The sequence below is a fragment of the Dermacentor variabilis genome, chromosome 7 (genome assembly GCF_050947875.1).
Source record: "Dermacentor variabilis isolate Ectoservices chromosome 7, ASM5094787v1, whole genome shotgun sequence".
Taxonomy (NCBI): Eukaryota; Metazoa; Arthropoda; class Arachnida; order Ixodida; family Ixodidae; genus Dermacentor; species Dermacentor variabilis.
In genome coordinates, this window is record NC_134574.1 from 14,827,834 (window position 1) to 15,977,500 (window position 1,149,667).

Here is a 1,149,667-nt window from a genome sequence, read left to right on the forward strand (position 1 = left end):
CCTGAAGGTGCGTCTTGTGCCAGGTGATAACTTTGGCGATAAACGGTCAACGAAAACGTTTGTCATGCCTCTTTCAGCATCACCCCGATACTGAAATCGGAACATGACAGCAAAAAAGATACACGCAATAAAGGAAAATAACAAAGCAAGTAAGAAATAAATGCTTCAGAGTTCATTAGCACGCGATTTATCTTCCATGACTATTCTTCATATACTAGTGTCACAGCGCTAAAATATAATGCGAATCTTTCTAATCTAGAAACGAAACGTCAAAGTCCAGGCTCATTCTATATCACAAGTTTTATTATGCTCCGATTGGCAACAGCACCATATCGCACGCTCACCACCATTCATCCCGGACAAATCATTCAGTCATTACACCCCTCGCATGCGCGCACATCATCCCATTTGCATTCGTTTTTCCTGTGTACAGCGAGAGACTGAAATGATCTGCCTGAAGAAGCGGCGGACCACTCCAGTGCGACTGAGTTCAAGACTGCCATCGAACATTCTTCTTTGAAGCTGCCCACCCCTAATGTAAAACCCCTCTCCAGGGGCATTTGAGGAATAAATAAATAAAATCAGTAAGAAGGCGCTACATGGATAACCAGGTTGTGCATGGTGCCGCTGGGATTGCACAACACCGTCTGGCATGGCCTTGTAGTCCAGTGCGCCAATACATCAGAGCATCTTGTATGAGCCAAAATAATGCCGCAGTAGCTTTTCCGAGTCCACATTGGCGGCATCCCCATCATCATCATCAACCTACTTTTATGTTTCATCATCATCGTCAGCCTGGTTACGCCCACTGCAGGGCAAAGGCCTCTCCAATATTTCTCCAACTACCCCGGTTATGTACTAATTGTGGCTATGTTATCCCTGCAAACTTCTTAATCTCATCCGCCCACCTAACTTTCTGCCACCCCCTGCTACGCTTCCCTTCCCTTGGAATCCAGTCCGTAACCCTTAATGACCATCGGTTATCTTCCCTCCTCAGTACATGTCCTGCCCATGCCCCCCCCCCCCCCCACCATTTCTTTTTCTTGATTTCAACTAAGATGTCATTAACTCGCATTTGTTCTCTCACCCAATCTGCTATTATCCTTTAAAGTTACACCCATCATTCTTCTTTCCATAACTCATTGCGTCGTCCTTAATTTAAGTAGAACCTTTTTCGTAAGCCTCCAGGTTTCTGCCCCATACGTGAGTACTGGTAAGCTTAAGACACAGCTGTTATACACTTTTCTCTTGAGGGATAATCGCGACCTGCTGTTCATGATCTGAGAATGCCTGCCAAACGCACCCCAGCCCATTCTTATTGGGCTGGGGTGCGTTACCTCTCTCTTTTCTTTCCTTCTTTTCTTCTTCTTTTTTTTTTCCCCTTACCGTTTCCCACCTGCCCTGCTGCTGCCATTGTAAACGGAACCTGGGGCCAGTCAAGCTGCTTCTCCGCAGCTTTTTTCCCCTTGTTTTTCCGCCACAACCATGTACCTCCTTGCTTGTGGGAACAAATAAATAAATAAATAAAAAATATTCTTCTGATTATTTCAGCCTCATGATCCGGATCCGTGGTCACTACATGCCCTAAGTAGACATATTCCCTTACCACTTCCAGTGCCTCGCTACCTATCATAAACTGCTGTTCTCTTCCGAGACTTTTAAACATTACCTTAGTTTTCTGCAGATGATTTTTTAGACCCACCCTTCTGCTTTGCCTCTCCAGGTCAGTGAGCATGCATCGCATTTGGTCCCCTGAGTTACTAAGCAAGACAATATCATAAGCAAATCGCAAGTTACTAAGGTATTCTCCATTAATCCTTATCCCCAATTCTTCCCAATCCAGGTCTCTGAATACCTCCTGTAAACACGCTGTGAATAGCATTGGAAAGATCGTATCTCCCTGCCTGTCACCTTTCTTTATTAGGATTTTGTTGCTTGCTCTAAGTAGGACTATGGTGGCTGTGGAGCCGCTATAGATATCTTTCAGTATTTTTACATACAGCTCGTCTACACCCTGATTCCGTAATGCCTCCGTGACTGCTGAGGTTTTGACTGAATGAAACGCTTTCTCGTAATCAATGAAAGCTATATATAAAGGTCGGTTATATTCCGCACATTTCTCTATCACCTTATTGAGCTTTTTATGTCTACTGCAGGACAAATGCCTCTCCCAGCAATCTCCAATTACCCCTGTCTTATACTAGCTGATTCCTAGCACATGTCTCAATTTCATTGTCCAACCTAATCTGCCATCCTCGATTATGTTTCCCTTCCCTTGGCACCCATCCTGTAACTTATGGTCCACTGGTTATCTGCCTTACACATTAAATGGCCTGCCCAACTCCATTTTTTTAATGTGAACTAGAATATTGGACATCCCTGTTTGCTCTCTCTCATTCACACCTCTCTCTTCCTGTCCCTTAATGTTGGCATGTAGGGTCCAAAAACAAACATGGCTGCTGGGCTGGCATTCCATGTAGCGTAGTCAGAGATTCTTCGGCATGCTGGAGGTAGGCGGTGATGTCGAGGGTTTCTTCGTCGCTCACGTTTGGTAGCATGGCATCAAGCACCGTTGCCGGGCTTCTTTGAACGGCCTCATCTGCATTGTTTTTTGCACTGCCGTGTTGTAAGCGAACATTACGTACAAAAGGATGGTGACCAACATCTTGTGTTCGACATCCACATACATTGACATTTCGGCGAGGATTTTATTCAGGGACTCTGTAAGGCCATTCGTTGTCAGGTGTTAGGCGGTTGTCCTGTAGTGGCTAATCTGACTGTATTGTAGGATGGCCTAAGTAGACTCCGCCGTAAAAGCTGTACCTCTGTCGGTGATCAGGACTTCTGATACACTATGCTGTAGGAGGATATTTTCTAAGAATTGCGTGACATCGGCCACACTACCACTACCTTCGGGCAGGGCTATCGTTTTGGTTTAGCGGCTAAGGTAAACAGTAACCATGAACATCCATTTATTCCCGTATGTCATTGGTGATGATCAGTGGTCTGTATATTGTATCTTACCAATTCATTGTACTTAAAGAATAATAAACTGAAACTGAAAGTGCCCCAACAAATCCATCCTGATCCGCTGAAACAGTTAGCAAGGACGCTTGATTGGCTGTAGCCATCCTGCTGGCCTTGTCAGTCGTGTATTGCATCACTGGCAGTCTCGGCACATCGTGATGTAATGGGCGACATCAGCGTTCAGGCGGGGTCAATAATACTTCTCTTCGATCGTTGCCAGCGTACAGGAGAACCTGAAGTGCCCTGCCCTTGCGTCATCATGAAGGGCACGTGCCACAGTGCTGAAGACACAATCAGAAGGTAGTTAGGGTTGACTCGCAACAAGTTTTTCTTTTTGAGGATGTCATTTTGCAATGAAAAAGAAGACAACTTGCACTTAAATACATACCCTATGGACAAAGTCAGTCTTCCTTTCCAAGAACTTGGCTAGGCTTCTTAGCTCTGGGTCAGCTCACTGCTACTTGGCGAAGTTGTCGGCACTTGTCCCTAGAAAAGAGTCGTTATCCTACTTGTCTTGTGGCATTGGGTCAATGGGTGCACACGAGAGGCAGCCGACATCAGAGTGTTTCTGTCCAAACTTATAGATCACTGTAGTGTGAACTCTTGCAGTCTGAGGAGGCTCCACTGTGTGAAGGGTCCTTTTAAGTTTGCCATCCAGCACAATGTGTGGTGGTTAATGACTTTGAATCACCTGCCATGTAGGTAAAGACGAAATTTTGCCATAGCCCACAGAATGGCAAGGGACTTTTTTTCTGTTTTAGATTAATTGGCTTCCACCTTCGATGACAACCTACTACGTAAACAATGACCCTTTGTAGTCCATATTTTTTCTGGACAAGCACGGAACCGAGCCCTATGCTACTTGTGTTGGTGTGAATTTCGGTATTACCATCTTTGTCCAAGTGTCAGAGTACCTGTGGCAACAGTAGGCGTTGCGTAGGCTCTTGAAATGACTCGACCTGCAGCGTTTCCCACTTCTACAAGGCCTCTGTTTTCGTTAAATGGGTCAGTGTCTCGGCAATGCGTGAAAAGTTCTTGACAAAACGCTGTAATGGGCGTACAGACCAACAAATCTGCATGCTGCCTTTGTGTCTGCAGGCTGCGAAGAGTTAGCGATGGCAGCTGTCTTCTGCAGATCAGGACTGTAATAACCGATGTGGACGCAGCAGCAGCTTTTGCAAGATTCCTTATTGCACAAAAAACAAGGGTTTATGTAGGCACGATGTATTGCTTATCGGCACACGTGCGACGGGTTTAACACGGAAGACATGCACACAAGATAGCCAACTCAGTCACGTCGCTCTGTTATCACAAGGACGGACTCCAGTACTTAAATGATATTGCGCGACAAAAAAAAAAACCGACACGGATGTGAGAGAAGACACACCAAGCGCAAACTTTCAACCAAGTTTATTCTGCCACTGCATCGGTTTTATACATGGGAGGCAGTGTAGACCACGCATGTGCTTACAAGAAAATGAAGTGCGAATTCATGTAACATAGGTACGAGTCATGAGATGCCGCCTCCAAGAAACTTCATACTTTTTCTGTGAGAGCCAGAGACAGGAAACTAACACACTTATCACCCAATTTCGCGATCATCTGCGCTTCAGATATTTCACGGATGAGCTGTGTGCTGCCACGGGAAACAATCGTGCATTGATCCTCAAGAGGTTTGCATCCATGATCGCAACAGTGGATCGACAAGAAACCACCAGACCCATTTTTTACATTGTTGCTGTGTTCGCGGAGCCGATCATTGAGGCAACGCCCAGTTTGTCTGACATATTTCTTCCCACATGAAAGCGGGAAGTTGTACACCACCCGGTGGAGACACTCGACAAACTTTTTGCGGCGATGCTTTCTGCACTTATCGGAAGGGGCGGCATTTCGATCCGTCAGCCTGCAAAGCCTGCCGAGCTTGTTGGGAGCAGAAAAAACAACTCTTACATTCACCATTTGGGCCATCTTTTTCAAGTTATGGGATATCCCATGCATGTAAGGTATGACACTTACTTTAGGGCGTATACCGGGAGGGGCAATGGCAACTGACTTCTACGTGCTGGATCGCGCTTCTCTTAAAACGCGTTCCGCGACAGACACTAGCACCACCCTAGTATATCCAGCCAAGGACAGACGCAGAGTTTGCTTTTCAAAGCTTACGTCCACTACATGACAGCAAGACTTGCTAAGGGCATTCTTGAAGCACAGACTGATAATGGCCTGCTTAAGAAGCTTAGAATGTGTGGACGTATACGGCAGAAGTGGATTGTTGGCTCGCGGCTCATATGACCAACACATATGGCTGTCCTGAAAGCTCAGGCGAAGACCAAGGAAACGAAGGGACCTATCTACCGGCATCTCATGAGTAGTCTGAGCATCTCATGACATCTCATGATACGGCATCTCATGAGTTTTTTTTTTTGTCACGCAATATCATTTAAGTAATGGATTACCAACTTGCCCGGAATGCTGCTCTCACGGACTCCAGACTTGCTGATCACACGGCCTAGGAAGAGAAGCTCGTTGTAAGCGAAGCGGTACGTTTCTGTGTTAAGGATGAGCCCAAATGACGTGATGGCATCTAGTACTGTTCCAATGCACCTAAGGTGATTGTCCAAGTTCCCAGTAAACACGACGTGCATCCTCAAGTAGATGAGACAGACCTGTGGATATTTCTGGCACAAGAGGTTTGGAAAGAAGAAAGGAACAGACAAAAAGAGTGTGTTTCGTCTTTCCTTTCCTGACTTTTTGCATCAGAAGCATCTATGTCTATGCACCAATGAGCCCAACATTGTGCTTTTCGAGACAGGTCTGCCTCTTCAACCCTGCCAGACATCGTATTTATCACAAACTGGAACGTTGCAGGTGCCGAGCAGAGACCCAATGACATGACCTTGAACTCGTAGAGGCCGTTGGGAGTGATGACAGTCTTCTCACAATCTGTCTCGTTGGCTTCTGTTTGCCAGTAGCCTGTCTTGAGGTCCGTGGACAAAAAATGCTTAGCATTTCAGAGTTGATCCAGTACATCAACATAGGAGGTATACGTCCTTTGCAGTTTTGTTGAGGCAACGATAACACAAGAATGCAGCTGAAGGATCGGCTTAAGGTTGGGCGACCGTAAAGCCAGCGCGGCGGTGACAGTAAACAGGACAGCCGTCCAGGTCTCCAATGAGTCACTACAACATAGTTAGGCGATGTCACGTGGTTGTTTGTCTTGTTGTGTATGTGGTGCATTAATGGCGAAGCCTCCCAGTCCTATCTTGCAGTATGGGCATCGGCGGTAGACGTGGCCCACATTTCCCACAGTGGTAGCACAGCGGGCGGTGGTTGGGGGCACGCCACATGTCGATCTACACTGGGGCATTGTGTGGACTGACTGACAGGTGGGCGGGCTGGTGACAGCAGCTGGCAAAGGACCTGCATTCCCTGGCACAAGTGCGGAGGCGGAACGTGCTGGGGGATGGTGGCGCCTGACGTTGCGACTCAGGGACTTCCAGTGACTGCTGTGGATGTGTCAGCAATTGATACCACTTGAGGCTCTGGGAACGCCTTTCGCAGTTCTTGCCGCACAACTTATTTTATCATTTCTGGCAGTTCGTTGGAGCCGATCACTTTAACTTCTGCGCAGTCTGGCGTCGAGCACTTATTGTATTGCCTAGTCACAGCATCTTCTCAGTGATTGTGCCACCTGTCAAGAATTGTTCTATGATCATGGGTAGGTTTTGGATCAATTCGGTGAAGAGCTCTTGCATCAGGAATCATACTTTTCGCCAGAAATTTCCATTTTCATGTCAGCCTGTGGGAAAACACCCAGATCATCTCTTCCATAAACACAACAATATTCTCATTTGGCAGCTCCACTTGAGCTTGCAGAAGTTCAGCCTTTTCTCTTCAGACGACGCTTGTGAACATCTTCACGAAACTGATGTTGTTGCCAGAAGGTGCTGGTACTTTTTATATAGCAAGCACAGAACTCTTGTCAGTTACAGAATTTCAATGGGCACGTTGAGTAGAGCTTGAGCACCCTCTAAGTAAATTTTTAATGGCCGAAAGGGACTTCCGGCGCGAAATAAGGGAGCGCGCTCTACGCTTTCCAACCTGGGAGGAGGATGGTGCTGCCAACCTCAAAATCCAATATGCCCTAAATTGGATAAAGAAATTATCTCGATATCCTGAGATTTCTTGTAAGATGCACTTGTACAGTTTGTCAATATAGTTTTTCTAAAGATATACTTTTGGTATGCGAATAGACTGAAAAGTTGTAGTTTCAAATTTTATAAATTTATATAATGATGCTGCTGAACCCAGGGGGAAATGACATTGCATTGTAAGCCATGCTAACCAGAGTTTTTGCTAACAACACAGCCTCCTGCTTGAAACTACATTCACAGAAGGCATCAGAACGTTTATGCTCGCCTCACATGCAAAACAAATTTGAACTAAAGCAATATGCCCAGATTTACGCGGAACCTTAATTGAAGTGTAACAAAACTGGCACCGGACTACACAATGTAGCAATTCAAAACAGTGTTTCCCTTCACAACATCAATGTAAAGTATGTCCAATAAATTTTTCTTACATGCTGTGAAGTACCGACGTAGCATCACGATGTTTGTGCACTTACAGGTCAATTGCAGCGAAGCATGCAAATATGCATTCGATTTTTTTCTTTCCTATAAGCCAAAACTCACCCAAGCATGCAACCACTCAGATTCTACAATGTGAATCTGTTGCTCTGCCTATGAACAGTAAATTTGAGTGCATAGACGGCTACGCAGTGCTCCGACCACCGATTTGTGCTCCGCGCTACATTATGTGTCCACTTTTGCCGTGATTTGCAGGCGCTGCTTTGTTTGGCGCTGCTTTGTTTGTTTGGTTACAGATAAATATTTGATTTAAAGAGGACATCCGCATCTTGTCGTTTAGTTGACGAGAAGCATTCGCTGCACCGCAATACAACCGCAAGTTATACTACTTCACATGCTAATGCGAAGATAATTCAGTCTTACTGAAATCAAAACATGCCGTCATGTCAGCAGTTCCACGTATCAGTCATTGCAGTGTTGTAGCAGTGGTTTCTAGTTTTTTTTCCTCCAAGTCGTATTTTCTCTAGATTTGGAAAATTTTTCTTAAAAGAGGCCTAAAATCTCTCGATTAGGGAACTCTCCCCGGAATTGGTAGCACTGGAGTTGGAGGTGGTGCACAGAAGCTTGTGCTTGCTATGACTTCCGGCAAGGTGACATGTTTCCACCTTCCTTGCAATTTCACTCTTTCAAGGCACAGTTGATGCATTGCAAGCATTGTTCGGTGTCACATTTGCACTCTTGTTTTGTGCAAAACTGGAAATACTAACCAAATAGTCGTTAGGCGACTATAGGTTCACCACATAATTCTGATTGCCTTGAATCGTTAAGGCTATCTGCCTTCCTGCGATCTGCAATGAATTATACTACAGTCGGCATACAGCGGAGCTAGCCGCTTGCATCACAAATGTAAGCCGCTGTTGCTGCCCGTCGAGTTCCTCGAGCTTGTCATCATCGATCAAGAACTGCAGCAGTGTGTCAGCAGTGTGATCACAGAACACCTCTAATTAACTTAGAGAAGGGAAACTGTACAGTGCAACGAAAACGACTAGCGGTGGCGTCATGAACTAAAGTATGTGACCAAAGGATGGCGCTGGCAGAAGTCAAAATGACTACCACCATCATTACGTAGTGAGTAATATGGCCGCTGTGGTAGCGGCTGGTGGGGTTGGTCGCACAGCTCGCTGGCTGATTTTGTTGCTGTTATTGGGGCAGTATTCATGTGTACAGTACTCTAGCATGACTAAAGATATCTTTATTGTGTTGCCAGGTGACCGAAAGGCCTATACTGACAAAAAAAAAAGCACTTCAGACAAGTAAGCTTGCATTGTTTATTGTCAATGGTGAATGAAATAGTACGTGCCCACAATTTCCGTACAGGTCAGGTGGACTTAATGCTGTCTGTCACAGAGTTTGCAACATACAGAAACACAGATAGCCATCTATTTAATGGAATTGAAAGCTGAAATTGGGCAAACTTCTCTCATTGTGTTTGGCGTATCATTGAAAAGAAGAACAAAGCTTCAGACAACAATATTTATGCTGGGCTACCCTTGTACTGTAGTTGCGTGCAGTGCGGCTTGCCTTTTTCACAGTATACGAGTACAATGCAGTCCACTTATAACGATACCACATATAACGATATATCGGCTTTAACGGCAAGAGTTTCAGCTTATGCATTAGGGCTATGACAAAAAGAAACATTAACAATATGTTATTCACTGTATATATATTGGCTATAATGATCGAAATTTTTCCTTCTGGACATCATTTTCCATGCAGAATAATCATGAAATTTGCGTTTCTAAGTTCCCCTCAAACGAATGATGCGGAGACAGGGCGTAAAGCTTGCCAATGCAAGTTCATGTGACATGCGTCTCCCCGCAGGCCAGCTGGATCCAGCGAACAATAGATTCTCTGACGTCACACCAATTTTTTGTTCTCTAAGTTGTCCGTAGAATCCTGTGTTTTTCTTCTGTGCATTCCCTCTGATGCTGCGAAGCACCTGGCGCGTTACACTGTAGTTGAGATAACTTGTTGAGTGGGTCAACGATTAAGTGCATCAACTATATCATTACGAGTTTTGGAGTAAACAATTTACTCAACACAAGAACATACTACAGCACGTCTGAGATCACCATAAAAAACATGTGGAAGGGCAACAAATTTGGCAATGAGGTCCCTTCGTTGGAAAGTGTTTTGAGACCGAAAGCATCGCATCGTGATGTTGCACAAGTCACTGGCTGAGTATGTGAATTTGTTGTTAGAAAATGCTAAAGGTATAAACTGTTGTATAATGTGGTTTGTTTATTTATATTCGGATTTTTTATGAGGAGAATGCACAAAGCCATGAGCGGAGGGTCTCTGCCGATGGCTGTATGCAAGAAACACCTTTAAATCAGTGTCTAAACGAGGTCGCGGGATCTAATCCCGGCCACGGCGGCCGCATTTCGATGGGGGCGAAATGCGAAAACACCCGTGTACCTAGATTTAGGTGCACGTTAAGGAACCCCAGGTGGTCAAAATTTCCGGAGTCCTCCACTACGGCGTGCCTCATAATAAGAAAGTGGTTTTGGCACGTAAAGCCCCATAATTTATAATTTATATAAATCAGTGTCTAAAATCAACCATCTGTAATGTGAGTGAATGTGTAGTGGGCGCCTTTAAAGTCTGCAGCATCTCTTCAGTAAATTGGCACTGCACTGTTGCAGTGATTGCACCGGACTTTCTCAGTGCAGCAAACCGAAATAAGCTTGTACTCGTGTTTAGTTGCATCTAATGGTGCTGCATTGAATGGCGAAAATGTTTAGTGCAACATCTTTCTCGCTGATAAAATCAGAACACGGCATGCCTAAGTTTGTGCACCACAATTTCCCAGTACAGTGCAACCATGTTTTGGTTAAACCATCTATTAGCATTGTGATGTTAGGGGTCGGGCATGAAATAGATGGTAGCTGGCCCATGCCTTCGTCCAACTCATCCACGCTGAGGACGTTGTTGAAGGGAGAGACTTGTTCTCATGGAGAACGAGCAATATGGGATTTATTTACAGTATCTACATGCGAACGTTACAGTTCATCAGTCTAGCATGACTGAACCCAGCAACCGCGCAACAGCTGCTTATAAACACTCTGTCCTCCCTAGATCCCTAGGTGAGGGAAAACGGCCGTTCAACTTTCGACTGATGGGAGCGTCCAAAGTCATCATCGCCAACCCGCCTTTGTGGGGGAGGGTTTACACACTCACTTCCGCACTGGTTTCACTGACCACACCGAGGTAGAGGGTTCTCGCAGACACGGTGCTGCCCCGAGCAGGCGCCTCCTTATCCCAGAGTTGACCCCGCAGACAGTGGCTGCCGCGTCTGTTCATCGACTGACGACTTCTAAGCTGTGTGAGACGGCACTGCAAAACATCTTTCCGGAGCTCCCCTGCTCCAAACAGACGGTGTCGGCGTACAAACTAACAATACTTGCTCCGCTGACTGCGTCTAGCCATCTCGGCGCCATTCCGTTGGGGACGCGGCACATTGTCCTCCCTACGAAACGAGTCGCCGCCGCAGCCATGGTGGCGCCGATGGGCTGGAGACTGACGTATTGTCGTCCTTTCAAAGCGAGCAGTCGCCGCAGACATCGTGGCGCCGATGTCCTGTTGACTCGGCGCATCGTACGTTGCTTTCACAAAGTGAGTCATATCGCAGCGGGCCAGGCAGGTTTCGTCGGTCGCTTCTCCTCTGTCCGCCAGCCCCCGCAGGCCATTCGTAACAGGTCCTCCATGGCCCGGAAAATCTCGACTGGCCAGTGCTGATAACCGCTGGGCAGGAAGAGAATGGCTGGTAGCAAAGGGGAGGATGCCTTGGCTTGCAGCGACAAGCTGTGAAATGATGACACCGCCCCAAAACATCCAACAAGGACAGGCAACTGCAAAACGAACCCCACAACACGGCTCTTAGCCGAGATGACGCATCTTGGATCTCACTTTAGACCCGCTAGGCTTCAAAAAAAAAAAGAAAAGTGCAGAAACAACAAGTGCTGCATTTCGCTACGCCAATTTTTGAAGAAATTTCGTGCTGACAAATTGAGCAATCATGGAGGGAGTCATGCTAAATGAGAGGGGATCTTCTTGGCTTAACAAAATTAACAATAACAACCCTAAAATTTAGGCGGGATCCCTAAACGCAGAATTCAAATTAGCCTGCTCAAACCATCCGCATTGCTATGCAACTTTCCCTTATATCTAACGGAGAAGTTATAGTCTTGGAGAAAGGCTCCATCGGAGCAAGCGGCCATTTTTTGTGACATCTGATTGGGCCACGTCAGAGGACAGTGGTCGGTTTCGAAGATGAACCTCGCTCCATACAAACCACACGAGAACTTCTGGGCTGCCCAAACCAAACAGGCACATTCCTTCTCTGAAGCGCTGTAGGCCTCTTCTCTTACAGTTAGTTTACGGCTGGCATAGATGATAGGATGTTACTCATTATACCGCCCATACCCATCCATACCCCTGTCGCTTGCGTCGCACTGAACTATGAATTCATTGGCGTAGTCCGGTGCGCGAAGCGCAGGAAGAGAAACCAATAGTATTTTCAAACTTTTGGAAGCGTTCTTCTTGTCCTTATCCCAGTGCACACTATTCGTTGCTCCCTTTCGGAGGGCATCCGTAGGACTTGCTATTTGCAAGTAATTTGGAATGTACCGTTGATGGTAACCCACAAGTCCCAAAAAATGAACGAAGGTCTGTTTTCGTGCGCGGCTGAGAAAATTCTCCAATCGTAGCTATTTTCAGTTCGGCCGGACATCTTGTGCCCTGGCCGACAACATGGCCCAGATAAGTTACCTGCGAACAGCCAAACCTACACTTTTCCGCCTTCATCGTTAAGCCGGCTTCCCTCAACCGTGAGAACACGTGTTTGAGGTGCGATATCAGCTGTTCCCAGCTGTCTGAAAAAATTGCTACATCAAGATATGGGAAGGCGAACTCCTGAAAGTCTTTTAGGACAACATCCATTAACTTAGAGAAGCTAAACGGCGTGTTCTTCAGCCCGAAGCTAAGGGCGAGAGGACGAAAGTGTCTACAGGTGAGATTAATGCGGCATAGCGGCTGGCACTTTCAGAAAGGGGAAGTTGCCAGTATCCCCGCACGAGATCTATAGTTGAAATGTATTTAGCAGCACTAACTCTTTCAATTCGTTCCTCAATATTGGGTATCGGGTACAGCTGATCCCTATAGGGATGGCATTTACCTTCCTGTAGTCGCCACACGGACCACGGTCCTTGTTAGGGGTTTCTCCCAGTATTAGTGGTGACGTGTAGTCACTCCCAGCAAGCTCAATAACTCCCAACTCAAGCATGCGCTGCATCTCTGCCTCCATAATTTCTCTCTGTCGTGGCGACACCCTGTAAGGCTTTGATCTTACGGGTTCGGTTGATGTCAGCTTTATTTCATGCGTTATTAGATCGGTTCTACCTGGCCGATCGCTGAATCTGCCCAGATATTCCCCTAACACCCCTTTTAGCTCATCTAGCTGCTCGGGTCTAAGAGCGTGTGAGCTTACGAATGTTTTAATACTTCTTCTAGGCTGATTTCAGAGTTGGAGGTCGCCTTATACTCATTAAACTTGATACTAGTGTCATCCTGCTCTCGGAGGAGGATGCTCTCGGAGTCGATGTGGTCGGGGCCCTCAGTCCAGTGCCCGCCGGCCTTTGCTGCCAGCAGACTGCAGTTGAATGAGAGCTATAGTTGCTCTGCTGGGTCTGAGCTGGCGAGTAGTACCTCCCACTGCTCCTTATTAAGGGTGTAGATGTGTAGGTGTTTGCCTACCTTGACGGGTTTGTTGGGACAGTCCAATAACCATGTAATGGGAGTAGAGCTCTTGTTTCCCTAGAGTAGATCAGTATGTGGATGAATCAGGTGAGCACTGGGGGGTGATGAAATGCCGATAGAAATTTGTCAGTCCCATGAACTCGCGAAGTCTACGTACGGAAGTGAACTGAAAAAAAGTCACGAATGACTTGCACTTTCTTCAGGAATTGCCAAATGCCATGATGGTTCAGAAGGGTTTGGGGGAGAGCTAGTTGGTACGGATCGGATCATTCATATTTAAAACAGCACCAAAAACACGCACAAGGGAGGACACAGGACGCCAGAATTACCGCGGTGAGTGGGTTTGTTTACCTTGACACACCGAGCAACGAGCACCTCGACATATTCGAACACCGTTCTCCGAACGCCGAACGCGCCCCAGGAGCGGACCCGCGTGGCCTCGCGAGCACCGAGAATAGCAGGGGAAACGAACGGCAGTGCTCACGAAATGGACATACAGAACAATAGCCAAGACTCCACAGCGGTCCAGAGCAACATGGAATTCGATGAGAACAGCGGCAAGACGCTGAGTCAAGCTGGCCCATGGTTCCAAGCAATCAAGGCAAGAAAAAACAAGAAGGCGCCGAACGAGGACCGCATACATGAGGGAGGAAAGCAAGGTAACCCCCAGAACCAGCAAGGAGGACTGAACGCGAGGAGCAACCCGAGAGTGGAAGCAAGCATGCGAGCCAACAGCAACCACCAACGGCAGCAAGATCAGGGAAGCCGAACCAACGGCAAGCCGCCGCCGCGACGCGTGACGCCGCCGCTGCCAGAGAATGATTACAAGGTGGTATTCCGACCAAGAACCGGCATGAAACTGTCCAGCTGGCCGAACGAGAAGATCACCGAAGGACTTGCAAGGGCAAGTTGTTCCCCTTTCAAAGAATTTTGCGTGAACGTAACCATGCAAACGCAGTGGAAGCAGAACCTGATAATTGCCAGCACCGCAGATGAGGACTATGCACTGAAGGCGGTTCCATCAGCAGCATCGAACTTGGGGCGGCCACATACGCGATGACGCCTTACATCAAACCGCTCCCAGGAACAGTACATGGAGTCGTGCACGGTAGCACTGCGTGTACGACGGATAAACGGCTTGCGGAACTACTGGCAGCCAACAACTGTGGCATCCTGCATGCGAGGATGCTCGGCAAATCCACCTCAGCAGTTATCACCTTCGAAGGTCCGCACATCCCTTTCTATGTGAAGGTGGCCGGCTCTTACACACGTTACCGCCCATACCTCAGATCGGTACAGTATTGCAAGGCCTGCGGAGAAATCGGCCACCGGCAGGACGTATGCCCCAACCCAGACAAGCATATCTGCAACCGGTGCGGGGTGCAGAACCCACAAGCAGATCATGATTGCCAGTTGCAGTGCAAACTATATGGACTACCTCACGAGACGGCAAGCAAGGAGTACGAGAAAAGGCTCAAGCCACCCACCCCTGTACGTGAGGGAGAGAAGTAAATCAAGAGTCCGACAACCACCTATAACAAGGGAGACAAGTTCAAGCTCCTCGCAATATGGAACAAGTAATCCACAGCAAGAACAGCAGAAGATCAGCTGGACGGAAGCGATAGCCGGTTCCCAAGTCGACAACGGACCCATTTCCCTCACTGCCGACACAAGAGCGAAATTCGAGATACGAGGAAACCATCTCCTCCCTCAGAAGGCAAAACGCCGACCTGATGAAGTGGAATCAAGTGCTCATGAAGCGTCTAGAAGAGCAAGAAGGACGTCACGAGGAACGGGACAGAAGAGCTCAGGCCAGGGAACAAGCCCTGGAAAGGAAGCTCCAACATCTCATTGACCAATTGCAAAAACAGCAGAAACCGACCACAACACCAACGCCGCCGAGGGAACATACTCCCCCGATAGAGGACCTAGAATCGGGAATAGAGTACAAGATGAACAAGGCCCGAACCGAAGACAAGGCCGAACTCAGAAATGAGTTCCGAGCCGAACTGGCTCAGGCCGTCGACACCATAAGCAAATCTGTGGCAGCCACCGTCCAAGCAGCCGTACAAACGCTCCGCCAGCAGATCACCCAGATGGGCAACGAGCTCAGCCAACGCATCTCCATCCTAGAAAGGGAAAAAGAGCAGGCAAGGAAAAAGCCAAAATACCCCATCAGAGAAGCCCAGATGAACGAGACTCTGGGAAGCCAAGATGGCGAATAAGATAGCAAAGAAGAAAGAAGCGACCGAAACCCTCAAAATTTGGCAGTGGAATTGCAGAGGGAAAAATCGGAAACGGCAAAATTTACTTCACCTATGCATCCTACACCAACCTGACGTCATCGCGTTACAGGAAACAGAAACAAATAATACTACGATGCGCGGCTACAAAACGCACATTGCCCAAGGAAGGACCCGCACCGCTGCCCTCATCAAGAAGCACTGCACGGCGCAGCAGCACCAAATCAACCACAGAATCGAACACACTCTGATAGAGCTGGTTCCTCCCAAGAAAACCCTGCGGAGCCTCTACATCCTGAATGTATACAGTCCTCCGCGCGATACACTAAAGGGACTTGGACAAGTTCCTGAGAGAAGTGAAGAAAGTCACCAACGGTCAAAAACTTCTCGTGGTGGGTGACTTTAACGCTCCAGCGTGGCTTGGGGCTACCGATCAACCAACAAGAAGGGTATGAACGTGCACAACGCGGCACAACACTACCAGCTGACGTTGTGTACCGATCCTCTAATACCAACTAGAATCGGCAACAGTGTCTCCAGAGACACCACCCCAGACCTGACCTTCTCCACTGGCTTAAGGCAAGTCGAGTGGTCGAGACTGGATGAGACTCTGGGCAGCGACCATCATATCATCCAGACCGAAATCATGCACCACAAAACTCCCGTGAGATTAGGTCAGGCCAAAATTACGGACTGGCCTGCTTTCCAGAAAGATGAACACCCCAGAAGCCTAGAGGACATCGAGGAGTGAACCAAGAACGCGATGGACTTGGTTACCAAGTACACAAAAACCATCCAACTCACTGCGGACAATCCCGAAGTCGACCCACACCTACTTCACCTCTGGGAGGCCAGGCGAGTACTTTTGAAGAGATGGAAGAAGCAGAAGAGAAACCGCAAACTCAAGACCCGCATTGCCCCAGTCTCGCGGCAGGCGGAGGACTATGCTGAAAAACTCGGACGTCAGAACTGGAATCAAGTGTGCGACCAGTTACAGGGAACCCTCAGCAACCGAAAGACCTGGGCCATTCTAAAGACCCTTCTGGCGAAGACGGAATCAAAAAGTGCCACGGGGCAACACATACAAAGACTTATACACAACTTCCAGGGAACCGAAGAAGAAGCGCTCGAAGCAATCACCGGGAAATACATCGAAGACGAGCAACAACGAAAGACGCAGCCAGTCATTCACCCGGAGTACGAGGGGGAACCCAATCCGGATTTAGACCAACCTTTCACCAAGTCGGAGATCGTGGCAGCCTTAAGAAATCTCACAAGAAACATGATGCCCGGCAGGGGTAAAATTAACAAAACCCTCCGTAACCTGGACGACGGGGCGACGGAGAGTTTATTAAAGTGTATCAATGAAAGCTGGGAGACCGGCAGTATACCGGCTTCCTAGAAGCACGCGGACGTAACGATGATCTCGAAACCCAGCAAGCCCATCAATCTACAGAACCTGCGTCCGATCTCTCTCTCGTCATGCGCGGGAAAACTCTTCGAGCACATGGTCCACAATCGTCTCTCGCCCTACCTGGAAGAAGGTGGGCACCTGCCGAACACTATGTTCGGTTTCCGGCCTAACCTCTCCATCCAGTACATCCTACTTCAGCTTAAAGAAGAAGTCATCGATGGCCTCAGCACATTCCACAAGAGTGCCATCCTGACACTCGACGTGAAGGGAGCCTTCGACAACGTCTCACACGAAGCAGTGCTAAAAAGCCTACAACATACCAACTGCGGACGGCGGACATACAACTGCGTCCGGGACTTCCTGACGAGTAGAACGGCGACCATAGGCCTGGGGAATCTCATGACCGAGACGTTCCAAATATCGCAGAAAGGAACCCCCCAGGGGTCGGTGATCTCCCCGTTGCTGTTCAATATTGCAATGAGGGGATTGCCGAACCTCTTGGAGAACATCAGGGGTATCCGTCACGCAATGTATGCAGACGACCTGACCATGTGGACGTGCACGGTATCGGCGGGCGAACAACAAGACGCCCTGCAGGAAGCTATTGACAGGACCGAGCACTATCTACACCGCTGCGGTCTTTCATGCGCGCCGGAAAAGTCGGAGCTCCTGATCCTCAAAAAGAGGACAAGAGGGCGGCCTCCGCCGGAGGCACCTGACCCAACGTTGACACTAAATGGAGTCAACATACCCAAGGTGGACACACTCCGTATTCTGGGCCTCACTCTCCAGAAGGACGGTGCCGGTCCTGCCGCCATTAAAAAACTGCAAGCGACAGTTACCCAAGTCGCGCACCTGGTGCGAAGAGTGACAAACAAAAAGCACGGCCTGAAAGAGCAGGACACAATCAGAATAATATAAGCCCTGATAATCAGCAGAGTCACTTACGGCACCCCGTACCTGGGTCTCAAGAACAGCGAGAGAGACAAATTGAACACCCTAATACGAAAGACCTACAAGCTGGCACTGGGGCTTCCACCGACGACGTCGACGGAGAAGCTACTCAGCCTGGGCATCCACAATACTTGGGAGGAACTAGTAGAGGCCCACAAGACGAGCCAGATAGAGCGACTCAAGCTCACCAGCACGGGTAGGGACACGTTAATAAGACTGGGCTACCCAGTCGAATATGAGTCCACAAAACAGCGGGTTCTCCTACCCCTGAGGGAGAAGATCACGGTGGGCCAACATTCCGAGAAACATTCACCCTGAATACCACAGAGAAAGGAGGCGAGCGAGAGTGAAAGCTCTACGTAAGGCCTACGAAGGACCAAAACAAGGAGAAGTCCGATACACCGACGCGGCAAAGTACAAGAACAGAGCGGCCCACGCTATCAACGTGATCAACGGCCAAGGACAAGAGGTAGCAGCGGCCTCAGTAAGCACTCCAGACATCGACTGCGCGGAAGAAGCGGCGATAGCCCTGGCGGCCACTACGGGACAGCGAGAGGAAGATCTAATCACAATTATCACCGACTCACAAACAGCATGTAGAAATTACCAAAAGGGCCGCATTTCCAAACAAGCCCTGAGCATCCTCGAAAAACGAGACAATTTTCCAGAAGTGTACATTGTCTGGGCCCCGGGACACGAGTCCCTGGCGGGTAATGTAGCAGCTAATGCCGCTACCCGAGATCACATTCTCCGGGCTATCCCACCAGGCTCACGAGCACCGGTAGACCAACAAGATAGCGTCCCGAAAAGATACGCCAATATCCTGAGCCACTGCAGACTGGGTAGAAAGATCTATCCACCCCCGCATCCCCAGCTGACAAGAGAAGAGGCGGTGATCTTCCGAAGACTACAGACCGGCACATTCCCGCACGGCAGCCTGCTACACGGCATGTATCCTACGAGCTATACTTACAAATGCGCCTTCTGCTCTACGCCCAATACCCTCTACCACATGGTATGGGAATGTCAGCAAAACCCATCGACACCGCCCATCACCGGACCAACCGTCGAGCAGTGGTAGGCACAGCTGACAACCTCGACCCCTAAAGGCCAGCGTCGCCTGGTGAGCAGGGCCAAGCTATCAGCTCAGGCCCACGGCATCCTGGACTAGGGACGCCGCCCTTCTCGGACGATTTTACCGTCGGCTCATTTCAACTAATAAAGTTTATTCCTCCTCCTTATGATGAGGCCATACTCGGCAAGGCGTTGGAAAAGCTGTCGAAGGTGTGAGAGGTGGTCGTCTGCATCGCGGCTGAAGATTAAGAGGTCGTCGATGTATTCAAAACACAACGGAAGACCTCGACTAGCTATGTCCACAAGACGCTGGAAAGTTTGAGTGACATTGCGCAGACCAAAAGGCATCCGCAGGTAATCAAAGAGGCCGAAAATTGGTATGACGGTTGTCTTGGGCATGTACAAGAGTTCGACAGGTAATCTGACGTTACGCCTTGACGAAGTCTATCTTTGAAAAGATGGTTGCTCCATGTAGTGGTGCTTTAAAATCTGCGATGTTAGGCAGCTGGGGTACAGCGATCAGGAATAGTAGCGCGGTTCAAGATGCGGTAGTCACCGCAGGGCCGCTAGTCACTGGGGACTTCTTGGACACCATGTGCAGAGGAGATGCCCAAGGACTTGATGATAGTCGCACAATGCCAAGCTCGAGCATATAATCAAATTCGGCTCTGGCAATTGAGAAGTGCAACCGCAACCTTTGATGTGGGCAGGTAAGTCTATAGCACCCGCAGCTGCCTTTAAACAGCCTCCGCTATTTAGAAATGTAACCATTTTAAACAAGTCTAATGACAGAGTAGCGAGATAAATTATTGAGGCTAGCCAGATATACGCACGGTCTTCCAAGTGTGTCAGTGGCCCGTCAGTAGCCTTGACGGATAAAGAAATTCGGTGTCTCCTTTGGCGTTAGCATTTTTTACAATTTTTGCATGCAATAATGCATGAGCTTTATATCAGCCTTTTGACTGCACATGCGCAGCCCTGCGCTCTCCGGAAAACCTTTCATTAAACTTCAGTTGTAAGTGAGCGTCTGTCCTGTCCACTTCGCTTATTCCCGCCCGTATTTCCGCTCAACAACACTACATGATGCACCAACTGGCCCAAATATCTACGCTTCTGGTCATCACCAGAGTTCTGTTACCTACATCATTGGAGGTTTCTTTTGTGTTGCCTGTACCTTTTCACTTAAAATTTTAAGCGGTAACAAGTGACACGCGCGTGGTAGAAGCGAAATGCCATGCTAAAGCGCTGCTGCCACACACCTAAGTGACGTCACAGTCGTGACCATGCGATTGTGACGTTGTTTAAACAAGTATGCCGTACTAGGGTGGTTGCTTGGGCTAGTTGGTAATTCATGATCAAAAATAACGTACAGCGCGAAGGACAAGGACAGCGATGGACGACATACACAGCGCTGTGTATGTCGTCTATCGCTGTCCTTGTCCTTCGCGCTGTACGGTATTTTTGAAGTATGCCGTGTTCTGGTTTTGCGCACTCTGCTGAAGCTGCTTCAGCTTTTCAGCTTAGCTAAAACATAATTTTATGGCTTCTTACTGTATTGTGCGCTAGAATGTTATACTTAGTTGCGCTGGAAGAACTGGATGGTGTTTGAGCTTGCGATCACGAGTGACACTTGGGCACAACGCTAGAGCAGCCCGTTTGCTTATGCTTTTCAGCGCGTTTATACTTGGTAGTGTGATCTTGTGGAGCTCCTTGTTCACTGCTGTTGCTCTTGTTTGTTGAATTTGCTGTTGTGAATGGGGCATATGTGTGCTCTCAGCTTGGCAGCATTCTTTCTCTTGTGGTGAAAAGGTTTAAACTCATTCTAAACGCTTGTTGCTGCCGTTGCTGCTTAGTGTTGTGCATCGATCGCGAAACAAATTTGTTTCCTCATTCATGGGATTTACTGTTGCAGATAATGCCTGAGTAAGTGAGCTGTTGCAAATTTTCTTATGGCACTCGATGTAGCATTTACCTTTACTGTTTCTTGTATTGCATATTCATACTGTTTCCCTGTTCATCTCAGATTTTAGTGGCTAGTGAATCGTGACTTGCTTGAGCGTCTGCTTGCCACAATTCAAAAGGCACGTGTTGTGTAACCCAAATGTAAACGATGAAGGCAACTATTGAGGAACGTGGCCCAACCACTCATAGTTCTACCCTGGCTCAATATTGCTGTAAAGCTTGGCTGTCTTGAAGGCCAAGAAATTTCTTAAATTTATTCCAGCTAGTTTGCTGATCTGCTATTCAGTATTGTTTCTTTTGATGGTGCTATGCGAGGTACCATGTTTGTGCAAATGTTCCTCGCAATTTGTTTGCAAACACGACGTAGGGTTCATTAATTGCAAGAACCTGCATTATGTTATAGATGTAAGATGCATGCAAATATGACCGGTGTAGGTTTGCAGGTCCATGCCACTCTCAAGCAAATGCCAAGTTTCCATTGTAGCAACCTTCCTTCACCTAGCTGCACTTCACAGGGCTTGTTTGGTTAATCCCTTGATCTGTACAATAGAATGCTGATACGTCTTGAGCCTTACCTGATCCTCTTGTCTAACAAAAAAACTTTTTAGGCATTGCATTAGGAAATCATTAAAACTTCTTTCTGGGCGAGTTAGTGCATACTTGACATAAAAATTGTAACAGCGCAAACACATGCAACCACAAAGTACCAAGGACGAGACACAAGCGCTGACTGTCAACTATATTTCATTGACGGAATACGGATACCTTATATACGGGGAAAGGCAGAAGTGAAGGGGGGAGGGAGTGATACAATCGGGGAAAATGACATTGCGCATCGATGAACGAACGTGCCGGCAGACAACGGAATCAGGCGCAGGAAAACAAGAAAACTAGAAAAAATAATTAAAAAGTAGAAAAAAGGCGATGGATGGTAAGATACAATCAATCAGTAAACGGTCGCTTCCAAAAACTGAAGCTCGCAGCAAAAAGCGACACAGAGGGGGTGCTTACCCACTTGCTGCCATATTTCTGTATGTGAAACGCTTCCAAACTGACCCGCGCCGTCGCGTCTGCACTCTTACCGAGAATCTTCGTCTCTCCCAATCGAGCCTCGCAACCTGTGCATGCAATTACGTGCGCAACGAAATGTGCGTACTTGTCCTTTAAGTTACTTAAATTTCGGGCATGTTCCCCCAGGCGTTCATTAAAGCAGCGGCCGGTTTGGCCGACATAAGCCTTTCCACCGTTGTTTTTTCGGCACCCAACAACCCACGAAACACAGAACCTCTTAAAAACTTCTTGAAACGGCTACAGACGGCTATAGACGTCTTGGTCTATGGTAAGACTGAAAATAGAATTTCTTCTAAACATAACCTCAGCACTTGGAACATGCTAGTATGTATTCTATCTGCGGCAAAACCCACTACTGGTGTCACTAGAGTATGTTTTGGTAAACGCATTCAGAATGTCTAACTCAAGAACTTTTCTAGATCTTTTTGTCTAAAAGTGCATAAAATGCCAAACGACGTGTTAAATGTGCGGTTACCGTCGGCCGTCGGCGTTAGCGAATAAAAGACGCCACAGACAAATAGAACTCGTTGGAAGCAACCTAAGTTAATTGGCTTCAATATTAAATAATTTCACACCAGAACTTCAACAATCAAGGGCGTGTTATTGTTTTCCATACGGGGCGCGCACACGACGCCTGGAAACCATTCTATGCTCGCACAGCAGGTATTTACAGCAGCAGGAGCGAAACGCCGGTGTTGCGCAGCGGTGTCACAGAGCCACCGCGCTGCGATCACTTCGGCGGCACAATCCAAATTTGTCGGACATCTCATTCTGTGCTGGAAACACTGGGAGGCAGAAAGTTTGAAAAAACGGTCACTGCCGCCCGCTGTGTCTCGGTCGTGGGTTCGTTATCCAGTTGTGCGTCATTCTAACCCGTTCTGTACATTTATACTGGATATTAACTGGAGTCATTTAGCTGTGCTGATGCTGTGTGCCGTGTGTTTTGCATCAGTGCTTCGTGACATCGGCTGTATTGCGTGTTTTCGCCGACGGCTTACTACCACAATGGCGGGATCTGCGTTCGCCGCCTTCGTGTCTCGGTGCGTCTTTGTACGTCGCACGTTCGGATAACACTTTTTCCGGTAAGTGAAATACATTGCGCTTCGTTTTTCGTCAACAATGTGAATATATTTAGCTGTTACCCGCGACAGTTCTTGATATATGGGCTCTTCTGCCCTGCGAGTTTTCGTCATTACTTTTATACGAGGGTTCTGCTTGTGTTCATAATTACCGCGCACCACGACTTCCGCAACAACAGTCAGAACTTTGCCCGGCTTGTTAGCCTGTGGTTAACGTAGCACGAGCCAACCGAAAGCAGTGCATTCGAAGACGACGCGCTGGCTGTAATGCTGAACCAGACTGAACTCGCCCTATTTTGTGTCCTTCTGTTCTTACGTGTGCGCGCGTGTGTCAGTGACTATGCAGTTTGTAGCGTTCCCACTTTATAGCAAAACAAAAAAATATAACTGCAGTGTTTACGTCATCTATACAATTCCAGATTAAATCGTCTGCTGATGTACAAATTTCACTTGTTTTTTCTTCTAAATAAGCAGCAAAACCTTTAACCTAGTAGGTGCTTCATCTGGGAGTGAAATCACGACAGCTTGGTATTTATTAATGAATGACTGTGACTGGGTCACCTTATTTGTAATTGCAAATCTGCCTTTCAACTGACTTGATGCTATCTTATTTTGTCCCTTTCACTCTATAGACGGCTGGACATCCTTCTTGTACCTTGGCGCTAGCGGGATGACGGGACCTCATCATGATCAGTGTAAGCCAATGCACTGTACCCTCCCTGGTCCTCCAAGTGCTTTTTATATGGGTTAAGGCCAGGGAGCGCTTCGAGGTAAAATAGCTAGTTGGTGTCTCACAAACGGCCATTTTTTTGCACTGGTCCCTTTTAAGCTGCCACTATTATAACTAATTTCTCAGTGCCAGTGTACATACACAGTTCTACTAATAATTAGTTTCCCTAAGCCTTACAAAATTTACCTGTAGGTAGTCATTGCTTTGTAAGAACTCGCAAATTAACTCTGCTGTGTGATAGAAGTATTCCATACATGAGTAAAAATTTTTTACAACAGTGTACATTACACCTTGCTTCCCTAATGCACAAATGTATTCAAGCCAGTATTTGATTAGTTTGGTATTCTGAATGTTTTCTGCGTGATTTAGTTTCTTTACAGGAACTTACTGTACAGCAACAGCAAGCAGTCTAACTTAAGATTTATGTGTGCTGTAAAAGGTGTGCTTTGCCACTAGAATTAATAAAACATGGGCCAAGGCTTCTATACAAGGACAAACTTCAATTTCGCTCTACCACCATCAGCACTTGGCTGACGCTTGCAAAATGAATCACATCAAGTAGCTTGTGCCAGACTGCTTTTTAACCTTATTGTGAGGAGATCACAAAAGTGATCTGTGGAGGCGCCTGCGTCTGAGATATAGATTGCGCTGCAACATATGTGCGTGTAGAACAGGCATGATGCTGAGGGTTCCAGCAGTTTGCAGAGGTGCTTTTAAAATTTTGTCATAACTGCAATTTTACCTGTGCTGTTCTTTATCACCTATTTCAATAATATCATTGGAGGTGTTATCAGAATTTATCAATCTATTTGCCCTGGCCCATTAGCCTGCCACATTTGCCTTTTCACTAGGTGGGCAATTATTCTGCATGGACCATTACTTGAATACACCTTTTTGTGTGCAGTGCCTTCTCAGTTGCAAGTCAGCATAGATGCTCAGAATTACCTGAGGCTATAGATACACTGATGAATTTGCCACCTATACGAATCACTTTGCACTTTCTCACGCAAACAGCATGTTAACACTTCCAAGTCAGTGGGCAATGTTATCGTTTGATCACATCATGAGATACTTTCAACTTTGTATGACGCATCAGCCAAGGTGTTGCGTCATTTGTGTGAGGTATTGCCCAAAGCCAATTAGGGTCACATGAAAATATATCAACAAAAGTGATTGATCGAGCTAGGAGTGTTGCTTTGGAACACTACTTTATCACCAGTCCTCCTTTGCATGCTACCTGCTTACTCTGTACTGTGTAATGTTAAATTTGAAAGAAAGGCAACAGCTAGGCAGCGCAAAATGCCAAACTTGCTTTTAGTTCAACAATATAAAACGCTATTTAACTTTTAATTAAGCTGGTACATCATTTACATGCAGAGTGAATTACTGTTTTAAACTGATTATATTTTGCAGGAAGCTTCTCAGACTTGTTTGACAGGTTGATAAGTGGCTTTTTAGCCACAAGACACCATACAATAAATTAAAGGCTGACTTTGACTCTGCTATGCAACTTAGTGACTATATGCCAGGAACAAGGTCTCTGAGTTGTGGCGCTGGCTAACACTCCCAGCATTCTACTAGCACACATAAATACCCAAGAAAGTGGATGGGAAAACGACGCCGCTGTAGCTCAATTGGTAGAGCATAGCACGCGAAATGCGAAGGTTGTGGGTTCAGTTCCCACTTGCGGCAAGGTGTTTTATCATCCACTTTAATTTCCATTAATTTATTGTTTCTTTATTTAATTTATTAAGCACAAGTAATTTCCCCTATGTTGTCCTTGGTGTCAGTGTTTGTTGGCTTCTTATGATAGGAAATATGCTAGTCATATTAAACATCATCACATACATACCTTAACATACCCATAATTTAAGAGAAAGGAGTGCTTAAATTTATTTTTAATGTGAGCCAAACTTCTTACTTAGCACATATTGCTAATTGAAGTTCCAATTTCAACATTCCCATTTCTTCCCTTGCCCTTTTCTTCCTGTTCTATGCAGGTATTGCGTTCCTATGTCTACAAGAACCGTCACGCGTGGCCTGTGACAGCAAGCTTTTGTGGGCAGCCAGTGCTCTCCTACGAAGGCTGGCCTACTCTGGCAGCGGCGGCAATCATCTTCAAGATTTATCCATGATCACCTTTGCTGCTATTTGTCACTCTTGTTAATTACACTTTCTGCATCTTTTCTAATTTATTAGGTAATAAAGTATGAATATGTGACATGGTGTGAAGTTGATGCCTTGCTGCATTTTCGCTTGCAATCACCTTTTATGCATGAAAAACTCATACAGTTTATGAAAAAAAAAATAACATATTATGATTTATCTTTCAGTTCTTGTAACATGCAACGTACAAGGAATTCACTAATGGATGGTATGCCGAAGAACTCGCCATTATTTCTGCGTGATGCTGTGCAAGCATGTGGCGTTACCTTACAAGAGGCACCTAGAAAGTAAGTTACAATTTACTTTTAAATGAAGCATGGACATCAGAAAAAATATATTTATATTGCTAGTTAGAGTGTTTCGCAGAGTGTTTTTCCAGATGTGTACTATCCTTTATTTCTTAACTCATTCCAGCACAGTGTTCTGTTCGGTATACTGGTGTAAGGCTATTGTGCCCCCTGTAGCTGAAACAAGGATGCAATTTTTGCTAGAAACTATTTCAATTTGGTAGAGACCCAGCAGGGCTAAGTTAATTTTGTCAATAATGACGTGTTTCATGCAGAGATGTTCTTGTTTAGGTCAATGGGCGAACATTGGCATGATAGCATACGATAAAGATCTTGTTTTATTTGCAAAATAATTCTGACAGGTGGCATTCAATTGATTGGTCAAATTAAAAAGTGCTAATTGACAAATGAGGCTGTACTACACTATTCCCATAGTTCACATCTGGAAGAACTACCTCTGCATCACTCTATCCGACAATATAAACTTTTTTTTTCTGATGTCCATGCCTCGTTTAAAATAAAGTGTAACTGTGGGCGAACGTCGTGTTATTGTAACAGCTGCCGCAAAAATTTGAGGGAATTTCTAATAAAAGTCTTCAGTTGTTCTTGTCAAGCTGTCCATTAGCCAACTTTTAGCGTAACGTTAGCAGGGCTTACTGAAGTACTTCTAGACGTTCATGGCTTCAAAATGTCTTGATCAAGACAGCTACTGTGTCCTCGTTTCGCCACTGTCTTTCGTCCCTTTTCGTGCGCTAGAAACCTCAGTTATGGAATACCAACACGCCCTAACCTACGCTCTTTCAAGCTACTGGGCTTTTGAATTAGCCGTTCAAGACATCTTTTAGACATCAAATAGCTGCTTGCGTGTTTCGTGGGAAGCTGGCACAGTTATGCCTACGCATCTGCAACTCGAAAAAAAGAGGTTGTCAGCTAAAACATGAGAAGCCATTCATCAAGTGTTCCACAGGAGTGGTATACGCTATTCCCTTGAAGTGTGGAAAGGCTTATGTCGGCCAAACCGGCCGCTGCATTAATGAACGCTTCGCTTAGGGGAACATGCCCGAAATTTAAGTAACTTAAAGGACAAGTACGCACATTTGGTTGCGCGCGTAATTGCATGCACAGGTTGCGAGGCTCGATTGGGAGAGACGAAGATTCTCGGTAAGAGTGCAGACGCGACGGCGCGGGTCAGTTTGGAAGCGTTTCACATACAGAAATATGGCAGCAAGTGGGTAAGCACCCCCTCTGTGTCGCTTTTTGCTGCAGAGCTTCAGTTTTTGGAAGCGACCGTTTACTGATTGATTGTATCTTACCATCCATCGCCTTTTTTCTACTTTCTTATTATTTTTTCTAGTTTTCTTGTTTTCCTGCGCCTGATTCCGTTGTCTGCCGGCACGTTCGTTCATCGATGCGCAATGTCATTTTCCCCGATTGTATCACTCCCTCCCCCCTTCACTTCTGCCTTTCCCCGTATATAAGGTATCCGTATTCCGTCAATGAAATATAGTTGACAGTCAGCGCTTGTGTCTCGTCCTTGGTACTTTGTGGTTGCATGTGTTTGCGCTGTTACAATTTTTATGTCCAGCATTAGGAAATGTATCTTGATGACAATGGGACAATTTTTGCCTCTATAACCTTTCGTTTCTCCCATCTTCATCAATGAAGTTGTTAACCACTTGTGACATTGTTCAAATAGAGTGCCATGCAGCGACAGAATTTCTATTCGCAATAAGAAAATCTGTGAAGGAGATTTTTGAGTCTCACTAAGACTTCCTCTTGTGCAAGTTGGTGAAGTCTGCTAAACATAGTTTTTGTGCGCAGAAAGATATTTACAGAGGAAGGACACATAAAAGTGTGAACTACCAACCGATTTAATGATCCAAAGGATGGAACATAGGGTGTAAATGTTGTGGGCATGCAAGACACAGATGTTGTGACAGTGCTAGTTTATCTAGTGACACGTGTGCTTCTTTATCTTTATCGGGCGACCACTTCTCACCACCTAAAATGTTATCGCAGAGCGCAGGACACGCCTGCATGTAAAAAGTTTCTGGAATGTTATCGATGGTTCCGTCCGCTGTCCTTCACCGCAACTTGTGTAATCTGATACACTGGCTCAGCCCGGGGCCGGTCAGCGAGCCCATATCCGGAAAACTAAAAGCAGCAACCGATGCCCAGGTAGCACACAAAGTCTTGAAAACGTCGTATTAAGGGATTCAACGTCTGAAACGGATTTTTGACCAAAATCGACGCATCAAAGACGTTCCAAACAAGATAGCTTAAAAACGAGGGGTGAATACGTTTTGATAACGTTGGAAGCCAGACAGCTTAAAAACGAGGGGTGAATACGTTTTGCAAACGACTCAAAACGCCACCGCCACGCCACGGCGCGTCAGCCTCTTTAGCGGCTTCTACAATATTCAACAACCCATCAACGCGATCCAACCTTGCGCAAGGTGGCGATACCGTCGTCAAATCATGTGACCAAGGTGGCCACGTGATTCGTGATGCCGGGCAGCCGGGCGAGCCGGGGCATAGTCGCGTCGTCATGGCGTCGTCGCGTCACCGCACTCGCATTGCGCTGTGGTGTGTTTGCGGCTGTTCTGAACGTGCTGCCGCTGCCCTTTGCTATGTAAGTGTTGCAGTGTTTTGCTGTCAAGAAAACGATATTCTGTGATCAGTTTGGGTTGTGCGATATGTTTGTGTGGTTTTAATTTGGAAATCAGTAGTGTTTTCAATTGTTATGTGATCAAGGCGGCCACGTTATTCGTTAAGCCGGGCATAGTTACGTTATCGCACTCGCATGGCACTATGGTCTGTTTGCGACTGTTCTGAATGTGCTGCCGCTGCCCTTTGTCATGTAAGTGTTGCAGTGCTTTGCTGTCAAGAAAACGACGTTCTGTGATTAGTTTGGGTTCTGCGATCTGTTTGTGTAGTTTAATTTGGAAATCAGTAGTGTTTTCAATTGGAGGGCGCGGAGTGGAGGGCACTAATCAGCTCTTCAAGTTCATTGTCATGTTATGTGAGGCGCCTTTTCACTGACGCTGTAATTAAGGCGTTAAGGGCAGTATAAGGACGAAAGTTAGAGGGACGAAATCGTGCCTGTGTATCCCTAGCGTCGGGGTCGGCCGCTATGCGTGATCCTAACAAGAAAGCATTTTGCAGAATGCGAAGAAAGGCGGCAAAATTTCTGTCTGTGCGCACCTTGCCGATCTCCGCAATAGAGCCATCATCGTGGTATTTTAGTCTCCCGTTTAGCAAGAGTGTTGCAGACAAGGGAACTGGTTCAAACAGGCGTTTTTTTTAATGATTCACTACTAGTGCGGTATCCCAAAAGGTGAGGTCAAGTGCTCGCCCTATTTTCTTCCCTCGCGCTACAGCGCACTGACAGAATTTTGCGTGCACCATACCGTGCTTTTATCGTTTGCGCTTCAGGTTCTCGATTGTGTTTTCGCCCCCTTTACCCACGTGATGGGTATTTCATGGTCTTACCGGGTACCACATGTGTCCATATATTCTGTCCAATATATGAAACGGCCAAATTCGATTTTATTTGACGCCTCAAATGGTAGTAATGTATTGAGTCCCTTGTAGCTTTGTGCTTGTTATCAATTTTACTATTTGGCGAATGGATACAGCATGTACGCTGCATAACTAGCTTGTGCATACTGCATACGTGAGTCGAGTATGCCCTTGGTATAAAATAACTTGTATGCTTTAGGTAGTACGATTGTTTGCAGTTTGGGACATGTGTCGGAATGTACGCTGTGCGCCCTTCGCGCTTTACGGCGGCCTGCCGAGTTCGTGCGGGTGCCATGTGTGCGCATGGAGTTCGCGAAGCGCTCTCGCAGTTTTTTTTAATATATATATACATCTGTTCGCGCGCTTCGCACAACAGGGCATGTCGCAGTTCTTTGTCCTTGTGCAACACATTTTCCTAGCGTACGTCTGTGCATTATTTGATACCGGTTTCACACGGGGCTCTTTTAGCCGCTATCCAGTCCGTTACAAATCGAATTTCTCGGTCGTGATGGCTCCTCTGCGCAAACTACGAGAGTGAGCCAGTCGCATCGATAATTTCGATCCGGATCGGGCTTGATCGCGATCGAGAGTGGTCGTGTGACACCGGTTTTACACATGGCTCCCACATAGGGAACACTTTAAGTTCAATGCTACTGAGTGAAGAGCAAGTGCATGCCAGTGGTGGTATGTGGACAAGTCTCTCTGGTGAAGCCAATACTTGTGCATTCAAAACATTTCAATTACCAGCGTAGTGCATCAATGTGTCTACTTCGACAAAATAGAGCACCAGTGCAGATATCTGAACATACCTGTCCAGGGCAGCAAGTGTGTCTAGATTGAAACTACTACCAGCATGTGCGGCAGTTCTATTTCCAGCAGCGGGACTGCACAATAATCAGTAGGGTGCTCTCAAGCTATTTATCTATGAAGCTCTGCCTGGACTGTGTGCCAAATATTTTTGGACGTGAAAGTGGGGCTGAATTGGTAAACATCAGTGGAACTGTGCCTGGACTTTGTGGCAAATGTTTTTGGATGTGACAGTGTGAGTGAACTGGCAAAGAATTTGCTCTGGGCTACATGTGTTAAACGTTTTTCTCATTCAGAGTGCTTTTTTTTACTTTAGGAGACTGGAGATGTGCGCAAAGTGTGACATGTCAGTGTGCTAATTAATGTATTTGCTGGTTTGCAAATTATTCGTTGCAACTTTATTTTTGCCAGAGAGGTACAACTTTGCCTCTTGTAAAGGGCTTTTTAGATAAAACACTTACTATTTATTATGACCATTGCTTCCTTTGTTACACAAATGCAGCTTCCAGTGCATTCCATTTTATTTCCATGTTTGTGTAAGTTTCTAATATGAGGCTTGCATATTCATTTCGCCCGTTCTGGAGTGGCAAGATGCAGCATTACTGTCTCATCGTTCGCTGTACTACAGTAGTGTTCACTTGTTACACTGAATCCCCCGTTTAAGTATTCTGTACTAATTTCACTTTATTGCTTTTTTGTTGTATGGTTATTTTTCCCGCCATTACCTTCTTTGATATATCCTAAAGGCAATATTTCCAATTTTGCATTGTTCCCATTTTTTTTTATTTCAGTCACAGGATTGTTTTATGATGGTATGCGGTGGTATTTCTTTTTGTGCTCTTTTCAAGCTTCTAGATGATTGGTAACATTGCTTGGAGGCAGTTACCATCCAATTCATACTCTTGCATTTTTCAGTCTACTTCTTCCATTCGCTCCGATGTCACTTCTGCATAACTCTAGTCCATCTAATAGCACCCGCACTTTACTATGATAAATTAGACACTTTAGTACACTCCAGGTTTTTCTGTTCATTTTTGTATGTGTACTTGGAATTTTGTTTATGTGCTAGTGAATGTTCACTTTCGAGTTCATTACGAATCCTTTCTGCGACTTTTGTCATTGTTGATGTACTTTTATTTCTATTTGCATTTCTCACACAGTTTGTTCGAACCTTACATTACATGTGAGTGCGTTTTGGTCAAGATATCGAGCTTCATCTTCGCCGACCGCCCCGCGCCTTGCTACGCCTAACGCCCCTCGAGACCACGGTGGTCCGCCGGGGAGGACACCTGTCGCACGTGCAGCAGGCACACGGCGCGTGAAAGGAGTCCGACAGCGCTCGATGCCGCACGAGCAACAAGCGTCTCACGTGTTGTGAACCGACACCGACGCATCCAACGCCGGAGGGTCGTTTCGCGGAAGATATGATAGGCTGCGTGTCGCTCTGACGTCTCGGGCCAAGATGGTTTTCGCTTCGCCCGGAGAGCGCCCACCACGCGTTCGCCACCGTCGCCATGCCAGTTTGAGCCTGGTGACACTCGGCCCTGCATCCCTCGACGAACTCCGGGCAAGGGAGGACCTGGAACTTGGTGCCACTCGCATGCTGGGCCAGTGGCTCAGTCAACGGGCCGCCACCCTCGATCTCCCTGTGGATCCCCCCCTGCCTACTACCGCTTCGAAGCCTCTCCAGGACGGCCACCCAGTACAAGAGCCCCATGCTTCGGTCCCGCTGCCCCCCTCCGACGACGAGGACATGGATATGTCCAGCTCCCGGAAACGCGCCCGCGAGACGGAGAGCGAGGACGAGGAGCCAACCGGGCGACGTAAGCAGCCGTCGAGCTCTCCCCCCAGCCCGGAGCAGCACACTGCAGCCAGCTGCCACGTGCAGCAACCGGACCACGGCAGCGCCATTTCCCCACACTCGGGCGAAACAGCCGCCACCTCCTCTCCGCCTGCCGCCCAAGACGGAGGCCCTCCAAGAAGGGCGAGCACCACCTCTCGACATCCCGCCGAGTCTACAGCAGCCGCCTCCGCGCCCCCTCAGAGCAAGGGCGCGCCCGGAACCATCCTCGACGCGCCGTCTGCTCCTGATGGCGGCGCGTCCCCTGCAGCGTCTGTTAGCGAACCATCTACAAACGAAAGCGCTGCCGACGAGATGGAGCTGACGGACGCAACACCCACTGTTTCGTCACATCAGGGCCCTGATCACCCCGCGGCGCGGTTCCTGAAGGACGCACCATGCCAGCCTGCTTCGCGGCCGAAGCCAAAGGGGCAGAAGAAGCAGAAGAAGAGGAAGGAGCCTGCCCATGTTTCCCGTTCGTCTCCCCGGGCAACGGACGACTCGCGGCGCCCGCCCGCTACCCTGGTCACCCCCAGTGTGCCTACAGCCGCAGTACAGAGAGTGACACCATCCGCCCGCGAGTCCACCACGTCCGACTTCACGCTGGTGCAGTCAAAGAGGGACCGGCGCCGTGCACGAGCCCTGGCGACTGCTGCACTTCCGGTTGACCCCGCGGTCGTCGGTACGGTGCTCTTCCGTCCCTCGGCGCCCGGCGGAACCTTCCGAGGAGCACCGCGCCTCTCACTCGCTGCAACCCTCTCTTCGCGGCCCGGTGTTGCAGTGGTTCGCGTTAACCATAAGCGCAACATCGTGGCCGCCGATACTACCACCCGGGAATGCCTGGAGAAGCTGCTGGCACTCACTGAGCTGCACGGAATTCCAGTGACTGCCCGACTGCCAGCCGAGCGCGGCAAGAGCACCGGCTTCCTGCACGGGGTGGTCGGGTTACCCGCGGACACAGACCTGCTGGGAGCCATCGAGTCGAGCGTTCCCGTGCTGTCGGCAACGAGGGAGGAGAGCACCATCACCATCCGATTCGCGGGACCGGTCCCCCCTGAACACGTGCGCCTTTTCAAGCTCGGGTTCAGGGTGCGACCTGCCCGGCCCCGTCCAGTGCAATGTCGGCAGTGCGGCCGCTTCGGGCACGTGCTGGAGTCCTGCAGATGGCCGACCGACTGCATCTCCTGCGGCAAAAGCCACGCGGAGGGCGCCTCCTGCGAGAAAGTCCGCTGCAGGAACTGCGGGGGCCCCCATAGGGCCGACACTCCTGCCTGCCCCAAATGGCAGGAAGAACGGGAGGTGGCCACCATCATGGCTTCCTCCACCTCGGCATTGTCGAGGCGTGCTGTCAGGGCAGCAGTCCGGGAGGAGCAGCAGCCACAGCAGTCCTCATCTCCGGCGCGGTCCTATGCGAGCGTGCTGAAGGGCCCCAGTCCTGCACCCAGGCATCCGGTACCAGCCCCTCGTGCCTCTCAACGCCAGCAGACACAGGATACTGCTGCTCCACCCGCCCAAACTACTATGGATCAGTTGGTAGAAAACCTGCTGCTCACCATGCAAGCAGTCAGCACCTTGCTGCCAGCTGACCATCCGCTCCGGGCCATCTGCCTGCAGGCAGTGGCATGTCAACAGCAACACAATCACCATGGCTAGTCGCACAGCAAAACGTCGGCCGCGCATCCTGCAGTGGAACGTGCGCTCGCTGCGCCGACGACACGCCGAACTTTCCGAACACCTACTTCTGCACGAGTACGACGTGCTCGCGTTGCAAGAGACATACACGCGCGACGGGGAGTGCAACTTTCCGGGATTTGTGGGCTACCACAGTGCGACCACCTGCGAGTTACGGACTTGCGCCAACGTGCAGTGCTGTGATCCGCTCCATCAACCCGGTCGCTCCCGCGCGTCTATTTACGTCCGTGCGCGTCTTGCCCAAGCCGTCGTTCGTGTGGCCGACATTGTGCCCACCTCCGTAGAGTGTGTGGCTGTGACTGTACGCATTGGGGGGGTCGACACTTGTGTCGCCAGCGTGTACGTGCAACCCGTACGACGGTGGGATACGACCTTCATCGAGAGCCTCACCGCGCGCATCGGTGGTGACTGTGTCGTGTGCGGTGATTTCAACTCCCACCACACGGCGTGGGGCAGCGCCCACAGTGAGCCGAACGGCAGGGACCTGCTGAGTTCCATCCATGCTTCGGGCCTGCTAATCATCAACACCGGAAGTCCCACATTTGTGCGTCGGAGGGTACGCGGGAGTGCGATAGACTTGTCGCTCGCGAGTGAGCGATGCCACTACGAGTGGGTTCGCAGCCCTGACACGCAGGGGTCGGATCACTATCCGATCTCTCTCGACCCGCTCGGCCTGAACCGCACGAGGACATGTACGTACCGCGTCACGGACTGGTCCCATTTTCGGTCCCTCTGTGCAATATCCCCTCCGGCAAATACAAACTTTCTTACGCATCTTACGAGGTGTTTGGATGCCGCTACAAAATCGTGCGCGGTGCCTTCTGGAACGCCGGTCCCCGATATCAAGCTTCTCAATCTGCGCGCTGTCCGTCGTCGCGCCGAACGCCGTGCCATCAAGAGCGACAAGGTGGAGCTTTGGACTTTATACAACCGCCTGGACGCTGCGTGTCGCCGTCACGCCAGGCAGCGCCGCAATCAGAGCTGGCAAAGTCTCTGCGTGTCATTGGAGGACACTCGCGACAAGTCGCGCCCTTGGCGCATTCTCGCTTCCCTCCTCCGTCCCAAGATTCCTCGCCATCCTGCACTCTCCATCGCGGTGGCTACGGGCTTGAGCACAGAGCAACTGGCCGAACTCTTCGCCGATGCCTTCGCCCCACCGCCACCGTCTGTGCGCCCCGTCAGTGCATCCTGCGAACTACCGCCGCACAACAAGGCTGAACTCCTCGCTCCCCTGCGCTACTTTCCTACGAGGGCAATCTTGGAGCACGTTGAGGTGCTTTGCTCGGCCGAGTTTACCCTTAGTGAGTTGCGCATTGTTTTGAACACGCGTAAACGACGCTCAGCGCCTGGTGCCGACGGACTAACTCATCAGGTCCTCAGGAACGTCGACGCAGCGCAGCTCCCTTCCCTACTCGAGGCCTTCAATGCCGTCTGGCGCAGTGGCATTATTCCTGCTGACTGGAAAGAGGCGATCGTCGTCCCTATTCTCAAGCGCGGCAAAGCTGCCACGAGCGTCAGCTCCTATCGCCCAGTGTCGCTTACTTCGGTAGCCGGCAAAACTCTGGAGGCCATGGCTTTGCGCCGCCTTGAGTGGATTGCCTCCGCCCTCGACGCTTTCGCCCCTGAACAGAGTGGTTTCCGGCGACTGCGCTCAGCAGCTGACTCGCTCGCGGACGTCGTAGCTACGCTCGAGCACGCAGCAAGTCGCCAAGAAGCCGGATATCTCGTGCTGCTCGATGTTCAACGCGCATTTGATGGTCTCCCTCACACCACCATCATTCAAGCCCTCCGTGAGCTACGTGTCACCGGCCGCCTCTTTGACTACATCGCGGCCTTCCTCAGTGACCGCACGCTCAGAGTGCGAGTTGGTGACATGCTCAGTGCCCCTCGCAGCGTGACCTCCGGGGTTCCCCAGGGCAGCGTGATCAGCCCATTTCTTTTTAACTTGGCTCTGGCAAGACTACCTGACTACATCCCCAAGATGACAGCCCACGAAGTCCACGTGGCGATCTACGCCGATGACATTGCACTGTTCGCGTGCGGGCCCACGGCCCTCGGCTTCCAAGTGCGAGAATCCCTGCAGTCGGCGATCAATGCCGTCGATGAATATCTCGCCAGCATAGGGCTCCAGCTCTCGGCGTCAAAAACTGAGGCGTTGTTGGTACACCCCCGTGCTCGTGCGCGCTTCGAAATGCCTTGTCTCACGCTGCGCGGAAGCCCCCTCCCGTGGCAGAGAAAAGTGCGCTATCTCGGACTTGACATCGACTGCCGGGTCAACTTTAACGCCGCCGTCTCCCAGCTCTGCAAGAATTCTAAGAAGGTGGCTGGCGCCGCACGCTCCCTGCTCGCCCGTGGTCGTGGCTGTACACCGCAACTTGCGCTTCGAGTTTACAACTCTGTCGCAACAACGCGAGCACTCTATGCGCTTCCCCTTACGAACGCCAGAGCCACCAACTGGAACGCCATCGACATGGAGCACCGCACCGTAATTCGCCAACTTTACGGGCTTCCTCGCAACTCGCAAGTAGGAGCAACTCTCGCCGAAGCGGGAGACTGGCCGCCCTCACTTCGCGCACGGAAGCAAGCGATGAACCACATCGAGCGCCTTCAACGTTCGCCACAGGGACAACGCCTCGTTTGTCGCCTCCACACTGTTTGGATCGCACCGCTGGTACGATCTGTTGGGAACTCGGCGCTGACGCCCGTGGTTGTACCTGGGTCGCAAGCCCCAAGGGTAGCGTTGGCCTGGCGGCCTGGGGTACAACTGGAAGCATCCGAAGGTCCCGGCAAAGCATGAGTCGACTGGTAACAACAAAACAACTTGTTTATTTTAACATCGCAAAGAGTTGGCGGTCAGGTTTGACCGAAGTAGAGAGACGGGAGAGCACTTTACTCAACAGAAGAAATCGGAGCCCTCCTTCTTGGCGTCCGGGGGCAGCTGTTTTTATACTCTCGCAGTTGAGGGCAAGAAGGAACCCCTCAAAAGACGAGCACGTGAATGTACAATGGGCTAATGGTGACGCACACTGTCGTAGCGCTGCCGTAGCACCCTGTCGAGCACGATCTCGTAGCACCCTATTGTAGCGCTGCCGGTCGGGCACAATGACTGTAATGAGAGGATGATCCCTGCTTTGGCATCGCCTGTTTCGGGCACAATGACTGGAATGAGAGGATGATCCCTGCTTTGGCATCGCCTGTTTCGGGCACAATGACTGGAATGAGAGGATGATCCCTGCTTTGGCATCGCCTGTTTCGGGCACAATGACTGGAATGAGAGGGTGATCCTTTTCGGTCGCATCGCCGCAGTCGCGCCTGGAAACACCTGCCGATGAGTGTTGCGGCGACGACGATCGGGCCAAAATGTCTGCCGCCCCGCCGCAGTCGCGCCGGCAAAACCACGTGTCGCAGGCGAAACGCAACAGACCGCCCCGCCGGGGGAAGGAGATCCCGATGGACAGGGGACTGCATCCGCTGGCCGGAGGGATGTCGCTCGATGATGCTCATAACCGAAGTCGGGCGTCCCTCGACGTTTCTTGAGCGCAGCGCACAGAGAAGGCCTCGTTCTCTCGTTCAGGTTCGCACGGGACACTGCAAAGTGACTTCGGGAGAGTTCACATTTTTGTTCTCGTTCCCGGCAAGCGTTAGAACTACGCTGAAACTCAACCGCTCAGTCAGCAAGCACGGCACAACCCTCACTAAGCCCTGCCAGGCTCTTTCCCCTTTTTATACCACTGCCTAGTTCCTTACAGTAGTCTAGCATCACTCAGAACGCGTCCACAAATTGAAAAATTGCACTAGAAAGCATATCATCACTTTGAAACACTAAACAAAAGCAATATGTTAAAAAAAAATCCTGCCTCAGGAAGAAAAACATCAGTAACAAACAATTTTGAGGCTGATTCCTACGTTAGGGGCTTCGACTTAAGCCATCGGCGTTACCGTTGAGACTCCCCTTTTTGTAACGCACCTCAAAGGAATATTGTTGTAAAGCGAGGCTCCAGCGCAGGAGGCGGCCATTTTTGGGAGAGATGGTCTGCAGCCATTGGAGAGGGCAGTGATCCGTCTCAATGATAAACCTCGAGCCGGCTAGATAGCATGACAATTTCTGAACGGCCCACACGAGACACGCACACTCTTTCTCGGTGGCGCTATACGCCTGCTCACGACTGGTCAGCTTACGACTAGCATACAGGACGGGGTGTTCTACTTCTCCATTTTCCCGTTGGCACAGTACAACGCCCATGCCTCGCTCACTAGCATCGCACTGAACAATGAACCCTTTTGTATAGTCTGGCGATCGTAGCACAGGCTGGCTTGTTAGGGCACTCTTTAGGGCGCTAAAAGCTCTTTCCTTTGTCTCGTCCCAGACGACTGTTTGAGGCTCTGTTTTTCTTAGAGCATCCGTCAGGGGAGCCGCGATATCAGAGTACCTAGGGATGTACCTCTGATAGTAGCCGGCGACACCCAAGAACGACCGAATATCGGTCTTGGTGCGCGGTTGCGGAAAGTCTCGCACAGCGGCCACTTTTATTTCAGAGGGGCGGCGACAACCCTGACCAATCACGTGACCGAGGTAGACAACCTCGGCCTGTGCTAACTGGCACTTAGGAGCCTTGACTGTCAAGCCCGCTTCGCGCAGGCGGGTTAGCACTGCCCGCAAGTGTGCCATATGCTCAGACCAGGATGCGGAGAATATCGCTACGTCGTCTAGATACGGTAAAGCGAATTCTTGCTGTCCCCGCAACACTTTATCCATGAGACTTGAAAAACAGTATGGCGCGTTCTTCAAACCAAAACTCAACACTTTAGGACGGAATGTTCCCATTGGTGAAATGAACGCCGCATACCTACTAGCCTCTTCTGTAAGTGGAACCTGCCAATAACCCCTGACAAGATCTAGGGTGGAAATAAACTGAGCGCTACTAACTTTCTCAAGGCGCTCCTCGATGTTAGGGATCGGATAAATTTGATCCTTAGTGATGGAATTAAGCCTGCGGTAGTCGACGCAAGGACGAGGTTCCTTGCCCGGTACCTCAACTAAAATCAAAGGGGAGGTATAATCACTCTCACCTGCCTCAATAACACCGAGCTGTAGCATTTTCTTTACCTCAGCCTCCATAATATCGCTCTGGCGGGGTGACACCCGATACGCCTTGGATCGTACTGGCTCTGGGGAGGTAAGTTCTATATCATGAGTAAGTACAGAAGTCCTACCAGGCCTCTCAGAGAACAGACCTTGAAACTCTTGTAATAGCTGGTGTAGTTCGGTTTTCTGCTCGGGCGACAGCGGTGCTTTACTGATAAGGTCACTAATGACTTGACCGGTGTCTTCCCTGTTCGTCACTGAGCCTAGTCCCGGAAGCTCGACCGGAAGCTCTTCAGGAACGTTTATCATCATGCACACCACTGCTTCCCTTTGTCTATAAGGTTTGAGCAGATTACAGTGGTAAACTTGCTGTGCTTTCCGCTTTCCTGGCAGACTTACCACGTAGTTAACGTCCGACAGTTTCTGAACAATTCGTGCTGGGCCCTCCCACTGCACGTCTAGTTTGTTGTTTAGCGATGTGCGCAATATCATGACCTCATCGCCAACCTCAAAACGACGGGCCCTGGCTGTCCGATCATAATAAACCTTGGCCCTCTGCTGGGCCTTTGTCATTGCTTCACCTGACAACTCCTGTGCCCTTCTTAAGCGTTCGAGGAGCTTAAGTACGTACTCTACCACGACTGGGTCGTCGCCCCTACCTTCCCACGATTCTCGAAGCATGCGAAGCGGAGATCGAAGCGAGCGACCGTACACCAGTTCAGCTGGCGAAAACCCCGTAGCCGCATGCGGCGCGGTCCTTAAAGCAAACATCACCCCAGGCAGACACAGCTCCCAGTCAGTTCGATGTTCAAAACACAACGCTCTCAACACGCGCTTCATGACGGAGTGGAGCTTCTCAACGGAATTCGACTGTGGGTGGTACACTGAGCTGTGTAACAGCTTTACCCCACACCTTTCGAGAAAAGTTGTCGTCAAAGCGCTAGTAAACACTGTGCCCTGGTCTGATTGGATTTCCGCAGGGAAACCAACTCGCGCAAATATGGACAGTAGTGCATTAACTATCTCAACTGAGCTGAGTTCTTTAAGCGGCACTGCTTCAGGGAACTTTGTCGCTGGGCAGATCACAGTCAAAATGTGTCTGTACCCCGTGGCTGTTACCGGCAGAGGTCCCACAGTATCAATAACGAGCCGTCTAAAAGGCTCCGTAATGATAGGTACCAATTTCAACGGCGCCCTCGATTTGTCCCCTGGTTTGCCCACCCGCTGACAAGTGTCACATGTCCTCACGAAATGGTCTGCGTCCCGAAAACACCCTGGCCAATAGTACTCTTGCAAGAGACGGTCCTTAGTTTTCTTAACTCCAAGGTGTCCGGACCACGAACCCCCGTGTGACAAGCGCAACAGATCCTGACGATAGCATTGAGGCACGATCAGCTGATCGAACTCCACTCCTCGGCGGTCTAGATACTTCCGGTACAGGACTCCACCTCTTTCCACAAAACGCGCAGTTTTCCTGGCGATACCTTCTTTGACATTGCAGCGCACGTTTTCCAGGCTGCCATCCTTCTTTTGCTCGGCTATCAAAGCCGACCGGCTGACTTTTAGCAACCTATCAAGTCCGTCTGACGTAGGCGCGATGAGCAAATCAGTAGATAGCTCTTCTAGCTTTCCCGTGTCGGGCGTTTCCTCTCCAGTATCTGGCGCCTTTAACGTTACAGACTCAAGTTTATTCAGTTCGGGCGTGCTCTGAATATCAGCTTGCTGCGCCTCTGACCCTTTTTCGTTGTTTGATAACGTCGGCCCCGCAACTACCGCCTTTGCAGCGAGCTCCCGAACCTTCGATCTGGTTAAGGCCTGAACACTAGCTTCACCAAACAAAAGCCCCTTCTCGCGCAGGAGGTGATCGGACCTGTTTGAAAATAGGTACGGGTACTGGGGTGGCAGCATAGATGACACTGCCGCCTCTGTCTCAAGCGCTCCGAAAGGTCCTTCAATAAGCACCCTTGCTACTGGCAGACACACGCTATGAGCTTCCACGGCTTGCTTGATCCACGCGCACTCGCCCGTGAACATATGGGGTTCTACGTAAGACGGGTGAACTACATCCATCGTAGCTGCGGAATCGCGAAGCACTCGGCACTCTTTCCCGTTCACGAGGAGGTCTCGCATGTAAGGCTCGAGAAGCTTCATGTTCTCGTCAGTGCTGCCTAATGAAAAAAACACAACTTTTGGTGTTGTTTCCGGACACTGCGCCGAAAAGTGACCCGGCTTCTGGCACGTATAACACAAGCGCGCTCGCCTCATCTCGAACCGCTTTCTGCGTTTGGCTGTCGCCGTCTCTTTACGTCTGGTCGGACTGCTTTCACTCGCATCCGCACTACGCGTGTCCCCCTTTAATCTCATGGGCGTGAATTTCGGCCTCTCAAACTTCGAGCCAAATTCACCCTTTTGACCGTCCTTAGCTCCGCGAGCCCGACGCGTCACAAACTCCTCGGCTAGCTCAGCGGCTTTAGCCACCGTACAAACGTCTGGCCTATCCAAGACCCAGTATCTCACGTTCTCAGGTAACCGACTATAAAACTGTTCTAGCCCGAAACACTGCAGAACTTTATCGTGGTCACCGAACGCTTTCTCTTCTTTGAGCCACTCCTGCATGTTTGACATAAGCCTATACGCAAACTCTGTATATGACTCACTTCTGCCTTTCTCATTTTCCCGAAACTTCCGACGGAACGCCTCCGCAGACAGCCGGTACTTTTTTAGCAGACTCGATTTTACTTTGTCGAAATCCTCTGCTTCCTCTCTATCCAAGCGAGCGACTACGTCGGCCGCCTCGCCGGGTAACAAAGTGAGCAAGCGCTGTGGCCACGTTTCCCGAGAGAACCCCTGCTTCTCGCACGTTCGCTCAAAGTTAACCAGGAACAAACCAATGTCCTCTCCAAGCTTAAACGGCCGCATCAGGTCAGTCATTTTGAACAATACGCGTTCTCCTGCACCGTGTGCCTGACTTCCATTACGAGCGCGTTCCATCTCTACCTCAAGACGCTTCATTTCCAAAGCGTGTTGACGGTCACGCTCTTGTTGCTCTCGCTCTTTCTGTTCTTTACGTTCACGCTCTTCTTTTTCTTTCTGTTCTTTAAGTTCACGCTCTTCTTTTTCTTTTTGCTCTTTAAGTTCGCGCTCCTGTCTTTTTGCAGTCTCCCTCTCCTCCATGGTCTCAAGGCATTCCGACAGCTCGTCATCCTCAGCCTCTAACTCAAGAATAGCCTTTAGCAGTTCAGGTTTTCTTAGTTTGTCTGAGACATCCAGACCCAACTCTCTTGCAAGCTCCAACAATTTCGGTTTGCGCAACGACTTCAAATCCATGGCTGCTCTGAATGCTGCTTTCTCTACTGCTTACTATTGTCTTGCCGCAAGCTAACCCGGCAGCAACGACAACCACAATTACCAGCTCTGTTTCTAACACTAACAAAAGCCTGGCAAAGCTCAGAAGAAGAAAGTCCCGCACTCACCAAACCTCGCAGGCAGGAATTCCGCGCAGTCGTTCCGCTGCAGGCAACCAGTCGTCACACAGGGCTCGTTGCACTGCTCCCGGATCGTCGTTGAGCTGCTCAGCATACAGTCAACTGCATCTCTTCGCTGCTGGCCTCCGTTGTCGCGATCTCACCGCTGGCAGACAGTTGTTTGAAGTCGAAGGCGATCTCACCGCTGCCAACCAGATGTTTGGATCGCACCGCTGGTACGATCTGTTGGGAACTCGGCGCTGACGCCCGTGGTTGTACCTGGGTCGCAAGCCCCAAGGGTAGCGTTGGCCTGGCGGCCTGGGGTACAACTGGAAGCATCCGAAGGTCCCGGCAAAGCATGAGTCGACTGGTAACAACAAAACAACTTGTTTATTTTAACATCGCAAAGAGTTGGCGGTCAGGTTTGACCGAAGTAGAGAGACGGGAGAGCACTTTACTCAACAGAAGAAATCGGAGCCCTCCTTCTTGGCGTCCGGGGGCAGCTGTTTTTATACTCTCGCAGTTGAGGGCAAGAAGGAACCCCTCAAAAGACGAGCACGTGAATGTACAATGGGCTAATGGTGACGCACACTGTCGTAGCGCTGCCGTAGCACCCTGTCGAGCACGATCTCGTAGCACCCTATTGTAGCGCTGCCGGTCGGGCACAATGACTGTAATGAGAGGATGATCCCTGCTTTGGCATCGCCTGTTTCGGGCACAATGACTGGAATGAGAGGATGATCCCTGCTTTGGCATCGCCTGTTTCGGGCACAATGACTGGAATGAGAGGATGATCCCTGCTTTGGCATCGCCTGTTTCGGGCACAATGACTGGAATGAGAGGGTGATCCTTTTCGGTCGCATCGCCGCAGTCGCGCCTGGAAACACCTGCCGATGAGTGTTGCGGCGACGACGATCGGGCCAAAATGTCTGCCGCCCCGCCGCAGTCGCGCCGGCAAAACCACGTGTCGCAGGCGAAACGCAACAACACCCTCGAGGGCTCGGGCATGGGCCAGCGTGCCACCGAGTTCAGCGCACTCGTCGCGTCGACGCCGCAACTCCTACCTCTGCCGGTATCGCCGCACGCCTCCGCGCTACTCGATGTAAACACCACGGTGCCAGGCGTCAAGTCCAAGCGTCAAACAGCTGTTTGTGCTATGCAGCAGGAAACGGCCGCACTGCTACACGAGCGCCTAGGGGGCCGGCTGCTCGTTTACACCGACGGCTCCGTGGCGAGTGATGGTTCTGGTGCTGCAGCGTGCACGGCGCCGGATATTTGCGCTACACGGCAGTGCCGCCTTCGTGCTGTGTGGTCGTCGACGGTGGCCGAGCTTGCTGCGATCGACCTAGCAGCTGATCTCCTGCTTCAACAGCGCAGTGTTGTTTCTGCCGCGATCCTTTCGGACTCGCGCGCGGCACTGTGTATGCTGGCGAAGGATTACCTTGGACCTCCATTGGTGCAGCGCGTCGGCTCAAAGCTCCGCCATCTCGTCAGCCAGGGCTGCGATTTGGCGTTGCAATGGGTTCCAGCGCACATCGGCCTGCAAGGGAACGAAGCCGCGGACGCCCTCGCAAAGCAGGCTCACTCCCTGCGCTTCCCCCTCGCTACCTCAGTCAGCGGCTTCGACGTGGCCAAAGCAACCATTCTGCGAACGCTCCGTGCGCAGCACCCGGACCAGCGCGTCGCCGCGGGTGCGTCACTTCGGCTCCTCCCCCGCGTGGGCTTCTCCCGGGCGGACCGCTCTTTCCTGCTTCGCCTGCGCGTCGGCTGCTACAGGACGGCTGCTAGAACGCACAGGTTGCAGGGAATTGGCGACTCCGCGTGCAGCAACTGCGCCGATACGGAGACGCTCGACCACTTGCTACTTCGCTGCCCTGCCTTCGATGTGGAGCGCACGGACTTGTGTACAGTCTATCGGCGACTGGGACTGACTTACGATACGGCGACCGCGCTGCTATTCCCTGCAGCCCACTCGTCCATCGTGAAGCATGCTCTCTCGGCACTGCTAGACTACTGCAATGCGACGCACTTGAGAGCGCGGCTGTGAGCCCCGCACTCACATTCTTTTTTTCCCCCTTCCCACGTTCGTCCAGTCTTTCTCTCCTTCATCCTTTTCTCCCCATTCCCCCTTCCCCGTGCAGTGCTGTTGAGGTGTCCTCCTGTGAGAGACAGTTACGGCGCTGCACTCATCTCTTCCGTTTCCTTTCCAAAAATCACTTCACACACACACTAAAGGCGGTATTAAGGATTTATTATTCCTAACAGGCTCATTTTCGTGCGACTTGGTAGACGATGCGCCGGCCATGCGTGGAACAGTGCTTGGCACTGCGCCATGGCTCTTACAGTCAACACCGACGCTTCTACTCATCTGGGGCGCGATTGGAGATCGTTGTTCGAAACGCCCGATCAGTTTCACCTCACGCGATCGGCCTAGGCCGTGCCAACGGGTGCGGCTGACGACGTCTGCGCGGCATAGGCCAGTCGCGTGAGGCGAAACTAAACGCGTGTTTTGAACAACGATGTCTGATCGCGCCCGTCACCCGCGAAAATTAGCTTCAGATGATCGTAAACCTTTCAAGACCGCTTCTAGACCAGCTTTTTGATAACGTCCTAAAAACGTTTAGAAATTGGTTACGAATAGTTTTGGCAAAGGGATTACTTGTGTCTTTCCCAATCCTATTTCTAGACCAGCTTTTCGAATACGTCTTGCAGACCTGTTCTAGATCGTCTCAAGAAAGTAATTAAGCCGGACATTAGCAGAAATATCCGACGTTTTCCCGCCGAAGTTCTCTCATTCGTGTCTTCTTTAACCCGTTTTTATCGTCTTGGATAAACGCTACGAAAACGTTACGTATCTCTTTTGTGCTACCTGGGTGGAGGTGCGGTTGGTGTTCGTCGAACTGACGAAGATCCTCCGCCGCCAATGAAAACGCCGAAGAAACTACCTCTACCACATAACTACACGCCGCCGTCCCGACGAAGTGTGAAAGCAAAGAATGCGACGACGAAAGACTACCTGACTACGTCCCATACCAGCCACAGGCCAATGCGACAGAGCCGTGATCCGACACCAAGACCTAACTGTAACGCAAGACAAAGAACCACCGACCTCGACGTGCTTCTCGACGGCGACGCAGTCACCGCTTTAGTCGACAGAGGGGCCGATTACTCCGTCATGAGTGGACACATCGCAGCCCAGTTGAAGAAGGTTAAGACTGCATGAGAAGGCCCTCAAATTCGGACCGCTGGAGGACACCTGATTACGCCGACTGGAATCTGCACGGCAAGAATTACCGTTCATGACCGGACTTACCCTGCCACCTTCGTTATGCTCCAACAATTTTCACGCGACGTCATTCTCGGCATGGATTTCCTAAGTCAACACGGCGCAATCATCGACCAGAAGTCTAAATCGATAACCCTGTCTGAATATCAAGCGATATCGCCGGAGAGCTCTCGTAGTCAGCATGCTTTAAGCGTGCTCGAAATTCAAGTCAGCATCCCGCCTCGCTCCAGCATTGTCATTTCCGTCGGCACCAAAACACCTGCCGACGTAGAAGGCGTCATCGAGGGTGACCAACGTCTGCTGCTGTTCTGGACAGTGAAATTTGCGTCGCAAGAGGTATCGCTCGACTCCACGGAGGGAAAACGGAAGTGATGCTAACCAACTTCAGCCAAGAGTTCAAGCACATCAGCAAAGGCACGACAATCGCGTACATCGAGGAAATTCTGGAAACGAGCAATGCTTTTGCCCTCTCAGATTCTGCCGCATCTACCCCGCCGACCACAGTCCCCGAACCAGACTTCGACGTAAATTCAAGTCTCCCCATGAGCAAGCAGCAAAAGCTCAGAAATCTTCTCCGACAATACAAGAACTGCTTTTTGACTTCATCGAAGATTCGAAAAACACCAGTTGCAAAGCATCGCATAATAACCGAAGAGTGCGCTCAACCACTCCGCCAGAGCCCTTATCGAGTTTCGACGCGAGAACATGAAGCTATTAGGCAACAAGTCGACGAAATGCTCCGCGACGACATCATCCAGCGGTCGAAAAGCCCATGGACATCTCCTGTTGTCCTGGTGAAGAAAAAGGATGGAACCCTACGTTTCTGCGTCGATTATCGTCGACTGAACAAGATCACGACGAAAGACGTATACCCCCTTCCAAGGATAGACGACGCATTGGATCGGCTCTGCAACGCTAAATACTTCTGGACCTCAAGTCTGGCTACTGGCAAATAGAAGTCGACGAGAGAGATTGCGAAAAGACTGCCTTCATCATGCCAGACGGCCTCTACGAGTTCAAGGTCATGCCATTCGGACTGTGCTCGGCGCCTGCAACTTTCCAGCGTGTGATGGACACGGTTTTAGCAGGACTGAAGTGGCAGACCTCTCTTGTTTACTTGGATGACGTCGTCGTCTTCGCCGGAAATTTCGACGATCACCTTAGGCGGCTTGCGACAGTACTAGAGGCCATCAAATTATCAGGGCTCTCTGAAGCCAGAAAAGTGCCGCTTCGCTTACGATGAGCTTCTGTTCCTACACTCTTAGGCAAAGTTACACCCTTTGGCTTGCCCCTTCTGCCACACAACAATAATCGTTATCTGCCTTGATGCGTTTCCTTTCCTTAACGCTGCGAGCCCGGTACTTTCCAGTAACGAACGGCACGCGCGTTATCAGCATAGAACAGTTTACACCCTTTGGAGTGCTCCTTCTGATAACGCGCGTGCCGTTCGTTCCTGGAATGTTGCGGGCTCGCAGCGTTAAAGAAAGGAAACGCATCAAGGCAGATAACGATTATTGTTGTGTGGCAGAAGGGGCAAGCCAAAGGGTGTAACTTTGCCTAAGAGTGTAGGCCACGTCATCAGCAAATCCGGAGTACGTCCCGATCCGCAGAAACTAGCTGCCATCGCAAAGTTCCCGCAGCCCATCGATAAGAGTCATCGAGGCAGTGCGTAGATTCCTTGGCATGTGTGCCTACTACAGGCGCTTTGTCAAGGACTTTTCACGCATCGCTGAGCCGCTAACGCATCTAACCAAATCTGATATGTCGAGTTCAAATGGCAAACGCCGCAGGCCGACGCATTTCAAGAACTAAAACGACGCATGAAGTCACCGCCGGTACTTGCACATTTCGACGAAGACGCCGATACCGAAATCCACACTGACGCCATTAGCCTAGGCCTCGGTGCCGTCCTAGTCCAAAAGAAAGACGGACATGAACAGGTGATATCTTATGGTAGTCGGTCGCTGTCAAAAGCGGAAGGCAATTATTCTACGACTGAAAAGGAATGCGTCGCCATCATTTGGGCTACAGCAATTCCGCCCTTACCTATATGACAGGCCATTCAAAGTCGTCAGCGACCATCACGCGTTGTGTTCAGTGGCGTAGCTAGGTCGTCTGGCACCCGAGACCGCTACCTCTTCTGTCACCTCCCCCCCCCCCGGTTGTAGTCGAGGAAGGCGATGATTTTTCGGGTGTCTTCAGACGTGTATGACACCCCCCCCCCCTACTGGCCCCATGCACCCGGGGCCCACGGCCCCCCGGCCCTCCCTGTTGCTACGCCACTGGTTGTGTTGGCTAGCTAACTTTAAGGACTCTTCAGGACGGCTGGCAAGGTGAAGCCTCAGACTGCAAGAATATGACGTCATGGTAATCTGCAAGTCCGGACGAAAACACTCAGACGCCGACTGCCTATCACACGCCCCCATCGATCCCCCGCCGGAAGACGACGAGGATGACGACGCCTTCCTCGGAATAATAAACGCAGAAGACATTAATAAACAACAACGAGCAGACCCGGAGCTAAAAGGCCTCGTCGAGTATTTGGAAGGGAACACCGACGTAATACCTAGGGCATTTAAGCGCGGATTGTCTTCGTTCACATTACGAAACAACCTGCTCGTAAAGGAGAACTTCTCGCCAGTACGCGCCAGCTACCTTCTTGTTGTTCCGTCAGCGCTGCGTCCAGAAGTACTGTACGCCCTACATGACGATCCAACCGCTGGGCACCTCGGCTTCTCCCGAATGCTGCCGAGGATACAGGAAAGCTATTACTGACCGCGTCTGACCGCCGACGTCGCCCGTTACGTCAATACATGCTGAGACTGTCAGCGACGCAAGACACCACCGACAAGGCCAGCAGGATTACTACAGCCGTTCAAACCTCCTTGTCGACGATTTCAGCAGATCGGGATGGATTTGTTGGGGCCGTTTCCGGCGTCAACATCCGGAAATAAGTGGATGGTCGTGGCGACGGACTATCTCACCCACTTCGCTGAAACTAAAGCTCTACCAAAAGGCAGCGCAGCCGAAGTGGCGTAATTTTTCGTCGAGAACATTCTGCTGCGACATGGTGCCCCAGAAGTCCTTATCACCGACAGAGGAACAGCGTTTACAGCAGAGCTCACACAAGCCATTCTGCAGTACAGCCATACAAGCCACAGGACGACAACTGCCTACCACCCGCAGACGAATGGTCTCACGGAGCGCCTGAACAAGACCCTCGCCGACATGCTAGCAATGTACGTCGACGCCGAGCACAAGACGTGGGACGCGGTCCTGCCGTATGTAACTTTTGCTTACAACACGGCGGTGCAAGAAACAACAGAGATCACGCCGTTTAAGCTGGTTTATGGCAGGAACCCGACGACGACGCTTGACGCCATGCTGCCGCACGTCACCGGCGAAGAGAACCTTGACGCCGCGACCTTTCTCCAGCGCGCCGAAGAAACCCGACAACTCGCCTGCCTACGGATCAAGAACCAGCAGCGTACCGACAGCCGACACTACAACCTCCGTCGACACTTCGTCGAGTACCAGCCCGGTGACCGTGTTTGGGTTTGGACCCCTATACGCCGACGAGGACTCAGCGAGAAGCTTTTGCGTCGCTATTTCGGACCGTACAAGATCATCCGACGTATTGGCGCACTGGACTATGAGGTCGTGCCAGACGGCATTTCGCTATCACAGCGGTGCCGCTCACGACCTTAAATAGTTCACGTTGTGCGACTCAAGCCGTACTACCAGCGCTAATGAACTTTGGGACTTCGCGCAACTGACCTTTGGACTTTGTTTCTTTTCGTTGTTTTGTTACTTTTGATTAATAAGTGTCCTTTTGTCTTTCGCTCTCTTATATTTGTAGCATCGGGACGATGCTTTTTAAGAGGGGGGTAATCACTTGTGCACTTCTTTATCTTTATCGGGCGACCACTTTTCACCGCCTAAAAATGTTATTGCAGAGCGCAGGACGCGCCTGCATGTAAAAAGTTTCTGGAATGTTATCGATGGTTCCGTTCACTGTCTTTCACCGCAACTTGTGTAATCTGATTGCATGTATGCGCGACGCGAATAGTGTAGAACTTTGTGGAAGACACGCGGGTCCCAGAGGTTACTCTGGAACATTCGACGACTGATCTATAAAAGCCGACGTGCCTGACCCGATCAGATTTTCGACGATCGCCGACCGTGTTCGCCGCTATCGTTGTGCTATAAGTGTAGCCTGTTTTTGTGGGCACAGGTTCGCCCAATAAAAGTTAGTTTTGTCTTTCACAATATTGCTACCATGTTCTTCAACTTCACCACCACGTGACACTAGTAATGCTACAAATTGGCCCTAAATAAGTGCACCTCTGGGGAATTAAGGTAATTGAAGTGTTACTAACATGTGCACAATCTTTCGGATAAAAATATACCTTCATGAGCTCATGTGTTGTTTTGTTGCTACTCCTGTCCAGGGTTGTAATGTGCGAAAGCACGGCTTACGTGAGCGGGCCTTGCAATGTGCGCTGCATCTTCCGATTTATTTAAATTGTTTGAATGCGACCCTCAAATAGTCATTTGATGAATGTAGTGTTTTGTGGCACGAGGGCCAAGTGTGGCCAAAGAGCTCCAGGCCGGTGGTAATGCGTTCGCAATGGAGCTATGAATAACGAAGGGCAGATGTTACGGTGGCCGTAAAGGGGCGTAAAAACAGTCGCTCTAAAGTGCATAAAACCTATACAAGATAATATTATGCCGATGGTTAATGGGCTGTACAATGGACACGAAATACACATTGTGAGATAATGATGATATATAGTGAAATATCTCACAGATATACTTTTTGCAATAAGCACTACTGCCTTAACAGAGTCCTTAGGATGCAAGGGCCTGTAGGCATGTGCTGTGCAAGACTACCATCACAACGGCATCCTCTAGAAAGAGGATGTGCTATGAATTTCTGGGGCTAAAAACTTGCAAATCGACATCGTTCAAGATACCTAGAATTGCTTTGGTGTCAACGAACGGTTCTTCGCCAAGAAACATTGCTGGATGGAGAGGGGTGTGCTGGCGATATACAAGAGGAAAATGTCTCTTTCTCTAAGCTTCGGCTTCCCGACACTCCAGGAGGACGTGGAGAACGGTCAGCCTCTCACCACATCTACCACACGTTGGAGGCTCATTTCCGGTGAGTAAAAAATTGTGGGTGTCATAGGTGTGTCCTATCCTGAGTCGACAGAATAGGACATCAGTTCGTCGTGTTTTCGTTTTCGGGGGCCAGAAACCTAACTTTGGCTTAATCAAGTGAAGCTTATTCGTAGTTTCCATGTCTCACAAGCGTTGCCAGCGGCTTCGCAGAGTCTTCCGTAAGAGAGGCTTCAGATCTGTGACAGGGACAGCAGCCGTAGGAATAATAGCTTGCGAGGTGAGTGATGTAGCCATTTCGTCAGCTAGTACATTCCCCTCGATGCCTCTATGACCAGGTACCCAGCATATAATGACATGCTGGTTAGATTTATACGCTCTACAGAGAATGGAATAGAGCTCAGTAAGTACGAGGTTTTTGTGTTTACAGAGTGACTTCAAGGCTTTTACGACGCTTAAGGAGTCTGTAAATATAATTGTTTTTTGAAGATTTGTTTTTCTTATATGTTTCACAGCCGACAATAGTGCATGTGCCTCAGCCGTAAATATACTTGTTTCAGGGTGCAGTACACCGGATTCCGAGAAGGATGGACCAATGGTTGCATAGGACACCCCGGCATGCGACTTAGAAGCGTCTGTGTAAAACTCTGTGCACGAGTACTTGCACTAGAGCTCCAAGAAATGCATTTTGATATGTGTCTCCGGCGCATGTTTAGTGATCTCTACAAAGGACGTGTCACACTCTATCAGCTGCCACTGCCACGGCGGTAACAGTTTCGCTGGAGCCATAAGACAATGTTCAAGCACCGGGACGCCCATTTCCTCACTGAGGTTCCTTGCACGCAGAGAGAACGGTCTTCTCGCTGCAGGTTGGTTATTGAAGAGTGTGGCATCGGTCATATCGTTTATACATGAATAAGAGGGGTGTTCGCGGTTAGAATTTACTTTGAGGAAATATGTAAAACTGCTATATGATCTCTGAAAATGGAGTGACCATACATTTGCTTCTGCATAAAGGCTTTGTACGGGACTTGTCCTGAAGGCTCCGGTAGCGAGGCGGATTCCCAAATGATGGACAGGATCCAACATCTTTAAAGCACTTGGTGTAGCGGACTGATAGACAATAGCGCCGTAGTGAAGACGTGAGCCGACAAGACACATATACAAGTTCAAAAGACATTTCCTGTCACTGCCCTATGTTGTACTTGATAGAAGTTTCAATAAGTTCATTGTTTTGAGGCACTTAGCCTTCAAGTATTTTATATGTGGGATGAATGTCAGTTTCGAGCCCAATATGATGCCGAGAAACTTGTGCTCGGCGCTTACAGGTAATCTGCTACCAGAGAGCTCAATAGCAGGACGTGGTACTATTGCTCTCTTATTCGTGAAAATAACGCAGGTACTTTTCTGTGGGCTCAACCTGAAACCGTTTTCTTCAGCCCATTTTGCCACTTTATTCAAGGCATTCTGGACATGGTCGTTCGCAGATAGTTAAGTTGCACGATTTAAAACCAAGCTGCACATCATATGCATTTACGGAGTATGACATTATTCCTGGGATAGCCATGCCCAAAGAATTAATTTTCACAATAAAGAGTGTGCAGCTTAGCTCACCACCTTGTGGAACACCAGTTTCCTGGGTGAAAGACCTTGACAAGGCATGGCCCACCCTAACACGAAATGTGCGGTTAGAAAGGTAACTTTCAATGATACTTAGCATACTCCCGCGGATACCCATAGCGGAAAGGTCTCGAATAATACCGAAGCGCCATGTGGTGTCGTATGGGTTATGTAATCGCTAGCGCCCCCTACATTTCTTTGTTTGTTACACAATAAACGCCACTCTCAACTGGGGATAGGCCAGTGCTTGTTCAACCGCTCACGATTGCGTCCGTTGTCCTTTCTCGTATCAGTCGTAATCCGCAGTAATCAAGATATAACAGATATAACACGGCGTGAGAAGTCAACTAACACAACGCAGTAGCTCTTAGGAACTTCAGTGACGCGGCATCAACGTTATTAAGCATGGCACTCCCGCTCATTCAACCACCCAAACATTTCGAGCCGGGCAGCAATCCCGCCGAAGCGTGGTCGGACTGGAAAGCGGCCTATCAGCTTTACGAAGCAGCATGCGAGTACACCGCGAAGCCAGAAGCAACAAGGCGAGCATTGCTACTTCACGTCATGGGCCCAACAGCGCGGAAGGTCGTGGAGACATTCCGTTTTTCTCCGCCAGCTGAAGGTGAGCAAAGAAGCGACACAGTGGCAGCCATTTTTGCGAAGTTCGACGAGAGATACCTTCCTTACAAACATGACGCAAGCGACAGCCGTCTTCAACAGCGTGTGTCAGAAAGAAAACCAGCCCATTGACGAGTTCGTTGCTGAACTCCAGCAGCAAGATGCGACTTTGGTAACAAGCATGACCGCCTCCTGGGCGACAGGATCATCGTCGGCATTCGTGATGCAGCACTTTGAGAAAGGCTGTTTCGCGAGAAAGAGCTAACATTGGAGAAAATTGTCGCAACGTGCACAGTTGCGGAAATATCCAAGCAGCATGTGTCTTCGCTAGCAACGACAGCAGATGGACAAGAAGTGAGTGTGGACAACTTGAACAGAAAACACAAGCAAGCTCGACAACAAGCACCCGACAAGCAACAGCCGAGAGGACAACCATCGTTGTATCGAAGAAGTTAGCCTAGAGAAACAGTACCTCAACGCACATGCGGCAGGTGTGGAACCTTGCACCAACCTCGGCATTGCCCCGCCTACGGCTCTACCTGCTACGCGTGTGGGAAGCTAGGACACTACGCGAGTGTTTGCCGTCAGAAGCAACGAACAATGCAGAGAAAAGTTCGGATGCTTGGCGCCGACCATGGTGACGACCCCGACCAGGAACTCTTCTTGGGAAGCCTCACCGTGGGCATTGTGGAAAATGCATCATCAGACTGGTTCGAATGCGTCGAAGTGAATGGCCGCGACGTGAATTTTAAATTGGACACAGGGTCCGACGTGAACATTCTCCCCGAGCAGCTAGTGTTGAAATGGAAGCCCCAGCCGACTGTGACAACAACAAAGGCAAAAGTCACAACTTACCTCGGTGAGGAAGTCAACATTGCTTATGAATGTGAGCTCTCTTGCTCAGTGAAAAACAAGCAAAGCATTCTAAAATTTTTGCTAGTCAAAGAAAGCCTCAAGCCTATACTTGGAGCAGCTGCATGCACAGTGCTAGACTTGGTGCACAGAGTCAGGAACATTAAAGCAGTGGAAAAGGCGTACCCTCGGCTTCTCAACAGCTTGAAGCCGTGCTCCAAGAATTTCCTGATGTGTTCAGAGGCACTGGCAGGCAACCTGGAGAATACAGCGTACACCTCCAGCCAGATGCTCAGCCTACAGCTACTTCCCCTCGCCGTGTACCTAGTGCACTAAAGAAGACTGAAAGCTGAACTCGAACGAATGGAACAGAATGGCATAATCAAGCGTGTCACGGAACCAGCAGACTGGGTGCATCCTATCGTCATAATCACAAACATGGAAGTGTGAGAATCTGTCTTGACCCAAGGAACTTAAACGCAGCCGCGAAGCGACATCGCTATCGCATTCCAGTTCCAGAAGAACTGTTCGCGCAGCTAAATGGGTGTACGGTGTTCTCAGTTTTGGATGCTAAGAGTGCCTTTTGGCAGTTAGCTCTTGACGAAAGCAGCTCGTATTTGTGCACATTTGCCACACCTTGGGGACGCTATAGGTTCCTTCGGGTACCATTTGGCCTCAATAAAGCACCTGAACTTTTTCAGCAAGCAATTGACACTATCTTTGAACGTCAAGGCCTTGTCACGCCATTCGACATCTTGATTGCATCAAGAACACTTGAAGAGCATGTGGCACACTTGCGTAAAGTGCTCAGCACAGCCCGAGCTAACAGCCTCAAACTGAACTATGACAAACTCAAACTGGGTTTGCCCTGTCACCTACCTAGGACATCAGTTGACATAGCAAGGCATCACCCCTGATCCCAGTAAAGTCAAGGCCATCAATGCAATACCAGCACCAACTAGCAAAGCTGAGCTTCTTCGCTTTCTGGGAATGGCAACGTACCTCATGAAGTTCGTCCCGAATTTCTCAACAAAGACACAGCCCCTTCGAGAACTTTTGAAGTCTGACATCGCATGGCACTGGACTCCTAAGATGACGGATGCATTCAATGAGATCAAAAACAAGCTGAAAACAGCGCCAGTGTTGCACTATTTCGACCCAGCACAGGCTATAGCCATATCCACACATGCAAGTTCCTATGGAATCGGCAGCGTCCTACTACAGAATGGGCATCCAGTAGCCTATGCGTCTGCAGCACTCACACCAGCCCAGCAGCGCTATGCGCAAATCGAGAAGGAACTGTTAGCTGTGGTGTTTGCCTGTGAACAGTTTCACTATTATGTCTGGGGTCGCAGTATCGTGGTTGAGACTGATCACAAACCTCTCGTCGGTCTTCAGTGTAAGAATTTCCACAAGGTTTCCCCCAGGCTACAACGCCTACTACTTCGACTGCAGCGCTACAATGTGAAGTTGGTGTACATACCTGGTAAACACTTAACAGTTGCAGACACGCTGTCTCGTGCCCCTGATCCAGCAGCAACAATTAAGGCCTCAGACCAAGAGTATCAGGTTCTGACCTGTACATTGGTGCAGGCCTCAACACCAAAGCAGCTGAGATAAGAAGCTGCACAGCCACTGATAGCACACTTCAACGTGTAGCCTGGTACATCAAGAAAGGCTGGCCTGACAAAATCTCAAAAGTTCCGCCAACAGTGAAGCCCTACTATTCAATCAGGAGTGAACTGTACACAACTGGGGACGTATTCTGAAACGTTCGCCGCCGCGAAAGTTTCGCCCTGGCCACGCCTCCGCCGTTGCGGCGCGCGCTGAATGGCTGCTTTGACAAAACCGGAAATTCACTTGCGCCACCTGAATTGCCGGTTTTGTCAAAGCAGCCATTCAGAGCGCGCCGCAACGGCGGAGGCGTGGCCAGGGCGAAACTTTCGCGGCGGCGAACGTTTCAGAATACGTCCCCTGGTGGATTTATCTGTTACGGTGAACGACTTGTTGTGCCCCAGGCATGCCAGGAGGACGTACTCTCAAGAATCCACATGACCCATCGTGGCATAGTCTCGTGTAAGAATACAGCTCGTCAGAGTGTCTACTGGCCTCGAATAAGCCAGGACATTGAGGAGATGGTATCTGGTTGTGAGCTCTGCCAACGCCATCAGCGAGCTAATCAGCGAGAACCGCTCCTTGACAGAGAACTGCCGACACGTCCATGGGAAAAAGTGGCAATGGATTTTTTCCCACCACAATGGTGCCACATATTTGCTTTTAGTAGACTACTACTCCAAGTTTGTAGAGATCAAGAAAATGTCAACAGCTGCAGCCTCACCTGCGACCTCAGCGCTCAAGGACATGTATGCACGGTTTGGCATACCTTCAGAAGTCGTGACTGATCAAGGACTTCCATTTGACTCCACTGAGTTTAGAAACTTCAACAAGGAATGGGACATCGTCCACAAACCCACATCACCTCTTTTCCCTCGCTCAAATGGACAAGCTAAGAGAACGGTCCAGACAATAAACAAATAATGACTAATAATGACTAAAGCGCTTTCTGAGGGCACGGAACTCTCGATGGTGCTCATGAACCACAGAGCAATTCCGATGAATGGCCTCCTATCCCCAGCAGAGATGCTTTTGGGAAGAAGGATAAGAACGTTTATTCCAGCCCATCCCAGAACCTTGTTACCACACTACCGCCATAAGGTGCTCCAGAAGAAGCTTCAAACAAGGAAGCAGGCACAGCACAAGTACGCAGATCAGCATGCTCGAGACCTGCCTCAATTGGGCAAGAACCTGCCAGTGTGGTTCTGGCATGGAAAGAAATGGGAAAAAGCAGTCATAGCCCAAGTAGGTCCAGAGCCACGGAGGTACACAGTCACAGCAGCCAATGGTCAAGCGTACATGCGCAACCGACACCACCTACGAGTGCGACGCCACTCAAGGGATCCCCGGGAAACACCTGAAGACTACTATCCCGTTGAGTCAACAGGAGAAAGTGAGCCACACCATTCCTCACGCCAAAGTCTTCCGCCTGACCGATCCCCAGACCCGAGAACGGTGCCAACGCAAGCATTCCCGAAAAACGCGCGCTCGGGAAGACCAGTGAGAAGTCCTTCAAGATTTCTCCTGTGAACGTCTTCTATGTGTTTTTTCTTGTCTTTTGTTGTCATTTCTTGTGTGGCGGCGTGTTATGTAATCGCTAGCGCCCCCTACGTTTATTTGTTAGTTGCACAATAAACGCTACTCCCAACTGGGGATAGGCCAATGCTTGTTCAACCGCTCACGATGGCGTCCGTTGTCCTTTCTCTTATCAGTCGTAATCCGCAGTAATCAAGATATAACAGATATTACAGTATGCTTTCTCCAAATCAAGAAATACGGAAAGAAAGAACTGTTTGTGTATGAAGGCGTCCCTTATATTTGCCTCAATGCGGACAAGGTGGTCTGCTGTCGACCTGCCTTCTCTGAAACCACACTGGTAAGCATCTAGTAGTCTATTGCTCTCAAGGATATAGATTAGGCGCCGGTTTATAATCTTCTCAAAGAGCTTGCAGAAACAGTTTGTCAAAGCGATAGGCCTGTAACTACTAGGTAAGGACGGGTCCTTACCTTGTTTGAGTATGGGTATTATTACAGCTTCTTTCCAAGAAGATGGAATATACCCAGCGGTCCACATGACATTAAAAAGTGAGAGGAGTGTTTTCTGTGTTTCAGGATGCAGGTACTTGATCATTTCATATATTGACACGTGTACTTGTTTGTCTATATCGGGCGACACGTTTCACCGCCTAACAAATGTTATCGATTAATTAAATTATCTTGCGCGACAAAAAACGACACGGACGTGAGAGAAGACGACACACCAAGCGCAAACTTTCAACTAAGTTCATTGTGCCACTGTGCCACATGTGGACGTGCAACGATGAGGCGCTGGCAGGCATGGAGGAAGGAAAATGAAGATAGGCCCTACCCCTCCGCGCGCTAGGAGAAAAGTGTGGACGAAATGGCGTAGTGGGTTCCCCTCTTTCTTGCTCATTTTTTATTTCTTTGCTATAGCGGCCACGCCTTTCGGGCCACAATGGCGGCTTTCTTTTGGTTCTGTGCGCTCACACGTGTTGCTCCGTAGGTTTCGTACCGTGACAAAGGCGCCGTGCGGGCAGGTTTGCGTTGGTCTCCGTGTTTTGTTGCACTGCGTTATCTGCACCGTGCTCTCCCGGATGTTGCTGTGGCCAGGTGGGACAGGAGGAACTAAAGTTGGGGAAATAACGCGCATGCAACGCTGTACGCAACGTACCGTGCTACGGCAATGGCAACGGACGATCCGCGGGAAATATTGCTCTTTTGGCGGAATCATGCTAACGTGCCATCGCAGGCCGAAACCGAGGCGTGTCAGAATCTGTACAATGAAAGCCTTGCAGGTCAGTGATTCCTGCTTTGACAGCGTATATGGTGCATTTGCGGCACGTTGACGTACGTTATGAGTACATAGTTCGTGTTCAGCAGCAGCTTGCTTTTGTGCATATTAAAACACATGTTGCTTAACGGTTGCTTGTTCCTCGCAGTACTCGCGACAGCACGAAGTCTTTTAAGCAGAGCGCGTTCGAGGTTCATGCACACCTGCACAGGTGTACCTCAATACACGTGCTGATGGGGCGTTGCGCCGAATATGTGCATTTTGCTGCCCTCGGCACAGTGCGCTTGCCAGCCGGCGCTTCATCCAGGAAAATGGAAAAGAAGCGGCTGCTTTGACTTAAGGAACGAATCCTCCCTACGGCAGGCGTATCTTACCTGTGCGCGCGAGAAGCGCAGGGAAGTGAAGGCTAGCGAATGCGCTGCAAGGATCGGCAAGGCTCCACATTACGTACGCCTGCGAACACGTCAAACGGCTGTTCCATGGCCGCGCGTCGGCCGGTTCTACGGGCGTACTGTTCTGCACCTTGCGCCGGCTATCGCAAAACTTTCGTTACGTGATGCTTCACTCACCGTGGTAAGAAGGCGCCTCAGGCCGCAGTCAATCAATTTAAACGCGAAGTCAGAAATGTCATTTTGCCTCTTCGCCGGCGCGCTGTCGTAGTGATGTGCGGCCACCCGAACTTTGTTCAATAAAGCACGGCGATTCTTCAAGCGAGAATGTGTTTGAGCTCATAAACTCCAAACGGACCGCAAATGAGTTGGTGTGTCGTACGTACGTGTCTCCAGTACGTTGTTGCAGTGCAGTGAGAATGCGTACATATTTTTTTTCGTATCGCCAGACGGCTAGCTCGCAAGATCGTCTGAGCGCCCCAGGAAGTCCAAGCAGAGAAAAGCAAGTAGAAGTCAGCGATAAAAGTGACCTTTTTTAATATCACGCAGGAACTGGGCACTGGCCGATACCCGCGGTTGATGAGAACAGCTCAATTGGCTGACCTGATAAAGCATGTTTATTTTAATAAAAGCCGGTAAAAATAAGCAGCCCATTCGACCTCGTGGGCCTATTTGCGAAGTTCATTATAAACTTCTTTCAACATGACTTCGGCAACGGTAATGAATTGAGACGTCGCTATTACATGATTTTGTTTAGCATTGCTGCGGAGCGCGCGCGTCCGAGCAGCCCGGTTGCGCGCAGCGCGGCGTGGTTTCGCGGATAAGATAAACAAGAGAGGATAGCTGGCCCGAGAGGCGGATCAACGCTATGAGCAACACCAACTTCAGGCTTCACTTTAGCTTCACACAGAGTGACGTCAGGGCCTCTCCTGAGTTTCCTTCCTCCATGCTGGCAGGAGACAACCACCAAACGTCCCTCAATAATTTCGAAGTAGAGAAAGGCTTTGATCCAGCCGACGACGCCAGCGATAGGCTGATCGGTGATATGTGAACTTGCCCCGTCCCTTTGCCGCCATGAAAGTTCCTGCGCGCCGGGCGAAGTGCGTGCGTTTTGCCTATTCTGCCATGCACATTGCTGCGATAATTTCGGTGGGCCGAAATGCCTTGTTGCTGTGTGGTTGGGTGCCAAAACCGGATTAAGGATAGCAAGAAGTTATTTTGCATCTCGCGCGGCAACCAGAACCTAAGCAGAAGAAAATTATGGTTGCACAGAATTGGACGGAAGGACTGAATTATCGGTAACTGCACTACTATGCGAGGAAAGTAACGTAGAGCGATACGAAGGTGCGAGAGAAAGTATACACGTGTGTGTGCAGAGCTGCGATTGTATTTCATTCGCGCGCATGAATGTTGACGGCCGAAGTTTGTGAAGATTACTGATTTTAGTTCATTACGTCCCGTGACTTAGCAAGTGCAGTATGACCTAGCACGCAAGTAAATAGTGGGGCAGAAGCGCATTAACGCGCTGACAAATATCCGCATTGCGTTACGTGCGATAAGAAATCACAAATTTCAGCAGCGAATGCTGCATTTACACTTTCCTGTGTTCGTGCGCGCGTTGTTAACTGCGCTTTACAATATGTCCAAAACGTCATTTCCAACTCTGCATATCCTAATTGTATTTTGTGCATTGCATATGTGAATAAATATATTCCTAAGTGCCTGCATTACTCTGCTTTTAAAAACAAATACTGCATAGCCACTGCTACTGGCCATCAAATAATAAAGTATAATACAGTATATCGACGTACAATACATGCACCTGCGAGCTCGTTCCTTCCAAGTTTCACTTACACTCGAATATCTTTCAGTAATCGACGATGCCATTTTACTGATGAAAAACACATAACTGCAAATTAACATAAGAAAAACGCAGAAGCGATACACGGATTGCCAGCAGAACACAGTGCAGTAATAGCTAGGCCAATCCGCCGGCGTTTCATATAAGGGCCTTCTAATTCTTACAGGGCTTTAGCGGTGCACGGAGGCGAAAAGGCATCAACACAACAATGCGCACAATGATTCAAGTTTATGTAGCGACGTCGCACGGTTCACAAGAACAGTCAACCGCATTCACACACGCGCACACACTACGCTCGATGTTGGTGTGCCGCGAGATTAGATCGCGCTGGCAGCCCGAACATGATCGAGTAGACTCGCTGACACGATCCATACCGCCGCTTCAGAATGTCAGGACAGTTGCACTGGCTCGTAGCACTGAACCACACAACACAACAGTCGTCGTGTAATCGCTACACGACAGAAACACTCAGCGGCAAGACTGTTGGCTCACTCGTTTCCACACATACACAGGATGTTGTTTAGTTGCCGTGAGGGTCGCACGTTTCAGCGACGTTATGTCGAAAGTTTTTCGGTCCAAGGGACTGTCAGCCTTCTTTTTTACACTAATTATTCGTTCAAAGTAACCGCTGTGTGTACGCAGCACACTTAGAAGCCAGGGAATTCACAGGGAAAATTGGATTAAGCGCATGCAATCACCAAGGCTCGCGCGGTGATTGAGGGCAAACGAACGAAAGGTAAACATGCCGAATCGAGGTGATCAAGCACGAGGTCATTCCGCTCTCTTGAGCATTTTTCTTTCAGCGCTCATTTGAAATTCGCATTTAGGAGTTCCAGCCCTTCTTTCGTTTTTCACCACGTTCAGGCACGAGTAAGTTTTATTTCCGCGCGTGTGCAGATATTTTTGCACCTCACGAATGCCGCGGCGCCGCGGAATAGCTTGGGCGCCAATCTACAGGAACTTCCTAGGTGGCGCGCGCGGCAGATGTTGATACCCTATAATAGAGGGACCTTAACACCACCTGTCTGGCGGACCAGGTCGGGCCAGGACTAAAGTTACTGGCGAGAACTGGAGCTCCCAACTCCGGTAAAGGCCCGGGACGGCCACTAGAGGCCAGGCCACCGAAGATGGGACCGGGCCACCATCTTGGTCTTTTCAACGCCAGGATGACACGCATGCAGCAACTGCAAGACTCTGGACCGGAGACTTTGTGGGATCGCAACCCTGGAACCCTACAGTAGGTAGCCCTGCTGACAGCTCAGCTCGGCGGCCTTGTGGCTATACGACTGCTGAACCAATTCCTCCCCACGGGACACCACATTGACCACCTGAGACAGGACTGGGTCCCGGCTGGTCGCTTGCGATACTGCAGATCTAGAGAGTACCTCCGGGTACGCGTGATCTAGCGTGAAAACTTCAGCAGGTTCCGGAACCGCATCAGGCACCTCTGGCAAGGCCAGGCGTCTCAGGGCATTAGCACGTCCCAGGTCCTTTCCCGGACGGTAAACCAGCTGGAAACTGTAAGCTGCCAGCCTAAAGTTCCAGCGTACAAATCGAGGTGATCCCTGCACGGGAACTGCCTTGTCAGGCCCCAGCAGCCCCAACAGCGGCTTGTGGTCCGTGACCGCCTCGAACTTCTGGGCCCACAGATACTGGTGGAAGCGTTCGACAATAAACATGAGGGCCATGCCTTCCTTGTCCAGCTGGCTGTAGCGTTGCTCTGCAGCACGAAGCCGACGAGAAACAAACGACGCAGGGTGTCCCTGGCCATCCTTGTCCCGGTGTGTTAGGACGGCTTCCACGCCATACGGCGACGTATCAACGGTCAGGACGACAGGCTTGGCGGGATCGAAGTGTACTAGCATTGGAGCTTTGGTGATTAGCTCTTTGCTGCTCTGGAAGGTCCGGTCCTGCTCCTTCTTCCAAACCCATTGCTGACCATCTTGAAGCAGAAGATGGAGCGGCTGTAGATGCTCCATCAGGTTGGGCAGAAAACACCTGTAGAAGTTGATGAGGCAGAGGTAGCTCTTAAGCTCCTTCTTATTCTGGGTCTTAGCTGCCTTGAGCACGGCATCGACTTTGCGGGTATCCGGGGCTACGCGAGCCTGGGAAATGACATATCCCATGTACTCAACACTGGGGGCCAGGAAATTGCACTTTTACAGCTTGAGCTTGAGACCCACGTCCTGCAGTCGTGCCAGGACGTTGTGCAGGTTCTGCAGGTGGTCCCCGTTGTCGCTGCCAGTAACCAGGATGTCATCCAAGTAAACCGCCACGTGCCTCAAGCCCCAGAAGAGGTTGTCCATCTCCCTCTGAAATATGGCTGCGGCTGAGGCCACGCTAAACGGTGAGCGCGTGTACTGGAAGAGCTCCAAAGTTGTCGATATTATGACATACTTCGGGGAGGCATCCTGGAGAACCAGCTGCTAGTAACCATATCTCAGGTCGAGCTTGGTGAACTTCTGTCCACCGGTCAACGCTGACCAGAGATCATCAATCCAGGGCAGCGGGTACTTCTCGACGGTAGCGATGGGGTTGATGGTAACCTTGAAATCCCCGCAGATCCTCCTCGTTTGAGGACCGGTACGATGGGAGCGGCTCATTCAGACGTCTTGACTGGCACCAGGATGCCCTCTCGCTTGAACCTTTGCAACTCCTGGGTAATCACGTCCTTCAGGGCGAACGGCAGTGGGCTAGGCTTGAAAAAACGTGGCCGCGCTCCCTCACGTACATAGATGCCAGCCGTCGTGCCAGCAAATGAGCCCACCCCTGGCTGGAACAGGGACTTGAACTGAGGAGGCTGGGGACGTCTTTCAATGCATGCAGGCGGCTTCCTGGTACTCTGGCAGACGAATTCCCAGTGCATGAATTCAGTTTCGTCCCAGCAGAATCGGCGACGACCCTTTGGTTAAGGGGAAGGTTTGCCTCCCGGTCGCCAAAGTGAACGCTAACCTGGGCCTGACCCTGGACATGGGAGAGCTGGCCAGAATGGCTGCGCAGCATTGCGCTCGAAGCCTCAATGGACACGCTGGGTAAGGTACGCTTGAAGAGTTTCCCGGCCATTACTGACACGCTGGCCCCTGTGTCCAGCTCCGAGGAAATGGGGTGCCCGCAGATTTCGATGGTCAGCATGTATGGCGGCACAGACGACGGTACAAGGCCTGTGTGCCCCATGTCGAAAATCGGCGGGTCCTTGGCCACGACGAGGAGCCTGGCCGTGGAAGAACTTGAACCTGCTGCCGCACACTCCCGCCACGTACCCTTGCGATGGCTACCCTGGCCGCGGGCTTGCGTGGTACTTGGGCTTGAACCAGGCTGCTGCTGCTGTTTGCTGTTCGTCCTCCCCCTTCGACATGCCGGTGCCAGGTGCCCAGTTTTCCCGCACGTGAAGCATTCTGCTTGAGAGAACTGGCACTGTGAGGGGGAATGGGCACCACAACAGCGACTGCAGGTACTGACCTCTGTCGCCAACTTGTTGACCGCCGCTTCCGCTGACGGTGAGCCAGTCGCACGGACAATCTCGCCGGCGTCTTTGGCGGCCGCTTCCATCGCCAGCGCTGCCTTCACGGCGTCGTCCAGCAAGGGGTCGGGAACCTCCAGGAGTCGCGTCTGCATGGCGGGGTTGTTGATGCCGCAAACGAAACGGTACCGGAACAGCAAGTCCAGCTGGTCCCACGTCCCACGCCGCGGCGATCGGTGGGTACTCGTCGCCAGTGTCACGATGCGCCCGTGAACGATGGAGGACTCGAGGCATCCTCCGTTAGACAGACGCTACGCAGCGTAGTAATGACGAACGATGACTGAACGCCGAGAAGCTGTGCTCGCCGGTTATTAGTGGTGCGGTGAACAATGGGGGGGTTGCCTACAGAGCCGGGCAGGCCACCGAGCCTGGCGGGCCAATGAAGATCATGCCCGAGGGGGGTCACATGCTTCCCACACATTACTTCGGTGCGCCCTCGTTTTAGAGGGCGATCAGGAAGGGGGGAGGAAGTTGCCATCAATACAAAAAAATATTTGCAATTGTGCCCCGCACGCACCACGGAACCCAACATACGCCAGCTGTTCGACACTGCTATAACCAGATATGATGACACTAAGGTTGGCTAGCTACACACTGTTAACTTTTGCTGCACAGAAAATTGGAAGTAAAAAGAAAAGGTTGGAGAAAGCAGTAGGAAAAGGGAAGCACTGATTTCCTCCGGGTGCCGCCTACGTGAAGCTGAGGCCCGGGAGGTGCGTTGCCACCACAGAGGGACCATAATCTGGTCATTTACGATCTCTCTGCGGTGGCAACGCACCTCTGCGCAGACATACCGCAGACGCCCCAGCAGGGCGGCTGACGTCGCAGGCGAGCGTAGCGCTCCCAATGGTGCCGCAACACGAAATGCCTGCTAACGCAGACGCCCCTGAAGGGTGGCTCACGTCGCAGACGAGCTTATAGCCCTCCCCATAGTGCCGCAACAAACCAAATGCCTGCTGACGCAGACGCCCCTGCGGCGTGGCTGGCGTCGCAGACGAGCGTTCCCCATGGTAGCCCTCTCCATGGTGCCGGGAATCGCCGAATTACTGCAAATGCAGACGCCCCTGTGAGGTGGCTGACGTCGCAGGCGAGCGTAGCCCTCTCCCTGGTGCAGCGGCACACCAAATCACTGCTAATGCAGACGCCCCTGCGGGGTGGCTGACGTTGCATGCGAGCGTAGCCGTCCTCACGGTGCCGTAACACACCAAATGCCCGCTAACGCGAACGCCCCTGCGGGGTGGCTGACATCGTAGACGAGCGTAGGCCCCTCCATGGTGCCGCAACACACCAAATGCCTGCTAATGAAGAGGCCTCTGCGGGGTGGTTGGTTGACATCGCAAGCGAGCGCAGCCCTCCCTATGGTGCCGCAACACACCAAATGCCTGAACGCAGACGCCCTTGCGGAGTGGCTGACGTCGTCGGTGAGCGTAGCCCTCCCCATGGTGCCGCAACACACCAAATGCCTGCTAAGGCAAAGCCCCTCCGTGGTGGCTGAGGTCGCAGACGAGCGTAGCGCTCCCCATGGTGCCGCAAAACACCAAATGCCTGCTACCGCAGACGCCCCTGCGAAGTGGCTGACATCGCAGGCGAGCTAGCCCTCCCTATGGTGCTGCAACACACCAAATACCTGGTAACGTATATGTCCCTACGAGGTGGCTGCCGTCTCAGGCGAGCGTAGCCTTCCCCATGGTGCCGCAAAACACCAAATGCCTCATAACGCAGATGCCCCTGCGGGGTGGCTGACGTCGCAGGTGAGCGTAGCTCTCTCCATGGTGCCGCAACACACCAAATGCCTGTTAACGCAGAGGCCCTTGCGGGGTGGCTGACGTCGCAGACGAGCGTAGCTCTCCCCATGGTGCCGCAACAAGCCAAATGCCTGCTAACGCTGATGCCCCTGCGAGGTGGCTGATGTCGCAGGCGAGCGTAGCCCTCTCCATGGTGCCGCGACCCACGAAATGCCTGCTTATGCAGTCGCCCCTGCGGGGTGGCTGACGTCGCAGGCGAGCGTAGCCCTTCCCATGGTGCGGCAACCAACGTTACTAGATTAGCTTCAGTCGTAAAACTCCCGGCCCGCGCGCTTACAGACGCTGTCGCCACTTCTGTGACAGCTGCCACAGGGCAACGCTGTTCCATCGGGCTCCACTGCAGACGCCTCGTCACAGCCTTGAGCTCGCGCGGACGCGCAGTTTGCGCGTGTTTCACGCTTGCTGGCGTTCTCCCTTGTCCGAATTAGTGATACCACAAGTAACCGGTATCCACCTACAATAATAAGATTTATCTAACCAGTTCGTTAATACTGAAAGAAGGGTAAACTGCACGAAAGGAAGAAACGCATACAGCGAAGCGGAGAAGCTGCGTTTCTAAATGTCGTGTGTCGCCTTAACCTTTCGCGCAGTTTAGGCTCACGAGCCTGAATATCTGGCCAAAGTGCGTGATTGTAGGATGGTCTTCATCAGCACCGAAGCTTCTCACCATGACAAAGAAGCGCCACAAAAAGAAAGATGAGGTCGGTCTTTGTACACACAAGTCACAAAAAAAAGAAAGAAGTCGGATTTTTCATGCCGTGAAGATGCTTAATCAGCGAAGCTGAAACGTGCGGCCCCTGTGTTTATCACTAGATTAATCCCGAGGGTTCATTAGAGCATTTCTCAATTATGAGGTTACACACACAATCGGCTGCGAGAAAGAACGACGTCACTGACGGTATGCCCGCAGTCCGCAGTTGTCGCTTGCGTTCGATGTCTCCAGTTTGCTCGGCGGCGTGTTTAGCAGCCTCCGCCTGAGATTTGCCGCTTGTGATTCTACTAAATTAAATTTCTTCAAAATTAAATCTTTCGGTTACGTAAGACCATGAGTGGCTCATACTCGCTTAAGCAATGGCTCATACCCCCGTAAACGCGGCCTCCCCGTTACGCCGGCAGAAGTGAAGTGAAATTCTACGCTCGAAAGATGAGCGGCCACGCAACCAGCTGTGGAAGACGACGGCGAACGCGGGAGCAGTGGCACGAGCGCGTGCCGTGGATTTCGCAGAGTTGCCGGTCGGCACAAGGAATCGCTCTGTTTCACGCCGAGCGAAGCGTCGCATTGCTGGGAGTACAGAAAAAGTGGTGCGCCGAAGTGTTGACATCGTTCCGATAGCGGCCTATGCAGCCAGGTACGCAGCACGTCGGCATCGTCTGCTGATATTCTTAAGAAACTCGGCGCAGGCTACAGTTCCACGGATGACATGCTTGCTGAAATTCGCTGTCAACAACGAACCACAGAATACACCAACGCTGCACCGCGTGCTTAGTCCGGCCCGCCCGCGTTGCCGGCTAGTGAGAAAGTGAAGCCGGGCGCGACTGCAGCGCCATGAAGGCGCGGGCGGGTGGCGGTTCCGCACAGCAGCGCCGAGTTTTAAAACTGAAGCTAGTCTAGTAACGTTGGCCGCAACACAACAAATGCTTGCTAAGCAGACGCCCCTGTGGGGTTAATGATGTTACAAGCTAGCGTAGCCCTCCCCATGGTGCCGAAACACACCAAATTCCTGCTAAGCAGACGCCCCTGCTGGATTGATGACGTCGCATGCCAACGTAGCCCTCCTCATGGTGCCGCAACACACAACATGCCTGCTAATGCACACGCCTCTGAGGGGTGGCTGACGTCGCAGGCGAGCGTAGCCCTCCCTATGCTGCAACACACCAAATGCCTGATAATGCAGCCGCCCCTCTGGGGTGGCTGACGTCACAGCTGAGCGAAGCCCTCGCCATGGTGCCGCGTCCCACCAATTGCCTGCTAAGCAGACGCCCCTGCGGGGTGGCTGACGTCGCAGGCGAGCGTAGCCCTCCCCATGGTGCCGCAACACACCAAATGCCTGCTAAGCAGAAGGCCCCGCGGTGTGCCTGACGTCGAACGTGAGCGTAGCCCTCCCCATGGTGTCGCAACACACCAAATGCCTGATAACGCAGAAGCTCCCTGCGGCGTGGCTGACGTTGTCGGCCACGCCGCCGCATGCCGCAACACACCAAATGCCTGATAACACAGACGCCCCTGCGGGGTGGCTGACGTCGTCGGCGAGCGTAGCCCTTCTCATGGTGCCGCAACACACCAAATCCGTGCTCACGCAGACGCGCCTCCGGGGTGGCTGACGTTGCAGACGAGCGTAACCCTCCCCATGGAGCGCAACACACCAAATACCTGAAAACGCAGACGCCCCTGCGGCGTGGCTGACGTCGTCGGCGAGCGTAGCCCTCTCCATGGTGCCGCGACACATCAAATGCTTGCTAATCAGATGCCCCTGCGGGGTGGCTGACTTCGCCGGCGAGCGTAGCCCTCCACATGGTGCTGTAACACACCAAATGCCTGCTAAGCAGACGCCCCTGCTGGGTTGATGACGTCGCAAGCTAGCGTAGTCCTCCCCATGGTGCCGCAACACACAAAATGCCCGCTAACTCAAACGCCCCTGCGGGGTTGATGACATCACAAGCATGCGTAGCCCTTCCCATGGTGCCGCAACACACTAAATGCATGCTAATGCAGACGCGCATCCGTGGTGGCTGATGTCGCAGACGAGCGTAGCCCTTCACATGGTGCTGCAACACACCAAATCTCTGCTGACGCAGACGCCCCTTCGGGGTTGCTGATGTCGTAGACGAGCGTAGCCCTTCACATGGTGCCGCAACACACCAAACGCCTGATAACCCACACACCACTGCGGCGCGGCTGACGTCGTCGGCGACCGTAGAACTCTCCATGGTGCCGCGACCCACCAAATGACTGCTAAGCAGACGCCCCTGCGGAGTGGCTGACGTCGTCGGCGAGCGTAGCCCTCCCCATGCTGCAGCAACAGACCAAATGCGTGCTCGCGCAGATGCCCCCGCGGGGTGGCTGACGTCGCCGGCGAGCGTAGCCCACCCCATGGTGCTTCAACACACCAAATGCCTGCTAAGCAGACGCCCCTGCGGGGTCGATGGCATCACAGGCGAGCGTAGCCTACCCTAAGGTGCCGCGACCCGCCAAATGCCTGCTAAGCAGACGCCCCTGCGGGGTGGCTGATGTCGCAGGCGAGCGTAGCCCTCCCCATGGTGCCGCAACACAAAATGCCTGGTAAAGCAGATGCCCCTGCGGGATTGATGACGTCGCAAGCGAGCGTAGCACATCCCATGGTGCCACAGCACACGGAATCCATGCTAATGCAGACGAACCTCCAGGGTGGCTGACGTCGCCGGTGAGTGAAGCGCTCCACATGGTGCCGCAACACACCAAATACCTGCTCACGCAGAGCCCCTGCAGGGTGGCTGACGTCGTAGACGAGTGTAGCCCTCCCTCCCCATGGTGCCGCAAAACACCAAGTGCCTGCTAACGCAGATGGCCCTGTGGAGTGGCTGACGTCGCAGGCGAGAGTAGGCTTCCCCATGGTGCTGCAAAACACCAAATGCCTGCTAAGCAGACGCCCCTACGGGTTTGATTACGTCGCTAGCGAGCGTAGCCCTCCCCATGGTGCCGCAACACACCAAATACCTGCTAATGGAGATGCCTTTGCAAGGTTGATGACGTCGCAAGCGAGCGTATCCCTTCCCATGGTACCACTCGACACCAAATGCCTGCTAATGCAGACGCCCCTCTGGGGTGGCTGACGTCACAGGCCAGCGTAGCATTTCTCATGGTGCCGCAACACACCAAATGCCTGTTAACGTAGTTGTCCATGCGGAGTGGCTGACGTCGCAGGAGAGCGTAGCAATCCCCATGGTGCCGCAACACACCAAATGCCTGTTAACGTAGATGTCCATGCGGGGTGGCTAATGTCGCAGGCGAGCGTAGCCATCCCCATGATGCCGCAAAACACCAAATGCCTCCTAACGCAGATGCCCCTGCGGGGTGGCTGACGTCGCAGACGAGCGTAGCTCTCTCCATGGTGCCGAAACACCCCAAATGCCTGCTAACGGAGAGGCCCATTCGGGGTGGCTCACGTCGCAGGCTAGCGTAGCCCTCCTCATGGTGCCGCAGCACATGAAATGGCTGCTAATGCAGACGCCCCTGAGTGGTGGCTGACGTAGCAGGCGAGCGTAGCCCTTCCTATTCTGCCGCAACACACCAAACGCCTGATAACGGAGACGCCCCTGCGGGGTGGCTGACGTCGTCGGCGACCGTAGGTCTCTCCATGGTGCCGCAACACACCAAATGCCTAGTAACGTAGATGTCCATGGGGGGTCGCTGACGTCGCAGGCGAGTGTCGCCCCTCCCCGTGGTAACAAAACACACCAAATGCCTGCTAAGCAGACGCCCCTGTGGGGTTGATGAGGTCGCAGGCCAGTATAGCCCTCCTCATGGTGCCTCAACACACCAAATGCCTGCTAACGCAGACGCCCCTCCGGGTTGACTGACGTCGCAGGTAAGCGTAGCCCTCCCCATAGTGCGGTAACACAACAAATGTCTGCTAACACAATGCCCCTGCGGAGTGGCTGATGTGGCATGCGAGCGTAGCCCTTCCCATGGCGCCGCAACACACAAAATTCGTGCTAAGCAGACGCCCCTGCGGGATTGAGGACGTCGCAGGCGAGCCTAGCCTTCCCCATGGTGCCGCGTGACACCAAATACCTGCTAACGCAGAGCCCCTCGGGGTGGCTCACGTCGCTGACGAGCGTAGCGCTCCCCATGGTGCCGGCGCACACCAAATGCCTGCTAACTCAGACGCCCCTGCTGGGTCGATGACGTCGCAGGCGAGCCTAGTCTTCCCCATCGTGCCGCAACACACCAAAGGCCTGCTAACGCAGACGCCCCTACTCGGTCGATGACGTCGCAGGCGACACTAGCCTCCCCATTGTGCTGCAACACACCAAATGCCTGTTAACGTAGATGTCCATGCGGGGTGGCTGATGTCGCAGGCGAGCGTAGCCATCCCCATGATGCCGCAACACACCAAATGCCTCCTAACGCAGATGCCCATGCGGAGTGGCTGACGTGGCAGGCGAGCGTAGCTCTCTCCATGGTGCAGCAACACACCGAATGCCTGCTATGCAGACGCCCCTGTGTGTTTGATGATGTCGCAGGCTAGCATAGCCCTCCTCATGGTGCCATAACACATCAAATGCCTGATAATGCAGACGCCCCTGAGGGGTGGCTGACGTCGCAGGTGTGCGTAGCCCTTCCTATTCTGCCGCAACACACCAAATGCCTGATAACGGAGACGCCGCTACGGGGTGGCTGACGTCGTCGGTGAGGGTTGCCCTCTCCATGGTGCCGCAACACACCAAATGCCTGATAACGCAGACGCCCTTGCGTAGTTGCTTACGTCGCAGGCGAGCGTAGCCTTCCGCATGGTTCCGCGACACACCAGATGCCTGGTAACATAGATGTCCATGCGGCGAGGCTGACATCGCCGGAGAGCGTAGCCCTCCCCATGGTACCAAACACACCAAATGCCTCCAAACGCAGATGCCCCTGCGGGGTGGCTGACGCCGCATGTGAGCGTAGCCCTCCGCATGTGTCCGCAACACACCAAATGCCTGATAGCGCAGACGTTCGCTGCAGCGTGGCTGACGTCGTCGGCGAGTGCAGCCCTCTCCACGGTGCTACAACGCACCAAATGCGCGATAATGCCGACGCCCCTGCGGGCTAGCTGATGTCGTCGGCGAGCGTAATGGTACCGCAACACACCAAAGTACTGCTAATGGAGACGCCCCTGTGGTGTGGCTGATGTCGAAGAACAGCGTAGCCCTCTCCATGGTGACGCATCACACTAAATGCTAGCTAAAGCAGATGGCGCTGCGGAGTGGCTGACGTCGTAGGCGAGCGTAGCCCTCCCTATGGTGCCGGAACACACCAAATACCTGGTAACGTAGATGTCCTTGCGGGGTGGCTGATGTCGCAGGCGAGCTCCGCCCTCCCAATGGTGCCGCAACACACCAAATGCCTCCGAACGCAGGTGCACCTGCGGGGTGGCTGACGTCGAAGGTGAGCGTAGCTCTCTCCATGGTGCCGTGACTCAAGAAAATGCCTCCTTATGCAGACGCCGCTGCTTGGTTGCTGACGTCGCAGGCGAGTGTAGCATTCCCCATTGTGCTGCAACCCACCAAATGCCTGCTAAGCAGACGCCTCTGCGGGGTTGATGACGTTGCAAGCGAGCGTAGTCCTTCCCATGGTGCCGCAACACACCAAATGCCTGGTAACGCAGACGCCCCTGTGGGTGGCTGACATCGCAGGCCAGCGTAGCATTCCTCATGGTGCCACAGCACACCAAATATCAGTTAACGCAATGCCCCTGCACAGTGGCTGACGCGGCAGGCGAGCGTAGCGCTCCCTATTATGCCGCAACACACCAAGTTCCTCAGCAGACGCCCCTGCGGGATTGACGTTGCAGGCCAGCGTAGCCCTCCTCATGGTGCCGCAACACACCAAATGCCTGATAATGACGACGTCACTGCGGGGTGGCAGACGTCGCAGTGAGGCATAGCCCTCCCCATGGTACTGCAACACACCCAATACCTCCTAACGCAGATGCTCCTGCGGAGTGGCTGACGTCGCAAGCGAGCTATCCCGCCCCATGGTGCCGCAAGACACCAAATACGTGCTAACGCAGAGCCCTTCCGGGGTGGCAGACTTCGTAGGCGAGCATAGCCCTCCTTTCCCATGGTGCCGCAAAACACCAAATGCCTCCTAACAAAGATGTGCCGGCAGTGTGGCTGACGTCGCAGACGAGCGTAGCTTTCTCCATAGTGCCGCAACACACCAAATACCTGAAAACGCAGACGCCCCTGCGGCGTGGCTGACGTCGTCGGCGAGCGTAGCCCTCTCCATGGTGCCGCGACACATCAAATGCTTGTTAATCAGATGCCCTTGCGGGGTGGCTGACTTCGCCGGCGAGCGTAGCCCTCCACATGGTGCTGTAACACACCAAATGCCTGCTAAGCAGACGCCCCTGCTGGGTTGATGACGTCGCAAGCTAGCGTAGTCCTCCCCATGGTGCCGCAACACACAAAATGCCCGCTAACTCAAACGCCCCTGCGGGGTTGATGACATCACAAGCATGCGTAGCCCTTCCCATGGTGCCGCAACACACTAAATGCATGCTAATGCAGACGCGCATCCGTGGTGGCTGATGTCGCAGACGAGCGTAGCCCTTCACATGGTGCTGCAACACACCAAATGTCTGCTGACGCAGACGCCCCTTCGGGGTTGCTGATGTCGTAGACGAGCGTAGCCCTTCACATGGTGCCGCAACACACCAAACGCCTGATAACGCACACACCACTGCGGCGCGGCTGACGTCGTCGGCGACCGTAGCCCTCTCTTTGGTGCCGCGACCCACCAAATGACTACTAAGCAGACGCCCCTGCGGAGTGGCTGACGTCGTCGGCGAGCGTAGCCCTCCCCATGGTGCAGCAACAGACCAAATGCGTGCTCGCGCAGATGCCCCCGCGGGGTGGCTGACGTCGCCGGCGAGGGTAGCCCACCCCATGGTGCTTCAACACACCAAATGCCTGCTAAGCAGACGCCCCTGCGGGGTCGATGGCATCACAGGCGAGCGTAGCCTACCCTAAGGTGCCGCGACCCGCCAAATGCCTGCTAAGCAGACGCCCCTGCGGGGTGGCTGATGTCGCAGGCGAGCGTAGCCCTCCCCATGGTGCCGCAACACAAAATGCCTGGTAAAGCAGATGCCCCTGCGGGATTGATGACGTCGCAAGCGAGCGTAGCACATCCCATGGTGCCACAGCACACGGAATCCATGCTAATGCAGACGAACCTCCGGCGTGGCTGACGTCGCCGGTGAGTGAAGCGCTCCCCATGGTTCCGCAACACACCAAATACGGGCTCACGCAGAGCCCCTCCAGGGTGGCTGACGTCGTAGACGAGTGTAGCCCTCCCTCCCCATGGTGCCGCAAAACACCAAGTGCCTGCTAACGCAGATGGCCCTGTGGAGTGGCTGACGTCGCAGGCAAGAGTAGGCTTCCCCATGGTGCTGCAAAACACCAAATGCCTGCTAAGCAGACGCCCCTACGGGTTTGATTACGTCGCTAGCGAGCGTAGCCCTCCCCATGGTGCCGCGACCCACCAAATGACTGCTAAGCAGACGCCCCTGCGGAGTGGCTGACGTCGTCGGCGAGCGTAGCCCTCCCCATGGTGCAGCAACAGACCAAATGCGTGCTCGCGCAGATGCCCCCGCGGGGTGGCTGACGTCGCAGGCAAGAGTAGGCTTCCCCATGGTGCTGCAAAACAGCAAATGCCTGCTAACGGAGATGCCTTTGCAAGGTTGATGACGTCGCAAGCGAGCGTATCCCTTCCCATGGTACCACTAGACACCAAATGCCTGATAATGCAGACGCCCCTCTGGGGTGGCTGACGTCACAGGCCAGCGTAGCATTTCTCATGGTGCCGCAACACACCAAATGCCTGCTAACGCGGACGCCCCTGCTGGGTCGATGACGTCGCAGGCGAGCCTAGCCTTCCCCATGGTGCCGCAACACACCAAATGCCTTTTAACGTAGATGTCCATGCGGAGTGGCTGACGTCGCAGGAGAGCGTAGCCATCCCCATGGTGCCGCAACACACCAAATGCCTGTTAACGTAGATGTCCATGCGGGGTGGCTAATGTCGCAGGCGAGCGTAGCCATCCACATGATGCCGCAACACACCAAATGCCTCCTAACGCAGATGCCCCTGCGGGGTGGCTGACGTCGCAGACGAGCGTAGCTCTCTCCATGGTGCCGAAACACACCAAATGCCTGCTAACGGAGAGGCCCATTCGGGGTGGCTCACGTCGCAGGCTAGCGTAGCCCTCCTCATGGTGCCGCAACACATGAAATGGCTGCTAATGCAGACGCCCCTGAGTGGTGGCTGACGTCGCAGGCGAGCGTAGCCCTTCCTATTCTGCCGCAACACACCAAACGCCTGATAACGGAGACGCCCCTGCGGGGTGGCTGACGTCGTCGGCGACCGTAGGTCTCTCCATGGTGCCGCAACACACCAAATGCCTAGTAACGTAGATGTCCATGGGGGGTCGCTGACGTCGCAGGCGAGTGTCGCCCTCCCCGTGGTAACAAAACACACCAAATGCCTGCTAAGCAGACGCCCCTGTGGGGTTTATGAGGTCGCAGGCCAGTATAGCCCTCCTCATGGTGCCTCAACACACCAAATGCCTGCTAACGCAGACGCCCCTCCGGGTTGACTGACGTCGCAGGTAAGCGTAGCCCTCCCCATAGTGCGGTAACACAACAAATGTCTGCTAACACAATGCCCCTGCGGAGTGGCTGATGTGGCATGCGAGCGTAGCCCTTCCCATGGCGCCGCAACACACAAAATTCGTGCTAAGCAGACGCCCCTGCGGGATTGAGGACGTCGCAGGCGAGCCTAGCCTTCCCCATGGTGCCGCGTCACACCAAATACCTGCTAACGCAGAGCCCCTCGGGGTGGCTCACGTCGCTGACGAGCGTAGCGCTCCCCATGGTGCCGGCGCACACCAAATGCCTGCTAACTCAGACGCTCCTGCTGGGTCGATGACGTCGCAGGCGAGCCTAGTCTTCCCCATCGTGCCGCAACACACCAAAGGCCTGCTAACGCAGACGCCCCTACTCGGTCGATGACGTCGCAGGCGACACTAGCCTCCCCATTGTGCTGCAACACACCAAATGCCTGTTAACGTAGATGTCCATGCGGGGTGGCTGATGTCGCAGGCGAGCATAGCCATCCCCATGATGCCGCAACACACCAAATGCCTCCTAACGCAGATGCCCATGCGGAGTGGCTGACGTCGCAGGCGAGCGTAGCTCTCTCCATGGTGCAGCAACACACCGAATGCCTGCTATGCAGACGCCCCTGTGTGTTTGATGATGTCGCAGGCTAGCATAGCCCTCCTCATGGTGCCATAACACATCAAATGCCTGATAATGCAGGCGCCCCTGAGGGGTGGCTGACGTCGCAGGTGTGCGTAGCCCTTCCTATTCTGCCGCGACACACCAAATGCCTGATAACGGAGACGCCGCTACGGGGTGGCTGACGTCGTCGGTGAGGGTTGCCCTCTCCATGGTGCCGCAACACACCAAATGCCTGATAACGCAGACGCCCTTGCGGAGTTGCTGACGTCGCAGGCGAGCGTAGCCTTCCACATGGTTCCGCAACACACCAGATGCCTGGTAACATAGATGTCCATGCGGCGAGGCTGACATCGCCGGAGAGCGTAGCCCTCCCCATGGTACCAAACACACCAAATGCCTCCAAACGCAGATGCCCCTGCGGGGTGGCTGACGCCGCATGTGAGCGTAGCCCTCCGCATGTGTCCGCAACACACCAAATGCCTGATAGCGGAGACGTTCGCTGCAGCGTGGCTGACGTCGTCGGCGAGTGTAGCCCTCTCCACGGTGCTACAACGCACCAAATGCGCGATAATGCCGACGCCCCTGCGGGCTGGCTGATGTCGTCGGCGAGCGTAATGGTACCGCAACACACCAAAGTACTGCTAATAGAGACGCCCCTGTGGTGTGGCTGATGTCGAAGAACAGCGTAGCCCTCTCCATAGTGACGCATCACACTAAATGCTAGCTAACGCAGATGGCGCTGCGGAGTGGCTGACGTCGTAGGCGAGCGTAGCCCTCCCTATGGTGCCGGAACACACCAAATACCTGGTAACGTAGATGTCCTTGCGGGGTGGCTGATGTCGCAGGCGAGCTCCGCCCTCCCAATGGTGCCGCAACACACCAAATGCCTCCGAACGCAGGTGCGCCTGCGGGGTGGCTGACGTCGAAGGTGAGCGTAGCTCTCTCCATGGTGCCGTGACTCAAGAAAATGCCTCCTTATGCAGACGCCGCTGCTTGGTTGCTGACGTCGCAGGCGAGTGTAGCATTCCCCATTGTGCTGCAACCCACCAAATGCCTGCTAAGCAGATGCCTCTGCGGGGTTGATGACGTTGCAAGCGAGCGTAGTCCTTCCCATGGTGCCGCAACACACCAAATGCCTGGTAACGCAGACGCCCCTGTGGGGTGGCTGACATCGCAGGCCAGCGTAGCATTCCTCATGGTGCCACAGCACACGAAATATCAGTTAACGCAATGCCCCTGCACAGTGGCTGACGCGGCAGGCGAGCGTAGCGCTCCCTATTATGCCGCAACACACCAAGTTCCTCAGCAGACGCCCCTGCGGGATTGACGTCGCAGGCCAGCGTAGCCCTCCTCATGGTGCCGCAACACACCAAATGCCTGATAATGACGACGTCACTGCGGGGTGGCAGACGTCGCAGTGAGGCATAGCCCTCCCCATGGTACTGCAACACACCCAATACCTCCTAACGCAGATGCTCCTGCGGAGTGGCTGACGTCGCAAGCGAGCTATCCCGCCCCATGGTGCCGCAAGACACCAAATACGTGCTAACGCAGAGCCCTTCCGGGGTGGCAGACTTCGTAGGCGAGCATAGCCCTCCTTCCCCATGGTGCCGCAAAACACCAAATGCCTCCTAACACAGATGCCCCGGCGGGGTGGCTGACGTCGCAGACGAGCGTAGCTTTCTCCATAGTGCCGCAACAGACCAAATGCCTGCTAACGCAGAGGCCCCTGCGGGGTGGCTGACAGCGCACACGAGCATAGCTCTCCCCATGGTGCCGCAACATACCAAATTCCTGCTAACGCAGATGCCCCTGTGAGATTGCAGACACCGCAGGCGAGCGTATCCCTTTTCATGGTGCCGCGACCCACGAAACGCCTGCTCATGCAGACGCCCCTGCGGGGTGGCTGCCTTCGCAGCCGAGCGTAGCCCTCCCCATTGTGCCGCAACCCACCAAATGGCTGCTAAGCAGACGCCCGTGCCGGATTGATGACGTCGCAGGCCAGCGTAGCCCTCATCATGGTACCGGGACACTCCAAATTACTGCTAATGCAGACGCCCCTGTGGGGTGGCTCACGTTGCATGTGAGCGTAGCCCTCCTCATGCTGCCGCAACACAACAAATGCCTGCTAACGCAGACGCCCCGGCGGGGTTGCTGACGGCGCAGAACAGCGTACTGTGGTGCCGCGAAATACAAAATTACCTCTAATGCAGAGCCCCTCCGGCGTGGCTGACGTCGTAGACGAGTGTAGCCCTCCCTTGCCATGGTGCCGCAAAACACCGAATGCCTGCTAATGCAGATGGCCCTGCGGGGTGGCTGACGTCACAGGCGAGCGTAGTCCTTCCAATGGACCGCAACACAAGAAATACCTGCTAAGCAGACGCCCCTGTGGAATTGATGACGTCGCAGGCCAGTGTAGGCTTCCTCATCGTGCCGTATCACTCCAAATGCCTGCTCACGCAGACGCCTCTGCCGGGTCGCTGACGTCGCAGGTGAGCACAGCCCTTCCCATGGTGCCACAACACACCAAATGTCTGATAACGCAGATGCCTCTTCGGGGTGGCTGATATTTCCAGCGAGCCTAGCCCTACCCATGGTGCCGCAACACACCAAATGCCTGCTAAGCAGACGCCCCTGCGGGGTTCATGACGTCGCTAGCGATTGTAGCCCTCCCCATGGTGCCGCAACACACCAAATGCCTGCTAACACAGACGCCCTTGCGGGGTGGCTGACGTCGCAGGCCAGCGTAGCACTCCTCGTGGTGCAGCAACACACCAAGTATCAGCTAACGCAATGCCCCTGCGGGGTGGCTGACGTCGTAGGCCAGCGTAGCACTGCTCGTGGTGCAGCAACACACCAAATATCAGCTAACGCAATGCCCCTGCGGAGTGGCTGACGTGGCAGGCGAGCGTAGCCCTTCCAATGGACCGCAACACAAGAAATACCTGCTAAGCAGACGGCCCTGCGGAGTTGATGACGTCGCAGGCCAGTGTAGCCTTCCTCACCATGCCGCAAAACACCAAATGCCTGCTAACACTGATGGCCCTGTGAGGTGGCTGAAGTCGCAGGCGAGCGTAGCCCTACCCATAGTGCCGCAACACAAGAAATACCTGCTAAGCAGACGCCACTGCGGGGTGGCTGATATCACCAGCGAGCGTATCCCTCCCCATGGTTGCGCACAACACACCAAATGCCTGCTAACGCAGACGCCCCTACGGAGTGGCTGACGTCGCCGGTGAGCGTAGCCCTCTACATGGTGCCGCGAGTCACCAAATGCCGGCTAACGCAGATATCCCTGCCGGGTTGCTGACGTCGCAAGCGAGCATAGCCCTCCCTTTCGTGCCGCAACACACCAAATGCCTACTAACGTAGACGCCCGTCCAGGGTGGCTGACGTCGCAAGCCAGCGTAGCATTCCTCATGGTGCCGCAATATACCAAATGCCTGCTAACGCAGACGCCCCTGCTGGGTCGATGACGTCGCAGGCCAATGTAGCCCTCCTCATGGTGCCGCAACACACCAAATGCCTGCTAACGCAGACGCCCCTCCCGGTTGATTGATGTCGCAGGCGAGAGTAGTCCTACCCGTAGTGCCAAAACACACCAAATGCCTGATAACGCACACGCCCTTGCGGTGTCCCTGACGTCGTCGACGAGCGTAGCCCTCTCCATGGTACCGCAACACACCAAATGCCTGCTACCGCAGACGCCCCATCGAAGTGGCTGACGTCGCAGGCGGGCTAGCCCTTGGCGTCGCAACATACATGGTGCCGCAACACACCAAATGCCTGCTAACGCAGACGCCCCTCCAGGTTGAGTGACGTCACAGGAGATAGTAGTCGTCCCCGTAGTGCCGCAACACACCAAATGCGTGATAACGCACATGCCCTTGCGGTGTGGCTGACGTCGTAGGCGAGCGTAGCCCTCTCCATGGTACCGCAAGACACCAAATGCCTGCTACCGCAGACGCCCCTTCGAAGTGGCTGACGTCGCAGGCGGGCTAGCCCTCCCCATGGTGCCGCAACACATGGTGCCGCAACACACCAAATGCCTGCTAACCCAGACGCCCCTCCGGGGTGGCTGACGTCGTCGGCGAGCGTAGCCCTCTCCATGGTGCCGCATCACACCAAATGCTAGCTAACGCAGATGGTCCTGCGGAGTGGCTGACGTCGTAGGCGAGCGTAGCCCTCCCCATGGTGCCGCAACACACCAAATGCCTGATAATGACGACGCCCCTGCGGTGTGGCTAACGTCGCAGGCGGGCATTGCCCTCCCCATGGTACCGCAACACACCCAATGCCTCCTAACGCAGATGCCCCTGCGGAGTGGCAGATGTCGCAGGCGAGCTAGCCCGCCCCATGGTGCCGCAACTCACCAAATACGTGCTTACGCAGAGCCCCTCGGGTGTGGCTGACTTCGTAGACGAGCATAGCCCTCCCTCCCCATGGTGCCGCAAAACACCAAATGCCTCCTAACGCAGAGGCCCCTGCGGGGTGGCTGACGTCACAGACGACCGTAGCTCTCCCCATGGTGCCGTAACATACCGAATGCCTGCTAACGCAGATGCCCCTGTGAGTTGGCTGACATCGCAGGCGAGCGTAGCCCTTTTCATGGTGCCGCGTCCCACGAAATGCCTGCCCATGCAGACGCCCCTGCGGGGTGGCTGACGTTGCAGCCGAGCGTAACCCTCATCATGGTGCCGCGACACACCAAATCACTGCTAATGCAGACGCCCCTGCAGGTTGGCTGACGTTGCATGTGAGCGTAGCCCTCCTCGTGCTGCCGCAACACAATAAATGCCTGCTAACGGAGACGCCCCTGCGGAGTTGCTGACGGCGCAGCCGAACGTAGCAATCCCCATGGTGCCGCAACACACCAAATGCCTGCTAACGCAGACGCCCCTCCGCGGTGGCTGACGTTGTCGGCGAGCGTAACCCTCTACATGGTGCCACAACACACCACATACCAGCTAACGCAGATGGCCCTGCAGAGTGGCTGACGTGGAAGGTGAGCGTAGCTTTCTCTATGGTGCCGTGACTCAAGGAATTCTTCCTTATGCAGATGCCCCTGATGGGTTGCTGACGTCGCAGGCGAGTGTAGCACTCCCCATGGTGCCGCAACCCACGAAATGCCTCCTAACGCAGACGCTCGCTGCAGCGTGGCTGACGTCGTCGGCGAGTGTAGCCCTCTCCACGGGGCCACAACACACCAAATGCCTGATAACGCACATGCCCTTGTGGTGTGGCTGACGTCGTCGGCGAGCGTAGCCCTTTCCATGGTACCGCTACACACCAAATGCCTCCTAACGCAGTGCCCCTCAGGGGTGGCTGACGTCGTCGACAAGCATAGCCCTCCTTCCCCATGGTGCTGCAAAACGCCAAATGACTGCTTACGCAGATGGCCTTGCGGAGTGGCTGATGTCGCAGGCGAGCGTAGGCCTTGCCATGGTGCTGCACAACACCGAATGCCTCCTAACGCAGATTCTCCTGCGGGTTTGCCGACGTCGCAGGCCAGCGTAGCATTTCTGATGGTGCCGCAACACACCAAATGCCTGCTAACGCAGACACCTCTGCTGGGTTGATGAGGTCGCAGGCCAGTGTAGCCCTGCTCATGGTACCGCAACACATGAAATGCCAGCTTATGCAGACGCCTCTGCGGGGTCGCAGACGTCGCAGGTGAGCACAGCCCTTCCCATGGTGCCGCAACACACCAAATGTCTGATAACGCAGATGCCTCTTCGGGGTGGCTGATATTGCCAGCGAGCCTAGCCCTACCCATGGTGCCGCAACACACCAAATTCCTGCTAAGCAGACGCCCCTGCGGGGTTCATGACGTCGCTAGCGATCGTAGCCCTCCCCATGGTGCCGCAACACACCAAATGCCTGCTAACGCAGACGCCCTTGCGGGGTGGCTGACGTCGCAGGCCAGCGTAGCACTCCGCGTGGTGCAGCAACACACCAAGTATCAGCTAACGCAATGCCCCTGCGGGGTGGCTGACGTCGTAGGCCAGCGTAGCACTGCTCGTAGTGCAGCAACACACCAAATATCAGCTAACGCAATGCCCCTGCAGAGTGGCTGACGTGGCAGGCGAGCGTAGCCCTTCCAATGGACCGCAACACAAGAAATACCTGCTAAGCAGACGGCCCTGCGGAGTTGATGACGTCGCAGGCCAGTGTAGCCTTCCTCATCATGCCGCAAAACACCAAATGCCTGCTAACACTGATGGCCCTGCGAGGTGGCTGAAGTCGCAGGCGAGCGTAGCCCTACCCATGGTGCCGCAACACAAGAAATACCTGCTAAGCAGACGCCACTGCGGGGTGGCTGATATCACCAGCTAACGTAGCCCTCCCCATGGTTGCGCACAACACACCAAATGCCTGCTAACGCAGACGCCCCTACGGAGTGGCTGACGTCGCCGGTGAGCGTAGCCCTCTCCATGGTGCCGCGACTCACCAAATGGCGGCTAACGCAGATATCCCTGCGGGGTTGCTGAAGTCGCAAGCGAGCATAGCCCTCCCTTTCGTGTCGCAACACACCAAATGCCTACTAACGTAGACGCCCGTCCAGGGTGGCTGACGTCGCAAGCCAGCGTAGCATTCCTCATGGTGCCGCAATATACCAAATGCCTGCTAACGCAGACGCCCCTGCTGGGTCGATGACGTCGCAGGCCAGTGTACCCCTCCTCATGGTGCCGCAACATACCAAATGCCTGCTAACGCAGACGCCCCTCCCGGTTGAGTGATGTCGCAGGCAAGAGTAGTCCTACCCGTAGTGCCGGAACACACCAAATGCCTGATAACGCACACGCCCTTGCGGTGTGCCTGACGTCGTCGGCGAGCGTAGCCCTCTCCATGGTACCATCACATGCCTGCTACCGCAGACGCCCCATCGAAGTGGCTGACGTCGCAGGCTGGCTAGCTTTCCCCACGGTGTCGCAACATACATGGTGTCGCAACACACCAAATGCCTGCTAACGCAGACGCCCCTCCAGGTTGAGTGACGTCACAGGCGATAGTAATCGTCCCCGTAGTGCCGCAACACACCAAATGCCTGATAACGCACACGCCCTTGCGGTGTGCCTGACGTCGTCGGCGAGCGTAGCCCTCTCCATGGTACCATCACATGCCTGCTACCGCAGACGCCCCATCGAAGTGGCTGACGTCGCAGGCTGGCTAGCTTTCCCCACGGTGTCGCAACATACATGGTGTCGCAACACACCAAATACCTGCTAACGCAGAAGCCCCTCCGGGTTGAGCGACGTCACAGGCGATAGTAGTCGTCCCCGTAGTGCCGCAACACACCAAATGCCTGATAACGCACATGCCCTTGTGGTGTGGCTGACGTCGTCGGCGAGCGTAGCCCTCTCCATGGTACCTCGACACACCAAATGCCTGCTACCGCAGACTCCCCTGCGAAGTGGCTGACGTCGCAGGCGGGCTAGCCCTCCCCATGTTGCCGCAACACACATGGTGCCGCAACACACCAAATGCCTGCTAACCCAGACGCCCCTCCGGGGTGGCTGACGTCGTCGGCGAGCGTAGCCCTCTCCATGGTGCCGCATCACACAAACTGCCAGCTAACGCAGATGGTCCTGCGGACTGGCTGACGTCGTAGGCGAGCGTAGCCCTCCCCATGGTGCCGCAACACACCAAATGCCTGATAATGACGACGCCCCTGCGGTGTGGCTGACGTCGCAGGCGGGCATTGCCCTCCCCATGGTACCGCAACACACCCAATGCCTCCTAACGCAGATGCCCCTGCGGAGTGGCTGATGTCGCAGGCGAGCTAGCCCGCCCCATGGTGCCGCAACGCACCAAATACGTGCTTACGCAGAGCCCCTCCGGGGTGGCTGACTTCGTCGACGAGCATAGCCCTCCCTCCCCATGGTGCCGCAAAACACCAAATGCCTCCTAACGCAGAGGCCCCTGCGGGGTGGCTGACGTCACAGACGACCGTAGCTCTCCCCATGGTGCCGTAACATACCGAATGCCTGCTAACGCAGATGCCCCTGTGAGTTGGCTGACATCGCAGGCGAGCGTAGCCCTTTTCATGTTGACGCGTCCCACGAAATGCCTGCCCATGCAGACGCCCCTGCGGGGTGGCTGACGTTGCAGCCGAGCATAACCCTCATCATGGTGCCGCGACACACCAGATTACTGCTAATGCAGACGCCCCTGCAGGTTGGCTGACGTTGCATGTGAGCGTAGTCCTCCTCGTGCTGCCGCAACACAATAAATTCCTGCTAACGCAGACGCCCCTGCGGAGTTGCTGACGGCGCAGCCGAACGTAGCGATCCCCATGGTGCCGCAACACACCAAATGCCTGCTAACGCAGACGCCCCTCCGCGGTGGCTGACGTTGTCGGCGAGCGTAACCCTCTACATGGTGCCACAACACACCACATACCAGCTAACGCAGATGGCCCTGCAGAGTGGCTGACGTGGAAGGTGAGCGTAGCTGTCTCTATGGTGCCGTGACTCAAGGAATTCCTCCTTATGCAGATGCCCCTGATGGGTTGCTGACGTTGCAGGCGAGTGTAGCGCTCCCCATGGTGCCGTAACCCACGAAATGCCTCCTAACGCAGACGCTCGCTGCAGCGTGGCTGACGTCGTCGGCGAGTGTAGCCCTCTCCACGGTGCCACAACACACCAAATGCCTGATAACGCACATGCCCTTGTGGTGTGGCTGACGTCGTCGGCGAGCGTAGCCCTCTCCATGGTACCGCAACACACCAAATGCCTCATAACGCAGAGCCCCTCAGGGGTGGCTGACGTCGTCGACAAGCATAGCCCTCCCTCCCCATGGTGCCGCAAAACGCCAAATGACTGCTAACGCAGATGGCCTTGCGGAGTGGCTGATGTCGCAGGCGAGCGTAGGCCTTGCCGTGGTGCTGCACAACACCGAATGCCTCCTAACGCAGATTCTCCTGCGGGTTTGTCGACGTCCCAGGCCAGCGTAGCATTTCTCATGGTGCCGCAACACACCAAATGCCTGCTAACGCAGACACCTCTGCTGGGTTGATGAGGTTGCAGGCCAGTGTAGCCCTGCTCAGGGTACCGCAACACATGAAATGCCAGCTTATGCAGACGCCCCTGCGGGGTTGCTGACGTCGCAGGCGAGCGTATCCCTCCCCATTGTGCGGCAACACACCAAATGCCTGCTAAGCAGACCGCGCTGCGGGGTTGACGACGTCGCTAGTGAGCGTAGCCTTCCCGTGGTGCCGAAACACAGAAAATTCTGGCAAAACAGACGCCCCTGCGACATTGATGACGTCGCAGGCCAGCGTAGCCCTCCTCAAGGTACCACAACACACTGAATGCCCGCTAATGCAGACGCCCCTGAGGGTTGGCTGACGTCGGAGGCGAGCATAGCCCTCCCTATGCTACCGCAACACACCAAATGCCCGGTAACGCAGATGTCCCTGCCAGGTGGGTGACGTCGCAAGCGAGCGTAGCCGTCCCCATGTCTGCAACACACCAAATGGCTGTTAACGCAGACGCCCCTCTGGGGTGGCTGACGTCGCTGACCAGCATAGCCCTCCCCATGATGCTGCAAAACACCAGATGCCTGCTAACGGAAACGCCTTTGCGGGGTTGATAACATCGCAACCGAGCGTAGCCCTCCCCATGATGCCACAAGACACCAAATGCCTGCTAACGCGGAGGCCCCTGCAGGGTGCCAGACGTCGCAGACGTGCGTAGCTCTCCCCATGGTGCCGCAACACACCAAATGCCTGCTCACGCAGATGCCCCGGCGGCTTGGCTGACGTGGAAGGCAAGCGTAGCCCTCCCCATGGTGCCGCAACGCACCAAATGCCTGATAACGCAGACGCCCCTGCTGGGTGGCTGACGTCGCCGGTGAACGTAGCCCTGTTCATGGAACCGTAACACACCAAATACCTTCTAAAGCAAATGCCCTTGCGGAATGGCTGACGTCCCAGGCAAGCTAGTCCTTCCCAGGGTGCCGCTAAACACCAAATGCCTCCTAAGGATAGGCCCCTGCGGGGTTGATGACGTCGCAGGCCAGTGTAGCCCTCCTCATGGTGCCGCATTACACCAAATAGCTGCTAACGCTGACGCCGCTCCGGGTTGACTGACGTCGCAGGCGAGCGCAGGCCTCCCTTTAGTGCCGCAACACACCAAATACCTGATAACGCATACGTCACTGCGGCATGGCTGACGTCGTCGGCGAGCGTACCCCTTTCAATGGTACCGCAAAACACCAAATGCCTACTACCGCAGATGACCCTGCGAGGTGGCTAACGTCGCACGCGAGCTAGCCAAGAAAAGAGCCGGACTGCTCCAGTCGGGGACGAGACAAATAATGAATGTTCATTTCTGAGGAGGCAATTTACAGGAGGCACTTACAGCGTTTGGCGCTGAGTGGCGCCCTGATGTAAAGACCGAAAAGCGAAACCAGAAGTTACGGATACTACATCACCTCTCCCTTGAAAGGAAACATGATCTACTCGCTCTCCTCGCAACAAAAGTCACGAGTCAAAGAACACATGTTAGTACTGTAACACACATGATTAGTGATACATCTTTACACAATAGAAAATGATATCTCTGGCTTCCCCATTTAAAGAGAAACGCACATGAACACTGAATATGAGTTATTGCCCTCCAGATCTGCAGTTCCAGTACCCGTCTTGGGAGGACGATGAGATGCAGCCTTGCACACACAGATAACACATAGAAAATTCACAAAGTACATAAGTATACAGTAACAACCATCTGTGTGCCCCCTGGGACAGCACTGATGGGTGGCTCATTCGCCCTGAGCCTGACTCGAGACAGTCTCTGTGGCTGTCGTGGATTGGCATTGTGCGTAAAAGCACTTTACACTCCACAGTGCCCCCCCCCCCTTAAGAATGCTAACGACTTTCAATGTTAAAAGTTTCTTTTTTGGCATGAAAGACAAATTAGTATGGCGGCGACTACCGTAGTGAAAATGCATACATGTTTATGCTGCAAGAAACGTAACATACAATAATGTATGGTATCCCTTCTGCGGGGATGCTAGGAAATGAAGAAAAGTGTTCCTACAGGTAGGATCCACTATAAATCTGCAGTATAGCAGTAAGTACAGCGTGCGTATAGCACCGTTTATGCTGCCAGAAATCCCCCCATTTGAAGGATACTGCTTAAGTCTTATTCAGCTAACAAACATGTAAGGAAATACTTTTGGCGTTAAGAGCCGAATTCGCATGGGAGGGTTGAAACCTCTGTAGACAGTAACCTAAGGCAACAAGCTACTTGGAAACATAATCCTTAAATCGTTCCGGAGGTTGTCTATGGCGTGTAGACCTACGGAGGACTGGTTCAAGTTGTAGAGGAGGAACAGCAGAAGTGTTACTCGTACTGGGGCTAGAAGGTGTGTCAGAGACCCGAGTGCCTTCAGGGGCAGTGTCTTGGGGAGGAGTGTCGCACGGACGTTCAGGAGAGTGTTCTGCCCGGGGTGAACCCGGAGGTGGTGGTGAGACAGGTGGTTGCAAAGAAGGCGTTGCAGCAGGAAAATGAGTACCAGTAGGAACTGGAAGAAAAGGTGGAAAACCATCGTCAAAGGATGTTCCATCATTGAAATGACTCCTTTCATTTGTTTCCCCCTGACGTACCGAGTACTTCACCAGTTTAGACGCGTTCCAACGCTTGCCATTTTCAAGCTGGAAAGTACTTCGACCTACTTTGCGGTAAATCTTGAACGGACCGGAGTATTTAGGACCAGATTTCCGTGAAGTACGTACCCTAACCAGATCGCCTGGCTGAAACTGAGGACATTTAGTTGCGCGACGACGATCCGCATACTTTTTAGTATTTTCCTGTTTTTCACGTACTCTACTCTGCACTTCCTGGCGCAACTTTGGAGAAGCAAATTCAGGATGAATTGGAGGCATGTTTGCAACGTCCAGCCGAGTTCGTGGTTGTCGACTATGGAGCGGCATAGCTGGAGACACACCGGTAGTCATATGGGGAGTAAACCTGTAAATTGCCAAGTATTCTAAGACCGCAAGTCTGAGGTCTCGCTGTTCCAAAATAGCAATCTGTATGAATTCTTTAAGGACACGGTTAAATCTTTCTACCTGGCCATTGGCCTGTGGGTAGTAAAGAGAGGATAAGACATGCTGAATGCCTCTTTCCTTCAGCAAGTTTTCGAACTGTTCAGAAACAAGCTGGGGTCCATTATCGGACACTATAGCATCAGGAAATCCTTCCCTACTGAATGTGGACATGAGACAGTGCATGATGGCTTCCGATGTGACGGAAGGCATAAAAGCAACTTCGGGCCATTTGGAATGATAGTCAACCATGACCAAATCAAAACGAGCATACTGTGGCGCACGATCAAGAGGGCCTATTATGTCTGGCTAACTTTTCCCATGGTCTTAATGGCCATTCGACAGGTTGTAATGGCGCAAAAGATGGTTTGGCAGATTTATCTGCTTGTTGGCATACAAAGCCGTTTCCCACAAGTTCCTCAACTTGCCTATCCATGTGAGGCCACCAGTAGATGCCTCTCAATCTCAGCTTGGTTTTAGTAATGCCTAAGTGACCTTCATGAGCAATAGAAAGGAGTGTCTGACGCAAGAAAGCAGGAGGAACGATACGTTCACCTCGGAGAAGCAGATTATCCATGTAGGACAATTCGGACTGTACAGCAGCATACGCCTGTAACTCTGGCGGAAGGTCCGCCGCAGTTCTCCATCCTTTTACTATTTTGTCTTTTAATGCTTGGCACACTGGATCTGCCTGTGTGGCTGCTTGGAATTCCTCCTTTGTAATACAAGATGAAACTAAAGACACTATTTCCTCATCTAGTGCTGGTTCACATTCGGGAGGGACAGGTAGGCGTGACAATGCGTCCGCAATGACATTTTGGTCACCGTTACAGTACTGAATGGAGAAATTGTAATACAGCAATCTTGCATTCCACCTTGAAATTCTTAACGGTCGCTGTCCAGGACCCTTTGAAGAAAGCAATGCGACTAGAGCTTGGTAATCAGTTCGTAGAGTGAACTGTCGACCCCACAAGTAAACATGCCAATGTTCACACGCAGACAGACATGCCAATGCTTCCCGTTCGCCTACGGAGTACCGTCGCTCTGCGGAAGATAACGTACGAGAAGCAAAAGCTACTGTAAAGAGCTCATTTCCGCATTTTTGCTGTAGGACAGCTCCTATGCCAACGTCAGAAGCATCAACCGTCACAACAATAGGCAGATGCGGTTGGAACATGCGTACCACCGGGCGTGATGCAAGTACGTCTTTAATAGCCTGAAAGCTGCATTCAGTATCCCGATCCCAGACAAAGGATTGTCCTTGCCTTAGAAGTATCCTTAGCGGTTCCACTACGTCGGCATACTGCGGGATAACTTTAGCATAATATTCCGTGAGGCCCAGAAATGACTGTAGAGCCTTTTTGTCCTTCGGCTGTGGTGCCTCCACGATTGCCTGAATTTTACTATCCATCGGCGAAATGCCGTTTGCGGAAATTTTATGTCCTAGGAAAGTTAATTCTGGGACACTGAATACGCACTTGTGGTTAAGCTGCATGCCTGCATTACTTATCCTAGAGAGGACTGTTTGGAAATTTCTATCGTGCTCACGTTGAGTGTGACCCCATACAAGCACATCGTCAAGGTAGTACAAGGTGCCTGGACAGTCTTTCAGAACAGATGACATGATCTGCCGGAAAGCGGATGGCGCAGATGCCAAACCGAAACACACACGCTTGAAGTGGAAAAGACCGTCATGAGTTATAAAAGTAGTCAACTCACGGCTTTTCTCGGATAATAAAACCTGATGATAAGCGAACTGCAAATCCAACTTACTAAAGACAGTAGCACCAGCGAGTCGATGCAACAGTTCGTCAGCTCTCGGTAGTGGAAAGGCGTCAAGATGATAGCCTTGTTGGGGTCTCGAAGATCGACGCAAAGTCGAATGGAATTGTCCTTCTTTCGAACGACCACGAGCGGAGAAATCCACTCGGACGCAGTGACTCGTTCGATGACATCAGCTGATTCCAGGCGTTGCAGCTCGGCGGAGACTTGCTCCCGGAGAACCAGAGGTAGAGGACGCAGTTTCGCTGAGACTGGTTGCACTGAAGGTCTGAGACGAACGTCGTGGACGAAGCCCTTTACAAGTCCCAATTGCCCTGAGAACAGATGGGCGAACTCTGTTGGCGCGTTGTGCGGAAGAGACGGAGGCTGAACGCTTGGGTCAGCTGGAAGTCCTGATACTTGACATGTGAGCGAAGACCCATGAATGTCAATGCCCAAAGCTTGAATGGCATCTAAGCCCAGAAGAGAAGTGCCTTGGTTCGTGACGTGAAATGTCACTACTGCAGCGTTGTTGCGATACTTGACGAGCACGGAGAAACGTCCTGAATGCAGAATTTCTTGCTGCGAATAATTCTTGAGTCGAAGACTCGAACGAGATAATGGAAAAACCTTGAAATGTTCTTCGTATAGGGAGCTGTTCATCAGCGACACTGTAGCTCCTGTGTCCACGAGCAACTTGAGTGTAGTATTCGCAATGAGGACTTCGGCGCGAATTGTTGCCGGACGGAAATTCGGTGCTTGAATTGTAAGCACAAACGGGACTGTAGAGGCTGATTCTGTATCAGCGGTAACGGAAACAAGCTGCGTTCGAGCAGGAGGCTGCCGCTGCGTTCGGTTCTTCGAACGGCAAACCGAAGCGTAATGTCCCACTTTTCCGCACGCACGGCAGGTAACGTGCTTTGCCGGACAGGCTGGATCGGATGCGATGTGGCGAGGTGAACCACATCGGTAACAATGGGGCGCGAGTTCTCCAGTGGCTTCGCAGAGTTCGGGCCGGACGCCACGTTGGCCGGCCGCTCGATGCGACTGCCCGCCACGCCGTTGATCGCCATCTTGAAGGCGCCGGGTCGAGGGAGAAGGGGGGCGGTGACCGCCATCTTGCGCGCCCGGGCGAGGAAGGAGATGTCTGGCGACGCCATCTTGGCGTTGCGTCGAGACGCGCTGAATAGACGAGTTGCTGAAGACTTCAAGTTCCTTGTCAACTTGCTCCACGCTTCGTCCGATTTCCTCGGCTTTCTTGAGCGTGAGGGACGATCCTTCGTACAGTAGCCGTTCTCGAACTCTTTTTGATGCGACGCCTTGGAGAATTTGGTCGCGAAGAGACTCGTCGTGCCAAGCGCCGAACGCACAAGCAGGCGCTAGCCTTTGTAGCGCGGTGACGAAGTCCTGGAAGGTTTCCCCAGGTAGTTGCTTCCTGTCCCGGAAGATAATGCGGTGCACCAGGGGATTTGAGCTTTCTTCGTAGTGCTGGTCGAAGATGCGAAGAATGTCTTCGAACGTAGCGGCCGTCTGGTCCGTTTGCGACGCGAGGTCATAGTAGAGACGTTGCCCCTCGAAGCCTAAGTTGCTCAGTAAAATGGCCTTCTTCCTCTCATCTTGTAATGCTTCGCATCCGGTCGCCTGAAGAAACGTGCAAAAAGAACGTTTCCATGTGAGCCACGGTACCGAAGGAGTACCGGGTAATGCAAAGAAAGGCGGCATGGGTGGTGCGAACGCCATGCTGGGCACGGAGAACAAAGGCGGGGGAGTTGCGGTGGACGACGTCGAAGTGGACGTGGCGTCTTGCATGCCGGAAGGAGGGGAGCAGCAGAAGTACAAAGGCAAGGGGCCGTAAAAGTGAAGTGAGCGGTTTACCTCGTCGCCAGTTTGTTGTAGCTTCGACGGGGCGGCCGGACGGAAGGGTTACGGCATGACGCCTAAACGGCCGGGGCGCGCAGCGCCGCAAGAAAAGAGCCGGACTGCTCCAGTCGGGGACCAGACAAATAATGAATGTTTACTTCTGAGGAGGCAATTTACAGGAGGCACTTACAGCGTTTGGCGCTGAGTGGCGCCCTGATGTAAAGACCCAAAACCGAAACCAGAAGTTACGGATACTACAGTAGCCCTCCCCATTGTGCCGCAACACACAAATTGCCTGGCAACGTAGATGTCCCTGCAGGGTGGCTGATGCCGCAGGCGAGCGCAGCCCTCCCAATGGTGCCGCAACTCGCAAAATGCCTCCTAACGCAGATGCCCCTGCAGGGTGGCTGACGTCGAAGGTGAGCGTAGCTCTCTCCATGGTGCCGCAAAACACCAAATGCCTGCTAGTGCAGAGGCCCCTGCGGGGTGGCTAATGTCCAACACGAGCGTAGCTCTCCCCATGGTGCCGCAACAAACCAAATGCCTGCTGAGGCAGATGGCCCTGCGGGGTGGCTGACGTCGCAGGCGAGCGTAGCCCTCTCCATGGTGCCGTAACCGAAGAAATGCCTGATAACGCAGACACTCCCAGCAGCGTGGCTGACGTCGTCGGCAAGCGTAGCCCTATCCATGGTAATGCAACACACCAAATTACTGCTAATGCAGACGCCTCTGTAGAGTGGCTGACGTCGCAGGGTAGCGTAGCCCTCTCCCTGGTGCCGCGACACACGAAATCACCTCTAATACAGAGGCCCTCCGGGGTGGCTGACGTCTTAGACTAGCGTAGCCCTCCCTCCCAATGGCGCCGCAAAACACCAAATGCCTGCTAACGCATATGGCCCTGCGGAATTGATGACGTAGGCGGCCAGCGTAGCCTTCCTCATGGTACCGCAACACACCAAATGCCTGATAACAGAGACGCCCCTGCGGAGCGGCTGACGTCGCAGGCGAGCGTAGCCCTCCCCATGGCGCTGCAACACACCAATTGCCTGCTAAGCAGACGCCCCTGCGGGGTTGATGACGTCGCAAGCCAGCGTAGCATTCCTCATGGTGCCGCAACACACCAAATGCCTGCATACTCAGTGCCCTTGCGGTGCGGCTGACGTCGCAGGCCAATTTAGCCCTCCTCATGGTGCCCCAATGCTCCAAATACCTGCTAACGCAGGCACCCCTGCGAAGTGGCTGACGTCGCCACTGAGCGTAGCGCTCTCTTTATGCCGCAACACACCAAAGGCCTGTTAACGCAGATTACCCTGGTGGGTGGTTGACGTCGCAAGCGAGTGTAGCCCTCCCCATAATGCCGCAACACACCTAATACCTGATAACGCAGACGTCCCTACGTCGTGGTGGGCGTCGTCGGCGAGCGTAGCCCTATCCACGGTTCCACAGCACATCAAATGCCTGATTACTCAGACGCCCTTGCAGCGTGGCTGACGTCGTCGCCGAGCGTAGCCCTTTCAATGGGGCCGCAACACCAAATGCCTGATAACGCAGACGCCCCTGCGACGTGGCTGACGTGGCAGGCGAGCGTAGCCCTCCATATGATGCCGCAACACACCAAGTTCCTCAGAAGACGCCCCTGTGGGATTGATGACGTCGCAGGTCAGCGTAGCCCTCCTCATGGTGCCGCAACACCCCAAATGCCTGATAATGACGCCCCTGCGCGGTGGCTGACGTGGCAGGCGAGCGTAGCTCTCCCTATGATGCCACAACACACCAAGTTCCTCAGCAGACGCCCCTGCGGGATTGATGACATCGCAGGCCAGCGTAGACCTCATGGTGACGCAACACACCAAATGCCTGATAATGACGACGGCACTGCGGTGTGGCTGACGTCGCAGGCGGGCATTGCCCTCCCCATGGTACCGCAACACACCCAATGCCTCCTAACGCAGATGCCCCTGCGGAGTGGCTGATGTCGCAGGCGAGCTAGCCCGCCCCATGGTGCCGCAACACACCAAATACGTGCTTACGCAGAGACCCTCCGGGGTGGCTGAATTCGTAGACGAGCATAGCCCTCCCTGCCCATGGTGCCGCAAAACACCAAATGCCTCCTAACGCAGAGGCCCCTGCGGGGTGGCTGACGTCACAGACGACCGTAGCTCTCCCCATGGTGCCGTAAAATACCGAATGCCTGCTAACGCAAATGCCCCAGTGAGGAGGCTGACATCGAAGGTGAGCGTAGCCCTTTTCATGGTGCCGCGTCCCACGAAATGCCTGCCCATGCAGACGCCCCTGCGGGGTGGCTGACGTCGCAGCCGAGCGTAGACCTCCTCGTGCTGCCGCAACACAATAAATGCCTGCTAACGCAGATGCCCCTGCGGGGTGGCTCACGTCGTCGCCGAGCGTAACCCTCTCCATGGTGCCACAACACACCAAATACCAGCTAATGCAGATGGCCCTGCAGAGTGGCTGACGTGGAAGGTGAGCGTAGCTTTCTCTATGGTGCCGTGACTCAAGGAATTCCTCGTTATGCAGATGCCCATGCTGGGTTGCTGACGTCGTCGGCGAGTGTAGCCCCCTCCACGGTGCCACAACACACCAAATGCATGATAACGCACATGCCCTTGTGGTGTGGCTGACGTCGTCGGCGAGCGTAGCCCTCTCCATGGTACCGCAACACACCAAATGCCTCCTACCGCAGAGCCCCTCAGGAGTGGCTGACGTCGTCGACAAGCATAGCCCTCCCTCCCCATGGGACCGCAAAACACCAAATGACTGCTAACGCAGATGGCCCTGCGGAGCGGCTGATGTCGCAGGCGAGCGTAGGCCTTCCCATGGGGCCGCACAACACCGAATGCCTCCTAACGCAGATTCTCCTGCGGGTTTGCCGACGTCGCAGGCCAGCGTAGCATTCCTCATGGTGCCGCAAAACACCAAATGCCTGATAACGGAGACGCCCCTGCGGGGTGGCTGACGGCGCTGGTGAGAGTAGCCCTCCCCTTGGTGCCGCAACACACCATATTCCTAAGGAGACGCCCCTGCTGGATTGATGACGTCACAGGCCAGCTTAGCCTTCCTCATTGTGCCGCAACAACCTAAATGCCTGATAATGGAGACGCCCCTGCGCGGTGGCTGACGACGCAGGCGAGCGTAGCACTCCCCATGGGGCCGCAACGCACCAAATGCCTGATAATGCAGACGCCCCTGCGATGTGGCTGACGTTGTCGGCGAGCGTAGCCTTCTTCGTGGAGCGGCAACGCACCAAATGCCTGATAACGCAGGCGCCATTGCGCGGTGGCTGACCTCGTCGGGGAGCACAGGCCTCTCCGTGGTGCCGCAACAAACCAAATTCCTGCAAACGCAGACGCCCTGCAGGGTTGACTGACGTCGCAGGCAAGCGTATCCCTCCCCGTAGTGCCCCAACACTCCATATGTCTGATAACGCATACGCCCATGCGCCATGGCTGAGGTCGTCGGCGAGCATAGAACTCTCAATGGTACCGCAACACACCAAATGCCTACTACCGCATACGCCCATGCGAAGTGGCTAAGGTCGCACGCGAGCTAGCCCTCGCCATGGTGCCGCAAAACACCAAATTCCTGCTAACGCAGATGGCCTCCCGAGTGGCTGACGTCGCAGGCGGGCGTAGCCCTCCCCATGGTGCCGCAACACACCAAGTGCCTGGTAAAATAGATGTCCCTGCGGGGTCGCTGATGTCGCAGGGCAGCGCAGCCCTCTCCATGGTGCTGTGACTCATGAAATGCCTCCTTAGGCAGACGCCCCTGCGGAGTTGCTGACGTCGAAGGGGAGCGTAGCAATCCCTATGATGCCGCAACCCACCAAACGCCTGCTAAGAAGACGCCCCTGCGTGGTTGATGACGTTTCAAGCGAGCGTAGCCCTCCCCATGGTGCCGCAACACCCCAAATGCCTGCTAACGCAGACGCCCCTGCAGAGTGGCTGACATCGCAGGCCAGCGTAGCCCTCCCCATGGTGCCGCAACACACCATGTTCCTAAGCGGATGCCCCTGCGGGATTGATGACGTCGCAGGCCAGCGGAGACTTCGTCATGGTGCCGCAACTACCTAAATTCCTGATAATGGAGACGCCCCTGCGGGGTGGCTGACGCCGCAGGCGAGCGTAGCCCTCCCCATGTGTCCACAACACACTAAATGCCTGATAACGCAGACGCTCCCTGCAGCGAGGCTGACGTCGTCGGCGAGCGTAGCCCTATCTATGGTGCCGCAACACACCAAATACCTGCTAACATAGTTGGCCCTGCGGAGTGGCTGATGTCGCAGGCGAGCGTAGACTTCCCCATGGTGCCGCAACACACCAAATGCCTTGCAATATAGATGTCCATGCGGCGTGGCTGACGTCGCAGGCGAGCGTAGCCCTCCCCGTGGTGCTGACTACACCGAATGCCTCCTAACGCAGATGCCCCTGCGGGGAGGCTGACGTCGCAGACGAGCGTAGCTCTCTGCACGGTACACCAACACACCAAATGACTGCTATCGCAGACGCTTCTGCAGAGTGGCTGACGTCGCAGGCTAGTGTCGCCCTCCCCATGGTGCCACAATACACCAAATGCCTGATAAGGCAGACGCCCCTGCAGGGTGGCTGACGTCGTCGGCGAACGTAGCCCTCCTCATTGTGCCGGAACACACCAAATGCCTGCTAAGCAGACGCCCCTGCGGGGTTGATTACATTGCAAGCGAGCGTAGCCGTCCCCATAGAGTTTCTTACTACATTACCTAGAGGGAAATCTGGCGCTGCTGCGCTGTGGTATGCATGGGAATGCCGGTATATTGTGACTTCGGATTGGCATCGTTCTCGGAGAGACAGCAAACCTTGAAGACGCGCTTGGCAAGTACCGTTCCGTCTGTCAGAATGATTCATTTTCTACTAGAACAGTACGTGAAAAGCTGTTTTAGCTTTATTATTACGCGAAAACATGTTTTGCTTAACTATGAGAACTTGTTATTTCGTGTACGCTTATATGTTACGTAAGAAGTATCAGCGGGCCGCTAAAGTTGGAGGACAGACGACAAGGTTCCCACTCGCTTTGAAACAGTTTGTCGTCTGTTCTTGCTTTTCTTCGCTTGGTCATGCATTGTGGGTGAGCAAAGATGTAATATGCGTGAATGGAAACATTTTATGAAGATTTTACTTCGAGAACGCGTTATTTGCACAGCCATATCCACGTTTTAGACGAAGCCTCTTACAACACCAGCCAACACGAGCCCCGCAGACACATATACCGTCATTCCCATGGCGGCACGGTGCCCCCTTAAGAAACTCCCATAGACGGTGGCGCCAGATTACCCTCCAGGTGTTATAGTGAGAAACTCTATGGCCGTCCCCATGGTGCCGAAACACACCAAATTCCTGCTATGCAGATGCCCCTGCGCGATCGATGACGTCGCAGATTAGCGTAGCCTTCCCCATGGTGCCGCTGCACACCAAATGCCTGGTAACGCAGATGCCCCTGCGGAATGGCTGACGTCGCAGGCAAGCTAGTCCTCCCCATGGTGCCGCTAAACACCAAATACCTTCTATCGCAGACGCTTCTGCAGAGTGGCTGACGTCGCAGCGAGCGTTGCCCTCCCCATTGTGACGCAACACAGCAAATACCTGCTAAGCAGATGCCCCTGCGGGGTTGATGACATCGCAAGCGAGCGTAGCCGTCCCCATGGTGCCGAAACACACCAAATTCAGGCTATGCAGATGCCCCTGCGGGATCGAAGACGTCGCAGATTAGCGTAGCCTTCCACATGGTGCCGCAACACACCAAATGCCTGGTAACGCAGTTGCCTTTGCGGAGTGTCTGACGTCGCAGGCAAGCTAGTCCTCCCCATGGTGCCGCTAAACACCAAATGCCTGCTATCGCAGACGCCTCTGCAGAGTGGCTGACGTCGCAGGCTAGTGTCGCCCTACCCATGGTGCCACAACACACCAAATGTCTAATAACGCAGACGCCCCTGCGGGGTGGCTGACGTCGTCGGCGAACGTAGCCCTCTCCATGGTGCCGCAACACACCAAATGCGTGATAACGCAGACGCCCTTGTGGAGTTGCTGACTTCGCAGGAGAGCGTAGCCCTCTCCGTGGTGCCGTGACACACCAAATGCCTGTTACCGCAGACGAGCCAACGGGGTGGCTAACGTCGCAGACGAGCGTAGCTCTTCTCATGGTGCCGCAAGCCACCAAATGCCTGCTAACGCAGACGCCCCAAGGAGTGGCTGACGTCGTCGGGGAGCGTAGCCATCTCCATGGTGCCGCAACACACCAAATGCCTGATAACGCAGACGCCCCTGCTGGGTGGCTGACGTTGTCGCTGAACGTAGCCCTCTTCACGGTACCGCAACACATGAAATGCCTGCTAATGCAGATGCCCCTGCGGAGTGGCTGACGTCGTAGGCAAGCTAGTCCTCCCCATGGTACCGCTAAATACCAGATGCCTGCTAACGCAGACGCCCCTGGAGAGTGGCTGATGTCGCAGGCGAGCGTAGCCCTCTCCATGGTACTGCAACACACCAAATGCTTACTACCGCAGACGCCCCTGTGAAGTGGCTAACGTCGCACGCGAGCTAGCCCTCCCCATGGTGCCGCAACATACTAAATGCCCGCTAATGCAGAGTCCCTCTAGGGTGACTGACGTCGCTGATGAGCGTAGCCCTCCCTCCCCATGGTGCCGCAAAACACCAAATGCCTGCTAACGCAGATGCTCCTGCGAAGTGGCTGACGTCGCAGGCGAGCGTAGCCCTCTCCGTGGTGCCGCAACAAACAAATTGCCTGGTAAGGTAGATGTCCTTGCGGAGTGGCTGATGACGCTGGCGAGCGCAGGCCTCCCAATGGTGCCGCAACACACAAAATGCCTCCTTAGGCAGGCGTCCTTGCGGAGTTGCTGACGTCGAAGGTGAGCGTAGCAATCCCCATGCTTCCGCAACACACCAAATGCCTACTAACGCAGACGCCCCTCCAGGGTTGCTGACGTTGTAGGCCAGCGTAGACCTCCTCATGGTGCCGCAAGACACCAAACGCCTGCTAACGCAGATGCCCCTGCGGGGTTGATGACGTCGCAGGCGAACGTAGCCCTCCCTATGGTGCCGCAACACAATATGCCTGCTAACTCAGGCGCCCCTCCGGGGTGTCTGACGTCGCAGTATTATACAACTGATCATTGTGGGAATAAAGAAATAACAGGCATTAATTACCAATATGTCATCATGTCACTTCTACCTGAAACGTGGCTATCAGTTCAAGTCAAACTTGCAACTGGCAAACTTGCCTTGAGCATCATGTATATGTTCCCATATATGTGTACCCCATGAACCGTTGCTTTAAGTTATGACCAGTGGCATGTCATATCTGTATGTAATTGTGGTTTTACACAATGCACCTATAAAACTTTTGATCAGCATCGTAGTACATTTCCTTGCATTTGCACGCAGGCTTTCTGTGGCAACACCCTCTTCACACCAATGATAAATGCTGCAGTCAGTAAAATAGAGCTTTAGATTATTTCCTAAACTTCTTTCATTCAAGTAAGTAGACACGAGCAGATGCTTTGCCACAAGTGAACATTTATAAGGGCATTCATCCTTGCTGTTTATTAAGGTGGCTGCAAGGTAAATGGAGGGAAAGCGTACAGGTGAAGCCAGGCTCCGCTGTCGCATGCAGGTAAACAAAGCTTATGGTTATGGCGTCAAAACATTTTTTTGCGTCAATTCTCCAACCACGGAGCATGTACTGACATGATGGAAAGCAGACACGGAGCAGGCGGCGCAGCGCGACGGGCACATCTTGACGGGAATTCAGGTTTCTTATCAGCTAAGGGGTCCAGCAGATTCTCCAGTGCTGCAAGGAACTACTGAGATGGAGTCACCTTTCTGAGACAGCCTCAGATATATAAGAAAAGAGATATGGCGATGTAAAAAATATGAGGGAATTTCAATAAAGTTGCCAGTGCAGCTGCTTCCTCGTGTAGTCATTCTTTCTGTGTTCGTGTTCGTTAAGTTCTGCGGCTAAAATTCTTGAAGAATGAAACAACCAGACCAGTTAAAAAACTTTTTGACATTCATTTTCAGCACTGTGAGCGTTTCTACTTGTCTCCTAGATTTTCTTGACCCACGACAAAAATGTCTTCACATTGCCTTCTTCATTGCCGGCCTGCTTATTCTCATGTTGCATCAAGAAGAATGTTCTGGTGGAAGATGTTAGGTTGCTACTCGGGATGTTGTCGCCTTCCCAAGGACATGCAGGAAGAACTATGAAGATACAGCGGGCTGAAATGTGGAAACAGGTTCGCCTACTCACCGACTTCCTTAAAGTGAGATCCTCTGGCAAAAAATCCTATCTTCTTCATTGGCCAGCGGCAGTTTTAGCACTGAACACATGTGGAATAAGTGGTTCCTGCCAATTTTGAAGTCAACAATACAAGGTCAAAAAGAGTACGAGAAGATGAGCAAGAACCCAGTGGTCAGAGTAGGACAGGTGAAGCTCTCACAACTTTCTAAGAAAGTATTGGAACTCTGTCCGAAATTTGCGCTTCCACCGAGACTAGATGCAGGAGGGAAGCTTGCCATTATCAGACGAGTCGTAGCAAAAGCCAACGAAGAGGACGCTAGCAGACTTGTGGCTGAAGGAGTAAATACACTGGTTCGTTTAAAAGAATGCAAACACCATGTGCACAGTTTTGTTAAAACTGTAAAGGAATTGAAAAAAAAAAGAAAACTTGATATTGTGCCTTTCAGACAAAGAAGGGGGACTTGTAGTATTCGGTGCCAGCTGCTACAATACGAGAGCATTAGGAGCCATCAACAAGAACTTCCGCATGGTAGAAAATAAAGACCTAAAGGAAGCGAAAATAAAGGTCAAGATGCTTCTAGGAGAAACAAGTAATGGTAGCCAGCTGCGTAACAAGGTTAAAGCAGCAAAAACTACCACGCTGTCGGTGTTCTTCAGTGCAAAAAGCCATAAAAATGGTACCCCCTTGCACGCCATTTTATCGGAAGCAGACACGTGGAAATCGCTACTTTCGGCACACTTCTTCAGGCAACTTTCCTAAGTTAGGGTAGAAGATCCGTTCATGATTAGGAACTCTGAAGAACTAACCTCCGAGATAAGAATGTACAAAATGAATGATTGGTATAGGTTCTCGATTGACATCGAAGACATGTATTATGCAACACCGCACGCGGATTTGATGAATGTACTGAGAGGGACCATCGAGGAGCAAGGAGCCATTCCATTTCAAAACTTGGTAGGGATGTCTGTGGAAACCTTGGAGCTGTTGAGCGCCTATCTCGCTGCCACAATAGCTGTACATGATGGTACTTTGTTTGTCTAAAAAGAGGGGTCTTCATTGGATCAAAAATAGCACCAATCCTGAGTGACTTGTACTAGGCAGCATGCGACAAGAAAATTCAAGGACTCATCAAGGAAAGGCATGTCACACGGATCTATCGATATGTGGACAACTTCTTGATACTGTGCCAAATAGAGAATGCAACAGACTAGCAACAACTTAAGGACACCGTACTGGAGTCTTTTCGAACAACGTGCCCAGAGCTGAACTTCACTTACTATCGTTCGAACCACAATTCCCTGCAGTTCCTCGACAGTTTACTGGAATTCTAACCGGTGCATTTATGCTCAGGGTACGAACTCAGAGAACAGAAACAATTTTTTCCCTTCACATCAAGCCATTCCAAGACTAAAAAAGGCAATAGCGAGTGCAGCGTATAGTTCAGCACTAAAGAAATCATGCCAGGATCTAACTGAACAAAGTTTTCAGCAGCAGTTAAGTAGGCTGGAAAATGCAGGGTACCCCGCTTCAATGCTATGCAGCATAGCTTAAGACATCATAGAGAAGATTAAAAGAAAATAAGAAAGCAAAAGCGGACCTGAAGTTGCGGATGCCAAAAATCTGCAAAAATTCCATATGTGCATGGACTGACCCACCATCTCAAGACTGGTAAAAGACACAGCGTCCGAGTAGTAGGCTCAGCACCAAACAATGAAAAAAGTATTTGCGCACGAGTGAACCAGGAAAAAACGGAACCACGATGTCAGATAACGCACCAGAGCAGATACTGCGATTGCGTCAAAGGAGTAGCCCCTGTCCTGTGGAAAACAATACATAGGGCAAACATGTAGATGCCATAATGATCGAACAAGAGAGCACGCATCATCACTTTCAGGGACCCCTGGCAGCAATCTGGCCTTGCACTGCACACGTTGCGAAATGAACAAGAAGGGACAAGATAGCTAAATAAGCACATGCACCCCCAAATTTCACGAAGTTGAAGTCCTGAAAAGGAACAACAATAGGCTAACTTGGGAGATTATTGAGGCATTTTTAAGTTAAACAGGAGCGCAATGTGTAAGAACACCATCAGTCACCTTGACAAGGAAGTCACCTTTTTGAGACAGCCTCAGACAGATAAGAGAAGAGATATGGCGATGAAATAAATAAGAGTGGGAATTTCAATTAAGAAATCAGTTGACAGTGCAGCTGCATCCTCGTCCATTCTGCGTCCGCGTTCCTTAAGTTCTGCTGCTACAGTCCTCGAATCATATATTGACCATATCAGTTGTTTTGTCGTCGTCATACTTTGTTACGTGCATATGACCTTTTATGAAAAAATGCAAATTTGTCAGGAATCAAAAAGAAGTATCTAGTTTTTACACATTATATGCTCATCATGCCGTGACACTGGTGTTTCAAAAACAGTGTGTACTCGGACACTAATAACAAGACGGCTGAATTTTGTGCCCATGCAAGGCGCTGACATTCCTCAGTATGAGACTGTATACTTTGCTTAATCTAGAAATACGTCTCAGGATTTCTGCTGTTCCCACCAATGTCCACATGACAAAAATGAAGAGTACCGGAAATTTGCGTTAACGAGAACAGTGCACAAGCGCGCCCACATTTCACGACAGCGCGCATGTACTCATGTAACTTTTAAGCTGTTCCTTATATTGCCCTCATCGATTATAAACACCTTCATAGCACAAAAATAACTTCTGAAAAACACACAAGATACGTGAACGAGGCCAGAACCAAAACTCGCCCGCAACGCTTATTCACGGTTCACTTCAGAATATATGCATTTTGCATAAAACGAACACTTATACACCTAGCACCACTGTTACACATTGCACGTACACATCACAGTACACTTACGCTTCGTAAAAGTAAGAACCCTAGCGCTCGAACGTTCTGTACGTGTTCGCGGTCGCCAATGCGCATCGCAGCCCGCAAAACAGCTCACACGAAGCAAGACACAACAGCAAATTACGAATGACTGCGATGACACGACAATGAAGCTCATCGCTACACATCGTGTCAAAGCGCGCCCACACACCACCTACGAGCACCATATGCTGAGGTGGGCTATCGCAATCTTCATCTTGGCGCATACAGAACTAGTGCCATGCTTAGAATGGAGGTGTATGCGATGACCTTCGCGTTTGTAATGCACATGCAAACTGACTGACTGAAAAACTTTATTGGTCAAAGTATTCACAGGGAGCGGGTGGAGCAGTCCTTAAGGGGTCGTTCCTTATAAAGACTAGGTGGGCTCCTCATTACAGGAGCCCATTGGCTGTAGCCGCGGCTCGGGCACGGCCGACCAGGGCCTTCTGGCTCGCCAGGTCGGAGCAGCCGAGCAGGGCCGCCTGCCAGTCCTCCTGGGTAGGGTTGGGTATAGGAGTAAGGTGCGGGGTTGATTGGCATGCCCACACCATGTGGAAAATGTCCGAAGATTTTTTCGCACAGTGCGGGCACTTCCCTGTGCACGCAGGGTCGAAATGTTTTCATGCAAAAAACAGCCTAAAACGCACGAAATCGGCGACTTCATTCCTTCCGACCCTCGCGTAAACACAACACACATCGGTCTGTTTCCTTTGGCGATCGCACGTACTGAAGAGGTCAGGAAGAGTACAACTGCTTGCTGCGTTAGGCAAATAACTTTGCAGGTGCTGAATAGCTGTTGCAATGATCACAATAAACCACACAAAAAACAAGCTGCCGCTGCAGCCTAGGGGTCTCGGCCTCGCGCTCCGCTTCGAACTAACGCCATGTCTGTGCGGTCACCGCACGGAGGCAAAAGTTCACAACCGCCTCTCGTGACGTCACGTCGGCCATTGCTGGCGCACCGCTGGCTTGCGGTGCGGTGTGCGGCCATAGGCGGCCCGAGCGTATATCATGACCGTACTCTCTGCGTTCCTCCCGCTGTGATAGAAGAATGTCACGAGTGCTTGGAAGAAGTCCCGCACTCGGCTCGGCCGCAGCTCGGTTGTTGAATCCTCAAGCTATGGGGAACCAGCGCTGGATAAGCGGCGCATCGAAAAGAGTGCGTTGCACGCCGCCCTGGCGACGAAACGCGGCATATCCCAGCCGCTCGACCAGACGACACACACGTGCGCGGCCGTATTATAGTTCGTATGTTTCCGTTTCCGCGCCGCTTCAAGTGGACAGTTTTCGTAAAGCTAGCGCCATCAAGTGAAGAAATGACGAAAGAAGCTTTTTAAGCTTTATAAATTTTTAACAGTGTGTCGCGGCGAGCACGTGTGTTTCTTTAATGGTTGCGCTGTGTGCCGTTGCCATGCGTGCGGGGCAGCCTGCCTCGCAAATCTAGCAGCTATGGCTCCGGTCGTGCTCCGCTATGGTTTCGGAAGTATTAGTTGGCCTGAAGACTTTCCATATTTCTATGGCTAGACATAAAAAATTCTGATGTTACTTCGCCACAGCAGTCAATGGAGAAGAAAGCTTTATCGCATCAGCTGACTCGCACAAGCAAGGGTTTGAGTGCTGCGCTGCTGGATCCGTAACAACGCTGGCTACATTTAGCACTAATTACATAAATTTACCGGATGCATCTGAGCGCTGAGTCCTCATCCACATGCGCATATTAAAAAACACATAGGCGGCTTAGTCGCGCGTGCGCCGGCAGTATGCGCACACAACTTGTATTACAAGGCAGCTTCCCTCCCACATAATTCTTGGCAATGAATGGATAATATTTACTTTTCGTATCGTTCGCTTCGTGCGGTGGCATTGGAAGGGGCTTGGCGGTGGTATTGCGAAGGAAAAATGGTTAGTGCATATGCCGGATGGTGCATGCTATTGCTCATTTTGTTTCCGACGAAATGCCGACTGCACATTCTGCTGTTTGGTACTGGCTGCCACGGCTGACCGTCTTCACTATCGAATAAACCAAGCACACACGCGAAATTCGATTTAGAAACCAGCCCTACAATACACCGCTTGACAGGGCGACAAGAGAGGAACTTACTCCGCTCGCCTGAATGCTTGGATCCAACGCCGCCTCCGTTCTTGGTCGTAGGGTTTAGATGGAAAGACGCAGAAGGATACATTTTCCCTCATCCCGACGTAGTTGTGGCACTTGTATGCGCAACAGTATCGTCGTCGTCCTTTTGTTTTCCTTCGACTTTTAGCGCACGCAACCCCACTACCCGTAGCAATTTTCGTCCGCGGAAGCGGCTTAGTTGTGAACGTTCTGACCGCCAGGGCGGCGCTGTTGGTTTCGTGAAAACTCCAGCGCTGGTTCCCCATACGGTCTACCGCAACGTTACCCTCCAAGCCCTCGTGAGCCGGACACCAAATAATGCCGCGGTGTTCTGTCAACATTTGTCCCAGAATTCTACGTACCATTTTGGGTGCCGTCCCTTTGAGAAACAGGCGACACGCTGTCTGCAAGTCGGAGAGTATCACCGCCGATTCCTTTCTGTGTTCCGCGTATGCAATGCCACGGCTATTGCAGCCGCTTCGGACGCACACGTAGACCAAGTTACGACTGTGGCCATTATGACACGTTGTTTTGGAGTGACTGCTAGTGTGTGACTCTCTCTACTGGCTCTGCTAGCGTCTGTGTAGTACGCAGTAGAACCTTTCCCAAAACGATTCCGCAGGGTTGCAGCTCGTGCTCGTCTTCTACCTGCATGGTACGTTGGATGCATATTCTTTGGTATCGGTGCCACCGTCATATGAGACTCGTGTCCCTGTCCAGTAACACTGTATCCTCGTCGCAGTACAGCGGTCGTGGCGTGAAGCCCAGTTTTTCTAGAACTGCACGTCCCTGGTTCGTTGAGCAGAGCCGCTCTCTTTGAGCTATGAATACCGCGCTCGCATATTCCTCAAAGGTGTTGTAGATGCCTAGTTTCTCAGCTTTATCGTTCTTAGCATTTTCGTGGAGAAGCGCTGCCTTGAAGACTTCCCTTATAATTGTATTAGCTTGTTTCATCTGGTTTGTTAGTGCTTCGTACGGGAGTGCGTGCGTGACCCTGCTAATTATAAAAGCGTGGACCAGCCTAATTGTTTCTACTTCAGTTAGCCCATCTTTACTGCTGGATATCCTTCGTATCCGATGGTCATTAAGGGTTACGGACTGGATTCCGCGGGGGGGAAAGCGTAGCAGGGGGCGACAGAAAGTTAGGTGGGCGGATGAGATTAAGAAGTTTGCAGGGACAACATGGCCACAATTAGTAAATGACCGGGGTAGTTGGAGAAGTATGGGAGAGGCCTTTGTCCTGCTGTAGGCTTCAGCAGGCTCATGATGATGATCCTTCGTATCATACGGGCTACGGTCCCTGCTGTTGCTCTCAACTTTTGGATGGTGTGTGTGGTGCCTCCGTTCTGTTGCACCCACATTCCCAGAATGCGCAGTATTTTCACCTCCCTGACGTTCATCCAGATGTGTCGTTATTGGTACATCCTTTTTTTTCGCGTATTTAGCCCTGATTCTTATCAACTCGGTCTTCTCAGGGGAACATTTCATCCGTGCTCCGTCCGTGAAAGCCAGTATCTTGTGCACTGCTGTCTTGAGTATGTCCTGTTTTTCCATGTACGACTCTCTTCGTGTCCAAAGGATTATGTCGTCTGCGTAAATAGCGACGCCGAAATCTGGGTCCTGCTGTAGTTCAATGGCGAGCTTACGCATGTCCGCATTGAAGAGTATAGTAGAAAGTATAGCTCCTTGCGGGGTGCCTCTGTTCGGGAGGTCGAAAGTGTCGGACCTAGTCGATCCCAAACCTATCGTCGCGGTTCGGTGTGTCAGGAAGGACCTAACGTACGCGTATATGCAGCGGCCACAGTTTATGGACTCCAGGCCTTCCATGATCGAGTCATGGGAGATTCTATCAGCAGCTTTCTTGATATCGAGCGCTAGTATAAAATTGTCACTCGAGCCTCTGATCGGGTGCAGGACATCGTACTTGAGAAGGAGGAACACGTCATGAGGTGATACGTGTGGCCTGAAGCCGAACATGTTGCTGGGTAGAAGGTTTTCCGTCTCTACATAGCTGAACCGTCTGGTTAAGAACACTTTTTGAAACAACTTTCCCGCGCATGATGTCAGCGAAATCGGTCTTAGGTTTCTCTCTGGGAGGGCTATAAACATTGATTATTACCGTTTTAGGTCGGCAGCGCTTTCGAGGCCAGACCGTGATTACGTGATGTTGGACAGGCTCGTTCCCTGCATAGCTAATACTCAGCGCCACGTTCTTCTTTGCGAAGGTAGTTATTTGTGGGTACTCCGGGGTCTTGTAGCACACGTACCCCTTCAGATTTACTTGGTGTTTGCCTACCTCCTGTGCGCAATAACATGCGAGGGACTGGAGACGATTCAATGAATTTTGTGAAATTGGCGAGATTTTTCCGCAGTGAGCAGCAATTCCAGTGCCAAATTTCCACTTATTCGGTCTGTTTACTATTACTATGTCTAGCCATGATTGGTGTTCGCGTAACGCGGTCCTATTTTCGGTTGTCTGGTGGGAGAGCCCGGGCTTTCACTAGTTCTCTTGCGAGGGTTCTGCGTCTGGCTTAGGTCGCTAATGGTGCGTTCCATCTGTCCTAGTTTGGCAAAGACAAGCCGCATCTGCTGTACGAGGTACGCTAGCGACACTGTTTGTGGTTGCTGCATTGTCATATGGGCTGCACAACGGGTGCGTTCGCTGGGCCTAGCGTGTTGCTCGATTGCTTTAAAAGTAGCGCCTCGAGGCGTCACGTCCTAGACTTAAACTCCTCTAATTATGTTTTGACTTGTCTGTTCTCGTCTACTACCCTTCTGTATTCATGGTGTTGCGTGATCGGTGGTGTACCAGATGTATGTTTGGCAGGGGGAGATACGACTTGCGCCCAGCTTACCTGATTCGCCTGTGGCTTGCTCTGTGCCAGCGATGCCCCGGGTGACCTTGCTTCTCGGATGGACTTTCGCCTTCGTGTTCTCCTGTGTGGTTGGTCTTGGCCTCGACGTGTACCTTCGACGCTGCTGCCCTGATTGTCCGTGCTCCGAGCGGTTGCTCGATGGCGTGCGGGTTCTTGAGCGGCACCTGTTGGTCGCACCTCGTCCGCACGCCCATTCCGATTCTTCGTCCTCCGAGGAGAACCAGCGAGTGTCTCCTGTTAGATGGTCCCCAGAGCAAATTGCGCATGTCAGGGTACAGTTGTGAGTTACTTCTGGGTTGCGCACTCCACAGGTACGGCACGTGGGTAAATCTGGTTGCTGGCACACGTCGGTGCGGTCGCCAACTTCCCCACACGCTTTGTAGAATTGGACCGCGTTACGAAAAGGAATACACTCCTTCTCACATCCTCTGTAGTTAATGTATCTCGGTAGGACGTCTCCGAAGAAAGTAAGAAGAGCACTCTGAGAGTCTCCCAACATCGGGGCCTCTACCAGTTCCACGCCCTGGGTGCGAAAACGGATACTCGCTTTGAGTCTCAGACGGTGTGTGCTGCTCTATACCGTGGATAACACATCTCCTGGTTCCTTCGATTTGCGTCATGTAGACATTGACTAGGAGCGGTCTTCCGTTGATCTTCAAAGACGTGACGCCGCTCATCGCCATTGCGATGGTCGCATCCGGAGGGAACGCTAGTGCTATGTTCGAGCCCGACCGGATGCGGAGAATGAACTGGTCTCACCTGAATTTTCCTGGACAGGCCTCCACTATTGCGTCGGAAAGCGCTTGGGTGGTTACATTACTCAGAGGCAGTCCCTGGTGAGGTCGCAAGACCACTTTCAGGTCATTCTTGGGTAGGGGTGGAGACCTGTGTCTCGTGGGCCGACCCTGGCATTTTGGCTGGTTGTCTGTTGTATGCTTGCTGTCCGCGGAGAAGTTCCCTCCTCGCCGTAAATTCTGCTCCTTTGCCTGTTTCTTCCATGCTCTGAGCGATTGGGATATCTGCCAACCTTCCCCTGCGCGGTCAGTCTCTGGGTAGGAAAATGCGCATTGGCGTACCGGGACACCATGCTGCAATTCCCGGCCGGTCGTTCATCGTCCCGGTTTTGGATGGCAAAGTACATAACCTCTTCGCTCAAAGCCAGTCCGGGTTGTTGAGCCATCGGAAGCGCTTTCGAGGCCAGGCCGTGCTACACGGCACAGTGCGAGCTTTCGACGGGCGCCGCACGCGATAGAAACGGCGCTGCTGCGCTTACTTCCGCGTGCAACTGTTCACGTATACGGTCGCCGTTACAGTAATGTATGTGTATTTTTAACGCAGTATGTAATAATATACAATTACAGCGAGAAACTTTGTGGTACGTTACCGCAAGACTTTTGTTTTCCAAGCATAGCGAAGTTGCAAGCGATGCTGGCCCGGTAACGTCACGGTAACTGCGGCGAGGTCGTGGTTGGCGTCTTCGGTAGCGCGTCTCTCTGCGTCGCCGCTGCTCCCCTACTCGAGGTGGTGGATGCTTCGCATGGGCCAATGGACAAGTGGCCGTCAAATTGTGAAAAATGGTCCGAGTTCGGTGAAAGTTGCGTCCACCGATGCCGGAGTACTTCCCCTTCAAGCGGGTTACAATTTCCGGAAGGTTTCAGGGGATGAACCACCCGAAAATGGAGGTCATAAGGAGGTCGATGTCCACGCGTCTGCACTGGTCGGCGTCCATAGGAGTTTTTCCGCAACACACCAAATGCCTGCTGACGCAGACGCCCCTGTGGGGTTGCTGCCCATGAAACACAAAACCTCTTAAAAACCTCTTGAAACGGCTACAAACGCCTATAGATGTCTTGGTATATGATAAGACTGGAAATAGAACTTATTCTAAACCTAACCTCGGCACTTGGAATATGTTAGTATATATTCTATCTGCGGCAAAGCCCACTACTAGTGTCACTACAGTCTATTTTCGTAAACACATTCACAACGTCTAAGTCAAGAAAATTTTTAGATCTTTTTGTCTAAAAGTGCATAAAATGCCAAACGACGTGTTAAAAGTGCGGTTAATTACCGTCGTCCTTCGGAGTTAAGGAATAAAACACGCAACAGACAAATTGAACTTGTTGGAATGAACATAATAAGTTGGCTTTAATGTTAAATAATTTAACACCAGAACTTCCACAATCAAGGGCGTATTATTGTTGTCCTTACGGGACGCGCACACGACGCCTGGAAACCATTCTTCTGTGCTCGGGCAGCAGGTACTGACAGCAACAGGAGCTAAACGCCGGTGTTGCAGTGACCACAGCGGTGTCACAGAGCCACCGCGCTGCGATCACTTCTGCGGCAGTCAAGTAGGCACGCTCAAAATTTGTCAGGCAGCCCATTCCGTGCTGGAAACACTGGTAGGCAGGAAGTTTGAAGAAACGGCCACTGCCGCCCGCAATGTGTCGATCGTCAGTTCGTTATGCCAGTTGTGCGTCATTAAGCCATTCTGTACATTTATACTGAATATTAACTGGAATCATTTAGCTGTGCTGATGCTGGTTGCCGTGTTTTGCATCAGTGCTTCGTTACATCGGCTGTATTGCGTGTTTTTGCCGACAGCTTACTACCACAATGGCGGGATCCGCGTTCGCCGCCTTCGTGTCTCGGTGCGTCTTAGTACGTTGCACGTTCGGATAACACTTCTTTCGGTAAGTGAAATACATTGCACTTCGCTTTTCGCCAACAATGTGAATATATTACCCGCGACAATTCTTGATGGATGGGCTCTACTGCCCTGCGGGTTTTGGTCATATTTACTTTTATACGAGGGTTCTGCTTGTTAGTCTTTGTGGTTATACCGTAGCACGAATCAACCGAAGGGAGTGAATTCGAAAACGACGCGCTGGCTGTGATCCTGAACCTGACTGAAGTCGCCCTATTTTGTGTCCTTTTATTTATGCATGGGTTACAGCGTTGCGTGCGCGCATGCGTGTGTCAGTGACTATGTTGCTTGTAGCGCTCCCACTTTATAGCAAAACAAAAATCTATCTGCAACGTTTACTTCCTCTATACAATTCCAAATGCAATCGTCTGCTGATGAGAGAATAGGGAGTTTTAGAATAGGGGCCCCAAACGTTTTGGGGCCCCAAAGAAATAGCGTCGAAGCCACTCCGCATGCGCAAGACGCAAACTGCCTTTGGGTTTTGCGTTGGGAACGCTATTTCACCGATTTAGCGGGAGCCCAAATAGCGGCCCCAAAAGTTTTGCGTCGGCAAACATGGCGGCACCCATCGAAGCGACGGCTCTAACCTAGCACCAAACTGGGTTCGATTCGCGGTAACGCGTGAAGTTCGCAAGCTAGGAGAAGTGACTGCGGTTATCGCTTTCTCTCAACTAGCGTGTGTTATGAAGATTGACTCATTAGACGCCGCTGATTTTGAATTCGATTGTGGATTTTATGGCTCGTAGGCCTAACACGGCTAAGCTTGGCTGGTGAAGGCTAGTAAAGTTGGTTTGCTCAAAACTAAGCGCAACTAATTGTTTGCTGCTTACAGAATAACCTCTAAGTTGTAATTAAAGGCGAATACACGAAACCCAAAATTAATATTCCTATCATAAAATGATATATTTTATTTAATTATTTCTAATAGCTTTTCTTTGACGCCGTAGTGGCGCTGTCAGCGCAAGACGCTATCCGCAAACGTAAAACCCTATTCTAAAACTCTTCACTCCTACGTGCCCCAACGCTAACACCCGCAAAGCTCTTTGGGGCCCCAAACTATTGGGGCCCCTATTCTAAAACTCCCTAATGATGATATGAGAATGTGTTGCGTTGGAATTTTTTACCGGCTTGTTTGTGTGTTTTTGCTGCAAATGAAAATTGACATTTTTTGAAACCATCACACGGGCACCCGCGAACTCCGTTGAGCATGAAACTCCCTAACAGAGATTGACGACAATGGAATTGCGGCCGTGCTACACGGCACAGTGCGAGCTTTCGACGGGCGCCGCACGCGATAGAAACGGCGCTGCTGCGCTTACTTCCGCGTGCAACTGTTCACGCATACGGTCGCCGTTACAGTAATGTATGTGTATTTTTAACGCAGTATGTAATAATATACAATTACAGCGAGAAACTTTGTGGTACGTTACCGCAAGACTTTTGTTTTCCAAGCATAGCGAAGTTGCAAGCGATGCTGGCCATACTGCGCTCTCGCTTTCATGCATGGGCAGGGTGGGTCCCGTTGTTGGGCCTGTGCGCTTCGAGTTGTGGTTCTGTGGTTGTGATTCCGCTGTATAATCATGCGTGTCTGTGTGTTCGCGGTGAGCTCAACTGCTTCTAGATGAGTGACGAAACTGAAGACGTGAAAAAGAAGGTCGCCCTCGCCATCGCCACAATAACCGGCATAGAAGTGGACATCGAAATCTCGGCAGCGAAAGTGCGTACCATCAAGCGCCAAATAATTGCCAACAACAGCATGCTGACTCGGTTGACATGGTCATCAAACCGCGCTCCGAGGGAAGTGTGGGCTCGGCATGGAAGTTGGTTTGAGAACACATTGCCAAACCTCGGGGACCAGAATTTCCGACAGTCTTTTCGTGTGTCGCCAACCACGTTCAAATATTTAATCGACGTTTGCCGGCCCACGATGGAACGTCAGACGGCGAACATGCGCGCAGCCGTTCCACTGGACAAGAGGGTCGCCGTAGGCCTCTATAAGCTCTGTTCGTCTGCCGAGGAGAGAACAATCGCTCACTTGCTCGATATTGGCAGATCGACGGTGAACCTAACTTATCGTGAATTCTGCGAAACTGTAGAGGCATCGCTGGAAGCAGAGTTGGTGAGGATGCTCAATGAAAATGACATGCAGGATTACATCGAGCATTTCCATGCTTCTACCGGGTTCCTTCAAGGTGTGGGCGCTCTGGACGGTTGCCACTTTCCAGTTTCTCCGCCAAAGGAACACGCCAGCGACTACTATAATTACAAAGGCTGGGAAGTGCACGAATGAAGGGCGAGCGTTGCCTCAAATAGGGCAGCTATAGGCGATTGATTGAAATTGAACTGAATATTCCTAATTATTTATTATTAATAGTTCTTCGAAAACTAGGCAGCATTTTTCTACTGGCACACCGCACTACATCGCTTTGTGACGCTGCTGTATTGAGTTTTAACGAGTCTTAATGAGAAAACACTAGTGTTTTCATCAAATGTAAGCTAAATGCATTGTTGTAACCAGGCGTCCTGGATGGCCTAAAAGTGATGAAACTTTACTTGATATAATTCGCGTAAAAAGAGAGAAAAAAATTTACGGTGCCTACAATCAGCATGCAAATGTACTTCCCTGTTTACAAGTGCTGTTTATTATGTAATATGGAGCATACATCACTCCAAACTTTGCTATTATGAACTGCCCTTTTACACCAGTTTATCTTTGACTATCACGATAGGTTGAGTGCCTGACAATGACGAGATTTTTACCCAACATTGTCCTCAAAGAAATGAAACAGCTATGATATGTATGATGCGAGAGCTCCTAAAATGTTTCGCTTTATCCAGGTTACATTGCATATACCCCACATCTTCATTATAACTGCATCTTGTTCAGCGTACTCCTAAAAATGAATTATTGCTTTCTCTCTGATGCTGTTGCTTCATTCCCTACAAGGTATTTTTGCCATGTGTGCTTACAGCATAAAACTATACAGTTTCTTTGTTGTGGACTTTACCTTTGACAATAATATTGTTTTTTGTTTTTTCTAGGCACAGCGTGATACTGCTTGCACTGGTGGACCACCACTACATGTTCCGGTGCATAAACGTTGGATCACCGGGAAGATGCCACGATGCGCATGTGTACCACCAGTCAAGCCTGTCTCGCGTTGTTGCAGGGCCCACATTCAGGCTGCCAACCAGCCTGATAAGCGGTGTTGCTGTGCGCCCCCTCTGATACTTTGTGATCAGGCCTCACGCCGAACCTTACTAAACCATTTGCGAGCACAAGCAGTTCTAAAGAGCAAAAGCTTTTCAACTATGAGTTTTCTAAATCTCGCACAATAGTAGAAAATTCATTTGGACGGCTTAAAGCTGGTTTCAGGTTTGTATTAAAGAGAATGGAATGTGACATCAGCAATGTGCCAATTATAGTAAGGGCATGCTGTGTACTGCATAATATTTGCGAACACTTTGGTGATTCTGTATCGCAGCAGTGGATCAGTGAGGCACAGCAGTACAACACAATATTTCAGCAGCCAACACACACTACGGATGCACTCATTTCAACTGGAAAAAAACATTCGAGCTGCAGTTGCCATGAACTTTCACCAACAGATGGCCGAATAGCCAAGCCACAAAGTTGAAAAGTGAGTTGAAAAGTGCAATTGGTAGACCTTTATTTATGAAAATACTGGGACAGCAGGTCCACCGGCTTTTCTTGGGCATTCATTTGTCGTTCCTTCAAAGCTTGATCAGCTTTCGTAGCTTCTTCTAGCGTTCCTAGAAGTTTGTACTGCTGCGCCAGCAAGCTGTTTCTGAAGGTTTCTGAAGGACTCTCTCTCTTCCTTTTTGTGGGCGGCGCTGTTGCTTATGTCTGTTCTCTTTGATATCACTTTGTCTGCTAAATCGACTACTTCCTCCGCAGAAGTACTCTCACTCGACTTCATGCTGGAAATGATCTGGAATGCATAAAAAGGATTTGTTGTTTATGCCACCTACACATCAATTGACTGTTTTCAGCCATATATATTTACACACGAGTGCAAAGCCAGAATGGTATCTGCCACACAAAATAATCTGTTGGTGAATATGACGAGCAGCTTAGGTATGTGCATTATGCGGAGGTATTCCAGTTTCCTTAGTTCTTTTGTTCGTTAATTTTTTCTGTGGAAAGTAATTTGGGTACTTATAAAAATAAGGCAAATCTAGAGTTCAGGCTTATTTCCTATAAGCATGTTAATGTATCACGTATGTTTGCACTTCTTACCATTTCGATAGTTTCATCCGGAGAGCAGGGGCTCTCCTGAATGAGGGAGCGATCATTTCCTGGCAGGGCACCCAAGATTCTGTGTATTTCGGAAAAGAACGGCCAGGGAGACGGGGTGCATCCTGTTGTTCTTTCTCGCGACTGTTTCTTGGAAGCACAGAAAGCGATGATAATTTTAAAAAACTAAATACTAGGCAAATAGTAGAAGCTAAACAAGTTTTCAAATGCTTGCTGTATGCCATGACAGGCGGATATGGACCGTACATGCAACATTACTTGCTCATTCCATATGATTGTTTACAATTACTTCGTGATTATTTTAATTTTTTTTAGAAACGGGGGCTCAAGATTTGGGTACCTAAACTGCATTGAGCTCGCAGCCCTCAAACGAGGAAGACGAAGAGCTCACAATTGGGGTGACAACAGTAATGTTAGGTTATAATCTGGCTTGCTACTATGATGAAAAAACTGCTTAACAGGACGAAAAACATGACGTGCCCAAATTCAACGAAAGGGTGGTGCGTGAAAGATGTTTTAAAAAATGTACTGTTTCATTTTGGTAAAGCTTAACGGTTAAATTTAGATGAGTGCCTTTGAAGGAGTCACATAAACCAGCTGTGATTATTAAGCATGCTAACGTGCCAGATTTGTTGATTCCGCTCAGGATAAACCCACACATGCTACCTGAAGGCATCAATGTTGCCGGATTCGAGACCTTCGTTATGTAATAAACGAGAATAAAGAGGGTTAACCGAGGGGCCCAATTTTTTATTAGCCATATCATAAGAAGCCAACAAACACTGACACCACCAAGGACAACCTAGTGGAAATTACTTGTGCTTAGTAAATGAAAAAAAAGGAACGATAAATTAATGACTAACATTCCCAAGGTTCTACTAGGACACTTAAATACCCAAGAAAGGATGGGGAAACGGCGCCGCGATAGCTCAAATGGCAGAGCATCGCACGCGAAATGCGAAGGTTGTGGGATCGTTCCCCACCTGCGGCAAGTTGTTTTTTCATCCACTTTCATTTCGAATAATTTGTTGCTTCTTCATTTCATTTATTCAGCACAAGTAATTTACCCTATGTTGTCCTTGGTGGTGTCAGTGTTTGTTGGCTTCTTATGATATGACTAATAAAAAAATCGGGCCTCTCGGTTAACACCCTTTCTTATCGTTTATATATGTATATTGCAAATGCCTTCATTAGTCACCGGCATTTGGGAACGACCGTTAGAGCAGGGCACGGACTCGAAACACGAGCGGCGTGCAAGCCAACAGCGCTGAGAAGGACGACGCACTAGAAAGCACGTGAGTGGACTACCCACTATATCGTTTCAATCCTCCTCTTCAATTACCCCCTAGAAAGAAAAGGTTGCCACCCGGTGACCTAACAGCTTGTCACTATAAGTGGGTCATAATAGGTCTTGAGGCGTTCGACGTTGACAATGTCTCGTCCACGACGGCGCATGTCCGAGGACAGTTCAACGGGCTCGATCACGCAGTCGAACGGAGAGTTGCGTTCGACAACGTGGTAGGGGCCTGCATACTTGGGCAGCAGTTTCGACGGGAGCCCAGGTGCAGTGGAAGGGACCGAGAACCACACAAGCGCTCCGGCGAAGAACGTGGGCGCAGAAGTGGTGTCACCGCGAATTTTCTTCGATCTGGCGCTCCTGGTCATTTGAAATAAAGGCGGGCGAGAGATCACGCCACTGTTCGACATTTCTGACTGTGGCAGAAGTAGGCGCACACTCAGATGCATCCGGTCTGTACGGAAGAATCGTGTCGATTGTGTGCGACGCCCAAGCGAAATTGGCCGAGGGTCAACCATCGGGCGGTGCTCGGCGGATCGCAGGGAGCCTATCATGTCGGCATGAAGAGTTTGGACCATAAAAAGGCCGAATATGTTGCCGAGCCCGTCGGCGCTGGCTCCACCACGGATGCTGGCACGGGTGCGCAGGGCTGCATAATGCCGAGCGCGAAAGTTTTGGTTGGCTAGAGACGTCGGGTTCAAGCTGGCGCGACGCTGCTGTCCGATCATATAGGATGCTTTAGTAAGATGTCGATGAGGGCGAATTGGTTCATACTTAAAACTGAGGTTAAACAGCGCGAAAAAGAAAGAGCGTTCAGTGGCTCCTTGATCGGCGACGCTTCCCAGGGTATCTATCGTGCTGCGCCTCTTATTCGCGAGAAATGGATATTTCCAGCTTGCGGATTTTTATCTCCTACGGACCTCCACATTTACACGTAAATCGCACGTGTTATTCCGTTATTAGAGCCTATGCTTTGTAGCGTTGTGGGAGGAGAGCGCGTATGACCGCGTTTCTTTGTGTCGAGAGCTCGTCGGCGCTTTTCGATGTGTTTAAATCGACATGTTAATGTTAATAGCGCGGCCTAAATTCGATGTATTCTGGTCTTTGTAGCTGCTTTTATTGCGCAAGAGTTCGCATGCCAAAGCTTGTGCAAGCGAATTAAAAGACTGTGGGTGCAATGCAATATGCATGGGACACCGATATGTGCATGCAATGTCCGAGCGTAATATACAGGGTGTCCCACTTAATTTCAGCTAAAACTGAAATATGTGCAAATGCCACGTAGCTGGGCAACACAAAGGTAATGTTGTTTACCGCCGCTTGGAGATACTCAAACTATTTTTTTTTCATTCCGCCTCATTGGATAATTAGTCTTAATTAATTTATGAACTTCTCAAATATTATAATTACGTGAAAAGTGTCAATAGGTAAATTGTAGAGTGACATGAAAAACTCTCGATACAGCTTTCTTTTCCTCTATATGTGCTACGTAATAGTGTTTTTTGAGCGTGAAAGAAGCCAGCGAATACACGCAATGTTCAGCATTGCCATTTGTTGGGCATGTTGGTAAACTGACTTGGAAAGCATATTTAACGCCAGCAAACATGGACAGAAGGGAGACTGCTTGCTGGCGCTAAATATGCTTTCCAAGTAAGTTTACCAACACGCCTAACAAATGGCAATGCTGAAATTTCTTTCTAATACATCGGGCTCTTTTCTGTGTTCATCGTTAAATCCATGGTCAGTGGCCCCCTCCTCATCTACGCCAATTTCCAAGCTCGGTCACTTTCCTTCTACATTCGCTAGAAGTATTTGCCCAACGAAGTCCTACGGGTGTTTGGTGGCCTTGCTCCTTCCGTTGGCCATGGCATCAGAGTCCTAAAGATAATGAGAAGTGAGTGGCAAAGGCAAGCGCGGGTGGTGAAAGGTTTGCTGAGGGCGACTCTGGATGCTCCAGAGAGACAACAAGGTGCCTGCAGGAAGTGGAGCGACTTCCTAGCGATCAGCAGCAGCGGCACGGAATTCCTGTGGCAGAGGACCTTACCCGGCCTACGCGCCAGCATCCCTACAAAGAAACCTACCGGATTTCGTGGCATCAGAACCTTCGGCGAGGTTAGTCTTCCAGACTACGTTGAAGGTGTTCTTGAACTTGGCCCCAAGTTCGCCGTAGAACAAAGGTTAAGTGCGCCGAAACTTCTAAGCATTGTGCGAAGGAGTTCAAAGTGCGCCCCACAAGGTGAAGCGAACTGATGTATCTCTGAAGGGGTCGATGTGGTCTCGCACAACAAACCGATGGTCTCACGTGTACCGGTTACACGCGCAACTTCGTTTTTGAGGCAGAACAGACTGTGTGTTTTGCCAGCGGACAAGGAAAGTGGCTTTCTTGTCCTCAAACAAAAAGATTTTAATGCAAAGGCCTGCTCTGCGATTGCATCTGTGTTCGACCAGTGTAGTAGTGTATCTGTTAGAAAAATCAAGCTAGAAGCAAAGCGTCTTTGCAATCAGGCAGACCTCAGTTAGTTGGTCCGTGAAATTGACAACGCGAAGTCTGGTTGCCTTCGAATCATGTTTAGTGCGAAGACGCGAAACCCCATTGCCCGTTAAGGGTAATAGTTTCAGGAACGGGGTCATGGCAAAAATAGTTTGCTCCTTTTTTGCAAACAAAGCTCAGAATTCTTAATATTGACGACCCATTTTTGGTTCGAAACTCTGCAGAAATCGTGTATTTCTTGAAAGGAAATTCTGACAAAAGCTTATCAGCTTGCTCCTTTGATATAATGACTTGTACTTCCCCTTGCCTCAAAAGGAACTAATAACATGCGTAGAAGAGTGCACAGACGAGTATCGCGCTGTTTCATTTCAAAATTCAGCCGGTTTATCCGTTTAAGGCTCTTTAGATATGTTTAGTTGCTACCTTTACTCGACGTATGCAGCATGGAATTACGAAATATTCATTACAAAAATGGAGCTTGGATCGGTTCATGTTTGGCGCACATACTAGTGATATTTTTCTAGCTCACCATAACAAAAACTTGTCGCGTATTTTGTCGGAGCACAGGTTGGTTAAAGTTGTAAGGTATGTAGATGACTATCTAGTCTTTTTCGAACCAGACGCACGTTCTACAGTAGGCAAGCTTTACAAAGTTTTTCTGCTTAGCCCACTTACTCTCACGATTGAAGAATCGGCTGATAACGTGCTGGGTTTCTTAGACATTCAGCCCGAATTCATGGAACGGCACACGTGCTGGGAATATAAACCTAGAAGTAATAAGCCCCTGCCCGCCAAACACAGAACCTCTTAAACACCTCTTGAAACGTCTGCAAATGGCTATAGACGTCTTGGTCTATGATACGACTGAAAATAAAATTTCTTCTGAACATAACCTCAGCACTTGGAATATGCTATATTATATATTCTATCTGCGGTAAAACGCACTACTGGTGTCACTAGAGTATATTTTGGGAAACACAATCAGACCGTCTAACTCAAGAACTTTTTTAGATCTTTTTGTCTAAAAGTGCATAAAATGCCAAACGACGTGTTACAAGTGGGGTTACCGTCCGCCTTCGGCGTTAACGAATAAAAGACGCCACAGACAAATCGAACTCGTTGGAAGGAACATAATAAGTTGGCTTTGTTGTTAAATAATTTAACACCAGAACTTCCACAATCAAGGGCGTGTTATTGTTTTTCTTATGGGACGCGCACACGACGAATGGAAACCGTTCTTCTGTGCTCGCGCAGCAGATACTGACAGCAGCAGGAGCAAAACGCCGTGTTGCAGTGTGACCACAGCGGTTTCAGGAGATCCACCACGCGGCAATCACTTCGGCGGCAGTCAAGTAGGCACGCTCCAAATTTGTCAGGCAGCTCATTCCGTGCTGGAAACACTGGGAGGCAGGAGGTTTGAAATAACAGCCACTGCCGCCCGCAATGTCTCAGTCGTGGGTTCGTTATGTCACTTGTGCGTCATTCTAAGACTTTCTGTACATTTATACTGGATATTAACTGGAGTCGATTAGCTGTGCTGATGCGGTTTGCGGTGTGTTTTGCATCAGTGCTTCGTGACATCGCCTGTATTGCGTGTGTTCGCCGACGGCTTACTACCACAATGGCGGCATCTGCGTTCGCCGCCTTCGTGTCTCGGTGCGTCTTTGTACCTCGCACGTTCGGATAACACTTTTTTCGGTAAGTGAAATACATCGCACTTTGTTTTTCGTCAACAATGTGAATATTTTTAGATGTTACCCGCGACAATTCTTGATGGATGCGCTCTCCTGCCCTGCGGGTTTTCGTCATCTTTACTTTTATACGAGGGTTCTGCTTGTTGGTCTTTGTGGTTAACGTAGCACGAATCAACCGAAGGGAGTGAATTCGAAGACGACGCGCTGGCTGTAATCCTGAACCAGACTGAACTCGCCCTATCTTGTGTCCTTTTGTTCTTGCATGTGTTACAGCGTTGCGCGCGTGCGCGCGCGTGACAGTGACCATGCAGCTTGTAGCGTTCCTACTTTATAGCAAAACAAAAATGTAACTGCAATGTTTACTTCATCTATACAATTCCAAATGCAATCGTCTGCTGATGCACAAATTTCACTTGTTTTCGTCTAAGTAAGCAGCAAATTTTTTAGCCTAGTAGGTGCTTCGTCTGGGAGTGCAATCACGACTGCTTGGTATTTATTAATGAATGACTGGCTGGGTCACCTCATTTGTTATTGCAAATGTGTCTTTCAACTGACTTGATGCTCTCTTATTTTCTTCCTTTCACTCCATAGACGGCTGGACATCCTTCTTGTACCTTGGCACTAGCTGGATGACGGGACCTCATCATGATCAGTGTAGGCCAATGTAATGTACCCTCTCTGGTCCTCCCAGTGCATTGTAAATGGGTTAAGGCTAGTTGGTTTCTCACAAACTGGCATTTTTTTGCACTGGTCCCTTATAAGCTGCCACTGTTATAACCAATTTCTCAGTGCCAGTGTACATACACAGCTCTACTATTAATTAGTTTCCCTAAGCCTTACAAAATTTAACTGTAGGTAGTCAGTGAACTCGCAGTAAGAACTCACAAATTAACTCTCTTGTGTCTTACGAGTATACCATATAAGAGTAAAAATTTGCTTGCTACAACAGTGTACGTTACACCTTGCTTCTCTAATGCACAAGCCAGTGCTTTCCTAATGACAAGCCAGTATGTGATTAGTTCTGTATTCTAAATGTTTTCTGTGTGATTTAGTTTCCTTACAGGAATTTACTGTACAGCATCAGCAAGCAGTCTAATTTAGGATTTATGTCTGCTGTAAAAGGTATGCTTTGCCGCTACAATTGAAAAAAACATGGGCCGAGGCTTCCATACAAGGACGAACTTCCATTTCGCTCTACCACCGTCAGCACTTGGCTGGCGCTTGCACAATGAATCACATCACGCAGCTTGTGCCAGACTGTTTTTTAACCTTATTGTGAGGACATCACACAGTGATGTGTGGAGGCGCCTGCGTCTGAGATAGAGATTGTGCTGCAACATATGTGCGTGTAGAACAGGCATGATGCTGAAGGTTCCAGCAGTTTGCAAAGGTGCTTTTAAAATTTTGTCATAACTATAATTTTATCTGTGCTGTCTTTTGTTATCTATTTCAATAATATCATTGGACGTGTTATCAGAATTAAGCAATTTATTTGCCCTGGCCCATTAGCCAGCCACATTTGACTTTTCACTAGGTGGGCAATTATTCTTCATGGACCATTACTTGAATACACCTTTTTGTGTGCAGTGGCTTCTCAACTGCGAGTCAACGTAGAGGCTCAGAATTACCTGAGGCTATATATGCACTGATGAATTTGTACCTATACGAATCACTTTGCACTTTTTCGCGCAAGCAGCATGTAAACACTTCCAAGACAGTGGGCAATGTTAACGTTTGATCACATCATGAGATACTTTCAATTTTGTATGACGCATCATCCAAGGTGATGCATCTTTGGTGTGAGGTATTGCCCTAAGCCAATTAGGTCACATGAAAATATATCAACAAAAGTGATTGATCCAGCTAGGAGTGTTACTTTGGAACACTGCTTTATCACCAGTCCTCCTTTGTATACTACCTGCTTACTCTGTACTGTGTGATGTTTAAGTATGAAAAAAAGGCAACAGCTAGGCAGTGCGAAATTCCAAACACGCTTTTAGTTTAACAATATAAAACGCTATTTGACTTTTAAATTAATTTAGTACATGATTTACATGCAGAGTGGATTACTGTTTTAAACTGATTATATTTTGCAGGATGCTTCTCAGACTTGTTTGACAAGTTCATAAGTGCCTTTTTACCCACAAAACACCATATATTAATTTCAAGGCTGACTTTGACTCTGCTTTGTAATTTCATAACTATATGCCAGGAAATATACTGGCAATTTTAAACATGATCACATACATACCTTAAGATACCCGTTATTTAAGAGGAAGGAGTGCTTAAATTCATTTTTAATGTGAGTCAAACTTCTTGCTTAGCGCATATTGCTAATTGAAGTTCCAATTTGAACATTCTCCTTTCCTCCCTCGGCTTTTTTCCCTCTTCTGCGCAGCTATTGCTTGCCTATACCTACAAGAACTGTTGTGTTGAGACACAAGAACCTTCAGGCGTGACCTGTGACAGCAAGCTTTTGTGGGCAGCCAGTGCTCTCCTACGAAGGCTGGCCTGCTCTGGCAGCGGCGGCAATCATGTTCATGATTCATCCATGATGGCCCTTGCTGCTACTTGTCGCTGTTGTTAATTACACCTTCTGCATCTTTTCTAATTTACTAGATAATAAAGTATGAGCATGTGACATGGTGTGAAGTAGATTTCTTGCTGCATTTTCGCTTGCAATCATCTTTTATGCACGAAAAACTCAATGCAGTGTATGAAAAAAAAATGACGGCATATTATGATTTATCTTTCAGCTCTGGTAACATGCAACGTGCAATGAATTCACTAATTAGTGGTGTGCCGAAGAACTGGCCATTATTTCTGCGTGATGCTGTGCAAGCATGTGGCGTTACCTTACTAGGGGCACCCACAAAGTAAGTTACAATTTTCTTTTAAGTGAAGCATGGACATCAGAATAAATATATTTATATTGCCAGTTAGAGTGGTTCGCAGTGTTTTCCAGATGTGTACCATCCGTTATTTCTTAACAATTGTTTGCAGCACAGCGTTCTGTTTCGTGTACTGGTGTCAGGTTATTGTGCCCCCTGAAGCTGAAACCAGGATACAATTTTTGCCTGAACTGCAGCATCACTGAGCAAATGTTTCCTTGCTAGAAACTATTTTAATTTGGTGGAGACCCAGCAGGGCGAAGTTTTGTCAATAATGACGTGTTTCATGCAGAGATGTTCTTGTCTAGGTCAAGGGGGAACATTGTCATGATATCAGCATACAATACATGCCTTCTTTTATTTGCATAATAATTCTGACAGGCGGCATTCAATTGATTGGTCTAAGTAAAAAAGATTGCCGGTGGCTTAGCTCAGCTATGGCAGGATATACGTAGCGTAAAGGAACGGTTATGCTTGGTTAATCTCTTGCCTTGCTTGCTAACCTTAGCTTATCTGCCTATGGCCTTGTAATCAGACGGACAGCATTGCAACGATGGACACATGATATCTTTATTAAATCACATCCTAGTCAATCGTTCAATGTCTGCTTGTTTCTCTATGGCCATAAAGACAGTCCAATGGTCAGAGTAGTAACACGCGGCTGTCTCTATAGATTGTACACAGTATTTGGAATGCAATGTCTGTCTTTGATATACATGGTCTATAGTGGTTCCCCATTGCGTTGTCTGTAAAGTCGACGAACTTGCTAAATCAAGGTGAAACGAATCCTTGAGTGGAACACCAAGAGAGTCGGAGACGCGATCGAAGTCACCCGCAACTATTGAAACGGTTCTCTTTCCACGTGGCCTGGTATTGCCACAGCAACCACTCGCACAGTGGCAATAACCGTATCGTCCGGTGACATGTACACAGCCTGGATGAACACACCAGTTTGTTCCAGTCGAACGGCACAGGTTTCGCCCTTGGTTACAGCGACAGATGGCAGTTTAGGAGCCGCGATCCCGTTACTCACGCAGATACAGACCCCAGAACGCTTGGCTGGCTTAAGACCAGTGGCGTAAGTAATCATGCTAAACTCGGGGATTGAGACAGTTTGAGATCCCGTGGCAGCACCAACCTCTGTAAAGAGAGTTTGGCTACAGTTCTTTCGACGCTGGACGGCCAACTGCCAAGCGACAACCTCGGGTTCTGAAGAATTTAGGTTTTCCAGTCTTTTGCGCCGACTGGCAGCGGCTCGACTCTCCTTAACCTCCATATCGAGGGCGCTGCATCAGCCATCTCTCCCGCGCATTTATACGTACGTTGCGCTCTCCTCGCTCATGCGCAGTGCCGCACGGCTTTGCAATCGTAAATGCAGCAGCCGGTGCACACGGCGCCGGCGCGTCTGCGGAGACTGCGAGTCGCACCTCTGAAATGCGCCGCAGTCTCTTGAGCGCACGCTGGCTACGGCGGCGGCGAGGGCGACGCAGCTGCGCCTCTGGTAACGTCACGCGGCTCTCGCGCATGCGCAGTATGGCAGTCGCAGAAGCACGCGAAGCTCGGCTCCAACCCGCGTAGTGTAGCTTTACGCTACAAAAGCACTAATTGACCAATGAGGCTGTACTACACTATTGCCATGGTTCACATGTGAAAAGGCTACCTGTGCATCCTCTATCCGACAATATAAACTTTTTTTTTCTGATGTCCGTGCCTCATTTAAAATAAATTGTAACTGTGGGCAAGCCTCGTGTTACTGTAACAGCTGCCGCAAAAATTTGAGAGTATGTCTAAAAGAAGTCTTCAGTTGTTCTTGTCAAGCTGTCCATTAGCCAACCTTTAGCGTAACATTAGCAGGGCTTACTGAAGTACTTCTTGACGTCCATGGCTAAAAAAATATCTTGATCAAGACAGCTACTAGACTTTTGAATTAGCCGTTCAACATATCTTTTAGACATCGAGTAGCTGCTTGCGTGTTTCGTGGGTGTTGCCGTATCGGTCAGCCCACTCGAAGCTCGTCAAGAGGAGCATTGCCAACTTGTGCGTTGGAAATGCATTAAAGAAATTTTGCCACCATAAGATCTATACGATCCTTATGGATCCGTCGGGAAGGTTATCAGCAGCAGGGTTTCCGGAATCAGTGCCAGTTTCGGTCGTAGAGGGGCTGCTGAAAAGGTGCGGGTCAGATAGCACAATTCTGGACGCGGCAAATCAACGAACGGAACGCAGAGGGAACGTAGCGGTAGTGCCCTACCTGCATAGAACGGCACATAGTCTTAAGAAAATGGCTAGCCGGGTGGACACAAAAGTGGTGTTTTCAGCGCCAGGAATGCTGGCAAAAGAATGTCGATTAACGGACCCGTACCGTAAGCCAGCTGTCGGATGCTCTACGAATAATTGTAAAGCACCAGTGGGTTGCGTAGAAGCTGTTGTTCATGAGCTCCCGCGGACCTGTGGGAAAAAATACATCGGACAGACAGGAAGGTGTCTTCATGACCGATTACGGGAACATAGCCTAAACGTGAAAAATAAACAATACGGTCATCTGTCAACTGACTGTCAAGAATGCGGCTGTGCGACCGTGTATGGATCTTGCCGGGTTCTTGCGAAGCACAAAGATAAAGATGTGCGAGATTATTGAGGCTCAGGCTATCTGTCGGAATAGTAATACGTGTGTTAGTGCCCCTTCGGTCGACTTGTTAGATAAGGATAGGCCTTTTTTGGATGGTTATGATTAGGATGAGGCGGCGCCACTATGCATGGGTTAAATAGGTGTGTGTTTCCTGAAAACCAGGTTGTTGATAGCGCATTGTGGTGTCGTCTCCCTTCTGTCCATGTTTGCTGGCGCTAAATATGCTTTGCAACACGCAAGGTGCCGCGAGCGGCCAGTCGCGCGGTAATATTGCATGCATTTGCGGGCTTCTTTCACGCTGGCAAAAATATTTTTAAGTAGCACGTATTCAGCAACAAAAAGCTGTATCGGAAGTTTTTCATGTCGTTCCACAATTTCCTCACTGACACTTTTCACCTAATTACAATATTTCAGAAGTCCATTAATTAAAACTAATTGTCTAATTAGACGGAATGATCAAGTAGTTTGAGCATCTCCAAGCGACGGTAAACAAGATTACCTTTTCTCTGTCCAGCTACGTGGCACTTGCATAATTTTAAACTGGCTAAAGTTATTTGGACGTCCTGTATATGCCGTGCGCACGATGTATGTGCGTTGCGGTCGTGGTGACACGCGGAATATAATTTGAAGAAAGGCGAATTTCGCCCCGCTGGCGTAAGATTTTTGCGACTGTTAGCTTGAGGCTAAATAACGTGAGACTGCGTTTGCATATTCGCTGCATATTTAGCATTTGTCATGAAAAATTATGGATTTGTCAGAACCTGTTCATAAGTACGTTGCGTAAGAGTTATTGAGAGGCCACAAAGCGTATGGTACAATATTCAGCACCAAAACAAGAGTTATACATGTCCGATTTCTGGAACTTACATATTTATTTCAGGTACCAGAGCCAAACCATATAGCAGAATCAGTGAATTGAGACCTGGCTGCACAGTTCTCTGGTGAATGGACCTATGCAATTTAAGGAAAGACATTTTCAAGTACCCATACAAAACTGTCATTGATTAGTTCGCATCTTATGGCACAACCACTAATCTACTTTTACAGCGTTTGACAACAAAGTATTTCAATTTGTGTTCTGTTTGCACTAAACAGTTAAATAAGATTCGACAAAAAATTACCTGTAGTGATAATTTGTCCACAAAGCCTTCTGTTGCGCGCTAAAACGCAAACGTGTGCATGATTAAACAGCGAATTATACAGGGTCATTTTTAGGTCATTTTTTTCTTAAATTGCTGTTGCAGATACCAGCATTCCGCTTCTTCATCTGGGTTACGTTTAACAGGTGGACTTTCGAAATGAGTAGTATTGTATAAGCTGCTAATTGACAAAATCATGCCAACTATATTTTTAATAATAACGTTAGCGCACATGTTGCAATGGTGGAAATGAGTTCGTTAACATGCATGCAGGGCCTATTCAGTTGGAACCAAGCAGTTTCAATACATACGGCAAAAATGCCTTGGCGTCATAGCTATTTTCTTGTTGCACTGCGAATATATGCAATGCTCGTGGGAAGTAATCAGGACAGCAACTCATTTTGCAGACTCTGACTTTGTACATCTCGAAATTGGTGCTAGTTACAAAATTGGTTCCGGCTGAATAAGTCCTGCACGTTCACTGCCTCTAATTCCGCCATTACAGCATGTGTCCTAAAGCGATCTCGGCCATCTCCCAGATGGCCGAGATCGGGCCGTCTACTTTTGTAGCGTACACTACGCAGGATGGAGCCGAGCTTCGCGTGCTTCTGCGCCTGCCATACTGCGCATGCGCGACTGCCGCGTGACGTCACGAGAGGCGCAGCTGCGTCGCCCTCGCCGCCTCCGACTGAGGCGCATTGCAGAGGTGTGACGTCGCAGTCTGCGCATACCAGCCGACGCCGTGTGCGCCCGCTGCTGCATTTACGATTGTGGCGCCGCGCGGCACAGCGCATGCGCGAAGAGGGCGCACCGTGCGTATAAATCCTCGGACGAGACGGTTGATGCAGCGTGCTCGACATGGAGGTTAAGCAGAGTCGAGGCGCTGCCAGTCGGCGCAAAAGACTGGAAAACCTAAACTCTTCAGAACCCCAGGTTGTCGCTTGGCAGATGGCCGTCGCGCGTCGAAAGAACGAGCGTGCCAAGGCAAAACGTGCGGTCGAGATACCGGAGCAACGCGAAGAACGCCTAGCGAAAAGACGTCGCCAAGAAGCTCAACGCCGTGCTATGGCCTCCCAACAACGGCAGCAGGATCAAGAGAGTGTCACAGACGATCCCAAGACTCGTCGGTGCACTGAACATGCTTTGAAGCTTGGTGAAAGTGCGAGTCCGTCTACACTCTTCTTCCCGGACTTGGTGAACAATCCGTTTGGACACATTTTTATTTATTTACTTATTTAAAAATACCTTACAGGCCTCAAAGTGAGGCATTGAGTAAGGGGGGCAGTACATAGAAAATGCATAGAATTCAAGACATCTATAAACCGTATCTGCTTACAACCTACAACCGCAAGTACAACTGAGATGAAAAAAGAATTATTTAGTTCACGATTCACTAGGGAAAAGAAGAAGCATAAAAAAAACATAATACAATAACAAGGAATAAATCACACAGATTGCTTTCAGTGAAGTCGTGTAATTAATAAGATCAGAGTGTTAAACAGTAATAATGAAAAACAATGACAGAAAAGTTACGCACGTGACATTCCAACGAAACGGTAAACATAGCGACATAACGGTAATAATGCGACAATAAGCTGTAAAATATAGTGCAAGTATAGAAAGCATTGTGCGACAAACGTAAAACTTCTTTTCTTTAGTCATGCATTCAGTCAAGGCATCACAGAATGAATCGTAGTTGGACTGGCTTGCAATGCTGTCCGGGAGCGAATTCCATATTCTGACAGCGCGAGGAAGAGCAGAGTAATGGAATGCTTTTGTAGACCCGTAAAAGCGGGCATAGCTGAAATGATTATGACGCCTATGTGACGTGGAGTAGGTTCGTTTTAAGCATGCGGGTGTTCGAGTAGAGTGAAGGAATTTGTGGAACAGTGATAAAAGGGCAATGTCTCGGCGAGTGCTCAGGGATCGTAATGAAAGCTTAAGTTTTATTTGTGTAGCACTAGACTGGTAGCTGTAATCGTTTATGATGTAGCGGCTTGCTCTGTTCTGGATCCGTTCTAGCATTTCAATTAGGTATTTCTGGTGAGGGGACCAAATGGGAGATGCATACTCGAGCTTGGGACGAACGAGAGTGAGGTAAGCTAGCTTGCGAAAATTTGAAAGAACATTTCTTAAGTTGCGTCGCAAGTACCCCAACAATTGGGCGGCATTAGCTGAAATGGACGTGATATGCTCTGTCCAAGAAAGATTCGATGTGAATAGAACCCCTAGATACTTATATTGTGTAGCTGTTGTAATAGTGTAATTATTAATATGGTGAGGTTGCCGACTTCCGGGTAAAATACATTACTTTGCATTTTGTGGTATTTAAAGTCATTAGCCATTTATTGCACCAGTTATTGATTTGTTGACGGTCTTGCTGAAGACCGAGATGATCATCTGAGTTTTTAATTGGGCGATAAATTATGCAGTCGTCGGCGAATATTCTGATGGTGGAGGACAAATTTTGAGGTAGGTCGTTAATAAAGATTAGAAAAAGCAAGGGACCGGGGACGCTGCCCTGTGGTACACCAGAAGAAACGTCTGTTACGGAAGAGGAGGTTATTTGCAATGGTAAACTGCTGACGATTAGACAGGAAATTTCGGAGCCATGACAAGGTAAGACAGTCCAATTTAAGTGCGGAGAGTTTTGATATTAGGCGACAATGTGCGACACGGTCGAATGCCTTCGAAAAATCAAGGAACAAGCAATCAATTTGTAAGTTATAACTTAAGTTAGTGTATAGGTCTGTTGTAAATTCAAATAACTGTGTATCGCACGAGAGGCCTTTCCTAAAGCCATGCTGATTATGAAAAAGGAATTTGTTAGTCTCAAGATGTCTGTAAATCTGCGAAGCGATAATGTGTTCAAGCAACTTGCAGGGAATGCATGTCAATGAAATGGGACGATAATTCTCACAGGAGTTCCTGTTGCCATTTTTAAATACAGGTATAACTTTCGCCATCTTCCAATCTGCGGGAAGGTAGCCTGTCGCAAGTGATTGTCTGAATATGTAAAAAAGAATTTTGCTTGATATTTCTTCCGTATTCTTTAAAATCTTTCAGTTTATACCATCTATGCCACATGAAGAAGACATCTTAAGGTTATTTATGAGAGAAGAGAGGCCCTCCAAAGTTACTTCAATAGGTTCCATGTATTGGTAGCCTAATTCTGAAACAAAAGGTATATTTGAAGTGTTCTCCTGTGTAAATACAGAGCTGAAGAATGAATGAGAGACCTCCAAACATTCGCTGTCTGGAATAGAAATATTGCTGCTGTTTTGTAATGACAACTGATCTGATTCGTTGTTAGGCTTTATTATTTTCCAAATCTTAGCAGGATTGTTCTTAAGCAGCTCAGGAAGATCATTAGAAAAATATTTATCTTTAGCTTCACCTAAAGCTAAAGCTATGGCTTTGTTCACCTTGTGAGCAAGGCCATAACCGGATAAGCTAAGGTTAGCAAGCACGGCAAGAAATTAACCATGCATAGCCGTACCTTTACGCTACGTATATCCCGGCACAGCTGAGCTAAGGCACTGCCAATTTTTAACTGGCCATGGGCGTCGGCCCGATCTTCTGCCGGGTCTGGCCATGCCTGGCCCTTGCGCCACTAAACAACACACATTCATTCATGCGACGTCAGCCACTGAGGTCAGTCCGCAGTACCAGCGTGTGTGACGGGGATCACTGCTCCTGCAAGGGGCGAAGGCGAGCGACTACGAGTAAGGCTCGATGTGACGCTCTCTTGGGTGTTGTCGACGCTGACACTTGTGGCACGATTTCGCCGCGACGAAGGGCTGCTCTCGTCGTTGGTGGAACGAAAGCGCAAGAAAAGTGCAGTACCGTGCAAGACGGGCTGTACGGAGAACGACGTGCAGACGACGCGCGCCTGAGTAGCGCGCGTCGTCTGTTTGGAAACAAAGCGTGCTACTCACAGCGTCATCTTCCTTGTATAAACCGTGCATCTATATAATCATAATACAATATGGACACGTGAAATGAAAACACGTATAAGCTGTGCTGAAATTTCGCATTAGGGAGTATCGTAATCGTCGGTGAATTTTTTCTACATGTTCTTTCCCCCTAAAATTTCGTTAGTATTGCCTTTTCTTCTTACCAGGGTTGAAATGAGGCTCTCGGATGTAATTTCAGTGCCACAGGAAATAAATATGAGCAAGAACAAAAGCGTCAAACTGCAAAGTTGTCAGCCCGCTCGCATTAACGCCTGGCGTCGTCTGCTACGCTGCATCGGACAAGGGGGAGCCACCATCGAGAGGCGAGAGCGCGCGAGAAAGGAGCACGAATCGGGGAAGGGTGACGGAGATGGCGCTACTTCCCAGGCGGCACTCAGCTCGGGCCAACGTACGATACGTATTGGCACATCCTGACCCAGTGATGGCCTAATATTAACAGCGTGGTTCCAATATGGGCTGTGCCATTCTGATTTATTGGCCAATTATGGCCTAAGGTAAACAGCGTGAATCGAATATTGGCTGGACCCCTGTGACAGAGATCCTAGGCTGGCCCTGTTTACATATGCAACAAACAATATTAGCACTGCCATTCAGAAAGGCGGGAAATATCGGACCGACATTTATGTGAATTTGCCAACTTGGGTTACTAAGCTGGCTTTCTTGAAACAACACAGGGGTTGAAGTAAGCAAATGTGCTAAGCTTAAGTGACGTTTGAAAATGTCAATACAAACTTAAATATGGGGTTTTACGTGCCTAAACCACAATTTCATTATGAGGCGCCTCATAGGGGAGTGGTGAAGGGATCTTAAAATTTATACTAACCACCTGTGGTTCTTCCAGGTCAGCCCCATGCATGGTACATGGCCGTTTTTGCACTTCGCCTTCACTGAAATGCGCCCCCTAAAGGGAAAAGCCAATGCACGACGTAGCAAGCAGGGGAAGTCGCACATCGGGCAAACTAGTCGCTGCTTTATTGATCGTGCGTGGTAACATGAGCTTTCCATATGAAACAACAGTATTACGCATTTGCGTGCTCATTGTATATTTTGCATCTGTGCTCCCCGGCTTTGGAGGATCAGGATTCTGAGGAGAATCGAGAATTACAGCGCCACAGAGCTGATGGAACCGTTTTATATGGCATCGAGATGGAGCGCATATGTATTAGTGAAATTTCTGTTTCTTTGTTTAACATGCATGACATGTTGCAGTGACCCCCGCAGGGGCGTCTGCGTAAGCAGACGTTTGGTGTGTTGCGACACCACGTGCCCGAGCACACGAGGGTTGGACCCTCCCGCGTGTAGCCGTGCGCGGCTTAGCCGTGTCCGGGGAAAGGGGGATCCTGGGGGTGCAGCCGATGTCGGGTGTTCGGACCTTTAAGGCCCCCCGGCGGAGGCAACACACCTTTTTGGCCTCTGCTTCACGTAGACGGCACCCCCGGACTGACCCACCCGGGGGAAATCGGTAGTTGCCTTTTCCTGCTTCTCTCTCTCCCTCCAATCTTCGTCTTTCTCTTACTTTTCATCTTTCCTGTCTTCTCCTAGCTTCCGCTTACTTCCAATTTTTTCCAGGCAGCAAGGGTTAACCTTGTGTGAATAACCAACCTAGGTTATCTCACATTTGGTTATAGGGATAACGTACAGCTGGCGTTTGCAGGACCTGTTTTTACAGGCCCTGTAACGTCCCCTTGTAGGGCTCCACGGTGGGTGGCTGGCGTTACTGCCGAAAATTCAATTGGTTTATGGCAACCTCCTTCCCTCCGCTTCCTGATCGCCCTCAGAAAAGAGGGCGCACCGATGAAGTATTCCAGTTTTTTGGTCGGCAAAAAGAATCTTTCCCTCGTTTTCACGTGATCCACTCTGAAAAACCAGCTAACGCAGTACGAACAATCACACCATTTCTTCTTTCTAAGACACTGACTGAAGTCATTGGTCCAGGTTATAAGGCGTCGAGGATGTCAAGCGGTGATCTCCTCTTGGAGCTCCGCGATCAGAAACATTATGAGAAATTGACAAAACTAGTGCCATTTGGGGAAACCCAAGTAATTGTAACCTCGCACCGTACGATGAACACAAGCCGCGGTGTTGTCTCGGACGATGACTTGCTGGAGCTCACTGAGGATGAACTCTTGGAGGGCTTCAGTGACCAGAATGTTATCAATGTTAAAAGAATAAAAATCAGGCGTGACAGCAAAGAAATCAAGACCAAACACCTTATATTGACTTTCGGTTCAAGTATTCTGCCCGAGTCTGTAGAAGCCGGGTACATCAAGCTCCGCGTTAGGCCATATGTGCCAAATCCCCTTAGCTGTTTCAAATGCCAACGTTTCGGCCACAGTTCGCAGAGCTGCCGAGGCCGTGAAAGTTGTGCTAAGTGCAGTGCCCACGAACATACTTCCGAAGCTTGCGAGAACAGTCTCCATTGTGTAAACTGTGAAGGGGAGCACGCCGCATACTCGCGGTCGTGCCCATCCTGAAAAAAAGAGAAAGAAATTGTCACGATCAAAGTAAAGGAAAACATAAATTTCAAGATGGCACGCAGGAGGGTATCCTACCTGCCCAAAAACACATTTGCCGAAGTGGCGCGTCAGGGGGCAGCGCCACAGCGGTCTCCGGCAGCTGTCCGACTCACACCCAGTGAGGCGGCAGTAACGCCATCCGCCCCCTCGGCGGCTGCAGCTGGCGCTGCTACGCCAACCGAGCAGACGGGGCCATCTGCCCCCGGTCAGGTGCCCCCAAAGGCCTCGTCCAACGTGCCGAGGCCTTCAGGCCAAACAAAGCGCTCGGAAGAGCGCGTGTTCAGAGCCTCGCAAGAGGCGATGGACACAACCACCAGCAAGACGGCGCCACCGGCGCCTAAGGAGCGGCGAGGCACTCTCGATCGCTCCAAAAGGGACAAAACACCCGTGACGGCGCCTGAAAAAGGCCCGTGAGCCAATCCTCGTCTCTTCAACACACAGCAGCCAACACATATAGTATAATGCATACACAAATACTACAGTGGAATGTACGAGGACTTCTACATAACCTCGACGACATTAGAAAAATAATACACAAACACAATCCGAAGCTGCGGTGTGTTCAAGATACACATCTCAAACCTACCTATACAAATTTTCTTAGAAACTACACCATCCTCCGCAAAGACCGTGAGGAGGCTAATGCCTCCGGCGGTGTAGCAATAATAGCCGACAAAGTGGTAGCTTGCCGACCCGTCGCCCTTAATACGCCCCTTGAGGCAGTGTCAGGTCAGGCTATTCTTTTTTTAAAAAAATAGTAACTGTGTGTTCCATATATATACCGCCGAACCAGCGTCTTAAAAGAACAAACTTTTATAACCTCATTGACCAGTTTCCCGAGCCTTATATACTCGTGGGTGATTTTAACGCACATAAGACAATGTGGTGAGACTCGCGATGCGACGCGAGAGGTCGACTTATTGAAAATTTCCTTTTAACCACCGATGCCTGTCTCTTTAATAAGAAAGAACCAACGTATTATAATCCGCATCATAACTCGTACTCATCAATAGACCTGGCGATCGGATCCGCTTTCATCTTTCCTGATTTAAAATGGCATGTAATTAAAAACCCATTCGGAAGTGATTACTTCGCAGTAACGCTGAACTCCGTAAACAAACAGGACTTGCATCCACACTTCCCTCGCTGGAAACTGGCCTCAGCGGACGGGGAACGTTTTAGGGAATCCAACCACATATCACGGGATTTTATAGATAATTTTACTATAGATCATGCTGTTTCATACTTCACTGCTTTTATCATTGACACCGCTGAAAAGTTCATTCCTCAAACAAGAGGCACTTCATCCAAAAGACGGGTCCCTTGGTGGAATGACGATTGTAGAGAGGCGCGGAAAAGACAAAGTAAAGCTTGGAGCAAATTACGTGAAAGTCCTACAGCGGAAAATCTTATAGGATTTAAACAGGTTAAATCACAGGGAAGAAGGACTAGACGACTGGCAAAGAGGGCAAGCTGGCAGAGGTTTCTATCGGGTATAAATTCGTATACCCAAGAATCTAAAGTATGGGATGGGCTGAAAAGGCTTAAGGGACAAGAAATTCATCCGTTGCACCTAGTAAACGGTGAAGCAAACCGCTTGGAAGACCAAGCTGACGCCCTTGGCGAACACTTCCAATACGTTTCCAGTTCTAACCATTACTCCAAGGCATTTCTAAAACAAAAACAAGTAGCAGAACACAAGGCTATCGACCGCAAATGCAGACAGAACGAACCCTTCAACGCGCCTTTTAACATCGCCGCGTTGAGAGCCTCCCTGACTGCATGTCAGAGCTCCGCAACTGGACCGGACAGGATCATGTACGACATGATTAAACATCTCCCCAGAGATAATCAAATTACTCTGCTAGCACTTTTTAACACAATATGGGCTGCGGGATACCTCCTTACCGCATGGAAAGAAGCGTTGGTTGTTCCAATTCTTAAACAGGGCAAAGACCCCACATTAGTAACAAGTTATCGCCCGATTGCCCTCACAACTTGTATATGCAAACTTTTTGAAAAAAAAATGATAAACCGTTGACGTTTACACTTCCTTGAATTAAATGAATTTCTTGAACCGTATCAGTGTGGTTTTAGAGTAGGACGATCTACAACCGACCATCTAGTGCGCATGGAAGCAAACATTTGCGAGACCTTCGTGCATAAGCAGTCCTTCTTATCCGTGTTTCTCGACATGGAAAGGGCGTACGATACAACATGGCGCTACAGTATCCTGCGTGACCTATCGACGCTGGGCATCCGCGGCACTATGTTAAACATTATAGAAAGCTACCTGTAAAACCATACATTCCGGGTGAAAATAGGTAATGTGCTGTGGCGAGCATTCATACAGGAAACTGGCGTACCCCAGGAAGGCGTACTGAGCTGCATGCTCTTTGTAGTTAAAATGAACACGCTTCGTAAAACATTACCCCCATCTATTTTTTATTCCGCCTACGTAGATGACATACAGGTAGGTTTCAAATCCTGCAACCAGACAGTCTGTGAGAGGCAGGTACAACAGTGCTTAAACAAAGTCTCCAAGTGGGCAGACGAAAACGGCTTCAAAGTGAACCCCAACAAAAGTTCTTGCGTTCTTTTCACCAGGGAATAAGGGCTTGCTGCAGATCCCACTGTTGAAATATATGGACAACGAATACCCGTAAACAAGGAACACAAATTCCTAGGTGTTATACTTGACTCCAGGCTTACATTCATCCCACACATCAAATATCTTAAAGCAAAATGTCTTAAAACTTACTTAAAATCCTATCCCACACAACATGAGGTAGCGACAGAAAGTGTTTATTGAATCTTTACAGGAGCCTAGTTCGATCACGACTGGACTATGGTGCCGTGGTTTACCATTCTGCCGCCCCGAGCGCGCTAAGAATTTTAGACCCCGTCCACCACCTGGGTATCCGCCTGGCCACTGGCGCCTTTAGAACAAGCCCTGTCGGAAGCCTATACGCAGAATCAGATGAGTGGTCACTCCATTTTCAGAGAACATACATCAGCTTCACCTACTTTCTTAAAGTGCGCTCTAATAAGGAACATCCGTGTTTCACGACAGTAAACGACTTGACGTGTGAAACACTTTTCCATAACAGACCCTCCATGGGACTTTCTTTGTCACTGCGTGTAAAGAGAACTTAGTGGAGAAATGGATGTCCCGACACTCGAACATCGCCTAATGGCTCCTGCTCATCTATTACTGCCCTGGGAGTGGCAGGTGATAGAATGTGACACATCCTTTGTAGAGGTGTCGAAGCACGCTCTTGAGGTTGAAATTGCTATGCATTTCCGAGAGCTTCAATCGAAGTACTCCTCCTACGAATTTTACACAGACGCTTCCAAATCCCATGCTGGCGTATCCTACGCTGCTGTTGGTCCCTCTCTTTCTGAATGTGACGTATTGAACCCCCTAATAAATATCTTCACTGCAGAAGCCTATGCAGTACTGTCTGCAGTAAAACACAAATACACTGAAACTTGACAGAGCAATAATATTCACAGACTCGTTAAGTCTTGTAAAAGCACTCATTTCTTTACAAAAGCATACAAATACTGTCTTCAATGAACTCTACATACACTTATGTAACATCTACTTATCACATAGACATGTGGTAATATGCTGGGTTCCTGGCCATAGAGGAATTGAGGGAAATGTGCTTGCTGACGAGATGGTCAAATCAATGGCATCGCAGGGTACTCGTTCTGCTGCAGTCCCTGCCACAGACATGAAGCCTTTCCTCAGAAACAAACTGCGAAGCCACTGGCAACGCTTGTGGGACGCAGAAACGAGTAATAAGCTTCACGTAATTAAGCCTAAGTTAGGTTTCTGGCACCCAACTATGAAAACACGAAGAACAGACGTCCTGTTCACTAGACTAAGAATAGGACACACGTTCGGCACTCATAACTTTCTCCTGACCGGTAACGAGCCTCCAACCTGTGGTAGATGCGGCGACCTCTGCATCCGGCCATGTTTCTTGGTATAGAACTGCTTTTTAGGACCAAAGAAGTCCTCGCTTACTTGAAAGGTGTTGTGCTACACGTGACAAGCCCAATTATTCCGTAATGGATCCTCTTTCCAGAGGATACATCTACGATAGTGTTCTTTGTACAGCACATGCCTCTAGGTCATTGGCTTTCAAGGGCTCTGGTGAGGCAGAAGTGCTGCAGACATTTTAGCATCTCACGTATTTTATATATTGCATCATTCTTTCTCAATGCCTTCTAATGTTCATAGTACACGTCAATAGTCATTCCCATAATTTTATTACTCCTACATTTTATGGAATTTGCATCAACTCTTTTAGGCCCCTTTACAGCCACGGCACATTAAGATCACAGAACGCATCTGTCCACTGCGAACTCATTAACATTAGCATGGCGCTCTTTGGCCACACCTGGCCCTTGCACCATTAAACATCATCATCATCATGTTGCGGTGACATAATCATTACGCTCCTATTCCATTAGATTTGCTTGTTCGTGCATGTGTAGTTAGCTCCTTGTGTGGATGCCCCTGACAGAAAGAAAAAAAAATTTCTTGAAAGTTTGTGCTTGTCCATGTCAACATCCTCTCATCGTCGCCTGTTTGGCACGGCGCATTCCCGCTTTTTCTTAGGCCTAACTTTCCGTCCTTCAACCCCCACTTCCCTCTCCCCCACGCGAGCCTAGTCAGTGTTCAGACAGCTGCTGTGTTGAACTGGCTACTCTCGCAGGCACGGGGGAGCGCGGCGGCGTCTCCCTCCGTCGGCGCCGCCCAAAGAACGCGGTCGGGCTATGTCAACAACAACTACGTCCTGCAGGGGAGAATGTATCGTTTACGCCGTTTTTTTCACTCACTCTTTCCTTGTACCCTTTCTTTCTATGCATAGCTAGCACACCTGACTGGGTAGCGTGGACGGCCTGAGTGCCTGCAGTCTTGTCCGTTCTTGTCAGCGCACTGATATCGTGAAAAATGCTCGCTTTCCGCCATCATTCCTACCCAGAAGTCTACATCTTCAAATACGCAGCAATGTGGCCACGGATTTTCGGGAGTGTTAGAATTAATTACAGGCGAAACAACAAATAGAAGAACGTCAGCGCTGGGGTCCTCCATCTTCGATGTGAGATAAACTCGGATACATAGAAGCGTGGATCTTACAATAGTGAATGCATTTGTTTTGCGCATGTTATAGGCTTTATAAGAAGCCAGACGAAGTGAATTGGGAAACGACGCGTTAAGCTGTGTGTTCTACAAGCAAGGTTGTTTCAAAGGGCTAGATTTCAGGATACTCTTGCCTTTAAAATTATGTCCAGCTGCTCAGCGCTTTTTCTTTTTGCTTTTTAATTCCACGATTTGTGTGTATATTACTGTCGAAATCCTAAAATATCTCATGGTTTCGCTGCGTCCTTAATGTTGTTTTTTTTTCATTCATGCTCAACACTGCATCGATTTGGGACGGCCTAAAGGGCAATGTGTGGTGGAGATTGCAACGTTATAGTGTGTTTGCCCTCTATAATCGTGGGGCAGGGATGTGCGGATTATAAATTTAGGTTGACTAAAAATTTAAGTTTTTTATGTGTAGTGGTTACATTGCAAATGTGATAATACATATTTTGCAATACCCTTTATTTAAATGAATACATTTTCATATAACCGCTAGATCGTTGTCGAGTTCCTTGTAGTGGCGGAACGCAATTAATTCAGGAATAAGCAGGCAATCTAAAACGAAGTGGTGGTCTTCACAGCTGGAAAATGTTGCTATCTCAGCAAGTGAGCGCACAGCCAAATAATCACTGAAATATGCTGTCTTATCTTATTTATTTCGTGCCCACGGAAATTTAGCGGCTGATAAATTGCTCCTGCAGACCCATCAATCCAGCAGAAACGCTGTGAACTGAATTGACAATTTTTTGTGATGTTTTAGGACCAATGTTATAAACTGCTGCCAACCCAAGCAATATCACGCGGCTTATATATTACTGAAACAGCCCTGGCTAGTGCCTGTAGTTACCTAGCTCCTTTTACTCGCAGCCTATGAATAGTGCCCGGAGTAGAACACGTGTAAATCTCTGAACTTTACCCAAATTCCAGCACTCTGATCATGCCGTGCGCGCTGCCTGTCGAGGAACCGCGCTTCTTCTCGCTGGCCCAGCATCACTTCCAGCACACATGGCAATATTTCTTTCTTTCCGTATAATGTAAGCCTATTTTTGCTAGTGCTTCGTGACGCAACTGCTCGGATTTCGCATGAAAAAGTTTGCACGAAGGCCACATTGCGTCTACACTGTCTGAAACTAGGCTTTTTGTGCTGTAGTAGGCTTTGCTGCATTTTTTAAATTAGAAAGTGCTACGCTGACTAGATGTGGGGTGCAAACAAGGCGGACGGATCCAGCACATTTTATGTTCGTGTTTTAAATATTCTCTAACACCTTCTACAAAAAATGCCATATATGTTGAAATATTAAAGAGTGTTACCTGACAAATCTCTTGCAAGAAAATTTCTTGATTCACCCTTTCGAACTCTCTGCTCAAACTTCTATTCTTGTAGCCTGGCGATTTTTAAACATGAAAATATTGCCACATACATTTGTCATACTAACATCTCTGATATTTCTTTTTAATTTAGAGTGCAAACATCTCCTCCAAGTAAGCGTCAAGTCCCTACGGGAAGTGGTAGCAAACTCAACGAAACCACCACGCTATCGTGATTCTCGGGTGCCTGACTAGTCCGCCGTCATCCAAAGACTGACAAACCTGCCTACCGACGTCAGCTCCCTGCCCTGAAAGCCCTGGTCAGCCTAACGTACCAGGCACCTCGCTTTATTCCTATCCTGAGGGCCATGCTTGATCCACCGCCATCTACCTAGCTTCACGAGAACTGGCTCTTTTGGCGCCTGCCTGTAAATAAACAGTTTGAACATAACCGAGACTCACCCATTTAGGTTCACGCAAAATGCCTGTTTGTGCAAATTTATTCGTAAGTAAACTCTCATAAAAGTGAATTTCAGTATTATTTTATTATTATTTCCATGTATAGAGGAGTTTTGCTTCTCTACATAATATCTTTCCGTCGAGCTTTCCTAGCTGCTGTTGAGGCAGACAGTATGGGGAAAACTGCTATCAAAAATGCCTCTAGCAAGGGTTCGCGGTAAAAATGGCTTCGTACTCTAACGCCAGCGTATTTACAATATTCGTCATGTAAGGGGCATTGGCTGAAAGCTGGTTGTGATATACTGTGTCCGTTTCTAGTTTCGGTTTCGAATGGGTGGATGGATGTTATGAGCGTCTCCTTTGGCGGGTTGCACCCATAGAGTTTCTCACTACATTAACTAGAGGGAAATCTGGCGCTGCTGCGCTGTGGTATGCATGGGAATGCCGGTATATTGTGACTTCGGATTGGCATCGTTCTTGGAGAGACAGGACACCTTGAAGACTTGCTTGGCTAGCACTGTTCCGTTTGTCACAATGATTCATTTTCTACTAAAACAGCGCGTGAAAAGTTGTTTTGGTTTTATTATTACGCAAAAACATGTTCTGTTTAACTATAAGAACTTGTTATTGCTCGTATGATTATATGTTACGTAAAAAGTATCAGCGGGCCGCTAAAGTTGGAGGACAGACGTCAAGGTTCGCGCTCGCTTTGAAACAGTTGGTCGTCTGTTCTTGCTTTTCTTCTCTTGGTCATGCATTGTAGGTGAGTAAAGATGTAATATGCGTGAATGGAAACATTTTATGAAGATTTTACTATGAGAACGCGTTATTTGTGTAGCCATATCCACGTTTTAGACGAAGCCTCTTACAACACTAGCCAACACGAGCCTCGCAGACACATATACCGTCATTCCCATGACGGCACGGTGCCCCCTTAAGAAACCCCCATAGACGGTGGCGCCAGATTTCCCTCTAGGTGTTATAGTGAGAAACTCTATGGTTGCACCCGAGGATGGATGGATGGATGGAAGGTAGGAGCGTCCACTTTGAAACGGGATGATAGCAGTAGCCACCATGCTCAGCTTTTTATATTTGTTTAACTGTTTTGTAAGTTATTAAAATTCACCATTTTCTTTAAATACGTCTTTCTACACTTTTAACTTTATGTCACCTCTCTGCTTTTGAGCCGCCAATCTTCTAATTGCTGTTTGCTAATTTTCACTGCATATTTATTTACATGACTATTGTTATCTCTAAACCCTAGGGCTTTAGGAAGCATGACTGTGCCCGCGTCGACATCGGTATGGATACCATCACATTTTAGTACGATGTGTTCTATTGTTTCTACAGATTTACCACACACAGCACATGTGTCTTCTTCTTCATTAAATTTCTTTATATAGCTGTGCATTCTAAGACATCCTCACCCCGCTTCAAATAGTAGGGCACTGCCTCTTGAGTTATCATAAAACGCTTCCTTCCTGAACTGCGTTTCCAGTATTGATATAGTTCAACACTATGCTTCTTTTCCATCGAATTTATCCAATTTTTACCTTCCGCGTTTTTAACCTTTCGTTTAATGCTGTCTTTCTCCGTCCTCGTGTCTGGCATACTTACTGGCTAGCTTCCTAATTCTTTTCCTCCTTTGTGAGTCAATGCTCTTTCTTCATTGTTATTTAAATACCTTAACTGGCCACCTGCTATCGTCCAATCTCCTCAGGCGTTTTTAATATAGGAATTTACTCTGAGCTTCCCGTGCTTCGAACGATGCCCAGCCCATATGCCCCTGTACTGCCTCATTTGTGGTTTTCCCGTGGGCACCTAGTTCTAATCTTCCAACAGCTCTCTGATTTATTTCTAGTCTCGACTGAACTTCTGCCCTTAAGCACAGGACCCCATTCCCGAAAGTAATCCCCGGCCCCATTATTCCTTTCCAAATACCTCTTAGTACTTCATACCTGCTGTACCCCCACAATGCCCTATGTTTCATTATCCCAGCATCTCTTCGCCCTTTTGCAATGAGAGACTGTTCGTGCTTTTCCGTGTACATCTGCCCTTTGTTTATCCACACCCCGAGATATTTGTATTCGGACACTCGGGGTATTTCATGGCCTTGTATTGTAAGCTCCTGATCAATTATATCGTTGAAAAACATCCTACCGAACTTAGCTGCAGTAAATCTGTACCTAAACTGTCTCCTTCGTCTCCCCAATAATTAATCAGAGTTTGCAAGTCTTCCTGGCTATCTGCTAACAGTACAATATCGTCCGCATACATTTAACCCGGTAGTCGTTGCTCAACCACCTTTCCACCTAGTCTTAACGACAGATTATACCCTAGATTGCTTGCTTGTAGCCTTCTTTCCATGCTTATCAAACAAAGCATGAACAGCAGCGGTGATAGAGGACAACCTTACTTTAATCCTTTGTGTACCTCGACAGTTGTCGTACTCTTAATTCCTTCCTATGTTATTTCTACATTACTTTCTCGATATATTTCCTGTAGGAAATCAATCACCTCATGACCGATACCTTCATCTTTTAATATGTTCCACAAGAGCTCCCTGTTCACATTGTCGTATGCACCGCTTATGTACAGGAAGGCTAAATACAGAGGTCTATTTTCCGCCTTAGCTATTTCTATACACTGGGTAAGCACGAACACGCTATCATCTAAGCGCCTACCACTTATGAACCCGTTCTGAAGTTCTTCGAGTATTCTATTACTCTGCACCCCTAACTGCGTTTTTAATTTCACCGCCTGCGTCACCAGCCTATATATAACTGAGGTGATCGTAATTGGTCGGACTGATTTTATGTTCGTCTTATTGCCTTTCCCTTTATAAATCAAATTCATTTTACTCTGTTTCCAGCTGTACGGAATTTGTTTATTTGTTATGACTGCCCCCAATGCTTTTATCAGCGTTTCTTTGCTTCTTGGGCCAAGTTCATTAGTTAACTTTATTGGAATTTCGTCTATCCCTGCAGACGTGCATTTTGGAACATTTGCTTCCGCCTTTTTCCAGTCAAGATTGGTCAGTTCTAAGCTGTTTTCTGTTGTGCTATCCTGTGTTGCTCCCCCATTTGGGGCAATTACCCTATCGTCTTTCCTAAATGACTCTGCTATAACTGAACCAATGTAGTTCACAGCGTCAGCTCCCTCTAAACAATTTCCCTCGGCATTGTGAATCTGTTCCTGCTTTCTGTGATTCGCTTTACCCAGCCAGCTTATATGGTTCCAGAATTTTCTTGACCCCCCTTTAGTTGCATCGCGAACTTCAGCCAGCCAGCGATCAGAGGACTGCTTTATTTTAGCCTGGACGAGGACCTGCACTTATTGTCTCTTTTGTCGATAAGATTCACATTTTTGGCCTATGTCCTCTTCATATAACTGCGCCCTCTTTGCTTCTCTGTGTTCCCGAGATGCCCACCGTCATTGTTCGATGGCCTCTCTAATTTCCTTATTCCACCAACTTCGTATGTAGAAAACAGAAATGTTCTTCCGCATAACCTGATCGGTTTCCGTCCTGGACTTTCGACTCAAGATGCAATGCTTTTAATCAAGCATCACCTTATTCTTGCTAGCCCGCTACATACGAGAGCTCTTCTAGGCCTAGATGTAGAAAAGGCCTTTGATCGCATCAAGCACAGGGCCATATTGGATATCCTCTCGGAGATGGGATTGGGTAAGCGATTGCACAATATAGTCAAAGCCTTTCTCGGTGGCCGTTCTGCTTGTCTCAGGTTAGGCGAACTCCAATCGACAACCCTGGAACTTGGGAATCGTGGGACACCACAAGGGTCTGTCCTATCTCTCATGTTATTTAATTTGGCGATGTCAAAAGTGGCTCGAGGTCTCGCGCAGATTGAGGGTATCCACTTTGCTATATATGCAGATGATGTAACAATCTGGAGTGCCGAAGGTAATATGGGACAAACAGAGATCAAACTACAGGAAAGCATTTATGTGGTAGAAACAACACTTGAGGGTATGGGACTGAACTGCTCTGCTAAAAAATCTGAACTATTGGTATTACGGAGCAGTAAGCGTGGGCGCAGGCCGAACGGATATATCCCAGAGGAAGAACCCCGCATTGACATATGCGCCAAGAATGGTCAAGAGTGAGAGGATCGAAATCCGCTGGTTTCCTGCACATCTGGGGGTGGTGGACGGAGCTCGGAGAAACCTCAATGAGGTGGCAAATGAAGCAGCACGAGGACTTTCTAGCCGTGCTCTTCAAGACCGAGCAACTTACACTTCACCCGGGGAACACAGGGATCGATTATTAACTTATAACGAAATCACGAAGCATTATTATTTAAGCAGAAGGGAATACCCATTGCCACACGGTAAGCTTTGCAGAGCCCAAGCGGTCACATTACGTTTGCTACAGACAAGAACATTCCCAAGTCCATATTTTATTAACAGGATCTATCCGGAGAGGGAAATTCAAACCAACTGTAATAACTGCAATGGCATCATTACTCTTGACCACATGCTTTGGCAGTGCCCCGCGGTCTTCACAGACCGTGACGAGGAACAAGAATGGTGGCGGCAAATGCTACACAGTGAATCACTCTCTGACCAATTACGGGCAGTCCAGAAGGCCCGCGATGTGGCTGAAGGGCTCGGCCTGACAGTCCCAACGTGGGAGCGGCCCGCGTCAACGTATGGTTGACCTTCAGGACCCAATAAAGTTCTCCATACCATACCAACTTCGTGGCTTCCTCTTTCCTCTGCAGCGGTTTACTCCTTTTACTTCTTTTATTTTTGTACTAATGAGTAGTTTGATTATAATCCCACCTTTCCATGGGATGTTTCTCTATTGCTTCCTCTATGCCAGCCGCTCTTGCGCTATTTGTTCGTAATTTAAATTTGCGTACTCTTTTTGACTTCCCTGCATTTCTCTTTTGAGCAGGGCTCCCAACTGTAGACTAATACGCTATGATCACTTCCGAGGCTGTACTTCCCCTCTTCGTCTATTTCCATTATTTCGAGCTTGCTATACATCCCCTGCGACATTAAGCAGTAGTCAATGGTCGTTTGTCTATTGCGGGATTCCCACGTGATTTGTCCCTCACACTTAGTTTCTCTGTTTACTATAACTAGGTTGTGTCGCTAACAGAAGTCTAGCATCAACTTCTCGTTACAGTCTGTGTATCCATCCAGATCCTCGATGTGGCCATTCATGTCACCCAGCAGACAAATATTGGCACCTTCTCCAAACTGCTTTATATCGTCATCGAGACGCTTCACTAGTTCCTTGTTCTCTTGCCTGCATGTGTCCCCTGTCCCTAAATAAACTACTCCTAGCCATGTCTTTTTACCGGCAATTGTACCTGATACCCAGACATACTCTTTGCAAGTTGACTTTATTCTTTGCCAATTTGTTCCTTGATGTAGGGGGAAGCCAGAGAGTGCGGACGTGGTTCAAGTCGGCTCCGTGGAAAGTTGCTTTGTCTTGTGGAAATAGTGCCTATTCATAGAAATAAGTGATGTGATCGCCTATCGGAAATCCCAAGGATCACCTGGATTACAATTTTATGATTGTAAGCGGACTTTTGGATGTTTTACGGCCACTTTTATGTCGACCGCGTCTCCCGCCTAGCTAAGGGTAACGCTAGCGTTGAACAAACGCGGCGGCTCGGCGGCAGCCGAAGCCCCGCGGCACCCGCTTCGGAACCCCGCTGTGGAGGCACGATGACCGTGGAGGTGACCGTAGAGGGTACAGAAATTACCCCCGAAGAATTGGGAACAGCGGATTGGATCACGAATGTGGTAAAACATGTCAAGGAGCTGCAAGACCTTGCGAGAGGCGAACGGCGAGAAAACCAAAACAACGGCGAACAGACGGAACGCGGAACCGCGTTTGGGGAAGGCAAGAAGGCGGCAGCGGCGAACGCCGCGTATAAGAAGCTAGGGCAGAAGATCGCGGAGCGTTCAATTGCGTCACACCTCCCGCGATTGCAGGCGAACGACTACAAGATCATCCTTCGGCCGGAGAACGGGCTGGCGCTCGCAAAAGTTCCGACTACCAGGCTGAGTGCGGCGGTGCGCATGGCAGCGCAAATCCTGTGGTTTAAGGGACAAGAAAAGGACGTGCTTATTGTTAACGACAAGCAAGGCACCCTGATTTTCAGCCCCCCAGACATGGACACTGTCTGGAAGGTGACCAAGATTAAGTCTATCGAAGTCACGGCGTACCTTGCGCCGCACAAAGACAACGGGCGGGGTGTGGTGCTCGGCAGCGACCCGAGATTGACAATAGAGGAACTGACGGAGGCCTTCGGTAACCGGAGCAACCCACCGATATTTGGCGAAAAAAGAATCAAGGCAGATCCAGGAGTCCGTCAGGACAGCGGAGCATGTCGAGAGGGAGGTCGGATTCCTTTTCGCGACTGCCGCAACGGCCGGAAGGGGAGAAGCAACGGAAGGCCGGGCCCGGGAATGCGGGGACCTCTGGCAGCGCTGTCGTCAACAATCCAGCGAGATCCACGTCTCTGAACAGAAAGGTGGGTTGGGCAGGCAGGGCCTCCCAGGATAAACGCCATGAGGAAATGTTTCAGATTAAGGAAGGGAATCGCATGCTTAAAGAACAGCTAGCCGCGATGAATAGGCAAATTGAGGAGCTTAAAATAGCCCTTAAGCCTAATACAGCACATGTTAAACAACCGAAAGTGTCGCAAAAGCCAAATATAGAAGGATCACAGGAGCAGATAGTGTCTCCGCCCCCTGCTAGAAAGAGGGCGAAGGAAATGGAGAAACCCATGATAGATAAGGACATAGAGACAGTGATAGACATTAAAATAGCAAAACTGGAGGAAAAATTTGAGACCAAATCTGGTCAGGACGATGAATGGCGCGAGGCCTTCGAGGAACGCATGTTGGGGATGTTCCAAAATCTGACACAGCAGTTGCATGAGCGAGATAACAATCTCACACAGCGACTGCATCAGAGGGATAATAAACTCACTTAAGAACTTAAGGCAGAATTTGCGAAGAGGGACCGGGCAAATGAACAGCTCACCCACCAAGTATTAGCAAATCAAATTAATCAGCTAGTTGGCAGTCATGGCTTACAGATCCAGTAAAAACACCGTTTCGTAATGGAACTGTAGAGGCTTCACGCGCAAGCGTGCGGTCCTACAGGAATTCCTGAGGAACGGGGATCGACCGGAGCTAATAGCACGGCAGGAATGGGGCGGAAAGGCAAGATTGTCGGGGTAGAAATCCTATGTAGGCGAAGGCGAAAGCACGCAGGTGGCCACCCTAATCAGGCGAAACGTCACAGCGGTGCGCTTGTTTGTATTAAATGTCTACAGCTCTCCCAGACAAAGAAAATGCGACTTCGGGGATCTATTCGCGACGACGCGACGTAAAATTACGAGCAACCCGCTGTTGATCGTGGGGGACTTTAACGCTCACCACACGGCATGGGGATATAAGCAGACTTCGATCAAAGGTAGGAAATTGTGGGATGACATGCAAACTCATAATCTCGATTTAATAACCGACCCGATGCAGCCTACGAGGAAGGGAAATAGCGTCGCGTGTGATACGACACCCGACCTCATCTTGACGGGGAGCGGCACTGAAGTCACGCGGTGAAATGCAAACGAAAATCATAGAAGTGGTGGTAGAAGGAGGCCCGACAACCTCCCAGAAAAGGAGGGTATAGAGGCTGTAAATTGGGACTCTTTCAGGGCCCTCAGGGGAGACCCGGCTCCCGTCTCTAATATTGCGGAGTGGAGCGATGGCGTAGTGCGCACTGTTAAAGAGGCCACCGAAGCGGTGGAAACTGAGGGGGACAACGAAGCGGTAGACAGGAGATTAGTTAATCTCTGGAGGAAAAAGAAAAGGCTGGAGGACCGACTTCGACAGAAGAGATGGGATCGAAATTTCAGGAAACAGATAGCGGCTTTAAACAAGGAAATTGAAGAGCACGAAATCACGCTCACGAAGGAAAGTTGGGGGAACGTCTGCGATCAGATGGAGAGAAATATGAGTACCGCGGGGACGTGGCGACTTCTTCGCCACCTCTTAGATCCGGATAGCACTAAGTCAGCGTCCAAACAACAGCTGGAAAGAATGGCGCATCAATTTGATGGCACTAAGAAGGAACTCTTAGAAGAAGTTAGGAATAGGTACATCAATCCCGCCGGATCTGAACCCCTCCCGGACTACGGAGGGGGAGAGAATTCGGAATTAGACGCCCCGATGACCCTGGCTGAGGTCAGAGTGGAGATTAATCGGCTAAGGACTAAGTCAGTGGCAGGGCCGGACAGAGTGAGCAACAAAATGCTCCGTAATTTAGACGACAGCTCAATCACCAACCTCACAACGTACACGCAAGAGTGCTGGGAGAACGGGACGATACATAATAATAAACGATAATAATAAACGATACGAATAAACCCCCCTTTACAATTGGTGGAGGTGCTGGGTACAACCAGAATTCTGGAACTTCGTAATCGGACACTGCAGCCCGTCTTAATAATGCGGGAAGAAGGACCACCACAACCACAACCCGCTGCCCCGGTGACTACCGTGGTCTGCCCCGGCCCGTTGCCGCAACGGGCAACGCGACCCACCCATCTGCAGTGTTACCGAAGACCATGACGTAGAAGACTGGCTCGCTGACTACGACCGGGTGAGTATCCACAACCACTGGGACGACACCAAAAAACTTAATTACCTGTCGTTTTATTTGAGCGGTGTCGCCAGCGTGTGGAACCGCAATCACGAACGTGATCTGACGACGTGGACGGCCTTCAAGACTAACGTGACAGAGGTATTTGGGCGCCCCGCGGTTCGCAAGCTTCGCGCCGAGCAACGTTTGCGTGGCCCTGCGCAACAGTGCAGGGAGACATTTACCAGCTATATAGAATATGTTGTCGACCTCCGCAACCGCGTCGACGTCGCAATGGCTGATGCCGAGAAGATCCGCCATATCTTAAAAGCCATTGAAGACGACGCCTTCCAGATGCTGTTGGCGAAAAATCCCTCGACAGTCTCTGAACTCGTCAGTCTGTGCCAAAGCTTCGACGAACTGCGCAAACAACGCGTAGCCACCCGCCAACCTACACCTCAGGCCACTTCAATGTCGAGCTTGGCTGCTGCCCCGGATAACACTTCGCTGCTGCTACAGATCAAGGAGTTCGTCCGTGAAGAGGTGGCTCGTCAGCTTTCCTTGATTCCACTTGCACACGGCCAGCCGAGTACTCCGTTGGCACCCGCTCTCCAATCTGTCATCAAGGAGCAGGTAGCCGACCACATTTCGCCTTCTCTTCAGCAGGCTCCGGCGGCCGCTCCCCTGACGTACGCCGAAGTCGCGATGAGGCCTGCGCCACAGACCTACGGCCCCCTTCGCCCACCTTTGCGCCCACCCGTATCCCTTCCATTCCATCCACTGGTGCACTATGCACCACCTCAAGACCACTGGCGCACGGAAGACAACCGTCCAATTTGTTTTTATTGTGGCCATGCTGGACACGTGGCACGTCACTGTCGCCTGCTTACACCGAACGTCCCGAACAATGTGCGTCCGTATGCGCCACGTTTCCAACAACGCCGCAACTATTCGGACGCCTTTGAATCTCCTTCTGCCTTCGATATCGCATTCTCCGCCGCTCGCCGTTCACGTTCTCCTCGCTGCCGCTCGCTTTCCCCTATGCACCGGCGGCGGAGCCCTTTGCGCCAGGAAAACTAAATATCGCAGTTCAGTAGGCGAGAACTGCGGTGCCAGCGATATGTATAAGGCCTCACACTTCCCTGAAGAACGTTATTGAAGTCGCAATAGAAGGAACATTGACGCTAGCACTTGACACCGACGCTGCACTTTCAGCGATAGATGCCCGTATTTGCCGCAAGATAGGAAAAGTGACGACGCCGCTTTCTGGACTGTCTCTTCGAACTACCAACGCGCAGCACGTCGAGCCATCCGGCGCCTGCACCGCTCGTGTCGTAATTCAGGAGGTCCTCTATATCATAGAATTCATCGTGTTGCCATCGTGTTCACACGACTTCATATTGGGTTGGGACTTTCTCTCCACACATCACGCGATCATGGACTGCGCCCGCGCTGAAATCGAGCTGTTTCAGTTTTCGACCGATATTATCACTGACCATAAGGACCATTGTCGCAAAATCGCTGTTTCAGAAGACACCGTTATACCTGCCTAGTCTTCCACTCTTGTCAGTATCTCTTGCGAATCTGTAGATGACGGCACAGTACTCTTCGCTCCGTCCGAACTCTTAATTCGCCACCGATCACTGCGACTGCCATTCGCCTTCCTCGAGTTCAAAGCTGGCGCCTCTCTCATGTGCGTCTCAAACCCGTCTCTCAGTACTGCATTCATTGTCCTGCCTGGGAACGCCCCTACTGCTACCCGCTTATCACCCTTTACACTCCATTATAGCTATTTTGCGCGTACTCATATTTGAGTCACCACCGATAAGCACTAGGGTATTCCCTTCCTCCTAACTTCCAAATTATGCTGCCTATTATCATTGACTGTGACCTCATTTCTTGGGGTTACCTTGTTCCCCTCTTCCCCATCGCTTCCCGACATCCTAGTTGCCACGTGTGCGTAGCTATTCGTGTCTGAACCTGCCTGCCCTTCTTTCTTATCGCTGTTCATGCCAGTGCAGGCCCCATCCACGTGGCTGGCGCTGGGAAGCCCGCCAATGTGACTTCGCATGGCGGCGTCCGCCATTTTTTCGTCCAACAATTCACTAAGCTGCTCTTGGAGTTTGCGCTTCTCTGCCCTCTCTACTTGTAGCTCCTTTTCTAGAGCATCCATACGTAACGCTAGGCTGGTGTTCGCTTCGTCAGCCCTGTCCAAGCGTGCACTTAACAAGCAGCATTTGCACATAAAATGCGCATCTTCGGCCTCTACAGATTCGACCCGTGTTTCCTTCCAATTCACCGACGCGTCAAACTCCTTGCCTTTAACCTTCAGTTGCTTGACCCCATCTTAGCAGCACTCTATTATCGCTACCACAAAAACCTAGAAAAAAGACCACTTGCAAACATGTGCACAAAGAAAATTCTGCCTACCGCAAAAAGCCAATAACCTAGAAAAGAAATACTTAACTACCTGTCTAAACTAGTTAACTCACAAATGAGTCCTGCAAATCTATAGCTGCCGGCCGGAAAAGACCCGGCCGTTAGGTCACTGACCTGCTCTTTCGCGAGCACTTCACCTGACTAGCCTAGATCTAAAAAGTAGCCTACATCTAATTTCTCAATACATTAAAGGAAAGAACCAATCTATTTGTCGCGGTGACGGCGCTCCCGCAGTCGTCCGTCCCTCCCACGCGCAATCCGAAGAGCACCGAAAACAAGCGTTCGCACCGCGCAACTGGGTCACGTCCGAAGGCGCCACTCAGCACCAACCGCTGCAAGTATACCTGCTGCGTTTCCCCTTGCTGAAATAGTCATTACCGAATTACCGCTACATCTGTAACACTACTTCACCTATTTGTAACAAATAAATACACACCTTCTTGCAAAGCCGGAGTAATATGCAGTGATGTCAGCGATCACAATGCCATATACGTGAACCTTGAAAACAACCACGCACGCCCAAAGAGCACACAGCGTGTTCAGTCCCAAGAAATAACACCTAAAAACTTACAACTTTTTAGACAAAGAGTAAATAATTTTGATTGGAGCAATGTGCTGTGCGAAACAGAGGCAGATCATGCATACAACTTATTCTTGAGTAGCTTTGTGAAATTATATAATGCATAATTTCCTTACAAGTACCTTATGAAGTTAAAAAAATACATAAACCCTGGATAACGCCAAGTCTACTTACTAGAATTGAAGCGAAGGATAGGATTTATAAGAAGTTCTTGAAAACTCGCGATTCTGATCTCTTTAAAACATACAAATGCCTTCGTAATAAACTAACGAAAGATATCAGAACCGCTAGAGATGAGTATTATTGCAATTTCTCTTTAAACTCAACCTCTAGGACTGACGTGATGTGGAAAAAGTTAAAAAGTGTGCTTAATCCTCCCTCCCTATCAAACCAAGTTATAAAAATTAGTCAGGAAAATGAAGAATTGTCAGGCAGGAAGTTGGCCGATGCGTTTAATGATTGCGTGCCTCATTTGCAGTTATTGGCCGATACAGCAGCTGTGAGCTCGTCCTGCGCTTTGATGTAGTCGCTTAAACTGGGCCACGAAATAACAGCAAAGTCAAGTCCCTAATCTCAAGCTTACTGTATACCTACAATTATAATTGAGTTACGTACAGCCCCATAATTCAATTAATGTTTAACGCTTCCGCCACAATGCGATGTATCATGTGAGGCATTGATAATGCTCAACCCGCTCAGAGGTTATGAACAACGACGCACAACAACGCCTCAAGCGAATACTTCTCCCTGTGTGTTCTGCGGACTAGGCAGACGAACAGCAGTGGTGCATGCGAGGTAGAGTTGAACATCAACTCACCGCTCTTGTTATTGCACTAAATGCTGAAAAAAATTACATATTCGCTGCCTACATCACCGCTAATTACTGTCAAAGCAAACAGCATTCAAAGCTTCGCTTACACAGATTCCCACAGCACATGGGATCCGCATATTTTTAGAAAGTAAACTGTCTTCTGCCACCTGCCTATGCGTATTCCTTTCCCAGACGGCGCCCCACCCAGTACGTACTAAGCGTGAAGAGTGCCCCCTCAACTGCTATATTACGGAACCACCATGCGAAGACTCCGAAGAACGAGAGGCAGTGACAAATTACGGACAGGGACAGATGATGTCCAGAATTCATGCAAGTAATTCGAGGAACACAGGCGCAACAACAAAGGGCCGGCGCTTTATTGCTGGGGTGGCGCCACAGTGATTTCGATGGGCGGGCAGCACTTCCACACGCGCTCGTCGTCCCTGGCCAGCTGCGCTTGCTGGCAACTGAGCTCCAGCTTGTAGACGCCCGTCAGCAGGAAGACGATCGTGAACTCGTGCGCCTCGCTCGCGCCGGGCTCCGCCTGCGTGACAAAATGCGCACACGGCTTGTTCGAAGCGCCGTCATGCATCTTGGCAGTTTTCTCAAAGATACTTATTTGTTCGTTAATGTCGCAGTTGCTCTCGAAATGCGAAGCACTAATGGCGTTAGCAAAGCCGTAGACAACTGCACGACATAAGGGTCACAGTTTTATCGTTCGTATAAATTGCAATCAAAATTCACTTACTAATTAAACTAACAAGCGATGTACGCGTCACTCAAGCACCGGCAAAATAATCTCACTCGACCGCGCTCTGTCACAACGCTGGCCTGGTTAAGAGCCGCTGCAGGCGAACGCTTCGGCGCAGCCTCTGACTGCACGACTGGGCAAAGCGCACGTGAAGACACCAGCCATCTCGGCGCACACGCTTTTGCACTTGCCGCAGACACGATATAGGACGCGATATGCGCAGCCACGGCCGCGCTAGGAGACATTTGTGGAGCGGACATCTGAAATATGTAGAGAGAGAGAGAGAGAGATGCAAATTAGAGAAAGGCAGGGAGGTTAACCAGAGTTAAAACCTCCGGTTTGCTACCCTGCACTTGGAGAAGGGAACAGGGAAGTAAATACGGAAAGAAGAGCGTGACAAAATAAAAACGTAAAGAAATATGAAAATGAACGGAATGGGATCATTACAGTCTTTGTAATAGGCCACTGCCACGTAAAAAAAGGTCAACAAAGCCTTGACCGACTTTCGGTGCGACGACAGTTCGTGTCGGCATTCCAAGACTCACTGTTCTGAAAGCGGACTGTCGTCAAGGCGTGCCAATGCGGTCGCTATAGTGACAGCCGGTGCGCGCTGTATCGAGGACAGTGGCAAAGTACATGATCTACAGTCTCCTCGCCGCCGCAGTGACTGCAAGCAGCGCTGTCGTCCATACCGACTCGGACCGCGAAAGATCTTATGTAAGGGACACCAAGCCACAGTCGGCAAGTACTGCTGTCTCTGGTCGAGAGAGTCCAGATGGGGGTCGAAGTCGAAGGGATGCGTCCAGTAGGTGTAGACGTGTGTGCTGCAAGCTTGGTGTGTTCCATAAAGTTCTGATGACTTCATGTGCAAGCACACGAATTTTCACTGCAGCGTCTGTTCTTGAGAGTGAAATGGAGTCTTGCAAGTCCTCCTCATGGGCAGATCGTGCTGCTGCGTCGGCATGTTCATTGCCCATTATGCGACAGTAGCTTGGAATCCACTGTAACGTGATGTGTCCTTGTTCGACGAGGTGGTGATATGGAGCGGATCAGTGAAGTAATTGGCGAGAACGCAGCAAAAAAATTCACCGACAATAACGATACTCCCTAAGGCGAAACTTGAGCGCAGCTGTATACGTCTTTTCATTTAGCGATATATTGGCTGCCACGGACAGTGTATATTTACCAGGGATAGGCGGGCTAGTTGGTGGTCGATAATGGAATGCATCATGTAACCGCGCAAACAACAAAGGACAAAGAAGGAAACACACAGGACTGCTGTGGTCCCGGTGCCTTCAAAAAAAAAAAAAAATTCCGCGCCTGTTCTGTGTGTTTCCTTCTTTGTCTTTTGTTGTTTGAGCGGTTACATGATGCATTCCAAAATGGACAGTCTGCCTCGTGCCGCACGTTGCAAATGGAGCGATGTGTGGCGCGACCGCCTCGCCAATCAGGAGATTGCGAGAGGCGGCGCGCAGGTGACGCGATTCACAGCAGCCACGGCAGACAGACGTCCGCCCATTTTCACACAGACGGCGCGAGCTGCTTTGGCGCCATCTCGTAGCCATCGTCGCCGCAAAGCCCGTCTTGCGCAGCACTACGTCCACTTTCGCGACTGCTTCCTCCGATCGGGTGCACCCTCCTCCTCCTCCTGCGCTCTGCGCGTTCACTTTCATCCTTCGCTCGGTTACGACGGACGACGCTCGCCGCCGGAGCGGGCGCCTACAGCAGCTGCGCTAAAAAGACACGGACAAAGAAGACACCAGACGAGCACCGACTTGCAAATGAAATTTTATTGCAGCCAACCACAGCTTTTGTGTGCTCAGTGCCATATCGGATTTCCGCACCAAATCTGCCACGCCAGATTTCCAGAGAATCTTATCCACCTTAACATGCAACCATTTCACCCGGGCTTTAAAAGGCCCCTAAGCCACCCAGAGGTCGAAACTTAGTTGTGGTGTTGCATGAGTTGCGGTGTTCACGAGTCTGCAGCGAACACGTAACCACGATAATTTGTTTTTCGAAACGGTGCCGTAATGACGGAGTTATGAGCGTTTGATGATGGAAACGCGGCCCTCGCTCGTTTCGCTCTTTCCTTCGCTGCGCTCCGTTCGTCGGCTAGTCTCTCCTCCTCGCCGAGTGCTCCTTCAAATGTCACATGGCATAGTCCCCGCCAACGCACTTTTCAGAATACTGCCCACTTTCAGCATATCATATTGACCGCAAATAAAGACGGGGTCAGAGGGAGAGAACACATAACCCTCTGTCCCCGTCTTTATTTGCGGTCAATATGATATGCAGTAAATACCAACTAGGCCAAAGTGAAGTTCTTCTGCCCACTTGCCCGCGACTCCTCGCTCCTCGGCTACCCGCTGTTGCTGCCGTGCCGGCCCACACTGCTGCGAGGCGATGCCGCTGTTGGGCGCGCCAGGCATTGCGCAGGGCCATGCTCTCCAGTCGGTGCTTTCGATTTGATTTCCATTTACACACACACGTACAGAGGAGCGGCAAATGGACACAGACGCGGCTTAACGTAACCTCACCCCCTTAGGTACAATATGGCTGCATGGGGTAACACATCAAGCGCCATATAAATTACATTTATATAGTGGCCATAAAGCAATGCAGGTACGCAATATATGAAAAAAAAAACAGTGAAATATTTCCACAATATCAATGCAAAACACACTGCGGCATTGAAATAATTAAATGATATACACTTGGTAACATGGACAAAAAAAAGAACATAACATACATTATTAATCATTCACAAACGCGCCCTAAAGAGGTGAAAGCAATAGAGTTTTAAATTCTGACAGCGATAAATACTGTACATTGTAGCCTGCTCTATCATATGAATGAACCATCTCATACGTTCTAGTCATCGCCATGGGACTCTGCGCACGCAGATAATCAGACCGCTTAGGCACGAATATGTTGGAACGTGAACACGCACAAGCCAGCAACACGACGAGGGATAGCAGGGAGCGATGTAGCTAACAGACAAATCGGAAGTCGTGGGTTCGACCAATCCATGGCGTCTGGCTCCTGGTGACATCACCAGATGCACCCTGGTGACGTCACGACGAGCGCTGGGGATACCGGAAAGGCCCCGAGATTATTTTGTGGCGCGCCCGCGGCGCGTTTCGCACCGTTGATCGTGACGGCATTCTGGACTCGATGCGCGTTTACCTGAAATGTTTAAAAATGTCCTAGGTGCTTTAGGAGGGACCCTTCAAGATTACTTTTGCGTGCGCATACACTTTAAGTGCCAGAACCAAAACTCAGCAATAGTGAAAAAGAAAGGCGCCATCAAATCTATTTAAGAGCTGATGAAACTAATACGTCGCCATCATAAACATGGAAAAAAGCAATGAACTGCATGAACCCTTTGAGATACTCGATCTCAGCGTCACTAAATAAAATAGATGCATGGCTTTCTGATGCAGCTATCTCGGTAGAATATTTCATAAAAAAAAAAGCCTTCAACCATTTCGCGTTCTGGAAGACCAGTGCATCACTGTTACACTGTTCTGCTTTGTTGCACACATGCCAATTGTATTCATTTTCATTTACCAATGCTGCATACACAATGGCCACGGCAACTGCATAATCGTACGGGAAGAGCCGGTAGACTGGCCGCGGGTGGCACGAGCCGCACGCCAGCAGGCGCACGTTTACGAAAGGGCCAGGTCTGGCGAAGTTTCTCTTTATTTTTCTTGATGAGAGTTATTTAATAGAAATTCTTATTTTTCTGTATTTTGCTGCATAACAGCCGACTTAACAATAACATAGCTAACGAGTAAGTAAACCTAGCTTGCCTCATATGCTTGCAGCAGAATATTTTTGTCACTTTGTAAATGAACATTAAGATTTGTGCTTTGGCACTGCACCTCCACGACCAAGCCCTAAACTTTTGTGCACCGGCAGTTTTCGCAGTAAAAAAATATCAATATCGCCATAAGGGCGAAGCAACGAATGCGATGGCAACGTATTAGAATATTACACGAAATGTAATACCCGTAGGTGGAGTGGCAGTATGAAGTAAACGTAAATTGACTATCTACAAAACGAGCTGTTGTGCTAGGGGCCCTTCGTTTGAATCCTGCCATCGGACACGTTCATTATGTTTATTAATTAGGGACATTACCACCACTTTTTCGTATCGGGTATGTTTCAAACAAGGAGGTTATATACTAAAACTTCTGGAGTAGCAGCCGCTGCGGCTCAAGTCCCTCAATAATTAAAATGTAGAAAAAGGCTTTGATCCAGCCGACCACGCCAGCGATAGGCTGATCGGTGACATGCGACCTTGCTCCGCCCCTTTGCCACCATGATAGTTCCTGCGCGCCGGGCGAAGTGCGCGCGTTTCGCCTGTTGTGCTGTGCACATTGCTGCGATAATTTCGTTCCGGGACGAAATGCCTCGTTGCTGTGCGGTTGGGTACCGAAACCGGACGAAGGATGGCAAGAAATTATCTTGCATCCCGCGCGGCAGCCAGAACCTAATCAGAAGAAAAGTATAGTTGCACAGAAATGGACGGAAAGACTGAACCATCGCTTACTGCACGACTATGCGAGGAAAGTAACATAGAGCGACACGAAGGTGCGAGAGAAAGTATACACGTGTATGTGTGCAGAACTGCGATAGTATTTCATTAGCGCACATGAATGTTGACGGCCGAAGTTTGTGAAGATTACTGATTTTAGTGCATTATGAGCCCGTTGACTTGCAAGTGCAGTATGACCTAGCACGCAAGTAAATAGTGGGGCAGAAGCGCATTAACGCGCTGACGAATATCCGCATTGCGTTACGTGCGATAAGAAATCACAAATTTTAGCAGGGAATTCAACTTTTACACTTTCCTGTGTTTGTGCGCGCGTAGTTAACTGCGCTTTACAGGCCATTTCCAACTCTGCATATCCTAATTGTATTTTGTGCATTGCATATGTGAATAAATATATTTCTAAGTGCCTGCATTACTCTGCTTTTAAAAACAAATACTGCATAGCCACTGCTACTGGCCATCAAATAATAAAGTAGAATACAGTATATCGAAGTACATTACATGCACCTGCGAGCTCGTTCCTTCCAAGTTTCCCTTACACTCGAAGATGTTTCAGTAATCTGCGATTCCATTTTACTGATGAAAAACACACAACTGTAAATTAACATAAGAAAAACGCAGAAGCGATACACGGATCGCCAGCAAAACACAGTGCAGTAATAGCTAGGCCAATCCGCGTGCGTTTCGTATAAGGGTCCTCTAATTCTTACGGGGCTTTAGCGGTGCACGGAGGCGAAAAGGCATCAACACAACAATGCGCGTCATTAATCAAGTTTACGTGGCGACGTCGCACGGTTCACGAGAACAGTCAACCGTATTCACACACGCACACGCACTACGCTCGATGTTGGTGTGCCGCGAGATTAGATCGCACTGGCAGCCCGAACACGATCGAGGAGACTCGCTGACACGATCCATACCACCGCTTCAGAATGTCACGACCGTTGCACTGGCTCGCAGCACTGAACCACACAACACAACAGTCGTCGTGTAATCGCTACACGACGACTCTTGCGGTACGAAGACTGTTGGCGCACTCGCTTCCACACTTACATAAGATGTTGTTTAGCTGCCGTGAGGGTCGCACATTTCAGCGACGTTATGTCGAAAGTTTATCGGTACAAGGGATTGTCAGCCTTCTTTCTTACACGAATTATTCATTCAAAGTAACCGCTGTGTACGCAGCACACTTAGAAGCAAGGAAATTCACAGGGCAAATGGGATTAAGCGCAAGCAATCACCAAAGCTCGCGCGGTGATTGAGCCCGAACGAACGAAAGGTAAACATGCGGAATCGAAGCGATCAAATCCTCATTCCGCTCTCTTGAGCGTTTTTCTTTCAGCGCTCACTTGAATTTAAAGGACTAGATTTAGCAGTTCGGGCCCTTCTTTCATTTTTCGCTACAGTGAGGCACCAGTAGCGTTCTATTTCCGCGCGTGTGCCGATATTTCTTTCACCTCACGAATGCCGCGGCGTCGCGGTTTAGCTTGGGCGCCGTCTGCTACAGGAACTTCCTCGGTGGGGCGCGCGGCAGATGTCGCCGACAGTAAAATCCTATAAGAAATACGCCTCAGGAAATTGGACCATAACAGGTGGGCAGCTAAGGTATTTAAATACCTATACAGAAAGAGCGTTGACTCACTATGGCGGAAAAGAACTAGGAAGCTAACCAGTAAGAATGCCAGACACGAGGACGGAGAAAGACAGAGCATTAAAAATACAGCTTAAAGACGTGGAAGGTAAAACTTGGATAAATTGAATGGAACAAAAGCATAGTGTTGAACTATATCGGGACTGGAAACAGCAGGTCAGGAAGGAAGCGTTTTATGATAACTCAAGAGGCAGTGCCCTACTCTTTGAAGCTAGGCCAGGATGTCTTAGAACGCGGAGCTATAAAAAGAAATTTAACGAAGAAGAAGACACATGTACTGTGTGTGGTAAATCTGTAGAAACTATAGAACACCTCATACTAAAATGCGATGGTATCCATCCCGATGTCGATCCGGGCACAGTCACGCTTCCCGAGACCCTAGGGTTCAGAGATAACAATAGTCGTGTAAATAAATATGCGGTGGAAATTAGCAAAAAGCGATTGCATGTTTGGCGGCTCAAAAGCAGACAAGTGACATAAGGCTAAAAGTGTAGAAAGACGTATTTAAAGAAAATGGTGAATTTTAATAACTTACAACACAGTTAAACAAAAATAAAAAGCTGAGCATGGTGGACACTGCCATCCCCCCGTTTCAAAGGGGAAGCTCCTGCCTTCCATCCATCCAGCTACCTCAGCTGCGGCCGCTTATGGGAGCGAGTGAAGCCACCTGCGGCCATATTGCCGGGGGCAAAAGAGTGTCGTATAGGCAGCTGCGAAACACGCGCGGCACTCGAGTGCACAATTGGTTTTCCGATCACAAAGTGCTCAACAAATATTTGTTTATCTTATATGCCTCTTTTACTTACTATGAGGCAATTTAGTTACAGTACATTTATGGGCATGAAGTCGTTTTAATGACTGGCTTCGTTTAATGCGTAAGCATCCTTTGGCGAATACCCCAACTCCATCACGCGAAAGTGTAATGCCTTGTACGTGCACAAGAATGCATAATTTTAGAAAACATTTAATCGTTGTAATATTGTTACGGGGTTAAAAACAGTCAGACGTATATCTACAAGATATTTACAATAACTGTAGCAGCTGACAACATGGTAGACAGCGCGCGAAGTCCAGAGCGTCGTCGTCTTCCGACCAGGATTACATCATCTTCTTCGTCAGCGTGTCACATGACCCTCGCCGGCTGAAGCACTGGCTCGGTGCTGCTTAGGAGGCGGGCGAATGATGCAACTTAAGACGCGCGACGTGGACCACGTCGGAGCGTTGCTGAGCCACGGTTGGCTCAAGAGGGGCGATTTCGTACGTGACGTCAGTTACTTGACGCAAGACACGGTAAGGGTCGGAGTAGCGTGAAAGTAACCTTTCCGAGAGGCCAACGCGTCTCGACGGCGACCAAAGGAGAACCAGCGCGCCCGGCGTGTAATGAACGTCACGATGGCGGGTGTCATATAAGCGCCGCTGATTGTCCTGCGACTCCACAAGTCGACGTCGGGAAATATGGCGTGCTTATTGTGCTTTGAGTATGGCTTCAAGAGCGTACTCGGATGTGGACTTCAGACTAGCAGGCAGAACGGTGTCGAAAGGTAGCGTAAGATCGCGGCCAAACAAGAGGAAGAATGGAGAGAAGCCTGCGGTGTCATGGCGAGACGAATTATAGGCGAAAGTAACGAACGGCAACGCAACGTCCCAGTCGCGATGGTCATCGGAGACATACATGGACAGCATGTCAGTAAGGGTGCGGTTAAGGCGCTCGGTTAGACCATTCGTTTGTGGATGGTAAGCAGTAGCAACTTTGTTTTTAGTCGCGCACGAGTGTAGAATGTCATTGACAACTTTAGAAAGAAAGTAACGGCCTCGGTCGGTGAGGAGCTGTCGAGGGGCGCCGTGGTGAAGGATGACGTTCTCTAGGAGGAAGTCTGCGACATCGGTTGCACAGCTTGTCGGAAGAGCCCGTGTGATTGCATATCGGGTGGCATAGTCTGTTGCTACAGCAATCCACTTGTTTCCCGAAGCAGACGTAGGGAAAGGGCCTAAAAGATCAACACCTACACGGAAGAATGGTTCTGATGGTACGTCAAGTGGTTGAAGGCGACTAGCAGGGAGTGTGGTCCGCTGTTTGCGTCGTTGACAAAGGTGACACGCAGCGACATAACGGCAAACATCACAGTATAGACCAGGCCAAAAGAAGCGCCGACGAACGCCTGAAGGATCTTTGAGGGACGAAAGCCAACTGAGAGCGTGGTGATCAGTGATGACTGTGAATTGGCGGTCGTACAAATAGGGGTGGAATTTACCCACTGCTCAAACGAGAGCCAGACACTCGCGTTCGGTGATAGAATAATTGCTCTCCGCAGAGGAAAGAAGGCAGGTGGCGTAGGCAATAACACGTTGTCGCCCTTGTTGTTTCTGTGCCAAGATAGCTCCAATACCGTGGCCACTGGCATCGGTACGGACTTCTGTTGGAGCTGACGCATCAAAGTGAGCGAGAATGGGCGGGGACGTAAGCAGCCCAATCAGCTCGGTGAAAGCACCAGCTTGCTCAGGGCCCCAAATGAATGCAGCATCTTTCTTGAGGAGCTGATTGAGAGGGCGCGCAACGTTCGCAAAATTTCGGACGAGCCGACGGAAGTAGGAGCAAAGGCCCAAGAAGCTGCGAACATCTTTCGCACATGTTGGCACGGGAAAATCTTTCCCTGCCCGTATTTTATCGCGATCAGGGCGTAAACCAGAAGAATCGACGCGATGACCGAAGTGACACTTGGACGAATTTAGTTGTAGCCCCGCCTGACGGAAAACAGATAGGATCGTCGATAGGCGTTCGAGGTGTGTCGCAAAAGTCGGCGGAAAAACGATCACGTCGTCCAGGTAACAGAGGCAGATGGACCACTTGAAACCGTGTATGAGGGCGTCCATCATTCGTTCAAATGTGGCCGGGGCATACTTTGAACTGATACAGGCCATCGGGAGTAATAAAAGCTGTCTTCTCGCTGTCCATGTCATCGACGGCAATTTGCCAGTAGCCGGAGCGAAGGTCGATGGACGAAAAATATTGTGCTCCATGCAGGCAATCTAGGGCATCGTCAATGCGTGGTAGCGGATAGACGTCTTTCTTTGTTACCTTGTTGAGGTGTCGATAATCGACGCAAAATCGTCAACTGCTGTCCTTCTTTTTAACTAGTACAACAGGCGATGCCCATGGGCTGCAAGAAGGTTCGATGATGTCTCGAGAAAGCATCTTGTTAACGTCATGTTGGATGACATGTCGCTCAGTAGGCGAGACGCGGTAGGGTCGCCGATGGATCGGGCTCGCATCACCGGTGTTTATTCGATGTTTTACGAGAGATGTTTGTCCTAGAGGGCGCTCTCCAAGGTCGAGTATGTCCCAGTATGAGGCAAGGAGGCAACGTACTTCTTGAGCACGCTGGGGCGGAAGATCGGGAGCAATCATTTTTGTTAAGGCATTCAAGTCTGAAGGGACAGGCGGCGAAGCAAGTGTTGAACACGAGGAGCTGTCACAAGTTAAAGCTGAAATGTGGTAGGCTCTGATGGCGTTAGTTGCGCCAGGGATATTCTGCGCGGGAGTACTTGTGTACAGAGTCCAAAGTTCACAAGCGGAAGGCAGGACGTGTTGTCCGAAATGGCAGTGACGGTGTGTTGAAAAGCGACGTTATGCAAGAGCAGGACATCCGGATTAGGGGATACGATGTAGTCACCGTCTGGTACAGGTGGAACGGGGGAGACACCTATGTAGGTAACGGCACGGTGAGGGAGGCGAATATGCTCTGTGGAACATAGCCGTATCGGAGCACTATCGGGAGGGTCTATAGCGGCAGGTAGAGCGAGCTGCACAACACCAGCCGAACAGTCTATCAAAGCGGAATAAGTAGACAGAAAGTCAAGGCCCATATGATGAGGTCGTGAGGGCCCAGTGCTGTAGAACATAATATAAAACAGAAGTATGACGTGCGGCGACATTCACGCTAGCCGGAAACATGCCAATAACGGCTGGTGTTCCACCGTCGGCGACTTGGACCACCTGCAACGGAGCAGGAGTGAGGACCTTCTTGAGACGATTCCGAAGCTGAGCATTCATTACAGATACGTGCGCGCCAGTGTCAATCAGTGCCGTAACAGGTACACCATTCACGTTCACTTTAACGAGGCTCCGATGTGTGGGCAAGGTCGGAATAGGATTTTTGCGTCGGGTAGGTTTGGCAGCATCACCTCCAAGTGCTGCACCCGTTAGTTTTCCGGAAGGGTGCGCCGGAAGGAGCTATAAGACGGTGATCGGCGAGGTGGAGGCGATCGGGAGAACCGGCGACGTGGCGAAGGAGAGCGGCTAGAGCGGTTAGGAAGAGAAGTGTCACCAGAATTTACTGGCTCCGTTTGCGGGGGCAACCGAGCAGCAGCATGAGGGCCGTGGGATGGGTGGTAGGGCAAGGGGGTCAAATTCCACGAAGACCGGCAGTGACGTGAAATATGGCCGATTTGGCCACAAGTGAAGCATTAGGCCTGTCGTCTGGAATACGCCATTTGGCCGGGTTGCGATACCGCGTTGGGGCATTCAGGCTGCGGGTGCGTACGACCGTGCTGGACGGAGTGTAGTCAGGCCGATTAATTCAGCAGACGTTGGTCAAGCCAACGTTGGCCAATTCTTGGCGTACGACGGACTGGATCAATGAGACGGTCGCCTGGCAATTGTCGGGGCCATGGGTTGGGGTCGTGACAGGAGATGAGGCTTCTATTTCACGTCGGACGATATGTAGGATCAGAGCGATTGGGCGTGGGCGGACTGCGGAGGTCTTCGCAGGTGGACGTAGCAGCCGTGTTGGGAAGGCGGGGAAATGGCTGGGCAATGCGGCGACTGTTGGCTTCTTCAAACCGCCGGCATTCGGTAATAATGGCTTGCACAGTGGAAGAATTCTTGATCACAAGGAGATGGAAGGCATCACCTGCTATGCCCTTAATGACATGTTATCAGGTTCGGACATCTTCGGATCCACTTTGCGGCACAGAGCGAGCACGTCCTGGATGTACATGAGGTATGATTCAGTGCACGTCTCGACCCGCGAAGCGAGGTCTTTTTGGGCGGCGCGCTGACGTCCACCAGGCTTGCCAAACAAATCTTTGAGCTTCTGTTTACAAATGTCCCAGCTGGTAAGTTCCTCCTCGTGGGTCAAATATCGCATTAGCGAGAATGATGGTTGCTGGCACTCACCCGCTCATATATAGTTGAAGCCAGTCTTCAACATCAGTGTCGTCGGCGCCAGAAAAGGTTCCTGGGTCGCGGGGTTGAGCTAGAATGACTCCCCCGTTACATAAAATATAATAATGAATGCGTCCCGGTCAGGGAGTATAAGAAGACATGATCTTGGTTTGTAGCGCGAACTGAACACGGACACAGAAAGGAGCAGACAGAACGAGCGCTAACTGTCACCTAAATTTTTATTAAAACGAAGAACATTATATATATATATATATATATATATATATATATATATATATATATATATATATATATATATATATATAGGTGATTGCAAAAACCGCAGCGTAAGAACGTGACAGGGTAAAAAAACATCAGTTAAACATATCAGGAGGTATGGCAGTAAAGAACGAAACACAAAAAAAAATGATTACTTCAGATTAGTACACGTATTGTGAAGGTACTGAAATTCGCATCCTAACAGAGACAAAGATGCATGGCTAACGCAAGTGTTTCCTAATCTTTTGATGTGGAAATGTGGAATGCCTTGATTATTTCGTGTGGTTAACCTAACTTAACAAATGTTATCGCACAGCGCAGGACGCGCCTGCATGTGTCGGAAGTTTCTGGAATGTTATCGATGCTTCTATCCGCCGTCTGTTGTCGCCGAACCTTGTTGTATCTGATTGCATGTTTGCGCGACGCGAATGGCGTAGAACTTTGTGGAAGGCATGCGGGTCCCAGCGATTGCTCTGGAACATTCGACGACTGCTCTATAAAAGCCGACGCGCTTGACCCGCTGATCAGATTTTCGACAATCGCCGACCGTGTTCGCCGCTATCGTTGTGCTATAAGTGTAGCCTGTTTTGTGGGCACAGGTTCGGCCAATAAAAGTTAGTTTTGTCTTTCACAGTATTGCTACTCCGGACTTACCCTGCCACCTTCGTTATCCTCCAACAGTGTTCACGAGACGTCATTCTCGGCATGGACTTCCTGAACCAATATGGCGCAATCATCGACTTGAAGTCGAAGTCAATAACGCTGTCGGACGATCAAGCGATACCACCGGAGAGCCTTCCTAGTCACCGCGCCTTGAGTGTGCTCGAAGATCTAGTGAACATTTCGCCTCGCTCCAGCATTTCTGGCGGATGTAACGTCTCTGCAGGTGCATTACTCTGTCAAAAAATGACAACACGGATGCGAATGGACTCCGCGAGGATTGGCGAGGAGGAACGTAGGCTCGAACTAGTGCGCCGCGCCGCTCTCCTTCTCGCATGTGCGGATCGCTGTTTTTCGCAGCGGCAGCTTCGAATAGTAGCGGTTGCATTGCACGATTCTAACGTGTTCAGTACGCGATTGTTGCGATTCAAGGTTACCACAGTGTGGTATACTCAGCTGAAAAAAAAGTCGCAGTTTCGCCAGAAACAAGAACGATCGATTGAGATAGCAAATTAGTAGACAGCTACACGAAGTAAGGATAGTACATACTACAAGCCATTCGATACTCTAGCTGTCAGATTCATAAGCACTGAAAACCTAGAAACAAGTAACATCCTGCCTGATTTACCATAATTAAAAAGAAGAATGTGGGTATAGCAAGTATAATTGAGTTGTGATGATTTTAGTAGCACTGATGCATAGCTTTTAAGAATGTTTAATCGTTTCTCCCGTGAATGCAACTGCTACAATAAGTGTGACCGAAGGCAAAAATGAAATTTTTGGCTCTTGCATAAATTTTATGGCATGTTGCATGATCTAATCAAATCATAAGAAGGCAACAAACACTCACACCGAGGACCACATAGGGGAAATTAATTGTGCTTAATAAGTGAAATAAAGAAACAATCAATTAATGGAAATGAAAGTGGATGAAAAAACAACTTGCCGCAGGTTGCGAACAATCCCACAACCTTCGCATACCCAAGAAAATGGATGGGGAAACGTCGCCGCGGTAGCTCAATTGGTAGAGCGTCGCACGCAAAATGCGAAGATTGTGGGATCGTTGCCCACCTGCGGCAAGTTGTTTTTTCTTCCACTTCCATTTCCATTAACTTATCGTTTCTTTATTTCATTTATTAAGCACAAGTAATTTACCCTATGTTGTCCTTGGTGGTGTCAGTGTTTGTTGGCTTCTTATGATATAGCCAATAAAAAATCGGGCCCCTCGGTCAACACCCTTTCTTCTAGTTTATTACATAACGAGGGTCCTGTATCCGGCAACGTTCATACCTTCAGGTAGCATGTGTGGGTTTATTGACCGGTTGCCTTCACCGAAGAAGATCACGTTCTCGTGACGCCTGCGGCAGAGAGGATGTTCCACATCCGCCGCCAAGATCTGTGAGTGGTGGCGCTGGCAGGTTCCAACTAGCAAACATAAATACCCAAGAAAGTGTATGGGGAAACGGCGCCGCGGTAGCTCAATTGGTAGAGCAGCGCACGCGAAGGTTGTGGGATCGTTCCCCACCTGCGGCAAGTTTTTTTCATCCACTTTCATTTCCATTAATTTATCGTTTCCTTATTTCATTTATTAAGCACAAGTAATTTCCCCTATGTTGTCCATGGTGTCATGTTTGTTGGCTTCTTATGACTAATAAAAAATCGGGCCCCTCGGTTAACACCCTTTCTTCTCGTTTATGATATAATTAAGTGGTTTCAATCTAAGGAAGTTCTCGATTTAACAAAATAAGACCTCAGATCCCAATAAAATTTAACTACGCTTACTGCACTTTATAACCAAAGTACTGTATAACTGCAGCAGCTAGCGGCGAGCAAAATTTAAATGACATTGCTTTAGTCAAAGCACGCCGAGCGCTGCTGTGCAAGTACGCGCCACGTGCACTGGGCAAGAAAAAATCTGCGGGGACCGCAGTAGCGCACACATCCATTCAAAGCAGCACATAAAAGTACCGCGAACTGAAATTGCTTTATGCATTCGGAAGCAGTCTTTCGATTACTCGGTTGTTACTACCAGCCACACGCTCACATAGCACAGACACGTGGCAAACGCAGCCATGCGGACGCTTCGCTGTGCGCGGATCGGCTGGTTGCGATATCGAGGCACTCTGTGGGGGAATGTTTAAAGCGCAGCATTTTTTGCATATCGCCTGATCTTTGCGGGTGCTTCATGGTTGAGTGTCTTGCACGGTACAGAACCCACGCAACCCTAGCCGACTGCCGATGCATGGCCGATTGTTGAGAAATAGTCGGAAGCCGGCTTCACTGGCCCCCCGACTTCCGAAAGCCTGGCGTCTCCTTCCAGCTACATCGGCACGCGGCCGGCAGCACGGGCTGGGCCTCCGTCAGGGCACGACTTGACGCCGAGCGCGCCAAACGCTCGCCGGTGCGACAAGCCGGCAATGCATCGGGCCGGCGTTAGTTGGCGACTGAACTTTGGCTCCACGTATTTTTTTAAGGCGTAAGCCTTTAGTGGCTCATGAGTGTTCGTGCACACAGTCCGTGGTGGACGCAGGAAAGCGGTGATCACCGGCGAGCGGAGCAAGCAGAGGAGGCCCTCATGCCAGTAGCGTTGTGCGAGTGAGCGCGTGGGGTGCGCGCACATCGGCGACAAGCCTTGCAGCGGCTGCGATTCCATCCCATGCTCGCGGCCACGGCGGCGTCCGTTGGCAGGACAGTTCAGACAACAGCAACAGAGGCAGTCATAGATAGGCTTTTACCTATAGCAATTTAGCTCAGCAATCTGCCCATACATATTTTTTGTTGTTAGACAGCATAAAATATATTGCACTGAATACACAACTGCGATAATAACAAGCATTTTACATGCTGCCACAGCTGATACACACTGCAGAAGCCCCAGAGTGCAACTCAGGACCTTTTAAAATTATTTTTTAATGAGTTTGCTCGTACTGCTGCTTGGTTTCAACTCACGTTTCGCTAAAAGGCGGCATTTTTTGTTTGTCCGCATTGGCAAAACACTCGGAATTGCTGTTAAACTGGTTCGTTCGCAGCTGGTTCGGTTCAACTAAGTAGGAGGTGTCTTTTTCGCATGAACCATGGCAAGCGGAAATACTAATTAAACACTCTGTTCAAAAACGCAAAAAGAAAGACTGCGACCTCATTGCGAAATTTGAGCGCGAACGAACAAGCAATGTAAACGCGCATGCCTACTTCCAACGACAAGCTGATACAACCTTTGGCGACTCGGGCTGAAGGAAAAAAAGAAAGGAAGTAAAGGAAAATAGTCCAGAGGCAGGGAAAAATGCGAGCATGAGGAGAGAAGCCCAAGGCCGAGTAGCCTGGCCGGATAACCGCAGTATGGAGCTAGGAGGGAAAAAAAGAAAAAAAGACGAAACGTGCGCAACGAGCTAAGACTGGCGGAGAAGCACGGGAAACATTTCGACCGTCTTTCTTTTCCCTCCATGATTTCGACTAGTCTCTGCAGCTGGCCAGGTGACATCTAGTGGAGTTGTACACTGCGCTTGCGGCCAAGCCAGCGGTGCCTGTCGTCAATAAATTTTGAATAAACGGTGCGATGTACCTGAGCCCAAGATGGGAAATTCATAAACAAGCCCAAGGCAGCACAACTAAAGCTGTGAAGCAGTGATTTGGGCTTGTTGGTAAGACATCGTGAGGCTTATAGCGCGTGACAAAGACAAGGACGAAAGGGAGACGTGACGCACACAGGCGCTAGTGTGCATCACGCGCCTGTGTGCGCCACGTCTCCCTTTCGTCCTTGTCTTTTTCACGCGCTATAAGCCTCACGACCACTAAAGCACTTGCATGCAGAAAAATTTCATGGATCCATGCGCTTTAGTGCGTCGCAACAAATGTACAGACTAATTGGAATGCCTTTTTTTTAATCAGTATAGTCTTATCTATACATCTTTACCTAATATAGTTATAAATTTCTCGCTGAAACCATGGAACGGCTTACAATAGGCAATATTATATACGTTTATTTTTCCTTGTCCGTCAAAGCTGCTGTAGACTTTAGATGTTTTCACGTATAGCGCTTTCATATATCGCTCTTGCGCAAGACGATAAGGGCCTTCTGGACAACGACACCACTTCCGAAATGGCAGACTGTGCGTTGCATGCAGGCGCCCATGTGACCTATTGTAGCTCCCGTGAAAGCTTCGTGTTATTAGAATATCCGACTCATGCATGTTTTGCACCTAAGCACACGAATTCGCATCCCTCGGAAGCCTCATTGTGGGTATTTTATGTATGAAAGACGTCCCGTAGGTATTCTGTACTCCTTCTGGCAGATATACGAAAAAAGAGGTCGTTTAATGTGATCGAACTTTCGCTTTCCGCGTTAAAACATATATGTTTTCTTGTTCGTACATGGGGCTACGATGTACAATCGCACTCAATATGAGCTACAACGCGAATGCGCGCGCGTCGTAGCTCGTACTTAGCGAGTTGGTACGTGTCAGATCGAGACAACCGAACGCCCGAAATGACGTCTACTTGTTAAAAACGTATACCATAATGCATAGACGGAGATTTACGTCTAAATGAGCATTTGTAGTTAATGACATAATGTAGTGAATGGGTACTACCACACACAGAGACACACGTAGCTGGAGTGCCTGGATGCTGGCGTAAGTTGACCATTCTTGGTGGTTGCCTTATACAAAAACAAGATAATGAAATAATACTATAAAAGGGGGCGTTCTTTACGTGCTGCTACCAGTGCCACCGGAGGTTGTGCAGCATCAGAGCACGTGAGCCACGGAAGAGAGGACACATGAGAGATATGCACTTAATATATTTGCACGAATATAGCGTGAGTTTTCTCCCAAAAATTTCCAGCCTCGGAAAGCGCCTCGCATTGTATTTGGGTTCGTGACATGAACAGAACGTGTTCTAGTTTTCTTTTTTTCACCGTGCGCAAGAGCGCGCGCGCTAGGAGTTGCCACTGTGCATATCGCGCCACCTTTATTCTCCCGATTTAAAACGCTCTTAGTGCCGCATCAGTGTGGTTACGGCGTATTAATCGAAACCTTGTGCAAGACGAGCGGCGGCAATGTGCAGGGGCGAGCGGCCTTCGAAGTCACCTGGTGGTTCGCCGCACACTGCGTGAAAAGCTTAGTCGTATTCGATTCTATTAAAGATATTTCTGAAGTGCTGCCTGCCGAATAACTAAAGAAACCGTCCTCACCGACGGTGACAAAGAAGTCAGCAGTAAGAACGAGTAATCGCCCTTTCACTGCATTTTGCGATCGCAGTTCGCAGTAACGAGGAATAAATTGCGCCGTGCGAGCACCCGCTTTTATGCATCGTTTCCTGTTTCCTTGCAGCATCACTTCGTGTAATATATATATATATATATATATATATATATATATATATATATATATATATATATATATATATATATATATATATATATATGGAGCAGTATTTCCAATGACGAAGAGGCGAGCAGTGAGAAGACGACGATAGGAGGCTAGCGCGGGCTGTTGCCTCTTCGCCAAGTGCGGCGTATTTCCCTGTAAATATACTTGTATATAGCTTTTCGTCTGCGTCCTCCTACGTAACATATCTGGTGGAGGTGGACGTTCCCTGAGCTTCGCAGTGGAACGTACGTCGAGCCTTCCTTCAAGGCTGCCGGCGACGACAACTCGACTCCGCTGGCTCCGACACCTGCTGCCACTTCGACGACCTACATCACTCTCCCCGCTCCCCGTGATCCTGGCGTGTTCTCGGGCAAAGATGGGGAAGACGTCGAGGACTGGATCAGCCTGTATGAACACGTCAGCCGCAATAACCGGTGGGACCCTACTATCATGCTCGCCTATATAGTCTTTTACCTCGGTGGCACACCTCGAGTTTGGTTTCGGACGCACGAACATGAGCTCACCAGTTCGGATTCGCTTAGGGAAAAGCTCCGAGACTTGTTCGGCAACCCATACGGTCACCAAGTTGCCGAGCAGAAGGCGCTTTCCGGCCGTGTGCTGACGTCAACAAAGCCCTATGTCACGTACATTCAGGACGTCTTGGCTCTGTGCCGCAAAGTTGACGCACACATGATTGAGTCAGACAAGGTTTCCCACATCCTCCAAGGCATTGCCGATGACGCCTTCAACTTAGTCGTTTTCAACAACGTGGCGACGCTGGATACAGTTATAAAAGAGTGCTGCCGCCTGGAACTCGCTAAAAGCCGACGTATCGACCAGCAGTTTGCCCGTCTGCCCAACACTTCAGCGACACGACATCTTCCTGTGCCGACGCTCCTCGTCCCAACAACACTGGTGATGTTACCAGGATCGCCCGCCGTGAGATCGAGGCCGCCTATCCGGCTGCCTTCGACTCCAGCCCCTCCGACGCACCTGCAGTCACGGTTTCCCTGATCCAGGCAGTTGTCCGCCAGGAATTCGGAAACATGGGTCTTCACACTATCTGCTCAGCCCATCACCCTGATAACCACCCGGCTTCATGAATTCCGCCCAGTCCGGCATCTTATTACCCACCACGTTTCCGCAACCCATCTGAACGGCACACTGCTTACGACAAGCGCATTCGTTTTCACTGCCGTCGAATCTGGCACAATTCTCGGCACTGTCACAGTTGCTGGAGTTCCCCGACCCGGTATACTTATACTGACTACTCTCGCCCCTCAGGTGGCCCTTCTCGTCCCTATGTCGCATGCTCCGATAATGCCGCCACTGATCCTCCTGCGCCGAACCACCCCTATTCTCGTTCACCTTCGCCCCAACGACAACAATTTCGCTCTCCCCAGCCCCGTCGCTCCTTTTCGCCGACTCCCTTCGGACGCCGCTCCCAGCCGGAAAACTAGACGATGCAGCGCCTCGAGGTGACGCTGCATTGCTCCCTACGGCGCCAAATCCCTTTCTGACGTTGCCCACTGATCTGAACCTTCTTGACGTGCAAGTCGACAGTGTTTCTGTATCTGCTCTTATAGGCACTGGGGCGCATTTGTCGGTAATGAGCGCTGACCTTCGTAACCGCCTGAAGAAAATAATCACGCCCGCCACGACGCCTGTTGTCCGTGTCACCGATGGTGGAACAGCCCCCGTAATTAGTATGTGTGCCGCCCGCGTCTCCTTCGCCGATCGCTCCACTATCGTGCTATTCACAGGCATCGCCCACTGTCCCCACGACATAATCCTCGGCTTAGACTTCCTGTCCGCACATTCTGATCTCATCGATTGTTCCGCGAGTGCTCTCCGCCTTGACCTGCTGTTCTGGATCCCACTGAACCACACCCCAGTCGCCTCAGTTCCGTCGACTTCGTTCGCTTGCCATCTTCGGCACTGACTTACGTTGACTTAGTGTCATCCCCAACAGTGCCCGACGGTCACTACGTCGCGGCTCCTATGCAAGACGTCCTACTTACATACGCGATCACAGTACGTCATAGCGTTTTATCTATTACGGCGAATTGCGTCCGCCTGCCAGTGATCAATTTTGGCTTGACGACACAAGTGCTGCCACGCGGGATGTCTCTGGCCCCGCATTAATTGCTCATTCGAGGATCACTCAATAGCATCTATTGCAGTAGACAATTCAGCCGATCCTCCTCTACCATCGCAGTCGGCAACTTGTACCATCGCCGACTTACAGAAAATGATTGCGCCCGACATGCCGCCCGAGCATGCTCGTGAGCTCTACCGCGTTCTGTTTTCCTACCACGATATTTTTGACTTTAACTTTAGTCCTTTGGCCCAAACTACAGCTGTTAAAGATTGCATTAATAATGACGATGCCCCTCCTATTCATCGCCGCCCGTATCGAGTGTCACCGGCTGAGCGTCAAGTTATTCACGCAGTAGTTCGCAAAATGCTTGCCAAGAACATTATTGAACCGTCATGTAGTCCATGGGCGTCACCTGTTGTACTGGTAAAAAGGAAGGATGGCTCATGGCGCTCTTCTATGGATTATTGGCACCTTAACAGGGTTACCAAAAAGGGCGTGTATCCCCCATCTCGGATTGATGACGCCCTTGACTGCCTCCACGGTGCTCGCTACTTCTCCTCTATTGACCTTCGCTCCGGCTACTGGCAGATTGCTGTGGACAATCTCGACCATGAGAAGAGTGCTTTTGTAACACCCGACGGTCTTTATCAATTCAATGTGATGCCGTTCGGTATATGTAACGCTCCTGTCACTTTTGAACGCATGATGGACTCCCTTCTTCACGGTTTCAAATGGTCCACGTGCCTGTGCTACTTGGACGACGTGATAGTATTCTCTCCAACGTTCGCTACGCACCTCGAGTGCCTCTAGGCAGTCCTGGACGTTTTTCGTCGAGCCGGTCTGCAGCTCGACGCATCGAAGTGCCAATTCGGCCGTCGCCAGATTACCGTCCTTGGGCATCTCGTTGACGCGAACGGAGTGCGACTGGACCCAGACAAGATCCATGCTGTTATGCACTTCCCTGTTCCAAAGTGTGTCGAGGATGTGCGCAGCTTCATCGGCCTTTGTTCGTAGTTCCGCCGTTTCGTGAAACACTTCGCGGCCATAGCACGACCGCTAACCGAGCTTTTGAAGAAAGATGCCCCTTTCCAGTGGGGCGATAACGAGGCCTCTGCATTCTCGCATTTAATCGTCCTTCTCACAACGCCTCCCGTTCTGGCCCATTTCGATCCTTCTGCGCCTACCGAAGTCCGTACTGATGCCAGCGGTCACGGAATTGGCGCAGTGCTGGCACAATGCCAGCGCGGCAACGACCGTGTTATCGCTTACGCCAGCAGGCTCCTCTCACCCTCGCAGCGCAACTATTCCATCACTGAGCGTGAGTGTCTGGCCCTAGTTTGGGCGGTTGCGAAGTTCCGCCCATACTTATATGGCCGACCCTTTTCCATTGTCACATACCATCACGCGCTTTGCTGGTTGTGCTCACAGAAAGATCCTACAGGAATACTTGGTCGCTGGGCCTTACGCCTCCAAGAATATTCGTATACTGTCACCTACAAATCTGGCCGACTACACAAGGACGCTGACTGCCTGTCTCGTTACCCGGTAGACGAGCCTGACGACGCCGACAGTAGTACCGCCAACGGCATTTTCTCTGTGACTGCCTTCGCTAATATCGCCGATGAGCAGTACGGAGACCTATCGCTGCGAGCACTCATCGAGCGTCTGCGCTCTACACCTACCGACGCATCCGTTCGCCGATATGTCCTCCAGGGCGGCATTCTGTACCGAAGGTACTTCCTCCCTGACAGATCTGATCTTCTACTTGTTGTGCCGAAACATCTACGACAGACACACTCTTTGAGATGCAAGACGCACCCACTGCAGGACATCTTGGGGTAACCCGCACGTACGACCGCGTCCGCCGCAGCTTCTATTGGCCTGGTCTCGCTCGCTCCGTCCGACGTTATGTTGCCGCCTCTGATAATTGCCAGCGGCGGAAAACACCTCAGGTGCTGCCTGCCGGTCATCTCCAGCCGATCACCGTCCCAGTGAAACCGTTCTTTCGTGTTGGATTAAACCTCCTCGGTCCCTTTCCCACGTCATCCTCTGGGAACAAATGCGTAGCCGTCGCAACGGATTACACCACCCGATACGCCATCACGCGGGCTCTCGCTACCAGTTGCGCCACTGACGTCGCGGACTTTCTGTTGCGTGACATTATCTTACTTCATGGCGCCCCGCGACAGCTGCTTACTGACCGTGGTCGTAACTTCCTCTGGAAAGTTATCGCCGACATTGTGCGTTCCTGCTCCACTTAACACAAGCCGACTACCTCACACCATCCTCAAACCAATGGCCTAGACCGAGTGGTTAAACAGTACCCTTACCGATATGCTGTCTAAGTACGTTTCCAAGGACCACCACGACTGGGACATTGCCTTTCTTACGTCACATTTGCGTATAATTCTTCCCGGCACGACACTGCCGGATTTTCTCCATTTCATCGACTGTACGGTCGCGAACCGACCTTGTTCCTTGACATGGCACTTCTTCCTGCTGCGATCTCAATCGACAAGCGAGTATGCGCGCGACGCCATCGCCCTCGCCGACCATGCACGCCAGCTTACCCGTGCTCGACTAACGGCCTCGCAAGCCACTCAGCAGCGTCAGTACAACGCCCGCCACCGTGACGTACAGGTTTCGCCTGGTGCGCTCGTGCTCCTGTGGTCGCCCTCTCGTCACGTCGGACTTTCAGAGAAGCTCCTTTCGCGATACAGGGGCCCTACCGCGTGCTGCGCCAGGTGACGCCCGTGAGGTATGAAATTGCTCCTGTGAGCTCAACCTCGTCCTCTACTCTGGCATCTAGTGATGTCGCACGCCAGTAGGCTCAATGCCTACTACACTGCTTGCGAGTCCGGCCTTTGGTCGCTCCGGGACGGCGCTTTTGCCACCGGGGGTAGTGCTACGAAACAGTATTTCCAATGACGAAGACGCGAGCAGTGAGAAGACGACGACGATTGGAGGTTAGCGCGGGCTGCTGCCTCTTGGCCAGGTGCGGCGTATTTCCCTGTAAATATACTTGTACATATAGCTTTTCGTCTGCGTCTTCCTACGTAACTATATATATATATATATATATATATATATATATATATATATATATATATATATATATATATTGTAGCGAAGACGGTCGCGTTCCTGGCTGTTCAATAATCCGCATGACTTATTTGGTGGAGGTGCGGGTAGTACTTCCCCAACTACCCTGGAACTACGTATTCAGACACTGCCGGCCATCATGCCTGACAACGCCAGCCAAACAACACCTCCGGCATCGCTAACACTGATTTGTCCTGGCTCAGTGCGTCAATGCGATCCTCCGATCTTCGGCGGTTCCGAGGAATACGACGTAGAAGATTGGCTCTCGACATATGAGCGGGTGAGTGCCCACAATAAATGGGATGATGCTGCGAAGCTCAGTTGCGCGAACTTCCATCTCACGGGTGTCGCTAGCGTGTGGTACCACAACTACGAATCCCACCTCAGCACCTGGTCAGATTTCAAGGCGCGCATTACGCAAGTCTTCGGTCGCCCTGAGGTGCGGAAGCTGCGTGCCGAAGAGCGCTTGCGCAGCCGTTCCCAGCAATCCGGTGAAAACTTCACCATGTACATAGAAGACGTTGTGGACCCCTGCAAGCGCGTCGATCCATCGATGACTGAGTCTGACAAGATCCGTTACGTAATGAACAGCATCGAAGACGATGCATTCCAAATGCTCCCCCGGAAAGCCCGCGGACCGTGGTCGAAGTCGCTGAACTTTGTCAAAGCCACGACGAACTCAGGAGGCAACGTCTACTTACTCGACGTTCTTCGGTCCCCGATACTTCCATTGAAAGTTTAGCCGCTGTGACTAACAACGACCATCTGTTTGGCGAAATCAAGGAATTTATACGCTCCGAAGTCGCCCGCCAGCTATCCCTACTCACCACCGTCCCAGGGCCTACACCGTCCTTGGCTCCTACGTTGCATCAGATGCTCCAGGAACAAGTGTCCAAAGCTATTCAGTCCCCTCGTGTAGCGCCACCATTGCCTGTACCTCTAGGCTACGTCGGGGTTGCAGCACGGCCACCTCCATCGAATTTTTCAGCCCCGCCGTTTGCTACACCGCCGCGTCCAATCCCTCCAGTGTACACCACCAGATCACCGGCTGGCACGGGACCCTGGCGTACACCCGACAATCACCCCATGTGCTTCTTCTGTGGAATCCCTGGTCACGTGGCACAGCACTGTCGCCGTCGCTTATGGCTTCAAAGTAATGATCAATCTGTCCGCTCCTCCGCTTCGCCAGCTTCGTCCTTCTTGCCACGACATGACTCGCACTTGCCGTCTACGAGCAACGTCATCCCTTCTGCCCGTGGTCGTCGCTCGTCATCCCCTCGTCGCCGCTCACTTTCCCCCATGCGGCGGCGTCCGGTCCCATCGGAGCAGGAAAACTAGCTACCGCAGTTCAAGAGGCGAGAACTGCGTTCCAGTCGAACCACACAAAGCCTTGCTCTCTTCCGACGAACGTAATCGAAGTATATGCAGAAGGAGCCGTCACACTGGCATCAGTCGACACAGGCGCCGCCGTTTCAGTAGTTACGGAAGAACTTTGCCGACTTTGCCGCAAGCTTCGAAAAGTAATGACGCCCTTATCTGCGCTGTCACTTCGAACAGCAAGTTCCCAGTGCCCTTCCCCTGTTGCCACATGTACCGCCCGCATCGTCATTCAAGGATACACTTATACAGTCGAGTCCGTCGTCCTCTCATCCTGTTCATACGACGTCATCTTGGGGTGGGACTTCCTTTCCGATCATCAGGCCATCATTGATTGTTCTCGCGCCGAAGTTGAATTTTCTCCGCTTCCCGATACACATTTACATGACTTTGACGATTTTGCCAACAAACTGGCCGTTACAAAAGACACCACGATCCCTCCGCACTCTTCTGTGACTGCGAATGCCTGCTCTACTTTCGCCACTGACACCACTTGCCTGTTTGTCCCATCGGACATTTTTGTTCGCCGACGGTGTTCCCTTCCCTTCGCTGTCCTAACTGTCAGCGGTGGCTGCACGCAACTGCTCGTTTCCAACACTAAGGCAACGCACCTCGTCTTACGTCGTGGCGAGTGCCTTGGACGTCTTCAGCCTGCCGACTCAGTGACCATCTTTGACGCACCTCTTGACAACACCTGTTCAGACGTGAACTCGTTGACTTATAGCTTGCCTTGTCCCCAGCCTACGCAAGACGTCTTCCATAGCTCAGTAGATGCCCTCCTGAGCCCTACGCAGCGTTCGCAGCTTCTCAGCCTTTTACGAAAATACCAATCTACGTTCGACTGTCAACAAGCCCCACTAGGCCGCACATCGACTGTACGTCACAAGATCGACACCGGCACCCACGCACCACTGCACCAGAGGCCTTATCGTGTATCACCCGCGGAGCGCCGTGTTATTGAAAATCAAGTAAGCGAAATGCTTGAGCGTGGAGTGGTTCCACCCTCTAATAGTCCCTGGGCGTCACCTGTAGTCCTGGTTAAAAAAAAGATGGCTCAATTAGATTTTGTGTCGACTACCGCCGTCTTAATAATAACATAACTCGCAGAGACGTCTACCCTCTACAGCGCATCGACGATGATCTGGATTGTTTCCAAGGCGCAGAGTATTTTTCTTCGCTCGATTTACGCTCAGGCTATTGGGAAGTGCCTATGAATCCTGCTGATCGCCGGAAGACAGCCTTCGTGACCCTAGACAGCCTATATGAATTCAACGTTATGCCGTTTGGGCTTTGCAACGCCCCTGCTACATTCGAACGATTGTTGGACAATCTCCTTCGTGGGTTAAAGTGGAAGACATGCCTATGTTACCTTGACGATGTCATCGTCTTTTCTCCAGATTTTCCCACACATCTGTACCGTCTCGAACAAGTCCTGCAGTGCATTGCCGAGGCAGGCCTCCAGCTCAACTTGAAGAAATGTCGCCTTGGAGCCAAGCAGCTTGCAATACTTGGACAAGTTGTATCGAAAGATGGCATACTACCTGACCCTTCCAAACTTCGCGCAGTCGCCGTATTCCCGAAACCCACGTCCCTAAAGGAACTTCGGAGCTTTATCGAGCTCTGCTCTTACTTTCGTCGTTTTATCCGGAATTTCGCTTCTATCATTGCTCCCTTGGCTCAGCTGCTTTGCGCCGACACACGACTTTCTACTTGGGCCACAGCTTGCGACGATGCTTTTGAAACAATGCGGAGCTTGCTCACTTCGCCTCCCGTACTGCGCCATTTCGACCCCACGGCCCCCACGGAAGTCCACACCGACGCCAGCGCCGTAGGACTTGTTGTTGTGCTTGCACAGCAAAAAAGTGGGCATGATGAATACGTAGTAGCCCACGCAAGCCGAACACTAACGAAAGCGGAATCCAACTACTCCATCACCGAAAAGGAGTGCCTGGCTATCATCTGGGCCGTTCGAAACTTTTGACCTAACCTGTACGGCGCCCCTTCGACGTCATTACAGATCACCATGCTCCATCTTGGTTATCGACTTTAAGAGATCTGTCTGGCCGCCTTGCGCGATGGGCTCTACGGTTACAAGACTTCGACATACGCGTCATTTACCGGTCTGGCCGTAAACACACCGACGCGAATGCCCTCTCTCGGTCGCCCACACCAAGTGACATGACTTGCATTTCAGTCATCGAATCTGCGTTTTCGTCGCCTGTGCAGGTCAACATGGCTGTGGAGCAACGCAAAGATCCCTGGATTGCGGCACTTACGGATTGCGTTCCTGACACTTCAACAACACGCCCTTCACGCGCTATCCGCCGCAAGCTTCTCATTTTGAGTTACGGGATAGTGTTCTCTATCGTCGAAATTACGCTTCCGATGGCCGCAAACGGTTATTAGTCGTCCCCCGCTATATGCGCACAGATGCATACTCCGCTCTCCATTCAGACCCGCAATGCGCCCATGCCGCGGCCTCTTCAAGACTTACGCCAGGCTTCGTTCTCGCTTTTATTGGCGTGGCATGTATAATTTTCTGCCAAAGTACATTCGCTCGTGCACAGCGTGCCAACGACGCAAGCTTCCTACCCCTCGTCCTTCTGCTCCTTTAAAGCCCATTCCTTGTCCATCCCAACCATTAGACCGCGTCGGCAACCATCTCTACAGTCCTCTTCCCTGCCCATCAGCTGGCAATCGCTGGATTATTGTCACTGTCTTCCACCTCACCCGGAATGCAGAAACTGCGGCACTGCAAAAAGCGACAGCCCGCGACATTGCGTCCTTCCTCCTGCATCACTTCATACTGCGTCATGGGGCACCACGGGAACTTCAGAGTGACAGAGGGCGTGCGTTTCTTTCCGAAGTTCTTAACGCCCTTCTGACCGCGTGCCATACCGTCCATCGCACCACTACAGCTTATCATCCGCAAACGAACGGCATAACAGAACGGTTCAATCCTACTTTGGGCGACATGCTATCCATGTACATTACATCGGATCATACCAACTGGGACTTTGTTTTGCCATATGTTGCGTACGCCTATAACACCGCTTCACAGGCCACAACGGGATTTTCGCCATTCTTCCTCGTCTATGACCGTGAATCTACCTTTACGCTAGACACCATTCTCCCCTACTAGCCTGACACATCAGAGGGCACGCCTCTGTCTGAAGCCTCCAAGTATGCTGAGGGATGCCGTCAGCTGGCCCGTTCATTCACGGCGGAAGACCAGAGTCGCCAAAAATTCCGTCGCTATGATGACCGACCTCCCTGCACCTACCAGCCGGACTCATTAGTCTGGCTTTGGATACCTTCAAGCACCCCTGGTCTATCTTCTAAACTCCTCGCTCAATACCACGGTCCCTACCGCGTCGTACAACAGACGACGCCATACAACTACGTCGTCGAGCCGCAAACGCCGTCTACTGATTTGAGGCGTCGCGGACGCGAGAAAGTGCACGTCCAGAGGCTTGAACCCTATTACGACCCCCTTGTCCTCGCTTCTCCTTGAGTCGCCAGGATGGCTCCTTCTTCTCCATGGGGCAGTTGTAGCGAAGAAGACTGGCGCACCCTATGGACGCACTATCATCATCGGCCCGCCGACGAAGAGGGGCTCGCGCTCTCGGTGTCTGAAGCTCGATTGACACGGTCGCGTTCCTGGCTGTTCAATAAACCGCATTACAATATTGCTACGGGACAGCCGCCACAGTGTCGACATTGAGAAGATGGTTTCCTCTGACCTTACACCTGTTCAAGCTGAAGCTCTTTGCCGCGTTCTTGAAGGCTATCGCGACATTTTTGACTTTGACAATCGACCCTTAGGTCAAACGTCCGTCGCGACCCATCGCATAAACACTGGCGATGCGAACTCTATTCACCTACGTCCATATCGTGTTTCTGCGTCTGAACGAGCTGTCATCCAACACGAAGCCAAAAAGATGCTTGCAAAGGACATTATCGAGCCTCCTTGTAGTCCCTGGGCTTCTCCCGTCGTACTTGTCAAAAAGAAGGATGGCACGTGGCGTTTTTCTGTAGATTATCGCCACCTGAACAGAATCACAAAAAAGGACGTGTACCCTCTGCCACGTGTTGATGACGCTCTCGACTGCCTGAACGGTGCCACCTATTTTTCTTCTATCGACTTACGGTCCGGCTACTGGCAGATATCCGTCTACGACATAGACTGAGAGAAGACTGCATTTATTACCCCTGACGGCCTTTATCAGTTCAAAATGAAGCCTTTCGGTCTCTGTACCGCGCCCGCCACCTTCGAATGAATGATGGACTCTTTGCTTCAGGGGTTCAAGTGGTCCACCTGTTTGTGCTATCTGGACGACGTCATCGTTTATTCGCCCACATTCGACACGCATCTAGACCGTCTTTCAGCGATTCTTGACGTGTTCCGCCGCGCCGGTCTCCAGTTAAACTCGTCAAAATGTCACTTCGCTCGCCGCCAAATCACCGTCCTTGGATACCTCGTGGACGCCAGAGGCGTGCGACCTGCTCCGGAAAAAATTCGCGCCGTTACGAACTTTCCTGTTCCGAAGTCTACCAAGGACGTTCGTAGTTTCGTAGGGCTGTGCTCTTATTTCCGACGCTTTGTGAAGAATTTTGCGACCATCGCCCATCCCCTTACCGACCTCTTGAAGAAAGACGCCCTATTTTCTTGGGGACCTAACCATGCCGCATCTTTTCGCAGCTCACTACTCTCCTTACCACGCCTCCAATTCTGGCCCATTTTGACCCGTCTGCCTCAACGGAAGTTCGAACTGATGCTAGTGGTAACGGTATAGGAGCAGTGTTAGCACAACGCCAGCGTGGACATGTTCGCGTTATAGCCTATGCCAGCCGACTTCTATCGCCCGCCGAGCGCAATTATTCAATCACAGTGCGCGAGCGCCTCGCTCTTGCGGGGGCTGTTGCCAAGTTTCATCCATACTTGTACGTTCGCCCCTTCTGTGTCATCACTGATCACCACGCGCTCTGCTGGCTATCCTCGCTCAAGGATCCCACGGGACGGCTCGCTCGCTGGGCGTTACGCCTGCAAGAATATACCTTCTCCGTGGTATACAAGACGGGACGCTTGCACCAGGATGCCGATTGTTTGTCCCGCTACCCCGTCGACGACCCGGCTGGTGCGGACACCATCACTTGCGTTTTCTCTGTGTCCCAGTTGCTTGAAATCGGCAAGGAGCAACACCGCGATCCTTCATTACGAGCCCTCATCGACCATCTGGAGTCAACGCCTGGCGACGCCTCTCTCCGGATGTTTCTCCTTAAGGAGGGGACACTATACCGCCGCAATCTCGATCCACACGGCCATGACCTTCTGCTCGTAATTCCATCACACCTGCGTTCGACTGTCCTCCAACAACTTCACGACGCTCCCGTGGCTGGACACTTGGGCGTCTCGCGCACATACGACTGTGTACGCCGCCGATTCTTTTCGCCGGGTCTCGCCCGCTCCGTGCGGCGCTACGTTGCCGCTTGTGAGCCCTGTCAGCGCCGGAAGAAGCCCTCCACACCGCCAGCTGGATGTCTCCAGCCGATCGACATCCTACCGGAACCTTTTTTCCGTGTTGGTCTAGACCTTCTGGGACCGTTTCCTCTCTCGGGCTCCGGAAATAAATGGGTCGCCGTCGTTCTTGATTGTGCTACGCGGTACGCAGTCACCAGAGCCCTCCCGACAAGTTGTGCTACTGACGCTGCTGACTTTCTGCTCTATGACATCATTTTAGTGGACGGTGCTCCGCGCCAATTACTCACTGACCGTGGCCGCAGCTTTCTGTCGGCAGTCGTCGAGGTCATCCTCCGCTCCTGCTCGACTAAGCACAAGTTCAGCACGTCCTACCACCCACAGACCAAAGTCCTCACGGAGCGCCTCAACCGGACCATCACCGACATGCTATCCAAGTACGTCGCGACCGGCCACCACGACTGGGATCTTCACTTACCATATGTGACGTTCGCGTATAATTCATCGCCTCACGACACCGCCGGCTATTCACCATTCTATCTCCTATATGGCCGAGAAACCGCGTTGCCCTTAGACACTTTGTTGCCCTCGGCCACAAGTTCAGCCACTGAATACGCGCGCGACGCGATCGCACACGCCGACCACGCGCGCCAGCTCGCCCGCACCCGTCTCGAGGCCTCGCAGGAGCATCAGAGACGCCTCTATGATTGCCATCATCGCGACGTACAATTTACTCCGGTTTCTCTCGTGTTTCTTTGGGCCCCCATTCGACGTGTGGGCCTTTTCGAAAAGCTGCTGTCGCGCTACACTGGCCCATACTGTGTGGTGCGACAAGTGACCGATGTCACGTATGAAGTCATCTCCGCCAACCTCTCAGCGTCATCGTCGGCTGCTAGTGACAACGTTCACGTGGCGAGACTAAAGCCATACCACACACCTTTCGCCGCGGGCATGTAGATTAAGCACCGGGACGGTGCTTCTACAGCCGGGTTTATGCTACGGGACAGCCGCCACAGTGTGGCTGCACTGAGGAGAAAGAAGACGACGTGGCCCCGCTTGATATAGCGTCGCCATCTTTGCCACCGTTGGTGTACGTGTAAATATATTGGAAATAGACTTGTACATCAGTTACACGTAATATATATATATATATATATATATATATATATATATATATATATATATAGAGAGAGAGAGAGAGAGAGAGAGAGAGAGACAGAGAGAGAAACCTTGTTTCGGTGCTCGGTCGGCTACACTACCTCTCGCTGCTTCGCGAGTTCCACCAAAGTGTTTCGCGACATTTCGTGGAAGGTGCTGGACCTTTCGCAAACCTGGAACTCCGAAGCCAGACGATACCTGTTACATCTCCCATGCGCCACCCATTGCACCGCCTCCGGTCGTCTGTCCTGGTGCGCCACGCCAACGGGATCCTCCCATATTCAATGGCACTGACGATCCTGACGTAGAGGACTGGCTATCATCGTACAACCGAGTGAGTGCCCACAACAAATGGTCTGAAGCTGACAAGCTTGGTTACGTACCATTCTACCTTTCCGGGGTCCCCCATCTTTGGTTCTGCAGCCATGAGGCTGACTTTGCCACCTGGACAGCATTCCGAACGGCACTTCAAGAACTCTTCGGTCGCCCTGCTGTGCACAAACTTCGGGCTGAACAGCAGGTCCGCTGTCGTGCCCAACAAAAGGGCGAAACCTTTACGAGCTACATTGAAGATGTAGTTGACATCTGCCGGCGTATAGACCCAGATATGACCGAAAATGACAGGGTCAAGAACATCTTGAAAGGCATAGAAGATGACGCCTTCCAAATGCTCTTGGCAAGGAATCTTCGGACGGTCAACGACATCATAACGCTTTGCCAGAGCTATGAGGAGCTGCGCAAACAACGGCTTTCTACGCGCCAAGCACTCGCTCCGGACGTCGCGCTTTCAGCTCTGAGTGATGGTGTCAGTGCTACTACTTGCAGTTCAGCAATTTCCGACAAAATCAAGCAATTTGTACGAGAAGTGGCACCCCAACTCTCCTGCCAGTCACTCCAGCCTCAGAGTCGCGCTTGTCTCCCGGTCTCCGTCAGGTGATACAAGAACAAGTCGCTAACGCAGTACCACTTGCTCATCAACCGCCTCCTACGCCTGTGCCCTTTACGTACGCTGCCGTTGTTGCGAATCCAAGGCCTCCGTCTGCAGGTATTCAATCCAGACTTACCAGCGCCTTTCCCTCACCTCCGCAAGCAGCTGCAACATATGCACCTACAACCCCAAGCAGCTACTGGTCGCCACAGCAGCCCGTGCGCCCACCTCGTCAATATTTACATCAGTCTCCGCCCGCTGTTCTCAATCCATGGCGCACCCATGACAATCGGCCTATCTGTTATTCATGCGGCCTACCTGGGCCTGTAGCACGGCTTTGCCGCCGGCGTGGATGGTATCCTTCGGATTCTCCGAAGGCACAAAGCAACGGTTTCGACTCTCCGTCCCGTTCCGCTACTGCCGCTCAGCTCTTCGAAGCCTCGCCTCCTGCTTCCCGACGCTTCAATATCCGTCGGTCTCCGTCTCCCCGTCGGCGTTCTCTGTCGCCGCTTATCCGTCCCCCTGAAGCTATCCGAGAGGAAAACTAAGGACCGCAGTTCCGGAGGCAAGAACTTCGATCTCAGCGAACTCCTCAAGACCTCATTCATTTCCTGCGAAGGTCCTTGAAGTTTATGGAGAAGACATTGCCGTTCATGCGCTTGTAGAGACGGGAGCAGCAATATCAGTGATTTCGGACCAGCTTCGTCTTACCCTTAGAAAAGTCGCGACGGCATATTCAGCCATTTCATTGCGTACACCAAGCGCTGCGCCGATTGAACCTTTAGGGTAGTGTACCGTGCGTGTTGTTATAAGCGGCGCTTTATACCATGTTGAGTTCGTTGTTCTGCCTCGCTGCTCCCATGCCATAATTTTAGGATGGCACTTTCTGTCCTCTCATCATGCCATTATAGATTGTGCCCGTGCTGGACTCGCGCTGTCGCCATTCGGCACCAACGTTTTTGAAGATACTGATGACGCTTCCGGTCGTGTGTTCGTCACCGCCGACACCGAGATACCTCCATACTCTGCTTCACTTGTACCCGTTTCCTGCGTTGGGTTTTCCGACTCCACAGTTCTTTTCACGTCGTCTAAGCTTTCAATAGCTGAAGCGCCAATAGCGACGACACACAAGAAGGAATACAGACAGGACAAGGCGGAGAATGGCCTTGTCCTGTCTGTATTCCTTCTTGTGTGTCGTCGCTATTGGCGCTTCACCTATTGAAAGCTATGCACGAACTAGCCCCACAACGTCTTTTACTGCGTCTAAGCTTGTTGCTCGCCGTCATCCTTTCTTGCATCCTTTTGCCCTTCTTGCCATTCGACAAGGTACCAACGCACTTTATGTATCGAACATGTTTCCTTGCCCTGCTAGACTGCTCCACAATGAGTGTCTTGGTTATGCCGACGAAATCGAACCAAGCTTCCTCTACGATGTGCCTGACGACCCGGCTTCTCCTCCGGTTGATGCTCTGGCCCTTCAAGTTTCTCCTCCCGCGCCGCCGTGTGACCCAACATTTTACCAGTGTATTGATCCCAACCTCACTCCAGCGCAGCACGCCCAGATCGTCCATCTTCTAGACCGCTTTCGCACGTCATTTGACCTACAACAATCTCGCTTAGGCCGTACTTCCACTGCTGTCCATCGCATCGACACCGGCAACCATGCGCCTTTACGCCACAGGCCATATCGTGTATCCGCCACGGAGCGTAGCGTCATCGCTGAGCAAGTTGCAGACATGCTCCAACGCGGCGTCATACAACCTTCGCACAGTCCCTGGGCTTCTCCTGTAGTGCTGGTAAAAATGAAAGATGGCACAATTCGCTTTTGCGTGGACTACCGGCGACTCAATAAGATCACCCGCAAGCACGTTTATCCGCTACCCCGTATTGACGACGCGCTAGACTGCCTCCAAGGCGCCGAATTCTACTCATCTTTAGACTTACGATCCGGGTACTGGCAAGTGCCAGTGGCTGAGTCACTGTTCGAAAACGGCCTTCATCACACCTGGCGGTTTATCTGAATTCACCGTGATGCCATTTGGCCTGTGTAACGCGCGTGCCACATTTGAAAGAATGATGGACAACCTCTTGCACGGCCTCAAATGGTAAATATGCCTGTGTCATCCGGACGACATCGTTATCCTTTCACCGGACTTTCCCTCCCACTTCGACTTGAACACGTACTAAAGTGCATCGCCGATGCTAGCCTCCAGCTTAACTTGAAGTGTCGCTTCGCTGGCCGGCAGCTGGTCATCCTCGGCCATGTCGTGTCGGAAGAAGGTATACTCCCTGATGCGGCGAAACTACAAGCTGTTGCCCAGTTTCCGCGACCAACGACCTTGAAAGAACTGCGCAGCTTCATTGGGTTAGCGTCATACTTTCGCCGTTTCATCCGCAATTTTGCCACCATAATAGCACCTTTAACGCGGCTTCTTCGTGGTGGCCACAACCTTTCAACCTGGTCACCGGATTGCGATGTCGCCTTCACAAAGCTGCGTCGTCTCTTGATGTCACCACCAATCCTGCGCCATTTCGACCCACGTGCTTCAACTGAAATATACACGGATGCCAGTGGCGTTGGCCTTGGTGCCGTTCTCGCTCAGTGAAAGGCTGGCTTCGATGAGTACGTCCTTGCCTTCGTCAGTCGTGCACTCATTAAACTTGAATCGAACTATTCTGTCATAGAAAAGGAATGTCTGGCTATAATTTGGCCCATGACCCAATTCCGTCCGTATCTTTATGGCCGCCCATTTGACATGATAACTGATCACCATTCGCTGTGCTGGCTGTCGTCCCTGAAAGAACCACCAGGTCGTCTTGCTCGATGGGCTCTTCGACTACAGGAGTACGACATTCACGTGCTGTGCCGTTCTGGCCGGATGCGGATGCCTTGTCTCGTTCGCCACTAACAGACCAGGTTAGCTCCCCGAAGGCCTTATTGGCCGAGTCTTCCCTGGCTGCCACGGACATTCTTCTGGAGCAGAAGAAAGACCCATGGATTGCGTCCATGCTGCGTTTCTTGTCCAGCCCATCGACACCCACTACCAATCGCGCATTACGTCGCCACGCACATCACTTTTCCATTCTCGACAGGCTCTTGTACCGACGTAACTACCTCCCGGACGGCCACAAATGGTTGCTTGTCATCCCGCGGCACCTGCGTTCGGATATTTGTGCAGTGTTCCACGACGATCCCCAGTGCGCGCACGCAGGTGTACTGAAGACATACGCGCATCTACGCCTTCGTTACCACTGGCGGGGGATGTATCGATTCATCCGTCATTATGTCCGCTCCTGTCTCGTTTGCCAGCGCCGTAAAGATTCCCCTCGTCGTTCAACCGCTCCATTGCAGCCTTTGCCTTGCCCAGCACGTGCTCTTGATCGAGTAGGCATCGGCATTTATGGACCTCTGCCAACCACATCAGACGGCAATCGCTGGGTAATCGTGGGCATCGACCATCTTACGCGTTATGCGGAAACTTCCCCTTTGTCCAGCGCTTCTGCACGTGACGTCGCCTGGTTTCTCCTGCGCCACATCATACTTCGCCATGGAGCTCCCAGAGAATTACTCAGTGACAGAGGCCGCGCTGCGTCTTCCTCTCCGACGTCATCGAGGCTCTCCTCAAAGAATGCCGCATCATTCATCGCACCACTACTGCGTATCATCCGCAGACTAATGGCATGACCGAGCACTTTAACCGCACTCTTGGTGACATGCTGGCCATGTACGTTGTATCCGACCAAACCAAATGGGACCATGTTCTACCTTTTCTGACCTACGCTTACAACACCGCCACGCAGAAGCTACCATGGGATTTTCGCCCTTCTTTCTCCTGTACAGACGCGAACCTTTTTCCACAATGGACACTATCCTTCCGTACCGCCCTGACTCCACGGAAACAACTACCCTATCCGAAGCTGCTGCACACGCAGAAGAGTGTCGCAAGCTTTCCCGTATATTTACGTCAGGATACCAGCAACGCCAGAAGCACCATCGAGAAACTTCCAATGCTCCTGTAGCCTATGCTCCTGGCTCGCTAGTGTGGCTTTGGGTTCCAGCCTCTACCCCTGGACTGTCACCGAAACTCACGTCGAAGTACCAAGGCCCATACCGCGTGATCAACCAAACGTCTCCAGTCAACTATATCGTGGAACCCCTCGAGCTACCTGTGGATCAACGCCGTCGAGGACGCGAACTTGTGCATGTCCAGCGTCTCAAGCCCTACTATGATCCGCCTGTGTTGTCCTACCCGTAGGTCGCCGGGACGGCTTCCTTTTCCGCGGGGGAGATAACTGTACTGTAAAATAAGGAGCAGTGGGGCTGTGACTATGGGAGAGACAACGACGACAAGAGAGAAAAACCTTGTTTCGGTGCTCGATCGGCTACACTACCTCTCGCTGCTCCAACGTTCTAGTCGCGAACGCTTACTGCTCAAAGTGCTTCGCGACAATATATTGTCGCAGTACAACGCGGAAAGCAGACAGGAATTAAGACGTTTTTTCAAGAACAGCAGGAGAACTTGGTCAAAAACAAAGAGGCCAGAGACACGTCTTCGTCCTCGCCGGATCTCACTGACCCACTAGACGAAGCTTCCATTAATGTCCCTATCTTCGTTGTCATCTGCATAGAATACACGCGCCATTTGTCCCTCCCTAAGAGAGCATCGCCCCGATGCTAGATCAGAAGTGTCACTTGCGGAAGTAAGGGTCTCTCGCATAGTTATTCGCTCACATACGGCTTCATGCGGACAACATGCACAAGTTCAGGACGGAGCGTGCGGCGTCGCGTACAATTGGGACTATCGGGAACGACCTCGCACGTGACATGACTGAGTCGGCGCAAAAATCGATATTGGCACGCGCTAGTTACGCTAGAAACTAAGGAGGAAGAAGTATGCGTGGTAGCTGCTGCAGAAACGAACAGTAAACTGCCGTTTGCTTCGAATAGAGTGCTTGCTTTTTCCTCTCGCGACAAACTGGTGGAGGCGCCGGGTACGCATCCACCGTATATCTACTGGTCCTGAACCAGAAGCTATACCGACGCCGGCTCCTCGGGGACGGCGGAAATCCATCGAAGCAGCCGTCGCCTCCAAGGTCTTCCGCCGCAATACAGTCCCCTGGCAATCTCCGTCAGGAAGATGTCAACAACGACCGCAAGCCAAACCGAGGGGGTTCCAAATGCTGCTGTACGATGCATTGTCAACGCGCCTCGATCGCACGCCTAACCCGTTCCACGGCGACGCCTTTGAGGACGTTGAAGACTGGTTGGACCATTTCGACCGGGTTGCCGCCTTTAAGGACTGGGATGATCGTCGTAAGTTGAAGAACGCCTTCTTTTCCCTTTTAGACGCGGCAAGAATGTGGTACAAGAACCACGAAGCATCATTTACCAGCTGGCAGGAGTTTTACCGACTGCTTTGTGACGCCTTCAGCATCCCCGAAAGGAAAGAAAGAGCCGAACAGGCACTGTCTTCGAGGTTCCAAATGCCGAACGAAACCGTCGCCATGTTCGTCGAAGACATGACGCGATTGTTCCGTCGGGCCGACCCACTAATGCCAGAAAACAAGAAGGTGCGCCTGTTAATGCGAGGCGTAAAAGAACAGCTTTTCGCGGCCCTCGTGAGCAATCCTCCTACAACAGTGTCTCAGTTCGTTCGTGAGGCAACAGTCACGGAACGTATGCTCCGGCAGCGGCTCTCGCAGTACGAACGCCAGACCACCATGACTGCTGTATGCTCTCGTACCGGCAAATGATGACAGGGAGTCCTTTACCTAACTAATACGGCAGATTGTTCGAGAAGAACTGCACAAGTCTTATACATGCATCGGCCCCGGCACCTCCGAGTGTTGCAGCTCTTACGGACGTCATTCGGGAGGAAATCCGCAAAGTGGAACGTTCATCCCTCGCCATCAACACGTACCGAACCCCCCACGTTCTCGCACGCGGATGTTCTTCGGGTTTGCGCGCCGTCGACGGGCCGTTTCTCGCAGCCGCCTGCTGGGTTTCCTTGAAGCGCTTCCAAAGTTTAGTCCACCGCACGAATCTGCAAGCAGCCTTTCATCCTGGTCCGCGCAAGTCTACAGTATGGCGCACTCCCGACAACAGTCCGTTGTGCTCCCACTGTGGGGAGGCTGGTCACTTGTATCGCGACTGCCAGTAGCGATGGAGTGGTCTGCGGGGATGCCACCCAGACGCCCGTTGCCCGCGCTATGGCGAACGCCCGCACGATCTCGAAGAATACTTGTAAAGTAACCAGCTTCCTCCTGTTTCGCAGCGAAGACATCCACGGTCGCCATCACCTCGTCGGTACACGCCACCAAAGCATGCTCGATCCGCCTTTGATTCCGCAGCTGCAGTCAACGGTGAAAGCCCACGCCGGTGAAACTGAAAACGGCGACCTCCGGGCGTGAGGCCGCTGTCATGCGAACCACCAAATACCCTACGCCGACGCTACCCCCCTCACGAAGTACCACTGACGCCTTCATTCGAAACTGCCAAAAAGAGCTTCTGCTGCTATTATAATGTTTCCGTCGACGGTTATCCGGTAACTGCCCTTTTCGATACGGGAGCTGATTACTCGGTTATGAGTGCCTCACTGGCCACTCGGCCACGCAAGGTGCTGACAGCGTGGGACGGCCCAGATCTGATTACGGCTGGAGGACCCCTCGTGACACCCATTGGACGATGCACCGCCAGACTTGCAATTTGTACTTCGACTTTCGTAGCGTCTTTCCTTGTGCTGCCCAAGTGTTCTCAGCTGGTTATACGGGCATGGATTTTCTGCAAGAATATGGGGTGATCATTAACCTGCGCGACTTGTTCGTGAATTTTTCTAACGATTTTCCGCGGATTCGAGTATGGAGGATGAACATCACTGCACGGCTTTACACGTGGTCGATGACTGCATGACGTTACCACCTCGAAGTAGCATCTTTGTCCTCGTTGAATGCCCACAAGACCAACTAGGAATACACATCGCCGAAGGTAACCTCACCTTTTTGCTGGATCGAGAAGTCGGCATCGCACGATGTCTTGTAGAGCTCCAAAATAGGCAAACCACGATTCTAGTTACCAACTTCAGTGGCGAATACAAACACTTTGGGAAGCGTACCACCATGGCCTACTTTGAAACAGTGGCCGAGTCCAACGCCTGTGCTTGCTTCGGTAACGGCAATCTCGATTCCGGAACCAAGTGATGTTGACTTGACCAGTCACATCAACGTCAACCCACAGCTAGACCAACCCGAAAAGGAAAGGCTCCTCACTCTGCTATCGTCATTTAGCGACTGTTTTGCCACCACATCGAAGGTCAAACAGACTCCTTTAACCAAACACAGAATAATCACTGAACCGACCGTCCAACCTGTTCGCCAACACGCTATCGCGTGTCGCAGAGAACAGGATGCTGTTTGTCATCAAGTTAAACAAATGCTAGACGATGATGTCATTCAACCATCGAAAAGTCCTTGGGCTTCACCTGTTGTATTAGTTAAGAAAGATGGTTCACTACGATTCTATGTCGATTATTGCAAACTGAACAAGATCACGAAAAAAAAACGTTTACCCCCTTTCTCAGGTTGACATCCTTCCTTTGGATTGCCTGCGAAGTGCCCGTTACTTTTCTTCACTGGACCTGCGTAGCAGGTACTGGCAGATTGAAGGTGATGAATGGGACAATGAAAAAACAGCGTTTATAACACCCGACGGCCTCTATGAATTTAAGGTCCTCCCTTTTGGATTGTGTTCTGCTCTGGCCACATTTCAACGCATGATGGACAGTTTTATCTGACCTCAAGTGGCACTCTTGTTTAGTCTACTTAGACGATGTAGTTGTTTTTTCCACAACGTTTGAGCAACACATCCCGCGGCTTGAGGCGGTTCTTCAAGCAATCTGTACCGCCGGCCTGCCTCTGAAGCCAGAAAAATGCGACTTTGGCTACGAGGAGCTTAAATTTCTAGGTCATATTGTCAGCAGCACCGGTGTGCGCCCTGACCCTGGCAAAGCCATGGCAGTTGCTCTGTTCCCGATACCGAAGACAAAGCATTATGTCCACCGATTTCTAGGGATTTGTGCGTATTACCGCCGTTTTGTGCCCAATTTTTGTGAAATTGCCGAGCCTTTGCAATGACTCAAGAACGACGTCACATTTGTTTGGGGCCCGGCACAATCTGACGCCTTCCACGACCTTCAGCGATGTCTACAGACACCACCGATCCTTGGTCACTTTGACACCGAGGCCGACACAGAAGTCCATATAGATGCTAGTAACGTGCCTCAGAGCGACACTCGTACAGTTTCAAGCTGGTGTTGAACGCGTTATTGCGTATGCCAGCCGAATGTTGTCTGCTGCTGAAACAAACTACTCAGCAACTGAAAAGGAATGTCTGGCAGTCGTATGGACTATCCAGAAGTTCCGGCCATACTTGTATGGACTTGTATGGACGATACTTGTATGTTCCCCGTAGTCAGCGACCACCACTCTGTTTGCTGGTTGGCGAATCTCAAGGATCCTTCAGGCCGCCTTGCTAGATGGAGCCTTCGGTTGCAGGAATTTGACGTGACAATCGTTTATAAGTCTGGCCAGAAGCACACGGACGCCGACTGTCTCTCTCGCGCCCCCGTCGAACCCGCACCACTAGGTACTGACGACGACTCTGGTTTTCTTAGTACTCTTCCGTCTTTAAACCTAGCTCAACAGCAACGCCAAGATTCCGAGCTCCAGCCCTTGATTGAATACCTTGAAGGAAGCCACCCACAACCCCTGCAGCAGTTCGCGCATCACTTGTCCTCTTTCTGCCTACGCGGCGACATGCTATACAAGCGAAACTTTCACCCTACGAAAACTGTTTTGCTGCTCGTTGTTCCCGCTCCTCTCTGCGACGACATTCTACGTGCATGCCACGCCGAACCAACGTCCAGGCATCTTGGTTTCAGGCATACTCTGGCAAGGATCAAGCAGAAGTACTACTGGTGAAAACTCACGAAAACCGTGAGGCAGTACGTCAGAAGTTGTTGAGATTGCCAGCGCGGCAAAGTTTCACCACTGAAACCAGCCGGTCTGCCTCAGCCTGTACGACCTCCTTACTCACCTTTTGAACAAGGCGGGATGGATTTATTCGGCCCATTTCCCAAGTCTTCGGCTGATAACCGCTGGATCGTTGTCGCCACCGATTACCTCACTCGATACTGCGAAACACAAGCCGTTCAGCGAGCTACTGCTTCAGATGTAGCCAACTTTTTTGTCAAAAATATCGTCCTTCGACATAGTGCTCCTGCCATCATCATCACAGACCGTGGTATGGCCTTCACCACCCAGTTGGTCCGAGATATTCTGCATCTGAGTGGAACAACGCACCGTATGGCAACTGCGTATCACCCGCAGACTAACGAGTTAACTGAGCGTCTCAACAAAACGATTGCGGATATGCTTTCTACGTCGCCACGGATCATAAAAATTAGGATGAACTGCTCACGTATAACACTGCGTTTCAAGAAATCACTGGATTTCCTCCTTTTTGTCTGGTCTACGGACGCGACGCCACCACTTAGTCTCAACTTACCACACCAGATACAGACGCTTTTTTTCAGAGTGCCGAAGCAGCGCAGCACCTTGCACGGCAACGAATTCTATCCCGACAAAGCCAAGATGCTCGTCAATACAACATACGCCATCGAGACGTCACATACAACCTGGGAGATCTTGTATGGGTTTGGACCCCTATACGTCAACGAGGCCGCTCAGAAAAATTATTGCGCCCATACTTTGGACCCTACATAGTTTTGCATCGTTTAAGTCCTGCCAACTACGAAGTGACTCCAGCCGAAACTTCACCACACTCCAGTAGACCACGTTCCTCTTTCATTGTTCACGTTACCAGGATGAAGTCCTACCACTCGCGCTTACTCCCGTCCACAAACTTTCTGGTGCGGCCCCTGTCGTAACGTCCGTTGTCTTTCACATTTATTTTTTCTCCTTGTGGCATTTAACATGTCCCCAACTTTTTTGTTGACGGGGGGGAGGGGGCTAACTTTCGTCTAATCGCATAAAGAAGTAGTCTTTCTTTTTGTTATTTTTTGGAGGAGGGGCAATGGCACGCGCTAGTTACGCTAGAAGCCGAGGAGGAAGAAGTGTGCATGGCAGCTGCTGAGGAAACGAACAGTAAACGGGCGTTCGCTTGGGACTGAGTGCTTGCCTTTTCCTCTCGTGACAATATCGTCCGAAGTATCGCCTTAACAGCTTTTCGGAGAGGCCTCGTTTCCGTATGGGTGTCCAAACCCCCACTCTCTTGCCGACGTCATAGATTATTATTCGACGGTGAAGATCATAGCTCCCTGCGTCGTAGTCTTGCTGCTGGCCGATCCGCAAGCATGCGAGCTACCGAGCCTCTTCTGCGCGTTGTGTAAACACACTGGCGTCCGTGTCAGTGTCGTCAAAGTCGTGTGCATCCAGCATAGCATCCAGCATCGTTCGTACATCTCGTCCGTGAACAAGGGTGAAATGAGTCATGCGCGTCGTCTCTTGTTTCGCCGTGTTATACGCAAAGGTGATATAAGGTAGGATGTCGTTCCAATTTTTATGTTCAACATCCACGTACATGGAAAGTATGTCTTCAATTGTTCTGTTTAGGCATTCTGATAATCTGTTGGTTTGTGGATGGTAGGCGGTTGACTTCCAATGAGCCGTTCCACTTAGCAGCAAGACGTGATCTAAAAGCGCAGACGTGAATGCGGTTCCTCGGCCTGTTATTACGACGGTTGGTGCGCTGTGTTGCAACACGACATGCTCGATGAAAAAGCACGCCACCTCGGCTGCTGTGCTTCTCTGGATTGCCTTTGTTTCAGCGTAACGTGTGAGGTAGTCAGTTGCGATGGTAACAAAACGCTTCCCTGCAGTAGAAGTAGGAAGTGGGCCCAATATATCCATTCCGATTTGATCAAATGGTCTATGAAGAACCTGGGCGGATTGTAGGAGGCCTGCTGGTTTTGACGAAGGCGACTTGCACCTCTGGCAATCGAGGCAAGTGCGAACGTGATGTTTCACGGTGGTGGTAAGTCTCTGCCAGTAGTACCTCTGCTGCACTCTGGCCAACATTCTCATGCAGCCTAAGTGACCAGAAGTCACCTCGTTGTGACAGGCTTGAAGTATTTCCATACGAAGAGCTGCAGGAATGACGAGCAGATAGGGGGACCCGGTCGAAGAAAAGTTTCTTTTGTAAAGGACTTTGGCCCGCAAACCAAATGACAACAGTCCTTTTGCGAAAACTCTATGCGGTTTCGCAGATCTGCCCTCTAAGTAATCGATGAGCTCAAGAAACTCAGGGTCGTCCCGTAGTTGCTGCGCGATGGTGGATGTGTCCAGAACACAAAGAAATGCTGGGTCTTCTTCGGATGGAGCAAACGACTCTATCGGCAATCGAGACAGGCGGTCAGCATGCGTATGTTGTTTCCTCGACTTGTACATGACAGTCATGTCAAATTCCTGCAGCCTTAGGCTCCAACGCGCCAGTCGTCCGGAAGGCTCTTTAAGGTTTATCAGCCAACATAGTGAATGGTGGTCGCTGGTAACTTCCAAGTGGCGGCCATACAAGTATGGATGAAATTTCATAACCGCCCATAATACGGCGAGGCATTCTTTCTCAGTTGTGGAGTAATTAACCTCTGTGCGTGAGAGTGTTCTACTTGCATAGGGAAGTACTCTTTCTGTGCCCTCCTGCCACTGCACAAGAACAGCTCCCAAGCGTTGAAAGTTTTTCATTTTCTTATTTTTTTTCGCACTACATTTGAGTGCTGTTCAAATTGCCCGAAAATATATCGTGTATCTAGCCAATTCATGGCCACTTGTGTATGGGAGACTCCGAAACCACGATGTTACGACCATTGAGAAATACTGTGCCGTGCCACCTGCCTCGATCAGCGACACCCGTGTACTGCAGATAATTTGAGCATGTTTTCAGGCATTTGAGATATGCCAAATTGACTTAAACTGATTCTACCGACATGCCTCGCGCCGACCTTCTAGTGAGAGCCCGCCCCCCCCCCCCCCAGATAAACAAATTGTAGCGCTAAAGGAAGAGAAAAAGATGATGTGAAGATTTGCAGTATCACGCAAACAATAAGAAAAAATAACGTAACGACAACAGTTGCAAAGCTCATCTCCAAATTTTCATCAAAAAAAAAAGAAAGAAAAGGTCGTAGTTTGCGTCCATTTCTTCTACATTCGCACTTATATTCGTTTTCGCTGGTTTCCGTTTGTACTCCTGTACACCACAAGCATGCATTCGCAACCATGAAAGGTCGTCGGTACGCCTGTATGGTTTGCCTAGCCGAGTTCACGGCTGCCTGCGCACGTCAGATTCTGCAACTACAAGGCCAGAATCATTTAGGAATCATTCTATATTGAGTTACCCATCGCGCTCAGGACAAAAAAAAAACATCTATCGTGGATAAATGAAACAAATTTTTAGGCACGTAGGGCCCTCTGGGCTGTACTTGTTGGCGATAAGGTAGCCTCACTGCCTACGGGATTATCTGATTGAGCTATGTCGAACGCTCAGTTGCCATAGTCGGAAGTTCGAATCCTTGTGTAAGTTTTTTTTGACGATGGTGAGCTTGAAATTCACCTCCGCCAGTACACTACATCTCCAGGCTTGGAATGGCGCCTCATACCGGCAAAAATGCCGAGAGCAAGTGGGGCTATACTAATCCAGGTAAAACCAAATTAGGAAGGCCCACTATGCTTCAACAAAGGCACTCCCTTACCAGAACAGGAACTGGCCTCTCTGGTGCAATATTCAGCCACTACCTCCCGAATGATTCCTACAATTAACCCATGGCCCTCAGTTCTCAGCAGCTGCGGAACACCTGACCAAGGCGGTGGTCAGACCTGTAATGCAGCAGAGGGTGCTAAGAATCTCTGGGTCCGGACAGGCCACCAATGGAAACTGACCCTGTCAACCTTTAATTGCCGAACTCTGTCGAGTGAGGCTAGCTTAGCAGGAGTCTTTGAGGAACTATCAGACATTGTTTGAGAAATCATCGGCCTTAGTGAGATTAGAAGAACTGGTAAGGTTTATACGAGGTCTGTTAGAAAAGTATCCGACCTTATTTTTTTTTTGCGAACACTTGATAGATATGAGACAAGCGCGCTTGCATCAGCTGACCTTGAACCTTCGTAAGCACACGCGAATTTATTCCCGTCTGCCGACAGCGTCAGTCGCCGGGGCACAGCGTTTGCGTGAGGTAGTGCGCAATGCTCTTGTCGTTTCTTTATTGCAAGGAAAATGGTGGAAAAACTGGATCAGCGCTACTGCATCAATTTTTGCCAGAAACTGGGCGACAATCTAGTGTAAACCATTCGAAAGATTCAGACGGCTTTTGGTGACGATGTTATGAGCAGCACAAAGATTAATGAGTGGTTCAACCGGTTTAAAGATGGCCGCACATATGCGGAGAGCGAGCGACGCTTCGGTCGGCCATCAACATGCCGTAATGACCAGGGCATTGCCGAAGTGAACACTGGTGATGGGGGACTGTCGTGTGACTATCCGAGAAATTGCGGAAGAGGTGGGCATCAGCACCTTTTCTGCACCTTCCATTATGACCAAAAATTTGGCCATGAAGAGAGCTGTGGCGAAATTCGTGCCGAAGCTTCTCACGGTGGAGCAAAAGCAACTTTGTGTTGAAGCCTCACAGGACATGCTGGGTTCCACAAACAGTGACCCTGACTTCATGAACACCACAATCCCTGGTGATGAGTCTTGGGTGTATGGGTATGACCCGGAAACCAAATCCCAGTCATCACAGTGGAAGCATTCCACGTCACTAAGACCAAAAAGGCCCACCAAGTGCGCAGCAACGTCAAGCTGATGCTGACTGCATTATTGCCACGGTGTGGTACACCACGAGCACGCACCACAGGGTCAAACAATCACTAAAGAGTAGTACTACAGGGATGTCCTCCGTCGCCTACGTGATGCTGTGCGGCGCAAGAGACCGGAGTTGTGGTCAACAGGAAATTGGCGCATCCATCACGACAATGCTCCTGCACATTCCTCGCACTTGATTCAGATTTTTTTGGTGAAAAACCAGACTCCTGCAGTTCAGCAGGCTCCTTACTCTCCTGATATGGCCCCCCTGCGACTCATGGCTGTTTCCCAAAATCAAGAGGTCAATGAAAGGAGCGCGATTTCAGACAAGAGAGGGCATTATGGCTGCAACGAGAGCCGAGCTAAACTCCATTCCGAAAGAGGCCTTCTCGGGATGCTTCCAACAATGGCAGCACCGCTGGGAGAAGTGTGTGGAGTCCCAAAGAGACTACTTTGAGGGTGATTAGGTTTCCAACGCTCCAGTTATGCCAGTTTTTTTTCTTCGGCAAAAGGTCGGATACTTTTCTAACAGAACTCGTACATTGCTCAATAACGGACCTCTCTTCTGCTATAAAGCCTCCCAGATAAGAAGCAATACGGGGTAACATTCCTAATCCATAAAGACATAGCGGGCAACACTGACGATTTCCACAGCATTAATGAGAGGGTAGCTGTAGTCGTAACCAAACTTAATAAGAGGTATGTAGATTAAAGGTAGTACAAGCCTACACTCCAACATCCAGTCACGATGATGATGAAGTAGATTAGTTTTATGAAGATGTTGAATTAGCAATGAGAAAAGTGCAAACTCAGTATATTGCAGTAATGGGCGACTTCAATGCAAAAGTGGGAAAAAAGCAGGCTGGTGAACAAGCAATAGGCAACTATGGCATTGATTCTAGGAACGCTAGGGGAGAGATGCTGGTAGAATTCGTAGAAAGGAATAAGCTTAGAATAAATAACACCTTTTTCAGGCAGCGTAGCAAAGGAAAGTGGACCTGGAAAAGCTCTAATGGTGAAACAAGAAATAAAATTTATTTAATACTTTCTGCTGATTCCACCACAGTGCATGGATACAGAAGTGTTAGGTAGGGTAAAGTGCAGTAATCCTAAGTTAGTGTGGCCTAGGATTCATCTCAATTTAAAGAGAAAAAGTAAAATTGGTCAAGAAGAAACAGGACAACCTAGAGGAAGTAAGGGTAAAAGCAGGCAAATTCAGGCAGGTACTCGCAAACAAATATGCAGCTTTAAAACAGAGAGATTAAGATGACATGGAGGTAATGAATAAAACCGTAACTAGGCTGGCTTCAGAGGCAGCAACTGAAGTGGGAGGCAAGGCACCAAGGCCACCAGTAGGCAAGCTCTCCCAAGTAACTAAGGACATATTAAAGGAACGACAAAGAATGAAAGTGTCTAACTCAAGAGATAAGATAGAATCCGTGCAATTGTCAAAACTGATCAGCAAGGCAAAAATAAGTGATATTCGAAACTCTAACGTGAGAAAGACTGAATACGTCATAAAAAATGGACCCAGCCTGAAATCAGTGAGAAGGAAACTTGGCATTGGACAAACCAAGATGTACACACGGAAAGATAAGCAGGGTAATATCATCACTAATCTCGAAGATATAGTAAAAGCAGCGGAATAATTCTATACTGAGCTGTATAATACCCAGAGGGGTCCGGATACTTCAATTAGAAACAGTAATGAACAGGATACAGAAGCTCCTCCTATAATTAGTGATGAGGTCAGAAAGGACTTGCAAGACATGAAATGTGGAAGAGCAACAGGAGAAGACGGAATAACAGTTGATTTGATCAAAGATGGAGGAGACATAATGCTTGGAAAACTGGCGGCTCCTAATACAAAGTGTCTATCGACTGCAACGATCCCAGAAAACTGGAAGAATGCAAACATTATACTAATTTACAAAAACGGAAACATTAAGGAAGTGAAAAATTATAGGCCCATTAGCTTACTCTGAGTATTATATAAAATATTTACCAAAATAACCTGCAATAGAATAAGGGCAACACTGGGCTTTAGTCAACCAATGGAACAGGCTGGCTTCAGGAAGGGATACTTTACAATGGATCACATCCATGTCATTAATCAGGTTATCGAGAAATCCGCAGAGTACAGTAAGCCTCCTTATATGACTTTCATAGATTACGAAAAAGCATTTGATTCAGTAGAGATACCCGCAGTCACAGAGGCATTACGTAATCAAGGAGTACAGGACACTTACGTACATGCTTTGGAAAATATCTACAGAGGTTCTGCAGCTGCCTCAATTCTACAGAAAAAAAAGCATGAAGATACCTATAAAGGGGTCAGACAGGGAGACACAATCTCTCCAATGCTATTCATTGCGTGCTTGGAAGAAGTATTCAAGCTATTAAACTGGGAAGGCTTAGGAGTAAGGATCTATGGGGAATATCTCGGCAACCTTCGGTTTGCCGACGACATTGTTCCATTCAGCAACAATGCAGACCAATTACAACAAATGATTGAGGGCCTTAACAGGCACAGTATGAGAGTGGGGTTGAAGATTAATATGCACAAGACAAAAATAATGATGAACAGCCGGGCAAGGGAACAAGAGTTCAAGATCGCCAGTCAGCCTCTAGAATCTGTGAAGGAGTATGTTTACCTAGGTCAATTAATCACAGGGAACCATGATCATGAGAAGGAAATTCATAGAAGAATAAAAATTGGTTGGATCGCATATAGCAGATATTGTCAGCTCTTGACTGGGAGCTTACCATAATCATTGAAAAGGAAGGCGTACAATCAGTGCATTTTACCAGTGCTGACATATAGGGCAGAGTTGGAGGCTGACAAAGAAGCTTGAGAACAAGTTAAGGACCGCGCAAGGAGCAATGGAACGAAGATTGCTAGGCATAACGTAAAGAGACAGAAAGAGAGCGGTTTAGATCAGCGAGCAAAAGGGTATAGCCGATATTGTAATTGACATAAAGAGAAAGAAATAGAGCTGGGCAGGTCATGCAATGCGCCGGTTACATAACCGTTGGACCATTATGGTTACAGAATGGGCCCCAAGAGAAGGGAGACGTAGTCGAGGACGACAGAAGACAAGGTGGAGCGATGAAATTAGGAAATTTGCGGATGCTAGTTGGAATCGGTTGGCACAGGACTGGGGTAATTGGAGATCACAGGGAGAGGCCTTCGTCCTGCAGTGGACATAAAACAGGCTGATTATTATTATTATTGTTATTATTATTATACAACTCGACGTTTTCAATTTTGCTGTCATTATGAAATTAGTCGTCTGCTGGCAAGCGTGCGTTCATTACGTGGACGCCGTTTTTGTTGTAGGTAGCTTGTACAGTACATTTTTTTAAATGTCTTTATTTGCTTTGGTGTGCTAATGGTTCCTGTTGGCTGTTACCAGTTGTAATTTTAGCCCAGTGAATTGTTGTCTTCAACAGAGATTTCTAAAATTATTACGTAATTTTGTTACAGCAGCCACCGATGTTCAACATGAAGCTATGCAAGAAAATTTCATCGTGTTGTTTCACGCCCGTTTCTTGTTCATGCAATATTAAAGACCATGGACAATAATAGAAAAAAACAATATTGTTAATACATGCTATGTGCCGGCAGCGCGAGAACGAAAGAAGGCGAGGTCGACTGTTTTCCAGTACTGTGGTTCGGAGCCCTCGCTGTTGTGTTTAATTAACCGGTGCAGATCTCCTACACCGTCACATTTGGTGAGAGGTTCGGGGTACGCTCGCTACGACGCTGCGCTAGATCTCCGTAGTAGACGCCACATCGGTTCCATCACGATTTCTTCAAACGACGATCCACATCCACCCGACTTTTTATTTTCGTGGGGTTCCTATCCGGCCGCCGCCTTTTCCTAACTTATTACTAGACTCATGAATCTGCCCACTATGGCTCATTTTGATCCGGCCGCCGAAACCGAAGTTCGTGCAGATGCGAGTAGCCATGGCATCGGCACAATGCTTGCCGGACGACAGAATGGCTTGACCCGCGTTATTGCCTACGTTAGCCGACTCCTTTCTCGTTCTGAGCAGAATTACTCCACAACTGAACGTGAGTTCCTCGCTCTCGTGTGGGCCATCGCGAAGTTTCGTCCCTACCATTACGGGCAACACTTTTCTGTTGTTACGGATTGCCACGCCATTTGTTGGCTATCTTCGCTGAAAGATCGTACGGGATGCTTTGGCCGCTGGGCATTACGGTTACAGGAATACCTTTTTTGCTGTGACATATAAATCAAGGTGACTGCAGCAGGATGCCGAATCCCTGTCTCGACATCCGGCTTGCCCACCTGATCTCACCGACGACACTGATGCCTGTGTTCTCTCCATTAGGGACTTTTTCAACATTGCCATCGAGCAGCATCATGACCCCCCTTACGATCTCTGATCGATCGCCTCATCGCACAACCCTCGCACACCCCTCTCCGGCTCTTCATTTCAAAACACAGTGTGTTGTACAGGTGAAACTTTGATCGCAACGGCGCCGAGTTTCTTGTAGTCGTTCCAGAACACCTATGCTTGGATGTGCTCGTGTAATTTCACGATGCCACCACCACTGGCCACTTAGGCATAGCTCGCACCTTTAGACCGCGTCCGTCGGAGCTTCGTTCGGCCTGCCCTTTACCGTTCCGTTCGACGATACATTGCAAGCTGCGAGAGCTGTCAATGCCTCAAGAGAGCCTCCTCGGGTCCAGCTGGCCTACTTCAGCCAGTCTACATTCCCGGCGAGCCTCTTTTGTGTTGGCTTGGACCTACTTGGACCTTTCCCTGTGTCAGCACTTGGCAATCGATGGATTGCAGTCGCCACGGATTAGGCGACTCGCATGGCTATCACGCGAGCTCTCCCCATGAGCTGTGCCACTGATGTCGCCGATTTTCACCTTCGAGATGCTATTCTACAAAACGGTGCTCCTCATCAGCTCCTAATGGCTCGCGGCTGTTGCTTCCTCACCACAGTTGTTAACAATCTTCTACAATCCTGCACCACTCATTTTCAGTTCATGACAGCTTACCATCCCGAAACAAATGGACTGACTGACGCGCTACCGACATGCTCGCTATGTATATGTTGAAAGATCATCGGGATTGGGACTATGCATTGCTCTTTGTTACCTTCCCTTATAACTCCTCGCGCCATGACACTGCGGATTGTTCACCTTTCTCTCCTTTATATTGCTGCAACGCACTCCTGCCATTTGATTCCTTGCTTCCCAGATTGATCTGCGACTTGCTCCTACACTCTGGATGCCATTTCCTGCGCCGAAACTGCCCGCCGCATTGCCCGTGATGGTCTTGTAGTATCTCAGACTGTTCAAAAACGCTTTACGATCGCCACCACTGAGATGGCCACTTTCATTCTAGATCACTGGTCTTCCACTGGCGGCCTTCTCATTGCGTGTGCCGCTGCGAAAACCTGCTGCCTCGTTACGTTAGACCCTATCGCGTGCAGTGCCATATAAGTGACTTGACTCATGAGGTATCCCTGTGGTTGCCTCCACTTTTGTCTGTTACCAGTTACGACAGAAAGAATCATGGCAATGTTTGGACGCATCATTGCCTTGATTCTTTGGTACACCTGGGGTCGGTTACTTCTAGAGTGTACTAGAGTTGTTGTACACTCTAATTCCAACCGTGATAAGGCCCCAGCCACAGGCCATCAGTCAAAGCTGCCGTGCGCGCTCCCATGAACAGCACACCACCATGAAGAAAAGTATGCTGGTGCCGCGTTTGTTGCTACAAACACGCTTATTCTGGTCGAGAGTTATTACTTATATATTGTGAGGATGCGTGACTCTCACACATCCTTCATGTTGTTTCTCCCCACAGTGCTCCTGTTATCCAGCTTTGCTGCGTGGCATTAAGGCAGGCGGTGTGGTTGCAGAGTAATACGAGAGATGGCGCGAGTGTTGTGTTGCTCACACCACCTAATGGCGGGGTTACTTGAGTGCAAAAGGGAGAACGATAGCTAGCTGGGCGAGTTGGTACATCTGCATAATTATTACACACAGGGCGCACTAAAGAAAAAACGGACGAAGAATGATTATTTAGTTGTGGTGGATAATACTGAGTCTAGTCAAGTGTGTGTCAACATACTGAAGATTTCTCGCGAAAATGGAATGGGACTCAAGTTTACCATTGAATTACCTCAAGATAATACACTTCAGTTTCTAGATCTGAGGCCAAGTGTTCTGCAAAATCATGTGTGCTGGATGTACAAGCCCCGTTCTGTGAAACCTTTGCTGCCATACAATGCGGGACACAGCAAATTGGTAAAAAAATGGTATTGCCCTGTCTTACCTCTGTTCTGCCATAACAAAGTCTTGTCAGCACCACTTGCTGGAAGGGGCTAAGGATCAAGTCAGCAGGCTAACCATGGCTGGTTACCCCAAACACACAATCCGGACGACTGCCCAAAAACTGGTAAAGTGGTTAAAAAGCAGAGAAAGAGCAAGCGATGGTAATGACATTGGTGATTGCAAAAGGCCAGCATTTCTTATGTACACAGGCTGGCACATGGCCTCAAAAACATCGTGAACCCTTACGGTGTTAAGAGTTGTTTTTTCTTGTCCAAAGAAATTGTCTGTGCCAGGCTGTGCAATCACGAGCACGAATGCCAGATTCGGTTGCGCACAATTCCTGTGAGGTAAAGCATAGACCTAAATTCGTGGCGTGCCGCAACAATGTTGTGTACAAGGTTCCCTGACATGTGAATCTTGTTGCCTTGGCCAAATGGGCAGGTGTATAAACAAAAGGTTGCAAGAACGCTCCTCCAGATTAAAAAATGCTGGTCTATCACATTTGACCACCCATTGCGCATCTTGCAGTTGCAAGCCCATTTTTGAATGCACACGCATAATCTGGACAAACAAAAATGAAAAGGTCTTTCTCATTTCAGAGGCCTACCTTATCAGTAAACTTGGTGACAGGCGCGTAAGCCAGCCGTCAGTCGCACTACAACAACAAAGAAAAATGTTTTTAGAAGCATCTAATCGTTAAAATTATTGGACTTGTTGCTTTAGCGCTCGCCTTTCTTGCTTTGCTTTTGGTTGAGGGAATGCATGCTGCACGAGGGAACGCATGTATGAGTTTTTCCTATTTATATGGGTGTTTAAATGCAATAAATTTTTAGTCGTGAATGAGCACTCGTGTTTCGTCTATATTCTTCGCCCGTGTTTTTTAGTGCGCACTGCGTAATAATTACGCAAAAAGGCTGTTCTTCTCGGGGTTGGCAAATGGAGCGGCCGTGTTGCGCGTGCGCCGATCCACGCTTCTGCAAGACCGTCTCACGAGGAACAGGACACCGGAATGGGCGAACATGATCGTTCAAACGTGCCACTATTTACGTGACCGTACACGCAAACGACCAGGCGCTGGTGTCCAGCATGGGGCAAAATTATTCGCTCGCTATCCGGTCGCGGTTAGTCGGACTTCCTCAATTTGTCGCAAGCCCATTGGCATGTTTCCTGGATAGCAACTCTGCCAGCAGTCATTAGTGTATGAAAGGTGCAATAAACGCCCGTGTGATTGATTGCTTGCACTGTGTCGTCGTTCCTTTGTCCCAAGAGCACAGGTCAGTGCCCCACATTTGGCTGCCCAGTGTGGACCTCTCGGGTCATCGGACAATAGTTTGCACAGTTTTGCTTGGTTCAAGACAAACTTTGTTTTAACTGAAGTGTATATGCCTAGTGTAGATTTTGATCGCTAGCAACAGCGGCGAGATTCAGTAAGGCGACGGTTGCTGTAGCGTGTTAGAACTTCTCAACATGCTAATCCTTTTTGCAAGCATTATTTAGGAACATACGTCGGTACAGGAGCCACGTGGTCTGAATCCTGGGAGAGCGAGGCCTAGCACCCATGGAGCATTGGCAAGCCTGAAGCGAGTGAGTAGGGAAGCCTCGTGGGTGGTCCAAGTTTTTTATGTGAATAGCTTCTACCTCTTTGCCTCTAAATGTAGTGGCTCTGGGAGCCGCGGGCTATGGATGCCGCTACGGGCTGTATGGTATTGTGGTCTGGCACCAAGCGCTCAGACCCCATCTAAGATGTAGGGCACCGTCAACTCGGATGCTGTGCACCGAGTGGAGTAGGGCCACCTCAGAGCGCTGACGTCTCCTTACGGCTGCCTGTCTTGTGCCCATTTTGGATGTTGCTTTTGGATGCCGGTTGTTGTCATGGTAGCATCGCATTAGGCCTAAGGCTTTACGAAACTGCCTGTCGCACGTGGAACGACACAACCTGGTGGACTGCGGCGTTGAGGTGTAGCACTTTGCTTCTCTCATTCTATTCAGCCTCGCACAAATTGAAATTATTTGTTCGACTCAAGAAAGCTAACTTTGTTCACGTGAACTTTGCATTTGAATAGCGGCCTGAAATTCTGCTAGCCGAATTGAACATCGTACCATGTGGGTGATGCGCATGCAAAATTACTCTCCCTTGCAATACTTTAGTACTAAATTGCCCAGCGCGTTGAGTGTACACAGCATGAGTGGAGTCACCCCTGGTTTGCTGTCACCTGTGCATCGTCTGCGCTGCTGCCCCGGACTACGATCGAGCAACCCCGGGCAATGGAGATGCCTGTGGCCAGTTCAGTGGCTGCCTGTGGCCGGCAGTCTCCAACGGCAACTGTGGTTCCTGCTAGCAGGGCGCGTCAGTGCAAGCTAGGTATAATCGTGCCGACTACTGTGTCGCCATTTCTAGAGTCCTCGCCTGGACTCGTGTCGTCAAGTCTACACAGCTGCAGCAGTGGTTAGCAGTATACCGCAGAGATTGTAAAATGTCAGCTCGCATGTTATGGACAGCGCGTGCACATTTCCTTGGTGCGACCACTGTTGCATGTACTACCTCTTGTCCGCGAAGCACGTGTTGACGACGATTGCACTTTATTGGCGCAAGGGCCAGAAGTGGCCAAAGAGCGCCAAGCCTATGATAATAGACTGCCATTGGTAAACGAATAATGATCGAGACGTGGGTGAAATGTGGTTGTATAGAGGCTTAAAAAACATCCTTTCGAAAGTGCGCAAATATATTCGTAATAAAACTAGACAATGATACATGACATGCTATGCAGAAACAATGTAGTAAGAAGAGGTGATGTACTAAAATATGTCACAAATCGCACTACTGCCTCACCAAGGCTTTTAAAGCACAAGGGCCCAGAGACGTGCCCATACAGGTCGCTACTATTGCATCATCAGCCTCTCGTGAGAGGATGTGCTACGAATATGGTGGGTTTATAACGCACAATAATTTGACGTCCTGCAAGAAATATAAAAATAAATTTATAATGAAAAATTGGTCCTACTCCAAAAAACTATAGCGGATGAAGGGGAATGTGGCATAGGTATGTCAGAGGAAAGTGCTTTTTTTCTCGTTCAGCTTAGGCTTCTCGACACTTGAGGAGGATGTGGAGGATGGTCAGCTTCTCACCACATCTACCACAGGTTGGAGGTTCATTTCCAGTCAGTAGAAAGATATCGGTACCATAGGTGTGCCATATCTCGAGTCTGCAGAAAATAACCTCAGTTTGTCTTGTTTTCATTAGTCATTAGTGGAGGCGAGTTTCCGACGTTTGGCTTAATGACGTGAAGTTTATGTTATGTTTCAGTGTCCCACGTATGTTGCCAATAGCCCTACAGTTTGTTGCAAAGGAAGGGCTTTAAATGCATGACAGGGACAGCTACGGAAGAATTACTATGCAGGAATTGTATTTACTGATGTAGCTATTTTGTCGGTAAGCATAATATTTCTCAATGCTCAGTTACCTAGCATACTATACCATGTTGGTGAGATGAATGAATAGGGCACAATAAAGAACAAAGCCGAATAAAAACAGGGTTCTTCTGCATGTTTAGAGACTGTAAAGTTTTTAAAACAACTAAAGAGTCGGTGAATATTAATGCCTTTTGTAGTTTGAATTCCCTGATGTGTTTTACCGCGGACAGTACTGCACAGCTTTCTGCCGTGAAAATATTTGTCTGAGGGCGCAGAATGCTGGACTCAAAAAACAGAGACAGAGAGCTGCGTAAGAGACGCCAGCATGTGAATTTCATGCACCTGTGTAAAATTCTGGGCAAGAACACTTTCACTGAAGTTCTAAAAAGTGCATGTGCATGTGTGTATGTGGAGGGCATTTTGTGACCTTGATAAATGATATGTGCACATTCTACCACCTGCCACAGAGATAGTACCTTTGCTGGTGTTATTAGGCGATGTTCAAGCAATAGGACGCCCATTTTATTACTTACATTTCTGACACACAGTGAGAAGGGCTCCCTCACTGTGGGTCGATTACAAAACTGTGACAGGTGTGGTATTACTTATGGTCATGTAACAGAGGTGTTCAGGGCTCGAATGCACTTTCAGAAAATAAGCAAAGCTGGAGCATGACCTCTGCAAATTAGGAGACCATTCATTCGATTCCATGTTAAGACTTGGTACAGGACTTGTCCTGAAGGCCAATCAGATGCCTAAATGATGAATCGGATTGGCAAGCGGTTTGTGCAGCAGAGCGACACACTTCGGCACCGTAATCTAAGCGTGATCGTACTAGGCGCTTGTACAGGTTCAATAAGCACATTCTGCCACTGTCCCACGTAGCATGCAAGAGTATTTTGAGAATGTTCATTATTTTTAGCATTTAACTTTGAGGTACCTAATGTGGGGAAGGAAGGATAATTTAGTGTCAAATATCACACCTAAAAACTTGTGCTGCACATTTAGAGGTAAGCACTGTCCATGGAGTTTGATAGCGGGCGCTGGCACGAGGCCTCTCTTTCTTGTAAAGAGGACACAGGAGCTTTTCTGGGGATCTAAGTTAAACCCACTTTCATTAGCCCATTTGGGCACATTGTTTAGGCCAAGCTGGATGTGCCATTCGCTGACTGCGAGGTCACACGACTTAAATCCAATTTGTACATCATCGACATATGCAAAATAAAACACTCTGTGGAATTGATGAATGCAAAGAGTTCATTTTTACAACAAGAAGGGTACATACAACTAACGACGCCACCCTGTGGCACAACAGTTTCCTGGATAAAGCTACCGGGAGAAAGCATTACCAGATCAAACACCGAATGTCCGGTTTGTTAAGTAACTTTCAATAATGTTTAACATGTTCCCTCGGATACCCATTCCCGACAGATCCCACAGAATTCCATATTGCCACGTGGTGTCATATGCTTTTTCCATGTTAAGGAAAACCTAAAAAGTACTGTTGATGGGCAAATGTGTCCCGAATGATAGCCTCGACGCATACAAGATGGTCTGTTGTCAACCGCCCTTCCCTGAAACCGCACCGATGTGGGTCAAGAAACTTATTGGGTTAGAGAAAGTGCACCAGATGGCGATTTATCAACTTTTTAAACAGCATACATAGGCAGAATGCATTCTTGGGCAAGTTGGTTCATTGTTTTTGGAAAGATTGGATGCGCTTCGTAGATGATCACAAGGAAGAAGACAGGAAGATTGCCCTGTCTTCTTCCTTGTGATCGTCTACAAGGCGCATCTAATCTTTCCAAATTACATAGGCAGCTGGTGAATGCTATTGGGCGGTAACTTGACACCAAGGATGGGTCTTTGCCTTGCTTTGGGACAACAATAACTTTCTTCCATTTAGCTGGAAGACATCCGGCGCTCAAAATTGTGTTAAAAAGTGCAAGCCGTGTAATTTGCGTATCAGTGTGCAAGTAGTTACGCATGTTGTACATGATCCTGTCACCTCCAGGTGCGGAGCTTTTGCATACGATTAAGGCAGCTTTCAGTTCGGCTATGTCGAAGGGAGAGTTGTATGGTTCGTTTTGTCTGCCTCTGCGGTCAAGCACCTTATGTTCTGTGAGGAGCACACGGGCCCATCTTCCCCCGCATCGTCGCGTCGAGAGCCGGCATAGACACGGGAGAGGCGAACTACGCCTTCTCCCGATTCACCCTCGCTCTCGTGACGCGCGCGCACCCTTCCTCCCCGACTCGAGGGCAGATAGCAGACGGGCGAGAAGGACATTCCCCTCCCCTAGGTCATCATCATCATCATCAGCCTGGTTACGCCCACTGCAGGGCAAAGGCCTCTCCCATACTTCTCCAACAACCCCGCTCATGTACTAATTGTGGCCATGCCATGCCTGCAAACTTCTTAATCTCATCCGCCCACCTAACTTTCTGCCGCCCCCTGCTACGCTTTCCTTCCCTTGGCATCCAGTCCGTAACCCTTAATGACCATCGGTTATCTTCCCTCCTCATTACATGTCCTGTCCATGCCCATTTCTTTTCTTGATTTCAACTAACATGTCATTAACTCGCGTTTGTTCCCCCACCCAATCTGCTCTTTTCTTATCCCTTAACGTTACACCTATCATTCTTCTTTCCACAGCTCGTTCCGTCGTCCTCAATTTCAGCAGAACCCTTTTCGTAAGCCTCCAGGTTTCTGCCCCGTAGGTGAGTACTTGTAAGACACAGCTATTATATACTTTTCTCTTGAGGGATAATGGCAACCTGCTGTTCATGATCTGAGAATGCCTGCCAAACGCACCCCAGCCCATTCTTATTCTTCTGATTATTTCCGTTTCATGATCCGAATCCGCCGTCACTACCTGCCCTAAGTAGATGTATTCCCTTACGACTTCCAGTGCCTCGCTGCCTATTGTAAATTGCTGTTCTCTTCCGAGACTGTTAAGCATTACTTTAGTTTTCTGCAGATTAATTTTTAGACCCACTCTTCTGCTTTGCCTCTGCAGGTCAGTGAGCATGCATTGCAATTGGTCCCCTGAGTTACTAAGCAAGGCAATATCATCAGCGAATCGCAAGTTACTAAAGTATTCTCCATTAACTTTTATCCCCAATTTTTATCCCCGACTTTTATCCCCTAGGTAAAAAAATTGGAGGACGCTTAAGCTTCGCCTTCAAGAGTGGAACGCGACAGCGTTCCCATCGACCCGCCAAGGGGTGTAAGACAATGCGCTACGGCGCAGGGATCACTTACGAAGCGCCCCGCATCGGACTTTGCGGCCACCTATCACACGGAGAGCGTCGAGCAACGCAGCGTTCGGCGCGGCAACGAAACGTGCGCCTGAGCAAACGGAACGAACCAAAGAACTCGGTGTCTCGGAGGGGGAAACGATCTACGCCAGCCAAACGTCGTGATCGGCACGGGCAGAGAGATAGATAGATAGTGATCTAAAGAAAGGAACGGCGCTTGATTCTGCAACCCGCGTGGGAGCACGGCGAAGCGTCGTCAGGGGAGAGGGAGTCGGAGCCGCGACGCGCCTGGCACCGGTCCGCGCACAGCCCCAATGCGCGCATGGCGCGCCACCTGTCGGGGCAGCGCCGTACATTGAGAGGAGGGGGTCTTCTGTGTTTGCCGCAAGATGGCTCTGCGTGTGCGGTAAGCGCAGAAGAAATGTAGCGGAAACTTACTTCGCTACTCGTGTAAATGCGACTTCTGTAAGTTACATGCTCATAATTACCGATATACACCGCAGTATAACTTTGTACGGCACGTTTTTAAGGCAACACCGCGTTCACTAGAAGCGCGTTTGTACCGCTTTCAAGCGTCGAACTCGTGGCTGAGTGGTAGCGTCTCCGTCTCACACTCCGGAGACCCTGGTTCGATTCCCACCCAGCCCATCTTGGAAGTTGCTTTTTATTTATGAAGTGCATGCCGTGATTTATCGCTCACGGCCAACGCCGCGGACGCCGACACCGACGACACCGGCTTTTCTGCGACACGAGCTCCTTAACGCTATCGCGTTAAAAGGTACAAAACAGCGCGACAGGGGGGCGTATTTCCAACTGCTCGTAGGTACAGCGGGGTGTGGAACTTACGGAGACGACGGACGTTTGCGCGCATGCGTGAGAGCGGGTGCGAGAGAGGAAATGTGGGGAGTTTTGCTCCTTGGAAATACGACTCTGCCTAGGTACTACGCAGGAGTTTCTTGGCGCGCGGTGTATGTGCTTGTCCCTAGGCGTGCCGGCAGAAGTCGCGGGGCGCGGTTCTGCTGAACTTAGCATCGCAAGTTGGCGGCTCGACGCAATCATATTTAATCGTTCATGTTTTTACTAATGAAAACAACGTGTCATTATTTCGCATTATTGGCGGCACCTCCAGGACACCAAAGCGGCAACGGGGATATCAAAGCTGGAAGCCGGACTGGTCCGTGGGTTGGGGAGTATAGGTTGGGAGGGGGTTGGGGAGGTTGGGGGGGGGTCGGGGAGTTGGGGAGTCCGTGCCAGGGGAGTATAGGATCGGCTGTCCGCGATAGCGGACAGCCAATGTTTTATGCGAACACCCCCAGGCACGCTTCGGCCTCTGCCGCCCCAACCCACGGGCCGCCCGGCTTCCAGCTTTGATCCCCCCGCTACCGCTTGGGTGCCCCGGAGATCCTGCGCCGCCTGCTTTATTATAACCTCAGGTACTCTCCTGAGGCCTCCGTTTGCCGGCTAGATGTGCCCTCCTGGAGCAGTGCTCGTAAAAAATCCGATCTATCGTTGCGACGAAAAAAGCGACCCGTGACTTATAAAACACCAGTCAGAACATTGTCCCTTTAGACACAGCGATCACCAAGCGGCGTCCGCGCCCACTGCCTCACCGCGCGGGCAGCCAGCGGCGGAGCGTATAAACCAACTCGACCGAACTCCGCAATGCCGGCATGTCTAGGGGACAAACGAATACAACGCGCTCTAAGGAACCACCTCCGTAGTGCCTAGGCTGAGTCATATATTCAAGGAGCAAAAGCCCCAGATTTTCTCTCTCGCGCCCGCTCTTACTCGCGCCTGAGCAACGTTGAGCTCTGTGAAAAGTGGCACGCCCCGCTGTATCTACGAGCAATTCTAAATACGCGACCGGGGGGAGACCCTCTCTCTCTGACGCCGGACCCCTAACCTGCCGGACTGGAGTACCTGCGGCAAACCGTGAGTGACCTCGTTTGCGAGACTATCCCGAGCAACGAGGCCAGCCTATTTATTACTATTACAGAGAGGACGTCCTTCTGCCAGTGTTCTTTATTGCCGGTAGCAATAAACGTTCTTACACTCGACGCCGCTGGTTGTCTTATTCGTTCGAACCCGACGTAGCCGCGATTCCCGCGCTACGGGTTGGGCAGTAACACAAAGCTACTGCGTGGGGCTAGATTAGGAGCTCGCCTTCAGCCATAGCCGCACGCAGAGTGGAACACCCCCCCCCCCCCCCCATTTGGCGCTACCAACGTGGATCGGATTAGGCAACACGGCGAGTCTTCTGGCGTATGTTGGCGCTATGACTACTCACGTTTCAGCGAAGAATGGCGGCTGGCTTATCTGACCTCTCAGATTTGTTTATGTTGTCAAATGTAGCGACGCAAAGTCAGCAGCCTATTGATAACGCGGAGGCAGCTGCTGAACAAACCAGCAACTTTTGTTTTGAGTGTTTCACGCGGAACAGTCAGGCTGGCGCAAATGCCACGTGGGCAGAGGTTAACCCTGATACAAGGCGTACCACTTCGAGCCCCTCGCCGCTTCGAGCCGCGGACACAGAGGCACACATGCCACTAAATAACTCGACCCGGGCGGCGGAGGCATCCGGCCCTTTGGGCGAGAGTTTGCCGTCTAGCGAGGCAATGTTGCAAAACGCGTTGCAAATCATGCAGACCTTAGCCGGCGCCCTGCAAGGCACAATGCAGGCCTCGTCGCAGAGCGAGCGACCACGGATTAAGGTAGACATGCCTACCTACAGTGGGTACCACGATCGCACGAGTGCAAGTGAGTACCTCGACCATCTGCTGTATTACCAGCAGGCAGCCGGGCTTTGAGACGCCGAACTAGTCGCGCGCGTGATCCCGGTTTCACTGACTGACCAGGCGGCCCGATGGTTCCGACTGACCGGAAACCGATGCCGCACGGTAGAAGAGTTCCGCGCGAACTTCCGCGAGGAATTTCTTCCGGCAGATTACGAGTGGCGTTTCAGGAGAGAGCTGGAGCTTCGTAACCAGCATCGGACGAGTCCCTGCTGGAATATGTTCGAGCGATGGACGAACTTTATCGTCTCGCGAACCCTCTCGCCACCGATGCAGAGAAAGTTGAGCGCGTCACACGGCAGGCGCACCACCCTTTCGCGGCCTACTTCAGAGGATGTAGGTTTAGAGACCTAGACGAACTCGCCGCGGAGGCGAGGCGCATCCAGGGGACATCCTCGCGGCGCGAGCATACCGCCCGCCTCCACCAGCGACGCTGTCACTCGAGCCTCGCTGCGCGTGGAACGGCGGCGCGATCACTTTCCACTCGTCTAGAGCCGACGCGCCGGCATCGTTCGCGGAGCAGCACGTCCAGCGTAGTTGGGAATTATCACACCGCGCTTTGGACCCGTACGCCTACGCGCTGAGAACAGCACCGACTAATGCCGCACTCAGCGCGCCGCGACAGGAACGTGAGGCCGATGCGAGGCCGGAGGAGCGGCACACGCCGCACGCAGTTCAAGGAAGCTACAGCGGGCCGGAGTGGAGCGACGGGCGCCCAGGCCACCGAGGCTTCAGCTGCCGTTGCTACCAATGCGGCCGACCAGGGCACATCGCCCGTGACTGCGGCCGCACGCCGGGCGGAGGCCGAACGCGTGGCTCGGGAAACGGACGAGGCCGCCGGTGATCCACCTTGGGTCCCGTGCGGCGATGTCGAACCCAACCGGTGGTATCGAGTTACTTGCGCCTTTGGCAAAGCCTGTCGCGTAGGAGGTGTTGCGGACTCGCAGGCGCCGTTCATCGACCTAACGATAGCCCGAAAGAATTTCGCTGCATTATTGGATACCGGCGCAAGCGCTTCATTATTTCGTGACGAGATGTTGCATCATCTCCGCGAGAACAATATCCGCTTGAGAGATAATGACACCACCTTCCGAGTTGCTTCCGGCACAGCACAATCTAGCGGTGCAGCTATGTTGGTGATCCGTTGGGAGAAACGCGTAAGGCGACAACGCCTTGTACATGTCCCCGGTCTATCAGTGCCTGTTATTTTCGGTAGAGACTTCCTCGTCATGTCGGGCATTGTAATAGACATCGGCCACGGAGGTTACCGAGAGAACGGAACGGGTGCTTTAAAGCTTTTCGCAAGAGCGCCCGTGGCAGTGGAGGCACGCCAGTCTCCGGGTGCTGCTCGAGCGGGCCACACCCAGCCACAGCCAAACGAACAAACAGTAATCGGCGAAGGCGAGGAGAGAGACGCGGTGGCAGAACAGTGCGTCACGGTTCTGCGAGGGGCAGCGCACCCGCTTTTGTCAGAGGTCAACAGCATGCCGGAGAGAGAAAGGGCACGGCTGTCGTCGCTGTTGTACAAATACGACGCGATTTTCACGGACTGTCCGGGCCGCACTACGCTAGTCAGGCACAGGATTGACACGGGTGACGCTGCACCATGGAAATGTAATCCTCGGCCGATTAGCTTGACTAAGCGGAAAGCACTTGACAGCGCCTTAGACGAACTCATCGACACAGGCGTTGTGGAAAGGTCGAACAGCCCATGGGGCTTCCCGGTAGTTCTAGTCCCGAAGAAGGACGATACTTATCGCCTTTGCGTAGGCTACCACCGGCTGAATGAGTTTACGAAGAAGGATGCGTACCCTCTACCCTCCATTTTCTCTTAAGTGTCTAACCTAGGCGGCGCGAAGTACTTTACGATGCTCGATGCTAGTCGTGGATACTTTCAGGTCGAAATGGACGAGCGTGACAAAGAGAAAACGGCTTTCACTTGTCACCGGGGGCTCTTTCAATTTAAGAGAATGTCTTTTGGTTTGGTCGGAGCTCCCGCTACTTATCAAAGATTGATGGACCGAGTGCTAAGATACGCGAAGTGGCAACATGCTCTCGCATATCTGGACGACATAGTGGTTTATTCGAGAACATTCGAGGAGCACTTGCGCCACATGAGAGACGTCCTAGACAGGCTGAGGTCCGCGGGTATCACGTTGAACCCGAACAAAGCTCAGATAGCTGCGAGCAGAATAGCGCTGTTGGGATTCACGCTAGACAACGGCTGCATCCTGCCGAGTGAGGATAAGGTCGAGGCTATACTGAGGTACCCGTCGCCGAAAGATATCGGCGAACTGAGACGCTTTCTGGGATTGGTGAACTTTTATCGCCAGTTCATTCCAGACTGCGCGGCCGGGCAAGCGCATTTGGCGAAGCTCTTGAGGAAAGACGAACGGTGGACTTGGGGTCAAGAGCAGGAGGCGGCACAGCGTGGCCTCACGAAGGTGCTCGCTGACACGGCCGAATTGCAGCTGCCTGATTTGAATAGGGAGTTTGTGATTCAAACAGACGCAAGCGATCTAGGCTTAGGTGCAATTTTGCTTCAGGAGCACGGAGGCACTCTCCGACCGGCTGCGTTCGCGAGTCATTCGTTGACGCCGGCAGAAAGGAACTATTCGGTGACCGAGGAGTGCCTCGCGATAGTTTTCGCTCTGCGAAAGTTCGTCGATGGAGTGGCATTCAAGATTGAGACTGACCACATGGCTCTCACTTGGTTGAGACGCTTGAGCGAGCCGAGTGGGCGCCTGGCGCGTGGGCACTGCTGCTGCAACGTTACGACTTCACCGTGCGCTACCGCAAAGGAAAAAGCAATGCCGCAGCTGACGCACTTTCGCGAGCGCCAGTTCGAGGCGAGGAAGAAACCCAAGCCGTAGCCCGAATAAAAGACGCGGAACAACCGTCGATCCCGGGCGAGAGCGTGAACCACGTAGATGTTGTCGGTTCCGCAGGAGTCGTCTTCAGCAGGCTCAGCAGGCTCAGCAGAAGGACGAAAAGTCGAAACGTGCTCGACGAGCTCCGGGAGCAGGGTGGCGTGGCCACCGCACACACGGAGGCAGCTGGTATTGCTGCCGGTGCTAAGCGCTCGGGAACAGTTGGTGATGCTGTGAGTGCGCTGGATTCTTATCTGCTGAATTCCGACGGCCTCCTGCTGAGGTATATTCCCACCGAGAGAGAGTAAAACATCTTTATTAATATTTGAATGGCGAGAGCAGTGTGGGAGGAACCCTCAGTCCAGGGTCCATAAGATGATTCCGGCGATGTTTCGAGCCCGTTGTATCACTGCTCGGAGGACCTCGGGAGGTCCGTCGCGGAGGGCATCGTCCCACAGCTCTTTGTTGCGTAGGGGGTAAAGGAGAGTTGGCAAGGGAGGAAAGAGGTTTGCAGTGCACTCAATCGTGACGTGGAAGATTGTGGGCGAGCTGCCACAGCCAGGGCAACGATCTGCATAACAGTGTGGGTAGAATTTATTGAGAGAGACAAGATTAGGAAAAGTTGCGGTTTGTAACTGGCGTGATGCCACTGCTTCCTCCGGCGAGAAGGACGGTGGTGGTGCGGCGTGGGTGCTACGAATGTGTGTATAATGACGGATATGTCTTTATAACGGAGCAAGGGATCCCCCCCCTCTGAACTAGTCGCCTCACTACGCCGAGTCGCCAGGAGGGAAATTTCTCGGGCAACCGCATGTGCGCGTTCGTTACCTGGCAGCGAGGTATGACCAGGGGTCCAGAGTAAGTGGATGCGGGGAGGTGTGGTTGGTGTATTTTGCGGGATCTGTTTGAGAATTTGGTGCGCCGCTCTCGGGATGCCATGTCCTGATAGGAACGCCCGGCATGCCTGTTGCGAGTCCGTCAATATATACACTTCCTCAGGAACATGGATGGCGTATCGAATTGCAAGAGCAACACCTAGAATTTCTCCGTAAGCGGCATTTGTTCCGCGCATTGCAGCAGAGTCTCTCAGGGATTCGGTGCCATCCAAAACTACCGAGGTATAGCCCTCTTGAGTGCGTGGTGTGTCCGTGTATAAAGTGTGTGTTTCCGGGATATATGCGATCATGCGGCCAATGTATCGTACACGGGCTTTGCGCCGCCCTTTGTCATGCTCGGGGTGCATATTACGTGGCAATGGATGAATACTTAGTGCTTGGCGTATCGCTGACGACAAGATCGTTGGACGGGTTTCAGACTCGAGGGGTGGGACAGAGTATCCTAGCCGTGTGAGAAGATGGCGGCCAGTAGGAGTGAGTAGGAGGCGCTGGCGATGGCTGACCCAATGTGCCTCTAGCAGCTCGCCTAGTGTGTTATGTGTCCCTAAGTTAAGGAGACGGTGTGTGGAAGTATAGTTCGGGAGGCCATGGGCCAGCTTCGTCGCTTTGCGAATCATTGCGTCTATGCGAAGTTGTTGCGCTTGGGTCAACCACTGAAATGGGAGATGGTATGTAAGGCGGCTGATCACGCATGCCTCCACCAAGCGCAGCAGGTCCTCTTCTCGAAGGCCCGACCGCCTGTTGGAGACCCTCCGGATCATGGCCAGAATTTGCTCAATCTGTCTGGATAGAAGGGAAACAGTGTAGTATGACCTGCCATCCGCTTGGATGTGTAGGCCGAGGATACGAGCACAATTAACCTGTAGTATCGGTGTGCCATCCACGTGCAAAGTGATAGGGGGAGTAGAGGAACGGCTCCGGGGGCGAATGATTATGAGCTCCGACTTTTCCGGAGCACATCTTAGGCCGCATTTTCTCGCGTACTCGGAAACTGTATCGACTGCTTGCTGCAGTCGGTCCTGTATGGCTCCGTCGGAACCCAGTGTCGACCAGATAGTAATGTCGTCCGCATAAATAGCGTGGGCGACATCAGGGATCTGGTCGAGTAGTCGGGGGAGCCCTGCGAGCGCGATATTGAATAAAGTAGGGGAAAGAACTGAGCCCTGGGGTGTCCCACGTCCTACAAGGCGAATCGTACCGGATCGATGCGGTCCCATTCCTACGGTGGCTGTGCGATCTCGAAGAAATGCGCGGATATAGTTGTACATACGAATTCCACAGTGTGAATGTGCAACATTGCGAAGGATGAGGTCATGTTCAACATTATCGAATGCCCCTTCTAGGACTAAGGCGATGAGTGCTCTCGTTTGGGCGGACGACGGAGGTCCTATGACTTCCTCCCGCAATTGTAAAAGCACATCTTTGGCAGACAGATGAGCCCGATATCCGAATTGAGAGTTAGAAAAGAATTATTTTTCTTCGAAGAAGGGCTGCAGACGCCGCAAGAGTACATGCTCCATGAGCTTACCAATGCAGGATGTTAGGGAGATGGGTCGTAAGTTTTCAACCTTAACAGGCTTGCCCGGTTTGGGGATCAGTGTGATGTCGGCGTGTCGCCATGCTTGGGGAAGCATGCCCTTGCGCCAGCAATCATTGAAGATATGGGTGAGGTGGTTAATATCCGCGTCACTGAGGTTACGAAGGGTGGTGAATCGGATGTGGTCGGCTCCCGGTGCCGTGTTGCGGCGTAGGTCTTGTAGGACCACCCGCACCTCGTCAGATGTGATGTCCGCATCGAGCAACTCGTTCGCCTCGCCTACATAAGGATAGTCAGGGTACTGCGGCGGCGGTCCTGTGGGTATGAAATGCTTCTCTAGCTCTCTGAGGAGTGTCGAGACATCGTCCCTGTACTCGTGCATTAGGATGTGCAGCTATTGAAATGTTTTTCCCTTTGTTGTGGTGGGATCTGTGAGTGAGCGAAGAATCGACCACGTTTTTGCTGTGCTCAGTGTGCCTGAGAGGCGATTGCAAAATCCTCGCCAGTTATTCCTCGTAAGGATCTCTGCATACTCCTGAGATTCCCGTGTAATTTGATCTATACGTTTCCTAAGTTTGCGGTTGAGGCGTTGTCATTTCCATCGTCGTGTCAACCCTCTGCGGGCGTTCCAAAGATGAAGTAAATGCGGGTCTATGTCTGGTGTCTCGGTTGTGGTGCGCAGTGTGCTCGTGGTGGTCTCTAGATCTTGTGCGAGAGAGTCAAGCCAGCGTTCGTACCCTTGGCGCTCAGGTGGGTCCTGGCGACGTTCCCTGAATTTCGCCCAATGGACGACACAAGTGAGGCATTTGAGGTGGTGATACCGCGCGCGTTGCGAGGAGCACTGCTACGCTACTTCCACGACTCGTGCATCGCTGGGCACGCGAGCGGCCCCAAGACTTACGTTAAGTTGTGTCGCCTCGCTACCTGACCCAGGCATGAAACGGGACGTGATGCGCTACGCCCGCTCATGTCATGTGTGCCAAAGCGTGAAGCCTCGAGGTGGACGACCACCCGGCCTCATGCAGCCTATCGACAGCCAGACTCCCTGGCAAATCGCGGCATGTGACGTCATGGGACCGTATCCCACCCCACCGAGCAGGACCAAATTTTTGCTTGTAGTCACAAATCACTTCAGTAAATGGGTCGAACTTTTCCCCTTGCGAAAACTGACGGCACGAGTGATCATGGATAAGTTGATCGAGGTTTTACCAGATTTGGCTTTCCGGAGCAGTTGATAACGGACAATGCGTCCTACTTCACTGCGAAGGTTTTCGTCGACTCATGAGCTGCACTTGGCATTATATGCACAAGAAAACGACGACAACTTACCATGCTCAGTAGAACCCCACTGAACGGGTCAATCGCAACATCAAGCACATGCTTGTCGCGTTCTCTGAAAGACATAAGGACTGGGATATCTACGTTCCAGAGATCGGGTTTGCATTGCGATCGACAGTGAACCGCTCGACTGGGTATGCGCCTTCTTCTCTCAACCTGGGGAGAGAGCTGTCGAATCCAATGGATAGAGTTCTCGCGGATCGCCGCGGAATATCGGTCGCACCGGCAGCACGAGCTGAATACGCGACGCACCTACGTGCCAAGATGACGGAAGCTTTACACAAAGCACGCCGTAATCTTCGCACTGCTAAGGCGCAACAGAAGGCGCAGTATGACCGCTCGCATCGGAACGTCCGCTACGAAGTGGGCGATCTGGTGCTTCGACGCCAGCACGTTCTCAGCGATTCTAGCAAACAGTTCACTGCCTCGCTGGCGCCGAAGTGGACCGGGCCCTATCAAGTGCGAGAGAAGGTTTCCTCGCTTGTTTACCGGCTCGAGAACATGAAAGGGAAGCCGATCGGCGGGCCGGTACACGTATGCGACCTGAAACGCTACGTGCCGCGTGATGAGCAGTGGCATGAAGATCAGATCCTCCCTCAACCATGGTCGGTGAGTGAGAGCAGCCAGAATCGAACGGTGAGCCCGCAGCCGCGCTACAACTTGCGTAGCAGGCGGAAGTGATCCGACGGCTATGTTTGCGTAGCCCGATAACTGCGAGGACCACTCGTAAGTCCTGGCCGTGCTGGCACCTTGTTGGTTCCTGCCCGGAAGCGAACGTCTAGCGACAGCAGATCGCCGAGTATTGACGACGAGCCGTCGTTCCAGTCTTCAAGCAACCACCCAGACCCCGACGGGAATGTGGCGTGAATAATTCAACGTGTTTGCATGCGGTGTGTGCATTGACCAAAGACTTGCGAGGGCCAGTGAGGTGATTATCCTGTGCTGGCAATCGTTGATGGTGCGGACGACCATTCCCTTCCTAACGGGCGTTGACGGTGTTCCCGGATCCGGACAGTCATGCTGCTTATCACAATTTCGTTCCGTGCAGTGGACTAATCCAATTTTCTGAAGCAGGAAACAAGACACGGCCATGCGAACTGCCTGCAGTACTCGCGGGTACAACTCACGCATCGGCGGCGCTGACGGCGCTACGCTGGCCTTGCAGCCGCTCGAACCACTGCCCGGCGCCCAGCAAGCGACCTCCCGGCTTGCGCAGCCGACACCTGGGGTGCGGCACGGAGAGCCGCCTTCGAACCGCGACTACGATCTGCATCGCAAGCCCGAGCAGTGCCGCTGACTGGCAGGGTGTCTACCAAGTTGACATTTCCATATTCCCCGAGTTTTCCACGTTTTCCCTGAGTGCCTTTGCAAAATTCCATGAGTGATGCAGAACTACGTTTTATGTCAGGGTGAGCTGAAACCATATCGCCCGATGCTGTTAGTATATAGTAAGCATACGAAAAAAAATAAAAACGACTTAATCCAATTTGAATACTAAAGAGTAGTGTTTATGTTATTCAAAACGAGAATAGAAGGGAGGGAATAGTAAAATGCACAACAAATAAATTGTCTTCGAAAAAAATTGCAAATCGAATCGGAAATTGTGAAATACGAATGAAAAAGGAGATGCATACAAAAGCGAATATTTTCGAATATGAGGTATTTCTATCAACTGATAGCAAGCTCAGTGGTATGAGGCCCGAACTTTGTCACAATTGAGATTCTCTCTCAACAGCTCAAAAGTCAACCTGTACTGTCCTGACATACTCTCAGCCCGCGCACGACACCTCAATGTTGTGTTTCACTGCTTGAAAGCGTTTATTTTGGTTTGGATGAGGGAAACTTGCATTTCGGCATCAGCCGACACTGTTTTTTGAACTCAAGCTCCTTCAAAACGGCGGCAGCACGCTTCCTCTCCCGTTCATTCCTGAATGCGTAGGTCCGTTCTGTTCTTGTAGACCTTCCGCCACTCCTTCGCCCCACGGACAATTTGAAGCATCTTCTTGGTCAGTCGTACACTCCACGTCCGAGTTTTCAATCTCCTCAGGGGCAGCGAAAACGTCCGAAAAATGGGCGTTGGAAAAAAATAAATGCATGCCATTTACTGCCCTTAAGGGCTCAAACCGCCACAGGCACATTCAAAAACGCTCTGAACACCTGTCGGTAAACGTATTAGGCATATCGGTGCTGGTACTGTGAGAGGAAATACCGGGAACACGCCTGTTTAAGGAATACATACTGTACCCCGTGGCAGTAGCCCCTTCCCACGCTAGCTATGCTTCACTGCAATACTTTTGCGCATGCTTCACTAAGTGACATTTTTGTACGGAGGCTTGTACGTGCTTTCCAAGCTTCTAAGCCAATCGCAAGGACCACAAAGGCAGAGTCTATGCCGTTGTTGACAGCCGCGAATTCTTTCAATGAAAAACACGGCACCCAAGGGCAAGAAGCTTCATAGCGAACGTCGAAGCAGCTAGGCCTAGCGTTGCCGCAGTGGTGGCTACGGCTGCCAGCGGATCTACGTGCGAGAGCGCCAGTTGGAGGCGGCGAAGTAATCAAAATGGCAGCAGTGGTGGTTTTGATTAATGCCGTTTCGGCCCTGTGGTCACGGCAAAGCGTCCAGAAAATCGGACGGCGAAGTGTTCTTGCGCCCGGAATTTCAGACGTTCTGATTCATTGACTCTATGGGGTACTGGTGGTGCCGCGACGCCGTCCAAATTATCGGGAATCTGGATAGTCGGTCGTTGACTGCACTCTGGCAACTCCTCCAGCCGACGACAGGACGTCAAAGGCGATTCATTCCCATTTCTACTCGAGTGAGCATTACCGCGACTTTCGACCCTTTCAATAAAATTGCAGCTAATTTTCCCTGATAGAGGCACAAATACCCTGAGTTTTTCCAGACTATTTAAGATCCCTGAGAATTCTCGGTTTTCCCGGTTGGCAGACACCCTAGACACGGAAGAGGTTTCTTAGAGCGCGTTGTATTTGTTTGTCCCTTATACATGCCGGCATCGGGGAGTTCGGTCGAGTTGGTTTATACGTTCCGCCGCTGGCTGCCCGCGCGGTGAAGCAGTGGGCGCGGACGCCGCTTGGTGATCGCTGTGTCTGAAGGGACAATGTTCTGACTGGTGTTTTATAAGTCGCGGGTCGCTTTTTTCGTCGCGACGATAGATCGAATTTTTTACGAGCACTGCTCCAGGAGGGCACATGTAACCGGCAAACGGAGGCCTCAGGAGAGCACCTGAGGTTCTACTAAAGCCGGCGGCGCAGGATCTCCGGGGCACCCAAGCGGTAGCGGGGGGATCAAAGCTGGAAGCCGGGCGGCCCGTGGGTTGGGGCGGCAGAGGCCGAAGCGTGCCTGGGGGTGTTCGCATAAAACATTGGCTGTCCGCGATAGCGGACAGCCGATCTTATACTTCCCTGGCACGCGCAGGCCTCTGCGAGCCCCAACCCACGGACCACTCCGGCTCTAGCTTTGATATCCCCGTTGCCGCTTTGGTGCCCTGGAGGCGCCGCCAATAATGCGAAACAATGACACCTTGTTTTCATTAGGAAAAACATGATCGATTAATTAAGTTTGCGTCGAGCCGCCAACTTGCGATGCTAAGTTCAGCACAACCGCGCCCCGCGACTTCTGCCGGCACGCCTAGGGACAAGCGCATACACCGCGCGCCAAGAAACTCCTCTGTAGTATCTAGGCAGAGTCGTATTTCCAAGGAGCAAAACTCCCCACATTTCCTCTCTCACACCCGCAATCACTCGCGCATGCGCGAACGTCCGCCGTCTCCGCAAGTTCCACGCCCCGCTGTACCTACGAGCAGTTGGAAATACGCGACCGAGGGAGACCCTCTCTCTCTGACGCCGGGCCCCTAACCTGCCGGACTGGAGTACCTGCCGCCACCCGCGAGTGACCTCGTTTGCCGGACTATCCCGGGCAACGAGGCCAGCCTATTTATTACTATTACAGAGAGGACGTCCCTCTGCCAGTGTTCTTTATTGCCGGTAGCAATAAACGTTCTTACACTCGACGCCGCTGGTTGTCTTATTCGTTCGAACCCGACGTAGCCGCGATTCCCGCGCTACGGGTTGGGGAGTAACACAAAGCGACTGCGTGGGGCTAGATCCGGAGCTCGCCTTCAGCCCTAGCCGCACGCAGAGTGGACCCCCCCCCATTTCTTCTATTTCTTTGTAATTAAGGAATGATTTGGAATAATTCACGGAACTAGACACACTGTCAAAGTATTCCCCAAGCACATCAGCTTTGTCTTGTAGGCTGTTCAGTTTGTCATTTACCAGGGGTAACAGATGGCTTTGCTGCCTCTTAAGACTTCGTAACCCATTCCATACTTTCGCCTCCTGGATATATGAATTAATTAATGCTTGAAAGAAACCTCTCCCAGCTTGCCCTTCTATCTTGTCGTTGCGTCCACCACGCTTGTGATGTAATGTGTTTGAACTCGATCAGGTTTTCAGCTGTTGGTAATTGACAAAGTATGCCCCATGCTTTATTTTGCTTTTTGCATGACTGCTTGCACTCTTTATTCCGCCAAGGCACTCGTCTTTTGAATGACCTGCTACTTATTTGTGGAATGCATTTTTTGTCGTATCAATAATAAAGGCGGTAAAATATGTTACTGCGTCATCTATACTAAATTTGCTGTTAAACCTCATGATAAAAAAGTAGATTTTTTAAAAAGTTTCCAAACGGCGGAGGCTAGTTTTCACCTAGGTAAATGCTGAAGGGAATCATGTTCGCTCACCAAGCTTAGAGTTACTGGAAAGTGGTCACTTCCGAATGGGCTTTTGATCACATTCCACTCTAGGTCGAAAAAAAGGGAACCAAACCCAATAGACAAGTCTATTGATGAATATGAATTATGATGACGATTGTAATATGTTGGTTCCTTCTTACTGAAGAGGCACGCACCGGAGTTTACAAGGAAGTGTTCAATGAGTCGACCTTTCGCGTCGTATCGCGAGTCTCCCTACATCGTGTTGTGGTCGTTAAAATCTCCCACGACTATGGAGGGCTACGAAAGCTAATCAATGAGGTTATAAAAGTGTTTTTTCGAGAGATGGTTTTGGGGTACATAAATGAAACATACGGTGACCAATTTATTAAAAAGAATGGCCTGAACTGATACTGCCTCAAGCGCTGTCTGAAACACCACATGTTAACAAGCTACAGACTTGTCTACAATTATTGCGACACCACCGAACAACACGATAGCATCATCTTGGTCTTTTTGAAAAATGACATATTGCAGAAGAAAGTTTGTTTGTGCGGGCTTTAAATATCTCTTCAACACACAGCGCCTTTGGATTACACTTATATAAAAGTTCTTTGCTGTCATCGAGGTTGTAGAGGAGACCTCTGACATTCCAGTGTATTATTTGTGTATCCATGTTGAATGTGCTTCTTGAGTTGTGTGTTTAAAGAAAAGAAGTTAGCTCACAGAGCCCTTTCTGGGCACCATGATGAGAGGTTTGTCCTTTTTAGAGCTGTCGAGAGATTCGCACCGCTATTTCGGCGCTAAGGGCGCCATCTGAATGGATGTTGTGTCCGTCACCTCTTCCGAGGCGCTGGACACACCTGCTCTTTCAAGCAGTTTGTTTGGCTTGAAGGCTTCGCCTTGGGAGACGCGACCCTGGAAGTCACCAACCCAGAAGTTGACGGCCCCTTCTCCTGGGATGGTGGCGAAGCGCTAGCTGCTGCCGCCAAGGGGGTGGATGGCGCCACCGCCGGCTCACTGTGTGCGGGCCAAAGCCGCCGGAGGCCATTGTGGCGCTGCCCCATGACGCATCACTTCGGCAAAACTGGCCTTAGGCAGGTGGGAAACCCGTCTGCGTGCATCCTTGAATGAGATATTTTACTTTGATTGTCACAATTCCCTTTTCTTTTTTTCCATGATGGGCATGACCACGAGTATGCGATGTGCTCCCCATCACAGTTCACACAGTGGAGAGGGTTTTCACACGATTCAGAGGAGTGCTTGTGAGAACTGCACTAAGCACAAGGTTGGCGGCCTCCGCACTTCTGCGAACTGTGGCCAGATCACTGGAAGTTGAAACATCACAGAGGGTTTGGGATATATGGTCTGACCCAGATTTTCACATACCGTCTCGATAATGTCAGGGGGCACACTTGAACCAAAGGCAAGTAAGTATTTCTTTTTCATCACGCCTTAGCAGAATTTTCTTGACATTAATTACGTTTTCCTCACTCCAGCCTTCTAAGAATTCAGCTTCAGTAAGCTCCATCAGGTCATCATTGGAAACAATACCACGTGTGGTGTTCATCGTGTGGTGCAGCGTCACTCTCAGTGGGACATCTCCAAATAATACTAGTACAATATTATGGCGACATGCTCAAGAGACGAGCCGCCGCGAGAACGACAAAGTGGGTTTGTGCCCTTGGCGCGAGCGAATGTCGGCCTGGCGCTCTGGTTCCAGTGTAAATAGCCTGTAAATCGTCTCTTCCGTCTGTGTCTTTCTACACGTAACATTCTGGTAGAGGTGAGCCATCCCCGGTCCTCACCACGGAACTCCGGAGTGGTCGGTACATCGAGCTTGTCACCATGCCTCCGGTGACGAGCCCGCCTCTGCAACGGCTTCGGCTGGTCTGACTGCTCCAATGGCTACGGTTGCCCAACATTGCGACCCGGGTGTGGTCTCTGGCCTGGAGGGACAGGATGTTGACGAATGGATCAAGCTATATCAACATGCCAGCACTAATAACAGGTGGGACCCAACCATTATGCTCGCCAATGTCATCTTTTATCTCGGCGGCACCCCACGCGTGTGGCACCAAACGCATGACGACGACATAACCAGTTGGGACAGTTTCAAAGAAAAGGTACGGGAACTGTTCGGCGACCCGATTGGGCACAAGGTTGCCGCGAGAAAAGCTCTTGCGTCTCGTGTTCAGACACCTACAAAGCCATAGGTTTCATATATTCTCGACGCTTTGGCTCTATGCCGCAAAGCTGATCATGCTATGTCTGAAGCAGATAAAGTGGCGCAAGTGATAAAAGGCATCGCCGACGACGCTTTCAATTTGCTTGATTTCGGCAATGTCTCAACTATCGACGCCATCATAAAAGAATGCCGTCGCCTTGAACAAGCTAAGAGACGCCGAATCACATCACATCACGCGGCTACCCAACACTGCTGCTACGTCGACATGTGAGGGTCGACCGGGTCAATCTACCACCTGTGATGACGTAACCCGTATTGTTCACCGTGAACTCGAGGCCCCCTGTTCGCCAGCTTTCTCAGCGACGCCTCCCGATCCGCCAGCAACCACGATTGCCATGATTCAGGCCGTAGTCAGGCAGGAATTTGAGAACATGGGTCTGGACTCCCTGTGTTCAACTTCTCAACCCAGCGTTCCCTAGTTCTCTAGCGACCCTCCTCGTCCCCGGCACTCTTTTTCTGCCACATCTCGCCGCAACCCGTCCGAATGGCGTACCCCTGATGACAGGCCGATCTGCTTCCACTGCTTGTCGCATCGGCCACGTCGCTCGTCACTGCCGCAACCGATGGCCACCACCTCCTCGGACATACGCCGCCGCTTATACCCGCACATTTGACCTTCTCTTCCCTATACTACCCGCTATGAACCCACTGCCGCTGATGCTCCGGCTCCGAACATTCGCTACAGCCGCTCGCCCTCACCTCGACGCCATCAGTCTCGTTCACCCCAACCCCGTCACTTCTCTTCGCCGCCTATCGCTTCCCGGATCCAGCCGGAAAACTATACTGCAACTTCTGCAGGTGAAGCTGCGTTGTCGACTCTGCACTCAAATCCTCTGCTCACGTTACCTACGAACCAAAACCTTCTTGACGTTGACGGCTATCCTGTCACGGCACTCATCGATACAGGAGCACATCTTTCTATTATGAGTGCTGCCTTCCGACGACGATTGAACAAGCTCTTCATCCCAGCGTCGGCACGTGTCGTCCGCGTTGCGGATGGCGGTACTGTGCCCATCATCGGAATGTGTACGGCACGTACCAGCATCGCCTGCCGCTACACTCCTGTCCTCTTCACCGTAATTGCTCATTGCCCCCACGACGTAATTCTAGGCCTCTATTTTTTCTTCGTGCATTCTGCTCTTACTGACTGCTCTGCCAGTACACTTCATCTTGAGTTACCGAGTCTGGCAGAACCTTCTGACGCACCCCAGTGCCGCTTATGCAACACCGGCCTTCTTCGCCTGTCGCCAAAGTCAATAGCTCCTAATGGCGAGTACCTCGTCTTGACCAGTTCCTGATGGCGAGTACCTCGTCAATTCTCTGTCCGATATTCCACTGCAGTTTGACGTTACCGTGCCTCACAGTATACTTACTATTACTGCGAACCGCACTCGCATGCTTATCTTTAACTTTGAATTGGCAAAGCAAATTCTACTGCAAGGTATTTGCCTTGCCAATGTTGATTGCCTCGGCGACCATCACGTGGCAGCGTTATCGACCGATGGTTCTTGCGAGTTCAGCAGCCTCCCCACCCCCACGCCAGCCTCGGGTGCCGATCCCAACATGAAGAAAATGGTTGCGACAGACCTGTCCTCTGCGCTGACTGAAGAGCTTTGCCAAGTATTATCGTCCTACCGAGATATTTTCGACTTCGACGATTGCCCTTTAGGCCAGACGCTCGCGGTCAAGCATCGGATTCTTGCTGGCAATGCTACGCCTATTCACCGACGATCGCATCGAATTTCTGCGTCGGAATGCAGAGTAATTCAAAGTGAAGTGAACAAAATGCTATATAAAGACATCACTGAGCGTTCTTCGAGTCCCTGGGCGTCGCCTGTAGTGTTGGTTAAGATGTATGGCACGTGGCGCTTCTGTGTATACTACAGTCATCTGAACAACATTACTAAGAAGGACGTCTACCCGCTCCCACGTATAGACGACGCGCTTGACTACCTCCACGATTCCAGCTATTTCTGTTTTATTGATCTTCGATATGGATACTGGCAGATTGCTGTTGACGATATGGACAGAAAAATAACTGAGTTCATCACACCTGATGGCCTATACCAATTTTAAGTAATGCCGTTAGGATTATGCAACGCTTCTGTCACCTTTGAGCGAATGGTGGACTCCTTGCTCCAAGGTTTCGAATGGTCCACATGCCTCTGCTACTATGACGACGTCATCGTCTTCTCGCCGACGTTCGACACTCACCTTGAGTGTCTAACAACTATACTTAATGTATTTGGAAAGGCGAAGTTGCAACTTAACTCGTCCAAATGTCATATTGGCCACCGTTAAATTATTCGTCTGGGTCATCTCGTTAACGCTTCCGGAGTACAGCCTGGTCCCGACAAAACATGTGCTGTCCGAGACTTTCCGGTTCCGAAGAGAGCCGCAGATGTTCGAAGTTTTGTGGGGCTATGCTCGTACTTTCGTCGTTTTGTTCAAGATTTTGTGGCAATTGCTAGACCCCTCACTAATTTTTTGAAGGCGTAAAATTCTCGTGGGTATACTTCGGAAGCCCCCGTCTTCTCTCGTATCGTCACTCTTCTAGCCTCACCACCCATTCTCGCCCACTTCGATCCTGATGCCCCTACAGAATTGCGTACAGATGCCAGCAGCCATGGCATAGGTGCCGTCTTAGCCCAGCGTCAGCGTGGCCAAGATCGCGTTCTTGCTTATGCGAGCCACCTCCTAGCACCATCGGAGCGCAACTATTCCATTACAGAACGAGAATGTCATGCTGTTGTCTGGGCGGTTGCGAAGTTCCGTCCTTATCATTACGGTCGCCCTTTTTCCGTAGTCACTGACCATAATGCTCTTTGCTGGCTCTCATCGCTAAAGGATCCTTCAGGCCGGCTTGGTCGATGGGCTTTGAGGCTACAAGAATTTTCATATTCCGTGGTGTACAAGTCTGGCCGCCTGCACCAAGACGCTGAAAGCTTGTCGCGTTACCCTGTTGACGACTCTGACTCCTCCAATATTACCAGTGCTCCTTGCGTAGTATCTGTATCCGATCTGCTTCATTTCGCCGACAAGCAACATCGTGACGCCTATACCAGAGCACTCATCGACCGTTTTGAACACTCTCTGGCGGATGCTACTCCACGTCTCTTCGTCCTCCACGACGGCACTCTGTACCGTCGTAACCTTCATCCGGACGGCTCTGAGTTCCGCTCCACCATTCTAGAAGAGCTTCACGACGCACCAACGACAGGACACCTCGGCATATCTCGAACCTATGACCGTGTACGTCGGCGTTTTTCCTGGCCGGGCCTTGCCCGTTCCCTACGACGTTACGTCGCCGCTTGTTAACTTTGCCAACGACGCAAGAAGCCTTCCCAGCTCCCCGCTGGTTACCTGCAGCCGCTCGACATCCCTGCCGAGCCCTTTAATCTTGTTGGCTTGGACCTTCTCGGCGCATTTCCGGAATCTACATCAGGAAACAAGCGGGTTGCAGTCGCGGCGGACTACGCGACTCGCTACGCGATAACCCGCGCTCTTTCGACCAGCTGCGCAACTGATGTTACGGACTTCCTCCTACATAATATCATTTTGATGCATGGTGCTCCGCATCAATTGCTAACAGACCGTGGCCGTACGTTTTTGGCCAAAGTCATTGACGACATCATGCGTGCCAGCTCAATACAGCATAAAACGAACGGCTTCACTGAGCGTTCGAACCGCATCCTTACAGACATGCTATCCAAATATGTTTCCGACGAGCATCGTGACTGGAACCTGGCTCTACCTTACGTCACCTTTGCGTACCATCACCACCTTTGCGCATCACCTCCCCGTCTCGAAACTGCTGGCTTTTCCCCGTTTTACCTCGTGTGGTCGAGAACCAACGCTACCATTGGACACTGTGCTTCTGTCCACTACATCTTCAACTAGCGATTATGCCCGTGATGCAATCGCCAACTTGCGCGCGCTCATCTATAAGTGTCTGAAGACAAACTAAAGCAACGCTACGACCTCCGTCACCGTGATGTCCATTTCGCGCCCGGCACCCTCGTGTTGCTTTAGTCAACATCGCGTAAAGTTTGCGTTTGTGAAAAACTGCTTTCCTGTTACGCAGGCCCTTATCGCAGGCTCCGCCAAGTGACCGATGTCACCTATGAAATCATTCTAGCCACGCCCTTTACGTCCTCCGCTGTGACAACCAGTGACATTGTCCGGGTCGCCCGACTCAAGCCCTACACCTCTCCACGTGCCTTGGATATTTAACAGCACCGTGACGGCACTTTGGCCACCGGGGGGTGGGGGAAGTATTACGATATTATCGCGAGATGCTCAAAAGACGAGCCGACGCGAGAATGACGAAGTGGGTCTGTGCCCTTGACGCGAGCGAATGTCGTCGTGGCACTCTGGCCCCGGTGTAAATGGCCTGTAAATAGTCTCTTCTGTCTGTGTCTTTCTACACGTAGCAATGCCAAGTTGTGCAGTTTCTCGTGTTGCTTATTGTTGCGGAATTCCAAAAGACGATCGCCACCAGCCATCTTTGATGCTTCATATCCTGGTCCAAGTCTCTGAGTTAGACATTTAGAGTTAGAGCTTCATGCAGCTTCTTGTCCTGTGGATATGAGTGAAGGTTGACACCGGTCTCTGTTGTGTACGTCCGGCACGGCGGTACCGAGCAGTAGCCTACCATGTTGGACGCCTTCAGAGGCAGTCACTATCTATTATAGGACTTTCAAGTGTAGTGAAGCCCACACCCATAGCGGGAAAACCTCCCCACTTAATCAGAACCACAGTGCAGGTCGGACTTTACAGTTTCGTTTTCAGCTCGCTTCGGCGCTTCCAAAATAGCCGACGCAGCCGCTGTGTTCACGTGATCCCTCACACCACATCATGCCGACGGCAGCGCCAGCTTTTCCTGTGGTGGAACTCGCCCCAATACGCAGCAGCATGCCTTTCTTCCCTCTCCCCGGTGCCTTGCACGTGATGGAAGACGGCGTGCTTCCTCCCCACTTTCCTCTCTTGCGCGCGCGAGATTGAGCCGCCATTGTCGGCTCACTCGTGCACGCTTTAACTCGCACGTATACAAAGCGTAGGGTGCACGGTGACGATGCTATTGCCCTTGGACTTTATACGAAACATCCCGGCGACTGCAGAAATGTGCCTGGAGTGTCCATATAATTACAGTGTCAATAATAGAGAGTTTTAGAATAGGGGCCCCAAAGGTTTGGGACATGCAGAAGTGGGCTTTGCACTTGCGGATAGCTGACAGCACCATTGCGGCGTCAAAGAAAAGCTATTAAAAATATTTAAACAAAATAACCATTTTGTGATAGAACAGTAATTTTGACTTTCGTGTTTTTGCATTCGTGTTTTGCAAGCAGTTAGTTGTGCTTAGTTTTAAGTAACCAACTTTACGTACCTTCACCAGCCAAGCTAAGCCTTGTTAGGCCTACGAGTCATGAAATCGACAATCGAATTCGGAATCAGCGGCATCTAATGAATCAATCTTCATTACCCATGCTGGTTGAGAGAAAGTGATAACTGCAGTCAGTTGTCCTAGCTTGCAAGCTTCACGCGTTACTACGAATCGAGCCCAGTTTGGTGCTTGGTTAGAGCCAACGCTTTGATGGGTGCCGCCATGTTTGCTGACGCAAATCTTTTAGGGCAGCTTTTGGGGCTCCCGAAAATCAGTGAAATTGCGTGCCCTTCGCAAAACCCAAACTCAGTTTGCGTTTCGCGCATGTGTAGTGGCTTCGACGCTATTTCTTTGGGGCTCCAAACGTTCGGGGCCCCTATTCTAAGACTCCAATAACTTTTGGAAGTGTTTGTAATGTGCCTCGTAAGCCGCAGCGACTCCGTGGACTCTGCCGCTGCGGTTGCAGACAAGGGTCTGCTTTGGATTGCCAACGTAAAAGAAAGAACTTATGACCACCAGCTTTGTTGCATGTATGTTCAGAAGATTCTGTTTCCAGCGAGTGTAAGGCCACCAACTCGATCAACACGCATGATCAAATCAAACTGGTATATGAACGAAAAGTGCATATTCGAGTTGGTGAACTAGTGCGAATGGACAAAGTCAACTAGATATATCAGATTGCTAAGAAGGTTAGAAAGTATGCAAAGTATGTATCTTTCTTTTTAAACGTAGTATGTACACCTTTCTAAATGCACTGAAGCTTTGCGGCAGCGGTTATAGCTAGCGCGCAGATGTAAAAAAAAAACGAAGTTCACCTTTTCAATGAAGAGCTTGTCAGAGCCAACGAATATGACCTTGGAATCGAGCCGGTAGCTGAGTGTACCATTCTGCCGGTCTTGGTAGCCAACAGCAGACAGCCAGAGGTGATGAAAGCTTCTCTCTGCAGCATAATGCACACATAGAATATCTGCAAACTCCGTAAATACAGGGGCGCTGACATACTGCATGTGAGCAATTCAGCATGCTGCAATTGCAAGCGCATCGCATGTGCTGCAATGTTTGCAGCGATAACGATACCAAAGATTTTTGAACTGTACTCAAGGCGTATGCCATACGATATCTGAAATGGCAAATCAGTTCGGCAGAAGCCCGCAAGGTGTAGAAAAGTACATGAAAGGGAAAAATTGGCCTCAGCCCGAATTGTATCACAAAGCTATAAAGGAAACTCATAGAGGTTTCTCAGAAAGAAAACCTCACAGGTGAAGAAAAATTCGTCCTGGTCCGAGGTTCGAACCCAGACAAATGCTATTCCGGCGCCGTTGCTCTACCACCTGAGCTAAACAGGAGGCTAGCAAATTGCAGAGCGAAGGCGAAGCCAACTTTTCCATTTCTCTTTTCCCTTTCATGTACTTCCCTACACCTTGCGGGCTTCTAGAGAACTGATTTGCCATTTCCGTGTTCATATCAGTGTTTATATTGGGCTGTCCTCTGAACTTTGTTTCAGTACACTATGTGTGGAGTAAAGGGGATTTGTGGGAAGAAATGAAAGCTTGAGAAGCAGGTACATAAGTTAATCAAATCAGATAAGTTAATTTTTCTTGTAGGAGGGAGGAGTTGCAGCAAGAAGCTGCTGATTTCAGTAGCTTGACAAGGCAGCAGCCATCATTAGGAGTAAGCACAGAGAAAACACAATTCTTTTAAAATATAAAACCTACAAATACAGTATCTTGTGAACCAACCAAAGCATTCAAAAGAAATGCTTCTCACCTAGTTGGTATTGGATGAAAAACATACAACTGTAATATGACGCTGATACTATACGCACAAAAATGAAGACACAGATGACGCCACAGGTGGCACTTCCAACTGATTTATTTAATTTAGAGTGCAGATGCACAAATAGAGTTACAGACACACGCACTGACTAATAAAAATTTTTGTGATAACTGGCGGTTAAAGAAATCCCATCTTTGATTGATATAACAGAAGCAACATATCACTTGATACAGCTGAAGTTTTTCTTTCTTGTATGGTTTTTCTTTCTTGCTGCACTACCTTTCACCTTTTGTACAACGAATTCCATGACTGACATCACCAATGTAGACAATGAATCTGGGTATTTATCGAGGCCTCCATTGTGTTGTACACAATTTCCTGAGGGTAGGCCCTAGGCACAGCATAGCAATGCCAAGCAATTTAGAATGACAAGAATAATACGGCAACATTCTTTTCTTGGTATCACTAAATGTGGTCAACAAATTTACCTATTAAATAATAAGGTGGGCTCGGTGGCTGTGCTCCCGCACAAGTCACTAATCCTCTGGTATTCATCATACAGGTGTTTGCCGTCGCTGCCAACGCGCTCTCCGCTGCTCTCCTCGCCCTTTCCCCTGCCACTGTGTCGACTACAGCACCCAGCTGCTATGATAACGGCATCCTATTCCGACATCAACGCTTCATCCTGTCCGACAATGCCACTACCCGGTTTTCTAGTCCTGGATGCTCAATGGAATGCTGCATCACCACAGTGATCACCCGCCCATATAAAAGTGCTACAACCAGCTTCGCCACTCTGTGGGCTACGTGACTGTGCTCCGGCACAAGTCACTAATCCTTTGGTATTCATCGTGCAGGTTGGTAACAAGTATTCTCTGTTTGCAAAAAAAAAAAAAAAACTAGCAACTATTTCTTAGTGCAGCTGCCGAGCCCACAGTGCTGCGTTTTTCTTGTAGCTGATTGCGGCAATGTTTTGCGCACCTTGCTGCTTTTGGCAGGTGATGTAGAATCTAACCCAGGCCCTAACACTATCGACGATGTGCTTTCTGAACTAAAATATATATCCGCCGGTCAAACCAAACTCATTTTCGAAATACAAGACCTCAAAACTCAGATCGATTTCACTGAAGTTGCCATAGCCGGCTTGACTAAGCGAATGACCAATCTGGAGGCCCATTTCCAAGCTTTTTCAGATCTTGAAACCGATTTCGAAGCAATGAAATCTAAGAGTGCTGGGATTACTCGACATTTAGTCATTCTAGATGCGCGAATTGAGGATGCAGAAAATCGCTCGTGCCGCAATCATCTTATATTCTATGGCATTCCCGATACTAAACTATACGAAAATTTTGCAGGCTCTGAGGAAACAGTCATCAAGAATTGCTGTCAGAACTTGAGTACAACAATTAACCCTGAAAATATTGAACTCGCCCATCGCCTTGGGCATTACAAATCTAACCACACTCGTCCAATCAACGTGAAGTTTACTTCATCTAAGATTAAAGATGCCATATTATGGAATGGTCATAAGTTTAAGGAAACTAACTTCAGTGTCCGGCGAGGACTTTTCCCTCTATATACGAAATGCGCGAAAGCACCTAGTCGCGTTCGCTAAAGAAAGTGATGAAAGTTTGCTCTGTACTTTAAGACATTATATATTGGTCCCAAGCGCTACATGTTCGATGAAACCGAGCAAACAGTCAAGGAAATAGCAACTCGGCCCTCACAATCAAATTAGTAATCACCTCATCGTGAACCGTCTGGGAACCGTGCCAAGAACGCTTCTTTATCTAGCCTCTCGCTCTCCGTTATATACACTAACATTCGTAGTTTGATTCCTAAGCGTGAAATTATTTCTAGCCTTGTTTCGTCATCAAGCGAGCAACTTATTTATACTAACTGAGACTTGGCTGAGCAGTGACATAACATACAACGAAATACTGACTGACCTACCAAACTTTCAAGTTTTTCGGAAAGACCGGAGAGATTCACGAGGAGGGGGCGTACTCAGTGCCGTCAACCAAGATTTATCATGTTCCATAATACAAGATTCATCTGACCTCAAAATATTGTGGCTAATCTTTCACGCAGCACCTAACACAGTTTTTCTAGGCGTTTGTTATAGGCCGCCACATAGTAGCCAGGATTTTTCGCGTCAGCTTAATAACATACTAAGTCAACTGTCCACAAAGCATCCTAATGCACATACCTTCCTCTTCGGCGATATAAATTTTCCGAATATTGACTGGCATAACCAGCCCGCACCTATAGCTAACAATGGAGAAACAAGGGAATTCCTAGATTTTTGGAACAACCTCAACTTTACTCAGTTAATACTTGAACCTACCCGCGTAACACAGAACTGTGCAAATATTTTAGACCTCTTATCAACCAATCACCCAGGCAGCGTTCAGCCGATTACATACCTACCTGAAATAAGCGACCACAAAGTAATTCACGCTAACCTTCTCCTTACGCCAAACCGGCGCCGTAAATACCATAAAACCATCCATTTTATGACAAAGGAAATTAAAACGCAATAAATAATGAACTTAACGCATTTTTTTAAGTCTTCTCGTCAGGTTTTCATTCCCGCAGTGTTCAAGAAAATTGGTTACTGTTCATAGACAAACTAGAAAGCCTAATAGATTCATCCCCCAAATTAGTTTTGACTCTTAATTCACAAAAACCATGGTTTACTAAAACATTGAAATGTTTGGAGAACAAAAAGAAGCGTCTTTAACGTTCAGCCAAGTCTCAGGGGACGCATAGTGCATGGGTAAAATATCACGAAGCTGAAGGATCATATCTCGCCGCTATTTCTAATGCCAAGCATACCTTTTTTCACTCGGACTTGCCGAATATGCTACCTAGTAACCCCAGAAAGTTCTGGCAAGTTATCAATCCGCATCACGCACCAGAAATAACCCTCACAAAGCAGGCACAGTTTTCACTGATGCTGAGTGCGCTACTACGTTTAACTCTGTCTTCTCATCCGTATTTACGAAAGAAACTGAAATACCGCCATCATTTCCAGCACCACCGTCAGTGATAAATTATACTATGCCACCAGTTGTCTTCACGTCATTTGGCATTTCGTCCCTAATTGAAACCATAAAAATTTCATCTTCATCCGGTATTGACACTATTAACCCGAAGGTTTTGAAGAATAACGAGGATATTTGTGCGCAATCTTTATGCTTACTTTTCTCACAGTCACTGTTATCAGGTCAACCACCACGCGATTGGAATAGCGGTAAGGTCGTTCCAGTCTTCAAATTGGGTAAAAAATTTGCGCCGCTTAACTACCATTCCATTTCTCTAACCAGCGTACCCTGCAAACTCATGGAACACGTCATCTACCCCAATGTGATGAGCTTCCTTGATTATCACAACTTTTTTTCATTCTGCGCAACACGGTTTTTGAAACGGCTTCTCATGCGAACCACAGCTGGCCATTTTTTTTCATGATTTACATGCTAATGTTGACTCTAACCTACAGACCGATGCTACTTTTCTGGTCTATGCAAAAGCGTTTGACAAGGTTCGTCACAAACGCTTACTACTAAAACTTTCATATTTGAACCTCCCTTCTAATATCTTTAAATGGATAGAAGAATTCTTGACTAACCGCTCACAGTACGCCACCATTAACAACCACAACTCCAATCCTATCCCAGTAACGTCAGGTGTCCCGCAAGGGTCTGTCCTCGGTCCGCTTCTGTTTCTAATTTATATTAACGATTTACCAACGCATGTCTCCAGTAATATTCGCATGTTAGTCGATGATTGTGTAATTTATCGCAAGGTTAATAACGCTTCTGACCAAACATCTCTTCAAGACGACCTTAACCGCATTCAGGAATGGTGTGCCAATTGCTTAATGGAACTTAACCCTCAAAACTGTAACATCTTGTCTTTCACGTGTCGCCGTAACCCACTTCATTTCCCATACATCATAGATAACGTCCCTGTACAACCGGTTCTATCGTACAAGTACTTAGGCATTACCTTGTGTGGCGACTTGTCCTGGAGCACACACGTTATGAACATCATTTCATTCGCTAATAAAACACTTGGATTTTTCAGACGTCATCTCCGCCAAGCCCCTAAACATGTGACGTTATTAGCGTACAAATCCCTTGTAAGACCAAAATTACAATATGTCTCACCTATTTTGAACCCTCACCAAGCTTACCTTATATAAATGCACTCGAATCAGTCCAAAACAAAGCAGCCAGATTTATCCATTCATCATATTCTTACGACACAAGTGTGTCTGCTTTGAAAGCTGAATCCGATTTATTGCCCTTATCACTTCGTTGCCGCATTGCCAGCCTTTGCTTGTTCCATAAATTTTTCCATAGTTCACTAGGCCGCGCACCCTACATCGTCCCTCCAGCCCGCATATCTCATCGCACTCGTCATCCGCTTCAAGTTGCCCGACCTCATGGCCGAACTACCACTTTCGCAGCACCATTTTTTCCCGTACTACAGCAGACTGGAACGACCTACCCAACGACATCGCAGCCATCAAGTGCTCATCCAACTTTGCCAATAATGTTACCAGTCATGTTTCGTTGTGTTAATACTTGCTCACCAAAATATATGTACCCACCCCTTATGTAATACCCCTCGTGGGTCATTAAGGTAATAAAATGAAATCTTGTTTTCAGGGACCGTGTAAACTGGTAAAAAAATTAGCGCAATTCTATTGGGACATTTTTGTGTTCTCGATTGCGAAGTTGGTGCTGGTAAAACACATATAACGGGAACATATTAACGAGGTTCTACTCTATATATGCTGCGTACCTCTATTTTCGAATTATAGTTGGTGACAGTCAGCACTGCGGCTGTCTACCCCTGTCCACGTTGTCTACTTCGCACTGTACCAGTAATCATGAATGACCAACAAGCTCAACTTTCCACAATTGTGAAAACACAGGCAAATATGGGAACAGCATCAGGAAGAAAATATATTATTGAGATACCTCAGGTCTGCACATTGTCGTCCACCAATCACATGAGACATTGAGGCCTCCTTCCTATGTCCCACCAACTACAGTTAAAACTAGATCAAGCGAAACTTGATTTTATCAAGTTCCCGATCTAATGAAGAAATTTCCATTCTCCGGCAGGCACCATAGGGTTCAATGTTGTCATCAACCTGAATTAACGGAACTAACTTGGCCACCAAACCTGATCATGAAATCCGATTTAATGAAGTTTTTCAATTAGTTAAAAAGCGGTGATTTCTCTCTAATTTTGACACAGACTGGTTCTTCTTTGTTCGTGCACTTTAATGCTATCGCGTTAAGACACCTAGGCACTCCAGTCACGGCCCTATTTTATTTTGATGAGGCTGCGCACGCTACGCCCATGCAGGGAACAACGGACTCGGCAGTCGGCAGCGCTCGTACACACCAGATGACGCTAGGGGCAGCGGTGGTTGCTTTTGTTATGTCATGGTTTATGCGACAGATGGCACTGATCATCTCCTCGCAACTTTCTTGCTCGGCCTGTTCACACAATCACTGCGTTCGTTCTCCGCGTCTTTGCTCATCAGCGTCTTGTTAGAGGTTTACGTGACCGACTACCTGACCTGCGTTGCCCTGATATGGAGCCTTCCAAGAAAAAGGAAAGTGCATAAACTTGAAGAAAAGGCAGACATGATTCAAGCTGTCCCAAGTGGACGCAAGAAATGCGATGTGGCCGCCGAACATAGCATCCTGATCAGTACTCTTTCAACCATCCTGAAAATTAAGGAAAAGACGCCATAATTCGTGCTGCTTCATCTGAGAACGTATTTAAGAAAAAGAACTTGAGGACTACACCACGCGAGAAGCTACAGGAAGCCCTCTTTATGACAAATACAATGTCGTGGTAGCATTTTGGTGTCACTTCATTACAATTTTAGATTTCGAAGGACCGAACAATCCCTTTCCCGATTTTACGAACTTCCAGATTTAACAAAATAATTCGAGTGTGGTCATCATTCCGTTAAATCAAGTTTCACCTGTAATATAACACTCACGTGAGACATTGTGGAGAAGCACGATCAGTCGCAGGGGCTCTCCAACTGGAAACACGTACTCCTGCTCTGGCCGGTGGATCCTACCATCAACCTGCACTTCTGCATCCAAAGCAACACTGTAAGCATATGTACAATTTAAATGTGGTACAAAGCAAACTTAGAAAACCACAGAAAAAGAGGGCATGTCGAAAGACCGTGTAACCATCCTGTAGTTAGAGTACTTGAAGATGATGTTACGTGAAAAATCCAAGATTTGGTTGAACACACACACCCTGGTAAATCATTTACCAGTTGCACTAGGTCATTACAACATACTGCCGTGACAATTGGCTATATTCAAGTAGTGCGCCCATCACCGTTCGTATTGGACACTGTGCGCGCTGTACCGTGGTGTAGTTCAGTGACAAAAGGCAGCGATCATGGTACAGGTAGCCGGTTGGACCCAGCTCGCATGCACCATGTGCACGAGGGATCATGCGAGGAGAAAGTAGAAGACAGTTCAAGGTCAGTTTGGAATGTGACTAACAGGCGTTTTCACGACAGTAGTGACTGAGTTGTGGGCACAGGTTTGCCTTTAATAAATATAGTTGTTTCAGTAACCAGTGTTCCTCAACATTGTTACAATATAAATTTTAAAAAAAGCTGCCAGCCACGAGATACTTCCAACACTGCAGATAGTAGGAGCACCAGCCAATGCTCAGGTTATTAAAAATGCCAATAGTACAATATTCTATTACTGCTTATTATTACATTTCATAAATTGTTCGGACTCCTTCAACTGGAGAAAGCTCTGTATAAATGAAGAGACTGTGATGGCTTCGCTTCTGGCCCATACACTGTCAGTATTATTAGATTATTTAACCAAAAATACCTGCACTTTCCTACTTGGTCATGACCATACAGCTTCAGGGCACAACTTTATGCAAGTACAACAGGTTCAGACTTCATCTAGGACTTCTAAGGAACAAAAAAAAAAGAGTGTGAAGATAAGATGGCGGCTTTGGCAACATGATGCTATTCCTAATTCAGTTTCACGAAGCCACGGCACCGAGGTTACAACAGTGCGTCTGCTTTGTCCACCATGCTCAATTACATCAAAACACTGGAGCTCACAACAAAGACATCAATAACTGGTACAGCACCACTGTACTTAACTGTTTTCTCAACGCCAACAACTATAAGTATGACATTTATATTGTAACGTAGATTGGAGACGAAGTCTTGCAAAATATATGCTTCTCTTTAATGGCGGGCCAGAACAAGAGCATCCAGCTTACGCACTTCATCGTCTTTCGTGGCGCAAACCTTTGCGCGCGCCATCCTGCTGTGCGGGAGCCCCACATCTTTGTGCCAATTGCCTCCCATGCGAAAACCGACCGTCTCGGTCGCGTCAAAAAAACTTCTTTCAGCGACATAAGAGACGCAGCTCCTCAGTTGCATCTCGGCGTTCTCGTACGCGCATAGTATGGTTTCATGCGCACTACATGAACAACTTCAGTGTGAGGACGACGACGAAGCGAACCGGGGTCGCAACTGTAGGGGACGACTTCGTAAGTCACATCACTGAAGCGGCGCGTAACCTTGTAGGGACCAAAATACCGGCGGATCAACTTTTCCGAGAGTCCACGGTGACGGATGGGCGTCCAGACCAACACACAGGCGCCGGTATTAATTGTAATGGACGTCACACATCGTCGCGTAGACCCTGGTTGTATCGAAGGGTGTCGGTATGCTGTTGGCTCCGGATACAATGCCGAGCAAGCTGGCGTGCCTCTTCGGCTCTTTATATGAACTCTTCCACGTGTTCGCTGTCGGGCTATTATCAGCCAGAGGTAGCACGACGTCAAGTGTTGATGTGACGTGGCACTCGTATACAAGTTCAAACGGCGTAAACTGTGTAGTCACCTGTACAGCAGTGCTATACGCGAACGTCACATAGGGTAAGATCTAGTCCCACGTCTTGTGCTCTACGTCGACATACATGGATAGCATATCAACCAGCGTTCTGTGGAGACGTTCCGTTAATCTATTGGTTTGAGGGTGATACGCAGTGCTCTTGCGGTGAGAGCTATGCGTCAGCTGGAGAACATCCTGCATAAGTTCCGCTGTAAATGCTGTACCACGGCCGGTGATGAGAACAGACGGTGCACCATGTCGTAGGACGATGTGGCGTACAAAGAACTTGGCCACTTCAGTCGAATTCGCTTGCAGAACAGCTTTGGTTTCAGCGTATTGGGTTAAATAGTCGGTATCGACGACTATCCATCTGTTGCGCGAGAAGGTCACTGGGAAAGGCCCAAGTAGATTCATTCCTATTTGTTGGAACGGTGCTTGAGGAGGGTCCAAAGGGCGGAGAAACCCAGCCGGTTCAACTGGTGGTTTCTTGTGGCACTGACAATCGCGGCAGGTCTTCACGTACCGTTGCACAGAAGAATAAAGCCGGGGTCAGTAATACTACTGTCGTATCCTTGCTAATGTCTTAGCGAATCCCAGGTGTCCCGCGCATGGCTCATCATGGCAGGCCTACAAAATGTCTAGCGTAGGGCCGACGGCACGACAAGGAGGTGCGTATTGGGACCGCTTCCGCAGTTTTTCCTGTATAGGACGTTGTTGTGCAAGTAGTATGATGATAAGCCGCGCACGAGCGAGCAGGGTAAAACACCTTCAACTCTTTGGAGGTGCTCCATCAGCGGCAGCAGCTCAGCGTCAGTGCGCTCGTGCTCAGCCATCTTTATGGCGTCGATAACGCCGAGAAATGGCAAGTGATGGTCAGGGTCCGATGACGTCGTGGAGAGTGGTGCGCGTGACAAACAGTCAGCGTCACTATGCTTCCTTTCAGATCGGTAGACAACTGCAATACCGTACTCTTGTAAGCGCAGGCTCCAACGAGCTAGTCTGCCTGAAGGATCCTTGATGTTGGCAAGCCAGCACAGCGCGTAGTGGTCACTGACAGCCTTAAAAGGTCTACCGTACAAGTAGGGTCGGAATTTACCAATTGCTCACACAACCGCTAAGCGTTCTTTTTCAGTGGTCGAGTAGTTTATCTCAGCCTTGGTGAGACTACGGCTTGCATAAACAATGGTGCGTTCCGCACCAGCTTGCCACTGCACAAGAACTGCGCCGAGACCTGCATTGCTGGCGTCAGTATGGATTTCAGTGTCAGCGTCTTCGTCGAAATGAGCAAGTATTGGAGCCTCTTGCAAACGCTTGCGCAATTCATTGAACGCCTGCTGCTGCTCGTCCGCCCAAATGAAAAGCGCACCGTTGCGTGTAAGCCGCGTCAGAGGCTCAGCAATTCTCGAGAATCCCTCGAGGAAGCGCCTATAATATGCGCACAAACCAAGGAAGCGTTAGACAGCCTTCTTGTCTGTGGGTGGCGAAAACTCGGAGACGGCAGCTAACTTGTCGGGGTCTGGTCGGACGCCTTGAGGACCAACGACATGGCCAAGAAATTTGAGCTCTTGGAACCCGAAGTAGCATTTTTCAGGCTTGATGGTGAGGCCGGCAGTATGGATCCCAGCGAGGACACTCTCGAGTCGTGCGAGATGTTCGTCAAACGTGCTCGAGAACACAACGACGTCGTCCAAGTATACGAGGCAGGTTTGCCATTTGAGTTCAGCAAGCACGGTATCCATCATCCGCTGAAAGGTGAAAGGTGCGGAAAAGAGACCGAAGGGGAGAACTTTGAACTCATAACGCCCCTCAGGTGTCACAAACGCTGTCTTTTCACGACCCTGTTCATCAATTTCGATTTGCCAATACCCTGATTTAAGATCCAACGAAGAAAAAAACTTGGCATGTTGTAGACGATCCAATGCGTCGTCGATGCGTGGCAATAAATAAACATCGCGCTTGGTGACACGGTTCAGCTTTCTGTAATCTATACAGAAGCGTAGTCTGTTGTCTTTCTTTCTGACTAACACTACAGGGGAGGCCCACAGGGTGGTGGATGGCTGGATCACGTCGTCTTGGAGCATCTCTTTCACCTGATGCTTGATCGCTTTCCTTTCCACTGGAGACACTCTGTAAGGCTGCTGACGAACAGGACGTGCGGGCTCGCCCGTAATAATGCGGTGATTCGTGGTGGACGTGCGCCGCACTTTGGATGACGTTGAAAAACAGTCCACAAATTCATTCATGAGACTCAGTAGATGGACTTTCTGATGGTCTGGCAGAGCGGTGTTAACGTGAATCCGTTCTGTTTGGCTGGGTAACTCAGATTGCTGAGACGATGCGGTTTCCAATGTGGCAATGTCAGTAACATCAGTGATTTCGCGAAGAAATGTGATTCTCGTTCCTCGTGGTACATGCTGTGGCGTACTCCAGGGTAGCGTACCGTACTGCTGCCGAGAAGTAGCGACGCCTGCCTATCGAAGCTCGACCGACATTACTTATTGGGTAGCGTGGCGTGGTCGGCGGGCTGCAGGCATCCGGTAGATCATGGCGACCAAGCAGGGGCGAGACGATTTGCTAGTGCGAAACTTGCACTGTTTATTCAAAGGTAGCTGAAAGAAAATAAGAAAAGCATGAAGTATGAAGTATCTCAAAAGTACATTTCGGAGCCCCTTAAATAGGCTCTGTACAAATGTGGGCGGGATCTTGCTTCCGTCGATGACACGTGACAGGCACCGAGAGAGGGCCCCTCCTCCTGCAATACCGAGCACGGGAAGGAAAGGTCGATCCTCTTTTCGAAGAATCCGGGGAGAAGGTCGGGTGGATGACCTCTCCGGCGCCGTGGGGTCCGGCCAAGAGGGTAAGGGGATGACGTAGCACCCACGGTGCCACGACCAAGTAGAGGGTAAGGGGATGACGTATCACCCACGGTGCCACGACCATGAGAGGGGAAGGGGATGACGTAGCACCCACGGCGCCACGACCATGTAGAGGGTAAGGGGATGACGTATCGCCCTTGGCGTCCGGCCATCCCTAACAGCATCTCCGGCGGGGGAGGAAGATCCCGACGTGTAGAGGCCAGCAGCCGCTGTACGAGGGATCGGCGTTTCGGTATCAGGATTCCCCGTAGAGGTCACGAACCCTTCGTTCGTAGCAGGTAGATTCCGGGGAGTGGTCATCCGTCCTCGTGGCGCTCTTGTGACTTTTCTCCTAGGTCCGGTCCGGTGAAATTGGTCTTTGCAAGCAGGTATCGCAACTTTTCGTCTCCTGCGTGGGCAAGCAATCACCCCAGAACAGTGCCGGACCCACAACCACAAAGCAGCGAGCACAAGGCCACTCTCCCCCAAGACACACCCGGCTTTTAACAAAAAAAGAAAACCCGCTACACCTTTCCCATTTCCTACGCGCGTCCTCCCCCCCCCCCCCCTCAACACGAAAAACAGCCATTTCTTGAAAGCGTTAGGACGTGGTTATTAAAATCAGCTAAAAATCGGCTTCACTTCGGAAAAACATGAATGCACGAAAAAAATGCCACGGAAACCCGGATGAGCATGGGGCTTTCGATACTCTAGGGGCAACGACTTAAACTGTCGGCATTGCCGTTAAGCTTACCCTTCTTGTAGCGAATATCGAAGGTGTACTGTTGAAGAGCCAAGCTCCAGCGCAAAAGACGACCATTTTTCGTAGACATGGACTGCAGCCATGTGAGGGGACAGTGATGAGTCTCTATGGTGAATCTTGAGCCAGCGATATAGCAAGCTAGCTTCTGTACCGCCCAAACTACGCAGGCGCATTCCTTTTCTGATGCACTGTATGCTTCCTCACGAACTGAAAGCTTTCTACTGGCGTACAGTACAGGGTGTTCGTTCTCGTCATCTTTCTTCTGACAGAGCACGACCCCCATACCCCTGTCACTGGCATCACTGAAGAATGAATGGCTTAGAGTAGTCGGGCGCGTTCAACACTGGCTGCTCGTTAGTGCGTTCTTTAGCATACTAAAAGCCTTTTCTTTTGCGTCATCCCACTTTACCGTTTGTGGTTCTGTTTTTCTGAGAGCATCCGTTAAAGGACTCGCAATCTCGGAATATCGCGGAATATATCTTTGGTAATAACCCGCCAAGCCAAGGAATGATCTGACGTCCCGCTTGGTGCGTGGTTGCGGGAAGTTGTCTATCGCGGTCAGTTTAACCTCGGAAGGCCGACGATGGCCTTGCCCTATTACATGACCTAGATAAGCTACCTCCGCGCGCCCTAATTGGCATTTGGGAGCCTTAACAGTTAAGTTGGCCTCTCGTAGCCGACACAACACGGTTCGCAGGTGTTGCATATGGTCCGCCCATGATGAAGAAAAGATAGCTATGTCATCGAGATAGGGAAGTGCAAAGTCCTCCATTCCTCGTAGCACCTGGTCCATAAGGCTAGAGAAGCAATATGGCGCATTCTTCAATCCAAAACTCAGGACTTTCGGACGAAAGGTTCCCATCGGGGAAATAAACGCTGCAAGCCTGCTTGCCCTCTCGGTCAATGGAACCTGCCAATACCCTCTGACTAAATCGAGCGTAGAAATGAAATTAGCACTGCTCACTTTCTCAAGCCTTTCCTCGATATGCGTTATTGGATAATTCTGGTCCTTCGTGATTAAGTTGAGCCTGCGGTAGTCGATACATGGCCGCGGCTCTTTTCCTGGGACCTCAACCAAGATAAGAGGTGAGGTATGGACGTCAGACTCTGGAGTTTTGCAAGACGCGTAGCGCCACCTGCCGTTGCGAAGAGGCAGTAATTGAGTAGTGCGAAGCCCGACTCCCTTGCTAAGTTGCCTATGGAGCTAGCGACTGTGAAACAACGATTTAACTAGATTTTGGTCCATATTGCGAGTGTTTTGCGCATTTAACACCCAGACAGTGAGCTATGAATTTCTACGGTAGTCGGACGCGCCGCCGAACTGCCATAAAGCGCTTGCTGGCTCACTCAATGGCTCACTCTTCAGACTGATGGCGGAAACGACGGCGACCGCGATAGCTCCGCGCGCTGCGAAGAAACGCCGAAATCGACGCTACTTTTGTGTTGTGAATTGCCATGAATGTGAAGGACAGAATAACAACGTTCAGTTTTACCGATTTCAATCGCGATCGTATGAAGCGGAAAGGCGAGAGCGCTGGATGCGGGCCGTTCAACCTGTTGGGTAATCGGATTACTTGCATTCCCCACAACACAGCGGCTCGCATGAGAAAGTGCGACAATTTTGCTCTACTGTAATTGTGTTGCGTAGCCCTGACGGAGGACCGCGGTAACTAAGCGAAAACTCAAGAATTTGCAGCCGCCACTTCGTTGGTAACAGAAAAAACAACGTTACGAACCAGCCTGCTTATGTGCCATCGATATTTCCACCTTTTAACTGACGTCCGCCTCCGCTTGACTAAACAAGTGGAACGAAGAGATTTGGCAGGTCAGCTTAACCATAGATTTTGGTTCGTTTAAGAATTCGAAATCCTGTTCTAGAGCATCGTTGTATCGCAAGCTCATTTCTACTTTTGGTATTTTGTATGTCCTGCACCGATACAACAAGCATGCTTCCCAATGTGCTGAGCCTGCTCGACTGTGTTTTTCAAATGTGAGCAATAAAGTTGCTGCAGAAGCACTAGATGAGTAATTGCGAGGTAACGCACGTGTGTAAAGAAAAAAAGAATGTCGCATTTATTTACATTTATTTGTCCGCGCTTGCTGCTCGAAGCGTCTGCGAAAAGTTCAAATTAAGGTGCTGAACGATGCTGTAGCTCCTGCGAGAAAGAAAGATGCAGCGCGTAGGCACTGTAGGAAGCTTACTTTCGTTATGATCGCACGCTGTTCGCTGCCTTGGAAAACGTTTTCTGTTTGCTGCCGTGGAAAAGGCTATGAAAGGATTTACTCTCTGTAAATAATTGCGAGACAAAACATTACGATAACATACATAAAAATATAGGAGATACTTAAGTCTTGTGTTCAGGACATATTTGAAATGATTAGATTTTTATGCTGATATGCCTATAAACAAACCTGATGCTCTCTGTACTTGCGATTTGGAGCACGCCGAAATAACACTTCAGACTTTATTTTATATTGTACACGTACTTCGCCCTGCTGAGCTTCCTTCCCGAAGCGTGGATGGGCGGAAGAAGCTTTCCAGGTCCTTGATTTTTAGAAAATCGTGCCTCAACACAAACGAAAGAGAAGGGTCCATTGTGGCCTATGCACCTTCGCTTGCGGACAGCTCTCCTTGCACTACTCAGTTAGCGCCAAGGCTGCGATGGGGGCGCTGGTGACGGGTTTTTCCGCAGCGCCGCCTGGGCAGAGTCTGAGGTCTATAATCACTCTCTCCTGGCTCGATTACACCTAGCTCTAACATCTTATTTCAGCGGTCATGACTTCAAGTTGACGAGGCGAAACGCGATAAGCTTTCGAACGAACAGGGTCCGACAAAGTTAATTCGATATCGTGAACGATCGCAGTTGTCCTGCCCGGTGTATCTGAAAATACGTCTTTAAATTCAAACACGAGTTCCCTCAGTTCGGCCCTCTGAATGGGATTCAACTCCGCCTGTTCTACTAACTTATCAATGGTCTCGTCAATGTCTTTTGTCTCCGTCACTGCTGTTAACTCTGGAAAGTCGACAGGCATTTCCTCAGGTTGGTTATTCAAAGAGGATTTCACGATCATTCGCTTTTCCCCAACTTCAAAGCGTCGCGTGCGAGCCGTCCTGTCATAGTAATGCTCAGCACTGTTTTGTGCTTTACGCATTTCCTGCTTGGCAATCATTGTGGCAGGGCTTACGTTTAACAACTTTCTCCTACATTCTGCCTCTCGCGACATTTCAGGCTCCGTTGCTTTCCTGGTTTTTTCATTAGCTGGCGTACTTTCCGCCTCATCCCCTATAGGGCTATCCTGTTCAGTACTAGTTGAGCAATCAGCTGTCAAACCGGTTTCTTTCACCACTGGACTTTCATCCACTGCTTTAGCCGCGAGCTCCATTGCCTTGGAACGAGTTAGGGCTTGCACTGTTCCCTCACTAAACCAGATTCCCTTGCGTCGAAGCAAATCCTCTTATTTGTTAGAAAACAAATACGGATACTGCGGCGGAAGATGTGCCGAGACGGCGGCTTCAGTGTCCGGTACTCCGAAAGGGCCTTCAATACGAATTTTGGCCACAGGGAGACAAACACTGGACGTTTCCACGGTTTGCCTTATCCAAGCACATTCTCCCGTGAACTAGCCTTCCTCAACGTAGGACGGGTGCACTACATCCATTGTGGCTGCTGAGTCGAGAAGCACCCTACACGGTTTGCCGTTTACCACGAGGTCTCGAATGTATGGTTCTAGCAAGCTCAGATTTTCTGCGTTACTACTTAGTGACATCAACACTAGTTTGGGATTTCTGCCTCCCACGGAGATATGCCCCGTTTGCCGGCAGTTGTAGCAAACTACTGGTTTCTTGGCCTCGAAAGCCTTTTTCTTTTGCTTTTCTGCCCTGTGTTCGGGTGACTCCTTTTCTCCTTCGCTGTCCTCGTCACTACTTTTCCCTGAATCTGATCTTTCCTTTGTTTTATACCGACTCGACTTTGACCATCGTTTTGGCTTGTCGGGTCTGCATTTATTCATCTCCTCCTTAGGAGCTTCGCTGCCTTCATCCGCACGGCGAGTTACGTAATCCTCAGCGAGATCGGCCGCTCTCGAAACAGTGTCTACGCCTGGCCTATCCTGAACCCAATACTTAGATGTTTACTGGCAGCCGGCGGTAGAACTGTTCTAAAGCAACGCGCTGCATTGTCTTTTCGGCGTCGCCGAGTGCACCCTCTTCTCTGAGCCATTGCTTCAGGTTTACCTCCAAAGTGTACGCAAAATCTGAATATGACTCACTCTTGGTCTTCTCGACTTCCCTGAACTTTCACCTGAATGCTTCCGCTGATAATCTATACTTTTTAAGCAGGGTCGCTTTGACTTCATCGAAGTCCTCTGCTTCTTCTTTCCCCATGCGGGCGATAATATCAGCTACCTCACGTGGCAGTAACGTAAGCAAGCGTTGCGGCCACGTGTTTTTCGCGAATTTTGCCTTCTCACACGTGCGTTCAAACTGTACCAGAAAAATACCTATGTCCCCTCCTATGCCGTAGGGTGCCATCAAGTCTGTCATTCTGCGCTCGCTTTCACGTGCCTCTGTGCTAGGTCTTTCGCTATATTGTGCTTCGAGAAGCTAAATCTCTAGGCGCTTCATTTCGAGTGCGTCGCGTGCAACACGGTCGCGCTCTTCTTTGGCCTCACGTGCGGCACGCTCGCGCTCCTCTTTTTCCTCTAGGCGCTTACGCTCTTCTTCTTCCTCTTTCTCTAGACGCTTACGCTCTTCCTCTCTCTCTTTAATGCTCTCTAGGTATTCCGTCAGTTCCTCGTAGTCTGCCCCGGTCGCTTCGATCGCCTCAATGATCTCCGGCTTTCTTTTTGATTCGGCAATTTGGAGGCCCAACTCTTTGGCCAAGCTCAACAATTCCGGCTTCATTAGTGCCTTCAAGTTCATGGCTGCCCTTAGTGCTGCTAAACCTTCACTCTATACAACCTTGACGTACTCAAACTTCCGTCAACAGTTTAAAGAAAAATCACTGCTATGTACTTTCCAAAAAATACGTAAAAGCCAAGTGATATCTCAGTGAAGTAAAGCCGTGCACTCACCATATGCAGTCATGATCCAGACACCTTCCTTCCGAACGTTGTTGCCAGGACGAAGAGGCTACGATCTTGTAGTTGTCGTCCAAGTTGGGGTCTCCAGGATTCGGTATCCCACCGCTGCCGCCAGTTTGTGGCGTACTCCAGGGTAGCGTACCGTACTGCTGCCGAGAAGTAGCGACGCCTGCCTATCGAAGCTCGACCGACATTACTTATTGGGTAGCGTGGCGTGGTCGGCGGGCTGCAGGCATCCGGTAGATCATGGCGACCAAGCAGGGGCGAGACGATTTGCTAGTGCGAAACTTGCACTGTTTATTCAAAGGTAGTTGAAAGAAAATAAGAAAAGCATGAAGTATGAAGTATCTCAAAAGAACATTTCGGAGCCCCTTAAATAGGCTCTGTACAAGTGTGGGCGGGATCTTGCTTCCGTCGATGACACGTGACAGGCACCGAGAGAGGGCCCCTCCTCCTGCAATACCGAGCACGGGAAGGAAAGGTCAATCCTCTTTTCGAAGAATCCGGGGAGAAGGTCGGGTGAATGACCTCTCCGGCGCCGTGGGGTCCGGCCAAGAGAGGGTAAGGGGATGACGTAGCACCCACGGTGCCACGACTAAGTAGAGGGTAAGGGGATGACGTATCACCCACGGTGCCACGACCATGAGAGGGGAAGGGGATGACGTAGCCGCCACGGTGCCACGACCATGAGAGGGGAAGGGGATGACGTAGCACCCACGGCGCCACGACCATGTAGAGGGTAAGGGGATGACGTATCGCCCTTGGCGTCCGGCCATCCCTAACAATGCCAATTCTCGTTGCTAAAGTTTGTTAGCAAAACAACAGAACATTTCTTTGGCACCTGAATAAGACCTCCGGCTGTACAAATGTGCTGCTCAAGAAGCAGGGGCATGTTTGCCTCAGCAATTCCTTCGGCGTCGTCCTCCATGTCGCATCGGACGAGGGTAAGCATGCTGCTCTTGGGTGGCAAGGTGACGAGATCGTCAGCTACGCGAAGCGCGATGTCACGGTCGTTGTCATTACTGTTCGCTATGGCTTGCGTAGTAGCGAAGCTGACTCTAGACCCTTGCAGGTCGATGACGGCACCATTCGCCTGAAGGAAATCATTGCCGAGTATAAGGTCCTTCGAACATTCAGGAAGAATGAGGAAGTCGCCGATGTACGTGAAGCCCCGAATGTTGACTCGTGCCGTGCACCGGCCCATTGGAGTTATGAGATGCCCTCCTGCAGTACGAATCTGAGTTTCGGTCCATTGCGTCGAAACTTTGTTCAGTATACACGCGAGATTCTGGCTCATAAGAGACCTGTCTGCACCCGTGTCGATTAACGCCGTGACTTCGTGGTCATCCATGGTAACGTTACGTCGCAGGATACTGACACGGAACTACACTGCTTTCTCTGTGTCTCAATTACGTCATATTGCAATCGTCGCAGTGGAGGATCTTTAGCGTTCCCAACGTCAGCGACCTCGCCTCCGCAGGTCGCTGGATTCAGTTTTCCCGGGAGGCTGGGCTGGTGAGCGACGCCTCGTTGCTCTCGGCGTGAATAGGGGGCTGGAAGACCTGTTTCGGGCAGGTGACGGTGGCCGGGGTTCACGTAATCGTGGGGCAAACGAGGTCCTGGCGTCCGCAAGGTATGCTTCAATCTCCAGTGGGCGTTCACCAATGCGCGGGCACGGCGCATTCAGTGAAAATCCACGGAGCCCAGCTTGGCGGTAAGGACACGCCGTGTAGAGGTGATCGGTTTCACCGCAATGAAAACACAAGGGCCTCCGGTCTGCGGTGCGCCATACGTCGCTCTTGCGGGGTGGTCGTGTTTCAGCCATGAATGGCGTGCCGTGAGGCCTGAAATCGCCAGTTTGTTCAATGACGTGCACAGCATGAAAGTCCAGGACGTCGCTCACATCGCGAAAAATCGGGGACAACGAACTTCGCTCAGCTTCCGCACATAACATGCGAGGTTGTGGCTGCCGTACCTCGTGCTGTGGTGTCTCGCTTCGCTCTGAAACTTGGACTGCCTGCCTATTTCCTCCCGGACGACCTCAGCCAGAGCGAGTCGCTGTACCGATGCTGGAGCCACCTGAATGTTTTGGAGCTTTTCTCGAACGATAAGCCTAATGAGCTCCCGCAAGGCGCCGGTATTGTCCAGGGGTATAGCGAGAGTCACGCGATAGGGTCGACACGTCGCGGTTGTACTGCCTTCTTCACTGCTGCATTGCCTTTTCCATTGATACGGCTTCCGCGAGAAACTATGCAACGGTCTTTGGTGCGTTGCGTATTAGGGCACCGAATAACTCTTGCTTGACACCGCGCATCAAGTTCCTGAGCTTCTTTTCTTCCGGCATGCACGGATCCGCGCGTCGGAAAAGTCTGCACATATCTTCAACAAACATTGCGAAGCTTTCGTTCGGCCTCTGTTCTCTCCCCTCAATTACAGATTCAGTTCGCTCCTTGCGATCGAGGCTGGCGTATGTGCCGATTAGCTGCCGTCGAAATTCGTCCCGTGTCGATAGGGCCGCCTCACAGTTCTCAAAACATGTCCGCGCATAGTCCTCGAGGGCAAAGTAGGCATTGCGTAGCTTGCGCTCTGGAGTCCAGCCGTTGAATTCTGCGACATGCTCAAAGTGATCGAGCCAGTCCTCTACATCCTCGAAGGTGTCCCCATGGAAGGACGTGGGGATTCGCGGCAGGTTGAGGACGACCTCGGTCGGCGCGGTCGAGGAAGAAGATGGAACCGATGTATTCACCCTCCTGACTTGATTGGGTAGAGGCTCGTGCTCAGGTGGCAGTCCTTGAAGTCGGCGGCTTGTCCGTACGTGCACAGGCGTCAGCTCGACCGGACTTCGTACTGGGCTTGTAGACGGTGTTCGATCTGGGAGTGGTAGCATGTACCCAGCACCTCCACCAGAAAAATGTAACTTAGATTGGAGACGGAGTCTTGCAAAATATACGCTTCTCTTTAATGGCGGGCAAGAACAAGAGCGTGAAGCTGACGCACTTCACGTCTTTCGTAGCGCCGACCTTTGTGCATGCCGTCCTGCATTGCGGAAGCCCCACATATTGGTGTGAATATGTATCACGTATCAATAAGTAAGGCCTTATCTGCACTGAAGGCTGCTGAAAATAAATGTTTCCTCTCTCAACTTCTTTCACTATGCAACTGAATTCCACAATTTATTCTTTAACTGCGCAACTCATTCAGAGGCAATGGTGAATCGTATGACTTTAAGCTTTGAGAAATTAGTCCCCAGCAAGATAAATTTGAACACCATCCACATCATGTCATATTTAGCGCAGGCACAAGATGGATAAAGAGGGCACAATACACACAGTGCGAAATTCTAACAGTACATTTATATCCAGTTTTCACAGCCGCACTTAACTACCCGAAAGATTCTACGAGGCATGCGTGCATTGCTAGGTGAACAAGTGTATCTTCCCGGTCTCTTTCTTTCCACACCACTTCTCCACTCCCTTTGCAAGAAAAACCACACGGAAACTTTTGAAGCCTGCTTAATAGAAGGCATTTTGTTTAATGCATGAGAAGATATTCAATCTTTTCTACTGGTAATGGTATGAATGGTTTCGTGATGTCTCCGAAAGTTGCTATACATTTAGGTGCCATAACAAGGTGCATCATTTCACACTTGCTTCTGCCCATAATAACTGCTTCGTTTATTCTGAGCAGGCAGTTGCATCATTGGCAGTAGTATATGCATAAATGATGCGAGCAAAATAAGGAATGTGGCAGCTGACAGTTCCCTTGCCCTCAACAGCCAATGATGCAACTCTTCACAGCTGTGTTCTTTTTGTGTTTTGCAGCTATCTATCGGCACGCAAGCTTCACAATTTGCTCAAGCTTCCACACTAGCATAAAATGCAAAGCAGCAGTGCAACTCAAGCACCAATGCATGTGCAGCATTTTGTCAAAGATAAAATTTTAATAGGTAACCTATGAGTCTTCTGCTCTAGCACCAGATGTATTATGTAAAGAGATTCTTTGATAATATACTTGTATAGCGAGTTCACTGCGTGGAATCAAGTAGATCACATTGATCAACACCAACTGAAGATGCAGTGTCTGTAACGAATAGGTGATGAGGTCTCTCTCTGGGGCACCATACAGTAGAACCTCAATGCTATAATGTTGTGGGGACAACAAATATTGAAATATGCGTGGCCACGCTTTATGTGCTATGTATTATTTTGCTATGTGCGATCGAAAATGTGAAATTGGACATGGTACTGCTTATGGCAAAGTAAATTTTTCTCTGCACATGACTCAAAATATGCATTCTGATAGGAAGAATGCAAAAGTCACCAACCAATCTTTTGGACACCTAATGTTAGAGCAACACTCTCTTTGCCTCTTCCCTCAACTTGTGCACTCTGCTGCTGCTGGCTGTCGCTTGCCTTGCACGTTAAGTCGGGGAAAAAACACGTAGGATGTACATGGTGGGGGTGCAGCAGAGGCATCTGTGAGCCATTTCTGGTGAGAACTTCGTGGCCGTGCCCACAATGCCCTCTGGAGCTCCCAGGTCACCAACACAATACCCTCTGCACAGCCATATTTGCACGCTAGCCTCTCGCAAAAGCATTGCTGAAGCTGCAGCGCTTAATTTTGCACTCATATGCAACAGCCTAGAGGGGAAATAGTACGGTAGAAAGAGGAGATGTAAAGTAATCACGTGGACCATCACGTTTGTTGACATGCAGTGCGCTGAGAAAAGACTCAAATGCGTTAATGGGACGGGTTGCACAGGCGGACATATATTTCACACTATTCTCTTCCACAAAAACAAGTAATATTCTCTAGCCCAGATTATCTTCTAGCGTATAAATTCTTACGATGTGGCATACTACGGAGTTCAGTCACTCGCCCAATAACGCGCAAAGTCCGGGCGTCACGGCACGTACATGCGGACAAACTGACACAGGGCGTGCAGATGTAAAGCCACACTAAAGCACCACCGTGTCAAAATGACAACACGCAAGCGGTTGTCCAACAAATCAACAATTCAATCATGATATGTGCTCATGTGAGGAAATGAGAGTGCTAACTTTCTCGCAGGCTACGAACAATGGCGCACAACAGTGTTTCAAGCAAACACCTCTCACTGTGTTTTGTGTACTATGTAGACAAACACAAGTGGTGCAAGCAAGGTAACAGTTAACATCACATCATGACTGTCGCAGGCCATCGACATCACCGCCAAATATCATCAGTGAGTGCAAACAGCACAGAAAGCTTCACTTACATCAATTCCCACAGCGCATGGGATCTGCATAATGTTTTTTGTGCACTTCTGGTTTTCCCACGGTCCCTCCAGCTATGCCTAGAAGCAATGTATAAATGGCAACTGAAATCTTTGATGCCGCACAGTGTGCAATTAATTTTTTTGGAATGGTAGAAGACCAGAATTTTGGGCCAATTCTTATGGATAATTTATTACGCAGTAGATGGGACCAATGGATTTGTGCACACGATGCTGCAAACATGGTGGCCTGAACAAAGTTGCCGCCACGTTGACTTGGCACAAGATTCAATTTTTCCCCTGTTTATTGGTTACCGACAAATCAATGCTTGGTAGATTTAAAAGCCATTGTGAGAAGCCTCTCATCAGTATTTTTGTACCAGTAGACCTCATTGGAAATGGAGACGAGTTCATGTGCACGGGCTAGAGTTATGGCTATAGTGGTGGAAGAACTCTGTTGAGCACTTGCTGGTTTACACTGAACGATTAACTCTGTGGATACCAAAGCCGACCCTCGCTACCAAGCTGCTGACCCCAACAACATGGACCATATTGCCAAAGACAGCGATCTGATCGGTTGTAGGCTGGAGATATGGTTGGTTTAAACATTTATTCACAGATGGCCTGATGGACAACATACGTAATATATAGCAGTCCACTTACAACGATATCAAGAAGGAGAATTCCAATCGTTATAACCGATCATTGCTATATCTGGACTGCCGTAAAAACAATAATAAAAAATACTACCGAACACACCTTTGTAGCTCCGAAACCAAATTTGCCACTTACGATAAATTGAAATTGCAGAAAGTAGGCTCTGAAAAATGAAATGTTTATTTATATCTCTAAGCAGCGTGTCAAACGTTAGGCATGCTTAAATAGCCAAAAATCTGCACTTGCGTTCACGGAAGCTTCAGGTTCGCAACCACGGTGTGCATCGTGTTCAGTGACTGCGCAAACCCTGGCAGCTATAATTTAGCATGCATGAAATCGACGAGCGATTCTATCAACAACAGCGCACTTTGCCTGAACATTAGGGCTGGTGTCAAAGACGGGCCACTGTAAATCTCGTCATCACTGCCGCTGCTGTCGTCACCTCCGCTGCACCATGCTGCCGTCTGTGTCGCGACAACAATCGCCCCGTCTGAGATTCTTTGCAGAACGAGGCAGCGCTATCTGCACTCAGAAACTCCTGCATCGAAGCACCGCCTATTTTATCGCCACTAGCGACGTGCTCCCAGAGTTCACTAATGTCAGCGGCTGCTACAGTGTTGGTTTCACACATGGGGGTTCCGGCTGGACACACAAGGCCCGCCGTTTCCGTTGATTGACAAGGTCGTTGGTTCTAGCCTTCATGATCGCGGTGCTCGCTGTTTTCAGAATCATCGATATCATCGACTGCGCGAGGCTTGCACAATTTGCAGCTTCGTTCCCAAGCGACACATTTTTGCGCTTTATTGGCGCACGGACTCTTGCCCCCACATCACACCCGCCACCACCCAGACTCGAGCCTGCTGCCCAAGGGGAATTCACATGGGCTGCCCGCATCCGACAACGACCCCAGGTGAGTGGCACGGTTAGGGCGGCCTCCCCACCGCAACCCTCCCCCCGAACCCACCCAAACCGCCCCCACCTCCCACTCCCTCATGAGAACAAGTCGAAATTCAACAGCTTATGGCTTAAGTGGCCTCACTAGCACAGGTAATCGAGGCGCTCGTGTACCGCCTGCCCCTACTCCCTACCTCGATACCTTTCGGGCTAGCGCCGGAAGCGATGGACAGTGCCCCTTCTGAACAAAGGGACTTCACGGGACCCCTCGCTCCAATTGAAGCATGTCTCAGCAACCTGGAGGCCCAAATGGCCTCCATAGTAACCACTATCGAGGATAGACTGGCTGCTGCCATTAAAACTGTGTTTGACCGCATCCCGGGCATGGTAGTGGCCCGGCTGCCCCAAATCGTTTTCAGCACTTGTCGACCCACCCCCAAGCTTAAACGGGTGAATAAATCTCAGAGGCAACGGCCACTATCTCATATGGCCGAGGCTGATCGACAGCCTGTCAGTCTGACTGCGATTCCGGACAATAGCCCCAGATTGAGCAGTGGAGTGCCTATGGACCTCTCTGCTGTACTGGAGGTAACCCAAAATTCTACTCCCCAAGATGTCGGGCCACGGTCCTAAATCACGCCGCACCCACGCTAATTCGAACCCTCTTACAATCCTTCAGTGGAGTTGGCAGGGATTTCGAGTCCGGGCTGCGCTCAGGCTACACCTAGAAACCTATTCAAATTTACCAGCGGTAGTGGCTCTCCAGGAGCCAGGCGAGCACGCCGCCCTTACAAATTATACCGTGTATCAAAGGGGCGCACAAACCGCAATATGCGTGCACCGAAATTACACTGCCAACTTGGTGGATCTAGAATGCCTTACTCGTATGCTATGGTGACCCTCCTCCCACTTGGGAAGCAGGACCCATCCATACACATTCTTAACATTTACAATTCACGCACGACTGCCAGGGCGTACCTACTTTGGTAGCGCTGCCCGGTCACCTCTGCATACATAGCTGCGTCCGTGTAGTACGTGTTGTACCTACGCGATCAGCCAACAGCAAGTTACCGCGTCGGCCACGGCGGGATCCCCCACCTCGGCTGAAATATTAGCAGTGGCGATCGCACTCGCTCACGCGGTGCGTTCGCAAAGGGACTCGGTCGTGGTCACGGACTCCCAGGAGACATGTCGCATGTTTCTGAAGGGGCACGTGACTGCGGCTAGCCTCGCGATGATCCCCAAATCCTTCAACCACCATCATCGCCTACTCTGGTGCCCGAGCCACGCGGGGATACAGGGCAATAAAAAGGCTAACGCGTTAGCTCGAGGGTTCACTAACCGAGCGACGGCGTCCTCTTCTAACCCCAACCGCACGCACTATCCCTGACAAGATTCCACCAATTTAAATGCCAAAGACATCCTTGCCCATCAGCGCGGAGTGCGTAGAAAATACCTGCCGCATCACCCACAACTTAACGGGGAAGAGGCCGCCGATTGACGTAAAATACAGACCGGGGTATTCCCCCATTTAAAATTGCTAAACGCCATGTATCCCACTCGTTATAGGGGGCAACTGTCTTTGGTGGGGTGGCATACCTACCCTAATACATATAACGTGGGAGTGCACTAAGCACCCTGATAGGCCAAATACCAGTAACACAATGGAGCAGTGGGAGGCAGTGCTCGCCTGCTCCGACCTGTCAGGACAAAAGTCCTTAATTAGCCAGGTCAGGCACGCGGCAGAGGCTACGACGACGCCTCCTTCAAATCTTTCCCATTGCAATAAAGTTTCTATCTATCTACAGTTCACGCAAGCTGCCCAACATAACTTACACCGGCATCTTTAGTAAAGCTTGCGCGGCGGCAGGCAAGGAACCACTGGTATAAGCAGGTGACTTTAATGCTTCCAGCCCCCACTGGGGTTATCATCGGGAGGAACGACGCAGTAGAAAATTGGTGGAACTCATTTCTACCATGGGCTTTACCCTCCTGACAGACCCTACACACCCAACACGCATTGGCAACTCTGTGACTGGCGACAAGTGTCCCGACCTCACACTGATCAAAAACATCAGACACGCAGATTGGCTCAACACCGAGTAAATCCTCGGCAGCGACCACTGCATTGTCCTCACCACAATCCGAATACACCCCCTTTAACCGTCCTTACAAACAGGCAAAACTCTCCGACTGGACTAAATTCCAATCGGAGTATAGCAATTTGGTGCACATAGCCCACCAGGGGTGCGACTGGAGATCATTGTTCGGCGCGTTTGTTCGGTTATCGGCGTGCCCGATTGGCCTACTCCGCACCGAAGTCGCCAGCCGCGGTGCGCGGCCACGTTTTTGATGACATCAAAATGACGACACGCTCCTGTCAATTATCGTGCAACCGAGCGCGTCATCTGCTAGGCGCCGAACCCGACAGGAGTTGAGAAGTTTGGAGCGGTCATGCGCTCGTTACGAAACCGTCTTCGCATGGCGCGTCTGGCGGACTGGATTGGATCCAACCAGCGGCTACGGCTGTGGAATGGCACGTTCAGATCCAATCCATAGTTTTTTTTTAGAATAGGGCGCTTGCGTTGGGAACTTAGGTTGTTGCGCTGGCGTTGCTCGAGGAGGAAGGAGAGCGGGTGACGGTGCGAAACACATTTCAAGAAATCGCAGAAAGCGAATTCCGGCATCGCTTTTGTTCCTTGAAACAAACAGTGCGTTGGTTGTTCAGCGAAATCGACCCCATTATCGGTGCACGCGAGGCACTGGAATGTTCTTGCTGCCTCTTGACAAGTGCGTCACTGTTCCAGTCGTTTCTTCTTACTTTTTTCTTCTCGCTGTGCGCGACACCACCAAGGGACGACGCAGAGAAACTAATAGTTATAATTTGAATGTTGAACTTGAGTTAGAATGTTGTCCTGAATAATAGCTATAAATTTCAGTAGTCACACATACTACTATTTGAAAACGTGTTTAAGCATGAGAAGAAAAAAATGCATTTTTTGGGTAAAGATATCATTTATTGGAAGACGAGAAACATTTCATTTTGTAGTATACTGTCTGCAAGCAGACAACAAACAAGAGAAGTAAACTTTTTGGGAGTTCTCCGCCTGCCGATTGGCTGCTCTCTCCGCCCCGTTCTCAGAAGTTTTGCATACTGACACTTTGTGACGTTGCAGCAACCGAACAGAACGCGTATCGAACAAGGATCTCCGACCACGCTCCAGGGCTATGCCACCTGGTCTCAACACCTCGTGTCGTCACTTTGTCACACCGAGCAGACGTTTCAACTTTCAGAGGCCCCACCTGCAGTGGACGACCACCTCCTGCACCTCTGGGAGGCTTGGCACAGCCTAGTCTGCCTGGCGCCGACAGAAACACAACAGAAAACTCAAACTATGAATCGCAGCCCTTACCCTAGAAGCGGACGAGTACGCGTCCTAGCTCGCCGATTCTAACTGGGTGGAACGCTGCAACACTGCTGCTACGCAGATGTCAAGTCGTAACAGCTGGAGTCTTTTCAGGGCTCTCATAGACCCTAGCCAAACAAACACGCACAGAAACACAAAAACACTTACAGCGTGCACTTCACGCATACGCGGGAGACGCGGAGAAATTGCCACAAGCGCTCAGAGATAAATATCTCGGTCGCCAACAGGACCCCCTCAGACCGGCGTACTCCTACGCAGGCAAGGAGAATGCTGACCTGGATTGTTGCTTCCAACTTCACAATCTGAAGGCGGCCCTGTCCAAAATGTAAAGAGGAATGGCGCCAGGCAGGGATCGACTGACGCTTAGGCTTTTAGCCAACCTCCCTGACTCGGCATGCCTTCACCTCCTCGACTATTTCAATCAGATCTGGGAGGGGCATGAGCCCCTACTCTACTCTAGAGCACATCCTATATACGAACATAATGAATCATCTCAATCCCTTATTAAATCCAAATCAGCACGGCTTCCGGCAAGGGACATCCTGTGTTACACAACTAACCGAGTTTGTTCATGAGGTATGCGAAACTTTGGATCGTGTAGCATCACTGACTGCATATTCATTGATTTTAAAAAGGCTTTTGACGTAGTAGATCATGGTCTCTTAGTCCACAAGTTGCGCTGTTCAAATGTGAATGAGAAGGTTGTTGAATGGATCAGGGAATATTTAAGTTTAAGGTGTCAGTATGTCACAATAAATGGAGCCAAATCAAATGTAACTTCCGTCACGCCAGGCGTCCCACAGGGGTCAGTTTTGGGACCGTTGCTTTTCCTTGTGTTCATTAATGACATATCAGCCAATATTACTTCCCACATGCGACTCTTCGCTGATGACTGTGTAGTCTACAGAGAAGTGAAAAATTCCCAGGGTTCGCTTGCTTTGCAGGAAGACCTAAATACACTGCACCGGTGGTGCGAACAGTGGCACATGAACATAAATTTGCAAAAAAACAGCGCACACGTGTTTCACGAGGAAAAACAATGTGCCTAATTACGTCTATAACATAAACGGCCACTTATTGGAAACTGTTCTCGAATGTAAGTATTTAGGTGTGTACATCACCTCAAAACTATGTTGGCATCGACATGTTCATTATGTTGCTGGGAAAGCTTGCAAAATGTTGGTTTTTTTGCGCCGTAACACGAGAATGTTTCCGCAAGACTCTAGGAATTTACTATTTAAAACGTATATTAGGTCCGCGTTGGAATATGCTTGTACTGTATGGAACCCGCCGACAAAGACCGACAGACAAAAATGAGAAAGAATCCAGAACTTAGCGGCCCGCTATGTTTCTGGGAATTATAGTAGATACATTAGTGTGTCTGGCATAAAACAGGAATTAGAATGGGAACCCCTTGAAGAAGAAAGCTAAGGTTTAAATTTTTTCATAACATATATTACGATAAGATTGATATTCCCAGGGAGAAGTAACATTTTTCATTCACACTACAGATCCGAGCGGGTTGATCATAACCATAAAATGCGTGAATTCAGGTCAAGAACCGATATGTTCAAGATGTCGTTTTTTCCTCACACTGTTCGAGAATGGAATGCTTTATCTTCATTTCTTGTTACTTTTACTGTCAATGAAGTGTTTGCATTGTCATTGTGATTGCCCTTGTAATATTTTCTTTTGTACAACATCACCCCCCACTGTAACGCCACTGTGGCGCTGTGGGTAAATAAATAAATAAATAAATAAATAGATTCGAAAACGGCCTTGGTTACTTTCATACACAAACTAGGCAAATCCATTAACATCGACAATCTCAGACCCATTTCCTTAACCTCCTGGGCTGGGGAGCTTATGGAAAGCATTGGTCCTAGATAGGCTCTCTGAATATCTGGAAGCCCAACACACCTTTGCGGACACCATGTACAATTTTCGCCCACATCTCTCTGCACAGGACATTCTCCTGCAACTACACCAAGATGTTATCGAACCAGTTGAACACCCCAGTGATGACAAGGTAGTCCTCACCTTAAACCTCAAGGGAGCTTTCCATAACGTCACCCATGACATCATTCTTACTCCCCTCCCACTGACAAACTGTGGGCATGATGCCTTCAGGTATGTTTGCCAATGCCTCATGGAGGGCAGACATACCTCCGTATTCAAGACAAGGAGCATGGCCTGTACGCCCTCGGTACGTGGGGAACACCACAAGGAGCGGTCCTCTCTCCTATCCTGTTCAACCTTGCCATGGCTCACCTCCCCACATTGCTCAATGACATCGCAGGCGTGCAGCACACTATGTATGCTGACGACATCACGCTACGGACAACCCAGGGATCTCTTGGCAGCATCGAGATGTGCCTGCAACAAGCAGCGTCGGTAGTAGACGACTACGCCCGTCACTGCGGTCTCGAATGCTCACCTGCCAAAACGGAATATGTGCATCTTCGCCCTAAACCAAAGGACACCACACAAATTGAACTTTCCCTGCGTACCGGGCCTATCCCGGAACGTGATGAAATCAGAGTCCTTGGGCTCTTCAACCAGACACACCGCAAGATCGACACCACCCTGTGTAAACTACGCATGGTAGGGGATCAGGTGGGCCGTAGGGTCCACCGGGTTTTGAATAAACGGGGAGGCCTCTGGAGCAGGGATGCTCTGCGCCTCACCAACGCTTTCATGACCAGCCGGATCCTGTACTTGACCCCCTACCTGCGTCTGCGTAAACGGGACGAGGATACACTCGACTGTATATACTGTAAAATCTACAAACGTGTCCTTGACCTCCCCATCTCGACATCTAACGAATGCCCCACAGACACGGGCGTGACAAACACATACGGGGAACTTAAAGAGGCTCATCTCAACAACCAGTACCTGCGACTTGGTACGTCTCAGGCTGGGGGAGACCTCCTACACCGTTTACACATCTCCTACACCTACACGGTAGATGTGTGGACCACGATCCCTGAGGACTGGTGTGGTGCCCTGGTCATTCCGCCTCTGCCCGAAAACATGACTAAGGGGACCTACGATGGTAGGCGTATAGCACGGGCTAACGCCCTACAGCAACGCTATAGCTCACGCATGGGGGTCTTCTACACAGATGCATCCGGCCCATCATCACGGCGTGTGGTACATGGCCGCTGTTGTTCACCAAAACGTACCTATTCAAGGGCTCACTTTTCGAGCTCCCGACATCACACACACGGAGGAAGTCGCCATAGCACTCGCTGCAGCGGACCCCACATCTCGGATCATCATTTCGGACTCGAGAGGTGCATGCCAAAATCTCATTGTGGGTTGCATCCCTGAATGCGCAGCCCAAATTCCTAAACGATGCTACTACCTAGATCGCCCGAACCTGCGTACAATCATCTGGACCCCTGGCCATACAGGGCTAGGTGAAAACGAGGCTGCCAATGCCTCCGCCCGCACCCTAAATTACTGGGATCCGCCTCTCCCTCCATTGCCTGATGTTTCAGCACTCAATCCGGCTACATCCTTCAACGAAATAATGGCCATCTACAACTCGCACAGGCTCAAATTCCCGCCCCCGGCATCGGGCCTAAAGACGACAGATGAGAGCTGGCTCCTCCGTCTCTACACCAACATGATATTGTGCCCAGCAATACTCAAACACTTTAACCCGCCATTCTCCGGGGCCTGCCCACAATGTGACCATCCGTTCGTGGGCCCCTTCCACATGGTGTGGGCCTGCTCCTCAAACCCGGCAGACCCACCACACCCCTTCCCATTCTCCCCTACCCTAGAGAGCTGGGAGGCTGCCCTGCTCGCATGGATAGATGGATGTTATGACGGTCCCCTTTGGAACGAGGCAGTGGGTTGTGCCACCAAGCTCTTGCTATTATACTGCCTAATGGTTTACCTAGGTTAAACAATAAAAAAGAAAAAGAAAACACAATGAACTCCCACAACCAAATTGTCTGATCCTCTATCGTCAACTGTTCTTTTGTACGTCTACGTTTTTTTGTCGTTTCCCTACTTTTCTTCTACCAATCCTCCAATCGCCTCTTACTAATCCCTATTGCGCACATGTTTACTTTTGCACTGCTCTCGCTGAACCCAAGGGCTTCAAGAAGGCCATTGGTGCCTCAATCGACCGCTGGGTAGGCGTCTTCACATTCTAATAAAACATACTCCATAGTTTCCCTAGCATTACCGCAGCAAACACATGCTTCTTCCTTCTTATATCTCGCTTTATAGGTGCGTGTTCGAAGGCATCCCAATCTCGCTTCGAAAAGTAATATGCTTCCCTTTGAATTATAATGTTTCTTTCCTGATTTCGTTTTTTCCTTTTAAGTAGTTAGTCATGGCAGGTTTCTTTTACATTGCCGCCACCCATGAGATTATTTCAGCCTTTACGACTTTCCGCTTGACGTTCTGTTTTGCTCTGTTGCCCACCCTACAAGCCGCATAGTTGCTTTCTAGTTTTTTTCCTCCACTGTGAATCAATGTTTTCCTGCACAGATACCTCAACACTCTCCCAGCCCAATTGCTTTCTTGCATATTCCTCAGTCGTTCTTCATACTCGATTTTATTGCGAGGTTCCCTCACATGAAAACTATTTCAGCCCATATCACCCTGCACAGCTTCATTTGTAGTCTCTCCGTGAGCGCCCTATGCGAGGCGACCCACTGACCTTTGGTTGCCATCAAGTCCTAATTGTGCCCCTACTTTAAAGCAAACAACCGCGTTTCCTAAAGTAATTCTGGGAACCATTACACTTTTCCACATACCTCGGAGCACCTCGTACCTATTGTACCCCATAGCGCTCTGTGCTTCCCATTATGGCTGCATTTCTCTTCCCCTTCACTGTTATTGTTTTTTCTTGTCTTTCCATATATCCATTGCCTTCGTTTATCCATATACCAAGGTATTTATATTCGGTTACCCAGAGGTATTTCCTGGCCCTGTGTCACCACTGTCTGTTCCCTGCTTCCATTGAATACCATAACACCTGATTTTCTAAAACTAAATTTCAAACCTAAATTGGTGCCTTCCTGCCTACAGACATTAGCCAGAGGTTGCAAATCACTTTGCTCGTGAGCTAGCAACACAATGTCGTCCGCATAAAGTAAACCTGGAAGCTGCTGCTCTACTAATGTATCCGCCTGTTTGTATGAGAGAATAAACCCGATATTACTTCCTTCTAGCGCCCTCTCCATCCTCACCATGTACATCATAAACAGAAGCGGGGACAAAGGCCACACGTGCCTCAGTCCCTTGTTGATATGAACTTTCTTCTCGCTGTTGATCCCTTGCCATTCAACGCAAATGGTACTTTCTAGGTAAATCTTTCTCAAAAGCTGTAGACAATCATCACCTAAGCCTTTCCCTTCCAGAATATCCCACAATATGTTGCGGTCTACGTTTTGTCATAGGCTCCTGTAATGTCTAAAAAGGCCACATATAACGGTCTGCTTCCTACTTTTGATATTTCAATACACTGAGTAAGAACACATAAGTTATCACCTAAACGCATACCTATTTTGAAGCCATTCTGAAGTTCTCTCAAAATGCCATTATTCTCTGCCCACACTTGAAGCTTTAATTTGACTGCCTGCATTGCTAGCTTGTATATTACCGATGTAATGGTCAACGGTCTATACGAGTGAATTCTATCTTTCTCCCCCTTACCTTTATAAATTAAATTCATTCTACATTGTCGCCTACTGTCTGGTATTCATCTATCTTTTAAAGTTTTTTCCACTGCTTTCATCAGAGCTTCCTTACTTTTTGGTCCTAGTTCGTTAATCAATCTAACGGGAACCTCGTCTAGCCCTGTGGCTGTGCGCTTAGGAATTTTCTCTTCGGCTTTCTCCCAGTTGAAATTTGTCAGCACCAGCTCCTTTGCCACCTGGGTCTCTTTCATGCTCTTTTTTTTCTTCAAATACAACCTCGTGATTGCCTTGGAAACATTTGGCTGTTATTCTGCGTATGTAATTTATTGCCGCTTCTGCTTTCAGTCTGTTTTCATCTTCGTCTAGGACATGTATTGTTGTTGACTTTATGCCTAACAATTATGTTTGGTTCCAAAATATTATAGGTGGGCCCTTTTTTTCCTCAGGTATTTCTGACAACCAACGTTCACTTTCACCTCTTAATTTTGCTTGCACCAGTATTTGAACCATACTTTTTTCCTGGTATTTTTTTCATTTGCTGGTTACTTCATAATGCGGCAACTGCGCCTTCTTTGCCTACCTGTGCTCTCGGGATGCTTTCTGTCGTTCAGCGATCGCTCCTCATGAATCCCTGTTCCACCAGCTTTTCGGTTTCTTTCTTCCTTTACAATGAACATGTTTCTCCTTCCGTATTTCTGTCATTATTACACTTAGAAGTTCACCATATTCCTACTCTTTACTTGGCCATTTGCCAAGTACTTCCTCGACTCTAGTGACTATATTTACTATTTGTTGAGCGTTCAAATTTGGACTGGCCATTTCGCGCTCCTTGCTTTTTCCCAACTACATATCCTATTTTCAAAATGATGCATTTATGGTCACTCCCTTTGCTGCTAAACCCTTCATCATCGATGACCGTTTCTCAAAACTTATCATGAATTCCTTCTGCCATCAGACAGTAATCAATGGTCGGTTGCTTGTTTCACACTTCCCACGTGATCTGCCCTTCACACTTAGGCCCTGTATGTTATGTTGCTCACAAAGCTTTAGCATTGTCTTCCCGTTATTGTCGGTATAGCCATCTAAATCCTGTATGTGGACATTCATGTCAGCTAATAGGATAATTTCAGCACTATTCCCGAAACCCTTAATATCAGCGCTTATGCCTTCCACTAACTCTTTTCTTCTCTGTGCAATTATTTCCGGCCCACAAATACGTAACGCCCAGTCAAGTTTCCCAAACAGTGTACCCACTCACCACTCCCACTCGCCACCTGATAATCAAAGATGGTCTTGACATTTTGAATTTACTCTTTTCCATTTGGCTCCATGATGGATGAGCATTCTGACTCCTCTTCCCTTTTTTTTTCCGACTCAGTTCTGTTGCACCCTTCCCAAATATAATTCTCAATCCCTGACGGCTCTTCAGAGCCTCCATGGTGCGTTTCTGTAACCGAATACACCCCTATTTGTTCTCTATTTAACTGCTCCTCAATCTCTGCGCACTTTTCCTTTCTTCTGCTGCCCTGCATGTTTATGCAGCCTATTGCATGGCGAGCTCTCTTTCTTGCTTTCCTCCTTTTTCTGTTATCGATGGCGATGCTGTTCTGAGGTTCCCCTAGGGGACCTTCTTCATTACTACCTAATCTGGCCTCCTGAGCGCCCGTGGGCCACCAAAAGAAGCAACAGCGCGACCACCAAGTCGCCAGCCCACTTCTCGTGCCAGCCTGTAATTGAAGTGGAGCTCGTCTCGTTGAAAACCACCACACCTTCTCAATTACCTGTTTACTTCGGCAACCTCGAAGCCTTTCTCTCGGCTCATTTTCCATATTGCCTCATTAGCAGCCACTACGGCTTTTTGTACGTGACTGTCAGGTACAGGCACCTCCGGCACCGTGCACACCACAATCTGCACCTGAGGGGATAGCTCGCGCAAGTCGTCCACCCTCTTTGCCATGTGCTGAGCTAGTCCTGTCCCTTTCCTTTTTAGGACGTGATTTAGCCCATCTGCTGCTATGACAAGGTTGCGCACGTGGACATTTTCCGCTAGCTATTCATTTGCTCGCTCCGTGACAGAACCCGTGTCCGCCCTGGAAATGTCCCTACTGCCACTCTTTTATCGCCTTTCACCCTCTTCACAATTGCTTCTGAGCACGTAGCCTGGTTTGAGTCGCCAGCGATAATCACCCTTTCACTTTCTTCTACCTCTCCCTGCTTCCCTTTGTCCTTTTCCGCGTGATTCAGACTCGACAAGGGGCATTGTCCCTCCTGCTCCTGCTTTTTCCACATGGCGGCCTAAAGGTGGGTGCCGCTCTTTCCAGCTAACCCTTCACTACGTTGCAGGCATTCCAAGTACTTTGCTAGCACTCCCTCTCCTGTCACGTCGGAGACTGCGTTCAATTGCCACGCACATTCTCCTTCACTATGGCGGCCCTGTTCAGCTTTTCCTCGGCTGCTTCGTCTTTTTTCAACTACCTTCCGTTCACCAAGCTCCCCGTTTAGCTCATTTTTGAGCTCTTCCACTTTGACAAGCTCTTCCTGGAAAGCCTCCATTTTCTGCAGCCTAATATCGACATCACAGTTTGTGCAGGTTGACTCGGTTCCCTCTCCTTTCTCATCCGTCCCCTCATCTGCCTTGAGGGACCCCCCGCGCACTGCCTGCTTTTTCTAATGCAAATACTATAATACTATAATAATGCAGAGTCCGTGTCTTTTAGCAAAAACCGATATGCACAGGATCCAAATCCTCAAAATGTCGCAAAATCACCACTGTTTCAAAAGCAATCAATACCGCGGAGACCGAAGGTATGACAAACTCTCACACGCGCTCAACCACGCGGCCACGCTCTCCCTTTCCTACAAAAACATGCACAGTAAAACACTAGTAGCTATTAACCACTAATATATACCACTAACCACTAATATTTGCTCGACCCTGGAGGATCAACGCGGCCTGGTGGCGCGAGAGCGTGCTGCAGCAGAAGCCTAGAATGTGTGAGGGGCCGGCCCTTAAGGCCGTCCCCAACTCTGTCCTGTCATTACTCAGTTTTTCACTACCACCACCTGTTGCTTCCGCGGCGCATTTACGCACTTGCTTCTTCTTCTTCTTCGTGATTTGAGGAGAGGGAAAATACGCTCAGTTCTGCAGCCCATATGGGAGCACGGCGCAGCGTAATGGGGAATGGGGGCGGGGAAAGAAAGATGAGAGGGTAGAGGGGGAGAGGGAGACACTTGCTGAGGAAGAGAAGGAGACATAGGGAGATTGTAGAAAGAGTGCAGGCGCGGTTTGCTTCTCACTTTTTTTTCTCTGAACACAAAGCAGCTAGCGCCATCTTATGGCACGCTGTGCCAACTTGCGATGCACTCCATGGCTTTCCACTCAGCGCGCTGGCGGGACGCGCTGCACGGTAATGGCGGCAGATACGAACTCGCGTAGGCAAACTTTTCACCCCGTTTCAGTTAAGGGGAACTTAGCAACGCAAATTTTACGATTATTCTGCATAGAAAACGCCGCCCAAAAGGCAGAATTTCGATCGTTATATCCGATATGCGTTTTTTTCCTCATAGCCCTGATGCATAAGTTGATACTCTGAAGTCAACTCATCATTATAACTGATATATAGTTATATGTGGTATCGCTGTAAGTAGACTGCAGTGTGCTTCATAAAAATGTTGTCATTATATGGCACAACTTGTCCACGACAGCGGTGGTTAGGTTTTTATATTCTTAGTACAGTTAAACCCCGATATATCAAAGCCAGTAAAATCGGCAATTTGCTTTGTTACATTGGAATTTCATTGTATTGTAATTCGGCCTTTTCGGCAAATAAGTAAAGTTTCTGATCGATGTCCTCTTGCATGGAAGGGGCCACAAAATTTGGCAAATTATCGGGCAACCGAAAAAAGCAAATTTGAATGAGAAAAGAATTCCTTTTGATGAATTTGGGAGTCGGCGACAAATGATATGGTTTCGTGCTGTGTCAACAACATCTTCACTTAAGTGGTATGAATTAGGTGAAGCCAGCTATGCTTCTAAGTCCATTCTGCCCCTGTGGTTGAAACTGTCACCTGCACTGGGACAGCGTTATCATGAAAAGCGCCGGGAGCGGGGAGCGAATGCTTTGTCTGCTTCTTGCTTAAACACATCTCTGAAACCCGAGATTATGCAACTTCCAGTACTAAACACGCGGGAAGACAGCACACATGAAGCATGCAATCTCAGCACGGCCACTTTTTGCAGATGCAGCAGATTACCTCTAAAACAGGACGCGCGGTCTGCATATACACTCGGCCACTCTAGAAAGGGAGGTGCACATCAACACACTTGATCGCGTTACTGCAAGCTCGCTCCCCTCCTCCTTTCCCCTTGCTTGCGTAGGAAGACAGCGCTTATCAAGCCACCAATTTCCTTGGCTCACACCCTCACACACTTTCACTCGCACCCAAAGCATACAGCGCGTAGGGCACAATAGGATATTATTGCACTTAGACTTTATACATAATGTGGCGGTGCTTTGCTTTGGTGGCCGCTTTTGGTTGTACAGTCTTCAATGTGAGAGGTGCATTCCCAAGCAGCTGCTTGTAATTCAGTCATTTGACCATCTGCGTCCGCGAAAGTTTCCATTTATTGCCTCACTGCACTTTCGCAGTGACAGTGAGTTTATTATATTGAAATTGCATAGGAAGGTGCTTTGCTATATTGAGCTTCTAAATGCACGGTGTTCTACAGACACGCAGTACTTCGTTATAGTGAGAATTTCGTTATGGTCATGTTGACGTTTAACTGTGTTTATATTTAGCAGGAGTTTATGTCAGGCCTGTAAGTGGCAAAAATAATTGGTATGGAGGGCACAGCGCCGCGTTCATTATTTGGTAGCCAATGCGTTAATACTGCACGAACTACGTACATGAATTCTGTAGCAAGCATGTGACGCCCCCTCAGGCATAACGTTCTTTCGCCGCCAGGCTCGGTGGCCTGCCAAGCTCGGCAGGCAACATTGGTCACCGCACTGCAATAAACACCGACGAGCACGGCTGCTCGGCGTCAGTCATCGTACAGCACCATCATGCTGCGGAGTGTCCGTCAAACGGAGGGTGCCTCGAGCCCTCCCTTGTTCACGAACCCGGATGGATCGTGACAAATTGTTCAATAAATACTTAGGCTGATGCTCTGAAAATTTTCTGAAAATTATTCATGGGCACATTTACACCTTTTTATAATCTCCCCAGTAACTGAAATGCATGTGTCCCACCATTTATACCAAGCTTAAATAACATGAATCAAGCCATCATTTGCCAGCTTAATAAAATCGCCTCCGATGTTTTAGGTTCACCTTAATCTATGTCTTTTTGCATGTCAATGCAATAGCCATTTTTTTACAATTTCCCATAACATTGGAACGATCACCTTATTAGTTCTACAGTCCAGATCCGGCACTCTCCAACTTCTTTGTGCACATCACGGTAAAAAAGGATGTTGCTTTGACATGAAACAATGTGGCACTGGCATTGGAGGAAATTAAGTAGATGTCAAAAGAAAGCTTCACTCATGTTATTTAGACTTGGTAGAAATGGTGGGACGTGTATTTCACTTACTAGGGACCATATAGGAATGGATAAACATGCCTATTAACAATTTTCAGAAATAACGATTTCAGACCATCAGTGTCAAATCTTTATTGAACCCTTGTAAACAAGATGAGCAAAAAGAAAGGAGGGTGCGCAGATCAATTATTTTTTCTGTATACTTATATTTTGCACAGCACATTCCTTGTTCAATAGCAGTGGAGTTCGTGTAATGGATTGGGCTAGTTAGGGACAAGTTTTGGTTGCATACCTAGTGCAGTGTTTTGCATGTGCATTGTTACCCAGGCGGCTGGGAAGACAGATGTACGTCTGCAACACGACTGGCTTCACCAAGAAAGTGAAGTCAGTCAGCACCGAGGAAATACAATGGCATATCTACCAACCCCACACAGCTTAAAACACAACAGGAAGTGCCAAAAAATACTAGTCACAATTGCATAAAGATCAAATCAGATCAAATCTTTATGTCCATCATGTACATTACAGACGGAGGACAACGAAAAAAAGCTGCCAACAGGCGGCTTGACGAGTCCGCAGCCCCACGTAATGAGCGGCGTTTGGGCATCAGCAATGAAAAACAGTCAATAAACAAATGTGAACACTTGATCAGTGCAGAACAAAAGTAAAACACATAAAACACAATCATTCGAAAACATTGAAATAAATAAACAAATAAATGCCAGGATAAGTAAATCAGTTTTCCTCTTTTGCAAACATAGACCTAAGTTTAGCATTGGAACAAATAAGTCAAAATTAGTAGATTGATAATAGTTTAACAGTGATGGCAAAGAATAACATAGACGTTCCATGCCAGAGGTCAAGCGGGGTGCAACAACGTTCCAATATTCTCCATGTCTGGTAGCATAATAGTGCTCATTTTTTTTTAATTGTGCCAGTTTACCTAGGTTACGTATGTTATATCTCACCTCATATTTAAATCTAATACTTAAACGATAAGGGTATATATGCGCTTTATGGAAAAACCCGCAGTTGTTGCATTAAAATCAGCATTGTACACGTGGCGTAGATAGCGTTTCTACATAACGTAAATTTTTTGTAGGTTCGAAAATGTAGTTGTACCCCAGACAAGTTGGCAGTAGTTAACATGTGAATAGAAAAGAGAATTATAAGTAAGTATTTTAGGTTTTGCAGAAAGAATGTATCTGAGACGACCAATTATTCCAGTTATTCGAGCAAGGTTTGTTACTTGTGAGTTCACATGGGATTCCCAGGACATGTATGCAGTAAATGTCACACCTAGGCATTCAAAATGGTCAACAATATCTACAGGATGAGAGTTTAAAATAATATCGGCATGAGGAGGGACTGGCTTATTTTTGGCCCGAAAGATCACTGCTTTTGTTTTATTTTCGGTAATCTTCATAGAGTTGTAGGAGGACCAATGTTGTAGCTGAACTATAGTATCATTAAAATTAGAGATAAGGTGATCGACGTTACCACCAAAAAATATGGTAGTGTCATCTGCATGTATAATAAACTTCGCATTCTGATTAATATTAACAATATCATTTATATGTAGGTTGAATAGCAAGGGCCCCAATATGCTGCCTTGTGAGACACCACAATGCTGTGGAAGAACTTGTGATCGTGAGTTATTGATTTGGACAACTTGTCGCCGATGGGATAAATATGACCGCAGTTAATAGAGTTTTAGAATAGGGGCCCCAAAGAAATAGCGTCGAAGCCACTGCGCATGCGCGAGACGCAAACTGCGTTTGGGTTTTGCGTTGGGAACGCTATTTCACCGATTTAGCGGGAGCCCAAATAGCGGCCACAAAAACTTTGCGTCAGCAAACATGGCGGCCCCCATCGAAGCGACGGCTCTAACCTAGCACCAAACTATGTTCGATTCGCGGTAACGTGTGAACTTCGCAAGAGAAGTGACTGCGGTTATCGCTTTCTCTCAACTAGCGTGTCTAATGAAGATTGATTCATTAGACGCCGCTGATTCCGAATTCGATTGTGGATTTTATGGCTCGCAGGCCTAACACGGCTAAGCTTGGCTAGTGAAGGCACGTAAAGTTGGTTTGCCCAAAACTATAATTGTTTGCTGCTTACAGAATAACCTCAAAATTGTAATTAAACGCGAATACACGCAAGTCAAAATTACTATTCCTATCATAAAATGGTATACTTTATTTATTTATTTCTAATAGCTTTTATTTGACGCCGTAGTGGGCGCAACACGCTATCCGCAAACGTAAAACCCTATTCTAAAACACTTCACTTCTTCGTGCCCCAACGCTAACACCCGCAAACCTCTTTGGGACCCCAAACTATTGGGGCCCCTATTCTACAACTCTCTAATGTAACCCACACCCACGTATACCATAAATATACAACTTATCCAGCAAAACTTCATGATTCACCAAGTCAAAAGCCTTGGAGAAGTCGATGAATAAGCCAATCACTATTTTCTTGCTTTCAAATTGTATTTAAAAAATTCCTTTTGGTACAGCAAGGCTAGTTCTGTTGACATGTTCTGGAGCCCAAATTGGTGAGGTGTTATTACATTACAGCTTTCAACGAAGTTCAAGACCCCACAGTGAATTATTTTCTCGAGAGCCATTGAAAAAATTGGCAAGACAGATACCGGTCAGTAATTACCCAAGTGATTTCGATTCCCCTTTTTAAAGAGCACTACTACTTTGGCAATTTGGATATTTATTGGAAATCTTGATGTAGTCAGAAAGGTATTAAATATTATTATAATATCACCGAGTTGTCAGAGAGTTTCCTGTTCTGAAGACAGCCGCAGACGTTCGAGGTTTTGTAGGGCTATGCTCGTACTTTCGTCGTTTTGTTCCAGATTTTGCGACAATTGCTAGGCCCCTAACTAATCTTTTGAGGAAAGGCGTACAATTCGCGTGGGGCACTGGAGAAGCCACGGCCTTCTCTCGTCTCGTGACTCTTCTAACCTCACCACCCATTCTCGCCCACTTCGACCCTGATGCCCCTACAGAATTGCGTAAAGATGCCAGCGGTCATGGCGTAGGTGCCGTCTTAGCCCAGCGTCAGCGTGGCCAGGATTGCATTATTGTTTATGCGAGCCACCTCCTAGCGCCATCGGAGCGCAACTATTCCATTACGGAACGAGAACGCCTTGCTGTTGTCTGGGCGGTTGCGAAGTTCCGTCCTTACCTTTACGGTCGCCCTTTTTCCGTAGTCACTGACCATCATGCTCTCTGCTGGCTCTCATCGCTGAAAGATCCTACAAGCCGGCTTGGTCGATGGCCTTTGAGGCTACAAGAATTTTCATATTCTGTGGTGTACAAGTCTGGCCGCCAGCATCAAGACGCTGACAGCTTGTCGCGTTACCCTGCTAACGACTCTGACTCCTCCAATATTGCCAGTGCTTCTTGCGTATTCTCTGTATCACAGCTGCTTCATTTCGCCGACGAGCAACGCCGTGACGCCTAAATCAGAGCACTAATCGACCGTTTAAATAAATGAATGAATGAACTTTATTCCCGTTTTAAGAAAGGGGAGGGGCCGGGGGGAGAGAGGGAGGTCTAAGTACTCCAGTCCCGGCAGGCGTCCATCACCACATTATGTGGCTAGAAGTCCGTCTACCAGTCGTGGTAGGCCTCCGCTACCTCCTCAGCCCACCTCAGGACTCGGTCCTGTAGGGTGGGATCGGAGCTGCGCAGGGCAGTCTCCCACAGCTCCTCGCTACTAATTAATGGTTTGAGCGTGCGGGGGGGGGGGAGTTTTGATGGGGCATTGCCACATGATATGGGAGAGATCTGCTATGGGGACAGGGCAAAAGCGACACTTGGGTGTAGGGTATGTGCCGGGAAAGAATAAGTGCAAAGTGCGCGGGGTAAGAAAAGTGTGTTTGTAGTTGTCGCCACAGTATTTCTGTCTGGCGCGTTCTAGACACAGAGAGAGGTGGATACAATAGGCGTTGGTTTCTGTATAGTGTGCAAATTTCATGGAATGTGACGAGTGTGTCTTTGTTGGTGTGTTGTTGGGAGTCATTGGGTTCTAGAGTTAGGCCCATATTTGCGGCCACTCGGTCCGTGAATCCTCGAGCAGCGGCATGAGCTATTTCGTTGCCATGGAGTCTTTGATGTGCAGGAGTCCATACGAGAGCGATGTCTTTTTCTGGTGGGTCCGCGTCACCTGCCGAGGTGGTCTTGACTGATGCTGAACAAACAGTGTTGCCCCGGTTGTCTACGACCGCTATAGCATAACGATGTTTAGGGGTGTAGGCTGCAGCGTCCACATAGTACACTCCGTCAGCTTGTCCATAGCTGCGTTGTAGCGCCTTGGCTCGAAGTTTGCGGCGTTTGACGTGAAATTCGGGGTGCATGTCTCTGGGTAGGGGCTGGATGTGGTATTGGCCGTGTATGTTCGGAGGAAGTTGATGTCGCTTGCTCTCGTTGAATGGTGGAACATGATGAAGTTGCCTCAGGATCTCACGCACAGCTTCAGTGGTTATGAGTCTATGGTATTGCGATGACAGATGAGCTTCGGTTAATTCTTGAAGGGTATTTAGTGTGGCGGTGGCCATCACCCTTTGTGTGGATGCTCTAATTGGAACACCAAGAGCGACTTTGTGTATTTTGCGAATCAAGCAATTCACGGTATCCTTTCCTGCCTAGAGAGTGAGAGATACGGTAGTGCGAAGGTGATTTTGCTTAATAAAAAAGCCTTGATTAGCTGAATTAACTCCTTCACTCGAAGCCCTCCATGTTTGTTGCGTGTTTGTTGGAGATCCTGCCTATCAGGCGGAGCGTATTATCTACCGTTGTTTGTAGTGCTTGCAAGGTATGCTGATTTGCTCGGCTGCATTGGAGGTGTAATCCTAGGACCCTTATCCTGTCTACTTGGGGTATAGGGTACCCATCAATCATGAGTTGGATATTCGGGGGTGAAGTCCTGAAGCGTCTTGTGGGGCGCAGAAGGAGAAGCTGCGATTTGGTGGAGGAGCACCTGAGATTCAACTTGTGACCTACTTGTTCGACCTGATCAATTGCGGCTTGGAGGGTGTCTTGGATGTGCCCGTCAGAACCTCCGGTCATCCACAGCGTAATATCGTCCGCGTACAGTGTGAATCGGAGGTCAGGAATCTTCTTGAGAGTGAAAGCTAAAGGTCGCATAGCCAAATTGAAGAGGAGGGGGGAAAGTACTGCCCCTTGGGGCGTGCCAGTGCTTCCTAAACTTATTTGGCCAGATTGTTGGCTGCCTAATTGTAGCGTCGCAGTGCGCTTCGTGATGAAGCTGCGTATATAGCGGTAGATTTGCTCCCCGCAGTTTATACTGCTAAGTTAGCGTAGTATGGCCAAGTGGGACATGTTGTTGAAGGCGCCCTTGAGGTCGAGGCCGAGCAACGCTTGTGTGTCACGTGCGTCGCTCGGTTCGATAATGTCTTCTTTGAGCCTTAGCATGACATCCTGACAAGAAAGAGATTTGTGAAAGCCAGACATTTCCGAAGGGAACAAGTGAATATGTTCGATATATTTGGAGAGGCGTAGGTGAATTACGTGCTCCAAGATCTTTCCTATGCATGACGTGGGAGAAATTGGACGGAAGTTCTCAATGTGAATTGGCTTATTCGGCTTTGGAATGAAGATCACTTTGGCTGCTTTCCATTGTTGGGGTATCCCCCCTCTTCGAGACAGTGGTTGTAATACTCAGTGAGTTTGCTTATGGATTGCTCATCGAGGTTGCGAAGCGTTTTATTAGTCACAGTCTCGGCCTGGTGCCGCGATGGTTCGCACTTGGTTGAGGGCATGTCGAACCTCCGCTTCTGTGATGGGGCTGCAAAGCTCCTCATTGGGTTCACCAGCATAGTGGGGCCTGTGTATTTGCGTAGGAGGGGGGCATATGTTTGGAGGCCAGGTTGCTGAACATGGTCGGCAAGTCGGCTGCATGTTCATGCAGCAGTTTATTCATCTGGTGGTTATTGTGCGTCCTAGACGTGGTGGGGTCGAGCAGGTGCCGGAGCAATTGCCAGGTCTTTTTAGTGCTGAGATTCCCATGCGCTCCTTCGCAAACCTGAGTCCATTGCTGCGTCGCCAATTTCATAGCGTATTGTTGGATCTGAGAGCCTAGTTTGGCGATTCGGGGTTTGTGATTGTAACGTGCTGTTAGCCATTTCCTAAGTAACGCTTGCTTCGCTTCCCACATGTGTAGTAGCTTGGAATCAATTGTGGCCAAGGGCGTGTTTAGCGGGAGAGTGGTGGTATGGGCCTCTAAGTCTGCCTGCAAGGCATTCGCCCATCGCTCAATGTCGGTAATGGTTTCTTCGTTAGTGTTGCAGCGAGATTTTCTGAATTCCGTCCGATTCGTAAGCCTTAGTGGTTTCGTGGCTAACGGTCTGTGCTTAAAATCTACACGGAGTTCGAGGATGTAATGGTCGCTTCCCAAGTTGTTTTGGAGGTTTTGCCACGTCGCCTGAGTGATGCGGTGAGTTAGAGTGAGGTCGGGAGATGTATCTCTACTGACGTTATTTCCTAGCCGGGTAGGAAGAGTCACGGCTAGTCTCTAGGGGAGCGCGCGCTTTCCTTCTTGAAGCGCGCGCACCCCTCGAGAACGGCCGTGGAAGAGTCAAGTCATTGTAGATGGTGAAACCTTGATTTTGTATGTGCTGCCATAGAGCTCTTCCCTTAGGAGTGGATGCGGAGTGGCCCCACATTTGATGGGGGCATTGAAGTCGCCCGTTACGACTAGCGGCTATTTATTGGCGTTAGCTTTGGCCTGGTCAAGCATGTTCTCAAAGCGGTGTTGTCGAGCATTGGGAGGGCTATAAACATTCAACACGCATAGGGTGGGTTGTGTGTGGCTTTGCGGTAGAATTCTGATGAAATCGTGAGGGATTTCAGTACTGCTGAATGTGTCCCGTTTAACAAAAAGATGTCGCCTTGCAGGTACGGCAATGTTGGGCTTGTCTATGTGAGGGTCTTGAAACGTATTGTATCCAGGTAGCGTGACTTTCCCGTGTGTTTCCTGCAAGGCTATAATGTCAGGGAGCTCGTTAAGACTCTGCAGAAATAGTGTTAGACATGCGCGCTTGTTGCGGAACCCCCTGCAGTTCCACTGCCAGATGACTAGACTACGGGCTGGCTTCATCATTATTGTCATATTGAAGGACGGGAACTTGTGACGTCGCGGAGCGTCTTCCGCAGCTGTCGATTAGCGCTTGGAACCGGCAAAACTGTGCAGATGCCTCACAAATAAATGCATCAAGCTTGCTCTGTAGCCGATTTTCAAGGGCAACAAGTTTGTTTTCCAGGATGTCCATGCGGTCAGTGAGGACAAATATGGCGTTTTCAACGGTGTTCTCGGTGCCTGTTATTTCGGCATTCTTCCTTCTTGCGGGTGGGGGCTGCGTGTGTGATGAAGGCAGCATAAGGCAGCATAGGAGTTGCGGCTTCCGTCGTAGCAGTGGATGCAAGGGTGTCCATTTCTCCTGTCGGAGGACGTGTGAGTGTGGGCGCAAGCGTTTGCGGGAGTGGGTTCGAAGTAGCAGCAGGAGTGTCAGTGATATCGATGGGGGGGTGGAGCATTGCTTTGAGCTGTTTGATTTCGTGACCGTTTTAAACACTCTCCGGACGATGCTACTCTACGCCTCTTCGTCCTCCGCGACGGTACTCTGTACCGTCGCAACCTTCATCCCGACGGCTCTCAGTTCCTACTTGTAATACCTAAACACCTCCGCTCTACCGTTCTATAGAAGAGCTCCACGACACACCAACCGCAGGACATCTCGGCGTATCTCGAACCTATAACCGTGTACGTTGCCGTTTTTTCTGGCGGGGCCTTGCTCGTTCCGTACGACGTTACGTCGCCGTTTGTGAACTTTACCAAAGACACAAGAAGCCTTCCCAGGTGCCCGCTTGTTGCATGCAGCCACTCGACATCCCTCCCGAGCCCTTTCATCGTGTCAGCTTAGACCTTCTCGGACTATTTCCGGAATCTACATCAGGAAACAAGAGGGTTGCAGTCGCGGCGGACTACCCGACCCGCTACGCCATAACCCGTGCTCTTCCGACCAGTTGCGCAACTGATGTTGCGGACTTCCTCCTACATGATATCATTTTGATGCATGGTGCTCCGCGTCAATTGCTAACAGACCGTGGCCGTGCGTTTTTGGCCAAAGTCATCGACGACATCATGCGTGCCTGCTCAATACGGCATAAATTTACCACCTCCTAACACCCCCAAACGAACGGCCTCACTGAGCGCTTGAACCGCACCCTTGCAGACATGCTATCCAAATACGTTTCCGACGACCACCGTGACTGGGACCTGGCTCTACCTTACATTACCTTTGCATACAACTCTTCCCGTCTCGCAACTGCTGGCTTTTCCCCGTTTTACCTCTTGTATGGCCGCGAACCAACGCTACCACTGGAAACTGTGCTTCCGTCCGCCACAGCTTCAACTAGCGATTATGCCCGTGATGCAATCGCCCATGCTGACCATGCTCGCCAAATTGCGCGCGCTCCTCAAGTGTCTCAAGACAAGCAGAAGCAACTCTACGACCTCCGTCACCGTGATGTCCATTTTGTGCCCGGCAGCCTCGTGTCGCTTTGGTCACCTTCGCGTAAAGTTGGCCTTTGTGAAAAACTGCTTTCTTGTTACACAGGCCCATATCGCGTGCTCCGCAAAGTAACCGATGTCACCTATGAAATAATTCTAGCCACGCCCTTTACGTCCTTCGCTGTGACAACCAGTGACATTGTCCGGGTCGCCCGAATCAAGCCCAACAACTCTCCACGCGCCTTGGATATTTACAGCCCCGTGACGGTAATTTTGCCACCGGGGGGGAGGGGGGTAGTATTACGATATCATCGAGTGATGCTCAAGAGACGAGCCGCCGCGAGAACGACGAAGTTGGTCGGTGCGCTTGGGGCGAGCGAGTGTCGGCCTGTCTGCCTGGCTCCAGTGTATATAGCCTGTAATATAGCCTCTTCTGTCTGTCTTTCCACACGCAGCAATGTATTCACAAGGACTGGAGCAATTACGTCTACGACATATTTCACAGCTAGGTTTTATTTGAATTTCGTCGATATCTCTACTGCTGCTGTTGTTTAAATTTGTGATTACTGAAATGACTGCGTGTACTATGGCTGCAGAAATAAGAAATACTAAAATCCCATTTTATTGGTCATAAACATTTTTGTAGAGGAAATTCACAACAAATTTGTAACAGGAGAAGCAAAACAAACTCATTACACTTTCAGCATTGAGGGCTGGGCTATCTCTATAGCTGTTGCAGCTTAAAGTCTTTCTCGAGCACCTGTTCATGGCATTTCCCCTAGTGAGGCTGAGCACCACGTTCAACTTCACCCTTACATTTTTTGACACGGTGTACCGAAACTGGGTGTCTGCCTTTTTAACTTTGTTGAAATCTTTTTCACACTCTGCACTGCTATGCGGAAGTGTCAAAATACTCAATATCACATTTGAAAGCTTGGCATACTTAGAATTACAATCTATTTCCCGAAAATCAGAGACCACACCCCACTGCTAGTCAATCCGATCCGGAGAAGTTACTTCAGCAGGTAGATCTTCTAATTGAAGATGACTGAATTGTGCTGGAGTGTCATCCAAAGCGGAATCTATACATTGCCCCTTTTCAAGCAGCACTGGGACATGGTCAGCCAGGCACTTGAGGTCAGCAAACCTGGCATGCACAACTTGGCTACTTCAACAGTTTTTAGCAGCTCAGATTTCAGTAGAAATTTCAGTATAATGTATTCGACTACTGCTACAAAGAACCTTCTGATCTACACAAAATACTCTTACTTGGATTCGTTTTTCACGTTTTGCAAACTCTTCATTTTCAGCCTACCGATTGCAAGATCTTTGTCATTTATTTCGTTGGGAGAATGCTTCTAGTCGACATGCGTGAGCAGGTCAGTTTGTTTCATCACTGACAGTTTGACAAACCGCAGCATCAGATCTCTCAGGAGGTTATTTAGAACCTCCTGAAGCAGATGTATTTTCAGGGCACCAGACTGTAGGAACACGTTAACCTTCTTGAACTCTGGTACATTTGAAAGCAAAAAGTGACAATATGCCTTGCTGACATTTGATGATAGGAACATGAATGGTCGTTCTTCTCGATCTAGAATGTTGCTGCCTAGACTTCGGATTCACTTGGCAGGAGCCTTACTGGATGCAGGGGCACTGCTGTCCAGTCTTGGTCTCATTCTTTGGGGTCCACTGTCTGCTTCCTGTCTATGTTTCTGAGGGTCAGTGTTGGGTTCACTTGCTTTGCCAGGCAGCTTCAAGATTTGGTTAGATGGCCTTATTTCACAGTGGAGGGAGCTAAGTAGTGGCTGCCACTACTTAGTTTACGCCCCTGCCCACAGACAGCTACCTAGTGTGGACATGCTTCAAGATTTTCTTCGATTCTATGTCGTGAAGAGATTGGAAAGCCTTAAGCTTGTCCTTTCTTGTACAGCTTTTGTCGAGGTAGTAGTAAATATCCACTAGTGTGTCATTCACATTCATTGAAAGGCATGCTGTGCCTTTCTGTGCTCAGAGATTGATTAAATGGCTACAGCATGCTCAGATGGCAACATTCTCACGTTTTTATTTGAGAACAGCAGCAGCTCCATTCTTCGATCCAACCATGGCAGCCAATTGTCACACCCCATGGCGATGTAGTTTTGCAGCGATATGCTATTCTCGCCTAGCCTGTCCACAACAAGCATTTCTTTCCGTGGAGTCACCTTCAAAAGCAGGCATAGTAAAAAAGGTACTGCAAACAATATTGCCACAAAACGACACCACGATCGTATAAAGTTTTGCATTGTTTCCAATGTGATTGCTCCCGTTTGTCACGACCGAAAATGGAGCACGCCTTAGATGGGTAATCACATCGTTGATTGCTTTGGTGCCCATTCCTTTCAGGATTGCAGCAGAAGCATAGCTCTTGGCTATCTTTCAGTCTGGGAGCATTTTCTGAAAGAGTTCTCTGGCGTGGTCAGCAGCTGTGAACGGCACATTGTATTCAACCATGAACACAGCATAAAGGCATTCAGAGCAGTAGTATCGAGACCTGCTGATCGGCTGCACAACCATCAAAGCTACCCATTTGAGATCACTAGTTTTGCTCAGTCCTTGTGTTTCTTTGTGCCCAGATGTAATAGAATGTCCCAGCAACCAGCATGCGAAATATTAACATTACAGCAACACAACCCACAGAATGCATGCCTTTGTGCGACTTCTTGTTGAAAGTCAGCCGAGTAACTGGGGATAAATACTTTAATGTACTTCTTTTCCGACAATGTGTTACTTGCATGGGATTATGTGCCACAGCACTGGCAGAATGCATGATAAAGTAATAGGGTTAGCTAAAGCTAGCATGTGTTTTCGCAAATGATCATTGGCTTTGGATACAAGTCTGGTCATCATGTTCAGTGTTGCCGACATGACACCATGAGCAAGCTAGATTTAGGAGTTATAGCTACTCAATGAACCAACGCACAGTGCATTCACAAGTTCTGAACAGAGAAAATAGAAAATTGTAATATTGTAAGTGTTGACAAGGTACTCGTAAAAATGTGCAAGTAATCAGGTACTTTACAATAATACCGTAAAACTTGGTAGGTATGCATTGTGTACATTTACAATTTATTCAAATATAAGACAACGTTTTTAACATGGAAGTGCTTTATGCTGGGGTCCACAATCAACTTCCTGTAACAGATGTGACATAAGTGCTAACGCGTAAAATATGCTTTCCTTTGAGAGGCACGACACCGCCACCTAGGAGCGGTGAAGTGAAGAACTGCACCATGACACTATAGTGCCTAGAATATAATGACACTAACGAGCGCCGACAGTGAGCACTTCAGTAATCTCAGCGCAGCGGAGGCTCCAACGTGGTGTAGCCTTGTGTAGGCAGTGTCGGCTTTCTGCTGAGGTGACGACGTAGTTTCCGCACAGTGTCCCATCAGCCTTTGACACCCCTGTCACCTACAGAGGGCAGCTTCAACATGCATCAGCAGTTCTCACACACCGCCCACTGCTTTCCTTGTGATGGCACCAACTAAGAAAACTGTTGTGCGAAGCAGCGCAGAAAGGCAACAACATAGATGGGCGAATCCCGCTTTGGTCTGGCGAGAAACACGGCAGCATGAAGCAGAACGCCTTCGTGCATTTGCGGTGCATGCTGCGAACTCTGCCCTTCGTATTGCTGAAGCTGAGCCCGTCGCAACTCAACTGGCTGCCCAAGACACTACAGGACAAGACCAAAATCCTCGTACCTTCGCCAAAGCGACTTGGCACTTGGCAGCAGGATGGCGCTTGCCAAGCAAACCTGCAACACGGTCGTCGGCCCGCAAATTGTGCACCTTTTGCTGCTGCAGATCGTGAGCTCATAAGGCATGCAAATATGTAATAGTTTCTTTGAAGACACGTTTCACTTTCATGTTCTACCAGTTCCTATGACAGAGGGATCAACCATATCTTTTTCCTAGAACCCTCCCTTGCCCCAGTCACCCCCCTTATACGAGAGGCTGATAGATTAAGTTACTATTTCTATATCGTAGCCGCAGCACCACATTTTCGATAATATTTTCGATGGCAGCACGAACTGTAGCAACTAATAAGCCTTGGAAAGCAGGGTGGTGCTGTATTTTTGCATGTATAACCAATGCCGAGAATATAAAAAATTTAACAGTAAAGGCATGGTGCAAGTTACGCTTGAAAACTACAGCGAGAAATTGAACAGTACGAAAAGTAAGACAAGGCGGACAAAGCACTGATGTGTGAAGCGCTGAACTGTAACTTATGGCAGCACAGTGTGTGCTCCCATAAAGCCAAACCATAAGGCAAAATTTGTACTCCCATGAAGTCACAACTCCAGGTGAAATTCGCTATAACCCTCACTGATTATTCTGATTATGGAGACTTCCAATTATTTGGTAATTCAGGCAATCCTCGTCAAGTCTGAATAATGAGCTATAGCTACTCTATATGGCCTCATATTAGTGTACATACTTAAGTTCTTTTTCTGGGTCTCTCAACTGCACCCTCGCCTTATAATACACAATTGCCATGCTTCACAGGGCTTCGCATCAAAGGCAATGCACGACACAACTCACCCCACTGCAAAGGTGACTGGAGGATGGTGTCCAGCATGTGCGATGTCCAAGGCACCTCGTCCAAGCTGGCTTCACCGCCACGCTCCAAAGAAGGGTGCAACAAGCGGTCAAGGGAAAAAGAACTAGTCTAGAAATGCAACTGTGAAATTTAGTTTCCCGACTCATCAACAATCCACTCTCTCAGCAACTGCCTCGTTTTGCATTAGTCATCCCATGCAAGCAAATTTCCTGACCTGATCACACCATAATACTGAAAACACAGTGCAGTAATGACAAATGACAAGTGAAGACAGGACAAGCAAACAAAGAACAAGCTTTGCTTGTCCTTTGTCCTACTGCACTATGCCTTCAGTATTATGATGAATAACCAACATGCCACCACCTCTGCCACTCATAAATGTGCTTTCCTTCTTTTGGCACCCATTTCAATGAAACACCTGCTCTATGGGTAATGAGTTAGTCAATTTCATTGCCAATTTAGCTCAATAATTGCAGTTATAATTATATCCGCTCAATGAGACACCCATGATCACCAGAATTTTTATGCAGGCCATGGAACCCCGTGCCAGACATAAGGTATGCAGACATAAAATTCTGTTATAATTAATGTCTTACACTGGATGCATTTGCTACACTGCTTGGCCACATCTGTGCTCACTTCACTGTGCACACCAACCCAATAAACCTCTTTAGAGATAACACATCTTTTGGATGCAGTGATGCAGGCAAAAAATTGCACAGCCACGTGATTAGAAGTTCCAAAGATCATTACTGTAAGTAGTTGAATGCGCACCACACTTTCCTCAAGGCATCACATTCTAGTGGAGTCACGCAAGCTTCATTTGAATAAATATTGTAGCTGGGCTAGTTGGTTTATAATGCTTAAAGAAAAGATACTGCACAATATACAGACAAGCATGAAAAGGTAGCGACACTGACAAGAGCAAACTTTCAAAGTTAGAAAGTTCGTGCTTGTCCATGTCACTATGCTGTCGTGCCTGTATGTTTTTCACTGTTTTCTAATTGCAACAAATGTTGAACGGCCTTTGTCCTGTGCTCTGCTCACCACGACATGGAGGACTCTGCAACACATCTTTCTTTGCCGGCTTTCAAACAGACACAAAAGAAAGAGGGGCTATGGCATATAAGTTCTGCAAAAGGTGGAGGAAAATCCCTGCACTTAGGCTTGCTGATTGATTTGGCTTTGTGCTGCAAACTGCGAGCCTCCTGGTTAGCTCAAATTGCACTCTGGAAAGGCGGTGGCCATGGGTTAGATCCCAGGACCATGAGAAATTTTTTTCAACTGCGACGCTTTCTTTCTGCAAAGCCCGCATAGATTTTCTTTGTAGCTTCATGCTATAAGGTTGGGTGGACAACAGACCGCCCTTTCACTGTTTTGGGGCGAGCGTCAGTGACGGAGCGCTTACACACCTATCACCCACTTTTTTAATCACAAAGCTTCAAAATCAGCCTACCTCTGAAGCCATCTGAAAACACGAGTTCAATGACATTGCGGGGTGTATGACAATAAAAATTAATTGTTGCACTAGTTGGTCTTGCATTGCTGATGAGCACAACAAAAAGCCACTACTGCAAAATGTGGAGCACAAAGCGTAACGCCAGTGGCCCAATGTTGAGGCCAGAGGTTATAGCGCATGTGCACAAAGTGTCACACAATGTTAAAATGGGTGCCATCCGTAACGGTCCGCCTCTAGCTTTTATTGCCCTTGAAGTTGCTGTGAAAGCAGACGAGGTTACCATGGAAGGTATGAGGGACCCTTCATTAAGTTCTCCAGAGGTGTGGTTTATGCCATCCCCATGTCGTGCAGTAAAGTGTATATCGGTCAAACTGAATGTTGTGCGAACGATTGCTTAAGGGAGCACGAGCAAAAAGTAAGCAAATAAGAATGCAAGGGCAAACATACGGTGGCCAATGTTACAGCGTGCGGTTGTCAGGCTCGTTTCTCGGAGACTACCATTCTGGGCACGAGCAGCAACACGCCTTCTAGATTTGCATTGGAAGCCTTTTTTATTATAAATATAGAGATCATTATATGTGAGCTGTCAATTGCACTTCTTAACTCAAAGTTGACTTCTTGAGCAACCGGCATTGAATGGCACATGTTCTGCTTGTGATCTGCCCCATTTTATTGTTTTATTTTATTTATTTATTTAGTCATACTGTTAACCCTCACTTGACAAGGAACAAGTTGACAAGGAATTTCAAGTCTTCCGCAGCTTGTCTGTTCAGCGCATCTCGATGCAACGCCATGATGGCGTCGCCAGCCATCTTCTTCCTCGCCCAGGAGAGCAAGATGACAGTCCCCGCCCCCCTTCTCCCTCGATCCGGCGCCTTCAAGATGGCGATCAATGGCGTGGCGGACAGACGCATCCTCGAGCGGCCGGCCAACGTGACGCCCGGCCCGAACTCTGCGAAGCCAGTCGAGAGTTCGCACCCCATTGTTACCAATTTGGTTCACCTCAGCACATCGCATCCAATCCAGCCTGTCCGGCAAAGCACAATACCTGCCGTGTGTGCGGAAAAGTGGGTCATTACGCTTCGGTTTGCCGTTCGAGGAACCGAATGCAGCGAAAGTCTCCTGCTCGAACGCAGCTTGTTTCCGTTTTCCGTTACCGCTGATACAGAATCAGCCACAACAGTCCCGTTTGTGCTTACAATTCAAGCACCGAATTCCGGTCCGCCAACAATTTGCGCCGAAGTCCTCCTTGCGAATACTACACTCAAGTTGCCCGTGGACACAGGAGCTACGGTGTCGCTGGTGGACAGCTCCCTATACAAAGAATATTTCAAGGTTTTTCCATTACCTCCTTCGAGTCTTCGACTCCAGAATTATTCGCAGCAAGACATACTGCCTTCAGGACGTTTCTCCGTGCTTGTCAAGTTGTGCGTTTTTCTTAAAATGAGCAAGCCAAAGATGTCATTTTCAATTATGTAAAGATATCATCACTAAACACGCGTGTTACAGTGCTAACATGTGTTCTTCTGTAACTCATGACTTAACTTTTGTTGCGATGAGAGCGAGTAGCGCCTTTTCTTCTCAAGGGAGAGGTGATGTGGTACCCTGTGTTGACTTCTTGTTTCGGTTTTGGGTCGTTACGTCAGGGCGCCGCTCAGAGCCAAATGCTGTAAGTTGCCTGCAGCGTTTCACCTCACGGAAATAAAATCATTCTTTGTCCGGTCCCCGACTGAAGCAGTCCGGCTCTTTCTTGCGGCTCTTTAGGCCTCATGCCATAGCTCTTCCGTTCGGCCACCCCGTCGGAGCTACAACAGGTGCCTCGAGCCCTCCCTTGTTCACGAACCCGGGTGGATCGTGACACTGGCGACAACACCCACGGATCGTCCCACGCTGCCGCGAGCAGCGAAACACCACCCCCACGTTACTGCCGCCATGACGCTGTACGGAAGGCTCGAGCCGTTCGATAGAGATGGGTCCTCTTGGCCAATATACGAGGAAGAAGTCCACGAGTTCTTCCGGGCAAATGAAACACCCGAGGCCAAACAGCGGGACATTTTCTGGCCAGCTGCGGGACCCGCGTCTTCAGTCTCCTGCTCGACCTTTTCAAGCCAGCCATGCCCTATGTTAAGACGCTGGGTGAGCTGGTCGCCATACTGCGCTCGCAGTTCAACCCAGAACCGTCGACACTAGCGGAGCGTTTCCGCTTCAACAACCGGAGCCGCGGGAAGGAGAAACCCTCGGGCAGTTCTTTGCCGTGCTACGAGGGTTAGCGAGTGCCTGCATTTTCGGGGACCAGCTGGACCGGCTGCTCCAGGACCGTTTTGTCTGGGGTATCAACAACCCCGCCATGCAGACTCGACTCCTGGAGCTTCCCGAGCCCTCGCTGGGCGCCACCGGGAAGGCAGCGCTGGCAATGGAAGCTGCCGCCAAAGATGCCGGCGAGATTGTCCGTACGACTGGCTCACCGTCGGCGGAAGCGGCGGTCAAGAAGTTGGCGACAAAGGGCAGTACCTGTGGTTGCTGTGGTGGTGCCCACTCCCCCTCACATTGCCAGTTCTCTCAAGCACAATGCTTTACGTGCGGGAAAACTGGGCACCTAGCATGTGTATGCCGAAGGGGGAGGACGAACAGCAAATAGCTGCAGCCTGATTCAAGCCGAGGTACCACACAAGCCCGCGGCATGGGTAGCTGTCGCAAAGGTACGCGGCGGGGGCGTGCGGCAGAAGGCCCGAGTTCTTCCGCGGCCCCCTCCACGTCGTGGCTGAAGACCCGCTGATTTTCGACATGTGGCCCACAGGCTTTGTACCGTCGTCTGTGCCGTCATACATGCTGACCGTCCAAATCTGTGGGCACCCCATTTCCACGGAGCTGGACACAGGGGCCAGCGTGTCAGTAATGGCCGGGAAACTCTTCAAGTGTACTTTCCCCAGCGTGTCCATCGAGGCTTCGGGCATGATGCTGCGCAGCTACTTCGGGCAACTCTCACAGGTCAGCGTTCCCTTTGGGGACAGCGAGGCAAACAGGATCTGCGAGGATTTCAAGGTTACCACCAACACCGTCGCTACCATCGAGAAGTACCCGTTGTCCCGGATTGAAGATCTCTGGTCTGCGTTGTCCGCTGGACAGAAGTTCACCAAGCTCGACCTCAGAGATGCTTACCAGCAGCTGGGGCTTTAGGATGCCTCCCGCAAGTATGTCACAATATCGACAACTTTGGGACTCTTCCAGTCGATGCACTTACCCTTTGGCGTGGCCTCAGCTCCAGCCATATTTCATAGGGAGATGGATAACCTCTTCAGGAGCATGAAGCACGTGGCAGTGTAGTTGGATGACATCTTAGTTACAGGCAGCGATGACAGGGACCACCTGCAAAACCTGCACAACATCCTGGCACGGCAGCAGGACGCCGACCTCAAGCTCAAGCTGGACAAATGTTTTCCTGGCCCCCAGTGTTGAGTACTTGGGACATGTCATTACCCAGCCTGGCCTAGCCCCGCCTGCCCGCAAAGTTGATGCTGGGCTCTAGGTGCCTAAGCCCCAGAACAAGGAGCTTCAGAGCTACCTCGGCCTCATCAACTTCTACAGGAGTTTCCCTCCGAACCTGTCAGAGCATTTACAGCCGCTCCATCTTCTGCTTCGAGATAGTCAGCAATGGGTCTGGAAGAAGGAGCAGGACTGCGCCTTCCAGCGCAGCAAGGAGCTAATCACAAAGGGTGCTAGTACACTTCGATCCTGCCAAGGTTGTCGTCCTGACCGTAGATGCGTCGCCGTACGGCGTGGGAGCTGTCCTGGCACACCGGGACATGGATGGCCAGAAACGTGCTCTGTCGTTCGCTTCTCGCCGGCTTCATGCTGCAGAGCAAGGTTACAGCCAGCTGGACAAGGAAAGTTTGGCCCACATGTTCAGTGTCAAACGCTCCCACCAGCATTTGTGGGGCCGGAAGTTTGAGGCGGTCACGGACCACAAGCCGTTGTTGGGGCTGCTGGGGCCTGACAAGGCAGTTGCCGTGCAGGCATCACCTCAAGTAGTACATTGGACCTTGAGGCTGGCAGCTTACAGTTCCCAGTTGGTTTATCATACAGGAAAGGACCTCGGTCCTGCTAATGCCCTGATCCGCCTGCCCTGCCAGAGGTGCCTGATGCTGTTCCAGAACCTGCTGAAGTGTTCGTGCTGGAGCACGCGTACCCGGAGGTGCTCTCCAGATCTGGGGTATGGCAAGCGACCAGCCGGGACCCAGTCCTGTCTCAGGTGGTCAAGGTGGTGACCCGTGGGGAGGAATTTGTTCAGCAGGTCTGTATCCACAAAGCCGCTGAGCTGAGCTTGCAGCAGGGCTGCCTACTGTGGGTTCCAGGGTGGTGACCCTACCAAGTCTCCGGTCCAGGGTCCTGCAGTTGCTGCACGCAGGTCATCCTGGCATAGAAAATACCAAGATGATGGCCGGGTTGCATGTTTGGTGGTCTGGCCTGGCCTGGACCAGGACATTGCTCACATGGTGCAGAGCTGCCAAATCTGCCAGGAGCATCAGCAGGCCTCGCGTCATGTGGAAGTCACCCCCTGGCCGTTCCCACCGAGACCCTCGTCCTGCCTACACGTGGATTTTAGTGGGCCCTTCAAGGGCCATTACTTCCTGGTGGTGCTGGACGCCTTTCCGAAGTGGGTGGAGGTTCTACCTGTCAACACTCCATCAGCAGGCGCGACGATCGAAGTGCTACGACAGGTCTTTGCCGCCCAGGGGTCGCCGGACGTCATCGAGTCTGACAATGGTCCTGCTTTCGCCAGCACAGAGTACCTGACCTGGCTGACGATGAACGGAATCCGCTGGTTGATGGTTCCACCGTACCACCCTGCTTCAAATTGTGCAGCCGAGCGGGCGGTGCAAACCATCAAGGACAAGTTCAAGAAGAGGCAGACTGGGGATTTCCGGACGCAGATTGCCCGGATACCGTTTCAGTACCGGACCACCCCCCACAAAGTCACTGGCCGTGCCGCCTGTGAGCTCCTGCTGGGTCGGATGGTCAAGACACCCTTGGACGTCTTACATCCGCACCTCCGATCAACAGTGCTCCTGCAGCAGCTGAAGCAGAAGCTGGCTGCTGACTGAGGGTGTTGTCCTGGGCCTTTGCCGGAGTCGGGAGCTCCACTTTTTTCCAGGAACGTCCGTCCTGGCCCACCCTGGTCTGCCGGACAGGTGGTGTCTCCTGCCAGCGCCTCATTGCTGCTCCTCCGCATGCCAAACAGGGCCACGTAGCTCAGACACACTGACCATGTTAGGCCTCGCCTCGGGACCTGGCCAGCACCCTCGACTGCCAGTTTTGAGTTCCAGCCCGCAGGAGGACTAGCGGCAGCACCAGTCGCTTCCAGCGAGGGACCGCCCACCTCGGAGGCGGCAAGCGTTGCCAGTGGTGCGGCACCCGTTGGGCCAGTGTCAAGTCCAGCACCACTCACAAGGACGGCCACTACGGACCCTCTAGATGGAGCGAGGCTGTCTCAGACCGCAGCCGGCATTGCCACTCCCGGCCCGTCAACACCGGTGCCCAGGCGGAGTACTCGACGATGGAGGCAACCGGACTGTTAGTAAACCTGGGTAGTAGGCATCGTCAACCCGGCTAGGGCGGAGGCAAAGCCTCGCACTTTGAACTTGGATGTTTGTTGTTGACAAACTGGGGGTAAGGGGATGTAACAAGCAAGTGACGCCGCCTCGGGCATAATCTTCGTTGGCCCGCCAGGCTCGGTAGGCAACACAGGTCAGCACACCGCAATAAACATCAAGGAGCACAGGTGCTCGGCCGTCAGTCATCGTACATCACCACCACGCAGCGGAACGTCCCTTTAACGGACGGTGCCTCAAGCCCTCTCTTGTTCATGAACGCGGGCGGATCGTGACAATGTGCTGTGAAAGAGAGAAGCAGCGGGCTACAACCTTGGGTAAATCAGCAACGCCGACCAGCCGGCTGTGTATTTTGATATGCCAATGGCGTACACCGTGAATGAAAAGGGTGCCAAGGAGGTGAAGGTGAGCTCTGCGGGCTACGAGAAGCAGCACAACTGTGATGCTGTGCTGCACAGCTGATGGACATAAACTCCCTCCTTATATGATATTTAAAAGGAAGACACTGCCTGCTTGAGAAGCGTTTCCAAGAGATGTCATTGTGCGGGCAAATGAGAACGGGTGCGATAGAGGAAAAGTGGGTTAAGATTGTGTGGCGACGGTGTTTAGGAGCCCTCTTAAGAGAGAACTCGCTCCTTGTCATCGACTCTTATCGTGGACACTTGAACGACAACGTGAAGGCTGCACTCGCCCAAACGAACACGGACTTCGCTGTCATACCGGGCGGCATGACGGGCCAGTTGCAGCCACTTGATGTCTGCATCAACAAACCTTTCAAGGATCGTCTGCGGAAATATTACACGGACTGGTTGACTGACGAAGACCACATGCTAACGGCAACGGGCCGCATCAAACGTACATCGCTATCGCAGCTGGCGCGCTGGGTAGCTACAGCGTGGGACCACATCCCAGGTACTTTGATCGTGCACGCCTTTAAAAAGTGCAGCATATCTAATGCGCTTGACGGTACCGAAGACAGTGCACTGTTTGAAGGTGACAGTGACAAGGAACATAGCGACGAGTCTAGCAGCGATGACGACGTTGAATGAGCTCTGCACGTTCAGATTCAATAAATGCTGTTTGCATTTTGTGAACGCTGCCCTCGCTTTCTTTGTCTGGCCTACCTTCGAGGTAATATGTATTTTTTGTTGGCTTCAGACTTTAAGGGGTCGGCTTAGAATCGGGGTCGGCCTAGATTCGAGTAAATACGGTAATAACACTTAAAATACAAACAACCGCAGAGAACAATAAATTACCGAAACATAGATAAGTTAGAATAAGTGATCAACACAATATAGCATTCAATAGAAGCGGTAACAGCAGTCTGAAAGAATAGAGGGTCAGGAATTGTGGCAATTGAGGAAGGACGGTGGTTCCTGTCATATGACGTGCGAGCAATAAAAGAACCTGAGAATGTTTTAGTTTTGCATGTAGAAATGCCTACCTTATGTATGTGATCTGTGCGGTGTGAAATATATGAAGGGGGAAGAAGTAACTCGTAGCAAATACTCATGATGAAATATTTTGTGAAAAAGGCACAGGCATGTAATAAAAACACGGAAACAAGAAAGACGGACAAGGACAAGTGCTACTCACAACTGTTTATTGGAAGGAAGGATAGTACATATATCCTCGTGTCATGCATGCGCCTACCAAGCAGAAGAGAAACAGGCACATGCACACCAAAGGCGGTTATAATTCGGCACCTAGTACTGTGATAGAAGGTTCACTTACACACCTCTCTCTATTCTTGATAAAGAAGGCCTCAAGAGTGAGCCTGGAAGAGGCGTTGCCGCTCCTGCCCAGAATAGTAGTCGCAGAAAATCAAGCGTCACAACCACACGCGCTAACATGAGCCACCAAATGTGCGCCTTTATCATCCTTTTTCTTTAGTTATTGTGCATGTTCCCGTAAACAGTCATTCACACAATGCTCAGTTTGTCTAATGTAGAGCTGCCCACAAGGGTGCAATGGAATTGCATAAACAACCCCTCTGGAGTACTGAACAAAGGCCTTCTCATGCCTTTTGCGGCAGCCCCGCCTGCTCTCACAGCAAACTTGTGAACACAGCTTCAAAAGCTTGTTGGGTGCAGAAAAAAATGGAGGAATACCATAATGGTTAGCAACCTTTTTGAGGTTGTGTGACACCTTGTGCATGTAAGGTATAACCTCTGGTCCTACCTTCGGTCGTTCGACCTCTGCTCTTGCCCTTCATGCTCCTGCTTTACTTTTTGTAGAAGAGACTCTACTATAGCATTGACCCTCAAAGGGAAACCAGCTGCCAAAAGGTGTTCAACTTTGTAGGTAAACCAAGAGCGCATTTCGTGTATGCACAATTTCTGCAAGGTTGATTCCAAGGAAAGACTACCAACTGCTCGCTTCACCACCTTAGAATGTGCGGAATCGTACGGCAGCAATTGCTTCATGGCTCGCGGTTAGTACGCCCAGCAGACGTGGCCAGCTTCAAAAGACAGTTTTAAATCTAGGAACTGCAGGCCTGTATCGACAGGAAGTTCATGGGTAAAAACGAGCCCTTGGTCTTGGTTGTTAAAAGCTTCTAAAATAAAAGTATAGGATCTAAAGTCACGCTTATTGTTTAAAATCACTAAAAATCATCAACATACATCAACACGATTAGCAGGTCTGCTGCTTTAACGCTGCTAACACCGTGTCCATCAAGAAGAATAGAGATAAGTGTGTAAGTGAGCCTTCTATCACATTACTAGATACCGAATTTCACTTCTTGCACAACCGCCTTTGATGCGCACGGACCTGCTTCTCTTCTGCTTGGTAGGCGCATGCGTGACAAGAGGCTATATATGTACTATCCTTCCTTCCTTTAAACAGCTGTGAGTAGCACTTGTCCTTGTCCGTCTTTCTTGTTTCTGTGTTTTTATCACGCTAAGTTACTACCTCATGTCTAAAGTTTACCGTTTACCGAAAACACACACATACCGGCCGTTACCTTCACTTCAATTCTGTACATCCTGATTGCCAAAAACGTTCGGTTGCTTCATCACTCTTCCAGTGAAAAAATCTCTATTCAAAGCGGGAAGATCAAGTGGCTGAAGCTGAGCATGTATGCCGTGATTTGTCCAGCTGTAGCCATCCTCATCATGTAATTAAATCTGTGAAATGCCAACTTGACTGTCCAAAGTTGCAACCAACACCAGGTACCCGGAAGCAAGCTGCCATTCCATATGTGCCAGGCAACAGTGAAACCCTGGCGCATGTATTTCGTTCGTATGACTTACAGAACACGCATGTGCCAGCTCGAAAACTGAAGCATCAGCTAGTCCATGTCAAGGACAAACTCAAGAAAGAAAAATTTCCTGGTGTGGTGTACTCAATTCTTTGCGCCGACTGCCCATCTGTGTATATCGGCCAGTCAGGTGAATATGAACGAAAGTTACGCGATTACCAAAGGGACGTCAGAAACCGACACACAGATCAAAATGGACTTGCTGAGCACTCAATATCTGACGTAGTAGTTCTGCGGAAACCCCGCAAGGTGAAGAGAAGTAATGAATAAAGGGTAAATCAGACATCCACCCGTTCGTAGCAATTGCTACAAAAGAAACCCATACGGGTTTCTCGAAAGAAAAGCTTCATAGTTGAAGAAAAATTCGTCCAGGTCCGGGACGAATTTTGTATTCCTTTGGTTTCTTTTGGTTTGGAATTTTGGTTTCCATTGTAGCAATTTCTAGGAACGGGTGTATGTCCGCTTTTCCCTTTATTCACTCAATATCTGCCGCACACAACATAAGTTGGGCAGAGGCACGTGTGATTGCACAAGTAAAGGACTGAAAGTTGCGGCTCTATCTTGAATTATTGATCATCCAGACGACAGCACATACACTTAATCGCAATGACGGAGACTTGCCTCCAATCTATGCAAGTTGTCCGCTCATGCACCGTACTTGAAGAGCGACGCAAAATTGTTCTGCCTCATTGTGAACAAGGCTCCCATGGGGGAGCCGAAACGTCATTTTATCTTTCCTTTTTTTTTGGTCGGTGCCTTCTAATTTTCGTCATGTACCATCCCGACCAGACGGGATTCCGTCAGACCCTTGACTTCAGACTTTTCCTAGAAGTTCAAGTGGAGATGCTGCTTTGTATGGGAACGCTCTGATGGATGTTTCCTAGAGTTTCAACTTTATGCGATAGCTCTTAAAGGTTTTTGGACTACAACTGGCACTATTTCACCTGTGTAGATTATGAAAGTGACCGGCACATTGTTGACAGTGACAATAACTTTTGGAGATGGGTCTGCTTGAGGTCAGGTCTTGGCAACAAAAACATACTCGTCACTGCTTGGTATCAAAGGTGGTACTTGAACTATTCTTACAGCAGACTGTCTGTGAATTCCAGTTTGGACCACTGCTTGTCCTGACCACTGTCATAGTCTACTGCTTGTACCATTTTTTCTCATTGAACAACAGAACCACGCAAAGTGATCAACCTCGATGCCTTGCCCCCTGCAGCACAACTTGATAGCGCACTTTGATGAGGCCAGTTGTCGCCACAGCTGCGACAATCTGCTGATGAGATACGAGGTCATTGCGGTGCACAGGTCTTGTGGCATCTGCCGGCCATTTCTTTGGTATCGTCCATGGTGCTGTCCTTCCTTGTGCACTGCGAGCACTGCCGCATTGCTACTGACATTCTTTTCAAATTCAGATACATCCTATTCAACATCCTCGAACATTCTTCCCTGTTTAAGTAAGTCTGATAAAGTGAGGGAATGAAGATTGCATATTTTGAAAGGTGAGACGATACTGTGGCAAGGATGATTTGGTTCTGGACTATAGCGTCAACGTTCTTGAAGCTACAGTGGCGAGAAAGCTGCCGGAGGCACATGTAGAAGGCGTCCAGTGACTCACCAACATTTTGCTGAGATTCACAAAATTTGTAGATCACAAATGTCAAGTTCACTCGCAGGGCAAAGTATGCACTCAGTTTCGCTCATGCGGCAAAGTATTCTGGCACCAATGGGTTCTGTGTGGTCTGGGTCATGCGTGCAGCTGTTGCAGCTTGTGTAGTGCTGTCAGGGAGGGAGGGAAATATGTTGTGGACTTCCTGACCGATGTAGTGCAAGCGCAGCACTTGTGTGCATCTACCATGATATCACACGCTAAAAGAAAGTTCTCGAACCTTTCTATTCACTTGGTCCATTCGTGACCAATATTTGGCACTTGTAGCGCCAAGGTCGAAACTGGGGAAGGGATGGAGCACGTGTGCCATGGCTGCGTTTGCCGGTTGCTGCTGAGGGATGATATGACACTGTCTGTTGGTTTGGCACTCACACGAGATCAAATGACACTTCTGACAGCATTTTATTTTTCCTGTAGACTGAAATACGTTCCGATTGATTAGATTGGGGTGATACGGTGATATGAACTTATTGCTTAAGCTCCCATGCTTTATTCCAGGTTGCCAACCGAGTATTCACATTTGGCTAAATGCTCTTAATAGACACTACAGGTGTCAGAGTGCTTTCGTCCGGACTTGTAAATTACACTAATGTCATATTCCTGCAGTCTCAGGCTCCACTGTGCCAGGTGTCCTGAAGGGTCCTTTAAGTTTGCTAGCGAACACAAGGCGCGATGGTCGCTTATGGCTTTTAATGGTCTGTCATATAGGCAAGGGTGAAATTTTGCTGAAGCCCATATGATGGCAAGGCATTTCTTTTTGGTTGTAGAATAATTTCCTTCTGCTTTGACAGCGACCTGCTAGCTTAAGCTATCACCCATTCAAGACCATCCTTTCTCCGGACTAGGACAGTGCCAAAACCTATATAGCTACTGGCGTTAATGTGGATTTCCATATGGGCACCTTCGCTGAAGTGCGCAAGTACCGGCGGCGACTGCACGTGTTGAGTTCTTGAAATGTGTCAGCCTGAGACGTTTCTCACTTGAACTGAACATCACATTAGTTAGATGTGCCCACGGTGCAGCGATGCGCGAAAAGTTCTTGACAAACCAGCAGTACATGTTGCTGGGCTAGTCAGTTCATATTGCTAAGTAGACCATATATAAATATGATCGATTGGCGCAAACAAGGAAGGACAGAAGCGAACAAGGGAAGCTGTCTTGCTTGACAAAGTTATCTGGATTGCACAACAAAACAAGGACACATGAAGAAACAAAGACAAAGACAAGTGCTACTTCTTGTGTCCCTGTTTTGTTGCACTATCCAGATACCTTTGAATGATGACCGACCAAGAAGGCCGTATCACCATCCTTGACAAGGCACCTGTACTAGGCGCACATGCCAAGCAATCTACACACTGCCTCCTCGTCAACGAGCTGCTGGAACTTTGCGATGGCAGCTGTCTTCTGCAGGTTGGGGTATACTCCAGACTTGCTGATGACGTGTCCCAGGAACAGCAGCTCTTCGCACGCAAAGTGACACTTTCGCAGTTTCAAAGTGGGTCCGCAAGACTGGATTGTCTTTAGTACTGTTTCAGGGCATCTCAAGTGCTCGTTGAAACTTGCAGAAAAAACGACGACGTCATCCAAGTAGACGAGGCAGCTCTGCTACTTTAACCCTGCTAACACCGTGTCCATGAAGTGCTGGAACGTTGCAGGCGCTGAGTACAGTCCAAATGGCATGACCTTGAACTCATAGATGCTGCCTGGCATTATGAAGGCAGTCTTTTCGCAATCCCACGTGTCCACTTCTATTTGCCAGAAGCCAGTCTTGAGATCCATCGCCAAGAAGTATTTAGCATTGCAGAGCCAATCTAATGTGTTGTCTATCCGTGGAAGGGGGCATACCATCTTTCTTCGCAATCTTGTTCAATCTACGGTAAAAGATGCAGAAACGTAGGGTTCTGTCCTTTTTCTTTACCACGACTAAAGGAGATGCCCACAGGCTTTTCGACGGCTGGATCATGTTCTAGCGCAGAATTTTGTCTATTTGTCACTTTATGGCATCACATTCTCGCATTGAAACTCCATATGGGCTCTTGCAGAGTAGTCGAGTGCACTCTTCAGTCATTATGCAATGCTTTACAACTGCCGTTTGTCGAAGCCTTAATGACGTCGAAAAGCAGTCTTTGTGTTGTCGGACTACTCGGTGTTGTCAGTGGCTGCTTTACTACTTACGACACCACGACAGGTACCTAAGTCGTCTTCAGACGATTTGACACTGCAGTGATTTGGGTCAGCCATAGCCCCGGAGAGTGACCAGTGACCTCGACAATACTTACCCTCCGGTGTAGGGCTCTGTGGGTTCATTTGGCGTTATTGAGTCGGGAAGCATGGCAGCCCGCCGCGCTCGACCTGGCACTAATCTTACCCGCTTTTGCTGCGAGTGCACACGAAGACCTTTGAGCTGTTCTAGCTTACTGATGGGGAGACTTGGATTCATGTTGAAGTCTGATTCGAAAACTATGGTAGTTGAGGTAGGACAAACGCATTGCTGGTTTCCAAAAATTCCTCGATGTATGCGATCGTCGTGCCCTTGTTGACGCGTTTGAACTCCTGGCTGAAGTTTGTCAGTAAAACGTTTTTCCTCCGTGCAGTTAAGCAATTCCTCTTGTGACGCAAACTTCAGGGTCAAGCAGCAGACATTGGTCACCCTCAATGATACCTTCTACGTCTGCAGGTGTTTTGATGCTGACAGAAATGACGGTACTGGAGCGGGGTGGGATGCCGACTTGATTTTCGAACACGCTTAAGGCATGGTGACTACGAGAGCTCTCTGGTGGTATTGCTTGATCTTCAAACAGCATTATCGACTTCAACTTCAGGTCGATGACTGCGCCATGTTGGTTCAAGAAGTCCGCGCTGAGAATTATGTCTCGTGAACACTGTTGGAGGATAATGAAGGTGAGAAGATAGGTGCAGTCATTAATGATAATTCTGGTTGTGCAGATTCCAGTCGGCGTAATGAGGTGTCCCACAGCTGTCCAGATTTGATGGCCTTCCCACGCAGTCTTAATTTTCTTCAACTGGGCGGCAAGGGGTCCACTCATCCCGGTGTAGTCAGCTCCTCTGTGCACTAAGGTGGTGACTCCCTGGCCATCGAGAAGCAAGTTGAGGTCATTGGTTCTTTGTCTTGCATTGCAGTTAGGACATGGCACCGGATCATGGCTGTGCCGTGTTTACATGTGGCTGGAAAGTGGTGCAATCAGGTCTTCTTTTGTCGGCATGTTCTTTGCTTCTAGGCTTTGTCGGGATGGCAGCGTCTTGTTGATATATCGTCACGAAAGACTTTTCGGCGTGTTCAGCGGCGGAGGATCTTCGTCAGTTCGATGGACAGCAACCGCACCTTCATTGGTAGCTGCTTTTAGTTTTCCCCGGATATGGGCTCGCAGACTGGCACCAGACTGGGACTATGTATGGTTGGTGCTGCAGCGACAGGTAGCGGACAGGTGATGGCGAACGATATGGTCATCAAGGGCTCCACTGAGTGGCGGCAAGGTAGCCGGCGATCTCGTGAGGCTGTTCGCCAAGCTGCGGTCATTGTGCGTTAACGGCAAATGCTCGCAGTCCCTTTTGCCAGTATGGACATCGGCTGTAGACGTGAGCCACTTCTCCACAATGGTAGCAGAGCGGGCAATGGTCATGACTGCACCAGATGTCTGTCTTCCTTGGGTAGTTTCGCTGGATGACGGGTGTGTGAGCTGGTGGTTGCAGACAGTGGAACTGCATCATTACAGCGCCCTGGCACGGGCGCGGAGGGTTACTTTGATGGCGGGCGAGGGTGGCATAGGTCATCGCCTCAGGCTGGGTCTGTGGTGATGCGGTTGCCCTTCGGGAAGTTCCAGTGACCGCTGGATTTCTTCTCTCACGACGTCAGCGATCGAGGCAACGTGAGGCTGGGATCTTGGAAACATCCTCTGAAGCTCCATTTGCCTGACCACTCTGATGGTCTTGCGCAGGTCGTCGGTGCCCAATGATTGAACTGCGGCGTAGTTTGCGGGGATTGAGCGGCGGTTGAATTGCTGGTTCCGCATTTCCAGTTTGCTTGATGCTGGTGGCCTCGCGAAGAAACTCTTCGACGGTCTTCGGTGGTTTTCATACCATTCCGGCAAAAAGTTCTTACTTGACACCACGCACGAGTAGGCGAACTTGCCTCTCCTCAGACATTTCCGGGTCGGCGTGGCAGAATAGATGGCTCATTTCTTCTGCAGAGATGGCAATGTTGTCGTTTCGTAGCTGCATACGGGCTTCCAGTACAACTTTGGCCCTTTCTTTCCGGACAATGATTGTGAAGGTCCTCAGGAAGCTACTGCAGCACAAGTCCTACATTTTAAGGATAGACTCCCGGTTCTCTAACCATGTCTTCGCCGCGTCTTCCAAGGTGAAGTACACATGACGCAGCTTATTTTCAGAAATTCAGTTATTGAAGGCTGAGATCCTATCGTAAGTCTCCAGCCAGCTTTCTGGATCTTCAGTCGATGATCCATGGAAGGTTGGTGGGTCCCGAGGTTGTTGCAGCAGAATAAGGGATGCTGGGACAGCCATTGTGGTTGTTGACTTGGGCTTGATCCCTCCGGTATCCTTGGGACGAGGTAGCAGTCTTTGCTGCCTACGGCTAGCTCGCTGTTCCTTGGCGATGTTGGTGTTCTCCTCAGGTTTCGGGCTTGGATCGTGACTTTGCGGGGGCGTTCTGTACATGAACGCACGCTCGTCACTGCCATTTCTCGTTTCAAAGCTGTCATTAAAGACCATATTTCAAGTCACACTACCTAACCTGACACGCTGTTTTTTCAATATGTGCCGACACCTCATGTAGTGTCCTGTTTAGGGACCTTAGAGGTATAATAAATAAGTAAATAAATAAATAAATAAATAAATAAACAGAAATGAAAGGGCACTAATCAAACTTGTATCTGATAGCACTCAGGCTTCCTCGTCTGTGGCTTTCATGAACGTGCCAATATCATTCAGCAACTCAAAAAATTACTTAAGCAATTTTGCCCAACACAGCCATTGCACTTGAGTGTAGTACGCAATGTCCAATGTCGCCTGCCCGTAGCAAAGGCACGAACTGACAACGGTTCAGTGTTTTGGACTGAATAAAGCTCACTGTGCAAAACAATGTTCGTTAATTTCTTCATTTAGTGCAACATGTTCCTCTTGGTGCAGAATGTAACGAAGCTTATATTGAGTGCTGGAAGCTTTACCTGCAGGCACACAACCAACCAATTATTGCGTTATACACTAGTGTGGCACCATAAGTTGCGAGGGGGATACACTTCTTCCACGGCAACCCTGCGAACTAGACCACTTTTTCAAGCATGGAAAAATGTTGGCTCCGGTGACACTCCCATCCATCGGTATCAGGTCAAGCAGTTCCTCTGTGGCATTAACATTTCCGTGAGTGCCTCAAATGAAAATCACATTCCCCGTTGTCAGTAACCTCAGTGCTCCAATTCCCAGCAATTGAATATGCGACAAACATGCGGCACAACTTGTCGAGACCACGTTCAATGCTTGCGCTAATCTCACAATGTTCAGCAAGTGCATTTGGTTGGAGGCTGATCTCTTTAAAAGTTCTCTTCGTGCTGAAACAAACAGCATCTGCTACTACTTGCAGGCAGTTCTTTATGAAGACGTAACTAATAAACAATTTCAGACCACAATATTTATGGCGAACTAGAGTAAAATGGAGACAAGTGCTCTGCAAGTGTTCGGAAGAGTAAGCTCAATGGACGCAATTATTTTTTATTCACTGACACTGACGTTCCCGCTGGGCATTTTAGTACAGTTCGTTATATATGACGTTCAGCAAAGTCAATAGTTGAACAAGTTATTTTTCTTTGTGTTTGGTCTTCGTGCACTGCCCACCCTCAGTATGCGTTAAATAAGAGGTTAGCTCATCTGGGCTGTTGTGCTGCGAGAACCATTGCTGCTTTTCAAAGGCTGATTTCAAGCCCTGCCGAGCCTTACACTTAGATGGGCTGCATCGGCCATGAATTTGAGAACACTGCCTTAAATGATGCTTCAAGTGCTGGCTCATTTGACTGATGTAGCACTCGCAACATGACAGGAGAATCAGGTAAACCATGACTATGTGCATGGGGAATGCTTTTTCACACAAGTTTTTATACTAAGTGCCAAGTGGCACATTTCTGATAGCTTCTGTGGTGCAGTGAAAATAGCCTGAACTTCTCTGTAGCCTCCCTGAGGCGGTGCAACAATTTATAGGCACTTAAAGGACTCCCTCTACAGAAGGCGTGAAGCCTCGAATACAGTAGAACCTCATTCATACGTCTTGTAGAAAAAATGTGACAAGAAATGAGCGAAAAAGAAAGAAAAAGATTGAGCTGGTGGGCAACGCCGGAATATTTCATTTCATTTATTATACCTCAAAGGCCCTAGTTGAGGTATTAAATGAGGAATGGATTTTAATTACAGTGAAAGTGTGATTTCAGTGCCACCTTGAATTGATGTGGACCAGAGTGGTGCACGGCACTTGCAGGTAGATGGTTCTAGTCTCATGCGGTTGTCACAAAAAAGGAGTGAAGATGAGTGGTAGTTTGCACCGGGGGAGAATAAACCGCTCTGGGATGGTTTGTGCGGCTGGACAAGCGATGAACTGGCAAGATAGCTGGAACTTCGAAGGCAGCATGATAAAATTTCTGGTAAATATGATGCCATGATGCCACCAGGGTGAAACATGAAGCTCACTTATGCCACCTGCACCAAGAAATGGCAGTGTGTTTGGCTTATTATATATTAAAAGTGTGCAGTATGCTTCCTATGCCACACGCACCGCAAAACAGATAGGTGAAGATGTTTATCGCAATGGGTTGGCAGCCACAGCTGGTGACGTGTGATGATCCACAAGGAGTTTTGCTGCTACCAGAAAAGAAAACCGAGTGAGTTGCGGCATTTTCACATGACATGGACAGGCGAGTACTGCAAGGAAGCTGCCGTTGCAGGAGCCAACTGCTCTTGATCGCATGTGCCTCGCACATTTTCTTGCTAACATGGGTTCTAGTGGGTGAAATATGTAACACATGATCAAAGTTTTGCGATGTACTGGACGTTGGTGCCAAAAGGACGTGTTTTGCAGAAATGTATTGACTGTTAAAAGAGGAGCGTAACTGTATTGGGTTATTTCTTGCCTTCTTGATCGTGAACGTTGGTGCTGGGAAACCATACGAAAAGGGACTGCATCAATGAGGTTCCACTGCATACAAGCGTGTTTAAGCAATGCACATCATTTATGCCACTCTTAACAGGTGAGGAACAAAGTGCCAAGGATATGAGCCACCAGCGCAGCGTGACGGTGTCTCGCAGGTGCTGGCGGCAGGCGACCTCAGCCAGCTTCTCTGCACACGGCCAGCTGCAACAGCACCCACCTGTGCTACCACACAAGGCACTCTTTGCACAAAGCACTCACCTGTCAGCTGAGCACCTGCGGACAGTGACTGGGATGCGGCAGCAGTCTTTGGCCTCCAGGAGTAGTGGCTGCCGCTCGTCATCAGCTAGCAGTTCCAGCTCGTGCTCTGTCTCATTCCGCAAGTCCAGCACTAGGTGGCATTGGGTGGGTCTGCAGGAAGGGGAGGCACCCTTCATGTGCTACCAAGGTGATGCAGGATCACCCAACCAAGAGTCCAAGAACTGTTAAGTACTTTCATGTGGCAACAGCATTGATAAAGAAGGCAGCCCCACATTGCAAATCTTGGTATTCTGCTTTATGAATGTGCAACAGTTATTATTAGAAAAACTTAAGAGTGCTATAAACACATTGGACGCAGAAAACAAGAAGAAGGGGAACCGAGGGGCTCAGTTTTTTTATTAATCATATCACAAGAAGCCAACGAAGACACCAACAACAACATAGGGGAAACTAACTGTACTTACTAATTGAATTAAAGAAATTATGAATTAATTGATGTATCGTGCCAGACAAGCTCTAGAGGGAAGTGCCATATCACGCCCACTGCTAAACTGTGCATAAGCACATCAACACGGTGTGCATCGATGAGCTCTCTGAATGAAGACAACAATGACCAGATGTCTCTAGAATAAACCCCATTCTGTACTTGTAGCCCTGGCATGTGTCAAGTTCTGGACGATACTTCGGTGGCGAAGAGGATGGGATACTACTCCAGCATAACCTTCTGCTGAAGATGGATGCACCAAGCCAAGGCAACTCGCCCACCAGTTTTTGATAGAACAGTGGGAAACTGGTGTACCAGGGGTGGTAGCCAGAGCGGGGGGGGCACTTATGAGGCATCATCAGCTAGTTAAAACCAAGTTAAAACCCCACAATTTCAGAGTAGAACTTCTGCAAAACACTCGAAGATATTGTAAACAGTTCGCTGTTACCTCATACATCACACTTGTCCAGTTTAGAGGCTCTTAAGAGATGTAGTTTACAGATCTTGGTCCTTCATTGTTAGTGCTAACCTATGGATTTGTAAAATTCATACTTCAATTTTTTTTAACTTACCAGATTCTGGTAAACATATGTTAAAAATAAGGTCCTAAATAAAAATTCTGCTTTCTACAACTGGTAGAATCCATCTTTCAGTTTTAAATGCAAGAAATGTTATTCACGCTGGTTAAGGGGTTATATGTAAGGGAGCATCTCTGCATTTCACATGCATCAGAGAACAGGCCACAGCATTCACAATAAATGTTTGTTCTGGTTCGTGGAGGCACGGCCGCAGGAAAAAAAAGAAAGGGGCAGTCTCCCACATCAGGGGGGAAGGGGTGCAATGGAAGAGAACGTGAGAGACATAGTTGCATTCTTGGGCGCTTGGATGGACCTAACGGTGCTAGCTGTGGAAAATGGGATGCGTCGTCTTCCACGGGCAACAGCGCGTTCCAGGGACGTTCCAGATGCATTCTTTGTTCCGATCGTAGACAAAAGTGGCCACCTGGTGGCGCCGCGATGGCTGACAGCGTCTTCGATGCACGCGGCAGGCCACACTTTTTTGTATGATCCAGTGGCTGAGGTGCAGGCTAGGCACACTTGCTACCTATTTCGAAACACCTGCCATTATATTAGTGCACTGTCAGCATAGTCTCCTCATGAGACATGCTGACATGAACTGAGACTTGCTTCTCATACTAAATACACAAATATAGGGTTCTGTGCTAGGACATCATATTATATATCACGGACCCCAATAGGTAAAAGGTGCCGCATTATACAAACAACTAAACAAGCTTGTTGCTGCAGTTGCAGCTTTCAAAAACCAAAATCTGAAAAAAAGATGTTTCAAAGTTAGCAAAAAAGAAAGAAGTTTATTGTTAGAAAAACAAGAAATCGCACAAACATAAACATACAGGCATACGACTGCAGAACTGCAGGGTAACTTCTTTTCCTTAAACCGTTAGAAACTGCAATAAGTTTATGTACGGTTAAGATTGAAACAATCTAGATCTTAACATTAGAGCTGATTCACTGTTCTTCGTGAGTATGGGGCCTTGCCGTTCAAACAAGGTCCGACATTTATTTATATCACGGAACATTTAGAAACACTAACTGTTGCTGCGCTTTTTTTCCTTTCGTTAAGTTAACACGCCTGTCTTGGGACACAGTTCATTCCATACATCCTTGAATGGTAGCGATACTAACTGCTTGAAACTTGCCATGGCTGCAGTTCTTCTTAAGGTGAAAATATATGACAGGAAAATGCATAAAAGGAACATACAGAAGACACTGTGCTAACAGTTGCAATCATTTCTACCATGCTTTCCCACTTAGTGAGAAAAACAACAGAAGGCCAAGAAAATACAACGAACAATGTAAGCCAGAGGAAGCATAGTAGAGAAAATTATTTGCCATGTTTCATTGAAACGTACAAGTAATAAAGAAGAGGCAAGTGAGACTGGACAACAGGTGGGAGCTGAATTCACACTTTCTGCATTATGCTAGCAGCTACTAAAGTAGAGCAGCGGCCACCCTCAAGTCCAAAGTGTTGACCAGCTGCCCGCTCCTTAGCTCACGGATTACTAAGTGATACCTGCAGTTCGAAGCCATGGGGCTAACACTCCCAGGACTAATCTTGTGCACAAGTAAGGAGGATGGCCGCCATCAGACAGTCCACATGCTTATAAAGTTCATTAAGATGAGACGGGCCCTGCTGCAGTTTTTCTTATACTTTCTCTAGTTTCATGGTTTAATTGTTTTCTTCATACGATTGCAAGCAAAAAAATAAAATTTTAACAAAACTCATGTCCCGATGACTTTCTGACGGTAATGCCTTTAGCATTGAATCAATATAGTAGCGACACAACATATCGCCACAGTCAAAACGAGTTACGTATGAGGTGTGCACTAAAGCAGGACTCCGCTTTCGCGCTTCCCTAAGAACATTTGGCACCATCGAGTGAAGCCCGGACAACTGTATATTGTCTAAATGTCAATAAAGTGAAAGTCAAAGCCGCCGCGACATCTATGCATGGCCTACAAAATGCATGGCGTGCCAGTGCTTGCGAACGCTTAGAAATGCGTCATGCAGCAACCCGGCTTCTCTCTTGCACTTTTTTATGGACACAGCAGAGTGTGGGTATAGGCCAGTTGGGTGCTTCATGATTTTGGGAAGTTACCGCAAGCAAAACACGAGACTTGAAGAAAAGGACAACACAAAGCGGTACTGACAACTAATGGTTAAATGAAACCAACGCCAAGCTTTTATAGATGAGACACACATGTGCACCCGAAAAGCAACATAAAAACCAATGAAAAACACAAAGCGACCTTAAACAGGGGTGCGATACAAATACTAAGAAAACACTGACAGACCACTGAGACACCGAACATGTGTGTATTACATAGAAATGAATTAAAGTTCTTTCTGGGAAACCGCAACTCCCGGCAAGCTAATGGAAACATGACCCTTAAAGCATCGCATGGCCACTGCTTCTACAATCTCCCTTTTCAGGTGGCCATTTTTCCACCGATAATCTCAGTCTCCGAAAACAAAGGAGAGCAGCCCAAGCAACTACGGCAATGAATAGCCAAGTTCGACCCTCCAGCAGCCCTCAGGGAACATTCATGCTCACGCAAGCGTCGCATTGTTGCTTCAGCGCGCATGTCGGTCATGTCAGTCAAAGCCATCACACAGGTCACCGGATCATGCTCAACAGGATTGGGAGGATCCACGGGGTGATGCGAGAGGCAGTCAACGTCCTTCTGCAGGCATCCAGACTTATAGTTGACAACAAATGAAAATTCCTGGAGCCGCAAAGCCCAGCGACCAAGCCGTCCTGTGGGGTCCCTAAGGGAAGACAGCCAGCAGAGGGCATGGTCGTCTGTAAAGACCGAAAACGTGCGGCCGTACAAATATGGCCGGAACTTGGCGACAGCTCAAACTAAAGCCAAGCACTCCCGCTCGGTGGTGGAGTAATTTCTCTCAGCAGGTGACAGCAGGCGGCTGGCGTAAGCTATCACGCACTCGGTACCATTCTGCTGTTGAGCGAGAACAGCGCCGATGCCGTGGCCCCTTGCGTGAGTGTGGACTTCGGTCGGTGCAGATGGATCAAAGTGGGCAAGTATGGGAGGGGTGGTCGGAAACCCAATGAGAGCGGCGAATGCGTTAGCTTGCTCAGAGACCCATGAGAACGGCGTGTTCTTCTTTAGAAGATCTGCCAAAGGCCGAGCAATGCTGGCGAAGTTTTTGACGAAACGGCAAAAGTAAGAACACAGGCAGATGAAGCAGCGCACGTCAGAAGCAGAATGTGGCACAAGGAAACTGCGCACGGCACGAACTTCTTCCGGATATGGTTGGACACCGGATGCGTCAACGAAGTGTCCCAAGATGGTAATCCGATGGCGCCCGAATTGACACTTCATGGAGTTCGATTGGAGGCTGGCTTTTTGGAAGACCGCAAAAACGGGAATGAGCTACCGTCAAGTGGCTGCCGAACGTAGGAGAAAAAACAATAATGTCGTCAAGGTAACACAGACAGGTAGTCCATTTGTAGCCTTGCAGAAGAGAGTCCACCATATGTTCAAATGTCGCAGGAGCATTGCATAGGCCAAAGGGCATGACTTTAAACTGATATAAGCAATCTGGCATTATGAAGGCCGTCTTGTTGCGGTCCATTTCATTGACTGAAATCTGCCAGTAGCCGGATCGAAGATCGATGCACGAGAAGTATTTAGCTCCATGCAAGCAGTCCAAGGCGTCATCGATGCGTGGTAATGGGTAGACGTCTCTTCGGGTGATCTTGTTTAAATGGCAATAATCGACGCAAAAATGCCAGGTACCATCTTTCTTTTCTCACAAGGACAACAGGCAAAGCCCAAGGGCTGGCTGATAGTTCAATGACCCCTTTGTGGAGCGTTTTGTCCACTTCTGACTGGATGACTCGACGTTCACCCTGCAATACACGATAACGACACTGACGAATAGGATTCGTGTCTCCAGTGTTCATACAGTGGTGAATCACAGATGTTTGTCCTAAAGGCTTGTCGCCGAAATCAAAGATGTCAAGGTACGATTCGAGGAGGAGACGTATGTCTGTGACCTGTGCAGAGGTGAGGTCAGCTGCAATCATCTTCGCCAAGTCATCTGTTAGGGAACCAGAGCTGTGAGGTGCAATTGGTGCTAAGAAACCGCTCTCGGCATTCAGACTTTCAATGTCTAATTCGGAAGTATTAGAAATGATGGCCAAGAACATGCCAGCTGGAAGCACTTTAGGGCACAGGCTGAAATTCAGAAGTGGAAGAACGACGTTGTTATTATTAGTAATCGTCACCAGCGTATGTGGAAGAGCAACGTTCGGGTTGAAAAGCCCATTGATGATGGGGCGAAGGACATATTCAGCATTGGGAATCTGTGGCTGTGAGGTCAAAGCGACGCAAGTGACTGCCTCAGGTGAGAGATGCACATCTTGAAGCGAACACAAGTGTGGTGGAGCAGTGCTCGGAGCATTCGTGACTTGAGGCAGTTCCAACTGAAGAACGCCGGTTGCGCAGTCGATGAGGTAAAAATTTCAATCCAAGGATAATGTCATGAGGGCAGTTGTCGATCACAGTAAAGAGAACAGAAGTAGGGTGGCCGGCTATACTTATGCGGGCAGTACATTACAAGCACAACCAGCATGCTGTCGTCGGCCACACTAAGCACTCTGGCAGCTGCTGGGGTGCGGACCTTCTTTAAATGTCTACGTAGGCTAGCACTCATCACAGATACAGATCACAGCTACAATGTGGACGAGTGCTTTGACAGGTAAGCCGTATATTTTAATGTCAATTACACTTCCCTTTGTGGGCACAGACAGAGGATTTGCTGCAGTAGTGGGCAATGCAGCACCACTTCCAAGGGCTGCATTTATTAGTTTTCCGAAAGAGTGCGGCCAAACGCCACAGGGGATGAAAGACGACGTGGCTGTAGCAAACGGGAAGATGGGCAACGTGTTTGCGGTGAACGAGACTGGTGTCCGCGCGGCAATGGTGAGCGGCTGTACCATGTGTTCCTAGCAGAATTGTTGGTGCTATTATACTCGGCGGTGGGAGAAACAATGCGGGCATTTCCATTAAAACGGCTCAGGTTGGTCGGCAAGCGAGGTGTTGAGGGCCACAAGTTGCGACAGTATCTGGCGACATGACCAATGCGGCGACAGGTGAAACATGTCAGCTGGTCGCCCGCGGTTCTCCACTTAGTTGGGTTGCGATAACGTGGAGAGAAGCGTCAGGGTGGAGTGAAAATAGTAGAAGGGCGTTAATTCGCTCTGGGGTTGGTGACAGCTCAGACAGAATGTAGGCCAATGCTTTGAAGTTCCTGTTGAACGAGGGCTTGCACGATGGGAACTGAAAAAGGGGTAGCATCAGGGCTACGCCAACAGAAAGCTGCGGGCACCATCGCGTCCAGCTGACGTCGAACTATTCGCACCACGTCCTCAGATGGCAACGCATGCTGCTGTGTGGGCTGATCTTCACACATCGACGTTGTGGCAGTATTGGGAAGTCTGGTGAATGGGTGCAGGACGCGTCGGCTTTTGGCCTGCTCGAATTGTCGGCACTCTTTGATGATAGCATCAACTGTAGAGCAGCTTTTGCACATGACCAGATTAAAGGCATCGTATGCAATTCCCTTGAGCACATGCGTTACCTTCTCAGCTTCTGTCATGTCGCGATTGGCTTTATAACAACGTGCCAGCACGTCCTAGATATACGAAACATAGGACTCTGTGGGGGATGCTTTGTGGCAATTTTACGTCCGGCTGGTTTGCCAAACAACTCTGTCAATTTCTCTTTGCATTGGTCCCAGCTGTTTAGCTCCTCTTCGTGGTTTTCGTACCACACCTTTGCCGTGCCTCTTAGGTAGAACAACAGGTTAGCTAGCATAAACATAGGGTCCCATCTGTTGATTCCACTCACCCGTTCGTACATAGCCACCCACTCTTAAACGTTGGTGCCATCAGTCCCGCAGAAAGTTCCGGGATCCTTGGGTTGCACAACCGCAACCGAAGGGGACAGCCACGTAGTAAGCGATGGTGACGTTGGAGGCGGCCACGACATTGATCCCGAGTGCTCACCCTCATTCATGGTGCGGACGGTGATGCGACGTCCACTGCGGAGCTCCATTTCCAGCCGTGGTACCCCGCACCTCCCACTAATATGTTACGGGGATGTTGGGAGTATAAGACAGTATTTACAATGTATATACAAGCAGAGACAATGGGGTTCAAATGGCTGACTAGTAACAACACGCAGCAGCCAGCGTCTCGCGATCTTCTTCCTCTTTCTCTTCTTTCATCCTTTCGTAACAATATTTACCTGGAAGCCTTCTTTACATACAAAACACATAAGCCTGAATTTTCTTTGCGTGTGATCGTCTCTGAGAAGGCATCAAGACAGCTCCAAGTAGGACAGTTGCTGCAAGGGCACCTGAAGCGACTACCAATCGAAGATCTCTTCATGGTGAAGTGCTCTGATGACATTATCTTAGAGCTGCAAGATGGTCTGAGATCTGCAGCCACAGCTGTCTCACTAGACTTTGGAAGACTTATACTCTTCTGTGACATGTGAAAGTATTCTATGTGCTGTTCTTGAAATAATGATGAAATGGGTAAACTGAAATTTCAGAACTTAGTATGCATGAACTACGACAATTTTTACCCTTGTTAGAATTTTACTTGGAAGTGACTGCCGTTAGTCACAACGGCTGTTATTACATTCAATGCACAGGAATCTGCATTGGTTCGTTAATAGCCCCAATATTATGTGATGTCCTTTTTGCATCCTTTGACAACCGCGTTAATGCGGACGTAACTGGGAAATCAATCATTCGTGTATTTAGGTATGTCAACGTCTATTGAATAGATCTTTACAATTCCTCAGTTTTGTGTCTTGATGATGCTGTAGCAGATTGTCTAAAAATTTTCACCAAGTTTTCCCAGGGGCTCAAGTTTACTTTTGAACTGCCTAATGAGAACTGGGGCGCTATAATGTAAAACTATTCCAAACTGTTCTATTCTAATTCTGCAATCAGTCCTGCGCGATTGGTTAAACACTTTTTTTTTACCACCCCCACTTCGCTTGGCTGTCACGGGACGTCACGAAAACTGCAATAGCTCCCCATCTGATATGACATGTGGACACTGATTATGTATGATTTGACCGAACAAAAGCAAAATAGTTATTTCTGATTCGACACCTTTTCGCCATTAGCCCTTGGCTATTGGTCAAAGGCTTTCAGGCTGCACCCACTTCAACGTGACGTCACAAAACAGCAAAATCTCACCACGTCAAAGTGACGTGTACGCGTTAAAGATGCATTAATATGCGGAACAAAACTGGGTTTTCTTCTGAACAGCTGCAGGCCGCCCTGTTCCGAAAGGAATAAAAGATGGCTGCCGCCGATCGCCCACGCACTGGCTACTCGCACCTACCGGAAAGCATGGGTTAATTTGTGTATAATAAAGCTATTTGCATGTCCGCGTAACATGTTCAAGCCCTTTCGGCCCGTTTACGACCTCGTTCTGCCAACCCTTCTATGCTGAGGATCCGATTTAGCGTCATTCTTAAGCTTCTGTTGCATGTCACCGCGATTTTCGACCAGCCACCGCAAGTTAAATAAGGGAAAGCGGACCAATCACAGACGCCGACACCATCCTCTTCATCCGGTTATCGATTTTCAGTGCAGTGGCTTGGCCCCATAAAATCCCTCTCCACTTGAGCGTGCTCCTCGCCTCTTGTAAGCCAATAAGACAAACCGCTCAGCATAGGCAATGTTATTCGTTTTTCGAGCAAACAAAATGGACCTTCTATGAATGAGGAGAGCGTTTGATTGGTTTGTTGGGACAACCCTGTAGGTGACCGCCTGATCCTTGTGTTGGCGGTTACGCAAATTTGACGTCAGGAAATTGGAGTAAAAACATTTTGAAATGATTTTACGTTATAGGGCCCCTGTATTCAGTTTCTAGATCTTAAAAGTTTATTGTCATCAGATGAACCTGTATGCTAGAGATACAATCAAGGATCGAAGAAGAGCATTTTGCCTTTTGACAGCGCACATTTGAAATTGATAAAGAGGGGTAAAGCCACCACATGCCTCCAGAGTGCTTTGAAAAAGTCATGTGTTCACCAAATTGAGCATAGCGTGTCTAGCAAAGTAGACAGATTGAAACAAGCAGGTTTTATAGTGTTTGTCACTTCACCTGTCTGTGAAACATTACTTCAAAAATTAAAACGGGGAAGGACGTGCCCAACCAAAGATTGTGACAAAAGACCTGTACATGTATTCCCATAGCTCCATAAAATTTCACATAATTTGAAAAAGGTCGCAAACCGACACACTTTCATCTAGTTTTTTTCAGTGCCTTGTAAATTGTGAGTGGTGTGTAACCTTCAAAACAAGAACCACAGACACGCATGCAATGTCATACTAATCACCAGACCAATTACAGCGAATGAACTTCAGATGTTGTCTATCAGATACTCTTAGATTGTGGACGTGTTTATATAAGACAAAGTGGCCAGTGCTTCAATGACAGGGCTAGACAGCACAATAATGACGTTAGAAAAAGATACAGTAGTCACTTGGCCGAACACTGGAAAAAGCACGCATGCACAACAATGTTTGGTGACACAACTTTCTACAGGAAAGAAAACACAAAAACAGAATGCGAAATAGTTGAAGCATATTTTATAAGGAAAGCAGGCGAAAAGTGCGTCAGCTGTCCGTCTTTGGTTTTGCAAGAAAAAGAAGTGGCATTTCTTTCGAGGTATCTAGGCACATGAACGGATTGACCATATAATCATGTGTATGATTCGATTATTTTACAAGCTTTCGTGCGTATGATGATGAGTGCATGATGTACCTGATGTGCAGAGCATAAATAGATGACCGTTTGTAATAAACGCCAGATGGAAGTAGTGCCAGTCCTGTCGTATGCGTCCCTTTCATTTTCGTCTTAGCCGCATTTTTATGAAAACTGTCAAGATGAACGAACTCGCCCAAACTAAGGAATTGTTTCATTATAAGGTGCTGTTCCCCAAATGTTCCCTTTAACATCAATTTTAACACGTCACTTCCAGTGCAAAGCAACATCAGTGCACCAGGACGTGACAGACCACAGGTATCTTGTCAAAGCATGCCAAACAGATGGCTCTGATGTGTATTTACGTGTGAATACTACACAAAATCAGTTTTACTTGAATGACCCTCACATGTCAAAGTAACAGTTTACGACTGCACTTCTCAATTACTACACAAACTGTGAGAGAAAAAATGGTTAATGCGAAACCATCAAGTTAGTGCAGCTTGACTGGCACGACCCAAGCACAACTGGCCTACAGCAATCCATTCTATCAATTTTTTCTTTTTTTCTACTTGGAGCATCACACAAAAAAGTACTATTTGGCATTTCTGTGCACATCTCAGGACATGCAAGAAGACTGCCTGGTGCAAGCACTTCTCACACAAAGGCGAATGTGATGATTTACATGACAGAAGAGCAGCACAGAGAATTGGACCCAGACACAGTAACCAGAAACAACACTGATGCCCCCTATACTCATGCTGTTAATGGGCTTGCATTGTGCCCATCATTGCACAGAAATTATTGATTTAAACAATTTATATTTCTACTAGGATATATTATATCAGCAATACGGCTCTTTCTTCAGTCAGCTTTGAACTTGATGTTAGACTAGCTATGTTTCGCACAATAAGTTACAGATACGGCCAGTGCTGAAGGCTCACATGAATAGTGCATGTTTTTATAAATGTCATAGGTAACCACACAGCATTAAACCTACACTCAGACCACACGCACTATGTGCATACATAACACTGAAGATGCCACATGGATAAAGGCTGATACAGAACATGGCTTTTTTACAATGTCTGCAATGTGACTGCACACAGTTGGTGACATGCCCCACCGAGGGGGCCAGCTGGTGCACAGAGTTGTTCGCACACTTTGTTGTAGTACAGTCAAATCTCGATAATTTGAACTCGAAGGGGCATGAAAGTTTCTTCAAATTAAAAAAATTCAAATTAAAAGAAGGACTTGTTCTTGAAGTATTCATGCACCATAGCATGATGCATGAACGGTGTGAGTTGCGAAACATCGCGGTATGCAAGCACACAGCAAGCGAGGACCACAGAATTGCTCACACCGGCCGACGCTTGCTTTGTGATAATGGCGGAAAATGAAACTTTAGAGAGCAGGCTAAACTGGCCCCGGACCGGCGGGGCTGGCGGCAGCGCAGAGGCGGGTGTGTGCGGAGACCGTCAAAGGTGAGGGAGTTACGAGTGAGTTGAGAGGGAGGGGAGCATAGTTACGAGGAAGGGCAGGAGGGAAGCTGATTTGCTTTCCCGCCAGCTTGCTGGATGGTGCTATTTACCTCTGCCACCTACTGTGACCGAAGCAGCATAGTTGCCGAGGCCAGGACTGGGGCTCGGCTGCTGCTTCCCTCTGCATGCTCGCATGTTTTTTCCTTCATCTGCCGACGGATCAATGCTGTATTTACCTTCTTCATTCTACTTTCTTAATGCAAGTCATGTCTTATCCAGATGATGAAGTCTTTGCCACTGATCATAATCATGTTCCGGATCCGCCGTCACTACCTGCCCTAAGGCAATACATCTACTTAGGGCAGGTAGTGACGGCGGATCCGGATCATGAGACGGAAATAATCAGAAGAATAAGAATGGGCTGGGGTGCGTTTGGCAGGCATTCTCAGATCATGAACAGCAGGTTGCCATTATCCCTGAAGAGAAAATTATATAATAGCTGTGTCTTACCAGTACTCACCTACGGGGCAGAAACCTGGAGGCTTACGAAAAGGGTTCTACTCAAATTGAGGACGACGCAACGAGCTATGGAAAGAAGAATGATAGGTGTAACGTTAAGGGATAAGAAAAGAGCAGATTGGGTGAGGGAACAAACGCGAGTTAATGACATCTTAGTTGAAATCAAGAAAAAGAAATGGGCATGGGCAGGCCATGTAATGAGGAGGGAAGATAACCGATGGTCATTAAGGGTTACGGACTGGATCCCAAGGGAAAGGAAGCGTAGCAGGGGGCGGCAGGAAGTTAGGTGGGCGGATGAAATTAAGAAGTTTGCAGGAATGGCATGGCCACAATTAGTAAATGACCGGGGTTGTTGGAGAAGTATGGGAGATGCCTTTGCCCTGCAGTGGGCGTAACCAGGCTGATGATGATGATAATCATGTTGGTGCGCTACCTTTCATTGCGGCATCGCCACATTCAAAAGACAAGGAGAATGATGTAATAGGTGTCGCCTTTGCGTCCTTGCATTCAGGATCTGTCTTGTCAGAGTCGGATATGGCACACTGTCTGAAACAAACTTTCATCGAGACATCTCGATTTAGACTTGTCACTGTAAAAGAAAAGTGCGAACGAGACCAAACCAAGCCAACCAAAACAAGCGCGAGCGAGAGCTGACAAGAGCAGAATATAGTGCGAAACAAGCAGCCCAGCTGAACAAGACGCAAGTACGAATAGTGCGGTCGAGTGGGTCCGCATGACACCAGTTTTCCGCACGTACGTCACTGTAGGGCTGCTCTCATTGGTCTCCTCCCCTCATGGCTTACTTACCGTCTCGGCAAGCCACAAAAAATTCGCCCAAGACCAATCTCTCTCACGGCACGTGTTTTTTTGCTAGTGTGGCTGGGGCATTACAACACGACACGGAAACGGCGACCTTGCCATTTGAGAGATGGTGAAATTTTTGCCACATTTCTTTTTCTTCACACGTGGCATTGAAGGGTCTCTCCTAAGCATTTCTTCTATGGCGGGGTCAAAGCAATGCTGGACAGAGGTGCCGCCACATTATTTGGTGCGCTGCTGAGAGCATTGTCGGAGTGCAGTATGTTCAAATTAACCGTCACAAATCTTTGCGCATTAGAATTACCAGGTGTTTTCACCCACTAGAATACACATAACCTTGACGGGACAGTAGCATCAGTTCGAATAAACCGGAAGTTCAAATGAAGCGTGTTCGATGTAACGAGATTTAACTGTGGTACATAGTGCCAGCACCGAGTGCCTGTCTAACAATGTGTGTGTAAGTGCAACGTACTCTTGTGCTGGTAAGACATCCCATCTTGATATGAGGAGCGACGGCTGCACTTGCAGAGTCAGGGCCAGGCCCTGTTGGCGACAGTAGCGCACCTGCAGGCCAGGACCCCCACTATAGCGAAGCTGAACGACAACCTCCACCACCTGCACAAAGGAAGTTATTTATTTTATGCATATGGCCATCTTTTGTCAAGCAGGGTGGTGGATGAACCGTTTGCCACAAAAAACAAATGGACAGGCACAACATTATAAATACAAGGCAGGTCACCATTACAAAAGACACAAAAGAAAAAAAATTAGGCAGATCCCACGCACTCAGAAGCAAAGATCAGTGCTGTTTTCTTTGATATACGATAATCAGTGTTGATTTTGATAGCAAATGTTTAATTTCTTTAGCATTTAGTGCAGTATGAGAGTGGTAAGTTGATGTTAAATGTTACCTTGCATCACAGTGTTAGAATTGGTTAGGTGAAAAGACCTGCACGCAGCTGCCATGCGGAAAACGAAGATGTGCTTCTCTTTTTCTCTACCACGGTGCGCTAGGTGCCGAGAGGCTTTTAGTTCCAAACCACGTAAGCCGCGTCCACGGTGGCCGCTTCGTTTACTGAGCTGCACGTGCGGTGAATGCTACCAGTTTTTCTTTGCATTGTGCTTGTGTGCATGTGTCTCATTGCTGTTGACCGCACTTGTCATTCTGACTTTGGAGTAAAAATAAGTAGCACATCGAATGAATATGAGATGGGCAAGAAGTGTTTTGTACAGCGATGTAACTCAGGTTACAATTTGTGCACTGAGAAAGTGGCCCTTTTTGCTGCTTTGAAGGAAGAGGACCGCTTCAAAGTTTGGTGACTCACTTTTCCACGGAAGGATCGTGAGTTACAAGCAACAGATTTTGTTTGTGAAAAACATTTTGATGAGCGATTTCTCACCAAATCGTAGGAAGCGCTATACAAAGGACATGTTCTTGTAAGTGCACCGAGGAGGGCTGCTTTGGCAAAATGCGCCGTCCCAACAATATTTCGAGGCTGCCCGAGCCACAGGCTTGACAATGCCGCACTGGCTTGACGGCTAAAAATAATGCAACATCAAGGCCGGAAGAAGAATTAGTAGTATGCAAGACGCGAGGAGGATTAGTGCACCCAAACACTTCCCTATTCATGTTTTTAAAAGAAGTAGAAAAATATTTCGCAAACATGCTGGTGAAAGGCACGCATATGACATAACACGAGACTACGCAGTGGAAAACTATAGTTTGTCTTTTCCCTGTTATCATCACAAGGCTCATCTTATGTTGCAAGTGCTTCATCATTATGTGGGAATCAGAATGAGACAGTACTGCAAGCAGCTGCGAAACACTGAAGCAGACAAGACAAACAAGCAGTGGAAGCTTTCAAAGCTTGCCTAGTATTGTTTCTTGTTTTAAAATGCTCATTGTAATCCATTGTTCTGACAGCTTTATGTTGTGCATGTGCTGTGCTGGTATAAATAATGCACTAACGCCCAAAGCATAATAAACGCCCAAAGTCAGGGATGCAGTCTGGGCGCTGAAACGTAAGGTTAAGGGGACTGGTGTATCTGCTAGCGAAGATTACTGCAGAGCTACGTGAAACTCAATGAGGAAACTAACAGAATTTGCAAAGGTAGCCGGGAAGCCGTACTCTCTTCGCATAAGTAAACTGATCATGGATAAAAAAAACGTACGTTTACTGCTCAGTAAGTGACAGCTTTATTCTGTACTGCGGTTTCAAAAGTCAAGAAGGAATTCTTTGATAAAACTCTTCCTTTGCTACTTCATTCTAATCCTCATAAATTTTGGGGCATTATTAACGATACAAAAAGGACACACATTCACTTAATCCAATCTAATGTTCCAGTAGTTCAAAGCGAATGTTGCAATGTTCTGAACAATGCGTTTGTTACTCATTTTCATAAGAGCACCCCCACAGTATTTCCGCATATACCAAAAACCAACTTTTTACCAATGAATTCTATTGCTATAGGTGCAGTTGGTGTAGAAAGCCTGATTGTCAACTTAAAAGTGTCTTTGTCAGCTAGTCCAGATTGTATCTCATGAAAAATGTTGAAGTGTACACAAGTTTATTCTTCACTAATATTGTCAAAGCTTTTTCAACAGTGAATACAGATGTCTACACTGCCCTCCAATTGAAAGATAGGGAACGTGGTGCCTGTGCATAAATGTGGTGATGTACATTCCCCCAATAACTACCGCCCCATATCATTAACATCCATTCCGGTAAAAATCCTAGAGCATATAATGTACTCACACCTCATTGAATTCGTTCAGTCCAATTCCTTCTTCAGCATTTATCAGTATGGATTTCGTGAAGCAGTTTCGTGCGAAACGCAATTGCTGTTTTACTAACGACTTGTTCATTAACGCGGATCATGACTTTGATACTGATTGCATATAATTAGATTTTGCTAAAGTATTTCACTCCATATCACATGATCTACTTATCTTCAAGCTTAATCAACTTAACATAGACCCCAATTTACTTGGATGGATTAAGGAATTTCTCTCTAACCGTAGTCAGTTTGTGATAGCTAACGACTTCTCTTCACCTAATTCTGCCGTAGCATCTGATGCCCTGCAATGGTCTGTTTTGGGCCCTCTGTTCTTCTTGATTTATATTAATGATCTTCCTACTTGCTTTTCTTCTTCAACTGTCCGACTGTTTGCAGATGACTGCGTCGTTTACCAGAAATTACTAACCATGCAATTATCTCAACCTGCGACGTGATCTAGATAAGATATTTCAATGGTGCAGTCAATAGCTCATGACACTTAATATAACAAAGTGTAAAAGTATGCAAGTTTCTCGCCACAGCACTAATCATTGTCCACCGTACTTACTGCCTCAATGATATTCCATTACCATCTGTTGACAGTTATAAATACCTTGGTGTTCACATTTCTTCCAATCTTTCGTGGAATACACATGTCGAATATGTAACGAGCAACGCCAATCACATGCTTGGTTATCGAAACTTTTTTGATGCCCCATCGTCCCTGAAGTTAACACTTTACAAAACCTTGGTACGTTCTAAATTAGAGTGCGCATTCGCCATATGGTATCCTACTCAGACTAGACTCACTCAAACTCTAGAAGCCATTTAGAATTGCGGAGCACGTTTCATCTTATTGAATTATTCACGTCATTCCAATGTCACATCTATGAAGAAAACCCTAAACTTGCCTGACCTTTCGTTGTGTCGAAAGTCATGCCGCCTTAAACTTTTTCATAAAATCTATTATTATAACAACGAGTGCAGCAGCGCCGTAGAGGTAGAACCCCCGCCTCACGTGCAAGAGGTCCATGGTTCAAATCCCTGTGCCGCGCAATTTTCCACCGGATTAAAAAAAATCCGCGTGTTGATAAAATTGCATAAGTAGGCCTGGAGTGTGGCCTGATCCCGGTGACCAGAACCGGTAACGCACTCCCTCACCAGAGCAGGATTTGCCACCCAGGTGTAGTAATTGGCCACAACCTCCTATATGAACACAACAACCAAACCCCGGCCCTCAGTCCACAGCAGCTGCGAAGCAACTGACCACGGCGGCGGTCAGACCTGCGACGCAGCAGAGGGTGCTAAGAATCATTGGCTCCGGACAGGCCGCCATTGGAATATGAACCTGGCAACGTTTAACGCTAGAACGTTATCTAGTGAAGCGAGTCTAGCAGTACTGCTGGAGCAGTTAGAGAGCAGTAAATGGGATATAATAGGGCTCAGTGAAGTTAGGAGGCCAAAAGAAGCATATACAGTGCTAAAAAGTGGGTACGTCCTGTGCTACCGGCGTTTAGCGGAGAGACAAGAACTAGCAGTCGGATTCCTGATTAATAAGAATATAGCTGGTAACATACAGGAATTCTATAGCATTAATGAGAGGGTGGCAGGTTTGTTGTGAAACTCAATAAGAGGTACAAAATGAAGGCTGTACAGGTCTACGCCCCTACATCCAGTCATGATGACCAGGAAGTCGAAAGCTTCTATGAAGACGTGGAATCGGCGATGGGTAAAGTCAAAATAAAATACACTATACTGACTGGCGACTTCAATGCCAAGGTAGGCAAGAAGCAGGCTGGAGACAAGGCGGCGGGGAATATCGCATAGGCACTAGGAATAGCAGGGGAGAGCTATTAGTAGACATTGCAGAACAGAATAATATGCGGATAATGAATACCTTCTTCCGCAAGAGGGATAGCCGAAAGTGGACGTGGAGGAACCCGAATGGCGAGACTAGAAATGAAATAGACTTCATACTCTGCGCTAACCCTGGCATCATACAAGATGTGGACATGCTCAGCAAGGTGCGCTGCAGTGACCATAGGATGGTAAGCAGTCGAATTAGCCTAGACCTGAGGAGGCAACGGAAGAAACTGGTACATAAGAAGCCGATCAATGAGTTAGTGGTAAGAGGGAAAATAGAGGAATTCCAGATCAAGCTACAGAACAGGTATTCGGCGTTACCTCAGGAAGAGGAGCTTAGTGTTGAAGCAATTAACGATAATCTTGTGGGCATCATTAAGGAGTGTGCAATAGATGTCGGTGGCAACTCCGTTAGCCAGGATACCAGTAAGCTATCGCAGGAGACGAAAGATCGGATCAAGAAACGCCAATGTATGAAAGCCTCTAAATTTACAGCTAGAATAGAACTGGCAGAACTTTTCGAAGTTTCTCAACAAGCGTAAGACAGCTGACATAAGGAAGTATAATACGGATAGAATTGAACATGCTCTCAGGAACGGAGGAAGCCTAAAAGCAGTGAAGAAGAAACTAGGAACTGGCAAGAATCAGATGTATGCGTTAAGAGACAACGCCGGCAATATCATTACTAATATGGATGAGATAGTTCAAGTGGCTGAGGAGTTCTATAGAGATTTATACAGTACCAGTGGCACCCACGACGATAATGGAAGAGAGAATAGTCTAGAGGAATACGAAATCCCACAGGTAAGGCCGGAAGAACTAAAGAAAGCCTTGGGAGCTATGCAAAAGGGGGAAGGCAGCTGGGGAGGATCAGGTAACAGCAGATTTGTTGAAGGATGGTGGGCAGATTGTTCTAGAGAAACTGGCCACCCTGTATACGCAATGCCTCATGACTTCGAGCGTACCGGAATCTTGGGAAAACGCTAACATAATCCTAATCCATAAGAAAGGGGACGCCAAAGACTTGAAAAATTATAGACCGATCAGCTTACTGTCCGTTGCCTACAAACTATTTACTAAGGTAGTCGCAAATAGAATCAGGAACACCTTAGACTTCTGTCAACCAAAGGACCAGGCAGAATTCCGTAAAGGCTACTCAACAATAGACCATATTCACACTATCATTCAGGTGATAGAAAAATGTGCGAAATATAACCAACCCTTATATATAGCTTTCATTGATTACGAGAAAGCGTTTGATTCAGTCAAAACCTCAGCAGTCATGGAGGCATTGCGGAATCAGGGCGTAGACGAGCCATATGTAAAAATACAGAAAGATATCTATAGCGGCTCCACAGCCGCCGTAATCCTCCATAAAGAAAGCAACAAAATCGCAATAAAGAAAGGCGTCAGGCAGGGAGATACGATCTCTCGAATGCTATTCACAGCGTGTTTACAGGAGGTATTTAGAGACCTGGATGGGAGGAATTGGGGATAGGAGTTAATGGAGAATACCTTAGTAACTTGCAATCTGCTGATGATATTGCCTTACTTAGTAACTCAGGGGACCAATTGCAATGCATGCTCACTCACCTGGAGAGGCAAAGAAGGGTGGGTCTAAAAAATTAATCTGCAGAAAACTAAGGTAATGTTTAACACTCTCGGAAGAGAACAGCAGTTTACGATAGGTAGTGAGGCACTGGAAGTGGTAAGGGAATATATGTACTTAGGACAGGTAGTGACTGCGGATCCGGATCATGAGACTGAAATAATCAGAAGAATAGGAATGGGCTGGGGTGCGTTTGGAAGGCATTCTCAGATCATGAACAGCAGGTTGCCGTTATCCCTCAAGAGGAAAGTTCATAACAGCTGTGTCTTACCAGTACTCACGTACGGGACAGAAACCTGGAGGCATACGAAAAGGGTTCTACTTAAATTGAGGGCGACGCAACGAGCTATGGAAAGAAGAATGGTAGGTGTAACGTTAAGGGATAAGAAAAGAGCAGATTGGGTGAGGGAACAAATGCGAGTTAATGACATCTTAGTTGAAATCAAGAAAAAGAAATGGGCATGGGCAGGACATGTAATGAGGAGGGTAGATAACCGATGGTCACTAAGGGTTACGGACTGGATTCCAAGGGAAGGGAAGCGTAGCAGAGGGCGGAAGAAAGTTAGGTGGGCGGACGAGATTAAGAAGTTTGCAGGGACAACATGGTCACAATTAGTAAATGAACGGGGTAGTTGGAGAAGTATGGGAGAGGCCTTTGCCCTGCAGTGGGCGTAGCCAGGCGTATGATGATTATAACAACGAGCTGAAGGACGTTCTGTTTCATCCACTTCATTATATATTTTCAAGGACAGATCATCGCTTCAAGGTGGGTCTACCTTCTTGTCTCACAAAATTGTGTAATGACTCTTTTGTTCCTAGAACAAGTGTCGCATGGAATCCCCTTCCCTCCACAATCGCCAGCATAACTGGTGACCAAAAGTTCAAGATTGCTTTACAAGACGGCTTGTAATATATATATATATATATATATATATATATATATATATATATATATATATATATATATATATACAGAGAACAAATACAGAGCAAATGCAATACACTCAGCGCACACGTAGGTTTACTAGAACGAGGTCATGGGATCGGCTGCCCGTACATTACCCAATATATATATATATATATATATATATATATATATATATATATATATATATATATATATATTGCTGCAAGCCTTGCCATCTTTTCCTCCGCTTCTTTCTGTAGTGCCTTTGCGCTCTAACAGTATACTAAATAAATAAATAAATAAATAAATAAAGTGGGTTTTCTTCTTGTTGTCCACTGTATTGTGCACCATTCTGCATTCTTTCGTATTGTTTACCATCCCTATACAATATAGTTTTCCACAGGGCGGGTAGCGCTGTTATTTATCCTCGAGCTATGACTGCCCTCTTAAGGTAAAATTGTGGATTGCATAGGTAAGGTCAATACTGTGAATAAAATTGTCAACGTATTGTTACGTATTTGTTTTTATAAATTTATTTAAAAACACAGAAGCACGTCACCTGCTTCAGAGAACAGCTTCATAGCCATTCATCACAAGCTGTCACCCACTTGACTGCATTCTCCCTTAACCTGGTCGCACCTTAAAGCATTCTGCTTCCTACAGATGTGTACAGGATTAGCAACTATATTAGCGGTGCATGGCAAATATTCTGTTCGGTCGCATGACCTCAGCTGCAAGGTTGACGTAGACACAAAATGTACCTGTGCTATGTCCCGATAAATATTAGTGCTTTAATTGGTTCACTTACCATACCTTGTCATTGTATATGCTCCAAATGTTTTTGCACAGACCATCTTTGCAGCTGCACAACATGAGCGCCTGTTGACGTGGATACCCGTTTGTTTATATTATGGAGCGGAGGTATGGCTCACACATAACGCAACAGTGGCACATGTTCGCTCTTTATGCGGCGTTGACCATAAAATACATAGAAATGATCATGCGAGAACAAATACAGAGCAAATGCAATACACTCAGCGCACACGTAGGTTTACTAGAACGAGGTCATGGGATCGGCTGCCCGTACATTACCCAGGTAGGCACATCAAGGCCAGGCGCGGTGACAATGAGCTTTTTTTGCTGCATGCTGAGCCCTCATGCATCAAACTTTTCAAAAAATTTATCTTTAACTTATGTGATCAATATAGCACGGTCACACTTTCTTTACAAGCCCCTTCGATTGCTTTAAACACGCTCGAAAACCAGACTGCATAAGCCTCTGGGCATAGCCAGGCGAGCCCCGACACATGTGGCGCCACCTTTCGGCAAGAAAAGAAACTGGTGCCGGAGTCTCATTTTTTTACGTGTCATCACTACACTTAACCTACTTCTAACGCCATGCTTGCATGCACCACAGCTCTTTGTCTGCATAGTACACATAATGCACAGCGTGATGTGCTCACTTGACGCGTTGTGCACAACTGTTCATAGGTTAGCACTGGCATTGCCTCACACACATCGCATCGTGGCAAAAGTGCTAAACATTAACTGAAGTAAGCAGCTGTACATGCCAAAACCACAATCGAATTATGAGGCACGCTGTAATGGCAGACTCTGGTTGAATTTTGACCCCCTAGGGTTGTTTAATGTGCACTTAAACCTATATACACAAGCGTTTTTGTATTTGGCCTCCGGTGAAATGCAGCTGCCATGGACAAGATCGAAACTGTAATCTGAAGCAATGCCTTACCCACAAAGCCACAGCAGCGGGCACAGAAGTGTTGATTTGACGTGCAGCCGCTTCCGTAGTGTTGTCTAGATGCTGTGGTGCTTTAATGTAGTTTTGCATCTGCACGCCCTACGTCAGTTGTGCACTTGAGAAATTTTCACAGTGTTTATTAGAGCTCAGCTTTTACGCGGCCGTTCCCGTGGTGACTGTCGGCGTTGTCCCTTGGCGTAACTGAGTGAACGAGCACAGTGAAGAATGAAAGAGCGAACGCGGAGCACTGTGTGTCACGATAGACGCCCACACATCTGTGGCAGCAGTGGCACTGGCCGGCGCGGGAAGCTTATATATATAAGGAAGGCAGGGATGTTAACCAGTCAAGAGTCTGGTTGGCTACCCTACGCTGGGGCAAGGGAGAAGGGGAAGAGAGAAGAGAAAGAGAGATGGTATAGAGACGTGCACAGATAGTCATTGGGTCAAAGTCGCTCAAACAAACCAGACGTTCTCAGAAAGTACAAAAGTGCCTTCACTGCCTTCTGAGCCGATGATTGGAGGGGACGGTGCTCTAGTAATGTCTGTTCACTCAGAGGACGATCATCTAGTTTCCTCAATTTGTTGGACAAAGATTCTCTTTGTGCTTGAAACTGTGCTTGAGACTGAGGACAGCGGCACAGTAAGTGATCAATCTTCTCCTCGCATCCGCAAACATCACATGCAGGACTATCAGCCATTCGAATTAGTGATGAGTAAGCTTTCGTGAAGGCAACTCCCAGCCACAACCGACACAGAAGAGACGCTTCGCGTCGGCGCAGTCGTGCCGGAGGTCTGAGTTGCAGTGAAGGGTGCAGTGAAGGGGCTGTGCTGTCTTGTGCGCCTTATGTGTGCAGTATTCCACTCTGCTAAGGACAGTGTACATGCTAGAATGAGAAGTTATCTCAAGCCGGTGGGGGAAAGGAAAAAAGAAAGCGGAAAGCTCGCCTTTTCGCATAGCATTTGTCGCAAGCGTTACCCAGCAAAAATTACGGTTGCATAAGCTGCAGTTACTGAGAAGCAGCAACTGTGTGGACGATTTTTATAGTACAGCGCCGCACGTCGTGGCTCTGCCAGTCAGTGCTGTGATTGGCATGATGCCTCAATATATCACGCAATGAAACCACGTACAGAGATGCGCTCAAATTTTGCATTAAGGAATATCGCAATCATTGGTGGATATTCTCCAGAAATAGCATAAATGTACCGTACCATACCTTAAAATTAAATTTATATAATTTGTCCACAACTTTCCTGTCTCATAGTAGCCTTTCCTTGCCTTCTTACGTCACCTTTTCTCTCCTCCCATGCACGAAAGCTGCAATCAGAGTCTCAAGGCTGTTATTCACTCATTTTGTGACTGTGTCGCTTCTGCCGATTCTCTGTTTACTCGTCCTACCTCCTCCCTACCATTTTACCTCCCCTCTGGACTGTTGCACATAAGCACAAAGGTAAGTGCTGCAGTTTCTGCAAGGCTTTTGTGAGAAGTCATGGTTAATTACAGCTGTCAAGACGGTATTGTTGCGACGCCCAGGGAGCTCCAGAGGGCACTGTGGCAACGCGATATAAAGGTGTCTGCTCAGTGGGCAGGCAAGTGTGGGCCTTTCTCCTGAAGGAGAGCACTTGCTCCCTCAACCTAACATTCACCTACCCGCCAGTCTGGCCAATACACCCACAAGGCATCCTGCAATCAGTAACACAGCTATGACCAATGCACTACAACAGCATTAATGCCCAAGTTTCTTCTTTGAACAGCTGCACAAACTTTCTTCAATTTTCTTGGTGCCAGAAAAACAACATACGCCTGCCACCAACATTTCAGAGTCTATGTGGAAAATTATGCCCATACCATCGAGCCTCCTTGTAACAAAGTTGCACCTGACATGAGAATGCCTTTGCTGTACCAGGCATTCATTATAAGCATAGCGTGGATATCGGTGGGAAAAAATTGTGATCTTGTATATGCAAAAGAAACACAAGCATGATGCATTGAGAGGCCAGCAAAAAGTATCCCACAGATTTGAATGGCCCATTGGCAACTTGCCGTGTGAACGAGTGGCACAATAACAACAGTAATTTACGCTCTTTTTGCATTGTCGCTAATACCCAGCCATTTTGGCATCAGTGCATTGGCTCACCAGTAGTGGTGTAACTAAGCCAATCCAATGGCTAAAACACATACATATGTCAAAAATGTGAATTTCAAGTGGTTTTTTCAAAAGCAAATTACTATGTGAGCAGGCTCATCGGTGATCTATGATGTAATTTCACAGCAAGAAAGCATGATGTGAAGGAGATGAACGTGAATGAGGCTGAGTGACTTCAATGTAAATTTACTTTTTGAAAAAACCAGAAATATATATACATCCGCCGAAACATATCCATTATCAAAGAGCCAAGTGGCTATGATGCATCTCAGATCTGCTTTAGGGCCCATAACCAAAGTTTAAAAAACAAACTAAAGCGTGACTAAGTAGGCATGCAATTCACCTGCATATTCAAAATAGGATAACTTCTTATAAGATGTCCGACAGAGCGACTGATGGCTTACTGACCACACCTTTTGCTGTTGCTGCAACTACTACAAATATCCTGACGTACTCATTCTTGTGCCTTGCAATGACTTGAATATTTTCACAAATGGAGGCACAACTGACTTGACCTAGTCGCGACTCTCAAGTCAGTCCAAAACTGCACCGCTCATTTCATTGTCAGAGATTATCACCACGACTCTAGCATGAGTAGCATTAAGTCATCTTTATCCCTCTCATATTTTGAATCACGAAGCAGCATAGCATTGCTTTGACTGTTTCACAAACTAGGCCATAGCACGCGCCCATCCACCCTGCCACCTCACTCATCCATCTTGTACATCTGAGCAAATGCATAATCTCAGTTTCCAGTGTATCTTTGGCCGAATTAATGCTTTCAATTCCTCCACGTTGCCACGTGCCATTCAGCATTGGAGTAACCTACCAAACGACATAGTTGACATTCTTGATTCTGTATCCTTCAAGGCACGCTTATGCATATTATTTCCATTATTCATCACAACTAAACCTTACTGCGCACCTAAGTAAATACTTTTAGTGAAGTCGTATGGTTTTTTTTGTTTGTTTTGTATTGCGTTAACATTGTTAGAGACTTCTTCTTTCATCTTCACCAGCTACCAATTGTATAATTTCTTTGTACTCCTTTCTTGCTACTTCACACAGTCGTTTTGCTTCATTTATTGCATTACTTATATTGTTCGATATTTCTTCTTTATTGTTTACTTGCTAACAGTATATAATTTCTTTGTACTCCTTTCTTTTTGCTAATTCCCTGCATCCTCCCCTCACACAATACTTCTTTGGGAACCTGTGAGGTAACTGAATAAATGAATAAATAAATGAATAAGCAACTGAACTTGGACCGTTGTGTGCGCCATGAATGCGCTGCCCCAGCTAATGCAGATGCGCACTTTGTCACTGCAAGCACTCCCCGACGTGAGGTCATTGCGGGGATTACAAAAACTCACGGCACCATGTTAGCAGGGGTCACCTCTGCCAGTACAAGGTTCTTCCAGGTTGACAGGATCGATCGAAATGATAATGCAACACCCAACCGAAGGGAACGGCAACACAAGCAGTGTGTATTTCGTAAAGTGCAAAGATTGGGTCGATTAGCCACCGACACCCAACCAGAAGAAATTGTCAGACAGACAGACAGACGCTCGTTGTCTCATGACCAAGAATGAAACCTTCAATGTTCCGTCATAAAGATATATATGTACAGCCAGAATGGTCAAATGACTTGTGTGAGAACTGGTCAAAGAAACTGAAAGCATAGCGCTTATCTCAGCGCTTGTTTGTGGCTCAGGCACACACAGTGCTTATCAAGATGACGTCACATCTTCCCCGTTTTACAAGCACTGTGTGCCTACCAAGAAAGGAAAGCACTCTAGAAAGCAGTCATCAATGCCGAGTTTTTTCGGCGCTCATATGACGCGCCCATGTCGCGTCGTTCTTTGCTCTGGTCTCGAAGTTTCGTTCGGTGGAAGGGTCTCTTGGGTGTCGGACGATTGCTTAGCCATGATGTCCTTGTTGTCGGTTGTGTCCGTTGGCAGGCTGCTTTGTTGAGGCTGTCCGGCTGAGATGGGACTGGTTTCTCCTCCATTTGGGAGCAAGAACAGATGGCTTCTGTTTCTGCGTACGGTGCTCCCTGTAGTCTGGACCCAGTAGGATTTTGGTGTTGAGGAAGGACGAAGGACTGTGCCCTCAGCGCATCTGTCTCTCAGCCATACTTAGTTGTCTGCGGATAAACTGGGAAGAGGTCTTGCAGCATGACGTCTGTCAAAATACATCTTTTGTTTCTGTCTGTATTTTACGTCCTGCTTTTTCCAAGCAACGGTTACCACTCCCAGTTTTAAAGCGGATTGCATGCATGGCACTCGTGAGCATAGGTGGCGGCTTATTAGCAGTTGCGCTGGATTATAGCTGGTTGGGCCCGGTGTGTTTCTATAATTCGGCAAGGCAATATATGGATCTCGCACTTTCTTCAGTAGTCTTTTGAGAGTCCCTACCATGCGCTCAGCTTCGCCGTTAGCTTGTGGGTAACGAGGGCTCGTTGTGACATGCTTGAAGCCGTATTTTCTTGCAAAATCAATGAATGCAAATGAGATTAAGTGTGGTCCATTGTCTGATATTACCATTTTCGGGATGCCATGTCTGGCGAAGATGCTTTTCAGATGCCTGATGACCACCTGTGACGATGTTCCTTGATCCAGTAGGGCCAGCTCAGGATACCTGGAATGGTATCTGTATCCAAAGCTCCGTTGTTTCAGATGGCATCATCGGTTAGGAAAATTGGGTCCGCTCTGCAGCACAAGCTTGGCAGTTGACTACGGTTATTGCAATTTCCTGGCTAATTCCTGGCCACCAGACTCATTTCTTAGCGTTTGCACGGCAGCGGACAATGCCTTGATGCCCTTCGTGGATTCTCTGAAGCCTTTCTTTCCGCAGAGCTCTTGGGATTACTAGTCTGGAGTCCTTTAGAAGCAACTGCTTGCAAAATGTGATGTTGCCACGATGCGCCCAGAGCGGTTTGAGAACTTGCTGTAGCCGGTCTTTTGCGGGCGAACCTTGCATGCAAGCTTTGAGCAACAATGCGCACTCGGGGTCCCTTGCCTGCTCTGAGCGTATGCAGTCGAGCATGTCATCTAAGAGCGCACATCGGACGACTCCATCCACGTGAGCCGAGACGTCAGCTTCAGACAATTCCCCAATAGACAGTCCCGTGTTCATCACTCTGGCTCCAGAAAGAGTGTCCGCTGTAGCGATGGTTTTACCCAGGACGTGTGTGAGCGTGAACGAGTACCACATAAGACGGATCATGAACCTTTGGATTCTTGGTGGAAGAGAATTGACAAGATCGCGACCCAGTAGCGGAAGGAGAGGCTTGTGGTCTGTCTAAGATAAACACGTGAGGCCTCTCAAATTCGTCTTAGCGGTCTGCTGCCCAGGTCGAAGCCAACGCTTCCTTTTCGATTTGTGAATACCTCTGCTCTGTTTTCGTGGGCGATCTGGAGGCATATGCTACTGGACGTCGTTCGCCAGATGGCTGATCCTGGAGTAGTACGGCGCCAAGTCCTTGCGAAGACGCGTCCGCTGAAACGATTGTCGAGTATATGGGGTTGTACCTTGCCAGGCATCTGTTCGAGCTGAGAGTAGTCTTGATCTTCTCAAAAGCTTCCTCTTGTTGAGTTCCCCAACACCAGTAGCTGTCTTTGTTGAGGAGCCAGCGTAAAGGCGCAAATATAGACGCAGCATCAGGAAGAAACCTTGCTAGGTGGTTCATCATGCCTAATAAAGAACGAAGCTCAGCGACGTTTTGGGGTCGAGGCAACTCCTTTATTGCTCTGATCATCTCAGGATCTGGGTGCACACCATTTGCGCCAATGATCATGCCCAGGAATGCTACTTGCTCAACAGCGAAATAACGTTTTTCCCTGTTAAGGGTTACTTCTATTTGCTCCAGTCGGTCGAGCATGTTATGAAGGCGGTTGTCATGTTCCACTTTGTTCTTGCCGTACACCAGAATGTCGTCCATGTAGTTCAGTATGCCATCTAGGCCTTCGAAGACCTGCGAGAACTTTCTTTAAAAAATTTTTGGTGCGAATGTGATCCCAAACGGCAACCAGCGGTAGCATACCACCCATACGGCGTATTGAAAGCGGTGTGGTTTGGCACTCTTCGGAAGGCTTTATCTGGTAGAATCATGAATTCGCATCCAGTTTAGAAAAGACCTTGGCCTCCTGGAAGCTTCCCATAACTTGCTCTACCTTTGGTAGCTGATGACGCTCCCGTCTGACAAATTGCAGTTGAGTTAAGTCGACGCATATCCTTACTGCTCCAGATGGCTTCATTACGGGTACAATAGGAGTGCACCATTCTGTAGGTTCTTCGACCTTTTGTATCATTTCTTCTCGTTATAGTCTGTCCAGTTCTTGCTTGACATTTTCCTTCATGGGAATAGGAATCCGTCTGGGTGTAGACTGGGCGTACGGTGTTGCATTCGGCACGAGACGTATGGTATGTTCTCCAGATATGGATCCCGTGCCTTGGAATATCTTAGGATACCTGCTTACAATGTCGTCAGCAGTTTCTAAGTCATCTAGGAAGTGAACGATTCCTAGGGCTTTGATAGCTGGCAGTCCCAACAAGGGCGTGTGCAAGTTGTGCACAACGTAAATGGTCTGCTTCGAACAGTTGTCTTTCCAAGCTACTTCAGCATCAAACTTTCCGATCGTACGAATGCTTGCAGTGTTCGGTCCTTTAAGATCACCTGCTTTGTCCAGAGAACATGGAAGTGAAGGAAAATTTTCCCCGACGACTGTCACTTCGGCTCCCATATCTACTTTCATGCGGAGCTTATGGTCGTTTATCAGTACTGTGATGAAGTGCTCAGATGGTGCGTTTGCCGACTGCTCGACCGTGCCAAGAAATTTATCAGGTTCGGCAATGTCATCAAGATTCCCGTCTGCTTGCCCCTTTTTTCGGCACGCCTTTTTGAAGTGGCCCAATTTTCGGCAAAACCTGCATCTCTCTTGTTTCGCTGGACAACTGCTTCCCGGATGAAATGGTCCGGCGCAGAAATTGCAGAACTTTCCACGATAACCTGGCTTCTGATCGCGTGTAAACTTTTTGCTTTACTTGACGTAGTAGTTCTACGGAAGCCCGCAAGGTGGAGAGAAGTAATGAATAAAGGGAAAAGCAGACATCCACCCGTTCATAGCTATTGCTACAAAGGAAACCCATACGGGTTCCTCGATGTAAAAGCCTCATAGTTGAAGAAAAATTCGTCCTGGTCCGGGACTCGAACCCGGGACCACCGCCTTTCCGGGGCAGCCACTCTACCATCTGAGCTAACCAGGCGGCTAGCAGATGGCGGGGCGAAGTCGAATTTGTCGACAACACGAAGCAAAGGCAAGAGTTTGACGTAGTATTTCTGCAGAAGCCCACAAGGTGGAGAGAAGTAATGAATAAAGGGAAAATCAGACATCCATCCGTTCGTAGCAATTGCTACAAAGGAAACCCATACGGGTTCCTCGAAAGGAAAAGCCTCATAGTTCAAGAAAAATTCGTCCTGGTCCGGGACTCGAACCCGGGAACACCGCCTTTCCGGGGCAGCCGCTCTACCATCTGAGCTAGCCAGGCGGCTAGCAGATGGCGGGGCGAAGTCGAATTTGTCGACAACCCGAAGCAAAGGACCAGGACGAATTTTTCTTCAACTATGAGGCTTTTCTTTCGAGGAACCCGTATGGGTTTCCTTTGTAGCAATTGCTACGAACGGGTCGATGTCTGCTTTTCCCTTTATTCATTTTTGCTTTACTGCGGCGCCGCAAGCTTCTGAGATAGTGCCCTCGTACTCTTTTAGCTCGGCTTGCTGTTTCTTTACCGTTTCGCTTGTACGCGCTTTTGCCAAAGCAGTGCTCAGCATGGGATTAGGATCCATCTGTAGTTCTTCCGAGAGAAGCTGGTCTTGTAGTCCTACTACGAAGCGGTCTCTTATTAGGCGTTAATTCTTTTCATTGAACTCGCATCGGTCTGCTAGCCTGTGAAGCTCAGCTGCAAACTGGTCTACTGTTTCTCCCAGTTGTTGGCGGCGTAGATTAAAGTGAGCACTCTCGTAGACTGTGTTCTTGGTATGGGCGAAACAGCCCTTAAATTTTGACTTTATGAGGTTGAAGTCCTCTACTTCTTCGTCGTTGACGTTTAGCGACCGAAGAATCTCCCGTGACTTTCTGCCCACTGTATAGAGAAGAGTCCTTCTTTGTACTTCATCTGGTTTCTCATGTAGTCCGGATGCGAATCTGTAGTAATTGAATTCTTCCATAAAGGGGGGCCAGTCTGCAGCGTACTGGAAGTCGAAGGGCCTAGGAAGCTTGATTCCCGCCGTGCTGAAGCGTTGCTTGACGACTGTCGCCGAGAGGACTTGCTCTTGTGGAAGCAGGCGCTCGTTCGCTTGTTGACGGGCTGTTGCAGCGCTACATCGTAGTCAGCTTTGACAAAGCCACTTCTGACACCATGTCAGACAGACTGATAGACGCTCGTCGTCTTATGACCAAGAATGAATCCTTTAATGTTCGGTCATAAAGATATATACAGCCAGAAAGGTCACATGACTTGTGTGAGAACTGCTCAAAGAAAATGAAAGCATAGCGCTTATCTCAGTGCGTGTCTGTGACTCAGGCACACACAGTGCGTATCAGGATGACGTCACAGAAATGGCAACACAAGCAGTGTGTATTTCGTAAAGTGCAAAGATTGGTTCGATTAGCCACTGATAGGCATGCGGATCGTGTTGCATATGCGGCGATGAACTTCACATCTCTTCCACAGCCATCAATCTAATCCACATGCCTGAACTAGGGACCGAATCACATGTATAAACATCTAGAGGCAAGTATTCCACGGCCACTTGTGGCTGGTTGCTACATCGGCCGGCGGCGAATTTTCGTCATGGCCACACTGGCTAAGTCACCAGGCTTAATCGGCACAGCTTCATTGGGAATCGGAGATTTAAATTATGGTTTGTTGTCAAATCGAAGCAGAACAATTCGTAGCAGCCGCACAACACCCAGAAATCTGACATACGACCTCACAAATGAAAGCGAGTGAGCAGGATGGCAACGAACATGGCAAAAATGTTCACGGCTGCCATCTTTGCTAGACACCGAATGACAGTCTCTCATTACCGACACTGTTCATAGATGCACATCGGTCTTTTTTTGTGTGTGTTTGTGTAGCTTCAAGCAACCCTCCACAAAAATAGGTTTACAAGGCAGGCACTGCAGTATCATTTCCTGGTTGCATGCGTTGGCACAGATGGCGGATGATAAAGTGGTGGAGTGGGGGGTAGGGAGGTAACCTGAACTTGCAGGGACCCTGAAGATTGTAGAATCTTTTTGACAGATGGCAAATCATGCTGAATTTGACAATGATATGGAGCAGACGGTGGCTGCTCTTTACTGTCAGCACTGAAAATGCAAGTGACGTGATGCGCAGCCTTTTTGTCTGTCACTACATATTGGCCTTACGATACTTTATACTTGCCGTAAAGCTGGGATAGCCCTTCTGCATTCTGGAGAAAAACTGGAAAGCAAAGCTTTCTATGCAATAAATTAATGATTGCCGCAAAACACAGGCTTACTATTAAACTGAGAACCTCGTTGGTTTTCAGTACAACAAAGCATCACTAATTCCGTACAGTTTCAGCGGAAAAAAAGCACTTCATTCTATTCAATAGAATCAAGTGCTAGAATAGAATTGTCTATTCATAAAAGATCTATTTTCCAGGCGTTCATATGCGTTCATATATCAGAATTGTGCTGTGATCAGCGCTCACATACTTATTTGGTGTTCCCTTTAGTAAGAGCGGACCATAATGTAGGCCTTGATCTCTATGTACCTATATTGCTGATAACATGCTATCTTCTTGTTATGAAATGCTAGGAGACTTCTGAGCATGTGCAGCACTGTATTTTCTTGCATGAAATTTGTAAGCATTAAACTTTGTGAAACATTTTGTGATGTTTGATTCGACATCCAGCATTTTTCCTTGATTCAAATCGATATTCAATTCAAAATATACTATTAAATATTTGCACACCTCTAGTAAAATCTCCTTTTTCTTAACTGCAATTTCTTGCAGCTAAGCAGCTGCTGGGTTGGACACTTGTTTCAAGCTGTTCAGGTGGTGTTTCTAAGTTGTATAGTGATGTCAATTGCCTTCTGGCATGATTTTTAGTTGTGTATGACTTGACCCAAATTAAGATACTTGTCATGCAAAAGCCAAATGGCTGAAACTTATTTTCTGCCAGGCAGAGTGTATTGCTTAAAAATGGAGCTGTGATGAGCATGCTGTAAACCAATTAACCAAAGAAATGGTCTGGCTTTGTCTAGCTCCACGATGGCAACGGTGATTTAAGCAATTCGGTTGCTGGTGGCTGTGGAAACGCCACGTTGCAGTAACTTAGTGAGAGAGTAACACTCTCAAAGGAAAATATCTTCCATTGTTTCTCTAGAAACAGTGTCCATGGCTTAGCCTCCCTATATGAAGTTTCTTACCTTGAATATTTAAAAGTTGCCTGAAACCCCAGTTTTAAAGAGAAGCCAACAAACACTGACACCAAGGAAAACATAGGGGAAATTACTTGTGCTTAATAAATGAAATGAAGCAACAATAAATTAATGAAAATGAAAGTGGATGAAAAAGCAACTTGCCACAGGTGGGGAATGATTCCAAAACCTTCGCATTACCTAAGCGACTTGGCCAGCCATCTACAAATCTTTGGAACAGCCATACTGCTCGAGATGCTAATGGGGTATTCACACGGGGGTGGAATCATATGACATCATTTCCAGCGAAGCTCCTCCTACTTAGCAGATGGATGCTTGAAGGCTTCTTGCTTGGCATCAAATGTTCTCCTGTCCCTGCGAGGAGATTTGCGGAGTCGCGCTACCTGATGACATAGTCGTCACGTGGCGCACTCTCTACGCAGCGGCGAGACAGATATCTCCCTCATATGAACAGAGTTAATACGCCTTAAAGGGCTTCTCAGAAGACACCATTGCAAATATTGGTTGTATAGTGGAGGTTGTAGAATGTTGCTGCTGAGCATTCTAACAAGAGGAATCTTTAAATAAGTTCGTTATTTGAGGAGATCAAAGAAATTGAATGGTCCTGCAACCAGGACGTGAGTGTCACTGTTGACATGTGTACATATTTATCCTTTTTTCAAGAACTGCATTTCACCCACTAGCAACTTGAAGTTAACGCTCAGTGAAAGATGCATCTGCATGATTGGAACTTACTAGAATATTATGAATGGTTCTATGTGTTGTCTGTTGTCACCAAAGCTTGTGTAATCCGATTGTATGTGCAGTGCGAATTTTGCAGTACTTTCTGGAAGACAAGCAGGCACCAACGATTACTCTGAAAACATTGATGACTGATGCATAAAAGCCGACGCGCTTGACCGGCAGATCACATTTTCGACTCTCGCTAACTATGTTTGCCGCTAGTGTGCTTCGAGTGTAACTTGCTCTTGTGAACACAGGTTCGCCCAGTAAAAAGTTACTTGTAGCAAGCATGTGACGCCCCCTCAGGCATAATGTTCGTTCGCCGCCAGGCCCGGTGGCCTGCCAAGCTCGGCACGCACTATTGGTCACCACACCGCTATAAACACCCACGAGCACGGCTGCTCGGCGGTCAGTCATCGTTCAGCACCACCACGCTGCGGAGCGTCCGTCTAACGGAGGGTGCCTCAAGCCCTCCCTTGTTCACGAACCCGGGTGGATTGTGACACTGGCAATGAAGATGGGATACTCGTGACACTGGCGACGAGTACCCACAGATCATCCCACGCCACTGCGAGCGGCAAAACACTGCCCGCCGCTGCTGTCGTCATGCCGCTGTATGGAAGGCTCGAACCGTTCGAGGGTGATGGGTCCGCCTGGCAAATTTACCAGGAGCAAGTCCACGTGTTCTTCCGTACAAACGACACACCCGAGGCTAAACAGCGGGACATTTTCCTGGCCAGCTGTGGGACCCGCGTCTTCAGCCTCTTGCTCGACCTCCTCAAGCCAGCCACGCCGCACGGTAAGACGCTGGGTGAGCTGCTCATCATACTGCGCTCGCATTTCAGCCCAGCACCGTCCACACTGATGGAGCGTTTCCGCTTCAAGAACCGGAGCCGCCAGGTAGGGGAGACTCTTAGGCAGATCGTTGCTGCGCTAGGAGAGTTAGCGAATGCCTGCGTTTTCAGGAACCAGCTGGACTCGCTGCTCCGGGACCATTTCATCTGCAGCATCAACAACCCCACCATGCAGACGCGACTCCTGGAGCTTCCCGACTCCTCGCTGGACGACACCGTGAAGGCAGAGCTGGCAATGAAAGCTGCCGCCAAAGATGCCGGCGAGATTGTCCGTACGACTGGCTCACCATCGGCGGAAGCGGTGGTCAAGAAGTTGGCGACAAAGGGCAGTACCTGTGGTTGCTGTGGTGGTGCCCACTCCCCCTCACATTGCCAGTTCTCGCAAGCACAATGCTTTACGTGCAGGAAAACTGGGCACCTAGCATGTGTATGCCGAAGGGGGAGGACGAACAGCAAATAGCAGCAGCCTGGTTCAAGCCGAGGTACCACACAAGCCCACGGCCAGGGTAGCCGTCGCAAGCGTAAGCGGTGGGGGCAAGCGGCAACAGGCTCAAGTTCTTCCGTGGCCACGCTCCACGTCGTGGCCGAGAACCCGCCGATTTTTGACATGAGGCACACAGGCTTTGTACCGTCGTCTGTGCCGCCGTACATGCTGACCGTCGAAATCTGCGGGCACCCCATTTCCATGGAGCTGGACACAGGAGCCAGCGTGCCAGTAATGGCCGGGAAACTCTTCAAGCGTACTTTCCCCGGCGTGTCCGTCGAGGCTTGGGAGTGTTATTGCGCAGCTACTCTGGGCAACTTTCCCAGGTCCAGGGTCAGGCACAGGTCAGCCTTCGCTTTGGTGACAAGGAGGCAACCCTTCACCTTTACACAATGAAGGGTTGTCGCCGACGCTGCAGGGCCGAAACTGGATTCATGCATTGAGCGTTTGACTGCCAGAGTACAGGGAAGCCAGCGTGCATGCGGTGAAAGACGTCCCCAGCCTTCTGACGGAGTTCAAGTCCCTCTTCCAGCCAGGGGTGGGCACATTTGCCGGCACGACGGCTGGCATCTATGTACCTGAGGGAGCCCGGCCACGTTCTTTCGAGCCTCACCTACTACCATTCGCCCTGAAGGACGGGGTCACCCAGGAGCTGCAACAGTTACAGCAAGAGGGCATCCTGGTGCCCGTCAAAACGTCTGAATGGGCCGCTCCCATTGTACCAGTCCTCAAGCGAAACGGCAGTCAGTATCTGCGAGGATTTCAAAGTTACTATCAACCCCGTTGCTACCATCGAGAAGCACGAGTTGCCCCGGATTGAAGATCTCTGGTCAGCATTGTCCGGTGGACAGAAGTTCACCAAGCTCGACCTCAGATATGCTTACCAGCAGCTGGTGCTCCAGGATGCCTCCCGGAAGTACGTCACCATATCGACAACATGGGGCTCTTTCAGTACACGCACTTACCGTTTGACGTGGCCTTGGCCCCAGCCATACTTCAGAGGGAGATGGGCAACCTCTTCAGGGGCATGATGCACGTGGTGGTGTACTTGGACGACATCTTGGTTACTAGCAGCGACGACGGGGACCTCCTGCAGAACCTGAACAACCTCCTGGCCCGACTGCAGGACGCCGGCCTCAAGCTCAAGCTGGAAAAGTGCGTTTTCCTAGCCCTCAGCGTTGAGTACTTGGGACATGTCATTTCCCAGGCAGGCCTAGCCCCGGCTCCCCGCAAAGTTGATGCTGTGCTCAAGGCACCTAAGCCCCAGAACAAGAAGGAGCTTCAGAGCTACCTGGGCCTCATCAACTTCTACAGAAGTTTTCTACCAAACCTGTCGGAGCATCTACAGCCGCTCCATCTGCTTCGAGATGATCACCAATGGGTCTGGAAGAAGGAGCAGGACCGGGCCTTCCAGCACAGCAAGGAGCTAATCACTAAGGCTCCAGTGCTGGTGCACTTCGATCCTGCTAAGCCTGTCGTCCTTACTGAAGATGCGTAGCCGTAGGGTGTGGGAGCCGTCCTGGCACGCCGGCACGAAGATGGCCAGGAACGCCCTGTGTCGCTTGCTTCTTGTCGGCTTCATGCTGCAGAGCAATGTTACAGCCAGCTTGAAAAGGAAGGTTTGGCCCTCATGTTCGGTGTCGAACGCCCCCACTAGTATCTGTGGGGCCGGAAGTCCGAGGCGGTCACGGACCACAAGCCGCTGTTGGGGCTGCTGGGGCCTGACAAGGCAGTTCCTGTGCAGGCATCACCTCGAGTGACACGCTGGGCCTTGAGGCTGGCAGCCGGGACCCAGTCCTGTCTCAGGTGGTCAAGGCAGTGTCCCGTGGAGAGTAATTGGTGCAGCAGGCCTATAGCCACAAGGCCACTGAGCTGAGCTTGCAGCAGGGCTGCCTACTGTGGGGTTCTCGGGTGGTGATCCCACAAAGTCTCCTGTGCAGGGTCCTGACGTTGCTGCACGCAGGTCATCCTGGCATAGAAAAGACCAAGCTGGTGGCCCGGTTCCATGTTTGGTGGTCTGACCTCGCCTGGACCAGGACATCGCTCGCTTGGTGCAGAGCTGCCAAATCTGCCAGGAGCATCAGTGAGCTCGCGTCGTGTGGAAATCACCTCCTGGCCGTTCCCACAGAGACCCCGGTCCCGCCTAAATGTGAATTTTGGGGGGCCCTTCAAGGGCCATTACTTCCTGGTGGTGGTGGACGCCTTTTCGAAGTGGGTGGAGGTTCTACCTGGCACCACTCCATCAGCAGGCGCAACCATTGCAGCGCTACGACAGGTCATCGCCGCCCAGGGGTTGCCGGATGTCATCGTGTCCGACAATGGTACTGCTTTCGCCAGCACAGAGTACCTGGCCTGGCTGACAAAGAACGAAATCTGCCGGATGGTGGTTCCGCCGTACCACCCTGCTTCAAATGGTGCAGCCGAGCGGGTGGTGCAAACCATCAAAGAGAAGCTTGCGTCCGGACCTTCGATCCACAGTGCTTTTGAAGCAGCTGAAGTAGAAGCTCGCTGCTGACCAAAGGTGCCGTCCAGGGCCTTTGCCAGAGTAGGGAGCTCCTGTTTTAGCCAGGAACTTCCGTCCTGGCCCACCTTGGTCTGCCGGACAGGTGGTGTCTCCTGCCAGCGCCTCATCGCTGCTCGTCTGCATGCCAAACGGGGCTATGTGGCACAGACACGCCGACCATGTCAGGCCTCGCCTCGGGACCTGGCCAGCACCCTCGACTGCCACTTCTGATTTCCAGCCCGCAGGAGGACTAGCGGCAGCACCAGTTGCTTCCAGCGGAGCCCCACCCACCTCGAAAGCGGCAACCATTGCCAGTGGTGCTGCACCCGTTGGACCGGTGTTGAGCCCGGCACCTCTGGCAACTGTTGCCACTACCACGTGACATCTGGCGGAGGTGCGTGTCCCTTCATGTACCACGCAAGGCTGCGACCCAAGCGTGACACTAGAGGACAGCGCCAACGTCACCAAGGGCCAACAAACTAGCCATAGGCAGCAAGAACTGCTACCGGAGTACGGACTTTGACCTGAAAAGACCAGGGAGTGCACGGCCACAATAGCAGCTACAATGGCAGCCTCAATGTCTCCAACATCGATTGTGCTGCAGCAGCCCAGGGAGCCACCGAAGATCCACGGATCAACGTTTGAGGACTTGCAAAGCTGGCTGAAGGTGTGTGAACGGGTTGCTGCATTTAACAACCGGAAGAGTGACGACAAGCTGCGTTATGTCTTTTTCGCATTGGAGGACGCTGCCAGGACGTGGGCCGAGAATCTAGAAATCACCTTAACAATGTGGGACCTGTTCCGCAGCGTCCTTCTCCCAACATTCACCAGCGTCGTGTGCAGAGAGCGAGCCCGAGCTCTGCTAGAAACCTGAGTGCAGCTGCTCAATGAGACTATTGCAATCTTCACGGAAGAGATGACCCGCCGTTTTTCGGCACGCCGACCCGGAAATGTAGGAGGAGGAGAAAAAAGTCCACTTCCTGATGCAGGGCATCAAGCAAGAACTTTTTGCCAGACTGATCTGCAACCCGGTGAAGACCAAAGCTGAGTTCTTGAAAGGGGCAATGATGATTGAGAAAACTTTGGAAATGCGCACTAGGAATTATAACCAGTGCTCATGCCACGGTGCGTCATGCAAGCACTGGGCTCTGACGAGCTCCAAGAGACCATCAGGGCCACTGTGATTGATGAACTGCACAACATCTTGCCTTTGTCGCAACCTCAGGTGGCCTGAGTCACTGACATGATCAAGGAGGAACTACAGCGATCACTTGGAGTTTCTCAGGTGCAGCCACAATCGGCACAACCCCAGCCAGAAGTGCTGACTAACGCCGCCGTCGCCTGCTGCCATGGTCACCCTCTGCAGCCACGCCAGGGGCCTGCAGTGCTGCAATATTGTTGTCGACCGCCACGGCTGCCAGCATACCCGATTGTTGCCAGCGAAACGTTCCAAGGAAGACCTACATTTGGCGCACCCCCAACAATTGTCCGCTCTGCTATTACTGCGGAGAAGCAGGCCACGTCTACTGCCGGTGCCCATACCATGAAATGGGACTAAGAGGGTTCGTTGTCAACGCTCTGAACCTGCAGCTATGTGAATGCCCTTGTGGCGACAATGTGAACGACAGGTGGCGGCCCACAGGCCGCCACTTGTCGCCGCAGCGCCGACCATACACGGGCCCAGCCCGCGGCCCAGCCAATATCTGGAAAACTGAAAGCAGCAACCAATGGAGGTGCGGTTGCCGTTCATCGAACTGACGAAGATCCTCCACTGACTACAAAGACGACGAAAAGTGTATCTTGACACGTCAATGAGATGCCGCAACCCTGACGAACCCTAGAAGCAAGGAATCATCATCATCATCATCAGCCTGGTTACGCCCACTGCAGGGCAAAGGCCTCTCCCATACTTCTCCAGCCACCCCGGTCATGTACTAATTGTGGCCATGCCGTCCCTGCAAACTTCTTAATCTCATCCGCCCACCTAACTTTCTGCCGCCCCCTGCTACGCTTCCCTTCCCTTGGGATCCAGTCCGTCACCCTTAGTGACCATCGGTTATCTACCCTCCTCATTACATGTCCTGCCCATGCCCATTTCTTTTTCTTGATTTCAAATAAGATGTCATTAACTCGCGTTTGTTCCCTCACCCAATCTGCTCTTTTCTTATCCCTTAACGTTACACCTATCATTCTTCTTTCCATAGCTCGTTGCGTCGTCCTCAATTTGAGTAGAACCCTTTTCGTAAGCCTCCAGGTTTCTGCCCCGTAGGTGAGTACTGGTAAGACACAGCTATTATATAATTTTCTCTTCAGGGATAATGGCAACCTGCTGTTCATGATCTGAGAAGGCCTGCCAAACGCACTCCAGCCCATTCTTATTCTTCTGATTATTTCCGTCTCATGATCCGGATCCGCCGTCACTACCTGCCCTAAATAGATGTATTCCCTTACGACTTCCAGTGCCTCGCTGCCTATTGTAAATTGCTGTTCTCTTCCGAGGCTGTTAAACATTACTTTAGTTTTCTGCAGATTATTTTTAGACCCATTCTTCTGCTTTGCCTCTCCAGGTCAGTGAGCATGCATTGCAAATGGTCCCCTGTGTTACTAAGCAAGGCGACATTATCAGCGAATCGCAAGTTACTGAGGTATTCTCCATTAACTTTTATCCCCAATTCTTCCCAATCCAGGTCTCTGAATACCTCCTGTAAACACGCTGTGAATAGCATTGGATAGATCGCATCTCTCTGCCTGACGCCTTTCTTTATTGGGATTTTGTTGCTTTCTTTATGGAGGACTACAGTGGCTGTGCAGCCGCTATATATATCTCAGTATTTTTACATACGGCTCGTCTACACCCTGATTCCGTAATGGCTCCATGACTGCTGAGGTTTCGACAGAATCAAACGCTTTCTCGTAATCAATGAAAGCTATATATAAGGGTTGGTAATATTCCGCACATTTCTCAATCACCTGATTGATAGTGTGAATATGATCTATTGTTGAGTAGCCTTTACGGAATCCTGCCTGGTCCTTTGCATGACAGAAGTCTAAGGTGTTCCTGATTCTATTTGCGATTACCTTAGTAAATAGTTTGTAGGCAACGAACAGTAAGCTGATCGGTCTATAATTTTTCAAGTCTTTGGCGTCCCCTTTCTTATGGATTAGGATTATGTTAGCGTTCTTCTAAGATTCCAGTACGCTCGAGGTCATGAGGCAATGCGTATACAGGGTAGCCAGTTTCTCTAGAACAATCTACCCATCATCCTTCAACAAATCTGCTGTTCCCTGATCCTCCCCAGCTGCCTTCCCCCTTTGCAATCTCCCTAGGCTTTCTTTACTTCTTCCGGCGTTACCTTAGGGATTTCGAATTCCTCTAGACTATCTTCTCTTCCAATGTCGTCGTAGGTGCCACTGGTACTGTATAAATGTCTATAGAACTCCTCAGCCACTTGAACTATCTCATCCATATTAGTGATGATATTGCCGGCTTTGTCTCTTAACGCATACATCTGATTCTTGCCAATTCCTAGTTTCTTCTTCACTGCTTTTAGGCTTCCTCCGTTCCTGAGAGCATGTTCAATTCTATCGATATTATACTTATGTCAGCTGTCTTACGCTTGTTGATTAACTTCGAAAGTTCTTCCAGTTCTATTCTAGCAGTAGGGTTAGATGCTTTCATACATTGGGGTTTCTTGATCAGATCTTTCATCTCCTGCGATAGTTTGCTGGTATCCTGCCTAACGGAGTTACCACCGACTTCCATTGCACACTCCGTAATGATGCCCACAAGATTGTCGTTCATTGCTTCAACACTAAGGTCCTCTTCCTGAGTTAAAGCCGAATACCGGTTCTGTAGCTTGATCTGGAATTCCTCTATTTTCCCTCTTACCGCTAACTCATTGATCGGCATCTTATGTGCCAGTTTCTACCGTTCCCTCCTCAGGTCTAGGCTAATTCGAGTTCTTACCATCCTTTGGTCCCTGCAGCGCACCTTGCCAAGCACGTCCACATCTTGTATGATGCCAGAGTTAGCACAGAGTATGAAGTCTATTTCATTTCTAGTCTCGCCCATCCGGGCTGCTCCACGTCCACTTTCGGCTATCCCGCTTGCGGAAGAAGGTATTCATTATTCTCATATTATTCTGTTCCGCAAACTCTACTAATAACTCTCCCCTGCTATTCCTAGTGCCTATGCCATATCCCCCCGCTGCCTTGTCTCCCGCCTGCTTCTTGCCTACCTTGGCATTAAAGTCGCCCATTAGTATAGTGTATTTAGTTTTCACTCTACCCATCGCCGATTCCACGTCTTCATAGAAGCAGTCGACTTCCTGGTCATCATGACTGGATGGAGGGGCGTAAACCTGTACAATCTTCATTTTGTACCTCTTATTAAATTTAACAACAAGACCTGCCATCCTCTCGTTAATGCTATAGAATTCCTGTATGTTACCAGCTATATTCTTATTAATCAGGAATCCGACGTCTAGTTCTCTTCCCTCCGCTAAGCCCCGGTAGCAGAGGACGTGCCCGATTTTTAGCACTGTATATGCTTCTTTTGGCCTCCTAACTTCACTGAGCCCGATTATATCCCATTTACTGCGCTCTAATTCCTCCAATAGCACTGCTAGACTAGCCTCACCAAATAACGTTCTAGCGTTAAACGTTGCCAGGTTCATATTCCAATGGCAGCCTGTGCGGAGCCAGTGATTCTTAGCACCCTCTGCTGCGTCGCAGGTCTGACCGCCGCCGTGGTCAGTTGCTTCGCAGCTACTGGGGACTGAGGGCCGGGGTTTGATTGTTGTGTTCATATAGGAGGTTGTGGCCAAGTACTGCGCCATGGTGGCCAATCCTGCTCTGGTGAGGGAGTGCGTTACGGGTTCTGGTCACCGGGATCAGGCCACACTCCAGGCCTGTTTGTGCAATTTTATCAACCCGCGGATTTTTTTTCTTTTAATCCAGTGGAAAATTGCCGGCACCGGGATTCGAACAACGGACCTCTTGCACGCGAGGCGAGTGTTCTACCTCTACGCCACCGCTAAATCCTTTTGCCGGCGTAAGGAATACGCCGACAAAAGAAGACCTGACAACGCGACATTCCAGTCATAGGTCAACATGACGCAGCTGCGAGCTGACGCCAAAACCTAACTGCAACGCAAGACAAAGAACCACCGACCTCGACATGCTTCTCAACGGTCATGGAGTCACCACCTTAATGGACACAGGAGCCCACTACTCCATCCTGAGTGAAGCCAACGCCGATCAGCTGAAGAAAGTTAAGACTCCATGGGAAGGCTCTCAAATCCGGACAGTTGGAGGACACCTAATAGTGCCGACTGGAATCTGCACGACAAGACTTACGGTTTATGATGGGGCCTATCCTTCCACCTTCATTAGCAGTACTTCACAGGATCTCAGGATTCTGTTCGGGTACCAGTTCAACGCCCGGCTGTGGTACACAGCCAAAATGAACTCCTTGCTTTGCCTGATAGGTGTGTAACTGAGCCCAGTGGTTCAATGCAGGCACATTCACAATGAATTACTGATGTGCCCAGTCCCCATGCTTTCTCTAAAACACCTAACGCTCATGTCTCCGAGCCTTCGTGCTCACCTGCAGTTCTTCATAAGTCTTTGCTCCCGACTCTGCCTGAGGAGCACGTCAGTGAATTTTCAGATTATTTTGGATCTTGTTCGTCTTCAGGGTCATCTGACGAGCCCTACAGTGAGCTAGGAAGCTCAAATATTAAATATTCATCTCCGCCCCCAGTTTTGCTGGGTGGGTGCTTAGCTGAGCAGCAAAGCTCAGAAGCAACTTCGGAGCCATTACTGGCACCTATGGACGAAACACAGCTTCATGTACCACAATTGCCTCGGTGGTCAAAAAGACGGCACCAGAAACCGCGCAACCTACAAGATTTTATTTCGTGATCATTTCATATGTTGATATTTTATTACTTGCATTTTTGTACCATACCTGGAAAGGTGTTCAGATGTTTTGTTGGCTGCTGTGCTGTCCATTATGTTCCATGTTCATTTTCTTGTTACGTTTTTTTTATTTGTAAAAAAGGATAGTGCTCTATTTTGCTACTTTTTGTTCTTCGGGGAGGAGAGAGTTAGGAAAGGATGCCAAAGTAATGCATACCATTAACAGAACATAATGACACTTCCACTGCCTTCTGTTATGACTTCTGACAATTATTGTATAATGTATGATGTTGCTTCTCCCTAGAATTATTTTCAAAAAGAGGGGGATGGTGTTACATAGGGGTTTAGGTTTCGAGATCAAAGCTTGCTCGCCCTTAGGGGGTGCTATGATAGCAACGCTGTGCCTATTTAAGGTGTTGCACTTCAATAAACACACTCTCGTCCTCGGTCCCCGTCTGCGTCTGCATCTCTCTTTAGGCCGCAATACCGGCACGCCCGGCGTGGTGATCTTGGCGGCCACGGCGATATAACGTCATTCTCGGCATAGACTTCCTGAACCAACACAACGCAATCATCGACCCAAAGTTGAAGTCGGTAACACTGTCCGAAGATCAAGCGATACCACTGGAGAGTTCTCATAGTCACCGCACCTTGAGTGTGCTCGAAGATCAAATGAGCATCCCACCTCGCTCCAGCATTGTCATTTCTGTTGGCCCTGAAACACTCACAGATGTAGAAGGTATCATCGAGGGTGACCAACGTCTACTGCTCGACCGTGAAATTTGCGTCACAAGAGGGATCACTTGACTGCACGGAGGACAAACAGAAGTAATGCTGACAAACTTCAGCCAGGAGTTCAAACACATCAACAAGAGCACGACAATCGCATACCTCAAGGAAATTGTGAAAACCATCAATGCGTTTGTACTTTCCAATTCTGCTGTGTCTACTTCGAAAACCACAGTTCCCGAACCAACTTCGAAATAAATGCAAGCCTGCCCATGAGTGAGCAGTAGGCAACAACAGCTCGAATGACTTCTCCAATGATAGAAAGATTGCTTTTCTATGTCATCGAGGATTTAGCAAACACCAGTTGCAAAGCATCACATAATAACCTAAGAATCTGCTCGACCACTCTGCCATTTCTCTTACCGAGTGTTGATGCAAGAAAGCAAAGCTATAAGGCAACAAGTCGATGAAATGCTGCGCGAAAACATCATCCAGCCTTTGAAAAACCCCTAGGCGTCTCCTGTGGTCTTAGTGAAGAGGAATGATAGAACTCAGCGCTTCTGCATAGATTATCGCCGCTTGAACAAAATCACCAAAAAGGACCTATACCCCCCTCCCATAGATAAATGACGCATTAAATCAACTCTGCAACACTAAGTCTTTTTCATCAATTGACCTCAACACTGGGTATTGGCAAACTGAAGTCGACGGAAGGGATTTAGAGAAGGCTGTATTTATCACACCAGATGGCCTCTTCAAGTCCAAGGTGATGCCATTCAGACTTTGCTCTGCGCCTGCAACGTTCCAGCGCATGATGGACACAGTCTTGGCAGGAATGAAGTGGCCGACTTGTCTTGTCTACTGGATGATGTCGTAGCCTTTGCCACGAATTTCGAAGATCACCTGAGGCAGCTTCAGACAGTACTAGAGGCGATCGAGTTATCTGGACTCAACCTAAGTCGGAAAATTCTTTTTCGCTTATGAAGAATTTCTCTTCCTAGGCCACGTCATGAGTAAGTGTAGAGTTTGTCCTGACCCACAGAAGATAGCTGCCATTGCTAAGTTCTCGCGGCCCGTCAACAAGAAGGCAGTACGGCGATTCTTTGGCCTATGTGCCTATTACAGGCGATTTGTAAAAGACTTTTCAAGAATTGCAGAACCCGTAACTCATCACACGAAATCCAACGCCAACTTTAAATGGGAAACATGGCAGGACTATGCATTTGAGGAGCTGAAACGACGGCTGCAGTCACCACTAGTGCTTTCACACTTTGGCAAAGACGCCGAGACAGAAATCCACACCAACGCAAGTAGCGCAGGTCTCGGTGCCGTGCTAGTTCAAAGGAAGGACGGAGTTGAAAGCGTAATAGCTTACGCTAGCCAGTCATTGTAAGAAGCGGAAGCGAATTATTCTACGACGGAGAAAGAGTTCCTTGCGATCATTTGGGCTACAGTGAAATTACAGCCTTACATATACGTCAGGCACTTCAAAGTGGTAAGCGACCACGATACCTTGTGTTCACTGGTAAACCTTAAGGATCCTTCAGGTCACCTAGCCTGATAGAGTTCCAGACTCCCGGAATTCGACATCTCATGTTGCATGGGTTTGGAAGAAAATAATCTGACGCCAACTCTTGTTGCGCACCCCATTGACCTGCCACAGCAATACGAAGTGGACAACGCCTTTCTAGGTACAACAACTGCAGACAACTTTGCCGAAGAGGAACAAATACACCTGGAGTTCCGAAACCTAGTGGAGTACTTAGAAGGCAAGACTGACGTCCATAGGGTATTTCAGCGTGGACTGTCTTCATTTTGCTTGCGCAACAATGTCCTCATAAAAAAGTTTTCCCCGTCCTTGCAAACTACCTTCTCGTTGTTCTAGCAGCACTTCAGCCTTTGTTGTTCAGCCGTTGTTCTTCGGCACTTCAGTCTTGCATGCCCTACTCGACGATCAGACAGCCGGAAACCTTGGGTTTTACCGTACTCTCACAAGGCTACAAGAGAAATGCTATTAGGTGCGCCTGACGAGCAACGTCGCCCGCTACGTCAAGAAATGCCATGACTGCTAGCGATGCAAGACACCACCAACAAGGCCAGCAGGTTCACTACAGCTGACCAAGCCTCCTTGCTGACCATTTCAGAAGATTGAGATGGATTTGTTGGGATCCTTTCTGACGTGAACATCTGGAAACAAGCGGATTATTGTGGTCACTGATTATCTTACCTGCTACGCTGAAATGAAAGCCCTGCCCAAAGGTAGTGCAGCGAAAGTAGCCGATTTTTTTGTCGAGAACATCCTGCTACGATATGGTATGCCAGAAGTCCTCAGTACTGACAGAGCAATGGCTTTCACAGCTGAGCTTACTCAAGCCTTACTACAGTATAGCCAGACAAGTCAATGGAGGACCGCTGCCTACCACCCGCAGACAAAACCAGATGCTCGCCGACATATGAGCGATGAGCATCGACGTCAAACAAAAGATGCGGGATGCCGTCCTGCATATGTAACCTTCGCTTACAAGACAGCAGTGCAAGAAACAATGCAGATCATTCTGTTCAAGCTGGTTTACGGCAGGAACTGAGCGACGACTCTTGACGCCATGCTGCTGCACATCACCGCAAGGAGAAACTTAACATCACCTATCTCCAGTGCGCCGAAGAAGCCCAACAGTTCGCCCGCCTGCAGATCAAGAACCAGCCTAGGACCCACAGCCGACACTACAATCTTCAACGACACTACGTCGAGTACCAGCCTGGCGACCGTGTTTGGGTTTGGACTCCAATATGCCGATGAGGACTTAGTGAGAAGCTTTCGGGACACTACTTTGGACCCTACAAGATCGTCCGACGTATTGGTGCACTGGACTATGAGGTCGTACCACAAGACATTTCGCAATTACAGTGCAACTACAGTTCGTGGTCTGAGATAGTCCATATTGTGCACCTTCCGCCCTTCTACTAATGCTATAACTAACTCTGGGACTTTGTCTTCCTGTTATTTCTCTTCATTGCATGCACCCTAACTTTTCGTGCTCATGTTTGTAGCATCAGGATGATGCTTTTCAAGAGTGGGGCATTAACACATGTACTTATTTATCTTTTTCTCAGGCACTGCATTTTACTCACTAAAAACTTGAATTGATCGCTCAGCGCAAGACGTGCCTGCATGATTGGAACTTACTGGAATGTTATTGATGGTTCTATGCGTTGTCTATTGTCACCAAAGCTTGTGTAATCTGAATGTATGCACAACGCAAACTCTGTAGTACTTTCTGGAAGACAAGCAGGCACAAGTGATTACTCTGGAAACTTCAATGACTCATGTATAAAAGCCGATGCTCTTGAACGGCAGAGCAAATTTTCGACAATCACCGATTGTGTTCGCCGTTATCATTGTTCTTTGAGAGTAGCCTGTTCTTGAGGGCACAGGTTCGCCCAATAAAATGCCATTTTTGTCATTCACAGTTTTGCTACTGTGTTCTTGACTGTCACTTCCACATGACATCTGGTGGAGGTGGTTTTTGTTCATGTACCAGATGTCCCCGACAGGCCGTCATTCAAGCCCATACCGTGAAGACAAGACCATCGAGCAAGGCATAGGCTACAACACCTGCCCCCCGGAACAAGGGCTTCTTCCTGAGACAACAAGAAGAGCCAAGAAGACCCAACCGCGACGTTGTCGTGGATAGCGCACATGTTGACAACTGATAAACTGACGAGTCGATGGGCGAAATGGTTATGAGCTTTCACGATAAAGTCTTTTCAGAATAACGAACAGCTGCCAAAGTCACCTGCAGTTTATTGTGTCAAGATTTCACTGTAAAACTTTGAATACATGATCGTCAGCACGTGATGTATATGCTACGCTTATCTAAATAAGAGGTCGTGGTTACTGACCAAATCAAAGTTAAAAACACACAGGTATATTGAAACCTGGGACTCGTATGGTTCCTTGATCACACTAAAGCGGGCAACAGCTACATGGTAATTTTTAAGCCAATATGTGATTTAATTTTTAACACATCACTTCTACATGCGCCAAAGCATCACGTTCTCTTGGCTATCTACGACGCAATTTGCGAAATGCCCCGCCAAACATCCGAAAACTCGCTTTCCAAACATTCATTTTGCCACAGTTAGAATTCGCCTCCCCAATTTGGTCCCCTCATCAAAATTACCTAATAAATAAAACGAAATGATACAAAACAGAGCAGCCCGGTTCATATCCCGTAACTACAGTATAAATTCGAGAATCACACAAATTAAACTAGACCTACTGTTGCCGCCATTAGATATCCGCCGCAACATCGCTCTTCTGTGCCTATTCCACAAATATATTTACACTAATAAACGAACCCGGTTACAACTACAAATACCCCACTCTTTTTCACGCAGATTACATAATCAGTTCAGTTTCATGCGCATATAGGGTAAAACAAATGCATTCAATTCATCGGTACTACCACGTGCCATCCGTCTCTGGAATGACCTCCCTGATAACATAGCCTCCATATCTAATCACGACACGTTCCGCTCTCAGTTACTCATGCTTTTCTCATTTAATACCGTTCACGAGTGACCAATCTAGTCTATGTTATCGTGCATTTTTGCCATGTTGTATATCATTTTCATAAACGCTATTCCTTTGCTCTGTTAACAGTAACAAGTGTTCGTGTGCCTTCAGATATTGCTTTGTATTCCTAGTGCCTTCAATATTGTGTAACACGGTAATCTTTTTATAGCACTGTTCCTGTTGGAAATTTGTACTTTTTATACCTTTTACTGTTTAATATGCCCCCCTTACTTTATGCCCTGCCATAGGGCCTGTAAGGTTCTTTTGAATAAATAAATAAATAATGAACGGATGTAGGTAGCAGGCAGATTTTCATCAGTTCTCTTCATACTCTTGTCCATCGTTTAAATCAATAGAGGTTCCATTAGAAGTCATGTCATCGGATTCTTTTCCTTTGCTAATTATAGTGGCATTGTCCCAATCTCAGTGATGCAACTGGCCCATGCAATTTCGGAGCAGCTTTAGAAGCAGCCAAAAATGCATTTGATTTCGGAGCACGGTTACTAAAATTTATTGCAAAATTTACATATTATAAAGTACCCTAACGTTTAATTACCAGTAAGTTTGATAAGTCTAGTGCCAGCTAGGCAAATATTTGCTTGCACAGGTCGCCTATGTGCTTCGGCAGAGACAGTTTTTACGAAGTACAGCTGGCAAACAAAATTTTTCTTTCTTTTTTTTGACGAGTTATGGTATATTAGTTTTAACTAAAAACTTGAGTGAACTATTCAAAGACAACTTCATTTCATTTGACTTTTCAAGATAACTTCCATTTTGAAATTTCATTATCCAATTTAACACTCAGTAAAATAGTTTTGCATTCATAGGTGGGAGTCTATATAAAGGCTCGCTCCCCCAAATTTACATAGCTTATTGCGTTTGTTGCTTCTCTCTTTCTCGTCTCCGTCTTTTTCGTTAAGATTACCCAGCTCTCTGTTTTGATGCTTCTAGAAAGCTGGGTGGCGCGAACTAAAATTCAGATAACGGCCTGTACGAGTTGCCTTCCTGCGGATGGAAATTGAGAGTCCAGTTCCTGTTTTCCGCACGAGTATGTGGAGGAATCGAAAGGTGTTCCTTCACTCATATTCTGTAGTGAATTCAATGGCTGCTTCTACTGAGTTGAGGTGTAGAAGGCGTGGGGCGTCCTGCTTTCGCACAATGCAGAAGCAGTCATCTACATAGCAGAAGAAAATCTTTGGTGCAGGATTTAAGTTGGCTAGGGCCTTCTGTTTAACCCCCTCCCTGACCAGATTGGCATAGTGACAGAAACGGAGGCCCCCATAGCAGTTCCGCGGATTTGTTTACAAAACTGTTTGCTGTGACTGAACTAGGAGTTGTTCAAACTGAATTATAGCAGTATACAAATGTCCTGTACCTCTACAGGTCTGTGCATGCGAGCTTATCGTCCACCAGCAGGGCATCTATGCACGTAACTACAGCTACGTCGACGAGAACAGATGTGAAGAGCGACGTGATACGAGAGGACACCATAACGTCATCTTCATCCAGAGAAATGCTGTTTGCCCTCTCCACAAAGGCTGAAGAAGTAGAAATGAGCACTGCTGTCTTGCCAACGAGCAGACCGAGCACTCAGCATAGGTAAATAGACAGCCAGTACAGCGGCGAACTTGTGAAGTTGACCATAGGTCGTAGCGGAATGCCTGGCTTGTCAACTTTTGGTAATTGGTTTGATGTTGTGGGTGCCCACACAGTGGTACACAGGAGATTATGGCAGAGATGCTTCTGAGGTGGCGGAACAAAATTAAAACACGTGAAAGGGGCCTTTGCAATTTTGTTTGCAGGTTCACTGTGGGGTCTTATGGGATTGCAACGTAAGTGTTTGAAAGCGAATCCTTCTCATTGTGTTCGCTTTTGTTGAACAGCACGACAGCGTTTCCCTTGTCTGCCGACAGGATGGCAATGGAGGTATTGTTCTGGACGCCCTTGATGTCTCTCAGCAGGTGAAAACCCGGCTTAGAAATTGCGCTTCTGCCATTCGAACAGAACATCGATGATGCAGGTTCCTTACTTGGGAAGGAAGCTGAATGACAGTACATTCAATGGTGCAGATTACTCTCGTCAGGTGAGGTGGTGCGCCAGTGTTGAAGTTTCTTCCCTTGTTTAGAATGGCAGCTTCAGGTTCAGGTTCCGCGGGCGAGTAGGAGGACAAGTTGATAATGACTTCCTTTGTTTGAGCAGCTTCATTGCTCTTAAAGTGTCGAGCTTGCTTTCTCATGACTTTCTGCAGTGGCGCTCCCTTTGCATCGCCACAAAGTTGGCTCGAAGCTGTACGTTTGGGAAGTACCGAACAATGCCACGTCCTAGCTGGTGCCTTGCGAAGAACATCTCAGTTTTCAAGCCCTTGATTTTCAGTCAGCATTATTGAACTCATGCTGCAAGTAATTTACTTGCAGTTACGTCACTAGATGCGTCGTTACTGATTATGTGAGTGAGGAGCCACAAGACAATTCATCAAGCCAAGAAGAAATTACCGCGTCACCTGCAAGCTTTTGTAGGCATTTAAGCACCGCACAATGTCACAATTGTTTGTGGACATGCCTCCTCCCTTAAACAACGTCCTTATTAGCCTTATTACATGCCCTTATTACCCTTATTACACGTCCTTAACCCTTATTACATGCCCAACCCCAATTCTTACAACTGGCTGGCAGCGGTGAGATGGTGGTGCTGTGTCTGAAGTCTGAAGTGAGTGCTAGGTTCTTGCTTTGACTCTCTAGGCTTCATTTTGTGGTTGTTCAGTTTAGAACAGTAGGGAAGCTGGATTCTTGATTGTTAGCTAGGCTGTGTTTACCTAGTTATGTTTAGCAAGCAGGACTAAGGCAGTCAAGCAGCAATCATGGAGTTTACGGCACTGCTGAGAGACGAGTTGTTGGTTGTTGGTGAGGAACTGGGCCTAGAGGTACACAAGGAAATAATAAAATTGAAATTATTAAAGCTGATTTTCGAACCGACAGGTGAGGAGGACATTGGAATTGGGTTAGAACTATTTACGAAAAGAGAAATGGGACAGAGAGAGAGAGAAGAACGGGACAGACAGAGAAAGAAAGAACAGGACAGAGGAACACGAGAAAGATTGCGAGTTAAGAAAAATGCAGCTTGAGCTTGAAAGCAAATGTTTGGAGTTGTCTCGAGTGAGTGAAGGGGCTCTGGAACGATCAAGTGTGGCAGAATCATACCGCATGGGCAGGCTGTTAAAGCCATTTGAGGTCGGGAATGACATAGGCTTGTTCCTAGGAAATTTTGAAAGGACTTGCGAGAAGATAAACTTCGGTCAGAGTACACGGCCACAGCGGTTGCTGTCTATGTTGCCGTGTGAGGCTGTGGAAGCAATCGCCAAACTCATTGCGAAAGATGCATATGATTATGGGAAGGCTGAGGTTAGCCTTTTGAAGAAGTACTGCCTTTCAGCCGAAGCTTTTCGGCAAAGGTTTAAAAGCACGGGCAAGAAGGATAGCGAGGGATATCTGGAGTTTGCATATGGCTTAAAGGCAAACCTAGTCGAGTGGTTGAAAAGCGTGAAAGCATACGACAGCAGAGACATGATTATTGAAGGCATGTGTATAAAGCAGTTTTACAAAAGCATCCCACAATATGTGAAGCTGTGGGTGCAAGACAGAGGAAACGTATGTGGTAAGGGTGGCCAAATTAGCCGAAGAGTTTGCCGAGGAGTGTAGAAAGATGAACGCCAAGGACGGAAATTGGGACGGTCGAGACGGACCGCGGAAACAATTTCCGTTCAAAAAGGCATCGCAGACAAAACGACCGGAGCATTAGCTGCGGAGAAAAGGATGTCAGAAAAGAGCGAGGAGAAGTCAAATGGCGAAACCGTACAAAAAGAGTAGAAAAAGGAATTCGAAGATTGTAGACCGATCCGCTGCTATAAGTGCCATGAACTCGGACATATAGCTGTAAACTGCAGGAAGCTTAGCATAGTTTTCTCCTACGTAGACGAAAGAGACAAGAACATGGCACTTTTAAGCCCATATCTTCACGAGCTGCATATTGTTACGCATGAAGAAAACGAAGACCAGTGAACGTGCTTGCAGTCCCGAGTGGAGGAAGGAAGAAGAGGACGACGCTCAGTCCGTAGTGCTAAGTGGCATACGCGAGAGGCAGTCCGCATCAGCGTGTCGTCGACCGCGCTTATAAGAGACGGTGAAGCTGTATTCTTGCAGTCGGAGCGCCCAGCGCGCAAGGCAGCCACAAGGGTCCCGAAGTTTCACAAGCCAACACAATGAGTGGTGGTCGGTGACCACTGTAAAGGGGCGTCCATACAGGAAAGAACGAAGCCGCTGAACCGCAAATATTACCGCGAGGCATTCTTGTCCCGTGACAGTGTAATTCTGCTCGGGCCTACTTAATGAGCGGCTTGCATATGCGATCTCGTGTTCGCGGTCACCGTAGCGTTGAACTAGGACGGCACCAATACCTATGCCACTGGCATGCGTATGGAGTTCCGTCGGAGCTGAAGGACTGAAGTGTTGAAGAACCGGTCGTGACCTCAGCAGGAACTTCAACTGACGAAAAGAAGAGTTGCACTCCGGAGTCCACTCAAAGGGGCGTCCTTTCGTAGCAGGCATGTCAGCGGATACGCGACGTCGGCGAATTTAGGAATAAATCGGCGGAAATAGGAACAAAGCCCCAGAAAACTACGGAGCTCCTTGACAGAGCGCAGTGCACTGAACGCTTCAACGGCTGCTGTTTTCAGGGGATCAGGGCGAATGCCATCCTTGTCGACGAGGTGCCCAAGCACAAGGGTTTGGCGGTCTCCGAAGCGGCATTTCTTAAGAGTTTAAAACTAGACCAGCGTTTCTGATGCAGTTCAGGACAATATCCAGACGCGAGTTGTGTTCGCTGAAGGTGCGGCCAAAGAAGACGACGTCGTCGAGGTAGCACATGCAGATGTTCCACTTCAAGCCGCGCAGAACAGTGTCCATAAATCTCTCGAAAGTTGCCGGAGCGTTGCACAATCCAAATGGCATCACATTAAATTCAAAGAGCCCGTCAGGGGTTACAAAGGCAGTCTTCTCCTTGTCGTCAGGATGCATCGGAATTTGCCAATAGCCGGATCGTAAATCTACTGAGGAAAAGTAAGAGGCGGAATGAAGGCAGTCTATTGCGTCATCAATACGTGGGAATGCGTAAACGTCCTTTTTTGTTACAGCATTCAAACGGCGATAGTCGACGCAAAATCTCCAAGATCCATCTTCTTTTTTAACAAGAATGACTGGAGCTGCCCACGGACTCGCTGACTCTTGTACGACTCCCTTTTTCATCATTTCGTGCACCTGTTCGTTGATAATCTGGCGCTCTGATGGTGAAACACGATATGGCTTTTGTCTAATCGGATTTGCCGAACCCGTGTTGATGGTATGGCGCGTTCGAGACGCAGGGATTGCAGGTATTTTGTCCTTCTGCGCAAAGTCGAAAACCGAAATGTGCTTCGAAAGCAGACCCACTAACGTTCGGCGTTCACTCGTGCTGAGCGATTTGTTTACCACCGACAAAAGGGCCGTTTCCGAACTGTGGCCATCAGGTTCTTCCGGCACATCTGTAAGTTCAGCCACTGATAAGGATGCGTGTTCCCTGGCGAAGGCTAATTTCATGCCGTCTGGTAGTATAACAGGCTCCTTAGAACAGTTTACGGTCCATAAGCCAGTGCGTCCGCTTTTGATCGACACCACACAATGTGGCACCAACACATTCTTCTTCACACATTTAAAGTGTATCGGGTTCTACGGTAGCTTCGAAGCTGTCGGAATCTGCGCCGCAACAGACAACGGGAACGCAAACGGTAGATGATGCAGGTATGACCATATCACCACAAACACACAGTGTAGCTTCGCGATCTACAGGGTTCTCCAAGAGTCCTGATGGAATCTTACCACTTATAAGTACCTTCCCTGTGCGGCAGTCGACAGTAGCACCACACTCCCGCAAGAAGTCCATGCCGAGAATAACATCATGGGTCGACCGAGGAATAATTACAAACTCTGTCGTAATAACATGGCCTCCCCAAAACACGTCAGCACTACACACACCAATAGGTCGCAACGGCTCGCCACTCACTCCACAGAACTTTGAATCTTCGTCCCATTTAAACAAAATCTTTCGCCCTAACACGTGTTTAAAAGAGACACTCATGACCGAAATTGTTGCGCCTGTGTCCACCAGAGCCATCCCAGGGACATTATCTACAAGAACACGCATTTTGTTTTCAGCATCAACACAGCAGGTATTTCTGTCAGTAGCACGTCTCCAGCGACCTCACCTCCATCGGCCGCGCTAGCTAGTTTTCCGGTGACGAAGGGGACGTGGTGCGACGCAGCGGTGACGGAGAACGGGGAGCACGACGTTGCGGTGGGGGTGTCAAACTCCTGTCAGATGCCGGGGAGCGATTCCGGGAGCTTCTCGGTCAGTACTCGTCCCCAGATGTTACGTGTGCTGGCCACGAGGCACCGTGTGGCCGTTCGGAGGGCCGAGAAAACTGAGGGCTGGCCATACCATGTGGTCATACGCTGGTTACAAAACCGCGATATATGACCCGGGACACCGCAGGAATAACACACCGGGAGAGGTCGAAACCTTGGTTGTTCCTCGATGAAGCGGATATCATTTTCCCGTGTGTAGTGGGTTGGTTCGTGGCGTGTGTCACGACGATACATCGGGCGTCGAGAAGGCGTGCGCTGAGCGCGTTGGTCATAGCGCGGAGTCGGAGGGCGTGTTGTCATCCTCGACTGTGGGGCTGCGCTGTACTCTACGGCCGCTGCGGTAACCATCGGTTGCCAAGGGGCCGAATGTGGCGCCGTCATAGCCTCACGTGACGTGTACACACCATGGTGGTCAGTAGTTGAATGCAACAACTTTTCGCGGCGGGAAAGTTCCTCGCGGACAATCTGTCGGATCGTCGAAGGAAGGTCGAGGCAAGGACTCGTGTCCACACTGGCAACCGTCGTAACGTTTGCCAACCGACCAAACTTTGGCGCAATCCGACGCATCTTGAGCGTTTCAAGAGTTCTGCAGTGCCGGATGACGTCGGACACAGAACTGAGGCTCTCCTTTCCAATTAGAAAATTGTACACATCCTCAGCCACTCCTTTCAGCAAATGTCCAACTTTATCTTCTTCCGACATGCGAGCACTGACCACCTTGCACAGCTTTAGCACTTCTTCGATATATGTTGTGCATGTCTCACCTGGTAGCTGCGCCCGTTGCGACAGTGTCTGCTCCGCACGCTTCTTTTTGGCGACTGAGTCCCCAAAAGACGCCTTCAACTCGTCATCAAAATGTTCCCATGTCGTAAGCGCGTCCTCGTGGTTTTCGTACCACACGAGTGCGGTATCGGTCAAGGAGAACACCACATTGGTGGGCTGAGCGGCTGCATCCCACCCGTTGGACTTGCTCACTCGTTTGTAGTGGACGAGCCACTCGTCGGCATCTTCCCCCGCTTTGCCTCCGAAAGTGGGTGGAACTCGGTAGTATGGCAGTGGACTGCTAGGCGCTGCCCTCGGAGCGGCTACTTCTTCCGGCATCTCGAAGACGGTCATGGCTGATGGCGGGAGGCCGGCAAGTCGACGGCTTCGACGAAGCTGCGGCAGTGACGGTTCCGTTGTTGTGAGCGGCACCCCGCACCTCCACCACTTCGTTACGCGCGAAGGAGACCGTTTATAACCCTTACGGATGAAGAGGACCGTTTACTTTCGGTCGCGAAGGTGAGCGCAAGAGCGGCCAGCTGGTTAATCAACTGAGCGTCGTCCTCTTCTTCCTTCCTCCACTCGGGACCGCAGGCACGTTCCCTGGTCTTCGTTTTCTTCATGCGTAACATTGGTGGGTAATCAACTGAGCGTCGTCCTCTTCTTCCTTCCTCCACTCGGGACCGAGTGGAGGAAGACTAAAAGACTTGCTAAAAGACTTGCAGGAGTTCGCCTTGCCATATCTTGGTGATGTAGCAATTTTTTCGGACAGCCGGGAACAGCACGTATCGCACCTCAAACAGGTGTTCTCACAGTTGAGGGAAGCCGGCTTACCAATGAAGACAGAAAAGTGTAGGTTTGGCTGTTCGCAGGTTACTTATCTGGGCCATGTTGTCGGCCAGAGCACGAGACGGCCGGCCGAGCTGAAAATAGCTACGATCGGAGAATTTTTTCAGCCGCGCACGAAAACAGACCTTCTTTAATTTTTAGGACTTGTCGGGTACTATCGACGGTACATTCCGCATTACTCACAAATAGCAAGTCCTTTAATAGTCGCACTCTGAAAGGGAGCACTGAGTGGCATGCACTGGGATAGGGACAAAGAGAACACTTTCCAAGGTTTGAAAACACTATTGGTTTCTCGTCCTATGCTTCGCGTGCCAAGCTATACAAAGGAATTCATAGTTCAGTGCGACGCACGCAACAGGGGAATGGGCATGGTACTCAGTCAGGTCGGCTACGATAATGAGGAACATCCTATTGTCTATACCATCCCTAAAATAATTGTAAGAGAGAAAGCCTACAGCGCTTCAGAGAAGGAGTGTGCCTGTTTGGTTTGGGCAGCCCGGAAGTTGTCATGTTACTTGTAGGGAGCGAGATTCATCTTCGAGACTGACTACTGTCCTCTGACATGGCTCAATCAAATGCCACAAAAAAAATGGCCGCTTGCTCCGATGGAGCCTCACTCTCGAAGAGTACAACTTCTCCGTTAGATATAAGAAGGAAAAATTGCATAGCAATGCAGATGGGTTGAGCAGGCTAATTTGAATTTTGTGTTTAGGGATCTTGACCACTTTTTGTTATTATTATTTTTGTTAAGCCAAGAAAATCCCCTCTCATTTAGCAGGACTCCATCCATGATTTCTAACTTTGTCAGCATGAAATTCCTTTAAAAATTGGCATAGCGAAATGCAGTATGTGTAGTTTCTGCACCTATGCTTTGTGGGTCTACAGTGAGATCCAAGATACTTCATCTCTGTAAAGAGCTGTGTTGTGAGGTTCGCTTTGCCCTTGCCTGTCATTGTGAGATGTTTCAGGGGTGTGCCAGCATTTCGCATCTGGTTGCTGCAAGCCAAGTCATCCTTCCTTGCCATCAGCCATTCCCTTCCTGCCCTGCGGTTACCAGCACTGGCCAGTCAAAACTTTCCAAGCCATGGAGGAGCTGTTATGATCAGCCTGTAAGGGTAGTGACCTAGTGACCTTCGAACTTCTCCCAACCCGCTGCGACGAATCGCTTCGTGAAGCCAACAATGCACCTGCTTCGGACAGCCCCACGGCACCAGCAAGGCTAGCCGTGTTTGGTGGACCGAGTATTGTTAGTTAGTGTGGTTTGCTGCCACATTTACGGTCAATTGGAGCAACAGAACTCCTGGAAAATGGTGTTTTATGACGCTCGCCCACGGACTCTGCTAATCGTCACAGTCATTTGACATACGTGGCAGCTAACTGTGGAGTCAGCTCTGGAATCAAGACGCCCCAGCTTGAGTCAAGCGTGACAACCCCTGTCTACGAGGACCCTCTCCACTTGGTGTTGTAAGAGTTGAGGAGGACGTCGGGTTGAAAAACTTGGGAGGTTTATTAACATTATTTACAGTGAGAGTCAATTAACAGTCTTAAAGTCATTACGGGCCGGCAGCAACTTGGACGCTGCGGCGCCCGTGGCAAGAAGCTCGAAAGAGATGAATCAAGGAATGCTCCCTTGTTGCTCCCGCTCTGTGTCTTTTTAAGCCCTTCGGTGTCTCGAAGACACGTCACGTTCGGCTAATGGGCGAGTCCGCTCACGTGACGCCATTTTCGGCCAATCGGTGAGCCTGCACCGGTGTCGCCATTTTCGGCCAATGGTAGGCGCCCGTGCAATTGTGTCACACCTGGTGAAAAGAGTCGCTGCTTGGTCCCCAATTGTCCGAGGGCTTACTTCTCCCTGCGGTCTTGCCTTGCTGACTTGCAATGCGCCGTCACAAAAGGCGGATGGGGGCGACGCTGCCAGGTTTTCACGGTGCATTACAGCCGTCTTGCTTCGGGACCCACTTCACCTGCAACAGTGCCAGGCTCTCTCTTCACTTTCGGGAAGAGTCAAGCAGTGAATAGCTCCAACTGTGGCACACGAAGTGGGGGCCGCCAACTTGTTTGGACGTGCCGCGCCTCAGGAATGTGGTATCCGTGCTTCTGCGCTCTTTAATAAGCTGTGGCGCGATTCGATGTGGTATGGTGAACTCGAAGGAGGCTCAGGAAACGGTCCCGTATCTAAGAGCTCGTCTTCGCCCCGGAAGTTCGGAATGGCCGGTGAGCTCGATTCGCTGGCCCCGAGGAACGCTGAAAGAACCTTCAGGGTAATGGTGCCGAACCTCGTTTGACAGAGCCAATAGAAGGATCAATGCGACCAGCCTTGGGAAAAGGGGCTACACTGGGAATCCCGGTGAAAGTTTGTTTTCAGGACGTTTTAAAATTTGGACTTAAGAGGCATTGCGGTTTTTATTGTGTTGTTTTCACTTGATTCTATTTTATGCGATGATGTATACAGGACTAAGACTTCGCTTTAGCGACATGCTCACGAACATCACATTCTGAAGGGCGCAGATCTGTCACTTTGTCAAGCTCCCTTGCAGTGCGAGCTTTTGCATGTGTCGTTGTAGATACTGCTGCGAATGTTGCCACGTGTAAGCGCAGGCTCTTTACCCCTGACTCGCCAGGCTATTACTGAGTCAAAATGAACCCTGATCTTTTATTTCCCCAATTTTGATAAAGCAGTTCCAACCACCTTTCCAAACCGCTATCCATATCTCCCCGAATGTCGACAGGACCAGAGTGCTATTGTTGTAGCGAAGCAAAGGGTCGTTGTCGTTGCAAACAAATAATGAAAACAGCCGAACATAACTTAAGTGGCCTATTTTTGCGAACAGCCTGTTCTCACCCTAGCGCAGTGACGTACTTATCTCACGTACTGTTGCCACTGAACAGTTTGGTCAACTCCACAAGTACTTAATCACAAGCGCTCTAGCTTTGTGGTTACTATTCAGAACGCGTACTTGCGTCGTAGGCAAACGTTTCATTATGCTTACTTACGTTTCTTCCTTTAGTCCCTACAGGACATGTAACCTAAACAAGAACTTAATTTGCGTAACTTACGCACTCCGCAGAACCCTTTTTAAAAAATGCGTCTGCGAATAACTAGTTCTACGCACGCTCACTAAAGACAGAATACGGCTGCCCTCAACACACACGAGCAACCCACTATTAAATCTGCTTCCTTCCACACAGGACACGCGCTAATGGACCTACGAACGCTTCTCAGTGCAAATAATGCACTCGCTGAAAACCTACGCGGTTAACCTTAGAAAATAAAAAACGCATTAAAAAAGGTTAACTATGTGGGGGTTCCACTCTGCGTGCGGCTAGGGCTGAAGGCGAGCTCCGGATCTAGCCCTACGCAGTCGCTTCGTGTTACTCCCAACCCGTAGCGCGGGAATCGCGGCTACGCCGGGTTCGAACGAATAAGGCAACCAGCGGTGTCAACAGTAATAACGTTTATTGCTATTAGCAATAGCGAACACTCGCAGAGGGACGTCCTCTCAGTAATAGTAGTAAATAGGCTTGCCTCGTTGTCTGGGTGGGTCAGACAAACGAGGTCACTCACGGGATGCGGCAGGTGCTTTCGTCCAGGCGGTCCAGGTGTCGGCGTCCCAAGAGAGAGTCTCCCCCGGTGGCGCACTTTTATGCCTTTTTACCTTTTTGCGAGGGGAAGTCCTCCTCGCCCGCCGGATACGTTTCCCTTTTCTCGTGAGCCGCGTGGGGGGAGAGGGGTACGCGTGTCACAAGAGCGACTGAGAAAGGGAGGGCGCGTAGTGCCTCTCTCCCTTGTCTACGCAGGCTCGACCCGTCCGCCACGTGCGAACGGGACGACGCGGGTACGCGGGAGGAAATGGAGGCTGGTGCTCCCCACAACTAATACACACGCGCGTTACGATAGGCCTCTCATCGATAACCTTGACACTCAGGTTACTCTTACACAAAAAAAACCTATCTACTCAATAATGAACATCTCGCGAAACTACATGCTTACATAAAACTCATTTTTCTAATCTCGGAGCTTCTCGAACAAAAACACACAAAGCTCATACTTTTACATATTGAAAGAAACTTAAATCGCGAAAATTATCCCATGCTCAAAAAATAAAACAAAACAATGTTTTACTTCTACGGAAGCTCTCTTGGCCTCCCGTTCCAAACGCCTACGTCTGACTCATACTTTGAGCCGTACCCGAGGTGGTCGCGGTCCGAAAGCTACTTTGGCTACCGAGGAACAACAAAAGGGCTGACTCACTATCAGCTCCCCCAAGACGTTACAGTCTCCTGCCTATTTGCGTCCTGGCGCCCCGCTTTCATCACGAACTCGATTAACCGCGTCGCTATACTCCCCACTTGGTCTCGTCTTGCCACCTTGCGCTTCTTTGTACTACACGTTGAGCTTCGAAAAGAACGACGGAACGACAAGGAATTTAACTGCCCCGTGCCCTTTGTCCGCGTCCGTGCAGAACATGTTTCTCGGTCTCTCTTTGACCGGTGGCTCGAATATCCAATTGGATGGGTCAACATCGTCAACGACGACTGCACCCTTCTTTTCTTCGCGCCCGTCGCCGTTTTTGGCTTCGCTACATTAGCCACCGCATTCCGATCTTTACGGCGCTTCTTTCTGCGGCGCTTTCTGTTTGAATTCTCTTTCATGTCGCCTTCTGGCGCCTCGTGCTGGCCGTTACACATCTCATCGGCCCGGATCGGTCTCTTACCCGCACAGTCTGATTGATTTTCATTTAAATCAACACTTTCTCTGCCTCGACTGGCGGACAGCTCAACCGACTCTTGAACAATGCAGCAGGCTTTACTCGAGTTATGCAACACGCACTCTTGCGAACTGCCCACTACTGCATTGCCCAGCTCACGCTGTGCATCGGCACACAGCCCGTCGGTATCGATCGCTGTCTCACGCGCACAGTCCGAATGATTAATAACTGAATCATCCCTATCTAGGCTATCTAGACTGGCGGAGAGCAGCACCGATCCCTGAACAATGCAGTTGTCTTCTCTTGAGCTACGTAGCTCGCAATCCTGGGAACTACCCTCAGCTGCATCGTCCAGCTGGCACTTCACTTCGGCAGGCAGATCTGACTCGACATGGGTGCTCGTGTCTGTCGGGTCAACAGTACCCAGTACCTCGCTAACGGCCTCGATATCATGAGATGCGACGCACACGCGCGGTAACTGTGCCAATTTGTTCGCAGCTGGCCTAGCTATCTCTACAGTCCTCTGTTGGCACAGCACCTCGTCGCTCTCACTCTGGCCTTTGACGGTCTCTGTTGCCACTAAGACATCGTTAGCAGCTAGCCCTTTCCATTCACCTATGAAGGTGCCGCTAAGCTCACAGGCAATACCTCTTTCGTCGGCTTTGGGCGAAAATCCGCTAGATACTTGCTCATTCTTGTGCCCTGTACTGCCTAAAGAATTTTCAGACAAGCGTTGTCTATGTTCCTTTAACTGCTCACAATATTATATCTCTTTTATCAATGCTGCCTTCTATCTCTCGTACTTTTGCTCACGCTTACGTTCTTCATATGCACGTTCACGTTCATTCTCACGTTCTTGACGCTCACACCTAAGAGTAAGTTCTTGAAGCTGACGCTTCCGTTCATTCTCGCGTTCTTCACGCTTACGCTCACTCTTACGTTCACGACGCTCACGCTCCCGTGGTTCTTGTGTCACCTCCCAAGCAAGCTCAATGCTTTTACCATCATTGCCAATATCTTCAATCGCCTTTATGATAGCTGGCGTTTTCATCTATTCGTCCGCCGCAACTCCCAAATCGTCGCACACCAACAACAAGTCTAACCTCATCAACCTTCTAAGATCCATGGAAGCTGCCCCGACTGGTGGTTAGAACTGTTTTCCTTAATTAATTTGTGCAAACACACAATGAAGCAAATTCCCGGCCGATTCCTAGAACTATAAAAATAAACACACAACATTTGAAGTCTGGCGAATCAAAAGGAAAAAAACCACGCGCTCACTTACGGTTGCAGCACCCCGCCATCTGGTTCATTGGTCCGCTGTTCCCTGTTTCTCAGGACTCCCTGGGTCGAAGGCTCGCTCTTCTTCGCTACTCCCAGTTCCTCAGGGCTACTTGGACGAAGGCTCTCTCTTCTTCGCTGTTCCAAGTTCCTCTGGACTCCTTTGGATGAAGGCTCTTTTTCGCTGTTCCGGGTTCCTCAGGATTTCTCTCGACGAAGGTTGATCCGTAGTGCTGCCACCAGTTGTTGCATTTGGAGGCGATCCCACCGCTGGAAACCAGTTGTAAGAGTTGAGGAGGACGTCGGGTTGAAAAACTTGGGAGGTTTATTAACATTATTTACAGTGAGAGTCAATTAACAGTCTTAAAGTCATTACGGGCCGGCAGCAACTTGGACGCTGCGGCGCCCGTGGCAAGAAGCTCGAAAGAGATGAATCAAGGAATGCTCCCTTGTTGCTCCCGCTCTGTGTCTTTTTAAGCCCTTCGGTGTCTCGAAGACACGTCACGTTCGGCTAATGGGCGAGTCCGCTCACGTGACGCCATTTTCGGCCAATCGGTGAGCCTGCTCCGGTGTCGCCATTTTCGGCCAATGGTAGGCGCCCGTGCAATTGTGTCACACCTGGTGAAAGAGTCGCTGCTTGGTCCTCAATTGTCCGAGGGCTTACTTCTCCCTGCGGTCTTGCCTTGCTGACTTGCAATGCGCCGTCACAAAAGGCGGATGGGGGCGACGCTGCGGGGTTTTCACGGTGCATTACAGCTGTCTTGCTTCGGGACCCACTTTACCTGCAACAGTGCCAGGCTCTCGCTTCACTTTCGGGAAGAGTCAAGCAGTGAATAGCTCCAACTGTGGCACACGAAGTGGGGGCCGCCAACTTGTTTGGACGTGCCGCGCCTCAGGAATGTGGTATCCGTGCTTCTGCGCTCTTTAATAAGCTGTGGCGCGATTCGATGTGGTATGGTGAACTCGAAGAAGGCTCAGGAAACGGTCCCGTATCTAACAGTGTGTTCAGTGAAACAAAAGTGCGGAAGTGTGTGTGAACCCTCGCCCTCAAAGGCAGGTCCTACGACGACTTTGGATGCTCCGATTGGACAAAGGTTGGACAGTAGTTTTCCCTCACCTGGGGATCTAGAAAGGACAGAGGGTGGTTAAGCAGCCATTTTCAGCTGCTCGGTATGCTTCGTTTTCCATCATGCTACTGATGAGATGTAACGTTCTCTACCCTTCACGTAGACATTGTAAATAAATCCTGTATTCCTTGTTCTTGATAAGAACAAGTCCCTTCAACAATGTACATAGCCTGGATGATTCAGAAGACGCCATAAGCCAGCCTTTACCCCCTTATTACATGCCCGACCCAAACTTACAGCATCAAGCAAGGTGCCACCAGAGATGCATCCGTTGACACGCTCTACACGTATAGCATGACCGAAGAAATTTTAGATTTTCTTCATTATAGGCATTGATATCCATGTTCATTACATTGAGGTTGAGCTGTACAACTAGATTATTGTTTATTTTATTTGCACCTAACCATCTTTCGTTCCCTGCTGCTTTCACCCGCATCACGAGTTTTTCTAGGGATTACAGTAAAACCTCGTTATAACGAAACAGGATATAACGAACTAATGGATATAATGAAGCAATCGTGATTCCCCTTGAAATTCCAATAGATGCCCATGTATAGAAAACCTCGTTTTACTGAAGATAAAATTTCATCACAATGGCTATAACGAACCTTTTTTTTAGAGTGCAGCTCATTGGCGCCCGTTCCTGCGTTTCGCAGCGCCGTCGACCCTCACCGTAACCAGCTCCGTAGCCGGGCCAGCGCGCTGCTCAAGCTGCGCGTGCTCCTGGCACCACCTCTCAAGCACGACGCACGCCTTGCTCTCTTCGCTCCTCCCCCAATGCCACCCCTGTGCGGCGACGATCAGTGCCAGCTCGGTGGCAGCTGATCTCTGATCAATGCCCAAGCCGAAACGCATAGCCACTGTCTTTTGCCACTGCGTGTACCCCTTCCCCACCCTCCCCCCTTCGTGGCGGCGACCGCGTGACAGTGCGTGGCGTTCTCTAGTTGCCGAAGCGCCAGCTCGGTATTAACAGATCACGGTGCACACTTCCCAAGCCGAAACGCAAAGCCACCTTCGCTTGACTCGCTAGCAGTGTCAGCTGCGTCAGTCAGTCGCTGCCATCTGTTCGCCACGCAACGTTCTCATGTGCTTACTTGCTGCCTCCTGCAACCTCCCAATAAGCAAGGCAGTTGCACCAAGGTACACACTCCGTTTGCAACAGCTGGTGCGAAATGTTCCGCACGAGACGGATTGTCCAAGGCTCACAGACGGTTTCTATTATAATATAATCTGTCTGCCTATATAAATAGTTTATTATCAACCAGTTCTTTCTGAGCCATGAGCAAGGCAACCAGTGGAAGTCCTTCGTCTGCCGCTGCTGTTGAATGAGCTGCCGGAGCAGAAACCCAGCGCTGTTGCCGCCACAATCCAGAGGTGTGCTATGCTGAACTAGGCATTGGTGCACCAAGTTGAGCATATATCCTTCTATTTCTCCGACCACAAAGCTTCCTTCATGACAATCAAGAACAGGGAGTGGTGTGCTTCTTGAAGAAGGAATATGTGTGAAGAATAAAAGGTTGTCTGTAACTGTACATACATGCATGTCTCGCACGAATTTTTTGCCTCAATATATTAAAGAGCCGAAACAGCTCAAGATCTATGCTCAAATTTTGCATTAGGAAGTAACATAATTGTAGGCAATTTTTTTTGCACAAAGAGCATTTAGTGACCATTTTAGTACCCATCAGGTCAATGTCCTATAGCGCGAGACGTGCGCGTTGCCAGTGCGTACCTCCCTGCCTCCCATTTCCTGTGGAACTGGCGAACTCACCTGCTCTTCCACTGCGTGCGTGGGGCGGCACCGACTGCGGTTTTGTTGTTGCCTGTCGCCTGCTGCACGTCAAAAATATTGATGTTTCTATAGGTGCGTTTGTGCAAGTTCCTGCTGCCAGAGATGGACGACGGCAATGGCAAACGGAAGCGCAAAACGATATCAATCAAGCAGAAGGTGGCTATGCTGAAAGCCGTCGAGTCCGGCATGAAGAAGAAAAATGTGGCTGAATATTTCAGCATAGCGTTGAGCACGCTGTCGCCGATTTTGAGCAGCAAAGTAGCTGTCACTGGTGCTGTCGCACGTGGGGTAAAAGGCGACGGAAAGAAGCTGCGAGCCCCCGCTTTCGAAGCTATAGAGAAGGTGGTATTCAAGTGGTATTTTAATGCAAGAGCAAGCGGTACTCCTGTGAGTGGGGCACTGTTGCAGCACAAAGCGAGGGACTTCGCATACATCACGGGGCACGATGATCTTGTGGCGAGTGTCAGCTGGCTGCAGCATTTCAAAGAGCTCTGCGATAACGTCGGCAGGACTATCAGCAGGGAAGCGCAGTCTGTTGACCGCGGAGCTGCAGTGGCGTGGATGCGGAGAAATGTTGGACAGCTGCTAGAAAAATACAGTGCCAAGGATTTGTTCAACGTGCGTGAGACCGCCCTGCTCTACCAGATGCTGCCACAAAAAACATTCCCCCTCAAACGTGAATGCTGCCACGGCGGTAAGCAGAGCAAGGTCCGCGTGACTGTGTTGCTTTGAGCCAACATGGGTGGGTCAGAAAAGGTGCCGGAACTCGCGGTTGGAAAAAGTCTGTCACCACAATGCTTTAAAGGTGAACGAAAGCTCCAAGTGAGTTATGTGTAGGCTTGGATGACGAGATAAATTTTCGCACAATGGCTGCGGGAGCGGGACGAGCAGCTGGGCAAGCAGAACTGGAAGATATGCCTTGTACTGGACAACTGTGCAGCCCACGACACTGCCGCTGTGCTCAAGAACATCGAGCTATGTTTCTTGCCGCTAAACTGCACTGTAGCTGTGGAACCCTTCGACCGAGGAGTTATCATGAACTTTAAGTCGGGCTACCGCAAGCATATTATCGATCGTATTCTGCTCAATATGAGCATGAAGCGAGAGTCCACGGTCGACTTGTACATGGCGATCGAGATGCTACAGGCTGCTTGGATGGCCGTACTGGCAAGCACAATCGCCAAGTGCTTCCGGCATGCCTAATTTGGAGTCAGCAGCGGCGGTTACAGTGAAGATATCGGTGTTGCCGCCAATGGGGGGGGAGGTGAGGATGCCGCGGGCGACCACGCCCTAGCGTCGTGAGACGCCCTCCTTGACGCCGGCGTTGTGCCCGGCTGCGACACCTTCTGCACCTACGTCAGCGCCGATACTGAAGCGGTGATGACCAAAGGGCGAACGGAGGTGGAAATTGTGCGCGCGGTGATGGGGGTGCCTAATGACCACAGTGACGAATGTGTCGATGACAGCCTGAAGCCTAATATTGGCGAAACCGACGAACCGACGCCCGCACAAGCGCTGAATGTGGCAGACCTGCTGCGCCGCTTCTTTGGCGCTCACGATGACGGCGAGGACGAACTCGAAATAGCAGCTGCTGCTGCAAAAGTTATCATTCTCCTGAAGAAGACATGGCAAAATTTATCAAGGCCTTTTTTTCTGCGAAGTGAGCCGCCACCAAACGGCTCATCAGTGATGAGCCGTCTGGTGTAAATAAAGTATCAATTCCTTGCTGTACTTTTTTTTTCACTTGTTTTTTTCATTGCGACGTACGTTTTGTTTTACGTGTGGCGGGTTGCTGTGAGATTTTGTGGTGAGTACATCCTCTCTTGCTTGCTAATTGTGGATAGAAATGGCTAGTGGCTTTAACGAACTAATAGTTACAACAAAGTAATTATGACTCCCCCCCCTTCAACTTTGTTATAACGAGTTTTTTACTGTACATGCCCTTGGGAACAAGTGTTTCATAGCAGTGGCACTACTCTCCAGACTTCTTCACCTGTGCTCCACAGCTGAAGCATGCTACCCTAAACTCCGAAAAGCCAAAAAATACCGTGGCCGGAAACAGGTGCCCTCATAAGATAATTACGTCTCAAGAAAGATGTGCTGCTAAACCCCCTGCTAATACTTTTGCTGCAAGTGCAACATGAAAGAAACAGGCTTCAATCCCTGACTTTCCCGAAGTGAGCGAATCATTATCAAGAATTTCAATGATGACGTCGATGTATGTCGTGTCCCCACAAGCAAGCTCAAGCACCAGCAGATCAGAGCTAATGACTGCATTGAAAAAATACAACTGCCCTAGAGTTGCTTACAAAATCCCATGCCAAGACTGCCAGGAAATGATGAAACTGGAAGCATAAAGAGATGACCAAAACAGCACAAGAAATAGTGCTCCTTGAATACAACGGCCAAGCAGCACGAAAAGCAGCCCTCGAGATCAACTGGAAATCAGCCTCTATCATCACCAAAATTCTCTTAGAATCAGTGCACACTACAGCACTGATCTCTCGTTACTATGAACACCGCACTAACAAATTCTTCAGATTAACAAACTTTTCAGAAATCCCCTGCTGACTTCTTATATTTTCAATGTAAAAATATTTCATTACTACGAACTTCAGAATGCCAAACTTTTCACGATCGCTATTCAGTTTCCCTGTGATGTTAGCAACGCCTTAGTACTGCGAACTAATATTTCTGTGTCTCCTTCACGGCAGCCGGAACAGTAGGAGCTATCAGATGACAAAGTGCAGAGAGTGGACATCGCAGCGCATGGGTTCGGAAAATCTGAGATGGCGCCTGAGAAAAAAAAAAAGAACACGATCGAGCGGAGATGACGCATAAGGTTTTGCGAGCGCGTACTCTGCCCAGAAAAGTGTCACCTAGCAACGAAGGCAGGCCTCTTCCTTCTTTCTGTGCATGCCTCTTTCTTCTGCGCCTCTTTCTGCGGCTGTGTTCGTTACACGCGCAGTGCAATGTAAGCGCTGTACTCACGGAGATACCACACGGTCGCACTATCCGGACGGTGTTGCCTACACGCACTTGCACTTTGACCTAGTTCAGGTGTATGCCTCAAGCGAGACAGTTGCGGTGACCACGGCGAGAAATGTGAAAAACGAACAAAAAGCAAGAAACGTTGCACTTTGGAGGCGCTTTGGAAGCCCTTATAGAAGTTTTCTTGGTGTCAGCATCTGTTTTCCGCGCATCCCTATTATTATACGGTGCTTCAGTGGTGCGTGGCACCGGTATCTATGGAAAATAGCAACAGCGCGTGTCGAGAGCCAACAACATTTTCGTGGATAGCTCATATGGTGACAACTTATGAACTGATGGGTTGATGGGCGGAACGGTTAACTTTGGGGCTTTCACTATAACAATCTTTACAATTTACCACGGTCCAGTTAAGTTGGTTATGCTGAGATTTCACTGCGCTGTACATGCCATAAATAGAACGAAGGGCCCTGTCCCTGGTGTCTCTTCAAAGATGTTACGTCTGTGCATGTAATTTTGTGGCCAAGGCACCCGTACAAGCTCCAAAACACCAATATATATTTCATTTTTATTTGGCAAGTGTATGTTTTCTTTTACTACAGTAAAGAGCTGCATGAGAGTGATCACAATGAACATTAAAGGCCAACTGCAATGAAATTTCACTTAGGCTAAATTTACTATAAATGCCTAGTATATGCTCTCAAAGTAATTGTAGGAAAGCCGCAGGGCTGGTAAGCGCCTAAGAGAGAGAGAGGGCTCTTTATTGGAAAAACAGAGAATTTTGCCGGCGCGTATATAACTGCTGGCATGCTACTCTGTATAGGGATGGGGAATGGGATTAAAAGATTCCAGAAAAGAGTTCGAGAAAAAAAGGATAAAAGCAAATATGAAATGTCCGAGTGGACCTGATACTAATATTTACAGGTGACATGGCGGGTAAACTTAAGCTTTTGTATAGGAAGGATGCAATTTTTAAAGCTTTCCTATTTGACCAATTTCTGTCAGGTAATTGTATTAGCAGCTATTAAACAGCACCTACGCAGATGATGTGTGCACATGGTGGCAAAGAGGTAGCAATGTGGATGTGGCAAATATTTAAGAATTGTACGCTATAATAACCGTAGAACCGTTAACAAGTTGTAGAACTGTAGAACCGAACCGTTAACAGGGTGTGTACCAAGTTGACATTTATAAACTCCCCGAGTTTTCCAGGTTTTCCCTGAGTGCCCTTGCAAAATTCCCTGAGTGATGCAGAACTATGTTTTATGTCAAGACGGGCTGAAACCAAGTCGCCTGATGCTGTCACTCTCTAGAAAGCATGTGAAAAAAATAAAAAAACGACTGGATACAGTCTAAGGAGTAGTGTTTATTTTATTCAAGAAGAGTCTAGGAGGGAGGGGTTAGTAAAATGCACAGCAAATAAAATGTCTTTGAAAAAAATTGCAAACCGAGTCGGACATTCTCAAATACGCATAAAAAGAAAATGCATAAAGAAGCAAATATTTTCGAATATGAGCTATTTCTACCAACTGATAGCAAGCTCAGTGGTATGAGGCCCGAACTTTGTCACAATTGAGATTCTCTCAACAGCTTGTAAGTCAACCTCAACTGTCCTGACATACTCTCACCCGCGCACGACGCATCAGTGTTGTGTTTCACTGCTTTAAAGAGTTAATTTTGGTTTGGATGAGGGACACCTGTATCTCGGCATCAGCCAACACTTTGTTTTTTGGGGGGGGCTCAAGCTCCTTCAAAACGGCGGCAGCATGCTTCCTTCCCGTTCATTCCTCAATGGGTAGGTCTTTTCTGTTCTCGCCCTCCTTCAGCCGCTCGTTTGCCCCACGGACAATTTGAAGCATCTTTTTGGTCACTTGTACAGTCAATGTCCGATTTTTCGAACTCCCTAGGGGCCGAGAAAACGTCCGTAAAATCGGCCAGTTGCAAAAGAATGCACGTCTTTTACTGCCCTTAAGGACTCAAACCGCCACAGGCACATTCTTAAAAGCTCTGAAGGTCTGTCGGTACACGTATTAGTCATGCATATGGGTGCTCGGACTATTGTGGTAGATACCGGGTGTACGCGTGTATAATTAAGAAATACATACTGTGTCCCGTGGCAATAGCCCGTTCACACGCTTGTTATGCTTCACCGCAATAGTTTTGCGAATGCTTCAAGAAATAACATTACTGTACAGAGGCGAAGCTGACTTTCGGGAACCGGTATTATTCAACGCACCGTTCTTTCCGAGCGTCGAAGCCAATCGTGAAGACCACAAATGCGTAGTCGGTGCCATTGCTGAGAGTGGCGAATTCTTTCAATGAAAAAGACTGTACCCAACATCAAGAGGCTCAATAGCGAACGTCGAAGCAGCTAGGCCTAGCATTGCCGCAGTTGTGTCTACGGCTGCCAGCGGATCTGCGTGCGACAGCGCCGGTTCGAGGCGGCGAGGTAATCAAAACGGCCGCCGTGGTGACTTTGATTAATGCCATTTTGGACCGGCGGTCCCTGCAAAGAACTCAGGAAAATCAGACAGCGAAAGGTTCTTGCATCCGAAATTTCAGATATTCTGATACATTGGCTCTATGGGGTACGTGGTGGTACCACGAAGCCGTCCGAAAAGTCGGTCGTTCACTGTACACTGGCAACTCCTCCAGCCGAGGATGGGGCGTCAAAGAGGATTTGTTACGATTCCTGTCTGTTACTCGAGCCAGCATAACCGCGACTTTCGTTCCCTTTCAATAAAATTACAGCTAATTATCTCTGATAGAAGTACAAATTCCCTGAGTTTTTCCAGACTACTCAATATCCCTGAGAATTCCCGGTTTTCCCGGTTGGTTGACACCCTGCACGGTTCGTCTCTCAGTTGCGCCTAAGCATCTAGGTGCAATGCTCACTCACAATTTATTTATTTGTTTATTTATTTATTTAAAAATACTGCTGGCAGCAGTACTGCCCAAACAGGAGAATTTTTGTTAACATCAAGTGCTATGACAAAGAACTCACAAAGGCATTTACCTTTCTACAATCAACAACAGATGTTGGCAGACAATACCACTCTTCAATTATGAGTGAAAAAGGAGACTTCTGGAACATCTTCGTCCTCACAAAACATGGGTGGATAACATTCGAGTGTAATTCTAGATGACCTGTGTTGTGCACGGAAAAGGTAAGCTTCGCATGGCAGACCAATTTCTGATAGATCAAATAAAGCGTTTCTGGTCTTGCAATCTTTCGGCAGACACTGAGGGGCTCCAGATTCAGTTGCTGCAGCATATCGGTAACAGATGAAGAAGATCGATAGTCGGATACAATAAATCTAGCAACAAGGAGCTGAATTCGTTCTACTTGTGCAATATAACATAGTGTGGGTCCCACGTTGCAGAAGCATACTCAAGGACTGGTCGAACTACAGTGCAGTATGCCTCAAGTTTAACACATGACGGCGAGTCTTAAATTTCTGTGCAGAAAGCAAAGTTTATTAAATGCTGTTGTGCAAACATTCTTCACATGCTTATTCCATATTAAACTGCTTGTGATAGTTAGTCCTAGACATCTGACAGACGCTACTGATTGAATAATTTTGTTAACAGTGTAATACGTATGAGACTGGATTTTTCTTTGTGGTTATAGTCATAGCAACTGTTATATTTGCGAGTTGACGGGTGTCTCACTCGGCATGCGTTCTCACTGTTGCAAGGATGCCGATGCATTGCGTGGCCGTCGGGTGCTTGAATACGCACTCGAACACAAGTAATGGCTGTGCAGTACAAAATGCTGAGCAGAGGAATGCTGAACACATCTTTCCTGTCCCAGCTTTTACAGCGCATGCGTGCACCGCAGCGCAGTAGGCAAGTACCACGTGTATGAGCCAATGAACACAAAGCATGCAACCTGCACTTTGTGAAGCTGCAGAAGCTACATTTCCACAGCTCAGTCACTTACCCATCAAGATTTGTTTGGCAAATGCTTTATTGAAGTGACTATATGTACTATACAAGCCGCGATAGCAGACAAAAACTAAAGGTAACCTTCAAAGGCAACTTGTATTCAAGGGTGATATTCTGGAGCGACCGTTTCCAGTAGTGCATCATCTTCAACACATTTAGTGCGTCTCTACATCAGACGCGTCAGAGTAGAAAAACGAAATTCTTTCCGACACAGCGTCAGAAACGAGAAGGAACTGCATGCTGCATTTATCACGAAGGAGAATGCAACATGGCGGCAATGGTGTAGATGCGGCAGTAAGCTGTGCAGGAATATAATGCCGCCAAAGCGAAATGGGCGAGACTTTGTCACAGCTGCAGTCTGGCCTGTCTGGCTGTGAGTTTACACACACTTAGCACTGAGCCCCTCTAGTTTGGTCATGCCGAGACTCAGCTACTCATCGTCGTTTACTACAGATGGCGGTAGTTGCCTGATATGTCGACGAGTCCGGCGTTTTTATAGTGCCAGGCAGCGGCCTGTAAAGTGGGATACATCATGCTGGAGACGCTAAGATCACTAAAATTTTACCCTGCTAGCTTTAAACATGACCTGCTGCAGTGCGGTGAACAGTTGTTACCACAGCGTAAACACAAAAGCGTGCGGCGGGATAGTACTTCTTTGTTTGTCATCGGCGCACATGCAACACGCTCGTTTCAGTGAACCCAAACTGCATATAGGCCAGCATGCTGCAGGTCAGCCAAGCTAGCATGCGATTCAATCTGTACCAGCGGCTCCAGCATGCGATAGGGCATGTTTTTTATTACTGTGCCAGCAACACTAGGCTGTAGAGCATCCAATTTTTGCCGATGTAGTGTAACTGCACTATGCGTGGATTGCGTGCGCGTTAAGCCGGACTATATCCATGCCTTCAGCTTGGCCACTCCATCGCATTTTTCTTCGAGCGGAGGCAGAATGCATCGAGGCTCTGCTGTCGTACTTAGACAACCAGATAGAGAAAAGCAGCTGGACGCTGAGAATACTCTGCATTAAAAGAACATTGTAGGCATGCGACGGCATTGGCACAGCGCACGAAGTAGCTAGCAAAGCATACAAACTCTGTGGCTAGCAGACATGCAGGACATGTTTGCTGACACCCGGAAACGGTATACAAGCAAGGGAAGTAGACAGCATGGGCGCTGGTTTTCTACAGTCTGCATATTACGTCACATCTGGCAACTGTTAATGGCGGCATTTTTTTCAGTTTGGGTGTGAAAAACAAATTTTCGTGAGTGTTTTGTTAAGTGCCCATTCGCATTTCAAGTGTAAAATTTTCCGTGGAGGCTACTGTACGTCTAAATTATCTGAAACGAGGCTTTTTACATGATCCATAATTTCATTGCAGTTGGCCTGTAAGTGTAAATAAATTGCCATACTTGTGTAAACTCTGATGGATTAATGGTTTTCGAATTGCCAGAATTGGAGGCAAGCTACAACTTTCTGTAAAAAAAATGCATATTAGATTTCAGGGCATATGGTTCTCTGAAACTATGAAGAAAGACTGGTTGCACATTAGATTTGGGGGCACTTTAAAGATGGGAAACTACTGCCAAATCAAGCAGCCGTGTGTTTGGGAGACTTTTCTGCCTCCTCTTTGAATTTGACCTGCGTGATAATTGGATAAATCCCATGGGTCTAATCAATGGCCAGATTTGACTTCCAAGTGGAGACAATGCATGCTCACCACACGCAAAACATCAAAGGCAGGTTACCTTGGATAGCCCCACCTGTGAACCTTCTGGTGAGCCTCCTGCACAGACAAGAGCACAGCATTGGCAGCCATGTATCAGTGCAGCACAGTGCTTCATTTCTAACTGCACTGAGGGACATCAGTCACGGTAAATGACAGACACACCACACGGGACAACAGAGCGCAAACTACCAGTTGGTAGCTCTCTCATCCTGTGTGGTGTGTCTGTCTGTCATTTACCATCATTGGTGTCACTCAGCCAAGTTCAAAATGAATGAACACCAGCTAGCCCAGTGCACTCGACACCTTTCTGTTCATCCACATGTTTTTGTTTACAGCCTGTCAACATATGGCTAAAAATATGTTCGATGTGCATTCTCAGTTAGGTCTTCTTAATTAGGCGACACTGTAGCCTATGCACCCAAGCAGACGTTATCGTTGCAAGCAGTAACTCGAAGGACAAGTGCAGTCTTTTGCAATCTCTATTTCTAACAGTGTGGAAAACATTTTGCAGCAGCTGCCTGCAGGTACTCACACATTAAGTTGTTTTCATTACACAGGCATTTAAAAGCAGAAGGAATTCTATAACTACATATAAAAAACAAAACAAAAAAAGATTAGCATGCATTGTGAAGGGGCCTTTATAAAAAGCAGGCAATTAAAAAGGAAGGGGAAAAACATGCAGTGGCAATTGCAGTACAGAGACCAACCATTTGTTTGTCTTTCAGAAATACCCAAGTGCTTATTAGGTGAGGAAAAAGCCATGCTCACATTCCGATGCTTCCCTACATTTCACTAATGACAACCAGAAAGTTAATTGAGGAATGTGTGCTATAAAGGTTATAACATAGTGCGCTATTCCATCTGTCAGCCCCTTTCTTGATAGAGGAATGTGGTAACTCAGGATGTGGCATAAGACATTTGTGCATTGTAAGATCAGTATTGTTTACCAAATATCACCAGCATGCGGTAGACTATATAGGACACAGCACATGAAGTGGCAATATTGCCGGCGTTCACTGTCTGAAGACACCACAGCACTTTCACGCCATCTTAAGCAGCTTAATCATGAAGTGATTGAAGCCTTCCAGATCAGAATGAAAGGGGTGGTTGTGTCTAGTTCCCTGAGTGACAGTAATTTTAAGTATCTTCTAAGCATGCGTAGAAATTAAAGGTGCTTATAATGCACTTCCCTGAAAGAGATAACAAGGCGTTGCAACAATTTTTCTTATTCTGATGTTTTCCTGTGTATATTTATGTTACCATCCTTCTAGCAAGACGTTGCTGCCAAGTCGACACTTCTTCTGCATACTTCCTTTTCTGTTGTCCTCATTTTCTCATGAGCACTGTAACAAATCACAAGATGAATTCATAACAATTAACTTGGGAAATTTTCGATTCTGATGCAGTATATAACCATACTGCTAGCATAACCTCAATAAAATCTCTTAGTAACACAGATTAGATCATTTCACAAACTTTATCACCCTTCTTCGGCTTACAGTGGCTTCAATTTTCGACATTTAAATCCCACAAGTGTCACACTGCGTCAAAAATTGCCACAAAGATGGAATTGCAAAAATATGCCACCTTCCCAGAAGACACTGCCCCCTCTATTGGCAACAGACTTCTTGTACAAGGCATGAGTACCCATCTGTAGTATTAAAGAATCAATATTATGTTACATAGTTTAAGTAATTTCTAGCGCTTGATTGTAACGGTTTCTTTTTCACCCCATTCCTATATAATGTCCTCGCCCCTTGAAGGTAATACGGAAAAAATAAATGCGTGGCAGTCATTATACCTTGTGGGGCAAGCAGTGCACAATGACCAGGACAAAGTGGAGAGACACAAGAATACAGTCGAACCAACTTATAACGATACTGGTTTTAACAATATATTGGTTATAACAATGATAAGTTGCTGCGCCGTCAACTTCTTGGTATTTTTCATGGTGGAATAACCCACTTAATACAATGCCCCAATGCTGCATTATTGGTTATAATGATGAAGTCTGGCTGCTGGGTGTCCGAGCTGGAAGGTAGTGAAAAGCGAAATCCTTGAAAAGAAAAAGAAAACAAGAAATTTGAGCTGCTTCACAATGGCCCGCTGCTCCAACAGCCACTGTGCGCTCATTTTCCAGCCTTTTCTGCACGCCTCTCTCCCGTCACCCTTCCACTCCTCCAAAAACGAATGGGCTGTCTCATAGCTCTGTGCCGCACCACCTTCCGAAACACGAATGGACCATGCCGGCTGCGCTACTGGCATGTCGCTCGCTTGCTCCTCATCAGCACAGTTCTGCAAACAGCTTAATCGCTCGCATTCGCCTTTGTTGTTTGGATCAAAATCGTTCCTGCCCATGTGGTTTCTCAGCCTCGTTTGACTCGCCGCCGAAATGGAAGATGGCTGATCTGCCCGCTGATCATCGGCAATGCACGATGTTACCGGTGAAAAGAAAGCGCACGGCTATAGATTCCGAAACTAAGTGCTTCTCACCGATAAGGTGATTGTTGCGAACATGCCTGCATCGGATAGCGATGGTGACGATGGCAGCGATGACACAGTAGGGCAGGCTGCCTCAAGGTTGTCCTCACGGGAAGCCCAGCAGATGATTCAGTCCCTCCGGCGCTTTGTTTTCGCGAGGAACTTTCCGCTGTACTACGTGGAGCACCTGGATGCCTTGGAGGAGGATGTCCGGAAGCTTCGCGTAAAGCATGCAAGACTGACGGACATAGGGTTTTCTCATGCAAGCCAGTGAGAAGTATGAGGCGAGATGCTTGTGGCGATCTTGCCTCAGCATTTCTTCTGGATTTTTCAAGCTGAAAAGCTGCCATGGCAACCTTCTCGCATTCATTAAAAGGCCCCTTTTGGGTTCACTAAAGTGATGCCTCGGCAGTGCTCGCTTATCGCTTGCCACCCATGACTCCTCTATGCAGCAGTGCCATTCTTTAGCGCTGACAGCCGTGGCTTGCTACACACGCTCGGAGCACCCAGGAAGCAGTTAAACGAGGGAACACAGTCACCAGCCAGATGGAGGAAGGTGGTGGGGAGGGGCACTGGTTCTCCGCCATTACAATTTTCTCACATCAGCTCTGCCACCTCCCTATTTTGATTTTTTCATGAGACCCAGTTATAACATTATCGGTTATAACAATGAAATTTTTGTGGCACTTGAATATTGTTATAAGTGAATTTGACTGCACATAACACTCGCTGAATTTGCAACTACTTTATTTCAGAACAAACACTTCATATTTATATACCTGCGCACCCTCGCATGGCAAGAAATACAAAACAAGATTAAAAGCACTTTTAAAATCATATATCCACACACATTCAGGTGTCACAGACAGGCAACATATTTAACATGGTGGGCAACCCCAGCCTAATCATTGCAACCGCAACATATTTATTTTATTGTAATAGCAATTATATAAACACTCCACGTGCATTTCTGCTGTCGCCGTCGGCGTTGCCATGATGTTCCATATAAAGTCCAAGGGCGACAACACTGTCGCCGTGCACCCTATGCTGTATGTTTGAGTGACAGAATGCGAGGGGACCTACCAATAGCAACTAAATCTCACCCGTGCAAAAGGGAAGTAATCAGGAGGAAGTGCACCATCTTCCGTTGCGTGCAAGGCACCCAACGTTACGAGGAACCAGGAGTGGGGAGGGGGTCTATTCCAGCAGCAACTGCACATGTGGCAGCTGTGTAAGCTTGTGCGACCATATCTTGAGATCAATCTGCCTTAGGGGCAGGGTCTAGGTGCAATGATGGCTCATAGCTTTGCGCGTGCTATGTCTTCTCAGTGCTCACTTCTCAGTGCTCATTTTGGATTAAGTGACAGACAGCACGAACGTCACTTCGCTTGCTGCTGCTGCCAAGTTTCCACTGTTATGTTGCTGCGTGGGTGATATTGCGAGGCACCATCGCTACAAGGCGTATCGGCAATAACCTTTTACTGTAATCTCAAAACAAACACAGAACAGGGGAACTTGATAACAACTGGAATATATACACTCCTGGGGCCGGAAGAGGGCGCTCTTCAACACCAGGGTTGACTGACGAAGATGCGTCATACGCTAAACTCAGCGGCCAGAATCGGTACACAACATTCCTTCCCTGTTAGTTTGAACTCAACAGTCATCCAATGCCAGCACAATGTCCTGAAGATGTTGGGGTGTCTTCCGGGAACGCTTCGAACTGCGTGGGCGCCGCAATTCTAGACTTTGCTCTGTTGGTGCTGGCTGAGGTGCTGCTATGTCGTCCGAAGGTAGAATGACTATTGGTTGTTCCTCAGGTGGTAGCATGACTGTTGGTTGCTCCTTGGGTTCACTGGGATCTGGTGTCTTGCTCCTGCTCACTCCGCCAGGTGAAGGGCTTGATGCAGGCAGGACCTCAGGCTGTCCTCCTTCAGGTACGGTTTCGGCTAACCTGATGGGAATGCTGCTCCGACGACAAGACTGGTCAATGTGCCTGTGACACACAAGGCCGTGCGGAAGAGCAACCTCATAAGAGATTGGGCCAGTTGCTCTGGAAATCACAGCAGAAACCCATGGTGGGCCCTGGCTGTAGTTACGTACAAATACAGGGTCGTCGGGCTGGAATGTGCATGGCGTAGGCAGAGCTTCTGCCAACCGGGAGGACTTGTCAGGGGCCCGGTCAGGATGCAGCCGTTCCAACATGGTAGACAGTAGGCGGCCCATCAACAACTCGCACGGGGAGCGTCCCGTGACTGTGTGCAGAGTTACATGCTGCTGTAGAGTGAAGTCTGCCAGGCGCTGTGCCCAGCTTCCTCGGATTATCCGAGATAATGCCTCTTTGGTGGTCCGTACCATCCTTTCAGCCTGCCCGTTCGTGGATGGATGGAACGGTGCAGATGTCACTTGGTGGGTGAGGTTGGCATCCAGGAACCCTCGAAATTCTGTGAATGTGAATTGCGGGCCATTGTCTGAGACGAGGGCGTCTAGCAGGCCATGAGTTGCGAACAATCTTCGTAAGGTAGTGATTACAGCACTCGATGTCATTGACGACATCAGTATGACCTCCAGCCCCCCCCCCCCTTTGGAATAAGAATCCACCACAATCAAGAAGGTCTGTCCTTGGAATGGACCAACAAAATCAACGTGCAGGCGTGACCATGGAGTCCGGGTCGTCTCCCGTGGGTGTACAGGTGCCCGAGGCATCTCGGGCCGCGTTTCCTGGCAAGGAAAGCACCGCCGGACCATTTCCTCAATGGCCGCATCCATGCCGGGCCACCATACATAATTGCGGGCAAGCACTTTCATTCTGACAATACCGGGGTGTCCGACATTCAGAGCTTCAAGGACCCGGAAATGGAACTTCTGTGGAATCACCACACGGTCACCCCACAGTAAGCATCCCTTAGGGCAGACAGCTCATGTTGCCTGAACACGAATGGCGTGAATTCGGAACTCGGATCGCACCTTGGCCACCCTTTCCACACCCAGTTGAGGACACGGGAGATGATAGTGTCCTTGGTGGAGTACTTAGCCACATCGTCTGCATGGACTAGAGATTATGGAAGTACGTCCAGAAGCATGACGAAGACTCATCCTGCTGGCGAAGAGTCATCCTGGCACTGGTCCGCTTGAGGCAGTCTGCTGAGACCATCTGCGTGGCCTAACTGTTTCCCTGGTCGGTAGTGGTGAGTATGCTGGTATCAATTCAGAAAAATGGACCAACGCAACATTCGCGGTGAAAGCATCTGTGGCGTTTGCCGGTCTGATGTGAAGAGCCCCAGGAGCAGCTTGTGGTCTGAAATGGGCGGCAATATACGTAGTCATGGAACGCCTTTACTCCGGCAACCACAGCGAGTGCCTCCTTATCAATCTGGGCATAATTCCGCTCCGTAGAGGACAAGGTTCTTGAATAAAAAGCGATTGGTGCTTCCGTGTCATCCGGCATTCTGTGACTCAACATCACTCCCATTCCGTACGGGGATGCATCAGAGGCAAGGATTACCGGCTTCTTCTCGCCAAAATGTGTCACCAGCTGGTTGGATGCCAGTAGCTTCTTCACATTGTCGAACGCCGTTTGTTGTAGGCTTCCCCACAGCCAGGGGACCTTCTTGTCCAACAAACAGTGCAGGGGTTCAATGACAGAGGCCTTGTGTGGAAGGAATGCATGATAGAAATTGAGAAGACCCAGGAAGGCCTGCAGCTCGGCTCTGTTCAACGGCCGCAGTGCATCTTGGCCAGTATGGGGGGGCTTCCCTTAGCATCGACTCGGAAAGCAAAAAATTCCACCTGAGTCACTCCTAGCTGGCATTTCTCCTTCTTGACCTTAAGCCCTGCATCTTGGAACCGCTGAAGGATCTTTCGAAAACGACTAAGTAATTCATGGTGCGATGCACCTGAAATGAGGACATCAAATATGGAATGACGCCTGGTCGTCCACGCAGTAGGTTCTCCATTAAACTCTGGAAGATGCTAGGTGCGACGCTGACACTGAATCGTAGTCGAATGCAGAAAGCACCCCGATGCATCACAATGGTCTGCACCTCTGCAGATTCATCAGTTACTGGGAGCTGTTGGTAGGCCTGTGCTATGTCTAGCTTCGCAAAGACAGTTCCACCAGAGAGGGATGCCAGCAGGTGCTTGACAGCTGGTACCGGATACGAGTGCTACTGCAAGGCTTTGTTGATGGTGCACTTGTACTCTGCACAGATGCGGACGTCCCCATTTGCCTTCACTGGCATAACAATAGGGGTTTCCCAAAGGGCGCGGTCAACCGGCTCTTGGATTCCTTGTTGTATCAGTTTGTCCAGTTCAGCATCGATTTTTGGTAGCATTGTGAAAGGAGCCCTTCTTCCTTTCAGGCAGATAGGCACAACCTCGGGGTTAAGTGCAAACTGCACGGGCGGTCCCATGTAGCAGCCCAGCGTCCCGTCGAGCACAGAGGCAAAGTGATGGAATATGTTATCCAGTGAGGATGGTTGCTGATCAAAGTGTTGCACTCCCGCGATATTGATACCAAGTGCTAAAACCAATCCAGCCTGAGAAGACATGGGCGCTCGCCCTTGACAATGATTAGGCGCAATGGGCCGTCAAAATCTTTGAACTGCACTCGGACGGTACCAACTCCACGTACAGCTATACGGTTGGCTTGATAGTCCCTCATGATAACGTCAAGTGGCTGTAGGTTTCGGACGCGCCCCTTTGGAAAAATGCGTCTGGCTGTGGCGTTGGAGATAATGGAAAAGGTTGATCCCGAATCCACCTCCATCTGACAATGTGTGCCTTCGACTTTTACACTCACATGTACCTTCCTCTTGGCGAGTTTAGACACTTCGTTGATAGCAGTAACTGCCAAGTCATCGCAGTATGAAATGTTTGTGCGAGGAGTGGTCTTGAATTGTTGCGTCTGATTTGGACGTCGGCTAAGCTGCCTCTGGGACCGGCAGACCTTAGCAATGTGCCCGGTTTTTCCACATTCCCTGCACTGGGCACCACAGAACTGACACAGGCGGCATTCGTGTGGGCCTCCACAGCTGGCTCATGGGCCGCCCACCAATCTCTTGGTGTCTCGTCGCTGAGTGGGGCTCGCACGTAACCGAAGAACATCTTCAGCGGTGTCCTGCTCACCATCATCACCAGTCGTCGTCCCTTGATGCACGGGCTCGAAACGCGGCATGTTCGTGGTTTGAAACAAGGGTAGGCTGGCTTCCCGGGCAATGGCCTCGGCAGCGACTGCTTCATCGACAGCACCGGTGAAAGCCACCTCTTTTTTCGTCAGTAGTAGCCGCGTCACCGTGTCATTCTGCAGTCCGAACACGAATCGTTCCCGTATCACGGTTTCGAGGTCGTTGAAGTTGCAGTGCTGTGCCGTGGTTCGAAGAGTAGCGAGGTAGGCGGCGGCAGACTCGCTTGGTGCCTGGGTCGTGGCAATAAAATTCATATCGTCTGGCAAGCTCCAGTGGTTTCAGGACTAGATGGTCGCACAGAACGGCGAGGATTGTTTCGAATGGTGTATTCTTCAGCTGAGCCGGCGCCCTGAGTGCCCTCGCTATTTGAAAAGTGGCGGGACCGCAGTGGCTGAGGTATGTCGACCTCTTCTTGCTGGCGTCCGTAACGTCCTGCGCCTCGAGAAACAACTGGAAACGTTCTGCATAGTCCTCCCACTCTTCAGGGTGAGTGATGTCGAAAGGCTTAAGCCCCTCTGTTGTGGTAGCCGTCATTGTGAACGAGTACGTACTGGACGGAGCTAGCTTACCATTGCGGCCATCTCATTCAATCCAATCTTCGTCGCCAGTTTTACGTTGCTGCATGAGTGATATCGCAAGGCACTATCGCTACAAGGCGTATCGACAATAACCTTTTATTGCCGTCACGAAACAAACACGGAACAGGGGAACTTGATAACAACTGGAATATATAAGTAAGTAAGTAAGTAAGTAAGTAAGTAAGTAAGTAAGTAAGTAAGTAAGTAAGTAAGTAAGTAAGTAAGTAACTAAGTAAGTGGTCCTCATCCCTTTTGACTCAGGGCAGGCGTTTGTCAACGCCACAGGAGATGTTGAAAGTACGAAAAGGAAAGAAAGTAAGGCGTAGAAAGGAGAGAAAGAACATAAAACACAGTTTTGTCACAGTCACAGTCTGCGAGTCCGTCTGATTGGTCCGGTCAGGCTGTGGTCCGGTTCGTTGTATTCTAGCATTCTAGGCTCCAGTCGCCTCGGATTTAACCAAAGCCATGACAATCCAATCCGCCAGCCATGCCAGTTCAAGTCGGTGTGTCCCAGCTGCGTCGCTGCCTGGTCGGCCGTCTCTGTCTTAGGAACTCATGTAGCTGAGGTGGTCGGCATCAGCGGCCACTCGCTGTGACTGGGCGGCTCTAGCCGGGCAATGTCTGTCTGAAGGTTTCCTTCACCTATTCGGGTCACCTACCCAGTCGTTCCCACTGTTCTAGCCGGATCTTCGTAGTCTCTGCGCGTGCAGTTCGGTCCTCCTCGGTGAGATCAGTCAGCGCCAGGCACTAAGCCAAGGGGCACAATCGGGGATCTGCGGGAAGTCTCGGACATTGTTGTAGCACGTGGAGGCATTGGTTTGTGAGGAGAGTGCCAGTGCGGGCTTGAAACAGTAGGGTGCTGCCTCTATCTCCTTGGTAGTCTGCTCATGTGCACGGTTCCGGCTTGTGGTGGTAATATAGTGCCAGGCTTTGCTTTTTTGCCACTGTCGTGCGCCAAATTGTTTTTTCAGCATCACTAATTCCCTTGATGACTGCCTTGCGCCACTCTGCCTGTCTCAGTGTCATGGTGTTTTGAATTTTAGCTGTATTTTTGTGTCTAGGGACGTGCATTTCCGAATCCAAGCCATCTTGATGTTTTTGTATCTTAGGTGTAGGTACATTCTGCAACTGTAATTTGTGTTTGCCATGAATTCGAGTCTGCCGGCATATTGTAATTTGGAACTTGCCTCCCTTGCCTTGTACGAGGACCAGCTCATTTCCCCGCTTACTGCTGCATTTGTAGTGGCTATGTTGCCCCGTAGCAGCCAACGGTCTAGTTCTGTTTGGTGACGCTCCAGACATTTTATGGTTTCACTGGAGAAGGCCAGCACATCGTCTGCGTATGTTGTCGCTGGTACTGCTACTCCCTTCCACAGAGTGCGTCTGACGGTGTATGGGTTTTATGAATGTCTGGCCAAGTGCCAGATGCGACCTTTGAGGCGATTAGATTTTTTTACTAATGCATTTTGATGCGGTTCCCGAAAGTGTGGTTGGTCACGGAGAGTTACGCCGAGGTATTTGTATTCCGATGTTTTTTTGACGAGGTTCCCTTGGAGCGTGAATTCGTTGCTAGTGCTGCTTGTATTTATCCCCATCCACTGTGTTTTGTCAGTGTTAAACCTTAGCTGGTCGTTTCCTGTAACTTGGGGGCAGATGTCAAGCTGGTGTTGGAGGTCAGCTGCTGATTCTGCTAGCAGGACAATATCGTCAGCGAATGCCGGGCATTAAATTTTGGTGCCGAAATATTTGGGCTGGAAGAGGGCGCTCTTCAAAACCAGGGCTGACAAACGAAGATACGTCATCCACGGACCTCAGCGGCCAGAATCGGTACACAACACTCACACTAGTGTTTTGACAGCCAGTTTCCACGGTGATCGAGTGAGATGTGTTCATGTTTGCTTGTACGCGCATGACACCATGCTTGTTAATTTAGTTACGAAGTAAATTTTTGCAAGTTGATATGGCTTATAAAAGTACTATCCTTACTTCGTATGGCTGTCTGCTAATTTGCTATCACAATCGGTGCTTTGCTTTCGGGTGAAACCGCGACTTTCTATTGTTACCAAATTTATTAGTGCCCTTCCAAAAAAATATGGCCTCACGATGGCTCAGTAGAAGAGATGGTTGAATGATAGAACCCTCTTTTTTTGTTAATGTGAAAAGCTCCTACTATTTTTCTGGTCAGGTGACCCTTATGGAGAGAAAGAACTGCAGAAGCGGCAGACACCTACACTGTGAACAATGCCCTTTTATGTGGGAATGAATGTTTCTCCCTTAGTGACTTTTCGTGTTCCAAAAGTCTTGGGTTCACACACTGGCCCAAGTGGCTGATGTATACTTTACCAAAAGATAGGGGCAAACAGTATACAACACACAATCTACACTTGACAAACACTAGCGTATGCTTTACTGTGTGCTCATATCTATTTACTTTTGTTGTTGCTAATGCCCTACAATTCACAGTTCCAATCTACAACACTACAGTTCTTCCTCACCATAAGGATCAGCTAGCTGACCAGGAAAATAGTAGAAGCTCTTATAACAAGAGGGTTGTATCATGGTGCCCGTGGTGTCGTCGTCTTTCTTGTGTGTGTTGTTTTTTTGGCGCAAAATCTTTTCAGTATGCAACATCACCAACTAGCCCAGCAGTTAACTCTTCTGTTGTACCATGAGGTCACCTTTTTGGTAGGACACAAGAACAAATTTGTTATTAATAAATATGTTAGGGTTGCCATTATTAGTTGAGGGCTGCAATCCATGCTAGATATTGACACGTGTACTTGTTCATCTTTATTGGGTGACCACATTTCACCCCCTAACAAATGTTATTGCACAGCGCAGGACGCGTCTGCATGTATCAGAAGTTTTTGGAATGTTATCGATGATTCTATCCGCTGTCTGTCACCGAACCTTGTGTAATCTGATTGCATGTATGCGTGACGCGATTAGTGTAGAACTATGTGGAAGACACGCGGATCCTAGCAATTATTCTGGAACCTTCGATGACTAATGTATAAAAGCCGATGCGCTTGACTAGCTGATCAGATTTCAAACGATCGCTTACCGTGTTTGCCGCTATCGTTGTGCTTTAAAGGGAAGGTGAAGAGTCTGTCGAATTCAATAAGACGCTCATATACGGATGCGGGAACCTTATAAACCACGCAGGTAAAATTTTGGGGGGGATTTTTCACTTAGGAGCGACGCAATCGTCGGTTAAAATTGCGCTGTAGCTCCGCCCCCCGTCGAGCGCCGCGCGCTGCTGCTGACGCTGACGATGCGAGCGCAGATCGGAAACCGCGGCGTAGTGACGTCAGCACTGGTGTTCCGTTCCTTCGCCGTCTCCGCGACCGTGCCTGACTGGGCTTATTTCTGCGTGCGTGCCGCCCTAATGTGCTTCGCTCGACCCTACATTTATTTGTTTGTGTGTATATAGGAGTGGTAGTTGACGTGCGCAGTATCAACTGAACTTTTAGGCCGATCATGCCGGCGTTCTGTGCAGCCTACGCTTGCACGAACACCAGCGGCCGCGGCGATGTTCCGATGTTATATTAGTTCCTGCAAGACAAGAATCTTTCAGCTAAGTGGGAGGCAGCTGTGAACCGAAACAACTTCAAGCGCTCAAGAACAACAGTGTTGTGCTCTAACCACTCCCGTGACGATTACTACCGGAGTATATCAATAATGCATGCTTTGGGTTCTCCTTCGTGCTAGCACGCTGAACGGAAGGTGCATGTTTATCTCCCATCCTTGACGCAGGATTCATCGCCAAGCGCCGCGAATTTTCTATTCGCACGTGTGTTGTGAAACAGCCTGCATGCATCTACCATAACGCAGTGCAAGCGTAAAGTTTGCATGTGTTGGAAAGCCTGCTCACGCCACGACGCTGCGCTCCCCCTTCTCTCGCACACATAGAGAAACCGACCATCTCACGTAGCCGACGGAATTCGCCGGTTACGAGTAGCGTGCGGATGGCGCGCTGATGAAGGTTCTATACTACACGTGCTACAACAGCCGGTAAACGTTTCCCGCGTTTAAACCGTCTGTGTAGATTGCCGACAGCTTTGGGGCAGCGCACAAATGCCGAATATCGCATCACCGCTTACGTTCTGCGAAGAGGCATGCAGGAACATAACGCTACAGTTGTTTGCCTGGAAACGTACTCACTGGAACGCTGAATGCAGCTTAGCAAAAAACATACTCGCCGAAGAACATTTCCAACACAAGGAGATGCTAGCACTTCACCTTCGTTCACGTGGAAGCAGTGCTTGCACCAGCATTTTTTGCTTCTTGGAGAGGCCGGCTCTTCGCAATCGGCTCGTACATGTAGGGAGTAAAGTATAAACCTCTTACAAGTGATCTTGCACGCGACAGCGACAGCGCGACAAGCGAGGCGATGGCTGTCGCGTTCACTAGTCGCCTGCAAGCCGAAATCCACGCGAGCGACGACTTCCCGGTATGAGGGCAGCAATATACGCGCCGAAACTAGAGTGACGCATGCTTTATCAATTTAAGTTGATGTATTTTACTGAAAGAGGAACATAAAATATTTCTGAAGGTCTTGCGCTAGGTTCTTATTCTTGCACGCATAAAATTCAATAGTTTGGTCGTTCCGTGCGACAAACAGTAGTATTTGAGTTATGTACATCCAGTTCCGGCTTCGCACTATTGGCTAGTCGCTCATAGCACTTACGGGCGACGAGCGACGAGTTCTAGATTTCTAAAAACGAGCGATCGAGCGACAACGCCGAGCGATCTGTTCAAGCGACGGCCCGTTGTGTCGCTCGAAGCAGTCGCCCGTCACCATCGCGCGCAAAATCGCTCTCGTGGAGTTTGGACTTAACGCCGAACTCCTCAGAGAAACGCAAGTTCTCGAAATTTTCCATGACCATATCAGCAAAACAACACCAAACTACCTTGCGCCGTGCTTCGTGTCTAGCGGCAGCAGTCGGTCCAGGCGAACACCATTGTTGACGTCACGAGGGGCCCGACCAATCACAGGCGGAAGCGAGGAGCGCGAGCTGGGCGTGTCTGCTGCTGCACTTTTCGTCGAAATAAAGTATGTTTACGCTTTCTTTCGCTCAATTACGATGCGATATTCGAATTCAGAGGGTTGAAAGCCACGACGTATTGCTCTTCACTCATTTTTTCTGGAAAAGCTTTCAGCTTCCCTTTAAGTGTAACTTGCTTTTGAGGGCAGAAGTTCGCCCAATAAAGATTTAGTTTTGCCATTTACAGTTTAGCAACTGTGTTCGTCACAGTCACTACCATGTGACATCTGGTGGAGGTGCTAGTGCATTCATGTACCAAACGCCCCACGTGATATTGCTGACTACCTCGCCGCCACTCAGTGGAGCCCTCAACGGCCATGCCGTTTGCGATCACCAGGCCGCTACCTGTTGCCCAAGCGCCAACCATAGACTGGCCCAGCCCAGGGCTGGTCTGCGAGCCCATATCAGGAAAACTAAAAGCAGCAACCGATGGAGGTGCGGTTGCTGCTCGTTGAACTGACGAAGATCCTCCGCCGCCGCCGAAGACGTCGAAAAGTCTTTATCTACGATATATCAACAAGACGCCGCCATTCCTACGAAGCCTGGAAGCAAGGAATACACTGGCGAAAGATGACCTGAGGACGCCACGTACCAGCCACAGGTCAAAGCGATGCAGCCGTGGTCCGACGCCAAGACCTAACTGTAATGCAAGACAAAGAACCACCGACCTCGACATGCTTCTTGATGGCCACGAAGTCACCGCCTTGGTGGACACAGGGGTCCATTACTCCATCATGGGTGGATACATCGCCGCCCAGTTAAAGAAAGTGAAAACTGCATGGGAAGGCTCTCAAATTCGGAACGCTGGAGGACACTTCATTACGCCGACTGGAATCTGCACGGCCAGAATTACCGTTAATGACCGCACCTACCCTGCCACCTTCGTTATCTTTGAACAGTGCTCACAAGACATAATTCTCGCCATGGACTTTCTGAACCAACACGGCGCAATCATCGACCTGAAGTTAAAGTCGATAATGCTATTTGAAGACCAAGCGATACCGCCAGAGAACTCTCGTAGTCACCATGCCTTGAGTGAGCTCGAAAATCAAATAAGCATCCCGCCCTGCTCCAGCATCATAATTTCCATCAGCATCAAAACACCTGCAGACGTAGGGGGCCATTGAGGGTGACCAACGCCTGCTGCTTGACCGTGAAATTTGCATCGCAAGAGAGATTGCTCGACTGCACAGGGGAAAAAGGAAAGTTGACGATCGACCCTTGTTGATGATCGACCACTCCGCTAGAGCCCTTACCAAGTTCCAAAGCGAGAATGTGAAGCTATAAGACAACAAGTCGATGAAATGCTGTGTGACGACATCATCCAACCAGCCGTAGAAAAGCTTGTGGGCATCCCCCGTTGTCTTGGTGAAAAAAGAACGGAACCTTACGCTTCTGTATGATTACCGTCGACTGAACAAGATCACAAAGAAGGAGGTATACGCGCCCTACCACGGATAGACAACGCGTTTGATCAGCTCTGCAATGCTAAATACTTCTCCATCAAGTCTGGCTACTGGCAAATAGAAGTCACTGACAGAGATCGCGAAAAGACCGCCTTCATCACGCCAGACGGCCTCTATGAGCTCAAGGTCACGCTGTTCAGACTGTGTTCGATACCTGCAATCTTTCAGCGCGTCATGGACACGGTGCTTGCAGGATTGAAGTGGCAGACCTGTCTTGCTTACTTGGATGACATCATAGTCTTCGCCGAAAATTTCAATGATCACCTTATGCGGCTTGCGACACTACTAGAGACCATCAAGTCATCAAGACTCACTGTGAAACCAGAGAAGTACCGCTTCGCTTACGATGAGCTTCTGTTCCTGGGCCACGTCATCAGCAAATCTGGAGTTCGCCCCGACCCACAGAAGAAAGCTGCCATTGCAAAATTCCAGCAGCCCATCGACAAGAAAGCAGTGCGCAGATTCCTTGGCATGTGTGCCTACTATAGACGTTTTGTCAAGGACTTTCATGCATCGCTGAGCCGCTGACACATCTAACGAAATGTGATGTCGAGTTCAAGTTGGAAATGCTGCAGGCCAACGCATTTCAAGAACTGAATCGATGCATGCAGTCGCCACTGGTACTTGTGCGCTTCGACGAGGATGCCGATACAGAAATACACACTAACGCCAGTAGCCTAGGCTTCGGTGCCGTCCTAGTTCAGAGAAAAGACGGACTTGAACATGCGATAGCTTATGCTAGTCGGTCGTCGTCAAAAGCGGAAGGCAATTATTCTACAACGGAAAAGGAATGCCTTGCCATTGTTTGGGCTACAGCAAAGTTTTGCTCTTACCAATATGGCAGGCCATTCAAAGTCATCAGCGACCATCATGCGTTGTGTCGGCTAGCGAACTTAAAGGATCTTTCGGGATGGCTGTCGAGGTGGAGCCTAAGACTGCAAGAATACGATATCACTGTAACCTACAAGTCCAGACGAAAGTCCAGTCCAGACCTATTGAAAGCTGTGCACCAACTAGCCCCAAAACGTGTTTTACTCCAGGCGAAAACGCTGTGATGCTGATTGCCTACCACGAGCCCTCATGGACTCGCCACCGCAAGATGAGGATGATGATGACGCTTTCCTTGGAATATTAAGCGCGGAAGACTTTGCTGAATAGCAACAAGCAGACCCTGAGCTGGAAATCCTCGTCAAGTATTTGGAAGGGCATCCTGATGTTGTCCCTAGGGCATTTATGCGAGGTTTGTCTTTGTTGTCGCTTCAAAACAACCTACTCATAAAGGAGAACTTCTCACCAGTCCGTGCCAACTACCTTCTTGTTGTTCCCTCAGCGCTGCATCCAGAAGTACATGACGCCCTACAACGCCCTACATGACAATCCAACTACAGGACACCTTGGATTCTCCTGGACACTACTGAGGATACAGGAAAGGTATTATTGGCCGCATCTGACCGCCGACGTCGCCCGTTATGTCACGACATGCCGAGACTGTCAGTGACGCAAGACACCACCAACAAGGCCAGCGGGATTACTACCGCCGATCGAGCCTCCTTTCCGACCATTTCAGCAGATCAGGAGGGATTTGTTGGGACCGTTTCCAACATCAACAACCGCAAATAAGTGGATCGTCTTGGCGACGGTCTACCTCACCCGCTTCACTGAAACTAAAGCTGTGCCGAAAGGTAGCTCAGCAAAAGTAGCGAATGTCTTCGTCGAGAACATCCTGCTGTGATAGAGCGCCCCAGAAGTCCTCATCACCGACAGAGGAACGGCCTTTAGAACAGAGTTCACCGAAGCCATTCTGCAGTACAGTCAGGCAAGCCACAGGAGGACAACTGCCTGTCACCCACAGACGAATGGCCTTGCAGAGCACCTGAATAAGACCCTCGCCGACATGCTAGCAATGTACGTCGACGTTGAACACAAGACCTGGCATGCCGTCTTGCCGTACGTAACCTTAGCTTACAACACGGTGGTGCAAGAAACAACACAGATCATGCCGTTCAAGGTAGTTTACGGAAAGTACCCGATGGTGACTCTCGACGCCATGCTGCCACACGCCACCGACGAAGAGAATCTTTACATCGCCACCTATCTCCAGCGCGCTGAAGAAGTCCGACAGCTCGCCCGCCTACGGATCAAGAACCAGCAGTGTATCGACAGCTGATACTACAACCTCCGCCGACGCTACGTCGGGTGCCAGCCTGGCGACCGTGTTTGGGTTTGGACCCTGATACGCCGACGAGGACTAAGAAACTATTGCGACACTATTTTGGACCCTAAAGCAATAAAATGACGGACACCGACCAAAAGAAGTACTGAAAGGAACAAATCTAAAGGACGTTTCGGCTTCCCTATGGAAGCCTTGTTCACAATAGGTTCACGGAAGCTTATGTACAGGGTCGTTCAAAATACATGTGCGAACACGGCGAAGCATGGCCGTGCTCAGCGGAGTGTCAGCGCATCCGGCGCGGTCGCGCATCAAAACAATGTGGCGCAGGCGCACAGGAGGCTGGAGGCGGTGCTTCGTGTCATCTGCTACAGCGCGGAAGCGAATCGTGCTTGCTTTGCTGAAAAGCACACCTAACTGTGTGCTGGCACCGCCTAGACGCGCCGAGACGGCATTGTCGCATTTTACTGACTGCAGCGCGTTGTTCAGTCCTATAGAAGGGTGTCAACTGGCAGAGGGAGCTAACTTGGGCACGGCAATCTCTTATCCGCTGGCGCTGCTAAGCTGCAGCAAATAAGTGCCAAGCTAAGCGACTGCTCTGTGCTAGTGAAAGATTCTCGGATGATTTGTGAAAGCATGATCCACAGCACATTCTTTATGTTCATCGGCTGACAAACGTCAAGCTATCAGTTTTAAAAGTAGTGCTGTTACTTTTTTCTTTTCTTGCTTATTTCTTATGCTGCCTCAGAAATAAAAGCGGCGTAACAATCGAGGGGTGTGTCATTTTTCGCCGAATCTTGGGAGAGCAAGCGATGTCTCGTCTTCCAGAAAGCGAAAGATGGCGAATTGTAGAGCTAAGCCTACAAGCATACTTTCAGAGGAAAATATTAATGCTAACCAATCGGCCACTTTCGACCGTGAACCGGATCGTTCGGGCATATCGAAAGGAGCGAAGAATCAAGGATCATCTGCGGACAGGCCGTCCCAAAGTCACCAATGAAGACACGAACGTCATGTCATGACAGACGACATGAACATCGTTGCGGCCGCTATCGACAAGGCCACTGCCACTGCGACTGAAATTAAGAACACTGTCAGGCTTCTGGGTGTGTCGAACGCAACAGTGAAGCGTCGCCTGCGCGTGGCTGGCCTCAAGTCAAGAATAGCTGCACAGAAGCCACTTGTGAGAAAGAAGAACAAGGAGAAGCGCCTGGCATTTGCCCGGGATCGTGAGCAATAGACAGGTGAGCACTGGGGAAAGGTTGTCTTTACTGACGAATCTGCTTTCACGACCAGGTGGGACCAGCGTCAGCGAATCTGGCGGCCTGAAAACTGCCGGTAAGTGTAATCATTTAAGCAATCGTATCCTAAAATAAAGGATCATTTTAGGCACTAGTATTTACTGTTATTAAGCTTTAAACGTTAATATGCTTGTTCTAAAAAGTATCAAGAATAATTTTTGCAGTGGCCTGGCAACTGTAGTTTTGTAAAGCGCGTACAATAAGCAAAATGTCATGTTAAACTTAGACAAAAATGAAGAAATTATCTAAAATAACGGCACAGCTATAATCAGTGACGAACGCTGCAACCATAATAACTGGAGTTTCAGAGCTTGTGTCAGTTACGATTGAAATCAATTAACATTGAATGTTATAAGCTGGCGCGTACATTTAAATCGTGCAGAACATCTTGTTCATCAAGAAATATGGGAATGGGGAGAAAGTGACTTTAACATCAATTAATATTAGGAATACGTTAGTGGCAAAGGAGGCTGCTATTGCCCTAGCGTGTGTCAGTACTAAAGCCAAGATCATCTTGTCTGACAGTAAGGCAGCTGTTCACAACTTTTGTAAGGGGGTGGTCTCCAGTCAAGCCAGCAAATTACTAAGAAGATACTCCTCAAGCAGAGAGGTCTCCCTCACGTGGGTTCCTGCTCATAAGGCCATTCCGGGGAATGAGGTTGTTCACAGCCTCGCTCGAGAATTATACATCCGAGCTGCTCAGGAAGTGCCCCTGAGTGGGAATAAAGACCCTCTCATGACGTATGAACAAATAACCGAAACACCTAGACTGGATAGGAGAACACTTTCACTTCCGGACAGGTCACTCACTCCAAAGGAGTGCAGGGCCTGGAGGAGGCTTCAGGTCAACAGATTCTTTCCGTACTCTATACTGCATGATGAAGACACTGGGGAGCCTGAGCTCTGCAGTAGCTGCCACAGAATGACTTTACAAAATACTTAATTTGGGAGTGTCAGGATTCTCCTGGGGCTAAATCACAAAGCATCCCAGACCTTGCCACCTGGGAAAAGCCGATCCGGAGCCACGACACGCATCAGCACAGACTCATCATCCGTCAGGCAGAAACAGCTTACTACAAGAATGTCTCCACGGTCTCCGGTGCTGAGAGCTGGCTGGGAGGCACCCCCTCCTGATTGCTGCACCCCGACCGTGAGGCCCCATTATGACGGAACTAAAGGTAATTCGTTCATTCATTCATCAAGAAATAGGTGCTGATAGAGAGCCAATTTTTACACTGTGGAATACGTAGGAATCATGCTTTGCCTGAGTCTCGGAATATTTGATCTCTCAAAATAATTGAATTCATAAAAGAATGGCCTCCTTCGCAATTTTTGCATGATTGTGTCAGGTGACCCGGTAATGAACGCTAGACAATCCTAAAAATAGTAATTGATATTGTTGTTCCGTCTAGTTTGCCGGTTGCACCTGTTTTTTTACCAACGCTAACACATTTTTTCGTTTTCTGTAGGTGTATGCCTGAGTACATGCAGCACGTCGCTGCCAGCGGCCGGTCCGCTGTGAATGTTTGGGGTTCGGTGACTGCCGAAGGCCTGTGATCCCTGGTTCGCCTAGAGAGCCGCTTCAATGAAGAGGCCTACTGCTCAATCCTGGACGTTGTGCTCTTCCCGTACCTTCTAGGAGGACCATTTCAGGACAGCGACTTCATTCTGCAGCATGATAACTCCCCAATACACAAATCGAAAAGAGTTGCTGCATTTCTTGAGCTCCGCAACATCGCAGTACCGGAATGACCTGCTCAGTCCCCTGACCTAAACGTTATTGAGAATGTTTGGGGCATTTTGAAGAGCGCTATGACCGGCCGACAGCTGCACGACCTCTCAGCGGACGTACTATAGATTGTTGTTCAAGAGGAGTGGGAGCGGCTGAGGTCCAATGTGAGCCTTTGTAGGTCCCTATACAGGTCCCCTCCAGAACAGGATGAAAGCTGTCATAAACGCAGGAGGCAAACCGACCTGCTACTGACCATCATGGAACTCGTTGAAGAGCACCACATACGAGAAAATAAAACTCCATGTCTGAGCAAACGCTTAACAGACTGGGTGGATAATGAATTTTATTTCCTACAATCAGTTTTGCGCTCTCAATTAGATGCTTTATCTTGATGCCAAACTTTTTTGTCCATAAAAGGATACCTGATGCGCGAGGTTGTAATTTTCCCGCCAGCTGTCGATTCTGATAAATGGTTGCTTGTTTCGTCATGTTGGCGATTTTTAAACGCGTACTGTATTCGTACCATGTGTAAAATGTCTGTAGAGGAGCACCAACACCTTCAGTGTCTATAGCAGGACACAATCTAAACTTTTTGACGCGCTATGCACGCAACTGTGTACAAACTGAATGCGCACATTTTTCTGGGAGTGTGAGGCACATAGGAGCGTCTTCTGTCTCATGACGAAAGTGGTAAATAATATTTGGGGAGACACTGCGTAGGGTTCAGGGTAAACTCAGTGAAAAAAAAAAAGATGGCAGCAGAAAGTTAAAGGGAACCGGTGCAATTGATCCTTGAGCGGGAGCCTTAGTTCACTATGCAGAGTAGGGTTGTGAGTAGGGTTTTTCGTCATTTACATTTTTATACATTCTGCCAAGAAAGAGAGCATCGTTTTTGTAATACGATGTGTAATGAGCTTCTTTGGAATTGCAACTCATTTCACTCTCTTTCGAGTGTTTACTTAATAATTATTGGCATTTGGGAGTTCCATATTTATGTGTCCTGGCATTTTGTACATTTTCACCTCCCCGCAAAATATTAGCAGCTGGTATTTTAATCCGCAAAACTAAGCAATTTCGTTGTTGAGAACTAAAAAAAAAATACTTTTTTTCGACGCGATGAACTTGACTGTGAAAGGGCGAAAATAAAACAGCCAACAGTATATAGCAGTGCGCCGTGTGCCATGAGCAATCACAACAGTAAATGAAATAAGCTTTTTATGTTTGACAGCAACAATGGCGGCAGAGGCATTGAAATTTTAAAGCTAATTATTTCGTCTCAGATTTTTCTGTTGTGAATGAATTCTTTGTGCCGATCTTGAATGTGATTCCAGCTAAAGCCTTCAATCAACCTAGGTTCAAATGCTTCATTTTGTCGCTTTCATTCTTAGAGCCATTTATTATGAGGCCTCTTGCCCCAAGTATCCTGCTGCAAGGAGAATTTAACTGGCATAGAGCCCAAGCGCTGCAATCCATTTATTGCCACCGTCACCACCCGAGACTTTTCGACTGGTAGCCTATATATAGCAAATGCGCTTCCTGCAATAAATATCTGTTCCTGATAAGGCCCTTTCCTCGCGGTTACATACGGCTGTTTCCTTGGTGTTACGCTACGGTACACCACATTCAAAGAAAGTGATGCCGGCAGAAAGCGTCAGCGGAGACAAGAAAAACACGTGAGTGGCGCGGCGACAGAGAAGAAATAATTCTAATAAGGCATTCCAGTGCTACGATCAGGGTCCTTTGACTTATGGCATGAGCTTCCAACCAAATACATTGTTGTTCAGCCTTATTAATGGTGCAAGTAAGGATATCTGGAGGAAAGAAAAAGTCACACGATTGTACAAACTTACCTTGATACCTTTTAAAAAAATCGTACAAGGTTCGGTGATTTCTTTCATTTCTATAGTAAAATTCCAAGTACTATCAAGCAACCCACGGGCTCTTTCACCCTAGGCTGATCATGGACCAAGAAGAGCAAGGCTGAAGCCAACTCCGTGCACACAATTTAGCAGCTCTTGCTGTATAACATCTCATTCAACTTAGGAAGAACGCAGAGGAAACAAAGCTGTACTCCTTTACCCCCCGCTGCCTGCAGAGAGCGGTCAAGTGCTGAGAATGTCTCTGTGGGGAGCGCCTTACTTCAGAGTCGGGGAAACCAAGTTCGATCTCGGCCAGTGCGGCCCTGTTTTGATGGAGGCGAAAGGAAAGACTGTCATTTAATGCGTTATATCCATGCATGATAATAATCGCCGAGGGTCGAAATGATCCAGATCCCTCTACTACGTCGACATCTCCCATAGCATGAGTTGCTTTAGGACATTTAACAGCATAAACCAATCCAGACTAGAGCTGAGAAATTTGAAACAACACCTGCATTTAACCGAGAACGCTGCACTGCGAACACACATGCTGACTTGCCGTATGCGGAACCAACAACAACGCGCTGCAGTCAGTAAAATGCGGCAATGCAATCTGGGCGCTGCAATCTGCAATCTTCTCAGCAAAGCAAGCACGCTGCGCTTCCACGCTGTAGCAGACGACACGAAGCACTGCCTCCAATCTACTATGCGCCTGCGCCACAATGTTTCGATGCGCGACTGTGCCGGATGTGCCGACGCTCCGCGGAGCGCGGCCCCGCTTTGCTGTGTTCGCACATATTTTGAACGACCCTGTACACTTCAGAACATGACGTAAGGACCGTGTGTATGACGGGGGGGGGGGGGGGGAGGGTTTCGTCATTTCGATTGAGTGTGTGACATGCTTTCTGTATCTCCAGTGATTCCAGATACAGCCACGATGTCAGGTTTCTTCTTTGGCCGATAATTCTCGAGCGTTCCCAGTGAATTTTGTGGCTCGTTGCATTCATGTGCTCGGCAAGGGCATTCAAAACTGTTCGTTTCTTTTCAACATTGTTCTGATGCTGCCTCACCCTCTGTCTAAAGTTGCCCGATTCATCGATGTATGCATAGTCACAATCTGCGCAGGGTATTTTGTAGACTACGCCAGGGAGCGACACCTTAACGACACCTTAATGTGACACCTTAACGTCATAACTGCGCAGAACGCGAGACAAGGTTTCGCTTATCCAAGGAACGTAGGGTATGGCAGCACACTTTCTTGGTCGGGGGTTAGCCGGTTGGACTGAATTGGACAGGCGGCGTTCCACAGCACTCAAAAAGACGTGGTATAGCCGCTTGCCGAGAGATCGCCTTGCACGCAGTCCAAGTCGATGGAACGACTTTTTGCTGTAGTACAAATGCGGTTCGCACGGTTGAACAGAGAGGCAGCAACCGACCTTTTGTGAGTGTCAGGATGAACGGGTTGAAAGTTCAGGTAGTGGCCAGTGTGAGTGTCCTTACGGTATGGTACATTAAATGAGAGCGATCCATCATGCCTGGTGACAAGCACGTCCAATAATGGCACTCTGCTGTCGACCTCCATCGCAACTGTACATTGGATGGCCTTTTCCTGACTGTTCAGGTGTGCAATGAACGAAAGCAAAGCGCTGCGCCGAATCACACGAAAACAGTCATCCACATAGCGCAGAAAAACTTTTGGCCTAGGACAGAAGGACGCGACAGCATGACTTTCCAACCACTCCATCGTAAGATTGCCAGTAGTAACAGAGAAGGAGGCACCAATTGCCCTAATATGAACTTGCCTGCAGAAGACCTTGCTGAAGCAGAAGTACATGTTTCCAAGGCGAAAGCAGACGAGCCTCGAGGTCTGGAATGTCAATAAGCGACCTGTCTGGCAAAGTCCTGTCGGATGCTAGAGTAGGAGTGCATGCTTCCACAGCCATGTCAGAGCGACACCACGTCGAAAGAAACCAACACCTCGTTGTCATCTAGAGATATGTCACAAACTTTTTTAATAAAGTTGCAGGAGTTGCTCACATGCGTGAAGCTCTTCCTGATAGGTGGAGACAGGAGCTGGTGCAGTCAACGATTGGATGCAGGGGGACATTAGGCTGGTGAACTTTCGGCAAGCCGTAAAGTGCACGTGCAGCACCGTTATGACAGAGGAGCTTAATATACAGAGACTTGTTCTCAGGAGCTACGAAGTAGAACACATCCGCCAGGAGAGCCTGGAAGTCCCTCTGAACCTTCAAGGTCGGGTCCCGAGTGAGCTGGACATAAGTGGCCAGACGTAAGGAGCACAGGGACTGGTACCCCAAATTTTAACATTGTCATAGCAACCGTACTCCTGAAGCACTTGCTGCTGGCCTTGGCCTCTGAAAAGTGATATTATATTTCTTGGCCCGTGTCTTTCTCAAAGCACATTCTGTTTGTGGAACAAGCTGACTTTGGAGCATGGTGTGTAATCTTGAAAGTTGTGTTTAGGGTCAATGACTGTGAGTTTCATCCAATAACAAAGACATTCAATAATCAAGGCATGGGTCTTTGTCGTTGTCTTCAACGTGTGACGGAAAAGCACAGGAGTGTGTCTGCTACACTAAAATTGTTACAGAAGTTTCATAGGCTTTGTTCTGACATGCATCAGCAGCACACACTTCCGGCGGCACGTAGCAATGTAAGTTCAAAGCTCATGCCTATCTGCTCCAGCGAGTTGATTGGAGGCGCAAAGGGAGATGGCACACCAACAAGGCTGCATTTCTGGCTTCAAAAAATGTGATGTCAGGGTCTCTCCTTTTTTGCTTCTTTCCTTAATTACCCACACAGTATGATGATTAGTCACCAACTTGCCCAGCTTACCACATTACTGAAATGCTTAGTGGACATGCGCAGTTTCTCACGGCACAGCACTCACTGACAGCCCAGCAGAACTGCTGATTGGCAATGTACTGTGCTCAGCCATCTACACCAAAACCTACAGTTTGAGGTGTCACACAACCAAGAAAGCATGACTGTTAGAATGTTTAATGTGGGATGATACACATTTATTTTTGTTGGGCCTAAATGCTTGTCCAAATGCCTGGCCAGTAGGCTTCTGCAAATATTTATTATTTTCACATATCCAATTATATTATGCTATTTCATATTCGGCTAGAATATCAGGATTCAAGTTTTCAAAGTATCTGAAACAAATATAAATCTCATACCACTGACAGTTTCTGTTTCAGCGAGCAACGGGACAATGTTTAACGAGTTAAAACAAGGCTCATAGCCAAGAGAATCCAAACAAAAGAAATTCGTTTACAACTGCCAAATGATTTCTGCTCGATTGTTCACACATCAGTCCTGCAGCACCACTACCGGACATCTAAAGGTGTTGACATGATCTGCATGCGTGGTCTTTAAAAATGGCAGCTGGGGAGTTGACGCCATTTAAGTTTATCTCCTATACTCTGTTCCACTGGTGACATAGTGTGTCGGCTTCCCGAGAGCTGCACAACCGCTTCGAACAGATCAGCGTCGACACTAAAGCATAACTTGGGTTGCCGACACCTGGCAAAGCAGGACTGGCTAGGCCTAATGGCCAAGCCACTGGAGGAAGTCTGCTGTTCAGTGGTCCCGAGATCATGGGCTACGATGAGGGTCACAGCATCAGAGGGCATGCCTTAACTGAGTTTGCCCGTGTGCTTCTCTGGAGAGAAGGTCAAGTGTTGAGGCAAAGCACAGAGTTGAATTTGCACACAACACAGCTTAAACTGCTGTCATCACACAGTTACACAGCACCACAACAATGTGCGATGAGCGAATGCAGAATGATGGCCTCAACCATCCTCCAACATTTAGGTAGATTGAAGTGCAACACTAAGCGAAAGCCTGTAAACAAGTTTTCTGCGCTGCTAGCATTGTAAAAAATGTTCAACTAGCACATGTACATGAAAATATCTTCTGAATAATAGCCTTTCGAAGATAGACTAATTACTTGTAAAGAAAGAAACAATTTCAACTCTGGAATTGCAAACTAAAGAACCATGTTTCTTTTTTCTTTAGATTTGTCAACATCTAGCACTTGCTGCTTTGATGCATATCATGAAACTACATAAACTATCTGCATTGAATTCATTCAGAACAAATTAATATTCACCTCAACTTCACTTTGAAGCAAAAAGTTGATATTCACACAAGCCTAGCTAGTTGCCAAGCATTATTACCTGACCAGCTAAGGAGTCAGTCAGTGACTAACAGTGAGTTCCAGGCCCTTGGACTAAGTGAATGAGAGAAGGACAGCAGATCTACAGTGAGACTAGAAGATGTTGCTGAGCAGTTATGTGCTCACCACTCCTGTAGCTAAAGATAGCCCATCCTTTACACAGATGTCAAGAACACTATGGAGGGAGCCGTGTTATGAAGGAACGCAATTGTCTAAGAAAGGGGCAAGTTTATGTGTGTGCTATTGCATATTCTGTGATGTAACTCGATGCTACAAACACCTTGCCAAGTTGTTTTCGGGACCATGAACGAGGTGCCAATGCCAGAAGAGAAATTTCTTTCGACCGTTTTCTTTCTCGTACGAATCAATCTCTTACGTCTTCAAGAAGCTTTTTATAGTCTTCCGCAAGTACGGTGGTTGGTGCCATTTTATAGGCTATGCCTTGCACTTGAGCATCCTTACTATTATGAATGGGCAAGGTGCCACCTGCGACAGCCACTTCTTCCTCATGGCGCTTCCGTTTTCTGCTCGAGATCCTTCCAGTCCCATCTCGTGGTGCAGCACAGTTTGTTGAGGTGAATGCATACCCTTCAAATGTAGACTCGCATATTGTTTCACAATCTACCAACCTCTTATTGGCTGCGTCTAACTGCGCCCCACATTTGGAAACACCTGACTTTATATTGTGGACAGTCTCTCACCAGGAATCAGCCCCAAGAGAGACACTGCTGTAGTGAGGCCCAGAGATATGACCCACGTACCCCGACGGTTTGACCCATGGACGGAGAAAGGGTCCGAGCACATCTTTGATGCACATAGTGTCGCGAACTTCTTAATATAGACATAATAATGGTGTGCACATACTGTTTCTAAACTGTCCTTGTCGCTTTTTGCACGCAATACCAGAAGACTAAGTGCACGTTCATCTAGGCTGTTAGTTCTAATCAGGAAGGTGTTTTTCACTTGTGTCGTCTTATGACAGTCTCTGGGCCCCAGTGAGCAGGGCAAAAGGTGTTCATCTGAAAGTAGAAAATTAATTCACCGATTTCAGGGCCAGATTTTATTTATAATGCTTTGCGTGAATGATGCGAGCGCTCTTTCTGCGTTTAGTTTATACTTATGTGTAAATATTTCAATTTATGAATGTATGAAACATACCTTTCAAATGTGCAGGACTCTCTGGGAAATTAAGTTCCATGTGAAATTGGATGGTTTACCTGGCACACACCAAGCACAAGCCGCATTGCACTGAAGCGTGCGTCTGTTTTCAATGAAATGCAGATGACCACACCGTCTCCCTTTTGTCTGCGTTTCAGACGATGCTAGCGTTGTCATCTGGATCCCAGGCCAGCAAGCCTGGGCTGCAGAGCACCCGAATCAGTGCTCTACCTAGCTTGACTCGTGTCGGAAAAGAGCCGGTGCTGACACGAAACTTCAAAAAATAATTTCTTGCGTTTAAAAAATAATACCTTTTTACAACTTCGCACATGCATAGTAGACACATAGGGCTATCTAATGACATAATGCATATATTTTTAGGCCGACCACAAAGGCACTTTTTTTTTACCTTGAATATGGAGTTTTTTGCAAAAAAATTGAACTTTACATTTTTTTCCATGCGAACTGCTAAACCTTCGATACTTTAAATATTTTTCAGCTGTACTATGTTAACTGGGCTACCAGTATATACGTTATATGTGGCTTCCAGGATTTTCTACATTCCGAGAAGAAAACACAAACTTTGCAATTTTACACGCTTTTGCTAGGGCCGAAACCAATCGAAGTATTCAAATATTTATAAAATTGGCAATTCTTGCAGTCACATCGCGTCTTTGGGTTGCCATAAAGCAATTTGAAGGAGTGGATCATACAGTGTGTCTTTGAGAAAAAATGTTGATTGACGCCGTCTAGCTCAGCTTGGCAGGAAAAACAAATTGTTAAAATTCTACAAAATATTTGGCAAGGAAAAATAAATGTGGAAGATGAGTTTTGAACTCTAACAAACGTGTGGAAATTTTTGCAGCTATATCTGTGATGATCGAAAAAATGTTGGTTGATTTGGCGTGGAATGACCCGGTTGTTTATGGCACCGTGTGCCGTGCAGTTGTCTACGACTATTACCGCCTGTCTCTTCTGGCACTCAAACATCTGGTCCAGATGGCGGATGTAATCTTCAAACAAGCTTTGTGTAATCCAGGCCTTTGTATTGCTGCTGTACCACACAAGCAGGTTCTTTGCACCTTTAAAGCAATGCAGGCTCTTCGCCTTCCCTATCGCTAGCTTCTTGGTGCCAACCACATTTGCCCCGACCATGACAGTTACCCTCTCCTTACTATGCTTCCCACCAGTGCAGGCCTCATTAGTAAAAGCAAGTGAATGGTCCGGCAGCATTATGAAGAATAGGCCTGTCTCGTCCCAATTAAAAATGTCTGCAGGAACATACTCTTGTATCAGGGCCTTCAACTTACTCATCCAGTAATCGGTGACAGTAGACTGATCCACGTCATCGCTCTCCCAATAAACTTTCTTAAAAGAGACTCTGTGCCTTTTCTTAAACCCACGGATCTACCCGTCGGTGAACTTGGAGTCCTGAATGCCCATTTTTAAAGAGAGCATCTCAGCTTTCTGCTTGAGCACGTTGCCAGAAACAGGGAGGTTCTTTGTTAGGACTCCTTTTAACCACCGCTGCAGGGTCTCTTCAAGCTTTGGATGTTGTCCTTTCCGGTCATTTCTTGTAGTTTTGCAGTGTGACTGGTCAACTGCAGACAAGAATCTATTCTCTGTTTTTCACGTACGGTAATCAGACAATGTCTGTTTGGAGATATCAAACTCCTTCGCGACGTCGACTTGGGTCTGTCCTTGCTCGATAAGCCTGATAATGGCGGCCTTCTTGTTTAGCATCATGGTCGAATATTTTCCACACTTCTTCGACATATTCGATAGAGGCGGGTGAAGAGCTGGGGTCATGGCGTCAAAAACACGTCGGCATTGCGCTAAATAAACAGTTGCAACACACTGAAATAGCAATGATATGTTGTGGGGCGGCTAGTGATGGCAAGCAATGACTTCAATTTTGCACTGGACTGAGTAAAGGCTGGCAGATCACTACTGGATGAAAACGTACGTGACACCACCTACGACACCGAGGCAAAACTGATGATGGTGGTTATCGTGAGCATCACCTGGTGTTCATAGGTTGGCCGTGCATGACAGGTTACCGGCTCTCAAAATCGCTTTCGCACAGGCTACAGGCAAAAGCATGGCCTTTAAGATCGGCATTTCTTACAAGAGGTATCAGCCTTGCCGCATGGATTTGGACGCCTCTTATACTTGCTAATCAAATTACTCTACCGATCGAGCCAATCCACATCTGATCCGAAGCTAGTCAGGCGGCTCAAGATTTAAAATTGCGTCCTCCGCGACTCATAGAGCTGGTCCGTCACGGCAAATCGAACTTCTGGCTTTATGTTGTCCGAAAAATCAGTCGTGAAAATGCATTAGCTATATGGGAACCCTAATGGTGCATTTATGAAGTGCGAAATATCTGTCAAGTCCGAAAGATCGGTCGGCTACTGTACTGCTATGTAAAGCCCACGGTTCTTTTGAGGAGCTCCTTTGATACAGCATGAAAGAATTTAATGCTGTGCGCACCCACACCTGGAACAAGGAAAGGTGCCTGGCCGTGCACCTGGAGAGCTATGGAAGCCGCACCACCTGGAGGCAGCGGCAGCTGTGACAGCAGGTCCTCGGTGCTCCATTGGATCAGGCTACGCTCAGACTCTGCAAGGACATTGTGAAACAGTGCTGTTGTTCAGTTTAATGGCACATAAGCAGCTAAGGCTACCATGCACCAAACACAAGTTATAAATTCGTTCCAAAATTGGGTCACCTCAGCGAGTCCTTGTCTGGGCAAGGGCACCGAGGGTCCCAACAAATTAAGATAAAGAGCTCGGCCTCCCTCTCAGAGATGAGAAGGTGGATGAGGTGCACCACAATGTGTAGCGAAGCACACAATGAGAAAGAGGTTTAGGAGAACACCTGCTTCCCTTAAAAAATTAAAAGCATATGACATAACAAATGCATCTTTGCCTAAAGGCAAAGCTGGGTGAAATAAAGTGTGTTCATTGTAAAATGGAGTAAAATAATTTTTCCTCAGTTTTCTGCCTGAAAATAAGTTGTGGTTTACTGTTAGTTTGTCTCCACATGTTCCACAATGGGTCCTGTCTTGCTTCGTTAGTATGAAGTTGTGTGTGAGTAGTGTGTGTGTCCTATACGAAGGCAGCATAGAATCATTTCTTTGAAATGTTCCTGGTGTGTGCAAGGTTTCCATTCACGTAACATGGGTTTAACAACTGTAGTTTGTTGTTAACTTCATTGTTCCAAGCAGACTGCCATTTTTCCCTTAGTTTATGTGTTAACTTCAGGCAGTCTTTAAGACTCATATTTATTTTCTTGATTTCTCTGTGCCAGGCTTGCACATAATAATATTATATTATATGATGATAATATTGCCTTGCTTAGTAACTCAGGGGACCAATTGCAATGCATGCTCACTGACCTGGAGAGGCAAAGCAGAAGAGTGGGTCTAAAAATTAATCTGCAAAAAACTAAAGTAATGTTTAACAGTCTCGGAAGAGAACAGCAATTTACAATAGGTAGCGAGGCACTGGATGTGGTAAGGGAGTACATCTACTTAGGGCAGGAAGTGACCGCGGATCCGGATCACGAGCCGGAAATAATCAGAAGAATAAGAATGGGCTGGGGCGCGTTTGGCAGGCATTCTCAGATCATGAACAGCAGGTTGCCATTATTCCTCAAGAGAAAAGTGCATAATAGCTGTGTTTTACCAGTACTCACCTACGGCGCAGAAACCTGGAGGCTTACGAAAAGGGTTCTGCTTAAATTGAGGACGATGCAACGAGCTATGGAAAGAAGAATTATGGGTGTAACGTTAAGGGATAAGAAAAGAGCAGATTGGGTGAGGGAACAAACGTGAGCTAATGACATCTTAGTTGAAATCAAGAAAAAAGAAATGGGGGGGCATGGGCAGGACATGTAATGAGGAGGGAAGATAACCGATGGTCATTAAGTGTTCGGACTGGATTCCAAGGGAAGGGAAGCATAGCAGGAGGCGGCAGAATGTTAGGTGGGCGGATGCGATTAAGAAGTCTGCAGGGACGACATGACCACATTTAGTACATGACCGGGGTTGTTGGAGAAGTATGGGAGAGGTCTTTACCCTGCAGTGGGCGTAACCAGGCTGATGATGATGATGAGGCTTGCACCGCGCATACATCTGCTCTTTCATTGCCACTAATTCTGACGTGGCTCGGAACCCAGCATAACTTATTATTCTGTGTTTGTGTGGTGGCTTTTATTATATTTTGTATAATGTACCCCAATAGCAGTGTGACTGCATCTATGGAGCGAAGAGCTGCAAGTACACTTAGGGAGTTTGTGCATATAATACTATTTGACGGGTTCTCCTTTACTGTTTTCTCTACGGCTATAAAAACGGCATAACATTCAGCAGTGAAAATGTGCACTGTGGAAGTCTTACTGTTTTTCCCAATTCCCTTGGACCCCTGCACTTCCAACGTGGCCAGTCATTTTGGAACCATCAGTATAAAAGCCCATGAAACTGCTGTATTTTCCTCTAGTGCAAGGAATTCCTGAATGATGTCTTGTGGTGGAGTTTGTGCTTTATGGAAATGTGTTAGAGTGAGATCGCAGGCTGTGTGAAAAATGAATCACAGAGGTAATGTATCATGTCTGTGAGCAACGCTAGGTAACATGTCCACTATACCAAGGTTCTGACACATACATCTCTTCAAATCTTGAGAGCAGTGGCTTAGTAGTTTGTGGTTTCCTGTTCCAACATTATTCTGGAAGGACATATTTTTACAAGTGGACATGACATGTGTTGTGGTAGAGATTGTGCCTTAAGAATATAACATATTTACTTGAATCTAGGCTGACCCCGATTCTAAATCGACCCCCTAAAGTACGTAGCCAACGAAATATATATATATATATATATATTACGTCGAATGTAGGCCGGACAAAAAAAGCGAGGACAGCTTTCACAAAATGCAAACACCATTTATTGAATCCGAACATGCAGAGCTCATTCAATGCTGTCGTCACTGCTAGACTCGTCGCTGTGTTCCTTGTCACTGTCACCTTCAAACAGTGCACTATCTTCGGTACCGTCAAGCGCATTAGATATGCTGCACTTTTTAAAGGCAGACACAAAGTACCAGGAATGTCATCCCACGCTGCAGCTACCCAGCCCGTAAGCTGCGATAGCAATGCACGTTTGATGCGGCTTGTTGCCATTAGCATGTGGTCTTCGTCAGTCAACCAGTCTGTGTAATATTGCCGCAGACGATCCTTGAAATGTTTGTTGATGCACACATCAGATGGCTGCAACTGGCCCGTCATGCCGCCCGGTATGACAGCGAAGTCCTTGTTCGCTTGAGCGAGCGCTTTCACGTTGTCTGTCAAGTGCCCACGGTAAGAGTCGATGACAAAGAGCGAGTTCTTTCTCAAAAGGGCTCCTGGACGCCGTCGCCACACAATCTTAAGTCACCCTTCCAGCATTGCACTCGTCATACACCCATTCTCATTTGCCCGCACAATGACATCTCTTGGGAAAGTTTCTCAAGCAGGCAGTGTCTTCCTTTTAAATACCATATAAGGAGGGAGTTTATGTCCATCAGCTGTGCAGCACAGCATCACAGTTGCGCGCTGCTTCTCGTAGCCAGCAGAGCCCACCTTCACCTCCTTGGCACCCTTTTCATTCACGGTGTATGCCACAGGCATATCAAAATACACAGCCGTCTGGTCGGCGTTGCCGATTTGACCAAGGTTTTAGGCTGCCGCTTCTCTCTTTCGCAGCACGTAGCACTGAAAAGCTATCAACATTTCTTCGAAATCGCTTGGCAGCTTCTGGGTGATTGAAGTGCGACGTCGGAGGCTGAAGCCAAAGCACTTCATAAATTTCTGAAGGCAGCCCCGGCTGGCTTTGAAATTCTTTGGCGTTAGGCCTCGCTCCCTCGAAAGTTCCTTAGTTTTTGCTTGGAGCACTTCTGTTGTCACTGGAAAGGCAGCTGCTCTCTGAATCCGAACAAAGTCGGCCAAAACTGTCTCCTCTCTTTGCGGTAACGGCCTTTCTTTGGTCCGTTAAATGACATCCTCATTGCGGCGCACGCAAAAAGCTGCTGTCATTGTCCCCTCCAACGACGGACATTTTTTTCATTGACGCTGAAGTCCTGCCCGGCTTGAAGGTTCGACGATGCCTCTGCGGCTATCACAACTTTTCGCTTGAAAGCGGCACTGTAGTGGCCTCTCCTGCTTGGTGCCATTGCGATAACACCATGCCGCACACCGATAAGGCCGACAAGACACAGGTCAAAATGGCGACCTCGCTTGTGTATGGTTGGCTACTGAAACGGTTAGTAGCGGCTGCTATACTGACTTTTCTAGATGGCGCTAGCTATGCACAGTATTTAGCAGTTTCAATGAAAAACTGGCGCATTTTTTAAAAGCTAGCCACAGGCTGCAAAAAATTACAGACGGAGTATGGACATCTGACCGAGACATTCAGGAAGATCAAAGATATGCCAACTGAAATGACAGCACCTGTGTCTCCGATCATGCAGTACCAACCTAAGGAGCCACCAACCTTTCGTGGATCATTGGCTGAAGACCTGGAAAGCTGGCTGGAGACATACGAAAGGGTTAGGACATTCAACAACTGGAACTCTGATGACAAGTTTCGCTATATGTCCATTTTGTCAGAAGAACTGGACAGAAGCTCTGCTAGAAGCCCAATTGCAGCTCCCAAACGAGGACATTGCCATCTACATGAAGAGATGACTTGTCTGTTCCATCATGCCGGCCATTATGTGTGAGAAAAAAATTGGTTTCCTCCCGTGGGGAGTAAAAGAAGCAAAAACTCTTCCCCAGATTGATTCGCAACCTGCCTAAGACTATCACAACATTCTCGACAGAAGCCATGGCCATCGAGAGTTGCATAGTACGCAATATAACTCGCACCTTAGAACAAAGTCCCAGCACTTGGTTTCGACAAGCTTTAAGAAACCATCAGGGCTGTCATGCATGAAGAACAGCATAAAATGTTCCCTTCATTGCAGCATCAAGTGGCCTCAATCACCAACATTGTGAAAGAGTTAATTCGGGTTTAATGGCGCAAAGGCGACTAAGGCCGCGCTGCGCCAGTCACAGGACAGTATAAGATACAATGTTACTGCAGCCTTAGCTGCGTTACCTTAAAGTCGATGTAGATAACCAGTTTCATCTAAAAACTCGAACAAGTTAGTGAGGGGCACTAGTGGATTGTCACCCAATATTAAGGCAGGGTGCAAAGGTATACAAAGTGATACAAATTTTTAAAATGTTTCCTCCTCTGTGTTTCAGTGTGTGGACATGATATAATGATGTGGGTTACTCTAAGCGTTTCATGACATTTCTCGCATGATGGTGGGTTTTCGTTTCGAAGTAAAAAATTGTGTGTTAGATGCGTTTGTACAATTCGACGTCGACATAACATTACCTCGTAGAACCGTTCTTGGTGAATGCATGATTTGCATTCGCGAAGCACGGGTTTAGTCATATGTAACTTGTTATTTACGCACGAGTTCCATTCTTGTTGCCATTTTGATGCTAGGGCCTCACGAAACGCTCGAATACTGTCTTTGTATGGAAGTGTTAGGTGTGTTATGCTTTTGTGTGCTGCCATGGATGCGCTTCTATCTGCAGCTTCATTCCCTGCTATCCCAACGTGGCTTGGAACCCAGCAGAATCGTATAGTTCCTTCGTATTTCTTGTTAAATACTATGTTTAAGATATCGCCAAGCAGGGGTTCAGACACGGAGTTTAGGCTTAGGGCTCTTAGCGCACTTAATGAGTCGGTATAAATAATAGCATTCTTCTGCTTGTCAGAAGTAATTTTTCTAACTGCCATCCATATCGCATAAACTTCAGCGGTAAACACTGAAGAAAAATTATTTATCCGAATGCTATTTTCCTAATTTTTCGTTACGATCCCAACACCTACGTGTTCTTGTGTTTTAGAGCCGTCAGTGTAAAATTCAGTGTAATTTTTATATTTTTCTTGAATAGCTCGGAACTCTTGTATTATGTGTTCTTGTGGAATGTCTTTTTTCTTTACATGTGTTAACGTCCGGTCACATAGTTGTGTAAAATTGCACCACGAGGGCAATCTTGGTGGCGTTTTGGCAACCTGCAGGGCTTCAGGAAGAACATCATAAGTCTGACAGTATTGTTCGTGTCGTAAGATGAGTGGCCGAATCATGTTTGGTTTATTTGTGTAGTGTACTCATGATTTGCACTGTGTTACGATGTTGTAGCATATATGTTGTGGTGATGACCGAATTCTTAATACATAGCAAAGTGTAAGTTGTGCTCTGCAGTGCTGTAGTGAAGGCTCATTAGAGTCAACGTATAAACTTTGTACAGGCGATGTCCTGTAGGCAGCACTTGCCAGTCATAGGCCGAGATTATGAACTGGATCAAGTCGCTTAATGTAGGACTGCCTAGCTGCACCATGAACTATACTGCCATAGTCGAGGATGCTACGTACAAGGGACCGGTATATACGTAGTAGACATGTTCGGTCAGATCCCCAGCGCTTATACGATAAAACCTTGAGGATATTTAGCGCTTTATTTGCTTTAATTTTTGTTGCGTTAATGTAGGCCAGGAAGTTCAGTTTAGTGTCAAACGTTATGCCTAGAAATTTGTAGTGTTCTTTGACCGGCAGCGTTGTACCATGCAATGTGAGACCTGGAGTGCAATGTAAACCTCGCTTGTGGGAAAAGAGAACTGTAACAGTTTTCTGTGTTGAGAACCGGAAACCATTTTTGTCAGCCTATTGTGTAAGATTATTTATCGTTATTTGTAGTTGTCGTTCGCAGGTGGGTAAGTTTGAGGCGCGGCAAGCCATTTGTAATTATCGACATATATTGAGTGCTATTACATTTGTCGGACGATCCCACCGCTGTCAACCAGATGTAGGAGTTGTCGGACGATCTCGCCGCTGCCACCATTTGAAGGAGTTGAAGGTCGTAGAGAGGAACTTGGGAGGAACTAGGTGAACAGGGTTTATTTACATTAGTTACATTTGAACATGGGATACATATACACAGTCTAGCGCGACTCCCAAATGGAGCCCGCAAGGCGAAGCATACAGCGAACGAGCACACAGCTCACGAGTACATTTCGAGCACGACAATGAGCACGACGACGAGCACACTCTAGCCACCGACAACAGCTCGTTATATCCACTTCGTGTTCCCTAGATCCCTAGGTGAGGCAAACGTTCGACCAGTCAATTCGTAGAAAGTCCTCGTGGTCGCCTTTGAGAGAAGGGGGTAGGGAGTTTACACACAAACATGCTGCACAGGTTTCAGTGCCCCCTCAGAGGGCCGATGACCCTTGCAGCGCAGTCGTCCTGGTATCCATTGTCTTGCGTCCCCGTAGCCAGGTGGTCATGCCCGACCCCAGCCGGCGCCTCTTAATTCCAGAGCTGCCTTTTTCCTGTAGTCGCCACGTGTGTCAGCAGACTGTGACGAATCCTGGGGCCGCCGTACCACAAAGCACCCTTTTGCCAGGGAGGCTCCCCCTGCCGCAGAGACACCATGACGACCCGGCAAATTAACCAACAATGCACGGGGCGCCAAACGTGGCCAGCCCTGCTGTCGTCACCGATCCTCCAAACGAGGCGCATGGTCGGTTAGCACTGTCCTCGCTGGTTCTCTTTGCAGAAAGTCGCAACGCTCGCAGCTGCAGCCGGCTGAGAAAACCTGCAGGTCCGCAACTCGGCAGGTCATTCCTAACAGTGCATAACAGATGGTGGGATGATTTTATTTACAGAGTTCACTTTGACTATGAAGAGCGTCATGCTCAGAATGCAACCTTGTGGAATGCCATTTCCTAGTGTGAATGTGCGCGAGAGTATTGTGCCTAGACGTACTTGAAATGTTCAGTTTGACATGAAATCGCATAGACAATTTAGCATTCTTCCACGAATTCCCATGTCAGATAGGTCTTTTAAAATTCCATATTGCCATGTGGTATCATATGCCTTTTCTAAATCAAAGAAAACCGCGAGGCAATATTGCTTGTGAAGAAATGCGTCACGTATTTCATGCTCTAGTCGTACGCGATTGTCAGTGGTGTAGCAGCCCTTTTTGTATCCGCACTGGTGCTTGTCTATTAGTCTTCTTGTTTCAAGGATGAATGTGAGTCTTATGTTTATAATGCTCTCATAGGATTTGGCTAGACAACTTGTTAGTACAATGGGTCTATAGCTGCTAGGGGATGTTGCGGGTTTATCAGGTTTTAGAAAAGGCACTGCATACTACCACTTTTTTCCTATCTGTAGGCATTACCCCAGACTCCCATATTTTGTTGAAGAATTTAAGAAGTGCATCAACCGATACTTCAGGTGTGCCAGCATTGTGTAGTGGACTCGGTCAAGACCTGTTGCCATTTTTTTACCAGCAGAAAGAACTCTGTTGATTTTATGTATTGTGAAGGATTACTATATATTTCAGCTAAAGCCCCAGTGGTGGGCAGTCTCTTTTTCTCTAAAGATTCTTTATATTTTAAGAATGTATTCGAATAGTTTGCTGAGCTGGATATGTTACGAAAGTGTTCACCTAATAGGTTGGCCTGGTCCTGCAGTGTTGTTTGTGTGCCTGGACATGTTAGCAGTGGTATTGTGTATGATGAGTATTCTCCTCTAAATTTCCTCACCTGGTCCCACGTTCCTTTTGATGTGACAGTACTTTTGATAGAAGATATGTATTTTTGCCACGATAATTTCTCTGCATTTCTTCGAATAAATCGTGCTTTGGCTTTGACCTGTTTGAAATTTAGAAAATTGTTATAAGTGGGGTACCTCCGTAGGATTCCCCAGGCCTTGTTTTGTTGTTTTTTGGCTTCAGTACATTCGTTTGTCCACCGAGGATTTAGCTTTTTGCGCACAATACCGGATGACTAAGGTATCGCCTTTTTTTCGTCAGTTCGTCAGTACTAAGCCCTGGCGATAAGACATTTTCCACTTTCGCGTTTTCCATAAAAACCTGCCAGTCAGCAAGCTGTATTTTTCATCGGCGTGGTCTAGTTACTAAAGTTTGTGGTGATGGTAGGAGTTTGATGGGTGCGGGTAAGTGATTGCTACCATATGAGGTGTCGAGAACTACCCATTTAAAATCAGTAAAAAGAGAGGGCGAACAAAAAGCTAAATCTAAACTAAATGTGCAGGAAGTCGGTGAGAAATGAGTTGGCGCACCTGAGTTTAAAAGACAGATATTATTTGACAGAATAATATCTTCAACGAGTTGCCCTCTTTTGTCAGTTTTGACACTGCCCCAAAGAGTACAATGAGCGTTAAAATCTCCTACCAAGACAAATGGCTCCGGTAATTGATCTGTTAGATTTTCTAAGTCTTTAATAGTAAAATGTGTGTGGGGTGGAATATATAGTGAGCAAATGGTGGTGGTTTTGTAGGATAGAATGGTGACAGCTACGGCCTCTAAAGATGTATTTGATTGGACATTTCGGGTAGGAGTGCTGCCCTGCACGACTATAGCCACTCCACCTGACAAACGGCTGGAACATTTGCGGTCCCTTCAGACAATGGTGAAGCCTCTAAGGAATTGACTGTGTTTAGGGCCTAAGTTTGTTTCCTGTAGGCAAAATACGACTGGCAAAAAGTTATTTGTTATGTCTTTAATGTCACCTAAATTGTGAATCAGTCCTCTACAATTCCAATGGATGATAAAAGCCATAGTGGCAGAATTGAGAATGTTAATTTATATATATGCACTAAGTAACTGTAGGTGACATTTGTTAGCGGGAATGTACTATTGAAAGAACGGTAACCATTCAGGTTACCAGTCCCTTTGTTCACGTAGTTGTGAGCTTGTCTTTCTTAGTGCACTGCAGAGAGCGCTGATGTTTTGGCGTCGATGACGCCGGAGTTTTGGTGTTGATCTCCATTGCTTTCTCTGAGGCACTGGATGAACTATAACCAGGCGCTGAGACGCGCGTCTCAGGCCTGGGGGTTCGATTTAGCCTGGGGCCCTGTGGAACCGGGGTCTGTAGGCCCGTCTGTGATGATGATGATGGAGTTACTACTGGGCCACTGATTGCGGTCCCTGTAGAATCCCGAGATCACTGCGGTGCTGTCCCCTGCCGCACCGCACTGGCGCAGGTTGTTTGAGGTAAGCGTGCTAATTTCTTTCTTGCTTCATAGAAGGAAATCTTCTCTTTCACCATAAGTGCAATTATTTCTTTCTCTTCCTTCCAGCAAGGGCAAGATCGTGAATATGCTGGATGATCTCCTTTGCAGTTTGTACAGTGTGGAGCAGCATTGCAGTTCTCTGACTGATGGTCATTGGCACTACACTTTGCACATGTCGATTGACCTCTGCATGATTGCGATGCATGTCCGAATCTCTGGCACTTGAAGCACCACTTCGGGTTTGGGATATACGGTCTTACGTTGATCTTAAGATAGCCTGCCTCAAGTGTAGTAGGTACAATACTGGTACCAAAGGTAAGTATAACGTGTTTGGTCGGGATTTGTTTGTTATTTCGTCAGAGAGTTATTCTTTGAACTTTGATTACATTTTGTTCTTGGAAACCTTCCAGGAGTTCTTCATCGCTTAGGTTTAAGAAGCTTCTTCTGATATTACACCCCTGCTTGTGTTGAGAGAACGGTGTGCTGAGATTGTGACTTTGATGTTACCGACACTGGCGAAAAAAAAAATTATGGGGTGTTACGTGCCAAAACCACTTTCTGATTATGAGGCACGCCGTAGTGGGGGACTCCGGAAATTTCGACCACCTGGGGTTCGACACTGGCGAGATCAGCGAGCTTTTCGACTTGGTCTTTGGTTTTGAGTTCAAGGAGGAGGTCCCCACTTGATACCTTTGAAGCTTTGTATTGTTTTCAGATTTTTTCTACTGGGCATTTTGCTACTAGGAATGGGGATAATTTTCTCGTTGATAGAGATCCTTCACTATGCATCCCATGGTAGCGTGGGAATGTTTCTACGTTGGGTTTTAGAGTAAAATAAAAGATTGCTTCAGTGCGCCCTCTTTTGTTAGGACGATCTGCAAGGGGAGGGAGTGCATTTGCCATGTCATTCTTAGAATATTCAGCAGCGATGGTAGCCACCCACCACCGAGCCCAACAAGGGAACGCTACGAGGTTAGGAACATACCTGCAGACGTCAGCTATACAACGCTGCTATAACCTAATATGTACCCAAGGCTGGGTAGATACACACGGTTAACCCTTGCTGCCTGAAAAATGAGAAGTAAACTGAAGTGAGTAGAAGACAGGAAAGACTCAAAGTGAGAGAGAAAGACGAAGAGTGGAGAAGGGGACAGGAAGAGGCAACTACCGATTTCTCCCGGGTGGGTCAGTCCGGGGGTGCCGTCTACGTGAAGCGGAGGCCAAAGAGGTGAGTTGCCTCTGCCGGGGGGCCTTAAAGGTCCAAACACCCAGCATCGGCTCAACCCCCAGGATCCCCTTTTCCCCTGACACAGCTAAGTCACGCACGGTTACACGCAAGAGGGTCCAACCCTCGTGTGCTCAAGTACGTGGTGTCGCAACACACCAAACGCCTGCTGATGCAGACGCCCCTGCGGGGCATCGTGAAAGAAGAAATTCAGTGGTCATTGGAAGTTCTTTATGTGCAGCCAAAATTGCCACATCGCAATGACCTAGGCCATGGTAACGCACCATCAGCTTCCTTTCCATCACAGCCCACTTGCCTGTCAGCCCGTGCAATGCCCCTAGGAAGACAGACGTGTCATTCATGCCACCGCCTATCCACTATCGCTGCAAGTTACATCTATCGCCCATGCCCATACCGGGAGATGGGACTTCGCCATCAACGTGCAATGTCCACAGTTTGATGAGTGACCATGTCACATCAGCAACTACATTGCCGCCATGGAGACCCCCACAACCTTCTGGTTCGCAGTCGCCAGGCCTCCACATCTCGCCACCAGTGCAACCGTGCACCAACGCAACCCGGGGCCAGTTTTTCAGCCTTTATTAGGAAAACTGAAAGCAGCAACCAATGGAGGTGTGGTTGCTGTTTGTCAATATGCCAAATATATTCCACCACTGTTGCAGATGTTGCAAGAGACATCTCAAGAACACCAACAATAAAATGCTGCCATCCAAACAATGCTTCCTCAATCTATTCGATGTTATAACTTCAGATGTCCCTCACTTTCTCCTTGGCTATCAGCCTGAAAAGTTCTGCGAATTCTATCAGATCTCTTGCGTTAGACATTTTCATAGTTTATCACTTTTTTTGTTCAGTACTTTATTAATTGGGAGAGCTTACCTACTTGTTGACTCTGTGCATTACCTTCCCCCCCTTCAATATCTGCCTCTGAGATCAGCTGCTTCTCAGAAGCCCTGCAAGCCCAAGCCGTGAAAACAATGTCAATGTCACCACGAACCAGAAAGCTAACCGTAGGCTGCAGCAATTGCCACCAGAGTACAGATTTTTACCAGAGAAGACCAAGAAGATCATTTTCCAGTGAACAACCTAAGTGTCCCCTGCAGCGATCGTGCTGCAAAGGCCCAAGGAGGCACCAAACTTCCGCGGATCATCATTCAAAGACCTGGAAAGCTGGCTGTAAATGTACAAGAGGGTCACCCCATTCAATAACAGCAGTTTCAATGACAAGCTGCACCATGTTTATTTTTTTTCTTGGAAGACACTGCCAGGACATGTTTTGAAAGCCATGTCCTGGTTCGCTACCAGGAAATGGCCTGCATTAACAATGTAGGACCTGTTTCACCTTAGCACAAACCACTACCGAGAAGGTCAGCAGGATTGCCTACAGCCTATTCAACCTCAATTCAGATCATTTCAGCAGATCGGGATGAACTTGAGGCTTTTCCCAATGTCAACATCTGGGAATAAGTGGATCATTGTGGCTACTGACTATCTCACCTACTACATCAAAACAAAAGCCCTGCCCAAAGGTAGCACAGCCAAAGTGGTGAAATTTGTCGTTGGGAACAGACTTCTACGACATGGTGCCCCAGAAGTCCTCATCCCCTACAGATGAACAGCTTTTACAGCAGAGCTTACCCAAGCAATTCTGCAGTATAACCTATCACCCGCAGACGAGTGGTCTCATGGAACGTCTAAACAGACCCTCGCCAACATGTTGGTAATGTACATTGATGTTTACCACAAGACCTGGAATGTGGTCCTTCTGCAAGTAACCTTCGTTTACAGAACAGCAGTGCAAGAAACAATGCAAACTATGCCATTGAAGCTGGTTTTTGAAAGAAAGGAGGTGACAACGCTCAACCCAATGCTGCTACACATCACCTACTAAGACCTCGACATTGCCTCTTATCTCCAGCCATGCCGAAGAAGCCCGACAGCTCACCTACCTGTGTATCAAGAACCAGCATACGACAGACAACTGACACTACAACCTTCGACGATGCTATGTTCAATACCCGCCCGGTGACCGTGTTTGAATTTGGATCCTAGTATGCCAATGTGCACTGAGTGAAAAGCTGCTGCATTGTTATTTGGGACCATACAAGATCCTGCAACGTATAGGTGCACTGGACTATGAGGTTGTGCCGGACAGCATTACGTGATCATATCACCACTACGCATGACCTGAAGTCATCCACATGGTACGTTTTAAAGGGCCCTTCGCCAAGTCTGGCCATTTTGAGCTGACAAGCGTAGTGCATGCAATGTGCTCTAGCGACTATGTCTGCTAAGTAATACATCCCTATGCACCGTGGAATGTTAAACTTCAAAACAAACTCCGTTTGCCCTTCTCCATGGGTGTGCCATGCTCCCAGCTGGAAAATCGACATCTATTGCACAAGTGTCCCGACGTACATGGCAGTATGCTGTGAAGCCACTCACAGTGACACATGAGTTCGAGAACTGTTCAAGGCAACATCAGTTACTTGTTTACCCTGTTGCTTCAATAGACCAATTAATGTTTAGAGGAAAAATAATACACACAAACCGAATGTCTGCGTGTTTTTGCTTTACTTCATACCATAGTAAAAGAGATGTACTTTCATTTCGGCTCTTTGTTCTCACATTTGTGAACAGAAAACAAAACCATGTCATTTTCTACAGTGTTCCAGTGCTTCGATCATGCTCTTTCATCCTTTCGCATCTTCCTCAGTGCTCGTCATTGTGACACTGACTTATACAGCTAATCAGCTGTTCTCGTGCAGAGCGTGCAAAATCGTCTGCTGCGCCAAATGGGACAATACAACAGCTCGCGCGCGAGACCGTCACCAGAAGTACGCCACTCAGCAAAAACGTGATAGAAAAAAAAATGAGAAGGCAGGGCCCATAACGTATTTGTCACGTGATCCTCTGGCTTTGTTATAGGAGAATGCCGGGAAAGAATTTCACTTGCGGAGGCTAGCCCATGCCAAGTGGAGAGAGCGTCAATGTTGGTGGTGACGATCGCCTCCTGAAATTGAAATCATGGGTTCGCGGCATTTGAAGTATTTTTGAGTGAATGAAAGTGTGGTTTTTAGTGGTGCAAGGGCCAGGCATGACCAAAGAGCGCCATGCCGGTGTTAGTGGCTTCGCAGTGGAGTAATGGGTTCTATGAAGTTGATGTGACATGGCTGTAAAGAGGCCTAAAAATAGTTGCTGTAAAGTGCGCAACATCTATGTGTAATAATATTATGGCGATGACTAATGATGTGTACTGTGAGCCTTAAAGTACATTGCAAAAAATGATGTGGTATACAAAACATGTCAGATGCATAGATTGACCACAGCACTACTGCCTCACCAGAGCCCTTGAAACACAAGGGCCTGGAGGCATGTGCTATACAATACTGTTATCGCAGCAGGATCCTCTGAAAAGAGGAAGTGCTACGAATGTATGGGACTAATAACACGTAGGACAACATCATTCAAGAAACCGAGGACTGCCTTGGTGTTAAAAAGCGGTTCATTACCAAAAAACATAGATGGGTGAAGTGGGACACAACAGCGGTGTGCCAGAGGAAAATGTATCTTTCTCTCAGCTTCGGCTTCCTGCTACTCCAGTAGGACATGGAGGATGGTCAGCCTCTCCCCGCATCTGCCACAGATTGGAGGTTCATTTCCAGTGAGTAGAAAATTATGGTTGCCAAATGTGTACCCTATTCTGAGACGACAGGATAAGAATCTGTTTGGCATGACTTTGTTGCGGAGGGCCAGAAACCTAACTGTGGCTTGATCATGTGTAGCTTATTTGTTTCCGCGTCCCACGAGCGTTGCCAGTGGTTTCGCAGTTTCCTTCATAAAAGACACTTTAGATCTGTAACAGAGACTGCAGAGGTAGGAGTAGCTTACGATGTAATTGACATGGCCATTTGGTCTGCTAGCACATTACCCTCGATGCCTCTATGGCCAGGTACACAGCATATAATGACATGCTGGTTAGATGTGTACGCTCTGCACAGAATGGAGAAGAGCTCAATAAGTACAGGGTTTTTGTGTTCACACAGTGACTTCAGGACTTTTACGACGCTTAGGGAATCTGTAAATATGATTGTTTATTGAAGTTTTGATTTCCTTAAATGCTTCACTGCCGACGATAGTGCATGGGCCTCGGCCGTAAATATACTTGTTTCCGGGTGCAGTGTGCTGGATTCTGAGGAAAGATGGGCTGATGGCTGCGTAAGACACCTTTGCACATGACTTGGAAGCGTCTGTGTGAAACTCAGCGCAAGAGTACTTATACCGGAGTTTTAGGAAGTGCATTTTAATATGTGCCTCTGGCGCATGTTTCGTGACCTCTACAAACAATGCACCACAGTCTATGAGCTGCCACTGGCATGGCGGTAACAGTTTCGCTTGAGTCATAGGGCAATGTTTAAGAGCTGGAACACCCATTTCCTCAATGAGGTTCCTTACACACAAAGTGAATGGCTTCCTCACTGCAGGTTGGTTATGGAAGAGCGCAGCAGCAGCAATATCGTTTATGGTTGAATAATAAGGATGTTCAATGTTCGCCTGTACTCTCAGAAAATGTGTAAAACTGCTGTATAACTGCTGCAGATGAAGTGACCACTAATTTGACTCTACGTAGAGGCTCTGGATTGGACTTGTCCTGAAAGCACCAGTTGCGAGACAGATACCCAGATGGTGGACGGGGTCTAGGATTTTTAATGCACTTGGTGTTGCAGAATTATAAATTATAGTTCCGTAATTAAGGTGGGGAGCGGACAAGACTGTTATATAAATTAAGAAGGCACTTTCGATTACTACCCCATGTAGTGCATGACAGAAGCTTTAGAAGGTTCATTGGTTTCAGACATCTTATTTTCAGACTTTGAATATGGGGAATAAATGTGAGCTTAGAGTCTAAAGTGATTCCCAGGAATTTATGCTGGTTTCTCACAGAGTTGGTCTCCCTTGATCGTAATACTAGGTAGTAGTGTTACCCCTCTCTTATTTGAGAAGAGTACGCAGCTACTTTTTTGGGTGTTTATTTTGAAACCGTTCTCATCTGCCCATTTGAACAATTTATCCCAAGCTGCTTTTGTCGTTCGCAAATAGCAATATTGCATGATTTGAAACTTACTTGTACATCATTGACATAAACAGAATAAAATGTTGCACGTAGAACGGCTGAATGCAGACTGTTCATTTTTACAATAAAGAGTGTGCAAATAAGCATGCCCCTTACGGAACACCAGTTTCTTGGGTGAATGGTTTAGATAAAGCATTGCCTACTTTTACTCGAAAAGTGTGGTTAGACAGATAGTGTTCAATTGTATTTAACATGTTCCCACGGACACCCATCGCGGAAAGATCGCGGAGGATCTCGAATTGCCATGTTGTATGGTACGCTTTCTCTAGGTCTAGAGATACTGAAAGTAAAAACTGCTTATGTATGAATACATCTCTGATGTTTGCTTCAATGCGGACAAGGTGGTCTATTGTCGACCTTCACTCTCTGAAACCACATTGAAGGGGGTCTAGTTTGTTGTTACTTTCTAGGAAGCTGATTAAGTGCCAGTTTACAATTTTTTCAAAAACTTTGCACTGACAGCTTGTTGGCGCTATTGGCCTATAGCTGCTGCCTAAGGCCGGGTCTTTGCCTTGTTTAAGTACTGGGATGACTATAGCTTCTTTCCACGATGATGGAATATACCCCGCCACCCACAGGGCACTGAAAAGAGATAGGAGTGTTTTCAGTGTTTCAGGGTGTAAGTACCTAATAATTTCAACATTATATGATCGCCACCTGGCACCAAGTTGTTGCAACAAGCAAGAGACACCTTAAGTTCAGCCAAGGTAAATGGGCAATTGTAAACATCACTTGATGATCCTTTGTGGTTTAGGGGATGCCACTGTTCGCATTCTTTGAGGCTTAGAAATGTTTCTGTATAATGCGATGAACTGATTGAAACGATGATTGATGAACGATGATTGAAAGTGCTCGCCTAGACAACACGCCTGATCTTCCAGGCTATCATTTTGGTTAATTACTAAGGGTAGCGGATGTGGCTCCCGACCTATTACCCTATTCCATACTCTTGTTTCATTGGTGTACGAATTTATACTGGAGATGTACCTATCCCAACTTTCTCTCTTTGCACATTGACGTGTTCTCCTGCCTTGTGACTTGGCCTGTTTGAAATTAATAAGGTTTTTGGTGGTTGGAGAATTGTGAAGCAATCTACAAGCTTTATTTTAATTTTTTCGTGCTTGCCGACATTCGTCCTTCTACCATGGGATGTGACATTTATGTGCCAGTCCGTTAGTTTGCTTGATACTTTTAGTTGCAGCGTCAATATTAAAACTTGTTAGATATGCCATTGTCATCTACATTAAAACCAGCAATGTCATCTCCACCTAAATACATCAGCTCTCGGAACAGTTCCCAGTTGGCCAAGTCCAAGTTCCACAAAAGAAAATGTGGCGAGCACCCAGCCTGTTTCGTTAGGTTTAATATGACTGGAAAGTGGTCGCTCTCAAAGGGGTTCTTCAGAACGGACCACTCCAGATACGAAATTAGTGTACTCGATACTACACTTAAGTCTATGGATGAGTACATGTTATGTGCCCCACTATAGTGCATTGGCTCTCATTGAGAATACATGCTCCTGAGGAAAAGAGAATGTTTTCAATTAGGCGGCCTATCGCATCACGACGAGAGTCTCCCCACGAAATGTTATGTGCGTTTAAGTCGCCAAGGACTATGTATGGTGCCAGTTCACCTACATAGTTTTGAAATTCGGTCTTGTGAAGTTGGTAATTCGCAGGAATGTATATAGAGCTGATAGTAACTAGCTTGTTAAACAGCCCCCCACGAACAGCAACTGCCTCTAGGGGCATACGGATTTTTAATTCTTGGCAGGCAACACCTTTGTCAACTATGATAGCCCCATCCCCGGATGACATGACAGTGTCATCGCGGTCTTCATGAAAAATAGTGTACTGTCAAAGAAAATTAGTATGGCTATGTTTAAGGTGTGTTTCTTGAACACACAGCACCTTTGGACTACGCTTATGTAGCAGTTCTTTAATGTCATTGAGATTGTGGAGGAGACCCTTGCATTCGAGTGTACTTTTGTGTATCCATTACGTAAATGTGTTTTGTGCTGTGTATTTAATACACGAAGATCAGCTCACGGGCCCTTTCCAGGCACCATGACGAGAGTTTCGTCTTTTTTGGTGCAAACACGAGTCTTGCCGCTCCTTAGGTGCTGACGGCGCCATCTGGCTGGTTGTTGTGTCCATCGCCTTTTGCATGGCACTGGACACGCACTACTGCGAGCGCTGCATTTGACGTGAAGGCCTCATCTCGGTAAACGAGACCTTTGAGGCCACCGGCCCAGAAGTCGATTGTCCCTTTTGCTGGGGCGGCGGAGCAGCGCTAGCTGCAGCCACCAAGGGGACGGATGGCATCACCACTTGCCCACTGTGTGCGGGCCAGACAGCCGCCAGAGGCTGCAGTGGTGCTGCCCCCTGACACATCACTTCGGCAAAACTGACTTTAGGCAGGTAGGACACCCACCTTGAATGAGATGTTTCCTTTTACTTTTATTGTCACAATTTCGTTTTCTTGTTTCCATGATGGGCCCGACCATGAGTACGCAGTCGTGCCCCCATCCGACTTCACACGGTGGAGAGGGTTTTCACACGATTCAGAGCAGTGGTTGTGGGAACTGCATCAAGCACAAGTTTGGCGGCCTCCGCAGTTCTGTGAGCTGTGGCCAAATCGCTGGCACTTAAAACATTTCAGAGGGTTTGGGACATATGGTATGACCCGAATATTCACGTACCCTGTCTCAATATTCTCAGGGAGCACACTTGAACCAATGGTAAGTATTAGATTTCCGTCGTGCCTTAGCAGAATTCTCTTAACATTGATTATGTTTTGATTGCTCCAGCCTTCTAATAGTTCAGCTTCTGTTAGCTCCATCAGGTCATCATGGGAAACAACACCACGGGTGGTGTTCATCGTGCGGTGCGGGGTCACTGTTACTGGGACATCTCCAATTGATACTAGGTTATGCAGTTTGTCGTGTTGCTTTTTGTCGCAGAGTTCCAAAAGGAGATCGCCGCTAGCCATCTTTGATGCTTTACAGCCTGGTCCAAGTGCCTGAGTTAGCAATTTCGAAACGACAAAAGGTGAGATTGTTCGTGCTTGTTTTTTTGTTTTTCAGAGTGGATGAAATGAAATCAGGGGAAGGTTTCTTTTTGGCAACCAAAAAATTCAAAGATTTCATCGGTGCGCCCCCTCTTCAGGGAGCGATCAGGTAGTGGTGGGAAGGAACTAGCCATAAGTGAGAGAGTATTTTTCGGCTGTAACACCAGCCCCCAACCATGGAGCACTGCAGGGAGATGCTGCAGGGCCTGCAAACGCCAGCTCTATGTTACCGCTATAACCAAATATGATACAATCCAGTTGGCTACTCACACAAGGTTAACCCTTGCTGCCTAGAAGATCGGAAGTAATAAAGAAATGAGTAGGAGATAGGAAAAATTGAAAGCGAGCGAAAGACAAAGGTTGGAGGGAGAGAGAGACAGGAAAAGGCAACTAGCGATTTCCCCTGGGTGGGTCAGTCCGGGGGTGCCGTCTACGTGAAGCCGAGGCCAAAGGAGTGTGTTGCCTCCGCCAAGGGGCCTTAAAGGTCCCAACATTCAGCATTGGCTCAACCTCCGGATCCCCTTTTCTCCACACACGACAAAGCCACGCACGGTTAAACGTGGGAGGGGCCAACCCTCGTGTGCTCGGGTACGTGGGGTCGCGATGCACCGAACGCCTGCTGACACAGACGTCCCTGCGAGGCTTGAAGTATATCTATCTCTGTTCTTAATGAACTCATTTGAAAAATTATTGACACAGAACACTCCTCAGAGGGCACATAACTTCCAGCGTATAATCAAAATTTGCTATGCAACCTGGTTAGGGGTCTTTTAACCCTTTGAGGCGCTAAGTACACAATTGTGTACACCAAGATACTGCAATAACAGCAAAAGCACTGATCAAATAATGATATTTATAATTTGTCATATACATTTTGAACAACACGTGCAAAATGTTCTAGCAAAATGAGTGGGAAGGTAGAAAGCCGGGTGCTTTTACTCTGTGTTATGTTTTATGTAGCGGGTTCACTTCTTTCATTAATAAAATAATTGTTTTTTCACAACATCTTGCACCAGGCATAATCTTCAAGTGCCTGGATAAATGCTTCTCAAAACACGAAATAGTTGATGTTCTCATATTTGACGTTTCCGTAGTGTGTTTTCGCATGGAGTCCAAATTCTGTAAACTTGACAAAACTCCCTAAAGAATTGAAAATTCTTAAATCTTTTCTGCAGCTGTGTTGTGAACTGAAGAAGTGCGCCATAACCATGTGCATGGGCAGGAGAAAAACGGGGTTTGGATGAAGTGGTTGCACCAAGCGACCGTAGCCACCAGACGCGCAGTCACTTTGCTCCTTGCATGATGATGCTGAAGCCCGGGAAGGAGACTCCCGCCTGCACAACAGATCATGGACCGACTATGCCGTTTGAACGCCATTTGAAGCACCGCTACCCGTGTCATCGCTGCTGGAACCAAAGCCTTGCAAGAAACCGAACTGATGCATAACAACTTACAAGTGCTCCAGAATAAACCTGTTGACAAAGACCATTAAGTACATTGAAGTCACTATTGAAGCTCTCCAGGTGCCAGAGGTCTATACTTTAAAGGTTCTGGCCATAGAAGGCACCATTTAACATGATGCACAATCATAATCTAGCCTTAGCTAATGAACCTCAAGAGAATCAAGTTCAAGTCTCGACGATAAGTGTTTCAATCGGCTCAGACAATTATTGGAGGGTAGTAACCGGACAGGTCGAACGTTTCAGAGACAACCTATGTGCAGTAGATATATTTGGTTGGTCATTCAAAGAATGTACGCTAATATCTGCCATCCTCTATTGCTGCATAACACAAGTGCAACCGCCTTGTTCCGACATGCTCGGACTGCTGGTGCACAGAGATCCAACCTGAAGACCCATCAGAGATGTGGCGGTTGGATGCAATTGGTATAACCAACAGACATGAGGGTCCTGACATTAACAAGCACCCAGCGCTCATGCACTTTTTCAGCACAGTACACAAGAGCACAGCATGCTACAGTAAACTCACAGTTGTATAAACATTAGTTTAACGAATATTTCAGAATAACTTTTAGAAAATACCTAGTGGTTTTCCTATGCGCTCTATGCAAACATCTTCAAGTTAGACAAATTTCTGAATAGCGAATATTTCAGCTAACAAACTTGAGCCTCTTGTGGGACAGCAACACTAGCTACATTGAGAAACTGCTGGCATAAATCCGGCCTTTCCCCCTGTGCGGTGAAAGAGAGTGAGAGGAAGAGCGCGATGAGGTGATCGACCCCAGGACGTGGACAGAGGTCTGTCACGAGCTGTACGTTGACAGCAACATTTCCTTTGAAGACTATGGGCAGTGACAATAAGCTCATTATCTGTGCTGGACTATCAGACATGGAAATTGTTTCCAGTGTTCATCCCAAAGAAGAAGAGAGCGACGAGGAAGATGCGATGGCAGAGGTAGATTCAAACACAGCAACTCTAGCCGAGGCTGTTGGATGCCTTGGAAAGTTTCGTATCTCGGCAAGAAGTTGTGCCAGTGGAAGTGCACAAAAACATAGCTTCTCTGGACGGTTTTGTTACTTCTTACGCTTTGAGAGCATCAGTGAAAATGAAAATTATATTTTTTTCCAAAATGAAATAGGCAGCAACACAACTGTTAGGTACTTCGTATATATAAACAAAAATGACACTATAAATTGCATTTGACACTTTGACTCGATGTCGGCTGTGCCCTATACTGTTCTATATTCTAGTGAATATTCAGTTCAGTGAACTTTCAGTTAAGTGAACTGTTTCCTTGGGTCCCTTGAAGTTCACTGTATGTAGTACTGCTGATGATCAAGAAACCAGGTCTCATATCATGTACGAACTGGACTGTAGCTGAAGGCGGGCCCAAGCGTCAGCTTTAGTGGTTCGAACATCATGCAGTAGTTCAGCAGGAATCAGGAAAGTGCTCGCCACCAGCGAGCACTTTAACACTTTCCTGTCATCACCTATACCTTTCAATAACATATTGTTGATGGTTTAAACCTAAAATTTTGCCGTGCTTGGAGCGCTTCTGGACACCTAGCACCATCCAGCGCCTAAAGGAGGAACTATTTTTCTAGTTTTACTTTCGTGTTTTTTTTTTTCACCCGGGAAGGATTTTCAAATCACCTTATAACCGCGCGTGACGAGCGCTTGTAGCTTCCGACATAGTGTCAATGCCGTGCGCAGCTGCCCTTCAAAAACGGTTAATTTTCGCGGATTCAGATGGGTCTGAGTCAGAATTTTGTGATGGTGGTTGCAGCATCGGCTCAGAAGATGATTTTGATTCATCTGCCTTTAGCACGGATGGTGAAAGTGCATTGAATTGCCCCAGAACATCAACAGGTATCCATCGGTAAGTTCCGTTTTCTACTCTGAATCGTTTCGTAGTGGCCGCGCTCAGACCTAAAGATTTCTAGTGTGTTCTAAAGGTCACAGTTCTTATCTACAGGGTGTCAGTGTTGTTTGGGCAGAATCACTTGCTGGCGGTGGCACAAAGAGCGGAGTTTTGCACAAGAAGATGGCCAGGAGTTGACCTTGGCACTGTGCTCCGCAGTGCTACACGATGGCACTGCGGTGGTTTGCGTGGTAGCTTGATAGCCACTTGGGCTAATGTTTTCCTTTGTGTATGAAGAAGTTCTAAAGATAAAAAGCTTATTTTTGCAGAAATGTTGTATGCAGAAATGCAGCACTCCAGTAACAGCCCTCAAGGGCTAACAGTATTGAAAATAAATAAATAAATATAGCATTTTTCTTCAGAATGTATATTTCGAAATTTTTTATGTTCTATTGGTGCAAAGCAGCATCGATGTTCTTGAGAAGTTTTCTCGTTTTCATTAGAAATTTCTTTATTCAATAATTTTTTCGAAAAATTGGCAATAAATGTTTGCTTGCAAATAACACAATTAGAAAGCACATTCCTTCTCCTACAAATTGATACCATAAATTCTAATATCAAGCATTTGCTGTAGCAGTAAAAAAGTCATTTACCAAAAAGCCCAAAATCTGCCCATTTTCCCGCAGACAGAGAAGTGTCAAGGAAAGCCATGTGGAGAGAGTATTGCCGTCTGAACACCTCAGACAGACTGTCTACTACCTGCCACGTCGTGCAGTAGTCCGACGCGAAGCTGTGACTACAAAGGTTAGTGTTGTGTTCGATGCCTCATCACATGAATATGGCAAATCATGTTTAAATGACATGCTCGATGAAGGCATCAAGTCTGGTCCCGAACTCGTGCAGCTGCTCCTACAGTTTAGATGCAGTAAGTTTGTTCTCACTGCTGACATCTGGAAGGTCTTCCTCCAGATATGCATCCAATCAGAAGACAAAGATGCTCTCCATTTCTTGTGGATCAATCGACTACTGACATGGCATCTATGGAAAAACAGAAGCATTTAACTCGTCTGCAATTCCCCGTGCCAATCGGCTCTCGAACAGCCTCCCCGACAACATAGTTGCGGAAACTGACCGTGAAAAATTCAGGCACTCACTCAACTCACTTAACCCTTGTTAACCATTGATATCACACTCATTGTTCTGTGTTATTTTTCCTACATTTTTCTTGCACTGTAATACGTTTGTTACAAACTTATAGAGTTCTTTTTTATTGTACTCATATCAGCATTATGTAGCTAATATGGTTCTCTAACTTTTAGGCTGTGCACTTGGCTGGTGTTTTTTATTTTTTAATTAATATTATTGTTACTAGATTGTATGTACTTACTTGATCCTATGCTCCCTTACTCAATCCTTATGTAGGGGCCTTGTAAGGGTTTCTACAAATAAAAAAATATGTGTGTATCCCGTCCCGACAATCATTGAGTGGTGCATGACGCGGGCCTTCGAAGCCTCTTCCAACCGATTCTTGCTGTCAGCAATCCTGCCACCTCACCTCGAAACATGAAAGACAATGCACCCGAACATTGCAGCCCACCTACAACGGCCATTCTACGTAGATGACTTAGTCATAGGCGTGTCTTCTGAAGAGGAGGCGTTGGAGATTTACTGGGAAATGAATGCCATTATTACTGATGCAGGAATGGAACCAAGAAAATGGTGCTCAAACACTTGCCTGCTCTTCACCCAGTTCTTCAACAATGGCCACTCACTTGAATGTGCTAATGAGCAGAGCTCTAAGCACAAGGTGCTTGGTCTGCTTTGGGACCGCTCATCAGATGAGATCATCCTCACCACGCAAGCCGTACTCTCATACATTTCAACGCAACCATAGACAATGTGAACCATTTTAGAAGCCTTCAACAGGCTATTCGACCTAGGCTTCACTGCTCCATTTCACGTGAGAGCTCGAGTCCTGTTGCAACAGCTATGGCGGCCGGGCATCAATTGAGATGAGCCTCTACCAACTGACATTGAGGACATGTGGAAGAACTGGGTATCAGAACTGCTTGTCCTGTCTACCCTTCACATTCCATGTTGTCTCTCACTAGCACTGCAAGATCATGGAGGCGTGAAAAACATTTGTTTGCTGACGCCAGCCCTCATGCGTACAGTGTCATGTTTGTATGCTGAACACTAGCCAATGGCAGTTTCACTGTCCGGCTCCTCATTAGCAAGTCACGTCTTGCACAGCTTATTTCTCTACCATGCTTTGAGCTTCTTGCATGTCTTTTAGTGGATATTAGAGCATTACATCCAGAAAATGCCCGATGTCTCATCATGTGTTGCCTCCTTCTGGACTGATTCAGTGACAGCATTACATTGGGTCTCTGGCAATGCTGCCTGCTTGGAAACCTTTGTAAGGAACCCCATTTGCAACCACCGCACTGCTGCGGTGGTGTAGCCATTTTTCTTCATGCTGCACCCGTGTGTTATCAGAGGTGGGCAGGTGTGCATCCATGGCAGCACTCCGTGCAATCTTTCCGCACCGGGCAAGCAAGCAACCCTTTCTCCCGTCGGCTATGCCATCCCATTGCCTTTGAACCATTTTTCTCCATGCAGCACCCATTTGTAATCAGAGGTGGGCAGGTGTGCATTCACGGCAGCACTCTGTACAACCTATCCACACTGGGCAAGCGAGCGACCCTCTCTGTCGCCGGCTATGCCATATCACTGCCTATGAATCATTTTCTTCCATGCTGCACTTGTGTGTTATCAGAGGTGGCCAAGTGTGCGTTTACGGAAGCGCTCAGCGCCTTTTGTGCCACACAGGTGAGCGAGTGACCCTCAGCCTCCCCGTCCTCTACTCTTTCTTCCATGCTGTGCTCATGCATTATCAGCGGCGAGTGGCACCGTGGCCACGGTGCTGTGGAAGTAGTGTGCAAGTGCACAACAGTACGTACAAATATTCATTCACACCGCCTTCCGCATGCTTGGTGCACCCAAAGCCACCCAAACCAAGACGCACTACTTAGGCCATTCACGTTCCCAAAATACCATTTGTATGAAAGAAAGTGTTGCCCTTGAATGCTCACTTAAATGAAGCTGATGCAGTGAATAAAAAACATGTTTATATTCAGGAAAGGGGAGGGGGGTGCTCTTTTTACAAGTCGAATTAAATAGACAGACACGGGGAACGAGACTGAACATGTCTGTGTTGGCCACAGTTCAGCACATGGAGTTGATTTTATTCGTCTACTTTTTTATGTATATGGTGACCACTGTTCACCGGCTAAAAAATGGAAAACATTATCCCTCAGCACAAGACGTGCCTGCATGATTTGTAACTTACATGAATGTTATCATTCATTCTATCTGTTGTCTATGGCCTCGCCGAACCTTGTAATACCATACTGCATGTATGACACTACTTGTGTAGTAGTTTCTGGAAACTACGCAGGCACCAGCGATTATACTAGAACCTTTGACGAGTGATGTATAAAAGCCGACGCCCTTGACTCACTGATCAGATTTTGATTATCACCGAGTGTGTTCACCACTATCGTTGTGCTTTGAGTTTGACTTGCTTTTGTGGGCCCAAGCTCGCCCAATAAAAAGTTAGTTTCGTTATTCACAGTTTCGCTGCGGCGTCCTTACCCTCACTACTATGTGACATGTGGTTGAAGTGCTTGTGAGTTCATGTACCCAACGCTCCCGCAAAATCGTGAAGCAATCCCGAAACCCGAAAGCAGCACCAGTGTCGTCCCAGAGCATCGAGCAAGCCACAGGCTCCAAAACCTGCCTCCAGAGTGCGGATTTCTACCTTAAAAGACCAGGAAGTGTACAGCCACGACAGCAGCTACGATGATAGCTCTAGTGTCGCTAGTGTCTCGATGGAAAGGTTGTTGGAGACAGTGCAGCATATCCAATTCTGTACGACAAGAGAGACCCTGAATACAAGGTCGCGAAGGAGACACCCAGTACCTCATTCTCCTTGTCTTTTGAATGCGGTGACCCCACAACAGAAGGGAGCACACCAACATAATGATGATCAGTGGAAAAGACTTCAGCATCCGGATAAGACATGACTCGCATTAACAACGCAGGATGAAGAAGGTAATTACAGTGCCGATCTGTCAGCATGTCAGCAGATGAAGGAAAAAACACGCAAGCACGAATAGGAAGACAGCAGCGAAAGCCCAGTCTTGGCCTCAGCAACTCTGCTGCTTCTGTTGCAGTATGTGGCAGAGATAATTAGCGCCATCCAACAAGCTGGCAGGAAAAAAAATCCGCTCCCCTCCTGCTCTTCCTCGCCACAACGCTCCCCTCGCCTTCCCTCATGACTCGATGAGGGAGTTACGGCTGGCCAGCACCACTAGTGCCACCGGCCTGGCGCCAGCTTAGCCCACACTCAGACAAAGGCACACCCCTTCAGGGTGTATATCTGCCACACAATAATAATCGTCTTCTGCCTTGCTTGCATTTCCTTTCTTGAAAACACCGCGCCCACTACTTTCCTATTGGGGATGCTTTGTCATGCTGGTAAAGCGCATGTTGTTCACTACTGGAAAGTACCGGGCTCTCAAAGTTAAGGAAAAGAAATGCGGAAGAGACAGATGATGTTTATTGTTGTGTGGCAAGATGCAACCCAAAGGTGTAATTTTTGTTTTAGAAAGCACTCCTTGAAGTTTAATTTTCTGCCGTTATCGGGAAGTTAGCGTAGGCCGGCGTGGGCAGTTTCGTGGTATTTTTTTTATTATTTATTTTCACCTTAAAGGCCCGGAGGCATTACATAAGGGAGGGCTTTAATCCTTGTAACAATGTTAGAAGAAATGTACAGTACAGTAAAGAAACAACGATAAACAAATACAAGCCAGGAACAATTGTGAAAAAAAAAGGAACATCGTGTTAGAGTAAGGGTCGGTGGGATCGGCAATTAAGCAGTGTGGTTATTTAACATTTCGCGGAACGTTTTACAGTCAGTGCATGACATGATATCTTCTGGAAGATGGTTCCAATGGGTTATAGCATCGGGAAAGAATGAAGTGTTCATGGCAGACGATCGGGTGTTAATGTTTGCTATGGGACGACTGTGGCTTAAGCGAGAGGATGTACGTAAGGGTGGATTTAACAGGGAATGCCTGGAGTGTGGATGGTAATAAAAGGTGTGAAGCAAGCAGAGACGAGAGATGATCCGGCGGGAAGCAAGTGATGGTAGTTCAAGTGTACGTTTTAGTACGGTTATGCTGGTACCACGAGAGTAATTGGAAGTTATAAACTGAGCAGCGCGATTTTGTATTGCTTCTATGTCATAGTCATATCACAAGAAGCCAACAAACACTGACACCAAGGACAACATAGGGGAAATTACTTATGCTTAATGAATGAAATAAAGAAACGATAAATTAATGAAAATTAAAGTGGATGAAAAGCAACTTGCCGCAGGTGGGAACCGAACCCACAACCTTCGCATTTCGCGTGCGATGCTCTACCAATTGAACTACCGCGGCGCTGTTTCCCCATCCACTTTCTTGGGTATTTATGTGTACTAGTAGAACCCTGGGGGTGTTAGCCAGCGCCACCACTCACAGACCTTGGCGGCGGACGTGGAACGCGAAATGCGAAGGTTGTGGGTTCGGTTCCCACCTGCGGCAAGTTGTTTTTTCATCCACTTTAATTTCCATTAATTTATCGTTTCTTTATTTCATTCATTAAGCATGAGTAATTTCCCCTATGTTGTCCTTGGTGTCAGTGTTTGTTGGCTTCTTGTGATATGACTAATAAAAATCGGGACCCTCGGTTAACCACCCTCTTCTCGTTTATTACATAACGAGGGTCTCGAATCCGGCAACATTGATGCCTTCAGGTAGCATGTGTGGGTTTATTGACCAATTGCCTTCACCCAAAAAGATCACGTTCTCGTGACGCCTGCGGCAAAAAGGGCGTTCCACGTCCGTCGCCAAGGTCTGTGAGTGGTGGCGCTGGCTAACACCCCCAGGGTTCTACTAGTACACATAAATACCCAAGAAAGTGGATGGGGAAACAGCGCCGCGGTAGCTCAATTGGTAGAGCATCGCACGCGAAATGCGAAGGTTGTGGGTTCGGTTCCCACCTGCGGCAAGTTGTTTTTTCATCCACTTTAATTTCCATTAATTTATCGTTTCTTTATTTCATTCATTAAGCATGAGTAATTTCCCCTATGTTGTCCTTGGTGTCAGTGTTTGTTGGCTTCTTGTGATATGACTAATAAAAATCGGGACCCTCGGTTAACCCCCCTCTTCTCGTTTATTCTATGTCAGGTTAGATATGATTGGGAAGGGTGCCAGATAGATGACGCATATTCTAACTGAGGACGTACGAATGTTAGATATGCTAGCTTTTTTATTTGTGGTGATGCGGCTTTCAGGTTGCGTTTTAAATATCCAAGGGTGTGTGAAGCATTAGAACAGATGGTGTCAATATGAGTTGCCCATGATAGTGTCGATGTCATGTGAACGCCGAGATATTTGTAAGACGGGGCATGATTGATAGGAGCTGAATTTATTGTGTAGGTGTGACTGGTTAAGCTGTGGTTGCGGGTGAATGACAGAGCTTTGCATTTAGTAAGTTTAAGCGGCATGTACCATTTCTCGCACCATACTGCGATGGAATCGAGATCCTGTTGTAGTGCGGCGATTTCATTCGAGCCTTTGATTGGGGAATATAGGACACAGTTATCCGCGAAGACGTAATTTATTCTTAATGTTAGCAGGTAAGTCATTGATGTAGATGAGGAAAAGTAGAGGCGATAAACCAGCACCCTGTGGCACACCCGATGTTACGCTGCTAAGAGATAAATTATGGTTATTTGCGGAGGTAAACTGTGTGCGCCCTTTAAGAAGTGTTCAAGCCAGGTAAGCAAGCTATTTGGGATTCCGATAGATGCGAGTTTTTGAAGTAGGTGATTGTGGGAAACGCGGTCGAATGCTTTTGAGTAATCCAAGAAAATGGCATCAATCTGCAAATGAAGGTCCATGAAATGTAGAATGTCATGGGTGAACTCGGCGAGTTGGGTCTCGCATGAAAATAGTTTTCTGAAGCCGTGCTGGTGAGGGTAAAAGAAGTTAATAGATTCCAGGTGAGACATTAGGTTGGATGAGATTATATGTTCTAGAAGTTTAGAAGGAATGCTGGTCAGAGAAATTGGGCGATAATTTATAGCACGGGAGCGGTCGCCACTCTTGAAGATTGGTACGACATGGGCCTTCTTCCAGTCATCGGGCAAGCTTTCAGTCTTTAAGGATTGCGTAAATATTAGATGTAGTACCTGGCTAGAAATGTTACTGGTGTTAACTAGTATCATGGCATTGGTTCCATCACACCCGGCTGAGGTGGTTAGTTTGAGTGAATTAATGAGGCTACATATGCCATCAGGGTTGATCTTGATGTCTGGCATCAATTTTACTGGGAGTGGTGGTATTGGTTCAATGGGAGTGTCATTAGTGATGGAGAAAACTGAGGTAAAGTAGGCGTTAAGAGCTGACGCGCATTTCTCAGAATTAATGAGATTACCATCCGGATCTGTTAGTTCAATCTGTCTAGAATGTGTCTTTACTGAAAGTAAGCGCCAGAATTTATTGGGGTTTGATCGTAGAATCGTCAGAAGGTCATGATTAAAGAAGTTATCTTTGGCTATAGTCAGCTCCTGAATATATTGGTTAGCGCACAGTTCATATTTTTCCCATGTTTCTGAGTTATTTGTAAGTTTGGCTTTTCGGTAAAATCTTTTCTTTTTAGCAAGGAGAGCTTTCAGTCGTTTATTAAACCATTCATTGTTAGAGTCAGATTTCACGAGAACTGTTGGTATGTATCTAGCTTCCAGGTTGAGCAATACATTCTTATAAAGTTCCCAGTTGCTATCAACAGTTCTTGATAAGTAAGACTGCTGAAAATCATTAAAAAAATTTTGGAGTTCATTATTTATGGCATCAAAGTCCGCCCTTTTGTAATCTTTTATTATTTTTGTTGTGGGTGACTTTTTCTTAAGTGCTATTGTCATGCAGATATGGATGAGGTTGTGATCGCTAAGACCGGGTAGTGTGGTAACGCTCCTTACGCTATCGGGGCAAGATGTGAGCATAAGGTCAAGGGTGTTATCTCCTCTTGTAGGACGTGATATCACCTGATGTAGGTTGAAGTCTAGCATAAGATCAATAAATTGTTTAGCTTCGGATAACGGTGACCTGTTGGTTACAGAAAGCAGAGGCCAGTTAATGTTAGGGTAATTGAAATCGCCAAAGAGGTGCATAGATGCATTAGGGAATTTGTCAGTGATGTCGGTTAGTGCTTTACGGAGTGAATCGCAGAATGACGGATGGCTGCCTGGCGGGCTGTAGCACACGCCAAAAATTGTCTTTCCAGCACTGTTGTAAGCGCAAGTCCACAATAGTTCGAGATCATCATCCTGACTGATCAGGGAAGATGAGAAGGTGTGTCTGATAGCTAATAGAACACCCCCTCCTCTCCGGTTGCTCCGATCATGGCGATACAGAACATAGCCGGAATTAGGAGGGAAAATTTCGCTATCTCTTACGTCTCCGTTTAGCCACGTTTCAGTTAGTACTATGATGTCGGCATCGATGTCGTGAGTGAAGCTGTGAAGTTGTTCTCGTTTGGGTAGCAAACTGCGCATGTTAGTGAAGGCTATGTCAAGGAGAGGTGAAGATGAGGGACGATTGCGGGATCAGGTCGAAGTGATAGGCTTCGTTGTCCGTCATTGCACGTTTTCGTGTCTTGTTATTTGGGATGTGCTGTTTCCATGCACCTTTATGAATGGTCTCGTAGTCTCAATCATACTGTCAGAAGTAGGGTAGTAGTGATAGCGCTTATCGTTGACGAGCAACTTGTCTACGTGCAGTTTGAATGCACATTTTTGTGGTCGTATGAAACCTAACAATTTAGAATGTGCGATGCGAGTAGCAGGAGCGAAATCTTCACGCATAGCGAAGTTTGTTGCCTTTAGTTTCCGCCCACAGGCCAGAATGTTTTCCTTTGACTTGAAATGAGTCAACTTGATAATTATCGGGCGCTTTCTTTCAGGACGGTATTTGCCTATGCGATGGGCACGTTCAATAGCGCTTGGTTCTAGATGCATTTCCAGCTTGCTAGCGCAGAAATTGATTATTTTTTCCTCAGACTCTCTCCATGTTTCTTTTTCGTTGTCTTCCAGTCCGAGGAAAAGCAAGTTATTACGGCACATTCTGTTGTTTGTGTCAGTGCTCTCGGCTTTTAGCAGCGCTATCTCTTTGATGGCATCATTATGTCGAGTCGTAATTACTTCGTCCTGATGGTCGTTTTCTAGCACAGAAATACGCTTTGTCAGTGCAGCAATTGTGTTGTCTTTGAGAACGTTGGCTTCTCTGAGCTCATTTATATTGGTACGTATTTCTGAAATTATTTCTTTTAGTTCTTAGATCGTCTGGGAAAGGGAAGAAACTGTGTCTCTGTCGGGGCCTGGGTTAAGTTCAACATCTCCGGAGAGCAAGAGGATTAGATCGGACAGAAACGAAAAGGCAACGGCTTCATAGTACAGACGCACAATTCTACACCATTTGAAGTCGCAGGGGCACGACACCGCGAAGACAACGATTGTCGCTACGAAATTTCTTAGTATTTTGTAAGTAACTAACCTGGAAGGTTAGGAAAGCGATGAGCATCCCGCGTGCAACGGTGTCGTGCACCAGCTGATCAGCTTTGCCACGCCGATTAAATACGGCTTGGCTTGGCCATGTGACTGGTGACGTCGCCTTCGTAGGGTGTTGCCAGGTGAAAGAAGCTTCTGCCGCTAAAACTGGACTCGTCTTCACGGCTTCGGTGACGAGAGGGGGACGGGTAGCCCAGGGTTGTGGTGGCTTCAGGGAAGGCGTTCCGGTTTGCACAACGGGTTCCGGGGTAGGGCATGTACCAGCACAAAACCAGTACGGCAGCATCTGGAAGGTTAGGAAAGCGATGAGCATCCTGCGTGCAACGGTGTCGTGCACCAGCTGATCAGCTTTGCCACGTTGATTAAATACGGCTTGGCTTGACCATGTGACTGGTGACGTCGCCTTCGTAGGGTGTTGCCAGGTGAAAGAAGCTTCTGCCGCTAAAACTGGACTCGTCTTCACGGCTTTGGTGACGAGAGGCGGACGGGTAGCCCAGGGTTGTGGTGGCTTCAGGGAAGGCGATCCGGTTTGCAGAAGGGGTTCCGGGGTAGGGCATGTACCAGCACAAAACCAGTACGGCAGCATCTGGAAGGTTAGGAAAGCAATGAGCATCCTGCGTGCAACCTGTGTCGTGCCCCCTGTGTCACTGCTCGCTGTGTCTTGCGTGCCATAATATTTCACCACTCGCACTGCTCATGCATGGTACTATGGTGCACGAATACTTCAAAAACAAGTCCGTCTTTTAATTTTGACTTCTTTTAATTCAAACAAATTTTTGAGCCCCTTTGAGTTCGAATATCAAGATTCCACTGTATTACCTTTAATACTGTTACGGGGATGTTGGGAGTATAGGCTGAATATATTTACAGTATATATACAAGCAAAGTCAATGCGGTCAAGATGGCTGACCAGCCACAACACACAGCAGCCAGCGTCTCGCGATCTTCTTCCTCTCTTTCTTCTGTCATCCTTCCATAACAGGACCGCCAGGGGGTGAAGCGCCTCTCGGCGCTGGTAGGCGAATAACTGTGAGCGAAGTATGGCTTCAGCCACAAGACGTGCACGACGTCAACAGGCGGCAGACTTGAGGATGGATGAAACTGTAACGGCGTGACCTCGTAATTGATGTTGTTAACTTGACGTAGGCCCTTCATAACTTCATAAGGCCCTGGGTAGGGAGAGAGGAGTTTCTGGTAGAGGCCGACCCGATGACATGGTGACCACAGCAGCATCCAAGAACCTGGGGCTAACTGAACACTGCGATAGCACCGGTCATAACGCTCTTTTTGCAGATGCTGCGACCCTAATAAACAAGATCGAGCGACTTGACGTGCGATGTGAGCGCTATCGATGACTTCACCATCGTACTCAGTGCCAACGCAGGGCGCAGAAGGTAGAATGGTGTGAAAGGGCAAAGTAGGGTCGCGACCATACAAAAGGTAAAAGGGTGAATATCCTGCGGTGTCATGTCGAAACGAGTTATATGCGAATGTCACGTAGGCCAGCGTGGCGTCCCAGTCGCGGTGATCATTGGAAACGTACATCAACAGCACCTCTGCGAGTGTTTGGTTGAGACCTTCCGTAAGACCGTTCGTTTGTGGGTGGTAGGCGGTGGACAGCATGTGCTCAGTGGCACAAGAGCGAAGGAGGTCGTCGACAACTCGAGACAAGAGCGAGCGGCCGCGGTCTGTAATAAAATGTCGAGGTGCACCGTGCTGGCGAATGACGTCGTGAAGGAGAAAATTGGTAACGTCAGTTGCACAACTAGTTGGCAATGCCTTTGTTATCGCGTAGCGTGTCGTGTAATCAGTAGCGATAGCGATCTGTTTATTCCCTCTAGTCGTCGTCGGAAAAGGGCCAAGCAGGTCAAGGCCTACGCAAAAGAATGGTTCAGAGGGAACTTCAATTGGATGGAGTCAGCCGACAGGTGACAGGGGAGGTTTCTTCTGGCGCTGACACAATTAGCAAGTTGCGACATAACGACGCACAGAGCAGTAGAGACCCGGCCAGAAGAACCGCCATCGTGGGCGGTCATATGATGCAAAACTGCAAGGTGTCCCGACGTCAGTGCATCGTGAAGTTGTTCGAGAATGACGGATCGCAGATGACGAGGAAGAACAAGGAGCAACTCGGGGCCGTCAGGGCCGTCAGGGTTGATATTGCGGTGGTAGAGGATGCCGTCGTGCAGCACGAACATGCGGCACGTGTCATCGGTGCTGCCAGATTGCACTCCGGCGATGATGGACTGTAAGGATGTGTCGCGTTGTTGTTCAGTGCCCATGTCGGTCATGTCAGTCAAAGCCATTATGCAGGTTACCGGATCATGCGCAACAGGATCAGGAGGATTCATGGGGTGACCCGAGAGGCAGTCAGCGTCCTTGTGCAGGCGTCCAGACTCGCCGTAAGAATATCAAAGAATCATTCTATGACTCCTTGTTTAGATCTCATAGTGTCTACAGTCATTCTTTTGGACATTACTATCTTATACAATTAAGAAAACTTATACCCTCCAAAATAAAATTATTTTGCGTTTTTTAACTGGATCACTTCGAGTGCAGTGAAACATCTTCCATTAGAAAAAATCAGTCTATACAGCATTAAACTCAATAGCAATGAAAAAATGAAGAAGGCAGAAAAAGAAAGATGTCTTTTTTAGTTCATTCGCTGCTTTAAAATCTAATCTATATGAAAAACCCGCTATCATTTCTCATGGCACATTTACACTCCACGGATATCATACAGCATGCAAATGCTCTCATATCAGTTTCCAAAGCCCCTTTATGACTCGCAATGTGATGACGCTGACCCACGTATTGTGTTCATTATTGAACTTTTCACCCACTAGTATATGTACGTGTCTTAGAAGTGATTGAAAAGAAAGGAAATCGTGGGGCTTAACTTTTGTTGATCATGACCATATAAAGCCAACAGACAATGAAGCCAATGGAAAGCATGGGAGAAATTAGCTCTGGTTGAAATTGAAATGCTATTCATAGCGTGTTTACAGGACGTATTCAGAGACCTGGATTGGGAAGAATTGGGGATAGTAAAAGTTAATGGAGAATGCCTTAGTAACTTGCGATTTGCTGATGATATTGCCTTGCTTAGCAACTCAGAAGACCAATTGCAATGCATGCTCACTGACCTGGAGAGGCAAAGCAGAAGGGTGGGTCTAAAAATTAATCTGCAGAAAACTAAAGTAATGTTTAACAGTATCGGAAGAGAACAGCAGTTTACGATAGGTAGCGAGGCACTGGAAGTGGTAAGGGAATACATCTACTTAAAACAGGTAGTGACCGCGGATACAGATCATGAGAGTGAAATAATCAGAAGAATAAGAATGGTATGGGGTGCGTTTGACAGGCGTTCTCAAATCATGAACAGCAGGTTGCCACTATCCCTCAAGAGAAAAGTGCATAACAGCTGTGTCTTACCAGTACTCACGTATGGGGCAGAAACCTGGAGGCTTAAGAAAAGGTTTCTGATGAAATTGAGGACGACGCAACGAGCTATGGAAAGAAGAATGATGGGTGTAACTTTAAGGGATAAGAAAAGAGCAGATTGGGTGAGTGAACAAACGCTGGTAAATGACATCTTAGTTGAAATCAAGAAAAAGAAATAGGGCATGGGCCACACATGTAATGAGGAGGGAAGATAACCGATGGTCATTAAGGGTTACGGACTGGATTCCAAGGGAAGGGAAGTGTAGCAGGAGTCGGCAGAAAGTTAGGTGGGCGGATGAGATTAAGAAGTTTGCAGGGACAACATGGCCACAATTAGTACATGACCAGGGTAGTTGGAGAAGTATGGGAGAGGCCTTTTCCCTGCAGTGGGCGTAAACAAGCTGATGATGATGATGAAATTGAAATGTAGAAAATAAAGAGGAAAAAGCAAATGAAAGTGGACAAAAAGATAACTTGCGGTGGGATGCAAACCCACAACCTCTGCATAATGCATGCGTTGCACTACCAACTGTTTTATGGCGATGGCTATCAATCCGGCCACTATGTTGAGTATTTATGTGCACTAGATCAAGCCCTGGGAGTGTTGGCGAGAGCCACTCAGGACCATAGTGGCTGGAATGAGGAACATCCCGAAATTGATGCTGAGAAGTGGTATTATGAACTGCATCTTTATTTGCTCACTGATCTATATGTGCACATTTTATTGTTTGTATTATACCAGTGTATTCTGTGTTTTGCTTCTTGCTTCACAAAGTCACATAGGTAATATTTCAATATGGTTTGCCTATGCCTGACACTGGTACATTTTCCCCTCCGAGGGCTTGTCGAGAATACACAGCCTTTTTTTTCTCAGCTCTCTTCATCCTCAAGAAGAAATAAATTAAATTCATGATCACTTCTACTCAACAGATTTCAGTAAGTGGACAAATGATGGCTTACTTTGTTTCCAATGTGCGTAGTGTTCATGATAAAACATGCTTCATAGCATGCTTTACTTGCTATCATTTTGAATACTACTTGAACATGGATTTATATTATAGATGAAGAAGCTTGTGCAATATTCGCAAACTGCACTATGGAAAATCGCCATTTGCACACTTTCCAATGTAGAAGGCACCTTTGCTCAAAGCGATTCTCTCGTCCCTACTGTGGAGAACAAAATCAGCTGAACACGGCGTGGCATGGGGCACGCCCCTTCAGAAGCTAGGCATTATTTGGAGAAAACAGATGCCACAACCTCTTGAATCCAATACTACAGATAAATAGAGTTACAGAGATACAGTATAACGTCGTCAATATGTTCCCATTATGTACGTTTTCCCTGCGCCATCGTTCGCAATTGAGAACACAAAAATGACCCAACAGAGTTAAGCTCATTTTTACTGGTTCATACATTCTTGGAAAACACGATTTTTTGTCACCCACATTCAGTACGTCATAGAAGTGCAATCTTAAGATACGTTTTCCGGCTGCTAGATCCCATGCAAACAAAAAAATGAGTGAGGTGCGCACGATCGAGGACAGTATACAGGTGCCCACCGCGGCAGCTTCATTGCAATGCTCACCTGCCCATCTCACGTGAAAACGCTGGTGCATGTTCAGTTTTTCATTTCGGTACCAACAAATCTTCTCCAGGGCCGTCGCATACGGCATTCACAGCTATCACCCCCAATCTTATTGCGATAAGCATCTTTGCCTATCTGTTTCACAGCGCGTAGTGCTGTTGGAAGCGTGCGCACACTGTTAATAGGCAATAACCGAAACGCGCCCCCATTCACTGCTGCAGACTGCAATCATATATGTTTTCCAGCCACTAGATCCTACGTGAGCAAGAAACGGCGTGAGATGCACGCAATTGAGATCGGTATATAGTCGCCCTTCTAACATGAAAACAACGGCACGTACAGTATTTTATGGGCACAGTATCTTATTCAGGTACCTACAGATTTCTGCCCGGGTCATCACATGCCACATTCACAGCTATAACCGCCAAGCCTATTGCATCTTCACCTATCTGTTTTACAGCGCTTGGTGCGTGCTGATATTGGTACATAGTTTACTGCACACTTTTGGTATAATCCAAACACGCCGCCGTTTCCTGCTGCAGGCAGCATGATGTAGGCATTGCGTTTCGCTTCGGTGGCATCTAGCGTTGCCCACCAGCTCAATTTCACTTGTTTCCTGTCACCCTCTTAAAACATCAGGCAAGAGAAAAACAACAAAACATGCCTCGGGCGGCTGCAGCACCACCATCTTGACACGCGTCGGCGTCTCATGCGGCAATGATCCATGCGACGCTTCGCGTTACATAGATGTCAACTATAGTTGAGGGTCAATTTTTTAGTTACTTCAGATTGTACGTTTTCTCAGTTAGTACATTTTTCCTCTTGGTTTTTTCAAAACGTATGACAGAGGGTTCTACTGTATATACTAAAATTTCACTTTAGAAGTGCTGCTTGTTGGGCCAGTTGGTTTATGCTGTCCCTTGAGAAAACCAGCAAAAAAATTTAGACGCAGACAAGATGGAAAGAAGAGACACCACAACCCTGGACTATCAACTGAGACATATTTGAAAACACGAATCAACCCTCGAACATCAAAACCGTTAACGCATGCGCAATGCTCTTAGCAAGGTACAAATTCTTTAAATTGATGAACACAACATTTTGCCTTAACTACCACATCTTTAAATTCAGCCTTTTAGAAAAACTATCTCTTTATCGCTCATAGAGATAGAAGGAACACTGATGCATTTTCCTTCCTCTTGTATACTGGTATAAAACGCCTCAAGTATTTTCCTTTCGGTTTTCATCCTGTTCCTGCCAAGAATCGCCGCATTTTCAAAAAGTGGTGCACAGTCGCAGTGACGGCAATGAAAAGCCAGGCGACCAGCTCCTTGAGAATTTGTCAACGCACCATGCTCGCGCATCCGGTCATTGACGCATCGGCCTGTTTGGCCAATATAGACCTTACCACACTTAATCGGGATTTTGTAGATAACATGTCTCGCGCACTTAATGTATTTGTTCACATGCTTGGTTTTTCAGGCTTCTTTCTTCTTTCCAGCATTTTCAACACGCATGCACAGTCCTGACAGCTTACACGGAGTGGAAAACAATAATTGTACACCATGTCGCCCAGCGACTTTCTTGATATTGTGCGACATTTTATGAGTATAAGGCATCACATGAACTTTTGTTGTTTCTTTGTTTCTGTCAGATTTTCGGACATCTTTGTTTTTCCTTTTAAGCTTTATATGCAAGTTCTCAGCTACCACCTTAAGCACTTGTGGAGGAAAGCCCGCTGCAGTTAGCTTTTGAATGTGATGGTCAAGGCTTTCCTGAAAGATGTGACAACAGCTTTTCTGTAGTGCACACCAGAGACAAAACGGCTATATTTCTTTTTACCAACTTAGAATGGCTTGGCTCAAACGGAAGCAAAGCCTACTCAGTTCTAGGTGAGTAAATCCAGCAAATGTGGCTGTCATCTCGAAAAGTTAGTGTTATGTCTAAAAACCTAATACTTTTTTCCTTCAGAAGTTCAAATGTAAAATTGTATGTGTCAGAACATCCTTTAAGTACGTTAAAATGTTCTCTGCCACAGATTTCAATGCGTCAGAGGTCACCAACCTCAAAATTAACAAAAAATTGTCTACGTATCGTAAGACGCAAAGCGCTCTAAAATGTCATTAGCTGTGACCTGCATCAGATTTTTGTCAAACTTAGACAGAAAAAATCTTACACAACACAGGTGCCACAGTGGAACCTATGATGCCTTGTTTCTGGATAAAGTGCCGATCTTGAAACCGAACTATAGTCAACGATAAATACTTATAGTTAGCAACTCAAGAAACGCTTTGGCATTGACACCATGCTCATTCTGAAGTTTGACTACACCTGTTTCATCAATCAATTCTCGAATGGCAATGAACAATTCATCGTGGGGCACCGAATAGTATAGGTCCTCAACATCAATTGACACAGCACTGGTTTCCCCCAGCAGTCCTTCTTGTACAATTGCAACCAAGTCTATCGAGCTGCGAGTTTCAAAACGGGTCGTGTGCATCCAGGAAGTTGAGCTTGCTCTGTAGGTATTGCCCAAGTACCTTCTGCCATCATCTATCTTGACTTACTGTCACTCTGAGCGGGCAGTTACCTTATGTGTCTTTGCGGCAAAAAACACTTTCAATTCTAATGCATAATTTTTATTCACTGCCTTTGCAAGATTGACCAAGTTTAACTCGTTAAACTTCTTCAGAGTGAATGTTCTTGCCCTCTTATATAAAATACCTGAACAGTTAGTTAGTTAAATGTGGTTTAATGGCGCAAAAGCGACTAAGGCTATGCTGCACCAAACACGAGGTGTTTTAAAATCCAGTTTAGGAAGGAAAAGGCTGTATTAATAACCTATATTTTATGTAAAAATCCAGTGTCGTCTAGAAATTTGCGAACGTCCCACAATGGGACTAGCAAATCATCACCTAAAATTACAGCAGGGTGTAAAGGTATGTGTAGTTGATATAATTTGTGCAAAAGTGCTCGTCTGTGTATTGCAATGTGTGTACATTTCAGCAATATGTGCATAACTGTTAGTGGTTCTTGGCATTTCTCGCATGTTGGTGTGTCTTCTTTCGCAAGTAAATAATTGTGTCTGAGGTGTGTGTGCCCGATGCGTAGTCGGCATAAAACTACTTCGAAGAACCGTTCCTGATGGTAACGTGACTTCCACTCACCAACTATGGGTTTAGTGAGATGTAGCTTGTTGTCGGCACAACGGTCCCATTCATGCTGCCATTTTGACGTTAAGGCTTTTCTAATCGCAAGGATGCTATCTTTATATGGAAGTGTTGTGTTTGTTATGTGTTTGTACGCCGCCATCGATGCACATCTATCAGCTGCTTCGTTACTCGGTATCCCAACATGGCTTGGAACCCAGCAGAAACGAACTGACTTCCCGTATTTGTTAAGCGTCATCATGTTTAAAATGTCTCCTATCGGGGGTTCATAGTCAGATTTCAGATGTACAGCATTCAGTGTGCTTAAAGAGTCAGTGTATATGACTGCATTTTTTGTTTATCAGTAATAATCTTTTTAACAACAACCCACATTTATTTATTTATTTATTTATTTATTTATTTATTTATTTATTTATTTCAGATACTGCCAATCCCTGTGGGATAGTTACGGGTTGGGCATATATTATATACTCACAAATAGCGATAAAAACAGGTTTACATAATTTCAACAATGATATTTGCAATCGACACGAAGCAGATATACACATATGTTAGGAAATAAAACCTGAATGGTACATCGCATTTGGCAAAAAGGGGTGAAATTGCATAGGCAAATACAATGCTCATACATATTTTATTCTATACAACTACGTGAGTGGTGTGTTATTTCTGGCTAATATATTTTAATTATTCTGCAACAGTTCTTCTACAAGGGTTACAAATTTTGGCAACGATGTGTTAGTCGTTATGCAGGGGTCCAGGCTATTCCATTCTCTTATTGCAAGAGGAAAGAACGAATATCTAAAGCAGTCAGTGCGAAATGCATATTCTTTAAGTGTTAGTGAATGCTAATGGCGGGAAGGCCTGGTGTCAGCTAGGGATCTACACAACGAAGTATTTATTCGTAACGTATTGTGTATTAATTGGAACAATTATTTTAGTCTTGCTAGTTTGGTGCGGTTTCGCAGAGTAGGAATACAGGCTTGTTTTAGCAGTTGGGTAGGTGAATCGCTATTCTTGTATTTGTTAAAGATGAATCTAATTGCCTTTCGCTGCACTCTTTCTAGTTTATTAATAAGCTGCTGTGTATACGGAAACCGAATTGTGTTACCATATTCGAGAACTAAGCAAATACATGTGTTGTATGATAGCAGTTTAATTTCCAGTGGCACAGCTCAATGTCTTCTTCTGAGGAAGAACAGCCATCTTAAAGCAGATGGTATGATACTGTTAATATGCGATTCCCATCTTAGGTCGTGTGAAATGATCAAGCCAAGATATTTGTACTCATGAACTCGGGTGAGTGGTATGTTATTGATAGCGTATTCGAAGTCCGACCTATGTTTATTGCCGGTTATAGATAAAAAGGCAGTTTTTTTAATGTTCAGTTCCATCTGCCACTTTTTACACCACTTCACTACATCATGGAGGGCGCTGTTTAAATCAACATGATCATTCATAGAGTTAATTTCATAATAAAGAATGCAGTCATCGGCAAAAAGCTTCATTTTAACGCAGATGTTAGAGGGCAAATCATTAATAAAAATATCGAATACAGTGGGTGTAAGGATGCACCCTTGAGGCACCCCCGATGTAACTTTCGCAATGGAAGAAATTTCATTGTTAACAACATACTGAAACCGGTTGGTTAAGTAATCTACAATCCAATTGACAATAGAACCATTGCCTAAAGTTGCTTTCAGTTTGCTGATTAGTTTTTGATGGGTTACTCTATCAAATGGCTTCAAAAAATCTAATGCTATTAAGTCAACTTGTTTTTGATTATCAATGCTTTGGGATAAGTCATGTGTTAATTCAAGTAATTGGGTAATGGTTGAAAGTCCCCACCTGAAACCATGCTGGATAGGCAATAATATTTGTGCTTGCTCTAGATAGCTCATGATATGCTTTAACATGATATGCTCTAATAATTTTCCTACTGTGGACGTTAGTGATATTGGTCTGTAATTACTGACATCACTTTTGCTTCTTGCTTTATGAACGGGGATTACTTTAGCTATTTTCCAATCCTTTGCAAGGCTACATGTTGATAAAGGTTTGTTAAATATTAGACGTAGATATTTCGCGTTGACTTCAGCATATCTTTGAAGAAAAGTGTTGGGAATGTTGTCCGGGCCGTTCGCTTTTTTTGTGTCTATTGATAGTAATAAGTTGGGCACTCCTGACTCAGTTATCGTTGCCATGTCTAGTGGTCTTTGGTTGTAGTGATTCACCTCTGAAATGCGACCATCGTCAGCAGTGAACACAGACTGGAAGTATGTATTTAATAAATTTGCAAAACTTAAATTTTGTTCCTGAGAATTGAGAGTGTTGCTTTGTTTTTTGGGGGCTAAGGTGCTTCCAAAACTTTCCAGGGGAATGTTTTAAAAAGTTAGGAGAAACGTGCTTTCGCTGTACTAATAGCGAAAGCACATATACATACAGTGTAGACTTCGGCCGTGAAAACAGAACCGTGCTGTGGCAATCGAATACTTGTTTCCCAATTTCCCGTTACACTCACATGTTCTTTCCCGTTACACTCACATGTTCTTAACACGTGTTCACGTGTTACACTCACAAAAGAACACTCACGTGTTCTTTTGTTTTAGAGCCATCAGTGTAATATTTCATGTTATTTTGATATTTGTCCTGAAGTGCACGGAATTCTTGTATAATGTGTTCATGCGGTGGGGTGTCTCTTTTCTTTAGATGTGCTAACGTCCAGTCACATAACTGTGTGAAATCGTACCGCCGGGGCAACTATTGTGTTTTTTTGGCAATCTGGAGGACTTCATGAGGAATGTCATAATCCCGATGATATTGCTCATATGTACCACAGGACAAGTGGCCTAATCATGTTCAGTTTATTTGTATAGTGTAAGTGTGAGTTGCATTGTGTGAGGATATTGTAGAATATGTGTTGCAGTAATGACTGAATTCTGAGTATGTAAGAAAAAGTGAGTAATGCTCTGCGCTGCTGTAATGAGGGTTCATTACACTCAACGTATAAATTTTGAATAGGTGATGTTCTATAGGCACCACTTGCCAGTCGCAGTCCAAGGTTATGTACTGGATCAAGTCGTTGGATATAGGACTGTCTGGCTGAGCCGTAAACCACGGAGGCGTAGTTTAAAAGGCTACGCACAAGGGACCACTAAATACGTAAAAGAGATGTTCGGTCGGAACCCCAGTGCTTATAAGATAACACTTTGAGGATATTCAGTGCTTCATTTGCCTTAATCTTTAGTGTTTTAATGTGGGCAAGGAAGTTTAGATTTTTGTCAAAGATTATTCCCAAGAATTTATATTCTTGTTTCACTGGCAGCGCGACATCATTCAATTTTAAATCTATGTCTAAGTACAACCCTCATTTTTGTGAGAATAGCACTGTAACAGTTTTTTTAGTAGAGAAGCGGAAGCCATTTTTTTCAGCCCACTCCATTAGTTTATTTATTGTTATCTGGAGCTGCCTTTCACATGTTGGTAATTTTGAGGCACGGCACACTATTTGCAGATCATCGACGTATATGGAGTGCATAAAAGAGGGGGGAATGACTTTGTTCATAGAGTTCATTTTTACTATAAAGATTGTTGTGCTTAGTACGCAACTTTGTGGCACACCATTTTCCTGGATAAATGTGTGCGAGAGCACAGTGCCTAGACGGATTTGGAATGTTCTGTTGGACATAAAATCAGCGAGACAGTTTAGCATTTTGCCATGGATTCCTAATGCGGCGAGGTCACGTAAGATTCCAAATCTCCACGTGGTGTCATACGCTTTTTCTAGATCGAAGAACACTGTCAGGCAGTGCTGTTTGTGTAAAAATGCTTCAAGTATTTCGTGTTCAAGTCAGATGAGGTGGTCCGTTGTTGAACACCCTTTTTATACCCACACTAATGAAAATGAATAATGTTCCGTATATCAAGCGTAAAGGTTAATCTTGCATTTACGACACTTTCGTATGATTTCGTCAAACAGCTTGTCAGGGCAACGGGTCGAAAGCTGCTTGGGCATGTGGGGGACTTATTTGTTTTTAAAAAAGTCACAACTATTGAGTTTTTCCAACCTTTTGGCATGATTCCAGATTCAAATACTCTGTTGAAAAATATAAGGAGAGCATCAGCAGATGCTTGGGACAGGTGTGCGAGCATGGAATGATGAATCCGGTCAGGACCTACTGCAGTTTTCTTGCCAGCACAGAGAACCCTGTTAAGTTCTTGTACCGTGAATGGAGCGTTGTATTCGTCCCTTGACATACAAGCAGTTGGTAGCTTCTCCTTTTCAGCTGACAGTTTGCATTTTAAAAACGTGTTTGAATAATTAGCCGAGCTAGAGATGTTATAAATATGTTCCCCAAGTATATTCGCTTGTTCTTGTAATGTTGTCTGAGTGCCTGAAGGTGTAAGTATGGGTATCGTGTACGATGAGTAGTCCCCCTTAAACATCCTGACCTGTTCCCACATCCTTTTGGATGTGACGGTGCTATTAATTGTAGATGTATATTTCTGCCAAGACAACTTTTCCGCCTGTCTCCGAATGTATCGAACTTTCGCTTTGGCTTGTTTAAAATTTAAGAAGTTGTTATGTGTTGGGTACCTGCGTAAGATTCCCCAGGCCTTATTTTGCAGCTTTTTTGCTATGGTGCACTCGTGTGTCCACCAAGGATTTAGCTTTTTCCGAACAACGCCAGAAGATTGTGGAATGGCCTTTTCAGCTGCAGAAATAATACAGTTAGTAAATTTTTCATTAATTTCGTCAATGCTTAAGTCTGTTAAAATAAGCTCCTCCAGCCTAGCACTTTCTGTGAAAACAGACCAGTCTGCCATTTGTAATTTCCAATGGCACGGTTTGAGAGATATAATACGCAGTGTTGAGGTGAGGTTGATTATAGCAGGTAGATTATCACTGCCATATGAAGTCTCCAGTACATCCCATTTAATATCGGTAAAAATGTCCGGAGAGCAAAATGCTAAATCAAGGCAGCTAAAATTACGTGAACTCGGTGAAAAATGAGTTGGCGCATCTGAATTCAAAAGACAGATTTGTTAGCCAAAATAAAGTCTTCAATAAGTTGTCCTCTTTGGTCATTCTTATCGCTGCCCCAAAGAGTGCAATGAGCATTAAAATTTCCAACTAAAACAAAAGGCTTTAGCAGCTGGTCAATTAAATTTTCCAGATCTCGAGTTGTGAAATGGCTATGGGCAGGAATGTACAATGAACAGATGGTGATAGTCTTAAACGACAAAACGGTGACAGCTACTGCCTCGTACAGAGTATTTAATAAAACATTCCGTGTGGGGATGCCATCTCAGACGACAATAGCAACACTTCCTGATAGACGACTGGAGTGCTAGCGGTATTTTCTTACGACAGTAAAACTTTTAAGAAAATGTGTATGTTTGGGTCCTAGGTTCGTTTCTTGGAGGCAAAATGCTACTGGTGATAACTTATTTATAATGTCTTTGATGTCACTTAGATTGTGAATTATGCCTCCGCAATTCCATTGAATGATGAAAGCCATCTTTTTGGAATTGAAAAAAACTTACTTATGGGTGTGAGCTTACAAGTTGTAGGTGACGTGTATTAAAAAGCTGATTACTCTTATGAATGGCGGTAACCGTTCAGGTTACCTTTCCCTTTCTCAGTGGAGTTACAATATGTTTCTCCTTTTGGGAGCACTCCAAGGAGCACAGGTCTTCTGGCGTCAATGACGCCGGGGTTTTCGGATAGATCTCCATCGCCTTTTCCGAGGCACTGGATGATCGAGATTCAGGCGCCGAGATGCGCATCTCGGGCCGTGGGGTACAGTTCAACTTTGGGCCCTGTGGCACTGTGGTCTGCCGGCCCGTCTTCGATGATGGAGCAGCACTGGGCCTGCAGCCACCAAGGGGGCGGTTGAAGTTTCTGCAGGAGTACCGGACATGGACCCTGTAGACTCCCGAGACCGGTGTGGTGCTGCCCCCTGCCGCGTCACACTGGCATAGCTTACTTGAGGTAAGTGCACTAGCCTTATCCTCGCTTGATAGAATGAGATCTTTTCCTTTTCCTTTACAGTTATTGCGATTATTTATTTTTCTCTTTTCCAGCAAGAGCAGCTCCGTGAGTAAGCTGGATGATGCCCCTTGCAATTTACACATTGTGCAGGAGCACTGCAGTTGTCAGATGGATGGTCATTGGCACTACACTTCGCGCATGTTTCCTTTCCTCTGCATGATTGTGATGCATGTCCAAATCTCTGGCACTTGAAGCACCGCCTCGGGTTCGGTATGTATGGTTGGACGTTTATCTTCAGGTAGCCCGCGTCGACTGAACTCGGCACAATACTAGAACCAAATGTGAGTATTACGTGTTTTGTGGGGATCTGTTGGTCGTTTCCTCAAAATGTTATCCTTCGTACCTTGATTACATTTTGCTCCTGGAATCCCTCAAGGAGCTCTTCATCACTGAGGTTCAAGAAATCTTCTGATATTAATCCTCTGCTGGTGTAGAGCGTGCGATGTGGGGAGATTATGACATTAATGTCACCGATACTTGTGAGTTCACCGATTTTTCCGACTTCATCTTTCTTTGTCAGTTCGAGGAGGAGGTCTCCGCTTGCCATCTTTGATGCTTTGTAGCTTCATCCAATCATGTTTGATAGGCATTTGGATACTAAGAAAGGCAATAGTTTTCTAATTGTTGTGCTGCCTTCACTGTGAAGGACATGGAACTTTGGAAAGGTGTCATGGTTTGGTTTTAATAGGACCTGAAATGTTGCTTTGGTGCGCCCTAGTTTTTGAGGGCGATCTTGGAGGGGAGGAAAAGCGTTTGCCATGTAAACACTGGAAAATTCGGCGGCAATGGTAGCTACCCACCACCGAGCCCAATTAAGGGATGCTACTAGGTCAGGAACAATACCTGCAGTCACCAGCCATGCATCACCGCTATAACTTAATATATATAGATACCCAAAACTGGATATATTGACGCAAAATAAGTTTGCACGTGATGACACGGGACCCTTAAGGCGAGAACGACGAAGTTCGTGGTTGCGCGCGTGCTCTCCGAGGACCAGCCATCGCAAAAAGGCAGACGTTTCTTTGCCAATCTGTCGGTGGTAAACTGTTTTAGTTGTAATAGCTGGGTGACATTTCTGGTGGAGGTGCTGGGTACAGTCGATGTTAAGATCTCCGGAGCATACCCCAGACCTAAACCCGGCGAGTAGTTCAGCCGAGCTTACCCCTGTGCACGTACGTGTCAGCCGACGTCTCCAGGGGCTCCAGCCACAGCACGGTCTGCTACCCGAACGAACTAGAATGACGAACCAACCACCTCCTGCCACTCCTGCAGCATTGCACGTTGTCGTCAATCACATCCAGACGCCGAATCTGTTCCAGGGAAGTGCTTCAGAGAACGTCGAAGACTGGCTTGACCATCTTGACCGGGTTGCCAACCTCAACGACTGGAACCACGAGTGTAAGCTACGCTACGTGTACTTTGCTCTTGAGGATTCCGCGAAAACATGGTTTGAGAAACCACGAGGCGACAGTGACGTCATGGGAAGAATTTCGTAGACAGTTCCTCAATGCCTTCGCCAGGGTGGATAGAAAGGAGAGGGCGGAGTTAGCGTTGGAGGCAAGAATTCAAGGCCCGAATGAGTGAGTAACGACGTACATAGAAGACATGAATCGACTTTTCAGACGTGCAGACCCTTCTATGACTGAAACAAAGAAGGTGCGCCATCTCATGCGCGGCGTCAAAGAGGAAATCTTTGCTGGGCTCATTCGAAATCCGACGACGACACTTGCAGAGCTCTATGACGAAACCACTACTATGGAAAAGGCCCTTCAACAACAGGCCAAGCAAAACAACTGCGACGCCATGATTTCAAGGGAGCTCTCTGCCGTTACCCTCGGTAACGACATTGGCGCCTTGCGGGAACTCATCAGGGCTGTCGTCAAGGAGGAACTGCAGAAGATGCAGATGACCACTGCCCCTGTGGGACAACTTTCCATTGCGGAAATGGTGCGTGCCGAGGTCCGACAGGCCATCCATATTCCTGGACAGTACGAGGCACCACAGCAGGGGCCGCACGCCAAAATGAGTTACGCTGAAGCAGTACGTCGTCCGCCACCCTCAAGTGCGTGCAGCATGGTACACCCCACTCAACAAATGGACGTAAGCTTCAGGGCGCCTCGCAGCCCACCGCACACCGCCGAAGCAAGGACTAGGAAGAGCGACGTCTGGCGCACCACAGACTACAAGCCCCTTTGTTTTCATTGTGGCGAAGCTGGACACATCTGCAGAATGTGTCCTTATCGTCATGTGGGGCTCCGTGGATTCTCGCCGAATGCACCTCGTCCACGACCTTGTGAGCGGCCGCCGGAAATAGAGAGTTTTGTCGCGAATTGTCGCAATGTTGATCAGCGATGGCAGGAGCCCCGTTCGTCGTCTCCTGCTCGTTACAGGTCACTATCACCAAGTCAAGCCATTACTCGCGGCGCTCTGAGATGCCGCTCGCCTAGTCCAATGGGTCGGAAAAACTGAGTTCAGCGACCTCCGGAGGTGAGGCCGCTGACGACGACCGTACGCAAGATCCTCCACTACGACGACAATAACGAAAACAGAACGATGCAGACGTACAGATGATGTCGAACACCTTACGAGAGGTAGTAACGTCGACCATTCCCGTCACCATAGACGACAAAGAAATAACGGCGTTAATCGACACTGGAGCGGACACCTCAGTTATGAGCATGGACCTTGCCTGCAAGCTGAAGAAAGTTTCTACCAAGTGGACTGGGTCGCAGATTCACACTGCAGGAGGCCATCTGCTAACCCCGGTAGGAAGATGCACAGCGCAAGTGAGCATTCGTGGGTTTACATACCTCGGAGATTTTGTTATCCTCCCAAGGGACCTAATTCTGGGCATGGACTTTCTGCAGGCTAATGGAGCTGTGATTAACTTACAAAAGTTGCAGGTAACGTTTTCGACGGCGCAGGCCTTAGCAGGGAGCAGCACTTACGACACGTATGTCAACGCCTTGAGGATTGTTGACGAGAACATCACGGTGCCGCCAAGGAGCAGCGTATTGACCCTCGTCACCTGCGACACATCAACGGCTATGAGGGTATTGCTGAGGCAAATATCCCGCTGCTGCTTGAAAGACACATCTGCATCACCCAGGGCCTTGTTCGAATGCAGCATAAGTGCTCGCAAGTTTTGTTGACAAACTTCAGCCATAAGTATCAGCACGTCCCTCAAGGTACAGCTGTGGCATTCCTGAATGACATTGCTGACTTCTCCGACATTGGCACATTACAAGTGACTTCACCGGACGCAACAACTCACGCCAGCCTGAGTACCCACGTCCACATTAATGCTGACTTAGCAGATGTACAGAAGGATAAGCTGCTGGGCCTACTGACAGCATTCTCCGGCTGTTTCTCCACGAAATCCAAAGTCCAGCGCACTTCTGTTACGCAACACCGGATCGTTACAGAGGAGTCGGCGCGGCCTGTTCATCAGCATCCGTATCGCGTGTCACCTATGGAGCGGGAGGCAATTAAGCGTCAAGTTCAAGAAATGCTAAATGATGACGTCATCCAGCCGTCGACAAGTCCGTGGGCATCGCCTGTCGTACTAGTAAAAAAGAAAGACAACACACTCCGCTTCTGCGTTGACTACAGACGGCTTAACCGAGTCAACAAACGTGACGTTTACCCCCCTGCCACGGATCGATGACACTTTGGACCGTCTGCATCATGCTCAGTTCTTTACTTCGTTAGACCTAAAGTCAGGCTACTGGCAAATCGAAGTGGACGAGCGTGACCGTGACAAAACCGTCTTCGTGACTCCTGATGGGCTGTACGAATTTAAAGTGCTGCCTTTCGATCTCTGTTCCGCTCCTGCTACGTTTCAACGAATGATGGACACTATACTCATTGAACTAAAGTGGCAGACGTGTCTAGTGTACCCAGACGACGTTGTTGTGTTTTCCAGCACGTTCGATGAACATCTCGCCCGGCTACGAAGTGTCCTTACCGCAATACGCAAGGCCAACCTCACCATCAAGCCTGAAAAATGTTACTTTGGCTTCCAGGAACTCAAGTTTCTAGGCCACGTGGTCAGCTCCAAAGGAGTACGACCAGACCCAGAAAAACTCGCTGCCATTGCCGAGTTTCCTCGTCCTAAAGACAAAAATGATGTTCAGCGGTGCCTGGGCCTCTGCGCTTACTACCGTCGTTTCGTTGAAGGCTTCTCAAGGATTGCTGAACCAGTCACGAGACTGACGCGACAAGATGTGCCCTTTGCGTGGACGGAAGACCAACAGCAGGCCTTCACCGAATTGCGTAAACGCCTTCAATCCGCAAAGTGCTGGCGCATTTTGATGACACCGCGGCAACTGAAATACACACCGACACCAGCAATGTAGGACTCGGGGCCGTTCTGGTTCAATGGCAAGATGGTGCAGAACGTGTAATTGTGTATGCGAGTCATAGTCTGACAAAAGCAGAAGCTAATTATTCAACGACCAAAAAAGAATGCTTAGCAGTCGTGTGGGCCATCAGCAAGTTCCGACCCTACTTATACGGCCGGCCATTTCGAGCGATCAGTGATCACCACTCGCTCTGCTGGCTTGCCAATCTATGAGACCTGTCAGGTCGCCTTGCTCGTTGGAGCCTCCACCTCCAGGAATACGACATAACTGTTGTCTACAGATCCGGCCATAAGCATAGCGATGCTGACTGCTTGTCACATTCTCCTATTTCCTTGACATCTGCCAACTTGGAGCTAGATTTGCCATTTCTTGGTGTCATCGACGTGGTGCACATGGCTGACTATCAATGTGCAGACTCCGAGCTGCTTCCAGTCATCCGATATCTCGAGGGAGCTGACGTTGTTGTCCCACGCCCACTTTCACGAGGATTGACGTCGTACTGCCTGCGAAACGATGTCCTGTACAAGAAAAATTTTGAGAACAGCCAGGAAACGTTCCTTCTCGTCGTCCCGATGGTACTGCGCGAGGAAGTTTTACAGGCGTGTCATGACGATCTCTGTGCCGGCCACTTAGGCTTCGCGAGGACATTAGTGGGTATACGGCAAAAATATTATTGGCCACACCTATTTTCGTCGGTTCAGCGCTATGTGCGAATGTGCCGTGACTGTCAGAGGCGTAAAGTTCCACCCGTCAAGCCTGCCGGCCTCCTTCAGCCTTTGGATCCGCCTCCGGCGCCATTCCAGCAAGTGGCAATGGACCTTTTTGGGCCGTTCCCCACGTCATCCTTGCAAAATAAGTGGATAATCGTGGCAACTGACTATTTAACTCGCTATGCGGAGACAAAAGCTGTGCCACGGGGAACTTCTGCTGAAGTCACCATCTTTTCCATCCACAACATCGTGCTTCGGCACGGTGCACCCGCCATACTCATTACTGACCGCGGTGCAGCGTTTACAGCAGGGTTATTGCAACAAGTCGTCACACTGACGCACACCGAACACAGAAAGACCACAGCCTATCATACCCAAACTAATGGCTTAACAGAGCGCCTAAACAGAACATTAGCCGACATGCTCTCCATGTACATTGATGTGGAACACAAAACATGGGATGAAATTTTGCCATACGTCACATTTGCTTACAATACCGCTGTGCAGGAGACCACCGAGTTGACACCATTCGAGCTTGTTTAAGGACGTCGCGTTATAACCCCCTTAGACGCCATGCTCCCGGTAGACCATGGAGCCACAAGGAATGACACCACTGAAGATTTCGTCGAGAAAGCCGAGGAAGCTCACCAGCTTGCTCGGAATCGCATCCACACCCAGCAGACTACCGACGCCTACCGTTACAACCAGACCCGACAGAATGTCCAGTACTTACCAGGCGACCGCGTGTGGGTGTGGACACCTATCCGACACCGTGGGCTCTCAGAGAAATTGTTGCGCCGCTATTTCGGACCCTATGAAGCTGTACGCCGCCTCAGTGATGTGAACTATGAGGTGGTGCCTCAAAGCTCTGATCCTGGTTCGAACTGACGCCGTCCCCGTGCTGAAGTCGTCCACGTAGTACGGATGAAGCCGTACTACGCACGCGAGGGATAAGCAACCCTCACAAACCACTTCAGCATTGTGTACATTCCTGTATGTTTCTTTTTGTCTTTTCATGTTGGCACTCTTGCCCATAGTGCGTGCCCGGTGCCCTTGAAGCGACCGGGCCAGTCGCTTTTGAGAGGGGAGCAACGAAGCAAAATAAGTTTGCACGTGATGACACGGGACCCTTAAGGCGAGAACCACGCAGTTCGTGGTTGCGCGCGTGCTCTCCGAGGACCAGCCATTGCAAGAAGGCAGACGTTTCTTTGCCAATCTGTCGGTGGTAAACTGTTTTAGTTGTAATAGCTGGGTGACAATATTACACCCGGTTATTAACCCTTTCCGCCAGGAAATACAAAAGTAATACGAAGTGAAGAGAAGACAGGAAAGATGGAAAAGTGGGGGAGAAAGACGAAGATTGGAGAGGAAGACAGGAAAAGGCGACTGCCGATTTCCTCCACGTGGGTCAGTCTGGAGGTGCTGTCTATGTGAAGCCGAGGCCAAAGAGGTGTGTTGCCCCCACTGGGGGGCCTTAAAGGTCCAAACACCCAGCATCGACTCAACCCCCCGGATTCCCCTCTCCTCAGACACAGCTAAGGTGCGCACGACTACACGCGGGAGGGTCCAACTCTCGTGTGCTCGGGTACGCGGTGTCGCAACACACCAAACGCCTGCTGATGCAGACGTCCTGCAGGGAAAATGCCTGAACACTCGAAGTGTTTTTTCATGGCTTCCAATGCTTTCTTTCTGAAGGTCTCATTAGGGAGTACCATGAATGCACCTTCTTTGTCAGATGTGAGCAACGTCAGGTGGTGGTCTAGAAAATAAGAGATGACCTTTTGCAAACTGGCTTTCTTGCCACCTCGGTGACGCTCTTGTGCCCCAGTCAGGCAGTCAACACTGTTGGATATACAACGGCTCTTTTCCTGCTCATACAGCCTCTCAGCAACACTGCGCACATTGGCCAACATGCAAAGTTGGCTCGACGCTGTACCTTGTCCCCTTTCGCAAGGTGCACTCCATGTCCAGGGGGACAGAGGCTCTCGCTAAGTGACTGAGCTGACTGACAATTTCATCTTGCTTCTTGATGGAATTTGCCATCTGACTTCATGCCAATACCATTCAGTTCGCTGTGCAGTGTGTCATCGAAGCTCTTGAAGCCCGCACTATCCAATCACAGGGTTTGTCCTTCCATGTAAAAGATTCTAAGCCAGTCTTGGTGGTGTCTCACCTGCCTCCAGCATAACACAGCAGCACAATAGAAAGCTGTTGTCACGACTTCCAAGAATGCCTTGACTGTCAAATTCAGAGGCTAACTGCAGCGGGTTTTCCTGCATAAGAGCTTAAGGCAGTAGCTGAGAGCTTACATATAAAGCTTAAAAGGAAAAACAAAGGTATCCGGAAATCTGACAGAAACAAGAAAAGTTCATGTGATGCCTTATACTAATAAAATGTCGCACAATATCAAAAAAGTCGCTAGGCGACATGGTGTACAATTATTGTTTTCCACTCTATGTAAGCTGTCAGGACTGTGCATGCGTGTTGAAAATGCTGGAAAGAAGAAAGAAGCCTGAAAAACCAAGCATGTGAACAAATACATTAAGTGCGCGAGACATGTTATCTACAAAATCCCGATTAAGTGTGGTAAGGTCTATATTGGCCAAACAGGCCGATGCGTCAATGACCGGATGCGCGAGCATGGTGCGTTGACAAATTCTCAAGGAGCTGGTCGCCTGGCTTTTCATTGCCGTCACTGCGACTGTGCACCACTTTTTGAAAATGCGGCGATTCTTGGCAGGAACAGGATGAAAACCGAAAGGAAAATACTTGAGGCGTTTTATACCAGTATACAAGAGGAAGGAAAATGCATCAGTGTTCCTTCTATCTCTATGAGCGATAAAGAGATAGTTTTTCTAAAAGGCTGAATTTAAAGATGTGGTAGTTAAGGCAAAATGTTGTGTTCATCAATTTAAAGAATTTGTACCTTGCTAAGAGCATTGCACATGCGTTAACGGTTTTGATGTTCGAGGGTTGATCCGTGTTTTCAAATATGTCTCAGTTGATAGTCCAGAGTTGTGGTGTCTCTTCTTTCCGTCTTGTTTGCGTCTAAATTTTTTTGCTGGTTTTCTCAAGTTCATTTTAGAAGTGCATATGTTAGAAACCTAATCATACAGTTGTGCATCCATATTTTGGATTATACCGAGAGACATTTATTTCTTATAAATGACTGGAGATGTTCTTGCTATGCCTGGAAGTGCCTGAGTTCGTGATGCTTAGCCATCAAATCGACGACCTTCTCTGGTAACTTTACCGATGACTGGAAAAATAAGCGCAAATATTTGAGCTGAGCTCTTTGCAGCCCCGATATGCTCACCACGATCCAGCTTGGTTTGTAGGCTCAGCTCCAGCATCTCGATTGGCTCAGCTCCAGAGTTGGTTATGGTCAGCATGCACTGGCGCCTGCACCACAGCACTCATCAGCTTCACTTGAACCACCGTTTATTGGGTATTCTTCAGTAGGCAGGTACAACAAATACTGAGCCACCCATAAAAGAAGAGGAGCTTCACAATGAACTGACTATTAGGCTCAAGAGCATTTTACAATGCTTCTACTGAGCCGGTGTAATGTTCAAAACAACAGTTTTGCAATACAGTTAGGAACAATGTGCTCACACTTGTGCGTGCTTGTCGTCAGTGGGCAACACAAAAATGAACAAATACTTAAACTGGATGCTGACCGAATAGAACTTGTTGCTCAGATGGCTGGTCCTCAATGCTTAGAGAAAGATATTGTGCAAGAACAGACAAGGGTAGAGACTGGGGAATTAATTTTACTTCATTGAGCCTCATCAGTATGAGCACACTGGTGCAATCTCAACAGCCTCGTGCTGTTGCACAGTATCTAAGAATGCTAACTGCTTGAATATGACTTGAATATACAGCATTTAAATCCTGTCAAACTACAACAGACATGTAGTTAGCAATGCGAGTATAAATGACCCAAGAGCAACACTTATGGCCACATCACAAATGCCTCAAGTTACGACACAATACAGTCAACGACCAACTTTCCGGACGCAATTTGGATACCTTTGCAACACCACCATGGACCCCATAGAGTCCTTGTACAATAACGCTCTAAGTTTCGGATGCAAAAACCCTTTGCTGTCCGATTTCGTAGGCATACTTGAATCTGGCACGAAATAAACTTCTTGAAAAGAGAAAAGAATAAAGAAGACAGTGAAGCACTGAAGTGCCAACAGTGAAGTGTTGGCACTTCACTCTCTTTTTTTGTTCTGTTCCTTTCATGAAATGTATTTCGTACCATGTTCAAGTATACCTAGGAAATGTAAGCACCACCTTTCCCAAGGAGAAATACTTTTGGAACACCTTTGCCATCTCATTTTCCGGATTTCTTGTAATGACTACAGGTTTGGAACAGCATTGTTGAAGCTACCATCACCACCATTTGGATTATCTTGCAGCCTTGAACAGATGCTCTCACTCACAGATCTGCTAGCAGCCATAGCCACCTCCGCTGCAACGCTAGGCCTACCTGCTTTGACGATCACTACCAAGTTTGTTGCTGCTCAGTGCCGTGTTTTATTGAAAATTCGCCGTTGTCAGACTCCACCATTGTAAACCTTGCCAATGGCTTCGAAGCTCAGAAAGCATGACGCATTGCATAATGCTGGTTCCAGAAAGTCAGCTTTGCCGCAATACAGCAGCGGTCGCAGTAGCTTAAGCTAAGCATTGCAGTGAAGAATACTAAGGGTGGGAAGGCGAAATTGTTACGGCACACAGTATGTATTCATGCACTTGACACTTCCCAGGCGGTGCGTCGGATGGTGATGATGAATCCCCTTTGAAACGGAGTAGTGACAAATAGGCACCTAGCCTGCTTGAGTTACTGAGGTATGCAATACATGCTTCTCACCATAGCATTATTTTGTATACATATCTCTCTAGTATTTTTTTTCTCCTCAATACTTCTGTACCCACCTTGTACTGCTACCTATGCCTGTAGCGGATCTTGTCGTATCAATCTCTTCCCTGTTTTTTTCTACCAATACTCCAAACGTCTCTTGCTTATCTCAACTGCTGACTAGTTGATGCCCTTCTGTCCACATTAAATCAAAGCACTTCTTGGAAGGTGCACATTACCTATCGGTCTCACTGGTTGAATACCTTTGCATTCCATTAGGATGTGTTGAGTGGTCTCTGGGGTTTTTGCTGAAGCACACACATGCCTCATCTTGTCACAAATATTTGCTTCAGTATGTTTTCATCCTTAGGCAACCAGCTCGAGCCTCAAATAGCAAGGCACTGAGTGCCCTTTGTGTTATGCACATTTTCCCTCCTAATTTCTTCTCATTCCTACAAATTTAATCTCCATGGTCCTTTTTGTTTCCATGCTTTGAATCCAATTAACTGTCTTTGTTTCTCTCACTTTCTTTTTGATGACTCCTGGTTGTCTATTTACAGCTCCTGTACTTGGTTGCCAACTTTCTTGACCTCTTCCTCTATTCTTTCACGCTTTTCAAGTACAGATAGCTGTGCACTGTAGCTGCCCATTTATTTTCATCCATGTTCCTGAGTCTTCCTTCAAAACTAATTTTGCTCTGTGCTTTTCCGACTTCAAAATAGACCCAAGCCATGTCACCCTGCAATGCCTCACTGGTGGTTTTACTATGGACTCCCAAAGCCAACCAGCCTACCTATCTTTGGTTAATTTGCAATCCCTACAAGATATCCGATTTTAAGCATAAAATAGTATTTGCGAATGTTAGCGCTGGCACGTCTTTACAATCTTTTCCAGATTCCACGCACCACCACATATTTATTGTGGCCCCACAATGCTCTGTGTTTCAGTATTGCAGCATTACAGGAAGCATTCCAAGGAAGCAGTTAAACGAGTGAGCACAATCAGCAGTCAGATGGAGGAAGGTGGTGGGGAGGGGCACTGGTCTCCCCGCCATTATAGTTTTCTAAGCTAAGCTTTGCCATCCCCCTATTTGGATTTTTTCATGTAACCCGGTTATAACAATTATCGGTTATAACAATGGAATTTTCGTGGCACTTGAATATAAGCGGGTTCGACTGCAAACAGATAATTTCTACAGAAGCTGATGCTAAGCATGGATAGCGCACAGATCTCTATGAGCTGACATGATGACTTCACTGCAGCCGAATTCCGAATACTGCATACGAGATGAGGACAGCTATATGTGCTTGTTGATATGTCTTTTTGCAATTTGCGGTAGCGCAGGCAGAATGATAAACATAAACGGCACAAGAGACAACGGTGAATGACCAGCTGTGACAGCTGTTTGAGTCGCCATGCATACTTGCACTAAACTTTAGGAAATTCTGTTGCGCTCTCCAAAACAAATTTAAACTTCAAAGCATTTTTGAATTATAAAACATGTATTATTAGGTCCAATTAAAGTCTGGTGAATAGCATTGTAAAGCACAGGTACTTTTATTACATTGAAAAAATCATGTGGTGTTTGCGGCAAAATCTGGCAGCAAGCAAGCCTGGTCGTTATACCAGCTGCATTGTTAAAACTGCAATCGTGTGAAATAAGCCCTCTAAATATCACAATCAATTTTTCGCACTCCAATTGCAGCATGTGAAACAGACTTTACGAGCTCCCAGTCTCTTGAAAAAATTCACACAGAAGCTCCACTGACTTTGTCTAAGTACCACTCGCTCCTCTCCACGTAGCCCAGTGTCATTATCAATCTTATGAAACTTTATCTGACCAGTATAAACACTTATCAACCCTTATCGGTCCTTATCAACCTTTTGGACATGAACTGACCCTTATCAGTCCTTATCAGAATTGCTCCGACCATTATAAGATTTTATAGCTTTTTAGCACCTTATCCAATGCGTTAAAACCGTTATCATCCATGATGAGACCCATATACCATCTCATCACTCCTTATTGTCCTCATGAACTCTTTGACTGACAAGTGTTGCGCGACGCAAAGCGCGTGAGCCCTCAGAGGTCAATGGCATTTCGGTCGGTCAAGGAACTGCCCAACGGAAGGCGTATCATGCGACCACCAAAACACATCGAGGATTTGGCATGTTTGGCATCAAATTTTTGCAAGGTCGGATTTTCCTGATGCTCCAAGTTGGCCCTACATGTGGCCCTAGAGATGGCTCTTATTCCAACCTTACCAAGTCTTTTAACAAAGCCTTCACAGAAACTGTTCATCTTGACATAAGAACAGCTTGCACAAACAGGATGGATAGAGCAAGAGACACATGCAAGCGCTGACTCTCAACAGAAGGCTTTATTGAATCATTCACACATATATAAACAAGCACACAAGCACATGTGACATAAGTTGCCTCAGCCTTCTAAATCAGCTGAAGTTAAGAAAATATCTGCTGCAGAAAGCAAATTTCTTGTCATACAAACCAAGTGATTTTTGGCTAACACAGTTTTATTTTTTTTCCCTATATGATAGGCTTCTATCCCTTCTTGGGGAGTCTTAGGCCTCATTCACACAGCCATCAAACATTCCGTAGCAACACTGTCACGGCACCGGTTTTCATCAAGGGAGAGGGTTTCTGAGTTATTTTCACCACAGAAATGGCTGCTGGCAATGTCGACCGGTACTCTGTGTTTCTGTCGCCAGCACTGTGATGGAACAGCTCTACACCAGTAATTCACGAGAAGTGGCAACAGGGGTATGCCGTCCAGGTATCTCGTTGTCTGTATGGACCAGAGCCTAAGCCCAGAGCGAGACACCAATGGCAGCCCTGAAGGTACCTGCAATTCAGTGTATAAGCATTACGCCTGCTCATTTCAGGGAGGAGCAAGACAAGCACGAGTTGGTGAGATCGTGCCACAAGAAGATAGGAGAATTAGTGAATAGGAAAAGAAGCCACACTACGTTTGAGTTTGTTATGCAAAATGGTCTTTTATATAGAATATGCGTATTCAGCTCAGGCAGAGAGGCTCAGCAGCTCATTGTGCCTAAGGCCTTTAGGGAGACAGTGATGGGATTAGGACATGATAGTGTCATGGCTGGTCACCAGGGCATAAAAAACACTATAGCAAGGGTTACAGAAGACTTCTTTTGGCCCGGAATCCAGAGTGACATGAAGAGATACGTGAGGTCTTGTGCTGTGTGCCAAAGAACGGTACCAAAATGGTGAGTGGGGACATAATTCTTGAGTGAGGCTAAGTTAACAAACAGAAAAGTAATGAGGTGGAGCCTTGCTTTGTAAGACTACTGATTTCATGACGAATATGAAGGGAGAGAAAATGTGGGTGCAGACTTTTGAAGTGGAGTTACTTAGGTTCGGATAAATGAGAAGAGAGGGGATTAACCGAGGGGCCCGATTTTTATTAGTTATATTGTTACGAATGATGTTTATTTACAGGGTGAAACGAGGTCCGAGATGGAAGCTACAGGCTAGGCCCAGCCGGCGCGGAGTACCCCGAGATCACGCGCGCACACTCTACTTCTTTCTCTGCCTCATTCGCGCAGTGCTGCGGCATTTTTCCCGGTGGCAGACAAAATTCGCTGAGCGAGTTAAAGGGACCTGTGATTGTACTGCTTGAGTCTGGCCACGTGAACAACTTGCGTCGCACGTGAACGCCGATTACTTGCCGTCACTTTGGCGACGACATAGTTCACATCACTCAAGCGGCTGAGCATAATGAATGGTCCCGTGTAAGTGGCAAGAAACTTGCAGTACAATCCCATTTTGCAAACAGGTGTTCACAACCAAACATAATCACCGGGAATAAAGCTGACGGGGATATGCCGCACATCATAGTGAATCTTGCTGTTGCCTTGTGAGGACAACGTCTAAGATGTGCCAGTCAGCGTGCTTCATCAGCACGACTCAGAGTTTGGGCGATGGAAGGATCTCACGATAAAGGTAGAATAGTGTCCAGAAAGCTCTGGGGAGCGCGTGCGTACAGCAAAAAGAATGCCGCATATCCAGTAACTTCATGCTTGGCACTATTGTATGCGTACGTTACAAAAGGTAAGACGGCGTCCCAATTCTTGTGGTCAGCAGCGACATACATTGATAACATGTTGGTAAGGGTTCGATTCGTCCGCTTCGTGAGGCCATTGGTTTGCGGGTGGTAAGGAGTGGAATGCCGATATGCAGAACCACAAAGCCGTAAAAGTTCTTCAACGACGTCGGCGGTGAATTGCCGTCCACGGTCATTGATGACAACCCGGGGAGCGCCGTGACGGAGTATGACATGATGCAACAAAAATGAAGAGACATCTGCTGCAGTGGCGGATGGAAGTGCCGCCGTTTCCGTGTAGCGAGTAAGATAATCTACGTATACTATAATCCAGCGGTAGCCAGCTGACGTCTTTGGGAGCGGGCCAAGCAAGTCGATGCCGACTTTTCCAAAGGGTAGTGTCGGTGGCCTAACTGGTTGTAAATAGCCTGCTGGGGCTGTCGTCGTTTGCTTGTGGCGCTGGCAAACAGTACAGCTGGCGACATACTGTTTCGTTGTTTTCCAGGGCTTGGGCAAGAAAAATCTCCGCCTAAGTCGGTGTACCGTGCGTACAAAGCCAAGGTGCCCGGACGTGATATCATCACACATGGAACGAAGGACAGCAGGGCGCAGATTTTCGGGCACAACTAGAAGCAATGGGGGACCATCCGCTGAGTAATTTTTTTTGTACAGCAAACCATTATGAAAAGTAAATGGTGTTGTTCCTGCTGGCTCACATGCAGCTGCCCGTAGGGATTTCAAGGTATGGTCGCAACGTTGCTCGCTCTCGAAGGTACGCAGGTCTGGAAAGTCGGAAGACACGGAAACTAGGTAGTCATCGAAGTCATCATCCTCAGCTTTAGTGTGAGGCGAAGGGAGACGGGATAGGCAATCAGCATCCGTGTGACAGAGCCCGCTCTTGTAGTTAACGGAAAAGCTGTACTCTTGAAGGCGCAAAGCCCAGCGGGCCAACCGACCAGACGGGTCACGCAGCCCAACAAGCTAACAGAGTGAATGATGGTCAGTCACTATCGTGAATGCGCGGCCAGGTAGATACGGACGGAACTTCTGAATGGCGAATACGACTGCTAGGCACTCGAGTTCAGTAATGGTGTAGTTTGTCTCCGCTTTTGTAGGTGTCCGACTAGCGTAGGCAATTACATGCTCACGGCCATCGCAGAGTTGAACAAGCACAGCGCCAACACCTGCACCGCTGGCATCAGTGTGCAGCTCAGTTGACGCCTCCGGATCAAAATGCCGCAGTAACGGTCCAGAAGTCAACAAAAATTTCAGCTGTTGAAACACCGACTCACAGTTAGCAGTCCACAAGTATGGGGTGTCTTTGTGAAGGAGATACGTGAGGGGAGAGGCAAGCTGTGTGAAATTCTTGATAAAGCACCGGAAATATGAGCAAAGGCCCAAAAAGCTTCGCAGATCTTTCACCGTTTGTGGCTGTTGGAAGTCGCGAACCGCTGCTATCTTTTCAGGGTCTGGTCGTATGCCGTCTTTGTCGACCAGAAAGCCTAGTACGAGGGCTTGACGCTCACCGAAATGACATTTCTTCGAGTTTAAAATAAGGCCAGCTTGCTGGATACAGTCAAGAACGATCGACAGGCGCTGATTGTGCTCGTGAAATGTCCGGCCGTAGATAATGAAGCTGTCTAAATACCACATGCAAATTTCTCATTTCAGTTCGCGGAGCACGGTATCCATAAATCGCTCGAATGTCACTGGAGCGTTGCATAAGCCAAAGGGCATAACGTTGAACTCAAAGAGACCATCAGGTGTCACGAAGGCTGTCTTCTCTTTGTCTGAGGGGCGCATGGGGATTTGCCAATATCCTGACCGTAAATCAACAGAAGAGAAATACGACGCGGAGTGGAGGCAGTCAACGGCGTCATCTATTCGTGGTGAGTGTACACGTCTTTCTTTGTGATGGTGTTTAGGCGGCGATAGTCCACACAGAATCTCCATGAGTTGTCTTTTTTCTTCACTAGGATCACAGGAGCAGCCCAAGGGCTACATAATTCCTGGATCACTCCTTTCTGTAACATTTCTTCGACCTGCTCGGTGATGACTTTTCTCTCTGAAGGTGAAACGTGGTAGGGCTTCTGACGAATTGGCGTTGCTTGCCGTGTATGGATGCGGTGTTGCATACGAGACGCCGGTGGTGTATGAGACGCTCGTTGGCCTTGAGCAAAATCAAACACTGTGGCGTAGCGAGCAAGCACAGCTTCCAGCAGACACTGCTCACTAGAAGACAGCGACTTGTTAATCCTGCGCTTAAAGTCAGCAGAATTATCATGGTTGGAATTGGGGTTGAATTTCTTTTCGGCAGTTGACATTTCGACCGTTCCGACGCTGACAATGGCTTGTTCATCAAAACTTGCCAGTTTAAGTCCTAGCGGCAATGTTATCGATTGGGTTGAAACGTTCACTGTCCACAAATGAGTACAACCATCAGTGGTGACAACGAGGGAGTGAGGGACTATCGCATTTTGCTTGAGCGCATTGTTATAGTCTGGCTCGGCTAAACCACAACAAGAACCTGTACGAGGGCGAGAAGTATTCACTGGTACAAACATAGCAATCTGAGGGGGCAAACACACATCTTGTGACACGGAGAGAACGTCAGCAGCATCACTGGTGCTATCTGTCATTGAAGTTCGTGCATCGCGGTGAAGAGGAATCGCGTCACTTCCACAATCCAAAGTTGCCCCCCCCCCCCCCCTCACGCAAGAAATCAATTCCTAAAATAATGTCATGCGTTGTACGTTCAAGCACAGTAAATTCATTTCGAAATGTCTGATCCCCTATCGTAACTGAAACAGAACAGACCCCAAGTGGGCATAACATTTCCCCACCAACTTTTTGAAGGACAGGCTCATAACAGAAACTGCCTCCCCGGTGTCAACTAAAGCAAAAACATTGTCAACTAAAACCCACACTTTGTTTTTAAACAATTTTACACAAGGGGGTCTTGAAGATGAACATATTGCGGCCTCACCTCTGTCGGTCGCACCAGCTAGTTTCCCAGTGGCGGCAGTGATAACGAGCGACGACGAGGTGATGGAGAGCGTCGTTGTTGCGTCGGTGGTGGTGTCAGGCTGCGATAGGAAACGGGGGAGTCACTGCGGTTCGCGCGTCCCGGCTGCAGCCGCTGGAAGGAACTGGGATACGGCCAAGGCTCGTCAGCGGGCACGCGGGGTGTGTAGGAATTAAACCGTGGAGCACGCTGCTGGCGGCGGTGGCAATACCTAGCAACCTGTCCAGGCACACCGCAGCTGTAGCAAATGCGGGAGTCGCGGCTTGTCGCGGGTGACACCGGTGACATGGTCGTTATGGGTGGAAACCTACTCTCAGGCTGGTTGTAGGAAGGAAGAGCCCGCGAAAGAAATCGTTGTGGTGCATCTTGTTGGCGTCCCAGACTTGTCGGTTGCGGTGGCAAGTTGCTGCTCTCCGTACGATCAGCCTAGGTCCTGCGAGGTTCTCGGTAACTCTGAGGTGCCCAGGTGGCCGGTGGCACACGAGAGCGATGATCAAATGCACACTGATGGCACACATGAGAGTCGTCAACAACTTTAAGGTGTTCAAGCTCTTCTTTAACCACTTGCCAAATCACCGAGGAGATGTCGTCGTGGGTTGGGACGGACACACTTGCAATAGTAGTAACGTTGTCCAAGCTTCCAAACTTTGACCCAATCCTTCTCATTTTCAGCGCTTCAAATGCCCCGCAGTGTTTCCTCAGATCAGACGGAGTACTAAGATCTTCCTTCATTATAAGAAAATTATAAACATCTTCAGCGATTCCTTTAAGCAGATGTCCTACTTTGTCTTCGTCTGTCATAGTAGCGCTGACGATTCCACATAATTTCAGAACAGCCTCTATGTACGTTGTACACGTTTCGCCAGGTAACTGAGCTCGTCGGGAAAGTGTCTGCTCAGCCTTCTTTTTCTTAGAGATTGGGTCCCCGAAGCACTTGGTGAATTCTTCTACCAAATTGTCCCAGCTTGTCAGAACGCTCTCGTGGTTTTCAAACCAGAGGAGCGCGGTTCCAGCGAGAAAAAGAACCCCGTTATCGAGCTACTTCGTAGTGCTCCAGTGGTTGTGGCGACTCACTCTGTTGTCGTTGACGTCTTCGTTCGCTTTCCCGAAAAGGTGGGTGGCTCTCGCAGCAGTGTTCAGTAGCCAGCCTCACCTGCGTGATTGCTGTCTGATCTGCCACAGGTGGGGTCATCACTGCCTTCTCCATGTCCATCGGCCATGTCCGCTGCTTGTGGTCGTAAACCGGCCAAGCGCCTACTCCGTCGGACAGTTGGTAGAGCTGGGTCGTCCAGGATCGTCCAAGATTCACCGCGCACCTCCACCAAAGATGTTACGAATGATGTTTGTTAACAGGGTGAAATAAGGTCCGAGATGGAAGCTACAGGCTAGGCCCAGCCAGCGCAGAGTACCCCGAGATCACGCGCGCACACTCTACTTCTTTCTCTGCCTCAGTCACGCAGTGCTGCGACAATATCATAAGAAGCCAACAAACACTGACACCAAGGACAACATAGGGGAAATTACTTGTGCTTAATAAATGGAATAATGAAACAATAAATTAATGGAAATTAAAGTGGATGACAGAACAACTTGCTGCAAGTGGGAACCGAACACACAACCTTCGCATTTCGCGTGCGATGCTCTACCAATTGAGCTACCGTGGCGCTGTTTCCCCTTCTACTTTCTTGGGTATTTATGTGTGCTAGTAGAACCTTGGGAGTGTTAGCCAGCGCCACCACTCACAGACCTTGGCGGCAGACGTGGAACGTCCTTCTTGCCGCAGGCGTCACGAGAACGTGATCTTTTTGGGTGAAGGCAACTGGTCAGTAAACCCACATATGCTACCTGAAGGCATCAATGTAGCCGAATTCGAGACCCTCGTTATGTAATAAACGAGAAGAAATTTCGGGGGTTAACCGAGGGGCCCGATTTTTATTAGTCATGTCATAAGAAGCCAAACACTTATGATATGACTAATAAAAATCAGGCCCCTCGGTTAACCCTCTTTATTCTCGTTTATTACATAACGAGAGCTGCTGAGCCTCTCTGCCTGAGCTGAATACGCATATTCTATATAAAAGACCATTTTGCATAACAAACTCAAACGTAGTGCAGCTTCTTTTCCTTCTCACTAATTCTATCTTCTTGTGGCACGATCTCACCAACTCATGCTTGTATTGCTCCTCCCTGGAATGAGCAGGCGTGATGCTTATACACTGAATTGCAGGTACCTTCAGGGCTGCCATTGGTGTCTCGCTCTGGCCTTAGGCTCTGGTCCGTACAGACAACGATATACCTGGACGGCATACCCCAGTTGCCGCTTCTCGTGAATTATTGGTATAGAGCTGTTGCTTGCTCACTTCTTCACGTGGTTGTTCACCACAGTCATTCATCTCTCTTATTGTGATAGCTGTACTTCTCTTCAAGCTCCAATTTGGATCATCCACTCTCCGTACTCCAGATACATTTCCCAGAATTAAATCGTATAACAGCTCTTCAAGGCATTTTGCCTTAAGCCACTCGGTATAATATGGCGTGGAGACTTGAATACAGGCTTCAGTTCAGTACCTCACTGTGTTGTCAGCCAAGGTAACTTGTGTTAGCACTCCTGTCAGATCTTCGTCACAAACCAGGCTCCTCTAACCATGCGGATTTTGGCAGCAGAGGCAGCAGTAGGAGCCAACACGTCTCATCTATTCTGCAGATTCTGCAACAACTTTCAAGAAGACGGTGGGAGGTTGCGTCGTAACCTTGAGTGCAACTGCACCCAGTGGCTGCATCGCTGCCTGCCTAGGCTGCCTACGACTGATTGCGGGAACCACATGGATCTACTTCACGTCAGCTGCTCTGCAAGCCCTTTATAAGGAGCATTGCAGGCCCTTCGCTATCATTTCGCAGCAGAGACAGCAACAGAAGCTGTAACTTACCTTTCATCTATTCTGCAGGTTGGAAATTTTTTATTTTTTATTGTCTGCTTTTCTGCTCTGCTGGCCTGCTGCCAATTGTTGTCTGAGGTGCTCGTACTTTTGCGTGTTTGCCCTGTGTTTCTGCTGTTATTCAACATCGGGAATGAACTTAAGCAGGAAATTGCTGATCTCAAACGTGAGTGCCGTAAGGAACTTCAAGAACTTGGGCAAAGTGTAGAATTCACTAGTGAACAGTATGAGGCTTTGAAAGCAGAATGTGAAGCCTTTAGAAAACAAAATGACAACCTTAAAGCAGCACAAGAGCCACTTCTGGAAGAAATTCAGACGAAAGCAAGTGTGTTAGAACTCATTAAAGGGACCCTGAAACGATTTTGACGATTTTGTAGAAATGTACTGAGTTGTTAGAGTAGTTCCTTCTGATCATTAATTGACGCATCTAAATGCTCCGCGTAAAGCGTGTAATTTATTATAATGTTAATCGCTGCCGATTGCAGCACACTGCTCGACAGAATTTTCAGCTGCCCCTACCCATATGACGTAAATCACCCAATTGACGTCAGTAGGGCGAGCTATCCGATTGGCTCACCAGGGCGCCCATCAATAATTTTTCCACCTTTATGGTGAACGAATGATGTTTGCAATAGCTAGAATGTTAGTTAATTTGTTTCAATAACAAGAAAGTAACAGAAAGAGAATGCAGAAGAACAATTTCTCACTACACTTAAGCACTTCCGGCACACAGCAAGCATCATCTGCTTTTGTTTCAATGTGCTCCATTTTGATGAGAGCTCCGTGGTCAGAGTTGGTCTGAGTCTTTTCATGAGCACTATGATTTCACTTTGTTGCTTTGTGGACTGAAAACGTAGTGACTGGCAACATGTCAAGCTGCGATATCGTGTCCCCCTGCAAGGCAGCAGACAAGCGGACTGGCTGCAGCGCATCGAACTGCCGCTATCCGATCGGTGCCAGGATTTGCATGTTTACGGCCGTCACTTTACACCGGAAGATTACTAACGCAATAGCATTTTGCGAGTCCGGTATTAGGGTAAATGCAAGCACAAGGGGACAGAGCCTGGCTGTTTGACCGTGTCGTTTCACGGGAAGAGCAGAAGCGCAAGTGTGAATGGTCTGCACGGTGCAGCCACCTGGTAGCACAGAGCTCAACCACACACAGTAGCAGTAATGAAATGTATTCTTCTTTGCTGCTGGTGCAAATTTTTCGCAGGAGTGTAACCGTTAACACATTGTTTTTTTAAATGTTTAAAATGTCTTACACTTTGTTAGAGCAATATTAATTCTTTGTTTGGCTATATTCTTTGTTTGGCTGGTTGAGCTCTGCGCCAACGGGTGGCTGGACCGTGACCGACCAGGCAGCTCATGTACGTCTACACTAAAGTTCCTTCATCAGCTTGAGTTTATGCCTCCATCGTTCCGTTGAAACGCCCAGCTCGCCTGTGGTTACCGGAATACCAGACACATTAGGCGCTGCGAGAGAATGCTCGCAACGCACAATGCTTCAATAGCTCTAGCTTGGAGTCGACTGCCAAGCAGCTGGCGGAAAGTTTGGAGAGGCTTCGCACGCTTCTAGAGAACCGGAAGTCGACGACACGACGTGCCATCATGACGCAGAGCCAGTGAAGGCGGAGCTTAGCCCCGATCCCTCGGCGAGCGAGTTGAGGAGAAAATGCATTACTATGTACGAGGGTAACTTGTAATCATCCGTGGCTCTCTTATTAAGAGATGTTTCACACAAATTGTGGTGTGAATGATTAACTTTAGCTGTACCCTACGCGTCTAGAAAATTTATCCAAACCGTTTCAGGGGCCCTTAAGTATAGTGACACAGGATCAACATTCGAGAAATAGGAATGAATGAGCACCTTGGGAACGTTCTGCAGAAATTCAGGGAAGTGCTTGGCATGCCGATAACTGAGCAAGGTATCGATGCTTGCCATCGCGTTCCTGTGCGGAATTCTGATACTGATAAGAACATAGTCATGACTTTCAATCGTTGGTCAAAATGTGATGCTGTGATAAAAAAAGCATGAAAAGCAAGGATCACTGCAGAAGACATCGGTTTTTCTTCCAGGCAGTCTGTCTTCGTGAATGAGCATTTGTGCCCTCAACTAAAGAAACTGCTTGGCATAACTGTGGCAAAGAAAAAGGAAATTAAATGACGCTTTGTATGGGTGAGGGACGGAAAAGTGTTTGCATGAAAAACGGAAGAGTCTAGTGTTGTTAAGGTTACATGCTAGGTAGACCTAGCTAAAATCTGCTAGTGGTGGTTGGCAAATGAACACTTTTTGTATCTTATTTTGCTATGATCGTGCCAAGCAACCTTGCTCATCCTGGTTATGCCGCATCTCTTACCTCATTGTACTTTAATGTTCAGGCTGCCCATAATAAACACAATCAGCTAGAAGCATTTCTTAACGAATTCACATTCAGGTTTGACATAATAATGATAAGTGAGACATGGTACAACTCAGAAGATGACCTTATTTCCTTGCCCGGATATCAAGGCTTCTTTCTAAATAGACCAAACCACCGTGGCCGAGGTGTGATGCAGATGGTGTCAGAAAGGCTTTCATGTGACTTGATTGCAGATCTCTCAAAAACCACACCAGACTACAAAGCGTTTACGGTAGAATGTGGATCCTATGTTTTCGCTGTTTTGCATCGACCACCTGATGGTAATAGCGAAAGTTTTCTAGTCTTTTTAGAACAATTACTACATTATGCTTACCAGAATAGACTGCGCATAAACATAGGCGGCGAGTGTAATATAAACTTACTGTAATCGAATACAGTTTCCCGCAACCTGCTCTTACTCCTCGATTCCTTTGGTTGTTCGAATGTGATAAAAACACCCACTCGAGTCGCATGCCTTTCTGAATCTCTTATCGACTTATTTATTACGAACAGCCCAATGCAAGATATCCATGCTGGTATCATTGTTGCCGATCTAGGTGATCACTTCCGATTACATGTTTTCTAAAGAAAATAACACACTTAAAGCGTGCCGAAACCAGTGTAAATCTTTCATCATGCAGGAAATAAATCCAAGAACAATGAATGACTTTTGAAACCAATTTCGAAGTGTAAACTGGGCACCCGCATTTGAGTGTAACGATGCTGATACGGCCTAGGATACGCTCATGCGTATCATAAAAATACGTACGCCAGTTGTTTTAAATTAAAAAAGGTAAAGACATCTAGAAAGGTACGGAAACCTTGGTTAACAAATGAGTGCTTAAAACAAATTTGTAAAAAAAAAAAAAAAAACAATTATACTCTCACTTTGTGCAGTCTAGAAGCATGGATGATCTTCTTGCTATTAAGAAATACAGAAACTTTGTAACTAGGTATCTTCACGATACAAAAAAAGAATATCTGGAAAAGCTGTTTAGTGATGCGGATACCAACGGCGACCTAGTTTGGTGTGCGCTTAATAATGATATGGAACAGCCGCCACAGTGTGGCTGCACTGAGGAGGAAGAAGAAGATGTGTGCCCACTGGATAAAGCGTGGCTTCTTTGCCACCGTTGGTTTACGTGTAAATATATTGTAAAAGACTTGTACATGAGCTACATGTAACATTAGTTTGGTGGAGGCGGACGTTCCCTGTACTCGTCTGGTGCTTCGCAGTGGTCGCAACGGCGACAGTGTAATTTCGGCTCCGGCTGACGGCACTTCATCTACACAAGTGTCTCTGCCGGCAGCCCCAACATATGTCACCGTTCCCCCCCATCGGGATCCTGGTGTTTTCACTGGAGTCAGCAGTTCTGATGTTGATGACTGGCTCCGCTTATACGAACGTGTCAGCACCAGTCACAGGTGGGATTCGACTGTTATGCTTGCCAACGTTCTTTTCTACCTAGACGGAGCTCCACTGGCATGGTTCCAGACTCACGAAGAGGAGATTTCGAGCTGGGATCTCTTCAAAGGGAAGCTTCGCGACCTCTTTGGCAATCCGTTTGGTCGCCAAGTCAATGCCAAGAAAGCCCTTGCAACATGTGTACAGGCATCGACCGAGTCCTACGTGTAGTACATTCTCGAAGTCTTCGCCCTTTGTGCCAAGACTGACCCGAACATGTCTGAGGATGATAAGGTTAATCACTTCCTCAAAAACATTGCTGACGACGCCTACAATTTACTAGTGTTTATGAATGTCACCAGCATCGATACAATCCTCAAGGAGTGCCACCGTCTCAAGCATGCTAAAAGCCGCCGGGTATCCCAGTACATCATGCGACTTCCCAACACAGCTGTTACGTCATCTTGTGACGACCTCTTCCATCAGCCGTCGCAATGTGACAACTTGACCCGCATCATTCGTTCTGAGGTCGAAGCAGCACAACCAGCGGTCCCTTCATTCGCATCACCTGGTCATTCTCTAGTGACAATCTCCTTGATCCGGGCCATCGTCCGTCAAGAGTTGTCCAACGTAGGCCTGCAATCCATCCGTTTCATATGCTCAGAACCTCTTTCTCCATGCACATTCCCACCCCGCTCTTCTTACTCCTCTTATGGACAGCGCGACCCATCTGAATGGTGAACCGTGGATGACAAGCCGATCTGTTTTACCAGTCAACGCATTGGACATGTCGCTCGCCACTGCTGCAGCCACTGGACATCTCCGACGCGTTATTTGTCATGATCTGCCCGGGTTCCTGAACAAGGGAGGGTTTGAGGCACCCTCCGTTTGATGGACGCTCCGCAGCATGGTGGTGATGAACAATGACTGACCGCCGAGCAGCTGTGCTCGCTGTTTATTGTTGCGGTGACCAATGTTGCCTAACTGACCCTGGCAGGCAACCGAGCCTGGTGGGCCAACGAAGATTATGCCCAAGGAGGCATCACAAGCTTGTTACACCCCTTTACCCGCAGTTTGTTTGTCGACAACAAATGTCCAAGTTCAAAGTGCAAGGCTCTGCCTCCACCCTAGCCGGTTTGACAGTGTCTGCTACCCAGGTGAGTAATGGTCTGGTGGCCACCGCCATCAAGTACCCCACCTGGGCACTGGTGTTGATGGGCCGGGTGTGGCAATGCCAGGTGCTGCCTGAGACAGCCTCGCTCCATCCGGAAGATCCGCAGTGATCCGCCTTGTGAGGGGTGCTGGACTTGACACCTGCCCAACAGGCGCCACACCACTGGCAACGCTTTCCGCCTCTGAGGTGGGCAGTGTTCCGCTGGGAAAGACTGGTGCTGCACTAGTCCTCCTGTGGGCTGGAACTTGAAAGTGGCAGTCGAGGGTGCTGGCAAGATCCCTAGGCGAGGGCTAACATGGTCGGCGTGTCTGTGCCTTGTGGCCCCATCTGGCATGCGAACAAGCAGCGATGAGGCACTGGCAGGAGACACCACCTGTGCGGTGGACCAGGGTGGGCCAGGACGGAAGTTTCTGGCAGAAACTGGAGCTCGCGACTCCGGCAAAGGCCCGGGACAGCCCCCTTGGTCAACAGCCCACTTCTGCTTCAGCTGTTTCAGGAGCACTGTGGATCAGAGGTCCAGATGCAAGACGTCCAAGGGTTTCTTGACCATCTGACCCAGCAGGAGCTCAAAGGGGGCATGGCCAGTGACATCGTGGGGCGTGGCCCGGTACTGAAACGGTATCCGGGCAATCTGTGTCCGGAAATCCCCAGTATGGCTCTTCTTGACCTTGTCCTTGATGCTTTGCACCACTCGCTCGGCTGCACCATTTGAAGTAGGGTGGTACGGCAGAGCCATCATCTGGCAGATTCCGTTCTTCGTCAACCAGGCCAGGTACTCTGTGCTGGCAAAAGCAGGAGCATTGTCGGACACGATGACGTCCGGCAACCCCTGGGTGGCAAAGACCTGTCATAGTGCTGCAACAGTTGCGCCTCCTGATGGAGTGGTGACAGGTAGAACCTCCACCCACTTGAAAAGGCGTCCACCACCAGCACGAAGTAATCGCCCTTGAAGGGCCCCCAAAATCCACATGCAGGCGGGACCAGGGTCTCTGTGGGAACGGCCAGGGGGTGATTTCTGCATGACGTGAGGCCCGCTGATGCTCCTGGCAGATTTGGCAGCTCTGCATTATGTGAGTAATGTCCTGGTCCTGTCCAGGCCACCAAACATGGGACCGGGCCACCATCTTGGTCTTTTCCACACCAGGATGACCCGCATGCAGCAACTAGACCAGAGACATTGTGGGATTACCACCCTGGAAGCCCACAGTAGGCAGCCCTGCTGCATGCTCAGCTCAGCGGCCTTGTGGCTATAGGCCCACTGAACCAATTCCTCTCCACGGGTCACCACCTTGACCACCTGAGACAGTACTTGGTCCCGGCTGGTCACTTGCGACACCGCAGATTTGGAGAGCACCTTCGGGTATGCGTGCTCCAGCATGAACACTTCAGCGGGTTCTGAGCATCAGGCACCTCTGGCAGAGGCAGGGGGCTCAGGGCATCAGCAGGGCCCAGGTCCTTTCCCGGTTGGTAAACTAGCTGGTAACAGTAAGCTGCCAGCCTCAAGGCCCAATGTACCACTCGAGGCGATGCCTGCACGGGAACTCCCTTGTCAGGCCCCACCAGCAGCCCCAATAGCGGTTTGTGGTCCGAGACTGCCTCGAACTTCCGGCCCCAAAGATACTGGTGGAAGCTTTCGACACGGAACATCAGGGCTAGGCCTTCCTTGTCCAGCTGGCTGTAGCATTCCTCTGCAGCGTGAAGCCAATGAGGAGCGAACGGCACAGGACGTTCCTGGCCATCATTCTCCCGGTGTGCCAGGACGTCTCCCACACCGTACGGCGACGCATCTACGGTTAGGACAACAGGCTTGGGAGGATCAAAGTATACCAGCACTGGAGCCTTGGTGATTAGCGCCTTGCTGTGCTGGAAGGCTCGGTCCTGCTGCTTCTTCCAAACCCATTGCTGACCATCTCGAAATAGAAGATGGAGCGGCTGTAGATGCTCCGACAGGTTTGGCAGGACACTCCTGTAGAAGTTGATGAAGCCAAGGTAGCTCTGAAGCTCCTTCTTGTTCTGGGGCTTAGGTGCCTTGAGCACAGTATCAACTTTGCGGGGAGCCAGGGCTAGGCCAGCCTGGGAAATGACATACCTCAAGTACTCAACACTGGGGGCCAGGAAAACACACATTTCCAGCTTGAGCTTGAGGTCGGCGTCCTGCAGCCGTGCCAGGACATTGTGCAGGTTCTGCAGGTGGTTCCCCAAAGGCGCAGGCACTCGCTAACCCTCGTAGCGCAGCAACAAACTGCCCGAGGGTTTCTCCTTCCCGGCGGCTTCGGTTGTTGAAGCACAAACGCTCCATTAGCGTGGACGGTGCTGGGTTGAAATGCGAGCGCAGTATCGTGAGCAGCTCACTCAGCGTCTTACCATGCGGCTTGGCTGGCTTGCGAAGGTCAAGCAGGAGACTGAAGACTCGGGTCCCACAGCTGGCCAGGAAAACTTCCCACTGTTTGGCCTGGGGTGGGTCGTTTGCCCGGAAGAACACATGGACTTGTTCCTCGCAAATTGGCCACGCGGACCCTTCTTTCTCGAACGGCTCGAGCCTTCTGTACAGCGGCATGGCGGCAGCAACGGGGAGCGGTGTTTTGCCGCTCACAGTAGTGTGGGACGATCCGTTGGTACTCGTTGCCAGCCTCGTCGCCAGTGTCACTATCTGCCCAGGTTCGTGAACAAGGAAGGGCTCAAGGCACCCTCCGTTAGGCGGATGCTCCGCAGCGTGGTGGTGATGAACGATGACTGACCACCGAGCAGCTGTGCTCGCCGGTGTTTGGATGGATGGATGGATGGCGGCTATACCCTTTGTAACGGGCGGCGGCTGGCGCCACCTAGCCTTTTGCTCCCCCTCCTATTTTATTAATATTTTTTTTCCTTTCTTTATATCCTATTTTCCTTAACCTAGTTTTCACTCCCCTCCTCCCCCCAAAATAACTATCTAAAACAGTAGAGGAAACATTATCTCCCCGGTTTATGGTATTATCTGTCCCTTGACTTCCTCCACCAATCCTCTAGCCTCCCCTTTGTTACTGCCACTCTTTTCTCGTCTATTTGCCCTCGTTCCCCGGGAAAACCTAATGCCCCTTCCAAATCTGCCACTGTTCCCTCTGCCAGGGTCGGGCGAAGGTCTGTGCATCTCAGCACTATATGCTCAGTGGTCTGAGCATATAGGTCCACGTCTTCAAATTTAGCCCTGTATGTTTTCGTTCTCAAAACCCCCGTCCTAGCTTCGAATAATAGTGAGCTGCCTCGCGAGTTATCAAATAAGGGCTCTCTCGTAATCTCCTGTTTTTGTGACCTATACATTGATAGCGCTGGCTTTCCGAGCATTCTTTCTTCCCACATTTTTCTTTCCGTCTCCTTCACCTCCTTTCCCACACTAGAACCACGTTGGACCCCCTCCCTCGGCTGTAGGTATCTATTCCTCAGCTTCCTCGTTCTGAGTGTCCACTTTGTGTTTAAACTTTTCATGTACAGATATTTGTATACTTTTCCTGCCCACCTTTTTTCCTCCAGTGCTGGGAGTCTGTTCAAATTTTAGTTTACTTATTGCCTCTCTACCTTCGAATGACGTCCATCCCATGTCCCCCTGCACTCCCTCATTAGGGGTGTTCCCGTGCGTTCCTAAGGCCAACCTGCCTACACTTCTCTGTCTTGTTTCCATGCATGCCTGAACTTCCGATTTCATGCGCAGTACTGAATTTCCGAATGTGAGACCAGGTACCATAACCCCTTTCCATACGCCCCTAACCACCTCGTACCTATTATAGTTCCAAAGTGCCTTGTGTTTCATTACAGCCGAGTTCCTTTTCACTTTTTCAATCATAATTTTTTCCTGTTCTTCCAAGTACTTTTTGCCCTCATTTAGCCATATGCCCAAATACTTGTATTTTTCAACATGATCAATCTTAGCGCTTTGTATTTCCAATGGTTCCCCCCTTTCTTCATTGTATACTATTATCCCAGACTTCTCTCTACTGAATTGTAGTCCCAATTTTTCCCCCTCCTCTCCACATATGCTCATTAGTTCCTGTAGCCCTACTCGGGTGTCAGCAAGCAGTACAATATCATCTGCATACATCAGTCCGGCTAGTACTTGAGCTACCTTCTGCCCTTCCAGCATATTGGCCTCGAGCTCCACCACTGGAAAAGCTGGCGCCACCGTCGGCGTGACGTGCTAGGAGGGATCACGTGGACATAGCGGCCGCGTCGGCTGCTTCGGAAGCGCCGAAGCGAGCTGAAAACGAGAGTTTAAATTCCCTCGTACGCTGCGGTCCTCATTTAGTGGCGAGATTTCCCCGCTTCGAGTGTCTCCTTTACAACGCTTGAAAGCACTACAATAGGTAGTGGCTGCCTTTGAAGGCGCGCAACATGGTAGGCTACTGCTCGGTGCTGCAATGCCGGACATACGTAACGGAGGCCGATGTCAGCCTTCTTCACACGTAGGCGCAGGACAAGAAGCCGCGTGAAGCTTGGCTCGCGAACCATAAAACCGGCAAACAGTCATCGGCTACAACTCGAGTATCCAGCAAGCACAGACGCGAGGAAGATTTCTGATACGGCACCGTGTCTGTGATGTTCGGAAAACGCGCACTGAGGTCGACGCTCGCCCGAGTCCGTTGCCTGAGTAATGTCACGACGGTTTGGTCTATGAACTTGTCGATGCTATAGATACTGGCAAGTTCAGTGGAGTGGAAAGGGAGCGGTAAGAAGCACATTAAAAAGAAAGCATGGCATATGGTCATGTTTGTGTTATGAATTAGTGCAGCTGGATTACAAAAAAGGAGCAGCGGGAAATCGCACACTGAGAACACCGATAAGCATACAGTGTGACGCGACTCTAGAAATAATATTGAAAGGTAATATAATTTAGAATAAAAAAAATATTGAATCGTCGCGACGGCACGTACATCACAGTCCCCGTAGGCGTCGAAGTCTCTACAATGAAATTATTTTTTTAACAGCTCTAATAGCGCCCACGCAACAATGGTTGCTTGTATACTGTCAAACGCTCATATTCTGTGGCCTAAAGCTCATGGCACAGTGTGAAAACGGGCACGCGGCGAAAGCGAAACAGTGCGCGGACAAGCATGCAGATGCGCAGTTGGTCGCTGCGAATCTGTGCGATCGCTGCATTGAGGCTTCATTCTATTACGCTCCATTTAGTTATACAACCACTATAAGAACATATTTCACGTAGTTTGCTCTCAGCGTTTACCTACCTTTCACGCAAGAAGCCGGTTGAGGAGACTCCATCGCGGCGACCGCGCGCAGTGGCGTTCACTGTACGTATTCGGTAAAGAGATAGCGTCTGTAAATGATTGTGCTCTTTCAGTTTGCCCAAGATTATTATTTAGACAGTAAAAAGCTTCTCTCGTTTCGAAAGTACTTACAGAAATGTCCGGAAGAGCTCGCGCGTGGTGTTTTCAGTGAGCGCTGACAGCAAAACCTATGAGGAGCGCACCACGTGATCCCTCATACTACGCCAGCGAGCCGCTTCCGATAGATGGCGACTCCGTAACTCCTCGCCGCCAATAGCTTATGCCAGTTCCTATTCTGCTCTGTTCTAGTCTCTTTTCCATTTGGCTCATGTAGATCATAAAGAGCAGAGGCGACAATGGACAGCCCTGCCTGAGACCTCTTCTTATTTTAGCTGGCTTTGTAGGTGCCCCCTCCCATGTTATCTCTACCTCATTATCTGTATAAACTTGTTGTAGGAACTCAATCATCTTTCTATCTAGACCATATTCCCTCAAGTGACTCCATAACTTTTCTCGGTTTACATTATCATAGGCTCCTCTAATGTCTAAAAAAGCTATCCATAGCGGTTTCTGCCTGGCTGTCGCTATCTCTATGCACTGTGTTATAATAAATTATCATCTAGCCTTCTGTTCCTTCTAAATCCATTCTGCAGTTCTCCCAAGATCTCTTCACGTTCTGCCCATTCCTCCATTCTCTTTTTCACCATCTGCATTGCTACTCTGTATATGACTGATGTGATAGTTATTGGCCTGTAGGATTTAATGTTGTCCTTGCTTCCCTTACCTTTGTAAACTAATATCATTCTGCTTGATTTCCAGTCCTGTGGAACATCTCCCCCTACTACTATTTGTTCAATAAGTTGTCGTAATTTTAATTTACTTTTCTGACCTAATATGCTTATCAATTTCATAGGTATGCCATCAGGTCCTGTCGCTGTTCCCACAGGGACCTTGTGTTCAATTCTGTCCCATTCCTTACTTGTCATCCCTCTGTACTCCTCCTCTAATTCTGTCCTGCTGTTGTCATTGTTCTCCATTTCACTACCCACTGGCTCTGCAAATGCTGCCTCTATTGTTAACCTAATATATTCCTGAGCTTCCTCTCCCTCTACCTTTGTTCCTTCTGGTGTGGTCAGTGAGTGCTGAACCACCTCTGTCTTCTTACTCTGTTGCCTTATGTGTTCCCAAAATTTCTTAGAGGCATTTCTGTCTTTTTTTCGTATCTCTAACAACCACTGTACCCCAACTTTTGCTATCTTGGCTTGAATTAATGCCAATGCTTCTCTCTTCATTGCAAGGTAATCCTCCCATTTTGTCTCCACCTCTTCTGGTGTGGCTCCCCTTTCCTTTGCTGCTCTGTGTTTTCTGCACGCATTGTTGCGTTGCTCTATGGCCTCCTTAACTTCTCGGTCCCACCAGCTTTTCGGTTTATGTTTTCCCTGCTTACTTCCTAGTTTCCTAATCTGTCCCTTCTCTAGCTCTCGTTTAAAAATACCTATTAACTCGTCGTATGTCCATGCACTTTGCGGTTGCTTGGATAGCATGCTTTCAATGTTTTTCGCCACTTCTTGTAGCTGCCTGTCATTCAATTTGCTCATACCTTTCCTTTCTTTAGTTTCTACCAGTGGTACTGTCTTTCCAAAACTGATTTTGATTCGTTTGTGATCACTCCCCAGGGTTTTTGTAGCTTCCTCATCAATTTCCATACCTCCCAACCGTTCATACAGCTTGTGGGACATTAGGCAGTGGTCGATTGTCGAGTGGGAGTTATTTCTTTCCCGTGTTATCTTCCCGCCGCATTTAATTTCAGTATTAACTATCACAAAATCATGAGCCTCACAAAAATCTACCAACATCTGCCCTGTTGCATCTGTCGCCTCGTCAAGGTATTCCAAATGTGCATTCCTGTCCCCTAGGATGATTACCTCCAGTCTCATAGCTAACTACCTGATGTCCTTGGCCATACATTTGAAATGTTTTGCATTCTCCTCTTTCGACTCATTCCCCATTTTCAGATACACAACTCCCAGGATTGTCTCAACATTCCCTACGGTGCCCTTGAGCCACATGTGCTCACTGCAGCTCTCCCTTACCCTTTCCCAGTCCTGTCCCTTCACTAGCGCCCCAAGGCCTCCTCCTCTGCGTTCTTTCCTTTTTCTGTTGCACCCTACCCTGGTGTATCCTGCAATGAATGGCGGCTCTTCCTCATCTCTTAAATGGGTTTCGGCAACTCCATATACCTGAAAATTTTCCGTTTGCAACTGTTCTTCTATTTCGTCCCACTTAATGCGATTTCTTCTCCCCTACATGTTGATGAATCCCACATTTACTGCCTTCTTCTTCTTCTTCCTCCTCCGTGCTCCTGTCCTGCCCCCCCTCCCCTGTCCTTCATCTTTTACATTTTGGCTTGCAGGGTCGCCCTGCGTGCCTGCAAAAAAGCCTGAGCCTTACGACCCACCCTCGTTCCTACCTGCCATCCCGCCGGTGTAGTGTAGTGAATGCCATCCGGGCCGAAAGGGGGGAAGTTTTTTCCCCCCAATCATTCTGTTCACCTCCACCACATCACACTTGAAGGCTCGCCCCAACTCCCTAATCACTACATTTGCCGCCACTACCTGTTCTTCAATGAAAGGGCCCTGTCCCCTGACCTCTGGGACAGTACACAGGGCAATGTGCACCGCCTCAGAGGTCGCCCTTAATTTCGCCACTCCCTCTTGAATTTGTCTACCCAGCATTCACCCCCTATTCTGCAGGACGTCATTCACCCCAGCGTGCAAAATTACCAGGTTTCTTCCCTCTCTGTTTTAGTTCAGTTTGTTTATTGGTTTGGCGACCGATGTTGCCTAACTGACCCTGGCAGGCCACCGAGCCTGGTGGGCCAACGAATGTTATGTGCGAAGGGGTGTCACATGGTTGTTACACTATACTTCTGATCACCACCCTCGTCCCTCTAGCGCGTCCTTTTCCTTTTCCGCAACACCTTTGACACGACCCCGCTACTCCCGCTCGCCTTCTCCCTCCCACCGTCAACCTCATTCGCCCCCGTCACGCTGTGCTCGTTCTCCTGCCTACTAGCCGCACCCCTGACCGGAAAACTAGACAGTGCAGCTTCTGGAGGTGAAGCTGCAATGACGATATTGGCACAAAATCCTTGCTTCACCTTACCCATGAACAGCAATCTTTTGGACGTTCTCGTCGACAATGTTCCTGTGTGCACGTTGATTGACACCGGGGCGCTTGTGTCCATTATGAGTGCTGCTCTTCGCCCTAAATTGCTCCTAAATCTCCTAAAAAGCTCCTAAATTGCGACAGAAGTCATTATGAAGAGCTGAAGATTACAGAGAATGGGAAGCAGCTAAAGGGTATAGGATTAGCAAATCGTCTCAATGAACACTTTACAAATTTAGTAATTAGCGCTCACAATATAGATGCTCCGAATTTTCTGGGTGCGCCCAGTGTAAGTACAGCGTTTTTTGAGCCTACAACATCTGAAAAGGTTTACTCTGCTTTTAGATCCTTAAAGAACAGTAAGGCACGTGACCCATTGATGGTCTCCAGATTAAACCAATTAAATTTGTAATAGACTTGTTAGTGCCCGCTTTCACCCACGTATTCAATGTTTGCTTGTCTACTGGCATTTTCCCTACAAAAATGCAACAAGCAAAGGTTACTGCTCTGTTCAAATCAGGGGACAGAAATGACATGTCAAATTATCGGCCGGTGTCAGTGCTGCCTGTCATATTAAAAGGCTTAGAGAAGGTTATCTGTAAAAGGGTTGTGTCGTTTTGTGAAAAAATATCAATTATCTCTGCATCAATTTAGGTTTCGTAGGGGCCGATTGACTGAATTAGCTCTATTAACACAGAAGGATTTTAACTTGAATGGCTATGAAGAAAAAAAATTAACATTAGGCGATTTTTCCAAAGCCTTTGATAGGATCAATCATATTACTCTACTAAAAAAACTGGAACATTACGGATTCCGTGGATTACCCCTGGACATTCTAAGGTCATACTTAACCCATAGGAAACAATGCGTTTGCATCTCAGGAGAATACTCAGGCCCCCTGAATTTAGAAGCTGGTGTTCCCCAAGGGAGCATATTAGGACCTATACTGTTCAACATCTATATCAATGATTTAACACATATCAGTAACTTACCACACTATATAGTATATGCAGATGACACCAGTCTTTTTCCTTCAATCATGTAATGCTGATAACTTATCACAACTAGGAAACACCGTCCTTGCTAAACTATATTGGTGGAGCAAAGCAAATTCTTTACAGATTAACTCTAAAAAACCAAAGCTGCTCTTTTTGCACCCGCCTAAAAACATGTAAATCGTAATCTAAACACATTCTATCAAACAGAACGAATGGACGTCACCGCGGATGTGACAACACAATGGAGTGAATTTTGACCAGCATTGAAGGTGGGACGAACACGTAGAATGCGTGGCAACAAGTGTGGCAAAGGCATGCGGTGCGCTTTGTAGGCTTCGAGATGTTCTTCCGTTAAAACTGCGGCTATTGCTGTATAACACGATATTTATTTCTCATGCAAATTATTGTAGTCTTGTATGGGGGACAACGTAACAAAAAAATATTCAGACATTATCTCTTGTACAAAAAAAAAAAAAAGGCATTGCACCAAGTTACATGCTTGTACTTCTTATGGCAGTCATACAAGTCCGTTCTTTTCTAAGTTTCATGTTCACCCATTTCGTTACAATCATCAGTTTAATTTTGCTATGAAATATAAAGAAAGCGTAAAACGAGGCCACACGGGATTTACTGATCTTTGTAATCTAAGCAAACCTCATCACCTCAAATACGACATTCGGGAGCGAGAAACTTGGGCTGTGCCTTTTTCACTAATTAATCATGGAAAGGATAGACTACCGTGCCGAATATCGGTATTACTGAACCGTCTTGAAAAAGAAAACATAGATCTTAAGACTGTTTCAAGTCGAATTCTGAAGGAATATTTTATTAGGTGTGTGACTGCATGTGTTTAGTGTATGTTGTATTTGAGTTTTCTTTTCTTGCTTGTAACTTAAGTATGGAATTATGTTGTATTGGTCTTGTATGTGAAAGTGCTTTTATATATTGTTATGTGCCTGGAAAAATGCATTGTTTCACCACGTTACATAAATCTGTAATTTTCTGTTAGGAGATTGTTGTTGGTAAAAAAAAAATTTTGGTTATGGTGTATGTTTTCAAAAACGCATGTTATCATGCGTTTTTCATACTCTTAGAAATGTTTTTCAAAACATATTTTATGTATCAGTGTATTCTTGCGTGAAAAGAGTTTACAAACTGTCTGCTGCCAAATACTGTAGGGGCAGGGGCCTTTTTCAAGCCGCTTAAAATAGCGGCTTTTTGCTCCTGTCCTAGCATTTGTACATTTAAATATGAATGCTGAAATAAAGGAATGGAATGAAAAAACTGTATTTGTGCTGCTATCTCTTAGCACCATTACCCATTGTCAATGAACCTCTCCTTCTACGACAGGTAGAGCTTGTTCTTCTGGTTCTCCTTCCTTCTGCTTTTTTCTTGGTACCTGTTGGCTCTTTTGAACCTAGTTCACCTCTGCACAGTTCGGTTGCGAGTCGGTTTTTCAGCATTTGTCTATTATGCATGCTGTTTCATGTGATGTGCCAGACCTACACTCATTCGCACGTTGTCCGCTTCTATTGCATAATTAACACACTATTTTTTGGTGGGAACGGCTGTTCCTTAAGTGACAGTTCAAGGCGCGGTGCGCGGTACGATTGCAGAGGAAACACCTTAACTTGGGTGGGCGCACGGTTCCCCTGAGGCTCGTATTTTGCCTCATCTACTTTCTCGCTGGCTAGGTCCTTTTTCACTCTTCCTAGGCTTCTCAGCCCCTGTGCCTCCAAAAATTGATCAGCATGTTCGGCTAGATCGTTGAGTGAATCCAACTTTCTCTCCTTTAGGAAGACACCCAGATTATGGCTACAGCAAGCTAAGAATTTCTCACTGACCATGCAATCATGAACCCCCACATAAGTCTTCATGACATTGGCCATTTCCACCCACCAGTCAAAATAATTTGACAGGCGGCACGCAAATTGCTTTCCCGTTTCTGCGTCTTCCGGCTTGCAGTTTCGGAATTGCTCATGAAAACCTTCTGCTGTAAGTCAGAACCTTTGTAGTAGTGCCTTCTTAACCTTGTCATAGTCTAGGGAGTCTGAGGCTGTCATCCTCCCAAAGACGCTCAGTGCCTTGCCTACCAGGCAAAGACTTATCGCTGTAGCCCATTCGCTCCGGTCCCAGCCTTGTCCGAAGGCTATCCTTTCGAACCGGTGCAAGTATGCATCCAAGTCGTCACCCTTTTCATAGAATGGTGCCATTAGCTTACACAGACAGATTTTGTTGGCTTTTGGAAATTGTGAGCCGTAGGACACTGACACCAAACTCTCGTCATTGCGGTGACCTTTTGTTGCATGTGCCAATCTCAGTTTGACTTCTAAAATTTCCTTCTCCCTAGCATGCACTTCCTGCGCTTCTGCACGTTCGGCCTCGCATTCTTTTTTGGAGGATCTCTCTGTTTCTCAATAAATAACAGGGCTTCGTCCTTTGAAAAATCCAACTCTTTCACAAAGGCTAGAGTCTTGTCCCAATCCATTTCCGGATCACAAAAAATGCGTCTCCTTTTTCTTCATTTCTTCTTTTCTCTCGTGCTTCACGCACTTCATGTGCTTCTCGTCAGTGGGTCCCTTCTCAGTTCCGTCGACCGGTGTCTTCGCCTTTTTCACATTATCGTACAGGTCTTGCCGGTGACTCGACACACCAGCATGTGTGAAACTGTTGAAACTTGCACTTTAAGTTTTAAAAACTGTATCTCGTTTTCCGAGGGCAACTCATTACTGCAGTGTAACCCTCTCCCTGTTGGAATGCGCTCGAGACTTCAGTCATACATATAGCGGTTAAGAAATTATCGACGAATTGGAATATGCCCTTCACTTTTCCTGCCAGTCTTGCCTGAAGTCCCATGTCAACTTTTCCAAGAAAAGTGTTGCTTTATGCAGGGGCTACTCTTAAAGAGCCCCTCACCAGGCCACACAGCAAACTTCGGTTATACATTGGAAGTTATGTGTCCTCTAGGGAGTGTTCTGCCACAAAAATTTTTTAATCGACTCATTCATACCCAGATAGCAATATTTCAGTACTGCGAACCCATGATTCCAGGAGGTGAGCTCCACCGCCAAGTGAGACTCTCTCAATTTCCCTGTCTAGCCTCCATAAGCAAAATTCCTTCCCTGTATTCTCCCATACTGGACCTCAAAAGCATCACGTGACGCATATGTCAAGGGCTCCGCTTTCATTTTTTTTTCTCCTCACTTTCTTGCGGCACAGCGCATTTCTGGTGACGGCATCGAGCGCAAGCGGTTCAATTGTAATATAAACTCCATGCAAGCCATCTTGCGCGCAGCAGCAACAAGTGACGCAATGGAGATAGCTGTCGCGTTCGCTTGTCACTTACAACTTGTATCCCATGCGAGCAAAGATTTCGAGTGATCGCTCCTCGGTGGTGCCGATATGAGGGCAGCGAATATGTGTCATAACTGGCGTGACACGTGTTTTATTATTTTAAGTTGATGTGTATTACGGAAAAAGGCAGCATAAAATATTTCTGAAGGTCTTGCAGTAGGTTCTTATCCTTGCACATATAAAAATTCAATTGTTTGCTCGTTTCGTGCGACGATTAGTAGTACTTGAGTTGTGTATATCCAGTTTCAGCTTTGCGCTATTAGCTAGTCGCTCATAGCACTTCCGGGTGATGAGTGACGAATTCTAATTTCCAGAACCGATCGATCAAGCAACAAGACCGAGCGATCTGTTGAAGTTATGGTCGTTTTGTTGCTCGAAGCCGTACCTCATCACCATCGCGCATAAATTGCTCGCATGGGCTTTAGCCTTGTCTCATCTCGCACAGTGCATGATCTTGCGTGCTGTGCACGAGGACACTTGACTAGGGTCAAGGCTACATGAATACTGAGGCAAACAAAAGCACATCACAGAGCACGATCCCACGCTGGAACACAGTAGAAAATGACATGGTTTTGGTGTCTGCGCACACAACTGCACGACAAGTATACGAGATGGAAGTACATCTCTCTTGCTGCGGTGAGAAGTAAAACAAAAACATGGAGACATTCAGTATGTGTGTTTTATTTCTCTAAGCTTTAATTCGTCTATTCTAACAACATATTGCACAAATGACCGATGTTTCCTTGAATAATTCTCGAACATGCCACCATGAGCGATCTCCCAGTGCAAACACGTGTACGTAGGCGCCCTGGCATGTGTACGTCATCCTCCAGCTTGGAGTGCAGCGGCCACGAAGAGAACGGAAAACGGTGTCCGGTTTGAAATTTCAGATCTTTCCGTGGCACGGAGCGAAGTAATACTTTGCAGACATAATTGTTATGCACACTGTATGCTCTGCGCTTGTCAGCTCAAAATTTCCAGACCTGGTGAGGGGCCCTTTAATCCTATACAGATTCCAGTCTTTCGAAGTAGCACACTTTCTTTCCAGATAACAAAGATCAAATTTAAGTAAAGCAACTCTAACTCAGTGATAGATGTGACTGAAAAGCCATTTTTTCTACGACCTTTTGCTCGTTGCCTTCTGTAAAGCACTCCTCGACACTTCCTCTCAGGTGTCGTGTGTCATTTACTCACTCAAGTCTTATCCCTCTGTCTCTTTACACAACAATGTTAATTGCATCTAACCAACTAGCCTACTGCAGAATTTTCCTTAACTACACTTAGAAGTTCTGGTTGTATGAAAGAGTAAAATAGATCTACAACGTCAACACTATAGGAGGCACATCTGTCAAGTGTCCCTATACGCAAATTATCTATTACTGATTCCAAATTCTTTACCCTTGAAATCATATTTCGCTATTAATGTGTCGAGCCGGAAACCACATGCTGCCAAATTCCTCTTTCAGAAACAATCATGTGGAATGGTCGTTCTGGTTTGCAAGTCTTAATGGTGAAGAAAACCTACCGGTTAACCTCCTTTGCCTTCAATACCCGTTTCAAAAGGTGTCAAATTTTACACCTCCAAAATCTTCTTTGCTTGCTCTTTGATTTTATTGGATTGCACGTTGAGCTGTAAAAAATTATTCGCTAATGCAGCAGACGCCTTATCCTGGTATTGCTTATCTTTTAACAGTATAAAAAAGCCTTCCTTGTCCGCTGTAACCAGATTCAGCTTCTTTTCTTTTAAACCCCAGCCATAGGTTCCATACTTGCAACGGCTGTTCTCCTTTGACAATTGCTTTGCTGCCGGTACAACAGATTCATAGTCAAGAACTTCACTAACATTACGGTAGAAAGCACATGACGCCCCCTCAGGCATAATCTTCGTTGGCCCGCCAGGCTCTGTAGGCAACATTAGTCATCGCACCCAATAAACACCGACGAGCACAGCCGCTCGGCGGTCAGTCATCGTTCATCACCACCACGCCACGGAGCGTCCGTCTAACGGAGGGTGCCTCGAGCCCTCCCTTGTTCACGAACCCAGGCGTATCGTGAGACTGGCGAGGAGTACCCACGGAGTGTCCCACGCTGCCGCGAGCGGCAAAACACCACCCCCCGTTACTGCCACCATGCTGCTGTATGAAAGGCTCGAGCTGTTCGAGGTTGATGGATCCGTATGGCAAATTTAAGAGGAACAAGTCCACATGTTCTTCCGGGCAAACTACACACCCGAGGCCAAACAGCAGGACATCTTCCTGGCCAGCTGCTGGACCCGCGTCTTCAGTCTCCTGCTTGACCTTCTCAAGCCAGCCACGCTGCATGTGAAGACGGTGGGGGAGCTGCTAGCCATACCGCGCTTGCATTTCAACCCGGCACCGTCCACACTAATGGAGCATTCCCATTCCAACAACTGGAGCTGCCGGGAAGGAAACATCCTCGGGCAGCTCGTTGCTATGCTATGAGGGTTAGCGAGTGCCTGCGTTTTCGCGGACCAGCTGGACTCGCTGCTCCAGGACCGTTTCGTCTGTGGCATCAACAACATGGCCACGCGACTCCTGGAGCTTCCCGGCCCTTCGCTGGACGATGCCGTGAAGGTAGCGCTGGCAATGGAAGCTGCCGCCAAGGACGCCAATAAGATTGCCCGTGCGACTGGCTCAACATCAGCGGTAGCGGCGGCCAACAAGTTGACGACAAAGGACAGTACCTGCGGTTGCTGTGGTGGTGCCCACTCCCACTCACAGTGCCAGTTCTCTCAAGCAGAATGCTTCACGTGCGGGAAAACTGGGCACCTGGCATGGGTATGCTGAAAATGGGAAGGATCAACAGTGTACAGCAGCAGCAGCCTGGTTCAAGCCCGGGTAGCCATCGCAAGGGTACGTGGCGAGGGCGTGCGACAGCACGCTCAAGTTCTTCTGCGGCAACGCTCCAAGTCATGGCCGAGGACCCGCCTATTTTCAACGTGTGGCACACAGACTTTGTACCACCGTCTGTGCCCGCCGCACATGCTGACCGTCGAAATCTGCGGGCACCCCATTTCCATGGAGCTGGACGGAGGGGCCAGCGTGCCAGTAATGGCCGGGAAACTCTTTAAGCGTACTTTCCCCGACGTGTCCGCCGAGGCTTCGGGCGTGATGCTGCGCAGCTACTTTGGGCAGCTCTCCCAGGTCCAGGGTCAGGCCCAGGTCAGCATTCGCTTTGGCGACAAGGAGGCAACCCTTCCCCTTTACTTAACTAAGGGGTCGTCGCCGACGCTGCTGGGCCGAAACAGGATTCATGAACTGGGCGTTCGCCTGCCAGAGTACCAGGAAGCCAGCCTGAGTGTGGTGAAAGAAGTCCCCAGCCTCCTAACCAAGTTCAAGTCTCTGTTCCAGCCAGAGGTGGGCAAATCCGCCGGCACGACGGCTGGCATCTATGTACCTGAGGAAGCTCGGTCACGTTTTTTCAAGCCTCGCCCACTGCCGTTTGCCCTGAAGGACGGGGTCACCCAGGAGCTGCAATGTTTACAGCAAGAGGGCATCCTGGTGCCCGTCAAGACATCTGAATAGGCCACTCCCATCTTACCAGTCCTCAAGCGAGATGGCAGTGTCAGGATCTGCGGGGATTTCAAGGTTACCACCAACCCTGTTGCTACCGTCAAGAAGTACCTGTTGCCCTGGATTGAAGATCTCTGGTCAGCACTGTCCGGTGAACAGAAGTTTACCAAGCTCGACCTCAGAGATGCTTACCAGTAGCTGGTGCTCCAGGATGCCTCCCGGAAGTATGTCACAATATTGACAACTTTGGGACTCTTCCAGTACACGCATTTACCCTTTGGCCACTTTTAAGAGGGAGATGAATAACCTCTTCAGAGGCATGAGGCACGTGGCGGTGTACTTGGATGACATCCTCGTTACTTGCAGCGATGACAGGGACCACCTGCAAAACCTGCACAATGTCCTGGAACGGCTGCAGTACGCCGGTCCCAAGCTCAAGCTGGAAAAGCGCCTTTTCCTGGCCCCTAGTGTTGAGTGCTTGAGACATGTCATTTCCCAGGCAAGACATGGCTCCCCGCAATGTTGATGCTGTTGTCAAGGTGCCTAAGCCCCAGAACAAGAAGGAGCTTCAGAGCTACCTCGGCCTCATCAACTTCTACAGGAGTTTTCTGCCAAACCTGTCGAAGCATCTACAGCCGTTCCATCTTCTGCTTTGAGATGGTCACCAATGGGTCTGGAAGAAGGAGCAGGACCGAGCCTTCCAGCACAGCAAGGAGCTAATCACCAAGGCTCCAGTACTGGTGCACTTCGATCCTGTTAAGCCTGTCGTCCTTACCGTAGATGCATCGCCGTACGGTGTGGGAGCCATCCTGGCGCACCGGAACAATGATGGCCAGGAATGCCCTGTGTCGTTTGCTTCTTGTTGGCTTCATGCTGCAGAGCAATGCTACAGCCAGCTGGACAAGGAAGGCCCGGCCCTCGTGTTCGGTGTCGAACGCTTCCACCAGTATCTGTGGGGTCTGAAGTTTGAGGCAGTCACGAACCACAAGTTACTGTTAAGGCCGCTGGGGCCTGACAAAGCAGTTCCCATGCAGGCATCACCTTGAGTGGTACACTAGGCCTTGAGGCTGGAAGCTTACAGTTACCAGCTGGTTTACCATCCGGGAAAGGACCTGGGACCTGCTGATGCCCTGAGCCGCTTGCCCCTGCCAGAGGTGCCTGATGCTGTTCCAGAACCTGCTGAAGTGTTCAAGCTGGAGCACGCGTACCCGGAGGTGCTCTCTAGATCTATGGTATAACATGCGACCAGCCTGGACCCAGGCCTGTCTCAGGTGGTCAAGGCGGTGTCCCGTGGAGAGGAATTGGTTCAGTAGGCTTATAGCCACAAGGCCACTGAGCTGAGCTTGCAGCAGGGCTGCCTACTGTGGGCTTCCAGGGTGGTGATCCCACAATGTCTCTGGTCTAGGGTCCTGCAGTTGCTGCATGCGGGTCATCCTGGCGTGGAAAAGACGAAGATGGTGGCCCGGTCCCATGTTTGGTGGCGTGGCCTGAACCAGGACATCCCTCACATGGTGCAGAGCTGCCAAATCTGCCAGAAGGATCAGCGGGCCTCACGTCATGTAGAAATCACCCCCTGGCCGTTCCCACAGAGAGCCTGGTCCTGCCTGCATGTGGATTTTGGGGGGCCCTTCAAGGGCCGTTGCTTCCTGGTAGTGGTAGACACCGTTTCGAAGTGGTTGGAGGTTCTACCAGTGACCACTCCATCAGCAGGCATGACCATTGCAGTGCTATGACAGGTCTTTGCCACCCAGGGGTTGCCGGACATCATCGTGTCTGATAATGGTCCTACTTTCGCCAGCACAGAGTACCTGGCCTGGCTGACGAAGAACAGAATCCGCCGAATGATGGTTCTGCCGTACCACCCTGCTTCAAACTGTGCAGCCGAGCAGGTGGTGCAAACCATCAAGGGCAAGCTCAAGAAGAGCCAGATTGAGAATTTCTGGACACAGATTGCCCAGATACTGTTCCAGTACCAGACCACGCCCTACGATGTCACTGGCTGTGCCCCCTGTGAGCTCCTGCTGGGTCAAGACACCCTTGGACGTATTGCATCTGGGCCTCCAATCCACAGTGCTCCTGAAGCAGTTGAAGCAGAAGCTGGCTGCTGACAGAGGGTGCCATCCCAGGTCTTTGCTGGCGTTGGGAGCTCCAGTTTTCACCAGGAACTTTTGTCCTGGCCCACCCTGGCCCGCCAGAGAGGTGGTGTCTCCTGCCAGCGCCTCATCACTGCTCGTCCACATGCTACACAGGGGCCACATGGCCACATGCTGGCCGGGTCCCGAGGCCTCGCCTCGGGACCTGGCCAGCACCCTCAACTGCCACTTCAGAGGTCCAACCCGCAGGAGGACTAGTGGTAACACCGGTCGCTTTCAGGCGGAGCACCAGCCACCTCAGAGGAGACAAGATTGGCAGTGGTGCGGCGTCCGTGGGGCCGCTGCCGATCCCCTCACCACTCACAAGGCCGACCACTGCGGACCCTCCGGACAGAGCGAGGCTGGCTTAGGCAGCACCCGGCCCATCTATACCGGTGCCCAGGCAGAGTACTCGACGGCTGAGGCCACCGGACCAATACTCACCTGGGTAGCAGGCACAGTCGACCCGGCTAGGACCGAGGCAGAGCCTTGTACTTTGAACTTGGACGTTTGCTTATTTTAGTTAACAAACAAACTGGGGTTAAGGGGGTGTAGCAAGCATGTGACGCCCCCTCGGGCATAGTCTTCGTTGGCCCGCCAGGTTTGATGGCCTGCCAGGCTCTGTAGGCAACATTGGTCACTGCACCCTAATAAACACTGAAGAGCACAGCTGCTCGGCGGTTAGTCATCATTTATCACCACCACGCTGCGGAGCATCTGTCTAATGGAGGGTGCCTCGAGCCCTCCCTCGTTCATGAACCCAGGCAGATTGTGACAATTGCACATCCGCTAACACAGCTACTGAAGAAGGAAAGCACATTTTCATGGGGTCCTCAACAAGCCGATGAGTTCCAAACCCTCACCAGATTGCTTATACTCCTCCAATCTTGGTGCATTTTGACCCCACACGGCCTACACAGGTACAAACAAAAGCCAGAAGAGACGGCATTGGCGCTACCCTAGGGCAGCAGGAACAAGGCCAAGACTGCGTTATCGCCTACGCCAGTCGACTCCTCTCCCCTTCAGAGCGCAATCATTGAATGTGAATGCCTTGCTCTAGTTGGGCAGTCGAAAAATTTCAACCGTACTTGTTTGGATGCACCTTTTCAGTCATCACAGACCACCAGTGTTGTGCTGGCTCTCGTCCCTCAAACACCCGATGGACGCCTTGATCACTGGGCGCTAAAGCCTCAAGAATACAGCTTTGATGTCCTTTTCAAGTCCGGCATCATGCACTAGGATGCCGATTGCCTATCACATCATCCCGTGGACCCTTCCAATTCCACCGCCCATGATTCCGACACCTGCGTCCGAGCCATCCCCGACTTCAGGAATACAGTAAAACCTCGTTTAACCGTACCCGCTTAAACAGTAGTTTCATTTTAAAAGTAGTAAAGTCAAATGCCCGATTCAGTGGCCATTGAACATAATGTGTTTTGTATCCGTATAAAAAGTACCAGCTTATTGCATAGGCATCGGTTAAAACAAATTAAAACTTTTCAGTTAAAAACGGTTAAAACTTTTCACCGCACGAACACGGCGGCGTGTTGTCTCCATCGGGTGGCCCAGCAGAACAACAAGCCTCAGAGGTTGGAACAACAGCCTCCAAGTGCCCTGCACGTTTGTGTGTGAAGTGACATAAACATCATTTCGGCGCCGCAGCAGAGAGCGTTCTTTGTTCAATGAGAAAGCGTATATATATATATATATATATATATATATATATATATATATCTATAATAATAATAAATTTTATTTCTGCCTCAAAGATACATGGACAGAGGAGCTGCAGAAAAAGCTGTAAAAATACAGCTTGACAAAGCCGCAGCCCCCATTTTACAGGCAACAGCAGAAGACAAACAACGACTCAACATCAGGTGTCGTATAAACGAAACAAAAGAACAAAAATGTAATGCTATACACCGCAAGAGCACTTCAAGCGTACTGAGTAAACACAGGGATAAAAAAAAAGATTGTTATTACATATCACACTCTCATACATGAAATATGATATATATATATATATACACTATACACTATACTAATGGGCGACCTTAATGCCAAGGTAGGCAAGACGCAGGCTGAGACAAGGCAGTGGGGGAATATGGCATAGGAACTAAGAATATCAGGGGAGAGTTATTAGTTGAGTTTGCGGAACAGAATAATATGAGGATAATGAATACCTTCTTCCGCAAGCGGGATAGCCGGAAGTGGACGTGGAGGAGCCCGAACGGTGAGACTAGAAATGAAATAGACTTCATACTCTGCGCTAACCCTGGCATCATACAAGATGTGGACGTGCTCGGCAAGGTGCGTTGCAGTGACCACAGGATGGTAAGAACTCGAATTAGCCTAGACCTGAGGAGGGAACGGAAGAAACTGGTACATAAGAAGCCGATTAATGAGTTAGCAGTAAGAGGGAAAATAGAGGAATTCCAGATCAAGCTACAGAACAGGTATTCGGCTTTAACTCAGGAAGAGGACCTTAGTGTTGAAGCAATGAACGACAATCTTGTGGGCATCATTAAGGAGTGTTCAATGGAAGTCGGTGGTAACTCCGTTAGGCAGGATACCAGCAAACTATCACAGGAGATGAAAGATCTGATCAAGTAACGCCAATGTACGAAAGCATCTAACTGCTAGAATAGAACTGGCAGAACTTTCTAAGTTAATCAACAAGCGTAAGACAGCTGACATAAGGAAGTATAATATGGATAGAATTGAACATGCTCTCAGGAACAGAGGAAGCCTAAAAACAGTGAAGAAGAAACTAGGAATTGGCAAGAATCAGATGTATGCGTTAAGAGACAAAGCCGGCAATATCATCACTAATATGGATGAGATAGTTCAAGTGGCTGAGGAGTTCTATAGAGATTTATACAGTACCAGTGGCACCCACGACGATATTGGAAGAGAAAATAGTCTAGAGGAATTCGAAATTCCTAAGGTAACGCCGGAAGAAGTAAAGAAAGCCTTGGGATCAATGCAAAGGGGGAAGGCAGCTGGGGAGGATCAGGTAACAGCAGATTTGCTGAAGAATGGTGGACAGATTGTTTTAGAGAAACTGGCCACCCTGTATACGCAATGCCTCATGACCTCGAGCGAACCAGAATCTTGGAAGAACGCTAACATAATCCTTATCCATAAGAAAGGGGACGCCAAAGACTTGAAAAATTATAGACCCATCAGCTTACTGTCCGTTGCCTACAAACTATTTACTAAGGTAATTGCAAATAGAATCAGGAACACCTTAGACTTCTGTCAAGCAAAGGACCAAGCAGGATTCCGTAAAGGCTACTCAACAATAGATCATATTCACACTATCAATCAGGTGATAGAGAAATGTGCGGAATATAACGAACCCTTATATATAGCTTTCATTGATTACGAGAAAGCGTTTGATTCTGTCGAAACCTCAGCAGTCATGGAGGCATTACGGAATCAGGGTGTAGACGAGCCGTATGTAAGAATACTGGAAGATATCTATAGCAGCTCCACAGCCACCGTAGTCCTCCATAAAGCAAGCAGCAAAATCCCAATAAAGAAAGGCGTCAGGCAGGGAGATACGATATCTCCAATGTTATTCACAGCGTGTTTACAGGAGGTATTCAGAGACCTGGATTGGGAAGAATTGGGGATAAAAGTGTGTGAAGTGACATCAACATCATTTCGGCGCCGCAGCAGAGAGCGTTCTTTGTTCAATGAGAAAGCGTATATATATATATATATATATATATATATATATATATATATATATTGGACCAATGGACCAATTGCAATGCATGCTCACTGACCTGGAGAGGCAATAAGCAGAATAGTGGGTCTAAAAATTAATCTGCAGAACACTAAAGTAATGTTTAACAGTCTCGGAAGAGAACAGCAGTTTTCGATAGGTAGTGAGGCACTGGAAGTGGTAAGGGAATACATCTACTTAGGGCAGGTAGTGACAGTGGATCCGGATCATGAGATGGAAATAATCAGAAGAATAAGAATGGGCTGTGGTGCGTTTGGCAGGCATTCTCAGATCATGAACAGCAAGTTGCCATTATCCCTCAAGAGAAAAGTTCATAACAGCTGTGTCTTACCAGTACTCACGTACGGGACAGAAATTTGGAGGCATACAAAAAGGGTTCTACTTAAATTGAGGGCGACGCAACGAGCTATGGAAAGAAGAATGGTATGAGTAACGTTATAAGAAAAGAGCAGATTGGGTGAGGGAACAAACGCGAGTTAATGACATCTTAGTTGAAATCAAGAAAAAGAAATGGGCGTGGGCAGGACATGTAATGAGGAGGGAAGATAACCGATGGTCATTAAGGGTTACGGACTGGATCCCAAGGGAAGGGAAGCGTAGCAGGGGGCAGCAGAAAGTTAGGTGGGCGGATGCGATTAAGAAGTTTGCAGGCACGGCATGGCCACAATTAGTACATGAACGGGGTTGTTGGAGAAGTATGGGAGAGGCCTTTGCCCTGCAGTGGGCGTAACCAGGCTGATGATGATGATATAATATATATATATATATATATATATATATATATATATACCTTGTAAATATAATTTTGCCTAACCTTTATCTACGTCACATTTTTGGCATGAATCCAATGAGTTACAATGGATCTCTGGCCCAACGGACGGTCACCGAAGCCAAAGATGTCACGATAGGACATCAAGAGGTGCCTGAGATCAGCGGCATGTGCCGAGACGAGGTCAGGCGCTATCATTTTTGTCAAAACTGACATCGGTTGAACTAGACGAGGAGGTGGCTGTAGTGGAAGATGATGAATCTCTGCAGCGAATGTAGAAATGGCATGCTCTTTGACAGAAGAGACATTGACCAGAGCGATATCTCCTAGGATAATTTGCGTGCACCAGTTAAAGTTCAAGATGGGCAGTAACACTGTGTTATTAGTGATGGTAACGAGGGTGTGAGGAATGGTAATATTTCGGGGCAATAGAACATCGGATATTGTAGTCAAAAAGTAATCACCATTGAAAATGGTTGGTAGGGAAGTCAAGTTCATGCACATAACAGCTTGAGGTGGCAGTCGAACATGATTGATTGAGCACAAACGTGGTTGACATATGGGCGGAGCGTCGGAGTGACGAGGCAGGTCGAGCTGGAGCACACCACTTCCACAATAAAATATGGTGGAATAAGCTGATGGAAAGTCCATGCCGAGGATGAGCTCATGGGAGGACTGCTTGAGCATAGCAATTATTACAGTCGTGGAGAGGTAGGTAACACTGATGCATACTGAGCACATCCCAAGGACAGGAAGCTTTCCACCATTGGCGACACGGATGGTTGACAACGTGGGTGGTGCAAGAACCTTCTTCAAGCAATGACGAAGCTCTGAACACATCACAGATATCTGTGCGCCCGTGTCAACAAGAGCAGCGATGCGTACACTGTCCACTTTAACATCTATTAGGTTATGTCTAGTCAGCAGTGTGGTGAGAGGATTTTGCGGACAGGTCGTTAATGCAGCATCACCTGCGGGCGCTGCATTGTCTAGTTTTCCAAAGGGAGAGGTCCAATCAGCGACAACGGGTGGCGGAATTGGGGCTAGCGAGATGACAGACGAGAGAATGGTGAACGGGACTGGTGTCCCTGCAGAGATGGCAAGTGTTGATATGACACAGTGGGAGCGTCATTGCTGGTGGCATGTGTGATAACTATGACTTGCAACAACGAAGGTGCAGCAGAAAATAAGCTGTTTATTTCACAGAGCATCGTGTTCTCATAGCCCACTGCTATAGCACAATGTGCGCAGCTTATCAAGAGCATGGAATAACTGAATCAATCCGGTGGCTGACGTGTATGCTTCCTACGGTGTGGAGGAACCACAGAATCGTCGTTGGCTGGCAGTGAAGACTCCCACGAATCCTCTGAAGCATCGGGTGGCACAGTCGAATCGGCTGTCGAAGGAGGTGGCAAAACCAGTGCATTTGTGCCGGCAGATGTCTGTTCTTGGCATATGGTCTCTTTTACTAGCCCTGCCAGATGTCTCTCGAGAGACAGTGCTCACTCAATGAAGATGCATGCTGCGAAAGCGAGGCTGGTTGTGCAAAAGAGGAGCAGAGGTGATCGGCACGCAGAAATCGAACTTGACCCGACACACGTATGAGATAGGTCGCTGGGCTCACAACTTGCACTAATATGCCGTCATCCCAAGCGGTGCCCTCACCATGTACGCACTTCACAAACACTCTTTCCCGTACGGCAAACGCACACCCACAGCCCCTGTCCTTGCCTCTTTGCTGCTTAATTCACTGTTGTTTATTACACACGTCTTGTACAAAACTCGGTTTGAGAAATTACAACTTAAATCATGGCTGTCGCCTCAAAAACAGCTCAGCTGGGGTCTTGCCAGCCACAGAATGAGGGGTATTCCTGTAAGACATCAAAAAACTGTCTAATCCTTCCTGCAAAGGTTGCTGCTTTTGATGTTCAGCAAGAGACAACACTTGCTTTAAAAGAGCCTTCTTTTTTGTCTGAACTAGATGCTCGGCTGGACTGTTGGAGCTGGTGTGATACAGAGGAGTCTTAGTATGTTTGATAGAGTTACGAGACAAGAATGTTGCAAACTCCTACGACAAAAACTGTGGGCCATTATCACTTACAATCTTTTCGGGAAACCCATACGCTGCGAAAAGGCGCCGAAGCTTGCCAATAGTCTGAGAGATGGTAGTTGACAGAATATACAAAACTTCAACCCATTTGGAGTATGCATCCACTAAGACAAGAAAATTGTGACTACCCTTTTGTGCATAGTCAACATGCACTCTTGGCCAACACCGTGACGGGTGTGGCCACAGGTGGAAAAGTATAGGCTGAGCTGCCGGTTGTACGAGTTGGCAGACTCTGAACTTCCTTACACACTCGGCTATAGCTTTGTCCATACTGGGCCACCACAACTTCTTGCCAACATCTTCATTCGGCTAGAGCCAGGGTGGTCCTCGTGAAGCAAGGATAGCACCGTGGGCCTGAGGTTCTCAGCTACAATTACTCTTGTCCCCCATGTAAGACAATTTTGTTCGACTCAGAGTTCCAGACGCCGAACATAGAAGGGTTTCAATTCGTCCACAACATTTGCTAGCCAACCCTTTCTAATGTACTCGAGAACTTTGCTAAGTGTGTCGTCTCCAGCTTGTTTTGACACATCTCATGCTGTGAGCGGCGTGCATTCAAAAACAGACAGACGTTCAGCTGTTTCTGGTTTGGAACAACAAGGATTAGGCAATCTTGACAGGGCATCAGCCACCTCAATTTCAGTTCCCTTGTAGTAATTCACAGTGAACTGGTACGAAGACACAATTAAGGACCAACTTTGCAGTCTGGCCGCTGCTAGTGATGGCACGGCCTTGTTATGCCCCAAAATTGCCAGTAGTGGCTGTTGGTCTATGTACAAGTCAAATTTTCTACCGTACAAAAACTTGTGGAATTTCTGCAGTCCAAAAATGAGAGCTAGGGCCTCTCTTTCGCACAACACAGTGCTTTTCTGCAGGTGTCAAGGTACATGAAGCAAATGCAATCAGGCGTTCTTCGCTGTTCGGCAACACATGAAAAATAACAGCTCCAACGCCGTACAATGATGCATCATATTGCACCCCCAGCGACTTGCTTTCATCGTAGTATGTGAGGGCTCAACTGCTGATAAGCAGCTGTTTCGTGGCCTCAAATACGTCGCTGCATTTCTTCGTCCAAACCCAACGCTCTCCCTTTCGAAGTAGCTTGTACAATGGCTCTGCCACCGATGCTAGGTTGCTTAAAAATTTGCCATAGTAGTTCAGTAGCCCTAGATAAGCTTTCAACTCCGTGATATTCAAACGTCAAAAGCATAGGTGACTGCTTTCACCTTGCTTTCAGTGGGATGTATCCCCTCTGAGCTTACCTTGTGCCCAGGTAAGACACTGAACTTGGGAAGAACTTGCATTTCTCTGCCTTGATGGTAATGTCGTACAGTTGAACCTTGCAATAATGAAATCGGTGGAGAACAAGAAAGGTTTGCTTTCGCGAGAATTTCGTTGTTGCAAAAAGAGACAGCACAGATAGGTAATGCATCGCAGGACAAAACTTTACTGTCAAAGTTCCGCGAGCCTGCTTTGTCGAGGATATAGAACCGCAGTGCCGACAGTACAAAGTGCGCCACATGCACTGACCAGCAGTGGCAGTACTGCTGTACCACAGTATTCTTGGTCAAAAACTTTCAGGAATGCGATCACTTTTGCGAGATTTTGCGTGACTCGGCATTGGACGCAGAGCAAAAGCACACGCAGCAGCATTTTTCCAGCGCACCCTGTTGCCCGTAGGCACGGATGCGTTCGGTGCCGAGCGCAAAAGTGATTGTATCTCGTGTACCAGAAGGCAAATGATCAAGATAACGGCCCTTTCATGTAAATTTACATCCGGCTCAGAATTTGCACACGATGCCAATTAGGTGACACCAAAACCAGCATTCTTGAAGCAATTGAGGGATGCGTGTTCCCGGACGACTGCTCAATCATGGCCCGATGCGTGACACTACATATGCTGCGACCGCCATCTCAAGCGCCATAAACAATTCCATGTCGGTGGGACCTGGATTTTCTTGTTTATGCTGCATTTTTCTCACCGAGGCGCACATCACGCAGTGCACTGCCACGATCGGCGATTGTTGTTCAAAACGCGTGTTCAGTTTGCGTTCAGTTTCCCCCCACACTATTGCCATAGGCCTCGTTGAGTCGTCAGCCGTGTGGGACCGCAAATTGAATGTGCTTTTCGAACAACGATCTATGACCTCGCCTAGTGGGCATGCAAAAACCATCGTCACATGTCGGCAGCAACATGCGTGCCACTTCAAAGGGGCGATCAACAAACAAGATGGCAGCCATGACGTGTTTCCAGCACACTGAGTGCTTCCGGCACTTGGTTGTTTTTGTGAACAAAAATGACGGCGCCCACACAAGTGTAATGTGGTGGTCTTTTACGCAATTTTAGTGCAAAACAGTAGCATTTGAGCCCATTTTGGAGCCTGCTAGCCTTACGCAAGTAGCTAATATGCAGAGTTACGTTCCAGCACATTCCATTGATGTGGGATTGCAGTACAGCGACATTTCGTTAGCGAGAGATACAATGCATTGAATCCTATGGGCGTTCACTGAGGATACGTAAATGTTTCGTTGTTGTGGGATTTCGTTATCGCAGGTTTCGACTGTACTCGTTCACTCACTATAAAACTAGCTGAAGCGTTTTTTCACACTCATCTATGTTCTGGCCAGCTACAATCACATCGTCAATGTAGCAACCTACATTCTTAATGCCCATCAAGACTTTATCCGTTAAGGATCGGAACAAAGCCGGAGCACTTGCTATATCATAAGGAAGTCTGTTGTACCGATAAAACCCCCGTGTGTGTTTACTGTAACAACCGCTTTGGATTCAGGGCTAAGCATCACCTGCTGATATGCTGCAGATAAATCGAGTACACAAAACACTTTTCCCTCACAAACTGCACCAAACAAATCTTCAGGTAGGAGCAACAGATATTGATAAGTTTTTAGGACCAGATTGACCGTGACTTTGAAGTTGCCATGCAACCTTATTTTGTCACCTCCCTTTTTTGGGACCACTACGAGTGGCATTGCCCAGTCACTCTGAGTTACACGCTCGATTACACCTTTCTTTTCAAGGTCAGACAGCTCTTTTTCTATCGCTTCTTGCAGCGCAAAAGGTACCGGCCAGGATTTACAAAATACAGGGGTGCACTTTGGCTGCAGAACCAATCTTGCCTCATAGTTCTTAATAGCTCCCAAATTGGAAGAAAATAATTTATGAGGTTTTTACATGACAAAACCACTTTCTGATTATGAGGCACGCTGTAGTGGAGGACTCCGGAAATTTCGACCACCTGGGTTTCTTTAACGTGCGCCTTAATCTAAGTACACGGGTGTTTTCGCATTTCGCCCCCATCGAAATGCAGCCGCTGTGGCCGGGATTCGATCCCGTGACCTCGTGCTCAGCAGTCTAACACCATAGCCACTGAGCAACCACGGCGGGTCCTGGAAGGAAATACATGAGGGTACTTGTAACACAGCTTCAATGCCCTATCTTCAACACCCAAAGTGAAAAGGGCTTTCCAGCTAAGCTGTAACCTGTCAAGCCAGCTTCTACCTAGAAGTTGAATTAGGAAGGAACAGCGCCAACTAAGACGATCACAAGTGGGGAGAACAACACAGGACAAGTGCCAACTTCATCTATCTTTATTCACCGAATGTTGTCCTGAACTATGTTCTACCTGGAAGACTAGGCAGATTGCGCTCACCATCACTAACAACAACAACCGGTAAAATGGCACACTGACCTTCATAGCAAGTCGTGACATGACACTGACCAATAACCAGAATCTTTTCACCTGTGTAAGTTTTTAGCATCAGTTTCGTTGGCTCACACTTAACATGCGACAACTTGGCGTTGTACACACTTTCCGGCACTACTGTCAGGGCCGCACCCATGTCAACCTGCATTGGCAGGTCGTGGCCTTTGATGTTCACAGACACAACATAGTTTTTCTTGGAAGGTGTAGTGTCACAACTGTACAACGTGTGCTCGTCTTCCAATGACTCATCTTCCGATGACTCAGCTACCAGGTGCGCTTTTAGTTCCTCCCGGCTTACCTGGCCCATCTTTTGACAATGACCTACTTTCGAGCATCGTCAGCACTTGTAAGTCTTGTACCAACAGTTGCCTGACGCATGGTCTTTGCCACAGTGGCTACACTTCTGCTTTTTCCTTTTTCCTTGCGCTGAGTCTTTCGTCTTTTTGTCACGCCTCTCGTCCATTCTGACAGCGTTTAGTGCCTCATTACAACTTCTTTGTTGCAGCAGCACGGCCTGTTGTGTGGCCAGTTCTCTATCTAACGCAATCTTACAGTAATGCAGTAATTTGGGCTTGTTGGTAAGACATCATGAGGCTTATAGCGCGTGTGTATCACATCTTTCTTTTGTCCTTGTCTTTTCACGTGGTATAAGCTTCACACAATCTTACAGATGCCTTGCAACGTTAGGCCTTCCGTGGTGAACAGAGCTCTTTGTGTTTCTTTATTGCAAATGCTTGCTACCAGCCTGTCTCGCAAGGCATCCTGCAGAAAGCCTCCAAAGTTGCATTTTCGAGCAAGGTGTTTTAATTCAAGTATAAAATCTTCTACACTCTCGTGCTCCAGTTGAATTCGGCAGTCAAACCTGCACCTTTCAGCAATGACTGACATTTACAGACTGTAGTGGTTCTTGAGCAGTACCTTGACTTCTGCAAAAGTCTTTTCTCCAGGAAGCAGTGGAACTACCAGGTTCTTGAGGACTTCATATGCCTCTGCGCCTAGTACTGTTAAGAAAACTGACAGCTTCTTTTCTTCTTTGATATCATTGGTGCTTACGAAATGTTCAAATCGTTCCAAGTAGAAATCAAAGTTCTGGACCCTTGGGGTCAGACTCATAGATTCTGCCAACACGCTTCAGTTCCCAAATGCAATGCAGTTACTTATCATGCCACTGCCTTGCTTGGTGCATAGGATTGGTTGTCAGCTGCTTGCCCCTGGCATCCGGCCACTTGCAGTCTATAGTGGCTTCTGACGTGCGTCATTTTATCTTGACGTAGTAGTTCTGCGGAAACCCGCAAGGTGGAGAGAAGTAATGAATAAAGGGAAAATCAGACATCCACCCGTTCGTAGCAAATGCTACAAAGGAAACCCATACGGGTTCCTTGAAAGAAAAGCCTCATAGTTGAAGAAAAATTCGTCCTGGTCCGGGACTCGAACCCGGGACCACCGCCTTTCCGGGGCAGCCGCTCTACCATCTGAGCTAACCAGGCGGCTAGCAGATGGCAGGGCGAAGTCGAATTTGTCGACAACACACGAGGCAAAGGCAAGGTTTGACGTAGTAGTTCTGCGGAAACCCGCAAAGTGGAGAGAAGTAATGAATAAAGGGAAAATCAGACATCCACCCGTTCGTAGCAAATGCTACAAAGGAAACCCATACGGGTTCCTCGAAAGAAAAGCCTCAAGTTGAAGAAAAATTCGTCCTGGTCCGGGACTCGAACCCGGGACCACCGCCTAACGTAGCAGTTCTGCGGAAACCCGCAAGGTGGAGAGAAGTAATGAATAAAGGGAAAATCAGACATCCACCCGTTCGTAGCAAGTGCTACAAAGGAAACCCATACGGGTTCCTCGAAAGAAAAGCCTCATAGTTGAAGAAAAATTCGTCCTGGTCCGGGACTCGAACCCGGGACCACCGCCTGCCATCTGCACTTCGCCATGGCAGGTCACTTGGTCACCTGCCATCAGGTCACGTGAAGTGGTAGATGGCAGGTCACTTCGTCACCTGCCATCTACCACTTCGCCCTGCCATCTGCTAGCCGCCTGGTTAGCTCAGATGGTAGAGCGGCTGCCCCGGAAAGGCGGTGGTCCCGGGTTCGAGTCCCGGACCAGGACGAATTTTTCTTCAACTTTGAGGCTTTTTTTTCGAGGAACCCGTATGGGTTTCCTTTGTAGCATTTGCTACGAACGGGTGGATGTCTGATTTTCCCTTTATTCATTACTTCTCTCCACCTTGCGGGTTTCCGCAGAACTACTACGTCAAACCTTGCCTTTACCTCGTGTGTTGTCGACAAATTCGACTTCGCCCTGCCATCTGCTAGCCGCCTGGTTAGCTCAGATGGTAGAGCGGCTGCGCCGGAAAGGCGGTGGTCCCGGGTTCGAGTCCCGGACCAGGATGAATTTTTCTTCAACTTTGAGGCTTTTCTTTCGAGGAACCCGTATGGGTTTCCTTTGTAGCATTTGCTACGAACGGGTGGATGTCTGATTTTCCCTTTATTCATTACTTCTCTCCACCTTGCGGGTTTCCGCAGAACTACTACGTCAAACCTTGCCTTTGCCTCGTGTGTTGTCGACAAATTCGATTTCGCCCTGCCATCTGCTAGCCGCCTGGTTAGCTCAGATGGTAGAGCGGCTGCCCCGGAAAGGCGGTGGTCCCGGGTTCGAGTCCCGGACCAGGATGAATTTTTCTTCAACTATGAGGCTTTTCTTTCGAGGAAGCCGTATGGGTTTCCTTTGTAGCATTTGCTACGAACGGGTGGATGTGTGATTTTCCCTTTATTCGTCATTTTATCTTGCCCAGACGCCCCCCCCCCCTTGGAATGAATGAATGAAAGCACGTTTATTCCACAATAAAATGTGCCGAAGACACTGCGGTGGAAAGAGGAGGGGTGTTATTGCAAAAGGGGAAGGGTAAGGCTGCCTCCGTTTTATTAATGAACGTCCTGGAGGCAGCTAAGTGGGGGCCGCATGACGCTTGTGGCTGCACAGAGCCGATCACCGACGGGTGGTGCTGCAGGGTCCTGAAGAAACAGCAGCAGTGCTCGCCAGAGCTCGATGGCATGGTCCGGAGACGTGGTATCCGGGCAAGCCCAAGTACGGAGAGAAGAAGGCCAGGGTCCCCGCGGTATGGTGGCCAGGGCACGAAGCCTTGGTGGGATGTAGAGGGGGCACTTCCAACAAAGGTGGTTTAGATCAGCACGGCATGTGCACATGGAACAGAACCCACTTACGGGTGGTGGTGTGCGACCCTTGTGGAAACTGTTCAACAAGTGAGGAGTAAGGAGGGTGCTTGTCTGGATTCTCCGAAGCAAGACTGACTCTCGCCGTGCGAATACCTTCGGTGGAAGTGACGGTATAGAGAGTGGATTGCCTACTGCTGCGAGGTAGGCGGCACGTCATTGTTTGGTCGCATACTTGTCTGCGATTGGGTCTGCTACCTCAGGTGTGGTAGCTAGGAGAGGGTAAAGATTATCGGAGGCTCTGGCTAGCGCGGTAAAGAGATGAGCGCGCGCCAGTCTATAAGCCTTCTCGTTTCCGGGGATACTGCAGTGCGCAGGGACCCAGTGAATGGTAACATCGTGGCCGCATTTGCAGAGCAGGCGTGCCTGGTGCCGGATCTTCTGCAGTACGGGATCTGTGTAAATAACATTAGCACATGCCCGATGGGCAGCCTGGGAATCTGTGTACACATGATGGTGAACAGGGTCAGTTTGAGACGAAGTTGCGAGGGCCCACTCCAAATAATCTAGGATGGCCATTAGCTCAGCGCGGGTGCTGGACATTGCTTCTGCTGATATATGATGGCAGCGGTTCTGATTTTCATTTGTCTGGTCGTACCATGCAGTCGCATAACAGGTGTTACTAGCGTCGTCTGCAGGCAGTGCAGCGTCCGTGTATATGATGCATTCAGTCAAGGAGAGTGAACTCGTAGCCTTGGCATGCCTCTTGGCATATGCAAGGCGCCGCATTCGCTGAGTAGGGTCCATATTGAGAGGAAGTGGCCTGCCATCGGTGAGAGCTGTGATTTCCCACGGCGGCGTGTTGTTGGGCAAAATGGGCATTTTGTGGACGTCATACCCGAGGAGCATGAGTGTGTGTCGCCTGGCTTTTGTGGAGCGAAGTCTCGTCACTTGTGTATAGATGTGCATGTCTACGAGCTCGGACAGGTTGTTGAGCTTGCTACAAATTTTAAGCGCTTCGAGCCTTTTGTACCTTGGGAGTCCAGTTACAATGCGTTTGGCTTCGTTAAGTAACTGGTCGAGCGCGTGCATCTGTGTGCGGTTGACTGGATGATACGGCAGCCTGTACATGATACGGGAGACAAGAAAAGCTTGAGCGAACTGCCGCATTTCACGTTCGTTTACTCCACGGGTGCGGGTAGAGATTCTGTGTAAAGCGTGCAGGATTTGTTTGCTGGTCTTCGTAACGCATTGGAACCAAGTGTTCGCTGTGCAGTTCTCGTCTAGGTGCATACCGAGTATTTGGATAGTAGATTTCCATGTGATGGGTTGGTCACCGATGTACAGTTTAAAAGGCTGCTTTTCTTCCTGCTTTCCAAAGGTAGACCTGCCACCATGAATGACGACAAACTCTGTTTTGTCTGGGGCAGTGTGTAAACCCGTTTCCATGGCATAGGCGTGAATAATGTCGAGAGCTCGTTGTAAGACGTCCTCCTGCTCCCCGACGCACCCTTGATGCATCCACATGGTGACGTCATCGGCGTACACCGCGTGTTTCAGGCCCGATACGTCGGCAAGGCACTTAGGTAGCTGGTGCATAGCTATATTAAACAGTAAACAGCGTCGGTGAAATAACCGAGCCCTGAGGGACGCCTACATGGTTGGTTCGTATGGCACTGGCGTCTTGACCAACTTCGACTTGGTAGCTTCGCTCTTCAAGGAAACCCGCTATGAAGTTGTACATCTTCCCTCTGATGCCAAGGGCACGTGCTTTGATCATGATAGTGTTATGTGGGACGGAATCAAATGCCTTGCGTATATCCACTGCGACAACGACTCGTGGGTGCACCGAATTAGAGTCGAGGACGTCCTGTTTTAGGCGGGCTAGCACATCCTGTGTTGATAGCCCACGGCGAAATCCTTACGGTGTAGGAGCCAAAAGGTCGCGATATTCAAGGTACCACATCAAGCGTGTGTTGACCATGGTCTCCATCACTTTACAGACACACGAGGTCAAAGAGATCGGACGGAGGTTGGATAAGGTATGTGGTGGTTTACCAGGCTTCGGAATGGGCTTGGCCACCGAAAACTTCCAAGTGGAGGGCAGTATCCCGGTATCCCAGACTGTATTAAATTCTTCAAGAAGAGCGTGCTTGTGCTCAAGGGGCAGATTGCGTAGATGAGCCATGCCCACCTCATTGACTGCTGGCGCACTACGTACGTTAGCACACTGCAAGTCGTGCTCCAGCTCGATCATGGTGAAGGGGCTGTTAAGTGGTTCATTATGTTCAAAATGCACATCCTTCTGGTATGTGGTGTCTGTGGGGCAAGACGTCTGCGGTAAAAACAGTTCAGCGGCCTGTTCGGCAAGTCCCTTAGCGCTGATGCCTTCGCGGAGGGCCACACGAGCCGCGCCATTGTTGGTCTTGTGCTGGCCAAGAAGAGAGCGCAGGATGGCCCAAACCTTGGACGTATGAGCCTGTCCATTGATGGATTCGCAAATTCCCAACCAGCGGTCTGACGCGAGCATAGTCGTATAGTCTTCGATCAAACGCTGTATTTTGCGCAACCGTGCTTTTTGGTGAGCAGTGCGACCAGACCGCCTGTACTGAGCGAGTATCCGGCGCCTTCTATTCCATAAGGTGAGCAGATGTCTATCAGGCTCAGGGTGGTCAGAGGGAACCCGTAAGTGTTTGGTGGCTTTTCGCTTCGCTACGCACAGCTGTGATACCAAATGGTCAATGTTCTTGGCTGGAGACTGCTGCTGCAGTAACTAGCAGTATTTCTCCCAGCGTGCTATGTGGCTTAGCCGTGTAGTGGCGTGTGACTTCATCTTCGGATTGGCATGGCCTGTGCGAAAGCGTATGAGGATCGGAAGGTGGTCGCTCCCCATGCAATCGTCCAGCACCTCTCATCGAAAAAGCTGCGGACGAGTACTCCAGGTAAGATCTGGTGCTGTGTCTGCTTGGTGAACTGTCTGTCCCAGCCTCGTGTGTGCTTGAGGCATGTTGAGGAGTGTCAGCCCGTACTCCGAGGTATCTTGCATGATGCGCCGACCGCCCGGGCTGCATTTGTTGTATCCCCAGGCGATGTGCTGAGCGTTAAAGTTCCCGCACAACAATATGGTGTCTTGCGGATAAATCTTCTTAAAGTGGGAAATGAAGGTGAGATCAACGAGGGCCCTAGTTGCCTTATTCCTTGTGTTCTCGGGAACCATGTAGACGCAAAAGATGAGCATTGTACGCTGTGATGAGGCTTCTAACCGGCATCCGACAACGCTAAGAGTAGCGCTGCACCATGGTTGCGTGTCTAATTGCATGTGTGTAGCTCCCCGTCACACGTACAATGCTGTCTTCGTGGGATCAGCGACTTTTACAGGCGGGGTAGCCGTCATAGCCGATTATGCTCAGCACAGGGCCGTTGACTTCTTGAAGCGCATTGACCAAGGGACTGGTGTTGTCTTGCTTGCTGGAGAACCGGGTGATCATGTCAGCCCTCTTCTTACGAAAAGAACGACAATTCCATTGCAGGACAGTTGCCCATGGTAATGAATTTGAAGATCTAGACATGGTGAGGCTGTGTTGTTTCAGCAGCAATGAAGCTAGGTGGTACCCAAGGCGTACGCATCGCTGGTGCTCCTGCGGGTGTCGGAGAGGTTGTGCCAAAAGGGAGAGTGCCGGAAAGCATGATACGCTCCATGATGGTGTGGACGCATATTTCTATGACCCTGTTAATAAGCTGTTTGACGCTTTGATGGATGGACTTCTCTATTTGCGCCATACGATTTTCAAGACGCTGCTCAAGATCGTGAAGTGTCATTGGGGGGGGGAAGACCAGTCCTGACAGGCCAGTCCTGACGAATCCCATCCTCATTTTTGTATTTCGACTTCCTTGCAGTTGTTAATAATTTATTAATCAATTATTGCTCGACTGCTTTAGCATTTCTTGACTGGTCGCTTATATCCAATTACAGAAAAAGAAAATACTTTTTCGCCGTCATGCTGACTTCGGCGTAGAACTGGCACAGGGGACGTAGAAATGGCAAAGTCATGGTGGTGCCCTTCACGTGTATCATTCTTCTGATGCAGGCTATCAAGGACAGTACTGCGCAAGTGCAGCGTGCCAACAGCAAGGAATTCACTGTATGCCCTACAGCTGCGGCGACACCCCTCTTCGTAGAAAAGTCGGAGCAACCAGTGGATTTAGACTACGGAATGTGCCCAGCTGCCGCTTCTAATCAACATCTTGTGCTTCTCTGCGCAACTTGGCAGGGCAGCCGCCTCGTGTACCGGGTACAAAAGAACACAAACTTCAGTACACCATTGGGGCGTGGAACCAGCCTAGTCGTGATGGTGCCCTTCATGTGTATCGTTCTTCTGATGCAGGCTATCAATGACAGTACTGTGCAAGTGCAACATGCAAACAGCAAGGAATTCACTGCATGCTCTACAGCTGCAGCAACACCACTCTTCGTAGATAAGTCGGAGCAACCAGCAGCTTTCAACTATGGAATGTGCCCAGCTGCCGCTTCTAATCAACATCTTGTGCTTCTCTGCGCAACTTGGCAGGACAGCCGCCTCGTGTACCGGGTACAAAAGAACACAAACTTCAGTACACCATTGGGGTGTGGAACCGGCATAAAAATGGCGATGCCCTTCACGTGTATTGTTCTTCTGATGCAGGTTCGTAAGTGCACAAATGAGTGCTGTGTATTTTATGCGTATGTAAAGCTGGTTCCACCCCATGCTGCAATTGCTGCTGTGGTGGGCACGGGAGTAGTCCTACCAGAATGGCTGCCCATCTGCGTTTATTCTCTGTCCAGGTTCTGATAGTGACAATCGAAATGTGGCAATCTCTGACAGCGGGTCACATGGTGCCTTCTAATCATCATGGGGATTGTTCTTTTTCTTCTAATCATGGTGCCTGTTCTGGCGGCGTCACAGGTGCCTCGTGAACAATTCCATGATTATGCGCAACCACTGAACATGCGCCTATCAACACCGTCTGACCACGGATGGACTGTCCCGCCGAAGATGCACACGCTTTCGTCGATGCAACTCGGCTATCAGCGGCCAGCCCAGTCGACGACGATATCATTTTCTGCTAAGCTTTTAAATGACCAGCACGTTCGCTGCAGCGGGCACAGGAACAGTCCTACCAGAATGGCTGCAAATCCATTTCTTCTCTGCACAGGTGCGTAACAAGCTTTCCTTGCATGCTAAGAAATCGCATGATCGATGTTTACTGCTTCTCCCGTGCCCACAGGTGCTCTGCGATACTGTTTGCAAGTGTTTTTCTATGTTAATCTTGCTCCTGTGCTTGGGAGACGTTGAAGCGAACCCGCAGCCTGGTACATGCTATAATGCCCCCTTAGAGCTTGAATCTCTGCCGGATAACCCTGCTGAGCAAATGAGCGTTTTATTCCATTTGCTCAAAGACATGCGCGAACGGGCCATACAGAGCTCCAAAGCCCAGGCCGATCTGGCTTCTGACGTCAAAGCTATCGAAAATACACAGAAAAACATGGACTCAAAGATTACTGGCATTTAGCAGAGACTCAAAATTTTGGAAGATAAGTCTGAGAAGCTGGACAGCTTTACTGACGAAGTGGCATCCATGCAAAACATGGTTATGCAACTGCCACGTCGGGATGCCTCCCTGCAATCATGTTTTGATGATTCTGAAGATAGGTCGTGGTGGGACAATTAAATTTTTTATGGCCTTTCAGACAGCAAGGAAACCTGCGACGAAACAGAATCCAAGTTAACAAGCTTACTTACGACTGTACTTGACACACTCCCGCCAGAAACATTTTAGCGCACCCATCGCCTAGGCCAATTTTCATCGAGTAAGTGTCGCCCGGTAATAGCTAAATTTGGAAACTTCCAAACAAAAATCTGATCAGCGGGTCAAGCGCGTCGGCTTTTATAGAGCAGTCGTCAAATGTTCCAGACTAATCGTTCGCACCTGCGTGCCTTCCACAAAGTTCTACACCATTCGCGTCAGGTGACGAAATCAGACAACATAAGGTTCAGCGACAACATACATCGAATAGAAGCATCGATAACTTTCCAGAAACTTCGGATATATGCAGGAGCGTCCCACGCTGTGCGATTACATTTGTTAGGCGGCGAAACGTGGTTGCCTGATAAAGATAAGTACACGTGTCACTATTACATATATATATTCCTTATGTTCAGCATGTGTCAGATAGGAGAATTTTGCGTTTGCTAAGCATACAAATCATTTTCAAACACCATTATACCTTGGGGAATGTGTTCACAAAGATCAGAGTGGGGTGACCGACAAAGTCTGATGCGGAGATTGTGACGCGACTTACATTGGCAAAACGGGCAGAAAAAGGTTAACAAGACTGAAAGAACAGAAAGGAGACGTTGCCAAGGCCACCCATGTAATGAGTTCTAAGACCAAACTTGTTGAATGCTGCTGGACAACAGGACACAGCTTCGACCTTGACAATGCGACGATGCTGGCCCGAGAGCAAAAGTTGGGGAAAAGAAAACTCCTGGAATTGTGGTTCATCCGTTGTGATGAATCGGAGTGCAACACCAACCATGGCCCCATGCTGGATGTTTACAAGGACATGCGAGACGACTAATCTGGACCTCCCCTCATTTGTGCCAGTGTATACTGAAGATGCCACCTGCATAGGCGGCAAAACATCTATACCCTTTTGTTTTAATTTGTTATGTCTGAGTAAAACTATTTTCAATCAAGAATTCACCTGGCTTTTAGAACATGTTTACACTTGCTAACGGCAAGTTGGGTATGGTTGTTCATGACCAGCTTGCTTGCAAGCTTGTTCACAAGCATTAACAATTCATAACTTGCTTCAGGCTCCCTCTCAAAATACACATTAGTCTTATTTTTTATTTTCTTTGACTGCGCACTTACATGGTAAATTAACTCAACACTCCCGCATCATCATGACGGAAGTGTACCAAGCTGACATTTTCCACCAACCCCCTCTGAGACATGGCAAAGCAGAAATGCAGTTATCCAAGGCACCCCTGCATTCCTTTATAACTGGTATCATGCGAAAGAATTCACAAGTGATAGTGCAACCCAATGCAAAGACCAAACAAAAAAAGCGATATCAAGACGAGGCACCAATGCATGCTTGCCAGCAACTTATTTGCCAGCACTTTCAACTGAAAAAAAAATGAAATTATGGGGTTTAACGTGCCAAAACCACTTTCTGATTATGAGGCACGCCGTAGTGGAGGACTCCGGAAATTTCGACCACCTGGGGTTCTTTAACGTGCACCTAAATCTAAGTACACGGGTGTTTTCGCATTGCACCCCCATCGAAATGCGGCCGCCGAGGCCGGGATTCGATCCCGCGGCCTCGTGCTCAGCAGCCCAACACCATAGCCACTGAGCAACCACGGCGGGTGCACTTTCAACTGAACTGAGGTCTTTGTTCTGTTACGAAAATCTCCTCTACTTTCTGCTAATGACCGCTCTCCGGATGAGCTAGTTTGTTGCTGGAGCTTGCATTTATGTTAGCAGAGCAAAACTGCTGAAAACACACATAAAGGAGATGTCTTACAGGTTTGACAAGCACACACCAAGACTGGCCACTATCTTCTAGTGTCTACATTCTTTTGTTGACAATGTGCACTCATCAAACCTGCAAGTGGTAGCAGCAGTAGCAGCAGCAGCAGCAGCAGCAGCAGCAGCAGCAGCAGCAGTAGCAGTAGCAGTAGCAGTAGTAGTAGTAGTAGTAGTAGTAGTAGTAGTAGTAGTAGTAGCAGTAGTAGTAGTAGTAGAAGTACATTATTTTATAAGTGAAGTACCACATTCTATTAAAGAGACTTCCCATCTCTTATGCATGTTTTTTTGTGTGCATATTTTGTTTAGTTTTGTGCTGCCAACATGAATGCAATGTTTCGTGCAAAACACCACGACAGCATCTCTGCCAAGACCAGAATGCCCTTGACCCACCGTTCGCCTGCGTACAGGCTGAGTGCATAGTTGTTGACCACATGGGCAGCGTCCCCAATGGTGGCAAAGTCAGGTGCCAGGGGCAGGTTGGCTGTGGCCTCAAGCAGGGGCAAGGGTGGCACCACCGTCACGGGGGCTGTGGGTTGCACCAGCACACATTCGCTGTGGACACCCAGCACGCATGTGCTGTAGCCTGCACACATCGCCAGCCACTTGTCACTTAGATCTATAGTGCACAAAACATAGTAGGCATGATGCTGGGCACAGCCTTGTTTCTACTTGCCCAAGCAATGGCCGGCTAAATCGACTCAAAGTGCAGAATGCAATTGTCTTTAAATCTATTGTCGGTGAGGCAGCTTTGGCAAGTCACCAAGACGTTGCGACTAGGCTTGTAACAAACCGAGCCATTATCACAAGCTACATGGAGCAGGACATGAATAACGCAGATGAAACTGCATTATTTTATCGGATGCTGCAGGACAAAATGCATGCCATGAAAGGCGACTAATGCGCTGGCAGCAAACACATTAAAGTGTGCGTTACAGCTCTATTGTACACTAATACAGATGGCAGGACAAAATGCACACCATGAAAGGCGACTAATGCGCTGGCAGCAAGCACAGTAAAGTGTGTGCTACAGCTCTTTTGTGCACTAACATGGAGGCAGCGACCGGCACGTGCCCTTTTTAACAGGAAAATCAAAGCAGCCACCTTGCTTTCGGGGCCATGTACCCATGTGCTACAGGCAAAATGCTGGCCGAGTTTAATCGCAACATGCGGAGGCACGGCAGGCTCATGCCGCTCATGCTCGAACAACTGCTCAGCGCACTGCATGCAAACTTCTCTGATGGCAGTGACTCTACTTTTTCTGCCATCCAATATCACTTGGAAAGTGAAGCCGCTTCGCTAGGCATAATGTGTGGCTTTAAGGCATCACACAGGTGCTGCATTACGGAGCACTTGCTCATCACTGTTGACCACTCAGCCGCCAACTTGCAGCTTCGAGTTTCACTGTATTCAGCCCTTGAGATGGTGAAGGCAGCCTAGGTGTAAACGACGGCCACTTGTGTGTGCAACTGTTTCTGCAAGGACTCATCAACGTACGTAGTACCTGATGCCGAGCCCAATGCTTCCAAAGAGGATCAGTCCGACAGCAATTTGCAGCAGCGCCTTGTTTATTCCAGCATGGGAGGCCATGACATTGGCTGGGATGATTTTATTTCTGCCCATGAAGAGGCTGACACCGCAGAACCGTGCACAGACAAGGCCATCGTTTGTGAATTGCAGACCGAGTGTGACTGAGAAATTGGATGATGATGAAACCTCGGACCCAGCACCCATAAGTGCGCCTGTAGCAATGGGCTCTATAAGAGGACTCAGGTAACTTGTCTATGCTAAGGGCCTTGGTGAAGAGCATGTTATGCTTTAAATAAAGTGGGGACCACCCTAATTGGATCTGCACAACAAGCATCACGGGTTTTTGGCGAAGAAATAAATTTTCTGTTTTGACTAGCAACTTTCTTTTAGCTTTCATCCAGTTTCTATGAATTTTCAGATATAATGAACGGATGCTGCTTGATACTCAGGTTTGTTATAAGTGGGCTCGACTGTATTAAAATCGTGTATAAACACTTTCTTATACGGAGATTCGAAATACGTTTTGTTCTATGGACAAGGAGACACAAAAAGTTAAATACTTTGTTACATCAAGAATTTCATTACATGGCTAGGCGCTTGGGCCACTTGTTCCCAGAAGAAGACGAGGACGGCCTGGCTCACAAGTTCGCGCCCTGGTCTTTTGTCGGTGCTGCGCTGCCCCTTCAACGACTTGGGCCTTAACGGCCTCTTTTAGAAGTTGCTTGTCAATTAAACATGACATTTTTCTGGTGGAGGTGCTGGGTATTCTCGACCCATGCAACAGACACCTCCTAGCAGCAGGAATGCAAGACCGATACTGGAGCTCACGCCAGTACACTGTGCAAGCCAGAGAATCCAGGGATTGGCCCCTGAGTTTGCGCCTTTACCTGTGAGGATAACGACAATGACGGCAGGTATGGATGCTACATCCCATACTACCACAACTAACCCTGCGACGGCTGCTCCGGTACCTCCTCATTACACGTTGCAAAAACCGTGTATGCCAAGTCCCTTCCATGGCAAGCTTCTTGAAGACATGGAAGACTGGCTGGCGGACTTCGAGCACGTGGCGGAGTTCAATGTATGAAACGACGAATCGAAGCTCCGAAGCATCTACTTCAGACTTTTGGATGGTGCTTGCACGTTGTTCCAGAACCGTGAAGATGTTCTGACATCATGGCCTGAGTTCTCTCGCAGCCTCTTGGACAGCTACGTCAGCTCCAATCGCTGGGAACGAGCAGAATGGGCCCTTCAATCTTGCATTCAGAAACCCAATGAGAGTGTGGCTATGTACATAGAATACATGGTGCATCTCTTCAGGAGAGCTGACCTTACCATGTCAGAAGTCAAGAAGCTGCGTCACTTGGTGCGAGGCGTGAAAGAGCAGCTTTTTGGTGGACTCATTCGTAGTCTGCCCCGAACTGTTGCAGAGTTTCTCACTGAAGCCGTCACCATGGAGAAGGCCCTGCACCAGTGCTCACACCAGTATGATCGGCAAGTGAATCTCTCCTCTGCTACCAGTGGCCTAGGAGCTTTCACGACTGACATCGACTCGCTTTGCGAGATTATTCGATCAGTAGTCCGCGACGCGCTGCGACCGCTGCATCAGTTGCAGCAGCCTTCAGCCAACCTCATAGCTAGCGTAGTACATGACGAAGCACAGCATGTGCTCGGTACACCACGTTACAAAGCAGCACCTCCGGTCGCTCCACGGCTTCAGGTTTTCATGACTTCAAGTGAACCTCGATGCACAACTCACGCTGACGTCTTAAGAGGCACCGTCTCGTAGCTGGCGACACCTCCTACCATGAGCAAATACCAGCGTGCAACTTATGCCGACGCATTGGGGCACCCTATCCTTGCACCAGCGCGACTACCTGCCATGACCCCGTATGCCATGCTTCAGTCAGCGCAGGCGTTTCCTTATTTTGGAGAGGCTCAACCAGCCATGCATAAATTGGACATTTGGCACTTGCCCGACCAATGACCGCTCTGTAACCCCTGTGGTGAGGCGGGTCATGTCTACCGAGAGTGCCAGTACCGCCATGGACTCCAGGAGTTTCCTATTGATTCACCCTGACTCTGTTTTGGAAAATGGCCACCTCAGATTGAAGATTTTATTGCCCAACAGTGCGCGCCAGTTGCGATTGCCGTCACCACGACCATTCTATTCGAGAGGTACAGGTCGAGTGTCGCAAGGATGATCTCCTAGCCCTCGCCTGGAAAACTAACATCAGTTACCTTTCAAGGCGCGGCCACTGACACTCGATGTGCAGAAGACCTCCAACCAAAGTGACCTCAGACCGACGGAGACTTGACGACACCTGTGTCTCAGGCTTGAGACAACTTTTCAATGAACATACCTGTGCTGATCGACGGTCCAAATGTTGTTGCTTTAATAGACACTGGCCCTGACTATTCGATTATCAGCGGAAAACTGGCAAGCAGTTTAAAGAAAGTTGTTACGCCTTGGACAGGGATGCACGTACGGACAGCTGGCGGACATGTCGCCGAACCACTTGGCGAGTGCACTTTTTGGATGCAAATTCAAAACTCTATGTTTCCGATCAGTTCCCTTATTCTCTGAGAATGCTCCCGTGAATTTATATACGGAATACACTTTCTTCAAGAGTATGGCGCCATCATCGACCTCCGCCGACGCTGCATTTCTTTCTCTACAAAGAAAGCGACAATACGAGACACCTGCCACCACACAGCTGCTCAACAAATTACCGATGACAACATCACAATACCAGCTCGTGCTAGTCTAATGATTTCGGTAATGCCCGAGGGCACATGCGAAGGCAAAGTACTTGTAGAGTGCAACGTCTCCCTTCTACTTACCCTCAGAATTAGCGTGGCTCGAGGAATCATAGATGTTAGGGATGGCCAAGCTGACATCTTGATCACTAACTTCACAAATGAACACTGACACCTCTTCTGTGGCACTGCCGTCGCTTACGCTGAAGCCTTGGAGGATGTCATTGAGTGTTTCGCTTGTGGAGAAAGCGGCAGCAACGAAGAATCCGTTACAAATGTCGACATCAACATCAAGCTGTCGGAGAACAATAAGGAGGCAATGTGAGGACTGTTGTGTGAATTCAAGGACTGCTTCGCTCGATCGTCTAAAGTCAGTCAGATGCCAATCACGTAGCACAAGATAATTACGACAATGCACGTCCCATTCACCAGCAGCCGTATCATGTTTCACAGAAAGAGCGCGAAGCAATCCAACAGCAAGTCAAGGAGATGATTGACAATGGCGTCATCCAACCTTCAAACAGTCCATGGTTGTCACCGGTTGTCCTGGTAAAGAAGAAGGACAACACTGTCTGCTTCTGTGTCGATTACAGAAAGCTCAATAATGTCACAAGGAAAGACGTCTATTCGCTGCCACGCATAGATGACTCTCTTGACCAGCTACGGTGAGTCAAGTATTTTTCCTCCCTACACTTGAAAAGTGGGTACTGGCAGATTCAGGTAGACAAGCGTAACCGGGAGAAAACAGCCTTTGTCACTCTGGATGGACTTTACAAGTTCCAAGTACTTCCGTTCGAGTTGTGCTCTGCTCCGGCAACTTTCCAATGGATGATGGACACTGTGCTAGCCAACCTAAAATGGCAAACTTGTCTCGTCTACCTGAATCATGTAGTCGTATCTTCAGGCAGCTTCTCCGGACATTTTGGGCGACTGCGGCAAGTGCTCAGAGCAATCCAATCGGCCAACTTAAGCCTCAGAAATGTCATTTCGGTTATGAAGAACGGAAGTTCCTTGGACAGGTCGTGAGCGCAGAAGGCGTCCATCCCAATCCTGAGAAAACTGCCACTGTAGCTGCTTTCCTGACTCCTACCAACAAGAAAAGCGTGCGACGTTTCCTGGGACTGTGCGCATACTACCGGCACTTTATACGCCATTTTCCTAAAATTGCCAAACCACTTACTCTTCTCACTACAGACAACACGCCGTTCATCTGGAGCTCTGAACAGGAAGCGGCTTTCATTGAGCTTTGACACTGCCTGGCATCGCCCCCTGTTCTTGGGCATTTCAAAGAGGAAGCTAAAACAGAAATTCATACTGACGCCAGTAACGTCTGTCTGGGTGCAGCGCTCGTACAGTGACAGAAGAATGGTGAAAGGGCCATAGCTTACGCCAGCTGCAACCAATCACAACCCAAGTCCAATTACACTGCTACGGAGAAAGAGTGTCTTGCCGTCGTATGGGTACATGCAAAGTTCTGTCCTTATCTCTATGGTCGCCCATTCCGCGTCATGACGGATCATGAAGTTGGATATATTGAGGTTCAACTGTACTTAGAAAGCATGTCATTGGGTGCCCGATTCAAGCACTAAGTAAGTCCACTGACCTGCAGATGGAACAATGTGGCAAGTTTGTGCTGGTTGGCACAGGATGTTGTCAATGACTTTCGAAAGGAAGGTACAGCCTTTGTCAGTCACTAGTTGATGCGAGGCGCCATGCACTAAAATCATGTAGCAAAGTAGAAAGTCTGTGACATCTGTAGCACAGCTAGCTGGAAGGTCATTGCGTAGTGCATAGTGCTATCGGAAGCGATGGCAACCCACTTACTTCTGGAAGTAGATGTTGGAAAAGGAGAGAGAAGATCCCAGCCGACATGGAAGAAGCACTCCACTGAGATGGGCTGCAGATAACAATAGAAGTGGCAGTGCACACGGTCATTTGTGCGAGACACACCAAGGTGACCAAGTTGGGGTGTAGCTCAACTAGGAGGAGGACAGAGCCGTTGGGGCACACAATAAGCTAACATAAGATGCCAACCTTGAAGGTGAACATGCACATAGAGGAATCTCTGGGTGATGACTCGAGGTTCTCAATCAGCTCACTCAAATGGGCATCAGAGTGCTGCTCATGACAGATGCCTAGGAGCTGAGAGATGGACAAAGAAAAGCATTCGATTGCTTCACTGTCTGAGGAGTCTGCATCGGCCACGGTATAGCAAGATAAACAATCGGTGTCATGGTGCAAGCACCCTGTCTTGTAGACAATCTAGTACGCATATTATCGTCAGAGCAGGGCCCCACAGGCAAGTCAGTCTGAAGAGTCTTTTAAAGAAGTGAGCAACCAAAGGGCTTGGCAACTCCTGCAAATGGTCGGCCGAATAGGTATGGGCGAGTTATTGCAATGACCTGTACAAGTCCGAGGTGCTTGCTGATAGAGTAATTTATCTTCGAAGCACATAGGAGCTAGCTGGCATAAGCTATAATGCAGTCCTGTTCAGGCTGTTCCCGGACTGCACCTATGCTGTAACCAGTGGCATCAGTGAGGACTTTGGTAGGGCTGATGGTCGAAGCGTGCGAGGTGGCATAGTGAGGAGGGTGGTGGACATGGGAGAAAGCGGCAGCTTGTTTAGGGTACCAGGACAAAGGAATGTTCTGTTTCAGGAGATCAATGAATAGCCTCACAAAGACTGCAAAGTTCTTTACGAAGCGATGAAAATAAGAACATAGCCCCACAAAGCTTCAAACGTCTTTGGCAGACCTTGGAACGGGGAAGTCAGTCATAGCTCGGATTTTGTTTGGGTCGGGCTGTCGGGCCCAAGGATGGTAATTTTGCAGCGTTCCAAAGGGCACTTGGAAGGATTCAACAGCAGTCTGGCCTGGCTAAAGACATTAAGAATGGCCGAAAGGCGGTCAAGGAGTCTATCGAACACAGGTGAGAACACGCCATAGTCAAAACAACACAGGCTTGTGGACCATTTGAAGAAATGCAGTCACCGATGTTGCCACCCTCGCATCACTGTAATCACAGAAACTTCCCTCAGGCAGCTACGTCCACATGCTTTTCTGGCCATCCAGTTTCATTAGTGCAGTATTACACTGAACTAGAATAAGGGACGATAAGCCAACCACCATGCATTATCATATGTGTCACGTGAACTGGCGCTCGTTGCGGCAGCATTTGTGATCGCCTACTATTGAACGTGTATCTACCGACGCAAGGTCTGAAGAGCATGTCTGGTCAGATGTGCACTGCAGGCAAGCTGCGCTAGCAGGGTGCTCAATCATTGCACATGCTGTAGAATGAAATTTCAATTTTGCAACTAACAAGAAAACCACACGCATAATAATGAATATACAAATTATAATGCATCTTTTATGCTTTGTTTTTTTTATGCTTCGTGCTTTCTTCTTTTTAGCTTTGTGTTGACTAGAAGCCAAATTCTTTAGCGTTTTCCGGACAACATTCATTTGGGCTAGATGGTGCATACTTGAATTACGAAGGAACAGCGCCAACGAAGACGATCACAAGTGGGGAGAACGACACAGGACAAGCACCAACTGAATAAAGATAGATGAAGTTGGCGCTTGTCCTGTGTCGTTCTCCCCACTTGTGATCGTCTTCGTTGGCGCTGTTCCTTCGTAATTCTTTAGCGTTCTGTCAGTTTCAGAATAAACAAGCAGCACCTTCTGTTCTGTGTGGCACTTTCTGAAAAAAAAAAAAAACTGTGCCTACTATGTGTCACTGATGAAACTCCTTTTCGTAAGGGGCCCTACAGCACAAAGCAAAAGTTCACTTTAAAGGACTTTCGTTCACTCGAGTGTCAGGTGTATGAGAGTGCCTTCATAATATATTCCATAGGTGTTGTGTATTTGATTCCATTATCAAGTGAAAAGCTTACCATCAGCCAGACTGAGCGGCGTAATTGATTAAGGGAGTGTGCTCATAAAGGAAAGAAAAAAACAAGACAAATTTGCGCATCTTGTTGCGCATGTTATTTCATGTAGGTGTTAACCACAATTTGGTGAAACGTGTACACTTGATAATGTCACAAAAAGAATGGCATGTTTGGCTTTAGAAGCACTTATTATAAGTAGGAATGCGAACCAGTCTGTCCATCCCAATTGTAATCAGAGTACTATACAATAACATGCTGTAGTACACTCTTAAACAAATGTACACCTTTGGGGTGTATATTTGCCACACAACAATAATCATCATCTGTCTTGCTTGCATTTCCTTTCTTCAAAACGCTGCGCTCGCTACTTTTCTGTCGAGAGTGCACTGTAATGCTCATAGCGCACATGCCGTTCGTGACTTGGAAGTACCGTGCTTGCAGTGTTAAATGAAGGAAATGTGGACAAGACAGATGACAATTATTGTTGTGTGGCAAGGTATGACCCAAAGGGTGTAATTTTGCTTAACCATTTGACGGTCGATGATGTAAATATACGGCGCCGCAAACAAGTCTGAAAATGGTCGACGCCGTATATTTACGGCGCCGTCTGTACGTTTAAAAAGCGGGCCAATTTCCTAACTTTTTGTTTTCTGTCATGTGCTGCCACCATGTGGGGATACATGGAATTTTTTTCACGCACCCATCTCTCTCAGTTTCCATTGCATGGTTTGTTTTAGTGCTACTTTGCTCCCGCGCGTCTATATACTACTGCTCGCACATTGGCGCGCGTGCAGGCGAGCGGCCATTTGGATTTTGTTTCGCAAGCGCTTTCGGCTTTCTGCACTTGCGAAACTGATGACTATCTCATTCCTAATCGCTCATAGGGCAACCGCTTGGTCCTTGCTCGTTTAGTGCTCACAGGGGTGCGCATAGGGAGGATGCTGCCGTGCATGCGTTTCCGTATCTTTTCTTTTTTTAAGACTGGTGGAAACTAGCTGCCCTAGCTGGTTGGCGATAAGATGAAGATTAGCGGAAGTTTGTCACACATGTTGCTTTTTTTGATGGGCACACAACCAGTTTTCTTGAGTGCGCGCACCTACGCAGTTCGATTACGCTATGGACGTACGTATTAGTGTAAGATCAGGAAAATTTTAGGCTTGCGAAATATTCTCGTGCATGGATTTTCAAAGCCTTGAACTATGTGCATAAAAATGCATAACCTTTTTAATTCTGTTAAGTTTATTTCCTTTTTTATTGTTGTTATTCATGAATGAAGAGTGCATATATACCAATGCAAAACATTTTTTTCTCACTCTACGGTCACCATTGAAAAATTACGGTAAATTTGTTTCGAAATAAGTCCCTAAGAAGAATTGGAATCTGCAATAAAAAAAAAATCGATCCTGGGCGGTCACATATGGCGAAAAAAATTGACCCTCAGAGGGTTAAGAGTGTAGGTGGCATGTGTGTTAATCATGTGTACATGAGGGCTCCCAATTTGGCAAATAAACAATTGGTAGTGAACACTTGTGTGAAAACCTTTCTTGTGGTATTCGTGTGTGTGTGTGTGGGCGTGTGCCTGTATGAGAATGTGTTCTCTTGTGCTCTGAAGCAAGTTACCGACAAGGATATTCAAGAATCCCGAAAGATTAAAGAAAAATGTGTTTTAAAAATCAAGAGCGTTTCACGTTTTCAGAGACCCACATGTCATTGTTGGTTTGTTTAGAGTGCTGTATATATCAATGCATAAAGTTTTACACCACCTCATAATCATCATAATCATAATCATCATCACCATCATTATAAGCCTGTTTTATGTCCACTGCAGGATGAAGGCCTTTCCCCGCGATTTCCAATTATCCCTGACCTGCACCCACGAATTTCCTAATTTTATCGCTACACCTAGTATTCTGCCATCCTCAACTACATTTTTCTTCTCTTGGTACCCATTCTGTAACCATAATGATCCAACGGTTATCTAACCGGCGCATTACATCCCCTGCCCAGCTTCGTTTTTTTCTCTTGGTGTCAATTAAAATATTGTCTATACCCATTTGCTCTCTGATCCAAACTGCTCTCTTTCTGTCTCTTAATGTTATGCCTAGCAATCTTTGTTCCATTGCTCTTTGCATGGTCCTTAACTTGTTCTAAAGCTTCTTTGTCAGTCTCCAAGTCTCTACCCCATATGTCAGCACTGGTAAAATGCACTGATTGTACACCTTCCTTTCCAATGATTATGGTAAGCTTCCAGTCAGGAGCTGACAATGTCTGCTGTATGGGCTTCAACCCATTTTTATTCTTCTGTGAATTTTCTTCTCATGGTCAGGGTTTCCTGTGATTAATTGACCAAGGTAAACGTACTCCTTCAGAGACCCTACAGGCTGACTGGCGGTCCTGAACTCTTGTTCCCTTGCCCGGTTGTTCGGCATTATCGTTGTCTTCTGCATATTAACCTTCAACCCCACTCTTACACTCTCTATGTTAAGGACCTCAATCATTTGTTGTAACTCGTCCGCATTGTTGCTCAATAGAACAATGTCATCGGCAAACCGAAGGTTGCTGAGATATTCGCCTTCGATCCTTACTCCTAAGCCTTCCCAGTTTAATAGCTTGAATACTTCTTCCAAGCACTCAGCGAATAGCACTAGAGAAATTGTGTCTCCCTGTATGACCCCTTTCTTTATATATATCTTCCTGCTTTTCTTGTGTAGAATTAAGCTAGCTGTAACACCTCTGTAGAAATTTTCCAAAGTACTTACGTCAGCGTTCTGCACTCCTTCATTACGTAATGCCTCTATGATTGCTGGTATCTCTACTGAATCAAATGCCTTTTCATAATCTATGAAAGCCATATAGAGAGGCTTATTGTACTCTGCAGATTTCTCGATAACCTGATTAATGACATGGATGCGGTTCATTGTAGAGTATCCCTTCCTGAAGCCAGCCTGTTCCCTTGGTCGACTAAAGTCCAGTGTTGCCCTTATTCTATTGGAGATTATTTGGGTAAATATTTTATACACCGTATTTACTCGCACAATGATTGAACTCGCATAAGGATTGCACGTGAATTTTGTCATCAAACTGCTTTTTTTTTCTTTCCCGTGTAGTGATCGCACCCTGAACTTATCGTAGCGTTATGTCGTGTGCCAAGACAAGCTAACAATGATCACACTTATTATCAGTCCCATGCTACGCGAACGACTCTTGAAGGCATGCCAAGCGGTTTGCATGAACCTAACATTCTTAAGTAGATGCCCCATTTTATTCCTTTCATCACTTTCCGCACTTCCATGAAAAAAAAAAGAAGCTACAACCAAATTTGCCTCAGCTTTATTATTTGTAGGCTTCATAATGGCGTTGGTCAACAACAACAACAAGATAAAGAGCACCTTTCGATTCTTCTCGTCTGCACTCGTGGGCATGCAAGAAATCGCGAGCGGCAACGATAGTGGCCACGTTTACACTGATATGTTAGAAGTGTACCGTATTTGTACGCCGACGCTTGTAACGCAGCTAATATCTTCGCCCACCCTTAGTGGAAACATGCCATATTAGGATAGCAGAAAGACCCAGTTTCCACTTCATGCCCGCCATGTGTTTCTATGTCACTGGCGGCTAAGCGCGCCCATCTCTGTTTCTGTCACCTCAAAGTGGACATGGCTACGCTATTGTAGCAAACTTCCCGATGACGATATTATTAATTACTGATATGGAAGAAACTGTTTCAATGTGCGTAATGTACTCACGAAAAGAAAAATAATCGTGTTCGGCGCGTTTGGCTTGCTCCATCAGCCAATTCTGTTTTGGCGTCCCGCACTGACAGTGGCCGCCGCCTGCTTGTTGACCCGTTGTCATCTCGCAGCAAATGCGGTATGAAAAAAGAAAATGTTTCTTTTCATGAGAAATTTAACCTGTGGAATGATCGCACCCCTGAATTTGCGTCAGTTTTTCTAACAAAGAAGTGCGATCATTATGCGAGTAAGTACGGTAACTGGGAGTAAGTTAATGGGCCTATAATTTTTCAATTCTTTTGTGGATTAGTACAAGGCTTGCATTCTTCCAGTTTCCTGGAACCCCTGCAGTCGATAGACACTTCGTATAAAGAGCCGGAGTTTTTTCCATAATTATGTCTCCTCCATCTTTGATTAAATCAAATATTATTCCCTGCCGCTCTTCTTCATTTCATGTCTTGCAAGGCCCTTCTGACCTCATTGCTAGCTATAGGAGGAGTTTCTGTATCCTGTTCATTACTGTTTTGTAATAGAGGTATCCTGACTCCTCTGGTTATTGTACAGGTCAGTATAGAATTCTTCCACTTATTTTACTATATCGAGATTGCTGATGATACTACCTTGCTTATCTTTCAGTGCGTACATCTTGGTTTGTCCTATGCCAAGTTTCTTTCTCCCTAATTTCAGGCTACGTCCATCTTTTATGGCTTCTTCAGTCTTTCTCATGTTAGATTTTCGAATATCACTTATTTTCACCTTGTTGATCAGTTATGACAATTCCACGGATTCTATCTTACCTCTTGAGTTAGACACTTTCGTTTTTTGTCGTTTTATAGTAGTTCCTTTGTTACTTAGGAGAGCTTGCCTACTGGTTGCCTTGGTGCCTTGCCTCCCACTTCAGTTGCTGCCTCTGAAGCCAGCCTAGTTAGGGTTTTATTCATTACCCCCATGTCATCATCTCTCTGTTCTAAAGCTGCATATTTGTTTGCAACTACCAGCCTGAATTTGTATGCTTTTACCATTACTGCCTCTAAGTTGACCTGTTTTTTCTTGACCAATTTTACTCTTTCTCTCTTCAAATTGAGGTGAATCCTAGCCCTCATAACCTATGATCACTGCACTTTACCCTACCTATCACTTCTACATACTGCGCTATGCTAGGATCAGCAGAAAGTTATAAAGTCAATTTCATTTCTTGTTTCACCATTAGGGCTTTTCCAGGTCCACTTTCTGTGGCGACACTTCCTGAAAAAGGTCTTCATTATTCAAAGCTTATTCTTTTCTGCGAATTCTACCAGCATCTCTCCTCTAGCGTTCCTAGAATCATCACCGTAGTTGCCCATTGCTTGTTCACCAGCCTGCTTTTCCCCCCACTTTTGCATTGAGGTCACCCATTTCTACAGTATACTGAGTTTGCACTTTTCTCATTGCTAATTCAACATCTTCATAAAACTCTGTAGCAGAGGACATGTCCGTTATTCAGCAATGTATAAGCCTCACCAGTTCTTCTAATCTCACAAAGGCCGATGATGTCCCAAACAATGTCTCATAGCTCCTCAAGGAGTCCTGCTAAGCTAGCCTCACTCGAGCGGGTTCGGGTGTTAAATGTTGCAAGGGCCACTTTCTATTGGCAGCCTGTCCGGACCCAGAGATTCTCAGCACCCTGTGCTGCATCACAGGTCTGACCGCCGCCTCAGTCAGGTGCTCCTCAGCTGCTGGGAACTGAGGGCCATTGGGTAATTGAGTGAGTCATTTGGGAAGGAGTGGCCGAATACTGCACCATGGAGGCCAATTCCTGTCCTGGTGAGGGAGTGTCTTGTTGAAGCTTAGTGGGCCTTCCTAATTTGGTTGTACCTGGACTAGTATAGCCCCACTCGCTCTTGGCATCTTTTGCCGGAGACAGGCGTCACTCCAAGCCTGCAGATTTTGTGCACTGATGGAGGTGAATTTCAAGCTCACCATCGTCCAAAAAAAAAAGCTTTATAGGGGAATATTGAACTTCAGACTATGGGAACCAAGCATTTGAAATAGCTCAGACAGAGCTCATACTGCTACTCGCGTTTAACATAATATAGTGCACGGTGCGCTTGCTTTGAACACAAAAAGGGGGGCATCTCAGTACGCACATACTGGCAGCATGTTTCGGAGATTTCTGCAACCCATTTTGTAAATCTTACGTGCCTAAAAACTTGATGTATCCACGATAGATGTGCTTTCCTGATCCCGATGGGTAGCTCCAATATAGAATGATTTCTAAACAGTTCTGGCCTCGTAGTTCCGGAACCGTACGTGCGCAGACGGCCGTGAACTCAGCTGGGCAAACCCTACAGGTGTACCGACGACCACTCGCAGTTGCGAATACATGCTCGTGATCTACAGGAATACAAACGGAAACCCGTGAAAACGAATATAAATGCAAATTCAGAAGAAATAACTGAACGTAAACTACACCTTTTCTTTTTTACTTGATCAAAATCTGTATGTGAACTTTACAACTGTGGACGTTACATTATTTATTTCTTATTCTTTGCGTGCTACTGCAAACCTTGTCATCACGTTTTCTCTCCCTTCAGCGCTGCAATATTTTTTGGGGTAGGTCGCGGCAGGTCGCACGGCATAGTATTTCTCAATGGTTCTAACATTGTGGTTTCGGAGTCTCCCGTACACAAGGGGCATGAACGTGACTAGATACACTATATATTTTCGGCGGAATTGAACAGCACTTAAAAGTAGTGTGGAAAAAAAGAAAATTAGAAAATTAAAAAGCTTTCAGCGCTTACCACGAATTCACTAGTCGCGTCTGGAGGGAGGTACACCAAACAGTTCATGGTCTCGGCTGCCTGTCTCATGCATCGGAGCAGTCTTTCCGAACAAAATGGAACTGGTACTGATGCGCCGTGGAAGGCTGAGGCATCGGATGTCAGGAGGGTGCATTGACAAAGACTTTCGCTCAAAGGCAAATTCTACACAACCTCCAGCCCACCACAAAAATATCGTCTGGGACGGCCACTGCGAGCTAGCTAGTGTGCTCAAAATGTAACAACAATCTGCGAGTCTCCCTTGGTCAAAGCAAGCATTGACATGGAGCCTCATACTTTCTGTGCTTGCATTGTGCACAAAAAACAGCCCCAGCCACATTTCCCTCCTTCAAGTGAAGCCCGGTTTGGACTGACCACGTAGCTGCAGCTGCCCTGTAGCCCGAGGTGTGCCCAGCAATTTGACTGGGTATGGGCTGGACTCTGGCGGCAGCTCCAGGGATGCTGGGAAGCTCTCCAGGGGTACTCCATCCGCCAGAAGGGACTGCAACATGGAAAAACAAATTATGATGCACTCACTGCAACAAGAGGACCAACAAGAAGGGGCACACAGATGGGCAATAATTACATGTACAGTGGCAAACGTGACCCCCAAATGCCAACTATTACACACAGACAGAGTTGCCAAGAAAAGAAGTGAAAATGCGGAACAAGTGTACACAAGCCCAGCATATATTATTGCTCACTCGTCGCCAGGTGTTCAATCACACTGACAGTGCTACTCCTATTGTAGCACGTGGTGTGCGAATATACAGAAGGGTAGTCCCACACAGCAGTGAGCAGATATGTCCATTCCAAATGGGCTGGCTGGATGCACATGTTGAATTTAGGGTTAAATCACTCTCTATGCCCATTTGCCTGCGGATGATAAACAGATGCAAAGAAATATGCAGCCTTAGAACAAAGAGATGAAGATGACATGGAGGCAATGAATGAAATCGTAACCAGGCTGGCTTCAGAGGCAGTGATTGAAGTGGGAGGCAAGGCACCAAGGCAAACAATAGGCAAGCTCTCCCAAGTAACAAAGGACCTAATAAAGAAACGACAAAGAATGAAAGTGTCCAACTCAAGAGATAAGATAGAATTCGCGGAACTGTCAAAACTGATCAACAAAGCTAAAATATGTGATATTATAAATTATAACATGAGAAAGACTAAAGAAGCCGTAAAAGGGACACAGCCTGAAATCAGTGAGGAGGAAACTTGGCATAGGACAAACCAAGCAGTATGCACTGAAAGATAAGCAGGGTAATATCATGAGCAATCTCGTAGGTACAATAAAAGCAGCGGAAGAATTCTATACTGACATGTACAGTACCCAGAGGACTTGGGAGCACTCTATTCGAAACAATAATGAACAGTATATAGAAACTCCTCCTGTAACTAGAGATGAGGTAAAACTAGAGATGAGAGATGAGATGAGGCATGAAACGGGGAAAAGCGGCAGGAGAGGATGGAATATCAGTCGATTAATTCAAAGATGGAGGAGACAAAATGCTAGAAAAACTGGCGGCTCTCTATACGAAGCGTCCATCGAGTGCAAGGGTCCCAGAAAACTGGAAAAATGCCGACATTATGCTAATTCACAAAAAGGGAGACGTTAAAGAATTGAAAAATTATAGGCCCATTATGTTACTCCCAGTATTATATAAAATATTCACCAAGATAATCTCCAATGGAATAAGGGCAACGCTGGACTTTAGTCAACCAAGGGAGCAGGCTGGCTTCAGGAAGAGATACCCTACAATGGATCACATCCATGTCATTAATCAGGTTATTGAGAAATCTGCAGAGTACAATAGGCCTCTCTATATCGCTTTCATAGATACGAAAGGAATTTGATTCAGTAGAGATACCAGCAGTCATAGAAGCATTACGTAATCAATGAATAAAGGGAAAATCAGACATCCACCCGTTCATAGCGATAGCTACAAAGGAAACCCATACAGGTTCCTCGAAAGAAAAAGCCTCATAGTTGAAGAAAAATTTGTCTTCGTCCGGGACTCGAACCCAGGACCACCGCCTTTCTGGGGCAACCGCTCTACCATCTGAGCTAACCAGGCAGATCGCAGATGGCAGGGCAATGTCGAATTTGTCGACAACACGAAGCAAAGGCAAGTCTCTCACGTAGTAGTTCTGCGGAAACCAGCAAGGTGGAGAGAAGTAATGAATAAAGGGAAAATCATTACTTCTCTCCACCTTGCGGGTTTCCGCAGAACTACTACGTCAATTACGTAATCAAAGTGTACAACACACATACGTAAATATCTTTGAAAGTATTTACAGATTCCATAGCTACCTTAATTCTCCACAAGAAAATTTGGAAGATAGCTATAAAGAAAGGGGTCAGACAAGGAGACACAATCTCTGCAATGTTATTCACTGAGTGCTTGGAAGTAATTAAGCTATTTAACTGGGAAGGCTTAGGAGTGAGGATCAACGTCGAATATCTCAACAACCTTAGATTTGCAGATGACATTGTCCTGTTCATATCGTAAGAAGCCAACAAACACTGACACCAAGGACAACATAGGGGAAATTACTTGTGCTTAATAAATTAAATAATGAAACGATAAATAAATGGAAATGAAAGTGGATGAAAAAACTTTTCACAGTTTGGGAATGACCCACAACCTTCGCATTATGCGTGCGATGCTCTACCGATTGAGCTACTGTGGCGCCGTTTCCTCGTCCACTTTCTTGGGTAATTATGTTTCCTAGTAGAACCTTGGAAGTGTTAGTCAACACCACCACTCACAAACCATGGCAGCGGATGTGGAACATCCTTTCTGCCGCAGGCATCGCCAGAACGTTATCTTTTTGGGTGAAGGCAACTGGTCAATAAACCCACACATGCTACCTGAAGGCATCAATGTTGCCAAATTCGAGAGCCTCGTTATGTAATGAACGAGGGGAAAGGAGGTTAACCGAGGGGCCCGATTTTTGTTGGTCATATCATAAGAAGCCAACAAACACTGACACCAAGGACAACATAGGGGAAATTACTTGTGCTTTTACTTACTTGAGCACAAGTGATTTACCCTATGTTGTCCTTGGTGTCAGTGTTCGTTGGCTACTTATGATATTGTTACGGGGATGTTGGGAGAATAGAAGATTCTATTGACAATATATATGGAAAATAAGTCAGAGTAGTTAAGGTGGCTGACCACCAACAAACCACAGCAGCCAGCGTCCCATGGTCTTCTTTCTCTCTTCTTTCATCCTTCTGTAACAGGACTCCCTGGTGGTGAATCGCCGGCTCGGCGCATGATAGGCAAAGAATTGAGAGTGAAGTATGGCTTCAGCTGCAAAACATGGACGACGTCAACAGGCATTGGATTTGAGGATGTATCAAACTGTAGCGGTGAAATCTCTTAATTTATCTCGTTACCTTGATGTAGGACATCATAAGGCCCTGTGTAGTGAGAGAGAGAGAGAGAGAGAGAGGAGCTTCTGGGAATGGCCAACCCAACGACATGGTAACCAAAGGAGCACCCAAGCACCTGGCGTGAACTTAACATCCCGATGGCACCGGTCATATTAATGGCACCGGTCATAATACTCTCTTTGTAGATGCTGTGAGGCTAATAAACGAGATCAGGCGACTTGACGTGCCATGTAAGCGTGATCGATAACTTCAGGAGCGTACTCAGTTGCAACACATGGCACAGAAGAGAGGATGGTGTCAAACGGTAATGTGGGGTTGCGACCATACAAAAGATAAAAGGGTGAATATCTTTCGGTCCCCATGGCAGGACGAGTTATACGTAAATGTCACGGAGGCCAGCATGGTGTCCCAGTCGCGGTGATCATTGAAGACGTACATCAACGGCATCTCTGTGATTGTTCGGTTAAGACGTTCCGTAAGACTGTTCATTCGTGGGTGGTAAGCGGTGGACAGCTTGTTCTCAGTGGCACAAGAGTGGAGGAGGTCGTCGACAACTCAAGACAAGAACGAGCAGCCGCGGTCTGTAAGTACCTGTCGAGGTGCACCGTGCTGGAGAATGAGGCCGTGAAGGAGAAAATTGACGACGTCAGTGCGCAACTAGTCGGCAACGCCTTAGTGACACGCGACACTCGTAGCATGTCGGGTAATCAGTAGCGATGGCTATCTACTTGTTCCCTCTAGTCATTGTCGGAAAAGGGCCAAGCAGGTCAAGGCCCACGTGGAAGAACCGTTCAGAGAGAACTTCAATTGGATGGAGTCGTCCGACAGGTGGCAGAGGAGGTTTCTTCCGGCACTGACACAAGGAGGGAAGATGCTGGTCCAGGAGGGAAGATAGCCAGCAGAGTGCGTGGTAGTCTGTAACAACCGAAAATGTGCAGCCGTACAAATATGGCCGGAACATAGCGACAGCCCAAACTAAAGCCAAGCACGCCCGCTCGGTCATGGAGTAATTTCGCTCGGCAAGTGCTAGCAGGTGGCTGGCGTAAGTTATCACGCACTTGGTACAGTTCTGCTGTTGGGCGAGAACAGCACTGATGCCATGGCTGCTTGCGTCAGTGTGGACTTCAGTCGGTGCAGATGGATCAAAGTAGGCAAAGTATGGGAAAGGTGGTCAGAAATCCAATGAGAGCGGCGAACATGTGAGCCTGCTCCAGGCCCCATGAGAATGGCGTGTTCTTCTTTAGAAGATCTGTCAAGGGCAGAGCAATGTCGGCGAAGTTTTTGACGAAACGGCAAAAATAAGAACACAGGCCGATGAAGCAGTGCACGTCAGAAGCAGAACGTCGCACAGAGAAACTGCGTGCGGCGCGAAGTTTTCCGGATTCGGTTGAACAACAGATGCGTCAACGAAGTGTCCCAACAAGGTAATCTGACAGCGCCCGAATTGACACTTCATGGAGTTCAGTTGGAGGCCAGCCTTTCGGGAGACCGCAAGAACGGCAGCGAGTCAGGTAAGGTGGCTGCCAAACGTGGGAGAAAAAACAATAACGTCATCAAGGTAACGGAGACATGTGGTCTATTTGTAGCCTCGCAGAAGAGAGTCCATCATACATTCAAATGTGGCAGGAGCATTGCATAGGCCAAAGGCTATGACTTTGAACTGATATAAGCCATCTGGCGTGACGAAGGTCGTCTTCTCACGGTCCATTTCATCTACTGAAATCTGCCAGTAGCCGGATCAAGAAGTATTTAGCTCCGTGCAAGCAGCCCGAGGCGTCATCTATGCACGATAGTGGGCAGACGTCCTTTCGCATGATCTTGTTTAAGTGACGATAATCAACGCAAAAACGCCAGTTACCATCTTTCTTTTTCACAAGGACGACAGGCGAAGCACAAGGACGGGCTGATGGCTCGATGACCCCTTTGCGGAGCACTTTGTCCACTTCTGATTGGATGACTCGACGTTCAGCATGCAAATACACAATAGGGATGCCGACGAATAGGATTCATGTTTAAAGTGTTTATACGGCGCTCAACAATAGATGCTTGACCTAAAGGCCTGTCAGCGAAATCAAAGATGTCACTGTACGATTCAAGCAGGAGACTTATGTCTGTGGCCTGTGCAGAGGTGAGGTCAGGTGCAATGACTTTCGCGAAGTCATCCGTTAAGAAACCACAGCTGTGAGCTGCAATTGGCGCTAATAAACCACTCTCGAGATTCAGACTCCCAATGTCAAATTTGGAACCACAAGAAACACTGGCCAAGAACATGACGGCAGGAATCACTTGAGGGCACAGGCTGAAATACAGAAGCGGTAGAATGACGTTGTTATTAGTAACCGTGACCAGCGTATGCAGAACAGCAATGTTGTGGTTCAAAAGCACGTCGATGATGGCGCGAAACACATATTCACCGTCAGGAACCTGTGGCTAGGCGGTCAAAGTGACGCAAGTAACTGCCTCGGGTGACAGACACACATCGTGAAGCGAGCACACATGCGGAGAGGTGGTGCTCGGAGCATCAGCGAGTTCAAGTAGGGCCGGTATTTTGTAGCGATGCCTTTTCCGATTCTATGCTTTTTCAGGCTTTCCGCGCTTGGCCAGTGGTTAGAGCGATGGTCTGCCCGCATTATCAACGGGATCAGGCAGCCGTGTGTGGTGGATGATAAGAATAGCATAGAATAAGGCATAAGGTATCGCTACAAAATAGCGGCCCAGTTCTAACTGAAGAATGCCGGTCGTGCAGTCGATGAGAGCAGAATGAATAGATAAAAAGTTCGATCCAAGGATAGCGTTGTGAGGGCAGTTGTCAATCACAGCAAAGAGAACAGAACTAGGGCAGACGGCTATATTTAAATGCGCAGTATAGATTCCAAGAACAACTAGCATGCTGCCGTCGGCCACACGGAGCACTCGAGCAACTGCTGGGGTGAGGACCTTTTTTAAACGTGTATGTAGGCTAGCACTCATCACAGACGCGTGGGCTCCAGTGTCGACGAGTGCTTGGACAGGTACGTGTAACAAGCATGTGACGCCCCCTCGGGCACAATCTTCGTTGGCCCGCCAGGCTCGGTAGGCAACATTGGTCACCGCACCGCAATAACCACCGACGAGCACAGCTGCGCGGCGGTCAGTCATCGTTCGTTACCAGCAGCATGCTGCGGAGCATCTGTCTAATGGAGGGTGCGTTGAGCCCTCCCTTGTTCACGGACACACACGGATCGTGACACTGGCGACGAATACCCACGGATCATCCCACGCCACCAAGAGCGGCGAAACACCACCCTCCATTGCGGCCGCCATGCTGCTCTACGGCAGGCTCGAGCCGTTCGAGGGAGATGGGTCCACCTGGCCAATTTACAAGGAACAAGCCCACATGTTCTTCCGGCCAAATGACACACCCGAGGCCAAACAACGGGACATTTTCCTGGCCAGCTGCGGGACCCATGCATTCAGTCTCTTGCTCGACCTTCTCAAGCCAGTCACGCTGCAAGATGCTGGGTGAGCTGCCGCCATATTGCGCTCTCATTTCAACCCAGCACCGTCCACACTAACGGAGTGTTTCCGCTTCAACAACTGGAGCCGCTGGGAAGGAGAGACCCTCGTGCAGTTCGTTGCTGCACTACGAGGGTTAGCGAGTGCCTGCGTTTTCGGGGACCAGCTGGACTCGCTGTTCTGGGACCGTTTCGTCGGCGACATCAACAACCCCGCCATGCACACGCGACTTCTGGAGCTTCCAACCTCTCGCTGGACGACGCTGTGAAGGCAGCGCTGGCAATGGAAGCTGCCGCTAAGGACTCCGGCGAGATTGCCCGTGCGACTGGCTCAGCGTCGGCGGAAGCGGCGGCCAACAAGTTGGCGACAAAGGACAGTACCTGCGGTTGCTGTGGTGGTGCCCACTCCCACTCACAGTGCCAGTTCTCTCAAGCACAATGCTTCACGTGCGGGAAAACTGGGCACCTGGCATAGGTATGCTGAAAATGGGAAGGATGAACAGTGTACAGCAGTAGCAGCCTGGTTCAAGCCCGGGTAGCCATCGCAAGGGTACGTGGCGAGGGCGTGCGACAGCACGCTCAAGTTCTTCTGCGGCAACGCTCCAAGTCATGGCCGAGGACCCGCCGATTTTCAACGTGTGGCACACAGACTTTGTACCATCGTCAGTGCCCGCCGCACATGCTGACCGTCGAAATCTGCGGGCACCCCATTTCCGTGGCGCTGGACACAGGGGCCAGCGTGTCAGCCATGGCCGGGAAACGGTTAAAGCCTACATTCCCTGGCGTGTCCATTGAGGCTTCGGGCATGATGCTCCGCAGCTACTCCGGGCAGCTCCCCCAGGTCCAGGGTCAGGCACAGGTCAGCGTTCGCTTTGGCGACAGGGAGGCAACCCTTCCCCTTTACTTAACCAAGGGTTCGTCGCCAATGCTGCTGGGCGGAAACTGGATTCATGCAATGGGCATTCGTCTGCCAGAGTACCAGGAAGCCAGCCTGCATACAGTGAAAGACGTCCCCAGCCTCCTAACCAAGTTCAAGTCCCTGTTCCAGCCTGGGGAGGGCACATTCGCCAGCACGACAGCAGGCATCTATGTACCTGAGGGAGCCCGGCCACGTTATTTCAAGCCTCGCCCACTCCCGTTTGCCCTGAAGGACGGGGTCCCCCAGGAGCTGCAACGGTTACATAGAGAGGGCATCCTAGTGCCCGTCAAGACGTCTGAATGAGCTGCTCCCATCTTACCAGTCCTCAAGCGAGACGGCAGTGTCAGGATGTGCAGGGATTTCAAGGTTACCATCAACCCTGCCACAAACGTCCAGAAGTACCCGCTGCCCCGGATAGAAGATCTCTGGTCAGCATTGTACAGTGGACAGAAGTTCACCAAGCTCAACCTCAGAGATGCCTACCAGCAGCTGGTGCTCCAGGATGCCTCCCGGAAGTATGTCACAATATTGACAACTTTGGGGCTCTTCCAGTACACGTGCTTACCGTTTGGCGTGGCCTCAGCCCCAGCGATATTTCAGAGGGAGATGAACAACCTCTTCAGGGGCATGAGGCACGTGGTGGTGTACTTGGATGACATCCTGGTTACTGGCAGCGATGACGGGGACCACCTGCAGAATCTGCACAATGTCCTGACACGACTGCAAGACGCCGGTATCAAGCTCAAGCTGGAAAAGTGCGTTTTCTTGGCCCCCAGTGTTGAGTGCTTGGAACATGTCATTTCTCAGGCTGGCCTAGCTCCAGCTCCCTGCAAAGTTGATGCTGTTGTCAAGATGCCTAAGCCCCAGAACAAAAAGGAGCTTGAGAGCTACGTCGGCCTCATCAACTTCTACAGGAGTTTTCTGCTGAACCTGTTGGAGCATCTACAGCCGCTCCATCTTCTGCTTCGATATGGTCAGCAATGGGTCTGGAAGAAGGAGCAGGACCGGGCCTTCCTGCGCAGCAAGGAGCTAATCCTGCTAAGCCTGTCGTCTTGACTGTGGATGTGTCGCCGTATGGCGTAGGAGCCATCCTGGCGCACCGGGACAAGGATAGCCAGGAACGCCCTGTGTCGTTTGCTTCTCGCTGGCTTCACGCTGCAGAGTAACATTACAGCCAGCTGGACAAGGAAGGTTTGGCCCTCATGTTCGGTGTCGAACGCTTCCACCAGTATCTGTGGGGCTGGAAGTTCAAGGCGGTCACAGACCACAAGCCGCCATTGGGGCTGGTGGGGCATGTGGTACGCTGAACCTTGAGGCTGGCAGCTTATAGTTACCAGCTGGTTTACCGTCGGGGAAAGGACCTGGGACCTGCTAATGCCCTGAGACGCCTGCCCCTGCCAGAGGTTCCTGATGCTATTCTGGAACCTGATGAAGTGTTCATGCTCGAGCAAGCGTACTCGGAGGTGCTGTCCAGATTTGCGGTATCGCAAGTGACCAGCCGAGACCCAGTCCTGTCTGAGGTGATCAAGGCGGTGTCCCGAGGGGAGGAATTGTTTCAGCAGGCCTATAGCCACAAGGCCTTTGAGCTGAGCTAGCAGTAGGGCTGCCTACTGTGGGGTTTGAGGGTGGTCATCCCACAAAGTTCTGGTCCAGGCTCCTGCAGTTGCTCACGTGGGTCATCCTGGCGTGGAAAAGACCAAGATGGTGGCCGGGTCCCATGTTAGGTGGCCTGGCCTCGACCAGGACATCACTAAGATGGTGCAGAGCTGCCAAATCTGCCAGGAGCATCAGCAGGCCTCACGTGATGTGGAAATCACCGCCTGGCTGTTCCCACAGAGACCCTGGTCTCGCCTACATGTGAACCTTGGGGGACCTTTCAAGGGCCATTACTTCATGGTGGTGGTGGACGCCTTTTCAAAGTGCGTGGAGGTTCTACCTGTCACCACTCCATCAGCAGGCGCAACCATCGGAGTGCTACGACAGGTCTTCGCTGCCCAGAGGTTGCCGGACGTCATCGTGTCCGACATGAATGGTCCTGCTTTCGCCAGCACAGAGTACCTGGCCTGGCTGACGAAGAACGGAATCCGCCGAATGATGGTTCCACCATACCACCCTGCTTCAAATGGCACAGATGAGTGGGTGGTGCAAACCATCAAGGACAAGCTCAAGAAGAGCCAGAATGGGGATTTCCGGACCCAGATTGCCTGGATACTGTTCGAATACTGGACCATGCCCCACGATGTCACTGGCCGTGCCCTCTGTGAGCTCCTGCTGGGTCAGATGGTCAAGACACCCTTGGACGTCTTGCATCCGCACCTCCGATAACAGTGCTCCTGCAGCAGCTGAAGCAGAAGCTGGCTGCTGACTGAGGGTGTTGTCCTGGGCCTTTGCTGGAGTTGGGAGCTCCAGTTTTTGCCAGGAACTTCCGTCCTGGCCCCCCCTGGTCTGCCGGACAGGTGGTGTCTCCTGCCAGCGCCTCATTGCTGCTCCTCCGCATGCCAAACAGGGCCACGTAGCTCAGACACACTGACCATGTTAGGCCTTGCCTCGGGACCTGGCCAGCACCCTCGACTGCCACTTCCGAGTTCCAGCCCGCAGGAGGACTAGTGGCAGCTCCAGTCGCTTCCAGTGGAGCACAGCCCACCTCTGAGGTGGCAAGCGTTGCCAGTGGTGCAGGCGCCCATTGGGCCGGTGTCAAGCCCATCACCACTCACAAGGCCGACCACTGCAGAACCTCCGGATGGAGCGAGGCTGTCTCAGGCAGCACCCGGTGTTGCCACACCCGGCCCATCAACGCCAGTGCCCAGGCAGAGTACTTGACGGCGAAGGCCACCGGACCGTTACTCGCCTGGGTAGCAGGCACCGTCGACCCGGCTAGGGCGGAGGCAGAGCCTCGCACTTTAAACTTGGACGTTTGTTGTCGACAAACAAACTGGGGGTAAGGAGTTGTAACAAGCATGTGACACCCCCTCGGGCATAATCTTCATTTGTTTTCCAGGCTTGGTAGGCAACATTGGTCACCACAGCACAATAAACACCGACGAGCACAGCTGCTTGGCGGTCAGTCATCGTTTGTTACCACCACGCTGCGGAGCATCCGTCTAGTGAAGGGTGCCTCGAGCCCTCCCTTGTTCATGAACCCGGGCAGATTGTGACAGTATGGCATCTATTTTAAAGTCAATTACACTTCTCCTTGTGGACACAGACAGAGGATTTGCTGTAGTAGGAGGCAATGCAGCCCCACCTCCAAGGGCAGTGTTTCCCAGTTTTCCAAAACGGTGCGGCCAAAAGCCCCAGGGGACGAAAGGCGACATGACTACGGCAAACGGTAAGATGGGCGACATGTTTGCAGTGAACGAGACTGGTGTCCGCGCGGCGATGGTGAGCGGCTGTACCGCGTGCTCCTAGCAGAGGTGTCGGCGCTGCTAGACTTGGCGGTGGGCGAAACATTGCAGGCATTTCCATCAAAATGGCTCAGGCTAGTCGGCGTGCAGGTATTGAGGGCCACGAGTTGTGATAGTATCAGGCGGCATGACCACTGCGGCGACAGGTCAAACATATTGGCTGGTCGTCCGCAGTTCTCCACTCAGTCGGGTTGTGGTAACGCAGAGAGAAGCATCAGGGTGGAGTGAAAATAGTAGAAAGGCATTCGTTAGCTCTGGGATTGGCAACAGCACACACAGAATGTAAACCAATCTTTTCAAATTCCTGGGGAACGATGGCTTGTATGAGGGGAACTGAAAATGTGGCAGCATCAGGGCTACATGATCAGAAAGCTGCGGGCGCCATCGTATCAAGTTCACGTCGAACGATTTGCATCCCGTCCTTTGATGGCGACGCATACTGCTGTGCGGGTTGATCTTCACACGCAGACGTTGCGGCATTATTGGCAAGTCTGACAAATGGTTGCAAGACACGTCTGCTTTTGGCCTGCTCGAATTGTCAGCACTCTTTAATGAATGCATCAATTGTTGAGCAGCTTTCGCACATGAGCAGAATAAAGGCATCATCAGCAATGCCCTTAAGCATGTGCTTGACTTTCTCAGCTTCTGTCATGCCGTGATCGGCTTTACGACAAAGTGCCAGCATGTCCTGGATGTACGAGATATAGGACTCCATGGGAGATTGGGCATGGCAGCCCAGTTCCTGCTTTGTGGCAATTTTATGATTGGCTGGTTTGCCAAACAACTCAATTTCTCTTTGCATTGGTCCCAGCTGGTTAGTTCCTCTTCATGGTTTTTGTACCACACCTTTGCCGTGCCTTTTAGGTGGAACAACAGGTTAGCTAGCATAAGCGTAGGGTCCCTTCTGTTGATTCCACTCACGCGTTCGTACATGGCCAACCACTCTTCAACGTTAGTGCCATCGGTCCAGCAGAAAACTCCAGGATCCTTGGGTTTGCACAATGACACTGAAGGTGACAGCAATGTAGCTGGCGACAGTGACATAAGAGACGGCAACGATGTTGATCCCAAGCACTGACCGTCATTCATGGTGCTTATGGTGATGCAATGTCCATTGCCGAGCTCCGTTTCCAGCCGTGGTATCCCGCACCTCTCACCAATATGTTACGGGGATGTTGGGAGTATAGAAGAGTGTCAGTCAGTCAGTCAGTCAACAAACTTTATTAAGGTCCTAAGGAACTACTAAGTCATAGTTGCGGGCCGCTCCCACATTGGGGCCGGAAGACCATGGTCCTCCGCCCATTCGCGGGCCCTTTCGGCAGCCCTTAGTTGGTCCTGGGGATCGCCGCTTTTAAGGGCCTCTTGCCAGTCCTCTAGTTTATTAAAAGATGCTTTTTGTAACGCACAGCATTGCCAGAGCATGTGTGCTAATGGGCAATACTCTTCATTGCACTCGGGGCAGTGTGGGCCGATGTCCGGAGCAAAGCGGCTAAACTTTCCTCTCGAAGGGAAAGATCCCGTTTGTAACATTCTCAATGTGGAAGATTGAGGTCTAGTTAGCTGTGGGTGTGGCAGCGGGAAATGCCTGCGCCCAAGCTGATAGTGTAACTATTCCATTAAGAGAGAGTAGAGGATCAGAGTTATGCTCACAATCCCAACTGCTTAGCGCATCAGGACCATTGCGGAATGTTAGACCTCGCGCCCGGTCATGAACTAGCTCATTCGAGTTGGGTTTGCTGGGATGTACATTGGTTCCCATGGGCGCTGGGAACCATGTGATAGTGTGAAGAGCATCAGGCGGTCTTTGCTTGATCATAGCTGCCGCCTCTTTCGAGATTAGGCCTGATAGAAAGGCTCGTATGGCTGATCTCGAGTCAGTGTAGATGTAAGGCCGTGAGGGGTCATTCATAGCTAGCGCGATGGCAGCCTGTTCAGCCGCCACTACCGTGGTGTGTCTTACAGAAGCTGCATTAAGAATTTTCCCGTGAGGATCAGCTACAACAGCTACAAATGAATCTGTGCGCCCATACTGGGCAGCATCTACATAGGCAGTTAATTGCAGGCTTTTGTGCATAAAGTCAATGAGAGAGCGGGCTCTTGCCTTGCATCTAGCTATGTTATATTGGGGGTGTACATTCCGAGGGAAAGGGCTAACTTGAAAGGTTGCCCTAACGGTGTGAAAGAGCATGATGGCATTCTCGTCGACCGCCAAGGGGGCTAGACCTGCGGACATTAATATGCTTCTGCCTGCTGTCGAAGACGAGAGGCGGACGGTTTGTGCCATTCTTTGTACTTCGATTACCTCCGTCAGGGTATTGTGAACCCCTAATTGTAGGAGCTTCTCCGTGCTGGTGCGAGTGAGAATTCCCAGTATGTGTTTAATGCTTTTTCTCATTAGTGCAACAATTTTGGCCTCCTCCGAGCGGGACCAGTTGAGGGCCGATGCTACGTAGTTTATTTGACTCATGAGGAACGCATGATACAGCCCAAGGAGATTGCTCTCACTGAGGCCGCCTCTGCGGTTCGAGACTCTTGTGATTAATTGGAGCATGTTTTCTGTTTTTGTCTTTACGCGGACAACAGTTTGATTGTTGCTTCCCTTTGCATTTAGGATCAGACCTAGAATCCTGACCGATTCGACTCTAGGGATCATCTGACCAGATTCTGCGTATAGGTTAATAGGAATCTGTTTTATTTATTTATTTATTTATTTGAACCTCAAGGGTCCCTGGCGGGACATTACATGAGGGGTGGGCACAAGAACGGCGGTTAACAATGAATGTTACATGAGAATCATGACGATGACATGGCTTCCTCGATGGCAGTCTTAAAATGGACTGGATCAGGGATTAGTGCTAAGTCCCAGGGAAGGTCATTCCAGTCGCGAGCTGTGTGGACAAAAAATGATTTCTGAAATGTAGTTGTTCGGGAACGATGTGGGATGACGCTATTTGGATGGCCTGTGCGGGGTGTTCGACGTACTGGTAGGATGAGGTTGCTGTCACGGGGCGAACAATGGAAAAACCTGTGATAAAGGCAGAGACGTGAAATTCGGCGACGGGAAGCGAGAGAAGGAAGTTTTAGTTGCAACTTCAAGGCGGATATGCTAGAGTATCGCGAGTAGTTTGAAAGAATAAAGCGAGTGGCACGATTCTGAACAGATTCAAGGGCTGAGATAAGGTTAGACTGATGGGGGTCAAATATTGCGCAAGCGTATTCAAGTTTAGGTCGTACAAATGTTTTATAAGCTAGTAATTTTAAGGAAGAAGGTGTCATGCGCAGGTTACATCGGAGATACCCAACTGCTCGATTTTTTTTTTTTCTGAAATGTTTCAATGTACTGATCTACTTACTGTATGTGCTATGTATTTTCGAGCAAGTGATTCTATGGTTTTTTTTTTCTTTGTTGACTTCTGGTGTAAGCCAATTTTATTGTTATATAATACTTATTGCATATGTATCTTCTGCTTTTTCGAAATCTATCCCGCTGAAGCAAAAGTAATGCTTTGGAGACATGTGTCCTGAATAATTGAATTTTTCGTTGCTGTGTGCTGTGTGTTCAAGATAGGTTCGACAAATATGTGTGTGAATGATATGTCATGCTGCCTTGAACTGTAGGGGCGCAGAGGCTCTGTCAGGCATTTTGCCTTTACCTCTGCCCCCTACACGGAGAGAATCCGTGAAACAATAAAGAAAGAAAGAAAGATGAATTTATTATGTGGTTAATGTGGCAAGACCATGTTAAGTCACTAGCAAGGTTAATGTCAAGATACTTAAAAGAGTTAGTGTAAATAATGGCAGTATCGTTAATTTTATAAGTAGGCAGAGTATAATTTCAGCAGCAGTGAAAAGAAATTTGTAAGGTCTTTGTAGTATTTAGGGACATAAATAAGCCACTTAGTGCACCACTGCTCTATGTTATCCATGTCATTTTGGAGGATGTAAGCATCCTCGGTGTTAGTTATGGGGCGGTAGAGTACGCAATCATCCGCGAAAAGGCGGATACTAGATGTTACTGTGGAAGGCAAGTCATTAATGTATATTAGAACGAGCAAGGGGCCAAGAACTGTGCCTTGAGGTACTCCTGAAAGAACGTGCGAGTAGGATGATGAGAAGCCATTAGCGGAAACAAATTGCATGCGGTCAGTTAAAAAGCTTCGTATCCAGTTCAAGGCACTAGGATGAATGTTTAACAGGGACATTTTAAGTAAAAGGCTGGAATGGGGTACTTTATTGAAAGCTTTCTCGAAATCTAGAAATAGCGCATCAGTTGGGATATTGCGGTCAAGATAGGAATGAATGTCATGCAGGAACAAAGCTAATTGGGTTTCGCATGAGTGGTCTTTCCAGAATCCGTGTTGCTTTGGATGAAAAAAGTTGGCAGATGTTAGGAATGTGGCAACATTAGAGTAAATGGCATGTTCCATGATCTTAGAGCATACACTGGTTAGCGAAATGGGTCGGTAATTACCTGGGGATGATCTGTCACCTTTCTTGAAAACTGGAATGACCTTCCCGATTCGCCAGTCATGTGGAACTGAGCCTGTATCAAGCGACTGTTGAAAAATTAGGGAAAGAATAAGACTGCAAACATGTTTAGTATTCTTTAAGACTTTCGAATTAATTCCATCGATACCACAGGAAGATGAAAATTGTAGTGAGTCGATAATATTAACAATACCATGTGCGCTGAAGGTGATGCCGTCCATTGGTGGATGTGGCAAAGACGCAGGATCAGTGAAATCACGAGTTGTTTCATTAGTAAAGACTGAAGAGAATGCATGGTTCAAGACATGGGGTACGTCGGATACGCCTACTGGTGAGCCAGTGCTGTCAATGAGAGAAATAGTAGTATCAACATCAGGGATGATTGTTTTCCAGAAGCGCTTAGGGTTGCTTTGCAGCATTTCAGGGAGGGTAGTGGAAAAAAACGGGAGCTTAGTTTGGGTAGCGAGATCGGAATATTGCTTGGCAGTGGTGTGGTATTTGCTCCAGGCACATTTGGTGTTAGATAACTTGGCAGAACGGAAAAGGTGCTTTTTCTTATTTAAATGCTTTAGTTTAACATTAAACCACGGAGAAGGTTTTCGCTCTGTTATGCTGATGGTAGGGATGTAAAGTCGAATCAAACGCAGCATTTCTGACTTGAAGAGAGACCAGTTTGACTCGGCAGAACGTAAGTGGTACGTAGAAGCAAAATGGTTATGAAAAACAAGAAGGTCACGATTCATGCTAATGTAGTCTCCTTTGTCGTACAGCGTTAGTACTTTTTGGATTTAGGACTTTTGGTAACGCTAGTAGAAAAGGTAGTGTGAAGTACAACGTGGTCACTAAGGCCCGTAATGTACGAAGGAGCACAGAATTCGTCAGGGTGAGTGGTTAAAATAAGGTCAAGAATGTTTGATGTATGGTCAGTCATGCGGGTGGGCTCAGAAACAATTTGAGACAGGCCGATAGTTAAGCATGTGTTTAGGAATTCACTAGATGCCTGACTTTTTGTTAGGGTGCGGGACATATCATTCCAGTCTATGGACGGAAAGTTGAAATCGCCGAAAAGCAAAATGGGGGTGCGTGGGTAAGATGAGATTAGGGAATCGAGCGTGTCATGAAAGAGCGTTATGAAGGAACTGTCCGTATCAGGCGGTCGATAGCATATACTGATGAGTACGCGAGGGGATGAAGCATGACAGCACAACCAAATCATTTCCAACGGGGTTACTACGTTAACAGCTGAACAATTTAGAAGGTGCTTGGCAGCGATAAGAACACCACTACCACGGCAGCCGTCAGGTCTGTCTTTTCAGAATATATCAAAGTCAGGAAGTTCGGGCAGGATTTCGGAATCTAAGATTGATGAATTTAGCCATGTTTCAGTCAGCAGAACGACGTTACTGGATGATGAGCTGATAAGACTACATAAGGAATCACGCTTCGGTATTATACTGTGAATGTTAGTGTAAAAAAGGGACAGATGATCGTTTTTGGGCCGTACGTTACTGCTTGGGGGAAGTGGTGGCTGCTATGATTTAAGTTCGAGCACTTTCTCAGCGGTGTGATCAAAGATGGTACGTTTTACCATTAGAGATTAGCCTGTTGTGACGGAGCTTGTAGGGGATGTGGTTAGTTTTCGCAAATTCAATGAGGCGTTTACGGGCAAGTTGTAATAATAATAATAATAATATTTGGGGTTTTACGTGCCAAAACCACTATCTGATTATGAGGCACGCCGTAGTGGAGGACTCCGGAAATTTTGACCACCTGGGGTTCTTTAACGTGCACCTAAATCTAAGCACACGGGTGTTTTCGCATTTCGCCCCCAGCGGGCAAGTTGGGTGTTAGGGGAGAAGTCTTCGCTGATTGTGTAATCAGTCGATTTAAGCTTATAAGCTGATGATAAAACGCGTTCTTTGTCCTTGAACTGCAGAAATTTAACTATGATTGGGCGGTGCTTTTCTGTTTTGAATGTGCCTAGACGATGTGCTCGCTCGATGTTACTGCTTTCAATGGTTATATTCAGGTTCTCCTGGCAGTGATCAATTATAAGTTTTTCAGAATCACTCCAGCTTTCGTTTTCCGCATCTTTGAGCCCATAGGACACCAAATTGCTTCGGCAAGACATGTTTTCAAGGTCATCCATTCGGGTAGTCAAAGTAGATACTTGAGCTGAGCAGTTGGCGGTATGCTTTGTATACTGTCAATTTGAGACCTTATATTAGAAATAGACTTGAAATCTGTCTCAATCTTCGTAAGCCTAGTGTTTAGGTGCGCAAATGCTTTCTCATGCTACTCAAGGGTGTACGTGATAGAGCCTAGCTGCTCAAGGATTGTTGACTGCCCGGATTGTAAAACTGTAAGCGCGGTAAGTATATCATTGGTATTGTCAGCAGCAGAGCAGGGGGGAGGACCGGATTAGTTTCCACATCCCCGGCCAGCAATAGCAGTTTCAACAACATGTGGGAACACTCGTAAAACATAGCTATAGATCGCCGTGGGCCCGGCAGTACAAACAGACAACGGTTACTGGAGCGCTTGGCGTAAAGGCTGTGATAATTCATTACCTGCGTAACGAAGAAGCGAAGGCAGTTAGGGCGATCCATTTCTGTAGCGCCGCCGTGCCCACTAAGCACTACGATGGTTTGGTCGGGCCTTATGTAGCCGAATCCAGGGGTTATGAAGATAATGCAGCGGAAGCAAGGCATCCGTAGTTGCAGGCGGAGGCTCGCACTTGGCTGTCCAAGCTTGATCTTGCAGCGGTTGTTCCATGTCGGTATGGGCATGCGCAGAGAGAAGCACAGGCAACGGGACGACTGTTGATGATGTGCAGGCGGACAGCACTCCGAGAACAGCGAGCAGATGGGGCCAGGAAAGTGGGGTGAACTGCGTAACGAAGAAGCGAAGGCAGTTAGGGCGATCCATTTCTGTAGCGCCGCCGAGCCCACTAAGCGTTACGATGGTTTGGTCGGGCCTTATGTAGCCGAATCCAGGGGAGGGCACGACAATTGTCGCAGATAGCGATGACGGCGTCCAAGGGTTATGAAGATAATGCAGCGGAAGCAAGGTATGCGTAGTTGCAGGTGGAGGCTCGCACTTGGCTGTCCAAGCTTGATCTTGCAACGGTTGTTCCATGTCGGTATGGGCATGCGCAGAGAGAAGCACAGGCAACGGGATGACTGTCGATGATGTGCAGGCGGACAGCACTCCGAGAACAGCGAGCAGATGGGGCCAGGAAAGTGGGGTGAACTGCGTAACGAAGAAGCGAAGGCAGTTAGGGCGATCCATTTCTGTAGCGCCGCCGAGCCCACTCCATTCCTGTAGCGCCACCAGAGGGGTAGAGTGCGTCTTGCCCCTGCGATCCGGTCTATAAAGCAGTAGTTCTGACTTTGAGAGTGATAGACAAAGTCCCGTCCCTTTTAAGTACTCTTCCGTAATATCCAAGGCCTCCTGAAGGGCACGCTCCACAGCCCCCCCCCCCCCACCGCTCCAAACAGTGATGTCGTCCACATAGAGCACATTTACAATATATATATATATATACAAAAAAAGTCAGAGTAGTTAAGATGGCTGACCACCAACAACAAGCAGCAGCCAGTATCGTGCTATCTTCTTCTTCCGCTCTTCTTTCATCCTTCTGTAACAATACAACTTGGTTAACCCCCTTTCTTGTTTACTGTCCTGCTCAGCAACACTGGCGACGAGTTACAACAAATGATTGAGGACCTTAATAGAGAGAGTATAAGAGCGGGGTTGAAGATTAATATGCAGAAGACTAAGATAACGATCAATAGCCAGGCAAGGGAACAAGAGTTCAGGATCACCATCAGCCTCTAGAGTTGGTGAAGGAGTATGTTTACCTAGGTCAATTACTCACAGGGGACCCTAATCATGACAAGGAAATTTACAGAAGAATAAAAATGGGTTGGAGTCCATTCGGCAGACACTGCAAGATCCTGACTGGAAGCTTACCATTATCATTAAAAAAAAGGTGTACAATCAATGCATTCTACCAGTGCTGACATATGGGGCAGAAACTTGGAGATTGACAAAGAAGCTCGAAAACAAGTTAAGGACCGTACAAAGGACGATGGAACACAGAATGTTAGGCATAATGTTGAGAGAGAGGAAGAGAGTGGTGTGGATTAGAGAGCAAACAGGTATAACAGATATTCTAATTGACATTAAGAGAAAGAAATGGAGCTGGGCAGGTCATGTAATGCGTAGGTTAGATAACCAGTGGACCATTAGGGTTACAGAATGGGTGCCAAGAGAACGAAAGACTAGGTAGGGGGATGAAATTAAAATTCGCAGGCGCGAGCTGGAACTGGTTGGTGCAGGACAGGGGTAATTGGAGATTATAGGGAGAGGTCTTCGTCCTGCAGTGGACATAAAATAGTATGATGATGATGATGATGATGATGATAAACACACGCATGTGACAGAAGAAAAGCTCATTTTTGCAGCAAGTTGTAGATTCTCTCAAAGTAAACTGTCACCCACTATTAAAGACATTAGTACACTGACCAACTGTTACGAGTGTAGTCGAGCAGTTCCGAGAGGTGGACAGACTCTGCGGTCACCATCAACAGTTACGCCCAATGAGCCAAAACCAACGACATGCACTGCAGCACAACCGTACACTCGCGATCACGCTCGCAACTGATCCCATGTTTATTTTCTCCATCTGTACAGGGTGGCACAAGTGGCGCCATGCAACGGGCAACAATCTTAATGAAACCGTAACAGTCCTCTCCCCTTACACTATTCAAGAAAAACATTAAGGGGAGTGGCATTGTACTGGCTTGCAGCTTCTGGTGCTTTTTCGAAACTGAAGCGTGCTGCATACTAAGTTGGGACAGTTCACAGCAGCTGCGTCTGTGCCACCAGTCCCATTCACTGGTGGCTGAGTTTGCAGAAACAGCCGGACGAATATTGCACACAGTTGTTGAACGGTTATCAATATCTGACGCTGTAGGAGGTTCAGGCTCCAATGGTACCGCAGTTGGAGCGGAGACTTCTTCACATTGAGGACGTAGGTGGTCGCCATGCCTATGCAAGACAGTGCCATCACTGAGATGGATGGTAGCTGCTGACTGACCTGTGATGCTCACGACACATGCAGGTACCCACAGTGGGCCTTGACGGAAGTTCTTTGCAAATACAGTGTTTCCCACATTTGGCAGTGGGAATGACACCCTCTGTTGGCATGTGGCTTCTGCCTAAGCTGTTTCAGCAGGACTGAAGTGTGTAAACTTGAGCAAAAAACATCCAAAGGTGTCTTGAACATCCTTCCCATGAGCATTTCACATGGTGCTCTGCCAATAACCTGAAATAAGAACCTTGAAATTTGAGTTTGGAAGGATCCGCGACCGCTCCTCCTGATCTTGTTCTTGAGAGTCTGTACAACATGCTCTGCCGGACCATTGAAAGCTGGATGGTAGCGCGGAACAAGCATGTAACGTATCCCATTCCATGTCCGGAATTCCAAGTATTGCTCACTTGCAAAGGCGGGTCCATTATCAGACACGATCACATCCGACAGTCCATGCTGCGTAAATGCTATCCGCAACGCTGTGATTACAGCATCTACTGATGATGATGCCACTAGACAGATTTCGACCCATTTTGAATAGGCATCAACAACGATGAGAAATGTATGTCCTAAGAATGGGCCCCCAAAGTCAACGTGAAGCTTTCACCATGGTCTCTGTGGAAATGGCCAGGGTGTGTGCTGAATGCATTGAGGTGTACGCTGGTAAGTTTGGGATGTAGCACAACCCTTTACACTCTTAGCGATGTCACCATCAACCCTGCCACCAGACACTGCTTCTGGCAATCGACTTGCTTTTCTCAATGCCAGGCTATCCAGCATGAATAAGAGTCAGGACTTTGCCTTGTAGAGATTTTGGGATAACAACTCTGGAACCCCAGATCAAGTAGCCTTCATGGAGGCGGAGTTCACTACTTCTTGCTTTGAATGGATTGCCCTTTGGTCCAACTGGAAGCCCTCCTCCTCACAAGAGAGCAAGAACTATGTGACTCAGGAGTGCATCATTTCTTGTAGCCTGTGCTACAACCATTGGTGACAAAAGTCCTGGGTATGCTTGTTCAAGCATGAAGACTTCAGCAGGTACAGGCAGATCAATGCTGTTTGTTGGCAGCGGTAACCTACTGAGGGTATCAGCATGACCTAAGTCTAGACCAGGCTTGTACAAGAGCTTGTACTTGTAAGCAGAGAGTTTCAGTGCCCATTTGACTAGTTTTGATGAAATTTGCACAGGAACGGGCTAATCAGCACTCAACAATCCAAGTAGTGGTTTATGATCTATATAAGCAGTGAAAGGAATGCCCCACAGGTACTGGTGGATCTTTTTAACACAGAATACAAAGGCTAATGCCTCTTTGTCAGTTTGGCTTAGTTTTGTTCTGCATGAGAAACTTCAGAATGCAAAGGCAATGGGCAGTTCTCTACCATCAGCTTTTCAATGTGCCAAAACTGCACCAATCCCATACGGAGATGCATCACAATTGAGACACAGTGGTTTCTCTGGATCGAAATCGAAATGTACTAGGACAGGCGCTGCTGTTACCAAGTGCTTCACTGTAGTAAATGTATCTTCTTGCTCCTTTCCACACATGCATTGTTCCTTGTTCATGAGAAGTGAATGTAGAGGGTGGAGGCATCCAGAAATGTTTGAAGAAAAAAAAAACGCCTGTAGGGAATTCACCAGCCACAAAAAACTTTGGAGTTCCTTGACATCACGGGGTGCAGGTGCGTGAAGGATTGCAGATACCTTGCTCTAACTTGGAAATAGCCCTTCTTTGCTTATGATCCACCCTAGGTACTCCACTTTTGGCACAAAGAAGTGACACTTGTCAAACTTCAACTTGAGTCCAGCATCCTAAAGTTGAAAGAGAACAGCACTGAGATTTTGAAGGCGCTCCAAATCATTCAGGCCAGTGACAAGAATGTCATCAAAGTATACTGCAACATGCGACAGTCCTTAAAGAAGGTTCTCCATTTGTCTTTGGAACAAAGCTGGTGCCGACGAAATGACAAAAGGAAGACTTGTATACTGAAATAGCCCCCATATGTGTGGAAATCGCAATGTACTTCTTAGAGGACTATTTGCTGGTAGGCATCCCTCAAATCCAGTTTGGTGAACTTTTCACCCCCTGAAAGCATGGCCTAAACGTCTTCAATTCTCTGAATTGGGTACTTTTCTAAGGTTGCCACTGGATTAAAAGTAATCATGAAATCTCTGCAAACTTTGATGTCACCATCCTTAGCCACTGGAACAAAAGGCGTAGCCCAAGCTGCAGAGGCAACTGACTACAGAATGGCCTGCCTCTGTAGGCACTGAAGCTCTTGTGACACCCCATCTTTCAGGGCAAAAGGCATGGGGCGTGGCTTGAAAAACTTGGGTATCGCATCCTACAGAACATGAATTGTGGTTTTTGGGCCCTTAAAAGTTCCAAGGATCTGTTCAAATAGCTCAGAAAATGCTTGAATAATGTCCTTAACATCAGAAACTGCATCAACATCTGCTTCCCAGACAGCAATGTTAATGCCCAGTTCTCGAGCCAATTGCGACCTAGTGGTGTTGGTGAGCCTTCCCCAGTCAGGAACAAAGGTAGGACAGCTTTTCTGCCACAGAACTGTACTGCGACTCTGCTTTGCCTTGAACTTGTGCGAGCTCATGTGAGTAGCTCTGTAGGAGCACATCCGATGGCATGACAGTCACCGAAAGTAGTAGCTGCTGAGGACCTTTTTTTTGCAATGACAGAAACTCTCACACTGGTGTCCAGCTCTATACAGAGCGGCTTGCTGCAAACGCTGATGGTCACGGTGAAGGATGGCAAAGGCACAACGGTATCAACTGGCCACATGTCAAACACATCGGCAGGTGCGTTCTTGTCAACAGTGTTGACTTGGTGTGTTCCACTTGAAGTTTTACAAGCTGATGGTGCAGAACCATGTAGTTTCGCAGACTTGCCCTTCTGTGATGAAGTGTGTTTTCTCTTCGAGTTGCACAGTTGAGCAATGTGTCCCTGCTATTGGCAGGACTTGCACGTAGTGCTGATGTGCTTGCACTCTATTGCGAGAGTTCCTCGCAGCAGAGGTAGCATACGACATGCCCTTTTGATGCCATAACCTTATGCATAGGAAGTGAATTTCTGCTGGAACTGGCTATGTTGCCGGCATTTTCCTTCGCAGCTTCCATGGCAAGTGCACTTTTTAGGGCGTCTTCTTACAGAAGGTCTGTTTTCTCGAGCAGCCTTGTCTGCATGTCTGTGTCGTTGATGCCGTACACGATATGGTCCCTCAGCATAATGCCAAGCTTAGTTCTAAAGTTGAAATATTCTGAGAGACTTTTGAGTGATGCCATGAAGTTACTGATGAACTCACCCTCTGCACAAATATGCATGTTGAACCTAAAACGCTGAACAGCAGAAGATGGCTTGGGGCAGTAATGGTCACCCAGGATGAAAAGAATTTCTTGCAAGGTTTTATCTTGCAGCTGAGTGGGTTTAACGAGATCCCGCAAGAGAGCATATGTATTCTGCCCACAGCAACTAAAGACTTCGAAGTTGCTGAACATTGGCATGACAAAGTTCTGTTACGTTGAATTCAATAGACAATTCAATATATTCACAACTATGTATCATTCCCAATGTATGTAATAAACTTGAACTGAATCGAACTCATGTGCATAGAAGTGGGCATGGAAGGACGATGCACTTTAAGAACCTTGCATGCTTAGTCCCTCATCACCCCTTCTTACAAGTGTAGCCGAGCAGTTCCAAGGGGTGGACCGACTCTGCGGTTGCCGTCAACGGCTACACCCAACGAACAGAAACCGACATGTACACTCTTGCTGCACGGACAACAATCTCGAGTGTACGACATTCTCGAGTGTACGACATGGCCGTACACTCGAGATTGTGCTTGCAACTGGTTCCGTGTTGTTTATTTTCTCTGCCTTTACAGGGTGGCAGAAGTGGCGCCATGCCACCGACAGCCATCTGAGATGAAACCATAACACCAATGTCCAAAAACAAAGCTTTAGGATCGGTACAAATCTTGAACTGTCCAGCCTTTCTATCAAGATATCACATGATGATGGCAAAGGTCATTATCACTATGTCTGGAATCGCTCATTTTCCAAACGATGGACAACACGTTCGACAAGATACAATGCAGCACAGACAGCATGTACAGTAGACCAATTCTTTAACAATACTGCATGAACATCAACTAGCTGGCCGGACAGCACCTTTTTATGGTGCGAGGTGACCAGATCAGCAAGGGCTTGCTGTTATCTTGCTGATCTCCCTTTCTCTTGCCAATATTGATGCTTCATGCCATTAGAAGCTGTTGATCGGCTGGCCAGACAACACTTGCAAGGTACGCTTACAGAATCGGTTGACTGGGCTCTTGAACCCTGGGACAAGTGCTCAGAACCAAATCCAAAGAAAAAAGCCAAATATTGAATGTCAGAAAATTTACCACAACATTCAATGCTTGCAAACCTTGGGCAACGAAACTCAGTGTTGCATATGCTCAAGAGTCTCCTAGCATTGCACAACAAGAATGTAGCAAGCTATTAGTAACTTAAGTACATATATAGGTACAGTACAGTCTACTCTTTTTCGGGTCTTAAAGTCTTCCTGCCACAACCAGTATAGTTCAGGAAGTGTGCACACCACCACACATATACATTTTGCACAGTAGAACCTCGTTGATATGATCCCGTTTAGTGCTATTTCCCTGTGCCAACGTTTGTGATCGAGAATGCAAAGAATGACCCAGTACAGTTAGGCTTCTTATAACAGGTAAATACATTCCTGGAAAACACAATTTTTCATCACTACCATCGGAGGAAGAAGAAGAAGCCGAGTAGTACGGTCATGCCCCACATCGGCTCCTGCTTTCTTCGATATTTTCGGTGAGCAATTCATCTCAATCTCAATGATTTCTGCACCAGCGGATGCATAAGGAAAAGAGGAACTCACGGATACCGACTTTTCAATGGTGGGTGGCCTTTTCGTCGGTTTTTCGAGCTGCTTCTCTTTCGTGACGCCGCGCTCCCCTCAGTCTGACGGCAAGGCCTAACCAGCGTTCGCAGGGCAGGGTTAATCCCGCCTCGTCATGACAGAGGGAATGGTTGTTGTAATGCAAGGAGACGATCTTCCTCCGGAAGAATTTGGTGCAGAGCACGGCTGGCGCTCCGCCGCTGTCAAGAAAAACGCTCTGCGTGTCTCGTCGCGACAGCACCCGTGAAGCGGCAAGCAGCGAGGGGCACCGCGAGCGTCTCAATGGCAGCAGGAAGCTTATTAACCTAAAGCACAAGATCATCAAATCGTCGCGAATGCCTCAGCTCCCGAAGGAACACTGGAAGATTATCGTCCGCCCCAGGGGTGGTCTGGATGTTCAGAAAACGGGCTCCGCAAGGCTTGGTCAAGCCATCGCCGCCGCGGCAGAACTCACATCCGAGCAAGCTAGCCACGACATCGTCTGCCCCAACGCAACACAAAATATTATCGTCCTCAGCACCGCGTCTCGTGATAACGCAGATGCTTATCTAAAAATGAATTGCATCACTCTGGGAATCAAACAATACGATCTCAGCACTTACGAAGCCGCACCGCACGCCACGTTCAAGGGTGTCATACGACAAATTGATGTGTCGGAGAGCCAGGCTGACCTGGACAGAAGCATCCTCAACGAGAGAAATCCCTTAGCCCTAGGAGCCAAGCGAATCAAGAATAGTGAAACGGTAGTCATCGTTTTCGACGGCTACAAGGTCCCCAACTACGTTTTCTACGGCTCGGCGCTAGTCAAGTGCTCTTTGTACCTCAGGCAGCACGACTGCTGCTATGCCTGCGGTAGACTAGGCCACAGAGCCAACGTCTGCCCAACGCCGGAGGACAAACGATGCAGGAAATGTGGGGCCAACAACCCCGACGACAACCACACCTGCTCGCCTACTTGCGGCCTCTGCGGGGGCCCGCACGCCACAGCGGACAAGATTTGCAAGAAAAAATTCCAACTCCCGTACATCGTTCGACGGAGGAGAAGGGAAAGGAATGCGGAATCCAGGAATCGAGACCCGTCACCAGCACAGACATGCGCCGGAAGCGAACTGGGTAGATCTTCGAGCCGGCGCTCCCGCTCGAGAAGCCGCTCGAGGTCCAGAAGCCGTTCTAGGTCCAGGTCCCGGGGCCCACAGAACACGGTCCGGTTTGAGGAGCCAGCCGGTCCTGGGAAACAAGGCGCCACCTGGGCAGACAGGGTGCGGAGGGGAGCGAGAACTGCCGAAAAAGTAACGGGGGGTGAGGCGCCAGAGCATGGTTCCTCTGAAATAGCTCAGCTTAGGAAAGAAAATGCCGAGATGCGCAGCATAATCGAGTTAATGCGAGCCGAAATAGCAGAGCTCAAAAAGGCTAATCAACCTCACCACGTTCCAGTCCCTAGTTCAACCCCCTCAGGCACCCCCTCGGTGACCCCCTCGCCCCATACCCCTCGGGGACCTCAACTCGTTCCAGTCCCTAGTTCATCCCCCTCGAGGGCCCCCTCTCCCCAAACAGCAGACGTTCCCATGGTCGTGGATGCAAGCCACTCGGGCAACCCAGCAAAACGAAAGGCTGTTCCCAGCATGCCCAATAATGTACAGGCTAAAGCCAAGTCCGAAGTCAGAAAAATGTTGAATTCCATCTGCTTCGAGATCAAGAAGATTAATGAACAACTATCTGCAGTGGATCAGTGACTCTTGGTCGTAGATCAGAAGTTAGACGCGCAAAACGTCAAAATTCAATACTTAGAAAACAGAATGCCAGAGATAGAGTCCAAGGTGCAGGGAATGGACATCAGGACGTCGACCCAGACCCACGTACGTCCCGTTTACTTCCCGGATGGCGCGTCGGTACCTACGCCGCCACCACTGCACATCCCCGGACCGATTAATAGAACCATCTCCCTCGAGACCCTAGTAGCAACGCCGGAAGGTGCTCTATACAGCAATGATGGGGCCACACACCCAATTTAGGATTTGGCAGTGGAACTGCAGGGGACTCCACCATAAAAGATGTACCCTGCAGCAGTTTGTTCGCACTCACAATGAAAAGCCACATGTTATATTATTGCAAGAAACAATGACTGATCAGGTTTCACTCCAGGGATACAAAGCTCTTGCTCTCCATGGGGAAGGCAGAGGAATCTGCACATTAGTCTGCAGCAAATTCAATTTCGTCGCACACGATCTAGGGGTCTGGCATAGCAAAACTGAGACCTCCCTAGTAGAAGTCATCCCGAGTCAATCAAACATCTCCAGCATTTTTATACTTAACGTATATAGCAGCCCGAGAGATCACAGACAACATTTCAAAACCATCATCACTAGGGCAACGAAACTCGCCGGAAACTCTCCACTGGTTGTGGCCGGCGATTTCAATGCCCCCTTTCACACGTGGAACTACACGCACGACACGGTCAAGGGCAGAAGCCTGTGGCAGGAGGCGGGAGATGCGGGACTCTCTCTATTGACGGACCCAGCCTTTCCCATCAGACGTGGCACCTCCTCGACCAGGGACTCTGTCCCAGATCTCGCCTTTGTTAAAAACGCTGGCTCAGCCGTGTGGTCGAATCTGCTCATAGACCTCGGTAGCGATCACTACATCACGGTCACCAGCTTACAAGTGGAGCAGAAAAGAAAGAAGGCCTTCTCGGTCCCTGACTGGGACAAATTCCCTGAGGTTCGCAAGGCCCGCGCCGCCCATGGAGAAAGGCCGGAGAGTCTCGTCCAGTGGTGCGCATTAATTCCGGAAGATGTCTGCTCCACCACCAAAACCATAGAGACGGATCTACAGACAGACAAAATGGATAGCAGGCTAGCACACCTTCTTGAGGCCAAGCAATCACTCCTCGAGAGGTGGAAAAGCCAACGCTTAAATCGCAAGCTCAGAAAAAAGATAGCCGAGATCAACAAGCAGATCGACGAGCACTGCCAAGCCCTGTCTAGGCAGCAATGGGACGAAATTTGCAATTCAATCGATGGGCAGATGCGCACGGGAGGCAAGTGGAATCTTCTCAAACACTTGCTCGACGACTCCGGCACCAAGTCAAACCAGAGAAGTGTCCTCGCTAAAGCGCTCCACGAAGCCAAGAAGTCGTCTTCGGAAAAGGACGTGCTGGAGATGCTAGCTAAGAAGTACCTGCCGCTCAAAACTGTGGCAGATGATGCGGCATACCCAGTATACAAAGGGAAGCTGAACTCCGCGTTGGACGAGCCTTTCAAAGTCAGTGAAATCCGTCGCGCCCTACACGACCTCACGAATGGTGGGTCAGCGCCCGGCGCGGATCACATTAACAACAAGGCTCTCAGAAACCTAGAGGACGCATCAATTGAGTTTCTCACAGATGAGATTGTTGTGTCGGCAGCGGCAGGCAAGCGGGGGGGCCCCGACCGGGCGAACGCGCGGCAAGCGCCGGCGCAGGAAGGAGACACGGAGCAAACTGCTCCCGATGAAAACCGGAACGAAGACTCGGCCGACCCGCGGCCGTTTATTTCTTATAAAGGCTTCACATGCTAGATGACACCTCCAGATTGGCCCAAGCTCGTCACATGACAGAAGGGGGGTGCGCCATCTAGCTAAACAACTACAAAACATGCATGTACGATGACACCGAAATCTGACAGGGGGCGGCACTATACTACATCATCCCTCCCTGGAAACAAAGTAAACATACAGCGAAACGCGCACACAAGATGCGCACTTAAGTCCAAAGGCAATTTCAGTTCGTTCCCCCCATGTTCACACGCGCACCAGTCGTACACAAAGCACGCACTTAAGTCCACAACAAATTCAATCCGTCCCCGCCCAAGTTCACATACACGCGCACCAGTCTTGGGCACCAAAACACGGGCAGTCACTCAAAACAAAGTCTGACAAGGAACACTGCACAAAACTCACTGCACCGCAACAAGGAGCACTTTATACCTGTGTTATTGAAACATGTGGACTGTCCTAAATGTCACATCGAGGCCCCTAGCCATGGCATTTCGAAGACAGCAATACGCTCTACACTACAGAAACAAAATCATCGAGCCACGGAGGCAGTTTTCTATCACGATGAGGACGCGTGCGTACCTCAGAAGAACTTTGGGGGTTGCGACGCGTATCGGTCGACTTTAAAGACCCAGTCGTCCCACTACTATTTCCCTCCCCCTGGTTGGAAAAGTGAATGTGGTTGTCGCTTAAAGCTGGAGAGGGTTGCCCAGGAAGCTCCTCTCGAAGTCCCAACAAGTCCTGGGATGCTACCGATTCCCCTACGGAATCAGAAACGATTGCTGACTGTGTAGACTCTGAAGCGATACAGTCAGATGGGCTACTTAAGTTATGCCTATGAAAGGACGAAGTCATGCCAGACGAGTCATCGGAATGACTATCCAGGTTTGAAAAAGAGTACAAAAAATCTTTATCAGTTTTGGACAATGTACTATGTTTTGAATTATCTACCACTGTGGTTAACTTAGACGCATTCCACGTCTTCCCGTCACTGAGTACAAAAGAGGATGGCCCTACCTGGGCCTTAACTGTACGAGGCATACTGTACTTAAAAGATCCTTTCTTGGCAAGTTTTACTTTGACGGTGTCTCCCACCTTGATACAGGTTGCCTGAGCACCTCTACGTTTGTCTACATACTGTTTAGTTTGCCGCTGTTTCTGCGAGACTCTCTCGCGAACTTGTGGAAGAAAACTGTCCTGAACCGTTATGTGCTTATGCAACCTGAAGTTGCTAATATCTATCTTTGAACGAGGTTGACGACCATGAAGTAGGAAAGCTGGGGAGAGACCCGTTGTAGCATGTGGTGTAATCCTATAAGAACCCAAGAATTCTGAAATGCTTTTCGAAGCATCTCGACCTTCAAGCCTGGCTACCTGCAGGTGTTCCTTCATGACTCGGTTGAACCTTTCTATTTGACCATTTCCCTGAGGATAATAGTTGGAGGAGAAAAAATGAGAGATTCCTTTTTCCTTTAGGTAATCTTGGAATTGTTTTGAGACAAACTGCGGACCATTGTCTGTAACTATAGAGTCTGGCAACCCTTCACGGCTGAAAGCCCAGTCAAGAAGCTTAATGACATCATCTGTGGAGATGGAATTAGTACCAAGTACTTCTGGCCACTTTGAGTAGTAATCAACAAGGGTGACTAAATACCTAGGGTAGGACGTGTTTAATGGGCCAATGATGTCCATTCCCAATTTCTGCCAAGGCCCGTTCGGCCATTCGACTGGTTGCAATGGAGCTACATGAGGCTTTGCAGACTTGTCTGCTAGCTTACATACATGACAATGCTTTACATACTGTTCAACAGTGCTATCCATCTGGGGCCACCAATAGCGTTCACGAAGAAGCTGCTTAGTACGTACTATGCCCTGATGATTTTCATGTGCCAGCTGTAGAAATGTAGGTATTAGGACACTGGGTATTACCACACGATCACCACGCATGAGTAATCCGTCTACAAGGGACAATTCTTCATTTACATGAAAGTAAGCTATTAAAGCATTGTCTATGTTTTTCTTAGAAGGCCAACCTTCCGCTAGGCATTTACTGACCTTCTGAAGCGTCTCATCTGTACTCGTTGCAAGTTGCACTGTTTCCTTGTCAACGACCGATGTGACTAAGGATACTATTTCTTCCTCCTGAACTACATTCTGTGAATCCTTTACTGGAAGTCTAGACAAGGCATCAGCGACTAGGTTTTCTGATCCTTTGCAATATTCAATTTGAAAGTTGTAATACAGGAGCCTGGCTGACCATCTCGAAATGCGAAGAGGTCGACGACCTGAGTCACCAGCGGACAGTAATGCAACTACTGCTTGATGGTCAGTTCGAAGAGTGAATCGTCTACCCCAGAGGTAAACATGCCATTTTTCACATGCGAACAGACATGCTAGCGCTTCACGCTCTCCTACAGAATACTTTCGTTCAGCTACAGACAAAGTTCTAGATGCAAAAGCTACAGTTTCTAGCTTAGAACCATACGGTTGCTGTAACACAGCACCAACACCAACATCAGATGCATCAGTCGTGACTACCACAGGCAATTCAGGGTTGAAAATCTTAATGACAGGGGAACATGTAAGACGAGCTTTCAACTGATTGAAGCTACGTTGTGCATCATCAGACCAAGCAAAATTTTGCCCTTGCCTGAGCATGAGGCGAAGCGGTTCTACAAGTTCTGCATAATGATCAATGAACTTGGCATAGTAACCAGCTAATCCTAAGAAGGATTGCAATGACTTCATATCTGTAGGAGCAGGCGCATTCAAGATTGCTTTTACCTTGCTCTCTGTAGGCGAAATGCCTTCAGCTGAAATTTTATGGCCCAGAAAAGTCAATTCTCTCACAGAGAAGACACATTTTTCATTCAGTTTCATACCACTGTTTGAAATGCAAAGCAAGACTTCTCTTAAGTTAGCATCATGCTCAGGTTTTGTCCGACCCCAGACCAAAATGTCATCAAGGTAACAGACAACATTCTTACAACTCTGCAAGATTTGCGACATCATTTTCTGAAACACTGCTGGCGCGGATGCCAAGCCAAAACAGACACGCTTGAACCTGAATAAGCCTTCATGAGTTATGAATGTAGTGAGATCTCTACTACCTTCTTCCAGTAACAGCTGGTGGTAAGCAGATGCTAGATCCAGCTTAGAAAAATATGTGGCACCATGAAACATTTGCAATAACTCTTCTACGTGCGGCAAAGGATACCCATCAATGACAATCGCCTTATTCGGTTCCCGTAGGTCAACACAGAGCCGGATGGCTCCATCCTTTTTGCGCACCACGACGAGTGGAGACACCCACTCAAAAGCCTCGACGCGCTCGATGACGTCGCAGTCCTCGAGACGTCGCAATTCATTTGTGACCTGGTCACGGAGAGCCAGGGGTAGTCTGCGCAACTTTGAAGATACTGGTTTCGCATCTTGCTGCCGATGAATTCGGTGCACACAGTTGTTGACGAGACCCAACTCGTCACTGAAGAGGTGATCAAAACCCGGAGGCACACCTGTGGGGCTCTGTACTGAAGGAAGCGATGGTAGACGACATGTCAGCGACGTACCGTCGATCTGTATGCCCAAACGTTGGATAGAGTCTAAACCCAGCAGTGATGTTCCTGTAGTCGTTACGTGGAACGTGACGGAGCATGACCTTTGGAAAAACTGGACAGTGGCTTGAAACAGGCCTTGAATATTGATGCGTTGCTTGGAGAAATTTCTCAAGTCCAATGTTGGTTGTGACAGCCTGTGCTGTCGACCAAAGTTATTTCTAAAATCTTCGGCCGTCATGCATGACACAGACGCTCCCGTATCCACCGGCAGTCGCATGGAGACGCCGTTCACTACGACCGGAACTTCCAAATCTTTTTTTAGTTTCAAAAGCGCTTACCGTCAAGACAGACGCGGACGGCTGCCTTGCGGAAGTTGAAGACAGCGTCTCTGCGGAAGAGACGTGTTGAACAGTACGGGTTTTCCGGCATACTGATTCAAAATGGCCCAACGTGTGGCAGGCGTTGCACCGCCGGTTCCTTGCTGGACAAGTCTTGTACGTTGCAATATGTTTCGTGCTGCCACACCGGTCGCATGCACCACGGTTCCCGGAGGAGCCATGTGCGAAATGTCGGCCCTCTTGGCGGCTTCTCGGAAGAAGTCGGCCCTCTTGGCGGCCTCCCGGACTACGTCGGCCCTCTTGGCGGCCTCCCGGACTACGTCGGCCCTCTTGGCGGCCTCCCGGACTACGTCGGCCATCTTGGCGGCTTCCCGGACTACGTCGGCCATCGTGGCGGCTCCCCGGACTACGTCGGCCATCGTGGCGGCTCCCCGGAAGAAGTCTGCCATCGTGGCGGCTCCCCGGAAGAAGTCGGCCATCTTGGCCCGTCGACGGAACGCCAAGTTGAGATGCCTCGATTCTTCGTACATTTTCGGAGCCGAACGCGCGGTTCGCTCGATGCAGGGCTTCTAACGAGCGTCCAATTTCTTCTGCCTTGTCCAGGGACAGGGTTTCGCCATGAGCCAGCAACTTTTCGCGAACGCTGACGTTCGCTACCCCATGTATGATTTGGTCTCGGACGCGCTCGTCATAGCTTGTGCCGAAGTTGCACTGTACCGCCTTCTCCTTCAATGCGGTCACGAATTCCAGGAATCCTTCTCCCTCGAACTGCTTTCGGCTGGTGAATTCATGCCGTTCCGCCAGGACATTTGTTGACGCGGCGAACAGCCGGTCAAGCCGCTGCAAGAGTCTCGGAAACTCTGACGCTGGCGGGACCGCATCACTTGACGTTGACGCTGCGCCGGTCGACTGCCTTGCTGCTTCGCTTGAAGCTGACGCTGCGCTGGTTAACTGCCTTGCTGCTTCCTGCTCCTCGTCTGCAAAGTACTTCCGTTGTCCCTCACGCCCGAGAGCGCTGACGAGCGCGGACGCTCGTCGCGCGTCCGTCCAGTCGCCACCGCCGGCCGCTTCGAGGTGGGCCTGAAAAATTTTTTTCCAGCGATACCATGGAATTAACGGGGGGCCGGGCACTTCAAGAAAAACGGGAAGGTTCGCCGTAAAAGACGCCATGCCCGGTAGCGCGCAGGAGACAGTGCAGAAAACAAGCCGGAGCTCGCAGCAGGAATGGGGCACGGAAGAACAAGGGGGCGAGTAGGCCTAGGCTCGGAAGCCTCGCGACGCCAAGTGCGTCGGCGGCGTTTGCAGGCCGTGCCGACACGTAAAGGACGCTTCACTTACGAAGCTCGCTGGTTTCCCGGGGCTTCGGTCGGAACCGCTGCGGGAATCCCATCCTCGTCGCCAAAAAGATGTTGTGTCGGCAGCGGCAGGCAAGCGGGGGGCCCCGACCGGGCGAACGCGCGGCAAGCGCCGGCGCAGGAAGGAGACACGGAGCAAACTGCTCCCGATGAAAACCGGAACGAAGACTCGGCCGACCCGCGGCCGTTTATTTCTTATAAAGGCTTCACACGCTAGATGACACCTCCAGATTGGCCCAAGCTCGTCACATGACAGAAGGGGGGTGCGCCATCTAGCTAAACAACTACAAAACATGCATGTACGATGACACCGAAATCTGACAGGGGGCGGCACTATACTACAGAGATAAATCGGATTTGGGAGGAGGGAATTGTACCGGAAGAATGGAAGTTGGCGAAGGTTATACTAATCCCAAAGCCCGGTAAACCGCCGAGCTTGGACAACCTCCGCCCCATCTCACTGACGTCATGTGTAGGAAAAGTGGCCGAGCACGCCATCCATAACAGAATTGCCGAGTATATCGAGACCAACGACCTTTTCCCTCACAACATGATAGGCTTCAGGCCAGGCCTCTCCACCCAGGACGCCATGAAGCTTATCAAGATACAAATCCTGGAACGCTGCACTCGGGACACGAGAGCCATCCTTGGTTTGGACTTGGAGAAGGCCTTTGATAACATCCGTCATGAGTTCATTCTCGATGTCATCTCCAAACTCGACCTAGGCTCGTCCTTCCATGCCTTCGTCAGATCTTTCTTGAGCAAACGATGCGCCATTCTCAAGGCTGGAGATTTGGCATCGGAGAAAATGGAGCTGAGCAGCAGAGGCACCCCTCAGGGGTCAGTCATCTCACCGCTCCTGTTTAGCACTGCAATGGTCGACCTCTCAAGTACCTAGGCAAGGTCCAGGGCATCGGTCACACGATCTACGCAGACGACATCACTGTCTGGTGCGCGGGTGGCAGTGACGGACAAGTCGAAGCCGCTCTCCAGGAAGCTGTCGACACTACAGAGCGCTTTCTAACTGACACGGGACTCCGGTGCTCCCCAAAGAAATCAGAGCTCCTTCTCTACAGTCCAACTAGAAAGGGCCGCAAGCCACAGAACTGGAAACCCCCCACTGAAATTGACATTAATCTCTACACCAAGTGCGGAGATCCCATTCCCAAAGTCGCGTCCATTCGAATCTTGGGAATGACACTCGAAGGGGCGAGCACGAATAGCATCACCATTCACAAACTGGCAAAAAAGACGGATAGCGTCATCGGTCTAATCAGGCGGGTAGCTAACAGGAGAGGCCTGAGCGAAGAGAATCTGATAAGGCTAGTCCACGCTTTCTTGTTATGCCATTTCACATACGTAGCGGCCATGCACGTCTGGAAGACGGCCGAGCGAGACAAGCTAAATGCCATGATAAGGAGGGGGATCAAGAGCGCGCTCGGACTACCAAACTACACACGCACCGACCGACTCCTGCAGTTGGGTATTCATAATACCCTGGAAGAAATTGCAGAAGCACAAGAAAGGGCACAGATTCTCAGGCTCTCCGGCACCAGGGCAGGCAGACGACTCCTAACAGAGATGGGCGTCCCCCCGGCCACTGTCGAAGACGCCTATCAGGGCCTTCCGAAAGAGCAGAAAGATAGAATCATCATATCGCCCGCCCCGCGCAATATGCATCCCCAGCGCAACGTAGAAAGAAGGAAGGCCAGGGCGGTGGCACTCCTACGCCGCGCGACAGAACTCCCTGGCGGCAGCTGCTTCGTTGACGCGGCCCAGTATGGCAACAGCAACAATTTCACGGTAGTGTCGATCAACCACAGGGGTTCGGCCGTTAACGCCGCTTCAGTACGAAGCACGTCGTCGCGTGCGGCCGAGCAAGTGGCCATTGCCTTGGCCCTCCTGGACGACAAACATTCCAATATCTTCAGTGACTCCAGAGCAGCCATCCGCTCCTTCAGCGTGGGCGCTGTGTGTAAGGAAGCCTGTCGCATCTTCGACGGCAAAAGCATCGCCACCCACACTCTCACGTGGTTCCCCGCTCACATGGGATCCATCACGGGAGGCCCCACAAACCTCAACGAGCTGGCCCACTCCAAGGCGCGAGGTCTCGCTTTCCGCGACCACGGAGAACTCCAATGCCGGACCGCAGTGGTGGAGAACAGAGATCAACCGACCACATACAATGAAATTGCGCAGCACTTCTATCTCGGCAGGAGAGACTTTCCCTTTCCACACAAGAAGTTAAATAGAGCGCAGACTCAGATTATTGCAAACAGGCTCGTATCCCAGCCCGGCTTTATTCTACAAGATTTATCCCGACACCTATGCCACTAGTTCTTGCAGGCACTGCAATGACATCACTAGCCCAGACCACATGCTCTGGCGTTGCCCCTCGTTACGAGGCACAGAACAAATCAATGAAGACAAGTGGCTCTCCGCTATCAAGAGCCCCGATGCTGGGGCGCAACTATGGGCTGTCCAGAGGGCTCACGATGCAGCAGTCGGGCATGGCCTGGCTGTCCCAACGTGGGAGCGGCCCGCAGCGCGCTGAGTCGCGTACCTCAGGACCTTTATTAAAGTTTTGCATCCATCCATCCATCCATCCATCACTACCATCCATTATATTGCCAAACTGCAATTGTATCTTATGTCTTCCAGCAGATAGATCCCATGTACACAAAGAAAAATTGGTCTCCAATCCACGCTGTGAGGGCGGCTGGACAGTGAAGCTGTGAACGCCAACTACAACAATTACTCATTGCGATGTAGCTTGAAATTATTCACATGGTGACCTTCAGATGCACCTTACCTAATTATTAGCTCAAGAGGTTTCAACAGCCTGCGACTTGGCTTGCGCTACTACTTCATGCCCTGCATTCATACGCTGCACTTTAGAAGTCCTCACTATAAGTCCCATAGCACACTCGCAACAAAAATAAGTTTCTATGCGGGTTCTTGTTTTACATGCAAAAGTGTAGTTACGTCACTGCCTTTCCCCCATCTCGGGGGGCCTGCATTCTGGAGATGGAAATGAGGGACACTAAGAAGCACCGCCGACATGATTAATCAGACATAAAAAATCACCAAAATAAAATGAAAACTAACAACCCTTGATAAACATGCACCATATGTAAAAATCCTATAATATAATCTAAACCAATCCCAAACAAAGCTAACAGTTAGTTGCAGCATCTTGCTGACCACGTTAATTCTAGTCCTCGCTGTTCCCAGCAGTCCCAGCCCCTTGGCCTCTCTGGATGTGTCGCTACACAAATGGAGTGTTCTTACTTTCTATCAATGGCTTGCGTTGCCTCAAAGTACGAGCTTGGTGGCATATCATCTATGGTCTACAGGATTGTCGGCCGACGACAATTTTGTAGATGTTATCACCCACGTATCTGCCGGACAATTCGTTGCCTGTCTCTGATGCCTGTGTCCTGGTTGTCGTCAATGATGTAGCAACGAGGCCTAGCAAATTAGGCCTATTGGCAGGTTTGGCCGCTGCTTCTGTCCTGTGCTTTGCTCAAGTAACGAGGCACTCCAGGGACTGTCTTACGTGGTGTTGCTGGTCTGCCTTCTAAGAGGGATTGTTGCAGGAGTCCCCAGAACTACCGTGGGAGGCTGCAGCAAGTTCAAGGAGTCCTGCTCAAATGTTGTCAAGGTAGACCGTCATGCCTCAGGATGCCAACATCACGGCCTCTGGAACCTAACACCCACTGCTCCCATCGCCAGTACAATGCTGGCGAGACAATCTGCTTCAGCCAGAACCGCGCAGACAATGCCAGCTCAGTGCTGCTTTTCGCCCGACCACGGCCCAGGTCACGTGCCTCGTGCCTCCGGAACTTTCTCCTCGTGCGCTCGTACCATTTCAAATGTTTTCCTCTCATCATCATCATTTGGCACCACATGTCTCTTACACATGACACTGCCTGCTTTGTATGCTACAGTTGCCACTTACAGGCCGCTTATGCTTATAACAGCTTATGCAACCGTAATCTTTACTGGGAAACACCTGCGGCGAACGCTATATGCAAAGGCGACGAGCTTTGTGGATTTTTGTTTCCCGGCACAGCCAGTGCCACCACTGCCACGGATGCGTGGAGGCAAGAGTCACCTGCTGGTTGCCGCCGCTTACGATATTTACGGGTTATTCCGAATCAAGCCTAGTATGGTAGTAGGTTAGAGCCGTTGCTTCGTTGGGTGCTGCCATATTTTTCGATGCAAAGCTTTTGGGACAGCTTTTGGGGCTCCTGCTAAATTAGTGAAATAGCGTGCCCGACTCAAAACCCAAACGCAGTTTGCATCTTGCGCATCCGCAGTAGCTTCGAAGGTTACTTTTTTGGCGCCCCAAAAAATTCAGGGCCCCTATTCTAAAACTTTTTCATCAGCAACATTATCTGTGGTGGATGGTCCCCTAAGCTATGCAAGGCTTCGGCCTCCTTAATTTTTATATGTTTTTTTTCACTTGCTGCTTGATTGAGCCCCTTTCTCATAAACAAATATCAGACAACTACGCAGTTTAGTCCCGTGTAATGCTTGGTAGCCAGTTTGTGGCATGATGCTGCCTTTAGTACATAAGCTGCTTACGATATTTGAATGCATGCATAATGTGCTAAGCATACACTAGCCAACTTAATTTGACAGCATGATTGAAGTTGTACAGCGACTGACAGCTACAGAATACAGAAGCTCTCCAAAATATCATTCCTTGGAAACGTCAGTTGGCACTTCCACTTCAGTACTGCCTGTCCTTGGCACATCACAGGCATCCCATGCATATGGGAGAACCCACTTTCTTGTCCCACTGCCTGCAAGATAGTACACAAGGTGACTATTGCTGCGTTGCCCTGTGTAGTCAGCATATGTTCCACGGCCACTTCTGCTGCATTCAGTGAACTGTGGCATTAGACCCTCCTGTCGAGCCCCATTTCGCTGCAGGACCTCCTCTGCAGTGCCCACACACAATGAAATTGTCCTGTAGAACACTGCCAGCCCAGGATAGCATGCTCCCGACTGGCAAATTGATCCGACTGGCATGTTGGCACGCTGTAAAGGTACACTTTTTCTGGGAATGATATCGTACCTCAAACTGCATTGAGGCAGGCACAAAACACCATCGCTGAGCTTTCTTTTTTCTTTTTTGACGACATCCTTAATAATTAGGGCGTGCTAACACAAGGCAGCTTTGCAAAACTATGCGGAACGATAACCTATGAATGTGTCGCAGTGAGATTATCGCCTCTAGAGCCGGTGAGAAGAAGATGGCTCACATTCAAGCAGCACGAGGGATGAACATGATGGCGCGCTCGACCTGAGCGGCGACAATATCAGCCACTCCCAAGATCCCATGGTACCATGGCTGGCTGGCCTAAATAAACCAATTCTGAGAAGCGGCTATCTCTTATCACCACCTCTCACGAATTGGTGACACTGGACGACCGAGCCCACGATGCCGGTATCAATGCACCGACTATACCAAGGCGAGAGTGATGTGGCCTCGCGCGGTCTGGCAGATGTCCCGCAGTTGTAGGGTGTCCGAGAATTCCACATCGACATGCTGGACATTTGGTTCATCCAGCTGGGCAGCCACTTCCGGATCAACAAGGTTCCAGGCTCCGGCTGCGTTTCAGGCTCTGACTGCCAGCCCCTGGCCCCGACTTCTGTGAGGACTTGCGAGCAGCTGTTCTTGCTCACTAAGCCCCCCTCGAGCACTCTGTCACAACAGCTCTCACCATTTGAACTGTCACGTCATTCCGCGTCTCATCATCCCACATCGCTTGCGTGCACCCATGCCAATTATCAGCACGCGCCGGCCCCAGCATCAAACCTCTACTCTGTCCGTAAGCCTCTTCCCCATCTCGAAGGCAGCTGCACGATGACTTTTTCCAAGGAATTCACTCTGCCAAAAGCAAGCACATCTACTCTACGGCCCACTGCTCTCCTTCCTTGGACGTTTCTGCAAACTGTTCGCTCTCCATTCGGGGGCACATCACTCATCACCGATTCAGAGGTTCTGTTCTCCCACCGGCTCCACTAGGCGCAAATTTCCCTCGCACAGGCCCGGCGTCGCCACAAGCACAACCTTAGCGATGCCTTCAGCGACCATCGCAAACCTGATGCTATCAGCATTTGAGATTTCACCACAAGTAGCAGCAGGCGAGCCTCCGATGTTAAGTGCTGGCACCTTCCGCGGATGCATGGCGTACCAAAGTTCTGCAGCAGCAGCTCTGCCATCTCGTTTCTTCAGCTCAAGAATTACTTCTGTGTCAACAACGTGAGTGACCAACACTTGCGCTATCTCAACGAAAGTCCTGAGCTGCCAGACGGTCTACTTTTGAAGTTCCGACCTCTACCAGGCGCAGGCATCTATGAGAACCTGTGGTAGGTTGTGATTTCGCACAATGGCATCACTGTTGCTGTACCTCGCTCACAACCTATGCTGCTGGTGTGGCATGACACATCTCTCTTGGATTGTGTGAACCCGACACTACCAATGACGACAGAATATGCTTTCCATACCCCTCTGACAAAAGCCTTGGCAAATTACGCATCAAATGAGTAGTGGCCAGACTGACCCCACCATCTCAAGACCAAGGTCTTGATGGTCGTCGCAATACGCCACCCTGCATAATTGTACCTGCAGCTGAAATGGTGACGCAGCCATAGACGCCGACAAGTGGTATGGAGGGCTTGAGCCCTAGCTCCCCCTCTCCCTCCGGAGATTAGCGATGGGGTCAGGGGCATCATGTCTTCTTTTGTATGGTTTTGGACAAATTGACTGAAGAACTACAGTTACCTAAAAGTTGAAAGAACAGCACAGGCTTCAATTGCCATGGCTACATAGATTTGCCTTGCACCAAGAAAGGAGAAGAATGACAACACCAAAAGCTTTAGTTCCAGTTCACCATCAGGGATTCTAAGTGGAAACGGCAGCTCTCCGAAAGTCTACTGTTACCAAGTCTGTGCGAAATCATACGAATGGCCACTTGATAAGTGAAGATGTTTCTTTCATGTAAATTCTCTTTTAAGACTTTGAACTCTTTATTGAAACATCAACTATGAACTTAACTGTAAGAATAAGCCCAGCAGAATCTACACATCATCTTTACAAATATAAGCAAAATGTTTACAGGAACATGAACGGACTCTGAGCTCCATAATAAAATACACAGCATTAAACCCATCTCGAGTGAATGGCGGAGTTCCAGACACTGGGAATAGTTCCATGAGGTGGTCTTGTGCAATCCGGGAATTGGCCACACACACACACTTAACCCGCAGCCACTTCTTAAGAAAGGGGGACCCACCGATCTGTGAAGAGTGCTTGGGCAGCTTATCATCGATACATTCTGGTGAGTTTTTGCCACAGTCTTTACGGGAAGCCTTCCTTTCTCACTTGGGTCTCGTTTGCCACTGTGGCAATGCAGCCTGTTGCGAAGCAGTTCCGGCACTTCTTCCAACACCAACTATAGGAATCACAACCGTCGCGGGACAAAAAATGGAGTGCGTCATTGACATCCGGAATCAATGTGGCCATCAAAACTGCAAACTCAACAAGCGACAGCTGCATATTCCATCAATGATCGAGGTTGCTCCTCTTCTGCTCACTGAAAGGTATGCGAACATTGTTGCTGGAAGTTACCTGTAAGGCCACTAGGGATTGGATGTTTACAGTGTGGCTGTCAGAGAAAGATGAAAATTTTTGCGAATGAACTCGATGGCCTGTGTGCCCGCGAGCACGTCCCAGAACATGGCCCAGGCCCTCCTCTCTCAGTGCACTTGACAATAGAGTGCACGCAAAGACAGACGGTTCGAGAAGGCTCTGTGGAGGACGCAAGGGGGCGAGAGAAGCAACTTAGCGCTCGCTGCAGTGCCTACTCTCTTTCTCAGTGCTGCCATCCATTGCTAGAATTTTCGGGCCACGTTATATAAAAGCCTGCTAGGTGTGCTGCATGTTGCTATTTGGTTTCTAGGTTAGACTTCAAAGCAGCAAAGTAGACAACCTTGGCTTATGGGAAGTCGTCAGGTGTGAGCTTTGAGCTGAAATGTTAAGTCTTGCATCAGCTTTCGTAGCCGAGTGCGAAGCTTTTGTTACTTTGGTGTTTGTATTACTGTACTGTACTGCTTTTGAAGTGCTATACAAATCAAGTTCTTCCATTTCTCTGTGTGTTGTCCGTCCATCGTCTGCAAGTCTGTCGGTGACATGTACGAAATGAAGAAAGAAAAATCTTGAACTTAACTCGACCTATTTGTTCTTTGTACGTACAGACTGTAACACTGTTAGCACAAACAAACGATTGGCATGCTTTGTTGTTTTTACAGTGAAGCTGCTTACCTCTGGCCACTGTATGAACGAGCCGTGTGTGCGCTCTCCTTGGGGGTGAGGGGAGGGGGGCAGGGTGTATTCGGGCTGGCTAACGTCTGCTTAGTGAAAAAAAATGCCTTGCGGCAAAGCCAACTTTATCGCGAATGCTCTGTGGAAAACGTAACTTTTTTGAAATCAAAACTATCCCCAATAAGACAATTGGCCGCTAAGATGAGTATCATTACGCCAAGCTTCCTTTACTTTTCATGATAGGATAGTTCACAGTGAAGTTGTAAAAGTTGTGGAATTCTCATCTGCTGTCAATACATTTATTTATTATTTATTTATTTGTTTATACATACTGCAGCCCCTGGTGGGGCTATAGCAGGATGGATAATACACTATAATACAAGAAAGAAATACAATAGGCAACAAAGAAAGAAAGTTTAGGCGCAATGTTGAGGGAGCACAGACAAGAATTCATTTAATGGGAGAGAACGGTTGGTTCCTGGTAGCGAATTCCATGTTTCAATTGTTTTAGGGAAAAAGCTATACTGAAAAGTATTAGTGCGTGCAAAAAATGGTGTAATGTTAAGCGCGTGATGTCTCCTACTAGAACAAATTCTTGCAAAGGTGATATATTCATTACTGGAGAGGCGACAAGATGAATGAATAATGCCACGAAAAAATTTTAAAGAATTAGCGTGTCGCTGCTTGGCGAGAGGTGTTAGGTTGAGTGAGGACATGACTGACGATGGTGAGAACTGGTGGTCATAACGTCGGTAGACAAATCTAATGACTTTCCTTTGGATGGCCTCAACTCTGTCTATTTCGTACTGCTTGTAGGGATTCCAAACGATACTACCATACTCAAGTATAGGGCGAACAATAGTTTTATATAACAGTAATTTAGTGTCGTGCAGAGAATTAGACAGGATACGACGTAAATAACCGAGTTTTTGTAGAGCTTTAGTCGTAATGGAATCAATGTGCTTTGACCAGGACAGGTTAATGGTGAACGTGAGACCAAGATATTTATATTCAGAAACGCGTTGACTTAAATTAACATTAAATTTGTAGCTGAAAAAGAACGGCCTAGCTTTATTAGAGAAGGACATAACGACAGTCTTACGGAAGTTAATATTCATTTGCCATGTTTCACACCATTTGGAAAATCTGATGAATGATTCAGTAAGGCGAACATGCTCAAAGGGAGATAAAATGATGTCATACAATACGCAATCGTCTGCATACATTCGGATTTTAGATGATATCTCGCTAGGTAAATCATTAATATATAGTAAGAAAAGTAGAGGACCGAGGACCGATCCTTGAGGGACACCTGATGACACATCCACCACCGAGGAATTGATCGAGTTAAAGCTTACGAATTGAGAGCGGTGAGACAAAAAGTTTTCTATCCAGTTCACTAATTGAGGGTTGATACATGGGCTTCTACGGGAGGGCAATGGACAGCCCCCTGTTTGTCTGCTAGGATAAAACTCTAGTCCACCCAAGTTTCGTTAAGCTGATTATTAAGGAGCATGTGCAATCACAAATTTGCAAATAAACTTGTTTTGTTTGGTGCACTTCCTTGGAGTGTGCTTTAAGGCCCAAACATGGTCAATCCACCCGCCCGTTCTGCCCTCGTTCACTTACGTGAGCGTGGCTCTCTAGTGGAGAGGGACGAGCGGTCGCAACTTTCCCGTCCGCACGCCTGCTCATCTCTCACTGGCTGGTCTGGGGCGGACGGTGTCGGATGATGTCACAGCAAACATGGCGCTTGCTCGAAGCGAAGTGAAGCGGGGACGCAAGTCCTAAGCTATAGCCGCATCAGAAGCAGTCTATTTTTCTCCTCCTTATTATTTTTGCTAGAGTTATCTGGCACTCATGGAGATAGTCACCGAAGGCAGCAAGCCGGTGCCCCCTTCCAGGCCTCGTCTGTGCGTGCAATTGCCAAAAGAAACAGACGGAGTGCAGGAAGTGTGTTGTGTTTACGAGAGCGTCGGCAGAAATACTTGAAGCCGCCGACTTCGTGATATTGACACCTGTACTTATCTTTATCTAGCGACCACGTTTCGCTGCCTAACAAATGTTATCGCACAGAGCAGGACGCGCCTGCATGTAAAAGAAATTTCTAGGATGTTATCGATGGTTCCGTCCACTGTCTTTCACCGCAACTTGTGTAATCTGATTGCGTGTATGCACGACGCGAATAGTGTAGAACTTTGGGGAAGACACGTGGGTCCCAGCGGTTAATCTGGAACATTCGATGACTGATCTATATAAGCCGACGCGCTTTACCCGCTGATCAGATTTTCGACGATCACCGACTGTGTTCGCCGCTATCGTTGTGCTATAAGTGTAGCCTGTTTTTGTGGGCACAGGTTCACCCAATAAAAGTTGGTTTTGTCTTTCACAGTATTTCTACTGTGTTCTTCAACGTCACCACCACGTGACATCTAGTGGAGGTGCTTTTCGTTCATGTACCGGATGCCCCTGACAAGCCGTGATCCAAGCCCGGACCGCAAAGAGAACACCAACGTCGCCAAGAACCAGCAAGGTAGCCGCAGGCTGCAAGGACTGCCCCCGGAGCGCGGACTTTTGCCTGAGACGACCAAGAAGATCGCCACCAAGTCCACCCCAATGGCAGCCCCGGCGTCCCCCATCGTGCTGCAGCAGCCCAGGGAGCCTCCGACGTTCCGCGGTTCAACGTTCGAGGACCCGGAAAGTTGGCTTGAGACATACGAGAGGGTCGCTGCTTTTAACAACTGGAACAGCGATGACAAACTGCGACATGTCTTCTTCGCATTGGAAGACGCTGCCAGGACGTGGTTCGAGAACCGAGAAGCCACCTTAACGACCTGGGAGCTGTTCCGAAGCGGCTTCCTGCAGACATTCGCAAGCGTCGTACGCTGAGAACGAGCTCAAGCGCTGTTAGAAACCCGGGTGCAGCTACCTAATGAAACAACCGTGATCTTTACAGAAGAAATGAGCCGCCTATTCCGCCACGCCGACCCGGAAATGTCCAAAGAGAAGAAAGTCCGTCTACTGATGCGTGGTGTAAAGGAGGAACTTTTCGCCGGAATGGTACGAAGCCCACCGAAGACCGTCGACGAGTTTCTTCACGAGGCCACTAGCATCGAGAACACTGGAAATGCGGAACCGGCAATTCAACCGCCACACGAACTCGACAAACTACGCCGGAGTTGCGTCACTGACCACCGACGACCTGCGCGAGACTATCCGAGTGGTCATACGGGAGGAACTACAGAAGCTGTTGCCTTCATCGCAGCCTCAAGTGGCTTTGATTGCCGACGCCGTACGTGAGGAGCTCCAGCAACAACTCGGAGTACGCCCTGCATCACCACAGCCTCAACCGCACCTAACCGCCGATGTCGCCCGTTACGTCAGGACATGCCGAGAGTGTCAGCGACGCAAAACACCACCGACAAGGCCAGCGGGATTGCTGCAGCCGATCAAGCCTCCTTACCGACCTTTTTAGCAGATCGGGATGGACTTGCTGGGACCGTTTCCGACATCAACTTCCGGAAAAAAGTGGATCGTCGTGGCGACAGACTATCTCACCCGCTTCGCTGAAACTAAAGCTCTACCGAAAGGCAGCGCAGCCGAAGTGGCGAAATTTTTCGTCGAGAACATCCTGCTGCGACATGGTGCTCCAGAAGTCCTCATCAGCGACAGAGGAACGGCCTTTACAGCGGAGCTCACCCAAGCCACTCTGAAATACAGTCAGACAAGGCACAGGAGGACAACGGCCTACCACCCGCAGACGAATGGTCTTACGGAGCGGCTAGCCGACATGCTAGCGATGTACGTCGACGTCGAACACAAGACATGGGATGCCATCCTGCCGTACGCAACATTCGCTTACAACACGGCGGTGCAAGAAACAACAGAGATCACGCCATTTAAGCTGGTCTACGGCAGGAACCCGACAACGACGCTCGACGCCATGCTGCCGCACGTCACTGACGAGGAAAATCTTGACGTGGCTACCTATCTTCTGCGCGCTGAAGAAGCCCGACAGCTCGCCCACCTGCGGATCAAGAACCAGCAGAGGACCGACAGCCGACACTACAACCTCCGACGACGCTTCGTCGAGTACCAGCCCGGCGACCGTGTTTGGGTATGGACCCCGATACGCCGACGAGGACTCAGTGAGAAACTACTCCGACGCTATTTCGGACCCTACAAGGTCATCCGACGTATTGGCGCTCTGGACTATGAGGTCGTGCCAGACAGCTTTTCGAATTCACAGCGGCGCCGCGCACGATCTGAAGTGGCCCACGTGGTGCGCCTTAAACCCTTTTACGGACCCTGATGAACTTCCTTATTTTTGTTGTTTTCTTTGCTATTGTTTATTACTTTCGTTTGTTTGCAGCATCGGGTCGATGTTTTTAAGAGGGGGGTAATGACACCTGTACTTATCTTTATCTAGCGACCACGTTTCGCTGCCTAACAAATGTTATCGCACAGCGCAGGATGCGCCTGCATGTAAAAGAACTTTCTGGAATGTTATCGATGGTTCCGTCCACTGTCTTTCCCCGCAACTTGTGTAATCTGATTGCATGTATGCGCGACGCGAATAGTGTAGAACTTTGTGGAAGACACGTGGGTCCCAGTGGTTAATCTGGAACATTCGATGACTGATCTATAAAAGCCGACGCGCTTGACCCGCTGATCAGATTTTTGACGATCGCCAACCGTGTTCGCCGCTATCGTTGTGCTATAAGTGTAGCTTGTTTTTGTGGCCACAGGTTCACCCAATAAAAGTTGGTTTTCTCTTTCACAGTGTTTCTACTGTGTTCTTCAACGTCACCACCATGTGAAAATATTTTATTCTATGCTACGCGTGCGCGTCGCAAACGAGAAGTCCATCACATAAACGTGCATTCTGAGCAGGACACATGTTCAGTGCATGGTGAAATAAGTAGTGTCCGATTGGCGCACCCAGCAAACACGATTGGTATCTGTTCTGTGTATGCGGTTTGTTGCCGCGAAGTGGAGAACGCCAGCCCTTCACAACTTTCCAAAGTGATGGCAGCTGTTCCGTAGGAATGCGATCAGTAGCGATAAGTTTTTATTGCCTCGTTATCGCTGCCATTCAGCGTGCGAGCTGTTTTGCCGGCTGCGATGTGTCGACGTGACCGCAATGTTCGAGCTGTGTTCTTGCTGCTACGAAATGTGTTCGCGAGCTCATGATATATATGTGCGGTATTGCAGCATTGCTGGGTCTAGAAGTGCTCGTTCTATGCGATGTGCGTATGCTCAGAAGTGAACTGTGCAGAAGTGTTGCCGATCGCGTTTTGATATTTAGCACCCATACATATAAGCCCTATCACACCGGCCTTTTCTGCTTCGTGCATGTATCATTTGTTTCAGAAGTTGTTACTGCACTTTTGAAAATGGTTCTATTGTGGGGGAGTTTAGGGAAGATCATAATAGTTGTGTGCGTCAAGACATACAGCCTTGTCCTGAAATGTGGACATGCCTGACAGCACTGATGTCATGAATGAAAATTTCGGGCAGCATTGCTTTTTATCATGTCGACACTGGTGTGAATAGCAAGTTTTAGATTTCACAGAATAAATTGCTTTATATTTTGTGATGCAAGCGGCTTACATATACCCAAAAATCCCAACTGCTTGTTTTTGGCTAGCGACTAAGCACAGAGTCTGTTTGAGATGACACCAGTGGCATGGTAGATGAACACATTATAGGTAAGAACTGGATATTTCCCTCTTATTAAGTAAAATTTTACATTTGCTGACAAAAAGCAATAGGAATGTAAAAATGAACACATAAGACAAGTAATAAGTAACAAGTAAGCGTCACAGGTATGGTGATATACGATATTCAACTAGCAGCCAGTAGAAATGCGTGAATCAAATTTTGCCTAGAATTCTTCCTCACTGGCTAGCTATGGTCACGTTACTAATGCAGGCAGAATTGGGTAAGCGAAAGTTTGCTGTTAATTTGTATAGCCACCCTATTTGATTATCTGGTTCGTGTCACCTGTTGTGGCATGAGCCTTCAGTCTAAAGAATAGCACAAGTACCAGCATTATGTGCCTGATAAGTGCAGTACTTTCTATCTTCGGGTTCATTCTGCTGACAATCATTAGCAAATGTGCATTAAACTGACTTGAGCCTGCAAAGTATGCCCATGAAATGTTTTTCCGGTGCACTTTCATATATCTGTAAGCTTACTGCTACCTATCATTCGTGGGTGTAGGATGTTGGACGCTATAAGTGGCTATCTCACTGATCTTTGTTTTGCACAGGCCGCGGTTCCACTCATTAAATGAGCCATTTTCAGCTGCACTGCCAGACTATGAAAAAGGGGTGCCTCTTGTCATTCTTTAGCATGTTCATGGCCACACTGCATTGCCTCTGAAAATTAAGATGCTATCACAATGTAAAACGTGCCTATTGGCTGTCATGAGTATATCCTGAACACAAATTTTCACAATTATGTCAACATTAGTTATGTGGTCGAAGCCAGCCAATGAGGATGAACTGCTGGCAAAATTTTCTTGTGACTCTGCTGGCAGAGTGTCTGCTCCGTATATTATGTTAGCCACACTGTTTTGTCGGTGGGCTACATTGATCTTTTTTGACACAAATTTATACCCAGCCAGATAAGATATAGTCAAACCATCAATTTTAGGCCCATACACATAGTCACTTCTTTATTTTATCATATTCTGGAAATGACACCCATGTCTAGCTTAGATTGGCAAAATCAGCTTAACTTATGCACAGAGTTGAGTTGCTCCATGTGTGAAAAAAAAAATTACTTTGTAGCCAATAGGAATTAGACTAGTATGAAAAAATTATTTGTCTTTATCTTGTATAAGTTGTGCTGTTCATTTGATGCATACAGTAACATGTAAACACAAATGTATGTGTACTTTGCATTTACGTGCATGTGTGTGAATAAAACAGGACAACTTCTAATATCAAGGCATGTTGCACCAACTATACCGCATCAAAGATGGTGAATGGGGTATTCAGCAGGTCTTATTTAAATTTTATCACATAATGCACTTACAACATTTCATACCTGTATGTAAACCAATTTATGGACTGCATCCGCTGCATGCTAGAGTGCATATTTTAGACCAATTATTTACCTGAGGCAGCAGCTTTTTATTTACCTTTTGCTATCGCTCATTAGAGGGATCTTGTTGATTATGCCATCCAAACAACTCGTATAGAGGTTTGTGTTTAGTATACCAGCAGTGAAATACTGAATGCAGCTGCACTTCTTTGTATACTAGTGAGATGAATTCCACTGCTCATCGTTCTGTAACATGTTGTTCTTCAGTCATACACAGTGAATGTATTTAGCGTCATGAGTTCTAGGCTCATTTTCACTTGGGCCTTTCAATGAAATGAAATCTGCCTCTTCAACCATCAGTTTAGTGGAAAGCCACCACTGAACCAATAGCTCAAAGACCTATTCCTGCATGCTTTTCACCAATCAGGTAGTGTGCGGAAACTATATGCGATACATTGCTTCAGCTACACTAATAGTCACACAGCTGAACCTGCCACATGTAGTTAAATCATTGATATAAACAGAGGAAGATATTGCACATATGCAACAGTTACTCATCCCTTGAAATGTGACTGACCCAAGCCTTCGCGAGCATATCGGTCACAACCATCCGGCAGCACATTGTGCTATCACAAGTGAAAACAAGTAGAATAGTGCCACCATCTCAGCTAGTTTGTCGTGATTACCTTGTCTGCAAGTTTCTTGTTTATATTGGATAGGCTTCCTCCTTTATGAATTAACAGCTTTCACAACATTTACTGCGCTAATGAAGGCACAGCACAGATACCAGTACTGAAGGAGGCGTATACAAGTAGGGCAGAGAACTTATGGGTAAGTTCAAAAATATACAGGTAAAACTATGTCAAAAAAACTATTTTCACATTAGAAGATATACCATCGGCATTTAATGAACATTCAGAACATGCAATACGTGCCCTGTGTGCAAGATTGAGACCTGTGATGCCAAAAACCCATTTGCCTTTTGAGTACTGACATAAAGAAAAATTCCACATTGTACTTCTATGTCGGAGGGTAGAATATCAGAGAGGTGCAAAATGGATTTTGTATGTAGTAGTCCACTATGAATGTGCTATACAAGTTGTGCCAAACATAGCTGTCTGTGTGCAAGGCATTGGACAAGGTTCCATATGTATGTCTGACGCATTAAAAATCTTTTCCATTGAACATTCTGAGCTCTAAATGTGAAATGCATGCTGTTTTCAGCTACAAAAAGCACATATTCATATTTCATCTGCACCACAAAGAGCTGATGTGACAAAAAAATGTGTACACCTTAGTGTTATGCTGCTTTTCGTGGTGTCTCGGTTTACTTCATACAGTTTTGAATTAAGAGAGTGCTTCACATGTTCATAGCTAAAAACCACAGAAAACTAACTACTTGCACTGTGACTGCAAGATCACAATGCGAGGATTTGTGTGGTATCCTTCCTGTTCATCAATGTGTCCTTGCACTATACATGTAAAATGTCACACCTGCAAAGCTGAGCATGCATCCTTACATTTCAAATGCTTTTTTGAATGCTCGGCAGTTATACTTATAAGCACATTGTGACAGCAAATCTATACCACCTTAATTTAAGTGCTATGTAAAGGGTTGTTTGTGCATAGCCAAGCTGTTATAGCATGCCTGCAGGAATACAGCACAGTGGCACCATATAGTCCAAGCGTAAACAGTGAACTAGTAAACAAAGTGGCTCATAATACTGCTACAGAACAGTGTTTACAATGACGAAGAGGCGAGCAGTGAGAAGACGATGGCGATGATTAGAGGCTAGCGCGGGCTGTGGCCTCTTGGCCAAGTGCGGTGCATTCTCTTGTAAATATACTTGTATATAGCTTTTCATCTGTGTCTTCCTACGTAACTTATCTGGTGAAGGTGGATGTTCCCTGTACCTCGTCACACAGCTTCGCAGTGGACGGTACGTCGAGACTTCCTTCATGGCTCCCGGTGACAACAACTCAACTCCGCCGGCTCCGACACCTGCTGCCACTTCGACAACCTACATCACTCTACCCGCTCCCTGTGATCCTGGCGTATTCTCGGGCAAAGATGGGGAAGACGTCGATGACTGGATCAGCCTGTACGAACACGTCAGGCGCAATAACCAGTGGGACCCTACTATCATGCTCACCAACATAGTCTTTTAACTCGCTTGCACACCTCGAGTTTGGTTTCGGACGCACAAAGATGAGCTCAACAGTTGGGATTCACTTAAGCAAAAGCTCCGAGACTTGTTCAGCAACCGATACGGTCACCAACTTGCCGCGCAGAAGGCGTTATCCGGCCGCGTGCAGACGTCAACGGAGCCTTACATCACGTACATTCAGGACGTCTTGGCTTTGTGCCGCAAAGTTGACGCACACATGACTGAGTCCGACAAGGTCTCCCACATCCTCAAGGGCATTGCTGATGATGCCTTCACAACTTGCTCGTTTTCAACAACATGGCGACGGTGGATGCAGTTATAAAAGAGTGCCGCCGCCTGGAACTCGCTAAAAGGCAACGTATTGACCAGCAGTTAGTCCGTCTGCCCAACACCCCAGCGACATCTTCCTCTGCCGACGCTCCTCGTCCCAATAACACTGCCGATGTTACCCGGATCATCTGGCGTGAGATCGAGGCCACCTATCCGGCTGCCTTCGACTCCAGCCCCTCCAACGCACCTGCAGTCACGGTTTCCCTGATCCAGGCAGTTGTCCGTCAGGAATTCGGAAACATGGGTCTTCACACCATCTGCTCAGCCCATCAGCCTGATAACCACCTGGCTTCATCAATTCCGCCCAGTCCGGCATCTTATTACCCACCACGTTTCCGCAACCCATCTGAACGGCACACTGCTGACGACAAGCGCATTCGTTTTCACTGCCGTCGAATCTGGCACAATTCTCGGCACTGTCACAGTTGCTGGAGTTCCCCGACCCGATCTGCTTATACTGACTACTCTCGCCCCTCAGGTGGCCCTTCTCGTCCCTATGTCGCATGCTCCGATAATGCCGCCACTGATTCTCCTGCGCCGAACCGCCCCCATTCTCGTTCGCCTTCGCCCCAACGATGACAATATTGCTCTCCGCAGCACCGTCGCTCTATCTCACCGACTCCCTTCGGATGCCACTCCTACCGGCAAACTAGACGATGCAGTGCCTCGAGGTGACACTGCATTGCTCCCTACGCCGCCAAATCCTCTACTGACGTTGCCTACTCCATCTGAACCTTCTTGATGTGCAAGTCGACGGTTTTCTGTACCTGCTCCTATAGACACTGGGGCGCATTGTCGGTAATGAGCGCTGACCTTCGCATCCGCCTCAAGAAAATAATTACACCTGCCACAACGCCTGTTGTCCGTGTCGCCGATGGCGGAACAGCCCCTGTAATTGGTATGTGTGCCGCCCGCGTCTCCTTCGCCAATTGCTCCACTATCGTGCTATTTGCAGTCATCGCCCACTGTCCCCAGGACATCATCCTCGGCTTAGAGTTCCTCTCTGCACATTGTGCTCTCATCAATTGTTCCGCCAGTACTCTCCACCTTGACCTGCCTGTTCTGGATCCTGCTGAACCACGCCCCAGTCACCTCAGTTCCGTCAACTTCGTTCGCTTGCCACCTTCGGCACTGACCTACGTTGACCTAGTGTCATCCCCACCAGTCCCCGACGGTCACAACATCGCGGCTCCTATGCAAGACGTCCTACTTACATACGGGATCACAGTACCTCATACAGTTTTATCTATTACGGCGAATTGTGTCCGCCTGCCAGTGGTCAATTTTGGCTTGACGACACAAGTGCTGCCGCACGGGATGTCTCTGGCCCAGCTTTGCTCATTCGAGGATCACTCAGTAGCATCTACTGCAGTAGACGACAATTCATTCGACCCTCCTCTACCACCGCAGTCGGCAACTTGTAGCATCGCCGACTTACAGAAAATGATTGCGCCCGACATGCTGTCCGAGCACGCTCGTGAGCTCTACCGCGTTCTGTTTTCCTACCCCGATATTTTCTACTTTAACGATCATCCTTTGGCCCAAACTACAGCTGTTAAACACCGCATTAATACCGGCGATGCCCCTCCTATTCATCACCGCCCGTATCGAGTGTCACCGGCTGAGTGTCAAGTTATTCACGCAGAAGTTCGCAAAATGCTTGCCAAGAACAATATTGAACTGTCATGTAGTCCATGGGCGTCAGCTGTTGTACTGGTCAAAAAGAAGGATGGCTCATGGCGATTTTGCGCGAATTATCGGGACCTTAACAGGGTTACCAAAAAGGACGTGTATCCCCTACCTCGGATTGATGATGCCCTTGACTGCCTTTAAGGTGCTCGCTACTTCTTCTCTATTGACCTTCGCTCCGGCTACTGGCAGATTGTTGTGGACGATCTCGACCGCGAGAAGACTGCTTTTGTAACACCAGATAGTCTTTATCAATTCAAAGTGATGCTGTTCGGTCTATGTAACGCTCCTGCCACTTTTGAACCCATGATGGACTCCCTTCTTCACGGTTTCAAATGTTCCACATGCCTGTGCTACTTGGGCGACGTTATAGTAATTTCCCCAACGTTCGCTATGCACCTCGAGTGCCTCTAGGCAGTCCTGGACGTTTTTCGTCGAGCCGGTCTGCAGCTCGACGCATCGAAGTGCCAATTCGGCCGTCGCCAGATTACCGTCCTTGGGCATCTCGTTGACGCGAACGGAGTGCAACCGGACCCAGCCAAAATCCATGCTGTTACGCACTTCCCTGTTCTGAAGTGTGTCAAGGATGTGTGCAGCTTCATCGGCCTTTGCTCGTACTTCTGCCTTTTCGTGAAAAATTTTGCGGCCATAGCACAACCACTAACTGAGCTTTTGAAAAAAGACACTCCTTTCCAGTGGGACAATAACGAGGCCTCTGCATTCTCGCATCTAATCGACCTTCTCACAACACCTCCCGTTCTGGCCCATTTAGATCCTTCTGCACCTACCGAAGTCCGTACTGATGCCAGCGGTCACGGAATTGGCCCAACCCCAGCGTGGCAACGACCGTGTTATTGCTTACGCCAGCAAGCTCCTCTCACCCGCGGGGGGCAACTATTCCATCAATGAGCGTGAGTGTCTGGCCCTAGTTATGCGGTTACGAAGTTCCACCCATACTTACATGGCCGACCCTTTTCCATTGTCGCAGACCATCACGTGCTTTGCTGGTTATGTTCACTGAAAGATCCTACAGGAAGACTTGGCCGTCGGGCCTTACGCCTTCAAGAATATTCGTATACTGTCACCTACAAATCTGGCCGACTACACAAGGGCGCTGACTGCCTGTCTCGCTACCCGGTAGACGAGCCTGACGACGCCGACAGTAGTGCCGCCGACGGCATTTTCTCTGTGTCTGCCTTCGCTAACATCGCCGATGAGCAGTACCGAGACTTATCCCTGCGAGCACTCATCGAGCGTCTGCGCTCTACACCTACCGACGCATCCGTTCGCCGATATGTCCTCCAGGGCGGCATTCTGTACCGAAGGAATTTCCTCCCTGATGGCCCTGATCTTCTTCTTGTCGTGCCAAAACATCTACGACATATTGTGCTCTTTGAGATGCATGACGCACCCACTGCAGGACATCTTGGGGTAACCCGCACGCACGACCGCGTCTGCTGCCGCTTCTACAGGCCTGGTCTCGCTCACTCCGTGCGACGCTATGTTGCTGCCTGTGATACCTGCCAGCGTCGGAAAACACCTCAGGTGCTACCTGCCGGTCATCTCCAGCCGATCACCGTCCCTGTGGAACCGTTCTTTCGTGTTGGATGAGACCTCCTCGGTCCCTTTCCCACGTCATCCTCAGGGAACAGATGGGCAGCCGTCGCAACTCATTACGCCACCCGATATGCTATTACGCGGGCTCTTCCTACCAGTTGCACCACTGACGTCGCGGACTTTCTCTTGCATGACATTATCTTACTTCATGGTGCCCCGTGACAGCTGCTTACTGACCGTGGTCGGAACTTCCTCTCAAAAGTTATCGCCGACATTGTGCGTTCCTGCTCCACTCAACACAAGCTGGCTACCTCATACCATTCTCAAACCAATGGCCTAACAGAGCGATTAAACCGTACTCTTACCGATATGCTCTCCAAGTACGTTTCCAAGGGCCACCACGACTGGGACATTGCCCTTCCTTACGTCACATTTGCGTACAATTCTTCCCGGCACGACTCCGCCGGATTTTCTCCATTTTATCTCCTGTATGGTCGCGAACCGACCTTGCCTCTTGACACGGCACTTCTTCCTGCTGCGACCTCAACAAGTGAGTATGCGCGCGACGCCATCGCCGTCGCCGACCATGCATGGCAGCTTGCCCGTGCTCGACTGACGGCCTCGCAAACCACTCAGCAGCGTTAGTGCAAAGCCTGCCACCGCGACGTATAGTTTTCGCCTAGTGCACTCATGCTCCTGTAGTCGCCCTCTCATCACGTCGGACTTTCAGAAAAACTCCTTTCGCAATACACAGGGCCCTACCACATGCTGCGCCAGGTGACGCCTGTGACGTATGAAATTGCTCCTGTGAGCTCAACCTCGTCTTCTACTCTGGCATCTAGTGATGTTGTGCACGTCAGTAGGCTCAAGGTCTACTAGACTGCTTCCAAGTCCAGCCTGTAGTCGCTCCAGGACGGCGCTTTTGCCGCCGAGGGTAGTGCTACGGAAGTGTTTACAATGGCGAAGAGGCGAGCAGTGAGAAGACGACGATGACGATTAGAGGCTAGCACGGGCTGTGGCCTCTTGGCCAAGTGCGGCGCATTCTCTTGTAAATATACTTGTATATTGTAAATATACTTGTATTATTGTATACTTGTATATATAGTTTTCGTCTGCGTGTTTCTACGTAACAATACTAAGCTGACCCATATGTAGGAACATTATGTTATCTAACCCACATGCAAAGTTGCTTTCAGTGTACTGAATAACCACAGCTTTGATTTACCAAGTTATATTACTGCACACACACAGCGCTGAAACAAAGTCTGTACAATGGTGAGCAATGCGCCAAGGAATGAAAGATTACTTGTGATGTGTGGATTTGAATAGTAGATGTGAATGCATACCCAATTCACCAGTATGCATGTTTTCTTCTGGAACAATTTTATATTTGACACAGAGGCTGAGCCACTACGGCCTATTGTCTGCAAATTTCTGTGCTCTCACAGTGCTAATGGGAATATCATTCATTTGGCTACCCAAATAGTGAATAGATAATGGAGCACAACAATCTTTCAGTTTTATGCAGAACACCTTGTGCATTATTCACAAAACTGAACCTAAGGAACTATTTGATGGTTTTTATGCAAATAAAGAAATGGCAATGAGTGTTTCCTCACTTCTTGTGCAGCCCTGTCTTTCGCCATGTGAGCCTTCATTTCAATGTCATGTGCATGTTAAAGCAGCTACTAATGAAGAAAGATAAACACAAAACCACTAACTACATCAACCTTTTCACACCACAAGAGGTCACTGAACTTGCTACTAAGTCATATGATAATCTCAGTTTACTTTCAAATAAGATACAGGTACTGGCCAGCTGTTTATGTTATGCTGTCTATTTTTCGTTTTCCTAAAATATAGCACTGTGCATCAGCTAACTAGGGTGTCACTGCATAAATACATAAACAACATGCAGCCCATGCTCAACTAACACAAATAAGCTGAGCAGAGCTTACAATAGTTCATGTATCATGTGCATCCTGTGTGAGCTTATTTTTTATATGTAGTGCAATCAAAATAGAACATGCATGTATGATGCTGACAGTATCAAACAGTCTCAAGTCGATCATCCTTGTTTGCTGCCATGGGCGAGAAAGGGAGCATGCCTGTCATGGTACTGCTTAATTGTGTGAACTTTGGTAATGTTTTGTAAATTGTTGAAATGCTACATTTGGTATGTCTAAGTATTAAGGTGGCAATAGATTGGCCACCTAGGCTGGCAAGAAAGAATGCAATTGTTTGATTTCACTCAAAATAAGCTCTCTTATAAGCAATATATATTGTTTGCTTTCAAATAAGTACTCCCCTTGGAAACATCTCATCAGTATATATCTGCGTAAGGTCACCACTCTAGATACATATTGCTTTTATTCCAGTCATAATGAATTGTACACACACTGCTTAACCTTCAATTCCTTGCTGCATGAAGTTAGCCACTTATGCACAACCTTTTTGCACACAGTGAGAACTTCATCACTGAGCACATCATTTAAGGTTATATTTTGTTTGGAAAGTTCACAAGCAGCAAGCATTAAATTTCTAATATGCCTGTGAGATGCCTCGTCTTTGGTGGCTTTATATATTGTGGTGAGTACTTGCGCCCATCTTTCCCAGCGCCGTTACGTCGAGAGCTGGCATAGACAGGGGAGAGGCGCACTATGCTCTCTCCCGATTCTCCCTCGCTCTCGCGACGCGCGCGCGCCCTTCCTCCCCGATTTGCGGGCAGGTAGCTGACGGGCGAGGAGGACATTCCCCTCGCCCAGGTAAAAAGGTACAAAACAGCGTGACAGGGGAAGACCCTCTCTCTCTGACGCCAGACCCCTAACCTGCCGGACTGGAGTACCTGCCGCAACCCGTGAGTGACCTCGTTTGCCAGACTATCCCGGGCAACGAGGCCAGCCTATTTATTACTATTGCAGAGAGGACGTCCCTCTGCCAGTGTTCCTTATTGCTGGTAGCAATAAACGTTCTTACAGTTGACGCCGCTGGTCGCCTTATTCGTTCGAACCCGACGTAGCTGCGATTCCTGCGCTATGGGTTGGGGTGTAACACAAAGCGACTGCGTGGGGCTAGATCCGGAGCTCGCCTTCAGCCCTAGCCGCACGCAGAGTGGAACCCCCACAATATGAAAAAAAAAAGGAAAAGGCATTTCATGCATCCAAGTGCTTTAAGCACTCTCTTAAAATTGGCAGAGTGGAAAAAAAAAGCATGAGCAAGCACATCAGCAAGCTGTATTCGGAGCCTCACACGCGTGCTCAGTGGTAAAGAGGTGTGTCTTGGCAACCTACACAGCTATATTACGCAACAGATGTGCGTGCATTTTGTATTCTTGCAAGCTGTCACTAGCACTACAGAAACTGCACCATCACGCCGAACACGGGAGTTTCTGACGAATCGCTTTCGGCGAGACTATCACTTTACAGAACGCAGCACGTTGGATAATTAGAGGGGATTTGTTCAACGAGCCAAGGCAGTGCGGACTGATAGTAATCGTCCGAGAATATGTCGCATGCTGCAAGGTGATGCGATTGCAATTCACCTGTAAAAGGTGGCGCAGATAAGACGACTGTGCAGTGTTTTGAAGAAGGATGATGGTGCCAATGCAACACATGCGGCTGCAGAACAGAATGTGGCAGCGTAGAGTCGCATTTTCACCAAGACGCCGAAACTTGAAATCACATCTGCAAAAATATGCCAGTGTCGTCTGCTGCAGCGCTTCCTCTGGAGGCAATGTCTGCTGTCAAGGGTAGTTGCCAACCTTGAACACCTTTGCTCTGCCGAATGGTTGCCAGCTGTCAACAGGCTGCATCGCCCAATAGGAGCGTGCATGCGGTCTGCTCCTGAGGATTGAGAGTGCCCCAAATTTTGTGACACCACCCGCCCTTTGGGCGTCTGCACGCGGGCAGACGAGGGCTGAACAGACGGGCGGATTGACCATGTTTGGGCCTTTAGTCACTCGTGTTTTTTTTCGTACACGCGTTTTGATGTCCAACCATATTCACGCCACGAATTGGGGGTGAATTTAGGAGCACCACGACAGCTTCGCTGGCATTCCACCTTCACAGAGTGGATTGGCCCCCAATTTTTTCTTTTAAACCCGGAGCAGACTTTTGGCACTCCATTCTTTGGTGGTCTTACTTTCCTGGTATTGTATTTAAGGAAACCGTGAAAAACAATGGACAGACATCTCATCAAGAAGAACAGACCTCCCAAAGAGAATGATGAAAGGACATGTAATCCACTTGGCATGGGACCTTCAACATCTGCTTCTGAAGCTACCGAGGTTTGTCTTAGCAGCAAAGGCTTTAACCTAACCAATGCCTAATTCTAACCACTGCCTCCTCTAACTCTAACCTAACCACTGTCATTTTAATCTTAGCACTGACAATCACTGTGGGCAATGCTACGATGGTGCTGCAAATAAGACAGGACAGCACAGTGGGCGGCGAGCCCTCATACAACAGGAGGAGTCATGAGCACTGTACGTACATTGTGTCTTGCACACATAACCTGGTGCTGCAGGACACGAGTCAGACAGTGAAAATGTGCTGCAATTTTTTGGGCATGATATCAGAAACAATAAACCTTGTTACGTGCTCCCCAAGTGCCTAGATACGCTCCAGGCATTCAGGAAGAAGATGAGAGTGTAAAGTTGCGGAAGTTTTGTCCCATGACGTGGACGCTAAGGGCCACTTCTCTGAAGTTGATTGTTCAGAACTATAGCCACCTTATCTCGTTTCTTCATGGCCCAGCATCAGAAGATCCGAATGATGTGGGAGCCAAAGCCAGTGGATTTTTTAAGGTACTGTCAAAATTCAACACATACTTCACCCTCAAGCTCCTGACACTCGTGTTTTCGCAATTAGAAACAGTAAGTAGTACTGCATAGCCGAAAGCAGCACTGAGATTTGATCAAGCAGAAAGAATGGTCAATGTAGTCAGGGAGAGTTTTAATTGACTTAGGAAGGAAGGATTTTGCCATTTTTGGAGCGAGACACTCGCAGAGGAGCGTGAATTGGAGCTGAATGTTAAAGAAAAAGAAGCTCTTGCACAAAGATGAAGGAAGACTTATAATGGTATGACAACGGATCTGTACCCCACTTATTTCCTTCGGCTCAGGACATGTACCAAAAGCGGTTCCGTGAGCTATTGGACACAGTAGATTCCTTGCTGGGAAACAGGTATCCACCAGAAATGTGGCAGCATATTACACAGATCGAGCAGTTATTGACCAGGAATGATGACAGCATGTACCTGTTGAAGTTCTAAAGGCAGTATTTTGAGCCTGAATGCCTCAACATCCACCATCATATGCTTATAGATATAGCAAGGCAGCACAATACAACCTTGAAAACGTTTCAGGATGTTGTAGAGATAATATTGGGCAATAACTGTGAGCAGCTGTGAGATATTTTGCCCGAGGTAGCTAAGCTTGTCAAAATTGCTTTGACTATCAAAGTCACATCATGCACACCTAAGAGATCATTTTTATGCCTCCGTCACATCAAAATGTACCTGAACACAACTATGGGGCAAGCGTGGTTAAATCACATAGCAGTTCTCCGCGGGCAGAAAGAACTCACCCGTAAGACAAATCTCACTGACATCACGGACAAATTTATTCACAGATCAACTATGTGTACAAACACATTCTAAATTGTACGGTAGCCTTGTATAGAAGGACAGCGAACTTCATCTCTGGATAATGCACCAGCTTTATTCAAGCTGTCACAGCCCCTGAGCTTAATTTATCCCCTCCCATAAAATCTGCATTTTGCCACTTCATTATTACAACCTCTGCCCTTTGAGTACTGTTTTTGTCTTTTTGTTTTGTATCGAGTTTGGTAGTTTCTTTACATTTTTGAAAGATGAAGAGTTTATGATCTGTCTTTTAGATTTGATATTGTTAACTTATTGTGCAAATGTTCGTACTGCCCAGTGTTCTTCAACATGAAGAGTTTAGAATCTCTTTTCAATTTTTGAATTGCTAGCTTATTGTGGAAATGTTTGTATTGTCCAGTGGTTCTTACAAATGAAGGCTTTGTAATGAGTTTGTAATAGTTGAAATATTAGGGTGTTGAGGAAATGTTCATGTTGCCCAGGGTTTTCTTTCAGTTTGACTAGGGGCATTATGAATGTCTACCAAGAGTTTGTGCATTGTTTAGTTTCTTTTTCATTTATTTGTTTAGTATCTTAAGAACCATGCGGTCATTCTTTTCAGCATATTCACTCGACTTTAGAAACAAAATGAGAATTCGGCCCTAGCTCACCCCCGCCCAGCAGGTCGAAAACTTGGCGCCTCTGGACATAGGACACAGCATGAATCAGCACATGCAACAAGGCACAGTGCCACTTGCAGTTCTCCGCCACTGCCACTGCTGCACACCATTTGACAACACTGTCTTCTCTGTTGTTCCCCTGAATGGTCGTAACTCTCGGAACGAGCCAAGAACCGGCCAATACGCCTCAACTCTGCTTGCCGAGTTGCTCCACACTGGGTGCGCTCACGTCGACAATGCAAGACGACAACCTCAATGCACAAGACAATTCGCTCTGTGTCCAGATACTCTCAGCCATGACCACTAGAGAGCTATCTTTGCCCTTAGCTGCAACACGAACTTTACCAGCCCTTCTTAATGGACACTACAAATTGTAACTGACGTATATAGGCTTGCCATCTCCCTTCTTTCTATACACGTGCCTTCTGCAAATATTTCAATTGCGCTTCGCACTAGGAGGAGGGCCCTGTAGAAGCATGACTATTGCCTCAAGATGAAGAAGACGACGGCTCACTTGCATGTAGCGTGTGAATAGAACACGTTGACGTGCTTGACCTGAGGGGCCACGGTATCGGCCGCTCCCGAGATCCCGTGGCACTGTGGCCGGTAGGTCTAAATAAAAAGTGGCTATGGCGACTACTTCCTTGCGCCACCTCCCACAAATGCAATGACTCCAATTCTATCGATCTCTTCCTTGCTTTCTTTACTCAATACTCAAATGCCTCTAGCATACTTCGACAGCTGACCAGTCGACACTTCTGAATAAAGAGAAATGCCTTACACTCTTCACACCTCCCTGTTTTAGCCAGCCTACGACCGCTGAAGCCTGTTTAACATGATGCAATTTTTCGGTCGTATGCAAGTGAACTTGTAGGTGTCAACCCTGCATTTAGTGTACAAGTTGCCAAGTTTAGCTATTTGCTCCAAAGTGCCTACTGTTGAAGGCTCGTGGCTAGAAAATTGTTGGGTTGCCTGCTTGGCTACTTTTCAAATGAAAATTTATCTAAAGAACTACAGACAAGCCAGACAAGACCTTCTTGAGAAGGTCGGTCAGTGGCCCGGTGATATCCGAAAAATTTTCAACAAACCAACGAAAATAGGAGCATGAGCCCACGAAGCTGCACAAATCTTTTGCTGAGCAGGGTATAGGAAAATTACTGACTGCATAAATCATATCTGGACCAGGATGAATACCGGCAGCACTGACAAGGTGGTCAAGAACTGACTTTTTTCATTTTCATTTCATTTTCAATTGCACCACAAGGCCATTTGAAGACAGAAGGACAATGCTTAGGCAAATCCATGCACTAAACATAATTCCCATGCTGCCTGCAGCATTGGGAGGCCGCAGGAAAGTGCACCCACCATGTGCTGGATGGCTAGCTCAGTGGGCAGTGGGTTGCAGAGCTGCAAGGCGACCGCGGCCACCTCGCCCTGCACCCAGAGCAGTGGTGCTCGTCCCGGCCGCCGGTGTGGTTGCAGGGGTGAGAAGATGAATGGGCTGCTGGCCCCAGCGCTGGAGGCCACTTGCGAGGAGCCCAGCCGCATCGGTCGCAGGTGTGGGGCTGGGGCCTGGGGCTGGAACCTCCTGCACAGCACAGCTAAGCATTCGTCACACAATGTCCAAGCACAGCTCTTTGACGACATCAGGTTAATCACAATTCTTATTCTGTTTCAAGCATTACTCATTGAGCATTAGAAATGTGGTGCCATAGAAACAATATTCCTTGGAAGGGTGCTTATTTACAGGGAAACATGCCGCAGTCATGGTGCAGCCACGGAACTGTTGATGACAAGCGTGCATCACTTGGGTATCATGTCACCTTCACTGTACTCTGATGGCCTTTCAACTGTGACCGCAAGCACTGCACATGCAGCAAACATTTTGCCATTTCAAACAACAGAAAGCTTTCCGAGTACTCAAAAGCTGCAGGAAACAAGGACTCAATTATCTTCTTCATCATGTATCACCACTGCACACAAGTACATATTGCTACAAGGCACTGAAGCAGCACACGATGATCAGAGGACTGACGAAGACAACAATCACTGATAGTCGTGCGATGGGCTCCATCTTGTATGCCTGTCTCCTGCCCATTGTATATATCTTGTAAATGGAATGTCAATCGTCTTTTCTCCCCGTAACAACGTATATTGCCATATGTGGGATTCAAACCCACGTTTTCCCATTATGTGTGCGATGGCTTACTAAATGAGCTACCACGGCACTGTTTTTCCATCCACTTTCCATACTATTTGTGTATGTGTACATCTAGCCATTTATCGGGCAACCCCGTTTCGCCGCCTAACAAATGTTATCGCACAGCGCGGGACGCGCCTGCATGCATCCGAAGTTTCTGGAAAGTTATCGATGCTTCTATCCGCTTTCTGTTGTCGCCGAACCTTATGTTATCTGATTTCATCGACTTGAAGTCGAAGTCAATAACGCTGTCGAACGATCAAGCGATACCACCGGAGAGCCTTCCTAGTCACCGCGCCTTGAGTGTGCTCGAAGATCTCGTGTACATTTCGCCTCGCTCCAGCATTGCTATTTCGGTCAGCACAGAAACGCCTGCTGATGTAGAAGGCGTCATCGAAGGCGACCAACGTCTACTGCTCGACCATGAAATTTGCGTCGCTAGAAGAATCGCTCGACTGCACGGAGGAAACACGAAAGTGTCGCTGACAAACTTCAGCCAGGAGTTCAAGCACATCAACAAGGGCACGACGATCGCATACATCGAGGAAATTCTAGAAACCAGCAATGCGTTTGTCCTCTCGGATTCTGCCGCATGTACCCCGACGACTGTAGTTCCCGAACCAGACTTCGACATAAATCCAAGTCTCCCCATGATTAAGCAACAACAGCTGAGAAGCTTACTTCGACGATACAAAGAGTGCTTTTCGACGTCATTAAGGATTCAACAAACGCCAGTCGCAAAGCATCGCATAATAATCGAAGAGTGTGCTCGACCACTCCGCCAGAGCCCTTATCGAGTTTCTACACGAGAATGTGAGGTTATAAGGCACCAAGTCAACGAAATGCTGCGCGACGACATCATCCAGCCGTACAAAAGCCCATGGGCATCTCCTGTAGTCTTGGTGAAGAGAAAGGACGGAACCCTACGTTTCTGTGTCGATTATTGGCGTCTGAACAAGATCACAAAAAGGACGCATACCCCCTCCCACGAATAGAAGACGTATTGGATCGGCTCTGCAACGCTAAATACTTCTCGTCGATGGACCTCAGGTCTGGCTAATGGCAAAAAGAAGTCGACGAAAGAGATCGCGAAAAGAGTGCCTCCATCACCCCAGACAGCCTCTACCAGTTCAAGGTTATGCCATTCGGACTGTGCTCGGCACCTGCAACGTTCCAGCGCGTGATGGACACGGTTTTAGCAGGATTGAAGTGGCAGACCTGTCTCGTTTACTTGGATGACGTCGTCGTCTTTGCCGAAAATTTCGACGAATCACCGCAGGCGGCTTGCGACAGTACTGGAGGCCATCAAGTCATCAGGGCTCACTCTGAAGCCGGAAAAATGCTGCTTCGCTTACGATGAGCTTCTGTTCCTAGACCACGTAATCAGCAAATCTGGTGTCCGTCCAGACCTGCAAAAGACAGCTGCCATCGCACAGTTCCTGCAACCCATCGACAAGAAGGCAGTGCGTAGATTCCTTTGCATGTGTGCCTACTACAGGCGCTTTGTCAAGGACTTTTCATGCATCGCTGAGCCGTTGACACGTCTAACTAAATGTGATGTTGAGTTCAAGTGGGAAACGCCGCAGGCCGACGCATTTGAAGACCTCAAATGACGCATGCAGTCGCCGCCGGTACCTGCGCACTTCGACAAGTACGCCGATACAGAAATCCACACTGACGCCAGTAGCCTAGGCCTCGGTGCCATTCTACAGGTTTTCCCGCTCAGTTTAATCGAAACACCATTGGAAATAATCCAGGTGTCAGCCAATTTAATCTGAGCGCCAGCATTTTTAAACCCAGTGCCAATAATTTAATCCAGGCGCCACCACATTTAATCCCAGCGCCATCCGAATTAATCCACATGCCAACTCATTTAATCCTTGCGCCAGCCATGTTAATCCAAGTGCCACACACTTTAATACCAGTGCCAGTCAATTTAATCATGTTCTAGAACACTGTAATCATGTTGGAAATTGATTGAGAAACGAATCATTCTTGCAGAAGAGCTCGTAACAGGCGTGATGAATGCCATATATTCATTGATGTGATCACTATATTGGCGTCAGCACTACACTCTACACTCTTAAAACGGTTGCACCCTTTGAGGTGTGTATTTGTCCCACAACAATAATCGTCATCTGCCTTGCTGGCGTTTCCTTTCTTGAAAACTCAGCTCTGGCTACTTTCCTGTCGAGAATGCTGCGTCACACTGATAACGCGCATGCCGTTTGTGACTGGGAAGTACCGGGCTCGCAGCGTTAAAGAAAGTAAACGCGGGCAACACGGATGACGATTATTGTTGTGGGACAAGATACGCCCCAAAGGGTGTAAATCTTTCTAAGAGTGTAAAAACTGTTGCACCCTTTGGGGTGTATATTTGTCCCACAACGATAATCGTCATTTGTCTTGCCCACGTTTCCTTTTTTTTAACGCTGCGAACCCGGTACTTCCCGGTCACGAACGGCATGCGCTTCATCAGTGTGACGCAGCATTCTCGACAGGAAAGTAGCGAGCGCCGAGTTTTCAAGAAAGGAAACGCAAGCAAGGCAGATGACGATTATTGTGGGACAAATATATACCCCAAAGGGTGCAAACTGTTCTTAGAGTGTAGACTCTCAGAAAAATTTACACCCTTTAGGGCATATCTTGTCCCACAACAATAATTGTCATCTGTCTTGCCCACGTTTCCTTTCTTTAACGCTGCGAGCCCGGTACTTCCCAGTCACGAACGGCATGCACGTTATCAGACGCAGCATTCTCGACAGGAAAGTAGCCAGAGCTGAGTTTTCAAGAAAGGAAACGCCAGCAAGGCAGATGACGATTATTGTTGTGGGACAAATACACACCTCAAAGGGTGCAACCATTTTAAGAGTGTAGAGTGTAGTGCTGACGCCAATATAGTGATCACATCAATGAATATATGGCATTCATCACGCCTGTTACGAGCTCTTCTGCAAGAATTATTCATTTCTCAATCAATTTCCAACATGATTACAGTGTTCTAGAACATGATTAAATTGACTGGCACTGGTATTAAAGTGTGTGGCACTTGGATTAACATGGCTAGCGCAAGGATTAAATGAGTTGGCATGTGGATTAATTCGAATGGCGCTGGGATTAAATGTGGTGGTGCCTGGATTAAATTATTGGCACTGGGATTAAAATTGCTGGTGCTCAGATTAAATTGGCTGGCACCTGGATTATTTTGAATGGCGTTTAGATTAAACTGAGCGGGAAAACCTGTAGTCCAGAGGAGAAACAGAGTCGAACAGGTGATAGCTTACGCTAGCCGGTTGCTGTCAAAAGCAGAAGGCAACTATACTACGACCGGAAAGGAATGCCTCGCCATCGTTTGGGCTACAGCTAAATTTCGCCCTTATCTTTATGGCAGGCCATTCAAAGTCGTCAGCGACCATCCCGCGTTGAGTTGGCTAGAAAATATAAAGGACCCTTCAGGACGACTGGTGTGGTGGAGCCTCAGACTACAAGAATACGACATCACTGTAACCTACAAGTCCGGCTGAAAACACTCCGATGCCGATTGCCTATCACGCGCCCCCATTGACCCACCACCGCAAGATGACGAGAATGATGACGCCTTCCTTGGAAGGATAAGCGCGGAAGACTTCGCTGAACAGCAACGGGCAGGCACGGAGCTAAAAGGCCTCGTCGAATATTTGGAAGGGCCCACCGACGTTGTCTCCAGGGCATTTAAGCGCGGATTATCTTCCTTCACGCTTCAAAACAATCAACTCGTGAAGAAGAACTTCTCACCAGTCCACGCCAACTACCTTCTTGTTGTACCGTCAGCGCTGCGTCCAGAAGTACTGCATGCCCTACATGACGATCCGACCGCCGGGCACCTCGGCTTCTCCTGGACGCTATTGAGGATATAAGAAAGGTATTACTGGCCGGGCCTAACCGCCGATGTTGCCCGTTATGTCAAGACATGCCGAGACTGTCAGCGATGCAAGACACCACCCACAAGGCCAGCCGGATTACTACAGCCGATCAAGCCTCCTTGCCGGCCTTTTCAGCAGATTGGGATGGACTTGTTGAACGTTTCCGACATCAACGTCCGGAAATAAGTGGATCGTCGTGGCGACGGACTACTTCATCCGTTTCGCGGAAACTAAAGCACTGCCGAAAGGCAGCGCAGCCGAAGTGGCAAAATTTTTCGTCGAAAGCATTCTGCTGCGACATAACGCCCCAGAAGCCCTCATCACCGGCAGAGGAACGGCCTTTACAGCGGAGCTCACCCAAGCCATTCTTCAGTACATTCAGACAAGGCACAGAAGGACAACTGCCTACCACCCATAGACGAATGGTCTTACGGAGCGCCTGAATAAAACCCTCGCCAATATGCTAGCAATGTACGTCAACGTTGAGCACAACACCTGGGATGCCGTCCTGCCGTACATAACCTTCGCTTACAACATGGCGGTGCAAGAAACAACACAGATCACGCCGTTTAAGCTGATTTACGGCAGGAACCCGACGATGACGCTCGATGCCATGCTGCCGCGTGTCACTGAGGAGGAGAATCTTGACGTCGCTACCTATCTCCAGCGCGCCGAAGAAACCCGACAGCTCGCCCGCCTGTGGATCAAGAACCAGCAGAGGACCGACAGCCGACACTACAACCTCCGACGACGCTTCGTCGAGTACCAGCCTGGCGACCGTGTTTGAGTATGGACCCCGATACGCCGACGAGGACTCAGTGAGAAGCTACTGCGACACTACTTCTGACCTTATAATGTCATCCGATGTATTGGCGCACTAAACTATGAGGTCATGCCACATGGCATTCCGCATTCACAGCGGCGTCGCGCATGATCTGAAGTGGTCCACGTGGTGTGCCATAGACCATTTTACAGATGCTGACGAACTTTTTTATTTTGTTGCTTTCTTTGCTATGAGTGCTTTTCTTTATTACTTTCGTTTGTTTGCAGCATCGGGTCGATGCTTTTTAAGAGGGGGGTAATGACATGTGTACTTAATTATCAGGCGACCACGTTTCGCCGCCTAACAAATCACACAACGCGGGACGCGCCTGCATGTATCCGAAGTTTCTGGAAAGTTATCGATGCTTCTATCTGCTTTCTGTTGTCGCTGAACCTTCTGTTATCTGATTTCATCGCCTGACACGAATGGTGTAGAACTTTGTGGAAGGCACGCGGGTCCCAACGATTAGTCTGGAACATTCGACGATTGATGTTTAAAAGCCGATGCGCTTGACCCGCAGAGCAGATTTTCGCCGATCGCCGACTGTGTTCGCCGCTCTCGTTGTGCTTTAAGTGTAGCCTGTTTTGTGGGCACAGGTTCGCCCAATAAAAGCTAGTTTTGCCTTTCACAGTATTGCTACTGTGTTCATTGACGTCACGACCACATGACAATATACACTTGAACTTCATTAAAATAAAATGGGATATAACGAAATAAATGCTATTTATTCCCCTTGAAGTCCCCATAGAGATCCATGTCTTTGAAGTCTTGTTTTAATGAAGTTGTTTTGCCAATGGACATAACAAATCAAATTTGTCTCAAACTAAAAACAGAGACAGTCGTGCATCTAGCGTATCACTTTCCATCGGGCTCTGCACTTAAATGGCACAGCAGTTCAAAATTTCCGCATCAAATACTCTATTGAGCAACACGGGTCTTCCTCGCTGCCGTGTGCAGTCACATGGCGAGTGACTATGCTCAAGCCGCACGTCTCTCTTACCTGCTATCTCTCTCACTGTGGTGTGTAGCTGGTGGAGCAAGGTGCAGGTGCCCCCCTTCTGAGATCTTGGGAGGCTCTGTTTCAGTAGTTCCGTGCAGCTCTGTGGAAGCTACAGGGTTCTTTGACCCATCAGGAGGGTGAACATTCCTTAAAGATGTCCTTTTGCGCCCCGTATTATGTTAGCGCTGAGTGCCGCAGTGCAGGTGGCAGCAGCATCTATGAGCACAGTGCCACTTGTGGCGGGATCAGCTGTTGTGATAGCAGCGGTAGAAAATCCGCTCCATATTCACTCTGACACTGAAGTGGTAGGTGCCTTCAAAATATTTTGATGCAGAAGAGAAGAAGGGTTGCCGAGACAGCGTAAGCAGACAATTCAGAAGGAGCACTTGGCAAGTGTCGCACAGGATGGTGGCGCCATCTGTCGATCCCTCTTGTAACATCCACTTGTACACAGTGCGCTCACTGGCATTCGTAACTGTAGCCATTAAATGCACCCCTTCCGCACTGTTCCAAGCATGTTCAATGCCAACTTTTTTGTTGCGTTCTCGTAAAAGAGCAGCTCGGAATGATACCACACAAGCTAGTCTGCAGACCGCATTTTTGTGAAGGAGGAAGCACTACTCAGGAGGGAGTTCTCCACGGTGTTGTGGCTACGACAACTACACGTGTGAATTCAACCTCTATCAAAGCAATTATTTTTTGTAATATTAAATGCAAATTAATGTCTATAGGGCAGAGTTGCATTAATTTCTTTTTGTTCTTTGCATGATTTTATCCGAACAAGTGGACTCTATTTTCACTATTATAGAGCCTCAATAAATATTTTATTAAAAACAAGGCAATATCAGGAATAAACTAAAGCTGCAACATGCAGAGAAGGATCCAAGAAAACACCTGCTGACAAGATCACATGTCATGGCCATTCAGACATGCAACGAGTTCTTAACTATGGCACTACATCCGGTAGAATTAGCACTTCCAAATCTGTAGCCTTGGCTCTGCTGCGAGGAACTACTGAAACAGAGTATAGCTGTGCAGCGCCACACATTGATGTTGATGCTTGTGCATGGTATGCTAAAGAAAACAGTGCCTCCACTTCTATATTTACTGCGGTGTATACCACACTGGCAGGCGCACCAGGCGTGACCTCCGAGATTGCGTTGATGCAATCTCAAAGGTTATTAGCCGGCCAAGCTAAGCCAGCACAATCACACAGCAGGGTCACGGCAGCTGTGGGGCCATGAGTGGCAAATTTGATAGTTTCACTTTCACAGGTCGAATGCTTCTGCATATATGGCTGATAGTACTTCTGGTGCTGTGCCAAGGTCTACCGGCCATATACTTTTACGAGTTCACGAAAGTGAAACTATCTACGAAAGCCACCCAAGAATACCATTCCAGCTGTGCAGTTCACATACCCTTTTGTGTGCCGCGTGCTGCTCAAACTTGATTCACATCACAGCTGTTCCCTTCAACTGTGTAGCTGTTTCACGACAATATGAGCGAGCCAAGTGGGAAGCAGAAGCAAAAGATCATCACATTGGAACAGACGAAGGCTATTGTAAAGGCTGTCACAGCTGGTGCTAAAAAGTTGCAAGTTGCACATGCTGGAGAGTCTCTTGCTGTTGTTTTGGTGTTGTTTTAATAAAATTTCACCACATATGCAGCCGCATAGCAGTTTGGCATGCCATGGAGCCCTAGCGTTCTTTGCACATCTCGAGTTTTGCACACCATTGAGCATTTCATGGAATAAAAGGCAATAGTCAATATAATAAAGTAATGGAAATAATGAAGTCGTTTTGGCTTCCCCTTCAACTTCGTTATAATGGTGTTTGCAAACATGTTTGTGTGTGTGCGCATGCGTGCGGGTACTCCCATTAACCTTGAAAATAGAAGGCCGCTGGCCGCACACAGCCCCACAGAACTTTTCCAAAATGCCACCAGTAATATTCTCAGTCACTTCGTGAGCATCAGCAGCAAACACATCGGCACGCACAGGAAACAGCACTACTGGCATTGTGCTAAAACAGTATGCACAAAGTCAAGAGGATTGATCCTAATGCAATATTTGAAGCAAGTGTTCTCTATAGTTAATTGGGTTTGAATTCATTTGGGTTGATGTGATGCCTACTGATTACATTTGGGAGAGTTTTGGTTTGGAGTTGTCTCTATTTAACCTCTTGAGCTTTGGTAAGGCTTTATTTGTGAGGTTGTAGTAGTGTTTGTCTAGCTAGTTTAAAGTATTGGGTGATTTCCTGGTAGTTGATGAAACCTTCCTCTGTGCATGCCAGACTCGAGTTGTTGCTCATGGCTCGGCCGATAGGTCCTCGAGCCATATTGTGAGTTGCCTCGATTCCAGGGTTTCCAGAGTGAGTCAGTACCCTGATCCGTTCTGCGTCCCCCCTCAAAAATATGGCGAGAGAGCCACGATGGAACACATCTTTTGCGACCACCCCACAGACTTACCACCTGAAGAACTCCACAAGCTTGTAGGCTCACAAAAGTGGCAGACCTTGCTGGTCAGCTCTGATCCAGAAGTACAAGTATGGGTCAAAGCACGAGCCCAAAATGTTGCCTTCAGGACCGACTGAGGGCCATCTGGTGGAGTCACCAAACCCATCATTCCCAGTATCAAGAATAAAGCTTTATGACTGAGTGCACTCTAGTAAGGTAACGCCAGAATGCAGTGTTGTGGAGCAGAAATACGGGCGGGAATAAATGGAGTGGACAGAACAGACGCTCACTTACAATTGAAGGTTAATGAAAGGTATGGTGTACTGGAATAAGGTAGTGTGTCATGCGGGGGCGAAAACGTGGCTCTTTTTGCGATGACTGCCGGGAGTGCTGGAGCACGCTGGTCTACTACAGCGCTATCTGTCACTGCAGCCTGGAGTCATTGCTGGCAAGAGGAAAAATAATGGTGCAACACAGGGCCTCTAGGATTGGCAGTTATGGTTGTCTTGGAGGTCATGCATGTACGTCTGCAGCTCGCTGATTGCTTGCTGTGGTTTTTCTTGCCGCGTTCGCACATCCTTTATGTGCCTGGCAAGTGCTAGGTTTGCAAATGTACTTTGTGTGTGTGTGTGATAGTGCATGTGTCTGTGTGCGCACATGCACTGAAGTTCCTACATAACGATCACAATTCCGAGCTGCTTTAGATCGGGCACATTGAGAGCATTGGCTGTATTCTTGCCCTTCGGCGCCATTTTACAGAAAGAAATATCTAAACGTTAGCGGCTGCATTCGTTGCGGAGCAGTATATTTTTTTTCTTCAGTGAAACCTGGCGACCGCTTTTCTGGCTGATACAAAATGAAAGCAATCCTGTGCAACCGACCATGCACAGTGCAGGTGCTCTTTCCAGGCTTTTCATCCTCGTGTCTTTCAAAATACTAAAAACATATGCGTGCTTACTGAACGGAACGAACTGACGAGTGTTTGTTTGTCTTCTGCAACCGAAGCTGAGCCATTGGCTAAGCAGATGATCAGGAACACTGCATGATCTGTTGTCGGAAATGTGCAAGCATAGACAGCGTTCTTGATGTATATAACAGTTTGTATGATTTATTTTTTGCAAATTATAAGAATTTCAGTTGTGTTTTAAGAGTGTTTTAGTTTATAAATGCACAAAGTTTTGCACAACATGTTTAAATTTTGCGCGCTAGGCATGCCGGTTGATCGCAGCGCCCTACTAGTGGCATCATCACAGAAGCGTCCCCAGTTCTCCCATTGTTTTTCCGTATGGACGACACACTGCCCATTCCATACACCATATGAAAGGTTTTCCAGGGAGCAGAGGGCCGCACATGCACAGCCAAAAGGCAGCTACAAAGCTCATGCATAATTGCATGCAAAAATTGTAAAAAATGCTAATGCACAAGGAGATACCTAATTTATTTATCCATCAAGGCAACTGATGGGGCACTGACACACATGGCAGATTCTGCATATACCTGGCCAGCCACAGTAATTTCTCTCTCCTGTCTGTAATTACACTTGTTTAAAATGGATGCATTTCTAAATGGCGGAGCGCCACCGCAATCTATGATGTGTGCAGGTTGGTGCATACCTGCCACAACAGCCTTTAAAGACGCCGAGTGCTCTCCGAGTTGGACCTTTATACATGGACCCGCTAGGCCAATGTAAGCTTTACCGCGGCAGAGCGGAATCTGGTAAACGACCTCAGTGGCACAAGGCACAAGGAGGTTTACGTGTCTCTTTTCGCATGCATTTTTTGCACTTTTCTTTTCGCTCCGATTACATATTAGATAGCACAACCTCGTGAGTTTACAGGGGGCTGTGAAAACTACGCCCTCCTCACGCTTGCATCCTACTTTCTTCAGGTTGTGCAAAATTGCATGTATGTATGGCATCACTACAACCTTTTTTGGTTTCTGCCTTTTTTTTTTTTTTTTGTGGTTGCGGCGGTTGCCATTTAGGGCTTCTTTAAAAGCAAACCACTGGCGGCCACCAAAAGGCTAGAGGGAAAACCTGAGCTTTTGAGACGTGACCCCTGCAAACTGAAGCTGTGCTCAACCTTGTGCATAAACAACTTTCTCAAAGCCGAATTCGGGCACGACAAAGCAATCCCTTGTTTGACGAGATTAGTATGTGAGGAGTCATAAGGTCGAAGGCTTTTCTTGGTATGTGGCAAATATTCCCAACAAATATGGTCGTCCCATTTAAAGTACAAAGTGAGGTCTAAAAACTGCAACACGCCATTGGTGGAAATTTCAAGGGTAGAAGACAATCAACGTGAAGTATCATTAAAAAGATCTAACACGTTATTAGAAGCTCATAGGGGCGTTTGGTCACTCGGTACACTTAAAAAAACAAAGTCATCAACATATCTGCACACTTTTAAAATGTCTAACACCCGAAGCCTCTCTAGTGAGGCTAGCTTAGCAGGACTCTTTGAGGAACTATCAGACATTGTTTGGAATATCATCGGCCTTAGTGAGATTTGATTTTGCACAAAATGTTTTCGTGATCTGTAGTATGGTCGGCTAAAACGCATTGAATTTCTTTTTTAACTATCACTGCCACTCCACCCCCTCATTCCATCGTGGTCTCACCTCACTATCTTATGGGAGGGGGCAACAATTTCAGTGCCTTTAATTTGTGACGACAGCCATGTTTCAGTCACTGCCACAATATGGGGACCGTGAATATAAAGATAAAGTCTTCAAGCTGACTCGCTTCGTTTGCAAGACTTCGGGCATTTAATAGAGAAAAGCGGAGCGATTTGGCCTTAGATCATTGGGTTGCTTTAGCTGCATTAGGCTGGCATAATTTTACTGCTTTCGAGTTTACGTCATCCCAAGTGTATACATCATTGTCTGTGCGAAGCCGATCATAGTCAAGGAAATATTGCTGCCCTGAGATTTGAACTGCTTGCCGTACTTCCAAAGATTGGTGCATTTATGTAATGTGACTTTACAAAAACCATGGCAAACAGAAATGTCTGATCCCTTAAGGTTTGAGCAATTCTGCATTACACGCATCTTTTCATTGAAGTCAAAGAAGTTTAGTATGACCGGTCTAGGTTTATCACGTTTCTTTTTACCCAGTCTATGCATCCTTTCGACGCTTGTAACTGTTACACCGAGTGTTGTATTTCGGCGGTAGCCGCAGTTGAACCACGAATACAGTCACGGCCGCAACGGAACTAGCACTCTTTATTCAGAGGCATGTATATATACAGGTGGCAACACTGGTGCCACTGGCGGTGCGTAAGGGCAAACAGAAACTGAAACTGAGATACTACATATTCCCCTCCTTACAAGAACAAGGTAACTGATAATAGATTAGTGTTGTTATACATATATACAGTATTTGCAATTAATTACAATTATCTTCACAATACATGTCATGTGCTCATCATTAATAATACTGTATGGAATAATTATACAGCATGGCCTAGGACAAGCAACGCCAAAAAGACAAAGCAAAAACGACAAATTGCTCGCAGAGACACAGGCATGTGCACATAGTTCGTGCAAGCACTCAAGTTCTGACACTGCACCCGTCTGCACCTAGCACACAAGCTACATGTGGTCCCGGTATCGATCTGGAGGCCTTCTGTTCCTCGGTGGTTGGACCCGACGTTGAAGCACACGGTCATCCGGCACAGCTGACGCTGGAGCTCGTAGCGTGGGCGTAGCTGGTGAGGCTTCGGGACGAGCTGTTGAGGCGTAATCGTTGGATTGCCGAGATGCCGACGACGGAGTCACGGGTTCGGAAACAGCATTATGCTGCTGATTCCATGTGGCTGAAGCTGCAGGTACCCTGGATAGCTTCGACACGTTCCAGGTTCGTCCATCATCAAGCCGAAACGTTGATGGACCTTGTTGACTGATTACCTTTCTCGGGTGGCTAAACGCGAGGTCTCCCTTAACCGATATTCCAGGTTTTCTTATTCTAACGTAATCACCAACAGACACTGTTGTCTTCTTCGCACCCCTGCGATGGTCTGTGTACTCTTTGCTGTAGTCTTGCTTGCTCTTAACTCGTTGGCGCAGACTATGAAGTTCGGAAACAGGATCGCTGAAGAAAGCTGGTGACGGGTGACCCACAACGTCAAGGCGTGTTCTCGGTCGCCATCCATGTAGGAGAACAGACGGTGGAACTCCCGTAGTGGCATGTGGCGTGCAGCGATATATGCCCAAATACTCTGTTACCGCTTGGCGAAGCGGACGCTGTTCCAGCATAGCGACCTGCACAAAATTCTTGAAGAGCCGGTTAAACCGCTCGACAAGTCTGTTCGCTTGGGGGTAGTAAACGGAAGAGTGCACAAGGCGGATGGCGCGATCTTTGAGGAACTCAATGAACTCCCTAGATGAGAACTGGGGCCCGTTGTCGCAGACCACGATGTCCGGATAGCCTTCACGGGTGAACACGTGAAGCAAAAAGTTGATGACTGTGCGGGAGGATACTTCACTGCAGAATTGAACATCTGGCCACTTGGAAAAATAGTCGATGAGCGTAATGGCGTATCTGCAGTCATGTGGGGCTCTCTCTATAGGGCCGACGATGTCAACAGCAAGTTTCTGCCACGGACGCTCTGGCAGGGGTACTGACTGCAAAGTGGTGGTAGCAGTCTTCGTACTTTTGTTAGCCATCTGACATATGCTGCAGTTCTGGATGGAAAGCTCCACTTGCCTGTCCATGCCTGGCCACCAGTACCGTTCTCGTAGCCGAGCTTTTGTTCGAACTATACCAGGGTGAGCTTCATGGGCAGCAGTGATTACCTGCGGTGTGAGAGACAAGGGAACGACTATTCGTTTGCCGCGCAGGAGCAGGTTGTCGACGACGGACAATTCTTCACGTACCAAGAAGAAAGGCTGAAGTTCGCCCGAGAGCGTCTTATGTGCAGGCCAAGATGTGGCGACATAGATCTTGACTTGTTCTAACATGCAGTCATCACGAAGCGCCTGTTGAAACTGCTCTTTAGTGAGGCACGGTAACTCAACAAAGGACACAACCTCATCAAATGAGACATTTTCCTGCAGAGACGGAACTGGAAGGCGGGAAAGGGCATCCGCCACCTGGTTTTGAGACCCCTTCCGATACTCTACTGTATAATTGTAGCGAAGCAGCCGTTCGGACCAGCATGCAATGCGAAGGGGGCGGCGCCCAGTGCCTTGAGAAGAGAGCAGCGAGACCAAAGCTTGGTGGTCCGTGCGCAACGTGAAATGCCGTCCCCACAAGTACGTATGCCAATGCTCACAGGCCCAAACACACGCCAGCACTTCACGCTCTCCAACTCCGTATTTCTTCTCTGCAGGTGAAAGTGTGCGTGAAGCAAAGGCAACAGTTCACAGCATGTGGCCATCAACCTGCTGGAGAACAGCACCCAGTCTGCAGTCGGACGCGTCAGTGGACACTACAACCGAAAGGGACGCATCAAACATGTGCAGGACTTTGCTGGAAAAGAGCAGGAACTCCACCTGGGCGAAACTGGCATCTACAGCATCATTCCATATGAATGGCTGGTTCTTCCGGAGAAGAGCTCGCATTGGTTCTACCACATCAGCAAGCCTGGGAACGAACTTGGCATAATACTCGATCAGTCCGACGAAAGAGCGCAGACTAGTACTATCAGTGGGCGCCGGAGTATTCATAATGGAAACAATTTTCTCTGGCAAAGGAGAGATGCCTTGCGGTGTGATCCCGTGTCCCAAGAAGGAAAGTTCCTGTACGCCAAATACGCACTTGTCATTCAACTTGAGCCCTGCTTCCTTAATGCCCCGCAGTACAGCGGTCAGGTTGGCCAAGTGTTCCTGTTCGCTCTTCCCGAAAACAATGATGTCATCGATATAGAACAAAACACCAGAACATCCTTGAAGGATTTTCGACATCATTTCTTGAAATGCAGCGGGGGCAGATGCCAACCCGAAGCAAACGCGCTTGAAGCGGAAGAGGCCATCGTGAGTTATGAAAGCGGTCAAGTCACGGCTTTCAGGATTGAGCAAAACCTGGTAATAGGCCAACGCGAGATCTAGCTTCGAAAAATGCGTTGCCCATAAAGACTGTGGAGGAGTTCTTCGGTGTGTGGAAGAGGGAAGCTATCCGTCACGACAGCCGTAGGTCCACACAAACACGAATGCCTCCATCCTTCTTTTGAACAACAACAATCGGAGACACCCATTCTGAAGCGTTAATGCGCTCTATCACGCCCAACTGCTCTAGCCGACGAAGTTCCTCAGATACCCGAGCTCGGAGTGAAAGAGGAAGGCGGCGAAGTTTTGCTACAACGAGCGGAATCGAGAGCCTTACTTTGACCCGATGTACAAACCCATTTGCTAGGCCGAGGGCAGAGTCGAAAAGACATGCAAATTCATTGCGCAACTGTGCTGGAAGACGTGCAGATGAAACTGGTTCCTGAACTGGAACTTGTACGTTGGTAGCACTGCTAGTTGACGTAGTAGTCTCAAGCCAGCGGAGGGACGAGCCATCAATCTGGAAGTCAAGAGCCATAATGGCGTCGATACCCAGAAGCGATGTACCTTGCGAGACAACGTAGAACAGAATGGACGCCTCGCGTTCCTTGTATGCGACTTTCGAAAGAAAGCATCCTCGCACTGGAATAAGCTTTTTTGAATAATCTAACAGCTGCACACGGGGCGCGGACAGCAGCACCTGTTCGGCAAAATGTTTATCAAAAAGATCCCGAGCTTTTGGCCAAACATTTAATCGAGTAAAGTAGCCGACCGATCTTTCGGATTCCAAAAATTCACACTTGATGGATATTCTGGACTTTATAAATGCACCATCAGGGTTTCCATAGAGCCAACGCATTTCGGCGACCAATTTTTTGGACGACATAAGGCCAGAAGTTCAATTTTCTGGACAAAATTTGCCGCAACGGTGGTCGGGGCAAAGCCTGTTGGCACCAAGAAGCTGTCCCTTCTAGGGATAGGGAAGGCGGAAAACCTGCATTGCTTTAAGGGTGCGAAGAACCTGCCTGTGTGGTACAGCAGCCATACAAAGGCCTGGATTACAGAAAGTTTGTTCGAAGATTACATCCGCCATCTGGACCGGATGTTTGAGTGCCAGAAGAGGCAAGAAGTAATAGTGGTAGACAACTGTGGGGTGCACGGTGCCATAAACAATCTGCAAGCTATTCGTCTTGAATTCTTGCCACCGAATACAATGAGTGTGCTCCAGCTGATGGACGAAGGGGTCACTGAAAACCTCAAGGTGCCCTACCAGGCCCATTTATTTGGCCGCACACTTATGCGCTTTGAGAACAGGAAGACTTACTCTGTTAACTTGTTCTCGGCACTTGGCATGCTATCGGATGCCTGGAAGACTGTTCAGCCTTTGACAATTGCAAATTGTTTTAGGCATGGTGGATTTTGCAACTCTGAAGAGCCCGTGACCAAAGAGGCAAATGGCACTACTGAGGGCATCTACACTGGCAAGCAGCTGATTGCCGACTTGTGCAGCAGTGGGGTAGACCTTCCCACTGCTGTTGCTTTTCACAAGTTTGCCATGATCGACAACAACACAGAGTTGTGCGCGGAGCTTTCGGACGATGAGATTGTGCGCCAGATGACTGCACCACCGCAAAGGGACTCAGACTCCAATGACAACACCTCTAGCCGCCCGCAACCATGAATGCAAGACGTTGTCAACACTCTGATATTGTTGTCTAGTGTGTATGACAAGAACATGACGCTTGAACAGAGAGAGAGAGAGAGAGAATAAACTTTTATTGAGCCCTTAGTAAAGGTTGCTGTGCGCTGGCACCAGACGGGATGGAACCTTCTTCTCAGGTCCCATATGCGTCCAGCAGTTCGTGGCCCCTAGCCGCCAGCGTGAGCTGGATCTGTAGGTTGGGGCTGGACAACAAGGTCTCCCATAGCTCAGGGGGGGTTGGGGCTGGTGTATACGTCGTTACAAAAAGCAAGAATATAAAACAAGAGACCATCCGCAACTTTTTCAGTCCAGTTTAGCTGGAATAAAGTTCGGTTTTGTAACTCACAGATTTTTCGAACTGTTCTTTTATTCGTGGGGTTTTTAATCCCCTCCAGGTCTGGAAAATCGGTCGGTTACTGAATACTTTTCTTCAAGGAGGCAAGATTTTCATACTCTTTCTCGGGATGTCCGAAGCTTATTAGGTTGCGGCGCTGGTATCTGTCCCCCAAATCATCGAGTTTCTTTTGTTGTGCAGAAACAACTTCTTTTAGTAAAGAAACCTTTGACCTTAAAAGGTTTAATTCTTCGGTGTGCTGAACTAGGAGCTTGGGCATTTCATTCAGTTCAGTGAATTTGGCATTCATTGTTCTTTCCAGGGTGTCTACTAAGTTGACATTTTCAAATTCCCTGAGTTTTCGAGGTTCCCCTGAGTGTCTTTGTGAAATTCCCGCAGTGACACAGAACTTTGTTTTGTGTCAAGACGGGCCGACACCATGTCGCCCGATGCTGTCACTCTCTAGTAAACATGTCAAAAAATAAGAAAACGACTTAATCCAGTTTGAATAGTAACGAGTAGCGCTTACTTTATTCAAAAAAGAAAAAAAGAAGCAAGGGGTTTAGTAAATTGCACAGTGAATAAAATACCTTCAAAAAGAATGGTAAAAAACCCACTGCAAATCGAGTTGAACATTCTCAAATACGAATAAAAAGGAGATGCATACCAAATGAAATATTTTCGAATATGAACTATTTCTATCAACTGATAGCAAGCTCATTAATATGAGGCTCGAACTTTGTCAAAAATGAGATTCTCTCTCAACAGCTGGTAATTAAGTCAACTTCAACTGTCCTGACACACTCTCAGGCCCCGCACAATGCCTCAGTGTTGCATTTCACTGATTTAAAGATTATTTTGGTTTGGATGAGGGAAACCTGAATCTCTGCGCCAGCCAACACTGTTTTTTTGAGCTCAAGCTCCTTCGAAGAAGCGGGGGCACGCTTCCTTTCCTGTTCATTCCTCAATGTGTAGGTCCTTTCTGTTCTCGTTGTCCTTCCACCGCGCGTTTGCCCCACGGAGCATTTGAAGCATCCTCTTGGTTAGTTGTACAGTAAACTTCCAACCTTCGCACTCCCTAGGGGCCGCAAAAACGTCCGAAAAACCTGGCATTTCGAAAAAGGGATGACAAGAAATTGAATGCATGTCTTTTAACTGATTTTGAGGGCTCAAAATTGCCACATACACATCCGAAAAAGCTCTGAAGGACTGCCGGTACACTTATTAGGCATATCGGTTCTCGTACTGTGACAGGATATGGCGGGTGCACGCGTGTATAATTAAGGAATACGTACTGTGTCCCGTGACAGTTGCCCCTTCCCATGCTTCTTATGCTTCACCGCGTAACATTTCTGTACTGACGCAAAGCTGACTTTCGGGACCCGGCATTATGCAACACGCCGTACTTGCCGAGCTCTGAAGCCAAGCGCAAGGACCAGAAAGGCGCAGTCGGCACCATTGCTGACAGCGGCGAATCCTTTCAATAAAAAAACACGGCACCAAACGGCAAGAAACTTAATAGCGAACATCGAAGCAGCTACGCCTGGCGTTGCTGCGGTGATGGCTACGGCTGCCAGCGGATCTGCGTAAGAGCGTTGGTTCGCGGCGGCGAGATACTCAAAATTTAAGGTGGTGGCTTTGACTAATGCCGTTTAGGACCTGCGGTCACGGCAAAAAGTCCGGACAATCGGACAGCGAAAGGTTCTTGCATCCGAAATTTCATACGTGGCGGTGCCGCGAAGCCGTCGGACATCCGGAAGTCGGTCGTTGAATGTATAATGGCAACTCCTCCAGCCGTCGGCACGGCGTCAACGACGATTCGTTACGATTCCTCTCTGTTTTACTCGAGCCAGCTAGCGTTATCGCGACCTTCGTTCCCTTTCCATAAAATTACAGCAAATTTTCCCTGACAGAAGCAGAAATTCTCTGAGTTTTCCCTGAGTATTTCCAGACTATTCAAAATCCCTGAGAATTCCCGGTTTTCCCGGTTGGTAGACACCCTGCTTTCCAGCTGATTTTGTGAGGCGGAAACGTTATCTACCGATGCCTGCTGAGCAGTCTGCATGTCATGTAGTAATGTTTTAACGTTATCATCATGCGGCCCCGGATTAGTTTGCATGTCTCCAGCGAGAAAATGCAAAATAATGCTCCCCGCTTCATCAAGCATCAAAATTCATTTTGCCGGGCACGGCAGGACAAGAATGTATCGATTGTCACTACAAAAGCAGCGCATACCATAATTTAAATTACCTGTGCAAATAGCAGGAAATGCTCTATTGCTGCGTCCATGGCAGTCCCACCATGCCCTCTGAATATTCCAGCCATGTAGCTCCCTTTAAGTCCGGTAAGTGGCAGCGCTGATGTTTTCAGGCATGGGGCTGCTTGCGTCATGATGCCATGGGTTGCTTCCGATGCCACGTGTTTGTGGTCGATGATAGACCAGACGGTGTTCCTAGTCGAGTTGGTTGACAAACGTACGATTGTGGTCCACAGTGTGACCTGTCGAAATAGCAGGAAATGGTTCCTTGCTGCGTCCATAGCGGTCCCGCTATGCCCTCTGTTACGTCTTACCCATGGGTCCTGCCTGTTTTTCTATTTCCTTTTTAAAGGAATGAATTGGTTCTCACAAAAATTTATTACCTTGTTGAATTGTGCCCGAAGGTTCTCGACAATCTATTTCGGCAAAATCCGAATATTCCGATTCTAGATACTTGAGAATAGCGGTATCGTTTGTGCATGTGTAGTCTTTTACAAGAATAGGAGCTGTTTCAAAGTAATTCTTAGCACCTGAACCTGGGCATGTCATGGCTATTAATTTGTGGTCAGAAATTCCTTTGTTGATGCTGACTGCACAGCTGTCAAGTGGAGTACTGACTAACAGAAGTTCAAGAAGCGACAATGTTGGACTGTTGAATCTTCTATTCCAATTAACTAATTGGTTTAATGAATAACTGAAAGCTGTAAAGAAGGATTCAGCCCCTGCGGATTCTCTGCCACCATGAGACATGTCAACCCGCGGCTTATGCTAGGCAGATTAAAATCGCCTGTTAAAGTTAAGGTAGATGAGGAATTTGTATGTTTGGCAAGGTATTCATAAAGCACTTCAACAGAGTTCACAGGCCAATAAATTCCCACATGGGTGACCTGGTTACTGTGAAATGTTAGTCTGCACCTATACTTTCACAATCAGGGATGTCGTCTAGTACTTCATAGTGACACGTGTGCTTGTCTTTATCGGGCGACATGTTTTGGCCGCCTAAGAAATGGTGTAGAACTTTGTAGAAGGCATGCGGGTCCCAACGATTAGTCTGGAACATTCGATGAGTGCTGTATAAAAGCCGACGCGCTTGACCCGCTGATCAGATTTTCGACGATCGCCGACCGTGTTCGCCGCTATCGTTGTGCTATAAGTGTAGCCTGTCTTGTGGGCACAGGTTCGCCCAATAAAAGTTAGTTTTGTCGTTCACAGTTTTGCTACTGTGTTCTTCTACGTCACTACCACGTCACATCTGGTGGAGGTACTTTACGTTCATGTACCGGACGCCCCCGACAAGCCGTAATTCAAGCCTGGACCGCAAAGAGAACACCAACGTAGTCCCGGACCATTAAGCCGCAGTCTTCAACAGCTGCCCCCGGAGCACGAACTTCTACCTGAGAAGACCAAGAAGATTGTGGCCAAGGCAACCCCAATGGCAGCCCCAGTGTTCCCCATCGCGCTGAAGCAGCCCAGGGAACCACCGACGTTCCACGGTTTCACATTTGAGGACCCCGAAAGCTGGCTGGAAACGTATGAGAGGGTCGCTACGTTTAACAGCTGGGCAAGCGATGACAAGCTGCGACATGTCTATTTTGCATTGGAGGACGCCGCCAGGACGTGGTTCGAGAATCGAGAAGCCACCTTGACGACGTGGGACCTGTTCCGAAGTGGCTTCTAACATTCACAAGCGTCATGCTAAAAAGGGCGAGCCCAAGCTCTACTGGAGACGAGAGTGCAGCTGCCGAATGAGACGATCGCGATCCTCACTGAGGAAATGACCCATCTGTTCCGCCACGCCGACCCAGAAATGTCAGAGGAGAAGAAAGTCCGCCTACTGATGCGTGGTGTAAAGGAGGAACTTTTCACCAGAATGGTAAGAAGCCCACCAAAGACCGTCGACGAGTTTCTTCGTGAGGCGACGAACATCGAGAAGACACTGGAATTGCGGAACCGGCAATTCGACCGACGCACCAAGCCAACAAGCTACGCCGGCGTTCAATCAGTGGCGACCGACGACCTGCGCGAGACCATCAGGATAGTCGTACGAGAGGAGCTTCAAAGGATCTTCCCTTCATCGCAACCTCAAGTGGCCACGGTCGCCGAAATTGTCAAAGAAAAAGTTCAGCGATCGCTCGAAGTTCCCGAGTTACAACCACAGTCATCGCAGCCCCAGCCAGAAGCGATGACCTACGCCGCCATCACCCGCCGTCAAGGTCCCCCTCCACGACGGCGCCAGGGCCCTGCAGCGCCGCAATTCCGTCGACCACCGCCGCCGCCGCCAGCACGCCCACCCGTCGCCCAGCGCAGCTACCCGAGGAAGACAGACATTTAGCAGAGCGGGCGGTGGTCGGGGGCTCGCCATCACTGCGGAGAAGCCGGCCATGTGTATCGCCGATGCCCATACCGTGACTTGGGACTGAGAGGGTTCGCCGTCAACGCGCCGCGTCCACAGCTTGGAGAGCGCCCACATGACATCGCCGACTACCTCGCCACTACTCAATGGAGCCCTCAACAACCGTCCCATTCGCCGTCACCAGGCCGCTACCTGTCGCCGCAGTGCCGACCATACACCGGCCCAGCCCGGGGCCACTCTGCGAGCCGATATCCGAAAAACTAAAAGCAGCAACCGATGGAGGTGCGGTTGCTGTTTGTCAAACTGATGAAGATCCTCCGCCGCCGACGAAGACGACGAAGAAACCATCTCCACGACCTAATGACGACACGCCACCGTCTCGAAGAAGTCGGGAAGCCAAGACTACTCCGACGAAAGACGACTTGACGACGCGACGTTCCAGTTTGAGTTCAACACGACGCAGCCGTGATCCGATGCCAAGACCCAACTGCAACGCCAGACAGAGAACCGCCGACCTCGACGTGCTTCTCGACGGCCATGCAGTCACTGCCTTAGTCGACACAGGGGCCGATTACTCCGTAATGAGTGGACACATCGCCGCCCAGTTGAAGAAGGTTAAGACTGAATGGGAGGGTCCCCAAATTCGAACCACTGGAGGACACCTCATTACGCCGACTGGAATCTGCACGGCAATAATTACCTTTCATGACCGGACTTACCCCGCCACCTTCGTTATCCTCCAACAGTGTTCGCGAGACGTCATTCTCGGCATGGACTTCCTGAATCAACACGGCGCAATCATTGACCTGAAGTCGAAGTCCATAACGCTGTCGGAAGATCGAGCGATACCGCCTGAGAGCTCTAGTAGTCACCATGCCTTAAGTGTGCTCAAAAGTCAAGTCAGCATCCTGCCTCGCTCCAGCATTGTCATATCCGTAGGCACCAAAACGCCTGCCGACGTAGAAGGCGTCATCGAAGATGACCAACGTCTACTGCTAGACCGTGAAATTTGCGTCGCGAGAGGGATCGCTCGACTGCATGGAGGGAAAACTGAACTGTTGCTGACAAATTTCAGCCAGGAGTTCAAGCACATCAACAAGGGCACGACGATCGCGTACATCGAGGAAATTCTGGAAACCAGTAATGCGTTTGTCCTCTCGGATTCTGTCGCATCTACGCCGACGGCCATGGTTCCCGAACCAGACTACGACATTAATCCAAGTCTCCCCGTGATTAAGCAACAGCAGCTCAGAAGTCTGCTCCAACGATACAAAGGCTGCTTTTCGACGTCATCGAGGATTCGACAAACACCAGTCGCCAAGCATCGCATAACTGAGGAGAGTGCTCAACCACTCCGCCAGAGCCCTTACCGAGTTTCGCCGCGAGAACATGAAGCTATAAGACAACAAGTCGACGAAATGCTGCGCGACGACATCATCCAGCCGTCGAAAAGCCCGTGGGCATCCCCTGTTGTCTTGGTGAAGAAAAAGGACGGCACCTTACGTTTCTGCGTCGATTATCGTCGACTGAACAAAATCGCAAAGAAGGATGTATACCCCCTACCACGGATAGACGATGCATTAGATCGGCTCTGCAACGCAAAATACTTCTCATCGATGGATCTCAAGTCAGGCTATTGGCAAATAGAAGTCGACAAGAGCGATTGCGAAAAGACCGCGTTCATCACGCCAGACGGCCTCTACGAGTTCAAGGTCATGCCATTCTGACACTGCTCGGCGCCTGCAACATTCCAGCGCGTCATGGACACGGTGTTAGCAGGATTGAAGTGGCAGACCTGTCTTGCTTACTTGGAAGACGTCGTCGTTTTCGCCGAAAATTTCGACGATCACCTTAGGCGGCTTGCGAAAGTATTAGAGGCCATCCAGTCATCAGGGCTCACTCTGAAGCCACAAAAGTGCCGCTTCGCTTACGATGAGCTTCTGTTCTTAGGCCACGTCATCAGCAAGTCTGGAGTTCGCCCCGACCCGCAGAAGACGGCTGCCATTGCAAAGTTCCCGCAGCCCATCGACAAGAAGGCAGTGCGTAGATTACTTGGCATGTGTGCCTACTACAGGCAATTTGTCAAGGACTTCTCACGTATCGCTGAGCCGCTGACACAGCTAACTAAATGTGACGTCGTGTTCAAGTGGGAAACGCCGCAGGCGGACGCATTTCAAGAACTAAAACGACGCATGCAGTCGCCGCCCACACTTGCGCACTTCGACGAGCACGCCGATACCGAAATCCACACTGACGCCAGTAGCCTAGGCCTCGGTGCCGTGCTAGTCCAGAGAAAAGATGGTCATGAACACGTGATAGCTTATGCTAGCCGGTCGTTGTCAAAAGCATGCCGAAAAAGAATGCCTCGCCATCGTTTGGGCTACAGCGAAATTTCGCCTGTACCTATATGGCAGGCCATTCAAAGTCATCAGTGACCATCACGCTTTGTGTTGGCTAGCGAATTTAAAGGATCCTTCAGGGCGGCTGGCGCGGTGGAGCCTGAGACTGCAGGAATATGATATCACTGTAACCTATAAGTCCAGACGAAAACACTCTGATGCCGATTGCCTATGACGTGCCCCCATTGACTCGCCGCCGCAAGATGACGAAGATGACGACGCCTTCCTCGGCATTTTAAGCGCAGAAGACTTCGCTGAACAGCAGCGAGCAGACCCGGAGTTGAAAAACTCCGGAGTTGGACCGACAGCCGACACTACAACCTCCGACGACGCTTCGTCGAGTACCAGCCTGGCGACTGTGTTTGAGTATGGACCCCAATACGCCGACGAGGACTCAGTGAGAAGCTACTGCGACGCTATTTCGGACCCTACAAGGTCATTCGACGTATTGGCGCACTGGACTATGAGGTCGTGCCAGACGGCATTTCGCATTCACAGCGACGTCGCGCACGACCTTAAGTGGTCCACGTGGTGCGTCTTAAACCATTTTACAGACACTAACGAACTTTCCTTATATTGTTTTTTTTTTCTTTGCTACGAGTGCTTATTTATTACTTTCGTTTGTTTGCAGCATCGGGTCGATGCTTTTTAAGAGGGGGGTATTGACACGTGTGCTTGTCTTTATCGGGGGACATGTTTTGCCGCCTAAGAAATGTTATCGCACAGCGCGGGACGCGCCTGCATGCATGTATCCGAAGTTTCTGGAAAGTTATCGATGCTTCTATCCGCTGTTTGTTGTCGCCGAACCTTGTGTTATCTGATTTCATCGCTTGACTTGAATGGTGTAGAACTTTGTAGAAGGCATGCGGGTCCCAACAATTAGTCTGGAACATTCGATGACTGCTGTATAAAAGCCGACGCGCTTGACCCGCTGATCAGATTTTCGACGATCACCGACCGTGTTCGCCGCTATCGTTGTGCTATACGTGTAGCCTGTCTTGTGGGCACAGGTTCGCCCAATAAAAGTTAGTTTTGTCGTTCACAGTTTTGCTACTGTGTTCTTCTACGTCACCACCACGTCACAATAGCATATATATTGTCTTTTATGCCAATGGCTACTCCACCACCATGAGATCCTTCTTTGTCTTTACATAGCAGTTTACATGCTGGAGGAATAATTTCGAAATATTGAACGCCCTCATGTAACAAGGTTTCTGTGGATGGCGCGTGGATGATGGGATAAAAACATTGTTTCACGAAGGTGCAGTTTATTGAGTATGCTACTAGCATTCCGGGATACCACTCTAAGCGACCTAACATTCTTTTGTCCTTCCTTGTTATGGTTGTCAAACAATTTGGCGGATTTGGTGCAGAATGAATAAGTTCAACCCAACGATCCAGTACTGGGTCCCAAATAAAAGTTTTTCCACTGATCTTTAATTTACCATACACGAGCTACACTTCAGAGCCGCCTGCTATATCGTTTTCAGTGGAGCGTACTATCTTAGATCATAGTTCTCTTATTCTCGGTGACAAATCTTCTGATATAGAAATGCATGTTCCTTTCAGTTTGAAGCATCGACATACACTTTTAGATTTTTGAGAGAAGTCGAACAGCCTGAGTATCACCGGGCATAGGCTTTAGCCACGTTTAGGACCAATTTTGTGTATCCTTTCCAATGTTCTCACTTCCACATCTCGCAATTCTTTAACTACGGTTTTCTTTACTCTGCCTTCAAACAATTGAGCGTCTTCATCAGGTTCTTTGCTTACACCATATATTACAAGGTTGTTTCATCAGCTCGAATTTTGTAAGTCACCAACTTTAATTTCTAGGCTCAGGAGAAGTTTGTTCATGTACTTGTAGGTTTGGTCGCATTCTGTGAGCTTTTCTTCTAAACGTTGCAGACATCCAAATTTGTTTTCCATTGACTCAATTTTTTGTTTAATACCATCAACCGTTGATTCAACATGCTTGAAATCGCAAGTTAAATTTTTTAGCATTTCATTACTTTTGGTCTGTTCCTTCAAGTTTTTGTTAACAGTTGATCGGCAGTATTAGCCTCCGAATTTGGCCCCGGTTTCAGCTCGACAGACACCTCCAGGTGTTAATAGTGTAATGAAAAAGAATGCCTCGACTTAGGCAGCAGGATTTGAAAGTGTGCTCAGTGAAGCACTCTACCCGTCATCGGCACTTCGTGGAATAAACCTCCTTTATAATTGGTGGAAGTGCTGGGCCTCCTTCAACTCTACCATCCTGGAAATCCACACTCGGATGCTACGTTACACTATGCCAGATGCAACCAGCAGACACCACCGTCACCACCCATTCTCTACGCTGGCACTCTCCACCAGTGGAATCCTACCACCTTCAGTGGGACAGACCATGACGATGTTGAAGTTCGGCTTGCCTCCTAGGAGCGGGTAAGCGCTCATAATAAATGGGACGACCCGACCAAGCTAACCAATTTCATTTATTATCTCGTGGGTGTGGCCAATCACTGGTTCAAGAACCATGAGGTAAATTTTCCAATGTGGTTTGCATTGAAGACGGCGTTCACAGAGAATATAAATGGTCCTGCTGTCCGCAAGCTCTGAGCCAAGCAGCATTTGTGCACACGCGCACAGGACACAGGTGAAACATTCACTAGTTACAGAGAGGATGTTGTCGATCTATGCAAATGCATGAACGCCACCACACAGGAAGGAGACCGAATTAACTCTCTCCCTACTGCATTCATTGGGCATCATTATCCCACTAACAATGGTTTGGAATGCCACTTTCGAGACCTTCCATGCCATTCATGGACACACTGCGCAATCAGATATGAAGAAGAAGAACTATATTTTTGTTTCCTCAGCAGTTTGCTTTTTTCATGCTTGGTGGTGATTTTTTAGGCACGCTCCAATGTTTCGCGATCATCAGAGAAGAAAGCAAAAATGGCCGCCTCTAGAAGCAATGCTCCTGCAATCTACAGCATATTTCGCAATTGCGCTGTGCCTGCGGCTGCTTTTATCGACTGATTGAGCAGCAGCGAGTCTGAGGATGCTGCCTTTTCGTCAGACTTTGACTCTGAGAGCGACGACAATGCAAACCAGCCCAGAACATCGCTGCCCACAGCCCGGTTAGTTTCACTTTTTGCTTCAGCTTGTCTTTGTTGGTGTTTGGAGTGCTTGGGAGCCTGCCAAGATGGAGACTGATGGAAACTGCAAAACATGCTACAATGGCAGGAAAACCAAGCAGAAAACAAGCGTTTACTGCAAGACATGCAATGTTCCGCTATGTTTTACATCGAGGAACTGATTTGCAACGTGGCAGGCCGACTGTAGTGCTTGCAGTTAAATTTCTGTATTGGAAGACCTGCTCAAGGAAAAATTAAGATTTTTTTTGGAGATAGTGCCTATTAGACGGCAATACATTTTGTATATCTCTCAATTTTTGTAAAATTTCCTTCTTAGTAGATACAAGTGTGTATTTACAAACTTTGTTCAATTTTAACCCATTATGTTGATTCTGCAATTTATATTTTTTATGACACACATATTGTTAATAGGATATTTATGCATAAAAAGTGCATTCATTCTGCCTTTTGTTTAGGTATTACATAAAATGCTGAGTGCAGTAGTTCCACCAGAAAAAAAAGTCTCGCGTAACCTACAAAAAACACCTATTTTACCCACGATAGGGAAAGAGTTAAGCACATCATGAAAGGAATTGATAATGCCTTCCAAATGCTACTGGCTAAGAACCCGAACACTGTTGCCAAGGTTATTACCCTTCGTCAGAGGTACAATGAGCTATGCAAACAGTGAGCTTTGATGAGGCCTCCTTCTATAACCAATGCTTTGATCTCCAGCCTGGCCATTGGTTCCAGCGAAGCATTGCTGATAACGCAGATTAAGGCCTTTGTCCTCATAGAAGTCGCACAATAGCTGTCCCTGATACTCTTCACTCAGGTGCCCATCTGTCCTTTGCCATCCACTCTCCACAACATCCTTCAAGGAAAGTGGTTAACGCACTGTTGGGTGCTCCCCAGCATCTGCTTGTTGTGGCTGCTCCACTCACTTATGGCGCAGTAGCTGTCTGGCCACACCATATGCCGACACCACCTTTTCAGCAGCCCATGCGCCGCCCTTCTCCACCTGTCTCCTGGGTTGGTCCTCGTGTTGTCAATCCACGGTGCAGATACAGCAATCGGCCTACACGCTTTGCATGCTGGTATCCCGGACACGTCACAAGGTTCTGCCGCCATGTGCAAACAGTCGGCAATGATCTATGGGCGCCTCATTACCCGGTTGAGTCCAATGCACACTACACTCCATTTGATCCACTGCCAATTCACTCTTAGGCTAATATTCCTCGCTTCAATTCTCATCGCTCGCCAACCCTGCGTCTCCAGTCGCTTTCAGGGATGCTTCGGTGAACCACATTGAATGTTGAGGGAAACTAGAAGACGCAGTTCCCAAGGCAAGAACTGCACAAATTTCTAAATGCCCAAACTCTTGTTCCTTACTTGCTAATGTTAATGATGTGTTTGTCGAAGGTGTCACTACAGTCGCTCTTGTTGATACCAGTGTGATAATCCGGGCTGGGAACATTTCCCGGCCACGAGTGAAGGACAACACGCCAGTCGAGGGCATACTACGCACTGACTAGCCCAGTCATACATGCCTTTTTATTGAAAAATGCGGTGGCGCCTCCCAGTGATCAATAACGTCACATCCCTCCCACTCTAAGTTAATAAAAAACCCAAACAATAATAAGGTGATAAAGTGTAACAATGGCAGCACTTGAGTTATTTGGAGTAGTGCTGTACAGGCTGACGAACCCTGCTGCCCCGTTGGAGAGGCGTGGTGACAGGTGTTTGACGAGAGGACGCTGCACCTTCTGTAGCCCTTGGCTGCCTTGGTTCTTTGGTTGATACCCCTGGACAGGAGGTTTCAGAACTCGGATCTGACAAGTCAGGTGCCACAACCTGCCCTGCCGGCTTGGATATGTCAGGACTGGGCCCAGGAACGTCAGGGTCCGTGACTGTGCTGGACAGTTGGTTATGCTCAACCAGCGGCAGTGGGTTTGCTTGCCGGAGATGATCATGATGACGCGTCCATCGTCGTCCATCTGCCAGTTGAAGGTCCGATGAAAATGCTCCCTGAGCTGGGACTACAGCCGGCACCCATGCAGGCCCTGGCCAAAGTTTCTGGCGAATACCTGATCCCCAGGCAGTCCCTGAATCCGAGGTTTTGTTTGCTGGTCGCATCTGATTTTCTGCTTTAGCTGTTTTTGCTGTATGGTGGCCCTTAGATCCGGTCAGAGCAGGTTCATTGCAGTCTTCATTTTTTGTCCCAGCAGTAGCTCTGCGGGACTGCATCCTGTGACTTCCTGTGGTGTCGATCGATAAGTCAGCAAGAAGCGTGCAATTTGTGCCCGAAGGTCCCAGGACCAGCCTTCTGTAACTTCCACTTTATGGTCTGAGCGGCAAGTTCTGCAGCGCCATTAGACGCTGGATGGTACGGCGGTACCAGCATCCGTCTCGCCCCATTCTTCTTCAAGAATGTTGCATACACGTCACATCCCTCCCACCCTAAGTTAATAAAAAACCCAAACAAACGACAGACTAGCGTTACTAACCTGAAGTTCTCGCTATCACTCCCAAACACTAGAGCTGCGAAGGAAGGTAGCTTTGCTCTGTCTCTTCCACAAAATAATTCATAGTCAGCATCCTAATACCCTTCCCCTTACCGAACCACATCATACATCCCATCGTCTTTATAACAGCCACAGCTTTAGGCGCATATTTGGCCGAACCACGGCTTTTAATTCATCAGCGCTTCCACGTGCCATAAGCTACTGGAATGATCTTCCCGATCGCATCGTTGCATTTCATGACTCTGCAGCCTTCAAAGACCAAGTACTGCTCTGGTTTTCTTAACTGTTTTATTCACTGCCTTGTACTTCGTTAGTCACCCTTTTTTCCGCCATTTCAATGTTCCTTCATAGATTCAATATACTGTGCAATATTTTTCTGGCCTTATATTTGGAACTTTATATTTCTCATTAGTTCTTTGCGTCCTGTGAAACTGTTACCCATTGTATAATGATGCATGAGCTGCCTTTTTATATCCTTCATTTTCTGTACATGCCCCCCTCACACAATACTCCTATTTGGAGCCTGTGAGTATTTTGAATGAATGAATGAAGGTGATAAAGTGTAACAAAGGCAGCATACATTCGCTCTCACCGAGCTTCACGGTTGCCATGAACTTACCTACCACCGGCTTCGTGTCGCCGAAAAATCCTCTGAGCTGGACCTCCGATGGCTCCAGTCTCGCCGAGGGAAACAGCTGCATAAACTTCTTCTCGCTGATAGTTGACACACTGGCGCCAGTATCAAGCTCCATGTCCAACGTCACCCCATTGATGGCAACTTCAACACGCGTTGGCTCTGGTCTGGCCGCTTGAAGCGTCTATAGGCTGTACGCTCCCTCCTTCTCCGGCCTGTATTCCGTCGCCGCCAGCTCGTCGTCCAGGTTGTGGACAGGTTTCGGACCATTATAGAACCTCGCTTTTGCAGTCTGTGATGTGCTTAACCAGTATACTTTGGCCAGATGACCTCTCTGCTCGCACTTGAAGCAAACACTGCTCACGTGACGGCATTGAGGTGCCCGATGCTGCCCCCCACAGCGGGAACAAGACTCGCTTGCCTGCTGCTTGGTTTTCACAACATTCGCAGACTCCTTGGATTGTACTGACGTTGCTTGGGGTAGCTGAGTACATAATGCACGGGAATTCTTTTTATGCAGCCTCCATGGCAATGGCAGTATTCTTTGCGATCTCAAACTCCAAATCTGCCATTTCCAGCAGCCGAGTCTGCATTGTGACATCGTTGATGCCGCTCACGATATGGTCCCGCAGCATCCGCTCCCGAAACGATGCGAACTTGCAGTCATCTGCAACGGAATGCTTTAATCGCACCCTTAGTGATATGCTTGCTATTGTTACTATCGACCAGCGGGGGCAGTGACCTTGCTGCCTCTCCTGCACCACTGCGATGAACCGCTTCGTTAAGCGAACAATGCATTCCCTCGGGCAGAACTACAGCGAGAACAAGGCGGGACACTTTTGGCGGAACGAGTGTTGGTTGATGGTTCACTGTCACCGTCACCGACGATGGCAGTGAGAAACTCTTTGAAAAGGGCATTCTATGCAGTTTCCTCACAGACTCCAGTAACCACCACAGTCGTTTCACAGACACTCCAGCTAATTGCTAGGTCATCCCAGGATCCAAGACGTGCCAGTTAGAGTCAAGCGTGACAATCCCTGTCTACAAAGCTCCACTCCTTTCTTTGTGTTCAGGGAACAAAAGTGCCGGAATGCTTATGCGCACCCTCGGTCTTAAAGCGGAGCCTTCGACGACTTTGGATGCTCCAGTTGGAGGAAAGTGTGAACGCAGATTTCCATGAACTAGGGATCTAGGCAAGCCCAAAGGGATTTAAACAGACTACTGGAATGTGTGCGAGTGTGCTCTAATGTGTGCTCGCCAGAAAGATGTATCCTTCCGACCTGTAGCTCGTGCCACAAGAATGTGTACTGCGCTCCGTGCTTTGGCCATTAGGATACTCTTTGCTCTATGTAAATAAGTTCACGATTCCAATGTCAATAACCTCCCTGTTCCGTACCTCGTTATCTCAACCTCGCAACCTTCACGAAAGAAGCAACCCTCATCAAGAAAACTCAGACGACAGAATGGGCTCACTTTGCCTCCATGTGATGCGCTGGTAGCCAGCTACCCATTCATTCATTCATTCATTCATTCATTCATTCATTCATTCATTCATTCATTCATTCATTCATTCATTCATTCATTCATTCATTCACTCATTCATTCATTTATCCAAAGCTCTTTGTACAGGGTGAATTTGCTGGTCAATCTACGCACGCAGTGCTTGTAAAATGACCAGGCAGTTGGTGAAACAACATATTAAATTCATATTACCACAATTAATACATTCTCTCGAATATATACACTGAACACCGTCCAGTGCATGAAAAAAAAAATAACAAGCATTTTGAGTTCCTGCTTTTTCATTACACAATGTTGTCAAGAAAAACATCAAAGTCAAAACAAAGTCAAAACATCAAAGCGATACATAAATACGCCAGATACTTACAGAACTACAACTCAATTCTTCAAACTGCTGAATTCAAAATTATACACAGGTATCGAAGCAAGAACATAAACAAAAGTTGAAAACAAAGCCGGTAAACAATTCCATATGAGTCAACTGGCTTTACCTACTAAGTGTTTATTGAGCTTGCACACCATTTTCTGCTCGCTTTATTCATTTTTCGTTTTGCGTTTATTGTACAAAATTCATCACTCAATATATTAAATATTGCAGGGACATAGTTGTTCTGGGTTCTTTTTCCATAGTGAGTGTAGACACGTGGTTTCACGTACCTCTCAGTTTGTCGCAATGTCACATTCTTTTTTACGGCAACCCTGAATTCATTGCTGAAGTAGTGATTCTTCAAAACTACATAATTAAATAGTTCTTTCACTGGTAGTATACCCAGGGCTCGGTATTTTTTCCTTGTACCTGCGCTAACGCTGTACCGTAGGTTATGCTCTTGACTATTTTACGAATTACACGATTAATTTCTTGTTTTTTGTTTTCAGAGCAAGTGCCGTATAATGTAATGCCATACATAAGTAAAGATTCAGCTAGCGCCTTAAATACAGTAAGCTTTACTTTAAATGGAGCTCTGCCTCGAAGGTGATACATCATGGCAGCAATTGATCTTAGCTTTTTACATATGGGTTTAACGTGACTATTCCAATTAGGACATTGATCTAAATGTACACCTAAATACTTTACAGTTGATTCGAGTGGCAAAGGTAGGCAATGGCATGAATTACAGTCTGATGAATGCAAAAAAATCCTCCTAATATTTGTGATAGCTTTCTGGGGATTCTTAAAACAAATTAGCTTTGTTTTTCTTTTATTTATGAAAATATAACTGGTATTGGTATTAGCATTGGTATTACGAGACGCAACGGCAGCGTAGGCTAGAGAGCAACCTTCTGTGTGAAACCAGACTCCGAGGCCATGACTCCCGGCTCCTACACAATGTACATCGCATCTGGCCTTTCCAATGGGGACCTAGTTCTTCTATTCGTCACCTACGCCTGCAATACCACAACATTTCTCCCCCTTCTATCTTCTTTATGGCTGTCATCCTTTCATACAATCAAAACCATTCTGCCCTACCACTCAGACCCATGAGAATGCCTGCCACTTGGATGCCGCCAGACAAGGTGAAGAATGTTGTAAGTTGGCCCATCGCTTCACTTCGGACAATCAGAATCGCTGAAAATCAAAACACGATGCCCACAACTCGACTCCAACTTTTCCACCTGGAAGCCTCGTTTGGCTGTGCATACCAAACCGCACACCAGGACTCACTTCAAAACTTCTTTCTAAATACGGTAGAATACACCAAAGTCTGGAGCTAACTCCTCTGGTCAACTACCTCACAGAGCTACTTGCACCACTGTCTGACATGCGTCGTTGTAACCCCTAAATCGTCGACGTCCAGCGGCTCAAGCTGTATCATGATTCTGCAGTATCATCTGTAGACTAACCTGCCAGGATGGCTCTTTTTTCTGGCGGGGTCATATTAATTGAAAAACAATGCCTGAACTCAGGCAGCAGGTTTGCCATCAGCGTCCCATGTCGCAGAGGCTCGAGCTTTGAGACTGTGCTCGGTGAAGTACTCTACCCATCATCGGCCTTAGTCCAATAAACATCCTTTATAATAGCAATAATTTATACAATAATTCTATCCAATAAATAAATGAATGCCACAAAACTGAGGTCCAGTATTGAACTGAGAACCTCATTGGTACTCAATACAACAGAGAGTCACTAATTCATTAGTTTCAGAAAAGAAAAGCACTTGATTCTATTCAACATGTAAAGGAGGTTTATTCGGGTCATAGAGCAGCAGCAACAAACGTAGCACCAGCAGGCAGGGCACAGCCAGAGAGCGAACTGAGTATGAGCCACGCGCTGGCAACAGGGCTTTTCAGCCTGCCAATCTTCTTCGTCACAGTCACCCCCGGAACTGAGGAGTAGCCATCCTGGTGACCTAGGAAGAGGTGAGCAGATCGTATTACGAGTTCAGCCGGTAGCCGGTCAATGTGCACAGTCTCTCGCCCCCGACAACGCAGATCAGGAGATGGCGATATGGGTTAGAACACGTAATTAACGGGTGATGGTTGCGCAACCACGTGGTAGGGCCCCTGGTACTTCGGGAGGAGCTTGGACGAAAGGCCACGAGCAGCAGCAGGCAGGACGGAAAGATTGAGGGGGTGGGCTGAGGTCACGACGCTCTTTTTTCGGCATTGTTGAGCGGACATCAAAGAACGGGCCAGTTGTCAGCATTTCTCGGCGTACTGAGTGACCGTAGAAACAGGTGAGCATTCAGCAGGATCTGGCCGGTATGGGAGAGCCGTATCGATAGTGATGGAGGGATGGAAAGCAGAAAGAATAGTGAGAATCCAGTAGTGGCTTGAGAGGCAGTGTTATATGCATAAATGATGAATGGAAGTACAAGATCCCACTTGGAGTGGTCATGTGCAACATACATGGATAGCATGTCACCAAGAGTTCTGTTGAATCGTTCTGTTAAGCCATTGTTCTGTGGATGATAAGCAGTATTAGCACGGTGAATAATTTGGCATCCAGATAGGAGTGACTGGAGGACGTCCGAGAGCAATGTGTGACCCGACTCACTCAGCAGTTCACGAGGTGCATCACGGCGGAGAACAAAGTTGTTTAGAATGAATGAGGCAACGTCTTTTGCTGATGTGGCAGGCAAGATGGCAGTTTCAGCATATTGTGTGAAATGACCTACAGCGACAACAATTCATCGATTGCAGCGCCAGTAGATGGAAGAGGCCCGTATAAATCAATGCCGACATGGTCAAATGGCTGAGCTGGGCAGGGAAGTGGCTAGAGAGGTGCGGTAGAGAGTTGCGGGACACATTTGAGTCGTTGGCAGACAATACAGGAGTGTACATATTTGTGGACGAAGTTGTACATCCCTCGCCAATAATATCGAAGGTGAAGCCGTGTGTAGGTTTTTGAGACTCCACCGTAACCACACTGTGGGTCAGAGCGAAAGCAGAACATAGATCTTATCAAAGGTGGCTTGACACTACTAAGAGCTATGTGCAGTCGTCATTGTGGTAGTTGCGGCGGTGTAAAAGTCCGTCATGGATGGTGAAGTGCTGTGCCTGTCGGCGTAACAATCGAGGTGTCGAAGCTGCCAGAGGATTTGACAAAAAAATTTAATATCATGACGATCCACGGGTCTTTTCGTTGCTCCGAGGCCATGTCCAAGATGTCAAGTGGTGAGATATAATGTCTGTAGCTAGAAGTACTGCTGTCTGAAGTAACTGGGAAGCCCGAGAGGGCATCGGCGCTAGAATGTCTGCGTCCAGAACGATAGACAACACGGATATCATATTCCTGGATTTGGAGGGCCCACTGAGCCAGGCGGCCTGATGGGTCTTTGAGGTTAGACAACCAGCAAAGAGCGTGATGGTCCGTCCCCATGTCAAAAGGTTGACCATAGGGATATGGGCAAAATTTCTGAAGAGCCCATACAATAGCCGGGCGCTCTTTTTCAGTTACTGAGTAATTGGCCTCACGTTTTGTAAGGGCACAACTGGCATAACCGACCACGTATTCGGCATTAGTGTTCTTACATTGTGTGAGCACAGCACCAAGGCTGATACCACTGGCATCAGCGTAGGTTCTGTAGGTGCGCTTGGATCAAGATGGTGCAAGATTGAACGAGACATGAGTAGGCGACGAAAAGTCGTAAAGGCGTCATCAGAGGCTTCCGATCAAGTAGAAAGTTCCTTGTTGCCTTGGAGAATTTGGTTTAGTGGTGTGATCACAGCAGCAAAATTGCGAACAAAACGTTGAAAATAAGCGCATAGGCCAATGAAGCTGCGTATTACTTTCAAGTTAGTGGCCTTAGAGAATTCGCATATGGTGCAAAGTTTAGCAGGATCAGGAAGAATGCCTTCTTTGGAGACAATGTGGCCTAATATAGTCAATTTTTGAGCTGCAAATAGGCACTTTTTTAAGTTAAGCTGGAGAACAGCATTCTGGAGACAGGTCAAAACTTGATGTAAATGGGAAAGATGGGTCGGAAAATTGGGAGGAAAAACGACAATGTTGTTGAGGTAGCAGAGACAAGTATGCCACTTCAGGCCGTGCGGGATGCCATCCATCATGCGTTCAAAGGTTGTGGGCGCGTTGCACAGACCGAACGGCATTACAGTGAATTCACACAAGCCATCTGGCATTACAAACACAGTTTTAGAACAGTCAGCGTCAGCCACTGGCACCTGCCAGTAGCCAGAGTGGAGATCTCAGAAAAAACACTCCGCTCCATGCAAACAGTCAAGTGCGTCGCCGATACATGGCAACGGGTATACATCCTTTTGGGTAATCTTGTTAAGCCTTCGATAATCAATGCAAAATCGTATGGTGCCATCTCTTTTTTTCAATTAGGATGACTGGTGATGCCCAGGAATTACTAGAAGGCTGGGTGACATTGCGTTTGAGCATATTGTCGCGATTCACAAGCAGCAGGAACTGATAAAAAAGGGCAGGACACTTTAATTGCAGTTCAACTGAAAAACGATCATGCAGGAACCTCTTCCCTTCCACAATGCGCGAGATCTTCGTCTTCCTCTAGGTGCCGTGTACTGGATGTGGCATTGGCCTCCCTCCAGAGAGAGCATCGTCCCGATGCTCACTTAGCGCCAGGAAGATGTGTCAGACAAGGTGTGCGCACTTCATTACGAACAATAGGGCTTCATGTACACAATGTGCACAAATTCTGGTGGACGCTGCCTCACCCTGGAGGAAGCAGAACTGTCAGGGACAACCTCATAGTTCAGGTCGCTGAGATGCCGTAGAAACTCGTACGGACCAAAGTAGCGCCTGAGTAGCTTTTCTGAAAGCCCTCGCCAACAGATGGGACTCCAAACCCACACTTTGTCGCCTGGTTGATATGTGATGTAGTGGCGCCGTAGATTGTAGCGTCGAGCGTCGTAGTCCTGTTGCCAGGCGATTTTGACACGGGCGAGTTGTCTTGCTTCTTCAGCACACTGAGCGAAAGCTTCAGTGTCCATGCCTATATCACTGCACTCATGTGGCAACATCGCATCGAGCATTGTCATCACTTCACAGCCATGAAGAAGGCTAAATGGCGTCTTTCGTGTTGTTTCCTGTTGAGCAGTGTTGTAAGCAAATGTGATGTACAGTAGAATGTCATCCCAGTTTTTGCGCTCCACGTCTACGTACATACTCAGCATGTCGGCAATAGTGTTGTTCAAGCAATCTGCTAGGCCATTCGTTTGCGGGTGATAGGCTGTGGTCTTTCGGTGAACTGTGCTGCTGAGGCTAAGCACTGTCTTTAGAAGTATAGCCGTAAAGGCAGTCCCTCTGTCTGTTATCACCGCTGGTGCATCGTGCTTCAGAACCACGTTTTCAATAAAGAATCGCGCTGCTCCGATTGTGGTGCCACTTGGGAGGGCCTTGGTTTCTGCATAGCGTGTCAGGTAATCGGTAGCAACTACTACCAACTTTGCCAGTATTGCAAGTCAGGAATGGTCCGAGGAGGTCCATCCCGATTTGGGCAAATTGGGTCGTGGGCACTTGGACTAGTTGTAGTAGCCCAGCTGGTTTCGTATGTGGTGGTTTGCGTCACTGACAATCGGGGCACGTGCGCACGTAATGTTTCACAAAGGTGGCAAGCCTTGGCCTGTAATATTTCTCTTTGACTCGGGCCAGTGTTCGCATGTAGCTGAGGTGGCCAGATGTCGGTTCATCATGGCAGGCTTGCAAGACCTCATTACCCAGGCACGTTGGGACGACAAGTAGGTGGCTGCTTCCGCTTGCAGAGAAATTCTTCTTGTAAGGAACATCATTATGGAAGCAGAATGATGGCAAGCTCCTTGCAAATGTTTTGGGCGCACTTGTAATCCGGCCTTCTAAAAATTTAATAAGTGGAATCGGTTCACTGTCTTCCCGCTGCTGACGAGCAATCGTGGCTGTGTCTAGAACACCTATAAAAGTCATGTCTTCGTCATCTTCTGTGATTTCCTGCTCAATTGGTGACCTTGAAAGGCAGTCTGCGTCGGAGTGCTTTCGTTCGGATTTAAACAGCACTGTCATATCAAATTCTTGAAGCCTTAGGCTCCAACACGTTAGTCGACCGGACGGATCCTTCATGTTCGTCAGCCAGCAAAGTGAGTGATGATCGCTGACACCACTGAAGGAACAGCCATAAATATACGAACGAAACTACATAACTGCCCATACTACCTCAAGGCATTCCTTTTCTCTGGTTGAGTAATTAAACTCAGCACATGAGAGCGTCCTGCTTGCGTATGCAATGACTCTCTCGGCTGAATCTTCCCACTGCACGAGCACAGCGCCAAGACCTACGTTACTGGCATCCGTATGAATCATGGTAGGAGTGTCCTCGTCAATGTGGGCCAGTAGAGGAGGTGTTTGCAGGCACTGTCGGAGATCATTAAACACTGCTTGTTCTTGTTCGCCCCATATGAAGACAACATATTCTCTTGTAAGGCGCTTTAACAGTGAAGCTATATATGAAAAATTGGCTATAAATCTTCGGTAATACGAGCAGAGACCTAGGAAATGCCTCACTGCCTTCTTATCTGCTAATGTTGGAAACTTTGCGATGGCCATGATCTTGTCAAAGTTAGGGCGTATGCCTTGGTGACTCACAACATGACCTAAGAACTGGAGTTCCTCAAAACCAAAGTGACACTTTTCTGCTTTCAGTGTTAAGTCGGCGGACCGGATCGTTTCTAGAACCGCCAGCAGCCATCTCAGGTGTTTCTCGAACGCTTCCGAAAAAACTATGATGTCTTCGAGGTATACTAGGCATGTCTGCCACTTCAGGCCTAACAGAACCATATCCATGAGTCATTGAAAAGTTGCTGGAGCTGAGCATAAACCAAAAGGCAGGACCTTGAATTTGTAAAGCCCATCAGGCGTTATGAAAGCAGTCTTTTCTGTCTCTCTCGTCAACCTCGATTTGCCAATAACCACTTTTGAGGTCCATCGACGAGAAGTAGCGGGCATGCCTCAGCCTGTCGAGAGAATAGTCGATACACAGTAATGGGTATACGTCTTTCTTTGTCTCCCAGTCCAGCTTATGGTAGTCGACACAAAAACATAGATTGCCATCTTTATTTTTGACCATCGCTACCGGCAATGCCCATAGGCTTTTTGATGGTCGGATAACGTCAGCGTTGAGCATTTTCTTCACCTGCTCTCGAACCGCTTCGCATTCTTTTGGTGCTACACGGAATGGGTTTTGTCGGATTGGTCTCGCTGTCTCCTCCGTGATAATCCGCTGCTTCATCAGTGGCATCTGACCAACTCTAGATGTCGATGAGAAGCAATCACGAAACTGGTGAAGCAGGTCTACAAGGCGCTGCCTTTCCGCTGGTGATAAGCTCGCGCTCACGTCAAGAACAGGTAACAGTGCCGAAGCGTCTTCCTCTCCTTGTTGCAATGCAAAGCATTTGCCGTATTCCGCAATCTCGTCTAGGTAAGCAACTGCTGCGCCTTTTGGAATGTGTCGTCGTTGCTTGCTGAAATTTGTCAGCAGTAGTTCTGCTTTCCTATACATTACTTTGACAAGACTTCTGGGTGTGGCAATACCTTGAGTGAGCAAAAGCGTAATTATCTGCTCGGCAATACCTTCCCCATCATACTCCGTGTCGCACCTGACGGAAACAAGACGGCAAGATAACGGCGGTACAGTCACGTCGTCTATGATGCGCAAAGGTTTGCATTGTAGTTCTACACTTTTGTCCCCAGAAAAGGTTAGTACACCTTCTGGTTTGTTGATGACGGTGCCATACTCGCGTAAGAAGTCCATAGCTAAGATGATATATTTGCAGTAGTCGGGGAGAATAACAAAATTTGCGACGAATGACGAATCCCCTATTTTGACCCTTGCAGTACACTTGCCAGTCTGTGTCAGTAGCTGGCCTCCAGCACCTCTAATGTGCGGCCCTGACCATTCCATTTTCCCTTTGCGAAGTCTGTCTGCCAGTTTTTCAGTTACGATTGAAAACTCTGCGCCAGCGTCTACTAGCACCGTCACGTCGTGGCTGTCAATTGATACAGTAACATCGGCGCTAATAATCTCGTCTGCTGTCAAATCATCCAGCTGTATCGGCTTCTCATTAGATGGCAATGAGGGATTTTCAGCACTTCGACATGTGGCAACCTAGCCCCCTGAGGTTGCAGCCTTCAGTTTCCCCAGCGTAGGCTGGGAGACTGCGCTCGGGCCACGTCGATGGAACTGCGTCTTGCAGCTGCAAAACGATGTCCCGGAGAAGGGGAGCGTGACCAGTAACCGGGAGAATCGGCTTGCCAGCTTGTCCAATTCGCATCGATGTTCTCTCGACTACCGTCAAAGGCACGACGAGAAGCAGTCGATGGGAACGCTTGGTGCCCTTCGACGCGATAAGGGCAATGACGGCAGATGTGGCCCGCTTCCCCACAGTGGAAGCACAAAGGCCTGTAGTCGCTGTGCGCCAAATGTCGGTTCTGCCAAGCGGAGGTCGCGTCGGTTGTTCCCTATGGTACCAAGGTGATGCAGGTGCTGACTGCTGGTGATACTGCAGCGTCGGCATTGGAGGTGGCAGTGTAGCTGGGCTGCCATGTCTGAGAATGTGACTGCGGTGTCGGTATCGGAGGTGGCGGTCGATGGACAACATCTACGTAGCTGGGCTGCCACGTCTGAGAATTTGGCTCGGGAGCCGCAAATGCTTCTTTACTTCTTGAAGCACAACTTCGGCCACCAACACAGCTGTGCATTCATTTGGCATGGCAGTGAACTTCTTAATTTCTTCCTGAACAATTTCGCGTATCAGCCTGCACAAGGAACCCTCATCTGCGACCGTCACTGCTGCGGCGCTTGCTGGTCCAGTGCTCATCAGGTGATCATACTGGCGGCTGCGTAGGTGTAACGAGCCCTCTATGGCCATCGATTCTTTAATAAATTAATGGACGCTCGTCGGCGGGTTCCGCACAAGGCCGACAAACAGCTGCTCCTTTACGCCACGCATGAGATGGCTGAGTTTCTTTGTCTCGGGCATATCGGGGTCTGCATGACAACAAAGACGAGCCATGTCCTCAGCGAACATGGCAACAGTTTCATTCGGCTTTTGAATCTGTGATTTGAGAAAACGCTGTGCGTGGTCTCGCCTTTCGATGCTTCTGAACGTATGGAGGAACTGGCGGCGAAACTCATCCCAGCTTGGCCAGATTCCTTTGCCATTTACGAGCCATGTGCGGGCTCAGTCTTCAAGAGCAAAATACACATGGCTTCTGTCCAGCATGCCATTCATTATACTTGGCTACGAGCTCGTATTCCTTGAGCCAGTCTTCTGCATCCTCACAGGCATTGCCGTGGAAGCTCACGGGAGATCAAGGAGTCAAAAGAGTCACCTGTGCAGGGCCTGAGTCTGCCATGACTTGGGCACTCGTGGTAACAGGCAGACTTCCTGGTAGTGGACAAAATTCTAGGCTTAGGCCTAGTAGGTGACGGCTGGTGCAGTGAACGGGTGTTTCGACAAGCAGAAAACATCCTGGGCTTGATGTGGGGCTGTTGACAGGCGTTTCAAACATTTACCCAACGCCTCCACCAGTGTCACCATTCACAAGCAGCAGGAACTGATAATAAAGGGCAGGACACTTTAATTACAGGCCAACTGAAAGACGATCACGCAGGGACTTCTTCCGCAATGCGCGACATCTTTGTCTTCCTCTACGTGCCACGTACTGGATGTCAAATATTGTTCACGTGGTTATTGATAATGCGTCTTTCAGTCGCCGATGTTCGGTACGGACGCTGTCGAATGGGTGCATGGCTCCCAGTGTTGATGGTATGCAAAACAGTCATTGTGCGGCCGAGCGATGTTGCTTGGCAGTCAAAAGAGGGAGAGAAGCCTTGGAGCAAGAGAAGAAGTTCGTCACGCTGCGCTGTCGTAAGGTCACTGGCAATAGCTGGCATAAAAGAATGCGGCAGTGACTGAGGAGGCGATGCCTCGAGAGCGGCAAGATAAGTGGAGTCGTCCATAGTGTCAAATATTGAAGATGAGGCCAGTGGCTTTGCTCTGCCAAGGCTTTCACGGCAGCGTAAAGTAATTGGTTCGGCTGATGGGTTTGACACGCACATGAGAGAGGCGGCAGTTTTGAACTCGAGGACAACAAACGGCAGTGGTAGAGAATGGTGGCGAACTAAGAGTTCAGGCAGAGCGAAGAGCACTGTGTCATCACTACAGAGTCACAAGAGATACTGACAAGAGCGGAAGATCAGGCAGTTATAACGGTGTCTTCTGAAATGGCAATTTTGCGACAAGGGTCCTTGTGGTCAGTAAAAATATCAGTCGAAAACTGAAACAGTTCGATTTCGGTGTGGGTGCAGTCAACGATCGCATGATGTGTGGAGAGAAAGTCCCAACTTGATATGATGTCGTGTGAACATGATGGCAACACAATGAATTCTATTATATAAAGGACCTCCTAAATGACGACACAAGCGGTGCAGGCACCGGATGGCTCGATGTGCTGTGCGTTGGCAGTGTGAAAGGACAGTCCAGAAAGTGGCACCGTCACTTTTCTTATCTTGTGGCAAAACAGGCATCTATCGCCAAAAGTGCAGTGCCGGTGTCAACAAGTGCTAGCATCAATGTTCCTTCTATGCGACTTCAATAACGTTTTTTGGGGAAGTGTGAGGCCTTATACATTTCGCTGACACCGCAGTTCTCGCCTCCTGAACTAAGATTTTTAGTTTTCCTGGTGCAGAGGGCTCCCCCGACGATGCATGGGGGAAAGGGAGTGGCGGCGAGGCGAATGTGAACGGTGAGTGGAGAATGCAGTCTCGATGGCAGGAGGAGATTCAAAGGTGTCTGAACAGTTGCAGCGTTATTGGAAACATGGCGCATATGGACGCACATTGTTGGGGACGTTCGGTGTAAGTAGACGACAGTGACACGCCACGTGTCCAGCACGGCCACAATAAAAAATCGGAGAATTGTCTTCCGTGCGCCAATGGCATTGACGTCGCACATACTGCACCACTGGCCAGGCTGGAGGGGATACAGGCAGGCGCAAAGGCAGGAGAAAGGGACCGTAGGTCTGTGGTGGAGGCCTTGTAGCGACTTCAGCGTATTTCAGGGGAGCAGCAGTCGGAGCCTGCTGGAGAGAAAGCAAAATGTGGTCGGCTACCTGCTCCTTGATGACATATTGGAAAGCGCCAACAGAGAACTCGACTGGCCATGTGTAAGTGAAATCAGAGAAAGCTGATGAGCCACTTCTTCAAGGACGAACTCCTTGATCTGTAGCAGCAGCGAAGCATTATCTAGGGCAACAGCCAAGCTCGACATAGAAGTGGCCTGAGGAGGAGATTGGCGGGTGGCTATGGGTCATTTGCGTAGTTCGTCGAAACTTTGACAGAGACTGACGAGTTCAGAGACTGTCGCCGGATATTTCACTAGCAGCTTCTTCAATGTTTTTTAAGATATGGCAGATACTCTTGGCATCAGCCATTGTGATGTCAACGCTGTGGGGATGCGCGACTCTCACGCGTCCCCTGATATGTTGTTTTCCCGCATATATCCCGTCTCCTGCAATCCGGCTTCGCCGCGTGGCCTGCGTGATGCCCGCGGCAGTCGATTTGGTTGAGGCGCCGTACGAGAGATGACGCAAGTGTTGCGCTGCACGCCGCCTCGCGGCGGGGTTACTTGGGCGCAGAAATGGAAGGCTCTTGCTCTTTGGCGGCGGGTCGGCGAGGGTCGCGGACGCCCCATCGTGCACCGATCCATGCTTCTGTGAGACAGTCTCGCGTGGCCTCATTTGAACGCGCCACCGTTCGCGTGACCGTACGTGCGAACGACCAGGCGTTGGGATCCAGCATGGGGCAAACATGTTGGCTCATTATCCGGTTGCGGTGAGTCAAACTTCCTAGATTTGTAGCGCGCCCATCGGCATGTTTTGTGGATAGCAACTTGGCTAGCAGGCATTGATCTATGAAAGGTGCAATAAATGCCCTTGTGGTTGTTTGCACTAATGTGTTGTCGTTCCTTAGTCCCAAAGGCACGGATGAGAAACTCCACATCTGGCTGCTCAACGTGGACCTCTTGGGGCATCGGACGATAGTTTTAACAGTTTTGCTTTGTTCGAGACCTTTGTTTGAACCAAAGCGTAAGGCTAGCGTGGATTTTGATCGCTAGCGTTGGCAGCGTGCTTTCTTGAGCGAGGCGACGGTGGCTGTAGTGTGTTTGAACATGTCAACATACTAAGCCTTTTCGCAAGTGTTTTTTTTTTTTTTTTAATGACATTCGTCGGTACGAGAGCCACGTGGTCTGCCTCCTGGGAGAGCGAGGCTCAGCGCCCGCGGAGCATTGGCAAGCCTGAAGAGAGTGAGTACGGAAGCCTCATGGGTGGTTCGAATTTCTGATGTAAATAGCTTCTTCTATCTCTTTGACTCTGATGAAGTCGCGGCTCTGGGAGCCGGCTGGCCGCGGGCCACGGGTGCCACTACGGGCTGGCTGGTACTGCGGCCTGGCACCGGGCGCTCCGACACCGTCTGGGACGATGGGGGCCGTCAACTCGGATGCTGTGTGCACCGAGCGGGATAGGACCACCTAACAGAGCTGACGGCTCCTCGCGGCTTCCTATTTTGCACCCATTTTGGGTGTTGTTTTTGGGATGCCGGTTGTCAGGGTAGCGACGCTTTAGGCCTAAGGCTTAACGAAGCTGCTTGTCACACGTGGAAGGACACAACCTGGTGGACCGTGGTGTTGAGGTGTTGCACTTTGCTTCCCTCATTCTAGTTAGCCTCGCACAAATCGAAATTACTTGTTCGACTCAAGGAAGCAAGCTTCGTTCACGTGAACTTAGCATCTGAGTAGCTGCCCGATCTTTTGCTAGCCGAGTTGAACATCGTACCACGTGGGTGATGCGCATGCAGAATTCCTCTCCCTCGCACTACTTTAGTGTTTGCCGAGTGTGTTGAGTGTACGCAGCGTGATTGGAGTCACCTCTGGTTTGCTGTCATCTGCACATCGTCTGTGCTGCTGCCCTGGACTACGATCGAGCCACCGGGCAATGGTGATGCTGTGGCGAGTTCGGCACCGCGACTTCGGCGGCCGCCTGTATCCAGCTCGCAATCCTCGGCGGCGGAGAAAAGGGCCGGCGATCACCGACAGCTACCGTGGCTCGCCAGCAGGGCGCGTCGGCGCGAGCGACACTTGCTCGTGCCGACTACTGCGTCACCGTTTATGGAGTCCTGGCATGGAATCGAGCCATCGAGTCTGCAGAGCTGCTGCTATGACGAGTGGACGCCAGCGGTGTACCCCAAGGACAATGTCTGCTCGCATGTTATGGACAGCGTGGGGACATTTTTTCAGCGCGGCCACTGTTGCATGTGCTACCTTGTTCGCAAAGCACGCGTTCATGTTAGACCATGTGACATGTTTCGCCGGAATATCTAGTGATTTAAGGTTTGGGGGATGTGGGGATGCGCGACTCTCACGCGTCCCCTGATATGTTGTTTTGCCGCATAGCTCCCGTCTCCTGCTATCCGGCTTCGCCGCGTGGCCTGCATGATGCCGTGATGCTTGCGGCGGTCGGAGTGGTTGAAGCGCAGTACAAGAGATGGCGCGAGTGTTGCACTGCTATCGCCGCCTATAGGCGGCGTTAGCAGGCGCCACTTGGGCGCTAAAAGGATAAGGCGCTGCCTCTTTGGTTCGGGAGGGCAAGCAGCGCGGACATGCCGCGAGTACGCCAATCCATGCTTCTGCGAGACCGTCTCATGAGGCCTCGTGCAAAAGAGCCACTGTACGCGCGAACGACCAGGCGTTGGGATCCAGCATCGGGCAAACATATTCGCTCGTTATCTAGTCGCGGTGAGTCGGACTTCTAGATTTGTCACGCACCTATCGGCATGTTTTGTGGATAGCAACTTGGCTAGCAACTTGGCTAGCAGGCATTGATTTATGAAAGGTGTAATAAATGCCCTTGTGACTGTTTGCACTACTGTGTTGTCGTTCCTTTGTCCCAAGAGCACGGATGAGAAACCCCACAATTCAGTTACAGAGGTCGACAACGTCTTCTATATAACTGGTAAATGTGTCCCCGCACTGTTGTGCCCAAGCACGCAAACGTTGCTCAGCGCAAAGTTTGCGAACAGTGAGGTACCCAAATACCTCTGTCACGCTAGTTTTGAAGGCCACCCATGTCATGAGATCACATTCGTGGTTGCGGTGCCACACGCTGGCGACACCGCTCAACTAAAATAACACATAATTCAATTTTTTGATGTCGTCCCAGTGGTTGTGGACGCTCACCCAGTCGTAATCAGCGAGCCATTCTTCTATGTGATGGTCTTTGGTACCGCTGAAGATGGATGGGTCGCGTTGACGCAACGAGCCGGGGCAGACCATGGTAGTCACAGGGGCAGCGGGTTGTGGTTGTGGTGGTCCTTCTGGCATAATGAAGATGGGCTGCAGTGTCCGATTGCGAAGTTCCAGATTTTCTGTTGTACCCAGCAGCTCCACCAATTGTAAAGGGGGTCTATTCGGGTCATAGAGCAGCAGCGACAAATGCACCACCAGCAGGTAGGGCGCAGCCAGAGAGTGAACTGGGTTCGAGCCATGCGATGGGGCAACCGGGCTTTTCAATTCAGCCTGCTGATTTTCTTTGTCACAAACAAATTCTATTCATAAGAGATATTTTCAGACCTTCATATACTAGAATTGAGCTGTAATCAGTGCTGGCATAATGGACTGGTGTTCCCTTTAATAAGAGCAGACAATACTACCTGACCATTAGAACATTATTTCTGCAGGTTACATACACGGATGTTTATTATTTGCTGCAAGGCTGTCCTAATTAGGAGTGTGGTTATATGCTCTAGTGGGTTATGCATGGAAAAATACGGATCCTATTCTACAGTTCCTTTTGTACTTCTCTGCACATCTTAGCTGACCCTTCTTTTTGTACCTATGCCCAATTCTGCATGGGCCTCTCCAAGTAAACAAAGCGTAAGTGCTTTCAGAGGGCACACGAGGTTGTCCATTGTTTCCTGGAGCTCGAACAGTGCTGCGATTCTTGAACAGCTGTGCGCCTACTGCGCCACATGGAGTGCTCAGTTGTAGCATCATTGGCACCCCTTTTGTCGCTATGGTCCATATATAAAATGCTTTTGCATTTTCACTGAGCAAGAGAGAAAAGTGTGGCAGGAGGGTTCTCGTTGCGACTCACCGGACCAAGGGCAGGTGCAGCAGTGGGGGTCGAGCAGAGGCTGGGCCCTGAAGCCGTCCAGCCAGTGCCTGCAGCTGCTGGCATGCCTCCGACCGCTCCCCTGGAGTCAGCCACTCCAGCAGCCACTCCAGCAGCTGGCACACATGGCTGCAGCAGCATTCCTTATTATTGTTTTAGTAATATCTTTCAGCCCAAAATCATTATAAAGGAAAGCAGATAAATCACATCAATAACAAATACAGTTCAATATAAGCTAGTACAACATAAAATGAATATACGGTAGTCTTCCTCAATTCAACTCAGGTTAATTCGATTTTTCGGTTAATTCAATTCCAATCAAAGGTTGTGGCTGGACTGTGAATTTCTATGGGAGCAAAAAAAAGATTAGGAAATTCACAGGCATAAGTGGGAATCAGCTGACACAGCACAGGGGTAATTGGGGATAGGAGGCAAAGGCCTTCGTCCTGCAGTGAACTTAATATAGGTTGTTGATGATGATGAGATATTCATTATTTCGATTCTAAAATTGGCCTTCACTGAATAATTCCAGCTTGGCCAGTCAGCACGCATGCACCTGACCCTCATGGTGATCCCAATAGCCACCCCTTTAGTGGCAGTGTCTCTCTCCGTGGAGCTTAAGGAACAGTGAATGTGTTGAGTAAATGTCACCGTCCATCGAAAACGCCTATTTTTGGCCAGCTGAGGAAGATTTCCAATGACCCATTCTTGAGCAACGCATGCACAAATGAAACACGAGAGAGAAGACAGGTCAAGTGCTGGTTGTCTTCCTTATGTTTCATTTAAGTGTGCACAGCCCAAGAATGCATAGGCTCCAACTCGCCTGCTTTTCAATCCTTCTGAAGTAATAACTGTAGCTCAGCGTTGACCAATTACTGCATTTACCCGATTCTACACATTTCTAAAATAAAATTGGGCCGAGAACTGCCTATGTGGTCCTATTAGATATGAAACTAATAGCGCCTTTGCAGCTTTCGTGTGTTTTACTGCAGAACACAAATGTACTGTGACAAAAATGTTGTTAAGCAGTTGTACTACAGATTGCTATGCCACAATGGATCTGCTCAAGCTATATCTGGCCTGCCAAAAGTACACAAGCCCAATGTTCCTTGTACCCAATAGTGGACTTCACATGTTTGCCACACTGCAAGCTGTCTAATTTTCTTCATAGAATCATACTGTCACTGGTTGGCAAAAGTACTACGCATATATGCAACATGTACAACTTCATTGAGAAGGTTAACCCTTTGATGGTCTATGACATAAATATACGGCACCGCGACCAAGTCCGAAAATGGTCGATGCCATATATCTACGGCGCCGTGTGTACGTTTAAAAAGCGTGCCAATTTCTTAACTTTTTCTTTTCTGTCATACACTGTCACTATGTGGGGATACAGGGAATTTTTTTGGCGTGCCTCCCTCTCTCGATTTTCGTTCCATGGTTTATTTTAGAACTAGTTTGCTCCCGAGCGTCTATATACTACTGCTCGCACATTAGCGCGCGTGCGTGCTGCCGGCGGCCGTTTGGATTCTGTTTCACGGGTGGTTTCAACTTTTTGCACTTGCAAAAGTGATGACTATCTCGTTACTAATCGCTCAAAGGGCGACCGCTTGCTTATCACTCGTTTAGTGCTCACAGGGGTGCGCATAGGAAGGATGCCACCGTGCATGCATTTCCATTTCTTTTCTTTTTTTGAAGACTCGCGAAAACTAATTGCCCTAGCTAGTTGGCGATAAGATGAAGATTAGCGGAAGTTTGTCACATGTGTTGCTTTTTTTTTGATGGGCACACAACCAAACAGTTTTCTTGAGTGTGCGAAGCTACGCAGTTCAATTAGCTATGGACGTATATATTAGTGTAAGAGCAGGAAAATTTGAGACTTGCAAAATATTCTCGTGTGCGGATTTTCAAAGCCTTGAACTCTGTGCATAAAAATGCATCATATTTTTAATTCAGATAAGTTAATTTCCTTTTTTATTGTTGTTATTCATGAATGGAGAGTGCATATATATCAACACAAAATATTTTTTTTTCTCACTTTACAGTCACCCTAAAAAAATTACGGTAAATTTTTTTCGAAATAAGTCCATAAGAAAAATTGGAATCTGCAATAAAAAAAATCGACCCTGGGCAGTCGCATATGGCGAAAAAAATCGACCCTCAAAGGGTTAAAGGGACAAACGTCGATCCCTACGAACTCTTAGTTTCTTTTGATGTGGTGTCACTGTTTACAAGCGTACCAATAGACATGGCCGTGGCAGTTTGCATCACTGCCTTGACAAAGACCCAATGTTGCTTGACAGATCCCCCACCGAGGAGTATGATCTAGGTAGGCTACTAAAGTTTTGCCTATCAAATACGTACTTCATGTTCCAGAAGGAATTTTATCAGCAAGTCTACGGAGTGGCAATGGGGGGCATCGATTTTGGTCAAAGTAGCTAATTTAACAATGTAGGCTACCGAAGCTCAAGCGTTATCCTCATTTAGACCGACACCTAAAGTCTTCTTCAGATATGTTGACGACTGTTACAGTGTTTTGCAACGACAAAACCTTGACCTCTTCACTGTAGAAGTGGAATCTGAAGGCTAAATGCCATTCTTGGACACCCTTTTGCAATGCGAAGGGCCAAAACCATTATTCAAGGTGTTTAGGAAGCACACACACACTGGTGACTACCTCAACTACACATCAGTGCATGCACCCTGCTTCGCAAAAGAGGTCTGTTGTTGGCTCTCTTCATCGAGCAAAAAAATGTGTGCACAACAGCGGAAGCCTGCATGGTGGACAATGCACTTGTGTGGTGGGAATTGACGGCTTGTGGGTACCCTGAATACTTCATTGACTAAGTGGGGCACCAACTGGCTCGCACAATACCCACTTACCCTGGACCCCCCAAAAAATGGGTGATACCATACGTCCCCGGCATAAGTGAGACCCTTGCATGTGTTCTGCCGTCATATGACGTGCAGGCTGCACACGTGCCCTCTAGGAAACCTAAACATGAGCTCGCGCATGTGAAAGACCCATTGGAAAAGGACAAGTTCCCAGGTGTGGTGTACATCATTCCATGTGTGCACTGCCGGTATGTCTATGTCGAAGAAACTGGCAACATTAAAACAAGACTTAAACAGCACAGGAATGACATCCAGAAATGACATGTTGTATGGAATGCCCTGACCGAACACTGCGCAATCACGTCACATACGATTAACTAGGAAAAAATCCTGCGTAATTGCCAAGGAACAAAATCATTCTTCGCGTCTTTATCTTGAGTCCCTAATCATCCAAACCACAGCGCACACGCTTAATCACAACGAAGGCAATATGCCGTCCATGTATGCCAAATGCCTTAGTCATGTTTTGAGCCGCACATAAAAAGGGTGCCAGCTCTGCCACTTGTTTCATTGTGAACAAGGCTCCTGTGGGGGAGCCAGAACGTAAATATATTTTAAACCATTTTGGTCGGTGTCCGGGCCTCTTCCTTATGCATCAGCCCAACCAGACAGGCTTCCGTCATACTCTCGACTTCAATTGTTGCACCAGAGGGACATATTGTAGACATTGCCTTGCAGCTGATATAAATCACCAGGTTTTGTGATCTTGTGGTACATTACATAGTCATCTACAAACATATTCATTCATGATCAGGTTAAACACTTAGGGAGATAACATCAATCAAGTGCAGAGGCGCCAAGATGGATCCTTGTGGCACTGCAGGTGCAATTGGTGACAAGGTAGAAAGTTATTGGCAATGACATATTGAGTTCGTTCGTAAAGAAACTCCTTAATCCAAGACAACACATCTAGATTAAGCTGATTAAGTTTATGGATAAGTAGATCACAACATATAGAGTCAGCTTCGTCAGAATCTAAAGAAAAAAAAAGAAAGTGGATATCAAATTCTTGATCTAAGACGGCGAACAAATCACTAGTAAAACAAAGAAGTTGAGTATCACATGAAAATGTTTTTCTAAAACCATGCTGGCATGGATAGAAGAATGAGTTATTTTCAAGGAAATCCATGAGGTGAGAGTAAATTATGTGTTCTAAAAGTTTGCATGGAATGTTAGTCAATGAGATGGGTCAATAGTTCTCGGGAAATGTGTAATACCCGATTTATGGACTCGAACGACGTTTGCTGTTTTCCAGTCTGTAGGAAGCGATGAGCACTGTAATGAGCGAGTCAACAGTTCTAGAAAAAATTACAGATGAAAATAGTGCCCGATTTTTGAAATAATAAGATCAGGACCTCCAGAAGAGCAAGACTTGAATATAAATCAAACAACTGATATAAACCCAGCCAAATGGTTTGGAATCCACCATACTAATGAAGGAATGAGAAATACACTAAAACCTCGTTAATTCGAACCCTGTTAATTTGAAATCCCAGATAATTTGAAGGTTTTCTGCAGTCCCGTATTTTCCAATGTGAATTTGACCGGATAATTCGAGCCGGCAGCCTAGGCAAACCCAGTTAATTCGAATATTTGGGGTGCTATGAGGCAATTACCAATCCCCATTTCACCGCAAACCCGATGAAATGACTGCCATTCAGAGCCGCAAGGCTAGGCCACGTAGCAATCGCGATTATTTATAGACAAAGCACCCAACCCGTAGTACTGTTAGCACAAAAATCAGTCCACGGTACGCTCCGTGGACCACCGAAACGCGCGCCTGCACAGGAGAAGACGTACTTCACTGCAACGCAGCGAGCATACCGGTTTTTGTCACGTGCTCCCGTCACCCCCACTCCGCACCCTCCTTGCAGTCAGTGGTCACAGCGTCAGCGCATGCTCTGTGCACTGGCTGCTGTTCGCCCATTCTCTCTCTGCACCTGCGGCGACCTGTGTGCACGCAACGCCGGTCTGTGCCGTTTCTTTCGAGTACGGTGGTTAGGGGTGTTGCAGCTAACGTGGTATTCTTTCTTTTTTTTTTTTTTTTTTACTGTGCAGAAGTGCCAGTGAGCTAAGATGCCAAAGTATAAGACTAACGCTGCAGCAGAAGTTCTGCTTGATCCAAGAAGCGGGTAACAACACATATTCCAAGACCGAGTTGGCTGAAAGGCACAGCGTGCCCCTCTCGACATTGTCCACAATATTGAAGAAAAAGTCGAAGGTACTGGAGGCCTACAGCAAGACATTCTTCGAAGTGGTCGCGAGTACGGGCTCCCATGTACCAAAATGTGGAATCCGCTTTACTTCGCTGGTTGCAGAAAGCAAACGCAGCCCACTTACCCGTCAATGGAACAATGCTGTGGGAGAAGGCCAACGACTTGTCTCTACAACTTAGGCACAAAGAGTTCAAATGTAGCAATGGATGGTTCAGCAGCTTTAAAAAGCGCAATAATTTGACCTTTTTAGCTTTCTGTGGCGAGAGCAGCAGTGCAAACGAGAGCGTCGTTGACGCCTGGGAGAAACACACATTGGCTCTGTTGCTTAGTGAGCACGGTGCAGATGATGCGTACAACCTTGACGAGGCAGCCCTTTTCTACAAGATGCTGCCCACAAAAACATTCGCAGTGAAGGACACCACGGTCAAGGGTCGAAAGCAGGGCAAGGAAAGAATTACTGTTCTGTTCAGCGTGAAGATGTGCAGTAAACACAAGCTGCCACTACTCGTAGTTGGAAAGAGTGGGAAGCCTCGCTGCTTTAAAAATGCACGGCTGCCGCTAAGGGATAAGCTTATCTACCTGCACAACAAGAAAGCCTGGGTCACAGGTGCAATATTTGAAGATTATGTTCAGCAGCTTGACCGCAAGTTTGCGGCCACAGGCACGAATGTACTCTTTGTTGCTGATAATTGCTCAGCGCATGGTGACATCCCACACCTGAAAGCTATTAGGATGGTATTTCTTCCTCTGAACAACATGTTGATTTCGCAGCCAATGGACCAAGGCATCATTCACCACATGAGGAAGATTTACCACCACCACCTGCTCAAGCGCATGCTCCTTTGTTACGACAATGGCAAGGAGTACTCCATCGACCTCCTCAGGGCCATATGTCTTATTGTGTATGCATGGAAGCAAGTGGAACCCACTTTGATCATGCGGTGTTTTGAACACGCTGGCTTCTACCATCGATGCTGATGCTGACTATTCATGTGCACTTGATGAAGAATCGGCTGAGTATCGCGACCGCATCAATGCACTCTGCACAGAGGATAGCGAATCTGGTGCAGTCGAATTCGCCGAGTATCTGAACTTTGAAAATGATAAACAAACGTGCTACTCAGACTCGGAGCATGAAGCTACTGCTGATGTGACCATGTGCAATGACAGCGATGATAATGACGCTAACAAGCTCTCCCGAGCACCCACTCTTGGGGAAGTTATCGGATCACTGAACGTTATCCGCAGTTTTATTGAATGCCACGGTGGAAATTCTCAAATGCTGCACGTAGTTAGCCAACTAGAAAACATGACCCTTGGAGCCTCGAACTACAGGACATGGCAAACCAGCATCTCTGATTACTTTCAGTAATCCAATAATCGCCGAATAGAGGTAGCACATTTATGCAGCGAAATTTTTGCTGTCTTAGTCGACTTGGTAACATTCTTTTCAAACCTTTCCATTGAACATTCCTATTTACAGTTTTATGCATTTCTGGTGACATTGTTAATGTTGCTGCAATCAGCATTTAAGGAACCTGATCTGTAGTAGGTGAGCTTGATCTAGGTGAACTTTATCTGATCTTCTATTTGGTCACTGAAAGAGAATGTCTTGCAATAGTTTGGGCAATCACCAAATTTCGACCTTACGTATATGGCTGTCCATTCGAAGTCATGGATGATCATTATGCCGTGCTGGTTGTCATCGTTAAAAAGGCCCATCTGGTCCTCTAGGTCATTGGGTGCTTCATCTACAGGACTATGACATCTGTGTTGTCTACCGGTCAGGCTGTAAGCATTTGGATGCCAACGGTCTTTCACGCTCCCCACTGCCCGATGAGTATGGTGCTCCGTCTGTCTCCAGCTACGGTTCTTCATCTTTACATTTGCCAACGTGCCAGCAAAGCAGCACCAGAATCCTTGGACAGCCTCTCTTCTAGAGTATTTATTTCAACCATCACCATGCGCCACCGACCGCTCGCTTTGGCCTCTTGGTCACCACTTTGCCATCCGCAAAGGGCTCCTGTACCGCCGCAACTACCTACATGATGGCCAAAAATGATTGCTAGTGATTCCTCGCCATCTGCATTCCGACATTTGTGCCTCTTTTCATATGGATCCACGATGTGACCACGCTGGTGTACTAAAGACTTATGCATGCCTACGGGTTCGATACTACTGGTGATTCGTGCTCCAGGTGCCAAACCCACAAGAGCCCATCTCACAAGATAACAGGGTCGCTCCAACCATTGCCTTGTCCCTTCCAGCCTTTCGACCGTATTGGCATTGATCGGTACGGCCCTCCACCGTACACCCCAGATGGCAACCGCTAGGTCATTGTCGCCATGGACCACCTCACACGCTAAGCCAAAACTTCAGCATACCCAGCGACCACAGCATGTGAAGTCGGCTTGTTCATCCTTCGCAACCTTGTTCTTCGACAACGTGTGGCTCGCAAACTACTGAGTTACTGTGGCCATTCATTGCTGTCCGAACTACAAGTGCCAATCATCTGCAAACCAATGGTATCACTGAATGCTTTAATCATACTCTCGGTGACATGCTCGCCATGTACGTTTCCACTGACCACAATAACTGGGACCGCATCCTTCCCTTTGTTACGTATGCTTAGAATAGCACCACTCAGTCTACCACAGGATTCTCTCCCTTCTTTCTTCTTTATGATCACAAACCTTCTTCGTTTATGGACACAATTCTTTTGTATCACCCAACGCTTCTGAATCTACGGTTCTATCTGAAGCCGCCACTTATGCCAAAGAATGTCATCAGATTGCATGCTCACTTACTGCGCAAGACCAGGCCAGCCAGAAACATGGTCGTGACGCAAGCTTGTCTTTTCCATCACATACACCTGTAGCGCTGGTACGGCTCTGCGTTCTCTCCTCTACTTCCGGCCTTTCTATACAATTCAGCTCAAAGTATGACGGCCCTCACCGGCTTTATGACAGACATCCCTGGTGGATTACATCATTGAGCCTATTCAACCATCTTGCCCTAAACGCATACTATCAATTTTATTAAAATGTTTTTAGGCAATATTTTTTTAATATTTATTCAAATATATGCTGTTTCGTATTTGCTTTGGCTTGAATTTCAGTATTACTATCTTTAAATTAAATTCATGGGTTTTACCGGTGAAAACCACAATCTGATTTTCAGGCACCCTGTAGTGGGGGACTCAAGAATAATTTTGCCCACCTGGGGTTCTTTAACATGCATGCACATCTGGTTAGAGTTCACTGTGCAATGATGCTTCCTCTGTGCTGGGATATTCTTGTTTCTGTTCTGGTTCAAAGATGGCAGAACAGTAATGATGATGACACAACTGTACAATGCGCACTGCTGCTTTAGATGCCAATAGCACATACAGTTTCGCAGCGCTGCGCGATAATACTTGCCCCATACTGAGATATTTTAGCGTCTGTTTTCTATGAATTTTTTTTTTGCTTTCACATAATAGACCCAGAACAGACATGAAAATATTACTACGGGAATGAGAGTAGCCAAAAGGAATAGGAAATTGTATTTACGAAATACAGAGAGAGAGAGACGGCTGCAGTCTAGATAGCAGAACAACAACACGAGCGCTACTTTGATCGTCGTCTTCACCATCTTTCTCGTGCATTCTTCCATGCTTGGCAGGATGCGAGCTTGAGTGCACGGGAATAGCGCATAACATAGAACCCCTGCAGGCGAGAGTGCCGTCTCTGCGCTGAAGGAGCAGTAGGATCGTGTCCACCAACATAAGGCTTAAGTCAAGAGACGTGGACGATATCAGTGGCGGACGTGGCAGATGATCGGCTGTCCAATGGAGCGATCTCGTACATGACGTCAGTGATCTGACATAGGACCTTGTAAGGCCCTGAGTAGAGGGAACGAAGCTTTGACGACAAGCCAACATGGCAGCAAGGCATCCAGAGGAGGACCAAAGCGGCCAGAGAGTAATTAACGACTGTGATGGCGATCTAGCAGGCCTTCTGGCAAAGCTGCGAGGCGTAAAGACAATCGCTTGCAATCTGGCAACTGTTGCAGCTGGAGAAGCTGCATCGTGGGCGTAGCCTGTAAGAGGGAGCACAGGTGATGGTAAAAGAGTCTTAAAGGGCAATGTAGGGTGGCGGCCAAACAAAAGATAAAAAGGGGAAAAGCCTGCGGTGTCATGGTGTGACGAGTTGTAGGCAAATGTCCCATAAGGCAAGATGCTGTCCCAATCACGGTGGTCTGAGGAAATATACATGGAGAGCACTGTGGTCAGCGTGCGGTTGAGGCGCTCGGTAAGCCCACTGGTTTGCGGATGGTAGGTAGTAGTTAGCTTACGACATATGGAACATGAACGAAGAATGTTGTCAATGACGTAGGACAGAAATGAGCGACCATGGTTAGTCAGCAGCTGTCGAGGAGCGCCGTGGCGAAGAATAATGTCGCAAAGGAGGAATTCCAAACCACGGGCACAGCTTGTCGGCAGTGCCCGTGTGATAGAGTATCGTGTCACGTAGTCCGCAGCTATGGCAATCCACTTGTTCCCAGTCAGAGATGTTGGGAATGGCCCGATGAGATCAAGGCCGACGCGGTAGAATGGGACACCAGGAATGTCTATGGGCTGAAGAGGACCAGCTGACGACAAGGATAGATGCTTGTGGCGCTGGCAGGACTCATAAGTAGCAACGTAATGGCACACAGAGTGGTGGAGGCCTGGCCAGAAGAACCGACGCCGAACACGATTGTATGTGAGAGTTGCCCCGAGATGTCCAGCGGTTCGAGCATGATGAAGCTGTTCGAGAACAGTGGAACGAAGTGTTTCAGGAACCAGTAGACGCTCTGGGCCATCGGAGCTGGTGCTGCTTCTGTATAAGATTCCATCACGAAGCACGAATAATTATAGAGATGAGGCAGAGTGATGACAGCGTAGACGGTAGATAAATGACCACAAATTGGTGTCGTGGAGCTTTTTGCTGTGTATGTCGGTTAAATTGAATGTCGCGGAGACACAGTCATCCAAATTGTGCGCTGAGAAGTCGGGACGATTCATGGGATGACGAGATAGGCAGTCTGCATCCTGGTGCAGTCTGCCAGACTTGTATGTGACGTCAAAGCTGTATTCTTGCAGTTTCAGTGCCCAGCGACCAAATCGTCCAGTCGGATTTTTGAGGGAAGACAACCAGCAGAGCGCATGGTGGTCTGTGATGACCAAAAAGGTGCTGCCGAACAAGTATGGTCGAAACTTGCTGACAGCCTGAACTAGTGCAAGGCACTAGCGCTCGGTGATCGAAAATTTGCACTCTGAAGAAGAAAGAAGGCAACTGGAACAGATGATGATGTGGTCATATCCTTGCTGCTGCTGGGTGAGAACAGCGCCAGTGCCATGTCCACTGGCATCGGTGCGAAGTTCAGTGGGGGCTGACGGGTCAAAATGGGCCAAGATGGGCGGTGACGTAAGTAAAGTTGTGAGCATGTGAAATGCAGTGGCCTGTTCAGGACCTCAAGAAAATGATATTTCCTTCTTCAGGAGTTATGTGAATGCACGGGCAATGTTGGCGAAGCTCTTGACAAAACATCAAAATAGGAGCAAGCTGACAAAGCTCTGTATGTCATTAGTGGAACGTGGCATAGGGAAGTCCTTGACAACCCGAATTTTTTCTGAGTCAGGTTGCGTGCATTCAGCACTCACAAGGTGGCCAAGCACAGTGATTTTGCGGCAGCCAAAACGGCATTTGGCAGAGTTGAGCTGAAGGCCTGCTTGCCAAAAAACTTCAAGAACTGCTGATAAGCGGCTAAGGTGGCTTTTGAATGTCGGGGAGAAGACAATGACATTGTCAAGGTAACAGAGGCATGTTGACCATTCGTATCCACGAGGGAGGGAGTCCATCGTCCTTTCAAATGTGGCTGGGACATTACGCAGTCCAAAGGGCATTACCTTCAACTGGTAAAGTCGATCGGGCATAACAAATGCGGTCTTTTCACGGTCTTGATCATCGATGGATATCTGCCAGTGTCCTGACCTCAGGTCGATAGAAGAGAAGTAGGCAGAGCCATGTCGACAGTCGAGAGCGTAATCAATCTGCGGCAGAGGGTAGACGTCCTTGCATGTTACTTTGTTCAGGTGGCGGTAATCTATGCAGAAGCTCCAGCTGCCATCTTTCTTCTTGACTAGAATGGCCGGTGATGCTCATGGACTACATGAAGGTTCAATGACATCTTTGGTGAGCATCTTGTTGATTTCACGCAGTATCACTTCTCGCTTGGCATAGGAGACACGATAAGGACATCGTCTGATTGGGCTGGCGTCCCCAATATTGATATTATGAGTGACCACAGATGTCTGTCCTGAAGGATGGTCATTAAAGTCAAAGATGTCATGGTAGAACTTCAATATGCACTGCATATCAGCTGTCTGAGCAGGAAGCAGGTCAGACGCTATCATCTTGTCAATATCACCGTCAACGAGATTGTGCGAGGAAGGGGAAGGGGCAGAGGACAAAGAAGTGTCAGTAACGAATGCACAAACGGCACACTCATCAATGGAAGAGACGTGGGCTAGAGTCGTGCCACCTGGGATAAGCTACGTGCACCAGCTAAAGTTCAATATGGGTAGAGACGTTCCATTATCCTGAACTCCAATAGAAGAGCGACGTTTTTGGCAACTAAGACACCAACGATCGGGGTCAGGACGTAATCACCATCGGGAATGGGAGAAAAAGATAGCAAGTTCACATATGTATAGGCTTGAGGAGGTAGAACGTAATTCACTGAGCACAAGCGCGGTTGGCGTACAGTAGGAGCATCATGGTAGCACGGTAGGTCAAGCTGAAGGAAGCCGGTTCCACAATCAATAAGGGCAGAATGGGCAGACAAAAAGTCCATACCGAGGATGACTTCATGGGAGCATTTCTCGAGCATGGCAAGTAGTACGCTTGTGGATCGGTCAGCAACATTTATTCGAGCAGAGCACATCCCTAGCAGGGGAACGTTCTGCCATTGGCGACACGAATGAACGGTACTGTGGGTGGAGTTAGGACCTTCTTAAGACAGCGACGAAGCTCCGAATTCATCACTGATATCTGAGCCCTAGTATCCACTAGAGCAACAACATGTGCAGCATCCAGTTTAACGTCTATCAGGTTCCTTCTGGTCTGCAGTGTGGTCAAAGGATTTGCCAGGCGAGTCATCGATGCAGCATCACCTCTGGGAGCTACATTATCTAGTTTTCCCGAGGGAGTCGTTGAATCAGTGACGTAGGGTGGGGGAATTGGGGCAATCAAGATGATTGGCGATGAGACAAAGTCGAATGGGATGGGTGACCACGTGGGGATGATGAACGACGATACGGCATGGAGGGAGCGTCGTTGCCAGTGGTTTGAGAAGGCTCGCGGTAGGGCTAAAATCGGCCATGAGCCATGTCAGGGCAACGGTTGAATCCATAGGCCGCCTGATACCAATACCACCGGCTGTTACAATGGCGGGCCATTGTAACATGTGTCTAATACGAGGGCAGTTGAAGCAAATGGGATGGTCATCAGCTTCCTCCACTTGGCTTGATTGCAAGTACGGAACGGCGGCCTTTGACCTTGGGTGTGCAAAAGTGAGGGACAGCACTCGATCGGCTGGCAAGGCGTACACAAAGTCCAATCTACTAGAGCATATAATTTATACCAACTTAATGAGTCACTTACAGAGCAACGGATTCTTTTGCCCCACGCAACATGGGTTTCGCCGGGGATTCTCAGGTGACACTCAGCTAATCGAATTCAGCCATGATATCACATCATCAATAAATAACGAACACCAGGTTGACTGCGTATTTCTGGATTTTCAGAAAGCTTTTGATTCTGTTGCATATAACCTTCTACTCACAAAACTGTCTGCCATCAAAATTCCAGCATCACTGATGAAATGGCTTGAGGCGTACCTTACTGGTAAAAAGCAGCGTGTTGTGCTTGAAGGACTGACCTCATCAGAGACTGAAGTCTTATCGGGCGTCCCACAGGGGTCCGTCTTGGGCCCACTGTTATTTCTAATATTCATAAATGACATAGGAACGCATCTTTCCAGTCACATACTCCTGTATGCTGATGATTGTTGCATATATTGTGCCATTACGTCCACTGCCGATTCAAGTATCCTACAAAATGACCTAACAGTCTCCACGTGGTGCGACAGCTGGAGCATGAAATTAAACTCTGCCAAGTGCAATGTCATTCGCTTCACTAACAAGAGGGTACCACTTCTTAAAAATTACTTTCTAAACACTGAACCATTGATCGAGGTAAATAGTTACAAGTACTTAGGCGTGGTCTTTAAAAATAATCTTTCTTGGAATGACCATATAGAGAGCGTGGCGTCTAAGGCTAGTCGTATGTTAAATTTTCTAAAACGTAATTTCTGGAGAGCCCCCCATAAGGTAAAGGAAACGCTTTATTTAACAAACGTTCGTCCGATGTTAGAGTACGGCAGCTCTGCCTGGGACCCAGAGACAAACACAGCCATTAATCAACTGGAACGAATACAAAAACGCGCCGCCCGGTTCGTTACTTCCAACTATGATTTCACTCAGAGCTCATCACAAATACGTGTTAACTTGGGATGGCCACTTCTTGAGAACCGACGGAAATATTTGCGACTTAAACTTTTCTTCAATATTTACACAGGCAAGACTGCTTTGTGCAGGGACACATACATAAAGAACCCAAGCTACATATCACCTAGAACAGATCATCCGCTCAAGGTACAAGAGTACAAATGCCGCATCAACCTATATAAGCATTCCTTCTTTCCAAAAACTATACATGATTGGAATAAAGTGCCGCTCGAAATTGTTACAGCAATGCCATCTGTGTTCGAAACTTTGTTGTCGAAACATTTATATCTTTAGTTATAAAATGTGTTTCGCTTCGGACAAAACAGGAGATTAACCTTTTCTGTCCGCGGCTTTTTGCCTTACTTGCTGTTCTTTTTTTTCCATTATTTTATTATAAATACAATGCAATGATATTATTTATAATATGTACTAAAGTGTATTTATATTGTATTTCATAATAACCTTAGGAGTAATGTTGTGTTAAGTACTGTGTTTTCAATGTCAATATTTTGTTGTATTGTGTATTAGATGTATCCTTTTGTAACATCAATCATATGTATTTCCATCATGTGTATATTCCTTCCCCCTACTCTAATGCCCAACATTGGGCGCTGTAGGTATGTAAGTAAATAAATAAATAAATAAATCCAGCATTGGAGAGCTCTTGATGAATGACAGCTTAGACTAATGGCACCATCTGGGAGCTGTGGTCACAGGTACGGCCACATGTAGAAGCAGGAGACACAGTGGCAAGTTCACGCCGGACGATCTTCTTCACATGTTCGACAGTGAGTGGCGCCAACGGCTCAGGTATGTCTTTGCGCGACCATGTTGCTGCCGTGTTCTGAAGTCGAGCGAAATGATGGGAAATGTGTTGACTTTTGGTGGCCTCAACGCACTTGCGCTCTTGGATGATGCCATAGACAGTGTCGCAGTATTTACAGATTAGCAGATTGAAGGCATGATTTGCTATGCCCTTTAACACATGGCTCACTTTCTCAGACTCCATCCTGCCATCGTCGGCTTTGCGGCAAAGGGCAAGCACGTCCTGTATATAAGTATGACTCTGTCACTGCCTGTGCACGAGATGCCAGCTCCTTCTTTGCTGCTGCCTCTCTACCTGCAAAATTGCCAAACAGGAAACGCATCTTTTTCTTGTATGCAACACACCTTCACTGTTCCTTTGAAGTAAAATAATATGTTTGCCAACATGATCGTCTCATCCCGGTAATTGTTCTTACTTGCGCGCTCGTACATTGGTAGCCAGTCCTCGATGTCGACATTGTCAGTCCTGCAGAATGTGCCTGGATCTTTTAGCTGAGCCAGGACGACCATTATCATTGCCGTCACCTCGGTGGGCGCCAACTCCTCTTCCGCCATGGTGGAGAAAGCCAAACGTTGGCCATTGTGGAGCTCTGTTGTACCATGTGGGTACTCCATACCTCCCACTAAAATGCCACGGGGATAGGAAATTGTATTTACAATATATATATACAGAGAGAGAGAAGGCTGCAGGCTAGATGGCAGAACAAGAACACGAGTGCTACTGTGATTGTTGTCTTCACTGTCTTTCTGGTGCATTCTTCCTTGCTCAGCAGAATGCGTGCTTCAGTGGGCGGGAATAGCACGTAACAATATCACAATGAACCGGGAACATTATTGTACAGTGCAGCCAAGCCAGATGTGCATGCCTGTCAATAACTTCAGTTATGCTTCAACCACGTGCTCCGCTGTGTGTGTTTCATTTGACGCCGGTGGTGCACAGAATAAGCGGGCAGTTGGAGATGGGCATTTTTTCCTACCATGCACAGTAAAAGACAAGGGGCTAAAATGATGCAGAGACATTTGAACAGAGTTGCTTATTAAAAATGTGCAGTCTTCTAGATAATGCAGTTGCGCCACCAAATAATACCTGACAGCCAGTGGCAGGTCGTCCATCTTGCGGGCAGTGACTAGCAGGTCCTGCAGCAGCTGAATCTGAAGTCGAGGCCAGCCATCCATCACACTGCTGCCTGCAACAAGGGCAAGACAGACTGCACCTACACATTGCACAAAGGCTGTGGTGCAGGATGTCTACTAGCTAAGGCTATATCTATGAAAAGATACAGCAAGTCAAGAAGCAGGCACATTTAGTAAAGCATAAGATTGGGCTAAATAGGATGGGGGCAAGAAGGAGACAACATTGTACTAGCAACTAGTTTTGATTTCAAAAAACAAAATGGAGTCTAAAATAGGTACACTAGCGCACCACCATGTGACAGAAAAAGCACTTCACATCAAAGAAAAAAACTAACAGACTAAACAGACTCATCTTTTCAGTTCAAGTTACCCGACAATGTCTATGCAGGCCTTCCAAAAAAAAGGTAACTCTTTATCGTGCAACATGACTGAAGGTGTCTGATACAGGTGTCATTACATTTGATGACATAAAATGCCTTGATAATGTCCCCACTTTGCTAATTCCTGTGGCAGTGTTTATGTCGTCTCCTTCTTAGTGTGCTGCCCCCCTCTTGTTCAGTATGAGACGCATTTATTTACTGTAAGTGGAAATCATTATGCAACATATCATAAACCATTGAAGCCCAAAGGCCTGCGCCTAGTGCCCTCCCACCCATGCCCACACTGCCTCATCATATCACCTAAACCTTTACTGTCCTTGGCTGACATAATGTAACAATTCTGTTCCAACACTATTCATTTTCCCACCTTGTTGAGAGCTAATCAAAGTTTGTTTGCCGACAAGCACTAGCCTAAATTCATGTTTTTATCCTTACTGCTTCTTGGCTGGCGCTCCTCAAATTAAGAATTATCCTGAACCTCACTGACCTTCTGACCCTTTATTAACCAAACATCAGGCACAGTGCTGGGGTCGGCACAGAGTGTCAAGTCCATTTAATTTCGAGGTCTGTAATTTGCACCTTCCAAGACGGCATTCATTATTTGCAACCGGTTTCTTTCCACACACTCTACCAACACGGCTTTTCTACCATTTCTAAGGTCGATGCCATAGTTGCCAATAGCCTGTTCCCCCACCTGCTTTTTCCGCACTTTCACATTTTTTATTTATTTCAAAGTACCTTACAGGCCCCAAGGGAAGCATTGAGTAAGGGAGGGCGTCATTGAACAAATGGCAAGAGAAAACAGATGTATAAGCGCTGAAAAATGTGACAGCTAAAAATGTATATAATGATCACGTGCTGGCAAAACAGTGTAACAAATGAAAACGGTAAATCAATACAAATTGTTGTCGAGAAAGGAATGAAAAGTACAATAGACGGTAACATAAAAAGTGATGTAACACTCGCGCAAAATAACATACATAGCATTAGCACCTAAAGCAAATGAAATTGAAACAACAATAACAACAACAACAAAAAGAAAGTCATGATCCATATGTGACACGTATTATATGACATGACATATGTACAGATGAATACATTTGTTATGATGAAGACTGTAGGTTCAGTAGTTGTCTGAATTTATCATTGCTCATTTGAGCAACAGTGCTGGACGCGCGTTCCAGTGGCAAGTTTGATGGCTTCATTTGGTGAACATGTCTATGGAGCAAGAACAGGAGTGCTATGTCATGTCAGTACTCAGTGATTGAAGGGGAAGGTCGAGTTTTATTTGAGCAATGCTTGACTGGTAGCTGTAATTTCGGGAAATAAATCGACTAGCTCAGTTTTGGATGGCTTCTAACATGCGGATTAAGTATTCATGGTAGGGAGACCATACAGAGGAGGCGAACTCAAGCTGAAGGTGTACAAATGATATGAATGCTAATTTACGGATGTCAGATGGGCAATTACGCAAGTTGCGACGAATATACCCAAGAGATTTGGAAGCGTTTGCGCATATGGTTGCAATGTGAAAGGCCCAGGAAAGGCTCGGTGTAAGATTTACGCCTAGATATTTATATGCTGATGCCTGAGATACTATATTTGTGTTTATATAATAGGAAACGCTATGAATTGACGTTTTTCACGTGAATGTCATTAGTTGGCACTTAGATGAGTTAAGTTTCATTTGCCAGTCTTCACACCATTTGGTAACGAGATGAAGGTCCTCTTAAAGAATGCGACGGTCATCAAGGCTGCGAATTGGTCGATATAATATAGTACAATCAACGGCGAAAAGACGCATGCAGGATGAGATGTTATTGGGCAGATCATTGACGTAAATAAGGAAAAGCAAGGGTCCTAGTACGCTACCCTGGGGTACATTGGAACTGACAAAATGCAAGGGGTGACGTAAAATTATTAAAGACTGTAAATTGCTGACGATTTATTAGGAAGTTACGAATCCAGGAGAGCGTTAAGCAGTCTAATTTGAGAACAGATAACTTGGAAATTAAACGGCAGTGAGACACACGGTCGAAGGCTTTGGAGAAGTCGAGAAAAACGCAATCTGTTTGAAGATTATGGTCCATGTTAAAATGAAAGTCTGTAGTGAATTGTAGTAACTGCGTTTCACATGACAAGCCTTTCGTAAACCCATGTTGGTTAATAAACAACAAATTATTTGATTCCAGATGATGATATATGTGAGGTGCAATGATATTGTTACGTGTGGAAAAACGCAGATGAAAGAGGCTATATACAGGGTATTTACACTGGAGCTAGACCGCCAGGCCGACACTCGCCTGTGCCAAGGGCACAGACCCACTTCGTCATCGTTCTCGCGGCGGCTCGTCCCTTGAGCATCGCTCGATGATATTGTAATACTATGTTCAAGCATTTTGCAGCAAACACTTGTGAATGGCATGAATGGCAACAAATGCAGCGGTGGCGTAGAGGTAGAACACCCGCCTCGCGTGCAATAGGTCTGTGGTTCGAATCCCGGTGCCGGCAATTTTCCACAGGATTAAAAAAAAAAGAAATCCGCGTGTTGATAAAATTGCATAAACAGGCCTGAAGTGTGGCCTGATCCCGGTGACCAGAACCGGTAATGCACTCCCTCACCAGAGCAGGACTTGCCACCCTGGTGCAGTACTTGGCCACAACCTCCTATATGAACACAACCACCAAACCCCGGCCCTCAGTCCACAGCAGCTGCGAAGCAACTGACCACGGCGGCGGTCAGACCTGCGACGCAGCAGAGGGTGCGAAGAATCCCTGGATCCGAACAGGCCGCCATTGGAATGTGAACCTGTCAACGTTTAACGCTAGAATGTCATCTAGTTAGGCGAGTCTAGTAGTGCTATTGGAGAAATTAGAGGGCAGTAAATGGGACATAATAATGCTCAGTGAAATCAGGAGGACAAATGAAGCACATACAGTGCTAAAAAGTGGTCACGTCCTGTGCTACTGGGGCTTAGTGGAGAGACAAGAACTAGGAGTCGGATTCCTGATAATAAGAATATAGCTGGTAACATACAGGAACGCTATAGCATTAATGCGAGGGTGGCAAGTCTTGTTGTGAAACTTATTAAGAGGTACAAATTGAAGGTTGTACAGGTCTATGCCCCTACATCCAGTCATGATGACCAGGAAGTCGAAAGCTTCTATGAAGACAGGGAAAGCGGCGATGGGTAGAGTGAAAACAAAATACACTATACTAATGGGCGACCTTAATGCCAAGGTAGGCAAGAAGTACGCTGGAGACAAGGCAGTGGGGGAATATGGCATAGGCACTAGGAATAGCAGGGGAGAGTTATTAGTAGAGTTTGGGGAGCAGAATAATATGCGGATAATGAATACCTTCTTCCGCAAGCGGGATAGCCGAAAGTGGATGTGGAGGAGCCTGAACGGCGAGACTAGAAATGAAATAGACTTCATACTCTGCGCTAGCCCTGGCATCATACAAGATGTGGACGTGCTCGGCAAGGTGCGCTGCAGTGACCATAGGATGGTAAGAACTCGAATTAGCCTTGACCTGAGGAGAGAACGGAAGAAGCTGGTACATAAGAAGCCGATCAATGAGTTAGCGGTAAGAGTGAAAATAGAGGAATTCCAGGGCAAGCTACAGAACAGGTATTCGGCTTTAACTCAGGAAGAGGACCTTAGTGTTGAAGCAATGAACGACAATCTTGTGGGCATCATTAAGGAGTGTGCAATGGAAGTCGGTGGTAACTCCGTTAGGCGGGATACCAGTAAACTATCGCAGGAGACGAAAGATCTGATCAAGAAACGCCAATGTATGAAAGCCTCTAACCCTACAGCTAGAATAGAACTAGCAGAACTTTCGAAGTTAATCAACAAGCGTAAGACAGCTGACGTAAGGAAGTATAATATGGATAGAATTGAACATGCTCTCAGGAATGGAGGAAGCCTAAGAGCAATGAAGAAGAAACTAGGAATTGGCAAGAATCAGATGTATGCGTTAAGAGACAAAGCCGGCAATATCATTACTAATATGGATGAGATAGTTCAAGTGGCTGAGGAGTTCTATAGAGATTTATACAGTACCAGTGGCACCCACGACGATAATGGAAGAGAAAATAGTCTAGAGGAATTTGAAATCCCACGGGTAACGCCGGAAGAAGTAAAGAAAGCCTTGGGAGCTATGCAAAGGGGGAAGGAAGCTGGGGAGGATCAGGTAACAGCAGATTTGTTGAAGGATGGTGGGCAGATTGTTCTAGAAAAACTGGCCACCCTGTATATGCAACACCTCATGACCTCGAGCGTACCGGAATCTTGGAAGAATGCTAACATAATCCTAATCCATAAGAAAGGGGTCGCCAAAGGCTTGAAAAATCATAGACCAATCAGCTTACTGTCAGTTGCCTACAAACTATTTACTAAGATAATCGCAAATAGAATCAGGAACACCTTAGACTTCTGTCAAGCAAAGGACCAGGCATGATTCCATAAAGGCTACTCAACAATAGACCATATTCACACTATCAATCAGGTGATAGAGAAATGTGCAGAATACAACCAACCCTTATATATAGCTTTCATTGATTACGAGAAAGCGTTTGATTCAGTCGAGACCTCAGCAGTCATGGAGGCATTACGGAATCAGGGTGTAGACGAGCCATATGTAAAAATATTGAAAGGTACCTATAGCAGTTCCACAGCCACCGTAGTCCTCCACAAAGAAAGCAACAAAATCCCAATAAAGAAAGGCATCAGGCTGGGAGATACGATCTCTCCAATGCTATTCACAGCATGTTTACAGGAGGTATTCAGAAACCTGGATTGGGAAGAATTGGAGTTAAGAGTTAATGGAGAATACCTTAGTAACTTGTGATTCGCTGATGATATTGCCTTGCTTAGTAACTCAGGGGACCAATTGCAATGCTTGCTCACTGACCTGGACAGGCAAAGCAGAAGAGTGGGTCTAGAAATTAATCTACAGAAAACTAAAGTAATGTTTAACAGTCTCGGAAGAGAACAGCAATTTACCATGGGTAGCGAGGCACTGAAATTCGTATGGGAATACATCTATTTAGGGCAGGTAGTGACCGTGGATCCGGATCATGAGACTGAAATAATCAGAAGAATAAGAATGGGCTGGGGTGCATTTGACAGGCATTCTCAGATCATGAACAGCAGCTTGCCATTATCCCTCAAGAGAAAAGTGCATAATAGCTGCGTCTTACTAGTACTCACCTACGGGGCAGAAACCTGGAGGCTTACGAAAAGGGTTCTGCTCAAATTGAGGATGACGCAACGAGCTATGGAAAGAAGAATGATGGGCGTAACGTTAAGGGCTAAGAAAAGAGCAGATTGGGTGAGGGAACAAACGCGAGTTAATGACATCTTAGTTGAAACCAAGAAAAAGAAATGGGCATGGGCAGGACATGTAATGAGGAGGGAAGATAACTGATGGTCGTTAAGGGTAATGGTCTGGATTCCAAGGGAAGGGGGCGGCAGAAAGTTAGGTGGGCGGATGAGATTAAGAAGTTTGCAGGGACGACATGGCCACAATTAGTACATGACCGGGGCTGTTGGAGAAGTATGGGAGAGGCCTTTGCCCTGCAGTGGGTGTAACCAGGCTGATGATGATGATGACTTGTCAATGATATTGGATGATAGTTTTCTGGGGAATTCAAGTCATCCACTACTGCACTACTCCAAGTTTTCATTTTACTAGTTTGCTAATACCCTTCCTTCTTCATCTTGTGACTGGAAGTTCAAATATAGGTTTATCCTATTTTCCAAGTTGCATTTCCCATTTAGCTTGATTGTGAAGACTTCTACCTGTAGCATTTCTGACAGTACAATCCCCACTAAGTACTTATGTAATTCTTGTCTCGAGCCAAGATGGCTTCTGTAGCAGAAAACATAAAGTGAGCGGAGAACAAAATCACCCCAGTTTCCATATTTAAAAATAAAGCCAGGAACACTTGTCACTTCGAGTCGCCGTGATTCCACTCAAATTCAGAGAAAAATTGCATTAAAAACACTTTGTTACTTGCCCAGGCAATGTTCTCCGTGGCTTTTACAATTGGTGCACAGGCAAGGTTCTCCGTGGCTTTTGCAATTGGTGCACAGGCACGATGTGCTCCCTGGCTAAAAGCAGTAGATACAAACTCACGTAAGGAAACATATCGCTCTGTCTCGGCATCATTCATTTAAGGAGAACTTAGGAATGAAAATTTCACGATTATTTTGCTTGGAAAATGCCGGCCACCAGGCAAAAGTTTGATCGTTATATCTGATATGCAGTGAATAACATTGTTACATATGGGCTTTTTGTTCATAGCCTTAATGTATAAGTTGACACTCTTAAGTCGGCTCATCGTTATAACCAATGTATCGTTATATGTGGTATTGCTATAAGTGGAGTGCACTGTACTTTGCTCAAACTACTCATCAATACAGGAGCTACAGTGTCTCTGATGAAGAGCACCATGTACGAAGAACATTTCAAGGTTTTTCCATTGTCTCCTTCGAGTCTCCGACTCAAGAATTGTTCACAGCAAGAAATATTGCATTCAGGACATTTTTCCGTGGTCGTCAAGTACCCCAATAAGGATGCAGTAGTGACATTCTATGTCACGAACCGGGATACTTCTCTAGTGAGCTTAGACACCATTAAAACTCCAGGAATCAACATTCAAGGATCTTCACTCACTTGTCAGCAAGTGCAATAAATTCCAGCTGAACCAAGCATCTAGTCATCGGCTCTACTGCACAACGCTCCAGCAGAATGCTCTCACCGGTTCTCAGGACAAGTGGGACTTGCAAAAGGCTTCAACCATGACATCCGCCTTCGAGCTTCAATGCAACAAGTCTTAGCAAAACTACACCCTCTACCTCTGGTAGAGAACACAGTACTGAAAGCGCGACGATAACGTCATAGCTGGTGTGTTGTCACGCCTTCCTGTTCTTTCAGAGACTGAGTAAGCTCGAGAAGAAGAAATAGTGTTGTTCATTACTGCATGCGTCACTAAGAAGGAGTTTCAAACAGCAACACAGGTTGATCCTGTTCGTCAAGTCTTAAAAGACAGAACAGTCAATGGGTGGAGAAATGCTGCTGATCTTCTGCCAGAACTATAACCATATGCATGATTGCAGTCTGAATTATCCTACGTGGATAACCTTCTGCTCCAAGGAGAATGCATAATTCCTCCAGCTTCACTGTGAAACTTCTCTCGTTCGCTCATGAAGGTCATCTGGGCATTACTAAGACACAGCTTAGACTCCCGAGGCATTTACAGGTGGCCTCAGATGGACAGGCAAGTAGAGGAACTTGTTCGTAGCTGCTTTATGTGTCAGAAAGCAGATAAGTCTGCCAAACCAACTGCTGCTCCATTCCAACCTATTGAATGGCCTCTCTGGCCATGGAAAAAAAGTGACCATAGACACCATTGGTCCAAGTGATCAGGCTCCTCAGCATGCTCGCTTTGCTGTAGTCCAGGTAGATTATCACTTCAAGTGGCCTGAAATTGGTTTCATGTCTTCAGTCATTTTGCAGCTGTCATGCGCTTGCTCCTCTTGGTTTTCAGTCGTGAAGGGTTTCCTGATGCCATTACATCTAACAAGGGTTCTCAATTTGTGTCGCATGAATTTTGAAACTTTCTGAAAGAAAGAGGAATCAAGCATTTCTTGTCCTCACTGTACTACCCTCAGGCAAATGGCAAGGTAGAAAGATTCAATCGCATGCTGAAGGAATACATCCAAGTAGCCCTTCTCGAGACGTGAGCTTACCTCTGCAGTTCTGGAGTACCTAGCCATTTACAGATTTTCACCACACATGTCGACAGGTGTCTCTCCAGCCATGCTACAGCATAGTCGTCAACCTCAAACAGAGTTATATATGGCACACATGGCTCCCATCAGCCCAGAGTTTGCTTCCGCTAAGCTTCATCAGGAGGTTAGAGAACAAGTCATACAAAAGCAGCACAAGACCAAGGTTTATGTAGACCGAAACCGAGGAACAAAACATCCCAAGCTGCAACCAGGTGACCTTGTCACGGTGAAAAACTCCAGGAAGACAAGTCTCAAGTACCTTGGCTCTTTCAGAATTCAACGGCCTGTAGGCCAGAGCACATTTCAGCTTGAAAATGGCATGCGCTGAAATGCTTCCAAACTGGTGAAATATTCAGCTTGGCAAAACTCTCTTGAAAGCTTAAATGAAGAGAGTTCAGCAACTATTCATCCCTTGATGATTTTTCACCTTTTCTTCCAGTTTCTACTGTTACAGGTTTTCCTATGGCTACACACACTCTATTTCTGCCTCCTGTTTCCCCCCCGCAACCAAGTTCATCTTCTGCAGAAGAATCTGCTGAGCTTCCATCGCAACATATGCCTCCTGCAGGATCTCAGGACAGTGATCCTCAGCATTTCAGCTCACCTCCTAAGAACAATGCTTCTAGTCCCACTCGACAACCAGAACAAGTGCTCCATAGGTCTACATGACATGGACAACCCCCAGTACGGTTTAAGGATTATGTCTCCAAGTAGCCCTATTGCCTTGGTTATCTCCTACAGAGGTAACCCTCCCATACAAATTCGGCTTTTATGCCCAAAGTCCCTTTTCTCACATACCTGTTAGGTAAATAGTATCCACACACATATCCGCAGCATAAACGTGCACTACGCACACATTCAAATCCATGACGGCCACAGAGCTGTCATTCTTGACACTGAAGAAATGAGCCACCCATTCGTGTTGTCCAAGAGGTTATATGCATTGCCTTTCTTTTATCATGTATTGCGTGAATTTTCTTCTATTATCATCTGTTGTGCAATATAGTTGAGTGTACATTTTCCATGTTTTTGTGTTTCATGCTTGCTTTCTTCCAAAAAGAAAGGGGGGAAACTAAGGATGCCTGCTGTCGAAAAAAAAAAGTCTGAAAGGTACACATAGTACCTGAATTTTCAAATGTATAAAGATGTTTTCATACAGCATGCATTTGAGTGTTACAGTTCTTACATCCAGGGAAAATACGGGGAATGCGGAAGATGGAAATTCAAGACGATGAGCAAAACGTGAACAAGGTGTGATATAGTCACAACTCATTTTCAAGTTAAATAACATATTGCATGTAGTGTCACAATTTTCATTGCATTTCTTTTTCCATTTGTCCTACACCACCTACATATGTGTAAATGATACATGTCCATAAGTGATACAATTTGCAAAATTTATCCACTGTATAACTGCTTACAATTCTGCATTTTCTGTCAGACAGTTGAGTGTCTTTCTTTGCTCTTGCTTTTCTTGTGTGTGGAGAGTGAGTGGCATATTTTATTTGAAGGGAGAGCTTATGCGATATCCTCAGTTTCTGCTTCGTAATGGCTGTGAGCGCTAGCACCACTCCGCGCCGAACATTGTTCCCTGCCATGCTCCCTTTCCTCTTTGCTGAATAAACTCGGTCTTTGTTTGGCCCCCATTGACGCAAAGCTCCTTTGTTCTGAGGAGTTCCACGTCTCAACCATTATGCCCACTACGTAGGCCTCCCCTCAGCCAGTGTCGTACTGACACCACTACACTACATGTTCTCACCCTTGGCTGGCTTGTCCAGGCTTACTCTGTACCCAGGCAGGCTCTTGAGCAGAAGCTGGTAGCACTGCACACAACAAGGTTTGCAAAACATACTGTTACGTATGGAAAGACACAGACGAAAGAGGCTATTTACAGGCTGTTTACACTGGAGCCAGAGAGCCAAGCCGACGCTCGCGCCAAGGGCACAGACCCACTTCGTCGTTCTCGCGGCAGCTCGTCTCTTGAGCATCTCACGATAATATCATAATACTATTGTGAAATGCCACAATTAATGCCCTAAGAAAGGTTTTGTGGACTGCTGTCATGGTGACAAGTCTGGCAAGCGTGTCTTGCCCTCTTTCAGCACCACAATATTGCAGAGGCCTACCTTTGTTTCGTGTTCAAGTTGGATAAGGTGGTCGGTTGTTAAACCCCTTTTTGTACCATAATTGTCATGTTTCGAGCGTCAATGTCAGTTGCACACTTACGATACTTTCATAGGATTTTGCCATATAGCCAGTGAGGACAATAGCTACTGGAAGAATCAGGCGGGGGATTTTAAGAATGACATTATTACTGCGGTTTCCCACTCCTTCGGCATAATCAAATTCTTATTTTATTATCATATGAAGAAGAGCCTCAACAGATGCTTTTGACTGGTGAACAAGCATTGACCAATGGATAAAGTCAAGATCCACTGCAATCTTTCTGCCATATTTAGTTTCCAAGGGCACAGTTCACAACATAGTGGGTAATGATGATGAGAGTGATAACTGCAGGTTAATGCCATATGCAGTGTCCAGGACTTTCCATTTAAAATATCTAAAAACAGATGTGAGCAGAAAGCAACTAAAATTACAAATACTCAGTGAAAAATATGTTGGTGTACCTCAGTTTTAAGTACACATGTTATTAGACAAAGTAAAACATTCAATAATTTGCCCTCTTTGGTAAGCTTTAGCACCACCCCGAAGAGTAAAGTGAGCGTTACAATCTCCTACTAAAAGAAAAAGGTCCGGTAGCTGTTGTGTTAACTTTCAAATTCTCTGACCTGTGCAAGAGATAGAATGTATTCTAAAGTGAACAAATGGCGACAGACCTAAACAGGAAGACTGTAATGGCCACAGCCTCGAAAGTGATTTGCAGTTTAAATTGTCATGTAGAACTTAAGGCTTGTCTGACTACAGCAAATCCTCTTGATAATTAGCAAGTGTGTTTGTGGTCTTTTAGACAATTTATATCTCTGAAAGCACCAGCATTGTTTACATGAACATCATAATACTTGCAATCTTTCGCGCCATTACTGGGATCATATCACTCTTAGTGCGCTTGAGAGAGTGCCGATTGTTGGGTGTCGACCTCCATTGCTCCCCCAAAGGCAATGGCGGGATAGGCACTCAGGCGCACACTGCAGGCCTCGGACTTAGCTTAGGGCCCTTCCTTGAAAACGATGGAGCAGCATTGGCTGCTGCCACCAAGAGGACAAAAGAGGGACCACTGCATGCACCCCAGTAGTCTCTTGCGATGCTGGTCCCCCGTGTGCCACATGTAGGCAAGGTTTTTATCCTTGGGGGAAAAGCCTGCATGCTCCTTTAGAAGTTAAGCTTTCTTTGATTACAAGAATACCTTTTATCACTCTGGGCCCGACCTCAAGTAGGCACAATGAAAGGTTCCATCACAGTTGTCAGCATCACGGTCGCATAAGCACGTGCCAAGCAGGTTTGGCACAGGTGAGCCTGCCTTGAGCAGCTTTGAGAACTATTTAAAACATTGTCGAGAGTAGGGTACACATGAGTAAGTTTTCATTTCAGCTCGCAGCTCTTACAAACTTTGTACATCCTCAGTTGGTGCAGCGCTGATGCAATCTCCTACCTGGACAGGGTCAGGCTGCTTCCCTGCCATGCACTTGAGGGCAGCCACCCGGGTGTAGAAGGCTGCCTTGCGCCCCAGGCCCAGCTCCAGATAGAGATGGGCCAGGGAGCCATACCACGACACCTGCAGCACACATTCACAAATGAGATGCAGCTGCTGCTCTCGATAATGCTGCAGTCGCTTCTGAGGCTAGACCCACCTATCGAGTTGATACAGGTTAGCAAATGACACATTACGATGTGTGACACATACCACCACCTCAGTGTAAGACATCACAGAGGCAGACAAAAAATACAATGGCTATAAACTGTCATGTTGTAGTGATGGTGAAGTGCCAAAACTGTGTGCCAAGATAATATAACTGACATTTGGGCAAGCTGACATAGCTTCATCTTAATAAACAGTGCAGAAAAGACATGGACAGGAAAAAAGAAGCAGCATCTGTTTCGTTGCTTCTGTGTGCGTCTTTTCTACGTTGTTTCTCAACACTCAAGTTTCAATGATAGCAGCCATCAGTTGTTGAATGTGCCTTCAAGACTATTTATACCATTCTAGAGCTGTTGCATTCCAGACTTAACAACCATATACCATACATTATGCATGCAATCAGATTAGGCAAAGTTCTTGCTACGAATCAGTGAGATTGAATATCCTCTAGATACAGTAGATGCATGTTGCACCAACTGGGGCTCACAGTGCTTCCAGACTGCAGGTGACAGCAGCACCAATCCAGGTTCCAGCCCTGCTTCTACTTCTTCCTGATATTTCTGCCTTTCGCAAGCTTCTCCTCCTCAAAACTGGACGACACCACTACAGGATCAGGGCGTGTGCCTAAAACAATGCACAGAATGGTGGTCCTGTCTATGATGTTTTGATAATCACTGAAGTTGATGATCGTTCCTTACAAGTGTAAAACAGCAAATGTTATTCCAGAGTTTAAGACAAGCAACAGATCACTGATTACCATTTATAGACCAATTTCTTCTGTATCTAACTGCTGTAAGTTTCTGCAACATATTATACATAAATGCCTTGAGTATTTAATTAGTCATATCATAAGAAGCCAACAAACACTGACACCAAGGACAACATAGGGGAAATTACTTGTGCTTAATAAATGAAATAAAGAAACGCTAAATTAATGGAAATGAAAGTGGATGAAAAAACAACTTGCCTCAGGAGGGGAACGATCCCACAACATTCGCATGTGATGCTCTACCAATTGAGCTACCGCAGTGCTGTTTCCCCACTCACTTTTTGAGTATTTATGTTTGCTAGCAGAAACCTGGGAGTGTTAGCCAGCGCCACCACTCACAAACCTTGGCAGCGGATATGGAAGATCCTTTCTGCCATATGTGTCATGAGAACGTGATCTTGTTGGGTGAAGGCAACCGGTAAATACTCCGCTTGTTTTCGCAGAGCCCATTTTCCCACTGTGTACCTCGCTCAGGTTTCCCGTTGTCGGGCCCTTGGGCCCTCCTCTGCAGCGCGCACGGGGGAAGCCTTTGAAACGCGCGCCCTAACAGCACTCGTCGCATGGAGCATGCGCACCGATCGCGTTATCATAAGAACTCGCGCAAGGGCTGCCGGGAAGGCGGCTGCCCGATAAGAAGGCAGCGGAGATGGCACTCTGGGCTTTTTTGGGGCGTGGGCATGGGGAGGCGCTGGTGGGGCGTGGCCCGTCTAGGTGTTTTTCCGAGCGTGCTGCCGAGCGTGGGAAAAGCGTTTTTGCATTGTGTCCGCGTGAAAGAGTGCTCTTGTTGTTCGCTTTTGGGACTGTGTCTGCGTGCCTGGTTCGGTGCTTGCTTTCTTCACTTTATGCATTCTGTTATCGATCGAAGGATTGTGGTGGTTGATGGTTTGAATGGTCGTCTTTCGTCGCTCCCTTTTGCTTGTATATTTTATTGCCTCGCTGCTTTGATGCTTGCTTCTTTGCCTTGTTCTTTTCTGCTATTGGCCGCGACACTGTGGTAATTGTTTGAGTGCTTCATTATATCGTAAATTAAAGCGGTTTCCATTCTTTACGCCACTGGTCCTTTGCCCTGCTGGTCATGGCTCGCGGACCCCCGTGAGCAAAGGCAAGGGGCCTTCAATTGGCACCCAACGTGGTTTTCTTCTTTCTTTCTCGTCCTTTCTGTGATTGTTCTGGAGTACGCTTCCGCACCACAGGGACCACGAGGACGGGAACAAGGGAACCACCTCCATCTCGAGGCAGCTGGCAATTCCCCCTAGGCCTACTTGTTTCGCTCCAAGATCGGGTCCCACAGCTCATGCTTCTGTACCCAACTGCTCTGACCTGCATAAGCTCAATCAACACATTTATTCCACTTCTCACTCTTCTTGCGCCCTGCTATTCCATGCCATCCTGCCTCCGCAGAACCACTTGACATTGCTCAACCATTCCATCAGACCACTTTGCCCGTCCAATTTCAATGCCAAAGATGCACTGCTGGCATTTTATTGCACCTATGTTCGGGTAAAGTCATGAAGGGCGCGGTTAAAAATCATATTCACGAAACCGCCGCTACATTGCCTGATAAAAAGGACCAGGACGCGCCCGCACAAGTTATGTCCAGCATTATTACCCAGCTGACCGCACTACTCGAGCATCAGACAAACATAATGCGAGCAGCCAGTTTCTGTTTGCAGCTCACTGTGCCTACATATGAAGGCCACACTGACAAGAAATCGGTGACGGACATCCTTCAGGAAATGCAAGATTACTGCAATGCGGAAGCCATTACGGATTGCGTTCTTCTTCAGCTCGTTTTGCCCGTCACCCTGACTGGGCCCGCCGCCAGTTGGCGTCATCACCAGTCATTTCAAAGTTGGATGCACTTTGAGCAGCTACTGTGAGCAGAACTGTATTCAGGCGGCGATGTTGGCAGAGCTCATTTACCAGCCTCCATCCCCGCCTCAGGCCTCCCTCAAGCCGTCTTGCGCGTGGCACGGTTCTCTAATAGCAAGCTCAGGGAATATGGTACAACCTCCAAGGACGCTGGATCCATTCATCCACCGCACCTTTGCCAACCAAGTACCGTTCCAGCCTCCGGTTCAGGAGCCTGCAACAACGCTGCAAGGCACTCAGGGCACTCAGGGCCACAGCAGGCCTGTAGTGGCTGCCATCCAATCAGGTGCAGGAGATACACGCAGGAGCATCCCAATCTGCTTCCAGTGCGGAGGACGAGGCCACTACAAAAGCCAGTGCCCGAGCCCCCCCTGGCTCCCGCCAGCAGGGAAACGACAACGGCCGGCGGTGGTGAGCAGCTACCAGTCGCCGGCCAACGACCTACCGCACCCCGAGGTCCCCTCGCAACATGCAGGCTCCGGAATGACCTTTCCGGCAGCAGCTGACCCTCATGAGGTGTCACTCGCAACATCGGCGCCACTTGCAGCAGCCATTCAAAGACTACGAAAAGCCGGGTGTTTTGGTCGTCTCACCATCCTGCTGCCACGATGCTGAGCTGTCGATAACCTCGGCAGCGGAGAGGGGGAAAGAAACAGCTCCTCACACTCGTATCACTACCGGCATCAACGGTAGTAGTTGTACTGGTAAAGTGTCACCTCCCCGCTCGAAGGCCCAGCATCTCGGACAAATGGTGAGCGCTTTTCCATCCACCTTCAGTCTTCTTGATGCCCACACCTCGAAAAAGCACCATTGGTGATGGTCAGAATAGCCGGAATAGAAGTACCTGCTATTTTAGACACCGGCTTGGCTGTTTCCGTTTTCGGCAATCGTGTCAAAAGCACCTGCGAGATGAAACGTCTACAGTTACGAAGTGTAAACACGACCCTTCACATGGCATCCGCTCACGTTGAGTCCACTACGTCAGCAGCATGGTTAACGGTTACGATCAATGATAGAAAATTCAGGCAACGCTTCCTACACCTTCCAGGACTTTCTTGTCATGTGATTTTGGGCCGTAACTTCATAGCCAAAGCAGGAATCGTGCTCTATTTCTTTAATGGCACCTGACTCCAGATGAAGGCCCCTCGCCTTCGCTCAAGGGGTCCGCGAGCCGTGACCAGCACGACGAAAGACCAGTGGCGCAAACAATAGAAACCACTTTAATTTACGATATAATGAAGCACTCAAACAATTGCCACAGTCTCGCGGCCAATAGCAGAAAAGAACAAGGCAAAGAAGCAAGCAGCAGAACAGCGAGGCAACAAAATGTACAAGCAAAAGGGAGCGACGAAAGAACGGCCGTTACAAACCATCAACCACCACAATCCTTCGGTCCATAACAGAATGCATAAAGCGAAGAGAGCAAGCAAGCGCCGAACTAGGCATGCAGACACATGCCCGAAAGCGAACCACAAGAGCATCTTAAAACTTTTTATGCGCAACCAAACAGGGACGAAGAATAGGGGCAACACAAGGACGAGCGCTTTCTAACAACTTGTTTTATTTTTGAAGAACTACCTGCTTAAATACCCACAGATCTGCACGATCTAGTCAACAGAGCACACCTATAGCGCATATGATACCCGCTGATCTGCGCGATCAAGTCAAGAGAGCACGTCAATAGTACATACAACACTTGTGATAAAAAGACGTGGACAAAAACCACCCGGTCAACCTAAAAACAGCAAGGTGCATAAAACAACCACTTACAATAAAATTCGTTAAAGATGTGATGATAGAAGCGAATTTTCTTTATCTAACAATGAGACAGAAGGATGGCTGATGCAGTTTTCTTTGTTTTTCAATCCAGTGTGCTTCCACGATTTCCCTAGCGGTTTGATTCCTATGCCTATACAAAATGTCTGCGCTAGTAAGACAAAGGGAGCAATCATTTTCTTGGCAATGCATTGCCAAATGTGTACTAGGGCTCCCTTAACCCCGTGTTAATGCATCTCGCAGTCTGCCCTACGTACACATGACCACACGTCATAGGAATCTGATACACAACGTTCTTCGCGCAATCAACAAATTGCTTCTTGCGTGGATGTTTAACACTACATTCTTTCTTTACATCATACTTACTTTTGAACTTCTTTTTAACCTTACAACACACACTACCTATTTTGTTTTTTGCCGGAAATACCACTTTTACTGCATAACTACCAGCCACCTTTTTAAGTCTGGGTGAAAGGCCGTGCACATACAAAATCACTGAAACCTTGGAAGCTACATCCTTCTGCCTTTGATTCTTTGTGCATTGTCCTTTATCCTTTTTAGGTTCTTTCATTAGTCTAGCGCACGACGCCAGCATCACAGCGAGCGCGTACCCAGCCTTTCTCAACCTATCAACTTGCTCGATGCCGTTCTTCCACCGTTGCACCACCTAGTAATAGAAGGCGTCCCTCTGGCACTTCCCTTTTCCCTTCCCTTTAACGTGAAGGATTTTCGCGACTGGTGCAGACAGACAAATATTGTGACTGAGACTATATGGAACGATGTTCGTCGAAAATTGCCGAAGAAGAAGAAAAGGGAAGTGCCAGAGGGACGCCTTCTATTACTAGGGGGTGCAACGTTGGAAGAACGGCATCAACAGGTTCTCAATTTGGGGCCAAAGTTCTGCGTGGATCCAAGGATCGACATCGTCGACAGGTTAGCACTTACAAGGGATATTGCCAGGAGTGTACGAGAGAAAGAAAAAGAACGATGTGTGGTGGAATGTGTGGACGTGGTGGCTAAAGCTTTGGTAAGCGATAGATCCAGACCCAATGTTGATAGGACTGCTATGTATTTGGTTGAGAATAATCTGCATGTTGTTCAAGCAGACAAGGAAGGCTTTCTGGTTGTTGTACCAAATGATTGTTACTTAGAAAAGGGCTTTCCTAGCGGTGAACAAGTGCTTTAAGAAATGTGATGTGAATGCAGAAAACGTTAAAAAAAAAAGCGGTGGAGCTATTCAAAAAATGTGACCAAGATAAGCTTGCGTCACATGTAAAGAACTCCAAAGGAATGAAGTTGGAGATATTTTTTACGGCAAAAACCCACAAGCAAGAAATTCCATTTAGGCCAATTGTGTCCGAGCGAGGGTGTTGGCAAGTTCTGGTCACGGAGTTCCTGCAAAAAATGTTGAATTCCCTAGAAGTGCAGGATCCGTACTTATTGAAAAACTCTGAAGGCCTTGTGAATTGTCTGGCATCAGATAGTACAAGCTGCAGCTGGGGATTCAGCATAGATGTTCAAGAGCTTTACTATTCCGAACCGCATGGGCCTCTAATGAGCAGTGTTAAAGATTGTATAACAAATTAGAATGATGAGGTGTCATTCCACAATACGTGCGGCATGGCCGTTGAATCAGAATGGCCGTTGAAAATTTAGCGAATACACATGTAGGATTCTGTGGTGAAACGTATATACAGGCAAGGGGTGTGTGCATCGGGTCAAAGGTAGCTCCCATCCTAAGTAGCATTTTTTTGGAATCATAGACAGAGAGTTGGCCAAAGATTTAGAAGGTGTAGTAAGTAAGGTATACAGATATGTCGGTGACTACTTGATTTTAGGCTGTCCTGTAGACAAGGGTGCTTTCAGGAATAGGGTTGTAGAAGCCTTCAATTCTCTGGGCAAGGGCTTAACATTTACTTCGGAAGTACCGGTAGATAATAAGCTACAGTTTCTTGATGTCAAGTTAAAATTCCTACCGGAAAATATGTGTTGGTCATTCTCACCCCAAGCTGGAAAACCGCTAATGAACTATGCCTCAAACCATTCCAGGCTTGTGAAGAATGGGATAGTCATTTCGTGTTTCCGGTCAGCGTTGTTGAAGTCATGTCACCACACTGTAAAGATTGCATTTTTCGAGCAAGTAGATAGGTTGAGAAAGGCTGGGTACCCGCTCGCTGTGATGTTGGCGTCGTGCGCTAGACTAATGAAAGAACTTAAAATGGATAAAGGACAATGCACAAAGAATCAAAGGCAGAAGGATGTAGCTTCCAAGGTTTCAGTGATTCCGCATGTGCACGTCCTTTCACCCAGACTTAAAAAGGTGGCTGGTAGTTATGCAGTAAAATTGGTATTTTCGGCAAAAAACAAAATAGTGTGTGTTGTAAGGTTAAAAAGAAGTTCGAAAGTAAGTATGATGTAAAGAAAGAATGTAGTGTTAAACATCCGCGCAAGAACCAATTTGTTGATTGCGCGAAGAACGTTGTGTATCAGATTCCTATGACGTGTGGTCATGTGTACATAGGGCAGACTGCGAGATGCATTAACACGAGGTTAAGGGAGCACTTGTCAAGTCTGAAAGTGGTCTGAAAGGTCGCCCTAGTACGCATTTGGCAATGCATTGCGAAGAACATGATTGCTCACCTTGTCTTAGTAGCACAGACATTTCGTATAGGCAAAGGAATCAAACCGCTAGGGAAATTGTGGAAGCACAGTGGATTGAAAAACAAAAAGAAAAATGCATCAGCCATCCTTCTGTCTCATTGTTAGATAAAGAAAATTCACTTCTATCATCACATCTTTAACGAATTTTATTGTAAGTGGTTGTTTTATGCACCTTGCTGTTTTTAGGTTGACCGGGTGGCTTTTGTCCACGTCTTTTTATCACAAGTGTTATATGTGCTATTGACATGCTCTGTTGACTAGATCGTGCAGATCTGTGGGTATTTAAGCAGGTAGTTCTTCAAAAATAAAACGAGTTGTTAGAAAGCGCTCGTCCTTGTGTTGCCCCTATTCTTCGTCCCTGTTTGTTTGCGCAACAAAAAGTTTTGAGATTAATCTGTTCCAACTAGGCCGACTTGCAGTTATGCAACAAGAGCACTCTTTCACGCGGACACAATGCAAAAACGCTTTTCCCCCACTCGGCAGCACGCTCGGAAGAAAACCTAGACGGGCCACAGCCCACCAGCGCCTTCCCAGGCCCGCGCCCCAAAGAAGCCCTGAGTGCCATCTCCGCTGCCTTTTTATCGGGCAGCCGCCTTCCAGGCAGCCCCAGTGCGAGTTCTTACGATAACGTGATCGGTGTGCATGCTCCATGTAACGAGTGCTGTTGTGGCACGCGTTGCAAAGGAAGGCCCAAGGGCCCGACACCACCCACCATTTATGCAGCGGCTGTCAATTCTCTGGTAAGCCTCCGCAAGGTTCACCCCGGCATCGACGTAGTTTCAACTCCAATTCAAGAACTAGATGATATCCTCACCCCAGGTCTCCCCCCGCATTGCCAAAGGCGTGATCTGTTCATCCACAGGCCAAGCTGGAAGCTCATTATGGCCAGTTTCCTCGACACTAGGTGAGCTACGTTTATGTACCGGCTGGTGCGAGGGTGCCTGCTGTTGAGTTATAGGACCGTCATAGCCATCCTAGCTCCTGGAGTGTGCCCCTTGTGTGGGGGCCGTGAAGACTCGGTTCATATCTTTTCGCAGTTTTTGCTACCTGCAGCTCTTCTCCAAAGGATTGCTAGTCTCTTAACTCCCAGGTGTTCCATATCAGACGGTTCGATTTTTACACCCTTTGCCTAATCAGGCGATCAACCAGTTCGTGCTTCTTCTCGACGAGTGCTCATACCAAGTTTGGTTGGCACGCTGTGATGCAATTATTGGAGGACGCATGCCGGGCCTTCACGAAGTGCTTGAGAAAGTACAGAAGGAGGTCTGGTTCCACCTCACCCGGGAGCGGCATCGCTTGGGAGACAAGAAGTTTCTCGAAGTGTGGGCTCGCCCTGCCGTGGTTTTTGATGAGTTAGGTGGAAAGCTCTCCATTAAGTTATGATGCATACTCCTAAGGTCGCTCGACTCAGCCGTGTGTGCCAGTCAATCTACGGCGTTTTGTTTGGCTCAGTGGAACCCAGAGCCAGAATCGGTGTTGGCACACCCTGATGTGGTCGTGCTGCTCCGCGGATGGCTTTGGTGATCTCTGTAGTAGTATGTCTTGACCTCTTTTGTGTCAGGGAAGTCCGAGGGTCAATCAGGCTCGTGTCCTGTAAGACCGACATAGCTGTTTGTGTGGGGAGTGCAGTTCCTCAGTTGTGCTGCACCACAACAGCCCCCTTGTCCGGGAAGAACCATTGGCCCGAACCAAAGCCCCCCGTCTAGTCAGCCCGGGTAGAGGGGGAGCACTGGGGTCAATGTATTGGATGATGTTGGGCTTATGAGTACACATAAGCTCTGGTACGCGGCACCTCGGGGTGCAAAGTCCTCTTCCCATCTGACAACGGTGCCTCCTCAGCCGAGTGGTAAGGCCGTGAAGAAGGCCGGCAAGGCGTAGAAGAATGTGCGCGCCACCGACAAGAAGAAGCACCGCAGGAAGGAGAGCTTCTCCATCTATATCTACAAGGTGCTGAAGCAGGTGCACCCGGGCACTGGAGTCTCCAGCAAGGCCATGTCAATCATGAACAGCTTCGTGAATGACATCTTCAAGCATATTGCCGTGGAGTCGTCCCGTCTGGCTTACACAGCGCTCGACCATCACGTGCTGGGAGGTCCAGACTGCTGTGCATCTGCTGTTGCCCGGCTGTTGTTTGTGGCAGTGGGTACGGGTCTGTGGCTCTCTCAGCTCCTGAGTTTTCTCGGAAAAGGTGAGGTTTCTTCGACCTTACCAACCCAACCTTGCTTTGAGGATCCTTTTAAATCTGTCAGGACTCGCTCCGTTGTGCGATTGGGGATTTTTGTGTGCTCCTTTTGCTTTTTTCGACCATCTTATACCATGAGATGGCCGGCTGATGGCCATGGCCGCCTATGTACGCGACTATGCCTAAGCCTGAGGTTCTCCAGGACGAGCAGACGTCCGGGCGAGACTCCCCTAGTGGTGTCAAAACGCCTCACTTGGACAGCTCAAATGTATCAGTCTTCCCTGATGAAGGAGACGCGGTGGTTCGCGAAGCCGAGATACATGAAGGGGAACGCGATCCGCCTGCAAGGGACGGCCCCGCTACCGTGCTTTTACCTCCTGTTGTTGCCGCCCTCAGTTCCCCGCCTTGCATTTGCGGCAACTCGGTTTCCACTGTTCCACTGGATTCCGAGCAATGAATTAGCGCCTCCGTCCACCGCATAGTAGAGAAGCAAAAACAAATCACAGACTTGATCTTCCATGCCTCTTCTAAAGTACCGAATGCTCAACGCTCGCAAATTGTATCCTGGCTTGCCGAGATATTGCAGGAATGTTCTGACATGCATGCGATTGCTGCCCATCAGGGGGGTCGCGTTGAAGAGTTGTGGGACCAGCTACAGCAGGCAAGGCGCCTTGCTGGCGATACACTGGCGGCTCCACCGCCTCCTCCTTGCCAGCCCAGGACATACGCGGCTGCGGCACATCTTGGTATGCAGGCTGCTCCGCTCACGACCCGGCAGCCCCCAATCAGGATCCCTGCAGAGGTTCTGCAAACGGACCCGGACCCGACGGTACTTCCTCCACAGGCCGATGCAATCAGGCGAGAGCATGAATTTATCCTGTTCCTCACCCCTATCGCTCCTTCCACCTCGCTGGCATGCAATGTCGTAGCCCTTCTGAAGATAAACATAGACCCGATCACGGAGGGGATCAGTGACGTCTTGATGCGCCGTACACGACACGGCATCACAATCTTCACTAATGAGCGACACTCCTTCAAACATCTTAAGGCTGCAATCGAGAGGAACCCGATAATGCGTACAGCGATCTCCATCAAAGTGGCCCAAAAATGACAACCCCATATTCGCATATCAGGCGTCGATCCCGGCGTACCCGCTCATGGCCTCCTCGCCGCTATCAATGCGTGCAACCCATCTATCCAACTCGATCCTGAATCCTGTAAAGTGCGAGTCTCTTTCTGTGAACGCTCCGGAAACTTCACCCACGTCCTTGCCGTCGATGCAGCCTCCTTCCGCTCCCTTGCCGCGCTTGGGCGGTTGATCATAGGATGAACTTCGGTGACGGTGCAGGAAGATTTGCATGTCCCCACCTGCACCTACTGCTCGATGTACGGGCACTCTAAATGTGCCTGCCCGCATAAGTCGGACCCCTCGCAGATGGTGTGCACGAAATGTGCAGAGTCGCATTTTGCCGAAACGTGCTCGGTCCGTATGGGGGACGCTGCGGTGTCGTGCGCCGAGGGCCGGCGGGTAGCTAGGGTGTCGTCGCATCCCACGGGCGATGCGACTTGCCCAGTTTTGCTCAAACGCATAGCACGTATGCGCATGCGCATGGACTATGGATAAGATAACAAGCACCACCTACTCTTGTCCCTTGGGAGCTGCGCGGTGGCTCTTCTCATCTATACCTCCTGCCATCAGATACACCTGTATGCTCACTATCCCTCGGCTTCCGGACTTGACACTAGTGTCGGTTAGCCACTACACAGCCCCTTTCCCCATAGGGTGGGTGCGTATGCCCCTCCATCCTCCTCAATCCTGGTTCCTATTTTGTTGCTCACCATGTCCCTCGCTTCCTTCTAGTGGTTTCATTCTCTCTATTTGCTTTCTTCCTATCTTATATCTCTCTTTCCTCCATTTTCTCCTTTTATCTGTTAACTTTTGCCTCCTCTACTCCGCGCATTTTGCCTTCCTTTATTTCTGACACCTGCACTCCTATACTCATCTTAACGCTCTCTTCCCCTTTCTCATCTACTCTCAACCATGGCCCATTCCACACCCATTAAATTTTTGCAGGCTAATCTGGCGCATTCCGGACAACCAACATTGCTGTTGTCGGACTTTATTCAGCAGAACCACATTGATTTTATCATTATTTCCAAACCTTATACACGAGGCAACTCTCTTCCGCACCTACCTCACACGCACATCACCTTCGCTTCACCAGTAACTCCCCGTCTGGCTCTTTTAACACCTAAACATACCTATGATCTCTTCCTAATCCATTCCCATCCTCTTTATGTCATGGTCTCCTGTGTTGCCTCTTCAGTCTCTTTCGTCATCCTCGCCGTTTACGCTCCCCCTCACGAACCACTGGAACCCCTTTTCGACGCCCTACAAGCTCACCTGTCCTGTATTACTCAACCATTTCTGGTGACGGCAGGTGATTTCAATGCGAAACACTTACTGTGGGGCCCAGTGGAAGGCGATATCAGGGGTGCGCAGCTCACACAATTTGCTGCCGCAAACAACTTAAAAGCATTAAATGACCCTCGTTCGCCGCCTACCATTCAATCACACCTTGCTGAGAGTTGGATCGATGTCTCCTTTGCATCGGTTCCTCTCGCCTCATGCAGCTACAGCTGGTTCGTCGACGAATCCGAAACGCTATCCGACCCCAAATATATCTTATTTTCCTATTTTGGCCATATCAGACCCCGCCATAAACGGTTAACAAAATCGACTACATCTCATCTTTTTACAGTCACTCATCACTTCTCCATGGTTTTTGTTGGTCCAACAGACGACTTTGCTATCACCCAACGCAGTCAGTTTGGTTTTGACGAAGTTCTACATTCCCTTCGACAAGCTTCGTCATCTCCATTCTCGCTGGATACAGCCGCGCCCCTCTACGACTAATTCATGGTGGACTCCCGAACTTACTATTGAACGCAAACGCATTCGTGCTCTCCGTCGGCGCTTTCAAAGCACCACTGACCCGTTCCTTTGACAGACGTTTAAGGCTCAATACTATGATGCCCATGCAAACTATAAAATGCATATCGACCAGGCCAAATCTGCTGCCTCCAACTCTATCTGTTCTGATCTTTCCAAACGCAATCTTTTTGGCCTTCCTTTACGCATCTGCTTTGACAAACTCTCCCGTACCAACCAGCTTCCCTCCCTTCTTTTACCCGATGGTCGTTCCACATGCAGCGTGCTTGAGTCGGCCCATTTTCTCCTTACTGTTCACATGACTCAAGACTCCGCCTCAACAAATGATGACGACCACGTGCGCCTGCGTAAAATAACTGACATGCCTTATTCCTCCAAAACTATCGACCACCCTTTCACTATTGCAGAGATTGAACATGCCCTCAATTGAGGTAACACCAACGCCACCCCAGGTCTAGACGGAATGACTCTTCCTATGCTCAAGACGCTTTTTCCTATCCCCCATCCTTTTTCCTCTTCATTTTTAACCATTGTCTCAATCTATCCTACTTCCCAGCTCATTGGCGTAAAGGACGTGTCATCTTTATTGCTAAACCCAATCGCCCTCCCGACTCTCCTTCATCCTACCGCCCTATTGTTATGAATTCTTTGTTTAGTAAAATTCTAGAACGTCCTCTAAACTCCCAGCTCTACTTTTTTCTCCACTCCAACAACTTCGTCCGCGTCAATTTGGTTTTACACATGAGAAGAGTGCGTCCACCGCTTTGTACCGTCTTAGACAAACTCTAAACACCTACAGAGACCTGAAACAACATGCCATTCTCATCTGCCTAGACATAAAAGGGGCTTCCGACAGTGTTTGGCACCCTGTTGTCCTCCACTTTTTATGCTCACACAATTGCCCTTCCAACCTTTACCACCTTCTAAAATCCTTCTTAGAACATCGACAGATCACCTTCCGATCGCAGGCAGGTCAGGTGTCTGCCATGCCTACTTTGGGCAGCCCTCAAGGGTCACCCCTCAGTCCACTGCTGTGGAACATTGTCATCTACGGATTGCTTGACCTCCCCTTTCCCCTGGACGTGGTTGCGCAGGCCTACGCAGACGACACTGTTATTGTACTCTCTGCAGACAACCGTCGCGCTTTAGAATCGAAGGTAGCTCTCCCTCTTAATCTTATTTCGACCTGGGCACAGCGCACCAAACTCACAATCAGTACCGACAAATCCTCCTTTCTATACTTCCCCAATAGCCACTCTGCTTCCTCTTCACGCACCCGTCTTCCCATTGTTCGCTTTAATGGTTTTGCCCTCAAATTTCAGTCGAGTATTAAAATTCTTGGCGTCATCTTTGACACCCATCTCATCTTTAACACGCATTTAACCTATCTCCGTACTAAAGCAGACCTTCTCTCTCCCCGTCTTCTCCTGTTCCTTCGAATGCACTGTTCGATGCCCCCATCCGTTCTTCGTCTCCTCTATAGACTGTTTCATTGGGCGAGGAGGATAGGGCGCGCGGAGAGCCTTTCCTCCTCTCTGGCTTGGGCGATCCGGCGCGGCGCTGCTTGAAAGTATTGCTGTCGCGTGCCGCGGAACGATTTTGAGATGTTTTAGATGGTATTTTGTGAAATTTACGCCGTGTCCGTTCATATAAAGTCGTCAGGGAAGCCTTTCGGTGCGTCGGTAACTACAGTAGGCGGAAATATCTTTTGGGAGCGCAGAAATGTGACGCGTTTTATAAGCCGCGGTGTACGCACATTATCAGTCGCGGTGTGTGTATGTGTTGTGAACTATTTTACTTATATCGGTTTTAATTCAACAAAGAAACCCGGTGTCTCTGTATTAGCAGCATGAAATGGTAAATCTGCTCAATATCTGATCGCTTGGCGTAGAGAGCAAAGCATAAACATAAGAGCGCATGCTCGTGCACGGCCAACCTAAGGCAACCACGAAACATCTAAGCGGCAGGCGCAATCAAATATTTGTGATGCACCGGCATCGTTCTCGCGCATTTCAAGTCTAGTAGGCTTCAAATTACCATATGTCTACGCTAGCCTTCCTGCATGAGGCCGATGGCGCTGCTCAACACAGCGACCACTGCGGTTTGTGAACCAGCACGGTACATATGTAAGCTGTGCGCTTCGGCATTGCCTTTTTTGCCTGCATACAGCCATAATATATGAAGGATCGCATAAAAAGAATGCGATGCCTATTTTTGAGGACAAAATTTCCGTAATGCGTGTGAGTGCGTCGTAGTGAACGGAACAAACACAACCGAAAAAGAAATTCGGTTATAATCCTCTTTCTCGAAAAAGCAAGAGAAAACGGGCTAATGCCACAATAGGGCCTCGCATAGTCCAACGCAGAACGTTTATAAATATATAACCGCTGATGCGGTATGCTTGGACCATGCGGTATATAGAACAAAGATATATGTAATCCAGCACTTACCACTGCTTAGGAGGCTCGCGCAGTTCGTAAACAGTCCCTTTGCTGGACAAGCGTAATTCAGACTAAGGTATGCTGCTATCACTTGCCAAAACTATTTTATTCAGGTGCGGAAACCTCACCCATCGAACCAAGTAGTCACGCAATGTAACCTGCAGCGAACAGTTTGAACACTTGCCAAAGTATAACATCACAGCTCCTATCGTAGCAGAACGGTACCCACGATCACGCTGTTATGATCGTCGCGTATGTTTCCGCAGCTTATAAATAGAGGATAATACTGCAATAAGGTCACATTAGTGACTGGAACATTCAGAAATACACAATTCATCTCCGAGGCTGATTGCAGACTCGAATATGCGCGCACACATCGCGTTGCGTGTTCTGTCCACCTCAACGCCAGAGAAAATTCCGGCGATGATGCCTTAAACCACTTCAGCACATCTCACAGAACCGTTTGCTACGTAGAAGACGCACGTCATACTAAACAAACCGCACGACCGCGAAAACAAACGCCAGAAACTGCCGCCAAGCGTATACCTGCCATGCAAAAGACCGCTTTCACCCAAGCCAGTATGGCGCTGCTCATAGGCGGCGCCACTGCGTTCGCAATATGGCGGCGCCTACGAAAAAACGGTCTATAATCAGGTTCTGCTTCCTTCCATCACATATGCTTCTCCTGTCTGGTGGCCAACCTTTCCTACTTCACAGTCTAAACTCAAAATTTCCTCTATCCAACATACTCTTCTCCTTACAATCACCAGTGCTTTTCATACGACGCGTACCTCGTCGCTTCAGATTTTAACTAACGCACCACCGCTCCACATTGAACTAGACTGCCTAAACGCACACTTCTCCTTATTTGTACTCAAGGCCCTTACCTTTTATGGCCCTGACTCCTACCATCTGTCGCTTGTTCACTACCCTATGAATACTTGGGACTGTCATCCCAGCCTTAAATCCAGTTTTTCCCATCACCGCCTTCGAATTCAAGAGGTACCCTCTGTTACCACTATGCCGGCCTACCACCTGTATACCAACGGCTCCTACACTTCTCACTCTGCTGGAGCTGCTTTCATACTTCATAGTCCAACACGCCAGCCACATCACTAAAGTTGGAAAATTTAAACTTATTGGTGCCACTCCTCTTATGCCACCGAAACAGTCGCTTTACTGGAGGCACTAGCCTATATACGGACTCTGCCCCATATCACCCCTCTACACATTTACACTAATTGCTTGTCCATGCTCACTGCATTGAACATCTTCACAACAACCAATACCTCTGTCAGGGACATCAAGAAGCTCCTTCTTTTCATTTCTACCCGGCGACGGGTGTCTCTTTTCCATGTATCGGCCCATCAGGGCGTCGAAGGCAACGAGATGGTGGACTTCCTCGGTAACTTCGCCGCCTCCCATGGTGTTTCTCGGTTCCTCCTTGCCACTCCCTCCTCCATAAAATCAAAGATGCGTGCCTGTTCCATCGCCCAGTGGAATGCTCACTGGACACGAGAGAACAGCGACACTGGACTTTTTAAGTGGATAAAAAACGTCCCTCGCATTCCCCCTTTCTTCCCGCCGAAAAGACCCATTGTTCACCTCATCGCCGCTCATGGCCACTTCCCTTTCTATTATTTCCGTTTTCATCTTTTATCTCACAGTAACTGCGCCTGTGGCAATCCTTGCACAGACTTGCTCCATTATTTTAACGATTTTCCTCTTACTTTTCACATTGCTAATCTCCTTAAAGATAATCACCCCACTACTGTAACACCTGATCTTTACCTCTCCCTTTTTACCGATCAATGAAAGCGGGCACTTCTCATTCATCTATATCGCGTAATTTCTTCGTTCACTTTCCCGGACTCCTCCTAATATTTTTCTTCACCCATCCCTTATTTCTTCATCGGTTTCCTTTGTCTCTCCTTTTTCCCTGTTTCCATTCCATGTCCCTCACACCTTGCCCTTCGCCTTTCACTTTATAGTGTCCTTAGTTATGCCAACTAAGGTGGAGCTCATCTCCGGGGGCACTATGGACGGAATGGCTGTTTTCTTGACTCAGCCCTTTAGTTTTTCCTCCATTCCTTGTCTGTAACCATTGCCAAATGCCCAAGACACACCTACTGAACCTGCTTGCCACTACTTTCAGGTCTCTTGCAGATCTTCAGTCGAGCTGCAGTCAAGCGGACTGCACTGTGCTTCTGATACCTGACGTAATGTCACACCTACCGGAGACCTCCGGTCACATGTACGAGAAGCACGCCATCCCACGAGCCTTGAAGAGTATACCAATGTGTTTAGTCTAGAGGAACCTACTACACGCCAATACGTCTCCACGCTTGTGCAGTCCGGCCTACCCAAAGCTCTGCTTCAGATGTCCGGCATCCTGCTGGACCTGCAGGCCTCCTCTGGCCCTGCCCTCTCCTGCCATCCTAATTCTTTCTTCTTTCTTTTCCCTTTTCTTTTGCTCTTTTTTCCTCATGCTCGGTGACCTAATAAAGAATTGGACGAATCACGAGACGTCACACGCCGCAAGCCAATGCAGACAGGTATTCCGACGTTCATTCCTGTCCCCTACTTGTAATGATATACATTTTCTGTCGGCTTACCTCATTTTTTTTGTTTTTTTTTACAATTGGCTTTTCCTCAAATTACATTTTGGGTTTCTACCCTTCTTCATTTAATTTTGATTGGCTTAAACCTGCTATACCCTGATGGTGCCGGTTTCCCTCATTTTTATTTAGGTTACTTTTGCAATCTGAGGGGCTAAAAAATACGCCGTGTCCGAGGGCACGAAAGCCATCACCAAGTACACCAGCTTCAAGTAGGCGACCGCAATCATGACACCTGTGGCAGAAACGAGGTTCCACGTTTGCTGCCAAGGTCTGTGAGTGGTGGCGCTGGCTAACACTCCCAGGTTTCTATTCGCAAGCATAAATACCCAAGAAAGTGGATAGGGAAATGGCGCCCCGGTAGCTAAATCTTTCAATCCACTTTCATTTCCATTAATTTGTAGTTTCTTTATTTCATTTATTAGGCACAAGTAATTTCTCCTATGTGGTCCATAAGTCAGGGGACCAACTGCAATGCATGCTCACTGACCTGGAGAGGCAAAGCTGAAGGGTGGGTCTAAAAATTAATCTGCAGAAAACTAAAGTAATGTTTAACAGTCTCGGAAGAGAACAGCAGTTTACGATAGGTAGTGAGGCACTGGAAGTGGTAAGGGAATACATCTACTTAGGACAGGTAGTGACTGCGGATCCGAATCATGAGACAGGAATAAGCAGAAGTATAAGAATGGGCTGGGGTGCATTTGGCAGGCCTTCTCAGATCATGAACAGCAGGTTGCCATTATCCCTCAAGAGAAAAGTATGTAACAGCTGTGTGTTACCAGTACTCACATATGGGGCAGAAACCTGGAGGCTTACGAAGAAGGTTGTACATAAATTGAGGACGACGCAACGAGCTATGGAAAGAATGATAGGTGTAACGTTAAGGGATAAAGAGCAGATTGAGTAAGGGAACAAATACGAGTTAATGATATCTTAGTTGAAATCAAGAAAAAGAAATGGGCATGGGCAGGACGTAACAAGGAGGGAAGATAACCGATGGTCATTAAGGGTTACGGACTGGATTCCAAGGGAAGGGAAGCGTAGCAGAGGGCGGCAGAAAGTTAGGTGGGTGGGTGAGATTAAGAAGTTTGCAGGGACAGCATGGCCACAATTAGTACATGACTGGGGTAGTCTGAGAAGTATGGGAGAGGCCTTTGCCCTGCAGTGGGCGTAACCAGGATGATGGTGATGATGATGATGATGTCCATGGTGCCAATGTTTGTTGGCTTCTTATGATATGACTAATAAAAATTGGACCCCTCAGTTAATCCCCTTTCTTCTCATTGAGTATTTAATGTAATATTGAGGCAGCAGTGTAACTTCAGGGCAGGTTGTTCAACTGTTACACAATCACTTGAATCCTTTCATGACAATGCTTTTACTCACAACATCAGGCATACGATGGTTTTGTTCTGAGGCTGCTTTTATTTATTATTTACATTAGTCATGCTGTCCTTTACACAAACAATGTCAAACTCGACAGTATTTTTTTAGCTTGTGCAAATGAAGTGAAGCTTGCCAAATGAAGATTATATTTTTATAAGATTATGAGCTTTGAGTCTTCCGATTTAACTGATGCCAATTCAGAACACAACCTCTTACGAAATTTCAATACCTTGACACGACTTTCACATGATGATACAAACCAAAAAAGAATTTCTAGACAAACTAAATGCAGTAGAGCGGCAAGTTGGGCTAGTTGGAAGTTAATCTTGTAATACGAGGGTTACTGTGCTATAAACACACGGACAACAAAAGTAGAACTGGAAGGGACGCATGCAGACTCGCAACCGAATTTTATTGGGTGAAAGATGACATATATATATATATACAATGACCAAATTACATCCTCATGGTGATAGGACATTTAAAATCGCTGCTGTCGCAATCTTGCGTCCAGAAATTGCACCTCACAATCAGCACAATGGAAGGATCACTAACATATACACGCGCTTATTTCTTTATAGCATAGGCCTCGAACAGCTCCCACGTATGAAGATCTCTATGACAGTATAGAATGTTTTGTTTTTTTGTAGAAGCGGAAGGCACACTTTCTTTGTCTCTTTTTCACAAGCCCTGCAATGTTTTGCAACGTGGGAATGCTTGTCAGATGACTTATTCAATGTCATTTCAAGGATATTAATACAGCGCCCGGTCTGACCGACATAAGCACAGCCGCAGGAGAAAGAGCATTCGTAAACCCCACCGCATGTGCAAGGAACAAACTGTGACCTGTGGCTTTCATGGCAAACAAAAGGGCTATGGCTAGGAATCTTTTCAATATTTCTTAGGACCTGTGCTCACAACACAAACAGGCCATTTTTAAAGGAGCAGAAAACACTACATTCACCCCATAACATTGCACCACATTTTTCAAATTTTGCGGCACCTTATGTTGGTAAGGGATCACAGCATGTCTCTTACGCTCCTGGTTGTTGTCTTGAGATGAAACTGTGAAGTTACACTTAACTTTCGTAATCAATTTTTCGCAAGCCACTGTATCCACAGAGCTCAAATACCCAGTTTTATTCAGTCTAACCACTTGATGTTCAACACACTCCATTACTGTGTGGCTGCATGATTTTATCAGGGCAGCACCAATGCTGGACACAAGAATGCCGTCTTTTACTGTTTTAAAATGACTTGAAGAAAAACTTAACGGTGCTTTCATAGATCTGGGACAAAGTAGACAGCACGTACAAGCCACATCAAAGTGCAGGCGAATATCCAAATACTGTAGCTCATACCCATGAGGGTATTTAACCGCGAAGTTAAGTCCTACCCCGATTTTTTAAGTACTTTCTGAGCGTCAAGAACCCAGTCCTGAGGATGGAAGAATGAGAATGAGAACAAGAATGAGAAGAATGAGAACCCAGTCCCGGGAGGGCTGGAGGACTGCGTTCTTGACACTCAGAAAGTATTTAAAAAATCGGGGCTAGGACTTAAGTTCACAGTTGATTACCCTCATGAGAACGAGCTACAGTATTTGGATATTTGCCTGCACTTTGAAGTGGCTCATACCTGCTGGCTACTTCGTCCCAGATCCATGAAAGCACCATTAAGTTTTTCTGCAAGTCATTCTAAAACAGTAAAACACGGCATTCTTGTGTCCAGCATTGGTGCTGCCCTGATAAAATCATGCAGCCACACAGTAATGGAGTGTGTTGAACATCAAGTGGTTAGACTGAATAAAACTGGGTATTTGAGCTCTGTGGTAACAGTGGCTTGCGAAAAATTGATTACGAAAGTTAAGTGTAACGTCACAGCTCCACCTCAAGACAACAACCAGGAGCGTAAGAGACATGCTGTGATCCCTTACCAACATAGGGTGCCGCAAAATTTGAAAAATGTGGTGCAACGTCATGGGGTGAATGTAGTGTTTTCTGCTCCTTTAAAAATGGCCTGTTTGTGTGCACAGGTCCTGAGAAATATTGAAAAGATTCTTAGCCATAGCCCTTGTGTTTGCCATGTAAGCCACAGGTTACAGTTTGTTCCTTGCACATGCGGTGGGGTTTACGAATGCCCTTTCTCCTGCAGCTGTGTTTATGTCAGTCAGACCGGATGCTGTATTAATATCTGTTGAAAAGGACATTTTAAGAATAAGTCAGAGGATTCCCACGTCGCCAAACACTGCAGGGCTTGTGAAAACGGGACAAAGAAGGTGTGCCTTCCACTTCTAGAAAAACAAATTCTATACCGTCATAGGGATCATCGTACACGGGAGCTTTTCGAGGCCTATGTTATAAAGAAGAAAGCGCATGTATGTGTTAGCACCCCTTCCATAGAGCTTGCTGTTTGTGAGGTGCAATTTCTGGATGCACGATTGTGATGGCAGCGATTTTGGATGGCCTATAAGCATGATGACATCATATATATGTCATCTTTCACCCAATAAAATTCAGTTGTGAGTCTGCGCGCATCCTCGTCAGTTCTACTTCTGTTGTCCATGTGTTTATAGCTCAGTAACTCCCGTATTACAAGATAAACTAGATGCCTTGATGTTATACAGTTAAACCTATACAATTACAGCTGTAAAATAAATCAGCAACTTGCTTCGTCATATTTAAATTTCGTTACATTGAATCCAACCTTGCAAGCAAATAAGTACAGTCGTTGCTGGATTTTTTTTACACTGGAGGGGCTGCAAAATTTCCCTAATTATCACGTAATTGAAAAGAAGCAAATTTGAAAGTGTAAAAAATTTATTTTGTTCAATTTCAGAGTCAGCGACAAATATTGTTACGGAGATGTCGGGAGTATTAGCCACGAGAACAAACTACAGAGGCGCTGTGGGCACCACTCCTGTGATGTCAGGGCATGGACTCGTGCCTGTGTGGTGCAGTTCAGGTTGTGTCCGGGTGCCTTCTGCAGTGTTTTTATTTGTTCACTGTCGTTTCCTCTGCTTGTACACTTATGGCGGTCGTCTCATATATTTTTGCGATGTCTTTGTTGGCGAAAATGTTTTCAAAGAGCTTCTTTCTTAGATGACAATACAGTGCTCAAAGGCAATGCTACAGTGCCAGCCGAAGGTGCGCAGACCAGCCCATTGCGGGTTTCCCATGTGCCAATCAACAACAGCAAAAATATACTATATAAGAATGCAGTTATGATACTGTAGTGACGCGAAGCGCCGAATGATAAGACAAGACTATGCATTGACGGGGAACCACGGAACTGAACTTTATTCTCATGGCAATCGCTTATATACAACTGGTATAATTGACAGCCCCCCCTATACACAACACATTTCCCCCTCATAAAAAAAAGAAAGCAAATAAATCAATCCACTTTCGTGCACTCACTTCATATCACATGACACGAACAACGTTCTTACAGTCAGGTAAGCTCGTAGTCTTGATATTGCGCTGGTACTCTTCTTGTTCGTTCTGGCCTGGTGCGAGGGGGTGCTGTGGTTGGGTGGCCAACTGTGACCGAGAATTGTCCTGCTGATCGGGAATCTCTAGTATAGACTCCGTTACTGTGGGCTGTGCACCGTCAGATTGGTTGGCGCTTCCCTGGATGTCTTCTGATGACACCATTTCAGATTGATTCTCGACGGTAGTAGAGGCATTTTGCTCCGCCATCTTCCCTACGTGAAGATCCAGGTCACAGGAAAACCCTGAGGCTGCACTGCATTGCGCTGTAACCGCGTCAGCTAGTGCTTGTGCTTGCCCTGTCCTTACTTTACCAATTACTGTTAATTTTGATGCATTCCATTTCGTACCGTTTGCCAGCAAAAATGAATTCGTGCCCACTCGTCTCTTCACCTGGATCGGCAAAGAAAACTTGTGTTTTGTCTTTGGTCCGCCTTGCTTTATTTTTACGAAATCTCCTGGCTCAATGGTAGATGCTCTGGCACCTCGTTTTTTATGTGTATTTTTTTCGTTGTTGCTGCTCCTTAATGCGCTGTTTCAACTTTTCCATGGCGACACGCGGCTCCTTGAAAAATTCCCTTTCTGGGAGGCCAACAACATCCAATCTTGTTCTGGGCCTTCTTCCATGCAGTAGGTAAGCCAGTGACGCTCCAGTAGTTGCACATGGGGTGGCCCTGTAAACACCCAGGTAGTCCCAGATTGCCTCCTTCAGTGGCCTTCGTTCCAATGCCGCAACATGAATATATTCCTTGAGAACGCAGTTGAACCTTTCAATCTGACCATTGCATTGCGGGTAATACAATGTTGTAACGCAATGCTGGATTCCCTGATCTCGTAAAAACTGCTCAAAACATGTCGACATAAACTGACGCCCATTGTCAGTCACAATGCTTTTCGGATACCCTTCTCTCGCAAAAAGTTCCAAAAGCACTTTCACTACTGCCTGTGCAGTGATTGTGGACACAAATGCCACCTCGGGCCACTTGCTGCGGTAATCAATAATAGTGATTGCAAACCTTGCACTCCGGAGGGGCTCGCTCCATTGGCCCAACGATGTCGATTCCAAGCTTCTCCCACGGCTTCTCGGGCCACTTTACTGGCTCCAATGGGGCCATTACGGTTTGTGCAGATTTATCTGATGCTTTGCAGATAGCACAATTCCTAACCAGCGATTCAAGATCACTGTCCATTCCGGGCCACCAGTACTGTTCCCTCAACCGTTGTTTGGTCCTTACAATGTCTGGATGCGATTCATGTGCCATAATGACCAGCCTAAAAGTCGGTGTCGCTGGGGGAACGACCCGTTCAGCGCGAAACAGTAGCCTGTTTATAATGAACAGTTCTTCTTGTATACAAAAAAACAAACTTAGTTTTCCAGCTAAACAGTCCTTTTTCGGCCATCTGGACGTTACATGCTGTTCCACCTCATTTAGCAATGAATTCTCAGCTGTTGCTGCATGCAACTCACTCTTAGTTAACACGCTGGAAACCACAGCAACTACTTCCTCCATGGGTTCGTCCTCTGCAGAGGTCAAAGGCAACCTAGAAAGTGCAACCATAACGAAACTGGTGTTCCCCTTTGTGTACTGCAGAGTGAAGTTGTATCTCAAAAGTCTAGCACACCAGCGTTCAATACGCAGTGGGCGTCTTCCTCCCCATTTGTGGACAGCAGTGTCACCAAAGCCTGATGATCAGTTCGTAAGACAAACTTGCGGCCCCACAAACAAACGTGCCAATGTTCGCCCACCCATAAACATGCCAGCGCCTCTCGTTCCCCGGTAGAGTACTTGCGTTCTGTTGGAGTTAGTGTCCTCAAAGCGAATGCCACTGTACGTACTTCTCCATCGACTACCTGCTGTAGCGCAGCTCCCAGTCCATATGCCGAGGCGTCAGTGGTCACTTGTACAGGCAAAGACTCGTTGAACATAGCCACCACCCCGCATGATGACAGTATCTCCTTGATCCTGCAAAAACTCTCCTCGGTGCTCTGATCCCACACGAACTTCGGTCCTTTACGAAGAAGCCGTCGCAGTGGCTCCACCACCTCTGCATAATTGGGAAGAAAATGAGAGTAATAGCCTACGAGCCCAAGGAAAGACCGCAGCGAGGCTACATCGGCAGGCGCGTTTGTGCTTTAATCACAGCATCCACCTTTGACTTGAGTGGGGCAAGACCACTTGCACTCACACGGTGATCCAAAAAGGAGAGTTCCTTGACAGCGAACAAGCATCTCCTTTCCTCTACCCTTGCCGCAGCTCTACATGTGGGCCATGTGCTGTATCTTGGAGGTAATCTTCAGCAAGTGCAAAGCTTGAGCCGAGGTGGTTGGTGCCTTCATGGACATTTTGTTCCCACGCATCTAGTACTGGCGGTCATGTAATCTAAAGTTTCCGAGGCACGGTGCGAAGCGTTCGCTCGCGTTGTGACAGCGAGTGTTTTTAGTCATCAAGTGATGTTTGCCTGAGTGCATGTGACACCGTTAAAACTACGAACCTTACTTCGTGCAGTTGTCGCTTTGAAAATTATGGGGTTTTACGTGCCAAAACCACTTTCTGATTATGAGGCACGCCGTAGTGGAGGACTCCGGAAGTTTTGACCACCTGGGGTTCTTTAACGTGTGCCTAAATCCAAGTGCATGGGTGTTTTCGCATTTCGCCATCGAAATGCAGCTGCCATGGCTGGGATTGGATCCCGCAACCTCGTGTTCAGCAGCCCAAACACCAGAGCCACTGAACAACCACGGCGGGTATAGTTTTCTTTTTGCTAACGCCATCAATGTTCTGCCTTTCTGGAGAAACTGCTACATTTCTTTTTCATTTTTTTCTCTCAGCACTAATATCCATATATTTTTTCACTATTGTTTTTAATTTGAGGGTACCATCTGATAATGGCTGTAGACACTAGGCATGGTCAGCCATTGCTTACGGCACCGTGCAATGCAACACACTCATCTCGGGCGCTGTGAGCCACGCCGATGCATTGCTCTTGGCACAATCTGCACTGAGTACGCTGGTGCCCACAACTGGTCCGACTATGATCCGACTTTCTTGATATTTCTTTATAAGTGATTGCCGACATGATATTATACACCAGAAATGTTCAAGGAATCTGTGAAATAATTTTGACTGCTATAACTTTTTTGAAGTTAGAATTAACAAAATTCGCAATTTAACGAAGTTTCATGTACATGGTGTTCTATAGACAAGAAGTTAAACAATTTAGTTATCTTGAACTTTGGTATATGAGAATTTAACCCTTTGAGGGTCAATGACGTAAATATACGGCGCCACTAACAAGCCCAAAAATGGTCAATGCCGTATATTTACGGCGCCGTCTGTATATTTAAAAAGTGTGCCAATTTCCTAACTTTTTATTTTCTGTCATGTGCTGCCACTGTGTGGGAATACAGGGAATTTTTTTCGCGTGCCTCTCTCTTTCGGTTTTCGTTGCATGGTTTGTTTTAGAGTTAGTTTGCTCCCGCGCATCTACATGCTACCGCTGGCGCATTGGCATGTGCGCGGGCTGGCGGCGGCTTGGGTTTTGTTACGTGGGCGGTTTCGGCTTCTTGTGCTTGCAAAACTGATGGCTATCTCTGCAGGAAAACACAGCTATGAGCTCAGCCAGAACGGCAACACTGATGAAGCGCCGGTGTATTTTGACATGCCGAGGGCGTGCACAGTTAATGAAGTAGGAGCCTGAGAAGCGAAGGTGAAGACGACAGGGTACAAGAAGCAGCATGTCACAGTGATGTTGTGCATAACAGCTGATGGCCGAAAGCTTCCGCCATACATCACCCTGAAAAGGAAAGACATGACAAAAAGTGATTGTTTTCCTAGAGATGTCACCATAAGAGCCCAGGAAAAAGGGTGGATAACAGCCGAGCTGATGTCGACTGGATTCGACTCGTGTGGCAGCAGTGCCCGAGAGCATTGCTTGGCGGACCTGCAGGCAAGTGGTCGATGCTTCTGTTCGACACATTTCACAGCTATTTTATCCCAGAGGTAAGGACCAAGCTTTAGCAGAGTAATTGTGACTTGGTCGTGATTCCCGGTGGCATGATACCAGTGCTGCAACTCCTCGATGTTTCAGTCCACAAACCTTTTAAAGCTAATCTTTGAAAGGAGTATGAAGAGTGGGTGCAGAGCCCCAACCAGAAGAAGATGCCGACGGGAAAGCTGCAGGAAGCGTCCCTGTCAATCGTAGCAAGGTGAATTTCAACTGCAGGGAAGTAGGTCCAAATCGACGTTGTGGCCAAGTAATTTAAGAACTGTTAAATTACAAACCATGTGGACAGAATGGAAGATGGCCTGCTGTGGGATACTGAGAGCAACAGTTCAAGCTGTGCAACGGACTAGAGGGGCAGTGAGAGTGACTGAGTAGTGAGTATCAGAAACAAGCGTTGGTGTTCACTGTCTGCACCCAGGTATCTTTCTTTTGAATGTTTGCCAAATAAAATGTTATTTGTGTTCACACCCATCTTGTCAAGATATGCCACTAAAGGAGAGGGGGGGATTATTCTAGAGTTTTCGAATCTAACTGCCCCCTTCACTTTGGGCATCGCGATCGTGAAGACACAGGGGTGCTTAGAATTGAGTAAATATGGTATTTTTCAAAGCATGCGAATTTTCGCAGCTTTATGTTACCAAGGGGCTTGAGAGTTCCTCAAGCCACGTCTGTGTGGCTCTGTCCTCTACTTCCTCTGTTTATTGTGTGTAAATGGAAATCAACAAAGCACCATTGTAAGAGGTAAACTCAGCAGTGCCTCCACGTAGAAATGCTACGTGTGAAAGACTGCATTTACTACACTCTACTATTTCAGAGTGTCTACTAAGTTGACATTTCCAAATTCCCTGAGTTCTCCAGGTTTTCCCTGAGTGCTTTTGCAAATTTGCCTGAGCTACGTAGAACTATGTTTTATGTCAAGACGGGAAACATGTCGCCCGATGCTGGCACTCTCTAGTAAGCATGTGAAAAAATAAAAAAAGAAGCTACTTAATCCAGTATGAATACTAAGGAGTAGTGTTTATTTTATTCAAAACAAGAATAGAAGGGAGGGGTTAGTAAAATGCACAGCAAATAAAATGTCTTCTAAAAATTACAAATCAAGTTGGACATTCTCAAATACGAATAAGGAGATGCATACAGAAGCAAGTATTTTAGGATATGAGCTGTTTCTATCAACTGATAGCAAGCTCAGTGGTACGAGACCCAAACTTTGTTGTAATTGAGATTCTCTCACAACAGCTCGTAAGTCAACCTCAACTGTCCTGACATACTCTCAGCTTGCGTACGGCACCTCAGTGTTGTGCTTCACTGCTTTAAAGTGTTTATTCTGTTTTGTATGAGGGACACCTGAATCTCGGCATCAGCCAACACTTTCCTCTCTGAGCTCAAGCTCATTCAAAGCCGCCGCAGCACGCTTCCTTTCCCGTTCATTCTTCAATGCGTAGGTCCGTTCTGTTCTCGTCTTCTTTCCACCGCGCGTTCACCCCACGAACCATTTGAAACATCTTCTTGGTCCCTAGGGGCCACAAGAACATCCGAAAAATTGGCCAGTTGGAAAAAATGAATGCATGTCTTTTACTGCCCTTAAGGGCTCAAACCGCCACAGGCACATTCGAAAAAGCTCTCAAGGCCTGTCGGTACACTTATTAGGCATATTGGTGCTCGTACTGTGACAGGAGATACCGAGTGCACGTGTCTATAATTAAGGAATACATACTGTGTCCCATGGCAATTGCCCCTTCTCACACTTATGCTTTACCACAATACTTTTGCGCATGCCTCACTAAGTAACATTTCTGTACAGAGGCGAAACTGACCTTTGGCAACCAGAGTTATTCAATGCACAGTGCTTTCCAAGCTTGGAAGCCAATCATGAGGACCACAAAAGCAGAGTTAATGCCATTTCTGACAGCGGCCAATTCTTTTAATGAAAAACACGGTGCCCAATGGCAAGAAGCTTAATAGCGAACGTTGAAGCAGCTAGGCCTAGCGTTGCCACAGTGGTGGCTACGGCTTCCAGTGGATCTGCGTGCGAGAGCGCCGGTTCGAGCTGGCAAGGTACTCAAAACTGCAGCGGTGGTGGCTTTGATTAATGCCATTTCGGACCTGCGGTCACGGCACTAAGTCCAGAAAATTGGATGGCGAAGGGTTCTTGCATGCGAAATTTCAGACATTCTGATACAGTGATTCTATGGGGTATGTGGTGGTGCCACGAAATCATCCCGATTATCGGGCATCTGGAAAGTCGGTCGTTGACTGTACACTGGCAACTCCTCCAGCCGACGAAAGGCCGTCGAAGACTATTCGTTACGATTGCTGTCTGTTACTCAAGCCAGCATTACTGCAACTTTTCTTCCCTTTCAACAAATTTACAGCAAACTTTAGAAGCACAAATTCCCCGAGTTTTCCCTGGGTTTTTCCAGACTATTCAACATCCCCGAGAACTCCCGGTTTTCTCGGTTGGTAGACACCCTGTATACACAAGAGCAGTGCAGCCAGAGTCAACCAGCCGTATTCCTCGAGGCTTCTTCAGCATCTGTCAATCGTATCGCAATATACTGGGGAACCTCATGGATGCAATCCTAGCATGTACGATTTCCCTGAACCAACGTTCAGGATCGAGAACAGAAGAAATGGCCCAATGCATTTACGCTTCTCTTTTGCCATTTATTGCGTTCATGCGAAAAATTCACCGACAAAAATTTGAGCACAGCTGTATATGCGCTTTCATTTCGCAATATATTGGCTGGCGTGGACAGTGTCTCATGCGGCGCATTGCAAATGGGTGTGAAGTGTGGCGCAACTGCCTCACAAATCTGGACATGGCGAGAGGCAACACGTGAGTGATGCATGGACGCAATCCACAGCAGCGCCACAGACAGACCTCCGCTTTTGCTGCGCTTTGTTTCCATATATGGTACCGGTGGCGTCATCAGTAAACAAGCGACGTGCACTACTCTGGCACCATCTCATAGCCATCGTCGCGGCTATGCTGTCTTGCAGAGTGCTATGCTTTCCTTCCCACACTACTCTCCTGCTCTGCTTTCCTCCTCATGCTGCTGCTGCACCCTCATCCTCCGCTTTCTTCTTCACGCTCTCTTCGCTATCAGAGTGCAAAGTAGGCTTGCTGAATCCGCAAAAATGAGTGCACACCTCAGGCCGTTCTGGTCCCATGAGCTCGGTGCACTTTGTCATCCCGTACTGCAATGATTTGTGGAATGCTTTGCGTTAAGTAGATGTCAACTACCGAGTCTGTCAAATTGTTTTTTTAGTACATTTTCTCTCAAGGTGTTTTCATGAATGTGCAAATGAGGTTCTACTGTACTAATATTGAATAGTATTCCTGTAAAACATTGTTTCCGTTTAGAAGTGCATTGAAATATTTTGTTATGAAAGCTGGTGGCTAGTTGTAGTGTGTTTTAGGCACTTTTATAGCTAGTGCTAATCTCTATGCATTCTTGTAGGTCTGGTTTATAGAGTTTCTGGGTAATTTCACCAAGCTAGTAATGCCTGAAGATTAATTGAATTTAATTCTGTGGTTGTACGTGTGAAAACCATGATTTGATTATGAGGTATGCTGTAGTGGGGGACTCCAGCTTAATTTTGACCACCGGGAGATCTTTAACGTACCCCAAATGCATGGAACATGGCCGTTTTTCGATTTCGCCCCCATCGCCCCCATCGGCCGCTGTGGCCGGGATTTGATGCAGCGACTTCGTGCTTAGAAGCACAACCCCATAGATGCTAAGCTACTGCAGTGGGTTACCTGAAGATTACTAAGTTGCTGAATGCAATCACTGTTGTTGCTATGGGCCCTTGTTACGCATTTTACATGCCCGACAAGGAATCCTTGCTTAGATATTATGGGTGGCGACTGCTACAGTGTAAATACAGTTAAACCTCGATATAATGAACTTCAATATAACGAAGTATTTACCTTTCATAACCTCTTGTCCATAGAACACCATGTATTTAGAACCTCCATATAAAAAGTGTGTTTGTGCGCGATTTCAATATAACGAAATTTCGCTTCCACCACAAAGGAATACCAAGACAACGAATGGAAATTGCTGCAGAAACAGATGGTAAAATGATTGAATTACAAGCAGCTGTTTGCAAACGCACCTTTCAAATTGTGTGCGGCACAACAAGAGCGACCGCCGAAGTGGAGCTGCATCATGTTCAGTATCAGGTATAAGTGTGATAAGGTCCTATCGCAACCCACACCCTTTGTGCTTTAGATGCGAGTGAAAGTACGAGAGGGTGAGACAAGAAATATGGTGGCTTCACGAGTGCCGCTTCCCGCACAAGCAAAGAGAAAGAGGGGGAGGGGAGCTCGCTCGCAGTAATGCGATCAAGCGCGCGTGAGGGGCTGGGGACGGGTAAGTTGGCGCTTCACGATTTCTGGCGCGTGTATCGGTCTTGGCAGCACATGGCTGTAAGCGCGGCTGAGCGCGTACACGGCCGCATAACCTTCTTTAGAGGTAATCTGCCGCGTATGCAAAGAGTGGGCATGCCGAGAGAGCATGGCATCATGTTAGCTGTCTTCTCGCACATCTAGTATTGGAGGTTGCGAAAGCTCGAGTTTCAGTGACTCAAAGTGAAAGGTAGACAAAGCATTCGCTCCCCGCTGCCGGCACTTTTCGTAATAGCATTGTCCCAGTGCGGGTGACGCTATCAGCTGCTGGAGCGGAGTTCAGGCGAAACAGTGGCTGGCTTCGCTTAATTCGTACCACTGATGTGAAGATACTTTCAACGTGGCATGAAACCATGTCATCGTCGCCGACCTCCAAATTCATCAAAATAGTTTTCTCATTCGAATTTGCTTTTTTCGATTGCATGATAATTCGGAAAATTCTATGGCCCCTTTCTTTGCAAGAAAAATCGATTGGCGACTGTACTTATTTGCATAAAAGATTGAATTTCAATACAACAAAATTTCAATATAACAAAGCAAATTGCTGATTTTATCTAGTTCATTATATCGAGGTTTAACCCTTTGAGAGTCAATGACATAAATATACGGCGTCATGAACAAGTCCAAAAATGGTCGATGCCGTATATTGTGGGGATGCGCGACTCTCGCGCGTCCCCTGATGTTTTTCCCGCATAGCGCGTCTCCTGTGATCCGGCTTCGCGGCGTGGCCTGGCGCCCGCGGCGGTCGGAGTGGTTGAGGCGCAGTACGAGAGATGGCGCGAGTGTTGCGCTGCTAAAGGCCCAACCACACGCAGCACGAGATACGCGTCTCGCTACGCGTACACGTAAGCGTACGCGTCTGCGTGCGCGTACGTGGGTGATGAAGGGAAGGGCGGCCAGCCACACGATACGCGCACACGTGCGCGCTTCGCTGCGCGTAGCACAGGGCTGTCAGACCAGCGATGGCGGAAACGTTCGTCTTTGGTTTGAGAAAAGTTTATCCTTAATTTCATTATGACCAGCCATTTTTATTTAATTTATCAATGTTAGAGCTAGTACATTGTTTTTAAGTTGATAAATGCACGCCGTTTTTATCTACACATCCTTATGACAAGAAAAGCTACATCAATGATCAACATCACGCGCGATAGCGTCTGCTTGCCCACGACTGCAGCTGACATCAGCGCGCGACCACAAACGACGTTGCTGTCGAGCTGTTGCTTAGCCGCTTGCTTCGCCGGCATAGGCGTTCTCTTCCCGCAATGTACCACATGAGAAAGAAGCTTTTGCTGCGGCTGCTCTTGCAAAGGCGGCGGGAGCGCAGAAAGCGTCTGCGGCGACGTTGGAGGGTCCGGCCAGTCTTTCAACTGCGTAAAGAAGCACTTTACGGCTGTGAGTAACTTCTTTTCTTTCGATGATCTACAGTGGTAGAACTAGGAGCCAGTGTTTGGACATGTGGACTTATCTTCGTCGGGACAGCAATTACTTATCAGCGTTTTTAAGTGCGCGCATATAGGAGACAAAGTGAAAGGGTTATAGAAGCAATGCGGGGATCGTACTCGCAGCGCGCGAACGCCGAATTCGCAGAACAGCATCGCGTCGTCGGTACAAGGTTCGTCCAGGTTGACAGCATCGATCGAAACGAAAACGAGACGTACGCGAACAGAGGGAACGACAAGAGCGGGGTGTAGTTCGGAAAGCGCGAATGCATAGGCGAAGATCGGGCTGATTAGCCGCCCGAAGCGCACAGATCGTACATTGGATACGTGGTGACGACACCTCACGACGTTTCAACAGCCGTCTGTCTAACCCGTGTAGGCAGTACAACATACCGTCACTAATTCTTTAGCTTCAGAGGGGAAGAAGCACTTGATTCTATTTAACAGACGATCTGTAATACTAATTTGGGGCTTCCTTTATTATTAACAGTAGACCATACTGTTTATACAGATCTTGCGTAGCATCCTCTTGCACAAAATTTGTAAGGATTAAGTTTTGCAATACATTTTCTGCTATTCGATATTTTATTTGATATCCAGCTTATTTTTTTCATTTCATTCGATATTCTATTCTAAATCTACTTTTCGGTATTAGAACACCCCTACAAAAAGTTAAGGACTGCTAGTTATATTTGTGCCATTAGTATAGTGCATAGATTCAAGAACACCTTTCTGCACGTGTTGGTTGTCGTATATGAATCTTTTGGATGAGATACAATTTCCTATATTTTCTGTCTCTCAGAAGTGTGACTGTAGAATATGAAGTGTAATGTAATTAAATTGTGACCTGACAGGTTTAAATGCTGTGCAACTAATTTCTGAAGTTTCTTGGCAGTGGCCGCACGATTTTTCTTTAATATACCGTTGACTGGCTCTTCTGTTTTGCCGACACACTGTTTGTATTCAAGCATATAAACAAAGAAGGGGGTAAAGTTAGTCATGGCTAATGGCTATGCGTGTGTGTCAGTGAAAAGTGTACAGCGCCCGGTACCTGCAAGTGTATGCAGGCAGAGCACGGTCCTTCTGCCAGGTAGTAACGCACAATTTTTTACAGATGCAACGGATGCGTCAGGATGACCACGGATTTTTCTACAAGTTCTTTCGCAAGACACCACAGCTCTTCGACAAGCTATTGAGCTTTGTCGCAGAGGACCTCACACGGCAGCACCACATTCGAGAAACCCCTAGAGCCTGGAGAACGACTTGCTGTAGCATTGAGGTTTGTAAAGGATAGTTGCCCCTAGAGTAATAATGTGCGATTGCAGGAATACAGAAGAACACTGTTTCTTTGTCATTTAATGTATCATTTATTTTATTTACACAATACTGCCCGCCGCCTTTTGGCAGCCAAATCACGAAGGGGTCACAAAACATTGAAGCACAACGAAAGAAAGAACGAAATGACTGACAATGAGTGTGCATAAGAAATACTAATACATAATCTAGTTCATTACACACAACTAAATATTTATTAACTCATAAACAAATAAAAAAATGGGACACAAAATGCTGATACAAAACGAGAAATAGTAATGAAGGTATTGACAATGTGCGTGAAAGGAAATACCAGAAAAAAAAAAGATCACATGATCACAGAGACAAAGTTTCAACTTAGTGCATCACCAGTGTAGTAGTTATGGCTAACTATGGCTAGCAGTTAGCTAACAAAAGAATGCCATCGAATGATCTCGCACAAAAGCTACCTCAGTGCTTTTGACCTTGCGCAACCTGTGAAACATGCTTTGAGGAATGATTGTACATGTAGTATTAAACAAAGGTAGTAGCTAACCTACACAAATGAATTTTGATCGTATGTCACTCAAAAAGGGCCCCCACAGCCATGCAGATCATTGTCAAGAAAAGTCATGTCATCATAATTAGTATGCAAACAATTGAGACATTGGTACTAATTTTTTTCAACCTGCATTCAAGCTACTTGGCATTCGGGCAAGACGTGTGGGGATTGAGGTGGCTAGACTCTGCGGTGGTGTGTAAGTCGTATAGTGGCGATCGTGCCTGAAAAGTATTAAACAACTGCAGAACAGCCCGACAGCCGCAGAAATTCCTTACATTTTTTTCAGCTTAAGAATTTTTTTAAAGCTCACATGCTGTTCACGGCTCCCGTCAGGTAGCCCTGCTTCCTGCCAGAGAAGCAGGGTCATACGTATACATGTCTCATTTACGCACTGCCTTCAGTGTCACTGATTACAGACAAAGACTTTGGCCAAACATCCAATGCAGAACATGCAAAACCAACTCTGGAACTGAGCCATGGAACACCAAAAAAAAATGCAAGGAATGTGGCTTGTGGATCATAGTTGTGGGAGAGGTAGAGGTTGTCTATGTTGGCAGTGAACCTTGCCTCCTGGCTATGTGGTGGCAAGACTTTTCCCTTTCTGCTACCTCTTGTAATAATAATAAAACAATTTGAAAAATACTTGAGCTGCTAGAACGCCCCAACAGGCTTTACAACTTGCAGCATATAACCAAAATTTTCAATGGCGGCTGGTTGAAGGTTCATTACATTTCTTTTTATTTATAGGCATGTACAGGCATCTCTAGATGCATGCACAAACTCTACATGCACAGGTGGTGAACTCAAAAAGGTTCATTGCTGCAAGACAGCATGAATGAGCAAAGACAGATGAAAGCGATAAACACTTGTCTTGCAACAACAAACCTTTAGTTGCAAGTCAGTGCTTCTTTATCGTAGGTGTGTTGCTAAAACATGTTCACACATCTCTACAGCAGCAATGGCCAACCAACCAGGCCCACAGATATCAACTTTATGAAATTCTTGAATAATACCGCACAAAAATATGGATACAACACAATGTAAATTGAACAAAAGAGAAGAGGGCTTTGATATGTCAACAACAGACAAGGAAACGTATAGAAAGCATAAAGGAAAATAACTGCCGTTTTATTTGTAATGTCGACATCACAAGGAGAAGGGAAATGAAAGTGGACAAAATATAACTTGCCACTGGTGGGAGCTAAACCCAAAACCAATTGAGCTGGAGGCTATTCCACCATCTATTTCTTAGAATGTTTATGTGTACTAGTTTAGGCTCTTCGAGTGCTCTTGCACGAGTAACACTGGGTAACGCTACCAGGGTGAGATCTAGTACATGCACATACAGGCTCAAGAAAGTTTGCAGAGTGATAGCCATTGCTGCAGCTCTACTGGTAAAGCAATGCAAGCAGAATTCAAAGGTTGTGGGTTCGTCTCCCATCAATGGGAGGTTACCTTTTCGTATACTTTCATTTTCCTCCTTATTTCTCCATTTCAATATAAAGTAAGTAAATTCATCAATGATTTCCTTTTGTTTCGTTATCTCTTGGCTTTATTATACAAAAAGTATACATTAAAAAACATTAATCTTTGAATTACTTTACTACTTGCATCAATTTAATTTTCATATCGAGATGCTTATCCTCACTGACCTCTCTCATGTGTTTGAGCAGAGAGACGGCAAAAGTTTGAGGTCATCCAGTGGTTTGCATCTTTTGATTGCACTTGAAACATTGCCTAATTCCTCTAATATTAACTGACTCTCATCTTTCTTTTTCCTTTTCCTCCCTCTTGACGTTGCTTCGGAAGCAATGCTTCCCAACGTATCCAGCCTGCGACTGCCTGCTGAAGCCAGCAGCCTGCTGTGGTGTGCCTCAGAAGCCTCAGGAACCAGAACTTCTGGAAACATCGGCGATTCAAGAGATTCCAAAATGTCCTGAGACTCCACAGACTCATGCGACACCGAAGACAGAGTCGATGCTGGCGCTTCTGACTCTTCACTTGATGGTGATGGCACTTCAAGTGTTGCTAGATCGAAAAACTGGCACATTTTTTGTTAAGATGTCTGCAGCACTTCCCTCCTCACTCGATGGGGGCACTGGTGGAAGGTTGGCGGGCACCCTGCATGTGAGCGTAATAAGGTTTGCACATATTGCCAATGTGTACACAATGGCCAGTCTGAATGCAAAAATATATGAAGGCTCAAATCAGTCCACATTTGTTTTAATGTGTGATTTTATTAGAGAACACCAAAGCTCTGAGTCACTTTTGTAGGGACAAAAGTGGCTTGCCTACACAACCGGAATGAACAGGTTCTGCATGCGCTAAAGTGTAGCTTTTGTATCTTTTTCTGTTTTTGATTGCGATGCATTTAAGCAGTTCTTATGAGATCTGCATGCCTAAAGCCTAGTGATAACTTCTACTCAAAACAGTGCATGATATTTGGAATGTTTCAGTTTTGAAATAATTAGCAGCAAGCATTCTACTACATTTAATCAGTTAAACCACCTAATATATTTCATGTTGAACGACCTACGCTTGCACTCTCTAAACATAGAGTAGCAGTACTGTTAGGTCTTGCTTTAGTATAAGGCTCTCTCCTGTTCTAGTTTTTCTACTGGAAACGTTCTTGGCTTGTAACTTTGTTTACCTTTCACTTGTTTGTAAACTTCATCTCATTCTAAACTGTTTTTCTTAACTGAATGTACGTCTAAACACAGTGTGAAGCTGTGTACGTAGTAGTCAGTGCATTTGTTGTTTGTATTTAGGAAGTTACATAAAATAATGTTTGTCATCTTGCCATCTGCCTTGTAAAGGGTGTTTTGGCCCAGCAAAGCTGACCTTAGCTAGCAAACCCTTCCAGAAGGTTTCTTAAAGCCAAGCTTTTTTTGCCTCTTCTCTGGACTTTCCCACCACTGCTCCTAGTGTCTTTCCAAATAGCTCTTACTGAATGCCTCATACTGATGTTAATGTAGTCGTTGAACCATTGTCATCCCAGCTGACTACTGACTACTGTCTTGCATGAGTGACCAGTACCGGACGTAATGCAAATACCAATTATAATAATGTAACTAGGTCGTGGTTTTGGCATGTAAAATTTCAATAATCATTTTGTGCACAGTGTGAATGTGTTTAACTGGATCCATCTAGTCTTTCCTTAGAAATTTTGCTAAGTAGGAATAGCGTTCTCCACAAACATTGTGAAAGCTTCGCTTAAACCAGTAACTACAGCACCTCGGATCGGCAGAATAACCGCAGGCTGATAATTAGGTAACGACACTGCTGAGCAGACACAAAACTAATTATCAATTACACAGCCGACAACGTCGTCAGTAATATGGTGCATTTATTCCTACAGCATGATGACACTGAATGAATCCCTAATCAAGCTAGGTAATATTTGAGGGTCTGTGATGAAGCACCGATTTGCACACTGCTGGCAAGCAACAAAATGCAAAATTAAAGCTGTTCATTGCGGTGACCAAGACACACATGAATATAACAAGATTCAATACTCAGTTAAATACTGGCCATTGACTTGCATGCTGCCTTCTAGGATCAGTGCACAGAATCAAAAGAAACTACTTGCATCTTTTGTGTTTTGTTTTTGTGTGTGCATCATGCAAGCCCTTTTCTTTTTATTCGTCCTGCTAATTTGTATGTGATATTCTCTGTACTTCTGTCTTATGCTTTATTGTTAGGTTTTTGTGTGCTATTTTACTTGTTATATGGTACCTGTATTTCTGCTTTTTCTGCTCCCCATTGCAAAGCCAAACTGGATTTGTGGGTATCTAAATAAATAATTATACAAAGCTATCCTTGTACTGCTTGTATGTCCCCTTACCGGATCACATTTAACGAAATATGCGATAATCGGAGCAGCGATTCCGCACAAATATTTTATCGCCAATTAGACAAAGCTGAATATAATGTACACTGTACGTCGATTTACTTGTGTAAGCACAATTTTGAGTCGATTCCCATAAGTGCAATGCATATTTCCAGCTATAATACAAACATACGGCATCTCCGGTCAAAGTAGTAAAGGGAAAGCACTAGAATGCCGCGTTTCATTTTTAACACGCCGGTTAAGATGGACATTTCAAGATCACTTGCGGTCTACACTCCATTGTGTAGCGCAGGAACATCATCTGGTCGAAAAACAGCCAGATGACGTCGTCCTGAACGTCGTCTGGCACGGCGCGGCTCTTTTCTTTCTGAAATGTCTTCCCAGGCGCCGAAATTTATTCCCCAAGGACTTCCATCACTACTGCTGCACTGTGATAACGTCATCTGCACAGATGAAACGCGTTTTCGACATCTGCAAGTCGGCTGATGAGAGAGGCAGCTTATACCAGTGCCACACAGCTAGGCTTTGGATCGCGATCGAGCGCGATCAAATTCCTCGATCACAATCGGTTCTACGCAGATTGCGCAGTACAGGCAATCGTGATCACAAAATCCGATCCCGATCGGGCTCGATCGCGATTGAAACTGCTCCGGTATGATGCCCGTATAAAATTCCGAGCACTCACCTGTTCGGCATCGTTGGGCATGACGATCCACGACCACCTCGTCATGTACTTGTTCTTGTGGCGCTTGTGTTTCGCCTGCTACCAAAGCGCAGGTCGAGCCTCAACGCACGCAATCAGTGCTTCGTTGTTGATCGCCTCCATAGCCTCGGTGGTCTATCGACACAAAACCAGCAGCGACTCCCGGCGTCTCCGCACGATTCTGAAACTTCAACAACCTTTCCGAACCGCCGGAAGTGTACATGCGGCCCACGTGACGTCGGTGCACAAGCTGCCACTTTCGTCGCGTACGCTCAAAATGACGCCCAAGATCAAGACCTCCTTGACGCGCGCGTTTCCTGCACGTCTGCCCTCACTAGACGCGTAGGACAGCCGCGTACGGCCTCGAAGACGCGTGAAGCGTAGCCAGGCGCGCACGATTCACCGCGTGTGGTTGGGCGTTAAGACAGGCGGGGCTACTTGGGCGCCGGAAGAGCACGGAGAACCCCACATCTGGCGCCCAACGTGGGGCTTTTGGGGCATCGGACGATAGATTTAACAGTTTTGCTTCGTTCGAGACCTTTGTCTGAACCGAAGCGTAGGGCTAGCGTGGATTTTGATCACTACCGTTGGTGGCATGCTTTCTTGGAGAGGCAACGGTGGCTGTAGTGTGTTTGAACATGTCAACATGCTAAGCCTTTTCGCAAGTGTTTTTTTTTTTTTTTTTAAATGACATTCGTCGGTACGAGAGTCACGTGGTCTGCCTCCTGGGAGAGCGAGGCTCAGCGCCCGTGGAGCATTGGCAAGCCTGAAGCGAGTGAGTATGGAAGCCTCGTGGGTGGTCCGAATTTCTCATGTAAATAGCTTCTTCTATCTCTCTGACTCTGATGAAGTCGCGGCTCTGGGAGCCGGGTGGCCGCGGGCCACGGGTGCCGCTACAGGCTGACTGGTATTGCGGCCTGGCACCGGGCGCTCCGACACCATATGGGACGGTGGGCGCTGTCAACTCGGATGCTGTGTGCACCGAGCAGAGTAGGACCACCTCACAGAGCTGACGTCTCCTCGCGGCTGCCTGTTTTGCACTCATTTTGGGTGTTGTTTTTGGATGCCGGTTGTTGTCAGGGTAGCGACGCTTTAGGCCTAAGGTTTTACGAAGCTGCCTGTCGCACGTGGAGGGATGGAGGGACACAACCTGGTGGACCGTGGCGTTGAGGTGTTGCAATTTGCTTCCCTCATTCTATTTAGCCTCGCACGAATTGAAATGACTCATTCGACTCAAGGAAGCGAGCTTCGTTCACGTGAACTTAGCATCTGAGTAGCTGCCCGATCTTTGCTAGCCGAGTTGAACATCGTAACACGTGGGCGATGCGCATGCAGACTTCCTCTCCCTTGCACTACTTTATTGTTTGCCGAGCGTAAGCAGCGTGATTGGAGACACCCCTGGTTTGACGTCACCTGCACATCGTCTGCGCTGCTGCCCCGGACTACGATCGAGCCACCGGGCAATGGTGATGCTGTGGCCAGTTCGGCGCAGCGACTTCGGCGGCCTCCTGCATCCAGCTCACAACCATCGGCAGCGGACAAAAGAGCCGGTGGTCACCGACAGCTACGGCGGCTCTTCCCAGCAGGGTGCGTCGGCGCGAGCGACGCTTTCTCGTACCGACTACTGCGTCGTCGTCTCCGGAGTCCTGGCCTGGAATCGTGCTGTCGAGTCTGCAAAGCTGCTGCTGTGACCGGCGGACGCCAGCGGTGTACCCAGGGACAATGTGGGCTCGCATGTTATGGACAGCGTGTGGACATTTCCTCAGCGCGGCCACTGTTGCATGTCCTATCTTGTTCGCGAAGCACAGGTTGATGTTAGACCGTGTGACATGTTTCACTGGAATATGTAGTGATTTAAGGTTGGGGGGATGTAGGGATGCGCGACTCTCGCGCGTCCCCTGATGTTTTTCCCGCATAGCGCGTCTCCTGTAATCCGGCTTCGCGGCGTGGCCTGGCGCCCGCGGCGGTCGCAGTGGTTGAGGCGCAGTACGAGAGATGGCGCGAGTGTTGCGCTGCTAACGCCGCCAACAGGCGGGGCTACTTGGGCGCCGGAAGACAAGGCGCTTTCTCTCTGGGGTACAGGACAGCAAGCAGTACGGACGTGCCGTGCTGCGCGTGCGCCGATCCATGCTTCTGCGAGACCGTCTCGCGTGGCCGCCTTGGAACGCGCCACCGTGCGCGCGAACGATCAGGCGTTGGGAGCCAGCATGGGGCGAACATATTCGCTCGCTATCCGGTCGCGGTGAGTCGGACTTGCTAGATTTGTCGCGCGCCCATCGGCATATTTTGTCGATAGCAACTCGGCTAGCAGGCATTGATCTATGAAAGGTGCAATAAATGCCCTGGTGAGTGTTTGCACTACTCTGTTGTTGTTCCTTTGTCCCAAGAGCATGGGTGTGAGAGAAGCCCACAATATTTATGGCGCCATCTGTACGTTTAAAAGCGCACCAATTCCCTAACTTTTTCTTTTCTATCATGTGCTGCCACTATGTGGGAATACAAGGAATTTCTTTCGTGCACCTCCTTCTCTCGGTTTTCGTTGCACAGTTTGTTTTAGAGGTAGTTTGCTCCCACGCGTCTATAATTGGCGCGCACGCGGGCGGGCAATGGTTTGGGCTTTGTTCTTCAGGCGGTTTCGGCTTCTTTCGCTTGCAAAACTGATGGCTATCTTGTTACTAATCGCTCAAAGGACCACAGCTTGTTTGTCGCTCGTTTAGTGAACACAGGGGGTGCGCATAGAAAGGATGCTGCCGTGCATGCATTTCTGTTGCTTTTTTTTTTTTGGACACTCGCAAGAACTAATTGCCTCTGGTTGGCGATAAGATGAGTAGCGGAAGTGTGTCACATGTTTCGCTTTTTTTGACGGGCACACAACCACACAGTTTACTTGAGTACGCAGTTCAATTATGCTATGGACATAAATATTCGTGTAAGAGCAGGAACAGGTGAGAGTTGCGAAATAGTCTTGTGTGCGCGTTTTCAAAGCCTTGGACTACGTGTATAACAATGCATAAAATTTATAATTCTCATAACTTTATTTGCTTTTTTATTGTTGTTATTCATGAATGAAGAGTACATATATACCAACGCAAAATATTTTTTTCTCAAATAACGGTCACCCTAGAAAAATTACGGTAATTTTTTTTTAAATAAGTCCCTAGGAAGAATTGGAATCCGCAAAAGAAATTCACCCTCAAAAGGTTAACTGTATAGCTGGCTTCCCAAAGGCTCCCCCTCCAGAAAACATTACTGTAGTCTATGGTATCCCATACTTTATAATTTTGGCGTGGGAGTGGTAGTGCTTGAGATAACTTAAAGCCTTTGCCTAATGCTTTGCAAAATGATTTGCTATTATTACTTAGGGGCAATTGTGCCTTGCTGATTTGATTGTGCAGCCATCGCAACATAATCCTCAGATGCCGACTTCATCTGCCGTCACCTAACCACCATTAATTACGTATTCGCCATTTGGTCCTGGTTCGGCGACTTCTTGCAATTATGCTGGAACCATGGGCATAGTAAAGAAGTTTTCTTAGACCCCGACTTTTCATAGACTTGCCTAGTAAACTGGCCTGATTTTGGAGTAATCAGAGATGTCAGCCAGATAGCAGTGCACAGCAGTACAATGTCAACGCAAAGGTGTTGATGCACTTTGTAACCCTGGAGGCAGCTATAACAGTACGTCGTTGTAGGAGCAGGAGCGCACAATTTGTAGTAACTGCCACCACTGAGGGTGTAAATAGGATGTCGCCCAAGTATACACAGCCCCCACGACATGGCATCCTCAGAGCCTTCCAATTCGATGCAAAAAGATGACACATGCAGACGGTAAACTGTACTCAGTGACTCAGCACAAAGCGCACCTTTTCTGCCTCTGACGTGACCATGTTCATGGAGACGACACTCTGGACAAATTCCGCTGCACCCAGGGGACGCTGCACAAACACAAATGAAGATGTGCTACACCACACAGACCATCAATAGTCGCAATTGCAAATGCTGACCCGTACTGCTTTGTCAGTGCTCAAGATCTGATGCCCTAACAAGGCACATTTATTGTTATTTACCTTATTTATTTACCTCGAGCACCTTCTTAAGCATTATACAGAGGGAAATACAAAAAGAAATAAGTTTCAAATGACACTTGTGAAAAACATTGAGAAATCAATATTTCAGAAATCCCCAAGTTTCATGGAAGCAAAAAGATTTTATTCACCCGACTGTAGCACGAAGCTACAATGAAAACATATACAGGTTCCCAAGAAAGATACACGGTCGTCCACTTCCAATTTGAACACTGCTCCGCGCGGCCGGCGATCCGCGGAGCGCCGCTCGTGGGCGCCGGCCTCGCCGGCCGCCCGGAGCAGTGTTCAAATTGGAAGTGGACGACAGTGTACCTTTGGTGCCGAAGATCAAACTGGTCATCTAGGGACCAAACTTTGAACCAATGCCTTTCTGGTGTGGCCACTCAACCATCTGGGCACACCAAGGAGTGCAGAGTGCAGCTGAATAATTCGACAGCTTAACAGGTTTCCATTGTAGTAGAAGTTAACAGAGACTGTACTGATAGTGGTTTGTATTTTCCCCATCTTTTTTATTTTATGTGATTGTTCACAAGCTAGCATTGTCTTTCCCACTGAGGCAACATCTCACAGTTGTAAACAGAGGCTTACCATCATAGTTGCTTTATAACATCACTTACATAGGTTGCAGTATTTTCTTGTGAACTAGTTGGTTCACACTGAACTATTAACTTGCTGTGCAAGATGAGAGCTGCGGTCTGCCCTGTCCTTTTTTTCTTTTCCCTGTGCATTTTGCACGGCACGTTAATAGCTCACTTACGGCATAGGATTTTCGGTGCATAGATCAAACACAGATAAACTAGAATGCTTGCAGAAATGTGCAAACCATTTTGAGTGCAGCAATGATGACTTCAAAATAAGGTCCAGTGTTCTTGTCACAGAGCTGAAATGGCCTTTACTATCGAAAAGAGTTAGATACTTGTAGTTGTGCCTCTTCCACACCTTTCATGAAATGACAACTGTGTACATAAAAAATCCACGGCACATTTTATTTATTGACTGATTGTTAACAGGGTTGACTTGTTAACAATTAACAGGGTTGATTTATTGACTGATTGTTAAAAGCAGGGTTGTAATAACAAGAGAAATTGCACAAGCAGACAAAAAAAATGGGGCATCATTATATAATACAGCGTAGTGCACTTATAACAATATCAAGAACGAAAAATCCTACTGACATAATCAATTATCGCTGACAAACATACCTTTGGAGCTTTGAAACCAAATTTGCCACTAGCGCAAAAAAAAAAGGACACTGTAGGAAGTAGACTGAAAAATAAAATGTTTATTCCTCTATACAGTGCATCAAGTTTTAGGCATGCTGAAATAGTCCACAAGCTGCACAAGCTGTGTCCAGCTGCTGTTTGAACAATGATGGCAGTCCTTTAGCATGCACGAGAACAATTAATGAAAACGACTCCATTGATGACAGCACACTTTGCATGAACATCGGGTTTGGGATCAAAGATGAGCCTTTGTCAATCTCGTCGACACTGCTGTCGTTGCCTTCGTTGCACAACGCTGCTGTCTATGGCGACAACAATTGCCTCGCCGGAGATCTGTTTGTAGACCGATGCCGCCCCATCTGCACTCAGAAACTCGTCCATCAAAGCACCATCTGTTTCCTCGTCAGTAGCGATGTGCTCCTAGTGTTCAGCGGCTTCCGCCGTGTTGGTTTCACCATCGTGGGGGATTTCCACTCTGGGGCACACCTTTCTGAAACAGTTGTTTGCGACGAAAAAAGGGTCCCTGACGCTCTTTTCATTGATCAGCATGGCCACTGATTCTGCTCGTCATGATTGCTGCACTCCCAGATTTCAGAATTGTCGATATCCCCAGCTCATACCATTTTGAGTCTTGCAATATTAGCAGCTTAGTCTCAGGCAACACAGCTTTGCAATTTGATGGCACCATCTTCTCCAAATTGGGCAGTTTACTGCTGTGGGACTGCTTTCACAAAGCATTTCTGTGCTCAGTGAGAAAGAGGGAGAGATTGTAAAAAGAGCGAGCGCCACTTCCCATTTCACTTTTTTTTTTCCTCTCTCTTCTCAGGACGTGTATGTATGGAGCATGATCATATATAACACAGGCACAAAGCAGCTGGCGCCATCTTGTGGTATGCTGTGCCAATTTGGGATGCTCTGTGGGTTTCACTATCAGCGCGCTTGTGGGGTGCACCGCATGGTAATGGCGGCTGATATGAACTCGCTAGGCAAACTTCTCGCCCTCTCTCGTCATTGTTTGTCTAAGGGGAACTTCGCAATTCAAATCTCAAGCTCAGTCTGCAGGGCAAACGCCATCCAGAAGGCAAGATTTTTATTGTTGCCTCTCATGTGCGGCCATAACATAACCTAACATAACATAACACAAACGTCGCCATCATAACAAACTTTACAGCCATCCCTTTTCCATAGTACCCGACCATCATGCTCTCTGCTCGCTTTCCTCCCTAAAGGATCCCTGGGCTGGCCATACAGAAGGCAAAATTTTTGTTGTTGCATCTAACATACAGTCATAACATAACCTAACAAACTTTATGGCCGCCCCTTTACCATAGTAACCAACCATGATGCTTTCTGCTGGCTTTTCTCCCTAAAGGATCCCACGGGCTGCGTTGGGCTTTGAGGCGCCAAGAGTTTTCATACTCTGTGATTCACAAGACCAGACACCTGCACCAAGATGCAAATAGTTTGTTGCATTACCCCATCGACAGCTATGACACCTCTGACATCGAGAATGTTGCTTGTGTTTTCTCCGTGTCACAGCTCCGCCTTATCGCTGGTGAGCAATGTCGTGATGCCTGTCGATGCAATGTCGTTATCCGCCCCCAACAATGCTTCCTTATACCTCTTCATTCTTCTGGATGGTATTTTGCACTGTCGTAATAGTCAACCCGAAGGCCCCAACGGCTTTCCGGGGTTTGTACGGCGGCGCAATTGCACAGTGAAATCACACTGTCACTCCGGGAGTACTCGGAATAGACGAAGCGCTTTATTTTGGATTGCCTCTAAACATTTGGTCAGCTAAGCTTGATGTGGATTCCAGGCTATGTGGCTATATTCGAGGATGGGACGGACGAGAGATCTGTAGTTTGATAACTCAACATTGGGTGGCACTACTGCTAACTTTCTGCAAAGAAAGCGTCCCATTTCAATGTCGTCGTTATTGTTCCATGCCTATATATCTCCTATATGAATACAACAATCAAACCCTGGTCCTCAGTCCCCCAGCAGCTGCAAAGTAACTGACCACGGCGGCGGTCAGGCCTGTGACGCAGCAGTGCTAAGACTCTCTGGATCTGGACACGCCGCCATTGGAATCTGAACCTGGCAATGTTTTAATGCTACAAAATTATCTAGTGAGGCTAGTCTAGCAGTGCTATTGGAGGAATAAGCGGGCATTAAATGGGATATAATAGGCCTCAGTTAGGTGCTACAGTGCCAAAAAGCAGGCACATCCTGTGCTACCGGGACTTAGAGGAAAGACGAGGACTAGGAGTCGGATTCCTGATTAATAACAATATAGCTGGTAACATACAGGCATTCAATACCACTAACGAGAGGGTGGCAGGTCTTGCATGAAGCTTAATAAGAGGTACAAATTGAAGGTCGTACAGGTCTACGTGCCTACATCTAGTCATGATGACCAGGAAGTCGAAAGCTTCTATGATGCTGTGGAAAGGGCGATGGGTAAAGTCAAAACAAAATACACTATACTGATAGGTGACTTCAATGCCAGGGTAGGCAAGAAGCAGGCTGGAGACAAGTCAGTGGGGAAATATGGCATAGGTTATAGGAATAGCAGGGGAGAATTAATAGTAGAGTTTGCAGAAAGGAATAATTTGCGGATAGTGAATACCTTCTTCCGCAAGCGGGATAACCGAAAGTGGATGTGGAGAAACCAGAATTGCGTGACATGAAATGAAATAGACTTCATACTCTCTGCTAACCCTGGCATCATACATGATGTGGACGTGCTCGGCAAGGTGCGCTGCAGTGACCACAGGATGGTAAGAACTCGAATTAGCCTAGACTTGAAGAGGGAACGAAAGAAACTGGTACATAAGAAGCCGATCAGTGAGTTCGCGGTAAGAGAAAAAATAGAGGAATTCCAGATCAAGCTACAGAACAGGTACTCGGCCTTAACTCAGGAAGAGGACCTTAGTGTTGAAGATATGAACGACAATCTTATGGGCATCATAAAGGAGTGTGCAATAGAAGTCGGTGGTAATTCCGTTAAACAGGGTGCCAGTAAGCTATCGCAGGAGACGAAAGATCTGATCAAGAAACGCCAATGTATGAGAGCCTCTAACCCTACAGCTAGAATAGAACTGGCAGAACTTTCCAAGTTAATCAACAAGCGTAAGATAGCTGACATAAGGTAGTATAATATGGATAGAATTGAGCATGCTCTCAGGAACGGAAGAAGCCTAAAAGCAGTGAAGACGAAACTACGAATAGGCAAGAATCAGATGTATGCGTTAAGAGACAAAGCCGGCAATATCATTTCTAACATGGATTGGATAGTTCAACAGGCTGAGGAGTTGCATAGAGATTTATACAGTACCAGTGGCCCCACGACGATAATGGAAAAGGGAATAGTCTAGAGGAATTTGACATCCCACAAGTAATACCGGAACTAAAAAAAAAGCCTTGGGAGCTATGCAAAGGGGGAAGGCAGCTGGGGAGGATCAGGTAACAGCAGATTTGTTGAAGGATGGTGGGCAGATTGTTCTAGAAAAACTGGCCACCTGTATATGCAATGCAATGCCTCATGACCTCGAGCGTACCAGAATCTTGGAAGAACGCCAACATAATCTTAATCTATAAGAAAGGGGATGCCAAAGACTTGAAAAATTAGACCAATCAGCTTACTGTCCGTTGCCTACAAAGTATTTACTAAGGTAATCGCAAACAGAATCAGGAACACCTTAGACTTCTGTCAACCAAAGGACCAGGCAGGATTTCGTAAAGACTACTCAACAACAGACAATATTCATACTATCAATCAGGTGATAGGGAAATGTGCAGAATATAACCAACCCTTATATATAGCTTTCATTCATTACTAGAATGCGTTTGATTCAGTCGAGACCTCAGCAGTCATGGAGGCATTACGGAATCAGGGTGTAGACGAGCCATATGTAAAAATATTGAAAGGTACCTATAGCAGTTCCACACACAGCCACCGTAGTCCTCCACAAAGAAAGCAACAAAATCCCAATAAAGAAAGGCGTCAGGCAGGGAGATACGATCTCTCCAATGCTATTCACAGCATGTTTACAGGAGGTATTCAGAAACCTGGATTGGGAAGAATTGGGGTTAAGAGTTAATGGAGAATACCTTAGTAACTTGTGATTCGCTGATGATATTGCCTTGCTTAGTAACTAAGGGGACCAATTTCAATGCATGCTCACTGACCTGGAGAGGCAAAGCAGAAGAGTGGGTCTAGAAATTAATCTACAGAAAACTAAAGTAATGTTTAACAGTCTCAGAAGAGAACAGCAATTTACGATGGGCAGCGAGGCACTGGAAGTCGTAAGGGAATACATCTACTTAGGGCAGGTAGTGACGGCAGATCCGCATCATGAGACTGAAATAATCAGAAGAATAAGAATGGGCTAGGGTGCATTTGGCAGGCATTCTCTGATCATGAACAGAAGGTTGCCATTATCCTTCAAGTGAAAAGTGTATAACAGCTGTCTTACCAGTAATCACCTACAGGGCAGAAACCTGGAGGCTTACGAAAAGGGTTCTACTTAAATTGAGGACAATGCAATGAGCTATGGAAAGAAGAATTATGGGTGTAAGGTTAAGGGATAAGAAGGGAACAAAGGCGAGTTAATGACATCTTAGTTGAAATCTAGAAAATAAATGGACATGGGCAGGGCACGTAATAAGCAGGGAAGATAACCGATGTTCATTAAGGGTTACAGACTGGATTCCAAGAGAAGGGAAGCATCACAGGGGGCAGCAGAAAGTTAGGTGGGCAGATGAGATTAAGAAGTTTGCAGGAACAACATGGCCACAATTAGCACATGACCGGGGTAGTTGGAGAAGTATGGGAGAGGGCCTTTGCCCTGCAGTGGGCGTAACCAGGCTGATTATGATGATGATGATTATGTTACCGTTACCCCCAAATATTTAGAAGATCCTTTACGGCAACAGCTGATCCCATGATATTGTAGGGGAATTGTAATGGCTCTTTTTTAACACATTATCAACATACAGGCAGTCTGGCTTGAAGTTATGCTCATGCCCCATTCTTGGCTTCAACTGGCAAGACAATGAAGAATTTAATTTTACTTGATCAGCTTGTATTCATATTGTCGTGCATATGGTGCAATCATCTATGAAAAGTCTTAATGTCACTGCGGCTCAATCTAAAGGTGCAAATCATTTACATATATTAAAAGTAAAATAGGACCTAACACACAACCCTGTGGAACCCCTGAAAAGACTTCCAAGCATTCAGCTTCTATTTTGCCCATTTCAAAAGCGCTGCCTGCGGTTGGAAAGGCATGCACTTATCCAGGATACTATTTTGTCTTCAATTCCAATGGCACTAATTTTGTTAATTACCTTCCAATACATTACCTTGTCGAACGCCTTCGAAAAGTGAATGAATATTAAATCAGCTTGAAGACGACAGTTAATCACAGCCGCAAAGTCATGCACTAATTCTAGAAGTTGTGTCACCGTAGAAACTCCTTTGCGAAACCGATGTTGTTTGGAGTACAGTAAGTTGTGTTCATCGAGGTAGGTCATAATTGCTTTATTAATTATATGTTCCATGTGCTTACAGCAAGAGCTGGTTAGTGAAATTGGCCTGTACATGTTAATGCTCAACTTGTTACTGCCTTTGTGGATAGGGATGACTTTTGCACTTAGCCTGTTTACTGGTAGGATAGAGCTTTTCAGAGATGCGCTGAATATTTTGTAGATACAAGGCAGTTGTTCTGCATAGCACCTTCAAAATGTATTAGAAGTATTGTTCGGTCCTGGAGACATTTTGACATCCATTTGCAGCAGCAAGTTAAATATTTCTTGTTCCGTGAACACTACTGATGCCATTGTTATCCCCGAGACTAAGACAAGTTCCTGTTCTATAGGAGCAATAGAGCGAGTGAGAACCGACTGAATATGTGAGTTGAAGGCATTCGCTATTACGCGCGTGTTGTCAGGAATTTCGCCATAATTTTCTAATTCATAGCAGAACTTCCAGGCCTGGATAGGTAGCGCCAAAATTTTTGTGGTTGTTGCGCCATGAAAATTGTCAGCATTGTAGAAAAAATGGTGTTACGCGAGGACGTTATTGCAGCCTTAAGTTCACTGGAGAGTCTGTGAATGTAATCCGAATTACCTCTGTTTCTACACATACACTGTATTTTTCTTCTCATATGAATAATGTTATGCATTATCCATGGTGATTTACATTTTATAAGTTTTACTTTAGTTGGGATAACGTTACTTTCACAGCAAGTGATGCCTTCCTTAAATTTCTGCCATAGGTTGCCTATAGTTTCGTATCTTTCTAGACACTTAGTTGTGTTTCCAAATAATCGATGACACCGTCGTCATCAGGTCTGACATAATTTTTTACAACCATGTGCTTTCCATGCGTGGAGCCCCCAATAGTATTTTTATTGCACCCGACCTTAATTGTTAATGCTAGTAGTTTGTGGTCTGATATGCCATCTTCTACTGTTAGTTCCGATAAGTTATGCGAGACAAATTCAAGGTTCAGTATTGAACTGCTTTGTTTTTGAATACATGTAGGCACCTTCACCAGCTCATTCAATGAAAAGCTAAAGCCAATGCTTAGAAGTAGTTTGCATCTTGAGACCTCCTTGCTAGTAATTTCAAATGTGTTCCAGTCTATAGAAGAAAGATTAAAATCACCTATATGGACCACTTTGCTTCTCTCTTTAACTCTGCCGGATAGGAAGTCGTGAATTTGTGTAATGTACTCATAAAAAGCATTTGGTTTCCTATAGATGCCTCCTATTAGTATTGCTATGTCTTGCCCTGTTATAGTACACCAAACACTTTCATGGTTTGCAATGCATCCCACTGCACAAAAAGACAACTCTGTTTTATTGCAATTGCCACACTGCCCCCACAACTATCGCGATCAGATCGTAAGATCGAGTAAGTTGGAGGGATTAGTTCAGAATCGTGAATACCACAATGTAGCTATGTTTCGTTAATGATGATAATGTCAGGAAAGTACAACAGTATTAGTTGTCTAAATTTCTCAATTTTGCTGACCATGCTGCGTGCATCAAAACATATCAAGGACAGTGAATCTGCCCTTTTACATTGTCACATTTGGGCAGCTTTAGGTTTCCCGGAATCTGCTTGATGGGTTCCTCTGAGCAGTACTCTTGAATTTTTTGTCTCGTCTCACACGTACAACTTGTCATTTACTTCAAGTTTGTTGTAGACAAGGGTAACTTACCTCTATTTTCTTTTCCTGCTTTGCATGACTGCCAAAGCTTATTGCATATAGCATGAATGGGTGCTGGGAAACCCTCCAAAATAGATAAGGAACTGCCTCTCAGTTTGAAACAGTTTCGAAGCACAGACATTTTCTCAGTGAAGCTATAAAGACGCAGAATGAGAGGTCGAACTTTTTTTTTTTTTACCTATAGTACAGTGAACACGCTCGAATGATTGAACATTTACACCTATCTTGCTTTTTAGAAAGTCATTAACGACTACCTGCCTCAGATCAGTAGCTGTTTTGTAAACTCGTTCCATCAGCCTATAAATGACATTATTACGGCGGCTTCTACTTTCTAGCTCATCAAGTTTGTTATTCAGATGTTCCATTTACGTACACACAAGATTAACTTTCTCTTCAAACTTGATCAAGTTTTCACTGTGTTCTTTGAAAGACGCAAACGTGGTTTCAACTTCCGCTAGCCGAGATTGAACATTATAAAATCCGGCTACTGAAGTTTTCTGTGAACGTTTACTTTCCTTAACATGTTCTAATATTTCTTCAATCATGCTCAGGTCTGGGCTTTTGCTCAACGTCACCACCGAGCAACAGAATCAAGCAGATCATCTCAAAGAAATCAAACAAGACAAGATGCACCGGGGCCATGGCAGCACCACTAAACGGACGTTATTACTGCTAACACATTTAACCAATGCCCATTTGTTACTGACCTGTATGAGAAAGAAGTGGTGGTTACTCGTGACGTCTTCGACAGTTCTGCCAAGCCCACTAAAGGGAACACCCGGATGCTGTGGCCTTTTATAAGCATTTGTTGATGTCGCTGTTGTTGCTCGTTAACCGTTGGCTATTCTAAGCGCCCTTCAAGAGGGTAGATGCTGGGGTAGATGCTGTTCACAGATCTTCTCAGAAATACTTTGTTGCCTGTCCAAAGTAGAGAAGTCCTTGTTATTCCTTCGCATCCAGAGTAACCTTTTTCAATTCGGCACATTTTCCTAAATGTTCTTAGACCCCAGTGAATTAACACCACACTGCCCTTTGACAGTGCTTTTGCTTGTCGCATCTTGGCTTTGACAGCAGCTCCTATTTTCTTGAGGTATTCACGATGCCAACCTGTCCACCAAGCTTTCACGAGTTCACATTTACTTTTCCACGCTTCTTCATAGTCTCTGTTGCATGGCCTTGTTTGTCCATCTTGAAGCTGTTGCCGACGGCCTATGATGTGTACAGGCGTCAGTGGAATGGGCTCATTAGGTTTGCCATACACGTATGTTAACGGTCAATTGTTAGGCGCTCCTCTGACTTCTGCTACAATTGCGCGTAGCTCCTCCACTGAAGTTGTTTTTCTCAAGATCATTTTTCGTATCAATGTGTTTAGGCTTCGTATGAGGCACTCGTAAAATCCTCCCCACCATGGGGCACACTCGGTAATTTTTTCCTATTGTATTTGGGGTTTACTGCAGTAATGCTTCAGCCATTCGTGCCCAACAGCTTCAAGCATTCTGTTAATTTCCTTCTCAGCTTTCGTAAAGTTCCTGGCGTTGACTGAGCAGATTATGGTAGGTATACTTTGTCGTGAGGTGAACTGCTGGAAAGCTTGTAAAAAACTGGATGTCGACATGTCGTTGGTCATCTGTCATGTCAAGTGTACTCCTCTCGTTACCACACAGGTAAAAATTATTACATATTGTTTAACAATTCTGTATTTGTTTTTCGCAAAAAGTGTTCCGATGAAGTCAACTCCTGTGAAGTGAAATGGCCCCGATTTGCTGCCCGCCGGGAGAGGAGTGTTACCATATTTACTCGAATCTAACGTGCACCTTTTCTCCAATAAAATGGGTCAAAAAATTGCATACGCGTTAAAATTGAGTAAGACCTTAAATCCGCGTTACCATATTGTGATCGAGATTCGAAACACATCCGCCTCGTATGCACTTCTAGCCTAGCTGCCTTCCTGCATGTGCATACCTCCATGTTGTATGTGTAATCAGGCGTTGGTGTAACCTAGTCTACCACCAGTCTTCCTGTTTCCTGCGTTCATTCAATCAGCATGGAAGTGCCGACTGCGAAGACATGCCGAGTCCATCATGATGCCGTGTTTAAAAGGAAAGTTATCATGTGCCCGGAGACGGACGGAAATCGGGCCGCATCACGGCATTCGGAGTTCCCAAAACTTGCGTGCAGGACTGGCACAAACAGAAGGAGAATATTTTTGCCAGCAAAGCAACAAGGAAGCGTTTCTATGGGCCCAAAGCAGGGCCACTTTGCCAAAATAGAGGAGCTGCTCGTGGAACACATGCAATAGCAGCCAGCAGCACAGCGGCCTGTGAGGACCGATCTGCTCAAAGCGCGGGCACTGCGGTTAGCCCTACAGAAAGGGCTAAGGCAGAGTGACTTCAAAGCGAGCAGGTGCTGGCTATCAAATTTTATGAAAAGAAAAGGCTTTTCTCTTCGAAGGCGGACAGGGATATGCCATTAATTGCTAGAAGAATATAACGAGAAATTGGACTGTTTTCAGCGGTATATTTTGAAGTTGCACCATAGCAACGGCTACAGTCGACTCCCGATAATTCGAAGCCGCTTAATTGGAATTTTCGGTTCATTAGAAGTGAAGTGCTGGTCCCGTCAGTTTTGCGTGTAATCCTACAGAAGAAATCGCTCGATAATTCGAAGTCCTCATCCAGTAATATTGTTTAATTGGAAGTTAATTTTCAGCCGGGATCCTCGAGGTGACCGTCATTCTTTGGTAGAATGTGCAATTTTTCAAGTGTTGCAACAGTTCCGTGCTCCGCGTTGGTGTCATCGCCACCGCAGCCGCCCGCAACGCCATCCTTCTTGGAGCGGCGCGATTATTCATTGCTACGGCTGCCGTGGCCTCCGCGATCAACTCCGGCGGGAGGCGAAGCGGCTCCCGCCGGAGGCCACGCACGGCTGCCGCGCGTGGCCGGAGCTGATCGCGGAGGCCACGCGGGTGCCATACGTGCACGCAGCGCTGCATACTGGCAGTGGCAAGATTGTGAGAGATTAGTCTCGCAGCGTGCACAGCGTATGCTGCGTGAATATCTCGCTGAACACAGGCCGGAAGACATCTTCAATGCAGATGAGACTGCACTCTTCTATCGGCTTCTACCAGAGAAGACCCTGACATTCAAGGACGACGACTGTGCTGGGGGCAAACGCAGCAAGGAGAGAGTGTCGGTGCTGATCGCGGCAAACATGACTGGCACGGAACGATGTCGGTTACTTGCGATCGGGAAAGCCGCGAAGCCGAGATGTTTTAAAGGCGTGAAGACGCTGCCTGTGGACTATGAGGCGAACAAAAAAGCGTGGATGACGGCCGAAATCTTCAAGAGCTGGATAAGCAAATTGGACCGCAAAGTTTGCTGCTTCGAACCGCAAGGTGGTGTTCCTTGTCGATCACTGCAGTGCTCACGTGAATGTGCCAGCCTTGAGTGCAATACGCCTCGCATTTTTGCCTGCAAACACAACGGCTGTTTAGCAGCCAATGGACCAAGGCATCATCAAGAATGTTAAAGTCCTGTACAGGCGGCACCTCCTCGAGCGCATGATTTTGTGTATGGATAGCTCCACAAAGTACGAGGTGAGCCTGCTTAGTGCCATCCACATGTTGGCGCGAGCATGGGATCGTGTGAAGCAAGAAACAATCGCAAACTGCTTCAGGGCTTGCGGTTTTGTGGCAGCTTCTTCGGAGGATGCCTCTGAAATTTCAGCGGAGGAAGCGTCAACAAGCGAGCTTGACGGTACTGGTTTTGGTGATGCTCTCGGGGACGTCAATTTTGAAGATTACATCGCCGTAGACAAGGCGGTCGAAACGTGCGGTGCGCTGACGGATAGCGAAATTGTAGAGATTATTCGGCCCCAGGAAGCGACCCAGGAAAGCGACGATGACGTTAAAGGCGAGCCGCAACCTAAGGCTGCTGATGTAGCTGCGGGCCTGGCTCTTGCAGAGCGCTTCTTTGCCGCTGAAGGTAACGCGGAAGAAGCGTTCCGCCACATCTACAGCCTGCAGAACTTGCTTTCAGCAGCGCGATTCGGCAAGAAGAAGCAAAGCAAGATGACCGACTATTTTTCTTAGAGAAAATACTCAATTTCGCCACAAATAAAGTGCTGTTTTTTGTGTTTTGTGCTTAATTGGAAGTTCGTTTATTTCGAAGTTTTTTGCGGTCCCCGTGAACTTCGTATTAACGGGAGTTGACTGCACCACTTTGGACAGATTGGAAATGCCGATCAGATGCCGCTCTACTTTGACATGCCTGCCACCACAACCGTTGAAAAGAAGAGGGCAAAGCAAGTGTGCATTTTGTCTTGTGGCCACGAAAAAACTAGAGTCACCGCAATGCTTTGTTGCACTGTAGATGGGCACAAGCTGCCCCTGTATCTTATCTTCAGACGGAAGATGCTCCCGAAAGGAATCATGTTTCCGAGTGGCATGATTGTGCGCGCAAATGAAAAAGGTTGGATGACCACGGACTTGGTCGCTGACTGGATTGATAGTATTTGGCGGAAGAGACCCGGCGGCAGTTTGGGTCTGCGTGGGATGCTTGTGCTCGACGCGTTCAGGTGCCATCTTCACCAGTGCATCAAGGACAACTGGCTGCATGCAACACCGACCTTGTCGAGATATCTGGCAGCATGACATCGCAGCTCTAGCCGCTCGGTGTTTGTTTGAACAAACCAGTGAAAGATAGAATTCAGGCACTCTGCACCGAATGGCTTGTCATTGGCTGCCACGAATTCATCCCCACCAATAAAATGAAGTGCTCCTCGCTGGAGGACTTTGCTGGATGGGTGAAAGATGCATGGTGCATGATCCCGTCTGCGATGGTCAACAAGGCTTTTAAAAAGTGCGGAATTTCAAATGCCATAGACGGCACCAAGGATGAAATGCTTTGGTCTGTTGATAGAGATAAGGAGTTGTCTGACAGTGATGAGTGATATCTACTGCCCCACACGACTCGTACCGGCGCAGTGAAAATCTTGGCGGCAAGGTGTTCTGGTTCTATTTGTGTTTTTATTCATCATAACTTTAGTGTATTGGGAATAAATCTGTTTTTTCCAAATGAGAGAAAACAACATTTCTATACGAAAGGATGAAGTGCGCAGTATTGTACTTTTTTTTTTTCTGGTCATGGAAAATGAGTGCGCGTTACAATCGAGGGTGAGTTGCAATCGAGTAAATGTGGTAATTTGAGTGGCCGGTCTTGCGTTATGCCTCTTGAAGACTATTCATTTGTTTAAAACTCTTTTTACAGAAGTGTAATGGCTTGGGCTAGTTGATTACAACTTATGATCAATGTCATCTGCGCGCCGCTTGGAACGAGAACTGGGGTACAACAGACACAAGCGCGAACTTTCAACTGGTTTTAATAGTAGCAAGTATGTAAACCTACCTACATAAATGTGACATAACTTGAATGACATCATAAAATATGCATGTGAAATCAACAAGATGGACTTGCACACATGCGTTCACAATAGCAGGATAAATTGTAAATAATAATAAGTGTCATACCCAAGGCACACATGTTGATGGCCTACGCATTTATCGCTCCTCTTTCGCGAACTCCGGCCCCGTTAAGGTAACCGATTTTCTTGCGTGATGGTCCCAATGAAGCCACACTGACGCAGTTTTTCCCAAGGTGATGCATTTTTGCCACTTCAGTTATCTCACATGTAGTCTGATTATTGTGCTTGGCTACACCCTTGCAGTTGGTGAACGACGGCTTACAACCACAATCCCAACAGTGTAAACCCAAGTGCCCTTGCACCGTCCTGTGTACATTAAAGGAATGAATTTGAAAAATTTTTGCACTAGAACATTCCCTAGAGGGCACGTAACCACTTCCAGCATATAGCAATTTGCTATGCAGCCAGGTGAGGGGCCCTTTAAGCAGTGCTTCTTACTAGTGAAGAGGTTGCACTGTATCATGATTTGTGATTGAGAACAAAGTAAAATGTGTAATGATGAAGACAGCCCAGGCATTGCTGCAGCCACATGGCTCCCGAAGTGAGGAAGACAAAGACCAAAGGATTGCTGCCTTCCTCACGCTGGCACTTGGTGGGAACTGCACTGTTCCCGATGTGACTGGGCTTCTCGTTAACCATCAATAAACCCTGTAGCAAATGCAATAAAAAGGCCTATCAGTCTATAAGAGGTCAATGTTTGTTATAAGAAACAAGTTTTGAGCAGACTACAAGAACAAAAGCACGTTTGAAGTGGTATAACTTAAAGTAGATAAAATTAAATTTGGTCTTTTCCCTTTACTAAATCTTTTCTTGTTGCCTTGTACTATTATAAATAAATGATAGGTGAGAAGGCTAGGGCTACGTAAGAAGCATTCTTTCCTTTGCAGTTTGCCCACTTTGTGCTTAGCTGATCAAATTAGTGATATGAAATGCTGTTTGTTCGTTATTACTTGTACAGGTCTGCTTTTTGCATTTCCAAAATAGCACATGCATCTAATACTTTATATCTCCAAAAGCTTTGCTCACCTGAACGGCGGGAAACTCTGATATTGAAATGAGTACTGAACAAAACAGCACACTTTGTCGTGCCTAAACCATTCGGTTGCTCCACTCACACTTGTGAGAACATTCCACAAGCTGTGCTGATAATGTGGGCACGGCCTCACACAATCGTGCCATAAATCTGCTTGCAAGTAACGAATATCCCACAAAGATGCTTCACCAGTGCTGCCACCATTACTGCCATTATTCTGATTCTTTGCATCTTACCCATTATGCCATCAAAAAACCTGCAATGTGTCTTGGTCGGCTGCTTCCGTTTCGGTTTTGTCTCACAAACGGTTTCCGATTGCTGTGCTCACAAAAGCTGTTGTTTCTCACCTCTCAGAGGGCGACCACTAGATGCTCACTCGTTTATTGCTCACAGGGGTGCAATTACATCAGAGGCAGGCGCTGGTATTACAAACAATGCCGTCATATACAAACAATGCTGTAATGCCTGCATTTCTTTTGTTGGGACTAACGAAAACTGATTGCCCCTTGTTGGCAATGGAATGAAAGATTACTGCAAGCTCCTGACGGGTGCACAACCACGCAATTTTCTTGCATGCACTCAGATCCACGGTTCGATTACACTATGGACGTGCATGCCAATTGTTCTGCAAGCGAGTTGAGCGGCGTCTCCTCCGATACGGACTACTGCCCAAGTCTCAGATTGGAATATTCCAGTTTATCTACCTTTTTATTCTTATAAGTACTTATGCAAGCCCATCTTGAGCCTTGAATAAACAATGCACGTATACTTAGGGAAAATATTTTTTGTCAATATGGCCATGCTAAAAAAATTATGGTAAATTCTTTTCGAGGTACGTCCCTGTGAAGGTTTTAAATCTGCAATAAAAAAAAACGCGACCCTGGAGGGTCACATCTGACAAAAAATATTGACCTCACGATGGTTGAGCCAACTATCTGCAGTAAATTAAAAATTACGCCATTCAATCCACTATTTAGTTGTGAAACTTGGCCTGTAACTTGATGACTAACATGCCACATTACATGCACTTAAGATGGCATGCCAACAGACAATGACTTAGTGTAAGAAGGACATTTTGTACATGCATACAAACACTGCCAGTAAGTGAAGCACCAATTGAGCATTTGACTCACTCCTTGAGCTGAGAGCCATCGTGCTGCCTTGATGGCACACTCGGCTTGGATGGCTGCCACGGGCGAGTACTTGGCATAGTGGATGCAGCTCTCGCGCAGCTGCTCCGAGCCCTCATCCACTACTGCTCCACTGCGCCTGCCATCCTCAGGGCTGCCATCTCCTGCAACAGCAGCTAAAACAGCAGGTCATTGGCGTAAACATCCACTTTGTGTGCGTCATCACTCATGACAACATCAACATTGAAATCAGTGCTATTTGCAATTCCCCGTTTATGACCTGCACAGCACTGGAAAATGTTAAACCACAGCAACTCAAAATATCTCAATGCTGATGAGTGGACTTGTTTATTTTTTTCGAGTGAGCGCTTTTCATGGACTAACCAATGTTATGGCTTAGCGCAAGACACACCTGCATGTATCGGAAGATTCTGGAATGTTATAGATGGTTTTATCTGCTGTCGTCGCCAATCTTTGTGTAATCTGATTGCATGTACGCACGACGCGAATGGTGTAGAACTTTCTGGAAGACACGCTGGCTTCAGCGATTACTCTGGAACATTCGATGGCTCATGTATAAAAGCTGACACGCTTGACCCGCTGATCAGATTTCGATGATCACCAACCGTGTTCACCGCTGCTGCTGTGTTTTGAGTGTAACTTGTTTTGTGGGCACAAGTTCACCCAATAAAAATTTAGTTTTGCCATTCACAGCTTTACAGCTGTATTATTCACTGTCACTACTATGTGACATCTGGTGGAGGTGCTAGTGCATTCTAGTACCAAACGCCCCTGCAAAGCCGTGATTCAAGCCAGAGCCATGAGAACAACACCAACGTCGCCATGGACCAGCGAGCTAGCCACAGGCTGTAAGGACTACGCCCGGAGCACGGACTTTTGCCTGAAAAGACCAGTTAGTGCATGGCCACGACAGCAGCTATAATGACAGCTCCAGTGTCGCCAACACCAATCCTGCTGCAGCAGTCCAGGGAGCCACCGACGTTCTGCGGTTCCACATTTGAAGAACCGGGAAGCTGGCTGGAGACGTACGAGAGGGTTGCTACATTTTACAGCTGGAACAGCGAAGACAAGCTGCGACATGTCTATTTCACATTGGAAGATGCCACCAGGACGTGGTTCGAGAATCGAGAAGTCACCTTAATGACTTGGGACGTGTTCCGAAATAGCATCCTGCAGACATTCGCAAGCGTCGTGCGCAAAGAGCGCTCCCAAGCTCTACTAGAAACCCAAGTACAGCTGCCCAATGAGACCACGGCGATCTTCACGGAGGAGATGGCCCATCTTTCCCGGCATGTTGACCCGGAAATGGAGTAAAAAAAGCCGCTTTCTGATGCGGGCCATCAAGCAAGAACTTTTCACTGGGCTGGTCCGCAACCCACCGAAGACCGTAGCTGAGTTTTCTACAGTTTAAAAAAAACTATGAAAATGTGCACTAGGCAATATAAGCACCAAGTGTGCTCGCTGCAGTGCTCCATCTAAGGACTGGGTTCCAACGATCTTCAAGAGACCATCAGAGCCATTGTGCGCGAAGAACTGCGCAAGATTTTGCCTTCGTCGCAGCTTAAAGTGGCCTCAATCGCCGACATCGACAAAGAAGAGGTTCAGTGACCGCTTGGAGTTCCTGGGGTGCAACCACAATTATCGCAGCCAAAGCAGGAAGCGATGACCTAGGCCGCTGCCGCCCACTGTCAAGGTCCCCCTCCACGACCACGCCAGTGCCCTGTAACGCCGCAATTCCGTCACCCACCGCCACCAGCCCGCCCACCCATTGCCCAGCGCAGTTACGCGAGGAACACGGACATTTGGTAAACACCCGACCACCGCCTGCTCTGCTATCAATGCAGAGAAGCCGGCCATGTGTACTGCCGATGCCCATACCGTGACTTGGGACTGAAGGTTTGCCGTCAACGCGCCGCATCCACAGCTTGAGGAGCACCCACGTGACATCGCCAATAACCTCGCCGCCACTTAGTGGAGCCCTCGACGACTATCTGGTTCGCCGTCACCAGGCCTGCACCTGTCGCTGCAGTGCTATCCATACACTGGCCCAGCCCGGGGGCTAGTTCTTCAGCCCATATCCAGAAAACTCAAAGCAGCACCCGAGGGAGGTGCAGCTGCTGTTTGTCGAAGTGACGAAGATCTTCCGCCACCAACGAAGACGCCGAAGAGACTATCTTTACAACATAACACGCTGCCATCCCGACGAAGCCTGGAAGCAAAGAATGCACCGACTAAAGACCTGATGACACGACGTACCAGGCACACATCAACGTGATGCAGCCACAATAGATGCCAAGACCGAACTGCAACGCGGGACAAAGAACCACTGACCTCGACGTGATTATCGATGGCCACGCAGTCACCGCTTTAGTGGACACAGGAGCTGACCATTACATCATCAGTGGATTATTTGCCACACACAAGACTACATGGGAAGGCCCTCAAATCCAGACAGCTGGAGGACACCTAATAATGCCAACTGGAATCTGCACCACAAGACTTATGGCTCATGACCGGACCAACCCTGCCACCTTCGTTATCCTCCAACAGTGCTCACGAGATGTCATTCTCGGCATGGACTTCCTGAACAAACAACGCAATCATCGACCTGAAGTCGAAGTCGATAATGTTGTCGGAAGACCAAGCGACAACGCCGGATAATTGACGTAGTCGCCACGCCTTCAGTATGCTCAATGATCAAGTGAGCATCCCGCTTTGTTCCAGCATTGTTATTTCCGTTGGCACCAAAACACGCTAGTTGAACTAGCCTGCTTTGAAGCAGCCTAGTTTGGGCAACCACAATAGTAACCTTCCAAAGACAATGCATAATGCCATCACAAATGTTCCGAACTATACCTCAACCCATTACATATGCCTACTGTATAATATTATGCCTGAACATAATACCTTTGCATATAGGTTTGCATATCTGCATAAAAACACTACTGATAGAAATAACCCATTTTTGCATTGTATTGTCAAACTTATGCCACATCATACAAAATGCACACACAAAACACTTCTATCATACCTCAATGTAGGACAAACTACGAACTCCAAGTGCTAAAATATGTACTTCCAGACTGCTCTAACAAGGAGTTCCTATCAGTGCATACATCCTGTACTATTTCTTACAATTAGAAAGCTTTACGTGGATTAAAATTTGGCTTCCTTGTTTTTATAGGTTTTGTTTTATTTTGGGATTGTATTATGTTTGTTATGCCAAAAATATTAATATATTACGTTACTTTAGTCTGTTTTTGTTTTTGTTAGTGATTACACTGTATTATTGTCACCAGTGCCGAGTTGCCAGGTTGGCGAGGCCTGTCAAGTGCTCGTGAAGACTGTTTTTTCTCGTCAACCCCATTTGTTGTACATGCCCTGTACAAAAAGCTGAAATGAAGCATTCATTTATTCATGTGTGCCACTCTGTCTGTGCCACTCTGTCTCCAATGAACCTGTTCTATGCCAACTTGGGTCACTGGGCATGCACCACTCGGTGTGGGCCTCCGTTCAATGAACGTCTTTGACTTTAACTTGAGTAACTAGGTATGTGCCACTGGGAATGCGCCGCTAGACAATGACGAAAAAGATCCCGCAAGTTTCTCTGATGCTGAGTGGAATCTAACATACGTCACAAGCATTCCTCAAGGATCGCAGCCAGATGCATTAGCAGGCTGCGTCGCAAATGCACTGGGTATGCACTGCTTTTCAATGACCGCCTTTCACGCCAACACTTTAGCGAGCTGCCCCATGAATTCACTGCGTATGTACTCCTCTTCAATGAAGCTCTCATCAACTTGGGTAACTGAGTATGTGCCACTGAGCGTGCGGCAAGCGAGGAAATCATTCTCAGCATTACGAGGCACCGGCGTGCAAAGCTTCTTGTCTGAGAGGCCATGTGCAGACATCTCGGCATTGCCACTAGATGGTGCAGCATGTACAAAATGAACATATGCATGTGTAGCATACCTGAGTAACTCAAGCAGACTAGGTGATTATTTGTCGCTGCCCCGTTTCAAAGGGGATGCCAATAAATCATCGTCATTGTCATCTAAGCACGAGAAAGCCTGGTTGCCGCATGAAACGTGTCCTGCACCGGCACGCCATGCATTTCAGATCACACGGCGGCAACAGTGCTAGATGTAACTGAGCTTGTTAGCCAAGTGTTCTTAGGGACGAGCGAAAGAGGAGTCTGCTGCAGTAAATACCTCATAAATTACCCGTTTTGACAATGGCAGTACATTGGGTTGCTATATTGATTCAATGGTACTGCATTACCAATGACAGTCATGGCGAAATGGGTTCTGCCGCAATATTTAAGGAAGAAAGCATACAATGTTAGGACATTGCAAATGAACACAACCTATAATGCATATCACATGGCACCAAAATTCGCAAAAGTACCCGTCTTGGGAAGACAACCAAGGGAAGCAGACATGTAAATGCACACCATACATGATAATAAAAATTCACTCAATACAAGAAAAACACAGACAATGCAAACAACCACGTACCCCCTTGGACATCACGGATGGGTGGCTCATTTGCTCTGAGCCCGAGTCGAGATGGCTCTTGGGCGGTCATGGAAGTAAGGATTGCGCATTGCACGTGCGCTGCAAGAACACTAGGAATTCCCCCCTATGAGGATACTAAAGGACCTAGGAAACATGAAAAAGATTTTTGGCATAAATAAACAAATTCTTATGATGGTCATTACCATAGTGAACATGACGTGCGTACTGCACATTTAGGCTACTGGAAATGTATGGTACAAGAAATGTAAGGTGCCCCCCCTGTGAGGATACTATAGAACCAAGTTAAGATACAAGAGTGCTTTCTTTTTGTCACAAAAGACGTATTCGTATAGTGGTTATTCACCGTAGAGAAACTTGGCGAGATGTGTGCATTGCACGTTTAATCTGCAAAAAATCCCCCCCCCCCTTTGAAGGATACTACTTGTATACTATTTACCTAACAAACATGAAAGGATAGACATTTTTGGTGTAAGAGCCGAATTCGCATGGGAGGGTTGAAACCTCTGTAGAAAGTAAACCAAGGCAGTAAAGCTACTCGGAAATATAATCCTTAAACTGTGCCGGGGGTTGTCTATAACGTGTAGACCTACGAAGAAATGATCTTGGTTGTGGAGTAGGACGAGAAGAACTATTACTCGTAAATGAACTGGAATGTGTGTCTGTGTCTCGAGTTCCTTCAGGAGCCCTGTCTTGGGATGAAGTTTCGGATGGAAGCTCAGGAGATTTTTCTGCATGGGATGAACCCGGTCATGGGAGTGAGAAGGTCGTAATGAGGTGGGTACAGCAGGAAAGCCGGTACCAGTAGGAATGAAGACAGTAGCACCAGCGAGAGAACGCAACAGTTCATCAGCCCTCGGTAGTAGAAAGGAGCTGATCATGATAGCCTTGTTGGTTACCCTGGGAATGCCACAAAGTCGAATGGAATTGTCTTTCTTCCGAATCACGACGAGCAGAGAAATCCACTCGGAAACTGACACTCGTTCAATGATATCAGCTGATTCCAACCAATGCAGTTAGGCGGAGACTTGCTCACGGAGAACCAGAGGTAGAGGACAGAGTTTCACTGAGACTGGTTGCACTGAAGCTCAAAGACGAACGTTGTGGTTGAAGCTCTTAACAAGTCCCAATTGTCCTTACAACAGACGAACGAACTCTGTTGGAGCATTGTGCAGTAGAGATGAAAGCTGAATGCCTGGGTCAGCTGAAATTCCCAATACTTGTTGACGTGTGAGTGAAGACCGTTCAATGTCAATGCCCAAAGCTTGAATGGCGTCAAGGCCCAGAAAAGAAGTGTCTTGGTTCGCGACGTGAAATGTCACTACTGCAGCCTTGTTGCGGTACTTTATGAGCATGGAAAAATATCCTGAATGCAAACACTTAGCGCCCACAAGCTCAGCCTCAGTGTCTTCATGCTTGGGCATCTGATAATGCTTACGTTTTAGCCATTCATTGATATGCCTAGGATCAATGCATACACATAGTGTGCCATACTTTTTACGTACAATACGAATTTTGATTCCACCTAATTCGATTGGATAATGGCACATCAAAAATCTGCATCTTTGGCATGCCCTTTGGTCGCTACCGCTTTCTGAGGCTGCCCTTCAGTATCGCCTTGGCTCCTGAGATGCTTCAAAAGAACTGAGCGAGATTCTTGACAGGGCTCCGGGGGTGTGTGTCTATGTAGATGGCGTCCTTATTTGGGTTGTTACTATTGAATATGACACACACGTTTTCGAAATGCACTGCAACTGGCAAAAAATGCTAGCTTGATGTTCAACACAAGCAAGTACAAGTTTGGGCTAACTGAAGTTGACTTTTTGGGGGACATATCAGCTGAGACGAAATAAGACCAAATGCCACACTGAGCACATCCCTTGCCGAAATGTTGCAGCCAGCGGGCAAAGCTGCAGTGCACAGAAGGTTAGCCGTTGCCGATTACTTTGGGAAATACATTCCAAACCTAGCAGAAAAGACCACGCTTTTGCGCAGTCTCATCAAAAAAGACACCAAGTTTGAATGGTCAGCCAACAACACGAACGATCTGCACATGGCTCAGCAGCGCACCTTTTTTGGCTGTTTTCGATGCTGACAAGGAAACTAAAATTTCTTCCGACGCTTCTAAAAATGAACTAGGTGCTACACTTATACAGCTTCGTGGTGATAGCTGGCGACCTGTTGCATATTCATTAAGCGCAATGAACGTGACTGAGCAAAGATATTTGCCAATTGAGAAAGAGGCAATGGGCATAACCTTCGAATGTGAAAAATTTCATCACCTCGTATACGGGCGTAACATAGTCATAGAGACCGACCACTGCTAGCCATTGCATCCAAAGGAATCGGTGACATGCCGCTGCGTCATCAGCATTCCTTCATGCGCTTACTGAACTACGATTATGTGCTTGAATGTGTACCAGGAAAACAACTGCTGCTGGCCGACATGCCCTCAAGGTCGACACCCATCAACCACGCAGGGGACACGAGTGGCACAACAGAAGAAATAGAGGTTCACACGAATGGTGCAGTCCCAGACCTGGTAAACAGAAAAACTCTGTGTCGCTTAATTGGGGCAACTGCAAGTGACCCTTTGTTGCAAAAAAGTGATGTGCTATATCAGCAACAGCAGCAACCTTGATGGCTGCATGAAACCTTTTGCTGCTGAGTTGTCATTAATAGAGGAAGTGGTGCTGAAAGGAACTAAAGTAGTTGTTCCAAAGTCGATGAGGGACAAAATGCTTTATATATGAAGCACATTTGGGCGTAAACAAATGCAAAGCATGAGCCCGATGATTGGTGTTTTGGCCCAATCTTAATGCTGATGTTGAAACTATGGTAGAAAGTTGTGCTGTATGGCAGAAGTATGCATACAAGCAACCGAGCAAACCTTTCATGCTCAGACCAACACCAGATCATGCTTGGTACAGAGTTGGTGTTGATATCATTCGGCATGGGGGAATCTCGTACATATGCAAGTTCAATGTGCAGTCAAACTTCCCAACATTGGAAAAACTGAGCAAAACCATGTCGGGCATGGTCAATGCCAAATTGAGTAGCATTTTTGCGCGATATAGAATCCCAGTTGAGGAATGCAGTGACAATGGCCCACAGTTCACGTCTCATGAATTTGCCACCTTTGCATCCAGGTACGAGTTCAAGCACGTGACATCTAGTCCTGGCTTTCTGCAGTCCAATGGACTAGTGGAAAAATGTGTCAGGATAGTAAAATGGATCATGAAAAAAACGCAAGAAAATCACGACGACTTTTGCCTGGGCCTGCTCCGCCACCGATCTACACCAGTGGAGGACGATCGTTCCCAAGGCAAGCTGCTGCAAGGCAGGCGGCTATGAACCAGGCTCCCAGACTACAGCTCACAACCTAAATGTTTTGCATTTAAGCATTGACAACTCAAAATCCGCAAGGACATACTAGCGCTCCGAAAAGGGGAAGCGTTGAGAATCTGAGATAAAGCATGGACCAGCAAAGCACAGGTCATGGGACCAGCAGCGCCAAGATCCTATCGCCTCATTACTAAAAATGACCAAGTATGTCCAATGCATGAGCAATTTCGATGCGATGATTTCGACAGCGATGAGCTGGAAAGCGAGGACGACCAGACAGAAACTTGTTTGTCCCTAGTAATTAGGGTGCACGCAAAAGCAACTCAACTCCCAAAACCACTCCCAAGACGGTCTAGACGGATAAGTCGTCAACTAAGATGGCTGCAGCACGAACACAATTTCAACCAAGGGTATTGTGTATCTTGGCTTTAAGAAACTATTAAACAGAGGAAGATGTATCGTGCAGACTGTGCATGCGCTGCACATATCAGCTTGCATTCAATGACAGCACAAACATTACGGCAACATGTGTTTGTGAATGCTGGCCACTATATACGCTCTGGGCAGTTCCAGAATAAACATTATTTTCGTTCAAGTCTGTCTAAATGATACAGACCTGATATATGATTTAGCGATTTCCATTTTAATCAGTTTTGATCATGAGGAATCAAAGGGTAAAATGGCTTTCTTTGGCATATAATATATATATATTTTGGCATATAAGCTCAGCACATGTGGCTACTTTCATTAAAAAGTATGCGAAGGCATAAAAACTAAATGGAGTGGGCCTACTAGAGCTCAAACATCAACTTCAGCAAGAAGAACTTGCTAAAAACTTGTACAACCTATCACGGTGTGACTGTGACTCATTAACAGTTTTCATAAAAAGCGCTAAAGATGAAGGAACACATACAACAGGACTGGCGCTACTTCCAACTGGCATTTATTACAAACGGTCATCTATTTATGCTCTGCCCATCACGTACATCATGCATTCATTACCGTACACAATTTAAATGAATCATATCATACATACTATTGTATGGTTAATCAGTTCAAGTGTCTAGATATCTCGACAGAAACGTCACTTCTTTTTCTTGCAAAATCAAAGATGTACAGCTGACACAATAAGTGCGTCAGCTCTACATTGATCTTTCGGTTGTTAGATCATCTCGGTTTTCTTGTTTGTACTATGTGTTCTCTGGTGCCATTGTAGCCAAGCTATTTATGTTTTAGACTGCAACAAGTCATTTTAAAGGGGCCCTGAACTACTTTTTATCGAAGTGGAGAAAGACATTTGAAGTGAACATAGGCTATTTCAGAACCACTTTGCTGCAAAAAGTACTTCAATGCATTCAGCAGAAGCGGAGTTATCGGTAACCAAACACAGCCTGAGCTGTGCTCCCCTTCCTCCTCCAATTCCTTGCACTGCGAAGGCTACGGCAGAGATGTCACCGTGGTGCGCAGTTCAAATTTCCGATTTGGTGCCTGTGCCACGCTAAACGTAAGCCAAACGCGGCTGTCCTCAGAGAGCTGCAGTGCGCTTAGCCACTGGACTCGTGGCGGCACCTCGCGGTGGTCGCGGTGTAGCCGAGCGCAGTGACCAATAGTAGCCGCATATTGGAGTGTGCTTTATGACGAAATAGAGCACACAGAAAAGAGCGAGGAGCATGGGGTTTTTGAAACGAGAGCATTTGAGAAAAAGGCAAGTTCGCACTCCGCTTGCGAGCTCCACGGACCTCATACGACAGCAGAACTTGGCTGCGATGTTCACAACAGCGTATGCTACCCGCGGACTATGTTATTTCACCAAGCCTGAGGGGTGGTTCAGGGCCTCTTTAGTGGCCCTTATGATGTTTCTGTGTACCTTATATAATTCTTTATTTGGGCAATGTTACAAGAGCGTACACTGTGAAGTTGTAAGAACAGGGCACATTAACTTATAATTAACAGGTTTATTGTGGAAACGCAGTGATTTATGAAGGTTACCAGAAAGTAGTAAAGCAAGAAAGCCTGATAAACACTAGTGCTTGATGAAACCATACATAATCAAGAACAGGAAAGAGAGAAAATACAAATAAATATACAAGTCCGGGGAAAAAATAACATTGTGATCAACAAGTCTGCATGTGGCTACCTTCTAAAAAACTCGTTTTCTTTTTTTTTTTTTTCAATGGCATGAAACTGGGAGAGTGTGCTTGCATAAGGAAGCTGTCAGTGTCTATTGGAATAAGAACAGTGTTTTTTTGAAAAGTCCTGGCATGCATGATTGGCAATTGTAATGATTTTTTTCCTGCACTTGGAATTTTTCTGTATTTTCTTTCTTAGTGTATTTATTTATGTTTGCTTGCATCAAGCACCAGTTTTCATCTAGCCTTCAAAGCTGTCTTTTTTTTTTTCTGGTAAACTGTATAAATCGCCACATTTTACAAGAAACCTTAGTGGGAAGTTAGCGCTCATCCGTCTCTAGTGTCATCCTTTGATACTGCTTGTCTGTGTGTGTGCACGTGCATGAAGATTTGGATGTGAAATCGGGGCCTTAGGTGGGCTGTATCGTTCTTCTCCTGTGCAGCCTCATGAATCCATTGACTATAGTGCAACAGAAATACAATGGACATGAATGAAGTAAAGACACAAAGCGCTTTGTTCTCGTCTATTGTCTATCTGTTGCACTTTAGTTAATAATGAATACACACCACCTCATCCAATTTTCAGTTCTTGTGTCGAGTTCATAAGCCCGCTTGTGGCCTAGAATATCTGCATGGCTATGTATACTGTAACTTAATTTTTGATCATGTGCTTGCAAGTCACGTGTCAATCTCCTGATTTTTCTCGCAATCTTGTGTGCAGGCCCGAGAGTTTCTGGTGAATCCATGCAGGCATGCAAGGTGTTGTAGTCTGCAAATTTGCACTGCAAGTGCTGCGTTGATTGCTTTCAGTTTAGCTTTTCTGGGTTGTGGGGAGCACACACGCCCATGTTCCCCCGCGTCGTCGCATCGAGAGCGGGCATAGACGCGGCAGAGGCGCACTACGCTCTCCCCCGATTCTCCCTCGCCATCGCGACGTGCGCGCAGCCTTCCTCCCCGACTCACGGGCAGATAGCAGATGGGTGAGGCAGACATTCCCCTCGCCCAGGTAAAAAGGTACAAAACAGTGCGACCGGTGGAGACCTTCTCTCTCTGATGCCGGACCGCTTACCTGCCGGACTAGAGTACCTGCCGCAACCCATGAGTGGCCTCGTTTGCCGGACTATCCTGGGCAACGAGGCCAGCCTATTTATTACTATTACAGAGAGGACGTCCCTCTGCCAGTGTTCTTTATTGCCGGTAGCAATAAACGTTCTTACAGTTGACGCGCTTCCCGCGCTACGGGTTGGGGAGTAACACAAAGTGCCAGCGTGGGGATAGATCCGGAGCTCGCCTTCAGCTCTAGCCGCACGCAGAGTGGAACCCCCACAGGGTGTAGGATGACCTGGAATGGTACTCACTTGTAGGGGGTTTAAATTTATGTAATGTCATACTACTGCTACACTGCTATTGCCACATCAGTGTACCATATGTGCCTGATGTTTGCTTGCATCTTCATGATTAGCAACCTCCTCTGTGTGTTTGGCACTTGTATATAATCTCATGGCCTAATTGTTCGCCCACATATTGCACGGTATGGGCCTGTTGTGTTTCAAGTTCAGGTGCTCTTTTGTTTCTGAAGGGAGGGGTAGTAGTCCTTGCATCTCATATGCTAGCTGTAATTGTATCTTGGGGCCAGGTTCCGAGCTCTTGAGGCAAAAAATTTGTGCCGCAAGTTGCAACTCTACTCTGTCTAGGTGCTTGTTCATTTGATTTTTCTCATAGAGGTCTTCAAGCATGGTAAAGTTGGAAAGACCTGTTGTTACCAGATACCTGTATTCAATAAGTTGTCTTCTTTGTGTTCTGCTGGTAATTCATGCCGTACAATACCTTGTACACAAGTACAGCATCTGCGATTTTCCGTAGTATCCGCTCATCCATCCCTCATGATATTGAGATTATTCTTTTCACCAGGCGTAGAATTTGGGTTCAGACGTGATATAATTGTTTCACCCACGTGCTGGCTCTGCTGTCTTGGTCTTATGCTAGCCGAGGACTAGGAGATATTGACTTGCCGGTATATTCGTCCGACTATGTGAAGCACACAAAATGCCAATCTAGGGTAGCTCTCGATTCTAGTCTTATTTCTGACGTAGATGTAAGCTGACTTATCAAAAAGCTATAAGCCAAACAAGCTAACAAAGTCTGCAATGATGTCGAGAACTTGTTCAATCATTCTTGGTTTCTGTATAAGGTAGCTTTCCCATAGACTATAGTACCCCATAGATTGTAGTACTTGTCGTAGTATGTATGTATTGTTGGTGTGGGTGGGCCAAATTTACCTGCATCACCTGGAATTTTCTTTCTTTCAAAATGTTATGGTTAGACTTGAGTGCTCTACCGCACATTTTCTTGTTCATCATTTCTACTATAAGAGTAGCATGAGGTACTGCTGTTAAAAGCCTCTTTACTCTCTTCATTTTTTCATAAGCGGTATTACACAATGCCCTGTAATAGGGTTTCTGTTGCTTATGGCCCACTCATATCGTCCAGAAGGGACAACTCTTGAAAACAGTTTTCTTTGTGCATGATGTAGTGTGAGCATTTATGTCTTGACATTTATATATCTGTAGAATCAGCTTCCTGACAGTTTACTTGCTATACCTGATCATGCTTATTTGTGCAGTGCTGTTGAACAATACATATTGATGCAATGAATATTTACACACTCGAATTATCACGAAAGATGGTTGTTTGACAATTCTCCCCTTTTCTTTCTATTGGTGTTAGATTTTGCATAAGTATGCCCCCCCCCCCCCTATGCAATAGTATTTTGAAGTTTAAGGGTTCAATAAATGATGGACTAAATATAAGTGCAAGAGCTTTCTGCATGCATGTTCAGATGTCGAGAGTGCATTGTAGAGGTAGAAGCTAGCATTCTGTGGAGATCGGCTGCCCAGAGAAATTATGGAAGCTGTAGATGCAAAGACACTGGGAGAATTCTCTGCCAGCATGGCCCGTGTAACACTTTCAGAGACGGATGCGTTTCCTGTTGGGATCTGTATCGACACACACCTGTTATTGCTTCTCTTTTTTGTGTAACTGATTCATTGCTTGTCAACCAGCATTTACTCGGCATGTTCAATAAACTTTCCTTTGTTAGTGCGCCTTATGATCGTCTTCGTTTCTAGCAGAAAGGTGTTCATTCTTCTTACAGCAAAGCTGTATATGCTAGGGGAAACGCTCGTAGTCCAACCACAGAAACCCTACTGCAGGGGTATGGAGCCATTGTTTAGGGGGTTCTGAGCCATTGCATTCGTCTCACGTGACGGACAGACAAATTTCTCATTGGGTAGGCATAGAAATGCTTATGCATTTAAAACATAACATTTATCTACGTATTATTGCAGGGAAGGGACACAGAGGAGGACGGGGTTAAGACAAGATCACGATGTCATAATTATCTCGCAGCAAAGATGTGGCGGGCCACTGGCTACACTGATAGTGAGGTCGTTTCTCTCTTGCAGCATAGCACACATGCAGCAGTCTCTCTCAGGCTTGACAGTAGGTTCAAAAATGTGTCCCTGCATTTCATTAAATGAAATGTGTAGCCCCGGTGTGTCACTTGGTAACTACAGTGCATAAACGAGTCATAAATGCTATGGTTAACGCATTACGAAACACAAATGCATAACATAATACAGAAAGACTTTGATAGACCCGCTGGATTAACATAATGTCACGTGGTGGTGACGTTAAGAACACAGTAGCAATACTGTGAAAGAAAAAACTAACTTTTATTGGGCGAACCTGTGCCCACAAAAACAGACTACACTTATAGCACAACGATAGCGGCGAACACGGTCGGCGATCGTCAAAAATCTGATCAGCGGGTCAAGCGCGTCGGCTTTTATAGATCAGTCGTCGAATGTTCCAGATTAATCGATGGGACCCGCGTTGTTTTTCACAAAGTTCTACACTATTCGCGTCGCGCATACATGTAATCAGATTACACAAGTTGCGGTGAAAGACAGTGTACGGAAGCATCGATAACATTCCAGAAACTTCTTTTACATGCAGGCACGTCCTGCACTGCGCGATGTCCTGCGCGATGTATCTCTGCGCGATGTATCCCTGCGCGATGTATCCGAAGTTTCTGCAGCGCAGAAACTTCGGATACATGCAGGCGCGTCCCGCGCTGTGAGATAACATTTGTTAGTCGGCAAAACATGGTCGCCTGATAAATATAAGTACACCTGTCACTACCCCCCCTCTTAAAAAGCATCGACCCGATGCTGCAAACAAACGAAAGTAATAAAGAAAAGCACTCGTAGCAAAGAAAACAACAAAATAAGGAAGTTCGTCAGCATCTGCAAAATGGTTTAAGGCGCACCACGTGGACCACTTCAGATCGTGCGCGACGCCGCTGTGAATTCGAAATGCTGTCTGGCACGACCTCATAGTCCAGTGCGCCAATACATCGGATGACATTATAAGGTCCGAAGTAGTGTCGCAGTAGCTTCTCACTGAATCCTCGTCGGCATATCGGGGTCCATACTCAAACACGGTAGCCAGGCTGGTACTCGACGAAGCGTCGTCGGAGGTTGTAGTGTCGGCTGTCGGTCCTCTGCTGGTTCTTGATCTGCAGGCGGGCGAGCTGTCGGGCTTCTTCGGCGCGCTGGAGATAGGTAGCGACATCAAGATTCTCCTCCTCAGTGACGTCCGGCAGCATGGCGTCGAGCGTCGTCGTCGGGTTCCTGCCGTAAATCAGCTTAAACAGCGTGATCTGTGTTGTTTCTTGCACCGCCATGTTGTAAGCGAAGGTTACGTACGGCAGGACGGCATCCCAGGTATTGTGCTTGACGTTGACGTACATTGCTAGCATATCGGCGAGGGTTTTATTCAGGCGCTCCGTAAGACCATTCGTCTGTGGGTGGTAGGCAGTTGTCCTTCTGTGCCTTGTCTGACTGTACTGAAGAATGGCTTGGGTGAGCTCCGCTGTAAAGGCCGTTCCTCTGTCGGTGATGAGGACTTCTGGGGCACCATGTCGCAGCAGAACGCTTTCGACGAAAAATTTTGCCACTTTGGCTGCGCTGCCTTTCGGCAGAGCTTTAGTTTCAGTGAAGCGGGTGAGGTAGCCCGTCGCCACGACGATCCACTTATTTCCAGTTATTGACATCGGAAAGGGTCCCAGCAAGTCCATCCCGATCTTCTGGAATGGTCGGCAAGGAGGCTCGATTGGCTGTAGTAATCCGGCTGGCCTTTTCGGCGGTGTCTTGCATCGCTGACAGCCTCAGCATGTTCTGACATAACGGGCGACGTCGGCGGTCAGGCGCGGCCAATAATACTTTTCTTGTATCCTCGATAGTGTCAAGGGAAAATCCGAGGTGTCCAGCGGTCGGATCATCATGTAGGGCGTGCTTTATTTCTGGACGAAGTCCTGACGGGACAACAAGAAGGGAGTTGGCGCGGACTGGTGAGAACTTCTTCTTCACGAGTAGATTGTTTTGAAGCGTAAATGAAGATAATCCGCGCTTAAATGCCCTGGGGACAACGTCGGTGTGCCCTTACAAACATTCAACGAGGCCTTTTAGCTCCGGGTCTGCCCGTTGCTGTTCAACGAAGTCTTCCGCGCTTATCATTCCAAGGAAGGCGTCGTCATTCTCGTCATCTTGCGGCGGCGGGTCAATGGGTGCGCGTGATAGGCAATCGGCATCGGAGTATTTTCATCCGGACTTGTAGGTTACAGTGATGTCGTATTCTTGTAGTCTGAGGCTCCACCACGCCAGTCGTCCTGAAGGATCCTTTACATTCGCTAGCCAACACAACGCATGATGGTCACTGACGACTTTGAATGGCCTGCCATAAAAATAAGGGCGAAATTTAGCTGTAGCCCAAACGATAGCGACGCATTCCTTTTCAGTCGTAGAATAGTTGCCTTCCGCTTTTGACAGTGACCGGCTAGCGTAAGCTATCACCTATTCAACTACGTTTCTCCTCTGGACTAGAACGGCACCGAGGCCTAGGCTACTGGCGTCAGTATGGATTTCCGTATCAGCGTACTCGTCGAAGTGCGCAAGTACCGGCGGCGACTGCATACGTCGTTTGAGTTCTTCAAATGCATCGGACTGCGGCGTTTCCCACTTGAACTCAACATCACATTTAGTTAGACGTGTCAACGGCTCGGCGATGCGTGAAAAGTCCTTGACAAAGCACCTGTAGTAGGCACACATGCCAAGTAATCTATGCACTGCCTTCTTGTTGATGGGTTGCGGGAACTGTGCGATGGCAGCTGTCTTTTGCGGGTCTGGACGGACACCAGATTTGCTGATTACGTGTCCTAGGAACAGAAGCTCATCGTAAGCGAAGCGGCATTTTTCCGGCTTCAGAGTAAGCCATGACGACTTGATGGCCTCTAGTACTGTCGCAAGCCGCCTGAGGTGATCGTCGAAATTTCCGGCGAAGACAACGACATCATCTAAATAAACGAGACAGGTCTGCCACTTCAATCCTGCTAACACTGTGTCCATGACGTGCTGGAACGTTGCAGGCGCCGAGCACAGTCCGAATGACATAACTCTGAACTTGTAGAGGTTGTCTGGGGTGATGAACGCCGTCTTTTCGCCATCGCTTTCGTCGACTTCTATTTGCCAATAGCCAGACTTGAGGTCCATCGACGAGAAGTATTTAGCGTTGCAGAGCCGATCCAATGCGTCGTCTATTCATGGGAGAGGGTATACGTCCTTCTTCGTGATCTTGTTCAGACGACGATAATCGACGCAGAAATGTACGGTTCCATCCTTTTTCTTTACCAGGACAACAGGGGATGCCCACGGGCTTTTCGACGGCTGGATGATGTCGTTGCGCAGCATTTCGTCGACTTGTTCTCTTATAGCTGCATGTTCTCGCGGCGAAACTTGGTAAGGGCTCTGGCGGAGTGGTCGAGCGCACTCCTCGTTGATTATGCGATGCTTGGCGACTGGTGTTTGTCGAATCCTCGATGACGTCAAAAAGCAGCCTTTGTATCGTCGGAGCAGACTTCTGAGCTGCTGTTGCTTAATTACGGGGAGACTTGGATTAATGTCGTAGTCTGGTTCGGGAACCATCGTTGTCGGGGTAGATGCGGCGAAATCCGAAAGGGCGAACGCATTACTGGTTTCCAGAATTTCCTCGATGTAAGCGATCGTCATGCCCTTGTTGATGTGCTTGAACTCCTGGCTGAAGTTTGTCAACAACACTTCAGTTTTCCCTCCATGTAGTCGAGCAATCCCTCTTGTGACGCAAATTTCATGGTCTAGCAGTAGACGTTGGTCGCCTTTGATGATGCCTTCTACGTCAGCGGGTGTTTCGGTGCCGACCAAAATAACAATGCTCGAGCGAGGCGGGATGCTCACTTGATCTTCAAGAACACTGAAGGCATGGTGACTACGAAAGCTCTCCGGCGGTATTGCTTGATCTTCCAACAGCATTATCGATTTTGACTTCAGGTCTATGATTGCGCCGTGTTGGTTCAAGAAGTCCATGCCGAGAAGGACGTCTCGTGAACACTGTTGGAGGATAACGAAGGTGGCAGGGTAAGTCCAGTCATGAACGGTTATTCTTGCCGTGCAGATTCCAGTCGGCGTAATGAGGTGTCCTCCAGCGGTCCGAATTTGGGGGCCCTCCCATTCAGTCTTAACCTTCTTCAACTGGGCGGCGATGTGTCCACTAATTACGGAGTAATCAGCCCGTGTGTCCATTAAAGCGGTAACTGCGTGGCCGTCGAGAAGCACGTTGAGGTCTGTTGTTCTTTGTCTGGCGTTGCAGTTAGGTCTTGGCGTCGGATCACGGCTGCGTCGTACTGAACTGAAGCTGGAACGTTGCGTGGTCAAGTCATCTTTCGTCGGTGTAGTCTTGGCTTCCTGACTTCGCCGGAACTGTAGAGTGTCGTCATTAGGTCGCCGAGATGGTATTTTCGTCGTCTTCGTCGGCGGTGGAGGATCTTCGTCAGTTCAACGAACAGCAACCGCACCTCCTTCGGTTGCTGCTTTTAGTTTTCCGGATATGGGCTCGCTGACTGGCCCCGGGCTGGGCCAGTATATGGTCAGCGCTGCGGCGAGAGGTAGCGGCCTGGTGATGGCGAACGCGACGGTCGTCGAGAGCTCCACTGAGTAGCGGCGAGGTAGTCGGCGATATCGCGGGGGCGTTCACCTTGCTGCGGGCGCGGAGCGTTGATGGCGAAACCTCGCAGTCCCATCTCCCGGTATGGGCATCGGCGATACATATGGCCAGCTTCTCCGCAGTGATAGCAGAGCGGGCGGTGGTCGGGGGCTCGCTAAATGTCCGTCTTCCTCGCGTAGGTGTGCTGGCCGACGGGTGGGCGTGCTGGCGGCGGCGGACGACGGAATTGCGTCGTTGCAGGGCCCTGGCGTGGTCGCGGAGGGAGACTGACGGCGTGCGACGGCGGGGTATGTCATCGCTTCTGGCTGGCGCTGCGGTAATTGTGGTTGCAGCTCGGGAACTCCAAGCGATCGGTGCACCTCTTCTTTCACGATGTCGGCGATCGAAGCCACTTGGGGCTGCGACGAAGGCAGGACCTTGCGCAGTTCTTTCCGCACAATGGCCCTGATGGTCTCCTGAAGGTCGTCGGAATCCAGTCCTTGGATGGTGTACTGCGGCGTGAGCCCCTGGCAGTTATATTGCCGGGTGCGCATCTCCAGAGTTTTCTCGATCGTCGATGCCTCTGCAGAAAACTCAGCTACGGTCTTCGGCGGGTTACGAATAAGTCCGGCGAAAAGTTCTTGCTTGACGCCCCGCATCAGGAAGCGGACTTTTTTCTCCTCTTGACATTTCCGGGTCGGCGTGCCGTAAAAGACGGGCCATCTCCTCCGTGAAGATCGAGATTGTCTCGTTTGGCAGCTGCACTCTGGTTTCCAGTAGTGCTTGGGCTCGCTCTTTTCGCACAATGCTTGTAAATGTTTGCAAGAAGCCGCTTCGGAACAGGTTCCACGTCGTTAAGGTGGCTTCTCGATTCTCGAACCAGGTCCTGGCGGCATCTTCCAGTGCGAAATAGACATGCCGCAGCTTGTCGTCGCTGTCCCAACTGTTAAACGTAGCGACCCTCTCATATGTCTCCAGCCAGCTTTCCGGGTCTTCAATTGTGGAACCACGAAACGTCGGTGGCTCGCTGGGCTGCTGCACAACTATTGGGGCTGCTTCGGCTGCCATTGGGGCTGTCTTCTTGGTCGTCTCTGGACAAACTACTCTGGCGATCTTCTTGGTCGTCTCTGGCAGAATTCCGTGTTCAGGGGGTAGCTGCTTTAGCGATGTGTGGCATTTCAAATAAATAATGTGATAAAACCAAGCCAAATGTGTAACCTCATTAAGGAACACAAACGTAACCAATAATTAAGAAAGACTTTAATAAACCGGCAGAATTTTTTCTGTTATTGTTTGTTAATTATTGTAAAATGTTGTGCCAGTAAAACACGTTGTTGGGCTAGTTGGTGCATTGTATTGGTGCTGCTTTTTTTCCCTAATGTGCCCTTTTTCCTTTTGTAACTACTTTTTATTCCTTCTCACCTAATGCTCCAACCTTGCATCCTGCAAGGTATATAAATAAATAAGTACATAAGCACATGTCACTCATCCATCTGCATAAAACTCGCACCATCCCTTCCTGAACAAATGTCACTGCATTGATGTCTTGCCGTGTGCAACTACATTACCTGTCATTTGCATTTTGGTATAGTTTGTGAACAGTGCAGTGCATAAACATAACATGACATTAAGGTTGTGACCTATACGGTGCATAAACAAACCTTGCAAAAGGTGACATGTTGGATTGTTGAAAATAAGACCAAGTGTATATATCGCAGATACTTTAACAGCAATTAAATGACCGTTTACAAAGACTTCACTTTGCATAGATTCCAACACAAGCACTGAATCTGCAGTTTTTTGTGTTTATTAATGTGGTCGTTACCGCATGGCCACATTTTGTAAATTTGAAAACAAAGTTCAATAAAGTAGTTTGTTGCAACATATTTTTTTTTTAAATGCGTGCATCACTGGGATTGCAACACCAGAACTTCACACAAACGTGCACACTATAGAATGCGGACAAATGCTCAGGAGAAACTCAAGATTGTTTGCATGCCGATACTCATGAAAGTGAACAGTTTCATTCTATGGCTGTTAATGAGAAGGAGTAAGAAAACTTAAGAAAACTGAGAACAAGGTTCCACCCCATCTGGCGCCAGCGCGCACCAACCTTTACTAAGGGCTCAGTATAAAAGTTGATTCTCTCTCTCTCTCTAAGAAAACTTAATTGTGTTCATGGAACAAAATCACAATGATAAGCTTAGAGGTATAGTCACTGCTTAACACTTTAGAAATGAATAATTATAGCTTGCTACCGACATTGAAGCAGCCTTTCAACAGCAAGGAATGAGTTTCTCCAGCTCTGAGCATTGAATTGCAGGAAATGCAAGTGGGCATAAAATTCTGCAAATATAATCTGTTTCGGAATAATATCATATAGGAATAAACGTTGAGGCTTAATTTTTTACTTTCTCTGGCTGAACAATCTAGTTTGGAATTACTCCCATAAGCATGTCGTAACAATGTAGATGTAATACAGGTTAAATGCATGACGAGCTTAATAAATATGGATGATTGCTATAAATTACAGTGAACGAACTATAATAGCTAATGACATTAATAATATATTAATAATATTCATTTTCACAAAACAGGCTATCCGTGAGCGGCGAGCGAGGCTAAGCAGAAAGGTGAAAAACCCTATGGCAAGTGTGCCTGCCGTGGGCCTACGTTCCTGCATTATGGATAGCGCATATTGAGGTGTTCTTCTTGTTAGAAGTTTAGAGTATACTACCAGCGCGAGACACAGGACAACGAAGTGAGGAAGAAGCATGTCTTTTAGGATGCTATATTACAACGTACAGGTTTCTGCAAAAGTGATGGTAACTGTTCAAAAAATTTGATGCGTCGGTTTTTTCGCTTTTAGAAATATTCAGAGAGGACTCCCGTATGTTATATATATATATATATATATATATATATATATATATATATATATATTCACAGCACATGCACTGTGATGGATCAACCAGGCTAGCGTTAACATTGAATTTCACAACGCGATTTCCAATCCATTTTCAGTAATCACGCAGATCATTTGCGGCTTCGTTCAGGGGCAGATGCGGGCTTTCGGGCTGGTGCTTGCTGTTGGGTTTGGCGCATTAATATGGCTAGGAGCAGCCACCGCATATGCACAAGCACGAGCAATATACACACATCATTTCTCCAGAAGCTGATGCCGAGCACTGGCAGCGCGAGGATCTTGTTGGGCTGACATGACGACTTCGTGGCAGCCGAATTACGAATACTGTACATGTGGTGAGGGTAGCTGTATGAACCTGTTGATAAGGTCATCTTGCAGATTGTAGCACAGGCAGAATGAAAAGGTCACAGAAGGCAGGTGAAACAACACATAGCACTGAACCAGCTGCAAACAGCAGTTTACATGCGCCGTGTCTCATCACACTAAACTTCAGCAACCGCCGTTGTGCACTCTAAAACAAATCTTAACTTCAGCAGGTTTTCAAATGAAAAAACACGCATATTATTTGCTCCTAATAAAGAAAAGTCAACAATATATTATAATGTAAACGTTTTATTCATTACAATAAAAGAATTATGCAGCGTGTGCCATGAAATTTTGCAGTAGGTACCCTGGGCATCGCACCAGTCGCATTATTGAAATCGCAATCATGTGAAATGGGCCCTCTAGAAACTGAATTGCGACGCCTGCAACTGCACCGATTTTCGTCGTTCCAGTCGCAGGGATCGCTGCGACGGTGCAACCAACCGGTTGGTTGCAGCCAAAAGTCAAGTGGTCAGCACTGCGACTGCTATTTTCGTCGCAAACAACGGCACTTGCAGCATGAGGAAAATCGCATCATATGAAACAGGCTTTATATTTAGCACACCCACTCCCGCAGTCGAGCGACACCGGCGATCCCGATGGCATGTTAGGCCTAGTCCCCCGAAGCGCTCCTGACAATGGGGCCGCGTTTCATCGACGTTTCGGCATGACGTTACCATTCTGCAGCCGGAATTTTTGCAGCATATTGACAGTGAAGCTCAAGGAAAACTTCAAGCATTAGCATCAACTCCTGCTACTGTCTGAAAATCGGAACTACTATATAACGTTGACGTAACTACTGCTGGGACAAACTAGCTGGCTACGTCTGCTCAGCATGCGTCTGCTGAAAACTTGCAGCGGGTGCTCAGAAGGCATCACCGTGGTGACACTAGTCCCACAAACTACATTCCTGGAGGCTACTAATTCAATAGCACTTGTATATATTCAACTATTTTGTGGTGTTATGTTAGAAAAATAGGCTCATTTTGTTTTTTCAAGTTTTCTCAGAATCTCATTTTTGGTTCTTCTTAAACTTGCCCAAGTGCTATCTCGGTCTTCAGGGCACATAGAACTATAAATTTAACAGGTGCATGTAGCTACATACATGTATTACACAATGCTACGAGCAGATTTTTAAAATTTCGCTTTTGTAAATTTTAAAATCTGGCTACTAAGTGGACCACATGATTGCCATGTCTGGAGATTGAACTTCAAATTGCTGTAAAATTGGTAATAGCTGCAATATAGAAAAAGTAGTCCTACACTTGTGTTGCTTACACTTTGTAGTATCCAGCCATGTGTATCAGCCATTCTGACTGATACTCTTCTTACAATTGTTCCGATAAACAATAGGTGATTAATTTTAAATATAATTGGAACCACTCAGTCAATTTAAAAATTAATTATATTTTTGAAATCAGCATGAAAAACTCGGTCTGGGTGACAGTTTTTTTATTAAATTTAGCCAAGAAATAAGTTTCTAAACACCTATTCCCCCCTTAATTTAGTTAAGTACAACTTTATACTGCCGATAAAGCTATTATCCTTACTTTGCACAGCTGTCCACTAATTTGCTATCGCAATCGATGTTTCGCCTCTCGGGTGAAACTACGACTTTTTTGTTTGCTTGTTTTTTACTTTGGACATTCGTCACTCATTCTTGCAATAAAGTTGTTACACATCATATCATGACCAACGTTTCAGAAGGGAGGTGTTTTGGATATTACGAACTTCGGATAGAACGGAGATTTCTTGTCGGATTATCAGGGTCCATTGTAACCAGAGTAGACTGTATTGCTGTCATGAGCCAATAAAGGAAGAAAGAAAGAAGAAGAAAAGGCAGAAGATAGGAAGAACACAAGAAGACACGAGGAGTCGATGGCAGAAATAAAGAAAAAGGAAGATAGAAAATAAGAGCGTACGAATAAAAAGAATACAATATGAAAGCAGAAGAAGAAGTGCAAAAGTGTACGTGCAGCTACGTGGCTAATGGGAGAAGGGTAATGTAGCCGAATGGAGGGGCCCAGCTATGCTCTGGGACGAAGGTGGTGAGAAGGGGCTGGAGGCCGAACAGGACAGCTGGATTGTGGAGAGGGCGGCAACCCAGTGGAAGCAGTTCTTCAGCTGCCGCGGCCACGACCCGCGAGCTGAGTGGACCTTCCAACGAAAGCCACAGCTACAGGTTGACGGCACTGCTTCCCGGATTCCCTGCGGCTACGATCCGCAGCTTGTGTAGTTGACCAGGCGATCCAAGCACCTAGGTCACTCCACCCTCCTGACCGTGTGACCAGGCCAACCGTAGACCCAACGTCAGACACAGCGACGTCGAGTCTACAACGCATCGGCGGGCCCAACGGCGTGTCGTCGGAAGCAGCGACGACGAGGTGACATGGCCACGTCGATAGACTTTATGTAAATATTTTCAACTTCATAATACAATGTGTGCGAGGACTTAAGACAATATTTTCAATTAACTAGTCTTGTATATGGTTGTCGTATGTTAGGGTTTTGCCATTGGGTTGGCAATGCGTGCGGCAGATCGGTGTCCTTTTACTCACTGTGGCACCTCTTGTGGCAGCTTTTGTCCCCATATGAAACTTCGGCAGGAGTTTCATGACCAGAAGAAAAGTAGCGAAGGACCCTGGCGCTGTGTAGTCATCAACAGCTACATCCACAAATTTTGCCTTAGTGAGTGTAGCGACGACAAGAACATAAATGGAGTTGAGCCTGACCCGACTGGTGTTACACGAGAGACAGACTTCAGAAAAATGCCTTTTTTTAACAGAAGTTACAGACAGACTGTCAAGCCAAGCAGTCGAAACGCGGATGAGAGGCTTGGTCAGAAAAATTGCCTGTAGGCTGCTCTCATGGGCGCTCGGGTTTATGTAGCAGCGGGTGAAATTCTGCGCCATTTTTTCCAGTGGAAGGCGGACTTGCTGGCTTTAATGGTGTCTAGATGAAGCTCGGAGGAATGCTTGCTGCCTATATGCGACAAATTTTGTTCCTTATCTGCGTCTTCGGATTGACACGCCTGCATCCAAGCAACTTTGACTGTCAACTTCGCATTCCAACACAGCTGCTCCTATAGCCTAGCATTGCACAGGCCGACGACAAACTGGTTGTACAGTAGTGTTTTTTCTATCTCAGCTGAAGGATAGTTGCAATATTTCACCAGCCGGCAGAGCTCAGAGTAATAGTTATCGACAATTTTGTTAAGCATCTGAACCCATTTATGAAAGTGTGAGGATTCATACAACTCGTTTGGTGGGTGAACAAAGTGGACAGTTAAATGAGAAATGACCGTGTCGTAAGAGCCAAGTGACTGCGCATCGAGAGAAAATGTATCGAGAAGTGAGCGAGCTTTGGGCCCCATGGAATAAAGAAGCAAGTGTACCCGTATGTCCTCTGACATGTGGCTGAGTCCAGAAACTTGATGTGGGTTTGCCATGTCTGCCAGCTTGCCCGATTGGTGAGGTCGAACCATTTGAAACATGGCTACTTGCTGGCACTATGCTGGTCCTCACCATTGGCCATTGCATCGCTATCCACCACTCTTCACCGACACCATTCACTTAGAAGGATGGGTGAAGCCTATCCCACTTCTGACACCATGTTGTCTCCGCATAGAAAGACAAACGCCTGACACGTTCAATCCCGAACAAAGTGGACCCTTTATTCATAGGCCACTATATATATATATATATATATATATATATTGTTACATAGGAAGACGCAGATGAAAAGCTAAATACAAGTATATTTACAGGGAAATACGCCGCACTTAGATAAGAGGCAACAGCCCGCGCTAGCCTCCAATCGTCGTCGTCGTCTTCACACTCCTCGCCTTTTCGTAATTGGAAATACTCTTCCATAGCACTACCCCCCGTGGCAAAAGCGCCGTCCCGGAGCGACTAAAGGTCAGACACGGAAGCAGTGTAGAAGGCCTTGATCATACTGACGTGCACGACATCACTAGATGCCAGAGTAAAGGACGAGGATGAGCTCACAGGAGCAATTTCGTACGTCACAGGCATCACCTGGCGCAGCACGCAGTAGGGCCATGTGTATCACGAAAGAAACTTTTCTGAAAGTCCGACGTGATGAGAGGGAGACCACAGAAGCATGAGTGCACCAGGCGAAAACTGTACGTCACGGTGGGGGGCGTAGTACTGACGCTGCTGAGTGGTTTGCGAGGCCGTCAGTCGAGCACGGGCAAGCTCGCGTGCATGGTTGGCAAGGGCGATGGCGTTCCGTGCATACTCGCTTGTTGAGATCGCTGCAGGAGGAAGTGCCGTGTCAAGGGGCAAGGTCGGTTCGCGACCGTACAGTAGATAAAATGGAGAAAATCCAGCGGTGTCGTGCCGGGAAGAATTATACGCAAATGTGACATAAGGAAGGGCAACATCCCAGTTGTGGTGGTCCTTGGAAACATACTTGGACAGCATATCGGTAAGAGTAAGGTTTAACCACTCTGTCAGGCCATTGCTTTGAGGATGGTATGAGGTACATTCGCTGACCGCTCTTTCGGACTCCAAAAATTCAGACATGCTCGATTATTCGGTCTGCTTCGCCGCACCGCCATTCTCCCCATAGAGCATAATGTGCAACAACTACCGAAAGTTTGGACACCTTGCAACCTCTCATCTGATTTTTCGGACACTTCTTAAGCCAACTTGATCGAAAGCACCGTGCACTGACTCTGACCGGTGCATCGCTCTACTTGCTGAACGCCATTATTGTTTTCAACGGAGCCTCCTTTCTGCCCCACGAAGTGGCGCTACTGCAAATCCCCGCTCATCATCATCGTTTCTGCCTGGTTCGTGGCTACAGCAGTTCCGGTCTCAGCTTAGTAAGCCATGTCAAGACAATCCAGCAGCTGATTTGTTTGTTTCTTTGTGCATGATGCTGCGAGTAGGCTACATTTTTCGTTTGTGCGACTAGTATCAGCGTAACGACGTGGTGATGTTTGCTTTGTGTGCCGTGTCGAGGTTGTGGTGATGCAATGTGGCATACGGAAACGTAGCGTCAAGTGTCTTAATGGCACCGACAGTGCCCACGCAGACTGCGCTGGGGAATGCCGGCAAGTGGGTGCCGAGAGCCTAGGATTTGTCGCCTTCCGATGTGCACCCTACTGATGCCGAAAATGCTCTGCCGAGACCTGTGCAGTGGTTCTGGACACCGTCTCACTTGACAGTTTCACAGGTGCTCACGCTCCTGTACTGACATGCGCAGAACTCGATGACAGCGATCAATTTGTCAGGTTTCTGCTGCACCGCTGGACGATGAATCCGAGTCAGAAGATGATGCACCATGTGCTACACTGCCGTCGCAGGCAGAGCATGCACAAGGCTCAAGCAGTGACTGTGCTTCCAGCCACCTATAGTGAGCGTACGACCCTCTCCGAGATTCAGGCTTATCTGACTGCGCGTAAGCGGAACAGCGTGCAACGGCGCATTCATGATTTCTTCAAACCTACTGCCGAGCCCAAATAAGTGCGTGGAAATAAAGGATTTCTTTTTTTTCTTATTCTGCTTTTTCGGACACCTGTTTATTAGAACATTTCCGCAGACCCCGTGAGGTCTAAATAAACGGTCGGTGACTGTAGTCAGCTTGTGTTGAGGGGAGCAGGAATGCACAATGTCGGCAAAAACTTTTGAGAGGAAGTTACGACCATGGCCAGTAAGGAGCTGTCATGAGGCACCATGACGCAAGATAATGTCACGCAAGAGAAAGTCTGCGACATGGCACAAGTGTTAGAGAGAGCCTGCGTGATAGCGTATCGGGTGGCGTAATCAGTTGCGATGGCTACCCATTTGTTCCCAGAGGATGACGTGGGAAATGGACCAAGGAGGTCTAATCCAACATGAAAGAACGGTTCCACAGGGACGGTGATCGGCTGGAGATGACCGGCAGGTAGCACCTGAGGTGTTTTCCGACGCTGGCAGGGATCACAGGCAGCAACATAGTCAGATGGAGCTAGTGAGACCAGGCCAATAGAAGCGACAGCTGACGCAGTCGTATGTGCGGCTTACCCCAAGATGCCCTGCAGTGGGTGTGTCATGCATCTCAAAGAGCACAGTCTGTCGTAGATGTTTCGGCACGACAAGAAGAAGATCAGATTTATCAGGGAGGAAGTTCCTTCAGTACAGAATACTGCCCTGGAGGACATATCGGCGAATGGATGCGTTGGTAGGTGTAGAGCGCAGACGCTCAATGAGTGCTCGCAGCGATAGGTCTCGGTACTGCTCATCGGCGATGTTAGCGAAGGCAGTCACAGAGAAAAGGCCGTTGGTGGTACTACTGTCAGCGTCGTCAGGCTCGCCTACCGGGTAGCGAGACAGGCAGTCAGCGTCTTTGTGTAGTCGGCCAGATTTGTAGCTGACGGTATATGAATATTCTTGGAGTCGTAAGGCCCAGCGACCAAGTCTTCCTGTAGGATCTTTCAGTGAGCATAACCAGCAAAGCGCATGATGGTCTGTGACAACGGAAAAGGGTCAGCCATATAAGTATGGGCAGAACTTCGCAACCACCCAAACTAGGGCCAGACACTCACGCTCAGTGATGGAATAGCTGCGCTCTGAGGGTGAGAGGAGCCTGCTGGCATAAGCGATACCACAGTCGTTGCCGCGCTGGCATTGTGCCAGTACTGCGCCAATTTTGTGACCGTTAGCATCAACATGGACTTCGGTAGGCGCAGAAGGATCGAAATGGGCCAGAATGCGAGGCGTTGTGAGAAGGTCGATTAGGTGCGAGAATGCAGAGGCCTCGTTATGGCCCCCCTGGAAAGGGGCATCTTTTTTTCAAAAGCTCGGTTAGTGGTCGTGCTATGGCCGTGAAATTTTTCATGGAACGGTGGAAGTACAAACAAAGGCCGATGAAGCTGCACACATCCTTGACACACTTCAGAACAGGGAAGTGCGTAACAGCATGGATTTTGGCTGGGTCCGGTTGCACTCCGTTCGCGTCAACGAGATGCCCAAGGACGGTAATCTGGCGACGGCCGAATTGGCACTTCGATGCGTCGAGCTGCAGACCGGCTCGACGAAAAACGTCCAGGACTGCCTAGAGGCACTCGAGGTGCATAGCGAACGTTGGGGAAATTACTATAACGTCGCCCAAGTAGCACAGGCATGTGGAACATTTGAAACCGTGAAGAAGGGAGTCCATCATGGGTTCAAAAGTGGCAGGAGCGTTACATAGACCGAACAGCATCACTTTGAATTGATAAAGACTATCTGGTGTTACAAAAGCAGTCTTCTCGCGGTCGAGATCGTCCACAACAATCTGCCAGTAGCCGGAGCGAAGGTCAATAGAGAAGAAGTAGCGAGCACCTTAAAGGCAGTCAAGGGCATCATCAATCTGAGGTAGGGGATACACGTCCTTTTTGGTAACTCTGTTAAGGTGCCGATAATCCACGCAAAAGCGCCATGAGCCATCCTTCTCTTTTACCAGTACAACAGGTGACGCCCATAGACTACATGACAGTTCAATAATGTACTTGGCAAGCATTTTGCAAACTTCTGCGTGAATAACTTGACGCTCAGCCGGTGACACTCGATACGGGCGATGATAAATAGGAGAGGCATTGCCGGTATTAATGTGATGTTTAACAGCTGTACTATGGGCCAAAGAACGATCGTTAAAGTAAAAAATATCGTGGTAGGAAAAGAGAACGCGGTAGAGCTCACGAGCGTGCTCGGACGGCATGTCGGGCGCAATCATTTTCTGTAAGTCGGCGATGGTACAAGTTGCCGACTGCGATGGTAGAGAAGGATCAGCTGAATTGTCGTCTACTGCAATAGATGCTACTGAGTGATCCTCGAATGAGTAAAGCTGGGCCAGAGACATCCCGTGCGGCAGCACTTGTGTCGTCAAGCCAAAATTGACCACTGGCACGCAGACGCAATTCGCCGTGACATAAAACTGTATGAAGTACTGTGATCCCATATGTAAGTAGGACGTCTTGCATAGGAGCCGCGATGTAGTGACCGTCTGGCACTGGTGGGGATGACACTAAGTCAACGTAAGTCAGTGTCGAAGGTGGCAAGCGAACGAAATCGACGAAACTGAGGCGACTAGGGTGTGGTTCAGCGGGATCCAGAACGGGCAGGTTAAGGCGGAGAGTACTGGCGGAACAATCAATGAGAGCAGAATGTGCGGAGAGGAAGTCTAAGCTGAGCATGATGTCGTGGGGAAAGTGAGCAATGACTGTAAATAGCACGTTAGTGGAGCGATCAACGAAAGAGACGTGGGCAGCACACACCAATTACAGGGGCGGTTCCACCATCGGCGACACGGACAACAGACATCGTGGCGGCCGTGATTATTTTCTTTAGGTGGTTGCGAAGGTCAGCATTCATTACCGACAAATGCGCCCCAGTGTCTATAGGAGCAGATACAGAAACACCGTCGACTTGCACGTCAAGAAGGTTCAGATGAGTGGGCGATGTCAGTAGAGGATTTGGCGGCATAGAGAGCAATGCAGCGTCGCCTCGAGGTGCTGTATCGTCTAGATTTCTGGCTGGAGCAGCATCCAAAGGGAGTCGGCGAAAAGGAGCAATGGGGCTAGGGAGAACGAGATTGTCATCATTGAGGCGAAGGCAAACGAGAATAGGCGCGGTTTAGCGCAGTAGATTCAGTGGCAGCATTATTGGAGTGTGTGGCATAGGGACGAGAGAGGCCGCCTGAGGGGCCAGAGTAGGCAGTAAAAGTAGACCGGTTCGGGCAACTCTAGCGACTGCGACAGTGCTGAGAAATGTGCCCGATTCGACGGCAGTGAAAACAAATGGGCTTGTCCTCAGTAGTGCGCCATTCAGACGGGTCGCGGAAACGTGTGGGTAATAGAATGTGGGACGCGGCGGAGTCGAAGAAACCAGGTGGATGGGCTGAGCAGATGGTGTGAAGACCCATGTTTGCGAATTCCCGGCGGACAACTGCCTGGATCAGGGAAACCGTGACTGCACATGCGTTGGAGGAGCTGGAGTCGAAGGCAGCCGAATAGGCGGCCTCGATCTCATGCCGGACGATTCTGGTGACATCGCCAGTGTTGTTGGGACGAGGAGCGTCAGTACAGGAAGAAGTCGCTGGGGTGTTGGGCAGACGGACAAACTGCTGGTCGATACGTTGGCTTTTAGTGAGTTCCAGGCGGCGGCACTCTTTTATAACTGCATCCACCGTCGCCATGTTGTTTAAAATGAGCAAGTTGAAAGCGTCATCGGCAATGCCTTTGAGGATGATCGACACAGTTATGTGTGCGTCAACTTTGCGGCACAGAGCCAAGACGTCCTGAATGTACGTGACGTAGGGCTCCATTGACGTCTTCACATGGCTAGACAACGCCTTCTGTGCGGAAAGTTGGTGACCGTATGGGTTGCGGAACAAGTCTTGGAGCTATTGCTTAAGCGAATCCAAACTGCTGAGCTCATCTTCGTGCATCCGAAACCAGTGTGCCACCGAGGTAAAAGACTACGTTGGCGAGAATGATAGTAGGGTCCCACCGGTTATTGCTGCTGACGTGTTCGTACAGGCTGATCCAGTCCTCGACGTCTTCCCCATCTGTGCCCGAGAATACGGCAGGACCACGGGGAGTGGGGAGAGTGATGTAGGTCATCAAAGTGGCAGCAGGTGTCGGAGGCAGTTGAGTTGAGATGTCACCGGGAGCCATGAAGGAAGGCTCGACGTACCGTCCACTGCGAAGCTCCGTGACAAGGTACAGAGAACATCCACCTCCACCAGATGTCTTACGTAGGAAGACGCAGACAAAAAGCTATATACAAGTATATTTACAGGGAAATACACCACACTTGGCTAAGAGGCAACAGCGCGCTAGCCTCCAATTGTCGTCGTCCTCTTCTCACTGCTCGCCTCTTCGTCACTGGAAATACTGTTCCGTAGTAATATTGTTACGTGTAAAAGGACACAGATGAAAGAGGCTATTTACAGGCTATTTACAATGGAGCCAGACAGCCAGGCCGACACTCGCCCGCACCAAGGCACAGACCAACTGCATTGTCGTTCTCGTGGCGGCTCGTCTCTTCAGTCTCTCCCGATAATATCGTAATACTACACCTTCGGCGGCTGAAGTGCCGTCACGGTGCTGTTAAATATCAAGGGTGCGTGGAAAGTTGTAGGGCTTGAGTCAGGCGACATGGACATCATTGGTTGTCACAGTGGAGGACGTAGTGGGCGTGGTTACAACGATTTCATAGGTGACATTGGTCACTTGGCGGAGCACGCGATATGGGCCTGTATAACAGCAAAAGCAGTTTCTCACAAAGGCCAACTTTACGCGATGGTGACCAAAGCAATACGAGGGTGCCAGGCACAAAATGGACATCACGGTGACGGAGGTCGTAGCGTTGCTTCTGTTTGTCTTGAGACACTTGTACACAAACGCACGCAAGTTGGCGAGCACGGTCAGCATGGCCGATTGCATCACGGGTGTAAGCGCTAGTTGAAGCTGTGGTGGACGGAAGCACAGTGTCTAGTGGTAGCGTCGGTTCACGGCCATACGAGAGGTAAAAAGGTGAAAAGCCAACAGTTTCAAGACAAGAAGAGTTGTACACAAAGGTAATGTAAGGTAGAGCCTGGTCCCAGTCACGGTGGTCGTCTGAAACGTATTTGGATAGCATGTCTGTAAGGTTGTGGTTCAAACGCTCAGTAAGGCCGTTCGTTTCAGGGTGGTAGGAGGTGGTAAATTTATGCTGTATTAAGCAGGCACGCATGATGTCGTCAATGACTTTGGCCAAAAAGGTGCGGCCGCGGTGTGTAAGCAATTGACGCGGAGCACCGTGCATCAAAATGATATCATGTAGGAGGAAGTCTGCAACATCAGTTGCGCAACTGGTCGGAAGAGCACGGGTACGGCATAGCGGGTCGCATAGTCCGCCGCCACTGCAACCCACTTGTTTCCTGATGTAGATTCCGGAAATGCGCCGAGAAGGTCTAAGCCGACACGATGGAAGGGTTAGGCAGGGATGTCGAGCGGCTGCAGGTAACCAGAGGGGAGCTGGGAAGGCTTCTTGTGTCGTTGGCAAAGTTCACAAGCGGCGATGTAACGTCGTACGGAACGGGCAAGGCCCGGCCAGAAAAAACGGCGACGTACACGGTCATAGGTTCGAGATACGCCCAGGTGTTCTGCCGTTGGTGCGTTGTGAAGCTTTTCTAGAACGGCTGAGCGGAGGTGTTTAGGTATGACAAGTAGGAACTCAAAGCTGTCCCGATGAAGGTTACGACGGTACAGAGTACCGCCGCAGAGGAGCGTAGAGTGGCGTAGGCCGGAGAGTGTTCAAAACGGTCGATGAGTGCTCTGATGTAGGCGTCACGACGTTGCTCGTCGGCGAAATGAAGCAACTGCGACACATAGAATATGCAAGCCACACCGGTAATATTGGAGGAGTCAGCATCATCAACAGGGTAACGCGACAAGCTGTCAGCATCTTGGTGCAAGCGGCCAGATTTGTAGACCACGGAATATGAAAACTCTTGTAGCCTCAAAGCCCATCGACCAAGCCGGCCTGTAGGATCTGTTAGCGATGAGAGCCAGCAGAGAGCATGATGGTCAGTGACTACGGAAAAAGGGCGACCCTAAAGGTAAGGATGGAACTTCGCAACCACCCAGACTACAGCAAGGCATCCTCGTTCCGTAATGGAATAGTAGTGCTCCGATTGTGTTAGAAGGTGGCTCGCATAAGCAGTGACGCGATCCTGGCCATGCTGACGCTGGGCGAGTGAGACGGCGCCTACACCATGACCGCTGGCATCTGTACGTAATTCTGTAGGGGCATCAGGGTCGAAGTGGGTGAGAATGGGTGGCAAGGTTAGAAGAGTGACGAGACGAGAGAAGGCGGCCAATTCTAAAGTGCCCCACGAGAATTGTACGCCTTTCTTCGAAAGATTAGTGAAGGGTCTAGCAATTGTCGCAAAATCTGGAACAAAACTTCAGAACCGGAAAGTCTCGGACAGCGTGAGTTTCGTCGGGATCAGGCTGTCCTCTGGAAGCATCAACAAGATGGCCCAGAAGAGTAATTTGGCGGTGGCCAAAGTGACATTTGGACTTGTTAAGTTGCAGGTTCACCTTTCGAAATACATCAAGTATAGTTGCTGGATGTTCAAGGTGAGTGTCGAATGTTGCCGAGAAGACGATGACGTCGTCAAGGTAGCAGAGGCATGTGGACCATTTGAAACCTAGGCGCGAGAAATCCATCATACGCTCGAAGGTGGCAGGGGCGTTGCATAATCCGAACGGCATTACTTTAAATTGGTATAGGCCATCAGGTGTGATGAACGCAGTTTTTTCTCTGTCCATATCATCAACAGCAATCTGCCGGTATCCAGAACGAAGATCAATAGAAGAGAAATAGCTGGAACCGTGGAGGCAGTCAAGGGCGTCGTCTATACGTGGGAGCGGGTAGACATCCTTCTTAATAATGTTGTTCAGATGACGGTAGTCTACACAGAAGCACCATGTGCCGTCCTTAACCAACACCACAGGTGACACCCAGGGTCTCGAAGAAGGCTTAATGATGTTTATGTCTAGCATTTTGTTCACTTCACTTTGAATTACGCGGCGTTCCGATGCAGAAACTTTATAAGGTCGTCAATGAATAGGCGTAGCATCGCCAGTAAGAATCCAATGCTTGACCGCGAGCGTCCGACTTAAAGGGCGATCGTTGAAGTTGAAAATATCTCGGTAGGATGATAATACAGTGAACTCTCCCTTGAGGTCTCAAGAAAATAGTTCACTTAACTGAAAGTTCGCTAAACTGAATATTCACTAGAATATGGAACAGCATAGGTCACAGCAGACATCGAGCCAAAAGTCTGCAATGAAATTTATCTAGGTACATACATTAATACTATATACGAAGTGCGTAACAGTTACGTTGCTGCCTATCTCATTTCGAAAAAAACAATTTAATTTTCATTTGCACTGGTGCTCAAAGCGCAAGAGGCAACAAAACTGTTCGGAAAGTTGATGTATTTGTGCACTTCCTCTGGCACAGTCTGTTGCTGAGACACGAAGTCTCGCAACTTTCCAAGGTTGCCTACAGTCTCGGCTAGAATTACAGGACTTGAGTCTGCCTCTGCCAGTACATCCTCCTCGTCACACTCTTCTTCTTCGGACTATAACACTAGAATCAATTTCCAGATCTGATAGCTCAGCACAAGTAACCAGCTCACTGTCACTCTGCACATAGCCGCCACTGGAGGGGTGATTTAGAGGCGGCGGGCGGCGGCTACACCAGCGCTGCAGAGCGCAAAACTTCGTTGAGCTGATTTCAAAAATTAGCCCGGGTCCGCTGATCAAGTTCGTTCAACTGAAATATTCGCTTTTCAGAAATTCGTTTAACTGAAAGATTTTTGCATTGAATGCATAGGAAAACTGTGGGAGATTTTTTAGAAGTTCGTTATTCTGAAATATTCGTTGAACCGACGTTCATGCAACTGAGATTTTACTGTACTTGGCAAAGGTCTTCAGCCTGCGCAGAGGACAGGTCCATCGCAACTATTTTCTTTATCTTTGGATCAGCGCCTGAGGTTGGCACGAGGGGCCTGCTAAGCTCGCAAGAACCATCGGTTGATAACGCTGCCACGTGATGGTCGCCGAGACAACGTTGGCAAGGCAAATGCCTTGCGGTAGAATTTGCTTTGCCAATCTAAAGTTAAAGATAGGTACGTGAGTGCAGTTCGCAGTAATACTGTGTATACTGTGAGACACGGTAACGTCATACTGTAGTGGAATGTCGGGTAGAGGAGTGACGAGGTACTCGCCATCACGAACTGGTGGGGAAGACAACAGTTCAATAAAGGCTATTGATTTTGGTGGCAGGTGAAGAAAGCCGGTGGGGCGTAAGCGCCACTGGGGTGTGTCAGAAGGTTCTGCGAGAATCGGCAACTCAAGGCGAAGGGTACTGGCAGAGCAGTCAATAAGAGCAGAATGCGCGTAGAGAAAGTCGAGGCCGAGAATGAGGTCATGGGGGCAATGAGCAATCACGGTGAAGAGAACAGGGTTGTGGCAGCCGGCGATGCTGACATGTGCTGTACACATGTCAAGGATAGGCACAGTACTGCCATTCACAACGTGGACGACGCGTGCCAATGCTGGGGTGAGGAGCATTTTCAGTTGTCGTCGAAGGCAGCACTCATATTAGAAAGATGTGCGCCTGTATCAATGAGTGCAGTGACAGGATAGGCATCAATGTCAACGTCAAGAAGGTTTTGATTCGTAGATAACGTGAGCAGAGGGTTTGAGGGCAGGTTCAGCAATGCAGCTTCACCTCCAGAAGCTGCAGTGCCTAGTTTTCCGGCTGGGTCCGGGAGGCGATAGGCGGCGAAGAGAAGCGGCGGGGCAAGATGCTCAATCACGTCCCGGCATTTCCTTTGAATTTTTCAAGCTGAGATGCTGCCGCGGCAATGTTCCCGCATTCTTTTAAAGGCACCTTTTGGGGCCACCAAAGCGATGCTTTGGCGGATCTCATATGTCACTTGCTGCACGTGAACCCTCTTCGCAGTCGTTGTACTATTGCCATTCTTGAATGCGGACAGCCCCGGCTTGTTAACAACACATGATCGGAGCATGCAGGATGCAGAGTTAAACAGTTAAACGAGTCAACACAATCAGAAGCTGGATGGAGGAAGGTGGTGTGGAGGATAACTGGTGTGCCTGCCATTATAGTTTTCTCTGAACAGCTACGCCATCCCCCATTTTGATATTTTTTTTTTCATGTAACCCAGTTATAACAATTATCGGTTATAACAATGGAACTTTCATGGCACTTGAATATTGTTACAAGTGGGTTCAACTGTAATGGATATAATGAAGTAACAAATATAACGAAGTAATTTCAGCTCCCCCTTCGACTTCGTTATGACCATGTTCCAGTGTACTGGGACAGGGTAGCATCAAGTGCGAGCTTCTTGTTTATTATTAAATGTAAGAAATTGAGCCATAATAGTTTATGTCGTTTGTAACTCTACCATTCGTTATCTTTCATGAGCTGTAAAAAGAGACACATTGCCCACTTAAGAAAAATAAAACGGACACCTCTCCTCTGATTTTTTTCAAGGACATAGATATTGGCATGTGTACTTGTTTACTTTTCTCCGGTGACCGCTTTTCACTAGCTAAGAAGTTAACTGTAATTGCTCAGTGCAGGATACCCCTGCATGTATCGGAAGTTTCCCAAATGTTATCAATATTTCTATTCATTGTCTGTTGTCAACGAAATTTGTTACAGATTGTATGAGCGACACAAATTGCGCAGTAGTTTCTGGAGGGCATGCAGGCACCAGCAATCATGCTGGAATGTTCAACAAGTCATGTTAAAAGCCGATGTGCTTGACCCGTAGATCAGATTTTTGCGATTGCAGACAGTGCTCACTGCTACTGTTGTACTTTGAGTGTCACTTGCTTCTCTTGGCACAACTTCGCCCAATATAGAGCTGGTTTTGTGATTCACAGTTTTAGAGAGTGTGCTCGTCATTGCGACTACAACATGACAATATCACAGATTCCATATAATACATGCCTAATCTAGTTTGGGCTTGATGAAAGATGTATACAATATAAGTTTTAATTTCCCAGGTGTGTCTTGGAGCTTGTAGTGTAAGAAACAAACCTTGTGAAAAGCAGAACAAGTGTCATCAATGTGGGTATTCCAGCTCAAATTATTAGCAAATACTATGCCACAATGTTCAAACTCGTCAACCCTTTTTAATCTGTCCCAACCAACAAAATGTAAAAATTTAAATGCATGTGCTTTCCTTGTTTTGCAAAGAGAGACCAATTCTTTGGAATTTACCTTGATACGCAATTTGTCGCGCCAAACAAGGATATTGCTAAGGGCCTTGTCTAAAGCTTCTTGATCCTCATTACTTTTAATTTATTTATTTTCTAAAGGTGTTCATTTGGCAAAGCTCGGAGCATTGCAATGTCTACGGTCAGGACAGTGACAGCTTCCAAGCACAAGAGCCATTGCAGAGCAGGAGCGCTCCACCCACTAGCGTGTTGATTCAGTAGCGCTGAACACACTAGCGCCTCTCTTCTTCTGGCAGCTGTGGAGGGCTACCCCACAAATAGATCCCTTATAATTCTAACAGACTCCAAGGAAGCAAGCCGAAACTACATTAACAGCACAATCGGTCAAAAAGCGCTCCAAATCTTCCTCCGCGCTGGCCAAGAGAATAAACGCATTAGACACACCATCTTTTGGGTACCGGGGCACACTGAGATTGAGGGCAACCAAAGGGTTGATAGGATCGCTCACGAGCATACAAACCGAGCGGACCTAAACAGAGATCCTGAGTATTTCATGACAGTGGTCCCAACGTACTCTGAAATTAAATTACCATAAAGGGACAAGGATCAGATATTCCCCGCCCCACAATACACTCACTCAACAACAGGCAGTTTACTGGCAAAAGCTGCAGACAGGAACTTTCTCAAATTTACATATAGTACAAGCAAAATGTTCCCAAGTCAAAACAGGGACACATGACCGTGGTGTGGCGCAATACCCACACTTTATCACATCACATGGAAGTGCAATACGAATAAGGCATTCCACAAAATAGAAAATCCGAATGTGGAGCAGTGGGAGAGAGTGCTCTCCAGCGGCGACCCTAGCCTCCAACAGAGGCTGGTGGATCATGCCCGACGAGCAGCCACGCTCAGTGATGCCCTGGAATAGGGGCGCCAACCATGCAGGCCGGAGATCGTCATCAACCAGTAGAAGGTGAAGACATCCGGCCCAACTGCTGAATTACTCTTTCTAGAGCAATAAAGTTTACTTCCTCCTCCTCCACCTTCGTTAGAATCTATTTACAAGTACCTTACCGGCCTTCAAGAAGGCATTGTGTAAGGGGGGGAAATACGATAACATATTTGTACAGAATTGGAAAAAAAAGAAACATCAGTACAATGAAAGGAATATTCACGCAGCATGGAAAATTAATACGACATTAGCAAATACAATATGAAGAGCAATAACAAATGACTTGTTACTGTAATTTTATGCGAAGCATATTAACGTAGGTTTCGGGCCTTCGCGCGACACCCGGCGGTGGCCACCATTGACCCTGAAGTGGGGTCACGTGACATGACGTCACGTGATGACGTCACACAGGCTGCAGATGGGGCCTCACATCGCGCCGTCGGTCACCTCCCGGCGGTGGCCACCATTGACCTTCAAGTGACCTTCAAGTAGGTCACGTGACATGACGTCACGTGATGACGTCACACCTGCTGCAGATGGGGCCTCATATCGCGCCGTCGGTCGCCTCCCGGTGGTGGCCACCATTGACCCTGAAGTGAGATCACATGATGTGACGTCACGTGATGACGTCACACCGGCTGCAGATGGGGCCTCATATCGCGCCGTCGGACGTTGCCCGGCGGAGGCCTCCACGCTTCGGTTCGCGCTGTCGCGCGCGACGCGGCGGCGGCGCCACCATCGCTGCATCACGTGATATGTGACGTCACGCCAGGGATGAAGCGGTGCGCGCCCGCCGTTGCGTCAGTCTCTGTGCCCGCAACCGCGCCAGCGTCTTTGCGCCGGGCGTGTATGCGGTCAAGATGCCTCCAAACGCTAAGGATACGCTAAGGTTAAGCCCAGTGGATGCTTCGCATCCACTGGGCTTAACCTTGATAAGCCTCCAATTTTTTTTTAAATGAAATGGCTCACTCTATTCTGGATACTCTCCAGGAGTTCAAGGAGGTATTTTTGACCATATAATTCTGTGGCCGTACAATAGTTATGTAGGCTAGTTTTCCTAGTGGTGAAGGAGCAGCACTTAAGTTGCAGTGCAGAAATCCTAATGATCTGGAGGTGATGTGATTAGTCCATGAAAGATTGTGCATAAGGAGCACTCCTAAGTACTTATATTCTGTGGTGTGGTGAACTATGTTAGAATCCAAATGATAAGAAAAGTGAGAGTTTATTGAGAAAAGTTAATAAGAAGAGGTTTATTTGCGGCTCCTTGTGCAAAGGCTGTAGGAGTTTAGGAGGACGTCGGAATGAGAACTTGGGAGGTTTATTTACATTATTTACAGTGAGAGTCAATTAACAGTCTTAAAAGTCATTACGGGCCGGCAGCAACTCGGACGCTGCGGCCTGTGGCAAGAAGCTCGAAAGAGATGAATCAAGGAATGCTCTAGGAATGCTTTCTGCTGCTCCCGGTCTGCGTCTTTTAAGCCCTTCGGTGTCTCGAAGACACGTCACGTTCGGCCAATGGGAGAGCCCACTCAGGTGACGCCATTTTCGGCCAATCGGCGAGGGCTTACTTCTCCCTGCGGTCTTGCCTTGCTGACTTGCAATGCACCGTCACAATAGATGGATGGGGGCGATGCTGCCAGGTTTTAACGGCGCATTACAGCCGTCTTGCTTCGGGACCCACTTTACCCGCAACAGTGCCAGGCTCTCGCTTCACTTTCGGGAAGAGCAAAGCAGTGAATAGCTCCACCTGCGGCACACGAAGTGGGAGCCACCAACTTGTTTGCACGTGCCGCGCCTCAGGAATGTGGTATCCATGCTTCTGCGCTCCTTAATTAGCTGTGGTGTGATTCGATGTGGTCAGATGAACTCGAAGTAGGCTCAGGAAACGGTCCTGTATCTAACAAGGCACAGCGACAGGGAACAGCGAGACAGCCCGTAGCACTGCCCAAAAAGACGCCAGCAATCAACAGCTCGAGCCGAGCAGAGCCGCGCATTGGCGATGTGGCTGTGCCGCGAGACGCGTCTTCTTCACAATCTCCCCCTGGACAAAAAGGGCCATCCTGGCGCCTTAAGAGTAGGGAGGCAGAGAGCCGTGGTAGGGCTCGAGACGCGAGACGTGGGCAACGTCATGTCCCCGCCCGCACAAGTCGGTGACAGTGGCTCAATGACAAAATTCACTGGGGATGTTTGCTCCAGGACTCGGTAGGGCCCTTCGAATTTTGGGATGAGTTTCGAGGAAAGCCCCGGTGCTTGGAAAGGGATGGACAGCCACACAAGAACGCCTAAAGCGCAGGTTGTGTTTGGAAGCGAGTTGGTGTGTTTTCTTTTTCTTTCTGGCGCTGCTGTTGCTCCGCCGTAAAGGAGCGTGCTAGCTGGCGGCATTCTTCGGCTTGTCGGTCGACGTCAGACACAGGTAGGTATTTGGAGGCATCAGGACAGTATGGAAGGAGCGTTTCGATGGTATGCATAGGTTCGCAGCCATACAGGAGGAAGAAAGGTGAAAATCCCATAGTGGCCTGGATCGCTGTGTTGTACACGAGCGTGATGAATGGAAGGGTGCGGTGCCAGTTACCATGATCAGATGCCACGTACATCGAGAGCATATCGCCAAGTGTGCGGTTAAATAGCTCTTTGAGCTCGTTAGTCTGGGGATGGTATGTGGTGCTTGTCCGATGAATAATATGGCATTCTGAAAGCAAACCTTCGACGACTTCGGAGAGGAAGGTGCGACCTCGATCACTGAGGAGTTCTTGAGGTGCGCCGTGTCAAAGGATGCAGCGATGTAGGACGACAGAGGCTACATCCCGCGCAGTAGCACTTGGTAAAGCAGCAGTTTCGCCGCAGCGTGTCAAATGGTAAACAGCAACTATGATCTACCGATTGCCGTCTGGTGTCATAGGAAGCGGGTCGTAAAGGTCGATGCTGACACGATCAAAGGGTGTGGCAGGGCACGGGAGCGGCTGCAAGGCACCAGACGGGCGTAAAGGCGGCGAGTTACAGCGTTCACAGTCAAAACAGCACCGAACAAACTTTTGTACAAAATTGTACATGCTGCACCTGTAGTAGCGGTGGCGAATTCGTTCGTACGTCTTGAAAACTCCCGACGTGACCACACTGCGGATCGTTGTGGAAAGAGGCACAGATTTGTGACCTTAAGCTGCGGAGAATCTCCAGAAGCCCCCGACGGCCTTCAGGAGCGTAATTGGGTCGATGGAGCAGCTGGTCACGAATGGCGAAATGAACTGCTTGTCGTCAGAGGTTTCGGGATACAGGGATGGTAGTTGATACAGATAGATAGTCAAAAAGAGAAGCGATCCATGGGTAACGACTATGTGCGGTGGCAAAAGAGTTCATGTCGAGAGACGACACGGAGTGTGCGGAAGTTGTTTCACAGGCCAAGTCTGGGAGGTAAAGGTGAAGGGGACTAAGGAAAGTTGGCGGGCAACTTCCTCACGCACGAAGTCCTTGACCCGCTGAAAGAACGAGGATGGGTCATACATGCTGTCAAGGCTAGCCAACGAGTCATTGCTTCCCGGAGCACGCCGAGTCGAAGCGCGTTGCTTCCTTAACTCATTATAACTTTGGCATAGGCTGACGAATTCGGACATAAGTGTGCGGATTACTGGCTAGGAGCCTCTGGAATGCACCGTCATCGATGCCTTTCAGTATATGGTGAATTCGCTCAGCTTCGGGCATGGCGACGTTGACTCGTTTACAAAGGTCCACAATGTCTTCAATGTAGCTCGTGAATGCTTCTGCCATCTGCTGTGCTCGGGCGTGCAAGCGTTGTTCAGCAAGCAGCTTGTGAACAGCGGGTCAGCCGAGCACTTCCGTAAAGGTTGTCTTGAAGACTAACCATGTGGGTACATCACTTTCGTAGTTGTTACACCAGGGTTGACCAACACCAGCCAGATAGAAGATGACATGGGTTAACTTCGCTGGATCATCCCACTTGTTGTGCACGCCCACCCGTTCATGACGCAAACCAGTCTTCTACGTCTTCGTCCTCTGCACCACTGAAGATCTTGGGGTCCCATTGTCGTGGAACACCGGTGCAGGTGACGGACGTTGGTGTCGGCACCGTTTGGGATGAGCTGTCGGTCATTGCGGGCAGTAGCATTCTTGATTGCAGCTCCAGGGTTTCAAGCAATGGTGTTTGAGTCCCAGCACCTCCACCAATTGAGAAGAGGTTTATTTGCAGCTCCTTCTGCAAAGGCACAGCAACCGGGAACCGCGAGACAGCCCGAAGCATTGTCCAGAAAGACACCAGCAATCAACAGACCGAGCGAAGCCGCGCGTAGGCGATGTGGCTGTGCAGCGAGACGCGTCTTCTTCACAGTAACTACTTTGTCAGCAGAACAGTTAATCAAATTATATACAATGCAGTCCTCAGCAAATAATCGTACCGAAGATGATATATTATTTGGTAAGTCGTTAATGTAAATTAAAAAGAGAAGAGGTCTGAGTACACTGCCTTGAGGTATACCAAAGGTGAAGTCAGACAGGGTAGAGCAAAAGTTACCAACAACAGTGAACTGTTCAAGATTACGAAGAAACTTATGAATCCATGATAGGTTTATCGAGTTAAGTTTAATTGCAGAGAGCTTCGATACCAGGCAACTATGGGCTACACGATCGAATGCTTTCAAAAAGTCCGAAAAGGTGCAGTCAATTTATTTATTGCTGTTCATATTAAAGTGTAAGTCTGACGTTCTGACGTGAATTCTAGCAGTAGGGTTTCGCAATTAGCAATAAGATAATTTCCTTAAAATGAATCTCATTTCCTCTAATAACAATATCTGCGTACTTGCGTGTGATAGCACCAGTATGTTCACAATGCAGACAAATTTGGTGGGAAATGAGGCCAAAATGGTGAACACAAATGGCAAGAAGTGAAATAAATTAGGAATAAATGAATTTGCCTTTTTGAGTCCATTGCAGCACCGTCATTGCTAAGATCAACAGATAACCATTCATCTTTTTGGCGAATGGACAGGTGAATGGACAGGCTCCAGCACAGGTGCTTGGAAGGTTACGAAGTATTTATCTTTCACTAGCTTTCACGCACTCTTAACCAGTCCAGTTTTTTTCTTTAGGTATTTCTCCCAGCTGCATTGGCGGATTTTGTTTATCTGGTGAATAGGCAACGGTGTTTTTCTATGCAAGTTTGCAGAAGTTCTGCATTTGCCCTCGGATTTCATCACTCTGTTTATTTATTCATTTCATTTATTCATTTACCTCACAGGCTCCGGAAGGAGTATTGCGTGAGGGGAGGATACAGAGAATTAGCAAAAAAAAAGGAGTAAAAAGAAATTATACATTGTTAGCGAGTAAACATGAAAGAACAAATATCTAACAATATAAATAATGGGATAAATAAAACAAACGACTGTGTGAAGTAACAAAAAGGAGTATCAAGAAATTATACAAATGGTAGCAGGTGAAGGTGAAAGAACAAGTCTGTAATAGTGTTAAAGCAATTCAAAACAAACATTCAAACAAAACAAAAAGAAAAACCTATACAACTTCGCTACAAGTATTTACTTAGGTGCGCAGTGTGGTTTAGTTGTGACGAATTATGGAAATAATATGCATAAGCGTGGTTTGAAGGATACTGGGTCAAGAATTTCAACTATGTCATTTGGTAGGTTATTCCAATGTTGAATGGCACGTGGTAACGCGGAAGAATTGAAAGCATTTGTTCGGCCAAAGATACGCTGGAAACTGAGATGATTATGCAAACGCCGAGATGTACGAGATGGACAAGTGAGCGGCAGAGTGGATGGGCGCGTGCTATGGATTATCTTGTGAAATAGACAAAGCAATCCTATGGTTCTTCGTGATTCAAAAGATGAGAGAGATAAAGATGACTTAATGCTAGTCACGCTAGAGTCACGGTGATAATCTCTGACAATGAAGCGGGCGGCGCGGTTTTGGACCGATTCGAGAGATGCGATTAAGTAAGCTTGGCGAGGTGACCAGATAGGGGCTGCGAATTCCAGTTGTGGCCTTACAAAAGTCTGATAAGCGATTTGTCTGGTGAGGACAGTAGCATCACGAAGGTTGCGTTTAAGATAGCTGAGCGTATGTGAAGCTTTAGCAGTTATTTTTTCGATGTGCGCAGACCATGACAGGTTAGGTGTAAGGAGAATGCCGAGGTACTTGTATGAGTTGGTGCGTGTGACGGTGTTGTTATCAAGTGAGTAATCGAAAGCGGAAAATATCTTTTTGCGGGTTAATGTTATTAGTTTGCATTTATCAGTGTTTAGAGTCATTTGCCAAGAAGAGCACCAGTTAGTAATACGGTCAAGATCTCGATGGAGAGCGACGTGATCGGAAGGTGAGCAGATTTCACGATAGATCATACAATCGTCTGCGAACAAGCGAATGGATGACGTTATTTCGGATGGAAGGTCGTTAATATAGATCAGAAAAAGTAATAGTCCGAGTACGCTTCCTTGTGGGACACCAGATGTTACGTCGCTGATACTGGAAATGAAGTTATCAAAGACGGTAAATTGCTTACGGAATGACAAGAAATTTCTTATCCAAGATACTGTTATGGAATCGATGTTTGTGAGAGTTTAGCTATGAGACGGCAATGAGCAACGCGATCGAAAGCCTTCGCGAAGTCTATGAAAATGGAATCTGTTTGTATGCCCTTATCCATGTTTAGGAAAATATCCGCAGTCAATTCTAATCAATGCGTTTCACATGATAGTCCTTTTCTAAAACCATGCTGATGTTTAAAGAAGAACTTGTTAGTTTCCAAGTGATTTGCTACGTTTGAAAAGATTATGTGTTCTAGTAACTTACCGGGAACGCTTGTTAGTGATATTGGGCGGTAATTGTTAACAGCGCTTTTATCGCCAGATTGAAAGAAAGGTATAACTTTACCGACCTTCCAGTCATACGGAACTTCCCCTGTTGAGAGGGACTGTTGAAACAAGCAGGAAAGGACTGTGCTAGAGGAAACTACAGTATATTTTAAGATTTTTGAGTTTATACCGTCCATGCCGGAAGAAGTTGACATCTTGAGGTTGTTGATCAGCTCAGCAACACCAGTGGTTGTTATACTCATGGGGGCCATGTATGTACAATCTAGTTCGATGGGTGTTGGTATATTTGAATGGTCTTCCTTTGTAAATACGGACGTGAAGTAATTATTAAAGATAGATGCTGAAAGCTCTCGTGCAATCGGCAAGCCATAGCTATCAAGTACAGTCGACTCCCAATAATTCGAAGCCGCTTAATTGGAATTTTCGGTTAATTAGAAGTGAAGTGCTGGTCCCGTCAGTTTTGCATGTAATCCTATAGAAGAAATCGCTCGATAATTCGAAGTCCTCATCCAGTAATACTGTTTAATTGGAAGTGAATTTTCAGCCGGGATCCTCGAGGTGACCGTCATTCTTGTGCAATTTTTCAAGTGTTGCAACAGTTCCGTGCTCTGCGTTGGTGTCATCGCCACCGCAGCCGCCCGCAACGCCATCCTTCTTGGAGCGGCGCGATTATTCATTGCTACGGCTGCCATGGCCTCCGCGATCAACTCCGGTGGGAGGCGAAGCAGCTCCCGCCGGAGGCCACCCGCGGCTGCCGTGCGTGGCCGGAGCTGATCGCGGAGGCCACGCGGGTGCCATAGGTGCAAGCAATGCTGCATACTGGCAGTGGCGAGATTGTGCGAGATTAGTCTTGCAGCGTGCGCAGCGTATGCGTGTGTTGGTCGAGCGCCTTTGTGCGGGAAGCTCGTAGGCTAGGTTGTTCCACGAGCGATTCGGAATTGACTGTACCTAGTCGCGCAGTTTATAGCCATGGCAAACCGTGGCTCTTGTCGCACGCTCGACCTGGCAACGAAAGTCGAGGTTTTGAAGGAAGTTGAGAAGGGAGGTGCCGCCAAACAAGACATAGTGCGGAAGTATGGGATCAAGCCGAACACGCTCTCTAACTACATCAAGAACGAGCGCACAATAATGGATGCATTTGAGAACGACAAGTTCAAGACTTCTCGGAAGCGAATGCGCACCGGCGCTTGCCCAGAGTTGGAGAAGGCTCTGCTGGTTTGGATTAGGGAGGCCAGGAGCAACAAACTTCCTCTCAGCGGAGACATCGTTGCGATGAAAGCCCGAACGCTTGCAGCAAAGTTGGGGATCGATGACTTGGTTTCGTCAGATGGATGGCTGACGCGCTTTAAAGATCGCCATGACCTGGTTTTCAAGAGCGTGTGTGGTGAAAAGGCGTCCGTTAACCAGGAAACATGCGCCACGTGGAAGGACGGAAAGCTGCGTGAATATCTCGCCGAATACAGACCGGAAGACATCTTCAATGCAGATGAGACTGCACTCTTCTATCGGCTTCTACCAGAGAAGACCCTGACATTCAAGGATGACGACTGTGCTGGGGGCAAACGCAGCAAGGAGAGAGTGTCGGTGCTGATTGCGGCAAACTTGACTGGCATGGAACGATGTTGGTTACTTGTGATCGGGAAAGCCGCGAAGCCGAGATGTTTTAAAGGCGTGAAGACACTGCCTGTGGACTATGAGGCGAACAAAAAAGCGTGGATGACGGCCGAAATCTTCAAGAGCTGGATAAGCAAATTGGACCGCAAGTTTGCTGCTTCGAACCACAAGGTGTTGTTCCTTGTCGATCACTGCAGTTCTCACGTGAATGTGCCAGCCTTGAGTGCAATACGCCTCGCATTTTTGCCTGCAAACACAACGGCTGTTTAGCAGCCAATGGACCAAGGCATCATCAAGAATGTTAAAGTCCTGTACAGGCGGCACCTCCTCGAGCGCATGATTTTGTGTATGGATAGCTCCACAAAGTACGAGGTGAGCCTGCTTAGTGCCATCCACATGTTGGCACGAGCATGGGATGGTGTGAAGCAAGAAACAATCGCAAACTGCTTCAGGGCTTGCAGTTTTGTGGCAGCTTCTTCGGAGGATGCCTCTGAAATTTCAGCGGAGGAAGTGTCAACAAGCGAGTTTGACGACACTGATTTTGGTGATACTCTCGGGGACGTCAATTTTGAAGATTACGTCGCCGTAGACAAGGCGGTCGAAACGTGCGGTGCACTGACGGATAGCGAAATTGTAGAGATTATTCGGCCCCAGGAAGCGACCCAGGAAAGCGACGATGATATTGAAGGCGAGCCGCAACCTAAGGCTGCCGATGTAGCTGTGGGCCTTGCTCTCGCAGAGCGCTTCTTTGCCGCTGAAGGTAACGCGGAAGAAGCGTTCCGCCACATCTACAGCCTGCAGAACTTGCTTTCAGCAGCGAGATTCGGCAAGAAGAAGCAAAGCAAGATGACGGACTATTTTTCTTAAAGAAAATACTCGATTTCACCACAAATAAAGTGCTGTTTTTTGTGTTTTGTGCTTAATTGGAAGTTCGTTTAATTCAAAGTTTTTTGTGGTCCCCGTGAACTTCGTATTAACGGGAGTCGACTGTAGTTGTGAAATGTCGGAATCTTTAACGGGAGAGATCGTTTTCCAAAATTTTTTTGGGTTGTTTTGAAGCAGTGATTGCAGATCGCAAGAGAACTAGTTTTGCTTGGCTTGACGCAGGGCATTACAGTAGGCTGCATCACAAGACTTATGTTTGCTCCAAGACGCAGGTGTGTCAACACGTTTGGCCGTCCTGTAAGGACGCTTCTTTTTATTCTTTAGAGTAAGAAGAGCTTTAGTGAACCATGGTGTCGATGAGTTAATACGAAATGAAACCTTTGGTATATGCACATGTGCTAATTCCATTAACTTTTCTTTGTACAGGCACCAATTCTCGTTCACTGTCCCTCAGAAAAAGTTGATAAGAATGAGGACATGAAGGTTTCCATACCATTGTTTATAGCGCTGACGTTTGCTCTTTTGTAATCAAATACTTGTTTAGTTTTCAGGTGACGTGAGCATGAAGGTGTATGAACTGTGAATTGTAACAACCGGTGGTCACTGAACCCATCCGTAAAAGTGATAGCGTTAACTCTCTCGGGCGCGAATGATAGAACAAGATCTAAAATATTATTGATACGAGTAGGCTGGTTTATTAATTGCACAAGTGAAAAATCAAGTGTTAGTTGAACGAACTCACAAGATGCACGTGATTGGCCTCGCAAGTTTTGCCAGTCAATGTCTGGAAAGTTAAAGTCACGAAGAAGAAAAATATCAGCTTTGTTATATTTGGATCGAATAGACGTAATGTTATCGTGTAATTCGGAAAGGAAATTGTAGGAGCTATCGGGTGGTCTGTAGCATACACCATAAATTGTATTCGATTGGGGAAATGTTACGCTGACCCACAGAATTTCGAGACTGGATGACATCGGCACAAGAAATGACGGGATATGTTTTTTTATGGCGTGCAATACCCCACCACCTCTTCTGTCGTCCCTATCTCTGCGATAGATAGTGTAAACATTAGAATCGGGTAGAACTTCGCTATCCGTAATTTCAGAGCTGAGCCAAGTTTCCGTAAGTGCTAATACATCACATTCGCAGTCTAAGTTCTAATACATCACATTCGCATTCGTCTAAGTATGACGAAACTTCATTGCGTTTAGGAAGAATGCTACGAATGTTAGTTAATGATATAGATAGGTGCGAGGGCACGATAGGCTCGTGTAGTGAATTGGGGTTTTGCTTAAAGGCACGCGTTTCCAGCCTAGGTCTTTGCTATCTGGGTAGGGGGATTACAGCGGCGGACGCTGCATCGTATGTGTACACATTGTTATCGATTCTTAGTTTATCGAAGGTTAGCTTAAATTGCGCGTTTTTGGTTTTTGCGAAGTCAATCAGTTTGCGCCGAGCGATACGGGTTTGCAAAGAAAAATCCTCACGAACAGCATAATTAGTGTTCTTGAACTTGTGGCCTTTTTCTATTACGCGCTGCTTATCCTTAAAAAAGGCTATAACACGCTACAACAGTGGCAATGAGGATGGGATATTTACTTGATTCGGCTGGAAGCATTCTTTGAAGTGAATGATTTTATGACAGAGGATGAGAAAGAAGCACTCCTGGTTTCTGCACTATCAACGAAGATGGTAGGCATTCTTGCTGGACACTGCGCTTCCTGAAACATACAATGCTGCTGGAGTGAAACCTAATGCTCACTTTGCAACGCCTGCAGCAGGGAACAGTGATGCATTTGTTAACACCTATTAAAAACATGTAGCACATTTGCAATGGCAGTTCATGGTTATATTGCGCTCAGTTTTACAAACACGATATTAAGGAAGGACAGGACGTGGACGGACGCCTTCCTTAATATTAAGGAAGGAAGAACGCCTGTCCTTCCTTAATATCGTGTTTGTAAAACTGAGCGCAATATAACCATGAACGTTCACCAACTAGCCCCTTTCATTGCTTTACTAAATGCAACGGCAGTACGCCACTCGCGCGGTAAAACGGATAGGTGAAGGCGCTTATCGCAACAGGGTTGGTGGTAGAAGCTGCGAATGCAACATGCAACGACTCCCGAGAAGATTTGCTGGTACCAGAAGAGGAAACAGAGTACATGCCGGCATTTTCACAAGACACAGGTGCATGAGTACTATGGGAAAGCCGCCATGACAGGCACTCTCAATCACACGTGTCTCGTGCCTTTTCTTGTTCACAAGGGATCCAGTGAAAGGAAAAGGTATCATACGACAGCAGTTTGGTGATGTACTGAGCGTTGTTGCCAAAAGATAACTTTTTCCAGGAACATATTGACGGGTAAACAAGAAGTGTAACTGTATCAGGTCACTCTTTGTGTTCTGTGGGGATCGCACGCGCATCCCGATATCTCCGGAGCGGCCACGCGGTTATCACGCGATAATCACGTGCTCGCTCGCGGAGAGTAGCTGGGAGAGGGCACGTTCGCCGCTCCCGCTGCTCTTCGCGCCTGGCCGCGACGCCGCAGCCCAAGGCACCCCGTTCCCTCCTTTTCTTTTCTTGGAACCGGGAAGACTCCCTCTCCGCCACTCGGGGAGAAGCGCTATTCCCCCGATGCACCGTTGTCTTTCGGTTGAGGAGCTTGCGACTGGCCGCATCTCAATTCAGCCGCTGAGACCGCCGCACGCCGTCCCCCTGTTGCGCCCGGCCTTTGTGTGCGACTGACCGCCCCAGGGCCCGAGCGCGGATCCACTCTGGGTGAGCTGAACGCTTATCAGCCTCTTTTGTGGTTCCCACACTGTGCGGTTTATTTCACCCCAGACGTGCGGAATGCTCCGCCGCTGTGGTTTCGTTTTGTGTTGTATTTGTATGTGTTGTGGCTGTTGTTGTCTGTTGGTATCCTTGTACTCTAAGGTGAATAAACACCTTAGGTTGAGACTCACCCTGTCCCCACTGGCCTGAACCCGCCGTGGTCGCAACTCACTGTGAACCGCGGGTTAGGGGTCACAGCTCTGACTGCTAGGGCTGCTGCGAAAGTGCTAGTGAGCGACTGCCGCTCCGCCGCCACTGTGCGATCCAGAGAAGGGTCAGGTGCGCACGCGCGAGCCTGAGTAATACCCCTATATTTGGCGCCCAACGTGGGGCGAGAGGTGTGACAGGTTGAGTCTGTTTGTGTGAGTGACTGCCACTGCACGAACGAACCATGGCAGCATACGGGGCTGACTTCCAGCCGTTGTATACGCTGTCGCAGGTTGCTACCAACAGGCAACAATTCGAAGCGGCGGTAACTGCTACCGCTCAGTCATGCCCTGCGGCGAACATTAGCCCTGGGAATTTGATAAGCTTCAAAGAGGGTAGCGCTACACACGAGGCGCTCTCTCCGGCAGGATGTACCCTTGAAGGCGTGAGGCACATTACACCGAACCCTTCGCCAGAGTTTGCGGAGAGCATGGAGCCACTGCGGCACACTTGCTCAACGCGTTCTGCTCCTGTGCCAGGCATTACTGGCCAGAGCGAGCCTCAACAGGCACTGTTGCACGATGCGATGCGCTTGATTGAGAGGTTGACAGGTGCCGTGCAGAACACTCTGCTGACATCTGCCGCCGCTGCTAGACCGAGAGTGAGGGTGGACTTACCCACCTACAGCGGGTATCATGATTCAGTTAGCGTCAACGAATACCTCGATCGCGTGCCGACTTACCAGCGCGCAACGGGGCTGTCCGATGGCGACATACTGGAACGCGTCGTACCAGTGTCGTTAACTGATCACGCTGCCCGCTGGTTCCGGCTTACTGGCTACCGGTCTAGCACGCTGGCTGAGTTCCGAGCGACCTTACGCGAGGAATTCCTGCCCGCAGATTACGAGCGTCGTCTGCGGCGCGAGTTGGAGCTGCATACTCAGCATCCGGACGAATCCTTGCTCGAGTACGTAAGGGCGATGGACGAACTTTATCGTACCGCTGACCCTTCTGCTCCGAACTGCGATAAGGTGGAGAGAGTCACGCGACAAGCTCATCCCACCTTCGCAGCGTACCTAAGAGGCAGCAAGTTCAGGGATTTGGATGAGCTGGCCTCGCAGGCAAAGCGCATACAGGCGGACATACTCGCCTCGCGCTCATACCGACCACCACCCCCAGCCTCGAGGGCACTTGAGCCGCGATGCGCGTGGAACGGGGACACTTTTCGCACTCGTTCCGGTGGAGATGGTGCGGTTGCTTTCAGTGACGGACAACTGAGAAACGGTTGGGACTTATATGACCGGGCTCTCTACCCGTACACTTATGTCATGCGTGCAGCACGCGCTGCCGATGGCCGAGGTATGCAGAATCGTGGCCGACATGCCGGCTCAAGGATGCCAGAGCAGAGCGTGCCTGCAAGGGAGCAGTCGATAGAGAGGAACAACGGTCAAACGGCGCGAGGCACTGGACGCCAAGCCAGACAAAGGCCGGCTCTCCTCTGTTATCGGTGCAACCAGCCGGGGCACTTCGCCCGGGATTGCAGACAGCCTGCGAACCGAGAGCACGCGCTTTCGGGAAACGAGCGGAGCCGCCGGTAAGCAACGCTGCATGGCCGGCGGCGGTTACAGCGGTGCGAAGTGAGACACATGAACTCCTTGCCCCGCTGGCTTGTCGTTTCGGACCACCCAACGACACGCCAGTGCCGCTCATAGAGGTTACAGTCGCCCGGCGCAGGTTTTTTTGCGCTGTTAGACACAGGAGCAAGCGCTTCACTATTTGGCGACGAGGTGTGTGAACATCTCCGTCGGAACGCTATCCGACTGAGAGAGAGTAATGTGACCTTCCGACTCGCCAGTGGCACGGCGCACGCGAGCTGTGCTGCTAGGCTTGTGGTGCGGTGGGAGAAACGGGTGAGGCGACAACGCCTAGCTCACCTTCCCGGCCTGTAGGTTCCTATAATTCTTGGTAGAGACTTCCTCGCCAAGACGGGCATTGTTATTGACGTCTGCAACGGAGGATATAGGGAGCAAGCATGTGGCACCCTGAAACCTTTCGTTTCATTTCAAAAAGCGTCAGAGACAACTTCGTTCGATGATGCTTCGCACGCAGACCGACCCAACGATTGCCCGAAAAGGTCCCTCAGAACGGTTGCGGCCGGGTCGACATGCCGTCCAGCCAACCGCACTGAGAAAAGAGGCGCGGAGGGGAACTGCTCCCCTCCCGCAAAGCCCATAACCCCCGCTGCGGTGGCAGACTGTGCCGCAGTGAGGGGCGAACGATACCACCCGCTGCTGGACGACTCAAGCAGTTTGTCGGGGGAAGAAAAGGCTCGCCTCTCATCGCTTCTGACTGAATATGACGCCGTATTCACAGAGCGGCCTGGTTGCACTACGCTATACAGGCACAAAATTGAGACAGGCGACGCCTCTCCGTGGAAGTGTAATCCTCGGCCGGTGAGTTTGGCTAAGAGGAAAGCACTAGACAGCGCTCTGGACGAACTGCTCGATACAGGCGTAGTTGAAAGGTCGGACAGCCCATGGGGTTTTCCTGTGGTGTTGGTTCCTAAAAAGGATGGGACGCCCCGCCTTTGTGTTGACTATCGCCGCCTGAACGAGGTGACACGCAAGGACGCATATCCGCTTCGTAGCATTCCCTCGATCGTATCCAACGTTGGCGGAGCGAAGTACTTCACTACGCTCGATGCAAGCAGAGGATACTTTCAGGTGGAGGTAGATCCCTGTGACCGAGAGAAGACTGCCTTCACTTGTCACAGGGGACTTTTCCAGTTTACCCGTATGCCATTCGGACTTGTCGGTGCGCCTGCGACTTACCAGCGCCTGATGGACCGTGTCTTGGGTGACGCAAGGTGGCACCACGCTCTTGCTTACCTGGACGATGTTGTGGTATACTCGCGTACCTTTGATGGGCACTTACGCCATCTCAGGGACGTGTTGGAGCGTCTGAGGTCTGCGGGGATAACGCTAAACCCGACCAAGACCCAGATTGCAGCAACCCGAGTAACGCTACTGGGGTTTGAACTTGATAACGGACGCCTTCTGCCGTGTGATGACAAGGTTCAGGCATTATTGGACTACCCATCACCGGCAGACATAGGCGGACTGAGACGCTTTTTGGGGCTGGCGAACTTCTATCGACAGTTCATCCCAAACTATGCTGCACTGCAAGCCCCCTTGACTATGCTGTTGAGGAAAGGTGAGCAGTGGAGGTGGGGTCCCGAGCAAGAGGAGGCACTGCGCAACCTCGTAAACGCGCTCGTGGAAACCACCGAGTTAAGGCTACCAGACTTGAACAAAGAATTTGTCATTCATACGGACGCCAGCGACCTTGGCCTAGGAGCGGTTTTGCTCCAACAGCACGAAGGTAGTTTGCGCCCGGTAGCTTTTGCCAGCCGCTCTTTGACTCTCACAGAGAAAAATTACTCCGTGACCGAAAAGGAATGTCTAGCGATCATTTTCGCTCTTAAAAAGTTCTACTACTATATTGATGGAGTCCCATTCATAATCGAGACCGATCATATGGCTCTAACTTGGCTTAGGCGCTTAGGAGAGCCGAGCGGCCGGCTCGCGCGATGGGCACTTCTCCTGCAGCGATACGATTTTACCGTTCGCTGCAGGAGAGGAAAGAACAACGTTGTGGCGGACGCACTTTCGCGCGCGCCCGTTGACTGTGAGAAGAGTAACATTACTACTCAACTCACCTCGCCCGAAACTGAGCTTGAGAGCGGACTAACCGCTGCGACGATTGAGGTTGTCAGGAGGGGTAACATTAATACCCATCGTGACCCCTCAGTGACTCAGCCTAAGAGCAGAGTGACTGCTACAATGCTCGACGGCGCTAGTCCCGACGGAAGGGCGGAAGAACCCCCTTCTCAGGACGAAAGCGTGAACCACTTGGACTGCGTCAGTTCAGTGGGGAGCGTGTTCGGCAGAAAGGAGCTGTTAAGAGGCACAGCGGGAGGATCCGTTTTCTAAGAAAGTGTTTGAGGGGCTCCGGAAGCCTGGCGGCGCGGCCACGGCGCACATGGACGCAGCTGGTATTGCTGTGGGTGCGCGGCGCTCCAAAACAGCTGGTAATGCTGTGAGCGCGTTGGATTCCTACCTGCTAGACTCTGACGGCGTCCTGCTGAGATACATTCCCGCGGAGAAGGATACACACGAGTCCTTCAAAGCGGTGATTCCACGCACGCTGAGAGGAGCACTTTTACGCTACTTTCACGATACGTGCATCGCCGGTGCGATTGGCCCTAAGTGGCCCTAAGACTTATCTGAAGTTGTGCCGCTTTGCTACCTGGCCCGGAATGAAGCGGGATGTGATGCGCTACGCCCGCTCTTGCAAAGTGTGCCAACGCGTGAAGCCGCGTGGTGGACGCCCACCCGGGCTCATGCAGCCGATCAATAGCCGAACACCGTGGCAAATTGCGGCATGTGACGTCATGGGGCCTTACCCCAGGACACCGAGCGGGAACCGATTCCTTCTCGTAGTCACAGACCATTTCAGCAAGTGGGTGGAACTGTTCCCCCTACGGAAGCTGACGGCACGCGTAATCATGGGAAAGCTGATCGAGGTGTTTACACGATTCGGCTATCCTGAGCAGCTGATAACGGACAATGCGCCCTACTTCACTGCCAAACTCTTCATGGACTCTTGTGCAGTTCTCGGCATTAAGCACAGGAGAACAACCACGTACCATGCCCAGGCGAATCCCACTGAGCGTGTGAACCGCAACATCAAGCACATGCTAGTTGCATTTGCGGGGACGCACAATGAGTGGGACGCTTGTCTTCCTGAAATTGGATTTGCGATCAGGTCGACAGTGAATCGATCGACTGGGTGTACACCCGCCACCCTCAACCTTGGGAGGGAGCTGTTGAATCCGGTAGAACTTACTCTACAGGAACGAAGCAGCACGGAACTGGTTGTTTCGACGGCACGCGCCGATTATGCGACTGGGCTGCGCGCGAAGGTAATGGAGGCTTTACGAAAAGCGCGACGGAACCTGAGCACTGCACGTGCCGAGCAGAAAGCGCAGTACGACCGCTCTCATCGGGAAGTTCACTACAAAGTGGGCGACCTGGTGTTCAGACGGAATCACGTCCTGAGCGACGCCAGTAAGAAATTCTCAACTTCTCTGGCGCCGAAATGGACAGGACCGTACCGGGTGCGAGAGACTGTCTCTTCGCTCGTGTACAGGCTGGCGGACTTGAAGTTAAGACCGATCAGCCGACCGGTGCATGTCTGCGATCTCAAACCCTACTAGGACAGAGGGAACGAGTGGCCCGAGGAGAACGCTCTCCCGCGCCCGCAGGCAGCGGCATCAGGTGGTACAGCTCAACGTTCGAGCCCAGTGCGGCGTTATAACTTGCGATCTCGGCAGAACTAACTCTGTCCGGTTCGCGGAGGCTATTTTATTGTGCGCGATATTGGACGGAACGCTCCTCCGATGTCTAGCATGCAGGCTTCCAGAGCGAGCACGCGCTTTCTCTTTGGAAGAAGCGAGAGGGGCTAACAGAATTGTCGCAGCAGCAGACCGCCCGTCGGGAGCCGTGCAACAACCATCAAGCAAAAAGGAAAGACCGTCTCCGCTGCCGGTGCGGACGAAGCAGTCAGCAGCGCAGTGCAGGCAACAGGCGGCGAGAAAAGACCCTCCGGCGGCTAACAGCGAGGTGAGAGGTGCAGCGGGCGACTTCCGGTCCGGAATGGTTGCAGCGGCGCAGAATTCTCCGAACCGCACTGAACAGCTCCGCGACCGAGTTTCGAGCTCCGCAACCAAGTACCCAGCCTCAAGGCCGAGCGAAAGACTTCGCCTGCAGGGACAGAGTGGACCCCTGCTGCGCAGTGAGGTGCAAGCCATCGTCAGGGGTGAGTCGGCACGCCTTTGCCGATCTTGCGTGCCGACACCAGCGAGGGTGCGCAACGACAGAGAGCTGTGTCGGGACGAGCAGGAAGGAACGCGTTCGAAAATACCAGAGGGCAACGACCTCTGGGAACATCAAAAGACAGCTGTCCAGCGCCATATCGAGGCTGGTTCGGGGATCGCGTCAGCATAATCGAAACAGCCAAGAGAAATTCAGGGGCCGTTTCGCCACCACGGACCCGGCACGTCCGACAAGGCAGGTGATGCCACCGAGAAGCAAGGTGGCCCGGACCCAGCAGCCTTCTTGCCTCCTACTACATCCTATTACTGTCAAGCTGCTCTGTACCACCATTCGATGTATCGGCCTGGCTCGCGACTACCCACACGGCAACAACGGCGGTCTGCAGCTAGAGCTGCTCCCTCACCAACATGGACTCAAACCGTGTTGCTGTCGGAGTAGCATGTCCCTCTCAGGAAAGCCTCAGGTGACGGCGGCCTCTTAGCGGCTAAAGGGTTATTTTAAGGAGGGGGGGATGTGGGGATCGCACGCGCATCCCGATATCTCCGGAGCGGCCACGCGGTTATCACGCGATAATCACGTGCTCGCTCGCGGAGAGTAGCTGGGAGAGGGCACGTTCGCCGCTCCCGCTGCTCTTCGCGCCTGGCCGCGACGCCGCAGCCCAAGGCACCCCGTTCCCTCCTTTTCTTTTCTTGGAACCGGGGAGACTCCCTCTCCGCCACTCGGGGAGAAGCGCTATTCCCCCGATGCACCGTTGTCTTTCGGTTGAGGAGCTTGCGACTGGCCGCATCTCAATTCAGCCGCTGAGACCGCCGCACGCCGTCCCCCTGTTGCGCCCGGCCTTTGTGTGCGACTGACCGCCCCAGGGCCCGAGCGCGGATCCACTCTGGGTGAGCTGAACGCTTATCAGCCTCTTTTGTGGTTCCCACACTGTGCGGTTTATTTCACCCCAGACGTGCGGAATGCTCCGCCGCTGTGGTTTCGTTTTGTGTTGTATTTGTATGTGTTGTGGCTGTTGTTGTCTGTTGGTATCCTTGTACTCTAAGGTGAATAAACACCTTAGGTTGAGACTCGCCCTGTCCCCACTGGCCTGAACCCACCGTGGTCTCAACTCACTGCGAACCGCGGGTTAGGGGTCACAGCTCTGACTGCTAGGGCTGCTGCGAAAGTGCTAGTAAGCGACTGCCGCTCCGCCGGCGCTGTGCGATCCAGAGAAGGGTCAGGTGCGCACGCGCGAGCCTGAGTAATACCCCTATAGTTCTAATCCCGAATGTTGCCACTGAGAAATCGTAGGAAAATGGATCATATCCATGAGGTTCTCTGTACCACTGTACCAGGTATCATTGCAATAGACCGCACAACCTCGGGCATATTTTGTATAGAAATAAAAGGGGGGGGGGGATTAAGTGCCAAAACCATGATACAATTATGACCAATGCTGTAGTGTGGGTCTATGGATTAATTTAGAGCACCTGGAGATCTGAAACAGCCTAGAACATTCATCTCATGAGGAGACTGCACCTTCCAAGTTACACTGAAAGAACTACTTATTTCCAGGACTTATTTGGGCAACACACCATATGTGCTGGAAATACACCTAACAAACCTTACAAAACTGCTAACAAAGCTTAATCATCCTAAGCATGTTTTATCAACAAGGCTAAACCTCAATACTCATCGAAGTTAGCACTTGTGAGTGTGTCCCCTCATTTGTCTGTCACTGCAATTGCCAAGTACCACTGATCCATAAATAAAATTATGTCACTGAATGCAGGCACTGATGTTATTTCTTACGTTGTGTTGCTACTGAGTTTATAGTATAGTTGTCCAGCTTGTGTTAAAAGCACTGGCGTGAAGCACGCAAAGAAAAGCAAACAAATCTACACCCATGAGATCAGTCCAGGTTCTTGCTTCATTAGGCGAATAAAGCAATGAGACGAGCTCACCTGCCGCAGCCACAGTGCCTTCGAGGGTGGCGGCAAGCCAGAGCCAGTCAGGCACTCCTCGCAGAAGCTCCTGGGCCTCAGTGTAAAGCGCTTGCGCCTCACGGCCCAGACCGAGTTGCAGGCTCAGGTCACCCAGCTGCTTGCGGTGGCGGCCACCACACCGGCGGCGGAACTGTCTGCATTGCATGCGCACATCTCGCATTACTGCCATTAAACTTGCATTCCTAAAAAAAGTACTGCAGTGCAGTCACGATAACGATATCAAAAAAAACAAAATATCTAGTCATTATAACCAATCATTGCTATATGCGGACTGCTATAAAAAAAAAGAAGCTGCCGAACATACCCTCGTATCTCCAAAAGCAAATCCACTTATGATAAAAAACTGGCATTCTAGAAGATTGGATGCGAAAAATGAAACATTTGTTCATACCTCTAAACAGTGTGACAAGCATTGGGCGTGCTAAAATAACCAGATATCTGCACTTGCTTTCGTGCAAGTTTCAGGTTCACAACCACGGTGTGCATCACGGCCAGCGGCTGCGCAAACACTGATGGCAATAATTTCGCGTGCGTGAAATGAATGAGCGATTCTATTGACGACAGTACACTTCGCGTGCATGTTGCAGTCAGTGTGAAAGATGGGTCACTGTCAATCTCGTCGTCACAGCTGCTGCAGTCGTCGTCTCCATCGCACAATGTCGCCGTCTGTCGCAACAACGATCGCCCTGCCAGAGATTCTTTGCAGAACGAGGCAGCGCTATCTGCACTCAGAAACTCATCCATCAATGCACCACCTATTTTATCGCTAGTACCAACGTAGGGTTCGGTAAGTCAATGGCTGCTACTGTGTTGGTTTCACACGTGGGGGGGTTTTGCCCTGGCGCACAAAGCCCGCCGTTTCTGTTGATTGGCATGGTCACTGTTTCTAGCCTTCATGATTGTGCCACACGCGGTTTTCAGAATCATCCATGTCATCGACTGCGCGAGCTCGTACTTTGAGTCTTGCAAAATTTGCAGCTTCGCCTCAAGTGACGCAGCTTTGTGCCTTGCATTCGCCGAGGAAGAGAGAGAGACTATAGAAAGGGAGTGCAGGCATGGTTCACTTCACTTTTTTTTTATCTCTCTCTTGACGTTTGCCGGTATACGCCGGCGATGTTGACGCAAAGCAGCTGGCACCATCTTGTGGCATGCTGCGCCAACTTGCGATGCTCTCCACGGCTTTCGCAATCAGGGCGCTGGTGGGTCGCGCAGCGTGGTAATGGCAACAGATACAAACTCGCGTATGCAAACTTTTCACCTAGTCTTGGCTCAGGGGAACTTAGCAACACAAATTTCACGATTATTTTGCATGGAAAACGCTGCCCATAAGGCTTAATTTCGATCGTTATATCCGATATGCAGCGAATAACATATTATATATTGGTTTTTTTCTCATTGCCCTAATGCATTAATTCATACTATGAAGTCGACTCATCGTTGTAACCGATACATAGTTATATGTGGTAGGGTTATAAGTGGGCTGCACTGTACAGCCAACATTTGTGGCAGCCAAAGTGGAGAACACCTTGGCACAAGGACATCTGCAAATGTGCAACTAGAAAACTTAAACAAGGGACATTCAAATAAATGAATGTGTGATGTTTAGTGGCGCAAGGGCCAGGTGTAGCCAAAGAGCACCATGCTAGTGTTAATGAGTTTGCAGTGGACTGATGAGCTCTGTGAAGTTGATGAGGGTGTAAAGGGACCTAAACTAGTTGCTGTAAATTGTGTAAAATTTACGTGAAGTAACATTATCGCAATGACTAATGATGTGTACTATGAGCATTAAAATGCACTGCGAAAGACTGATGCAATATACAAAATATGTCATGCTAAAATTGGCTAGAGCACTACTCCCTCACCAGAGCCCTTGAAACATAAGGGCCTAGAGGCATGCGCTACACAAAACAACTATCATAGCAGCATCCTCTGGAAAGAAGTCACACTACGAATTTAACGGGCTTATAGCATGTAGGACAACATCATTCAAGAAAATGAGGACTGCTTTGGTTCTTCACCAAGAAACATAGTCGGATGAAGAGGAACACAATAGTGGCATGCAAGAGGAAAATGTTTCTTCCTTTCTCTTTCAGCTTCCCCACACTCTAGGAAGGCGTGCAGGATGGTCAGCCTGTCACCACATCTACCACAGGTTGGAGGCTCGTTACCAGTCAAGAGAAAATTATGAGTGTAAAATGTGTGTCTTATTTTGACTAGTGAATAGGACATCTGTTCGTGTTTTTGTAGTTGGAGGCCAGAAACCTAACTTAAGCTTAATTATGTGAAGCTTATTGCTCGTTTCAGCATCCCACAAGTGTTGCCAGTGGCTTTGCACTTTGTTTCGTAGGAAAGGCTTCATGTCTGAGGCAGGGACAGCAGCAGAACGAATAGCTTGCGATGCTAATGATTTGGCAATTTTGTCAGCAAGCACCTTACTTTCGACTCCTCTAAAGCCAGGAACCCAGCATATGGCTACACACCTATAAGATAAATGTTGCACAAGATTGAGTAAAGTTCAATAAAAATGGGGTTTGTGTGCTTGTGTAAAGACATTAGCACTTGTACAAGACTTAACGAGTATGTGAATATTATTGCTCTGTGAAGTTTTAATTTCGTTATATGTTTTACTGTCGAGAGCACTGCATAGGCTTCTTCAATGAAGAGACTTATTAGGGTGTTCAATACATCAGATTTAGAAAAAGAGGGACCAACAGCTGCGTAAGATACGCCAGCATGTGACTGACACATCTGCACAGAATTCGGAGCAGGAGTACTTCGATTGATGTTCCCAGAAATGCACAGCGATTCTGAGCTCAAGAGCCTGATTTCCGACCTCTACAAAGGATACATTGCATTCTATCACCTGCCAATCCCAGGGCGGTAGGTAATAGCTTAGCTGGAGGCATTAGGCAATGTTCGAGAATTACGACATCCATTTCTTCACTAAGTTCTCTCACACGCAGTGAGAAAGGTAGTCTCATAGAAGGTCTATAACGAAAAAGTGTTGCATACGTCAAGTCGTTAAAGGTTGTGGAACACGGATGTTCCTGATTAGAGTTTGAGAAAATGGGTGAAGCTGATGTATTTTCTCAGAAAATAGAGTGACCACTCATCTGACTGTAGGTATAGACTTTCGACAGAGCTTGTTCTAAATGTACCAGTGGCCAGACGGATATCCAGATGGTGGATGGGATCTAGCAACTTTAGCGCACTTGGGGCGGCAGAGTGATATAGCACTGCATCATAGTCCAATCGTGATCAAATTAGGCTCCTCTAATGATTCAATAAACACTTCCTGTCGCTACCCCATGTTGTGTGGGATAAAATATTAAGTAAGTTCATTGTTTTTAGACATGTTATTTTAAGATATTTTATGTGTGTAATGAAAGTAAGCCTGAAGTCAAGTATAACACCTAGAAATTTATGCTCCTTGTTCACAGGTATTTGTTGCCCATACATTTCAACAGTGGGATCTGCAGCAAGCCCTTCCTTCTTGGTGGAAAGAACACGAACTTTTGTTAGGGTTCACTTTTTTTTTTCAAATTCAAGTTTAAATTGGTTATTAATCTTTGAAAACACAATAGGAATGTGTCCAACACTGTTTGGACCCATAGTCATAAGCTGATGATGGGCTAAAAAAATAAAGCACAATAATGCAGACACTTCATTATCTATAAAATGCATAACAGAATGCATAACAAGGAGCAATTGCATCAATTCCCGAAAACAGCTTACATGTTCACATTATATGGTAAAACCGGATGCATACAACAGGTAGAATATATCCAAGATAAAGCAATGCATGTACATGCAGAAGTGTCTCGCTCCAGGAACAAACGTTCAAGCATATTTTATGTGGTGTGGAAGGGTGTTCCATACTTCTGCCCCTATAAAAGATAGTTGTGTTTCTCCATATACGTTGTGTGTGGGCGCGAGGTTAAAGTTACCAAGTGTTACATTTGTGTTACTATTGTAAGTCCATCCCCATGACTCGAGACAGTATGAGAGGTGGCTATAATAAAGGAGAAATATTATATGTGTAGTCATGAGCCTGTATCAATTTATAGCACCCTGAAGCCATCTCCGCCCCCACCGTAAATGATTTTGCCAGTGCAGGTGGCTATCAAAAAATATGTCAAGATACTTAAAAGAAGGTGTGCTCTAGTATGGTATTGTCAATGCTAATACGCACAGGGCTAAGGTCTACATGTTTACTAGGGGAGCCAAGCGACGAACCTGTTTTCATCTGCCCACTTAGAAACTTTGTTCAAGCACTGTTGTACTTGTCTCTCACAGACTGTTAGGCTGCAGGATCTGAAACCTATTTGTATGTCGTCTATGTAGACGGAATAAAAAATAGCTGGTGGTAATAATGTACAAACCGTGTTCACGTTAACAACAAAGAGCGTGCAACTGAGTACGCCTCCCTGGGGTACCCCAGTTTTCTGTATGAATGTACGCGACAGTGCATTACTTATTTTTACACGGAATGTATGGTTGTGTAGAGCTCTCTATAACCTTTATAGAGAGCTCTCTATAAAGGTTAAGATATTGCTGCAGATGCCCAGCGCTGACAGGTTGCACAGGATTCCGTAACGTCAAGTTGTATTGTACACTTCTTCCATATCAAAAAACTCGGATAAGAAGGATTGTTTATGTACGAAGGCATCGCAAATGTTTGCTTCGATGCGCACGAGATGGTCGGTTGTGGATAGTCTTTCTCTAAAACCACGCTGATATGGATCAAGAATTTTGTTTGACTCAAGGAAGTGTAAAAGGCAATGGTTCGTCATTTTTTCAAAAAGTTTACAAATACAACTTGCGAGGGCGACTGGGTGCCAATTTGCTACTAATTTATTTATTTATTTGGTAGATACTGCCGGCCTGAGTGTCAGGCCTTGGGCAGGAGTAGGTATGAAACATGAAGCAATAAAAGAATAAATGATCAATACAAGGATACAAAAATTCCTTAACAGGATCCTAAGGTTGCGCGTAACAGCACTCGGCTCTGTGCATAACAAAGTGAGTATTCTATATCGCAGCTTATATATATAATGTACTAGTAAGACACAACTGTTACACACTTTTCTCTTGAGGGATAATGGCAACCTGCTGTTCATAATCTGAGAATGCCTGCCAAATGCACCCCCAGCCCATTCTTATTCTTCTGATTATTTCAGTCTCATGATGCAGATCCGCAGTCACTACCTGTCCTAAGTACATGTATTCTCTTACCCCTTCCAGTACCTCGCTACCTATCGTAAACTGCTGTTCTCTTCCGAGACTGTTAAACATTACTTTAGTTTCCTGCAGATTAATTTTTACACCCACCCTTCTGCTTTGCCTCTCCAGGTCGGTGAGCATGCATTGCAATTGGTCCCCTGAGTTACTAAGCAAGGCAATATCATCAGCAAATTGCAAGTTACTAAGCTATTCTCCACTGACTCTTATCCCCAATTTTCCCAATCCAGGTCTCTGAATACCTCATGTAAACACGCGGTGAATAGCATAGGAGAGATTGTATCTCCCTGCCTGACGCCTTTCTTTATTGGGATTTTGTTGCTTTCTTTGTGGAGGACTACGCTGGCTGTGGAGCCGCTATAGATATCTTTCAGTATTTTTACATACGACTTGTCTACACCCTGATTCCGTAATGCCTCCATGACTGCTGAGGTTTCGACTGAATCAAACGCTTTCTCGTAATCAATGAAAGCTATATATAAGGGTTGGTTATATTCCGCACATTTCTCTATCCCCTGATTGATAGTGTGAATATGGTCTATTGTTGAGTAGCCTTTAGGAATCTTGCCTGGTCCAAGGAAAAACACTTATACGACAACACAAGTGACTTGTCGTCTGCCTTTGGAATGGGAGTAATGATGACTTGTTTTAAATTGTGGGGTAGTTAAGTGCTGTGAAGCGATTTTTTAAATATTAGGCAAAGGTATTTTGAGCACCATTCAGCATATCGGAAGAGAAAGTCAGTAGGAATATCATCAATACCAGGCAACTTCTTTATATAGAAGTTAAGCTAGAGCGAAAAAACGTCCTTTTCACTTATATGAACATCGTCAATAGGTGGTTTGATGTCAAAACCAGGGAAGCATGAAACGTTGCTGCTGTCCTCATTGGTAAAAATTGAGCAAAAGTAATCAGTGAAGGCATCAACGATTAGCACCTGATCAGTCACAGCTATCCCTTGCAAAAGAAGACTGCTGGGTGGTTATTTCCTGGGGAATAGATAATGCCAGAACTTGTGCAGCAAGGAAACAAGAAACCCTTATAAGTAAACAGTTTTCTTTTTGACGTACAAACAAAGGCATAAACCACTATGGGGGCACGTCAGCTGGATTAAGTAATGATTACTCGTTTTAGTCGTAGAACAAGTGTCACTGACCTGCGTAAAAAGCAGCAGCGGGTTTAGCATGATCCGGACGGTAGGCCAGCTGACGTGCCCACTGAAGTGATCCCTTAGCGGCGAGCTTCTTATAAAGGCAGGCGTCAAAGAACATGAAGACGATGGCATCCACGTGAGTCGATATCCGGGCGTATCAGGTGTGCAAGCACTGTCTATGGTGACGCGAAGAATCAGCCACAAAGAATCCTTGTCAACAGCGGCTGCTCCCGTCGTCTTTAGGAGCAAAATCTGCGTAAAAAGCAGCAGCGGGTTTAGCATGATCCAGACGGTAGGCCAGCTGGCGTGCCCGCTGAAGTGATCCGTTAGCGGCGAGCTTCTTATAAAGGCAGGTGTCGAAGAACATGAAGACGGTGGCATCCACATGAGCCGATATCTGGGCGTATCAGGTGTGCAAGCGCTGTCTATGGCGACGCGAAGAACCAGCCACGAAGTATCCTTGTCAACAGCGGCTGCTCCCGTCGTCTTTAGGAGCAAAATCTGCATAAAAAGCAGCAGCGGGTTTAGCATGATCCGGACGGTAGCTGACGTGCCCACTCAGTTGGCCGATGTGGGGTCTCTGCCTTGTTTCAAAATCGGAACGACAAGGGCTTCTTTCCATGCAGTAGGGAGGCAGCCCGCAGCATAAATAGCGTTGAAAAGTGCAAGTGGGGTTATTTGAGTATCACTGGGAAGGTATTTAATCACGTTGTACATGATCTCGTCAGATCCAGGTGCAGAGCTCTAACATACAGTCAAGGAGGCTCTTAACTCAGCAATGTTAAAAGGCTGGTTATAAGGTTCTTTCTGTCTCCATTTGCAGTCGATGGCTTTGTGTTTTGCTACTTGTTTGTGCTTTAGGAATGCCCCGGAGTAATGGTTAGAACTGGAAACACACTGAAAGTGTTTGCCAAGAGCGTCAGCTTGGTCTTCCAAGCTGTTCGCTTCATCGTTCACTAGGGGCAACGGATGAATTTCTTGTCCCTTTAGCCTTTACAGCCCGTCCCATAGTATAGCTTTTTGAGTATATGAATTTATGCCTGAGAGAAAACTCTGCCACCTTGCCCTCTTTGCCTGTCATTGCGTCTTTAATTGGGACTTAACCTGTTTAAATTCTATTCGATTTTCGGCCATAGACGATTTACGTAGTTTGCCCCAAGCTTTATTTTGTTTCCTCCATGCCTCTCTACAATCCTCATTCCACCAGGAGATGGGTCTTTTGAATGGGTTGCCACTTGTTTGATGAATGAGCTTTTTTGTGGCACCAAAAAGTGGTAAAGTATGAAACAGCATGATCCATACTACAATTATCTATAAAATTTTGTGATAAATAGGTAAATTCCTTAAAACATTCCCAGTCAGCTGAGGCCAGTTTCTAGCGAGGAAAGTAAGGAAGGAAGTCATTTTGGTTTATTAAGTTCAGTGTTACTGGAAAGTGATCACTGCCAAATGTATTTTTAGTTACACACCATTCTAAATCAAGGAAGATAGAAGGGGTGGTGATCAACAGGTCTATTGATGAGTATTAATTATGGCAAGGATTGTAATATGTTGGTTCCTTTTTATTGAAGAGGCACACACTGGAGTTTAAAAGGAAGTTTTCAATCAGACGACCTCTCGCATCACATCACGAGTCTCCCCATATCAAGTTGTGAGCGTTAACATCTCCCACGAGTCTAAGGCTCGGGAAGCTGATCAATGACGTTATAAAAGACTTCTTTCGAGCGATGGTTCGGGACTATATAACTAGCACATACAGTGACCTAAAATACTATTTCGGCATATTTAATTATTTGAATAAACATCGTGCAGCGTATTCCTTTGTGCAGACAATCATTGCTCCCACACTTGCACCCTCTTCTGTAAAGATTATTACATAGCTGCCATACATGGATCTTGGGATGCTAGTATTTTCTTGAGGTTACTTCAGTAAATTTGTGCAAGTACGTATGTTGATCAGCACTCTTGACTTCAGTGTTTTCATTAATATGTCAAATGTGGGAGGGGGAGGGGCACCAGCTTTTTATGCTTGTCTAAGTGCCGAATATACGTAACTAGGACCCTTTGTTACAGCTTCAGACTTTGACCAGATTATCTCGTGGCAGTTAAAGATATTTCCATCGCTTATGGCTGAGAGTGGCATATAGGAACGCTTATTTTTAGCAATGACTAACTTATTAAAAACCAAACTGACATTGTCTCAAGGGGCGTCTGAAGGGCGATGCTTCGGCAAGCTACAGACTTGCCGGCTACAATTGCTACACCACCGGAGGCATTAGCCTTATCACTGTCTTTTCGGAAGATTGTAAAATTTCGAAGAAAACTAGTGTTCGTAGGCTTCAAATGTGTCTCTTGAACACACAGAAACTTTGGATTATGCTTGTGTAGGAGTTCTCCAATATCATCAAGGTTATGAAGAAGTCCTCTAACATTCCATTGTAGTATTTGTGTCTCCATTATGATAAATATGTTTTATGCTGTGTGTTTAAGAGACGACGATTAGCTCGTGGGCCTTCTCCTGGCGCCGTGACACGAGTTTTGTCTTTTTTGGAGAAATCATGAGAGTCTGGCCGCTCCTTAGGCGCTGCTGGCGCCTTCTGGCTGGCTGTTGTGTCCATTGCCTCTTGCAAGGCGCTGGAATCATGCTCTTACGAGCGCACGCTGCATTTGATGCGAAGGCCTCGTCTTGATAGATGAGACCTTTGAGGCCACTGGCTCGGAGGTCGAAGGTCCCTTCTGCTGGCTTGGCGCAGCAGTGCTAACTGCAGCCACCAAGGGGACGGGTGGCATGACCGCAGGCCCACTGTGTGTGGGCTGGACAGCCGCCGGAGGCTGTAGTGGAGCTGCCCCCTGATGCGTCACTTCTGCAAAACTAACTTTAGGCAGGTAGGACACCTGCCTGCGTGCTTCCTTGAATGAGATGTTTTTTTTTACTTTTATTGTCACAATTTTTTATTTTTTTCCATAATGGGCACGACCACGAGTACGCACCGTGCTCTCCATCACAGTTTACACAGTGGAGAGAATTTTTACACGATTCAGAGGAGTGCTCATGAGCCCTGCATTTAGCACAAGTTTGACAACCTCGGCAGTTCTGTGGACAAATCGCTGGCATTTAAAACATCTCAGAGGAATTAGGACATATGGTCTGACCCGGATCTTCACATACCCTGTCTCAATATTCTCAGGGAGCACACTTGAACCAAAAGTAAGTATTAGATGCTTTGTTCTAACCTCTTTCTCCGTCACACCTTAGCAGAATCCTCTTAACATTGGTTATATTTTGATCGCTCCAGCCTTCTAATAGTTCAGCTTCTGTTAGCTCCATCACATCATCATTGGAAACACCACAGGTGGTGTTCATCATGCGATGTGGCGTCACTGTCACTGGGACATCTCCAAATGATACTAGGTTATGCAGCTTCTCGTGTTGCTTTTTGTCGCGGAGTTAGAAAAGGAGGTCGCCGCTAGCCATAGGATAGGATAGGGATAACTTTAATAAAGTGCCAGGAAACGACGGTTAAACGCATCGTGACGCTGGCCAAGCGTCGACCCAGGGTTATACCCTATTCTGCACTAGCCCTATTGGGCCCATTTGTAGTGGGTCATGAGGCTTGTGCTTTTCGAACGCACCCTGGGCCTGCTGGATGGCTTATAGTTGTGAGTCCTTGTCTGCAGACTGCAGTGCACCTTGAAGTTCGAGCGGGTAAGTCCTGGAGGTAGCTGCCGTCAGGAACCTGGCACAGTCCCACATGATGTGCCATTGGTCCGCCGGGCCCGCTGCACAAGCACTGCACAGCCCACTCTGATAGAGCTCTGGGTGAAGCACGTGCAGCGCTGCGGGGGCGAGGAGTGACGCGGCCTGTATTTGTCTTAGGATTACGGCCTCCTCCCGACTAAGTGCCGGGTGGGGAGGCGGCATTGTCCGTCGAGCTAAGCGGTAACACTTGGTTATTTCGGCATAACTAGTCAATCTGTCCTTGGTTTCAAACCACCACACAGAACGGTCACTCTCGGGAGCGCGGAAAGTAAGCGCTCGCGCCGCCGAATGGGCCGTCTCGTGGTTCGGTGAGGATGCACACTCGCCAGCGTGCGCCGGGAACCACTTGATACGGATGGTGCTGCCGCGGTCTTGAAGTTGGAGCTTGCCGATGAGCTTGCCGCTAGCCATCTGATTCTTTATAGCCTGGTCCAAGTGCCTGAGTTAGGGATTTCGAAACAACAAAAGGCGAGATTGTTCATGCTTGCTTTTCTTGTTTTTCAGAGTGGATGACATGTAATTGGGGGAAGGTTTCCTTTTGCCGACCAAAAATTCAAAGATTTTATCAGTGCACCCCCTTTTCACAGGGAGTGATCATGCAGTGGAGGGAAGGAAGTAGCCATACGTAGACGTGCAGTTTTTGGCAACCACGCCAGCTACCCACCATGGAGCCCTACAAGGGGATGCTGAAGGGCCCGCTGCAAATGCCAGCTGTACATTACCACTATAACCAATTTGACATAATCTAGGTTAACCCTTGCTGCCTGGAAGATCGGAAGTAATAAAGAAATGAGTAGGAGACAGAAAAGATGGAACGTGAGAAAAAGACAAAGGTTGGAGCAAGAGAGAGACAGGAAAAGGCAACTACCGCTTTCCCCCAGGTGGGTCAGTTCAGGAGTGCCGTCTCTGTGAAGCCGAGGCCAAAGGAGTGCGTCGCCTCTGCTAAGGGGCCTTAAAGGTCCTAACACTTAGCATTGGCTCAATCCGCAGGACCGCCTTTTTCTAAGACACGGCTAAGCCATGCATGGTTAAGCATGGGAGGCGACATGTGCTTGGGTACGAGGTGTCACAACACACCAAACGCTTGCTGACGCGGACACCCCTACGGGGAAGGGACATTCAAATAACTAGATTTCTGAGTTAGACTGAACTACACTAATATTCAATAACAAAGGTCTTCCAATATCGAATATATTTTCTCATGTATATACAAAGTACAACAAATGTTTGATGAAGCTCATTATGAAAAAGAAATGCTCACATTGTTAGTCATATTTAGTTGTTAAGAAAAGCAATAAAGTGAGATAAGGAGCTCAGGTAATGTTTTCTAAAAGCTATAAAACATGACATAGCTCGCCCGCTGGTGTGCTTTGAAGTTCCTGATGTGACTGAAAAAAACTTTTCCTACTAGTTAGTTTTTGAAGGAATAAATTCATTTCAAGTCAATTGTACTACATACCAACTGAAAGTGCCGACACACTGAAAGGAGGTTTAGATCGCTCCCATGGTGGCCATATCCATTGTGCTGTCTCAATGCACCTACTAGGTGAAGACGCCCTCCTGTTTGGGGACAAATATCTTTTTTCCAAGTGTCTTATAAGGACTGAACACCGAGCCAGGAGTGTGCTTATGCCTACTTTATTAGTAGGAACCCTGTGGCAGCACTAGTCTGCCTCCTACAGCCATGGCAGATGCTCTTCAACAAGGGGCGCCCAGAGTTCACACACACAATCGCTATAGGCCCCCTTCCGAGATGCAAACCCCAACAAGTAGCCGAGCACCAGACCCGGGAACATTTCTAGCCATTCAAAAAAATTGCAGTAGAACCCATCTCCTGATGACTGTCGACATTAATGCATTAGGATTGAATCAATATATAATGACACAACATACTGCCAGTGTCAAAACAAGCTATATATAAAGTGTGTACCGCTGTGGCACTCCTCGCACGTCCCAAAGAACACTGGGCACTATCTAGCACCGCTGCCACGAAGCCTGCGTGTGGCCTCTGAAATGCGTGCCAGTGCGTAAAAATGCTGAGAACTGCATCATGTGGCAACCGGGCTCCTCTCTCACGCTCATTCCTGGACATGCTATGCCATCACTGCTGAGAAGTCCATGCGTGGCCTTAGAGACTAGAAGTGTGGTGCGCCAGTGCCTACGCACACTCAGTGGGGCAGATACCGAGTGACCCAGATTGGCGAGAGGTTCACTGAAGAACGGCACATACCCAGTGCATTCATGGCTCGGCTTGCTCCAAGCATTGATGTGAAAGGTGTTCACTGAAGAACGGCACATACCCAGTGCATTCATGGCTCAGCTTGCTCCAAGCATTGATGTGAAAGGTGTTCGTTGAAAAGCAGCACATACTGAGTGCATTCATGGCTCAGCTTGCTCAAGCATTGATGTGAAAGGTGTTCGTTGAAAAGCAGCACATACTGAGTGCATTCATGGCTCAGCTTGCTCCAACCATTGATGTGAAAGGTGTTCGTTGAAAAGCAGCACATACCCAGTGCATTCATGGCTCAGCTTGCTCCAAGCATTGATGTGAAAGGCGTTCATTGAAGAGAGGCACATACCCGGCATATTCCTTGGCTTGCTCCAAGCGTTGACCTGAAAGGTGTTCATTGAAAGGCGGCCCCTGTTCTAAGTGACATTTTATTAGCCAGTTATAACCGCAACCTCGAAACTAAGCTCAGGCAGACGAGCACCGTAAAGTGATGAGATATGTTCCTGACTAATTTTTTATAATACCAACCCCCTTGGTGTGGAGCCTGCTGCTGTTATAATATATGACAAAGTTCCGCACAGTATTAAGTTCCTTTGAATTGACCATGAAGCATCCATCCGATAATAAACACAGGGAAGGCGGGAGATGGAAATTCAAGATGATGAGCAAAACGAGAACAAGGTGAAAGCAGGAGCCAACGTTTCAACAAGTCGACTTGTCTTCTTCAAGGCGACGTATGCTTTCCTTCGCCACAGTGTATATAGGTGGGGTTCTAAAGGGAAGAGAGTGTAAGGCGGGTGAGTGCGGCAACAAGCGAAGGTGTATTAGCATGTCGAATTGAGAATAAAGTAATGCTGTGCACAAGACCAAGGGCCTGGCCCTCTGTCAACCACATGTCAACGCACGCGTGTTAGCCGGCGTGTCAACGACGCCTGACACACTGGCTGAAAAAAAAGAAGAAAAAGAAAAGAAAAGCAAAATACGCTAAGAAACCAAATTAAGTGTTATCGCCCATAGCTTCTAAAAGTAGAGTTTAAAATAGATTCTAAAACTCCCTTTGTAACGTTTATGCCTACTGGTTGCAATGTCTTGAGCTTATGGATAAGGTGTGATTCTTCAAAAAAAAATTTAATTATAGGGTTTTACGTGCCAAAACCACTTTCTGATTATGAGGCACGCAAGGTATGATTCTCTGTATTTTCTTTCTCGTTCAGAACGTAAATGTGAAATACAGAGAATCATATCTTATCCATAAGTGACAGAGTGAACTCCTCCTATAACTAACGATGAGGTCAGAAGGGCCTTGCAGAACATGAAACGAGGAAGAGCGGCAGGAGAAGCTGGAATAACAGTCGATTTAATCAAAGATAGAGGAGACCTAATGCTTGAAAAACTGGCGGCTCTTTATATGGAGTGTCTGTCGACTGCAAGAGTCCCAGAAAACTGGAAGAATACAAACATACTAATCCACAAAAAGGAATACCTTAAAGAAATGAAAAATTATAGGCCCATTAGCTTACTTCCAATGTTATATAAAATATTCAACAAAATTATCTCCTACAGAATAAGAGAAACACTGGACTTTAGTCAAGCAAGGGAACAGGCAGGTTTCAGGAAGGAATACTCAAGAATGGATCACATCCATGCAATCAATCAGGTAACCGAGAAATCCGCAGAATCCGATCTGCCTCTCTATATGGCTCTCATAGATTACGAAAAGGCATAAGAATTATGGGGTTTTATGTGCCAAAACCACTATCCGATTATGAGGCACGTGACTAAAAGGCATTTGATTCAGTCGAGATACCAGCAGTCATAGAGGAATTACGTAAGCAAGGAGTACAGGATGCTTGCGTAAATATCTGGAAAGTATCTACAGAGATTCCATAGCTACCTCGATTCTCCACAAGTAGGAAGATATATATAAAAAAAGGAGTCAGAGAAGGAGACGCTGCTATTGCTATTCATTGCGTGCTTGGAAGAAGTACTCAAGCTACTAAACTGGGAAGGCTTAGGAGTAAGGATCAATGATGAATATCTCGGCAACCTTCGATTTGCAGATGACATTGTCCTGTTCAGCAACACTGGGGACAAGTTACAACAAATGATTGAAGACCTTAACAGAGAGGGTATAAGAGTGGGTTGAAGATCAATATGCAGAAGACAAAGATAATAATCAATAGACGGGCAAGGGAACAAGAGTTCAGGATCACCAGTCAGATTCTAGAGTCTATGAAGGAGGTATGTTTACTTTGTGGGGAGCACACATGGCCCATCTTCCCCCACGTCATCGCGTCAAGAGCAGGCATAGACACGGGAGAGGCGCACTACGCCCTCTCCCGATTCTCCCTTGCTCTCGCGACGTGACGTGCGCGCACCCTTCCTCCCCGACTCGCGGGCAGTTAGCTGACGGGCGAGGAGTACATTCCCGTCGCCCAGGTAAAAAGGTACAAAACAGCGCGACAGGGGGAGACCCTCTCTCTCTGACGCCGGGCCCCTAACCTGCCGGACTGGAGTACCTGCCGCAACCCGTGAGTGACCTCGTTTGCCTGACTACGCCGGGCAACGAGGCCAGCCTACTTATTACTATTACAGAGAGGACATCCCTCTGCCAGTGCTATTTATTGCCAGTAGCAATAAACGTTTTTACAGTTGATGCCGCTGGTTGCCTTATTCGTTCGAACCAGACGTAGCCACGATTCCCGTGCTATGGGTTGGGGAGTAACACACCGCGACTGCGTGGGGCTAGATCTGAAGCTCGCCTTCAGCCCTAGTCGCACGCAGAGTGGAACCCCCACGACCTAGGTCAATTACTCGCAGGGAACCCTGATCATGAGAAGGAAATTTAGAGAAGAATAAAAATCGGTTTGAGGGCATTCGGCAGACATTGTCATATCCTGATTGGAAGCTCACCATTATCATTTTTTAAAAAAAAAGGCATACAATCAATGCATTCTACTGGTGCTGAGATATGGGGCAGAAACTTGGAGACTAACAAAGTTCAAAAATAAGGACCGTGCAAAAAGCGATGGAATGAAGAATGTTAGGCATAACGTTAACAGACAGGAAGAGAGCGGTGTGAATCTGAGAGCAAACAGGGATAGCCGATATTCTAATTGACATTAAGAGAAAGAAATGGAGCTGGGCAGGTCATGTAATGCGTAGGTTAGATAATCGGTGGACCATTAGGGTTACGAATGGGTGCCAAGAGAAGGGAAGCGCAGTCAAGGACGGCAGAATACTACGTGGGCTGATGAAATTAAGAAATTTGCAGGCGCTAGCTGGAACTGGTTGGCGCAGGACAGGGGTAATTGGAGATCGCAGTCCACTGATGATGATAGTGATGACGATGACAGAAGTCTGATAGGCTCAAAGTTTGCGCTGGTACTTAGCAAAATTTTTCTAAGTAAAACTGACAAGGCAATTGATTGAAATGTTAATGGCCTTGTTTTGAAGGTTTTCCATTTTGTGGATGATTTTTTGGCAATAGTTGAACACGGTGTTTTGGACAGATGAGTGGTAGAGATTTTGAAGGTATTCAAGGAAAACAGTCAAGGGCTGGAGTTCACGGTTAAGTGGCCAACGAACTGCAAACTACAGTTTTTGGATCTGGCATTAACTACCTCAGCAGACCATGTTTTTTGGTCATACAGTCTATGATCAGAAAAGCCCTTGCTTAGCTGCAATTCGAAGCACTCAAAGGGACACTCATAGCTCTTTGATCTCTATGTGCAGCCTTAGCTAAGTCTTGCCTGGAAAAAATTAATGAAAGCTACAGCCAACAAGTTATCAGGCCAAAGAAAACCGGATATTAAAAACATCGGCTGCGCAGATCAGTTGATAAGTTGGTGTGTTATGTGCGTAATGGCTTTCAGATGGAGCATAATAGAAAAGAATAATGACAGCAGGAAAAAAATTGTGCCAATAACATATGCGAACAGGACTGCGCATAATTTAAAAACTGTGGGTAGCAGGTACAGTCAATAGGTATTTTTTTCAACACCTAATAAGCTTGGTAAATATGTGCTGGGCTGATGTGCAGAGTTTCATCAATAATAAATGTAAATAAATTTAATCCTGTGGGCCCAGTAGCTGCGCGACAGTGCAGTCTACTAATCCGCTGCTTTTCACAATGCAGGTGTTTGCTCTCACCATCCGCCTACTTCTAACCATTTCACCGTCTGCCTCCCATGGATCTGTGCCTTCCGTGAACCTGCCCTACCACAATCAACACATTTTGGATCAACCCGCAACGTCATCAGTGCTCCACCTGCCATCACTGCCATCAGTCTACCGCATCTCGGATCATCAGTGGACAATCCATCACCAGGAACATCTTCCCCGGCTGCTATAATACCCGTGCGCTCATCGCCACCGCTCTGTGGGCCCGGTAGCTGCGCGACAGTGCAGTCTACTAATCCGCTGCTTTTCACGATGCGGGTGGTAATAAATTTTCTCTGTTCGCTAAAAAAGTAGTAACCTTTTCCTGATGCAGCTACCGAGCCTTCAGTGCTGTGCCTGTATTGTTGCCGAATGTTCACATGTTATTCATATTCTCTTGCTATTGTCGGGTGACGCAGAAACTAACCCAGGCCCCGACTGTTTCGACACCGTACTTGCCGAGCTCCAGAAACTAACCACCGGGCAAACCGCGTTATTGTCTGATTTACAAGACATTAAACAACAGCTGAAAACTACTGACACAACATTGGTCGACCTAAACAAACACATGGACGCTCTGGAATCCCACTACACTACCCTTTCTGCTCTCCACTCTGAAATAGACACCCTGAAAACTTTAACAACAGAACTTACCTGCAAGGTCGACAAACTGGAAGCACAAGTGGATGACGCAGAAAATCGCTGCCATAGTAACAATCTCATTTTTTACAATGTTCCGGACACTAAACCCGCTGAAACCTTTGCAGACTCAGAAGAAACTGTCATTCGCCATTGCTCTCAACAACTAGGCTTTAACATCGACCCTAATTTAATAGAGCGTGCTCACTGTCTCGGGCGTCAGTCACCTAATCGTACCAGGCCTATCATAGCAAAATTCACATCGTCCAAAACTAAAGAGCGCATTCTATCATGTGGTTATACACTTAAAGGCACGAACTACAGCATTGGCGAAGACTTTTCCGCTTCCGTCCGTAACGCTCACAAAAATCTTGTAGCCTATGCCAGATCAGTATCTGATAAGTTCTCCCTGCGCTTCAAAACTTTACACATTGGTCCGAAATGCTATATATTCGATGAAGCCTCACGAACAGTAAAAGAAGTGAAATAGCAATCATCTCTCACCGTCAATCGACAGCCATTCTAAGCATGTTCAACAACAAGCACTTTCATTGTCAGCTATTTTCTCTAATGTGCGCAGCTTCATTTCAAAGTGCGACATCATTTCAAATATTGTCTTATCTTCCGCCAGCAACCTACTAATCTTGACAGAAACGTGGCTAAACAGCAACATCTGTGATAGCGAAGTCCTTGCTGACTTGCCTGATTTCCGCGTCTTCCGCAAGGATCGCCCAGATAGGAGGGGAGGGGGGCCACTGATTGCAACCAGATATGAACTATCATGTACAACCATTAATATTTCATCAGACATAGAAATGTTATGGGTCTTGTGTCACGCTTCACCTCAGTCAGTTTTGATTGGCGTTTGCTACAGGCCTCCTAACAGTCCGAATTTCCCTACAAAACTTAATATTGCAATAAATGAAATTAAAACGAAGCATCCAAACACCTGTACTCTTTTATTTGGAGACTTAAATTTTCCGACTATTGATTGGCATAATCTAACTACCACAGGTAATAGAGATGCTAACGAATTTCTTGATGTTTACCTTAATTTTAATCTCGTTCAAATTATATCGGAGCCAACTCGTGTAACTGAGGAGTGCGCTAACATTCTTGACCTAATATTAACGGATAATCCAGAATATGTTCATTCCATCACGCATCTACCAGGCATCAGTGATCGCCAAGTCATACAAGCCGACTTCACAAACCATTTTCACGGACAACTAGCAAGTATTCGTACAAGTATTTAGGAGTAACACTTTCGAGCGATCTTTCCTAGAATCCTCATGTTGCTAACCTAATATCATCCGCGAACAGGATGTTAGGATTTCTAAAACGCCATCTACATCATGCTCCTCAACATGTAAAATTGTTAGCCTACAAATCATTTGTCAGGTCAAAACTAGAATTAGCATCGCCTATTTGGAATCCTCATCAGGCATACCTAATTAACGATCTTGAATCTGTACAAAATCATGCCGCTCGTTTCATCCACTCGTCATATTCCTTTGACATCAGCGTTTCCTCCTTAAAAACTGCATCCGCATTATCCCCCTTATCGCTCCATCGTCGCATTGCCAGCCTATCTTTATTTCACAAATTCTTTCATAGCCCTATGCGCATCGCACCTTATATCCTTTCTCCTACACGCATATCTCACCGCACCAGCTATCAGCTACAGGTTGCTCGTCCACGCTCACGCACTATCACATTTTCAAATTCTTTTTTTCCTCACACAGCTGCAGACTGGAACGGCCTTCCTAACAATGTTGCTGTCATTATATGCCCATCGAAGTTCATCGAAAATGTAAAAACTGCCTGTTATTGTGACTATGTATTTTTATTCTTGCCACCCCTTATGTAACGCTCCATTTATTGGAGCCTTTAAGGTAATAAAATGAAATGAAATGAAAAGCATATGCTAACATTTCCCAAGTGTAGACCATCCATTGTATACTGTTTGCCTCTATCTTGTAGGAAAGATGACATCCACCAAACAAGTCAGTGACTTACGGAACAGTAAGATCACTGGGGAGAAACACTGATTTCCACATGAACTCTTTCCCTACCATGGGGAAAATAGGTGTTTCTTGTAGGTTACACCAGATTCTTTTTTTCTGATGGAACTACTGCACTCAATATTTTGGTGTAAAATTGTTATTAACGAGATGTCATAAGAGATAAATTGCCAAAATCAAGATAGTGGGATAAAACTGAACAAAGTTTGTAAAGACATGCTTGTATCTACTAAGAATAGAATGTAACAAAAATTAAGATATACAAAATGTACTGCCGTCTAACTGGCACTATCTCGGAAAAAATCGAAACTTTTCATTGAAAAGGTATTCCACTACAAAAATTTAAGTGCAAGCACTACAGTTGGGCGTCCCAGGCTGCAGCCATCGATGTTCTGGGCTGACTTGCATCGTCGGTCTCAGAGTCAAAGTCTGACAAAAAGTAAGCATCCTCAGACACACCACTGCTCAATTTATGGATACAGTCAGCCACAAAAACAGTGGAATCATGAGATCTGCGATCTTTCGAAGTGCACATGCTGGCCATTCTTGCTTTCTGCTTTGACGATCGCCAAACTTTGGAGTGCATTAAAAAATTAATGCCTGGTGGCAAAAAAGCGAACTGCCTAGAAAACAAAGATATAGTCCTCCTCCTTCACGTCCTATGGTGCAGAGTGTCCATGAATGGCGCGGAAAGTCTTGAAAGCAGCGTTTCAGATTATCTATAAGGGGCGGCCATTTTTGGTTTCTACTTTGATGAGCGCTAAAACTTTGGAACACATTCAAAAAGCGCTGCCTGGGGGAAAGAAGGCAAACTGCATAGGAAACAAAATGATAGTTCTGCTTCACATCCGATAGCGCAGTGTGTCCGTGAGCAGCGCGGATGAAACAGGCGTTTCAAAGGATTAACTGGCTAACGATGCCTGGTGGGCACGGTACAGAGAGAGTTAAAGGCTTAATCCAGTTTGAATAGTAAGAACTAGTGTTTACATTACTCAAAAAGAAAACAGAAGTGCGGGGTTAGTAAGATGCACTGCGAATAAAATGTCTTTAGAAAAGGAGATGATAAAGCCCATTGCAAATTGAGTCGAACATTTTCAAATATGAATAAAAAGAGGTGCTTACAGAAGCAAATATTTTCGAATAAAAGCTATTGATATCAACTGATAGCAAGCTCATTGGTATGAGGCCCGAACTTTTTCACAAGTGAGATTCCCTCTCAGCAGCTGGAAAGTCAACCTCAATTGTCCTGACTTACTCTCATCCCATACACAACCCCTCAGTGTTGGGTTGCACTGCTTTAAAGTTTATTTTGGTTAGGATGAGCACACCTGCATCCCGGCGTCAGCCAAGGCTTTGTTTTTTGAGTTCATAATCATCATCAGCCTATCTTATGTCCACCGCTGGACGAAGGCCTCTCCCTGCGATCTCCAATTACCCCTGTCCTGCGCCAACCAATTCCAAATAGCGTTCGCGAATTTCCTGATTTCATTGCCCCACCTAGACTTCTGCCATCCTCGACTGCGCTTCCCTTCCCTTGGCACCCATTCTGTTCCCCCTAATAATCCAACGGTCAAGGCCATGAAGCATCGTCTCAAATTATCGACCTGTTTCGTTGACCAGTGTCTGTTGTAAAATACTTGAGCACATCCTATACATAGCCTTAATAAAACATATAAACGACCATTTCTAGTTAAACCCGCACCAACATGGGTTCCGCATGGGCTTCTCAACTGTCACGCAGTTAACAGAGTTTTCTCGTGATGTTGCTAAGGCACTGGATAATCGCACAGCTGTTGATTGTATATTCCTGGATTTTAAAAAAACCTTCGATTTGGTCCCTCACGATTTATTGTTACAAAAACTGTCACATTATAACATTATTGTTCAAATCATAAACTGGGTTTCCGAGTACTTAAGATCAAGATGGTAGTATGTTCTTGTGAATGGTAAAGAGTCGAGCATTGTTGAGGTGACTTCGGGGTCCCTCAGGGATCTATATTAGGACCTTTACTTTTTTTTGCTTTAAACAAATGATATCAATGAAGGTGTGACGTCGTGTATGAGGATGTTTGCAGATTGTATACTATATAGTAAGATAACCTGTGCCAATGATTGTCTTCAAATTCAGAGTGATTTAAGCAAAATACAAACATTGTGCAAGAAATTGGAAATGAAGCTGAATTACTCTTTCACCAGTTACAGAGTACAAGTACTTAGGCGTGTACGTCACACCATCGTTATGTTGGCATCGACAGGTGGACTACACTGTCGCCAACTCAGGTTGCCTGAGTACGTCAGCGTATGTTGGGGTGCGCCGCATCGGCTGTGGCTCACGCTCTGGATCTCGTATGACCTGCCTCAGTTTGTCCCGGACAATGTCGACGATAGATAGTGCAGTTGGAGTCTGAGGTGTCTGAAACTTGTTGAGCTCTTCCCTGATCACTGACCGGATGAGCTCCCGCAGGGCTTCAAGGTCATTTGGCATGCCTCCAGAGAACACATGGGCAGGTGCACAGCTTGCCTCACGGTTGTATTGCTGAGCCCGCTGTTCCAGCATCTTTTCGATGGTCGTTGCTTCGTATCTGAACTCGGCGACCGTGTGCAGTGGGTTACAGATGAAAATTGCGAAGAGTTCCTGCTTTACTCCACGCATGAGATGGCGCAGCTTCTTATCTTCATTCATGTTTCGATCAGCACGCTTGAACGGGAGGGACATGTCCTCGATGTACATCACCAAGTTCTCGTTTGTGAGCTGGTTCCTAGCTTGAAGTGCAATTTCTGCTTTTTCTTTACGATCTGTGCTGGCGTATGTTGCTAGCAGTTGTCGAAATTCCTCTTAACAGGACAAAGAAGGTTCGTGGTTTTCATGCCACGTTTTTGCGAAGTCCTCCAAAGCGAAATATACATTACGGAGCTTCTGTCTCTCATTCCATTCATTAAAGCTCGCCATTCTCTCGAACAGTTCCAACCAGTCTTCCACGTCTTCGAACGAGTCGCCATGGAATGCTGGCAGCTTGCGAGGTTGGCTTATGACCAGCTGTGCCGGTGTTACCTGGCTAGTTATTGTGGCGGTGTCCGTTGTCTGAGTTAGCCTTGGCGTGAAGAGAAGAGGGCCGAATTCGGGTGAGTCACCTTAAAGACGGCGGCTGGTCCGCTGGCACACAGGTGTCAGTTCCACGGGATGGACTCGCTGGTAGTCTGGGCTACGCTGACTTTCGTTCATGGGGCTTCGACTCATACCGTGCACCTCCACCAGAAATGTAACGATGTTGAGGAATGCAGGCTAACAAAACAATGATATTTTGTAAGGGTAAACCTGTTAAACACAGTTAAAGGTCACTGCGGTCGTGAAGAAATCCCCGGTAGTGGCATTGTCAAACTGGCCTTGAACCGGTCTTCTTTGTTCTTCTTGCATGATACCTCGTGCACGTGGCGCATGGAAGCTGGGTCCTACCAGCTACCCGTGCCATGAAGATTGCTGCCTGTTGTTGCTGAAAAACGCCACGGTACGGCGTGCACAGTGTCCAATACGAAGGGCGCACAACTTTAATGTGACCAAGCTGTTGCAGCAATATACAGATATATAAATATAAGTTATGCAAGTGTGGCAGTAGGCTAAATGCACCGACTATCATCAGTAGAACTTGTTGCTGGGCGAGTTGGTTGGGATCTAAAGAATACATCGTTGCGCCAAAAAAAATAAATAAATAAATGAAGACTTGGGAAGGAAGAGTACGACAGATTGAGCGCTGATTGAGCTCAATCTGTCGCTCAATCAGCGCTCAATCTGTCGTTTCGTACTCTTCTTTCCCAAGTCTTTATTTTCCTTTTTTGGCGCAACAATGTATTCTTTAGACTATCATCAGTAATTATGAAAACCTGAGACAAACTAGCAGCTTCAAGAAAAAGTGGTGGAGGACTTTGAGTCCTAGCCTATGCATGGATGCTCTAGCAGTTATGGCCTCAAACCCTCATGCTAGCGTGCGGGGACGTGGCTGCCCAGGTACCAATTTCCAAGTCGTCAGTTTGGAGGATTCTAAATGACAGCCTTTCACCCTTACCACCTTAACCAGCACCAATGCTTAGAAGATAGGGACCTGTAGAATCATCTAGCCTTCTTGAGTTGGGTTCTCACAGAAGCCGATGAGTCGCCGGACTTTTTACCAAGAAACGCCTTGGTAAATTTGTATAATGTTGTCGCAGTACAACGCGGACAGTAGACAGGGAGACGTTCAAGGGCCGCAGGACAACTTGTTCAAATACAAAACAGGCCAGAGACATGTCTTCTTCGTCCTCACCGAATCCCACTGACCTACTAGACGAAGTCCGTTAATGTCCCTATCTTCGTTGTCTGCATAGAAGAATAGACGCACGTCCATTTGTCCCTCCCTAAGAGAGCATCGTCCCGATGCTAGACCAGAAGTGTCACTTGTGGAATTAAGGGTCTCTCGCATAGTTATTCGCTCACATACGGCTTTGTGCGGACAACGTGCACAAGTTCAGGACGGTGCGTGCGGCGCCGCGTACAATTGGGACTATCAGGGATGACCTCGTACGTGATGTCACTGAGTCGGCACAATACTCGATATGGTCCGAAGTATCGCCTTAACAGCTTTTCGGAGAGGCTTCGTTTTCGTATGGGTGTCCAAACCCACACTCTGTCACCGACGTCATAGATTACTATTCGACGGTGAAGGTCATAGCGCCCTGCGTTGTAGTCATAGATTACTATTCGACGGTGAAGGTCATAGCGCCCTGCGTTGTAGTCTTGCTGCTGGCAGATCCGCAAGCACACGAGTTGCCGAGCCTCTTCTGCACGTTGCACAAACAGCGGCGTCCGTATCAGTGTCGCCAAAGTGATGTGGAAGCATCGCTTGTACATCCCGCCCATCAACAAGGGTGAATGGAGTCATGCACGTCGTCTTTTGTTTTGCCGTGTTATATGCAAAGGTGATATACGGTAGGATGTCATCCCAATTTTTATGTTCAACATCCACATACATGGAGAGCATGTCTTCAATTGTTTTGTTTAGGCGTTCTGTTAATCCGTTGGTTTGTGGATGGTAGGGGGTTGATTTCCGATGCGCCGTTCCACTTAGCAGCAAGACGTGATCTAAAAGCGCAGCTGTGAATGGGGTTCCTCGATCTGTTATTACGACGGGTGGTGCGCCGTGTCGCAACACAATGTGCTCAATGAAAAAGCGCGCCACCTCTTCCGCTGTGCTTCTCTGAATTGCCTTTGTTTCAGCGTAACGTGTGAGATAGTCGGTTGCTATGATAACAAAGCGATTCCCAGCAGTAGAAGTAGGAAGCGGACCCAATATATCCATTCTGATTTGGTCAAATGGTCTTCGAGGAACCTGGACGGATTGCAGGTGGCCGGCTGGTTTCGATGGAGGCGACTTGCGCCTCTGGCAGTCGAGGCAAGTGCGAACGTATGTTTCACGGTGGTGGTAAGTCTCGGCCAGTAGTACCTCTGCTTCACTCTGGCCAACGTTCTCGTGTAGCCTAAGTGACCAGAAGTCACCTCGTTGTGACAGGCTTGAAGTACTTCCGTACAAAGAGCTGCAGGAATGACGAGCAGATAGGGGGACCCGGCCGAAGAAAAGTTTCTTTTGTAGAGGACTTTGGCCCGCAAACAAAACGACAACAGGCCTCTTGCGAAAACTCTAGGCGGTTTCACAGATCTGCTCTCTAAGTAATTGATGAGCTCAAGCAACTCAGGGTTGTCCCGTTGTTGTTGGGCGATGGTGGATGTGTCCAGAACACAAAGAAATGCATGCCAAGTCTTCTTCGGGTGGAGCAGACAACTCTCGGCGATCGAGACAGGCAGTCAGCATCCGTATGTCGTTTCCCCGACTTGTACTTGGCAGTCATGTCAAACTCTTGCAGCCATAGGCTCCAACGCACCAGTCGTCCCAAAGGGTCTTTAAGGTTTGTCAACCAACACAGTGAGTGGTCGTCACTGATAACTGTGAAGTGGCGGCCATACAAATATGGGCGAAATTTCATAACAGTCCATACTACGGCGAGGCATTCTTTCTCAGTTGTGGAGTAATTAGCCTCTGTGCGTGAGAGTGTTCTGCTTGCATAGGCAAGTACTCTTTCTGTGCCCTCCTGCCACTGCACACGAACAGCTCCCAAGCCAACATTGCTGGCATCAGTGAGGAGCAATGTAGGAGTGGTCTCATCAAAGTGAGCAAGCACTGTAGGTGTCTGGAGACGTTCCCGCAAGTCAGTGAATGCACCTTGCTCTTCGTCGCCCCATACAAAAGCAACGTCGTCTCTCGTCAGGCGAGTTAACGGCGACGTGATGCGAGCAAAGTCTGCAATAAACCGCCGGTAATAGGCACAGAGGCCCAGAAAGCACCTGACAGCCTTTTTATCAGTTGGTACTGCAAACTGCTACGGCCGCAATTTTCTCAGGGTCTGGGCGAACACCTGCGTGGCTGACGATGTGACCAAGAAACTGTAGTTCCCCGAAGCCGAAGTGGCACTTCTCCGGCTTCAGGGTGAGGCCGGCGGACCGGATGGACTGCAGAACCGCTTCAAGCCGTTCGAGGTGTTCTTCAAAAGTTGTGGAGAACACAATGATGTCGTCCACTAAGCAGGTTTTCCACTTCAGACCAGAAAGCACAGTATCCATGAGGCGTTGGAATGTAGCAGGGGCAGAGCACAAGCCGAAAGGCAAGACTTTAAATTCGTATAGGCCGCCTGGCGTCACAAAAGCAGTTTTTTCACGGTCTGTCGGATCTACCTCGATTTGCCAATATCCGCTTTTTAAGTCCATTGAAGAGAAGTAACACGCGTAACGAAGCCTGTCGACTGAATCATCTATATGGGCAAGCAGGTACACGTCTTTCTTTGTCACTTCATTTAGTTTTCAGTAATCCACACAGAAACGCAAGCTGCCGTCTTTTTTCTTAACTAGAACTACAGGAGATGCCCAGGGACACGTTGATGGTTGAATCACGTCTTCCAGCATTTTTGTCACTTGTTATTGTAAGGCTTCACGTTCTCTGGGAGCCACACGATAAGGATTTTGGTGAATTGGTCTTGCCGTATCCTCTGTAATTATCCGATGCTTCGATTGAGGTGTCCGTCCGACGCTGGACGTCGACGCAAAGCAGTCACTGAACTACGACAATAGCGTGAGAAGACGCTCTCGTTCGTGCTGCGACAAAGCAGCGCTGACGTCGAGTGCAGAAGCTGGGCCTTGCGTAGGCGTTTCTTCGAGTAGCAAACAGCAGCCTCGAACATCCGCAGCACCATCAAAATAAGCCACAGCCGTGCTCTTTAGAAGGTACCGTCGCTCTGTCCTAAAATTGATTAGTAACAAGTCAGTGCGCCCGTCGGTGACATTTAAGATTCCTCGTGCGACCGAGATACCGTGAGTAAGCAACAACGTGGTTACGTGGTCGGCAACTCCCTCGCAATGAAACGGTGCGTCACATGCTACCATAACAAGGGTGCATGATCGAGGTGGGGTGATGACGTCGTCTTCTGCTAGACGAAAGGAGTTGCGTTGCGGCGATAAGCAATGGAATAAACCAGGGTTCTTATAAAATGTCACCATGCGGTCCGGAATGTTAATTACGGCGCCCTATTCTTTCAGGAAATCCATTCCAATAATCAAATCCTTACAGCACACAGGAAAAACAATGAAAGTGGCCACGAATGAAGAATCCCGGATGCTAATTCTAGCAGTGCATCTTCCAATAGGCATCAGTAATTGCCCGCCTGCCGTCCTTATGTGGGGTCCCGTCCATGGCGTCTTTATTTTCTTCAGACGGAGGACGAGTTCCTGACTCATTATAGAGAGTCGGCACCAGTGTCGACCAACGCTGTCACCAGCTGTCCATCCACCAAAACATCAATGTCGGTGCTCACAATTTCTTTGGTGTCGGGGTTTATCAGCTTCACGTCGTTCTGCGGCGAGAGTGTCGGGGGCTTTTTATTCTCTTGCGGTGGGCCTGCAACCTTACCCCCAGAGGTCACCGCCTTCAGTTTCCCCCTGCGTGGGCTGGGCGACCTTCGTCCGCGGAGGTCAGCAAAAGTACGTCCAGTAGGGGAAGGCATCTGACGTGGAGGGGTTGGAGAGCGCGACCGACGGCCGAAATCGGAATAAACATGCGGCGCAGATTCGTCATTCGGATGCGCTATTGGGGGTCCCTGAAAAGAGTTTCGTCGCGGCGTAGCATGGAGTCGTCATTTGCACATCGACCATAGGACCATGGACGAAAAGGTCGAAATGATGTGTCGCGATGCCAGCAATGACGCGAAATGTGGCCGACGCCTCTGCAGTGAAAACAGAGTGGGCGCTTATCGACGGTGCGCCATGCGTCAGTTCTCCGAAATTGCGGCCGTCCCGCAGTGTCGTGTTGCGGCATTGAACAAGGCGCTGTGAACAGCGGCTGGTGGTATGACTGTAGCTGCGTGACGGGTGCGCGCCTCGAAGCCTCCTCTTGCAGCGGCGACCAAGGAGCGACTGTCGGAGGCTGGTGGTACGGCGGTGTGGTTGTAACGGGTGGTGGACATCGGACAGCAGCTGCGTAGGTCATGGGACACTGGTGATCTTGCAGATAGGCTGCCGGTAACACCTGCCTGATTTCAACACGCACCACTCCGGTGATTGATGCTACGGGTCTATCCACTGTTGGTGTCAGAATCTTTTGAATTTCTTCTCTGATGAGTTCTCTGATCAATTCCCGCAAGGGGTTCTGATATTCGCCAGTCACTGCGGCGGCATTGATTGTGGTGCTGGTGGACAGTCGATCGTACTGTCTGCATCTCTGATGAAGGGCCCACTCAATAGCCGTAGCCTCTTTGATAAAGTCAGCGACGGTGACTGGTGGATTCCGCACAAGTCCCGCGAACAACTGCTCTTTTACACCTCGCATGAGGTAGCGCAACTTTCTTCAGTCATGTTCGGGTCGGCTCTACGAAAGAGTCGGGCCATGTCCTCGGCGAACATTGTTACTGACTCATTAGGTTGTTGTACGCGTAGCTCCATCATCTGCTGGGCACGGTCGCGTCGGTTGGCACTCGCAAAAGTATCTGTGATTTTCTGACGAAAGTCATTCCATGTCGTTAGGCTAGCTTCGCGGTTTTCGTACCAAGTACGGCTGCTGTCGTCAAGGGCGAAATAGACGTGGGAGAGCTTTTGCTGCTCAGTCCACTGATTAATCTGTGCGACGCATTCATATTTGTCAAGCCAGTCTTCAATGTCTTCGAAGACTGTTCCGCGATAGCGATCGGGAACCAGAGGATGCAGAACGGTTACTTGCAGTGGACTGGAAAACTGGCTGCTTTGGGGTGCTTGCATTGGGCTGGTTTCGGCCATTGCGAGATGTGTGGAGCTCCTAGAAAGAGGTGGTTGAAGAGGGGAGAACGCTGGGGCAAGGCCTAGCAGTCGACGACTAAAGCGATGCACGGGTGTGTAAACTGGTGATAACGCGTCCGGGCTAGAGGAACAACTCCCAGAAGGACTCCCGAGCATCAGGCGCGGTCAATACCCCGCACCTCCACTAGTGTCGCAGTACAACGCAGAAAGTAGACAGGGAGACGTTCAAGAGCCGCAGGACAACTTGCTCAAATACAAAACAGGCCAGAGACACGTCTTCTTCGTCCTCACCGAATCCCACTGACCGACTAGACGAAGTCCGTTAATGTCCGTACCTTCGTTGTCATCTGCATAGAAGAATAGACGCACGCATCAATATGCACTATTGGAGGAATCCCAATCTACACTGGGTAAATCATGATCGGCACCAGTACCAGTGGTCACTCAATGGGTGGTTCAGAATTTCCGCCGGTGTTATAATTGGTTCCATCTTGTTCAATTACACACTGACTGGACAGCGTTAGGTGAATGAAATCCTTGAAGGAGTGGTGGATGAGTTGCTCAGCAAAGTCCCGCTGTCACGCCTTCCACTTTCGTGGTATCAGCAAGATGAGGCACCCGCACACAGCAGCCAAGCACGAAACTGGCTGGATGCGACTATTCATGCGGAATAGACTGGAAGCTATGGGCCTGTAAATTGGCTGGCTAGGTCACCTGACCTCTCTCCACTCGATTTCTTTCTCTGTGGTTATGTGAAAGATTGCGCATACATGATTGAGCCAGAAGTCAGATTAGTTTAACGCAAGAATAATGGATGTCTGCCGTAGAATTCCAGTGTTGGTCATCAAGAAAAGCACTGAAGATGTGATAAAATGGACACAGTACTGCGTAGCTGCAAAAGGAGACCTATTTAACATGTCCTCTAGGCTGGTGTTCAATGGAGCTTATGAATTCATAGATAATAAGGGCAACTGAAATCATTTTTTCTTCTCTTTTTTTTTAATCTGTCTCCTTTTTTTTCTTTTTTCGCAGGCACCCTCATTGCCAATTCGGCTCATTTAGAAGTGGTGTATTTACTTTCTCAAACGCATTGGTTTTGCCGTTTCTCTACACGTTGGCTGCTTCCCAGTCTGTTTATTTCGCTTTTATTTTTTTACATGAACCTATTTTTGCAGCATGTGTGCACTTTCATGAAAAATAAAATGGTCAATTTAATTTGGCTTTCGTCCAAAGCAAGTTTCTAGCGTGAAATATAGCTTCATGCGCACTCTTTCGATGCGGTACGAGCAACGCCGGGATTTTGAAACATTCTATGCCTATTACACTGCTTTTCATATTTTGTACGTGGTCAGAGCGGCGCTTTGGCAGCATTATCAAGGGGCTTTTATTATCAATGTGATCAGTCGGCCTTGAGAGATGGATAATAAGTGCGACATAGAAATGAGAGTAAGGAATAGCTGCGAATATGCGAAACCTGCTGTTGGGGCTGCTTCTGTACTATTATCAAGGTGATGCGCTGTCTCTTCGGGTTTGCAACAGGCAATGCATTTGCTTTCAATCGGGTTATTTGAGGGCGTTGCTTTATAATGCAGGTTGGAGCACACTTAGGTGCTATTTTTCATACTTTGTGAGGTTTCTTCGCCAGTCGGAAAAAATTTTATGCAATTAGTGCCTAGCTGAAAACATTGCTGTTAAATGTCATTTTGGGGTGCTTACAGATGACTCACTGACACCTTGGGCACGGTGGGACAAAAGGAATGAAGCCTGAAATGATGCACACCCTGTTTTTACAGATTTTCCTTTGCGGTGCATCTGCCCGGGCGATGGCTCTGGGCCCATGCCTCCTTGTCTCAAGCATCGAAGCCCACCAGCCACGCCTACCTGCGTGGCCTGCCGCTGCCTGGAATGGCTCAACACATGCGGATGGACGAGGAACCGCAGCAGTGACAACGGAGCACGCGAACTCATCTGTGAGCACAGCGGGACACAAGGAATGAAGCCTAAAATGTACACACTGCTTTTACAGGTTAGTAAGCATGGAAAGTGCTTCCAAAGTGACAATCGATTTATTATTGCTCTGCCATGCCCAACGGCCTGTGTTGAAAATGCTCTGATATGCATTGAAGTGCTGCTAATGCTGTCAGGCGATGTGGAGTGTAACTCCGGGCCGGATCACATTGAGGAAATGCTTAAAGAACTAGTGAAAGGCCAGAACTATCTCATGAAAGATGTGAGCCAAATTAAAGCAAACCAATCTACGTTTCATGAGAAACTAGGTACTGTCAAGCTAGAAATCAAGCAGCTGCGCAATACCCTGATGAATGTGCAGGAAAGTAGAACAGAACTTCAAAATTGGTGCAGGAGATGAAATTAACAATTTAGCAGCAGCAACAAAAAATTACTGACTTGGAGGACCGACAACGCCGAAACAATTTAGTCGCATTTGGAATAACTAAAAACACAAGCAAGACTTCAGATGAACTTAAACAGGAAGTATTGTGTGATGTTTTCGAAGGCCGACCCAATGTGAAGGTTAGCTCTGTGGAAAGAATCTACAGACTCGGCAAGAAAAGCAGGAACATAACACAAGCAGTGATAAAATTTCTTTACTATAATGAAAAGATGACAGTACTAATGAATTGCAAGAAGCTGAAGGGAACAAATATTTCTGTATCGAATGATTACTCACAAGCAATGTCGCAAAAATGCAGGAACCTGTGGGCATGCACAATAATGTAAAGGGAAAGAGGGGTAAAGGTATGGCTCGTGCACGATGGGGCTTTTATTGATAACGAGGCGTTTGCATGGGACAATGAGAGAGGGTGCAGAGTGAAACTTGACCGGCAGCATGCAAGTGAAGACGAGTCTGCTTGACGTTGCAAAGCAGATACAGATAATTTTATTCTTATCAATGTAAATGCATGAAGCCCAGCAAATAAAACAGTTGAGCTTGAGCACCTTCTTATGCAGCACAATCCACATGTTACGAAGACTTGGTCGTGCGCCGAAATTGCTGATTCTGAAATAGTCCCGCCTGGTTATGGGGTTATCAGCAAAGATTGCGACACACGGGGCGGCAGTGTGGCTATCATCTTTAAAGAAGAAACTGACGTCGTACGATTGAAGGAGTGTCCTGAAACTTAAAAGTATTTGGTGCAAGCTTAAACTTAACGTTTTCTGTGTACATGGAGCAATATATAGACCCCCAAATGCCCCTCTAACATTTTTGAAATCAATCCAAGACTATCTGTGCTGTAATGTACGTGCCAGCGCACGTTTGATAGTAGCAGGAGATTTTAATCTTCTGGGTATACAATGGGACAGTCTTGGAAGTGGTTCTTCCGACACTACAAACTGTGACACCCTGTTGGCCATCACATTTAATTAAAACTTAACACAAGTTGTGAATGAGATAACTAGAAGTGGACCCACAAGAGAAACATTGCTAGACTTGGTGTTCGTAAATGAAAAAATACATGAATATGAGGTAAATATTGAAGAAGGACTTTCAGACCACAAACTTGTTATACTTTGCATAAAAAATGGTTTACCATGTAAAAATAAAAAAAAGGAAACAAATCTTTGCTAGAGATTTCAACAAGGCTGAAGACGTCAGCATTTCAGACTACTTAGAAAAGCAACTTTACTCTTTTGACGGATCGAATGACATTGATATCTTGTGGACGAAATTTAAAAGAATAATCAATTATTGTGTGGAAAAACTTGTACCTCAACGGAAAAAAAAAAGTCAGAAAGCGTAACCCATGGGTTAATCGGGAAATAATTCAATTAAAACGCAAATTGAAACACATGAAAAGAAACAACCTAAGAAAACAAGATGACATTTCAAAGTATCATCTCTCCTTAAGCGCAAATTAATTTCAGCAAAAGAAGAATATTTTTCCAAGACCTTACCTTTTTTTATGAAATGTTCACCACAACGTTTCTGGCGTCACATAGCTCCAACGAAAGACAGCATTCTGTGCATAGATTTCGGAGGCTACATCATAACCGATCACACAGCAATTGCTGAAAAATGTAACGCGTTCTTTCACTTTGTATTCATGCCTTATGAAGCGCAGACCTCTGCACAGAAAGTATCCACGAACAGGAAGGCATGCCAGATAGCACTATATCTGAGCAAGAAATATTATCGCTTTTGCTAGATACTGACACAAAAAAGTCTGTTGGTGCTGACAACATCCCAAATGAGTTTTTAATATGTTATGCAGAATGGGTGCCTAATATTTAAACATTATTTTCAGCTTATCCTTGGATAAGCGAAAATTGCCCTCCGACTGGTTAAGAGCGAAAGTTATACCTGTTCACAAAACCAGAAACAAACATTGTGTTGAAATCCACAGGCCAATTTCAGTCATGTCCACATGCTGCAAAATACTAGAACATATAATATCGGCAAGTTTACTTGATTACTGTGAGGGCCCAAATGTGTTTAATTCTAATCAATATGGCTTTAGACTCAAATTGTCAACGATCATCCAGCTCGTAGAAAGAGTCCACGAGTTAGCAAAAGCAATCAATGATAAAAATCATGTAGATGCAATTTGTCTTGATATGTCAAAAGCATTCGATCAGGTTCCACACATAGAACTTATAAGGAAACTAAAGAATTTTTGAATTAATAGTACTATTGTTGCTTGGATTAAATCCTACCTTAAAGATAGAATGCAGTATGTGGAAATCAACAGCGCAAAATCCGGCATTCCGAGTGTTTCATCAGGTGTTCCCCAGGGCTCTGTGCTAGGTCCCATTTTATTTCTGTGTTATATCAACAATATTGCACAGCCAGTTTCCTCAGGTGTTGAGGCTCGATTATTCGCAGACGACTGCCTGCTTTACTCACATATAACATTCAAAGAAGATCAAATTACCTTAAGCACGGCATTAAATAGTGTCCATGACTGGTGCTCAATATGGAAATGAAAATAAATCATAGCAAAATGTCATTTATAAGAATAACAAACAAAATTAAAGATATTCTTCCATTTGAATACGAAATTGAAGGACACAAATTACAGAAAGTAAGCTACTTCAAGTATCTAGGCATAACGATAAGTGAAAATTTAAATTGGGATAGGCACATTCATAGCTTATGTAGTGCAGCCGACAGAAAAATGTGGACTTTGCGCCGGGAACTAGGGCAGGCAACCGCGACAGCGAAACTAAACGCCTATTTGACACTTATCAACTTTGGAATGTGGCTGTATTGTGTGGGACCCCTATACGAAAAACCAGATAGCAAGGATTGAAAAAGTACAAAGAATGGCAGCTAGATTTATTCTGTCTAGATATAAGTCCATGGATTCAGACTCGGGGATGTTGTCAGAACTTAAATTACCCCAACTGCTAGAGCGAAGAAGAGTTGCTAGACTTAAGTTCCTCTATCTTTTGCTGGGTAACTTTTTTAACATAAACACCGGACTGTACTTAATGCAGTGCTCAGCCCGAATATTGAGGAACAGTCACAACCAACATCTTACACCCTTCCAAGCTCGTATCAACACATTCAAATATTCATTCTTCCCAAGAACACTTGAAGAATGGAGCTCGCTGCCACAGCACATAACGCACAGACTGTCAGTTTGTTTGAAAAATCTATATACCTTTACCTTGACCTACCAAATTAACCACGACAGCTTGTTTGTAGCAAATTTCACCTACTTGGAAATATTGATGTTGTGTGTGCTTCTACTACCACATTTGTATTTCGTTGTGAGTCGCAGGTTGTGCACATTAATATTATTTTGTATCTACATGTCTGCAAGGCTCTGATTGCCAATGCATTTTCTGCATTGCAACAAATATTTTCCACCCTGTAACGGCCCAAAATATGGGCTAACAGTATTAATAATTGAAAATGAAAAAATGACTGAGAATTAGGACAGTACTTCTTGACTTACGTAATTGCAATTACCAAATTAAATCTCAGCAACGAAAGAGTTACTGGCCACTACTCCGCTGTAGTGGAAACGATATGCACTAGGTTTTATTTGAGTAATTCATTGGTCTTTTTTTAAATCTTGGTGCATGATAGTTAACTGATCCGCCCTGTATATATTTATGAGCTTAGCATGCAACTATGTTTCTATCCCTAATAAATGTTGTAAATTATTATAATTTCTTTTTTCATGAGTCAGTAGCATTGCTTACTGGAAAGAGAAGCAATACTGAGACACACAACTTTCATATGTATTTCAGACGCCATTGATAAAAGACTTTGCTGAAGGGGTCCCTGAAGTCTATAGGTTTTTTTCACGGTCAAAAAAGCACACAAAGTAATTTGAAGCGTGGTGAACATACAGCAACATATCCATTCCCTATGCACAGACTATCCATACCTTTGTAAATAATTTTTAAGTTTTGGTGCATGATAGTTGAGGAACACTGTATAATTCACTCAGTAACCAGAATGAGGCAAAGCCGGATTAACTCAAAATCAGAATCAACAGCAGTCATGCGCAGCAGCGCCAATGCTCGGACTCACAGGAAGCAGAGAGAGAGGCTGCAGTTTCGCCGGAAAGGCAAAGTAGTACCAGTGATAGCAAAGTATGCGACAATCACACAAAGGAAGATTACACCACCGAAAGGACTCAGGCTGTGAAATTGAACTGTCTCCTACTACAAGGTCTTGTGCATACTCATATAACACCATCACTTCCGTGCTCAATTTTTCGAAGTCTCGCCAAGTTTTTTCAAGTGCAAAAAATATATATGTATATGTGATATGGGGTTCAGAAAGCTGCCCCCCCCCCCCCCCGGCCCCGCAAAAAATGAAAACTCGCTGCTTATGGCTCACCATGTTATATATGTTGGCTATCTTTGCAGCCTAAGTGTGCGCAGGTATGTAAATTTAAAAGTGCTTTTAATCTTCTTTAGCACATCTTTGACACGCAAGGGTGCACAGGCATATAAATATGAAGACTTTGCTCTGAAATAATGTAGTTGGGAGAGCAGAGTGTGTTGTGTTTCCTTGAGTTCTCTCCACTTTGTCCTGGTCAGTGTGCTGCTTCATCCACAAGGTATGATGATTAATCACTACCTTGTAACCTAACTTTCCACACTACTCAACTTAGTGGCTTGGTTTGGCTTGTCAGCTTAGGCGGGATCAGTGCCAACTGGACCAACTAGGTTTCACTAGTTTCGGTTTTAAGGAGGTGCTGGCAATATGGCCAACAATCATGCCTTGGCAACGTACCATAACCAGCGCTCATCAAACCACCATCTTTCTTGACTCCCCCTCACACGCTTTCATTTGCGCCTAAAGCCTGTTTCACATGATGAGATTTTCGTTGCACTAAAAGTACGATTTTGGTTGCATGCAGAAATCACAGTCGCAGGTGTCGAAGCACCCCCCCCCCCCCCCATTGCTGCAACCAACCAATTGGTCGCACCGATTGCTGCTATTGCTGAGATGGTTCTTGCACGTTCGCAGTTAATAAAGTGTGCAGCCGTATTAAAAGGCATACGCCGTGCCCAACAAGACAATAGCAAAGTTACTAATGACTTTACCATTACATGTATTACTGCACAAATTCATAACCATATCCCATCATTACTGCCTCTCTCAAGTAAGCGTCTTGCAACTTGCAAGATATACAAAGACAGCATGACATTTGGGCATCTTGTTCTTTTTTCTGTTTTTTTTAAGATTGTGAGGTGCATTTGCTTGTTCATTTATTCCATGCTTACCATTTTATTCCATGGTGGTATCTGATGGCATGAGTGTGCACATTCCTCAAAAGTCTACCCAGCCAGGCTCACATGACCTCATCCTCATAAGTTGGTCTAGTCTTAGTGAGTTGACTTTTGAGTGAGTTCACCGAGCAATCTGCACATTAAATGACATTAAAGTTGTGACCTGTGCGGTGCATAAGTGAACATTGCATAGAAGTCCATATTGCATCGGATGAAAATAAAGAGAATTGTACACATTGCAGTTAGTCCTATAGAATATAAATGACCGTTGCATGAAAGCTTTGGTTCCTGTCAATTCCAACAAGTGGACAGGATCTGCATCACATTTTTTGCCAATGCTGTTCACTATCTTGGCCATTACATGGCGGCCATGCTTTGTACATTTCAACACAAAGTTTAATAAATGCCTGTGGCACAATATATATATATATATATATATATATATATATATATATATATATATATATATATATATATATATATATATATATATATATTAATGAGATGCTTGCATCACTGCAATTATAACAATCAGAACACGATACAAACATATGTACATAATCAGATGCACACGAATGCCAATGCACATACAGATGGAATTGCACTTTGGCCAAGTTGGCTGCCATCCACTGAAAACAAAAAGCAAGGACCAACACTGCAATGAGACCACACATGACCATGCTCCTTGCCGGGTCCATGGGCTATAAGAGAAACATACGTGGAGCATAGTAGTTACCTCGAGGTAGCAGCTACGAATGCTATTGTATTCCGCAACTGGCCATCCACTAAAGTGTGTTCAGTCTGTACTTGTGCTTAGGCATACTTTTTATTGTCTATATTTTAAAATTTTATAGTGGTCACCTAAAAAATTTCACAATGTTTGAATTCTGAAACTTACAAAGGTAAACAGTTTTATTCCATCGTTGTTCATGAAGAATGCTCACATAAAAGCTTAGAGATATTGTCAATGCTTAACACTTTCCCTCATAACAATATGTAGTATGCTATTGACATTCAAGCAGCTTTTCAACAGTTGTGGCCTTTCGCAGCTGCACTATGCAATCCCAAGAACAAGAAAAGTATTTCATCTACCTCAAGTAGAGCTGTGCAGAGGTCAAGCCTTTCATTTTCAGAGGTACAGAAAGTTTGTTTGCCACCACAGGCATTGCATTTGGCATTATCAATCATTCCAGTCACTGAGTCACCTATACCAGACAGCAGATATGCGGGGTCTACACTGCTAGAATTGATCTATTCGCACTGCCACTGCAAGAACCCTTACCTGGACTCTGTATCAAGGCCGACAAAGTCTTCAAAAGGGGCCTTGAGCAAGGGCAGTGCTGAGGCCGATGGGCTGTGCCGATCAAACAACCGCTCCAGACGGCGTGACTCGAGCACCCACGCCAGCGATGCTGCAAACTCTCCAATGTCCTGCTCCAGCTTGTCACCTTCCAGCTCTGGGTAAAGCTGCAGCCACAGCGAGAAACACTGCTACAGCAAAGAGGTATCTTATGGAAATAAACTGATCAAGGCAGCAAACCAAGAAAAACGAATGCCAAGATCATGGTTCCATTGTCAACCATGCCCGATCAAATTAGTCTAAACACTAAACATATTTACTGCAGCATACCCATCATTAAAACATTCACAGGAACTATTCCAGATTATTCTAATGTAAAGAAGCCATTTCAATCTACAGAAAGCCCCTGCTTCTTCACAAGAATGCTTCGGAAAATGAAGCAGCTCTAGCATCATAGACTCTAATGAACAATTTTCATAGTGTGGGGATGCATGACTCTCACACGTCCCCTGATATGTTGTTTTCCCGCATAGCTCCCGTCTCCTGCAACCCGGCTTCGCTGCGTGGCTTGATGCCCGCGGCAGTCGGTGTGGTTGACGCGCATCGCGAGAGATGGCGCGAGTGTGGCTCTGCTAACGCCACCTAACAGTGGGGCTGTGTGCAACGAGCGGGGTAGGACCACCTAACAGAGCTGACGTCTCCTCGCGGCTGCCTGTTTAGCGCCCATTTTGGGTGTTGTTTTTTTGGATGCCGGTTGTTGTCAGGGCAGCGACGCTTTAGGCCTAAGGCTTTACGAAGCTGCCTGTCACATGTGGAGGGACACAACTTGGTAGACCGTGGCGTTTAGGTGTTGCAATTTTCTTCCCTCATTCTAGTTAGCCACGCACAAATTGAAATTGCTCGTTCAACTCAAGGAAGTGAGCTTCGCTCATGTGAACTTAGCATCTGAGTAGCCGCCCAATCTTATGCCAGCTGAGTCGAACATTGTACCACGTGGGCGATGCCCAGGCAGAATTGTTCTCCGTTGCACTACTTCAGCGTTTGCCGAGTGTGTTGAGTGTACGCAGTGTGAGTGGAGTGACCCCTGGTTTGCTGTCACCTGCACATCGTCTGCGCTGCTGCCCCGGACTACGATCGAGCCATTCCGGGCAATGATGATGCTGTGGCCAGTTCGGCGCAGCGACTGCGGTGGCCGCCTGTATCGAGGTCGCAACCCTCGGTAGCGGAGAAAAAAGCCAGCGGTCACCAATAGCTATGGCGGCTCTCGCCAGCAGGGCGTGTCGGCGCTAGCGACGCTTGCTCGTACCAGTGCCTCCTCTATGCTTTAGTGCCCGGCAATACGCTCTCCCAACGCTGTCGTACTTCCTCCTCTCTACTGCTCTCGGAGGCCGCGCGGGGGCGCCACGCAAACAGGGTAGCTAGTGTTCCTTATATACAGGAACCACGACCTACTGTATAAGTATACAGTAGGTCGCGACAGGAACACTACTGGCGCGATCTCGCATTTTTTTCTCATACGTTGTCAGAGGAGGGCACTGGTTCTGTTCGAGTGCACTTTTTTCTGTGTGAACGCATTTCATCTGAAATAGCATGCTGTTGCGTGCCTCTGTGCAAGTCTGACGAGAAGAAGAAAACTGCCGGGATATCGTTTCACAAGGTGCCGTCGGACTTGGAGTTAAGGCAAAAACGGCTTGCTGCCGTCTGGCGGGACAGATGGACCCCAAACAACTCATCTAGCTACACAAAGGTTTGTAGCCGGCACTTTAAGCAAGAAGATTTTATTGAAGAAGAGTACTATGCCGTCCGTGTTCAACGATTACCCCCGTCATCTTCAGCCAAAAGCTGTACAGGAGACAAGTTTACCAAGTGTAATCAAGCTAGCATGTGTTACCGTTGTGCTACAGACGGATGCTTCTCAAGCTGTCACCTCCCCAACGATCTTGCTACCATCTTTATTCTCTGACAAACCAATGGCCAAGGAAGAAGAAGACGTTTCCATGGAGGTGTCATTTTGTGCGCATGAGCCGGCGGGCCAGTGCGACACCTGCTATTGCGGAGACACGGCGAAGCGTGATCGAAGCGTCCAAGTGGATCTCAGGGCGCCACCAAGCTTGCATTGAGGAAAGGACAAAATGGAAGCGGAAAGAAAGAGACCTCAAGATACAAATCCAGCAACTTCGACAGAGAGTTCACAGATGTAACCTGGGGCTGTATCACCTGAAAGAGGACAACCTTATGGATGAAATTTATTACATAAGAAAGGCAGCCTCGGAAAAGCAACCTGCTGCGTTGTTTCTGCTCGACCAGATCAGAAACTTCCAGAAGAAAAGACCCACTTGGTCTGAGGAGACAACTCGTCACTGTGGTGTTGTTCTCAGGTGCACTTATCAACAAGGGCCTATCAGCATATGCGGGGCAAGGAACTTCTGAAACTGCCTAGCAGAAACGCTCTATCTGCATATGTCAGTATTCAGAATGGAGAGAGGGGCCAAAAATTTGTTGAAGCACGGCTAAAAACAGAATGCCAGAATTTGCAGGCACCCCAACCCCAGTCCAGGGTGTGCTCTCTCATCATTGATGAGATGCGAATGAAAGAGGAACTGCAGTACCACAAGCAGCAAGATTGTTTTGTTGGCCACGCAGACCTTGGCTCGGCAGACCACAAGGATATTGTGTTAGCAAACTTGCTGCTGTGTTTCGTGATGAGCGGATTGTTCACATTCTAAAGAATCCTGGTAGGCTACTTTACCAAAGGACTGACTGGCGCTCAACTTCATGAGCTCATTCTCTTCATCATGAAGAAAGAGGAAACTCGTGGGTTTAGCATCACAAGGCTCGTTACGGACAACCACAAAGAACAGTGACGAGCCGCACAGGCTGAAACTCATGGAACTGATTTCTGTGCGGTTCCTGCGACCTCTTCTATCGAACTATGCATGCTCCGTGACGGACAAGCATGATGCCTATAGGTACATCGCCAAAAAGCCCCTTTTAAGGAAATGCCTCAAGCTTTGAGACAACAGCCAATATAATAAATGCTGCTGTCATTTCTTGTACGCACCATGTTATACATAACTGCGCGGGCAGCCCCAGAAACGCATGTGCTGGTTTTTCCTTTAAACCGAAAGCGAGCACGCACACTGCTGGGCAGTACCGCATAAGAGCATTAGTTACTGTTTTCATTTCGCAATTCGTACAGCAAGGAACAAACTACATATATGTGTGTGTAGCTCTGAGCTGCGAAGTTAGACATTAAAGAAATGCAGGCGGTGCGGCCAACGCGAAGAAACGCGCGCTGAGGGCCATGCTTGCCAATCGAGCCTGGCCACGGATGAGGGAGGAGTGGCCTGTTAAGGTGGCGGCGGAACGACGTACTTGCGGTGGTGGCCTATTGTAGCGCTCGTCTGCCGGGCACTGAAGTATAGAGGAGGCACTGCTCATACCGACTACTGCGTCGCCATTTCCGGAGTCCTCGCATGCTATAGATAGTGTGTGGACATTTCCTCGGCGCGGCCACTTTTGCATGTACTACCTTGTTCGCGAAGGACACGTTGATGTCAGACCGTGTGACATGTTTCGCCGGAATATGTAGTGATTTAAGGTAGGGGGGGGGGGGGGAGGATGTGGGGATGCGCGAGACTCTCACGCATCCCCTGATATGTTTTCCCGCATAGCTCCCGTCTCCTGTAATCCGGCTTTGCCTTGATGCCCGCGGCAGTCGGTGTGGTTGAAGCGCATCGCGAAAGATGGCATGAGTGTGGCTCTGCTAACGCCATCTAACAGCAGGGTTACTTGGGCGCGGAAAAGAGAAGGCTCTTCCTCTTTGGCCGAGGATCGGCAAGCGGGGCGGACGTTCTGCGCATGCGCTAATTCATGCTTCTGCGAGACCGTCTCGCGAGGCCTCCTTCGAACGCACCACCGTTCGCGTGACCGGACACGCGAACGACCAGGCGTTAATGTCCAACATGGGGCAAACATATTCGCTCGCTATCCAGTCGCGGTGAGTCGGACTTGCTAGATTTGTCACGTGCCCATCAGCATGTTTTGTAGATAGCAACTCGGCTAGCAGGCAGTGATCTATGAAAGGTGCAATAAATGCCCTTGTGAGTGTTTGCACTACTGTGTTGTCGTTCCTTTGTACCAAGAGCATGGGTGAGAATCCCACAATAGTCAACTAAACCTCTTCACTGGGCTAGTTGGTACATAGTTGAAGTTTCAGAATCGCACAACACACATTACACAGACATGAAGGACAGGACGAGTGCCAACAGCTAACTGATTTATTCAGGAAACCTTATGCCAATGTAAACAACAGACACATGCGTGTAGAGCATACTCCGTGCCTAATAAGTTGTCCAGGCTGTGTGCTCGTATTTCCAATCAAAAAAGAAGCAGCATGCGAGAAGAGGCATACTAAGCCCTTTCTCACCTGCACTGTAAGAGTGTTGTATGAAATACCCCTCAGTTGTGGTAGGGTCTACATCAGCCATTAGTGACTGGGAACCCGATGCAGAGTGCATCAGGCTCACATTTGCCCATCCATTGCGGCTAATGTGCATGTGCACTACAGACATTACAGTACTTGGCAAAAAAAGCCGCAAAACAGTTGCCTGAGAATAGACAGAGGCGTTCCATATAAAAAAAAAAGGGTGCGCAGTGCGTTAGCGTTCCTTCCTTGCCATGCTTTTGCAGCCAGCTGCAGTTTTTAGATACGACAATGTAAATGATATTTCGATGGGGGCGAAATGCGAATACACCCGTGTGCTTAGATTTAGGCGCATGTTAAAGAACCCCAGGTGGTCAAAATTTCCGGAGTCCTCCACTACGGCGTGCGTGCCTCATAATCAGAAAGTGGTTTTGGCACGTAAAACGCCAAATATTATTATTATGTAAATGATATTACTCCTTGGTTGCTCTGTATAAGCATGCAGAACAACCACATCCCCTTTCTTGACCTTAAATTGCAGTTCCTCAGTGCCCATGTTTGTTGGTCCTATAATCCAAGGTCTAAGAAAAGTCTTTTACCTTACAAAAGTGCACATTTGAAACTTGTGAAACGGGACACCATCATGTCTAGTTGCCTCTCTGTCCTACAGAAATATTGTGCACACACTGTATCATCCGGTTTCAAATGTCAGGTTGAGCGCTTGGTGACCGCTGGTTACCCTCATCACCTAATTTGCAGTACATCCGAGAGCCTGCTTCAAAAAGTAAAATCTCCAGAAAGGAAAGAGCAACTCTGGAACCGAAAACCACCTTTTGTCATGCTATATTTGCATTGTCTATCCCTCAACATAAAGAAGGTTGCAACAAAATATGGGATTCTGGTCATTTTTTAAGAGCGTTTTTCGGGTCGTTTTTTCAGGCAGTAATCTCCGTTTGCAAGAGATGTGACACCAGAAGCTATTTGCCCTATCTGAAACACCCTAAATTCCTTTCAAAGGCAAAATCAAAAACAGAGAAGTCATCAAGGCATTCCATATTGCTAAAAGGGGTGCTACGAGGTTTATCGACTACTAGCGGGAATCGCAGTCAGGTCGGGTTCAGCACAGAGAGCAGCTGAGCAATTCCAGCCAAGCGCCAGTATGAGCAAGAACAGCGACACCAACCCTTTGGTCTTTGTCTTTCTCACTTCAGGAACCATGCGGCAGCAGTAATGCTTGTGCTATCTTCATCCTTACAATGGCCCCACGAGAGAGGAGTAGCCATCTTGGCGACTCACGGTGAAGACACGATAAGGGGATCATAATACGGTTTAAGCCAGTGGTTTAAGCACTGTCTTACGACTGTGATGCCGCAGGTCGTCAGATGGAGTCAGAGGTTCGACCACTTAGTTTACAGCAGATGCACAGGCGACAACCCGATAGGGTCCCCGGTATTGAGCCAGCAGCTTAGATGAATTCACCATCTGCACCAGTTCAGTCCAACACACCCCAGGGGGTCATCCTCAGGCCTTTTTTATTCTTATTGATGACATCTTCCACGACATCTCGGTAGAGATATGACTGTACGCTGATGACTGTATGCTTATCAGGTAGTTAACGCCTACAGTGGCCATGTTGTCTTGAACAATTCCTTATCTAAAATTCAGAATTGGTGCTCAACATGGCAAATGACCATTAACCCAGAAAAAACTGTAGCAATGACTGTAACCCATAGGAAAGACCCCTCAAAATTCCAATACAAACTGGGCAATCATTGCTCGTCTTTTGTTTCAGCATATATGTAAGTAGACCTAGTCATCACATCTGATTTAAGATGCAACAAACACGTAGTATATGTTGAAAAGAAGGCTCTCAGAAAACTTGGATACTTAAGAAGAGCACTAGCTAAAGCAACCCACAAAATTAAACTCCTTGAATATAAAACGTATGCAAGACTAATACTGGAACATGCATCAGCTGTTTGGGACTCACAAACACAAGTCAACATTGTTAAATTTGAATCAATAAAAGCTGTAAGATTTATATAATGCCTACCAGTGCGATATATTCCCATCAGTTCTATTGCAAAGTGCAAACTTGGAATGTTACAAACTAGACGGTATTGCAACAAAAAGAAATTATTTTATCTGATATACGATGGTTTTGTTAAGATTCTGTATGCACAGCGACTATTTCCTTCAAGATTGTATTTGTCGTCAATTTTGTAACTGGACATGGTGTCATGCACTTTTTCTATACTGTACTTGTCATTATTATTGCCACCAATTTTGTCTTTCATCATAACCTGATGCAGTTTTTCTGCTTGGTATTCAAAATTATGTTTCTGTACAGTGCCTGTCTTACCACTACTTATTGTACTGTGTGTGGCATTTGCTGTTGCTGTAGTACTGTATTACTTTGTTTTACTCTATATCTACTTCAGCATTTTTGTTATTTTGTTATCTCTACAATTCACATTACTCCTTTTATGCACCTAAATTGGTACTGTGTTGCTTCCAATGTAACACCCACTCCTGCTTAAGTCTGGCATTCAGACTGGCAGTACTTTCTTAATAAATAAATAAATAAATAAATAAATAAATACCGTAGTTACTCAATTCTAACATGCCCTCGATTGTAACATGCACCCGTTTGCTGTGACAAAGAAAGAAAAGTTCTTTACGGTACCGCACACCTCTTTCTTTCTTACAGAAATACAACTTTCTCTCATTACACTAACTCCCAATACATTCCCAACTCCCAATACAACTCCCAATACACTAAAATTGCAATAAATAAAAGAAGTCGCAGTTTCGCGCGAAAGGTGAAGCATTGATTACGATAGCAAATTAGTAGGTAGCTATGCAAAAAGTAAGTATAGCAGTTTTATCGGCCGCATAAACTTTTAAAACATTCACTTACGAACTAAATTAACAAGCGTGGTGTCACGTGCACACAAGCATGAACACGACTCACTCAGTGACCGCGGAAACTCTTTAAATGCTAGAGTGAGGAAGTATGGTAGCAGGAACAAGGAAATTGAGCTTGGTGCGCCCTCGTGCTTCGAAGTGAACTAAGCAACGAGAACACAGTGCAGTGCGCCTAGTCCGCCACAGATCGCTTTCAAGATAGCAACCGTGTGGCTGCGCCATACTACGTAGCAGCCCCCGGTGTAGAACGCCTCTCATGAGTCCCGCACGCAAGTTTTGGTAACTCCAAATGCCCGTGATGCTGCCCGATTTCTGTCTGTCTCCGCACACGTGATCACTTTCCTTTTAATTGCGGCATCGTGATGAACTCGGCACATCTTTGCAGTCGGCATTTCCATGCTGATAAAGCAAACGCAGAAAACGGGAAGACAGACGGTGCACTAACCTGGGTAAAAGGAAGCACTGCCTAAGCACACATACTACAGCACATGGAGAAAGCTATGGCAGCTAGGCTAGAAGCGTGTACGAGGCGGCTATTTTGAAATGCTGATGGAAATATGGTAAAGCAGATTTAGGGTGGGTCATAGTCAATTCTAACCGGCAAGCAATTTTTGGACCCACTTTATTGGGAAAAGAGTATGTGTTAGATTTGAGTAAATACGGTAAATAATTCTACAATATTCACCTGTAGTCGACAAAATTTCACCTCCTGTTTTATTTGTGGCACTGCTACTAATATAGGTCAGAATAATCAAGCAGGAACGAAAAGTCAGCTTTAGAAAATCGCTCAGACTATCACATTGGACTATTAAGTGGACAAAAAAGCAACTTGCCACTGGCAAAATCTGAACCTACAACCTTTGCATTACGTGAAAAGCCAAGATTGTGAGTTCGGATCCTGCTGGTGGCAAGTTGTTTTTTCATCTACTTTCATTTCCCTTTAATTTATCATTTCAATGTTTCAATTAAAAACTACAAATAAATTCCCCAATGCTTTCCTTAGTGTCATTATCTATTTGCTTCATATGCTTGCAATAAACAAAAATCGAGCACCTCACTTCCCACTCTCGTTTCATAGCTAGGGTCTCTAATTGAGCTAGTTTGCTGCCTTTAGGTAGCATACGAGGGCTTATTGGTTCACATGCTTCGTTGCCCATCAGTAAACGGGATGTTCATTTGCCACGAAGGCTTGCGTGGCACTGGCTAATACACACATAAATACCCAAGCATATGGGCATTGGAACAGACGCCACCATAGGACAATTGGTAGTGCATCACACATAATGTGATGGTTGTGGGTTCGAATCCCGCTAGTGGCAAGTTGTTTTTTTCACCCAATTTCACTTCCCTTCAATTTATCGTTTCAATGTTTCAATTAGAAACTACAAATAAATTCTCCTATGCTTTCCTTAGTGTCATTATCCATTTGCTACATATGGTTGTGATCAACAAAAATAGGGCACCTCACTTCTAATTCTCGTTCTGCATATAGTATCTTAAGACATCCTGATTATGAAAATTATGGGTAACTTACAATATAATTCAAAACAAGTTGTACATTGGTTTCACAATAATTTGATCAATGTAAACAGCAGTAAGACAAAGTCTGCATTTTCTTGTCACCCTTTTAAAAAAATCTGTACCAATGTTTTATGTATTTAACACGTGCCTAGTTATAGCAAATGTGCCTGTCTACCTATCCAACCTCTATTTTCTGTGAAGTACATGGGGATTTCTTTTCATGCTGGTACAGCATGTAATTCTCATGGAGAATTTAATTGCTCTGAAATTCAAAAGACTTCTTGTCTGTCATACTTCATCAAGTGGATCTGCCTGCTACAAATACTAAGGCAGATAGCATGTTCTTTAGAATACAGTGCGATGCGGTTTGGTATCTCTTGCTCTTATTTGTGTCCAAATATTTGGCGAAATAAGGTTGCTTCTCTTCTGAAAAAGTACAGAAACGCCTGTTAAGTATAGCTTACACAAGAAGCCTGGCCAATGTGTAGGTTTTATTCTTTATTGAAGGAGTCCCACAGTTCCACTAAGGTATTATTGCGGGGGGCAATGCTTCATGAAACAAAGTCCACATTATAGCAGTCCACTAATCCTGCTGACAATTTATTCCACTCTTCCATGGTCCCTGGAAAATGAATATTTACACTGGCCTGTCCTACAGCGATACGGCCTAATCTTAGAAGCATGATCTTCGCAATATCAGAAGATGCCCAATTTTGATTTATTGCTCAAAGGCACACTAAAGAATAACAAAGTCAAGCTAGATCATCAGAGCATTCGTCTAGAAGTCTAGCATTGTTTTCTGTGTGTATATATGTGAATTTCTTGCCTGTCTTGTGCAAACCACACGCAATCATTTTGTACCATTCACCAAATCTAAAGGTGTTCAATTTTAACTTCACTACAAGACACTACACATCAGTACAAAGCGCTTTGTGCACGATAACTCATCGCAGATGACTAGGGAAATATCATAGCGGTTGTCTTTCCCAAAATTAGCCAATACCCGTCCTGGTACTTCAGCAAGCAGCCCTCTTTCATTCTCTGTAACCTCCACTAACATTCACATTTTTATGCCGAAACGAGAACTTGTGTCCAGCATAGTCACATCATCTAACAGCAATATACTGATACTATCGAAACCTGGCTTACCAAGGATTTCACTGACGCTGAAGTTGCCGACTAGCCAAATTTTTTTGTTCATCAACATGATCGCACATGTTCTCAAGGGGGCTGTGTATTTATTGTTGCTGGTCCTGAATTATCATGTTCACCCTTCAGCATTAGATATGACATAGAAATGCTGTGCCTTCTGTGCTTTACTTCACCACACTGTTCAATCGGAATGTGTTATTAGTTCCGAGAACGACATACAGGGGCGCTGCAAGCGTCGCTTGCATGACATCGGTTTCGACGTGTGTTTCCATTTGTTTGCTCTCATTCCCTATGCTTCTATACTTATGACGGTCCTCTCAAATATATTTTTATGACATTTTCGTTCCCAAAAAATGTATTCAAAGAGCTTATTTCCTAGATAACAATACATTTCTCAAGGGCAACACTATAGTGTCACTCGAGGGAGCTCAGACCAGCCCATTGCAGGTTTTGCACGCACGTATCTACACTTTGCAGTGGTAGCTCACGTGAATACCATCAGCAGCAGCAGCCCATTTCATGTCCACTGCAGGACGAAGGCCTCTTCCCGCGATCTCCAATTACCCCTGTCCTGCGCTAACTGATTCCAACTAGCCCTTTGAGGGTCGATGCCGTAAATATACGGTGCCGGGAACAGGTCCGAAAATGGTCGAAGCCGTATATTTACGGCACCGTCTGCACATTTAAAACGTGCGCTAATTTTCTAACTTTTTCTTGCCTGGCATGTGCTGCCACTATGTGGGAATATGTGGAATTTTTTTCTCACGTGTCTCTCTTTCGGTTTTCGTTAGTTTTTTTTTTTTTGCTTTGGCGCGTCTGCTACCGCTCACGCATTGGTGCCCTCGCGGGCGCGCGGCGGTTTGTTTTGGTTTTGTTCCGCACGCAGTTTCGGCTTCTTTCACTCACAAAACTGATGGCTATCTCGTTCTTATCACTCAAAGGATGACCGCCTGTTACTCGCTCGCTTGTTGCTCACAGGAGTCCACATACGAAGGATGCCGCGGTGCATGCGTTTTCTTTTTTGGCACTTTATTCAGAAGTTGCCTCCCACAACTGCTCAGGGAAGCAGTACCCAGAGGAGGTGCCATGTCTGCGCCAACACCACTCAGCAGCAAAAACGTCGCAAGGACACAAGGTACATGTGCGCTGAGTGCAACAAACCGCTCTGTGTGGAGCCATGCTTCAAGGACTACCACACGCTGAAGAAATATTAGTCCAAGAGGAACATTTGAGACTTGCAAAAAATTTTCGTGTGCGCTTTCTTCTTGTGTATTTTTCTTGTGTGGACATTGTGTGTAACAATGTGCCAAGTTTTTTTTTTTAATTCTTATAACTTTATTTGCTATTTTTTATTGTTTTTCATGAATAAACAGTACATATATGGCAACACAAAACATTTTTTTCTCACTTTACGGTCACCCTAGAAAAATTATGGTAAATTTTTTTCGAAGTAGGTCCCTCTGAAGAATTTAAATGTGCAATAAAAAAAAAATCGACCCTGGGTGGTCGCATATGGCGAAAAAAATCGACCCTCAAAGGGCTAGCACCTGCAAATTTCCTAATTTCGTCGCAACTTCTAGTCTTCTGTCATCCTCTACTGTGCTTCCCTTCTCTTAGTACCCATTCTGTCACCCTAATGGTCCAATGATTATCTAATCTACGCATTACATGGCCTGCCCAGCACCATTTCTTTCTTTTCATGTCAATTAGAATGTCATCTATACCCGTTTGATCTCTGATCCAAACTGCTCTAGTTACATCTAGCATTCTTTGTTCCATCACTCTTTGCGCAGTCCTTAATTTGTTCTCAAGTTTCTTTGTCAGTCTCCAAGTCTCTGCCCCTTATGTCAGCACTAAAAAAATGCACTGATCGTATGCCTTCCTTTTCAACGATAACAGTAAGCTTCCAGTCAGGAGCTCACAATGTCTCCCGCATGCAATTCAGCCCATTTTTATTCTCTGAATTTCCTCCTCATGGTCAGGGTTCCCTGTGATTAGCTGTCCTAGGTAAACATACTCCTTCACAGACTCTAAAGGCTGACTGGTGATCCCGAATTCTTGTTCCCTTGCTCGGTTACTCATCATTATCTGTCTTCTGCATATTAATCTTCAACCCCACTCTTACACTCTCTATGTTAAGGTCATCAATCATTTGTTCTCACTCGTCTGCAGTGTTGCTGAATAGAACAATGTCATCGGCAAACCAAAGGTTGCTGAGGTATTCTCCGTCGATCATTACTCTCAAACCTTCCCAATTTAATAGCTTGAGTATTTCTTCCAAGCACGCAGTGAATAGCATTGGGAAGATTGTGTCTCCTTTTCTGACCCCTTTCTTTATAGGTACATTCCTACTTTTCTTGCATAGAACTAAGGTGGCTGTGGAATCTCTGTAGATATTTTCTAGGGTATTTACATAAGCGGTCTGTGCTCCTTGATTACGCAATGCCTTTATGACTGCTGGTATCTCTACTGAATCAAATGCTTTTCCATAATCTATGAAAGCCATATAAAGAGCCTTATTGTACTCTGCGGATTTCTCGATAACCTGGGTAATGACATGGATGTGATCCATTGTAGAGTAACCTTTCCTGAAGCCAGCCTGTTCCCTTGGTTGACTGAAGTCCAGTGTTGCCCTTATCCTATTGGAGATTAGTTTGGTAAATATTTTATATAACACTGGAAGTAAGCTATTAGGCTTATTTTTCAGTTCTTTAATGTCTCCCTTTTTCTGTATTAGTATAATGTTTGCATTCTTCCAGTTTTCTGGGACCCTTGCACTTGATAGACATTTCGTATAGAGAGCCGCCAGTGTTTCAAGCATTATGTCTCCTCCATCTTTGATTAAATCGACTGTTATTCACCTAAGGACAACACCTAAGGACAACACCTAAGGACAAAATTTGAAACATACTGGATTGAGAACTGGCAAAGCCCTGAGCACCTTTCAAGAGGGTATCACCACAGCAGAATAATAGCTTCATCAAAGTTATCGCAGTGACGGTAAGCTTTCCTCAGTCAGGTGTCCCAGCACTGACAGTTTTGCTCCAACAAAGAAGTTACTGCAACGGTTAATGTGAGTAGTGACATTAACTTTTTTTTCACATTAACGGTGTAATAAGATTATTTATTATAAGGCACTAGGCACAGTTTAGTCGCACTGACAGTAGGCGAACGCTGATCGCGCGCACAGCCGACACAAGAGCGCCTTCTTCGTCTTCCTCTTCACCACAACGGCATCAAAAGGGAAAACAAAGGAAGAAAATCGAAGTCAGCATTTTATGCGGGCACTAACCTTAGACAAAATATTTGCCTTTAACTTTCTTACTGCGTTGAGGCCTGTCGGTAGTCCAGAATGACTTCTCAGTTGTTTTGGACTATCGACACTAGAATCACGTCATAAAATCACGTCATAAGATGCACCGACTAAAAATGCTTGACAATATGGCGAACAATAAAAAGAAAGTTCACTCCAGCAATTACATGCCGTTTAACAGTGCTAGACCAAATCGCAGAAAGCACGACAGCACCATAACAGCTTCCTTTAGCAGAACAGTTGCCTACCACGCTTCTTTTTCTGAGATCCCTCTCAGATTGAAACAGACTGCCACATAACGTAGCCTGTCTTCTGTCAGTTCAGTCTTTTGTGACAGCTTTGTCATTACACTAACACATGCCAGCCGATGCAATGCTCATTAAGTGCTTACCTTTGTTCATCCTTTCTTTGCACTACTTTCTTCTCTTACACTTTCGCATCACTTATCTCTTATTACGAGTTTTTTTTTTTTTATTTGCGTATAATGAGCCGATTATGGAGTCATTTTTTTCACGCACATTTTCTGTTGCTTCATTCCTATTTCTCTTGTCTTCTATCAGTGTTTTGCGACTCATCATTTATTTGCCTATGCACTTTATTTAGTTGTGTATAATGAGCCAGGTTATGTAGTCGTTTCTTTATTGATGCACATTGTCACTTGCTCCATTCTTATTTCTTTTATTTTGTTTGAATGTATGGTGACCTCTCCCTGCCTTGGCTGCCAAAAGGTGGCTGGCAGCATTATGTAAATAAAATAAATAGAAACGAATGCCCCCAAGGAATGCCCAGCCTCTAAGAGAGCTCCTCACCAGGCACTGGGTGCTGCGCAGCTTGCTGCTCACAGGGGCTGCCTGCTCCCCTCCAATGGCTGATGCATCCTCTTCCAGCCTGCAGCACAAGCACTGTCATTTTGCAAAACTGATTGGTGCCTGCAGCAGGTCACAGCAAAGCACTTAATGCTCAACAACCATCAGTCTACACACAGCCTTGGAAAACAACTGGCTTCAATTCTCCCACATAAATGGATGGCTAAGAGGCTGAGGCTGCTGAGATTGTGGCCTATATTCCTAAGCACACTGGCTGCATTCCAATAAAGGCAAAACACAAAACACTCAGTACCAAGCTTCAGGTAGGCCTTTGGGTAGCCCGACTGGACAAAATAATCTGCAGTACTCTAGTGCTACCATTCTTAACATATAGACACTGCTTTCGGATGTCGGATGCTATTTTTAGCAAGTAGTAATAGTAATTAGAGGACAACTATCAATGTTCTGTCAAAAAAATTTTTACGAGCTACATCCTTGGACTAACGAAGAAGACAACAATTACCGGGACATTGTGTGTGTTCAACCATCTTGGCCATCTCTGTAAATAGTCTTTGTTTATAAATCGTGGTTCGCTTTCATCTATTTGACAACCCGTCAAAATATAAATAATCACTAGTTTGCCAGACAAATTACGACCACCTGATGATTATATGACTCCACTGCAAAATTGAAATCGTGCTGTCATGGATAATGTTCTAGAAATGTGTTCAGGGTCAGGGTTTCAAACCGGACTCGAACTAAAAACTGTGCCTGAACCAAAATTTTGACCAGAACTGAACCCCAACCCAAACCGATATCCTTGAAACGTGCATGAACCCAAACTGAAAAAAATTTACAGTTACTGGTATGGCCCGAAACGGTTCAAGCATATAGAGTGACAACAGGTGCTAATCAATTCTGCATTTCTTCAAATAACTACTGCAGTCGGTGGCAGGAAGTTGGGTTCCGCAGCAGAAAAGTTGTTTGAGGGGCTTCACGGAATCAGTATTGCTTTTGACGCTCCTGTTTCGACCATTACGTGAACTCATGACAAACTAAGCTATATAAACACGGAGAACAGAAAAGATGATATCCTTGAGGAGGGACAATCAACGAGTTCAGATGATGGACACTGCAGTGCAAAAGGCACAGAGACAGCGAGATAAAGGCAGGGTCATAGTCCTACTAACAAATTAATGCTTCAGTGCATATGATCGAATTGTCCAACAAAAAAACAACGTAATAAAGTGGAAACTGGCCGAGTTGGTATGCATTCAAATGGTAACAGCACGAACAAGATAACAACAGAGTGGAAGGACGCAGGATGAGCACTGAATCACAAGTAGTTTACTGAAACACAAACACCATGGAATATAAGCAACACAGGCGATCTCATGGTCAATCGAGGAACACACAACCAGGCCACGTGGATACAGGGCATCTGTTACTGTATCAAGCTATCTAGGTGAATTAATTCCGGCTGAGAAAGCGTGGTCAAATGCTGGCTAATGCACCATGTGCCCTTTTGCTCAATGTGGGCTTCTTTCTCAAGTAATCTGGTGGATACATCAGTATGCTTAAACAAAACTGTTACCTCTTTGAGCAGAGGCTTACACTAACATTGTTGGCAGTGGGCCGACACATACTCATAATCATTCTTGACCAAGGACAATTCATCCTCTCCAAGTCTTACATTGATTCACCAGCCAGTTTGTCCTACGTACACTCTCCCACACTAGAGCAGGAAAGAGTACACAACATGGGTAGTGCAGCCTACATACTTATTAACATGATTCACTTTGCACCTTACATTAGAATTACGTTCTGCTCCGCTTGCTCACCTTTCAATCGCCGAACAAATAGCACTCAATTTTCCAGGAGCCAAAGGGACAACCTGCACACCATAACGGCCTGCAACGTTCTTTAGGCCATGGCACAAACGGTGTGCATATGGTACAATTACAGCATTCTTCTTCCAGCTTTTTAATTTGGCCTCCTGTCTCCTAAAGTTTTTTACCCATTTAATCAACTTCTCACAGCTGGCTGTTATTAAGCTACCCGAGTACCCAGCTTCCTGCAGCCTGACTACCTGATGTGCGAATGCATCACCCAATGCATGCCCACATGTCTTTATGAGGGAGACCCGAAGTATGGAGACGCAAATGGCATTTTTGCGTACTTTGGAATGACCTGAGGTGAAGTTCAACAGAGGCTTGGCAGAACGGGAGAAATATTCCCAACAGACATGGTCGTCTAAAAAATGTGATCTAAGGTCAAGGTATTGTAGTTCACATTCTTTTGCTTGTTCTGAGGTGAACCTCAAACACTGACCAAACTCACTGAAAAGACCCATTATTTCGTCCACCTTGTTGGTAGAGCCACCTCTGTCAATTAGACAAGGCGTCTACCAAGTTGACATTTCCAAATTCCTTGAGTTTTCCAGGTTTTCCCTGAGTGCCTTTGCAAAATTTCCTGAGCGGCACAGAACTTTGTTTTATGTCAAGATGGGCTGACACCATGTCACCCGAAGCTGCCACTCACTAGTAAGCGTGATAAAAAATAAAGAAAACGACTCAGTCCAGTTTGAACAATAAGGAGTAGCGTTTATTTTATTCAAAAAGATAACAAAAGGGAGAGGTTAGAAAATTCACAGCAAAAAACATATCTTTTAAAAAATAGTAAAACATATTGCAAATCGAGTCGAACATTTTCAAGTATGAATAAAAAGGAGATGCATACAGAAACAAATGATTTCGAACACAAGCTATTTTTATCAACTGATAGTGAGCTCAATGGTCTGAGGCTTGAGCTTTGCCACAAGTGAGATTCTCTCTCAGCAGCTGGACAGTCAGCCTCAACTGCCCTGACACATTCTCAGCCTGCACAGAATACCTCAGTGTTGTATATCACTGCTTTAAAGAGTTCATTTTGGTTTGAGTGAGGGACAGCTGCATCTCGGTGTTAGCCAGCACTTTGTGTTGTGAACTCAAGCTCCTTCAAAGCAGCAGCACACTTCCTCTTCCATTCGTCCCTCAATGCGTCAGTCCTTTCTGTTCTCATCCTCCTTCCACTGCGAGTTCGCACCATGGACCATTTGAAGCATCCTATTGGTCAGTCGTACAGTCAAGTCTGATTTTTCTGGCATTTACGTCAACGTCCAATTTTTAATGCCCTTAAGCGCTCAAATCCTCACGTGCACGTCCGGAAAAGCTCTGAAGGCCTGCCAGTACACTTATTAGGGATATCGGTGCTCGTACTGTGACAGGAGATGGTGGGTACACATGTATATAATTAAGGGATACATACCGGATCCCGTGACAATTGCCCATTCCCACATTTGTAAAAGGGACTGACAACTGGCCAGAATGTGTTATGAGATGTTGATGGAAATGAAATAACCATGGTTTTAGTGCTAGAATCCAGCATGCTATTTCGGATTTAAGTAGGAAATATAATTTTAAACTGGCAAAGAGAGTCAGAAAATGCCAGTAGGTGGCAAGACCTGGCAGTCAAAAGTTGATACTTCAAAATTAAGTCAGGAGATTACTACACGTAAGTCGACTTTCATTAAGTACAGTATACTTATTGCTTAAAATTGCAGTTAGTATACTATTAGACACTTGCACTTTATTCTACACATATTATGAAGTAAAGAAAGTCCACGCTAATGAGCAGCACCCACATCGTCCCACATGCATGGCGGCGCACGTGCTGTTGTATGCGCACGAGTATAGCACGAATTTGCAAGTACAAAGAGTTTTATGATCTCCCTGTTATACAAGATGCCATCGACGAGTTGTGCCGTAAATGGGTGCGTTTTTGACCTTCGTGTCGGCGCCTGTCACACTGTAGCGACGCTGAACTTTACGCCGATTGTCGGCAGATTATTGGCGTCGGTGCAATGTGACAGAGGCGCCGACACAAAGAAAAAAATGCTGTCGCCGACGATCGGCAGACCGAAATCGGTGTCAGAACGGCCTAGTGTGAGTGAGCATTTACCAATCAGCATTCTCCATGCATGCTGCTTGTGGCGAGGACGGTGGTCTGTCTTGCAAGTTGGATTCGTCGCTTCCGCTGCCACTTTTGCCCATCAAAGCATGACGTTCGGCTGCTACTTCGTAAAGATCTAAATGCTGAGCACACATGCAAGCTAAAATACTTTGTTCCAACATGCTCAGATCTTCGAGAAACAACGGAAATCGGAAGCGCATGCTTGGCTACAGCAACATGAACCGCGTATCACGTGTAAAAGCATCGTTTTGTCTTTGATACGCTTGGTTTCATTTTGACTAGACAAATATCAAAGCAGTTGGGCAATAACCACAAGAACACATAGCTATTATCACAGAAATACTTTTAACACTTTGGAAAACAGGAGTCACAGGAACATCGCCTTGATAAACAAAATAATACTTTCTCACACCTACGGCCGCAAAAAAATTTAAAAAACAGCTTAATCCAGTTTGAATAGTAAGGAGTAATGTTTATTTTATTCAAAATAGAAAACTGAAGGGAGGGGTAGTAAAATGTGCAGTGAATAAAATATATTTTAAAAATAAGGTAAAGCACATCGCAAATTCAATTGAACATTTTCAAATACGAATAAAAAGAGATGCATCATACTATTATGATATCATCGAGCGATGCTCAAGGGACGAGCCGCCGTGAGAACCACGACAAAGTGGGTCTGTGCCCTTGACGCGAGCGAGTGTCGGCCTGGAGGTTTGGCTCCAGCGTAAATAGCCTGTATATAGCCTCTTTCATCTGTGTCTTCCCACAGATAACATTCTGGTGGAGGTCTGCGATCCCCGTCCTCACCACGGATCCGGAGTGGTTGGTACATCGAGCTTGTCACTGTGCCTCCCGGTGATGAGACCGCCTCTGCAACGGCTTCAGCTTGTCCGACTCCTCCAATCATCACGGTTGCCCAACATCGCGACCCTGGTGTGTTCTCTGGCCTGGAGGGAGAGGAAGTTGATGAATGGATCAAGCTCTATGAACACACCAGTGCGCTAATAACAGGTGGGACCCAACGATCATGCTCGCCAATGTCGTCTTTTATCTCGGCGGCATCCCACGCGTGGCACCAAACGCATGACGACGAGATAAACAGTTGGGAAAGTTTCAAATAAAAGCTCAGGGAACTGTTCAGCGACCCCACTGGGCGCAAGGCTGCCACGAGAAAGGCTCTTGCGTCTCGTGTTCAGACATCTACAGAGCCGTACGATTCATACATCCTTGACGTCTTGGCTCTCTGCCGAAAAGCTGACGATACTATGTCAGAAGCAGACAACGTGTCGCATGTGCTAAAAGGCATCGCCGATGATGCTTTCAATTCGGAACGACAGAAAGCTGAGCTAGTTGGTAAGGATTCATTATGCAAAAAAGAAGTGAGGCGTGCAGACAGGACACAAGAGTAGAGAAGTGGACAATACGAACGCCGACTATCAACTGAAGGGAGCACTGAGGCAAAAAAAGTTTTCTTGTTTTCGGCCACGTCTCGACTATCGACGCCATCATCAAAGAATGCCGTCGCCTTGAACAAGCTAATAGCTGCCGTACCACACATCACATCATGCAGCTACCCAACACTGCTGCTATGTCTACATGCGAGGGTCGACCGCGTCAGACCACCCCCTGTGATGACGTAACCCGTATTGTTCGCCGCGAGCTCGAGGCCGCCTGTTTGCCAGCTTTCTCAGCGCCGCCTCCCGATCCACCAGCAACCACGATTGCGATGATTCAGGCCATCGTCAGACAGGAATTTGAGAACATGGATCTCAACTCCGTGTGTTCGTCGTCTCCACCCCTGGTTGCCCAGTTCTCTAGCAGCCCTCCTCGTTCCCAGCAGTCCTTTCCTGCCACATTTTGCCGCAACCCGATTGAATGGCATACCCCTGATGACAGGCCGATCTGCTTCCACTGCTGTCGCATTGGCCACGTCGCTCGTCACTGCCGCAACCGATGGCCACCACCTCCTCGGACATACACCGCCACTTATTCCCGCACCTTTGGACCTTGTGTTCCCTATGCCACCCGCCACGAACCCATTGTTGCTGATGCTCCTGCCCCGAACCTTCACTACAGCCACTCGCCCTCACCTCGACGCCATCAGCCTCGTTCGCCCCAACCCCGTCGCTTCTCTCCGTCGCCTATCAGCTACCGGATCCAGCCGGAAAACTGGGCACTGCAGCTTCTGGAGGTGAAGCTGCGTGGTCCACCCTGCCCTCAAATCGTCTGCTCACATTACACATGAACCAAAACCTTCTTGACATTGACGTTGATGGCTATCCTGTCACGGCACTTATCGATACAGGTGCACATCTTTCTATTATGAGTGCTGCCTTCCGACGACGACTGAACAAGCTCCTCACCCCAGCGTCGGCACGCGTCGTCCGCGTTGCAGATGGCGGTACTGTGCCTATCATCGGCATGTGTATGGCACGTGTTAGCATCGCCGGCCGCCACAGTCCTGTCCTCTTCACAGTGATTTCTCATTGCCCCTACGACCTCATTCTCGGCCTCGATTTTCTCTCCACGCATTCTGCTCTTATTGACTGCTCTGCCAGTACCCTTCACCTTGAGTTGCCGATTTTCGCTGAACCTTCTGACGCACCCCAGTGCCGCCTACGCCCCACCGGCTTCATTTGCCTGCCGCCAAAAATCAATAGCCTACACTGAACTCTTGTCTTACCTATCAGTCCCTGATGGGGAGTACCTCGTCACTCCTCTGCCTGACATTCCACTACAGTATGACGTTACCGTGCCTCACAGTATACTTACTATTACTGCGAACTGCACTTTCATGCCTATCTTTAACTTTGGATTGGCAAAGCAAATTCTACCACAAGGTATTTGCCTTGCCAACGTTGATTGTCTCAGTGACCATCACGTGGCAACTTTATCGACCGATGCTTCTTGCGAGCTTAGCAAGCCCATCGTGCCAGCCTCGGCCGCCGATCCCAAGATACAGAAAATGGTTGTGACGGACCTGTCTTCTGTGCAGGCTGAAGACCTTTACCAAGTATTATCGTCCTACAGAGATATTTTCGACTTCGACAATCGCCCTTTAGGCCAGACGCTCGCAGTCAAGCATCAGATTCTTACTGGCGATGCTACTCCTATTCACCGACGACCGTATCGACTTTCTGCGTCGGAATGCCGAGTAATTCCAAGTGAAGTGAACAAAATGCTAGACAAAAACATCATTGAGCCTTCTTCGAGTCACTGGGCATTACCTGTTAAGAAGAAGGATGGCACGTGACGCTTGTGTGTAGACTACCGTCATCTGAACAACATTACTAAGAAAGACGTCTACCTGCTCCCACGTATAGATGACGCCCTTGACTGCCTCCACGGTTCCAGCTATTTCTCTTCTATTGATCTTCGTTCTGGATACTGGCAGATCGCTGTTGACGATATGGACAGAGAAAAAACTGCGTTCATCACACCTGATGGCCTATACCAATTTAAAGTAATGCCGTTTGGATTATGCAACGCCCCTGCCACCTTTGAGCATATTATGGACTCCTTGCTCCGAGGTTTCAAATGGTCCACATGCCTCTGCTACCTCGACGACGTCATTGTCTTCTCGCCCACGTTCGACACTCACCTTGAGCGGCTAACAGCTATACTTGATGCATTTCGAAAGGTGAAGCTGCAATTTAACTCGTCCAAATGTCGTCTCAGCCGCCGCCAAATTACTGTTCTGGGCCACCTCGCTGACGCTTCCGGAGTACAGCCTGATCCCGACAAAACTCGTGCTGTCCGAGACTTTCCGGTTTCGAAGACAGCCGTAGAGGTTCGAAGTTTTGTAGGGCTATGCTCGTACTTTCGTCGTTTTGTTCAAGATTGTGCAGCAATTGCTAGACCCGTCACTAATCTTTTGAAGAAAGGCGTACAATTCTCATGGGGTACTGCAGAAGCCGCCGCCTTCTCTCGTCTCGTCACTCTTCTCTCCTCACCACCCATTCTCGCCCACTTTGACCCTGATGCCTCTACAGAATTGCGTACAGATGTCAGTGGTCATGGCGTAGGTGCCGTCTTAGCCCAGCGTCAGCGTAGCCAGGATCGCGTTATTGCTTATGTGAGCCGCCTCCTCACACGATCGGAGCGCAACTATTCCATTACGGAACGAGAATGCCTTGCTGTAGTCTGAGCGGTTGCGAAGTTCCGTCGGTACCTTTACGGTAGCCCTTTTTCCGTAGTCACTGACCATCATGCTCTCTGCTGGCTCTCATCGCTAAAGGATCCTACAGGCCGGCTTGGTCAATGGGCTTTGAGGCTACAAGAATTTTCATATTCCGTGGTCTACAAACCTGGCCGCCTGCACCAAGACGCTGGCAGCTTGTCGCATTACCCTGTTGACAACTCTGACTCCTCCAATATTGTCAGTGCTTCTTGCATACTCTCTGTATCACAGCTGCTTCATTTCGCCGACGAGCAACGCCATGACGCCTACATCAGAGCACTCATCGACCGTTTTGAACACTCTCCGGCCGACACCACTCTGCGCCACTTCGTCCTCCGTGACGGTACTCTGTACCCTCGTAACCTTCATCCGGACGGCTCTGAGTTCCTAATTGTCATACCTAAACACCTCCACTCAATCGTTCTAGAAGAACTTCACGACGCACCAACGGCAGGACACCTCGGCGTATCTCGAACCTATGACCGTGTTTGTCGCCGTTTTTTTTTGGCCGTGCCTTGCCCGTTCCATACGACGTTATGTCGCCACTTGTGAACTTTGCCAACAACGCAAGAAGCCTTCCCAGCTCCCCTCTGGTTACCTGCAGCTGCTCGACATCCTTTCCGAGCACTTCCATCGTGTCGGCTTAGACCTTCTCGGTGCATTTCCGGAATCTACATCAGGAAACAAGTGGGTTGCAGTTGCAGCGGACTATGTGACCCCCTACGCCGTACCCGTGCTCTTCCGACCAGTTGCGCAACTGATGTTGCGGACTTCCTGCTAGATGATGTCATTTTGATGCATGGTGCTCCGCGTCAATTACACACCGCGGCCGCACCTTTTTGGCCAAAGTCATTGACGACATCATGCATCCCTGCTCAATACAGCACAAATTTACCACCTCCTACCACCCTCAAACGAACGGCCTCACTGAGCGTTTGAACCACAACCTTACAGACATGCTATCTAAATACGTTTCAGACGACCACTGTGACTGGGACCAGGCTCTACCTTACATTACCATTGCGTACAACTCTTGTCGTATCGACATTGCTGGCTTTTCTCCTTTTTACCTCTTGTATGGCCGTGAACCGACGCTACCACTGGACACTGTGCTTCCGTTCACCACAGCTTCAACTAGCACTTATGCCCGTGATGCTATCGCACATGCTGACTATGCTCGCCAACTTGCACATGCTCATCTACAAGTCTCTCAAGGCAAACAAAAGTAACGCTACGACCTCCGTTACCGTGATGTCCATTTTGTGCCCGGCACCCTCGTGTTGCTTTGGTCACCATCGCGTAAAGTGGGCCTTTGTGAAAAACTGCTTTCCTGCTACAAAGGCCCATATCGTGTGCTTCGCCAAGTGACCGATGTCACCTACGAAATCGTTCTAGCCACACCCACTGCGTCCTCCGCTGTGACAACCAGTGACATTGTCCGCGTCGCCCGACTCAAACCCTACAACTCTCCACACGCCTTGGATATTTAACAGCACCGTGACGGTGCTTTTGCCACCGCGGGGTAGTATTACGATATCATCGAGCGATGCTCAAGAAATGAGCCGCTGCGAGAACGACGACGAAGTGGGTCTGTGCCCTTGGTGCGAGCATCGGCCTGGCGGTCTGGCTCCAGTGTAAGTAGTCTGTATATAGCCTCTTTCATCTGTGTCTTCCCACACGTAACAATACAGATATTTTTCGAAAATGAGCTGTTTTTCTGTTAACTGGCAGCAAGCTCATTGGTATAGCCCCGAACTTTGTCACAAGTGAGATTCTCTCAGCAGCTGGAAAGTCAACCTCAACTGTCCTGACATGCTCTCAGCACATGCACAATGCCTCAGTGTTGCATTTCACTGCTTTAAAGAGTACATTTTTGTGTCCTGACATGCTCTCAGCCCATGCACAATGCCTCAGTGTTGCATTTCACTGCTTTAAAGAGTACATTTCTGTTTGGATGAAAGTCACCTGCACCTCGGTGTCAGCCAACACTTTCCTTTTTAAGTTCAAGCTCCTTCAAAGAAGTTCATTCATTCACAGTTCATTTCCCGATCATTCATCAATGCAACGGTCCTTTCCGTTCTCGTCCTCTTTCTGCCAGATGTTCGCCCCATGGACAATTTGAAGCATCTTCTTGATTAGTTGTATGTCAACATCCGATTTTTTGGACTCCCTAAGGGCCACTTAAACTTCCACAATGACTGGCAGTCTGAAAAAATGATGTCTTTTAAAAAGCCCTTAAGGGCTCAAATCACCACAGGCACGTCCGAAAAAGCTCCGACGGCCTGCCAGTACATTTATTAGGCAAATCGGTGCTTGTACTGTGGCAGGATACGGCGGATGCACGCGTGTAAAATTACGGAATACATACTATCAGCACCTCCTCTATACTTTCAGTACCTGGCGATTCATGCTCTCAGCGCCATTGCATCTCCGCTCTGTTCACGTAGTGCACTTGGCAGCCATGAGGAGGCACCATGTAAATAGGGTTTGTTTATCTCCCAAATGGCTCACGTGATTTGGCAATGTGGGATTTGGCGATGTGCTTTTCTGCTTTGAAGCATGTGCTTTTGCGACACGTCTCGCTTGGTCTAACATGGCGTACTGTTGCATGCTTTTGTGCAAGTCGGATGAAAAAAAGAAGACTCCGGGACTTTCATTTCATGAATTTCTATCAGACTTGGCATTGAGGGAGAAGTGTATTGCTGCAGTTCGACGCAATGGTTGAAAACCGAATGACAGGTCGTGCTATACAAAGGTTTGCAGCCGGCACTTCAAGAAAAAAGATTTCATTGAAGACAAAAGACGTAGACAGAAGAAAGGTAGTGTACCTTCCGTTTTTTATTACTTCCCTCATCATTTGCAATCGAAGGCAACACGAGACAGGAGCACAGCAAGCATAGAGAAACGGGCTCAGTTTACGTGTTCGCTGTCGACGAACACTTCGGCCCCCACCGCATCGACCTCTGCGTTGCTACCGCCCATAACTTCGACCAAACCACCTACTGAGGAAGATGCTCTAATGGACACAGCACCTGTCAGTGAACCCGCGGACCACTGTTATGTCATGAGTAATATGAGCAATCGGGGCGTCCAGGTTGACTGCAGAGCACCAACAAGTCTACTGACAACAGAAAGAGCGAAGTGGAAAAGAAAAGGCCTAAGAAGCCAAATTCTGTGACTGATACAGACAGTTGATAAGTACAAGCAGCTGCTAAAGGAGGTTAAGGAGGATTCGCTCACTGGAGATCTTTCTTACATACGGCAGAATGCAATGGAAAATGAGTCTTGTGCTTTAATTTTGCTTGATCAGGTAAGCAATTTTAAGAAGAAACGACCAATGTGGTCTGAAGAAATGACCCGTCAATGTGTTGTGCTGAGACACCTTTCCACAAGAGCGTATGAACACATGCGGGGCCATGGAATTTTCAAACTTCCTGGCAGAAAGACACTGTCTGCATAAGTTGGAATACAGAATAGTGAAACAGCCTTCACACAACTGATTGAAGCTCGCTTCAAAGCAGAGCTTGAAAATCTCAACGTGCCACAGTCAAGAATGTGTTCTCTCATCATTGACGAGATGCATATTAAAGAGAAGCTCCAGTACAACAAGCAACAAGGCTGTCTTGTGAGGCAGGCAGACATGAGCTTGCCAAATGTTAGCAGTGACCTTGTGTTCACGAACTCCCTTTTCTGTATTGTGATTAGTGGACTATCATTCTCGTACAGGATTCCTGTTGGTTACTCTTTCACAAAGGGTTTAACCGGTACCCAGCTTCATGCGCTGACAGTCTTCATAATGAATAAAGTTGAGTCTTGTGGTTTCCATATTATCAGACTTTCCACTGACAACCACAAGGTAAATGTACAAGCCATGAGACTTCTACGGGAACGGCATCTTTACCTACAGAACTGACCATCCATGTGACCCGGATAGGCCACCGTTCATGAGCTTCGACCCCTGCCATGTGCTAAAAAACGTGCGGTCTCAATTTTTGGCACACAACATCGGACCCAAAGCAGAAATTTCAGCGTCCTATCTGAAAGATGTGTATGAGCTCCAAAAGAACTTGATTGTGAAGCCAGTGCGTTATCTCAGTCAGAAACATGTTTTTCCTAATAACAAAGAAAAAAATGAACGTGGTGAGGGCTATTTAACTCATAACTCCTGCAGCAATTACTGTTTAGCAACACCTTCAGGAACAAGCTGGTCACACTTGCCATATTTCATTCGCAAGCGCAGGCCCGCCCATCACTTTTATGGAGAACTATCGCTGGTTTGTTCTCCATGACACCAGTAATACAGTTCAACATCTGCACCAGAGGTTCCCAGATGTTAAGCAGTACAACAGCATAGAAGATGCTCGGCTTGAGTGGCTAGAGGTCACAATGCCAATGTATCTGCATGAATTGAAAACAAGGTGCACCCACCCTCGCGAGTTTCTGACAAAGAAGACGTATGAGGCATTTTTGACCACTATGTACAGCACTGTGGTCTGCATAAAGCACCTGTTGAAGGCTGAAAAATTTGCATTTGTATTGACACAGAAGTTCAAGAGTGACCCGATAGTCTATCTGGAACACTGCGAAGGTCAGCTGGGTGCAAGGATGCACTACATGTTTGTGCTGCCCTTTCAGGGCTTCAGAAGGTGCTGAAAATTGGTATAGCTGCATCCAATCCACTTTCGAATGTGGCACATAGTGAGCCAGTAGTCATGTCACTAAATGTATCATCTGAGGAGCCAGAAACATCTGTTCAACTTCATTCGCAACTGGGAAGAGCTGCTCTGAATGTTCTTCAAAGACTCAAAACTACTGTTTTACCTGTGTACATGCCTTCCCTACAGATATCTGTGACCGTCTATGTTGGTGGCGACGCTGTCCACGTCATCAGTAAGCAGATAAACTGCAAGAACTGTGTGGCAATCACATCCAAACCACTAACAAATCAGCCATTGCAGACGTTCACTTGCAGCCAGGACTGCGGCGGACTTTTATATCCCTCTGACCAGCTGCTTTTTGTCGTGGATATCTTGTGTGTTTACTCTGAGCAAGCCCTGAAGGAAAATACAGCTCTTCAGAGACCCTTGACTCGCTTGGCGACACATGCTGTTCCAGCTCTGTGTGCTTCAAAGTTGCTGCAGTGTGAAGAGAATGACATGATGCACCTACAGAAGCTGATGGAACTTATTGCAGTGCGTTTTGCGAGGCCTCTCCTTGCAAGCTATGCATTTAGCATCACAGACAAGCATGATGCTTACAAGTAGTTTGCTCAAAAGCCATTTTCAAGAAAGCGTCTAAAACTGCGATAAGCAGTGTAACACCTTTAGGTGCTCTTTGCACAAATGTGCACACAGAGATAAAAAGCGAAAGCAGAGCAGTTTGAAAATAAACACCCCTTGTATGTATTCATGAAACTTGAAACACTTCTGATTGGATTTATTCTGCAGATTTGAATAAGTGTCACACTTTTAACTTTTTTTTTTTCAGGTAAGCCACTGAAGAAGCCAGAGAGGCTTTTTCTGAACACACTTTATGTTACATGGTGGACTTTTTCATATATGACTTGATTCTAGTAAGTCCTTGCATGGTGTTCAGTTTCTGAAACCTTGACAATTCACTGAATAGATTCTGTTGAGGTGACTTAAAGCATGGTGTGTGCATTCTTCCAACCCAACATTGCTTATTGAATTGAGTATTAGTCTGTTCTGTTGCAGTGCACGTTGCGTTATGCTAAGGTGCTAGAAATGCAGTAAAGCTAAATTCTCAATGGATTCAACTGGCGCCAGAAAAAGACAAGTGCATTTCACATCCATTCACATTCTGTAACATCTGTATCTACTTCAGATGTCTTTCAGTTGTTTTTCTTTGATACCTTTGCTCAGTACTCCTCGTGGGGAAAGATATGTTGAAATAAACATTGTAGCTTATCCATATCTGCGGCAAACAAAGAGAGAGAACAGGTCTTGCTGTGTTTTTATCCGTTGTGTTGCCATTTGCCACCATGCGCACCGCCTCCGCCCCTCCACTACCCCGGTAAACCAGCGTCAAGGAACCCTGCTTAGGTGGAGGCACCTGGCGGCAATGCGTTGTAATATTGTCGATGGCGGCGGGCTATTTTCCTCTGCTCTTTCGCCGGGCACTGAAAGTATAGAGGAGGCGCTGGTACTTTGTCCCATGACAATTGCCCCTTCCCACGATTAAGTTTCACTGCAATACTTCACATATGCTTAAGCGTATAACATGGCTGTGCTGAGGCGAAGCTGCATTTTGGGAACCGGCATTATGCAATGTGCTGCGCTTCGAAGCCAATCGCGAGGATTGCAGAGGAAGAGTCGATGCCATTGCTGACAGCGGCAAATTCTTTCAATGAACAACACGGCACCGAACGGCAAGAACTTTAACAGCGAACGTCGAAGGTAGGCCTCGCGGTGACGGGGTGGTCTTCGGCTGCCAGCGGATCTGCTGCGAGAGCGCTGGTTCGAGGAGGCGAGATAATCTATAAAATGGTGTTGGCTTTGATTAATGCCCTTTCTGGCCTGCGGTCAAGGCAAAAAAGTTAGGAAAATCGGACGGTGAAGGGTTCTTGCATGCGAAATTTCAGACGTTATACATTACGTGATGGTGCCACGAAGCCATCCGCATTATCAAGCATTTCCCAAAAATCAGGCGTCCAGAAAATCTGCCGTCGACTGTACACTGGCAACTCCTCCAACTGACAACAGGGCGTCAAAGGCCACTCGTTACGATTGCTCTCTTTTACTCGAGCCAGCATTAGGACAACTTTCGTGCGCTTTCAATAAAACGACAGCCAATTTTCCCGACAGAAGCACAAATTCCCTGAGTTTTCCCTGACTATTTCCAGACTATTCAAAATCACTGAGAATTCCCAATTTTTCTGGTTGGTAGACAACTTGTACTTCATGATTAGATGCTCTGGCCAGTAAGCTTACCATTGCACTAAAAGTGGGTACCATAAAAGTGGGTTGTCAGTCCCTTTAAGCTTCACTGCAATGCTTTGCATATACTTCACCGTACAACATTCTTGAATGAGGCAAAACTTACTTTCAGAAACCGACATAATGCAACCCGCCGTGCTTTCCAAGCTTCGAAGCCATTGGCGAGGATTACAAAGGCTGAGTTGGAGTCATTGCTAACAGCGGCGAATTGTTAACAGTAGCGAACGTCGAAATAGCTTGGCCTAGCCTTGCTGTGGTGGAGGCTGTGGCTGCCAGTGGATATGCATGCGAGAGCACTGGTGGCTGCAGTGGCTTTGATTAATGCCGTTTCGGACATGCGGTCACGGCAAAAAGTATGTAAAATCGGACGGCAAAGGGTTCTTGTGTCCAAAATTTCATACTTTTTTATACATTCACTTTATGGCATACATGGCGGTGCCACAAAGCCATCCGAATTATCGGGCCTTTCCCAAGACTTGGCCGCCCGGAAAATTGGGTCGGCTGTACACTGGCAACTCCTCCAGCCGACAACACGGCGTCAAAGACAATTCATTATGATTCCTCTCCGTTCCTCGAGCTAGCATTAGCGCGACTTTCGTTCCCTTTGAATAAAATTACGGCAAACTTTTTTTATAGAAGCACAAATACCCTTACTTTTCCCCGAGTATTTGCAGACTATTCAAAATCCCTGAGAATTCCCGGTTCATAGGCACCCTATTAGAACCCAAAAATCATCAACATATCTGAACGTCTTAATGGCTATCCCAGAAAGATGATGGTCTAATGCCACATCCAGCTGCACCAAAAAATGCTACTCAGTACGAGAACCACTCTGGATCCAATACAGATACCAGCCTTCTGTATGAAAAGCAAGTAATTCCATCCAATCATTGCCGACCTCAGGCAACAGACAAAAGTTCCAGGAAACTGAACAGTAACATCACATTTTTCGACAAACAGCATTTCATAATTTTGCTCCATAATGCATGCCTTGAAGCTGTACATTATTTGCTTGTGAGGCAAAGAATAAAAAAAGTCCTCTACGCAAACACTAAAAGTGGCAAAACCTTCCTGGATTATTCAACGAGAGGTATTTAACAACGCTCGCAGAATTTGGAATGACCAGGGGAGTGACCAGTTTAAGCGAGGCAAGGTGGCCTTGTAAAAATGTGGGAACTTTGCTTTGCCAAGTGTTCCTTTTAGTCACGATGACCCGGAACGGTATCTCCAGTTTGTAGGTGTTCACAGAGAATAAAACCTTTAACTGTCCCTCTTTTGCTTTCTTAACACGCTTGTAAAGGCCTTCTAGGCTTAAAGCATCAAGAAGTGCGACTGCCTTTTCCTTCACTTTGGCTACATTACCTTTCACTTCTTTAAAATTCTTATGAATAGCCAAACTTGCCTTTTCCTGGTAAACCACCTTTGGGTATCGCCATAAAATAACCTTCTTTGTCTTTAACAGCAACCCTTTAGCTATCATTAACTAGTTAACTAGGTAGTGCATCAGCCATCCTTCAATCGTGCTTTCTCAGCAGGAATACTTATATTCCTTGGTGTGCGTGCTTCAGTAAACTTAGTTGTGAGTCAGCATTTATCCTGTGTCCTTTCACTCCATCATCATTTTGTTCTTACCAATATGAAAACAAAACAACGTGCATACACAGATCAACCCAGCGATTCATTTGTCACAGGCCCCTATCAAGACAAAAGCAACACTTCTGCTCCCAACAACGAAACTGACAAACTCACAATTGTCACTTATAGTCCTAATCTCTAAAGCTTTTAAGATTTTCCTAGTGATGTGGTGAGCATTTTTTGCCAACAATTGCCTGCGATGAAACAGAGGCTTACATTCACAGCATGCACAATGTGATGTGGCAAAGTGACCAGTCAAAGCAAGTCCTGCAATGTCAGTACGAGCTCCCGCAATCACACGTTAAGGCACCTGCCTGTATGGCTCTTATACTCTTTGCTACATAACGAAAATGTTGTTTTTGTCTGGATAGTCACTTGTGATGGATGAATTGCTCGGTTGATTTGTTTGCGTGATTTCTTCTGTTGTACACGCAATGATATGCTGCTAAACCTTGTTAATTTAACTCTTGTTAATTCGGACTCATCTTTTTTTAACTGCAGGCATACACATTATTTAATGCAATGAAACTATCCTTAATTCGGACGTATTTGGCTGCATAACGGTTAATTCAGAATTCTCAGAGCTCAGTGAGCGCCATAAATGTGCGACGAAAATGAGCAATAACGGTGTTAGCATTCACCGAAATGAAGCGGCGGAGTTCGCATCACCACAGTCATCAGTAGAAATTGTATGTGAATGACAGCAACGCCAGAACATTTTGCACTGATTTGTGCCTTTAAAGCATTTATCCTTACATTTATCGCTGCGCATAGCACCATGTCAGCCGCGTGCCTTCATGACTGCATAGTCACCAACGACGATTGCATCGATAGGGGCCGCAATTTTGTCTGCAGTGGTTGTGGAAACATAAGTCTCTTTTTGACTCAGTGCGTGCGTCGGCCACGCGCCTTCAGAACTGTAAGATCGCCGTCAATGATCGTGTCAACAGCGGCAGCGGTTTCATCTGCAGCGGTTGCACAGCAAACAGTAGTTTCGTTTGTACTCGCTGCAAAGCTGTCGAGGATGAAGGGCACCACCTACATCACAATGAGCAACAATTGGGCCGCTCATTGCGCGGTAGTGAAAAGCGCATCTCAGATGAAGACATGCGCTGTGAAGGAAGCCGCGAGGCCTTCGCTGCTGCGATTATGCAAAATAGAAAGGGGATTTGCCGATTCATTTAATAAATAAAAGCGTGTTGACATAGTAAGTATTTGTTCATTGTTTTCTTGATACCCTCAATAATTTGACATTCGGTTAATCTGAGCATTTTTTTTCGGTCCCATGCAATCTGAATTAACGAGGTCATACTGTACACATAGAATAAAACATTCAGTTGTTAGAAGTGCCGTGCCCCGTCTTTTCTGTTGCTGCCTGTGTGCCTTTTGCTCTCGGTGTACATGATGTTATACCAGCTTCATGTCCTTGTGTCCATATCCTTGTGCCATGTCCATATCCTTGTGTGCGCGTCCTTTGTGTTTCGCTGGTACCTCCTTTTTTCAAGTTCATCATGCACCATCTGGCCCAAGAGCTTGCGCTAAGGCATCTTGATGTTTTTTGCCAGGCTTGTAGACCACATCCAAATTAAATTCTTGCAAACCCAGTGCCCAAGGTATCCAGACAAATTATTCAGCCAGCACAGGGCATGATGCTCAGTAACTAATGCAATGTGGCATCCATAAATATATGGCTGAAATTTTCATACAGCCTAAACTGCAGGAACACATTCCTGCTCTGTTATCGAGTACTTCTGTTCTGCTACCATTAATGTGCAACTGGAATATGCAAACAACCATCTCTCTGGAAGTGTAGTCACGTTACAGGAGGATGGCACCGAATCCATGGTTACTGGCATGGATGTGCAAAAGGGTAGAGGCGCCTTCAACAAAATGGCAGACAACGAGGTCAGATGTTAAGGCACGCTTGAAGGCTCGGAAACCAGGCTCACATTCGTCAGTCCAAGTGAAATGAGTGCCCGAGGCAAACAGCTCGTGCAGTGGCAATGCCATGTTTGGGAAGTGCCGAATTTCTTTAAAGTTCCGGAAATAAGACACGAGGCAAAGAAAACTCCACAAGTGTTTCTGATATTCTTGGCGAGGAAACTGAAGCACAGCAGCAATCTTGTCATGGTCTGGTCAGACGCTGCATTCGTACAGTCCGCTTGGTGTTGCAAAGGCGGTTTTATCCTCGTCTGCTTTCTGCATAGGTATTTGCCAATAACCTAATCGAGATCAAGACGAGAAATATTCAACACCCTGGAGCAAGACAAGGCCATCATCAATTCATGGCATCGGGTATACATCTTTGCACATGATTTTATTGAGAGCTCCATGACCCTCACAAAATCGCACAGAACTATTCTTCTTCCGAACTAGTAGAACAGGCAACAACCAAGAGCTTTACAACAGCCGGATAATGTCAGGTTTGAGCATGTCAGTGACGTTTCCCTCGATGATTTTCCACTCCACGGACGGCACACAGTATGGGTGGCGCCGTACAATTAATCTCACAACTGCAGCAATTTGGGCTTGTTGGTATACCATGGCAAAATATTTTTATAGCACAAGGACGCAATAAGAAAAAACAATGAAAGACGAAGCGCTAACTTCGAACAAACTTCATTCGTGAAAACAGCAGCTTATATACATTTTCAGCTACAGAAACTATTCACCTTTTTAGGAAGTCAATACCTTTATCAGTCAAAAGCACTGAAGGAGTACTTGCACAATCTGGTCCGAGTTCTAAGATGAGATTGGCGTCCATAATTTAGGGAGACAACTGGTCATGATCCTTACAGACAACAATACAGGCATCAATGCACTACAATTCGTAGAATGATGCTGCCATTGGTTTCAATGTGATGCACTGTGACGGAAGTACAGCCGAGAAGCTTTGAGTGGACATTAAATAAGGATACAAGTTTTTCAAGCACAACTAAAAGGACTTATGTCTGCACAACAGTGAGATCATAGTTTATCATAGCTCCTAAAGCTATGATAAACTATGATCATCACGAGGTGAAAACAGAGGTCGTGTTTCATTGTGAAAGGGAACAAAGATAACAGGTTTGGTGTCCGTAAAGCAAATAACAGTGGTGTTTGGAGCACCGTGATTGACAAAAGAGTTTGGTTAAATGCTGTAACCAGTGCACTTCTGTCATGGCCACTTTTTTCTTCTTCATACTGGACTCCATGGCTTTCAGCATAATTACCTTCTGCTCAATTGATATCATTTTCCGCTTCCGTTTGCTGTCGTCCGTCTCCTTTCTGGCGGCGGTAACTCGCACGAACAAACCAATAGAAACACTGATATTGTTTATGTGCACAGAGGCAACGACAAGCAACAACAGAACTGCAGTCGGCGCCGCCCCACGCACACAGCGCAAAAGTGGCCAGGTCCATCAGTTCCACGGGAAAGGGGAGGTCAGGAGACATGCATGGGGGACACGAACGTCGCATGCTATAAGACATTGACCTGACGGGTACCAAAATGGTCAGTAAAGCCTTGTAGTAAAAATAAAAAATTACCGACAATTACATCACTTCCTAATGTGAAATTTGAGTGCAGCTCTTCAGCTGTTTCAGCTTTTCTATATACCGAGGCAAATAATTCGAGCAAGACATGTATGTACAGTTACAACTTTTTATTCTTCCCTTCTTCAAGAAACACTCCACTCTGAGTTCTGGATTGTCATGAACGTAGCTTTGTGATGGGAGAAATAGATGGATATATGCTAGACTTGCTGCACAAATGCCTGGTTTGGCGTAGCACACTTCTGGATTCTGGCGGCGACGGCACTGGGCCTCTGCTCGGGCAGCTTGTTTAGCAGCAGCGGCAGACTTCCACCGGTTGCCTCGCTCATGGCTCAGAAAGAATTGGCTGAGAATAAACTACTTATATAGGCAGACGGATTAAACAGTCAACGACTGAATTTTCAGACACCTAAATTTTTGGACATGCCTGATATTTTCGGACGTCTTCACGGCACCGCCACGAGCCCCATAGAATCAATGTACAAATACATTTGAAGTTTCTAACGCACGAACCACCTGCCGTTCAATTTTCCGGACTTTCTGACGTGATGGAAGGACCTTTGGCTCCTCGCGCAGCGCCCTTGTGAAGGAAATCTACTTGCAGCCGAAGCATATCACCACTTTGAACCACAACTAGCCGAATCTAGCCGTCACAAACCGATTTGGTCTGGCCACACTGGCTATGTTCATCGCCGCACTTTCGCCTCTGGCAAAGTTTCCGTAGCGGCGCCATTTCGTTTGTTTGCGCAGGCCACGTTTTGGCTAGCGTGGTGTGTGGTTGTGCTGTTGTGTCAAGTGTGCTCTGCGACGCTAGGCCTACGTGCTTCGACGCTCGTCGGTGAACTTCACTGTTCGCAACTTGAGGATTTCGCTTGCCTTCGATGGCCCCCACAGTTGACGCGAGCACTGTTGACTCTTTCATCGGTGTACAGTGCTGACATGACCCTTGCTCAGATCGAGGCGAATATGATCACATGCGACCGGAACGCCGTCCAAACAACAATCAACAAGTTCTTAGAGCCACTGCAGCAATAACACCGGCTGTCTGACGACATAATAAACTGGCAGTCGGCTGCATACAGAGTTCTTGAACACCTCTTTTTATAGCCACTTCACTGATGCTTTGGCAGGGTTTCAAAAGCCTGGTACTTCACCCTTTACCTCTAGATCCGAGAAAAAAAGAAAAAAGGTGCGTTTTTTTGCATGCATTCATTTTTTCGGACTGCCTGAATTTTCGGACATTCTTATGTCCCCTAGAGGGTCTGAAAAATCAGTCGTTGACTGTATTATAATATAAACCGTCTGTGGGCCTCAGACAATCTGTCTGGTGGGGAACGTTTCGCACCAGCCGCCGCAAACAGAGCGTAGCTTGGTGCAGCTGCCTCGCTTATCGGGAGGTTGCGGGAGGCAGCGCGTAGGCACATAGGAACATTGCGTGCCAAAGAAATGGCAGTGACTGACTGACGCCGCTGACGCTGCTAGCGAGTCAACTGAAGGTGGCTTTGCGTTTTGGCTTGGGAAGCGTGCACCGTGATCCGTTGACACCGAGCCGGCGCTTCTGCAACCAGAGAACACTGCGTGCTCTCGTGCAGTCGCTGCCACAGAGGAGAAAGGAAGGGGTACATGCAGTGGCGAATGGTGGCTATGTGTTTCGGCATGGGCAGTAGCATATCATCAAGATCAGCCACCAGTGAGCTAGCGCTCCGATTGCTATCGCACATGGGTGGCATTGGAGGAGGAGTGAAGAGAGCAAGGCTCGCGCCATGCGGGAGCAATGACGCCAAGAGCACGCGCAGATAGAGCAGCGCGCTGGCCCCGGCTACGAAGCTGGTTATGGCGAGGCGCGACGGTGTCGTGAAACGCACGAATGAGATCGCCAAAGAGCTGCGCTCTAAAAGAAGGTTCATTATACCCATTGCGAGAAAATTTTAGCTCTGTTAAAACGAGCTTTTCAATACATGGGCATCTATGGGAATTTCAAGGGGAATCATGGCTGCTTCATTACATCTATTAGTTCGTTACATCCTGTTTCATTATAACGAGGTTTTACTGTATAACAATATGTTATTCACTGCATATTGGATATAATGATAGAAATTCTGCCTTTTGGACGGCGTTTTCCAAGCAAAATAATAATTAAGTTTGCATTGCTTAAAATTATGGGGTTTTACGTGCCAAAACCACTTTCTGATTGTGAGGCACGCCGTAGTGGAGGAATCCGGAAATTTCGACCACCTGGGGTTTTTTAACGTGCACCTAAATCTAAGTACACGGGTGTTTTCGCATTTCGCCCCCATCGAAATGCGGCCTCCGTGGCCGGGATTTGATCCCGCGACCTCGTGCTCAGCAGCCTAGCACCATAGCCACTGAGCAACCACGGTGGGTAAATTTTTTGCATTGCTAAGTTCCCCTGAACCGAGACAAGGTGCAAAGCTTACGTATGCAAATTTGTACCTGCTGCCATTACCATGCTGCATGTCCCGCCAGCGCATCGATTGCGAACACCGCGGAGAGCATCGCAAGTTGGCGCAGCGTGCCAGCATGCTGGCACGCTGCTTGGCACCAGCTGCTTCGCGTCCGTGCTGCCGGCGAGTACCGGTAGTACCAGCGAGCATCCAGACAGGAAAAAAAAAGAAAGAAAGCAAGAAGCAACCCTCACCTGCGATCCCTTTCCGCAATATCCCTCTCTTCCACGGCGAGTGCAGAAATGCACCGTGGAAGCAGCAGTAGGTCTGCCGACAAAGCACACAGCTGTGTCGCTTGAGATGAAGCTGTAAATTAAGGTACGAACTGGCCCAGTCAATGATACCGACGAGTCTGAAAACTGAGAGCCACGATCATGAAGACTAGAACCAATGACCATGCCAATCAATGGAAATGGCGGGCTTTCTGCACTAGGGCGAAACCACCCATATGTGAAACCAAGACAGTGGCAGCCACTGACATTACTGAACTCTAGGAGCATGTCGCTATTGGTGATGAAGTATGTGGAGCTTCAATTGAGGAGTTTCCGAGTGCAGATAGCATTGCCTCATTCTCCGATGGGGGATTGTTGTCATGACAGACGGCGGCGTTGTGTGATGGAGGCGACGACGAGATTGACAGTGGCCCATCTTTGACACCAACCCCAACGTTCCCACAAAGTGCACTGTCGTCAATGGAGTCGCTCATTGATTTCATACATGCTAAATTATAGCCGCCAGTGTTTGTGCAGCCGCTGGATGTGATGCACATCACGGTTGTGAATCTGAAACTTCCGCGAAAGCAAGTGCAAATTCCTAACGTGCCTAGCGCTTGATGCGCTGTTTAGAGGTAGAAATACCTAAACATTTCATTTTTCGCCAGCCTACTCTCTATAACAAATTTTTTTACTGTAAATGGCAAATTTGGTTTTGAACGAGAAGAAAGGGGCTTAACCGAGGGGCCCGATATTTATTGATCATATCATGAGAAGCCAACAAAGACACCAAGGAAAAGAGGGGAAATTACTTGTACTTACTAATTGAATTAAAGAAATTATAAATTAATGACAATGAAAGTGGATGAAAAAACAACTTGCCGCAGGTGGGGAACGATCCCACATCTTCACAATTACACATGCGATGCTCTGCCGGAGCTACAAAAGTCTGTTCAGCTGCATTTTTTTCTTTTACAACAGTCCAGATATAGTTGGGAACGATGGGTTTTTTTGTTCTTGATGTTGTTATAAGTGGACTGCACTGTAAAAGTTTGCAATGGCATTCTACCTTTGAACTTCATATTTTCTAGGTTGAAGCAAGATATGAAACCTAATTTTCTCGCAATAGTGGCATTTGGCTGATGCTGCAGCAATAGCATGCAAAATGCGTGCTATGGCAGCGAAATGTGTGCAAACTTGTGCAAAATGCCGGCAAGCCAAAGTAGTTTCCTCTTTTAGCCAACTAGAACACTTTGCTGTCATGTGCAGAATCTCCTGGTGTCCTGCTGATAGATCTCAGAAGCTCTTTAAAGAAAATGGGGGAGGCCTAGCTCGTAGTTTCGGCAGGTGATCGGAGCCGGCCGGGCCCTGTTTTGTGACAGTGCCATGCAGCGCCGTGCTTCGACGGGTATGCCGGAGTTGCTTGTTGCTTATGCCTCAGCCTGGCCAACAGCAATGTCCGTGTTCAAGCTGCCGCCCCTTGGCACTTTGTGGGTGTGCTTTGTGTGCATCAGTTCTGCCAGTTTCTGGGGTTTGGGAGTAGAAGACAACACCACTATAGGAGCCTGTGGTCCTCATTTCATTGTCAGAAACCATCGACAGCAACACTTCTGGAAACGCCAGCTTTAAAACCACCTCATTCTTCTGCATCCCTCTGTGGGCTTGGTGGCTATGCCGCTAAATAGATGCCTAACCAGCTTACTCCCATCATGCAGGTTAGTAGATCATACCGCCTATTTGTATGTGCTAAAGACTTTCTTGACATTTGCCTTTAACTTAACACAATTGGTAACTAAACCAACACTGGTAACACAGGCTGTGGAGAACATTTTAGATCTTATACTAACCACTCATCCCAAAAGCTTGCCAACCACAAACTATTTCCGTGAAATTAGTGATCATAAAGTAATCCATGCCACCTTCACCTTTACTCCAAGCTTACAGTGTTCATAGAAAAAGGTCATCTGTCTCTACGACAAAGGCAATTACGCTGTAATAAATCAGGAACTGCATGACTTTTACGAAATATTCAAATCAAGTTTTCATTTTGCATTCTGTGGAAAACACCTGGTCTCTTTTTAAGAATAAGCTTAACGCCCTAGCAGATAAGCACATTCCAGCTATAACCTTTCACGCTAACAGACATCAGGCATGGTTTGACAAAACACTTAAGAGAACAAAAAGAAACATCTTTTTCGATCAGCAAGAATGAAACCAAACCCAGGTACTCGAAAAATACTGCAAGACTGAGCGTGTCTACTTCGACGCTATCTGTACACAAAAACACTCGTTTTATCATAACAACCTTCACCGCATGATAACTGATAACCTGAAAAAAAATTTTGCACATCATTAATCCCCAGACACCTCGAACTATCAGTATTCGAAATGAAATTAGTGTCTAACTTGAGGTAAAGTGCAAAAAAACATGAGAGCAAGAGAAGGAAACGAAGACACTGTGCTACTAACAAACTAACTAAGAACACTTGTGCAGGAGCTAAAGGGCCGGAAACTGCAGCTGACCACCACAGACAAAACAATCAGCGACCTGAATAAGCGCACGACCAACTTAGAGGCCCATTATCAGGCTCTCATGCCTCTACACCAAGACATAGAAATACTGCAGACAACATCAACTGAAACAACGCGCCTAGTCACAGCGTTAGAGGCCCGTTTCGACGCCGCCGAAAACTGATCTCGCTGCAATAACGTGATCTTCTATGGAATTACTTACACCACTACAAATGAAACTTTCACTAAGTCTGAAGAATTAATAATTCAGATCTGCCGTAATCATTTACAAACCAACATCAACCCCACAGATATAGAACAGGCACATCGCTTAGGAAAACACAGCAAAGATCGAAAGCGTCCAATAATAGTAAAATACGCACACTGGAAAACGAAAGACGCCCTTCTGTCAAAAGGCCGAATGCTGAAAGGAACTAATTATAGAGTAGGTGAAGATTTCTCTCGCCTGACTCAGAAAGCATGGAAGGCCCTTTTGCATTTCGCCAAATCTAAATCACTTGCATACTCTTTATGCTATGAAACCTTGTACATCAGTCCTAAACGATATATTTTTGATGAATCATCTAACTCTGTAAAATAAATTGTGTAGCAATCATTCCGTCCTCTACAAAAAAAGAAGCAGCCAGAACTTGCACCTAGAAATGATCTTTCGTTTTCCGCAGTCTTTACTAACGCTCGCAGTTATCCTCCAAAGCGCAAGCTTATATCTAACATCATATCAACAAGCAGCAACTTGCTCATTCTAACAGAAACCTGGCTACACAATGACGTCACTGATACCGAAGTTTTGGCTGAGCTACCCGACTTCCATGTTTATCGAACTGACTGCGTAGGCTCAAGGGGCGGTGGCGTTCTTGTAGCAGTTCCCTGGCAACTTTTGTGTTCATTTATTAACATCGCATCAAAACTCGAAATACTATGGCTACTATATCGCACATCACCACTTACAGTGCTGCTGGGGGTTTGCTACAGGCCTCCCCATGCCACTCCTGAATTCTGTGGGGAGCTCAATAACAATTTAATACAACTAACGACCACCTACCCTAATGCCTCCATCCTACTTTTCGGGGGCTTTAATTTCCCAAACATAGACTGGAGCAACTTACCATATTCTTCAATAGTAGGTCCCCCAGAGAAAAGGAATTTCATCGGCATTTGTTTGAACATTATTCTGACACAATTAGTTTCGGAGTCAACGCGCGTCACACTAGAATCTGCAACCATTCTGGACCTCATCCTGAGTAATGATGCCAGTACCCTCTCATCAATTACACACCTTCGAGGAATTAGTGACCATAATGTCATTCATGCTACTTTCTTTTTTCCTGTAACACAAAATAAGACACATAAGAAAACTATAAGGCTTTACGAAAAGGGTGACTATGACGCAATTAACCGCGAACTTGAGACCTTCTTCCCCACGTTTGAAGCCGCGTATCGCAATCAGTCAATATTCCATAACTGGTCGATGTTTAAGGATAAGTTAACAGATTTGGCTAACAAATATATTCCTAAAGTTCACATTCGCCCCAATAATCAAAAACGTATCGCAATCAGTCAATATTCCATAACTGGTCGATGTTTAAGAATAAGTTAACAGATTTTGCTAACAAATATATTCCTAAAGTTCACATTCGCCCCAATAATCAAAAACCTTGGTTTACTAACGCCTTGAAAAAACAAGAAAATAAAAAGAAACGTCTTTACCGAGTGGCTACAAATAACGGGAACTCGCATCGATGGGAAATCTACTACAAAGCTGAAAACGAATATCTGATTGCAATCCGCAGCGCAAAGCGTTCCTTTTATGGCACTACACTCCCAAATTTGCTGCGCACTAACCCAAGACAATTTTGGCAAGTAATAAATCCTCATCCTGTTCACACTATTACGCTCACCAATGACTCAAACGAGACAATTACCGATACTGAATGCACTGACACTTTTAATTCTGCATTTGCAACAGTATTTACGAAAGAAATTGAAACAAACATTTTTTTACCTTTGTACAACATTGAAGGTCACATGCCATGCATCACATATTGTGCTGACGGAATTTCATCCATAATCCAGAAGACTAAGCTATCATCTTCATTTGGCATTGATGAAATTAACTCTAAACTTCTAAGAAACACAAGACACATGGGTGCATCATACTTGTCCTTAGTGTTCTCACAGTCACTCTCTTCAGGAAACATGCCGGGTGATTGGAAAGTAGGAAGGGTCATTCCAGTCTACAAAACAAGTAACAGGAATTCTCCATTAAATTATCGACCCATCTCACTAACAAGCGTTCCGTGCAAAATCATGGAACATGTCATCTACTCTCAAATCATTGCCTTCTTAGAAAGTAATCACTTTTTTCACCCTTCACAACATGGTTTTCGCAAAGGTTTCTCTTGCGAAACTCAATTATTTATTTTCGTTCATGACTTGCATACTGACCTTGACATCAATGTACAAACTGATGCAATCTTTTTAGATTTTGCAAAGTCATTTGATAAAGTATCCCACCAACGTTTGCTACTAAGACTTCAACTGTTGAACTTGGACCCTAACATTCTAATCTGGATAAATGAATTTTTGTCTAATCGCACACAAATGGTTTTAATCAACGGTAACCTATCAAGTCCCCTCCCAGTAACCTCTGGCATGTCCCAAGGATCTGTTCTTGGTCCCCTGTTATTTTTAATATATATTAATGATTTACCTCCAGTGTGTCTCCTGTAATATACGCATGTTTGCAAATGACTGCATCATCTACCGCTCTATCATTAACTCATCTGACCATACTGCACTCCAAAATGATCTTAACAGTGTTTTAGAATGGTGCAGCAATTCGCTGATGATACTTAACGCCAGCAAATGTAAATTCGTGTCCTTCTCCTGCCATCGCAACCCTTCCTTCTTCCCATATGCAATTAATACCACACTATTAGAATCAGTACAATCCTATAAATATCTATGTGTAACCCTATCTCACGATTTGTCTTGGCACGCACATGTCACTAGCATTATCTCTGCAGCTAACAAAACTTTAGGTTTTCTCAAACGGAATCTACGGCAGGTCCCATCAGATTTAAAATTACTAGCATATAAGTCACTTGTCAGGCCGAAACTGGAATATGCGTCAGCCATCTGGAACCCGCATCAAGCATATCTCACCGACGCATTAGAATCAGTTCAAGATCATGCTGTTAAATTCATTCATACGTCACATTCATACGACGTCAGCGTTCATCTCTGAAATCAGAATCCGGCTTGTCAATACCTTCATGTCGACGTCACATTTCCAGTCTTTCCCTGTACCGCAAGTTCTTTTTTTCTTCCCTTAATCAAGAGCCTTACATCACAGCAGCAGCACGCATATCTCATCGCACCAGCCATCCACTTCAAGTGGCATGCCCACGTGCACGGACAACCATTTTCACAGCCTCCTTCTTCCGTACCGCCAGAGACTGGAACGGCCTTCCCGCCAACATCACTAATACCACTTGTCCATCTTCGTTCACAGAACTTGTAACCGACCATTTTGTTAAATAATTATTTCTGACGATGTTTTGCTATCTTATAAAAACCCACCCCTTATGTAATGCCCCCTACGGGGGACTTTCAAGGTAATAAACTGAACTGAACTGAACCACATGAAATAAAAATTCAGTAGTTAGTAGCGCTGTGTCTTCATTTCCTTCTGATGTCCTCGTGTTTTCTTGCGCTTTGTCTCAATTTATTCAGTACCAGCTAGCCCACCAGTCTGTTCTCTTGAAATGGGTGATCCCTTATCAGACGCTGACTGCGCTAACTTCTTTAACACAACATTTTCGTCTATGAACTGGTTAGCGATCTGTGTAGTGGCACAGCCGCCAAGCCTACGGTGCGCGCTGGAAGGTGGTTTCTGCTTTATAGACAGCACTGAGGATGTTGTCAATTGCAACAGGGCACTGGATTTGTCATGAAGATCCACAACGGGAGGGAAGGCGCTACCGAATGTCCTGAAGCACGTGCAACAGGAAGGGGGCAAACACAAAGTTCGCCTTCCTTGGTAGCAGGCAGGCAGGGGAGGTATTCTGTAAGAGTCCACCTAGTGGACTGTCCATTTCGGCCATTCCTGATTGGCTAGGGCCACTCGTCTCCTCCTCGCTCGTACAGCCGCATCCAATCAGCCGCGGCCGAAATGGGCAGTCCACTAGGTGGACTCTTACAGAATACCCCTCCAGCTTCCCGGAGTGGCAGTCGAGGCTGCCAGTAGGGAAGACATGAGCAGGTCGGTGATGATGCGGCAGAAAACCTGCACGATCATGATCAACAGGTCAGTGGTCTGTGTAGTGGCACAGCCGCGAAGCCCATGATGCGCGAAGCCCATGATGCACGCTGGAAGGTGGTTGCTGCTTTATGAACAGCGCTGAGGGTGTTGTCGATGGCAATAGGGCAGCTGGATTTGTCACGAAGATCCACAGCGGGAGGGGTGTTTCCACAATGGAATTCTATACGCCCATTCAAAACATTTATGCTCTTGCCATGTCAGATATGCCTGCCGTTATTTTTTGATTAAATGGCATTTGCAGCTCAATAGAAATCCTCAAGATGTCATCACCTGCTGGCTCTGACAAAATTACTTCTGAACTTCTAAGAAACACCAACATAATTTCTGTTTCCTTTTTAATCTTGCTGTTTTCTTAGTCATTACCCACAGGTAAGCTACCAATTGAATGGAAAATCGGCAAGGTCGTTCCGATCTAGAATTCAGGTAATAGAGGCTCACCACTGAACTACTGCCCAATTTCCATAACACGCATCCCTTGCAAAATCATGGAACATGTCATGTTCTCACATATAATGGACTTCATCAACTCAAACAATTTATTTCATTCATCACAGCATGGTTTCCACAAGGGACTGTGAAACCAAGTTGGTCATCTTTTTTCATGATCTACACTCAAACCTTGATACTAATACAGAAACAGACGCAATTTTCCTCGATTTCGCAAAAGCCTTTGACAAAGTAGCTCATTAATGCCTGCTTCTAAATCTTTTACACTTGAATATTCATCCCAAAATTCTAAGATTGATAAAAGAATTTCTTAGTAATCACTCAGGCTTTGTGCAAATCAAAACAGTACTTCTAATCTGCTCATAACATCAGGCGTTCCACAGGGTTCTGTGTTAGGACCCCTCCTGTTCTTAATATATATTAATGATCTACAACCTAGTGTCTCTAGTCATATCTGCGCATTTGCTGATGATTGCGCTGTCTATCATACCATAACTAACATCAGTGACCAAATATTGCTTCAGGACGAGCTAAACAGTATTCAAAATTGGTGTGATGACTGGCTAATGCGACCTTCTAAATGCAAAGTTATGTCAATAACCTGCTGTCGAAATCTCCTCATATTCTTTTATGTAATAAATAACAAGCCCATAGAATAAGTTAAAACCTTCAAATACCTAGGCATCACTGTTTCTCACAACCTTGACTGGTGTTCGCATGTGAATAACATCATAACATCTGCTGACAAAAAGCTAACTTTTTTTAAACACCACTTACAAAACTGATGTAAAACTACTAGCATACAAATAATTCATCAGACCTAAACTTGAATGCGCTTCTGTCATCTGGTGCAGGCATGAAATTTACCTCACTAACGCCCTTGAAGCCGTACAGAATCACGCTACTAGATTCATTCACTCAGCATATTCTTACAACATTTGCGTCTCATCCTTAAAGCAGATTCCAGTTTACCAACTCTTTCGTATCACCATCGCATTGCCAGCCTATCATTTTTTACAGTTTTTACAGACCTCTTGCCCTCGCACCATACATTTCACCACTGGCATGAACATCATGTCACACATTACGTGTCGCTCGCCATAAAATGTGCACTGTCACTTTTTCATCTTTTTTCCCTCGTGTAGTTGTAGACTGGAACAGCCTTCCTTACGACATTGCTGCCATCACCAATTCATCTGCATTCATGGAAGTGTCAGCGATTTTCCCTGTCATTACCTTGGCACATATTGAAAGGAGAGTCTATATATACCAAAACACTGATACAACTACTACTTCTTGCGAAACTATCGAGTTCGCTTTAAATGGGTTCAACTGCATTCGGTACTTTCAAATATCAGAAACAGATGAAATATTTTGTTACTGCCTACTATTGGAGTCTTTCTGCAGTTCTCTGTCTGCTAAGCAAAGTATTGCGAATTATCAGAAGTGAAACGACAAAAGGTTTTGAAGCAGTGCAGATATGAAATAAGTAATGAGAGCACTGTTTGCGGCTTCGTAGCAGAAGCCTACATGACAACTGTGATTTTTCCTCTAAACTGTCATTGAAGCTTTAGGAAATATAGTGACACAGCAGTTTCAGCTTTTACGCAACAACCAATGACTTGGAACAGGCACACTTATATGTGTTTATAACCCGCCTGTCTTTTGGCAGCTCTTTTGGGTTTTCTTTTCCCACAACTTTTGATCTTTCAGCAAACATTTATTTAACATTTTTATAAAGTACATCAGCCATTAATTCACGGAAAGCTTGATTGCAACCAAGCTTTAAATATCTTAAGGGGCTATTCAGACAGGTATTTAATGATGATTAGTGATCTTGTGCATAAAACTTGCCCTTTGTCCCTGATAAGTCTTTTTTGCACTAGTCAGTAGAAGCATGGTAGATAATTATAACAAGATAAATATTCCTGCGATAAATATATTAATCTGAATTTGACTATTCGATATTTGAAAAACTTTTATGTCTGTCCACCTCCAATACAGGGACATAGATATTTCACTTGTAGAGATGGAAAAAAGATGTTGCATTTATTGCTGCACTGTTCTAGCTCATATTTTGCAGCAAGATCACATTTTATAGTCTACCTCATTTAGCATAACACTTGGTACAGACCTGGTCATTAATACCTGTGTCCCCCCTTAACAAGCACGGTGCCATGCACGCGCACGTAAATATGAAAACATCTCGCTCGATGAATGCGGAAAGTCGCTGTCAAAACGCAGGAGTGAGAAATTGTGGCAGCAGTAGCAGTCGAATTGACCTTCGTGAATCTCTCACTTCAATACAACCAAAACATCAAAAGCAAAGTGCATATGAAGCTACCGGCTCTACGTGCACTCTGCAAACATTGCAGATGACTTTCAAGATGAGGCGTGCGCACTTTGTCCACATCGCAGATCGCTTTCAAAATGCGACGCCTGCGCAGCCGTGCCGCAAGCAGCGGCCACCACAGTAGAACACCCCCTCTCCCTTGCCTCTCCCTACCCCCGCGCCTTGTACATGAAATACTGCGTGCTTCCACCCCGCCTTAATCCCTCCGTCCCTCTATTGCACGTGTGCATGATATTGAGGTGCAATCGTCGGCTAACCCTCGCAAGTCAGTCAGCCTGTGTCAACATAGCAGAAGTCCATTTTATAAGCCCAGTTTTTAGACAAATTGGCACTAATTTTGTCTGCTGTAGCCAATAGTTCCTTGTAGCGCGGTCTGTTAAAAGTGAAGTTCGTTGCATCAACAATATAGGTACAGCAAACTAAGGTTGAAATGTGGTCCGCTATATCCGAAAGTCTGTTGCACGTGGGTCCGTTGTAACAAGCGTAGACTGTATGTGCGATTTCCAAGCAAAAGTTCTTGCATTTACGCATGCAAAAATTTTCTCGTCTCATCCCCAGGAAAGTTCTGGCAGCACTTATCGCCAAAAAATAAAGCTGCGCCCAAACTCTGTATTGGTGACACCTTTTTAACCGACAGTGCCGAAACCGCAGATGTGCTCAACCGATATTTCTGCTCAGTGTTTACGCGTGACGACGGTATCAGCCCACAGTTCCCTAGCTATGAACACATTCTGCCGATTGGTGATGCCACAATTACTGAGGAAGATGTGTTAGCACTTATGCTCAACCTCGACGCTAAAAAATCACCCGGAGCTGATGGAATCCCGAATGCGTTTCTTTCCCGGTACGCTAAATGGTGTTCAAAGTATTTAACCCTAATATTCGAGAAATCACTATCATACGCAGAAATTCCAACCGACTGGAAGTACGTGAAAGTCATCCCCATACCAAAACAGCGAATCCGTCTCTCCTCACATCCTACAGGCCAATATCTTTACTATGCACATGCGCAAAAATCCTCGAACACATAATTTTTAAGCACATTTCCACCTTTCTTAACGACAACGCAATAATTGACGCAAGACAACATGGTTTCCGGCGAGGTTTTTCTACTGTAACTCAGCTCGTAGAAACAGTTCATGACTTAGCGACAGGTTTGGATAGACAAGGCCAAATAGACTTAATATTTCTCGATTTTGAAAAAGCATTTGACCGCGTCTCTCACTCCAAACTACTGCTTAAACTAAAACCCATTTTAAAGAATGACGCCTTAGTTAACTGGATTACAGCATACCTTTCATTACGCAAACAAAGTGTTCAGGTCAACGATGCAGCTTCAACACCCGCAACTGTAGACTCAGGCATTCCACAGGGATCAGTGTTAGGGCCGCTCCTCTTTCTTATCTTTATCAACGACGTCATCAGTGACATACGCGTCAAGATAAAGCCTTTTGCAGATTTGTACAATGAAACACGCAATTCAAATGATCAGGAAGCTTTAAACACCGCGCTGTATGCAATACAAACCTGGTGCTCGAAATGGCAGATGAGTATTAACCTCAAAAAGACTGTTGCAATGACCATTACTCGCAAAAAGAATCCCTTAACCCCTACTTATAGCATTAACAACCAGTCTTTATCAGTCGTGTCCACGTACAAATACTTGGGAGTAGTATTAACATCAGATCTTAGGTGGAATGAACATGTAACATACATTTATAATAAAGCAATGAAGAAACTAGGCTTTTTAAGGCGATCAATAGGAAACGCTTCACTTGAAATAAAACTCTTAGCATATAAAACATTCATCCGACCCATTCTAGAATACGCTGCGATTGTCTGGGATCCGCACACACTAACCAACATCAAAATTGAGAAAGTCCAAAGAAAATCAGCCAGGTTTATTTTCAATTCGTACAGCTGGCGCACATCCCCATCATCTCTTCTAGAAGCTGCAGAACTGGAAACCCTTGCAATAAGGCATTACCGGGACAGAATGAAATTTTTTTTCTTACTGTATAACAATCAATTAGGAATAGATAAAACAGCATATATTCTACCGGCTAGTCACCGTTACACGCGCTCTTATCACAACAAAAAGGTTAGAGATTTTACCTGCAGGACTAACGCATTTAAAAATTCTTTTTTCCCGCGCACAATTTCTGAATGGAACGCACTACCTGCCACAACTGTTGAATGTCCAACGGTTTCATCCTTTCTTTCTGCACTTTGTGAATAAACCATAGCGTTCATCTCTCGTTTTTACTAATCAAATCATGATTGTCAAAGGTTTTTCTTATGTTTTTTTTTTATGCAGATTCTTGTTCAGTGTCTGTTATCTTGTTTGATCTTATTTCATATATGTTTTTTGTTATTTCAAATGCCTACTCCTGCCTAAGGCCTGGTAACAAGGCTGGCAGTACTTGTAAAATAAATAAATAAAATAAATAAATAAAATTCATAAAACAAATGAGTTGAAATTTGTGCGACTGTCTCTTTTTTCATCCATTCACATTTAATGTCACAGGCATCACCAGTTCAAGGTTTGCTTTTTACTTAGTCACCTGAAAATACCAGCCGAGTATCTTTATAAAAATACTACCAGTGCAGATTGAAACCAACCCAGACCTTCCGTCATCAATAGGTTATTCAAGATTACACTCACTTATCAAACTGAACACCTATATTACTTTTTTTGCATGTTTCTCTTGTTTTTTGTCATTTCCCTACTTCGACCAATCTTCTGATCGCCTTTTACTAATCTCTATTGTGGACATGTTTACTTTCCCCCTGCTCTCGCTGAATCCAAGGGCTTCAAGGACTCCAGTGGTGCCTAAATTAACCGCTGGGCAGATAGATATCTTCACATTCTAATAAAACATGCTCCATCGTTTCCCTAGCTTCACCGCAGAGAGCACATGCTTCTTTATTCTTATATCTCACTTTATAGGTGCATATTTTAAGGCATCCTGATCTCGCTTCGAAAAGTAATGGGCTTCCCTCTGAGTCATCATTAATTGTTTCTTTCCTTATTTTGTTTTTTTCCTCTTAAGTGGTTATTCGTGGCAGGTTTCTTTACTGTTGCAGCCAACCATGAGATTATTTCAGCCTCTCTGACTTACCGCTTGACGTTCTTTGTTGATGCGTTGCTCACCCTACAAGCCACATACTTGCTGGTAAGCTTCCTAGTTCTTTTCCACCACTGTGAATCAATGGTTTTTTTGTGCAAATACCTCAACACTCTCCCAGCCCATTTACTTTCTTCCATATTCCTCAGTCGTTCTTTGTGATCAATTTTACTGTGAGCTTCCCTCCCTTCAGAACTTGTCCAGCCCATATCACGTTGGAAGGCAAGCGCCCTCTGCTTTTGCGCTTGGGGGCCGTTCCGATCTTCGAGGCTTGTTCTGCCAGGCCGACATACCACTGTCATTTCACGACAAAAAGTAGAAACACTACGTGTTAACCGATATGTACGCAATAAGCTTGCATGGTTTATGCAGATACAAAACGCATTATGTTCAATGGCCGCTGAGTCAGGAATTTGACTTTACTATTAAAACAAAACTACTGTTTAAACAGGTACAGTATAATGAGGTTTTACTGTATGCGTCTATTGTATAGCTTCCTCATACTCGATTACTGCGCTTGATTAGAAAGCCAGTTGTCATCCACCTCGAACAGACGTCAGAGCCTTCTCGTACTTTGTACAGTATTCGTACTTTGTTCTACAGCAATTTACAATGTTGCGCGATATTGTACACTAATGAATAATAAAAGCATATCCACAGGTGGCGTTCGTAAAAGAAGAGACGAGACTGCTAGTCAAGCTTCTGCTTTCGTATGAGTGAACTGCCAAAACACTAATCGAGAAATGAAACCCATTGTGTGAAAAGCTGATATTGTGCAACCACAATATTCAACACAATGCATTATTGTGAGCATGTGCTAATGTTTCAGGCATTATCAAAGCAGTGTAAACATAGGAGCGACAAAATTTGGCCGCTGCTCAAGAGAAGCTCCCAGAGTTTTACTGCTGCTGTCATTCAAAAGTTTTATATATGGCACAAATTTTGCATAGTTTATTTGTGCAAGTGCCATTAGTACTGGAGGATAGTTTCAGTGATGCCTCCTGTCCAAGTTTTGTTTTTCAAGACTAGCCAATGTGCCAAAAATTGCTAAATTCAATCATGGAAATGTTCCAACAACATTTACAGGGTGTCGAAAAGCTGTCATTCAAATTTATCTATATTTTTGGGTCCAGTAAGGAAAGAGACACAAAATAGAAACAATTAAATTAATTTAGGCTGATCAAATGTCTTTTCAGAACTACATTTTTGTGAATTTCCCAGTAATATGATGATTATTAAAGAGAAAATGAAGGTCAAAGTTGTTCAATTTCAATGCCAAAACACCTGCATCAATATGGCAGTGTGACATCACAAATATCAAAGTACTTTTTTGTATATGGGCTTTTATGACTCAGTGAAAGTTCCTGGAACTTGCCAAATTTTGTCTGTCTTTGTTAGAATACAATGCAGTTTATATTTACTGATAAAAAGTTAATTGGATTCAAGCAGAGGGCCATCAAAATCCATGACGTCATGACAAGCTGGAACGAAAGGTGTTATGTGCAGCATGTAATACAGTTAAACCTCTATATAATGAACTTAAAGATGACAAAATTTTCAATATAACAAAGCATTAAGCTTTTCACAACTTTTTTTTTCATAGAACACCATGTATTTAGAACCCCATTATAAGGAAGTGTGTTAACACATAATTTCATTTTAACACAATTTCAATGCCACCACAAAGAAATGCCAAGACAATAAATCACAATAAGATGACCAATGGTTGAATTACAAGCAGCTGCTTGCGAACGCACCTCTGAAATTGAACACTGCATGAAGCAGCGCCACGTTACATATAAAGTCCAAGTGCGATAAGATCCTATCATGCCTCACACACTGAATGATCTAGGGAGGCATTCGCTGTATGGGTTGGATGTGAGTGAAACCTAATGAAAGTGAACCGAGAATAACGGTGGCTTGACGAGGGCAGTCTTTCAGCGAGAGCAGGGGGAAAAGGGGAACGAGCTCACGGTAACGTGATCAAGCACATATGAGAGGGCAGAGGGGGAGGATGGCACCCAGTGCAGCTCTATTTATAGCACGGGCCATGGCTGCGCATGGCTGTAAGCGAGACTGAGTGCAGTCCATGCTATGTCCAGTACCGAGGTAATCTGCTGCATGTGCAAAGAGTGGGTGCGCCGAGTGGGCATTCCTCTATGATAAATGCTGGAGGTTGCATAATCTCGAATTTCGGAAACATGTTGAACATACACAAAGCATTCACTCCCTGCTGCCAGCATTTTTCATGTTGGCATCTCACAGCCACACTACGAGCCGAAGGGGCAGAGTGGCGTGCTTCCCTTCATGCTGCTGATGTGAAGATATCATGGTATCCTTCCCTGTCGACTCTCAAATTAAAAAAAAAATATGGACAGATTTCTCTTTCTTTCAAATTTGCTTTTTCCGATTTCCCACTAATTTGAAAAATATTGAGGCCCCTTCGGCACAAGAAAAATACATCAGTGACTACTTATTTGCGTAGGAGGTCGAATTTCAATGTAACGAAATTTCTATATAGCAAAGCAAATTGCCGATTTTACCGACTTCGTGATATCGAGATTTATCTGTATAATGTAAAGTGAGAAATATTGCCAAAATCATATTCATTGGGCATTTCATTGTGATCTGCCTTCGATGCGGAAAGCCGTCATGTGTTCCAATATTTGCCACAAACGGCAAAGTAGACAGTTAAGCAGACGGCGGCTATATTAAGTCTTGTTCCAATTCTGAAGAAGACAGATAAGAAGACAGTTTGCAAAGGCAGCATCAAAGTTAAGAATGACGTAGGATACTTTCCTGTCCAAAGAAAATGGCAGCTGTGCAGGACGCTTGGAAACTCTATAGGAAAGTCGTCTGTGCTCAAGGAAGCGTAGTCCTGCTTTCCCATAGACGTACATGATGCTGTGCTTTTCATAAGTTTACTGACGCAATGAGTTCAAATCGAAAGGTAATACCTCCTTTTCACAAAATTTTTTTTCCCATCGCAAGGCAGCATCATGTCACAGGGGAATCTTCCGTGCGTCTTCCAGACGGTTCAAGGCATGTTCCGTTACTTGGGCTCGAAGCTGCCCAGCTGTCTCCTTAGATGTCTACATAGACTGTCTCCAATGATCGTTAAAATTGGAACACACCCTAGACCTAGATTGTAGTCTTGCTTGTGGTTCTAGTGCAATTTTAGGTACCAAAAATGTCTACTTACTATATCTGGGCCATTATTTCCAAGCGAACCCTTTTGCTTGATTGTATGCCATTCTTATATTCCACCATTCACAGCCGGCTGATCACAACGTGGGCAGAGCATTGCTCTGTCCAGTGACAAAGTGTGAAAATGAATGGCATCACAAGATATTGTGGCCCTGACCTTTTTTGTATATTTCAATAAAGAATTAGGCAGATTCTATTTCAGGGAAATGCTCACAATAATCCTCACCTTGGTGCCCCAAAGAGGAGGCAGCGCGAGTCAATGGCTGTCAGGTGCTGTTGCAGAAGTTGTTCGTGCAGACGACACAGTGCCTCCACACCATCCTGGCCACACTCACCTGCAAGCACAACATTGACAATGCTGTGGCTCTAATCATTCAGGTGACATCATATTGTCACTGCCTTGCCTGTTTCTCATGAAGGAGGTCAACACCTAAGGCATGCATGCAGACAGAGGGCAGTACACATAACAGGACAAAACCTGAAGCAGTTTCCTTGAATTCTACAAAAACAAATCTGATTTTGCTCATATACTTTGGCACACCAAATCATTGAGTTTAACAATTCTTCTGAATGCACAATCACCTTGAAGCAAGCTGGTTTAGACTTTTCAGCAGTTTGGCAGCAATGCTACTGTTTCTCAATATAACTTGTTCTTGTGCAACTTGTGGAGTCACTGCAGTGCAATCAAAAACAAAGGACAGTGGACTGGGCAGCATGGGCACTACACTCGTACGCATTATTCGTACGCAGAGAACCCACACGGTTTATTCCCTACTGCTTGGCTAGGAGACACTACAGTAAAACCTCGTTATTTCTTTTTTATTTAAAAATACTGCGAGTCATCAATCTGCCCCAAGCAGGAGGGGCTACAATATAAAAATACCAGACAACTGATAGAAGAAGTATGCAATGGTAATTACAATTTGCACACTATTATTGCTGATACAAACAGTATCAGTAACACAATATATACATTTCTGCTTAAAAGGAAAAAAATAATCGGTCAGTTTCAGCAACAAAATCACCTGATGCAACAGTACTTGCAGGAAGCAAGTTCCAGTCTTCAATAGTTCATGGAAGAAAACTAAACTTAAAGCTGTTTGTTTTCGCAAATGTAGGATGAAGTGAATGCATGGTGTCTACCAAGTTGACATTTCCAAATTCTTCGAGTTTTCCAGGTTTTCCCCCAGTGCCTTTGCGAAATTCCCTGAGTGATGCAGAACTATGTTTTATGTCAAGACATGCTGATACCATATCGCCCGATGCTGTCACTCTCTAGTAAGCATATGAAAAAATTTAACAAGAATGACTTAATCTAATCTGAATACTAAGGAGTAGTACTTATGTTATTCGAAAAGAAAATATAAAGAAGGGGTTAGTAAAATGCACAGCAAATAATATGTCTTCAAAAAAAATTGCAAATCGAGTCGGACATTCTCAAATACGAATAAAAGGGAGGTGCATACAGAAGCAAATATTTTCGAATATGAGCTATTTTTATCAACTGATAGCAAGCTCAGTGGTATGAGGCCTGAACTTTGTCACAATTGACATTCTCTCTCAACAGCTCGTAAATCAACCTGAACTGTCCTTACTCTCAGCCCGTGCACAACGCCTCATTGTGTTTCACTGCTTTAAAGAGTTTATTTTGGTTTGGATGAGGGACACCTGTATCTCGGTATCAGCCAACACTCAGTTTTTTGAGCTCAAGCTTTTTCAAAACGGTGGCAGCACCCTTCCTTTCCCGTTCATTCCTCAATGTGTAGGTCCTTCCTCTTCTCGTCCTCCTACCGCCGCTCATTTGCCCCACGGACCATTTGAGGCATCTTCTTGGTCAGTTGTACAGTCAACGTCTGATTTTTTTAATTGCCTAGGGGCCGCGAGAACGTCCGAAAAGTCAGCCAGTTGGAAAAAATGAATGCACGTCTTTTACTGCCCTTAAGAGCTCAAACCACCACAGGCACATTCGAAAACGCTCTGAAGGCCTTGTCGGTACACGCATTAGGCATATCGGTGCTCGTACAGGAGATACCAGGTGCACACGTGTATAATTAAGGAATACATGACGTGTCCCATGGCAATAGCCCCTTCCCATGCTTGTGATGCTTCACTGCAATACTTTTGCATATGCTTCACCAAGTAACACTTCGGTACAGAGGCGAAGCTGACTTTTTGGAAACGGCATTATGCAACACACCGTGCTTTACAAGCTTCTAAGCCAATCGCAAGGACCACAAAGGTGGAGTCCGTGCCATTGCTGACCAGCAGCAAATTCTTTCAATAAATAACAAGGCACCCAATTGCAAGAGGCTTTATAGCGAACGTCGAAGCAGCTAGGCGTAGGGTTGCCGCAGTGGTGGCTACGGCTGTCAGCGGATCTGCGTGCGAGAGCGCCAGTTGGAGGCGGCGAGGTAATCAAAATGGCAGCAGTGGTGGTTTTGATTAATGCCGTTTCGGACCTGTGGTCACGGCAAAGCGTCCAGAAAATCGGACGGCGAAGCGTTCTTGCGTTAGGAATTTCAGACGTTCTGATACATTGACTCTATGGGGTACTGGTGGTGCCGTGACACCGTCCAAATTATCAGGAATCCGGATAGTCGGTCGTTGACTGCACTCTGGCAACTCCTCCAACCGACGACAGGACGTCAAAGACGATTCATTCCCATTTATACTCGAGCGAGCATTACCGCGACTTTCAACCCTTTCAATAAAATTGCAGCTAATTTTCCCTGATAGAGGCACAAATACCCTTAGTTTTCTCTGAGTTTTTCCAGACTACTCAAAATCCCTGAGAATTTCCGGTTTTCCCTGTTGGTAGACACCCTGTACTCAATATCTCTGAGAATTCCCTGTTTTCCCAGTTGGTAGACACTCTGTGAATGTTCTTGGCTGTGAAGCATCCTTGGAGTGCTTCCACTAGCGTCAGTACAAGCACTCCAAGGACGTGTCACAGCCGCAAACTGTTTTCGCAGTAAAATGGCTGGAACTCCAAACAAACACATATCCACATTTGAGCCTCTACCACGCCATACACCCTACGCTGTATTCCTATAAATGCCCACACTGCGATCAATGCGCAATGCTTTACCACATGGTACAGGCTCAAGCAAGCATACCACAGCTCGCACCCATAACACACCCCACCACATGCCAATACGAGGCAGCACTGTCTAGCTCCGACTCGACGAACCAGCTCCGCCTGGTCAACCGATCGAGAAGGGCAGCTAAGGCCACTGGACTCTTGGACCAAGGGGACCACCCACTGCACATTGGAAGAGCTACCTACGCTCGTGTGCTTTCTACAAAGTTTACATTCTCTCTCTCCTTCTCTGCTTGTAGTGCTGAGGGGATGAAGACAACTTTGAGGCTAAATTTTCCTCTTAGGCATTTGTGAAGAGAAGCCAAACAATTTTTCTTTGAGTTTCTAATTCCAGTATGTGGTTTGCTATCATAAAGGAAGGTGAATCATGTTTTGTATACTTGCCAAGTATAAATCTCACTAGCTCAGGGCTAATCTGCTCCGGTTGTTCAATCTCCTTTTTATAATAGGGATCCAAGACGATTTTAGCACATTCTAATTTTGGTCTCACACAGGTGTTATAAGCAAGCAATTTATCCTGAACCAGAGCATCTTTTAGCTTTCTTTTAAGAAACCACAGTTTGCGCAATGCCGACGCGCAAATTTTAGTGATGTCTTGACCAATTTAATGTACTGGAGATAGTGATGCAGAGATATTTATATCCATCGACCTTTTTCACTGAATTGTTGCCAAGTGAACATGAGAACATGCTGAGAAATGTCTTTCTTGTTGTGCACATAAGCACAGTTTCTTGCACATTCAACACCCCAATCACACCGATTAAACATAGTGGTAATTGCATCCTGTAAGAAGACTATGGTCCTCCTGCAATAAAATTTGTTTATAAATTGTGCAATGATCTTCAAACATTTTTATGACTACCCCTTCTTGTATGATACTAAATCATTAACATACAGAACAAATAGAAGAGGCCCAATAACAATACTCTGTAGGGCCCCAGATGTGACTAGTAAATCTGATGATCGACCATTCATTTCAACATATTTTTTGTTAGTGAGGTATACTTTGATCCAACAGAGTGTTTTGTGGTAGCACTATCTACTGAAGTTTATACAGCAATTTACTATCTGGAACTTTATCAAATGCTTTGCAAAAATCTAAGAATAAAACACATTTGTCCAGAGACATACAAAATAGTCATGCATAACAGACAAGCTGGGTAACTGCTGACAAGCTTTTTCTAAATCCATGTTGGCAATTTGATATGTCCTATCTAAAGAAGAAATCATACAAAAAGGAAACAACTCTCCAACAGCAGCTTATAATAGACGCTGGTCGATAATAAGTCAATAAAGGATCACCTTTTTTGTGCACTGTAACTACACAGGCAATTCGCCAATCATCAGGTACGACACCAGTATTAAAATATAAATGTGATACCTGTAAAGTCTACTGTATCAAAGACACATTGGGAATACCACCTGATCCTGGGGATTATTCAGTATGGTTATAAGATGGTTATAAGCACTTTTTCCTTAACAGATCCGGTCGCAAAGGTGGGGGCGTGTCGATGCATATTCATAATGCAATAACTGTTGCTCAAAGCGAGCAATTTACGTTGGCAACGGAAGATCTTGAGCTATTGACTGTAGAAAGCCATAGTAGCATTTTCAGTGTGGTGTATCGTCCCCCTAATGCAAGACTAGACACGTTTTTCGAATCGCTAGAAGCTCTTTTTGATTACGCGTCTTCTAATGAAAGATTGCTTTTTCTGTCGGGTGATGTGAACTTAGATATGAAATGTGTATCGAAACCAGGAAAGGAACTTGTGGCCTTAATTGATGCATATGGGTTTTGCAACGTTATCGAAACCCCAACGCGCATAACGTGCTCCACGGCAACGTGTATCGACGTTATCATCACAAATGCAGATAAGTCTAACATAGATGCAGGGACCGTCGCCTGTGACATCAGTGATCACCTCCCAATCTTTGCTTTTGTTAACAATGCTAGACCAGAAAGCGCTTCTAAACCGCATGATTTCAAGTATCGCCGCATTGATCCGATCACCTTAAGTAACTTTCGGAACGCGATTTCCGCCACTGACTGGGAATACGTCCTATCCATAAATGACCCTGACATGGCTTACGATGCTTTTCTATCCAAACTGAAAGCTATTTACAACACTTCTTTTCCTCTGAGGCATGCAAGAAAATGCAAAAATAGAAAACCATGGATAACGGCAGAACTAATTCGTGAAATAAAATTAAAAGACAAGTTATTTACACAGTTCATTAAATCTCGAGACCCTGAAAAATTAGGCGCATATAAAAAATACCGTAATCAGTTAAACCAAAAACTGAAGAGGGCGAAATTGGAATATTTTAGCCATTTTTTTGACCCCGCTTCGAGGAACAGTGCCCGAGACCAACGGGACCAACTAAATCGCTTGCTTAACTTCCGGTCACGCCGTCCTATTGCTTCCATTGAAAAAGAAGGCAAAGTTCTGTGCGGAAAGGAACTTTCCAACCAGTTCAATAGGTTTTTCATCAATATTACAAAATCACTTTGTGTCGCACCAGATGTCCCTGTCGGTTATGCCTGTGTGGCACCGAGCGTTCACGAAACCTTATTTATGTTTCCAACTACTGAATCTGAAATAATATTCGTGTTTTCGAACCTCCGGTCGAGTAAATCCAAGGATAAAGATGGTTTTCAAATCCAACCATTTAAATTTGTAATAGACTTAGCCCCTACACTAGTATATATTTATAACCTTTGTTTAAGTAGCGGCGTCTTGCCAAAACAAATGCAGATTGCAAAGGTTGTTGCCATACATAAAAGTGGATCTGTTTCTGACTTTTCCAACTACAGACCAATATCGATTCTTCCAGTACTGTCTAAAGCATTAGAAAAAATTATTCATTGCCGGTTGACTAACTTTCTAAGTAAGCATTCTGTTCTTTCTGACTACCAGTTTGGATTTAGAAAACAGAGGTCGACTGAGATGGCATTGACTAAACAAAAAGAAATTATAATTTCCACCTTTGAAGAAAAGCTTCTTGTTCTCGGGATATAAATAGACTTATCCAAAGCATTTGATCTAATTGACCACTTTCTATTATCTCAGAAACTCAGTCACTATGGCATTAGGGGCATCAGTCTTGCTTTAATACAGTCTTACCTAAAGTACCGTAAACAAATGGTGTGTTTAAATGAAACCTCATCAGATGTTGAGCCAATCTTATCCGGTGTACCACAGGGAAGCATTTTAGGGCCTCTGTTGTTTTTAGTTTATATAAATGACATTTTTCATACCCACTTTCCGGTTCATCTCGTAGCTTACGCTGATGATATTACAATGCTCGCCACAGGAAACACACTAGCTGAGTTATCCATCCGTGGCAACCAATTTTTGGAACATTTGCGTCACTGGTGTAATAAAAATTGTCTTAAAGTTAATACGAATAAAACAAAAGCTGTGATATATAGAACAAAAAATAAAGTAGTAAGTGGTGATATCGAACTATTATTAGGAAATGACAAGATTGACATTGTATCCAGTATAAAATCTCTTGGTGTTATATTCTCTGAGACACTCAATTGGGACCTACAAGTTGAAAATATTCGTGCTAAAATGAACAGGTTAAATGGGGTGTTATGCAAACATAGGTTAACCCTTCCCACACAGGTTAAACTCCTCATTTATAATTCATACATAGCGCCAGTGATTACTTATTGCCACACAGTTTGGGGTACAACGACTCAACACAATAAACAGCGCCTTTTAATTGCACAAAAGCGTGCGGTAAGGCTGATAGCTAATATACCGTGGAATGCTCACACCAGAGAATATTTTAGGCAGTTCAATATTTTAAGTGTAACTACCTTGTATGTGTTCAAACTTCTTTTCATTTACAAAACTGCTGTAGCAACTAACAACAACCTTATGCTAACAATGTTTCAGCTTGTACGTCATGAACCTACATATGATGTACGTCATTCTATGTCATGGTCCCTACCGTTAAGTCGCACCAAATACCACACACAATGTTTATCGTACAATCTGCCTAGGTATCTAAATGTTCTCGAAGAAAATCGTTTTTCCCTTAGGTTGCTTTCTATACAAACTTTCATAGAATTGATCAATCTTTTCGGGCTTTCGAGCGAATAGCTCACCTATGTGACTGTATTGTATGTATGTATTGTATGTATTGTAACTGTATTGAATGAATTATATTTATCTGTATTTTTTGGCGTTAAAACTGTGTAATGGGAATTGACGAAGAAATTGTGTAAATGCGTTAATTGTGTAAAATCATAACAATGTAATAGATTCCGTGTAAAAATTGCAGTTATGCAATAGATTACGAGTATTGTGATTTTGATTTCTGTTTGTGTATACTTTGCAACCTGTCGTATTGCCTTTGTTTCTCACCTCACTGCTGCTCTGTAGGGCGTAGGGGGTCCTCAAGCTGCATTCGGCAGCTTTTTCCCTTCCGTCCTCTCTCATTTCTGTACTTTGTTTTGAGAGAAATAAATATCTATCTATCTATCTATCTATCTATAGAGACCAAACGGCATTGATGCAACACCTTCTCTAGAAACCACTGTGGTATGATCAGTAAGCAAAGCTTCATCTTGCAATTCATATTCAACCGGTTCAGTAAAAACATAACGAAAATAGTTGCTCAATGCCTGTGATTTTATCTGTAACCAGACTTCTATTCAGCATTATCCCGTTTAATGTGTTCTGACTGTCTTAGGTACTGCAAGAACTTTTTTTGGATCATTGTTAATAATGTACAGTATAATTTCTGCAAAGAACTTATTTCTAGCTTGCCGCATTTTAGTTAATAGCTAACATTACAGTTCAGAAAGCTGTAATGGCTTTGGTCTAGCCTTTTTTTCTAACATTATTATTTTGCATTTCATCTCAAGATCTCAGCTGATCCAAGGGCTCTCATGTCTAACTTCAGATTTTATGGTTCGAACAAAGTGCACAATGCAATAATTCATCATATTCCAAAAAACATGCCTAGAATTTTCTATGCTGCTTATGTCAATGATCAGATGCAAGTCTAGGTAATTACATATTGAGACATCATCTGCATGGCTGTACTCCTTAATCGCAGTTATGACTGGCGACTTTCTGGAATTTCGTTTCTTTGTTGAAACAAAAGTATAACAGTTTATAGTCACTTATTCTTGTTTTTACATTAATTGACCCTGTACTGAAAAAGATGGCTAACAAACAGAAGGTCAAGAAGAATTTCAGTTTGGCCTAGTTCGTGTTTACTGCATATTATATTTTACCGCAAATAAAGAAGGGAACAGCGAAAGACAAGACAAAAACGACATGCGCGGTTTTGATAATTGGTTAACCCCCTAGGCTGATGAGTGCTCTCGTTTGCTATGTTCTGTGCATTTTCTATTTGTCTATATATTGCCACAGGTTGCCATGAATAAAGCAGTTAAAAGTTAGCGCCCGCGTCGTTTTTGTGTCCTCTTCCGCTGTCCCCGTCTTTACTTGAGGTCAATATGATATGCAGAAGGTCAACAGCTGAATTACCAAGTGCTGGCTGGCACACAAGTTGCTCAAGATTGTGAGAGATATCACCTGTCAAAATACCATCTTCATTGCATATTTCCAAAAGAGCATCATGTAATTTGACAACAAACATTGCATCTGTGTCAGGCGAGCGATAAACCCTACATAAGAAAAAGGTAACTTTCGTCAGTATCATTAACAGCAAACTTTCATGGTTGACGATGTGGTCGAAGAGTGTGGCGTCAATATTGGCTTTCATGATTACCGCGACATTGCCCCCATGAGAACTTCTGTCAAGTCTAAATGTCTGATAACGCCTTGGTATGATTTCACAGTTGTCGGCCAAATCACCAAGCCATGTCTCAGTGATAACACACATGTGCAGATCATAGCTAAGTAGAATGAGTTCAAGTTTATCCACTTTCTTTAGTACGCTTCTTGCACTGGAAGAAACCAAGCACAGCTGATGCATCCTGCACTGCTATCCCTTCTAGGGTTGTTTATCAGTTTTTAACATTTCTTTTCGCGAGTTTGCTGTATCATTCCAAAGTATAGATTGGCCGCCAACATTAACCGTGTTGCACACCAATGAGACCTTCTTTCCAGCTTCTCTGTCTGCTTCTGCACTTTGCCAAAGCAACCTACGCTCGCAAAATGTGTCTGCGCATGAATAATTTTTTCAATGCATATTCGCGCTTCTTTTAGCTTACTTTCATTCCTGAAAATTTCTTGCTTTTTCTGCACAGTCTCGGAAATACAGGATGAGCGGACGAAGTGAAGCTTTTCCTACACTGAGTATGTGCCACAGACTTGCACTCAACACCCATCTTGTTCCTGAGCAGCCCATTTATCACTTTTGCGTATAATACCGATTCCAATTGATTGCCAGCTTCAGAAATACCAAAGACAATCAGGTACGGATAACGGTTTCTATCTTCAAGATCAACAAGCTTTTCTTGTTGCTTCTGAAGATTTTTTTTTCACATTTATAATGGAAGGATTTATCTCTTCACTTTCACCAACTTTGATCTGGACCTCATTAACACTATCCTCAAGGCTATTTAATTAACTATGAAAACCTTGTATCGTTTTATCGGTTGCATTCAAATGGTCTCTTAGTTCAGATATTTCTGCTTTAAAGTCTCTTTGACCATCTAAAAGAGTCTGAAACATTTCTTTGACCCCAGGTTCAACTCCACATCACCACATACAAGAAGCTTACATGACTAAAGACACTCATAGGCAATACATAGCTGGTGTAGTTGGTGGATAATGTGGATCAGGTACACACTAAGTGACGTACTAATTAACCGACAATGGCAGCTAATTGGCTGTAGACTTCCAAGCCTCACGCAATTCTCTCTTAAACACATGCAGAGACAAGTTTTATTTGCAAGCAGGCAGTAAAAGATGTTTGATTTTAAATTGCCGCCGCAGTGGCCTTTCAGCCATGACCACATATTCACACTCAGCAACACTGCAAGCGGGTTTTTCTATCAGGCCCCACTTCTCTGCAAATGCCCTCAAGACAATCAATGCACACGGATGGAAAAGGGCCATCACCCACTTATACGTCATAATCATGCATGACGTGGAAGCTCCTGGAGCTATGGGAGCAGGAAACACGTCATAGCCACCACCTATGGCCTATGCGTACTACATTTTGCCAATTCCGTGCAGAAAAATGTACATACTGCGCACTAACCATTCAGCATGCGGTCAGTGACTACAGCTTAAGTGGGCAGCCAATACGTTAGGTTAAATGGTGACAGGGTCGGGGATTCATCACAACTATATTTAAACTGGAATTATTTATTAGGCAGGTATGAATTAAAGGGGTTTTGCTGTAATTAGTCCACTGTGAGGGTAGCATTCTTGGTGCTCTGTTCATTGCATTTGTTTTTTTAAGTAATAGCTAAGATGGCTTCAGCAAGCTACTCTTTCCGCAGGTCTCCTTTGTTGCAAACCTTGCTTTGTTGCTTATTTCAGCTGCAAGACTATTGCTACTGATGACGTGGGTGTGTGCAAATTTACATCTCATATGACTTGCACTGCTAAGAGAAGGCAGTACAAGCATTCAAAAACATGGAACCAAAGGCAAATGACAGTCTTACTGCTGCTGAGACAAGCTTCCTCCTAATTATAATATGGCTGCTAGTGCGTGATTAACACGGCAGAATTCAAGAGCACCTAAATAGATGTCAGATGACAAAATTAGGATGCTATTATCTTCAAAAGATATTGACACATGTGCTTCTTTATATTTCTGAGGTGACAGCTGTACGCCGGCTAACAAATGTTCACGGCTAACAATCGCGAGGACCACAACGGCGGAGTCAGTGTCATTACTAGGCCTGACTTTGCCGCCGTGTTGGCTGCGGCTGCCAGCGGGACTGCTTGCGAGAGCGCCGGTTCAAGGCGGCGAGGTAATCGAAATGGTGGCGGTGGTGGCTGTGATTGCCGTTTCGAACCTGCGGTCATGGCAAAAATCCGGAATATTGGTCTGCAAAGGGTTCTTGCGCCCGAAATTTCATGTTCTTAAACATTGACTCTATGGGGTACGTGGCAGTGCCGCGAAGCAGTTCGAATTATCGGGCGTTCAGAAAGTCGTTCGTTGACTGCACACTGGCAATTCCAGCCGACCACACGGCGTCAAAAATGATTCATTACGATTCCTCTCTGTTACTCGAGCCACCATTACTACAACTTTCGCTCTTTCAATAAAATTATACCATTTTCCCTGGTATAAGGACAAATTCTCTTAGTTTTCCCTGAGTATTTCCAGACTATTCAAAATCCCTGAGAATTCTCAATTTTCCCAGTTGGTGACACCCTGATGATTGCATTTCATTGGCAGAATGTGTGAACATCAGTCACGATTCGGTTCACACCATAATTCATGAGCATCTCATTTATCAGCTCTTGTGTGCGCAATGGATGCCAGAGATTTTCAACCACCACCAGAAGAAGGAGAGGTTCGGCGTTGCCTTGACTCATATGGTCTAGTATCACAATTAAGGTGGCAACTTCTTGTCTGCAATTATCACTGGGGATGAATCATGGTGCCACTATTACGAGCCTGGAACACGATGGCAATGCTTACAGTGGAAACACTCGAATTCACCACTGCCAAAGAAAGCAAAGGCCGTCATTTCCGCCAGAAAGGTGTTGCTGACTTTTGTTTTTTTTCTATCGTCAGGAGCCATTACTGATCGAATTCTCTAAACTTGCAGAGACTATCAGTCGTTTCTGATCTTGTGAAAGGCCAGATCGGCTGCATGCTGCAATCAAGAACAAACAATGTGGAACATTGACAAATGGAGTCATCTTGCTCCACGACAATGCCTGTCCCCACTTCGTTGATGTGGTTAACACAAAACTACCAAAGTTCAAGTGGAGAACGATGCAACATCCGCCATACAGCCCAGACCTGTCGCCTTGTGACTTCCACAATTTGGGGCAATTGAAAAAAACACTCAAAGGAAACAGATTCGTGTCAGACGATGACGTGAAGGAGTCAGTTCCAGACTTTTCGAAGCCGCAACCCAAGGAGCTTCATGAGGCAGGAATCACGCGACTAGTAAGTCAGTGGGACAAATGTCTCAATGCTCATGGAGACTACTTTTATTATCGCACTGGCTCAGTTCCATTTGACTCGCTCTCGTATATTTTGCAGAACTGCTTTTTATATGTGCTCTCTGTTGTGACTATAATTTCGGTGCAATTACTCATAATACATGAATGGTGACAGCTACTCCTGCGCAATACATTGGAAGGAAGGACAGCATCATTGAGATTTCTCCCTGGCCATTGCATATGTACAGAAATGTAAACAAGGTTCTTGAATGACGAAGTTTCATTAAAATATTTGACTTCAACCTCATATTACGGCCTTTACATTTTTAATATCAGCAGCATGCACTGCTTTGCTGGTTTAGAACTGATATAGTTCTAAAGTTCGTGTGATATATTCTTTACTTATTTAATAGACAAAAAACATGGAAGCATTGATATCAATAATTTCGAGCACAATTTTTGGGACATACTTTATTCTTTAAACATATTCTTTATTAATATTCTTATTATTATTCGCATATACATATTCACATATTCTGTGAATTATATTATACTGGACATATTCTTTATTAATAAGTACATAGTTCACTTGTCTTGACAGTGCGTAGCATTCAAAAATTCATTTGCAGCATCTTTGGCAATCTCAATGCAGTTATTATTCATGTACGTGATCCCTCGACTAATTCCATAAGGAGGAAGCCGAGCTAAACACACATTTATTTTAGATTGGTGGCACACGAACACACACACACATTTTCCTAATCGCTGTGCCTTAGTCGGTATTTTTAGTAGGACCATGTTCTTATATTGGGCTCATTGTATGCAAAAGCTTATTACATCTCATCACTTGGATATGTATTTATTGTGCTGATCGGTGGTCATCACAATAAGTATGCACACACATCCTCATATCACCTCTGTTATTATATTTCTATACCTACCCAACGAGAAACTTGTCCGTCACATAAGACAATGAATGGCTCATGCCCCCTTAAGCAGTGACTCATCACTTGGATATGTATTTATTGTGCTGATCGGTGGTCATCACAGTAAGTATGCACACACATCCTCATATCCCCTCTGTTATTATATTTCTATACCTACCCAACGAGAAACTTGTCCGTCACATAAGACAATGAATGGCTCATGCCTCCTTAAGCAGTGACCCCCACAAGCAAGCAAAAAAAAAGTTTTTTAGTTGAGAGAGTTTACTGATCTTGACCATGGTGCCTACTGATAACTAATTGACTGAATATGCATATCCAAGTGACGGGATGTATAAGCTTTTGCATAGAATGAAGCGATTTTGCATCAAATTCAGTAGCTGAGTTTTCGCAAATTCAGATTTGTTGATGAACACAAAAATATACGGAACCCTAGCACCCTAGCCATAAACAGCTTTGCCGTAAAAAGACACTAATGTTTATTTGTTGTACTGCAGTACAACAAACTCGCCTGAGTGCACAGTTCGATAAGTCTCTTTACCAGTGAGCACGCATGTGAAGCTTCGAATACTTTAGCCCCGAGTAGAGACATACCTAAAACTCAATTCGGTACTATTTTTTGCCACAGATGCAACGGTCATTACGGTCATCTTTCAAGATTCTGGTACTGGAGCCCCATCAGCGTCATTTGAAGCTGCTTCACCGGCATTACCTGCCATCAAGGAACAACATTGCGGTCTTCGGCACCCCACTGATGGAGGCGCGATCCGGATCCTCCGAAGCTGAACTTTGGAGTTCTCAGAGGACCCGGTTTCCCATTTCAAAATATAAGGAACTGAACCCTCTGGTGGGAAAGCGAGGCGGCTTCAAGAAAGCTGAAATTACTTTTTCATTGAAGTGTTAACAGAAAGTTAAAGTTCAACTTTGCTTGCTCAGAAGTTTGTGAGCATACCTCATCAGTTTTTAATGTGCTGGAATTGCCAATTTTTAATCTATCACTTTTTTCACAGGACAAAAAAGGCCATGTGGCAGGCGATTGCTGACATGATGTCTACCGAGTTCTCGGCCCTGCTGACTGAACTTCACGTGCAAAACAAACGGAAAAGTTTAGAGCAGTCATATACAAAAGTCGAAAACCAAAAACAATTCTGGGCACTCAAGGACTGTGCATGAACACGAAGAGTGAGTGTTGTCAACCATTGCGTGCAGTCTCCAGCTTTCATATTTTCCAACTAATTCTTTTCTTCTTTCTTAGTGAGCTCAGTGAGGTGCTAGAACAAAAGCACCATATAACTCCCACTGTCTTCATGAAGCCTGGAGCAACATTAGAAAAAGACAGCAGGTGCTGTTGTCTCAATTTCACTCAAGTTTATCCCCATTAATACTGCACGCTGTTTTTCGGCAAGTCTCCTGACGGTGATGACATGGAGCCAGGAGCATCGTCCATGGTCAAACTCCTTTCAAGCCCTGCCTCAGCTGCAGTTTTAAGCTATGAACCGAGGAATGCCTTGGCCAAGAAAAGGAAGAAGGACAGCACATCCCTACAAGCGATGTTAATAGAATTTCTGGAGGCAAAAAAGAGCGGGCCAACCGCTTTGAAAAAAATATGTCTTCGCTGGGGCGGCTAGTAATAGCTGTCAAAAAAGCTGCCGCAATGGCTACGGAATAAAATTTTGCCAAGAAAAACTGAAACACTGTATGTATTGTGTGTAGTCAGACAATGCAAGACAACCAAACAATGTAGCCTGGGACCTACAGGCCCCAAACGCCTCAATTTATCTTTCACCAACAAAAGTTTTCTCAAAGTATACTCAAATGTTTTCTCAGTATATTCAGAGTCAGCCCAATTGACAGTCGGAACTGTGATGGGGGGCAACACACGCAGTGCAACCTGGGGGTCGCGAACGCGGGTGTTTCTGCTGCAGCGGCGCCCATCAAGCATGCCAGTGCCAACACGTCAACTCAGTGTGCTACAAATGCAGGCGGCAAGGGTATCTGGCAAGAGTATGCAAAAGTGATAGCGAGTTATAAACAGACAGGCGTGGCATGCAGATTGGGCACTGTGTAGATTGAGCACAGTGGATGCAGTGCTTGGGGTACCCAGAGCGAGTGAAATGTTTGGAGCGTCGACCTTTGGGCACTTCATGCGGATGGGCCGGCGCCTATGCGCATTCCGGTTATTAACGGGGTTCCACTAGAGATGGCACTCGATACGGTCACCAGTGTCTCAATCATAAGTGAAACAAAGTTCAGGCAACTGTTCCCATTGGCTGCCTTGGAACGATTCGACTTACAGCTGAGGAGTTTTTGCGGAGACACGCGACCAGTCACCGGAAAGTTTGTGGCCGCTGTAAAGCTTGGGGAGGAGGAGAGACGGCTACCTCTGTTTGTGGTAAAGGGGTAGTGCCCAGCATTGTTTGGTAGAAGCTGGATGAAGAAATTCCAGTTGGGAATCAGCAAGTCGTAATTGATTTTGTCTGTGTAATCTAAAGGAGGAGCTGTGGACCATTTTCAAGAGGTGTTTTCAGATGGTTTAGGCATGTCCCGTGGAATTAAGGCTCGCATCTTGGTGTCGCCAGATGCCAAACCCAGATTCTTTAAGCCCCGGTGGATGCCCTTTGCTTTGAAAGACAAGTTTCAGGAATCGTTACAGAGACTGCTCCTCCAAGGCCTGGTCCAACCAGTGAAGACTGCCAGATGGGCAGCAACTGTCGTTTTAATGCTAAAACAAGATGGGCAGTTGCGCATATGCGGTGATTTCAAGCTGACTGTAAATCCCATAGCACTTGTGGCAACGTATCCCGTGCCACGCATAGAAGAATTGTTCACAAAGCTCCAGGGAGGAGTAAGGTTCACAAAGCTAGACCTAAAGGATGCCTACCAGCAGATTGAGCTGGAAGAACAGTCACAGGAGTTCGTCATTATCAATACCCCTAAGGGCTTGTTTCAATACACAAGACTGCCATTTGGGATTGCTTCTGCCCCAGCCATATTTTAACGGGAAATAAAAAACCTCCTGGGAGGTCTTGATCATGTCGCAATTTAGTTCGATGACATTTTGGTAACAGGCACGAATGACAACGAACATTGGGCAAACGTCTGCAAGGTACTAGAGTGCTTGCAAGCGGTGGGCTTGAAGCTGAAACTTGCAAAATGCAAGTTCTTGCTACCTGAGGTCCAGTACTTAGGCCACATAATAAGTGCTGCCGGGCTGCATCCAGATCCTGCCAAGACTGAAGCAGTACGGAATGCTCCCAAACCTCGAGATGTGAAAGAGTTGCAAAGCTATTTGAATGCAAAGCTATTTGCATTCATGAAGAGCCCCAAGAAGCTGCTCGCATCCGCTCGTGTCTTGGCCCATTATGACCCCTCCAAACCCACAGTGTTGATCACTGATGCTTCCCCTCATGGCCTGGGGGCAGTTTTCGCACAGAGAGAGCCTACTGGAGAAGAGCGACTGATAGCCTTCGCATCAAGAAGCCTCACGGCCACTGAGAACTATAGTCAATTGGATAAAGAGGCACTTGGTCTCGTGTTTGGTGTCGCAAAGTTCAGGCAGTATCTCTGGGGACGGAAATTTGAAGCAGCTACTGACCACAAACCCTTGTTGGGCCTCTTAGGTGCTGGAGGGCCTATTCCGGAAATATGCTCACCGAGGCTTCTTCGCTGGGCATTGTTACTGGAAGGTTCAGCTAAAGTTTGAGCTATAGGCCTGGAAGCCTGATAGCCTACGCAGATGGGTTGAGCAGACTCCCCTTGCCAACAATTGATTGCTCTCCAGAGGCGCCTGGGGAGGTATTCATGCTTGAAGGTGTCTATCCCCGTGTCCTTTCATCAAAGGTGGTTGCAGAAGCTATTGCAAGAGATCCGGTGTTGTCAAGAGTACTACAGGATTTATGGTCTGGTCATGTTCAAGACTTGACATCAGAGGGGGGGCCGTACGTGTCCCGATTCAATGAGTTGAGTGTGCATCAGAACTGTGTGCTCTGGGAAACTGTTGTGGTGTCCTCCAACCTCCAAGGAGAAGTCCTCAAGTTACTACACGAGAGCCACCCTGAGGTCACAAAAATGAAAGCCATTGCCCGAAGTAATGCATGGTGGCCGTCGTTAGACAGAGACATCATAACCACGGTTCAAGATTGCTTCGCCTGCCGACAACAACAGAGACCACTGAGACCAGTGCCTATGATGTCGTGGCCGTTCTCAGGCAGGGCCTTGTCAAGGATCCACGTGGACTATGCGGGACCTTGCCGAAATTGCTATTTTTCTTATTGTAATTGATGCATTCTCCAAAGGGATTGAAGTTTTTCCCGTTTCATCATTCTCAGCGGAATGTACAATTGCATGCGTGCAGCTCATGTTTGCGAATCAGGGCCTCCCAGACATGGTGGTATCGGACAATGGACCCGCATTCGCGAGTGAAGCGTACGGGAGATTTTTGAAGAACGGCGTGAACAGGATGCTAATACCGCCCTATCACCCGGCGTCTAATGGTGCAGCAGAGGGAGCCATTCAAACTATGAAAGTAAAATTACAGAAAGTTGGCCCAGGGGACCTTTGTGCACAAATTGCACGAATACTATTATCATAAAGGTCGACATCCCACAATGTCACTGGGTGTTGCCCATCCGAACTGTTGATGGGACGGAGGCTCAGGACTGCATTGGATCTGCTGCAGCCAGACCTAAGGAAAACAGTCCTCCAGAAACAAATTGCTCAGAAGATGGAGTACGATCAAAGAACGAAACTGAGGGTGCCAGTACAACCAGGAGACTTCACCAGGAATTTTCGGCCAGGTCCGAGCTGGATTCCCGCTGTAGTCACCAGGCAACACAATTCACAGGTGGAGCTACAATTGGATGATGGGCGACAATGAATCCGGCATCTCGACCATGTAAGGCCTCAGTCGATGCCCGACCAGCACAACCATCAGTGCCCCAAGCCCTTCTACCACACGCTCGGAACCACATTCGGCTTTATCCTCAGGGACTGGAGGTACAACTGACAGTGGTTTACCCAAAGCAGCGACAAGCTTGGAGAGTCAACCATTACTACCTGGCGAGCCCTATCAGCTGGAGACCAGTGACACCATACCACGAACACAGACCGATTACTCCCCGCCTCCCTCCACACCTCGGCTTCATTGCAGCACTAGGGAACGCTGTCCGGTGCTTCAGTTTTCCCCCTTGAACTTTAACTGCTTATATGCTGTTAATCTATTGTATTAAGGAGGGAGGAAGTGTGGTAACTAACACCACCAGGGGGCGCGCGATGGACAATAAAAAGCAGAGCGCATGACCTGTGCGGGCAGTATGCTTACGCTCCTCACAGTGGCTACTGTGTCTTTATTGCCGTGCGCTATGGCCGCAAGTCTGGTCACCACACTGGGTAACTATTCAGCGCCACGACTCCCCGTGATAATGTACCGAGTCACTTAGTTTTTCTGATTCGTCTGTGTCATTTGACAACACTTGCCCGACTACATTCTGTATGGGGCCTTGAATTTAATGGAATAAAACGGAGCTGCCACCTTCTGGCATAAGAACGCTGACGGGGCGCCGTATGAACACTCACCATAGCAGGCAGCACGTTTTTCGTCTTCTACCTCCCATTGAAGATAAAAAATAAAACACCCACCAACAGTGAGCACTCCGAGGACGCGCCGGTGAGCCTGGAAGTCACCCCAGAGGCTCCCGTCGGCCGGGTAGCTGGTCGTGTAGCGGAGCCACACGCTGCGGCTTCCCTCGGGCTGTTGCGTGTCGCTGAGACGCGTACAGCGGACGCGCCCGATGTGCTTCACGGCGCGCTCCCAGAGCACAGTGCTCGAGACGTGCGACGACAGTGGCTGCACCAGCACCAGCAAGCACTGGTGGTCCTCCAGTCGAGCGTCGAAATCTACAACAGAAGCGCCCATGATCAGCTGGTCGTCGGCATGTAAACTGTAAAACCATAGTATAAAAAACCAGCATGGATGGATGGATGGATGACGGCTATACCCTTTGTATGGATGGTGGATGGATGGATGGATGGATGATTGTGGCTCAACCCTTTGAATCGGGCGGCGGCGGCGCGCGCCACCTAGCCTTTAATGGTTCTATATGCATGCATACCTATGTATTTACTCCTTTACTTTTGCGTTGATATTGTCCACCAATCAGATAGCCGCCGTTTAGTTATTTCTACCTGTTCAAAGTCCATTCTACTTTCACTGTCTTTAAAACCCAAGGCTTTGAATAGTTCCCCGTTAGATTCAACTGCAGGGTGAAGTTGTTTACAAGCAAGTATCAGGTGTTCCGCCGTTTCCTCCTCCTCTCTACACGCCTCGCACACCAAATCTATCTCCTGGTATCTGGCTCGGTACGTTTTAGTCCTCAGTACACCCGTCCTGGCTTCGAACAACAATGAGCTTCCCTTAGAGTTATCGTAAATATTTTCTTTGGCTATTTCTTGCTTAAACGTCCTGTATGTCTCCAATGCCGATTTGGTTTGCATCTCTATACTCCACATACCCCTCTCTGCTTCCTTAACCTTTTTCTTGACAGATAATTCCTTACTTGTTCCCCCGCTACTTCCCAAGTATTTGCTTGTCAATTTTCTAGTTCGCTTCCTCCACCTCGTGTCAACATTCCTCGTGTATAAGTAACTGAAAACCTTCCTAGCCCACCGAATTTCCCCCATTTTTCTCAATCGCTCCTCAAATGCTATCTTGCTACTAGCCTCTCTGCCCTCGAAAGAAGACCATCCCAGATCCCCCTGCACTCCAAGATTTGGTGTCTTGCCATGTGCTCCCAGAGCGAGCCTACCCACACCACGTTGCCTAATTTCCAACTGTTGCCGGGTCTCTGTTCTAATACATAGAACTGCATTGGCAAAAGTCAGGCCTGGTACCATTACCCCCTTCCATATCCCTCGTGCTACCTCGTACCTATTGTAGTTCCACAGTGCCCTACTCTTCATAATCGCTGCACTTCTGTTACCTTTAGTCGTTAGATATTTTTCGTACTCTGTCAGATACTCAATGCCATTATTTATCCACACCCCAAGGTACTTGTATTTATCGACTATCTCCAGCGTGGCCTCCTGTATCTTATGCTCGCCGCAACTGTTATCATTAAAAATCATGACTGCTGATTTTTCTTTGCTAAACTTAATTCAAGCCTAACCTGTCTCCTTCTGTACCACATATGTCCATTAATTCCTGCAGATCTTCTGCATTGTCAGCCATTAATACAATATCATCCGCGTACATCAGTCCTGGTAATGACTGTTCAATCAATTTTCCTTGCTTGAGAAATGATAGGTTGAAGCCGAGTCCGCTTTGCTGTATTTTGGACCTTGTAGGTACAGCATAAACATCAGAGGTGACAATGGGCACCCCTGCCTAAGCCCCCGCCGAATCATCACAGGCTCCGAAACCTGCTTTTCCCATTGTATAATCACCCGGTTACGTTCATAGATATCTTTTAAGAAATTGGTTACTCCATCTCGCACTCCTAAAGTTTCCAGAATGCCCCACAAGCCCTCTTGAAGTACACTGTCATAGGCTCCCTTGATGTCCAAAAAAGCCAGCCATAGGGGTCTGTGTTCCTTTTCAGCTATTTCAATGCACTGTGTTAGCGAGAACAGATTGTCTTCTAGCCTCCTATGCTTCCGGAACCCATTTTGTAGCTCTCCAAGTACCCCCTCGTTCTCTACCCATGCCTGCAGTCTGTCCTTTATAATCTGCATAACCACCCTGTAAACCACTGACGTCACTGTTATAGGCCGGTAGTTATTTATGTCAGCTTTGTCCCCCTTTCCCTTATATATCATTCTCATCCTACTTAGCCTCCATTCGTCAGGTACTTTACCATCCACTAGCATTTTGCTCACCACCTCCCTCAATGCTTTCATAGATTTCGGGCCCAATTTCTTCATTAACGTAATTGGAATACCATCAGGACCTGCCGATGTGCTACTTGGTACCCTCTTCTCCGCCCTTTCCCACTCTTTTTGTCCAAGCGAAAGCAGTGGGTTGACCGGGCTATCCCTCTCCGACGTACTGCATGTACCATTTCTCTGTTTTGTAAATTTTTCCCTCATCATGGTTCCTATATGCTCCATTGCCTCCTCTCCTTCTAACCCAGTACCTTGAGCTGTTACTATATACCTCTGCTCTAGGCTTGTCCTATTAGCCAAGGAGTTCAGATGTTGCCAGAATTTTCTAGCTGCCTGTTTATCTTTTTTATTGCTTATTTTTGACAGCCATTGGGACCCTTTTGTCTTGATTTTCTCCTTGACCAAATAAGATGCTTCCCTTTTGCATTTTATGTAGTTTACCCATTTCCTCTCTGCTTCTGCTTCAGGTTCTCCCTTACTTTTGGAATACCTGTGTTCCCTGGAGGCTTCCTGACGTTTCTTTATGGCCTTCTTAACTTCTTCATCCCACCAGCTCTTGAGTTTTCGTATCCCTTGCCTTGTTTTCCTGACTCGCGCCTTACCTAGCTCACGCTCAAATAGTCTCATTAACTTTGGGTAAGTCCAATCAGTTTCAGTACTCTCTGATATTTCCTCTTCAATTTGTTTGGCCGCTATTTCCACTTCGTCTTCTGAGTAAAAAATCACATCTGGCGTTTCCTCGCGCGTCGTTCGTGCTTTAGTTTCCCTCTTAAAATTCAACTTGATACGTTTGTGGTCGCTACCTATACTTCTGGAGCCCTGTTCATCTATAATCATGGCTCCTAATCTATCGTACATCCTATGTGACATCAACGCATAATCTATTGTCGAGTGTCGACCCCCTACCTCCCATGTTATGATCCCGTCAGACTTTTCAGTAGAGTTACAGACAACTAAGTTAAGCCTCTCACACATATCCAGCAGCATGTTACCTGTGGAGTCTGTGTACCCATCCATATCTTCAACATGCGCATTCATGTCTCCTAATACAATTACTTCACATCCTTTTCCTAGCTCATTGATGTCCGCTGCTATACAGTCCAACATTTTTTTGTTGTCCTCTTTAGCATTTGATGCTGTCCAAAGGTATACAAAGCCCAGAAGTGTTTTCGCCCCTGCTACTTTTCCTTCTAGCCATAAATGCTCCTTGCATTCCTGTTTGACCCTTTGCCAATTTGTATTTTTATGAATGAATGCTCCAATTCCCCCACCCTTTCTGCTACCCTGCACTCTGTTGCAGTATTCCCATGCATAATCAGGGTTACAGGGCGGTTGTTCCATGTCCCTAAGATGTGTCTCTACAAATCCATAAACCATTAAGTTCTCCTGCCTTAGTTGTTCTTCGATTTCCTCCCATTTTAGCCTATTTCTGCCACCTTGCATGTTAATGAACCCTATGTCTGACTTAATTTGGCTCTTGCGCTTATTCCTGTCACCTCTCCTACAGTACCGATGTTCGCGTGTTTGTGGCTCCTGCCTCGAATCGTCCACGCCTACACTGCTTCTTTCAGAGCTCTGGGTCCCCCTAAAAAAGCTGTTGCCTGGCGACCCATCCTGCCCCCTATCCTTTTGCCAGTGGCACCACTGTAGTGAATACCATCCTGCACAAAAGGTCGGAAGCCGGTTCCGTACACGTCCCTGTTGACCTCCATCACGCTGTACCCGAGTCGTCCGCTCAGACTCCTAATGACCCGATTGGCCTCAACCACCCTCCTTTCTACCTGGTAAGCCTGGCCCTGGACCTCTGGGATAGTGCATAAGGTCACATGCACCCTCCCGGAGGCCTCTCTAAGCTTACTCAGCCCAGTCTCAATGTGCCTCTCAAGGTCCTGGCTTCTCCCCTTAAGCACGTCATTGAGCCCAGAATGCATAATGACCAAGCTGTCGCTCTCCGTGCTGACCCCAATTACTTCCCGCGCCTTGGTCATTGCTTCCGCCATACCCTTGCCCGCTTGCACCTCCACCTGTACTCGCCCGTCCGCCTTCACTCTCGCCATCACGCTCTGTTCGGCCCTCCCCACATTGGAGTCCCCTATCACCAGGACCCTTCTACGTGCAAACCGTTCGACTGCAGCCTGTGCCTGCTGCCCCTCCCTTTGCGCCCGCTGGCGCCCCTGTGGCTGCAGCGTCGCCTCACTCGGGGCGCGTTGGCGCGTTGGTGGATGGATATTATGAGCGTCCCCTTTGGAACGGGGCGGTGGCTTGCGCCACCAAGCTCTTGCTACTATGCTGCCTAATATCCTACCTAGGTTAACCAATGAGAAACAAAAATAAAGACACTATGAACTACCACGTCCAAATTTTCTGATACCCTATTGCGAACTGTGCTTTTGTACGTCTCCGTCTTTTGTCGTTTCCCTACTTTTCTTCCACCAATCCTCCAATCGCCTCTTACTGAGATCTATTGCGGACCTGTTTGCTTTACCATTGCTCCCGCTGAACCCAAGGGATTCAAGGAGGCCAGTGGTGCCTAAATCGACCGCTGGATAGACGTCTTCACATTCTAATAAAATATGCTCCGTCGTTTCCCTAGCTTTACCGCAGCAAGCACATGCTTCTTCTTCCTTCTTATATCTCGCTTTATAGGTGCGTGTTCTAAGGCATCCCGATCTCGCTTCGAAAAGTAATGAGCTTCCCTTTGAGTTATCACAAATGGTTCCTTTTCTGATTTCGTTTTTTCCTCTTAAGTAGTTACTCATGGCAGGTTTCTTTTCCATTGCCGCTACCCATGAGATTAATTCAGCTTCTCTGACTTTCCGCTTGACCTTCTTTGTTGCTGTGAGTTGTGAGTGCTGCTTTGTGAGTGCTGCAAGTATGCGGCCCCACAGGCCGCACACTTGCTGGTAAGCTTCCTAGTTCTTTTCCTCCACTGTGAATCAATGTTTTGCCTGTACAGATACCTGAACACTCTCCCAGCCCATTTACTTTCCTCCATATTCCTCAGCCGTTCTTCATACTCAATTTTACTGCGAGCTTCCCTCACTTCAAAACTAGTCCAGCCCATATCCCCTTGCACAGCTTCATTTGTAGTCTTCCCGTGAGCGCCCAATGCGAGGCGACCCACTGACCTTTGGTTCCCGTCGAGTCCTGATTGTACCCCTGATTTAAAGCAGACAACAGCATTTCCAAAAGTAAGTCCTGGAACCATTACCCCTTTCCACATACCTCGGAGGACCTCGTACCTATTGTATCCCCATAGCGCTCTGTGCTTCATTATGGCTGCATTTCTCTTCCCCTTGACTGTTATGGTTTTTTCCTGTGTTTCCATATATCCGTTGCCTTCGTTTATCCATATACCAAGGTATTTATATTCTGTTACCCGAGGTATTTCTTGGCCCTGTATCTCCACTGTCTGTTCACTGTTTTCATTGAATACAATAACACCTGATTTTCTAACACTAAATTTCAAACCTAGATCGTTGCCTTCCTGTCCACAGATATTAGCCAGACGTTGCAAATTACTTTGCTTGTTTGCGAGCAACACAATGTCGTCCGCATAAAATAATTTGGGAGTTGCTGCTCTATTGCTGTACCTGCCTGTTTGTATGAGAGATTAAACCCGATATTACTTCCTTCTAGCGCCCTCTCCATCCTCACCATGTACATCATAAACAGCAGCGGGGATAAAGGGCACCCCTGCCTCAGTCCCTTGTTGATATGAATTTTCTCCGCGCTCCTCATCCCTTCCCATTGAATGCAAACGGTATTTTCTAGGTAAATCTCTCTCAAAAGCTGTATACAATCGTTACCTAAGCCTTCCACTTCCAGAATATCCCACAAAATGCTGCGGTCTACGTTGTCGTATGCTCCTGTAATGTCCAAAAAGGCCACATACAACGGTCTGCTTTCTGCTTTTGATATTTCAATACACTGAGTAAGAACAAACAAGTTATCATCCAAACGCCTACCTATTCTAAAGCCATTCTGAAGCTCTCCCAAAATGCCATTATTTTCTGCCCATGCTTGAAGCTTTAATTTGATTGCCTGCATTGCTAGCCTGTATATTACCGATGTAATGGTCAACGGTCTATACGAGTGAATTCTGTCTTTCTCCCCCTTACCTTTATAAATTAAATTCATTCTACTTTGTCGCCAATTTAACTGTCTGGTATTCGTCTATATTTTAAAGTTTTTTCAACTGCTTTCACGAGAGCTTCCTTACTTTTTGGTCCCAGTTCATTTATCAGCCTAACGGGAACCTCGTCTAGCCCCGTGGCTGTGCGCTTAGGAATTTTCTCTTCCGCTTTCTTCCAGTTTAAATTTGTAAGCACTAGCTCCTTTCCCCCTTGGGTCTCTTTCATGCTCTTTTTTTCTTCAAATACAACCTCGTCCTTGCCTTTGAAAGATTCGGCTGTTACTTTTTGGATGTAATTTATTGCTGCTTCTCCTTCCAGTCTGTTTTCATCTTCGTTGTTGGAATCTCAGTGCTGACACCCGTTATTGCAATCGCACCGCTGGCACGAGTTGTTGCAAATGGGTCGCAAGCCCCAAGGGTAGCGTTGGCCTGGCGGCCTGGGGCACAACTGGAAGCATCCGAAGGTCCCGGCAAAGCATGAGTCGAGTGCTAACAGAACAACTTGTTTATTCTAGCATCGCAAAAGAGCGGCCGAAGGTCCCTCAACAGAAGAAATCGGAGCCTCTCCAGGCGTCCGGGGGCAGCTGCTTTTATACTCTCGCAGTTGAGGGCAAGAAGGAACGCCTCGATAGACGCGCACGTGACTGCGCCGCTCGGGCACGTTGGGACGAGTAGGTGACGCATCCGCCGGGCCGGCGCCGGTCAGACCTCCTTGCTTCACAGTTGGGGCATGGTTGGGGGAGCTCCTCTCCCCGGCTGCCGCGCTTTGACAAGCGTGGGCACCAACATGCACACACACACACGCACACACGAAGACACGTGGCATTGGAACATGCCTGGATGCGCTTGGCGGGGAGGCGTAGCGGCGGCGCCGAACGGGCCAAGATGTCCGCCGCTTTGAACGAAGCCGCGGCGTCTGTTGCATCCGCGCCGGCTATACCGCGCGTTGTAGGCGAAACGTAACATCGTCTAGGATATGTTGTTGTATTGTTGTTGACTTCCTGCCTAATAATTTTATGTGATTCCAAAATATTCTAGGTGCGGCCTTCTTTTTCTCACGTATTTCTGACAACCAACTTTCACTTTCACCTTTTAATTTTGCTTGCACCAGTATTTGAACCATAGACTTTTTCTCCCGGTATATTTCCCATTTACTGGTTACTTCATCCTGTGGCAACTGCGCCTTCTTTGCCTGCCTGTGCTCTCGAGATGCCTTCTGTCGTTCGGCGATCGCTTCTCGTATCTCCTTGTTCCACCAGCTTTTCGGTTTCTTTTTTCCTTTCCAATGAACATGTTGTTTCGCTTTCCGTATTTCTGTCGTTACTACACTTAGAAGCTCACCATATTCCCACCCCTTACTTGGCAACTTGCCAATTTCTTCCTCCACTCTAGTGACTATATTTGCTATTTGTTCAGCGTTCAAATTTGGACTGGCCATTTTGCTTTCGTTGCTCTCTTTCCCAACTACATATCCCATTTTCAAAATGATGCGTTTATGGTCACTCCCTATGCTGCTAAACCCTTCCTCATCGATGACCATTTCTCTCAACTTATCATGAATTCCTTCTGTCATCAGACAGTAATCAATGGTCGATTGCCGGTTTCCCACTTCCCACGTGATCTGTCCTTCACACTTAGGCCCCGTATTCACGATCACGAGGTTATGTTGCTCGCAAAGGTCTAGCATTGACTTCCCGCTATTGTCGGTATAGCCATCTAAATCCTGTATGTGGGCATTCATGTCACCTAATAGGACTATCTCAGCACCATTCCCGAAACCCCTAATATCAGCGCTTATGCATTCCACTAACTCTTTATTCTTCTCTGTGCAATTTATTCCGGTCCACAAATACGTAACTACAAGCCAAGTTTCTTTCCCACTCATTGTACCTGATAACCAAAGATGCTCTTGACATTGTGAATTTACTCTTTTCCATTTGGCTCCCTGATGGATGAGCATTCCGACTCCCCCTCCCTTTCTTTCCGACTTAGTTCTGTTGCACCCTTCCCATACATAATTCTCAATAACTGGCGGCTCTTCTGAGTCTCTAAGGTGCGTTTCTGTAACCGCATACACCCCTATTTGTTCTCTATGTAACTGCTCCTCAATCTCTGCCCACTTTTCCTTTCTTCTGCCGCCCTGCATGTTTATGTAGCCTATTGCATGGCGAGCTCTTGTTCTTGCTTTCCTCCTTTTTCTGTTATCGACGGCGATGCTCTTCTGATGTTCCCCTAGGTGACCTTCTTTATTACTACCTACTCTGACCTCCTGAGCGCCCACGGGCCCCCTAAAAAAGCAACAGCGCGACCCCCAAGTCGCCAGCCCACTTCTCGTGCTAGCCTGTAATTGAAGTGGATCCCATCTCGTTTAAAACCACCACAACTTCTCACTTCCCTGTTTACTTCGACAACCTCGAAGCCTTTCTCTCGGTTCATTTTCCATATTGTCTCATTGGCAGCCATTACGGCTCTTTGTACGTGACTGTCACGCACAGGCACCTCCGGCACCGTGCACACCACGATCTGCACCTGAGGGGATAGCTCGCGCAAGTCGTCCACCCCCTTCGCCAAGCGCTGGGCTAGTCCTGGCCCTTTCCTGTTCAGGACGTCATTTAGCCCACCTGCTACTACGACAAGGTTGCGCACGTGGGCATTTTCCGTGAGCTTTTCTTTTGCTCGCTCCATGACAGAACCCAGTGTCTGTCCTGGAAATGTCCCTACCGCCACTCTTTTGTCGCCTTTCACCCTCTCCACAATTGCTTTTGAGCACCCAGCCATATTTGAGTCGCCAGCGATAATCACCCTTTCACTCTCTCCTACCTCTCCCTGCTTCCCGGCTTCCTGTGGCTGCAGCGTCGCCTCACTCGGGGCGTGTTGCGCTGCTTCGCTATAGCTACGCCGATTCACCGGCGGCGAGCTGGCGACCGCTTGCTTTGGCTCCCTGCCTCCCACTTCGCCCTCGCTTTGGTGTCCTGACCCGACATTATCCGCTGCCCGAGTCTCAAGAGCGTCGAGCCGCCTTTGCAGTTCGGCGCTCCTTTCTTTCGCCTCCCCAAGCTCGGCCACAGTCCTCACCAACTGCGCGGCCTGGGCCGCCTCCACCTTGACGAAATTTTCAACCTTCGCCTGCAGTGCTACCCGCTTCTCCTGCTCCTCCCTCAGGTTTGCCTTAAGCTCTTCAAACTTAGCCGCCCAATTCTCTTCCAGTTTTTGGACGGCTTCCCTGACGCCCTCGCACGACCTGCACGTGAAGCTAGACCCCACCGCGTCTGCTAAATTCTGAAATTTAGTCTCGTCGAGGAAGCACCAGCGCAGGCACTCGTCGCGCTGCACTTGCTCCCCGTCCCCCGCGGCCTTCACGTTTTTCGATTTCATCGCTAGGCCTACGTCCCTAGGCCCAACGAGCAAGTTCGCCAAATCACTCACGCAAACCCGACCTCGACCGCTATCCCAAACAAAAACAAAGAATTATCACTCCCTACTCCATGTGAGAATCCGAAGAGCTAGCTGAAAGAACTACCCCCTAGGCCTAACGGGGGAGCCGCCAGACCTAGACAAAGCCGGTACGTTTCCTACTCCTACCAAAAATTCAAAATTTGCGCCCCTACTCCATGCAAAAGAAAACACTTCAAAACACTAGCTAATAAAGATAAAAGAGTAATTAGCTACGAACGAAGTCGCTGAAGCCTCGTCCACAGGAGCGTCCGCGAGCCACGACCGTTCCCAACGCGCGCCAAGCTCAAGTAACAGGCGGCGGCTTGCGCCACCTAGCCTTTTGCTCCCCCTCCTATTTTTTTTTCTTTCTTTATATCCTCTTCTTCTTGAACTAGTTTTCACTCCCCTCCTCCCCCCAAAATAACTACCTAAAAAAGTATAGGAAACATTATCTCCCGATTTATGGTATTATCTCTCCCTTGACTTCCTCCACCAATCCTCTAGCCTCCCCTTCGTTACTGCCACTCTTTTCTCGTCTATTTGCCCTCGTTCCCCGGGAAATCCCAATGCCCCTTCCATATCTGCCACCATGAAACTCTATGTCTGCCACTGTTCCCTCTGCCAGAGTCGGGCGAAGGTCTGTGCATCTCAGCACTATATGCTCAGTGGTCTCCATTTCGGCTCCGCAAGCTGTGCACCAAAGGTCCACGTCTTCAAATTTAGCCCTGTATGTTTTCGTTCTCAAAACCCCCGTCCTAGCTTCGAATAATAGTGAGCTGCCCCGCGAGTTATCAAATAAGAGCTCTCTCTTAATCTCCTGTTTTTGTGACCTATACATAGATAGCGCTGGCTTTCCGAGCATTCTTTCTTCCCACATTTTTCTTTCCGCCTCCTTCACCTCCTTTCCCACACTAGAACCAAAGAACCACCTTGGACGCAACCAGTCAGTAATGGCGGCGAGGAGTTACGGAGTCGCCATCTATCGGAAGCGGCTCGCTGGCGTAGTATGAGGGATCACGTGGCGCGCTCCTCATAGGTTTTGCTGTCAGCGCTCACTGAAAACACCACGCGCGAGCTCTTCCGGACATTTCTGTAAGTACTTTCGAAACGAGAGAAGCTTTTTACTGTCTAAATAATAATCTTGGGCAAACTGAAAGAGCACAATCGTTTACAGACGCTATCTCTTTACCGAATACGTACAGTGAACGCCACTGCGCGCGGTCGCCGCGATGGAGTCTCCTGAAGCGGCTTCTTGCGTGAAAGGTAGGTAAACGCTGAGAGCAAACTACGTGAAATATGTTCTTATAGTGTTTGTATAACTAAATGAAGCGTAATAGAATGAAGCCTCAATGCAGCGATCGCACAGATTCGCAGCGACCGACTGCGCGTCTGCATGCTTGTCCGCGCACTGTTTCGCTTTCGCCGCGTGCCCGTTTTCGCACCGTGCCATGAGCTTTAGGCCGCAGAATATGAGCGTTTGACAGTATACAAGCAACCATTGTTGCGTGGGCGCTATCAGAGCTGTTCAAAAAATAATTTCATTGTAGAGACTTCGACGCGCCTACGGGGAATGTGATGTATGTACGTGCCGTCGCGACGATTCAATCTTTTTTTTCCTTCTAAATTCTTTTACTTTTCAATATTATTTCTAGAGTTGCGTCACACTGTATGCTTATCGGTGTTCTCAGCGTGGGATTTCCTGCTGCTCCTTTTTTGTAATCCAGTGCACTAATTCATAACACAAACATGACCATATGCCATGCTTTCTTTTTAATGTGCTTCTTACCGCTCCCTTTCTACTCCACTGAACTTGCCAGTATCTATAGCGTCGACAAGTTCATAGACCAAACCGTCGTGACATTACTCGGGCAACGGACTCGGGCGAGCGTCTCAGTGCGCGTTTTCCGAACATCACAGACACGGCGCCGTAGCAGAAATCTTCCTCGCGTCTGTGCTTGCTGGATACTCGAGTTGTAGCCGATGACTGTTTGCCGGTTTTATGGTTCGCGAGCCAAGCTTCACGCGGCTTCTTGTCCTGCGCCTACGTGTGAAGAAGGCTGACATCGGCCTCCGTTACGTACGTCCGGCACTGCGGCACCGAGCAGTAGCCTACCATGCTACGCGCCTTCAAAGGCAGCCACTACCTATTGTAGTGCTTTCAAGCGTTGTAAAGGAGACACTCGAAGCGTGGAAATCTCGCCACTGAATGAGGACCGCAGCGTACGAGGGAATTTAAACTCTCGTTTTCAGCTCGCTTCGGCGCTCCCGAAGCAGCCGACGCGGCCGCTATGTCCACGTGATCCCTCCTAGCACGTCACGTCGACGGTGGCGCCAGCTTTTCCAGTGGTGGAGCTCGAGGCCAATAGTCATAGAGTTTCCTACAAAATTACTAGAGGGAACTGTGGCGCTAGTGTCTACGTGAGCTACAATGGGAGCGATTGTCCTAGCATGGGAATTATTGGAAGTACATGGATTTGCCTATACTTCGTCTTTCCGGCTTCAAACGGCTTTGTAGCTTTGCAGATTGATCGTATTGAGCAACATATTGCCTAGTGAATGCGACAATTCACAATTATTATGTAAAAATACTGAAATTAATTGACAGCACGCGCTTAGAAAAATGCGAACGCCAAAAGATTAGGAGAAAAAAGCTTGTAGTACCAGTGTTGCCTTTGTGACCGGTAACTAGATTTAGCAAGAATTTGAAAAATGCAGTGCCAGATAGAAATTATTTTTCAGATATGACGCTTCATTTTTGTAAGTGATGGTGCCGTACTAGTGTGCTTAAGCAGGTAAGAGAGCATAAACACATCATTAGTAACTAATGAGTACGCGTTTGCTTATTTTTGCGCAGGCCAAGTGGGCTACTACATATTTTTGGACTATGGCTCACAGCTTTGGGGGAAAAAAGGGGTGGAAATGGACGATGGAAATGATGGGAATAGGCAATATTTCCGTTTCGCTAGTTTCGTTCGACGTATAAAAGATTGTACTAATAAAGTTGTGAAGTGAGCACCTCTGCTATTATGCAGTGGTGTGAGTCACACGAGATGCATTTAATAAATTATGCTGAAAGGCTGCGTGAAGTGCAATAGTCTTTCCCTCCCCCCCACTCCCAATTTTATAATATCTGTCGGTTTAGAAATACTTTGATATGTAGCATGCACAACAGGACACGCCGATAAATGGCATTATGTGTAGGTTGCGACTACAGCTACTACGCGTTAAAATAACGCATACGAATTCTGCCAACTATTTCTTGTGCCGTCAGAGCGGCGGAAACAAACGACTTCGTCTGCTACAAACATCGTCTGCTACCGCATAGGCCGTGCGTCGTGCTACGTGCCGTTGCGTCTACTGTCATAGAGTTTCCTACAAAAAATTCTACTGTAGCATCTGGCAGCGTAAGGAATCAGTCAGCGCAATAAGCTGCAATTACGCGAAAAATTACATGTGTCCATGTTTTATTTTTTGTCCACGCTTAAAAAACAGAACCAAACGACACACGTCCGCCTTTTCAAGCCAGCGATTAAAAAATTAACGCCGCGAGCATTGTAGAGGCTCTCAGTGACGCTGGTACCGCCGTTCGTTGCTCGCTCATAGATCGTTCGGTCATCCCAGTCAAGCCACTACGGCAGTTACAGCTTTTGAGCTCACCGCTTTCAATACGTTCACAATCAGCCGAGACGGGCCGACGCTGTAACCGAAAAGATGCCGAAAGAAAAGCATAGAGTAGTATAGTCAGTATGGTAACTCTACGATGAAAAGCCCAGAAAGAGCTATAAACGAAGCCACAAGTACGTTTAAAGCCACAAGCACGAAGATCAGACAAATCCATGTACTTCCCATCATTCCCATGGTAGGACAACGACTGCAGCGCCAGAGTTCCCTCTAGTAATTTTGTAGGAAACTCTATGAGTATAGTAACTCTATAAACGCAACGCCACAGCAATGTTGCCAGGTCTGACAAGGCAGCGCAGCCCAAAGATAGAGAAATTACAGCCCAAATGTAGCCAAGCACAAAAATAGCAAAAAAAATTGTACCCAATTATAGCCCCTCTTATTTGTCGTTTTATTTGCATATTTATTTTTCACAATCAACTACGGCAATTCTCCTTTGCGCAATCCATCGTAACAAAATTGGCCGCCGTTTTACATTCGCTCGCCTGTGCAGCCGGTTAGAATTACTGTATATGCTACCGCAGGTATAGCAGAGTTGCGCGTCTGTTTTATCACGCCGCTAGCGCCCCTATTGGCAGAGCATCATCACGTGGTAGTCAAGGAACCGTGCATTGCGGAGAAGCAGATGCCCGGGCCAATTTTTGTATTTCCCGACGCCGCCGCTGCAGCGAACTGGATTGACACAAGTTATCGCCAGTCAAATTCAAAGCAAATCCGGCCGATCTTAGCGTTCGCTGTTCGCGTGCGCACTAGCTGCGGAGAAACAACACAACGTGCGCAGCGCATCTCACAGTTGGTTCATCGCAGTGTCCGCGCAGTCCCATCGGAATGATATAATGACCGGGTGCTCGGCTCCCGTCTGCACGAATCGCTCTGAAAGCGAAAAAGCTTTTTATTCGATCCCATTCAAACACATGCACCACACTGCTTTCACATAACTGTCATAAAAAATCCAGCTCACATTTTCAGGATAATGCACTGCTTTGGTTGCTGTTTCTGAACATAAAAAAGTTACACAACTAAGTAAAGATATTTCATCTACTACTGCTTAGCTCTAGCGCGTTAAATACGCGGTGCCTGGACACCGTTTATATATTTTTTGAGAACAGAAAGAGAGAGCATTTTGGTGCAAGAAAAACCAAAAAGCTCCGACCAGGATTCGAACGTCGGACCTGCAAATCCAGAGCCCGGTACTTTACCACTACGCCACGCGAGAGGCCGAGCTTCGAGGCATCATTTTCTACGTCAAGTACCAAGAAGCAGCTTTAGTTTCACAGAGAGAAGTCTCGTTCAGTCATGGTAGATGCGCTATCGCCCAGCAACTAAAGCTCACGCCTGTACCACAAAGAAAATTTAGCTGCCCATATTCAGTAGCTTGCTCGGAAGTGCCACAACACCGATTTTCACTTGCGATTGGCATTTTAACTTCGAAAAATGTCCTAAATGAACCACTGACCCGGGACGCTGTTTGGGCTGTTACTACCGATTTGGATAGCCGTTTGTTGTTCTTCACGCGAAGGATATGCAACGTTTTCTTAGTTCAGTGATGCCTTTCAGTCGACACGTCTGTCTATGCATATATCTTCGTCAGGGAAGCGCGCAGGCTAGGACTGTGATCCTTCGGCGACAGCACATACCTGTGTTCATGACGCGTCACATCGGCGCTCATCGCTACTTGTGCTGTTTGTGCGCTCATGCTACTTGTGCTTATTTAAGGACACTGATGCGAAAGCTGAAATATGGTGATTTATCCTTGTTAGACTTCTTGATTCCTGAGCCTAGACGCGCCGAGAGCGTGCAGATGGACTCGGCGGATACGCTTGGCATAAGCTTCGGTGGGGACCGATCTCGGCGCCTTTTCTTGACGATCTTATTCAGTCAGCTGTTTCGATGCACTTTGTTTGCGATTAGGCGGAACAGCAGTCCACAAGCGATGCAAAAGCGCCCACGGTTGATCGACAATACGGTAGGCAAGTCGCCCGCAAAAACAGAGTGCGGCTTCGCCGCATAGATTTGGTTGCTTGCCAGGCAAGATGGCGGACCTACGCGCAACTCTGCTACCTGTGGTAGCATATACAGTAACTCTACAGCCGGTCGACTGCAGCGCCGCACCCGCGGCACCAACGGGAACTATATATCTAGGTAACTTTTCTTTCTAGGGGAGCCTAGGTCCCTAGTTGTCGTGTAAAAAACGCGCCTAGCTTCTGAAACGCCCTAGTCCCCATGCGCGCGCGCGCGGGGCCCTAGAGGAAAGGCTGGGCCGGAAAAACGGGAACCTCTAGGGCGCCGCCCTGTTGCTACTGGTCAATGTGGCCTGCGCAATTACTATTAAAAGGGCTGAAAACAAGTACAAGTCACCTTATGTTTTGTCATCTAAAACGCATACCTGATGGCTTTATGAAGGTGGTGCGTTAATATTAAGTTTACAGAAAGGGATCGCTAAGTATGTGACTTATGTAAATCACGATGTACGCATTCATGCAATAAAGGATGACGCGAATTTCGGTTTCGAATCTGTTTTTTGGATGCGTAGTAGTTTCGTACAGTTTAGGTTTGACATGCGATCGCGCGTCGGCATCGGACGCTATGGCACACTCGTGCCTTATGTGCGACCGAAGCCCCGAAGTGCTCTGGCATATACCTTCACATGCAAGTAAACGAATGCATCTCCTTGTTGAGAATATCACGTGAGTAGGCAGCTCTTGTGGTGTATCACAATCGTTTGAGAAGCGTCACAGTAGAGCATTTTTCTACATGCGGAGCACTGTTTTTATTTGCAGGTTTCCCTTCAGTAAGATATTGCTGGACAGGCGGACCAGCGCACCGGAATTGTACTGGCGAAGCCACAAGCAACTCAAAGAATCTGTTTAATTGTTGCACTTTGAACAATCATGCTTCTACACAGGCCACAGCAGAAAAACAGCCTGATGCCGAGTATTTCTGTGCCACGAAGTAATCAAGAGGCGAGTGCCTAATGCGGACGAAATCAAGTGCATCGAGACTTAGAACAACAGAAAGCTGAGCTACTTGGTAAGGATTCGCTATGCAAAACAGAGGTGAGGCGTGCAGACAGGACACAAGAGTAGAGAAGTGGGCGGCGCTCGTGTTGTTTGCTTGTAAATACTCTGTATAATATTTTCCTGTCTGCATGCCTCACCTCCGTTTTGCATAACGAGGGCATCAACCCACATATTAATAGCGTAGGCGTTTTATTAACTGTGCAATGTTTTCAACACTTCCTTGCATGCCATTTCATGTGGAATATCTTTTCTGGTCACAAATTTGTGCAGCGAATCTATTTGCATGATCGACTCCGGACCTGTGGGACCGTTCACTTGCACTTGATGCTGAGTCTTTTACATGTATCCATAAACTGAAGATATGCACATCAGATCCCTGCGAGTATTTTCAAAATTCAATTATTTTAGACAGCAGGCACATATGCAATACTGACATAATCCCGAGTACCACTAAGCAGCTGGGACGCATTTTTGTTGACCATACTCGCAGGTAAAATAAGTAGATCATGTGGACAGCTCCAGCTCATTCTCCTTAAATCAGTGTGTACAAGGGGTATGCAAAAATAATTCTTTTCTCGCGCACCGATTATTTTGCTGTATAAGCAAGAGAACCCACCACGTTAGTGTAACGTATCTTGCACATCACACTAATATGTGCTTTAATTTACCAAGTGAGATGAGTTACTTTTATGGCTCATTCAGTCATATCACACTGCAAGCTGCATTCATCAATCTTCAATTGGATTTTGCAAATGTTTAATGAAACATGTTTCCCTTTTATGCAGATATGCAATGGCAAGCCCTTCCGTGTGTTCCAAAGGTAAAATTTAAGCTCTAAATTAAAAAAGACATTTTAAGTCAGAAACAAGCAAAAATGGTGAATGCAGAGTATCGAAGCCCAAGGTACAGAAATTATGAGAAGTGTCGAATGATTTTAAGGAAAGAGTCGTATTTGAAAATGCAAGACTCTTTAGTGGAGGTCAAGCAAGTCAATATAGGTAGAATACTCTGCAAAATTATGCGAGTGAGGGGATGTCAAACAATGGGTCAGGAAATGCGTTGTTTTTCTGCAAAACAAAAGCTGATTGCCATTTCATAAGTCATTTTAGCATCATGAGACTGGTGCTTGATAAATTCAGAAATAAACCAAAAAACAAGACAAGCAAAAATAAAAAACAATTTAATGATGCTCTCTCCACACTGGGATAAATAAAAACAAACACATCACATCTAATGTGGACATATCAGACGCCTTGTGAAACACTAAAGGAAAAATTCAGTTTCGAGCTATGGAACTTGCCGCATAGATGTGCGGGGCCTTGCACTAATAGTGATAGTTACCACTGCATTTAGACATTGAAAGCATTCGTGCAGACAAGGATGATTCTTTATATTTTTGGCTACCACTTCAAATGCCTCCACCAAGTGTTACAATGCTGCACGCAGCCATACTAAGGATCTCGCAGCAACACCTGCAGGTAAAAAGCAGAAGCAGTCAGAGTGCTGGTGTGTACTGGACACTATGTTTGAAAACATTTAGGCAAGAAGAGTGCGAGAAGCAGACATAACAACTGCATTTATTTCCACAATTCCCCATTTGAATGGCCTTTTCTTTTTGCTTAGACAATGCCTAAGCCTAGCCACAGCAGCTCCCTCACACAGAATCTGCAAGCCAAGAGGCCGTGGAGGCAAATGCAGGTAAGAGGCAAGAAGCAATAGCACTGGTATCGACATTCATCTAATTTCTTTCTTTTTCTTTCATTTAGGCAGCCAGCACACCTCGAACAGCCACCTTGACTGCAGGTGTGTCAGCCTTGTCGCCAAGGAAACATTTGAGGGAAAGCGACAGGCAATGTGAACAGCCACTGCTCCATGTAAACGATACTCTTTCTCTCGGATGACTCCTACGCCTCGCCACGCCAGCACACTTGTGCACAAAGATGCCGCGGAGGCACGTGCAGGTCAGAGGCAAGAAGCAGTGGCACTGGTGTCGGCATTCACCCAATTTTTTTTTCTTACACTGAAGCAGCCAGCACACCTCGAACAGCCATTTTGACTGTGGGTGTGCCAGTAGATTCCTGTTGTACATATGCTCCCCACGAAACACGCAAGCAGCTATTTGATGTCTAAAAGATGTCTTGAACGGCTAATTCAAAAGCCTAGTAGCTGTCTTGATCAAGACATTTTGTAGCCATGGACGTCTAGAAGTACTTCAGTAAGCCCTGCTAACGTTACGCTAAAAGTTGGCTAATGGACGGCTTGACAAGAACAACTGAAGACTTTTATTAGACATTCCCTCAATTTTTTTGCGGCAGCTGTTACAGTAACCCGACGTTTGCCCACAGTTACAATTTATTTTAAACGAGGCATGGGCATCAGAAAAACATGTATATTGTCGGATAGAGTGATGCACAGGTAGTTTTTCCAGATGTGAACCATGGGAATAGTGTAGTACAGCCTCATTGGTCAATTAGTGCTTTTTAATTAGACCAATCAATTGCATGCCGCCTGTCAGAATTATTTTGCAAATAAAAGAAGTTCTGTATTGTATGCTGATATCATTCCAATGTTCGCCCATTGACCTAAACAAGAACATCTCTGCATGAAACACGTCATTATTGACAAAACTTCGCCCTGCTGGGTCTCCACCATATTGAAATAGTTTCTAGCAAAGAAAAATTTTGTGAGTGATGTTGCAGTTCAGGCAAAAATTACATCGTTTTCAGGTGGAGGAGGCGCAATAGGCTGATACCAGTATACGAAACAGAACGCTGTGCTGCAATGAGTTAAGAAATAAAGGATAGTACACATCTGGAAAAACACTCTGCGAACCACTCTAACTAGCAATATAAATATATTTTTTCTGATGTCCATGCTTCATTTAAAAGTAAATTGTAACTTACTTTGTGGATGCCTTTTGTAAGGTAATGCCACATGCTTGCACAGCATCACGCAGAAATAATGGCCAGTTCTTCGGCATATCGTCCATTAGTGAATTCCTTGTACGTTGCACATTACCAGAACTGCAAGATAAATCACAATGTGCTGTTATTTTTTTCATAAACTGTACGATGAGCTTTTCATGCATAACAGATGACTGCAAGCGAAAATGCAGCAAGACATCAACTTCACACCACGTCACATACTCATACTTTATTACCTAATAAATGAGAAAAGATGCAGAAAGTGTAATTAACAAGAGTGACAAATAGCAGCAAAGGTGATCATGGATAAATCTTGAAGATGATTGCCGCCGCTGCCACAGCAGGCCAGCCTTCGTAGGAGAGCACTTGCTGCCCACAAAAGCTTGCTGTCACAGGCCACGCGTGACGGTTCTTGTAGACATAGGCAAGCAATACCTGCACAGAAGAGGGGGAGAAAATGCGAGGGAGGAAATGGGAATATTGAAATTGGAACTTCAATTGGCAATATGTGCTAAGTAAGAAGTTTGCCTCACATTAAAAATAAATATAAGCACTCCTTTCCCTTAAATTACGGGTATCTTAAGGCATGTATGCATGTACGCTTAAGGTATGTACGCTTAAGTATTTCCTGGCATATAGTCATTAAATTGCATAGCAGAGTCAAAGTCAGCCTTTAAATTAATATATGGTATTTTGTGGCTAAAAAGCCACTTATCAACCTGTCAAACAAGTCTGAGAAGAAAAGAAGAACTATTTTAATGACTGGAAAATGTAGAGAGGTCAGCCGGATAATGGAGCATCTGGCCTGCTATTCTACGTAAGTGAAGGGGAAGAGGGGAAGAAAAAGGGTCACGATTAGGCGTCGCCTTCACGCGCAAATATTTGCACATTATTGGACGGACAGACTCCCCGGACTGTTCAGTGTGTGGCACTGTAGAGGCTATAGAACATGTGCTCGTGGTGTGCCCTGAGTATGCGCGTGAAAGACTGACAATGGCAGATACCTTGAGACATTTACACAATGGACCACTGTCGGAGAACCTCTTGCTAGGCGCATGGCCACAGAGTTGGCAGACGACAGAGACAATGCGTGCTCTTTCACGTTTCCTAGGTGACACGGGCCTGGACTTACGCCTGCGATACCAGTTGTGTAATGTGTCCTTCACCACGTTCCTCCCATTATCAAGTCTGAGAAGCTTCCTGCAAGATATAATCAGTTTAAAATAGTAATTCACTCTGCAGGTAAGGGATGTACTAGCTTAATTAAAAAAGTTAGACAGCGTTTTATATTGTTAACTAAAAGCAAGTTTGGCATTTCGCACTGCCTTTCTTTCAAACTTAAACCTGACGCAGTACAGAGTAAGCAGGTAGCATGCAAAGGACTGGTGATAAAGTAGTGTTCCAAAGCAACACTCCTAGCTGGATCAATCACTTTTGTTGATATATTTTCATGTGACCCTAATTGGTTTAGGGCAACACCTCACACAAATGATGCGTCATACAATATTGAAAGTATCTCATGATGTGATCAAACGATAAAATTGTCCACTGTCTTGGAAGTGTTAACATGCTGTTTGCGCGAGAAAGTGCAAAGTGATTCGTATAGGTAGCAAATTCATCAGTGCATCTATAGCATCAGGTAATTATGAGCATCTACGTTGACCCGCAATTGAGAAGCCACTGCACACAAAAAGGTGTATTCAAATAATGGTCCATGCTGAATAATTGCCCACCTAGTGAAAAGTCAAATGTGGCAGGCTAATGGGCCAGGGCAAATAAATTGCTAAATTCTGACACCTCCAATTATATTATTGAAACAGGTGACAAAAAACGGCACAATTAAAAAAACAGTTATGAGAACATTTTAAAAGCACCTCTGCAAACTGCTGGAACCCTCAGCATCATGCCTGTTCTACACGCACATCTGTTGCAGCATAATCTATATCTCAGACACAGGCGCCTCCACACATCACTTCGTGATCTCCTCACAATAAGGTTAAAAAACAGTCTGACACAAGCTACCTGATGTGCTTCATTTTGCAAGCGCCAGCCAACTGCTGACGGTGGTAGAGCGAAATTAAAGTTTGTCCTTGTATGGAAGCCTCGGCCCATGTTTTATCAATTCTAGCGGCAAACCACACCTTTTACAGCACACAAATCTTAAATTAGACTGCTTGCTGATGCTGTACAGTAAATTCCTGTAAAAAAACTAAATCACACAGAAAACATTTAGAATACCAAACTAATCAAATGCTGGCTTGAATACATCTGTGTATTAGGGAAACAAGGTGTAATGTACACTGTTGTAGCAAATTTTCACTCATGTATGAAATATCTGTATGACACAACAGAGTTAATTTGCGAGTTCTTACGTAGCACTACCTAGAGTTAAATTTTGTAAGGCTTTGGGGGAAACTAATAGTAGAACTGTGTATGTACACTGGCACTGAGAAATTGGTTATAATAGTGGCAGCTTATAAAGAACCAGCGCAAAAAATGCCCGTTTTGAGACACCAACTAGCTATTTTACCACGAAGCGCTCCCTGGCCTTAACCCATATAAAAAGCACTGGGAAGGCCAGAGAGGGTACAGTACATTGGCTTACACTGATTACGATGAGGTCCCGTCATCCAGCTAGCGCCAAGCTACAAGAAGGATGTCCAGCCGTCTATAGAGTGAAAGGGACAAAAGAGAGCATCAAGTCAGTTGAAAGGCAGATTTGCAATTACAAATAAGGTGATCCCCAGTCACAGTCATTCATTAATAAATGCCAAGCTGTCGTGATTTCACTCCGAGATGAAGCACCTACTAGGTTAAAGGTTTTGCTGCTTATTTAGAACAAAACAAGTGAAATTTGTACATCAGCAGACGATTTAATTTGGAAAGTAAACATTGCAGTTATAATTTTGTTTTGCTATAAAGTGGGAACGCTACAAACTGCATAGTCACTGACACACACGCGCGCACACGCAAGAACAAAAGGACACAAAATAGGGCGAGTTCAGTCCGGTTCAGCATTACAGCCAGCGCGTCGTCTTCGAATGCACTCCTTCGGTTGGTTCGTGCTATGTTAACCACAGACTAAGAAGCAGGGCAAAGTTCTGACTGGCGTTGCGGAAGTCATGGAGCGTGGTAGTGCTGGACTGCTGAACACAAGCAGAACCCTCATATAAAAGTAAAGACGAAAACTCGCAGAGCAGGAGAGCCCATCTATCAAGAACTGTCGTGCGTAACACCTAAAAATATTCACATTGTTGACGAAAAATGAAGTGCAATGTATTTCACTCACCGGAAAAAGTGTTATCCGAACGTGCGACGTACAAAGACACACCGAGACACGAAGGCCGCGAACGCAGATCCCGCCATTGTGGTAGTAAGCCGTCGGCGAAAACAGGCAATACAGCCGATGTCACGAAGCACTAATGCAAAACACACGCAAAAAGCATCAGCACAGCTAAATGACTCCACTTAATATCCAGTATAAATGTACAGAACGGCTTAGAATGACGCACAACTGGCATAACGAACCCACGTACGAGACATTACGGGCGGCAGCGACCGTTTTTTCAAACTTCCTGCCAGCCAGTGTTTCCAGCACGGAATGAGATGTCTGACAAATTTGAATTGTGCCGCCGAAGTGATCGCAGCGCGGTGGCTCTGTGACACCGCTTTGCAACGCCGGCGTTTCGCTCCTGCTGCTGATGGTTTCCAGGCATCGTGTGCGCGCCCCGTATGGAAAACAATAACACGCCCTTGATTGTTGAAGTTCTGGTGTGAAATTATTTAACATCAAAGCCAATTAACTTATGTTGCTTCCAACGAGTTCGATTTGTCTGCGCCGTTTTTTATTCGCTAACGCCAAAGGCCGACGGTAACCGCACTTTTAACACGTCGTTTGGCATTTTATGCACTTTTAGACAAAAAGATCTAGAAAAGTTCTTGAGTTAGACATTCTGAATGTGTTTACCAAAATAGACTCTAGTGACACCAGTAGTGGGTTTTGCCACAGGTAGAATATATACTAGCATATTCCAAGTGCTGCAATTATGTTTAGAATAAATTCTATTTTCAGTCTTATCATAGACCAAGACGTCTATAGCCGTTTGTAGTCGTTTCAAGAAGTTTTTAAGAGGTTCTGTGTTTCGTGGGTCATAGTAAACTTCAGTAAACTTGAACTTGATAATAAACTTGAAGGCAAATGGGACATTGATGCATTGCTTTTTTGAACATTTATTGTACACATACAATATATGTTATACTTTGCAGTGCTACAGAGCGTATTTTGAAGCTTCCCCCTATATTTCGCACCTTTAATTACGTATGCGTTGTGTGGCCCTCAATGCAGTTCATGTTGTAGCAGCTGGTTTGTCTGTGTATCGCACATTGGCTTAAGCTCGTGATATCCGCATACTTCTCTCACATATACAAAATAAAGTTCTATGTAGTCCTTAGTGTTACAACAAAAAATGAAAGTAAACAGTCCGATCGTGGAATTGTGTTTATTACAGTGATTCCTATGACAGTTACTGACAAGTTGACAACGTGAACTGGTCAATCCGTCCATAGCCTCCTCTATTTTTCAAAAATAAAGGAGGCTATGATCCGTCATGGCAAGGAATTGTATGTATACATAAAAAAAAGGGGGTATGTGTGTGTGTTTGTAGTGGAGGGTATAGGATTAGGGCGGTGCGAAAAAATGTACCAACACCGTCCTCTAGACCCATTCCGTTAAGGTACCGTAACAAAGCGTATTATGCATAAAGTTCATACAACCAACTCTGATATTACTACACACGCCAGGCGACGCGAGCTACATTTGCCATGACACATTTGCGACTGCACCAGATGCCCTCCATATTATTCTCGTTAATCGTGCTCACTGCACCGAGGCAAAAGAAAGATCATGGGCGCAGGTGACTTTAAGGTATCTCGACTTTGCGAGGCACCGCTGCGCTTGCCAGCGAAGCTGTCCGTGCGAACACTCCCTGGCACACACCTGCCTCGGCGGCCCCAACCTACGTACTGTTATGCTTCGTGCTTTGATCCCACCACTATCCCTTGGGTGCCCTGGAGTTCCTGCGCCGCCTGCTTTATTATAATCTCAGGTGCTCTCCTGAGACTTCCATTTGTCGGTTACATCTGCCCTACAGCCGGATCAGTACTTACAATAATAAAAAAAACCCCGATCTATCGTCGCGACGATAGATCGCGAAAGCGGCTTTTGCAACATACCGCGCCCATACGAAGAGAATTGCGGAACGCCAACGAGGAATCTGACCACAGCTTCGAGCTCGTAACCTCCTCGAGTGACACTCCTGCAACAGGCGTGACCGCTGAAAACCGCATACCGCCGGAAACTTCAACAGGATCATCCCTCGGTTGCATAACTGCCACCTGTACGGCCAACATGGACCACACACACACTATCCCGCAACATAGAATAAAGAACCAACTTATAAAGCCCAAACACACGGCTGCACGCACACATCACGCCACTACAAGCGAGACGCCATGCTGCTACGCTGCTACGGTTGCCGGATTAAAACTGAATAGTGTCACCAAGTCTAGCAACCGTCTCAGGAGCTGGCAACCTCGGCGCGTAGCAACATGGCGGCGCTCTTGCGGTTCCCAATTTCAATGCATGGGCCCTATGGGTAGCTTGTCCTCTAGAGTCAGTATAGTAACTCTATGGCTGGGCCCATAGAAATATTTTCGACGAGGAGTTACGGAGTCGCCATCTATCGGAAGCGCCTCGCTGGCGTAGTATGAGGGATCACGTGGCGCGCTCCTCGTAGGTTTTGCTGTCAGCGCTCACTGAAAACACCACGCGCGAGCTCTCCCAGATATTTCTGTAAGTATTTTCGAAACGAGAGAAGTTTTTTACTGTCTAAATAATAATCTTGGGCAAACTGAAAGCACAGAATCGTTTACAGACGCTATGTTTCTTTACCGAATACGTACAGTGAACGACACAGCGATCCCGTAGAAAGTAACAAAAGCGGCAACGGCCCGCGCAGAAACCACATAATCACCTTCTAAAAGACTGCTAGGCAACATGAACACGGGCACAGGCAAATTTCACTGACGCACATAGCACAAGGGCCAAACCACAATCTATTTAAACGACACACTTACAGAAAACTTCACCTATGACTTCATGTTGTCTCCTATCTCTTCTCGAGGAACTTGTCTCGTTGATCAGTTTACCATGAACCAACTAGCCCAAGCGAGAGTTTTACTTATTTTTGTCTACTTCAAACTGGAAAAACCGGCGACGACATGCAGACAAACCACATTACCTTCTGCAAAGCTAGCGAAAAACACGAGCAGCCAGGGGTACGGCCGAAGTCCGCACGGGCAGCATGGAGCTCTCGTCACTCGATCTCCTCGCGTCCATCACTTTAGCGACACCTATTTAAAAATAATATACGGAGCCAAGCCAAATCATTATTTAGCGTCCATTTGGGTGAACCTAAAGGATACTCTATGAACCTAGCCAAAGCCACCTACATTTGACCTAACCATGGAGGAAGGAAACTGAGGAGAGGGCATACCCCCTCCGCGCGCTAGGATATAAGTGTGGAGGAAATGACGTTGTAGGTTCTCCTCTTTTTTGCTCATTTTTTATTTCTTTGCCGTAGCGGCCACGCCTTTCGGGCCACAATGGCGGCTTTGTTTCGGTTCTGTGCGCTCACACGTGTTGCTCCGCAGGTTTCGTACCGTGGCAAAGGCGCCGTGCGGGCATGTTTGCGTTGGTCTCCGTGTTTTGTTGCACTTCGTTATCTGCACCGTGTTCTCCCGGATGTTGATGTCGCCAGGTGGGACAGGGGGAACTAAAGTTGGGGAAATAACGCGCACGCAACGCTGTACGCAGTGTACTGTGCGACGACAATGGCAATAGGAATATCCGCGGGAAATATTGCTCTTTTGGAGGAATCATGCTAACGTGCCATCGCACGCCGAAACCGAGGCGTGTCAGAATCTGTAAATGAACGCCTTGCAGGCCAGTGATTCCTGCTTTTGACAGCGCATATGGTGCATTTGCGGCACGTAGACGTACGTTATGAATACATAGTTCGTGTTCAGTAGCAACTTGCTTTTGTGCATATTAAAACACATGTTGCCGAACTGCTGCTTGCTCCTCGCAGTACTCGCGACAGCACGAAGTCTTTTAAGCTGAGCGTGTTCGAGGTTCATGCACACCGGCACAGGTGTACCTCAATACACGCGCTGATATATATAGAGCGTTACGCCGAATATGTGCATTTTGCTGCCCACGGCACCGTGCACCTGCCAGCCGACGAGTCATCCTGGAAGATGGGAAAGAATCGGCTGCTTTGACTTAAGGAACGAATCCTCCCTACCGTAGCCGTATCTTATCTGTGCGCGCGAGAAGTAAAGGTTAGCGGATGCGCTGCAAGAGTCGGCAAGGCTCCACAGAACGAACGCCTGCGAACACATCAAACGGCTGTTCCATGGTCGCACGTCGGCCGGTTCTACGCGCGTACTGTTCTGCAGCTTGCGCCGGCTATCGCAAAACTTTGATTCAGTGATGCTTCACTTACAGTGGTAAGAATTAAGGCACCTCAGGCCACAGTATATCGATTTAAACGCGAAGTCAGAAACGACATTTTGCCTCCTCGCCGGCGCGCTGTCGTAGTGATGCGCGGCCACCAGAACTTTGTTCAATAAAGCACGGCGATTCTTCAAGCGAGAATGTGCTTGTTCTCATAAACTCCGAATGGATCGCAAATGGGTCGATGTGTCGTACGTGTCTCGAGTGTGTTCTTGCAGTGCAGTGAGAATGCGTACATTTTTTTCGTATCGCCAGACGTCTAGTTCGCAAGATCGTCTGAGCACCCCAGGAAGTCCAAGCAGAGAAAAGCAAGTAGAAGTCAGCAATATAGGTGACCTTCTTTAGAACCCGGACAGCGGCCGGTACCCGCGCGGTTGATGAGAATAGCTCATTTGGTTGGCCTGATAAAGTATGTTTATTTTCATAATAGCCGGTAAAAGCAGCCGATTCGACCTCACGGCCCAATATGCGAAGTTAATTATTAACTTCTTTCAACACGACTTCGGCAACGGTAATGCATTGAGAGATCGTGATTGTTTAGTATTGCTGCGGAGCGCGCGTGACCGAGCAGCCCGGTTGCGTGCAGCGCGGCGTGGTTTCGCGAGAAATGTAAACAAGAGAGGAGAGCTGACCCGATTGGCGGAGCAACGCCACGAGCAACGGCAACTTCCGGCTTCACCTTAGCTTCACAAAGAGTGGCGTCAGGGCCTCTCCTGAGTTTCCTTCCTCCGTGGACCTAACGCTTTCGGGCCCTAAGGGTCGATTTACGCTCGAGCCGCCCATCGACGCAAGCCGCACCGCACGCGTGCGGTCGCGCTAAAGATTGCACGTATCAAACATTTGTGCACAAATTTCGGTTTACAATGTGTAAGGTATACACTGTGCACACAGTGTAAATGGTAATTTGCGCACAAGTGCTGGATACGTGCAATTTTTCGCGCGACCGCAAGTGTGCGGTGCGGCTTGCGGCGATGGGCGGCTCGAGCGTAAATCGGCCCTAAGCGTTCGAACGACCAGGGCACTATAACGTTTACCCCCGCTTTCCACTCCGTCGACTGGGTCGCAGGAACGGATCCTCCAGATCATAGGGTTTCTCACTACATTACCTAGAGGGAAATCTGGCGCTGCTGCGCTGTGGTATGCATGGGAATGCCGGTATGTTGTGGATTCGGATTGGCATCGTTCTCGGACAGGACACCTTTACAGAACACTGTAACACCTTGAAGGGCCGGCGTTGCGCGTACCCGATCGTTCGAACGGGTGCGTTGCGTCCACCGGGTTGCTGTAACGCCCTCGCTGCGTTCACACAAATAGCCAACTAATGCTGATTTTGCTTGGCTCCCAGTGGATTTTTAAAAAGCGGCGGCGTGCGCTTTTGACATTTCTTGTTAAAATAAAGTATCGGGTTTTACGTGCCAAAACAACTTTCTGATTGAGGCACGCCGTAGTGGGGGACTCCGGAAATTTCGACCACCTGAGGTTCTTTAACGTGCACCTAAATCTAAGTACATGGGTGTTTTCGCCCCCATCGAAATGCGGCCGCTGTGGCCGGGATTCGATCCCGCGACCTCGTGCTTAGCAGCCCAACACCATAGCCACTAAGCAACCACCGCGGGTAACAGTTCTTGTGAGCGACTGTGAAACAGGATGCAACATTTTCGATGTGTTTCTGCGTTGTATGTTCGATTTAAGTGGTCTTCACTGCCGTGGTTTGTTTGTCTGGCTGGCTAGTACATGTGCAAGCGGTCTTTGCCTATGATTGTGATGTTGTGGAAGGTTATCGCCCGTACCTGCGTTGTCGCAACGTCATTGCAGAACACGTGCTATAAGCAATATAGGTGTTCTGTAATATAACCTCCCCCGGTGATCGTGTAGGCGTCAGCCTCGAGGTATTGGCCAATGCACGGTGGGAGCCCGTGTTATCTACGGATGCGTGCTTGCATAAACTCTAACGAAACTCTGAGTCGGGATTATGAAAGCTGTGCCGTGTTGTGTTTGTTCCCTGCTCAGTTCGCCTGTTCACATATTCGTCTGAATGTGTGCTATTGTGATTTGTAAGTTTTCCCCCTTCTGTCTGTACTAGATACCTCGCATTCAGCTGCTTATCGCCTGTGGTCGTTTTATAACTTTGCTGCAGAATTTTGCCCTTAAGTCGAATAAACTTGGGAAGGAAACCGTGAAGCTTTACTCCCGAAACGCGCGTGTACGTCCATAGAATTTGCAGTTTAAATGCAACACATATCCTCATTTAAATTTTAGACGAATTTATGATTTCATTAAATTGAAATCGCAGGTAAACAGAATTCATTAAATTGAAGATTTCATTCTATATGCACACCAAATAAGTTCTGCAAAGTAAAACGGTTTGTTACAATAAAGTTCAATATATAGAGATCTAATTGTACAAAATTGATTGATATATAGGTCAATTGATTGGATACAGGGTGAGCATATTACACGCATGCTTCCTCAGTCGGTCGTTAGGTGCTGGTCTACTTCGGCAATAAACCAAGCAACAATGTTAATGTTTTCAAACAGTTTATATATCGGGAGCACACCAAGAAGGTGATATAAAACCTCCAGGCCCCCCATATGGTGACTTTCTGTTCCAAAACAAAAAAAGTAAAAGTAATAATGTGTACAGTGGCATAGCAGAGTAAACAAAACAAACAAAACAGATGTCTTTTGAAGACAATGCTACATTTTTTTCTTAATTACAGCAGTCATGCCAGGTGTTCTAGATCAGTTACAATATCTGAAAATTCATTATGTGATTGGCCAGTCTGTTTCTCTCAGTGTTATAATGGCCTCATATGCTTGCAAAGTTATTTGTACTACTCTGTATCCTTATTACATTGAACCCCTGAAATGTTTTATCCTGGCCACTGCTCTTCCTCATCCACCAAGCTTTTTCTGCTTAAAATTTCTCCAGGCAATTATATTGCCCTCCTCTCCCTATTATTCAGGCAGAGAAACTGAGACCCACATGGCCATCACAAACTAATTTTCACTTGTACATGCCCTCGTGTGCAAGACATTGCAGTTGAGTATAAGGGAAGCTAGAATCGGTGAAATGTGAAGGTTGTTCGCAAAGGCGTCTGCAATGTGAGGCCACAGTTTATGCGAAGATAAAAGAAAAGTATTTAGAAAAATTATATAAATTTTGTAGTCGATATTGTTGTTTCATTATTGCTTATTATAAATTATTGCTTATTAATGCTTATTAATTATTAATTAATTAATTAATTAATGCTTATTCTAAATTATTTATAAATGTGTACCTTTCTTTGACGATACACAATTGTTATTTTTCATAGTGACAAGACTACCAGAGAAGTCGCTGAAGCATTTCATATCATCAAAAAATCTAATAGTTGCGTTAGCAAAACATCTTTAATCTTGTCAGCGAAAGAAATGGCATTGCTGCATAAGGGTAGATTGCAAGGCAGGTACAACGCGTGCGAATGTCGGCTGTCCGAAGTTTGTATCTGATCATCGATATATGACCGGGCGCATGCGTGCCCAGTTTTCTACGTATAAATGTTGACTTCTTACTTCAAATAAATCAGTTGGAAGTTCAGCGCCGTGTTTGTCTTCTCCTCATTCTCGACCTGTCGTTTAGCGCTGTTTGAATTTTATTGTTACCATGCAACACCAACTCGCCCAATCCGCTGCCCTCCTGCAGTTATTAATGCTGTTCTTGCTTTAGTTATCCTTTTTCTTTTTAGTCACCATATGTGTTAAATGTCATAGCATTTGATAATGTAGCATTGACAATATATCGGGGGGTCCTCATCTGGGCATTTCATTTCTAATGCATACACTTTGCATGGCTTGTTCGCATTGCCAACACCTACTGTATTACTGTCCAATTAAAACCTTCACAATTGTTTTTCACAAAAAACAACAAGCAGTCTAAAAATGTTCTTTTGTATCATGCAGTATAGTGCTCCTCTCACCTAAAGCTGTATGTTCTCGAGACACAAGTAAACGGCTACATGTTAGCTGCATCCCCTCTTAAATTTGCACCAATATCGAATATATTGAGACAAAAACGATATATTCCTGAACATATTGCTGTGGATGCTGACCAGCACATGAGTAGTGCTTCTTTTATTACAAACATTTAATCACCTTGCAGAGAGTGTGTACCACTTAGATCACAACAATTTTATTGAGATATTTTTGTATCATTTGCATGTGGCAGAAGCAGGAAATAGTAAGCTGACTCTGCCGTAAAGCAAACATATGCATGAGAGAGCGCTTAAAGCATTACTTGCTCAAACCAAGGCATTGGTGTCTAGACTTCACGACGAAGAGAGTAAAATGTGAGGTCACGTACCCTGTATTCTGAAACCATCTATGACTGGAAGCTTCATTCCACTGAGCTGAGCGCAGTGCCACCCCTCGACTGAAGACGACGCTGTGTTTCACAGTAACTGACATGAAGTTTGATTAAAGCTAAGCAACCGCTTCTGTCAAGGAGTGGGGCTGCTGTGCACTTGAATCCAGGTGGAGTGTTGAGTGGAGAATACAGGAGTTAGTCATCTTTACCTATCCTCGAGCCTCTTAAGAGATTTCCTCCAACATTTAACCTCAGCCTTTCTGTGTCCTTACAGCATAGTTATTACAGATGGTACAAAACATTCCATTGTACAGTTTCTTTAATTCTTTGGGAAAACATCCATCCCCTCACTAAACAGGAATAGGCTCAATAGGTTCACTGGTATCATCTACAGTGTTTCCATCCAAGACCTACTGCTATTACAAGGCATTACAGACATTCAGTGACATAGCCAGAAATTTATTTCAGGGAGGGATTCTCCACTGGCCACTACCCCTTCCCCATCACCTCTCTCTCTCGCACTACATAAATGTGTGGAGGGTTTTACATCACGCCAAGACAAACTCCTAGCACTCCCTGGACAGGGATGCTTTAGCAACGAGGATGCACATTTTTACGTTGCCAAAACAACTTTGCTTAACTTCTGACAAAAGTTTTTCATTGCTAAGGCATGCAGCCACTACGCTTAAAATTGCGCTATCATCCTTGTGCTGTTTTTAAAAATGATTATATTAAAAATAACATTTTGTTTACAAATCGATGTATTTATATAATGTGTATTAAGACCTAGTTGGTACATTACTTAGGAAAGCGAACTGTGCTAAAAACATGACAGCGCTGTCTTGTGTCTTCTTGTTTGCAGCCCAAGTAACAGTGGAGGTTAGTGTTATTTTCTTACCAGATTTGCTAGTGAGTGGTTCAGCCATGGCTATGTATGGAAGAGAGTGGGCACTATTTTGCAAGTCGCCTATTACTTAATTGCAGGCATTATGGGCATGCTGCCCTGACACCTGGCTATTCTAAAGACTGCAGAGCAGCAAGCACAGCACATGCTATGACAGGTTAGGTGAACCTCAGCTAAGGCAACTGGCCACGGCCATCTGGTGTTGAGCGATCGAGCAGTGATGAGACAATCCCCCTAAGTTCCATAATTTTTCACTTAACTTCATTTTTGGCACCCTTAATGTGCATCACCACCCAAGCCCCCTTACTGTCCATCTCCCCACTCCCTGGAGCTCACTGAAACTCTTTTCAGCCAATCACTGTCGCACTTTTCAACATTCACGGGATTGTTGAACGACACAGCATTCTCTAACTTTCCTATATTTCTGTTTCTGTGTGGACATCGAAGCCATTCACCTAGCTCCCCTCCCACCTGTTTGTTGTGGCGGCTTCTTAGCTTCCCTGGTCCAGCAACCCGTCCTTGATATAAATTGCCGCGCGCAAATCAACATTCTGTAGACCTTTTTTTTCTTGTCCCGTTTTCTTTCCATTTTTTCATTCTTAGCAGCGTGTACAAACTAGCCTTAGAGCAAGCTCTTCTGAAGTTTATTAACATTATGAAATTCAGAGTCAATGGAAAATAAAAGAAGAAAAAAAAGGTGGGGAGGAGTGTTTTTTATTAGTTTTCTAAACAAGCAAGTTGCAATATTTTTGGAATGCTTTCCTTCTGCACAGTGTGGTCGATGATTCGGAGAAGTACCAGAAATTAGAAGCTCTTCGACGACACGAAGGCCTGATCTAAGTTTTAAGCATGTGCTTGTCTCATTTTTGTCTGTGTAAAGTTTTAACGCTCATCCCCCCTCAGTAGTTATTGTTAACATAGTCTGGAATGAGGTAGAGAGGCACCATGGGTGGAGCCACAATGTTCTGCCTGCTACATGCACTGGGCAACCTTTCTCCTACTCTGGGATGATTTATACGCAGTGTGCCTGATGAAGTCGATGACGGTGTGACCATGAATTCCTCTTCGAGCGTCCAGTTTCCAGGTTCCAGCGCCGCAGAAACTACAGTGGCCAACGCTGGAAGTAGGCGCCAGTTGTCCACGGTGACGAAGCAAGCCGGGAAAGGGTAGTTCACGTGGATGGCTGATACCGGGCCCAGAAGAACGGGGAACAGCACGCAGGAGATAGCGCAAACGAAATCCTGCATGGTGAACAGAAGTGGGTTAAGCCGTGTCGTGGCACAGCTACCGAGCCCACAGAGCGCGCCCGGCTGGCGGGGATGATTTATACGCAGTGTGCCTGATGAAGTCGATGACGGTGTGACCATGAATTCCTCTTCGAGCGTCCAGTTTCCAGGTTCCAGCGCCGCAGAAACTACAGTGGCCAACGCTGGAAGTAGGCGCCAGTTGTCCACGGTGACGAAGCAAGCCGGGAAAGGGTAGTTCACGTGGATGGCTGATACCGGGCCCAGAAGAACGGGGAACAGCACGCAGGAGATAGCGCAAACGAAATCCTGCATGGTGAACAGAAGTGGGTTAAGCCGTGTCGTGGCACAGCTACCGAGCCCACAGAGCGCGCCCGGCTGGCGGGGATGATTTATACGCAGTGTGCCTGATGAAGTCGATGACGGTGTGACCATGAATTCCTCTTCGAGCGTCCAGTTTCCAGGTTCCAGCGCCGCAGAAACTACAGTGGCCAACGCTGGAAGTAGGCGCCAGTTGTCCACGGTGACGAAGCAAGCCGGGAAAGGGTAGTTCACGTGGATGGCTGATACCGGGCCCAGAAGAACGGGGAACAGCACGCAGGAGATAGCGCAAACGAAATCCTGCATGGTGAACAGAAGTGGGTTAAGCCGTGTCGTGGCACAGCTACCGAGCCCATCCCCGCCAGCCGGGCGCGCTCTGTGGGCTCGGTAGCTGTGCCACGACACGGCTTAACCCACTTCTGTTCACCATGCAGGTCAGTAACCAGTGTCGCCTTTTCGCTAAAACATCTAGCAATAGATGCCTTATTCTGCTACCGAGCCCTCAGTGCTGTGTTTGTATTATGTCTGATTGTATTAACAGCGTTTGTTCTTTGCTACTTATGTTATCCGGAGATATTGAAACTAACCCAGGACCCCCCACCCTAAATGAAATACTAAATGAACTAAAAGGCTTGTCTTCTGGTCAATCCCAGCTCATTGGAGACGTGCAGAGCCTAAAGAGCCAGCTCTCAAGCACCGATAAAACCATTTGCGAACTAGGCAAGAGAATCGACAGTTTAGAATCTCACTACCACCAGCTTCAAACGCTCCGAACGGAATTAGACACCGTTGCAACCACCACCTCTCAGACTACTCGACAGGTCTCGATATTGGAGACTCGGCTTGACGACATGGAAAACCGCTCCCGACGAAACAACTTGTTGTTTTACGGCATAGCGGACGAAACGCCATCCGAGACCAACGCTCAGTCTGAGGAGCTAATCACGGCGTTTTGCAGGGACCATTTCAACGTAGCCATCGAATCTAAGGAAATCGAGCGTGCCCACCGTCTTGGTCGCCACTTGCAAGACCGGTGCCGCCCCATAATAGTAAAATTTACCTCATTTAAAACCAAGGAAACTGTTCTCGCTAATGGCTCTAAACTCAAAAATACACATTTTAGCATTGGGGAAGATTTCTCGCCTCTCGTTCGGAACGCACGGAAGCACCTTCTCGCTTTTGCTAAAGAAAAATCTGGTCCTTTTCTTTTACGATATAAAACATTATTTATGGGCTCCAAACGCTACGTATTCGACAATGCAACCGAAACTATCGAAGAAAAATCATAGCAACCCCCTCCCCGCCCCAAATCATTAAATGGTTCCGTTTCTGGTCACAAAGCTAATCTCTCTATTTCGATTATTTTCACAAACATTCGCAGCTTTCTTTCTAAACGCCACCACGTGTCAAGCCTTGTATCTTCATCCAGTAGCAACTTACTTATTCTAACTGAAACGTGGTTGACCTCTGACGTCACCGATGGCGAAGTTTTATCCGACTTGCCCAACTTTAATCTTTTTAGAAAGGATCGTCTCGGCACACGTGGCGGTGGCGTCCTCATTGCTGCAAACAAACAGCTTTCGTGTTCTGTTATCAAAATATCCTCCGACCTTGAAATATTATGGTTAATCTGTCGTTCCGCACCACAGTCTGTGCTCTTGGGAGTTTGCTACAGGCCTCCTAGACACACTCCAGATTTTTCACGCGAACTTAATAATATTTTAACCAAACTTTCGACTAAATACCCTAATGCTCGCGTCGTTCTCTTTGGAGACTTTAACTTTCCGAATATCGACTGGATGACCCTAACCTCGTCAGCACCCAATGCGAAAGAAGCTAACGAATTTCTTGACGTTTGCCTAAACTTTAATCTTACTCAGCTAGTATCACAACCTACACGAGTCACTTCCGATACCGCCAATATTCTTGACATAATCTTAACAACAGATCCAGGGAGCCTATCTTCTATAACATTTCTAAAAGAAATAAGTGACCACAAAGTAATTCATGCTAATTTTGCCTTTGTCCCCGAAATACGCCACGCTTGCAGGAAAACAATTCGACTATATGACAAGGGGAACTATGGGGCCATCATTAGTGAACTTAATGCCTTTTTTCCCTCGTTTCAAGATGGTTTTTGGGAACGACCTATTAACGAAAACTGGTCACTCTTCAAGAACAAAATGAACCGATTAGCTGATGACTTCATCCCTAAGGTAACTTTCCGTCCTACCCGCCAAAAACCTTGGTTTACTAAATCATTAAAATCGCTTGAAAACAAGAAGAAACGTCTTTTTCGTATCGCCAAGACTAGAAACAGTGTTTGCGCATGGGACAAATACAACATTGCAGAAAAAGCATACTTAACAGAAGTGCGCAACGCTAAATACTCATTCTTTCACACTGAGCTATCAAAAATCCTTGCTGATTCACCCAAACGTTTCTGGCAAATTCTAAACCCACATGACACCCCTCCCGTTATCCTTACTAATCAATCTGGTCAAGAAGCAAGTTGTTCAGAAAGTGCCAATATATTTAATACAGCCTTTTCGTCTGTCTTTACAAATGAACCTAACCCTACTGAAACAGAACCGTTTTCCGCTAGTTTACCAGAAATGCCACCCATAAGCATTAGTTTCGCTGGTATCCTGTCCTTAATTGAAAAAATGAAATTGTCATCTTCTACTGGTACGGACGAAATAAATTCCAAGCTCTTGAAAAACACTAAGCACATATCTGCCGAATTTTTACTGTTACTGTTTTCCCAGTCACTTTCCTCAGGAATTCTCCCTTACGACTGGAAGTGTGGGAAGGTCATTCCAGTTCACAAAGCAGGCAACAGAGACTGTCCGTTAAATTACCGCCCCATATCTCTAACCAGTGTGTGCTGCAAACTCATGGAACATATCATATACTCTCAGGTCATGCATTTCCTTGATTCTAACAGCTTTTTTAATCCCTCTCAACACGGATTTCGAAAAGGCCTCTCATGCGAATCCCAACTAGCCCTTTTTCTTCACGACCTGAATGCTAACCTCGACACTAACCTACAAACAGATGCCATTTTTCTTGACTTCACCAAGGCTTTTGATAAAGTACCACACAAGCGTCTGCTAATGAAGCTCTCTCAACTAAATCTGCCACACGACGTTCTAAACTGGATCGCCCAATTTCTGACTAACCGCTCTCAGTTTGTTTCCCTTAACAATGTCAAGTCTGACTCGCTCCCTGTAACGTCCGGCGTGCCGCAGGGATCTGTCCTCGGCCCACTTTTATTTCTAATATATATCAACGACTTGCCTAATAATTTATCATGTAACATCCGCATGTTCGCTGACGACTGTGTTATCTACCGCAAAATAACTAACATATCTGACCAAACAGCCCTACAAAATGATCTTAATAAAGTGTTAGACTGGTGTAACCGCTGGCTAATGACCCTTAATCCTAACAAATGTAAATTAGTTTCCTTCCACCGCCGCAAAAACCCACTCCAATTTCCTTATAAAATCGCTAACATACCAGTTGGAACAAGTGAATCCTATAAATACCTTGGTGTAACATTAACCCCTGATCTTTCCTGGCGCACCCATGTCACGAATATCATTTCATCGGCTAACCGATCATTAGGATTTCTAAAACGTCATCTGCGTCACTCACCCTACCACGTAAGACTTTTGGCTTACCAATCGTTAATTCGACCCAAACTTGAATACGCATCACCAATCTGGAGCCCTCACCAAGTTTATTTGATTAACGCTATCGAAGCAGTGCAAAATCGTGCTGCTCGCTTCATTCATTCTTCTTATTCATATGATATCAGTGTGTCATCCCTTAAGAATGACTCTGGTCTGCCCACTCTTTCGTCTCGCCGCAGGATCGCCACACTATCACTTTACCACAAGTTTTATCACAGTTCTTTCAGCCATCCACCTTACATCGCTCCCGCCGCTCGCACATCCCCCCGCACGGGCCATCCACTTCAAGTCACCCGACCCCGTTCTGGCACCACTACTTTTTCTGCATCATTTTTTTGCCGCGCAGCTTCAGAATGGAATGGCCTTCCCCACGACATTGTTTCAATCACCTGTCCATCACGTTTTATTCAAAGTGTATCCATATACCTGTCTTGTTAAATACCTGTGGCATTTGTAACATCTCTGTACAACCCACCCCTTATGTAACACCCCCTTGTGGGGTCTTTAAGGAAATAAAGTGAAGTGAAGTGAAAAGCGGTGCACTCCTAGTGCCCATTTGGCACGACGAGCGTGGTCCTAGACATAGCAGTCCTAAACATTAGATTCAGGGGAGGGGGGTTCTACAGCTGAATTTTTTTCATCGCATCTGTGTTTGCGCCTCAAATATTCTCGCAAGCAGCAAGGTGAGGCTGCACATCTCTTATCCACTGAGTATCTCATCAGTGGTGCACTTCGTGTGCACAACCAATGATTGGCACAAAGCAGGGGCTGGTCATTCGTCAGAGAACAATAAAGTTATGATTGTTTCAACAAAGAAAAATGTGAAGTTGCTTGAGACAGTGTTTTGCATGCTTGTCAATTTTGCCTTCAATAAAGCAGTTCCCTGCTCCCGTAATCACTATGCGCCTGTCATAGGCATGCATACCTGGCAGGAGCAGCGATGTGGATGAACTTGTGTGTTCACTTCAAAAATGCCTTGACACTGGCCGTGAATGAAACTAAGGCCCCCAGAAATTACTGGAGTCTTACTATGTACAATGTACAATAGCCTGTAGGGTTACACCTCTTGAAACGGGCTTTCTTAATTGCCCACTTGCCAATGCATCCGTGTTGTGTAGCATGGTTGTGTAGGCGCTGTGAACCTCCCGGACTATTGGTCAATGCACACTGGGTGTCTTTGTGATCTACGTATGCGCGGCACGCCGTGTTTGAACTAACTCTGACAAAAAAGGAGTGCTGAAAGCAGTGTTGTGCTGTTTCTGTTAGCTGCTTGGTCCACCTGTTATGTTTACAAACTCACCTGAATATTTGCTGTTGGGACGTAAATTTGCCCATTCTATTTATACAAAGATGTCATGCATTAAATTGCTGGTCGCCTGTGGTTTCTTTATAATTTTGTTGCAAAATCTCAGCCTGAAGTAAACTTTACTCCCGTAACGCACTTGTATGTTCCTACGAATTGTTAGTTCACATGCAAAACATGGGGGTGGTAACAACTTTCTTGAAAATCCGGCAAATTCGTGGCCTGGGCCTATAGGCCGCTCTCGAGTAGGTCCGGAGATCCTGTCTCCTCGCCGACTCACGGGCTTGCTGGATGGCCCATAGTTGATCTTGGAGGTTTGAGTTTTGCAGCGCGGCTGCCCACCGCGTCGCAGCTTTGTCTGGAGGCACTGTATTTCCTCTGCCTATAACCTCACATTCCCAGAGAATGTGTCTAAAATGCGTGAACCCTGCCGCATAGTTTGCAGTTATCGTCTGAATAGATGTCTGGATATATCCTCCTGAGATGAACGGGATTGCAGAAGGTCTTGATTTGTAACGGCCTCTGGTCTACCGCTTGGGCTCTGTCGAGGGGTTAGGGTGGATAAACACGCCTGGAGTTTTATTAAAATTTTGAAATGTCACAGTACCTGGTCATTCTGTCCCTCTGTCCGTGCCTCCATTAGATTTCCGACCCCCAAAGAGGATCTTTCTACGCATAGGGTAATTATATTTTGGGAGACGAGAATAATTTTACCCGCCGTGGTTGCTTAGTGGCTGTGGTGTTGAGCTGCTGAGAACGAGGTCGCGGGATCTAGTCCTGGCCACGGCCACCGCATTTCGATGGCAGTCAAATGCGAGAACACACATGTACTTTAGACTTAGGTGCACATTAAAGAACCACAGATGGCCTAAATTTCTTGCGTCCCCCACTATGGCGTGCCTCATAATCAGATTGTGGTTTTGGCACGTGAAACCTCGTAATATAATTTTTTAAGAAAATAATTTTAAGCTTCGGTGCAAACGTTAAGATTCTACGCTGTCCTCCTGTCATTTTATCTGTATTTTATCATTGCTATTATATAGCTTTGTGGTTCATCATGTCCAATAGAATTATTGTTTGCCAAAGTGCAAATCTCGCATACAGAACATGAAGGGAGCTTATGTGTTTGACAACTTGATTTATGCATAAATACCTTGAATACTTGCTGTGGTTGCCTATGTGATTGTCTGATTGACATGCTCACTGAGAGAAATGAATCGGCCAATGTAAATGTTATGGTTTGTAAGAAGACACAATGTTCTTGTGCAGTTGCCTTGTTTGACTTCCTTTAGCATTTATTCATGACCTGTGAAATCTGTAAAACAACTCATCTATTAGCCTGAGTGGATATTTAGCGCATAAACTGCTTTCATTTGTGCAAGTTGGTTGTTTTATTAGTATCGCGATATTTTGTTATTTTTCTTTGGTTTAATAAAAAAAACGTTTTGTGTGTTTTGTTAGGTGGGTAACTTATGCAGCAGTTCACTGAGTAGCTCTACAAGTAAGCTTATGCATTCCACTCATCTTTGTGTATTGGAGTTGGAGCAACAAACAGAGTCACAGGAAGATGTAAATAGTGATGTCGAATAAGGGATGTTTTGGGCTGGAGGCAGCAATGTTGTAAGAAACTCATCTTTGTGAACTAGTCCTCTTGTTGAAACACTGGCTGCGGCCAGAGGCCTCCCATGTTTAGCTGATGTTGATCACTTGTAGAACAATCACTATTGTAGAAATAAACAGGCTATAGAATGAGTTTCCTTATGTACAGTAAGGTTACAACATTTTCTGTTAATAACCCAACGGAACAAAACCATTAAAAAATTTTCAAAGCTCAAAAAGGCTTGCATTCAAGTGGAATACTGCATGCAGAAAAACAAAGTATTCAGGCAGCTGTCCTCTTGAAGCTTTACTTCACAATCGCAGCAGGCTAGCAAGCACCAAGTATGAAAGAATAAAAAATGCATTTGCACTTCTCGTCTGATAAAATTTACAGTGCTTTTACAGAAATGAAAATCATTGACAAGGAAGTGGATGTTTATGTTGAGATATGAGCATGTAATCTGTAAGCCTCGTAAGCTTATGTCAAGTAAAACAATATGAAATCCTGAGAGATTAAGCTTTTTAAATACACATGTTATAATAGGAACACAAACTTTCTTCAGGATGATAAAAGCACTGTAGATCAAGGTTCTCCACGTAGTGGAAATATTGTTAAATCTGTTAAGATGTGAATGTGGGCAAGTTGGTACCAAATTTCTTACTTGCTGAAGCACATTACTGTCCTCATTGAACAAATAACTATAGTTTCTTGTACATGTGCCTTGATCACATTCCGCACAACATTATGTATTTTTATCTTTCTTTAATACATTCTGTAGCGGTTCAATGAATTCAAGATGCTAGAAACCTATGTTGAACTACAAAGTGCTTGCCACTAGAAAAGACAAGAAGTCAGTTCCTGTGTTAGAAATATTTATTAGTTAGAGAAAGGCTAAAATTTAGTAGGAACATTAACCATGTTTTGAAGTTTTCGTCCTATTCATTTTACAGTTGAAGCTAGCCTGCTTCTCAGGTTACTTGTGCTTAGAATTAAAGCACAACAAACAGATGAATGGCTTGCCAGGGCATTATCCACAGAAAGTGGTCACTTTTCTCACTCTCATCATAGTGTTTGGGCTACTGCTGGTACCGTTGGCTGCATAGCAGCCAGTGCAGTGCCACTGAGTGTCGTGTGCTGATGTGCCAGTTTTTTTTAGCATGTGGACACTCCTCCCACGAGTTTCTTCGATGTTGTCTTGACGAGAGCCGAACAGTGAATGAGCCAGTTCATCTCGAAATTCTATAATTGGCATAGAGTTTCCTTCAAGCATGCCACGAATGTTCCACGCATTTATGATGGAACTTCCAACAAGCAACTGAACAGCTACCTTTCTGTACCACTTGAGTCCTTTTCTAAGGCAGTTGTGGTATAACGTCATTTGGTCACTATAGTCGACACCGTTTTTTGCTGCATTGTAATCGAAAACGGCCTGATGTTTCATGATCGGTGCGCCGTCCGTTGTTCTCTTCCCACTGTCCACCAAAGTTGCTTTATATTTGGCGACAGATGTGAGTATCAGAACGGGCCTCTTGTCCATCCACTTCAGTGCCTTCACTCCATCTTTGGACTGAAGTCCGGTAACACTGCCATTTGCAACCTTTACTTCAGTGACATCTTTTGGCAGCCCTTTCCTCACTGAGCGAACTGTGCCACAAATAAAAGTGTCTCCCTTTCGAAGGCGAAGAGTGAGCGGCAAGCTCATGTAGAAGTTGCCTACGTACAGCGGGCACACGACTCCCTTGTAATTTTGCAAGAGTTTCAAGCATACATATTCGGCGTGTCCGATGCCAACTGTTCAGTCACACTTTCCGGCATATACATCAACCTTTAGCCTGTAACCGTCTTTGGTACACGCCTTGAACAGCCTGTCTCTGTACGAACGAAAGTCAGCCACGTCATGGCACTATTGTTTCATCTATCACAACCTCCTTTCCCGGTTCAAGCACAGTGGCAAAAATTTTGGTTCAATTTCTCTACCAGAGGCTGGACCTTAAAGACATGATCCTGCAACTCTGCAACCAGTTAATTGTCCGCAAAATGCCAGAACCTCAAAAGTATGGAAAAGGCGGTCACGGCTCATATTTTGACGAATGAGTTCAACACCATACAGGTTACTTTTTGCCCAGTAGTGACTCAGAGTAGGGAGATGGACGAGATCAATACAAATTGGTATTCCAACAAATGCTTTCGTTTGTTGGAGATTGGTTTCCATCCAATTCTTCAACTGTGATTTAGATCTGGGCGTAGGAAGACGGAGGAGACCAATACAAATCAGTATTCGAATAAATGCTTTCATTTCTTTGGCATTGGTTTCCGTCCAATTTTTCAACTGTGATATAGATTTGGGAGTAGTTGACTTCTCCACTTGTTGTGTGAACCTGTTTGTTTCATTGACCATCATTTGCCAAATGTCATCCATAATAAACAGTGAACATAAAGATGGGGCATAACGGCTAGATGGCAACTGAATGATAGTGGCCGGCTTGGAGTGCGGTGTCACACTAGGCGAAGTGGTTGTTGCCGGTGTCCATTTCTCTAGAGATGGGCTGAGAGAAATGAGAGCATCGTATCCTGAAACATTCGCCTCAGAATCATCAGTCAGGTCTGACTCTCAATTCGACGTGCTGGCTGAGGTCTGTGATGGTTCGTAAACACTATCTTTGTCACTGATTTCACTGTCTGTCCACTGCTGAACATCTGACACTGATGATGATATGTAGTGTTTATTGGCGCAAGGGCCAAGTGTGGCCAAAGAGCGCCAAGGAAGTGGTGATGAGTACTGAATGGAAAAATGGCTTATGTGACGTGGCTGCATCTGACACTGAAGCACTTGACTCATCAACTGGTGATCGCGAAGTTGCTGGTGCATTCTTGTGGCCCAAAACTAAATTTATTTGTTTCCTCTGCATAGTGCTTTTTTTTGCATCCGTAAGAGGCATGAGGATTATTAGACACGCTGAAAAGTTTGGGAGTAGCAAGAAAAATGCAGGTACTTATTCCAACGGCACATATTTCAAAAACTGCGGCGAAAAGTTTGCAAGCAACCCAACTGAGAAATGTGCCGCCACTCCACTCTCTGAAACAAACGTGCCACCCCATGTCCAATGCAATAAAAAGATATATTAGTCGCAATTTCAAACCTCAGATGGCAACACAAGAGCGAATATTCTTGCATGTGGGTCACTGGTGGGTCACGCCGCACACAGTATAAAAACGTTTTCATTGATTGCATCGTGGATTGCCAGTGGGCCACAGCATTTAACATCAGACAAGTATTCTACAGGCTATCTGTAACCTCACGTAACAAAAATCATACCTCTGAGTTCAAGTGTCATAAAGTTATCGCAGCAGCAAGCACATGAACGTCCGTAACTTTGCTGCTGCATAGGAGGAGCACAGGCTGTGACCCACCGGTGACCCACAATGCAGTTAAAGTGTTAATTAAAACTACCTTAATTTGCTGCACATTAATCAACTTTGGCTTAATTAACACCAAAGGCCGTGGGTTTGCGTGCCCTAATTAACTCTACATTAACTGTACCTTTCTTTTTTGCATGATTAGTGTTTCAATGTGGAAGACGACAACGAACGCGTGAGCAGTGTTGCGGGTGCTCCGATTAACCGTGCTTTTTGTTTGGCATGATTAGCGGCATCAGTGCGGCAGCGATGTGGAAGAAGACGACAAACGTGCGAGCAGTAGCACGGGCGACCTTGAAACATAGAGAAGCCTCGCAAAGCGGCCTTGAAGTATAGAGATCTGAAGCTTTCGCCTTAAAGGGTCCCTCATCAGGTCTGTGCATTTGGAGTCGACAAGTGCAGTGCGTACAATGCGTGCTAACGATCGTGTCTGCTAAGTATATTACATCCCTATGTGCTGTGGCAAGAGCTTAAAGTTTAAACCATATTGCCTTCTCCTCACGGCGGCCGTGCGTTCCCAGCCGGACAGTTGACGTCAATCGCACAAGTGCGCCTACGTACATGGCAGTGCTGTGATGTCACTCAGAGTGACACGTGACTTAGATAATAATTCAAGGCAGCATCAGTTATTTGTTGAATCTGGTGCTTCAGTGGACTAATTAAAGTTTAGAGAAATAATGAAAAATACAAACCGAATGTCTGGGTGCTTTTGTTTTACTTCGCACTGTAGCAAGAGAGATGAATTTCTGTTTCGTCTCCTTTTTCCGACGTTTGCACGCATGCAGAGAACGAAACTATATGTAATTTTCTACCGTGTTCCAGCATTGCGATCATGCTCTTTCATCCTCTCGCGTTTGCCTCAGTGCTGGGGCACTGACTTATACCGCTAATCATGTGTTTTCGTGTAGAGCGCGCATTATCGTCCGCTACAGGAAACGAGACAAGCGCAACAGCTCGCGCGACACCGTCACCGCAAGTGTGCCGGTGACGGTGAAAAAAGAAAATGGCAGGGTATAACCGCCGCGCCGGGCAGTTCCCACACATGGATGTCATTTAACAAATTGTATTCATATTGCATTTGGGCTATAAATTTCCAGATCATGCTTATAACCAGGCCTACCAGCTCTTGTCCTGCATATTTATATAGCCTTCTCATTTCTGTATCAACACTGCACATATTCATAGGAAATTGGAATCATTCACCATTTTACCCTCAAGCACTTGAAGTAGACACTGCAATAACCCCAAGGGAGGGGGGACAGTAATGCGAAAACCTTATTGGGCTTGTAGTGCTGCTGAAGGATGCACACATACCATCTATGCTAGAATTCTCAGCAGACATTCTAAAGTTTGTACGAGTTCGACTTTAGCTAGCTCAACTGAATGATGCATTTTGAAGGCAATTCTTTCAACACTTGGTCAAACTGAATGAAACTGGACAGCACAATTAGTGGTGTTCACCTACCATTTATACCACTGCTGTCCCGAGCATTGTGCCTGTTATTTTGCCTTTCGTTTCCGTACTGTCAAGTTCAAGCACACATGTACTTTACCACTGTACAAGTAGAAAGGCTTCAAGGCTTTTCCTGGGCATTCAACAGTCACTATTTGTTCCTATAAACCTTCCTGCATGTGAAGGCAAAAGAAACTTAATAATTCATGCTGGAAGTATAAAAAGACAGGTATTTGCACAGGAAATGTTTATTTTGAGCACTGATGTTCTTGCTGATGTAGATATAGTGCTGGCTCCCTCCTCGCCCGAAGCATGTGGTTGCTGTACACAGCACCAGATGATTGCTTCCTAGGTCAAAAGATCAAATTGTTGGTCTTCAAGTATCTTCGCAAACTACAAGTATCTTCGCAAACTAAGGAATAGAAAGAAGCGTTCTTATAATAGGGCTAAACGCGTGCGCACACTGAGGCTTGGCATATATACAAAGACAGTTTAAACAATTACTGCTCAGCGATATCTTCCGCCAAAGATAAATATTACTCTCAAGACCTACCATCGCTGCTAACTTCCAATCCTAAAAAATTTTGGCAAACCATATCTCTGACAAGAGATACTAACACCATAACTTTGCACGGAACAGAAAACATACCTATTTCTAGCGCCGATTGCCCCACCGTATTCAACACGTTTTTTTTTCATCTGTTTTCACTCAGGAGGACCTTTCCAATGTTCCAACTTTTCCTGAACTTGATGCCACATACATGGAACCAATCGATATCACTGTTGAAGGCGTTAAATTACTCATTAGTAACCTCAAAATATCTACTTCCGCCGGTATTGACAACATTAATTCTAAGATTTTAAAGAACACCATCGCTGCCTCAAGCAAGATCTTATGCCATATTTTTCAAAAATCCCTAGCATCTGGAAAGTTACCCACCGATTGGTTAATAGGAAAAATAATAGCAGTTCACAAATCTGGAGATGTTCATACACCTGACAACTATCGGCTCATATCTTTAACCTGCATATGTTGCAAAATGCTCGAGTACATAATCACTTCCCACGTGTACCGCCACCTAGAAGCTCACAATTTCTTTTTTTTTCTAATCAGCATGGTTTTAGGAAGGGATTTTCTTGTGGCACGCAATTGTTCGAACTAACGACTGACTTGCACTTTAACATGGACTGCAACCTTCAAATTGACCGTATCTTTCTTGACTTTTCTAAAGCTTTTGACCGAGTGCCCCATTGTCGCCTAATTTCTAAATTATCTGCCCTACGACTTTACTCTTTAACATTATCCTGGATTCGTAATTTTCTTTCTTTTCGAGAACAGTTTACTGTTGTTAACAATTTCTCTTCCCCGCCTTCTTCTGTTAGCTCTGGTGTGCCACAAGGCAGCGTCCTCGGCCCCTTACTCTTCTTAATCTACATTAACGACTTACCCACCCAGATTACTTCCTGCATGCGCCTTTTTGCCGATGACTGCATAATCTACCGTCCTATTCACACGACTGACGATCACTTGAAACTTCAAGCAGATCTTAACCTTATCGCTAACTGGTGTAACAAATGGCTCATGACACTAAACTTTACAAAGTGCGAGGTGATGTGCTTTAGCCGAAAATGTGTAAATTCTAAATATTCGTATCATCTTAATAACACTATGCTTTCCCACACTTCATCATATAAGTACCTTGGTGTTGTTCTCACAGAGAATCTTTCATGGGCCCCACACATCACTTCTACATGCGCCAAAGCATCAGGTTCTCTTGGCTATCTACGACGGAATTTGCGAAACGCCCCGCCAAACATCCGAAAACTCGCTTTCCAAACATTCATTTTGCCACAGTGAGAATTCGCCTCCCCAATTTGGTCCCCTCATCAAAATTACCTAATAAATATGACAGAAATGATACAAAACAGAGCAGCCCGGTTCATATCCCGTAACTACAGTATAAACTCGAGCACTACACAAATTAAACTAGACCTACTGTTGCCGCCATTAGATATCCGCCGCAACATCGCTGTTCTGTGCCTATTCCACAAATATATTTACACTAATAAACGAACCCGGTTGCAACTACAAATACCCCACTCTTTTTCACGCAGATTACATAATCAGTTCAGTTTCATGCGCATATATGGTAAAACAAATGCATTTAATTCATCGTCACTACCACGTGCCATCCGTCTCTGGAATGACCTCCCTGATAACATAGCCTCCATATCTAATCCCGACACTTTCCGCTCTCAGTTACTCATGCTTTTCCCATTTAATACCGTTCACGAGTGACCAATCTAGTGTATGTTATCGTGCATTTTTGCCATGTTGTATATCATTTTCATAAACGCTATTCCTTTGCTCTGTTAACAGTAACAAGTGTTCGTGTGCCTTCAGATATTGCTTTGCATTCCTAGTGCCTTCAATATTGTGTAACACGGTAATCTTTTTATAGCACTGTTCCTGTTGGAAATTTGTACTTTTTATACCTTTTACTGTTTAATATGCCCCCCTTACTTTATACCCTGCCATAGGGCCTGTAAGGTTCTTTTGAATAAATAAGAGGCATTTTGTTTTAGCTCCGGAAAGAGAAAGCAGGATTGAGACATTAACATGTAAAAAAATACCTGACTAAAGAAAAATTAATACACAAGCAAATTCACTAAAGAGGTTCACTTTCAAGAGCAAAAGTATGGTTACGATGAAAATTACAAGGAAACTTCATTGCTCATTGAGGTTTCGCTTCAGTAGTTGTTGAGCCACGAGGGTTAGCATGCTACATCTTTCATAGTATGTTTTGTAGAACAATATTGCACTTTGAACAATGTAGAGCCTATTTAAATGAACTGACAAGGAACGCTGAAACTCCAGGCTAGTTTGGTCTACATAAGATATGATACAGACAATGTACTGCACTCATTTAGTGCTTTTGTAACTAACCTCATGCACAAAGGTCATTCACTCCTATCCTACACGAAACGCACTTACTCCTTTGAAGCTTCATCTAGTCCTTCAATTTGCTGTATGCTTATGTCTAAGGGAGTTCGTTTGGTTCCTGTTAATGTGGTACATCTAAGCAACTGCAATCAAATGCCTATAGTGTTCCCTTGCATATACAAAACATCCCTGGCCCTTTCAATGCACAATACTCATTACATTTGACACTTGGGACTCGTGCAAGGTGCCATTTAGGATTATATGCCTGTCCATATCCGATAATACCTTTATAGCTGCGTCATTCCCATGCCAAATGCCTTGGTTATTACTGTGACCATCTCACACTTTTCCTTTAGAGTCTTCTTGTCCACTTTTAAGGAAGCATCCCACAACACAGTGTCTCCATCCTAGTGGTGCTATGGAGTTAACTCATGTGCTAGTTGTAGCAGATGACGTCAACTGAAGGCCACTGAAGATAAAACTCTCTGCGAGAATTCCTTTTGCACAAGAAATGCAAACAATACAAAATAGTCAAAACATAGTTATCTGGCAGGACTGGCTGCATCCATAATCTTTGTTTGGGGCAATTCTGAGGTGGCTCTATGTTACAAGAGGCTTGGTGATCATTGCCATGTGACTGTTCGGAACTCTATAAAACACAAGAATTGCCTTACTCCGGCCTTTCTCTTTGTGCAGCGACGAACGTTATTATTCGTCTAATCGCACAGTGTACTGTTCGTGTCCATAGAGAAAATTCGCCACCACATTGTTTTTGCGGTATTTCGTGACTGACCCATGAACTCATCTTGGGGTGGGACTTCTTATCTTTGGCGACCGCTTCTATCTCTTGTCGTAAGCGCCTCACACAACTGGATGCCACTGGCAATTCTCTTCCTAACCACGAAGAACGCATTCGTCTCGTCACCTCTTCCGATTACGTTCTTTTGCCACCTAGAGAAGAGATTATAGGTGTCAACTCCTGTAACATTGTGGATAGCGACGTACTCATTCTGCCCTATGACCATAACCTATCTCGAGCGATTCTGATTGCCCCTGGCCTTATTCGCTCCTCTGAGGGGTCTACATTGCTTACCGCAATAAACCAAACTCTCGAACCCCAACTGTTGCCTCGTGGATCAACTGTCACTTGAGCTGTTGACACTCATGTCGTTGCACTTGTCACGAAGACAGCTCAGTGTGTTCTTGCGTCTATTACCGTGCGCTAAACAAAATCATGCGCAAATATGTTTACCCCGTGTCACGGATGGACGATGCACTAGATTCACTCCACGGTGTCGAATATTTTTCTAGCCTTGACCTTAAACCAGGCCACTGGCAAATGCCGATGTCCAAATCCGGCAAAGAAAAAACGACATTTGCTACCCCTGATGGGCTCTACGAGTTCAATACGATGCCTTTTGGACTCTGCAATGTGCCTGCCACCTTCGAACACATGATCGTAAGTCTTGCCTTGAAATGGAAAACCTGTCTGTGCTATCTCGACAACATTGTGTTTTCAACCACATTCTCACATTTGCAACGTCTTGATGAAGTCCTTGCATGTCTTGCAAATGCTGGTTGGCAGCTCAACACACACATACACACACACACAAATGCAGTTTCGCCAGCAAGACCATCAAAGTTCTGGGGCACATAGTCAGCAAAGAAGGTATTCGACCGGACACCGAGAATCTAGCCGCCATCCTCGAATTTTGTGTCCACTGCGTCAAAAAGACATGCACAGTTCTCTTGGACTTGCTTCTTCCGGCACTTCATATGCAACTTCGCTACGCTTACATCCCCGCTCCATCAACTCCTTGCCAGTAATGCGCCCTTCGTTTGGTCCGACGAATGTGAACATGCTTTCCTGCTTTTGCAACATGCCCTGACGTCAGACCCAGTACTGTGCCACTTTGATCTGACCTCGCCCACCACCTTTCACACCGACGCTAGCAGTCAGTCTCGGTGCCATTCTACTGCAACGTGACAACAGGTTTCGCGAACGAGTAATTGCTTATGCTAGTCGTGCACTACTAACCAGGGCACAGAATTACTACATCATAACCAATCAAGAGTGCCTTGCTGTTAGGCAGTGCAAAAACTTCGCCTATATTTTCATGGCCGCCATTTCAGTCGTTACCGACCATAACAAACTGTGCTGGCTTTCATCGCTAAAGAATTTATAAGGTCACTTGGGTCGCTGTGAGCTTCACCTACACGAGCACGATTTCAATGTCACCTACAAGGCTGCAAAGAAACATCAAGACACCGATGCTCTCTCTCACTACCCTCTGCCGAATCATGACGATTCACCATCACCTCTCCGTAATTGTGTACGTCCCGAGTCCTCTTCATCAGCTTCACCCATTGTAACCCTCGATTGGCTAAGACACGACAGCCCATCTGTCCTTGTGTCCCACCAACGCATGGAAGATTCTTTGTCACCTCCAAACGCCAGACTTCGTCGACAACCTAATCAATTCAAGCTGCACAATGTAGCTTTACATCACAACATTTATCACATCGATGCCCACGAAACACGCAAGCAGCTATTTGATGTCTAAAAGATGTCTTGAACGGCTAATTCAAAAGCCTAGTAGCTGTCTTGATCAAGACATTTTGTAGCCATGGACGTCTAGAAGTACTTCAGTAAGCCCTGCTAACGTTACGCTAAAAGTTGGCTAATGGACAGCTTGACAAGAACAACTGAAGACTTTTATTAGAGATTCCCTCAAATTTTTGTGGCAGCTGTTACAGTAACACCACGCTTGCCCACAGTTACAATTTATTTTAAACGAGGCATGGATATCAGAAAAAAAAGTTTATATTGTCGGATAGAGTGATGCAGAGGTAGTTCTTCCAGATGTGAACCATGGGAATAGTGTAGTACAGCCTCATTTGTCAATCAGCACTTTTTAACTTGACCAATCAATTGAATGCCACCTGTCAGAATTATTTTGCAAATAAAACAAGATCTTTATCGTATGATATCATGCCAATGTTCGCCCACTGACCTAAACAAGAACATCTCTGCATGAAACACGTCATTATTGACAAAATTAACTTCACCCTGCTGGGTCTCCACCAAATTGAAATAGTTTCTAGCAAAGAAAAATTTTGTCAGTGATGCTGCAGTTCAGGCAAAAATTGCATCCTTGTTTCAGCTACAGGGGGCACAATAGCCTTACACCAGTATACGGAACAGAACACTGTGCTGCAATGAGTTAAGAAATAAAGGATAGTACACATCTGGAAAAACACTCTGCAAACCACTCTAACTAGCAATATAAATATATTTTTTCTGATGTCCATGCTTCATTTAAAAGTAAATTGTAACTTACTTTCTGGGTGCCTCTTGTAAGGTAACGCCACATGCTTGCACAGCATCACGCAGAAATAATGACGAGTTCTTCGGCATACCATCCATTAGTGAATTCCTTGTACGTTGCATGTTACAAGAACTGAAAGATAAATCATAATATGCTGTTATTTTTTTCATAAACTGTATGAGTTTTTCATGCATAAAAGGTGATTGCAAGCGAAAATGCAGCAAGGCATCAACTTCACACCATGTCACATACTCATACTTTATTACCTAATAAATTAGAAAAGATGCAGAAAGTGTAACAAGAGTGACAAATAGCAGCAAAAGTGATCATGGATAAATCTTGAAGATGATTGCCGCCGCTGCCAGAGTAGGCCAGCCTTCGTAGGAGAGCACTTGCTGCCCACAAAAGCTTGCTGTCACAGGCCACGCGTGACGGTTCTTGTAGACATAGGAACGCAAAAGCTGCATAGAACAGGAAGAAAAGGGCAAGGGAAGAAATGAGAATGTTGAAATTGGAACTTCAATTAGCAATATGTGCTAAGTAAGAAGTTTGGCTCACATAAAAATAAATTTAAGCATTCCTTTCTCTCTTAAATTACGGGTATCTTAAGGTATGTATGTGATGATGTTTAATATGACTAGCATATTTCCTATCATAAGACGCCAACAAACACTGACACCAAGGACAACATAGGGGAAATTACTTGTGCTTAATAAATTAAATAAAGAAACGATAAATTAATGGAAATTAAAGTGGATGATAAAACACCTTGCCGCAGGTGGGAACTGAACCCACAACCTTCGCATTTGGCGTGCTATGCTCTACCAATTGAGCTACAGCGGCGTCGTTTTCCCATCCACTTTCTTGGGTATTTATGTGTCCTAGTAGAATGCTGGGAGTGTTAGCCAGCGCCACAACTCAGAGACCTTGTTCCTGGCATATAGTCATTAAGTTGCATAGCAGAGTCAAAGTCAGCCTTTAATTTATTGTATGGTGTTTTGTGGCTAAAAAGCCACTTATCAACCTGTCAAACAAGTTTGAGAAGCTTCCTGCAAAATATAATCAGTTTAAAACAGTAATTCACTCTGCAGGTAAATGATGTACTAACTTAATTAAAAAGTTAAATAGCGTTTTACATTGTTGAACTAAAAGCAAGTTTGGCATTTTGCGCTGCCTAGCTGTTGCCTTTCTTTCAAACTTAAACATGACACAGTACAGAGTAAACAGGTAGCATGCAAAGGAGGACTGGTGATAAAGTAGTGTTCCAAAGCAACACTCCTAGCTGGATCAATCACTTTTGTTGATATATTTTCATGTGACCCTAATTGGCTTTGGGCAATCCCTGACACAAATGACGCAACACCTTGGATGACGCGTCATACAAAGTTGAAAGTATCTCATGATGTGATAAAACGATAACATTGCCCACTGACTTGGAAGTGTTAACATGCTGTTTGCGTGAGAAAGTGCAAAGTGATTCGTATAGGTGGCAAATTCATCAGTGTATCTATAGCCTCAGGTAATTCTGAGCGTCTATGCTGACTTGCAACTGAGAAGCCACTGCACACAAAAAGGTGTATTCAAGTAATGGTCCATGCAGAATAATTGCCCACCTAGTGAAAAGGCAAATGTGGCAGGCTAATGGGCCAGGGCAAATAGATTGATAAATTCTGATAACACCTCCAATGATATTATTGAAATAGGTAATAAAAAACAGCACAGGTAAAATTGCAGTTATGACAAAATTTTAAAAGCACCTCTGCAAACTGCTGGAACCCTCAGCATCATGCCTGTTCTACACGCACATATGTTGCAGTGCAATCTATATCTCAGACGCAGACGCCTCCACAGATCACTTTGTGATCTCCTCACAATAAGGTTAAAAAGCAGTCTGGCACAAGCTACTTGATGTGATTCATTTTGCAAGCGCCAGCCAAGTGCTGATGGTGGTAGAGCGAAATTGAAGTTTGTCCTTGTATGGAAGCCTTGGCCCATGTTTTATCAATTCTAGCGGCAAAGCACACCTTTTACAGCACACATAAATCTTAAATTAGACTGCTTGCTGTTGCTGTACAGTAAGTTCCTGTAAAGAAACTAAATCACACCGAAAACATTTAGAATACCAAACTAACCAAATACTGGCTTGAATACATTTGTGCATTAGGGAAGCAAGGTGTAATGTACACTGTTGTAAAAAATTTTTACTCATGTATGGAATACTTCTATCACACAGCAGAGTTAATTTGCGACTTCTTACATAGCAATGACTACCTACAGGTAAATTTTGTAAGGCTTAGGGAAACTAATTATTAGTAGAACTATGTGTGTACACTGGCACTGAGAAATTAGTTATAATAGTGGCAGCTTAAAAGGGACCAGTGCAAAAAAATGGCCGTTTGTGAGACACCGACTAGCTATTTTACCACGAAGCGCTCCCTGGCCTTAACCCATATAAAAAGCACTGGGAGGACCAGAGAGGGTACAGTACATTGGCTTACACTGATCATGATGAGGTCCCGTCATCCCGCTAGCGCCAAGGTACAAGAAGGATGTCCAGCCGTCTATAGAGTGAAAGGGACAAAATAAGATAACATCAAGTCAGTTGAAAGGCAGATTTGCAATTACAAATAAGGTGACCCAGTCACAGTCATTCATTAATAAATGCCAAGCTGTCGTGATTTCACTTCCAGATGAAGCACCTACTAGGTTAAAGGTTTTGCTGCTTATTTAGAAAAAAACACAAGTGAAATTTGCACATCAGCAGACGATTTAATTTGGAATTGTATAGATGAAGTAAACACTGCAGTTATATTTTTTGTTTTGCTATAAAGTGGGAACGCTACAAACTGCATAGTCACTGACACACACGCGCGCGCACACGTAAGAACAGAAGGACACAAAATAGGGCGAGTTCAGTCTGGTTCAGCATTACAGCCAGTACGTCGTCTTCGAATGCACTCCTTTCGGTTGGCTCGTGCTACGTTAACCACAGGCTAACAAGCAGGGCAAAGTTCTGACTGTTGTTGCGGAAGTCGTGGAGCGCGGTAATGCTGAACACAAGCAGAACCCTCGTATAAAAGTAATGACGAAAACTCGCAGGGCAGAAGAGCCCATATATCAAGAACTGTCGCGGGTAACACCTAAATATATTCACATTGTTGACGAAAAACGAAGCGCAATGTATTTCACTTACCGGAAAAAGTGTTATTCGAACGTGCGACGTACAAAGACGCACCGAGACACGAAGGCGGCGCACGCAGATACCGCCATTGTGGTAGTAAGCCGTCGGCGAAAACACGCAAACAGCCGATGTCACGAAGCACTGATGCAAAACACACGGCACACAGCATCAGCAAAGCTAAGTGACTCCAGTTAACATCCAGTATAAATGTACAGAACGGCTTAGAATGACGCACAACTGGCATAACGAACCCACGACCGAGACACAGCGGGCGGCAGCGGCCGTTTTTTCAAACTTCCTGCCTCCCAGTGTTTCCAGCACATAATGAGATGTTCGACAAATTTGGCTTGTGCCCCCGAAGTGATCGCAGCGCGGTGGCTCTGTGACACCGCTGCGCAACACCGGCGTTTCGCTCCTGCTGCTGTAAATACCTGCTGCGCGAGCATAGAATGGTTTCCAGGCGTCGTGTGCGCGCTCCGTATGGAAAACAATAACACGCCCTTGATTGTTGAACTTCTAGTGTGAAATTATTTAGTATTAAAGCCAATTAACTTATGTTGCTTCTAACGAGTTCGATTTGTCTGTGGCGTCTTTTATTCGCTAACGCCGACGGCCGACGGTAACCGCAAATTTAACACGTCGTTTGGCATTTTATGCACTTTTAGACAAAAAGATCTAGAAAAGTTCTTGAGTTAGACATTCTGAATGCGTTTACCAAAACGTGCTCTAGTGTCACCAGTAGTGGGTTTTGCCGCAGATAGAATATATACTAGGATGTTCCAAGTGCTGAGGTTATGTTTAGAAGAAATTCTATTTTCAGTCTTATCATAGACCAAGACGTCTATAGCCGTTTGCAGCCGTTTCAAGAAGTTTTTAAGAGGTTCTGTGTTTCGTGAGTGGCAAAAAATGGGTCCCGGTCATACCATGTTCTCTGCAATGTGAGGTGCTCGAAGCCTTTCACGATCATACGACGACTGGTCATCTAGGCTAATACAAGACTTACAACAGAATATGAAGTCACTGCTCCTGGCCTGACCCGTCTTCAGCCGTTGCGAAGTATGTTGAATCCCGAGTTCATTGTCAAAACTGCAAACGACCAACAGCTCCTTCTGGCTCTTTACAACCTCTGCCTTGTACCGCTTCGCCTTTTGAAGCAGTTGGAATAGACTTGTACGGTCCTCTTCCTACGACCTTACATGACAATCGTTGGATTGTAACGGCCGTAGACCATCCAACACGCTATGCGGAGACAGCACCTCTACCATCCGGGACTGCTGCTGAAGTCGCCGATTTCTTTCTACACTACATTATCTTACACCACAGCACTCCGCACATTCTCCTCGGAGGCCGCAGCCGTCTTCCTCTCTTCTATCCTTCCCGAAGTTCTGTGACCCTCTAACACAATTTGCAAGACGACTTCCAGTTACCATCCGTAGACCAACAGCTTGACAGAGTGTCTTCACCGTACCCTCTCTGACATGACTTCGATGTACATCCGCCCCGGCCACACGAATTGGGATGCAATCCTGCCGTTCGTGACATTCGCCTATAACATGGCTACGCAACGTACTACTGGCTTTTCACCTTTTTTCTTCATCCATAGCTGTTCACCAAGTTTCATTATTGATGTATCGTTCCTTTCGACTCTTGTGCCCCCATCAGCTCCTTTCTCGGAACAGTTTGGGTCTCGCCTCGCGGACTGCCGTCGCCTCGCCCCACTTAACACCGGCATCTCCCAGGACGCTCGCAAGTTTCGTTACGGCTCGACCCACTGTGCTGTGACTTTTTCTCCTGGTGACGAAGTTCTTTTGGACTCCTGTGCGCGTTCCTGGTTTATGCAAAAAAATTTTCACATGTTTTATTCGACTTTACACGGTCATTGAGCAGACATCACCTGTCAATTACCATGTCTCGCTCGTTAGAATGCCATCCGATTCCCGTTGCTGTGGGACAGAGATAGTGCATGTCTCCCACTTAAAACCAAATACTTGACGCATTTTATAGTACTTGCGCGCAGTCAGGTGGCCGCTTCCACAGCGAGAGAGAATTAGTGTAGGTGCAACACATGCCTGACTTTCAACTTCATCATCTGCACATCTTTTCCATCTGCATATATCATCACCAGCAGCACAGTTCAATCCTTGAGGTAGTAGCCCGAGCTTGGCTGGAATAAATCGGTTCCTTAAGATATATATATATATTTCTGGCACTTCAAGAAACTGTGTGTGACCTCGAAGACTTGAGCACTGCAGTGACGGCGCTAAGTATATACAAGACCTCATAGTAGGAGACAGTTCAATTTCGCAGCCCGAGTCCCCTTGGTGGTGCAATCTTCCTTTGTGTAATTGTCGCATGCTTGGCTATCACTAACACTACTTCAGCTTTCTATAAAACTGCAGCCTCTCTCTTTTTTTTTCTGCTAGTCCAAGCATAAGTGCTGCCGCACATGACTGCTCTTGATTCTGATTTCGAGTGAATCTGGCTTGGCCTCATTTCGGTTACTGAGTGAATTATACAGAGCGAGAGAAATAGAAGAGAGGAAAGACAGAAAGGTTAACCAGACGCATGTCCGATTTGCTACCCTGCACTGGAGAAAGGGGTATGGGGATGAAGAGAGAGTGTTCCACAGCTCTCATGCACTAAGATTTTAAAAAAGAACAGTTCCGTTACTCGAAGAAAACCTAGTGCATATTGTTCCCAGTAAAGTGGAGTAGCCGCCAGCAATTCTTTCGTTACTGAGATTTAATTTGGTAATTGCGATTATCTAACTCAAGAAGTACTGTCCTAATTTTCAAAGTGTCAATGATGCATTTGTTGGCATCCCAAAATGACATCTAACTGCAGTGTTTTCAGCGACATACTAATTGCGTACAATTTTTTTGCTGGCAAAAAAACCTCACGAACTATGAAAAATACCATGTGAGTCAACTCTCACCCGCATCATAAAGCAGTGCCCTCAAATAAGCTGATTGAAAGCAACTGCATTGCCTATCGCAAACCAGAAGAGACAGCGCACCACCTTGATAATGGTACGGAAGGAGCCACAACAGCAGGTTTCGCGTCTTCGCAGCTACTCCTTTCTGTCTATGTTACACTTATTATCCCTCTCTCAAGGCCGGCTGATCAATGATAACGAAAGCCCCTTGATAACGCAGCCAAAGTGCAGTTCTGACCACACACGAAATGTGAAGAGAAATGTAATAGGCACAGGATGCTTCAAAATTCAGCCTTTGCTCGCACCGCAGCGAAAGAGTGCGGGCGAAGTTATATTTCACACCAGAAACTTGCTTCGGACCAAAGCCATTATAAAGTGAGCGTTTTATTTTTCATGAAAGTGTATACGTGCTGCAAAAACAGGTTCGTGTCAACAAATAAAAGCGAAATAAACACACTGGAAAGCGACCAACTTGTAGAGAAAAGACAAAACTAACGCGTTCACGAAATTAAATATACCACTTCTATGAGCCGAACTGGCAAGCAGAATGTCGGCACACACACACAGACCGAAAACAAAGAAAAAACTGTGTGCTCTTATCTATGAATTCGTAAGCTCTGTTGAACATCAGCCTAGAGGACGTGTTCAAATAGGTCTTCTTTTGCAGCTACGCAGTACTGTCTATTTTATAACACCTTTAGTGGCTTTCTTGATGACCGATGCCGGAATTCTACGGCAGACATCCGTTATCCTTACCTTGAACTAATCCGACGTCCGTCTCGATTATGTAAGCACAATATTTCACATAACCCCAAAGAAAGAAATTGAACAAAGAGAGGTCAGGTGACCTAGCTGGCCAATTTACAGGCTCGTGCCTTCCAATCTATTGCGCGTGAAAAGTGGCACCCAACCAGTTTCGTGCTCGGCTGCTGCTGCATGCAGGTGGCCCGTCTTGCTGATACTGCAGAATTGGAAGACGTGACAGCGGGACTTTGCTGAGAAACTCATCCGCTACTCCTTCAAGGATTTCGTTCACGTAACGCTGTCCAGTCAGGGCGTGATCAAAGAAAATGGCACTGATTATTGCACTGGCGTAAATTCCAAACCACACGTTGAGCGACCACTGGTACTGGCGCTGATTGCGCTTTACTTAATGTAGATTGGAGTCCCTCCAATAGTGTGCATTATGCAAATTTACCTAGGTGCTTCTGCGAAAACTGGCTTCATCTGTGCACATGATCTTGCTCAAAAAGTCCGGAGACTCATAGGCTTTTTTTAAGGACCCAATTCGAGAAATCTAGACATCTCTACAGGTCCCTAACTTCCAAGCATTGGTGCTGGTTCAGGTGGTATAAGCGAAAGGCCGTCATTTACAATCCTCCAAGCTGATGACTTGGAAATTGGTACCTGAGTGGCCACGTCTTGCATGCTAGCATGAGGGTTTGAGGCCATAAATGCTAGAACACCCGTGCGTAGGTTAGGACTCAAAGATGGAGTCCTCCGCTGCTGTTTCTTGAAGCTGCCGGTTTGGCTCAGGTATTCATAATTTCTGATGATAGTCGATGCATTTGGTCTACCACCACCCTTCCATGACTGATATATATATTTGCGGCCTTCCTCTTTTTGCCACTTGCAGATCTTAAGGCAAGAATCATGTTTACTTTCTGCTCAATAGAGAAAGACATGGAGACTTGGACAAAACAAAACGCACAGTTAAACCTTTGCACCGACGTTGTCAATTCGCTTTTGTAGGAAAAGAAAAAGGAAAAATAAGACATCCGTGCACTTTATCGATGCTAAGACAACAGCTATCACAACTGCTTTCCAACTAACATCAAACACGACGTGTTACTTCCGCCGGGACACGGCAGATAAGGAACTTGCTCGATCACAATGTTTTTCTTTATTTCGTTCTGGCTAACTCGGAAGGAGCCTGTCCGAGGGCACTGCTTTATGATCTGGGTGGGAGCGCAGTTACTTGGTATTCTCCATATTTCGCGGGGTTTATTTATCAGTCGGAAAAAATTAGTATGCAATTAGTTTGTTGCTGAAAATACCGTAGTTAGATGCCCCTTGGCTGCGCCTTCAAATGACTCACTGACACTTTGGTAATTAGGATAGTATGTCTCAAGTGAGATAATTATTTAGAATTAAAAACAAAACAATTACTGGCAGCTACTCCACTGTACGTAAACACTAGGTTTCTTTTAGTAACGCATTGCCCTTTTTTAAAATATTGGCGCATGATAGTTAATCGGGACACCCTGCATATATTAATGACCTTTGAGTGCAACTGATGATGTTTCCTTCCCTAATATAGGTTGTAAATTATTAGAGATGTTTTTTTCATGAGTCATTAGCATTGCTTAGTGGAAAGAGAAGGAATACTGAGACACACAACACTCACATGCATTTCACACGCCACTGATTAAAGACTCTGCCGAAGGGGTCACTGAAGTCCATAGGTTATTTCATGGTCAAAAAAGCATGCAAAGCAACTTGAAGCGTGGTGAACATACAGCAACATATTCATTCTCTAGGCATAGGCTATCTATACCTTTAGAAGTAATGTTTAACTGGCTACCTCCATTTCTTTTAAAAATATAATAAACTTTGTCCTGTGTGTATATTTAAATATATGGTGTATATACATGGTGTTTAACGTGGAAATTTAAAACAAGGTTGAAGTGAGAAAATATGTATGAGGCAGCCACAGCTAGTGCTTCTAATATGCGTGTCCTCCTATTGTCAGGACTTGCAGAAATAAAGCGAAAGTATGAATTAAAAGCCGTGCACGTCCACACTAACCATGATGCAGTAAGCTCTGTAAAATTTCAAGTGAAAAGGTGGAGGAAAGTCAAAAGAAACCTCAAATGATGTGGGTTACAAAGCTCTGGTAATGGCACTTTAGGGGTGTGCGTGTGGGGGTGGGGGGGGGGGTCTTTGGCATCACTCGGGGCTGAGCACCCCCCGAAAACTCTGGAGGGGGATTGGGCCCCGGAGCTTCCCCGTAATCGGCACCTATGCCTGCTCGTTTTGAAACGAATGATGGGGTTGCTGCACCACTAAAATTAATGGAAGAGTGAAGCACCTCATATACTGTTTCAGATGGTGCAGGTGAGACAAACCTTTAGCTCGAGTTCGTCTGCATAAGCTTAAGAGGCAGAGTACAGTGCAATGACTGGTCCTGAACTCCAGATACAAGTCAATGTCTTGAGCTCATTGGTCATAAATATAGCGGAAAGCAATGTACCATTTGTACTGGAAGCAAAAAATAATGTAGAGAAATGAGTAATTGTTTGGAACGGTACGGTTAGTTCTGCCGATGAGAGAAGTAGTTTAAGTACATCCTATATGTTAATAAATATCAATTTTTTTCGCTACAGATGATCAGGCAGCATTTTCTAAAAGCAAAGTGCACCGTGGATGTGAACGTCAGTATCTTGGTATGAACTGGTCATGCCTTTGTTAACAAGAATGCAGACAATTGTTTTTCTGTATCAAATTTTACAAGGCAATAAGAGCACAAGAAAACTTCCAATGCAGATGTATTGACAGAGGCACATTTAATCTCAAGTAGCATTGAGTTGATCAATACACATTTGATTCGGAGCCTAACGGCAAATACAGAACATGCTAGTGTACATGCATGCAAAGCATGTCCACTAGCATGCTGTAGATGCAGAAGATGTAAGTGGGGTTTCGATGGTGTCTTGTCTGCTGCATCGCTGATTAGCACCTGTACTTCTGCACCAAGGTAGCAATGAATGAAACATGCTGCACTGAGGGATGGTACTGAAACATTGTTAACCAACCAAGCCCCTTTTCAAATGAATAGCAAGGGTTAGAAGGCACTATCAATGAGGCACTGGAATGAATGGTAGGGTTCAGTACCATGTGAACTGTTTGAAATGGTGCTGGTGAATCAAACAGCCATAAAATGACACACACACAAAAAAAGACAGGGCAAATATGGTCAATGAAGAACAACCAAACTCCAAGTGAAATCCTGTTTCGAATCACTTTTGACAACATAGAAAGATTCAACAAAGCACTCTTAGAAACAATGGCACCCTGTGCTGATGCTGAGAGGTGATTGAGAAAGCTGTCAATGCAGACATCGCTATTGATGCAACAGATACTCATGCGGTACACAGAACAGGTGCTTAAAAGGGGCAGCGGTGCCGGTGCAGCAGATAAACAGTGCCATGGGTGCTGACGCAGCACACTATTCACACTTTTCTATCAAGCGATGTGGTGTAGGCCGTGTTATTTGCTTGATTGGATCACTCCATGGTCTCGTGCTTATGGCTGCTTTTTTGAATCAGTGTGAGCTTTTTATGCTTCCACAAAGTTGTGCCATAAACAGCATTGCCTGCTCGTCCTGAAGCATAGTCAAGCAAATCTGCCAGGAGCTTTAAAATAAATTAATAATAATAAATACTACCATTGTACAGTAAAACCTTGTTATAGAATTGATATAGACCATCAAGGGTGACGAACGCGGTCTTCTCTTAGTCCTTTTCGTCCAAAGATATTTGCCAATTGATGAAAAGTATTTGTCACCGTGGAGACACTTGAGGGCATCATCAATGCGAGGCAAGGGGTAGACATCTTTCTTGGTGATGCGGTTTAGACGACGATAATCTACGCAGAAACACCATGTTCCATCTTTCCTTTTAACAAGAACTATGGGCAACGCCCAAGGGTTCGACAAAGGTTCAACAATACCTTTTGCAAGCATCTTGTTCACTTCTTGAATAATCTTATGCTCTAAAGCAGAAACTCGATATGGCCGGCGATGAATAGGACTGGCATCACCAGTATTTATGTGATGCTTAACAATTGAAGTCTGGCTGAATTGGAGATTGTTGAGGTCGAAGATGTCGTGGTAGGAAACCAAAAGGCGACACAGAGTTGCTGCTTGTTCAGGCAATAGGTCCGCAGCAATCATGGGACAAAATGTTGCGTCAAGGCAAATAGCATCCTGTCGACATGGTAAAGAATTTGAGCAGATGTCTACTGATGTCTACTCATGTCTTCTGATAACGGCACGCGCGTTATCAGAAGGGGCACTCGAAAGGGTGTAAACTGTTCTATGCTGATAACGCGCGTGCCGTTCGTTACTGGAAAGTACCGGGCTCGCAGCGTTAAAGAAAGGAAACGCATCAAGGCAGATAACGATTATTGTTGTGTGGCAGGAGGGGCAATCCAAAGGGTGTAACTTTGCCTAAGAGTGTATGTATTTACTCCTTTACTTTTGCGTGCGTCTATTTGTCGTACAAAAATCCCTCACGTGACCTGATCCTAGGTGCCTAGGGACAGCATCGTTTAGGGATTTTTGAGAAGGCGCGATGCTAACGCCGAGCGACGCCGTGTCGTGTTCGTCCTCGGCCTGATCGTTCTCTGGACCGCGCATTGTTCCACATTGCTCATGCGATCGTGCGTGCTTGCTTGTGTGGTGGTTGTAGGTTCTGTGTTACTTGGCGAAAAGCCATAAGTAGTGGAGGTGCGGCAGGGCGGCTTTGGCCTCGGTGAGCTCTGGAACTACAGCATCTGCGTTGTGTGACCCGTGCTTTCTTGAGAACCCGGCGGTGGTGACAATTGAAATATCGAAGTGGCCTAGCGCCTCGGCAAAAAGTTCTGCGAACCGCGATGTGGCGTCGCCGTGTCCGACTTTGCTTAACGGACATCGAGGGATGTGCTGCTCGTTGCAAGTCATGTAAATGCAACTGCGTCGACCGCCCACTGTTCAGCGCTGAATGTGTGTTTGGTGCGCTGTGCTTGAAACGAGTGGTGCAGCCTGGCAGCGGGGGTGGCGGAGGAGCAGAGTGGCTAGGGTTTGCGCGTTCACAGACATGTGCACCCATCTTGGTCTCATTAGCGGCTGTCGCGGGACTGCGGTGTGCTAGCTCCTTGCCTAGTATAAAGTTTACGACGCTAACACACAGCATGTTCACGTTTTTCCGCGCTATATGTCATTTGCATGACGGCCGAGTTGAAAACGAGACATATAGTGTTCTTTGCGTTTGTGTGTTGTAAATTACTTTCTATTGTGGAAGTTCTGGGAGTCTTATTACGCAAGGAGTGCGAACGTAAACATAAACACATATGTGTCTGAAATTTTGAATTACCCACAATACCTTTTACGACTGATAAGTGGCCTACACGGCCTGTGTGAATCGGCTACCGTATGTTGCGACGCTCTTTCGTGTGGTAGAATGATGCATAGCGCGCGTTTATTTCTGTACTGTTGTAAAAACCATTTGTTTATTCACTCAATACAAATGTACGGCTTATTCGCCGCAGTACATTTTAGTTACGCTGTGAAGCATACTAAAAGTGGGAGGGGGCCACTATCAGCCAGCATAGTATGTCCACTTAGGTGGTCTGAGAGGCGGCGGGTGCGCGAGTGTATAATTAAAGAACTCTTATTATGTCCAGTGACAGTGGAGATCATTAACTGTAGCACCAAAGTAGTGGACCACTACCAGAACAAAGGCATGTAGTATGGCCATCTCAATTCTTGTGCTTATGCCAGTCTTCTTTTTTACAGCAATAGCTGCTATGGGCGAACACCCCTGGTTGTTCTGATGTTACTGGTGTTGTCACTGGAATTCCCGAATTTCTTGCTAGAATATTACAAATAAAGTTCTCATTGTGCTGCGAGGATTCAAACATATGATCAAAAGAGTAGCAGTCCACAATTCTACATTTTAGCCACTCTGCTGAAGGTTCAGTCGCGCTGAATACTGATCCCGGAGAGCGTGATCTAGCCAACAGGTGCCATGATTGGCTAACACCTGCTCAATGTCTGCATACTGTATATAGAGCTGGCATCCGCACCTTCAAGTTCTTACACATCACCTTCCCACTTGTGAAGGCAGTCCTATGTTAAATTTTCTTCTTACATGTGATGACAATGATTGGGTGCACCTGCTTCATTAATCTTCTTCTAGTGCTTGGCTTCTCAGATTTACTGGATGGAGCTGTTGGTGTCTTGTTTTCCTCAAGCAAAGCGCAAGACCTAGCAATGGCTAGCCCAAATATAGATTTGAGAAAACCAAAACGAATTCAGCAGTAAGAAGCTAAAGGGTTGTTTTGGTGTAGATCAGTGGCTAAGTCCGGATATGAAAGAGGAGGAAGAAAAGCCGAGTCTTTCAGCGTTAACACTGCGAGGCACAACTCCCAGAAATAAATACGACTCTTACTTATTTTACTATTTTAAGGAGATTACCGACTTGCATTGGCAAGTGTTCACTTCAACAAACACTGCGTGAAGTAAGCCTCCTGCGCATATTTCACCAGCTACTGCATCATTGTTTCCCATTATGAGTGAAACTGCAATTTTCTTTATGCTACAAGTTGCCCAATTATGTGTTTTGCAGTAGGATGTTAGCAGTGCTATTAAGGCACTTAAAACTCATGAATTGTAGTAGAGAGAAAAAAAAAGTAAGAAAGCAGTGGCTTTTTGTGCGTAGACTGCATACACCTGGTGCTCTTATGGTCATTTTTTCCCTATCCGCTAAACCATTTTAAACAAGAAAAGTTTATACACAATTAGTTTATACACAGACCACAACTAAACCACAGGTATCGTTGGTAAGCAAAGTATACTTGTTCGGTGACATTTTCTGCAGCCCTGCTATTGGGCTTTCCTTCCTTCCTTTTCAGCTGTGCAGGCTCATTAAGAAGTGATGATACAGTTTGACAATTTTAATCGTTGAAAGACTTAGCGAAACCTTTTTCGGGTTGTTTTTTCTTGGTTTCAGACTCTGCACATTGCATTTTAAGGCGTGTTTTCTGTGTTTGTTGCTTTTTCTTTATAGGTAGGGCATGTCAACATTTTTTGCACCATTTCAAGTATGTGGTGCCATAGTCTGTTCTTAGACGGAGTCTTGCCCTTTCATTCTGTACAATTTGATGTCGGTTTTTTGTGTCCAAGGCCGTTTTACAGCGCGATTGTAGCATTTTGCTAAGTTTTGGCTCTGTCACCCAAGCTTGAAAGATTGCTACCCACTGCTGGTGGCATGACACCATGTGACATTTCTTTTTCAATAAAAGGAAGTCTGTCACTTATCCTGTGCACTGGTTGTCTTTTGTCTCTTTGAATTGCAATTTGTTGCCTATATTTGCTCTTTTGTTGCATTTCAGATTAGGAATGGCTATCATAATTGACATTTAACCATACTGCACACAATGTGGATGATATGTAATTGCAATATATGGCCACCATAAATATAATAGAAGTTAATAATTCAAGAATAGTGCTTTTGCATGGTGGTGCAGCCATGAATTGTGGCTATAAGGTACCAGCGCTGCAGATAGCACTGCTTGTGCAGAATATAGTTCAACTCTACTACTTTCAAACATCATTGTTTTTATCTGCATTTGTATAGCTCCAGTTTCTATGAACAACACACATCTGGTGGAAGAGTGGCTTGCACTTGCAGTTGGGTCAAATGAATAGCCAAATTTCTGCCCGTTTTCATGTTATTAGCATATTAGTAAAGGCAGTCGTTTTTAGAGTAGCCTGTTTGCCCAGTGTAGAAGCCGCTGCAGGGTGTCAGGATCTCGTACACATCTTCAGCTTTGCAGGGGACACAGCATTTGGCACATAGTTTGTCACAGGCCATGTATTCGGGGCAAGTTGAGTTCACTCACTAGCAAAGGGAGAACCAAGCTTGTTGGATATGAAGTAAACCACCTGTATACTCAGTGGCCTTTTTCATTTCGTGTGACATGTGTGGTTATAGCGACCCTTGCTTTAAGCACTTCTTGTCCAGCAGCGGTCATTTGCTTTTGAAACACGCAGGATAGCTTTCAGCAAGCTGGACAGGAATAACACTGAAAAACCAGCAGATGTTAATTCTCGCACTTATCATACGAAGCTTCGTACAGTATGATGAGGGCGTAAATAAATGAGGTTGTTCCTCAAGGCCTTGTAGCACATGTCACGAGTTTGGAGCAACATGATGTATAGCACTTTTTTGATTGCATGCTATAGGTTTAGCAGGTGTGGCCATGGTTGAAGTGCAGTGCAAGGTCAAGAAAACATATCTATGAGCAGCACCCTGGTAAAGGAGACTCTGGGAAAACTAGTGGGAAGCCTGTTGAACATGTGGTTGACCCACTTGCTGGCTCCATCAGGCAAAGTATGATAAAGAGGAGGAAGTCATCAACACATCAGAAGGTTTTTACATATAAACACTGTGCTAAGGTCATAACATGCCAACAAGTCTTAGTGCGCAGGCTATGCACAACCAACTACATATGCCTTCTGTTCGGACATTGCTCATTGTAACTAACAAGGATGGAGTGGACAAAAAAAGAACAGCAGCTCCATTAATTTGGTTTCACTGGTATCAACAGTGTTTTGTAAGTGTACATTGCCATACTCCCCAATGCCTTCTTGGGTGACATCAGCAAGGACCAGCTTGAGGCAAGGGGTAATAGACGTCTTTACAAGCTAAAAATGCATGCATGCATGGAGAGCACATTGTGTCCGAAAAGTAGGCACTTCATAGGGGCACTGGAAAAGGAACAGGTTAACAGTGGACAAAGACAAGCTACTAAACACCCAACACTGTTGCCATGTAACGACCTCTGAAACAATCCCTCTTAATGAGGAAATCATCTTTGTGTATCCATAAAGAGGGCAGATGGGCAAAGCCCCTTCAGTAATGCTGCCAGCTTCAAAAGCCCATTTTGCACATCTTGAATGCTTCCTTCTTAAGACTTTGCTGGGTGCAAGCATTCTACTGTCCAAAAGCTGTCATTGAGAGCACTGTTTGTATGATGGCAATAAAGTTCAGAAGCAATTGCAACAAACCTCCCTTCCTAGTTGGCCTGGATGCTCACCGTGCTTATGAAGCAGCACCATGAGGCAAGCAAGGTGAACTGATGCCTCCAAGCCCTTGTTCGTTCATCACACTGTTCTGTTAGTAACAACCACGAGACTTGAAACCAACAAGCTCAAGTTCTCCACTTGCATGGCTACTGCGGAGGATTTATAAAAAGCACAAAAACAGAAAAAATCAAGGGAAAGGACAAAGCACCATTTAACACTTAGTATTGCTACAGCCCACTCCCTTCTTTTATTTTGTCTGGTCGTGCTACATCTTTTTATTGTAGATAGGCATCAATTTAGGTGATGTTCCCAATCAGTGTCCAATTTTTATATACACTATGTGCTGATTCAAAGAGGTTCGAAACACTGCAATGGAAGCTTCAAGTAGAAAAGGTGCCAGGAAGAAAAAAAAAAGCTGTGCTGCAACCATCTCGGCAACATCTTGTCCCTTTAATAAAAATTGTGCTTCCATATTAACTTGAGCCCTCCAGTTTAGAGTAAAGTACCAGTGCACTTATGAACAATGAATCAATTCTCAAAGAGTATGTGCAGTCCAGCCAAAAGCAGGGGCAAGAATCCGCATTGTGCTCCTGCATTCAAGGTGAATCGCACGTACCATAATGGCGAATGTGCTTTAGTAAGCTTCCCTGCAATATGAATTTGTAATGTACAAAGAATTGTCAATAAAGCTTACCACGAGCACAGATGCACTTGCAAATTATATCACAATTGAAGATAATGAGCAAACCTATGTGCCCTTTCTACTCTTAGTATGTTTACTGCACAATGCTTATTTACACCCCTGTATTGCGGTGTAGCAAGCCAGAAAAGAAACTTTGCATAATTAGGCTTTTTGGGATTATCTTTCTCGCAATACACTAATATTTCGCGGTGAAGCCTAAGCAATGTACTGCGGTGAAGCATACTAAAAGTGAAAAGGGGCAAGAGTTCTTTAATCATACACTCGCGAACCCTCCGCCTCTCAGGTCGCCTAAGTGGACATACTATGCTGGCTGATAGCGGCCCCCTCCCACTTTTAGTATGCTTCACCGCGTAACTAAAATGTACTTGCTTGTTTACAAGCAAGTATCAGGTGTTCAGCCGTTTCCTCCTCCTCTCCACACCCCTCGCACACCAAATCTATCTCCTAGGGCGCGATGGGAGATATTTTGTTCGATACGCGTTCTGTTCAGTTGCTGCAACGTCACAAAGTTGCAGTATGCAAAATTTGTGACAGCGGCACGGAGAGAGCAGCCAATCAGAAAGCGGTGACCTCCCCGGAAGTTTACCTCCGTCGTTTGCCGTCTGCTTGCAAACAGTATACTACAAAGCCAAATGTTTCTCGTCTTCCAATAGAATGAAATATTTATCTAAAAAAATGTATTTTTTCTTCTCAAGCCCAAACACGTTTTCAAATAGTAGTACGTGTGACTACTGCAATTTATAACTATTAGGTTCTTTGCGTCGTCCCTAGGTGGTGTCGCGCACAGCGAGAAGAAAAAAGAAAAAAAAACGACGGGAAGAGTGGCGCACTTTTCAAGAGGCAGCGACAACATCCCAGTGGCTCGCTGGCACCGATGATCTTGTCGATTTCTCTGTACAACCAACGAATTATTTGGTTCGAGAAACAAAAACGACGCCGGAATTCACTTTCTCCCATTTCTTCAAACGTGTTTCGCACCGCCACCCGCTCTCCTCCTTCCTCTAGAAAAGCCAGCGCAACAACCTAAGTTTCCAACGGAAGCGCCATTTTCTAGAATTAAACTATGGATTTGATTCAAACGTGCCATTCCGCAGCCGGAAAGGCCGCCTGTTGGATCCAATCCAATCCACCAGACACGCCATGCGAAGCCATATGATCGCTCCAAACTTCTCAACTCCCGTCGCGTTCGGACGAAATGCTCGGTGGGCGGATGATTGACAGGAGCGTGTCGTCATTTCGACGTCACCAAAAACGGGGCGGCGCCCCGCGGAAGGCGACGTCGGCGCGGAGTAGGCCTATCGCGCGCGCCGGTAACGGAACGAACGCGCCGAACAACCATCTCCGATCGCACCCGTATCTAGCTCGGTACGTTTTAGTCCTCAGTACACCTGTCCTGGCTTCGAACAACAATGAGCTTCCCTTAGAGTTATCGTAAATATTTTCTTTGGCTATTTCTAGCTTAAACGTCCTGTATGTCTCCAATGCCGATTTGGTTTGCATCTCTGTACTCCACATACCCCTCTCTGCCTCCTTAACCTTTTTCTTGACAGATGATTCCTTACTTGTTCCCCCGTTACTGCCCAAGTATTTGCTTGTCAATTTTCTAGTTCGCTTCCTCCTCCTCGTGTCAACATTCCTCGTGTATAAGTAACTGAAAACCTTCCTAGCCCACCGAATTTCCCCCATTTTTCTCAATCGCTCCTCAAATGCTATCTTGCTACTAGCCTCTCTGCCCTCGAAAGAAGACCATCCCAGATCCCCCTGCACTCCAAGATTTGGTGTCTTGCCATGTGCTCCCAGAGCGAGCCTACCCACACCACGTTGCCTAATTTCCAACTGTTGCCGGGTTTCTGTTCTAATACATAGAACTGCATTGGCAAAAGTCAGGCCTGGTACCATTACCCCCTTCCATATCCCTCGTACTACCTCGTACCTATTGCAGCTCCGCAGTGCCCTACTCTTCATAATCGCTGCACTTCTGTTACCTTTAGTCGTTAGATATTTTTCGTACTCTGTCAGATACTAAATGCCATTCTTTATCCACACCTCAAGGTACTTGTATTTATCGACTATCTCCAGCCTGGCCTCCTCTACCTTATGCTCGCCGCAAATGTTGTCATTAAATATCATGATTGCTGATTTTTCTTTGCTAAACTTCAAGCCTAATCTGTCTCCTTCAGTACCACATATGTCCATTAATTCCTGCAGATCTTCTGCATTGTCGGCCATTAATACAATATCATCCGCGTACATCAGTCCTGGTAATGACTGTTCAATCAATTTTCCTTGTTTGAAAAATGATAGGTTGAAGCCGAGTCCGCTTTGCTGTATTTTGGCCTGTAAACCTTGTAGGTACAGCATAAACATCAGAGGTGACAATGGGCACCCCTGCCTAAGCCCCCGCCGAATCATTACAGGCTCCGAAACCCGCTTTTCCCATTGTATAATCACCCGGTTACCTTTACAGATATCTTTTAAGAAATTGGTTACTCCATCTTGCACTCCTAAAGTTTCCAGAATGCCCCACAAGCCCTATTGAAGTACACTGTCATAGGCTCCCTTGATGTCCAAAAAAGCCAGCCATAGGGGTCTGTGTTCCTTTTCAGCTATTTCAATGCACTGTGTTAGCGAGAACAGATTGCCTTCTAGCCTCCTTTGCTTCCGGAACCCATTTTGTAGCTCTCCAAGTAGCCCCTCCTTCTCTACTCATGCCTGCAGTCTGTCCTTTATAATCTGCATAACCACCCTGTAAACCACTGACGTCACTGTTATAGGCCGGTAGTTATTTATGTCAGCTTTGTCCCCCTTTCCCTTATATATCATTCTCATCATACTTAGCCTCAATTCGTCAGGTACTTTACCATCCACTAGCATTTTGCTCACCACCTCCCTCAATGCTTTCTTAGATTTCGGGCCCAATTTCTTCATTAACGTAATTGGAATACCATCAGGACCTGCCGATGTGCTACTTGGTACCCTCTTCTCCGCCCTTTCCCACTCTTTTTGTCCAAGCGAAAGCAGTGGGTTGACCGGGCTATCCCTCTCCGACGTACTGCATGTACCATTTCTCTGTTTTGTAAATTTTTCCCTCATCATGGTTCCTATATGCTCCATTGCCTCCTCTCCTTCTAACCCAGTACCTTGAGCTGTTACTATATACCTCTGCTCTAGGCTTGTCCTATTACCCAAGGAGTTCAGATGTTGCCAGAATTTTCTAGCTGCCTGTTTATCTTTTTTATTGCTTATTTTTGACAGCCATTGGGACCCTTTTGTCTTGATTATCTCGCTGATCAAATAGGATGCTTCCCTTTTGCATTTTATGTAGTTTACCCATTTCCTCTCTACTTCTGCTTCAGGTTCTTCCTTACTTTTGGAATACCTGTGTTTCCTGGAGGCTTCCTGACGTTTCTTTATGGCCTTCTTAACCTCTTCATCCCACCAGCTCTTGAGTTTTCGCATCCCTTGCCTTGTTTTCCTTACTCGCGCCTTACCTAGCTCACGCTCAAATAGTCTCATTAACTTTGGGTAAGTCCAATCAGTTTCAGTACCCTCTGATATTTCCTCTTCAATTTGTTTGGCCGCTATTTCCACTTGGTCTTCTGAGTAAAAAATCACATCTGGCGTTTCCTCACGCGGCGTTCGTGCTTTCGTTTCCCTCTTAAAGCTCAACTTGATACGTTTGTGGTCGCTACCTATACTTCTGGAGCCCTGTTCTTCTATAATCATGGTTCCTAATCTATCGTACATCCTATGTGACATTAACGCATAATCTATTGTCGAGTGTCGACCCCCTACCTCCCATGTTATGATCCCGTCACACTTTTCAGTAGAGTTACAGACAACTAAGTTAAGCCTCTCACACATATCCAGCAGCATGTTACCTGTGGAGTCTGTGTACCCATCCATATCTTCAACATGCGCATTCATGTCTCCTAATACAATTACTTCACATCCTTTTCCTAGCTCATTGATGTCCGCTGCTATACAGTCCAACATTTTTTTGTTTTCCTCTTTAGCATTTGATGCTGTCCAAAGGTATACAAAGCCTAGAAGTGTTTTCGCCCCTGCTACTTTTCCTTTTAGCCATAAATGCTCCTTGCATTCCTGTTTGACCCTATGCCAATTTGTATTTTTATGAATGAGTGCTCCAATTCCCCCACCCTTTCTGCTACCCTGCACTCTGTTGCAGTATTCCCATGCATAATCAGGGTTACAGGGCGGTTGTTCCATGTCCCTACGATGTGTCTCTACAAACCCATAAACCATTAAGTTCTCCTGTCTAAGTTGTTCTTTGATTTCCTCCCATTTTAGCCTATTTCTGCCACCTTGCATGTTAATGATCCCTAAGTCTGACTTAATTTGGCTCTTGCGCTTATTCCTGTCACCTCTCCTACAGTCCCGATGTTTGCGTGTTTGTGGCTTCTGCCTCGAATCGTCCACGCCTACACTGCTTCTTTCAGGGCTCTGGGTCCCCCTAAAAAAGCTGTTGCCTGGCGACCCATCCTGCCCCCTATCCTTTTGCCAGTGGCACCACTGTAGTGAATGCCATCCTGCACAAAAGGCCGGACGCCGGTTCCGTGCACGTCCCTGTTGACCTCCATCACGCTGTACCCGAGTCGTCCGCTCAGACTCCTAATGACCCGATTGGCCTCAAGCACCCTCCTTTCTACCTGGTAACCCTGGCCCTGGACCTCTGGGATAGTGCATATGATCACATGCACCCTCCCGGAGGCCTCTCTAAGCTCACTCAGCCCAGTCTCAATGTGCCTCTCAAGGTCCTGGCTTCACCCCTTAAGCACGTCATTGAGCCCAGAATGCATAATGACCAAGCTGTCGCTCTCCGTGCTGACCCCAAATACTTCCCGCGCCTTGGTCATTGCTTCCGCCATGCCCTTGCCCGCTTGCGCCTCCACCTGTACTCGCCCGTCCGCCTTCACTCTCGCCATCACGCCCTGTTCGGCCCTCCCCACATTGGAGTCCCCTATCACCAGGACCCTTCTACGTGCAAACCGTTCGACTGCAGCCTGTGTCCGCTGCCCCTCCCTTTGCGCCCGCTGGCGCCCCTGTGGCTGCAGCGTCGCCTCACTCGGGGCGCGTTGTGCAGCTTCACTATAACTACGCCGTTTCACCGGCGGCGAGCTGAGGACGGCTTGCTCTGGCTCCCTGCCTCCCACTTCGCCTGTAGGTTCTACCCTACTTTCTGAGTTTTTGCCAGCACTTTGTTGTCCTGACCCGACCTTCTCCGCTGCCCGCGTCTCCAGCGCGTCGAGCCGCCTTTCCAGTTCGGCGCTCCTTTCTTTTTCTTCCTCAAGCTCGGCCACGGTCCTTACTAACTGCGCGGCCTGGGCCGCCTCCACCTTGACGAAATGGGCAACTTTCGCCTGCAGTGCTACCCGCTTCTCCTGTTCCTCCCTCAGTTCTGCCTTAAGCTCGTCGAACTTAGCCGCCCAATTCCCTTCCAGTTTTTGGACGGCTTCCCTGACGCCCTCGCACGACCTGCACGTGAAGCTAGACCCCTCCGCGTCTGCTAAATTTCGCAAATCAGATTTCGCTATGAGGTCGCATTCTTTCTTCTTGCATTTTTCACAGAGTGTTTAATTAGTGTCTCTGCTTGCCCCGGTTCATGCGAAAAAGACACCTCCTACACAGTCGAACCGAACCAACTGCGAACGAACCAGTTTAAAAGCAATGCAAAGCGTTTCACCAATGCGGAGGAAAAAAAATGACGCTTTTTAGCGAAACGTGAGTTGGAACCAAGCAGCAACACGAGCAAACTCATAAAAAAAATAATTTAAAAAAAAAGGTCCAGAGTTGCAGTCTGGTGCTTCGGCAGTGTGCATCAGTTGTGGCAGCATGCAAAATGCTTATTATTGTAGTTACCTACTTAGTGCAATACATTTTAAGCTGTCTAACAATAAAAAAAATATACGTGGAGCCAAAGTTCAGTCGGCAACTAAAGCCGGCCCGATGCATTGCCGGCTTGTAGCACCGACGAGCGTTTGGCGCGCTCGGCGTTCACTCGTGCTCTGAAGGAGGCCCAGCCCGCGCGGCCGGCCGCGTGCCGATGTAGCTGGAAGGAGACGTCGGGCCGACTGTTTTCGGAAGTCGGGTGGCCAGTGAAGCCGGCTGCCGACTATTTCCCAACAATCGGCCAATCATTGGCAGTCGGCTAGGATTGCTTGGGATGCGCTGTCAAAAGCAGGAATCACTGACCTGCAAGGCATTCACTGTACAGATTCTGAAACGCATCGGTTTCAGTCTGCGATGGCACGTTAACATGATTCCGCTGAAGTGGAGGCAAAATTTCCCGCGGATATTCCTTCGTCCGTTGTCAATGCCGTGGCGCGGTACATTGCGTACAGCGTTACATATGCGCGTTCATTTCACGAGCTTTAGTTCCTCCTGTCCCACATGGCCACAGCAACATCCGGCAGAGCACGGTGCAGGTAACACAGCGCAACAAGACACGGTGACTAACGCAAACCCGCCCACACAGCGCCTTTGCCACGGCACGAAACCTACCAGAGCAACACGTGTGAGCGCTCAAAACCATAACAACGCCGGCATTGTGGCCCAAAAGGCGTGGCCATACAGCAAAAAAAAGCAGCAAAAAATGAGAACCTACTACGTCATTTCCGCCACACTTTTCTCCTAGCGCGCGGAGGGGGTAGGGCCTCTCCTCATTCTCATGACGGCACGGTGCTCCCTTAAAGGGCCCCTGAAACGGTTCGGACAAATTTTGTAGACGCGTAGGGTACAGCTTAAGTAGAACATTCGCACCACAATTTAAGTGAAGCGTTACGTATTAATGCGTGCGTCTAATTGTCGTACAAAAATCCCTCACGTGACCTGATCCTAGGTGCCTAGGGACAGGATCGTTTAGGGACTTTTGAGAAGGCATGATGGTTGCGCTGACCGACGCCGTGGCGTGTTCGTTCTCGGCGTGATCGTTCACCGGCTCGCGCGGACCGCGCGTTGTTCAACGTTGCTTATGTGATTGTGCTTGCGTTGCTTGTGTGTTGGTTGTACGTACTTAGCGGGAAAGCCGTGAGTAGTGGTGATGCGACAGTGCGGCTTTCGCCATCTGTGCTTTCGCCTCGGTGAGCTCTGGCAGTACAGAATCTGCGTTGTGTGACCCGTGCTTCCTTGACAATTGAAATGTCGAAGTGGCCTAGCGCCTCGGCAGCGAAGTTCTGCGAACCGCGATGCCGTGGCGTGCGTCGAATCTCCGGCCCACGCCGCCCGCTGGTCGTGTGTCTCCGCAGTGGGATCAGTACTTGTTGGCTAAAAGTCGCGCAGTAGTAGTGGTGTGGCATGTCGGCTTTAAGTCTCGGTGAACTCTGGTGGTGTGAGATCCGTATTTCTGAAGAATTCATTGATGCTGACGATTTAATTATTCAAGTGGCGTAGCGCCACGGCAATGCAATTTGCGAACCGGCGCTGTGCAGCAGCGTCGTCGTGTTCGCCCCTTTTCGGCAGCGTCATCACATCGCACATGCACTTTTACTTGACGGGACTCGTAGGCGGAGGTATTGCACGTGTTTTTGGCCACGACTTACGTAAGTAATATAATGCATAAGGTGGTGTTTGCTCACAACTGTTCACGCGTCCTTGAAATAGGGCAGCGCATGTTTTCAATCGTGTTCAGCGCTAGTGCACTATCCGTCACTTCATGTGATTTACTTTTATCGTGGGCTTTACGACAATTATCGCGTAGTGCTGTGAACATAACGGAGCTTTAGTGATGTCACATGATCTGCCAGAATTCCACGAAATGCAGAGTAGATGTTTAATATTATTCGTACTAAGGGCGCGATAAGCACAGTGAGGTGGAGCCTAATACTGTGCCCTGTAATCTTCAGCTGCATTTGTGCCCGTTTTTCGCGCTCTTAGTTTTAGCAACGGGTCGCAGGGTTCGGTGCAAAGTTGGGACGAATGAATGTGTATATACGTCTGCAATAACTTCACCGCAACACATTTGTTACCTTGAACATACTGCCCCGCCCGCTTTACTATAATCTCAGGTGCTCTCGAACTCTCTATTTGCCGGTATTTTTATTTTCACGTGCTGAATGGTCCTACCGCAATACATATATATAGTGAGGTGAAGCTGATTAATGTTGCCAAGTGCTTTGACAGTGTCAGATCTAACAGTTATAGAATGACATGGCCAATACAACAGCTCATACCTTCACTTTAACAATTCTATTAGGACTGTCAAACTAATCTTACAGCACAGAAAAGCAACGTAAACACCTCAAGAGTTGATTAGCAAGTAATACTGGAAAGTTCAAGTCTAGTGACCAAGGGTGTGGTGAAGTGCTTTAAACATTCAACCAACACACCTTAAGTGCTTAAAAATTTCTAGCATATTGATGCAGGCTGATCAGACTTACTTTGATATTGGTTGTTTTACAATGAAAATAATAGTACTGCATAAGAGGACGCAAGCGACTCGTGTGCTGCTTGCAAACCACATGGGTGCCAGAAATACCCAAACATGGTGCTTGTTTACACACGCTGCTTGCATCCACTAATCTAACGCTCTCTAATGTCAGCAGTATAAAGAGAGGCTGTAAAAATATGGCTTTGAATTTCACAACTCCAATTTTGTTTCTTCTGTACTTGTACAACCTATGGTTTTGTGACAGCATCTGCCTAGCTCATTGCCACATTTTGCGACAAAAGCAGTGATGATTCAATCAGAGTTGCCTGTCCTAATATTACTCCAATATTTCTTTAAACAGTTCATTTTTTAAGCACAAAGCATGTCATGCCCAACTAGAAAATTAACCATGCAATAATCTACTAGAAGTGGCTAAAAAATCAGCAGTCTTCTGAAGTCAGCTTGATTTGCAGCTGCTAAAATTGGCTATTATTGAATTAGGGCAAGGAAGAAACGGCGTGAATAAACATATGTCTCATCAGAAAGTTGCGGTGGTGTGCTGCAGGCTAAAAGCCGTTTTGGCATTGGTCTACCTCTGTCCCAAAACCAGGCACCACAGCCAAGGCGACTTCACTTGGCTTTGACAGCTTCAAATTCGCTTTCACAAGCACGTAATACTCAGCCGAGGTGAGCTCAATGCACATCACCCGCACTGGGGATGCAAAGACATACGGCCAAGAGGATGCCACCTTGACGAAGCAGACACCACAGAGTGCACATGGCAAAGATGGAGTCATTTTTCAGATGTTGAGGAATCTTGCCGAAACAAGGAAGCAAGCACTATTGCTTGTAATCAATGAAATCTGGAATATTGGAATTCCCCACAGAGTGAAAACACTTGGTCATGATGCCACTACCGAAACCAGGCAAGAAACCTGACACCATAGACAACCTTTGATCAGTCTCACTCACATTGACAGTGTGCATATTGACTGAAGGAATGTGCCTCGCGAGGCTGAACCAGCATCTGGGAAAGACAATAGCCTCTTTCTGCATCAAACCATCGTCAATGCCAGCCGCTTTGGAGGAAAGATGTATGGGTTCTTAGTCACAGTCCAACCAAGAAGGATGTTGAGCACAGTCTGCAATGAGGAGGTACTGGTGGCCTTTCGTGAAGCGTGCCCAGTCATTAGTGGTGTGAAAGCCTCTAATGCAACCATATGTTTCAATATGAAGTTATAGTAAACAGCCAAAGACTTACCAACTGCACAGGTGGAAATGCAGGTAAAACCCGGACCAGCACACTTGGTTGCAGGAGTGATTTGCTGATGAGGTAAGAAGGTGACTTAACAGTTGGTGATAAGGTACACCGAATGCAGGTATGCGCAATATGTATACGTACTGTTAGGCTGAAACAGATTAATTTTCTCCAAAGCAATATCAAAAGATCAATTTTGTTTAGGATGCCACTCATGTGCTTTAGGTAAGTGTGGACATCATCATCATCAATCTGGTTACACCCACTGCAGCGCAAAGGCCTCTCCCATACTTCTCCAACTACCCCGGTCATGTACTAATTGTGGCCATGTTGTCCCTGCAAATTTCTTAACCTCATCCGCCCACCCAACTTTCTGCCGCCCTCTGCTACGCTTCCCTTCCTAGCAGTGTGGACAGGGTTATATACAGCGGCATAGGCAAATGATACAACTAGATACAGCTGTTATGCGTAATATTTTTTTCTGGACTAAATTCTTGCTCTTTGAACTCATTCGAGATCATTAACTGTAGCACCAAAGTAGTGGAACACTACCAGAACAAAGGCATGTAGCGTGCACATCTCAATTCTTCTGATGCCAGTCTTCTTTTTTACACCAATAGCTGCTATGGGCCAACTCCCCTGGTTCTGATGTCTACTGGTGTTGTCACTCTAATTCCCAAATTTATTGCTAGAATATTGCAGATAAAGTTCTCATTGTGATTCATTCAAACATATGATCAAAAGATTGGCAGTCCACAATTCTACATTTTAGCCACTCTGCTGAAGGTACAGTCGTGGCGAATACCGATCCTGGAGAGTGCGATCTAGCCAACAGGTGCTATGATTGGCTAACACCTGTTCAATGTCTGCGTGCTGTATATAGAGCTGGCGTCCACGCCTTCAAATTCTTACTCATCATTTTCCCCACTTGTGAAGGCAGTACTATGTTAATTTTTCTTCTTACATGTAATGACAGTGATTGGGTGCATCTGCTTTATTAATCTTCTAGTGCTTGGCTTCTCAGATTTGCTGGATGGGGCTGGTTGATGGGGCAGAGCGCGAGACCTAGCAATGGGTAGCTCAAATATAGCTTTGAGAAAACCAAATTAATTCAGCAGTAAGAAGCTAAAGGGTTGTTTTTCTGGAGACCAGAGACCAAGTCTGGATGTGAAAGAGGAGGAAGAAAACTAGTCTTTCCACTTCAACACTGGGAGGCACAACTCCCACTTATTTTACTTCTTTAAAGGAGATTACTGACTTGCGCTGGCAAGTGTTCACTTCAACAAACACCGAATGAAGCAAGCTTCCTGCGCATATTTCACCATTTATTGCATCACTTTCACAGTATGAGTGGAACTCCAATTTTCGTTATGCCACAACTTGCCCAATCTTGTGTTTTGCAGTAGGATTTTAGCAGTGTTATTAAGGCACTTACATATTCGTGAATAGTAGTAGAGAAAAAAAGTAAGAAAACAGTGGCTCTTCGTGCATCGACTATGCATGCACCTGGTGCTCTCATGTCCATTTTTTCCGCTATCTGCTAAACCGTTCTAAACAAGAAAAGCTCATACACAATTATTTTGCAGAGTCAGACAACTAAACCAATATCCTTGGTAAGCAAGGTTTATTTATTTGGTGACATTTTCTGTGGCCCTGCTATTGGGCTTTCTTTTCATCCTTTTCCGCTGTGAAGATTCATTATGAAGTGACAAGACAGTTTGACAATTTTAATCATTGAAAGACTAAGCGAAACCTTTTTTGGGTTGTTTTTCCTTGCTTTCAGACTCTGCACATTGCCTTTTAAGGCATGTTTTAAGTGTTTCTTTTTTTTTATGGAGAGGGCATGTTAACATCTTTTACACCATGTCAATTATGTGGTGCCATAGTGCATTTTTGGATGGAGTCTTGCCCTTTCATTCAGTAAAATATAATGTTTTTTGTGTCATAGGCCGTTTTACATTTGAGTATGAGTAGCATTTCGCCAAGTTTTGCCTCTGTCACCCAAGCTTGCTACCCACTGTTGTTGACATGTGACTTTTGTTCAATAAAAGGAAGTCTGTCACTTATCCTGTGCACTGGTTGTCTTTTTGAATTACGATTTGTTGCCTATATTAGTTCTTTTGTTGTATCTCAGATTAGGAATGGCTATCAAAGTTGACATCATTTAATCATATTGCACACAATGTGGATGATATGTACTTGCAATATATGGCCACCATAAATAGAAGTTAATTCAAGAATAGTGCCTTTGCATGGTGGGGCAGCCATGAATTGTAGCTATAAGTTACCAGCACTGCAAGTAGCACTGTTTGTGCAGAATATAGTTCAACTCTACTACTTTCAAACATCATTGTTTTTATCTGCATTTGTATAGCTTCAGTTCCTGTGAACAACACGCATCTGGCGGAAGAGTGGCTTGCACCTGCAATGGGGCCCAATGAATAGCCAAATTTCTGCCCGTTTTCATGTTATTAGCATATTAGTTGAGGCAGTCGTTCTTATAGTAAACTGTTTGCACAGTGTAGAAGCCACTGCGGGTGTCAGGATCTTGTACACATCTTCAGCTTTGCAGGGGACACAGCATCTGGCACATAGTTTGTCACAAGCCATGTTTTTGGGGCAAGTTGGGTTTACTCACTTGCAAAGAGAGAACCAAGCTTGTTGGATATGAATTAAACCGCCTCTACACTCGGTGGCCTTCTTCATTTTGTGTGACATATATGGTTATAGCTACCCTTGCTTTATGCACTTCTTGTCCGGCAGCAGTTTTGCTTTTGAAACACTCATGATAGCTTTCAGCAAGCTGGACAGGAATAGCACTGAAAAACCAGCAGATGTTAATTGTTGCACTTGTCATGCGAAGCTTCCTACAGTATGATGAGGACGGAAATTAATGAAGGTGTTCCTCAAGGCCTTCTAGCTTGTCATGAGTTTGGAGCAACGTGATGTATGGCACTTTTCTGATCGCATACTATAGGTTCAGCAGGTGTGGCCATGGTTGAAGTGCAGTGCAAGGTCAAGAAAACAGATATCTATGAGCAGCACACTGGTAAAGGAGACGCTGGGAAAACTAGTGGGAAGCCTGCTAAACATCTGATTGACCAAGTTGCTGGCTTCATCAGGCAAACTGTGATAAAGAGAAGGAAGTCATGAACACATCAGAAGGTTTTTGCGTATAGACACTGCTAAGGTTCTCAGGCACGTCTCTTGTAACACGCCAACAAATCTTAGTGCGCAGGCTATGCATGACCAACTACATATGCCTTCTGTTTGGACAAAGAACTGCTCACTGTAACTGATGAAGATGGAGTGGACAAAAAAAAACGGCAGCTCCACTAATCTGGTTTCACTGGTATTAGCAGTGCTTTGTAAGTATGCATCGCCATACTCCCCACTGCCTTCTTGGTTCACATCAGCAAGGACCGGCTTGAGGCAAGGGGTAATAGACATCTTTACAAGCTAAAAATGCATGCATGCATGGAGAGCACGTTGTGTCAAAAAATAGGCACTTCACAGGGGCATTGGAGAAAAAACAGATTATTGACAGTGGCCAAAGGCAAGCTTATCTGCTACTAAACACCCAACACCGTTGCCATGTGACACCTCTGAAACAATCCTTCTGAAAGAAGAAATCATACTTGTGCATCCATAAAGAGGGCGGATAGGCAAAGCCCCTTCAGCAATGCGGCCAGCTTCAAAAGGCCCACTTGGCACATCCTGAATGCTTCCTTCTTAGACTTTGCTGGGTGCAAGCATTCTACTGTCCAAAAGTTGTCATTGAGAGCACTGTTGGTTTGGTGGCAATACAGTTCAGAAGCGATTGCAAGAAACCTTTCTTCCAAGTTGGTCTGGATGCTCACCGTGCTTATGAAGCAGCACCATGAGGCAAGCAAGGTGAACTGATGCCTCCAAGCCCTTGTTCGTGTATCACACTGTTCTGTTAGTAACAACCATCAGATCTGAAACCAACAAGCTCAAGTTCAGCACTCGTGTGGTTACTGTGGAGGATCCATAATAGAAAGCACAAAACAGAAAACTGAAGGGAAAGGATAAGGCACCACTTAACACCTAGTATTGCTGCAGCCCACCCCCTTTTATTTTGTCTGGTCATGCTACATTTTTTTCTATATATAGGCATGAACTTATCCTGTGCACAGCTTATTGCAGAGAGCATAGGTGATGTTCCCAATCGGTGTCCGATTTTTATATACACTATATGCTGGCTCAAAGAGGCTCGAAACACTGCAATGGAAGCTTCTAATAGAAAAGGTGCCTGGAAGAAAAAAAAGCTGTGCTGCAACCATCTTGGCAACATCTTGTCCCCTTAATAAAAATTGTGCTTCCGTATAAACTTCAGCCCTCCAGTTTAGAGTAAAGTACCAGTGCACTTATGAACGAATCAATTCTCAAAGAGCATGTGCAGTCCAGCCAGAAGCATAGGCATGAAACCGCATTGTGCTCCTGCATTGAAGTTGAATAATGCGTTACAAAATGACGAATGTGCCTTAGTAAGCTTCCCTGCAATATGAATTTGTAATGTACAAAGAATTGTCAATTAAGCTTACCAAGAGCACAGATGCACTTGCAAATTATACCACAATTGAAAATAATGAGCAAGCCTATGTGCCCCTTCCACTATTAGTATGCTTTACTGCACAATGCTTATTTCCACCTCTGTATTGCGGTGTGGCAAGCTACGAAAGAAACGTTGCATAATTGAGCTTTTTAAGATTAACTTTTTTGCAATACACCTATGTTCTGCGGTGAAGCATACTAAAAGTGGAAAGGGGCCACTGTCACTGGACATAAAAAGAGTTCTTTAATTATACCCTATGATTATACACTCGCGCAACCGCCGCCTCTCAGGTCGCCTGAGTGGACATACTATGCTGGGTGATAGCGGCCCCCTCCCACTTTTAGTATCCTTTACCGCGTAACGAAAATGCACTGCGGCGAAGAAGCAGTACATTTGTATTGAGTAAATAAACAAATGCTTTTTACAACAGTACAGAAATAAACGCGCACCATGCATCAGTCTACCACATGGAAGAGCGTCGCAACAAAAGGTAGCTGATTCACACAGGCTGTGTAGCCCACTTATCAGTCGTAAAGGCTATTCTGGGTAATTCATAATTTCACACACACAGAAATATGTTTATATGTTTACGTTCGTACTCCTTGCGTAATAAGACTTCCAGAACTTCCACAACAGGTAGTAATTTACAACACACAAACGAAAACAACAGATACATATGCCTTGTTTTCAACTCGGTCGTCATGCAAATGACATATAGCACGGAAAAACGTGAACATGCTGTGTGTTAGCATCGTAAACTTCATACTAGGCAAGGAGCACACCACAATCCCGCGACAGCCGCTAATGAGACCAAAACGGGAGCACATATCTGTGAACGTGCAAATGGAGACCCTAAGCCACTCTGCTCCTCCACCACCCCCCGCTGCACGGCTGAACCACTCGTTTCAAGCACAGCACACCTAACACACATTCAGCACTGAACAGTGGGCGGTCGACGCAGTCGCATTTACATGACTTGTAGCGAGCAACACATCCCTCGATGTCCGTTAAGCAAAGTCGGACACGGCGACGCCACATCGCGGTTCGCAGGACTTCGCTGCCGATGCGCTAGGCCACTTCGACATTACAATTGTCAAGCAAGCACGGGTCACACAACGCAGATTCTCTACTGCCAGAGCTCACCGAGGCGAAAGCCGCACTGCCGCACCACCACTACTCGCGGCTTTCCGCCAAGTAACGCAGAACCTACAACCAACACACAAGCAACGCACGTACAATCACATGAGCAATGTTGAACAACGCGGGGTCCAGAGAACGATCACGCCGAGGACGAACACGCCACGGCGTCGCTCGGCGCCAGCATCGCGCCTTCTCAAAAATCCCTAAACGATGCAGTCCCTAGGCACCTAGGATCGGGTCACGTGAGGGATTTTTGTACGACAAATAGACGCACGCCGTATTAATGGAGCTACAAGCGATTAGAAGTTACCCTCCTCCCTAGCCACGCTTACCCTCCTCAACTCGTTCACCGAGCGAGCGGGGCTAAGCTCCGCCTTCACTGGTCCTGCGTCACGATGCGACGTCATATCGTCCACTTCCGGTTGTTTTGGAGCCCGCCCGGCGTGTTTCTATTTAGGCTATTTACGCCCAAGCCCAGCGCTCGATCGCTGCGCCGCCATGCGCCGCCCGCACGTACTACATCTCTAGGTACTTTTTCGCCGAAGCGCCATGATACGCGCCCTAGATGTATTGGGTTTTGCGTCCCTGGCTGTGCCAGGGCGCGCAGTGTGTTCGGGCCAGCCCGCATTCGCAGAGTTTAGGCGGCGTAGGTAAATTTTAATTCTCAATGCTTAAGCAATTGTATGCTTACCCAAAGAGAAAACCGTCCCTTCGTCCGTCCCGTGATAAGACGACCGCTTTCGATATAGCGCCCGCAGTAGCGAACGAATTTGCCCTTGCGCTGCCTTCCGCTTCAACGGAAATGAAGCGGCGAAAACACAGGGCTGGCGTTGCTCTCAGTTAACGTCTCATTCTGCAACTTTCGCAGATCGCTTTGAAGTTAAGCGGACCCGCGTCTCTTCAAGACTATGTAAGCGGCAAGAACACAGCGCGCGAAGCTATGAGCTGTTGGCACTGTTTTGTGGGTATCGCAGATCGCTTTCAAGCTGCGTCCCACGCGGCATTGACATAAGCCGCCGCCTTAGTACATTCATGGCTCAATAATAAAGAATTTTAGGGCGTCCCGTATTCCGTCAAGCGCGGGTGGTTTGCCAGGTGAACGGGGGCGTATAACGTCAGCAGGCCACATTGGTGGCGCCAGCTGTTGGCGCAAAGCTCAACCACACAAACACGGAGCCAATTGCTATATTCTGCTTATCTACTGGTGTAAATTTTGCACAGCAGTGTAATCGTGTGGACAATTATGCCACTGCCAAAAATTTGCACCGGCACCGAAGCAGAATATAGTAGCTTACTGCAATTTTAGCTCTGTGTTTGTCTGGTTGAGCTCTACGTCACCAAGGCGGCTGCATCGCGCCGGCCGCTCACGTTGCTCCTGCCCATCCGGCAATCCGCCCAAACCACCCTGGTGTCACCAATCCAATGGTGTCACGCGGATGAATAATCCGCTGAAGAGCGATAACGGCTTATAAAATGATCGGAACGGTCATCAGCGCACCTCGGGCCTCCACCTGCAGTACTTTAATTGCTTGCGTCATCAATGCTCCTTGCGCCGCCGTCGGCACTAGTTCGTGTCGCCACTCAGCTGTCGTTAGTAATGGCCTAATCAAGTTACATAACATTGGTAATGACACCGGGCTGCGCGGAGGTGAGCTAGTGGCACAATGCTTACGCATAGTCTAACTCCCAGAGGAGTTTCTGCGAGATTTTTTGTTGTTGTTGTTCCTGGTCGTTTAATATGCGTCGTGTATGGCGCCAGCGCACTGCTATTGTTTCTGCAGGAAGTGCGATAGTGATATCAATAAGGAAGCTTGAGCGCAGCGATGGTGTGACTCGTGGTGCGAGAAACCCTCCATGCCCCACGATTATCCCAGCTTTTGTAGATCGAAGCGCCTCGCACACCACAACCAACTTCTTATCACATCCCTTTATCCGCTTATCCAAACTGAGCGTCCGCACGCAACTCTTATTTCGAAGCAGCCTATAGACCAGACAATGCCTCCTTTACTAGATGCCAGCCGCGTTGTCCGTAAACTCGGTTCCTGGCCCTCTCCCTTTTCTCTCCTCCGCGAAAAGGCAACGAGCGCCACTTGTGGCGGACGTCTGCAACCTAGATCACGTGCTGCGGCCTCTGAGATTACCATGGCGTCTGTTGCCATCTCGGAGGCGTGCAATAACGCTCGCTAACAGACGCCCGCGCATATAAAGCGCCGGCGGAGCATTCAGCCGCCGCTGCCACATCCGCCGGAAGTTGAAAAGGCAACGAGCGCCGCCTCACGGAATTTATGCTGAACTAACTTCAACTAAGGGAACCGCCGCCGTAATGGGAAAGCGAGCAACGCGGCTGGCATCTAGTAAAGGAGGCATTGGACCAGAACACGACAGCCTCGCACCCAGACTAACTGAACGCATACTCTCGCACCCGGGTTGCCCGATCGACCGGCGCCATCTTGTACTGGGCTGCCAAAGTGTGTTCGCCGGCGACCGGCACACATGGCGAGCGTCAGCTCTAGGACTCCAAAGTGCGGAAACGTACCCGTTCACGCGGATCCAAAGTACAAGAAGTCATCTGGGCATCATTGCGTCGTGTTTGGATGCCAAAACAACCAGCGCAAAAGGAGCAGGTTGCTTAGCGCTGTTTGCGAAGAGCACAACACACGTAGGGAATCGTGCCGGTGCGGTGTTTTCAGCCTGCACCGATTTCCATCCGCAACGAAATGCCAAGCTGCGCCACCGGTGGATAGCTGCAGTGAATAGGAAGAACTACCAACCCAGTGAAAATGCACGAGTGAGTATTCGATCTCTGTATATTTTGGTGCCACGTTCAACTTTGCGCCCTACGAACTGTTGGAACCTCAGCGCTGACGCCCGTTGTTGCAGCTGGGTCGCAAGCCCCAAGGGTAGTGTTGGCCTGGCGGCCTGGGGCACAACTGGAAGCATCCGAAGGTCCCGGCAAAGCATGAGTCGACTGGTAACAGAACAACTTGTTTATTCTAGCATCGCAAAGAGTGGGCGGTCAGGTCGACCGAAGTAGAGAGACTGGAGAGCACGTTACTCAACAGAAGAAATCGGAGCCTCTCCCTTGGCGTCCGGGGGCAGCTGCTTTTATACTCTCGCAGTTGAGGGCAAGAAGGAACGCCGCTCGGGAACGTTGGGATGAGTAGGTGACGCATCCGCCGCGCCGGTGCCGCTCGGACCTCCTCGCTTCACAGTTGGGGGAGCTCCTCTCCTCGGCTGCCGCGCTTCGACAAGCGTGGGCACCAACATGCACACACACACACACACGCGCACGAAGACACGTGGCATTGGAACATGCCTGGACGCGCTTGGCGGGGAGGCGTAGCGGCGGCGCCGAACGGGCCAAAATGTCTGCCGCTTTGAACGAAGCCCCGGCGTCCGTTGCATCCGCGCCGGCTATACCGCGCGTCGTAGGCGAAACGTAACAACGTAATATGTGTAACACGCAGGTTTGCTCCGAGCACTTTCTGGGCAACAAGCCTACAGAGCAGAATCGCGTGCCGGTGCTTCGCCTTGGCTATAACAAAAAGACAAGCCTTTTCGTGTTTTTAGTCATGCAGAGCTCCCGACGGTTAAGCGGAACAGTTGAGTTTGCGGTTAGCGATACTTGCAGCTGGTGCACGGCATGACCATTAAGCGTGAACGACAAGTTCTAGGCAATAGAATGTTGCCCTGCTGGTGAGCGTTATTGCTATGAAAGTAAACCGAAGTCTGCTCGTCACGTAGCATGCGTCCACAAAAACGTAAACGACGACTGCTCGTCGCCGAAGGTGCTCGTGCAGCGCGCCTGTCTTTACGAGCTCGTATTGCAGGTGTCATTCGTGACGAATTCATTTGAGCCTCCTCAGCTCTAAACTGCGCGCGGGCTTTTATGCGGGGTAAAGCGCAAGATTTTTCCGTTCATGTAGCGAGGAAAATAAGGTGGTTAGTTATTGTTGTATTTTGTAACAAAATTTTGCTCGTTCTCGCCAGTTTTTTTTTTATTTTACTGTTTTCTTTTCTAAGGGAGCGCCAACAATCCGATATGGCCTCGCACAGGCGAAATAGGTCTGATACCAGGTAGCTGCAGTTGGTGGGGCTAATTTAATGCAGGTGCGGTTGTTGTATTGTACAAAGGGGTCCCTGATGATGCAGCTTAAAGTAGGGATGGTAATTTTATGTGCCCTGTCATGGTTTTTGCAGCAGCTGTACAACACCTGCATCTGTCATGCTCACCCTGTTATACGGGCTTTGACTGCACATGTAGTTGAGCATTATAACTACTGTAGTTCCTCATTTTCCATTGAGTGCAGGAATTAGCTTCGTATGCTGCTTGTTCGAGTGCTGTAGGCTTGTGTTCTGAATGTTGTACTCTTAAATGGTTGCACGATACAATTGGCCTGGTGTATTTTTCATATTGAGAGGACTTTATATCTTCGCAATTGTGATGGCATGGGAAAGAACTACAGCCGTTCTTACTATAACATATATTTTGTTTTCAATGTGCAGGTGGTGAAGGGCAGGCGTCTGCTAATCAGGCAGTCTATAAGCCCAGTCATACGACCTCGCCAGTTGGTTGCCAAACGCGGCCAACCCTGTAGTGACCATGACAAACAAGACCAAACTGAAAGTGCAGAGGACAATGTTCTGCGTGCTTTATTAATATATGGCACCAACACAGTGCTGTATATTTCTTCACAGGTTACGTGCCAAAAATGCGGAGATATTACAGCTCACACGTGTTCTAGCATATAGCGCGCGGTTTGTACAAACGTAATAGCGTACTCGCCTGATGTATTCGCTTCTGCAGCCTGCACAGCACTCAGTGTGGCCATTGCGGACTTGCATGATGTCTTGAAGTTTGATTGGATCGAGACAGCGAAAATTACAGGTTAGAAAAAACGCGACACACGCCTTCCGCCCAGCTGAAAAGCCCAAGTTTCGCTTATGCGCCGGGTTGCATCTCCCGGCGTGGCAGCCCAGACCTGCTACTTCGCGGCGCTTGGGATAGATGGCGCGACGAGCGCTCATCAATATGGCGGCGCGCTTTGAATTCACGGTGTTCTGGTGTATAGGCGGCTTGTTTTGAAACACCTATTTTCTCTTAGCGACAGCTGGGTGAGCAGATTGTGCGCCCAGGCACAACATCTCCCTAGGCCCACCAAGTACCTACAAGGATCTAGGGCGCTCGCCGTGAAGCTTTGGGGAAGAAGTACCTAGAAACGTGGTACACGGGAGCAGCGCATGCAATATGGAAAATGAGCCGAGAGAAAGGCTTCGAGGTTGTCGAAGTAAACATGGAAGTGAGAAGTTGTGGTGGTTTTAAACGAGATGGGATCCACTTCAATTACAGGCTAGCACGAGAAGTGGGCTGGCGACTTGGGGGTCACGCTGTTGCATTCTTAGGGGGCCCGCGGGCGCTCAGGAGGTCAGAGTAGGTAGTAATAAAGAAGGTCCCCTACGGGAACATCAGAAGAGCATCGCCGTCGATAACAGAAAAAGGAGGAAAGCAAGAACAATAGCTCGCCATGCAATAGGCTACATAAACATGCAGGGCGGCAGAAGAAAGGAAAAGTGGGCACAGATTGAGGAGCAGTTACATAGAGAACAAATAGGGGTGTATGCGGTTACAGAAACGCACCTTAGAGACTCAGAAGAGCCGCCAGTTATTGAGAATTATGTATGGGAAGGGTGCAACAGAACTAAGTCGGAAAGAAAGGGAGGGGGAGTCGGAATGCTCATCCATCAGGGAGCCAAATGGAAAAGAGTAAATTCACAATGTCAAGAGCATCTTTGGTTATCAGGTACAATGAGTGGGAAAGAAACTTGGCTTGGAGTTACGTATTTGTGGACCGGAATAAATTGCACAGAGAAGAATAAAGAGTTAGTGGAATGCATAAGCGCTGATATTAGGGGTTTCGGGAATGGTGCTGAGATAGTCCTATTAGGTGACATGAATGCCCACATACAGGATTTAGATGGCTATACCGACAATAACGGGAAGTCAATGCTAGACCTTTGCGAGCAACATAACCTCGTGATCGTGAATACAGGGCCTAAGTGTGAAGGACAGATCACGTGGGAAGTGGGAAACCGGCAATCGACCATTGATTACTGTCTGATGACAGAAGGAATTCATGATAAGTTGAGAGAAATGGTCATCGATGAGGAAGGGTTTAGCAGCATAGGGAGTGACCATAAACGCATCATTTTGAAAATGGGATATGTAGTTGGGAAAGAGAGCAACGAAAGCAAAATGGCCAGTCCAAATTTGAACGCTGAACAAATAGCAAATATAGTCACTAGAGTGGAGGAAGAAATTGGCAAGTCGCCAAGTAAGGGGTGGGAATATGGTGAGCTTCTAAGTGTAGTAACGACAGAAATACGGAAAGAGAAACATGTTCATTGGAAAGGAAAAAAGAAACCGAAAAGCTGGTGGAACAAGGAGATACGAGAAGCGATCGCCGAACGACAGAAAGCATCTCGAGAGCACAGGCAGGCAAAGAAGGCGCAGTTGCCACAGGATGAAGTAACCAGTAAATGGGAAATATACCGGGAGAAAAAGTCTATGGTTCAAATACTGGTGCAAGCAAAATTAAAAGGTGAAAGTGAAAGTTGGTTGTCAGAAATACGTGAGAAAAAGAAGGCCGCACCTAGAATATTTTGGAATCACATAAAATTATTAGGCAGGAAGTCGACAACAATACAACATATCCTAGACGAAGATGAAAACAGACTGGAAGGAGAAGCAGCAATAAATTACATCCAAAAAGTAACAGCCGAATCTTTCCAAGGCAAGGACGAAGTTGTATTTGAAGAAAAAAAGAGCATGAAAGAGACCCAAGGGGGAAAGGAGCTAGTGCTTACAAATTTAAACTGGAAGAAAGCGGAAGAGAAAATTCCTAAGCGCACAGCCACAGGGCTAGACGAGGTTCCCGTTAGGCTGATAAATGAACTGGGACCAAAAAGTAAGGAAGCTCTCGTGAAAGCAGTTGAAAAAACTTTAAAAGATAGACGAATACCAGACAGTTGGCGACAAAGTAGAATGAATTTAATTTATAAAGGTAAGGGGGAGAAAGACAGAATTCACTCGTATACACCGTTGACCATTACATCGGTAATATACAGGCTAGCAATGCAGGCAATCAAATTAAAGCTTCAAGCATGGGCAGAAAATAATGGCATTTTGGGAGAGCTTCAGAATGGCTTTAGAATAGGTAGGCGTTTGGATGATAACTTGTTTGTTCTTACTCAGTGTATTGAAATATCAAAAGCAGAAAGCAGACCGTTGTATGTGGCCTTTTTGGACATTACAGGAGCATACGACAACGTAGACCGCAGCATTTTGTGGGATATTCTGGAAGGGGAAGGCTTAGGTAACGATTGTATACAGCTTTTGAGAGAGATTTACCTAGAAAATACCGTTTGCATTCAATGGGAAGGGATGAGGAGCGCGGAGAAAATTCATATCAACAAGGGACTGAGGCAGGGGTGCCCTTTATCCCCGCTGCTGTTTATGATGTACATGGTGAGGATGGAGAGGGCGCTAGAAGGAAGTAATATCGGGTTTAATCTCTCATACAAACAGGCAGGTACAGCAATAGAGCAGCAACTCCCAAATTATTTTATGCGGACGACATTGTGTTGCTCGCAAACAAGCAAAGTGATTTGCAACGTCTGGCTAATATCTGTGGACAGGAAGGCAACGATCTAGGTTTGAAATTTAGTGTTAGAAAATCAGGTGTTATTGTATTCAATGAAAACAGTGAACAGACAGTGGAGATACAGGGCCAAGAAATACCTCGGGTAACAGAATATAAATACCTTGGTATATGGATAAACGAAGGCAACGGATATATGGAAACACAGGAAAAAACCATAACAGTCAAGGGGAAGAGAAATGCAGCCATAATGAAGCACAGAGCGCTATGGGGATACAATAGGTACGAGGTCCTCCGAGGTATGTGGAAAGGGGTAATGGTTCCAGGACTTACTTTTGGAAATGCTGTTGTCTGCTTTAAATCAGGGGTACAATCAGGACTCGACGGGAACCAAAGGTCAGTGGGTCGCCTCGCATTGGGCGCTCACGGGAAGACTACAAATGAAGCTGTGCAAGGGGATATGGGCTGGACTAGTTTTGAAGTGAGGGAAGCTCGCAGTAAAATTGAGTATGAAGAACGGCTGAGGAATATGGAGGAAAGTAAATGGGCTGGGAGAGTGTTCAGGTATCTGTACAGGCAAAACATTGATTCACAGTGGAGGAAAAGAACTAGGAAGCTTACCAGCAAGTATGCGGCCTGTGGGGTGGGCAACACAGCAACAAAGAAGGTCAAGCGGAAAGTCAGAGAGGCTGAATTAATCTCATGGGTGGCGGCAATGGAAAAGAAACCTGCCATGAGTAACTACTTAAGGGGAAAAAACGAAATTAGGAAAGAAACCATTTATGATAACTCAAAGGGAAGCTCATTACTTTTCGAAGCGAGATCGGGATGCCTTAGAACACGCACCTATAAAGCGAGATATAAGAAGGAAGAAGAAGCATGTGCTTGCTGCGGTAAAGCTAGGGAAACGACGGAGCATATTTTATTAGAATGTGAAGACGTCTATCCACCGGTCGATTTAGGCACCACTGGCCTCTTTGAAGCCCTTGGGTTCAGCGGGAGCAATGGTAAAGCAAACAGGTCCGCAATAGACATCAGTAAGAGGCGATTGGAGGATTGGTGGAAGAAAAGTAGGGAAACGACAAAAGACGGAGACGTACAAAAGCACAGTTCGCAATAGGGTATCAGAAAATTTGGACGTGGTAGTTCATAGGGTTCTTTTTTTTTTCATTGGTTAACCTAGGTAGGATATTAGGCAGCATAGTAGCAAGAGCTTAGTGGCGCAAGCCACCGCCCCGTTCCAAAGGGGACGCTCATAACATCCATCCATCCATCCGGAAACGGGGTTTTGCACACGCTTTACCAGGTGTTCTGTGGCTTTACTGGGTTTCTGGCTGCTGCGCCTCGATCGTGCTCCCGCCAGTTTAGTTGCTGTGTAGCACACGTAGCGCCTACATATTTATGTAGGCGCTACGTTTGCCACACAGCAACCAAACTGGCGAGAGCACGATCGAGGCGCAGCAGAATACATGTAGCGCTGAGTCATATCGAGTTAAGGCACACTCTGAACTGACTTTTAAGGGCATCCCGAGCGGTTTTTCGTTTATTACGCCGCCGTTACCCCGAGTTGGGCCGTCGCGCTCCAGCTGTTGCATTTCGTGTAGGGCTACTGACAGAACGGTTTCCAGGTGGCACGATGGCCTCGACTGGAATAAACGCACACGACACCAAAGATTGAGTAAGCCTGAAAATATTTTATTTTCATTTTACAAGTACAACAAAAAGCACACGTCTACGCATCCACACAAACGCGGTTGCATAGTCAAGAACATAGTCAAGAAATGGCTCATTAATAAGGGTAGCACAAACGCACAAGAAAGAAGACCTAAGCTACAAAACGTATGGTCGGCTGCTAAGTATAATAATTTCCCTGTCACCGCGCGTCACTTTTATACAGCATCTTTACAGCACTACCAGGCCGGGTAGTTTGGCGGAAAGAACGCAACAGCTTATACGGCCGTCAGCTGCCTCTTCCTTACGGGTGTCATAATTATCCTAATCTCCGCATCAACGTCGTGCAAGTTCGCATACAGGTATCTGTATCTGAACCATATGTGCCAGCTTAATACACGTGTAGTGAAATTATGATAACCATTGCGTCTTATCAAACGTATTGGTTTTGCAAATGCGCATTACAGCTGACGGAACGACATACTGTAAGTGAAGCACAAGAGAACAAGGACAAAAGGAGGATACAACACTTGAAGAAATGAAGAATTAGTAGGCATACAGCAAACAAGCGATGACGGAGAACACACAATGATGCATCGGGTGTTCTGTGACATCGGTTTGCGTACTTACGGTGTTATGAAGATCAACGGCATAAAAACGTACCTTCAAGCGTACTCCCTCAACCTCCGCCGCATTCATTATGATAATCAACGCCAAAACAAAATGAGGCACTATTCTTTGCCAAGCGTAGACCTTTTTACAGCAAGTCTATGTAATGACTCGCAGACGAAACCAGCATGTTTTCGAAAATGTTTTACCGCCGTAGTATTCGAACACCAACGGCCAGGAAACACATCGATACCAATAGGCTGTCGGCTGTCGGTGGTTAATCGAGCACAAAAACCTTGACGCTATGACTAAAAAGCAGCTTCAACAATCAAATTAAAAAAAATCAACTGCCTATTTGCCTGAGGTAAAAAAGCATCCTGAGACACCTCGATTGTTCATGTCAATGGTTTGTGTAAATTAAAAAATTCAGCATGTTCAGCGCCCCTAGCAGAGAAAGCACAAATTAAAGTATTCGACCAAATTACAGTAGCTCCACTTGCGCGCTTACGCTGAAACGCGCCTCGATTGATTTTTCGCCCTCTGTGGCCATTTGTTGAACTTGAGAGTGTGCGGGGCCTGGTTTCACCTCCTATATGTCTTACTCCGTGACCTAGGGGGCCTAAAACCCCTCAATTTTTCAAAAGTAGCGCCATTCTTAGATCTTTCCGCCACCCCGCTCACACTGGCGCTTCCTCCTCCACGCCTCCTGTCTCCCCAGCCGTCTCCGCTCCCCCATTGGCCAATCTGTGTCACGTGGAAGCAGGCGTCGCGCTTTTGTATATTTTTTTCTTTCCAGAGCGGAGCAAGCGCCGCGCTTTTGTATATTTTTTCTTTCCAGCGCGCTCCGACCTCCATTGTTGGGCCTGCGCGACGAAAGTACGGCAGGCGGACTGACGGAATACGTTAGCGTAATAGAATGTGTTAGGGCCGAGAACTTACTTACGATGCTGTGCTGCTGTGCCTTCGGTTGCCGCAACAGTCACAGCGAGGGCAAAAAGCTTTTTGCTTTGCCATCCGGCGGGTTTAACGCAAGAAGTGCGGATTCACAGGATCGGGCGGGTTGACTTCGAGGAAGTGGCAAAGAACGCACGGCTTCGTGAAGTGCCACGGCTCCACACAACCTATTCTTTTGAGCCTAGCTGACACCTTCCGCTTTGAAAAAGTGTATGTGTTCATGCTCTGCGTGGTTTTTACCGCGTTGAAGTTGACTTTTATTTTTTATTTTTTCGAATGTGCTCTCTTTGTTTCACGTAGTTTCGTCTTGCGGTGAAAGTGCACGCATCTGCAGCTGGCCTGTGACATAGAAGCGACTTTATTCTGGGTGTGTTTTGAGCTCCACCAGAAGTTAGCACATTCTCGACGCTTTTTGCAAGGCTCACTATGACTTGTGGATGCAGTCTTTTACCTTCGAATGTACGCCCGCATGTATTGATTTGGTTTGTGGTGATTAAAGTTTTTACCGTCCCGAAGCTACTAAAGCTCTGTTGGAGGTCGTAGTGCATGGCTCCGGATAAGATTATCTAGGTCGCCAGGGGATGTTTAACGTGCACTTGGATCGTAGAATCGTAGGTGAGCCGGTAAGTTCCTCGTTGGCGTTTCATTATTATCGCGCGGGCCGCTGCTTTAGAAGTTGGCACCTCAACGCGATTGTATTTCTTCAATATATTTTATTTACTAGTTGTAACAACGTGTCATTATTTCGTACTATTGACTACTACTCCAAGGCACCAAAGCTGCAACGAGAGCACCAAAGCTAGAACCAGGGCTGGATGGGGCTCGCCGAAGCCTGTGCATGGCAAGGGAGTCTAAGATAGACAGTCCGCTGTAGCGGACAACCGATTTTGTGTGCGAGCACTCCCTGCGCCGCCTGCTTTATTGTAATGTCACGTGCTCCTCAGAAGCCTCCGTTAGCCGTTACATGTGCCCTCCTGGAGCAGTACTTGTAAAAAAAAGCAATATATCGTCACGATTACCAAAGCACCCCGCAATGAAAAAAGCGGCCCTGTTGCCAGGCATCGCTGACCGCAGACAGTCGGAATCTCCCATGCGCCGGCCGACCAAACGTATCCTGCAGGTACGTAAATGAACCTACGAGACCACGTACACATACTTTCACGCTGTCAAAACCTGAAACTTCGGTAATTGCGGGCGTTTGAGCACACCGCGTGCTTGCGTCGTGTTTCAGCAACACGAACTCTCAACGTGCGCGCACTTTACGCCTTAAATACGGCTTGAATAATAGTACTTTTCTCTATTTCTTCCACAATTCCAACACAACATATTTAAGGCCAGTTACCGACTGACAAATCAATATCTGTATTGAAAAAAATTGGAGGACGCTTAAGCTTCGCCTTCAAGAGTGGAAAGCTACAGCGTTCCCGTCGACCCGCCAAGGGGTGTAAGACAATGGGCTACGACGCAGCGACTACGCGCCCCGCATCGGACGCGGTGAGCGTCGAGCAACGCAGCGTTCGGCGCGACAACGAAATGTGCGCCTGAGCAAGCGACGCACGCCTGAGCCTTAGAAACAGCTCGTTTCTAAGGCAACACCGCGTTCACTAGAGGCGCTTTTGAACCGCTTTGAAGCATCGAACTCGTGGCTCAAAATAAAGAAAAAAAAAGAACTCGTGGCTCAGTGGTAACGTCTCCGTCTCACACTCCGGAGACCCTGGTTCGATTCCCACCCAGCCCATCTTGCAAGTTGTTTTTTATTCATGAAGTGCCTGCTGGCATTTATCGCTCACGGTCAACGCCGCGGACGCCGACACCGGCTTTTCTGCGACACGAGCTCCTTAACGCTATCGCGTTAATGCCCCGTTCACACTGAGACATTCGGCGTCTGGAGCGGCGCCCAGTTCGGCGGAACCCAGTTCGGCGGCGGCGAGATCCGCTGGAATAGCTCCTTCCGCGCCGATCGCTCCCGTACCGATTTTTGCGGCAGCTGCCGCCAGATTGCCTCGCCGCCGCGCGGCGCTGACCAATCGGGGAGCGCGAAACAGAACTTCCAAAGATGGCGTCCGAGTCTCACGTCACGTCGCAGTCGTCGCAGTCATCAAAGTCCGCCGCAACATCCACATCCGAAATGCTCGTCGAACTGGTGCGAAACCACCCAGTCCTCTACGATAAGCGCCACTTGAAGCACAAAGACAACGTGCTGAAGGACGACTTGTGGCACAAGATTGGTCGCGAGCTTCGGCGAATGCTTCTGCGCGTCATGCATCGCCAAAAAGGTGCTTGCCAACAGGCCAAGCAGTACTGCCTCTTCTTGCTCGGGGTTCATCATTGTCTTTCCAAGTAATGGTGGAGACGCGCAACATAAACACACGAACTCGACGCGAGCGGAGACAACTGCGCAATTTCGAGCCGCGCGAACATCCGGGATATACCGCGCTTGATTGGAGGTTAGCACTTTACGGGGCAGATGGCGCTGTATGTCTTCCCGGCGGCGCGGTCCGCAAGCAGTGTGAACTACGCGATTTTCGGCGGCAGGAGAATTCCATTCGCTGTAGACGCCGGATTCTTCAGTGTGAACGTACCATAAAACTGCTCCGCAGGGCTCGAACAAGCTTTTCCGCAGATTTCTTCCCGTAGCGTGTTCGCCGTCGTCTGCTACGGCAGGCCCACCACCGGCGGCGCCACCGTCGAGGCCGCGCCGAGCGGAGGAGGAGGGAAGTGAATGGCGCTACTTTGGGAGATCAAGGGGTTTTAAGGGTGCCTCGATGCCAGCGCCATCGAGGCACTCTTATGACTCTTTATGTTTGACCGGTCTCATTGGGTCTGAAGGTGGCGACGGCTGTTTCAGCGAGTGTCAGCGGTGCGTCTGTCTTTTTGCAACTTCTCTGGCGAAGTCATCGCAGGCTTGGCCCCGTGCCGAGTGTCTCTTCGTTACCTTCAACTGTGTTGTGTAGTGATCGCTATCCCTGTGAGTGCCAACGAGATCTATCGACGCAGCTCGTACGGCGTGTGCTCCCGCTGCAAGTTGTCACATTCGCGACCACGTGCGGCGTTCTTGCTCCCGAGCTGTGCGTCTTGCGGATCGTGCGACGTAGTTTGACTTGCTTACTTCAAATCAAGGCAAGAACAGCTTCTCAACGTAATGTGCGACTACGGTTGATCACCGTTGATTATCGCAAGTGCACATATATCGTGTCTGGCTGTGACGTGTCCTGAATCTGAGAAAACATGCCTCGTTGCTTTGTGACTAGTTGCCGAAGTGGCTACGATTCGACGAAATCCACGGCTGAAAAAAGGCATTTTTTTTAAGCCACCTGCTGACAAGGTCCACCTTCAACAGTGGCGACGGGCTATACCCAGATCGGATAATTAGCTGTCCAGCTCGTGCGCCGTTTGCGACCTCCACTTTCACGAGGAAGATATTGCGAAGGACTTCATTCACAGAGTTCACGGTGACGTAGTTGTCATACCGCGTAACAAGTGGGCTCTTAAGGAAGATGCCGTGCCGCGCATTTTTCCCAATTGCCCTAATGTTTTCGCGCTGGTTGGAGTCAGCGTAAAAACGCAAGGCTCCAACCGTGCGTGCACCGCCTCGGCCTACGCGTCAGAAAGGGCAAAAAAAGAACGACAAAGAGGCTTCTACGTCGAACTTCTGCGTTTCTAGAGAAAGCAGTGGTGACATTGACAGCAATGTTGTGCAGGTGAACAACATACAGCTTTTCAATGAGTTGTGTGGCATGCCAGCAGCAGGCCAACGGTTGCAAGGTTGGTTACTTGTGGTGGTTGGCACAATCGTGGTGTACAAGCTGGTAATGAGAGAAGACCTTCCATAAATCGACAGGGCTGTGTTAGTGTCGAAAGACATGGTTCCCAGTTGATTTTTATTGCATTGATTCAATAAATTGTTTTCAATTTGGCTTTTGTTCTCGTCATTTTTCGCGTTTTATAGCCTTAAGAACGGCGAGCTTTCACTGAAGTAGTTGAGTATCTTGCATTTAATAAACGCGTATCCTAGCATTAAGTGTTCTGGAACAAACACTCTAAGAACAGTTTACACTCTTTGGCTTGCCCCTTCTGCCACACAAAAATAATCATCTGCCTTGATGCGTTTCCTTTCTTTATCGCTGCGAGCCCAGAGCTTTCCAGTAACTAATGGCACGCGCGTTATCAGCATAGAACAGTTTACACCCTTTGGAGTGCCCCTTCTGATAACGCGCGTGCCGTTCGTCACTGGAAAGTTCCGGGCTTGCAGCGATAAAGAAAGGAAACGCATCAAGGCAGATGACGATTATTCTTGTGTGGCAGAAGGGGCAAGCCAAAGGGTGTAAACTGTTCTTAGAGTGAAGGGTGGTTCTAAGCTTTAGGTTTCAGTATTCTCGGCGGCATCGGATACCTATTTTACGTGGCTCACCGCTAACACGTGATTTTATGCAAAACTGAATTAAAGAGAACAGGAAACCGATGAATCCTCGCAGCTCAATAGACTAGTCCCGCGCAGCAGTAGCTAGGTTCAGGCATCTCAGTAGCACCTCTGTCGGGTGGCATCGCTCTAATGGCTCAAACGATATTCTAGTAGCGAAGTGGAAATAACGTTTGCTCACTATCTCGAAAATAACTCCCATTACACATGACTAACTGCGTAAATTGCGTCGAACGAAGCGCGCAGGCTCCTTAACGATGATGCGACCGGGCTGGATGGATGGATGGATGGATGATTGTGGCTCAACCCTTTGAATCGGGCGGCGGCGGCGCGCGCCACCTAGCCTTTAATAGTTCTATATGCATGCATACCTATGTATTTACTCCTTCACTTTTGCGTTGATATTGTCCACCAATCAGATAGCCTCCGTTTAGTTATTTCTACCTGTTCAAAGTCTATTCTACTTTCACTGTCTTTAAAACCCAAGGCTTTGAATAGTTCCCCGTTAGATTCAACTGCAGGGTGAAGTTGTTTACAAGCAAGTATCAGGTGTTCCGCCGTTTCCTCCTCCTCTCCACACGCCTCGCACACCAAATCTATCTCCTGGTATCTGGCTCGGTACGTTTTAGTCCTCAGTACACCCGTCCTGGCTTCGAACAACAATGAGCTTCCCTTAGAGTTATCGTAAATATTTTCTTCGGCTATTTCTTGCTTAAACGTCCTGTATGTCTCCAATGCCGATTTGGTTTGCATCTCTGTACTCCACATACCCCTCTCTGCCTCCTTAACGTTTTTCTTGACAGATAATTCCTTACTTGTTCCCCCGCTACTTCCCAAGTATTTGCTTGTCAATTTTCTAGTTCGCTTCCTCCACCTCGTGTCAACATTCCTCGTGTATAAGTAACTGAACACCTTCCTAGCCCACCGAATTTCCCCCATTTTTCTCAATCGCTCCTCAAATGCTATCTTGCTACTAGCCTCTCTGCCCTCGAAAGAAGACCATCCCAGATCCCCCTGCACTCCAAGATTTGGTGTCTTGCCATGTGCTCCCAGAGCGAGCCTACCCACACCACGTTGCCTAATTTCCAACTGTTGCCGGGTTTCTGTTCTAATACATAGAACTGCATTGGCAAAAGTCAGGCCTGGTACCATTACCCCCTTCCATATCCCTCGTACTACCTCGTACCTATTGCAGCTCCGCAGTGCCCTACTCTTCATAATCGCTGCACTTCTGTTACCTTTAGTCGTTAGATATTTTTCGTACTCTGTCAGATACTCAATGCCATTATTTATCCACACCCCAAGGTACTTGTATTTATCGACTATCTCCAGCGTGGCCTCCTGTATCTTATGCTCGCCGCAACTGTTATCATTAAAAATCATGACTGCTGATTTTTCTTTGCTAAACTTCAAGCCTAACCTGTCTCCTTCTGTACCACATATGTCCATTAATTCCTGCAGATCTTCTGCATTGTCAGCCATTAATACAATATCATCCGCGTACATCAGTCCTGGTAATGACTGTTCAATCAATTTTCCTTGCTTGAGAAATGATAGGTTGAAGCCGAGTCCGCTTTGCTGTATTTTGGCCTCTAGACCTTGTAGGTACAGCATAAACATCAGAGGTGACAATGGGCACCCCTGCCTAAGCCCCCGCCGAATCATCACAGGCTCCGAAACCTGCTTTTCCCATTGTATAATCACCCGGTTACCTTTATAGACATCTTTTAAGAAATTGGTTACTCCATCTTGCACTCCTAAAGTTTCCAGAATGCCCCACAAGCCCTCTTGAAGTACACTGTCATAGGCTCCCTTGATGTCCAAAAAAGCCAGCCATAGGGGTCTGTGTTCCTTTTCAGCTATTTCAATGCACTGTGTTAGCGAGAACAGATTGTCTTCTAGCATCCTATGCTTCCGGAACCCATTTTGTAGCTCTCCAAGTACCCCCTCGTTCTCTACCCATGCCTGCAGTCTGTCCTTTATGATCTGCATAACCACCCTGTAAACCACTGACGTCTCTGTTATAGGCCGGTAGTTATTTATGTCAGCTTTGTCCCCCTTTCCCTTATATATCATTCTCATCCTACTTAGCCTCCATTCGTCAGGTACTTTACCATCCACTAGCATTTTGCTCGCCACCTTCCTGAATGCTTTCTTAGATTTCGGGCCCAATTTCATTATTAACATAATTGGAATACCATCGGGGCCTGCCGATGTGCTACTTGGTACCCTTTTCTCCGCCATTTCCCACTCTTTTTGTCCAAGCGAAAGCAGTGGGTTGACCGGGCTATCCCTCTCCGACGTACTGCTTGTACCATTTGTCTGTTTTGTAAATTTTTCCCTTATCATGGTTCCTATATATATGCTCCATTGCCGCCTCTCCTTCTAACCGAGTACCTTGAGCTGTTACTATATACCTCTGCTCTAGGCTTGTCCTATTACCCAAGGAGTTCAGATGTTGCCAGAATTTTCTGGCTGCCTGTTTATTTTTTTTATTGCTTATTTTTGACAGCCATTGGGACCCTTTCGTCTTGATTTTCTCGTTGATCAAATACGATGCTTCCCTTTTGCATTTTATGTAGTTTACTCATTTCCTCTCTACTTCTGCTTCAGGTTCTCCCTTACTTTTGGAATACCTGGGTTTCCTGGAGGCTTCCTGACGTTTCTTTATGGCCTTCTTAACCTCTTCATCCCACCAGCTCTTGAGTTTTCGTATCCCTTGCCTTGTTTTCCTGACTCGCGCCTTACCTAGCTCACGCTCAAATAGTCTCATTAACTTTGGGTAAGTCCAATCAGTTTCAGTACCCTCTGATATTTCCTCTTCAATTTGTTTGGCCGCTATTTCCACTTGGTCTTCTGAGTAAAAAATCACATCTGGCGTTTCCTCACGCGGCGTTCGTGCTTTCGTTTCCCTCTTAAAGCTCAACTTGATACGTTTGTGGTCGCTACCTATACTTCTGGAGCCCTGTTCATCTATAATCATGGCTCCTAATCTATCGTACATCCTATGTGACATCAACGCATAATCTATTGTCGAGTGTCGACCCCCTACCTTCCATGTTATGATCCCGTCACACTTTTCAGTAGAGTTACAGACAACTAAGTTAAGCCTCTCACACATATCCAGCAGCACGTTACCTGTGGAGTCTGTGTACCCATCCATATCTTCAACATGCGCATTCATGTCTCCTAATACAATTACTTCACATCCTTTTCCTAGCTCATTGATGTCCGCTGCTATACAGTCCAACATTTTTTTGTTTTCCTCTTTAGAATTTGATCCTGTCCAAAGGTATACAAAGCCCAGAAGTGTTTTCGCCCCTGCTACTTTTCCTTCTAGCCATAAATGCTCCTTGCATTCCTGTTTGACCCTTTGCCAATTTGTATTTTTATGAATGAATGCTCCAATTCCCCCACCCTTTCTGCTACCCTGCACTCTGTTGCAGTATTCCCATGCATAATCAGGGTTACAGGGCGGTTGTTCCATGTCCCTAAGATGTGTCTCTACAAACCCATAAACCATTAAGTTCACCTGTCTAAGTTGTTCTTTGATTTCCTCCCATTTTAGCCTATTTCTGCCACCTTGCATGTTAATGAACCCTAAGTCTGACTTAATTTGGCACTTGCGCTTATTCCTGTCACCTCTCCTACAGTACCGATGTTAGCGTGTTTGTGGCTCCTGCCTCGAATCGTCCACGCCTACACTTCTTCTTTCAGGGCTCTGGATCCCCCTAAAAAAGCTGTTGCCTGGCGACCCATCCTGCCCCCTATCCTTTTGCCAGTGGCACCACTGTAGTGAATACCATCCTGTACAAAAGGTCGGAAGCCGGTTCCGTACACGTCCCTGTTGACCTCCATCACGCTGTACCCGAGTCGTCCGCTCAGACTCCTAATGACCCGATTGGCCTCAACCACCCTCCTTTCTACGTGGTAAGCCTGGCCCTGGACCTCTGGGATAGTGCATATGGTCACATGCACCCTCCCGGAGGCCTCTCTAAGCTTACTCAGCCCAGTCTCAATGTGCCTCTCAAGGTCCTGGCTTCTCCCCTTAAGCACGTCATTGAGCCCAGGATGCATAATGACCAAGCTGTCGCTCTCCGTGCTGACCCCAATTACTTCCCGCGCCTTGGTCATTGCTTCCGCCATACCCTTGCCCGCTTGCACCTCCACCTGTACTCGCCCGTCCGCCTTCACTCTCGCCATCACGCCCTGTTCGGCCCTCCCCACATTGGAGTCCCCTATCACCAGGACCCTTCTACGTGCAAACCGTTCGACTGCAGCCTGTGCCTGCTGCCCCTCCCTTTGCGCACGCTGGCGCCCCTGTGGCTGCAGCGTCGCCTCACTCGGGGCGCGTTGTGCAGCTTCACTATAACTACGCCGTTTCACCGGCGGCGAGCTGACGACGGCTTGCTTTGGCTCCCTGCCTCCCACTTCGCCTGTAGGGTCTACCCTACTTTCCGAGTTTTTGCCAACACTTTGTTGTCCTGACCCGACCTTCTCCGCTGCCCGCGTCTCCAGCGCGTCGAGCCGCCTTTCCAGTTCGGCGCTCCTTTCTTTTTCTGCCTCAAGCTCGGCCACGGTCCTTACTAACTGCGCGGCCTGGGCCGCCTCCACCTTGACAATATTGTCAACTTTCGCCTGCAGTGCTACCCGCTTCTCCTGTTCCTCCCTCAGTTCTGCCTTAAGCTCGTCGAACTTAGCCGCCCAATTCCCTTCCAGTTTTTGGACGGCTTCCCTGACGCCCTCGCACGACCTGCACGTGAAGCTAGACCCCTCCGCGTCTGCTAAATTCTGGAACTTAGTTTCGTCGAAGAAGCACTATCGCAGGCACTCGTCGCACTGCACTTGCTCCCCGTCCCCCGCGGCCTTCGCGTTCTTCGATTTCATCGCTAGGCCTACGTCCCGAGGCCCAACGAGGAACTTCGCCAAATCACTCAAGCAAAGCCGAGCTCGACCGCTATCCCAAACTAAAATAACGAATTGTCACTCCCTACCCCATGCAAGAATCTGAGGATGGTTGGATGGATGGATGTTATGAGCGTCCCCTTTGGAACGGGGCGGTGGCTTGCGCCACCAAGCTCTTGCTACTATGCTGCCTGGATGGATGGATGGATGGATGATTGTGGCTCAACCCTTTGAATCGGGCGGCGGCGGCGCGCGCCACCTATGAATGGATGGATGATTGTGGCTCAACCCTTTGAATCGGGCGGCGGCGGCGCGCGCCACCTAGCCTTTAATGGTTCTATATGCATGCATACCTATATTTACTCCTTTACTTTTGCGTTGATATTGTCCACCAATCAGATAGCCTCCGTTTAGTTATTTCTACCTGTTCAAAGTCTATTCTACTTTCACTGTCTTTAAAACCCAAGGCTTTGAATAGTTCCCCGTTAGATTCAACTTCAGGGTGAAGTTGTTTACAAGCAAGTATCACGTGTTCCGCCGTTTTCTCCTCCTCTCCACACGCCTCGCACACCAAATCTATCTCCTGGTATCTGGCTCGGTACGTTTTAGTCCTCAGTACACCCGTCCTGGCTTCGAACAACAATGAGCTTCCCTTAGAGTTATCGTAAATATTTTCTTTGGCTATTTCTAGCTTAAACGTCCTGTATGTCTCCAATGCCGATTTGGTTTGCATCTCTGTACTCCACATACCCCTCTCTGCCTCCTTAACCTTTTTCTTGACAGATGATTCCTTACTTGTTCCCCCGTTACTGCCCAAGTATTTGCTTGTCAATTTTCTAGTTCGCTTCCTCCACCTCGTGTCAACATTCCTCGTGTATAAGTAACTGAAAACCTTCCTAGTCCACCGAATTTCCCCCATTTTTCTCAATCGCTCCTCAAATGCTATCTTGCTACTAGCCTCTCTGCCCTCGAAAGAAGACCATCCCAGATCCCCCTGCACTCCAAGATTTGGTGTCTTGCCATGTGCTCCCAGAGCGAGCCTACCCACACCACGTTGCCTAATTTCCAACTGTTGCCGGGTTTCTGTTCTAATACATAGAACTGCATTGGCAAAAGTCAGGCCTGGTACCATTACCCCCTTCCATATCCCTCGTACTACCTCGTACCTATTGCAGCTCCGCAGTGCCCTACTCTTCATAATCGCTGTACTTCTGTTACCTTTAGTCGTTAGATATTTTTCGTACTCTGTCAGATACTCAATGCCATTATTTATCCACACCCCAAGGTACTTGTATTTATCGACTATCTCCAGCGTGGCCTCCTGTATCTTATGCTCGCCGCAACTGTTATCATTAAAAATCATGACTGCTGATTTTTCTTTGCTAAACTTCAAGCCTAACCTGTCTCCTTCTGTACCACATATGTCCATTAATTCCTGCAGATCTTCTGCATTGTCAGCCATTAATACAATATCATCCGCGTACATCAGTCCTGGTAATGACTGTTCAATCAATTTTCCTTGCTTGAGAAATGATAGGTTGAAGCCGAGTCCGCTTTGCTGTATCTTGGCCTCTAGACCTTGTAGGTACAGCATAAACATCAGAGGTGACAATGGGCACCCCTGCCTAAGCCCCCGCCGAATCATCACAGGCTCCGAAACCTGCTTTTCCCATTGTATAATCACCCGGTTACCTTTATAGATATCTTTTAAGAAATTGGTTACTCCATCTTGCACTCCTAAAGTTTCCAGAATGCCCCACAAGCCCTCTTGAAGTACACTGTCATAGGCTCCCTTGATGTCCAAAAAAGCCAGCCATAGGGGTCTGTGTTCCTTTTCAGCTATTTCAATGCACTGTGTTAGCGAGAACAGATTGTCTTCTAGCCTCCTATGCTTCCGGAACCCATTTTGTAGCTCTCCAAGTACCCCCTCGTTCTCTACCCATGCCTGCAGTCTGTCCTTTATAATCTGCATAACCACCCTGTAAACCACTGACGTCACTGTTATAGGCCGGTAGTTATTTATGTCAGCTTTGTCCCCCTTTCCCTTATATATCATTCTCATCCTACTTAGCCTCCATTCGTCAGGTACTTTACCATCCATTAGCATTTTGCTCACCACCTCCCTCAATGCTTTCTTAGATTTCGGGCCCAATTTCTTTATTAACATAATTGGAATACCATCGGGGCCTGCCGATGTGCTACTTGGTACCCTCTTCTCCGCCCTTTCCCACTCTTTTTGTCCAAGCGAAAGCAGTGGGTTGACCGGGCTATCCCTCTCCGACGTACTGCATGTACCATTTGTCTGTTCTGTAAATTTAGAATGGTGTCAGAAGCGCCATCTCGCGAGCGGGAACCGAAGGGGGCCACATTTGCCGCCGCATCCCGGCGGAGTTTGCAAACTGAAAGAAGTAATCTAGTAACGATGTTATCGATGGCAGCGTGTATAGCAGCGTGCCTCCACCTGCCGTCGTTCAGCGTGCCTCCACGTTCAGGTGTTCTGTGACGTGCAACTCCAGCGTGCGGTCTTGCTTCAACGAGGATGGGTGACAATAAATGCATTTTTATTGTTGCAAGGAAAGGTCGGCGTTGCCGGTTGCGGCCGCTGTCCGGATCGCACTACTGCGGTGAGCACGTAGTGCTGTCATCGGCGGAAAACGTGAGCACTTCTTGTTGCGATGACTGTGGAGAGCGCCATATGCATGGGTCGTTTCCCTCTCTGCTTGCAGGGCGAGCAGGGCCACGATCGGATCACATGTCCCCTGGATTCGTCACAGTGAGTTTACTTTGTGTTGCATAAGTGAAGCGCTCTTATGTCTGGCTCTGCATTACTTGTCATGTGGATCGTGCGCCGGTCATAAAGTTTAGAATTTGCTGTAATAGAGTGGTCTGACGCTGTATTGACAGTCGCGCAATGTTGGAGAAATACTGCAGATATCTCGCAAAGTTCTAACGTAACCCTGTTTGCATGGGCTGACGGCGCTCGCTGTGTGCGCCGCTGGATGGATGGATGGATGGCGGCTACACACTTTGTAACGGGCGGCGGCCGGCGCCACCTAGCCTTCTGCTCCCCCTCCTATTTTTTTCTTTCTTTATATCCTCTTCTCCTTAAACTAGTTTTCACTCCCCTCCTCCCCCCAAAATAACTATCTAAAAAAGTATAGGAAATATTATCTCCCCAATTTATGGTATTATCTCTCCCTTGACTTCCTCCACCAATCCTCTAGCCTCCCCTTCGTTACTGCCACTCTTTTCTCGTCTATTTGCCCTCGTTCCCCGGGAAAACCCAATGCCCCTTCCATATCTGTTACTGTTCCCTCTGCCAGAAACGGGCGAAGGGTCTGTGCATCTCAGCACTATATGCTCTGTGGTCTCCATTTCGGCTCCGCAAGCTGTGCACCAAAGGTCCACGTCTTCAAATTTAGCCCTGTATGTTTTCTTTCTCAAAACCCCCGTCCTAGCTTCGAATAATAGTGAGCTGCCCCGCGAGTTATCAAATAAGAGCTCTCTCTTAATCTCCTGTTTTTGTGACCTATACATAGTTAGCGCTGGCTTTCCGAGCATTCTTTCTTCCCACATTTTTCTTTCCGTCTCCTTTACCTCCTTTCCCACACTAGAACCACGTTGGACCCCCTCCCTCGGCTGTAGGTATCTATTCCTCAGCTTCCTCGTTTTGAGTGTCCACTTCGTGTTCAAACTTTTCATGTATAGATATTTGTACACTTTTCCTGCCCACCTTTTTTCCTCCAGTGCTGGGAGTCTCTGTTCATATTTTAGCTTACTTATAGCCTCTCTACCTTCGAATGACGTCCATCCCATGTCCTCCTGCACTCCCTCATTAGGGGTGTTCCCGTGTGCTCCTAAGGCCAACCTGCCTACACTTCTCTGTCTCGTTTCCATGCATGCCTGAACTCCTGATTTCATGCACAGTACTGAATTTCCGAATGTGAGGCCAGGTACCATAACCCCTTTCCATACGCCCCTAACCACCTCGTACCTACTATAGTTCCATAGTGCCTTGTGTTTCATTACAGCTGAGTTCCTTTTCACTTTTTCAATCATAATTTTTTCCTGTTCTTCCAAGTACTTTTTGCCCTCGTTTAGCCATATGCCCAAATACTTGTATTTTTCAACATGATCAATCTTAGTGCTTTGTATTTCCAATGGTTCCCCCCTTTCTTCACTGTATACTATTATCCCAGACTTCTCTCTACTGAATTGCAGTCCCAATTTTTCTCCCTCCTCTCCACATATGCTCATTAGTTCCTGTAGCCCTACTCGGGTGTCAGCAAGCAGTACAATATCATCTGCATACATCAGTCCGGCTAGTACTTGAGCTACCTTCTGCCCTTCCAGCATATAGCTTATGTTGGTTCCTATTGTGCTCTGTTCTAGTCCTTTTTCCATTTGGCTCATGTAAATGATAAAAAGCAGACGCGACAATGGGCAGCCCTGCCTGAGACCTCTTCTTATTTTAGCTGGCTTTGTAGTTTCCCCCTCCCATGTTATATCTACCTCATTATCTCTGTAAACTTGTTGTAGGATCCCAATCATCTTTCTATCTAGACCATATTCCCTCAACTGGCTCCATAAGTTTTCTCTGTTTACATTATCATAGGCTCCTCTAATGTCTAAAAAAGCTATCCAGAGTGGTTTCTGCCTGGCTGCCACTATCTCTATGCACTGTTTTATAACAAATAAATTATCATCTAGCCTTCTGTTCCTTCTAAATCCATTCTGCAGTTCTCCCAAGATCTCTTCACATTCTGCCCATTCTCCATTCTCTTTTTCACCATCTGCATTGCTACTCTGTATATGACTGATGTGACAGTTATTGGCCTGTAGGATTTAATGTTGTCCTTGCTTGCCTTACCTTTGTAAACTAATATCATTCTGCTTGATTTCCAGTCCTGTGGAACATCTCCCCCTACTACTATTTGTTCAATAAGTTGTCGTAATTTTAATTTACTTTTCTGGCCTAATATGCTTATCAATTTCATAGGTATGCCATCAGGTCCTGTCGCTGTTCCCACAGGGACCTTGTGTTCAATTCTGTCCCATTCCTTACTTGTCATTCCTCTGTACTCCTCCTCTAATTCTGTCCTGCTGTTGTCATTGTTCTCCATTTCGCTACCCACTGGCTCTGCAAATGCTGCCTCTATTGTTAACCTAATATATTCCTGAGCTTCCTCTCTCTCTGCCTTTGTTCCTTCTGGTGTGGTCAGTGAGTGCTGAACCACCTCTGTCTTCTTACTCTGTTGCCTTATGTGTTCCCAAAATTTCTTAGAGGCATTTCTGTCTTTTTTTCATATCTCTAACAACCACTGTACCCCAACTTTTGCTATCTTGGCTTGAATTAATGCCAATGCTTCTCTTTTCATTGCAAGGTAATCCTCCCATTTTGTCTCCACCTCTTCTGGTGTGGCTCCCCTTTTCTTCGCTGCTCTGTGTTTTCTGCACGCTTCTTTGCGTTGCTCTATGGCCTCCTTAACTTCTTGGTCCCACCAGCTTTTCGGTCTGTTTTCCCTGCTTACTTCCTAGTTTCCTAATCTGTCCCTTCTCTAGCTCTCGTTTAAAAATACCTATTAACTCGTCGTATGTCCATGCCCTTTGCGGTTGCTTGGATACCATGCTTTCAATGTTTTTCGCCACTTCTTGTAGCTGCCTGTCATTTAATTTGCTCATACCTTTTCTTTCTTTAGTTTCTACCAGTGGTACTGTCCTTCCAAAACTGATTTTGATTCGTTTGTGATCACTCCCCAGGCTTTTTGTACCTTCCTCATCAGTTTCCATACATCCCAACCGTTCATACAGCTTGTGGGACATTAGGCAGTAGTCGATTGTCGAGTGGGTGTTATTTCTTTCCCATGTTATTTTCCCGTCGCATTTAATTTCAGTATTAACTATCACCAAATCATGAGCCTCACAAAAATCTACTAACATCTGCCCTGTTGCATCTGTCGCCCCGTCAAAGTATTCCAAATGTGCATTCATGTCCCCTAGGATGATCATCTCTCATTTCATAGCTAACTCCCTGATGTCCTTGGCCATACATTTGAAATGTTTTGCATTCTCCTCTTTCGACTCATTCCCCGTTTTCAGATACACAACTCCCAGGATTGTCTCAACATTCCCTACGGTGCCCTTGAGCCACATGTGCTCACTGCAGCTCTCCCTTACCCTTTCCCAGTCCTGTCCCTTCACTAGCGCCCCAAGGCCTCCTCCTCTGCGTTCTTTCCTTTTTCTGTTGCACCCTACCCTGGTGTATCCTGCAGTGAATGGCGGCTCTTCCTCATCTCTTAAATGGGTTTCGGCAACTCCATATACCTGAAAATTTTCCATTTGTAATTGTTCTTCTATTTCGTCCCACTTAATGCGATTTCTTCCCCCCTGCATGTTGATGAACCCTACATTTACTCATTTACTGCCTTCTTCTTCCTCTTCCTCCTCCTCCGTGCTCCTGTCCTGCCCCTCCTCCCCTGTCCTTTATCTTTTATGTTTTGGCATGCAGGGTCGCCCTGCGTGCCTGCAAAAAAGCATGAGCCCTACGACCCACCCTCGTTCCTACCTGCCATCCCTCTGGTGTAGTGTAGTGAATGCCATCCGGGCTGAAAGGGGGAAGCTTTTCCCCCTGATCATTCTGTTCACCTCCACCACATCACACCTGAGGGCTCGCCCCAACTAATCATTACATTGGCCGCCACTACCTGTTCTTTAATGAAAGGGCCCTGTCCCCTGACCTCTGGGACAGTACACAGGGCAATGTGCACCGCCTCAGAGGTCACCCTTAATTTCGCCACTCCCTCTTGAATCTGTCTGCCCAGAATTCGCCCCCCTATTCTGCAGGACGTCGTTCACCCCAGCGTGCAAAATTACCAGGTTTCTTCCCTCTCTGTTTTCATTCAGTTTGTTTTTGGCTCTCTCCACCACAGCTTCGAATCGAGCCTCCGGCATGCATTCGACCTTGACCCGTCTGTCATACTGCACTGTTCTGAGGAGTGCTGTTTGCATTCGCGATACGTTGGAGCTTCCAACGACCCAGACCTTTCTGTCTTCAAGCAAATCTTGCCTCCCTCCTGTCTCTGTTGGCTGGGTCTTCCCTGCCTTTTCGCCTTCTCTGCCTCCTGTCGTCGCATCCCTCTGTACCTGTGTCTCCCGCGATCCCCACGTTAATGTGTCTGCCCCCCATTCTGCTCCACTGGGTGATCCTCCCGCTTCTTTTTCCTTCAATTCCTGCTGTGCCTCCCTCTCAGCTTCTCTCTCTCTCATCTCTTGCAATTGTTTTTCCAATTGCTGCCCTTTCTCTCGCTCCTCACTCCATTTCCGCTCTACAGCCTCCATTCTTGAGGCCCACTCCCTCTCGACCCTTTCCTCAAACTCTGCGCGTTTCATTTTTTCTTTCTCGAGTTCCTCCTTTGTCCTCGCCATTTCACTCTTTAGCTGCTTCTCCAAATTCTCAATCACTTTACACAGCCTGCACACGAAGCCATTCCCTTCCACTTCCGCCATGGTTTTGAATGTCGTTTCATCCAAATAACACCATCGTTCACACCTCTCACACTGGACGAGGTCCCCACTTTCCTCCTTGGCTTTTCTAGCCGGCCGTCCCATGAATTCTCTTGTCCTACTGTTATTTAACAGTGTAAAGGCGAGGACAAAAATTAACTATAATAAAGACCATTGGGAATCTTTAGAAGAATAAAGAGAGCTAGTAAAATAACCAAACCAATAACCAGGGGAGAAAGGAAGAAAAGAAAAAAGGATAAAGAAACAAAAATACACTTTTAGCCCTAACTATTAAACTGTTAGTCCTAACTGTTATGTGTTGGCCACGACAATTGCCAACACCTACTTTATCGCCCTACTTGGGCTAAGTGTTTGCCTGGCTTCGCAGTGCTCCAATTCTCTGCAACCTACGTTTCTATGCTGGCCCTATCTCCATTCAGATTTCCCGCCGCTGCAATTAGAAATAAAAATAGAAATAGAACTTAGCTGTCGGCATCCGTCTGTCCCGGCTCCCTTCTTGCAATGCCGCGTGTGGAAAAATTTTGCGATGGCGCTGCGAGCGAACTGGATAGGGGGGGGAGACGCACTTCGCGCCATATTCAATGTAATTTCGCTGTGGGCCCTGAGACTGGTTGCGCGCGCACGCTCTTATAATAGTGCTTTATTTCCACTGCAAGTTTTGATTGACACATTTTTGCCACGTATAAATCTGGCATGTGTTATACAACATGACGTCTTCAATTTTGCTGTCGTTGTCTAGTGCGTCGCCTGCTAGCGAGCATGCGTTCGTTGCGCGTACGCTGGCGGACGCCCAGTTTTTCTTGCAAAACGTCTGTGCAGTAAAATTTTTATGGTTTTACTAACATTGGTGTGCCTACGACTCTTGTCGGCCGGTACCAATTGTAGCTTTAGCCAGGTGAACTGCTGTTTTTAACATTGATTTCTAAATGTAACATGTGATTTTCGCCACAGAGGCCGCCTATCTGCAACATGAAGCTACGTAAAAAAAACGTTATTGATATTGTGTCATTTGACGTGCGTTTCTTGTTGGTGGAATATTGATCAGGGACAATGATCAAATAAAACAATATTATAGCGAAATAAAATAGGTTCATTAACTGCGCGGCGCGAAGAGATGCAAATGACCAATGTACTTCTAGGTAAATCTAAGGGTACATAGACATATATCTCCACGACATATATGCAAGAGTAAAATTATAAAATATTCTAAATACACTGATGAAAAACTGAGAACTCCCGTCCAGAATAAGCGTGTTTCTTTTAAAAGCTGCACTTGCCCTGGGTGACCCAATAGATTTTCCAAGAAAAGGAATCGAGGCAATTAATGGACGTTAATATGAAGAACAGTGTTGGGGACAAGATATTGCCTATGTACTCAAACTAAATCGGGGAGACCGGGAAGTCTTTACCAAAGTAATCTCCGTGGCTTGTCTGACGATCTCCTACAACATGCCAGCAGGCGAAATGAAGTAGAAACATATAGTATAATAGAATGGTATTTGTTATTCAGATAATATTTGACTTCAGAATTCACTATTAAAAATGATTGAATAGCCATTTGCGTTTGAATGTAAGGAATAACAGCACGTCTGAAGCCTCGAAGGTGAGGGGCCGATGCAAGTGAGGACTCTTATTCTAAATGATTATGCTGCTGAAGAGTCATGGCTGTTGTGCCGAGGTGCACTAATTCCTGAGAGAACGCACGGGTGCTAATCAGTTATGGTGAACAAATTCCTAGCTGTCATTCAACATAAACGCCCCATTTTGGAACAGCCTGTAAATCTCCAAACCTGATTCAGGCAAGGAAAACATTATTTTGACAGTCCCATTAAAACTGGGTGTCCAATGTAGTGCCACACTTATCTTCTTCAACGAACACAGCAGATCTAGAAATATGTTTACGTGTATGCGAGGCATTTTGTTCCTTTAAATGCTTCAGTATTGTTCTTATGATAGTGCACTGGATAACTGAAAGCAGCTGTTTATATTGTAGAAGCTCCTTAGTTGAGTGGACATACTGTCGGGAATGGCATTGCATTGAAGGTATGAAATATAAGCGTAACATGTTTTTTAACAGAATAATTTCTTTCATTTACACCCCTAGAAAAAACCAAAGGACGCAACTATACCTTCTTTCTTTTTCTTGTTCTTTTCTAATTTAACAAGTTCGAGTTTTTTACATCCTGTGATATGCTTATGAGGCCCCCTGTTCAGTTCTCAACACCTGGGGTACTTTAACATGTACCTAAGCAGAATTACAAATCAAATTCCGCGACCTAAGCAGAATTACAAATCGAATTCCGCTACCTGGTTTGGACCCATGACCTCGAGTTTAGCAGCGCAGCGTCATATCCACGTAACAGGGAAGGTGTAAAGGGCTACTTTCCCCACTATTGCGTCCATGTGCGGAAAAAATCCTGAAGATAGTACAATGCCAGGTCGACCCACGGCGGAGGTGACGCAGGCATTAAGCACTCCCTATACGTGGGCCAATTTCGAAGAGGGTGCAATACCAGGCCAACCCGCAGTGGAGGTGCTGTTTGCCATTGAGGGGCCCACATACACAGCTTCGCTGGTCATCCTTCGCAGAGTGGAAAGACACTGAGTTTTGTTGTTGTTGTTAAGCATGGACTGGACATAAAATTTCACACGGCTTACAGGCATATATAGATTAGCATATATAATCGCTACCTAAAACTGTTTTCGGCTCCTGAGTGCCGTCCACAATAAAAAAACCCGTCCCAATCCTTGTGTTCTGTTACGCAAGGAAGACGCAAACATGAATGGTATGTTGCACTGCAGTTTTTTTATCTTTTTCTATCAAAGTACTTCCCGTAAATCTGAGTACAGGGCGCCGGATGGGGGCGATATGTTTTATTTGTTTGAAGTGGCAAGCAGGACGTTTACACATTTTTTCTGGCGGTGCTTTGCGAGACCTACTGATAAAAAACTATATGCATGTCATATCCAATTATAAACACCATTTCGGCAGTCTGATCGCAAACAGTAGCGTGCGAAGCAGTACAAATGACCCCACCGAGCAGAATCACCAGCAGTTTCCAACGACGCGACCTTGATGCGGCCCTATTCAGTTCGATCGCAGTGCCGCCATAGTATGTTTCGTCGCCGCGCGCCTCACCGTAGAGCATGTACTGCCCCAGCCGCTCATCCCACTCAACCGTATTTTAGTGCACTCTAACCAGTACCTAATATCACTGACATAGCACTGTTTCAGATCCGGATAGATGTTGCACCAGCTACTTGAAAGAGAAGCCTGGCGATAGGCATGTTGGCCAATTTGGTTTCGCAAGGATCTGACAGCTTTATGCAAGTGCAATATTTCTGTAAAATGCATGGAAGAAGAAGAAGACATGGTAAAATTGGTGAGTGTGTCCTAGAGAATGGAGGGGTAAAACAAAAAAAAATTGGTTCTCATCCTCTTTCTCAATAAAAAAAGGGGCTAACGCTACAAGGAGACCTAGCATGCATGTGCCACATGCTTGGCCAATGCGCTATGTAGAACCAACAAAATATGTCTATAAACCAACACTAACCACTTCTTGACCGTCGCGCTGACGCGCGCATCAGTGCAAACTACGCCGCGAGAACAGTGCAGCACGGACTGTACTGGTCGCAGATGGCTTTCTAGATACAGTGACCCAGCCATGCGGCAGCCCGAAGTAACCCCCCCTTCTCACCCCCACCTCTGCACACTTCGCTCGCCTAAAGCTTGGTGCGCGACGGAAGGTGGTGCGCGCCCTCCACTCTTTCTGCCATTGCGTGCGCTAGATTGAGCTGGGATGGGCCTGACAGGCTGACCAGGTGGCACTGCGGAAGCGCCGATCACCAGAGCCCTTTATGCCACGCTTTTAGGTTTAGGGTAGTACGAAACACAATGCCCTGCTGGCGAATGCATGGCTCCGTGTTATATCTGATTGTCTGAGCTGTGCCGTGGTGGGGATTTTGGAGAATTTCTTGCATGTGAGGCTTTGTAGCATGCCTTCTGTTGCCACGAAACGAAGCTCTGTGCAGAATGCATGCACTGCACACGAAAAGTCGCAGACACTGTTTTGGTGTACTGCCGCATTCATGCGTCTGCAGTTCAAGTCGCGCGATGCCGAGCTGCTACAGCAGACTGCTGCAATATGTGTCTATTCGCTTAAGAATCTGCACCAACTCAGAACTGTTGCCTAGTAACAATGAATTAGTTTTCGAATGAAACTAGTATAGTAATGCGCTGTCGTTAGCACCGTAACTCAGCTTGAGTGGCTTTGGTATGTATCGCGGTGCAACAAAAATAGGAGACGAGAACACATACAACAAAAACAGCTTGTTTTAGTAGTAAAGCCTAGAAGTGACTTCTTCATCTTCTACTCTCCGATAGGCCAATGCACGAGACGAAGCCTACTAAAGCCCCTATCGTCTTTGTCGTCGACATAGAAGAGACATGGCATTTGCCTCCCTCTAAAAAGAAGCATCGCCCCAATACTAGAGGAGGTCACTGGTGTGAAGTTCCTTGCACAATCACTAGCTGACGTACAGTTTCACGCGTACTATGTGCACTTCAGGCCGGTATTGGCCATGCCTCGTGCAATAGGGGCTATCTGGGACTACCTCGTAGGTGACGTCACTTTGGCGTCGTAGAACTCGATACGGTCCGAAGTACAGCACAGTCCACTTATAACGGTACCACATATAACGATATATCGGTTATAACGACTGGTCGACATGAGAGTGTCATTTTATGCATTAGGTCTATGGGAAAAAAAAACCATTAATAACGATAGGTTATTCACCGCATATCGGATATAATGATACATGTTTTGCCCTCTGGACGGCATTTTCCGTGCCAAATAATCGTAACATTTGTGTTGCTTAGTTCCCTGAAATGAACGATGTCGAGACGAGGCAATGTTTATCTCTGCAAGTTCGTATCTGCCGCCATTACCGCGCAGCGCGTCCCGCCCCGCCTGCGCACTGGAGAGTACCTAAGTTGGGGCAGCGCGCCACAAGATGGCGCTAGCTGCTTCGTGCACGTTGGCCATAGTCGCTCCAAAAGAGAGAGAAAGAAAAAAAAAGTGACAAGCAAAGCGGCACGGTGGCGCCCGTCCCTCACTCAGTCTCTCTCTCTCAGCTAGCGCGATAGCAGGCTGAGGCCACCTAGGCAGCGTGCAACCAATGGTGCAACCCAGTTCAAAGATGGCGCTGACAAAGCGCAAAACTATGTTGCTTGACACGAAGATCGATATTTTGCAGGACTCTCGACGCGGCTTCAAGGTGAGCACCCTCGTGAGGAAGTATGAGCTCGCCCAGTCGACGATATCAACCATCTTGAAAACAACTGCTTTAAAAAGGCGGGCTTTTTGCGTCAGGACGAACTTCCCCAACCCACTGAACCCCCACAGTGGAAGCCGCTGAAATAACCGAGCTCTGGAAGCTCGTTCCTATGGGTGACATAGGTGGTGCATCGATGGAGGAGTTTTTGGCTGCAGACTGCTGCCTCGTTCTGCAATGAGGTCACTGATGAGGCGATTGCCGAAGGTGTGCTGTCTCGACAGACGGCAAAGTTGTGCGACGGTGGCGATGGCAGCAGCGACAGTGACAACGAGATTGACAGTGGCTCCTTGACCCTGACCACGGAGTAAGACATTTAGGAGGGGGAACTCCCGTCAGCGCGAGCGAGCACGGGCGACCAGATAAGGTCACAATTGTTGTATGCGCCGACGGGGCCATGTACAGTGGCGGCGCCATGCCGCGCGTCGGAGAAGCCGCACCGAAAAAAAAAAAAATATGCAGCGCCCGGGCAGGCCGCTCCGGCGCGCTCTCAACGGCGGTAATTTCTTTCCAGACCGCCAGGCGCCGCCAGCACGATAACGGCTCCGCGGGCTTGTGACTTTTTCTGGTCGCCGTTTCCACTCCTAAATGTTTCTTGCTCCGTGACCCTGACCTCGATGTCCATGCAAAGTGTACTGTCGTCGATCGACTCCTTAATTGATTTTATGCATGCTAAAGGATTGCCGCCAGTGTTCGCGCAGCAACGGGAATCCATGCACACCGCGGTTGTGAAGCTGAAGCTGCCGCAAAAGCAAGTGCAGATTTCTGACTATTTCGGCGCGCCTAACGCTTGGCACGATCATTGGCACTAGAAATAAAGTTTGTTTTTCACAGCCTACTTTCTACATCATCTATTCTTTAGAGCAAGTGGCAAATTTTGAGTTCGGAGCTGTAAAAGTATGTTCAGTGTTTTTTCTTTTAATAACTGCAGTCCAGATATAGCAATCATATTTTTCGTTTTTCTCGATATCGTTATAAGTGGACTGCACTGTATCATCTTAATAGCTTCTCGCAGTCCCCATCTTCGTATGGGTGTTTGAACCCGCACTCTGTTGCCGGTTTCGTAGGTTACTGGTCTATGGCGAGCATTGTAGCGACCTGCGTCGTAGTCCTGCTGTTTACAGATTGTATGCGTGCGAGCTGTCTGGCTTCTTCGGCACGTTGTGTAAAGGCATCTGCATTTGTGTCAGCACCATCGCATTCATGTGGGAGCATTGCATACAACATTGTCCATACTTCTCCATGAACAAGGCTGAACGGAGTCATCCATGTTGTTTCTTGCTTAGCAGCAGTGTACGCAAAAGCAAGATCTCGTCCCAATTTTTGTGTTCGACATTCACATACATGGAAAGCATTTCTTCAAGAGTTCGTTAGGCGCTCTGCGAGTCCGTTGGTTTGTGGATGGTAGGCTGTTGTCCTGTGGTGAGTTGTTCCACTGAGCATCAGGACATTATCTAAAAGCACTGCCGTGAATGCAGTTCCTCTGTCTGTGATTACAGTGGTTGGTACACTGTAATCTCAACACAACATTCTCTATGAAAAATTGTGCCACCTCTGCTGCTGCGCCTTGCAGGAGAGCCTTTGTTTCGGCGTAGTGAGTCAGATAATCAGTCGCAACAATAATCCAGCGGTTTCCTGCACTAGCCGCAGGAAGTGGGCCCAAAAGGTCCATTCCGATCTGCTGAAATGGTGTGCATGGGACCTGAACAGGTTGTAGCATGCTAGCTAGTTTTGTTGGAGGTGACTTGTGCATCTGACAGTCGAGGCAAGTCCGTACTTGATGTTTCACGGCCATGGCAAGTCTTCGCCAGTAGCACCTTTGCCCTACTCTGTTCAATGTCCGCGTGTAGCCTATGTGGCCAGAAGTTACCTCGTTGTAGAAGGATCGACATTTGGGCGAGTTGGTACTGGTTGAACATCTTGAAGGGGCAGTGCAAAAAGACGATGACAGAAGGCAGGCAGCGCTGTCCTGTGTGTTCCTGCCTTCTGTCATCGTCTTTTTGCGCTGCCCCTTCAAGATGTTCTACCTCGTTGTGACATACTTGGAGTACTTCAGTGCAAAGTGGTGTAGGAAGAACCAGCAAGTAGTTGCATCCAATGGGTGAAAAGTTCCTTTTGTAGAGAACATTGTTGCATAAACGAAACAATGACAATCCTCCTAAAAAATTCTAGGGGCCTTGGGAGTTGTCCGTCTGAAATATGGATAAGGGCGAACAACTCAGGGTCATCACGTTGTAGGTGTGCAGCGGCGGCCGTATCAAGAACACCGAGGAATGGCGTTTCATCTTCATGGAATGAAGCAGTTGACTCTACCGACAGAGTCGACAGGCAATCAGCATCAGTAAGTCTTTTCCCCGACTTGAAGATGACTGTCATGTCGAACTTTTGCAGCCTGAGGCTCCGTTGCACTGGTCGCTCGGAAGGATCTTTCAGGTTTGTCAGGTAGCATAATGAATGATGATCACCGATTACTTTGAAAGGGTGGCCGTACAGATATGGGCAAAATTTCATAACCGCCCGTATCATGGCAAGACATTCCTTCTCAGTTGTCGAATAATTGGCTTCTGTGTGTGAGCGTTCTGCTGGCATACGCAATCACCCTTTCAGTGTCATCCTGCAACTGCACCGGCACTGCTCTCAGACCAACACCAACGTTGCTGGCATCAGTGTGAAGTGTCGTAGGGGCTGCTTCGTCAAAATGGGCAAGTACTTGAAGCGTCTGTAGCCATTGCCTCAGCTCATTAAATGCACTTTTCTGTGCGTCGCCCGACACAAATCAACGCAAGTGCCACGTTGTCTCTTGTGAGGTGAGTTAATGGCGATGCAATGCGTGCAAAATCTGCGATAAACCGACAATAATACACGCAGAGGCCCATAAAGTGCCTGACAGCTTTCTTGTCAGAAGGTATAGGGAACTGTGCAATGGCAGCAGTTTTCTCAGGTTCGGGACAAACACCAGCCTGACTGACGACGTGACCAAGAAACTGCAGTTCCTCAGAGCAAAAGTGGCATTTCTCTGGCTTCAGTGTGAGGCCCACTGACTGGATGACTTTCAGAACCACTTTCAGTCGTTGCAGGTGCTCTTCAAATGTTGCAGAAAACACAATGGCATCGTCGAAATAGATCAAGCAGGTTTTCCACTTCAGCTCCAATAGCACAGTATCCATGAGCCTTTCTAAAGTTGCAGGTGCAGAGCACTAACTGAAGGGCAAAACATTAAATTCGTACAGTCCGTATGGCATCACAAAAGTGGTTTTCTCGCGATCTCTCGGGTTCACCTCGATTTGTCAATATGCGCTTTTCAAGTCCACTGAGGAAAAGTAACGAAAGTGTCAAAGCTGGTCGAGGAAGTCGTCTGTACGTGGGAGTGGGCAGACAACTTTCTTTGTAATCTGATTTAGCTTGCGGTAGTCGACACAAAAATGCAGGCTACCATCCTTCTTGACTAAAGCTACAGGCTCTTTGACAGTGGAATTACGTCATCTTCGAGCATTCTAGTTACTTGCTCCTGTATCGCTTCATGTTCTTTAAAGCCACACGATAAAGGTTCTGGTGAATTGGTCTGGCCGTGTCTTCAGTGATTATTAGGTGCTTGGTTAAGGGCGTGTGGCTGACTCCTGATGTTGACGCAACGCACTCCTGGAACTCGGCTAGTAATGTGAGGAGTTTTTGTCGTTCTTCTTGCGGCAAGGTAATGCTGACGTCAAGAACTGGAGCCAGATCTTGTGCAGATGCTTCTTCAGGCATTGAAAAGCAGCCCTGAACATCTGCAACACCGTCGAAATAGGCCACAGCCATACCCCATGGAAGGTGCCGGTGCTCCATGCTGAAATTGGTCAGCAATAAATCTGTGTGCCCACTTAAAACGTTGACAATACCTCGTGCGACTGAAATACCTTGAGTAAATAACAGCGGGTTTATTTGGTCTGCAACTCCTTCCCCGTCGAACGGCGCGTTGCATGCCTCAGGAACAATGGTGCAGGACCGAGGCAGGATGACAACGTCATCATCATCAGTTGCGTGGTGGTTCTAAGCAATCAATTGGATCAGAGTTATGATAAAATGTTACCAAACGGTCTGTAATGTTGATGATCGCACCATACTCCTTCAGAAAGTCCATTCCGACAATCAAGTCTTTACAGCATGCAATGAGAATGATAAAAGGGGTGATGAAAGATGTACCTCCTATGTTGACTCTCGTCATATATCGTCCGGCAGGCATCAGTAACTGGCCTCCTGCAGTCCTTATATGGGGCCTTGCCCATGGGGTCTTTACTTTCTTGAGATCAACTGCAAGGTCTTGACTTATTATGCAGAAGTCGGCACCACTGCTGTCCAACGCTTTCACTTGCTGCCCGTCAACAAAAACTACGCTTACAACTTCGTTGCTGTTACGGCTCGTCAGCTTCATAGCATCCTTCAGTGAAAGTAGCGGGGGCTTTGTATCGTCGTGATGCCTTGCAATCTTAACCCGAGAGGTCGCCGCCTGTAGTTTTCCTGGTGTGGGCTAGGTGACCTCCTGTCCCTGAGGTCAGTGAAAGTGTGGCGTATTGGTGCAGATGAATGTGTAGGAGACGGAGATCGCGACCGATGGCCCATGTCGGCCTGGAGATACGGCAGCGATTCCTCGTCATTGGCTCGGCGATCTTCAAAATGAGATTGGGTGGCTGGAGGCCCTTGAAAAGGAGCTTGGCGGCATAGTGAGTAGTCGTCGTTGGCATGTCAACCGTCAAAGGATGGGCGGAGAGGGTGAAACGGTACATCTTGATGCCAGCAATAGCGAGAAATGTGCCCAACACTACCGCAGTTGAAACAGAGTGGGTGCCGGTCTTCAGTCTGCCACAAGTTCATTTTATGAAAATGTGGATGTCTGAGAGGCTCTTCCTGGGATGACCAAGGTGCGGCAGTCGATGGCTGGTGCAGGGCGGTAGCGACATAACAGGTGGTGAACGTAGGACCGCAGTGGCATAGTTAATGGAATGCGGCTCAGGACTATGGCTTGGAGATGAGAACGCTTGCCTGATTCGGCAGCAGACACTACTGGTGGTTCCACTGTGGGAATCGTGAGCTTTTAAACTTCTTTGCGAACAATCTCCCTGATCAGATCACGCAGAGAGCCCTGAGTGTCAGCAGTTATGGTGGCGGCGTTGGCCTCGTTGCTGCTGGACAACCAATCATGCTGCCTGCATCGTTGATGAAGTGCTTGCTCAATAACTGTAGCTTCCTTGAGAAAATCAACCATGGTACTTGGTGGATTGCGCACCAGTCCGGCGAACAACTGCACTTTTGCTTCGCACATGAGGTAGCGTAACTTCTTATCTGTCATGTTTGGGCCGGCTCTATGACACAGACGGGCCATGTTCTCAGCGAACATTGCGATGGTTTCGTTGGCTTTCTGAACCCGTAACTCAGTTAGCTGCTGGGCACGGTCATGTCGGTTGACACTCGCAAAGGTATTGAGGAACTGTTGGCGGAAGTCACTCCAGCTCGATAGACTGCCTTCTCGGTTTTCATACCACGCACAAGCACTACCACCAAGAGAAAAATATACATTGGTGAGCTTTTGTTTAGAAGTCCACTTTGGTGACATGTTCAAATTGGTTAAGCCACTCTTCGTCGTCTTCAAAGGCGCCACCGTGAAAGTGATCCGGAATCCGTGGTTGAAGAAGGGTTTTGTGTGGTGGGCTGAACGGACTCTTTCGGGATCCTGTGGTGGGCTGGCGTCAGCCATGGGTGGCGATGGGTAGCGTCTGGACGAATGTGCCTGCAGGGGGGTTATCTCTGGAGCAAGGCCTTGCAATCAACGATTGAAACAATGCACAGGCGTTGCAATGGCCACAGAGTGTCCGGGCTGGATGAACGGCTCCCAGGAGGGATCTGGAGCATCAGGTTGTTGTACCCCGGACATCCACCAGTGTCAGTGCAGCAAAGATATGATGGTCATCATTGCAAGTTTGACATCTGACTCTCGTCAAGTCGTCGTCATAACGTTGTCATATTGTCATCATTACCCGCCGTGGTTGCTCAGTGGCTATGGTGTTGGGCTGCGAGGCACGAGGTCGCGGGATCGAATCCCGGCCATGGCAGCCGCATTTCGATGGGGGCGAAATGCGAAAACACCCGTGTGCTTAGATTTAGGTGCACGTTAAAGAACCCCAAGCGGTCGAAATTTCCGGAGTCCTCCACTACGGATAGCCTCATAATCAGAAAGTGGTTTTGGCACGTAAAACCCCATAATTTATTATTATTATTATTATATTGTCATCATCGCCAGGCTGTCTCACAACCATCATTACTTCAGTAGCGTCAACCCATTGTCGTCATGCTGTTGTCATTATACCATTTTTGTCGATCCGTTGATGTCATTCCTTGTTTTTCATTCTGTCATAAGCATGCAGTCGTCGCTGAATCATGATTATGCCGCCGTTGTGAAGCCATCGTCGTTATTGTGCCATCACACAGATGCTATCATCCATCCATTGTCATACCATTGTCATGCCATCGTTGTCATTCCCGTTTCTTCGTCCGTTTCTTCATACTGTTGTTGTGAGGCCATCATCTTGATAGAATTGTCATGTCATTGTCCTCATGTCGTCATTATTGTGTTGTCGTTATGCCATCGTCATAATTTAAGAATTGACTTGTCACTGTCATCAAGCATTCGTCATTATACACCTTTGCAGTTCCTCGATACCATTCCTTCTTCATCATTCCATCATCACCTAGTCAGTGTTATCCAATTGTTGTCATGCCTCCATGCTCATGGACAACATTGGCAAGTGAGTCCCATAGCAAAGTGTGACGATTTTGGAGTATATGACATATCGCGAATGTAATAAAATGTCACAAAATTACCACTACATGTGTTGCATAAACATGTCTTCAGTAATATTGTCTGTGGCTGCATTGCTCGATTGCTATTTGCATTACCATCGACGGTCATCGTGAGATGTGTTCTGTTAGAATTTTTTTATGTTGATAACATACTTAATTTGTTAGTCACATTTTAATACAGTCGAACCCGCCTATATCGAACTGGCAAGAAAATGCCTATCGGTTCAATATAGGGCACAATTTGATATAAGCCTGCGAAAGATGTCATAAAAGCACATACCATTTATAGTATCACTTTATTGAACAAAATAGCTTAGTTTCCCATGAAATAGTCCTGTATTTTCTTCTGCTTGGGCAATTTCGCTGCCTGGGATGCATGCACTTCTCCACATTGTCTAAAGAGTTGGAGCAGCTAAGGCCGCAACCTTCCACATTCGCGCAGAAGCACTGGACTAGTGCGAGTGCACCAGTCACCTCTGAGGATGTGGGCAAAGGACCATCGTTGCTTTCCTCATTGCGCCCACTTTCACTTGTGCTCGGTACAATGCCGGCAATGTAGTCTTTGTTCTCGGGCTCTCCCATGGTCGCGACACCACCATCTGCACTCGCAAACGTTGACTTGTCAAGGGCTTCTGCAAATTCTGACAGCTCGCTCCAAACTAAGGCAACACCGGCAATGGCTTCATCGCACTCATCAGAATTTACAGTCATCACCGGGCACTTAGAAGCCAGCACGTCTGGAGCAATTTCGTATGAACCACTTGTACACGATCGTGCGTATGTGTCGGCTGCCATGAGCACCGGGTCATGTGTTTGTCTGCTTTAGCCCTAATCTCCCCGTTATTCTTCAAGATCGTGCTGAGAGTGTTCCTCGGAATCTTGCACGCTGCGGGGTCATCCGACTTCTCACTGCGTTCGACCTAATTTATGATTTCAAGCTTCACTGCGAAAAGCAAATTCTGCTGCTTCATCAAGGCAACACTGCGGGAAAAGGCCCACAAGGTACAAACACAATGAAGCAGAAAAGCAGTGAGACAACTTGTACTTGCGTCATCTTGCACTACGAGGGCACAAGAGCCTCTGATTGGCTGTCTGAGCAAGCGGTGCTGGTGGGCCAGGATAATTTCTTGCAGGGGGTGTCGATCCCTCACCCAACGCAGCACGGCCATGGTAGGGAGAGCGGTTGGATGTAGCCGTGCCGCCGAGTTTCGCCACCGCCGCAAGGGAAAGCCAACTTCTTGCGGCACTTTTGCGCTGCTTATTGTTCGATATATCAGGAGTCGCTGCTGTTTTTGTTCGATGTAAGCATAATTTTTGTGTTGTCCATCCGGCGGATGGACAACGCTCCAAAAATAAAAATTTCATGCAGTGAGGACGATGATGAAATGCGCAACCCATTATGAAGGCTGCAAGATCAGACCACTGTTCTGTGCATTGAGAGAGCTGTTAGGGGTGGTACTACGCCACATGTTATCAGGCCGGTCAAATTTGTCAAGGGGACACAGCTGTTCATTTTCCGATAGTCTAGCGGGAGTGAAGGCAATATGCGCATGCGTTGCTCGCCATGCATTTGATCGCTTCGCAGAAGCTGCTGTCTTCTATGTTCTAACTTTCGAAGTACTATTCTTTAGTTGGCCCGTTTTCTTTTTTCTGGATGCTTTGTATGTCTACTTGTATCGTGACATGCGTCAGGATAAATCATGGTTTCATTTTCTGTCACTGCTGATGAAACTTGTTGTTAAAGCCATATCCTTCATTTGTCTGTTCCCAACTTCGCAGTATGCTATTTATACATACAGGTCTTTATTGCAGTGTCATGTTTACATAATATTGCATGTAAATCAAACTGTATGTACTTATATGCTGACCCATACAAATCATCAATGAGCATATCCTGTGTCAGTCCGACCGCTCTGATGTCCAATATTGTGGAAAGATGTAAATCACCTTTAACTTTTATGCATTTGAATATGCAGTCAGCACATCGAAAATATGATGACTTTTGTATGTTTTTACACAAATTTGGGTTTTCCTTCTCAGTTATAATGCTAATTATAATGCTAACTGAGACATGATACAATGATCATGACACTATACATTTAGACGGATACAGGGCTGTTTATTTGAATAGGAAATCGAGAAGGGGTGGCGGTGTTTGCATGTTTGTAAGCTTGTGTATTAGCTGCGACTATCTAGATGATCTTTCATGGTCCACAGCTGATATTTAAATTATTTGTTTAAAATGCGACAAATTTCTGTTTACTGTGGTGTATAGACCACCTGATGGTAATTCGAGCGAGTTTTTCAAGTGTCTACATGCTCTTTTTTCGTATGTTAATGCAAATGAATACACTTTAATTTTATGAGGTGACTTAAACATCAATATGTTGGTTAAATCTACCAAGCAAAGTGAGTTATCGGCAATCCTCGATTCTCATTTTTTGTCTAATACAATAACCACCCCTACACGTATTACTGCAAACAGCACAACACTTATAGACCTTTTCATTACCAACCTATCACTTGATGACCTATTTTATGGTACCATTAATGTGACCCTTAGCGACCATTTTCCCATTTATTTAGTCGCTGGCACATCTCATACGGCAAAAGACATTACTGCGAAAATAATATATCAGGACATCAGCACGGTTTCACTGTCTCAGTTACGAGATGAACTAGTCACGACTGGTTAAAATGAGGTTCTTGCGTGCTCTTCGGCTGATACCGCGTATGAGCATTTCATTGAAATTTTTTCCTTTCTCTAAAACTATGTTTCCCTTACAAAGAAATAATGATGCAAAATGTGCACGTAAACCTTGGATAACAGTAAGTCACTTAAAGTCACAAAAAACAGGCTGTACCAGGTGTTCTTGAAAAATCGAGATTTAGACTTACAGAAACAATCTTGCCAAAATATTAAGGCAAGCCAAATGTAATTATTACTTTACTATCTTCGACGGCATCATAGACACCAAACAAATGTGGAAAACCCTAAACAATTATATTTTCACGTAAACAAGCGCCCCGCAACAACGATATTAAAATTGACAAACATGTATTTAAGGGAAAAGCATTGGCCAATAAATTTAATGACCACTTTAGTTCTTTATCGGACAGTACTCATGATGGGAATGCGTTACGTTATTTACCCACGCCAATAACACCCTCAATATTTATTTGCCCCACAGAACAATCTGAGGTAACTAATGTTTTTATTAAACTTTAAAAAAGTAAAAGCGATTACATTGATGGCATAAAAATGGAACTGGTTATTTTTGTCATCGATTTATTAGTACCTTGTTTGACCCACATATATAATCTTGTTTTAAGCACAGGTCTGTTCCCTTAGCGTATGAAAAAGACCAAAGTCGCGGTACTTTACAAAAGTGGCGACAAAAACGAAATGAATAATTACAGACCAATATCGGTATTGCCAATATTTTCAAAGGCTCTGGAAAAAATTATTTTCACCAGACTTCCAAAATTTTTGGACATGCATTCTGCGATTACAGCAGCACAATATGGTTTCAGGTCAGGTGTATCGACAGAGACAGCACTTCTACATCAGAAAGAGGTCATACTAGGCAACATTGAAGCAAGAAAGCTCACACTAGGCGTACTCGTAGATTTTACAAAAGCGTTTGATAGGATTGATCACCAAATATTAGAAAAATTGCCCTATTATTGCATCATAGGCGTTACACTTGACCTAATAAGCAGCTATCTTAGCGATCGGTACCAGTGTGTGTCAATAATTAGGGAAATATCTATGCCCCAGAAAATCAAACGTGGTGTACCGCAGGGAAGTATATTAGGCCCTCTTTTATTTAACCTTTATATTAATGATATTGTAAACATAGATCGATTAATAACATACATTATCTATGCAGATGACACGAGCAAACCTAGATGAGTTGATTCAAGCAGCTTATGAAACTTTACACAAATTATCCGTATGGTCTTGTCATAATTAGTTACAAATCAACAGCTCTAAAACCAAGGCCGTTCTTTTCCGCGCGAAAGGAACGGCTTGCAAGTACTCGCATAAACTACTATTAAATAATTTTGAAATTGAACTTTCAGAGTCTGTCAAAACATTAGGCATTGATCTTTCATCAACATATGCTGTGGAATTCTCACATTGATGAATTATGTATTAAGCTAAGAAAAGCCTACGTATGCTAAGGAGGTGTCAGTCGTTTCTGACGGTTCCCCAGAAACTTCATATTTTTAATGCGCTTTTTAGTTCCCACCTACGCTACTGCCAGTTGGTATGGGCATCTGGAACTCAAACATCAAAGAAAAAGTTATATACACTGCTGAAGTGTGCTTTACGGGCTGTTGCAGATTTAGGCTATAGAGATCATACATCTAATTTATTTATGAAGTTTAAGGTATTCAAATTCAGTGTTGCCTATGAACATCAATTGTTGTTGTCGTTGAGGTCTGAAATTCACAGAAATAGCCTAACCTTAAGAGGTTTAGTGCATTTACAGCTGAACATTTCATTACGTCCCATCAGAAATTCTGAACACTGGCATGTTCCCCGAACACAAACGAACTACAGTCTCCAAATGTTAAAATTCACCTTTCCACAAGTACTCAATATGTTCAAGCTTACAGAAGATCACTTGCATGTCCTTTCAGGCAGGGAGCTATTCAACATGTTTACATAATCCGCGACAAGCCTAGAAAAATTCTGTCGAAATAAAGCAGTCCTTTCTGTTAAGTTACCTTGCAATAATTTTCTTGTCATTAATTTTGGTTTTTTGTGTGTGAATGATTGATGTACTTTTAGGCACCCAAGGGGACATATAATTATGTCTACTTGACAATTATTGTACAAGTTTTATTTATTTATTTTGTTTCTTTTTCTATCATAGGTCAAGACTGTGTGAAGTTTGCTGTGCTGTCGTTCTGCTGCCTTGTATGGATGGGAGGTGGGGCTAGTCAAGCTGCATCAGCGTAGCTTTTTTCCCACTTTCCACTCCACAACACGTTCTGTGTAAAACGCACTGTACTGTTGGCAGTGAAAATAAACTTCAACTTCAACTTCATATACTAACTATGCCATGTTCAGAAATTGTTCTATATAAAATAATTTGATGTAAACGGGTTCGGTATAGTCTAGTTTGACTGTATATTATTTATGCGTTTACACAGTGGCTCATTTTAGGCCTCTCTACAGCCATGCTACATCCGCAATTCATGTACCATAGTCAGCTAATAAATACCGTGTGTCTGGCACTTTTTGACCAGACAAGGCCTTTGCACCAAAAAGTAGGCAAGGTCACCATCTGTTTATGTGCTTCATTTTTTTCCCCACTCATGTGGCAGTATTACATCTGCAATAAACTTCAGACATGCATAAATGTTCAACCTGTTGATATGATAAATTTAAGAATGATGATAATGATCTATAGGGTGTTGTGGGTCAAGGGCCAGTATTTTATTTATTTATTTATCACAGTGCCCCCAGCGCCAGTTTGGCATTACAGTGCGGGGGGAAGTACATATATCATTGAAAAATTAAAGCATTAATATAGAACAAGAGAAAAATTACAGTTCTGGGCAAATTGCCGACTCAAAAAAGATAAGCAGAGCATAATCGTACATGCACGAAGCGAAACAAAGCAGTTCTGGTGACGCAAGCACAAGGTGCAGATAGGGAATGCAAATCACACGGCTGAACCAAAGGCATCACTTGAAGATAGCGATACAACGTCACGAGGCAACCTGTTCCATTCACTGACTGCCTTAGGAAAAAAAGACATCTTAAAAAGCTCTGTTCTACATCTATAGTCTTTAATCTATAATCTCTAATTTCTTTAAGTGGCTGGTTGTGCCTTGTAGAAGTGTACTCTGGTGCCTTTATGTAGCTATCACGATTGAGGCCAGTTTTAGAATGATATGTATTGCACAAAAATTTTAATCTCAATGCCATTCTACGATGTTGAAGTGTATTCCAGCCTAAATTTTCCTTTGTTGGATGAGCTAAAATACCGAGTATCATTTTGAACCACAAAATGGGCTGCTAAACTTTCTACTCTTTCTTGTTTCACTATGCCTGTCACAAACCAGGGGTCTCACATGGTGCAAACATATTCCAGTATTGGCCTTACGTTAGTCTTGTAAAGTAAGTTCCTTGTTTCTAAAGGAAAGCATTTCACATTTCTACGTAACATACCAAGGACTCTACACGCTTTAGCAATTATACAGTTAACATGACGGTGGCAGCATAGTTGAGGGGTCAAGTACACACCAAGGTGTTTATATCCACACATATATACGTGTGGTGACCTTTGTCTCGTAAAGCATATCTGCACAGTTGTTATTAAGATTTATACCCATGCCCCATTTGTCACACCACTCTGCAACCTTGTTTAAATCCTTCTGTAGTTAATTGTAATCATTGAGACCTTTCATAACACGATAAAAACGCAGTCATCGGCAAACATTTGGATAAAAGATGTCATTGGCAAATGTCATTCATGTATAACAAAAACATAGCGTACCCAAAACCGAACCTTGAGGCACCTCTAATGACACATCAACATCATGCGACCGTTTACCGTCAACAACTGCACATTGTGTCCTACAATTTAAGTATTCTTTTATCCATTCAACAACCCTTTTACTTATGTTGTACCATGACAATTTTTCAAGCAGCAAAGAGTGGGGAACTACGTCAAGAGCCTTCCTTAAATCTAAAAAGATGCAATTTACACAACCCCCTTTGTCAAGGGTGGATGCTAAGTCGTGCATTAATTCTGTAAGCAGAGTAATACAAGAAAAACCACTTCGAAATCTATGTTGCTGAGGGATCAATAAGGAAAATAAATTTAAGGCTCATGATGCTGCCAAAAAGTACATTCTCAAATATCTTGCAAAGTACACTAGTCAAGGACACTGGCCGATAATTAAACGCAGATTTTCTAGGCCCTTACTTCGGAATAGCAACCTCATTGGCAATTTTCCAGTCTGCAGGCAATATTCCGCATGTCAAGAACTTTGCAAAGAGCACATAAAGGGTATTTGGTCAACGGGCCTGCACAAGCGGAAGGCACAAAGTTCGTCAAGTCGTCAGGACTGCTGCCACTAGTGGTACTTAAATGTTCAAGTTGTAGTTGAATGGCCCTCCGATCAGCCTGTAGTGAAACATTGGATCAGTGTTAGTTGTGCATGCAGAAACAGAACTGAACAAGGAGCTAAAGCTTTCTGCCTTATTGAAGCTATCATGAACAAGAGACCCATTGTGTTTGAGCACAGGAATTGAGACATCGTCTTTTCTATTCCTCTGGATAAATTGCCAGAATTCCCTAGGGTTACTTTTTAGCCTAGAATGAATAAAAGTATAAAAAATACTTTTCGCATGTGAAATTGCGGACTTCTTGCATTTGAAGCTTGTTGCAATTGTTGCTTTCTCTGGGGTGTCAGTTTCTTTCTGTACACCGTGTATACTCGATTTCTATTTCCCAGTGCCCTACGAACTTCCCTCGTGAACCACGGCTTACTTCTACCCCGCCTTGCCATCATTTTCCATGGCGGGACGAATTGGTCCCACAACTCAAAAATCTTATTTTTAAGTAAATGCCACACTTTGTCTGTCTACGTTCAGCTACTCTGACAATGTTTCAAATACGTCGTAATACGAGTCAAGTGGCAAACAAATTTCATTCACTTGTGCCCTTCGGTAGCTGTATATTCGTCTACCTGCGCTATTAGTGACTTTAATGTACTCCAATTTCAGTTTGCACAAAACAGCGTTATGGTCACTTATGCCTGGCAAGATGAGCAAAGGTTCTGTATCCACAGGCAAATTAGTAAAAAGCAAGTCTAACACATTATTTCGACACGTAGGTTAGCATACCAACTGTAATAGCGCAAATGAGTTGCATAATTTCATCAATTCCTTTGCCGATTCACTAGATACATTAAGTATTGTGGAATTTTGCATCCAGTTAATTTAGGGTAAATTGAAATCACCACCAATCACTAAGGAGTCATAATTTATCACTTCTACATCTTCCCCTAGCTTAGTTAAAACCTGTACCTTACATCTAGGAGGCCTGTAAAAGGAACAGACCGCCAGCGATTTTCCATTTTTCAAACAAAGTTGCACCCAGACAGCCTCTGTAGAATCATCTGAGTTGCTTAACATCTGCAACAGTATTTTCTGATCAACAAGAATAAACACGCCACCCCCGTGACATTCTCTATCTTTTCTATAACTAATGTAGTTGCTAGGGGAGACATCACAATCCCTATTGTTGCCATCTAACCACGATTCAGGGCTCAAAATCACAGATGGTTTACTCATCTCAGTCAAGTTAAAAAATTCATCTATTTTGTTTCGGAGGCTTCTGCAGTTGACGATAAGGAACGATAATGCGCCTTTCTCTCGACTTTGTCAAACAACTCGCAAAACCTTTCCCAACGAATTCATTGTAAACATACTTGACTTTATGCAAGTAGAGTACGTCACGCTTAACGTACCCTTTATCTCTCTCAGTCTGGTGTTCCTTCGCACATTCAAGAAGCATTTTTCATTTTTTTTTTGTAACGGTTCAGAAAAATCTTCCGAAATTGAAATTCTTGTACCTTTGAATTTCTTCGCTGCCAACAAGACTTTCTGTTGGCTCTCATATGTACGAAATTTGACAATTATTTGGCATTGCTTGTCAGTGCTAAATTTACCAAGTCGGTGCTCCATTTCTATTTCCACCTGGTCGACTTGTAATGGGGCTCATGCATTGCCCAGGGGGCGCTGCGAAAATGGTGCTAAAAAGCGCCCTCTGTCCTGAACTGGGTAGTACCAAGCTCGGTCGTCTGCTTCGGAAAGCACGTTTACAATATGGACCCGCCACTTTCGGTTTTGTTGTACCACAACTTGCAGTGAATATCGGGCGCCGAAGATTTTTTCAGGGGTGGCACGCTGCGTAAAGGCAATAAATTATGCGATGCCGAATACGTGCGCGCTGTTCCAGAAATAAGCGGTGAAGTTTTAGCGCGGTGTCAATCGCAAGTGAAGAGAGTCGTGTACAAAGTTTAACTTCAGGTAATGTTTGCACGCTGCTAGATTCAGGCACACAAACGCGAGGAAATGCTTGCTATAAATGAATTCACAGCAGTGATAAGCAGACGTGTACGGAACTGTTCTAGCGCACAACGGTACGCACCGCAACGGCAGCGGTCTTTTAGCATGCCACGATGCACGAACTGCTCGAGCACACGATCGTACACGCCGTGACGGCCGCGGTCTTTCGACATGCCGTGAAACGGCGGGCTTCCTGCAATCTTTCTTGACTGCATGCCGCTAGACAAGTAGTTATGCCTGCACTCTAGTAGCGACCATCTGTCCCTTTAGCAACTGATAAATAAGTGATGAATGCATATGAGCTCGCAGTAACGTACGTAGGAATCGCGCTGCAGTACGAGCTCGTGTGCTGCTCGCTTGACGTAGCTTTTAATGACAGCGCTCAAACATTGATGTGCTGCAATCAATACTACCTTGCTGTGCTGCCTCAACCTGCTGGCTTGTGGTCAAGGATGAGCACATTTAACTCTTTAACCTGTGCTGCTCATAGTGGTGTAGTGAATTGTCACTGAATCAGCCCGACCATTTGTGGTCATTTGTGCACACACCTGGCCACTTCACCACTTAATTCGCACCAGTCAAACTGTTAATTCTCGCTGTGGCCGGGTCTCGAATCATGGATCACTGCTTATGTCGGTCTGCCGTCAGGACTGTAGGTGCAAAAGACTGAATTTTATAACACAGATAATCAAGCAAGCTTCAAGACAGGCGAAGCAGTCAGCATGGCGCGAAGTTTCGCTTAATTACCCAGCGCGACGAACTGCAGCTATCCATCGCACCCGACGCTCCGCTTCATGAGGCCTTGAAAGAAAACGGTAGAATCCAGCTGATGTTGGGATTCAGGCCTTCTTGTTCATGGCAGCCCACGACGCAGAAGTAATGACGGTGACGCTTTTTCGAAGCTGAGCTAGGTCTTTCCGGATCGGCGTCGCCGATTCCTTCTGCTTCCAGCATTACGTCTCACGGAGAGTCCGTTTTCGTTAAACTGTAGGCTCCGGCTAGCTCGCAGCGTGGTCGGCGTGGTCTGTGAGAAGTGACGAGCCTTTTCGCACTCGCAACAGGGCCAAAAAAAGTGCGAATCGATGCAAAACTCGGCTAGAAACGTGCTTCGCCACAGCCAGGGCTCAATACTACCCAAGCCGGTACTACCCAGATGACATTTCACACGCCGCCACCAGGTGCCGTTACTATACCTCAAACTCCAGCGCAAGACGCCCATACTGAAGTGCACAAATTGACAACACGCTCTTCAGATTTTGCATATGGCTCCCGCGCGTTATCTACGTTGACACGAAAAAAAATTAAGTTACACGTCCAACTACGGTTTTCAAGATCATCCACCTTGTTTACCAACGATGCTAAGTTAGCCTGGAAGGAATCACAGCTCGACTTATACTCTGCGATGCTACTGCGTAATTCTTCAAACCTGTCAATAAATGCTTCAATCTTGGTCATATGCGCATTCATATTAGCCATAGCAGCCTTATTGTCTGCTTGGTACTTTTCAATAGCGGTTAGCTTCTGCTTGATTTCCTTTTCACCATCCAAAAGTTGCTGCAGTCACCGGGCCCAGGGTTTAGTGCAACGTCGCCACGCAACTGATTTCATTGAATTAACCTTGGACTTAAATCTTTCTCAGGTAATCAATCAACCCACCCGTGACAACAACCTTTTAGATTTGACACTAACTACCGCACCTGAAACCGTGTGTCCTGTGCTAATTTCTGATGGTTTTAGTGACCATAAGCTGCTTCAGCTGACGCTCCGAATACCCATGTTATTTACTGGGTTTCAATATAAAAAAATTCGGGATTACAACAAAGCTAACTACGTTTCCATCAACACTGAACTTCAGTTATTTCTCAGTGATTCATTCTTGCCGTCTTTTTCCCAACGTTCCGTTAACGAAAACTGGGTACTTTACGAAGACAAATTACTCGCTCTTGCAGACAAATATATTCCGTACGTTTCGGCAGTGAACGACAAGTCTAAACCATGGTTCAATAAAAAACTTCGAACACTACGTAATAAAAAAAAACGTGTGTACCGCAATGCTATAAATCGTGCAAGCGAGTCCTCATGGAGCAAGTACAAAAGTTTCCTTAGTGAGTACACTTTACCCTTACGCACTTCTAAAGACAAGTACTTTGCTCACGACTTACCTTCTCTCCTGGAGACTAATCCGTGAAAATTTTGGCAAACGTTAACACCCGGTCACACTTCTGATATTTCTCTGCTAGACGACAAACAACAACCTCTTTCAGACGGGGAATGTTCATCACTATTTAATGCATATTTTTCTTCTGTTTTTACAAGGGAAGACCATTCCGATATTCCAGTGGTTCCGGATTACGATTACCCATTTATGGCACCCATAAATATCTCAACTGAAGGCATTGTTAGCCTCATTAACGGACTTAAAACCACATCTGCTTGTGGTATTGACAATATTAACACTAAGCTATTAAAAAACACAGTATCTACTTCAAGTATCATTCTGTATCATATCTTCAAGCAGTCCTTGTCCTCTGGTGTCTTGCCCGTTGACTGGAAGATTGCGAAGGTTGTCCCCATTTTTAAAACTGGAGATAGACATAGGCCTGAAAACTATCGCCCAATATCGCTAACATCTGTGTCATGCAAACTATTCGAACACATTATCGCCTCGCACATTTACACGGACCTAGAAAAAAAAAACTTTTTTTTTTCAAAAACAGCATGGCTTCAGGAAAGGTCTTTCTTGTGAAACACAGTTACTAGAGTTTACCACCGATCTACCCAGCAGTATAAACAACAGTCAACAAATAGACGCCATTTTCCTGGACTTTTCAAAAGCATTTGATCGCGTTGCCCATTGCCGGCTCATTTCTAAAATATCTCATCTAGGTATCGACTCACTAACCCTTTCTTGGCTTAGAAACTTTTTATCGCTTCGTCGCCAATTTACCGTTGTTAACGATTGTCCTTCTCCTATCACTGAGGTCACCTCTGGTGTACCACAGGGGAGTGTGTTGGGGCCTCTGCTTTTCCTAATATTTATTAACGACCTACCTTCAAACATTTCCTCCTGCGTACGACTGTTCGCCGACGATTGCGTTGTTTACCGACCAATTAATTCCATTAGCGACCATACCGCCTTGCAGCATGACCTTCACATTATTACCGACTGGTGTAATACTTGGAAAATGTCTCTTAACCCTTCCAAATGTAATAATATATCGTTCTCACGCAAGCGCACTAGCTCCATATTCACATACATCATAAATAACACGAATCTGTCACATACCACTACCTACAAATACCTTGGTGTAAACCTGACTAGTAACCTTTCTTGGTCTCCGCATATCACTACAATTTGCGCAACCGCATCTAAAACCCCTGGCTTTCTGAGGCGCAACTTGCAAAATTCATCTGCTGACTTGCGTAAATTAGCATACCTGACATTTGTACGCCTGCAATTAGAATTTGCATCCGCTGTGTGGTCACCACACCAAGAATACTTATAACCATGCTGGAACGCATCCAGAACAGAGCTGCCCAATATATAACTCGGAATTTTGATCGAAAGTCAAGTATAACGCAGATCAAGCTCGATATTTCTTTACAGCCCCTAGACATCCGCCGCAAGATTGCTTTGCTCTGTCTATTACACAAATATGTTCATTCCGATAAACCATGCATATTACCCCTCGAAACCCCCGTCCGTACGTCCTCTAGATTACATAATCATTTTAGCTTCAAGCGCATTTTCGGTAAAACCACTGCTTTCAATTTATCTGCTGTACCTCGTGCCATATCCCACTGGAATGGTCTTCCCGATGATATCGTCACGATAACTGATCGTAAAATATTTCGTGAACGCCTGTGCGTGCTTTTCACACAATCTCCTTTCTTTTATATATCTGCTATGCTTGATCATGCTATGCTTTGTTTTGTTTTTTAGTTCAGCCACTGTACAGTTGTCTTAGGTTTATTTTTGAGTTGTTTCCATTGTACTTAACAGTTCTTTGTTACATTGCCCCCCTTACTCAATGCCCGACAGGGCCTGTAAGGTGTTTTTTAAATAAATAAAAATAAATAAAATGCAGCACAATGAAGCAGCAAAAAGTGCGTGCGTCTTCCTACCACGAGAAGGTCACCTGGCTCCTGATTGCAAACATGCACTCTTGAAAAGCACAGGGGGTAGAACCGGCAAGGCAAAAACACACTGCACACATTTAATATCATCTGAACCAACCTGCATGAAAAGCAGCAAAGACGTGAATGAAGCTTTGGTGCTTGCTGACAGCCCATGGTAGTTTGACCTGAGTTGTGCAACGTCCAAAAGCAGCAGTACTGCATTACCCCTCGGTGATGTTGAAGTCGGTGTTTTCGAAAACGGTGTCAGCTGCGCATGACGATTTGGTAACTTGCGACGAAGGCCCTTAAACGATGTCACATCCACTTCGGTGATAATGGGGCAGCGACTCGTTAGCGAGCTAGCACCAACCTGCATGAAGAGCAGCAAAGACGTGAATAGCACAGCCATAGCAGTGCCGGTTTCACACCCACAAAGAGCGCGAAACATCTAGGAATGTTCAAGCAGACAATAGAAGACAAACAAAGCAAGCAACTTGAATATAGCCATTTGCTAAAATTTGTGCCTTTTCAGTTTGGCCTTGTTTCTGCCGCACTAGAAAATTCTTGAATATGTTCATATTAAAGGTTATGCGTTCAGATCCACCCAGTTGCAACCCTGTCTACTTTCATTTCCTTGCTTAAAAAAACTAAACAAAGTTGGTTGTAAATTTGGCCCTCATCTGTATGCAGTTCATTAAAACAAAAAATTCAGTGACAATTTAGCAGTGAGTGCAAGATAAATGTGTTTCGCATTGTGTCGCACCTCTTTGAAGCCCCGGATCCGTGATTTCAGACGCGTTCACCACATTGCAATATGTTGTTGAGGAGCTCACTTGACACACATACTGCCTTTTTCAATCAACTGATGGTGGTCCAGAGCGGACCACTGTCAGTTGCAGTATATGCAGTCAAACCTCGATATAATGAAGCTCGAATTAATGAAATGTGTGTTGTAACAAACTTTTCTGTTGCCGATCCTAGTTTCAATGAAAGCCATGTATTTTTTCTTTTGCTATTTAACGAAGCCATTTCATGGCACAATTTCAATTTAACTAAGTTTTCCGCAATTTTAAGCATGTGCTTACAGCCTGTATGTCTAGTAAATATTGCAAAAAACTATAAAAATGTTTGCTGGGGCAAAATTTATTTGAAGTTGCTTCCTCATGAAAAGTTTGAGTGGCAAAAATGCTGTCAAAGCACCGTGCCGAAAGCTGGCGATTTCTTCTACGCAAGGCAGATGGGGATGAGAGTGAACAAATGGTAACATGATCAATCATGTGCTAGGATGGATGCAGGAATGCGTGCCTATCTGCCCTGTTCCCCATCCCACGTGTCTCTTCCTCGCACACAGGCCATACACCATATCTTGGAGGTAACTTGTGGCAAGTGAAAAAAAAAAAAAAGAGCCCAGACGGATGGTGCTTTGATGCGGGTTGTATTCCCGTGCGCCTAGTGCTGGCGGTTGCTTAATCTAAAGTTTCAGAGACATGGTGGGATGCATTCATTTGCATTGTGACAGCGAGTTCGTGTTCATTGAGCGAGATTTGTTTATTTTGCCTGAGTGCATGTGACACCAATATAACTATGAACCATAGTTTATGTAGTCTCTTTGCTATCGCCATCAGTGCTCAGCCTTTCTGGCAAAACTGACATTTCTTTTTTTTGCTCAGGATGAATGTCCACAGCTTCTTACACTTTTGATGATAATGATTTATTGGCATCCCCTTTGAAATGGGGCGGTGACAAATAGTCACCTAGCCTGCTTGATTTAATCAGGTATGCCATAGATGTTTTTCATTCTAGCATTATTTGTACATCTCCTTAGTTGTTTTTTTTTCTTCCTGAGAACTTCTCTATCTACCTTGTAGTGCTATTTATTCCTGTAACAGATCCGGTCGCTTACTTGTAGTTACATTTAGTAACTGCAAGTAATTTGCCCTATGTTTTTTTTGGTGTCATTGTTTGTTGGGGGGGGGGGGCTTCTTATGATATGATTAATAAAAATCAGGCACCTTAGTTAACCCCCTTTCTTCTCGTTTATTACATAATGAGGGGCTCTGATCCAGCAATATTGATGCCCTCAGGTAGCATATCTGGGTTTATTGACCAGTTTCCTTCGCCCCAAAAAATCACATACTTTTAACGCCTCTGGCAGAAAGGATGTTCCACATCCGCTGCCAAGGTTCATCAGTGGTGGCGCTGGCTAACACTTCCAGGGTAAGTTCTAGCAGTAAAACAAAAATACCCAAGAAAGTAGACAAGAAAACGGTGCCGCAGTAGCTCAGTTGGCAGAGCATTGCACGCATAAGCGAAGACGTGGGATCATTTCCCACCTGCGGCTAGTTGTTTTTTCATCCATTTTAATTTCCATTAGTTTATTTCTTTAATTCAGTGAGTAAGTACAAGGAATTTCCCCTATGTTTTCCTTGGTGTCATTGTTTGTTGGCTTCTTATGATCTACGGTATGCTGCACGTGGTGGCTTGGGAAAATTAGCTTTGAGGCAGTTGCTTTAAAAGAGTATGCTGTCATGCTTCTAAAAGATTGTGTTAATATTTGGTAATGGTGCTGAATGTATTAGAACTAGGTTAGTTCGTGATGGTTGCACAGTGTGCTTGTTTGGATTAGCAATTTTGTTGTGGTCCATTCCATCAGCACGTTTAATAGCATGTCGACAATTTAAGGTGGATATTTCTGTTTGGCGAGGGCATCTTGAAGTTTCTTGCAGGTATAAACAAAATTGGAATCAGGAGAACATATAATATTAAAGCGGAGAGCTTGGCTATAAGGTATGCCAGCTTGCAAAGCTTTGTATCGCAGTTTTTGAAATTACCACGGTACTGATGCCTATCTGTGGGTTTTCCAAAGAGCTTAGTTGGCAGTTTATTAGCACATAGAGTCACTGTGATAGCAGCAAGGAAACTGATTCATATGCTTGAGTATGATTTAGAGAAAGTGATGGAGGGGTGAGCATTATTGAAGTTGGCAGTGTGTTCAAAGGGGCTGGTGTGTTCATATCTGGAACAAAAAACAAACTGTCTGACACAAAACGAGCGAGTAAAGAGCACAGGACAGAGTGCTGACTAGCAACCAACTGCTTTATTTGCAGAAGCAGCATATAAGGACATCATTGAAGGGGACATAAAGAAGAGAAAAAGAAGGATAAGCGTTAGCCGTGGAGAAAATCCAGTTCTTTTGCTTATAGCATGAGGGATGCAGAACTGCCACATGCGTCGCCACTTGTGAATATGGAAAATGCCTCAAAGATTTCTGGCGTGCCTTTTTCATTATATCTTCCAATTATTTTCTTAAAGATTGGGGTGCAACCACACATGTTACAATGGGCAGCCAGATGACTGTACGGGTTTCCTTTTAGTGAAGTGGCATGCTCGTGCAGGCGATCATTAATGCACCTCCCCATTTGTCCGATATAGCAATGTTTACAAATGAGCGGGATTTTATAGACAACCTGCGTTGTACAGTCAATGAAGCTACGAACATGATTCTTATAGAAACCTTTTTTGCGACAGTATCCACCCTGCTGACTATGTTACAAAACCCACCCAGTTTATTAGGGGCATTGCCTTAGCCGCAATTTTCGTAATGTTATTGTTAACATGGTATGCATAAGGAACGGCAAGTTTAGATTTCGAAGGCTGTTTCGAACTGCACAGCTTGTTTTACGGCATTCTTTAACTCTTTTATGTTTATGTTTTATATTTATGTTCTGTGTTTGCGAGCTGCTCTCAAGCGCTCGTGCGAGAATTCTGTTGAACAGAGCTTTTCAGCACAAGTTAACCGACTAACATCAGCAGGCTACCCAACCAACGTGTTGTGCAGCGTTGCTGGTGACCTGGTAAAAGAGTTGAAGAATGCCGGAAAACAGACTATGCAGTCACAGCCTTCGAAATCTAGACTTGCCATCATCCCTTATGCAGCAAGCACGTTACGCCCCCTCGGGCATAATCTTCATTGCCAGGCTCGGTGGCCTGCCAGGCTCAGTTAGGCAACATTGGTCACCACACAATAAACACTGGCGAGCACGGCTGCTCGGCGGTCAGTCATCGTTCGGCACCACCACGCTGCGGTGCGTCCGTCTAACGGAAGGTGCCTCGAGCCCTCCCTTGTTCACGAACTCGGGCGGATCGTGACACTGGCGACGAGTACCCACGGACCGTCCCACGCCGCTGCAAGCGGCAAAACACCGCCCCCCGTTGCTGCCGCCATGCCACTGTACGAAAGGCTCAAGCCGTTTGAAGGAGGTGGGTCCCCCTGGCCACTTTACGAAGAACAAGACCACGTGTTCTTCCGGGCTAACGACACACCCGAGGCCAAACAGCAGGACATTTTCCTGGCCAGCTGTGGGACCCGCATCTTCAGTCTCCTGCTTGACCTTCTCCAGCTAGCCACGCCGCATGTTAAGACGCTGGGTGAGCTGCTCGCCATACTACGCTCGCATTTCAACCCGGCACCGTCCACACTAATGGAGCGTTTCCGCTTCCACAACTGAAGCTGCTGAGAAGGAGAGACCCTCTGGCATTTCGTTGCTGTGCTATGAGGGTTAGCGAGTGCCTGCACCTTCGGGGACCAGCTGGACTCGCTGCTCCGGGACCGTTTCGTCTGCGGCATCAACAACACCGCCATGCTGACGCGACTCCTGGAGCTTCCCAACGCTTCGTTGGACGACGCCGTGAAGGCAGTGCTGGCAATGGAAACTGCCGCCAAGGACACCGCCAAGATTTCCCGTGCGACTGGTTCACTGTTGGCGGAAGCAGTGGTCAACAAATTGGTGACAAAGGGCAGTACCTGCGGTCGCTGTGGTGGTGCCCACTCCCCCTCACAGTGCCAGTTCTCTCAAGCACAATGCTTCACGTGCGGGAAAACTGGGCACCTGGCATGTGTATGCCGAAGGGGGAGGACGAACAGCAAACAGCAGCAGCAGCAGCAGCCTGGTTCAAGCCCAGGTAGCACACAAGCCTGCGGCCAGGGTAGCCGTCGCAAGGGTACGCGGCAGGGGCGTGCGGCAGCAGGTTTAAGTTATTCTGCGGCCAGGCTCCACGTCGTGGCCAAGGACCCGCTGATTCTTGACGTGGCACACAGGCTTTGCTCCGTCGTCTGTGCCGCCGTACATGCTGATCGTCTAATTCTGCGGGCACTCCATTTCCATGGAGCTGGACACAAGGGCCAGCATGTTGGTCATGGCCGGGAAACTCTTCAGGCGTACTTTTACCAGCGTGTCTGTCGAGGCTTCGGGCATGATGCTGCGCAGCTACTCTGGGCAGCTCTCCCAGGTCCAGGGTCAGGCACAAGTCAGCGTTTGCTTTGGTGACAGGGAGGCCACCCTTCTCCTTTATTTAACCAAGGGGTCGTCACTGACGCTGCTGGGCCGAAACTGGATTCATGCACTGGGAATTTGTCTGCCAGAGTACCAGGAAGCCAACCTGCATGTGGTGAGAGACGTCGCCAGCCTCCTGACCGAGTTCAGGTCTCTGTTCCAGCCAGGAGCGGGCACATTCGCCGGCACGACGGCTGGCATCTATGTACCTGAGGGAGCCCGGCCTCGTTTTTTGAAGCCTCGCCCAGTGCAGTTCGACTTGAAGGATGGGGTCACCCAGGAGCTGCAACAGTTACAGCGAGAGGGCATCCTGGTGCCCGTCAAGACATCTGAATGGGCCGCTCCCATAGTACCAGTCCTCAAGCGAGATGGCTGTGTCAGGATCTGCGGGGATTTCAAGGTTACCATCAACCCTGTCACTACTGTCGAGAAGTACCCGCTGCCCCGAATTGAAGATCTCTGGTCAGCGTTGTCCGGTGGACAGAAGTTCACCAAGCTCGACCTCAGAAATGCTTACCAGCAGCTGCTGCTCCAGGATGCCTCCCGGAAGTATGTCATAATATCGACAACTTTGGGACTCTTTCAGTACACACGCTTACCGTTTGGCATGGCCTCAGACCCAGCCATACTTCAGAGGGAGATGGACAACCTCTTCAGGGGCTTGAGTCACGTGGCGGTGTACTTGAATGACATCCTAGTTACTGGCAGCGACGACAGGGACCACTTGCAAAACCTGCACAACGTCCTGGCATGACTGCACGACGCCGGCCTCAAGCTCAAGCTGGAAAAGCGCGTTTTCATAGCCCAGTGTTGAGTACTTGGGACATGTCATTTCCCAGGTTTGCCTAGCCTCGGCTCCCTGCAAAGTTGATGCTGTGCTCAAGGCCCTTAAGCCCCAGAACAAGAAGGAGCTTCAGAGCTACCTCGGCCTCATCAACTTCTACAGGAGTTTTCTGCCAAACCTGTCGGAGAATCTACAGCCGCTCCATCTTCTGCTTCGAGATGGTCAGCAATGGGTCTTGAAGAAGGATCAGGACCAGGCCTTCCAGTGTAGCAAGGAGCTAATCACCAAGGCTCCAGCGCTGGTACACTTCGATCCTGCCAAGCCTGTCGTCCTTAACGTTGATGCGTCGCCGTACGGCATGGGAGCCGTCCTGGGGCACCGGAACAAGGATAGTCAGGAACGCCTTCTGTTGTTTGCTTCTCGTTGGCTTCATGCTGCAGATCAACGTTACAGCCAGCTGGACAAGAAAGTTTTGGCCCTCATGTTCGGTGTCGAATGCTTCCACCAGTATCTGCGGGGACAGAAGTTCGAGACGGTTACGGACCACAAGTCACTGTTGGGGCTGCTGGTCCTGACAAGGCAGTTCCTGTGCAGGCATCACCTCGAGTGGTACGCTGGGTCTTAAGGCTGGCAGCTTACAGTTAACAGCTGGTTTACCATCCGGGAAAGGACCTGAGACCTGCTGATGCCCTGAGCCGCCTGCCCCAGAGGTACCTGATGTTGTCCCAGAACCTGTTGAAGATTTCATGCTGGAACATGCGTACCCGGAGGGGCTCTCCAGATCTGTGGTATCGCAAGTGACCAATTGGGACCCAGTCCTGTCTTAGGTGGTCAAGGCGGTGTCGCGTGGTGAGGAATTGGTTCAGCAGGCCTATAGCCACAAGGCCGCTGAGTTGAGCTTGCAGCAGGGCTGTCTACTGTGGGGTTCCAGGGTGGTGATCCCACAAAGTCTCCGGTCCAGCATCCTGCAGTTGCTGCACGCAGGTCACCCTGGTGTGGAAAAGACCAAGATGGTGGCCGAGTCCCAGGTTTGGTGGCCTGGCCTTGACCAGGACATTGCTCACATGGTGCAGAGCTGCCAAATCTGCCAGGAGCATCAGTGGGCCTCACATCATGTGAAAATCACCCCCTAGCCTTTCCCACAGAGACCCTGGTCTCGCCTGCATGTGGATTTTGGAAGACCCTTCAAGGGCCATTACTTCCTGCTGGTGGTGGACGCCTTTTTGAAGTGGGTGGAGGTTCTACCTGCCACCACTCCATCAGCAGGCGCGACCATTGCAGCGCTACAACAGGTCTTCGCCGCCCAGGGGTTGCCGGATGGCATCGTGTCCAACAATGGTCCTGCCTTTGCCAGCACAGAGTCCCTGGCCTGGCTGACTAAGAATGGAATCCGACGGATGATAGTTAAGAATATGCCCGAGGGGGCATCACATGCTTGCTACACCCCACAATGTGACTGGCCGTGCCCCCTGTGAGCTCCTGCTGGGTCGAATGGTCAAAGCACCCTTGGATCTCTTGCATCCGGACCTCTGATCAACAGTGCTCCTGAAGCAGCTGAAGCAGAAGCTGGCTGCTGACCAAGGGTGCCATCTCGGGCGTTTGCCAGAGTTGGGAGCTCCAGTTTTCACTAGGAACTTCTGTCCTGGCCCACCCTGGTCCGCCGGTCAGGTGGTGTCTCTTGCCAGCGCCTCATCGCTGCTCGTCTGCATGCCAGATGGGGCCACTTGGCTGACACACGGAGACCATGTCAGGCCTCGCCTCGGGACCTGGCCAGCACCCTCGACTGCCACTTCCAAGTTCCAGCCCGCAGGAGGACTAGCGGCAGCACCAGTCGCTTCCAGAGGAGCACCGCCCACCTCGGAGGCGGCAAGCGTTGCCAGTGGTGCGGTGCCCGTTGGGCTGGTGTCGAGCCCGGCACCACTCACAAGGCTGACCACTGCGGACCCTCCGGATGGAGCGAGGCTGTTTCGGGCAGCACCCATCGTTGCCACACTCGGCCGATCAACACCGGTGCTCAGGTGGAGTACTCGATGGCGGAGGCCACCAGACCGTTACTTGCCTGGATAGCAGGCACTGTCTACCCGGCTAGGACGGAGGCAAAGCCTCGTACATTGAATTTAGAAGTTTTTTTTATTGGCAACAAACAAATTGGAAATAAGGGGTTGTAGCGAGCATTTGACACCCCCTCGGGCATAATCTTCATTGGTGCGCCAGGCTCGGTGGCCTGCTAGGCTCAGTTAGGCAACATTGGTCACCGCACTAATAAACACTGGCCAGCACGGCTGCTCGGTGGTCAGTCATCGTTCGTCACCACGACGCTGCGGAGCGTACGTCTAATGGAGGGCGCCTTGAGCCCTCCCTTCATGATGCTGGGCAGATCGTGACACTGACACTGATTGTGATCGTGACCTTATGTACACCGTGTTTCCCATAACATTATGAAAATTGCAGCTAAGGCAGTAGTGAGGGTTGTGTGCAATGCCCCTAATAAACTGAGCAGGTTGTGTAAAATAGTCAACAGGGTGGATTGTGTCGCACGAAAAAGTTGCTATAAGAATCATGTTCGCCACTTCATTGACTGTATAATGCAGGCTGTCTATAAAATCCCGCTCGATTGTAAACAATGCAATATCAGACAAATGGGGAGGTGCAATAATGATCGCCTGCATGAGCATGCCACTTCTCTGAAAGGAAACCTGTACAGTCATCTGGCTGCCCACTGTAACATGTGTGGTGGCACCCTGATCTTTAAGAAGTGTGAAATAAGGCGTGTGCGGGAAATCTTTGAGGCATTTTGCATTTCACAAGTGGCAATGCATGCGTCAGTTCTGCGTCCCTCACGCTATCAACAAAGAACTGGATTATCGCCGTGGCTAACTCTTATCATTCTTTTTTCATTCTTTATGTAACCTTCAATGATGTCTTTATGTGCTGCTTCCGCAAATAAAGCATTTGGTTGCTAGTCAGCGCTCTGTCCTGTGCTCTTTAGTTGCTCGTCCTGTGTTGCACTATTTCTGTTGTTTATTCCAGGGCATTATTGAAGTCTGCAGAAAAAGACAGGTGTTCCGTCTCTCCATGGTGCCAGATTAGGAATACGTCATTAATGAAACATTTGTAGTAGAATAGTTTTTAATTCATGGTCTGTGAAGATATTTCTCTTCTAATGGGCCCATAAATATGTCAGCACAGTTAGGTCCTGTTTTCATGCCCATTGAAGTTCCACTTATCTGCATATATCTGCATATAGTATGCACCATCAAACTCGAACTCGTTTCGCATCAGGACTAATTCTAGTAATACGGATATCGCAGTGCTGTCCGCAGTTTTGTCTGGGACCATATCATAAGCTTGTAATACCATTTGGATGCCAACATTATGCAGAAGGTTAGTACAAAGCAAGGCCACATCTAGTGTTACAAATAATGAATCAAGAGGTAGTACATTGAGGTCAATGATATCAGATAAGAAGTGGTTGGTGTGCTTAAGATATGAAGAAAAGTAGGTGGAATTTTCTTGGTGAGGCTGTCAACGATGCTGGAAACTGTTTCTTTGACATTACCGATACAAGACACAATAGGGCGGTCTGGATTATTTGGCTTGTGTATTTTCGGTAGCATATAAATTTGTCCTGGGATGGGGCTGAGGGTGACTAGTGAGCATATTGCTTTGTCGCTTATTTTGCTTTCTTTGATGAGTTCTCTGATGCTGTTAGCAACAATTTCCTTGAAATGCTCCATGGAATAATTGTCAAGGCACTTGTAAAAGTTTTTGTGATGCAGTTCTCTTCAGCAACACAATCAGCCCTACTCATTATCACCATGTCTGTGTGAGTTTGTGGAGTTTCTATCGCTTTCTTTTCAGGAATTGACAGGCTTTGTTTAAATGAGGTACATTTCTTGTAAGCCTGGAGAATATCCGTTGTACTACCAAAATGTACAAATCAAGAAATTGTTTATGTTGTGCTGGCGGAGCTCAGTGTTAGTGGGATCCCAAGTCATTGGATGCTGCCTGTTCATGCAAAAATTCTTGTAACTTCAGGGATTGCGTTGAAGCCCTTAACCAGCTGGAACTCATTATAGTCACGAGTTGCCAGGCAAAAATTTAAACCGCGATCAAGGACAGCCAATTTGGGGTCACAGTAATCTTAGAAATATTGATTCTGTTGAAGGGTTGAACTATTTCTCTGTTAGAAGCAGGCTCTTTGGGAATGGAAGCGTTCATTTTAAATTGCAGAGGTGATATAAAGACGACTTTGTCATGGAGGAACTTTTTGGCCTGTTTTTTGTGTATTTCAGTCTTCTTTCTTTGCTCGTAGTTATCGAGAGAAGCAATTTTTGAAGGACTCGCATGCGCGTTGCACGCTGTCATTCTGTATTAACTAGTGCTTTGCAAGATGATTTGTAGGGATCCACAACAATGTACGTTATGTCCAATGAGGCATTTCTTATAATGTAAATTCCTCTGTCTATATTATGACTAGGCATTTGGGAAGTAGCTGGTTTTAACAAAAGCTGTAACCCCTTTGGTACCGTGAGAGTAATTTACGAAATCAGTGTAGACGTGTGAATTTCATGCCGGATGCATATTTTCATTACTTTTCTCATTTTTGGGAAACTGCATGAATAGTTTGCTAGTCCAGTAGAATCACTAGCTAGTCAATCCTTGGAAATCTTTGTGGGGTGGGCATCATTGAAACTTGTAAGCTCGTATTGGTGGTGTGAAGGAAGACTGCCTTCTGCAGTGTCTTGAGGCGCCAATTACGCTAACGTGGAGCTCTAGTGTTGTCTGTTGACTGCTGGCGGGTTGACTGTTTGTGGGTTGAATGCTGGCGATTTGACCTCTGGCACCTTGCTATCTGGTGTGCAGCCTATGAAAGAAAATGGGGTGGCAGAGCAGCATGCTGGAAATGTGACCCGCATTGTTCGCACTCGCCCATCAGTAAATGCACTTTGCTCCTGGGGAAGTCTCGACACATGTGGTGCATTGAGATAGTCACGTTAATGGCTGCGTTTGTATTCTGTGAACTGTATAGTGCAAAGTAAGAATGGCCGCCACACCTTCTACTAGTAGTGAGGTGCTAGTGAGGTACTAGCTCTGAGGCCGCCAACATCGAGAAGATGCCACAGATGCAGAACATGCAATACAACCACCGTAGACTCATGACAAACCGCACCAAATTTCAATGACTAAGCACTGATGACCTGCGTGAGACCATCAGAGCAGCCATGTGGGAGGAGCTGCATTTCCCTTCATCAGAGCCTCAAATGTCCTATATTACTGATATCATCCTGGCAGAGCTTCAACAGTGACTGCATAAAGGATTGCTTTGATATAAGATGTTCATGGGATGTCATTAGATTTCTGCATAAAAATGGGTAGACTGGCTCAGTCTTTTCAGTAGATATGCAAGGCCAGTTTTGTTCAATTCCATACAAAGAACTCTTAGCTGCTGTTAGAAATTGTATAAAGATACGTCGAGTGATAGTTTTCCAGAACAAAAGCTGTATGTCTCTTCTATAATATTATCTCCAGGCAACAGTTCTTTTTAATAAAGGTGTTTATTTGCTACTTATTGGCATATGTATCAGGTAGTGCATGCACCTGTCTAGCGTAGTACTTTATTGCAGTAGCAATCATATGGTCACTCCAAGTGCATTTCCACAGTCAGCGTTGCCGTGATATTCTGTGTGAAGTCCAAGTGCGATAACACCAAGGCTGGAACACCAACATGCAGAGACCTTAGATGAAGGAAGGGGCTGGACATAGCATGGACCTAAAGCGCAGAGCTGCTGCGACTACTGCACTAATGCATTTTATTACACTATTAAAACCCACTTGTAATAACATTTTCATTGGCTGCTATAGAGTAGCTATGTGGCATAAACCAAATCTGTCATGATGAAGTAACCTTCTGCTACATTGCTAACAAAGGAGGGTGGCTCCACAAAAGTCAACATGGGTCTGAAAATTCATATTTTAGATTCCATTGAATATTTTATATCTTCTGCACATATATCTCGGTAGCACAATAGTGTGACTTCTTTGGCAAATGAATAATTTAGAAGAAAAAAAATACCAAAGTTCTTTAGTGTGGAGCCGCTGTACAGTGCAGTCCACTTATAACGATACCACATATAACGATACATCAGTTATAACGATGGGTCGACATGAGAGTATCATTTTATGCATTAGGTCTATGGGGGAAAAAAACCATTTGTAACGATAGGTTATTCACTGCATATTGGATATAATGATCAAAATTTTGCCGTCTGGACAGCGTTTTCCGCGCCAAATAATCGTAACATTTGCGTTGCTTAGTTCCCTGAAACGAACGATGTCGAGGCGAGGCGATGTTTACCTCCGTAAGTTCGTATCTGCCGCCATTACCGCGCAGCGTGTCCCGCCCTGCCCGCGTACCAGAGAGTACCCGAGTAGGCGCAGCGCGCCACAAGATGGCGCTAGCTGCTTTATGCGCGTTGGCCACAGTCGCTCCGAAAGAGAGAGAAAGAAAAAAAAGAGCGACAAGCCAAGCGGCGCGGTGGTGCCCATCCCTCACTCAGTCTCTCTCTCTCTAGCGATAGCAGGCTGACGCCACCGAAGCAGCGTACAACCCAGTGACCCAGTTCGAAGATGGCGCCGACAAAGTGCAAAGCTGTGTCACTTGACATGAAGATAGATATTTTGCAGGACTCTCGACGCGGCTTCAAGGTGAGTGGCCTCGTGAAGAAGTATGAGCTCGCCCAGTCGACGATATCAACCATCTTGAAAACCGGGAGCACCGCGATTGTGAAGGCGGGAGCTATCAGCGGCCATGCCGATCAGTGGAAAAGGGTTAGAGACCCTTTGTACGCCGATTTTGAAGAGGCGCTTTACCAGTGGTTCATCAAAACCCGCGCGCATAATGTGCCTATTAGTGGGCTAATACTTGCCACCAAAGCAAAAAACTTTGCTTTTCTTCTGGGACGCCCAAATTTTGAGCCTGAGGGAGGCTGGATTCAGTGCTTTAAAGAGCGGCACGGAATCGTTTACAAAAACGTGGTAGCGGAAGCGGCGTCTTTGGACACACAGGCAAGGCAGCAGTGGCTGCAGACAAAGCTGCCCGGCGGGCTGAAGCGCTACGCGGAGGACATATATAATTGCGACGAAACTGCTCTGTTTTTTCAAATGTTGCCGTCGGAAGACATGCTCTTAAAGGAGATTGATGCCCCCTGCGGGAAGCACTTGAAAATTAGGGTGTCCATGTTGCTGTGCGTTAGCATGGACAGGAGCCGTTCTCTCAAGCCTTTCATAATCGGGCGATCAAAGAAGCCAACATGCTTTAAGAATCAGCACATCCCGGTCCGCTATCGCAGCAATAAGAAGGGGTGGAGGACCCGCAACTTGTTCGAAAAATGGCTGCTCGAGTTCGACAGTATAATTGAACGCCAAGGAAGAAAAGTAGTGTTGCTACTTGACAACTGTAGTGCACACAGTGTTAACCCGAAGCTAACATCTGTCGAACTGATGTTTCTGCCTCCGAATACTACGGCAGGCCTGCAGCTGTTGGACGCCGGCGTGATCGCCAACTTTAAAGTCCTGTATTAGCGGCACTTGCTGGAGTGGCTAATTTTAGCCATTGACCGCGCAGCTCCTGGCACGCCGGGTCTTGCAGACGGGCCCCCTGACCTGAAGATCAGCCTTTCGAAAGCCTGCGCTTCCTTTATGGTGCATGTTATGAAGTAAAGCAGTAAACCATATACAATTGCTTCAAGAAGGCGGGCTTTGTGCGTCAGGACGAACTTCCCCAAACCACTGAGACCAACACGGTGGAAGCCACTGACATAACTGAGCTCTGGGAGCTCGTTCGTACTGGTGACACAGGTGGTGCATCAATAGAGGAGTTTTTGACTGCAGACAGTGCTGCCTCGTTCTGCGATGAGGTCACCGACGAGGCGATCGCCGAAGATGTGCTGTCTCGACAGACGGCAAAGTTGTGCGACGGTGGCGACGGCAGCAGCGACAGTGACAACGAGATTGACAGTGGCTCCTTGACCCTGACCTCGATGTCCATGCAAAGTGTACTGTCGTCAATCGACTCCTTAGTTGATTTTATGCATGCTAAAGGATTGCGGCCAGTGTTCGCGCAGCAACGGGAATCCATGCACACTGAGGTTGTGAAGCTGAAGCTGCCGTAAAAGCAAGTGCAGATTTCGGACTATTTCGGCGCGCCTAACCCTTGACACCGTCATTGGTGTTAGAAATAAAGTTTGTTTTTCACAGCCTACTTTCTACATCATCTTTTCTTTAGAGCAGGTAGCGAATTCGAGTTTGGAGCTGCAAAGGTATGTTCCGCGTTTTTTGTTTTAAATAGCTGCAGTCGAGATGTAGCGATCATTGGTTATAATGATCATATTTTTTGCCTTTCTCGATATCGTTATAAGTGGACTGCACTGTATTCATGCAACCGGGCATACTCACCAATTTCCAACAATGTGAAATATGAAAAATTACGTCTACAAAAATGCATTCTGTTTGGGTAAAATGTAGACGATTGATCCAGAAACAAGGTTCCCATCAATTTTAGAAATAGACAACATTGTTTATTCTCATAGAAATTTACATCATTGGAAAGATGAAACTTTGCTCTAGTTTTCTACATAATCGCCATATTGTTCTCAGCATTTTTGTAGACGGTGCTCCAATTTCTGTATCCCAATGTCAGAACTCCGCCGCCAACCAGTTGAGGTAGTGTTTTACCTATTCTTTGACTTCATCGTTGCTCCGGAAGCATTGGCCACTCAAATGTTCCTTTAACTTGGGGAACAAGTTATAATCACTAGGCGCGAGGTCTGGACTGTACGGTGGGTGGGGCATGATAGTCCACCCAAAGTTTTTCAAAAGTTCCTGGGTTTGATGGGAGACAGAGTTTGCTTGGGCATTGTCATGAAGCAGTGTTACATCGGCTGCCAGTCGTCCTTGCCGGCGATTCTGAATAGCTCGCCTGAGTTTTCTTAGTGTTGCACAATAACTGTCTTGAGTTGATTGTTGTCCCACGTTCCATGAAATAGATCAGCAGTATCCCCTTACGATCCATAAAAACACTGGCCATGACTTTGCTAGCAGAAATAGTTTGTTTGAACTTCTTTGCGACTGGTGACTCTGGGTGACACCACTGGATTTTTGTTTTTCTGGAGTGAAATGAAACGCCCACATTTCGTCTCCCGCAGCAATAGAGTACAACAATCCTTCCTTATCTTCTTGACACTTTTGAAGAAACTGGTGAGCACAGTCAAGGCAGTTCTCCTTGTGGTCTGATGTCAATAGTTGTGGTACCCACCGAGCACAACACTTGTGATACCCCAATTTTTCAGTCAAAGCTCTTTCCACTGTACTGTAAGAACTCCCAGGAATCTGAGCAACAAGTTCACGGACGGTGATCCTCCTGTTTTTAAGCACTTCGCGTCGGACCATCTCGATGACTGCCTCCGAAATTGATGGTCTTCCACTTCGTTCTTCATTGTAGACTTCCTTCCAACCGGCACTAAACTCCCTGCACCACTTTCGGACATGTTGAACGGACATGCACTTGTCGCCATGCACCTCTGTCAACTGTCGGTGGATGTCCACGGGTGGAGTCCCTTTGGCGTGCAAAAAGTGAATTACGGAATGAATCTCATACTTGGGGGTATCAACAGCATATCAACAGCAGCATATTAAACACATTATTATCAAACTTTCGAGGACTGTGGGCATTTTGGCTAGATTACGTTTTTTTCTGCCACCCAATATTAAATTACTGATTTACAACGCATTATTTTTGCCCAGCTTAAACTACTGCTTTCTTGTATGGGGCAAAACTATGTAATCAAATTTACAACAATTGTGTGTACTTCAGAAAAAAGCCCTTAGACACATAGCTGGAGTGCCCTTCAATGCACATACAGAACAGCTTTTCAATCGGTTTAATGTAGTACCTGTTTGTAATCTATATTCATATAATATGGCCATACGATGTAAACAGAGCATGAATACTAGGGAAAACATCATAACATCGTTATCGCACTTGAAGACTAGGAAACCTGCATACAACACATGCACTAAAGAGTATTGGAAAGTCCCGTTTTGTCGAACTAAATATGGAGAACAAATGCTCCAACACAGCATACCTGTACTTCTAAATTTTCTTCATGAACGAGAGATCGATGTCACAACTGTTAGCAAAAACACACTGCGCTTCATTTTTATGACGCATTCATGATATCATCTGTTCTGCGTAGATGTTTGTCTGAAAGCTAATATGCATTTCATTATGGACATTTCATTTCATGCATACAACTCTGCAATTCTCGGTATTTTCTATTTCTTTTTTCCCACAGAGAATATGTGAAATAGTAGTCCGTGGCTGAAATTTTGATATTGAAATGTATGCCGTTTTGTTTTTAACGCTTCTTGTGCTCACATTATGTTTGAAATGTTAGTCACTGGTTTATCCTATTGCATGCCTTGTAAAGGGGGTCCAAACCTCTGTCAAGTGAATTCACTTTCACTTTTTAGTTCTGACTTTCCCCCATTCAATATGGAAATAAATTCAATTCAATTCAATAATGGGAACCTCCATATCGGACGGCTGCTGAGGCAAGAATGAGTGGCGCAGTGAAGCATGGCTGGGGGGAATCGCGAGTAGTGGAACAGCCACGCGCAGCAGTGTTGCCGGATTTTGCCTCGCATCTTCCCGTGTGGCTGGATCTCTTTGGGAACCATATTTCTGGATCAACCGTCGTATATTACGTATAACACAGCTTACGTAATGTAAGAATATTCACTCGTATTGCATACAAGTTTACAGAATTTAGTGACTGCAAACTTAAATAGGACATGCGTGTAGTCAGTGTGGGGAAACAAAGAAGCGAGTCTCACTTGCTTGGTTGAAAGAACATCGTCTACAAGTTGACACAATATATGATCACTGAAATTAAAGACAATGCGAACATCCATGTATCTGCCTCAAATAACAAGGATGTGCGGCTCATTTGCTCTGAGCCTGGGCTAAGAATGACGGTCCTTGACCGCAGTTGACTTGGTGGTGCACACATTGCATGTTTATGCTGCGGGAATGTTCAAATAAATCCACCCTTTAAAGGATACTATCTGTCCTAAGTGTCATAGAAGATGCATTTTTGGTGTAATGAGCCAAATTTGCATGACGGTCATTTACTGTAGTTGACTTGGAGGTGTGCATACTGCACGTTTATGCTGCATGACTCATGCATCACATTTTATCTTGCCTATGTCATAAGGCATGGTCAAGCCTTTGGTGTGCTGGTTCTTTTTTACAAAGCAGTAAAAACTTATCAACAAACGTAAGACAGCTGACATAAGGAAGTATAATATGGATAGAATTGAACATGCTCTCATGAATGGAGGATGCCTAAAAGCAGTGAAGAAGAAACTAGGAATTGGCAAGAATCAGATGTATGCGTTAAGAGTCAAAGCCGGCAATATCATTACTAATATGGATGAGGTAGTTCAAGTGGCTGAGGAGTTCTTAGAGATTTATACAGTACCAGTGGCACCCACAACGATAATGGAAGAGAGAATAGACCAGAGGAATTCGAAATCCCACAGGTAACGCCGGAAGAAGTAAAGAAAGCCTTGGGAGATATGCAAAGGGGGAAGGCAGCTGGGGAGGATCAGGTAACAGCAGATTTGTTGAAGGATGGTGGATAGATTGTTCTAGAAAAACTGGCCACCCTGTATACGCAATGCCTCATGACCTCGAGCGTACTGGAATCTTGGAAGAATGCTAACATAATCCTAATCCATAAGAAAGGGGACGCCAAAGACTTGAAAAATTATAGACCGATCAGCTTACTGTCAGTTGCCTACAAACTATTTACTAAGGTAATCGCAAATAGAATCAGAAACACCTTAGACTTCTGTCATGCAAAGGACCAGGCAGGATTCCGTAAAGGCTACTCAACAATAGACCATATTCACACTATCAATCAGGTGATAGAGAAATGTGCGGAATATAACCAACCCTTATATATATAGCTTTCATTGATTACGAGAAAGGGTTTGATTCTGTCGAAACCTCAGCAGTCATAGAGGCATTACGGAAGCAAGGTGTAGACGAGCCGTATGTAAAAATACTGAAAGATATCTATAGCGGCTCCACAGCCACCGTAGTCCTCCATAAAGAAAGCAACAAAATCCCAATAATGAAAGGTGTCAGGCAGGGAGATACGATCTCTCCAATGCTATTCACAGCGTGTTTACAGGAGGTATTCAGAGACCTGGATTGGGAAGAATTGGGGATAAAAGTTAATGGAAAATACCTTAGTAACTTGCGATTCGCTGATGATATTGCCTTGCTTAGTAACTCAGGGGACCAATTGCAAAGCATGCTCACTGACCTGGAGAGGCAAAGCAGAAGAGTGGGTCTAAAAATTAATCTGCAGAAAACTAAAGTAATGTTTAACAGTCTTGGAAGAGAACAGCAATTTACAATAGGTAGCGAGGCACTGGAAGTGGTAAGGGAATACATCTACTTAGGGCAGGTAGTGACAGCTGATCCGGATCATAAGACGGAAATAATCAGAAGAATAAGAATGGGCTGGGGTGTGTTTGGCAGGCATTCTGAGATCATGAACAGCAAGTTGCCATTATCCCTCAAGAGAAAAGTGTATAATAGCTGTGTCTTACCAGTACTCACCTATGGGGCAAAAACCTGGAGGCTTACGAAAAGGGTTCTACTTAAATTGAGGATGATGCAACGAGCTGTGGAAAGAAGAATGATAGGTGTAACGTTAAGGGATAAGAAAAGAGCAGATTGGGTGAGGGAACAAACACGCATTAATGACATCTTAGCTGAAATCAAGAAAAAGAAATAGGGGGGGGGGGGGGGGGCATGTGCAGGACATGTAATGAGGAGGGAAGATAACCGATGGTCATTAAGAGTTACGGACTGGATTCCAAGGGAAGGGAAGCGTAGCAGGGGGCGGCAGAAAGTTAGGTGGGCGGATGAGATTAAGAAGTTTGCAGGGACGACATGGCAGAATTAGTACATGATTGGGGTTGTTGGAGAAGTATGGGAGAGGCCTTTGCCCTGCAGTGGGCATAACTAGGCTGATGATGATGATGAAAACCTGTTATCACATCAAAGTGTGAAACGAATGTTTTCAAGCAAACCAAGGCAGTAGATATATTTTGAGACATAGTCCTTAAAGTGTAGCAAGGGTTGTCTACTGGAATGATACCCTTCATCAAAGTTTTCAAGAAAATCCTGTCATGCTGGATGTTTCATCTGTTTGGAAGCATTCCAATGATTGCCGTATTCAAGCTGGGAAGTATTTGATCCTGTCCTGTGGTTAATCTTGAATGGACCTACCTATTGGACTACACTTTCATGAAGTACATACTCTGACAAAATCTGGACAAGACTGAGGGTATCTTATTGTGCGCCAGCGATCTAAGTACATTTTCACATTTTCCTGTTGTAGCACTGTTCTTTGCACTTCCTGGCACAACTTAGGAGAAGGAAATTCCGAGTAGATTAGAGGCATGTTTGCAACATGCAGTCGAGTTCTTGGTTGACGACTATGGAGCAGTATAGCCGGAGAAGTACCTTTAGCCATATGTGGAGAAAATCTGTAGGTTGCCAAGTATTCTAACACTGCGGACCTAAGGTCTCGTTCCAACAGAGCAATCTGTATGAATTCTTTGAGGACACGGTTGAATGTTTCTCCCTGGTCGTTTGCCTGCAGAGAGCAAAGTGAAGAAAGTTAATGCTTGATGCTTCTTTCTTTCAGGAAGTTTTCAAACTCAGTGGAAATAAATTGTGGTCCATTGTCAGACACGATGGAATCAGGAAACCCTACTCTACTGAATAGAGAAATGAGACAGTGGATGCTAGCTTCAGATGTGACTGAAAGCATGAAGACAACTTCAGACCATTTGGAATGATAGTCAACTATGACTAAGGCACAACGTGCATAGTATGGAGCACAATCTATATATGCAGATAATATAAAAAAAAAGCAACTACTGTATCGCTATGGTGCAGAAAATGCTTTTTTGTAAGAGGTAATGCAATGCAAATACCTGGGCTTGTACATAACAAAGGATCTTTCCTGGTCAAAGCACCTTGACAAAGTAATAGCAAACTGCCATCGCAAGTTGTTTTTCCTAAGGTGCGTCTTAAAATTCATGACGCCAACAGCGTGCCTATATTGCCTTACAGAACACTAGTCTGCCCCGTTTTAGAATATGCTGTAATTGTATGAGACCCATTCACTAAAAGCAATATTGGAAAGCTGGAAAGTTTACAGAAGAAAGCAGTTGGATTGATCTACAATACTTCAAATACTGACCTCTTATTTTGGAGCGGCTTGCCTTCTATAACTGATAGAAATCGTGTACAGTGCTCACGGAATGAAACGCGACAAGGAGCATTTAGTAGAACCCTGCATATGTGCAATGTAGGCGAGAACACCATGTCATGTCGCTAGGAATTTGGTCACCAAAGATGACGAGGACTCCGACGTAGCTGCACGCGCCAGAATTACGTCGTTGTGACATGAACTGCAGCCGGTGGAAACGAAGGTATGCGCATTACTTAACCCTAAATTGCCGCGTTTCATTCCGTGAGCACTGTACGTCGTTTAAAATTCCTTTTCCAGCTAATAAATGATCACTACAACATCGACACCTCTCACCTTCTCATCTATATGACAGGTTACACTACCAGACACAGACACTCGCTAGCTGTAACTCCATGTACTACACGTGTCAGCTGCTTCAAGTATTCGTTTTTTTGTAGACCCATAGTAGATTGGAATGAGCTGGTCGATAAACTGTAACACAGGACTCATCATCACTTTTTGAGACATATCTTTTATGAAAAGCAGGCTGAGCTTGCTGAGAGTGTTTTGATGTCACTGTTTGAATGCACCCTTTGAAAATTGCTGAACTAAGTTGCTTCACTTTTTTTTGTTTCTTGTTGGTTAGTTTATTTTTTAGCGCTTGTGTGAAGAAACTTGAGTGCAGTTCCCCATTGTTTTGCATTTGTTCTGTACTTATTTGTGTCCCACGCTGCTAAGATCTTGTATAAGATTGCAGTATCCATAAATAAATAAATGTGTAAATAAATATATAAATAAATAAATAGTCCAAAGGACCTATTATGTCTATGGCTAATTTTTCCCATGGTTGAAAAGGCCATTCCACAGGTTGAAGTGGAGCAAAAGAAGATTTGGCAGATTTATCTGCTTGCTGACAAACAAGGCAGTTTCTCAAGTCTCTCAACCTGTCTATGTGAGGCCACCAGTAGGTGCCTCACAGTCAGCTTTGTTTTGGTGATGCCCAAATGACCTTCATAAGCAAAGGACAGGATTTTCTGACACAAGAAATCTGGAGGAATTATACATTCTCCTCGGAGAAGAAGATTATCTACGTAGGATAATTTGGACTGTAGGGATGCATATGCCTGTAATTCTGGTAGCAGATCAGCAGCATTTCTCCACTCATTGCCTATATTATCTTTTAAAGCTTGACAAACTGAAGTGGGAGGCAAGGCACAAGGGCAACCAGTAGGCATGCTCTCCCAAGTAACAAAGGACCTAATAAAGAAACGACAAGGAATGAAAGTGTGCAACTCTAGAGATAAGATAGAATTTACCCACCATGGTTGCTTAGTGGCTATGGTGTTGGGCTGCTAAGCGTGGGGTCGCGGGATCAAATGCTGGCCACGGCAGCTGGAATTTGGTGGGGGCAAAATGCAAAAGTGCCTGTGTAGTTAGATCAAGGTGCACATTAAAGAGCCCCAGGTGGTTTAAATTTTTGGAGTTCCACACTACGGTGTGCCTCATATGCAGAAAGTGGCTTTGGCATGTAAAACCCCATAATCTAATCCAAGGTAGAACTTGTGGAACTGTCAAAACTGATCAACCAGGCAAAAATAGGGGATATTCGAAATTATAACATGAGAAAGACTGAAGAAGTCGTAAAAAATGGACGTAGCCTGAAATCAGTAGGAAGGAAACTTGGCATAGGACAAACCAAGAAGTATGCACTGGCAGCACTGGACTTTAGCCAATCAAGGGAATAGGCTGGCTCCAGGAAGAGATACTCTACGATGGATCACATCCATGTCATTAATCAGGTAATCGAGAAATCCGCAGAGTACAATTAGCCTCTGTACATGGCTTTCATAGATTACAAAAAGGCAGTTGATTCAGTAGAGATACCAGTAGTCATAGAGACATTATGTAAACAGTGAGGACAGACCACTTATGCAAATATCTTTGAAAATATCTACAGAGATTCCACAGCTACCTTAATTCTACACAAGTAGGAAGGTACCTATGAAGAAAGGGGTCAGACTAGGAGACACAATGTCTCCAATGCTCTTCACTGCATGCTTGGAAGAAGTATTCGAGCTAATAAACTGGGAAAGCTTAGGAATAAGGAATGATAGCGAATATCTCTGCAACCTTCGGTTTGCCGATGACATTGTTCTATTCAGCAATACTGCAGACGAGTTGTAACAAATGATTGAGGACCTTATCAAAGAGTGTAAGAGTGGGGTGAAGATTAATATGCAGAAGACAAAGACAATGATGAATAGCAGGGCAAAGGAACAAGAGTTGAGGATCGCCAGTCAGCCTATAGAGTCTGTGAACGAGTACAATTACCTAGGTCAATTAATCACAGGGAATCCTGATCATGAGAAGAAAATTCACCGAAGAATAAAAATGGCTAGAAGTGCATATGGCAGACATTGTCAGCTCTTGACTGGACGCCTACCATTATCATTGAAAAGGAATGTGTACAATCAGTGCATTTTACCAGTGCTGACATATGGGACAGAGACTTGGAGACTGACAAAGGAGCTTGAGAACAAGTTAAGTATTATGCAAAGAGCGACGGAACGAAGAATGCTAGGCGTGATGTTAAGAGACGGAAAGAGAGTGATTTGGATCAGAGAGGGAACGGGTATAGCTGATATTCTAATTGACATTAAGAGAAAAGAATGGGGCTGGGCAGGTAATGTAATGTGCAGGTTGGATAACTGTTGCACCATTAGGGCTACAAAATGGGTACCAAGAGAAGGGAAGCGCAGTTGAGGACGGCAGAAGACTAGGTAGGGCGATAAAATTAGGAGATTCGCGGACGCTAATTGGAATCAGTTAATGCAGAACAGGGGTGAATTGGAGATCACAGGGAGAGGCCTTCGTCCTGCAGTGGACATGAAATAGACTAATGATGATGATGATGATGAAACGGGATCAGCGAGTGTAGCTGTTTAAAGCACTTCTTTTGTAGTGCATACTGAAACCATCATTTAATGTTGGTTCAGATTCAGGAGGAACAGGAAGGTGAGAAAGTTCATCGTCTATGACATTATGGTCGCCCTTGCAGTACTCTGTCAAAACTATACTAATGTGGTCGAGCACTCCGTTGAGAAATTGTTAGAGGATGCTGTCAAGAAAGCTGCTGGCCGGGCTGGTATTGAGGTGGTGTTTACCGCTCTTAACAAGTTGGGAAGATTGTGCAAAAAAAGTCAACGATAGCCGGCAAACGCCTGGACTGTGTAGTAAAAGACATACCGCCAAGCCCGTCGACTGCGATAGTAATGTAGTTTATGCCATTGCCACCTCTTGCGGCTGCACTTACATAGGGCAAATGGGGCACTGCCGTGAGCATGTGTACTGTGTCAAGAGTAAGACTGGTAGTATTCTAGCTGTCCATTATGCAAAGTGTGGCTCTTCATGCTGCCTAAAAGACACGTGTGCTGGGACGATACAGTGAGCATATGGCCAGGGGAACCTTTGAGGCCTTTTCAATTTGTGACTTAGGAGCCATTTGCGTAGGTGCCCCTTCTATAGCTCTTTGCGATAAGGAACTGAAGTTTCTTAGAAGTTAATCACTTTTGATTGTGTACATATTGTGTATTGTACATTTGCATAGTTTTACGTTTGATGCATGCGCAGCAGGAATTGATTGATGATGACTCGCCTTCCCTTTCTTCCTTTCTCTCTTTCAGCCCATTGCAAATAGTATACATTTGTGTGGGCTTCAATAAAGATGTTGTTGGCAGTCAGCGCTGGTCCTATGCTCTTCCTTGACCGTGTGTTTTTTTGACGCTGTTTAAAATGAATGACCTTGATCTGTGATGCAGAAGGTGATCGTTGCAGATGTGTTGCGGTATTTGACTACTGCAGAGAACTGTCTTGCTTTTAATATTTCTTGCTGCGAATAGTTCTTGAGTCGGTGGCTCAGAGCAGACAAACGAAAAGCTTGAGAATGCTCCTTGTACAAGCCAATGCTCATTGGGGAAACTGTAGCTCTTGTGTTGACAAACAATTTGAGTGGCATGTTGGCTACAAACACTTTGGCATGAATAATTGCTGGGCAGAGACTTGGTGCCTGTATCGTCAGCATGGAAAAGACTGTTGACTATGTTTCAGCGGACTAAGAAATGAGCTGAGCTCTTGCAAGAGACCATCGATGTGCATGGTTTCGGGCCCTTCTCTTGTGTGTGTCCGTTTATTTGGCGTCTTTATATATTATAATGGCACATAATGTCCCACTTTCTTGCATGCGCGGTATGTGATATGCTTGGCCGGAGAGCTTGGATCGGATGCTACGTGGTGCGTTGATCCACAGTGGTAGCAAACGACTGTAGTGTCTTGACTTACTTTTCGAAATCCTAGCTGAGCGCCATTTTGGCAGAGTTCCCCAGTTCGTGACTTGTCAGTTGCCATCTCGAATCCATCAGGTTGGGGAAGAAGCTTGGCGACGACTGCCATCTTGAGTACCCGAGGAAGGGATGCGACTGTTGGCAAGGCCATTTTGCCGCTGACAAGAAACGCAGCGCTTGTCACTGAAGTGCCATTGAATACTTGAATTCCCTTGTGTACTTGTTTGACACTTTGCCCCATTTCTTCTGCTTTATTGAGCGTCAATAATGGTTCCTCATAAAGAAGCCTCTCGCGGATTATTGTAGACATGACTCTGTGTACAATTTGGTCGCGTAGCGACTCGTGCCAAGCGCTGAATGTGCAGGCTGGAGCCAAGCAATGTAATGAAGTCACGAAGTCTTGGAAGAACTTTCCCAGTAGCTGCGTTCACTCTCTGAAGATAATTCGATGAACGAGACTGTTAGTGCTGTGTTCGTAGGCTTGTCCAGCACACGGATAATATACCGGAAATGTAAGGTGACGGGGTATGCTTGCAACATTAAGTTGTTGAAAAAGCATTGACCCTTGAAGCCTAAGTTCAACAGCAAAACAGCCTTCTTCCTCTCCTCCAGTAAAGCCCTGCCTCTGGCTGCCTGTAGAAAAGTATGAAACGACCGTTTCCCAGACAGCCAAAGTACAGCAGGTGTACCTGGAACAAGAAGAAATGGCGATGGAGGGGGAGCGAACACCATGCTTGGAGTGGTGAACAAAGGAGGAGTAGTAGTGGTAGGCAGCATAGTCTCCATGCTGGCAGAAGAGTAGAGCAAAAGCAGGAGGGAGAGCAAGCAGTTGCCCAAAGGTTTACTTCATCACCAGTTGTATTTCCAGGCTGTAGCGTTGCTTGACTGGGCGGCTGGAATGCGGGGTCTACGAAGTAAGGTCAATGGCTGGGGGTACGGAGCACCGCAATGAAAAAAAAAAACAGGACTTGCATGAGGACCAAACGCAGACAGATTTATTTTAAAAGGTGGGAAGGAGAACATGGCGCAGTACATTTTTATGATTGGGCACTGCGGGATGCTAGCGGTCAAAACAACCTGAAATTGAAAGTAACAATATAACACCCACCTTTCAATGATTTTGTACGGTAGTGTGTTTAGCATTGAATCTATGTAGTGACACGAATTATTGCCACTGTCAAAACAAGTTACGTATGAGGCATACTGCAATGTGTACTGCAATGGGACTCCTCTTTTGCACTTCCCTAAGAACACTTAATAGCATCTAGGGGTGTTGCTTCAAAGCCTGCGCATGGCCTCTGAAATGCATGGCCCGCTGTTGCATTTGAACGCTTAGAAACATGTCATGCGGCACCAGACTTCTCTCTCGCGCTTGTTTTTGGACATGCTGTGTCATCTAGTGGTGCTGCCGAGCAGTCGATGCGTTGCCTTTGACATTAAAAGTATGTCACTCCAGTGCCAGCGAATGCTGAAAATTGTTTCCTCACTTGCTGCACAATCAGTGGCACGTACATCATCATCATCATCATCACCATCATCATCATCATCATCATCATATTTTATGTCCACTGCAAGACTAAGGCCTCTCCCTGCAATCTCCAATTACCCCTGTCCTGCGCCAACCGATTCCAACTAGTGCCCGCAAATCTCCCAATTTCATAGCCCCACCTCATCTTCTGCTGTCCTCGACTGCGCTTCCTTTCTCTTGGCAACCATTCGCTAACTCTAATCGTCCACTGGTTATCTAACCTGCACATTACATGACCTACCCAGCTCCTTTCTTTCACTTAATGTGAATTAGAATATCGGCTATACCCATTTGCTCTCTGATAAAAACCGCTCTCTTTCAGTCTCCTAACATTATGCCTTGCATTCTTTGCTCCATCGCTCTTTGCGCAGTCCTTAACTTGTTCTCAAGCTTCTTGTCAGTCTCCAAATTTCTGCCCCATATGTCAGCACGGTAAAATTCGTTGATTGTACACTCTTCAATGATAATGGTAAGCTTCTGGTCAGGAGCTGACAATATCTGCTCCAGTGGCACATATACAGTGACCCAAGTTCGCAAGACAAGAGGTTCATTGAAGAGTGGCACACACGCAGTGCATTCATGCCACAGCTCACTGAAGTGTTGGTGTGAAAGACATTCATTGAAAAGGCCCGTACCCAGCACATGTGTGTCGCAGCCTGCTAAAGTGTCGGGTTGCTTTCCTTGATAAACACCTGTCACATGGATTCAATTCTGCCCGGCATTGGAGGAATTTAAAGGACCTTTTTTGTCATTGTAGAGTGGCATGCACCTACTGGCACAAATTGGCATCAAAGAGGTTCATTGGAGACCTTCACAGATGGATTGGCACATACCCAGGACTCCAAGTCATCATTTCATTTCAGAGTTTCATTGAAGAGCAGTACTTATACAGACCCACATCTAATGTGACACATGTCACATTAACATTAACACATTAACATGGCGGGAAAGAGGTTCATTGAATGTACACATTTGTACACATTGTTGCATACTAAGTGACCCAATTTGGTCTAACGGATGGTTTCGAACGCCGTTCTCTCCACAACGCGGCCCGATATTCTAAGTATTCAATCATAGACTACACAATGACCCAGGCTGGTGGGAAATTGGTTAGATACAAACATACATAGATACTCATAGATAGATAGTTAGCCCTAGGAAAGTCTTTGATGTACCCTAAGTATGCTAACTGAATAAAAGGGCAATCTGTCCTGCTTGCGCTCCTTGCCATGTACCCACGCTTGTGTCGTCTCCTTTTCAGCACCTGCTCATCAGCCCTACTCAACAAGCACCTGAAGAAATGCAATGCCATGAAGAAGGAAGCTCAAGTAAGGATGTTTTGTTTGATGCAAACCTGGATGCAGCTTTGAAGATTTATTTGGTTTGTGCTGCTAGCCTTATGACTCTCTGAGCAGGCATGCGTGGGCATAAATTAGTTTAGTTGAAATAAAACATACACAATTAAACATGTGATTTGTGCCGCACAAATAAGTCTTTCGTCACCACAAACTGTTTATGAGTAATTGGCAATGTATAAACGAAGCAGCACCAAACCTTGAACTGATAAACAGTATAGTTATCGTTGATTCTTTGCAACATTGCGTGGCAGCAGTGCATGGTGCAGTGTTCTCGTTGACTCGAGCTGTGTTGATGGGGATGCTTGAGTGGCCATTGTTCCCATGGTAGAAGGACATAGACGGTCATTCTATATTGTTGAAACAGGCTTATTGCATGTGGTGCTGCACAGACAATTGCGTAACAAGAGTGCCACCGTCATGGCATCATATATTGCACAGGTGCACACTCCTTGCCATGCTTTTCTTCAGTACTAGAGAACATTTGTGAAGCGTAAGCCACAGGGTGGCAGTCTTAATCGTGTTGCTCGAATAGTGCTGCACCATTGGCGAAACTGGACACCTCTGCCAATGCCTTCAGGAATTTCGCTGATTTGAAAATTGCCATAATAGGCGCTGCTAGTTTGAGCATATCGATTTAGATTGTTTCATTCCCGGTCATGTTGGGCTTCTCACAAAAAGGCATTAACCTGTTTTATCAGTGATCTCAAAGCCTCAGTTTTGAATGGTAGATTTGGCAAGAACTTACCTAAGTAGTTTACTGTCCCTGATACCTTTGAACTTCTCACTTGCTGGATGGATCGGGAATGGCAACTCATTTGCTTCCGTGGCTGGCGCTCAGCCGCCCAGGCTAGAAGAGGCCAGAGTGCAGGTGGCCTGCACTGTATGTGCTGCCTTTAGAGTGGATGCTTTGAAAAGTTTTTCATAGGTGGCAGCACACTGCAGGCTATATTCTACTTGTTCTGGGTTGTGCACACTAGATGGACATACTTGCCCACAATTTCAGCAGGAGTTGATAGGAAAACAATGGAAAGCTTCCCACTCACCAGATTCCACTCTGTTGTAGCCATTGCAACCACTGTAAAAGGCTAGAAGAAAAGCACACACGCTTCCACGGTGCAGCAAAACACTTCGAGGCTGTGCTTAGTTTTCAAGGGATAAGTCTAAAAGTCCAAGAGGAGTTCAGAGTGTGAAAAACACCAACGCACTTCGTGGTTCCTCCACATTTAAAAATGTTTAATACATGCTTTATAGTTTTTTATTGCATTTGATGCGGAAGCCTTTTGTCAACAACATAAACGAGACATTCTGCAAATCCCATGTCTGTTGTAAATTTTATTGTGGGCAAGCTCCACCACTGGAAAAGCTGGTGCCACCATCGGCGTGACGTAGCATGAGGTGGCATGAGGTAGCATGAGGGATCACGTGGACACAGCGGCTATGTCGGCTGCTTTGGAAGCGCTGAAGCAAGCTGAGAACGAAAGTTTAAAGTCCCACCTGCGCTGCGGTTCTGATTAAATGGCGAGGTTTTACTGCCTTGGGTGTCTGCTTGACAACATTTGAAAGTACTATAATAGGTAGTGGCTGCCTTTGGAGGCATGCAGCATGGTAGGCTACTGCTCGGTGCCGCAGTGCTGGACGTGTCCAGCCTGCGTCTGCAGTGCCGCAGCCTTATTGTCCGCAGTGCCGCAGCCTTATTGAGATGTAGCCACAGGACAAGGAGCTGTGTGAAGCTTGGCTCGCGAAACTTAGAACCGGCAGACAGCCATCAGCTACAACTCGGGTATGCAGCAAGCACAGACATGAAGATTTCTGCTATGGCACTGGGACTGCAATGTTCAGTGAGTAGCAGAACACGCGCACTGAGATGCTCGCCCGTGCCTGTTGCCCAGCTAATGTCAGGACAGTTTGGTCTATGAACTTGTTGATGCTATATACTGGCAAGTTCACTGGAACAGAAAGGGAGTGGTATAAAAAAAGGCATGGCATATGGTCATGTTTGTGTTATGAAATAATGCATTGGATTACGAAAAAGAAGCAGAGGGAAATCGCACGCTGAGAAGACCAATAAACATACAGTGCAACACAACTTGAGAAATAATATTGAAATGTCCGTGAATTTAGAAGACAGAAAAAGATTGAATCATTGCGACGGCACATCACAGTCGCTGTAGGCATCGAAGTCTCTATAACAAAATTATTTTTGAACAGTTCTGATAGCGTGCATGCAACAATGGTTGCTAGTGTACTGTCAAATGCTCATATGCTGTGGCCTAAAGCTCACGGCACGTTGCGAAAACACGCTCACAGCGAAAGCAAAACATTGTGTGTGGACATGCATGCAGGCGCGCAGTCGGTTGCTGCGAACCCATCCGATCACTGCATTGAGGCTTCATTCTGTTATGCTCCATTTGGTTATGCAGACAGCCCAATATAAGAACATATTTCAAATAGTTTACTCTCAGCGTCTGCCTAACTTTCACATAAGAAGCCGGTTCGGTAGACTCCATCGTGGTGACTGTGCGCAGTGGCATTCACTCTACGTATTCGGTAAAGAGATAGTGTCTGTAAACGATCCTGTGCTTTCAGTTGGCCCAATATTAGTATATTGACAGTAAAAAATTTCTCTTGTTTTGAGAGTACTTGCATAAATGTCCAAGTGAGCTGCCGCGTGGTGTTTTTATTGAGTGCTGTAAGTGAAACCTATGAGGAGCGCACCGCGGTGATCCCTCATACTACGCTAGGAAGGGGCTTGCAACAGATGGCGACTCCATAAGTCCTCGCCCCCAATAGTGATTTTCTTATAGTGTGGAACATGCTGAAGGAAGTAGGAAATATTTCGTTGAACACCAGGCACGGTGGAACACCATACAGGCGGAAAAAAGGGGGTTAATGATACAGCTAATTAGACCATTTAGAAAGATTGGATGCGCTTTGTAGACGATCACAAGAAAGAAGACGGGACAGGCACAAACTAACAACTGACCAGTGTGTTCAATGGGGCTGGTTGGTTGATCTTTGGAAAACCCCATCACATGTGCTGGAGCTACTCGCCTCGCTCAAAGAAAGGGCTTCTCCCATTTTTGTCTGCTCACGCCAAACTCGTAAAACGAGGCATTGCTAAGGCATGTTTGCGAGCTGCTTTAAAGTGCTCGTGCGGGCACTTTGTTGAACAGAGCTTTTCAGTGCAAGTCAACAGACTAACATCAGCAGGCTACCCGACCAGCGTGTTGTGCAGTATTGTTGGTGACCTTGTAAAAGAGTTAAAGAACGCCATAAAACAAACTTTGCAGTCACCGCCTTCGAGATCTAGGCTTGCGGTCATTATTATATACACCGTGTTTCCCATAACATTATGAAAATTGTGGCCAAGGCAGGAGTGAGGGTGGTGTGCAATGCCCCTAATAAACTGAGCGGGTTGTGCGAAATAGTCAATCGTTAAAATAGTCAAACAAGTCAAATAGTCAAACTGTCGTGCACAAAAGCTGCTATAAGAATCAGGTTCGCGGCTTTATCAACTGTACAACACGGGTCGTCTATAAAATCCCACTTGATTGTAAATGTCGCTATATCAGGCAAACGGGGAAGTGCATTAATGATCGCCTGCGCGAGCATGCCGCTTCACTAAAAGGAAACCCGTACAGTCATGTAGCTGCGCACTGTAAGACGTGTGGTTGCACCCCGATCTTTAAGAAGTGCTTAATAATCGGCAGATATAGTGAAAAGCATGCGCTGGAAATCTTTGAAGCATTTTGCATATTCAAAAGTGGTGATGCATGTGTCAGCTCTGCGTCTCTCACGCTCTCAACAAGAGAAATTGATTACCTTCGTGGCTGACACTTATCCTTCTTTTTCTATTCTTTATGTCACCTTCATGATGTATTTATATGCTGCTTCAGCAAATAAAGCATTTGGTTGCTAGTCAGCACTCTGTTTTGTTTTTATTCTAACAGCTGAGGTTTATTCGAGGGAAACACTTAAATATCAGTTCGTGCCAGCGCAAGCACATGAGGGTATCAGCACCAGATAGTAGGAGAAAAAAACACATAATCAGAAAGAACCCAATGGCGTGGCTCAGCTAATCATATGTTCTAGGAAATGTGCCTCCCTATTGTAAAGTATGATCGATGTGTCACTGATGCATGCTTGTCCCTTCTTTTTTATGTAATATGCCTCCAGAAGTTCCCGTGCTTTTTCGTTACTGCACTTGCGCAGGATCTTCATCTGCAGATGCAAGGTCTATGGTTATTGCCTCTCTCAGCTACACAAGCCTGGAAAACATTGCAACTTTGCTATTCCGCCTTGTTTCAACATCTTGCACAACTCAAAGAGGCGGCTTGTTTAGTTCTTTTCTAGCAACAATTCAGTCTGTGGTGTGCCTTTGGGCTGTGCTTGTAATGCCCAACAATGGCTCATGCTTTTTTACAAAGCAGAGAAAGGCCTGGGGTCATTTCCTTGGCATTGTTTATAGAAAGCGGCAAGGTGTGGGCAAAACAAGTTTTTTCAGACCAAGAAAGAGCATGCATGGCTGCCCAGATATTGCGCGCATTGTCGCTGACCAGATAAATTGGAAAAGGTTCTCTGGAATGTCCCATTTGGCAACCAGACCTTCAAGCATTGAAGAAATTCTAGCTGCTGTGTGCTTTCCTGGAAAATTAACAGTGCTCAGGTTGTGACGCGTCAGCTTGCAACAGGGGGTCCAAGAAGTGGCATGTCAGGCTAATGTAGGTTTTGTTTGCTCTTGATGTCAGTGTCAGAGGTGAATGCAAGTGATGCAATGTCATCCTCGAATGCTTTGTGCAGATCCAAATGAACCTGCTCCCTAGTGGGATCGTACAACTTGGGCACTAGCATACGAGACAGTGTTGTTGTTGATGGTGGCTGATAAACGGCAACTGCCTCAATCAACAGGTGCTCGAAACGACCATCTTCGACAATTGCATACGACTGCAAGTCGAGTGCTACCATTCTGGCAATATCTAGGTCCAAGGCTTGCCACTTTGATTCCGGCAACGCAGTTTTTTTTCCTGAAAGCATCGACAACACTTCGTTGACTCAAACTGGCATTTGCTTTAGCAGCACCTTGAAGCTCTGCATACAGTTTTTTTATTCCGGTGGAAATGGTTCATTACAGCGGTGGTCATTGCTGTTGATGTCTTCAGCGTGTTTCAGCATGAGAGGCAGACTACTTCAGATTGAGAAACTTTTTAAAAAAAAGTTCCAAGTCGCACTTCTTGGGCCTACAGCCAGCAGGCGCGGACTCAGTTGGGGCTGATCACGTTCTTCCATTGTGACATTGAGCATGGCCCACACAACACAAGGCGTGAAAACAAATGTATGTCGCACGATACCATACAACGCTTCGCGTTGGACTCCTAGGGCTAATGCGCACAGGCGTGAAGAAGAAAGTACATCACGTGACAGCGTGCACTCGAGCGAGCCTTTGCAGTCAAAGGTGAGAAAACGAAAGTATGTTCGGATATCATTTTTGCGCGAAACTCCATCAAGCTAGCATGCACAGCCAAAGGCACGAAGACCAAAGTACATCATGTAACGACGTCAACTCGTAGAGCCAACCCGCAGTCAAAGTTGAGAAAACAAAAGCATGATGGCATAGTGTTTTGCACGAGGCTCTGCAGCACTAGTGCGCACAAAGGCATTTGTGCGGAACTCCGGCTACTCCATTCGAATAATGCTTTGCGCGGGACTTTTAGTGCTACTGCGCACATGGTGTGCACTCGTTGAGCTAGCCCGCACAGTCAAAGGTGAGAAAACGAAAGTACGTCCCGTAACGGCGTGCACTCGTAGAGCCAACTTGCACATTCAAAGTCGAGAACACGAAAGCACGATAGGACAGTTTTTTGTGCGACGCTCTGTATCATTAGCGCACACAGACAAAGGTGTTTGCGCTGAACTTTGGCAACTCCGTTCGCACAACGCTTCTCGTGAGACTCCTAGGGCTAACGCGCACAGGTGTGAAGACGAAAGTACGCCGCGTAACGGTGTGGACTCGTAGAGCCAACCCGCACAGCCGAAGTCGAGAAGACGAAAGCACAGCGTTTCGCGCGAGGCTCTGTAGCACCAGTGTGCACAGACAAAGGCGTTCGTGCGTAACTCCAGCTACTCTGTTCGCACATCGCTTTGCGCGGTACTCTTAGGGCTATCGCGCACAGGCATGAAGATGAAAGTATGTCGCGTGACGGCATGCACTCGTAGAGCTAACCCGCACAATCGGAGTCTAGAACACGAAAGCACAGCGTTTCGCGCGAGGCTCTGTAGCACTAGTGCGCACAGACAAAGGCGTTCGTGCGTATCTCCAGCTACTCTGTTCGCACAACGCTTTGCGTGGTACTCTTATGCCCCAACCACTTGATGCGTCGGAAAGCTTCGGCACGCGCCGAAGCGTCAAAAGTGTCAAAAGCGTCGGTCGGGAACATGGCGAAGCGTAATAACGCGCAGCGATTATGTCTACTGCCGATGCTAGAAGATTGCCGACGCGCGGCGAAGCTGTGCCGGCGTGCACCAATGAGAGGCTGCGACACGTCGCAGGCGTCAACCAATCAAAGGCTGCGCAGCCTCCGGCTGCTATACCTATAATGGCCACCCAAGCGAAGGCACTGGCACCAACGATCGTCCGAGTTTTTTGGACGCATGACGCGTGCGACAGTGTTCCTGAAAGACAACAGTGTTGTAATAGCAGGCCGACAACGATACGACCGACCGACCGACCGACCGACCGAAGACCGTGGGTTGTGGCAGTGCGACGTGGATCCGAAGCGACTTCGAATGACGCCAACTAATCCAACTTGCCCAATGGGTTCCGCGGGGCTCAGTGCGATCATCTGCTAAAACAGCCAATAGAATCACGATTGCCGCAACGTCTGTGCTTGTTGTATGTGTATTTTGTTGTGCTCAAAACGAATGAAAACATGCTTACAAGCTCCGAAGTCTGGATAATCAACACTCGCCTATTGCCTTTGTTGTTTACGTTACGCGTAGGTCTAGCGCGTCCATCGAGTTCATAACTGGCGAGTGAACGAACCCAGCTGAGAAACTCTGTCGAAGGAAATGAATTTTCAGGTCCGTTTGGTGCTGCAGTGATTTAAAATATGGCACTCCTGACTTCATGTGATGTGTGATGTGTGATGTGGTGAATGAACCGTGTGGAAGTTGAGTTGGTCAACCGCGGCGTGTTTCGGGTGGTGTCAGTTGACTCAAGTTTAACGGGCAAACTCTGCGCTGTTTCCAGTGGTAAAGATAACTTCTGAAAGAGAAAGACACTAGTAGCCGAACTATTGGAAGTACATAATCAACCGTGCCGCCTGTTTCAGCTGACACTGCGCTCTTCTATTCGGCATGTGAATCTACTTCAATACAAGTTCACTGTACTAATTCACTCAGTTCTTTCAAGTGCTTCCATCTTTTGGGCTAGTTGGGGATAAATCGATCGTGTAGCAATCAAGAACACTGAAGCATACATGACAACGCAGTCATGTTTGAGTCGGTGTGTCCTTATAGTGGAGCACTGCAAAAAGAAATTATCTGTTTGGAATGTGTGCCCTGTGTGTAGTGCATAGCAGGACCTGCATTATGCAAGACCTATGCACATAGCAGCGTATACCACGATTGCTTCGATGCCCGCTTCAGAAGCAGCAAGTACTGAGTCAATGAAACTGTGATTGATTTTTTATCTCACTTTTTGTTTATGGAAAGTGTAGATGGTGTGAGTGCATTGTGGGGAAGGTGAAAAGGTGTCATCAGTGTTTTGTGCAGTCGGTATGCTTAAACTCCTGGAATCCTTTCAGCTTCTGCTAAAATGTTTCTTGCTGCGATACTACAAATTGCATTCAGGACAAAGATCTACTCAAAACCAAGTTACTAATGCACCTGTGCAGAATGTGTTTGATTGACAAGTTAACACTTACACAACAACAATACGCCGATGCACAGCATATGTGCTTACAATAAATACATTTCGTAAAAGTGAATGACTGGGCCTACAATATCAAACTTTGTAGTAGCACCGTAAAAAGTGCTGTCATGCGTATCAGCCACAACGAAACTGCTGCACGTCCAACCTTCTTCCTTGGAGGCACCTCTATAAAGAATGTTTGGGCCCTTCCCATTCTGGGTGTAACATTTAGCTCTTCTCTCAAATTTTCCGCGTATATCACCAGCACTTTATGTAAGCACCGGCCCATTCTTGGGTTTGTGTCCCGTGTCTTCCTTCCCTGATGACCTAAGGTTTTCCTAGCACTCTGCACTTCTATCATTCTGTCACGACTTGAGTACTGCTCTTCAGTATAGTTCCCATACCAAACCCGCGACGCTAACAAACTTAAGCTTGTTCAGCGCCGGACAACACGCACCCTTTACTCCCGTCTTTTCGGTTGTCACAAGCTCATGCCAGCCTTCGAGGATTGCCTGAAACCCCTCAAGTAGCACACCCTGCAATACCAGCACTAGTCTATACTGGAGGTTGCTTGACGACTCTCTGGATAGCACTAATCTTTCATCAGTTCGTCTGAACAAGGGGTCAGCACAGCCTGAGCCCTCATTGCGCCTCTATGGCCCGACACCACAACTCCATGATTATATCTGGCATACAGAGCTTTTTCTCCACCCCCCTGGCGATTTGTATTCTCCTTCCTTGGAACCAGACTGAATTGGCACTCCTGTGTGTTGTGCACCTGTTGAATGTGTGCGTGTGTGCCGTGCTGTGTTATTGAGCAAGTGTGTGTGCACGTGGAGGGGAAGGAAGTGTCTTCTGCATCCTGCAAATTCCTGCTCTAGATGGCTGGTTATCAGATGCTCTAACATACAGGCATCAGCCTTCTTTTTAGTCTAGTGGGCCAAGTTACCACTAAGATTATTATTATTATTATTATTATTATTATTATTATTATTATTAGAATCATCACTACAACCACATTGATTGTGTTGAAGCCAGCGTGACACATTTCTGAAGCTTTGTGGGCTCCCTCTTCTAAAAAGAGTACCAAAGATGTACGTATTCGTGAAAATACTGTTGTTGTCTCGAACACAGCTGATGCCTTTGCAGAACATTTCTGCTTGCTATATGGTGTGAAATATGCTTCAAGTAACCTTCCTTCTCAGTCTGGCCCAGTGTATGCTATCAGTCATTGAAAACCTTGTTTCCAAGTATATAAAATGCCTTAAATTTTGCCTTAAACTTTCCCTTTCTTGTGGTGTTGATGTTATTTCCTCCGCAGAGCTTAACCCTTTAAGACGCTGTCTACACAATTGCGCACAGCAGGAGAGTGCATCAATAGCAACAGCACTTAATGTAATGGTATTTAAAATGTGTTCCATACATATTGAAACACTTATTAATGGAACTGTGCTGCAATATTGAATAACGTGCAGAATGTTTTAACAAAATGAATGGGAAGGTAGACGGCTGGGTGCTTTTACTCTGTCAGTATGTTGTATGTAGCGGGTTCACTTCTTTCATTGTTTTTTACAATGTCGTGCACCAGGCATAATTTTCATGTGGCTGGATAAGTGCTTTTCAAGCTTTTAAAAACACGAACTAGTACATGTTCTCATATTTTGTGTTCCTGTAGTGAGTTTTCGCATGGAGTCGAAATTTTGTAAACTTAACAAAACTCGCTAAACAATTGAAAATTCTTAATATTTACTGCAGCTGTACACTTTCCACGATTCTGAAGATGCAAGAGATGTGGTGAAAGTAACTTTTCAATCAACGGGATAAAGTGGTGTCTGAAAGGGTTAAGACGTAGAGAAGCATACTTGTTCCTCGTTCTCACAAGCATCTTCAATTGTTCCCTAAAGTCTAGTACCTTTTCTAGCACTCGGAAGTTAGCATGGATATTCATCATCATCATCATCAGCCTGGTTACGCCCACTGCAGGGCAAAGGCCTCTCCCATACTTCTCCAACAACCCCAGTCATGTACTAATTGTGGCCATGCCATGCCTGCAAACTTCTTAATCTCATCCGCCCACCTAACTTTCTGCCGCCCCCTGCTACGCTTCCCTTCCCTTGGGATCCAGTCCGTAACCCTTAATGACCATCGGTTATCTTCCCTCCTCATTACATGTCCTGCCCATGCCCATTTCTTTTTCTTGATTTCAACTAAGATGTCATTAACTCGCATTTGTTCCCTCACCCAATCTGCTCTTTTCTTATCCCTTAACGTTACACCTATCATTCTTCTTTCCACAGCTCGTTGCGTCGTCCTCAATTTGAGTAGAACCCTTTTCGTAAGCCTCCAGGTTTCTGCCCCGTAGGTGAGTACTGGTAAGACACAGCTATTATATACTTTTCTCTTGAGGGATAATGGCAACCTGCTGTTCATGATCTGAGAATGCCTGCCAAACGCACCCCAGCCCATTCTTATTCTTCTGATTATTTCCGTCTCAGGATCTGGATCCGCCGTCACTATCTGCCCTAAGTAGATGTATTCCCTTACGACTTCCAGTGCCTCGCTGCCTATTGTAAATTGCTGTTCTCTTCCGAGACTGTTAAGCATTACTTTAGTTTTCTGCAGATTAATTTTTAGACCCACTCTTCTGCTTTGCCTCTCCAGGTCAGTGAGCATGCATTGCAATTGGTCCCCTGAGTTACTAAGCAAGGCAATATCATCAGCGAATCTCAAGTTACTAAGGTATTCTCCATTAACTTTTATCCCCAATTCTTCCCAATCCAGGTCTCTGAATACGTCCTGTAAACACGCTGTGAATAGCATTGGAGATATCGTATCTCCCTGCCTGACACCTTTCTTTATTGGGATTTTGTTGCTTGCTTTATGGAGGACTACAGTGGCTGTGGAGCTGCTATAGATATCTTTCAGTATTTTTACATACGGCTCGTCTACACTCTGATTCCGTAATGCCTCTATGACTACTGAGGTTTTGACAGAATCAAACGCTTTCTCGTAATCAATGAAAGCTATATATAAGGGTTGGTTATATTGCGCACATTTCTCGATCACTTGATTGATAGTGTGAATATGGTCCATTGTTCAGTAGCCTTTACGGAATCCTGCCTGGTCCTTTGCATGACAGAAGTCTAAGGTGTTTCTGATTCTATTTGCGATTACCTTAGTAAATAGTTTGTAGGCAACGGACAGTAAGCTGATAGGTCTATAATTTTTCAAGTCTTTGGCGTCCCCTTTCTTATGGATTAGGATTATGTTAGCGTTCTTCCAAGATTCCGGTACGCTCGAGGTCATGAGGCATTGCGTATACAGGGTGGCCAGTTTCTCTAGAACAATCTGTCCACCATCCTTCAACAAATCTGTTGTTACCTGATCCTCCCCAGCTGCCTTCCCCCTTTGCATATCTCCCAAGGCTTTCTTTACTTCCTCCGGCGTTACCTTTGGGATTTCGAATTCCTCTGGACTAATTTCTCTTCCATTATCGTCGAGGGTGCCACTGGTACTGTATAAATCCCTATAGAAATCCTCAGCCACTTGAACTATCTCATCCATATTAGTAATGATATTGCTGGCTTTGTCTCTTAACGCATACATCTGATTCTTGCCAATTCCTAGTTTCTGCTTCACTGTTTTTAGGCTTCCGCCGTTCCTGAGAGCATGTTCAATTCTATCCATATTATACTTCCTTATGTCAGCTGTCTTGCGCTTGTTGATTAACTTCGAAAGTTCTGCCAGTTCTATTCTAGCTGTAGGGTTAGATGCTTTCATACATTGGCGTTTCTTTCGTACATTGGCGTTTCATTGGCATGTATTCATTAGATCCCAACCAAGTTGCCCAGCAAAGGTGCGCCAGTTGTTTTCTCGGCACCACGCAAGTTGGCTGGACTCTGTTCGCGCATAAGCCGCGTTGACAACAAGTCAGGATGCCAGAAAAAGCACACTAGACAGTACGTGAAATGTGTGACGGGCGTTATATACGAAATACCACTAAAATTTGGGAAATCCTGTGTTGGACAAACAGGGAGATGTGTTAATGACCGGGCCCGGGAGCATGAATTGTCTGTAGTCAACAAAGGTAATGCGCATTTACCTGCGCATTGCACGGTTTGCCTGGAAGGAACATACCAGCCACTACTGCGTGAGATAAAGATACTTGGCAGGAGTGGTGATACATTAGCAGGAGAACTTTTGGAGGCATATCACATAAAAGAGTGAGGCACGAGTTGTATTAGTCACACGTCTGTTTTTCTATTTGAAAATGAGTTGCAATTGTTAAAAACGTAACTGTAATCGCTCTAGGCAACACTGACGTATGCATGTGCATTTGTTCATTCTCCCTGCCCTGCTGCAAGAATAAAATCAGTTGAAGTTCAGCGCTCAGTCTGTCGTTTCGTATTCTTCCTTCCCAAGTCTTTATTTTTCTTTTTCGGCACAACAATGTATTCATAATTATGCTTCTTGCTGCATGAAATAAACGTGAAAAAGTGGGTTCTGTGAAAATCGGTAAAAAAGAATTGAAACACCTGTAGCACTCATACAAAAAAGAAACATCTAGAATAGCTAAAATTTACTTAATTCGTAGCTTGTCTCCTCCCGATTCTGTCAAATCCTGTCCATGGAGCTCCTCATTTATTATTCTAGGTTTTGACGCAACAAAACCTTATCAGGATGCCTTCATATTGAGTGTATTGCTGGAAAAATTTTCTCCGTGTAAAGGCCAACTTTTGTTGTAACTGCTTTCAACATGTCAAGTTTGTCTTTCTGGACATTAATGAAATGACATGCCGTCAGATAATACAAGCTTGAGAATCGGAGGGTTTGAATAGGTGTCTCGTTGCCCTTTGCCAAGTTTACTATTGAAGCGCTTATTCTAACTATGGGGGCAGCTCATTTGCATAATATAAGAAATACATATATACATAGGTTATTTTCACAATTCATATGCTTCGTCACCACACAAAAAAGAAAATACCAGTTTTCAACCTGCTATGATGTTTTGACAGAGAAAGACATTCAATTTGTTCTGTGAGGCATGCAACAATTGCTGTGGCATATTATTTTATTGCACAACACTGGATACAGTAGCAAACCATTAATAAAGCTTGGAAGAAATTAATAGCACAATGCATATGATCAGGCACATAGCATTTTATTGCACTTTCTTAATTCATGCCTTTTTTTTAATTGCACAAAAGGTACTGCACTGAAATAATATACTAGTACATACTGCAAAAGCACAAGTTTATACTACAATAATAATCAATCAATAAAATGTTTATTATAGTGCCCAGGAACAGCTAGAGAGCCTTCGTACTGGTGCATTTAAAGAAGAAGATGCGAGACAAGATGTACAGAAAACATGAATATGGCAGACAAAAAAATGCAAGTTGAGAAACAAGTAGGAAAAAAACAAACGAGAAAGAGTAAAAGGGAGTTAATTAGACATGATTATTTACAGATGCACAAAACACAGGAAATAAACTCTGAAGTATGTCAATAAAGGCACAGTTCTTATTATGTATTTTGGAGTCGAGTCATATATAGCACAGTCTTGCAACAAGGCCTGGCAAAGAATGTGGAATGCTGCCTGGTATACTGTTGCGGCACGAACAAATGCATGTGATCAAGAAGCTTTGGGGAATGTATAATGTCATGAACCACCTTATACAGGAACACAACGTTTGATTAAGTCTTGGATGTAGAGGTGTGAGTTGAGGTATACTTGAGAAGGCTCAACTGTTGTCACCAGAATGGGAAAAGTGGTGCTTGAAGATAGATATCAATTTATTCTGGACGCGTTCAATAAGGTCAGAATTAGGTCTGCACTACTCAAGTATTATTGCGCAACAAAAAAGGCATGGACGTAAGAGAAGACACACCAAGCGTTGCACCCCCTCCTACAGAGGCACACTCTAGTAGTGAAAGCACACAGCAAATACAATTTCAGAAACACAATTGAGTTGAAATCATGGAATATAAAGCATGCAATTCCAAGAGTGTGAAGGGCATGTTGCATAATTATCTGGGTAAAGAGAAGCTTAGCATTTTGTCGAAGTACACACCAAGATGTTTCATTTTATCTACCCTGGGCTGTGGAGCATCCCATAGGGTGTATGAAAATTGCACATGGTGTGTTTTCCGCATATAACTTAATGTCATAGTATTCAAAGCATTTAAGTGTACCTTATTGTTTCTGCACCAGTATAAGAGTGAAAAAAAAAAAAAGTCTTTTTGGAGGTCGATGCAATGGTGAACACTGTTGACAGTCTCAAATAGTTTTAAGTCGGCACACAAAGCCATGCTGTTCATTTATTAAAATGTTCTTAGCACTAACAGAAAGCAAGGAATCCAATACCGATACAAACACTTTTGACGCACTGCAGAGGATAGATATAGGCTGGCAGTTAGGAACTGCACATCTAGCACCCAATTCGTACACGAGCAATGTCCATGCTAACTTCCGAGTGCTAGAAAACCTACTAGGCTTTAGGGAACTATTGAACGTGCTTGTAAGAACAGGGAACAAGTATGCTTCCATACGTCTTAACCCTTTCAGACGCCATTTTATCCTGTTGATTGAAAACTTGCTTTCACCACATCTCTTGCATCTGCAGAATAATACAAAGTGTACAGCTGCAGAAAAGATTAAGAATTTTCAATTGTTTAGCGAGTTTTGTCCAGTTTACAAAATTTCAACTCCATGCAAAAACTGACACAGGAACGTCAAATATGAGAACATATACTATTTCGTGTTTTGAAGAGCTTGAAAAGCACTTATCCTGCCACTTGAAAATTATGCCTGGTGCATGGCATTGTGAAAAACAATGAAAGAAGTGAGCCCACTACATACAACATACTGACGCAGTGTAAAAACACCCAGCCATCTACATTCCCACTCATTTTGCTAAAACATTTTCCATATTATTCAAAATTGCAGCACAGTTCTAATAGTAACTGTTTTTCAAAATGCATGGAACACATTTTGAATATCATTACTTTTAGCAGTGCTTTTGCTTTTGATACATTATCCTGTTATGCCCAATTGTGTAGACAGTGTCTCAAAGGTTTAAGCACTGCAGAGGAAATACCATCAGCACCACAAGAAAGGGAAGGCTTGGGGTGCTTCATACACTTGAAAACAAGGTTGTCATTGAGTGATAGCTTACACACCGTGCTAGACTGAGAAAGAAGGTTAGTTGAAGCATATTTCACACCATATAGCGAACAGAAATGTTCTGCAATGACATCAGCAGTGTTCTAGACATCGCAATTGTTATCGAGAAGACGCACATCTTTGGCGCTCTCTTTAGAAGAGTGAGAGCGCACGAAGCTCCTGAAATATTTTGAATTATGTGTCACACTGCAACACAATCAATGTGGTCGTAGTGATGATTCCAATAATAATAATAATAATAATAATAATAATAATAATAATAATAATAATAATAATAATAATAATAATAATCTTATGATAGCATGGCACTTTGAACTTTTTGATGCCTGTACACTACAGCGTCACATAGCTTGCCATCTAGAGCAGGAATTTGCAAGGTGCAGAAGACACCCCCTTCCATTCTGCGTGTGTGCACACACACACACCTACACACACACTTGCTAAATCACACAGCACAGCACACAGTCGACGGGTGCACAACACAGTCGGGTTGCAACACAGTCGGTTGCAATTCAGTCGGGTTGCAAGGAAGGGGAAGCCAAATGGCTGGGGGGTGGAGTGAACGTCTGTATGCCAGATATAATCAGAGTTGTGATGTCGGGCCATACAGGTGCGATGGCGCTCAGGCTTTGCTGACCACTTCTTCAGACGAACTGAAGAAGAAATATGAATGCTGTCCAGAGAGCCATCAAGCGCCCTGCAGAATAGACAGACTAGTGCAGTGTTGCACTGGTATTGCAGCGTGTGCCACTTGAGGCTTTTGAGGCAATCCTCGTAAGCTGGCATGAGCTTGTGACAACCAAAATGACAGGAGTAGAGGTTGCTTGTTGCCTGGCACTGAACAAGCTCAAATTTGTCAGCGATGTGTGTTTGGTACAGGGACTATACTGATGAGCAATACTGAAGTCATGGCAGAATGATACAATTGTAGTGTGCTCGGAAAACCTCAGGTCATCAGGGAAAGGAGACAAGGGACACAAACCCATGATGTCGCGTGATGGCGTGCACTTGTTTTGCTAATCTGCACAGTCAGAGGCGAGAAAACGAAAATATGTTCGCATAACGTTTTTGCACGCCTTCGTGAAGCTAGCGTAAACAGCCAAAGGCGTGAAGCCCTACGTCGCGTGACGGCGTGCGCTCGTAGAGCCAACCCGCACAGTCAAAGTCGAGAAAAGGAAAGCACAATGGCACAGTGTTTCGCGAGAGGCTCTGTAGCTCTAGTGTGCACAGACATAGGCGTTTGCGCGTTACCCCGGCTACTCCATTCGCACAACGCGTTTCGAAGGACTCCTAGGGCTAACGCGCGCAGGCGTGAATACGAAAGTATGTCGCCTGACAGCGTGCACTCGTACAGCCAACACGCACTGTCAAAGTCGAGAAAACGAAAGCACGATGGCACACCGTTTCGCGCGAGGCTCTGTAGCACTAGCTCGCACAGACATAGGCGTTCACGCGTTACCCTGGCTACTCCGTTCGCACAACGCTTATCGTGGGACTCTTAGGACTAGCGCACACAGGCGTGAAGACAAAAGTGCGCGGCGTAACGGCGTGCACTCGTAGAACCAACCCGCATAGCCAAAGTCGAGAAAACGAAAGCACAATGGCACAGGGTTTAGTGCGAGGCTCTGTAGCACTAGTGCGCACATTTGTAGGCGTTCGGGTGAAATTCTGGCTACTCCGTTTGCACAACGCTTCGCGCGGGACTCTTAGGGCTACCGCAAACAGGCCTTAAGAGCAAAGTACGTCGCCTGACTGCGTGTACTCATAGAGCCAACCCGCACAGTCAGTTGAGAAAACGAAAGCCCGATGACACAGCGTTTCGTCTGAGGCTCTACTGCGCGCACAGATAAAGGCGTTGGCGCGGGACTCTTAGGGCTAGCGCGCACAGGCGTGAAGACAAACGTACGTCGCGTGACGGTGTGCACTCGTTGAGCTAGCCAGCACAGTCAATAGCATGTTCAAAAGCCGGACTCGTCGACAGATGAGACAACTACCGCCACCTGTAGTAATCAGTGGTAAGTAGGTGAGGCTCAGCACAACCGAGCTTGAGGGGCTCGGTGCTAAGTGTGTGTAAAGTCACAGCCAGAGAGGCCGAACTGAGGCTGTGATAAAATATCGCCCATTTCGCTTTGGCATGCTCTGGCAGCATTGCATTCTTTCAAAGCTTGCCACCGTGTCTACACCATGGCCGCCGTGTCGCGTTCTTCGTGGCAAATGCTGCATGCGGTTCTTTCTCGTTTCCGGCGCTGTGTCAGAAAGGCTTTTGTTCGTTTGCTGCGATGATCCTGATGTAGAGATGCGCAAAATCTGTTGAAGATGATGCACTACCGGACACAATTGCTAGAGAATACTGTGCGCCATCGTGGCTTATACTAGTACTTATACTCACCCCGAGAAAGCATTTGCTAAGCAGTTCGTGATGAGTAAGTGACTGTTTTGTTGAAATGTAGCTTGTGCAGCTTCGTCAACTGCAGTTTACATGCTTTGTGCGTGTTGGCTGGTCCGCGTCACACTTGCGCTCTGAAAGCTGGGACAGCAAAGATGTGTTCGGCATTCCTGCGATGCCATGCAATGCATCGGCATTCTTGCAGCAGCTCTATCATGAGCAGAACAGGGAGAACGCACATGGAGAGAGGTGCTCGTCAGCTTGCAAATGATGAGTGAGCATCGCACCTGGCAGCCTAGGTGCAACTGAGAGATCAACAGTTGAGTACGGTTCTTCGATATTCGTCACATCCGCATCGCTACCGCTTTGCTGTCAGGTGCATGCATTGTATGCATAGGCACTTCTTAGTTGCTGCTAATAACAAAATTAGGCAATTACCAGCCCTGCGGCTTTGCCACAATTGCTTTGAGGGTATACATTAGGCATTTATAGTAGATTTAGCCCAGGTGAAATTATGTTGCAGTTGGCCTTTAAATTCATCGCCTAAACGAAGTTGCTCTCACTGCATGTCTTTCATAACTTTTGTTAGTTCTTTAGCCATCTTTCTCTTCTCCTTCACTACAAATTTTCAGACACAGAAGAAGATTATTAACATACTTTGGCACACTCTAGGCAGCAGTAACAAACTCAAAAGAAGTCAGTAACGCAAGCAAAGTTTGGTACTAGCCTGCAGCAGAGAGGCAGAAACGCACTAAGTAGCTGCTTGTAGTGGGTCGCCACTACTGCCAAGTGTGGATGTGTCACAGCTCCTTTTGTAGCCAGTAGTTTGTGACGTCAGAGCCCACATTGCAGGTAATCATAGCTGCTGATGGCGTACCAGTAGTTTGTGACGTCAGAGCCCACATTGCAGGTAATCATAGCTGGTGACGGCGTACTCCTTTAGCCAAATAGGGCAAGTCGACGCTCCTTCAGGCACGTGTGGCTCAGCTTGACCTGGCGGTGAGTGCTACACAGTGCAGTCATTTTAGAGGGAATATGCAGCAGAGGGGAGAAATGCACTAAGTAGCTGCTTGTATTAGGTTGCCGCTACTGCCATGTGAGGCCGTTGGCGTGTCACAGCTCCTTTTGTAGCCAGTATTTCATGACGTTAGAGCCTGCGCTGCAGATAATCGTAGCTGCTGATGGCATACCCCTTTCACCGGCAAGGGCGAGTTGACGCTCTTTCAGCGCTCAGTTTGAACTGGGTGCTGGGTGCTGCGTAGTTCAGTCAGCTTACAGGAAATCTGCAGCAGAGTGGCAGAAAGTAGCTGCTTGTGGTAAGTTGCTGTTACTTCCAAGGCTACTGTAATGCATTGTGTACATTTTTACACATCTGGCCTTTGAAACCACTGCTCTCTACGTGTGCCCTCAGGACCTTGGTTTGTAATCGCTTTTCACCTGGCGGACTCCCAACTGATAATAGAAGTAAACGAATGATTGATTGACCCACCACCCTAAGACAAATAGGACATTGAGACCGCCCTGGGAAAAGTGTGTGCCAGCGACTGAAAAGCAGTGAGCAGACCCGGAACTCGGCGGTTTTACGCAGTACTTGAAGGGCAATACAGACGTCCTTAGAGCATTCAATCGTGTGTTGTCTTCATTTTTTTCGCAAAGCAATGTCCTCTTAGAGAACTATTCCTAGTCTGTGCCAATTACTTTCTCATTATGCCTTCAACATCATGGACAAAGGTACTGTTTCACCATTCTTGATTATGGAACGGCAGGACAGTTCGGTTTTTCCCGTATGTTTGTGAAAATTAGGACCATCTCTGAACTGACCGAGTACATTAACGATTGCTGGACCCGAGGATGCATCCCCGACCTGTGGAAAAGAGCAAAAATGGTGCTAATCCCCAAACCAGGGAAACCCCAGATGTGTCCAACCTTCGACCAATACCCTTTACGTCGTGCGTCGGCAAGTTGATGGAGCACGCCTTCCTCACCCGGATCAACGCACACTTGGACGACGTGGAAGGGTATCCAGACACCTTGGGTTTTGAGCTCATCTCTCCACGCAGGATGCGATGTTGCAAATCAAGCACCAGATACTCGACAACAAGACAAGAGGTACCAGGGCCATTCTAGGATTAGACCTCAAGAAAGCCTTCGATAACGCAGCTCACACAGCCATACTATGCAGCATTGCCACACTCGATCTAGGAAACCGAGCGTACAGCTATGTTCAGGATTTCCTCACAAACGGGAAAGTCTCCTTAACGCTGGGCAAACTCGCATCCGAAGACAGGAACATAGGCAGTGTCGGCACCCCGCAAGGCTCGGTCATCTCGCCAATGCTCTTTAATCTCATTATGATCGGCCTCCCCGAGCACCTCAAGGCCATCGAGGGAGTGCATCACACAATATACGCGGATGACATTACGATCTGGGTGTCCGAGGGAAGGGACTGAGAAATCGAACAGCGATTACAGACCGCGGTCGAGGTGGTGGAAGAGTACCTCGTCGGAACAGCTCTCGTCTGCTCGCCAGAAAAATCGGAACTCTTCCTTTTCCGCCCGACGCTTAGGGGAAGACCCCTAAGGCTTACATCCAGCATGCTGCATACAAAGAAATTTGCATACGCACCAAAGACGGACAAGAAATACCCAGGGTGAAGCAGGTTAAGGTGCTCGGACTCATCATAGAATCGAACGACAACAACGGAGAAACGGTCAGGCATTTTAGAGACCAAGATCACGAACACGATGAGGCTCATTAGAAGAATCACCAACAGACATCAGGGTATGAGGGGGAGGCCAATGTCATCAGACTCATACACTCCTTCGTTATTAGCCACATTACCTATGTGGCCGCCTACCACAACTGGTATGCGTCCGAATATGCCAAACTGAACACCCTCATTAGAAGAGCACACAAGATGGCACTGGGCCTTCCACACAGCACCAGCACAGAACTTCTGCTACAGCTGGGCGTCCACAACACGCTTGAAGAGTTAATTGAGACACACCAAATCTTGCAACTCGAGAGACTAGCGAAGACACGAACGAGCAGGAACATCCTGGACAAACTCGGGATAAGTTGTCATAAGCAGCACGGCAACAAGACATCCCTTCCAAGCGCGATCAGGGAAAAGCTGCAGGTGGCTAATATACCCAAGAACATGAGCCCCGAATTCAATCAGGGTCGAAGAGAGAGTAGAGCCAAGGCTTTACTCCAAGCCTTCGGTAGGGACAAGGAAGCGCTGTACGTAGACGCTGCAGAATACGAGGATCGACATGCTTTTGCAGTGTCCGTCCTCAATACCGACAAACAATTGGTCAGTTCTTGTAGCATACGTGTCAAAAACCCCGAGGTAGAGAAAGAGGTGGCGATAGCCCTAGCCATCGTTAACCCCAGTTGCAGATACGTACTCAGTGACTCGCAGACGGCGGTCAGAAACTATGCATAAGGCAGAATTTCGCCGAAGGCTGAGGCTATACTCAAAGCCAACGCGAACTATGTCGCCTCCGAGGAGACGGAGGAACGACACATTGTATGGTTCCCAGCTCACACGTCCCCCACACCCCCATACCTAACCTCAACGAGGAGGTCCACCGCGTAGTGCGAGGTCTCAGATTCCGCGCCTGCGAGGAAGGATCCTCTCTTGGGGTTGAAAATCCAACAGAGGCATGGACAGAGAGGGACAGAATGACCAGGTACTGTGATGTTACAAAATTTTATCAAAACTCAAGGCGTGTTTATCCGCCCCCTAACCCCAAACTCGACAGGGCCCAAGCGGTAGACTGGAGGCAGCTACAAACAAAGACCTTCCCCAACCCCATCCATCTCAGGAGGATATATTGGGACATCTACTCAGGCGTCAACTGCAAACTATGTGGCAGGGCTCACGCATCTCTTAGACGCATTCTCTGGGAATGTGAGCTTATATGCAGAGAAAATGCAGTTTCCCCAGATGAAGCTGCGGCGCGATGGACGGCCGCGTTGCGCAGCTCAAACCTCGAAAATCAACTATGGGCCATCCAGCAAGCCCGTGAGGTGGCGAGGAGACAGGATCTCCGGACCTCCTCGGGGGCGGCCTAGGCCCAGGCCACGAATTTGCCGGATTGTCAATAAAGTTGTTACAACCAATCACGCCTGATCAATGATGTCACCCATTACGTCAAGTCATGCCGGGACTGTCAGAGACGCATGACACCACCGAGAAGGCCAGCATGATTGCCACAGGCAATCGAACTCCTTTGCTAACCATTCCAACAGATTGGGATAAACTGCTTGTGGCTTTTTCGACATCAGCATCTAGGAATAAATAGATCGTCATTAATACTGACTATCTTGGCTGAAAGAAAAGTCCTGTCCAATGGCACTGCGGCCAAAGCGGCAAAATTCTTTGACAAGAACATTTCGCTATGACATGGTGCCCCAAAAGTTCCCTTTACCAACATAATGCTTTTTACATCAGTACTTGCTCAAGCCATTTTACAGTACCGCCAGACAATTCGCCAGAGGACACCTTCCTACCACTTTCAGACATCTGGTTTTGTGGAGCATGCAAACAAGACCCTCGCTGCAATGTTAACAGTGTACACTGAGTGCAAGAATTAACATGCCATCCTTCAGTACATAACCCTTGCCTACAACATGACAGTACAAGAAACATGTCGGAGGACTCCCTTCAAGCTGGTTTACAGAAGGAACACTGTGACCACTTTTGACGCCATGCTGCCAAATGTTACCGACAAAGACAAGCTTGACTTCATTTCTCTCCAGCTTGTCAAAGCTTGACAACTCGCCTGCCCGCGCATCAATAACCTGTAAAGAATCATCAGCCGACCGATGCCACAATCTTGGACAGCACTGCAGAAGCACGGTGTTTCTCATTAGAAAAACAAAAGATGAGAGGAGTGAGGGAATAACTTGTGCTTTTCGGAATAAACGCGAGGAAACTGTGCTCTCTCTCTTCTCCCATAGACTTGTCCATCCCCTACAATGAAGCCTGCTCTTTTAACAGGAAGGCCTTCGCCGTTACATAGGTTTCATTGAATAATACACTGAAGGGTTTTTGGTGAAAAATTTGTGAAAAAAAGTATGGGTTTCCTTTCTAGCAATTGCTACGAACGGGTGGATGTCTGATTTTCCCTTTATTCATTACTTCTCTTCATCTTGCGGGTTTCCGCAGAACTGCTACGTCAAAATATAAGGTTGTTGCTGCACGAGTGATTTGTGGCGTCAACTAAGCGGGCTTCAAGGCTGCATACCAAACCAGCTGTTTGCTGCGGTATCTGCCAGCAGGCTGTCACTATCTGTTTTATTTGATAGAATGCTTTGGTTGTGGTTTTCCAAATCGGTTAGGCATTGGCTTACGGCTGTTAATGTTTGTTATGCCATTTGTAGCTTGTCTTTGAGGTCTTTAACCTCTGAAATTAGCTCTGACTTACAAACATAGAAAAAAAAGACTACAAAAAGACATAACCTTTTGTCTTCCTGGGTCTCTGAATTAAGCAGCGCAAATCCTATTACTAAATAGTGGCTATTGCCTTCCCATATTTGTACTGGTATGAAATTGCTCATACATTTGTTCAAAATGCGTTTCAGGAGTTCTTCATCAGGAACATCAACTCAGGAACTCCTGTCCTCTCTGGTGTCTCTTTGCCTGTGAAGGTATTTATTTATTTTATGAGTCAGCCTTACGGTTGGGTGCCTTCATTGAACAAAGGTCTGAATACTAGCTAGTTGGTATGGCATCATTTTCGTTAAGGCAGGTCAATCGCACAAAGGCAGGGACTACAAAAAGAAGACAAACAAGGTGCTATTTCCAACTTGGAAGTGGGGCCTGCCTTCACATGATGCAAAATGATGCCTTAATTGTTTTTGCAGTGGGCATGGATTTCTTAGCATTTGTTGCATGTGAATGTTGCTCGGTAGCGGTTGCGTTCAGCGCCACCAGTGAGCTGCGTCGACCTCCCTTGGTTACGGTCAGGGCGCAAACTCTGCAGAAAGTGTTTCTGATGAGGTGGTGCATCTGAGAGTGTGCGCAGGTGTAGTTGTAGGACCATGGTATTGAGCCAAATTGAAAACGAAAAAAAAAGAAACAAATTTTACATGAATTGGAACTGAACTGAGACATTACATATTTTTAATGCGATTAAAGCATTTTCGGGATACCTAACGCAGTTTCTGGCATGTTTGGTTTTACATTTCTAATTGTTTTCCCGCCAACTTGGTTCACTGGGTAGTCAATGGGCTATGTGTTTAGGCAACTGGTTTCATAACCAGCCGTTCGAAAAGATGGGCTTCTGAGTATGGTATACTGGTATGTGCTTTTTTTCAATTAATGTCGTTCATGCCAACTTGGCTCACTAGGTATGTTTCACTCTTCAATCAACTTTGACACCAACTTGAATCACTGCGTATGTGCTGCTCCTCAACAACAAAAAGTCCTTGAAAATTTATCTGCCACTGAGTAGAATTAAACACATACCATATATATTCAGACAGTCTTGTCGGAGTATATAGGAATAGTATCGATCTTAATAATAAGATTAGTATAAATCTGCCATCACTAGAAATTAGAAGAAATATTTCCAGCATAACAGTTCTTTTTTAATTTACCGCAGCCTAACTACACACCATCATTAATTAATGCAGAACACATTATATTTTCACGCATTGATCACAACAAGGATTAGCCTCAGTTTTGCACGCCTGGATCTCAGGCGTTTCTCTTTACTTAAACTTGTTATTAAAGAAAAATTCCCTTCCAAAATAGGCCGTCTCTATTAATGACCATTATGTCTTTGTGGACAAACCGAGAATTCCTTGGCAAAAATAATTAAACTAACCACACCTACGGAAGCTTGTGTGCAGTCTGATGCTTTGCGAATAATTCATACTTTCTTGCATTTGAAAATGACGCTAGAACTATGAAGGAAATAACCGGACAGCAAAGAACATCACTCCCGACTAACTTGGTTACGACAGGTACACAGGCTTTTTTATAAGATGCCACCATCATGTGCATGTACAGTTTCGCACTGACAAAGACCCCTTATCAAATACTTGGAATTTGAAAAAAAAAAAAAAAACATATTTACCCTTTTTGCGGCGATTCCTTGGGCGCTGCCATGTTTGATCATGTGGTGACGCATCCATAGCTTGCCTCAACTGCCTCCATTGCCTTCGCGTTTACAATGGGTGTGTATAACGCCGGTGTGGCTTAGCAAACCTTTGTTTCAGGATATATTGTAGGCGGTGACTGGGTGGACGACACGAAGCTTTGGCCACAGCTTCAGAGAACATGTAAAAGCGCTTTCTAAGCTGGTTAAGCCATGTTCAAACAGCGCAAGTAGTGTATATTGTGCCTGTTTCAAAAGCGAGGCTAAATTTATCTCCCCAATTCCGAGCTACCCAAACTTTCCGCTCATGAATTGAATGAGGATTAGTGTGTTTTGCTCTTCGATCTTTATTTAGCAAATATTTTGAAGCAGCGGCTTGTCACACTTCTGACTCAATAAATTTTCTTGGTGTGGTCACTATTTCATTATTTCTGCCTAATAACTCGCGGGTGTGCTCGATTCCAACAGATTTGTTCTTGCTGCGCGCAAGGCATGACACATAGCCATTTTGTACATTTTATCGTATTTACTTCCACAATGATCGCACTCGCGTAATGATCGTACTCCTGAATTTTGTCGTAAAGATTTGATTTTTTTTCTTTCCCGTGTAATGATCGCACCCCGAACTTGCCGCAGTGATATGTCTTGTGCCAAGTCTAGCTAATGATGATCGTACTTACCATCTGTCGAATGCTATGCGAATGACTCTTCAAGACATACCAAAGAGTCTGCACGCAGCAGATTCTTAAGAAGATGCTGCATTTCGTTCCTTTCATCACTTTCCGCATCCATGAAATAAAAAAAATCTACGACCAAACCTGCCTTGGCTTTATTGTTTGTAGGCCTTATACAGCAACAACAGCATAAAAGGTGCCTTTCGATACCTCTCATCTGCACTCATAGGCACGCAGCAAATGGCGAGGGGCAACGATAGTAGCCACGTTTACATTGATACGTTAGAAGTGTACCCTATTCATACGCCGACGCTTTTAACGCAGCTAAAATATTCGCCCACCCTTAGGAGAAACGTGCTGTATTAGGATAGTAGTGAAGACAAATGCCACAGTTTTCGCAGCATGCCCACCATGTGTTTCTATGTCACTGGCAGCTAAGCGTGCCCATCTCTGTTTCTGTGCCCTCAAAGTGGACATGGCTACATTATTGCCGCAAACTTGCTGATAATAACAATAATATTCATTAATGATACGGAACAAACTATTTCAATGCACATAATGTACTCACGAAAAGAAAAAAGAAATGTGTTCGGTACGTTGTGCTTGCTCCACATGCTGCCATTTTTGTTTTGGGTTCCTGCACTGTTACAGCGGCAGCCGCCTGTTTGTTGACCTGTTGTCACCCTGCAGCAAATGCGAGATGAAAATGTTTGTTTTTCGTTGACAATCTAATCCCCGTAATGATTGCACCCCTAAATTTACGTCAATTTTCTTTACAAAGAAGTGCGAGCATTATGCGATTCAATATGGTAATACCTTGTAGCAAAAATGTATTATTGCTAGTAACTCACGTACTCTTCCGGACCATCACGAAAAATTCAGCTTTGACCATTCGTGCACTATCGGCATAGTCCGTCATTTATTGTGCGTATGTGGTGCCCTTATATTCAAATGCGTGCCCATTCACTTATTGACCCGTTGGCCATAGAGTGTGCATAAGATTCCGCGCCAGTTGGAGTAGATGTATAGATACTGTGTAGATACTATACGTGTGGTGCGCACTGACGGACGCGCCACTGGTGGCGGCCTTGCGCAGAACACACGGGAGAGGAGCCAGCCGTGCGCCGTAGCATGTTGTGTCGTTGATAGTGCTTCTCTGTCTTATTCACGTTTTCAGAGAAAAATAGGCAACACTCTTCGCATGCGTGTGGTGGACAAAGCTTCAAGGAATATCAAAGAATTGTTGCATGGTGGGGTGCTCAAATACTGGCGAAAACGTGCCGGCGATACGGTTCTAATCGTTCCTCGCAAATCCTCATCAGCGGGAGCAACGGTAGCAAAAACGGATCGTCGCTTCGGCGGGAAATTTCTTGTTCTCATCCTTTCCTTTGTCTCGAGGTGTTTTTTTTTCCAGTCGATCATAGTTAGACGCGTAAGCGACGAAGTTCGTCTGCAGTGCAGCGTGCGCTTTAAAAACATTTCGCTGAAGTTCGGAATGTCGTTTGATGTCGTTTGCCGCTTATATTGTTTTCCTCTTCTTTACCGTGTTGCGCTAGCTAGGCAGCACGAATGCACGAGGGCATTGTGTTGTATCTTAATGCTACTGAAGTTTGCAAGAGCTGAAATTGTTGGTTTTATGTGGCCCGGTAAATCCTTGCACCAGCTGTTGCGCACTTCATGTTTTTACATCTATGTTATGCGTGGCTTCGCACATGTTTAACTGTTGCTAGTTGCTCCATGCATAACTATTGTTGATTCTTTTGAGCTGCGAGGTTTTCACCCTGCCTCGTTTGTAAAGGGTATAAATCATGCTGTCTTATCGGAATGATACCAAGGAAGTGCTTCTTTAACAGCTTTATTTTTTTCGCCCGGGGGCATCTTATATATTGTTTTTTTGGAAATGTGTTTAGAAAATAGGTAGTTCAGGGCGAGAATTGCTAATAGTTCCTGCATATGGTATTTTTGTTCCATTTTTTTGCTGAAAAGTTCACGTCAGACGTCAGAGCTGACGTCTCCTCGCAGCTGCCTGTTTTGCGCTCATTTTGGGTGTTGTTTTTGGACGCCGGTTGTTGTCAGGATAACGACGCTTTAGGCCTAAGGCTTTACGAAGCTGCCTGTCGCACGTGGAGGGACACAACCTGGTGGACCGTGGCGTTGAGGTGTTGCACTTTGCTTCCTTCATTCTAGTTAACCTCGCAAGAATTGAGATTACTTGTTCGACTCAAATAAGCGAGCTTCGTTCACGTGAACTTAGCGTCTGAGTAGCCGCCCGATCTTTTAGTAGCCGAGTTGAACATCGTACCACGTGGGCGATGCGCATGCAGACTGTTGCACTATTTTAGTGTTTGCCGAGTGTACGCAGCGTGATTGGAGTCACCCCTGGTTTGCCGTCACCTGCACATCGCCTGCGCTGCTGCCCCGGACTACGATCGAGCCACCGGGCAATGGTGATGCTTTGGCCAGTTCGGCGCAGCGACTTCGGCGGCCTCCTGCATCCAGCTCACAACCATCGGCGGTGGACAAAAGAGCCGGCGGTCACCGACAGCTATGGCGGCTCTTCCCAGCAGGGCGCGTCGGCGCGAGCGACGCTTGCTCGTACCGACTACTGCGTCGTCATCTCCGGAGTCCTGGCCTGGAATCGTGCCGTCGAGTCTGCAAAGCTGCTGCTGTGACCGGCGGACGCCAGCGGTGTACCCAGGGACAATGTGGGCTCGCATATGTTATGGATAGCGTGTGGACATTTCCTCGGCGCAGCCACTGTTGCATGCACTATCTTGTTCGCGAAGCACAGGTTGACGTTAGCCCTTGTAACATGTTTCGCCGGAATAAGTAGTGATTTAAGGTTAGGGGGATGTGGGGATGCGCGACTATAACGCGTCCCCTGATGTTTTTCCCGCATAGCACGTTTCCTGCAGTGCGGCTTCGCCGCGTGGCCTGGCACCCGCGGCGGTTGGAGTGGTTGAAGCGCAGTATGAGAGATGGCGCGAGTGTTGCGCTGCTAACGCCGCCTCACGGCGGGGTTACTTGGAGGCCCAGGGGGAGAACACGCTGGGTCTTTGGTTCGAGATCGTCAAGCGGCGCGAACGTTCCGCGCGTGCGCCGATCCATGGTCTGCGAGACCGTCTCGTGAGGCCTTGTTCGAACGCGCCACCCTTCACGTGACCGTACGCGCGAACGACCAGGCGTTGGGATCCAGCATGGGGGCGAACATATTCACTGGCTATCCGGACACGGTGAGTCGGACTTCCTAGATTTGTGGCACTGCAATCATCATGTTTTGGGGATAGCAACTCGGCTAGCAGGCATTGATCTATGAAAGGTGCAATAAATGCCCTTGTGATTGTTTGCACTACTGCGTTGTCGTTCCTTTGTCCCAAGAGTACGGGTGAGAGAATGCCACATGTTTGGGAAGTCATCACACCTCGATGCTGCCTGAGCAGACATAACACGCCGAGCGATTTGTTTGTTTCACAACGTAGTCTGTCTTGCATGTGAATTTTGTACTCAGCTGAATTCTATCTTATTATGCTTATGCTGCAGAGGACTAGACCTGGCCTTGCCGCCAGCGCTCATCTACTTTTTCTGGCGCTGCTCTGCTTTTAAATATATCATGTGGCACCTCTCTCTAGTAACATAAAAAGTATTGAAAAGTCAGTCAGACTTTAGCTTTGTACGTTTCCAAGCAGCTGCCTTGGAGAATTTAAAATTGTAAAAACTGCAGCGGGAACGGCAGTTCATCGTCTGCTACTGCTCCCGCGCGTACTGTTGGAAGTGCCCGCTAGGTGGCTATCAGTGGTGCCTCTGTAAGCGGTGCACGAGGCGTATAGGAAGTGGCGCTACTCCCTTTGTCATTGTTTAACGAGCAGTACCCACTATTGCTGATGTTCCGGGGCTGAAGCACCTTCTTTGAGGGTTAGTGATACAATCAAACATCGATATATCGTACAGCGCGGTGATCGCGAAATAGCTCGATATAGCCAGACTTTGATATATAAAATCACTTAAAAATGCATAAAGAACTTCTACAAATGAATTAAATTATGAAGTTTGCCGTGCCAAAACCACTTTCTGATTATGAGGCACGCCGTAGTGGAGGACTCCGGCAATTTCGACCACCTGGGGTTCTTTAACGCGCCCCTAAATCTAAGTACACGGGTGTTTTCGCATTTCTCCCCCATCGAAATGCGGCCGCCGTGGCCGGGATTCCATTCCGCGACGTCGTGCTCAGCAGCCCAACACCATAGCCACTGATCAACCACGGCGGGTGTACAAAGGAATCAATGCACCAATCGTGGCTCAATAAATACTCACTTGAAGGTTCACATAAAGTATTTATTTCTTCGGCTGAAAGTATTGCAGCAGTGTAGCCTGCTTCTTATTGGCAGCCACGTGCATATATCCATGGCATTCTCAACTTAGTCTACACTATCCGTAAACAATAGGCTGGGGCCTTCTATTGCGGTGCCTTCTATTGGAAAGCAGCTACAGCCTCGGTTGAAGCTGAGTGGGGTAAAATCAGCGCTTGCGAAATCAACCTCACCAGCGTCCTCATTTGGCCGCTACTTCCGCTGTGATCTCCACCTCCGTCAATCGAACCACTTTTAAACACTGTCAATAACAAGGTATTAAGTGGCATCTGCCATGGAGTATGAGTGAGCCCAATAGAGGCGTGCTGTTGCATGTCTTTGTGGAAGCAAACCGCTATTCCTCACGAGGGCACAGCAGGTGCAGAGTGCGGCACTTAGGAGGAGTCAGTGCGGCAAATGCAATGCGAACTAGCCAAGCCACCGCTTGCGCATGCCGCTATGTTCAACGGGCGCCCTCGGCGTAATCGTGTGCAGCTATAGTGCGCAGCAGTCGGGAACGCCCATCGCGCCACCGGTATCCTTGAGGGTGTTGCGGGAAAGCTCGCCACCTCTCAACAGTGTGCTTGTGGTCTGGGGCGGCAGAGTTCAATATATACATTTTACGTCCGACTCCGGTCGAAATAAAAAAATAAAAATGCATGCAATTTTCCAGGTGAGAGAACAGGTTCGACATACGCAATAATTTGATATATCTGTTTTCGGTACATCGAGTTTGGACTGTACAACTTGGGTAGATGAGCAAATTTCTGCATCCTGGAAGAAAGCCGTACATCTCGAAGTGCCGATAACACGTACTAACAGTTGCAGGAACGTTCCGCGAACTTGGTTGCACAGATTCATTTCGTATGCCAGTCATTATTTTTGGAGCCAACTGCTGCACACGTCTTTAATCCGCATGATTTGATCTGGCATGATTGGAGCAGGGTGCATCAGCAAAAACTCAGTTGTATTTCTGACTGCTGATCGCGGTGCACCGCCGATATTGCCATCTCATTTCTTTAGAACAAACTGCTCCACAAGAAGGGTGAATATATATAGTCCACGCTTGTTACAACAGATTTTCAGATAAAATGGACCATATTTCAACCTTAGTTTGCTCTACCTATTTTATTGATGCAACGAAGGTCGCTGTTAACAGACCGCGTTACAACAGACTATCGGCTACAGCAGACAAAATTAGTGGCAATTTTTGTCTACATCGGGCGTATAAAACGGACTTTGCCGTGTCGAAACGGGCGGACAACTGACTTGCAGTCAACCTTTCGCAATCATCGAGCGAGATGTGTTCATGTTTACCTGAGCGCCCCTGACACCGTGCTTGTTAATTTAGTCAGCAAGCAAATGTTTACAACTTTATAAGGCCGAGAAGACTAGTATCCTTACTTCGCATAGCTGTCTGCTAATTCGCTATCGCAATTGATGCTTCGCCTCTCTGGTGGGACAGTGCCTTTGGGCGTTCTTCACGTTTACTTCGAACGTTCGTCACTCACTCTTTGCAATAACGTTGTTACACATCGTGACGAAAGTTTCGGTAGTGAGGCGTTCTGGATATAACGGACATCGAATAAAGTTGTCGAGAAAGTAGAGTCGACTGTAGTATATAGCAAAACCTCGTTATTTATGATTTCATGGGACCGAAAGAAATGCCAGAATAAACTGAATGCCGAATTATGAAGGGTATAAAAAACACTAAACAAATGCTTATGCATCAGCACTAGGGGTGTGCGAATATTGAAGTTTTCGAATACGAATCGAATACGAATAAGACAAAAAACTGTGTTCGAATATCGAATCGAATATCGAATATATGTGCAGTAGTACAATGTTGCAAGGCGAGGTAACAATAGCTTTATTACCCTTTTAGAATTAATATTGCATTTTACAAGGCTGCTTCGGATTAAAGAAGCACTCATTATAGGTAATGCACTCAGGTAATGTCAGGTAAGGCGCTTGTTACAGATTATCGTGGAGGAAAATTAACTGGTCGACATGTTCAGAAAGTAAGCGCTCTCTATGCACCGTGATAACATTTCTATCGGTAGAAAAGGCTCTTTCACTAAGAATTGAGGTGGCAGGGATGGGCAAGTACTTCTGGGCGAGTGCACTTAAAAGCAAGTACTTGAAGCGGCCAATGCACTGCCACCACTAACAAGGATCCTTGCCCCTTTCCAAGAGCGGCTTTTCCACATTGTCTGTAACTTCCTTCTCAGGGGCAGATGCCAAATGTGTCTTCTCTTTGTTCATCACTAGATTGTCAAAAGCATTCCATACACTAGATGCCATCAGTGTACATGAAGTAGACACTGGCACGGCAGTGTTTGCACTGGCTTCCACGTCAGCTGCCTGGAGCACCCTTGTCACTAGATCTTCCAGCCAGATCACCTGACGAGAGCCTGATGAACTGTGGCCTTAAAGCACGGATCAAGAAACATGGCCAGGCTGGCCACTTCGTCAAATTCGCACTCCACAAAACGAGTCTTGATAGATTTTATATAAGATTGTTAGCAAACCCTGAGTTGCCTTTGCAACGTTCAAGGCAATGCAGCATTCCAAAAATAATTAAAATTTTACATTACAAGGAGGGGTACTTTTCAGCACTTAAGATCACTGTTGTGTCAAATAAAGGTATATATGCTCGTTTCCGAAGTGGTGAGCTTAAGTGTGATGGACTCTGAGTTCAAGGAGCCTCGAGGGCATGAGGTACTGACTATTCCACCATGTGTCAACATCCTGCACAACATAGAGTACGTCTTTGTTCAACTGCCTCTGCAGATCGTTCGATCTTTTCTGCGCACTAGGGCTATGTTTGTAGTGTCCTACAATCGCTTTCTCCTTCTTGCAGAGTCTAATGATTGCTGGAGTACACGACGTAGCATCGCTGATCACCAGCTGCAGAGTGTGCGCAAAGCAGGCTCGCTGGAGCCATAGCAGTCTCCTGGCAGCCGCCCGGATTTTGCGGCCGTTGTCCGTCACGATGTACTTCTCGCAGTCGGTGCATAGGTCCTCCAATGAGGCAGCTATGTTCAAAGCCGCGTGACTGTCCGGCATATGTCACGTGTTCAAAGTGAAGTTTTTTATTTCGAACTTCACGTAAGAAAATGACACGGGAGGCTTAAAAAGCTCTCGTTGGCACGTGACGTCCATATATGGCTCGTAAAAGCGAGAGTGCTTGTTCCTTGTTCAAGTGCTTTTCGCACCTCCTGTCGTACCTTTGCTCTTGTTTCGTCGTACAGGCGCGGGACGAGCACATGCGACAGTTTTGTTCGAGATGGCAGACTGTATCACGGCCCAGCTGCTTTCATCAGTGCTTTGAACCCCCGGTTTCCTACAATGCTGTAAGGGAGAAGATCTAAGGCGACCATTTTGGCCACTTTCTGATTAAGTGCGTTTTCTTTCTTCTTAGACAATGGCTGCTGTTTCTGTTGTAGTATATCGTCCAGTGCCGGTTGATTCTTCAACGGCGCGTTTGCAGCGGCGTCTTTCTTGTACTCTTTCATCAACAAATGGTGCTGTTTCACGTGATTTCGAAGAGTAGTAGTTCCCGTTGGCGTTTGAAAAACACGTTCGCACGACTTGCACCGAGCTGTCGACGGCGAGAGTCTTGTGTAGTACCGCCAGAGACTTCTTCCGGCTTTCTTTTCTTGCTTGCTCGGTGGCTCGTCTTCCGCAGTTGTTGCCATTCTTGGAGAACACGATTGAGCGAGGACTGCATCAGCACTGAGATATTAGCCAATAGCGCAGCGACGAATTTAGCATGGATAGCGTTTGCCTCACAGAGCAGCAGCGCAGCACGTAGCAAAGAGCTGGCGACGACCTTATAAAAGCGGGAACACAAGGCGGGAGTTGTTGATGACGATGGAATGTTCTTCTTGGACATATTTTTTTTCTTTTTAATTTCCAAACATCTAAAAATTGTCCAGGTAACATTTTCGAGATACATATTTTATTACGCATCCTTACAGAGCCTGAAAGTACATCATATATCGTTATGAAAGAGCCCCGGAATAAAGCTCAATTGGTAAAAAAAAAAAAAAAAAACGGAACTGCAGTCATTCCTGTCTTATTGCGGTGTCGTGCCCACCAGAGTTTTACGATGAATTGAGGCGATTGTTGTGTATTCCGTACAACCTGTGTTCTGACGTCCTAAACATATTGCTTATGCTGTCGGGCGATGTTGAATCGAACCCGGGCCCCATGAGTAAAGCGGAAGCTGATGCCTTTGCTTCGGCCTTAAAAAGCATCGACAAACTAGTAGCTGATCATGCCACAATGTTAGCTCATCTGAAAAAAAGTAAGTGACGAGCAAGAAACGGCTAAAAATCAGATCAAGTTACTTAACGCTAAAGTCGCTGCCCTGGAGGCAACGATTGCATTGCAGCGAAACACCGAAGGTCCTACTGACGACGGCCTGATCAAGGTTTCACATCAGTTGGCAGAAATTACGTCTCGTTGCGACGATGCTGAAAACAGGCAGCGACGATAAAATCTTCTCTTTTTTGGGATTGAAGATAATGTGGATGAAGAATGGGCCAAGGCCGAGGAAAAAATAATAAGCTTTTGCTCTGAACGATTAGAAATAACGACTACTAGTTCACAATTCGAGCGTGTTCACAGGCTCGGCAAGTTCACCGAAGGAAAGAGCAGACCAACTATCGCAAAACTAACCTTCTTCAAAGACAAGCAGCAGATTTTGTCTTTGGCACAAAAATTAAAAGGGACGACCTTTTCCATCAGCCAAGATTTTTCTCCAGCGACACGACAAGCAAGGCGAAAATTAGTGGGCTTTGCCAAAGCCCAAAACAAGCCTTTCAATGTATCAGTCGATCGTCTGCATATTAACAAAAACACCTACATATGTGATATCAACACTGACTCAGTTGTTCTAGCTAGCAGATAGCTAAAGTCTAACACGTGCATGCAAGATCTCAATAAAGCTGAGTCACATCAAGCCACTTGCTCATTATCGATATCATCTTGTAATATCCGCAGTCTACTACCGAAACGCGATTTGGTCTGTTCTTTCCTTGACGACAGCGACTGCGACATACTTGCCCTTACCGAAACGTGGCTATACCCTGACATCACCGATAGCGAAAGTCTGCCTGATCGTAATAATTTTCACATATACCGAAATGACCGTACAAATAGGCGAGGCGGAGGTGTTCTTCTCGCAATAAAAAGTACTCTACAATCATACGTAATCAATGCACACTCTAACATAGAAATTATCTGGGTAGCCTGCAAAAGCAAGTTTTCCACTCTGCTCATCGGCAATTGTTACCGACCTCCTGACTATAGCCATTCATTTGTGAACGAACTGCGCAGTAGCATCACTGAGGCTATCAAGATATGTCGCACCGACGCCATTTACATTTTCGGCGACTTTAATTTTGCTACAATAGACTGGAACCAGTTGTCTTCCCCCTGCCGCATGTCCACCGAATTTATGTACCTAACCTTAGATTTTAACTTGTTTCAAATAGGGAAACAATCCACACGCGGTTCAAATATCCTCCACCTAATCCTTACGACGGCTCCTGAAACACTAGGTGCCCTAGTACACATGGATGGTTTTAGTGATCACAAACTCCTTCAAGTTTCCCTTAACATTCCGCCACCATTCTCCGACACCGAAAGCAAAAAAAATTCGCGATTACAGTAAAGCCAACCACAGCAAAATTAACGCCAAACTCGAAACCTTCTACATTGACACATTCCTACCATCCTTCGACAGTCGTCCCATTGAAGACAACTGGGTACTTTACCGAGACAAATTGTGTGCGCTAGCAACGTCCCGCTAATAACAGTGAAAAATGATAAATCAAACCCCTGGTTTACAAAATCCCTCCGGCATCTTAGAAACAAAAAGAAACATTTATACCGCACAGCTAAACGACATAGCATGCCTTCTGCGTGGAAGGCATACAAAGATTTCATGATAACTTACTATTCCGCAGTAGAATCTGCTAAGCAAAAATATTTATCTAGGGATTTACCTTCCCTTCTGAAATCTAACTAAGAAGTTTTAGAAACTTGTATCCCCCGAACACGATCCGCAACAGATATCTTTGCACCTCGTCATTGCACCTCGGCATTTAGCACATTCTTTTCATCTGTTTTCACCCGGGAAGACCACTTTAACGTTCCATACGTACCCGATTTTGACTTCCCATATATGGAACCGATCGAAATAACTGCAGAGGGCATAGTACTTCTAATTAAAAACCTTAAATTATCCACTTGAGCCGGAATTGACAATATTAACTCTAAAATTTTTAAGAACACTGTCTCCGTTTCTGCTAACATTTTATACCACCTTTTCAGGCAATCTTTAGCGACAGGTCAACTTCCCTCCGATTGGAAAATCTGTAAAATAGTGCCTGTGTTTAAAGCCGGTGATAAACATACTCCCGAAAGCTACCGTCCAATTTCTTTAACTTGCATCTGCTGCAAACTTCTTGAACACATAATCGCTTCTCATGTTTCCTGACACTTAGAATCTAACAATTTCTTTTTTAACAACCAACACGGATTCAGGAAAGGTTTCTCTTGCGAAACCCAGCTACTAGAATTAAGTACAGAACTACACTGCAACATGAACAATAACCTCCAGACTGACTGTATTTTTCTTTATTTCTCTAAAGCCTTTGACCGCGTCGCCCCTTGCCGCCTGATTTCTAAATTATCTGCCCTTCGATTAGCCTCGCTCACCTTATCTTGGCTCCGTAACTTCCTTTCACTCCGCCAGCAGTCCACGGTTATTAACAATTTCCAATCCTCCCTTTCTCACGTAACTTCGGGCGTACCACAGGGATGCGTCCTCGGCCCCCTATTGTTTTTAATCTACATAAACAACTTACCAGAAAACATTTCTTCCTGCATGCAAATCTTCGCTGACGATTGCATCATATATTGTCCAATAACCTGTGCCAACGACCACTTAACGCTGCCAAATGACCTTAACCGCATTAACAACTGGTGTAAAAAATGGCTTATGTCGCTGAATACAGAAAAATGCAAAATAATCTCTTTCACACGCAAGTAAAACATTTCCAACTACTGCTACACCATTAACAATTACCGACTGTCGCAGGCATCATCTTATAAGTACCTTGGTATTCATTTCACACCCAACCTCTCCTGGTCTCACCATATTACCACCATATGCGCAAAAGCTTCAAAATCTTTAGGATGTTTACGTCGAAATTTGCATGACTGTCCCACTCACGTTCGTCATCTAGCTTGTCAGACCTTCGTTCGCCCACAGCTTGAATACGCCGCATCTATCTGGTCCCCCTTCCAAAATTATTTAATTAACATGCTTGAAGCGGTTCAGAATAGGGCTGCCCGTTTCATTTCATGCAATTATGACAACCATAACAGCATAACACAAATTAAGCTCAATCTTTCACTTGAACCCCTTAGTGCTCGTCGCGACATTGCCCTTTTATGCCTTTTTCACAAATACGCATACAGCAACAGACCATTCCCACTTCACCTTGATGCCCCTTCCATCACATCACGTCGGTTGCATAATCACTTAAGTTTCACGCGATTATATGGGTCAACTCACACCTTCAACGCATCTGCTCTTCCTCGCGCCATACGTTTGTGGAATGGTCTTCCAGACAACATTGCATCCGAACCAGACCACGATAATTTCCGTCAACTCCTGCACCTTTTCTTTTCATAATAAAAACTTGCCACTAGTATTTCCAGTTTTATTTTACTTCCGGTGCCATGTTCTGTATACCACCTATGTATTTATTTATTTGTTATTTTGACAGCTTTAAGACCAAAGACGTCCGTCATTTTTTTGTACTTCTGCACGTGTTTTTCTTTCTTTTTTTCAGTATCCCACTTTGTGCCCGACTGCATTCCTTATACTGATAAATGTTTTTACTGTGCACGCCTTTAGTTCCTGAGTTTTTATCATGCCCTACCATTATGCGTATTTTAAACCCTGTCAACTGTTCATGCGCCTAGATTCCGCATATTTGTCAGTCTATCTTTTGTTGTAGTTTCTTTTCTTGTTACTGTTGTCATTGTAATCGGTATACTTTATAGTTCTGGTATCCAGTTTTGCCATATGTATAATGCCAGCCAATATTTTTTTTTCTCTCTTCGTGTTATCCTTTTTCCCGCCCAACCTTGTACTTGCCGCCATACCACATTATCATCGATTCCTCTCCTTTATGTTAAACTGCTAATTTGAGCCGTACGTTGTACACAGACAAGTTACTTTGTACTTTATTTATTACCCCCCTTACTCAATGCCCTGTCAAGGGGCCTGTAAGGTATGTTCAATAAATAAATAAATAATCATGTCTCACGGGCCAGATGCAGATAGACTGAAACAGAGAATACAGATAATGAGCGGATCATGCGAAGTTCTCAGTGAATAAACAAGTTCTTAGGAGAATGCGGAGCAAGCATATAATTCATTAATTGCTCAATTATTCGCAGTCTGTCCGAATATTCGTGGTTTCTACTGTTATTCGGCCGTCCTCGAATATTCGGGAATTTCGGAATATGCAATTCTCGAATCGAATACGCTTTGAATAAGGAAAACATTCGATTCGTATTCGAAATTTCGAATATTCGCATACCCCTAATCAGCACGCTTTTATTTAGTGAATGAATGAGGAATGTTTCTATTTATCAAAAAGGCAGAGCAGAAGCTGCAATTCTCGTCATATCGTAACTGATTGGCTCTTCAGCGGCGAAGGCATCGCGACTACCTTCGCTATGTGGCCGTGAAGCGCACACTTCATCTCAAATGCGCTTGTCATGACCTCACGCAACTCCATATTATTTTTCCACCAATGAGCTGGTCGCCCATCGATCGCCTCTTTATTGCGATGTAGCCGGTGCTCTTCATCCTTGCCAGCTTTGCACCGAGGCAACACGAAACAACTGTTCGCTGCAACCGCTGAAGACGCGATCATTGACGGCAACCTTGTGGTTCTGAAGGCACGTGGCCGACACGCGCACCTAGTCAAAGTGAAACTACCGTTTGCTGTGACAACTGCGGACAAAAATGCGGTTCTTATCATGGATGGTGGCTATGGATTTTTGAAGGCACATGGCCGATGCGTGCACCAAGTCAAAACGAAACTGCCGTTTGCCGAACTGCTGCGGACGAAACCGTGGTGGCTATTGGATGTGATCATGGATAGTGACTGGGCAGTTATGAAGGCACGCGGCCAACACGATCTTACGCGCAGCAGTAAAGGCAACATTAAAGGTTTTAAAGGCACAAATAGGAATGGAGCGTTCTGGTGTTGCTGTCATTCACATATGATTTCGTTAGTGATTATGGTGATACAGACTCTGTCTATTTATTTCGGTTGGATGCCAACACTGTTTTTGCTCATTGCTTCGCACATTTGCGGCGTTACACGCTCGCCAAACTCTGAGAGTTGTCCGAATCCCCGCATGGGCGTCTGCGTCAGCAAGCGTTTGGTGTGTTGAGACACCACGTACCCGAGCACATGAGGGTTGGACCCTCCTGCGTGTAGCCGTGCGCGGCTTAGCCGTGTCTGGGGAAAGGGGGATCCTGGGGGTTGAGCTGATGCTGGTTGTTTGGACCCTTAAGGCCCCCCGGCGGAGGCAACACACCCCTTTGGCCTCTACTTGACATAGACGGCACCCCCGGACTGACCCACCCGGGGGAAATCGGTAGTTGCCTTTTCCTGTCTCTCTCTACCTCCAGCCTTCGTCTTTCTCTCGCTTGCCGCCTTTCCTGTCTTCTCCTGGCTTCTTTTTACTTCCAATTTTCCAGGCAGCAAGGGTTAGCCTTGTGTGAATAGCCAACCTAGGTTATTTCATATTTGGTTATAGTGATAACGTACAGCTGGCGTTTACAGGACCTGTACATACAGTACCTGTAGCGTCCCCATGTAGGGCTCCATGGTGGGTGGCTGGCGTTATTGCCGAAATTTAAATTTGTCTATGGCTAGCTCCTTTCCTCGCCTTCCCGATCGCCCTCAGAAAAGAGGGCGCACCGGAGATGTTTTCCAGTTCTTTCGACGCCAAAGCCCGAACTTCCCACGGTACTGTGTGATCCATTCAGAAAAATCCGATAAACAAGTACGAAACATTTCCCCTTTTCTAGTTTCCATGTCTTTAACTGATGTCCTTGGTCCAGGCTACAAGGTATCAAGGCTGGCAAGTGGTGATCTCTTGTTAGAGCTGCATGATTGGAAACGATACGAAAAGTTGCCCAGTCTAGTATCATTTGGGGATGTTCCATTGACAGTAACTCCACACCGCACTCTGAACACCACCCGCGGCGTTGTCTCGGATGATGATTTGCTCCAGCTGACAAAGGCTGAGCTCCTGGAGGGCTTCAGCGAACAGAATGTTGTCAGTGTGAGAAGAATTAAGATGTCAGTTACGTCTTTCGTACTTCTATCCGTCGTATTTGTCGTTGTGCTGGGCGTCCCTTTCGTGAATGTAGTCTTCACGTCGTCGTTCGTCGATAACGGGGGATGTGGAGCAGTTCGAGTATTGGCAACCTCACACCCGGAGGTCGCTGCGGCTAGTTTTCCCGTCGAGGGCTAGGCGATCTGCCCCTAGTGACGTCGGCAAAACTGCGACGAGTCGGCGAATTGTAGCGCGCCGGAGGTGGAGAAGGAGAACGTGGTCGGGGCATCATCATATTTTGTGGCTGACTGTTCACAGGAGCGTCGTTGTAAGCGCGTCGACCGTCGTACGGAGAATAAGCATAGTTGGCAGGAAAGCTTGGGTATTGAGCGGCGCGATAGTTGTTCCATTTGTGGCAAACTCTATAGACGTGTCCAGCTTCACCACAATGGTAGCACACTGGTCGACGGTCGATGGTGTGCCACAAATCGGTTTACCGACGCTGATAGTTCGGCGGTAACTCTCCATGGAGCCAAGGAGTCGCGTGCGCATGTCGAAAATACAGCGTTGTTTGTGCTGGCATGATCGGCGGGGCCAGTAGAGTCGACGAGGGCGACGATGTCGGCTCTGTTTGTGGCGTAGGTGGTGTTGTAGTTATGGGTGTCAACGGCGTTGAAGTTGCGTTGAATGGACGGCGAACAGCCTCCGAATAAGTGAGGTGCCGCGGAATGTTCCCGCAGTCTGGCGCTGAAAAAGCTTGCCGGACTTCCTCCCGGACTACATCAGCAACAAAAGATAACGCTGGCATCGGTTCTGTAGGCGCAACCACAAAGCCGAGCTGCCGAAGCTCTTCTCGCACCACCTCTCGGACAACTTCACGCAGAGACATGTCGTTACTCGCAGCCAGTACGGAAGTGTTCGCCGCCGAGTTGCTCATGTCATGCTGGTGGTATCGTTGCTGCAGGGCCCGTTCAATGGCTGTAGCCTCTTTTATGAACTGTGCCACTGTTGTCGGTGGATTTCTCACAAGGCCGGCAAACAGTTGCTCCTTCACTCCTCGCAAGAGATATCGCAGCTTTCTTTCCTCTGGCATGTCTGGGTCTGCCCTACGGAAAAGACGAGCCATGTCTTCCGAGAACATAGTAACACTCTCATTGGGCTTTTGAACGCGGATTTCAAGGAGACGCTGTGCGTTTTCCCTCCTGTCGATGCTTGAAAAGGTATCCAGCAGCTGTGCGCAGAAGTCGTCCCACGTGGCAAAGCTCCTCTCCCGGTTTACATACCACGTACGAGCATTGTCCTTCAAATAGAAATAGACACTCGAGAATTTGTCCGCCAAGCTGGTCTTATGGTTATACTGGGCGACGCGCTCGAACTGGTCTAGCCAATCTTGGACGTCTTCAAAGCATCACCATGAAAGCTCTCCGGGACCATAGGATTCTGTAGTGTTACTTGCGATGGAGCTGCGGTGGCCATGTTATTTGTAGGAGGCAAACGATTTCTCGAAGTTTCTTGCTGGGGACTGGACTCGGGCGCTAAGCCTAGCAGGCGACGACTGAACCGGTGGACCGGCGTTTCGATGCGCGATGGTGATTCCGGGCTCGATCGTCGGCTCCGCGAAGGGGTGCCAAGCATGAAGAATACCCCGCACCTCCACCAGTGTAACGACGTGGGATCGACGAGTATGCGTAGCAGCACCGCCAAGAAACGCACTTTATCAGTCGTCCAAGGGAAAAACAACAACGTCTTCTTCGTTTTCCCCGCTTCACCTAAAAACCTGCGCTACTTCAGCGTCGTCCCCACTGGCGCATACCCGCTGCATTGTAATTCTGCCAAATATAGTTGTGTCAATATCATACCTGTGCCAACGGCATGGTTGAGCGGCTCCACCGCCGGCTCAAGCATGCATTGAACGCGTGCCTGGATAAAGAGCACTGGGTCGACCACCTTCCTATGATGCTTCTCGCGCTACGCACGGTCCTTCGTGACTTTGGCTGTTCTGCAGAACTCGTCTATTGTGCAGCCCTGGAGCTTCCTGGAGACTTGTTCATTCCTTCGAACACGTCGCTCCAGCCACTGCAGTGCCTTCAATGCCTACAGGACTGCATTCAGCTACTGTGCCCCGTCCTGCCTCGATCTTCGGAGCGCAGCAGTGTTCTGCATCCGGACCTTACATCTTCGACCTATGTTTTTGTCAGATGAGACGCTGTAAAGTCATCTCTTACGCCATTCAACTACTGGCCGTACCATGTTCTCCACAAGATGCCGAATTCCGCCTCCATCCTATTAAATAGCTACAAAGAGGTAGTCTCATTAGACCGCCTCAAACCGGCCTATCTCAGAACACCTTCTATGGAATTCCACACGGATTCGCCAGTGTATGCGCTGATCTGCATGTAACCAAGACAGCACCGTCTTCACTTTGTCGACGAGTACATTTCTCCATTATGTCTGGGTGGGTGGCCCTGTAGCACCCACCGATGCCGCTACGCACGAACGCTAAAGGTCGGCGCTCTCGGCCGGCACTGCAAAATATGACGAAAATAAGGTTGGGTGGCACGTGCTCGCGGCGCAAGCATGGCATGCGCTAGTCCGTTCGAAAAGCCTGCTACGGTGGTGCTCTGGTTCTGCCGCTCGGCTGCAACCCCTCGGTTCGCGACAAAGGCTTCTGCCTAAAGCCCACTCATCAATTCCACATGTGCTGCTCACACGTCTGCTCGAAGTCCTGGTCAAGTTTAGGAATTGCGTCTGGTTCTCTAAGCCATGCTGACCTTGGATGTTCCAACCATCTAGAGCCATTCCACTAGTTGCTCTCCCGCAAGGCTCTTGCATATAGTCTCCAAGCCAATAAGTCGTGTAGATTGTACTCGCCTGGACAGTAATGCAAGGTCTCCAGGCGAGTGGCATCTCTAATCTCTGTCACTCTGTTTTTGACAAATTGGCCTGACATATTGTCTTTCCCATGGATCCAGTTCAACACAATCATGCAGTTGGACCACATCACACAGGGCAGAAACCTTGAATCTCATGACGACCCGATATATTTCATTAGCCTTACTCGTACGACTGCTGCCAGGAGCTCAAGTCTCAGCAGTGTTAGAACATTTATTGGGGCTATTCACGATTTGGCTCCTGCGAGTGACGTGCCTGTCTTGTCAATGATGTCGACTGTCCTCAAGAAAATGCAAGCTCTATAGGCTTTCAAGCTGGCATCAGAGAAAATATGAAGCTCAGCAGTCTCTATCTCTGCGTTCAGGCCAGCTTCTACACATTATGGAATCATCACAAAAGAGAGTTGGATTACGTCTGCGGACAGTTGTTTTCACTGCGTCTTTAACTCTTCAGACAGCTCTTCATCCCGTGGGCTCAACCCACACGTGCTAAAACACCAGCTTTGCGGTCACTGTAAATGGGGACACTATGCGAAGGGGATCGAATATTCTAGAAGCCGTTTTTAGTAGAGTGTATTTCAATCGCCTTGGGCTTGATTCATGTGTTGCAATAGGGAATTTGCAGAGAATTCAAAGAGGTCATGTGCTGTGTCCCAGTGCATACCTAAAACGGACGTTTATTGTGCACCTTCTACTTGTTCTTCGTTGTGATCAAACACCTCTTGCAGTCATTCGTCATTAGTTTTCTAGTTACGGAGCTTCATGGCTTCGTCTCATGATTGTCTTCGACCTCTTGTAGATATCTTAACCTTCTTCGAAAGTATCTGCACCAATGAGCAAATCAACACAAAACTTTGTTCAGCATGCAAGCTAATGCTTTGTCTTCATCACATACGGAGGCCAAGTGATGATGGGTAGTTGCTGTTGTGTTCAGGACTGTTTGGCACTTTTGCTAGAGTGCAGTGATGCGAATGAAAGACAGAGAGTCGTTTGGGAATATTTATAGAAATCAAAAGAACATTAAAGATATATAAGGAAAGTATATCAGCTGCATAACTGCAGTCAGTACGTCCACACACAGCACATGAGGATAAACAGACTTAAACAGTCCCATGTTGCGAGGCTCGCTATTCTGTTGACATGGCACTGTAGATTCACCCGTGCTCGAATCGCCTGCGACGAAGACACATTCAGGCCCCGTCCAGCATGGTTCTCAGGATGCACTGCACGCCCAGGAGACACCTTGTACAGCACGGCCTCGGTACCCTGCTCGTACACCGCTCACAGCCTATGTGCGGCGGTCGCACATGAGGACCGTGTCTAGCACAGCCGCATCTGTGCCTGACTGGAACGCTGCTCAGCACAGCTAAGGTGTGACAGGTCACAGACTGGCGGTCCACGGGTCAGCCAGCATCTTGAACACTGGCAGCTGGAGCCCTGACACCTCGGACGCCTTCATTTGCGCTGTGCTCCACGGTCCTCTGCACCTTGCCATGCACGTCTCGGTCGGCAGGATCTCATTCACCCAAGCAGCTCTGCCCAAACACTGCGAGATCGCTCCTTGTCCCACCGGCCCTTGTGCACCTGTTCACTTCCTCCTTCTTCAGGGAGCATGGGTGCCTGCTCTGATCTTGCGACACTTACATACTTGTTGTACGATCTTTGTGCTTACGGAGGAGTGTTGCATTTTGCAAACTGGGGTGTGTATTTACATTGTGAGTTGCAGTTTCTTACGTGCATTTCAAGATGTTTGTGCGCAATCGCTTTTCAGGAATTCGAATGCCCCTTCAGCCTAGTGTTAAGACATCGGCGAGTTTGGCCCAAATATGTTTTCCCACATAAGAAAGGCACATAATACACTACTAAAATTAAGCCCGAAACGAATTTGTTTGCATGATTAACACTGCAACCAGACTGATTGCTTGCATCTGTAGTGCACCTGCTCGATCTTTCACTATGCCTGCGCACAGCAGAACAAATGGTGGCGAGCTTGTTCTTCGCCGAGAAAACAACATTCACTCCATAGCGAGACGCTATCTTCTTCAACGTATGTGACAGTCAGTGAACATAGGGGATGACAGCCAGCTTTGTCTTCTCAGTCCCCCTTGCTTCATACCCTTTTCCCCTTCATACCCTTTTCAACTCCCAGCTTCTTGAATCCTTAGAGCAATTTTTTTCCCGACGCAGATATGTCGGCCTGTGCGAACCCTGCCATCTGGAGCTGGGCTACTTGCCCTGACACGCTGTTGCCTACTTCGTCGAGGCAGAACTTCAAAGCGTTCCTTAGGCTAGACAGAGCAGTACCATTCTTGATCAGCTTTGAGTGGCTGGAATGAAAGTCCAGGATTGACTTTTTAGATCTGCGCCAGTACTTCCAGCAAACATGATCAGGCTTGAAGTATAACTGTATGCCGAAAAACTGAATTCTAGATTCTCTTGTCATTTCACACGTGAACTTTAACCCCATTCTTTGCTCCTTGAAAAGTTTCAGTATGTTCATCTGTGGAGATCACTCACTTCCCTGAAAAAAAAAAAAAATCGAGTAATCGTCAGCGTACCTAAGAATCTTCCGCACACACAAGTTCTTCTCAACTGCCCTGTCTACATTAGACAAAAAAATGTGGCTCAATACTGGTGCCTCCCGTGACCCTATACATACTCCAGATCTCTGGAAAAAAACATTGCCGTCTCAAGCGACAAGTGTAGAGTGCAAATAAAAACAACTCAAGAAGGACTCAACAGAAATACCAGAGGCGTTTTGTTGTGTCCAGTATCTTGTGTCCCTGTAGTCGATGCTCTGAATTTAGCCATGCTTCCATACCAACTCACCCATTTTTCACTTTTGCTCTTTGAGGAAGTTGAGCAGAATCTTAAAGCTTGACTTCTGCAGATGCAGCCGCCATTGTTTGTCGCGAAACGTTTCCTCGTGCATTGGAAATCATAGCGCATCTTATTGCCTCTCTCTGCTTCTCGCCCCAAAAGCAAGGACAATGTCACATAGCAAGGCGCTTCGCATTATGTGTACCAGTATAACCGAAAAACTAAGGCTATATGTACATTCAACGCATGCAAGCAGCGAATATACACTTGAGCGACACCGTACAACTTCTGGAGACTTCTTACGTCGTTTCCTGATGCGACGTGCGCTAGGTTTTTTAAGGCTGACAAGTGATACTGTTCTGTCTTTTCTTTTGTCACTGAACCTTTCTTTAAAGCATACCTGCCAACTCTTCGGAATTTTCCATAAAATGTACGAATTTCGAGCAGTCTTATGATTTTATGAATCTTGCTTGAAATTTTACGGAAAATATATTATTTGCGAAAAAACGTGAAAATGTAGTAAAACCACACCCTAGTACCTTACGCCGCTACGAGAGGGCAATACGTATGTGTGGTATCATCATCAGCAGCTGCAAGGTTGTAGTGACCTCTGTCGTCTAATAGTGCCGGTAGCGCCTCTGGCGCCTCCGCAAACCTGTTGCCATGCTTTTGCCTTTGTTCGCGCTGGTGCACGGGTTTGGACTTCAGTCAGCTTCAGTCACTTCAGTGTTGGCCTCGCCTTTTGTGTGACTATCTGCCGCGTTGGACGCAGTGTGACTCCGGCCTGTAGTGGCTTCGCAGTGCAGTGACGGGCTCAAAGCCCCGACAGTACTTCCAAGTGTTTTTGAATCGTACACGGCAGAATTTCCGTGCTTCCTGGTGTCGAAGAAAGGGGAGAAGTTCGGATTCTGCATTGTGTGTGCCTGTGATGTGAATATCTCCCATGGTGGCAAGTCTGACATCAAGGTCCATATCGCTTCAAAAAAGGATGAGGGACATGTGCGAGCCGTGGACAGCCAGCGAAGCTTAGCAAGTTTCGCACTAGCAAGTTTTGTACGCAGCGGCAACGACCTCGCTATGATTCGTGCAGAATGCCTCTTCACGGCGTTTTTAGTTGAACAGAACATCCCGCTGAGTGTCAGCGATCACTCCTGACCGCTTTTCCGGAAGATGTTCCCCAAGTGCGAAGAAGCGAAACGCAATGCATGTGGACGAACCAAGACGATGTCAATTGTTCGGGAAATGGCCACCAGCGCGGAGACTCCTTTGCTGCATGCCCTAAAACAGCAAGTATTTTCGATCGCTGCGGATGGCAGTAACAATAGGAATATGCAGCTTTACCCTATTGTTGCGACATATCGTTAAAAGAATGAGTAGAGTCGAAAACCGACTTCTTTGCCTTGGTACAATCCAAGGGGAAGCGACGGTTCACAAGATTGCAAATATGGTTCTGGACGAGATGAAGTTTTGGAATTTTCCTGTTGGGAACCTGTTGGCTGTGTGTTCGGACAATGCCAATGTCATGATCAGCAAGAAAAACAGTGTTTCTACTGTATTGAGAGAGGCTCAACCAGGATTGATAGAAGTTGGTTGCCCGTGCCATCTCATCAACTTGGACGCCCGAAAAGGAGCTTCATGTCTTCCTGTAAAGGTTGATGAGGCTTTGGTTGGACTTATTTTTTACCTAGAGAAAAGCTCGAAACGGAAAGATTGACATAAAGAGTTCCTAAAAAATGCATGATGTTGAGATCACAAAGATGTCGAAGCACTTGCCGACATGTTGGCTGTCGTTGGGAAAGTGTTTGAAGAGGCTGCTCGACCAGTGGAAACCACTACTGAGCTTTTTTCAGTCTGAATCAAAGCATTGCAAGAAGCAGAGCTTGTTATTGGAGTCATACCAAATTCCAAAGGCTGCCTTACAAACCCCACAAGAACCGTGCACTGTCCCCAAAGTCTGCTACACATTTTCACAAAACTTCTGTAGGCCTCGGGGAAAAAAAAGCACCGATGGCGATGAATTCTCGTTAAAGAGGAAAGGAGCTCAGTCTGGAACTCAAGTAAAAGTAAAACTGAAACTTCATATCAAGGATTCCTGGGAAGCCAGCCACGTGACCCGTGAGGAGTGCCTGTTTTATTTTTTCTCATTGGAGCTAAACAGGTCATGCTGTCTTTTTCTCCAAAATGTTATACCGTTCTTTGACAAGGGAAACTGACTTCTTCATGCACAGACTCCTCAGATTCATGTACTGAGGGGCTTCTTGAACCGCCTTTTCGAGGGTCTCCTGACTAGATTTGTGTGGCCAGGTGTTGCCAAGGCATACCATTTGTAATAAAACTGAGATACGTCAGTATGACAAGGTAGCCATCATTGTTTATTCTCACTTCGTCTTCTCCTTTCTCCACCTTTCCTCTTCTCCCTTACACTTCCCCTCTTTTAAGTCTCACCCCTCCGGTGGTGATAGGTAAGGACGTTGCTTACAGCTGCAACCTCTAATTGTCCACTGTTCAAGAACACAGTAGATTTACTGTGAAAGACGAAACTAACTTTTATTGGGTGAACCTGGGTCCACAAGAGCAGGCTACACTTAAAGAATGGCGACAACAGCGAACACAGTCGGCGATAGTCAAAATCTGATGAGCGGGTCAAGCGCGTCGGCTTTTATAGATCAGTCGTCGAATGTTCCAGAGTAACCGCTGGGACCCGCGTGCCTTCCACAAAGTTCTATACCATTCGCGTCGCGCATGCATGCAATCAGATTACACAAGGTTCGGCGACAACAGACAGCGGATAGAAGCATCGATAACATTCTAGAAACTTGCGACACGTGTAGACGCGTCCTGCGCTGAGCGATAACATTCCTTAGACGTTAAAAGCGCTCACCCGTAAAGGACAAACGAGTTCACGTGTCAATTTCCCCTTCTCAAATGGCATCGTCCCGATGCTACTAAAATAACAGGAGAGTGAAACACAAAAGGTCACCTGTTAAACAAAGTAACAAAACAACATAAAAACTAAGCCGAAGGTGACACAATAAAAAAAAAGTCCAAAGTTCTGCTATGCGACGTCCCCAAAGTTCATTAGCGCTGGTGGAACGGCTTAAGTCGCACAACATGAACTACTTCAGGTCGTGAGCGGCGCCGCTGTGATAGCGAAACGCCGTCTGGCACGACCTCATAGTCGAGTGTGCCAATGCATCGGATGATCTTGTATGGTCCGAAATAGCGGTGTAAAAGCTTCTCGCTCAGTCCTCGTAGGCGTATCGGGGTCCAAACCCAAACACGGTCTGGTATACCGCCGGGCTGGTATTCCACGTAGCGTCGTCGAAGATTGTAGTGTCGGCTGTTGGTCCTCTGTTTGTTCTTGATGCGCAGGCGGGCGAGCTGTCGGGCTTCGGCGCTGGAGATAGGTGGCAACGTCAAAATTCTCTTCGTCGCAGACGTGCGGCAGCATGGCGTCTAGAGTAGTTGTCGGATTCCTGCCGTAAACCAGCTTGAACGGCGTGATGTGTGTTTCTTGCACCGCCGTGTTGTAAGCAAAGGTTACGTACGGCAGGACCGCGTCCCACGTCTTGTGCTCGACGTCGACATACATTGCTAGCATGTCGGCGAGGGTTTTGTTCAGGCGCTCCATGAGACCATTCGTCTGCGGGTGGTAGGTAGTTGTCCTTTGGCTTGTCTGGCTGTATTGCAGAATGGCTTGGGTGAGCTCTGCTGTAAAGGCAGTTCCTCTGTCGTTGATGAGGACTTCTGGGGCACCATGTCGCAGCAGGATGTTCTTGACGAAAAATTTCGCCACTTCGGCTGCGCTTCCTTTCGGTAGAGCTTTAGTTTCAGCGAAGCGGGTGAGATAGTCCGTTGCCATGACGATCCACTTATTTCCGGAAGTTGATGTCGGAAACGGTCCCAGCAAGTCCATCCCTATCTGCCGAAGAGGTCGGTAAGAAGGCTTGATCGGCTGTACTAATCCCGCTGGCCTTGTCGGTGGTGTCTTCGTCGCTGACAGTCGCTGACTAGGTGGGCTCGGCGGCTGTGCACAGACGCAGATCGCTAATCCATTCACTCTTGTCATGCAGGTGTTTCAGCGCGCATTCGTGCGCCTGTTGCTTCCAGCCCTAGTGACGGCTTCCCTGGCAGCCCCGATGCAATATCGTGCTTCGTCAGGTGTAACTGACAGGATTGCCTCTCACCCCTCCCTGATGTGCACCCCTGGTTTTTCAACTGCACCGACCTTCAAGCCCCTGGATTTCGTCGGGAGCGGCGGATCTGCGTTTTCGATGACACCGCTACTGAAGACGGTGGTACTCGATGCAGCATGGACGAACCTGTCGTCATCGACATCAACCTTACAGTCAACTACAAAAGAGCAGGCACTACCGGTGGCGCCTTGTGGGCTCGGCGGCTGTGCACAGACGCAGATCGCTAATCCATTCACTCTTGTCATGCAGGTGTTTCAGCGCGCATTCGTGCGCCTGTTGCTTCCAGCCCTAGTGACGGCTTCCCTGGCAGCCCCGATGCAATATCGTGCTTCGTCAGGTGTAACTGACAGGATTGCCTCTCACCCCTCCCTGATGTGCGCCCCTGGTTTTTCAACTGCACCGACCTTCAAGCCCCTGGATTTCGTCGGGAGCGGCGGATCTGCGTTTTCGATGACACCGCTACTGAAGACGGTGGTACTCGATGCAGCATGGACGAACCTGTCGTCATCGACATCAACCTTACAGTCAACTACAAAAGAGCAGGCACTACCGGTGGCGCCTTGTGGGCTCGGCGGCTGTGCACAGACGCAGATCGCTAATCCATTCACTCTTGTCATGCAGGTTGGTAAAGCTTACAGTCTTTTTTGTAAGAAGTCTAGCAATTATTTCCTGCTTCAGCTGCCGAGCCCGCACTGCTGCCTTCTTGTCGCTCTTGAGTGCTCTCATGCAATTCGTGCCTTGTTGATGATGTCGGGCGATATCGAAAGCAACCCGGGGCCTGACTCCAACGCTTTACTAGTTGAATTGAAGAATTTGTCTGCTGGACAGTTGAAATTAATCAGTCAGGTTCAAGACCTGAAAGTTCATTTATTGTCGACGGACAAAGCTATTGCTGATATGGGCAAACGCATGACTGACCTAGAGGGTCATTATCAAAATCTTGTCTCCCTGCGCTCTGACTTTGAAGCCGTCAGAACGTCTACCGCTCAAGTGGCCACAGTGGTACACAGGCTTGAAACGCGTATTGATGACGCCGAGAACCAGTCACGACGCAATAATCTTATTTTTTATGGCCTCCCTGAATCAACTGGATCAGAGGCGTTTGCCCAGACCGAGCAACTTATCATCAAGCACTGCCACGATCATCTTAATATTAGCATCGAGCTGAAGGAAATTGAGCGCGCACATCGTCTCGGTCATCGCACAGGTACTAACCGCCACCGTCCTGTCATAGCAAAATTCACCTTCCATAAAACAAAAGAATTGATTCTTTCTAACGGCCGCAAGTTCAAAGGAACCAGCTTCAGCGTTGGAGAGGATTTCACTCGTTCCGTACAAAACGCTCGCAGGCACCTCATAACTTTCGCGAAAAGCAAATCATTACCTTTTTCTTTGCGATTCAAAACACTGCATATGGGTCATAGGCGCTACATCTACGACGAGCAAACGCAGTCTGTCAAAGAAATAATATAGCAATTTCCCCGTCGTAAAAATTTCTGCTACACTGTCAAGCCCAAATCTAACATATCATTGTCTGTAATCTTTGCCAACGCACGCAGTTTCCTTCCCAAACGTGACGCTTTTTCCAACCTTGTTTTATCATCTAATAGTAATATAATGGTGATAACCGAAACGTGGCTAACAGAAGATATAACAGACGCAGAAGTACTAGCCGACCTACCGGAATTTCTTGTCTACCGAAAGGATCGCAAAGGCATGCGGGGGGGCGGTGTACTGATTGCTGTGCATCAGCAGTTATCGTGCTCCGTAGCCAAAAACATCACTTCTGATCTTGAAGTATTATGGCTAATTATTCATGCTTCCCCCCATACTATCATTTTAGGTGTTTGCTACAGGCCTCCGAATAATATTTCAGATTTCTCATTTAAACTTAATAACAGTTTGAGTGACCTTAGTAATCAACACCCGCAAGCAGAAGTCCTCCTTTTTGGGGATTTTAACTTTCCTCAAATAGACTGGAGCAATGACGTCCCTATAACTATGGGCAGTGAGCCTGCCAAAGATTTTGTGGATTTCTGCCTTAATTTTAATTTAACCCAACTTGTATCAGAACCTACACGCGTTGCACAGCGCACTTCTAGCATCTTAGATCTCATCCTAACCAGTAATCCGGAAAGCTTATCATCAATAGCATATCTACCTGAAGTCAGCGACCATAAAGTAATTCACGCCACATTTTCGTTTCAACCCGTGAAACGCCATTTAATCAGCAAAACAATCCACCTGTACAATAAAGGTAATTATGATGCAATTAATAGTGATCTGAGCACGTTTCTTCCTACGTTCGTGAGGTTATGTTCTACACGCTCTATTAATGAAAACTGGTCAATATTTAAAAACAAACTAGGTGATCTCGTTGATAAATTCATACCAAGAATAACGTTCCGCGGAAATCGTAACAAACCATGGTTCACTAAAACGCTTACGCGACTTGAAAACAAAAAGAAACGTCTCTTCCGCTCAGCCAAACTAAACGGACACCCCTCTGCTTGGGAGAAATATTTTGTAGCCGAGGACGATTATCTGAGGGCTATACGGAAAGCTAAATTCTCCTTTTTCCGCGATGAGCTGCCTAAAATGCTTACGAACAGCCCTCGTCAATTTTGGCAAATAATAAACCCTCAGGAGGCGCGCATGATCAGCGTGTCAAATGCACATGGCGAAGTGGTCAGCGACAGCGAGTGTGCTTACATTTTTAACGCAGCCTTTTTCTCTGTATTTACTAACGAGACTTCAACTCCAGATCCTCCCACATCTACTAACATAACTGCGCGTATGTCGCCAATTATATTCTCTGCAGATGGAATCACTTCGATTATTGATAACATCAAGCTTTCATCGTCAGCAGGTGTAGATGATATTAATTCCAAGCTCTTAAAAAATATTAACCATGTATCTGCTGCGTACCTAACTTTGTTGTTTTCACAGTCACTCTCTACAGGCATCTTACCATCTGACTGGCAAGTGGGCAAGGTCATTCCAGTCTTCAAATCAGGCAACAGAGACACCCCATTAAATTATCACCCTATATCATTAACTAGCGTCCCCTGCAAAATCATGGAACACGTCATATACTCGCATATCATGAACTTTTTAGACTCAATCTGTTTTTTTCACCCTTGTCAGCACGGATTTCGAAAAGGCTACTCTTGCGAAACACAGCTGGCAATTTTCCTTCACGACCTGCATGTTAACCTTGACAGTAACCTTCAGACTGACGCCATATTCCTGGATTTTGCAAAAGCATTTGACACAGTTCCTCATAAACGTTTGCTGCTAAAATTGTCTCAGTTAAATTTACACCCCGACGTACTAAAATGGATAGAAGCATTCTTGACTAACCGCTCTCAGTTTGTTTGTGTTAATAACCATTATTCTAGCCGACTCCCGGTAACATCAGGCGTCCCCCAGGGATCCGTCTTGGGACCACTTCTTTTTTTAATTTACATTAACGATCTACCAACGCATGTATTATGTAACATTCGCATGTTTGCAGATGATTGTGTAATCTACCGCAAAGTTACTAACACATCTGACCACACACTCATCCAGAACGATCTCAATAATGTACAAGAATGGTGTAATCGCTGGCTAATGAACCTAAATCCTAACAAATGTAAACTCGTGTCTTTCACTCGCAGCCGTAACCCCCACACATTTACCTATTCCATTGCTGATGTTCCAATAGAATCAGTCCAGTCATTCAAATACCTCGGTGTCATCCTGTCTTGTGATCTGTCCTGGCGCTTGCACGCTACTAACATCATCTCAGCTGCTAATAGATCACTGGGATTTCTTAGACGACATCTGCGTCATACCCCACAACAAGTAAAAGCGTTAGCCTATAAATCATTTGTAAGATCGAAACTTGAATATGCATCTCCCATCTGGAATCCGCATCAGATTTATATCATAAATGCACTTGAGGCTGTGCAAAATCGCGCTACTAGGTTCATTCAATCTTCATATTCATACGATATCAGCATTCCATCGATGAAAGCGCAATCTGGCTTGGAAACACTTTCTTTCCGTCGACAGGTTGCCACCCTCTCTCTCTTCCGTTCATTTTTTTTCAGCTCCCTAAATCACCCACCGTACATCACGCCCCCTTCATACATATCTCATCGCACCGGTCATCCGCTTCAAGTTGCACGCGCACGTGCCCGGACCACCACTTTTCAAGCATCATTTTTTATTCGAGCATCAAGGGACTGGAACGGCCTTCCACACGCCATCGCAGCCATTACAAGCCCATCTGCCTTTACTGAAGCTGTTGTCACCCATATCTCAAAAATGAACACCTGTTTCTAATGTTTATTTTATTAACCACCCCTTATGTAATACCCCTCTAATGGGGTTTTTAAGGTAATAAAGTGAAGTGAAGTGAAGTGAAGACATTTCTTGACGTAACGGGCGACATCGGTGGTTAGGCGCGGCCAGTAATACCTTTCTTGTATCCTCGATAGCGTCTAGGAGAAGCCGAAGTGCCCAGCGGTTGGATCGTCATGTAGGGCGTGCAGTACTTCTGGACGCAGCGCCGACGGAACAATAAGATGGTAGTTGACGCGGACTGGTGAAAAGTTCTTCTTCACAAGCAGGTTGTTTTGTAGCGTGAACGAAGACAATCCACGCTTAAATGCCCTAGGGACAACGTCGGTGTTACCTTCCAAATACTCGACGAGGCCTTTTAGCTCTGGGTCTGCTTGTTGCTGTTTAATGAAATCTTCCGCGCTTATTATTCCGAGGAAGGCGTCGTCGTCCTCGTCGTCTTGGGGCGGGGGATCGATGGGGGCGCGTGAGAGGCAGTCGGTGTCAGTGTGTTGTCGTCAGGACTTGTATATTACCGTGACGTCATATTCTTGCAGTCTGAGGCTCCACCGCGCCAGCCGTCCTGAAGGGTCCTTTAAGTTAGCTAGCCAACACAATGCGTGATGGTCGCTGACCACTTTGAATGGCCTGCCATATAGGTAAGGGCAGAATTTTACTGTAGCCCAAATGATGGCGAGGCATTCCTTTTCAGTCGTAGAATAATTGCCTTCCGCTTTTGACAGCGACCGGCTAGCATAAGATATCACCCGTTCAAGTCCGTCTTTCCTTTCGACTAGCACGGCACCGAGGCCTAGGCTACTGGCGTCAGTGTGGATTTTGGTATCGACGTCCTCGTCAAAATGTGCAAGTACCGGCGGTGACTGCATGCGTCGTTCGAGTTCTTGAAATGCGTTGGCCTGCGGCTTTTCCCACTTGAACTCGACATCACATTCGGTTAGATGTGTTAGTGGCTCTGCGATGCATGACAAGTCCTTGACAAATCACCTTTAGTAGGCACACATGCCAAGGAATCTACGCACTGCCTTCTTGTCGATGGGCTGCGGGAACTTTGCGATGGCAGATCTTCTGCGGGTCTTCTGCTGGTCTTGCACAGTATTGCTACTGTGTTCCTCATACGGTCACTCCACGTGACATCTGCTGGAGGTGCGGGGTAAGTCCTGTCATAAATGGTAATTTTTGCCGTGCAGATTCCAGTCGGCGTTATGAGGTGTCCTCCAGCGGTCTGAATTGACAGGCCTTCCCTAGCAGTGTTAACTTTCTTCAACTGGGCGGTGATGGGTCCACTCATGACGGAGTAATCGGCTCCTGTCTCTCCTAAGGCGGTGACTGCATGGCCGTCGAGAAGCACGTCGAGGTCGGTGGTTCTTTGTCTTGCGTTACAGTTAGGCCTTGGCGTCGAATCACGGCTGCGTCGCGATGACCTGTCGCTGGTATGTGACGCCGTCAGGTCGTCTTTCATCGTCATATTCTTTGCTTCCACACTTCATCGGGACGGCGGCGTGTCGTTATGTCATTGAGGTAGTTTCTTCGGCGTCTTCATTGGCGGCGGAGGATCTTCATCAGTTCGACGAACAGCAACTGCACCTCCATCGGTTGCTGCTATTAGTTTTCCAGATATGGGCTTACGGACCGTCACCGGGCTGGGCCAGTGTATGGACGGGGCTGTGGCGACAGGTAGCGGCCTGGTGACGGCGAACGGGATGGTCGTCGAGGGCTACACTGAGTAGCGGCGAGGTAGTCTGCCATGGCACGAAGGCGTTCACCTTCCCTCGGGCGCGCTGCGTTGAAGGCGATTCCTCGAAATTTCAGGTCACGGTATGGGCATCGGCGGTACACGTGGCCGGCTTCGCCGCAGTGATAGCACAGCGGGCGGTGGTCAGGGGCGCGCCAAATGTCCGTCTTCCTCGCGTAGGTGCACTGGGTGACCTGTGGGCTTGCTGGCGGCGGCGGTGGCGGATTACGGAATTGGGGCGTTACATGGCTCTGGCGCGGTCGCGGAGGGGGCCCTTGACGGCGTGCGACGGCGGCGTAGGTCATCGCTTCTGGCTAAGGCTGCGGTAATTGAGGTTGCACCTCTGGCACTCCAAGCGATCGCTGAACCTCATCTTTCACGATGTCAGCGATCGAAGCCACTGGAGGCTGCGACGAAAACAAGACCTTGCGCAGTTCTTCTCGCACAATGGCCCTGATGGTCTCTTGGAGATCACCGGAGCCAGTGCTTGGATGGCGCACTGAGGCGTGAGCACTTGGCGGTTATATTGCCTAGTGCGCATTGCTAAAATTTTTTTCCTCTGTCAGGAACTCTGCTACGGTCTTAGGTGGGTTTCGGATCAGTCCGGCGAAAAGTGTGTGCTTTACGCCTCGCATCAAGAAACGCACTTTTTTCTCTTCGGACATTTCCGGGTCAGCGTGCCGGAAAAGACGGGTCATCTCTTCCGTGAAGATGGCTATGGTCTCATTGGGTAGTTGCCCTCAGATTTCCAGCAGAACTTCGGCCCTTTCTTTAGGGACAACGCTCGTGAACATCCTCTGGAAGTTACTGCAGAACAGGTCCCATGTCGAAAGAGTGGACTCCCGGTTCTCGAACCAAGTCCTCGCGGCATCTTCCAAGGAGAAGTACACTTGTCGTAGCTTATCCTCAGAGGTCCAGTAGTTGAAGGTTGAGATCCTTTCGAAGGTTTCGAGCCAGGTTTCCGGATCCTCCGAGATAGCTCCACGGAAGGTAGGGGGCTCTCTGGGCTGTTGAAATATGATGGGTGACACTGGGGCAACCATTGTGGTTGCCTTGGCCACAATATTGTTTGTCTTTAGTCTCTCAGGTAGAAGTCCGTGCTCTGGGGGCAGGTGTTGAAGACGGCGGCTTGCTCCATGGTCCGGGACTACGTTGGTGTTCTCTTCGCGGTCGGGGCTTGGATCACGGCTTGTCGGGGGCGTCCGGTACATGAACGAAAAGCACCTCCACCAGATGTCTCGTGAAGTGACCATATGAAGAACACAGTAGCAATACTGTGAAAGACGAAACTAGCTTTTATTGGGTGAACCTGTGCCCACAAAAACAGGCTACACTTAAAGAACGGCGACAACGGCGAATACAGTCGGCGATCGTCAAAATGTGATCAGCGGGTCGGCTGCGTCGGCTTTTATAGATCAGTCGTTGAATGTTCCAGAGTAACCGCTGGGACCCACGTGCCTTCCACAAAGTTCTGCACCATTTGCGTCACGCATACATGCAATCAGATTACACAAGGTTCGGTGACAACAGACAGCGGATAGAAGCATCGATAACACTGTAGAAACTGACACTGAACCTAAGGAATTTTCAATCGCACATGACATGGGGCAGTGATAGGAAATACCTTATGAACCGCTATAAAAGTGCGCGCTTACACTATGGGGCCATAGTGTACCGGTCTGCTACTCCAAGTGCCTTGAAAGTGCGGGACCCTGTTCACAATCTAGGTATCCGCCTGGATACGTACTGTAGTGAGCTTCTACGTAGAAGCTGATGAATGGTCTCTGCATCTTCAACATTAAAGACCAACTGCAGCGAAATTATGGGCCGGGTAGAAAGCCCCATTTCAGATAATTCAGACATACAGTAGCCTCTGCGGAAAATTTTGCAATTGAAAAGTGAGTGAGCGCTTCACAAAACCTTCTCAAAAATCGATGTTTTTCATACCAAAACTGAAAAAGAAACTCTGCCATTACCAGTCGCCAGAAGTGACGTACTTCGGATACTGTAGAGAACCCGTGCCTACGTAGTCTGCTTCCTTTGCTTGTATTGGGGTGAGCTTCACCACTAGAAAAGCTGGCGCCACCATTGGCGTGACGTGGCATGTGGGATCAAGTGGACACAGCGGCCGCGTCGGCTGCTTCCGAAACGCCGAAGTGAACTGAAAATGATAGCCTAAAGTCCCACCTGCGCTACGGTTGTGATTAAGTGGTGAGGTATACCCGCCTTGGATATCTGCTTGACAGCATTTGAAAGCACTATAATAGGTAGTGGCTGCTTTTGGAGGCGTGTAGCATAGTAGGCTACTGCTCATTGCCGCAGTGCTGGACGTATGCAACGGAGCCTGGTGTCAGCCTTCTTCACATATACCCTCAGGACAAGAAGCTGCGTGAAGCTTGGCTCGCGAAACTTAAAACTGGCAAATAGCCATGCAGGTATGCAGCGAGCACAGACGCGAGGAAGATTTCTGCTACGGCATCATGACTGCGATGTTTGGTGAGTAGCAGAAAACACGCACTGAGACGCTCGCCCGTGCCCGCTGCTCGGCTAATGTCACAATGCTTTATTTCGTCTATGAACTTGTTGATGCTAGATTCTCGCAAGTTCATTGGAATGGAAAGGGAGCGGTGAGAAACAAATTAGAAAAAGGATGGCACATGGTCATGTTTGTGTTATAAATTAATGTACTGGATTACGAAAAAGAAGCAGCGAGAAATCACATGCTGAGAAGGCCGATAAATATACGGTGCGACGCAGCTTGAGAGGCACCTAAGTCTGTATAACGAAATTATTTTTGAACAGGTCTGATAGCGTCCACGCAACAATGGTTGCTAGTGTATTGTCAAATACTCATATTCTGTGGCCAAAATTCATGGCATGGTGCGAAAACACGCTCGTAGCAAAAACAAAAAATTGTGCGTGGACATGCATGCAGACGCGCACTCGGTTCCTGCGAACCCGCGTGATCGTTACATTAAGGCTTCATTCTGTTATGCTCCAATCGGTTATACAGACAGCCCACTATAACAACATATTTCACATCGCTTGCTCTCAGCGTTTGCCTACCTTTAATGCAAGAAGCCTGTTCGTAAAACTCCATCGTGGAGACCGCGCGCACTGGGGTTCACTGTACATATTTGGTAAGAGATCGCGTCTGTAAACAATTCCATGCTTTCAGTTTGACCAAGATTATTATTTTGACAGTAAAAAAACTTCTCTCGTTTTGACAGTGCTTACAGAAATCTCCAGGAGGGCTGCCGCGTGGTGTTTTTATTGAGTGCCGTAAGCCAAGCCTACGACTAGTGCGCGTCGCGTTATCCCTGCAAGGGATAACGCGACGCACTAGCAGAACTAGGCAAAGGAGGCGCTTCCAACAGATGGCGACTCAGTAAGTGCTCGCCCCCTATACCGTTCCCGTGAATTAGTGAACAGTGCTGCATGTCTGCTAGCCACAGAGTTGGTATACTTAGCTTGCTGCTTTGTGCTCTGTACCAACGGCGTTGCGTGCCTGTTCTTTTAACGCGAAGTATTCTCCGAGCCAAGGTGGATTTCTCTACCTGCTTATCTACGTTCAACAACCACAGACTCAATGCATTCTGCCTCCACTCAAAGAAGAGTGCATAGGGGTGGCCAAGCTAAAGGCGCAGATGTAGTCCAGCTTAATGTGGATGCGATCCACGCGTGGTGCGGTTACGCTACGTCTGCGAAATTTGGATGCTCTAGTCTGTGGTGGCTGGCGCGGGAATAGAACATGTCCTATCGCACGCTGTATCCACTATAAGAGGGTGCATCACGCGCCAGCTTGGCTGACCAGCAGCATGCTGACCTGTATACGGTTTTGTTTCTCTGATGCGAGCGTGTTGAGTTTGCGCCTTCGACAAAGAACAAAGTGCTCACTCGCCACGCACTTTTGCGCTTGCACTGCAGCAAGAACTGATCGCCACACTGCTGCAGGTCACGTTTAAAGCGCTGGGTACAATTTTAGCGATCTTAGCATCTCCGACCTGACGTGTCCGACTTCACCGACCACTGCCTGGCATGCTAGAAATGCCATACATGTCGACCGATTAGGCAGCTACTGCCATCTGTAGTAAACGATAAGTAGTTAAGCCTTGGTATGGCTGGGGTGCAAAGTGCGCGTTAACTCACGGCCGGACGGGCCAGTCTCCAGCTGAGATAAAGTTTTGTCCATTTTGCTCTGGCGGCATCGCATTCCTGTTGCCTTTTCCCCGCATCGACACCATGGCCGTCGCATTACTTTCTCCTTCGTGGAAAGTGCAGCATGCGGTTCCTGCTGACAGCGTTTCTGGCATCTTCAACAATCATGCTACAGTTTGCTTTGACGCATACGATGTAGAAACGTCCAAGATGTCTCGAAGATGAGGCACTGGCGGAAATGATTGCTCGAGAATATCGCCCCTTTGGTTTGCGTGCGCCATCGTAGATTATAGTACTTATAATCATTCCGACAAAGCATTTGCCAAGAAGATTTTGCATGGCTAAATGACTCTGCTGTGAAAATGTAGCTTGTGCAGCCTTGTCTACAGTAGTTTACATGCATTGTGTGCATAAGCTGGTATGTGTCTCACTTGCCTGCTGCACCGTGGTGTATGCTTGCACTCTGAAAACTGGGACAGGAAAGATGTCGGCCTTCCTCTACTCTAAATTGTGTACTGCACAGCCATCGCTCGTGTTTGAGTACGTGTTCGAGCACCCGAAGGCCACGCAATGCATAGGCATTTTTGCAAGAGCTCAAATCACGTGCGTAACAAGATAACACGCCGAGAGAGACAGCCATCAACTTGCGCATGTTGAGTAAGCAACGTACTTGGATGCCTCAGCGCAACTGAAAGATAGCAGGCATGTGCGGTTCTCTGACCTTCAACCTTCTTCATTTCTGCATTGCTACCGCTTACCACCAGGTGCACGCGTCATCTGCTTAGGGGCTAAATCAGATTATTACCAGCCCCGCACCTTTGCCAAGATTACACTGATAGTATATGCCAAGCATCTATAGGTAGTTTAGCCCAAGTAAAATTTTGCTGTGGCTTTTAATGTGAACTGTAAATACCCTTCCTATACAACCATAAATGACGTGACATGTACTGCACTGTTTAGAAATCAACCAGCAGCGAGGGAACCCTTCTCACTGCGTGTAAGAAAACTTAGGCAGAAACGGGGGTGTTTCACTTCTTGAAGATGTGACCCCAGCAATGCCATTGCCACCGTGGCAGTGGCAACTCGTAGAATGTGACACATCATTTGTAGAGGCGACCAACCATGCTCCAGAGACACATATTAGAATGCATTTCCTAGAACTCCAGTCCATGTACTTTAGCACAGAGTTCTATACTGCCGCTTCTAAACCACATGCTGGCGTGTCTTATGCAGTTGTCGGTCCATCCTTCTCGAAATCCGATGCACTGCACCCGGGAACAAGCATCTTTACGGCTGAGGCCTATTGTTGGCTGTGGAGCATATAAAAAAATTAAAACTTCAGAAAGCAACCATATTTACAGACTCCCCAAGTGTCGTAAAAGCCTTGATAACACTCTGTAAACACAAAAATCCAGACTTTATTCAGCTCTATTTCGTTCTGTGCAGGGTGTATATATCTAACCAGAATAGGCTGGGTGCCTGGCCATAGAGGCACCGAGAATAATGTGCTAGCAGGCCAAGTGGCCACATCACATATATTGCAAGCTATTATTGCCACTGCAACTATTCCTGTCACAGACAGATCTGAAACCTTTTTTTGTGAAAGAAACTGCAAAACTACTGGCAATGCTTGTGAGATGCAGAAACAAATAGTAAGCTTCACTTGATTAAGTCACGGTTCAGTTTCTGGCCCTTTGCAATGAACACATAAAAAACTGATGTCCTATCCTGCCAACTCAGAATATGACACACGTATGGTACTTGCGATTTCCTACTGACTGGTAACGAACCTCCAACCTGTGTAGATGTGGTGAGAGGCTCACCATCCTCCACGTACTCCTTGAATTTTGGGAAGCTGTAGCTGAGAGAAAGAAGCATTTTTCTCTAGCATATAGCCGTAATATACCTCTCCATCTTTCAATGTTTCTTGGTGCAGAACTGCGTTTTAGCACCAAAGCGATTGTAGGTTTCTTGAATGGTGTCATGTTGCATGTTATTAGCCCTAGAATTTCGTAGGGTGTCCTCTCGCCAGAGGATGTGGCTGCGGTGGTAATGTTCTGTATAGCACACACCTCTAGGCCCTTGAGTTTCAAGGGCTCTTTAGGGCAGTACACTTGCAACCCGCAGTAACGAAGCCCTGCGACAACAAAATTTTCGTGATAACGAAATATTTTAGTATCCCCGGTGAATGCCCATAAGAGTCAATGCATTTCGTAGCTCTTGACAACGAAATGCCGCTGTACTACAATCCCGCATCAACGAAATTTGCCGGAACGTAACCTCGCATACTACCTACTTACGCAAGGCTATCAGGCTCCAAAATGTGCTCGAATGCGATCGCTTTGCACTAAAATTGCGTAAAATATCACCACATTATACTTTCGTGGGTACCGCCATTTTTATTTACAAAAACAACCAGAAGCATTTGCGCGCAACAGGAACACGTGGTGGCCGCCTTCTTGTTTGATAATCCGTTCGAGGCGGCACGCATGTTGCTACCGACATGTGACGACGCTTTCTGCGCGCCTTGTATCGTGCTTAATGTGCACGTCGATGAACAAAATGCAGCAAAAACAAGCAAATCCACGTCCTACCGACGTGGTATGTTTATGGCGCTTCAGACCACGGATTGTGGCGTGGCTTCAGATGGCCACGCATCTGGCCGTGATTGAGCAATCATCCGGGAACATGCATCCCTTGCTTCAAGAATGCTGGTTTTAGGGCTACCCGACAGGCATCGTATGCAGATTCGGCACTGGACGTAGATTTACGCAAAAAGGCCATAATCTTGATCAATTGCTTTCAAGTATGTGAGATAGGATCACTTTCGCGCTTGGCAACAGACGCATAGGCACCTAAGGGTGACAGCGTGCGCTGGAGAAATGGTGCTGCATGCATGAAGCGCTGTTGCTATGCGTCCGGTGCCGAGTTACGCAATTCTTGCAAAAGTGATCAATTCTGCGAAGGCAGTTGACTGGGAATATACTGCTCCATGGCAGCGCCGCCACTGCTTATCAACGCACGCGTGCAGTGCACTGTCGGCGATGCGGTTCCACACGCTCGAGCAACCTTGCCAAAGTAGGCAAACAGAATTTTGACAGTAAAATTTCATTCTGCGACACACTACCTATCTGGGCTGTCTCATTTCGCAACAACGAAATTGTCGCAAAAGCACATTTTCTCGCGTTCTCCGCCGAATTTGTTTTTGCGAGGTTCAGCTGTATTGTTCTTTTCCATGGTACCTGACGCAGGGTGGCTATACGTTAAATGAGATGAGAGTAGTGCATTATACAAAGTGATAGTACGTTAAATAAGATGATAGTAGTGCATTATACATGATCAGCTTAACTTTAGATTGTATTGTACACGGTAATGTCCGTCGCATTACATGTGAGTGCATTTAATTTGCAGTGTCGCCTGGGGTGCCATATGCTTGTTGCACGAATATTTTCTCATATCACTTCCGTCCAAATGCAGCTTCTACAGCCTGATATCAAACTTGCGATACTGAGATCAATAGTTTCTTTCATTTCTGAAGGGTTCCTTATTTTTCATGTTTCAACTTGAAAGTGCCAAACAAGGGGTAAATATCATTTCATAGAAATACAACAATAGTAAATATAGCCTGTGGAACCAATGTGCATGAAAGCAGTAATAACAAAGATGGGCCAAATCACTTAGAGCACGTGCCCATGACTGCCCACAGCCACCCTCTCTTGCTTTCCGCGGTGGCTAAGCAGTTGCTAGAGGTCGTCAAATCAGGCCACAAGCTCTGTAACGAGTTGGCTTGTCCTTCTACACTTCCTACATAATGTTTCGCAAAGGCTAGAGAAAATTTTTCAGCATGAACGTGGCATTTTCTGCACTTGAGAAACTGTGCAAACAAGTTAACGCACTTCGCGCTAACATTTCGTCATGTTTTGTTCAGCACAGGCCATGCTGCCTCCCCTGTGCAGTGGGAGTTCTTTACTCAATCTCGCGCTGATATGGGGAAACAGATATGCTGGGCAGACCAGCAGATGTCTTCATGACAGACTGCATAAGCACCAAAATAATGTGCACAATACGATGCAAGGCCATCTCGGCATTCACTGCCACAATTGTGGCTGCTTCCCTCTTCTTGATTTACTGGGAAGGCATAGGTCCCAGTGAACACGTGAAAGAACAGAAGCAGCCTTTCTATCGCACTATCAAGGCTTGATTATGAGAAGGCGTTTGATTCAGTCGAAACCTCAGCAGTCATGGAGGCATTACGGAATCAGGGTGTAGACGAACCATATGTAAAATACTGAGAGATATCTATAGCGGCTCCACAGGCACCGTAGTCCTCCATAAAGAAAGCAACAAAATCCCAATAAAGAAAGGCGCCAGGCAGGGAGATACGATCTCTCCAATGCTATTCACAGCGTGTTTACAGGAGGTATTCAGAGACATGGATTGGGAAGAATTGGAGATAAGAGTTAATGGAGAATACTTTAGTAACTTGCGATTCGCTGATGATTGCCTTGCTTAGTAACTCAGGGGACCAATTGCAATGCATGCTCACTGACCTGGAGAGGCAAATCAGAAGGGTGGGTCTAAAAATTAACCTGCAGAAAAATAAAGTAATGTTTCACAGTCTCGGAAGCGAACAACAGTTTACGATAGGTAGCGAGGCACTAGAAGTGGTAAGGGAATACATCTACTTAGGACAGGTAGTGACTGCGGATCCGGATCATGAGACTGAAATAATCAGAAGAATTGGAATGGGCTGGGGCGCGTTTGGCAGGCATTCTCAGATCATGAACAGCAAGTTGCCATTATCCCTCAAGAGAAAAGGGTATAACAGCTGTGTCTTACCAGTACTCACCTACGGGGCAGAAACCTGGAGGCTTGCGAAAAGGGTTCTACTTAAATTGAGGACGACGCAACGAGCTATGGAAAGAAGAATGATGGGTGTAACGTTAAGGAATAAGAAAAGAACAGATTTGGTAAGGGAACAAACGCGAGTTAATGACATCTTAGTTGAAATCAAGAAAAAGAAATGGGGAGGGGGGGCATAGGCCGGACATGTGATGATGAGGGAAGATAACCAATGGTCATTAAGGGTCACGAACTGGATTCCAAGGGAAGGGAAGCGTAGCAGAGGGCGGCAGAAAGTTAGGTGGGCGGATGAGTTTGAGAAGTTTGCAGGGATGACATGGCCGCAATTAGTACATGACCGGGGTAGTTGGAGAAGTATGGGAGAAGCCTTTGGCCTGCAGCGGGCGTAACCAGGCTGTTGATGATGATGATGATGATTATAATTATGATGACGACGGCTTGAGTGTGAGTACTTGGCCAGATTGTGGGGCAATCGTGGGCGCCTGCTAGAAGTGGTCGGACTTGTCTCTTTTATCACTAGTATCATTTTGCTAGGCATACTGCACCTCTGAAACATAAAAATCAGTTAGAAGTCGGTGCTCTTTTTCCTCTGTACTGTTTTTTTTTCCTAAAGCTATTTGTGCACTATGCAAAGCAATGCCGCAATCTGTTACCAACTGGCTCAAGCTTCCACCCCCATATGTGACATGCATGGTGCTTTGACCTCCCTGTTCAGATGAATGGCGCCTCTATTCGAATATGCTGTCTGAGTGTAATAACCTGTTGATATTTCTGCATCCGGGGTGTAAGCTCATGAAGAAAAAAAACAGAAAAACATTGACTGCTGCTGTGACGTAAAGAGGATGCACTAAAGCAGGGTGAACGGAAGCCAACACCAACACCAGTGTATGTGGTCATTGCAGTGGAAGAAGGGTTGGGTAAGCCAGTCAGAAAAGTAACTGCAAAAGGGACTGATTCATTGTGTGCCTATCATCGCTTTCATTATGAAACCAGCAAAATGGAATTTTTGAGGGAAGTATTATTGGCACAAAATACTAGGCGACCCCTTCTGAGATCATGCAGCTGGCGCTCTTCAGTTTTAGCCCAACAACTAGTAAACAACGGCAGCATGCACGATGAATGGACTGCATTATGGAATACGACCAAGCAATTCTTGTTGGAGAGGTCTAAAACGTTCGCAACTGAGGTAAACACAATACGTTTGATGGGACAGTGACTTTTTGATTTTGCGCTTTCTTTCCATTCGTGAAGGTGGTGGTAGATGAAAAGTTTCCCAGTAACGATGAAAATAGTATCAATTTCTTGATTTTCCTCCAGCTTCTTTATCTGATTCACATGTATAAATACAGAGGGACCATACCTGCTAATTTTTTCAGCGGTACATGCTCCGATTTTGTCACAGTTTGAAAATTACGTCCACTATATCGCTATTCACCCCAGAAAGAAATTGGAAAATTCATATGCCTGCTGCGACATTACCGCTTGCTTTATTGGAATAGCATGTATTGACATCATGAATTGAGGCTTCTAGTTTCTCAATCTGGAACTTCAGCCTCATCACTTTAGTAGCATCCCACAAAAACAGGCACAAGCATGAGCCAGCATTCTGAATGTTGCTTAATTGCGGCCATGTTATTAAGAAAAGTATTAAACACATGAATGAAAAATTTATTTTTAAATTAAAATTCTTTGAGCTATGCGATCTCCAAAGTTCAGCTTCCAAGAGGAAATAGTGGCTGAGCTGTTTCATTTCATTTCATTTTATTACCTTAAGAGCCCCCATAGGGGATTACATAAGGCGTGGGCGTACATATATTTATTATATATCAGTTTAAGGATAACAGACAACAAGTTTTAAATAAAGCACACGTGAAAATTAGGTACATAATTCCATCTAGTGCACACATAGCATATCCCGTACATTTTTTTTATTCTGAAAAATGGTCTGTTAGTTTTTGCGTGAATGTAGGTGCGCAGGTTATGGTGGCAATTTGGTGGGGCAGGTTGTTCCAGTCTGTTGCTGCGCGAAAATGAATGGTTCTGAAAAAGTGGTATTATGACTGTGAGGGTGGCCAACTTGGTACGCGTGCCGACTGCAATGTGATATACGGGCAGCGGGAATAATGTATGGTGGTTGATTAGGTGAAGTATTATAAAACTTATGAAAAGAAAGGGAGTTGAGATGCGACGACGATTAGCGAGTGTAACCAAACCGGATTCTTTTTTCAATGATGACACGCTGACATCATAGCAATACGTTGAATGGATGAACCTTATGGCATGGTTTTGCATTGATTCTATTGCGTTGATTAGATATGCTTGATGAGGGCTCCATACGGCACGTGCATATTCGAGTTTAGGTCTGATTATGCTTTTGTAGGCTAGCAATTTCACATGCTTGGGTGCTTGCTTTAGGTTTCGTTTGAAAAAGCCAAGAGATTTATTAGAAGATGAGATGACGTTAGTAATATGTGTGCTCTAAGTCGTCATTAGTAATGGTAACACCGAGGTGTTTGTAAGACTGCGCAGTTTCTATGTCTACATTATATATTGTGTATGGGTAAGCTAGTGGGTTACGTCGGTCGGAGAATGCCACTACTTTACATTTATGACGTGTGACGTGTCATTAACCAGCAATCGCACCGCTGTTGCATGCGCTTAATATCCTCCTGAAGGAAGATTTGGTCAGACATGTTAGTAATTGTTCGGTAGATGACTCAGTCATCTGCAAATATGCAAAAAAATATTGCAGGATACACGCTGAGGTAAGTCGTTACTATATATTATCAAGAGGAGAGGCCCAAGGACAGATCCTTGTGGAACCCCAAAAGTTACCAGTAGGGAAACAAATGGGCTGTTGCTAATAAGGACAGACTGTGTGCGGTTAGTAAGGAGAGCTTAAATCCGTTGCAATATATCGGGATGCATGTTCGCCAGAGATAGTTTTAGTAGTAGTCGTTGATGTGGTACCTTATCGAATGCTTTCGCGAAGTCTAGGAATACTGCACCTGTCTGCTGGTTAGCATCTAGATTAGTGTGAAGATCATGAAGGAAAACTGCCAATTGCATTTCGCGGGAAGGTTCCTTGCGAAATCCGTGCTGTGATAAAAGAAAGAAGTTTCCTGAAACTAAAAATTTCATAATTTCTGTATAAATGACATGTTCCATGACTTTGCATGGCATGCTTGTTAGTGAGACGGGGCGATAGTTAAGTGGAGAGTTCTTGTCACCCGATTTGTAGATGGGAACAACCCTCCCCACCTTCCGGTCATGTGGTATGATGCCAGTTGAGAGTGACTGCGAGAACAGCAAGCACAAATAAGCAGCACTGATGTCTTTAGTATTTTTTAACACTTTTGAGTTTATGCTTCTACTCCGGCTGAGGATGTTAGTTTAACATTGTCAATCAGAGACAAAATACCATCAGCAGAGAAGGTTACTGATGGCATGTCACTAGTTAAATTGTTAACTGCAGAGGGAAGTGACGAGCTAGGTTCATAGAAGAAGACTGACACAAAAGCAGTATTAAAAAGTTTAGCCCATTCATCATCTTCGACCGTTTCACCGTTCTCGTTGACTAACGCAATACTGCTTATTTCCCGAGGATTGATCACTTGCCAGAAATTTCTTGGATTAGTGACCAGAATTTTTGGTAGATCTTCGGGAAAGAATGGCTGTCTTGCTTCCCGAATAGCTGATAAATATGCGCGTTCCGCAGCGTATGATTTATCCCAGGCGCACGTGTTTGTCGACCCTGCCGTTTGCTGCACGGTACAAACGTTTATTTATTTTTGAGTCTCTTCAAAGAATTAGTGAACCAAGGCTTCTGAAGTTGCGTTTGAAACGTTATCCTTGGAATGAACCTGTCAGCTAGATCATTAATTTTTTCTTTGAACCTTTGCCAGTTAGTATGGATATCGTGTTCATTGAAGGATGGCTTGAATGACATAAAGAAGTCGTACAGATTGTCGCGTATAGCCTCGTAGTTGCCCTTGTTAAAAAGCTGTATTGTCTTTTTGAAGTTTCTGGCGTGCAATTGGCACGAAGTGAAAGAATGTGTGAATAACCGTATGGTCGCTAATTTCATTCAGATAGGCTATTGGCGATAAACTTTCTGGTCGACCTGTTAGTATTAGGTCTAATACGTTGGCTGAGTCTTGTGTGACGCACGTTGGTTCAGATACAAGTTGAGCGAGGTTAAAATTAAAAGAAACATCAAGGAAAGTTCTTGCTTCTGTCTGATTTACTAAGGATGGAGCTATATTGTGCCAATCGATATCTGGAAAGTTAGTCTCCGAAGTGGAGGAGCTCAGCTTTGGGGTACTGAAAATTTAGGTTGCAGAGTACATTGGTAAGACGACAGGCAAAATCTGGGCTACTGCGAGGGGGGTCTATATCAAACGCCCAAAAGAACTGATTGTGGAGCGTTGTGACAATGAATGAACAGGATTTCCAAGTTGGATGTGACACTAACAACAGAACACGATAATTGTTGACTGACAGCTATAAGGACGCCTCCTCCTCATGTTGTCGTGTGATCCTTCTGAAACACATTAAAATTCGGTAAATAAGCCAGCACTTCTGAGTCTGGAATATGGTCACTAAGCCAGGTTTCCGCGAGTACCAGCACATTACTTTTAGATGTTAGTACAAGATTAGACACGTCTTCGTGTTTTGCAATGAAGTTTCGTATGTTAGTAAAGATTACTGAGATAGAAGTGCGTGATACAACTGCTATTCGGGGGCGTCAATTTATTTTTTGGTGACAAAATGGTTGCTATAGCTATACTTCTTTAATCGTCTGCGAAGCTTCATCATATACGTAGCGCTTGGAACCTATTAATAGGGTTTTGAAGCGCAGGGAACACGGCTGAGACTTAGCTTTTGCGAAGGTGACAAGGTGTTTACGGGCATTCCTAACAGCCGGTGAAAAATCTTCGGCAATGCGGAAGTCAGTGCCTATAAGAGTACGGCCATTAGAAAGGACAGCTTTCTTTGTTTTAAAGAATACAAATTTACCTATTATTGGGTGATTGCGATCAGGGCAATACCGACAAATTCGATGCACTCGCTCTATTTCCTTAGGGTCAAGCGGTACATTCAGATGATCCGAACAGTGGCGTAAGATAATTTTTTCCGATTCGTTTGATGCCTCTGATGCTGATGGATCGGGGAGGCCATAAAAAATTTAATTTTTTCACCTTGACCAGTTCTCAGCATCATCTACACAAGTTGCTATGTTTAGCTGTTTGCGAAAGGAAATAGCCAACAGTCCAGAACCCTGTCAAGGAAATGGATTAATATGCCTTAAGTTAGAGCGCAAGTCACAGTGCTTTACCTGCGGTAGGTTTATTTCAAAATATGGTCAAACTGACCCCAGTTTCCAAAAACTGCATATTTTAGGCTTATTCTTGAGCAATACTTTATCAATATCATATTCACTTGTGCATATATATATATATATATATATATATATATATATATATATATATATATATATATATATATATATATATATATATATATATATTCAGAATCCACAGGAATTACACTTTTTTATGGTATATACAACAAGCTTTAAACGACAAGCCAAATAACTGCCATGGCTGCTCAAAAACTGACGAAAACGGAGTGTTAGTGCCATTGGAGTGGGACTGCCACCTCAAGCGTGTTTAAACGCTGAAAGCGGAGCGGAGTTGTCCTAAAATTCGTTTGATGCTATCCTAAAAAAATTTGGCGGTCACTGCAGTGCATAACGCATGGAATAAATTTGCAACATTACAGCAAAATGCAGTATTTTTCTACCACGTGGCATTAGCGTGAAATGTGTCATGAGGTCAATGTTTTGATAAGCTAAGTAGCTTTAAATGGTTTGACACGATGCAGGCCATCACTGCTAAAGAATGCAGGAAGAAATTGTGGTGGCTGAGTGTCAGATCCCATGTCTGTGTGGCATTTTGTGCTTCCACTTGCAATGTAATATCTCTGTTTTTGATTAAAAAAAGAGAAAGAAGTGATGTGCGCCAAGAGTATGTATTTAGTGCACTTAAGAGTTTCAACATGAGAACATTCACCAAACATGCATAGGAGCGCTTTTATCAGCATTTCAATGCATGCAGGCAACATGCAGCAACCTTGTCCGAACATACTGAGCTAACTTTTTTTAATATATATTCTTAAGAAACATTAAGTGCATCATACTTATTTGAAGCAAAGACAAAATTTTCGTTTGGGTTTGCTGGTACATGACCAAGTAAGTAGCTAAATAAGCAGACAAGGAGAGAAATGTGGACGCACGTAGGCACAACGAAATATTCTATGCGCCACAGCTGAAGACAGGTCTTTCTGTGTTTTTAAATGAAATTTTATTTTAGATCGATAAAGTTATGCTTTCCTAATGGTTTCCGCCGATCTAAATGTGTGTTGATCAAAAATACTGTGATCATGTTAACTTAATTGGAAATAAAATTTCTGCAATAAAAAGTGATCTCAATAAGCGGCTTGGCAGTGAAATTATGAACAATTTGATTTCTGCAAAAGCTAGATCTGGTGCGTGCATCAGATCTAGCTGTGCGTGTGTGTGTGTATATATATATATATATATATATATATATATATATATATATATATTGTTACGCGCGAAGGAGACCGTTTATGACCCTTACGGATGAAGGGGACCGTTTACTTTTGGTCGCGAAGGTGAGCGCAAGAGCGGCCAGCTGGTTAATCAACTGAGCGTCGTCCTCTTCTTTCTTCTTCCACTCGGGACCGCAAGCACGTTCACTAGTCTTCGTTTTCTTCATGCGTAACATTCCTCTCGTCGCAGACGAAGCCCGCCGGGCGAGTCAATCCATGTCTTGACGTGAACAATTTCAAGCAGGCGACATGGACCACTTGTGTCTTGGCAGCTCTTCTACCACTCGCCGTGAGGCGAGCTATGTTATACGTGACTTCTGTGAGTCTGTTAATAATCACAAACGGTCCATCGTAGGTGGCCAAAAGCTTTTGGCATAATCCGCGTTTCCGTACTGGAGTCCACAGCCAGACTAAATCACCAGGGCGATAGGTTACCGGACGGTGGCGAATGTCGTAGCGTGCTTTTGATCTGTCCTGCGATGCCAAAGTGCGCAAACGAGCAATACGACGAGCTTCTTCGGCGAGGCAGAGAGTCTCGGCGACAGTGGGATTTTCGGGACTGCAGAAGGGGAAAACAGTGTCGATTGTGTGCCGGGGTGGCCGTGCGTACAGCAGGAAGAAAGGGCTATAGCCGGTGGTCTCGTGCTTGGCGGTGTTGAACGCGTAGGTGATAAAAGGCAGTACGTCATCCCAGTTCTTGTGGTCGGATGAAACATACATAGATAGCATGTTTACTATTGTTCGGTTGGTGCGCTCCGTAAGCCCATTCATTTGTGAATGGTATGGTGTCGAGTGGCACAAGTTGGATTCACACAAACGAAGCAGCTCCTCTACAACGTCCGCTGTGAATTGTCGTCCACGGTCGCTGATGATCACGCGAGGCGGACCATGTCGCAAGATCACATATTGCAGCAGGAATGTTGAAACGTCAATGGCAGTTGCGGAGGGCACGGCCGCCATCTCGCAGTAGCGTGTGAGGTAGTCGACGCAAACAACTATCCAACGGTTTCCCTTGACTGATTTTGGAAATGGGCCTACGAAGTCAATGCCCACTTGTTGGAAAGGCGTGCTTGGAGGCGGGATCGGCTGCAGGAGATCAGCTGGAGCAGTAGATGGCCGTTTGTGGCGCTGACACTGCATGCAACTGGCCACATACGTCTCAACAGACTGTCGCATTCCAGGCCAATAAAAGCGTTCCTGAATCCGGTAGAGCGTCCTCGCCGAACCTAAATGGTCAGACGTAGGGTCGTCGTGCATAGCACTCAGAATCGCTGTGCGAAGGCTGTCCGGTACCACTAGGAGAAAACGTGCGCCAGTGCGGGAAAAGTTCTTCTTATACAGGATTCCATCACGTACACAGAAATGGTTTGCTGTCTTCGAGGCGAAGAGCGGTGTTAATTTACCGCCTTTTCGCTGTTCGGCTTTGAAGCAGTCGAAGTCTGGAAAACGCGGCGACACAGAAGCCACGAGGTGATCGAAGTCGTCGGCGTCACAGTCCGTAGTGCTAAGTGGCATACGCGAGAGGCAGTCCGCATCAGCGTGTCGTCGACCGCTCTTATAAGAGACAGTGAAGCTGTATTCTTGCAGTCGGAGCGCCCAGCGCGCAAGGCGGCCACAAGGGTCCCGAAGATTCACAAGCCAACACAACGAGTGGTGGTCGGTGACCACTGTAAAGGGGCGTCCATACAGGTAAGAACGAAACCGCTGAACCGCAAATATTACCGCGAGGCATTCTTGTTCCGTGACAGTGTAATTCTGCTCGGGCATACTTAATGAGCGGCTTGCATATGCGATCACGTGTTCGCGGTCACCGTATTGTTGAACTAGGACGGCACCAATACCTATGCCACTGGCATCCGTATGGAGTTCTGTCGGAGCTGAAGGACTGAAGTGTTGAAGAACCGGTCGTGACGTCAGCAGGAACTTCAGCTGACGAAAAGAAGAGTCGCACTCCGGAGTCCACTCAAAGGGGGCGTCCTTTCACAGCAGGCATGTCAGTGGATACGCGACGTCGGCGAATTTAGGAATAAATAGGCGGAAATAGGAACAAAGCCCCAGAAAACTACGGAGCTCCTTGACAGAGCGCGGTGCACTGAACGCTTCAACGGCTGCTGTTTTCTGTGGATCAGGGCGGATGCCATCCTTGTCGACGAGGTGCCCAAGCACAGGGGTTTGATGGTCTCTGAAGTGGCATTTCTTAGAGTTTAAAACTAGACCAGCGTTTCTGATGCAGTTCAGGAGAATATCCAGACGCGAGTTTTGTTCGCTGAAGGTGCGGCCAAAGATGACGATGTTGTCGAGGTAGCACATGCAGATGTTCCACTTCAAGCCGCGCAGAACAGTGTCCATAAATCTCTCGCAAGTTGCCGGAGCGTTGCACAATCCAAATGGCATCACATTAAATTCGAAGAGCCCGTCAGGGGTTACAAAGGCAGTCTTCTCCTTGTCGTCAGGATGCATCGGAATTTGCCAATAGCGGGATCGTAAATCTACTGAGGAAAAGTAAGAGGCGGAATGAAGGCAGTCTATTGCGTCATCAATACGTGGGAGTGGGTAAACGTCCTTTTTTGTTATAGCATTCAAACGGCGATAGTCGACGCAAAATCTCCAAGACCCTTCTTTTTTAACAAGAATCACTGGAGCTGCCCACGGACTCACTGACTCTTGTACGACTCCCTTTTTCATCATTTCGTGCACCTGTTCGTTGATAATCTGGCGCTCTGATGGTGAAACACGATATGGCTTTTGTCTAATCGGATTTGCCGAACCTGTGTTGATTGTATGGCGCGTTCGAGACGCAGGGATTGCAGGTATATTGTCCTTCTGCGCAAAGTCGAAAACCGAAACGTGCTTCGAAAGCACACCCACTAACGTTCGGCGTTCACTCGTGCTGAGCGATTTGTTTACCATCGACAAAAGGGCCGTTTCCGAACTATGGCCATCAGGTTCTTCCGGCACATCTGTAAGTTCAGCCACTGATAAGGATGCGTGTTCCCTGGCGAAGGCTAATTTCATGCCGTCTGGTAGTATAACAGGCTCCTTAGAACAGTTTACGGTCCATAAGCCAGTGCGTCCGCTTTTGATCGACACCACACAATGTGGCACCAACACATTCTTCTTCACACATATAAAGTGTATCGGTTCTACGGTAGCTTCGAAGCTGTCGGAATCGTCGCCACAACAGACAACGGGAATGCAAACGGTAGATGATGCAGGTATGACCGTATCACCACAAACACACACAGTAGCTTCGCTATCTACAGGGTTCTCCAGGAGTCCTGATGAAATCCTACCACTTATAAATACCTTCCCTGTGCGGCAGTCGACAGTAGCACCACGCTCCCGCAAGAAGTCCATGCCGAGAATAACAACATGGGTCGACCGAGGAATAATTACAAACTCTGTCGTAATAACATGGCCTCCCAAAAATACGTCAGCACTACACACACCAATAGGTCGCAACGGCTCACCACTCACTCTACAGAACTTTGAATCTTCGTCCCATTTAAACAAAACCTTTCTCCCTAACACGTGTTTAAAAGAGACACTCATGACCAAAATTGTTGCGCCTGTGTCCACCAGAGCCATCACAGGGACATTATCTACAAGAACGCGCATTTTGTTTTCAGCATCAACACAGCAGGTATTTCTGTCAGTAGCACGTCTCCAGCGACCTCACCTCCATCGGCCGCGCTAGCTAGTTTTCCGGTGACGAAGGGGACGTGGTGCGACGCAGTGGTGACGGAGAACGGAGAGCACGACGTTGCGGTGGGGGTGTCAAACTCCTGTCAGATGCCGGGGAGCGATTCCGGGAGCTTCTCGGGCAATACTCGTCGCCAGATGATTTGTGTGCTGGCCATGGGGCACCGTGTGGCCGTTCGGAGGGCCGAGAAAACTCTGAGGGCTGGTCATACCACGTGGTCATACGCTGGTTACAAAACCGCGATATATGACCCGGGACACCGCAGGAATAACACACCGGGAGAGGTCGAAACCTTGGTTGTTCGTCGATGAAGCGGATATTATCATTTTCCCGCGTGTAGTGGGTTGGTTCGTGGCGTATGTCACGACGATACATCGGGCGTCGAGAAGGCGTGCGCTGAGCGCGTTGGTCATAACGCGGAGTCGGACGGCGTGTTGTCATCCTCGACTGTGGGGCTGCGCTGTACTCTACGGCCGCTGCGGTAACCATCGGTTGCCAAGGGGCCGAATGTGGCGCCGTCATAGCCTCACGTGACGTGTACACACCATGGTGGTCAGCAGTTGAATGCAACAACTCTTCGCGGCGGGAAAGTTCCTCGCCGACAATCTGTCGGATCGTCAAAGGAAGGTCGAAGCAAGGACTCGTGTCCACACTGGCAACCGTCGTAACGTTTGCCAACCGACGAAACTTTGGCGCAATCCGACGCATCTTGAGCGTTTCAAAAGTTCTGCAGTGCCGGATGACATCGGACACAGAACTGAGGCTCTCCTTTCCAATTAGAAAATTGTACACATCCTCGGCCACTCCTTTCAGCAAATGTCCAACTTTATCTTCTTCCGACATGCGAGCACTGACCACCTTGCACAGCTTTAGCACTTCTTCGATATATGTTGTGCATGTCTCACCTGGTAGCTGCGCCCGTTGCGACAGTGTCTGCTCCGCACGGTTCTTTTTGACGACTGAGTCCCCAAAACACACCTTTAACTCGTTAACAAAATGTTCCCACGTCGTAAGCGCGTCCTCGTAGTTCTCGTACCACACGGGGGCGGTATCGGTCAGGGAGAATACCACATTGGTGAGCTGAGCGGTTGCATCCCACCCGTTGGACTTGCTCACTCGTTTGTAGGGGACGAGCCACTCGTCGGCATCTTCCGCCGCTTTGCCTCCGAAGGTGGGTGGAACTCGGTAGTATGGCAGCGGACTGCTAGGCGCTACCCTCGTAGTGGCTCCTTCTTCTGGCATGTCGAAGATGGTCACGGCTGGTGGCGGGAGGCCGGCAAGTCGACGGCTTCGACGAAGCTGCGGCAGTGACGGTTCCGTTGTTGTGAGTGGTACCCCGCACCTCCACCACTTTGTTACGCGCGAAGGAGACCGTTTATGACCCTTACGGATGAAGGGGACCGTTTACTTTAGGTCGCGAGGGTGAGCGCAAGAGCGGCCAGCTGGTTAATCAACTGAGCATCGTGCTCTTCTTTCTTCTTCCACTCGGGATCGCAAGCACGTTCACTGGTCTTCGTTTTCTTCAAGCGTAACAATATACATACATACATACATATATATATATATATATATATATATATATATATATATATATATATATAAACGAGAAGAAAGGGGGTTAACCGAGGGGCCCGATTTTTATTAGTCATATCATAAGAAGCCAACAAACACTGACACCAAGGACAACATAGGGGAAATTACTTCTGCTTAATAAATGAAATTAAGAAACGATAACTTATTGGAAATGAAAGTGGATGAAAAAACAACTTGCCGCAGGTGGGAACCGAACCCACAACCTTCGCATTTCGCGTGCGATGCTCTACCAATTGAGCTACCGCGGCGCGGTTTCCCCATCCACTTTCTTGGTTATTTATGTGTCCTAGTAGAACCCGGGGAGTGTTAGCCAGCGCCACCACTCACAGACCTTAGCAGCGGACGTGGAACGTCCTAATTGCCGCAGGCGTCACGAGAACGTGATCTTTTCGGGTGAAGGCAACTGGTCAATAAACCCACATATGCTACCTGAAGGCATCAATGTTGCCGGGTTCGAGACCCTCGTTATGTAATAAACGAGAAGAAAGGGGGTTAACCGAGGGGCCCGATTTTTATTAGTCATATCATAAGAAGCCAACAAACACTGACACCAAGGACAACATAGGGGAAATTACTTCTGCTTAATAAATGAAATTAAGAAACGATAACTTATTGGAAATGAAAATATATATTTCATATATATTTTATTTATTTTATTTTTGGAAATGAAAATGTATATTTCATATATATTTTATATATATATATATATATATATATATATATATATATATATATATATATATATATATATATATATATATATATATATATGCTTAGTTCATGGGAATTTTCCATGTCTCAATAATTTCTGTCGTCGTATGCGAGTGCGGATTGCCCTGTTATCGGTTGTTCACGAAACTTTCTCTCAAGTCTCTAAATATTTTAAGGCAGTTTGTCGTGTGCGTATCATGACCACCACGCACGCTTATATCGCCTTCCGTTTCTCTACCGCGGGTGCGCTTTAAAACCACGGCGCTGCAATTATGCTTGAGAAACTTTCCTTTCCTTTCTTCTTCTCCTCCCTTAAAGTACTTGTCTTTACTACACGCAGAGACAAAGCAACAGCGCTCGCATTCGATCAGATATATTAGATGAATATATATCACCCAGCACCTCCACCAATTGTAAAGGGCGTTTATTCCGGTCGCAGAGAAGCAGCGACCAACGCGGCAACAGCAGGTAGGGCGCATCCAGCGAAAGAACTGGGTACAAGCCACGCGATGGCAACAGGGCTTTTCAGCCTGCCGATGTTCTTCGTCACAATATATGTATATATATATATATTGTTACAAGCTGTCATGAACCACGCCTGCCGCGCAGACAACCAGAAGAAAGAAGAAAACGACGTTGGCCAAGCTGCCGCGAGACCGCTCTTCAAGAACCGCGCCTATCAACCAGATTCATCTGGTTCTGTGTTAAACACCTCGTGCGTAACATGATGAAGGATCAAAGTGCCGTAGAATTGGTTGGGATGTCAACAGGAACTTGAGCTGGCGAAACGATGAGTCGCAATCTGCAGTCCACTCAAACGGAACGCCTTTTTGGAGAAGGCGTGTAAGGGGATGAGCCATGTCAGCAAACCGGGTAATGAATTGGCGACAATAGGCACACAAGCCCAAGAAACTTCTTAACTGCTTGACAAAGTTGGGTACTCTAAATGCTTCTACGGCCGCAGTCTTTTGTGGATCTGGTCGGATGCCTTCTTTAGCGACCAGATGGCCTAGCACAAGAGTTTGTCGTTCCCCAAAACGGCATTTTTTTTTAATTGAGCACAAGGCCTGCTTTCTCCAAGCAGTTCAAGACCAAATCCAAACGTTTGTTGTGCTCACTAAACGTTCGCCCGAAGATCACAACGTCGTCTAAGTAGCACATGCAAACTTCCCATTTTAAGCCGCGTAATATCGTGTCCATGAACCTTTCGAACGTTGCGGGTGCGTTACACAGCCCGAAAGGCATCACGTTAAACTCGAATAGTCCGTCGGGTGTTACAAATGCTGTCTTTTCTCTGTCGTCCTTGTGTATAGGAATTTGCCAGTAACCTGACCGTAAATCGATTGAGGAAAAGTAAGATGCCGCAAAGAGACAGTCGATGGCGTCGTCAATTCGTGGGAGCGGATATACATCTTTCTTAGTCACGGCGTTTAGGCGACGGTAATCAACACAGAACCGCCACGTACCGTCTTTCTTCTTCACTAATATCACGGGGGCTGCCCAAGGAGTAGATGATTCTCGAATGACGCCTTTGCATAGCATTTCTTGGACCTGATCGCCGATTATCTTGCGTTCTGACGGGGATACACGATAGGGTTTTTGTCGGATGGGCTGGGCGGCTCCCGTGTTGATGTGGTGACGAGTTCTGGACGCAGGAATTGATGGCGGGCCATCGTGCTGCGCAAAGTCGAATACCGAGGTATGTTTCGTAAGCAGGGCCATCAAAACTAGACGCTCGTGATCGCTGAGTGACTTGTCAATCATGGAAAGTATCTTCGAGCTCCCGGGGCTCGAGACACTGGTTGCTCCTCCATCGGGGAGCTCTGTAAGTACTGCCACCGATACGGGCGAGTCTTCCTGAAACGTGGCAATCTTTAGGCCTTGCGGTAGCGCTGCCGCTTCAGTGGAACAGTTTAGCGCCCACAGCCCCACGCATCCGTTGGTCACTGAGACTACGCAGTGCGGAACTAACACGTTTTTCTTGAGGCAGTTCCGATGTACAGGTTCCACTGCAGCGTCGAACGAGATAGGAGTCGGAGATGAACAGGCGACGGCAACACGCATCGCGGATAAGGCGGGCACAACTGTATCCTCAGACACGCACAACACACACTCCGGGCAAGCTTCACCTTCAAAGAGCACAGGTGAAACACTGGTGTCGACACTGAGTTCTCCCGTCCTGCAGTCAACATTCGCACCACACAATTGCAAAAAGTCAATCCCCAGAATCACGTCATGCGAGGAGCGAGGAAGAACAGTAAACTCTGCATTAAAAACTTTCCCACCCAATGACACATCCACGTTACACACACCAACCGGGTATAATGATTCACCACTGACTCCACGGAAACTTGTGCACTGGTCCCAACGAAACATAACCTTGCGTCCCAGAAGGCCTTTAAACCCCACACTCATGACCGAGACAGTTGCTCCCGTGTCGACTAATGCCATTGTAGAGACCCCATCAATCAGTACATGAACCTTATTCTTTAGCATGAAAATAGTTGGAGGTAGTTAAGTCGGTAGCACACATTTTCCAGCGACCTCACCTCCATCGGCCGCGCTGGCTAGTTTCCTGGCGGGGGCGACACGAAACGGCGCCGAGGCGATGGTGACGTGAATCGCGGCCGAGGGGATGGTGATCGGGAGGCTCGGAAGGCTGGTGGTGGCGTCAGAGTACGGTCGGAGGCAGGGGAGCGGTAGCGGTTCCGGGTTCTTTCTTCCCCAAAGTAGGTCTCCTGGGCGCTGCATCGGTCCTCTCGAAAGTGGCTCCCTGAAGTGGAGTCTCCTGGCCACTGAGTGCACAGTGTACGACCGCTAGACCGCATAGTCGGCGCTGACGATCCGTAGTTCGATGCTCGGCGTCGGCTACAGTACCTAGCTATATGGCCAGGCATGCCGCAGCAGTAACACACTGGCGAAGGGCGAACTTCAGAATGCGGATTAAAGTATTCTGCCGAAGACATCGGTTGAGGGTAACGAGGCTCTTCCCCTTGAAAGTCGTAGGTAGCGGCGAGTCTTCCTGGACGAAAGTTGCGTGGGCGAAGATCAAAACGTTGAGGGGGCGAATTATTGCGTGGTGGTTCGGTCGTAATGTAATGTGGTTCGTCTCTGGAGCCGTTAAGATCCGCGACGTTCACCGAGTGGTTCCAAGTAGCCGAAGGGGGTTCTCAGAGTGTCTCGGAAAACGGAGGGACTGCAACGTGGCGCCGCATAACGTGCCTGTTCTTCATGTCGCTGTAGCTCCTCGCGGACTATCTAGCGGATGGCGGACGAAAGGTCTGGGAGCGGAGGACTCGTGTCAACACTTGCTACAGTTGTTACATTGGCCAGCCGTCCAAACTTTGATGTAATTCGGCGAGTCTTCTGCGCCTCGAACGTACGGCAGTGCCGTATCAGTTCTGATACAGTGTGCAAGTTCTCTTTACCAATGAGGAAGTTGTGCACGTCTTCCGCTATTCCTTTTACTACGTGTCCCACTTTATCTTCCTCTGTCATGTGAGGGTTGACGGTTCGGCACAACTTCAAAATTTCTCCGATATAGGTAGTGCAAGTCTCGCCGGGTACCTGAGCTCTCTGGGCTAATGTGAGTTCCGCACGTTTCCTCTTTGCGTCCGAGTCACCGAAACACTTTTTGATTTCCTCAACGAAGCGTGTCCATGTAGTTAGCATGTCCGCGTGGTTGTCGTACCATACCAGCGCCGTGCCGGCCAGGAAGAAAACAACGTTCCTAAGCTGACTGGCAGCATTCCAGTTATTGTATTGGCTTACCCTTTCGTAATGGGTTAGCCACTCATCCACATCTTCCTCTGCCTTCGCCGAGAACGTGCGTGGCTCTCGGTAGTGCTGGATAGGGACTGGGCTTGCCGAGGCACTGCTGGTGAGGGTATTTTGCTCTGTAGCCATGATGGAGCGCGACGGCGAAAGTCCGGCGAGGCGACGGCTTCGGCGTAGCTCTTGTGCTAGTGGTTCCGTTGTAGGTCGTGGGAGTTACCCCGCACAGCTCCACCAAATGTTACACATGAGGTGTTTAACACAGAGCCAGATGAATCTGGTTGATAGGCGCGGTTCTTGAAGAGCGGTCTCGCGGCAGCTTGGCCAACGTCGTTTTCTTCTTTCTTCTGGTTGTCTGCGCGGCAGGCGTGGTTCATGACAGCTTGTAACAATATATATATATATATATATGTGTGTGTGTGTGTGTGTGTGTGTGTGTGTGTGTGTGTGTGTGTGTGTGTGTGTGTGTGTGTGTGTGTGTGTGTGTGTGTGTGTGTGTGTGTGTGTGTGTGTGTGTGTGCGTGCGCGCGCGTGTATAGAAAATTATCAGTGATAGCACTCGTAGTACAGCCCTCTCGGCCTTTCTCCTGTTCGAAAGTAGTCTTACTAGGGTTATTATAGTTACACGAAGGTATTTCGCCCTCGTGAGCAGCAGTCCTTGATATAGTTACTCGGGCTAGCTTCCCACGCTAAGAGTGCCGCGCTCGCACCTGTTTAAGCTTTCCCTAGACTCTAGAGCTATGCTATGCCTGCGAAGCCTTGAGCGATCGGAACGCACGTTTTCTGCGCTTGGCCGGCAGAGAAGGGGGCTTTGTTCCTGTCACAGAGCGCTCCATGTCTCAGTAAGCTGCCTGGTGTGGTCTCGTGCAGACGCTGTCCTCTCGGTGAGCGCATATTCCCCTCATCTTTTAAAAAGTTCGATACTTAGTTAAAGGGAATTTTCCATGTCTCAATAATTTCTCTCGTCGTATTCGAGTGCTGATTGCCGTGTTATTGGTTGTTCACGAAACTTTCTCTCAAGTCTCTAAATATTTTAAGTCAGTTTGTCGTGTGCGTATCATGACCACGCACGCTTATATCGCCTTCCGTTTCTCTACCGCGGGTGCGCTTTAAAACCACGGCGCTGCAATTATGCCTCAGAAACTTTCCTTTCTTCTTCTCCTCCCTTAAATTCGTCCTCTTAACTACTACATGCAGAGACAAAGCAACAGCGCTCGCATTCGATCCCATATATGAGATGAATATATATATATATATATATATATATATATATATATATATATATATATATAATTATCAGTCATAGCACTCGTAGTACAGCCCTCTCGGCCATTCTCTTTTTCGAAAGTAGTCTTATTAGGGTTATAATTACACGAAGGTATTTCGCCTTGTGAGTAGCAGTCCTTGAGATAGTCACTCTGGCTAGCTTCCCACGCTAAGAGTGCCGGGCTCGCCTAGTACGTAATCAACCATTTCCTAGTCTCTAATGCCGCTCGAGTTTGCTCTTCTCCACGGGCGGCCATTTTTCCAAGAAAGTATGCCTTCCAACCACTCGGGACAAATCGCGGACAACATCAGTCCCTTTCCACGTAAGTATAAGACTCTGGACAGGAGCTATGGCGCTTCAAAGTAATCTGGAACCTAACGGACCAACCGACTGAGCTATGTTTCCGGGCAACCTCCAAGGGTCACTAGTTCAAATCACCGGCTTTCTTCCTTTCTTTTTGTTTTCCTTCTTTTTTTCTTCCCCCCTTTTTAATATGTCTTTTCTTTTAGTTTATCACTGTACAGGGACCCTCTTGAAAAAAAATCTTTTCTGTTATGTATGGCCACACATGTGCAGGTCATAAATACCAGGTTCTCTAGTTGAGTGCCATCCGTGCGGTATAACCGAGCTCAGACTGGTCCACCTTGACTGATCAAATAAGGCCCCACTGCAGGTTAAATGAGGCGTACGACTCCTGCGCTGGCAGTAGAGTATCCGCCTCGCGTTCAAGAGGACCGTGGTTCAAATCCCGGTGCCGCGCGATTCTCCACCGAAAAAAAAAAGAAACCGTGTGTTGAGAAAATTGCACAAACAGGCCTGGAGTGCGGCCTGATCCCGGTTACCAGAACCGGTAACGCACTCTCTCACCAGAGCAGGATTGGCCACCCTGGTGCAGTACTTGGCCACAACCTCCTATATGAATACAACAATCAAACCCCGGCCCTCAGTCCCCAGCAGCCGCGAAGCAACTGACCACGCCGGCGGTCAGATCTGTGACGCAGCAGAGGGTGCTAAGAATACCTGGCTCCGGACAGGCCGCCGTTGGAATCTGAACCTGGCAACGTTTAACGTTAGAACGTTATCTAGTGAGGCGAGTCTAGCAGTGTTATTGGAGGAATTAGAGGGTAGTAAATGGGATATATTAGGGCTCAGTGAGGTTAGGAGGACAAAAGAAGCATATACAGTGCTAAAAAGCTGGCACGTACTGTGCTACCGGGGCTTAGCGGAGAGACGAGAACTAGGAATCGGATTCCTGATAAATAAAGATATAGCTGGTAACATACAGGAATTCTATAGCATTAACGAGAGGGTGGCAGGTCTTGTTGTGAAACTTAATAAGAACTACAAATTGAAGGTAGTACAGGTCTGCGCCCCTACATCCAGTCATGATGACCAGGAAGTCGCAAGCTTTTATGAAGACGTGGAATCGGCGATGGGTAAAGCCAACACAAAATACAATATACTGATGGGCGACTTCAATGCCAGGGTAGGCAGGAAGCAGGCTGGAGACAAGTCAGTGGGGGCATATGGCATAGGCTCTAGGAATAGCAGGGGAGAGTTATTAGTAGAGTTTGCAGAACAGAATAATATGCGCATAATGAATACCTTTTTCTGCAAGCGGGTTAGCCGAAAGTGGACGTGGAGGAGCCCGAATGGTGAGACTAGAAATGAAATCGACTTCATACTCTGCGCGATCCCTGGCATCATACAAGATGTAGACGTGCTCGGCAAGGTGCGCTGCAGTGACCATAGGATGGTAAGAACTCGAATTAGCCTAGACTTGAGGAGGGAACGGAAGAAACTGGTACATAAGAAGCCAGTAAATGAGTTAGCGGTAAGAGGGAAACTAGAGGAATTCCGGATCAAGCTACAGAAAAGGTATTCGGCTTTAACTCAGGAAGATGACCTTAGTGTTGAAGCAATCAACAACAATGGGCATCATTAAGGAATGCGCAATAGAAGTCGGTGGTAACTCCGTTAGACAGGCGACCAGTAAGCTATCACAGGAGACGAAAGATCTGAT

At 47.4% G+C, this 1,149,667-nt stretch overlaps 4 protein-coding genes, 3 long non-coding RNA genes, 2 other non-coding genes and 1 pseudogene across 19 annotated transcripts in view; 5 read left to right on the plus strand and 5 right to left on the minus strand.

Annotated features, from left to right (window-relative positions):
- Positions 1 to 22,711: 22,711 nt before the first annotated feature.
- Positions 22,712 to 26,184, plus strand: LOC142588958 (uncharacterized). Its single transcript, XR_012829760.1, has 3 exons — positions 22,712 to 23,236; positions 23,866 to 23,928; positions 25,964 to 26,184. It is a non-coding gene; the product is annotated as an uncharacterized LOC142588958 (long non-coding RNA).
- Positions 26,185 to 153,545: 127,361 nt separating this feature from the next.
- On the minus strand, positions 153,546 to 900,875 carry brun (trafficking protein particle complex subunit brun). 7 transcript variants are annotated; one of them, XM_075698272.1, is made up of 25 exons: positions 900,537 to 900,875; positions 882,014 to 882,122; positions 842,807 to 842,885; positions 828,640 to 828,824; positions 791,049 to 791,224; positions 732,782 to 732,954; positions 716,447 to 716,518; positions 673,962 to 674,084; positions 672,111 to 672,174; positions 662,122 to 662,221; positions 646,485 to 646,631; positions 599,035 to 599,257; positions 536,093 to 536,219; positions 521,400 to 521,592; positions 464,890 to 464,975; positions 410,149 to 410,271; positions 380,501 to 380,523; positions 319,978 to 320,069; positions 306,860 to 307,009; positions 306,724 to 306,802; positions 287,410 to 287,503; positions 242,241 to 242,339; positions 235,246 to 235,370; positions 228,608 to 228,748; positions 153,546 to 153,734 (listed from the first exon to the last, which is right to left on the minus strand). In XM_075698272.1, exons 1-25 carry the CDS (start codon positions 900,811 to 900,813, stop codon positions 153,567 to 153,569), a joined length of 3,228 nt encoding a protein of 1,075 aa, XP_075554387.1. In that variant the 5' UTR covers positions 900,814 to 900,875; the 3' UTR covers positions 153,546 to 153,566. The 7 variants fall into 7 exon arrangements, 6 of the variants coding, with proteins under 6 accessions (XP_075554387.1, XP_075554386.1, XP_075554384.1 ...); XM_075698271.1 differs by having other exon boundaries at positions 410,143 to 410,271; XM_075698269.1 differs by having other exon boundaries at positions 319,978 to 320,120; positions 380,486 to 380,523; positions 410,143 to 410,271.
- TRNAL-CAA (transfer RNA leucine (anticodon CAA)) lies at positions 167,266 to 167,338 on the plus strand. The gene has a single exon. It is a non-coding gene; the product is annotated as a tRNA-Leu (tRNA).
- On the minus strand, positions 336,276 to 337,622 carry LOC142588047 (uncharacterized; annotated as a pseudogene).
- Positions 567,756 to 570,302, minus strand: LOC142587344 (uncharacterized). Its single transcript, XM_075698276.1, has 2 exons — positions 570,237 to 570,302; positions 567,756 to 569,978 (listed from the first exon to the last, which is right to left on the minus strand). Exon 2 carries the CDS (start codon positions 569,426 to 569,428, stop codon positions 568,901 to 568,903), a length of 528 nt encoding a protein of 175 aa, XP_075554391.1. The 5' UTR covers positions 569,429 to 569,978; positions 570,237 to 570,302; the 3' UTR covers positions 567,756 to 568,900.
- On the plus strand, positions 705,914 to 709,976 carry LOC142587345 (uncharacterized). Its single transcript, XR_012829488.1, has 3 exons — positions 705,914 to 706,128; positions 707,290 to 707,454; positions 709,840 to 709,976. It is a non-coding gene; the product is annotated as an uncharacterized LOC142587345 (long non-coding RNA).
- Positions 707,530 to 716,435, minus strand: LOC142587346 (uncharacterized). The gene is made up of 2 exons (XR_012829489.1): positions 712,566 to 716,435; positions 707,530 to 710,151 (listed from the first exon to the last, which is right to left on the minus strand). It is a non-coding gene; the product is annotated as an uncharacterized LOC142587346 (long non-coding RNA).
- A 52,001-nt stretch (positions 900,876 to 952,876) lies between the features above and the next one.
- TRNAW-CCA (transfer RNA tryptophan (anticodon CCA)) lies at positions 952,877 to 952,949 on the minus strand. The gene has a single exon. It is a non-coding gene; the product is annotated as a tRNA-Trp (tRNA).
- Positions 952,950 to 1,006,736: 53,787 nt separating this feature from the next.
- Positions 1,006,737 to 1,149,667, plus strand: part of LOC142587347 (tRNA:m(4)X modification enzyme TRM13 homolog) — a 424,180-nt gene continuing 281,249 nt past the window's right edge. For 2 of the 5 annotated variants that reach the window (XR_012829490.1, XM_075698280.1), the window contains exons 1-4: positions 1,006,737 to 1,007,008; positions 1,007,079 to 1,007,125; positions 1,064,852 to 1,064,918; positions 1,088,022 to 1,088,087. Coding sequence is in view for 4 of the 5 variants with exons in the window: in XM_075698280.1 (XP_075554395.1) it covers positions 1,006,892 to 1,007,008; positions 1,007,079 to 1,007,125; positions 1,064,852 to 1,064,918; positions 1,088,022 to 1,088,087 (297 nt within the window). In the remaining variant the exon portion in view is untranslated. The remainder of the gene's footprint in view (positions 1,007,009 to 1,007,078; positions 1,007,126 to 1,064,851; positions 1,064,919 to 1,088,021; positions 1,088,088 to 1,149,667) is intronic. The other 3 variants (XM_075698282.1, XM_075698278.1, XM_075698279.1) reach the window with 3 other exon arrangements.
- On the plus strand, positions 1,115,473 to 1,116,330 carry LOC142588048 (uncharacterized). Its single transcript, XM_075699487.1, has one exon. It carries the CDS (start codon positions 1,115,473 to 1,115,475, stop codon positions 1,116,328 to 1,116,330), a length of 858 nt encoding a protein of 285 aa, XP_075555602.1.

Coding starts and splice junctions, on each gene's coding strand:
- LOC142587344 (XM_075698276.1), bottom strand. CDS start 569,428: ATGTACGAAGAATCGAGGCATCTCAACTTGGCGTTCCGTCGACGGGCC.
- brun (XM_075698269.1), bottom strand. CDS start 900,813: ATGGGCGCTTCTGTTGTAGATTTCGACGCTCGACTGGAGGACCACCAG. Junction 828,825..842,806: donor TGCGCAGCACCCAGTGCCTG/GTGAGGAGCTCT, acceptor CTGTGGCTGCAG/CTTTACCCAGAGCTGGAAGG. Junction 536,220..599,034: donor AGCTAGCCATCCAGCACATG/GTGGGTGCACTT, acceptor TCCATGTTGCAG/TCCCTTCTGGCGGATGGAGT.
- LOC142588048 (XM_075699487.1), top strand. CDS start 1,115,473: ATGCAGGTTGGTAAAGCTTACAGTCTTTTTTGTAAGAAGTCTAGCAAT.